Source organism: Macaca mulatta, chromosome 13, assembly GCF_049350105.2.
Source record: "Macaca mulatta isolate MMU2019108-1 chromosome 13, T2T-MMU8v2.0, whole genome shotgun sequence".
NCBI classification, from domain to species: Eukaryota; Metazoa; Chordata; class Mammalia; order Primates; family Cercopithecidae; genus Macaca; species Macaca mulatta.
The window spans coordinates 7,441,616-8,528,262 of record NC_133418.1 but is presented as its reverse complement, the minus strand read 5'-3'; the positions used below and the strand labels follow the sequence as shown (position 1 = coordinate 8,528,262).

Sequence of the window (1,086,647 nt, the reverse complement as noted above, 5' to 3'; positions counted from 1 at the left end):
AGGGTAAGCTTACCTGGGCTGCTTTCTGTTGACGCATCAAGGGTCAGAAAACTCCAGGTTTGAGTCATCTTCTGATGGGGAGGGGGAAGGGGGCAGGAACACATAGGACACCTGCCAGAATGCCATTTCTCCAGTCTTGGGTTTCCAAACCAGTGTGCCATCTTCCTACCACATTTGACATCTCCAAAGGAGACATCCAGTTGGCAACTGACAAAAATATCCAGTGTTTATCAAGTTGTCCTTAGTGGACAGACGCAGGAAGAGATGAACCCAAACTATCTTGTCTGGACTGCAAGGAAGTAGCATATTTTCAGTTCCAACTTTAATCCCTTCCCACACAATGAAACAATGTTATGCTATTTTAGTTTTATTTACTACTCTCCCTCCTTTTATATTATTGTTGTCATGGTTTTTTTTTTTTTTTTTTTTTTTTTTTGAGATGAACTTTCATTCTTGTCACCCAGGCTGGAGTACAGTGGCACAATCTCAGCTCACTGCAACCTCTGCCTCCTGGGTTCAATTCTCCTTTCTCAGCCTCCCGAGTAGCTGGGATCACAGGGGCACACCACGATGCCCAGCTAATTTTTGTATTTTTAGTAGAGATGCAGTTTCACCATGTTGACCAGGCTGGTCTCAAACTCCTGACCTCAGGTGATCCACCCGCCTTAGCCTCCCAACATGCTGGGATGACAGGTGTGAGCCACCATGCCCAGCCTGTTGTCATGTATTTTAATTAGACATGTATTTTAAAGTATACATTTTTAAATTTTAGTTCTGTCATATTGTTTTAGGTTCTATTTTTATTCACAAATCTTTATATAGGATTAAGTAATTACTCATGTTGTTCATGTTTAAATAAGCATTTTCCTGTGTATTGAGGAACAAATTCCAAAGTTCAGGGTGTGGATGGGCCAGGGTCGTTTTCCTAGCTGCAGATCTCAAAGGCTTCTTACTCTGTTGTTACCAGGAGGTGATAGAAAATGGCCTCTCTCTGCAGTTGGGCTCCTCTGATCCTCCCATGTTTCAGAACTGATGTCCCAGTTCTTACTCAGCTCCGTTCAGGTTTATAAGTAGCAGGTTTTCCTCATGGTGCATCTGAATTCTTCTAGAAGGGAGGTTGTGTTAAAGGGTTGGCCCCCCTCTGATCTCCCTGCTGCCCCTCAGTAGGTCCCTGTGGTCTTTCCGCATTTGTACTCACAAAGGAACCTGCGGAGACGTCCCCATGCTGCCGGTGGTTCTCAGATCTACTTGCAGAGGTTTCCACACAAGTTGGGGTCTGCTACTGGGCCCAACTCTCCCCTGCCCAGAGCTGCAGATCTCACGTGGGACTTAGAAGGTCTAACTGTTGTCTGATGGTTTGGCCGACTTATCCGTATTTCATGACTTCTGGGATATCTTGTCACTTAATTTCATTGAAGATGTGGTCCACAAGTTTTTCTGTCCTCGTTCTTTATTTTAAGAGTCTTGTTCTATCCCCCAGGCTGGAGTGCAGTGGCATGATCTCGGCTCACTGCAACTTCTCTCTGCCTTCCCGGTTCAAGTGATTCTCATGCCTCAGCCTCCCAAGTAGCTGGAATTACAGGCGCCCACTACCACACCTGGCTAATTATTTTTTTGTTTTTTTAGTAGAGACAGGGTTTCACCATGTTGGCCAGGCTGGTCTCGAACCCCTGATCTCAGGTGCTCCACCCACCTCAGCCTCCCAAAGTGCTGGGATTACAGGCATAAACCACCGCACCCAGCCCTCATTCATTTTGGGAGGAGATTTAAGGAATTTTAGGAGGGGATATTAGGGGGATTTAAGGGAGAGTTAGAAAACTATGATAACAACATGATTTTGCCCCTACTGGACATTCTGCCTTGTGCTTTTTCCCAGACTATTCTTCTGAATTCAGCCTTGAGTTGGAGTTCTTGACTCTAAGATTCAGATCTTGACCCTAGGTTTGGTCTTCCAGGTCCATGTTCCTATTGGCCTTTCTAGTGCCTGATGGTGGCCTTCTCCACGTGGATTGGCTTGATTTTCCCCTTGTTCTGGGAACTTCACTTACTCCTGGAACCCAGCTGTGACAGTGACCATCTTATCCTAGTGCAGTACACTTCCAGCCTCCCTCCAGCCACCCTCCAGCCAGCTGAAGAGAATTCAACCCTTAGAGATCATTTTGTCGATCCTCTTTGTTTTATAGATGGGGAAACTTAGGCTTAAGTAAATTGGGGAAAACAGCCTGAGTCACACACACAGTTTTTTCATAGCAACGTAAACACAATAACTTACAGGTTTATCTAATAGACCAGGAGCCTCTGGCAGAGAACAGTCCTACACTCTTCCCCACCGAGCCTCAACAGAGCTGCAGGATCCTCATGAACACAAAGTGCATGGCAGTCACTTCTAGCAGTTTCTCGCCCCAGTCCAGAGCTCTGTCTAAAACACACTCTATTTCTGCTCCTCATCATGGCAACAAATATATTTACCTTTTTATCTAATTACACCACAATGCTGACTTGAGTTTTGTCTGTGGTTCACTATGATCCCTGGACCCTTTTTCTCTTGTCACAAATAGAAGGACAGTCCCAGTTGTATTCTACAATTTCTCCTCTTCGCCCTTCTCCTTCTTTTTTCTGTGCTATGCTTTGCTTTGTTTCCAAATACTTGTTACTTTTTTTCTGAGCACTTCTTCCACATTTATTATTTATTTAATTTTTGAGACGGAGTCTCGCTTTGCCACCAGGCTGAAGTGCAGTGGTACTATCTCGGCTCAGTGCAGCCTCTGCCTCCTGAGTTCCAGCAATTCTCCTGCCTCGGCCTCCCAGGTAGCTGGGATTACTGGTGTGCACCACCACGCCCGGCTAATTTTTGTATTTTTAGTAGAGATGGGGTTTCACCATGTTGGCCAGGCTGGTCTCGAACTCCTGACCTCAGGTCATCCACTCGCCTCGGCCTCCCAAAGTTCTAGGATTACAGATGTGCGCAACTAGGCCTGGCCCACAATTTTTTAAAAAAATAAAGTGAAGGATTTGGAGGAGGAAAAGGAATTTAAAATTACAAATGAGTACAAAATTGCCCCCCTCCCCCCACCCACCCCCATCAACTGTAAGTAGATCAGTGTGGTATTTCCCAGGCGTTTCATGACATCTTTTATCAGTACCTTCAGTGTGATTTCAATGGCTTCGAGTGCCTTTGCCACCCGCTTGTTTGGCCATGGTATTTACTAACTTGCGCATCATTATGCTTTAGCACCTCTCGTACCTGCGCTCCAGCGAGGGACAGGTTTACTGTTTTATTAATGCCTCATTCATCTGTGGCCCGTGCCTTCCTTACTTTCACTGCTGGTACGTTATATTTCGTCACTGAATATTCATTTGGCTCAGCCTGCAGGTTTATAGATTCTGCTATTTAAAAGGCTTCTTTTGTCATCAAAACCCCTCTCAATCATTTTCTTCACCTCTTTGCTTCCAGTTTCTTCTCCTTTCCACTCACTCAACACTGAAAATCCTACATTTCCTATCCACCTCATATCCCTGATTTTTTTTTTTTTCTTTTCTTCTCTGATTTTCTGCTGGAGCTTGCTATACATATCCCGATACCCTGACTTCCTTGTATAGGAGCAGGTTAGCTATAAAATATAATTGAGAGGAGAATCTCTCGACCTTACTGGGCTAGGCAAAAGAAAGATCTGCATATTAAGCAAAATTGCATAAAACATATAAATACATGGAGAAAACTGAGGACATTTCATGTCTTTTAAAATTAACTGGGAGAGAGGATTATCATTTTTGCCTTGCATCATTTTGGCTGGTAACAGAGCTGGGATGGGTTCCGAGTCTTGGGCCCATGCACCAGAGTTTTATCCAGACCCCAGAAGGACTCCCCTCTGGAAGACAATGTTTGATTCCAGCAGAGAGGGCACTTTGTCCTCTCACCTTCTTTCCTCCGGGATTCCACTTATTCCCAGGTGCAGCCCGGTCCCAGCCCTGCTAAGCCCAACATCACCTTGGGCTGAGGAATGAAGAGTGAAGAATACACCGTAAGCTGACTCAGGTCCCAGGCAGGTAGGTGTGTTCTAGCCATCCTGGCTGATTCCCATGACACTCCCTTGAAACATATTATGAACTTTATTTATTTACTTTTACTTATTATTTTTGAAGCAGAGCCTTGCTCAGTCATCCAGGCTGGAGTATAGTGGTAGGATCTCAGCTCACCGCAACCTCTGCCTCCTGGGTTCAAGCGATTCTTGTGCCTTAGCCTCCTGAGTAGCTGGGATTACAGGTGCATGCCACCATGCCCAGCTAATTTTTGTATTTTTATCAGAGACAGCGTTTTGCCACGTTGGCCAGGCTGGTTTTGAACTCCTGACCTCACGTGATCCGCCCGCCTCGGCCTCCCAAAGTGCTGGGATTACAGGCATGAGCCAGCATGCCCAGCCTTGTGAGCTTTATTTTATCAAAGATTGTCAACAAGGTGAAAGTTTGAAACTGTCACAGAAGTGGAACCAAGGTTCAAACTTAGTTCCTCCAATTTCTTATCTCAAACTATTGCTGATGCATCTGTGATGGCATCTTCTTGCCCTTTCTCACTGATAACAAGAGGGCAAACCCTTAATCACCTAGTATATGTGTCATTTATTTTAATTTGCGTAGAGGGTTTGCAGCCAGATTTTGGCTGGGTGTTTTGTTTTTTGTTTGTCAGTTTTTGTATAAATCCTTGGTTTGTTCTGACCCTGTTCAGTTTGACCTTGTTTAGGTAGGCTCAGAGGAATGTTGTCGTTTTGAAATTAAAATTATCCAGAGACTGGGCTTATGCCTGTTTGATATATTTTGACAGTTTTCTTGGGTTAGGTGAACTGCGTTAACGGAATGGTGCCTCTCAAATTGCCCCTTCCCACTGTTGATAAGAGAGATCTGCCCAGCAGGGAGTTGTAACCCTCAGACCTCATAACCCTCAGAGCCACCCAGCTCCTTCCCCTCCATGTTGGTGGTAACTGTGTTCCCTTTATTCCTCCAATTGGCTCACTGCTCCTTCGGTTTCCTCTATACAGCAGCGTAAATGCTGTCTTTGGATGCTCCCTGCTGCCTCTGGCAATAATGCTCCACTGCTGTCCACGTCATACCTCAGTCTGGGGCAGTGCTTCTCAACCCCAAATCACCTGTGGCTCTGGTTAAAATGCACGTTCTGCTTCAGTAGTTTTGCGGCAGGCCCTGAGATGGATCATTCCGAAGCAGCTCCAGGTGATGCCAATGCTACTGGTTGGCAGATACCCTTAACAGCTGGGTTCAGGGAGAATTTCTTCCTGTGCCTTGGCCTGCCCTGCGGCACAGGCTATGCCCAATTATCCAGGGGGACTGAGTGGGAGCTGACTTATAGATAACCAAACATCTAGCTAACACAAGACTTCAGTCCTGATTCTCCAGGAACAAATTAACCGTGATAGGTATGGCAGGAACCTGGAACGGAGGGGCCTATCTCACCAGCAGGTGCCCTTAATTAAGCTGATAATTAGGCAGCAGTTAATGAGAATGGATTTCTGACTGTCAGTACAGAAGACAGAAGCCAGCTGGCTGGGTGGGAGGCCCAGTGAATGGCACTTCTCTGGAGGATAGCGGGGACAAGTAGGGTCCTGAGGCCCAGCTCATCCAGGCTGCTCTGGAGGGGGCTGGGACTGGCCATGAGCATGAGCCAGGAAGGACAGAGCTTGCCAGGTCCTGCCAAGCCTCAACAATAATCTGCACCGTGGGACTCCAGTGGCACAGAGGTGATAGCATTCAGTAGAGTTATCGTATTAGTCCGTTCTTGCATCACTATAAAGAACTACCTGGGACTGGGTAATTTATAAAGAAAAGAGGTTTAATTGATTCAAGGTTCCACAGTCTGTACAGGAAGCATGGCTGGAGAGGCCTCAGGAAACTTACAATCATGATGGAAGGCGAAGGGGAAGCAGGCACATCTTACATGGCCAGAGAAGGAGGAAGAGAGAGAAGCAGGAGGTGCTACACACTTTAAACACCAGATCTCATGAGAACTCACTCACTGTCACAAAAACAGCAAGGGGGAAATCCGCTCCCATGATCCAATCACCTCCTACCAGGGCCCTCCTCCTACACTGAGAATTACAATTTGACATGAGGTTTGGGTGGGGACACAAATCCAAACCATATCAGTGATCCCTGAAGGTGGACTTCTCAGGGCCCTAGCATGACAAAATGTGAACTCCTACAAACTGCTCTGTTGTGCTCCTCCACGACTCTGCCTGGAGAGTGTGTGGAGAGGTCAAGCCCACTCACTCCTGCTGTGTTCTTGACGTGCAATGTGACTTGCCTCTCTGAATTGAGAACGTCTACTACAGAGGCCTTAAGTTACTCTCAAACATAATATACTTTTCATGAGTCTAATAATGATAATCCTTCTATCCAGCCCTTTATTCCTTATGTAGCACTTCCACCATGTCCACTAGCTTTTTTTTTTTTTTTTTTTTTTTTTTTTTGGAGATGGAGTTTTGCTTTTGTCCCCAGGCTGGAGGGCAATGGCGCCATCTCAGCTCACTGCAACATCTGCCTCCTGAGTTCAAGCAATTCTCCTGCCTCAGCTTTCCGAGTAGCTGGAACTACAGGCACCTGCCACCACACCCAGCTAATTTTTGTATTTTTGGCAGAGACGGGGTTTTGTCATGTTGGCCAGGCTGGTCTTGAACTTCTGACCTCAAGTGATCCACCTGCCTAAGCTTCCCAAAGTGCTGGGATTACAGGTGTGAGCCATGGCACCTGGCCTCCACTAGCTCGTTTGATCCTGAAAACAACTCTGGGGTTTGGATAGAGCAGTCATCATTGCCTCCTTTATAGTTGAGGGAATTAGCCTGAAACTGCACAGTGACATCATCAAGACTGGAATCCATGGCTCCCTGTTCACAGGCCAGTCACCTTTGCATCACATTGTGTGGGCTGTCCATTGCTCCACTGCAGTGCACTGGATTTGATTGAAGTTAATCTTTCTGAGTAAAGATCCTGCAGGAAACTGAAAATACCAGCTTCTTTTCTTTTGGAATGCCTACGGGGAAAAAAATACCTGTTTGCTTTAGTAATTTTCTTCCGTATATTCAGTGTTGTATTAACCATATTAAGTTTAAATTGATCCTAAGATAGTGGAAGGATTGTTTTTACTTCAGTAATAAATACGGTGCATATGGGATACTAAACTCTCTATTATTCCATGCATTCAAAAAAAATCTATATATACTCCAACTTTCTGTCTGGAGGCTCATTCTGGACCATGGAGTAGGGAGGGGATCCCAAGGGTGAATAGAATTCTCCCTGGGTTTAGGAGACAGAGGTTGGAGTTCAGGCGACTGAAAGTTGTGGGGACAGAGTACAAGAATGGAAAGATAAAATAAAAAGGAGAAAGAAGAGCTACAGAAACTTACCTGGCTGTCGCCTTGAGACTTTCTTGAATTATAAAGTGTGCACGTGTAGGATGAAGCTCCATGAGGTAGAGCAAAGAGAGGTCAGAGTTACGAGCTGAATGGTTCTCAGGGTTCACACACTCCTAGAAATTATGCAAGGTCACCATTAGCCAGAGTAAAGAGTCCTTCTTCACCACTCAGGGAACCCAGTAGAAACCCCCAGATGGGTCACATCTTAGAAGAAGGGCTACACTATCCTTGATATAAAGGCAACTCTAGATCCACCATAACAAAACTTCAAAAGAAGCCTCGAAAGGAACAGAAAGTAACTTTATTAGAACAATGCCCTATACCTTTTGGGGGGCTGAGGGAGTCTTGCTCTGTCACCCAAGCTGGAGTGTAGTGGCACAGTCATGGCTCACTGCAGCCTCGACCTCCTGGGCTCAAGTGATCCTCCTGTCTCAGCCTCCCAAGTAGCTGGGACCACAGGCACATGCTACCATGCTCAGCTAATTGGTTTGTTGTTGTTTTGGAGAGATGGGGTCTCACTTTGTTGCCCAGGTTGACCTCAAACTCCTGGACCCAAGCGATCCTCCCTCCTTAGCCTCTCAAAATGCTGGGATTACAGTTGTGAGCCACCATGGCCAGCCTTGCCCTGTACTAAAAAGAAACAAAATCCAGATACTCATTAAATAAAGGCACAATTTGCAGCATCCAATTCAGTATTATTAGACTTGCCAAGAAATAGAAAAATGTGACTCACAACTTAGGAGAAAAATCAGTCAATATAAACAGACCTAGAAATAATAGAAATAATGAAAGTGGCAGCAAAAGATGTAAAGACAGTTATTATAATTATGCTTAAATGCTTAAAGGAAAACATGAGTGTAGTAAGGAGTGGGAGATATATAAAGGAACCACATGGAAGGTCCTAGAGATTAAAAATACAATATCTGAAAAAACATTCACTGTGTGGGAAAAAAATTCACATACTAGACCATGCAGAAAAAAAGATTAGTGAACTAGAATGCATAGCAATAGACAGCACAGAAACTACGCAAAATAAAAAAGAGATAACTGAAAATAAATCAACAAGTTCTCAGTGACCTGTGGGATAATGTCAAGTAGTCTAGCACACATGTAATGGGAGTACCAGAAGGAGAAAATGGGGAACAGAAAATTATTTGAAGAAATAATGGCCTCCAAAATTTCCAAATCTGATTAAATCTATATACCCACAAGTTTAACAAGCTCAGCGAACCCCAAAAGGGTTAAATACAAAGAAAACTACATCAAATTCCTGAAAACCAGTGATAAAGGAAAAAATCTTAGGAGCAATCAGAAGAAAAAAACAGCATATTACTCAGGGGAACAAATATGAATCAGTCACAGATTTCTCACTAGAAACTATGAAAGCCAGAACAATGAAATGACATCTTTAACATGCTGAAAGAAAGTAACTTTGAACTTCGAATTGCTCATCAAGAATAGCTTGCAAAAATAAAGGCAAATAAAAAACTTTCATCAGAAAAAAATATGTATGACATAATAGCCAAAAGGTATGTAGGGAGTGGAAGTAAACTCCTACATATTGTTGTAAACTTTTTGCATCATCATTGAGGAGGTTCTAGGTAAACAGAGCAGCCAGTGTGAACGTTTTCAGATGTCAGTCACCTCACATCAATCCTATGCTCAAAGCCCTCCCACAGTGTTCCACCTCACAGTAAATGCTAAAGTCCCTACTGTAGCCTGTGAGGTTGGGCACAATTTGACCCTCCCCTCTCAAATTCTCACCACCACTGTGACCTCAATTATGAATAGATTAGCAAAAATACATGTTTATATGAGTCTTTTAAAAATAAAATTTCACCAAGAATTTATGATTGTTTTTTCTCTGGAGATTATGAAATATGTCTTCTTAAAATGTAAGGCCCATAAGTCAATGCCATCATCTCCTTTGTCTAGAATTCACTCCAGCATGGCAGGGAATTTCTCTCAAGTTCCCATCATTTCTGCCTTGGCCGTGTAGTCCTTTCTCCAATATTACAATTGAGCCCAGAGCAGAAGTTCCTGCTCATATTGCCTTAATTTCAGAATGATTTTTAGAATGGTAGCTAAATAGCCTTTCATGAACCACAATCTGTGCTAAGGGCTTTTGACCAAGGGGAGCATATAGGTTACATTGGAGCTTTAACTGTTTCTAATGGATGAATAAAATCCTTACTCTTCTTCTTCTGAGTCACTGCATTCTCCACTGTTCCATTTCCTCCGCTGTATTAGGTTTCAGACCAGGGACTCTTCAGCTTGTCACTAGGGCCCTTTTCCCCTCACCAACTTATTTTCCAAGCCTTGCCTCCCTTTCCTGGCATATCAGCTAAATGGACCTAGTGACTAAGCCTTGGGCAAAGCCTACCAGTCCTCATCCACACCTCTGTTCATGACTTCCCTGCAGCCAGGGTCATTTTTATCCTCTAAAGACCCACCGCCTAAAGAACCATATTTCTATAGTTGAAAGCCGTACAACCTATTTTCAGCTGTGGATATCTATGAGGGTAAGTAAGAAAAACCAGCCACACTGTGCTTGAGCAGACTTCCAGCAGCTGCCAGGATTTTCACTCCTGGGGTGATCTTAACTTGTGCCAAATTTACAATTTATAATAGGCAACTGTCATTTCTACAGAAGAAAAATAGAAAAATATTTAATGTTGAAGTGTAAATATGCCAAGGTTTGGCGAGAGTTAATCACAAGTTTCCATAAGACTAGGGCTTATCTTCCATCCCAACCTCTTTTTTAACCTATATTTACTCAGTAACTCCCAAGTTAGTATCAACTGTGCAGGCATGATAAAGAAATGCCTGTAACATTCTAGGAGATTTGCTGGCTCCTTGTCCTCCTTCAGCTATTAATAAATAACAAATTAATGTATGAACTGCTAAAAATTATTCAGCAGGATTGACTTCCCATGTAGTTGTTGGAGTATATTTAAGGGTAGTTTAACAAATTGGGCCAGTGGGGAAGAAGTAGCTGTGTTAGTCCATTTTCATACTTCTATGAAGAAATACCTGAGACTGGGTAACTTACAAAGAAAAAGAGATTTAATGGACTCACAATTCCACCTAGCTGGGAGGCCTCACAATAATGAAGGAAGGCAAAGGAGGAGCAAAGGCACGTTTTACATGGTGGCAGGCAAGAGAGTGTGTGCCGAGAAACTACCCTTTATAAAACCATCAGCTCTTGTGAGACTTATTCGCTATCACAAGAACAGCACAGGAAAGACCTGCTCCCATGATTTAATTACCTCCCACCAAGTTCCTCCCATGACATGTGGGGATTATGGGAGCTACAATTCAAGATGACCATATCATTCCACCTCTGTCCCCTCCCAAATCTCATGTCCTCACATTTCAAAACCAATCATGCCTTCCCAATAGTCCCCCAAAGTCCTAACTCTTTTCAGCATTGACTCAAAAGTCCACAGTCCAAAGTCTTATCTGAGACAAGACAAGTCCCTTCTACCTATGAGCCTGTGAAATCAAAAGCAAGTTAGTTACTTCCTAGATATAATGGGGGTACAGGCATTGGGTAAATATATCTGTTCCAAATGGGAGAAATTGGCCAAAACAAAGGGGATACAGGCCCCACACAAGTGCAGAATCCAGCAGGGCAGTCAAATCCTAAAGCTCCAAAATGATCTCCTTTGACTCTATGTCTCACATCCAGGTCATGCTGATGCCAGAGCTGGGTTTCCATGGTCTTGGGCAGCTCTGCCCTTGTGGCTTTTTGCCTCCCTCTCTGCTGATTTCACGGGCTGCAGCTTTTCCAGGCACACGGTGCTAGCTGTTGGTGATCTGTGGCGGGCCAATTCTCCCTGACAGTCACACAGACAGGGTTCCATAGCACTCCAGTTATACAGGCAAACTTCCACAGCATCTGCCTTAACAGTAAGTTAATAATTAAATCTAGGGAAACTGATGCCCAGACATCAAAGCCAGAAATGAAACATATGTTTCAGGAGAGCCTTGCTCACACTTCTCCTGAAGCCTGGAACGAGTAAAGATAATGGAAATAGCCTTACATTCCCTATACCAGGACCCATCTTGGGGTGAGTCAAGATAACAAAGACAGCCTTACATTCCTCATACCAAGACCCATCTTGGGTCAAATAAATTTACTGGGGGTCTGAAGCAACTCTCTAGACACAAATCGTAGGTAAGATAAGACAGAAGTAATCACTCCAGTATCAGGGCCCTCATTAAGCAGACTTAGGAGACATTTCTTAATCACCATGATACCAGGGCCCTCATGGATTAAGTAGATTTAGAGGACATTTCTGGTCTCTGACCTTGTAGTTAAAACAAAATTAATCACCTATAAACTTAGGCGAATATGGTACTGCACATAGGCATACAATCTAAACATATGTAAGCACTGGAAAAACTTTACAATCCTCAGTTGGTCTAACAAATTATCTCTGAGCTTCTCCCTGTATCCAGTTACAGAAGCAAACTCTCTTCTTTCCCAATTCATATGCATCTCATTATCGGGTCCTGAGAACATGCAGCCGGACCTGGTTCAGTCCGGGAACAGATCTATCATTCTGGGGTCTAAACATGGTGGTCATCTTCTCACAGCTCCACTAGGCAGTGTCCCAGTGGGGACTCTGTGTAGGGGCTCCCACCCCACATTTCCCTTTCACATTGCCCTAGAAGAGGTTCTCCATGAGAGCTCCACCCCTACAGCACACCTCTGCCTGGACATCCAGGTATTTCCATACATCCTCTGAAATTGAGGCAGAGGTTCCCAAACCTCAATTCTTGACTTCTGTGCACCTGAAGGCCTAACACCATGTGTAAGCTGCCAAGCTCTGGGGTTTGCACCCTCTGAAGCAATAGCCTGAGCTCTATGTTGGCCCCTTTTAGCCATGGCTGGGATGCAGGGCACCAAGTCCTGAGACTGCACAAAGCAACAAGACCCTGGTCCAGTCCACAAAAACATTTTTTTGCCTAGGCCTCCTGGCTTGTGATGGGAGGTGCTGCTGTGAAGACTTCTGACATACCCTGGAGAGATTTTCTCCATTGTCTTTGTGATTAACATTTGGCTTCTCATTACTTATGCAAATTTCTGGAGCCAGCTTGAATTTCACTTCAAAAAATGGGTTTTTGTTTTCTATTGCATCATCAGGCTGCAAATTTTCCAAACTTTTGTGCTCTGCTTCCCTTTTAAATGTAAGTGCTAATTCCAAACCATATTTTTGTGAATATATAAAACTGAATGCTTTTAATAGCACCCAGGTGACCTCTGAAATGCTTTGCTGCTTAGAAACTTCTTCTGCCAGATACCCTAAATCATCTCTCTCAAGTTCAAAGTTCCACAGATCTTTAGGGCAGGGGCAAAATGCCACCAGTCTCTTTGTGAAAACATAGCAAGAGTCACCTTTATTCCAGTTCCCAACAAGTTCATCATCTCCATCTGTGACCACTTCAGCCTGGATTTCATTGTCCATATCACTATCAGCATTTTGGTCAAAGCCATTCAATAAGTCTCTAGGAAGTTCCAAACTTTATCACATTTTCCTGTCTTCTTCTGAGCCCTCCGAATTGTTCCAACCTTTGTCTGTTACCCAGTTCCAAAGTCGCTTCCACATTTTCAGGTATCCTGATAGAAGTACCCCACTCTACCTGTACCAATTTACTGTATTAGTCCATTTTCATACTGCTACGAAGAAATATCCAAGATTGGATAATTTATAAAGAAAAAAAGTTTCATGGACTCACAGTTCCACATGGCTGGGGAGGCCTCACAATTATGGTGGAAGGCAAAGGAGGAGCAAAGGCACGTTTTACATGGTGGCAGGCAAGAGCACATGTGCAGGGGAACTGCACTTTATAAAACCATCAGATCTCATGAGACTTATTCACTATTATGAGAAGAGCATGGGAAAAAAAACCCACCCCCATGATTCAATTACCTACTACTGTGTCCCTCCTATGACACGTGGGGATTATGGGAGCTACAATTCAAGATGAGATTTAGGTGGGGACGCAGCCAATCCTTATCAGTAGCATTACTGGATTGCAAATACAGTAGTAGGACAAGGATTAGCACCAGCCACTTAGGGAGGCTGGATTTGGGGGAGATTTGAAAATTTACCTCATAGGAAGAGAATAATGTGCAAGATTAGGCAGGAAGAGGGTGAAGGAGGGAGTAGAGGGAGCCTTGCATCAGAGGCTGATATTCAAATACCTCCCAACAAGTTCCCAGCTTTTCCTATGGGGAAGGCAGAACAGAGATAAGCTAATTCCTCTGCAAACCAGGGAACTGTCCTGGCTTCGGCCATAGAAGGGCACAGTTAGGGTTCATCCTTCCCCTTGTTCAATAGCTAATGTAACCACTGATTATGTTTAGAGTCAGAATACAGTTAAATCCAATTACATTTCAAACTATAGTTCCGTATTACTATTTTACTACCATGCTTGATGCTCAGGCAGTATTTCTTTTAGAGTTTTTCCTGAGCATTTGCCAGATTTCTTATGGATATTATCAATTCTACTGGAATTTCAGAGTAAACTTTTCTGAAAACTAAAAAAATATATATAGAGAATTGGACTTTAGAGATTCTTACATTTTCTCTAAGATGGAAAAAATGTATCTCAATTTTTCCAGAAAATAGTTGAAAATAAATCCACTTGAATAAAGCCCACATTGGCCTATCTAAGGTGGAGGAGCTCATAGAAGGACAAAGATCGCTTGCCACAGTTATCACTGACACTTTCTTTCTTTTTTTTCGCCCAGGCTGGAGTGCAGTGGCGGCATCTTGGCTCACTGCAAGCTCCACCTCCCAGGTTCACACCATTCTCCCGCCTCAGCCTCCCGAGTAGCTGGGACTACAGACGCCCACCACCACGCCCAGCTAATTTTTTTTTTTTTTTTGTATTTTTAGTAAAGACGGGGTTTCACTGTGTTAGCCAGGATGGTCTCAATCTCCTGACCTCATGATCTGCCACCTCGGCCTCCCAAAGTGCTGGGATTACACATGTGAGCCACCGCACCCGGCCTATCATTGACACTTTCAAAGTTTTTCAGATCCTCTGCATATAACTGAACTGGTTCACTTTGATTCCCCAAGTCAGTTTGCTCAAGGGAATGCCGGGCAGAGCAGCCTTTTGGCCAGCTTGTAAGTTTACACACAAATAAAAACAACACTCACTCTTTCCAAATAGTCTGAGGTTTTTTTCTTTCCTCTTGAGCCCTCTTTTCTCTTTCTCTTTTAATTCCTGTTTTGGTTCAGTGACAACCATCTAATAACTCTGTTATGCATGTCTGTTTTATTTTTGACAAATTATAAAGCATGAATTTAATTAAAGCCTTCTGGAATCTATGAGTAAGAGCGGTAATGTAGCAAACTAAACATTTCTATTAGTCTTCAGGGGGTGCCCTAACTGGTTTTAGTAATTATTTCACAGTCATCCTTTGCTCCTATACAAATGCATACACATTGTTCAATCTACTTTCTGTCTAACTTTGTATTTAAGCACATATCTGGAATACACAGCTGAACAGTAAAGAAAGTAGTTAATTAGCCGGGGTGGTGGCACACGCCTGGAGTCCCAGCTACCAGGGAGACTGAGGTGGGAGAATTGATTGAGCCCAGGAGGTCAAAGCTGCAGTGAGCTGTGATCACACTACTGCTCTCCAGCCTGGATGACAGAGCAAGACCCTGTCTCAAAACAAAACAGATAAAAATAAAAAAAGAAAGTAGCTAAATTTCACAGCACCTAATGTAAGTAACGTGTTATTTAAAAATATTCCAACATAGGCTGGGCGCGGTGGCTCAAGCCTGTAATCCCAGCACTTTGGGAGGCCGAGACGGGCGGATCACGAGGTCAGGAGATCGAGACCATCCTGGCTAACACGGTGAAACCCTGTCTCTACTAACAAAATAAAAAAAATTAGCCGGGCGAGGTGATGGGCGCCTATAGTCCCAGCTACTCGGGAGGCTGAGGCACGAGAATGGCATAAGCCCAGGAGGCAGAGCTTGAAGTGAGCTGAGATCTGGCCACTGCACTCCAGCCTGGGCGACAGAGTGAGACTCTGTCTCAAAAAAAAAAAAAAAAAAAATTTCCAACATAATATTTTTTACAAATTCCAATTTTATTTCTAGCTGGACGTGAAATACTACTCTTTTATTAAATGCATTGGATTGACATTTTGCTCTTATTGGCCCACTTGAATTCAGGAATTAAGACGTATAATTTTTCATTTACACTAACCAAGTTGTCACCCCTGTGAAAATGACTATTACAGAGAAGACATTTTCTAAATATTGCCAAAGGTAAGTGGGTTATTTTGTAGATAATCTCGAGGTTAGGCTAAGGCACTCTGATAATATATAAAAAGAAAGCAACTGTAAAAATATTCTCATAGGAAGTGCATTTATGCCAAAGCTGAATGGAGGAAGGTCACGGTCAGAGAACTGGATCATCACACGGCCCCGACTACAAATGGGGCTGTAGATGTCTAAATTCCAGAAATGAGCATGGCTGGCCAGTGGGCATAGGGGACACAGTGGTCAAAAGCAGAGAACCTGAAACCTGTTTGCCTGGATTCAAATATCAGCACAGGCCTTACCGGAGCCTCTCAGGTGAGGTACAAAAACTCCTTGTGCTCAGTTTCCTCATTTTTATTTTTAACCATAAAATAAGAGCAGTATGGGGGGAAGTTGGGGTGTTGGTGTCTTTTTGTGGGAGACATCAGGGGTGTGCTCTTGACCTTGTCTTTCATTAGGAAAGGAAGTATCCCAGCACCTGATGAGCACAGGTGTGTCCGCAAACTTCTCCTGTCTGGGGTGGGAGCTTTGGAAATCGTCAGGAAGCCGACACAGAGGCTGCAACATCCCATCTGCTCACTACAGCATCTGAATGTTCCTTTCTGAGGTCCCAGCTGTGGAACTGGCTCACCCTGATCCTTGGTGTGCAGCTGCTGGCAGAGCTGGTGTGCTGACGGGCCAGCGTGCTGGGACCAACAGGCCAAGCTGGCAGCTGGTCTCTGGTCTAGCTTCCCAGACATCTAGTGCCTCCTCTTGAGATCTGTCAAGGGAAGGATAGTGGAGCAGTGTGGCTGCTGTGGTGGAAGCAGCTCATCCCTGGCCACTCGGTGCCTGAGCATGGTGAACGTGTTGCTCCAGATGGCTTGTTTGTGCTGTTCAACATATAAGATCATTGAGAGCTCATGCTTCTGTCTGGATCACTAGACACAATGCACCTGGATGACAAATCAATTTCCTCTCTGCTCTATGAGGCTCCGAAGTCAAAAGCAAAGCACATTCTGGTGTGTGAGCTGAGGTGACATGGTAGGTTGATAAGGAAAATTTCCAGGATGGCCACTCTTAAAAGGCAAGCATCTGAGTTACTCTTTCATTGGCTCCCGTTTTCTATAAATGGAACCAGCCATATGGCTCCAGGGTCACCGGGCTCTGTGGATTTGGAAGAGGTGAGATGGCATTCATCCTACAGAGGTTTATTAGGCATAAACCATGGGCTAGACCCTATGCTAGGAACTGTTGGGGACATGTATCATCCCCTTACATGAACTCACAGTTTCGTGAGGGAGACAGGCACAACAAAAGCCTGCACACATGGCAGATGGTGAGGGAGTATGGCGCCATCAGAGTTGTCCTCCGGCTGTCAGTTGTCAGCACCTGTGCAGATGGTGCCAGGTTCATCTTATTTACATTTTTGAATTATTTAAACAGTTTTAGGATATTGATGTGTTCAAATTTTATCCCCCAAAGTAAGCTGGGTCCGGCTTCCATTATTGGGTGTTCAACCTCTACCAGTACCTGCTGGTTCTAGGATTAAACTATTTGGCCTTGTTTCAGTTGAGCTTTGTTTGTAAATGGTACAAGGGTGGATGTGGGTGGTGGCTCCATGGTTTTATGTTTTGCTGCCTGACCAGGTAAGGAAAGAGGATGGATTACAGCAGCATGGTTACAAATGGGTTTCTAAATACAGGAGCAGCCCTCATCCATTTGGGTCAACTCATTTCATTTTTAAAGTATGAATATTCTTTTAAAGGATTAAGCCCTATTCATAATAGTAAGTCACTGCCAGTAAGTCATCATTAGCTCCTCTCAGAGAGTGCATACACAGACTTCGAGATTTCGAGATTTGAAGTAGAGGCATTGGGAGAGGAGATGGCCAGTAGTTCAGCAGTGAAATATATTGAAAATATATTCCAGATAGAGGAAGTCATAAAAAGCTGGGGTAGAGATTCACCAAACCATTTATAACAGTAATGCTAGCTTTGTTCCCTCCTCTCTCACACAGCCAAGTTGGGTGGTTTAGCCAATCCTGTCCTTCCCTTACCACTTCCTAAAATTACACCAATGAATTTTAGGGAGCAGTAAGGGAAGGATAGGATTGGCTAAATCACCCAAACACATATCCCAGGAAGAGTTGAGAAAGAAGAGAAAGGAGTGAGCATTAATCATTTCAATCTGATTAATCTGCATAAAGAGAAAGGAAGTATTGGATGAGGAAAAAAGTTAGGATTTCAGCAAGTCAGTCTTTATCAAACTATCTTTAATTTCCAAGTCACTGCAAATAAATACTTTTGTAAAACACACAAAAAACAAATTCCTAGGAAAAACAAAAGAAAATAAAGATACACAAAATACAAGCCCAGATTTTTATTAATAGACTCAGTAGAATCTACTTAGTAGTAAGTTCAACATAAAATTATGCTTCAATAAATACAATCAGCACAGACATAACATTGGAAAAAAGGAAGAATTACAAAAATTATACACATGTATTGAAAGCATGCATTTTTGTGGGTAATTAGTCTATATACTTGTAACTTTTGATTGTGTCACCAAGGTAGCTAGATAAAATGTAATGAGTGAAAGATGATTCTCCGTATGAAATGTCCGTATGCACCCTCTGAATAAACACCATGTACATTAATACATGAAGTCTTTAGAGTGACAAATGAGCTTACTTCTTGTGTGTTAGTCTGATCTGAATTAGATTACTAACAGTGCCATTTGTAAAAGACAAGATTTCTGTTTCGCTCCATGTTTTGTTTTAATAACATTTGCAGTAGAGAAAGCATATCACAGAGGAATGTTGACCAAAATTTCAATTTAAAATGTTTAAATTTTAAAGGAATTTCAGTGAATTCAGGATATTTATTTTGAATTCTTTCCAAAATGAAGCAAGTGATACTATATTGTATTTTCAAAATTAATCTTCAATCCTTCATGAGTAGCCAGTTCCAACAAATTTGTCCTGTAAAGTTAGAATTGAATTTAAATTATCTTTTGATGAAAGAAATTATTCCTGATCTATGACTTTCTTCTGAGAAGTTCTTTCGATGAAAAATTAAATTCAGGGCTGGGCACAATGGCTTATGCCTGTGATACCAACGCTTTGGGAGGCCGAGGCAGGAGGATCACTTAAAGCCAGGAGTTCAAGATCAGTCTGGGCAGCATAGTGAGACTCCCCATCTCTACAAAAATAAAAAATTACCAGGGTGTAGTGGTGCAGGCCTACAGTCCCAGCTACTCTGAGGGCTGAGGCAGGAGGATTGCTTGAGCCCAAGAGTTCAAGGCTGCAGTGAGCTATGATCGTGCCACTGTGTTTCAGCCTTCCAGCCTAAGGAACAGAGCAAGACTTTGTCTCAAAAAAATAATTTGAAGCATTATATCGAATGTGTAAAAAGTGTGATGATAACTTTTTACAGCTATGCAATATCAAGAGCATCACCTACGTAAATTATCATTGAGGTTAGCTCATGCCCGTTCTAACGAGCTGTAGAAGCTCTGCTCCTCCACGCTTCCAACTTTCTCTTTTGCCCTCTATCCTATCTGAAATTGAGAAACATGTTGCACTCCTTCCTTGAGTGGATGTATTAATGAAATGGCTCCATTGTCTGGGGAATTACCCATGGTTCTTTGTCTCACACGGAGAAAGAATTCAGGACACGGACACACACGAGGAGTGGGTTTAGGGGTGGAAAGTTTAATATACAAAAAAGAAGAGAAAGAAAGCTTCCTCAGGCTGAGAAAGCGGGTCGTCCAAGATAGGGTCTACGGTTTGGGGCGGAACACAATAGATTTTATACAGAGGCTTAAGGAGGCAGTGATAGATTTACACAGGGCCCAGGAGATCGGTTTGACCAGGTGTGCCCTTTACATAGCCCGAGAAAAGACTGGTCCTCCCACCCTAATCTTTATTATGCAAATGTGGCTTCTACCTGGTGGTTGCCATGACACCCACAGGTTTTACCTGGACAGTTCCATGACACTCGCACACATGGTGACAAGGAAAAGAGAGTGGAAAATGCCATATTGAATGTACCTGGATGCAGGTACAGCTGCTGGCATTGACATATGGAAGCTCCTGGTTTGTATATCTATGCTTGCCGCCTGAAAGGTCAGGCTGCTTTCTGTTAGAGAAGAAATGGTTTGGGAGCTGCTTTTTATTAAAGGAATATTCCACCAAGAACCCTTTTTTTTTTTTTTAATACTTTGAGTTCTAGGGTACATGTGTACAACGTGCGGGTTTGTTACATATGTATACTTGTGCCATGTTGGTGTGCTGCACCCATCAACTCGTCAGCACCCATCAACTCGTCATTTACATCAGGTATAACTCCCAATGCAATCCCTCTCCCCTCCCCCCTCCCCACAATAGGCCCCAGTGTGTGATGTGCCCCTTCCCGAGTCCAAGTGTTCTCATTGTTCAGTTCCCACCTACGAGTGAGAACATGCGGTGTTTGGTTTTCTGTTCTTGCCATAGTTTGCTGAGAATGAGGGTCTCCAGCTGCATCCATGTCCCTACAAAGGACACAAACTCATCCTTTTTTATGGCTGCATAGTAGTCCATGGTGTATATGTGCCACATTTTCTTAATCCAGTCTGTCACTGATGGACATTTGGGTTGATTCCAAGTCTTTGCTATTGTGAATAGTGCCGCAATAAACATACGTCTGCATGTGTCTTTATAGCAGCATGACTTATAATCCTTTGGGTATATACCCAGTAATGGGATGGCTGGGTCATATGGTATTTCTAGTTCTAGATCCTTAAGGAATTGCCATACTGTTTTCCACAATGGTTGAACTAGTTTACAATCCCACCAACAGTGTAAAAGTGTTCCTATTTCTCCACATCCTCTCCAGCACCTGTTGTTTCCTGACTTTTTAATGATTGCCATTCTAACTGGTGTGAGATGGTATCTCATTGTGGTTTTGATTTGCATTTCTGTGATGGCCGGTGATGATGAGCATTTTTTCATGTGTCTGTTGGCTGTATGAATGTCTTCTTTTGAGAAATGTCTGTTCATATACTTTGCCCACTTTTTGATGGGGTTGTTTGTTTTTTCTTGTAAATTTGTTTGAGTTCTTTGTAGGTCCACCAAGAACTCTTTTACCCTTTCTAACTGCCTAAAAATAATTTCTTAATAGCTCCTGTATTATTAAGACAATTAAAAATAATACCAGACAAATGAACAAGTCTGACGGTCTAATTTACATATTTTAAAAGTGGAATTGAACTTGTTTCTTATGTTGCAGGAGGAGCTCTAAGCATTCATTCTGAAGTTCAGACATTCTCAACAGAACTTTGTTCTTTGAAATATCTCAACAGCCAATAATAATAGTTATTTGTGATCAGCTGTCATGGTTTCACACAATAAAAAGAATAATCTTGAATTTAACACATTTTACTATTTGTACTATGTCACTTCAGTTGAGCTGACTTGTTTTCATAGCAAGCGTTTCTCCGTGAAAGCAGTGGTGCATTATTTTACATTCTGGTACAACTGCTTAATCTGACAACTCCAGAATGTTTTCCTGTCATTGCAACTTCACCATCAGAACACATGTCTACACAAAACCTAAAATCCAAACACTTTGCTGTAATTCTTTTCATGCAGTTCTTCCTACCTGTATACTATTCAGAACTCGTTGTGTTTGTTGGCAATAAGGGATTCTCCACATCAACACAGTGTTCAAATTATAGTGAAATAATTGCCATGTTAATAATATCTGTGCATTCATCAAGTTGCCATAAACAATGCTTTGCTAGTTTCACTTGTTCTGTAAGGTGGTTTTTCATAACAGCCAGTTCTTGAATCCTTCGAGCTACATGTCACTGGGAAGTGGTTCTTGAGCTATTTATTCTCTTTGCCTCAGATTCACTCAACATTTTAAACAAACATCTTTGATGCAGTTTTCCACTTAACATATATGTACATGTGTGTGTATATGTATCTTTTTGATCAGTGTTTCAAAGTATTACTTTGTAAGATGTGCTTGAGACACTCATGTCATATGTAAAATATTAAATGTTTCTTCTGTCGGCTTTTATACTACTCAATATTCCTGCTCTCTCTCTCTCTCTCTCTCTCTCTGTTTTTGTTTGTTTGTTTGTTTTTTGAGAGACAGAGTCTCACTCTGTTGCTCAGGCTGGAGTGCAGTGGTGCAATCTTGGCTCACTGAAACATCCGCCTCCCAGATTCAAGTGATTCTCCTGCTCCAACTTCCCGAGTAGCTGGGACTATAGGCGTGCACCACCGCGTCCAGCTAATTTTTGTATTTTTTAGTAGAGACAGTGTTTCACTATATGTTGGCCAGGCTGGTCTCAAACTCCTGACCTCGAGTGATCTGCCTGCCTCAGAATAATCCTTCTCTTAAAGAGTTATTTCAGTTTTGACTCTTAATTCCTTATGGTTAATTGTAAATGCCATTAGGCTTTGATGACTTCATTGTTTCACTAGCCAGGACCACTCTGCAAATAACACCCTGTGGTTTGAGCCTTTCACCAATCACAGCCACAAACCCAGTCTCAATATGGGAGAAATCACACTTCTGAGGAAAACTGAAGCTAATGTTTTTAGTCTTTACTTCTTCATATCGTTTATGTCATCATCATGAGGTTTACTGTTTCATGTCTACAGCTGCACGCAGAAACCCTGTATCTTCTCTTGACAAAGGAGTCCAGAGAAGCTTGTTTTCCAATCCGTAAATCAGAGTTTCAAATAAATAATACAGATTTTACTTCCCTGTTTTAGCTTATAACAGTAAACCAGAAATTTTTTTAAATGACTTTGTGAAAATTATAATAGTTATAATAAATAACAATTACAAAATAAAATAAATGTTTCCATTTTCTCAGCATTTTATAGTTGTAGGATACATTTGGCAAATATCACATGTTGTGTTGTGGTCCTGCTGTGCAGGAGGCTTACCCTGAGGGCTTGACAACACTAAACTTGTTGATGCCCTGCTCCCTGAGAAACCCACGGCCTGGACAGCGCAACAATGTCACCATGTCACATTGCTGCAGAGATTTCTAAGTGCTTACCCTCTGTTTACATACTCATCATAGACTGGAGTACTACCTGACTTCAGTAGCAATGCTGTCAGTCACTCTACTCTTCCATATGATAAAGCCAGGCCCCAGAGAGGGGGAATGGACAGGAGGGTTCATGGCCCTTGGTCTCCAGAAAACACAGGATGAAGATAACCTACCGGCAAAGCAGAGCACCCTAGGATCCCCAGGATTATGGCTCCAGAGATTTTCAGAAGAGACTCAGAGTGGCTTCTACCTCTGCCCACTCCACTTTTCCTCAGTTGACCCAGGAAATGCAAATTTCTATTAATTAGTTACTTATATTGTTATATATATATATATTATATATATGTTATATTGACATATTTTTATATATATTAGTTATATTGACTCTATTAGTATGAATGCTCACTATCCATCCTAATTATTGTACATTACACCCATTTTTCGAGCATTTGGGGATAACTATGCTGATTTGTAATTGTTAAATAGCTATCACATTAACTTTGCTGTAAATTCAATTTGATTATAGCACTAAATTCTTTCATATATATATATACTCAGCCTTTGTTTTGTTGCTCATTTAGCATAATTATATCTTAAAAAATGAAAAAGGAAGTGTGACTCCTGGTTCCTTTTCTCCCAGCTCCCTTTTGAAAGGGGTAAAGTTCCCTTATCCTCCTCACAGGGCGTGTGGCAGGGGTGTGGCTCTCTTCTTCGGGGCCCCACTGCTCAACCCCTGGCGGGAGCAAACAGGCAGCTCGTGGGGAGCGTTTTTGGGGTCCAACTCCATGGCAGCCTCTAGGGTTCAGTGTTTACGGCTCCCAAAGCCCCAGTGGGCATGTGTTACAGTGTGCGCTTTCAGTTTTGCCTTCTGCGGGTGGCTTGTGTTAATCAGCTCAATTAGATCCTCTGTCTTATTACAAAGACACAGGGCTTTCTGTATCCCGGGTTCTTGCCCCTAGTGTACCAGAAAAATCGGATCACACATGTGCTTGGAGGATGGGTGAACGGTTTTATTGAATGTTGGAAGTTGCTCTCAGCGAGGTAGATGGGGAGCAAGAAGGGGGATGGAGTGGGAAGGTGGTCTTCCCCTGGAGTCAGGCCATCCAGTGGCCGGACTCTCCTCTGACTGCCCCTGACCAAATTCCACGTTGTCCTGCTATCGTGGCCTTCCGGTGCCTGCTGTCTATCAGTGTGCTCTTCTGCTCCTCTGCTTCTCTCAATGTCCAGCCACTTGTGTCTCTGCCCACTAGGGTCTCAGGGTTTTTATGGGCACAGGATGGGGCATGTGGCAGGCCAGAGTGGTCTTGGAAAAGAAACATTTAGGCACGAAAACAGGAGTGCCTGTCCTCACTTAGGTCCATGGGCAGACTCTAGGGTGGAGCCCCTGCCAGGGACCCCACCCTCTCCAGCACTTCGCTGCCCCACTCCTGTATCCCTTTGGCTCAGCTGCCTGGAGTGGAGATGGAGAAAACCAGATTAGATCAGCTTTATTCACTACCTATTTGCTATAGTCAAGAGAACAGGTTGGTTTTGTTTCTTTCACCTTCCTCTTAATTGATGTACAAATATCTTTTGCTTGGGAGCTAGAATGCTGTGTGTTGACCTTTTTATGTTTTGCCTACTACAGATTGGTAACTATTTGACCAGCCCCGTCACCAATTCCAGCTGAAATACAAGGGAAGGAAAGGCCCCAGGAAAAGGGAGTGACAGATTCCAAAGACTAATTCACCCATTTCAAGATTTTTCCAGGCTTCAATCCTGTTCTCTCTCCAACTGTGTGTGAACAAGTAAAAGAAAATGTCAAAGCACATTTCCCTGAATGTGAGTTCTGCTCCGTTGTTCTGTCTGATATAAGGCAAGACTGAGTTTTTAAAATAATTTACAAATTTCAGTTGTATGTCTGTTTTGACCATAAGATTTGGTAAATGAGATCACAGCATACTTTATGCTTCTAGTAAAAAGATGGATGACATGTATTCAATTGTTGTTGCTAAGTCCTTAGCAGTAATTTGTCTGCCATTAATGCCAACACACCTGCCATAATGGAAATTAAGTAAAGGGGGAAATGCCATTATAATTCTGAAAGGTGATCTTGAATTTATCCAATAAATAGTTGCCAGTAGTCCCATGAAATACTCCTCTCTGAAGGACACTGGATCTGAGAAAAGTGAATTGAGGTCTAGATATATTTCTGTCTATTGAATAGATGTGTGACTTCACTTTGAACTAAAATAACTTAACCTCTCGAATGTTAGGGGCATTTGTAATTACATAAATAAATCATTAAATAAACAAATAAACAGGGCAAATTACATGTTGCTTATGTTTCTGTCCAGCTCTGTAATTCTGTAATTCAGCCACCAAAAGACCTTAGATGAAAAACGAGAGGTTAGGGTCAACCAACAGTGTACAATAGTGTCATAAGTATATGGGTGAATACGTCTGATTCTCTTAGGCGGTGTTTTAAAAGTAGCAATAGCATCTGCTGCCATTTCTTGTTTTAATAACTAATAAATAAAATAACAGTTTAATAGGTTTTACCTTTAAAAACAGGGCAGCCTCAGAGTCTCTGAGTGTGGACGTGGTGAGAAGCTCAGCAGAGAGGAACTCATACAGGCGACTCCTGACTCAATGTGCCCACTGAACCTCCCTCTCTTCCAGGGGTGGGGGTTGACTGCTACACACTTTTAAATTGTGTTCATTCTCATGAAATAATTGTTTAATTCACCCCCAAAATGGACTGTTGGTTTGAAAAAAATAAGTAGTGCTATTGAAACACACAAAATTAATAAGGAACTTAAAAATTTGAAAATTAAAAATTTAAGGACCTTCATTAGACCAATGAACTGATGGTCTGGCTTCCTTCTCACCAAAATTCTAATACAGAACATCAAGCTGTCTCTAGTATTTAAAAAGTCAACATTTTGAAAGACAAAATACAGTGACAATTATTTCTAATTTGCTCTTCTTTTATCAAGAGAGGGAGGAACTATCCACATCTATAACACATTATTCTTCCGATAAAATGTCTAAGAAAAAGCAGTCTGAAATTCTGTCATCGGGTTGTTTAGTAACAAAACATCACTTCTAAGTAGAAACCTGTTGCTTTTTGTGAAGCCAAAATTCAGTAATTCCAAATATTAAGACGTAACAGCGGTTTTGTGTATTTTTAGGCCTAAACCTTAATTAAATTTCAGTCTACACTTCAGTGCACATTCATTTCTGAGAACAAGAACAGTGAACAATTCCACATTTGTCAACAAATCATTCTTTTCTTACATAATTAAATTGAGTGACATGTCTTTAATATGGGGAAAACAGTATTTTTCTTTACATAATACTTTATAAAGTATTTATAATTACTTTAAATATAATTTTAAAATAATTTCCTGGCCGGGTGTGATGGCTCATGCCTACAATCCCAGCACTTTGGGAGGCTAATGTGGGAGGGTCGCTTGAACCCAGGAGTTCAAGACCAGCCTGGGCACCATACAGAGAACATGTCAAGACAAAAAATTTAAAAATTAGCTGGCCATAGCGGTATGCACCTGTAGCCCCAGCTACAGGGAGACTGAAGTGGGAGGATCACCTGAGTCAAGGAAGGTCAAGGCTGCAGTGAACTCTGTGGCACTGGACTCTATCTTGGGCAACAGAGCGAGACTCTGTCTTTAAAAAAAAATAAAATAAATTTGGCCAGGCATAGTGGCTCACGCCTGTAATCCCAGCACATAGGGAGGCCAAGGCAGGTGGATCACCTGAGGTCAGGAGTTTGAGACCAGCCTGGTCAACATGGTGAAACCCTTTATCTACTAAAAAATATAAAAATTAGCTGGGCGTGGTGGCAGGTGCCTGTAATCCCAGCTACTCAGGAGGCTGAGGCAGAAGAATCACTTGAACCCAGGAGGCAGAGGTTGCAGTGAGCCTAAATCATGCCATTGCACTCCAGCCTGGGTGACTTTTTTTTTTTTTAAATAAAAATAACATCCTGTTCTTAAAAGATTTTAATTGAAAGTCACGTTTTTTCATATATCTTACAAAACTTATGATCAGGAGGGGTTCTGTAATTACATATTGCCATGAAAAGTGTTCACTAGTAAAACAAGATTGAGAAACTTTGTCACAGAGGATCTTGCAATGTAAAGAATAGATTTGTCAAGGTGGGCCTCCCCTTCTGCAGGAAGGATCAGAGCCCTGCAGCATCAATGCAGAAATCCCTCCCTGCTACCCCGGAACATGTTCCAAGATAGAAATACTATGACAGCCTTTAGAATGTGCAGAAAAAAGCAAAAAAGTATACTTTTCCAAAGATGTCATTGCAAACGCATTTCACATAGAATTTGAAATTCTATGTGATTTTTTCCAAAAACAGGGTAGTGAATATATTGTAGTATAAGGAATGTGTATTAATTTCCTTTTATACAAGAGGGAATAAGACACAGAGAAGTAAGATTATGAGCCCGTGGTGATATAAATATTTAGAAACAATCTACAAGTCAGGTTGGACAAAAACAACTCTGCTGTCTATCATAACAAAATTATTAAAAAGTGTTTTAACTTATTTTACAGGTAACCATCCACATAAATGTTACCATACTTGAATGTTTCTTGGAACGTGTTGCTGAGAAGTGTCTGTAACATGCTATTGTAACTTTTTTAAAAAATAACTTGTATCTTTATAACTTATATCTTTCATTCCAGTGCTGTAAGAAGTGACACATCTCAACCTCTAGGACATTGTTATTTGTAACTGAAAAAATAGTGCTGCTTATCAAATTATCTAGAATTAATTACAAAGGCAGATGGTCTTCCTCATAGCAAGTATTTCATAACTATCTGTTCCTTTAAAAATCTCTAAATTAAATCACAGAGTGCCAGGAATTCTCATTTGCTTATTTTATTGGTGTCCTTAAAGACATTTATTGCTAGATGAATAGCATATAGTTAATGCTTTGTTTGAAATACCAGACCACTCTCAGACCAATCTTGAAATGCAAGATTATTACTATTATTTTTTAGTTTTAGAGAACTAGGATGACGTTGGGTACCACATATATTTTTAACATTTATTAGATTTTTAATATAAAAAGCATAAAGTTGAATACCATATGTGTTTTAAACATGTTATATTTTAATGTAAAATATATAGCCCTAAAATCTAGATAACTCCTAAAAACTTTTGAAATAAATACATATATGCATATTTTTCAAAAACGTGGTGCATAAAGGTAAAATGAAAACCACTTTCCATTGAAGTCTGGGAACGATGACCCTCCCAGAAGAAACAATGAAAAAAGCACCTCAAAGGCCAGATTATTTTATTTTTTTTATTATTATTATACTTTGAGTTCTAGGGTACATGTGCACAACGTGCAGGTTTGTTACATATGTATCCATGTGCCATGTTGGTGTGCTGCACCCATTAACTCGCCATTTACATTAGGTATTTCTCCTAATGCTATCCCTCCCCGCTCCCCCCACCCCACGACAGGTCCCGGTGTGTGATGTTCCCCTTCCTGTATCCAAGTGTTCTCATTGTTCAATTCCGACCTGAGTGAGAACATGCAGTGTCTGGTTTTTTTGTCCTTGTGATAGTTTGCTGAGAATGATGGTTTCCAGCTTCACCCATGTCCCTGCAAAGGACATGAACTCATCTTTTTTATGGCTGCATAGTATTCCATGGTGTATATGTGCCACATTTTCTTAATCCAGTCTATCACTGATGGACATTTGGGTTGGTTCCAAGTCTTTGCTATTGTGAACAGTGCCGCAATAAAGACTTAAATGTTAGACCTAAAACCATAAAAACCCTAGAAGAAAACCTATGCAATACCATTCAGGACATAGGCATGGGCAAGGACTTCATGTCTAAAACATCAAAAGCAATGGCAACAAAAGCCAGAATTCACAAATGGGATCTAATTAAACTAAAGAGCTTCTGCACAGCAAAAGAAACTACCATCAGAGTGAACAGGCAACCTACAGAATGGGAGAAAATTTTTGCAATCTACTCATCTGACAAAGGGCTAATATTCAGAACCTACAAAGAACTCAAACAAATTTACATGAAAAAAAAACAAACAACTCCATCAAAAAGTGGGCAAAGGATATGGACAGACATTTCTCAAAAGAAGACATTCATGCAGCCAACAGACACATGAAAAAATGCTCATCATCACTGGCCATCACAGAAATGCAAATCAAAACCACAATGAGATACCATCTCACACCAGTTAGAATGGCAATCATTAAAAAATCAGGAAACAACAGGTGCTGGAGAGGATGTGGAGAAATAGGAACACTTTTACACTGTTGGTGGGACTGTAAACTAGTTCAACCATTGTGGAAGACAGTGTGGTGATTCCTCAAGGATCTAGAATTAAAAATACCATTTGACTCAGATTATTTTCTGATTACTATTTCCCACTAAAGAAACCAGGGCTCCTTGGAGAAACAGCTGGTTCCAAACCCAGCACAGAAAATGTACCAAAGGAGCATATAATATTTTGTCATTACAGAATGCAAGGAGGCTCTCAAAGACTTCCAGGGTCATGTCAAAAAAATCTCAGCACCCAAATTTCAGAGGCTTCTACTGCAATGATGGGAACATCAATAACAATTATAATAGCAGTGGATTAAAGTATATCAAATATGTTTAGATCTATATGTTCATAACGGTGAATAATGAAACACCATTTACCTTTGGAGGATGTTAGGAAACTAACTGTTTTTTTTTTAACTGATACATATTTTTTTTTAAATTCCCATTCAAATTATTGGGTTAAACAGATAACAAGAGGGAGTTTCTCTTTATAGAAGTATTGCAGCAAATAAATTAAGAAGAACTGAACAGTGATTAAAACATCACCTTTTGGCAACTTCTGATGAATTAAACTGGATCTGGGCAATGATCATCAATGGCTGCTAACAGCACAAAGAGACAACCTGACATTTTGATCTACAAACATATGATCTGGTTTCTTCCTCAAAAAAACTGAAAAGGGAAGCCGAGGCCATGGCTCACACCTGTAATTCTAGCATTTTGGGAGGTTGAGGTGGGAGGATGGCTTGAGTTCCAGGCTGCAGTGAGCCATGATCACACGACTTCACTCCAGCCTGGGTGACAGAACAAGACTGTCTCAATAAATAAATAAATAAATAAATAAAGGTTAAAAAGATAAAGGGAGAACTTATATGTTGAAAGACACTGATGAGAGATATAAACCAATAAGAATATATGGACCTTATTTGAATTCTGATTCTGACTCAAGCAAACAAACTTAAAAAGTGACAAGACAGAGAATTATGAACTGACTGGATAATTCGATGACATCACATGACTTTTTAAAAAATGTGATGAAGGTGTGGTGTTTTGTTTTTAAAGGATTCCTTACCTTTTGGGGATACATGTTGAGTTATTCACAGATGAAATGATTTGATATCTGAGATGTCTGTTGAAAAGGGCAGGGGAGGGAAAAGTGAGAAACAAGATAGGCTGTGAGTTGAAGCTGGGAGATGGATACATGGTGCTTTGTTATTACTCTCCTCTCTGCTTTGGCTATGCCTGCTTGAAATCTCGTATACTAAAGGGTTTTATAAAAACAACAAGAAATCCTTTTAAAAAGAGTAAAATTTCACTTTCACTCACCACTTCTGGTCTACCCAAGTAGTTGCGTCAATGTCTTTTCTTTTATACACTTTGAGAATCTTTTATTAATTTCATACCCACTTAGAATTTAGTATATTCATGGTGAGTTGAACCTTGCATCATTAGGTGTGACTAATGATGCTTTTTGCCTTAAAATCTATTTTATCTGCTGTTAACACAGCCATCCTAGCCTTATTTTTGTTAGTATTTACCTGATATATCTTTTTTCATCTTTTTATTGTTAACTTATATCTGTTGTCATAATTGAGGTGTACCTCTTTAAAATAACATATAGTTGGACTGGATTATTTTACAAACTGATATATTCAGTGATTAACTGGTAAGTTTTGTCTTCTTACATTTATTAAAATTTCTGATACATCTGAACTTATGTCTGTCCTCTTAATTATAGTGTTTCATTTTGTCGCCTCTTTGCTTCTTTTTTCTCACCTTTTGAGTTGATATCTGTTATCTTCTTACCAAGATAACAACTATTCACTAGTTTTTTCTCTTTGTCTTCTTATTACTTTTGGGGTTTATTCTGTTGGTTTTTATCCCCAACTTTTTGAGTTAGATGTTCAACACATTGCTTTTGAGTTATTATTATTATTATTATTTTTTTGAGACAGAGTGTGGCTCTGTCGCCCAGGCTGGGGTGCAGTGGCCAGATCTCAGCTCACTGCAAGCTCCGCCTCCTGGGTTTACGCCATTCTCGTGCCTCAGCCTCCTGAGTAGCTGGAACTACAGGCACCCGCCACCTCGCCCAGCTAGGTTTTTGTATTTTTTTAGTAGAGACGGGGTTTCACCGTGTTAGCCAGGATGGTCTCGATCTCCTGACCTCGTGATCGGCCCGCCTTGGCCTCCTGAAGTGCTGGGATTACGGGCTTGAGCCACCACGCCCGGCCTATTATTTTTTAATATAAGCATTTAAGGCTATAATTTTCTGTAAAATATAGCTTTAGAAGCATCCTATATATTTTTTAAAATTTTAATTTTTAAGTACCTCTCTTTAAATTGACACATATATAAAAGAGGCCCTAATGAGGTATAATTGCAATACAATAAGATGCATATATTTAAAGTATATAGGCTGGGTGCAGTGGTTCATGTCTGTACCAGCACTTTGGGAGGCTGAGGCAGATGGATTGCTTGAATTCAGGAATTCGAGACCAGCCTGGGCAACACAGTGAAACCCCATCTCTATACAAAATGGTTTTTGTAATAAAAAAGTATATATTGTGATAAGTTCTGACACATAAATACACCCACAAGAACATCGCCACAATCAAGGTAACAAATGTGTGCATCACCCCTAAAAGTTTCCTCATGGATCTTTGTAATCCCTCTTCCCATCCCCACATGACCACTCAACTGTAGTGTAGATTCTATTAGTGTAGATTCACTCATACTTTCAAGATATATATATATATATATATTTTTTTTTTTTTTTTTTTTTTTGAGACGGGGTCTCACTCCTGTCGCCCAGGCTGCAGTGGTGCAATCATGGCTTATTGCAGCCTTGACCTCCCGGGTTCAGGCCATCCTCCCACCTCAGCCTCCTGAGTAGCTGAGACTACAGGCATGTGCCATCATGCCTGGCTAATTTTTTGTATTTTTAGTAGAGAAGGGGTTTCACCATCTTGCCCAGGCTGGTCTCGAACTCCTGGGCTCAAGCAATCTGCCTGCTTTGGCCTCTCAAAGTGCTGGGATTACAGGTGTATGCCAGCGCACCCAGCCTAAGATTTTTGTATAAATGGAATGATTTATACATATGCGCTCTACCTTGCTGTATTGTTTCGCTCAGCATAATTATTTTGGATTTCATACATGTTGTTTGATACATTAATAGTTCATTCCTTTTTATTTCTGAATAGTTTTCAGTTGTGTAGATAAATCCTAATTTGTTCATTCACCCGATGATAGACATTTGAATTATTTCTAGCTTGGGGGTGTTACAAATAAAGCTGCTATGAAGATTCATGTAGAAGTGTTTGAATGGACACATGCTTTTATTTCTTTCGGATAAATACCTAGAAGTGGAATGGGTGGTTAATATGGTAAGTATACCGTTAACATTGTAAGAAACTGCCAAACTGTAGTCCAAAGTGGCTGCACCATGGTACACTCCCACTGGCGGTGTGTGAGTTCTGCATGCCCCCTGTGTTTGCCAGCACTCAGCATGGTCAGCCTTTTTAATCACAGACATTCTACTAGGTGCGCAGTACTGGCTGCTTGAGGTTTCATTTGCATTTACCCAGTGACTCATAATGCTGAGCGTATTTTCATGTGCTTCTTTGCCATCAATGTGTCTTCTGCAATGAAATAACTGTTCAAATCTTCCACTCACCTTTCAATCCAGTTCTGCATTTTCTTATTGAGTTCTTAGAGTTCTTTATATATTTTTGGTTCATATTTTATCAGCTATGTGATCTGCCAATATTTTCTCCTAGTGTGCAGCATGTCTTAGCAGTGTCTTTTAAACAGCAGAAGTTCTCAATTTGATCCAATGTATCGATTTATCAGTGTCCTAGAAGGAATACTTTTAAATTGAGATTTGTTTCATGGCTCTAAGATGTTCTATATTGGTAAATGTCCCATGTGCACTTGAAAAGAATGTGTATTCTGCTATTGTTGGAGGAGTGTTCTATAAATATCAATCAGATTCAGTTGGTTTGTAGAATTGCTCAAGTCTTCCATATCTTTACTGATTTTCAGTATACTTGTATTAATTGTTGAAAGAGGGGTATTTTATTTTTAAGTTCTGGGGTACCTGTGCAGGATGTGCAGGTTTATTACATAGGTAAACGTGTGCCATGGTGGTTTACTGCACCTATCAAACCATCACCTATGTTTTAAGCCCAGAATGAATTAGCTATTTTTCTTCATGCTCTCCCGCCCCCGATCCCACCCTGACAGGCCCCAGTGTGTGTTGTTCTCCTCCCTATGTCCATGTGTTCTCATTGTTCAGTTCCTACTTGTAAGTGAGAACATGTGATGTCTGGTTTTCTGTTCCTGTGTTAGTTTGCTGAGGATAATGGCTTCCAGTTACATCCATGTCCTTACAAAGGACATGATCTTGTTCTTTTTAGTGGTGAAAAAGTGATATTTAAATATCCAACTATAATTATTAATTTACCTATTTCACCTTACAGTTCTATCAGTTTTTGCTTCAAATATTTTAAAGCTCTCTTATTGGGAACACACATGGTTAGGACTGTTGTCCTCTTGACCAACTAACACCTTTATCCTTATGAAATGACCATCCTTTCTCCTAGCAATGTTCTTATTTAATCGACTTTGTCAGATATCAATATAGTCACTCTAGATTTATTTTGGTTAGAGTTAACTAGAACATCTTTTTCCATCCTTTTACCTTTACCTTATTTGTATAAAGGGTTTTTTTTTTTTTTCTCCTTCAGTAGGCAGCATATATCTGGGCCTTCCTTTTGATAATCTTTGCCTTTTAATTATGGTATTTAGACAATATTTAGTGAACATTAACCGATATAGTTGAGTTTAAACCTGCCATCTTGCTATTTGTTCTATCTAATTGTTTCTTTCCTCTCTTTTTAATGCCTTCTTTTGGATTAATAGAGTTTTTCTGTTGTTTTTAACAATTTCATTTCATCTCTATAGGTTTTTAAACTATAGCTCTTTGTGTTATTTAGGAGGCTGCTTTAGGGTTTAGAGTACACATCCTTAGCTCATTACAGTCTTTCTTAAGGTGACATTATACCATTTCACATATAGCATTAGAACCTTACAACAGTATCCTGCCATTTCTCCTCTACCTGCCTTTGTGTTATTTTTGTAATACATTTTATTTCTACATGTTATAAACTTCACAACACACTCATATTTTTGCTTTAAACATTACTTGCTCTCAGCAGGCATACCTCCGGCAGCTTCTTTCTGTTCTCTTGCTAGAAATTTGTCTAAAATAAGAACAATAGGATCTGAGATCATAAGGTTTCATAATCTTTACTGTATGGTCTGTGCTCTGAAGCTTTTTCCCCATTGCTTCCTGATTGTTGTGAATTTGATGGATACATCACCTTCAAATATAAGTGAACTGTTATTTTATAAACAAAGCAGATAAAAATCCAAATGGTGATTGCAAAAGTGAATTTGAAATAATTCAGTAATGAAAAAGAGACACAAACAGTAGACTGTTATCAACTAAGTAGACAGCTGGGGGAAATCCCTCATGGAAAGGGAAGGGCGTGCTCTGCATTTGTTTATTGTAGAACTACAGGGCTGGCCAAAAGTTGCCTCTTTTTCCCTTTTAGGAACTGGTCTAAAATGTTCTCTCACTTAATGAGGCATTTCTCCTTTCGCAAAGCCAGATGTGGTAAAGGTATTTTATATATTCTTTAGCCAGCAGTTTTAGATGTAGAAAAACCTCTCCAATCTTTAAAAAAATTTCTTCTTGAAATATGAACAGTAGTATGAATTCTAGAATATCGTAATGCATTTTATTGTATTCAAATACACAGGATAAAACAGATACTGTGACAACAGGAAGAAGGGAGCAGGCTATACAGGAGAACTATAAGGAGAAATATATAGGCTATATAGGAGAAATTCTGAACCCAGTTAATGCGCACAGAGGATTTTAATTTAATCCTTGCTTGTACACCAACGGAGCGTTTAACTCCCTCTCCCCAGCAACTTAACGTCTGCAGTACTCCATGTTAGGGTGCACTTTCTATTTCTATTCTAATTCTATTAATTAGAATTCTATTTCTAATTCTATTTCTGCTTCCTAATCAAGGGCACAATACAATTGTCCATTTCTCAAATCCCTCTCTCCTCCTGGCATCTGGTTTTCTTGGCCCTCCACGTTCTCTGTTAAAATGAGGTCTCAAAGGCCTCAGCCTGGAGTTTCGTTAACAGAAGCTCGCTGAGGCGGGGCCTCGGGGTGCCCACTTCAGCCTCCCCAGACATTTAGGACAATTTCCTAAGTCGAAGCTAGAGATGCGTGATGCGTTTGGTGACTTTTCCTGGGTTCGCGCTTAAGCAGAGCCACAGGTTGTGGGGGCGACCAGGCCTCTGGCGAAGAGAGGTGCCGCGGAGCCGGCGCGCCAGTAGCCCTTGGCCAAGGCCACCTGCTCTCAGGGCCCGGGCACCTCTGTAGGGAGGCGGCGGGCAGGAGACGCGCGCGCAGTCGCGCAGGGGCCCCCAGGCGAGGGTGTGGGGGAAGCAGCGCGGAAGACGCGGACCTGGAGCGCGGTCACCGCGTTCCCGCAGCGACCTGAGTTACCGAAGCCCGCGGGACTGGGAGGCCGTCGCGCGTGGGCAGGGGCTCAGGTTGCGCCCGGGTGCCTGTCGCGGCCCCCGCCCCGGAACGGTTGCAGCCCTGCGGGGCTCGCCGCCCACGCCGCGCTGAGGACGCTGCCCGAGCCAGGCGCCCGCCCCCGCCCGCGGTCTCAGCCGCTCGCAGCGCGCCGCCCCCAGCCGCGCGTGGCTGCTGGCGAAGGCTGAGACCGCGCTCCCGCAGACCAGTTCCCAGCAGCAGCGCGTCCTCCCTGCTCCGCGCCTTCGCTCCGGACCCGCGTCGTCGCAGCCCCGCGGTGATGAGCCCCGAGCCGGTCCCGCCGCCGCCGCCACCCCAGTGTCCCGGCTGCGATCGCGCGGAGCCGATCGCCCAGCGCTTAGAGGAGGGCGACGAGGCCTTCCGCGCGGGCGAGTACGAGATGGCAGCCGAGCTCTTCCGCTCCATGCTAGCCGGGCTGGCGCAGCCGGACCGCGGCCTGTGCCTGAGGCTGGGGGACGCGCTGGCCCGCGCCGGCCGCCTCCCGGAGGCCCTGGGCGCGTTCCGCGGCGCCGCGCGGCTCGGGGCGCTGCGGCCGGAGGAGCTGGAGGAGCTGGCGGGCGGCCTGGTGCGCGCCGTGGGCCTGCGCGAGCGGCCGCTGTCCGCGGAGAACCCGGGCGGCGAGCCCGAGGCGCCGGGCGAGGAAGGGCCGGCCCCGGCGCCCCGCGCGCCCCGCGACCTGCTCGGCTGCCCGCGCTGCCGGCGGTTGCTGCACAAGCCGGTGACGCTGCCCTGCGGGCTCACAGTCTGCAAGCGCTGCGTGGAGCCGGGGCCCGCGCGGCCGCAGGCGCGGCGCGTGAACGTGGTGCTGAGCGGCCTGCTGGAGAAGTGCTTCCCGGCCGAGTGCCGGCTGCGCAGGTTGGCGGGCCAGGCGCGTAGCCTGCAGCGGCAGCAGCAGCCCGAGGCCGCGCTGCTCAGGTGCGACCAGGCGCTGGATCTCGGTGAGTCGGCTGCGGGGAGGGTCCGCCTCCCCTACACCTGTCGGGCCCAGCAGCGGGGTGGGGAGCTGACCGGTGGGCCTGACAGGTTTTGGGCTTTCGAGTGCATTGTCCAGGCTTAGGGGTCACTTTGCTTCCTAACCATGGGAAGGTGAAAGGTGGGGGCGGCCACACCCTGTAGCCAGGAGAGGCCACCTGCACCCCACTGGTTTTGTCTTTTCCAGGATGCTGGTAAGTTTCCCGCGGCCCCGGGAGCAGCTCTGTAAGGTCCTGTAATTGCCTTTTGGCACCTTCTGCGCTGTTGAGGAGTGGGGAGGATGACGAAATATTTTTGCTCACCCTGAGGGAAAATGCACGTAACTGACACACTAGAGGCGCGGAACGGGGTGCCTTGTACTGGGGCAGGATTTGCTTTGGGTTTCAGCTAATATAGCCAGGAAGGAAGCCCCTCCACTCTGCTGTCATCACGTCACACGCTCCGGCTCTAGCCTGCTCTCTGTCTCAGAGGCCATCATTAGATGTCATGGCGTATTTAACTTACAAGATAGTTACACTGACTAGTGTGTGTAGTTTTAAAATTATTCATTCAGTCACTCCCTGATTTATCTGAGGCCTGAGACCAGCAACAGGCACTCTCCTGCCTCCACCCAACCACCACCTGTTAACACTACTTAGCTGAAAGGAAGACCAAACTTCTGTCATCGTTTTGGGCTTTGACATATGAATATGCGCTCTATTGGCAGTTGTTTGGGGCCGTGTGAGGAGGACCGTTTGCTTTCTGGTTTCACCGGTTTTATGATAGGGGGTATGTGATTTAAAGCACTAGCCGAGAAGACTTGTTGACTCTCTTGTTACTAAAAGAATCTTCTAGCATGCTACAGTCAGTTCGCATGTTATTTTAAACCTAGGATTAAGGTTTTCTCTTTTAGAAAGCACAAATTATAAGGTGACTAGCATCCAATTTTGTCTTGCAAAAAAAAAAAAAAACAATAATTGAACAAGTGCTCAATATCTATATCTAAATTGGGATATTCTCTGCTGGAATAGAGCACTTAACTCAGCTTTTCTGACAAGTATTCTGTAGTTTTTGCAACCAACATATCCATACTTTAACAGGCATATTTTTTAGTTTTCTACTAATTTACGTATTGGTGGTGTTAGAGCAGCACTACCCAATAGAATTGCCATGTAAGCCACACATATTTGGAATTTTCTTGTAGCTACATTGAAAGGGTGAAAAAAGCAGGTGAAATTTATTTTAGCAATTTTTAACCCTATGCATTCAAAATATTATTTCAACATGCCTTCAATTTTAAAAAATAATTGAGATTTTCCTTTTTTAAACTTAGCCTTTGAAATTCATTATATATTTTGCATTTACTGCACTACCCAATTCCAACACCAAATTTTCATTGGAAATGCTTCATCTATATTTAGATGTTGGAGAAGATATAGAAAAATGAAAAGCTGCGATGTTTATATGCTGCTGAAGGGACTGCAAATTATACCCCTGAAAAATATTTGGTAGTGTCTACAGATGCTAAGCCTGTCGTTGGCCAAATAGTTTCAAAGAGGTATATGCATATGTGCCCCCAAAAGAATGTGCAAGTAGGTACAAGAGTGTATGTCATTGTTAGAGACACCCCAAAAGTGCACACAACCCAAATGTCCAGTAAGAGCAGAAGGGGTGAATATATGATTATGTTTTCATAGCATACTATACAGAAAGAAAATAAATCAACTACAGTTACAAACTACGATGTGGACAAATCTCACAAACATAATGTTAAGTGGAAGAAGTCAGACTCAAGCGTTTTTACTATATGATCCTATGTATCTGTAAGTCCAAACAGACAAAATTACCGTAGGATGTTAGAAGTAAGGACAGTGTTTACCTTGGGTGGATGAAAAGGGAATAGTGATTGTGAGGAAGTATGAGAGGGATCTGTGGGATAGTGATGATGTTCTGTTTCTTGATTTAGGGGATGGATACACAAGTGTGTTCACTTTGCAACAGTTCATTGCACTATATACTTATATTTTTTGCTTTTCTATGTATATATTAGACCTAGTTTAAAGGTTTTTAAAATAGACTATTTCAGTAAATTCATATGAGAACTTATATAGAATGTATTCATTTTTCTATTCAAAGATTAGCTTAAAATTTTATGAAAACATTTAATTTCCAAATAAATTAGCCCTTTTAAAGAAGTTTCGATATAGAAAAAAAAAAAAGGCCACAGATGTTTGGAATCAGAAATACCTATGTTTAGATCCAAGCTCTGACTTTTTTTTTTTTAGATGGAGTCTTGCTCTGTCACCAGGCTGGAGTGTAGTGGCATGGCTGTACAACCTCCACCTCCCTGGTTCAAGCAATTCTCCTGCCTCAGCCTCCCTAGCAGCTGGGATTACAGGCACACACCACCACACCCAGCTAATTTTTGTATTTTTAGTAAAGATGGGGTTTCACCATGTTGGCTATGATGGTCTCGATCTCCTGACCTTGTGATCCACCCTCCTCAGCCTCCCACAGTGCTGGGATATTAGGCATGAGCCACCACGCCTGGCTTTTTCTTTTTCTTTGAGATAAGGTCTCGCTCTGTCACCCAGGCTGGACTGCAGTGATATGATCTCGGCTCACTGCAACCTCTGCCTCCTGGGGTCAAGAGTGATTCTCGTGACTCAGCCTCTCAGGTAACTGGGATTACAGGCATGCACCACCATGCATTGTATTTTTTTGTGTGTTTTTAGTAGAGATGTGTTTCACTATGTTGTCCAGGCTGATCTCCAACTCCTGTCCTCAAGTGATCTGCCCACCTCAGCCTCCCAAAGTGCCAGGATTATAGGCATAAGCCACCACACCTGACTTCTGACACTTATTTATTATGTGACCTTAGCCAAGTGTGGTAGTCATTAGTACTGGTCTATCTCTATACCTTCCCCAAACAAGGTAGGATTGCACTTCCTGGTCCACTTGTGATTAGGTGGAGCCATGTGACTACTTTTGGCCAGTAAGTTATGAGTAGAATTTAAAATCACTAGTACGTATGTAAGAGGTAAATAAATGTATGAAAATATAAAGCATTCAGAAGACAGTTGTCTATAAAAAAGAGCCAAGTGAGTATTCTGGAAATTCAAAATACAATATCTGAAGTTGAGAATTAATTAGATTTGTTACAAACCAGATGGCACACATCAGAAGTCTGAATGAGAAAACTCAGAAGCAAGTCAACAGAAAATATCCAAACTGAATCACAGAAGAAGAATAAAAGAGAGCATGAGAGTTATGTGAGACACAGACAGAAGTTCCAACATCTATGAAATTGGAATCCTGAAAGAAGAGAGAGGGGAAAGGCAAGAGAAATATTTAAAGAAAAAAGTAATTGAGAATTTTCCAAATCTGATGAGAAACTTTAAATCACTGAATCAAAAAGTTCACTAAGCCCAACAGGGTGGACACAAATGCACACACAAACATACACACAAAACCCATCCAAGTGCAATATAGTTAAGTTCCTGAAAACCAAAGATAAAGAGAATTTAAATGCAGTTAGAGAAGACAGGACATAGTTCCTTCGAAGGAATCATAGAAGACTGACAGTTGACTTTTAGACAAAATTATTAAAGCTAGAAGATAATGGAATAATGTCTTTAAAGTGCTGAAACAAAAAACAAAACCTAGCTGGAATTCATTACCCAGCTGAAAATATTTTTCACAAATAGAGACAAAATCAAGGTTCTTTAAACCAAAGAAGTAACTCAAGCTAAAGTATTTTATTGCCATCAGAATTACATTTCTTTTTTTTTTTTTTTTTTTTTTTTTTTTGAGACGGAGTCTCGCTCTGTCGCCCAGGCTGGAGTGCAATGGCCGGATCTCAGCTCACTGCAAGCTCCGCCTCCCGGGTTCACGCCATTCTCCTGCCTCAGCCTCCCGAGTAGCTGGGACTACAGGCGCCCGCCACCTCGCCCGGCTAGTTTTTTGTATTTTTTTAAGTAGAGACGAGGTTTCACCGGGTTAGCCAGGATGGTCTCGATCTCCTGACCTCGTGATCCACCCGTCTCGGCCTCCCAAAGTGCTGGGATTACAGGCTTGAGCCACCGCGCCCGGCCCAGAATTATATTTCATAATATACTGAGGGGAAGTCCTCCGGCTAAAGGAAAAGTATCCATATGGATGCATGGAACTAATGCACAGAGTAAAGAGTGCTAGAAGGTGTAACAATGTAAGACAATATTGACTATTTCAAATAACAATAATAATGTCTTGTGGTATTTGTAACATACATAAAAGTGAAGGATATGGCAATAGTACAAAGCCAGAATGGGCAAATACAGTTAAATTGTTGTATGGTTTATACACTGTTTTGGAGGTAGTAAAAGTACTAATTTAAAGTAGACTGCTAAATCAGGTTTGCATGTTCTGTTCTCTTGAGTAACCACCAATAGGAAGGTAAAATTAAAAAGCTGTAGTGAAATAGTAAAGTAATACTTGATTAATCCGAAAGAAAATGGGAGGGAAAAATAGAGCAGCAGAGAATAAGTGGGATAACTAGAAAAGAAATAGAAAAATGGGGATTTCATTTACATTAAATGTGAAGACCTGAATTTTCCATTTAAAAACTAAATGTTGGCAGACTGGATTAAGTGAATTATAGTTACATACTGTTTACACACGAGATAAACTTTAGGTGTAAGAACACAAAAAGGTTAAAATTAGTAGGATGGCAACAGAGACGGACAAAAAAAAAAAAAAAAAAAGGCCTGATATGGCAAAATGACTATGAGATAAAGTATTATTTAAGGCAAGGAATATCAGAAGAAATAAAGACATTTATGATGAATGAGTCAGTTCAACAGAAAAAATAATGTGTCATAATATTCCTAAATTTTTATGCACCTAACAACAAGTGTATACACACACACGTGGAGAGAACAAAAGGAGACAAAAGTGAAAGGGGAAATCACTGGAGATTTTGAACAAAACTTTTAGTAAATGATAAAGTAAGGATTGAAAAATAGGTAAGGATATAGGTACAACATACTGCAGCACTTTGATTTAATTAATATGTGTCTACAACTACTGCAAAAACACAGCCATTTAGGCTCCCATGACCATAGGCAGAGCATTGGAGTTGGCCTGTGGTTGCGTTTGCCAACTCCTGGATTAGGCCATGAAATCATAATAAATATTAAAAGATTGAAATCAGACTGTATATCTTCTTTAAACACTGTGGACTTAAACTAAAATTAAATAGCAGGTAAACAGAATATTTTCAAATATTTTGAAATTAAGCAATATATTTTTATATAATGATGGGTAAAATGAATCACAATGTAAAGCAGAAAATTTTCTAATTTTCTAGTAATTATTAGAATTATTAGAATTTCTAATAATTATTAGAAAATTTTCTTTTTTTTTTCTTTTGAGATGGAGTCTTGCTCTGTCGCCTAGGCTGGAGTGCAGTGGCGTAATCTCAGCTCACTGCAAGCCCTGCCTCCCAGGTTCACGCCATTCTCTTGCCTCAGCCTCCCCAGTAGCTGGGACTACAGGTGCCCACCACCATGCCCGGCTAATTGTTTGTATTTTTAGTAGAGATGGGATTTCACCGTGTTAGCCAGGATGGTCTCGATCTCCTGACCTTGTGATCCACCTGCCTCGGCCTCCCAAAGTGCTGGGATTACATGTGTGAGCCACTGTGCCCGGCCAGGAAATTTTTCTAATTTACCTGAATGATAATGAAAATACAAATATCAAACACTATGGGATGCAGTGCAACAGTGCTTAGAGGGAAACTTCCTGTTTTAAGTGCCCATACTACAAAAGAACAGCTAATAGTGATCTCTAGGCTTCAATTTCAAGGTGCTAGAAAAAGAAAAGCAAATAGAATCCAAAGAGAATACAGAGAAGGAAATAAAGGAGCCAAAATCAGTAACAAGACAGGAAAAATACAGCCCAATATTTCTTATGAATATAGTTGCAAAAATCCTAAACAAAATATTAGCAAACTGAATCCATTGATATCCTTAAAGAATATCACATCACTATCAAGCAGGTTAAGTTTTGTTTAGTCCTGGAAAATCAAGCAATGTAATTCACCATCTTTACAGAAAAAAGAAAAATGATATGATGCGTGTTAGCATCTCTCAGGAAACTACGAATAAAAGGGAACTTTCTTAATTTGTTAAAAGTCTATAAAAATGAGATAGCAGCTGTCATAATTAATGATGAAATAATGTTTTCCCATTGAATGAGAAGGTAACAATATTCTATTCTCACTGCCACTCAGCATTTCACTGGAGATTCTACATAGCTATGTATTAAGATTGGAAAAATAAAAGATAAACAAAAAACTGTCATTATTTGTAGATGACCTGGCATACGTAGAAACTGCAGAAGAATGTATGAACTATTAGAAATTATAAATGATTTATCCAGATTGCTGCCTACAAGGTCAATATAGAGGTATCAAAGTTAACTATATACTTAGAAAAAAGCAAATAGGAAAAAAATTTTTAAACAATTTATATAAACAGATTCCTTGGAATAAATCCTGAAATGTCTGAAAGATGTTTAATACCTCTACACTGAAAATTTCATTTCAATACACTGAAAACATGAAGCATTTCTGAGAGAAATTAAAGCAGACTTAAATGGATGGATATATCATTTTTTTCATGGATTGCAAAACTCAGTATTGGCAAGACGTGAGTTCTCTGCTGATTGAATGGTAAATTCAGTACAATCTCAGAGAAAATCCTAGCCAATGTTTTTGGTGGAAATTGATGAATGACCAAGGCAACGATGAAGAAAAAAAACCACGCTGGAGGATTTACACCAGCAGATACCAATACTTACTATAATGCTGCAGTAATTAGGACAGCATTGTATTGGCTTAAAAATAGACACATTGAAACTGACTCTCACATATACAGTTTCTTGATTTTCTACAAAGATGCTAATGGAATTCAATGGGGAGAAAAGAGTTGCTTTTCTATATGGAAAAAAAAACTTGAATACCTATCTCACATCATGTAACAAAATTATAATTAAGTATCTAGGAGTCATAGGAGACCGTTTTCAAGGACTTGGGGTAGGCAGTTGTTTCTTAAATAAGACACAAAAAGCATAACCATAAAACTTCTGTTCCTCAGAGGCCCCCAAAAGAGTGAGAAGGGGATGAGTATACAAATATCTTACTGAGACCTCTAATGCAGAATAAATAATGCCTATGATTCAAATAGAAAAAGCCGATCTGTCTAAACACAGTAAGTACTCACTTAACACCATTGATAGAAACAACTTGAGCTGAAACTACGTAATACGCAAAGAGTTAAACAGGTGCTTTTTAAAACTAGATCTCCAACTGAGCAATTAACATCTAAAAGACTGCACAACATAATTAGTGCTCAAATGCAAATTAAAATGAAAATAAGTTAGTACATCCCCACCAGAGTAGCTGAAATGAAAAGAACTGGCAATAATTCATTTTTATTTGCAGCAATTGGAACTCTTAAATTACTGGTGGAAGCATAAGTTTGTGTGACAACTTAAGAAATATGTTTGGTAGCACCTGCTAGAGCAAAACTCATACAACCTCTGATGTGGCATTTATACTTTTGAGTATATTCCTAGATAAAAATGAATGCTTATGTCCATCAAAATATGTGTACAGGAATATTCATTACAGCTTTATTTATATATGCCAGAAACATTTGGGGAGCAGTTCAATTGTTCGTCACTAGTAGAATGAGTAAATAAATCAATCCTACAGTGTAATATTACACAGCGATTTTTAAATTTTATTGAAAGATTAATTTAAAAATATTACTGAGACATATAACAATATGAATGAATCTCACAGAATGATAATTTAGTGAGAAGTCAGATACAAAAAAAGTACATTCCATTTATAATTATCCATTTAGAGAAGTTAGAAAACTGGAAAAAGTAATCCAAAGTGATAGAGGTGAGAATGGTGGTTACCTTTAGCAGTGCACACTAAGTGGGATAGTGCACAAGGGAACCCGCTTAGGCCCTGGGGATGATTGGTGTGATGATGGCACGGGTGCATATGTAAGAGTTCAAGATACACACCTAAGATTTGTGGGCTTGACTCTGTAATTACAGTCTCCCATCAATTTGAATAAATAGGCTTTGAGGAGTATTGCCATTCTTTCTTTTCACAGGGAACACTACCCAGTTTTTATTACTTTATGTGTTTGTTTGTTTGTTTATTTGAAACTGGGTCTCACTCTGTCACCCAGGCTGGAGTGCAGTAGCACAGTCTTGGCTCACTGCAACCTCCACCTCTCAGGTTTAAGTGATTCTTGTGCTTCAGCCTCCCAAGTAGCTGGAATTACAGCCACGTGCCACCATGACTGACTAATTTTTTACTTTTAGTAGAGATGGGGTCTCGCCATGTTGGCCAGGCTGGTCTCAAACTTGTGACCTCAAGTGATCTGCCCACCTCGGCCTCCCAAGGTGTTGGGATTACAGGCATGAGCCACCATGCCTGGTTCATTTAACTCATTTAAAATAACATGTAATTCTCCATTTCTCACCACTGCACACATTTGACAAATTTTATAGCTGTAACCCTAGCTCCTAGTACAACAGTGGCTCTGGGTTGCAATTGGAAGACAGCCTTTGGTGAACCCTAAACACAGGTGTGGTAGACATCTCTTGTTTTCCTCTCAAAGCCTGGGTCGTAGGCTGCCCTCTTACGACTTTTCCCCATAGAGGGGTTAATTGGTGAACCTACTGAAATTTTGCATCAATTCCTTGGGAAGTACATATGTACATTTTTCTTCCATATGTTTTGTCTACACAAAGACTTTAAATGTGCACTTCCTCTTCTACTTATTTTTGAGTGATCCTTGGAGAATTCCTTTAGTTTTGTTAAGCCTAAGGTTTAATCCTTAGAAAATGTGTAGGCATTTATTTTATGTGTTTTAAAAGACTAAATTGTGAAGTGCTGTCCTCACAAATGTATCACCAAAAGGTGGAAGCCAACAGAGAAAACAGTTTGATTCATTCAGTGTCTAGATGAGAAGTGTTTGTTTTTTGGCCTTTTGGCTAAGATCAAGTGTAGATGGGAGGTGTGAATTTTATGAAATTTGGACTTCAGTTAAAGCACCCTTTAGAATGTGAGTAGAAACTTAAATATAAAAAAGAATGATTAAAAATAAATGTAAATGAAATGTATTTTTAACCCTGGACGCTTTATCAAGATTAATTAAGCTAACACAAAGATAGTATAAGCAGAGGAATAATGAACAAGATATTAGTAAAACAGAAAAAAATTGACTTAGTTAACAGGTCAGAAACTGGTTCATTACAAAGACCATTAAGGGACAAATATTTGACAAATGTGTTGAAGAAAAAGCGAGGCATAAATACCATCAGGAATAAAGAAGCGTAATTGCGGATATAAAAGGATATTTACAAAAGATTTTAAAACTTATATAAAAAGGACAATTTTAAGTAAAATACAAATTATCAATATTTATCCCTGAAGAAGTAAAAGGCTGACATGAGCCTGTAAAAAAATGGTAATGCCCCTCAGGGATTCTCTTCTGCTGAAAAGGTGCTAAGGTCAAGCAAGTCCTTACAGCTCTCAATGACTGATTTCCATCTTATTTCAGATCATAGAAAAATGTGGGAAGATTTTCATCTCATTTAATAAGGTTAGTATAATCTTGGCACCACAATCAGGTAAAGCTCGCACAAGAAAAAAAAATGTATAGGCTAGTCTTACATATGTATATAGATGTCAAAATCCTAATTAAATTTCTTAGTAGTTTGAGTCCAGCAGTGTAATAAGAGTTAAGACCAAGAAGAGCTTATATTAGGGCCATAAGGATAATCCAGTGCTAGAGAAATCTTTCAGAGTAATTCACCACAACAGATTGAAGGAGATAGACGATATGTAATCTCTCAGATGCTGAAAGCAGTCTATAAAATTAACACCTACTTGTTATAAAGTCCTTACAGAAAACTAGGAATAGGAGAGAAATCACCTAACTGGATAAATATTTTCTCTCAGAAACTTACAACAAACGTATTTTATGTTAAAACATTAGACACACGTTTTAAATTCAAGAATAAGAGAAAATGCTATCACTATTATTGCAATATGAGAGTATGAGAAAATAGGAGGTACAATGTATAAATACTAGAATGAAAAAGTCAGAGCGAATTGCGCATGACATTCTTGTTTAAAACATTCCAGAGAATCCATTGGCAGATTGGACTAATAAGAAACTTTAGCCAAGTGGAAACAGGATACGAGATCTCCATTCTTACACAGATTTGCAGCAGATATAACCCAAGCCTAAAAAACTATACTTCTAGGAGCACATTTTTTTTTTGTAGATTTCCAAAAATCTCCAAAGGAGAATTGTATATTTCAAAATGCATTTAACTGTGTGTATGAGGCACTTTCACCAGTCTTTTGGTTGGAAATAATCTAATGACATGCTAAAAAGGCAGATATCATGAGGATAATCTAATAGAATTCTATAATGTCTTCTCAGCAATTAAAATGCTCAATTTAAAATCATATGAATTGATGCCAGCATTTCAGAGTTACTATGCGCATTTTCAAAGATGAAATACATAAAATCTCGTGTTCAATCATAATTAACAGATGAATATTTTCAGTTGTTTTGATTATAGGAAACACTAACTTGGGAACTTAATTAAGAAAAATGTTATTCCCCAAACCAGAATTCCATTCTTTCATTAGTTTATCTGTATTCCAAAAAAGTACTTAAATTATTATCCTTACCATATTTTAAATTGCATCAATAAGAAATCTGTGAAAATTTGTTTTCCTTCTTGTTAAACAAATATCTATATAATATCTTTCCATTTGCCTCTTTGCCTGCAAAGCCTAAAATATTTACTATCTGGCCTGTTACAGAAAACAAGTTTCTGCCACCTGCTCTAGCCAGTTATCCATACCCAGCAATGTCTCTTTTAATAATTCAAATTGTATTCTTTAACTCTTGCTATTTCTTTCCACTTCTACTTTTTTCTTGTTATACCTTCTCTATGTGACGTGTATGTGGTGATGACACATTTATAAGTAGTTACTTTTCACCATGTCTTGGTGTAATATCTTGATGCGTCAGTTCTTTGGTGCAGGCTTGCTCAGTTACCTACGTCAACTAAAAGGAAGCTAGTAGCATTTGGAAAGGACCAAGGGGATAATTTGAAAATAATCAAGGTTGAGGTTTTGGAGGAAACTGAAAACGTACATCAGGTAGAGGGATGAGAACACATGTTAGGAGCTCAGAAAATGTGTGGTTGAACTAAAATGCATAGCTGTAGCCCTCCTACAAGGATCGTAGGTGAGCGTAGGTAGAGTGAGCCAGGCCCCACAGTAAGGAAAAAGGCTGTGATGGTTCTGCCTTTCTGAGGTCTGGCTTCCTGCCTTTGCCATGGGACTCTGCCAAGTCAATACTTCGTAGACTGCAAGTCAGTTCAAAGAGAGAGCCAGTTTTGGCTTCTGTGTAGCTGGACTTAAGTCTGTGGCAGCGTGTGAGTCATTATCAGGACCTCTGCTCTTGAGGAATGCAGAGAAAGGAGTTTTTTTTTCTTTCTTCCCTTAAGAGAATGTACTCTAGGTACAATTATGGGGACAAATCAGCATCTACCAAGTTGTGTAGAAAAACAAATTATAGGCCAGGCACGGTGGCTCACACCTGTCATCCCAGCACTTTGGGAGGCTGAGGCGGGTGGATCACCTGAGGTCAGGAGTTTGAGACCAGCCTGGTCAACATGGTGAAACCCCATCTCTACTAAAAATACAAAAATTAGCCGAGCATGGTGGCTCATACCTGTAATCCCCGCTACTGGGGAGGCTGAGGCAAGAGAATTGCTCGAACCCAGGAGGCAGAGGTTGCAATGGGCCGAGATCACGCCATTGCGCTTCAGCCTGGGCGACTGAGCGAGACTCGATGTCTGGGAAAAAAAAAAATGTTTTACTTTTCTGTTTCTTAAACATGAATTTCCTTGCATACTTTCATAAAAAATTATTTTAAATCTCTTCTAAAAATACCTAGCTGTAGCAGTAAGAGGATTCAGCCGTTGCTGAATTTATTATTGGAGATGATGTAGCTTGTGTGTGTGTAGGAATACTCAGTGGTACTCTGTTTTTCTTGGTGCTTTTTCAAGTCTTGTTAATCTTCTTCCTGTTTTCCTGAGAGGAGCTGTCAAAAATATACTTCCCAAATAACTAAACTCTAAATATGATTGGAGGGAGCAATTCTTTCTTATTTCGTCTTTATACTTTATACGTATGTATATATACACTTTAATATATGTAATGACATTAAGATTGCTTGTTTTTAAATGCGGTCATTTTTATTGATTTGTGTTCCTCCTGTCTTTTAGCTCCTGATGATAATTCATTATTGCTGCTGCGGGCAGAGTTATATTTGACCATGAAGAACTATGAGCAAGCGTTCCAGGATGCCAGTGCAGTCTGTCAGAATGAACCTCTCTTGATTAAGGTATTTGTATGTGTTCGCTTTGGAGATAATCAATGTGAAGTTTATACCATTTTCTTAAAAATAAAAGTAAGATTATTGTGATCAGGTACCTGTAGACAAAGTATGTTTCCCTCAAATTACTGTAGCCTACATTTAGCAATCCTTACCTCATACTAAAGCAACCTGATTTAAAAGACTAAATCTCCAACTGAATTTAGCTGAGAAACACGAATTTTGATTACACTTAATAGATATTTAGCTGAATAATATGCTGCCTGCATTGAAAAAATATATAAATAAAATCAAATTTTATAAAGTTGTAAGTGAAGAAAAAAATATTTAAAATTGCAGCGTAAATAGGAAGATCACATAATGATCCTGGTTAGCTGTTGGATCCTAATATGCATATGAACAAATCAATGCTATTGGTGAAAGAGGTAACATTTTGTGTACATTTTACACTAATTTTAGTCTCTGTGTTTTGATTGGAAAGGTTTAATATTTCTCTCATGACAAAAAAAGAACTTTGCTGATCTAATAATGATAGCTTAAGTAGTATTTAAAGAAGTTTAAGAAGCCAAAGAATAAAAGCTTTTTCACGAATCTTTGAATGTTAAAGTTTTGAAGAGCTTGTGATGAAATTACCAGCTATAGCATGCTCTATTAGTCAGTGAATAATTAAAAATATTTATTCTGCTCTATTACTTTATATCACCTTTGTTTTAGAAACATTAAAGAGACATTAAGCCAGGTTAGTAGACAAGCTCTGGGAAGCCTGCCCTTTTCCCTCCCACCTGTTTTTTTTTTTTTTTTTTTTTTTTTTGAGGTGGAGTCTTGCTCTGTCACCTAGGCTAGACAATTCTCCTGCCTCAGCCTCCCGCGCAGCTGGGACTACAGGCACCTGCCACCACACCCAGCTAATTTTTTGTATTTTTTAGTAGAGACAGAGTTTCACTGTGTTAACCAGGCTGGTCTCAATCTCCTGACCTCGTGATCTGCCCGCCTCGGCCTCCCAAAGTGCTGGGATTACAGGCATGAGCCACTGCGCCCGGCCTCCCTCCCATCTTTTAAAACGAATATTTTCAGGTTAGCTTGAGTGTCAAGTTCAACCTAGGAATAAGCCCAAGGATGGAAGCAGATATTTGTTGGACTAAGCTCAGAAATCTATTTTGTTGCTTGTTTGTTTCCCTATAAAAGAAGTTTAGACTCCAGTTTCGAATGCCTTTTCTCCTATGCCTTCATCCATTCTTCTTCAAAATTATGTTTTCAATTGACAAACAAAAATTTGTATAATTTATCAGGTGCAATATGTTGATTTGAAACATGTATACACTGAGAAATGGCAAATTCAAGTTAATTAACATATGCGTTACCTCACATACCATTTTTGTGGTGAGAACACTTAAAATCTATTCTCTTAGCAGTTTTCAAGAATGCAATACATTATTATCGACCATATTCAACATATGGTATTGTAATAGATCTCTTGAACTTATTTCTCCTGTTTGACTGAAATTCTGTATCTTTTGACCGACATCTCCCCAGTTCCTCTCCCCTGCCACTCTTCTTCTGAGTTAATTTCTATCAGTAATGATCAAGCTTTAGTTATTATGAATTATAACTATTATTTCTGACTGACAGCAGCCCTGCATTGCCCTCTGACACTAGATTCCTCTCCATAGTATTATTCTTTGAGCTAAAAACTTGACAGTGTGTCTCTGACGAAAGATAGACTTAATTCCTACAGAGGTACGTGGCTAATTGTAACTTTTCAAGGGAGGCAGCAAATGAATATCTAGTGTATGAGGTGGTATGAGATGATGGCCATATCTGCAGGGTCTGTTGCAAACCTGTGGACCTCAGTTCTTGACAGACACCCAGTGAAGAGAAGCTTCAACCAAACCGTAGTTTAATAAGTAAGTTGAAGATAGTAAAAGATATATTCTAAGTTTATTATTATAAGTAAGGACTGGGGAAGAAGTGCTACTGGAAGGTAAGGCAAGGGGATGGGCAGTAAGTTCACTGAGGAGAAGACTAAGGTGGCTGAGTGTGATCAAGCTGAGATGGAAGCTGGTTTAGAACCAAGCACTTTGAGAAGCACTTCTAGACTCTCGGGGGAGTTGGGTTACAGCAGTGTGTCTTATTCAAGCAAAACTGCCCTTTCAAGCATCCAGTCATGGCTAATATTCATCATGGCTAATGATTCAAAGCTTTTGGAGCAACTGGAGATAAGCCATTGCCAGCAAAATATTTGCCCATTTGCAGAAATAGATACAGGCACATGATCAGTTTGATCTTACCCACACAGCAAACCTGTAAGACTTAAAATTACTTAAAAGCCAGTTAATTTATTCAGTTAATAAATATTTATTGACATTGTGGTATCAAAACTGCAAATCTTGATTGGGATTCTGAGCACATGTATGAAACACTTGAAACTTTACGTGAAGTTCTTTGTGCATAGAAGAAGGTATTATTTTCTCAGAACTTTTGATAATCGAAGCAAATTTAGACACTACTGAAACATGAAAGTTGGGGACTTTCACAAGGCCTGAAAGGGGCCCTAGCAACTTTGTATTCTTACTTTTGTACTTTTCCTGACCAGGTGCAGTGGCTCACACCTGTAATCCCAGAACTTTGGGAGGCTGAGGCGGAAGGATCACTTGAGGTCAGGAGTTCAAGACCAGCCTGGCCAACATGGTGAAACCCCACCTCTACTAAAAATACACACATACACACACACACACACACACACACAGAATAGCCAGGAAAAAATTAGCCAGGCATGGTGGTGCACACCTGCAATCCCAGCTACTCTGGAGGCTGAGGCAGGAGAATCACTTGAACCTGCGAGGTGGAGGTTGCAGTGAGCCGAGATGGTGCCACTTCACTCCAGCCTGGGCGAGAGAGTGAGACTCCATCTCAAAAAATAATAATAATAACAATTTTGTACTTTTCCTTAAACAACTTTTCAAATGATGTAAGATTCAGGCTCCACCAAAGCAGAATCTTTTGTGATTCCGCTTTTGTGAAAGGAGAATAAGAACATGAGTCAAACCACATTTATTGTCAACGTAAGGTCCCATAGATGAATCCTGATTGTCTGAAGTGTATTTGAGACTTCAGGGAGCTCAGGGATGAAACTGCTGATTTGTTGTGTAGAATACTGATGTCTTTCGAAATGGCTGCTCTTCCCGAGAGCTGCAAGGTAAGCATGTGGTGAATAGACAGTTAGCAAACATGAGGAGACATGCTGGTGCTGGAGCTGGAACCTGGGCACCATCAGAAGAGTCATGGTATTTAAAACAGTGGAGAGACAAGTGCAGTAAGATAGGACCTGAAAATAGACCTTCACATTTACCCGTTAGTGGCTAGCAGTGTTCTGGAGAAATTTTAGTGCAGAAATAATAAAAATGACAGTAACAGGGGTAGTGGTTTACTTCTGGTAACAGTGAAGGAGTGAAGTAGTCGTGTGAATCCAGAGGGGAAAACAGTTATAAAAACTGGATGAAAAAAATAAAGACACTGTAAAGCCTCCAAAAACAGGAGTGGAAGAGAGTTTCTAAAAAACTTGCGCCTGAAAGGGATGAGAATTGTGTGTGGGTTTTTTGTTGGTTTGTTTTTGGTTTTGTTTTTTTGGTCCCTGAGTTCTCTCTATCTCCACAGCTACAGCTGCAAAAAAACAGTACTGGGACAAGCACGCAGCATCACCACCTAAAAGGACCAGGAGTTCAGACTTCTAACAGAACAGCTGACAATTAGGGGAAATCCCTAAAAGCAGAGAAATCCCAGAGTGGATGATTCCCAACTCTGGCCAAATCCTGACTTCCAAATTTCATAGGCACCAGGGAGAACCACAAGGCTTAAAAAGGAGCTGTGGAGGCTGGGTGTGGTGGCTCACACCTATAATCCCAGCACTTTGGGAGGCTGAGGCAGGCAGATCACAAGGTCAGGAGTTAGAGACTAGCCTGGCCAATATGGTAAAACCCCATCTTTACTAAAATAAATAAATAAATAAATAAATAAATAAATAAAATTAGCCACGCATGGTGGCATGCACCTGTAGTACCAGCTACTCAGGAGGCTGAGGCAGGAGACTCCCTTGAACCTGAGAGGCGGGGGTTGCAATGAGCCGAGATTGTATCACTGCACTCCAGTGAGAGAACAAGACTCTCACACACACAAAAAAAGAACAGTCAATTAAAATTGTCTCTGAGAGGGCCCAGATATTATATTTTCCACAAAGAGTCTTTGAAGAAGCTATTATGAATTAGTTCAAAGAGTTAAATTGCAAAGAATTGAAGGAAAGTATGGTACCTTTGACTCAAGAGCAATCTCAACAGAGAGATGGAAACTGTAAAAAATGGAAATTCTGGCTGGATGTCATGGTTCATGCATCTATGCCCAATGCTTTGGGAGGCTGAGGCAGGAGGATCACTTGAGGCCAGGAGTTCAAGACCAGCCTGGGAAACGTCGCAAGACCCCATCTCTACAAAAAGTTTAAAAATTAGCTAGGCAGGGTGGCATGTGCCTGTAGTCTGAGCTACTCAGGAGGCTGAGGCAGATTGTTTGAACCCAGGAGTTAAAGGTCACAGTGAGATGTGATCATGCTACTGCATTCCAGCCTGGGCAGCAGAGTGAGACCTTGTCTCTAAAAAAGAAAGAAAGAAAAAAGAAATTCTAGAATTAAAAATTATCAATGCTGAAATTTAAAATTTCTAGGTAGGCTTAATAACACATTATACATGGCAAAATAATCAGTGAAATTGAAGATAGATCTATAGAAACAGAAATTATTCAATGCAAAGAACAGAAAGAAAAAAGACTAAAGAAAAATGAAAAGAATCTTGGAAACTTGTGGGACAATATGAAGTGGTACAATATATGTGCAATTGGAATCCCAGAAGAAGACAGAAAATGTTTGGCAAGAAAAAAAAGAAGAAATAATGGGTGAAAAGTTTCCAAATTTAGTGGGAAACATTAATATTAGACCCGAGAAGGTTAATTCAAGTTATAAGCAATGATAAACTCAAATCATAATCAAATGGCTAGGCTGTAAGCCAAAGATAAAAGGAAAGTCTTAGAAGCAGTAAGAAAAATGACATGAAATGAGAATGAGAAAAATGACATACAGGGAGATAATATTTATGGTTGTCATCTCATCTGAAACTGTGGAAGCTGGTTGACATTGGAACAACATATTCCAAGTACTAAGAGAAAGTCTTTCAACTATATGTAAACCAGTAAAAAAAGAAACAAAAATAGTATTTTTACAGATTTGAGAAAATATGGTATTCATAAGATGAAAAGAAAATGCCCTGGAAATTACTGATCTGTATTGTATTTTGTTTACTTTTATTGTGGCGCTGAGTATATTATGATTTGTATTATAATTGGTTTTAGTCATGTCTGTCTTAGCTCATGAGACTGTAAACTCCTGGAAGGCAGGAAGATGGTAGTGACCTGTAATTGCTGAATGAATTTAAAGTGGATAGCCAGTTTTCTCCTAGCACATCCCTTAGAACTCCTTTGTGCAGTATATTTCAGGTATGGTAGCTCCTGTGTTCTGACTGTAGATTGTATTTATGAGCTATTGAAGTTTGCTAAGTTTCCAGGGTGGAGAGAGACAGGAGCAATGGAGTCATCCTTGGTGGGTTTTGTTTATTCTGTGTAATGTGAAGTTAAAACAAATTGTTTTAATAAATTTGTTCAGGGAAGTTTGTATTCAAGTATGTAATCATGCTGAGTTTTAAACATGTATACTTTGTCTTCGGTGAATCTAGGGACATCAAGTAAAAGCTCAGGCTCTTTCTGGATTGGGAAGAAGTAAGGAAGTGTTAAAGCAGTTTCTCTACTGCCTCGCTCTAAATCCTGAGTGTAACTCTATGAAGAAAGAAGCACAGAAGGTAAGAGTTCTGTTAAAGGACTTTCTCCTTCAGGTCTTGTTTATAGCCTTCATGTCCCTGCTGAGTAACCCTTGCCTGTGAAATAAACAAGAAATATAATTCTGAATGTGCGTGATGATGTGATAAAAAGCCCACGGCAATAATTATAAGGTTCATGCATTGGATAACTTCTAGGGAAACATTATATTTTGTCCCTGGGTAAAGCGGAGTGTTTCGTGAGACAGCATAAACATGCCTCGATTCTGTTGACATAAAGACACGTGTGAGACAAGGCAAGGTTATTATAGTTTGTGTAGAAGCTTTATAAAAGACATTATGATATATGTAAAATGTATCAATTCGGCTCTATAGGGTGACCTGTGATTTTCACCAAAGCTTCACCAGCATAGTGCCGAAATATCTGCTCGTTTACCCATCATCCGGTCGCACTGAATGTGGAAATCTATCCTGTTAAAAAGCTTATACGATGGTTACCTGGTATTTACTTAGCACTTCCAATGACCAGGAGTTTTTATGTTTTTCTGTTTATGCCTCCCTGTTTTAACTCTGTTTATTGTCAACTTCTACCATGTATTTACTCTGTAATTTTTACTTACCTGTCTAGTTCTATTTTCTGGAGCAACAGAAAATGAATCAGTTCTTCCTTGTACAATTCAAACCACATAAGATGTTTGAGAACAGCTATTATCTTTGCCTTAATGTCACCTTGTGGGCCAAACATTCTTTTCTCACAGAGTGGCGTTTCTAAGATTTCCTCTTCTGGATGCGTTCTAATGTACCCTGTATTTTAGCATCTATATTTGACAGCCACGGTTGGTAAAATTTTACCTCCAGTTGTGTTCACATTAGGGGCATGTTTATTTTTAAGTACCTAGCTCATCTTTTTTTAAAATAGGAACTTTATAGCAACGTTGTTTTTTATCTTCTCTTGTGCAGTTGAATGGTGTTAGTCCTGTTCAGTTGTCCTGACAGTTGTTCAGTTGACCAGTGTCACTCATTGGTTTTTGGCCATCATTTCAACTTATCTAAATAATACTGCATCTTCAGCCTGCTGTTCAGCTATCCCTGCCTGCTTTGTCCTATATGGAAACTTCCTAAGCATCTTAAAACATGTCTCAACTGATTCTCATAACACTTTTCTGAGAAAGTCAGCCCAAGGTCAAAGAGGTGAAGCACATTCACCAAGGTTCCTGGACCAGGGTTTAGGTCTTGTGGGTTGTTGTCTACCTGGAGCTTTTTCAGACATGGTGTTTTCCCCTGGGCATTCTATGACTGAAAGATACCGTGTATCACAGAAGGTACCGAAAACAATGTTAGCCTGTTCACATGGAATGTGGCTCCATCTCCAGCAGCTCTGCTGAGGCTACTCAGAGCTGGGGCTGAGGACATTGATGACCCTGCTGAGGGTGGTGGTGTGCGTTGCTACAGGGCCATGGATTCTAGTGCATCCACCTTGAACCACGAGGAACAGTGGAGGGTGGGAGGAGTCTTCGTTTAGGTTTCAGTCACTCCTGTCTGCTTTCCTCAAACCTTGGATGCAGCTGAGGCCATGAGGACCACAGGACCATTTGAGTGTCTGCTAGAACTGGGTGTCAGCTAGAAAGCCTAACTGGCCATTGCTGTCCACCCTTCCCCTGCCCCCCCCCCCCAGTGCCGCTCCCTGGTTCTTGAACCACAATTATGGCCTTTCCCTCTCTCTTCCTTTAAAGTTCTTTACCTGGTGGCTCTTCTGGTTCTCATAAATAAAGCAGTTCTGTATAGTGACCTCAGCCCTGTGGGTGATCACAGCTTAGATTTAATTCAAAGCCCCCAGCAACCTTTACACTACCTTTCTCTCTTATCTGTGTGGCTTTTAGGGGAGATTTTATGTAGTGTGTAAGGACCAGGTAGAAGGAAGTGGTAATGCTTTTGTCATTGGGAAGTGTAAGACGGAAAGGAATTGGAAGCTAAAATAACAATACATTGACTCTGGTTTCAAAAATGTTTGGATTTTACAAGGTTGGCAGTTAAAATTATTCTTTTCACGTTTTAGGCTTATTTGGCCTCTTAGTTTCCTCTGAATCTATAAGACATACTATATTTTCACAAAAGTGTTTTAAAATATATATTTTTTTTCTTTTCTTGGCAATTTTATAGGTAATGTGTGAAGTGCTGTTTTCAGCTACAGAAAATGTGCATGAAAATTTAACATCTTCCATCCAAAGCAGATTAAAGGCTCAGGGTCACAGCCACATGAATGCCCAGGCTCTGCTGGAAGAACGTGATGCAGGGAGCTCGGAGGTATGACGGGCATGTGTTTGTCAGGATTCTCTTGATTAAGCTTTATGTAATTGCTTCCTTTTGAACAGTTACAGATTATTCACACATTATGGCATTACGTTAGTTAGACATATTTCTCAAGATCAGTTGTAGCTCCTTAACCTGGGAGTTGGAACTTTTACATGAAGTCTGTGGAAGTAATGAGAATGATTAAAGATCGAAAGAAGCTTTGGAACACCACCAAATCACGCAAAATGGCAGGAGACTTGAAGTTATTTTGGCTTGGAGAAAATAAAGCAAAGGGATGATTTGAATATGACATACGATTTTATGTGTGTACGTGTGTGTTTGTACGTGTGTGTGTGTGTGCACGCATGTGTGTGTAGATAGACAGATAGACAGACAGATTGCATATGAAGATAACTTTTCACTTTCCCAGCTCAGGAAGAAATTATCCTGTATTTTACTGTGGAAAGAATGAAGCTCATCTTAGAAATTAATAGATGAAACCAATTATGAAGGAAGAGTATAAGCCCCCCCCTTTTTTTTTTCCAAAGATTTCTAGTACAGGCTACTGCATTCTTTTTATCTTATGCTATGATTTCTTTAATATTCAGGATTCCTTTTTTTCCTACTTAACCAGAATTCATCTGAGAAATCTGATATGCTTGGAAATACCAATTCTTCAGTTTTGTATTTTATACTGGGTCTACACTTTGAAGAGGATAAAAAGGCGTTAGAAAGCATCCTTCCAACAGCACCCAGCGCTGGCTTAAAGAGGCAGTTTCCAGATGACGTGGAGGATGCACCTGACCTGAACGCCCCTGGAAAAATTCCCAAGAAAGGTCAGTGAACTATTTTCATCAGGCAGTTCTGTGACTCCAAAGTGACAGAATGCTAGCTAGTATTCAATATATTTAAAAATTTTTTACACCATTTAATATTAGTAATGAAATGATTATATCAGCTCTAAGATTATAGAGCATTTTAGGTGTTTTATACTGCAAAGACTTCATAGTCAAAAATAGCAGAGAAAATTTAGCCAAAATTTTAAATTTTATTCATGCTTACCATTCAGATAAATTATTGCTATATGCTATTAACTGAACAGAAACTATTTCTGCCCAGTGTGATTTGTTACGTTGATACAACACGTTTGGTCCAGAGGAAATACATTTCTTGCATGGGTGTTGTTCAGGTGCTTAGGTGTTAATGACAGCGTTTTAAATTTTTTCACATTCAGATCTCTCACCTCAAAGGAGCCCAAACTCTGAGACAGAAGAAAGTCAGGGGCTCTCGCTTGATGTAACTGACTTTGAGTGTGCCCTCTGCATGAGGTAGGATGGTACAGAATCCATGCAACTGTTTTAAAACTTCAGCCTTTCTGAAATGTATACCAAAGTGTAATGGGCTTTTTATTATCAGGGAAACTATGGAGAGCTCAGTAATAGTTCATTTATCTTCTAAAGATTTGAGAGGATATAAAATGGCAGTGCATGCAAGTGTTTTCTAGAACAGTAAGGGGATTGCATAAGGAATCCTTCGAAAACCAATCCGTGATTTGAAAGTCTGTGCTGGACATTTCTGGCTGAAAACAGATATTTTGTTCCAGGTTGCTCTTTGAACCTGTCACTACGCCCTGTGGACACACATTTTGCCTAAAATGCCTTGAGCGCTGCCTTGACCATGCTCCACACTGTCCTTTGTGCAAAGACAAACTTTCAGAAGTAAGTACATTTTGGGAAATGACGGGACAGCTCCTCCTGTCATCCCTTGGTGGATGCTTATTCCCTGTCTTGCATTGCTTCCCCTGCCCAGTTGTTAAAGAAAGTGAGATTTCTCCAATCAAAGATAGGTCTTTTCTCATCTCTTTGATTGATCAAGAAATACACAAGGAAGGTTTACATGCAGAAATTGCTAAATGTTAAGGACATTTTTAGGTAGAAATTTTAGTTGAGATAGATTGAAAATAGCTCACATTATGAGCCCTTACATTACGTTCATTGTAAATGGTTGAGACATTGTCATGGTGCACTTAATGTGCTCCAGGAATTCTCTTTTTCATCTTGAGAGTTTTTCGTAGGATTGAAGACTTGATCATTTCTGACCACTGGTGAGTCCCTTTAGGGCTTTTACCAGTTGTCAGTTATTATTGTCTTTGGTCTGAAATCAAAACCAGTAAAAGTCGGGTTCCATGGGGAAGCTATTTAATGATATTTAGCCCCAATATAAACGATTAAATCCATTTACTTTAGGTGTGGTAAATACAATGAAGAATATTTAAAAGCTGAAGACCTTCTGATCAATTTCTGAAATAGTGAATCCATGTCAGCTGTATTGGGCTGTGGTCCCATTAGCACCATTAACTTTCTATGGAGCAAGTCATATAACATCTTAAGGAGATGGGGAGCATCTTCCTTTGTTTTGCATTCATTAAATGAGACTGATAATATTGCCTTAATTACTTTCCAGAGATTAAATTTATTGAATGCATTTTAAGTAGGATAAAGTTTTTTTTCTTTTTACAAATGTACAGTAAAATTTATTCTTTAAATCTGATGTGATAAGAGGAGATATTATACTTAAGTGAAGTTTTAAATAATTATAACCTTGAAAATTTACTGCCAAAACATTTTTAAAATAACTAGTTACAACTGAAACCATTTTCTAAAACATTATATGTGCATACTTGCTTTATTAAATTGCATGCATACTGAATCTTTTTAAAGTCTTCAGAGTTCTCATAAACATCAATTATTGTGCTGTGCACTGTGTGTCACGGTGGTGGCTGTGTTCTGAGTCTGCAGAGCTGTTTCCTTGGTGGCCCCTGTGCAGTTTTCCTCCAGGCATTTGCTGTCTCTTCTTGCTAGTAGATGCATCGGACCCATTGCCTCTTGTTCTGGTGCCTGCCTGGGCCAGAACAGGTCGTCTGTTCTTATAAGAATAAAATGCATGTATGTGTGAGCCCTGTTTACAACACAGACCTTACTCACTTCCGTTTCAATGCTGCCTTGTAGGGGGCTGAGTGAAGAAGTGATAGCTGGAGGTTGGCGCTAGAATAGAAGCTGCTTAAGTACTGAGGCTTTCTGTGACCTGTTTTCCCTGTATTTCCAGGGACCAGCACATTCACCAGACTTTAGAAGTCTTTGTTGAATGAATGAATGAATGAATGATTACATGCAAACTATACATGGATTACTAATGTTCCAGAAATTAGAAATTAGAATACTATAAAATGAAATAAAATCCAAAATTATAGTTTCGTCTTTCTTCAATGCAGAAGTCACATCATGTGCATAGGTGACTTTGCACGCACTACCAGGGACTTGAATCATCAATTGTATGTGAATCTACAGAACCCTTGGTTAGCATCATGCCAAGTAGAACACATTTTATTATATTACTCTTCAATAAAAGGACGTCATAAACCATTTATTAAATACCTATGTCATATAATAATGACAATTATAAAGCAGTTTTGTGAATGAGGTGATAGCGTGTTTCTCTACCAGTTACCCTGTGATGGTGGTTCTCAAACGTAGGCGTTTCCAAAGTTTGAACTCCTGGTTCCCAGTCAGTCACAGCAATACATGTAGTTTGTTTCACACCAGCTATAGGGAAACCTGACAGTATGCGAAGGACTCACCCAGCCATCGTGTGTTGGAAATACGTGGAGCCGTACCAAGCCCAGAAATACAGCAGGCCACCAAAGAAAGAGCAGAGCCCTGAAGCTCGCCAGGCCTGGGGTCCTTGTGTGCCATGGGGGCTCAGCACTGACCCCCTTACCCTTTCTGAATCACAGCTTTATGAGCACAATAGAGAGAACAACCATAGTATTATACTGTTTTCAGGACCGGTAAAGCACCTGCAATGGTCCTGATGTGTATCAGAATGTCAGTGAAAAGAGCTACTATATGCTAGTATACATGCCTGCAATAAAACAGTGCAGCCTACCGAACTACTACTCTGTGTGCACACATGCACACACACATACACGCACACACAGAGTAGTAGTTCAGCCACATTGTGGCCCTTCTACCCACTGATCCCAGCACTTTCTTGTTGAGTCTCCTTCCACCTTTCCCTCACATCCAGCTTTAATCTATGGTCCCTCACTCTCTTTCTCAATCCAAAGAAAGTCAACTTTTGCCTTTTGCATGCATCCTGAGTAACACAACAAAGCTAGAAAAAAACACAACGTTGAGACGATTGGTGTCAGTTTAAATTAACAATTTTAAGTCTTAGACTCAAAACATGAGTAATCATTCTTACCTTCTTTCTCTAGTAGTTCCAGTTCTTCACTCTCCAAGCTGATCATTGCAAAAGTCTCTCTACTCCCAACATGCCCTACTTCACTCCCTCCCCTCTCACCAACATCAGGGCACTTGGTTGAAAATGTAGATGCTGTCAAGATTGAGTTGCCTCATCCTTTGCCCAGGTGAACGCCTCCTCCTGGCCTTTTCTCACAGCAGAGGGGCTGTCCGGGCTCCTGGCACAGACTGGCCCGCCTCCCTCTCCATCCCTGTTTCTTCTTACCTGCTCAGAGATCCTAGCCGCCACCTCTTTGTTCACCTTTTGACTCACGGAAGCTTCATCCTTTAGAGTCAGTTACCATACAGTATCATTTGACTATTTTTGTTTGTTTGTTTTTGTTGAAGTTATTGGCAAGCAGGAACTTTAACATAACTGTTCTGGCCGAAGAATTAATATTTCGATATTTGCCGGATGAATTGTCTGATAGGAAGAGAATTTATGATGAAGAAATGTCAGAACTGTCAAAGTAAGTGCTCATGTTGTGTGTCCTTGGTCTTAAGTTCAGATTGAACTTTGTCAACTTCAGCTTCACCTCAGATTTTCTTTTCATGGCAGAGAACTCTCTTGGCGTGTAAATGGAAACAAATGTTAGTTGTAAAGTATTTTTGGAAATATAATTGCAAGAAGTTATAAGAATTTTTTTCTTTTTTAATAAGGTATTTTTACAGTGTTTTAACAAAATTATATAGTTGCTTTTTGTATGTAAATAAGTGATACTGAATTTTTCAGGATTTAAAAAGCAAAGAAGGCTGGGCACAGTGGCTCATGCCTATAATATTAGCATTTTGGGAGGCCAAAGCAGGAGGATTGCCTGAGCTTAGGAGTTCAAGACCAACCTAGTCAACATAGCAAGACCCCATCTCTGTATTTAAAAAATATTTAAAAATAAATAAAAGGCAAATAATATAAATGTATTTGTTACTGATGAACTGTACACTTAAGAATAGTAAATTATATATTTTACCTCAAAAATTGTTTTAATGTAATATCTGCAAAATGGAGTAAAGTGAAGCACAGTTTTAAAAAGTAGAGAGAATGAGAACTAATACCCAGGATTGCGAATCACGACAGGCTTGACAGTTTTCATCTTTTAAAATGGCAAAAGTTTTGTATTTTAGTAGCGATCTTATCACTCTTCCACTCTTCTATTTAAAACTCATTGCCTTTGAGTACTATGCAGTTTTTGCTTTTATTATAATTTTAATAGAGTGCTTAAAAGCTATAACTTTTCCAAGCAAAGTAATATAATTCAGCATCTTCTCCTTTCTCAAGTTAAATAAGACAGATTGGTCAGGAAACCTGGGTGAGCAGAGAATTTTCATGTGCTATAGTCCTTGGCTTTCTTGTCCCTCTTAGCCTGAGGGTTTTCTTTTGTAGAGGGGAGAACTGAGGTTGGCTGGCTTTTGCTGTTTTGGTGGCCAGTACTACCCTCTGATCTAACAGCTCATGTATCTGAGGTAACATGTCCCCTTACTTCTGCAGTCTGACCAGAGACGTCCCCATCTTTGTGTGTGCCATGGCCTTCCCCACGGTCCCGTGTCCACTCCACGTCTTTGAGCCCCGCTATCGGCTTATGATAAGAAGATGCATGGAAACTGGCACCAAGCGGTTTGGCATGTGTCTATCTGCTGAGCACGCAGGGTAAGAACTGTCAGCATTCAAAGGGTCCTAATGAAGGGCAACGTTTGACGTTTTTCTTGCAGAATGATTTAGGTGGATGCTTGAAAACCTCCAGTGACTCCCATTACATAGCAAAGTCCAAGTTCAAGTGACTCCCATTACATAGCAAAGTCCAAGTTCAAGGCTGCCCACAATGCGGTCCCATCCCTTCTTTCTAGCCTCACTGCCCACCTCTTCCTTTCAAGCTAGTCCACTGCCGTGCTACTTGCCCTTCTCTTGTGACACCTCATGCTTCCAAACCTCCATGCTTCCCTCTGCCTGCAGTTTTCTTTATCCTCATTTATATACAAACAAATCTAGTCCAACTTTTGAGGTCTAGAAAAATTGCGGCTGGGCTTGGTGGCTCACATTTGTAATCCCAGCACGTTGGGAGGCGAGGGTGAGAGAATCGCTTGAGCCCAGGAGTTGGAGACCAGCTTAGGCAGCATAGGGAGACCCCATCTCTACAAAAAAAATTAAAAAAGAAAAATGTCTATATCCTGCACAAAGCTTTTTCTCTGTCTCTACAGCCAAATCATTTTCAGTCTCACAAAAACGCACTATGCTTGGTTTTCCCCTCCCCTCGTTTCACGTCTTTGTCCAGAGAGGGTGTTGCAGGCCAGCAGGTTGTTCCCCTCTGTAGACTGATTTGGGGACTCAGGACCCTCCCATCCCTTAGGGCCTTGTCAGCCCTACATGGTCATGATGAGGTCACTGCATCCAAGTGCTAACTGTGGAGGAGGCGCACGTGCTCTTAAAGGACTCTGGAGAAAGGGGGCTGCCTCCTGTTCACACCTGCTGCAGAGGAGCCTGGCAAATAGAGTCCACCCACGTGCCCAGGAAGAAGAGGAGACTGCATTTTTAGGGCCACTCAGAATTTTCTACCATAAATACCTAGGGACAGAGCTTTTTAAAATATGTATAGGACCTTTATGGAGAAAATTCTGAAACTTGAAAGATATTCAAGAAGTTCTGAATCAATGGAGAGAAATGCCATGTCTGTTGGTGCAGAGACTCGATGTCGTAGAGATTCCGTATCTACCCAGTTCCCCAAATCTAGAGTAATTTCTGTCAACATCTCCAGGAGGCTTCTTCATGGACTTGCTCAAGCTGATTTTAGAATCCGTGTGGAAAAGCAAAAGGCCAAGCCCAGATCTGGCTGAACAAACAGGAGAACATTCCTATAATATCAAGTTTACAAGCCTTAGTAAGTAGACCAATGAAACAATAAGGTAGAGATCTGAAACAGGTCCACTCGTATATGGATGCCAAATTTATAGACAATTGTATGAGAAAAGACAAACTACTCAATAAAGGGTGCCCAGAAAATTAGTGGATAGTCCAAATGAGAGGGGAGAAGAAAACTTTACTTTATGCCATAAATAAAAAATAACACATTTGTATTCCTAATGTGAAATGTGAAAAACAAAATATAAAAACATTTAAGAGGAAATATTGGGGACCGCCTTTATAATTTGGAATGGGGAAAGATTTTTTTATACCAGGTGCTGAGAATACATAAAAGAGGGAGAGATTAGTAAATTAGCATATATTAAAATTTGATTCATCTAAAGTCAGCACAGTGAAAAAATAAGCTATAAGAGTTCCACGTGCACTGAGAATATAGAACCCTGAAAAGAATGTTATTCCCATCCAAACAACAAGAAAAACAAGAAAAAGCAGATAAACCACAGAACATACACTCCTTGAAGCCATCAGAGAGTGGAGGTTGCTCAGGGTAACCAAACAAGATCCTACGGGGAGAGAGTAGGCAGAGCCCAGGAAGAGACATAAAAGCGTGTAGGAAGAATTCAGCTATTTTTTTTTTTTAAACAAATTGCCAATGACCTTGTGTGGGCTGGCATCAGAGTGCAGGTCTGGAGAGCTACACTCACAAAGGGAGTCTGCATCACACACAGGCTCTTAACCACAGATAAGAGGCTCCTTGGTGAGTCATGCCCTGCAGCGAGGCAGGCTTGGAGGAGCTGACGTTTATTTAGAGGCCCCTGCTGGTTGCTGGGGGCATTCAGTCCTCCCTTGAAGAGGAATCTTCAGGGCGCCTCCAGGTTCCCCACGCTGTGAATGAGATCATCCTGTTAGATACCAGGAACAGAGAGTTAAGAGAGAGTTTTATTAAGTGTATAAGTAGAGGCATCCAGGTGGCAGTTTGAATCATTGCTGCTCTTTAGTTTGAGGGATGTGTAGTAAAGCTGCTCACCATGAGGACTTTAGAATCACACTGCCATGAATTCTCATTTCGGCTCTGAATCTCCCTGTGGCCTTAGAGAAGTTAATTCCTCTGAGCCTCCGTGTTGTGTGGGCTTGAATTCGTATATATTATAAACTGCTGTGTGTGGTGCTTGGCACGTGGTAGTGTGAGAATATCACTGGGTTACGGGTGATAGTTACAATCAGAGTGTGGGTAAGAGCTGGGGAGAGCTTTGGAATGAGAATAGCCATATCCTAGAGCACCATTCTGGGTAGTACGGAGCAGCAGGGACATGCAGAGGTAGGGGCTGTGAAGGGCTGGGCTGGTTAGAGAGGGTGCAGGAGAGCAGAGGCATTGGCTCAGCAACAGTCTGCAGGGCCGTGCTTTAGGGAGGTCAGACAGGAGCCTGTCCAGTGATCTGAGCAATTCAGAGGGCATCTCTGACTACTTTTGGAGGCATTTTAATGGAACGGTAGGATATGGAGGAGTGAAGGGGAGGCAAGGAGATGAAGGCAGTGGCCGGGGACTGCTTTCCACAGCACTTTGGTTGGGGAGGGCAGAGCTGGCAGAATTGGAATGAGGTGAAGACCTTGTGGGCAAAGGCAGGAGGGAGGAGGAGCTGAGTGCCTTTGAAGGTGGAGGACTTGCTGCCCCAGCAACCAGCACCAGCAGAGGCTTCCAAATAAACGTCAGCTCATCCACGCCTGCCTCGCTGCAGGACATGACTCACCAAGGAGCCTCTTATCTGTGATTAAGAGCCTGTGTGTGATGCAGACTCCCTTTGTGAATGTAGCTCTCCAGACCTGCATTCTGATGCCAGCCCACACAAGGTCATTGGCAATTTGTTTAAAAAAAAAAAATAGCTGAATTCTTCCTACACGCTTTTATGTCTCTTCCTGGGCTCTGCCTACTCTCTCCCTGTGGGATCTTTGTTTGGTTACCCTGGGCAATCTCCACTCTCTGATGGCTTCAAGAGACATATGTTTTGTGGTTTATCGGGTTTTTCTTGTTGTTTTTCACACTCTTTTTAGTGTTCTGTATTCTCAGTGCACGTGGAACTCCTATAGCTTGTGTTTTCACTTTGTTGACTTTTGATGAATCAAATTTTAAGTGTGGGCTTGAATGCATATGTATTATAAACTGTTCCATGCGGTACTTGGCACGTGGTAGCATGAGAATATCACTAGGATAAGGGTGATAGTTACAGAGTGTGGGTAAGAGCTGGGGAGAGCTTTGGAAAGCCGAATGTGTGCATGGCACCAGCTGGGCAGTCCTGATGTTGCCCTGCCAAGGTGGCTGAGGAGCCACATTTGAGATTTCATCTCTTCCCATCTCTTGAGTCCTTCCCAAAACACTAGCCCGTTGGAACTGCTAAGGCACAAGTCCTGTCTCACCCGGAGCCCTTCCCCTGCAGCCACCATCACCACTATATTTAGCATCTAACACAAGCAACCATGTGCACGTGTCTCTCAGCGACAGTAACCTTGCTGGTCTGATGTGGAGACACCGTTTTGTGTGGCTTTGTATTCCTTTTAAAAGCAAACCCTCATCCAGGGAAAACTAAAGGCCCCCTGCCTTTTAAAAATCACAGTCATTTCTCCCAACCGTCTCTTCAGGCTTTCAGAATATGGATGCATGCTGGAGATTAAGGACGTGAAAACGTTTCCCGATGGAAGTTCTGTTGTAGACGCGATTGGCGTCAGTCGGTTCCGAGTGCTTAGCCACCGTCACAGAGACGGCTATAACACAGCGGACATTGAGTATCTTGAAGATGAAAAGGTAAGGCTTATTGTACTGGTGTATTTTGTAGAGGTCTGTCCTCTTGTTTCCCTCTTGCGTTGTGGAAAAGCTTTGTCAAACTTGTACTGACAATATTACTTAAGTCCTTAATTCGTCACTTACATTTGTTTGTTTGTTTGTTTGTTTTTGAGTCAAGGTCTCGTTCTGTCGTGCAGGCCAGAGTGCAGCAGCATGATCTCAGCTCGCTGCAGCCTTGACCTCCCGGGCTCAAACGATCCTCCTGCTTTAGCCTCCCCAGTAGCTGGGACCATAGGTGCACACTACCATACGTGGCTAATTAAAAAAATTTTTTTTGTTGAAACAGAGTCTCCCTGTGTTTCCCAAGCTGGTCTCAAACTCCTGGACTCAAGCAGTCCTCCCACCTCGGCCAAAGCGTAGTAGTCCCAAAGCGCATGAGCCATTGCCTTCGTCAGTTATTTATTTTCTCAGTGGATTTTTACCTGAGCTGGGAGCTAGTACAGAAATCTCCTTTAAAAAAAATGATCTGGCCGGGCGTGGTGGCTCACGCCTGTAATCCCAGCACTTTGGGAGGCCGAGGCAGGCAGATCACGAGGTCAGGAGATTGAGACCATCCTGGCTAACACAGTGAAACCCTGGTTCTACTAAAAATATAAAAAATTAGCCATGTGTGGTGGCGGGCAACTGTAGTCCAGCTACTTGGGAGGCTGAGGCAGGAGAATTGCTTGAACCCGGGAGACAAAGGTTGCGGTGAGCTGAGATGGCACCACTGCACTCCAGCCTGGGCGACAAAATAAGACTCCATCTCAAAAAAAAAAAAAAAAAAAAAAAAAAAAAAGAGACCTTACTGTACTTAGGCAACATGTAAACCTGCACATTGCAAAATAGGCTTGTGATTTGCTATTGGATGCTCTAGCCCTGGAGCTGGCAAACTTTTTCTGTAAAGGGCTGGATAATAAGTACTTTAGACTCCACAGGCCATATGGTCTCTGTCAAAACTACTCAGTTCTGCCCTTGCAGTGCAAAAGCGGCCATAGACAATGTGTGAAGGCATGAGCATGACGGTTTTCCATTGAATGTGATTTCCGGAAACATGGTGGTGAGCATGGTTTGACTCAGAAACAGCAGTCTGTCAGTCTCTGCTCTCTAGATTGGTATTAATTCAGAACGTGACAAAATCTACAACTTAAAAATACCTCCCAAAGCTAAGTAGAAAAGACTTGAATTTATTACCCCTTAAGAATTTTTTCATGTGTCTCGTAGAAATATCAGGACCTATGATTTGACAAATTAGCAAAACGTTTTGAGAGATTCTCCAACAGACTGACACAAGGATGTCCATAACAGTCTTACTCCATTATAGCTCCAGACCAGGAACAGTCCAGGTGCTGATCACACTTGAGTCAGTGAACACATTGTGGTCCATCCATGCAATGCAATACTACCTGTCAATAAAAAGAAATGAACCACTAGTGCACTAAACAGTATGGATGACTCTCATAGACATGCTAAGTGAGAGATGCCAGACGCAGGACGAACACATACTGCGTGGCTTCATCTGTATACTTCCAGGAACAGGCAGAACTAGACTCTGGGGACAGAAGTCAGAAAAGGCTTGTGGGGTTGGCTTTGTAATTGACTGGAGGGGGCGGTGAAGAATCTTTCTAGGTAGTGGAAATGTCTATCTGGTTTTGGGTGATGGTCAGACTGGTGTATACAGTTGAGAAATGGTGTATACTCTTTGAGAAGACTCTTTGAGCTAAACAAGATCTATGCACTTTTTGGTCTGTACATTATACTGCAGCAAGAAATTTTAAAATACTTAAAAGGAGGAAATCCTTGGAATTATCGTATTCCTCTTTTAAATTCTTTGGTTGACATTTGGAAATGTGGAAGTGAGGGTACACAGCCACCCCACATCACACTAGGAGTCATTTTTGGGGCAGTCGTGTACACTTAGGATTTGTGAATGGAGTCACACCCAGGACGCTACCTCTCTGCCTCCTCCAGCTGCGGTTTCTGGTCATCCCAGTGCAGAGGAGCAGAGCAGGGAGCCCAACCCCCAGACTGGACCAGAAAGCTGGATTTCAAAGCTACGGCTGAAAGTGATCATCTTCAGGGTCTTTCTGCGGGGTGGACAGACCTGACAGCAGGGTTTATTGACCGTCGTTGTAGATGACAGCTTTTCATAGTGTATGTGTTTATTTTAAAATGGGGGCTTAAATAGATGCAACATGAAGCAATTTTAGCTTGCTTTTACAAGAAAATCCTCTATCACATATGAATATTTGATTTATATAAATCAAATTGAGGGTGGTGTATGCATTACATTATAATTTCTCAGCACACCGTAGTTTTTGTAGGTACTGGAATTTTATAACAGGAAAGGACCTGCATGGTTTATTCCTGTTATACAGATGAGAAAACTCTGCCCTCACGAGGCTGTGAGACTGGCTAGATTCACACAGGAGAGTTGGTGATGAAGCCAGAACAAACCCTGGTCCCGTGATTCCCAGTTCCATGCTCTTCCTCCTCTGCCAGGTGTTCCTGAACAGGAGCGAGGCATAATTTAATGACAGACATGACAGTGACATAGGGGCCAGAGGCCAAGCTTGGCCAGTCTAAGGTGCTGTGGCCGACGACAAGCTGGAGTCCATCAGCCCAGGCCAATGTAATGAGGATAGTCTTGCCCTATCATGCCTTTAGGAATATAGTTTGGTGATATGGAATACAATTTTTAAAATGTCACCCTTTGGCTTGGTAATTCTATCAAGGTCTCTAGGAAACTATCCTGAGGAAACCATACCTCCCTCCCTTGTCAACAAACAAAAGAAAACAAAACAACTTTTGCATAAGTGTTTATATTACTGTGTTATTTTTAAAAATAAAAAGCTAGACTATTCTAAATAACTTACGTGAATAGTTAAGTAAATTGGCATGTATCTCAAATATAAAATTGCATGCAGCCATTGAAAATTATTCAAAATTATGTGAAACGTGCTTATATTATGGTATGAAGAGAAAAATCAAGATACAATTGATAGATTTCAACTATGCAAAAAAAATGCAGATTTCTATATTGGGCATGTACCATTTTTGTGAAATTGATGAATTATTAAAGTGCTAAATGCCACAAATCCACTCAGTGGCAGTGTAGAGGTCGCTAACTGTGTTATGTGCATTACCATGGATGGTTCATACGGCCCTGCCTTTTTCCCTGATCAGGTGGAGGGTCCGGCGTATGAAGAACTTGCCGCGCTCCACGATTCCGTGCATCAACAGTCTGTTTCCTGGTTTGCGTCTCTCCAGGATCGCATGAAAGAACAAATTTTAAGTCATTTTGGGGTAATGCCAGACAGAGAACCGGAGCCTCAGGTATGCTCTCCTTTTTCCTTTATAATTCTGTTATTTCCTGCTGTCGTGTGCTGAGCCATCGTTCTGGTGGAGAGCCTGGCAGTATGATGGTGGGTACCCCAGTGTGGTTGCTTATGAACCAGTTCTTCTACTAACAGCCCAAAGGAGCACCTACTGTGGTAGCACAGGACTTGTGAAGCAAAACACCAAAGGCTTTCTAACAGAACAGTTTCTTTTCTAACAACATTTTATTCTGCTTGACTGTCAGTTTGCAGCCCTTTGCTTCTTTCACTCACATCTTAAAATTTAAGTAGTAACTTTATTGTATTGGCACGAACACTCCACCTTCGGCACATAGCATTGCCTTGCACCTGGTATACAGATGTTGAATAAGTGAAGAGAAAAATCCCATCCTTCTTGTGACATTAGAAGCATGACTTCCTTGTCCTGTAAGGACCCTGCCGCCCAGCTGTCATGGGCTTTCTCCAGTGCTCCCTACGCGTACTCTTGGTGACGCTGGTTCTTTAAGCAATGAATGAGCTTCAGGTTTGTGGAGCATTTCTAAGCTCAGGTGGCCCTCTCCTCTGCATTAGATGGGAGAGCCAGGCTGGGCTGGTTTAAGATTGTGCTTGAGAGCGTATACCTCCCACCTGTACACGGATGCCCAGCTGTCAAAGACAGTACGGGAGGGAGATTGGCTCTCAGCTGGTTTAGGGTGATGTGAAATGTCTTTTGTGTCTTTCCCCATCCACTTTAACTTTTTTTTTTTCTATCTCTTGGAGCTTCTATATTTTACCCCCTGCCTGAATTCTTTCTTTTCCAAACACAGAAAAATGCTTTAACTGCCAGAAATAGCCATTAAGTCCTTTCTGGCTTGCCCTTTTTGCATAAGCCTTTGTTCTACAATGTCCTGGAACTCAGATTCAGAAAACATGATGGTTAGACTGACTTGCATTAGGATATGAGTCACTCTTTTTCTAGGAGTTTTTGTTTATTAACCAAATTAATCCATCTCTACTTGGCAGGTATATTAGCTTCCGACTACTGCTGTTAAGAAATTTCACGAATGTGGTGGCTTAAAGCAACACATATGTATTTATCTTCCAGTCCTGGTTCTGCAGGCCAGACTATGATCCGGGTGATGGCAGCATGTGCTCCTCTGTGGAGGTTGTGAGGGAGGGTCTGTTTCCTTGCCTTTGCAGCTTGTAGAGGCTGGTGGCAATCCTCGGCTTCCTTCCTCCATCAGAGCCAGCAATGTTGCTTCTCTCCGACGGTCCTTCCAAAGCCACGTGTCCCTCTGACCACAGCCCAGAAAGGACCCTATATGAACACATTGGGCCCATCAGGATAATTCCCCCATCCCAAAGTCCTTAACTGAATCACATCCTCCAATTCGCTCTGCCATATAAGGTACCATATTCCCAGGTTTCAGGAATTAGAGTCTTTGGGGGAACCATTTTTCTGATGACTACAGAGGGATTTTAGGTAATATATCGATTTTTATATGAGGTCCTTCCCATTAAGCATGCTACTCAGTTTTCTTCTTTCTCTGCGAGATGAGGCGGGGAAAAGAGTGTGAATCTGTTTAAAAGGTTGTTTTCTCCATCTGTGCCCTTCTCCCTCTGAAGGGCAGGTTGATGTCTTCCTCACAGTGACTTGGGCTACCCCCAGTGAGCTTTGGCCACAGTGCTATTCCTAATCCTCCAGTATAATCTACCTCACCCTAAACTAAGGCGACTCCAGAGTCCACCCTCCCAGCTCTTGTTGGCATCCTGCACATTTTTGGAGGAGGAATAGAGTTAAGAATCCTAGACCCTGGAAACAAAAAGGCCTGGATATCTTGGTTCCAATACCAAGAATATTGAGAACAAGTTTATGATTGGCTTTTGCCTAGCACTTAGCCCAGAAGTGCTCTGTTTGATTATGTGAAATAAAGGTTATTTGGTGGCATAATAATTCTTATGTATATAATTTGTGATAACTCTTACATATGATATGCATACATATATATGTTTCATACACTCATTTGCCACATTGAGTATGTCACTCAAACTTGTACACATACTTTTAGCCCTTAACAGTATTATGCTTTATATGGCATGCTTAAGACGTAAAAAATAATAGCACAGAACATTGGAAAGTGAAGGTTAAAGTGATGATCTTCTCCTCTGACCAGTATATACTCTTAACTGAAAGCTTGAGAGAACAGAAGCAACTGATTCATAGAATCTCCCCGCGGAAGATGCTTCTGTTTGCAGATTCTTCCTTTTGTGGTTCCCCCACCTTTAAATGTGTGCCGTAAAAGTAAACGATGTATTTTGAGAGCTGAATGAATTGTGAAGTAGCTCTGAAATACAAGGTGGCATTTAATTCTTGCTCACGTGTCTGTTGGCGGAGCAAAAGACTGTGTTGGGGAACAGGCTTGCATTTTCAGTGTTAATCTCACTTTCCTCTCATCTCTTTTGCAGAGTAATCCCAGCGGCCCTGCCTGGTCCTGGTGGATCCTGGCCGTGCTGCCCCTGGAGCGCAAGGCTCAGCTGGCCATCCTCGGCATGACCTCACTCAAAGAGCGGCTCCTTGCCATCCGACGGATATTAGTCATCATCACGCGTAAGATGAATAGTCGGCAAGAGCTGGCTAATGCCAGGGAGAGAAATAATTGATTTTTCTCTCTGTCAAGGTTTCTGGAAGCCCTTGTACTTTTATAAATGTCAGGCATGGACGAATAGCCGTCCACTCGTTGTGCTTTGTCAAGTGCTTGTGGATAAGGTTCCAAAATGGGACGCTTGCCAAACATTGAGTCCTCAAAAATGACAATTCTGTGTCTGGTGGGATCTGATCTTGTACAAGGTTAGCCTGAAGTCTGAATGGAGCCCATAGTTGGAAAAAAAAAAAAACCCTAAGAAAATCTCTTGGAAGCAGGTGCTTGGGGAGTACAGTTCACTGACAGCACAGGACCCTGCAGATGGTTTACATGTGGTTTAGGTTTCACGAGAAAGGAGGATTCCCTTCCCAGTCAGGATCTTGCTCTGCCAGACGGTAAAGGCATGCTTTAGTGTGTAGACAATATGGGGAACCACGTTTTTATCTGGAAGTGGATTTCTTAGAACACAGGCTAACCAAAACTACGCTTAGGCTTTGCGTGTTGCTGTGAAGTTGTCTGTGAAATTGAATAATCACACCATTGTTCAGTGCAGGAGCCCAAACTAGTCCTTACCCAAGAAGTAGTAGCCACCGGATAGAACTGTGTTTAATGTCCTGTTGTAGTCCCAGGTGTTGTAAATTGCATGTTGTAATCAAATGAATGTCAAAACATAAGAAAGTGTACCTTGGATATAGAAAAACCTGAGAACAGTATAGTTCACTGGAGGAGATACATATATATATATTTACACACAATAAAGTGAGCAAAAGTGAGTTAAAATTGTATATGCATTGGGATGTCAAACATAAAACCACCAAGTACAAAGAATGCCTTGAAAGTAGAACCTTGTCTCATTGCTCAACGGTTACTAAGCATTTAGGAAACAGTCATCTTTTTCTGTTGGGATTTGCATTAGAAATTAGCCCCATCCATAAATTTCAGTTTACTATCCGTTTATTAATATACAAGAACATTAAAAATCTGCCATGCCATGGTAATCTGTCTGTTCCAGGAAAATAGATCAGAATATACGAAGGGAGGATGGCCGGTGTGGGATGTAAATATTCAGTAAGTTTTTCTCCAACACTAACCTAAAATTATCTTTATTTTTTTGAAAGAAAGTTTTACGGTGATCAGACCAGGTGTTATCTGTTACAGGACAGTAGTGTAATTTCCATTGTGTGATGCACGTTGGTGATATTGATTGGAATAACTGAATCTGAGATACTTATATGTTCTTTCTGGCCCAACCAGCTGGTACATTTAGTTGGCTTCCTCTATGAGGTGAGTGTTCTTAACCAGAGGGTCACAACCACTAAAGAACACGTCACAGCTGCCAGTTTTGCTTTGTTCATTGAAGGCGTATGTGATGTTTCAGTTTTAAAATATACATATCTCATAATATACAATATTGATGGTATATCAATCCATCAAGCATTTTGTTAGAAAGATTTTATAATATTATTAATTTTTCTTTTAGTTTTCAGTAGATAAAACTCAGTCTCATCGTGGAAGTTAGAAAATACCAGCGTCACTTAATTATAAGGAGAAGATGTGAAAGTATTTTCCAATCCAATGTTTCAAGTGCCTCACTTATTGTGAATCTCAGCTATCATCTTGAGATGGTTTAATGGCAGTTTGGCCAAGTGATTTCTAAGAGATTTTATGAATTTATGCATTAACAGTAGTATTCAGCTTTCTTAGGCATTATAACCTAACCTGATCATTTGATTGGAATAACTGAATCAGTCATCGATTGGAATAAAATAAATAAAACAAAATGCATCTCACATGCCCGAAGACCTTTACCAGAAGTGGTTCGTGAAAATCGATGTGCATTGACCATTCTCGGCCTTTCCCTTTTGGAACATTTTTTTGTACCTTCACATCACAGCTGAATAGTTGTCATTGCTGTTTCCATTTGGAGGTGTCTACATAACCACAATGTGATCACAGCTTCTCCACGAGGCTTCCTGAAGTTTAGTTGGTAAGCTTGCTACACCATTTGGAACCTGTTGCTTTCTCTTCCTCACTCTTTAAATGTCATAAGGTCACACAGTTCTTGGAATCAGAACTATTCACTTATTTCTTCACCGTTCTGCCTGGCTTTCTGAGCCTTCTCATTCTGTGTGTTATGTAAAAGCCTGAACAACAATGATGACGCAGACGAGAGCAACACACATTTTTATTTTTTGGTAGAGAGGTTTTTATTTTTTTGATACCAGAGGGAATTAACTATGATCACGTCGTGCTCTCTCTGTTCAGCATCACACCCCCGCATACTGCAGCGTGGGAGCAGATTGGTACTTACCGAGCACTTAGAAACATCATGCATCAGTAACCCGGTCAGGGTGACAGCATCCTACGGTCATGTCATGAAGAAAGCCTCCTTTTACAAACCTAAAAAAAACAACCCCCCAGCTTCAGTTTGCTACCAATCAAGCTAAAGCAGAACGGTCTGCTTCCTCCTCCGCCTGCCCCCTTCTGCCTCTTTTCTGTTGGGGAGATGCCAATTCTAAGGGTTTCTCAGAAAATAATGTAATCTCTCATTCAATGTCAGGACATTCCAGCTTAATTGTACTGAAAGTGCTCCAGCAGTCATGCTCTCGTTACATTGGAATAAAAGCAGAAAACAGTAATAGCAGCGTGGGGAAGTCATTTTTCTTCTTGAGGAACAATACATGCTGTTCGGTATTTTTCCATTCATTGCCCAAACCTGCCTGTGTCTTTGAAATGCAAGTAGGATCCCAAAGGCAGCATTCTGAAAGCCTGTGGCATTTTTAGCATATCCCATCCCCCCATGTGTGTCCTCATCTTCAGAATCGAAAGGATACTTTTTAAAGTTTCAAAAGAAAATAATTTAAAATGTCAAGGTTTATCCATAGAAACACAATAATTCTTAACCAATTCATGTACCAAATTCAACAGTATTATCTCATTTTTAGGGTCACAAATTTTTTTGCACTTAAACCTCCTCCCTCTCTCAAAACAAAACAAAACAAACAACAACAAAGCAAACAAACAAAACAAAAAAACACACCAAGACTGTTCAACAAATTGTATCTCAACTTAATATATATTAAGTCTTACCACAGGACTTTTGAATCATCAAGGAACAATTGAAGTTTATGGATGGTAGAATTACAGTGAACTATGTTATTATCACTTTATTATAAACTTTTTGGAAAATTGACAGTTGTTACCATCAAAATACTCCATTGCCTGTATTACATCAAATTTGTTATAATTTTTAAGTGCTGTTAAAAAATACCCATCTGTTTCTTCTCCTTGTTTTCTTTTGTGCCCCACCACTTAAATTACTTGGGTAAATACCACTCTTCAAAATTTAAATACTATCTATCAAATAAGAAGAAGTGTGAAAGATACGGAGAAGAAAGGTGATAGCAAATTAGAAGAAAATAAGTGTGGCTGATTTCTTTTAGTTGAAAGCACAAAGTTTTATTTTTCCCCAGTATACCTATCAAGTAGGGTAGGGGGGTCCCCGTCTCCCCATTTTTTTTTCTCTCTTTTTTTTTTTTTTGAGATGGAGTCTCGCTCTGTTGCCCAGCCTGGAGTGCAATGGCGCAATCTTGTCTCACTGCAACCTCCACCTCCCGGGTTCAAGTGATTCTCCTGCCTCAGCCTCCTGAGTAGCTGGGACTGCAGGCACGAACCACCACGCCCGGCTAATTTTTGTGTGTTTCTTGGTAGAGACAGGGCTTCACCATGTTGGTCAGGCTGGTCTCGAACTCCTGACCTCATGATCCGCCCGCCTCGGCCTCCCAAAGTGCTGGGATTGCAGGCGTGAGTTACCGCGACCAGCCCATCTCCCCATTTTTTTAAGCACGGACAGCAGTGGCAGTCAGTGGAAGGAATTCTTCCCCTTCAACATCATCCTTCCCGAAGGCCACATTCTGTTTCTGTTGTTCACCGAAACCTACTTCCCAGGGAAGCCCGTTGTGGATGGGAAAGATGAGCCGCGTGAGCCATCGCCCACGCAGGGAGATAACTGAACCCCTTTGCCAGCGTCACCCCCTGTCTACTGGGGTGAGACACTTCCTTCGGAGCACTGGCTCTGCCTCCCGGGGGAAAGTCGTTTTCCCTTTACGCCTCACCTTGACTTTCATTTCTCAACTGCTGAATTCTATCAAAGAGCCCTTTTAGCAGTGGCTCAGCTTTTAGGTGAGCACAAATAATGCAGGAGGTGAAGCGCCACCATTGCACTCCCCCAAGTTGGGGACATAAACTCGAATTTGCACCCAGGTCTCATAGAGGTGACTGATTAGGGACACAGACAGGTGGATGCCATTGACAGCGTTTACTGTTCCTCACAGTTCCTGTAGACATGAAAGAACCAGAAGCACAGCAGACCACACCGGGCCATGAGGGGAAGCACGGGAGACAGGCAGAAGCAGGAGTGAGGGTGAACGTGGCTCAGACCCTCTACTGTGTGTTCTGCAGGGAAGGGCAGGGAAACAGCGTAGACTGGCTGATTTGAGTAACAGCTCAGACGCTAGGCTGTATGGATGGTCTCTAGCTGTCTGGCACCTGGCCCTGGGTGATTAGGCTGGGGGATATTGCCTCCTAGGTTGTAAGAGCCAGAGAGAGGAGGATGGCCTCTGGATTGGTCACTTTGCTCCCAGGGTAGCCCTTTGCTATGTCTAAGAATTGGCTCACCCTGGGACGGACAGTTTCTCCCGGGTCAGCGAGGCCCCTGAGATGTCAAAATATCATAAAATATAGAAATCATGATTAATGCAATTGGTCCTCTGCTGTGTTGACATACTAAGGTCACTTTTGATAGCAAAACCTTTTCAAGAGTAGGGCATACGTTGCCCTGAAGAGCATAGAAAACGTTTTATTTTGAGAGTAGAAAGGAGGAAGACGTGGAGATACAGGAGTCCCTTAGGCTGGCCCATAGCTGGGTCTTTGATGTATGTGGCATTAGTCAAGAACGTAGTTCTGCAGTTTTGGGGGGGCCTCGAACAATTTCCTGGTGCAGTTGTTCACATGTGTTAAACATAAGAGTCTAATGATGATATCGTGGTGTGTCTCGGCTCGTGGTGGCTAGTCTGGCAGTTGTGTGGCTGAGGGTGTGCGCTGATAGTTCAGTAAAGGATAAATAGAGACTTGTGGTGTTCGTGTGTCACCCCAGGGAGAGAGTGGCTGTGGAGACGCAGGGCAGGAAGTTGCGGTGGAAAGCGGGCTGGGGTGGTAGGAGAAGGCACTGGGGGTGGGTGCTCCTCCCCCAGGGGTTGAGGAGTTGACTGATAGGGGGCAGTTACCTCCTGGAAAAGCAAGGCGCTCCCTTAAGTTTTAGAATGGCACAGAGAGTAGCCTTCTACCAGAGTCTCCATTTGGACGTGGGAGTATAGGGGCCATGTTTTGGCAGAAAGCAGGGCGTGTATCAGCATTAGCGGACTCCTCAACATTTAAAGGAAGAACAGCAAAAATGTCATGTGCCCGCTTTGTGCCTCAGGAGAGGCAGCCCGTGGGCATCACCAGGGCAGAGATTTTAATATCTGGGACAGGTTATCTCCCACGGCGAGGTTGTGGCTGGGGCCGTGTCATCTTCAGCCATGAGCTGCTGGGCTGGGCAGCATCTTCTGGGACGTGAGACTTGGGGTCTCCTTTCTAAGTGGATCCCCACTCATGCTGATGTGGGTCCCAGCATTCGCCGTGCTTGGTTGAAATAGTGGCTTAGCTGGAGGGTCTGGGCCTCTGGATCATAAGCCAGCAAAAGCCCCCAGATCAGTGGTGACAAGATCAATAGACGCCAGAATATGTGCGGCTGTGCTTGGCAGGGTTCTGGTTCTTGCTTTTTGGTGGAAGTTTAGGTTCAAATGGATCCCATGTCAGAGGAGCAGCTGGCTGGCCTGTGGGCGCCCTGGGGTTAGTGGGTCCAGGAGAAAATGTGTTCTTTCTCTGGTCTCCAGCCCTGATGGGGTGGGGACAAGATCTGAGATTTATAGGAATGGGGGGAACATTATGGAAGGCCCTAATACGTAATGAGTTTTTATATACAAGAACGCAAGATAGTCCTCTTTTTATGTTTAAAGGCGACTATGGTCATGTTTTTTAAAGTTTATGTGAGGTGTGAGTCAGCCGAGAGGCCCTCAATTAAGAGATTCAGGTTTATGGGGCAAGATAGAGGCCCATTTTGGGGTCTGTTTAGAGACCAGAGTTTGAAATGGAGTTGTTTGAGGAGCCCATGGTGTGTCTTCACTACACCGATTGTATGGAACCTGTCAGGGCTGCGGAAGCTGTCTTTTCCCAGAGCCCAGCATTGTGGATTCCATCCGAGAAGTGACATGTGTGTCTCGGTGACTTCCAGTGATGCCCGCCTCTCTGAAGGGGTGAAGCAGTGCCCCGGCAAGACCTCGAATCCCAGCTGTAGCACCTATGGAGAGGTGTGATTTAGAGTTGGATTTGGGGTATCTGTGAGGAAGAGTCCCAGAGCTTTTCATCCTGAAGGGGGCAACTGTCAGGCAGTAATCCAACAGTTGGCCATGAATGTGAAGCTGGGGCCCTGTGCTGACGAGGGCATCTGGCGTTAAGACGACTGCCTAACTTTGGCCATGTGCGCTGTTTTTGGGGTTCCATTTTGTATCAGGCCATGCTGGCTAAACGATGGGAAGCAGCACCATGCTGTTGGGCTCTGTCATTTATATGAGGGTTGGCAGCGCCATCTGTACCCTCTGTGAACTCCCACTGCTGTTCACTCAGTTAATCTAAGGCACGCCAAGGGGTCTGCAGGAGGATGATGTCACAAGGGACTGAGGACGTGGGAGACCACCCTCCTGCAGGTAGGATACACCAGAGGGCCCAGGCTTGACTCTGTCCTGTGTTAAGGAGGCAGTGGTAGTTTTGCTGAGCTTGTCAGGTGTTTGTAATGGGCAGCTGGAGATTGGGGTCCTAGGCTCAGGTCTTTGAGAGCCTCTGTGTCCAGGAGAGCCCACTAGGCATCCAGCCATTTACTGCTTTAATGGGCTATTGCATGAGGCTGAGAGGGGCAGTTTCTTGCATCCGAAGCCCTTGGGCACCTTACGTCCATCCTAAGTGGGCCAGAGACTCCAGGCCTGCACAGAGCTGGCCAGAGCTTCTATAATAAAGGGGTCTCTGAGGGCACCAACAGGAGTGCCCATGGATTTCAAGGTTTGATTTTAGAGGCTGTTTTTGGAGGGTGCCCCATTTAAAGCAAGCTGATTTGTAAGCAGCAGCAAGAAAAGTAAGTAGAGTGTGTAAATGAGGACTACATTGCCATCAGAACCTCAGACGTATTGAAAGATGTTGGGCTTGTATGTCCTTAATGAGAGTGACGACGAGTCTCCTCATTTGTGCCCCTGGAGAACGTGGATGTGGTGGAGACCCTGTCTGCAGAGACGGTGTGCCGTGGCAGAGCTGTGGAGCTCCCTGTGGGGCCTGCACAGGTGTGTGTGCCCCTTCAGGGCAGGAGGCAAACTGCAGCCGAAAAGCTGTGCAAGCAGACACTTAACAGGACATGTTAGCCAAATCTGTAAGAGCCAAATATTGGCCAGTTATTTATTGTGTAGAACTAGTAATTTTAATAATAATGGAAATTGGATAATGGATGGGACCACAGCAATAAGGTTGTAGTAATCCACCATAAGGCACCTGTTTTTTTGTTTTTTTGTTTTTTTTTTATAGGTTTAAGGATAGGAAAAATTGGGCTGTTCAATGGAGAAACAATGGATATAATCACCCCTTTATTAATTAGTAAGTTTTAATCCTTGAAGGCCTCATATTAACTGTTTTAACTGGAAGTTCATGGGGCATCGTTTTATCAAGCTAGTTTGTAAGTACCAAAGACTGACTTTAATTTTAATTTATTATTTGTTGTATTAGAGTGTCTGCGTCCAATATGGGATATTAGGGCATTGGGTGCTATGACCATGGAGAATTTAGACAAGCTATAGTTAAAGTAAAGCATAACTTCCTCCCGCCATTTTATATTTAGTTGCATTTTTAAAAAGATTACAGGGGTACAATGTTTAGATTTAGTGAGATCTCCAGGTATAACTGTAATTTGAGCCCCAGTATTAAGATTATGAAGCGGCCGGGCGCAGTGGCTCAAGCCTGTAATCCTAGCACTTTGGGAGGCCGAGACGGGTGGATCACGAGGTCAGGAGATCGAGACCATCCTGGCTAACACAGTGAAACCCTGTCTCTACTAAAAAATACAAAAAACTAGCCGGGCATGGTGGCAGCGCCTGTAGTCCCAGCTACTCGGGAGGCTGAGGCCGGAGAATGGTGTGAACCCGGGAGGCGGAGCTTGCAGTGAGCTGAGATCTGGCCACTGCACTCCAGCGTGGGCGACTGAGCGAGACTCCGTCTCAAAAAAAAAAAAAAAAAAAAAAAAAGATTATGAAGCTTTGTCAATGGGTACATTTTAGCAAATGTCACAAAAGAAACTAAGTTATGGAGACACAAAAGCCAATAGGCACCGCTTTATCTTTTGGTTAAGTGTTTTAGTATATAAATCTTATTTATATGTAATATTAATATATAATTTGTTGTATACATTTTTAGTGTATAAGTGTTGGATTTCTAATTGGATCAGATTAGGGACCATCAGTGTAGCTGTATATGTACATATACATGTATAATTTATTATATATTTGCATTAAAATATTCTATCTGCATGTGTATATATGTGTGTATGTGTATGTATATGTGCACATACACATAAATGCACACAGTCTATTTAGTGACCTTTAATTTTTTTCCCCTTGTACTAGGCTTTTTCTGGCTTTTTCCTTTTTTTCTGATTTTGTGGCAATTTCGTTGGAAGGAAGTGGTCCTGGCATGTTGAGAGACAGGGTGTTCAAGAGTACCCAAGCACATTGGCCGGGGGTGTTACAGGCTCACGTAGCTCAGGTCTCAGGGAAGTGGGAACAAAGTGTCCCACCCCTTCCCCTTTTCCTTAACCTGGAGCCACTGGTCTGTATGGACAGATCCTTTGCGTCCCACTGGATTGAGGAATGAGTCACAACAGCTGCGAGGCTCTCAAAGCAACATTTAAACCTTTTGGCGGCTGTCATTTCTGTGAGGAGGGCGCCTCTCAGCAGCCACAGGGCCGGAGGATCCCTGCAGCGCTTCGGAGACCAACACCCAGATCCTTTGCCCAGGAGTGCGATTCATTCCTCACTGGATGCTGGGGAGGGCCCCTCAGGTGAGCAGCCCACTGCTGACTTCAGCGTTGCTGGCTCGGTTATCAGACTCTCGTCCAGCACAAGCTCGCAGGGAAAGCCGTTCCTTGCTCCTTGTGGAGGGAGTCACCCTCATTGCCCTGAGACCACCAGGCAAGAAAGTGGGTATGTCCAGGTAGGGAATTCAGAGGGACTCAGTGCATCCAATTATACAGTTATACCCAGAAGGTCCTGCGTAGGGGACTACGATTGACATCACCCTAGTCTACAGCACCAAGGATTGAATGAGCTCGGTCCTCTTATAATTTAGGCTGGACTGTCACAGACACTCTGGCAGACACAGCATACGTGGTGCAGCCAGAGTGCAAACATGCCAGCAGCAGCCATGCTCCCCAGGGTGGGGGTCCAGTTAGTAAGCCGCGCGCAGCCAAGAGGCGAGGCATGCCCTCCGCCACACACGGACTTACCCCGCTCACTGTGCCCGTGGTATCAAAATGTACCTGCATGTTTAATTCATAAAGGAGAGGCTGATGTCATTGAAAGAAAAGTTTGTTACTTGCATTTCTGGAGAAAAGGAGCGCACCAGGCCATGCAGGGCCACAGGAGGAGGAGGCACTGGAGTGGTCAGGAGGCAGAACTAGGCGCAAGCACGGGCAAGCAGCTTTCCTTTGTGTCTCCATGGCAAAGGCGAAGATGGGCGGGGCCAGAGTGTAGGATTGGCAGGTTTGAATGTCTTGGGCGGTAGCTACAGGGGTGTTCTCCAGCTGCCTGGTGCCTGGACCTGGGTGATGAGGGCGAGGGGATACTGCCTCCTGCGGTGGAAGAGTCAGATCGAGGAGACGGACTCTGAATTGGTTAGTGTGCAAAGGTGCACTCCCAAGGGACCCCTTCGCTCTCTCTAAGAACTGGCTTGCCGTGGGAAAGGCAGTCTCCCCCAGTCAGTGAGGTCCCCAAGATGTCAAAACATTGTACATTATTAAAAAGCATGATTAATAGAAGCTCATTCTAGCATTTCGGGTTACAGCTTCTAGAAGAGGTTTGTAGTCTCCAAATGAGTAGGTTTTTCCTCTAGAGAGGGGCAGGCCTGGACCTTCAGGCACCCCTTGGTGTGTTTAGGAGCTCAGGAACGGAAGCACCTGCCTGCAGCCCTGCAGCAAAGGAAGCTTCTCTCAGTCACTCAGAGCAGGGAGGGGCTGGGAGAGGCATGTGAGGCTCCCTGGGTACTATGACAGTCCCCAAGGTGAAGGATTGGCCCTGATCATAATAGAGAACCCTACGGAAGTTTACTGTCATGAGTCTCGGTTGGTTGGCACATGTGACCTTTGAAGGATGAAGATGGAGTTTGCAACATGAGTATCACTAACCTTTTGTTTTCCAGGCATCATTTTTAAAAATTGCATTGGGGCCTTCATTATTTACCATAATATTTTAACTTTCATAGTTTTGTCACCTTTTGTACTACGAACAGTTCAACCAGTGAGCGATTTTTCTCTCATGCTATTTACCCCACATACAATTTTCCACTCAATTCTGAAAATAAAAACCTGTTAATAGGTTGGAAAGCTGGGTACTCTATTCATATATTGTTCTTTCATGCTAGTGGAGAGTGGTGTCATTAGCATCTTAATTTTAGAGTTGTGAAATGATTTTACCAATTAGGAATTGAATGTGTGTTTTTTTTTCTATTTAATAAGAGCAAATTTGTATAAATAAGCCGGTGTAGATAAACTTGATAATCATGCTTTTTCTTGTTTGGAAATAAGTGATGTGTTGTCATATCATGTGATACAGGTCACTCATCTGGCCTTATGTTTCCAAAGTTTAAGTCTGTTTTGAAGATGTAATAATAATACTCAGCATTTCTTGTTGCCTAAGTGAGACGAAACTTAAATGTTACAGTATTTACTTCATGTATTCTTGTACTGTTCATTTCCAATTAATTGGTATTGTATATCTAATATGTGATATTTGAACTGAATAAAACTTAGTGTTATAAATGTTCTTTAATAAATGATCACACCTGAGTAATAGGCTAGACTGATGAGAAATTAGATCAAATCAGTGCCTAGGCCTTTGTGTTAGTGTCATAGGGATGTACTAACACATCACCACAGACTGGCGGCTTTTCACAATAAATCACACAGTTTTCTTCGCTCACGTTTCTGGACATTAGAAATCCAAAGCCAAGGTGCCAGTAGGGTCGGGCTTTCTCTGAAGGCCCCAGGAAGACTCCTCCCTCATCTCCTCCAGGTGGTGTGGCTGCTGGCCAACCTCAGCCTTCCTCGGCCGGCGGCTGCATCACTCCAGTTTCCATGTCCATCGTCACACGGCCTTCTTCCCTCTGTGTGTCTGTGTCCACATGTCCCTTTCCTTATATAAGGACACCAGTTATTAGATTTAACGCCCACCCTAATCCAGGATGACCTCATCTTAACTAGATTACATCTGCAAAGACCCTATTTCCAAATAAGGTTACATCCACAGGTTCTAGTGGATATGAACTTTAGAGGAACAGTGCAAATGTGGAACGATTCCAATTTAATTTTAGTAGGAAAAAAAAGGAGAGAGGACTGCCATTGGCTTTCACTTAAAACCATAATTCTTTAAAAAATCATTTCTATACGAGGCAGATAAGATTTAATAAGAAATGAAGCTTGTGTAGTTATTTATTTGGGAGGAAGGGGGTAGTGCTTCTTAAGAATAGGAATATGAATTGCAAATACTGAATTAACTATGAAAGCATATATTTATTTGGAATTTTTAAAGGCATAAATTAAAATATTTTAAACTTGGCATAACACACTCTACAAAATACTGAAAAGTATTTTTATTAACTTCCTGGCACCTTTATGATACCTTTTCCATCCTCCTTTTTATATTTTTTAACCTACCTACCTTGTTTCTTTTTTTTTGCTTTTGCTTTTTTTAGAGACAGGGTCTTGCTCTGTTGTCCAGGCTGGAGTGCAGTGGTGCAAACATAGCTCACTGCAGCCTCAACCTCTTGGGCTCAAAGGATTCTCCTGCCTCAGCCTTCTGAGTAGCTGGGACCACAGAAATGCCCATTGTTCCAGGGACATGAAACATCATCGTGGCACCCCTATTAGAGTGGGGTACATGAGGACCAGGTAATAAATGCAGCCCCAGTCAGGATTTGGGTCACAGTGCGTCATTCTTCTGGTACCTAAATATAGTATCAGAATGGACACATTTTAGAGTATTCTTGGCCTGAGAGGTAAGAGCTGTTACAGTGAAGAGAAGTGGAAGCCTCCAAAACTATTTCCTCTTCCCCTCAGCCACTCTAGTAAATAACAACAATATCATGTCCCAGGAGGGGTGGTAGAATTTAGCATCACTGTTAAATATCTAGAGGATGCAGAGGTTGTAGCCCATCATTTATCTATGTAACTTACAAGTCTTGCCATTGAAAACTCCTGGTCGACCCTAGAAAATGAGAGTAGACTCTTCTAAACTCAACTGAGGATTAGCACTGATGGCCATCTGCCGTGCCAGATAGATTTTTAGCTCTTTGCTACAGCATAGTCACTTAGACTGAAGCAAATCGTGTACAGACATTGATTTTGCAAGTGCATTTTCTGTCAGGAAAGAGGCACTTTACTTTCCCATGAAACAATGTGTACGTGTATTGTTTTGCCCCGGGGCTAATGTTGACCCACCTGCCCTCTGTCATAATCAAACAAGGAAGAGATCTGGACCACCCAGAAGATTTGTGGAGCATCGTGTCAATCAGTTACATCACTGATGCCACTCTAATCAAACTGGATGAGCAAGAAGTGGCTAGCACATCAGAGGCCTGGGTAAAACACATGCACTCCAGAGGATGGGAGATAAACCTTACAATGATTCAGAGCTTTGCCACATCAGCGAAATTTCTAGGGAGGCAGGGATGAGGGGCATTCAGGAGAAATCACTGCATCTTGCACCTCCTACCGTGAAGAAGGAAGCACAGTACCTTGTAAACTTCTTTGGGTTTGGAGGCAGCGTATGACACATCTGGGAGTGCTGCTCAGACCTGTGTCCTGGGTGCAATAAAAAGCTGCCTGCTTTGGGGAGGGCCAAGAGCAGGAAAGAGCCCTGCACCGGACCCAGGCTGTGGTCCATGGAGCGCTGACGCTTGGGCACATCAGCTGGCTGACTGAGACATTAAGAGGATCACTGGGGGGTATTATGGGCCGAATTGTGTCAGCTGACATCCCCCCACCCCCGCAGGAATTCGTATGTCGAAGTCCTAAATCCCAGTACCTTAGAATGTGACCCAAACAGGGTCATTGCAGAAGAGCTAATAAAGGTAAGATGAGCTCATTAGGGTAGGCCCTAATCCAGTATGACTGGTGTCCATATAAGAGAAAATTTGGACACAGCTACATCCAGGGTGGAAGCTCATGTGAAGACGCAGGGGAAAGACAGCCATCTGCAAGCCCAGGAGAGAGGCCTGGAACACACCCTTCCCTCTCAGCCCTTAGAGGGGACGAACCCTGCTGACAGCTAGATCCTGACTTCCAGCCTTCACCACTGCAAGAAAATAAATTGCAGTTGTTTAAGCCTTTCAATCATGGCACTTTGTTATAGCAACCCTAGCAAAATAATACAACAGAAAAAAGAGGAGCTGTGTGGAATTTATGGCAAGTTATAATAGGAGAATCACAAGACTGCCAGCGTGCTGCTGGGCCCTGGTGGAGACAGAGCCCTTGACCATGGCATAAAGTGGACATGCAGCCACAGCCTGTGGGCTGGCACTAGGCCTTTAACAGTCATGCCAATTTCCTATAAGATCAGAAGCTCCTGTCTAGTTCGATAGGTGACGTGCATCCATCATCACAGCCCATGCTGCGTCCTTCACGATGGAGATGCTGTCCACTGCTGACAAAGCCAACACTCCATGAGCCCAAACCCCGATGAGTTAGGTTTGGGCAGAACCATCATGTCATAAGATGGGGTGGGCCAGCAGAAATCCATCTTAGGATTAAAGTGGTATCCCTACAGCCACACGCGAGCAGGAGCAGGGCACAGCACACGACACGAACATATAGCCCAGGCCTCTGTCATCGCCATGTGTGCACCACTGCATCTTACCAGTTCATACGCATGGCTGTGTGGGGAATTCTCTATAACCAAAGGAGGAAGGAAACATCCAAGCTTATCATGCTCGAGTGGGCGTGGCATGTTTGTGTGAGCTGCACAAAGGTGGCAGCTGCATTCAGCCTCGATCAAGGGTGGCCTCGAAAGACAGTAATGATGGAGAAACCTCCCAACGGACAGAATTTGGGGCAGAGTACCTGGTCATCCACTTTGTGTGGAAGGAAAATGAGCCCAGCGTTAGAATATATAAGGACTTGTGGGCAGTGCCAAATGGCTTGTCTGGCTTCGGGAGCCTGGAAAGACAAAGGTTGCAAGATCTGGGGCAGGGAGGTCTGGTAGAGGCACGTGAGTGCGCAAACGGGAGTGGCGGGTGGAGAACGTGATGAACGTCTTATTACGTGGTAGTGCTCCCTGGAGATCATCCACCATAGAGGAGGCTCCTAGCAGCCAAGTAGGCCAAATGACTTGGCCAGGTACCACGGGCCAGCCTGTGTCATTGGCCTCCCAGTGCTGGCACAGTGGTGGCAGGGATGGAGGCTATGAGTGAGCCCAACGGTACAGGCTTCTACTTACTAAATGTAACTACTGCTTCCATCAGATGTCCAATCTGCCGGTAATGGGGACAAATGCTGAACTTGATAGAAAGCTGAAGGGCCACTGATTCATTCTGAAATATAAATAGACTGCTACTCTGGGTAGAGATTTCTCTCTCCCAACCACAGGGCCTCCATCAGAAGCACCATGACAGGGCTCATGGAGTGTTGGCTTTGTCAGCAGTGGACAGCATCTCCATCGTGAAGGGCGCAGCGTGGGTTGTGATGGTAGATGCACGTCACCTACCGAACTAGACAGGAGCTTCTGGTCTTATAGGAAATTGGCGTGGCTGTTAAAGGCCTCGTGCCAGCCCACAGGCACTACTTGACAAGAATGAGATGCTGTCCTCCAGGATACAGGAGTCACTTGGGATCAAGCACTTTTACATGACACTTTGTCCCCAGTAGAAAGCCCCGGTCCGGAAACCAAGACGTGCTGACTCCAGCTCCCAGGAGCCCACTCGGAGCATCTGTGTTTCCCATGCCCTGAATTCTGAGCTCTGCAGGTTGAAATGTCTGGGTTTCCAAAGGGAAATTTTTCCCTGGGGACACAGCAATCCAACCCCTCACTCAAACTCAAAGTAAGGGAGTGAACTGCGAAGGTCACAGACTAACCTAGGCCTATGTTAGGCCCCAGGCCTCCTGGATCCCTGCCTCTGGCCTGACCACGGTCTCAGGCAGGACCACTGCTTCTGATTCACACAACTGCTGCCAACGCCCTTTCACAGAGCCCATGGCCTCCGAAGGGTGGAGTCAGGCCAGGCAGGCCAGGCAGTGCGGGAGCATCCGGAAGATTCAGCACAGCATTCGTGAGGCCAGCACCTGCACCCAGCTGACACTCCCTGCGCGGAGGGAGGGCTCAGGCCTGGGCAGAAGGAGAAGGGTGGGGAGTGTGTGTTAGGAGGTGAGAGTCAAGCTTTTCTCCATGCCCCAGGGCCCTTTTCCTTCCTCCTCTAAGTCCTGAGGTGGGGGCTCTGATTCCTAGCACTACGCATACTGTGCCCTTATTTCTAGGGGAGGAGGTGGAGATTCCCACAGTCTGGCTAGGGAGGAGCGTGTGGTGTGTCTCGCACCCCTCCATACCCAGGGAGACTGAGGGGCGTGGTATCCCACAGACCCCTGAGACCTATGATCCCTGACATGGGCCTGGTGGCACACACTGGCCTGAAAGAGCAGTCGCCACTGCCCAGCAGATAACCAAGGTGCCAGCTGAGCAGAACCAGCCTCACTGGCCTGCAGAGGCTCAGATCTGCGTGTCGGCCCAGGCCCCAAAAATGGAATGCTACGGTGCCCTCAAACCCATGCTCAAGGCTGCGCAGGTGCCACCTGCCCCCAGAGGCCGCCCCACCTGGGAGATTGTCCCTCCACTGTCACTGTGTCATGACGAAATCTTCAGAAACCTGGGGATATGGGGACTGGCCAGAGGCATCTGTGCCCCCAACACTCAACACAGTTCCTGCACAAAGATGCTTGTGGAAGGAAGGAAGGAGGAGGAAGGGAGGGAAAGAGGGAGGCAAGAAGGAGGAAAGGAAGAAACAGCAGATTCTAGTAGAGACCTTCTCTCATTCAGTGGTTCGATGCCACAGCCCACCATAAGGCTGTGCACGCCCAGTGTCTCGCTGGATGCTCATAGCTCAAGGGGCACTTGGGGTGCTCCAGCCTGGGCACCAGAAGCTCTGCCAGGGCTGCGTCTGATTCACATAACTGCAGCCACTGCCCTTAACCTTCCTCCAACACCTTTGCTGAAGTCAGAATTCCAGCTGGGTCCCGTTCCTCCCTTGCCTCCCTCCCTGCCAAGGTTTCCCGTGGGGGCCTCTGAGGAGGTGGAGGCCTGCACCCCACTTCAGGGAGCCCACAAAAGTGAGTTTCCATCTGTCGATGACCACCATGCACCCCTCGGTCCGAAAACCGTGGCTGACTGACATGACTCTAGAGCCTGGGGGTGCTGCACACTTGGTGGGGGAGGGGAGGGAAGCCCCTTCTAGAAGGTCTGGGCTCCCCCTGGAGACTCTGATGAGGGTCTGAGGAAGCGGGGTCCATCCTGTGCTGGCTGCTGTTTCCAAGACAGTCTCAGGAGCAGCAGGATGGACTACATACAGTTTCGGCACCAGTAAGAGGAATGAGGGCTCAGCATTTGGGGATTCTTAGCAAAAGAGGGGTGTGGCAAAGCGGGTCTGGGGCATGATTGGTGAGGAATCTCCCATGATTCCTCACCAATCATGGTGAGGAATGGTGATTGGGAGGAATCAAGGGAGATCATCCTGGCATTTTCCAGCTGCAGGTTGACCTCGGGAGAAGTGGCATTTTCTGTGGATGCTGAAGCTGGCTTTATCAGAGTGTGTCCTCCCAGCAGGATTAACAATTGGGCTGCTTTCTTCTCTTTTCAGTCCAGGCTGATTTTGACTATCACAGAGAAAAGTGTTCAAGAAGATGTTGAAGAAATATTCACCCTGACTACAAATCCCCACACACAGGGGTATTCCTTCTACTTACTTTGTACCTCCTATAATAACAAGGACAATCTTCTTCACAAGGTTGTCATACAAATGTCTATAGAATAAATGCATGCATGCAAGAATGAATGAGTTATATGTTTTAAATAACGTTTTGTTTTTTCAAAAACTGTGCTAAATGTTTTAGGTATGTTAACTCCTTATGCCCACCTTATGAACATGTCATAGGACAATCTATTGTTATCCTCATTTTACAGATAAGGAAATCGAGGCTTTGAGGCATTAAGGCGCTTGCACAAGGTTGCAGCAAGTGTGGAATCGGGACCAGAAGACAGACAAGACAGGTTGGTCTGACTCCAGCACCTGCAGGCTGCGATGATACTGCTCAAGAGTGACACTGCTCCCTCAGAAACCTGTGCCACCTCCTGTATTTCAGTTGGTGGTTATTTTACTTTTTTATTATACTCCAGGTTCCTCAAAGGCAAGGGACCCCGTCCTAATTCATCCCCCCAGTATCTTGCACAGAGCTCTGCTTGTAGTCATTCATGGATACTTGATGATTCAATGAATAAAGAAGAAAGAGAGGGACAGAAGAGAAGGAGAGGACGGAAGGAAGGAAAGGAGGGAGGGAAGGAAGGAAGGAAGGAGCTGTCATTTTGGTCAAATTTCCTTCTTAAGGAGATGGGTGAGGCGAGCGCTTGTCTTTTGCGCCACCTGCTGGACGTCCTGCAGTACTGCAGAGGACTGGAGTGCCCGGGATTTCCCTGCTTTCCAAAGTTTTGGGGGATACATCAGCGAAGTTGACAAGGCTCGGCTGAGATCCCAGGACGAACGGCCTCAAGACAACAAAGCATAGGCCAAGTCATGGTGAAGCAGGACCACCCTAGATGTCTCTCCACTCTCACATGCCCCGGGCAGAGTTGGACGTCCCTCTGTGAAAGAGGCCATTGGAAGATCCCGTTGTCAGCCGGCTGCATCTCCCCGCGGACCTGCACAGCGACCCTCCTTCATCTCCGGCTGATCCTCAGGCGGCGCTTGTCACACACTCGAGCTTTGAGTTTCTCTGTGCTCAGGCCTCTTTCTTGATTGGCTAAAACTTTAAAATATTTTCTCTTTGGGCGGGCGCGGTGGCTCACGCCTGTAATCCCAGCACTTTGGGAGGCCGAGGCGGGCGGATCACGAGGTCAGGAGATCGAGACCATCCTGGCTAACACGGTGAAACCCCGTCTCTACTAAAAATACAAAAAAATAGCCTGTAGTCCCAGCTGCTCGGGAGGCTGAGGCAGGAGAATGGCCTGAACCCGGGAGGTGGAGCTTGCAGTGAACCGGGATTGCGCCACTGCACTCCAGCCTGGGTGACAGAGCCAGATTCAGTCTCAAAAAAATAATAATAATAATTATTATTATTATATTCGAAAATACTGGAGACCTTCACTTAAAGGAGTCCCGGAATGAGTCCTTTTATGAAGCCAAGGATCTTTTCACAAAGCCAAAAGATGTATCTTGATTGTACATTTAAAAGACTTTTCACAAAATCCTGGACACAGCTGTACAAATAGTGAAAGAGGATAAACTGATGATCTTTGACTGATCATGGTGAAACCGAAATCACCAAGTTTCATGGTCATGTGCAAGCTTTCTCCTTGACTCTGTTAAGAATGACAGCAAGTCAAAGAACGGATTAAGGGTCTGGGGAAAGGAACTCTTGGGCAAACCACAAACCCAGTATAGTGCTCTGTCCTTCCCAACAATGGTGACAACAGCCGCAGCTCCTTCCTCAGAAAGCATGTTTTCATGCTGCTTTCTCCATTTACAAGGAAGCATCAGTGGTTACCACGCCAAGGGAGAGAGGCTTTGTAACGTAGCTTTTGAAGCCTGAATCTTGTTTCTCTGCCCCTTTGTTAGGTGCTATAAGGTGAAGACCATAGGATTTGAGTCATATCTACTTTCAGATTTTGTCCCCAGCCCTCACTAGGTGTGGTTCAGTTAACCTAAGTTCACTAAACTTCACTTTCCTCACCTGTGAAATGGGATCACAAACTCTATCTGCCAGGGTTATTGTGAGGATAGATAAATTCATGTAAACATAGTAAGCTCCGAAGAAATGGTAGCTGTTATTATCCCGAGTAGAGATAGGTGAGGCCTCTAGTAATCTATATCTTCATTCTCCCCTTCCTTCTAGGAATACGCTCAGCTTACAAACTACAGTTCCAATGGCCAATACGATAAAAGGAAGTTATTGGGTGAAACCTCAGGAAATGCTATTGAAGGGGAAGTGTATGCTTCTGACAATTGGCCTCTGAGCTTTCCCTCTTCTTCCTTTTCCCCGCCTGGGACTCAGGAGTGAGAGGGGAGCTGAAGCAGGTGCCGTGACCATGATGTAGGCTTGTGGAGAAATGCCATGTTTTAGGACTGGTGAAGCAGAAGACAGAGTTGGGGTCTTTCATGACATCGTGGGGTCTCCCTAGCAGCCCTGGACCACCTGCTTCTGAGAAATTTCAGATTACATAAGAGAAAGACACCCCCTACTTAGTTGAAGGCCCCATGACTCGGCATATGTTGGTAGCAGCCATATGCAGTTCCTCGCCGGCTCACACTTATTAGTGGCTGGCTAAGGAGAGACCTTGTCACACTCTGGCGCTTGCTGTCTTTATAAAATGTGGGCATGACTTTGATAACCCCATGGGCCCTCCCAGCTCTCACATGACAGCCCCCCATTTCCACCTCCTGAGTCTGGGGGTGACTCAGTGCAGAGTTTCCTTGGTCTCATCTCTCTCTCTCTCTCTCTCTCTCTCTCCTTTCTCTATAATGCAGCAGCCTGGTTGGGGCCTAGAAGGCTTTAGGCCAGCTGTCCGGATCCCGGGTTGCTGCCCCTCCAATGTAGCCCTAAGGGGATGCTCTCAGCCCACATTCAGAGCTGGAGGGTCCTTGTGGCCAGCAGGCTAGGAGGACATTGTCCCTGCACGCTCAGCCCCGCCCTTCCCAGTTCGAGCTGCCTCAGTTTCCTCTCCTCCTCAGTGGAATGAAAGCAAAACTTCCAGCAAAAGCCGGCAATTGGAGAATTGTTTAAATGACGAAGAAATAGCAGTCACAGCCCAACGGCCATCAAGTGGCTACATTTGGAATTGGCCACATGGGGTCACTGCATCCTCAGGAATGGAGGGACATCCGTGGGGTGCTTCTGTCTCTGAAGTATGGACTGGAGAAAGCTGCTGCCTGTGGAAAGGATGGGAGATGCTGCTTTTCTGCAAAGTTGAGCTGCCTGGGACATGCTAAGTCCCTCCCCACAGCCAGAAGGGAAGGCGCTCAGTGTATGGCCTCGACTCTTCCAAAATATTACTCTTACCATGATTTTCATTGTTATTATAGGATTTTGGAACTCCTACCTACTCTTTTTGTTGTTGTTCACAGCTGATGAAATCTATAGATCTTCTCTGTAAAAAGGTGGGAATATTAAATGCAATAAATCCAGGCCCTGGATGGTGAGTGAGTTTCTGGCTCCGTCTGCTGGGTGCATGATGCCAGGTAGTGTGGTAGAGACAAAGGACTGTCCTGCAGGCCCCAGGCCTGGGTTTAAATCTTTGCTAGCTAGGTGACCTTGGGCAAGGTGCTTCACTTCTTGGAGCCTTGAACGCCTTATTTATAGGATGGGAATTCTAATATCTACCTTGGTTTGGAGTTAATGTATATGGAGCACCTATCAGTGCCAGGCACATGGTGAGCAATTAGTAAATGACCATGCTCTTCTCAGGTTAGGGAGCCCAGGAAGAGGAAAGGCTGGGGAGAAGGTGCTGAGCTCAGCTATATGTTTAGACGTAAGTTCTCAGTAGCCTGGGAAAGGCAGGTGCAGATGGAGCCGGTCATGAGCTCAGGAGACCTGAGGCTGCCACCTAGGGTGAGATACAGGTGCAGGTGTGGGTATCAGCAGGTAACTGGAGCCACTATAAGTGATACACACAGCGCCTCTCAAGCCTTGACACGCTCAGAAGCATCTGGGTTCATTGAAATACAGATTGTAGGACACCCAATCCTGAATACTATGTGGTTGTAACCAGTTCTTTTAAGATGCACAACACAAGGCCTGGACTCTCTGCTCTCTGATGCCTGGTCTAAAGCCAAGCGGGAACTTCAGAATTTCCATTCCGTTTGGAACTGTGCCTTAGGAAGTGTCTGGCAAGGCGCCCCTAGCCCTATACCATCACCTTGTTTGTTGCTTTGTTATTGTTTGGTTTGCTTTTGTTTGTTTGTTTGTTTTGTTTGTTGTTTTGAGATGGAGTCTTGCTCTGTCGCCAAGGCTGGAGTGCAGAGGCGTGATCTCAGCTCACTGCAACCTCTGCCTCCCGGGTTCAAACGATTCTCCTGCCCCAGCCTACCAAGTAGCTGGGACTACAGGCATGTACCAACATGCCAAGCTAATTTTTCTATTTTTAGTAGAGATGGGGTTTCACCATGTTGCCCGTTCTTGTCCCCAACTCCTGACCTCAAGTGATCCGCCTGCCTCGGCCTCCAAAAGTGCTGGGATTACAGGTGTGAGCCACCGTGCCCAGCCTCATTGCTTTATTTTTGCCTCCAAAATATTTCATTTGACAGCTTGAAGATTATGGGTTTAAACAATGGTTCTCAAAGCTCATTCCTGAGACCAGCCATGTTTGCATTGCCTGGGAACTTGCCAGACACGCAGTCTTGGGCCCCATCCCAGATCTGCCACATGAGAAGCTCTGGGGTGGGGACCCAGCCAGCTGGGTTATAACAAACCCGCAGCAGCCACGCATGTGCTTGAGAGTCAGAAAAGCACTGGTCTAGAGGAAGGGTGGCTTGTGGCCATGCCCCAGCCTTTCTCCTGTTGGTGGAGTCTGCCTCCAGTGCCAGCTCCCTTAAAGTGACGCTTCCCTCTCGGGAGTTCCCAACCCTACCTTTCCTGCTGCCCCTCATCAGACTCCAGGTGCTACTTGCTCATTCCTCCATCCCCTGCTCTGGCATCTGGCAGCGGGCACCAGGTGTGATGAGGTCACCAGGTGTGCCAATTTTTACTGGTGGTGTAAGGGGAGTAATAAGGTCATATCCCAGATTCACCTGCCAAAAAAAAAATGTGCACATTCTTAAGAACCTTAAAGAAGAGAAAGTACCACAAGGATGGATGTAGATGTGGGGATAATCTGTGGCCTTTGGACACCCCTCAGATGGCTAATGCCCAGACGGCCATTGCTGCAGCCATCATAATAGCAGTCCTAATAATAATGATGACGAGGCCAGCCACAGCATCTGACATCTGTGGGCTCCTCACCACAAGCCCATGCGGCTCCACAACTATTATCCCATTTTACAGAGGAGGGAAGGCAGACTCGGGGAGCTTAGGGGACCCTGCTGCCATTCACACATCTGAGGACTGGGGGAGCAGGCTTTCCACCCCAGCCAGAGTTACCCCTGCCCTACACCAATGCCATCCCCAGCTCTCTGCCCCCCAGGCCCTGTGAGGCGTCTCTGAAGAGACTTGCTAGGAGGAAGACAGCTTATTTGGAAGATATTTTCTCTAGGCCAACCAAGTCTGTGCACCTTAAATTATCTGGGCACATCTGTGGAATGAGCATCCTCCAGGAGGATGCCTCCAGGATGGTGAGCATGGAGCCAGGAGTGGGAGGGGCAGGAGTGCTGTGCCCACAGCTGAAGGATGGACCGTGAATGTCAAGCTTGAACTTCAGCTGAGAAGGCGCCCTCTGCTGGGGTGACAGAGGAGGGGAAATTCCTTCCTTCTGATCCATGAGAAGAGAGAAAAGAGTCCCATTCCCAGCACCCCGTATACAGTAGGTGCTCAGGAAACACAAACTGGGCCCACGACTGCTCTTCTGCCCAGGGCCGCCGGGTCGGATTACTGGTTTGGTTTTTCCGGAAGTCGTGTTTTCTAAGGACTCTGTTTTCTCTTGCCATGAAAATGTGCCTATTTTTAGCTTTGATTCGTGCAAGCTGCAGCACGAATCACCTAAAATGCCCCGCTAGAAACGGCTCGGATTAAAGAGCAGGGAGTTGAATTGGACTGAGCGTCCCTGCACAAATGCAGGACCTTGAAGGCCCTGGCATCTGGAAGGTACAGGGTGGGAGGAATGCCCATGCCTTGTAGAGGGAGGGCTCTGGGCCTCCTGGGTGTCCGACCCTCCTGTGTGTATTTAGTCCAGAAAGAGCAGATTTTCACACAGTTCTTCAGTCTGATGAAATTCTACTTTCAAAAGGCCCTAAATCCAAAAGCTAAAATGCAATAAAAGAAAATAAGATGCAAAGCCACGGGAGTGATTTTTTTAGTTTAATTGGGAGCCTTCCTGGCTCACTCCTCATTCTCCTTGCTCCAAATTTCCCCAGCTTCTCTGGCCAGGGTCCCAACCACACTATAAAACCACCAATGACACCACCCAGGGTGCCAGGTACAGCCCTGGGCCCTTTGCATGTGCTGCCTCCAAGGTGGGCACTGGCCTGGCCCCACTGCATAGACGGAGACACAGGCACAAAGAGGCAAGTTGGCCTGCCCAGGGTTGTACAGGGGGCAGTGGCACAGCTAAGGATCTGAGCCGGAAAATCAGTGCCACTTACTGATCTCTCTCATTGGCAGGGGCCCTTCCTTTCCTTATCACTCCCTGGCACCTACCTGGGAGGAGCTGTGATGACCAATCTTATGTGTCAACTTGACTGGGCCACAGGGTGCCCAGATGTTTAGGCAGACATGATTCCAGGTGTTTCTATGAGGTTGTTTTTGCATGAGATTTACATTTAAATCAATAGAGTAAAGCAGATGGTCCTCCCTAATGTGAGGTGAGGGGGTTCCAATCAGCTGAGGGCCCAGAGAGAACGAAAAGGCTGACGAAGAGGGTGCCTCTCCTACCCGACTGCCTTCATTTGAATGGGGACATTAGCTTTTCCTGGTTCTCCAATAACTTTCCATCTCTGGACTCTAACTGGGACATCAGGCCTGTGGATTTGGGCCTTGCCAGCCTCCACAACTGTGAGAGCCAATTCCCTAGAATAACTCTCTTTCTGTGACTATAGATACACACTTTCTATTGGTTCTGTTTTTCCAGGGAACCCTCATCTAGGAGCTTTTCAATGCTATGCTTTTTGCAGCCCCAGGACACTTAGTGAAGCACCAAAGCCATGGTGGGGACAACAAAGGCCTTTGGAACCCAGAGGTCCCCTGCCCAGCGGACCCTCATCCTGAGAAGAGCATTTCCTCCTCCCTGCCCTCCAGGAAGGGCTGTGGGAGGAAGCGCAGGCCCAGGAGGTGGGCAGGGTGGTGGGTGAGGGGGTCAGGAATGGAGGTCAGCAGCAACTGGGGGCCAGTGACGGACTGCTGGGAGCAGAGGGGATGTCAGCCTGTGGTCCCCAAGCAGCAGTCAGAATGCAGCCTCCCCATCAGACGCCACCCCTGACACTGGGGCCGCCAGCAGAGATCAGGTGTGGGGCCAGGGGTCGCAGCCAACCCTAGTGTCCCAAGAGGGGCCCAGGGCATAGCAGACTGCTGCAACATCTGTTTCTTACCACTTAGTCAGAAAACAACATACTAACTCAGAAAATAACAATGAAGCACTTCCCTTGCCCAGGCTGTGTGCTGGGCCCCGGGTATAGGAAAGTGAGCAAAGCCCAGGCCTGCCCTCAAGGGAAGACAGACACAGTGTCGCCCCCAATATTAATATTAGCACCTTCCATGGTGGTCAGCATGCCACGCACTGTTCCTGGTATTATTCTAGCCGCACGTACGATCTCCCCCTTATCCATGGGAGAAAAGTTCCAAGACCCCCACTGGATGTCTGAAACTGAGGTAGTACCAGGCTCTGTAATACTGCTTTTTCCTAAACGTACATACCTAGGAGAGAGTTCAGTTTGTAAATTAGGCAGAGTAAGAGATTAACAACAACTAATACTAATAGAACAATTCTAATGATACACTGTAATACAGTTATGTGAACACGGCCTCTTTCTCTTTCAGAATATCTGATTACACTGCACTCCCCCTTCTTGTGATGAAGCGAGATGGTGAAACGCAGGCACGATGAGACAAACGGAGAGAGTGGAACAGAGCAAGAGTCTAACACGCTGCTCGGAACGGCAGCAATGAAAAACTTAGGAATTGTTGTTTCTGAAAATTTCCGTTTCATATTTTCGAGCCACCACTCATGACTGCTAACCGGCACTGTGGAAAGTGAAGCCGTGGACAAGGGAGGCTACCGTATCATATTAATTCATTTCATCTTCCCAGCAGCCCCGTGGAGGAGGTACTATTACCCCATTTTATATAGGAGGAAACTGAGGCACAGAGAGGTTAAGTGATTGGCCTAAGGTCACACAGCTCTCAAGGGCCAGAGCTGGGGTGTGTACCCAAGTAGTCTGGCTCTACTTAATGATAAAACATTATGATGCAATACTAAAGTGCAACCCTAAGGTGTCCAGCAGGCTCAGTGGATGAACAGATGGGGCGTTCCGCATGGATGAGCAGTTATGGACCGAACATTTGTGCCCCCCGGAGTCCCATGTTGAAGTCCTAACCCTGCAGTGTAATGGCTTTGTATTGGGAGGTGGGTCTTTGGGAGGTAATTGAGGCGTGAGGACGAAGCCCCCATAAATGACATTGGAGTTGTTGTAAAAGTGATCCCCGAGCGCTCCCTCACCCTCTTTCCACCAGGTGAGGACACAGGAGAAGCTGACAGACGGCCCTCGCCAGAGCCTGACCATGTGGCCCCTGACCGGAGACTTCCGGCCTCCAGAACTGTAAGCGTGAGTGTTTGTGTTGAGGCCTCTCAGTCCGTGGTAATTTGTTCCTGCAGCCCCAGCTGACCAAGACACTAAGTGCTTCACCGAAGGGGAGAGGCCAGGCAGCGTCCTGAGGCAAGGGCAGGAGCTTGCCAGCAGGTGGTGGTGGCCACAGAGTCCTGAATCAAGGCAGAGGCAAGAACTTTACGTTGGTGAGCGAGCCCAAGGCCGGGAGGCCGAGGGGAAATTGGGAGAAGTCAGGAGGGCTGGGTTGTAGGAAGCTAGCAATGGCCACTTGGATGCAGAGGGCCCCTCTACAGAGGGGAGAAAAGGCCAAGAGCCACACCAGGGTACCACACAGCCACCTGACATGGCACACCTGGCCGGGCAGGGGCTGCAGGAGCCGCTCATCTGGGCACGGAGCTGCCATTCAGGACTGACATTACTCACTACGGGGATTGCGGTGGTGACGAAAAGAGGGCTACCCTTGAATCAGTTTTCTTCTCATTTTAAATTCTCCATAGACGATGCACCTCCTGCTTTCTGTGCTCAGGCCAGCCACTCCCACCACCATTGGTTAAAAAATAAGAAGAGGAATAACCTTTGGAACAGCCAGGTCATCCGGGCAGAGTGGTTTGGTCGCTGTTTCTTTGGCGGCGTGTTCGTTTTTTGTTCGTTTAAGCCTGTATCCCTTAGTATTTATAGGGTAACATTCCCTTAAGACAACTTAAATACAATGTCAGCCACACATGCAAGCCACGTGGGTAATCCAGTAGCCATATTTTTTTAAAGTGAAGAGAAACAGAGGAAACCATTTTCATATTACTTTATTTCACTTAATATATTAAATATCTAAAAACTAGCATTTCAACATGTAATCCACAGAAAAACTACTCACGAGCTATTTTCCTTTGTTTTGTCTGTGAAATCTGGTGTGGGTTTTCAACTCGGCACCCATCTCCGCTCTCGACTCTCCACCCTTCCAGCGCCCAACAGCTGTGTGTAGCAAGTGGCCTGGGACAGGACAGCACAGCCCGGCGCCTCTAAAATGAGCCCAGATCAAGCTGTGGCCACTCAGACCACATCAGTCACTTTGAGTTTTTGGTCTGCTTGTTTTTGTCATCCAGTAGGACCTTCACCGCGTCAGCAGGCACGTGCCATTGAGCCCTAAATATTAAGAACACATTGACGTGATTCCCACGGTAGCAACAACTCCTTACTTGAAAAGCACAACCCAAACGCAGGCCTTGCAAAGGTGGAGTAGCTGATGCTGAGAGAAGAGCTGCTTCCTCCGCTTTCACCAGCACCATAATCCAAAGGCATGAGAGGCTGCAGCTGAAGGGAGGGGAGGGAAGTGGTCAAGACCGGGAGTGATCAGCCGGGACCTCTGCGCCCACCGTTCAGTGCGGACACGGGTCTCTCTGCTTTCCTCTTCTCTTTGGCGCCACTGTTCATTTGTAAAGCCGTGCTGCATCATGTCGGTAAAGGATCTGGTCCTAAGGTGAGTCCAGGGAGAAGCATGTTAATAGATCCTCCAGATCTCAGGTTCTAAAGAACTGAGCAGCATTTCCCTAAGATGCCTCAGAAGCCACCTAAGCCACCGGGTGGGAAAGCCTGCCAAGCCTTCTTTAGGGCCAGAAGCAAGGTCTCACCACACGGGCCCCTGCACCCTGGCCCAGGGACTCACATTCTTCGGAGCTGGGGCTCTGCTGAGCACAGCACTCCCCTGGGCTGGAGCACCCATCTGGCGGCCTGCTCTGGCTCGGGAGGAGACGAGCCGGGGGGTCATCCATGAAAACGCCACACTGCCTCCTGGCCACTCGGTTCTTTCTTCTGACCCCCAAAACATATACACACAGGACTCTACTGCTTTTAGAACTGCTTTGATAATCCCCGCAAGGAGAGACCAGGTTAGAGAAAGCCCCAAAGTGGTCCATTTGCAAAGGTTCCCAAATCTTGGCAAGTTGTTCTGGTTCCTGACTTCTACCTGGGATGGCAGATGGCAACTTGACAGGATCCAGGGATGGATTTTTGAAATGAAATGTTGCGTACTACAGAAAAGACCAGTGAATATAATCCCACCTTTGACCCCATTGTTGACTCTATCAAATCCTAACGTGTTTATGGATTTGATTCATATTTATTTTTTAAGATGTGAACAATTATAGGTAGTATGATATAATAAAGTATAATAAAAATAATAGGCTTGTTAGTACTGGTGTATCCTTCCCCTAATGTCTGTGTGTGTGCACACACACACACACACACAGCCACATGCATTCATGCACACACACACATACACACACACAAACACACACACACACACCCACACATACACACACACAAACACACACACAAACACCCACACAAACACCCACACAAACACCCACACATACACACACACACACCCACACATACACCCACACATACACACACACAAACACCCACACAAACACCCACACATACACACACACACACCCACACATACACCCACACATACACACACACACACCCACACATACACACACACACACACACACACACATACACACACACACACACAAACACCCACACATACACCCACACATACACACACACAAACACCCACACATACACACACACACACCCACACAAACACCCACACATACACACACACAAACACCCACACATACACCCACACATACACACACACACATACACATACACACACACATACACACACACACACACACCCACACATACACACACACACACAAACACCCACACATACACACACACATACACACACACACATACACACACACATACACACACACACATACACACACACATACACACACACACAGACACACACACAAACACCCACACATACACACACACACACAAACACCCACACATACACACACAAACACCCACACATACACACACAAACACCCACACATACACACACACATACACACACACAAACACACACACAAACACCCACACACACACACACAAACACCCACACACCCACACATACACACACACACACACAGCCACATGCATTCATGCACACACACACATACACACACACAAACACACACACAAACACCCACACAAACACACACACAAACACCCACACAAACACACACACACACAAACACACACACAAACACCCACACATACACACAAACACACACACAAACACCCACACAAACACACACACACACAAACACACAAACATACACACACACACACACAAACACCCACACATACACACACACAAACACCCACACATACACACACACAAACACACACACACACACAAACACCCACACATACACACACACACAAACACCCACACATACACACACACACAAACACACACACAAACACCCACACATACACACACACACACAAACACACACACAAACACCCACACATACACACACACACACAAACACCCACACATACACACACACAAACACCCACACATACACACACACACACAGCCACATGCATTCATGCACACACACACATACACACACACAAACACCCACACATACACACACACAAACACACACACAAACACCCACACATACACACACACAAACACACACAAACACCCACACATACACACACACAAACACACACACAAACACCCACACATACACACACACACACACACAAACACCCCCCCACACACACACACAAACACCCACACACACACACACAAACACACAAACACCCACACATACACACACACACACAAACACCCACACATACACACAAACACCCACACATACACACACACAAACACACATACACACACACACACACAAACACCCACACATACACACACACAAACACACACACAAACACCCACACATACACACACACAAACACCCACACATACGCACAGTGAGTGAGCCCTCAGATCCGGCCTCTAGCCTGGGAAACTCCTCATTCTGTACAGGCTGTAGAGACCACCAACCATGGAGCTTGTTTGAGGAACTAAAAACGTTAAAAGGAATATAAGCCAGCAGGGTGCGGTGGCTCATGCCTGTAATCCCAGCAGTTTGGGAGACCAAGGTGGGTGGATTGCCTGAGCTCAGAAGTTCGAGATCATCCTGGGCAACATGGTGAAACCCTGTCTCTACTAAAATACAAAAAATTAGCTGGGCATGGTGGTGCACCCCTGTAATCCCAGCTACTCAGGAGGCTGAGACAGGAGAATCAATTGAACCCGGGAGGCAGAGGTTGCAGTGAGCCGAGATCGCACCACGGCACTCCAGCCTGGGTAACAGAGTGAGACTTAGTCTCAGGAAAAAAAAAAAAAAAAGGAATCTAAGCCGTTCACTTTATCCCTAAACTTGGCTACATTCTTTGTGCTATTTGTCTGCTGTTCCTCAATAAAAAAGTGAAAATCACCTTAACCAAGTGTGTGTTCTTACTCCTCCAGTCCTCAAACACCAACCAACCTTCCACAGTGTCATATATATATATCTCTCTCCTGCAACTTGTGGTTAAACCCAGCTTTATTGGTAATTAACACTGTATAACTGTGCCTCAATTTACAGCTCTATCCCCTTTCCAGTGAACATTTAGGTTTTTTTTTTCCTTTCCCTGAATGAAACAAAGCTACAATTATTAACATTGTTTACGGCCAGGTGCCCTGGCTCATGCCTATAATCCCAACACTTTGGGAGGCCGAGGCGGGTGGATCACCTGAGATCAGGAATTCGAGACCAGCTTGACCAACATGTAGATATGACCCTGTCTCTATTGAAAACACAAAAATTAGCCAGGTGTGGTGGTGTGCACCTGTAATCCCAGCTACTCTGGAGGCTGCGGCAGGAGAATTGCTTGAACCCAGGAGGCAGAGGTTGCAGTGAGCCGAGATGGTGCCACTGTACTCCAGCCTGGGCAACAGAGCAAGACTTCATCTCAAAAAACAAACAAAAAACATTGTTTACCAATGCTGGTGGGAAACACTTTTGATTTCAGGTGATCTGATGTGACTGAAAGGTGTCTAGCTGTGGTTTTTATTTGCATTCTTCTGATTCTAGCACAGCTGAGGATTTTTTTTTTTTTTTTTTGACAGGGTCTCACTCTGTCACCCAGGCTGGAGTGCAGTGGTGCCTCTGTGGTGGTTCACTGCAGCCTCAACCTTCTGGGCTTAGATGATCTTCCCACCTCTGCCTCCTGAGTAGCTGGCATTCCAGGCACATGCCACCACACCTGGCTAAGTTTTTACAGAGATGGGGTTTTGCCATGTTTCCCATGCCGGTCTCGAACTCCTGGGCTCAAGCGATCCTCCTGCCTCGGCCTCCCAAAGTGCTAGCATTACTGAGGTGAGCCACTGTGCCCAGCCACAGCAGAGGATCCTTTCATAAGCCATTGATCATCCTGCTTTCTTCTTCTACGAATTGTCTGTCATGCCCTTGGTATGGACAGTTTTTTAACATAGGAGTGCCATGCCTGACATGGTAAAGGAAAGGTCCAGTATCTTCCAATGGGAATGTCTTCCCAGCAGAATGACCCCAACAAGGAGGCGTTCAGTAAAGGAATGGATCACCCCAAGAGGCAGAGGATTTGGTCAGTCGGCACCTGAGCCATCTCTTGCAGGTGTTCTAACAGAATGGGGCCAGTGTTGACTTCAGCTGCAGCGATCCCTGTGCACAGTCCCTTTTAGGAACCTAAAACCTTTGCGGGTAAAAATGACGTGTTTTCAAAGTGAACGTGTGCATCGCCAGATTGTGCTGATGGAAAACTATTTCTATTCACTTTCTGTGACAGCCATGACAAATTACACAAAACGGTGACATAAAACAACAAAAGTGTATTCTCTCACAACTGTGGAAGCCAGAAGTCCAAAATCAAGTTACTGGCAGGGCTGTGTGCCCTCTAGAAGCAGTGCGGGGAAGCTGCTCTTACACTTTCTAGCTTCTGGTGGCTGTCAGCCTTCCCTGACTTGTGTCTGTGATGCTCCGATCTCTGCCTCCCTCTTCACAGGACCTTCTCCTCTGGGTGTCTTGTATAAGACATTTGCCATTGTGAGACTTTTATGAAGGGAGTTTGTGTGTGTGTGTGTGTGTGTGTGTGTGTGTGTGTATGAGAGAGAGAGAGAGAGAGAGAGAGAGAGAGAGAGAGAGAGAGAGGCTGAAGAAAGGGCCATTATTTTAAGCCCTCCATGATCTTTTCACTGTTCTGCTGTGTGACCTGGGCCCATTTCTTCACGTCTCTGAACCTCCTCTTCTCCACCCTGTGAACTGGAGCCAATGACTCCCAGCTTTTGGAGTCAGGAGCATTGACTTGGGTGGGAAAGCACCTGGCATGTGATCATTACTCAAGAAATAACTTTGAACTTTGTTCTTTTAAAGGAAAGATGCTTACAATCTGGAGGGAAGATAAGATTCAGTGTTTAAAATAATAGCCAACATTTCCATGTGTCCGAAGCTGTTCCCACCACATTACATGTATTCATTCCCTTTATCCTCTACATGACTCTATGAGACAGGCACTATGACCATCCTCATTTTGCAGATGGGGAAACTGAGGCCCAAGCTCACAGAGCTGCTGCATGTTAGAACTGGGGTTTGAGCTGAGGTGGACATATCCCCGAGCCTCTAGGCTGTCTCTCTGGAGAAGGAATGTGCTAAGGGAGGAGAAAGAAGCTCAGTGTGGACTTGAGGGCTCAAAGAAAGATAATCGCTCTGGTTGGAGAAATATAGGAAGAAATTCAGGAAGGCTTCAGGACCTTGGTGACTGATAGCACCAACTGCAGTGAGGACATGGAGCAACAGGAACTCTCATTCATTGCTGGTGGGAAGCAAAATGTGTAAACTCTGTGAAAAACGGTGGTTTCCTTCAAAACTAAACATCCCCTTACCACACAATCCAGCAATCACGCTCCTTGGTATTTGTGCCGATGAACCAAAAACTAATGTCCACACAGAAACCTGGGCACAGATGTTTATAGCAGCTGTGTTTATCATTGCCAAAACTTGGAAGTAGCCAAGATGTCCTTCAGTAGGTGAAGGGATAAATAAACTGATACATCCCGGCCGGGCACGGTGGTTCATGCCTGTAATCCCAGCCCTTTGGGAGGCCGAGGTAGGTGAATCACTTGAGGTCAGGAGTTGGAGACCAGCCTGGCCAACATGGTGAAATCCCGTCTCTACTAAAAATACAAAAATTAGCCAGGCTTGTTGGCAGGCGCCTATAGTCCCAGCTACTCAGGAGGCTGAGGCAGGAGAATAGCTTGAGCCCGGGAGGTGGCGGTTGCAGTGAGCTGAGATCCTTCCACTGCACTCCAGCCTGAGCAACAGACTGAGACTGCATCTCTAAATAAATAAATACAGATACATCCAGACAATGCAATATTATTCAGCACTAAAAACAACTGAGGTTCCAAGCTTTGAAGTGAAGTGGAGGAAACATAAATGCTTCTGATTATGTGGCATTATGGGAAAGGCAGAACAACGCAGACAGTAAAAAGATCAGTGATTGCCTGGGATTGGAGGAAAGAACAGAAGAACAGGAGCATGGGGGATTTTAGGGCAGTGAAACTACTCTATTAAAATGGTGGACACATGTCATTACATGCTCTCCACACCCATAGAATATACAACACCAAGAATGAACCCTAATGCTAACACTGGGCTTTGGGTGGTGATGATGTGTCCAGGGGGGTTCATCCGTCGTCACAAATGGACAACCGACGGGGGAGGCTGTGCATGTGCTTGGGCAGGGGGGACGTGGGAAAGCTCTGTACTTTCCTCTCAATTTCGCTGGAAACTAACACTTCTCTAAAAAAAAAAATAAAGACTATTTTTTTAAACTACCATCTTAAACAAAAAGAAGAGGCCCCAGGTAAAATACCTCGACCCATAATGTTTCACTGAGAAGGGACTTTCTCACTGGTGGAAGGAGGACACACCGGGTCATTATTTGAGTAACCCAGGCAGGAGACCCTGCCTGGATTGAGTAATCCAGGCGTCCGCTTCAGCCATGAGACTACCTCGGGCGAAAATAGCTTTGCGGTTGTTTTTCTTCTTTTCACCCAATGAGTCTTTGGGGGTTTGTGGCATGTCCCACGTAACAATGAACTCTCAGTTCCCCTTTCTCATTCTCCCCAGGGAGCTGAGGTGCCCTGTGGGGAAAGTGGCCACCTGCACCAGGTGTGAGAGGAGCTATACCTGGACCCAGGCCCTGTGTCCTCGCCCTGCCTCTGCATCTAGGATTCCTGCAGGAGGCCCTGTCTGCAGAAGGGCTGAAAAGTAGCCTTGCTGTGAAAGTGCTTTTTTGTCCCCGAGAGGAGAAGCAAGTCACAGGGCACCGGTTCCTGTCATCTGGTGCAGCACAAAGCAGGCCCCAGGACATGGGGTGCAGACAGGAGCAGAGAGGGTGGGTGCTACCGGGGTGCACAGGCAGCTTGAGGAGGATGAAGATGGCAAACTTGTCCTCATCATGCCAGGGCTGCATTTAGGGCCGGAGGACCAGAAGATCCCCAAAGCCTCTAGTGCTTCTGGAGGCCAGTGGTGAGCAGTGTCCGGGGACCCCGCAGCCACCACTCAGGCGCACCTGCTTGTCCCTCAGCCGGCGGCCACACTCCAGGTCTCTGGGATGCGGACTTTGGGCTTCTCTCCTGAGCAGAAGTTACCTGCGTGCCCTCAGCATCCCACGGATTTGCTTTGTCTCTGAGGGAATAATTAAGGAGTGTTAGTATGATATCAGAAAATTGCTAATTATGGCGAAGAGCTAACACGGTGAACTGGGAACTTGTGGAGCTCTAGTTAGTGATGACAGAAGAGGAAAATATTTGACTGTTTTGTGCTGTACCCAGGTTCTCAGGAGGCGGCGAGAGACGAGACTTGGCGTTGTGCCACGCTCGGAGCCCCTGGTCCTCGAGACGCTGCTTTCCCCATGGGAGTTTGGAGCAGAGGCAGTCAGCTGGGAAGCTCAGGATGGAGTGAGGAAGGAGAGCGACTTGGGGTGCTTGGGCTGCAGAGATCTAACGCCCCAGGAGGGACTGGCTGTGGCCTCTGCCCACCCCAAACTCACACACACTGTCGTGCTTACACACTTGTACACACTCACACACATTTCCACATTTGCTCACACACTTGCATGCCCAAGCTCACACACCACACTCACACGGCTTAGTCACACATGCATACACACATCAACACACATACACACTCACATCTACACATCCACACACACACAGTTATGCACCACAGACACACTCCCACATTCACACACCACTATCACACACATCTCTTCACACACAATCACTCACATACTCTCACACCTGGACACACTGACACACACTCCATTACACACCTACCCTCTCTCACACACACGCACAAACACACACACTTCAAGCCAAATTAGAGCTCTTTTCTTGGTCCCACAAAGAAAACGGTAACCTTAGCATCTTGGTCTCGACGAGAACTGGGTGCATGATCCCATCCAACCACAAGAGGGAAAATGAGGAAGTGCGTCCTCCATGTCCTCAGACGCTGGAGAACAAAAGTATACGCCAGCTCTAATGGGCACCACACATGAACAGGAGGGATCGAAACAGAAAAGGGGTGTCTCCTGACGTGTGGCGTTGACAGAGCCCAGTTCTGCCTCATGCCAAGCACCACCTCATCCCTTGATGATGGAAAATAGTTGCAAGTCTTGTTTCCTGGCCCCTGTCTCTGTGTTGGTACAGAGTAAAGACTTGAGCCTCCCTTCCAAAGACAGGAGTCCTGCTGAGCTGACCGCCAGCTGACAGATGAAGCCATGCCATCTGCTGATCAAGTTCCCCAAGATCCACTTGAGACTCAATTTCTGAAGAGGGCCTGCTAGGAATTCCCTGTCTCCATGCTCTGCCCAGCTGTTGGGACACCCGTAGCCTCTGTGGAGCCTCTTGGCTTGACAGCGGGGCTGGATGACTGGCCACCTCTTGACTGTGCCAGCACCTCTACTGCCATGTTCTGCCTGGGGGACTGGAGTTCCTTCTAGCCCTGCCAGAGGGCGCTACCCCTAGGATCTGTCCCACCCCAAAGATGGAGTCCTCCCAGTCTACAGGGGTCAGCCCACATGACCAGCAGGCTCCTGAAACATGAAGGCCTTTCATTTAGAGAGCTCAATGAAGGATATGACGAGAGAAATGAGCAGCAAGGCTGAGATGAGGGAGCCACACTGGGATACAGCCTAAATTAGTTTTGACCCCCCTGCCAATCCTTCCTTGTTCCTTCCCTCAGTTAACTGAAAACCCAATAGCAGTTCAGTCCAATTCAGAAGCCAAACACTGAGCCAGGCACTGTGTAAATGCCTGGGACCAGCAGTGAGTAACAGACTAAAAAACGTGGCCTTTCCCCTGTGGGATTTGTAGTCTATGGGGAAGATGGATATTAAACAAGTGTGAAAGTATGAAAAACCTATGTGTATGTGGGTGGGTGTATTAGAGCTCTACAGAAGCACTTACAAAATGGAGAAATTATCCTAGTCTGGTGGCTCAGGAAAGAGCCTCCTAGGAAAATGGCATTTAATATGAAACTCAAAGTACGTAACAGTGCTTGGCCAGAGAAACAGGGTGTGTGGCTTAAAGATGGTCACAAGATTAAAGGACTTAAAGATGGTCACAAGATTAAAGACACACATTAAAGGTCACACATTCTTTGCTCCTCCTTTCTCTGAAAGAGTTGAATTCCTAGTCCCCTGGACTCTGGGCTGACCCTAGCCTTGCCTGTAGAATGTGGTAAAAGTGACTTTCTGGGTCTTCTGAGGCTGAGTCATGAGAAGCCTTGAGCTTCTGCACATACCTTTCAGAAAACATGCCCAGGGGAAGCCAGAGGCTGTGTAAGGAGTACAGCTATCCGAGACCACCATGCTGTGAGGAAGCCCAAGCTAGCCTCATGGAAAGGCAGTGTGGAGACAGGGATACCCAACCAGTCCCCTGCTCTTCCTGCCACCCCAGCAGAGCCCAGGCAAGTGAGTAAGGAAGCCTTTGATGGTTCCAACCCCAGCCACCCTCTGACTATAACTGCGGGAGAAACCCCCAGTGGGAACCACCTATATAAGCCCAGTCAACCAACAGAATTATGAGAAATAATAGTAAGCGATGCTTTACACCACTGAGTTTTAGAATAATTTTTTTCTACCACTATAGATAACTGGATAAAGGAGTGGAAAAGAATTCTAAGTGGAGGAACAGCATGTGCAAAGGCCTAGACTGCACCCTCAGACCTCCTTCAGATACAGCTTTTAAACCATCTTAGAACCAGCTCCTCAGGACCAGCTGCAATACCTCACCCTCAGGCATAGGACAGACAGAGAGTTTTTTTTGTTTTGTTTTGTTTTGTTTTTGAGATGGAGTCTCACTCTGTCACCCAAGCTGGAGTGCAGTGGTGCAATCTTGGCCCACTGCAACCTCCGCCTCCCAGGTTCAAGCAATTCTCCTGCTTCAGCCTCCCAAGTCGCTGGGACTACAGGTGCATGCCATCATGCCCGGCTAATTTTTTTTTTTTTTTTTTTTGTATTTTTAGTAGAGATGGGATTTCACCCTTCCTAAAACAGGAAGGCCTTTCTTTTAGAGAGCTCAAGGAAAGATATGACCAGAGAAATGACCACCAAGGCTGTGATGAGGGAGCCACCCTGGGATACAATCTAAATTAGTTTTGACCCCCCTGCAAATTCTTCTTGGTTCCTTCCCTCGGTTAACTGAAAACCCAATAGCAATTCAGTTCAAGCTAGCCTCACGGAAAGGCAGCGTGCAGAGAGTGATACCCAGCCAGTCCCCTGCTGTTCCTGCTACCCCAGCAGAGCCCAGGTAAGTGAGTAAGGAGCCTTTGATGGTTCCAGCCCCAGACACCCTCTGACTGTAAGTGTGTGAGAAGCCTTGAGTGGGAACCACCTTTATCCAGTTTTCTGTAGTGTTGTAACAAATCATTCTAAAACTCAGTGGTTTAAAGCAGTAACTTATTATTATTTCCTATAATTCTGTTGGCTGACTGGGCTTACATAGGTGGTTCCCACTCAGGGCTTCTTACACAGTTACAGTCAGATGTCGGACAGGCTGGTTTCGAACTCCTAACCTCAAATGATCTGGCTGCCTCGGCCTCCCAGTGTGGTGGGATTACAGGCATGAGCCACCGTGCCCAGCCCAGAGATAGACTTTTAAATCTATCCACAGATGAACCGGGGAGAGGAGTGATTTATCAATGTTTTGAAACTGTATTTAAGTTAGTTTGGAGACGGGTGCATTAAATTTCTCCTGGGGAGAGGACCTATCAGATTTAGAAAGCACCTGCGAACGCTTTAGGAAACAGGGATTCACAGTCATGTTTTCCGAGTTGGCCATGATTATGCTGGGGAAGTAGCAACACATGCACCTAGCTGGATACAGTGTAGATTCCTCAAAAGAAAAACCAAGGGAGGTCATAAGATTTGAGTTAAGAAATAGAGATTTCCTACTTATTCTATGCTGATTTAGTTCATAAAAATAAGCATTTCCTCCTTGAGATCTAATAATGTGTGGGGCTGGGAAACATTTGGTAAGAATGTGAAGAAAATAACCAAAACCAAAAGTCCAGAAAGAGCTGACAGAGCGCAGGGCCTGCTGGGCTCTCCTTGCGTCCAGATGATCCCTGGGCCCTCGTGGGTGAACGGCCCTGGCCCCGCTGGAGCCTGTTCAGGGCTGAAGGTGTGAGGTTGGAATGAAGGTGGGGACAGAGGGCAGGGTAGACCCTGTCCAGATAGTTCTGTCCCTGGGGCACCCGCGCCTGCATCTCTGCGTGTTTAGACCGCCTCTGCCTCCAGGTGGCACTCTGAGGCCACATCCTGCTTCTCCTGCTTTGAAAGAGCCAGGCCACCCCCTCCGGCCTTCAGTCAGTGTCTCTCAGAGAGCCCAAGCCAGGCCTGGTCTATGGGGTGAGGGAACCCCACACAGTGCTTTCCAGAAGTGGGGGAGACGCAGCATAGCCTCCTGCCTCCTCCGGGTCTTGGTGTCTGGGTTTCTCTATTCCTGAAGAAACAATTCACAACCTACCCTCTTCAGCCTGCGAAACTGGAGTGTTTGCAAGAGGGCCAGGCCAGCACTGCGTTTTCTCTCTTCACCCCACCTGACATTCCAGCCTCTGATGAAGGCTGTCTCCAGAGCCCGGGGGTGCAGGAGGCTGCCTGGACAGATTTCCCCACTCTTGTTCCCTTCCACTGCCACCTCACGTTCTTTCCATCAGGCCTCATTCGCCGGTTTCTGGAGGTCTGAGCACACAACACCCACCTCGGACAGCTGCCTCATCTCCTGGGCAGCCCAGGCCACATCAGGCAGGAGGTGGCCGACAGCGCATCCCCAGCGCGGCCGATGGAGGGAATTTGAGTGCAAGAAGCAAGGGGACAGCTGTTCCTGCTCTGTGGGGAGTCCCTTTTCGGCTCGCACCCAGTCAGCAAGTGACTCTTCTCTACACAGAGGGAGGGCATGAACTTCCTCTCTAGTTTTGGCAGCAGAGGCCGTGAGACCCACGGTGAGAGGCCAGAGCTGTGCAGGCTGCAGGGGGCACCAGCTCAGGGATTCCGGACGGAGGAAGGCACTTTCCAGAGAGTACTGCAGGGGATCAAGCCTCCTCCACAGTCCCGCCAATAAGACCCCTGGGGCTCAGCCTAAACCCGGTCCTAGAAATGACATCCCAGCACAAGCTTTGCAGGATCAGTAAAATCTAGAGAGGAGAAAAGGCAGACCCAGGCAATGAGAAATACAGGTGGTCTGGACCAGCTCAGAACAGACACAGCACCTGTTCCATGTGCAGTGAATGATGTTCTCATGTTTGCTGGTGTGAGGAATTGAACATTAATATCAGAATCATTCTGCATTACCTACGGCTGGCTTTATGTTATGTAAGTCAACTGGATGACAAACTGTCTTTTGTCTTCACTCTAGAGCAAAGACTAACTATTCCTTTCATTGTCTTTAGGGACACTCATGTTAATTAAAACTCTTCTGGGGTTTGTCATGAGTAGAGTTCTAGTTTGGGCGCCCAGAGGAGCCAAATGAAGCGACTGCTGCACTTATAGAGAGCTGCTCTGAGGAGGCACGTTCCTGCCTGGTTCTCCATGGGCTACGAGCGTATAGCAGAAAACACAGAAACACCCAGTCTCAGCCTGATTTCCCCTAAAGTACATCCCAAGACAAGGGTGATGGGATTGAGGTTTATTCAGGGATGCAATCCTCAACAGTAGGAGTGAGGGGCAGGAGAGAGGGCAGGGAGGAGAGGCATTATGGCATTGGGCACTACAACGGGTCATAGATGCTCTCAAGAATCTTCTGAACCCAATTGAGAAACCAGGGAGCACATTGACTCCCCGCTCATGCCTCACAGGTCAAGTGGCTCCTCCCAGGGTATGAACTCTGCTGCACTCCCAGGTGACAGGGATGTGAAACGGTTTCAGGTGCCCCACACCTGGGCATCACAGGGAGGTCCTGAAGCAGGGTCCTGTCAGTTCTTCACTCCGGGGTGAAGCTGGTTGTCACCAGATGGGACCTGGTTCCTGCAGCAGTGGTGAGGCCGCAGGAGCTGGGTTGAGTTATAAGAGATGTTGTCCACACAAGTGTGGACCACCATGGGGAACAGGTCAGTGTTTAGACCACAATTCTCCATAGAAAGAGTGTTATGGGCTGGGCGCGGTGGCTCAAGCCTGTAATCCCAGCACTTTGGGAAGCCGAGACAGGTGGATCACGAGGTTAGGAGATCGAGACCATCCTGGCTAACTCGGTGAAACCCCCTCTCTACTAAAAAATACAAAAAAACTAGCCGGGCGCGGTGGCGGCACCTGTAGTCCCAGCTACTTGGGAGGCTGAGGCAGGAGAATGGTGTAAACCCGGGAGGCGGAGCTTGCAGTGAGCTGAGATCGCGCCACTGCACTCCAGCCTGGGCAACAGAGGGAGACTCCGTCTCAAAAAAAAAAAAAAAAAAAAAAAGTGTTATGAATAAACAATGACTGGCAGAGCTTGTAGTCGAGTCCACAAACAACCAGAACCCCCTTCTGAATAAACTGCCCTGAGGAAAACATCAAGGCTCTTGCACTGAAAGTCAACAGAAAAGGAATCATCTGGAGTAGAAGAGTATGTTTAATGTTCATCGTGGATGCTGGTGCTTGAGGAAAGCAGGCTTCCTTGGAGAAATGGAATGAGGTCATTAGAGACAGCGCTCAGACTGAAAGGTGCTTCTGGGTCTCTTTCAGAGCTTTAGAAATGGAAGGCCCAGGAGCATCATTGCAGTGACCTCCCCAGCCAAACACGGGCGTGTGCTTTTCCTCAATACACTTTGATCACCAACACCACATCCACATTGCTCGCCACCTAATTTTGGTTAATATTTAGCTCCCAAACAGAAGGAAGAGAGGGATTGAAAACAGATAGAGATTTTCCTGGAGAAACTCCTTTGAGTTGCAAGAGAATGGGAAGGAGGAAGAGATTAGGGGATAAAGATGGGCGTGTGTGAAGGAGGATACCCACAGTGCGATGAACTAGCTCTGCACATCACTCCCTGGTCACTAAAGACAAGAGGGCCATGGCGGAGGGTGGGAAGCGCATGGCACAGACTGGGTCCTCTCAGAAGGATGGGCGGAGGGAGGAGGGAGCCAGCCCTCAGGAGTTGGTAGGAGGGGACACCATTGACCCCAGGAGCTGGGTTGCTGCCGACGATGGGGCTAGCATGGTGCAGGGCCGAGGACCAGGGCAGCTATTGTTCGTGTGAATGGAAAACGTGTTGTTTCTTAGGGAAGTCGTGCAGGGCTTGGGAACGAACTCCAGTGGCTAGTTTGCATTTTTTAAAATGTTATGCTAATAATATGTCACTGTAACGGAGAAAAGGCTCTGGTCTTCCGTGGAGTCCAGATTCTATCCCTGAACTATTCTTGCAGGTAAAGATTTATATAAAATGCTCAGGGGAGGCTGTAATAGATTTTGAGACATATTTCATAATATTTTCTAGCATGCCACTTGATGTCACAGGCAGATTTATGAAAAGGCAGTATTTATTATACAATATTCATGTTTTATTAAATCTGATTACATTGCAGGAAAGAGAGAGTAGTGACGGCAGCCTCCAGGCTGAGCTGGGGCTGAGTCCCCCGCCCCTACCTGACACCAGGATGAGGACCCAGACGTTGTATTGTGGGCTTTCAGCTCTGTCAATGCCTCCCTCAGATAACCTGGGTTGAGGGGCATCCCTTGCCTTTTCTGACTCTCACTCTGCAGGAAAAGCACTGTGCTCGCCCCTCTTCCCACCTGAGCAGGCAGGCGGCAGCGTGAGCAGAGTATGAATAACACACGGGGAGAAAGAGGACCTCTCCCTTACCTGCGGGAGAAAGGAGCCTGGCTGGCTATCCAGCCTGCAGAGCCTGAAGCTTCTCTAAGGAGTCACACAGTGCAGAATTCATCCCTGGGTCTCAGCCCTCCCAGCTCCCCAGCCAACCTGCCCTCCTTGGAAACCTGAGAAGATTCACTTCAAACAGGCCCCCCCCACCACCCCGGGCCAAGAATCAGATTGGCCTGGCTCCCCTCTGATCTCCGGGAGTCTGTGAGCAGGAGGTCCCGGCAGCTGGAGTAACTCGACCCCTGCACAACCCAGGTTCTTTTCTTTTCCCGGACAAGATTTATGCGGCAGGGTTTAGTCTTTACCGCAGATAGACATTCCCAGGAGAGGCCCCTCAGTCCCTGCAAGCTAACTGGAAGATGGGCTTTTAGATACAGTTGGGTTGATACCCAAGGAACAGAGAATTTGTATGAGGTTGAGGAACACTTTGTACAACCCGACAGACTGTGCTGACCCTTGGCGGGCAGGAAAACAAGGGGCTTTGTCAGCTGTGACAGTGTGAAGGAGTCAAGGCTTAGGCTCCGGAGATAAGATAAAAACATCTGAGGCCCGGCTACCTTGTGTACTCCTCGTGTGACCTTTGGCACTAAAATCCTATGTCTCAGTTTTCCTACCTGTATAACAAGGAGGATAACAACGTCGTAGGGTTGCTGTGAAATAATGAATATTAAGCACAGCCCTGGCACAGAGAAAGAAGTCAGTAACTGTTAGCCATTATTGAGAGGTCATTTAGGTTATTCATTTAAAGCCACAGAGCCAACGGCTTTGCTGTTGTTTGATACAGGTCACTACTGACCAGTGGACAGTGTTCCCATACAGAGGGGTGTCACCCAGGAAATGTTGGGGGAACAGAGAAGCAGGCCCCGGCTGTGATCCGTCCCCACTCAACGCTAGCTCCACACTGGCCAATGCCTGAGGGCTAAGGATGTGAGAATTAGGAGGGCATGCTAAGTGACGTCAAATAACGAAATATCTTGTGCACAAAGCATCCCGTGTGTCTGGGGACTACAGACATTTGCCACAGGAGGCCATGCATCCCGTGGGTGCAGCTCTGCACTTTTCCACCGCAGGACCTGAGAATGTGCCTGGGCTGCAGTGACTGCCCTTTTATTTACCTGGCGAAGTCAGCTCTAGACAGCCTGGGCCTGGCCTCTGATCTGAGTCCTAATCAGCTCCTCACATCTCCCTCTCTTTAAGGAACCCTGGACACTAATCACATCCCCAGGGAGCCGCTGCCGCTCTGCCAGCATCTGCAGTGGATGCAGGGCGGGCCTCATTCAGTCTTTAGGCAGTGGCCAGGGAGAAAAAGGGATTTTTTAACTTTGCCGACAGTTTCAATTAAAAAACAAAACAGAATAAATACTTGTGTCTGTTGGCCATACTGCAGTGACATTTGTATTTTTTCAACGATTACTCAAAATTACTTTCTATGCAACCTCCATTTTAGTAGGTCTTTAAAGTTGCCCTGGTCTATCGATGTGTAACTCAGGGCCCCAAGAAACTGTGACAACAACCCTACACCTCACTCTAGGTCTCCCACACGCACTCTTGGGGGTTGCATTGGAGGAACCCCTTTTCCATATGGACACCCCAAGAAAGGACCAGGACTGTTACAAGAAGGGTTTTAATGTCCTTGGAATTGGATGCAGCCCTTCTTTCATTGAATGTATATGTGCTACGGGCACAGCTGGCTGGAAGAGGCCCTGCCCTCAGGGGCTTCCAGTCTGAGTGAGATTCTAGATGGCTTCGGCCTGTCCTGTTGCCCGGGGCCTTGCTGGTCAGCTCTCCCTGTTGGACACCCACCCCCTTCCCCAGCAGATAGTGCTGGGGTGCATTGTAAGAAAGGAGGTGACACATCTAGGGAGGAGGTTGGTGGAGGGGAGGCCCACAGCTCCGTGACACTCATGCCCCCGTGGACATCTGCCCTGCGCTGCACCTGTCACCCGGCCCCTGGGAGACGGTAGATAATGACTGCAGGGACTCCTGGGGAGGTTTCCGTTCCCACCGCTACATTAAAGAACTCTTATTCCATCAGAGTTTTTTTGTTTGTTTTTTGTTTTGTGTGTGTGTGTGTGGAAGGGGTGGGGGGGGGGTGTTGGCCTAAGTCTAATTAAGTCTAATTGGTGCGGTCATTATGTCAGAATGAATGTTGTTATTTTAGTCAAAAGCAGTAAACTAGAAAAGACAGTCTGTGTGACAGCTTTCCTCTCTGTCCCAGGGCTAAGGTTTTTAGGAGAGGCCCAACAAGACCTGAGTGTTTACTGTTGTCATCAACCCAGACCTTCCAGGTCCCCAGAGAACAAACAGAAAACGGACCTGATGAGTTTTGCCTCCCATAATCTTAAGCTGTGAAGGTTCCCATATCTAGACTACGTCTGCCTAGAGGGCGAAGACAGCTCCGCGGTCCTTTCCTCCTAGGAGTTGCTTGTCTGCCCCGTGGGATTCCTCACCATCGAGTGCCGAACACAGTAACGGGAGGGCAGTGTGCGTTTGTTGAATGAATGAATGAAATATTCAGAGTCTGTGTGTGTGACGCACTGTACCATGTTAGTGCTGCACGAAGCAAATTAAACGCAAGCCTCACCTTTGGTGAGCTCACGTCCTTCTCACCGCCTGCTGGCTGCTGGGTGACATGAAAAAACATACAGAAAGGAATTCGTGTTTATACTTCCACCCAGCAAAATGCATATCTGATTACAGAAAAATCAGAAATGTCTGTAGATACAGTGCGGGGTTTTATCAAGTCATCAAAGTAAACCGTGTTTTGCAAAATTGCCACAAAATTGTGCATGTTCTCATGGCCCTAATTTAGAATATGTTCCTTAAACAAAGAACATCTTTGTTTGATTCCATTTGTTTTGAAGCCCACATTCTACAGATACATTCTTTCCCAGTATGATACAAAAATGTAAGAATGCTAAGTGGAAAAATTAGATCATTTTGTCAGATGCATAGACTTTCCAATTGGCAATTATATAGAAGACTAAAACATGGTTAAGTGTAATCAATAAGCATTCAGTATAATTATCATCTAATAGTTTGGAACCTTGTGCTTTGAGGTTCATCTCCCTAAGGTGTTTGTTCGTGTGCTTATTTGAAATCTGTCAGTAAAGACAACTATTTCGTACGGGACACACAACGCCCCTCTCCATGGATGGTTCTTGGAAGGTTTCCTGAGAAGTGAGGGAAGTGTCACAGGAAACCTAGGGTGATTTTGAGCTGAAATCGCTAACTCTGCCTTTGCTGTACTATAAGGTGTAATAATTAGAAGTAATTCTAGAAATGCTGAAGCCATCTAGAATCTTGCCCTAGCAGTTCTCTTACACCTGAGAACTGTTGTCCACGGCACAGGTTTCTCTTAGAAGGACTTGGAAATGAGCGATTGCATTCGTTTGCTAAGGCTGCCTTTACAAAGTACCACAAACTGAGCAACGGAAACTACAGGGAGGTGTACTCTTGCAGCTCTGCAGGCTGGAAGCCTGAGACCAAGGTGTCAGCAGGTGTCCTTCTGAGGGCTGTGATGGAGAATCTGCTCCAGGCCCTTCTCTTTGGCTTGTAGGTAGCCGTCTTCATGTTCACACGGCGTTCCCTCTGTGTGTGGGTCTGTGTCCAAATTTCCCCTTTGTATGAAGTCATACGGATTAGGGGCCCATCCTAATCCAGTGTGATCTCAATAGGCCTATTTCCAAATATGGTCACATTCTGAGGTACAGGGGTTAGGACTTCAACCTGTGAATTTTGGAGGCCGCACTTCAACTCATAACAGCTGTGGAGACAGCTGACTCTGATACGTTATTTGAGAGACTGAGGAAGGCCTCTCGTTCTCCCCTCTCTCCTCTCCTCCTGCCCCTCCGAGCTCTTTCCCTACCCTTCACCCACCGATGTTTTCAGACTTGAAACAGTCTGAACACCGGTGTTTAGAGACTTGCCCCTTGGCATCTTAAAGTTGGCTTGGTCTCCTGGAATCTCACCCAGATCGCAGTCATGCCCAGGAGAGGCAGCGATAAGCCATTTCCGGTAAGCTCCCGACCGTCGTGGCTCTTAACCTCCACGAGTTAAGGTCTGTCCACACCTTCACTGCCAGGTCCGGCTTTCTGACTGGAAGGCTTGCAGCATACAAGAAAGCCATGGGGCACACTCAGTGGGATGGAGGAAGCGGTGGGAGATAGGTCTGGAAAGATCCAAAGGCAAAAATCAAAGGCAGTGATATCAGAGCAAGAGAAACCAGGCGGACCTGGGTTTGAATGTTGACTCTGTTACTTCTGGCTGGGTGACTCGGACAAGTCATCTGACCTCCCCATCTGCTTGATGTGCTTCTCGTCATACCTACCTGCAGGTAAGGCTGGCATAAAATACCCAGGAAATACATTATGGTGGTTCTAATATCCTCGATGACGTCATCATTCTCCCTGGGCCCAGCCCCGGCTGGCAGTAAAGGCGTAAGCTCTGCAGTGCCTCAGAAGACTCAGCGGCTGTGAACTTGCCTTTGCCACAAAAGCTGCTCTTACAGTGAGAACAGGGCCCGGAGCCCCCAGCTCCCCAGGCTCCTGACCTGCAGTTGAGTTCTGCATGCACAGCCAGGGCTGCACAGCTTCCTGAGCAGCGGGGAGGCTGTGGGCAGGAAGGGGAAATGAGAGCGGCCGAGGCTGTGCACACCTGGGCTGGATCAATGGCCACGTTGTAGAGCCGGCCCTCTGGGACGGCCTGCAATGCCCGGATCTATAGCTGTGTTAGTCATCGCCTCGCCAGGCCTTCGTTTGTTTTTCAAACTTTTGTTAGTGTAATTTTCACCTCCAGTAACTCATCTTTAACTGCCCTGCCTCCTATCTGACCCAGTTCGTTCACCATTCATCTTTTCTTCTTCCTAATACATTTGTTTTTCTTTACGCTGTCTTAGTCGTGTTCTCTCTCTTTCTCTTTAATTTTCTTCAGTCAGCTAGAGATGGGGAAGGAGACCACCTGGGATGAAGGAAAGACAGTGCTGAAGGAGAAAAGGCCACCTAGCTACATTAAGCTGGGAAAGTCTGTTTAGCCGACTTTGAGGTCTGCTAGCTCTCGGTCACTCGTCCTAGCAGACATGAGCAGCATCTTCCATTGCTAGAAGTAATCATTTACCTGAGTTCCACTTACCTGCAGGCTGAGCCCATTTCAACTGGAGAAGTCCTTAAGAAGGTTGCCTTGCCCAACCACACATTGCAGATGAGAAAACCAGGACTCTGGGAAGCTTACCAATTAGTTGTTCAAAGACACATAACCAATTGCAACTCTTGATTCGAGGATCTAAATAAACCTTGCCACATAGACTTGCCCATACCTTCCTTTGTTTATTCACATGGGAAATTTGTCTCTTAGAGCCTCTGTGAAATATCACTTTGAATGCCCACACGTTTACAAATGTCATGAATAACCTCTCCAGATAGCCATTGAATGGAAGTGTGTTTCAGCACTACACTAAGATGGGCCCTGCCTTTTCATTCTGATTACATGGTGCAAAGTTATATAAAATTCCAAACCTTACAAGAATGTACGTAATCTCATTTCTAGGGACATGCTGCCAAAAATTGGTGCATAATTCTCTGTCTTCTTTTTTTACACGGCTACTAACTCTCTTACTGATGCTGTTGATTACTTTGGATGCGGACTCCTACCGCCAATGCTGTTCGGAGCTTGTGTGTTTCACTTTACATGTCAGTAGGGACCTGAAGGTCTAACCCATTCTTAAGATGTGTGCGATATTTCATCGTTCGGCTGTACCAACATTTATTTAATCTTCTTCTTCAGAGTGCATTTGGGTTACTTTTACGTTTTTAATACTTTAAAGTCTTTAAACAAAGCCCCAAGGAACATTCTTGAGGCTTTAGAGGCTTAAATGTTAGAAGCAGAAATACAGAGTTAAAAGATTAGAACTTTAAACATTTCCGTAGATATTGCTAGGTTGCAAGCCAAGAAGGTGTACTGATTTACACTTGCACCAACAATGTACCTGGGTGTCCATTTACTTCCTATACCTTCACCAGTGCTGAACTTCATCAGCCCACTTTTACACTGGTCAATTTGAAAATGGAACAATATGTCATTGCAGTTTAGTGAGCACATCTTGATTAGCCCTGGTTTCCTCTTCCTGGCCGGTCGCTGCTTCTTGGCTCTTCTCACCCCTTAACGTATATATACATGGGAAGTATCCACACATTTTTAGTCGATGTTTTAGTTAGCAAAACATAGCCAGAAGGCAAATAAATCGCAAATTCACACCCTAAAGTTCAGAGTGGAGAGTAAGTCACTGTCAGACAAGTACCATTACACGCCTCCATTAGCCCGGCTACGTGTCTGTAACCATATTCAAAACTCATAACCAAGAAATTTTCTAGCTGCCTTGACACAATAGGGATGACATTAACTGGATGAGAGCACTGAAGAACAATTCTGTTTCACAGGCAAGTGTCTTCTCCAGCCAATCAGGCAGCCACCTCTACAATCCAAGGGTGATGCCTCACATCAGATAAAACTTGCAGGACCAATAGTGAGAAATGAACCTCGGCCCTGCTTGCCTGCACCACCTCAGTCTTTAATCCTCTTCCACTCTGGCCTGTTGAGCTATTTCCCCTCGCAGCATGGGGCATATGCTGGCTGGTCCCCAACAGACCTCATGTATGGTGGGTGCTGATGGCCATGAGAAGGAAGTTGCTAGGTGGATAGGTTCTGACTCTACCCTGGATCTGATTGGCTCTGGTGTTCATGGGGGTCCACTCTGTTTGGATTCCCCAGACAACGTGACCTGCCCTTCCTCCCACCCACTCTATTTTAACCTCATCTAATGATGCCTGGAAATGAGCCAGTTCCAGAACTGGCAAGAAACCTGACTTGTCCAGGTGGCCACAAGACCACCCCCAAAGCCAGCTTGGACCTCTGCCCCTGAGTGGAACTGCTCATAAACATGTTCTGTGTTTCTCCTCTCAGACACATATTTCTGAAATTAATATGTCACCACCCTCACTGGGGTCACTGCCTGATGCAGGGCAAGGCTATATATATTCATGTACCCGGCAACGATATCTGATTTATTTTTTTAAGAAAAATGCTCACATTTGTAGCACTACATATGTTTCTTTAATTTTCCTAGATTAGTTTTTGAGTACCATGTTGCTTTCATAGTACTCGGCCTAAACACAATTAAGCCTACTTTAAGATTCACACTTGAAGAGTGTGAATAACATAACTCATTCAACCCCACTTATAAAAAGAGGAAACATGCAAGACTCATTAGGATTTCTTAGGTATTCATTTAGAAATTAATTACCAGTGTTTTTACATCCCATCAGAACCTTCCCAGCTCTCTTTAGGAGACATTCCTAGAATCAGGACTTTATTACCACTTTTGAGCACATTTGCTCCATGACACCGTCTTTGAAAAGAAAAATTATTTTCCTTGGATATTCAAATCTGCAGAATATTGTGGACTAAAGTTTGAATGAAAACTTGTTGAGGGTTGTGATGAGTGGCAGAGATTCTGTTGCAAAGGGCCCAGAAGATGATTAAGGAGTAAGGAAATGAAATAGTTAAAAGACACTGGAATAATTCAGCCTGGGGAAAAACCCCAATAAGTAACTTAGGGGGAAAAAAAAGCTCCTTAAGTTCTCTCCATCATAAAATTATTTTTGCTACTTTTTTTTTTTTTTCTTTGTAGAGACAGGGATGGGCTGGTATCAAACTCCTGGCCACAATCCTCCTTTCTCAGCCTCCCAGAGTGCTGGGTTTACAGATGTGAGCCACCACGCCTGGCCACATATTCATGCTAATCCTAGAGAATACAATTTTAGAAGAAAGACAAAGGAAAATCACTCATAAGCCCACCACCTAAAGAAAATGTTGCTAACATTTTTATTAACTTCCAGGCACTTTCTATACACACATTATTTTTACATTGTTGTGATCAGATTATATATGTGAATAACAGTCATGTCATTGTGCATTGATACGGATTCCCAAGACAGTTTGTTTCACGATCCTGGCTGCTGCTACCCTCCTCAAGCCCTGTTTGTTTATTTGTTTATTCAACAAATACTTATGGAATCCCTCATTAAGGGCCAGGTCCTGAGAAGACTGGAGCGAATCAGACAGAAAGGAACCAGCTCTAATGGAATACACATTCTAGATGAAGGAGATAAATGAGTAAACAAGAGTTAAGTGTGATGGGAAGCTACTGGAAATTTGTAGGCAGAGAGTAGCGTCATCTACTTTACCTGTTTTAAAAGGTTTCCTTCCTTGTGGAGGGTGGATTGCAGGCAGAGGAGAGCAGCAGCAAAGAGGGCAGGTGGGAGGTGGCTGCGTTCCTGGAGACCAGAAAGATGGCGGTGTATTAGTTTTCACGCTGCTCGTAAAGACATACCCAAGACTGGGCAATTTATAAAAGAAAGAGGTTTAACTGGACTCGCAGTTCCACGTGGCTGGGGAGGCCTCACAATTATGGCGGAAGGCAAGGAGGAGCAAGCCACAACCTACACAGATGGGGGCAGGCAAAAGAGAATGAGGGCCAGGAGAAACCGGTTTCCCCTAATCCAAGCATCAGATCGAGTGAGACTTACTACCACAAGCACAGTTTGGGGAAAACCACCCCCATGATTCAATTATCTCCCACCGGGTCCCTCCCACAACACGTGGAAATTATGGGAGTACAATTCAAGATGAGATTTGGGTGGGGACACAGAGCCAAGCCCTATCAGGCAGTTTTGCTGGAAGGAATGGAGGGAGGTGGAAAGGAGAGGAAGGGACAGCAGTGGGGTCCACAGAGCTTGCTGATGTGTTATGAATATTAAACGGATGTGAGGGAAAAAGGAGGAATCTAGGATGGCTGCCAGGATTCTAGCTTGAATGACTGGCTGAATGAGGGAGACACAGGTTGGAGGTGAAATGGAGAGCCCTGTTGTGGGTGGGCCAGATGCCCATTAGACATCCAGGAGGACACGTCAAGCTTGTGGTTGGATGAGTGCCTCTGGAGTCCAGAGCCAAAGTCATCTAATGGAGACTTGTTGACACATGGCAGCATATAAGACTGTGAAACTGGAGGAGACCTTGTGGAGAAAGTGTGAATGGAGAAGAGGAAGGCCCTGACTTTTAAAAGCTGAGCAGACGGAAAGGAGCAACATGGCCTATACCCCAACCACATGCTCCCTGCCCCCCACCACGGTCCCTGGGATATGTGAAATAAGAGATAGGCTCTTCTCAATAAATTAGACCATTTTTATGCAGGAATATGTAGTATCCTATAACCTCTTAAAACTGTGGAATTCAAAGCAGCATTCTACAATTTTGATTTAAAAGATGACAAGCTGTGTATTGACCATCCAATAAATCACATAATAAAATACATTTAAATTATTTTATAAGCCCACATTATAAAAATTTTTATTTTCAAGGGCTGCTTTTAAAATTTGGTGGCATTTTTACACAGTTCTGTGTATATTTTAAAGTTTCCTTTGGAACTTACTTCTTGACCAATGGATTATTTAGAAGTGTGTTGTTTAATTTACAAGTGTTTAGAGATTTTCCTGACTTCCTTACCTTACTGAGTTCTGGTTTGATTTTATTATGGTCAGAGAACATAATCTGTATGATTTGAATCCCCTTACTTTTTCTTTCTTTTTTTTTTTTTGAGACAGAGTCTAGCTCTGTCACCAGGTTGGAGTGCAGTGGCACGATCTTGGCTCACTGCAACCTCTGCCTCCCATGTCGAAGTGATCCTCCTGCCTCAGCCTCCCGAGTAGCCAGGACTACAGGCGCGCACCACCACACCCAGCTGATTTTTTGTATTTTTAGTAGAGACACAGTTTCACCATGTTGGCCAGGATGGTCTCGATCTCTTGACCTCATGATCCACCCACCTTGGCCTCCCAAAGTGCTGGGATTACAGGTGTGAGCCACCGCACTCAGCTGAATCTCTTTAAATTTTTTAAGGTCTGTTTTATGGTCCAGGATAGTGTATGTTTTCAAAAAGCCCTTGAAAATATTTGACATTCTGTTGTTGTGGGGTGGAATGTTCTATATGTACCTATTAGATCCTATTGGCTAATTGCATTGTTTAGATCTTCTCTCTTCTAGCTAATTTTCTTTCTAGAAATTCTATCAGTTGCTGAGAAGAAGCTGATGAAATATCTAACTACAACTGTGGAATTGTTTATTTTTCCTTTCAGTTTTATTAGTTTTGCTTCATGGATTTTGAGACTCCATCACTTGGTGTGCACATATTTAGGATTGTTATTTTTCCTAGTGGATTGATTCTTTTATTATTATATAATATCCCTGTTTGTCCCAAGTAATTTTCTTTGAGATCCACTTAATCATATATTAATACAGCTACCTCTGTTTTTGTATTATTGCTTGCATCTATCTTTTTCTATACTTTTGCTTTCAATGTACCTGTCATTGAATTCGAAATAATTTCTTATAAGCAACATATAGTTGAGACACTTTTTAAATCTCTAAACCAATCTCTGCCTTTTAATTAGTATATTTAGACTACTTACATGTAAGGTAATTATTGATATGTTAGAGCTTAAGCCTGCCATTTTATTTTCTGTTTTTTGTAACTTTCCTACGATTCTCATTTCTGTTTCTTTTTTGTAATTTCCTATAGATTACTTGCACAAGGTTTAGAATTCCATCTTGATGTGTTTATAATGTGTTTGAGTGTATCTCGTTGAATAGCCTGTTCAGTGGTTGCTCTGGGTATTATAGTGAACATATGTGACTTATTGCCGTCTACTGCTGTCAACATTTTACCACTGCAAGTGGCATGTGAAAACCTTACTGCCATTGAGACCCCTTTACCTTCCCCTCATTGACTCAAGTGAGAACTGGTCTTATACTTTTTCATTCCCTCAATCAAATATGATTGATGACACTCCTAAGGAATAGGATAGCCTATTGTATGTACCCATATCTGTTCTCTTTCCGTTGTATTTGCTTCCTGATGCTCAAGATTCTTTCTTTCATCATTACCCTTCTGCTTGAAAACTTGTCTAGCCATTCTCTAAAATTAGGTCTGTTATCTGCACAATCTTTTGGTGTCTTGTCATCTGACAATAGGTTTACTTACCATTTATTCCTGAAGGATAGTTTTGCCAGATATAGAATTTGTGGCTGACAGGTATTTTTTTTCCTTTCAGAGCTTTGAAAAACGTGTCACTTTCTTCTGGTCTCCAGAGTGTCAGAGGAAGAGAAATCCACTGTCACGCAAACTGGTATTTCCCCACAGGTAATGTGTCATTATCCTTTGGCTGCGTTTAAGAATTCTTTTTGGTCTTAATGTTTTCAGAAGTTGAATTATGATATGTCTTGGCGTGGATTATTTTGGATGTGTCCTGTTTGGGATTCGCTCACTTCTTGAATGTGTAGGTTTATGTCTTTTTGCCAAATCTGAGACGTTTTCAGCCATTCCTTCTTTGAATTCTCTTTCAGCCACAGAATCCTCTGGGACTCTGATGTTACAAATGCTGGATTTTTTTTTTGTTGCTATTTTGACACAGGTCCCTGAAGCTCTGTTCTTTTGTTTTTCCGTTTATTTTCTCTCTGTTGTTCAGACTGGGTGAAGCCTTCGGGTCCTTCCTCAAGCTTATCAGTTCTGTCCTCACTCAGCTCCACTGTACTATTGAGCACATGTAATACCTTGACAATTTTTCAGTTACTGGGTTTTTCAGTTCTATAATTTCTGATGGTTTCTTTTTTATAACTTCTATTTATTTTCTGAAATTTAAATTTTTCCATTTGTGTCAAAGAATTTGTAATTCATTGTTAAAGCAGTTTTACAACGACTGCTTTTGAATACCTGTGAAATACTTTCAACATCTGATTTGTGTCAGTATTGGCATCCGTTGATTGTCTCTTTTCTTTCAAGTTGTGATTTTCCTGGTTCTTGGTACAATGGGTAACTTTTTACATTATATCCTGAACAGCCTGGCTATTATGTTTGGAGATTATCTTTTTAGGTTTTGTGTGTATGCTGGTTTTGTGGGCTGTGGGTGCAATGCTAATTTCATTTTCACAGCCTTTGTGGTGCTACTTTGGTCTTCCTGGTTTTTCTGGAGCTGCTGAGGCTCCCACTGGACCCTGCTGGTGCTACCTAAGGGGATATGAAGAATTTCCCTAGGCTGGTTCCTCTAAAGGTGGAAAGGGATCCTTCTATGCCTTGGAAATAAAGAGTGCTTCCTGGGCAGGATCCCTCTTGCTGGGGCCACCCTGCCACCCATGTCTCTGGGTGGGAGAGAGGAATCTCAGATCCCTGGAGACCAAAAGACAGAGAAGACGGGGCTTCCCATGGCAAAACCCCGCTTGCCAATACTGCCCAGCTTCTGGTGCCTCTCTGTGGAGGAGAAAGGTCTCAAGCCTGCAGTAGAGGAGAGTACTGCCCTTGTAGCTTTTTGTCAGTGGATCTCCTGATCCATCCCTCTTGGCATTGTTCGGGGAACTCTTGTTTCATCCAGCAGAGGCATGAGCCTTCCTGGGCCACTTCCTATTGCAAATTTGATGTTGGGAATCACAGATGTGAGTCTCTTTCTCTGAGTGGGTGGAAGGTTGTACACACAGCATAGCCATGCTGCCATGGTGTTCCTCCACTCCTTAGTTTCCAATCAGTTCACCTTCCTCTTTCCACCTTTCAGAGCACCCCTTTGGTTACCTCTTACAATAAAGAGAAATTCTTTGGGACTTAGGGCCAGGCAAAAAATTCTTAGGCTTGACACCAAAAGCACAATTCAATGGATAATTTGGTCCTCATCAAAATTAAAAACTCCTCTATGAAAAATTCTATGAAGAAGATATAAAGGTAAGCTACAGACAGGGAGGAAATATTTCCAAGCCACATATCCAATGAAGGGGGTAGTATCTGAAAACTCAGTAGAATCAAGAGAATGAGAAGACAAGCCACAGAATGGGAAAAACATTTGCAAGATACACATCTGATAAAGGACTGTTATCAAAAACATGCAAAGAGCTCCTAAAACTCAACAGCAAAAAATCACACAACCCAATTTAAAAATGGGCGAAAGGCCTGAACAGACACCTAACCAAAGGAAATATTCAGATGGCGAATAAGCATTTGAAAAGATGTTCCACAAAGGTACATATTACATAATTCCATTTATGTAATTTAATTGAAGTAAAAATTATAGAAGTAGAAAACAGATTTGTGGTTGCCAGGGACTAGGGACAGACAGGAGTCTGGGGAAGGAAATGTGTGTGGCTATAAAACATCAACAGAGGGATCCCAGTGGTGAGGGAACTGTTCTGTATTTTAACCGTGGTGGTGTGCATACACACACACACCCCCTTACATATATGATAAAATTGTGTAGAGTACACACATGCACTCGTGTGTGTGTGTGTGCGCGCACACACAGACACACACACACGTACCAGTAAAGCTGGAGCAATCTAAAATCAGTGGATTTTTATCAGTGTGAATATCCTGGATGTGGTATTGTGCTGTAGTACCGCGAAACATTACCATAGGAGAAAACCGGATAAAGGTGTCTCTGCGTTATTCTGAACTTGAATCTATAACTATTTCAAAAGTTTTAAATTGCTTTAAAAACAATCAGTGGGTAATTTACTTCTTTGGGTGAACTGAAGCTGGGGTGTGTGTGTGCAGGTGCGCATGTATGCAGTACAGAACAGAGTCTCAGGTTTAGTATTTGTGATTTCAGGGTCCCATGGGGTTAACTGGCAACTCAGTTGTCAGCTTCAACCCTTCCTGGATTCTGGAGAATGAGGACACTTAGAGGAACTCCTCTTTGTCACTTCTCCCCTTCCAAATACTACTGATTCCAACATTTCACACAGGTGTCTGCATCAATTCTAAAAACAGGGACATTGGTCTAGGTGAGGCTTTCCTTGTCCACAACACTTTTTTGTTGTTCTTTGATTGTTTGCTTTTTAATGGGAAAAATGGTGGGAAAATAGTGGGGAAAAAATGGGGAAATTTTCTACCACTGTGGTAGAAAATTAAATAGTTTATAAAGTTTCCATACTCGTTAATAGATGTTAAGTGCTGTGACTTACTAAAATGCTAATTATTCTTTAGCATGTAAAAATTAAGCATAAAACCTCTAACATGATCAACTTAATTGTCTGTGGTACTGATGCAGAAGGATGGTAATGGGGAATGCAGAGTGAAATCTTTATATTGTGTATTTGTAACAAAAAAGAGCTTGGCCAAAGCATTATCTGAAGAGAAACTTAATTAGACCATTGGAAACATAACAGAAAACGTCGAGTCAGTAATTGTGAGCAGGAGTCCAAATTCTCCAGGCTCCTAGAGGAAATCTGGGAATGTCTTTTGCTTCCTATGTAGATAACCTGGCATCCTCCCAGGACTGATTTTTTTTTTTTTTTAAACTTTGTGTCAGATTATGGTATAAACATTTCTCCAAGTCAATAAAACTCTTAATACACATAATTTGGTGCCTTTATAATGCTCAATGGAGTAAATGCATCATTATCTTCTTAACCATTAGAATATGTAGGCTTTCTTATTTTGTTTTTTATATCCATGGTGTTTATTATGTTCTTACGTGATAGTCCCAGGAGAAATACCAGATGAGAAAGAATGAACATCTTGATGTAATATGATGGATTTTTGTCTAGATTTTTTTTCCAAAGGTGTTGTGTAAATTTACATCCCTTAGGAGAGGGTTTACCCCAGGAAAGTCTTTCCAGAATCTAGTGGTGTATGCGTAAAGAGAAACATGTGCTAATTTAGTACCAGGAATATGATATCCCACAGTTCTTTTTATTTGCTTTTTCTTGTTTGCTAGGTGGGTAAAACTTTTGCCCTGTGCATCTGTTAACAATTTAAAGTCGTTTTTGAAAATTGTTCGTGTCCTTTAAGTAATACCTATGAATGATTTCATCTATTTTATTGACTCTAAAATTCCATTGAAGAGCCAAAATGTAATTTACTTCATCCTTTTTCTGCTGTTGGATACGGGTTGTTTATGAATTCTACTATTATCAATTGACTCTTGTATTCATACAGTGGATGTTAAAAGGATGGCTTTTGTGTGTCAGTCACTGTTCCTATAGCAGTGAACTGATCAGACAGAGGGACTGCCCTCAAGGAGTTCACACTCCCCTGTAGGCAGATGAAACAGATCCTAAACGGAGAAGCACATGATATGTCAGCAGGAGCTGTGAAGCTCCTAGCAGTGCTGTGAAGAAAAATAAACAGGCTAAGGGGAATCAAGGGTGGTGGGGAGGCAGAGTCCAAGCTATTTTATGGGGAGTATTTAGAGAGGCTCTCATTTATAGGAGACTAGAAGGAGATAGGGGAGCAAGCCAGCAGATATCTGGGGAGAAAGTACTCCAGTCCGAGGATACAGACAATGCAAAGGCCCTGGGGCAGATATTAGAGAAAGGACAGGAGGCCCACGGGCTGGTAAGCAGCAAGTTAGGATGAGGTGAGAGACATGGCCGGGAACCGATTTGACTGTAAGCAGATGGAAAGCCGTCTTGGGGCTTGAGGCATGGAAGTGGTCGATACCAATGACCAATGACATGGCTTTTTGTAAAAGCCTCCTCTGGCTGCTGTGTAGGGAAAGATGATAGAGGGATGCAGGGGAAGCAGAGCCCAGTGAGGCCACTGCAATATTCCTGGTGAGTTATGCTGGAGGTGGTGAAAAATGGTTGGACTCTAGATGTAGTTTGAAGAATTGGCCGATGTGGGTTAATTGTGACATGTGAGAGAAAAAGAGAAGTCAAGGACAACTCAAATTTTTTTTGACTTAAAGTACTACTCATGTGGAAGTAGAAAATGGCACATTGGCTCCAGAACTCTATTTTTGGATATAGGAAGTTTGAGATGATCCTTGAGCCAAGGACAGATGTGAAGTGGGCAGCTGGTGGGAGCCTGCCACTCCTGTAAGAGGCCTGGGTTGCAAATCCAAACCCAGTGGTCATGAGCAACTGGAAGTCATAGTACCTCCTAGGGAGCAGGTTCGGAGGGGAGGAAGAGCTGAGAGCTGAGAATTAGGCCCTGGGTACTCCATCGATCTCCAGGTAGGACTGATGAAGAAGAAGCAGTCTAGGAAGCAGCACTGAGATAGAAGGAGAGCCAAGAGACGTGGTGCCCAGGATGCCAGGTGAACAAAACTGTTTCAAGGAAGAGATGGTGCATTGGAGGAGGGCTGGAAACCAAGCATGTGGCTAAGCATGGGGACCTTGACAGAAGCTGATGTAGATGCAAATGAAGGTCAGGTTGGAGCACGCTGAAAAGAGATTGGAAGAGAAAGTGGAGATGGAGACTAACAGACCACCATTTCGAGGCGTTTTACCACAAAGAAGAGCTGACAAATGGGGGCCGCAGTTCACAGGGGATGAGTAACAAGAGGGTTTATCTTCCTTTTTTATAAACTGGGAGATATTTCACCATGCCTGTATGTTCATGTAAAGAGGGGAGAAATTATGATTTGAGAAAAAGAGGGGCAATTGCTGGTGTGAAGCCCTTGAATAGGCAAGAGGGGACAGGAGCAATGCCCAAGTGGAAGTGTGGGCTGCAGTGGGCATATGATCAATTCCTCCATGGTCAGCAGGAACAGGCAGAGGACCTAGGTCTAGATTCGGGTGAGTTCCTAGGTTTGTTGGGGGAAGCTTGCAGAAGTTCTTTGCTGATTCCTTCTCTCTTTTCATTGGAATAAGCAGCAAGTTCATTGGCTGAGAGGATGGTTGGAGGCAAGAAGGGTGAAAATAGCTGTCAAGGAGAGCAGAGTGGGCACGTGAATGGATGAGGGGAGTTCAGGAGTGCTCAGGCACCACTTGAAGCAAGTGGGAGGGATTTTTCATTCAGACCTGCTGGCTGGCTGTGTGGTTATTGTCAGCCCCATTCAGCTGCTCAGTTGCAGGTGTGAAGAGGGTTGGGTTTCATCATGATTGGGGATTTGCCAGCAAGTGTAGTGCAGGGCAAGAGGGCCAGAAATTCTAAGGGATAAGCACGAGAATGATCCCACTGGAATCTAATCCTGGACAAAAAGGAGGCTAAACGTTAAAGGATCTACTACGATGTTCTTCATGAACATAGCTTCTTTCATAGTCCCATCTTTAGACACAAGAGTCACAGCAATACCTATAGAAGCACAAATGTGCAGTGCTCAAAGCTTAAGAGAGATAAGTTGAAAAGTTAACTGCCTTACTAATTAGCTCCTAGTTAACTTCTTACTAACTTGATTCAGGAAAGTCTGAACTTTGCTAAGGCATCTTCTAGGGATAATGCATTTAAAAAGAAGGGTGGTAAAACTCTGGCTTGGGGAAAGAAGAAGGTGCATTTTCTCTTCAAGCTGCCTAACTAACATGGTGGCCTGGGCCTCACTCAGCCCATTAACTAGATCCAGGAGAAATTCTATTATGCAGTTAACGAGGTTTTTAGGTACCACTGGCAGCTGCTTGAGTGATGAGCTCTCAGGCAGTGTAAATGACATTCTTACTCAACCTCCAATCCGTTCAGTGAACAAATAGCAAATCTCCTGCCCTCATGTAGCTTACAGTCTAGTGGGGAAGGAGGCAATAACAGAATTGAGAAGTAAGATACAAGGCAATTAAGCGGATAGAGTGTTTTAGGGGTTGGGGTTGGGGATTACACTGTACATAGAGTAGTCATAGACAATCTAATTTTGAAAGTGACACTTATATAAATACCTGAAGGAACTAAAGGGGCGAGCCTGTGAATATCTAGGGAAGAGTGTTTCAGGCAGAAGGAACAGCAAATGCAAAGGGAGGAGTGTCCCTGGTGTGTTTAAGGAGACCACTGAAACTGGAGCAAATGGAGAGGTGGAGCTCTCCTCTGGTCTGTGTGATAAGGACAAAGTTGGAGGCGAGGGAAGGAGCAGAGAGAGCTGCAAGGTGATCCCTGCAGTCACCCAAGTGAGAGGCTATGGGGGCGTGGTCAGCGGGGGATCCCATCATGGCCCTTCACTCTCAGTTTTCATTCTACCTTTGCAGACCTCCTAAGGGAAGAGACCTATAGGACTTTGAGACAAGGAAAGTGTAAATAATTGAGGAAGTTTGACAAGGTCTCCACTGAGAACTAACTTGGAGAACAAGAAAACAACAACAACGAAGAGTTTCTGGGTGCCAGGCAGGAAGGAAGTCAATAACCATAGTCCAAGAATGGGAGAACTTGGTTGGATTTCTTGGTTCTTGCAACTTCCCCATATTTATTAGCTTGGCACCCTCAGTGCATTTGTGGTGATTAGCCATAACAATGAAACGCCTCACAGAGATAGGAAGAGATTGGGAAGTCAAGCAGATGGAAACTTTCTTTGCAGCCAGGCTGGAATGGAAAATAACTCACAGGGAACTGGGACCATGGTGACAACTCTAGAAGGCTCTGGTGCAATGGGGTGGCGGAGGTGCTTATTGTTGATGACAACTTTCTAGAGGCCTCTGAGCTATCCGAAAGTGGTAGAAAACAAGGACATTGTTTAATGCTTTTCCTGAAAGCTGACTATCTCCAAGAAGCCACATAATATCACCTAGCCATCTCCATCTTCAGAGAAGTGCCACTGGCATCTGAATTAACACCTGTTGCATTTTGTGCTGGACTGCAAAATGATGGTAATTTAATTTCATCACACTTTTGCTCACTCACAAGCTCATATTTTGGATCAAATGGTTCAGGGAGTTCAGTTCACTCCAGACAAGTTTCTAGATGACCCAACCACAATCTAGTTGCTTGGAAGAAGGAAAAGACTCAGCCGCAAGTGTCAACTCAGTAGAATTTTTGACTTTTACCTCCAATAGTGTTCACTCTTAAAGGTGACTTGATTCTCTTAAGAGCCTATCTTGTGGATAGTTAAGGACAACCCTGTGGCGAAGGGATGTGGTCTGAAAGGAGCAGTTCTTCACAAACATCCAATCAAGAAGAAATAGAACAATCTAAATAGACTACTAACAAGAAGAGAAATTGAGTTATTAATCAAAAAGCTACCCACTGAGAAATACCCAAGTCCTAAAGTCTTACTGGTGAATTCTACTGAACATTTGAAGAAAAATGAATGCCAATTCTTTAACAGCTTTTCCAAAAGACAGGAAAGGAGGGACCACTTCCCAACTCATACTATGAGGCTAGTATAACCCTAATACTAAAGGCAGACCAAGACATCACAAGAAAAAAAAAGCCACAGACCAATATCTCTTATGAATATTGATGCAAAAATTTTCTGCAAAATACTAGCAAAGTGAATCCAGCAACATGTGAAAAGGATTACAAACCATGATCAAGTAGTGTTGTATTAGTGTTCTCCAGAGAAACAGAGTCAATAGGATGTGTATATATAAATTTATATGTATATGTAAAAAGACATTTATTATAGGGAATTGACTCATGTGGCTCTGGAGGCTGAGAAGCCCAGACCCAGGAGAGCTAATGGGATAGATCCAATTTGAGTCTTAGTCCAGATGTCCCAGCTCAAAGACGATGAGGCAGAAGACAGAATTCTCTGCTGGGTGTGGTGCCTCACATCTATAATCCCAGCACTTTGGGAGGCTGAGGCAGGTGGGTCACTTGAGGCCAGGAGTTCAAGACCAGCTTGGCCAACACGGTGAAGCCCTGTCTCTACTGAAAATACAAATATTAGCTGGGCATTGTGGTGCATGCCTGTCATCTCAGCTACTTAAGAGGCTGAGGCATGAGAATTGCTTGAACCCAGGAGGTGGAGGTTGCAGTGAGCTGAGATTGCGCCACTGCACTCCAGCCTATGCAATGGAGGAGGAGGAGGAGGAGGAGGAGGAGGAGGAGGAGGAGGAGGAGAAGAAGAAGAAGAAGAGGAGGAGGAGGAGGAAGAAGAAGAGGAAGAAGAAGGGGAAGAAGAAGAAGAAGAGGAAGAAGGGGAAGAAGAAGGGGAAGAAGAAGGGGAAGAGGAGGAAGAAGAGAATTCTCTTTTACTGAGCCTTCTGTTCTATCCAGGCCTTCAGCATATTGGATGAGGCCCTGCACAGTGGGGAGGGCCATCCGCTTTAAGGGGAGGAGCCTCTGGTCAAGATTACAACTACAAGTGGCCCCATTAAAGGTAGCGATGTGATTACTCCCAGCAGGTTCACAGATCCATGCAAGTTACCCTGGGTTCTTGTGAAGAACTGCTCCTTTCAGACGACATCCCTTCGCCACAGGGTTGTCCTTAACTATCCACGAGCAAACAGCTACCTATCAATTGAATTTTGGGAAACCAACATGCCTCCCTGACCTCAAATGAGTCCCCTAATCCCTCATTCAAAGAACTGTAGCAGATCGGATCACAGTTTTTGTTTCCCGTAACTAAGAAAATGTCCCCACGAGAGACATTTACACTTTGGTAATGAATAAAGTTACACACATTTCATGCTATACATGGATTAAAATGGAGAGACGTTGGGTACCTCTGAGGACCTAAAGATAATCTAGGAAGCAAAGGGTGATGAAAAGGAACCGTTTTTGATTTTCAGTGTTGGCTTTGACCCCTCTAATAGGCAATCAAAAATAAAGGAAGATCCCTTATCCTTGGATAAAACTTTTCCATTGATAATGCATGTGCATGATCTCATTTGGTCTTTGTAAATAGCTCAATGAAGTAAACATGAATGTGATTCCCATTTTCAGGGAAAGAAAGTAGAATATAAAGATAATGATCACCCAAGGTCACCCTGCTATTGAACAGTGAAGCTGGGACCTAAGCCCAGGTCTCTAAATTCCAAATCTTTCAACGACACTGATGTGGAAGGAGTTTGTCTACTTTTCCCCAGACAGAGGTTTTAAATCACAGCTGGTACCCTTTAATATGAGACAACAATTCTTTAAAAAATAATTTTCAAGGAGTTCCTTAGATCAACTGAAAACTAGGAGAAGAAGAGTGACAAGCACTCCTTTTATACATTCATCATTGGAAAGCTTAAGTTAATCTCTTGCCCCAAAAGACTGCACCCTATAGAGGATGTGTAAATTGCTATGCCATGAGCCTGCGTTTGAGAATTTGCTGTTTTAATTCAGGCCCTTGATGCAGCAATTGGGTTCTGACAAATGAATTAAGGAGAGTTTCAGAACTGGCCCTTGCTGGAGGGAGGAGGGGTTTGATTGAATTACTCTAAATCCTAGGAGACATGCTAATGATATTAGCATTTGTGCTGCTCAGAGTCAACAGGAATCTGCCTTACCCAAGAGTACCTGTGCTGGTGGCCTGAAAGTGGGTCAGAGATTTTTTTTTAAGATAAACATTCTTATATTTCCATATTAAACATTATGTAGGTCATTGCATACCAAAGGGCTCAGTTGATATTGAAGCTGAAAGAATCAGAATTGTACGTCTTTCTGCTACACAGGGTTGTGGTGGCTGAGCAAGGGGCTGTTTTTGATGCAGGAGGTGGGGTGCAGTGGAGTTGAATGGGAAAAGAGAGGAAGGAAGAGCATGCCAGCCTTAGATCTTCTCTCTGAGGATCAGCGACCTTGGAAGGTAAAGCAGGACAAGCATGAGGTCTCCAAGGCAGGGCACTTTGATAGAAAAGGAACCTTCAACCCTCATAAGCAAACATGAACTGCACCCCCAGATCACAGGAGGCCTTGGTCACCCCTCTGTCCTTGTCCTCCGGCTAGCTAGGGGACCAGGAGCAGGTCTGCCTTGAGTCTGATGAGGTGTGCCTTGAGTTGGGGGTGCTGCTGACGCAGGAACTGCACGTTGTTCAATCAGTTGCATTAGCAATGAGATATGGCATCTGCACCTCCTGTATCTTGTAGCCCTGACACAAAACCTGGGGTGCCCCACCCTGGTTAGGACTCTGGCACTGAGGACACCAGATGGGATTGAAGGATCACCTCCATCCTTGCTAATTGGTTTTTCTATGGTCTTGGGGCTTCTTGCCTGCTTCTATTAAAACACTCCAGTTAGAGAAAAGCCTTTCTGGGAAACAAAGGGAGTCAATAGGATGTGAATATATACAGGGAGGTATGTCATCGTATTTTTATTGAGACATCTGGGGATGCTTTGAAACATACACCTTAAAAGAGTCATATTTCCAAGGCCTGAAAAAGAACAAGCGTGTGAAGTGACCTTGACCATGCAACTTCTTTTCCCTGACCTCAATTTCTTCATCAACTGATGAACTCAACAGGGATATTTGGGCTTACTGATATAATGACTGGAGGATTCCTTGAGGACACTATTCTGCCTAGGAAAGCCTGGAATATAAGGATGTTAGAGAGATACTGGTTAAGACCTTGTGCTAAAGTTGATATACTACTGCAGTAATGGCTCTGCATCCCAGCGGGGCTGTCTGATGCCCTGGCCATGGGGAGTGGGCTTTTCTAACACCCTTTCCTAAAGAAGACCTTAGTTCACTCCACCTGGTTTACCTTTCACAAGTGGGACCCAAGACCCAGCCCTCAAAGTGAATGTGTCTAACACTTGTGAGCAGCTCTCGGGGCAGAGCTGGCGTGGACACCTCTGAAGGACCATCCCAGCTCCAGAGCTTCCTGCGCGGTTGGCTGAGGCCTTCGCTGGGCATCACAGCCCAATTTCTCAGCCTCCCAATCCCACCTCCTTCTCTACTGTTGATTCTGAGAGCCCAGAGGAACTCCAATGGCAGAGATGGGATTGGGGATCAGACAAAAGGGAAGAGGTTGGACTAGATGACCACGGAGGTGTCCTGAGGCTGTGATGCTAAGTCTGTATTCACAACCCCAAGGGGTCTGGGCTACTAACTAATATGACAGATTCCTGAGCCCTGCCTTGGCCAGCCCCACTGACCTGCATTTTTAGCAAGCTCCAGGACCATTCACCCAACCACTAAGAGAGAGCAGCTGCCTTAGAAGGGAATCCTTGTGGTCTTGATTCCAGCATGGCTACAAGGCAGGTCGGTTCTTCTTTGTTAATATTTTAATATTTTTAATTTTTATTTATTTTCTTGAGAGTGGGTTATGAGACTGGCTAATCTTTGTATTTTTGGTGGAGACAGGGTTTCACCATGTTGTCCAGACTGGTGTTGAACTCCTGGCCTCAAGCAATCCACCTGCCTCAGCCTCCCAAAGTGCTGGGATTATAGGCATGAGCCACCATGCCTGGCTGAGAAAGTTCTGAGTCATCTGAGGTCAGTGGGGAATTTGGCTGATGGTCTTCTGGGTGTAAAGGAAGAGGGCTGGGGCCACTGGGGAGCTGTATCTTTCACAGAATCAACTGTCATTTCAGGGAATATCAGCACCCACTGCCACCTCTTCTTGGTCCAGCACGCTGTCCTCACCTCTCAGAGTGAAGTGACCTCTAGATTTGAATGGTTTTGCTATTCCTGTTTCCTGCAAGGTCTGTTAGACTCCAAACAGATTTTTCTGGAGAGGTAATTTACATAGGTTATATTGAAAAATACAAGGGTCAGAGATTATTTGCAACTTTCAAGTGCAATTATCCAAGGATGTTGATACTCATCCAAAAAAAAAAAGAGAAAAACCTCTAATCGGCTATTAAATATTTATAGGTCATTTTATTATTAATTTGTTTCGGCAGGAACTCAGGAAAGCACCCACACTTTATAGCTGACCTAATCATTCAGAGCTAACCCTGGCCGCACAAAATGAGCATGAATCATATCATGAAACTCTGCAGCAAAAAACTCAAATCTTAGCTTTACAGTTTTCTTCATTACCATTTGAGCTGCCTTCCAGCTTTGCACCCAAACACACTTTCTCTCTGGTCAGTCCTTGCTTCGACAAGACCATAGCCAGGGCACCATGCTGCAGGGAGGGGCACGAGGCTTTGCACGCAGAGCTCCAGCACCGGGTAGCCCCATGGCCTGGACAAGCTACTTGACCTTTCTGAGCCTCACCTCCCTCCCCTGTAAAATAGAGCCACTAAATTCCTTCCTTTGCAGGTTTCTTGTAGGGCTTAGATGAGATGGAGGCTGCTAGCACATAAGACGGGCTGAAGCATCTATCAAGCGAGACCGGACATGCCTGAGTGCACGGTAAACAGTTGGATACATTCTCCTGCTCGCGGTTTTAGGCAGAATTAAATAAATGCCCAGAGCTGGGGCAATGGCAGGGGAGAGGCTATGAGGGTCCTCACTACCTAGTCTGTGAAGGAGAAACAACAAATGACAGGACAAGGAGACAAGGCTAAGCACCAAATGAACAGCAAAGATAAATACTCCAGAATTAATGCTGCAGAAGCACGTGATCTGGAAGGCCCAGGATGGCTTTCTAGAGCCGCGGCTCTCAACCTCGGCCGCACAGTGGCATCCTCTGAGCAACCTAAACAAGGTGCCAAAACCTGAGTCCTGCACCCAGTGACTCTGATGGAATCTGTCTGGGGTAGAGGCCAGACATTTGTGTGTCTGGAAGTCTCTCGCTTATTCCAGCGTGTAGCCAGGTGGGATCTGCTACGCTAGAGGAACGTGACCTGAAAACAGCACTTATTTCCTCTGACGTCTGAACGGCACTTGGCCATTTCCAAGCACTTTCACCTGCATGGCTTCAGGAGACCCAGACTGGTGGGGGAAGGGGAGGAGTTTGGACCAAGGCCTAGAGGGCTCTGTGACAGTGATGTTTCCCTTCCAGAGAATTCTGGGTCTATTCCTTGGGTTCTGTGGTCACAAAGCTATCAAAGTCACCATTTCACTCATTCCTTAGAGAGAAAAAACAATTGTCCCTTAAAACAGGTAAATAGCCATCAACAACCGGTAGAAATAGCTTCCAGTGTTTGCAGCTCATACCATTTGAGCAAAGGATACAAAATTACAAATACAAAAACCTTAAGCTTCATTAGCTTTAGGCTAGATCAGCCCCTGAGAGGCGGGTCACGTGCACTTCGCCCCTCACTAGGTTAGGTAATGTGCTCGAGGTCCCATGGCCAGTACCGGGTAGGACTGGCGTCGGAGTCCAGGTCTAACTCTGTAACCTCTTCTTGGCTACTGGGAACCCCAGTATCTGTCCTGTCAGAGTCACTGAAACGTTTTTATTTGAATATTGGTCCCACAGTAGAAGTTAAACTTGTCTGAGCCCTGACCAGCTGTTCGTCTCCATCTGTAGGTACTGTCCCATAAGTGCTTCCCAGGACGGGGGCCAGGAAAACCTCTACTGCCAAGGCCCACCCTCGCACAGCGGCCCCCAGGCAAAGTGCCAAGGACTACAGGGGGAAACCTCTGGTGTGGCTCCAGCCAAAAGAAGGATGTTTATGGGCTGGCCCTGCCAGAACATTTTCTGGGGTTTAAAAACAGAGCTGGAACTAAGTCCTTTTAGGGAGGCAGGAAACCAGTGCGGGAGTTGCTGCTGGCAGAAGGGAGCCTGGGGCCATGAGGAGCCCGCCTGGGGCCGTGAGGAACCCGCCTGGGGCTGCGAGGAGCCCGCCTGGGGCTGGCAGACAGTGACAGAGAGAAGCTCAGGGATGGGATGGGGTAGGGTAAGAGCCAAGGGGCCACCGTAATCCTGGAAGCGCAGGCCAACCCCAGTGGTGGGGAGCAGAAGAATCAGTGTCCAGCCATCTCCACGCAGCCTGTGGGCCTTAAATGTCCTTTCATCCTTGTAGAGGGGAGGTACCTGCTCAGAGTCCATGGATCAGGGTTCAGCTGCCAGCTCACACTTCCACACCCTTACCCTGACTTTAGACAAGGCTGCTTGTCTCTTTTGGCCCAGGTTTTTCATCTGAAAAATGAGGAGATAATTATAGGTTCCTTGCATGGCGGTTGCAATGACCAGAGAGGAAGTATGCAAGAGTTTAGGCATGGTTTAAGGCCTCAGTGAACCACAGCTATGCTTGTGACACTGGCTTTTCAGAACATTTTATTTATTTTGAATGAATGAGGAGTAACATTGCTTACTCTCACAGTGAAATAGACATGGAGAACCTCAGGGCGGAAATGGGGACCTTGAGACTCCCAGAATCACCACAGCCTCTAGAACTCAGTGGCCTGCAGATGGTCAGTGGTGGAGAAAGCCTGGTGGATTGGCTGGGCTCAGAACTCCAGAGAGCCCATGGTTGAGGGTGACTCTGCTAACTGAAGGCCTGCCTACAGGCAGCCTCCAGTTTGGCTTTCAGTGACAGCCCGTGAGCCTCAGGCTAGGAGCGCTGCCTGCGGTGCGCGGGGTTGGAATGCATGTCTCCCATGCTAAGCCACCATAGACAAGTCACGGTGAGGCTTATGTGACCTTTTCTGCTGTTAAAAGGAAAGGATTCTTTCTGGCATCTCGTCACAGGCTGTACTGATGAGAGGTGCCGGAGCGAGCCGGGAGGGCTGGTGTCCAGACCTGGCTCTGCTGTCCGCCAAGTGTGTGTGACCTGGAGATGGCGTTTCCCCCTGCTGAAGTCCAAGAGGCCTCATTAGCCAAATGGAGGTGTGGCCTGGATGACCTCCAAGCTGCTCATGCACTTTATTGCACCTATTGCAATAGTCCATGAAAATACATCTAATGAACCAACTTTGGCTCTGTTGTCAAGCAATAAATACAGTCAATGAATAAACGAATCAATCAGCCAGGCATTCAAAGAGGACCCATTCGGGGCTTAGTGTGGTTCTAAACACTTGGGGGCATTCAAGGAAACTTCGCTAATAGTTAACTCTCAGCCTCTCAAGGACCCACAGTACAGCTGGCATCCAATGTCCCACCCACTGCAGTGGCCTCTCCCAATTCTATCACCCATGTCTTTGTTTGAAACTCTCCCGTGCACACTGATCTCGTTCTCTAAATGCCACTTCCCTATACAAGAAACCAGGGCTGCTTGGAGAAATGGCTGACTCCAGGACTGGGACAGGAAAGAACAAGATTGACCTGGACCATCTTGTAATGTCCGAAAGTGAGGAAGTACTCAAAGAATGCTGGGGACATGTTCAAAGGACTCAGGAGACAGAAGCCAGCTTGAAAGGGCTCCCACTGACCAAATATGGGACAATTTGAGAGCATCTAAACAAGTCATGACGGTCATATATTTTAAGCCATTAAAATAATAAGATTCCTCAAGTCCATGCCTGCATAAATACATAGTCACTACTGGGAAAGCAGACACGTGTGGTCAGTGCATCCTGCTTAGCTGTGGAAGATGGGCCTTGGGCCTGGAACATTTTCTCATGGGAAGAGAAAGAGCCTGCATAGCCTGTGCTGGGCTTATCACCTGGGAGGGGATACCGCTCTCTGTTACAAATTCCATGTCCACATCAGTATGTGGGCTGATGGCCATCAGACACATCCCCAGCTTTTTGTATTTCAGACCCTACATGGGGAGAGCTGGGGGCCCTTGAAGTGGGTTGTGTGTGATCACACTGCCTACATCACCTATGGAGTGGACCCACCAGCCATGGGGTCCAGCGCAATGCCAGGGGCTACATCTTGCGTGCATGCTCTCTCTCTCCTGGCTGCAAGTCATCGCTGGGCCACTCGAGCCAGGTGTTCATGTTGTCTGTTTTCAAAGACCTTAAACCATGTCTGGTATCTTCCCTGGGTGACACTTACCTACTTTTTAATGTCGGCCATATGCATGTTATATTCTATCCTGCAGCCCCGCCTGACGACATGCTGAACAGGGAAATACCCTCAGATATACAACAGAGGGAAAACTCTTTCTTACAGTCAATTGCCAACTAATACATGTTGAATAATGGAGTTAAAAAAGAATGATGGAGTGGTTTTTTTTTTTTAATCGGTATTTTGCAATTATCATGGTAATAACTGAATCAGGCAAAGAATCAGCAATTTTGCTAAAATGGTGGGGTGACATTTTGATAAAGGCTATGATAATAATTACAAAAGGAAAATTGGTAAATTTAACAGATAAGAAACTTTCACCAAATAATCAGAGTTAATATCACCAACAATGGGACAAGCTGACATCAGGCACAATACATTGAGAAGGATAATATTGATGTGAATTCCTGAATTTGGTCATTGTGTAATGTTATGGCAGATACTTAAGGTGGTCCTCATGGTCCCACCACCTGGTGTTCTTTTTTGAGATGGAGTCTCACTGTGTCACCCAGCCTGGAGTGCAGAGGCGTGATGTCGGCTCACTGCAAATTTCAACTCCCAGGCTCAAGCCTCCCAAGTAGCTGGGATTACAGGCGCCCACCATCATGCCCGGCTAATTTTTGTATTTTTAGTAGAGACAGGGTTTCACCATGTTTGCCAAACTGGTCTCAGACTCCTGACCTCAAGTGATCTGCCAGCCTTTGCCTTCCAAAGTGCTGGCGTTACAGGCATGAGCCACTGCACCTAACCCATCTGGTGTTCTTGACTTGTGTGACACCCTTCCCTTGAGAAGGCGCAAGACCTATGACTTTCTTCTAACCAATGGATTATGGCAAAAGTGACTCGAAGTCTGCAGTTATGTGCACATCATTACATGATTGTGTTATGTAAGATTGTAACCCCTTCCTGCTGGCGTCTCTCACTTTCTTGCTGGTTTTGAAGAGTCAAGCTTCCATGCTGTGGGTTATCTGTGATGGGAGGCACTGAGGGTGACCTCTAGGAGCTGAAAGCAGCCTCCAGCAGAGATATCACAAGGAGCTGAAGCCCTCAGTCTTACAGCTGCAAGGACTGAACTCTGCCAAGACAGGCAGATTCTTCCCCAAGCAAGCCTCAGATGAGACCATAACCCTGACCCACCCTTGATTACAGCCTTGTGCAACCCTATCCAAAGAACCCAGCTAAGCCATACCCAGGCTATGGGATAATCCCACTGAAACGACGGGATAATAAATGAGTGTTGTCTTGAGCTGCTAGGTTTGTGGTAATCTTTAAAGCAGTAATGGAAAATGAGAGTGAATGTGTTCTGTAACAGAGTGTCCTCACTTATGGAAGATGCATCCCGAAGTATGTAGGGAATCATCATACCTACAACTTTGAGAAGACTCAGCAAAAAATAAATAAAATAACATAAAACTATATATGTTCACAGAGAGAGACAGAGCCTATGTGGCAAAATGTGAACATTTTGTGAATCTACATAAAGGATATATAGGAGTAATTACTGTAGTTTTTCTATAAGTTTGACATTTTTCTAAGTAACAAGCTCACGCCTGTAATCGCAGAACTTTGGGAGGCTGAGGAAGGTGGATCGCCTGAGGTCAGGAGTTCCAGACCAGCCTAGACGGCATGGTGAAACCCTGCCTCTACTAAAAATACAAAAGTTAGTTGGGCATGGTGGCAGGCACCTGTAATCCCAGCTACTCGGAAAGCTGAGGCATGAGAATCACTTGAACTCGGGAGGTGGAGGTTGCAGTGAGCCAAGGTTGCACAATTGCACTCCAGCCTGGGCAACAGAGGGAGACTTCGTCTCAAAAGAAAAGGAAAGCAAAGCAAAGAAAAGAAAAGAAAAGAAAGAAAAGAAAAGCTCTGCCCCAATCACATTACAACCTATTGTCCTGAACACCATCACATTCTCAGACCAGTCCACATTCCACTGTGTTGGAAGGAAGGACAGTGAGGAATCCACAATTTCTGAGTTTTGGTGTCTTCCCAACTACACTCTCCCCCAGCCTGACCTTGGGAATTACTGACACAATTATCATCTCGTTTGTTAACATTTTGTATGTATTGTTATTTCTTTTGGTTTTGAAAATATGTGCCTTTGATTTTATCATTTCCTACCTTATCTTGCAAGTAAGAGGTAAATTAATCTTATGCCTGATATCCTGTGTTTTGGCAATTTGAACTTGAGCTTGCACTTGACTATCCATGCTACTATTCATTTGTGTTTAAGGGTTGTGGGTTGGAAAGTTCATCTGAGGCATTTTAGTGAAACTACAGCACCCCATTATTTGCAGTGTCCCCAAGATAAGGAAGCATGACTTCATCATTTTTAAATGCACAGTTCCCGTAAAGAGTCAGTTGGGTTTTGGAAGAAATGGGCTATTTGATGTGATGGCTCATAATTGTGATGAAGGTTTAGATCACCTATTGGCTCAGGTGCCCCCAGGGGACTCGCTCTGAATGGTCCCCAGACCCTAATCAGATATTGTGCAAATTTTGCTCTTGAAGACTTGGTCTGGGCAAATATTTTTTGAGTAAGATTGCAAAAGCATAGGCAACAAAAGCAACAATAGACAAATGGGGTAACATCAAGCTAAAAATCTTCTGTGCAGCAAAGGAAGCAGTCAAGAGAGTGAAGCAACGATACGTGGAATGGGAGAAAACATTTGCAAACTACCCATCCTGCAAGGGGTTAATCTCCAGACTATGTAAGGAACTGAAACAACTCAATAGCAAAAAACATAATAAAAATAATCAGATTTAAAAGTGAGCAAATGACCTGAAAAGACATTCCTCAAAAGAAGACACACAAGTGGCCAACAGGCATATGAAAAAATGCTCAATGTCACTAATCATCAGGGAAATGCAAATCAAAACCGCAATGAGATATCATCTCACCTCCGTTAAAATGGCTACTATCAAAAGACAAAAAAATAAATGATGCTGGTGAAGATGTGAAGAACGGGGAATGTTTGTGCTCTGTCGATGGATGGAACACACATTGCACACCCACTGTGGGATAACAGTATAAAGGTTCCTCAAAAACCTAAAGATAGAACTACCATGTGATTCAGTAATTCCTCTGCTGGGTAGATATCCAAAGAAAAGGCAATCGGTATGTTGAAGAGATCCCTGCACTTCCACGTTCATTGTAGCACTGTTCACAATAGCCAATATAGGGAATCAACCTGTGTTCATCAATAGGTGAATGAATAAAGGAAATGTGGTATGTATACACAATGGAGTACTATTCAGCCACCAAAAAAGAATGAAATCCTGTCATTTGCAGCAACACAGATGGAACTGGAGGTAATTACGGTAATTGAAATAAGCCAGGCACAGAAAGACAAATATAGCAGGTTGTCACTCATATGTGCAAGCTAGAAAAAGTTGACCTCATGGAGGTAGAGAGTAGAATGATAGTTATTAGGGGCTGGGAAGGGTACAGGGGAGAAGGGGATGAAGAGAGGTTGGTTAATGAATACAAACATAGAGTTAGATAGAAGGAATATGTTCTAGGGTTTGATAGCACAGTAGGGCGACTATAGTTAACAATGATATATTGTATATTTCAAAATAGCTAGAAGAGAAGATTTGGAATGTTCCTGACACAAAGAAGTGATACATGTTTGAGGTCTTGGATATCCCAATTACCCTGAGTTAATATGCATTGTATGCAAGTATCAAAATATTACATGTCCTCCATAAATATGTACAACTACTACATATCAGTTTAAAAATAGATGACAGCCAAGGAAGAAGGGCCTCCAGAGAGCCCAATGGGCCAGGACTGTGTGAGTAAATGAGCTTCCTGAGGTTACCTGAACCTTGGTGTGTCCATCTGTGAGTAGGCCTCTTTCCTGAAGAAAGAATGGAGACTGAAGCGTCTGTGCTGCTCCAGGTGATGCTGATAGAGCCTGGCGGGGCAGCACTGGCCACCCTCCCCTCACTTTCTGCTGTGCACCATGCTGACTCAGCCGCAGGTCTGCAGCCAGGACACTGGGCCCTTGGGAGTCTCTGAGAAGCAGTCATTGGTCTTTCAGCTCATTACGAGCCAATGGCTGGCATGCTTGTCTCGTGGAAATAATTTCTTTATTCCCAATGCTCCAGTTTTCTGATAGCTTAACCACACGGATGGGTGTTCCTTTCTTCTCCTGGACAGACGATGGCATCCTAGCACTTCCTTAGCATACAAAGCACCCGCAGCATCTTCCCTTGTTTGATTGAATCAGACATGCTGGAAGAGTCTGAGATTCAGGGTTTTGCTTCCAGTCCTGGATGAAACAGATGAACACCATAATCCCCGTATTTCCTAAAAGGGAGACATGAAAATCTTGCGTTTATACTAAAAAGTGTTCCCATCTCATTGAAATTCAGGCTTGAACTATCCACCCTGAACACGTCCAGAAGCCCTTCCTCAAATTCTGGAAGCAGTGATCTCGGGAGAGAAGTTTTCCATCTGTCTCCTTATGATGCTAAGCTGTTAGTGCAGTTCATTATTTATGACATCTCCTGCTTTACGGTAAGCCATGATTTTCTTTTTTGCCACGTATTAAGAATTCAGTCGGGTTGGTATAAAAATAGGGTTGTTATCTGCTTCTCCAGACTGACTTTTTGAACAGTATATTTTTGGGGGTAGGGGGGGTGGTTATAATTATTCCCAAACTACTTTCATTCTTATCCAGTACTTAATATTGACTTTGGTTATTCACAATAATGCTGCTTCTTATCAGGTGTGTGTGGCCGGAGTGGCAGTAAGGAGACACGTCTTCCGAGGCCCTGCATGTGTCTGTAGGGCTGGAGGACATTCGCTCCCAGAGGCAGAGATGACATGGGAGAATGTCAGCATATCAAGGCACAGCATCTCACAGTCACAGCAAATCCACAGTCTCCGAAGAGGCAGTTTGTGGCATGTGCTTTTAAAATACAAACGAACAGACACAACAACTGGCATTCCAAACATCTCCTGGTCCTCCAGGGCAGATGGTGCCAAGGCAATGATGTATTCATCAGAGCTGAGCTCCCCAGGCTCACGTGGGGAAGGGAGCTGGGCTTTGGACTCTAACTCCCTCTTTTCCATCAGGGTTCAGCTCCCCCTTTTCAGCCCGGGCCGTCTGCTGGCTAATGCACGGAGGGAATCCTGGTCTACCAGCCTGCAGGGACATAGCTGAGTGCACCGCCCTGGGGCAGGAAGGCAGTCCTGCACACGACAGCCCCAGGAGGGACAGAAGGAGGAAGGCACTGACACCACGGCCCCCTCATTCCCCCAGTCCAGTTGTTATTGTCAACTCTCTTCTTGGTAACCCCTGACCCCTCATGTCCTGCCCACAGAGGCTCAGGGGTGGCGAAATTGCCTCAAAGGATGGTTATTGTAGTGCAACAGAATCAGATGATTTTCCACTCAGCATCTTGTTTGTAGAAATATCCTATTAGACACAGAACGGAAAAGATCCGTATCTTTCACACCATAATTAAAATATCACTTTTCTCAATGAAACATTATCTAGATTATCCCACAGAACAGTGTTGCTTACAACAGTGACTATAAATGTGATGCTGCCAGCTAGAACACTATGGAAAATGTTAGTTACTGCACCATCTCCTGCAGTTGTTCTTTTGATGTGCTGGCTTGGAATAAACAGACTTATCTTTCCTGTCATACAACACTGTCTTTAATTTAATGGAGATGTTATTAAGATAAAATCTCTATTCAATTCCATATTGTACCGTATTAACACACACAATTAGTAATGCTTTATCAGTTATGAAGAAAGATGATGACTGCTTTTAAGCTAAATTACCTTTATCATGGTAGCACATGAAAGAGGTGACAAATATTTATCCGAGTGTATGTTAATTCTTATTTAATTTTAACGCTGTTTTTATCAACCAAATTAACCAATGAATTTTATTAAAGGGAATGTTATTATAGAAAAGAGCTTCCAATACTCCCTTCCATCTGTTTTTATTTATATAATTTTAATGGTTCCTTTTTCTCTTTCATTTCATTTCTAATTAAGAGGAACACGTGGAAAATTGAACATTTGGGCTTAATTTTAACAGAATTTGGAATAATTAGAAGTGTGTTCTTGTTAATGTAAAGATTGTCAGTGTTGGGTTTGCAGGGCTTACGTCTGTGCATTTAAACTCCCTCCCACAAGGCGTCTTGCTCAGTACATCTCAAGGGGTGATGGGGGCATCGTAACATGGAAAAATAATCTCACCTGGGTGATTTTACACTTAGAAAAGCCAAGCAATTCCTTTTTACAGTTTTAGAAATGCACTAATTTTTAGTACAAAGAGGTAGAATGTGAGAGCAAGACGCATCTTACAATTCAGGTTGGAGCACTCTCCTCAGCAATATATAAATCTTGCTTCCCTTGGCCCCGGAATCACCAGGAACTTGCAATGTGTGATTCTAATTGTGAACGGCACGTACAGATGGGAGAGACTGAAATCAAGGAAAGCTCTCCTCCTTGGACCGTGACTTTTTTTGACTTAAACTTTCTTGACCTTTTTTTCTCCCAAGGTGAGACGTCAAGTATAGTAGCAATGTCATTAGGAATGAATGTACCCTCAGGTAACAATCTGCAATCAGAAGGGACATACTTATTCTATCTTAGGGCATGTTCAAATTTGAATTACGCTAGTTTTGTCTTTTTGTTTTTGAGACAGTGTCTCACTCTGTCACCCAGGCTGGAATGCAGTGGCACCATCCTGGCTCACTGAAGCCTTGACCTCCTAGGCTCAAGCAATCCTCCTACATCAGCCCCCCAGGTAGCTGGGACTACAGGCATGCGGCTAGCATGCCCGGCTAATTTTTAAATTGTTTATAGACATGGAGTCCCACTGTGTTGCCCAGGCTGGTCTGGAACTCCTGGTCTCAAATGATCCTCCCCCCTCAGCCTCCCAAAGTGCTACAATTACAGGCGTGAGTTATGGCGCCCCAGCCTATGCTAGGTTTCTTTTTTTTTTTTTGAGACAGAGTCTCGCTCTGTGGCCCAGGCTGGAGTGCAGTGGCGCGATCTCGGCTCACTGCAAGCTCCGCCTCCTGTGTTCACGCCATTCTCTTGCCTCAGCCTCCTGAGTAGCTGGGACTACAGGTGCCCGCCACCATGCCCGGCTAATTTTTTGTATTTTTAGTAGAGATGGGGTTTCACGGTGGTCTCGATCTCCTGACATCGTGATCTGCCCGCCTTGGCCTCCCAAAGTGCTGGGATTACAGGCTTGAGCCACCGCGCCCGGCCCTATGCTGGGTTTTTTATTTGGTCTTTGGAAACCTTCAGAGAGACAGAACTTATTCCCATCTTTCATTACTTTTAGGAAGGAAACCACAGAGACTGCGCAACTTGAGAGATGCCTCTAGGTAGCGTCAATAAGCAGATGGCCCTAAAGGCCCTTGTTAATGCGGGTGGCACAGCTGGCGTCTCCCACAGCCATTTCACATGCGCCCCACTCTCCACACATAGAGGCAGCCCAGCTTTGGCTGATTCAGACACCTCTTCACATGGATCTGACGGCAAGTGTGCAAAACATAAAGACACCATCCCGTGAGCCTGGCAGGCCCTCACATCGGCCCAAGCTGACCGGAGCTCACACTAAAGGTCACATCCTGCTGTAAGAGCCAGGCTCAGGAAGACTGTGGTGAAAGCGCATTGTGGTTTAGTTAACAGTGAACGGAGTGGTTTGCATTTCCTGTCATCCATATTTCATGTGCTACAGTTGAAAGCTGCAGAGCAGGACACCTGGAACCTCCCAGTCTTCATGCTGACACTTGATGCGTGACCTTGAGCAAGTCACTGGTCTCTCTAAGCCGCAGTTCCTTGTCTGTAAAATGGAGCGAATACAAGTGCAATAAATCACACAAATTCTCCTCATGCTCAGGATCTTTTAAAGAGAGAAAAAATAACACAAAATTGTTTTTAAATAGTTGAAAACGTGACACAGTGCAAACTATCATTATCATTATGCTTTTAATTGAAATCTGAGTCATTTTTTTATTCTAAGCCAAAAAAAAATCTGAACACTTTCCTGAAAAATAAATTGGAAAATGTCCGTGGCTGGCTGATAGGAAACCACTTCCAATTCCAGACATACCGAAAATGGCATCTCGGAAAATCCAGCTCTGGTTTGGATGCGAAGGGCATTTAGAATTTTATAAACTTGAAAACAGCCAAGGCGTGTTTCATCAAGTTGGAAACAATAGTTTGCATTTAGTCCATATGTGTCAATCTTCAAGTTGCAACTTGCTAGTCATACTGGTAGTGTCATTAATACCGTTGAGCGATGATAGCCATTTGAAAGCTGGGTTAGAATGGACAGGCTTATGAAATTTTATAGAAGCCCTAAATGACAATCTAATGCATCCAAAGCCTCTATATCCCCGATGTAAACCAGCACTTCACAGCTATGGAAGACTCATAAAATTCCGAGCCTGGCAATTTATACTTAATCTTTCTAAAAAGCACGTGTTCAGGGCAGGCCCCCACTCTGTGAGATGGCATTTGAGCACCAACACCTCTGCTATATAAAACACCTTATCAGTAGTAAATATATTAATTTGACCCCAAGGGAGAGAAGGTGAGAGCAAATCAGCCGCAGCAAGCCATTTACATTCTTTATTTCTGCAGATGAATTCTCCATCTATTTTCATCTTGTAATCAGGCACTTGCCAAATACACAAGAATTTCATTTTCTATCTCCACAGCATATGTGTCTCCTTACTTTGATATGTCCTGTTTTTAGGAAGTAGAGATGTTTTAAAATTGTATTTCAAACAGGAAAAAAATCAGTCTCCATATAATTAGTGAATGTAACCAGATTATTTGCAATCAACATATACTTAATGCCTTATTACCCTAATGGAAGTTATTGTAAGTGATGATAAAATTGGCAGAAATAAGTTATGCTAAGTGATGATAAAATTGGTATTATTAAGTGATGAAAACCTTTTACCTTCCGCTGTTTTTTTTTTTTTTATTTCCCCATCTCTAATCTACCCAAATTCATCTTTAATGAGAGAACCTGGAGGATGCATTTATGGTACTTAGGCCAACAAGGAAAATACGGCAGTTTTTACTCACAGCCAGAACACATAAGCCAATCTCCAACCTCAGAGGGCGGAGGCGAAATGGACGGTTGGAAAAGCTCTCAACCTATTGTTTGTAAGCTTTATATGTTCTTGCCTATTGGTGCATTCCTTTGTGTTCCTAATCTGTGGTTTCCCTCTTGACCTGTGACTCCCAGTCTTTGTGTCGGAGAAGAAATCAGAAACAAAATGATTATTCTGCAGGCAGAAGAAAAACAAATAGAAAGGTATGTGCTGGCCAGGTGTGGTGGCTCGCACCTATAATCCCAGCACTTTGGGAAGCCGAGGTGAGCAGATCACTTGAGGTCAGGAGTTTGAGACCAGCCTGGCCAACATGGCAAAACCCTGTCTCTACTAAAAATACAAAAAATTAGCTGGGCGTGGAGGCACGCGCCTGTAATCCCAGCTACTCCGGAGGCTGAGGTATGGGAATCCCTTGAACCTGGAAGGCAGGAGGTTGCAGTGAGCCAAGATCGTGTCACTGCACTCCAGCCTGGGAGATAGAGCGAGACTCTGTCTCCAAAAAAAAATAAATAAAGAAAGAAAATAAAGAAAAGAAAAGAGGAGAAAGGTTTGCGCCATGTAAATGAGAGAGGTCCTTGGAGCCGGGAGGGTGGGCTTCTCTGCCTCGGTGCTAGGAACTAGAAATGGGTAACAACTGAAATATCACTCTCCTTGGCAGGTATCAGGTCACCCGCTCGCACTTGACTGATACTTGTGGGACACCTTGGCTCTCTTTAGGAACACATCTTTGACAACCTGAAGGAGACAAAAAAGTAAACGTGGATTTCTAAGTTGGCTGTAACTGACTCCAGCTTTCCTGCTAAAAGCTCTAATGATATCTTCATGTCAGTGTGAGTGAGGTTGATGAAGCAGATGGGAACCTGTTTTCAGGGGTGAATGAATGGCAAATCGCTGCAGAAGGGCAGGGTTGGCCTGCAGTTCCTAGGTCATAATGCTCTCAAAAGAAACAAAGCTGTGTATTTCCATTTCTCTCCCCGCCGCCCCACCCCCAGGATATAAGCTCTGTGCAGATGGGCACTTTGGCTTGTTCGTTCAACCACTTTCTCCTCAGCACCTAGGACAGGGCCTGAAGGAGCTCTGCCATACTTGGATGAGGACACACGTGATGATGACCATCACCCAGGTTTGAAAAGAGGAACTGAAGGAGTTAATGATCCCTTACTTCCAAACCTTCTCATCTTTCCAGAACCTCCCTTTCTGCCTCAGTTTCCTCTCTCTTTCCAGAGGCCGGCATTTGGAAGCCCTGGGTCTTTTTGATTCTTCCTCCACTGCTCGCCACGTTCCATTCATTGGCAAATCATGTCCTTTCTAATCTACAGTGTCCTTTGCATTCCCTCTGCCAGGTACAGGGCTGGACCCTCTTGCCTAGGCAGCTACTGCAGCTTCTTCTCTGGTCTCCCTGCCTCTACAGTGCATCCTACAGTCTAGGGCCAGGTTGGTCTTCCTCAAGGACATCTGTGGTCATTTTCTGTATGCCCAGGAATTTGCAGAAGCTTCCTACTGTTCCAGGCATGAAGTGCAGTTCCCTCGTACAGGCACGTAAGGCCCCCAGGATGGAGCCCAAAGTCACTTTCTTGGCCTTGCCCTCTCTGGATACATGATATTTGGATAGGGCTTCTTTGATGCTGGGTACATTTTCATGTGGCTGTTTTGAAATGTAGGTTTTAGTATTGTTCCAGTGCGGTGAGGCCTAGAGATCAGGAGATGACAACCATTGCAAAGATAGTTTGTTACTCACAGTTGCCGAGAAGTGAGGACAGGCCATGCCACGCAGGACCACATGGGGAGCACCAGGGGCTGTCAGGAGGTAGAGCGAATGAGGGGGAAACATGGGTGAGAGCCTTTATTGTGGTTTTTGCAGGAAGGAAAGGACAAGGCAGGGTAGGCAGGCTTAGGATCGGCTGGTCTGAATAATTTCAGTGGGCTCTGGGGTGTTGATGCCTTCCAGGGTTGTCTGGTACTTGGCCTTGGGTGATTATAACCTACTGGCATAGTAAAGGCAAGTCACTTACTATCTCTAGGATTTGGCTAGCCCTGGAAGGGGCAGTCTCTCCTGAGTCAAGCAGGGCCCCAAGATGTCAAAGCACCAGGAAATATGGACAAGAAAAAGCATGATTAATACAATGGTCTTGAAACCCCCTCAAATTATTAGACTATTAAATAACGCCTCAACTAGTCTCACCCCATCCCTGGGCTTCCCCCACTCTAAGATTCACTCCAGCGCAGACGCTGCCCACACTCCTACCTCCAGCTCCGTACTCGCCCTTAATTTGCTGGAAAATGCTCAACAATGATGGGAAATTGGACTTGAGCTCTTTGTGTTTGCTCTCTGGGGAACCGCTGATCCTTACATTTAGATGTACCCCACGCCTCGGTCTCAGCACGGATGGCCACTTCTGTGTCTGAAAGCCTGTTGTGGTCCATTTCCTTTACAATTGGCTATTAAGAATCCAAACCAGTCATCTGTTCAGCTAGGCATTTGCCATTTGCCAATTCGTAACGCTTAAAATAGTCATCTCAAACTATTCTGTTAATTTTTAATAGGCTCTGTCTGTGCAACTGGATGCTGATTCCTGAGAGCAGCCTCTCTGCTCAGCCTCCCAATTATTGAAGAACTTGGCCAAGCCCCTGAAGGCTTTTTTTTTCCACCTCATAGCCTTTTATTCCAGTTTTAGGATAACATAAATTCCACCTGATTACTCACTTCCCTGTTTTGTCCACACTTAGTCATTAATCAGTTCTATTAAAAATGGTGGCTGACTCAACTTGCCATTTATGTAAAAGCAGTTAACCTTCAGAATTTGTTTGAGAAGAACCCTCTTTTGAAAATCATTTTATTTCACATTTCTTGCTGGAAAACACATGTGGGTAATGAACACAGAGATGAGAATAGGAGACTATAATTTCTTATATATTTCTCAATATCTTTCTTTAAAAGAAATATGTTATTACCTTCTTAATCTATTAAGAATTATTTACTGTATTATAGTAACTTTGAAAAACACTATATATATATGCAACAGGTTAAGAATACTTATTTAAAACTATAATTAAGGTATATCCCCTAATCTGACAATAAATGAAATAGTAGATGTAAAAAAATGCTTTTGTGGTTAAATTTTTCTCCTCCAAATTTCTTTTATGCTGGAGGATTTGGAAAAAAGCTCTCAAGGAATAATTTTGTTGTCTGCTATTCATTATGGCCGTGTTTTTAGTACTCTACATTTTTTATCTATACCTAGATGCATATATAAGAATAAAGGACATCCAACTTTGATTGGCTAATTGCATGTGAAATAGTGAATCATAGGACACAATCATTTGCAAAACTTGTAGGATCAGCTAATGCCAAATTTGCCCATCAGTGAAGATGATTAACATGGAGCCGAGCTTGCCTGAGTGGGTGATAATACAACTTTGGACACTGTGCTAGCTAAATATTTTTATGTAGATTTTCTCATTCAATCTTTAGAATATGCTTAGGAGGCAGATACTGTGATGTTTTCCATTTGGCCAATGAGAAAACTGAGCAGAGGCTTAGGGAGCCAGGTCCCTGACTCTGCCTTGGGTTCAGGCTGCTCTTCGCTGGGCCACCTCCCTTACCACACCGAGGGCCAGTGTATTGACCCATTCTTTCACGGCTGCAAAGAAATACCTGAGACGGGGTAATTTACAAAGAAAAGAGGTGTACGTGGCTCACCATTCTGCAGGCTGTACAGGAAGCATGGCGGCATCTGCTCAGCCTCTGGGGAGTCCTCAGGAAACTTACAATCATGGCAGAAGGCGAAGGGAAGCCGGCACTTCACATGGCCAGAGCAGGAGGAAGAAGCTAGGTGTCACACACTTTTAAATGACCAGCTGTCATGAGAACTCACTATCATGATTACAGCACCAAGTAGGGGATGGTGTTAAACCATGAGAAACCACCCCATGGGCCAATCACCTCCCGCCAGGCCCCACCTCCACACTAGAGATTACATTTCAACATGCGATTTGGGTGGGGACACAGATCCAAACCTTATCAGGCGGCCACCACTTTTCTCACAGTGGCCAGCTCAACATCACAATATGCCCTTGAAGAAAAAAAAATGATCACACATGACCTGGAGATTTGAGGACTGTGTCTTGGTGACCATTTGGGCCAGGAACTGCTGAACGTCGACTGTCTTTATGGAGACTGCAAGCTTCACGGGGGCAGGATCCATGGGAACCTCGCTTCCATTAGTCCCTGCAAACCCCAGCCCAGTGCCGGGCCCACCACAGAGCCCCACTAAGGACAACCTCATGGACAGAGCTCCTGCCTAGGAGGTCACCTGGGGAGTCAGGTGCCTGGTTTGGACTCTTGCCTCTGCTGTTTGCTGTGTGACATTAGGCAAGTCACCTCACCTCTTTGAGTCTCAGCTTTCTCATCTCCAAATATGAAGATGAAATCTGCTTCCTGGATGGTTGTGAAAACAAGTGAGAAATTATTGTGAAAGTGTTTTGTAAACTGTAATTAATATAAATATAAGCAATTAAGCAAGATCCAATTGCCTTGCAAGGCACTGATGGTGAAGCCCAGGGACCTCCAGCCGCCTGCTCTCCAGGCACCCTAGCCATCCCAGGGACCCCAATGCCTGAGTCCATATTGGGCAGGTTCCCTTGGAATGCTGAGAATAAAGGTGAATATACTTGATAATGCCAAAGGAACTCCAGGTGAAAACTCCACACAGCTGAGTCCCTCTGCTGGCCCCGCTTCAAGGCAGAAGAAAGGTGATCTATGATACTCACCGTCACTCACTGTGTGCTGGCCATATCCCATCACCAATGAGGCGAGCAGAATGGCCTCGTTCACAGAGGGGAGAGGCTGACACCACAGCCTGGAGGGCGGGCACAGGCCCCGGAGTGGGGCAGAAGCCACGGCAGGCTGACTTCCAGGGCTGCCATCCAACTCCAGAGCCCCCAGCCGACCATGGGGGTGCGCAGACAAGCTCTCCTCTGAGAACCTGGGGAGTTTGGAGGCTAGGATCTGTCTATCCCGCTCACTGGGGCCCAGTCCCATCTGGGAGATAGTGCCACAGAAGCTGCTGGCTCACCAAAAATTAAACCTCCAGCCAAGTCCAGGGCACAGTCTGCAAGGACCACCGTTCACTGACGGTTTGTGAGGAGGCATGACGGTGCATGGCCGGCCTGGAGTTGCTGAGCCCCTTGAGGGGTGGGTGACGGCAAATGGTGGCGCTCCAGGCAGAGCGGGGAGGATGAGGGGGAGAAGGGCTGTGCTCTGCCGAGGGCAGGTTTGCAGGGAAAAGGTTTTAGTTTCTGCTTTTTATTAAGGTGAGATACACGTAAGAAGCAGCATTTAAAATTACACAGCACCACCCAGGAGCGTTTTGCATCTCCCCAGAGGCATGCAGCCATCACCCCTTTCCAGTCTGAAAACATGCCATCACCGCTAAAGGAGAGGCTGTGGGGAGTTTGGAGCTGTGAGCCTGACCACCTCCTCCAGGTAAGTCCTCAGGGTGCCTCGTGCTGCTTTTGCATAAGTGGATTTCAGGGGGAGAGCCTGGGGGAGTCCACATCTGACTCTTCCTCAGGACAGGCGACACAGGAGCCGAAGGCCACTGGGACCCGCACCTAGAGTCAGCCTGGGGGTGGCAGGAGTCAGCAGGAGGCCACTGAAAAGGGGGAGTTTGTGAAGCCACCTTTACTCCAACTCCAAGGACAGAGAGGCCCCAGCTGACCTCTGGGTTATATAAGCCATTTGTGTGTCTAAAAGGCAGCTTCCCAAGCTCAGCACAGAAATTTCTAGCACATAAAATGGCTTCCTCCGAGCTGTACCCATTGTGCCTTGCATTCCAGAAGCAACTGTGCTTCAGACAGCTGCTGTAAATTGTCCATGAAGCAAGGCCATTCTCCTATTGGCTCTGTGATCATCTCCAAGGCAGCTTCCCATCTCTCACTGTTTCTGCCTTGGGCTGATAATGGTGCAAAGCAGGCGAGGAAGGGAGAGGGCGGGGAAGAGGGGCCCGAGCTCCCTGCTGGCCTTCTGGGCAGCAGCCTCCCAGGAGTAGGCGGCGTCCAGCTTCCTGGAGCCCAGGACATTAGCTGTGCCCCTCCCCCAGGCCGCTGCTCCCCACACCCCAACCTCTCCTCTTGTCTAGAGTCAGAGCTACATTTTTTATTTCCCTCTGGTGCATTTCTGGTATTTCTTAGTTGTTTTACCGAAAAGTCACTTTGAAGAATATCTCTATTCTTTAAAGCGAGGTGTACCTATGTACTCTTGAGCTAACATTTTATTTTATTGAGGATTTCCTTATATTGTGATTATTTAATGGACAATCTGCCCTGCTGGGAATGGCAGCAAATAAAACTATTGACAGGAAAAAAAAAGATGCACTTTCTGAGACACACTTGGCAAAGTAAATCCAGCTTCTTACAAGAAAAGAATGTAATGAATTTTTCTCTATTTTTAGTGACACATAAATCCCTTTAATAGGTTTGAGCTCAAAACTCCATATTTGTCTTGGCCTGAAGTTCAATTTACAGGGTAAGTTTAAAGGACAGTGTGCTTGTCCAGCTCTGTGCATCAAGTCTCCCCACGTGGGCAGAGAGGCCTGCAGGATCCAACGTGTCACGGCCACCCTGCAACTGGGACCCTCAGACATGTCCAGGGATAGAAAGGAAAGGGCCTCCTCTTGGCTTTTCTGGGAGGAGATCAGATGGGGATAAAAATGCCCACCGTGGGCCTGGGAACAGCAGTTATCATATCCCAGTCCGGACAGATGGGAGGGAACAGTTTTGAAGTCCACCCTTAGGGAATTTAAATGAAGGCCCCAGTGGGAAGGGGGTGGGATCACTACACTGAAATGAAAGATGGAGAAAAAGAAAAGCATTGCAGCTGCTGGGTGCAGTGGCTTAAGCCTGTTAATTCCAGCACTTTGGGAGGCCGAGGCAGGTGGATCACCTGAGGTTGGGAGTTTGAGACCAGCCTGACCGACATGAAGAAACCCCATTTCTACTAAAAATACAAAATCAGCTGGGGGTGGTGGCACATGCCTGTAATCTCAGCTACTCAGGAGGCTGAGGCAGGAGAATTGCTTGAATCCAAGAGGAGGAGGTTGCGGTGAGCCGAGATTGCACCTTTGCACTCCAGCCTGGGTAACAAGAGTGAAACTCCATCTCAAATAAATAAATAAATAAATAAATAAATAAAGTAAAATAAAATAAAAAAGAGAAAGAAAAGCGTTGCAACCTAGGGTCACTGTAAGACTCTAAGCCTCCCTGTTGGACAACTTAATTTTTTTTAGGTCTTAACACAGACAGAGAGCCTTTGCCCTGCACAAGGCATATGGCTAGGATTATGTAGAGGGAGGCAGGCCCAGCATTGGCAATGAGGGGTGACTAAGTAGACAACATTAACGAGAGATCAAGGCCGCGGCCAAACCAAAAGTTGCTCAAGGGCCACGCCATGTCACCAGCCCCGTAGGAAGGCAGAGGCATTGGAGGCTGCCGACGGCGAACAAGAAAGGGTGGTGTCTTGACTTCAGAGGCAAAAGACCCCAAAGGACCACATGGGACTAACCTAGGAGCCCTGCCAGGAAGCTAGAAGGGTGTTGTGGGGTGGGGGGAAGACGGGTGAGGGAGTAGTGAGCAAAGCACCCAGCAGACCCACCTCCGTGACCACAGCCTCAGGTTGCCATGGTTTGGGAGGCCCAACCCATATATGTTTACATCAGGGCAACACACTTGAGATGAAAGAACAACACTGCGGCTCACGTTGTCTGTAGTCCGGAGATCGCCGCTGTTCTTACCACATGTCATGATTAGTGAAAAAACAGGGTTCAGAGTTTCTGCGATCAGGGAAGGGCTGGCATCACTAGCTAGGGGTGTACCCGCGGTTCACCTCCTTCAACATCTGCCCAAACTGGCTGCCATACGAGCAGCCAAGACACACTGCATCACTGGAGGACAGCCCATCCTTTCCACCCCGCTTCCTCCTTCCAACTCCCCCAGGACTCAAACCAGGTGATACCCCCGTGTGCCTGGCAAACTGCCTTTGTATGATGCTCTGTGCTGCTTGAAGCACTTGAACATGCTTTCACTCTGTCCCCGTCGGCCCTCAGTGAGACAAGCAAGGCAGGGATGTGCCTCATAGCTTAGTCATTGAGAGACTAAGCCACAAAGAGGCTCCGCCGCTGCTCAGGGTCAAAAGCCCTGTGCTAGAACCCAAGTCTGTCCAGTTCTGATGGATGAGCCATGGCCCCCACAACCCATGGGATATCAGCATCCTGCTGGGGCGATTTTTAAAGTATCCCTTTGAAATGCACGTGGCATAGACATAAATAACTCATTTTTAAAATCTACATAATCTTAAAAATTACAACATACAGAGAATAGCCTCCATGAGACTGCCAGCATTGATAGCACAAAGCAATGGAGAATTGGAAATCAATCTGTTTTCCAGGTCAAAATCCTTTAGTACAAGCTCTCATTAAAGCCTTTTAAAAGCACCTTTGCTGCCTTCAAGTTCTTTAAATGTCTTTTGCCTTCTTATCGCCTTTTGTGTGTGTGGTAAGAACACTTAACATGAGCTCTACCCTCTTAATGTTCAAGTGCACAGAACTGCATAATTAACTGGAGGCTCTGTGTTGTGCAGCAGAGCTCTGGAACTTGTTCTCTGCACTTTAAGTATAAATAGCGCCACCTGAGCCCCTTCCATGAGGTCACCAGGTGAGTCTGTTATTCCAGTCATAGCTGGGAACCTGCACAGTGCGTGGCCCCTGGGTGTTTACTGGGGAGGCAACAGAGTGCATGCTTATTGTCCTGGTCTCATTTTTCAGAACGTCTGGTGGAGAGACATAGGCTTTGAGATTTTTCTGACTAATCAGAGTAAGAAATCTACTCCAAACTTTACATTCTAAACTTGCATAATTTGAATAACAATGGGATCTGAGATCCTCTCAGTCTACGCCCAGGTTCATTCCCAGCAGTGCAGACATTGACCCCCGGCCGTTCTCCTTACAGTGGTGGAGGGACCAAATCTACCGAATGTTCCTTCTGTCTCAGAAACAGAAGGACCGAGCCAATCTAAATTTCATTTTTTAAGAGAAGTATGTTTTGAAAGGAGGAGATTTATGCAAGTTTTCTGTTTAATTCAGAGCTACAGACAAATCTAGATTGATCACAAAAGTAGTTTCCACCCTTCCCCGTGGCATTGGAAACAGCACGTGCTGCACATGCCGTTGTGGAGGTCTGACCATCAGCGAATGCACTCAGTCATTGAGAGAACAAGACAAAACCCCCACACTACTCAGAACCTCATTTTGATTTTTACGCCCAAGGCCAAGTGTTAAATAGAGCTCCTCTGTCTTGATGAATGAATACATATCTGTGATTTACAAGGGGTAGCTGGCTCAGCAGACACATTTACGTGTGCTAATAACTGCAAACCAGGCAGCAACTTCCCCATATATAAAAATGATAACTGATAAATAAGCCAAACTAAACAATAACATCAACAGCAAAAAAGCTCTAAAGGAACAACAACAACAAATCTTGAAAACAGGATTTTTTTCCTCCATACTTTTCCTCCGTCCTTCTGCCTCAGCTCCAGGGGGAACTCTTCTTAGAAGGACTCTGCATTGGTTGCTGTCTGCTTGCTCCCCACCCAGATCTCTTCTCTCCCTTCCTCTGCTCTGTGTGTGCCCCAGTAGTAGGCTGCCCTCTGCAAAATGCATTGTGCTGGCAGGACTTCTGGTTGAATTCAGCCAATGGGAGAGACTGGCAAGAGATTGGAAGGCATGAAGAAAAAGAAGGAATTTCTTCTTCCTTCTTCCAAACTTTGGGGCTAGGCCTCTAATTGTAACCAGGTCCATAACTCTGCCTGTTTGCTCCAACAGGACTGTTTCCTTTTCTTGTCCCTTAGCCCCAGGAGAAGCAATTGAGAAGAAACAAGGACCCATTCCTAGGCGCCTACTAGGCCTGTCCCTCCCAACTCCCCATCATACATGCAAATAAAGGAAAGTCTTGAGTTCCTTCAAAGGAAACTCTAGGAACCTAGCTAGCCCTGAGAAAGTAAACGGGCAACTTGGTAAGCAAGAAGGTGATAGCAACTTAAAACAATAGCCAATGGAAGTTAAAAATCACGAGATGTTTGATTCCCTGTGGAAACTAAAGATAACATCTTAACATATGTCCTTGAGTTGTTCCTCAGAAACCCTGCCCTCACCAAATGAATCTGCTGGCCTGTAGACCTCAGATAAGAGGAAACTGCGGACTAAACTCTGACCACAGTTGTTTGTTCTAAATTTCTTCCTGAGGGGCCTGGAGGAAGTCACACCCACGGGCCACACCCGACATTCTTTTCTGCTGACTCCAAAGCTTCTCTTCCTTAGCCAATTGCAAATCAGAAAATCTTTGAATCCACCTATGATGTGTAAGGCCTTCCGCCACCTTCAAGATATCCCACCTTTTCAGGCCAAACCGATGTCTAACCTGCATGCATTGATTTACAATTTTGCCCATGACTTCTGCTTTCCTGAAATCTACCCCTGCCTTTAAAAACTCTTGCTTGCAAGCCATCAGGGAGGTCAGGTCTTAAGCGTGAGCTGCCCAGTTCTCCTTGCTTGGCACCCTCCTTTCTCACTGCAAAACCTCAGCGTGAATGTTTGGTCTGACTGCACCAGGTGAGCAGACCCCAGGTGGGTCCAGTAACACGATGACTCCTCAGTGTTGCAACACATCTCTTGTTGGTTCCTTAAGCTTCTCACACCCTTGTATCTGATCTTTTCATCAAACTCCCTCTGCTTGAATTTTGTTTCCTGCTGGGACCCAGACAAATACAAACTCACTTTGCCACTCAGGATACATGAGTTAGCTGCCCTCTGATGCCCCTCTACATTCTACTCTGGAGGCATTTATCAACTTCATGGTAATCATTATATCTATGTTGGTCTCCACATAAGACTGTGGGCTCACTGTGGCCTAAGGCTGGCATATTCACCTTTCACCCCTGACATCTACCACACTATCAGGCCTATGGTGGGAAGTTCATCAACATCACTTGAATGCACGTGGAACTGTAGGCTAAATGAACAGGGTCTAAATGTTCTTCCAAACAAGTTACCCTTTACTTTTCACTTTAGTCTGTACATTCATTGAGCGCTTGTTACCATGGAGTATGAGACATGTTTTTATTACAGGAAAGGGGTCCTGATCCAGACCCCAAGAGGGGATTCTTGGATCTCATGCAAGAAAGAATTCAGGGTGAGTCCATAAAGCAAAAGCAAGTTTATTAAGAAAGTGAAGGAATAAAAGAATGGTTGCTCCAGAGACAGAGGAGCCCCAAGGGCTGCTGACGGCCTGTTTTTATGGTTATTTCTTGATGATATGCTAAACAATGTGTGGATTATTCATGCCTCCCCTTTTTGGACCATATAGGGTAACTGTCCTGATGTTGCCATGGCAACGTCATTGGTAAACTGTCGTGGCACTGGCAGGAGTGTAGCAGGGAGGATGACCAGAGGTCACTCTTATGGCCATCTTGGTTTTGGTGGGGTTTGGCCGGCTTCTTTACTGCAAACTGTTTTATCAGCAAGGTCTTTAGGACCTGTATCTTGTGCTGACCTCCTGTCTCATTCTGTGACTTAGAATGCTTTAACCATCTGGGAATGCAGCCCAACAGGTCTCAGCTTCATCTTACCCAGCTCCAGATGGAGTTGCTCTGGTTCAAATGCCTCTGACATTTTGACTCGTGCAGGGAAAGTCACTCTGTAAATATCCAGCAAAAAAAAATCCAGATTGGGAGTGGGCAGTCAGGAGCCACTTAAACCAGGGTTGGAAACCTACAATGTCTACAGGGCCAGGCAGGTGATATAAGTGATTAATTTAGTTAGGTGGGAGCTGAATGAATTGGAGAGAACATGCCCTGTCTAAAGTGGGCCACTGATCCTCAGCTTCAGTAAATGGAGTGCTGAGACCATGTGGACCTGGTGTCTGTTCCCAATTTTCAAGAGATGTCCAAAACACTGGGTTTTTATTTGTAAATGTCCAGAACTAATCCAAAAATAGAAAAACACTGAGGGAACCAAATGCAATATGTCAAGAGACCAGAGGCTGCCAACTTCCCATTGCTGGCTTAAACTATAGACCTAAAGGCCAAGCAAGAATTAGCCAGGTAGAGAAGTCTGTGTGTGTGTGTGTGTGTGTGTGTATGTGTGTGTGTGTGTTAGTGTACACACACATATGTGAGTGCATATGGTAGGGGCTGGGAATAGGTGCTTCAGTAGAAAGAGAATTCCAGGTAAAAAGAACAGCATGAGCAAACATCCCAAACAAAGTCAGAGCTGGCAGGTTGAGAAAAGAAGAGGAATTTCATTGGCTGAGGAATGGGACATGAAGGAGACATGGTCGTGGAGAGGCTGAATGAACAAGCAGGGCTGGTAGAGAAGGGCTTACTGGGCCAGTGTGGGAGGCACTGCTGATTGTGCTATCCCTGGCCATACTTCTTCACAACTGAACCTAATTTATTTAACTAGGAGGCAGCAAGTCACTGAGAGGAGTTGAGGCCCCTCCCCACTCCAAAATCTAAGCCAATCACGGTAATATCCCATGACCACTCCGGGAACTGGTTTCACACTAGAAAGAATGCAATGCTGTGCTTGCGGAGAAGACAGTGGGGAAAAGTGCTTTCTACAAAGATTTTCCTGATGACTAAGAGTGGCACAGGAACAAAGGTCTCCTCCCCGCCTTCTGCCTTTATTTGCCTGTGGGTATATTCTGGCTACATCTTGGGATCAAAAGAAAAACCAACCTCAGAAGAAGCAGCAATGTGCTGGAAGGCAGAGCGGCCAGATGCAGAGAATTTCATCCATGATGAGATCATTGGGCTAAAGAATTAAGAGGTTCTGAAGCTTCTCTTCCTGGGACTTCTTGTTCTGTGAGGTATTCAATTTTCTTATTGTTGACCCATTATGAGTTCTGCAGGAAATGTGTGGAGTCATCACCACTGGTTAGGAACTTCACACTTTATCCCTAGGGCACTGGGAAGCCATTGAAAGGCTTTAAGGAGAGAAGTGTCCTAAGTTGAAGGATCACTCCCACTATGGTGAAATAAAGGGACACTGACAGGCAAAATAAGAGTTGGGGAGGAAGATGTATCTTTCATTTTGTCCCAGAAACTCAGTTCCCTGAGGAATCTCTTCCTTAATCTGTCACAGCACCTTTTGTATGGTTGGCTCTTATGTTTGTTCAGTGACTGAGATGAGTTGCTGAGTCGTCATCCCTTCCCTTACTGCCAAAATAGCTGGAGGTCCGCCCCCAGACGGGTCAGTAGAAAATATCCACAGGTTTCCTTAACAAGAATTGTCAGTTAACTTTTTTCTTTTCTTCCTTTTTTTTTTTTTAATCTTCTCCTTTTTTTTTTTTTTTTTTGCAAAAAGTATTTCTATTGCCAGAACCAGCTCTGTAATCAATTGACAGAGCATAGTGCAAAATGAATACATGAAGCCCCTTGTCCAAAAAGAGGGAAAAAAGTGCCATTAAAGGTACTAAAATACAGCCAAGTGTGGTGGCTCACCACCACACCCAGCTGTAATCCCAGCACTTTGGGAGGCCAAGGCAGGAGTATCACCTGAGGTCAGGAGTTCGAGACCAGCCTGGCCAACATGCTGAAACCCTGTCTCTACTAAAAATACAAAAATTAGCCAGCCATGCTGGGGCACACCTGTAATCCCAGCTACTCAGGAGGCTGAGGCAGGAGAATCGCTTGAACCTAGGAGGTGGAGGTTACAGAGAGCCGAGATTGTGCCACTGCACTCCAGCCTGGGTGACAGTGAGACTTTGTCTCAAAAAAGAAAAAGGTAGTAAAATAAAAAGGTTTTCACTTCCCTACGTATCTCCTCTGTTCATATGCATGTTCCATTGCCACATTGGACTTAACTTGCAAAACACAAGTTCAAAGAGCTATTAAGAATTTAAAGCTGGTGAGAGCAGAGCATCGAATATCCAGCCTGGGACCCTTCTGAGAGCAGGGTCCCATGGGCCTGAGCAGGTCTTGCATCCATGAAGTCAGTCCTGCCTGGAGCCAAGAGCTTCAAGCTGTGAGGTACACGTGCAACAAGCGGGCGGGTAGGATGGAGGGATACGCAGGGCTGGGTTTCTAGGGTACTAATTGCATTCCAGTTATTGATCCACGGGCTTTATAATTATGACTTACTGGAATGTGTGTTTTTAATACACTTCTTTCTATCTATATTATATTTTCCAATTATAAAAATACAAGCAAATGATAAAGATAAATTCATCATCGTGGGTTTAGTGAATTTTCTAAATTTTTCTCTCCTGGGATCTTTTTCTCTGTTTTCATGATTGTTTTGGGTGTTTCTACCATGTCATTCATTTCCTTCCAACATCTCAGGAGTAATCCAGATGCACAGGTGTCAGGTTGCACACTTCTTTACGATCCTGCAGCACAGTAAATAAACCCAGAACAGAGTTCAGGGACGAATGAAAGGGTTAACATTTTCCAAAAGCATTGACAGAGATAAAAAAAAAATTGTTTCACACATCAGAAAGCACAACTGACTCTCTTCAGTGCACAAATGATCTCCACTCCCCTGTCTCATGGCTGTAAAAAGCCTTCGTGTTTGTTCCATATAGGCCTTGTTCTTCTACAAAGGACTGGGCTAACCTCTGTCTCCAAGAGTAACAGGGTCCACACCCTGCAGGCCACCCGCTGTGCCTTCTCCACCTGTCGTGACAGCACTGCTACTCCTGCTCATGTGTCTCCAGGAGGAAAGGGGCTCTAGTCCCATTCAATGAGGTGGGCTGTGCCGTCCTTGCCCTGCTCACCAAGTTATTAAATGGTGATTTTAAATGAGGGGCTGGGCTACAGTTTTAGAGGCTTCCTATCAAGTGATCCATGTACAAAATACAATACTTACCTATTATACTTTATCAATATATGTCATCATTTCTAAGACAAACATTCTTTTTTTTTTTAACTTTAACCTTTTGGGAATTAAGACACGCTTTGCAATCAATGACATCGTACGTCTTTTGTCACCAGTCCTGGTATAATTGCCCCTGCCTGGGCAGGCACTGACATCTAAAATACCAGCATCGAAACCATGCAGAATAGAGATCAGCTGCTGGGACGAATATCTCTGAGGTCAGAGTAGAGTGCTGTTTAAACTCGTGGAAGCCAGGGTTGTCAGGACAGGGTAGGGAGATGATATTTAGATGGTAAACCAGGCATATTTAGCAATATTCTTAAAGCAGGAGCCACAAGTGGGCTGGCTCTACAGAAAGAACGTTAGCTGAGGAGCCCAGCACCAGTGCTTTTAGGGGCTTCTTCAGAAAATGCTGTATCACCAGTGAGTTTGATGGTCTTACAGCACAGAGCGTAACATTGAACAGGAAAATGTCACCTTCTCTGAATCACACAGTGCCTCAGGAAAGTCAGACTGCATGCAAAGAAGTTTTAGGAATGCCTGAAATGATTAATTTCACTCATGTTTTCATTTTTACGGAATTGCAAGAGTGCTATGTGACAAAAATCTATGTCTAATTAGGATGGCTACTATTTTAAAATGGTAAATTGTAAATACTGGCAAGGGTGTGGGGAAAGGGGGACCCCATGCACTGTGGGTGGGAATGTAAAATGGGGCAGCCAGTATGGAAAACAGTAGGGAAATTCCTCAAAACATGAAAGATAGAATTACACGATCCAGCAATTCCACTTCTGGCTATACACCAAAGTAACTGAAGGCAAGGATTCAAACAGATATTTGTACACTCATGTTCATAGCGGTATTATTCACACTAGTCAGAAGCAACCTGAGTGTCCATCCATGGACGAATGGACACACAAAGTGTGCATATACACAACGGAATATTATTCTGCCTTAAATGGAAGGAAGCGCTGACATGGGCTACAATGTGGATGAACCTTGAAGACATTATGCTAAGTAAAATAAGCAGCTCACAATAGGACCACCACTGTATGATTCCACTTACATGAGGTACCTGGAATAGTCAAATCCATAGAGACACAAAACAGAGTAGTGGGTAGTAGGGGCTCGGAGGAGGAGTTACCGGGGAATTATTTAATGGGTACAGAATTTCAGTTTGAAAAGACGGAAAAGTTCTGGAGATAAAGGGTGATGATTGCATAGCAATAGTAAATGTACTTAATGCCACAAAACTGTGCACTTAGAAAATAGTTGGAGGCCAGGTGTAGTGACTCATGCCTGTAATCCCAGCACTTTGGGAGGCCAAGGTGGGAGGATTGCTTGAGCCCAGGAGCTCGACAGCAACCCTGGCAATAGAGTGAGACCCTGTCTCTACAAAAATAAATTTTTCAAAGTTAGCCAGGCATGGTGGTGTGTGTTTGTGGTCCCAACTACTTAAGAGGCTAAAGTGGGAGGAACGCTTGAGCCTGGGAGTTCAAGGCTATTGTGAGTCATGATCACACCATTGCAAGCCAGCCTGGTGGCAGAGAGACCCCCTCCCTCCCAAAAAAGGGTTGGAATGGTGAATTTTATATTATGGATATGTAACTCCAATTTAACAAATCTATCTTATTAAACCTATATTAGCTCTGTTACTAAGTATAAAATTATAATTGAAGTGATAAGAAAGCATTTTGCTACGTTTAGTTTCCAGCATTTTTTTTCTCTTTGGTGGTAACTAAATGCTGATGCATCTTTCAGACACTGACGTCCTAGATTTGTGAAATATGGCCATATGCCTTCTTTCACCCTCTCCCTCTGTATAAAAAAGGTCCAGGTGAGAGTTTCAGCTATGGAAAGGGAAAGCTCTGCCCTGCAACTTCACTTCTTATCAATTATAGGATTTACTTCACACCCAGCACAAATCTAAGAGCTGGGATTAGAGACCTAATTCCCAACCTCAGTGAGTATATGACTTCTTGGTCAGGTAAAAATAATGCAAAATGCTTAGGGGTGGAATTGTAAGTTCTGGGCCAGGAATCTGAAGAGGAATATTCTAGTCTAAACTGCACCTGACAAGTCACCTTGCTTCTCTGGGCCTCATCTGCAAAATAAGATGTTTAAATTAAACTTCTGGGGCCCCTTAACACTTTTCTGCATCCATGAAGATAATTAGACAACATATAATCAAAGTGAAGCATCAACAAATAGAACAGAGACAGTGCTTGTGTGCACACCGAATGTGTCCCTTTTCCTCCTGGGCCAATACCTTCACTACATTACAGTGTCTCTGGCAGAGAGGCAGGGCCAGCTGCCTGAGTTCTGGCCAAAAGAACATGGTTAGAAATTACACCTGCTACTCTCAGACCTGGCTTCTGGAACATTTCAAGGAGATCCTCCACTCTCCATCCTTCTTTGGTGCCCTAGGAGGTCACGGGTTGAAGATGCTTCTGCCACAATGGAAGGGACTTGGTTCCAGTGCCCAACCCATGTGGACTGTGACATGAGCAAGAATTACATTGTCGTTCCTTTAAGCCACTCAGATTTTGTTTGTTTGTTTGTTTTTAATAACTAGCGTACCCTGAATGAAACAAAAAGCAAAGTATGAGTTTCATAAGAGTTCTGGTCATGCGTGGTGGCTCATGTCGGTAATCCCAGCACCTTGGGAGGCCGAGATGGGTGGATCACCTGAGGTCAGGAGTTCAAGACCAGCCTGGCCAATGTGATGAAACCCTGTCTCCACTAGAAAATACAAAAACTTAGCCAGGTGTGGTGGTGCATGCCTGTAGTCCCAGCTATTCATGAGGCTGAGGCAGGAGAATATCTTGAACCCAGTAGTCAGAGGTTGCAGTGAGCCTGGATCGCATCACTGCACTGCAGCCTGGGCGACAAAGCATGACTCTGTCTCAAAAAATAAAAAATAGAAATAAGAGTTCTTCAGATGTAGGAAAGGTCAGAGGGGAGGTCATTGACACAGGCCCTAAAGGTACAAACAAAATGGAAAAGCCCTGGCAGAAGCAAAAAAACTCACAATGTGGATATTTGACTTTGGTTTGTTCTGAGAGCTGGAGACGAATGTTTGACGTTATAATCCACCTCCATGCCCAACTCCCTTTGCCCACCTGCCCCCACACATATCCAGAGATTCTCCATCGTCCAACAGTATCACCGGAAAAATCGTCAAAGTGACTCTGGGTGGATCCAGCAATATGGAAACAAAATATGCCTCACCATCAAGGAGCCAAGTCACGCTGGAGCCTGAGTAGATGAACTGTGTATGTGCTGAGCGTTCCCGCGAGATCCCCTGAGATCCACCTTGAATAACATATGCCAGCAAACCCAAACCGAGAAGAGGATGCAAAGCAGCAACTGGACAGGGATGGACAAAATCCCAAAGGTGGAGCTTGCTAGGGTCCTCCCAGGCAGGAGGCCAGGATGAACTCTAAGACGCCCACTGTGCAGGTAACAGGCAGCATGAGGGCTATCAAGGAGGAGCCCCCTCCACAAGTCCTTTGGGGAAGACCCACCAGCCCAAAGCTGCATCACTGGGTTCATCACAGAACACCAGGGGAGGTGTGGGGAGGGAGGATGGAGAGAAGGGAGAAAAGCAGGTTGGGAGAGGGAAAGAGGTGGGGAGGAAGGAAGCGGGGAACGAAGGGAGGAAAGAAGGAAGGAGGGCACGTGCGGGGGCAGGCTATAAGAATTGACATAACTTTGAGGGAAGCTTGCTAAGGATCTTAAATAAAAGGCAAAACCTTCCTAAATGGTTCAGGACCAAACATCCAAGAGGTCAATTGACCCCTTCTCCATGACCAATTGATCTCCTTACATAAATAAGAAGGGTCAACATTTAACCAGAAAGCAAAACAAGGGTTGTTTCATTTACCTACATCCAAGCCTCTGAATTCCTGCAGCTTCCAGGAGGGATTTCAGCCATTTAAACAAGACTTTGCAAGCACTTTATTGTAACTGCAAACTCAGAGACAAAGATGAGAATTACGTGCGTGTGAACAATGATTGCCCTTGGCTAGGAGAGGAAAATGGGACGGGGCAGTAGATTGGAGCCAGGCTGGGGGACAGGGATGGCAAACAGATCTCAGTGGGCTCACAGATCTCAGGTGGGCTCCCACCCCAGGGTCTTTGCACTTGCTGTCCTCTGCCTTGAAGGCTCTCCCCCTGGATGTTTGCAGGGCTGGTTCCCTCACTTTGATCAGTTCTCTATTCAAATACCATCTCTCAGAGGGCCTTTTTTGAATCCCATTAGCAAAATAACTCCCCAGGAAACTCCATCTCCTTACCCTGCTTTAGTTTTTCTTCATGATGTTATTTTCCCTGTCTGACGTTCAATTGTATACCTGTTTGTCTGTCTCCTATGAGGGCATATGCTTTTCTGTGTTTTCTGCGTTGTCCTTAGGACCCAGAAGGGTGCTTGGAGCATAGGAGCCACAAATAGTTACTTCCTGAGCAGTCTTCCTTGCTAACTCACGCCTGTAGCTAGTGACCATTTGGATGGCTGCTTTGAGAAACATTTGGGAGAATCAGAGTGTGGTCATCAATGACCGACATCCTCCTCAGCCTTTGGGAGGCAGAGTTCCACTGCCTGGTAGGCTGGCAACACTGCTGCCTGGTAGAGGGGTGGAAATGGTACTGAATTGGGGCTTCGCCAATATGGTAGCCAATGAGTTAGAACTGCAGGTGTAGAGGTGAGAGGAGTATCATAACGAAAATGTGGCAGGGTAAGAGATTTCCCCTGGCAAGGCATACAGCTTCTGGCAGAATGGTGCTGATGTGGGATAAGCCTGGAGCTGGGAGACTGCTGTGGGCAGCAGCCCAGGTCTGGGGTGGTGAGGCCCTAGGTGGAGAGAATGCTTTCAGCAGGCTGCACTGGATGGTGAGCCTTGTTTGAGATCTCACCCCTCAGGAAGCAGGGCTTGTTTGAGATATTGCCCAGGGTTAAAGGAAGGACAACTGAGATGAGGAGGGACCAATCTGTCCACTGCCACCACCCCCACCCCCACCTCAGCATCCCAGCATTCTCGCATTACCCACAGCTGTCGACTCCTACCCAGTTCAAAGCAGAGCTGAGAAGAGTCCATGAAAGACGAGTCAGCAGTGAATAAATAAGCCCACAAGTTAATATGTCATTAGGCAATATCCTTTAAACACTCTTTAAATTTGGACCTGTGACACAATTTCTCTTGGTTCACGAAGCAAAACTTGACAGAAAGGAAACCTCCCCTTTTAAGCTTGAAGAGTCTGCCAGGCCAGACAATGCCAGGAATCTTCTCCATCATATATTTAATCATAAGTTGATTGTGAGCTCTTAAGCAATGTCCTCAGTGCCATGCCAGGGCCCAGCACAATAGTGCTGGCTTCCCAGGGCTAAAACACCTTCCAACTCTCTCTCTTCCTCTCATCTCTCTCCCACTCTCTCTCTCTCCAAAGCAAATAAATGAGCATCGCTGAGCATCTTGGATCTGCATCACCCAATTTCTGGGATAGAACACAGAATTGATAGGCACATCTTTATTTCTCTCTACAATATGTATTCTTGTGTAATAATCTCCCTCCCATTTCCTAGAGTGTCTTCCAGCCAAATGATGACAAACATGATACAAACACCACTTGCAGAAGAGATGGTCTTTTATTAGTTCTTAGAAAGGGCTTCATTCCCTTCCAGGCTTGTCTTTGTAACTGGGAACCGGCTGATGGTTGGGAGTAAAGCAAACAGATTAGAAGAGTAAACACCAGGTTTCGGAAAGACGATTATGCTTATAACGGTAAAATAATTATAAGCAGGAACCTCAAAGCAGACTCGAGTTTACCCCCAGGAAGAATTGTACTATTAGAGTTTTATGATGGATTAAGATTGGGGTTTCAAACGGTTTAATTGCACCTCTTTTGAAGTGCTACCACTTGATTTCTAGAAATAGGGAGAAAATAATAATTTCATATTTATAATTCTTTTTTTTTTTTTTTTCTGAGGAGCTGTCTGGGTTTCAGAACTGATTTCTCATGCAGAGGAGATATGGAAATGTCAGGAAATTATTCAGAGTTCCATTTTAGCAATCACCACTCGGGATGATTTAGTCTGCTACAGAAACCGGTTTCTGGTTCTGGTACATAGGTTCTTTTTATGCAAATAGAATTCTACACAAATGACTCCAAATCCCAGGTTATTCATTTCTCAATTATCATTCACTTTTAAGCAAGAATTGAGTTTGAAAGTATCCCCATTACGGGCTATCTGTACAATTTGTGCCACCTGCATACCGCCTTTCCGACCGAGTGACTTTGTTGAGGCCACTTGAAATTAGCAGCCATTAGGTCTTATTTCTGCAAATCTACATGCCTCGGCCCAGATATTGCAGATCATTAGTGAGCCCAAATGGAGGCGTAGGGAATGAGCACCCGCCAGCACTTGTCACTTCACTGTGACTGCTGCCTGGTCTGATAAAATGGAACGAGCCAGCAAGAGGGACTTTTCTTCCGCCCAGGACGATTGAACTGTTGCATAAAATGAGATAGCGCACAGAGCGGAGACAGTGTGATCTCACTAGAGAGACTGGCATTAATGTGCGTCTCCCAAGTCACTCAAGTGAAGGGAAAGATTCCAGCGGATGGCAGGAGGCCAAGTGACAAAGAAAGCCAAGGGCACAATGGGAAAGACGCTTTGAGGCCGCACTGGGGAGAGGTGAGAGACACGGACAATGGCCCAATTACTGCGAAGAAATCAAAGGCGCGCTGGCTGTGCACCAGGCGCTGAATCTTCGAGTGACTCAAAGAATGGAAAGGCTAACCCGGTGTGCGTTGTCTGACGGATGCAAGGTGGTGCGTGCGGGTGTCTGGGCCTTTACAGTGTGTCCTCGCCAGATGACATCCTCTTTTAGGCCTGCCCAGGGAGAGTCACGGTACAAGGGGAGTTCCTGCAAGGTTCGAGAGGTCAGACCTCCTGGAAGGAAGAGTCCCCACAGCCCAGAAGATTTTCATCCTCCCTGGAGGCCTTTCCCTTTGTGGGGGCCTCTCCCTCCACCCAGCTGTGCCTACATCCCCCCACCTGCAGTGGCTTTAAAGCCTGGGGATCCCCTTAGCCACATCGTCCCTCTAATAACAAAGCAACATCTTCCCAGGACACCTGGGAAGAAAGCCACTGCTTAATGAAAAGCAAATGAGGGCCATTGTACTTTTTTTTTTTTTTTTTTTTTTTTTTTTTTTGAGACGGAGTCTCGCTCTGCCGCCCAGTGGCCGGATCTCAGCTCACTGCAAGCTCCGCCTCCCGGGTTCACGCCATTCTCCTGCCTCAGCCTCCCGAGTAGCTGGGACTACAGGCGCCGCCACCACGCCCGGCTAGTTTTTTTGTATTTTTAGTGGAGACGGGGTTTCATTGTGTTAGCCAGGATGGTCTCGATCTCCTGACCTCGTGATCCGCCCGTCTCGGCCTCCCAGAGTGCTGGGATTACAGGCTTGAGCCACCGCGCCCGGCGAGGGCCATTGTACTTAAACTACAGTATTAGTTGTTGCCAGAGACAAAATGTAAGAACTGCCCCGTGATATTTTTGTTGCCAAAACAAAGTAAATCAGTGAGAGTCCATAGAGATGCATTTGTTCCTTCTAAATAGCACACCTTTTTGGATGACCAACCATTCTGGTTTGCCTGGATGCTCCCTGTGTTAGCACCGAAAATCTCAAGAGAAACCTGCAGTCTCGGGGAAAAGGGGGCAGTCGGTCACGCTGCTTTTAGCTAGTATCAGGGTAGTCAATTTAAGGTATGGTAAGGTAAATGACTCCGTGTTTTCAGACCTGGGTAGCAAAAATCAAACAGAAGATTCACTCTCTTTGCTTTATCTACAGACATAAAAGTATTATGACAAATTCCACATGACCCAGTTTAGCAGGTAGACCCCAAAGACTCTGGAGCCACACTAGCTGGAACGGGGATCCCTGGCTCCACTACCCACCAACTGTACGAACTTCAGCAAGTTAGCACTCAACTCCTCTGTGCCTCAGTTTCCTTCTCTGTGAAGTGGGGGTACTAATAGAATATGTTTCAGACGGTTGTTTCAGAATTACATGAACTGGTAGAAGTGAGGGTCTTAGTGCAGTACCCGGAACATGGTGTTTATCATGACTTAGTTACCATCAGCATTATTGCTATTATTATTACTTCTCTTTTCATAAACTCCAAATTGCCACCAGGTATAGCAAAGGTTAAAATACATGTAACCCCTGAGTACAAAATAAACCTCCTATCACTACTTAACTGCTGTAATTCCTGTGTCATTAAACATTGTCTTCTTTGAGACCTAAGAATGTGATTTGTTTCCTTCTTGACCCTGTGCTGGCCTGGAACCTTCGCATGGCCCTGGCTGCAGCTGCTCCATCCTGCTCAGGGAAAGGCACCCATTGGCTTCCTAATACCCCCTCTGCCGAAGTTTTCTTTTGAACCTGTAGTTCAGAATCCTGAGCTCTGCTGTCTTCTTTGCTTTGTGACGCGATCTGGGCTCACTGCAACTGCCACCTCCCGGGTTCAAGCGATTCTCCTCCCTCAGCCTCCCAAGTACCTGGGATTACAGGTGAGTGCCACCACGCCTGGCTATTTTTTTTTTTTTTGTATTTTTAGTAGAGGTGGGGTTTCACCATGTTGGTCAGGCTGGTCTCGAACTCCTGACCTCAAATGATCCACTCACTTCGGCCTTCCAAAGTGCTAGGATTACAGGTGTGAGCCACTGTGCCTGGCTGCCCTGCTGTCTTCTGTCTCTACCTTGGGGCACTAACTGCCCCAACACACATACATACACACACACACACACACACACACACACACCACATACACACTGTTGTGCACCATTCCTGGTGCTCCACGGACTCCAGTTCATCCCTAGAGAGTGCACCAGAACGTTTTCACCATTTCCACGTGGATTCAAAGTTGGGCCTTTCCCTAATGAACCTCTAAGAAAGGGGAAAAAAAAGACACTCATAAAATACCTTTATATGTGATTCTCTTCACTGTCACATTACAGACATCAGTTATGTAAAAGACTATGTCAAATCTCAAAACTCTTGTGTACATGCTGGTCCTTTGACATATTCAACAAATAATTAAAATCACACCCTTTGTCTCTAGGACTTCACACAAGATACCTCCCGACATGTCATTTCATGTATTGAGGAACCGCTATGTGCAAGGCACAGCATTAGGGGCTGGGAAACTGTCTAGCCTTGGAGTATGTGTGTGTCTGGTTGGAGGCAGCTCCAATGTGAACTATTTAGGGTTAAGCAGGGGTCAAGAAATTCTGACTAGGAATGGAGGGAATAGAGGCTGACCTGGCTCCAAAAGTGCAACTGGTGGTCAGGTACTGTGCTTGAGTGGGGACGATGGTTCTGATATGTGAAGTTGTTAGTTATAGGTGACCGGCCGGGCAGCTGAGAGGCTGAGTCCTGGTTCCTGGAGATCCATCCACTGCCTATGGAAGAGATTTGAGATGCTGGAGACAGAGATAGTGAGAGTATCATAGCCAGGTGGGCTGGACCTCAGGGAAGGACACCGTCATTGAGGGAAACTGAGGAAAGAGAAGATCACATCAAGAAGGCCCAGGTGGGATGGGAGGTAGAAGATGCTGCAGGTCGGGAGGTATTCATGGGATTCCGCGAATCCTTGTCTGGTTAGAAGGAAAGGAGACATAGAGGGGGGTCAAGGGCATGTGTGGCTCTGACCCCCAGTGACCTTATCTCGGGCCCAAGCATTGCCAGGTGGGAACTGAAAATTTTTAATGGGGCTGAAACCATTCATCCATGTATCACTCAGGGTCCTGGCTGGACACAGAGAGCAACACAAACTGGGTAGTTGGATGATTTAGTAAAGGAGCTATTTACAAAGGTACAGGCAGAGTTTAGGGAAATCAACAGAAGCATTAGAAACAGCCATTACCACCCTGAGATAGGACTGGAGAGAGGAGGGCTGCCTGATGGACGTCGTGGCCTTCGTGGAGGGAGGCAGCCAGCCCAAGACCGTCCATATGCAGAGAGCTGGCAGAATCAATCCCTCCACCTCACTCTCTCCCCACCCTCTAACCAGAAGGCAGAGGGCTGGGGCATCTGTTAGGGTGGTCCACACAGGCTAGTGTCCCCGGACAAGGGAACTAGCCAGCCGACTTCACCCTTCTGCCCCTTAGAGTCCTTTCTTTTATTCAGGAAATAATTTGTATCTCCAACCAAGGGACCACAAAGTCCCCTCAGTGACTGTATTAGGGTTAATTTGGTCACACTCTCCTGAAACCTAATACATTATCCATGACTTGTACTCTTCATGAGGGGGAGAAAACAGGAGGAACCACAATTCATTATCAGACACACAGATGCTACCGTCCCCTCTTCTGTACTTGGTCAAGGTCTGAGCTGATGATATCGCTTCCTTCTTCCACCTTTCCCTCTGCCACCACCTTAGACAGACAGATAGAGTGACTCAGATCTTTTTTCCTGCAAAATCTCGGTCCTCAGTGGTCTTGCCTTCATCAGGTTGCCAAAGTTTTTTATTTGTCCAGGATTTCTGGCAAGTGAGTGCTAAAAGGTACCCTAGGGAGCCCCTGGTGAGAAACAGAGTTTTTCCTTCCTCCATGCTGTAGAGGTCACCCATCTCCCCTTTGGTAATCAGATCAATCTGTGGATTTACTTCAATAATTACAACGTAATCAGAACCACCACTGTAATCACTGTCACCCTCTGGTTAAGATTCTGATCTCGTTAGTTATTCTCCAGGAGCCATCTGGCTATTTCAACAGGTAATTGGAGTAGAGATGTGGCTGGAGTCTCTGCTCTTCCTTATATCAAGTCTTTGATAGCAATACTCATCTCTGCAAATTCCCAGGAACATGGCGTGTCTTTGGTTGACTTTCTTAATCATGGGTGCTGGGGAAATTCCAGAGACTTCTACTTGATTCTTCCTACTGTAGTAGTCTTCGTGCCACGTCCAGGAACCAAGTGTATCCATTCCCATTGTAATCCTGATAGTAGGGAAATTAACCACAGGATGGGTTCCCAGTCTCAGTAGACCTTCTGTGACATGGTCTAGGGCAAAGACTTTATCTACCACTTATTTCAAAATGTCTCTACTGTGATGTGTGGCCCACAACTGCTGCAAAATAGGTGAGTCCCAAAGTGGGGAGGGTTTTTGGCTTTCCCCAGGAAAGAACTTAAGGAGAAGCAGGTGATGTTGAACAGTACTGCTCTTCGGGCAGCAGAGATACCTCACAGGCAGTATACCTAGACTGGCAAGGAGGGCTTTTGGCAAATCTGTTTATACTAATGTAAACCCACTTTCAATTATATACAAATTAAGGGGTGGGCCAATGCAAATTAAAGGACAGGTTATTTAGAACGTTCTAGGAAGGGAGGCAGTCATTTCCGGGTTGTTGCCATGGAAAGGGGTGGTAACTTTCGGGTCATGGCGATGGCATCTGTAAACTGTCATGGTGCTGGTGGGAGTGTCTTATGTTAATGAGCGTAAGGGCAGCTAGGGATCACTTTCATCGCCATCTGCTGGTTTCTGCCGGTTTTTCACTTTATCCCATCTGGACCAGATTCTGTGTCAGTCAGCAGGGTTGTGACCAGAAAACAAGTCCTGCGGGTCCCTTAACCTTACAGTGGCTACTGGTTCTCCAGGGATTAGCACAAGTTCAGAGTCAGGGTCTAATAACACCTGGAAAGTCTGGGTACCTCAGGACACAGTCTTGAAAAATGGCCTCAGGTCTCTCTGGGGAGGTTTGGAAGATTCTTCACAGTATACTGTACCTCTGTGTACACAGTGCTGTATCCTTCTTCAAAGGAACCCAGTCACCCCTTCAATTAAGCAGTTCTTGGCCTGGCATGGTGGCTTATGTCTGCAATCCCAGCACTTTGGGAAGCCAAGGTGGGTGGATCACTTGAGATCAGGAGTTTGAGACCAGCCTGGCCAACATGGTGAAACCCCATCTCTACTAAAAATACAAAAATTAGGCCGGGCGCAGTGGCGGGCACCTGTAATCCCAGCACTTTGGGAGGCCGAGACGGGCGGATCACAAGGTCAGGAGATCGAGACCATCCTGGCTAACATGGTGAAACCCCGTCTCTACTAAATAATACAAAAAATTAGCCGGGAGAGGTGGCGGGCGCCTGTAGTCCCAGCTACTCTGGAGGCTGAGGCAGGAGAATGGCGTTAACCTGGGAGGCGGAGCTTGCAGTGAGCCGAGATCACACCACTGCACTCCAGCCTGGGCGACAGAGCAAGACTCCGTCTCAAAAAAAAAAAAAAAAAAAAAAATTAGCCAAGTGTGGTGGCACATGCCTGTAATCCCAGCTACCTGGGCGGCTGAGGCAGGAGAATCTCTTGAATCAGGGAGGTGGAGGTTGCAGTGAGCCAAGATCAAGCCACTGCACTCCAGCCTTGGCGACAGAATGAGACTCTGTCTCAAAAAAAAAAAAAAAAAGATGTCCTTGAGCTACAAAATGGCTTATATCTTAGAATTGCATAAGAGACCTTGAATTCCCACTATGGCAACTCACGTTAGGCTTCTATTAATCAGACCTCGAATTTTTTTTACCTCCATAGATCAAGCAGCACCCTCTATTTCATTCTCAGGGATCCCAGGGACCCAGCTGTTATCATAGGCACATTAAAGCATTCTGATGACAGCCCCTCTGTTGTTTATTGTGATAATTGCACCTGCCTTGTCCCTGAAGGTTAAACAGAATCACCTGGATTCAAAAATGTCAAGTCTCCATTTAGATAAGAAAATTCAATAAATTGCCACACCTACCAATATCTCCAACTTTCAGAAGACACCACCTCAGAGCTGCTGTTCAATGACTTTCAATAATTTCCCCGGGCAGTTGTAGCACAAGGCCCACTGCCAGCTCCCTTGTTGCCTCGAGGACCTAAAAAGAGTTCATTCCATTGCAGCCCTCATGCAGGGACACAAGGCCTGCTCTGAGAGGTGATACGCCATACCCTCAAAAGAATTTCAGAACTTTGCTGAGTTTTACTGAAATTCTCAAGGATTGTAGGCCCCGCTTCTTTTCCAGTGCACTTCTTATGGCCTGGTGATTCTTAGGCACACCAAAGTTTCAATGTGTTATGAGGGGAGTTCAGCCTCGTTGACTATAGGCCACCATTTGAGTCCAGACCTCCACGAGTCCTAACCAACTACTAATGCCAGCGTCAAGTGCGCAGACCAGTATTTTATTTTATTAATTACTTTTTATTTTTTTGAGACAAAGTCTTGCTCTGTCACCAGGCTGGAGTGCAGGGGCGCAATCCTGGCTCACTGCAACCTCCGCCTCCTGCGTTCAAGCGATTCTCCTGCCTCAGCCTCGCGAGTAGCCGGGATTACAGGTGTATGCCACCACGCCAGGCTAATTTTTGTATTTTTAGCAGAGGCGGGGTTTCACCATATTGGCCAGACTGATCTCAAACTCTTGACCTCAGGCGATCTGCCTGCCTCGGCCTCCTAAAGTGCTGGGATTACAGGCGTGAGCCACAGCACCCTGCCTAGACCAGTATTTTAAATCCCAGACCCTGAGCAAGCACATCTATATTAATTAATTTATCCCAATCTTGCTTTGGATTTTTCTTCCTTGCTTTTATGTCCAGAGAATTCACTTCCATACTTGCTTCCTAGACCCTTGCTGATAAAACTCAGCAAAGTTGTGAGACCCTGTAAGGGTGTGGATTATCGCTTCACAGAGCCGTCCCGATACATCTCCAACTGGCCTGCAATGGAGCTCTCTTTAGGGCCCAGAGGCAATGAGGGTGGTGGCAGTGGGTCTCCTGCTACAACTGCCAAGTGCAGTTACTGAAAGGCTGGAGGGAAGGTGCTTGGGGAAGGGCAAGTGTCTGCTTTCTGCCTCAAGGGATTAAGGGGGATTTGGTAGTTCAAAACTCTCCTCTATTGTCTGCCCAAATGTCCCCATCTCATTTCTTAGGGTGCATCTTATTCTCTACAGTGTCCTAATGTAGTGACATAAGAAACCTTAGCATAAGAGACCTAGTAGGGTTGAGCATTTAATAGATACAGCAACACTGCAGTCGTTACAACCAGGTCCTGGCCTTGGTCTGTAACTCCCCTACAGCTATCCGATGTAAGGAACTCACTCAGTGCTTCCATAGAGGTTTTCTGATTGTCCGAGAATTCTCGGTTTTCTTTTAAGTTTGTCTTTTCCCTACGTTAACTCCACTGGGCTATCAAAAGCAGTCATCTGAACCCACATCATTTATAATGACTATTATGTCTGCACTGGGTTGGATAATGTTCCTTCAAAACTCATGTTTACCGGCCAGGCACGGTGGCTCACGCCTCCTGTAATCCCAGCACTTTGAGAGGCTGAGACAGGCGGATCACGAGGTCAGGAGATTGAGACCATCCTGGCTAACATGGTGAAACCCCGTCTCTACTAAAAATACAAAAAAATTAGCTGGGCGTGGTGGCGGGCCCCTGAAGTCCCAGCTACTCGGGAGGCTGAGGCAGGAGAATGGCGTGAACTTGGGAGGTGGAGCTTGCAGTGAGCTGAGATGGTGCCACCGTACTCCAGCCTGGGTGACAGAGCGAGACTCCATCTCAAAAAATAAAAATAAAATTTAAAAAACCTCATGTCGGCCGGGCGCGGTGGCTCAAGCCTGTAATCCCAGCACTTTGGGAGGCCGAGACGGGCGGATCACGAGGTCAGGAGATCGAGACCATCCTGGTTAATACGGTGAAACCCCGTCTCTACTAAAAAGTACAAAAAACTAGCCGGGCGAGGTGGCGGGCGCCTGTAGTCCCAGCTACTTGGGAGGCTGCGGCAGGAGAATGGTGTGAACCCGGGAGGCGGAGCTTGCAGTGAGCTGAGATCTGGCCACTGCACTCCAGCCTGGGCGACAGAGGGAGACTCCGTCTCAAAAAAAAAACCAAAAAACCTCATGTCTACCTAGAACCTGTACGTGTAACCTTATTTGGAAATAGGGTCTTTGCAGATTTTTCTAAGTTAAAAGGAGGTCATAGTGATTTAGGTCAGCCTTGAATCCAATATGACCAATGTCCTTATAAAAAGAGGGAAATCTGGACTCAGACATACAGGGGAAAAGGCCAGAAGCAGATTGAAGTGATACCTCCATAAGCCAAAAACACTGTGGTTTTCTGACAGCCACCAGAAGCTAGAAGGCACAAAGAAGCATCTTCCTAGAGCCTTTGGAGGGCGCGCAGTCCCACTGCCATCTTGAGTTTGGACTCCTAGTCTCCAGAACTCTGAGAGAATAAATTTCTGTTGTTTTAAGCCACCTAGTTTATAATACTAGAAACTAATATATTGCCATGACAACTGATTGTCACAGCCACCCATCTCCCAGTACTTGTCCTGCCTCTCCCTCCACTCCCAGACACACACACTTCAGCCCATGCTGCCATGGGAAATCACTGAGTGGTGCTGCTGTGTTCACCCCCACTCCCTCAGTCCAGATGTACTACTACTCAGGGCCTGAGAATCTGCTGTCATTGTTTGCAACCACCCATCTGATCACGCACAAGAAGATTTGAGAACCACTGGCTTAAACCTTAAGGTGCTTAAGTAGTAGCTCTTTATGGCACTTCTTACTGGAATGAGCCTCCAATGGTAGGATAAGATAGGACGGCAGTCTTTTGGAAAAGACCTTCTAAAGCAACTCATCAATTCTGGTGAGTTTTAGAATATAAATTGTTTTGGAATATGAGGACTAAAATCCCAACCACACCTCTACTGATTGAGTAGCCTCGGACAGGCTATGTAATATTCATGTCTTAGTTTCTCTGGAACTCCTACATGTTATTATTCTTACTTCTCCCCTTTCTGCCTCCAGAGTTCTTCCATTCACAGGCATAGGGTAATAATGTGTCGGGAGGGGCTCAGATCACCTGGTCAAGGAAGCCTACTCTGTCCTCGGGGGCTAGTCATCAGTAGTTGAGTTATCCCATCACTTGCTGCTCTGTGAGCACCAGGAGGCAAATGCAGGCAAGGTGTGCTAGCCCTGGGAGCTTCCGTGATGTCTTTTTACCTCTTTACCTGCTTTCTGTCCTTTCTCTTCATTTTCTCTGTATTCCTCTCTTTCCACATTGGACTTGCATTTTCTCTTCCTCCTGTTGCTGCCTACCCACACACTTCTGACACTCTGGCCTTTCTCTCCATTTTGATAGTTTTAAACACTCTCCTGTCCATCCTGGATTACAAGCCCCTGGATGCCATGCCCCCAGTTAATACCCTATACTTTTTCTCTTCCTTGGCTTTTAAAGCCACATTTTTTCTAAGAAGCTGAATCCTACTGCATATCCAGCTCAACTACTATTGAAAGAAAAGTCAGGATCCATTACTTTTTCCACCCAGAGTTCAGACACAGCAGCATTTCCTAGCGTTGACAACTTTCTTTTTCTTTTTTCTTTTCTTTCTTTCTCTTTCCTTCCTTCCTTCCTTCTTTCTCTCTCTCCCTTCCTTCCTTCCTTCCTTCCTTCCTTCCTTCCTTCCTTCCTTCCTTCCTTCCTTTCTTCCTTTCTTTCTTTCTTTCTTTCTTTCTTTCTTTCTTTCTTTCTTTCTTTCTTTCTTTCTTTCTTTCTTTCTTTCTTTCTTTCTTTTTTATTTTTTTGAGGCAGTCTCTCACTCTGTTGCCCAGGCTGGAGTGCAATGGCTTGATCTCGGCTCACTACAACCTCTGCCTCCTGAGTTCAAGCAATTCTCCTGCCTCAGCCTCCTGATTAGCTGGGACTACAGGCATGCACCACCACACCCAGCTTTTTTTTTTTTTTTTTTTCCAGTAGAGTTGGGGTTTCACCATGTTGGCCAGGCTGGTCTCGAACTTCTGACCTCAGGTGATCTGCCTGCCTCAGCCTCCCAAAGTGCTGGGATTACAGGCATGAGCCACTGTTCATGCTACACCCTGGGGCTTACGCTCCAATCCCACCCTGGCAGAGTGCTGGTCTGAGAACACCAGGCTCAGAGAATCATCTTCTTGTCTGTCCTGTGGGTCACGATCTCAAGGTTTCACCAAGTGCCCTAAGAGGATGAAGTATCCTGGCTCTATTGAAGCCTGGACACAAGAATGTCCTTGAGAAAGCATTGCTGAAATCTCTATTACTGGAATGTGGATTAAAAAGGCTTGCTGGGGTGAGCTGCTAAATCTTTACAAATGTTTAGGATAAAGCACAAATGAGAAAAATATGTTCGACTAGGCTTTTTGTTTCTGACGAAAGAGTGTTCTTAATTCTCTTCTACTGAAATAGAAGTGTTATGATCCAGCAGAATGACCGCGGGCCAGATGCTGGGGCCATTGTCCTCAAGGGCTGTGCTCTCTGTTGCTTTCCAACTCTGTCTTGTTCCCTCTTTCTTTCTCTCTCTTTCTTGATCTCTCTCCCCCTCCTCATGACAAGGAAAGCCAATATTTTGCTTTTATTTAACAACAGTCCAGTGACTATGAGTCACAAACATGATCTTCTGGGCCACTGGTAAACATTTTAGATGGCCCTGAGTATTTTGGTGGGCTAAGGTTTTACTGATTAGGACATTTAAAAAGAAACTGGCATACAGTGGCAGTTCAGAATTGGCAAATTTTACTGGCAACTAAGAATTGCAGGGGAAACTAAACATCGGTGATTTTATAGGATTTTTAAGTAAAATTATTGTGGAAATATACATTTAGAAAATTATACAAATCATATGTGTGTAACTCTAAGTTTTCATTGAATGCATACACATATGATGACCACCCAGATCAGGAAGCAACACTGCCAGCACCTCAGATGCTCTCTATGTGCCCTCTTTCATCACTACCATTATCCCCAAAGGTGACTCCTATCAAGCCCTCTACCATCATCAGTTTTGCCTGGAATTATAAGTGTGCACTCTTTTGTGAATGGGTTCTCTCAGGCAAAATTCTGTTTGTGACATCCATTTGTATTATTATTGCATGTAGCGGTAATACATTCATTGCTATTGATCTAGGGCAGGGACCGGCAGACTACAGCCCACTATGGCCTGTTGTTGTATGAGTCGCAAACTAATAATGGCATTTATTTTATAAAGGGTTGTAGAAAAAAAAAAAAATGAAGACCATGCAACAGAGGCAATCTGCTGTCTGCAAAACTGGAGATGTTTATTATCTGGCTGTTGACAAAAGAGTCTGCTGATCCCTACTGTAGAGTATTCTGTTGCAGGACTATACCACAATTTATTGATTCATTCTACTGCTGAAGAATGTTTGGGTTGTTTTTTGTTTCAGCGTTCATCAGTAATGCTGCTATATTCTTGCATGTGCATTTTGGCATGTGCGTGTACACATTTCTGTTGGAGATATACCCAGGGGCATAAGGTATGCAGATATTCAGCATTAGTAGATTTTATAGCCAAAGAGTTGTATAAATTTACACACTCATCAATAGTGAAGTTCCAGTTGTTCCACATCCTTGTCAACACTTGGTATTGTCTGTCTTTTTTATTTTAACCATTTTGGTGTATATGCAGTAGTATCTCCTTGTGATTCTGGTTTGTATTCATCTGATGCCTCATGATGTGAAACACTTTCATATTGAACATTTGTCTTCCCTTTGTGATATAGCTGCTTGCATGTTTTGTCCAAGGTTTGTCTGTATTTTCTTCATTTATTGGTACAATTTCTTCATCAAACTCTCTGTTAGATATGAATTGCAAATACTTTGATCTATTCAGTGATTTGCACCTTAACTCTCTAGCATTCTGTTCTTTTGAGGAACAGAAATTCTTAATTCTTAAATTCTTAAATTTATCAGTTTTCCTTTATAGTCAATGCTTTTTGTATCCTATTTAATAAATCTTTGCCTAACCCTGTGTCACAAAGATACTCTCCAATGTTTTCTTCTAGAAGTTTTATGGTTTACCCTTCACAGGTAGATTTACAATTCGCCTGGAATTGGTATCTTTGTATGGTGGGATGTAGACATCAAGATTTTTGTCCCTTATGGGTATCCAATTGGCCCAGCACTGCCTTTGGAAAAAATGTCCCCACTGTGCTGCAGTGTCACCCTTGTCATAAATCAGTGACAGTGTACATGGCAGTCTGTTTCTGGACTCTCTATTGTTTCCATAGAAATTACTCTATGGGTATGTCCGGGCGCAGTGTCTCATACCTGTAATCCCAGCACTTTAGGAGGCCAAGGTGGGCAGATCACTTGAGGCCAGGAGTTCGAGACTGACCTGGCCGACATGGCAAATCCCCATCTCTACTAAGAATACAAAAATTAGCCGGGCGCAGGGGTGGACACCTGTGGTCCCAGCTACTTGGGAGGCTCAGGCAGGAGGATTGCTTGAGCCCAGGAGGTGGAGGTTGCAGTAAGCCATGATCATGCCACTGCACTCCAGCCTGTGTAACAGAGCAAGACCCTGTCTCAAAATAAATAAATAAATAAATAAATAATTACCCTGTGGTTAGATAAATTCTTCATCTTTCTTATTCTTCAAGGTTGTCTTGACTCTTCTTGGCCCTTTGCATTGCCATATAAACTTACTGAATCAAGGTCAATTTGAGGAGAAATGAGATTTTTATGGGATAAAAAATAAATATGGTATATCCTCCATTTATTTAGGTCTCCTCTAATTTCTCCATATACTATCTTGTAATTTTCAGTGCAGAAGAATTACACAACTTTCATTAAGTTTATTCCTAGTTATATGATATTTGTTGATGTTCTTTTAAATGGTATCTTGTTAAATTTTTATTTTGTGATTGTTCCTCATACGTAGAAATACGATAGATTGCTGTATGTTGACTCTGTTTTCCGTGTTCTCACTAAATTTATTATTAATTCTGAGTGTTTGTGGAATCTTTCCTACGTAAACAATCATGCTGCTGTGAAGAATAACAGTTGTATTATTTCCTGTCAATTCTTGTAATTTTTTTCTAATCTTCTTGTACTGGTCATATTATACAATATAATAGTGAACAGAAGCCGTGAGAGTGAGGCTGGGCATGGTGGCTCATCCCTGTAATCCCAGCTACTCGGGAGGCTGAGGCAGGAGAATTGCTTGAACCCGGGAGGCAGAGGTTGCAGTGAGCTGAGATCGCACCACTGCACTCCAGCCTGGGTGACAGCAGGACTCTGTCTCAAAAAAAAAAAAAAAAAAAGGAAGCAGTGAGCGTGAACACCCTTGTTTCATTCCGTTCTTTTTTTTTTTTTTTTTTTTTGAGATGGAGTCTTGCTCTGTCGCCCAGGCTGGAGCGCAGTGGAGCGATCTCGGCTCACTGCAAGCTCTACCTCCCAGGTTCACGCCATTCTCCTGCCTCAGCCTCCCAAGTAGCTGGGACTACAGGCGCCTGCCACCATGCCCGGCTAATTTTTTGTATTTTTAGTAGAGATGGGGTTTCACCGTGTTAGCCAGGATGGTCTTGATCTCCTGACCTCGTGATCCACCCGCCTTGGCCTCCCAAAGTGCTGGGATTACAGGCGTGAGCCACCATGCCCGGCCAAATGTTTCTTATAGACTATTTGTAAATATTCTATCGTTCTAAGGAAGTTCCCTTTTGTTTCAGTTTGCTGTTTTTTAAAGTAAATAAGTCTTGAATTTAATCAAATGCTTTTTATAAATCTGTTGAAAGAATGTGATTTTTCACATCTATTGTGAAATTACATCCATAACATGAATTACATTGAATGATTTTTCAAATGTTACACTAACATTGCATTACTGGGAAAAAAAACAATTCCTTGTGATATATTACAATCTTCATAAATTGCAGGATACAGTTTGCTAATATTTTCTTTAGGATTTTGCATCAGAAGAGAGATTAACTGGCTTTTTTTTTTTTTTTTTTTTTTGGTATTGTCTTCTCGTGTCTGGTTTTGCTATCAAGAATATGCTGGGCTTATAGAACATGTTGGAAAGCATTTTCTTTTCATCTGCTCTCTAAAAGAGTTTGTGTAAGAATGGTATGATTTCTTCCTTAATGTTCAGAAGAATTCACCAGTGACTGCATCTAGGACAAGAGATACCTTTGTAGAAAAACTTTATTTAAATTTCTTAACAGGTTTATTGAAATGAGTTGAGATGAGATGAGAACACAGACATACCTAAAGTAAATAATTAGATACATTTCAACATATATATACACCCTTGAGACCATTACCAATCACCACAATCAAGATAATGGAAATCTCCAGCATTCCCACAAGACAGCTTGTGCTGCTTTGTGGTACTTCCCTCCCTGCCCTCCCCATGCCTCACCCCTCAGCTTGATGGCACTTTCCATTATTTGCATTTTCTTTAAATTTAATAGAGGTGAAATCATAAGTCTATTTGTTTTGTCAGTCTTCTTTCACTCAGCATAATTATTTTGAGATTCATTTGCATTGTGCTTGTATCGATAAATCTTTTTTTCTTTTTTTTTTTTTGAGCTAGGGGATACTTCTATGGTATGGACACACTGTGGTTCATTTAACCAATCGCCTCTTGATGAGTGTTAGTTTCCCAATTGGGGTTATGACAAATAAGGCTGCTAAAAAGATTTGCATACAATCTTGGCGTGGACATACGCTTTCTTTTCTTGTCTCGTCTATCTAGGAGTAGAATGGCTAGGCCATATGGTAGGTATGTGTTTAACTTTCTAAAAATCTGCCAAACTGTTTTCCAAAATAGTTGTGCCATTTACATTCCCCCCAGCAATGCATGAGAAGCGCAGTTGCTCCACATCCTCTCCAACACTTGGTACGTTTGGACGTTTTAATCTTAGACATTCTAATCTATGTGTAGTGATATCTTGCGGTGGTTTTAATGTGCATTTCTCATATTAATAGTATTGTGCATCTTTCGTGTGCTTACTTGGCATCTGTGTATCATCTTTTTGAAGTGTCAGTTCAAATCTTTGCCCATTTTATAGTGGATTGTTTGTTTTCTTATTACTAAGTTTTAAGAGTTCTTTATATATTCCAGATTCAGGTCTTCAATCAGAAATGGGACCTGCAAATATTTTCTCCCAATCTGTGGTTCACTTTTCATTGTCTTAAAAATATATTTTGAAAAATGAAACTTGTTGACTTTGATTTATCAATTTTTTGGTGCGTATCCTGATTTTGATATTGTATCTAATATGATACCTAACCTAAGTTCATGAATATCTTTATTGTGTTTTCCTCTAGAAATGTATGGTTTTAGGTTTTACATGTAGCTGTATGATTCATTTTGTGCTAATTTAGTTTGGCAGTTTCTTATAGAACTAAACATGTCACTGCCTTACAGCCCAGAATTGCATGCTTGAGCATTTATCGCAGAGAAATGAAAACTTACGTCCACACAAAAATCTGTACAGAAGTGTTTGCAGCAGCTTTATTAGTAATAGTCAAAAAATGGAAACAATCCAAGTGTCCTCCAACAGGTAAAGTTTAAACAAACTGTGGTTCATCTATTCCATAGGATTCTATGGAACAACACATAGGAATGAAGCATTAATAGTGGTTCATTACTATTCTGTGCAACAACGTGGATGGGTCTCCAGAAAATTATGCTGAGTGAGAAAATCCAATCTCTGTCTAATTCCGTTTATACAACTTTATTAAAATGATAAAATTATAGAGTAAAAGAAAGTAGTTGATGCCAAGGATTGGAGATGAAGCAGGAGATAGTATTAAAAAGGAGGTGGCTATCGATATGTGAAGGTAGTATAAGGGCTCTTTGCAACTGAACTGTTCTGTATTTGGCTTATGGTAGTGGTCACAGAAATTCACACATGTATAAAGAACTAAACACACACACACACACACACACACACACACACACACACAAATGAGGGCTTGTAAAACTTATGAAATTTGAATAAGGTCAGTGGATTCTATCAATGGAAATTTCCCAGCTGTAAAATAAACTAGTTAAACTACTTCAATAAAAGTCTTGATAATATGGACAAGAATGGGGGCAATAGAGTGAGAAAAAAAGCAACGTATGTAACACACATACTGTACAATAAAAGACAGTAACCTGGAAAAGAATGTTCAGCAAAAATCACAGGAAAGCCATTTGACTAGGTGTTCATCAGTTTTATTAATCTCCAAGAACCAGTTTTTTGTTTCATTGATATTTCTTTATTGTTTTCTGTTTTCTACTGAATGAGTTTCTGATTTGATCTTTATTATTTTCTTTCTTACTGCTTACTTTAGGTTTCATTAGCTTCTCTTATTTTAGCTTTTTAATGTTTGGTCTTTGATTTGAATTTTCTTTCTTTTCTGGAATAGGCATTCAGTGCTATACATTTCCTTTTAAATATAACTTTAGCTGCATCTCATAGATTTTGATAGGTTGTGTTTTCATTTTCATTCAGTGCAAAATACTTTCTAATTTCCTTTTTGATTGTCTTTCTTAGATCCATAGGTTATTTAGAAGTCTGTTATCTAGTGTCAAAATATCTGAGGATTTTCTATGGATTTTTGTCATTTACTTCTGATTTAATGCCATTGTAGAGAGCAATACTTTGTATGACTTGATCTCTTTTTAAATTATTGAGAATAGTTTTATGGCCCCAAATATGGCCTGTTTTGTCTATTTCTATGTGCACCCAAGATATGGTCTGTTTTGGTCTATTTCTATGTGCACCCAAAATATGGTCTGTTTTGGTCTATTTCTATGTGCTGTTATAGAGTGGAGAGTTCTATAAATGTCAATTATTTCAGGTACATTGATAGAGTTGATCATCTTCTTTATCCACCGATTCTCTGTATACTTGTTCTCTCAATCATGGAGACATGGATGATGAAATCTATCGTAATTGTAGATTTCTCTATTTCTCCTCACAGTTCTTCCAATTTTTGATTCATATATTTTGAAGACCTGTTTTAGATATATACATGTTAGAATTGTATGTTTTCTTGATGAATTGATCTTTTTATTATTATAGATCACCCTCTTTGTCCTTGAAATCAATTTCCAAGGAATACTAACATACCTATTCAAGCTTTCTTTTGATTGATGTTACTGTGGTACCTTTTTCCATTTTTTTACTTTTAACCTATTTGCGTCTTCACATTTCTCTTACATTTCTTCTAGGCAGCATATACTTGGGTCTTGATTTTGTTATCCCATCTCAGAATCTGTGTCTTTAAATTGAGGTAGTGGATCATTTCATGTGCTTTTCAATACAATTGGTTTCCCTCCATCATCTTGCTATTTATTTTCTATTTGTTCACCTATTGTGTGTTCTCTTTCCTTCTTTTTCTGCCTTCTTTTGGATTAATAGAGTGTATTTTGTGATTTGATTTTATCTTTTTTATTGATTATTAGCTATAATTGTTTTGTTATTTGAATGGTCACTTTAGGGTTTATGGTATACAAATTTTACCTATCATAATCTATCTTCAAATGGTATTATAAAGCACTTTACATATAGTTTAATAACATTACAATAGATTATATCCATTTATCCCTTCCTGGCCTTTGTGCCACTGCTGTCATGCCTTTTTCTTCTACATGCAGGTGTCCCCACTTATCTGTGGTTTTGCTTTCTGCAGTTTCAACCACCCATGGTCAACCATGGTCCAAAAATGTTAAATGGAAAATTCCAGACATAAACGGTTTATATGTTTTAAATTGTATGCTTTTCTGAGTAGCATGATGAAATTTACACCATCCTGCTCTGTCCCACCCAGGACATAAATCATCCCTTTGTCCAGTGTATCCATGCTGTGTATGCTACCCAGCCATTAGTCACTTAGTAGATGTCTTTCTTGGTTATCAGCTTGACTGTCATGGAGCCACAATGCTTGTGTTCAGGTCACTCTTATTTAATTTAATAATGCCCCCAAAACACAAGAGTGGTGATGATGGCAATTCAGATATGGCAAGGAAGCTGTAAAGTGCTTCCTTTACGTGAAGCGGTGAAAGTTATTGACAATCAGGAAAGAAAAAAATGGCATGCTGAGGTTTCTGAGGTCTGCAGTAAGAATGAATCTTCTATCCATGAAATTGTAAGGAAGGAAAAAGGAATTTGTTTATAATATATTTAGGATTCAGTACTACCTGTGGTTTCAGACAATCACTGGGGGTCTTGACATCTCACTCATGAATAAGGAGGGAATTATTGCATACTATAAACCTCAAAATACATTGTTTTTATTTTTCTTTTACCCAGAAATTATCTTTTGCAGACATTCAAATAGTAAGAAAGTTTTGTTTACCCATATAATTGCCATTACTGGTGCTCCTTATTCCATTGTGTAGATTCAGATTTCCATCTTGTATCATTTTCCTTCAGCTTCAAGAATTTCCTTTTACATTTATTGAAGTGCAAGTTTGACGGTGACAAATTCTTCCAACTTTTGTATGCCTGAAAATGTCATCATTTTTGCTGAATAAAGATTTTGTTGACAGCTTTTTTTCTTTCAGTACTTTAAATATTTTGCTCCACTGTCTTCTAATTGACATTGTTTCCATCAAGAGGTCTGCTGGATTCTTCCTGTGTGCATAATTTGTCTTTTTCATCTGAAGCTTTTATATTTTTTTCTTTTACTGGTTTTAAGCACTTTTATTATGACATGACTAATTTACAAATAGTCATTTGGTTTCATTGCTGCTGTTGTTCAGAGATTGTTCGTATCTTCCCCAGAGCTTACAGTTTTTATCTGTGAGTGAGTTAATCTAATCCAGGCTCTTCCACCATTGCTGAGAACAGAGCCTCTTATCACTCATTTCAAAATATTTTCTAATTTTCATTCTGATGTCTTCTTTGACCCGTGATTTGTTTAGAAATGTATTACTTAATTTCCAAGCATTTGGGGATTTGTTAGTTGTATTTTGTCACTGATTTATGGCCTAATTTCACTTTTAGATAAGATGATCTGAATGATTTCACTGCTTATGTTGTGGACCACAATATGTTCGACTTAGGTAAATATGCAATGTAGATTTGAAGACACTGCATTTTGGGGTGGAGTTTTCTATGTGTCAGGTCAAATTTCTTAGTCATGTTGTGCAAGTCTTTTATGCTCTTACTGAATTTTTTTTTTTTTTACCTTGTTCTGTCAGTTAATTAGAAATTAAGCTAAAACGTCCCAGTAAAGTTGTGCATTGGTTTATTTCTGTTCAGCTTTGCTTTACATAGTTTGTAACCATGTAATTAAGTAAACACATATGCTTCTTGAGGCTTGAACTTTTTATTATTAAGAAAGCCTCTCCTTAACTCTGGAAATGCTTCTTGCCTTAAAGTCTACCTTGTCAGTTGACTAGTAGTCAGTAGATTCGCACAGTTATATCTGCTTTCTTCTCCTTAGTGTTTGCAACCCATAGTTCACTCTATCCTTTAATTTTCAACCTTTCTATTTTGTCATTTGTTTAGCTGTGTCTCTTGTTAGCCATATATAATTGAGTTTGGGTTTTGTTTTGTTTTGTTTTGTTTCATCTAGCCTAAGTCTTTGTATTTTTTTTTTTTTTTTTTTTCTGAGACGGAGTTTTACTCTTGTTGCCCAGGTTAGAGGGGAATGGCGCGATCTTGGCTCACTGCAACCTCTGCCTCCTGGGTTCAAGCGATTCTCCTGCCTTAGCCTCCCGAGTAGCTGGGACTACAGGCATGCGCCACCATGCCTAGCTAATTTTTGTGTTTTTAGTAGAGATGGGGTTTTGCCATGTTGGCCAGGCTGGTCTCGAACTCCTGACCTCAGGTGATCCACCCACCTCGGCCTCCCAAAGTACTGGAATTACAGGTGTAAATCACCATGCCTGGCCAAGTCTTTGTATTTTAAATAGGCCATTTTGTCTTAATGTAATCAGTAATTTGTTTGGGTAGCTGCCATTCTCCCTGTTATGTACATGTTTTATCTAGCCTTTTAAAAAAACTTCTGTTACATAACTAAAAAAATATTATTATTCTACAATTTTTATGTATTTGCTTTTAGTTTAGTTTTTTTTTTTTTTTTTTTTTTTTACTATTTTTTAAATGGCTACCCTAGAGACTACTACCTGTGCTTTTTACTTTTTAAGGGTCAATATAAATTAGTTATTTTACCAGTTCCTGGGCTAGAACTTTTAACTCTATTCCTTTTCTGCTTTTTGTGATATGCTTGTCATGAACTTTAAATGGGCGTACATTTTAAGATACATAAGTTGTTGTTCTTCTCCTTAATGTATTATTCATTTGTGCGTGTGTGTTTCTCCTTTATTCTCCATTCATTTTTGTACTTTAGTCTGGGATCATTTTCCTCCTGCCTTAAAAGCCCAATTTAGTGTTTCCTGTGTGGGTACCCATGGTGATACATTCTCCATGTTTGTTCAAAAGTATTATTATTTTTTCTTAATTTTTAAAAAACATCTCTTTGAATATAAATGTCTAGTTTGGCTATTACTTCTTTTCAATGCCTAAAGACATCTTTCCATTGTCTTCAGGTTTCTGAAGTTTCTGTTGGGAAGTCAGCTGTTAGCTTTATTGTTTGTTACTCATTTGAAAGTGTTGCTGTGTCTGTTTTTTTTTTCTTCTACTTTTAAGATTTTCTTTTTGTCTCTAAGATTCTTCATTTTACTGTGATGTACCTAGGTATATAGGATTGTTTTTTTTTTTTTTTTTTTCTTCTGTCTTTGTTTATAGTGTTTTAGGGTAAGCATGATCCTTAAAGTTGTGGTATCATGTCTTTCATCAGTTTCAGAAAACTCTCAGATATTATTTTTTAAAATATTATTTCTGTATCCCAATCAATCTATCTCCCCCTGAAATTCTAGGTACATATTTTTAGACTTTTCCATTATAATCCATTTAATCCTAGTTCATATGTTGTTAACATTTTTAAAATATTTCCTGTTCCTTTTTAAATCTTTATGTCAATGTGTACATTTTCTACTGACTTGCAAATATACTAATCCTCTCCTTAGCTGTTTTCCATCTGTTGCGTTTATTAGGTCTTAATTTTAGTTGTATTTTTAATTTCTAGAATTTTCATAATACTTTAATATATTAGAGTTTTCTGTCGAAATTCTTTATCTTGACTGGGTGAGGTGGCTCACGCCTGTAATCCCAACACTTTGGCAGGCAGCTCACCTGAGGTCAGGAGTTCAAGACCAGCCTGGCCAACATGGTGAAACCCCATCTCTACTAAAAATACAAAAATTAGCCAGGCATGGTGGTGCACACCTGTAATCCCTGCTACTTGGGAGGCTGAGGCAGGAGAATTGCTTGAACCTAGGGGGCGGAGGTTGCAGTGAGCCGAGATTACACCACTACCCTCCAGCCTGATGACACAGTGAGACTCCATCTCAAAAAACAACAACAAAAAAGAAATCCTTTATCTTGTCATCTTCTCTCAAAAAAGAACACATGAATACCTGTGTCTAATAACTGAAATATCTTGATCGTTTTGGGATCTATTTTTACTGCCTGTTTCTGTTAACTTTGTGTCATATATACCTGATACTTCAATTAAATGGCAAATATTATACACAAAAATTGAAAAGTCTGAGGATGATTTATCTTCCTTCAGAGAGGATTAATCCTACTCTCTGCCAGACAGCTCAAATATGGGCAGTTTACTTAAATCCCTGGTTCAAAGCTATGTTGTAGCCTTTGTAAGACTGAATCTATCTCTCATTCAAACGTACATTTAGTATATACCGCAGACTCTAAATGGAGATCTAGGGTGTTTACTAGAGCTTGGAAACACCAGACTCCAATTTTTGTCTCCCCAGCTACGTAAGGACACTAAAACTTCTGTTTTATTTTCCAGCTGTTTTGTCAGAGATTTCCGAGCCTTTTGCATTGCAAAAATTAAGAATCACCAAATGTCTCAATGCAGAAACTAGTGTGGCGTATTAGGCCCACTTTTCTGAACTTCACTTCTCTTTGAATGCTTGGCCCTTCAAGTCTTGACTGCCTTGGCAACCCTAAGTTCCTGTTTGCCTTTCCACTCCTATTTGGGATTATTAAAAGTTCTTCAGACTTATCTGATTCTTGGCATCCTTTTTTCTCTTTTTGCCCAGTTTAACCTTACTGTGTTTGGATCAGGAATCAGCAAATGTCCTAAGAGGATGAGTAGAATAAAAATGACTGAGTTATCCTCAATGAACTTCCCTTTTCTCTAGGAGTTTGGCCCCTAAAGTCCTGGCATCTATTCTAGCATCTCTCCAATGCCTTCAAACAAGCTTATCTTGTTTTTTTCTCCAGTTTTTCTACTTGTTTTCAGCTGAAGCTTTAGTCTACTGCAAGTCATTCCATCATAGCTTGAAGAGAAATACTCTGATGGATTTTAATAAAAACGAGTTTGAATTACAAGCTCCTAATGTCAAAGACTGCATATTATTTTTTTGGACCATAGTGGTTGACAATTGCTAGTATTAGTATTCATGAGTGTTTTCATAATAACATTTTCTGATGTGCTTACAGTGATAAAATAACTAATGGTTGTGTTGGTAGTAACAGCAGTGGATTCTAGGAAAGGATGAAGTTCTGAGATAAACCTTCCATGATTTCCACCTTTTGTTTTTATCCATTTGTGCAGACTGCTTGCTCTGCATCCATTTTCTTATGTGACAATGTGGTCGAATACAGAGTCAAAGAGGCCTGTATGTTTCTGGCTTTGGTGTTTCCAAAACTTAGGGGGTTTTTTGTTTTGTTTTGTTTTTTAGATGGAGTTTCATTCTTGTTGCCCAGGCTGGCGTGCACCACCACGCCTGGCTAATTTTTGTATTTTTAGTGAAGACGGGTTTTCACCATGTTGGACAGTCTGGTCTCGAACCACTGACCTTAGGTAACCTGCCTGCCTCTGCCTCCCAAAGTGCTGGGATTACTGGCATGAGCCACCACTCCCAGCCCAAAACTTGGTTCTATAGAATAACTTAGAGAATTTAAGAACTCCACAAAATTTTTGAGAAAAGTAGAGTGGAGAGAGTAGAGTTCTCCCCACTCCAAGACAAGAAAATAGCTTCCCTGAGTTGGCGGTGATAGGAAGAGAGCATGCCTAAAGAGAGCCATGATGGAGCAGATGCTGTGGATGTCTGCCCCATCTCCTGGCCCTCTGGACCTACCTTACAGCTGCCAGTCTGACTTCCAGCTGCCATTACCTGAACCTGTTTGACTGAGAGTTTTCACCGGCCTCCAAATCCCACGTTGCCTTTGTCTATGGCAGACTGGAAGTGCCAGAGAATTAATGCCTGTTGCAAGCAGCCTTCAGCTGATAAGATTTGGTTGAAATACTCACTATAAATACTCCAGCCCTCCACCCCTGAGCTGAGCTGTGTTCCCAGGTCATTTCCCCAGAAGGTTCAGCTCCAGTTGGCCACAGTGCTTGATAGTACCCCCTTTGGGCTGCTTTCTTTTCCCTATCTCTCTCCCCAACTCTCCTACTGGTATTTCTGTTACCTACCAAAGAAGCTATTTACTCTGGAATCCTTGTCTCAGAGTCCACTTCCGGAGCAACGCAAACTAAGACTTTTGGCTTGGACTAGTGCAGATGTGCCAGGACCTGGCTCCTAGAGAGCAACTAGAGGAGACAAGGAGACTCCAGAGATGAAAGGCTGAGGATGCATGAGGGCTTCGGGGCATGGGTCATGGTCAGCCTTCCAGAGGGCCCTGTGACTGTTTGTTGAAGGGGTGATACATTTAAAAGAATCCTTTACACTACTGAGTGGTCTGTTTCCTATTTGGGTAGATACTAATAAGATAGCATCTTGAAAATAACTGAAAAACACCAGCTACACGCCGGTGCTTCTCTTTGAAAGCAGAGCCTATACTTAGCTTTTTATTAGGATGATGCGTTCTGCTTCCTTTGTCATTATTTGTCCCATATTAACCAGCAGAATGTTCAAAAAGAGGAAAATTACCCTGAATGTATAGAACCAAGTAGATTTTGATCATTATTCTAGATGGCATTCATTTCAGATCTTCTGATAGACTTACAGAAGGAATCAGAAGTTAACTTTTTTTCTTAAGTCGTTGAAAGTATGATACAATAGGGAGAGATTTTCAACTTAATTCCTTTCTGAAAGTTTCATTTTTCTCATTAAACCTTGTAAATCAGGTGATATTATGAAACTGGTGGTTAAGTTAAGGCTTAAAATCTTAATTTTTTTTTCTTTTTTTTGAGACGGAGTCTTGCTCTGTCGCCCAGGCTGGAGTGCAGTGGCGTGATCTCAGCTCACTGCAAGCTCCGCCTCCCGGGTTCACACCATTCTCCTCCCTCAGCCTCCCAAGTAGCTGGGACTACAGGCACCCGCCACCGTGCCTGGCTAATTTTTTGTATTTTTAGTAGAGATGGGGTTTCACCATGTTAGCCAGCATGGTCTGAACCTCCTGACCTCATGATCCACCCGCCTTGGCCTCCTAAAGTGCTGGGATTACAGGTATGAGCCACCACACCTGGCCTAAAATCTTAAATTTTAAATATGTCTTCTCGCTTTAAAATGCCAGAAAGCATTTCTAGCGATCAAAATGCCCATCACTCCTAGCTAACTGAGTAAATTCACTCACACAATATAGATGACACTTTTCTGTATATGTGTACATGTATACAAATATATCTTGTCCCACCCCCCCCCCCCAAGAAGTCCAATTTACCCTTGGTTCTGTTTCTACTCTCTTCTCAATAGAAGAGAAATATTCTGCTTCCTTTAGAAGGGAAACTATAGAAGATTACATTAGCCTAGTAGTCATTATCTGAATCACCACAGTTATGAGGTAATGTAGCAAGGGCAACTTATAAGATAGAAGGTCTATAACAAACTGACCACCTATAAAGTTTGCTCCCATTCAGACATCCCTCTCCACTTCACATCAGTCTACTGAGTCAACAAATCCACAAGTTTTAAGTCTGTATAAAAGATATTTTTGTTTGTCCCTCCTGATCCAATTTCTCCCTTTCTGTTTTTTTTTTTTTTTGAGATGGAGTCTCACTCTGTCTCCCAGGCTGGAACGCAGTGGCATGATCTTGGCTCACTGCAACCTCTGCCTCCCAGGTTCAAGCAATTCTCCTGCCTCAGTCTCCCGAGTAGCTGGTGTTACAGGCGCCTGCCACCACGCCCGGCTAATTTTTGTATTTTTAGTAGAGACGGTCTCACCATGTTGGCCACGGTGGTCTTGAACTCCTGACCTCAAGTGATCCACCCGCCTCGGCCTCCCAAAGTGCTGGGATTACAGGCATGAGCCACTGCGCCCGGCCCAATTTCTCCCTTTCTACCCAACTTTTTGTCCTGGGAAGCTGAACTTTATCAGTGTAATCAAGGGGTTCCTTTACTCTCTGGAATCCATTAGGGCTTGACCAGTGGGAGTCAGTGGCAGGAGGACCAGGAGACAGGAAGAGAGTGAAATCAGGGCAATTGCTCTCTCAGCTTCCTCTCAGCTGGGTTAGCACGAATGACTGTGACCTAAGTCACAGCCCCTTTGAGGCAGCTCTCCCCTCTGGTTACAGCTCTCTGTGTCACAGGTAGGTTGGGGGAAAGGGTTGTAATGGCTTCCTGCTGATGCTAACCCCAGATATCCTTCAGCATCCTTTGTTTCCCCCAACCCTGCCCAACAGCGTTTTGTAAGTTTTCTTTATTAAACTCTCCTCAATTATGCAGTCTGGGTGAGTATTGCCATCTATTCCTTGCAGGGACCAGGGCTGGTACAGTTTGCCCCACCTTGTTTGTCAGACAGTAGCACAAGGTCACACGATACAATGAAAGAGCAATGCAAGTCAATTGCACCGTGAAATAACACCTCTTGCAAAAGATGGTGGGATTTCATGAAGGAGACAAAAGTGATGTTGAAGAATTGTACGGATCACATGCAAAACTCTTAATCTGTTGTTTGGCACTTTCTCCAGTTATAAATGGAAAGGAAAACCAGTGCTTAGGCAATGCAAAAGAAAGTGATTTTAATGCCAAAGGATCAAGAGAGGCATCAGGGAAATATATGAATCCTTTGCATCTATTTTTTTTTTTTTAAATAAAAGAGACACTTTCCATATGCTTGTGATGCAGCACTCTGTGTGAAGTAAAGGATGTCCTGATGAGCTACCCTACTCTTTTGTCAGGAATGTTGTACCCAAAAGCCACCCAAATACCACTCAGTTTGTTCCTTTTCTGTCTTTAGCACATACATAATTACAGTTAGAATGTACATTTTAATAAATGTAAGATAAACTTACTTTCATAACTTTCACTCTATTTATCAAGATAAAGTCACAATTAAACTTACTATTCCTCTATTGAGTGTCAAATTTTGGTCCTGCTTTAAGTGGATTTAAGTGGTGTTTTCCCAGGACCAGTTATCTCTGGTTCACGAGACCTTCTGAACATCCCCAGAGGAACCACAGAAGGCCACCTTGGGAGAGGCTGTTCCTTCCAAGATTTCTGAGGGCCTTCCTTCTGAGTTGGGATTTGGCCTCCAGAATCACACGGCCTGCAGTTCGGGTTCCAGCTCCATCCTCTGCTACCCTTTGGCCTAGCAAACTGTCATTGAGGCATTCTTTGAAACACTCAGCCCAGGTTTCAGGCATGTGGTAAACCCTCAGCTCACAGTAGCTCCTACCAGAATTACTAGAATTATTGTAGTTGTGCCATTTGTAGTTCTACTTAACATGTGACTCTGTTCAACATAGTATCCATTTTACTAAGCTTCCACCTTTAAATATTGCTTGGTTTTTACCAGTTTCAGAATGATTAGATTTAAAGAATAATAGACTAATGGAACTAAAACAGGATCTCTATCTTAAAGAAAGTTATACACAATTCAAATAGAAATATCCAAACAAGAAAAGTAGCAAGAAATATCATCAAAGAGAAGTCTTTAAAAAACAGAAGAGGCAAACTAATTAAGACAATAAAAGTAAATGGGAAAAATTTCTTTTCTAAAGGGCAAATACCAGGTAAAACAAACTCTAAGTAAGCGTCTAGGCTCCTAGCATATAAATAAAAATGATAAAGAAATATTAAAATTTAAAGAATAAAGACTCTTAGGAAAATGCTAAACATAAAGGAAGCAGGGTTTATGGTATTTCTATGCAAACAAGTTCAAATTCAATGTAAAATACATTACAGTTATAATGAGAAATTGAATCATTTTGTAAATTGGTTAATCAATATCAAAAGTAAAGTTAGCAGGAAATTCATGTGTCCAAACACATAGCATCAAAAGACAGAAAGCAAAAATTGTAAGACAAAAAGTAATTAACAAACCCCAAAGGAAGGGCTACAGTAACAAAGATATATCAGCCAATGGCATATTGAGTTTGAAAATAATAGCAAACTCTTAGCTTCTGTTCTTTAGAACAAAATTTCCCAAACAATAAGCCCTCTTGTGCCAGAGGATCACCTGAGTCCTTAGGTCATCTACAGAGCTTACAGCTGCTGAAAACTTGAGGTTGCCCACCTCCAAGTTGAGCAGCTTTTTCTGAGACTCCTTAATGACAGCCTAAGCTGACTGGAGTCTGACCACATGGCCCACGGTATGTCAGAGACAGACTGCAAGGAGCTACTCCCAGCGCTCTCCCCTGGACTGCATAGATTGAGTACAGGCCAGGAAGTGTCTACCACCTGGGCATCTGATTCCATAGCCACCCAAAGAGATCTGCAGGGGCCCCTCATGGAGCAGATAAATTCATTAAGGGGTGCCCAAGGAGCAAGTCACACAGCAGGGATGAGGCTGGGCATCAGGGAGAGTGAGCAGGAACACGTCCAGGTCTCAGCCCTAAAACTCTGTCATTATATACTTTGGAAATTTTTGTCCAAAATTTTTCCAGGAGCAGAGCAATCCTCCTAGCAATGCATGCACAAACTGCAAATGAGGGCTTCACTGCCACTTTTTTTTTTTTTTTTGAGATGGAGTCACGCTCTGTTACCCAGGTTGGAGTGCAGTGGCGCGATGTCAGCTCACTGCAACCTCTGCCTCTTGGGTTCAAGCAATTCTCCCATCTCAATCTCCCAAGTACTGTTTTAAAACATAGATATGTAGCTTAGTTCAGTACAAAATCCATTCACAGTTCACAATTTCTTTCTTTCCTTTCTTTTTTTCAAATACAGGGTCTTACTGTATTTGTACTCAGGCTAGAGTACGTTGACCTAATCACGGCTCACTGCAACTTCAACCTCCTGGGCTCAAGGGATCCTCCCACCACAGCCTCCCAAGCAGCTGGAAATACAGGCATGCACCACCACATCCGGCAAATGTTTTCACTTCTTGTAGTGACAAAACCTCACCACGTTGCCCAGGCTGGCCTTGAACTCCTGGGCTCAAGTGATCATCCAGCCTTGGCCTCTCAAAGTGCTGGGATTACAGGAGTGAGCCACTGTGCCTGGCCCACAATTTATTTCAACAATGCATTTTTCAAGAAAAGTAAAAACACTATTAGATTCTTTAAACATAATTGTAACTGTTGTAACATTTTGCATGGTTATTTATAAGTTTATATTTTTCTGACCTATTTGTGTAAACAGAGTTTGTGTCAATGGTAAAGAAGTGTTTGAAGAAATTATTCTTAAAGTCTTGCCTAGGAATTGTATGCAGCCTGTCACAAGAGAATTAAACATAATGTTTATGAAAATTTGGCATTTATTTTAAAATATTATTTCCTAAAATAATATTTCAAATACATAAGGCCAACCAATAAAAATGAGACACACACTCACCAAATATTGGCTAACATTGTGAATTGAAAGCCATGTACCTGTTTAAAGCTCAGTAAGCCATTTAAAATTTATTTTGGTGATGTAATATAGCTAACCCTACATAGTATCAACTTAATGATTTTTTTTTTTTTTGCCTTCTGACATGCTTTAATACCATGTATGAGGCCTTATCACTATCTTGTTCCTGTGCTTTCAGTGTCTCATTTGTATGCAAATTCTCGTGTATGCAACTTATTCTTCGGTAAATGCTACCAGCAGATTGAGTGTCTCTGTAATTATGTTCCATCCCTGTCGGCCCTATTTGTGTCTTATTATATCACTGCTGCAGTCCCTGCTTCATGTTCCAGTCATGAATTACATACGGAGTGGCCCAGGCAGCAATTTTTCTTACTGGTGATGCGCTGCTCCACGTCTCTCCCCTGAATGCATTCCCCGCTTACACAATGTCTTTCTAAAATGCACGTGTGGGACTTGTGCCTCCTTTCCTTGTGTTTCCTTTTTTTAATCTACTTAAAAAAATTCCTTTAAGAGTAGGGGTTGCAGCCTCTAACCTCTGGGCTCAAGCTATCCTCTTGCCTCAACCTCCTGAGTAGCTGGGATGACAAGCCTATGCCACCATGCTTGCCTAATTTTTAATTTTTTATAGAGATAGGGTACCACTATGTTGCCCAGGCTGAGCTTGAACTCCTGGCTTCAAGTAGTCCTCCACTTCGGCCTCCCAAAGCACTGAGATTACAGGCGTGAGCCACTGTGCCCAGCCTTAATCTACTTTTAAAACTAGATGTCATTTGGTTCTAACAGAGATATGTTGTTCAACTAACTAACTTAGCCTCTTCTCGTTTTCTCCCCCGTTTGATTTATGTGATTCTAACATATGAGGTAAAATCACTTTATATACATGTGTATATTTTGGGTTGTTTATAGCAAGGCTGAATAATCTAATGAAAATTTCATGTGGGACAGCCATGCCAGGAATAAACATTATGCATATAGATTTACATACAAATATAAACACAATGTGTACACCTGTCTTTACACATACATACAAATGTATGTGAATGAAATGTGAGTGTGTGTGTGTGCAGAGAGAGAGAGCGAGAGAGAGAGAGAGAGAGAGACTGTATGCTCTGGAGCAGTCATGCCTGTATTCGAACCCTAAATCCATTATGATTATAATTATGATTATGATTATGATTATTTTGGAGTTGGAGTCTAGCTCTGTCACCCACGCTAGAGTGCAGTGGCGCTGTCTCCGCTCACTGCAACCTCCACCTCCCAGGCTCAAGCAATTCTCCTACCTTAGCCTCCCCAGTAGCTGGGATTGCAGGCACATGCCACCACACCAGGCTAATTTTTGTATTTTAGTAGAGACGGGGTTTCACTATGTTGGTCAGGCTGGTCTTGAACCCCTGACCTCAGTGATCCCCCTGCATCGGCCTCCCATAGTGCTGGGATTACAGAAGTGAGCCACCATGCCTGGCCCCTACATCTACTATTAATGATCTGTTTGACCTTGGGCAATTTCTTAAACATCTGTGCCTCATTTTCCTCATGAGGCTAAGATTAAATACATTCATGTAATCATGAAATTAAATACACTAATGCATAGAAGTGCTTCTCGGTGCGTAGTAAGCTTCAATAAATTACAGCTTTTTTATTATCACATAGGATAAATGAGAGATATAAATATACACAGAACAGGCATTGATTAGATTCAATCCCCTGTTCACTCAGCCAAAATTTGGGGTACCTGCTGAGGGCAACCACCTTGTCAGCTGTGACATGGGAGCCCGCAGGGTCAGTGAAGATGAAATAGGCCTCTAATGGGCATTCACGACCCTCCTCCCTCCTTGCCCATTTCTGTACCCAACCTAGCACCAGGACAGCATGGGCCACCTACACCCAGCCTGGTTGGGAATTATGATAAATGGCCCCAGTTAGTTCTAACCAGTCCTCGCTCACCCACTACCACCTTAGCTGTCCCTTTGCTCAGTGGGGATTCCCATACACGCGTCTCTGTCCCCTCCCAGCCTCACTGGGAGGGGACTCCCGCAGCCCCTTTGTGTCCTGACCATCCTCATGCCCAGAGAGAGTGCGGGCTGTGTGGTCTCATTTCCGGGGTCCTGGAGGACAGCACAGGTTGTATTTCCTATGGTCTCATTCCCAGTCACAGGGCATGATTCGGCTGCAAGATGCACTTCTTCCCTCCAGGAAAGCCAGAGGAACTTTGCATGGTAAACAGGGAAATGGCCCAGGGGAGCTACAGCCGTAGACACAGCCCTTCTGGGGGTGGTGGTGAAGCCCCTGCTTCCTCCTGCTGGAGAAGTGGAGCCTGCTTGGTGCACAGCGTTCCTGCTGCCAACCTGCTTGGACACAGAGCATGGCCCTGAACCCTCCCACCATCCTCTAATATCACACCTCGCTCTGCTGGTTCCGCAGGCTGTCTGGGCATCCAAATGACCAGGACCAAAGGCTCATCCTGCATCAGGACTGTGACAAGTCTTCCAGACCTTTCTAGAAGAAAGCTACACCAGGAAAGGAGAAGAGTCCAGATACACCCAGCTGTATCACTTCTGTAAAAAGCTTTGCAGTTTACGACCTGCTTTGGCAGCACCCGTGCCCCTGTGGGAGGATGGATGTCGACTGGGCTTTCCGTGTTGCAGCGGAGGAAGCTGAAGCTCCAGGATGTCACAACTTGCTCGAGGTCACACAGTGACTATTTGACCCAATTGGCACTAAGTTTGTTTTCCCCCACCGCAGTCCAGTAAACTTTTCATTGATTTATTCATTTAGCAAATACTTATTGAGATCCTACTGTGTGCAACAGGTCCTGCAGAGACAGGCGTGGGCAGGGCCAGCACCACCTCGACCTCACAAAACCTCCAGTCCTAGGCGGAAGACACACAAGTGACTAATTGATTGTAATTAAGTGTGGTGGGTGTTGCGGCAGAAGAAGTACATTTATTAACCATTCTGCTAGATGGTCTGCCGGAGGCTGGAAATAATTTTAAATGAATGAATATTGTGACCAGTCCAGACTCCAGGGACCTGTTGCTGCTCACACTTGATGTCTGCCTTCAGCGTGTCCAGCTGCTGGCCACGGCAGGGATGTCTGCATGGGGCAGATGGTGGCAGGCAGACTCCTCTGAGTCCTCCCAGGCAGCTCAGGGGCAGCGAGGACCTCATACAAATGCACAGTGGCCAGACACAGCCCAGAGGGGTTGGTTGGAGTTTGGTGGGCAGCAGGGGTAAGTGGAGGACAACGTGGATGTGGTGTGGCTAGAGATGTCCACACCTAAGGAGCTCGCAGAAAGTGCATTCTCGGCACTTCTGTTTCAATTGTATACTAAAAAATTAACTATTTTTTTTAGAGACAGAGTCTTGCTCTGTCACCCAGGCTGGAGTGCGGTGGCATCATCATAGCTCTCTGCAGCATCAACCATCCCGGCTCAAGTGATGATCCTCCCACCTCAGCCTCCCGAGTAGCGGGTACTATGGGTGTGTGCAACCGTGCCCAGCTATTTTTTATTTTTCGTAGCAACAGAGTCTCACTATGTTGCCTAGGTTGGTCTCAAACTCCTGGGCTCAAGCCATCCTTCCATCTCAGCCTCCAGAGTAGCTGGGACTACAGTTGCATGCCACCATGCCTGGCTGGTTTTTTTTGTTTTGTTTTGTTTTTTTGTTTTGTTTTTTTGAGATGGCGTCTCGCTCTGTCACCCTGACTGAAGTGTAGCAGCGTGATCTTGGCTCACTGCAACCTCCACCTCCCAGGCTCCAGCGATTCTCCTACCTCAACTTCCCGAGTAGCTGGGATTACAGGTGTGTGCTACCATGCCTGGTTAATTTTTGTATTTTCGGGAGAGACAGGATTTCACCACGTTAGTCAGGTTCACCATGTTGGTCAGGCTGATCTCGAACTCCTGACCTCAAGCAATCTGCCCACCTCAGCCTCCCAAAGTGCTGAGATTACAGGCACGAGCCACCACGTCTAACCACCTAGCTATTTTTTGTTTAATTTTTAATTTTTTGTGCAGTGTCTCACTATGTTGCCTAGGTTGGTCTCGAACTCCTAGCCTCAAGCAATCCTCCTGCCTCAGCCTTCCAAAGCACTGGGATTACATGAGTGAGCCACCAATCCTGGCCAACCTTTTAATTAAAATGAAGACATTCTGCCTTAGAAGCAGTAGCTCTCCTTGGTATGAAATTTATAAATTTTACAAACCGTTTACAGAATAGTGAGGTAAACAAACAGAATAACCATCGTGATAATCCCCACCACTTACTGAATACTTATGACACCCTGCATACACACTATGTTGTTTAATTTCTACTGTCACTCTGTGAGTGGGTACTGTATAGACAAGGAAGCTGAACCTAATATCCCCAAGATACCCTTGCTAGTAAATGATAGAGGCTGAACCCAAACCCAGGTCTTTCTGGAGGCAGAGCCCATCCTCCTGACTGTCAGATTGCCCATAGTATCATCTAACATGAAGGCAATGGCTTCAGCCCGCACAGGTGAGGAATTCTGCTCTGAGAGGAGCAGGACGGAAGGGTTTTTAATACCCGTGGGGATCTGCCAGATGGCCAACGGAAGTGAAGGCACCCTGAAAGAGGAAAGAGCGTGGGCAAAGCTGTGACCTAAAGCAGCTGAAAGCTCAAGAAACCATGAGTGGTGGCGGGATTGTTGGGTGGTGAGGAAGGAAGTGGTATCAAGGATGACAAGAGATAGTGTTGGGCAGTGGGCAGAGGCCACTGAATCCAACATCTCGCTTGCCCAGCCATGGAGCCTAGGGATTTTCCTGTGGGTGACGGATGGAGCCATTGAAGGGTTTAAGGACTGGTCGTCGGGTGAGGGGAGTGTACTGTCATCATTTTTGTAGTCTTTTGCAGAGAAAATTTGGAGGCAGTTTGGAAAACACTCTAGAGCCTGACATGTGGGAGATGAGTTAGGAGGTCACGTGTCCCCACTTTTCTAATTTTGTATCCTCTTCAGCAAAAAAGTCTTTGCCGCCTATTCTGAGCAGATGTATGATTATTCACAAATGATATACAATACAACTGTATTCACACATTGCATGCCTTGAAACATACACAAAATGTAAACACTAAAAACATGACGTAAAAATAGATGTAAGTCTGGGAACTCGATGGAGGTGGTGGCTGCACAACATTGTGAGTGTGCTCAATGCCACAGGATTCCCCATCTTAAAATGGCTCATTTTATGGCATGTGAGTCTTAATTAAATACAAAAACCAGACAAGTGTGGGTAGATAGACATTCAAGTCCTGTCTTCTCATCCTTCAGTGAACGGTCTGGTGTGCCCTGGGTGCACGTGCCCCTTGGGGATTAGGGCAGTGATGAGAGGCGATGGAAGGAGGGCGTGGCTGTGGAGATGGAGACGAGAAAAAGGATCTGAGGAGTGACTGAAGAGGTAGAATGGGCAGGGCTTGGTGATGGAAGGTTGAAGAGTATTCAGGAAAGAGAAGAATGTGGGAAGCCTCCCCATTTCTGGTTTGGGTATAAGACAAAGAAAGGTTTTCCCCTTACCAGGGACATAAAGCAGCCAACACTGGGATAATTTGCCAGGGCTTGGGTTAGGATTGGGTGGGGAAGTGTCTAGGTATCCAGTCTCAGGATAAGGACGGGCCTGTTTGGATGAGGATAACGGAGGATCAAACCTGAAGAAACCAGATTAGCAGAGGCAAAGCGAGAGGTCAGAAGGTGGTAAACTCAGAAGGGGGTAGAGACCCAAGGAGCAAGCCGGGACCAGGCAGGAGGGAGTTCACAGGCCACATGGTAAGCAATGAGGGGGGCAGAGGACAGAGCAGGGTTTCACTGCGGCCATTCCATCAGGAGGTGCTGGGGGATGTTCCAGGAGAACAGCAGAAACGTGTGACGCTATGGATGTGGGCTTGGCAAGTTGCATCTGGAGTTGAGGAGAGGCCACCCATGGAGAACAGGAACCACAAGGCGGAGAGTGGAGCTCGTGGGAGGGTGAAAATTAAGACCAAAGAATGGAAACCTGCCAGTGTGAGAGACCACCTGGCAAAAACCAGGAGAGTATGGAGTCATGGCGGCCCAGGCAGAAGTTCTGGGAGGAAAGAAATGGTCAACACTACAGGGAAGTCAAACACTGCAGGGGAGGCAAATAAGACAGGAACTGAAAAAGCATCCATTGGCGAATCCCTGGTGTCATTAGTGAAAATAATTGCAGGCATGAATGGGGAGAGGGACGGATGTGGGGCAGGAAGCCCAGCTCCTGCGGGTTGACTGATTGGGAGACGAGGAGGTAACACCCGTCACGTAGGTCATGTAGAGCGGCCTTGGGACATCTGATTCCTCACCTGAGACTCTTCTTTCCTGGTGTGGCTTTGTTCTAGAAAGGTCTGGGAGACTTGTCACAGTCCTGAGGCAGGATGAGCCTTTGGTCCTGATCTCTTAGATGCCCAGACAGCCCAGTAAACCAGCAGAGCTTTGGACAAGTTAAGCAGCCCATTGAAATCAACATTCCCGGTAATCATATATCTAAGAGATTCCAAAATGTTCCTGGGATTCTTTTATGGGGTCTGCATAGGGTTAGAAAGCAGTGGAGTCAAAGGGCCTTCTCCCTTGGCCTCCATGGCCACCGTCCTCTACTTTTGTCAATTGGTCTCCCCAGAGTGAGTCCAGGTTCCTGCTTCCAGCCTTCTGGACCAGGCCCTGCCACAAGTGAGAGTTGGCCGGGTGGGTATCTGGTTTAGTCACTCGCCTCCACACTTTCACATCCTCTATCAACACCTGCACACTTGGGTTGTGACCACACATGCTCTTCCTGTTTGTACAGAAAGTGCCATTCAGAAAGCTCGCCAGCGAGAAGACAGCTCCACGCTCAGCCTCAGAAGAAAGACGTTCAATGATTTACTGGGGAGAGAAAGAAAAGGAACGGGAGCTGAGAGGTAAGATCAAACTGGAGAGCATGTGGGCCCTCTGGGATGCCTTGCGTGGAAGAGAGGTAGCCCCCACTTTGTGCCCCGAAGGGTGGCACTTCAAGTAGCTGTGCCCATGCTCCACTGGGCAGGGCAGTGGGGAGCATTCTTGGTCAGCCTCACCGAGATGGTCCAGGCCCTGGTGAACAGTCAGAGGGATTGAAAAGGAAGAGATGGGATGTGACCAAAGTCGGTCGCTGAAGCCGTGAGAGTGTGTGTGTGTGCATGTGTGTACGTGTGTGTGTGTGGTGGAGGGTGCACATAAAGAAGACATAACCTGGGTATGAACATGCTCATACACACATGTATGATGCTGGCTGGGGCCTTATGAAAAGTGTGTTTTAACCTCATGTGGCCCATTAGCTATAACCTCAGAAAAAGAAACCATGACATGGCCACAGACTGGACCCCAGTCAACGGCCCCAGTGAGTGAGCTCACAAGGAGAGAGCATGGGCGGTTCCACCTAAGGCCACCGTCACTCCTGCAGAAATGACTTGGAATAATGACCTCCTCACTGTTAGGGACTAACAGCACTATCTTTGTATTCCTTGGATGGAACATTGTATATGTGTGTATTTATGTATGTGTGTGTGAATACACACATCATGTATTTATACACATTACATTGTGTGTATGTGTGTTTACGTGTGTATATACATATACACACACATATGGTATAATGCAATATACACAGTGACCAGAATTTTGAAACCAAAGAGAACTAATTGTAAGACGAAGGGTTTTTTTTTTCCTAATATGTGATTTCCTTGCTATTCAAGTCTCACAAATATAAAAATGAAATAATGTCTACACATGCATTTCATATTCCTTTTATTCAAAGGGGGGATCATTCAGGTAGCTAAAATCCAAGTGTTTACAATAACAAAGTGGTGGTAAACTCATTCTTTGAATGTTGATCGTGCAAACTAAATAATCCTCCAAAAATATTGTCTCTGCCATTATTAAAAGTATGTGTTCCTTGGTGCAGAATTTAAGAATATTCTAACTACAAGAGAGCCTTTTTACCTAGGGCTGTCCCAACTCACTGTTGAAGTGAAATGATTGCAGTGAAAGTAATACAGATATTCAGTATTCTTAGTTTTGGTTGTGTTTCTGTCAACTGCTATTCCCTTGTTCTAGGCGTGACTTCACTTAGTGTTTAGTTGTGTTATGCATATTTATATTTGATTTGCATTCAGAAAATAGAAAAATATATACATTGCTTATTTTCTAGATTTCGAGGTTTAAATCCCCACTCTAACATGATGGTTTTGGGCAAGTCACTATACATCTCTGCATCAGAGTTCCCACATCTGTAACACAAGTACAATAGTAGACAGTAGTCCTTCCTCTTAAGTAAGAATTAAATAAGCTAATACATTCAAAGTGCTTAGAAGAGTGCCTGGCACATTGAAAGGGCTCAGTAAGTATTAGCAGCTATTATCATTGGTATTAACAGCTGTTATCATTGTCATCATCATCATTATCATCATCACTATCTTTTGTACAATTAAGCCATCAAACTCGAAGGGACATGGTAAAAGTTTGGGAAAGGTGGAAGGTGGGAGATGGTGTGTGTAAAATGGGTTTGGGAGGTGACACTTAAGGCCAGAGCAGTGACATTACAGTCCTTACACTGCAGCTACAGACAAGTAGTGAGCAGGAAAGAGGAAAAGCACAGAACACCCCTCCCTACGAGGCCTGCTTGTGAGAGGAACCTGCTCTGGAGCTCTGGGGGCTCAATCACATGTACTCATACACATCTTGTACAGCAAACCAGGAAATAGGCACATGGGACGGTGACATCCAAATGATAGTACATCATATGCGTTCAGTGCCTCTCAGGTGTGAGACATGGCGCTCGGCATTTTACACACATTTCGTTATTGTATCTGAGCCATTGCGATTATGCTTATTTTAGAGGAGAGACTGGTAGGTAGCCTAAGAGTGCAGAGCTGGGAAATAGCAGCATTGGGATCTGGCCATCTCCAGATCCTGTGTCCAAATCCCCCACGTGTCACACTCAGAATACAAAGCAAGTAGTAACAAAACGTGACCAGTGAGGATGTCCAGTTTCAGAGTTTAAGAAACAAGTTCAAAGTCACAGTGAAAGCTGAAGGCATGGTGAGGAGCTGGATGCTGGTTTCCAAATTCCGACCATCTTTTCTACACCACTACTCAGAGGAAGGACCCGTAGTCTGACGTCCTGCCTATCAAGGTTGACAGCTATGGACCCTTCCATAAATAAATTTTCTCTTCTGCACTTCCACGTCTTTTTCTGTGAAGTGTCCTATAATGTCCTGTCCTACAGAGTTCACAGGGTTTTATGAGGGCTCAATGAGTCTACATATGTAAAATGCTGTTATATTATTTCCGAGTCATGTAAGGAAAACGTGTTGAAATCCACCTTCGGTAAAGGCAAGTTAAATGGAAAGGAAAAGTATAAATAATGTTGGTTCTTAATGACATGCCATTAGGTATGATTTAACTTGTTCTTTCAAATGACCCATTTGCACCCTCTGGAACTGATGTTCCATAATTTGTACAACCGTTCCCATATATGAAAATGTAGTTGATTTCCAGTTTTTGAATATTACAAGTTAAATTACAATGACTGTTCTAGAAATCCTTTAGTGCAATCATCCTATCTGTTCTTTTAGTATTTCCAAGTCTGACAAACAAGTCATATCTCATTTCTGCTTTCATTTGCCTTTTTTTTTTTTTGGTTATTAGTGAGTTGATTCTCAATGTTTTAAAACATAGCTTTGCCAAAAACTAAAAACATTGTTCTTCATCCAGAAAACAGCCAAAAATACATGCTCCTTTCAAAGTGAAATGGCACCATTGTTCTCATCATTAAAATACAAGCAGGTGTTTGTGTACAAATATAAACCTATTAAAAAGCGTCTTGCACAGGTATTCCTCTTTATAGCTTTTATCTGCGCTAAAAATGGGGGGTTATAATGAATACAAGACAACTAGACTCCTGCAATAACTAATAAACATGACAATTTGATTTATTGCTGTTCCTTGACTATAGCCTGTTGACAGATTTTTTCTTTATGGAAAAATTACCATGGTTTAAATCTCTATCATATGGCACTTAATTCAATTGGCAATATGTTACCAATTAGATCCTGCTTAAACTACCATCAGCCAGCAGACCAGGGGACATGTTAAATAGAATGACAATCAGATAACTAGTAAAACGCTTTGTGGCAGCTTTCTCAGGGCCAAGGAGCAATGTGCAGACCACGGATAAAGAAGAGAGAAAGGGCAAATAGGGCTTTTACTTTTCCCCATCCTGATACATTCAAAGTGCTTAGAAGAGTGCCTGGCACATTGAAAGGGCTCAGTAAGTATTAGCAGCTGAAAATTGAAAATTGAAATTGTTTCAAGTTCTCCTAAAAGGATGCAAAGAGTTTGTGTTTGAGTGGTGGTTGCATAAGTTGATATTCACCACTCCCCTTCCGCCTCTTCAGCCTCTCGCCCCTTTGATGATAAATTGGCAAACAGAAAGGCATTCTACCCCCAGATCCTCTCTAATGGGATGGTGCATAACTGTAACTCAGTCGTTGTGTCCCATTTAGTGGGACACTTTTTTTTTTTTTTTTTTTTTTTTTTTGAGACAGAGTCTTGCTCTGTTACCCAGGCTGGAGTACAGTGGCACGATCTCAGCTCACTGCAACCTCCGCCTGCTGGGTTCAAGTGATTTTCCTGCCTCAGCCTCCTGAAGAGCTGGGATTACAGACACCCACCATCACGCCCGGCTCATTTTTGTATTTTTAGTAGAGACTGGGTTTCACCATATTGGCCAGGCTGGTCTCGAGCTCCTGACCCCAGGTGATGCACCCCCCTCAGCTTCCCAAAGTGCTGGGATTACAGGCGTCAGCCACTGCGCCTGGCATACTGGTATCTTTTAAGATTTCACTTTCTCCCAAGCCCTGGATGATGACCACAGTAAAGAGAAATCTTTTGAAGTGGTATGAGCTCCCTTTTTCTATTTTCCTCTTGGATTGTGGTTGTATCAGACAGTGCTCCTGTTGCAAAAGACAGAAACCGAATCAGGCTATGCTGAACAAAATGTCAATCTGGCGGAACAATACTGGGGGCTGACTGACTTAAAATAGAGCGGCAAGCAAAGGTAAGAAAACCATCAAGAACCACAGGAATGGAAACGTGGCAACAGCCTGGGCCACATGATGTGGCTGCCACAGTGACAGATATGACCTCAATTGTCCCCATATTGGGATGTCACTTATTTAAAATCCCAGAGAGAGGGAAGAGAGTGATGACCCCTGTTTAGATCACTCGCCTGCCCCTTGGGGAAAGGTAGACCCTCCATTAGACTTTCGGCCTATCTCCCACATCTATGCGTAGTGAGGCATCCCCCGAAGGAAGACTGCGGTGGTAACAGGAAGGGTAGATAGTTGGTGGTGACAGCAAAAAAAATCACAAACGTCTTCCACACAGTCATTGCACAGTGAGCTCTGAGTGGAGGCTGGCTTGTTATCATGGGCAATCTAGCCGTTGGTGGGTTTGTTTGCAGAGATAGGCATACAAAAGGGAGAACTGGCAGATGGCCACCCCATGCTTCCTGCATTCTCATTCTGGTTGCTTTGCTTCCACAGCTAGGAGTGGAGTATAAAGCCCAAGGAATTTTCTTAAAGACCTGAGCAGTTATCTGGAACACCTCACAAAATCACAGTAGTGGGTATTACTTCCCAGCTCCTACTCTACACTGGGCATGGATGTTACGGACATTCTCTCTGAGTCCCACAACACCGCTGCAAGGCAGATATGATACACTCCTTTCACCTATGGAGAACAGAGGCTCAAAGAGGCTAAGTGACCCTCAGTAAACACAGAAGAGGGGTCCTCGTCCAGTCTGCCCAGCTCTGAAACCTCCCATGCCAGCTCCCTCAGGGAGATCCTGAGTCTAGGCTGTACAGGCAGTTCATGTGGTTGTATTTGAATAAAATCCCTTTCCTCCAGGATGCCTGTGTGTGTGTGTGTGTGTGTGTGTACGCACGTGTGCACATGCACACATGCACGCACCAGAAGCACATAACCAGGGAGAATACTGAGAGGAAAGCTAGGGGCTCAGAGGAAAAACACCCCACGTGTTACAACTTTGCCTGGCTGTCCCTATTTCTAAATACCATGACAACATTTTCTGAAGCAGAGATCAAAGGACATATGGTCTGACTCATGGGTTAACAAAGGGAAAAATCTTTGAAATTGGGAATATCTGGGACATTCTGAGATGTGTGGCTACAGTCATTCCCAGAGCACCTGGAAATCATGAAGTTTTTTGGGAAACACCATGAAATCCTGATATATTAAATCCCATTCTCCAAACTAGGAATGATTTTACAAGCAGAGAGTAGGACAGCCTTATACATTGGTTGTGTAACTTCATACATGTGAGATCTCACGCGGTGAAAATATTAAAGGTGTTGCAATCTGTTTGTATCAGCTGTAAAATAATACAAAATAATAGAATTCTTTGTATATAAATAGATTCCTTATGGCAGAAAAAAAGGCCAGTAAGAAAATGTAATGGGGAAATGGGATACAATTCATAAAAGGCATCAAAATGTAAATACCTAGAAAAGAATTTAAGAGGAAACACCACAAGACCTATATAAAAAGAATCTATAAAATCTACTTAGCGATGTAAAACATACATAAATGGCAACATATACCAAGTAGAAAACTCAATATCAACTTTCAACAAACTAATTTTTATTTTAAAAGATTAAATTAAAATTCCACTGCATTTGGGGAGGGAGAGGACTTGATAACATTCAAATGTCAAATTTCAAATTAATTTTAGATAAGAATAACCAGGATACTTTCAAAACAAAGATGAGAAAAAGAGAAAGTGTGATACTTGTTTTGTCAGATACAAAAGCTTCTGTGGTCACATAGCTCCAAATGGATAAACAGATCAATGGGGGAGAAGGGAAAGTGTGAACGTGCACACACACTCCCACATGTGCCCATTTAGAATATGGGAAAAGCCCCTTTTTGAATCAGTCATTTCAAGAATGATGACAGTCATAGTGAGAATTGTCAGTCTTCCTTTGACTTGATTCTTCTACTGATTTGACACATTCACTCCTTCCTTCTGGAAACCTTCCTCCTCTGCCTCCCAGATCATCATTCTCTTCCTCTCTTCCTACCTCACTGGCCGCACCTTCTCAGTCTCCCTTTTGGGTACCTTCTCCACCTCTCCCACATCTCCGGCTGGTGAAGCGCCTCAGTCCCCGGATGCCCCTGCTTTATTTGCATTCGCTCCCGGATGATCTGGTCCACTGTGACCAATGAAACACCAACGATGCCCAAACTTACATCTCCCAGCCCTGACTTTTTCCCGACTACAGACCCAGCTCTCCCACAACACTTAGTCTCTCCTTTTGAATGTGTGTTCAACCTCACATCTTAACATGTCCAAAACAGAGTTGCTCATTTCTCTGACTCCAGCCCTGTTCCTCCCCCAGTTTTCTCACATCCCCACAAAGCCCCTTCGTTCTTCCAGTGTCAGCCTAGGACCTTGAAGCCATCCTTAGCTTCTTTCCTCCACAACCCATAGCTAATCCATCAGCAAATCCCATCTCTGTGTTCTTTGAAATCATCCAGAATTGAATCGCTTCTTACCACTTTAGCCTCCACCTCCCTGGTCCTGGACCCTATGATCTCTCCTCTGCTCTCCAAAGTAATCTTCTTCTTTCCACACTCTCCCTCCTTCACTCTGTTCTCAGCACGGAGCCAGAGGAATTCTTATAACACTTAAGTCAAAATATATGATTGCTCAGAACTCTCCTGTGGGTCCCTACTTCACTGTTCCAGTTGCCCCTTGCTGCATAACCAACTACCCTAAACCATGGTGGCTCAAAACAACCTTCTGAACTTGCTCAAGATGTCATGGGTCATGAATCTGGGTCTTTGCTTGTCTGGGCTGGCTGAGCAGAAGGATCCCCTTCCACTCTCATGTGTGGTGCCTTGCAGCTCCTTGGATGCCATCTCTCTTCACGTGGCATCTCATTCTCCAGGGCTCTCCCTGTGCCTTGGGCTTCTCACAGAATGGCAGTCTTTTAGTGGTTGCACTTTTCGCGTTGTGATCGGTTTCTAAGAGGCAGGAAGCTGAAGCTGCCATACCAGTTAGGAGTTGCTCCTAAAATACACAGCAGCCTTTATGCCATCTTCTGTTGACCAAAGCAGTCACCAGGCCTGCTCAGACTCAACGAGGATGAGGGATAGGTTCCACCTCCTGAGGGAGGCATGACAATGTCACATTGCAAGAGAGCTGACGCGCACCGCCGTGGTCGTCTTTGGGAAATACAATCCACTACCCTCACCCAGTGCAAAATCCAAGGCCTTCTCCGTGATCTATCAGGGGCTACGTGAGCTGGCTCCTGTCACCCCTCTGAACTGTTCTAGCGCTCTCTCCCTTATTTGTGGTACTGCTCTGGTAGAGCAGTTTCTTCATCATTTCTTGAACACTCCTATGTCACGGCCTAGCACCTTGGAGCTCGTCCTCAGACGCACAGGTCACCTCTCACTCCCTTTAGGTCTGTGCCCAATGCCACCATTTCAGAGAGAGCTTCCCTGGCCACCCTGCATAAAATAGCCATCCTCTCCCTGTTCACTGCATTCAGCTGCATCTACCATATATATTTAGTTGCCATTATCTGCTGTTTCCATTAGAATGAAAGTTCCTTCTTGTATCCCAAGGACCTAGAACAATGCCTGCTCATCGTGGGCCTTAGATAAACTGTTTGCTGAATAAATGAATGATTGGATAACGATACAGTAAATGATACTGAGATGCTGTCTAACTGCTATGGGTGGTGGCGAGGAGAGTAAAAACTAGATGCAAACCTAGTGTATTAAACCAAAGTAAATTCTAAAAGGATCATCATGTGAGATAAGAAAGCCGTAAAATTGCTAGGGAAAAACTCAGGTAAAGATTAAATGATCTTGGGATGGGGAAGGTTTTTGTAAGCCTGATACTAAATAAATAAAGTATAAATGAAAATAAGGATAGCTTTGACTGTGTCGAAAATGCCATAAAAACATAAAAAGATGAACAGCAAACCTGGAAAAATACTTCGATATATAATGACAGCTTACTATCCTTCATACATAAGGAGTTCCATCAAATAAATTCAGAAAAAAATACAGATGCCTAATAAGCAGTTGGGAAGAAAAATTTTACTTTATTAGTAAACCAAAGCTACACATTGAAATACAATAATATTGGTGAAATTTTAATGCTGGTATTAGTGTTGGAAAATCCGTATTTTTATACAAGGCTTATATGAATACATGTTAGTACAAACTTTCCTGTGGGTAATCTCTTGTAGTAGCTGTCAAAAGCCTTAAAAACTAGATATTTCTCCTGATGGGTGTATGTGCAAAGATATTTGTCATAATGTGTTTCATCATAGCAAAAATGTGGAAATAAGCTAAATTTCCAAAGATAGAGAGTGGCTTGAGCAAATTGTACCATATTAGTCCAATGAAATAGTATGCAGTCATGTAAAATCCTGACAACATATTTCTTTTGAAATATAAAGATGGGCCCTTTATATTATTATTATTATTATTATTATTTTATTTATTTATTTTGAGACAGAGTCTTGCTCTGTTGCCCAGGCTGGAATGCAGTGGCACGACCTCGGCTCACTGCAAGCTCTACCTCCCGGGTTCATGCCATTCTCCTGCATCAGCCTCCCAAGTAGCTGGGACTACAGGCACCCGCCACCACGCCTGGCTAATTTTTGTGTATTTTTAGTAGAGACGGGGTTTCACCATGTTTGCCAGGATGTCCTCAATCTCCTGACCCCGAGATCTACCTACCTTGGCCTCCCAAGGTGCTGGGATTACAGGTGTGAGCCACTGTGCCGGGCCTATATTATTAAGTGAAAAAAAAAAGTTGGCTAAAAAGTAGTATATGAGAGCCAGGCACAGTAGCATGTGCCTGTAATTCCAGCTGCTGGAGAGGCTGAGAAAGGAAGATTGCTTGAGCCCAGGAGTTGCAGGCTGTAGGCCACTGTGATCATGCCTGTGAATGACCACTGCACTCCAGCCCGGACTACACTGTGAAACCCTGCCTCTAAAAGAAAAAAAAAAGTAGTATGTATAGTATGACTGCCCTCTGGTTAAAAAGCAAACAACGAAACCTACATACTAGGAGATACATATTCAAACATTAAAGTGGATATTTCCAGTGATGGAATTGTGGATGAGTGCAGGGTTTTTTTGTTTGTTTGTTTGTTTTTTTATCCTTTTTACTTCTCATATTTTATTTTATTTTTTAGAGACAGGGTCTGGCTCTGTCACCCAGGCTGGAGTGCAGTGATCACAGTTCACTGTAGCCTCCAACTCCTGGGCTCAAGTGATCCTCCTGCCTCAACCTCCAAAAGTGCTGAGATTGCAGGTGTGAGCCACTGCACTCAGCCAGCAATGTAGTCTTTTAAAATATGACAGCCAGGTATGGTGGTGCGTGCCTGTAATCCCAGCTATGGGAGACTGAGGTGGAAGGATCGCTTGAGCCCCAAGAGCTCGAGGCTGCCGTGAGCTGATCACACCTCTGCGCTCCAGCCTGCAAGACAAAGTAAAACCCTGCATCTGAAAAAAGAAAAAAAAAAAAGAACATTGAGAAAACCCAACCCATTGATCTAATTTCTCCTTTCAAATTTGAAAAGACCAGCATCATTCGATTTTTAATTTTTTTAAAATAATATATTGTACTTAATCCAAAACAAGAAAAAATATTGTCATTTCAATGTGCTATCAATATAAAAACAGGAAATTAGATATTTAACATTTTTTTGAGCACTAAGTCTTCAAATTAGATTAGCCACAATTCAGATGCTCAGCAGTCACATGTGGTTACCGTAGTGCACAGCGAGGTTCTGGTTACTCACTTGGCATTAGAGTATGTACACTGCCTTGATACTTCACTTAATTTTCAACTAAGGCTGAGGATGAAGAGGAAAAAAGATATCGCACCCTTTCTTTTTCAAGAAACTTCTCTAAATTTGTTAGTCTTTTTCTTTTCTCTCTCTTCATGAAGTTACTAGATCTTATTGATCTTTCTCTTGATTAAGCAGAAAATAAGACTTAACTACATTCTTTGTCTTTTTAGTAGTGTTGGCTTTGTTTTGTGGTTTCTAGAGTTGGACTATTTTGTTTTACTTTATTTTAAATTATGTTTTGATTGAGAAAAATGTCTATGTTTACGGCACACAGCATGATGCTTTGATACACGTATACGTTGTGGGATGGCTAAATCAAGCTATTGAACCTATGTGTTACTTGTCATTTACTTATTTTGTGTGTGTTGTGAGGATACTTAGAATCTACTGTCTTAGCAATTTTCAAGTATATAACACGTTGTTATGAAGTGTAGTCCCCATGCTGTACAATGGATCTCCTGAACTCATTCCTCCTGTCTAGCTGAGGCATCCTTCAATTTCAACAGCAGAGTCCTAGGTACAGCCTATGGGTTTAGATGGGAACCAGATCTCCAAGATGTGGAATAAGAGTGTTCTGCCAAAGGAGGGGGAGTGTGTGGTGGGCCGGTCCTCCCTCGCAGCTGGGAGCAGTGTACCCCTCAAGGCAGGTGCTCCATCCCACCCTGACTCCTTTATGTCCTGGCTGAGTGAGGGTGAGCCAGCTACCTGTTCTGTAAAAGGGGATGGCAGATTCAATAAGCAAAGGTATGAACCCTTCTTAGAACAAGGTCTGGGATATGGTGGGTGCTCAACAAACATTAGCTTTTCACATTACTATTATCTTCTAAAGCCATGCATGACACACAGATGGAACTTTAAAAATGTTTATCCATGCCTGTAATCCTAGCACTTTAGGAAGCCGAGGCAGGTGGATGACTTGAGGTCAGGAGTTCAAGACCAGCCTGGCCAACGTGGTGAAACCCCGTCTCTACTAAAAATACAAAAATTAGCCGGGTGTGGTGGTGCGTCCCTCTAATCCCAGCTCCTCAGGAGGCTGAAGCAGGAGAATCACTTGAATCCGGGAGGCGGAGGTTGCAGTGAGCCGAGACTGTGCCACTGTACTGGGTGACAGAGCAAGACTCTCTCTTAAAAAAAAAAAAAAAAAAGCTTATTCATTCTTTCACTCATTCATCCCTAGATCCCCGGGGTGTGTGGTAGTCTTTGGCGGCAACACTGCTTTATATCAACATTTGACTCATATATATAATGGAGAGGGTGCTGCAGAAGTTCTTTAATTCTCAGAAATCTATTTTAAAAGGCAGCCTCTCCCAGGAAAACTGCACTCACGTCATATCATTAACACTAACCTGAAAATCATACTCATTCAAGTAGCTGAAGGGACGAGAAAGCACCGTGGACAGACTACACCAACACTTTCTCAGTTTGGTTAAACCAATAATAAACTTTGTCCCCAGGTGTGACTTTCCCAGGATTAGTAAGCTGCCCTGTTCTTAAGGAGTGGCTGGAATGTTGAGTGCATCTTTTTTTTGTTTGTTTGTTTTTGTTTTTTTTTTTTTATGTAGGGTGTTTATAATCTGGGACTAGAGAAACGTGGAGCTGAAATACTGCTATGGAGTTTCTGACCATTAATTTTATGAGTCTATTATTCAATCTCTATTGTTGTCTGGCCTGCAATTATATTTTTGTACTTTAAGAGATGCTTGACAATCTTTGTTTAGAAATGAAGAGTGAGTGGTTAACCTTCTGGCCTGGCAGGTGCCCTCTGTCATCTCAGCTGAGAAGCCTGCGGTACTGCTAGTGTCTCTGTGGGGCTCTCTCTGTGGGGCTGTCCCGGAGGCAGCTCGTGCCCCAGGGAGCTGCGATGGCAGCCCAGTGATCTCATCAACCCACACTGCAGCCAGTGATTTTGCTCACAAACCTCCTAAAAGAACTACAGGAAACTCCATACTCTGAGGCTTCCTGGAAATCAGTATTTGAAACTGCCTCTTTGGTGCCCAGGGGATTCTATTTCTTGGGCAATACACTCCTCTAAGATTTGTGCAGGCAGTGATGTGCCTGTGGGCACACGGCTGAGCCCATGGATGAGACTAAAATCCAGCTCACACTCCACTCGCTCTGAGAAAGGGAAACCTGTTTTCTAATGCTCACAAACGCATTGGCATCTCATCGAGCCCCGTGCCCATTGGATGCACTCTTCAGAGCGGGTGTCTCTTACTTTTGTGCAGAGGACAGGCCCAGGTGAGGGAAGTATCTGGTCTGGCAGAAACCTGGGGTGCAGAAAGTTGGAGCTGGCAGGGAGCCTTGCCCACAGAGCATTCTCCGGCACATCAGTTTTAGGAAGGATGACATCTGCAAGCTATGAACCTTGCCATAGGTTGCACTAACACTGAATGAATTGATGAACTTCTGGAAACTTCATGCACCCTACCTGAGTTTGGAGACTCCTATCTCAATCATTCTGCTTTACGTGCCACATGATGCCAACTGACAGGGAGCTACTGAAAGTGTGACATACACAATATGCCTCCCTTAGGACAGGGATTTCCACTGGCAGCACTTGGCCATGGCATGCCTCCTTTTTGTGCACAGTATGAATTGTATGAGGCAGGACTACATAGAGGCCAAGTGCAAAGGCTTCATTGAGTGTTAGACCTGGACTGAAATCCCAATTGTGCCTCCTACTATAAAATAATATTAATCATCACTCATTGAGTGCCTCTTAAGTGCCAGGCACTAGAAGCTATGTGACCATGAGCAAATTACTTTTCTCTCTGAGTCTCAATTTACTCTTCCGTTAAAATGGGGACAATAATGGAACTCTCATCTGGGTTGTTGTGAGGATTTATTGAGGCTGTATCCAATTCATTTGGAGTGCCAGGAACATGCTAAGCACTCAGTAAAAATTAGCTGTTTTTATTATATAGACACTGGACCTGCATCAGCTCTAATGTGCCAATTACCTGAAGAACAAGTGAATTAGACGTATTGGGAAGAGGGTTAATTCCTCAGGCTGCTGGGCCATTTTGTGAAGCACAATAGTAATTTTCTAAATGGTTCTGAGTAACCTGTAAAAAAGCACGCATGTAACACAGGCCCCACTGGTTTCCTAGAGCGTAAATTGCCCAGCAGAATGACCTGACTATTACTTGCTTGTAAAGCAAACTGATTTATACATGAATATGTACACACACACACGCACGCACACACACACACACACACTCAGTTATAGGACATTTGCCAGGAAAACTACTAAACTGATGTTTTTGCCTAAATACCCAATCACTTTTGTTTTGCATGAAGTTTCACACGTATGATTTAGACCTTCCGATCAGCCATTGTTTACATCAGGAAGCATCAATCCGGAGTGACTGGCAAGCAGGTACACATTCAAGTGACACAGTGATATCTCCGTGGCCGTTTCCTATGATTCGAGGGGAAAAGTCATTCGGGCTTTTTATCCCAGAATCTCATCAAAATAGATCTTTTGGTTATGTTAAGTGGTTGCTGCTGCTAAGCCAGTCAATGGTGACAGTGTTGATGAAATCAGGGGAACTGAGAAGGTGGCCAGGCCTATGAGCTGTGGGCCTGTGTTGTGTCCAGAGACAGATGCTCTGGAGCCGCCTGACCATTGGCCCTGACCTCTGGCCCCACTCCCTCCCTCTGTACTCCAGGACATGGAAATGTGTCCACAGGAAGGATATACAAATTAAATATCTCCGTGCTGAGACCTTAGAGGTCATCTCTTCTAACCGTCCTCTCCCTTCCCAGCACTTTTGATAGGTAGTCAACAACTCTCTTTAACTACTTCTGGCAATGGAACCTTTTGACAGGGCCATTCCTTTTTCAAAGAGTTCTAATTACTTGAAAGTCCTTTATTTCAAACTGAAGTCAGCCTCTTTGTAATTTCTACCCTTGTGTCCCATTTCGCCTTCTGGTGTCACAGTGGATCGATCTAAGGCTATGGGGTTGACTTAGGCACTCGGGTCATAATTCTCTGTGTTCAAAGCCTCCTTGGGGCCAAATAACAATAACTAACATTTATTAATCTCCAGTGGCATGGGTTTGAAGAGGCAAACTCTGGGAAAGTCATTGCTTGACCTCTGAAATTAACTTCCCTGAGTAGGTCACTCTGGTCTTCCTTAACCAACCGCAGAAAAAATCAGAGGCCTCTAGAGAGGTTTCCCCATGAGGCTGGGCTAGAGGAAAGAGAGAGAACTAGGGGTGGCATTATCCAAACCTGTTTTAAAGGAGCCTCTGTTACAGGAAAGGGGTCCCGGTCCAGACTCCAAGAGAGGGTTCTTGGATCTCGCGCAAGAAAGAATTCAGGGCGAGTCCATAGAGTCAAGTGAAAACAACGTATTAAAAACGTAAAGGAATAAAAGAATGGCTACTCCATAGACAGAGCGGCCCCGCTGCTGGTTGCCCATTTTTATGGTTATTTCTTGATGATATGCTAAACAAGGGGTGAATTATTCGTGCCTCCCATTTTTAGACAATATAGAGTAACTTCCTGACATTGCCATGGCATTTGTAAACTGTCATGGTGCTGGTGGGAGTGTAGCAGTGAGGACGACCAGAGGTCACTCTTATGGCCATCTTGGTTTTGGTGGGTCTTAGCCGGCTTCTTTACTGCAAACTGTTTTATCAGCAAGGTCTTTAGGACCTGTATATTGTGCTGACCTCCCATCTCATCCTGTGACTTAGAATGCCTTAAATGTCTAGGAATGCAGCCCAGTAGATTTCAGCCTCATTTTACCCAGCTCCTATTCAAGATGGAGTTGCTCTGGTTCACACGCCTCTGACACCTCCAGCTTAGAAAGGGAGCTAGCCAGACAGGGTTGAAGATCTACCCGCTCCGTGAAGAACTGTTTTCTGACGAATGCCAACTCCTGCAGGCGGTGTCTGCCATCCCGAGAGCGCTCCAGGCCTCTGGGTAACTCATCAGTCTCTGGGCAGGGGCCTCCTTGGGCTGCTCTTCTCAGGGGTTGTTTATTCAAACATTCAGAGCATTTGTGCAGCAGTGGCATGGAAGGGCAGTTGAAGCTGAGAGGTCAAGCCAAACAGGACCGGAGGTCAGGGAGTCCACAGGAAGTGCCCACAAGGAACCAGAAGACCCACTTTCCCCCCAAGGCTAGTTCTGACTCTGACACCAAGCAGCCTTGTGACCCTGGGCAAATGTCCTCAACCTTTCTGAACCTTGCGTTCCTTACCAATGAAAGGGGAATGACCTTCACCCCCACCCACATCACAGCAGGAATGTTAGAATCAGATGAGACAATGGAGGTACATGACAATGAGGGCCAGTTGAAGTGACAGAGGGAGGGAGCAGGACTGAACATTCAGATTAAAATGAGACAAATGCAGTCTGTAATCCTGGATTTTCTAAACAGCTGAGTCATGGGCTCTAAACACCTAGGGGAGCATCGGTCATTTTTTCTCTGACTGGATGAACTGTGATTGCAGACTTACCTCCTAGAGATGATGGGATGACGCCTCTCGGAGGGCCACCACCGGGGACCTCCCAGAGAGGATGGAATGATGCATATAATAGTGCTACCACCCGGAATTGCCAATAATATTTCTGTAACCTCACAGAGCAGCTGACAGCTCATTGAAGCAAATTTATATGCATCAGCACTGTTTCCATCTTAGACTTTAAACAACTTTAATTAATAATACCCTCCTCTCCCAGTGTGTCAACACAACTCCACCTTTCCATTTTGAAAGAACTTAAATAAATATAGAAATAAAATATTCAATTATTGGAAACAGAAATGAGAAAATATAATTGATTTGAGAGGCTTTTGCTACAAAAATTCCCTGGGGCCACTGACTACATTTTATTAAAAAATATCACACACTTATATTTCTTCATTTCTTATGTAATAATTTTGAGTTTCTCAGGGGGGAAATAGTATTATTGAAAGAAAAATAATTATGACAAGTATTAAAGATTAGTGAGCCGGATTCCCCTGGTGTGCAACCAACATCCTGGGAGTAAGTTAAGTGCCTTAGAAAGCGACGTGAACTCTTGTCATTGAGTAAATTACTGCTTCGATGCACTAACAAGGACCCTAGTGGGTTGGAAGAGTTAATTCAGCTTCCCAGTGCACCAAGCCTAATCCCCGTGCAGCATTTGTGCTCTGTGAGAATCTGGATCTGTGTGCATCCACATCTATTTCTGTCTTCTAAGAATGGGCACTTCTTCAGAATAGAGCCCATATCTTTACAATTATCCTTGGCAGCTGGCCCGGCCCCATGCTCCTGAGAGCCCAGCAAACACTCTCCTGGCTTCTCGAACAGAACATGCTTTGCCACTGATCAGTGCCTAAATTGTCCTCATAATGTTTCTCTGCCTCCGTGCTAAACCAGTGTCGCAACTTCCTGACAAGCAGCAACACCTTGGTGAGGAGAAAATCCAGCCATTTCCCCGGTGTTCCCAGCACATCTCATTCACCTCACGCAATAAGCACAGGATGGGTGTGAGAAGTTGGCCACACTCTATTTATTCAGTTATCTAATAGGTAGCATTTTCTTCTCTCTCTTTTTTTTTTTTTTTTTTTGGTTGCTCAAAGTGAGTAGATCCTATACACCGAATCCAAAGGTCCAGGCCATTCCTGATCGGTTAAGAACAGAATGTCATGGCACCTGGTCCCAAGTGTGTGCACAGAGCATTTCTTGAGCAATTCATCAGCATCCTGAATGTGGCCTATCATGCCTGCGTAGACCTGGCCCCTGCCTACCTCCCCAGGCTCACACGGAGCCTATCACCCACCCCCTGCTTTGCTCCAGCCACCTGGATCTGTCTTCCTTCCACTTGGAGTCTCCACACTATTTCCTCAGCTGAGGACACCTCCTCTCCTTCCCTCCTCCTCTGGAGGAGGTTGGCTCCTCCTCCAGAGCTCTTCCTACATTCCCCTCCCCAAGGTGACCACCCCCTTCACAGCATGCCCCATTCTTCCATACGTTTTCACAATTACAATTTTTTTTTCTTTTAACCAAAATAATACTTCCATCTGCAACTACTCAATGTTGGAAAGCAACAGCCCCTGGCCCTTCTCACCTCCAATGCCATTGCCCAGGGTGAACTTCTTTTCATTCATTCATTAATCAGGTATTCCCAGCACCCAACCATTCTAGGCTCTAGGGATACAACGTTGAACAAATGAGACAGGCGTGGGCCCCACTCTGTGAGCTTGTTTCCATTTTTCCATTCTCTATTCTTCTGGTCTTGCCTTCACCTAGACAACATGCTTACACCTCTATTTTTTTTTTCATTTGCCAATAATAGATGATATTTACAGACTCCATAATATGAAAGTTGAGGATATAGCTCCATACTACCACCCCTCTCCTCCCAGAATCTTGGACATTCCCAGGGTCTGACATTTGCATTTTTATCTCTGTTCTTCTTGTGTTTATTGTTGTAATGTAAGGTGTTAAGCTAAATCTCCATTTCTCGCTTTATCAACTTTCAATAATATGTCTCTTTATTTCCCACTTTAAAAGATAAAGTTATTGATGGCCCTCTCCTCTTCTCCACCTTCTATCCCCACCATTCATGTCCCATTTCCAGATACATGTTTACCTTTTGTTTTTGTGTTGAAATTGCAACCAAGCTGCTATGATTCTGTCATTGACTGGTGAAGTCATGTATTAGGAATGTGTTCTTTTTAGTATGTCTAACGTCATGACCCCTGGGCCGATCAAGTTTCCCAGAATCAAGATTCAGTGGAATTTCTCTCTTTTTGTCTTTATGCTCTAATTTTGCCATATTTTAGTTTGCTTCACATATGAATTATGACCTTAGTATACGTTCAGGTTTATTATACATTCATCCACCTGATTCTCAGAGTTTCCAACTGATGTTGTTTCCTTGCATTAGTTGCCCTTGATTAATTTTCCCCAAGTCATTTCTATTAAGTCCCCCTTTTCCTGATCCGCCCCACTCCCCATCTCCCCTCTTCTGCTCCATCTGTACTGGCTGCCCTCTAAGTTGGCAACACAATTGCCATGTTGTAAATTTCTTCTAACTGCTATCAGGGGTCTGGATGGAACCACAATTTGCTGGACCCCACAACTTCCTATTTCAGTCTTGTTTTTCTGGAGTATGTCTATAATACCCTTTAAAAAAGGATGTATAAAAATAAACTTTCTGAGATCTTTCTGTCTGAAAATACCATTATTCTGCCTTCACACTTGATTGATATCTGGCTGGGTATAAAAGCCTTCAGAAGTTTGTTTTTATCCTTGGTACTCTGACACAGCAAAGCTGTGTCTAGGCAAGCTTTCTTTTCACTAATTGTTCTGGGCACTCAGGAAACCCTTTTAAGTCTGAATAATTTTGTCCTTCAGCTTTGAAAAATTTTTCTTCAAGTATTTCTTTGATAATTTTTTCCAACTCCAGCCTTATATGTTAAACCTCCTACACTCATCTTCAAGGATCTCTCTCATAGTTTTCAATTCCTTTGCCTTTCTCTTCCTACATTATGAGAGAGGAAAGAGAGTTCTTGGGCTTATTTTCTAAGTGTTTTAAATTTTAAAAATGCAATTAGTCCTGTTTTTAAACCTGTGAACTCTCTTTTATTCTTTGTTTCTTTTTCTCAGCATTTTGTTCTGATTCCCAAATCCCCTGGCATATTAATTAGAGTGCTTTTAATGTCTTCCATTCCTTAGTTGTCATTTTTTTTTTTTGGAGGGGGGAAGGCATTCTTGTTTCTTCTTCTTTCATGCTGCCATTCTCTTTATGTGCCTGGTGGTTCCTTGGCTTTACATTTCTATCTAAGGGAGTGCGGTTAAGTGACTGTGTTTCACATGCTTACTGTTAGCAGGTCTATGTTTTGGCTCTGACCTCTCTCCGTTAGAACTGTGAGTGGGATGGGGTGGGGCATGTCTGCTAGGACACTTTGCTTTAGGGTAGGATGATGATGAGCTATGTTCTCCTGGAGATTTCTAAGTGCCAAAATGAGGAGGCCTTTATTCTACACTATTGAATACCATCGATGCCGTTTTACAAATACAAAATGGAGGCACAGAGACTTATGATTAGAGAGCTACAGGTAATGAAGCCAAAATTTGAACTGGAGTATGCCCGATGAACATATATATTCTCATTCCACAAACCCAAACACATTTCAATGTAAAGTGAAAAATGGTGTTATATGAATCATTAGCTCTATTTTTATAAATATTGACTTCCATATGCCTTGATGGTCATGTCACCAGGAGCACACCAGGACTCTGCATCCTTCCACCTATGTAACAAGACATTGTTTGTTCCTCTTAAGCAATTAATCAACCTTCTGCTATTAAAGAAAATGAAATAATTAAACTTCACTTACAGTCAGAAGGCATCTAAGCAGAATTAGCGGTTTCAGAGGAACTACATGCTGTAAAAATTGAGGGACTTTTATCCCTGGGTTGGCCAAGCCAAATGGTAGATGTTTTTGCATTATTTTAGTGGATGTTAGTAAAGCCATATTCCTCCTAATTCTAAGGTTTTCTTCTCATTCTGAAGGTCATGGCTACTTCACTTTTTCACATCCGTTTTGGAACAACTATTGACAACAGATGTAGATTTTATTAGAAAATTCCTTTAAAAATTCAAAAATAAGCATTTATTGATCACCTACCAAATTAAAACATTCATTTCTTAACTCAGTGTTTCCCACACCTTCCTGGAAGGTGGTAATGGATGTTCCATGAAAAATGCATTCCAAGGTCAAATTAGTTTGATCCACATTGGGTTAAATGAAGTTAAATAGTTTCCTTTGTTGCCGGTATTCTCAGAATCTTTCATTGCCAGTATGCATTGTGAATCTCTAAAGATTTAAAATTTGAAAAATGTACATTTTGGGAAATGCTCATTTTAGAAAACTCACATTGTGAGAAACATTGACTTCATTTATCAAAGAGCCATTTTGCTTTCCTCTCTTCTCTAGAGACATACTTGTTCTCAATTACATGCACCTGGGCCATGACTTTCAGGCATGTCGTTCTCCAATTCAGGGTCTCATATGTTCAGTTTTTACAACTTTGGGTTGGGCAACCTTATTATCGTCTTCACTCTCTGCCTCTCTGCTATGACCATCTCTTAATTTTGCCCTGCACATCCTTGAGTGATGCTTTATTTTAATGCTTTCGTTTCTGCATCTACAAAATGTTGACACAATAACACATAGGTTTTAGCAAGAAATTAAATAAAGTGACAGCCTAGCTATTACAGGAAGGTGATAATAAATACATTTGAAATAAAGTTCCTGATTTTGGATGGTTCTCTCATGTTCATCTCAATCTTTAGTAAATAATACCCCATTGTGCTAAATGACAAAATTAAAAGATGGGCTCTAGGACGGTCAAAGAATACACCAATGAAAAAGACTGTAGAATGATGCAAGTTGTGTCAATATGGAGAAGGGCAACTTTAGACAGTAACACTTGTCATGATGTACCAATCTCTTAAACATTAATTTCCCTAACTTGTGGCAAAATATCATATGCGTGTTATTAATTTCACTGACACCTCCTCCCCCATCCACCATCTTTTTTTATCAATGGCATCACTGCCCACCTAACTGCCTGAACAAGAACTTGAAGGTCATCCTCACCCCAGGTGCCTCTGCATGTGCTTTCTTTGATTTGAACTCATCCCCTCTCCACTGGCCAAACTCATCCTTTAAGATTCAGCTGAAAAGCTTGGCCAGCTCAGACACTGTCAAAATCAATTTATTTACCTAGCAAGCATTCACTGAGCACTTTGTGTGCCAGGTATTATCCAGGATTACTGCCTGGCAGCGTACAGAGCTAGTTTATTGAGAATTTCATTTCCATATATTCACTGTGGGAAGTCACCGCTTTAGCCTATATAACCACTGCTCCTTCATTGCCACCGTCATTGTGAAGCAGGATATTCCCATCCCTGGTTGGACTCCTCTCCAAAGCTACACTGTCAAGCTGTCCCTCTGAAGTCAAACCACTTCTCTCTGATATTCAACTATAGTCTCCGAGACCCAGCTGCTTCTCCTCTATCTGCCGGCTGAGTCTGAGGATTTTATGGGCACTGGATGGAGGGCAGGGTGGGCCATGGGTGGTTTTGGAAAAGGCAACATTCAAGCAGGAAAACAGGGCTGTCAGTTCTCACTTTGGGCTGTGGTATCAGGCTTTTCAGCTTGAGGGTGGGGCCCTCACCAGGGACCTGCCCTCCCAGAATTTCTCTGCCTCCTGTCCCTATCATTTGTAATAAATATTTTAGACCTTTTCACCTTCACACCTAAACCTTGACATTAACAGTCCCTGAATCTATTTCTATCCTTACTTAGACTTTGGTGAGACTAGGGTCAAAGGCAAAGGTGGCCAGGCATGGTGACTCATGCCTATAATCCCAGATACTCATGGAGACTGAGGCAGGAGGATGGCTTGAGGCCAGAAGTTTGAGACCAACATGAGCAACATAGGGAGACTCCCATCTCTAACAAAATGTAAAGGAAATATTAGCCAGGTATGGTGGCATGGAGGCATACAGGATCACTTGAGCCCAAGAGTTCAAGGCTACCGTGAGCTATGATCACTCCAGCCTGGGTGATGGAGCTAGGCCCAATCTCTTTTTTTTTAAAAAAAAGGCTAAGGTGAAGTGAAGGGACTCTTCAATCTCATAATAATTTTCCAAAGCTACATTTTAATTGCTTCAAGAAGTTAAGGGGAGAATTTCTTCCCTTTTTCAGATACATAAGAATAACCAAAACTATTTGGGTAAACGTGGGTCTCAGCCTTTTGGCTACAGGCTTTTGGTTGGATAAATATTCACAAGGCAAAGGGTGGGGGCAGGGTGCAGAAGCAAAATAAAAAAGAAAACCTTGCTTAAGAAGGCAAGGCAGCCAGACCACTAAGTAACTACTGATTTTTTTTCTTAATTTCATTTTGCCTCCATGAAAGATACTCAAATACAATGATTTCTGTGGGAAGCCTCAGACTGAGCTGTTAGAATCCTTAATGGGAGTAAATTCTGTGACCACGGTTTCATGCTGAATGTGTCCAGTCAGAGATCCTGTGGAAATACATATTCTAGCTGGGCCTGGAAGGCTGATTTTTTACAGGCATATACTGGCAGGCGTGTCGCTTCCATTTTGTCAATTGGAAGCCTCTCTAAGAAGCTACTTCTCAAGTCTTGATAATGCTTCTCTTACGGACTATATATTAAACATCATCACTTATGTGACTAGATGATATCCCTTTGCTGCCAGACTTTTCTCCCCCTATTGTGATGAGCTGGTTTTGATGTTGCTAACCTGTTAGCTTTAATTTGGTCCTCAGGCTCTATCCCCATCAGGATAGTCTTTAGAAGCATAATCTACTCCATTCTAACAGAGCGATTCTGTTAATAACTACAGACCTATTCACTTGTTAGACATTCCTTCAAAAACTTCACAAAGGCTTCCTCCATAATGCACTGAAGGTCTGCGTTTCTCAGGCAAGTATTCTATGTGGGGGAGCACACAGATTCCGGGAATGGCTGACATGAACACTGTTGCTGGCTTGTGGACTCAGATTAAATAGTTTGCCCCCTGTAAACCACACTTTCTTCCCTATAAAACGGGGATAATGACAGTGCCTACCTCATTTGGCTGTTATGTGAATCAAATGAGAGAATGTGTGCACATTGCCTGCCACTTTAAAAAACACTCAATACTTGTTAGCAACTATTAAGCCATAATTAACTATTGTTGAACTCTTTCATTGTTTTGCAAAGTCGGCCAAGAATAACATACCATTGTTTGCTGCTTGTGTTGACTTTTCACAGGGCTTTGACTCTGGGGTCAAGACCAGGTTAGGAATTAAGCAGCATGAGGCCAATGAAGACTCCTAGTTACTGATGTTTAAATGAGCATGCTTTCAAATGCCCAACAGTGGGAATTAGCAGGAATGGTCTCCTGAAGAGTGGATAATCTCTAGACATGTAAAACAGGGACAAGTAGCTTAAAGTAGAGCTGTAACAACAAAGCCCCGAGGGTAATCATAGGGACTTTACTAGTGCACTTTTGGCCTTTCCTGTGGGTAAAGAGGGAGCTAGTAAAGGCATTAAGACAACTGGAGCAATTGTAGAAACTGAGACACATAAGCAGGGGTCTCACACATCTCTGCATGAAGGTATGCATTAAGACTATGTGTACACAAAACCAGAATTAGGGCTAGGTGTGGTGGCTCACACCTGTAATCCCAGCACTTTGGGAAGCCAAGGTGTGCGGATCACCTGAGGTCAGGGGTTCAAGACTAACCTGCCCAACATGGTGAAACCCTATCTCTACTAAAAATACAAAAATTAGCTGGGTGTGGTAGCACACACCTGTAATCCCAGTTACTCAGGAGGTAGGAGATTCGCTTGAACCTAGGAGGCGGAGGCTGCAGTGAGCCAGGATCACTGCACTCCAGCCTAGGTGACAGAGCAAGACTCTGTCTCAAAAAAAAAAAAAAAAGACAGAACTTTCCTTAGTTGGAATTTGTTATTGATCCAAGAATGCAAGGAAGTATTCCAAAGGGCTGTTCTATACCATAAACAGTGCTAAGATTTGGGTATAGAAAAGTTATGAAGCAGGTATTCCCAGGGGCCAAAAATGAGGGCCTAATAGTTCCTTCCTGAAATACAATGACCAGAAAAAAAAAAAAAAAAAAAAAAAAAAAAAAAAAAAACCTCCCATAATTATAACCATTTTCAATCTAAAATACTTATCCTTGGTAATGTTACATTGAAATGGCTCATATCAAATAAGAAGAGATACCATTTGATGAGTGCTTACACTAGATGCCAACACTGTAATATACCTTTGCAATGTTATTTCATTGATTTTTCAACCATGGAGCTATAATCATCAGCTCCCTTTACCAGTCAGGGAAGTGGTAATTAGAAAGTTTAAGTAAGTTGCCTAAAATTGCACTGCTTCTAGGAGCATAACAAGGATTAGAACTAGATTAGCTCATTCTAAATCTTGTGCTCTTAGCCCATTCACAGCCATCCTGTGCAGGTCAGTGGAAGAGCGTGTTACTCAAATCCAAATAAAACTTTATTTTTCACAGAATATGTGCATGTATTTAGTTCATCTAAAATAAGTTTTCAAATAATTAGGATATAAGGGCATTAGGGATCTAACAATTGAGTAAAGAATTACAGCACCCTGCTCCAGAAAAAGGTAGAAATCAAAGGAAGTAAATGTGGTATTCAGGACCACTTTTCCCCGGTGGCCTTCCCTGGTTTTGGAGGCGGTGGAAGAGAGGTGAACTATGCTCTTGACAGCCTTCTGGAGCTCAGGTGAGGCAATGAAGTGAGGTTCCAACCAGGAAAACTAGAGTACAGTGAATCTGTGAATCTCTATCATTTGGGTTGGAATACTGAAAGCATACACTAGAAGAAATAACGTCTTGAAAGTACACATGTCCCTAAAGGGACCGCAATATATTTTAAAATCCCCTGAACTTGTGAAATTATGTAAAGATAATCCTGAATTGCTAATGCCCCCAAGTACTTGGCAGAATTAGACATGCTCTCTGTAGAAAAATAATATCACCCTAGGTCTCGAATATTTTTGCATATTACTGTTTTTCAAATACAGTGTTGATCACGTAATTCAAAATAACTAGCTACAAGGAGATTAATGAAATGTTGTCAGCAGAAACAACAGATAGGAGAAATAGACACCTATGGGCTCCAGATAAAAGAGTCAGTAGACCCAAACTTTAAGATAACTATGCTTACAATCTCCAAAAGGCAAAAAGATAAAGCTGAGAATTTGGCAGAGGCCTAGAAACAATAAAAAATAACCAAGTGGAAATTCTAAAATCAAAAACCTGTGATACCCCAAATTAAGAACTCAGTGAATGGGTTTAACAATGGATGACATAAAGCTGAAGAAGAAACTAGTTGACTGGAAAAATAAAATATTCAGAAAGATGCTTTTAAAAGACAAAAATGTAAACTTTCACAAGAGAAAGTAAAAGAAAGATAGCTAAAAATTCTAATATGCATAAAATTGAAGACTCAGAAGAAGAGGAAAGGGAATGAATGGGTCAAAATAAATAATTAAAGAGATAATGGCTAAGAACTTCCCAAACTGATGAAGCTGTCAAACTTAGATAAGAAGCCCCATGAATTCCAGATAGGATGAGTAAAATGAAATCCACACCTAGGCCCATAATGGTAAAACTGGTGATAATCAAGGACAAAAAGAAAATCTTAAAAGCAGCCAGAGGAAAAAGGGGTTTTATTTTCATAGGAACAACAATAAAATTGACAGCACTCAAAGTACTTAAGGAAAATAACTGTTAATCTGTCATTTTAAACCTGGTAAAAATACTCTTCAATTATAAATGTAAAATTGATATTTCCAGACTGAAAAAAACAAAAGAAAAGTTGATGTTCCCTTACTAAAAGAAACAGAGAATTGTTCACCAGTGGAAATACAGGAAATACTGGTATTCTTTAAGGAGAAGAAAAACTATCCTAAATGGAAGACCAGAGATGCAGGAATGAATGAAGGGCAAGCAAAATGCTAATGAAAATTAACTACATAAAATAATAACGTCTTTAGGGGTTTAATATATAGAAAATTAAATACATGACAACAATGGTACACAGATATGGAGAGGAGTAAATGAATTTAAAGTGTTCTAAGGTCCTTGAATTTTCCTGGAAGAAAATAAAAATAATTAATATTGGACTTTGATAAGTCAAGAATTCATGTTTTGCTTTCAAGTTCAACACTAAAGAATAGTAAAAATCCATGTGTGTTCCAGGGTTATAGAGAAGGAACATAGGATAATAAAAACATACTCAAATAATCCAAATGAGGACAGCACAAAAATAGACAGAAGAACAGAACAATCAGAACAAACAGCTCCTTGCAAATGGTAGACTTACAGCCCAATATAAATGTAATTACATTAACTGTAAATAGATTAATTTCTTTAATTAAAAGGCAAAGTTTGTCAGGCTGAGTTAAAAAAAAAGCAAACATAGAGCTATATGTTGTTTACAAATGACACATATAAAACATAAAGATATAGAAAGACAAAAAGTGGAAGTATGGAAAGATACTTTTCCTACAAACATAAACCCAAGGAAAGCTGATGTAGTTATATCTGTATGAGATAAGTAGATTTTTAAGGCAAAAATCATCATTAGAGATTAAGAGAGACCACTCGCCATTGTAACAGGGCCAATTCAACAGGATGGTGTAACTATTCTAAATCTTAGGCACATAATAGCATGATTTCAAATATGTAAAGAAAAACTTGAAAAAATTATAAGAAGAAATTTAAAAAACCTTCAATATAGAGAAAAATGTTGACAAACATTTCATAGGAACAACAATGAAATTGACAGCACTCAAAGTACTTAAGGAAAAGAACTGTTAATCTGTCATTTTAAACCTGGCAAAAATATCCTTCAATTATAAATGTAAAATTGGTATTTCCAGACTGAAAGAAACAAAAGAAAAGATGATGTTCCCAGACTAAAAGAAAAAGAGAATTTTTCACCAGTGGAAACATAGGAAATACTGGTATTCTGACAAACCTCTTAGATAAGATAGACATAATACATCAGACATCATATGAGTAAGAATGAAAATATCTGAAAAAAAAATAAGCTGAAAATATAAAGGATTAACGAATAAGGAATACCATACCAGCAATAGCAAAATACACTTCTTATATTTTTACTTTTTGAGACGGAGTCTCCCTCTGTCACCCAGGCTAGAGTGCAGTGGCATGATCTCAGCTCACTGGAGCCTCCATCTCCTGGGTTCAAGGGATTCTCCTGCCTCAGCCTCCCAAATACCTAGTAGCTGAAATTACAGGTGCCCGTCACCATGCCCAGCTAATTTTTCTATTTTTAGTAGAGACGAGGTTTCACCATGTTGGCCAAGCTGGTCTGGAACTCCTGACCTCAGAGTGATCCACCTGCCTCAGCCTCCCAAAATGCTGGGATTACAGGTGTGAGCCACCACTCCTGGCTGGTATACACATAGTTTTAAGCACACATGGAAAACTTACAAAATTAGCTATAGGTGGGATCACAGAGCAAATCTCAACAAGTCTTAAAGTATCCAAAAGATAGAGTCTGCTCTGTGATTACAATGCAATTGAGCTACGAGCCAATTTTAGGAAGATCACCAGGAAATCCCACATGTTAATTTTGTACAGCCATTTCCTCCTCCTCTCAGTTTCCCTAAGATACATCTTGATCATCACCTAGAATAACAAACAAAAGTCTTTTTGAGGACTCTCTCATAGAAAGGGGAGAAAAAAATTGAAATACATACCTATAATTTGGCATTTCCATCCCAATCACGTACTTACTGCTGTGCATGGCTTGAATTGTCTTCCTGTGTGTATATTATCAACATGATCAGGAACTAAAAGAAGCTTTTCATTTTGGAATGAACTCAACACGGGGGCTTGCGTGACGTTATTAGTTCAGTGCTGATCTCTCAATGTGCTGCTCAACTACTCCTCGTGACCCCGGCTCCAGGGAGCCAACACCCACCTATTCTGTTAGTGAAAGGATGCCTGATGGTGCAAAAATGTAGGGCTGGCCAGGAGCGGTGGCTCACGCCTGTAATCCCAACACTTTGGGAGGCCAAGGCGGGCAGATCACTTGAGGTCAGGAGTTCGAAACCAGCCTAGCCAATATGATGAAACCCGGTCTCTACTAAAAATATCAAAATTAGCCAGGCGTGGTAGCGGGCCCCTGTAATCCCAGCTACTCGGGAGGCTGAGGCAGGAGAATCGCTTGAACTTGGGAGGCAGAGGTTGCATTGAGCTGAGATCACACCACTGCACTCTAGCCTGGGTGACAGAGCAAGACTCTGTCTTAGAAAAAAAAAACAAAACAAAATGCAGGGCTGGCTTCATGACCTGTGCAGTCACACAGGGCTGTACCCTTAGAGCGGTGCTACCTTTGTCTAAAGCTCTGCTGTCAACATTTTAAATTCTTAATAATTGATGAACAGACACTTCACATTTTCACTGTGCTCTGGACCAGCTCTGTACAGAGGGAAGGGGTTTCCAGACTTGCTGGATTTTACAAGTAAGAAAAGAAAAACCCCTGGGCTGAATCCTCCGTGAAATACTTTGGCTTCTCAGAAGACATTTCCTCTTTTCAACTCTCAGTTGTCCCCCTAGGTTTGGCAGCTGGGTGTTCACTAGCTGCTTTACTGAATCGCTGATCTTGGTTTCCTGCTTACTTGAAAATGTTTTCACAACATCAATACAGGCCTCTTCCCCATCTGGCCCCAGTCTCTTGCCCTGGCCTTGGCTCCTTTTCCCTCTCCCTTCATTCTGCTTCTTCCCCCAACCCCCATTTGATCTACTGACTTCTACAACTCCCCCACCTCAAGGCAACACTTTGACCACATAGAACCTTCTCTGCTAGGGGAACATGGCATGCTTCTTCTGGCCTCTGTGCACTATTCTGTGGTTTTCCCTCTGTCTAGAATGCTCTTCCATCACTGCCACCTCACTCTCACTTTGACTTTCATTCCATTAGACCCAACCCCATGTGAGGGGCTGTATTAAGCCCTTTAGGAGTGCTTTGGTCATCATCCACTTGCTTTTGCTCCTATAGCTCCACAGACATGCTTCTGTCATAGCAGGTAATACATTATAGTACACCACGTTTGTTCTATTCCATTCTCCCCTATTCACCTAGTCTTGATAATTCAGTTCTTGACTTGGAATGCAAGTCAGTCATTCTTTCTGGAAAAGATCTCCCTGAGTACCTGCACTTCTCTCATCATAGCACTAAGCATATTAAAACATCATTATATATGGCCTGTTTCATGAGACCATGTCTGTTTCACTTTGGTAATAATCTCAGTATCTAGCATAGTTCTAAGCACTGGAGTCAAGAAGTATTTGTTCAATTCAAGGATGAGTAAGTGCATTAAGATGTGTGTGCATTATCTTCCAGACAGTGGGTTCTTTGGCCCTTTAAACTTCTCTTTCTCATCTTCTTTCTTAGCTCACTGCTTGGCACGTAATAGGTGTTCAATAATGTTTGTTCAGAAAATCAATATCTGAAATGACTTATGTGATCATTGAGATTATCCTCTTGGGGCCTGACCCCAGAACCCTGGTTTGGGAATGTATCCCCAATGACTTCAGCCCTGACTTGAGGTTGCATTCTTCAAGGGAAGATGACAGGGATGACAGCATGGGGATTCGGGCTGACACTCACTCAAGTCCAAGAGGATGAATTTCCCTTTATGTTGTAATAAACCTCATATTGTTGTCTAGAGAGTGACAGAACGCAATGCTAAATTCATAAAATTGTAACTGTCTGTGCCAAGTATATAGAATTATAATAAGCATCACAGGTGAGTAGGAGCTTTGGAAAACACTGGGAGCCATCCCCGGAAAGAGTGGCTCCCTCTATTGATAGTGGTGGGGCGGGGCAGGCCCTCGGGCCTGTAGCTCTAATCAGAGCCCCTTCCTTCACTCACTTTCCTCCTCTCACGACCGTGGGCTCCTGCTTTCTACCTCCCATTGTGCACCTTCTTTCTTTTTTTCTTCCACTGGAGACAGAGTCTCACTCTTTCACCCAGGATGGAGTGCAGCGGTGCTATCACAGTTCACTGCAGCCTTGACTTTCTGAGCTCAAGTGATATCTTCCCACCTCAGCCTCTTGAGTAGCTTGGACTACAGGCATGTGCCATCACAGCCAGCTAATTTTTTATTTTTTGTAGGGACAGGGTCTCACCATGTTGCCCAGGCTTGTCTTGAACTCCTGGCTTAAGTGATCCTCCAGCCTCAGCCTCTCAGAGTATTGGGATTACAGGCATTAGCCGCCACGCCTGGCCCAGCCTCTTCCTTGCGAACTAGCAGGGAGGTATCTTTCTTTCCAGGGGTTTCCTGCCTCCTATCTTGCAGTGGGCATTTTCCTTCTTGTGGCCAGCTCCAACTTCTCTATGAAGCTCCCTTCTTCCAAGACACCAACTACAAATTAGAAGAAGGTGGGGTTTCTCTCATCTCCATGGCCATGAGCTCCTCTTGAGAGACTGACTCCCCCCTCCCTGTATGGTATTCCACTGAGCAAAGACTTCTTTCTACCAGAGTGCTGAGGAAATACTTGAGTCCGTAAGTCTCAATATATGGAGAACCAATAGAAGGAATTCAGCAAAGCTGAGCTCTAATTGCATGCTTACTGTGAGCCTGTGATATGTTAAGAAGGTACAGGGAAATCAATTTGGGATCCATAAATATAAGGAAGAATGTTGTTCCGGCTAGAGTTGAGCCCTTGAAAAATAAAATAGGGAGGCTCTTCAGAGAGTGCACTCCCTACCACTGGAAACATTCACGTGGACACTGGCCATAGCAGGGTTGATATGGAGGGAAGTGCTGCAATGGGTAGGAGGTTAGCTAGAGAGAGACTTGATGGCTTCTCCCAACTTTCAAGCTTCTGTGATCTTATTATAGGGTTCTAACCCTGTAATGCAGTTTATATTTCAACATACTGTACTTAATTAGTTGTTTTCCTAAACTACTTCTGAAGTAAATCAGCTTCATACAGTGATAATTAGTTTATTGGTAGAAACAATGACAAACTCTCAAACATGCATATTTTTGTGTATGTGGCAAGGACACAAGAGAGGCTGACTATTATTATTCCTACACTGTTTTTCATAAATGCAATCTGTTAGTATCCCTGTGAGGATGTCACAGCAACTTAACCAGGTTAACAAATCACATGAAAATAAAGAAACAATAATATGGACTAGTCAAAAAATGCTGGAGCCAGATTAATCAGTCTTCAGACAATTGAGCATGAGTTTCTTATTAATTAACTTGCTTACAATTGGAGTGAACTCAGAAGTCAAGATTACATGTAAGGAAGTAATCATAGGTTTTTGTAAATCACGCTTAATTCTTCAGCAGTGCTGCCCTCATTGGGGCATATAGGCTGGGACAGCTGGTAGACCTGACTATACACGGCAATGTGCGGGGCACACTTAAGGGACTGTGACTTCTCCAATGGGTTAGCTGCAATATTCAAAACACTGCTAGAGTGGCTTAGCCACATAGGGTCTTATTTTATTCCTAAAAGTCCAGATCTAGGTAGGATGGTCCAAAGACGGTAGGGTTATATGAAGCAGAGTCATCAAGAACCTAGCCTCCTTTTAACTTTGGACCTGCCAACTTGAGTCTGTGGCTTTTGCTCCTAAAATCCACGATGGCTTCTTCACCTTTCTGGACAGGAAGAAGAAAGTGACCTAGAGGAAGGGGTGGTGTCTACTGCATGGAAGCAAAACATTCTGAGAAATCCTGGCTGACATAAACGGGTGTTTTATTGGCCAGAACTGAGTAACATGCCCAGTTCTAGCAATAAGAGAGACTGGAAAATACAGTTATGTGAGCTGGGCTTGTGACTTCCCCAAATCAGACTCAGGTTTTGCTATCAAGGACAAGTGCAGATGGATGTTGGGTGGGCAGCCAGCCATGTCTGCTGCATGAACTTGTTTATCTTAAGCTCCTGATGAGGTGAACTCTGCTCTCTGTTTCTTCTCGCTTGGGACTTGGGGACCTCCAGCAGGACTCTGAGCAGTGGGAGATGCCTCTACCTGAAGGACCTTGTGGCGATCTTCCGTGGCCCTTTCACCATCAATGTTTTACCCATTAAGATGCAATTTTGCGATGTCACCATTTTCAGGCTGTAAGCCCTAACTGCTGCATTTGCAGCTTTGGTTTCCTCCGAGGGCTGCATGGGGACCACCAATCCATGCTTGGATACTCTCTGGTGCCCCAGAGAAAAGAGCCTGACACCCACAGTTGTGTTGTGACTTCTTCCCCATGCTTCCCCCAGACCTAAGCTAAGTGTCCTCTTCCTGAACACGTTCCTCTTGCCGTCTGTTAATACTTCACAGATGGCACAGCACTCCTGTTTGAAGCAGACCAACACCTTGAGATTTGTTTAAGCCAAGAATGAGGTCCTACCTTTAAAAAAGAAAAGGTTTATGACTCTCTTGACATACTCCAGGGATTCCTGTCTGGCAGGGCTCAGGAAGAACAACTGAAAAAACAGAACTCTAACATTTCAGAACTGTCAGAGACAAAAACTGACAGAGACAAAGAACATCCAATCCAGTCTTCTCATGTTGCAAAGGAAGACGTTGAGGCTAGAGACAAGGAGTGCCTCACTCCAGGTGTGGTTATGGCAGAACTCAAGGGGCAAAACTGGGTGGGAGGAGAATTGCAGAGAGAGGTAGAGGGCTCTCTCTCACCTTCTGACTGGGACTGTATTACTTTCATTATTTCAGTGCCTGTGAGCATGAGAATGTGCCAATGCTATACATAATTAAGGCAAAAGTTGTGGGAGGTGGAGTATGGTATCACAGCTACCAGGAATACCATACCAATTCCTGATCTGCCATGCTTTGGTTTGTGACACTTAGCTGTTCCTTAGCATACTCACCTGCAAAATAAAAACAATGGCAACATACCTCAGGTACTTTTGGGAGGACTAAAAGGAGTTGATACGTTAGAACAGCACCCAGTTGATAGTAATATAGACATGTTTGCTAATGACAAGATTAGTTATCTTCTATTCTCAACAGGTTCAGAGTCCTTGAAACTTGCATGAATGGCCAGGGCACATCTTGGAGAAGCATGACAAAGAACCTGTGGGGATATTAAGATTTAAGTCTTCTTGGTTCTTGTTACCAGCATCAAGGGATCTTCTCAGATCACAAAATAATGAGATTATCCCCCAACATAGGTCAGCATGGCATAAAATACATGATCTGTGATAGGAGATGCTTTTCTGATCTGCTTTTATGAAAAACGTCCTTCCTGCCTGCATTTTCAACTTTAGTATGTGTGCCTTTTTCTTTTTAAAATGTGGTAAGCTTCACCCACCAGCCTTTAGTACCAGCTGCATAAGGAGGAACTAACATGAAGACATACACCCTGATGCCCCATCCATTTTATTTTAAAGCACTCTTCAATTTGTCGATACTTTAATTCTCTAAGCAATGTTATAGTGGCTGACCACTTTTGAAATTATCTTTGTTTTGTTTGGAACTTGAAGGGCATGAAAAACTTCCCTCCACTTCCTTCCCCTCTCCCAGGGCTCATTTTCCCCTCTCTTTTCTCTGCCCTGCTTGCCCTCTGACCCTGCCGAGCTCTGCTGTTTCCACAGACTTCTGAATCTAATTAATGTCATAGTGACTATATAAGTGAATTATGTAGGCAGGAGGATGCTGGAAACTTTGAGGAAGGTGCATTCCTTAGGGAAAAACCTGGTTTTGTTAAAAAAAAAAAAAAAAAAAAGAGAGAAAGAAAGAAAAAAAAGAAAGAAGGAAAGAAATGTACATTCCCAGGAACCTTCATTCCCAGGGGATAGAATGTCAGTGAAGCATAAAATCTCAGCAACTACTTACATTCAATAAATATCTGTCGTCTGATGAGCAGACGAAACCCCAGGAGCATCTCTTTTGACATGTGGGCAATAACCAGCTATTATGGAAGCTGGCTGCAGGGACAGATAGTCCAAATATGTTGCCATCTAAAACAGGTCTCAGCCCTCGACTGGGGTATTGGCCCCCTTTCTACCCTCCCTCTTTTTCCCAGCCAGTTCACAACAATTTGCAGGGAGTATGTCCTTAGATGATCTCTGAAATGACCCTGGCTCCCAGGGCCCCAGAAAGGTCTCCAACTCCCTAGGACAGCGGACAGGCTCGGGGGAGGGGTACGAGTACTGAAGTTCTTCACCAGAGGATACTGTCAGAGAGCCCAAGGCGGAGATGGTCCCTATGCCCCATGTTTCCATGGAAACATAGGAGGAGTGATGACAGCCAGCACAGCCACACCATCTGCTCGGGACCTGGTAAATGATGAAAAAAATACAGAAAGAAAGGCACCTCGAATCCTAGGTTAGAACCACTCAGAGATACCTGTGGAGAGAGAGGGAAAGGTCTGAAGACACAAGAACTCCTGGGTGGATCTAAAATCTATGCTGTCCCGGAGCTCGACATATTAGCATGTAATTTGCAAGGAGAAAGCCTAGAGGGTTTATCCTGCAATCTCTGGATACAGCTACAAACACCCAAGGAGCCTCTGGAAGGAGAAGCAGATGGAGTGATGCGTCTGCAGCTTTGCTGGAACAGGAGAGAATGGTGTCCTTAGGGACAAAGCTGGAGGAGATGCTGTAGGGGCTGAGGCAGCTTGATGCTGCTCCTATCACCTTCCAGCAGGACCACCTGCAGAGCCAGCTTTTGGCCAGACATATTTTTCTAGGGGAATGGTGGGATTATAAAGAGAGAGAGAAAAAATTCCACTTGGTTACAAAAGCGACCTCTGAGTTGCAGCTGAGTCTTCAGAAAAAGGCATGAATTAAAGCCATGCAAGGCTTCTCTTCTATCAAATCATATCTGAAGGGAGATCTTAGATGCCATATGTTTGCTTCTGGGTCTATTTAGGAGGCTTCCAGCTCTAGGTTGGCAGAATGTGAGTAGGGCCCCAGACTGAGTAGGACTCATTTGTTAGTCCCTTTCTTTGGTACATTTAGTCTACACCAACCAACCAACCTGACCCAGGACGCCAAGCAGTTCCTCTCATTCAGCAGCTTCCCCTAGCAGCCCTCCCCTTAGCTGGGGGTTTGATTCAGCTCCCAGGGGTGTTGCTTGCATCAGTGTGGGGAGAAAAGCCCCTCAGGTCACAAGCACTATAGGATGAGCAAAAGCTAAGGCAGCTTCATAGAAAACATCACTCTAAATTTTTTATTTTTAGTCTCTTTCTCTTTTACATAAAAAACTTCCCTTTTAGTTCTGACATTCTAATCCCCAAAAGTCCAAACCCTTTTTTTTGCTTAGTATTAAGGAGTTAAAATTTTGACAACTAGATTAAGTGCTCATTTTGGTTTGCGTACCCAGAGGCTGGAGGATAATAGGAACATCTTCATAAACCAGATAAATAATAAAGATCTCCCATAAAGGCTCTCACTAACTGTTTTACATTTTACTTGTAAAAACTGTTTTGGATTTATCTCCATGACAGCTTAGTAAAAGACAGGATCTGCAACTATTATTTGAGTTTCCTCAAAAGCCCTCATTCTCCAAGACACTATTAGACGAAACCATAACACTGGAAATAATCAATCCAACTATCCCCATGTTAGAGGCCCCAAACAGAAAATCATGGCTACTCCTAAAGAAACATTTTTAAATACCCGCCTTGCAATTGCTTGAGGTGCACGCACTCTCATATATTAACACAAGGCACCAGAGTTTAAATTCAAATGTAAATCTGCCCGTTACCACATGGCTCTTTGGGAGAGGCCTTTCATGAGTAAACCCCTCAACCAGCTCTATACCATCCCAGAGCCTTCCCTCTTCCCTTTTCTGGGATCATCTATTTATCTTCAGCCTCCATGGTGAGGGTAAATCTGTATCTGAGCTCCAAGCCCAGCATGGGACTCGCAGTAAACACGGTTATGTTTGTCCTTCAGCGGCCCTCCTTTGTATAAACAGATGTGGTGGGAAGGGAAGGAAAGCCAGATCCCGGTGAGGGCCAGGGAGGTCTCCTTTCTGAAGAAGCTTCCCAGCTGCACCCAGGAGCACGGGAACAGGACACATTTCTTGTTCAGGCCTCAGAACTTGCAGTTCTTCCAGACAGGGGCTGTTCCTGCTCCCTCCTCCACCCTCCACCCCCAGCCTTTGTTCCTGGGAATGCTGTCTCAGTGTCTCCATCTCACTTTCGCCAAAGCAAACATTTCCAACAAGGCGTAGGCTAAGGGCATATTAGAAAGACAGATTTTCTTCTTTTTTTCTTTTTCCTCTTTTTCCAAATACACTGTGCCTTGGGATTTGGGCAGCCAGCCCTTCACACCTGTACTTTTTCCTATATTCATATTCTCTCTGTTTTTTCCTAATCATCTTGCTACCTTCAGCTAATGAGAGGGGTTTTTAAGGGCTGAGAGTTACCAGCTTGTAAAATAACAATTCCATTCTTCTCAGACTATGTTGATGCTGACTGTGCCTTAATTTAGCGTTTTACATTTTGCACATTAGTTATGGATGCTGATGAAGAAAGGATTGATTCAGAGCTGGGGGAAGAAGGGAGCCAGGCTGAAATCCAATCTCAAATAAGAAAGAAGACTCATTGGCCGTTTGGTCTTCTACCTGTGTCCTGAATTGAGTTTGTGAATCCTCATTCCGAGGTGGGTGAAGTGAGAGGGTGACTCTTCGGCTTGACGCTGGAGGGATCCCGTCACTGGCACCCAGGATTTCCATTTCTGGCAGCTCCAGTCAGCGGTTCTTGTCCAGAAAAAGGAACAAAGGGGAGAGTGCTGGAAGGGACTCCCTTTTGGCGGGGAGTGCGAGGTTTGGTTCGCGTGGTGAGGCATAACTGCAGGGCTCGGAGCTGCTCTCCAGGAATTCTGGGGAATCCCTGGTGAGAATCCGGAGCTGTGGCCAAGAGGTCAGGAGAGTCAGGGGGCCTTGGGGGGGCTTCCGGTTCTAGGCCAGCTGTGGAGAAGCAGAGGTACGGCCCTGATGGAGACATGCGCTTCTCAGCATGTCTAAAAAAGTAAGCCAGGGGAAGAGCTGTCTGTACAATGAGGGAGGTTATTATTACTCTTTAGGAGCCACGATGATACTCTTAATCACCGTTCTAGCTGATCACCTGCCTTTCCAGACCGGAGACAGGCGGCAAGTTTGAAGTCGACACCCGGAGGCCAGTTTGTCCCCCTTCCCCGTAAGAATTAAAAAGAAAGGAGGTTGGTTTTCAGGGCTGGCCAGCTAGAGGGTGGGTGGGACCCCCACTGGAGGCCAAACCGCAACGGAGAGCAGGTCCGGGTGGAAGAGATTTCCTCCGCGCCGCCGCTTTATTTCGCTGAACTTGCGGGCTCCAGAGACCGTAAACGGTTTGTTTGGGGCGCTGCAGCGGAAGGCACAGCTCACTCTCCCCGCGCCTGGGCGGCCGGGGAATTCCCCCGCACCCACCCGGGTCCGCGGCCCGCGGGAGCGCCCAGCAGGGTCAAGTGGATTCTGGGCCGCGGGAGAAGTGCGTGCAACCCGGGCAAGGCCGGGCGGGGCCGGGCGCGGGCGGGCGGCCGAGGGATGCGGCAGGGCCGAGCACGACTCCGCATCCCCCCCGCACTCGGCGCCGCCGCCTCGCCGCTCAGTCCCGCTCGCAGGGCCGCCCCGGACACCCCGGGGCTGCCGAGGGGCGGGCGGGCCGCGAGGGCGGCGGGAGAGGGGCAGCAGGGCGGTGCGGCCTGCGAGCGCCGCGGGACCCCGAGGAGCCGCGTGGGGAGTGCAGGGGCGCGCGGGGCGGGCGCGGCGCGGGGCTCACGGCGCGCGCGCGCCTCGGCCTCGCCCGCGCACACGCGCCTCCCGGAGGAGAAAGAGGCGGGCGGGCGGGCGCAGAGCACCGCGGCGGCGGCGGCGGCGGCGGCTGCAGCGGGCCGGGCCGCCGCGAGGGAGGGGAGGAGGGGCGGGCGCAGGGCCGGGGGCGGGGGGCGGGGGGCGGCGGCGGCGCGGCGCGGCGAGCTCGCCGCTCTCTCGTGAGTGTGCCTGCGCGCAAGCCGGGGAACGGGTGAGTGCGCCGGCCGCTGCCGCCAGCCCGGCCGGCCCGGAGTCGGGGGCGGGGGCGCCGGGAGCCCCGACCCGGGGGCGGGCGGCGGACGGGCGGCGGCCGCTCTGGCGCGGCTGGGATGCACCTTGAGCGGCGCCTTTCGTTGCAGCGCGCGGGCGGCCCGAGCCTCGGCGGCGGCGGTAGCGGCGGCGGCGGCGGCGGCGGCGCTGACACCTCCCACCATGGACAGCTTCGACTTAGCCCTGCTCCAGGAATGGGACCTCGAGTCGCTGTGGTAAGTCCCCGTGCCGGCCGCTTCGGGCGGGCGGGAGCAGCCGCGGCGGCCCGCGCGTCCTCACCTGGGCCGGGGGCTCCGGGCTGCCGGCCGCCGTGGGGGTGGGGTGGGTCGGGGGCGCCTGCCTCGCCAGCCCTTTCCTGCCTCCCTGGCGGGTGGGGGGGGGGATGCGTGGCCGCCTGTCCGTCTGTTTCCCTCTCTCCTGTCCCCCTCCCTCGCGGCGGCCCGCCCCAGCCCAGGAGCTGGTGATCTAGGTAGCCAGGGGCAGAGCGCAGCCGTGGGGAGGAAAAGAAGCGATTTGAAGACTGTGTCACTAATGCCTGGGGATCCACCCGTGGGCCCCCTGCTCCTCTCACTTCCTTTCCCTCCGACTGCGCCCCCTCCCTCCTCCGGCTGGCACCAGCGACCCCCTGGAGTTGGTGCTGCTGCGAAGTGCCCTTAGAGGATGCTCCAGCCTCCCCGCCTGCGCCCGATCTCGGCTGCATCCTTTCTGTCTCTCCCACCCACTTCCACCGAGATGGAAAAGTGAACACCCAGGGCAGGAAACGAGTGTTTCTCCGTGCGGGAATTCCAGAGGCCTTAGCCCAGGGAGACTCCTTGCCTCGGGGTTCACAATTCCTCTGGGCCCTTTCTTCACACCTCGTCACAGTTGCACTCCTCCTCCCCACCCCACCCGGGCGCCTCAGGTATCCCTTTATGCCACGCTCACAGCTCGCAGCCCGGGGGGCACTCCAGGTTCCGTTTCTCGGGGATCTCACACTGGGGAGCTGCTGTAGGTAAATCGCCGCTGGAAGCAGTTTAATTCCAGTTGCCGGTGTCTTAAAAATCCCATTGGCTGCTTCAATATCCCTGTTATTCCCCCTTCTTTCTCTGCGCCCCCCCACCCCCACTATCTCTTAAATGTTTCCAACTAGCACTATTCAGGTGGTAAAATTACTGCCTGCATATTCCTGGAGGAACTTGTGTTATGTTTAATATTTACGGGGATGAACATCTGCTGGAACAAGCATATTAACTGCACTCTGTTCTGCCTCTGGTAATCGCTTATTGTAGAGCTGAGCTTTTTTTTTTTTTCCTTTTGCTTTAATTCAGTAAAGAGTTCATATGTGTCTACAACTGCAAGTGGTGTGCACATGAATATGCAATGTACAGTTTTAAAGCTAAACTACTTTATGATTTTTAACTCATATGGATATGTAGATCTGTGTGTATTTTCTGTGATTTAGGTTTCCAGTGACTTTTATTTTCCTAAAAACAGGTGTAACAAAATAAACTGGACACAAAGCTAGCACATTATCGAACCATTTCTTAGAAAAGATCCTATGATGAGTGAGTACAGCTTGCTCTGCCTAATGTTGGTGCCTATAAAACACACAAGGACGGGCCCTAATGTAATAAAACTTTTACATATTGCACTGAAACTTCAAAGAGCCAGGGCAGAAAGAATATGAAACCTGTTATGACTCTGTAAAAGTTGCTAATTACTGTGTTGCTGCTCCTGGGGTTATTTCAGCCTTTCATTTACAGATACCTATTATTTTATAGGTTTATATTTAGAAATGTTGGTTTCTGGCGCAAATTCAATAGCTTTCCAGATAGCAACTGTACTTTTACAATGCTGTTTGCTTTTAAAAGGCAGTTTTTCAGTCTAAGGGAAGAACTTACTGTTTCGGTATATTTTTATGCTGCTTGTCTGCTTGCTGACTCAAAACGAACCCCCTTATGACTTTCATAAGTAACATTTTGAGATTATCAGCCATAATTTGTGGGGTCTTCCTGCACAGAGCCTGAGCTCTGTGTCCTTTTGCAGCCTTCGTTCCCAGCTGAATTACCCTGAAGCAGTGTCACAGAATGAATATCTGTTGAATTGACTGGAAATTTACATTAGCTACAGTACATTTATTACTTTTAAAAAAGCAGAAACTTACACATTTTTTGAAAAGTTGATTTACCTGCAATCACATTTTAATCAGTGCATCGAGTTTTGGCTTATGAAAGCACGCAGACTTTCTTGATCACAATATAGTAGGACAGTTTGGCTTGACCGGGAGGGTTTCTAGTTTTGCAGATGTAGAATTACATTTTACAAAAATTTATGTGTTTCTGATAAGTTAAAGAAAAACCAAACTTGAGTATATATTTCTAACATGTTTAGACATTTTCTCACAGATAAATTTTTGGATGCTATGTTCTCAGTTTTATGGTTTATGTAAATTTTTAAGTTTATGGTTTATTTTTAAGCTTATAGATGGTTCAAAATAACTAATACTTGAGTACTTTCTGTGTGTCCAGTATTTTCATATCCATTGTTTTCTTATTTGAATCTCTTAATCCTGGAAGGAGTAAGTGGTGGTAGTTCCATTTTATAGATAAGAAAATAGAAGCTTTGAACTGTTAAATGACTTTACTGAGGTCATAAAACAGATGACAGCAGACTTTTTAACACTAGCATTTACTGAACACTTATTATTTATCAGACACTGTTCTGGGTACATTACATGTTTTAGCTCATTTAATCTTCACAACTTTATAAAGCAAATACTGTTACTAGTTCCATTTTATAGATAGGAAAATTGAAGATGGGGAGATAGGGTAACCTGCCCAGAGTCACACATCTAAAAATGGGGCAGCCATATTTCCACCAGAAATTAGCTTCAAAGCCCAACGATCTGACTTCAAATCCAGTCAGACAATTGCCATTTTCTAGAGTACTTCAAATGTCTCTCAGTTTATAAGGACAGCTCTGAAATTAATTACAAAACAAAACCTCGATGGATTGGAAGTTATGGTTCTGCTAAAATATCAAAGAGAGAGTTAGAGCCCTAAATGGTATTAAAATTAGAAATTTGAAAACAAAACACCACAGTTAGGAGAGTATACCTGTTAATTATGAATTATTGTATTAGAGCAATATATATTTTAAAGACCATTGAAAGCTTCTTTCTTTGATTCATCATAGGAAAACTTCTGAAGCGGGGAAGGAGGAGGTACAGATTAATGGCAAAAGAGAGTCTTATTTTAATCCCTAAGAACTTCTTCTAATTGATGGACATCATTTTCCAATTGAACAAATTGGAATTTATTAGTTGAGTGTGGCTTTGATCTGAGCTAGTTTATTCTTGCACAGAAAGTGTCCTCAAATGACTGTATAGAAGATATAAAGGGAAAAGCTCAGTTCTGTTGAATATAATCGATATACACAATCAATTGATGATTCTAGAACTACCTCCTTTGCCTTCTTGCATACTCTTCGTCCCGCTCAGAAACATCCATACTTATTTTTCAGGATGGGTTTTTTGAGCCTGAATTATCCAGATGGCTGTTTCAGCTTTTTCAGCCATACCTTAAAGTTGAAAAGTATAGCGCTAATTTCCACCTCTATTTCCACTTCCAATTTTTGGTTTGAAGCAAGACTGGAGGACTTGGAAAAAGGTGAAGGTACTCATTCAGCACCCGACGCTGTAGCTTTGTTCTGTAGAGTTTTGAAGAATTGGGCGTTCCGTGAGTTTACAGGGGCAGATATGCAGAGGCACAAGGCTGCCCCCTCCGCTCCCTGGTCCTCTTTCTGTGGTCCACCAGCTTTTGATTAGGTGCTAGACATATAAGGCATTCCTCAGGGCCTTTAAAATAATGACCATCCCTTTTAATGGGCTAACTGTTGCTTTCATTTAATTCATTTAACAAATATTTATTGATCATCTCTTAAGTAGAAGACCTTGTGCCCGTTGCTGTGGGGGATGTAAGGATGAGTAAGGCGTAGGTTGTACATGCTAGTGTTATTGTCTAGTGAGGAAATTAAGACAAGTACACACATGAAAAAGGAAGTTTTCAACACTGGTGATTCAGAAAAGAGACCATATTTGGGACTTGGGTGGAGGATGGAAAGAGGAAAAATTGAGTTAAAAAAAGGAAAAAGGCTTCCATGAAATAGGTGGCCTTTGAACTAAGTCTTGGAAGACAGATGGTGTGGGTGGGGGTATTGAGAGTACTTGGAGGCATCTTGGGCAAAGAAAACTTGAACAAGGGCTTTCATGGTGTCTCTGAAAGATCCTTTTATGCATCATGGTGGAATTACCTACACTGCATATTTTAAAGATGCAGAACTTTGTAGTAATGAGGTAGTTTCAGTGAATGAGAAAAGTTTTCCAAAATGAGCTTGTATTTCACCTTCCTTAAATGTTAACATGTTTTAATCGTTGGAGAGAAAGTCTAGCAACATACAATAGTATAATAAATATTCTGATCCTCCCTACCACTCACCCCATTCCTCCATAACTTCATATAAGCCAGAATCCACACACTTTTGTTCAGATAGGCATTATTCTTTATATTCCTTTAAGCTGGAGCCTTTGAAGTTATAATACATGGATCATTTCATACTCATCAACCTGTTCAATTCAGAATCATTCACAGAATATTAGAGCAGAGCAGAAGTACCATTAGGGCAGTGACTTCCAGATCATGACCCCCAGTAACAAATATACATTTAACACTGCCACCTACCACCCCTTGTACATGCATACACATAAGTGAAACAAGAGCATCATGAAATAACGCTTATTACTATGTGTGATACACTTGGATATTCCTATTTTCTTCCTTCCTTTCTCTCTCTCTTTCTTCCTTCCTTTCTCTCTCTCTCTCTCTTTCTCTCTTTCTCTTTCTTTCTTTTAAATTTCCCATTCATAGGCTGAAACCTGCAGTTTAGAAAATCCTGCTGTAGAGGGTGCAAAGGAGAGTGTGTTTTTCAGGAACTTAATAGGAGAATAAGCCATACCCATAAATACCTGCAATCCGAGGCTGACACTGCCCGTTTGAGGGGTACGGGCACATCCTGTTGAAACTAAGGTATTCATGGCGGGGTGGCATTTGAAATGGGTCCTGGAGTAGAACTTCAGGAGGAAATGGAAAGGAGGAAAACCACGTGGTGGGAAGACTGTGAGTAGAAACATGGAGGGAATAAAGTGTGGATCTGGTTTGGTGAAGGTGGGCTAACACAGGCAGGGAGGGACCCAGAGCCACTAGCAGTTTAATCTCCCTGAGGTTGCTGCCCAGTAGTGCCCACTGACGCTTTTGCTTGTCTTCAAATCAGCCGCGGGGGGACATGCGCAGGTCAGTGGATGACTTCCTCCGGGCCTTCTTAGATTTCCCTTCATAGTCCCAGAAAATGCTACAGATCCCTGATCTGGACTTTCAGGTGCCTCTACCCTTTCCTCCAGCGGCAGTAAAGCAAACATTTTAAGGCCTATTCCTGTCCTTTTGGTCAGCCCTTATGGGTCAAAGCAGAGCACAAAGAAAGGGCAGAAGGAGAGTGCACCTCTCTGAGCCCCAGGTGTCCTGGAGCTGATTGGTAGACAGCAGCCCTGGGAGCTGCGCCTACTCACACTGGCCAAAGGTCACCGTGTAGTCGACTGCGTGGCTCTCGCTGGCCCTCAGCGTGCGACTGGAAGGGCCTCGGCAGATACAAGGAGGCAAAGGCTTCTCAGAAGAGTGGCTTCCAAGGCTAGGGCTGTGGGCAGCAGTGGGGAAGGGGCCGCTCATCAGCCTGGAGGAGGCAGGGGGCCTCGATGGGAAGCAGTGGAGTGTTGCATGTGCTGTGGAGGAGCTCAGCCCTTGTGTGGGGCGTGTTTTGGAGAAAGCCGGATGGAGAGACTGGTTAGTTCAGGGCGCCAAGAACTTGGGGACTCCAGCTGGGCTGGGACCCCAGAGGATGGCAGGGAGGAGGAGCCCAGGGAGGGTGCGCATTAATGTGCGGATGGGTTTTTCACCGAGTGTCTTTGGATGACGATGAAGATGAGTATTGTGTGTGGGGAAATGATTCCTTCCTGTGTTCCAGATTCTCTTTTGTGAAAATGTAGGAGGGTTTTAAAATGCTAAGAATCTATTTTGGGAGAATGTCCTTGTTAACCACAATGGGTCTAATCAATGACACTTGAGCAACTTGAACGAGGGCCTTTGGCTTAATACAGATTAAAGTAATAGGTAAATTAAGAAAAAAAGAAAACCTCTCAATATGGAACGGAAGGTTTTGTGTGTAAGTGGAATTTTTAACCTGGAATAGATTTGCCTGTTTTTTTTTTTTTTAATTTTAATTTTTGGGAATAAAGCCTTGGTGACAAAATCAAGGCCATAAAAGACGATTTTAATATCATTTAATGGTAACGTAATTTTTTTGTTGTTGTTTTATTTCAAAGTGAAATCCATAAAACTTATTTTCAATGTCGACTGTTCCCTTTTGTCTTGGAATTTAATTGAGGTTTCTGAATTCAGTTGGCTCCAACCTCGCTTTCTGTTTGGCCCTGGGCAGCTCATGATTTTTCTCATTTCCTATTCTCAGTCTTGGTTTAATCACTTATAAAATGACAGCACTTAGACTGGCCTACCTCATAAGGTTGTGATGTTAAGTAATAAAAGTGTCAGTTGCTCTGGATGCCAAATGTAGCTCTTCTATACCCTTTGCTTTCTTAAAAATGTCTCTTTTTCATAAACAAGGAAGGATACAGAAAGGCCGCACGAGTCAGATTCAGCAGTCCGTGCGGTGCAGCGTTCTGTCTCTGGCGATAGGACCCTGGGATGGTTTTGAGCAGAGGTTGGTAGCTTTTCTCAGTCATGCATCATAGTCCAGCAGACAAATATGCTCTTACTTATGGTCGTACTACTAACATATGTAGACCTATTAACCATTACATAATCTTTTATGTTTCACTGAGAATGTATTGCGTTACCAGCCATTACATCGAATGACTTCATTTGGCACTGTGGGTCTCATTAAATTATGTCAGGCTAATTATAATTGAGTTTCACTAGAAACAAAATACACAGTGTTTATGTCAGAGTAAGAGGACACCACCCAATCCAAGGTACTAAATGGGTGGAATCTAAGGAAACTAACACCTGGGATGTGATTGGGGCCTCAAGTGTTTGAAGGCATTTAGCTGGGAAGTGGGAATCGAGTTGTTCTGGGTTGCTCAAGGGCACGAATAAGATCAGTGGGTGTGAGAGCATTTAACAGTGATGTGATGTGGGCTGTCTCAAAGGGTAGCAATTACCTGACTTTGTGGAAAGACATTCCTGGGTAAGCAGAGCGGCAGCAATAGGGTATCTCCGAGATTCCTTCCAGCTTCAAAATTCTGTGATCATTCCCCTCACAGGGTAGCAGGAATCAAAGAGTGCAGAAGTCATTAATTGTATTCACTTGTGTATTTTCCCTCTGCAATTTCCCCACTCACCTGTGGAGAAAGGCAGAGAGGGTACTTAAACTTCTTCACATAATTTCTTCCCAGGAGGCTCATTGTGAGCGGAGGTAAACAAAAATGACTGTAATTTGGAGACCACTTTAACATAGCAACTCCGTTTAGAGAGTTATGTGCTTAACTTGATCCTGGAAATAATTTTATTTTTCCTTTTTTATGGACAGGAAATTAGTTTTCGAAAATTCCCTAGAGGACCGTGATGTGAGTCTGTTGGTCTTAAATTTTTCTTGTCATCTCTGTACTGTTTACCTGCGTTATGAAGTGACAGAACAGAATTTCAGTCAGTGTTCATTGACGTGTTAATTAGTTACCTGGCAGTTTAGATAGAAAGAGGCTTTACTGTAGTGGATCACCACCAGTTCTGGGAAATAATCTATTTTTGTTTTAAAATTTCAAAATATATTTGTTTTCACATAGAATGCTTCTAGAAGAAGAAAAGACCCAGAGTGTAGAAAACAGGTTTGAGAGCATAGGTCAGTATGCTTAGCTCTCACTCAGGGAATGCTTCTCAAACTTTCATGTGCATCCAAATAATCTAGAAGCCTTGTTAAAATACACATTCGAATGTGATAGAACCAGGAGTCCGCATTTCTAACCGGCTCCCAAGTAATAGTTTTGGTCCACAGACCAAACTTTGACTTATAAGGACTAAATGGATAAAAGTTTCCCTTGAAAAGAAGCCCTTTCAAAATTTGCATTTTCTTGTTTTGGGGACACCTTTGTGTAATAATAATCCAATTCCATAAAGCTTGACGGTTACATTTAGATGCAGTATTTATTTTATTTTTGTGAGTCTTTCTAATACAATTCTGATGAGTGAGGGGGTGGTTAATTGTATTTTAGTGGAGATATGGTGGGAAGTAAACATAAAAACCTAAGTAAACACAATTTGTAATAAATAGGCTAATCACTTTTTATAGCCTCTCAGTTCTCATCATTCCTTCAAAGCCCAGGACCTTCTGTTGTATCAGGCTCAAATGCTGAGAGTAACTGGCTAGTCTTACAGACACTTCTGGATTTGTGGAGAATCTCTCAGTAACCCTTGTAGATGCCTGGGATTCAGACCAAATGTCCCCATTCTCTCCTAGTCATTCTCTCTTTGGGAGGGCTGGGGTGGGGAGGATAGGAGTGTTGGGGGTGGGGTCAGCTATTTGCAGAATTATTGTTCTACCCCGTGGCCATAGTTGCAAATTGCAACTTTCCTGGTGTCTTAGGAGAAACACAACTCAAGACTCTACATGGAACCAATAGTAGGTTTCACATACCTCAGTTGGGGACCTTGCATCCCCGCTCGGCTCACCATCTTCTCTCTGCACCTTTACTGGATTACCTGAGTCCATTAGGTGGTCAAACTTAGTACAGTTTCCGTGTGTAATTTCCAGTTCTATTTCATTAGAAAAATGTTTGCATATAGGATGGATGATGCAGGGAAATACGGCACAATTGACTTTGCGTATTCTGTGATACTGACAGGAAGTTTATTGACTATCTTTCTAAGGAGGGTGTGTGCATGCACATAAGCATATGAGTGTACATACACACATTTTCCTTCTCTGAAGTGGGCATTGAAGACTGCTACTGACGAGAGAAACCCAGATTGGATTTAAACAATGGGGGGTATTTCAGATTTGGAAAAGAAAGGTTAATTTTCACGAATAGTAGGGCAAATTTAAATCTTGCCTTCTTGAGACGCGTAAACTAGTGGACATAGTTCTTGCAATCGTGTTTAGCATCATTTGGAGCCATAGTTTGTATTTATACTCCTGGTAGCCATGATACTGCCTTAATGCATCATAGTCCATTATGTGATCTGACTAATTGTGTTTAACCGTTTCTTGTAATATGCAACATTACTTTCCACTGTTCTAACTCTTCCTTCAGATTGCGGGGGAGGAAAGAGGAAAACAGTTGCCCCCAAGCCTGAAGGTCGGTCAGGCCTGTGATAAGCAAGTATTTGATTATTGTTTCAGTACTAGTGTCATCAAATTAATACATTTTCTTTTACATTTAAGAAAATACAGTTTACTGATTATCAATAAATAGTACAAATAACAGGTGATTTAGACATCCCCCCCAAAAGAAAAAAAAAAAGACTGTCAGACTCAGAGGTTTACTCTGTTGGGTCCTAAGAAGCAACATTCAGGAGTTCCTTAAGAACAGTAAAAGCTACTGATGATGATCAGGTAGGTTCTGACCTTTAGATGCATTGTTTGAGCTTTTGCCCTGGGACCCTGCCTTGGCCGAGAGGATAGGTTGCCCACATGGCCCACTTGCTTCTTGTCCCACCAATCATATTCCACGGCAGGGAGGTTTCTGGTGTCCTTTCTCAGAACTGCTGCGGTAGAAAGTGCAGTTGGAGGTTGAGGACCTTATCTCAGGCTGTGAAGTAGGTATCTTCACTGGCCATAGACTCTGCAGTTTACTAAAATAGAAGCTCAGAGCATCCTGGGAAGAAGCAGGTAGACTTTCCTTGCAAGGCCTTCTCGGTGTCCTAAGGATTCAAATGTTTAGATCCTTCCACTTTCTGAAACATCCTGCCAGGCCCCTCTTTTGTTAAGGAGTGCAGGGGTCCCCAGTCCCCGGACCGTGGATCAGTATTGGTCCCGGGCCTGTTAGAAACTGGGCTACACAGCAGGAGGTGAGTGGAGGAGGGTGAGCAAGAGAAGCTTCATCGGTATTTACAGCTGCTCCCCATTGCTCACATTACTGCCTGAGCTCCGCCTCCTGTCAGATTAGCACTGGCATTAGATTCTCATAGAAGCATGAACCCTGTTGTGAACCGAGCATGCGTGGGATCTAGGTTTCTCCTTATGAGAATCCAATGCCTGATTATCTGTCACTGTCTCCCATCACCCCCAGATGGGACTCTCTAGTTGCAGGAAAACAAACTCAGGGCTCCCACTGATTCTACATTATGGTGAGTTGTAGAATTGTTTTATTATAGATTACAAAGTACTAATAGAAATAAAGTCTCCAATACATGTAATGCACTTGAACCAGCCTGAAACCATCCCCCTACCCCTTGTCCATGGAAAAATAGTCTTCTACAAGACTGGTCCCTGGTGCCAAAGAGGTTGAGGACCACTGCTGTTGTGGGAGTGGAAATGAGGATTCGCCTGAAAGGAGGATACAGCTCTAGCAACCCTCTGAGCAAAATGTATGAGCTGTCTGTCATCTCGAGGAAATAGACAGCAACATCAGAAACGGGAAGACCGCACTACTCCAACTCACATCTCTGTCTATGTGTAGTAGTCTCTGTTTTGATGGCTAATCCGATGGTTTCACGTTTTTACCATGGTGTGCCAGCTGTGGCCCTAGCTGTATGGCTGTCTAGGATGAAACCCTTAACCTCTCTGGACTCAGGTTACAGTGATGCCGATAAAGTCCATTCTGCATGAGCACCAGTGATCATCAGATGCGGCGAGATATTGTAGAGCCCGCGACAGAGTCTGACTTGGAGCCTGCTGAGTTTTTCACAGAAGCATGTCTCCGTGTGGGAGAGGGCAGCTCAGCGGGTACCACCAGGACTCTGTTATTTGTGTTGCTTTCACCGAAGGTAGTTCCTTCCCCAGAACGTGGCATAGCTGCTTTTGAGAACCAGTCCTCGTAAGTTACTTCCTTTAATTTTTTTCAATAAGTAGAGTTTAATCTTTTAGTATGGACAGGACACCTGAAGAAATTCTTTGGAGTCTGAAACAAAGTAGGGTATATTGGTTTCTAATGTTTAGGTAAATAAGTAGTTCCATAAATTGATTTCTTTTCCTTACTTTTATTCCTCAGCAGGACAAAAGTCATATTTTAGACCGGGCATGGTGGTATAGGCTGATCACACCTGTAATCCTAGCATTTTGGGAGGCCGAGGCATGAGGATGGCTTGAGCCTAGGAGTTTGAGACCAGCCTGGGCAACATAGGGAGACCCCATCTCTACAGAAATATTAGCTGGCCATCGTGGTGCACGTCTGTGGTTCCAGCTACTTGGGAGGCTGATGTGGGAGGATTGCTTGAGCCTGGAAGGTCAAGGCTGCAGTGAGCCATGATTGCGCCACTGCACTCCAGTCTCAGTGGCAGAGAGAGACCTTGTCTCAGAAAGAAAAAAAGTAATGTTTTAGAGCCCTAAAATATATAATAATGTAACACAATCTGTCTACAGCATAGAGGACTTAAAGCTGCTCTTTGTAACTTTCTTCCTCTGGATTTCCAGGTTTCTGGGTTGAGATGAGCATCCTTTTATTGAGCCAGACACAGAAGTGAAGAGACCACATTTCTAGCCCTCGATATGTTTATACTTTAGCCTGGTAATAAGAACAGATTATTTCATTAGTCTAAGTAGACTTTTTACCTGGTCAAAATCCTGTGGAGTATATACAGGGGTACCCGACCCAGCAGGGTATTTTAGGGATGATTTCCTAGAGAAAGTGACATCTCATTGCAGTCTTAAAGGAAGAATAAGAGTTAGCCAGGCTGGGAGCAGGGTGGGATATCATACGGCAGGTTCGATAATGTAAGGAAAGGCAAAGAGGTGAAAATTAGCAAGTTGTGAACAATGACAGTGACCAGTGCAGGTCAGTTTCAGGTCCCCGGCATTCAGGTAAGGAATGGCAGGATGGGAGGCTGGGCAGCAGAGCTGGGAGCAGCTCTCGGAGGGCCTTGCATGGCTTTCTAAGGAGCTCGAACATTTTCCTGTAGCTGATGGCCTGCATGAGGGCTTTAAGCAGGGGAGCAAAATGGTCACATTTGCATTTTATTATTATTTCTAGAAGGGACTGTATGTGGATGAGTCTGGTGGCTGTGAGAGGCCATGTCTGAAGGTCAGGAGGTCAGTGAGGAGTGAGGCCTGACTAGCCGGGGCCAGTGAGGATGGAGAGGAGGAGAGGGAGTAGAGAGCTGTTGAGGGCATGACACAGGCAGTATTCACTCATTTTCTGGGTAGGAGGGGATGAGGGTGCTTTGAGACTATCTAGCTTATGTGATGAGGTTAGGGAAAGTAGGAGGAAGAGCATGCTGAGTGGGGAAAGAGGACCCCTTTGGATTTAAATGTATTGCATTTAAATGCCCATGACCATGAAGATAAAATTGCCTGTGGGAAGTTTACTAAAGATCCTGACATTTAGGGAAAAGGTCAGGATGGAAATAAGTGGGCGTTATCAGCATACAGGTGCTGGTGAAAGCCTTGAGATTGGACAAGATTGTCTAGGGCAGAGGAGGAGAGAATGAGAAGTAGGCTGCAGGCACCACGGTGCAGTGGGAGGGAAAGCAGCCGGTGAAGAGGGTTGAAAAGGAAAGGTCAGTGAGGGTGAAGCCGTGAGCCAGTGGGGTCTGTGGCCAGCTGCTTTATGGAGTTGGCAGTGGGGGTGAAAGAATGGATGGGAGGTGGGAGGGCGGCTATGCGTGTTCAGACTGTTGAGGGGAAAGATGGGCAAACTGATGGAGGAAGGCCTCAGAGGAGATGTGGGCAGGCCAGGCCCAGAATCAGAGGAAGAACGCGAGGGTGGCATCTGTGTGGATACTTTGGGATAAACCTTGTGGGTAGGGGCGATATTTAACAAAATACCTATGAGAAATGGAAGTTTCACAGAATGGAACTGCAAAGAAGAGGGTAATAGGAAACAGATTATAAAGGGAAGCTAGTAGGTTCTTCTTATTTTTGCATATACGACTTAAAAGTCCGCATATGCCCCTTTGGCATACATCTGTGTCGTACTATCTGTAATTTAAAGTAATTTTGATTGAGAAGTAATTTGGTGAGTGTTCATAGCCAGGGAAAATTAGTGAGCTTGTCTAATTGTGGGCTGTTTTAAATGGATTTTAAAAAACTATTTGCAAGTAGAAAAGGCAGAAAGGAGTCCCAGGATGTTGTCCTAAGATTTGAGGGCAGATTTTCCTTGGAGAGGCACCTAGGCCAGCTGGCCTCAGGGTGTTGTGTTTCTTACGCCTAAGAAGTGTCCTGAGCCCTTCGCAGGTATGTATTATCTCATTTAGTCTTCATTACCTGTAGGGTGGATTCTACTATTCCCCATTTTATAGAGAAGGAAACAGAGGCACAAAGTAACTTGCCCAAGGTCCCATAGTTAGTAAAGTAGAGCTGGGGATTTAATGCAGGTAGCCTGCCTCCAGAGCCCCTACCCGTCACCACCATCCTATAATATGTATCTCTTAATGACAGAATCAGAGGACATGAGTACCGAGGTCCCATGCAACCTTAAAATATATGTGATATAGGCTGGGCGTGGTGGCTCACGCCTGCAATCCCAGCACTTTGGGAGGCTGAGGTGGGCAGATCACCTGAGGTCAGACGTTCCAGACCAGCCTGGCCAATGTGGTGAAACCCTGTCTCTACTAAAAATACAAAATTAGCTGGGCATGGTGGTGGACACCTGTAATCCCAGCTCCTTGGGATGCTGAGGCAGGAGAATCAGTTGAACCTGGGAGGCGGAGGTTGCATTGAGCCTAGATCGTGCCATTGTACTCCAGCCTGGGTGTCACAGGGAGACTCCGTCTCAAAAACAAACAAATATATATATATATACACACACACATATTTATTTATATATACACATATACACACATGTAAATGGTCTCCAGCAGGTATAGTGAGGTATGTATGGAAAAACATCTTAAGATTTATTTTGAACTTTCAAACTCAGAATGAATAACATAGTACATTGTGTTCAAGCTATTATAGAATTTGGACTAGTGGAATTCTAATTAAACAGGCTTCACTGTGCATAGATTGTCTGTAGTTCACTGTCATTTTAGGTCCTGCTCTTTCTGTTAGTATTTAAAATGTATAAAAATACACTGCCTGTATATTTTCTCTTAATTAGTTGTATACTCCATAAAACCTCTAATTTGACAAATTTTATGGATGAAGAAAATGGTAACAACTGTTTGCCACATCTGGTCAAATCTGCCATAACACCTAAATGTGACTTTATTAATAACAGTAATGATAGTACAGCAATACAATTTGTAAAACTACCTCGTGAAAGTCATCTGAAATTGTCTGTAAGGTGATTTTTTTTCATGTAGATAATTTTGCTGTTTCTGCTTAGGTTCTGTACAAAGTCAGACCATCTCTTTTAGCTGTATGACTCTAGTTCTAGAAAGAAGCATTGCTTCAGTGACCTGGAAAGAGTAAATAGCCTTAATTTATATCACGAGATAGTTGGGTAAAGTAAAAATTATTAGGTTCTTAGCTTAAGGGATTGGGACATATTGAAACAGATGACAAAAACAACTTTAAATGTCTTCTTTAAAAATCTTAGAGAATAAGACGTTACATTTTAAGTTAGGTTAAAAAAAAAAATCCACTTGGCTGGCAAAATTCCAGAAAGGCACGGATTAATGTTGGGAAGGGCAAAGGGTTCAGAGCCATCCAGTAATGGGTTCAGATTCTGACATGCCATTTACTAGCTGTGCCATCTTTGGTAACTCAGCATCTCTGAGCTTCAGATTCCTTATATATAAATGAGATAATACTGCCACTGGTTTGTTATAGGGATTAAATTAGATAATGTTCTTTTATGCTGTCAAAGATCTCTGCCTTACGGTATGTGGTTTTCTTTTTACTGGAATTTATTATCTCGTGAATTTTTATGGCAAAAAAAGGGGGACTGATGAAGAAAGTTAATGAAATGTTTCCATCCAAAGGGCTAAAGTTTTCGTGTGATAGGTTTAAAATATTAGGGAAATTGTCTTTGAAAGTACGTGTTTGCCTTCACCATGTAGAGAGTACGTTGTACTTGTATGTCCTGATTCTTTAATTAATAATTCGACTTTGCTTGCCGCTTAAAAATTAGAATCAAATTCTGAATGGAGAGTAAAGCCCACATATATATTGGAAGGGAACCAGGCGATAAACTATCTGATTTACAGAAAACAAAATGTTTCAGGAATGCTTTCTTTAACCTAAGCTTTACTTGTAACTTTTTTTGAAAAGTTTTTGATTTTCAAAAAGCCAGGTTTTGATTTTTGAAAAAATTTAAATGGCAAAAATATGTGAACCTACAAATAAATAGGGAGTGATAATTGACTGTTGAGGCCAGTGAATGAACATGTATTTGATGTGGCCCTGAGATAGAGGCTGTGAAAGGAGTTTCCTGGAACTTATCAGGAGCCCCCGAGCATAGGTTCACACTTTATACCTCGTGACTTTTAGAGTAGGCAGGGTCTGTATTCAGGTCCACAGAAAAATAAATGTAATGCTTTTTTGAAATGTAGAACAATGTTTTTTTCTATTTGTGTTTGGTTTATATTACCTAAGAAGCATGTTCTGTATTATTAGGATAGATACCACTTTTGTGTTTATTCTAATGAAAATGAAGAAGGAAACAGTCCCCACCAAATTGTGAAGTACTTAATGGTATTTAAAATCTCTGGGAGACTGGGCCAAAGTAAAAATATAAACAAAATAAATGGAAGTGTAACCATTACTTTCCAGTTTATATGAGTATCACGATGCAATATTTGGAACTGACTGCAACGGCTGTAAAGTACTTTGAGGAAACCCATTAGAAGAGAATTAAAACTTGAACAGATTAGCTGCTCTCTAATGGCCCTAGGAGAAGATCTTTTGTAGCTTCAAAATCTTTTCTGATTCTCATCACTCAGGCTTCTTGGCTGTGTAAACAAAAGGAGCTTTCCTTTTGTTTTCCAGACATTTGGAAAACAAAATTTTCCAGAGCTGTGCATCTACCAGGAAATGTTTATTTTAACCTGATATCATAGATAGTTTTAAAAGCTAAAGTAAATTCTGGATTTTAGATTTCTATATCCCAGTTTGAGATTAATAAAACTAAAAGACGAAGCTTTTTAGGTGCCAGTGATTATTTAGTGATGGTAACATGGATCACCGATATTTTTACTTTCTTTTTTGTATATTGATTTTGCATCCTGTGACCTTGCGGAGTGTATTCGTGAGTTCTAATAGTTGTGTGTGTATTTCTTAGGATTTTATATATACACATGATCATGTCATCTGTGAATAGAGATAGTTTTGCTTTTTCCTTTCAAATCTGGTTGCTTTTAATTTTTTTTTTCTTGCCTGATTGGCCTGGCTAGAACCTCCAGGAGAATGTTGAATAGTAGTGGAGTGAGAAGACATCTTTGGTTTGTTTCTCATCTTGAAAGGAAAGCTTTGTCATTCACTACTGAGTATGATATTATCTGTTGGTTTTTCATAGATGCCCTTTGTCAGGTTAAGGAAGTTTCCTTCTGTTCCTAGTTTGTTGAGTGTTTTTAAGCACAAAAGTGTGTGATTTTTGTCAAAGGCTTTTCTACATCTATTGGGATAGTCATATGGGTTTTAATCTGTTAACATACTTTAATACATTGACTGATTTTTATATGTTGAACCAACCTTGCATTCCTGGACTATGTCACTTGGTTATGGTATATAATCCTTTTATATATCACTGGATTTGTTTTGCTAGTATTTTGTTGAATAACTTCCTTTTTCAGAAACATAGTTGTCTGTTTTCTTCTTTGATAATGGAAGTTCATGAACACTTGAGATAAAAATAAAGGAATATGACTTTCTCAGGACTTGACCATGGAAACATGAAAGCATTGTTTCTGCATATACTCTGAATGATAGTCCTGTAAGTAAGAATAATCAAATCTCAAAAGAGATTTGAGTACTTGAGTACTGAAGTTCAGAAACTTTTATACAATGATTTTCTAAAGAATTTTAATTTGACACTTGCTTAAGAAATTCTCACATAATGTAATTTCTTATATGACATATTTAGATTTCAAGTCCTGACCTTGTGCAAGTCACTCAGTTTTTTTTAGCTTAGTCTTCTAATGAGTAAACAGGATTATGAGGAAGAAATAAAATATGGTGTGAATATGCTCATAAGATGTTACATGATGGGAAGATGTAATTATATAAGTATGTAAGTATAATTATTTAGCACAGGGGTCACAAATTCAAATACCTTCAGGGCCAAGTAGACCAAATAAATGTCTGAAACAGTATCACAGTTGGATGTGATAGGGCTTGTGGTCCATTTGAAGCTCTACTACCTTGCTTCAATACATTCAGATGAAAAACAAAACAAGCAAAATACAATAAACAACACACATCCACACCTGTACTTTCTTGGCCAGTCATCATACATCTGCTTCTGTAGAGTCCCTCATTCAAGGGGTCACTGACCAGGTGTAAGGCCCTGGGGTTGAGCTTCAGCTCCACTGTGGGGAAGGTTTCATTTTCTCATTTGTAAAATGCAGATAATGTGTGTCTTGCCTAACTCAAAGGGTGGTTATGAGAGGTTTAAATGGCATAACAGATAGAAATGATTCAAACTATTAAGTCCTTTATAAATGTGTGGAATGTTGTTTCTGTGTTTGTGTAAATCTTAAATTTCTATAATCTCAACAAAGGTGATTTTCTTGTTGAGAAGGTTTAGTAGCCAGACATTGGACAACTCCAGAAGACCAGCTAGAAACATCTTTTTTCAGTAGTAGAATAACCTTGGTAATAGATTTAAGCCCATTTAATATACTTCCTGGAATTGAATTGTTACCTGGATCACCCCACTGTCATTCCAGTAAAAAGATCCATGATATGTTCTTCTCGCCATTAGGTTCTCTTAGATATGGGAATTCTTTTTTTCTTTTCTCTCTCTTTTTTTTTTTTTTTTTTTTTGAGACAGAGTCTCACTCTGTCACCAGGCTGGAGTTTAGTGGTGTGATCTTGACTCACTGCAACCTCTGCCTCCCACGTTCAAGTGATTCTCCTGCCTCAGCCTCCCGAGTAGCTGTGATTACAGGCATGTGCCACCACACCCAGTTAATTTTTGTTTTTGCAGTGGAGACTGTGTTTCACCTTGTTGGCCAGGATGGCCTCAATCTCCTGACCTCATGATCTGCCTACCTTGGCCTCCCAAAGTGCTGGGATTACAGGTGTGAACCACCGCACCCTTCCAGATACGGGAATTTTTATGACAGTATGGCAGTATGCATCATAATTCTTACAAACCAGATACATTATCTCTGAGGGGTTTCTGTGGTTTCCTTAACATATAAACAGAAAGTCAGAACTTGTTGTCTCTTGTTATACTAGCATTAGAAAGAGTTTGATTTCTACAGTTTTCTGACCACAGTAAATCCAGTGTTGACATCTTGATGCCTTTGTAGGAGGTTCCTTTGGAGCAAGATGTAACTCAGCATCTGCACAAGACCTGCCAAGTAGCCCTGCCACAGCAGTGCCTGGCTCAGCTTTCTAGTTACCCTCAGTCAGCGGGCACAGTCATAGAAACCCACGAGTCACAAGTGTATTGTGCTCCTACTATGCATAACACACCATGCTGGCTTGGGGACAGTGAAAAAGTAATGTGGCCTCTGCTCTGAAGAAGCATGGAGTCTGTGTGGCGAGAAACCAGTTTCCATGAAATAGCTATAGAGTCTGGACTCTTGGACTGTTAGATCTTTCTGGAAGGAACCTTAGAGATCATCTTTCCAGCCCACCTCCCTCAATGTACCGCAGAGAAACTGATGCCTGTAACTAAATACTTATTTCTGTGGTGTAGTCCAGAGCTTTGCAAATTTAGCTGCTTCCCAGAATCAACTGGGGATCCAGAGTGCCTGGGGTAGGGACCCAGGTATTTATTTTAGTTCATAAGTCCTACAGTTTGCTTATTGGATTTGGGAATGGTAACAGGCTGAGAGTGGTTTTGGAATCTGGGATTTTGGGAGCTCAGTGAAAGACCAAGAAAGAGCCTCAGGGAGGAGATGATGTTGCATAAAGGGCAGGTAAGATCGAGGGAGACTGGAGCCTTTGGGGACAGGGGTGCCTTAGGTGAGCATATGGAATTGGGAACTGGTGTGGCCGAGGTGATGAGGAAGATGTTTTACATCACGTGACTCTCTTGGACAGCAAGGGGCTGTAGGAGATTTTGTACATTTGCTTTGAAAAAGATCTTTGAGTATATTTCTGCTCAAGACATCTTGATAGTCAATTTGACTTTTTTTTTTTTTTTTTAGTTTTAAGAAAGTATATAATTGCATCACAATTAATTCTTCAATCCCAAATTGATTGTATTCAACAAAGCGTGATTTTTTTTCTTTAGTTTATCATCAGATTATGGTTAACCTGTTCACTGCCTTCCCAAAATAGTTCTGAGACAGACACTGATAATTTTGTATACTCAGTTTCTGAATTTCTTGGTAATAAAGTAATTTTTTTGCAATATGCTAATATATTTGGATAAAGAGGTGTACTATGAACAACCAATGAAAACACTTAACATCTATAAACTATTTTTGAAAATAATTTTATTCTCTCAAAGTGAATTCTCTTTATGGAACTTTTGATACTATAAAGATACATGAAATTGGACAATTCTATATAAATCCTTCCTAATAAATTTTATTTATCCGATGTATATAAAAGACATCAAACAATTCCCCTTTTATGAAAAAACTATTTTATAGCTACGTTCATTTTCTTTTTCTAAGAAATTTAACTTTATGATTTAACTTACTTTTAAACTCGATGCGTAATACGTGCACATTTTTATGGGGTACATATAATATAATATTTTGTTACATGCATACGACGTGTAATGATCAAGTCTGGTTGTGTTCATTTCACTGTTGAACTGTCAAACACAAGCAGTGCTTTTTGGTACTGTTACGTTTTTCCCTGTTGTCTAGGTTGGTTGAAGGCAGGAACCGTAAGGATTAAGAGCACAGACTCTGAACCAGATAGTCTGAGTTCTGATCCCCTGCTCTGCCCCTTGCTAGCTGTGGACAGCTCTATTTTGTCCATTGTGCACAGTGGAAAAGAAGGAATAATACTTACATCAAACGATTGATGTGAGGATTAAATGAGTTAATATGTGTCAAGTGTTTAGGACAGTGCCCGACACATAGTTAAGTGCACAATGGGTTTAGCTATGATTACTTTTTAAGTTGTTATTAATGGTACCTGGCATACGACCTGACACGTAGTGTGTGGTCACCGAGTGTTTACTGATTAAATGAGGGACTGTACCAATTACTGTAAAGTTTTGTTAAATAGAGTGCTTTTTTTTTTTCTAAGCTATTTCCATCTTGTTTATGCCCAAAGGCATCAACAATTTGTAGTAGAATAGTTTAATCAATGAGAGAGGATATTTGGTCAAAAAGATTGGTGTGGTCACGTGGAATAGCTAATGGCACTGTGGGCAAGGGAGCGTTTTTGATTAAGTCGTAGAACTTTGTGGCTTTCAGCGGGAACGTCGAGCTTGAGCCAGAACCCAGACCATCTGATTCCAGGCTGAGACAAGAGCAGCACTTTGTTCAGTGGCTGGTCCCTGTGGCTGGCTCACTCTGTACTCCCTTCTCTCCCTCTCTGCCTCTCCTTCCCCCACCCTCTCCATTCTTCCTCCTTTAGCCTTGTAAAGCCAAGGATCCTTAACCTGGAAGTCAGGGAATCCCTCTCATCGTCTCTGCATTTCTGTTCCTTTCTTTCTTTTTTGTCTTTCCTGAGAAGAGAGCCTACAGCTTTCATGAGACTCCCAAAGGCAGCCGTGACCCCGCTTCCGTGAGGGTGGAAGCAGCTCAGGCAGCAGCCGTTTTCCATTATAAGCAGACGCTGAGGTGGAGCTCAGAGAACTGTAAGAACTCTATTCCTTTGTGAGTGTTTCCAGCAGCAGAGGAAGCGGTGGGCATGAAGAGGGCAGCTTGGCAAAGCCGTTGTGCCAGGCAGAAGTGCGGTGATTGTGAAGACACTGCGGAGTCCCTTCTTGACTGCCTGGATCAGCAGGGGCTTGCAGTGACCCGGCCAGGTCATCAGCACAATGCAGGCCGTGTTTGGAAGGTACTCCGGGAAAACCTCAGCGCCTGTAGGGCACTCTCTTGTCTGTCATTTCCTTGTGGCACTGTGGAGTCAGGTGGCTTAGATTTGCCTTAACTGCAAACCAGCTGATTGACATAGACTTTCTCATATCAAGGCACAACTGCTAAATGAAAAATACCATTGTTCTTTGCTTAAAATAAAATTAAGGGGGCAATGTCATATATAAAGAGTTAGGAATTCAGATGCATTGTTTTAAGAGCCGTTTTATTTTATTTTATCTTTTTTTGAGATGGAGTTTTGCTCTTTTTCCCAGGCTGGAGTGCAATGGCGTGATCTGGCGCAATGTTGGTTTACCATAGCCTCCGCCTCCTGGGTTTAAGCGATTCTCCTGCCTCAGCCTCCTGAGTAGCTGGGATTACAGGGATACACCACCATGCCCAGCTAATTTTGTATTTTTAGTAGAGACAGGGTTTCTCCACGTTGGTCAGGCTGGTTTCGAACTCCCGACCACAGGTGATCTGCCCGCCTTGGCCTCCCAGAGTGCTAGGATTACAGGCATGAGCCATCATGCCCAGCCAAGAGCCATTTTATAAGAATGCATATCACACTATGTCCCAAGGGCTTTTCAAGTATTAATTGGAGTTTTGAGTTATCTAGGTCACTACTCCATGACAAAATCATGACTAAATAGCTTCACATATCCCTTTTATAGCTGTAGTGTAAGTCCTTGATTTTTTCCCCTCCATTATGCAATATTCAAATTTATCATACAACAGCTTTAACATAACTGATGGCAGTGCACTTTTTGTTGCTGAGGCAGGATGAAGGACTTTTTAATATAGTCTGGCTAGACACCAAGAGTGCAGAAGTGATCCATTTTTCCCCTGGCAGCTAGGTGGAAGACAGTCCGTGTTGAGGCATTCAGTTAAGCATGGCCAGACAGGAGGGCTTTATCAGGATAACATTCTTTTGCCAAGTATGTGTGATAAAGCCAGAGTTAGACTTTGGGAATTTGGACCTTGTCTATATTTAGCATCCAGAAACCACTGTGGGGTTGTCATTGGTTAGGTGTTTCCAGTCCCAATTCTTGCTGCGGTAAGATAGTTTGTTCTGAAGTTTGTCCATTCGTTCGTGTGTTCTTATTTCAACAATATCTCACTTTTTCCTGACGTTGTTTACTTACAGGACATTTTTAGATATATCTGAATTATTTTTGATGAGAGAATCTCATAATGAGAAATAAAAATTAAGAAAAACTGAAAATGCTTATGTAATTTGACAAATCCTCTTAAAAAGCTTTTCAAGAAACCAGATATTAAAAAAATCCCCAAATCAAGGGAAGAACTATCAATATGAATTTTTCTTTAAAGGAATTTAAAAAACACACAAGAGCTTTCTATGAGATTACATCTCAGTTTTATCCCTAAGAGACATAATTCCTCTACAGAGGCTGCCTATTGAGAACTATTGATCAACCAGAGGCCAAGTGTGAGCTTACTTCTGACCATGCCACTCACTGGAATCTAATTTTTTATTTTCATATCTATAAAGTGAGGATGGGAACACTATCCTGTCTACCTCATGGGGTTGTGTGAGAATTAAATGAATTCTCACAGCTAACCTATGACAGTACCTTACACTCAACCCTCAATAAATCAGAAGAATTTTACCCCGATGATTCTGTGTGTCAGAAGGTGTGAAGGGTGAACCAGAGTTAATTTTAGAGGCCCTGTGATCCTAATCCACATTCTCCCTATTCTTTTGTCTGTGAATATAGAACATGGGTGGGTCAGAGGCCAAATGGTTCCTAAGCCAGATGATGGGGGGGTGCAGGTCAGGGGATGTTCAGGAAGGCCGGATGCAGGGTGGAGGCTCAACAGAAGGTCTTCTGTTGGAGGAAGTGCCTGGGTGAGCAGGTAGTCACTGACGTGGTGGCCATTTTCTGACTTGCCCAGCTCTGCTTGGCTTGGCTGCCCAGAGGCATCCTCTTCTGTCTCCAGATCTGAGTGAAGGGGAGAGAGGCACTTCTAGAAAGAATCGGCTTGTAGTTTGGAAACTCCTTCCTGGTTAGAGAAAATGGACCTCTGTATCAAGACATTTTCTCTTTTTAAAAAATATTTGTATACATTTATGGAGTACAAGTGTAATTTTGTAACTTTGAGTAGATTGTACAGTGGTAAAGTCAGGGATTGTAGGATTTCCATCACCTGAATGACAGACATCGTACCCAGTAAGTAATTTCTAACCCTTGTCGTCCTACTTCCTGAGGACAGTGACCTGATTCCACTCGTGGACTGTGGGCTTGACTTACCTCGTGGAAGGCTCCTGCCACCAGCAGGAAACTTAGGAGCATCAGATCTTGGTGTTGCTGTGGCTTTCTGCCTGTGGTTCAGGCTGCATTGCTGGTTTCCGAACCTTGCTTTTCCTCGACCTCTGTGTGTATCCCAGATCTCTGCTATGAACTGACTTTGTAGCCTCTTCCTTGATCCTGATTGCCAGCTACTGGGTACAACTTAGTCTGTCCTAGCCCAATAAAGACCCCGCCTCTGGTTCCAACCTTGTCTTGGCTGTCATCCTAGGTTTCCAGCTTCTTGAGAGCCATTTCTTTTAGAGAACTACAGAGTTCACTATCCAGGTCCTTTGGCAGCATCCTGGCCGGGGGTGGGGACAACATACGGATTATTTCCCTTAAGGAAAACATTGAGGCACACTGGTTAGTGCTTGGTTCATGCTTATGTTTTCTCTTTTTCCAGAGTCTTGCCTTAATTTTTTTTTTGGTTTGCTAATATACAGACTGTCCTTTCCTCCCTCCCTCCCTTTAGAAAAGATGGTAGGTTTTACTTTTGCCTCTTCAGGTTTCAAGAAAATGAAAATGATTTGTAAGAGAGGTGACAAATCTGCATAGAGTGTTTTTTTTTTTTTGTTTTTTTTTTTTAGCTTCAGCTAAGGCCCCAGATAAAAATGTAAGGAAAAAGAAAATATTTAAGATGAACTATATTAATGTTTTCATTAAAAGTAATATTCTTTGACCGAGCTAAACAAAATTAAATAACCGTCTAACTACTAATAATAGCATATTTACCTGTATTCTCCCTAGTCCTCACAATAACCTAACGCAGCAGACGTAGTGCCTCTATGGAACATACAAGGAAACCAAGGTGTAGTTAGGTTTCAGCCCAAATTTGACATCCGACCTGATGCCATTCTACCATGCCATTCTGATTCGCAACAAGCAGGTGTTCACTCTGGCTCTGGCTGTTCTAAAGGATAGTACCGTTCTCTTAAAAAATGTTTGTGAATTCTGGTTCTTATTCTTGGTTGGTTTGCAGTGTCTAAGCTAGGCCACTGGAGTGCTGCTGTGTGATGAACTCTGCTGAAGTGATAGTGACAAGAGTCACAGTGAAATGCGTAGTGAGTTAAGAGCAAGGAAAATAAGGTCAGGAAGTTCTGTCTTCATGGCCAGGCACTTGAGGAACATCAGACGTCAAGGAGGCTGACTTACTCTTCTTTTTGTGTGGTGAGTCTGATAGCACCCCGTTGACCCAGAACGCAGACATAGCACCTGCGGCATCAGACCTTTCTTGGACCCTGAGAAAAATAAGCTTCAGACCAAGGAGCAAACACTGGTTCAGGAACCTGGGCCATTAGGACAGATTTCAATTATGTCTGCAAGTGGTTATGAGCTGGGGAAGCGTGAGTTCTGTTGGAGGGCCAGAAGAAAGTACGGTTCATTATATTGCTTCATATTTCTAGATTCCTAGAAAATATATTCTAGATTCATTTCTGGGAGCTAAGGAGGGACTGTGTATTCCTCTTGAAATCAGCCCATATCGATTGTGCACCTGTGGTTAAATAAGGTGCAGCAGGCAAGAGAGAGAAGTATGTTTAGACAGTGTCTGTCCTCAAGGAGTTTGTAACCTAGCTGAGAATCTTGAAATGTGTTTTCTCATTTGCTAGTTTATAGTTGGCTTTAATTAATTAAAGGATACTACTGTGTAAGTAAAACTTAATTACATTTGACACGATACAGTTCGCCCTCCATATCTGCGGGTTCCACATTTGTGGATTCAACCAAACTTGGATTGAAAATATTCATCAAAAGAACCCAAACAAAAATATAACATTAAAAAAATAGAAATAAAGAAACTATAGTATAACAGCTATTTACATAGCTTTTACATTGTATTAAGTGTTATAAGTAATCTATAGAGATGCTTTCAGGTATATGGGAGCATATGCTTAGATTATATTGAAATACTATGCCATTTTATATCAGGGACTTGAGCATCCTAGGATTTTGGTATCCTCAGGGATTCTAGAACCAATCCCTTGAGGATAGCAAGGGACGGCTGTATAATTCCTCATTTGACTTTTTAATTCTTTCATTTAGGGATGTTTACAAGTCCATTTAACTCAGTTCGTTCCACAGCTGAATGAGCCTGTTCTCTGTGCCATAATTTACAACACTGATTATATTAAAAACAAGACCTGATGCTCTTGGCCGGGAGCAGAGAGCCCTCTGAGACATTGTATGTGCTTGGGTCAAATCCAAGTCCTACGTAGATATTCCTGCAGAGAGAATTCTCTGAAAGGATTGAAATAATGATCACAAAGGTCACTTCCGACTCTAAATCTATGGTTCAAAAAAAAAAATCTAAATCTTTTGGTTCAAAAACATAAAAAATAAAAACAAGACCTGTAAAAACTGTAAGTGTAGGGTAGTAAAACCTCTCCTTAGTATTTTGGATGAAATTCGTAGACCTTGACAAACCTGTATATTCACTTACAGTATCTTCTGCATTTCAGCAGAAGCTGAATTCACCAGGTTTCAAAATTTCAATCTTTGGTGATGTGGTACCTGGGCTGAGCCTGTGAACGGGTGTTGTGATATGAACTGAAGTTCTTTGAGCCAGTCTAGCTTGGCATGAATTTGCTGGCCAGTCTGTGCTACTTCCTTGTTGGAATATGCAAAATATGCATAGTTTACTAATTGAAATATTCATTTTAAAGGAAAATTTGCCAAGGGAACTGGCTTAGGGAAGGAAGAATGCCTCCGAAGGAGTGAGTTGTCAACAATACTAGCAAGAGATGAGAAATTTAGAGAACTGGATTACAAAGCCAGCAAAATTCACCCATTAACTGGTGTCCAAGGGCATTCCTTGAACCCTTCTTTGTCCTTTTTCTTTTTTTTTTCTTTCCCTCTTGGATAAAATTAGAGGCTTGGCTTAAATGGCCTCTAATTTATCCAGTCTTAAAAACTCTATGATGCTGGGTGGTTTCCAGATAAATAAACCATCACTTGGTTAATTTCTGTTAATGGAACAGATACTTGGTAGTGGAAATAGTAGAGAAAGAGAATTTGGGTATTAGCTAGATTCCCCCCTCCACTTCTCCAAACTCCTGGGTTGGATTAGATCAGGAGGGAGGAAGTGACAGATACTATAGTTTCCCATTGCTGCTATAACAAATTACCACAAATTTAGCAGCTTAAAACAGCACACATTTATTATCTTAGAGTGCTGAAAATCAGAAGTCCATGATGTGTTTCACTGGGCTAACATCAAGGCGTTGGCAGGCTTGTGCTCCTTCTGGAAGATCTAGGGGAGAATCTGTTTCCTTGCTCTTTCCAGCTTCCAGAGGAGCTCCACACTCTGACTCATGGCCCCGTCCTCCATCTTCGAAGCCAACAACCTCCTCACTCTGGCCCTCGCTTATCTAACCTTCCTGCTCCCTCTTTTCCTTAGAAGGACCTTAGCGACTGCATTGGGCCTGATCTTATTATTTAAAAAATTTTTTTAATAGTTTTATTTTTGTTTGAGACAGAGTCTCACTGTTGCCCAGGCTGGAGTGCAGTGGCATGATTTCGGCTCACTGCAAACTCTGCCTCCTGGATTCTAGCAATCCTTTTACCACAGCCCCCTGAGTAGCTGGGATTATAGGTGCCCGCCACCACGCCCGGCTATGTTTTGTATTTTTAGTAGAGACAGGGTTTCACCATGTTTGCCAGGCTGGTTTCCCAACTCCTGGCCTCAAGTGATCCACCTGCCTTGGCCTCCCAAAGTGCTAGGATTACAGGTGTGAGCCACTGCGCCTGACCAGGCCTGATCTTTAACTTCTATCTGCACAGTCCCTTAAGTCATAGAAGGGAACACATTCAGAGGTTCCAGGCATTAGGAGGTGGGCATCTTTGGGGGAGCCTTTCTTCTACTTACTGCACATACATGATGTTGATAGCATTGAAGAGCTGGGACACCACACTTCCCTCTCTGGAAATAAATATTTCCAGCACATTAAATCATTTTTATCATTAATGAGAGACTTTCAGCTTTACTGTTCTGGTCCCTTGTACCACAGCAGGGAATTTATTAAAAGGAAAAAGGAGAGAAAATGGGAAAAGAACTACATGTTTGGGAGGCAGTTTTATCAACTCAAATGGAGTCAACCTCAGTGTCCTCAGAAGCAGAGTGTGCTGTTTATTTGGACTCAGTGGTGCAGAGGAAAAGGCAAAGGGGTTCCTGGGGCTGGAGCCATAGGTGTTTTGAGACCTGTCTCTTAGGCAACTTGGTGAGATATTAGGTTTTACATTTTGAGAGTTCACCTGCAGTGGCCACGTTGCCTTCCATGTTGAGGTTTACTTTTAGGTATCGAGGCATTTTTAAAGCCCTGGGAAGTTATGAGATCCTCTGTGGGGAAGAAATTCCTGCACACAGTCTGAGTGTGATACTGACTGTCTTTATAGTTCTCTGCAGCCGAAGCCCTACTCTTAATTATCGCAAGGGTGACATTTTAATTGTCACTGCATTAGATAAGATATCTCGGTTTGTAGTTAAACATAATTGAGGATACGGCAGAATTCGGGAGAAGCAATCAGTGGCACTTGAGTCACATCTTTTTCCACCGTGAGCACCAGCTGCTCTGCATCCGTACCCTGATTTGACGTCGACATTCGTGTCATCAGAGGAAACTCACTTGGTTCCTGAGACATTTACACGTCTGCAGCCCATTTTTATATTCTAATTTGCTTTGCCTGCTAACCTGTCCACAAACCAGATTTAACACTACCTGGAGTGGCAGAGAGACACTGGCCAGGGTCTTTAAGGAGAATCTGAGCTGCCTTTGGGTGTGGCTGTGTCTAAGTGGCCAGGTCACACCAAGCTCCATCCTACAGGCCCAAAGCATTTGAACAGCACCGTGCCTCCAGAGGCACAAAACATCTTATCGAGGGTGGGAACTCCGGAGAAACAAGCAGTGCAAACAACTGAAATATAATATTCTGTGTTTGCCATCACTTGAGACATCATCAGATAAATGCATTCTGGGAATTTGGCCAGAACCTATCAGAAAAAGTAAAAGCTGGAAACATAAAATACAGAATTTGAGATTTCCCCTAATTATAGTGAAATTTCCGTAATTATTTCCCTAATAAACGGTTTTTTTGGCCACCGTTGTTGCCATGTCTAGAAATGGGATTATTCTGATCTGACAGTTTCTAGGAAGTATAGGTACTTCTCCAAGCTCTTGTCTGGTGGTGCTCCGTGGAAGGGCATTCTTTACTGAGGAATCTTTTTTTTTTTTTTTTGGGATGGAGTCTTGCTCTATTGCCCAGGCTGGAGTACAGTGGCATGATCTACACTCACTGCAAGCTCCGCCCCCCGGGTTCACGCCATTCTCCTGCCTCAGGCTCCTGAGTAGCTGGGACTACAGGCGCCCGCCACCACACCCAGCTAATTTTTTGTATTTTTAGTAGAGACAGGGTTTCACCGTGTTAGCCAGGATGGTCTCGATCTCCTGACCTCGTGATCTGCCCGCCTTGGCCTCCCCAAAGTGCTGGGATTACAGGCATGAGCCACCATGCCCCGCTACTGAGGAATCTTAATAGGATGTTCTGAGAAAGAGAAGCGCACAGCCTGGACAATAATTTGTTGCACTTTCTGCATATTGTTTTTGTTTAATTCTCAGGGCTCTAATATAAAGAGATGCCCCCTCACTAGAGGGAGCAAAACGATTGCCCCAAACATGAGCTGTGGTTCTCGAGGACGTGTTTGCTGAGTGAAGACACTGATCATGGTATTTCTGAAGAGAGTTTTAGAAGAGGTGGATTGGGGAGTCAAGCATGTTTGCCCTGGTTTATGTGAGGGCTTTGAATTTTAACGTAGTTCATGGTCTGCTTCTGTTTGCCCATGGTCCCCCTCAATGGATCTTCTGTAAACTTATCCCATCACCCACCTATAAACGTGAGACATTAGCTCAGGTCCCTCAGCTTGTGAAAGCTATAGATAGTCTCTGGAGCAGAGAGCTCCTGTCTTTTTTTCTAGAGTGGTTGTATTTATACTCATTGTCATCTAAGTGCATGCTCTATTTGCTAGAAGGAATTAAGATCCTGTAATAGTCCTTTTAACATTTAAATTAGGATACTTTTACCTCTGCAGGCTTCCTGCCTCCTCTCCACCAGCACTCAAAGGTAGACTTTAACTGTCCTCCAAGTGCCAGTGACTGTTTCCAACATCCCTTAATTCTCCAGAGTCAGAGTTTGTGTTATTGGCGTAAATAAGATCAATAAGCCCTAGGCTAGGGCTTTGTCCATTATCTCTAACTGGGTGTTGAGTCTTAGGAAGGACCTGCACATCCTCACTTTGGATGCAATTGAAAGCACTTTGCCTATTGTGTACCCTCTAATTTAGAATTCAGAGACAAATTGGGCTTTAACTTTTCACCAAGTGAAATGAGATAAAAGCCCTTGTTAAACCAAAGAATACTGTAAACAAAGTGCTAGGGTATGTTGACCTTTTTAAAGAAACTAATCTGTTAGCAAACCATTTTTCAAGTCACCTTATTGCTTCATGCTGTATGGATCAACTGTAAAATCATAGTGTTCAGCACAGTATAAATATACGTAAGTGCAGGCATATTATCATGGTTATTAACATAGCTGCTCTCCTAGAGACTGCTCTTGGTAGGCGAGAGGTCAGGATTGGACATGCAGGCAGGGAAATAGAGGGCCAGCTCCCTTTGGGAGAACACAGAGAGTGGCAAGAACAAGAGGGTACTGAGGAGTACTTTGAACAGGTGGAGGAGGAACAGAGCAGGAGGAGGGCCAGGAGGCAGAGAAGTCCAGGAGCTCAGGAAGTGGGAAATTCCAAGGGGTGAGGGGTCAGCAGAGTAAAACGCAGCAAAGTCATTGAGCTCCGTGAGATTGGGAGACAGTGGAGCGGGTAGCCTTGCCTGAGACACCTGACGGATGCACACAGGGAAACCAAGGTTCACAGCGATTCAGCATCGGATCCGTGGCTGAGTTACAACGAGGGCCCAGAGGTGGTGGTCGTTCTGCAGTTCTCTATTCAGTCTCCTTCTGACTTGTGAGAGGTTAGTTCCTCTCATATGACTGTGTTTATAGTACCCTATTATACAGATAATGTGTTCTTGTTTTTTGTAGTTTAACAATGTCTCATTTCATTAGTCTCTTATTCAGGTCCCTAAAGTCGTGGATAAAGTAAAATGTTGCATTTTGCACATTAGGTTCCTTACTTACAATTTTAAACTTAGGGGCAACACAAAGTTTTCTCTGGCAAAGAATAAACAGGGTTCCTATGAAGAGGTCATCTGAAAAGCCCTGACAGCAACCTTTGAATTATAGACAGCGACAATTATTCTTCTAATTTTTAACTTCTGACTATGATATATGGACTTGCCTTTATTTGAGAAAGAGGTTAGTGTCTTAGTCATTTGGTGCTCTGTGTTTCATTGTATTCGACCAAGTAACGCATTTTGTTGAATTTCAGGGTTGATAGAGAAAATGCATGGCATGTGTGTTAATTTGATGAAGCTGCCCTATGAAGTCCCACGGCCTGGACAGCCTCAACAGCAGGCGTGTGTCACCTCGCAGTCCTGGGGGCTGGACGGCTGAAAGGAAAGTGTTGGCAGGGCTGGTTCCCTCTGAGGGCAGTGAGGGAGAATCCCTTCGTGCCCCTCTAGCTTCTGGTGGATGCTGGCGATCTTTGGTGTTCCTTGGCTTGTAGATGTATCAGCCGACCCTGCCTTCACGTTCGCTGGGCGTTCTGCCTGTGTGCATGCCTGTGTCCACGTGTCCCCTTTTCATGAGGACACCAGTCACACTGTGTTAGGTGCCCACCCTACTCCAGAGTGACCTCATCTTAACTAGGCCTGCAACAACCTCATTTTCAAATAGTCACATTCTGAAGCATCGGAGATTAGGATGTCAACATCTGAATTCTGTGGGGTCTGCAGGGACACAGTTCAACCCATAACAGCATGTTAGACTACAGCGTGGGAAGATCCTCTGAGGCTGAAGTTAGGGAACCTGTCATCAACATTCACACTCACAGTGTTGGCCTTTATCTCGTTCTCCATCGAAAAGAGACGTCGCAGTGAAGTCCAACAATAACTTCTTCATATTTTAATCAACGAGTGAACTAGCCAAGTCATTTAATATGGGAACAGAAATAGGAAACAAAAGAACTCAGTTAAGGTAAAAGGAATAGCAGGAAAGAGGGAAATGAAGGTGAAAAGGCAAAGATAAAATACAAATGAGAAGAAACAGCAATGAGGTTATTTTGGAAACAGGTTGACCCAGCAGATCAATGTTTGTGATATGGTGGATTCCTGGCATTCATGGCATTAATCCTGCACTTAATATACAAGATGAACAAGGGTTGGTGTGACTTCAGAGATGTGTCCGTTTGTTGTGAGCACCTCCCTTCTTGGTCTGAAATGGGCACTTTCTCTGGGGTTGCAGGCTTTACCAATAGGATGGGCAGTTGATGGTATGGCCCAGCCAGCAAGCCTGCCCCAGCCCAGCTCAGGATCAGCTCTGCATGGGTCCAGCTCCCGGTGTGCGCCCTGGCCCCTTAAAGGCCAAGGGTTCATTTAAAGCAGTGATCCCCAACCTTTTTGGCACAGGCACCGGTTTCATGGAAGACAGTTGTTCCATGGACGAGGAGGTGAGGGTGGGGATGGTTTCAGGATGAAACTGTTCCTCCTCATATCCTCAGGCATTAGTTAGATTTTCGTAAAGAGCGCTCGACCCAGATTCCTCGCATGCGCAGTTCACAATAGGGTTTACTCTCCTATGAGAATCTAATGCCGCCGTTGATCTGACAGGAGGTGGAGCTCAGGCTCACTCATCCTCCGCTCACCTCCTGCTGTGCGGCCCAGTTCCTAACAGGCCATGGACTGTTATGGCCTGGGGGTTGGGGACTCCTGATTTAGAGGACAGTCTGAGCATGGGCTGGACATGGGGAGGGGAAACGTCTTGTTCTGCAGTTAAAGTGCAGATGATTTTACCAGCCATCGCATCTCCTAGAGTAGAAATCTCCAGTTTTCGGAGACTCTTTCATTGTTTATATTTAGTAGCAGATGTCAGAAGGCATAAAAATACATGATAAATGCTGTTTAGTTGAGCAAGCTGGGTTTACAGGCTGTCCTACCTGCGGATAACCACATATGCTGTACAGTATGTGCCTTGAATAGAGATCCCTTGAGACCCTGAATTGGGTGTCTTTGTTGGAAAAAGACAGTTGATTCACAGAGGAGAAACAAGCCACAAGTCGAGGTTTTGTAAAGAAAGTAGCAGCCCCTTTATGTCATCATTTGGTATTTACGGTTTTGCTCAAATAATGTTTAGGGGTACACCTAGCTCCCGCTAATCCCCATGCCAACAATTTAAAGGTGCTAACCTTTAAAAAAGACGCTAATTCTGAGCCAGCTCATTTGTGCAGCTTCAGGCAGGAGCCAGAGCGTGGTGGTTTCTTTCTACAGACCAGGGGCCTCACAAAACCACACTTCCTCTCTCCCGACGTGTTTCAGGGGTAAAGTGGATGCTTGCTTTGCGTGTTTTTCAAACCTAGGTCTGTGTTTGTCAAGTACGGCATCATGGAGTCGTCTCACTCACAGATGGCCTGGTGTATATTTCACAGTTCCTGTTTTATACGCTATTCGCATAAAAAGCTCAGAATTTGGAGACTTGAACCCCTCCTGTCTCTTTTATACTTTCACGTAAAAGATACCTCAGATTTTTTCTAGTATCAGAAATTTTTGTTTTAATTTTTTTCCTCTATTGTATATGATGACATTTCCAGAATTAAAAGCTTTTGCATACATTCTGTTTCTTCTTAGAAACAGGTCATATACTGTTAGACCCTGGTTGACATGAAGAAATTTAGCATTAAATTGCAGTGTGTTTCAAGTCAAATGTTTTAACGCTACAACTTCTGAAATGTAGAGTAATTTTAAACAAATATTTGAGTGTCTACACTGTGCTGGATAAGAAAATTAACTACAGTATTATTCTATTACGTCCTTTTATATATTATAAAATGTTCGTTCCTATCAGCAATTTTAATACTGAAAACCAGAAACAATATATCCCCTTATAAGAAAAATCTCATTTATTAAAATTAAAAATTATCATGCAAGTTCACTAGAGATGGCAATTTGCAACACAAAAAAAGACTTTCATGAAAAAAATGTCTTCAGGGATTAGATCTTTTAGGTGTTAAAGATAATTACTTCATTCAACAAATCTTGGTTGAGCGTCTACCATGAGCTGACACTTGTAATTATGTGACAGAAATGAGCGTAGAGAAATGGAAGGGAAGAGAAAATCTTCAGGAGCCGTGGCCAGTTAGGATCCGTTGGCAATGAAGCTAATGCCGTCTTAAAATTATCATGTACTGTTAAGAAAACTAAGTGTTTTAATGGAAAAAAAAATATTATCATGTATGAAATGGTGTGAAAATATAAGTGATGATTAGAATTCAACTTACAACTTTCTAAGAACATGTCTGTAGAATAAACTATGAACATCGCATCACAATTCAGGAGAATCACAGTGTGAAAATAAATGAGAGGCTGTGATTGTATCTCAGTCGTGAACAGGAAAGTTGACCTGGAGCATAAACATGGCTGCTCCGGAAAGTGTTGTATCTTCTGAGAATGCTCAGATTTCTACTTCTAACAATTACAGCAGCGATGGTTTCACAGCTGTTAGTCAGACGGTTTTAATCTGCAGAAGGTTAAATGTTTGACAGTTACTTGCTCTCACATGCAGATTAGCTGCTCGGAGTTTAACCTTTAGATGTGCTTACGCAACCACGTTCTACAGTTTTTTGGTGTAATCCCAGCACTTTGGGAGGCCGAGACGGGTGGATCACGAGGTCAGGAGATCGAGACCATCCTGGCTAACACGGTGAAACCCCGTCTCTACTAAAAAATACAAAAAAAAAAAAAACTAGCCGGGCGAGGTGGTGGGCGCCTATAGTCCCAGCTACTCGGGAGGCTGAGGCAGGAGAATGGCGTGAACCCGGGAGGCGGAGCTTGCAGTGAGCCGAGATCCGGCCACTGTACTCCAGCCTGGGTGACAGAGCGAGACTCCGTCTCAAAAAAAAAAAAACCACCCAGACAGAAACAGTCTAAGAACTTGCAACTGGGAATACAGAAATCCAGGAGACACTTTTTTCACTTGATAGAAATTACTCCCATTACCTTCCCTCTTCCTTTCTGTCTGAAAGTATCTTACCACTCACCCTAATGTGTAGAAGCAACTTCACAGTGAAAGAACTGAAGCCGTTTGTGGAGATATAAATGTCAGGACAGGATGATTGTTCCACCTCAGTGCCTTGCAGGATTTTAAACGAGTGAGTGTCGCTGCGTGACACAGAGAAGAGACATGGGATCTTCGGTCTTTACCTGAGAATGGGGAGATAAGCGTGAATTTTAAACTTTGTCGAGTGAGGAGTTTACATCTGGAGCTTCTGATTATTATAAAAGAACAAAAAATCACAGGCTTTCTATTACTGCCTTCAACTTTTTAAATGCGTGTTGATGATACATTATTTTCAAGGCATTATTCACATAGATAAGGCATTTGATTCAACTGATTCAAATTATATCGTATCAGATTTCTTTCTGATTTTGTGTTGCTTGAAGAACAAGACAGGATTAAAAAACAGACAAGAAAATAGGAGCTGGCTAAACATTAACTCTATATAAGCCATACTGTCCTCATTTTTAATCAGTGAATGCTCTTAAGCGTGTTCATATATTGCAGAAAACATTTTTTAAAGGAACTATGATTGTTTTCTAGGTAGAGGCATCATAATAAGTGTTTTATGTGTTATCTTATTTAAATATCTCCATGACTCATTTAGGCAAAAACTCTCATGTTTCCTATTTTATAAATGAATTCATAGGCTAAAAATGTTTATTGGTGGTTCCCAAAATTGGACTGCTAGCAACTGATGGGAAAAAATGGACATTCCTGGACTCCCCTCTGGAGGGTTAAGATTTTGAAGTTCTGGGGTATAGATCTGAGTATCTTTAGAGGTGAGTAGTTTCCCCAGTTGATTCTAATAACACCTTGGTTCGGAGGTCACACTTGTTTGGAAGAGCCACTCAGTATCACACAGTGAAAAAACAATGATAGAAATCTGTGTTCCTGCAAAGGGCAAGATCTTGTTCTTTTAGTGGCCTATTGCAGGGTGGAGGGCGGAGGGTGGGAGGAGGGAGAGGATAAAAAAAATTAACTAGAGAGTACTAGGCTTAACACCTGGGTGACAAGTGGGTGACAAGATAATCTGTTCCATACACCCCCATGATAGAAGTTTACCTGTATAGCAAACCTGCACATGTACCCCTGAACTTCAAATACAACTTAAAAAATAAAAGGTTTGGTTACCATGTAAGGAGAAAAAAAAAAAAAAACCCAAAGTGATAGAACTGAGGTTGGGACTCAGTTCTGTGTGACTCTACACCTCATAATCTGGAAGTGACTGTCATGGGGAAATCACCCTCAAATCCTAACAGTTGAAAGAATCCTAGCATTTATCTTGTCCATCATCTTTCCTAATGTGGGATTTCCCTCCCAGCCTCCTTGATGGTGGGCCTCGGAGTCCCAGCTGGAAGTAGTTCAGAGGAGATGAGCCTCTGAGTGTTCCTTGCTATGGACGAGGCAGTCCTAACTATTAGCAAGCTCTGCTCTACGCTGGGTACGTGTGTTCCTGCTGGCCGCTTCCTAGTTTTGCCCTCTGGAGCTATCCAGAATAAGTCACGTCCTTTTTGTGCATGACAGCCTTTGGGCTATTTAAAGAAGCCCATCCTCTTCCAACTGAGGCTTTCCTACTTTAGAATAATTGTGTCGGGTGCCGGGTTCAAATCTCCCTTCACCCTCTTGAAAGAGAAATCCCACCACAGCCTCAACAAACAACTGTGATATCAACCACAAAATCTTCCCAGCTCGTCAGAAACTATGGCTGTTTTTCCCAGTGGCAGATTGTTTCTTAGCCTCCCTGGATCTCCCAGTTAATTTCCTTTGTTTTCTATATTTCTTAGTACCCTATATCACAATTAGGACACTTGTTCCCCGTTTATAACACACATTTAAATTTTGTTTCTAAAAAGCTCACTCATGGTTGAGGTCAAAGCTATGAAGAAGACAGGAACTTAGAGCATTAAGAGAGAAGTTGGTTGTGCTGAAGTGAGCGGGCATCTCAATTCCACACAGCTTGCGATCTTGCGGCCTTCGGCAGTACAACAAGGCCGGCCTTTACAGGAGAACAGACTGTTCCTGAACAGTTCCTCCACTGTATGAAAAGCAAACATATTTTTTCTCCTATATTGAACCTTCAGCCTTTTGTGTTTAAACTATTTCTCATCTTGTTTGAACTATTTTTTCTGGAACAAACATTTATTGTAGGCAGTGTAAATAACAGCTGGCACTCTGTTTGTGTTGACTTTTGTATGTCTCTTCTGGGCCATTATTTAGTTAGCAGAGAGTTTGGAGACCTGAATTCATGTCTCTACCTTGTTACCAGTTTAGAGCTTAGACAAGTCTTTTAATTTTCTAGGCCATAGTTCTTTTGTGAAATAGGGATAATAAGTACCCTTGTCCTACCTCATGGAGAGGGATGATAAAAATATGGGCTACCCAGAGTCTTAAGGTATCTAGAAAAATGTGCTACAGAAAACAACATCATGCTAGTGTGCATTATTCATTGCCATTATTATTAATGCCATTATTGGCTTATCAGTGGAATTTAGCCTCTTCCTTAAGCATGCTGTTTAGCTAAAATTTTTGTTGTTGTTGCTGTTTAGACAGGGTGGAGTTATCCAAAATATTTACTAGAAAATTCTGACCTTTCAGGGAATAGACTGATCACTCAGAAAGGATTCTTTTGATTTACTTCAGCTGCACTTTGAGAGGGGCACATGTGTGCACACGTGTGTACACTCACATCTGTATGCTTAATCCGTTTGTTCTCAGGAAGGAAACAGGTAAGAGGCACTTCCCCTTGTAGATTATCCTGCTTCTTCCTTTGTCTGTAGATTGGTCTGGAAGAAATAAACTTTTAAAGTCCTGGGACGAAAGGGGTTTAGCCTTTTGAACTACACCCTTCCCCCACCTTTTTTTTTTTGACTGTGTGGAAGTATGAACGGATCTTACAGTGTGCTAGGTAAGAGGGAATGAATTGTGGGTAAGATGGTTTAGATGAAGACACAAGCTCGCGAATCGCAGTGGCACATCCTCGTGAGTGCCTTTCCTTCAGGGCATTACCCTGGAGTTGAAGGCGTGATTCGAGTGACATTTTCTGCAGGTTGTTTCTGTAGAAGCTCAGACTTTTGTCAGGTTCTCCAAATATCCATCCCCTCCTCTTGTCCTCTCTCAAATGTCAGTACGGTATTGCACAGTTCTCCTCTAGTTTTCCTTGCAGAGGTGCCGAGTGGGTTAATTAACGGATTATTAGCAAATGCTTTGAAAATCAAAAGGTCCTTCAGAAATAATCGGCATTGTTTGGTTCTCATTTGGAGTGAGTAGAAAGGGTAATCTCATTTCTTCAAAGCAAGATAACGAAGATGGAAGAGAGAATGCTTCTCTTGCAGTGATACTAACTGCTGTGTTCCAAGGCACTGCTTGGGTTGTGTCGTCATTGCCGTTATTACAAGTGAAGAAATAAATGGGACCTCACTGGGTCTGCCAGAATCTCACTGCTGTGGAGCATTACAAACGCGTTAAAGTGTAATCGACGTCTAGTAGCTGTCTGTCTACAGTGTGCCAGTTAGAATACTTAGCTTTGCAATAAAAGAGGAGTTAATAAAACACATTTAAGAAATGGAAAATAAGATTAGAAGTGGCATTTTGGCCCTTATTCCAGTGGCAGGGAACAGAAGAGGGTGTGGAAACCGACCTCAGCTCAGTTCCCTGTATCTTCATTCGTCACTGGCTCGTTCATTACCAAATGTCTATAGATATTCGGATATCACCCCTTCCTCCAAAGTATTCTTCTCTCCGTTTGATTCAGGACTATTTTATAGCTTCATGTCATGTGGAAGTTTTAGAATTCAACTTCAAAGTAAACAGGAAAATGAGTTAAAATTACAGTTCATTGATTTCTTGCTGGCTTTTAAATTTATTTGTAAGACAAATTGCATAGTTTCTACTTTCTTCCCCTCAAAACTCACAACCCCAAAAATATCTGACTGGGGGAGGGGGCTTTTATTTTAACCACGAGTGAACTACTGTTTAGCAACATTGACTACAAATGTGCTTCTTGGGAATTTCACCACTATATAATTGCCTTCTTCATTTCTTTTCTTGCTTAACTAGTGTATATAATCACTGATTTATAAGTGTGAGCTGTAATAATGTCAGCTGTCTGCTGGCATGATTGGAGAACTTATTATGAAATGAAGTTAATTTTATATCTTCTTTTCTTGGAAACTCTTTTATACTTAATTTTAAGCAGATAAGTGACATAAAAGACCAAACTACTTGAAGATAATGCATTTAGAAATTGCTGATTGATGAGCTTATGCTTATCTAATTTTGTTTTAAAAAGATTCTAATATATCTTTTGAGAATAGATTTTTGAGTGGAAGAACAAAACTAGTATAGGTGGATAAGATACCCGCAAAAGAAAAATGGAAGGGTTCTGTTTCTCTCTGTCCCAAAATCGTTTTAATGTTAATTCTAGAATTCATGTTTTAGTCATGGTTGTCAGTTGTGGAAAATATTATTCAGTTTAATAGTTTTACTTAAAATAAATGTTTGCGTTTTAAGCAAAACAGTTTATGTTGTAAAAGGGTAACAACTACATTTTATGCATCTCTTTTTGCTGGATTTTCTTTTAGAGATAATGATCTTTAGGGCTGTTTTCTATAAATATGCATATCGTACTTGTGTTTCTGTTTAAATGCATGCATAAGAAGCACTGAATTTGATTAACTTTATTAACAATAAATAATGAAGTGTACTCTTTTATGTTAACCCTTATTTTATTGTATATCAGCCTTTAGACATTTGGCTATCTAGACAAGCAGTCATTTATATCCTTTTAAAAAATATTTATTTCTCCTTTGACTAATTGCTTTTTATATGACTTAAAGCCTTTTGCATTGATACCATTTGTTAAAACACAGCCAGAAGAAGGCAGAGCAGCCTCATTTTTCAAAAATTTAGTGTCATTTTTATAGACAAATAACACTTGTAAATGATGGATAATAGCAGGATGCTGCGTGGTATAAAATGTGCATGAATTATATTTTCTGGGAGTTAGAAGGTTAACTTGTCTATGAACTAATTGAAAAGCTTTATGGTAAATGCAAAGTGCTGTGTGCACATTATCGGCATGACTTAAACCAGCTGAAAAAGGGATTTTCCTTCCCTTGGGTATTATTCATTCTCTCCTCCCCTTTTCTGGCTAGCTGGTGTATATGGAGAGTATCTAATCATAATGAATCTATAGAATTTATAAAAAGAACAGCATAGATGCTTTTCACAACGAGTTGGCAGTTAATACGTTGCATATTAGAAATGGGATGGAGGTGAGTGCATTGACATTATCACTGACATTATCACTGCATGATGATATATTTTTGTGTTTGCATAGGCCGTGTTTATCAAGATGACAGTGGTTTCTGGCCCTGGGAAAACAAATGGTGAGAGATAGACTTGGTTTCTTCTGCAGTTTGCAATGTAGAGGTAATGAATTTATCACAAGCTTTTGGTTGAGGAAGGCTAACTCACATGTCTCTCTTTCTTCCCACGATGGACAGTCACGTTAAGTTGAAAACACACCATCTTAATGTAGTAGCAATTCGGATATTCAGTTGAGAATATTAATATGTTAATGAGAACTTCAGAAATTTCACTTATTTAAAAGTAAGACTTTCCTTGCCCATCAAAGACATGGCTGTAGGCATCCATCCAGATTATGTGGGAGGAGGTGGGTTTAGTGTCATCTTGATCCTCTCCTCACCCCCTCCAGCTGCTTTTTCTCATTGAGTGAATGCTGGGGAGAAAAGGAGTAGAGGAGGGGAAGGAGATGGTAAGAAATAGAAAGGATTTCTCACTGGGTCTGGTCATATTCTGGCTTTGTGTTTTCTGGGCCTTGTTGCAATTTAACATCTCTTTCCTTTATCATTGTTGTTTATCAGTTTTATGACAATCACCTAGATTGAATTTCTTTTTCTTTGAGATGGAGTTTTGTTCTTGTTGCCCAGGCTGGAGTGCACTGGCGCAATCTCGGCTCACTGCAACCTCTGCCTCCCAGGTTCAAGTGATTCTCCTGCCTGAGCCTCTCAAGTAGCTGGGATTACAGGCGCGTGCCACCATGCCCGGCTAATTTGGTATTTTTAGTAGTGACTGGGTTTCTCCATGTTGGTCAGGACGGTCTCGAACTCCTGACCTCAGGTCACCCGCCTCAGCCTCCCAAAATTCTAGGATTACAGGCGTGAGCCACCGTGCCCAGCCTGAATTTCTTTTTATTTACCCTGATTAGTATATCTGGTGGATTTATGTCTTTTAACACTCCTGGAAACATCTCCGTTATCATCTCCCTAAATATTCCCTTTCCTCCTTCTTTTCTATTCTTTTCTTCTAGGTCTCTGATGAGACATATTTGGGACCTTCTCATTGTATTCTCCATCTAGGTTAACATTACTTTATATTTTTCATTTCCTTGTCTTACTCTATTGCCTTTCAGGAAATTTCTTCATTTCTTCTTTCCAATTCACTAATTCTATTTTTAGCTTTGACTAAATGTGGTATAATCTTGCTAGCAAGCTTTTATTTCAATAATTATAATTTTTATTTTAAAAAATTTTAGTCGGTTCTTTAAAAATCTTCCTTGTCATTTAAAAAATTGTGGTAAAATACACAGAACATAAAATTCGCCATCTTCACTATTTTTAAGTGTACACAGTTCAGTTAATATTACGTCCATTCACATTGTTATTCTGCCAGTCTCCACAGCTCTTTTCAGTTTGCAAAGCCGAAACTGCCTGGTCATTTTTTTTTTTTTTTTTTTTGAGATGGAGTTTCGCACCTTGTTGCCCAGGCTGGAGTGCAGTGGGGCGATCTTGGCTCACTGCAACCTCCGCCTCCTGGATTCAAGTGATTCTCCTGCCTCAGGCTCCCGAGTAGCTGGGACTACAGGCACCTGCCACCGCGCCCAGCTAATTTTTGTATTTTTAGTAGAGATGGGGTTTCACCATGTTGGCCAGGCTGGTCTCAAACTCCTGACCTCAGGTGATCCACCCATCTCTGCCTCCCAAAGTGCTGGGATTACGGGTGTGAGCCACTGCACCCAGCCCTGCCTGGTCATTTTTGATAGTCACTTGTTGCTTGTTTATTTTTGTGATTGTATCATTTGCTTCTTTAGCCTTTCATATGTAGTTATTTTATAGTCAGTATTTGGTAACTGAAGCATCTGAAGTCCTTGGTACTTTGCATCTGTTCTTTGTTGTTTCTTCAGTCTCTCACTCCTGATGTTGTTTCGTTTCCCTGTACGTTTAGTAAACCTTAATTGCTAGCTCATATTTGGTTGATCCTAATCTGTAGAAAAAGTCTTGAGGTCTGAGTCAAGGATGCTCTTCTCAGAGTATTTGCTTTTGCGTTTGCCAGTAGTCATAGGGTGCTGCTGTCCTGCAGGGGTACTGCTGTCCTGAGACAATTCCATTGCCTTCCAGATGCTGCCACGTAACCCTGGAGTTTTAGTTTAGTTCCCCCTCCCAGCCGCAGAGCTGAGGCCCAGCCTCCCAGCGGCCACGTGAGATCACCACATGCCCTCACAGGACCCTTCCCTTTTCTGAGGCTCACTGCCCAGGGATTTTTGGTTGTTACTGTTTCTTCCTTTTCCTTTTTGCCCCGGTAGACTTTTTTTTTTCATCTCCTCTGAGCCCAACAAAACAATAATAATTGTTTTTCATTCATTCATTACTGGTAGACAGTAAAACAACAAGAGTGTTAGTCTGCCGTACTTCTGGAAGCATGAGCTGGGGCCTTTCACATGGGCAATCCTTGTGCACCTCTGCTGGGCACCTGCGGCTGCAGCAGCCTTGCTCTGGCAGCCTTGCCTTCCCCTGCTCCCACGTTGCTTGCAGCTTCTGATTTTATGAGGTCTGCCTCATCCAGACCCTGCTGGGTCCATCTGACCCCCTGGAAGAAATGTCTTGGGCAGGATGACCTTGGTTGACATCCCCATCATAAATTCTACATCTGGCTTCCCAAATTAAGGTGCCTTTCCTCCACTTCAGAGGGAGAATGGGGTGCAGATCCTTCCCAGTACAATGTTAGCTAGCCTCTAGCTTCTAGCTGTGTACCAGCTGCCAGTCCAGCAGGCCTCCAAAGTTCTACGGAAATTATATCAAGTGCTGTGCATTTCTGCTTTGAAGCCTCTGTCAGTGCACTTGAGAGTAGGCACCCCACCCCCACTGCGCTACCCAACTATTTGGTGATGGTGGAGGGGATCACAACACAGCTCTTCTTTCTCCCCCTCAGAGAAAAACAAAATTCTCTGTTGACTTCTGTTTTTCACTCAGAGTGGGTCAGCGGTATAAAAAATCATGAAACTAATGGCTGGGTGCTGTGGCTCATGCCTGTAATCCCAGCACTTTGGGAGGCCGAGATGGGCAGATCACGAGGTCAGGAGATGGAGACCATCCTGGCTAACACGGTGAAACCCCGTCTCTACTAAAAATACAAAAAGTTAGCCGGGCACGATGGCGGGCGCCTGTAGTCCCAGCTACTCGGGAGCCTGAGGCAGGAGAATGGCATAAACTCAGGAGGCGGAGCTTGCAGTGAGCCGAGATTGCGCCACTGCACTCCAGCTCCAGCCTGGGCGACTGAGCAAGACTCCATCTCAAAAAAAAAAAAAAAAAAAAAAATCATGAAACTATTTATATGACACATTAACTTTGAAAAGCTCCTTTGAAGAGCCTGGCACCTCACTTTGGAAATGTGTATCTGTCGTTGCTTGGTAACTTACTTGAAACGTCCAGTTTAATACCTGTCCATACAGACATACGCAGCATGTGTTGCCTCCATCATGGGATGGCTGCTTCTCCTTTCTCTGACTCCTGTTTGTTAAATGTCACCTAGAATGGAATGGGCTTCCCTCTTTCCCTGATGCCCAGTTGTTTTACTTTTTGTCACCTTGGAGATAGTACTTCTTACCCCCTGTGATTCTGAGACATAAAGATGATCAGGAAGCCGTTATAGCCACTGCAGAGTCACCAGCAACAGGGCAGGGCCGTACACTGTCACTTGGCATGTTGTTTTATTTTTTTAATGCCACACGGATTAACCATCATTAAAAATAAGGTTATATTTATATAGTTACTCCCCATTAAGGAGATGGAGCTTAACTCCCCATTCCTACAGCGTGGGCTGCACTTTGGGACTTAGCTTCAAACATCACACTAGGGCAAGGAGGGAAGGTAACTTAGAGGTGGAGAAAACGGGCAAACAGTTTCTCATCCCAGTGATCAGTTCACATCAACCATGTCACACCTTGACAGGATGTGGTGAGAAGGGCATTTCATCTCTGTGACCTGAAAAACCCATAATCTGGGTCTAGTGGTGAGTGAGAAAAGCATCAGTCAGACCCACATTGAGGGATATTTTACCAAATGCCTGACAGTGTTTCTCGAGACCGTCAACGTCATCAAAAACAAGGGAAGTCTGAGCATAGTGTCACTGACCAGGCCAGGAAAAGGAGCCATGAGCTCTGAACATAATGGGATGGGATCCTCAGACAGAAAAGGACATTAGGGGAAAAGAGCTGTGAAATCCAAGGAAAGTGTAGCGTGTGGTTAATAGTGTCATACCAGTGTTGCCTCTTTCATTGTGACAGATGTACGTAGTAATGTCAGTGGTAGCAACAGAGTAAACCAAGTGAGGGTATACAGGGGGTGAGGGGTATGCAGGGGTTCTCTGTACTCTCTTTGTAAAGTTTCTGTACCTCTAAATCTAAAACTATTGTAACATTCTATTTAAGTAGAATTTTAAAATATTTTAAAATAAAAATAAATATTAAAACCATTTATCTGGTAGCTCAGAGAGCTGATATATATCTGTAGTGTTACCTGCATTTCAGCAACACCTGTGACCATCTTTCAGAAGGGATGAGAAATTGTGGTGGAGAAGGTAGCCCAGTTAAACAGGCAGTGCTTAGCACAGTGGTTAAGGCATAGCCTTTGGAGCCAGAATGACTGGGTTTGAAGCCCTATTTTGTCCCTCCTAGCTTTGTGACCTTAGGCAAGTTGACATTCCTGTGCCTCAGTGTCTCGTCCTGTAAGATGATCATGCTGTGTTGAGTGACTAATGAGGTAACACATGTAAAGCGTATCTGGCATGGGCTACACCTCTGTTGTAGCACCAGGACCTTCACTGTTTTCTTTTTCCCAACCTCTTCAAGTGACTATAAAGGTGACAAGTTTGTGGATAGCACAAAGCTGAGCAAGCTCCTATGAAATTACCTGTTCTCGGAGGCTGGGGTTGAACCAGAGGAGGATGGAGGGTGTGTTTCCCTCATGGGTTGGGAGTCACCCCTTGACGTGTGTGTGTGGACCCCTTGGGCGCTCTCTAACCGCACACGAGTGGATCAGAAGGATGCACTTAGTCATAGGCGTTTTGTGTTTGTTGTTACGCAGAACGTTATCTGTGATCTTAAAGACACGCATCGTGACTGGCAACATCAAAGCCTGTTCTTTGGCTTCTGCTGTGTTTCATGCCAGATACGTTTTCATTGTCCTCCTTCAAAGGCTCTTGTAGGGTCTGTCTGCCAGATCCTGGAAGTGTTCATCTTCCACTCCTGGCAGTTGGCTTCTTGGCTGACTCTTTGTCCAGATGAGAGCACTGATGTGGCCCCTGAATGAAAATTAGACCTCTTTTTCCCATTGTGCCTTTGCTAACTTGCCTTGGATTTGGAAGAAATGAGGACATACCATTTTCTTTAAAACAACAACAACAACACCGGCTGTATTCAGATATAATTCACATACCATACACCTCATTTATATAAAGTGTACAGTTCAGTGGCTTTAGTATATTTACAGAGTTGTGCAACCATCACCATAATTTTAGAATATCTTCATGACCCTACCAGTAAACTCCCACTGGTGGTGTATGAAGGTTCCAGTTTCTCCACAGCCTCACTAAGACTTTTTAACTCTGCGTCTTTTTGATATAGGCATCCCAATGCTACATGTGTGAGGGTGTCTCGTAGTTTTGATTTGCATTTCCTTAAAGACTAAAGATGTTGAGCACCTTTTCCTGTGCTTATTTACCATTTGTTTATCTTCTTTAGAGAAGTGTCTATTGAGATCCATTGCTTTTTTTTTTTTTTTTTTTTTTTTTTTTTTTGAGATGGAGTCTTACTCTGTTGCCCAGGCTGGAGTGCAGTGGCACGATCTTGGTTCATTGTAGTCTCTGCCTCCCAGGTTCAAGCTATTCTCCTGCCTCAGCCTCCCAAGTAGCTGAGATTATAGGCACCCACCACCACGCCTGGCTAATTTTTATATTTTCAGTAGAGATGGGGTTTCACCATGTTGGCCAGGCTGGTCTTGAACTCCTGACCTCAAGTGATTCGCTTCCCAAAGTGCTGGGATTACGTGCATGAGCCATTGTGCCTGGCCAGGATCCTTTGCTCATTTGAAAATAGGTTTTGTTTTTATTGTTGAGTTGTAAGAATTCGTTGTATGTTTCAGGTACAAGTCCCTTATCAGATACATGATTTACAGATATTTTCTCCCATTCTGTGTGTATCTTTTCAGTTTTTTTAATAATGGTTTTAGTTTTGATGAAAACTTTTTTTTTGTACTTGTACTTTTGGTGTCATATCTAAGAAGGTTTTGCTAATCAAGGCCTATATTTTCTAAGAGTTTTATAGTTTTAGCTCTTACATTTAGGTTTGTGATCTATTTTGAGTTAATTTTTGTTTATGGTATAAGGAAGGGATCTCTTGTATTCCTGCTAAGTGGTATGTAATTCTGGTAGAGGCTATACAGTGGGTATACATGGCTAGCCATCAAAAAAAAAAAAAAAAAGACTTTGGATACTGAGTCCCTAATGAGCTGCCCTGGCCAGAAGCATTACACCTATGTTGCTGTTTCATCATTCAAAATTGCTAACTAAAGGTCAGCTATCCACTTAACCAACAAGGTTTATACATTTTTTTTCCTAAAATGTATGCAACTATTATTTTTGCTATGCAACTATTATTTTTGCTTTTTTCATGGAGGCTTTTTATTTTTAACTGTGTTTTAAAAAAACTAGTTTAGAACACCTTCAGTAAAAAAATACACGTAGCATGGTGTGTCTGAAAGAGCTTGAACTTAGAGTACAGAAGCCCTGTGCTGAGTGCTGTACCTGCCATTTACTAGTTATGTCCCTTGGGCAAGTGCTTCCTCTGAGCCTCAATTTCCAGCAAAATTGTTGAGAGGAATCCATGAAATCATGTTTATAAAATGCCTGGTATACCATTTCTTGGCATGTCTTAGTTACTCAGTAAATGGTTACTATTTTTGTAGTTGATACTAAAACTGCAGCTCCCACTCATTTTTCTCCTGTGTGGTCCTTTTATGATGCCCCTATTTGAATATGCCTTGGGTCAGTCCTTTTCTCAGAAAGTTAATGTCATTTTATTTTCTAACTAGGGTGATTTACTCAAGCTATTTGAGAGTTGCAGTCTCCTAAGTTTTCAGAGTGTGTTCCCAAGGGAACCATGAAGGATAATAGTTTATCTTGATTCCAGGAAAGACAGTTGCTGAGGGATTCATGGAATACATGTTTGCATTTCTTTCCAGAGCAACTCACAAATTATGTTCGTTATAAATGCCGTTTGCTTCTTTGCCAGAGAAGAAACTTCCTTGGAGTACTCCAGCTTTCTAGTGAAGACAAAGATTTCTTTGTCAAGATGAGAAAGACTTTACAAGACTGTAGGGAGGTAGCATTGAGTTTAAACTAGTAGCAAGAGATTGGTGAGAATAAAAGATGTGACATTCAGAAAAGGAAGGACAAACTGCGCCAATAAAGTGTCGCAGATACTATGCTGCTGTGGAGGGGTTGAGGGAATTAATAACACTGGTAGTGATGGTGGTAATGATAATTGGTCTTGAGCATTTATCGTGTGATATGTGTAAATGCTATGTGCTTTAATCGTGCATTTAGTATTGAATAGGCACAGATATTCCAGTGAGTAGAGCTGAGAGTTAGATTGGATAACTTATGCTGTGGTCATATAGCTAGTAAATGGCAGGCCCAGGATATGAATCCACTGTGGCTAGAGGTTTTTTTTTATTTTGGTTTGTTTTTCGGTTTTTTGTTTGTCAGTTTTTGAGACAAAGTCTTGCTCTGTTGCCCAGGCTGGAGTGCAGCGGCATGATCTCGGCTCACTGCAACCTCTGTCTCCCGGGTTCCAGTGATTCTCCTGCTTCAGCCTCCTGAGTAGCTGGGATTACAGGTGCCCGCTACCACGCCTGGCTAATTTTTTTTTTTTAATACTTTAAGTTCTAGGGTACATGTGCACAACATGCAGATTTGTTACATATGTATACATGAGCCATGTTGGTGTGCTGCAGCCATTAACTCATCATTTACGTTAGGTATATCTCCTAATGCTATCCCTCCCCACTACCCCCACCCCACGACAGGCCCTGGTGTGTGATGTTACCCTTCTTGTGTCCAAGTGTTCTCATTGTTCAATTCCCACCTATGAGTGAGAACATGCAGTGTTTGGTTTTTTGTCCTTGTGATAGTTTGCTGAGAATGATGGTTTCCAGCTGCATCCATGCCCCTACAAAGGACATGAACTCATCGTTTTTTATGTCTGCATAGTGTTCCATGGTGTATATGTGCCACATTTTCTTAATCCAGTCTATCATTGATAGACATTTGGGTTGGTTCCAACTCTTTACTATTGTGAACAGTGACGCCTGGCTACCTTTTGTATTTTTGGTAGGGACGGGATTTCGCCATGTTGGCCAGGCTGATCTCGCACTCCTAATCTCAGGTGATCTGCCCGTCTTGGCCTCCCAAAGTTCTGGGATTACAGGCATGGGCCACCTTGCCTGGCCCAGTGTGGCTAAAGTTTTCAACAGAAATCGTTTTCTCTTTCTTGAGTGTGTAGGAGACCTGAGAGCCCATGAACCCTATGGAGTGCTATACCATTTCTTTAGCTTTACCTATCAAACCAGCTGTTCAAAAAACCAGACACTTTTGAGAGTAAAGAGCCTCTATTCGTATCTACCCCAGGGCAGACAGTATATACCAGAGTGCCCCAGGTGAACCAGAAGGTATGGTTGCCTGTAGGTAAGAGTTTTAAAACAATACTATTTGGAGCACTCCCCACAAAAAAGGACATAGCCTTATTTAGAACAGATGGTATAGAGTCAACAAATGACATGGAGAAAACAGAACTGCTCAACTTCTATTTTGATTTTATCTATCAGGAAAAATGATCTTTACATTGGAAAGGGTAGAATAAACATGGTTAGGAGATATTAAAACCCAAGATAGAAGAGATAATGAGAATGACTGAAAAATGCCTTTACTTCTCCTGGGCATGGGAGGAACTTGCAGATGTGATTGTGGAACCACTTTAGATAATATTTTGTGAATCAAGGAGAATAGGATGCCAGAAGATTGTAAATGATTTTGACAAACATGTCCCAGCTTTCAAGGGGGAAAGCATGGTTTAGAAACTACAGATGGGTGAGCTTAAGTCAGTTTCTGAGGAATTCTAGAAGCAATATTAATCAGACATTTGTGAACATATAATAAGGCAGCAGTGAGTAATGGGAGACAGAAAGAATCCTCTAAGAACAAGTCTTTTTCTTGTTTAGATGGGATCATTCGTCTGATACATGAAGGGAATGCCAGATAGAGAGTGAATATTGATTTCAGCCAGCCACTTTGAGAGTCTCTGGTGTCACAGACAAGATAGAGAAATGTGACTAGTGTGATAATACAGTTTGATGAGTTTATATTCGCTGCCACAATCATTATGTGTGTGTGTGTTCTTTTTTTTTCTAAGTGGCAGGGTCTCACTGTTGCCCAGGCTAGAGTGCATGATTGTAGCTCATTGTAACCTTGATCTCCTGGCCTCAAGCAGTCCTTCCTCCTCTGACTCTGAAAGTTCTGGGATTACAGGTGTAAGCCACTGTGCTGGGCCCCCAACCGTTTTTAAATTGGGTGATGAATGGATTGATCAACTCATGATATAGCCTCTGGGGCAAAATGGCCTGTTGCTTGTTTTTATAAATAAAGTTTTATTGGAACACAGTTGTGCCCATTGTTTATTATGTATTGTTTAAGGCTGCTTTCATGCTACAGTAGCAGAGCTGAGCAGTTGCTTTGGAGACCATTTGGCCCACAAAGCCTGTGATATTTGCTTTCTGGCTCTTTAACAGACAAAGTTTGCTGACCTCTGGCCTAGACAGAACACTGGTTCTCAGCCTGCTCTACGTTAGAATCACCTAAAGCATTCTTACTAATGCCCAAGCATCTTTCCTCCTCAGCCCCTCCAACAGAATAAGAGGTTGAGCCTGGCATTCTTCTCTTCTCTTCTCTTCTCTTCTCTTCTCTTCTCTTCTCTTCTCTTAAGATTCCTGGGTGATTATAATGTGAAGTCAGAGCTGGAGACCACTGACCAGGAGGGAGGGTGCTAGTGGGGAGTGCAGCAAGGACCTGGGTGCCATGTCGTGTTTTCTATGAGGGTTAATGACGTACTGTGCAATCCAATCTCTGGATGACACAGAGGGAGAGGTAGACATGGTTCTTTAGATGATAGGGTAAGAACTGCGAAATTTCTGGCCCTAAGGTAACAAGATGATGTTGGTATAGCAAAAAATGTAAAGGCTTTCCTTATGTACTAAAAGTCTCTGCAGAAATATCAGGTGGTGATTTGGCCACACCCAGTGAAATGCACGTGAAAATGAGTTAAGGGTTAACTGCAGGCTCAATATTAGCCAACAAACAGTGTGTGATAACCAGGAAACCCGGAAACGAGGCAAAACCGACAATAACAACCAAGGCAATCTCAGCCTACATTGACATAATTACAGTGAAAGCAAGGGTAAAATTGCTACTGTATCTGCTCAGGTCAGATCACACCTGTTGAAGAAACACTCTTTGTGGGTGGGAATGCAGCTGGTTCAGCTTTGGAGTCCCCTGGGATAGTGCTTCCCAAGAGGCTGACCTCCACTGCCCTTAGAGCAGGTTGAGGTGCCACAGGGGGCAGTGCGGTCTTGTCTCTGAGAGGTATACAAGCAGGGATCAGATGGCCGTTTGGTAGGAGTTAGAGATGGAAGTTCATCATTGGGGATTGTATGAGGATTTTCCAGGGAAATAGAACCAATAGGATGGATGGAAAACAATATATGTAAAGCCCTAGGATAAGGAATTGGCTCATGTGACTATGGAGGTTGACGGGTTCCAAGATCTGCAGGATGCCTCGGCATGCCGGAGATGCAGGAGAGCCAGTGGTGTGAGTTCCAGTTCAACGGCTGGCAGGCTTGAGACCTAGGAAAACCCGGTGTTTCATTTTGAGTCCAAAGGCAGGGAAAAACTGATGTCGCAGCTCAAGGCAGTCAGGCAGAAAGAGATTCCCCCTTCCTCTAGGAGGGTCTGCCTTTTGATTCTGTTCTGGCTTTCAGCCGATTGTCTGGGGCCTACCCATGTTAGGGAGGGCAACCTGCTTTACTCAGATGGAAATGTTACTTCTATCCAGAAACAGCCAGAATAGTGTTTAACTAAATGTCTGGCACCTCATGGCTCAATCAAGATGACATATAAAATCAGCTGTCACAGTGATCATCTAATGCAACTTCCTCATTTTGTGGATGAGAAAACAGAGTCTCAGAGGATATAACTTTCCCAAGGTGCCCCCGCTTGGTCAGTGGCCGAGGTAGCTCTTGGATTATTAGGTCTTCTCACCCCACAGCCCTGTGTTCTTCCTGCCACCCTGTTCAGTAGGTGTAGAGGTTGTGTTAATGACCTCTGTGGCCCTCTCCAGCTCTCAGGATTAGACTAACTGTTAAAACAAATGGAAGAAGTCATTCCTCAGAAGGAGAGGCCTTAACCAGGACAGAGGACGGCAGCCACTGGGAGTGTGGTGCTCGATTTTGAAAAGACCATCACCTAGATACAGAGGAGGTCAGTGTAAACCCAAGTGATGTCTGTTGTCTTATGTACTTGGATTATGAGCTCTTCCTTTTATACATAAACACTCTTCAGGCTCCTTCAGAGCCCCAAATACTACTTAATCCTTTAATGCTGTTGCTGTCAAGAGGATGAGGAAGAGGGATGTCAGGCAGATTTCATGCTGGCGTGCATAATTAGGTGAGTGCAGGGCCACCATCTGAAGCTCCGTGGGGGAGCTCCCTTTGTGCTCTCTGCATATGGCCTCCTCCTCTTGAATCAGCAGATGATTCAGCCAGAAAGACGAAGACACTCAAAGGGACTCTTTTTCAGGGATATGGCTCATCATAATAGGCTGTGCTCCCACCCCATGTCAAAGACAATTCTAGGTGCTTCTTATACATTATCTTTCCTGCTCTAAAAGACAACCATGCAAGGCAAGCTACCTATTATTATCCCCATTCCATAAATGAGAAGACTGAGCTCTGGATGTGTTTTCTTCATGTTGGAGGGAAATGATATTAACTGACAGGTAGGTCCAGGTTTCTAATGTAATGCGCCCGTGTGTTTTCACACTCTTGGCATTGAGCTAAAACATCTCATTTTAGGAACCAAGAATACAGTTATTACAAGACCACTCTGAGAGTCAACTCTCGGGTACTGTCAAACGGCAGAATTTGGAATTCCACAGTGGCTAACACGCTGACACCCAACACAGTTCAAGTGTTGTATAAATAAAGTCAACAGGCTGACTTTTGAGTAAAACATAATTTTTCAACGGCTGCCAAGAGGAAGATAATTGATGATAAAAGGTAAACATAAATGACTTTTTGATTACCTGTTGTTTTAGATTACCTCGGCTTGTCTTCATCATTACTGCAAAGACTTCAAAGCTATGCAAAGTAAACTCTCAGGATCAATTTCCCCCTCTCCACTTCCCCTCTTGTCGCATTCACCCACATCTTTTAACAGAAGCCCTGCTCTTGGGGAAGTCAGGAATTAGTTGCTTCGTTTTCTAATTATTACAAGTGTGTTAAACAAAATCACTGATAAGAGCCTCCCATGTTGCAGGTGCGCATGCTCGAGCTCGTACTGGGGAAGGCGGCTGGAGGAAGCGTGAGCAGGTGCAGCGCCCTGTCCTGCCCTGCCCCTGGAGGAGTCCTCATTAGTGAATGGATTGAGAGTGGCCTGGGCAGTGTTCTATGTGGACCTACAGATACATTATTTTTAGGCTTTAAAACAGTATGATTTGGCAAATGGACCCGCCAAGTTGAATCACAATCTCTAAGCCCAGGAGCATTTCCTGGGTTCCTCTGGAGGAGTTCCTGTGTCTGGGTAGGGGAGGACTGGAAACAGACCCTGGACATACAGTGGGGATAAGGAGTGTAGGTGGTGTGAACATTTGCTGTTAACACGGGACTCTTATGGATCCGTTCTAAGCCAGGGTAGTCCTAGAAGGCAGGATATGGTCAGCTCCAGGTAGGTCCCAAGCATACTGGGTCATTGTCCGTCCCTAAATCCAAGTTATGGAAGGGATGGGATGGGGGACGAGGTAGAAGATCTGGAGCTACTTCTGCCTTTTTCTTCGTAACTTTGCAATGTAACTTTTGTGGATTTTCAAAAACACAAATAGAAATCTTAATTGTATTCTTTCTCCTATTAAATGAGTTTTAATGCTGCAATTTTAAAATGAATTGAGTGGCATGGCTGCCCATCCCTGGATTAAGGTTCTTTGGTAAAACAAATGTAATTCATACATGAACTACAAAATAAACATGAAAACAGCACACCAATGAGCGAGGGAAATGAAGGCTTCATACAGCAAGCTCGCATCTGTTGTCTGTTTCTTCCTTCCCCCCATCCTCTGCAGTCCTCTTCCCCAGCCTGTGATGAACATCCTGAGGCCCTTTGAAAATCCATTTGTGTTTTTTGTTGAATGCATCTCAGGTCTTGAAGACTCACAGCCTAGAGAAGTATTGACTGCATTTAAGGATCCATTACTTAGGTAAACCAAATAATGTAACTGATCTTGGCTTTAATTGATCAAATCTCTCCCACAGTGTTGGAAAGATTGTAATCTAATTACTCTGGTTCCTGGTTTCTAAGGTGAAGGTTACATTTTGCTGAAACTTAGCCTGCTTCAGTAACCTCCCCTTATCTGGGCTGTCCCTTCTTGAAACACACACGCAGTGTATGCTGTACATCTGTGAACACACAGAGGCGGACACTTACAAGTCATCTGTCCGTGTAGAGACGCCCTGAGTGTTAATTTAAGCTCTGTATTAGCAGATAAGAAATGTGAGCCGTGCTCGTTTTTTTCATCTTAACTTTTTACAGCTTGGGAAAGGGGACTAGCAAGATGCTTCTGTCTAATCAGGTTCAATACCAGCCTCTCTTGTTTCTCCTAACAAGCTTGGCCTCATCCTAATTCTTTCCTTTTCTGGAGACAGAAGATCTATTTTCAGCCTCAGAACATTGCAAGAGCAGTATGTTTGAAGACTGAGTTGAAAGCTGCTGAGCTGCTGATTTATCTGCAGATTGGCTCCCCCCTTAACTAGTTCTTCACGGAAGCCCCTCGACGTCTTCCTGGGAGCCATTGCACAGGCTCAGCTCGTATTCTCCAGCTCTCTTTCAAAATACCTTTTTACCTCCTTTATTAGGGCTGGTCTACCCCAGAGGTTAAATCCAGGGCTGGGGTGGGAGTGGGTGCACATTTAAACAAAGGGGCTTGATATCTGCCCTAATCGGCAGGATAACCACATTTAAAGAAGACTACCTGAATGACGATTTGAGGTGGAAGAAACGGGCTCTGCCATGGGGAGAAATCAGGACTCTTGTAAATAACTTCCCCAGCATTTCTAAAAACGACATGGGTTGCTGGAAAGCTTTGTGTCAGTCACAAGGATTAGCGGAGAGCATGTTGGACAGTTTCTCTATCTGGGTAGGAGAGGATGGGAGACAGGGAACCTGGAATGTGGCATTCTTCTGGCAGGTCTTCTTTCCATGGGACTGTTGCCTCGTTGGCTGTTACTCCACGTTAGTCAACAGCAGCATCCCCAGAAGAGGTTGTCAGCATCTGCTGCTGCATGGAAATTGGTGCATCAGTCAAGCCCATCTGCATCTGCAGGGGCAGCGTGGAAATATGAAGCAGGGACTGCTGGGAGATGAGGGGTAATGATCTGCCCTTTAGGGTGCTTGGGGGATTTCTCTCGGTCAGATAAAATCCTGCATGCACTGACGTTTACTTTCCTTTAAGAAAGTGTGTTTTTGCACACTTGTGCACAGGGCTGTGTAGTGGACCTTATAGTAAGGATCTTAAAATTGAAACACACTCTGCAGATACATCTTTTCTAGACAACAAGTACAGGAACTCTCACCTAAGCTGGCAAGATGCATGAGTCTTTATACAAGAAACATCTTGGCTGCTCTGTGGCATGGATTCTTTCTGGGATCTAAAAACAGGAATATTTGGTCCAGGAGTTTTGAACTGCAAGGCAGCAGTGAGCTATGATCAAGACTGCAGTGAGCTATGATCGTGCCACTGCATTGTAGCCTGGGTGACAGAGCAAGACCCTATCCCAAAAATGTAAAATAAAACATAAGAATGTTTATGTGACAGTGTGAAGAATGTGCTTCGTGGGAATGTTGTGACTAAATATTTTGAGAGACAACCATGAAGCCATTTGCAAGCGTAACTGCCTTTTTTTCCCCCTGAGATGAAGTCTTGCTTTCTCAACCAGACTGGAGTGCAGGGGTGCAATCTCAGCTCACTGCAACCTCTGCCTTCCTGGTTCAAGCAATTCTCTTGTCTCAGCCTCCTACGTAGCTGGGACTACAGGTGCGTGCCACCATGCCTGGCTAATTTTTGTATTTTTAGTAGAGATGGGTTTTCACCATGTTGGGCAGGCTGGTCTCGAACTCCTGACCTCGTGGTTTGCCCGCCTCAGCCTCCCAAAGTGCTGGGATTACAGGTGTGAGCCATTGCGCCTGACCGAGTAACTGCCATTTTAATGGGTTTAACATTAATGCTAGAAAGCTTACATTCAGAATAGGGTGGTAATGTTTCTTGAAGGTTGAGGTGTAAGATGTTGTATGAGGAGTACTCCTAGTTTGGCCTCCCACTCTGCCCGTTGGATTATTTCTATTTTCCCAACTGTGATTTTTTAAAATTTCAAGTATATGGAAAAGTTGAAAAAATGGTGCCATGGAGATGGGGGAATACTCTTCACCCCCATTCACTAGCCATTCTGCCACATTTTCTTGATAGCTCTCACTTTGTTTTCTGAACATTTGAAAGACTCAGGTCACGACAGTTCATCCCTAAACATTTCTAGTGTAACTCAGGAAATTTTAACCTCAATATACTAATATCTAGTGCACAGTTTATATTCAAATTTCCCTGATTGTCTTAGTAATTTTTCTTATGGCCGTTTTAAAGTCCTAAATCTAGCCAGAGATCACACATTATGTTTAGTTGTCACATCTCGTTAGTCTCATTTTCAATCTGTAATAGTCCTCCAGCTTTTTCAAAGTCTTTTGTGACATGTAGCAGCTTGAAAAGTCCAGGCTGGGTCTTGTGGAATGTCCCCCAGTCCCAATTGTTTCTTCCTAGAAGATGCGAGAATGTCCCATCAGGACAGAGTGGCCTTCCCCTGTGGCACTACAGGAAGTATGTGGTGTCATTCTGTCCCTTTGGTGGTGATGTGAGCTCACATGAATAAGGCAGTGGCCACCAGATTTCTTTGTGCTATAAGGTTCTTTCTTCCTTTTGTGATTAAGGTGCCTGTGGGGTGATCTTTTGAGACCAGGTGATCTTTTGAGACCATTCCCCACAGTCTTTCCCAGAATGATCTTTGCCTGAATTGATTATTGGATTGGTACTTGCCGACTGGATTGGTACTTGCCGTGCCCCAATATTTGACAAAAACAAAAGGCAGTTGTACTTTGGAAGTCAGAGAAATGACTCCAGAGAGGAAAAAAAGCCATGTATTTTTTATTTTATAAAACAGAATTTGTTTTTTATACATTAAGGAGGGATTTTTAAATTTTTGCATGTGAATATCAACAGGATTTAATAAAGTAGGATTTGAAATTTTTGAGTATGAACATCAATAAAGAAATCCCATGTTAATTTTGGTTATAGATTTTTAAAGATTGTACTCATACATTTCTACATTTTGCACACCATATCTTAAGATTTGCACTAAAAATTTCTAGAGCTGAATTGTTACTGGTAATTATTGCAGTATTTGGAACAAAAACGGGAAATGCTCTGAACTTATGAGTGAAAGATTTCCATGTGGATACCTCTCTGTAGAAATATCACCCAAGGAATTTATGAAACACTGGAAGAATCTGTTGTATTTTGTAAGCAGTACTCATTTGAGAAATTACTCTTGATAAATGGGTTTCACTAATTAAATCATACACTTCCATAGTACATTACATATAAAACTAGACTAGGAAATAAATATAATTAAAGTAAACATGCCCTTCTAATTAGTAATTGTTTCTGCCATTTTAAGCAAATTTCAGAGTCACAGAGAGCTGCTCCACGATAAACCTAATAATGAAGCTTGTGATAACAGGTGTAAATTAACACAATGGAAAACATTTACACTGTAACATGCTAAATTAAAAATGACATTAACAAGTCCCATTTTCAAATTCTCTATAATTAACATTTGTTCAACCCAGAGATGAGTAAGTGCAGTACAATGGTAAATGTCTTTATTTATAGCTTAGGATATTTGTCATGGCATTATCTTTGTTACACTGTAAACAACAGGGATGCATTCCTTCTTAAAATATGTCATGTTTATGTAATCTTAGACAGTTCTGACAAAGGGTAAGACGTGATATTTACTGGTGCCATTATTGTGGGTACTCTGCAGGTATGCCACCAGAACAGCTTTGGTTGGGGGTAGAGCTTGACATGAAATATCGAGAGTGGGTTGAGTATGGAGATACGCACGTACAACGGCAGTAATATCCACGACATGATAAAATATTAGGATTCCCTCGAGTGTTCCCCTCATTGCACATATGTGCTTCTAAGTGCCTTAAATCAGTGTTTGTTTCTGCAGATAAATATTATCTTAAAGGCTTTCTTTTATGGCACTAGTTAATACAAGCTGGAAAGCAGAGAACAGAGGAAACAGCTTTGTACCTTAATTTGTCACAGAGGACATGATGTTTTACTCCTTACAGAGAATTTCATCAGTACGCTAATGGTTGAATAAAGAACTTAAGCATCACTGCATTGCCTAAACATTGGCTTAGAGCTGATTGTTGACTTTTTTTTTTAACTCAAGATTTGAATCACTCCAACTGCATCTTGCTTAAAAAATTGTTGAGAATATATACTATGGATTATTTTTTGAGTAATTAAAAATGTTTTCAAGTTGTATTCAGGTTGTTTGGAGTTTATGCTCGTGGTGTAGGATGGTAATGTAATAAGGACAGGGTCTGTGTTGTGCCCTTGGGAATTGTAAGACTCAGCATTTACCCAGTTCTGGAACTCACCGTCTCCTTGGGGAGATAGAAAAGTAAATCAGTGATTGCGTTCATCTTCTGTCACCGCTATGAGAGAGCCAAGGAACAAAGGGAAGGACTGTCTAAATAATGGAATAATGTAGGAGTGACAAATATTATAAGAAGTTCAATGTTTTAAATAAAGTACACTGAGCACACGTTAAAGGAAAATTTACTTGTCCGGAAAGCACGTGGCCCAGCACTGCTCAAGAGTGCTTTCAGCGATGGTGGAGAGGCCGTAGATCTGAGCTGTCCAGCACGGGTGCCCCTGACTCCACGTGGCCGTCAGGACTGAGAAACTGAGCTTATCATTTAACTTAATGAATTTACATTTAAATGCCATATGTGTGTGGTTAGGGGCTCTTATAGTGGAAAGTGTAGATCTGTATTTTTAAAGTCTTACTCTTAAAATCATTATTTCAAGATTTTTTTTTTTTTGCTGTTAAGAGGAGTCATAGATTTATTTTCACCCTGAGAAATTCTGTTCTGAATCTGAAATAGTTTCAAATCCACTGAGTTTAGACTTTGAAACACGGAGTTGAACTTTCTTTGTCAAGGAGGATTCCTGCCCTCACTGTTCCACAGCCATTAGACAAGAGGGATGGTCCCTGCTCGGGATGCCTGGCTAAGAGTGTGTGGGAGTCTGGCTGGAGCCCAGATTGTATATATTTATATATTTTATTTGGCTTTGACCAAAAAGTGAACATAAAAACTGAGTCATGGCGATTAAAACTAACAGACAATTTATCTAAAACAAATCTTGATATGACTAAATTGGTCGAACACGACATGTGACTTTTTTTACTCCTTAGAAGCACCTTGTGAGATAAATAGAATCCTTCGCTCGCATTTTATAGCTGGGAAACCAGAAGCAGCAGGAGATGAAGTGAGGGAACTCAGCAGCGGGAGGACCTAAACTGCAGCCCAGTCCGACAGTGCCAGTCGAAACCTAGTTTTCCAGTGAGGACTGCTTTCGTGTCCCTTCCTTTCCTGTTTTTTCCTGCGACCTCTCACCTACCACTTGTTGACTATTTACTCGAGAGGCATTGTAGGTTAATGGTTTAAGAACGTGGACTCTGGTACCAGACTTCTAGGTTTGAATCCTGATGTTACCGCTGACTAGCTGTGGGGCTAGACACATTACCGGACCTCTGTTGTGCCTTGTTCTGTTGGTGTGTGTAGCATTATAGAGTGGGTGTAGGATAATGTAAACGTTAGCTGTTGTCAGGATCATTGTCTGCACCAGCTAAGTACATGCCTTGCATACATTTTTAATTCTGTTATTCCTGTTTTACAGATCAAGAAAGGTTTTCTTTTGAAGGTTGAGTTACTTGCCTTAGCTCATGTGATCAGCGAGTGGTAGACTATTCTTGGAACCCAGGAGTGTGTGCTCTTGACCCTTGAATAGCTCTGGGGTTAGAGGTGCCAACCCTCATGCAGTCAAAAATTCACATGTAACTTTTGACTTCCCAAAGGCTCAACTATGAATAGCTTAATGTTGACTGGAACCTTTACTGACGACATAAACAGTTGATTAACACATATTTTGTATGTTACATGTATTATATAATATGTACTGTATAATATGACAGATATTATTCTTACACTAAAGTAGGGTAGAGAAAAGAAAATGTTATTAAGAAAACCATAAGCAAGAGAAAATATGTTTACTCTTCATTCAGTGGAAGTGGGTCATCATAAAGGTCTTATTCGTTCCATCTTTCCGTGGAGTATGCTGGCTGAGGAGGAGGAGGAAGAGGGAGGGGTGTGCTTGCTGTGTCAGGACTGGCAGAGGTGGGAAAGGTAGAGGGAGGGGAAAGGGAGGCAGGAGAGGCAGGCAGGCACATTTGCTGTAACTTTTATTAAAAAAAACTCAAAAAACCCTACATGTAAGTGGACCCGTGCAGTTTTGAAAATCCATGTTGTTTCAGGATCAACTGTATTTTTGAAAGTCCTCACTTAAAATAATAAATATTCATTGATACCCTTAAAGGCGAAGACATAAGGCAGTTCTTAGCAGAGTGTCTGACACAGGGTGAGAACTCAGTCACGGCAGCTGCTGTTCTTATTAAGAAGTACATTTGTCTGCAGTTGCTTGGCTGTTTTCTGTGCCTCTTAGAGGCAGAACAAGAATACAAAAGTGCTGGTGAACACGCGACAGTTGCTGGCGGGTAGTGACCGCGGCACTCGGCTGCTCCCTAGCTCAGTTGTGTAGTCTTCTGAGTGACCACACAGTCTTCTCTACCACTGGCCACTTGATTAATGAAAACAGACGGCTCCTCATCCTCCTCGCCTTCCCCACCTCCGTTGCCACGGCCAGTCCCCCTCCCCTCCCTTTTGCTTCTCTTCCTGACCAGCCACAGCCCTGAGTTTCACCAGGGAGGCTGGTTGGGCTGAGGAGGTGCTTTGGAGCCTCTGGGGAAAGATTGAAAAAGATGCTGTGGGCTGAGGCTCTTCTTCCCAAAGCAGATTGCCATCTTGTCCACATCCCTCTGGCTTGTTCCCGTCTCTCTCTTCACATCTGCTTGACGCAGTGGTCTGACTGGCTGGACAGCGAGGCAGCTTTGGGGTATCCCCCATGTTTAGAAATAGTACTGTCCATTTAGAGGCCCCGTCAGACGTACCCCATGTTTGATGGGGCCTGTAAATGGACAGTACTGTTCCAGTTTTCTTTGGCACGTCCATAGATTTTTTTAAGGACTATAAACCTGTTAATTACTCCAAAGTAGATCTCAGAGGTCAACCTGGGGCCGCTGATATGTTTTCTATTTTGAAGGCTCAGTTGAGAGCCATGTTGATCATTATTGGCAAGTGAACCAGCAAGCATCTGCCCAGCCCACGAAGGAAAACAGTGAGAGAGTATGCCTTTCTATATATTGCCCAGGGAAATTAGTTTTAGTTTTAGTTTTAGTGTTTGGCTACTGCCGTGGGACAAGAAAGTCAACTTAGGTGTTGAGAATGAAAAACAGCTTGAAAAAAAGACATTGAGGTTCATTGCACTCTGTGACTTGGGTAGACAGGTGGAAGGGGGTTGTGAGAAGGAGCTATTCTGAATACGTTCAGTGTTTTCATTTAGAGATGCAGAGGTTTTTTCTGTATTTGTATCTTAGTGGACAGTGACGGATGAAAACAGAAAGAGCCACTTCCCTCCAAATACATAATTGTGCATGAATACATGGGGTGAGCCGTTTTCCACGAGAGAGGATCCTGCTCGGTGCTGAGAAGGTAGAATGGAGGATGTGGGTCCTGCCCTTCAGGCACCCCCGGTGTAACGGAGAACCCTGCCATCCTGAAGTAGGGTAAGGTGCAGAAGAGGTCAAGACAGCGGCTCGCCACACTCACCACTCCTCCATGTGTTCATTCCCGGCCCCACGGCCAGGTCGGCTGGGAAGGAAACCGCCGCCGTGAGCTCTAATTACCAGAGATGGAGACGCTCAGGTGCAAGCTGCGTAATTACAAAAGCCCAGAACGCACAGACTCTCAGGGGGCCCACCAGGGTTAAAGAGACTGAAGAAATAATTTTGGCTGCACATTTAAGTGAGGATGAACAACACGAGGAGCTTCATATGCAGAAATGAAGTCCTGGCTTTCTTAAAAAAAAAAAAAAAAGGCGAATGCCTCACCTCAACAACAAGTACAACAGAAACCCTTTGGGTTTATTATTTCAAGCCAGGTCATGCTCATTTCACAAGAGTTTGTGAAAATGGATGCACATGAATAGAGCCTTTTAAAAACTCATGATTAAAGAGAAAGATTTCACAGTTGATGGTTTGGTAGATGGCAGTCGTAAAAACAATTGCTCTTTGTTGTATGTATTGCTCAAAAAAAGTTTTATTTTCTAATGTCCTGCATTATGAAACCTTTTTTTTAAATGCAGCTATTTTTTCCTTCATCTATGTTCAATTTCTTTGAAGATAAAAATTTCAAGTGCAGTGAAACTATTTTCATCTTTTTCGATATTACAGTCTCCCCATGTATGGAATTCATTTTGCATGGCCTCAGACCAAATATTTCCAAGTCCCGTCCTTATATATAGCAAAGCCATGTATTTTGCTCATGCCTGCAAGCCTGGGAGTAACACAGTTTTACTGTCAGAAGAAGATGGTTGCTGAGGCAAGTGGGAACAGGCATCCCGCACCATGCCATCCCACCTGCCCTTCCCGACTGGAGCCGAGGCCACAGGATTTTTCACCGCCAAATTGATATGCTTTTGAAGGAAGCATCTGGTTCTTTGGCAGCTCCATAGGAGTAATCTTGGTCGTTGGAGAGTTTCTCCTGCATCTATCACATAGTTGAGTTATTGAAAGGGTTCCTGGCATTTTCACGTCCCAGTTTCTGGGCATAGGAATGTGAAAAAGCTGAAGTCTGTTTGCACTTGTAAAGCCTCTTTGAAATTTGTCAGGCTAAAAAAAAATTCTCAGCGTTTTAAAAAAAAAAATTATTCTGGGTTGTGTCTTACCTGCACCCATGGATGATTTTTCTACTATTTAAGTTTCATACTCATATATCTGGTATTTATGCCAAGAGAGAAACATCAGTGTGAATTATAGACAAGTGGTCTTTACAAATATTCACTAAGAAAGCTACAATCATATTTTAACATTTTCTTACTTTAAGAATTGCAAAATTCAGCAGTATTTATTGAGCAACTCTGATGTTCTAGGCAGTTAGGTGCCATACCGGGGACCGTGTTAGAAAGTTCATAAAGTTCCTCGTTCTCAAACCTCAGAGAGCTTTCCCAGCCTAGGTCATTAGCATTTCCATATGACTTGTTTTGACTTAATTTATTCACGTTTGATATGTTCAGCTAACTTCGATTACTTAATCATAATTCAGTATGCAACTGCTAAATTTTTTTTCTGTGTTTCTTGGCTATTCGTCCACTTGTTTCTCAATCATTAGCTCCAGGCGGTGGGTCGCCATGTCTGTAATTTGCTTTATCCACCTTCTAGCACAGCATTCATCTGTGTAACAAATGCTTATGGTGGACCTATTATGTGCCAGACGCAGTTGTAGACCCTGTAGTGGAAGCAAACTACTTTCTTATTGGAGCTTATATATTTGTGGTCCAGATAATCAGAAAAAAAAAACAACAACAACGATGTATTTCAGGTTGGAATATACTTATGCTCTAGGGAAAATGAAGTGAGTACAGGGAGCATAATGGTGATTGCAGGTGAAAGGCAGCGCTCGTGGGGCTGGCTGCGGAGGGCCCTCAGTGGGGTGACGTCTGACCTGAGATTGGAGAGTTAACTACTACACGGAGGTTTCGGGAGAAAGCCTTTCAAACAAAGAAAACAGTGGGGACAAGGGCCTTTCTCTTAGCTTGTTCAAGGGACAAAGAACAAAGGAAGAGGGCCAGTGTGGCAGGGCAGAATGAGTGATGGTGGGGCCGGGGCTGGAGAGGTTGGGATGGTGTGGGGGAGGTAGAGATGGGCTTAGAGAGCCTTGGAGGTGATGTGAGGGGTTGGATAAACGTTTATGCTAAGTGCATAGGGAAGCCATGTCGGGTTTAAAACTGGGGGAAATACGATTTTGTTAATGCTTCAGGTTTATTCAATAAATACCATGATGATAGTAGTATTGAAAGTCTGTATATAATTACATGTAATGATAGCCTGTGTACTTGCGATGATGTAAATATTCCTTCTATATGTTTGGTTGAAAGCTAAAAGAAATGTTTTATGCAAAATGAGTCAATGAATTATGTCTCTCTGTGTTTCTAACATTTTAATATTCATCGTTTGGAGAAGATATATGCAGTTTTATCTATGTGTGGGCATAAATTGTTCATCCGAGCAGGGCATGCCGATTTTAGCTGAGGTCTCCTCTTAATTTTGACTGTATATCCCCTGTGGCTACATGTCAAAATATGACATATTAGCATTAGGCCAACCTGGATTTAATGACTAGGAAACTGGAATTTATATGATTTGGGGGCACATGGGGGCTTTTCTAATGCCAATTCCAAGGATAAGTGGCATGGAGGTTATTTGATTAATTGGACAAGCATAAACTCTAGCTCGGTTTCCTGCCTGTCATCTGAACACAAACATTGAAGATTAGGTGACTGAGCATTCCAGAATTAAAATCATGATATTTCTTTTCCTGTTCACAGACGATTTTGCTTAGCATTACACTGTCTTTTAGGCAAGCATTCACTGTGCCCCTGCATATGTAATCTTTACTTATGAGTGAGGAATGTTCCAGAGTATATGTTGAAAACACCATGCTCCCTAGAGTCCAGCTATGGCTGAAGCCACACCTTTGCAATAAGGCCCATTTAGTAGCTTCCGTATGAACCCATGGATCACTTTAGTGGAGCTGGAGAGTGTCATATGCTCACAAGGCTCTGAGTGAACTCCTTTGCTGAGATGTTTTTTGCAGAGCCGTCGGTCACACACAACTCTCATCCTTGTGAGGTGGTTCATTTGTGCATAGGCTTGGGCTCTGCACTGACTTGCCTGGGAAGACCCAGAGACCTGGATCATGGCTTAACTTTCACGATGATGAAACAGAGGCAGTAACCTGATGATGGCTTGACTGTGAGCCCCAGTGCCACCTGACCCACCAGGATAATATGCCCTGTGGCCTCGTTGGAGGGTGCAGCCAAGTGGGGCTGTCTCCTCTAAGAGAGATCTGTCCTCTCGCTGCTCAGCGTGACTTCCCAGCCAGTCTAAAACAACACTGCCTCCCCAAGCCCGAAACTATGTTTTCTAACACCGTGTTCGCTTGTGAAGGCCCATGAGAAAATCTTTGAAAGAAATAGCAAGCCTGTCGGTAGCAGGGGAACGAAGCAGGTGTGCCAGAGCCCTGGTTCTGCCTTGCCCTCACAGGCAGGTGACCTGACATCAGCCCTGGTCGCTGCTTCAACATCCTGCTCTCATCAGGGGTTCTTGGTGGTCCTCTGATGTAGCTGATAAAACGGGACATTTTTGTTTCTCTCATTGCTCATGATTAGAAAAGGGATTCATGATCTTGTTTTCCCTCTGCCTCTTACTGAGAAGAGGGTGATCTCCAGGAACATTTGGAGCGTTTGAAACTCAAGGATGTATATTGGCCAAATTAGTAAAACAATTGCATCTCAGCTGGTTGGAACTGTTTCCAGAAGCAAAGTAGTGCTGCAGTCATTGCGTTGGAGGTCTTTCTTTGTGTGGAACACTGTATAGGGACTCGGGAGAGATGGAATTCCAAATAATATGTCACATTTTCTTTCATGAAGGAGATTGCAGTCTAACAGGGTAAGTTGTGAGCAATAATTGTCATATTCCTTAATAACTGGTCAAGGAGGGGAGGCTTCTTGTTTTGAAAGAGCATGGAGGGTTGTGAAAAGGGGGCAAAGGTATGAGTCATTTAGGTTGATGAAATTCCAGTTAGGAAGCATGGCACACACAGTTACTGGGTTTGCAGTCATCCTTCATGCTAAGGCAGATGATTGCAAGGCTGAGGTAGTGAGTCTGCACTGGAGATTTATAAGAAAGAATGATTAAGATGAAAACACAGTTTAACAGACATTTATCCACTGAGGCTAGGCATTGGGCTCTGTGCTGGGGACAGCAAAGAGGAGTTCCTGTCCTAGAGAGAACAATGGAAAATCAGTCTGTACTGAACGTGAGCACGAGGTGCCTGGAACAAGGAGGAAGCAACAGGCAATCACCTCAGGGACCGTTTCCAAGAGGAGGGGACCTCTCACCAGAGCCAGCCAGTAAGTGGGATGTGGTGGGAAGAAGAGGTATTTCAAGCGAAATTAGAAAGTGAGTGAAGGCATATGGATATAAATGAACATCCCAGTACGGAGCCAGCCCGGACATCAAGAATATGGACCCATGCAGAAGAGTAACGGGTAGAACTAATAAGGGAGACAGGCTAAGGCACTGGCCACGGGGGAAGCCTTTTTTTGTTTGTTTTGTTTTTGTTTGTTTAAAGAGAGGAGTTCTCACTTTGCCTTCCAGACTGGAGTGCAGTGGTGCCATTGTAGCTCACTGCAGCCTTGACTCCTGGGCTCAGGTGATCTTCTTGCCTTAACCTCGCAAGGAGCAGAGACTAGAGGCACAAGCCACCACACCTGGCTAGTTTTTTTTTATTTTTGTAAAGATGGGGTCTCACTATGTTGCCCAGGTTGATCTCGACCTCCTAGCCTCAAGCAATCCTCCTGTCTAGGTCTCCCAAAGTCCTGAGTCTATAGGCCAGAGCCACTGTGCCCTGCCCAAGAGGACCTTTTGTGTTATGCCAGGAGTTCTGGACATCAGGTCTGGCAGAAAACACTTGGAGGACTGTGAGGTCGATGGGATGGCTATTGGGGAAGCTGTTGTAGATTTTTGCACAGTGAAGACGGTGTTTCACTTAACTACAACAATTTTAGACACTGCTGTAAAACCTTTTTCTCATTATAAAAGTACAACAGATTAATTTCAGAAAAATTCAGAAGTAGGAAAACTGTAAAGAAGAAAATAGGCCGGGCACGGTGGGTCACACCTGTAATCCCAGCACCTTGGGAGGCCAAGGCGGGTGGATCACCTGACGTCAGGAGTTCAAGACCAGCCTGGCCAACATGGTGAAACCCCATCTCTACTAAAAATACAAAAAATTATCCAGGCCTGGTCATGGGTGCCTGTAATCCCACATACTCGGGAGACTGAGGCAGGAGAATCGCTTGAACCTGGAGGCAGAGGTTGCAGTGAGCTGAGATAGCGCCGTTGCCCTCCAGCCTGAGCAACAAAAACGAGACTCTGTCTAAAAAACAAAAAGAAGAAGAAGAAGAAAAAGAAAATAAATATGCTGCATAGTCCCATGGTCCCATGACTCGTACATACAAATTAAATTATTTAAATGCTTCGTTATATGTCTGACTTTTTGTGCATGTATGTGTCACGGGTAACATCATGGGGAGATTTTGGACCCGTGCCCAGCCGCTGTCCCCTCAACTGCAACCCACATGATGTCTTTTACGCACCCTTTCCTGTGTTTATAAAATATATGAGAAATAAAATCAAAGTTCTCTTTGTGTTACTAGCTCACAAAATGGTTGAGATTGTTCACTCTTTGTCTTTCTGTAAAACACTTTTTGATCTGAGCAGCCCTTCCATTTTTTATAAATGAGCCTTTTTTTTTTTAATTTGAGGAAAATATAAGATAACTTGATTATTGCTAGAAAGCTGGAATCCCAAAGTGGCTTGGGGTCCAGGTGGCTCATGTGGTTTTAATCTGCGGAGTAAGACCAGATAGCGAATTTATCTCTTGGAGTGGTGGGGAAGCAGGCGGGGCTTAAATGTGCCTGCCCAGTCGAGGTGTCCTTGGGCGCCTCCTGCTGATCCTTGTGTCTTAGACTTCATTGCAGGGGACTGATGGCTACAGCGTCTTCACCCTCTCCTCTTCCCTTAATAGCTTGATGAGGACTTCTCGGGGTCTCGGGTGAAAAGAAATAAAGCCTAGAGTTTTCTAATTTGAAATAATAATTGTCCTTGAAAATTTTTCTTTTGCCCATTGTCATTTCATAGTCTGCAGAGATCCAAATCCAATAATTTCAAAACAAAACTAAAAACACAAAAACACTCAAGGTTGAAGTTGAGACTACTGTCCTTGACCTTCTTACTGATATATATGTGTGTGTGTGTATATATATACATACATATACACACACACACATATATTTTATATATATAAACAGATATATTTATACATATTTATATAGATATATTTATAATATATGTATAAATAGATATATTTATATATAGATATATTTATATATTTTATATATTTATATATTTATATAAATTTTATGTATTTATATATAAATAGATATATTTATATATTTTATATATATCAAATATATAAATATATCAAATAAATATATGTTTATATATAAATAAATATATATAAAATAAATATACCCTCCCATACGTGTATGTATAAAATGCGTGTATTCCTATTTGGGCCTTTCACATATGTTCAGATCATACCCTGTATAGTTTTGAATCTTATGTTTTCACTAGTATTGTAAACATTTATTATTAAACACCATATTTTTCTTGAAAACACATTTGTAAACTACATTACATAAATATACCATAACTTGTACAACTATTCTTCCATTGGACATGGAGATTTTTTTTCTTCTAGTATTTCGGCTGTTATGTGAACATGTGCTATGGTGAACATTCTTGTGCAGAAATCATTGCACACGTTACTGCTGATTTTCTTAGTAACAGTTTTTAACAGTGGAATTACTGAGTAGAGGACGCGAGCTTTCAGAATGCTTTTGATATATTGCCAAGTTTCCCTTCAGAAGGATTTTACCTGTTTGGCTGTCACCAGGAGCGCATGAGACCTCCTGCTGCTCTGCACAGCTGTCTGTAGGTTATTGAGGGTTACACTTTTTGGTTCTTTGCCTACTTGGTAGGTAAAAATGGTATTTCCTTGTTTTTTCCTTTTCTTCTTTTTATTATTTATTTATTTATTTATTTTTGGAGTAGGCTGCTGCTTTTATACTTGTTTGGCTACTTTCTCTCCGCCCCCAACCCACACCTCATGACTTACTATTCATGTCCTAACTCATATTTCTCTGATTTTCAACCATTTTCATTTGTAAGAGCTCTTTGTATGTATTATGAGACTACTGCCCCTTCTCTTATACGTCACATATCTTTTTCCTAGTTTATCTTTAATCTTGTAACTTTGTGGTAGTTATAGATGCATAGAAGTGTATATGATTGCATGATCAAATATATCCATTTTTTTTTTACATTCTCTCTCATTGCTTTAATGATTAGGAATGCTAGCCCCTGCCTTTCTGTCTTGTTTTTTAAGGGCTTTATGTAAAAGTAATTATTCTTTAATTTACTGGAATTCATTTTTTTAAATACAAGGTAAGAATAAAATGTATTTTCTCCCAAATATTTTACCTGTTATTCTAAAATCTAAAAGTAAGTTGACTGAAGCACCCACTTTTCTTCATGGATTTGTAATTCTATGAAGTTAGGTTTTAGAAAAGTTGGTAAGATACTAGTGGGTGCTAGGGTAACATGTGGCAATGCTGGGATTATCAAGTAGAAGGACCTGGGGTGGCTAGGAAAGGGCTGGCACATTGTGAGCAGGGTGGTGCCATCATGTTAGTGGGGAAATTCATGAGGGCGACTGTTGCCAGGAAAGACTTTGAGAAAGTTTTTTTTTTTTTAATTTTTTTTTAGCACTGTATTTTTCAGAGCTTGGCACACACTTTTCGTTTTGATTAGAGCCATATCAATTTTCTCTCTCAGTGAGTTGAACACCCTTTTAAGCCAAGAGGTAGATTAAGGGATTCAAGGGACAGAGGAGAAATCTGGGCTTTTCAAGGCCATGTTCCTTGAAGCAGCCTCGTTGCTTCCACCACCCCCAATTTGAAGAATGCTTCTTTACTTACAGTGCACCTTTGTAACAGACTTTATGGTTAACAGATAACTTTCATATCTGCTAGTTTGCCTGGTTCTTTCAGCAACCCAGTGTAAAAGGCATGCATGGCCTTACTGTGTCCCGGTTTTCAAAGATTTGGAAACTTAAACCCAAAGATGTTAAGTGCTTAAGATCACATACATCCTATATATTCTCTTGTTCTTTCATTGAACAAATACTCATTGAAAGTTCACAGTTTTGCAAACACTGGTAGGTACTGAGGATATATAGATGAAAAGAAGGTTTTTGCTCTTCAAGTGCTTAAGTAAACTAAAAGGCAGAACTGGAACTAAAGCTCGTATCGTGGAATCCAAGTAATGCTCTTTCTGCTACACGATCCTTTGTGGTGTCTGCTCCCATATGCTTCTCCGCTAAGGCTGATCAAAAAAGTTAGCAGGTTGCTTCAGCTACAAGAATTTGGTGGTCATCCTTAGTTCACTGAAGAGTCATCATAATCTGCAACAATCATTTTTATTCATCATTGGGATGTCTGCTTACTCCTGTTGAACAAATGTGATCTATTCACCCTTGAAAACTCCTTGCACACCAACGGTATTCTTGGATAAGGTCAGGGAAAAGTGTTGTCTAATTCAGTGACGATTTCTTTAGCATAATAAAAGGCTCTATGTAGGATGCTAATACTTGAGTGAAATATGCTTCATCAGCAGCCTTGTTTTGACAGAGTTGGTATAAAGTGAGGTTATGTCTTGGCCTGAGCGTCTTCAAAGCATGTGCCACTTTGTGCATCTGTGTGATTCCACAGGTGCCCAGAGACTAAAATTTAAATGGAGGCAGCTACCACTTACAATGTTAAGTGCTTAAGATCACATATGTCCTATATATTCTCTTGTTCTTTCATTGTACAAATACTCATTGAGAGTTCACAGTTTTGCAAACACGGCTAGGTACTGAGGATATATAGATGATTGTTGCCATAGCAGAGAGATCCATGGTTGGCACATGGGGGTGTATTGTTTATGATGTGGCGGTGTGGAGTGGTGTGCTGCCTCCTTGGTGGCCTTGAGGATACAGGGAGCTGAAGTCTGGGGACATGAGGATCCTCAGGGGAATGGACACTGGGACAAAGATTTGGCTCCTTTCCTAGGTCAGACTTCGTATTTTACAACCAGGCACTATGCTACTCATCCATTAAAACAAAGGGAAATTTACATAAGGGAGTTAATGTGAATGACATTGAATACTTCATGCATGGGAACTTGAGTGACCTTTAATGGAACCGGGGGAACTTAGGTCATCATTAGATCCTGTGTATTATGTTGCTTTCTACCTTGGTATTCCATGTAGACCTTTCTGGGGCTCTTTTTATAGGCACTAGATCAAAAGCCAGGCATCTATATTTCTTGGTTCTTTGTTATGTAAAGTGTAATTTAGAATCACTCAAAATCCTTGTTTTGAAGACAAACGTTTTCTTCATTGATATTCTGATATAAATGTGCCAGCATTATCATCCATCTAGAAAGCTTAGTTTTTGCAGATTAAAAAAAAAAAGGGAAAATTAGGTTTCTGTGGACTTTCATTGTGTTGGAAGAAGCTCGTCCTTCTAATGAGTTTTTAAAATTCTGAAATGAAAAGAGATTGGTGTATTTGAAAACTGAGGATTGGAGTAAGTCTGTTCAACTGATTTTTATCCTTTAGATTTAATTTCTACATTTAATTTTGTTTTTGCATTTAAGTCTATATATATGTTAATTCTGTTTACAGGCGTGTTAATACTTTGGCATTTTATTTCTATTTCATCCTATATGATTCAGTGTCCTTTTATGTGTTGCAATAAAATCATTGTTTCTACATGTGTTTTCTGATTGACAAGTTGAATAAAGAGATTGATTTTCTTTGGCATAAAACTAAGTATAGAGTCATGCGGGAAAGCCTTTGGAAAACAAATAGAGCAATCCTTTTGTCAATGCTAATATGTCAGTTTTTAAGCTACTTGCATGACTGGAGTGATAACCAATCTTAGAACAAGCATTTGCTATTGATTTGCCAGTCTAAAGTAACAAGTTACTGCTTCACTTCTTATTGAGAATTAAATCAAAATAATTCTGTGCCCTATATAATATGTATTGTGAGAATTTGCCTGCATGATTTATGTACTGTGGTGTAGCAGTGGATAAATGTTGAAGAATCATATGACTTTAGATAGAGGTTGAATATTATTACTACATAATTTTATTATATAGTAAATCTTAATTTGATATACACGAAAAGCTGTTGCAGAGGTTCTTATAAAGTTATGTGGAACATTGTATTATAAGAATTTGCATCTTTTTTATTAATCCTGATGAATTCTTAGCCCATATGGCTTTTATTGTCCAATAAAAACAGCAAGTGGGAAATGCTGATTTGTTCACAAAACATAGACCATGTTGCAAATCAGAATTGATTATCATTCAAAGCTAATATTAGAAATAAAAATTCTGTATTGTTTCCTCTTCCCACAATTAAAATGTTAAGTTACCATTAGGTACTCTGTGTTTCATAGAAACGTCAGTTAGCATTGTTTTGCATATTTTAAATTTGTCTCCAGAATTTACCATCTGGTAAATGGTTTGAGTTAATTTCAGAGAGTTGCAAGTAACTCACATGGCGGTAACAATTCACATATCCCACATTTGTGTTCAGGAGTATATGTACGCATATAGCTTATCATAGCTCAGATATTTAAAATAAATCCAAAGTAAATCTCAAATTTTTCTCTTTTAATACTTCCTCTTACCTTAAGTTTTAGGGCCATATAATTTAATTTTTTTTTAAATAATGAGGTTTATTTCTTGATAACCCTGTGTGTGTGTCATGTGTTGATGCGAGTGAAAGCTCTTTGCCACATCGGCCTCACTCAGGGACCCAGGCAAAGGGAAACTCCATTTCCATGCTTCCACATTTGGCAAGGAAGGAAATATGGGTACAGCATATGCAAGGATATGACGTACTTGCTCCCAAACTAGTTCCCAACAGTTGTGTACAAAATTGTATGTGGAAATTGGCAAGCCAATTCCAAACCATGTATGAAAAGTACAGAGGATAAGGAATAACAAGCCGATCTTGAAAAAGAATAAGGTTGTTGGACTTACTCTACTGACATCAAGACTTAAATGGATAGTAATTATTACTTATTACTTATGGTAATTACTTATTACTTATAATAAATATTTTTCTTATTACTTATAGTAAATAAATAGATAAGTAAGCTATAAATTTGTAGTAATTAAGACACACAGTGTTGATGCAGGGATAGGCAAATAGACACATGGAATTGAAAAGTTAGCTGGGAACAGAACTAAGCATATATGAAGACGTGACTTTTGACAAAAATTGGCACTGCAGAGCAGTGGGAAAATAATGGTCTGTTTAACCATTAGTGGGTCAGTTGGATCACCATGTGAAAAAAACTCTACTAGATCTCTTCATTAAATCAAAATTAAGTTCATACTTTCTTTTTCTGAACTGAAATTGGTTTTGTATACAGTGTGAGGTACACAATTCATTGAATTGGTTAGAACTTTGAAAACTTTGACAGAAGTTAGATCAGTGATGAAATTTAACAGAGCACGGCTAGAATCCCAGAATCTCTCTTGGGCATACCTTTTTGTTTTTTTTGTTGTTGTTTTTGAGACAGAGTCTCTGTCGCCCGGGCTGGAGTGCAGTGGCGCAGTCTCGGCTCACTACAGCCTCCGCCTCCTGGGTTCAAGCAATTTTCCTGCCTCAGCCTGGTGAGTAGCTGGGACTACAGGAGCACCACAACACCCGGCTAATTTGTTTTGTATTTTTAGTAGAGACGGGGTTTCACCATGTTGGGTAGGATAGTGTCTGTCTCCTGACCTCGTGATCCGCCCTCATTGGCCACCCAAAGTGCTGGTATTACGGGCGTGAGCCACCACACTCAGCCTCTCTTGGGCATTCTTCTAATCATTACCCTTTCCCTTTTCTCTAGAGGTAACTATGTGCTCAATCCCAAGACTAGAAGTTTACTCGCTTGGTACATCACAGACATAGAGTTATGTAGTAGGTATTCTTCTCTGTATTGCTTCTTTCAGTGTAACATACTTTCAATATGTAACACTCAATATTATGTTTGTGAGATTGATGTTGTTGCATATAGCTGTAATTCTTAAAGAGTGCAGTGCTATGCATCACCTCCTTAAGATTGGAATATCTACATACATTATTTGGAAATCTTCTGCATGGGTGATTCAGCTATTCCCCATTTATTTATTTACTGTGTGGACTCATGGATGTGGATATTTGTTTTATACTTCAAGTAATAAGCCAATACTATGTTATTGTGTTGCTCAAATTGCTCGAGCTTTAGCCACTGGAAACTCAGTTGCCTCCTGTTACCCTTTGATACATACCCATTATTGTGGTGGTGTTGTGAGCATTTTCTTGCTTTCTGCACTACAAGATGCCTCAGGTCTATTTTGGGTATTTTTTGCCCCAGTCCTAGAATCAGCCATTTTTCCAAAGAGTCCTGGTTCTATTAGAAATGAAAATCGGGATGCTAGATGTACTCATTGCTACTGGGTGCAGGGTCACTCAGCTCACAGGGCAAGGAAATATATGTCTGTATACTAATCTCTGTGTGTGTATGTATACATTTCTATATGTAACCCTCTATCTAGGGTAAGCTAATATATAGGCTACTGAGTTCATCCTGGTGTCTCTGGCTCTAATCCATTTATCACATGGATCATTCTAACTTCCTTCCCTTGCTTGTGTGTAATCTCCCTTCTGCTTCAACATTGAGAAATCTTGATTCCATTGTTTACCATCTATTTACTTAAATCTTCAATTCCAGTATACATGTATAGCAGTTTCAGCATTATCATCCTGTACTCCCACTGGGAAACAGCTTTATCAACTAGAGTACGATATTTATATGAAGTTCCTTTTGTCTTTTTCTTACAGACTCCACTTATTTCTAAAGTTATTATTTGGGTCAGCATTTTATTTCCTCATACTGTTAAGTGAGGTTTTAAAAATACATTTAGAATGCGTATATATTGTTTTATCTCATTCTGCTTTTCTTCCTGAGATCTCCCTAATCTCCTGAATGAGATTTAAGGTTTACTCTTTGTGTTTATGAAGTTCTATGGATTTTGACAAATGCTTAATTTCTTGCATTCATCATCACAGTATCATATAGAATAGTTTCACTGCCTGAAAACATCTCCTGTACTCTACATTCAACCCTCTCTACCTTCCTGTCCCCAACCTGGAAACTACTCTATATTTTGCTTTTCTCAGCATGTCATATAATTGGAATCATCCAATATGTAGCTTTACAGGCTGGCCTCTTTCATTTAACAATATGCATTTAAGATTCATCTATGTATTTTTGTGACTTGCTACCTCATTTCTTTTCATTGTTGAATAATATTCCATTATGAATGTACCACCAATGGTTCATCTATTGAAGCACATCTTGATTGCTTTCAGATTTTGGTGATTATGAATAAATCTCCTATAAACATTTGCGCGTAGATTTTTGTATGGACATACGTTTTCAGATCAATTGGGTAGATATCTAGGAGCATGATTGCTGGATTGCATGGTGGGACTATGTTTAGTTTCTAAGAAATTGCCGAACTGCCTTCCTAAGCAGCCGTATCCAGCTGCTTATATTCCAGCCAGCTCTGCATCTTTCCCAACAGCTGTGTTAGCTTTTTGGATTTTAGTCATCACAATAGGTGTGTAGCGATATCTCATTGTTTTATTTTGCAACTCCCTAATGACAAACCATAGTGTAAAATTGAGGTTAAACTTCTAGGATGCTGTTATTTTGCTATTGATACCTAGTGAGGAAAATTACATATATAGTGTTTTATCTGAAATATTAATGAAATGTGTCAACATGTATAATTGTGAAACAATTTTTAAGGCTCAAATCTACTTTTAAAAAATTGTGGTAAAATATATATAATAATAAGTTTACTTTCTTCCTCCTCCTCCTCCTCTTCCTCCTCCTCCTCCTTTTCTTCTTCTTCTCCTCCTCCTCCTCCTTCTCTTCCTCCTTCTCTTCCTCCTTTTCCTCCTCCTTCTCCTCCTCCTTCTCCTTCTCCTCCTTCTTCTTCTTCTTTTATTATTATTATTATTATTTTGAGTCTTGCTCTCTCGCCCAGGATGGAGTGCAGTGGCACGATCTCAGGTCACTGCAGCCTTGACCACTCAGGCTCAGGTGATCCTCTTACCTCAGCCTACTGAGTAGCTGGGACTACAGGCACATACCACCATGCCTGGCTAATTATTTTGTATTTTTAGTAGAGTCAGGGTTTTGCCATATTGCTCAGGCTGGTCTTAAACTCCCGGGCTCAAGCAATCTACCTGCCTTGGTCTCCCAAAGTGTTCAGATTACAGGCATGAGCCACTGTGCCCAACCAGCTATTTTTAAGTATATAGTTCGGTAGTGTTAAGTAACGTTCATGTTGTTGTACAACCAATCTCTTTTCATTTTGCAAAACTGAAATTATATCTATTAAACAACAAATGCTGTTTTCCCACTCTCTGCAAACCCTGGTGGCTGTCCTTCTACTTTCTGTCTCAATGAATTTGATTACCCTGGATTCCTCTTGTAAGTGGAATCATGCAGCATTTCTCTCTTTGTGACTGGCTTATTTCACTCAGCATAATATCCTGAAGGCCCATCCATGTTGTATGCATTAGTTTGTTGGGGGTCCCATCACAAAATGCTACAGACTGGGTGGAATCATGCAGCATTTGTCTCTTTGTGACTGGCTTATTTCACTCAGCATAATATCCTGAAGGCCCATCCTTGTTGTATGCATTAGTGTGTTGGGGATCCCATCACAAAATGCCACAGACGGGGTGGCTTAGACAGCAGAAACTTATCTTCTCACCGTTCTGGAGGCTGGAATTCCATGATCAAGGTGCTGGCCAGTTTCCTCTGATGCCTCTGCCCCTGGCTTGCGCGTGGCCTCTTGCTGCCTCTTCACGTGGCCTTTCTTCTGTGCCTGAGCATCCCTGATGCTGCTCTGTGTCTGTCTCAGTTTCCTCCTCTCACAAGGACACCAGTCAGATTGGGTTAGGGCTCACCCTAATGACCCCATTTTAACTAATCACCTCTTTAGGGACCCTGTGTCCAAATACAGTAGCTACTGGGGGTTAGGGCTTCAACATACAGCTTTTCGGGGGACATAATTCAGCCTGTCACATTGACCACATATTAGGATTTTCTTTCTTCTTAAGGTTGAATAATATTCCATTGTATGAGCATGTACACTTTAAAAATCTGTTCATTGATCAAGACTTGAGTTGTTTCCACCTCTTGGTTATTGTGCTTTATGCTGCTGTGAACGTGGGTGTGTGGATATCTCTCCGAGACCCTGCTCTCAGTTCTTTTGGATACAGTTCTTTTGGAATAATCCCAGAAGTAGGATTATTGAATCATGTTATAATTCTACTTTCAATTTTTTGAGGAACCTCCCATACTATTTTGCACAGTAGTTGTGCCCACTTTGTATTTCCACCAGCAGTGCTCAAGGGTTTCTTTGCAGTGTCTCCACATCCTCACCAACCCTGGTTATTTTCTGTTTTTTTGAGAGTAGCCATCCTACTAGGTATAAGGAATAATAAATGTTTAATATAAACAAATTCAAAAATGGTAAGAACAGAAAATGGAAAAATGAAATTTTTTTTCTTCTGTATCTTAAGAATAGCCACTGTTAACATCTTAGTGGTCTTTTAGATTTTATTTTATGGATATATTCGTGTATATATATGTCTATGCGCACAAATATCCATTTATATAATGTAAACATTTTATATTGTTTATATGATTTTCCCATTTAACATTACATTATGAGCCTTTCCTGTGTCATTACATATTATTAAGGTACATAAGTATTAATAGCTACATAATGATTTAATTATTTTCTGATTATTACACGTTAGATTTCTTCTAGTTTGCCTCTCTTCTGTACAATTCTCTGAGGAAAATTCATACATACAAATCTGAACATTTCTGACAGGTTTCTTTGGTCAGATTCCTAGGAGGAGATTATCGAGGTAAAAGGTTCTTTTTAAAGGTTCTGAATATGTACTGCAAAATACAAAATTGTTTTTAGGAAGTTTCTTCTGATTTACTCTTCCTTCAGCTGGCTGGGGGACACCACTGTCACCGGTATTGAATGTTACCTTTCCAACTAATTGAAAAAAACTCTTTCAGCTTCGTAGGTAAAAATGGTTTCACCTTGATTTGGTTTGTATTTCCTTCTTGATTAATGAAGATATGCAGTTTTCAGATATTTATCATTCTTTTGTGAATTTAATGTGCCTGATGCCTGATAATTCACATGGATAGTAAATGGCACAGTGAATTTGCAGAATTACCAATGTTTTCATAGTACAGTAATGAGATACTCTTAGTTAACAACTTTTAATGTTTAAGAAAATACAATATGCTTAACATTAATATTAAAAAATGGTGTTACATAATGATGATTTCCTTGCTGTGTAAGACTGGTAAATCCTAGTCAGAAAAAACCGCTTAAAATGTAAATATTTGGGAACAGGGAACACGTTTTTATCTAGAATTCTAATTTTATTACATACTAACTTGAGAAGAAATAATAAGTCATGTTTATCAAACAGCAAAGTGTGACTAGATAGGAGTAAAGGATACGGTTTTATGCAAAAACAGAAGACTACTGATGAAATTTTAAAGGTAGGAGAGATATGGTTAGGGGGATGAATAAGGAAGAGGAATAGACAGTTAGTAAATCTGTAGCCAGGAGAGTAGAATTCAGAGTTCCTGGAAGACCTTGGCAGGGTCAGTACATTGTTATTTATCTACAAACTAAAAAGTTCTAGAAGCCTTGGTACCCAAGTTCAGTCTGGAGGTCCTGTATCTCTTGGAAGGAGACAAGTTGAGTTTATAAAGAGAAACCCTCAGGCCTAGTGTCAGAAGACCTGCTGTCTTCTGAGGTATCCTGGGGAATAATGCAGCTTATTTATCAGAGACCCCCATTATTCTGGGGCAGATGCAAAATAGATACAGTGAACTTATTTTTGTTTTTCGCCTGCCTGAGTACAGAATAATTACTTTGAGATTTGGGATGTCCTTAGTCAACCTGGAGTTTGGTTGGGATTAAAGTCTATAGGATAGGTTTGTGGAAAGATTGGTCTAGTTCACCTTTTTTCTCTGTTTATTTGGTTTTATTTTTCCATAGGTTATTGGGGTACAGGTGGTGTTTGGTTACGTGAGTAAGTTCTTTAGTGGTGATTTGTGGGATTTTGGTGCACTCATCACCTGAGCAGTAAACACTGTACCCTATTTGTAGTCTTTTATCCCTTGCCCCCTCCCCATCCTTCCCCCCAAGTCCCCAAAGTCCATTGTATCATTCTTACGCCTTTTTGTCCTCATAGCTTAGCTCCCACATATCAGTGAGAACACACAGTGTTTGATTTTCCGTTCCTGAGTTACTTCGCTTAGAATAATAATCTCCAGTCTTATCCTGGTCACTGCAAATGTCGTTAATTCATTTCTTTTTATGGCTGAGTAGTATTCCATTTTATATACACATATATATGTATACACACACACACACACACACACACACATATATCAATCACAGTTTCTTTATCCACTCGTCGATTGATGGGCATTTGGGTTGGTTCCACGGTTTTGTGGTTGTGAATTGTGCTGCTATAAACGTGTGCGCAAGTATCTTTTTCGTATAATGACTTCTTTTCCTCTGGATAGATACCCAGTAGTGGGATTGCTGGATCAAATAATAGTTCTACTTTTAAATCTTTAAGGAATCTCACACCGTTTTCCATAGTGGCTGTGCCAGTTTATATTCCCCCCATCAGGGTGATTCCCTGATCACCATGTCCGCGCCAACATCTATTGTGTTTTGATTTTTTGATTATGGCCATTCTTGCAGGAGTAAGGTGGTATCACATTGTGGTTTTGATTTGAATTTCCCTGATGATTAGTGATGGTGAGCATTTTTTCATATGTTTGTTGGCCATTTGTGTATCATCTTTTGAGAATTGTCTATTCATGTCCTTAGCCCACTTTTTTTAATGGGATTGTTTGTTTTTTTCTTACTGACTTGTTTGAGTTCGTTGAAGATTCTGGATATTAATCCTTTGTCAGATGTATAGATTGTGAAGATTTTCTTCCACTCTGTGGGTTGTCTGTTTACTCTGCCAACTGTTCCTTTTGCCGTGCAAAAGCTCTTTAGTTTAATTAAGTCCCAGCTATTTATCATTGCTTTTATTGCATTTGCTTTTGGGTTCTTGTTCATGAAATCCTTGCCTAAGCCAATGTCTGGAAGGGTTTTTCCAATGTTATCTTCTAGAATTTTTAAAGTTTCAGGTCTTAGATTTAAGTCCTTAATCCATCTTGAGTTGATTTCTGTATAAGGTGAGAGATGAGGATCCAGTTTCATTCTCCTACATGTGGCTGGCCAGTTATTCCAGCACCACTTGTTGAAAAGGGGTTCTTTTCCGCATTTTATGTTTTTGTTTGCTTTGTCGAAGATCAGTGGGCTGTAAGTATTTGGGTTTATTTCTGGGTTCTCTATTCTGCTCCATTGGTCTCTGTGCCTATTGTTATACCAGTACCATGCTGTTTTGGTGGCTATGGCCTTATAGTATAGTTTGGAATCAGATAGTGTGATGCCTCCAGATTTGTTCTTTTTGCTTAGTCTTGCTTTGGCTATGCAGGCTCTTTTTTGGTTCCATATGAATTTTAAAATTGTTTTTTTCCTAATTCTTTGAAGAATGATGGTGGTATTTTGATGGGGGATTGCGTTGAATTTGTAAATTGCTTTTGGCAGTATGGTCGTTTTCACAATATTGATTCTACCCATCCATGAGCATTGGATGTGTTTCCATTTGTTTGTGTCATCTGTGATTTCTTTCAGCAGTGGTTTGTAGTTTTCCTTGTAGAGGTCTTTAGCCTCCTTGGTTAGGTATATTCCTAAGTATTTTGCTTTTTTTGCAGCTATTGTAAAAGAGGTTGAGTTCCTGATTTAACTGTCTGCTTAGCTGCTGTTGGTGTATAGGAGAGCTACTGAATGGTCTAGTTCGTTTTTGAGGAGTAAGGAAGGAAGGGGTTGGTTAGAAGGAAGGAGAACCAAGAAAATAGGCCTAGCCTGCTAGGGAGAGCCAGGATCTTGGTATAGAGTAGCACATAATCCTGTGCTGTATTTGATAGTTACTACCTTAATTTTACATTTTTCACATTTATAGATAGTTTAGAAGGGAAAGAACAAATTGAAACTTACATTGTCAATATTTTAAAAACGTAATGCTTTGTATTTAAAAAGTAATATGTGTGGTAAAACCCCCAACTAAGGCAGAAGAATATAAATTATTCCCTACTACTCACCATTCTATCCTTCACCCCAAGATAACTATTTTAAAATTTTCATGTGTCTATAAATGCACACACATTTTACGTACAAGAGATTATATAGTCCATGCTTTTCTACAAATTATTCTTTTCACTTAATATTTATATCTTGGATATTCCCCATATCTATACATTTAAATCCACTCCATCCAGTGCAATGACTACAGTCTTGCATTGTATGAAGTGCTATAATTTGTTAACCAGCGTCCTAAGAATGGATATTTCATTTGTTTTACAATTATTTTTGTTTTATAATTATAAATAATTTTGTAGTGAAATTCTAAACATGAAAGGTATATTCCTAAACGTGCTATTGCTGGTTCAAAGTCAGTGTCTAATGACAGTCTACCGAGGCTACCTGTCTGAGATGGAGAGAGAGTGTTTCTTTCTGAACTGTGGCTATGTTAATCGTCTTTCATTCAGGTATTAATGATATTTTACCTCGGCAGAGCAATTTAACATTGCCAACCACCGATCACAATGTATGGATTGGTTTCTTAACCCTGCTTGAGATGAGGGTCTAAGGCACAGAGTCCTGACCTGTCTCCGCTTGGACCTTAGCTGAATCTTCTCATTTCTGGCACAATGTTAATATCTTTGAAGGTAGAGGGGGCTCCATGGAAACTATGGGTCCAGTGATAGGAAGTATTCTTCTTGTTTGATGGGAAGCCTTGCTGTCTCTCCCTCTTCTGTAATTCTGAGATGACCCAGAATCATTTGCTGCTTGTTCAAGACACCTTCAAGTTTAGTAATTTTCTAGTATGTTTCCCAGAAGATATGTAGTATCTTCTGTTAATGCATGTAGAATTTTAATTCCAAAAGGACAATGTGACGCTTCCGTGTTTCTTTGTGCCAGTCATAAACAAAATTTGGTAAAAGCTAGCTTGATCAACTGCTTGAGGCCGCCGCTTCCAGAATGTACCTGAAGCAGCTTTATATATTATAGTATGTGCTTTACTCTCCAGGAAGACCAGACAAATCTCACTTATTGTTTATCTTTACTTGTTCAGTGAAGGGAGGGCTTCAGTGAGAAGGAACACCAGATATTTATTCATCCATCCATTCGACAAATGGTAATTGAGTGCTTACTGGGAGCCAGGCGTTGTTCTCAGCTAAGCTGAGAGGTGTGTTCTCTGAAGTCCAGGGGATGCAGACCCCAAAGGGCCCAGACAGCTGGGAAACCCAGATGGAAGCCCACAGAATGGAGGCCGGCTACCTCGGCAGAGGGCTAATTGATGTTGAGTTGGCAGAGATCAAGGATGTGGACTAATGTGAAATGTCTGTCCCCACCTCTTCTTGTGTGTCCTACTAAATGCCTAACCCCACCTACCCTAGCTTGTCATTTGTTCTGTGCAGTGTTTTGAGAAAGAAGAGCCTTCATGGCTTCATGGCTCTTCATGGGCTCTCTTCACATTATACATTTATCTCCGTATCACAGAGCTAGCTGCCTGTATTGCCTGTGGCATTGGACTTGCTGTGTTTTATGTGGGTCTATATGGAAAACATAAAAAGAGACAGACAGGGCCAGGCACGGTGGCTCATGCCTGTAATCTTAGCACTTTGGGAGGCCAAGGCAGGTGGATCGCTTGTGGTCAGGAGTTCAAGACCAGCCTGGCTAACATGGCAAAACCCCATCTCTACTAAAAATAAAAAAAATTGGCCAGGCATGGTGGCGCTTGCCTGTGATCCCAGCTACTTGGGAGGCTGAGACATGAGAATCGTTTGAGCCCGGGAGGCGGAGGTCGCAGTGAGCCGAAATCATACCACTGCACTCCAGCCCAGAAGGCAGAGTGAGAGTCTGTCTCCCCCCAAAAAAGTGGGGAAAGGGAGGAAAAGAAAAAGAAAAGAGGGGAGACATTTTAAGGTGAGAGGAAACAAACACGTTGTCAGAGTGGACCATGTCCTCTTTGCAACATTTCTTAAAGATTTGTGATAATGATCGTGCTTAGGCAGCCCCATGATGTATAACATTCCTAATGTTCTAGGGAATCGAGTAAAATATTTGTATGATAGATTAGGTGTCTAACTGAAATTGGGAACTTGTGAGTGATGCCACAGCTGTAGGAAGACCCCTTGGTTTTCTGACATTGTTATATGGATATTTAGAATTAATCGTCTTTAGTGTCACTAGCATGGAATGAATTATAGAACTGTGGAATTCAAATAATTCATAATTCTTAATGTCTTCCTCTGAGTCAAGCTTAATTGACTACAGAGTTTTCACCAAAGGAAGTTGTAGAAACGTCCTCCGCAGTATCTGTGTGGAAGTTGTGGTCATAGACATTTTTTGTCCTGTGTAGCTGGTACCTTGTGTATAATGAGCATTAAATATTTTTTTAATTAAAAAGCATAAACTTTAAAAAATTTAAATTGTTTTTAATATCCACAATTTCCTATGCAACTTAGAATCTAATACTTACTGTGTGACTCTGGCAAACTGTTTAAATTTTCTAAGCCCCACTTTTTTCATTGATGAAAGGCCGTTGTCTTATAAAATGAGCATAATAATGTTTATGGCACAGATCTTGTATCATTTTTAGATTTATATGCTTTTATTAAAATTTTGTGTTTTGTATTATAAATAAGGACAACATAACAGTTTTGTTGAGGGGGTAAATAAAATAACAAATATAAACTTTCTTTACAAGTTCTCCAGCACCAGGCTCAATATTACTGTTATTATGATTCCCATTATTACTAAATTCTTTAACCATAAATAAAACATAGGACCCAGGATCTGAATGGGGTTTAGTTCTGTGTGTTCGAATGGTGATATGCATACAGTCTAAATTTTGAAAAGGAAGGAAAAAGCATGAAACATTCATTTACTACATATTCTTAATGTATCTTATACTGTTTTGTTCAGTGCCAACTCTGTGCCAGTGTGCGAACAGGAGAACCAGATTGCGTGTTTGGGGAAACCAGGAATTAGAGTGCCAGGCACTCTCCTGTATGCTGAGGATACAGTTTGATAGAAACTAGATGTAGACTTTCTTCTTATGGTACGGTTTAATAAAGGATTCAGATAATTAGCATAAGAAGTGCCATTATGCGGGAGAGTGGAGGGTTCTATGTAGGACTTATGCAGGGCCCCAAGGTTTGGTGAGGGGAGTCTGGGAATGTTCCCAAAAGGGAAAAATCACTAAAGTGAGACCTTCAGGACAAGGAGGAGGTGGGCAGGTGGACAGCAGAGGTGTTCAAGGCACAGGAACGAGCCATAACATAGCAGTTGGGAAGATTGGGAGCTGACCTTGAGCAGATGAGCAGGGGCTAGGTCATGCAAAGCCGTGGCTACCAGACTGGGACTCTCTCCTGAGGGGAGAGCAGTGGCATCACCAACTGCTCTTTTTTTAAGAAACACCACCTTGGCTTGACGGTGGAGGAGCGATTGGGCTGGGGTAGGAAGGACAGCTGGGAGATGTATTTTAGGAGGCTTTGCAGGGGGCTGAGAGGGAGAACATGGAGGCCTGGGCCAAGGAGTTGGCAGTGTGGAAGGAGAGAGTTGGACAAATGTGAGCGGTCTTCAGGTAGTAGAGTTGACAGGTCTAGAGGGGGTTGATTGGATATGGGGGGCATGGGAAATGGCAGAGTCCAGATGATGCCCAGATTTCTGACCCAGGCAACTAGGTGGGTAGTGCTGCCATCTGTTGACACAGGCAACAAGTGGAGGCTGGGGTTGGGGTCGGCATGTTGGTGAGCTAAGTCTGGACATGCAGGCTGTCTATGAGAAACCTGACTTGAGAAGGCCACATAGGGAGTTGGATAATTGGTAGCTGAGAAGAGAGATTTGAGTGAGTCTTGGAGACTTGCACAACATCAACATGAAGATGGCACCTGAAGGCAAGGAATGAATGACATGTCCCAGGAAGACTGTCACTTGGGAAGAGACCAGGTTTTGCACAGAGCCTGGAGTGGCACAGGAGGGAAACATGGCAAGCAAACTGAGGAGCAACCAGAGAGACAAGAGGGAGACCGTGATCTCATGGTACCAGAGGGCCAGGGAAGGAGGGCTCTGAAGGGCAATGCTAGCCTAGGGGAGGTAGGAGAGTGAAACGCATCCACGCATTGCCCCATGAGGAAGTTGAATCCTGGCTGCGAACAGGAGAACCAGATTGCATGTTTAGGGAAACCAGGAATTGGAGAGAGAGAGCAAGTGTAGACAGCTTTGCGGAAAACTACGGCTGGTAAGAGAAGGTGTAATGGCAAGAAAGAGGCTCAGGGAGGCTTATCGTTCTCTTTTTCTAAATACGGAGGGGCCTTGACCAGGTTTATTTGCTGATTCGAAAAAGCCAGTTGAGACCAAGAGCAAACAGGAGAAAGTGGCATCTGTGGGAAGGTGGGGTAGGGGGGACAGGCCTCAGAGCCCAGGTGGGAGAGTTAACCTGGGGAGGAGAAAGGGCTGCCCTCAGAGAGGAGGAAGGGGTGTGAAGGCTGAGTGAGGGAAGGTTGGAGGAGGGAAATTGAGGCGCGTCTGACCGCTGGTGACTGAGGAACCGAGCCCCTGACCTCATACCCCGATTCCGCTTTTGTGGTGACCGCAGGGGCTGCGCTGTGTTCTCCTCCAGATTCTGATATTTTTATTGTCTTATTTCTCTCTTCTCTGTCCTCTTGACCCACTGAGACTGCTAGCTAAGCTTACAAACTGCCCGTACCAAAACAGGTCATTCTCTCCTCACACAGGGTGTCCTTCCCTCTCAGGTACATTCGTGAGTTTATTCTGGTAGTTTCCACCTGTGTTGTCTCCGTGGAGAACCGTGATGGTTGGCCTGTCAGGGTGATTAGCTATCATGAGGCATTTGGGGCCATGCATCTCCTTTTAATTCTTCCTTTTTGAAAAGTCAGTTCTATTTATCTTCTTTCTAGCCTAGGGCTTGTCCTCTACCTCACAGGTAAGTTGATTCAGTTCAGTGGATAGCAGTAGTTCAAGGTGACTCTTACTCCTTTTCAGAAATCCCATTTCAACCTCAGCCTATCTCCTCAGTGGTCCTGGAGTCGAGTTGGATTCAGGAAGAGCATGAGCTATTTTTTAAGGCTAATGTTGAGGGTTTCTGGGCCTTCTGGGTCCATGAGACTGACCCACCTGAAGTGTCGGGACTGGATGAGAGGACTCAGACACCCTTCTCCCCTCCGACTTCAGGCACCAGCCCATGACCCTGAGTGGCCACAGCAAGGATTGTGGGAAAGGGCATCATGGTTAAAACATAAGCATGTTATAAAATATGACGCATTGTGTAGATAGATAGCTTTTAAAATTCCTAGGAGCTGAAGTTTAGAAACTGGGGCCGTAAAGTGAAAATGAAATTTAACTGAGCATTTGGCGGAGGAAAAATAATTTACTGGCTCTCCCATGAAAAGCCCTGGGATTCAGCATCCTTCTCATCGCAGACACCTGTGATTAATGACAGCCCCGCGCTGCTGCTGGGAAAGGAGCGCTTTGAAATAGCATAGTAGGGACTTTGCAAGTGGGTCTCATTTGGTTAAGTTACTGCCTTTGTGAGGTTCTGCTGCATCTTTACATTCTACCAAGGAGAAGATGGTAAATCAGAGTAATTGCTTCATCCCAAGGCACTTTTATATTGTAAAGGAAGAAGGTCCTGTTAAGAAACTCAAATTAACTTCTGCTGTTTATACTATGTGGAAAGACTCGGAAAGCTGCTTGTCATACAGCCTGGCAGTTTATTTATCATGGAACAATTCCATTAGAACCTGACACTTGTTCTCGTGGCACCAAGACTTAGGATCCCTCAGGAAAAGCATTTAACCCTTGGAAATGCAAAGCTGTCATTTATCTGTCATCTCTCTAAAACCCACTGGAGTGTATTTACGAGAGAGATTTGAAACAGTCATCGTTCTGCTGAACTAGAAATGGAGCTGGGACTCAGTGAATGATCAGTGAAAAACTGATGAGTGTCCAGTACCAGTTTGCAGCGACTCGACTGTGCTAGCTCTCTCATAAAATGAACTCACTGTGGCATTCTGTATCTCTTAAGGAATTCAGTATGCAGAATTCACACTGAAAAACTGGTAGAATGTGGGAGTCGGTTTACCTTACAGCTTCTGAAATCGTCTGTTTGAAAAAATATAGGGACTAGGGTATTAGTTCACTGCTAGTGCTGTGTCATTTGAATTGCGTATTCCAGTTATATTTTATAGGTTTTAGAAGAATTCTTAAAATTAACCTATATATATCAACCAAGGAGGCTTAGCAGATCTTGGAAGAATGAACTGAAACAGTCATGATCCGTAAATTAACACCCTTTTGCCTAGCATTTACTAACAAAGGATGAAGGTACCATTTGTCAAAGCTTGTCAGTAAGCAGTTCCCCAGGGAGGCAGTGGAGCAGAGTCTAAGAATTTGGTGTCTGGTGCCAGACTGCCTGGCCTCACATCTAAGTGATGTCGCTTACTGGCTATGGGACTTGGACAGTGAAGAGCCTCTTGTTTCTTCACTGTAAACAGGGAGAATGCCTCTTGAGGTTTTAAATGCAGCAATTCATGTAAAGTCCATGCAGAGTAGTTGTTAACGAGCAACATTTAACGTGAGCCAGATGGACCTGGGAGGATGACATAGATCCAGAAAATTATTTGGGATGACGACTGTGGGTTAAACGTGTCTATGGTTGTTTGTGACTTTGTGACTCCCTTTAATGTCATAGTTTCTCAAAAGATATAGTACAGAAGTGGTTATGGCACAGACCACCCTCAGTATCATTCCCGTTCTGGTAGAACAGGTCAGCACAGCTAAAGTAAAGATCTAGAAATGCTCCCAGAAAATATTTTCAAGATTGAATTAAGATTGAGAAAACCTTTACTTGCTTGTGGTCAGAGACAAACAAGTAAAAGGGAACCGATATTTTTGAGGAGTCCATGGTAGAAGTAATGCACAGTGGGTGGAGGGAGTGTTGGTGACCCAATGTTATAGTGCTGTTGGGGGAAGGTAGACAGAACATTCATGGGAACTGAAATTACTTGGCTCATAAGAAAAATCCAGTATAAGTGAGCAGGGGCATAATCATATTCTTTAGGATTTAAAAATTTGTTATATGCACTGTTGACTATTTCTTACTCTTCAACAGATTTTTAACCACTAGGACCTTCACCACCACTTTCACCACCACCAATACCATTACCACCACCACCAGCATTGTCGTCATCACCACCATCACTAATGTCACCACCATTATCATCACAACCACTACCATCATTACCATTACCACCACTACCACCATCACCACCATCAGCATCACTACCATCACCATTATCATAACAGTCACCACCATCACCATCAGTACCACCAGCACCATCACCACCTTCATCACCAATACCATTACCACCACCATCACCACCACCACCATCAGCATCACTACCATCACCATTATCAACACAACCACCACCATCATCTCCATGGCCACCACTACCACCGCCACCATCACTACCACTATCACAACCACCACCATCACCATCACTACTACCACCACCATCACTATCACTACCACTAACATGTTCACCACCATTACTGTCACCATCATCATGACCGCTACCACGGCCACCGCCACCACCGCTACCACTGCCATCACCACCACTACCATCATCACCACCACTACTGTCACCATTATCATCACAACCACAGTCATCATCAGCGTCACCACAGCTATCACCACCACCATCACTATCACCATTGCTACCACCACCATCACTACCACTACCACCACCACCACCACCATTATCACAATCATCACTATCATCACCACTACCACTGCTACCACGGCCACTACCACCAATACCTTCACCACTACTGTCACCAGTGCTACCACAACCACCATCACCACCACCACCACCATCACCATGACCACCACTGCCACCACCACCACCATAACCATCATCACCATCACCACCATCATCACTACTACCAGGACTTCTGCTGCCGCTATCACCACTGCCACCACTGTCACCACCATTGCACCTGTATCATCACAACCACAACAACTCAGGGCTTCAAAGACTCCAGTTGGGAGATTCTTGCCTTTTTACCACGTTCTACCTTCAGCCTCACCTCCTCTGTCTGAGTTGACTCTGTCCCATGCTCCCTCTCTGCCTTTCAGTCCACCAGCTACGTCTATAGATTAAGAAGGGAATTTGCAAGTACACTTCAGCAACCTTGCTTTACTCTAATTTAAAAAACAATTTCTGATTTTTGTCATTTGCGTTATAAATAACAAGAGATGTTAATGAGTTTGACTCGTTAAATTTAAAACAATTGTTATAATTTTGGAGTGTTTGATTAAATTTCCTTAATTATACACGGTGCTTATGCTGCTGCTCTGGGGAGCAGGAGAGTTTCTGGGGAATGGTCTTCTCTCCTCCTTACGCCTTTTCTTCTTCCTGCTCACCCTCATGACTCCAAGTCCATGCCCAGGGAGCATGCTACCATATCGTCAGGTCTCAAAGTATCTGAAAAGATTGTCTTCTCTGTGGCCAGGCTGCTTAGAGGCAGCCTGATGCAAACTGTGAAAAGGGGGAGAGTGTTTCTGTTTCCTCTGAATCCACCCTTCATGCATTTGCTCCAAACCAAACGTGCTCTTAGGAAGGGATCAGACGAAACTATTTAGAGTGAGGTAGCAGTGATAAGTTAGCGGTGGGTAAACCACATAAATGAAACTTTAAATGAGGAATTCCACCTTGTTAAAGAACTAAGGTGGGCCGGGCACGGTGGCTCACACCTGTAATTCCAGCAATTTGGGTGGCCGGGGCGGGCGGATCACGAGGTTAGGAGATGGAGACCATCCTGGCTAACATGCTGAAACCCCGTCTCTACTAAATATACAAAAAAAAAAAAAAAATTAGCTGGTGTGGTGGCATGCGCCTGTAGTCCCAGCTACTCGGGAGGCTGAGGCAGAAGAATCACTTGAACCTGGGAAGTGGAAGTTGCAGTGAGATGAGATCGCCCCACTGCACTCCAGCATGGGCAACAGAGTGAGACTCCGTCTAAAAGAAAAAAAGGAAGTAAGGTGGTATGGAGAGGATAACATAACAGCCTCTGAATATACTCCCAAAGACCACTTACTAGTAATCCATGTATTTTGTACCTTTAAGCCCTTCTTCCTTTCCTTGTCCTTAACCTGCCCTTTTCTCAAGACCCAGCTCAAAGCTGGTCTCCTGAAGGAAACAATGCTGATTCCCTGTGCTACCCCTGCCCGTGCCCTGACCACAGGCTACTCACATTGTTTGCTTGTGAAGGGGTCCCCTTCCTCCTTCTCCCCATTCTCCTTGCCCCAGACTGTTGTCTTCTCATCAGCAGAATGGCTCAATCACAGCCCTGTCTCCCCAGTATCTGACACAGTGGCATTTAGAAAATGCTTTTGGGTGAAAGTGAATTGTGTTTTTATTACTTGAAAAGGACAGTATTTTAAAAACATGCAAAACATGATAACTTTTTCCAAAAGATAGGGGAGAGGTGGTTCATTCTCTTCTCCTTGAATTCATTTATTTCTTAGACCCCCACAACCCTGGAGATACATCGGTAGTTTGGATAATTTTTAAAAAATAAGAATAAAACATTTTGATGATTCTAGTCGAGGGATACAATTGGCTTCATCTACCCTTGCCTAAAAGTCTCCTCCATGGGAAATGCAGTTTGCTTGGAGCAAGTGCTCCAAAACAAACTGCATTTCATCAGATTTCATCAGGCTGCATGTGGATGTGTGCAGTGGGGAGGAGGTTGTCCCTCCTGGCTGGCTGGGTCTGCTGAATCAACCCGTGGCTCAGCCAGAGGGCAGGCTGTCCTGGCTCCAGCACCTTTCTCACCAGTAGGGCAGCCTAGGGAGAGATTGGAGCAGGCTGATGAATGGGTAGCACTTGATAAAAGTAGTGACATCAGTAGCCCTCGCTGGGCAACTTTAGAATCTATCATTTAAATTTTTTTTTTATTCACTCCTCTATCTTCCATTCCACAGTTCTAGGTTACATGGGTCTGCTTTGTGTGTGTGCTGTGGAAAGAGACTGATTTCTGTCTTTTGTCAATTGGGGGCTGTAAACAATTGTAACAGTTGAGACTTTATTCCAGAATTCTCCTATGGTTCTCTCTGTCTGACTGGGAAATAGCTTGCCTTACTTCATTTATTGCTGTTTTGCCTCTGTGGGGCTCATGTTAACTAGTTCTCACTACTGGGCTTGTAGACATCAGGGTTTAGGAGGCGCCACCACTTGTTGGCTCCAGGGTAGCTCCTGTTCTCTGGGCAGAGCTGAGTAAGGTACTTTGGACATTGCTGTTCCTTCTACACAGTGTCTCTTTATGACATTGTTTTGATGATCAAACTCTTATCCTAAGTTTCTTGATCTTCATAAAAGTTAACCCAGTCATAATATTCACCATCACTGTCTTTCTCCAATGGGCATTGTGAGGATAATTAAGGGACATATAGGTGAAATGTTTTGAGCTCAATGGAAGAGAGAAGCCATCAGGCTCATAGATGTTACTTTTACTTAGTTTCATGCTGTTACCATAGGATCAAGAATAGATGAATTTTGGAAATGATGACAGTTTCATGTTTAGACATCTATTTCTACTTAACCACCATCATTGGCCTTGGCTGGAGCTCTACAAGATACCTCAATTTATAGATTTAAAACAAATAAGTGAGAAATGATCAAAAATGTTTTTTACTACATTTTTATTTGCTATTTTAAAAAAAATTCTAAAAAAATAAATAGGCCTTTTTTTTTTGAGACGGAGTCTCGCTCTGTTGCCCAGGCTGGAGTGCAGTGGCGTGATCTCGGCTCACTGCAAGCTCCGCCTCCCGGGTTCACGCCATTCTCCTGCCTCAGCCTCCCGAGTAGCTGGAACTACAGGCGCCCACCACCATGCCTGGCTAGTTTTTTGTGTTTTTTAGTAGAGATGGGGTTTCACCATGTTAGCCAGGATGGCCTCGATCTCCTGACCTCGTGATCCACCCGTCTCGGCCTCCCGAAGTGCTGGGATTACAGACTTGAGCCACCGTGCCCGGCCTAAATAGGCCCTTTAAAAGGAGTTGATTAAAAAGTTTCATTTTTCTGGGAATGTTATACATCTGCAACAAATAATAATATTGAAGCAGTTGGCTACCTCCAATTTCATGCAAAATAAATAAATACATTTGGTGACATACATTTGAGGAATGTGATTTTTATAATTTTTATGGAAATAGGAACAACTTTACAGATGATAGAAGTTTTTACCATCTGCTGGTAACAAAGAAACATAACTCATAACGTGTGGCATATTTTGAGTTTAATGTATATGTCGGCATGCCGGGAATCGGAATTCTCTTAGACCTAAGTCAGCCATCCCAGGGGAAGCTGACCTGACTTTCAGCTTGTCAGGGGAAAGCTTTCTTTGCTTTTAAAGCATGATCTTCACATTGCTCAAATGGCAGAGGGATGAAGAGGGCTAAGCTTTCATGGCAAGAGATGAAGAGAGAGGCACTCTGCAGGCTGGTGAGCACCAGCACGATTTTCACTTGTAATTAGTGGAACGGGGGCTCACTGTCGAGAAGCTACTGTCTTTATGAGTCAAAACATTTAGTATTGGTGGAAAGGTGAGAGTTCAGACACTTAGGGAGATACAGGGGGTGGGAAGCCCAGCCTTTCTCTTACAGTGACAGCCGCTTTAAGCAAGTGACATTTTAGCTCCCTAGCCATGAAATGACATGTGGTGGGGGGGCTTGTGGTTCTAGTTAAGGAATGGGTGGGTTAGTTTTAAGAAGCAGCTCAGTAGAGGCTACAGAGCCGCCCACCAAGGAAGGAGGAGAGAAACCAAAGGGAAGACCTTGCCTTTCTTTTCGAGTTTCCTTTCCTCTCCTTTGAAGAAGTGGGGACGTTGCCATTTTGGGTCATCCTGGCTTCACCTTAGGGTGTGGAAGCATGGCACAAGCAGGATGGCCGGCCCCTGAAAAGACGGCTAGTGGATTTCCATTCATAGATTATGAGTAAGTGGTCCTGAGGGTGTCCACTCCTTCTTGGTCTTAGGAGCTGTAGGCTGGTTATGTGGGTAGAACCTCATTAGTGGATTTTATCTAGCAATCTGGATGCTTTAGAAAGCATCTCGGAGTGCTTTGGGGGTATCTTTCAGCTTAAAGGGGTTGGGGGATGAGGCAGGTTTAAAGAGGAGCCTCTTTTCTCTCACCTCCAACTTCTTCAGAGTAGGACATGACTCACAGCTCCCAGACCCTGGAAATGTATTGGGTCCGATGTCTGCCTGATTCATTTTGGTTTTTATCCTATTGCCTTTGTCTTAAACATTTAAGCCACACTGAAAAATAAGTGGAGTGTATGAATCTGTTTTCAGGGCTGCATCTGCTGTGGTCCCTTCCTTTGTTCATCTTGCCTCCCGTTCTGCCCCCTCTGGGATTCTGGATCCCTTCCCCTTGGCCTCTGGAAAATATGCGGACAGACTCGTGCATGCTAAGCTCCTCAAGGCTAATCAGGTTTAAAGTGCTTCCCCTTCTTGTGCTGTTTATATTTCTTGCAGGGGTGAAGACATCTTAAACCAGAGGAATGACTCTCTAGTTGTGGAATTTCAGTCATCAGCCAGCAGATGCAGGAGGTATTACTTTGGGCATGGGGGCTTTCTGAGAAGCCCCGAAATCATTCTCAATGACCACCTGCCTGCTCCATCTTACATAAGGCCACTCTGTGCATCACACTGGTCTTGTGTGTCTGGTTGAGTTGACCTGACTGAGGGCAACAAGCATGGGTGTGGGAGTCCCTGTGTGTATGGGAAGAGGGAAGAGTTGTGATGCATGCTGTGCAAGCCTTTTTTTTTTTTCTTTTGAGACGGAGTCTCGCTCTGTCGCCCAGGCTGGAGTGCGGTGGCGAGATCTTGGCTCACTGCAAGCTCCGCCTCCCGGGTTCACGCCATTCTCCTGCCTCAGCCTCCCGAGTAGCTGGGACTACAGGCACCCGCCACCACGCCCAGCTAATTTTTTGTATTTTTAGTAGAGACGGGGTTTCACCGTGTTAGTCAGGATGGTCTCGATCTCCTGATCTCGTGATCCGCCCGCCTCAGCCTCCCAAAGCGCTGGGATTACAGGCGTGAGCCACTGCGCCCGGCCGCTTTTTGTTTTTTAACTGCAGGTGTCAATATTGTTCCAAAAGCTAGAAGTTCATAATGAAACTAGAATTCTCCTGTTGATTAAAGACTACTTCATATCCATCCACAGTGTGGGTCATATGTCCTCAGAGCAGTCTCCATTTGAAATCCATGGAATGTTCGTGAAAGCCGGGGTTTCATATTACAGATGTCCACAAGCAGGGCAGGACCTTCATACCCTCTGCTGGGAACTGGAAGTCTGGTTCTGTGAATAAGAGTGTCCTTCCCATCTCCCACCTTCCTTAGGCTGGTCGCTGTCAGTCACCACAGCGACCCCAGAGAGTTCTTAGTGATCAGTGATCATGATGTTAGAGCTGTGAGCCTCCCAGTTGGTAGAAGATTCCAGAGGCTGCAGTCCCCGTTATATGAAGGTCACTGGTTGGACTCCCAAATCTAATAACTGTGGGTAATATACTAAGGATGAATTAAAATGCTAATAGGCTCCATGTTCTGGATATCGTTACATTCCCTAATCTTAAATTTAAATTAAATGCCTTAGGTGCTGCAGCAGCTTTGCCAGAAGCGTGTTTAGCATCGCATCACCCCTTACACAGCAAATTTAAAGTGCACCCCAGCCACGCGGGCAGAGTTAGGATAAGCAATATTTATTTCACAATAATTTGTGTGTCCCCTACAGCTACATGATACAAATACTCTCTGTTTTACTAAAGATAATTATTTAGCTTTTAAAAATCACAATTTTTATAAGTTCCTTTGAACCCACCGATCCTTTTATTATTAGCAATATTTTATTAGCAATATGTTGGATTCTGTGGCACCTAAAGCTACTCCAAAGCCATTTTATAGATTACCTTCACATTTAAGCCTTATAACAGTGCCATGAAACACCCCTGCTTTATAATGAAGTCACTAAGGCGTAAAGAGACCGAGTGCCTTTTCCATCCCCCGTCGCTGATTTGGGGAGAACCACATTTTGCAGGTGAGGGTCCCGACTCCCAGCTCAGCGTCTGCCCACCTGACCAAGTGGGAGCTGGAAGCAGAATGATGGCCAGGTCACTGAACCCACCTGCTTCTGCTGGGAAACGAGGACAGAGCTCATCTTAAGGGATCTGTAAGCTCTTTTCGTTGGGTAGCGTTGGTTCTGTTGTCTACATGGAGGCCAGATTTCTTTATCCAGGGAGCCAGAAAAACAAGTGCATTTCCTTCCTTCAGTAAACAGGTCACTTCCTCATCACTAGTTGAATTAGCCCCCTTGTTTTCTCCTTATTAGGGGGAAGGAACACTTTATTTCTTCCTCATTTCTTCCAGTTGTCTGGTGCCTGGCCACTTCATAATTGTATTTTGAGAGAATAGATATTAATTTTCTTCAACAAAAGGCCGAGTTCCTTGATGACACAACATAATTCAATTTCCGTTCTCTCCCCTCGTTGCCTGCACCCCTTCCTGCTGGCACATTTTTCATAGTTAGGAGGAGCGATAGTGTCAAATATATCAGAAGGAAGAATTGATTCAGTAGTCGTTTGACGACTTGACTGATTAACAGAGATCAGAAGAAGACTCATAACTGTGAAAACCACTGCAGCATGGAGTTTTAACAGCTCTTTAGGGAGCTAGTTAATGAAAGAATCACTACAGAAACAGCCATGCAAAAAGAAAGAAAGAAAGAAAAAGAACAGGAGCATTCCCGTATAACACTCAGAAGCTCTGTCATAGAGAAAATATGCTCATAATTTCTATTTACACATCACTGTAATTACCGTCTGCCTTAAGATTACGTTCAGTCTTCTCCTGTCAAAGTTGCTTAGATAGTTCCTCTTTCACACACCAGGAAGAGAAACCTAGTACTGGTTGGAACTGGTCCTGAGGATTCTTTTTCCCCCGAAGCATGTAATTGTTAGACACCCCAGCACGCTGCCTGATTACTCTGGCTTTTGTCTTGTCCGTGTTCTTGTTATCATCACCATTTGTCCACGAACCAGACTTCTGCACTCACATGAGTGTTACGTTGGGCTTTACAGTTTAATTTGTGTGTGTGCTTGTTCTGTCTTCTTTCTCCTGATGCAGTGTCTATGAGCCAGATAGAAATGCATTACGGAGGAAAGAACGAGAAAGAAGAAATCAAGAAACTCAACAGGATGACGGCACGTTTAATTCTAGTTACTCTCTCTTCAGTGAGCCCTACAAGGTAGATGGTTTTCAGTTGTTCATCTCTACCTTTCACTTGTTTCTCTCACTCCCTGTGAAGGTGGCCTTGACTAAAAGAATTGTCCGACCACACTTCACTGCATCTTCTGTCTGTTCAGCCCGGGGAAGACAGCTCAGCCACCAAGTGCAGGGTCTTCCCCCAGAAATTGAGGTGTGTGGTTCACATGGCTTTACTGGCTACTCCCTCAATAACATGCAACTTTTGTTTACTATTGACACCTGCTTGCTGTGATTTTTATTAATAATACAGACTTCATCTCTGCATTAACATATCAAGGTCAATCCCATTTGTTATGTTTTCTCAGATGTAGGAAAACAAACACTATTAGAAGGAGGTTGTGTTACATATTTGTCGTACATGGATCACGCTAGGATTAGAGTACCTGTTAGGGCTAATGAGAAAGAAAGTCTAAGATTATTTCTCATTTTTACCAAAGGCCAGAAATATAACCTTGCTTCCAAAATGAAATGTCATCCCAGATTTCACAAATACCTTAGGCTGTGTGGAGCTCTGGGTTATTCCGGCTTCCTGCACGTTTAGCCCCTGTTCCTTTAAGCTTCACATTGACATCTCTTGCCTGTCACTCTGGATTTCTGGCAAGAATGATATTTAGACTAATCCTGAGCCAAATCTGAATTTTCAAGTAAAACTTCTAATGGGACTACAATTACAGGACAATCCAATCATAGAAAGACTTAATCCAGGTCATTTTTTAAAGTTGTAATAGTTAATTTTCCTGATTTCCAGGTAATCTGTTTTAGCTGCAACACACGCAAGACCAAGGATCGATCCACCTGTTCCTTTTTATTTTTTGAGACGGAGTCTCCTTCTGTCGCCCGGGCTGGAGTGCAGTGGCGCGATCTCGGCTCACTGCAACCTCTGCCTCCCAGGTTCAAGTGATTCTCCTGCCTCAGTCTCCCGAGTAGCTGGGACTACAGGAGCCCGACACCACACCCTGCTAATTTTTGTATTTTTAGTAGAGACAGGGTTTCGCCGTGCTGGTCAGGCAGGTCTCAAACTCCTGACCTCAGGTATTCTGCCCACCTTGGCCTCCCAAAGTGCTGGGATTCCAGGCATGAGCCACTGTGCCTGGCCGGATAGATGCCTTTTTATGCACCCCGAGGCCATTATAGGCTTCCTATCCTGTTGCATCCCCAAGTACTGACAGACACCTTCAGAGACGATGAGGATTTCGATTTCATCTCTCAGATCTCATTCCGCATGTGACAACCCTGACTCTGTGATTGATAAGGGCACCTGTCCATTATCTCCCGTGTTTCTGTTGTCTCTAACAATAGCGTGGATATGTTTTTCTTTCTCCAGACTAACAAGGGGGATGAACTGTCCAACCGGATCCAGAACACTTTAGGCAATTATGATGAAATGAAAGACTTTTTAACTGATAGATCCAATCAGAGTCATCTCGTCGGAGTTCCCAAACCTGGGGTTCCTCAGACTCCTGTGAACAAGATCGATGAACATTTTGTTGCGGATTCAAGAGCCCAGACCCAGCCCTCATCTATCGGTAGCACTACAACTTCCACACCAGCAGCTGTCCCCGTGCAGCAGACTAAGAGAGGCACTATGGGCTGGCAGAAGGCTGGGCACCCACCCTCCGACGGCCAACAGAGAGCAAGTAAGCACAGGCACAGCTTGCTTAATTTGCACAAATCTGCTAAAACCCAGAGAACCTTAATAAAAAAATAAAATCCCCGTGTATCGAGCCCCTCATCCTTATCTTCCTCTTCTTCTTCTTCCAACTCAGCACAACAGGGCTCTCTCAGGACCTTGCTTGGAGATGGTGTTGGCAGACAGCAGCCACGGGCCAAACAAGTATGCAATGTGGAGGTGGGCCTTCAGACCCAGGAGAGACCACCTGCCATGGCGGCCAAGCACAGCAGCAGCGGACACTGTGTTCAGAACTTTCCTCCATCCCTAGCTTCAAAACCCAGCCTGGTCCAGCAGAAACCGACCGCGTACGTGCGGCCGATGGACGGCCAAGATCAGGCCCCTGATGAGTCTCCTAAGCTGAAGTCGCCTTCGGAAACCAGCGTGCACTGCACATCGTATAGAGGAGTCCCCGCCAGCAAGCCGGAGCCGGCCAGAGCCAAGGCCAAGCTCTCCAAGTTCAGCATCCCCAAGCAGGTGGAGGTGAGTCTTTATCGGCACCGTTCACATGCAACTGCGTAGTTACAAGTGGCAACTTGACCCTTGTGAATTCAGTTTCCGTGTTTCTTGTTTTTCAGTGATGGGGTTGACTTCATGTGGTAGGATTTGTAGCCGTCATTAAAAGGGGAGGCAGACTTACATAATGATGTCTTAAAAATCTCAAATTTATTATAAATGAAATTTTTAGAGTTCCAGCAAATGCAGTTGTGTGTGTATGTATTAGTTAGGGAAGGAATGTCCCCTTCAGTATGGTTTGAGGATTTTCTTCTGAACAGCTAGTGTTCACTGAGGTATGAATAAAATTAAGAAATAAGTGAATAAGTGATTCAGAAATAAGAAAAGCACTTACAGGCTATAATTTCAGTATCTAAATAGGTAAATTTTTATGTGAAAGACTTCCAGAACTCTTTTAACATTTTTGTGTTTTGAAATATTTTAACACAAACTTTACCAAGTAAACCTCATAATAGTTTTTAAATTAATTGTTTAAATTATTCAACTTTGAATATGGTGAATTATTCAAATATTTTAGAAATCCTGTCCTGTCTCAGACCGTATTCCAAATTGATGATGGTTGTGAAGAGTACATGAAGAAAAAAATATGACCATGCATACATATTTTTCGCTGTGATATGGTATACTAACTAAAATTAAATGTGAGTTCTAGAACATTATACTTAGGAACTGTTCAGTTTTTTCTTTTTAACATATTCTTTAAAGACTGAGTAACATTGTGGCCAGAATATTCTTTGTATCTTAATAACCAAATGAAATCAATGATTTGACATTTGTTGTTGCGTTTTTGACAAGACTGAGCTTAAACATTTCTGAACTATCATCTCAGAGATCACCATGGACTGATAGGGAGATCAACATATCACCCTTAGAGGAGACCTCTTTTTTAATCTATGAGATGTTTACACTGGTTTTGCAGAGAAAATTAAGTGACATGTATACCGTAACTTTTTTTTAATTACACTTTTATGATAGATTCTAGAAAATGTTCACTTGGAATTAATGGAAGCAAAATGTAATTTCTAGAGGCATTTATGTTTTTAAAAGTTTGTAGGAAACACACATACATAACACCTTACAAAACCGAATTCATCAGGCTGTTTGATTCATCATCATCAAATGACTGGTAGCAGCAAATAAATTCCGGTGTATCCTTAAGCAGTGGTGACTGACTTTTACAGCCACCAGGAATCCCTGCATTATTTCAGTCTCAATTGACTTCTTGTTAAAATGGTTTTTATCTACCAGAGAAACTTCAGATTTATTAGGTAATAATTTACATGTTTGTTTATTTTGGAATTCAGTGAGTTCATAAAACTCTAGTTAAAACAAAAAAGATGAATTTTTGATTGCCAGTAAAGCCTTAAGCAGATAACTGTGCAGTTTTTATGAGGCTTTTGGGTATGTCATTAATAACCTGGACACTTTCAGGATGCCCTTTGAGGACTCAGATTGGAAAGAACATGCTGTGTACAGTGTCTGGTTAGCAGAGAGAGCAGGGGATGCCTCAGACAGAGACTCGTGCTGAGAGAAATCAGAGCTTTTCTATGGGAAGTGTTCCATTTCCCCTATATGCAGTGACATTGAACTAGCGAGCCTGCCCTCTTCCTAACATTTTGTCCTGAATATTTCCAAAAGGCCAATCATTCTTTGATAGAGAAGAGATAAGAGGTGTTGTCTGTAGAACAAAGTTAAAAATTGGTGGGTGGGTTCTTTTTTTTAATTGGTGAAGGGGGGTGCAGTATTTATTTTAGTAAAAAGCACTGCATATTAGGAGAAATATTGTAATTTGAACCTTATAACACTAGTCTGGGCTCACTCCCACAATAAAAACATGACTAAATTTCACAGTTAGCAGTCGAGTAGTAAGTTACTTCTACCCTTCAAACTCAGAGATTTTTGTTGACAGTATTCCAAGAGAAAATTAAGAAATATTCTTTTGCAGGCACATTATTCAATGTTTATAGTCTGTTCCAATAAAATCCACAATCAGGCCAGGCACAGTGGCTCATTCCTGTAATCCCACTACTTTGGGAGGCTGAGGTGGGAGGATTGCTTGAGGCCAGAGTTCAAGACCAGCCTGGGCAACATAGTGAGACCCCATCTCTACAAAAATTAAGTGAGAAAATAAAATTCACAATCATCACATAGAAGCCGAAGAATTTTATCAACCAGATTTTACTTTTGAGGGAATAAATATTTTTATTTTTTAAAAGAGGTAAAACAATTTAATGTGACAAACCATTTCAAAAATATTCATGTGAATATTTTTAAAAATAAAGATACTGCAGGTGTGAAAATCTCCTCTCAATAGTACAGACATTAATTTCCAGTGAGGTAGAGAAGGTGTTTTTCAGGGAAATTTCCAAAGAAAGTGACCTACAAGGTTATTACTTGACTATGGTGTTTCAGGATGTTAGCTACAGAGCAAGACTTATCACAGTGTGAAGAATTTGGGGGTTGGAAGGGTTAGGTAAAAGTGACATAGAAACAAGGAGGGTCATGCAAAAATAGCTGTTTGGCATTGTATAGGTACATTCCTCATGAGAAAATCAGATTAATGACTAGGTGCAATGCGATGAGAATGGGTTTTTTTTTTTTTTTTTATTGTAAGATGTAATCTCTGCCTCCAAGAAATTTACATTAACTGAATAAATTAGACTCCAGCACATAGCTTTTAATTTGCAGTTTCTCTCATTTACAGTCCAAATTAAGTTTAAAATTGGCCTTTTAGTCCTAGGAAAATTCCCTCACCTTCATTACCCTTGTAGTAGAAAAACAATTCTGTATTATTTTTAAAAATTGGGAAAATCTGAATCCCTTTTGCCTGGTTTTACACGTCATAAACTCTTCATTCTTTCCCTTACAACATCGGCACCCTACCTGCTGCTATGGCAAATTATTTGCAACAATTCCTGAGTCTTCAATAATAGGTAATTAGTGCAGAAAAATCCAGTGCAATTTGATGTGGAAGTTAAAGACCTCAAGAGAATTCCTTAACTCATACACCTGCCTCTTGGCTGGCTTTTCCCGACTCAGTTTTGTGTTTAATGAAAAACATATTTTCGTTGTTGTAGCTGACTCTTTTATTCTGAACACCGCCCCTCATTAAGTGAGCCTCCCTGGGAGTGCCCCCTGGAAGGGTGTCTACAGTTAGGTGAGAGACCAGGGACTAACGAATGGCCAAAGCAGGCCCTCTAGAATGTTCTAGGGCCCGGCACACTGAATTTTATTTCGGACTGAAGTGAATTATTTTTTGTTTCACGCACACACAAATTAATATTTTGTGCTCAACGTGTAATTCCAGATCCAAACACTGGGGACAGTTAACCTAGAGAGGCAGATACAGTTTTGTGGGACCTCAAATTTGCGTAGTCTTGGGGACCTTCTGTAGGAATAAAGGAATAGAAAATATCTCACCCTTGCCATTATTTCAAAAAAAATGTAACTGTGTGAACACAGTACCACCCCCACCCCACCCCACCCCCAACTCCCCTGGGCCTTGGAGACCCTGAGGCGTAAGCATCATTAACTTCATAGTGTATCTGTCTTTGGCTCATGGAATAAGATAAAATCATTACTAAGATGATCATTTTAGATTTGGAAAAAAGTTATATTAGCCTACACTTGGTAGAATTTAAAAATACGTATGTATATGTTAGGTAATGGGGCCAGGGCACAAAAATAGGACAGTGGCGTGCAAAACCTAACATGCAGAGCCAGTGAGACAACACAGGAGTGCCCTGGGCCTTTTGCAGTCGGTGGTTTGACAAGTTACAGCTCCAGCGGTATATTCCAAAACCTACACATTATAGTTTGCTGTTTGCAATTTAATAAGTAGTGATAGTTTGAAACTGCTGTTGCAGAGGGCTCCAGTGGCTGGGAACAGAATTCATTTGATAAGCCAGGGGAGCAAAGGAAGCCAGGAGCTGGTGCCCATAGCTTAGTCAGTGGTAAGGAAAGGGACACCTGAATTTGAGTATCAGTCAGTAGACTCTGATATCCTAGATGTTTTCGTAGTGGTTGATAATTTATCTATAAGAACAGAGAAACCATTTGTGGTTGATCAGAATTTTATTTGTTAAAATAAGTAATTAAATAGTCTAAGATGTATTGATGAATCATAGAATTTTCATGAAGGGCATTTTAAAATCGCCGTTTATGCCATGAAAAAGAATAGAAAGATGAAGCGCTGTGATTCCATAAAATAGCTTCCTAGAAAAGCAATTAACTCATTTTTTCTAAAGTTCACAGAAGATAAATGATGTAGGCTTCCTATTTCCTGTCACTCTTGGTTACCTTTGTATGAAAATGGATTTCTTCCAAATTAAAGTCGGCACCAGCCTGTCGGGCAAAAAAGGCATCTGTAAAGCAATGTGTACATTACATATTCATGCCAGTAGAATTTCTTAATTACATTTGAGATGTATAATGTTTTCAAATTGAAGTATTCTATCTGATTGCTCCTGGAAGAAATGAGGGGGTGTGGCAAGCCTGGAGACTCAGTTTCCCCACCTGTCGTGGTGTCGTCTTTCCCATCACCCTCGCTCACCCATGGCAGTTGGAGGCCACATCCAGCAGGACAGCATGGCATAGCAACAGCACTGATGGTTACGCTCTGCGCTTCCTCCTGTCTGCTCGATGGGCAGCTTCCGTCCTCTTAGAACGTGGAGTGCCTGTACTGCATATACCTGGAAGAGCGGAGACCCAGACCTTGATCTCAGATGCTGGAGGGAAGCACGTGGTTTCTGTAGTTTGGATGGGTCATTCTGAAGGTCGTAATGAAGACTGGCAAGTGGAAATATTTCCACATTTTCCAGTCCTTTTATGGTCGGCCAGTGGGGTCTTCAAAGGTAAGGCACTTGGACTGGGTGCGGTGGCTCACGCCTGTAATCCCAGCACTTTGGGAGGCCGAGGCAGGTGGATCACGAGGTCAGGAGATGGAGACCATCCTGGCCAACATAGTGAAACCTCGTGTCTACTAAAAATACAAAAATTAGCTGGGCGTGGTGGTGCATGCCTGTAATCCCACCTACTCAGGAGGCTGAGGCAGGAGAACTGCTTGAACCCAGGATGCAGAGATTGCGGTGAGATGAGATCGCGCCACTGCAGTCCAGCCTGGGCGACAGAGTGAGACTCCATCTCAAAAAAACCAAAAACCAAAACCAAAACAAAACAAAAAGGTAAGGTACTTAACATGAAAAAACTTCAGTTTCAGTTTCTGTAGTCTTGTGATGAGAAATTTGAAGAAAATGCATTCCAATGTATCCTGTTGTGTGAAGGTGCTAGAGACCTTTTCCTTTCTCTTTCCTCTCTGGGCTTCTTCAGATTTACATCATTAAGCCAAGTTTTCTAGCCTTAAGGGTGGGAAACCACCACTGACCGGGAGGCGTGGAGGGCGGGACCTGGAGGGAGATTATTAGCAAGCCCACTTTATTTTCCATGCTTTCTCAGTTCTCAGAAAGCTTTCTCCCCCGGAGAGCGTCTGAACAGGTTACAGGGCTGCTCTCCCTTCAGCTGCAGCCTCCTGGGCCCGAGCTGCGCACCTGGAGCTGCTCAGGAACCCCCGGGCCTCTGCGTTTGGAGTCAGTTGAAAGTGACGTGTGATCCTGTATTTCTGCCACCCAGAAAGGAGGTATCACTCTTCCAGTTTCGTGAGAAAAGCCTCTTCTTGTGTATTTCATCCTCTCTTTGGTCAGAAATCTTGTGCAGTCTTTCAGCTACACAGGGAAGAGGTAGAATGCTGTGGAATGGGTGCAGCTATGGAGACCAGCAAGCACCGGGCCTGCTACCTGTCAGCCGAGTGACGGGGAGCAAGTGGTTTACTTCTTCAGGGCCTCAGTTTCCTTATGTGTGAGGTGGAGAGCATGGTAATGATACCTGCTTGGCAGAGTTACTGCAGCAGCGGGGAGTGAATGAGACGTATGTAATGTGCTTAGCACAGTGGTAACATAGTAAGCGTTTGGTAAATATTGGCTACATTTCTGTTATTTAAACACCTTTGAAAGAAAAGCAAACAAAATAGAAAAGCGAGTATATTGTTGAGAGTGATTTTATGTGTGTGTGTGTGTGTGTGTGTGTGCGTGCGCGCGCTAGAGAGAGAGGAAATTCTGAAAGTTCCTTTGTATTAGACATAACTAAAATCTTGAAAACCAAGATTATCCTGGATCAATATCACAAAGCCTGAGTAGCGTGATTCTTCCTTATTTGATGCTAACCCCCTCCTGAGATTTTATTTTCCAGTCTGAGATCACCTTTTCTCTCTTTTTCTGTGTATTTGTTTTTTTCTGAGCTATTATTATCTATAGGGGAACCTATCACATGAGAGCTTTATTAATCAAATGAAATGCTAAATAAACACAATTGGAGCTGAGGACAAGTAGTAAAATGTTCACAGAGTAAGCATTTAGAATGACTTGTTGAGACAGATCTGTTTGAAGCCACAGTGTATTTAAATAGTGTGTTTAATTGGGCTGAGCAGTAGGATCACTTATCTCCACATGATTAACCGGCATTAGCAATACATTTACAGTAGATGAAAATGGAGTCTCCCTGGTGCTGTTCGCAGATCCCATTCCATAGCTACGCGTGTGACAGGCACCCGTGGACCATGCCTGGATACTCCCGTTGCTGTTCTGACTAAAGGGTGGGCTGTGGGACCGAGAGATGCCTCTGGAAGTGATACTGACTGGAACCCCTCTCTCTGCTGTAAGTGGCCCGATTCTAGAGCAGAGCGAGGAGTGTGGGTTCTAGAGCTGGAACGTCTGAGTTTCTTCACTCCATTTCCTGGCCAGATGGCCGGGTGCCTCAGTTGCCTCATCTGTGACAGAATCTTGGTAGAACCTACTGATAGCATTTTTATGACTGTTAGATGAGTTAGTACTTACAGTGCTTAGCACAGTGGCTGGCAGGTAGTAAGCCTTCAGAAACAATTCACACTCATAATAATTCCTGTAGTTTTTTATAGTGGCTCTGTTTCCTTCGCATTTACCTGCTCCTGTGTCCAACCCCAGATGGGTTGACAGCTCTGAATGTAGAAATTGAAGAGAGGTGGATGAATTTCACTAGATTATAAGTTCCACAAAACCAGGGATTTTTGTTTATTTTGTTCCTTTTTTTACGGTGCTGCTTATTGAAGCATCTCTAATGGTTCCTGGCACATGGTTTGTTCTCAATAGATGCTTATTGGATGAGTTAATTAATTTAAGGATATGGATGAAAGAAGGTGCTCCCCACCAATCCTGGGCCTCCCCGTGTTGGGGCCTCGGTAATCCCTGCCAGACCTTTATGGGAAGAGAGGAGCCAAACGCTTCCAACATATAATTTATAGCTGCTGTTACAAAGCGAAATAGAAACCGTATTTACTGATGTATGTAAACACAGCACATGTAAAATAAATCTTAGAGCTAGCTGCTGGCCTCAGAAACAAACACTTAACAGGCAGTGCTCTGAGTGGGACGCTACGTCCTCTGCCTCTTTTTCCTTGTTCTTCTTTGTTTGATTTTCATGAGCAGGAGTCCTTGCCCGGGGGTAGTGTGTGCGGGTGTGCTGTGCGTGTGCTCCCACAGATGGTCGTGTTCTCTGGCCACAAGATGATGTGGGAATGAGGAGGGTGATGAGGGGAGCAGAGCAATGTAGGAGAGAGCCCACATTTCCAGCCTGTCTGCCACATGAACTAGGTTTTAACGTACAAAAGGCCTAAAATATGCGGAGTTCTTAGAAACACCCGTTGGCCCCGTGGGGTGCTGTTTCCCAGAATGTCTCTCGGCGTTTGTCTCTGCATGCCGTTTGGTACTTCACCAATCCTGTTTCTGTCACATTTCCTCATTCAGTTATTCGTGGGAACGCCGCGTTGTTTCGTAATGTTGGCGAGCATAAGCTGTGTATGTCTCCTGAGCCCTGTGTATTTGTTGTCTGACGGACATAACCTTCAGGAATGGCATCTGTGTCCATATAGGCCTTGGCATGTGTTTAATACACACTAAACGGTTGACCCCTTATGTGTGTAACAAAAGGATTAACAGCAGAAGATAGGAAGATGTATGCATTCAGCTATTTCTATAAGCCCTGACAAAAAGTATAGACAGGCCCTCTGCCCACCTCCTCCCTCATTCTTGGATATCTCCATCAGTGACGAAGGCCACCTCTGTCCCCCGAGGGATGCTCGATGCTCTCTGTGGCATCCCTGCTGAGGCTCATGCTGCTACACTGAAACCCCACAGCAGAAGGGGACTGTGCCCTCCTGCGGTGCCTTTTTTGTCTTTGAGCAGCTCTGACCCTTATGCTGATGGACAAATCAACCCTTCTGTAACTTACGCTTCTTAGCTTTGGTCGTGCCCTTGGGATTTCTTAATTGCTGGCGATTTCATTTTCATCCATCTCTGATGACTGATTTGTACCTACTAGGTCCTTACTGTGTCCCTCAGGACAGTCCCTCACACAGGATCACGCCGCCCTTTACCAGATAGACATTAAAGTCAGAGGAGCCTTCCTGTGTCACCATAGCCTACCTGAATTCCTGTTAGAATTTTGATTTTTAGCCCTTTGGCCGTTGACAGTAAGTGGTATGGAGGGAGGAAAAAGCAGAGCAGGGGAAAGAGGGCTGGGGATGCCCATGGGGGTGGAGGGTGGGAGCTGGCTGCAGCATTGAGAGGGTGGCTGGGTCACTGCATTGAGATAGTGAGATGTGAGCAAGAGGACAGTGAGGCCGGGACTTGGTAGAGTTAGCCAGGAAGACATGGCGAGGAGAAGGTACATGCCAGGTGGAGTGGGATGGAGAGCTGGAGCGAAGGCTGAGTGGGAATGTGCGTCCTTACCCAGCAGCGTGCATGGGGTAGAAGAAGTGGCAGGGGAGGCCACGTCTTACAAGGCCTGCCAAGCCTCGGTAAGGACTATGGCTTTACTGTGAGAATTGGGAGCCATTGAAGGGTTTGGAGCAGAGGAGTGTCATGATTTGACATAGGTACAAAAAGAATTGGTTTGGCTGTTGCACAGAGAATGAGCTGTATTGGGGCAAGGGAGAAGTGGAACATGGCTTGGCAGGTTATTGTGCTAATCTAGGGAAGGTGATAGTTGCTGGGGCCATGGGGACAGCAAAGGTGGTAAGATTGGATTCTCTATGTATTTTGAAGGAGAGCCAGTAAGATTGGCTGACAGCTTGGATGACAGACAGAGGAACTGAGTACAGATATTTGATCTGAGCAAATGAAAGGAAGAAGTCACTATCAACTGAGATGAGAAAAACTATGTGTGAGGCAGGTTTTGGGGGCAAGAGCAAGAGTTCTCTTGCTTACTTAGGCTTATTGAGTTTGAGTTGTCTGTTAGACATCCAAGTGGAGGTGACCCACAAGTCTGGAGTTTGGAGAAGGAAATATATATCTGGGTTAGAGGTGTAGATTTGGGAGTTGTGAGCATACGCGTGGCATCTAATGCCTTGAGCCTGGATGTCGTAACCCAGGGAGTGAGGGCAGGTGACGAGGGCTGAGCTGTGGTGTGTTCCTACCTAAAGGGGTCAGTCTGAGGGGAAGGAACCAGCAAAAAAGATAAGAAGGGATCAGTAGGTAGGAAGAAAACAGAGGATAGCATTGGGAAGCCATGAGGAAAGGGGGGTCTCAAGAAGGGAAGGGAGTTATTACCAGTGTCACCTCTGCTGTGTTAGGCTTAGTAACATGGAGGTTAGCATTTCCCTTGATGAGAGTTTTTGGGGCCAATGTCTATTTGGGTTTGAGAGAGAAACAAGAAGAGGCATTAGAGACATTACATACAGTCTTTCTGGAAGTTTTGCCACACAGGACAGCAAAGATTTTGTAAGTAATAGGTCTTCATCATAAAAATTTAGATAACATTAAGAACATAAAGAAGGGCCGGGCACGGTGGCTTATGCCTGTAATCCCAGCACTTTGGGAGGCCGAGGTGGGCAGATCACAAGGTCAGGAGATCGAGACCATCCTGGCTAACACGGTGAAAACCCGTCTCTACTAAAAATACAAAAAAAATTAGCTGGGCGTGGTGGCGGACGCCCGTAGTCCCAGCTACTCTGGAGGCTGAGGCAGGAGAATGGCGTGAATCCGGGAGGCGGAGCTTGCAGTGAGCTGAGATCCTGTCACTGCACTCCAGCCTGGGAGACAGAGTGAGACTCCGTCTCAAAAAAAAAAAAAAAAAAAAAAAGAACATAAAGAAGAAAAAAATCACCTGTGGTTGTATAACCTGGAAATAATCACATTTAATGTTTTGGTTAAAGAGCAGATCCTTCTGGTCTTTTTTCTGTACTTTGTCTTTCTGATTAAATTGGGATTAAAGCTATTATATTTGGTTATTATCTAATTTATTTTCCTTACTTATTGTAACCACTTTCCCATGTTATTATACAGTTTTTGGCAACATTCAGTGTGTGGTCTTTAGTGGTTCAGCATCTCATTTATTTGAACTACTTCAGTGATTTTATCCTATAGTTTATTTGTATAATCCTTTTAGTGGTCATCTAAGCTGTTTTCGGTTTTTTCACTATTACCAATTATTCTGCAATGAGGGGCTAAGTAAATTTTGTATATATGTGTGATTTGTTCCTAAGAAAAATTCTTAGACATCCAATTTATAATTCCAAAGTGAGCAATTCTCATATATAAACCTTTGTGCATTTTTTGTTCATATCCTTTACCCATTTTTCTGTTGAAGTGTTTATATGTATTTTTTCTCACTGAGTTAAGAGTTGTTTAAATATTAAGAGAATCAATCTTTCCTAATTACATTGTAAACAGTTTTCCCAGTTTGTTGATTAACCTTTGCTCTTGGTGGACAAATCAAATTTTGTATCTCTGTCTCTTCCTTTTTGATCTCTTCCTTTGTTAGTATGGTTACAAAGACGGTTACCAAAGATTAGAGTTCAATCTAACATAGTTCAATCTAACTATAAAATAAATAGATGAAAAGTTATCTATCTGAAATTTGTTTTGATATAAGACTTTAGTTATTTGTTTTTTAAATAGTCAAATCCCAACATAATTGGTTTATTAGTCCATCCTTTTTTTATAATTTCAGCAAGAAAAAAAATGCTTTCTTTTTATGGAATTATAGCCGTAGGTAGGAGTCACCTATGAAGACAATGTCTTGTGAAACTGGAAATCTTAAGTTAAGATGCTCTGTCCTTCCTTCAAGTCCCTAGTGCAAGTCTTACCGCTTCCACCGCCTGCTCCAGCCCCCAAAGTGCTTCCTTTCTTCTCAATTCCCATAATGTCCACATGTATTAAATTACCATATATTATTATGTATTTTTCTTTGGTGTCATCTGATCTCACAGATTTCCTGAGGACAGGCCCCTTCTCGTTTGTCTTTGGGCTGTCATCTTCTAGGACAGCCTAGAGGTCTGGACTTGAGTTTCTGTACCTCAGATATAGGTAGGGTGCACCCTACTTTCACTGGTTCAAATGATGTCAGGCAGATCAGTGACAAAAATAAAGAAGAACACTAGAATGAGGTTCAAGCATAGCATGTAATCTGACCCAGGCTCGATCTCCATCCACTTACCAGACCTCTTGCCATTTCCTGAAACCGTCATTTTCTTTCATGCCTTTCTGTCTTTGCTTCTGCCTGGAGTGATATCCTTTTCTAGTTTTCCCACCAGATTAGTCCTTCAAGGCCCGTTCCTCTTACTAAAAACTGATAGTAATCTTTGGAAATTGGTCTTTGGGATATTTGCATTCCATCTTATTTTTGATATTTTTCTAATTTTGAATTGTTTATACTGACAGGTTACATGCTCATTTAGATAATTTGGATAATGAAGAAAAATGAAGTTTAAAAATCAACTCAAATCTCACTGTCCGGAAAAAAAAAACTAACAAACATGAATTGAGCTTCATTTCAGATGACAGTGTCTCACTTTTTTACCTCTCTCTTTCTGTTTCTTCGGTTTCATCGAATTTGGAGCCTCTCTTGAACTTTGATATCTTTTAAGATACCCACTCTGTTTGCTCTTACAGGTCATTTGTTCTTTCTATTTGAGTCCCTAAAGAATTATTTGGAATTTCTGAAGCTTAACCAAAATATGTCTCAGTATTAATGCATTTCCTGAAACATAGAGTATTCTTTCAGTCTGCATATCAGTTTGTTCTAGCTCAGGGAATTTTTTAAAACAAAAGATTAAGTGTGGCTGGGAGCAGTGGCTCACGCCTGTAATCCCAGCACCTTGGGAGGCCGAGGCGGACGGATCAACTGATGTCAGGAGTTCGAGACCAGCCTGGCCAATATGGTGAAAGCCCATCTCTACTAAAAATACAAAAATTAGCTGGGCGTGGTGATGGGCGCCTGTAATCCCCACTACTCAGGAGGCTGAGGCAGGAGAATTGCTTGAACCCAGGAGATGGGGGTTGCAGTGAGCTGAGATCGTGCCATTGCACTCCAGCCTGGGCAACAGGATCAAAATTCCATCTCAAAAAAAAAAAAAAAAAAAGGTTTTACACATTATCTGCACAAACTGTTTTTGATTTGTCCCTTACTGAATCTACCCTTATGCTTAATCATTTTTGTCTTTCTTTCATATCTATTAGTTTCTCTCTAATTGCTTTGATCTGTATTTTTAGTTACATTCACTCTTACTTTCCTAAGCCTTTCTTGTATTTTGTGTCCGTTTTGTTTCCAACTCTCTCTAGTTTTTGTATATTATTTTTGTCTTTAGTTTTTGTATATTTTATCTTTAGTTTCTAGTTTTCTAATTTTTAAAATTAGTTCTAGCATGTGGTTATATAGTTTTATTTTTAAAATTATGCCCCCCAATGAGTACTTAAATTATTCTTTTCTGAGAATTTACAAGATTTTAATTATAATCTCTATTTTGTAATTTATAAGATTAATTTATTGTCATAATCAAAGGTGTTATTTTTCATGAAAAAGTTAGAAATTAAACTTTTCTTTGCTTATTCTATTCAATTTTGGTTCTTTCTTTTAAGGGGGCATTTTTCAGTACCAAAAATCCTTAGAAAAAGAAGCATCTCTATTACATATTAATTAGAGCATTGGGCTGTTGCATGGGATAGATTCCAAATAACAGTGGTTTATATACAAGACAAGAGCTTATTTTTCTATCATTGTCAATCTGAGGCAGTGTGCTGGTTCTACTCTGTGACATTGGGCTCCCTTTATTCTGTTGCTCTGCCACCTACAGGAGTGTTAGTCTCATCCACGTGATCCAAGATGGTCCGTATTCCCTTCCAGCCATCAGGAAGAAGGAACAGAAAGGGGAGGGCATATCCTGCCCATAGAGGTGCAGCCTGGAGGAGCAGGAACTACTTTTTCTCACACCCTACTGGCCAGAGATCACTTGGCTATAGCTTTAGTCTGGGACATGAGGTCTTTAAGCTGGGTCACCGTGTGTCCAGACATGACTAGATATTGGGGAAAAACAAGCAACCCCTGCCTTATGGTTGTCATTACTTTTTATCAGTGGTTATTTAAGGGTGTATCTAGCTTATGACTTTCTGAGCCCTTTAAAGGAAGGAATCATTTTCTCCATCCTCATTTTCTTAACACCTGAGCCCAAGACCTAATAGGTGTTTAGTAGTTAGTTGTGGAATTGCTTTTCAGTTAAAATGACAGTCTAATATTTTTAATTTCTGAAGGAATGGGGTCTATAAACTAAAAGTGTTTTAGAACATTCTAGAAATTTTTGATAAATACAGAAAGGCTCCCTATTATCTTATTCTAGTTTGATAATTGTGCCCAAAATCAGTGATAGCTACAAAGTGTATAAATTTGATTAAAGTATAAATATAGTTAGTAATATAGGCTCTCCTTACTTGATATGAAAATGTCTTTGGATAATAAGTGGATTCCTATCTAAATTCATGAGTTCTCTTATGACATTTGGGTTAAGCCTGAAATGGATTAATCTTTTTCTGATAAAGTTTCATAAGCTGTGATTTCTCTGGTGACCACATTTAATTAGATATTAAATAAACTGCTTATCTTTATACCAACAGGTTTTATGACTGTATTTTTTTCTGAGCTGTATTTCACAGATTAAATAGCTAGCAGAAGTAAATAAATAAATAAATAAAATTTTAAGTAAACCATTCTTTCCTTAGATTGGAAATTAAAGGATGCTTACTTTTTAAATGAAAAATAAATGTTTAAGCTTAAATTTAAAGGACAGAGATAAGGAAGATACTCTAAATGTATACATTCTAGTGAAAATAAATTCAGTTTTCCAGGTTCCTTTTTTTTAATCCTTGAAATTGGCTATGCTTCTTGTAAGTGGAAAAGTTCCATTTAATCTGTCAAGACTGAAACATTTTATGATAAGGTTTTTTGTTTGTTTTGTTTTTTTGTTTTGTTTTTTTGAGACAAAATCTTGCTCTGTTGCCCAGGCTGTAGTGCAGTGGCATGATCTTGGCTTCCTGCAACCTCCGCCTCCCGGGTTCAAGCAATTCTCCTGCCTCAGCCTCCTGAGTAGTGGGGGTTACAGGTACGCGCCACCACGCCTGGCTAATTTTTGTATTTTTAGTAGACACGGGGTTTCACCATGTTGGCCAGGCTGGTCTCGAACTCCTGACCTGAAGTTATCTGCCCACCTTTGCCTTCCAAAGTGCTGGGATTATAGGCATGAGCCCCTGCGCCCGGCCCATTTTGTGAAAAGGTTCTGAAGGTTTTAGTTTAAAAACCTCAGTTTTCTTTTTCTTCATCTCCTTTTTTAAGAAATGCTATACATCCCAATAAGATTCTCCAACTTCAAATCATGACATTCTGACTCAGCTTTTTTCCCTCTAAGTCTGGCAACAGAGAGGAGACACTTGCAGGTCTCGTGAATGTTGAACAGCAAGCGTTCATTTAATCTGCTGTTTTATCGAGAGGAACACGGCAGAGATGGATCTGGAGACACCAAATGACCTTCTGCACAGATCACATGAGAATTTGTGAGTTTCCTGCAATGCTAAGACCCAAACATGGAAGGAAGATCAACAATTGTCAGAATCCGGAAGGCCATTAAGTGTGTGAAGGGCTTGACTCTTCTGTCTCCCTAGAGCCAGGGAAATTTTCAGAAGAGATCTGGCCCTCCAGAAATTTCTTTAGTCTCATCAAATTTGAAGTGAAATTGTTTTCACCTTCCTCTGTTAATCCCTTCTCCCCGCTTGAGTAAACCTCAGGTGAAGACTGGGTAGGGGCAGGTGAGCAGGGTGGTCTCTCTGGGAGAACGTGATGATGGCTCCACTGATGATAAAGGTTGGTAGAGATTGGTTGCAGCGGGGCCTCGTTTGAGCCTATGGTTCTGGCATGTACCACAGCTTGTTATCTTTGGGGGTCGTGGTGGTTCAGCATCTAAACTGTGGTCTCCTTTTTCCAGCTGCTCCCTGGGCATTTTCATTTTCTTGGTTTCAACTCAGGTTGACCATAACAGTAAGTACCATGTTCTTGCTGAAATTCGATATCCTGGAATTGTCTTGGATTCTTTTTCTGTATCCATACCGTATCCATACCTTGTTGATGGCTCTTCTCAAAGGGCTCTCATATTCTTCCCAATTTTACTGCTACCTTCCTATTTAAATATTTCACTTTCATGCTGACTTTCCTACCTTCGGAGTGTCCACTGATTCAATTTTTCTTTCATAAACCCTAAGTAGCATTATCTGGGGAATCCTCCTGAAGATCCAGTTTCACCCCTTTTCTTCCTCAGCTCAAAAAAATTGGCAAGTTCCCAATCCTTGCAGGATGTAGAACAATTTATGGACAAACATCAGTTATTTAAAGATATTTTAATTTCATAATAAAATTTTGGTGGTAGGTAAAGATGTAAAGTAAATAAAATTTACCATCTTAACTATTTTTTTGATTTTTTTGTTTTATTTTATTTATTTATTTTTATTATACTTTAAGTTCCAGGGTACATGTGCACAAAGTGCAGGTTTGTTACATATGTATACATGTGCCATGTTGGTGTGCTGCACCCATTAACTCGTCATTTACATTAGGTATATCTCCTAATGCTCTCCCTTCCCCAACAGGCCCCACCATCCTAACTATTTGAAATGAACAATTAGATCGTGTTAAGTCTGTTCACATTGTTGTGCAACAAAACTCCGTAATTCTTGAGGTTTTTGGTTTTATTCCTCACAACAGAGGCTTGTAAATCCTATTACATTTAATGCAGGATTGTAAATATATATATACTAAAGTGTTTAAGGACTTCATAGTGGTCACTGAATGCATTATAGTCAATTAACTGGTGGCCACTGGAAACTTCCTTGAACTCCGTTGTGAGTGGGCTACTCCCTCATCCCTTTCCTGCGTGTCTCCTGCCTCACTCATGTAAGGCTCTTGGTAATGTTTGTTGAGTGGCTGCGTGGACTGATAGGATCATTGTTATCTAGGATACTGCTTTACTTGACCACCCTTACAAGAATACAGGCTACTTCCCATGATATTCTGATGAAACACAACTCAACTACATCAAGAAAAAACAGCTACTATTGTTAGCACTCTCCTGTCATAGCAATTAAAAATAAAAAGATTGTGAAAGCAGCAAAATGCTTTTCTAATATCTGATAATGATCTTACTTTCAAGTGAATTATCTGATTTTATTTGCATTCTCAAATGCCTTAGAAACAAGTAAAATGAAAGAGAATATCATATTGTGAATTAATTTTCAACCTTTTTTCATGGAATTAAAAATACAATTTTGATGAAAATTCACAGATGGACCTCTCAGGGTCCTTTTCGGACCTGAGTCCATGATTCACTCTTTCTTTTTTTAAAAAAATCATTATTGAACTAGTTGCAAATGAGACTAGCTGTAAGGCTTTGGTCAGTTCTCCTAATTGCTCTGGCCTTCAGGTGCATTTAATTAGATCCTATTCTATTCCAAACATATTTTGATTCCTTTATACTATATCCTAATGACAAATATTAAAAATATAAACCATTGTCAGGCTCATCACTGTAGTTTGTTCTGGATAATGTAAATGCAGATCTCGGACTGCAGTATTAAAGAATGTTGTATGTCCATAAAGCTGATGGATTAATTTTGTATTTTACATGTTGAAATGTGGGTATCCTGGATTCTGGGTTCTTTTGTCCTGTGTGTTTTCCTGGAAGGACTTTATTCCAATGACTTCCTCTGTGGGCTCTGTGATTACAGTGTGTATCTCTAGTCCTGACCTTCCTTGTAAGCTGAGGAACCGTATTTCTAACTGCTTTCTTGATATGCCTGTGTGGATATTTTTGCAACATTCCATACTTAAAATGACCAGCACTGACCATACTACCTTTTCTGTAGAGCAGGCTTCTCCTCTGTATTTCTCTTAGTTACGGGAGACTCTTCCGCCTGGCTCCTAAGCTAGAACCTTTGAAGTTATTCTTTGGTTTGCTTCCATCATTCCATATCTAATCCACTGTGAATTCCTTTTAATTTTATCCTAGAAAGTCTCTTGAGTGGGCTCTCTCACTCTGCGTTTAATCACCGCCTGGCTTCTTGCCATTAATCTCTTCCAAACTAGTTCAACCTCCATATCACTACCAGACATAGACTACTAAATAAATATTTTTCTGTAGTAAGGAAAAGGAAAAAATAAATCAGATCGTGTTACATTCATGCTCCAAAAGGACTCCTTTTGTCCTGTCTTTCCTAGAGCAGTGTTCAGTGTCCCCCGTGTGTTCTGCAGAACCCAGTGTTGAGGGATGTCAGGAGTTCTGCAAAAATGGTGTCCAAGTTAAACTGATTTCTTTCCTGCCACGCTTATCAGGCCTCTCGAGACCAAATGTCTGTTATTAATCTCTGAAAGGAGATGGTAGGAGGCAGCATTTCCCAAATGTACTTGACCACAAAATGGTTTTTTGTTTGTTTGTTTTTGCTTTTGCAAAGCAACCCATAGAATTAGTATTCTAGGAAACTTATGCTAGAAAACACTAACCTAGAAGAGAAAAAGCTGGAGTTGTGGGTTCAGCGTACAGGACCCTTTACATCAACTCGCCCCTCCAGTTTTAACCTCAGGATGCTGTGCCAGGTACACTATACTTTAGCTACTCAGAGCTTGACTGTCGTCCCCCTAACATGCTGTGCACTTTGCAGGCCTCCATGCTTTTAGCGTGAATTTCTCCATACCAGAAATAGCATCTACTCACCCCAACCCGATGAAGTCAAGCTGGCACTAAATCTTTATCATCACCTCCAAGAAGGCTTTTCTACTCCTCATGGAATGAGTTGCTTTCTGTGTCCCTGCATAGCACTTCTCCTGCCGCCTTCACTCCCTGGCTTCTCTGTTGTCTACCATCTATCTATCATCCTTTGTCCCTTTGTTTCTTCTTTCCTTCCTCCCATCCATTCATCCATCCATCATATTATATTTTCAGTCGGTTCCCATAGCTGCCTCTTTTATTGTTCTGTGAGCTCCTGGAGGGCTGGCACTCTCTCTTATTCTTCTTTATATCCTTGGCACTGAGTACGGTGCTTAACATGCAGGTGCTTCATAAATTAATGCTGAATTAAATAAAAAAGCTTTAAAAATCACAGAGCAGTTCTTTTTCATAACAGGTTCATAGTGTTTTATACGCAAGCATTATCTGAGGCTGGAGATGGAGAATATAACACACTTTATTTCTTACATTCTGTCAGAGTTCTGCCTGGACATTAACTTCTTAAACAGCATAGAATACATTTTTGAAACATGGGCATTGGAAGAGTAAGCTCACTGGTGGACCTTCCTTTGGAGTAGCAGATGATAGGTAGGAGAGTGTACACACTGTAAGAATGAATGGGAATTTTAGATCTTACAATTTCGTTAAGGACGCAGACCTAGTTTGTTCAAATTGTGGGTACAGAAAAAAGTGCTTGAAAACAAATGCCCCCAGTTAGACATAAGGGGAAGTCCAGGTAGCATTGCTTATTTCAGCTAAAGTTGAGAATAAATACAATTGAATGAGCTGTGGCACTGCCCTGGGCCCCCAGCTAGATCTCAGACTGGAATTACAGGAGGGTCTGTGGACGTTAGCCTAATGCACCAGCCTGGAGTATAGCGTCTGATTTCTGCAATCATTGCAGTTGAGAGCTAAACACCCGTCTGTGGAGTGCTTCATTGTGCTAGATACACGTTGTCTGTGACTTTCACTTATAAATGAGGACCCCGCATTGATGAACGGAAAGACTGTGGATAAAGTTCTCTGTACCCCTGTCTTTTAGGTTTAATGGTTTAAACACTAATGACTTCAGCCTTTGCAACAATATTGAAATAGACGAACAAACCCAAAGGGTGAGGTCAGAGAGACCCTCCTCTTAGGGGAAAGAAAGTCTCTTTATGCCTTTGACCCCTGGTTCATGCATTGATGGTCACCAATTGAGAAGTGCAGCTGGGAAGCCACTTAGAGCAAAGTGTGTGTGATTATGTTTGTAACGATCGGCCTTTTCGTTCACCAAAGACCTAACTAGGATGAAAGAGCCTGTGGAGCACCCTGCATGTTTTAACACCACCCTCATCATTAACAACCACCACTTGTTTCCTAAGTTTACTTCTCTAGGACCTCTAATGCCTTAATAGTTACTCAACAGCATAATTTCAACTTGGAAAAGTACAATTCTGAATGAAAACTCCACTGTTTAAACTCCCAGCCAACCCTACTGAAATGTCATTTTAATTCAGGGTCTTAGAAAAGACTAGGTCATCTTCAGTAGGCATTATCTTCCTTTTCTACTTTTGTATCAGCCTATTTGCGTCTATGGATTTCTGTAGGAATTATTGTTCTTTGGGTAAAACAGTATAAGAAGTCATTTTAAAAATGCACTTAGAATCACATTTTACTGCAAATTACAGGTTTAAAACAGATTTGCTTTGAATATAGTACAGATAATGCGGTTCACAATAAAAAATTACATAGCATTTGCACCTTTGGGGAGGAAAATCAGTTTAAAGTATTAAATAAGGGACTCTCTTAGAACATATTTAAGGTTCAGCATTTGGCCAGCTTATTCATTTAAAAAGTGAAACTTATGACTTGATAAAAATGGCTGATAAGGACACAGCTATTACAGTGTCATAAAGGTGTGTAAACGCAGGATGGATTTTGCTGCTTGAAGAGGTTGTGGCTAAAAGTGGTAAGTGCTGTGGCTGACACTGAAAATCAGAAAACTCAGTGCATGTCCTACCTTTTTATTATTATTATTATTATTATTATTTGAGATGAAGTCTCGTTCTGTCGCCCAGGCTGGAGTGCAGTGGCGTGACCTCGGCTCACTGCAAGCTCTGCCTCCTGGGTTCACGCCATTCTCCTGCCTCAGCCTCCCGAGTAGCTGGGACTATAGGCGTCCACCACCACTCCTGGCTAAGTTTTTTGTATTTTTAGTAGAGATGGGGTTTCATTGTGTTAGCCAGAATGGTCTCCATCTCCTGACCTCATGATCTGCCCACCTTGGCCTCCCAAAGTGCTGGGATTACAGGCGTGAGCCACCGCGCCCAGTCCTACCTTGTAATTTTTTTACTTCTTATGGAAGTACAATTTCTATATAGAAAAGTGATCCTAAGTATACAACTTGAAGAATTTTTACAAACTGCACACACCTGTATAACCATCAATCAAATTAAGAAATGGACTATGACAAGACCTGAAGAAGCTCTCCTGGGCCCCCTCCTTGTGAGGACCCTACCCACCCAGGGGTGGCCACTATCCTGACTTGCGATGATACAATTACTTTTGCTCATTTTTGTGCTCTATATTACTGGCCTTTTTGCTAAGCATTTTGTTTGTGAGGTTCATCCATGTTGTTGTGTGAATTTTAAATTGTTCTTTCTCATGGTAGTGGAGTGGTTCCATTAATTTATCCTTACCTCTCACTTTTTGCTGTAATTTTATCATTTCATTAATTCTATTTCTCTGATTTAACTCCACACCAATTTACCTTTAAAAAGGTCAAATGCGATTCCTTTTGCTGCATGTGCCATGCAGCCTTTTAAAACATGGATAAATGAGGCAGCAATAAATTTAGCAAATTTTATGAGTAAAAGAAATGGGTAGCACATTTTCATTATTCAAAGGAGGTCGTGTTCATGGCAGTCCATTGCAATTTCGAATATGTAAAAAGAAAGTGAATTTGGTAGAATGCCAAAATAAATTTAGTTGCAAGATGATGACAGAAATATAGTTGTACTTAGGTTTGGACATTGCCTTATACTTTATTGACTGGATATTTTTAAGGGAATATTTTAAAGCAGAAAAAGTAAATTTGGTTTGGTTACCCAGTACACAATTTCCAATATGCAAATGCCTCACATCTGTGTATTTGTTTTGCTGCAGACATAACCAGGAAGAGTTTAGTGATGAAATCTGTTCTTAATTACGAGAGCAGCTGTTGGAGTGGTAGCCATTTTTTTTCCTCCTGATGTGAAGTTGCCTGATTTACTCATTTTTGCCTGCATTTTTCAGGCTTGCTAGTGCAGAAAGGGGCCGCTTTGTGAGAGGTTGCAATTTGTTTTCTGTCTGAGAGCCAGTGCAAATGGACTACATCTACACAGCAGGGTGGTTTTATCTGTCCTCCTCACACACTGCAAGCTGTCCTGCCTCAGCTCAGCACCAGAGACCTATAAAACCACCCAACAAATGAGGGGGCTGTTAAGTGTTCTGGCAAGAATTTCAGGCAGCAAGCAGTTCCTGTGAATTAACTAGATCCTTGTGATAGGGTTGGGGGGTTGGTGGGGTTGGGCAGACTTGGACCATATAGGACTGGAACAGATGGTATTAATACACTATTTTGTCTTTAGATTTGTAGATTTTTTAATATGCATCTTTCCATTTCTATTCCATTATTTTTACATTCATAGAACTGTAGCATGTTTATGATCCTGTAGGTTAGCCAAACAAAGTAAAACACATTTAGATGATCTTTCAGGTTAGTTCTTAAGCAGCCTTAATACTTGGTCCAGGCTGCCACAGAGGGGCTAATATTTGTTCCCTCTCAAATATGTTTCCTAGCATACTAAAGTAAGGACTTGGCCAAAAACTGGAAATGGTAGCTGAGTGAAGGTGATCTCTTTCTCTGTTACAATTTTCTACTCAGGACTGGATTTGAAAGCTTCCTAGATTCCTTTCCTGTAGAGAAGCCAATGAACTGTTTCATTGGAAGCAGTTGATACCTACATACCAATCTTGGATACATTATGTATTTCTTCACTCTCCATATTACGTTCAGCTCTAGCCACAATTGCCTTAACACTTGAAGTTTGACATTTTACATTTTAATGTACACTACGTTGTAAAGTTAAAAAATAAAAGACTAAAACAAATGCAAAAACAAAGCTTATTCTTACAATCTGGGGGCAAAACCCTTCTATATTTTGTTTCATTTTACGTAAAAGATCTTTTTTTTAAGAGCTTTTTGTTTTGTTTTGTTTTATGTAAAAGAGCTTTTCTTTCTCATGCTTGAAAACCAGCATTTTATAAAAGCTTTTTGAAGCTGATTTTTTTCCCCAAAATGAGTGAAATTAAAACTAATGTTTACATTAATTTTTCTGCTCTGCTGGCACTTTTTGGAGCTCCGTAGTACGATTGCAAAACCCTAAACCTTCTGAAAACTGCTTCCCTGACAGCATTTATCCTCTTTATTTTTATTAAACTCATACCAATGCAGAACAATTACCTGAGTAACTCAGTCTGTTAAAGCCTCTTTACACAGAGAATTCAGGGAAACGTGAATTTTTCTCACCTGGATTGCCTGGATCATTATGTTTTTTGCCTTCCGGCCTTTCTGAAGTCAGTAGGTAAAAGGAAACTCGTCCTGTTGCCCTTGAGGTTCTCCCCTCAGATGGTAAACAACAGCAGACCCTTGAAGGTCAAGTCACTGCCTGGTTAGCAGAGATGTTGTCAAGTATTTGATATTATTCCAGGCTATAATTAATAACAGTAATGATAATAGTAATCACAAAGACATTGACAAATAATTCACAAGTAATGCACACAGAAAAAGAATTGTATCATCTTGGATTAAAAAAAAAAAAACAAAAAAAAAACAGAGATAGTGTACCTGGACGAGCCACAGGCAAAACTCCTCAGACACCCAGTTGAAGAAGGAAGGGGTTAATTCGGCCGGGGGCATCAGCAAGACTCCTGTCTCAAGTGCCAAGCTCCCCGAGTGAGCAATTCCTGTCCCTTTTAAGGGCTCACAATTCTAAGGGGGTGCATGTGAGAGGGTTGTGATTGATTGAGCAAGCAGTGGGTATGTGACTGGGGGCTGCATGCACTGGAAATTAGATGGGAACAAAACAGGATAGGGATTTTCACAGTGCATTTCTATACAACGTCTGTAATCTATAGATAACAGAACCGATTAGGTCAGGGGTCGATCTTTAACTACCAGGCCTAGGGTGCGGTGCTGGGCTGTCTGCCTGTGGATTTCATTTCTACCTTTTAGTTTTTATTTCTTCTTTCTTTGGAGGCAGAAATTGGGCATAAGACAATGTGAGGGGTGGTCTCCTCCCTTAATAGGATCAAGATCTATTGGGGACCAGCCTTTATCTGAAGGATTGGAATATTGTAAACCATTCAGAGCAGGACAGAGCAAATGTGCCAGATGAGGAGTAGGCTTCAGTCAGGTTCACCACCTCGGCCATTGGATAGGTGGTAGCTGACGGCTTACCAGGCCGTCCTCTTCAAGGAAGACTTTGAATTAATCACATATTTGTACCAGGCTCTTCTGATTAAGCAGAAGTTAGATTTCATCTAATATATTTCTAATTTATTATGGTTACGTTCTAATCAGCCACAGACACATGGATAGTTCTTTAAGGGGCTGAGACTTCTGTCTTTATTAAACTATGTATGGATTATACTATGTATGCCTGGTTATGTACTTGAAGTATGAATGAGTACTTACAAATTGTGACTAAGATTACATCCTGTTCCTCAGGGGGGTTACCCATAGGTGGCAATTACCTGGGTCATTATAGGCGAGTGCATCTAAGTCATAAAGCACGTAATGTTCTGTCTCCTCCACTGTTGAATGAAATTTCCCATCTTTAATTCGGATCTTTTTTCTGTTCTGATTTTCTGTATTTTTTAAAATCATCATTCCTTTCTTGATTGCCTTGTTTTTAGTTTCGTTATGAGTTAAATACTCCACATTTAAAGTTTTCTGCAAATGTCTAGTCCATTCAGTATCCTGGGTCCACAGCATGGGGGCAGTTGGAAACTCAGACCTCAAGAGTCATAAGGAATGTCTCCAGCAGTGAGCATGCCAGAGTGAAACTTGGAAATTCAGGTAACTTATTGTCTGTGGTTGCCTAAGCTCCTAAGCTGGATTGCATTTTTCTGTTTTGTTTATGCTCTTTTGGTTTGTCACTGTATTAGTTTGTTTTCACACTACTGATAAAGACAAACCCGAGACTGGGCAATTTACCAAAAAAAAAAAAGGAGATTTAATGGACTTACAGGTTCGCATGGCTGGGGAGGCCTCACAATCATGGCAGAAGGCAAGGCAAGAAGGAGCAAGTCACGTCTTACGTGGATGGCAACAGGCAAAGAGAGAGCTTGTGCAGGGAGTCTCCCATTTTTAAAACCATCAGATCTTGTGAGACCTGTGCACTACGACGAGAACAGCACGGGAAAGACATGCCCCCATAATTGAGTCATCTCCCACCTGGTCTGTCCTACAACACATGGAAGTTATGGGATCTACAAGATGAGATTTGGGTGGAGATACAGCCAAACCATATCAGTCACCTTGGGAGGCCAAACTGAACTCCAGAAAGTGGTAGTTTGGTCCCACCCGCCTTTGCTTGCTTGTGTGTGTCTTCGCCAGGCTGAGGAAGAGCCCTGTGCAGGAATGGCAGCTTTGAGGCATTGCTAGATCCTCACATTATGAATGGCAAAAAAGCAACAGAAGGTACTGGCTTCTTCCCACAGTTGACAGTTCAGGGCTCTCTTTTTAAAAAAGATTCTAGTAGTTAACAGTCCCTGGACAAGAACATAACATGCACCTGACTATTGTAAGTGGAGTAATTCCCAATGACATTTTGAATTTCATGTGAGAAATGATACTAAGTTCCTATTCATTTGAATTTTTAAAAACATGATCTCAAATTTAAAGGCAGATGACAAACTGGGAAAAAATTTGCAGACAGTTTGTTAATATCCTTAGGATACAAAGTACTCTATATATCAATTAGAAAAAGCTCCAGTACTCCAAAAACAATAGGGAAAGGTACTGAGCAGACAATTCACAAAAGAAGATTCCAGATATTCAACAAACATATAGGAAAATGAATATGAAGACATGCAAATAAAAATATCGTTGTCATGTGTTATCTAGCAAACTGACAAAACTTGAAATCCTTCACTTGAGAAAGTGAAGGATTGGGAACCAAGGTTCTAATCTAAACTTCTAGTATCCTTCTAAAAGTTTAAATCGTTGTTAACTTTATAAAGAGCAATTTGGAATATGAGTGAAGACAATGAAAAGATTGGATACATGAATATGTATCACAGTTTCATTAAGCACTTCAAGGAACTGGAAAAATTCTCTATGCCCTAATGTGATATAAAAACATGATTTTGGGCTAGGCGCAGTGGCTCATGCCTGTAATCCCAGCACTTTGGGAGGCCGAGGCAGGCGGATCACCTCAGGTCAGGTGTTCAAGACCAGCCTGCCTAACATGGAGAAACCCCATCTCTACTAAAAATACGAAATTAGCCGGGCATGGGGCGCATACCTGTAATCCCAGCTACTTGGGAGGTTGAGGCAGGAGAATCGATTGAACCTGAGAGGTGGAGGTTGCAGTGAGCCGAGATCACGCCATTGTACTCCAGCCCGGGCAACAAGAGTGAAACTCCCATCTCAAAACAGAACAAACAAAACCACATGGTTCTGAAAAGGAGTTAATGGCCTAAGAAAATTTTCATGTTAACTGAAATATATAGAAGATGATCCCAATTTTATAAATACGCAGTCTCTGTTACTAGAGCTTATCTTGATTGGTGGCATTATGAGTTATTCATTCCTTTTTGCTCTTTTCCAGTTACAGTGAACCTGAATTACTTTTATAATCAGAAGTAACTTATATACTTTAAAAATAACTGTGACTTAAAGGTGCCGAAGATGACCTATAAGAGCATGTTGTACCAACAAATATTTTGGTTACATACAATACAGTGACTGAAAGGCATGTATTTTTGAGAGAATTGACCTGCATAAAAGAAAACTGATGCAGATAATAACTGCCCAGGGAGCACTAAATAAGAAGAAAATACCTGAGACTCTCTTCTTAAGGCCAACAAACCTGGCATTAATGGAATCAGGAAAAGAAAAGCAGTTGCCACAAATCAAATCCTTTCATAGGGTGTATCTGTCTGTTATTCCTTTGACATCGGAAAATTGCCGCATATTGGGAAAGAGAAATCATTGCTTTTCTTCATGTCCCTCCAGTACAGTTGTTTCTGAGCTGTGCTGTGTCTAACTGCCAACTCGTGTATGCTCCTGCCAGAGAGTCATTCTGTCTGCACTTAGAGGAAAGAAAACACGGACTGCTTGACACCACGTCGCTGAGGACTTCTCTTGTGTCTTCCATCCTGGCACAAGAACCAAGTGTACCAGAGCGCCTTTGAGGCTGAAATGAGATCGAGGAACAGCAGGGGAAAGGCAAATAGCACGGCATTTGTTTCCACGAGTGATGTTACTACAATGAAGAGGAAACTCAGAATTTTCTGTGAAGTCAGGCAGTAGCTGAGGTTGAATAGCATGCTATGACGATAATGGTGCTATAAACCCAAGGACATTGTTATGAGTTTTCACATTTAAAAAAAAAAAAAAAGGCTGGAAACTTAGATTTAATTAAGGGCACACAATTATGGCAAGAGGTGTAGTTGAAAACCATAGAGTGTGAGAGATACGGGCAGTATGATTCTCAGAGCCATGTTTGCGTATCTACATTGCCTGTACTTTATGGAATTCCAGTTCTTGGTGATATTTGGAGTTCAGGTAGTAGATTATAGTAGGAAAGAGGATCTTGAATATAGAGATAGTAGAACTAGGGGATGATTTTTTAAAAATAAACAGTGAAGAACAGAATAGGCCTTTATGCAGTGGCTCATGCCTGTAATCCCAGTGCTTTGGGAGGCTCAAGAGGGAGAATTGCTTGAGGCCATGAGTTTGAGACAGCCTGGCCAACATAAAGAGGCCCCATCTCTACAAAATTAAAGTTAAAAAATTAGCTGGTCGTGGTGGTGCATGTCTGTAATCCCAGCTACTCAGAAGGCTGAAACAGGAGGATCACTTGACACCAGGATTTCAAGGTTTCAGTGAACTGTGATTACACCACTGCGCTCCAGCCTGGGTGACAGAGCAAGACCCTGTCTCTAACTTAAAAAAAAAAAAAAAGATAAAGAATAAAAAAAAATTTCTAAAGGTGGGGAGCTGTATATTCTCCTTTTCATGGAATCTGAATAGGCCTTTCTCATGGTTTATGAGACTTCTCCCTGAATCTAAATATTCTCAGTCTCAGAGTCACAGCTGTTCTGAGCTTTGGATCACCCTCTTACCCCTTTTCTTCAAAAGCCCGTCTCACAGGCTGCCTCTCACTAAGAGGAGCTAGTTCTTAGGCATTGATTTTTCCCTTGGGAAAGAAAGCAGTGGAGTTCAGTATAAATGCTTGCTGTAAACCCACACCGTATAACACACTGCAGGGTCTTTGTGCGATACAAGAACAACTTAGTCCCGGCCCTTATCTTTTGAGGATGCTAGGGCGGCAAGCAAATGTATCTATTAATACAATATGCCCTATTTATATCCTTCCAGAGTTTCGACAGACTATTCTATTCCGTCATGACATTGATCTCTTCAGTTGCCCATGTAGTCAGTCCTTCCACCACCTGCCTCCTGTTAGTTGCTGTCTTAGTTCACGTGGGCTGCTGTAACAAAAATACCATACACTGAGTATGTGTGATGTGTAAACAATAAACATTTATTTCTCACAGTTCTGGAGGCAGAGAATGCCAAGATCAAGGTGGTGGCAGATTCGTCATCTGGTGAGGTGCTGCCCCCATAGATAACATCATCTTGCTGTATCCTCACATGGTGGGAGGGTGAGGCAGTTCTCTGGGGTCTGGTTTATAAGGGCACTATTCTCAACCTCGAAGGCTCTGCCCTTATGATCTAGTCATATTCCAAAGACCCTACCTCTTGATACCATAACCTTGGGGGTTATGATATTCAGCATGCAAATTTTATAGGGACACAGACAGTGAGATTATAGCGGTTGTTCATCTCTTCCCTGCCATGCCATGCACACACATGGCACCTTGGGTTTGTCTGGGGGGAGAATGATGTTCCCGTTATCCCAATGGTGTCCAGCTTTTGTATTTGTCATGTCAGCTGCTGGGCCTGTCTTAGAAGTGGCTAATAACTTCCACTTTTATATTACTCTCATCGATGCATTGGGTTTTTTATTGACCAATAAATAATGTAGACATTGGCAATGTGAAGACCATAACATAAACCTTTTCTAAGTAATTTTTCCATATTGAGCTTATTAGCATCTTTTGGTATCTGCTGGGTTTTTAGCTTTACAACAGGCACTCACATATAAACATGTTTATCCTATTTAGATTTGTAGTTCCTATGAGTCAGAGTTCTGTGAGCGGTCTTAACTTATAAAGCATGTTCAGACATGCTTTTCAGATGATTTTGTTTCATTTTAAAAGGAGAAATGGCACTAACCTAATAGGAATTCTCCTCCTGAACCTCAGAGGGAGCGGACAGTGCAGCTGTCTTTGAACTTTACTGCCCAGGTGAACGTTCTCTGCATTTAGATCTTCAGGAGTTTTACAGACTAGTGTGGAGTGGACATGTAAGGACAAGAGGAAGAGGCAGGTTTCAGCTGAGCTCTTTCTCCTCCTTAGAGCAGGACAGTGTTGGGATGGACCGATTGTGAGTATGGAGTTTTTTTCTGGAGGAGCTGCAGCAGGAGCTGGGCAAATACTGGGAGCTTTGACTAAGGGGCGTGCATTGCAGATAAGGTTTGACCAGAGGTTTTCCAGGATCCCTGAACAACTCAGCATCTCTAAGCCTGTGAGGACACAACGGGTGAGATGAAGGGGGAGTTGAACTTCCAGCTCCTGTGCGTCCTCTAGGGTTCCCCTTTTGAGTCCACACAATGGCTCTTGAGCCCAATCCGAAGGTCTAAGGCTGTGGATATCTCCTCCATTTCTAAGTTGGGATAGGGTTGTCCAGCAAAAAGAAAAGCAAAGACTGGTCCGATCTTAGAGACGTTTGTTTTGGAAGCAGAGCTGGGCTATTAGCTTTCCTCAAGAAGGAAAAAGTACTGCAAAGTTAAATACTGATTTAAAAAAATTGGCATTCACACAGTTTCTACCACCACACATGAGACCTCTTTTTGTTTTACTCAAAAACTCAGGCTCTCTGAGGGGTTGGTGGAGGCTGGGGTACAGCGAGGGAGCAGAGCTCTCTGCAACGTTGGAAATCAGCCTCAGACAGGAGCAGGCCTTGGGTTCCCTGTGGTGGTGGAGGCGGGCTGAGAGATGTTGAGGCAGTGAGAGCAATCGATCGACTGCTACCCCGCCTTGAAGAGGTGACTCTCTAGATGTCCTGGGCTGGCGCTCTAGCTTCTGACATGCCAGTCAAACCCATAGATTCACACGTCTGAAGGGACCATCAGTGGTAAGATTTATCCTCCTGACTTCAGACAAGGCCACCACATCCAAACCCTCTCAGGCAATTTAAGGATCTGTCCTATTTTTGAAGTCTCCAGAAATGATCCCTTGGTCTCTCAGTTTAATGTTATGAACTCTGTAAGTCAGGAAATTTAACTTTAGAGCAAGCCGAGATTCTTCATATGGTTCAAAGACCATTTTCTTTGGCAATCATCCTCTCTCTTGAGTACCCTTCATGTATTTGAAAACCAGTACTAAATTGGCTTTCTGCTTTCTCTCCTCCCCAGGTGGAATAATTTCAGTTCTAGTGACTTGAATTCAGAAGAAAAAGCATACTAGCAAAATTCAAATCAAGTCAATATAAGCCTGTTTTAGGAAAAAAAAAAAAAACAACCCAGGAACAAAAAGAAATGTTTTCTTCCTACTGAAAATGTCCAATCTGAAGTTCAGTCTGCCTGAAATGAAATTAAAGGTTTTATATTAAATTTTTATTACTGCAGAATTAATCAGTTGCTGCCCATTCCCGTTTTAGTGGGGGCTGGAGTTTGCCTTTCCTTGTAGGCCTTGTGGATTTCCTTTGTGAATTTAAAAGCAATTATGTGAGTTGAAGAGATTTAGGGGCTATTGAGAGAAACAAGATTCTTTAGTAAGGATTCCTTACCTTTGCCAAAACCTCAGCTCTATCTGGAACAGCAGTTATTAATCTTTTGGAAGAGTTATAGATCCAGTTGAAAATCTGATAAATGCTAAGAGCCTTTCCCCTAGGAACGTACGTATGTGTACCTATGGGAACTATGCCATACAATTTCATTGAGTCCTTGGGCCTCAGATTCTAATCTCAAAACCTAAAATAGGATGCGTTTTAATCAGAGATGAAAGTGACACATTTTACATAAAACTCTTAATTGATGACCAGAAAGAAAAAAAGTGAAATTTTTCTTTTTATAAAGGGGTAGAGTAAAACAGATTCCTGTTGTACCGTTCTCTGTGACTTAATTGGAAATTTAATTTAATTTAAATTGAAAATACTTTTTCATTTCTGAAGTATTCCCACCAGAAATCTTTAATATCTAATAGAATTTAATTTTGAATAAGAATTGGGATTAACTTCTCCTTACGATGCTGTGAGCATTGTAGAAAAAACCCACGCAGGCAGTAGGAAAATGAGCTGTGCTGGTGGTTCTGCCACTGGCTGGTTGTGGGGACCTGGGTACATCTGTCACCTTCTTGGGCATTCTTAATTAGGAAATGCTGCTTTCAGAATCTGTTTCTTAGTTTCATTTTTTTGTGGGTTTTCTCTCTTTTTTTTTTTTTCCTTTTTCTTGCATTTTAGTTTTCTCTCTCCATGGCTGTGCCTTTCCAGAATTTAATGTTTCTTGATGCAGACTACTATAATCTAGTAGGGTGGTTTGGCAAAAAAAAAAAAAAAAAAAAGTGGAGGGAAATGGTAATGAGATGTTGGCAAAAAGGGCTGTGTCCACAATTGCTCATCAAAGTTCATGTGTTACTCACCCCATCTCAGCTGCTGAGCTCCAAACTGGTGCAGTAAAATAAAAATAAAAATGAAAATGCCTCCTGCCTCCTACTGCCCCCTCCTACATACAGCTTCAGGAAACAAGATCCAGATTTTCTAAACAATTTTCTTTGTTTTACTTTATTTTGATTGGCAACATGTGATAGGAAATGACTTGTCAGTATATCAGGTTTACATGTGTATTTCCATGATCATACATAGAATGTTGGCACCCACAGATTTGAAATCAGACGTTCTTGCTGTCATCATTAGTATTTCATAAGCAGGTATATACTTTCCAAGTAAAATTGTCCGTCCAGATAGTTAGATAATTCTGATAGATTGTTGGGTTTTCTCTGCTTTGTATGGTAGTTCAAAATGCCTAATTCTACCCCAATGCATTAGGGTTAAAAATGAGAGGTCACTGATTCATTGGGTCTGGGTGGATTCCAGCTTCAGGTCAACTGTGTATCCCTCACTTGCCCAGTGACTGTCAAGAGAAAAGACCCAGTGAGCTTTGGTGAAACACAAAATCCAGTTGACCTTGGCCTAATGGTAAGTTAGTAGGATTTCCAGGGTATGAATGCATTCCAGTTCAGCAGGCTTCTGGGGTGGCCCACAGAATCCTGGTTATTTCAAGTGGAAAAATCTTAATATTCCCTAGTGAATGAGCTCCAGGTTTCAGGAAGTCCATTATTAATTGCCACTACCTTGAATGGAAATCTGATGATGTTTTCTTCCTTTCGCCACGCCACGGAGCTGCATTGCTATACCTTTCCCGGACCGTCATTCACTCTGGTAGAGTTTGTTGCCTGTGTCACAATTTGGGAAAGCCGCGTGTCTGTATTCTCCATGGGCACCGGTGGGTGCACTGGGAGAAGGGACTCCAACAGATCTCATTAATTAGCCTTTTATTTCTGCCGTGGATGACACATGTCAGCTTTTGCATGTATTTTATACTCAACTGCTGAACTAAATCTCCACACTCAGAAGAGACCCTTCAGTGCTGCGGGTACAGTAGTGAAAAATCATTTCCATTTCCCATTGGTCAGAGAGACAAAAGGTTGTCAGATTGGGTAGAGACAGGTGGGAGATAAATGCCACAGCACCCTGGTAGTAAAGGAGAGAGGGTTATGTGTGCATCACCGCAGCAATTACTCATGCTTTTAGTGGTACGCCTTTCATCACTGCAATTAGCTTCTTGTCTGCGAGTGTTTGGATACAGAGTCTGTGGTTGTCATGCAGTCAGTGTCAGTCACTTTTGTGCTTGAGTACACTTATTGATGAGCACACAGGTGTTAAATTAGATTGGTTTCAATCCATCGTATGAAGTCACCAGGCACCAACTAAGCCTCCTCTTGCTGAGGTTTCCGAAGTCTAGGGTACAGGCAGAATGAGCAATAATCAGTTTCAATCAAATAGGAATTATTATAAAGATTCACTTAATTAAAAAACGTTATCACATTTCACTTAGGGGGAAAATAAAACAAGCCTTGGTAGAAAATAGGCATTTAGAGAAGACATCTGCATTTTACATGACAATGCATTTGACTTCCATTTACCTCCGTTATATTAACATAATTTGTACATATTCAACATCCGAAGTCCCTTACCTTTCCAGCTCAGAAAATCACAGGTGAAATTATTCCTCGGAAGTTATGTTTAAATGCAAATTAGAAGCAGTTTCAGAAATTCATGAGCATTTCTGCTGCTTGGGGCGACTCGGGTGCTCTGGCTTCTGGCTCAAGGCAGGACTCTTCCTACTGAAATGGCTCATTAACGCCTGCGTTCCACAAGAGGAACCGTCCCCGGGCACCCCTGCCCCAGAGCGGACCACAACAAAGGGACAGCCAACAAGCAGGCCCACTAATTAAAACAATAGCTGCAGAGACAAAATGTGCTTAAAAGACCTGTACCTGGAGCAATTATTTTCCATTAAACCGCTCATTTAAAAAAAACAAAACACAGAAGACGGTGTTTACCTGGAAAGGGGAAAACACTGAAAATTAGAATCAGGCAGTTGAAGCTGATGCAGTATGGTTTTGTATACCCAAGAGGAAATGGTGATTGGCAGGTATCAAACTTTGAAGGAATTTGAGTCCAATTTTAAGTGAGTTTTACCCCTCTGTGGACAAAACAGTAAACCATAACCAACTGTCTTAGGGGTAATCTGAATCTGTGGGTAAAAAATGTTCGGGAAATACTCTGAATTGACTTAGGTGGTGGGAAAGTGGACTTGCTTATCTGTTCTCTTTTCCCACCTTGCTTAAAACAATGTCAACACAATAGAAGTCCTGAGGTCTCTGTTTTCCCTCCTTATATCTAAACCTTAACAAAGAAGTCCTTTGCTAGGGAGCAGGTGGAATGCTTTTGAGCTTCATCTGTGCCATGATAAGGAGGCACAGACCACAGTTAGAGAGGTAAGTGCGACTGGAGAACAGGAAGAAAACGAAGAGCGACTTTCTCTACAGTGAGCACTCAGTGGAGAACAGCTGGGGGTCATGGGAATCTAAGCCTTAGAAATGACACAAGGTGAACCAGGGAAAACAATGACAGGTATCATGTGTTGTTTTTTGGGTTTATTTCTCATCCGATCAAGTATATCAAAAAGCCTACTATTGTGCACAGCAAAATCAGTAGGGGAGAAAAGCTTGCATGCCCATCTATTCTTAACCATTTATAGGTGTTGAGGCACCTGTTATGATGGTGCCAGGTTTAACAAAGGAATAAAAAGAGCAATGCAGCATACCTTTTGAGCAGAAGTGGCTACAGAGCTGGAGCCAGGAGGCACCTCTCACCTCTGGGAGTTGGGAACATATATTTGCCTCCTTCCTGTTCTTTCCTTGACCATGCTTAAAGTTCCTGACCACTCAATGACTGCATTCTCCATTCTTTGTAGACTTACAGGTTCTTCATATCACTTAGCACCATCTGCGGTTGTCTTATTCATTTGCTGACTTATTGCCTGCTTCCTTAACAAATTAAGGGCTGTGTCTGTCTTGTTTATTGCTATATCCTTGGTACCTAAAAAATGCCTGGCGTACCGTAAAGGTCCAATAACTTTGTGTCAAATGAATGAACTAATGAAGTAAAATACTCTGCAAAGCAATATGGACATTCCACGAAACTTTGTGTGTGGTGCCACTCTTTGTCTTTTTCTAAACTTCCCCTTCTTCCCCTGTGATTCCCTAAAATCGCCCCTGTGCAGACCAGGGAGGGGAGAAGGATTTGCCTGAAACTTGCCTGAATCAAGAGTTAACCAACTGTAGCAGCTGTGAATGTAAAGAATTCTCTTGGACTTGCTTCTGTCCAAATATTTCTGCTGGATAGATCTTTGGGTCTTCCTGTGACCTCTGAGATCTCAGGGTAGACACATGGATGACTGTGAAGGCAGCCCGTGTCTTCTGAGGCACTTCTTTTGATTTCTATAGTAGACTATCAGTGACCCCAGCACCAGGATTTGGAATACATTTGTGTGATGCCTCATCTTATAGTCGCCTGCTTTTGGTCCCTGGTGGATTTCTTAGAACCACTAGCCATCTGGCAGATGGTCAGCTGGCCCTAGGTGAGGAGATTTCTGTGACACTGGGAAGAACTCTGGCTTGATGTGGGTCCATTGTCAGTTGTTTCACCGGTTAATGGATTTAGGCTTCTTTTATTTTTAAAACAGACACATCAAGCTTTTTTAGTTTCCTGTTCATTTAGACAGTGGACATCAGTTCAAATTTTTCATTTTTCCTGCCATAAAGCTTTCTTAACCAGGCATCAGGATATGTTTCCAGATCAGTCATTCATACTGAGCTGAAGCCTCTAACTAATGCATTGACTCTTGTCGTTCTTTTTTTTTGGTTTGGCTGTGGGCCCGACTCCCCAGTGGAGGGCTCGATGGTGAGTTGTTATGTAAACCAAAATGCCCTTCAAATTATATTTTATGATCATATGACCCTGCTTAGAGTTTTCAATACAAAATGGATCAAACACTACATGCTCAGTCAACAGTGGACTGCACAGTGTGAATTACACAAAATAAATTTTAACATGTAGACACAGACACACAAGGAGCTGCAAGAGGAGATATGACATTTACATTTAGGCGTAGTGGGTTGTGGCTTGTGGCTTTGGAATAACTTGGAAATAATTTTGGCTGGAGAGAAAAGGTTATATGGCAGAGAATTTGAGAGTGAGCCAGAACAGTTTGGATATTTTCCTGGCCATAGTGGGAACTATAATCATTTTAGGGAATGGGATGAGATGTGGTAGAAATTAAGTTTTAGGAAGATTATTCTGGGGGTAGCAGAATGGATTGAAGAGGGAAAATTGGAAATGTGTGAATTAGTGCAACTGTTGCAGGAAGCAAGTCCTGGTGGATGGAGACCTGGGCAGAAAGAGCGAGGAAGGAGGAACTAGACGGGCAAGAATGGGCTTGTGAGACACATCAGAGGAAAACTGTAGGACCTGGAGATTCACCATCCCACTAAGGTGAAGGGAGAACAAATTGGAGAGGATTTAGATCTTGTGGCTTAATAAAAAGAGTTATTTAGAGTCGGGGTTGGTAGGAGAATTGATACTTTATGTGTTTATAAAGATTTAAAAGCCATTCCATTATTCCAACCACCCTCTGGATCAGGCAGGAAAGCTATTTCAATGCTCATATTATAGACATAGACGCTTAGGAAACTTAGGGAGTGCAAGGCTTGTGAGCATGGAGAAGCCGGGTTGACGGTCGGGGATCTCGGGCAGTGAGCGCTGAGGACACACGGAAGGTAGAGCAAAGGTGCCTGAGACGCACCTCCCCCATGTCATCATCCGCACAGTGATTCAGACTCTTCAGGAAGGAGACGTAGAGAAGGAGGAGGAAGCTAAGAACTCCACCTCGAAGCCCCTGCGTCACTAGGGGCAGCGGTAGACCCCGATAGGAAAGGGAGGAGAAGGAGGGTTAGAGGCTTTGAATGTGCAGGAAGGAGACTATGTCCGGAAGGAGTGGGGCAGGGGGAAACTGAGTCCCATGCCTGGAGAGGCTACAAGGAAGGCTTGTTTCTGTGGCAAAGGGAAGGTGGTTGTTGACTTTTATGCAAGCGATAAAAATAGTTTAATAAAGAATTTGAGCCAGTTCATGAAGGATGTCAAAGTGTGTGGGTGGGTGATGATAAAAGAGGTTTTGATTCTAAACCAAAGTTAGTAATGAAGAAAGGAAAGGGGAGGGGAAGGAGGGAGAGGTTTTCTAGAAAAGCAGCAGCACTGATCAGTGGCTGTTTCAGGCTGTGGAAGATCTGTGAGTGTTGGAAAGCGGAAGGGGAGAAAGGATGGTCAGTGGAGAGGGTCAGGATGATGATCTGGAAAGAGAAGGAACGTCTCTTGGTCACGGAGAGAGAAGATGGGGTCACCTCTCCCTTCAGGACAGTACACAGACAACCCCAGTCTGTTGTCATCTATCACATAAATGCCCTAAAGAAAAACGAGGGAGCACATCTTTTTGTGTCTGTGCTTTTTGCCATTTTCTTCCTTTATTCCTTATCAGAAAATGTCTTTACCTCTCACAGAGCAGATTACCATTCGTCTGCTATTATGCGATATGCTGTTTTTACTCCTGCAGCATTGGGAGAGCAGCACAGAGACTGCTGTGAGACTGAGAGAGAGAATGCCTGCAAGAGGAGAACATTGTACAAATGTATGACACTTTTCTGATAATTCTGTGTAAAATTTCGTAAGTTCTAATCATACAAGGTACTAAATGGATATTCAGACTTAGAAATATTAAAAATTATTTGTATTGGTAGGTGTTAATTTTAAAATTTGTGTCTAGATTTGGCCGGGCATGGTGACTCACGCCTGTAATCCCAGCACCTCAGGGGGCCAAGGCGGGTGGATCACCTGAGGTCAGGAGTTCGAGATCAGCCTGGCCAACATGGTGAAACCCCCGTCTCTACTAAAACAAACAAACAAACAAACAACAACAACAACGAAAACCCGGGTGGGGTGGCAAGCACCTGTAATCCAAGCTACTAGGGAGGCTCAGGCAGGAGAATCTCTTGAGCGCAGGAGGTGGAGGTTGCAGTCAGCCAAGATTGTGCCATTGCACTCCAGCCTGGGCAACAAGAATGAAACTCTGTCTCATAAATAAATAAATAAATAAATAAATAAATAAATAAATTGCATCTAGATGATCTGGTAGATACGGTGCAGATTTTCAGGTGAATAACTTTCCATTAATAAGAAATAATCTGTCTTCATAGACAAAGGAGTTTACTCCACCCTGTATACAAGAGGAGTTGTCCAAACATGGATCTTCACAAAAGTGAGTAGATTTTGTTCAAAGTGAACTGGGGCCACTAGTCCCCCAAAGAGAACATGAAGTTGTGTGTCACCTCTGAGGCTTAGAAATGGAGTGACGCTGTGGCCTGACACCCACAGGGATTCATATGAACAAAAGAGGTGGAATGCGTGCTGGGGCAGTGCACATATGTCTTCTCCTCTTCCTTATACCCAAGCGACGGGGAGAAGCAGCCAGAAATCTGCCCCCACACGCCATTGCTTCTTCTTGGATCTTCCGAGAAGAGCAGGAGTGTGGGACAGAAGTCGGTTTGTTCCTCCCGACCCCAGGGCCTGCTGTGCTCTTTCTGCAGCCGCACTCCCTCTTGCTGCTTTTTCATCTCATCTCGCTTAGGACCCTGGAGCCTGTGGTTCCCTTTCTTTGCAATGGAACATTTCTAAATTTTGGCCCATGATGAAGAAGATGGCACTTCAGTTGCTTAAGAAGTGGGGAGCAGAGAGAGGTAGAAGGAGGTGAAGCTTGGAAAGGGAAAAGCAGGAGGAAGGGTGCCAATGCGCCTTCTAGCCAGAAACTGCTGTGGCTGCCCATGCTTTTTATGACAAACCAAACTTACCATGGGCCGTTTGTCTCCTGTGGTTCCCTTTGTGTTTTCCCCGTTTTTCGTCTGTGTTGATGGCGCTCCTGCTCCTTGTTTCTTGAGGTTCCTGCATGCTAAATTATTTCAGGGCAGTGAAAGCCGTCTCAACTCCAAGTTGTACCGAAGCAGAAATGTCAACTAAATTATCTTTAATGAAATCATTTTCTTTTTTAATCATAGAGTCAACCAAAGTGGAGAAAAAAAAAGATTTGCTTTAATTGCAGCCACTTGGAACACCCAGCCTGGGGTTAAACATCCTTTCATCTTGCGTGATTGTGACAGATAGAATAGGCATCCTTAACTCTGTAGAGGCTTATGGTTTGGGGATAATTGCAATTGGGTTAGGGAAGCAAAATGAAGAAAATACATGGTTGAGAGGAAAATAGAATCCACTTAAGGGCAAAAGTATGTTTTAAAAATGGAAGGAAATGAAGTCAATTGCTGACCAAGTTAAGCACGTGGGAGGCACTAAAGCATGAGGCCAGAAGAACACGATGGCGCTAAGACAAAGGTCCTGTAGGCATAGAGAAGGGAATAGTTCATTCTTACTGAGGGGAGCTGGGAAGGGGCTTCTCAGCTGAGCGGGCCTCAAGAGGAGGATGAGGGAACTCAGAGGACAAGGCGTAGATGGATGTGCGTGGGTGCATGTTTTTGTGGTCAGGGAACACAGAATTATCTGTTGCTGAGAAGCTTTGGGGCTTTGTTCCTTAGAACATGGTGAGACATTAAAGCAGAATGGTATGTTGCAGGCTGTGTTGAAAGTGAGACAATCCTGTGACTGTGTGAGGGATGGATTGTGTTGTGAACGATAGGAGTCAAGGAGGCCAGTTAGGAAACTGTTGCAAGAGCGTAGGCACACACTGGTGACCTTGAGCTAAGGCAGTGTCTTTGGTTTTGGAAAGAAAGTGGGTGTGTGAGAGTCATTTCAGAAGTAGAATACAAATAACTTGGTAATTAATTAAATGTGGAGGGTAAGGTGAGATTGCTTGAAGTTTCTTTGCTGTTTAAGGATTTGGTGGCACCATATAAGCAAGGGTGTGCTTTTTTCTCTGGTGAACAAAGGGCTCTGCTTTGTTTTGTTTGCCAGTTTCCATGGCTTAAATGCCCTCACCAACGCCCATTTCAGCCTACTCCCAGGATGGTGCCACCGAACGTGGAGGTGGGAAGAGATGGACACAGTCCGTTCACAAGCTGGTTTGAGCCAGCTCCAGCATACCTCTGTGTCCGGTAGGTTACGGAGAAAGATGCCAGTCCAGTTTTGGATGGTTCAGATTTAATGCAGCAGTGGAACGTCTGTAGGAAAGAGTCAAGCAGGCACTAGAAACCTGGAGCTGGCACTCCGGAGAAAGGACCAGGCAAGATGTGAAGATGGAAGTCATCAGCCTTAAAGTGCTTGCGGTGGGGGTGTGGGCAAGAGAGGCAAAGAAATTGGGGGAAGGAGGGAGGGAGACAGAATTTACAGAAGTGGGCTGAAAATGGAACCTTGGGGAATACCTGTGTACCTGTGTATAAAGGTGAGAGATGGGGAACAACACAAAAGTGAAGGACTGGGGGAAAGAGAGCAACAGAAGGGCTGGGGTGAGAATTGTGAGAAGGCAGAATTGCAATATGGAAGACAGCAGAGTCCAAGAAACACAGTGATGTCATCAGGACATAGGATGTTTTGACTTCCAACTTATGAATATAAACATTTTAATCAGAACTGGCCCAGCATGAATTAATTTTCCTGAAGTTCCTGGGGGAACATCGTTAAGCCAATTTAATTCCTTCCCATAATCAATTTTCCGTAGAGTACTATTAATCTGTTTCCAGTTTCTTCCCATTTTCATATTTATCTTAATGAAATTATTTAAATCAGAATCAATTATTTTCCTCATAAATATTGTGAAAAAGATTTTATTTATTAATAACTTAAAAATATCTCTATTGAATTTTACTGATTATATCCTCTGTCATTCTTCATTTTCTTTTGAAGCCATCTTTTCTGGGTTTAGTTTCCCTGGGTTATTATTATTATTTTTTGTCCATAAATAACAGATGACTCTTTAGGCAGTATTTCCTCTGTGTAAATTGTAATCTTTGGCCATTATAGCCGTGTAAGTTTTACTTTATCTTTAAATACAAACCTATTAAGCCCATCTAATTTAGTTGCTTTTTCCTGACAGGCCACTTGAGCACTGGGCATGAGGAAGCTAGGTGGGAATCCTGATGGAGAAAGATGGATGTGGTTTGGAAAACTCAATATAAATTTATTAATAAAAGTCTTAATCAAAATTTGGTATTGGAAGAAAAGAATTTCATTGTCTCTATAATAATTTTAATATCTTGGATTTTTCATAGTACTTTAAAGTAAACAAAAATGCAAAATTATTTGCTAGTCAAAATAAAAATCTCACGTATAGTATATTTCTACTCATCATGAGGCATTTGTGTTAATATATAGTCAAAGAACAAAGCACCATATCTAATTAGCTGGTTTTGGCAGAAATATGACTAGTAGGTTCGAAAGAACACACTGGACCACTAAACAAACAGAAAGAATGTCCATCATCTTGAGAGCTCGCCCCACTTCTAACAGGTCACCTGTGGTTGGTGCCATTTCAGTGGTGAATTTCCCACAGCCCATAGGCTGGGCCTTGGGCTCAGAAGGCTAGTTTTACCACCAAACTCTTAAGAGTAGACTCACATAAACTAATAAGACAAACATGTGAAACCAGAATGTCAATTTATTCATTTAAACAGGAAAAGGACTAGAAAGCTTTGGAAAGAATATAGGATTGTGATCTTGGCGAGCTTAGAGGAAAAAAGCAAAGGCAGACGTGTGTACAACCACAAATTTCAGCTATTGTTCTCAGTTTTCTGAAGCAAGTTAACATGGATTTCTAAATATTTTCATTTATCTACTATGTACTTCATGAGAGAGGGCAGGACTGAAATAATTGAAGTCCAGTGAGTACAATTCTGTGTTTCTGCCTCCATGGTGCAGATGCCTTACCAACAGGGTATTAGTAATAGATTTGACTAAGTCTTCTTTTTCTATGGAAGGAGTTGTGATGGATGCTGTGCGCTTTCTTTGTTACTCTGTTAGCATGGTTGCTTCAACCACCCTTCTGAGCCACATGTCCTTTCTTTAAATAGGTGAGTTCTGTCAGCTTATAATCTAGTCTTATATGTCTAACAATCATAATGATCATAGTGATTTTTTTTTTGGAAAATTTGTGTATTTCATCTTCTGTTCATTTTGCTTGATTTATAAAGTTGAAATCTCAGAGAACAATCTCAAACCCTAGTTTTGGGGAGTCTTACCCCTGAGTATCAACAACCACGACACTGTCCGTCTTTTATAACATAACATTGCTTAAAGATTGATGGCTGAGTTGAATTACAGTCAGCATCCACAGGTGCTTTAATTTTTGAGATCATTGTAGAGCCACTTGTAGTTGTAAGAAAAAAAAAACACAAGGAGATTGTGTACCCTTAACCCATTTTCCTCCAGTGCTAACATCTTACAACACAACCATGAGCATATTGACATTTACACAGTCAGGATACAGAAGAGTTTCATGACCACAGAGATCCCTTATGTTGCCTTGTGTCCTAGGAATAAATCCCAAATAAGTCATGGTGCATAATTTCTTTTTGTACATTGCTAGATTCAATTTGCTAATATTTTATGGAGAATTTTTGCATGTAATACTTCAGACGTTCCTCATTCTAATGTAGGCATTTAGTACTGTAAATTTCCCTCTCCATTACTTTAGCTGCATGCTACATATTTTGATGTGTTATATTTTTATATTTATTACATTCTATGGATTTTTAAATATACTTTTGAGATGTCATCTTTGAACCATTCAGTATTTAGAAATGAACGTTTAATTTTCAAGTATCTGGAGATTGTTCTGTTGTCTTTGTGTTACTGATTTCTAGTTTGATTCCATTATGGTCTGGAGAACATGCTCTGTATGATTTTAGTTCCTTCAGATTTGTAGAATTTTGTTCTGTAGCACAGAATATGCTCTGTCATGATGAACATTAGTTCTGTGAACACTGGAAAAATGTGTATTCTGCTATTGAGTAGAATTGTGTATTCTGCTATTGAGTAGTTTTAAAATACATGTCCATTATATCTTGTTGGTTGATTGTGGTGTACATTTCTTCTATATCCTTGCTGATTTTCTGTCTAGTAGTTCTAATTATTACTGAAAGTAGGATATTTAAGTCCCCAGCTATAATTATGGACTCTGTTTCTCTTTTCAGCGCTATCAGTTTTTGTTTCATGCATTTTGAGGCCCTGTTGTTTGGTGCATATACTTTTAGGGTTGTTACACCTTCCTAGTCAATTGATTGTTTTATGATCATGTCACAGTCTTGTCTTTCTTATTTTACTTTGCTCATAAGTTTACTTTATCTGATATTAATATAGTCACTTCTGCCTTTTTAATTTATGTTTGCATGGCATATCTTTTTCTATCCTTTTATTTTCAATCTACATATGAAGTTGTATGTGAAATCAGTTTCTAATAGACAGCATATTATTGGATCATGTTATTTATGTTTGCATGGCATGTCTTTTTCTATCCTTTTATTTTCAATCTACATATGAAGTTGTATGTCAAATTAGTTTCTCATAAACAGCATATTATTGGATCATGTTACTTTATCCACTCAGACAATCTCTGTCTAGTACGGGGTTTGTTTAGACTATTTACTTTTAAGGTAATTATTGATATGTTTGGGCTAAGTCTTTTATTGTTTTCTGACTGCCTCTCATTCTTCTGTTTCTGTTTTCTTAATTGTGGGTTATTTGAACATTTGAAAAATGGTTCTGTGTTGATTTGTTTTCAGTGATTTTTGTTTTTTGGGTTTTTCTTTTTTTTTTTTTAGTACATCTATTTGTATATCAGCTTTCTTCGTGATATCTCTAGGTATGACAATACACATAAAAAACCTATCACAGCCAGTATCAGTGTTTTACCACTTTGAATGAGTGTTAAACCTCATGTAGAATGTAGAAACCTGACTTCCAGTTGGGTATCTTTATCCTTTCCTCTCTTTAAGTGTATAATTGTCTTAAGTATTTCCTATATATACATTGTGTACCACATCAGATGCTGCAATAATTTTTGCTTCAACCTTCAATTTTACCCGTTCTGATGTTCTTTTTCTCTCCTGAAGTTTCAAACTTGGTTCTGTTTATCTTTTCTGTTTAGAGAACTTTCTTTAGCCACTTATTAAGGGTAGATTTGCTAGTACAAATTCTCTTTTCTTTCGTTTAGGAATGTCTTTATTTACCCTAGGAATATTGTTACCAAATATAGAATTCAGTTGATAGTTCTTTCCTTTCAGTATTTGACGAATGCTAAGGACGACCACCATGGTTTCAGATGAGAAATCTACTATCATACTAATTGTTACTCCCCTAGAAGTAATGCACCTTTTCTCTCTGGCTGCTTTTAAGGTTTTTTCTTTGTCTTTAGGTCTTAGAAGTTTAATTATGATGTGTGTTGTTGTGGATTTGGTTGGGTTTGTTTATGCTATTTGGATTTCATCAGTCTGCGAGTTTATGTCTCTTACCACATTTGAGAAGTTTTCAGCCATTATTATTATTATTATTATTTGAATACTGTTTCATCCATACTTTCCTCTTCCCTTTTGGTACTCTCATGATTAGAAAAGAAATTAAATATCAGTGTAGATGTTGCTAATATTTTTTAAAAAAGGAAAAGACAAATGAGATGTATTTTTTCCTCTACTGTTTAGATTGAGTAAGTTCTGTTGATATGTTTTCAGGTTCACTGATTCTGTCCTCTGTCATCTCCACTTTACTGTTGAGTCCATCTAGTGAGTTTTTATTTCTATTATAGTATTTTTAAATTACACAGTTTCAATATTGTTCATTTTTATAACTTCTCTTTCTGCTGATATTTTGGTTTTATTTGTTTCAAGATAGTTTATAGTTCATTGTTGAAGTATTTTTTTGATGACAACTTTAAAGTTCTTGTGTCATCGTTTTAACACTGATATCTCAGCGTTGGCATCATCCTCATTGTGTTTTCCCATTCAGGTCATGATTTTCCTGGTTCTTGGTATGATGGGTGATTTTTTATCATCTCCTGACATTCTGGCTATTATTTTGAGTCTCCATTTTTACATTTAGCACAGGCTACTTTTGGGGACTGCGGTTGTAGGAATGACTTAACCTTCAAAGCCTTTGTAGTGCTACGTTGGTCTGCTCGGTTTATCTTGCGCTGCTGGTGCAGCTGCTTGAGGAGGAGGAGGGAGCTTTTGTCAGGCGGGGTTCCCTAGTGCATGGTGTGGAGGAATGGAGCATGTAGCCTATAAGAAGGGAATGGATGAGGAGTGCTTCCTGGGCTGGGTACTTTTCGTGGTGGGATTCCCTTTTCTGGTGTGCCTGGCTGCCTCATGTTTCTGAGGCCTGGTAGGGAAAGAGAACCCCTCCTGGGCTGGGCTATCCCCTGTGCGTGGTGGTCTGAGTTGGGGAGGAGAATCTGAGGCCTAGAGAGGTAGGAGAGTGCTTCACCTGGCCACATTTTTTCAGTGGGGTGATTGATCTGTCTGCCTTGTGGGTTCTACTCCTCCTGGTTTTGTCACTGGGACCCTTTTAATTTGCAGAAGGAACGCACTTAGGGGACTGCCTTTTGTTGCTATATGTAGGCTGTGGGTTGGGAAATGCCGGGTCCTGGTTGCCTTCTTCTATTGGCAGGGCAGCATAGGATGCCCTATCACTTTGTGGCTCTCTAAACCTAGCATCTCTGACCAATTTACCTTACTCTTTTCACCTTTCACGTGGAACCTTTGGCTGCCCCTTGTGGTATTTTCAGGGTTTATCATTGTGCTTAGCAGAGAGGAGCAGCCAGGAATGAGTCTACACCATTTTTTCCAGACTAGAAGTACACACGTTAGTCCAAAATACTTTTGAGACCCGGTTTGTGTAGGACTGTGGAAAACTCAGAGACAGATAATCTCTAAAATCTGCGTGTGTCAAGTGGACCGGCCAGCGGGGAACAAAGAGCTAAGGAAAATGGCAAAAGTGAAACCGCAGATGTCTCACGGCAAAATGTGATTAATTGCCAAGTGAGTGATACGGGCAAGAAACACCGGGGCCCCCGAGGGAGGAAAGATCAATACATCTTCCAGCCTGACTTGAGCAATTAATAACCGCAGTTTTTCAGCAGTTGTGATGCCCAGAGCACATGCTCTTCACATGAAAGGGACCTCTAGCTGGCAGAACAGAACAGAAAGCTGGAGATGAGCATCTTAAAACAAGACACCTTCCCAAGTTGTCTTGGCCCTGCTTCACCATATGGTGAAGCTGGGGGAGTGGGAGGTAAGGTGGGGAGATGTTAGTGGGAGAAGAGCGATGGGGAAAACTCTGTGAGAACGAATGGCTTTTAAAATGCCAACACATGGTGACTGAAGCCCCACAGGCAGTAGGACTGAAAGGCTGAAAAGGGATCTGGCTGGCTCGGTGTAAGTTCCAGTTTTGAGAAAACAGGTAGCAAGTCCACGCTGGGGAAGGACATTGCCTGTGGGGAGCCAGGAGCACAGGGCTGTGTGAAAGTAGGTCACAGGTTTGGCAGCTACGTGAGGACAGTTCAGGAGGAACCGCACACATCATACTGGCTGGCAAGGGTGGAGGCTGGGTCCTGATTAGCATATCACAGTGTTCTAGGGCTCCTGGAAGGCCCCCCTCTTCAATGTGCACTGCTGCTGACATCCAGGCCATTTTGGAACTTGCAAATGTCTCTTCCCCAAATGCAGCAAGCTCCAGGCTGAATTTGGAGGACCCCTGTCGTAGCTAGTAGGTAAGCAAGCACAAAGGATAGAACAGGAGAGAGAGGCCTAGAAGAAAGAGCTGAGGACGGAGAGAGCAAGCTTGACTTCTTAACAAAAGGTTGTAATATGAAGTAAAGCACTTGTTAGAAGAGAAAGTGTTTGGGGGTTGTCATAAGGAGAGCAGCATTTAGCATATTGTTGATAAAGCATAGCATCTCGGCAGGATACCTCTGAGTTAGTCCATATGGTGCTAGTTGTTTTCTCAGTAAACATAAAAAATAATTGTAAATAGTAATATTAAACAAAGTATCAGAATGACTACAGTACTCTTTTTTTTAACAGTTAAGAATGTGTGACGTTATTTATGACCAGAAAGTTCAGGTTGAGTCTAAAAATCACAGTAAAGACTAACCCGTATTATTATTGTTTAAACACAATTAAACATTTAAAGATGAGTTCTGGGGGAGTGATTACTCAGATGTTAACACGAGTGCCCATCAAAGAAGGAAAAGAGTTTACCTTTTTTTTTTGAGACGGAGTCTCGCTCTGTCGCCCAGGCTGGAGTGCAGTGGTGCGATCTTGGCTCACTGCAAGCTCCGCCTCCCGGGTTTACGCCATTCTCCTGCCTCAGCCTCCCGAGTAGCTGGGACTACAGGCGCCACCACAACGCCCAGCTAATTTTTTGTATTTGTAGTAGAGACGGGGTTTCACCGTGTTAGCCAGGATGGTCTCGATCTCCTGACCTCGTGATCCGCCCGCCTCGGCCTCCCAAAGGTCTGGGATTACAGGCGTGAGCCACTGCTGCGCCCGGCCACCTTTTTTAAAGGATACATTTTCACATTTCGTTTGTTATAAAGTCTTGATTGTGCTATTCCATTAATATCATGAATAATCTTGAGTAGCAGGTAAGCACATAAAATGCATAATTTTATTTTGGCTTATTCTGTGTAAGTTTACGAATCTGTTTACCTTATTCAACAACGAAATATTTATTGATCAACACACTCTGTGCCAGTTACTGTTTTAGACACTAAAAATGTAATGGTAAACAACATACATACAAATCCCTGTCCTTGTTTATTCTGTTTAGGATACTGTTAAAATATCTGTGGTCCTTTGCTTGGGTGCAGATGTGATTGGTTGAAGCAGGGAGAAGCTATAGGCTATGCTGGGTGTCGAGAGGAAGCTAACATGGGGTTAAAACGGGGAACGTATTGTGAACATTGATTTAGCAAGAGTGGGCTGTGTTTACAAGCAGATAGAAAGGGGAGAAACACATGACTGATTTTTGGAGGAAAAATGCCAATAATCGCATATATATATATATATTTGCTATACACTGTTTTTTAAAATGTAAGTTCATTTTACATTCAACTCGGCAATCTGTGAGCGCTTGCAATGTGCTGGACTAAAAGGATTACGTGTAACAGAGGGATTGTGAAGAAGATGTTTTTATGCCTCATTTTCCTAACTATGTGATGAGAACATTATATTAATGTGATAAAAATTTTTTTAAGTACAAATATGCCTTGGAAATATGTGTTAGATGTGCTAATCTTCCTTTTCTTGTCAAACCCTGTTTTCTAGCCAGAACTAGAGTAGTCTTGATATTTTTCCAGCCTCATACATTTTGTTTTCTCTTTGTCCTATTCTTGATAATGTTCTTTTTTTTTTTTTTTTTTTTTTTTTTTTTTTTTTTTTTTTTTTTTGAGGCAGAGTCTTGCTATAAAAAAATATACGAAAATTAGCCGGGTGTTGATGGTGGCGTTCAAGACCCTGTCTCTAATACAAACAACAACAAAAGCAATATTTTATTAGGATTCAAACTACTTAGAGCTTAGCCTTTTGACAGAAAGGAAGCTGATTAAACTGCTACCTTCTTATTCTTCCCTAAGAGCATTTGGGCTTTGCCTGCTCAGCATCTACTCTTGCTCTCCTCTCCTTTATTTATTTATTAGAGGCAGGGTCTTGCTCTGTCGCCAAGACTGGAGTACAGTGGTGTGATCACAGCTCACTGCAGCCTCATACACCTGGGCTCAATCAGTCCTCCCACCTCAGCCTCCCACGTAGCTGTGAACCACGCCTGGCTAATTTTTGTAGAGATGGGGCCCCCCTGTGTTGCCCAGGCTGGTCTCGAACTCCTGGGCCCAAGTTATCCTCCTGCCTCAGCCTCCCAAAGTGCTGGGCTTACAGGCATGAACCACCGCACCTGGCCTTGATAATGTTCTTATTCTTTACCCTCGCCTCGAAAGTCCTCTGGCTCCCAAAATCCTATCTATTTCTCAGAAAGGTCCTCTAGTGAAACATGGTCTTTTCCACCCATAGTACTGTGTGTTTCCTCAGGCCTGTTTTGTGTTTGTTACTTGCTTATTTTCAACCTCCTCTTCCCCCATCCCCCATTTAGATTGCAAACTCCCTAAGGACAGAAGCTGTTTCTTATTGGTGTCTGCATTTCCCACGCAAGGTGCTTAGCATAGGATTGTACACCCGGAAATTGCTCAGTAAATATCTATTGAATTGTGTCGCATTGTATCCCCCCATTTTTTTTTTTTTTTTTTTTTTTTTTTGAGATAGAGTCTTGCTCTGTCACCCAGGCTGGAGTGCAGTGACATGATCTCGGCTCCTCAGCCTCCCAGGTTCAAGCGATTCTCCTGCCTCAGCCTCTCGAGTAGCAGAAATTACAGGAGTGCGCCACCGTGCCTGGCTAATTTTTGTATTTTTAGTAGAGACGGGGTTTCGTCATGTCGGCCAGGCTGGTCTCGAACTCCCGACCTCAAGTAATCTGCCCACCTCAGCTTCCCAAAGTGCTGGGATTACAGGCGTGAGCCACTGTTGCCCTGCCTGTATCCCCCAGTGTTTTGAGATAACTACTCCGTTCCAACAATTTTTCCAGGCTTTACATCTATGGTTTCCCATCAACATTTCTGAAGCCTGTCTTTCTGTTTGGTCTTATTTGGATCATGTCCCTCTTGCAGGTGTGTCTAAAACTTAGAACAGTGTTCTCACTGGGACAGGATGCAACAGAGTGGCCAGTTTCCTCATTCTAGGGGTAAAACTACCCAGGAGTTTGAAAACCATCCCATTTTAATTACTGTGGCAAAGTGAGGTCTACCAAGAATTCGTCAAGCATCTAAAAAGCGTGTCACACTGACCTCAGCCCCAGTGACTGAGTGTGACTGGGCCAGGCCTGTCTGCCTGCTTCAGAAGTCCTGGCCTGCCATCCAGAGACCCCCTGCTCCCCTGCCTCAGATGCTGAGGGTTCCATAGGCAGAACAAGACCAAGCCTTTGTTTCCACACATTCAGTGAACTCCCCTCTGAAAAAGACTGAATGTGCAGACTTCTGTCTGCTACAAACCTTCACAGACTGACAGTGGTTTATTGTCTGTCACAGACGGCTCTAGTGAAAGATCTTTCTAACCTGGATGGGCCAGTTGGTCCTTTTAAAACTTCATGCCATCTTTGGAGACTGTGCTCCCTCGTGAGTGCTCTGTAGGCCGACACCAAAGAGCCGGTGTCTTTGTGTCTGCACCGTGTCGTTTTGATTCTGTAAAGAAATACAATGACTCCCTTCTGTGTTCTGTTTTCTCCCCCTTCCACAGCCCACACGCATACATAAATGAATTTTCTAATTTGACAGGCTGTGGAGGTAAATTTAAGTGAAATATCATGCTGGATTATTGTCTTTAGATTTTAATCGATTTCTGCATGCAACCCTAAGGTGTTAAGCATTACTTGCTTTCCAGTAAGAGTGATAAATTGTTTAACAATAACAGGGAAATGACCTCCCAGATTTTCAGGGGTCTACGTTGAATTAAATAAGATATATAATTGGTCTCTACCTAAAAATGCATGTACACACACATACACGCACGCGCACACACACACACACGCGCACACGCACACACGCCCACACACAGCCTGTGAATGTGAGGGTGTCTTTGCAGTTCATGCAGTTATAGACCCCTTTCAGATTTCACAGCCAACAGAATGCATATTATCTTCATAACCCAAGGCTTTAGCACAGGGGCCGGGATTTATTAAGCACCACTCTCAGCTGTTTCTACCGAATCTTTCATAAATTTTAATTTTTGTAGGTAGGTGCTTATATTATTTTGTTTTATACTTAACCTAGTTTGCATTGTGATTCTTATGGCACAGAACTCACATTGCCTCTTCAGTCAGGGCAGCAACAGTGGTGAATTTCCATAGAGTATCAATGACTTCCTTATTCCATTTTCTGTTCCTCTCTCAGAAACTCCTTGCCAGAATTGCCTAGCACCACACTCCAGGTATAAAAAAAATTGCCTCTTGCTCAGTTATGCTGAAATGTTCTGTCATGAATAGAGTTGGATGATGAACACACACATGTCTCTGGAATTTCTTTAGTGGTATAATTTTGAGTTGTCAAAATCTGGCATATTTAAGGAATGTTGCCAAATCATTTAAATTTATTTTAATGTAAAAACAAGGCTTTGCAGGTGAGGGATAACTTTTTTAGTCATTTAAAATCAGGTCCTTAAACCATAACTTGCTTATAAAAACTGGATGTTAGGCTTTGTGTCAGTCAGCTTATGCTAAGTTATGCTTCGGTAACAAACAGCACCCCCACTTCAGTGACTTTTGATATCAGGGTTTACATTACATGTCCGTCACAGTTCCATTTCAGCTCTGCTTCAGGAAATATTCATTCTGGGACTCAGACTTTTCCCTCACATCAATAAAGGAGGGCCCCAGTGCTTGCTAATAGTGTCTTCCTCCTTTGTTCCCAGTCTCTCACCCTGTAGCTCTTCTCTCATAGACACATATCGGTTGGTTCTCTCCTTAATTTAATGTCCCTGTAGTATTATCGTCACTTGTGCCAGGAGTATCTTTGGACTAAAACAATATATTTTAAAGCATCTTTTGCAGACAAAAAAAAAAAAAAGACTAAATGAGGAGGAAAAATGAAATACAATTGGAGTTTTGAAGGCTGTTTTCCACACACAGTTCTCAATTTTTCTGCTTTTATTTTGCCTTTCTGATGCCTGTACTTGATAATTTTACTTACTAAAGTCACGTTCGTTTTCCAGTGGTTAAAACATTTGTCAGTATAAAAATATATCCTATTCTCTTCTCACCTCCAGCAGCAATGTAAAGAAATTTATGTTTACAACTGCCTCTATGTAGAGAATTCTCAGCACTCTCTGAATATGTTAGAAAAAGGCCAAAAGGAGAGATTTTTTGTACCCTTTTAAAAACATTAGGCTTCCTATAAGACACTGGAATGATTTCATGGAACGGTGTCCTGCTTCCTTAAATGATGAAGAAACAAACTTGTATAAAAAATTTGGTCTGATAATTGTTCATAAAAATATATTGTCACTCTTTCTGCAGAATGTTATTTTTGCATTACATTAAATTTTTTTTCAATATTAAACTGTGCTCATATTTGGCTATAGAAGAATTAGATATTTTCAGCTGGAGCAAAAGTCAATCCTGTGGACACCAGAAATATGACAAATATAGCAGAGTCCTAAGCACGTTAAAATTCATCTTTTTTTGTTTATAACACACATATTTGAGTTTATGGCAGTACTTCTTATTAAGATGTTAAACAATTGTAAGAATTTTTTGGAGGCAATTCTCACTCAAAACGTCTTGAGTTCGCAGTAGTAAAGCGTCACAGAAGAAACTTAACAGTTTTCTATAAATTTAATTGCTGCCTTGGAATAATTATGTCTAGAGGACAGAATACTCTATGTATTTTATTATCCATCAGTTTCTTTTTAATAGGAGTGCTGTGCTTTGTACAAGTCAATTATTTTTGATAGTTTCTGTAATTAATGTTTAATTATATTTTATTATCCTCATTTAACTACATCACCTTGGTGATAATTGGAGCATTTCTAAACACTATACTTCCCTACAGTGTTTTGTATGTTATACAATTACCTTGTTAACATTTCCACAAAGTTTCAGGATTTGTGTTATGTGTAAGTCACCATTTATTGCAAAAATATATTAAATCTATCGTCTCTGTACTTTTAAATCAGAATAGCCCTAAAATGTAACCCAAGATAGAAAAACCTAAACAATGCCTTCTATGTGTAATTATCAGAATGGGAAATTGTTAATTAAGTGGGGTTTTTTTTTTGTGCCATGCATTTTAATGTCCCTGCATATAGATAATGCTAAATGTATACAAAAACACATTACTGACCCGCTGTTGGTAGTGCTTATTCTTTGAGATTTCTCATTTGTGTCCAGTAGTGGTAAAGGATCCATATCACTCCATTAACACATAGACAAAAAGTCCCTGGAATAAATATACAAGGCAACTTAGGCCATAGCCTTGTCCAGCCATCAAACCTACCAGATACAGGCTCTCTGTGCTTACTCCGCATTTACTGTGTCTCCCAAGTCATTCACTCACGTGCATGGGTGAGAGCTGAGCCTCTCCCACTTTGGACCATTGATCGAAGGAACATGCCAGAGAAGTGATGTGGAGGTCAAGGCAGTGGAAGGCCAGCTTGCCACTGGGGTTCTTCCCACACCTTCTCTCACCATCTCCCATGTGTCCAGTCCACTGATTTGGTTCTACAGTTCTTGCCATTCCTCACTTCCTCTCTCATTTTCACATAATTTTCTTACCTATTTTTAGAAACTGTTATTTTTCCCTTCTTCTATATAAAACAGAGCCCCAGAATGGATATTACAACATAACTTTCTTAGTTCTTTGTTAAGCCACTTCAGTACAGAAGGAAAAAGTAAATTTTGAGGAACTTGAGAAGTTATGGCTATTACCGATCCACAATCTTCTAAGACTTGTAGTTTGGACATAGAAGGATTTAAAATTAATCACAGAGCACTTTTATTTAAATGGCACATCTTCTTCTAGGTATTTGCAAGTTACATTTATGGTCTTCTTTTAAAAAGAAAGGAAGGGAAATGCACATTTGTGAGTATTGTGGTGAGTCTGTCCTAGACGCTTTCTTAAGTGTGTCTGATATGCCATACTTATGCCAAAGACCTTGTGAATTAACGTGTATTGTCTCCATTTTTTTCCCCAGTGGAGGAAAGTCTAAAGACATTAGAGATGCGAAATCTAGAGTTGTAGGGGTGCCAGGAGACACAGGTAGCACTGAATGTCCGTCCCAGTTCCCCATCCCCAAATTGCACAGCTTGTGAATGTGAGGATACCTTTGGAATTCTAAAATCTTAGAACCCTCTTCAGGCCTGAGGCATATATATGATCTCTGTATTCCCAGGCCTTAGCGTGGGGCCTTGTGTTTGCTGAGCACCAGTTGGTGTTTGACGTTCCCGGTAAAGACTAGCACTTGGTGCTTCCTGGACCCCAGGCACCGTGGAGCACTTCCGATGTATTATCACTTCATCCTCTCACTCAGCGGAGTAAGTATGGCACTATAATTACCTCCATTTTACAGGTAAGGCAACTGAAACACAGGATGATTCAACAACTCACCTGCGGTCACATAGTAAGTTTGAGAGGCAGGATTTGCACCCAGGCTGCCTGCCCTTCACACTCACATTCCTGACCAAGAGGGCGCAGGTACCTTGCATGAATGAGTCAGTCCTTTGAATAAGGAGCAGAAGAACCCTGGTAAAGGAAAACATGACACATGAGACGTGTGAGAGGGCTTCTGCAGGCGCACCCTTTTCATCATAACTAGTGTCGTTCAGATGGATTTTTAATACAGTTTTTATATAAGTTATTTATATATTGATGTATTCATTTTTCTAATAAAGCCTGGAAATAATACCACACAGGACTGGCAGTCATGGAAGGAAGAAAAGCAAGACATGGGAGGTCAGCCAGGGCAGGGTGCTTTCATGATGGGGACAGCGGGACAGAGGGGGCTGCAAGAGGGTTTAGGAGCCTGGAAAGTGGATTAGTCCGTTTTCGCATTGCTGTAAAGAAATGCCTGAGACTGGGTGATGTATAAAGAAAAGAGGTTTAATTGGCTCACAGTTCTACAGGCTGTACCGGAAGCATAATGGCTTCTGGGGAGGCCTCAAGAAACTTACCATCATGGTGGAAGGCAGAGGGGAAGTTGACATGTCTTACATGGTGAGGGCAGGAGGAAGGGGTTTAGAGGAGGTGCTACACGCTTTTGGATAACCAGATCTTGCGATAACTCACTTACTGTCACAAGAACAGCACCAAAGGGCAAATCCACCCCCATGATCCAGTCACCTCCCACCAGGCCCCACCTCCAACACTGGGAATTATAATTCGACGTGAGATTTGGTTGGGGACACAGATCCAAACCATACTAGAAAACAAAGGCCTTTCTGAAATAAAGGGAGAGAAACCAAACCTGTACCTCTTGGTCCCTAAGCAAGGCAACTTAGCCCTTCTTTTCATGTCCTCCAAGCTGTTATTCTCAGAGAATTCAGTCAGTTCCAGGATTGCAAAGACAATCAAAAGTTATCGTAATGGGAGGCCAAGGCAGGCGGATCACCTGAGGTCAGGAGTTCGAGGCCAGTCTGGCCAACATGGCAAAACCTTGTCTCTACTACAAATATGAAAATTAGGCAGGTGTGGTGGCACACGCCTATAATCCCAGCTACTCGGGAGGCTGAGGCAGGAGAATGGCTTGAACCTGGGAGGCAGAGGTTGCAGTGAGCCGAGATCACGCCATTGCACTCCAGCCTAGGGGACAAGAGTGAAAGTCTGTCTCAAAATAAATAAATAAATAAAATAAAAAGTTATTGTAATGTGACAGTATTTACTAATGAACTGACCGTTTGTAAAACTGGTCCCTATCAAACATCCCTCTTTCCTAACCTGCCATCTCTTGTACCCATCCATTCTACTTGTCCTTCAGTAATAGATTGTTGTAAACATCTTTCAAGAAATTGCAGGTACGATGCAGTTTGGAAATATGAAGTGTAAATCTTACAAAAATATGGGATTTCATGATGTCAGTGAAAGTGATGTTGGAGAGCTGCTGGCATCACAGGCAGAGCCTCTGGCAAACGAGCATTTGGCAGGATTAGGCCAAGTTAGCAATTGAAGAAAAAATCGAGTGGATGATGGCATAGGAGGAATCTTAGAAAAAGAGAAGCTCTTGCAAGAATCGCAGAAACCTACATTATTTTTGCAAAAATTGTCCTCTTTATGAATACAAAATCAGAAAGATATTTTCAAGGGAAACCACACAATCTTTGTCAGAAAAATTATTTTGAAAAATAATTGTGACTTGATTCATTCTTTGCTTAAGGGTGAATGTATAGTTTCAATTAGAGCATTAAAAATGTTAAGCTATAAAATAAATTTTCCTTAGTCTTTAGGCTAAATAAATAAAAGCTTATTTCACTATTGAGTATAGAACTTTGACCTCTATTTTCAGTAGATTCATATTATGCAGCCCCTTGTGGACACCAAATTAAATAAAGGGACATATGTGTATGTGTGTGCGCACAGGCACGTGTTTGGATATAGACATATGTAGTCTCATTATCTTAATTTTTTCAACTTCAGTTTTCTGTCTACAAATTGGATTTTGTCATAGACAGGAAGTACGTTTTCAGCTTCTCAAGAGTTTGTCACAGTAAGGCAAGAAACATAAATAATACAGTTTAAAATTCACATATTGATATGAGTCTGATTGTAATTATGTATAGTAGGTGTTTATGAAATATTTGCTAAATGGATGCATAAATTTTCAATCTATGAATTTGGAGTTGGCTAAATCTGTCCTTATTTTGAGGTTGCAAGATAAAATGATTTCATGGATATGACAATTTAGTGAAAAAGAGGAAAAATCCCTCTAAATTTTCATTCAGTCATATTATCTTCATTATTAATAGTAGCAAGGAATTATTGTAATGATTCATTCAAGAAACAAACATGACCCAGGCTCTGGCATACAGAATACAGTGACTTTATATGTCTGTAACCAGAAAATATTCAGATTCAACCCATATATTTTTATTCTTCCTCAACTAGAACCTCTACCATATATTCACCCACATACTTACTCTTCTTTAACTTATTTCTCCCTTACTTTTTGACAGGTTAAAATAAAATAAAACAAAAACCAGAATCCCAACCTCACAGCCAGAAATACTTGGCTAAGGAAAAGAGTATAGGAACAATCCATTTAATCTTACTATTGTGTTACATTTAACGTTTCTGCACAATTAATTGTATAATTATTTGTCCAAACTGAGGTGATGCAGTGGCACATGCACGTAAGATTTAGCTAAAGTCCCTTTGTTAGTAGTGTGTTGTTGTCTGTCTCTTATAAATCAAATAGCTAATGTCAGAGATTGGATGTTTTAGAATTTTTTCATTGTGTCTGGGGAAAATAGAAGAGTAGAAGTGATTTCAGTACCTGGATATCATTTCATGGTTCTTGTGTGATGATGTGAAAAGACATTTTATTCCGTTATTTGATATTTGAAATATTTATAAGAGTTATGAGTATTTAGAACATTCATACACCAAATGGAATCCACATATTTTCCTAAAGTTTATCTTTTCTTCTGCCTTTAGAGCAAGAGTCCCCAACCCCTGGGCCATGGACCGCTACTGGTCAGTGGCCTGTTAGTAACCGGGCCTCACAGCAGGAGGTGAGTAGCTGGCAAGTGGGCAAAGCTTCATCTGTGTGAAGCTCCCCATTGCTGGCATTACTGCCTGAGCTCACATTAGCAGCAGTATTAGATTCTCATAGGAGCATGAACCCTATTGTGAACTGCACATGTGCGGGATCTAGGTTTCTCCTTATGAGAATCTAATGCCTGATGATCTGTCACTGTCTCCCATCACCCCCAGATGGGGCCATCTAGTTGCAGGAAAACAAGCCCTGGGCTCCCACGGATTCTACATTGTGGTGAGTTGTATCATTATTTCATTATATATTACAATGTTATAATAATAGAAATAAGGTACACGATAAATGTAATGCACTTGAATCATCCCCAAACCATCCTCCCCGCTGCTCCCCAGTTTGTGGAAAAATTGTCTTCCACAAAATTGGTCCGTAGTGCCCAAAAGATTGGGGGCTGCTGCGTTAGGTGAACTAAAAAGAAACAAATATTTTACTTAAGGAGATAGAAATAGTTAAAACAGTTTAAATACGTGAATCCTAGAAGCAATAAAATATCCTAAATGGATGTGTTAAGTACTTTTATATGCAAGTATTTCACTTAATTCTTGACAGCCCTATTGGGTTGGTCATATTATTTTTCCATTTTACAGATGAGGAATCTGAAGCCTAAGTTACTTGCTTAAGGTCATCCTTGAAAGTGGCAGAGCTAGGATTTAAATCTCGAGGTGTTCTGACCCCCAAGGGGATCCATGGATTTGTCTTGTGCCCTGGCATTACCTCCTAACTGAAATCAACACTATGCCAAATATTATTATCAACTTAAACAAAGGCCCTCTGTTATGTATTTACGTTTATTTTTCCCAGATAAAATTTACTTTGGAGGAGGTAAATTGAGGATACTTTGGAGGTTTTCATGCATTTCTTTCCCAGTATTCATATTGCTCTAATTGGGAGGATTGGATCTCGTTGTGACTCATGATACAGAAGATAGTTGGGGGTTTTTGGTCTGATTTTTTTGTTTTATTTGTGTTTTTTGAGACTGGTTTTAATTCTACATGGCCTGCTGGTTTGGGATGAGAGGAGGATGCACACACTGCTTGTCCTGCACTGGCCTTGTGGTCTCTGTCTGGAGAAGTTTTGTTCTTTTTGAGAATTAGGCAAGGAAGTCGATTTGGGGATAGCAGAGAATCTGCAAAAAGCTGATTTAAGTTAGAGCACCTTACATGGAGGCGCTTGCTGCCCTCTTTTCTCATTCATCATCCTTCCTCCTTTGAGTTTCTGTGTTCCAAATGAAACACAATGGAATAAAACATCAAAGAAAATTATCCATGCTATTTGCATATAAAGCCAACCAGGGTCCTCAGACTGTGCTGCAGATATTAAAACGTGTAATGGGGCACGGAGATGGAACCCGAGGCGCTATGAGCAGTTGTTGTGGGGTGTGTTAGGGGGTAGGAGTCTTCAAAACTCAGAACTTCATAAAGGGGTGAGCTCTGCAGGAACTGAGCACTGCAGATGGGGAGCAGTCAGGCAACCCTCAGGAAAAAGGTGGACACAGGCAGTCACGACAGGCAGTGAACCTCACCCACAGACCAGAGAGCTCCGAGTCCCACCCTAGACGGTGACCTATACAGCAGCCTCTCAGCGCAGACCCGCATGGGAGAGGGGAGTCAGCCAACCTGAAGGAGGCTCCCCTAAGTTATGGAGGACTGGAGAAGAACTTGGTTTTATTGCTTTTAAATGCAATTGTCACAACCTTCCTGGCTTAAAAGCATTCAGTGACTCACTCTGGACTGCCAAATCTAGATGCCTGATCTTGGCTGCAGGATGCTCTGTGCTGAGTCCATGTTCTTTCTTCTGATTCATCCCTTCAACCCCAGCCCTTTATTCCAGCGCTGAGAAAAACAGATGTGTCAGTGTTGCCGTGGCCCCTGTACCATGCTTTCCGTCTCTCTGAAGCTGGTGTCCAGCCCTCTTATCCGCACACACCAGAATCCTGTGCGTTCCCCAAACCAGTCCTGAATCCCTCCCTCTGATCTCCCTGGTCAGATGCTACCATGGCACGACCTTGCATCGCTGCAACCTCTGCCTCCCGGGTTCAAGTGATTCTCCTGCCTGAGCCTCTGGGGTAGCTGGGATTGCAGGTGCCTGTGACCACACTTGGATAATTTTTTTGTATTTTCAGTAGACACGGGGTTTTATCATGTTGGCCAGACTGGTCTCAAACTCCTGACCTCAAGTGATTTGCCCACCACGGCCTCCCAAAGTGCTAGGATTACAGGCGTGAGCCACTGCGCCCGGCTGGATGTTCACTTTCTGACTTTATATCCCGTGTATGTGTTTAGGTGTGTTATGCACCTTTATATTCAGTTACAGCACTTAATACAGAGCTTTGGACACAATAGGTATTAAATAAATATTTACCTAATGAATGACTGAATCAAATAATATATCTCCTTGCAGGAGATGACCAACATGTTGCCAAGTAGAAGCCCATAAATGACACATTTTAATAAAGATCATTTTGTCTAGAATGGGGGGCAAGGCCCTTTGAGTGACACACAAGTGAAAGACATAGTTACTGCCTTAATGGTTTGTAATTAGTATGTTAGTCATTTGTATATAATTGCGGATGCAGAGATGTCTGAGATGCTCCCGTCTCCTAAGTAGGTTAAGGATGACTTATCCTACACAACATCTCTTGGTACTGTTGTTTCCTCCAACAGACCATTTTATATGTGTAGTAAAAAACTTAAACTTTGGCCTAATTCCTATTTATTACTGATTTCAAATTAGGGTACCCCAGGTGTCTGTATTTGTCTATATTTCAAATATAGACAGTTACTACATTTTGGTAACTGTCAGTCTGCTAGGGAAGCTCCATATCTGAGTTTGGGGGTATGGGGAAATTCTGCAGACAGTGGGGTGTCCTGAGCCCTCTGGCAGAAGTCAGAGCTTCTTTCTGTTCCGTCCCTATCTTTTTTTTTTTTTTTTTTCTTTTTTAGACAGAATCTCACTCTGTCAACCAGGCTGGGGTGCAGTGGTGTGATCTCGGCTCACTGCAACCTCCACCTCCCAGGTCAAGCAATTCTCCTGCCTCGGCCTCCCAAGTAGCTGGGATTACAGGCACCTACCCATGCCCCGTTTTTGTATTTTTAGTAGAGATGGGGTTTCACCATGTTGGCCAGGCTGGTTTCGGACTCCTGACCTCAAATGACCCGCGCACCTCAGCCTCCCAAAGTGCTGGGATTACAGGCATGAGCCACCATGCCCTGTCCCATCCCCATCTTTTTATCACTCTGTTGCTGCCTATGTGGTCTCTCTATAATCTGCCTCTTTGGGGGTAGGGGCTGTGTCTGGTAGAACCCAGAGGAGGACTGCGTGAAAGATCCATGTTTCTTGAATTTCATTGCCTATGAAATGTTTAGAAAATCATTGAAATAGTTAACCAAGGAATTTTTGTGTGTCAAAATTGAGTTAACTGGCTTTGCATGTACATAGTCATTGATACTAATCATTCAACAGTTATAGTTAGAGCATCATCCAGACTTCTGGGTGTGCTGGATCTCTCTGTCACATCCTTCACAGGTGTTCTGATCAGTGTTGAGTGGCTGGGAGGGTTTTTGTTGACAGCCTTTGTTTTTAAACCCCAACCATCTTCCATAAGCATGGCTTACTTTCAGGGAGTATGGCTCCTATATCAGTTATCCATCTCAGAGTTTAGTGCTGAGCCATCTATAACAGTACTGGTAGATGAGGTTATAAAGTCCACAAGAAGCTGTTTGAAGGAAGAGTTGTTTATATAACCTGGATCACATACAATTTCTCCAGTGAGGGTGAGGCCAATGGAGAATTTCTCATTTTTCCCTGCTACATAGCAGGAGGTAAAAATTGAGCAAGTAGAAAACAGGAACTGTTGCTAACAGCCTTCCTGTTCATTGTCTTCAGTGAAAAGAAGGAAAGGGGCCAAACCTGATGACTCCCGGGGTAGGAGCCACTGGGATGCCTGGGTGGGCATCTGCCCTCACAGGTGAGAAAGTGCGATGGGGACTGGGAGACCCAGGGAGGCTCTTTGACCTCCGCTCTTCACCCCATCAGCAGAAATAGGAGGTTCCCATTTGCATGAGTCTTCAAGGAAAGTGTAAAAACTTATTTCAGAGTCCCATTAGGCTACCGGCTTTACCTGGTCAAAGATCTGTTTTGCTGCTAGTTTTGCTAATTCTGTGTGTAAAGAAGACTTAAGCATCTGTTTGCTAAAGTGGTCTTCCCACAACCAGCCAAAGGCTGTTTTGTAATTGATTGCCGGTTCCTGTGTGCTTGGTTTGCATCTCTCCACCAGCCTTATCATCCTGCATGAGTTATCTCTCCACATGTGCTTATGTCTAAGGGCCAGGTCTCCCCAAGAGCAGGGTGCAGGTCGTGCGTTTGTTACTCTAGCACTAGCAGCGCCTACGTCCATAGGTGTCCAACGAGTGGGGAGTTCTTACATGGATGAATTCCACTCAAAGACTCACATGAAGTCCTTATGACTGCATTTTCTCTAAGTCTGTTTTTTTAAAAAATCCAGTAAATAGCTTCTTATGGTTCATATCTTTTCTCTCAAGTATAAGACAATATATAGTTTAGATTTTGATTATTATGTTTTGCTGGTAAAAGAAAACTCTTTCTGGACCTAGGTCCTATGGACCCTTGACTATATGTCACTCTGGCTAGAGGCGAGCCCCCTGGCAGCTCTGTCACCCGATGCCTTGTCTTATCCTTCCTGTGCCTTCCCCAGGCATGGTTCGTAGCATGTGAGTGCATGGTTCGTAGTGTGTGAGTGCTAAGGATTTAAAAAAACAAAAAGTAGTAGAACAGGTTGACTCTTCTTTAAAAATAAACATCTTGACCTGCATAGAAGGAGAGGCTGACCCTCCCCATTCTCCATCACTGGATTCCCAGCAGAGTGTGTGAATTCAGTGGAATGGGAAGCATTGACCAACCTCTGTGTTTCCGAAGAAGGGAGAGTTTTTGTAGGTGAGCAGATAATGTATTTAAATAGCTATAATTTTAGAGTGAAAAACATTCACAGTGTGACAACCTGGAAAGAATATAATCAGCTCCAACCCAAGACACTCAACTCCAACCCCAATTTTAGCAGATAGAACAAAAAGTCAATACCTGTTATCTGACATTAAACAGAGCTTATGGAAGACAGAAGTGGGTGAGGTGGATAGGCCATACTCGGTCGGATCCAGATGAACAACCAGAGAAAAATAGTGGAGCTGGACGCAGTGCCTCATGCCTGTAATCCCAGCACTTTGGGAGGCAGAGGCGGGAGGATGGTTTGAGCCCAGGAGTTCAAGATCAGCCTGGGTAATTTAAGGAGACCCTTTCTCTACAAAAACATAAAATCATTAGCTGGGCATGGTGGTGTATGCCTGTAGTCCCAGCTACTTGGGAGGCTGAGGTAGGAGGATTACTTGAGCCCAGGAGGTTGAGGCTGCAGTGAGCCTTGGTGGTGTTACTGTGATCCAGCCTGGGCAAAACCCTGTATCAAATTAAAAAAAAAATTGGAATACAGACTTCAGTGGGAAAGATTATCAACTAGTCTCAGTTTTCACTGAAATATTCACCTGAGAGAAACATACAATACAAGAAGGAAATTACCGGAAGACTCCACTAAACTCATCAGGTCCATTGTTAGATGGGAGACCAAAAACATTGAGTGGAGGTTTAATAGAAAATCAGTGAGAAATTACGATTCTACTTTTTTAACCAAGTAGAATTCACTAGAAATAGATCAACAGGTAATAATCTGACAATTTATTTAGTGCAGTGAATCTCTGAAAGAAAGAGTCTTTGTTAAAACAGGGGAAAAAACTCATTCACTTGATAAAGTCATAGTTTTCAGAGGAAAAGAGCTAGGGTTTGGGAACAAGGCAGTGTCATATTTTCTTTTACTGATCAAAGAATCACTGTCTGTGTAATAACCCCACCATTCACTGAAAATCAGATGTATCACCCCTGAAGTTTTCTAAAGTTGGTTCTGTGGCTAGTGTAATCCTAGTGCTTTTCCTGATGGGTAAATAATAGTAACTGAATCAAAGGATTAGGGATGTCATCATCTTTTTGGTATTTGTCATGAAGCTGTTGGAGGGTACTCAGGACTGCAGACGCTGTCCAGCATGGTCCTGCGTGTTCATGGACCCTCACACGGGACCAGCTTAGGGTTTTGCAGTAAGCGGGCGGGTTGCATTTTATCCTGCCTGGTGCTCTCTGCAGCTTTAGATCCTGGGGGCTGTTGCTCTTTTGCACTGGCCTGGACTATGACCCATGATAATGGGTTTGATCCTTTTGAACTGTGGTACTAGGCAAACCTCGAACAGGAATAGTGTTTTAGCGAGCTTTTGTATGGCCACTGATCTGAGAGCAGCCTGGGTCTTATTCAGGACAACTGCTTTTGAAGTGGTAGTGCTGCTGAAAAATGGTTTTCTCTAATGCAGAAGGAGAAGGAGGGGTTTCTTCTCCCAGCCCCCCTCCCCCTGCCCCCACCAGCCCAAGTCTTTTTTTTTTTTTTTTTTTTGAGACAGAGTCTCGCTCTGTCGCCCAGGCTGGAGTGCAGTGGCTGGATCTCAGCTCACTGCAAGCCCCGCCTCCCGGGTTTACGCCATTCTCCTACCTCAGCCTCCCGAGTAGCTGGGACTACCGGCGCCCGCCACCTCGCCCGGCTAGTTTTTTTTTTGTGTTTTTTTTTTTTTTTTGTATTTTTTAGTAGAGACGGGGTTTCACCATGTTAGCCAGGATGGTCTTGATCTCCTGACCTCGTGATCTGCCCGTCTCGGCCTCCCACAGCCAAGTCTTATACTTGGAGGGAGAAGGCATTCATATTGCTCTTCAGGGAAGGAAAATATATTGGGATTAAGGCACAGATAACAGTGTCGCTGAGCCAGCTGTGAGGCCGGGTGGGTGGAGAGAGGGGGTTCAGGCAGCTTTGCTCCTTCTCTGATGGGAACCGTCCTGGCTCTAGAGAGGAGGAAGACTTAGTTGCAGTCAAGGGCAACTTGAGCAACTTTCCTTGACTTCTCCCTTTCCCCACAATCAAAGCTCCCCTCTGAGCCATGAGCACCTCTAACATTCTATCTGAGCTATTCCTGCCTCAGGACCTTTCTACTTGATCTTCCTTCTGCCAAAAATCTTCTTCCCCAAGCCCTTCACAGGCCATTCCCTGTGCCATGACCTCCTGCCCCAGCCCCCCAACTTAATTCATAATCTTAGCTTAAATATTACTTTTAAGGAGAGGCTTTTTCTGGTCACCGTGTCTAAAATAGTTCCCAGCAGTCACTCACTAGCACATCATCCTTATTTTCTGAAGTTGTCTTGTTCCTTCATTTTCTTCTTTATTATTTTTCTTTTCTACCCTCCAACTTGCTCGCCCCATGCCATCTAGTGTATAGACTTGTGATCATAACCCTTGGAGAGTGCCTAGAACTTAGTAGGTGTGCAGCAGACATCTGTTAAATGGATGCAATGCATGTATCTTACTGTGTCCTCCCACAGATCGTCATTTGCTTGAGGGCGTGAGCTGTGTCTCATCCATCTTCTTATCTTCAACACTTGCTCATAAGTAGGCACTCAGTAAGTGCAGAATGATTCACTCGAGAAAGGGATGACTGCAGCTGCCTGGAAGATAATCTTTCAATGATGGATTGGTGGATCTCAACAGGCTGCTTACCCTTATATATATGTTGTATCTGTGTGTTCAGTGTACATTCGTTCAGTTAGGATTTGCAGTTGTCTGTGAATGACCTGAAAGTCAGTGGTTTTAACAACATGGTATTTGTGTTTTCTTTCATATACCATAAAGTACAGAGGTAGGCGCTGCAGGGGTGGAGCAGAGGCTCCGTAATGTCATCAGCACCCCAGATCCCTTCTTGTTCGTTGTCATGTCATCCTTAGTGTGCGACTTCTATTCTCAAAATTGCTTCACTGTCACAAGATACTGTGGCTCCCGCCATCATGTCTCTACTCCTGATAGGAAGGAGGAAGAAGAAGGAGGACAGAAGAGAAGTTTAACTAAGTTCCCACTTAGGAAGCTTTATCAGAAGCCCCCAGATAGAGCTTCTTTGATCTCATTGAACAGAATTCAGTGACATGTGTAGTCACAGTGGAAGTTACGAAATGTAGTTTTTAAGCTGGGTACATTGCCTCATCCAACAAAATTCAGGGGTTGTTAGTCATGAAGAATGGAAGAATGGATCATCGTGCTATGCAGTTGGTGGACTCTGCCACCATATATACTTAGGGTCATGTAAAACTCTAGTAGGTTTACTTCACATGGTGTGCTAGGCTGCTCTAATAAGTGCAGTAAATAACAGTAGCACGGTACATCATTAAACTGCCCATGAGACTTCAGTTTTTCTTTCAGGTGAAACCTCTCGTAGCAGAGAGAGCTGCCCAATCTTCTGAAGAATCCTCGCTGTCCTTTGAGTTCAGAGTGGTGCTGAGATCGTTGTTTTCTTTTTTCTCTGACTGTTTGCCAGAGAAACTCCCCTGTGGTCACCGTCTGTGGCCTGGAGACAGAACTTCCTTCTTGGCAGGGCTTAGTTGTTCCTGGTGTGCCCTCAGCAAGCGCTCACGTTCCCTGCTCAGGGCTTCGGAAGCGCAGCCTCTGCTGCCTGGGAGTGCTGCTCTACTGCAGCGTCTTTAGCCTCTCCCAGCCTTTTCGGATTTCCTCTCCAGTGGTCCCAGAGTGCTGCACCAGAAAGATGGGAGCCGGGAGCGGGTGGCCACGAAACAAAGACAGGTGGGGGTGTGACACACAGAAAGAATCACAAGCTGGAATCGCCTCCCGGTTCTAGTTCTGGTTTTGGTTTATGACACTGTTGTTACAGGAAAGGGGTCCTGATCAGACCTCAAGGGAGGGTTCTTGGATCTCATGCAAGAAAGAATTTAGGGTGAGTCCACAAGTGCAAGGCTAAGGCAAGTTTATTAAGAAAGTAAAGGGATAAAAGAATGGCTGCTCCATCAACAGAGCAGCCCCAAGGACTGCTGGTTGCCCATTTTTATGGTTATTTCTTGATGATATGCTAAACAAGGGGTCGATTATTCATGCCTCCCCTTTTTAGACCATATAGGGTAACTTCCTGACGTCACCATGGCCTTTGTAAACTGTGATGGCGATGATGGGAGTGTAGCAGTGAGGACGACCAGAGGTCACTCTCGTCACCATCTTGATTTTGGTGGGATTTGGCCGACTTCTTTACTGCGGCCTGTTTTATCAGCAAGGTCTTTGTGACCTGTATCTTGTGGGACCTCCTGTCTCATCCTGTGACTTAGAATGCCTAACGATCTGGGAATGCAGTCCAGTAGATTTCAGTCTCATTTTACCCAGCTCCTATGCAAGAGGGAGTTGCTCTGGTTCACACGCCTCTGACACGGTGAGGATAATATGGAGAACTGGAATATTCTCTCCATTTCACAGAAGTTTTATTCTCATGGCTTAATTCGTGTAAAATACTGTATAATCCCAGAAGAAGCCCGTCTAGCAGATTAAGTGTACCAGCATACATAGACCCTGTGCACACTCACACACAGACGTGTCTAGAAACCCTGGAGCATCGGGTGTCCTGACATCAGATTATAGAATGAGGCATTTGCCACATTAGACATATGCATTCGGGAGTGGAAGTTACTGAAAAATCTAAGATCTTAGTATTTATCGAGGAATTTTGTTTCCCCAAAATTAGCTTTTAAATCAATATGGCATAACACATCTAACTATCACCTAAAGCTATATAGGCCCCCCCCCCAGAACTATACACCCATCATTGAGAGCAAGACTTAAATATAAAGCTTTTGCGCACTCTTAAAACTTTAGAATTATACCAGCAGAAAACTGACAGTAGAGCAGAGTGGTTCTTATTAGTGCTATAAACAGATAATGAGAGAAATACAGATTGCATTTTTTACATTTAAAGTGTTTCACTAATCCAGCAGAAAAAGAATATCAGATGCTTCAGGAAGCTTAGTTTTAACAAATCGCCGTGTACATTCCCGTGCGGAGTTCAGAGTAAGACAACTGGTGGTTTCTATTTCAGTATATCATAGCTTTTCTAAAGCTGCAGTATGGAAGTTGGATTTTTCATCTGGGGTGATTCATTTCAATTTGTTGCAAATATTTAAGTGTTCCTTAAATACAGTGTCAATCTAAACTGAAATGAGCTGTTCTCTAGGAGAGGAGCTTAGGTATTCTTTAACAGAGTAAAGACGGAGATTCACCGGAGCCCTTTTCTCTCCTGGATGAAACAACTTCGTTATGTTTATGTGATTAACGGAGTTAAGTGGAAAGACCTTTGCCCCATGGTGTCATCAGGAAGGTTGGATGTTACTCAAGTTTATCTTAATTAAACATTTGTATTTATTTTCTAATAAAAAACAAATGACCAGGTATGCATTAAGCAACTTCTCTTGGCATTCTACCAGCGTAGTTATGGAACCAAGATGAAACAGAATTGTCCTTCCAGGGCCACGCAGAAAAAGTCAATCAAGCAGAAATCTTGTTTGTGATACACACTTCCTTTCTTTGTCATAAAATAATAAAATAACATTTGTATTAGATGAATAGGGTATGTCAGACCGAAGGAGAGAGAGCGAGCAGCAGTGCTTCCTTGGAGTGTCATGTTGGCACTCAAAAACTGTCACATTTTGGAGCATTTCAGATTTTCGGATTTGGAATGCTCAAGCCACGTAAGAGCGAGTGATGACCTGGTTTGAAAGGCTGAGAGAGACAGGAAAAAGGTAATTCTATAGGTGTATACAGAAGAGCTGCATGTATAAAGGCTATGGAATCTCTGTCTCTAACAAGTGTATATTATATATATGGAGAGCGAGAGAAAGACACTAAGACTCATATTAAGGAATTGGTTCACATAATTGTGGGGACTAGCAAGTCACATATCTGCAGGGATGGCCAGCAGGCTGGACACCCAGGGAAGAGTTGATGTTGCAGTCTTGTCCAAAGGCTGTCTGATCGGCAGAATTCCCTCTTCCCTGAGGACCTCAGTCTTTTTCTCTTAAAGCCTCCAACTAACTGGGTGAGGCCCACCCACATTATGCAGAGTAATCTGCTTTACTCAAAGCCTACTGATTTTGATGTCAATCTCATCTAAAAAATGCCTTCAAAGAAATGACTAGACTGGTATTTGACCAAATGTCTGGGTACCGTGACCTAGCGAGGTTGACATATAAAGCTAACCATTATGTCATCATCATCATCATCATCATCATCGCCATCATTGACTGTGCACCATGTCCTATTTTGAGCACCTGATGCGTATTAACTCGTTGGCTCCTTACCACAACCATGTCAGGCACACACACTCTTACTATATGCATTCTGTGGATGATAGGTTTGCAGTCAGAGGGGTCAAATAACATGCCCACAGTTTCCATAGCTAGTCTAATTTGGTTGTGCGCATGTCCGTCTTGCCTATAAATTCTCCTGGAAGACATGGCTGGTGTTCTTCTTCATTGATGTGTGCTCAGTAATTGTTCACTGAGTGAATGGTAGTTACTGTTTTTTGAGCAGTTACTGTGTGTTAGGACTGGGTTAAGCACCCTAATCTTGAAAAGTATCTAAAGAGTAGAGATTTTAACTGATGGAAAGCTGAGGCTCTGAGAAGCCACTAACCCGAGCAAGGTCATAGAGCTCTGAATGATGGAGCCAGGATCCACATTCATCTCTTTGTGATTGTGAGATGCCTATGAAAATTTACCAGTATTAAAAGAATCAAGCCTACATGAAAGAATAGATGACTCTGGAAATACATGAACGACTGGTTACTTGATTTTTGTAACCTTTTCCTTAAATCCAGGGATTGCGCATTCTGAATGTTCCAGGACATTCTTCCCAATTATAACCACCCTCCCCTTAACACTCTCATGTTAGACCAATTGCCACAAGACATACCATCCTTAAACAAAATGTGTTATTCTATTACTGTTTTCACATCTTCTCTGTTAAAAATCCTTCAATTCATTTAAATTCTATGGCTTTTATATATGTAGCTCCTCCATATCCTCCTAAAGGTCTTTGTGAATGACCTTTTCCCTTCTCTCTCAGCCTTTCAGACCAGGACATCACTGGCTCTTATACAGGTTCAGCATCCCAAATCCAAAAATCCAAAATCCAGAATGCTCCAAAATTCAACTTTCTGAGCACTGACGTGGTACTCAAAGGAAATGCTCATTGGAACATTTTGGATTTCAGATTTATGGATTTGGGATGCTCAACCGGTATTCTGTAATGTAAATATTAAAAAAAAAAAATCCAAAATCCAAAATGCTTCCAGCCCCAGCATTTTCAGATGGACCTGTTCCTCTCCATCAAGAAATAGGTCCTACCCTGCTTCTCTTTTCCTGAACATAAATCGTCATCTCAGAGTGTTATTTTCTGGGCTTTTGGACCCATGAAAAAACCATAGCTGTCCTGGGATTAGACCTGAGAGGCTGAGAGCTGTGCTTACTGAGGTGTCCTGAGTTGACACTGCTCATGAAAAGTGCCACAGTTAAATCCACCTTGGGCTGGTGTCTGAGCTAAGAGAGAAAAAAAAAATGCATGACAATAGTTACTGAAGGAAGAAACCCTTCCTGATGAAGGTCGTTAGAACTCTCAAGTGTGTTTGCCTTTTTAGCAAGTGTGTTTACACTTCGGAAGTCCAGTCATTTCTCTCCATGAGCCCGAGTCTGCAGACAAAATGAATGCACCCTCCTGCCTTTTTCTTCCTGGGGTCTTCTGAGTTTGAAGTTGGATTTTGCCCCTTTAGTTTTGGGTGATTCCTCCTGCAAGTTAGAAGATGAAGTTACAGCCTGTAAACTGTGTAAGTACACAGCCTCAGATGGCATTTCCTCCCATCCGTGTCAGCGCGTATGGGGATTTGACAGGTAACAAGAACACCTTTCCGCTCTAATCCTCCTGGCTGCTTCTCGGACATCTCCCTGAAACTCAGCTGGCTCCCTCATCCCTTTCATTTCTGGGTGGTCTGATTAGGGTAAAACCCATCATCAAAGCAGGCCAGGTGCTGATACTCAGCACACGAAGCTGTCAGGAAGTGATCCTTCAGATTTCCTGGGGATTCCTGCCCACATAGCCCCGCCAGGCTGTAACAGCTCCTGTGCCTCAGGTGGGGGATTAGCCGAGACCGCATGGCTAGTGATTGCTAATCTTTCCGTACCAGCCAGCCGAGATCCTCTAATTAATACCCAGCTCGTAAATACCCAAATCTGTTTCCCCAGAGGGTGTAGTTCCTGAGGGTTAGATTAGCCAGTTAGTATGGGTGATTTTCCTCTTCTGATTTTAGAATACAAATAATGGAGATTTTTTTTAAGATTTCTGTTTGAATTTGTGTTCTTACTTCCTGCCTCCTCCTGCCTTTATTCAGTGATTCATCATGCAACTCCCTGAGCTGAGGATGAGTAACTGGGTTACTTACTGGGAAGACCTTTTATTTAAAGGCGTATTGTTTCACATAGATGGTCTCAGTTCCTTCCTCCATGTCACTAAGGACTCTGATGTCTTACTGTCCTAGCTCCTTTCAGTGGAATGGAAAAAATGGAAGTGTGTTCAGATTGTGAGGGGATGCTCAGCTTCTCCTGAGGGCAGACCCTGCCAAAATAGAAAAGTGGCCCTGGAGTATTCAGGTAGATAATAGCCCTTTGATACGGTCTATTTATAGGGTCCTAGAAACACTGATGGTGGAGCTAAGGTCTCAGGAAGTTGTCAGCCATCCTGTGGAATGTAAGATTGTCACAGTCCATCATCAGGGGGTGGCCCACCATCTCTGCACACTTTGGAATGTTTCAGTCCCCTTCTTCCTAGATTGTACATGCTGCTGTAGTGAGAACATGTCTTCTCAGTAAGGTTCATGGTGCTTTGTTCTTAGTACTTTGTTATTTCAGAGAAGATCCTGAAAGAAAATGCCAGCTCCAGGAGTTATAAAGTGCTCATGAAATATTTGTAGAATGGCTGAATGAGAATAATTTCTATAGGTAAATTGTTTGGCTAAGTGCAGTAAGAAGGGGTTCTTCTGAAAGTAACATGTCCATTGTCCCATAGGCAGAGCTCGGCCATAACACATAGGTGATATTTCATGTTGCAGTGGTGGCCACCAGGCAACTGCCCTGCCGTGAATACCATGTTGACAGGGATTCCGATGGGTCTTCATGGTTCTGGAGAATGCCACATGTGCAAGAGAAGGCAGTAGACATTTGCCATCACTGTGCTAATGCTAAACATTAGATGACCTCCCATGTTCAGACATGAATGTGCCGGGATTTTAGGAGGCTTATAAACACACATCTTTTCTTTCCCCCCTGAATTCAAAACTAGTTGAGAAATAAGGCATAAATGACAGTCAAATGTAGGTCAATGTTCCAGCTGACAAAGCAGACCAGAGAAGGTGGCCTTCAGACTGTGTTTCTTCTCCCTGGAATTAAACATCGCAGTCCCACTGGTCTCAGGTGATGCTCTGCAGCCACAGCTTCTCCTGAGGGCAGGCCCTGCTAGCTGCGTTTTCTGCATGGCAGGAGAGCAGCATAGATTCACTGTCTCCTTGGGAAGATCCAGAAGGACTTAGCTGAGCTGTGTGCACCCATTCTTCTCCCCGACAGAGGCACTAATGGAAGACGGCCCTCCTGCTCAGGGGGTTGTGAATGAGGGGCTGAGCTTGGGTGGAAGTGCCCCTTCCCAGTGGCTTCTGAGGGGGCGGGGTTCTTCCCTCTGGGTGATTTTCTCATTGTAGTTAGAGGTTTTGTGGGATGTTCCCTTTCCTTACCTTGCTTCTGTGGTTCCCTTACTGTGATTTGCTTTACTTGTCATTGGCTGCTTCAGAGACACTTAAGAACATGTGTGCAGCACCATGGAGGCCCTGGAGGTTTGTCTGTTGTTTTAGGGAATTCCCTTTGTAGCTCTGTACATGCGGAGTCCCAGAGGGGCCTTCTCCTGGGAAACGTTTTAAGCAGAACTTTATGAAAACTCACAGAACATGTTCATTCGCCTTCTAAACATGAAAATACCCATTTGGTCAGTGTTCAGTGTGAAACCATTGACCTAAACATGTCAAACCACAGGACTAAAGGAGACCTGACACTTCATTTGGATACCCCTGTCTAGATCCTACTGCCACCAGGCGCATGGCAGAAAGAAGCGTCCCGAGTCCGAGACCCAGTCCGAGCCCACCTCTGGTGGGGAGATTCGGGCAAGGCTTTCTGTTCACCTGCTGTGTTGTCCTGCAGGTTCCTTTCAGTTCCTGGTGCTATTGTTCTCCACCATTCTAGAGAAATAACTGGCTGCCCTAGAGATGCTGGTGCTACCTCCAAAGCCTGTAACTCATGGTGGACATTATGCACCGGGACCCAGGGACGGTCATGGTGCTCGGTTGGGGTTGGCACTGGAGTTGAAGCTCATCTTCCATCCCTCCCTTTTTAACTACCTCCGGACACAATTAATTATTCATTCTACCAGATGTCAAGTCTCGTGTTTGAAAGAGCCTTTCACACAGGCACACATATGTTTATTGCAGCACTATTCACAATAGCAAAGACCTGGAACCAACCCAAAAACCCATCAATGATAGACTGGATAAAGAAAGTGTGGCACATATACACAGTGGAATACTATGCAGCCGTATAAAAGGATGAGATCATGTCCTTTGCAGGGACATGGATGTAGCTGGAAACCATCATTCTCAGCAAACTTATCACAAAAACAGAAGACCACACACCACATGTTCTCACGCATAAGTGGGAGTTGAACAATGAGAACACATGGACACAGGGAGGGGAACATCACACCCCATCTATCAGGGCCTGTCAGGGGTGGGGGACAAGGGGAGGGATAGCATCAGGAGAAATACCTAATGCATGCGGGGCTTAAAACCTGGAAGATGGGTTGGTGGGTGCAGCAAACCACCATGGCACACGTATACCTGTGGAACAAACCTGCGTGTTCTGCACATGTATCCTGGAACTTAAAACAACAACAACAACAGCAACAAAGAGTCTTTCCAATTCTTAAGCTAAATACTATGCCTCAAGTTTAAGCTCCTTGCTTTCTTGATGAGTTCTTAAAGGAACTTTTCCCAAGTAATCCCCGAGTCCAATGTTGCATTTGTCTGAAAGGGATCTCATAGAATTCGAAGAAAGAGAAATTAAATTTTTATTTTTTAAAAAAGATCTCAGGTGAAACTCATCACTAATAGCACAGGGCTCAGCCTTTCTGCACCACCTTCTTCCATTATGCTCCTTTCTGGAAACATCAATCTGTTTTAATTATGCACATATATATTTATTATCTGAAAACTGAATCCAGTTTGCCTTTCTCTGAAATTACTTTGTTGCAATGCAGCTTCTAGGAGCATAGTTAACATCAATAAAAAAAACCACATTATTGAAACTGTACATTATGATCAGGAATAGAACAAGAAGATCTATGTAGCACAACGAAAAAGTGAATTGGAAACTATGATTAATGGAGAAGTCTACGGGGTCACGTGGAAACTGTTTACCTTGCCACCTCTCTGTAGTTATTAAAACTCTTGAAAATGCATGTTCTTATCCTAAGAGTGTGGAACTGACGTTGAGGAGTATTTTGCATGTGCCAGACACAGATGAATTCAAGACACAGTCTCTACACTCTGGATTTCTACAGTTTAACTGGACAGAGAGAGATGAACAAAACTGCAGTGGAGCGTGTCAGGTGCCATAGTATGCAAGGCCCAGCGCCCTACCCGAGCAAAGGAGGTCAGCACTGGTTTGCTGGACCCTGGCCAAGCTTGCTGTGGGGAAGGGGTCGATGCACTGTGGAGAAGGCCATTGGCACTGATGGTCCCTACGGAGCGGAACATTCTCATGGCTTTGTCTGTTACCCAGATAACTAGAGGATGCTCTGTGTGCAAATCTTGTTTTCTTTAATCAGCATAAAATCTGGAATGAGGAGAAATAGCTTCTGAAATGCCCTTTCTCAGAGAAGGATGAGCAGAATGAGCCATACCATCTACACCGGGAGTGTCCAGTTTTTTGGCTTCCCTGGGTCACATTGGAAGAAGAAGAATTGTCTTGGGCCACACACAAAATAAACTAACAGTAACAATAGCTGATGAGCTAAAAAAAAAAAATCGCATAAAAAATCTCATAATGTTTTAAGAAAGTTTATGAATTTATATTGGGCCATATTCAGAGCCGTCCTGGGCTGCTTGCGTCCATGGGCTGTGGGTTGGACAAGCTTGATCTATACCATGATACATGTGATCACAGTGTTGTATTAAGGAAGGTCAGTGCACCTAGCATTTGCAGTTACAAAGGCTGTGCCATTTAACATTTTGTTTTTCAGGGTTCCTGTGGGCAGACCGGGGCACATAGCAAACCTTACAATGCAGATTCCTTTCACTTGTAGTATGTTGGGTTTGGGGGATTTGGTTTTTGAGGCAGAGTCTTACTCTAGGCTGGAGCGCAGTGGCGCCATTTCAGCTCACTACAACCTCTCCCTCCCGAATTCATGTGATTCTTGTGCCTCAGCCTCTTGAGTAGCTGGGATTACAGGAACCCGCCACCACGCCTGGCTAATTTTTGTATTTTTAGTAGAGACTGGGTTCTATCGTGTTGGCCAGGCTGGTCTCAGACTCTCAACCTCAGGTGATCCACCCGCCTCAGCCTCCCAAAGTGCTGGGATTACAGGCGTGAGCCACTGCACCCAGCCTATAGTAGGTTTATATATCAAATAACTGCAAAGGAATCGTAGTGATCTCTAAACAGTACCCTATCAATAACTGTTGTTTTAAGTAGTTAAAAAAGAAAAAATAAAGAATCCATCAGTGTTCTTCCAACACCTCAACACCAGGGCCCTTCTGGGTTTACACCCACAAAGGTCCAGTCTGTTTCTAGCCATATCGATCAATAATACCTTTTTTCTCCCTAAATAAAAGATCCATATGTTGTGCAAAAGAAATTGCTGTTTTTGTTATTGCTTTTAATGGCAATGCTGCAGTTACTTTTGCACCAACCTAATACTTTGGCTTTCCTGCAGAGAGAACCACTCACTTCTCTTGACATTGTCCAGGGAGTGGTGTGAGTTCAATAACTATTCCTTGAACGGATGACTCTTAAGTCCTGACCCATCCCATGTGGGGCAAAAACTAACCAACGTAATGAGATGGGAAGAAGGTCCTTACATTTATTTCATCATTTTGCTGATTTTTGTCACAAATCCAACTGATTCTGGAGTCATGATAATCCATGGTTATTTAATGTCTTAAACCTATGAACCGTCTACAAGATTAGAGTTGAAAAAAGCAGACTGGATCTGTGGATTTCAATTCTAAGGCTGAAGCTGGCGGTTGTCGGAACTTCAGTATGTAAGCGCTTAGACAAGTTACTAAGTTGCTCCCAGATGTGCTGTGAGAGCCATTTTAAATGTGACTTTAAAAAATATGTACATCTCTCAGATCTCATTAGAACCTCATAGAAATGGAACATGTCCTTGAAAACCATGGGTTGGAAAATACATACATTTTGAGCTCGTGTTTGGGGACTAGCTCTCTGGGTCCCAGTGGTAAACTTAGCCCATTAATGGCTGATGCGTTAAAGAAATATAAAAGCCCCTAGGCTAGTCTCTTCTTCCCTCTCCCCATCTGCGTAGCAGGTACCAATCTTCCTCAAAGCTTTTGAACCCAAGTCTCAGATTGCCTTTGATCAGAAGCCTGGTTTATCCCACAGTGCGGAAATGTAGGAACTGTGTGAGAGAGAAAGAGGGGGAGAGGGAGAGAAGAAGGAGGAGAGAGAGAAAAAGAAAGGGAGAAGGAGCAGGAGAGAGAGGCTGGTCTCACCTACTACAGAATTTTCTTCTGTCCTCTCAAAACAAGTTCCTTACACATTCGAATGACAGCATGGTACACGTGGCTGGTGTCAGGGTTCTGTCTGAACTCTTGTGATTGAGGAGACCAACCTGCCAGAGTCACTTTGAAGATGCTTACTACTGACAGTGCAGGCTCCCATGGGGAGGCATTTCAGGGCTACCTTGTCCTTGGAATTCACATTTCTTGGAGCCCTGGAAGGAGACCAGCTGTTCAGCTCTGCCTGTCTTGTGAACAGGTTGCAATCCTTAGGAAAGGAAGTATGACTTTTTGCTTCATTCTACAAAGTCTTCTTTTATAATTTCTTGGCTGGAAGGCACAGGATTTGGATAAATCGAGTTTATCCTGTAGACTTTATCTACACAGTAAACACTGTCTTAGCCCGGAATCAGTGTTTTAAGTTTAGAGAGATGCTTGTGTACAGTTCTGTGGCAGTCTCCATCTCATCCTGAAAACACTTTATCTATTTTAATATCCCAAGACTGTCTGCTTTCCTGAGTTTGTAACACATGAAGAAGTCAGATACTCTTTTTTTTAAAGAAAAAGCTAAAAATTCAAAATGTATGATGGTGCGTTTACCCCCAGTTCTCTTTCACTGAACATGTCAAACTGTATTTTAATGTCATGCTCATTTTCAGATATTTGTTGGCATTCTAGCCTCTTCAGTTGTTCACAAATGCCATTTTAAAGCTATTTTGGTTGTAAAATGCTATACCCAAAACACATTTGCTTTAAAATTTCTCAATTGCCTTGTACTTTATTGCACTGTGAACTTGGAGTCTAAATCAAGTGAAGGCAAGGCAATGTGGTGTCAGAGTCTGCTTTGTCTAAGAGGACACTTTTTGGTAAAAAGATACGTGTTGAATAAGGTTGTTTATTCAGATTGTTAATATGGGAAGTCCAGGGTAACAAGAAACTAGATTCATTAATAAATAAAAATAAATAAGCACATCAACATAAAATTAAAATGAAGAAGATAAGCAGTTACTGATGAAAGGGATGATTCGGTTCTTTCTGTTGCTGGAGCTAAGTTGCTCCACAGGTTTTATTAATTTTGATTAAGTAATGTAATGAGTCTGAGTTTTCTCTCCCTTGCTGAGCTTTTTTTTTATTTTTTATTTTTATTTTTTTTGAGATGGAGTTTCGCTCTTGTTGCCCAGGCTGGAGTGCAATGGTGCAATCTTGGCTCACCACAACCTCTGCCTCCTGGGTTCAAGCGATTCTCCTGCCTCGGCCTCCCGAGTAGCTGGGATTACAGGTGCCCACCACCACGCTTGGCTAATTTTGTCTTTTTAGTAGAGATGGGGTTTCTCCATGTTGGTCAGGCTGGTCTTGAACTCCCAGCCTCACCTTGCTGAGCTTTTACTCTCATTTACCCATGCCGTTTCTCAAATCATAGTCCAAAATGTATTAAAATGATCTCAATTATTCATTTTTTACTTCTTTAAAAGGTGACTTTAATCTACAGTATTTCCTTCTAGACCTGAAAGTGTGGCTCCCGCAGTGTTTCTGTGATGTATGAGTCGCACGCTGCTGTGTAGTGTTTGTGCGGTCAGTGTCGTTATCATCAAAGGCTGCTGCCACTCCAAGAGAGTGGGTCTGAGCTCACCCTGGACTAATTTGATAGGTCCCTTCGAGTTGAGATGATAAAATTCTCCATTCAAGTGAACTGAAGTTGGGGTGGTCTCAAACCACAGCCATGGTATTACCTTACCCAGCACGTGGCCAAGACCGGCCTGGGGAGCTGCATCTTGTTTTCTGGTTCCTTTCTGTGTTTCCTGTTGACGAATGAGCACAACTGGCCTTATTTACTGAAATGATATGATAAAAAGAGGAACCTGACTTAATTTACACAGAGACAGTTACTGAGCTTTTGAAGGAGGAGTTTTTCATCCATAGCAGCTTTCAAGCTGCACCTGACACTGGAAAACAGCGTTTACTAGAACAACAACTCGTTCTAGTTATAGAAATGTAATTAGGTGAGTATGTGCTGTGAAGATGACCTGGAAATAACAGCTTTCCCTTGTAGTTGTCTGTGAGGACAAAGAGCTTGTATTCAAAGAGGAAGTTCAAGCTTCCCTGAACTTGTATTCAAGGAAGAACCCCTGGCTTAATGTTTTATATATTTTAAAAACTTACATAATATCGTTTACGTGCTGTGTTGAGGTTTTCATGAAGTTATTTAGTCTTAAACTTTAATTTCCCTTCCCATATTAGCACATCTACCCCACAATAGCGATGTAGACTCTAAAGCATGAAACAGCCTCTGTATTAGTCTGTTTTCATGCTGCTGATAAAGACATACCCGAGACTGGGCAGTTTACAAAAGAAAGAGGTTTAATTGGACTTACAGTTCCACGTGGCTAGGGAGACCTCACGATCATGGCAGAAGGCACGGAGGAGCAAGTCACATCTTACGTGGATGGCAGCAGGCAAAGAGAGAGCTTGTGCACGGGAACTCCCGTTTTTAAAACCATCGGATCTCTTGAGACCCATTCACTGTCATGAGAACAGCACGGGAAAGACTTGTCCCTGTGACTCAGTCATCTCCCACCAGGGCCCTCCCTGTGGGAATTATGGGAGCTAATGTGGGAATTATGGGAGCTACAAGATGAGATTTGGGTGGGGACACAGAACCACCAAACCATATCAGTCTCCCATGTGCTCTGTGGCCTCTCGGTATATACATTCATGGTTCTCTGATTAGGACATTTAGTATTAAAAAATTTTTTTTTAACTTTTATTTTAAGTTCGGGTACATTGGCAAGTTTGTTACACAGGTAAAATTGCATCTTAAGGGTCTGTTGTACAGAGTATTTCATCACCTAGGTATTAAGCCTAGTAATCATTAGTTATTTTTTCTGGTCCCCTCCCTCCTTCTGCCTCTACCCTCTGAAAGGTCCCAGTGTGTGTTGTTTCCTTCTCCGTGTCCATGTGTTCTCATCATTTATCTCCCACTTGTAAGTTAGAACATGTGGTAGTTGGTCTTCTGTTCCTGAGTTCATTTGCTAAGGATAATGGCCTCCAGCTCCATTCATGTTCCTGCACAGGGCGTGATCTCATTCTTTTTTGTGGCTGCATAGTGTCCGATGGTGTATATGTGCCACATTTTCTTTACCCAGTCTATCATTGATGGGCATTCGGGTTGATTCCATGTCTTTGCTACTGTGAATAGTGCTGCAATGCACATATGTGTGCATGACACTTAATACTTTTAAGAGTACCCTGGAGAGGCCCTGTGGCTGGATTGTTTCTGACTCACTTAGAAGCCTTTGGAAAATTCTTTAATTGCTCATATCCTAAGTTTTTGACTTGAAGCAAGCTTTGGCTTGTGCAAGTAGGGGCATGATGAGAAGCAGGGATATCCGAAGTACAGTTTTCACATCCTTTCCTTCAAGGAGGCAGGAGTCCAGGCTCTCAACAATTCTAGGACCACCCTATACATTAGCTTATGCCCTGGGCCTGTGTGAGATTGCAGGACTCAGTTGGAGGCACAGTAGAAGCAGACCAGGATTGGCATCACCTGGCTCTGATGCTGCTGTTCAGATTTTTTGGAGATTTACATTTGGGGGCAAAATCTTGATTGCGTTTACTTAAAAAATTATGTTTTTTTTAAAAAAATTGTTTAATCTGTTAACATAAGCAGAGGAAAGAAATCAGGCTTCCAGACAGAGGTCAACAGAAGCATTGCTAAGCATATATGGTATTTTTAAAGAGGTTGTTGAATCATGACAGTACAGACCATCCTTAATCCTCTGCAATCCCCCAGGCAGGGCAGGCTTTCCCCTTCTACCAGGTCCTGTGCTTCTGAAGCACTTTGCATGTTCCACAGAACCATTAGACTCATACTCAGGGTGTGAAGCAGAAATCACATATAGTCGAAATTGTCCTTGAGGCTTCCTAAATCTCACAAAAAAACCAGCTAATCCATGTTCTAATTTACCCGGTCCTGTATGTATGTATGCATGTGCAATGTATATGTATAAATTAATAATGCATAAAGTAGGTGGTTTGAGTTTGGAGGCTTTGTTGTATAAAAAATTTGTATCTTTAAACAGTAGCATCCAGCTCAGTGCAGAGAAATCAGAAGCATAAAGAACCAGTGCCTGACTATGGGAGTTAACAGGCCCTGGGCTCTCATTCCAGTGTACTCGGGTGTGCGTGCTTACTGGGGAGAAGGGCAGGTGGGAGCAATGGCACTGCTTAAATATCTTTTGTGCTCTTGCACCCTTGTATGTGCACTTTGCGTTTGCAGTCTCACTAGCGCTCTCCCTTTCCCTTCCAGGCGTGTATATTTAGATTCTGGTATAGTACTCATTGGTTTATGCTACAGCTGTAACCCCATGCCTGAGAGTTGCGTGAGTACTGATGTCTGCAGATTATTTATTTTTGTATCCTCAACTCCTTGAATAGTTGAATTGGGGCTCAATACATGTTTGCTAAATGATGATTTCATGTAACTATGAGCAGCCTTTTCAGATATTAATCAAAATGCCTGCAAAGACTACACAGTTGCAAGGGACGTCAACTTATATCTCAACGTTATTGGTTCCTGATCCATAGTTTTGAGACCTTGGTTGACTCCCTGTAGTACAGCAACTCCCTGGGAATGGAAGCTCAGCTTGTTGGCTTTAGAACAACATAAGCGGTTTCATTGAACATTCACTGAATGTCTGCTCTGTGCTGAGCCCGTGTCAGGGACTGGGTCTTCAATCATGTTCTTGTATGCAGCATCCCTACCCTCCACCTGCACTTGACTTCTGAACAGCATGCTCTGCCCAGACAGCCTCAGTGAGGGCCAGGACTTGACCCCTGCATGTAAAGAGAGATTTCCATGGTAGCAGACGGCTGAGAGTTCAGCATACTGTCTGTCTTCACTTTTGAGTTGTTCTTTCATCTGCCCAAGACTCATGGCAGAGTACTCATTTCACAAACTTTGACCGAGTACCTACTATGTGCCAGGCACTGTGCCATGTGCCGAAAGTACGAAGACTCAAAGAGCTCAAGAGTAATTGACAGAAATTCCTAGATCATGATCTGTGATGATGAGGATCATTCCTTAGAAGGGCTTGCATATAAACATATTTATATACTTATTTTGTAGGAAAATATCCTTAGTAAACTTGAAAAAAATGATTGATCATCCATGTCAAGCTTGACATGAATTTTAATAAATCAGTGTGAGCAAAAGGAAAAAAAAGTATAATAATAAAAAAACCCATAGTAACTTATACTTCATACTGTAGTTCTAAAATAAGAATTCTCTTTTGGGTCTGGTGTGGTAGCTCACACCTGTAATCCCAGCACTTTGGGAGTCTGAGGCAGGAGGATTGCTTGAGCCCAGGAGTTCGAGACCAACCTGGGCAACATAGTAAGACCCTGTCTCTACAAAAAATGTAAAAAAATAGCTGAGCATGATGTCACACACTTGTGGTCCTAGCTATTCAGGAGGCTGAGGTGGAAGAACTACTTGAGCCCAGGAGGTCAAGGCTGCGGTGAGCCATGATCAAGCTATGTCACTCCAACCTGGTGACAGAGTGAGACCCTGTCTCAAAAAATAATAATAATAATAAATCCCTTTTGGTTGGTGTAGACACAGGAAAATTAAGTTGATGAAATAACATTTTGAGTTCTACATGTCATTTTAATAATTCCTAAATCTGCAGCATAGCATGTGATAGATTGACCTCATGATGTCAGTTTTTCCAGATCGACGTTGAATTCATTGCAATAAGCAAAGGTAAAAGGAAGTTTGAGTTTATAAGTAATGTGACAGACTGGATAATGGTGCTGGTAATTAGTAGCAGGATTTCTACTCCTTAACCCTCCTCCTTATGACAGCCCTCTTCCGTACTCCAGACTTAAATGAAAAGATTGGGAACAAAACTGTTATTTGGTGACCACTAACTGCATACAAGCTGCTATGCTAAGCACCATGGAAAAAATTCCGAGAGGACTGGAGAAGAACTTAGAACCTACTGCATATATTTCAGACATGAATTATAAGTAAGAGCTATAATAAAGATGCTAATCGTAATATGGGTGGCAGGGTTCATTTCTTTGGGGACTCTAGGTAAACAACTCAAAGGAACTGACATACAAGTGGAACCTTGAAGGATATTTAAGATTTGTGTTGAATGAAGGGAGAGGATATACATTGTTGTCTTTGTGTATATGTTTTTTGTTTATGTGTTTTCCAAAATAATTTAACCCCCCACAACAGGGATCATATCTTTTGGGAAATTCTCCGAATCCCCCAGTCCAGTGTGGAACACTGAAGGTTGTTCAGTGAGACTTGGAAAGGACAGGGCAGGTGAGCTCAAGGGAAGAATTTTATAATACACATGGGAATAGCTTAAGTTGGAGAAATGTCTGATGCCTCTTTCAGGGTCGGTCATGTCTAGCAGGCCAATTCCTAGGTAGGTTCACTCCCAGCAGACTGCATTGTCGTCTGCTCAGATTCTCTCGTGTCCATTCTATACTCAGAAAGCAGAGATATTTCTTAAAGTGAGATTTTCCTATCTTTTATAGGTAGTTATTGATTTTATTCTTTACCTTTGTTTAATTTTAATTGTAATAATTATAAAATTAAAAGTGAATTATACACCGTGACTGTCTAGAGGCAGCCAATATTTAATATGTTTGGAGCATGCGTATTGCGATAGGCCATAGCATGTTCTCTTTGTTTTCTTTTTTTGCCTCTTTAAATGTCAGAAACCAAGGATGCAGAACTTTTCTATTTTGGGAATTTTTTTCACAAAGAAAAATTGAATTTTTATTGGGAAAGAACTAACAATATGTTCATTTGCCATTTTGAACAACCATTGTTGCTTTGCGCTATATTTCTTTTGAGCGAATTCATTGGACCTCACTCTGTATCCAGCTAGACTTCAGAAGATCCTGGTCACCTTTCGTTGATCCTTTTGCATAAATACAAGTTTACTCTGAAGTTTGTAGAACTTGCAATTGTGGCTCTTGAGAGTACTTGGGTAGAATGCGAAAGAAAGAAAATACTTGCTGATTCTTTAGTCCAGAGCCTATTTCTTTCCAGCTACTCAGTATTCTTTTCAAAATTGAAAGCTAATATACATAAATTAACTAATATATAGCTAATATATAGAAATTCAATCTGTACCACAGATTCAGACCTTATCAACACTGTGTGAACAAAATCTAGTAACTCTCTAAGGAGCCATTCCGCTTTGAGCAGTGTGGTCTGAAGAGATCGAGGTTAAAGAGAACCCCAATTCTGTCTTGTCTTCAAATTTCCTCAGTGTTTCTAATCTAGAATGGAGATGGAACTCAGTACTGCTGTGCTTCCTGTGGGGTGAGGAAGATTTAGCTTAAAACATAATGAATTTGGCATGGTGGTTTTCGGGTCTTCCAAAGGTGGTACAGGGCAGAAATTACTATTCTTTTTTAAAGTTTGTAAAATGAGAAACATTTAGAAAGTTGCTGCTCCTGAATGAATGGTATATGCATGAATGGAGTATACCACATTCGAGAAGCATTTCAGGAACACACAGCAACCTTCCCTGGCTGAGAGCTCCAAAAGTCTGGGTAGAAAATAGATGTAGACTACTGTTAGCAGAGGAGTGGCCGGAGTCCTGGAACTGTGAGGTTTATTTTAGCCCCAGAGGTAGAAAAGAGTCTAGGCATGAAGGAAAAAACACTTCTCAAATGTTTACTTGAGAAGATGTTATAATGGTTCTTTTAGTTCTTGAAAACGGTATTACTTTCTTTGAGGTATAATTTGCATGCGGTGAAATGTTCAGTTACTAAAGGCACCTTTCAGTCAGTTGTGATGAATGCGTATCAAGACACGGAACATATCCATCACCCCTAAAAGCTCCCCCATGCCACTTTCCAGTCACTGTCCTGGCCCCCAGAAGCAGGCTTTGCTCTGGTTACTGTCACTGTCCTTTACTTAACTCTAGAATTTTGTAGGAATGGGATCGTACAGTATGTGCCTTAAGTTTCTGACTTCTTTTTATCCAGCACAGTACTAATATTTTTGACATTCATCCATATCATTGTCTGCATCAGTAATTCTTTTTTTCATTGCTAAATACTAATCCACTATATAAATAAACTATAGTTAGTTGATCCCTTGATGGAAATCCAGGCTATTTCTGGTTCAGGGTTGTTATGAATAAAATGAATGTGAATATTGTAGTATAGCAATTTTTGTAGATACATGGTTTGATTTCTTTTGTATAAACCCCTAGGAGTGAAATTGCTGGGTTATGGGGTAGATTTGTGTTTAACTTTTAAAGAAACTCCCAAAGAGTTTTCCAAAGGGATTATGCCATCTTACATACTTAATCAGTAGTTTCTTAGAGTTCCAGTTACTCCGTATTGTTACTCCGTATCCTCGTCAACAGTTGGTGTTATTAGTCTTTTTCATTTATTCATTCTAGTGAGTGAGTGTTGATATCTCATTGTGGCCTTAATTTGTATTTCCCACATAGGAAAGATGTTGAACACTTTTTTGTGTGCTATTGGCCAGTTGCTATCTTCATTTGTGAAGGATTTCTTAAAATCTTTTGCCTTTTTTTTTTTTGAGATGGAGTCTCGCTGTCTCCCAGGCTGGAGTGCAGTGGCTGGATTTTGGCTCACTGCAAGCTCTGCCTCCCGGGTTCATGCCATTCTCCTGCCTCAGCCTCCTGAGTAGCTGGGACTACAGGCACCCGCCACCATGCCCGGCTAATTTTTTGTATTTTTAGTAGAAACGGGGTTTCACCGTGTTAGCCAGGATGGTCTCAATCTCCTGACCTTGTGATCCACCCACCTCGGCCTCCCAAAGTGCTGGGATTACAGGCGTGAGCCACCGCGCCCGGCCTTGCCTATCTTTTATAGTGCTGTTGCTAATTTTTATTATTGAGTACCAGAGTGCTTTTTACATTCTGGATCCAAGTCATTTGTCAGATATATGTATTGCAAATATTTTCTCTCATGCCATGGCTTACTTGTTTGTTCTTTTGATGGTACTCTTTGATGAACAGACATTTTTAATTGTGATGAAGTCTAATTTTTCTTTCACATTTATTCCTTTCTGTGTTCTAAGAAATGTGTCCTTCATTCTAATAACTCTTTCTAAAGCTTTTTATTTTGAAATAATTTCAAAATTACAGAAAGTTGCAAAGATGGTACATTGAATACCTACGTATACTTCATTCAGCTACCCTGGATGTTAACATCTTACATGACCATGGTACAGTTATGAAAACCAAGGAATGAACATTACAGTAGATTAAGTAAACTACAGACTTTGCTTGGATTTCACCAATTTTCCCCATAATGTCCTGTTTCATTCCAGGATCCAGTCTGGGATACTACATTGCATTTAGTTGTGATGACTCCTCAGTGTCCTCCGATCTGTTGTATTTCCTCAGTTTTCCCTTATCTTTTATAGCCTTGACACTTTTGAAGACTACTCTTGTGAATTTTGTAGAATAACCATCAATATGTGTTTATCTGAAATTCTTCTCGTGATGAGACTGCAGTTATGGGTTACTAGGAAGAATGAATGTTACAGAGTTGGTGCATTCTTCTCATTATTTCTAATAACATTTTTTAGCTTTGATGTTTAGGTCTATGACTGTTTGAAGTTGTATTTTTATGTGTTTTGTTTTGAGATAAGTCTGCTAGATTTTGACTTGGATGGTACTGAGTCTTTAGATCAATTTGGGAAGAATTGACGTCTAAGCACTGTTGAGTCTTCCAATTCATGTATGCATGGTATATCCCTCCATTTATGTGTTCAGTCAGTAATGTTTTAGAGTTTTTAGGATAAAAAGTTGGCATGTCTTTTATTACATTTATCCCTAAGTATGTATTTGATGTTTTTCATACTTTTGTAAAAAGCATTTTAAACAATTTTTATGGCTAATAGATTGACTTTGTATTCTGAAACATCGCTAAATTCATTTATCAGATCTAGTAGTTTTCTTGTAGATTTATTCAGATTTTTTACATACACATTATCAACAATAGAGTTGCACTTCTTCCTTTCCAATCTGTACACCCATTTTTCTCTTGCTTATCTGACTGTACAGTCTGGGACCTCCGATACAGTGTTGAATAAAGATAGTGAGAGTGGACATTTTTGTCTTCCCAACGTAAGGGAGAAACATTTAAAATTTCATTGTTAAGTGCCTTTAGCTATACGTTTTTTCTAGATGTGCATTAAAGGCTAAGCAAATGCTATTCCTTGTTTGCTGAAAGTTTTTAGAATAAATAGGTGTAGTATCACAACTGGGTTATGTTAAATACATAAATGGATGTGTCAGTGCTTTCCCTGCGTCTACTGAAATGATCATGAGTTTTCCTGCTTAATGTGTTAATGTATTAGACTACCCTGATTTCAAACCTTTAATTCCTGAAATAAACTCTAGTTGATTGTGGTGTATTATTTTTTAAATATATTTCTAGATGATAATGTTTTGTTAAAGATTTTTGCATCTGTGCTCATGAGGGATTTTGGTTGGTAATTTTCTTATAATGTCTTTTGTTTTAGTACTAGGATTATAATCACTTTATAGGATGAGTTGGGAAGTGTTCTCTCCTTTATTTTCTAAGACACTGTGTGGGATTGGTATTATTTCCTTTATTCATTTTTTGGAAAAACTTACCAGTGGAGACTTTTAGTCCTGGAGTTTTCTTTTGGGAATTTGTTTAATTTCAGATTCAGTTTCTTAAACAGATGTAGAGTTATTTGGATTTTCTATTTCTTTCTGTGTCCTTTTTGGTAAGTTGTATTTTTCAAGGAATTTCTCTATTTCATCTAAGTTGTTGAATATACTGGCATAATGCTGTTCACAACATTCCCTCATACTTTTAATTTTTGTATAATCTGTAGTCATACTCACTGGTTTATTCTTGATATTGGTAACTATGGTTTTCTCTCTTTTTAAAAATTTTCATCAGTGTTGCCAAATGGTCATCAATTGTATTAGGCTTTTTAGAGAACTGACTTCTGCCTTTGTTAATTTCTTTTCTGTTTTTCAGTTGTTTCATTTATTTCCTGTTATTTGTATTATTTTTCTTGTACATACTTTTGGTTTAATTTGGGGAACTGTATTGCTTTTTAACTTTTGTCTTAAAGGAACTACCAGTTGGTTAGGAAGGGAACCAAAGAGATTAATTAGTATGAAATACTTTTTAAGTAATGAATACTTTTTAATAAAAAATATTGTAGGTAAGTTGAACTTAATATCAGTTTTCTAAAAATGAACAAAATTCGCCTATTCAACATAAAATAATCTGAACAGTCATGGCTTCTCTGCTCTTTATGGCAGCGGCCTGGAGGATTGGGTTAGTTCATAGAAGGAGCCATCCCACATCACACAACCCATTCTAGAATTGGCAAAGTAACACCTCCAGAAATACATAGACAAGAGGGCATAAAACAGATTTCTTCACATAATTAAATTCATCTGAAACGTGAAAATTATACATCTAGTTTTAATTGATGTGTTCAGCCGTGGGCATTGATGTGGGAAATATGGTAATTACACTTAAGAGATAAACATTAATAGTTTTATGCTCATGGATCATCCATAAAAGAAGAATTAGGTACCCCAAATGTTTTCCATCCGTGTCCTTTATGAGGGAAAACGTTGCAGTGGAGGGAGATGATTCTATACTGCTACTGGGGGGAATTAATGATTATTGTCTATATTCATAAAAATGAGACAGTAACCTAAGATGTACCATAAAGCAGTAACAATAATGATTAGAATTGGTTTAATGCCTGCTTTTTAAAGGAGGATAGCCAGGCATTTCATGCCCCTGATGAAATCACCTTTTCTATGGGAGATGGGGGAATATAATGGTTTTGTGCAAAAATGGTTTTGAATGACAAAGAGGCTAAGATATCCAAGTTCGGTCTTCATGCGAAACTTTTTCTACTGAATTTTGTTGGTGCTATTCATTTGTATCACAACCTTTGAAAATGAGATTAAAACCTGTGAAAGGTTTGCATTTGGAGAGGCTGCTTCTGCTGGGTTTTGGTTTTTCACTGGGTTTTAGTATTCACTCTTCATACTTCACTTAATTACCACTTCTGTGAGGTAGCCTTTAGGTTAGCACTGAGTGTAACCATCATTGAGTACCTATTTGCGTTAGGTCTGTCTCACCTCATAAATACTTGTTGTCAGAATGAATGAATAAAGGAATGCAAAGTTGTTAATGAATTAAAGGTTAGAGCAATTAGTATTACAAACACTTTCAGGAGAACAGACGTTTCTCCTTAGGGAAGGCAGGACCTGAACATCGCAAGTGGTGACTTGATCTGTTACTCTGCCTTCTGGAGTGCTGCAGAACTAGGAATGGGGTAATGGACCTGTTTTTAGGAGAGTTTTTAAGAACAGAGAAGGTGATGTGAATTAGTCTTAATTTAAGTTATTTCAGATTATTTTAAATGGCCCAAGATATTCCCAGAGTGTTTCAAACTTTGATTGATTACCGTTTCCTTCCTGTCTCTAAAGCAAGATGGTGTTTCAAAAAACTTTTCTTTATGACTTCTGAGTTACCATTCTCATTATCAGAAGATATACAACAATACAAAGGGCAAGCCAGGAAAAAAATGCACCATATTTTGTAACTGCCACCAGTAAATATTTTTAAATAATAAGAGAGAGTTTCTTGATTGAAGGAATAGTGAATTACTTATTCCCCTTAGAAAACTACACTAAAAGAAAAAAGCAAGATTTTTTCTTTTCCCTTATTTTCTGTCGGAATTGATTGTGCACTAGCATATTACCATTTGGGCCCATAAGAATTTGTGAAGATTTTCTTTCTCTTTCTAGGATTTTTATTTCTGTAATGTTTTCATATAATGGCCATGTAATAAATACCCAACAGAATTTTTTTGTGTGCTGTTTGCGGGGCAAATAATGCAGTTTCCTTGTCGAATAGCAAACTATTTTCCATCATTTACTTTTCTTACTAGGTAATGCTGTACCCTATGTAGAAATGTAAATTAGTTGTGTAGAATTCTGGCTACTGTTAATGAGATAGATACCCACTGCTATCACTATTATCAGAATATCATAAATTCTCGTACTTTTGGGTCCTTTTTAATATAGAAGAATCTGGGAGCCTATTCAGTAATCTATTATATAATCACTAAATTATTGTCATTCTATGATATGATGTATGATTATATGATAAGCTCTTTAGGGGTTGTTCATCTTCCCTGACGAGCCTAGAATCTAAGCTCTTACAGGGAGACAAGGCGAGCACACAGGAAACCAGGGCAGAACTCACAAAAGGGGTAGAATCCATACTCCCTGTTATAAGTGTTAGTGTGAGTATGCAGAGTCTCTTCTATTGGTGGCTCCTGGATCTACTCCCCCATCCCCTTTTGTGCCAGGGAAGTCCACTGTAGGTACCACATCAGGGTCTCTTGCCCTCTGGCTTCTGGGTGGGTTCAGCCAATGAGGAGTATCAAGAGACCAGAGGGAGGGAGAAGAGTGAGGTCTTCTCCTCTTCCCCAGATACCCTGCTAGTAGCCTCAGGCCAAAGGGTGGTCACTACCCTTCTGTTTCTAACCTCAGACAGAGTCGTACCATATCCCTGCAATGGAGTAGGCAAACAATCCCTTTATTAAGCCCTTATCTGCCAGGAACCAGCTCGCCCCATTTGCCAGGACCCTGCCTGGACAGTGGGCTCAGTCGTCACAGCAAGTGTATGAGGGAAGTTTGAGTCTGTAGGTGCAACAGCATGAGCAAGAGCAGAGATGCACAGAAAGTACAAATATTCTGAGAGATCTCTGGCAATCCTAGCCTCACCAAGGAGATGCCAAGGAATCCCCGCCCTTAAGCATCAGGCCCTCGTCTTTGTAGGTGTCTTTGCCTCGTGGCCTCATGAGGATGAGATTTGGTCACAGCCTTCCTGTGATGTGAAGTTTGAGACGACCAGAATTGATGACCTAGGGAGGCCGCTGCACCTGAAGAAGTGGTTCCTAATTCTGCCTGGGAAGTGTTACCATGATACGTGTGCTCAGGATGTGATTGGAGACTGTGATTTTCCAGAACCGGGGTGCCACTGGCCTGCTGGTTCTTGATTGTAGTTGTACTGTGCTTGCATACTGCAGGCCGTTGGAGAACCTGCTGGAAGATCTTGCTCTGAGCTCTCTCCAAAAGGATGGACACTTTGAGTCCTCTCTCTGTCTTTGCCAGTCTCTCTCTGTCTCTGCCTCTCATCCTAAGTTCAATTCTTCACCCTATATTTGATGTCTTGTGTGCCAAGTCCTGTTTTAGGGGTTGTGGACATGGCAGGAGGCGAGGCCTGTAGAGCCCCTGACCTCCAAGGGCTCAGGTTCTGATGAGGGAGAATAAAATACACATAACTTCGTAAATAAGTGATAGACTTTTGACAGTAGTAAATGCTGTGCAAAAACTAAAGCAGGGTGAGGAATGAAGTGATAGTCCAGGCAGGACGGGAGGGATTACAGATGAGGAGTTAAAGAAAATATCGGAAGAAGTAATGCCAAGGCCTTGCAGAAGGGAAGAGTGTCCCAGGCAGAGAGCTTTCCTTTTAACTGAGTCCTCGTGTAGGGCCACCCCACTTTGAAATGCTGAATTTTGATTTGTTGTGGGGTTTTTCCCAGTTTTATCACCACAGGCTCCAGTAACACCTTAAGGTGAACTTGAGAAAAGATCCATCTAGTTCACATTGTCTCTTTAGGCTCCTTTGATAAGTAGCAGTTCCATGGCTTTGTCTTCCAGAAACTTTACATTTTTTGAAGAATAAAAGCCAGCATTTCAGACTCTTCTTCAGTTTAGGTCTGTTTAATATTTTATCATGATTAGATTGAAGTTTTATATTTTTTGCAGGAATCCCCAGGAGAAATGCTGGTTCTTCTCAATTCAATGCCATAATTAAAAATTTGAAAAAGATATTTAAGCCCTAAAAAGTACATAGACTAATGCAGTAAACACCTGCGTGTGTACTACCCAGAAATAGCAAATACGTTTCGGTTATTTTTTATGAAAGAAGTAAAAGAAATAGGACTGGCTGCATAATTCATGGGGCCCAGTGCAAAATGAAAATGTGGGATTAGTTAATTTAATAATTAAAAAATTATTAAGAATTTCAAGGCATCAGGCAGTGCATTAAACAAATCTCAAGGCCCTGTGTGACCGTCCAGATTGTGCCTGCGTCAGGCAGCCCTGGCTCCAAAGGGATTTGAACTCCCCTCCCTGGCTTTTGCTTCTCAGTTCCTTCTTCCCCACTGCAGAGATCATTAGTATGATGAAACTGAACAGGTATCCAGGCCAGGTTTGTATGGCTTTTATAACATTTGTATCTTTATGTAAATAATATGTAGTGATGTTTCCTGTATGTGTTTTAAATTACGTAAATGGTACTGTGCTGTCCGTGACGTTGTCTAACTTGCCTTTCCCTTCAGCGTGTTCTCAGCATCTATCCCTATTGATCCATGTGGCTCTGTTTTTTTTTTTTTTTATGTTAACTGCTGTTAGATGATAATATGGAATGTTTTCATTAATCTGTTCCATTCCTGAGAGCCTTTTAAAAATCTTTTTATGTCAATCTAATTTTAAGACATAAGAACTTCATACTTAAAAGTTGCAAGAAGAGTCAAAGAATTCCCTTACACCTTTCATTCAGATTCCCTAAACTTGAACACTTCACCACGTTGCTCTGCCCTGCCCCACCCTGCTGGTCTGCCCCTTTCTGTATATGTATGTGTAATACATGTATTACACATCTACGGAGAGTAAGTTGCAGGCATGATGTTTATTTTATTTATTTATTTATTTTAGACGGAGTCTTACTCTGTCACCCAGGCTGGAGTGCAGTGGCGTGATCTCGGCTCACTGCAACCTCCGCCTCCCGGGTTCAAGCGATTCTCCTGCCCCAGCCTCCTGAGTAGCTGGGACTACAGGTGTGTGCCACCATGCCTGGCTAATTTTTTTTTTTTTTTTTTTTTGTATTTTTAGTAGAGATGGAGTTTCACCATATTGGTCAGGCTGGTCTCAAACTCCTGACCTTGTGATCTGCCTGCCTCAGTCTCCCAAAGTGCTGGGATTACAGGTGTGAGCCACGGCGCACGGCCAGCATGATGTTTATTAACAAATACTTCAGTGTGTATTTCCCAGAAAGCAAGAATATCCTCTTACATATCCATAATATAATGATCAAAATCCAGAAGTTAGCATGAATACAATGCTATAATCTACAGACCTTATTCGAATTTCTCACGTTGTCCTAATGATGGCTCTTTCTCTTTCCTGGTCCAGGATCCACTCAGGCTCATGCATGTTCCATTTAGTTCACATGTCTCTTTAGGCTCGTTTGATAGGTAGCAGTTCCTCGGGCTTGCTTTGTCTTTTACAAACTTTACATCTTTGAAGAATAAAAGCCAGCGTTTCAGACTCTTCTTCAGTTTAGGTTTGTCTAATATTTTCTCATGATTAGATTCAAGTTTTACGTTTTTTTGCAGGAATACCCAGGAGAGATGCTGGTCCTTCTCAGTTCATTGTACGTCATGTCCAGAGGCAGGTGACATTGAATTGTCCCATTACTGGTGGTGTGAATGCCATCACTTGGTTAAGAGGGATCTGCCAAATTTCTCCACTGAAGTTATTAGTAAGTGTCTGTTTGAGACCGTGTGGACATCTTTTTATCAAGCTCTCAGTCACTACTTTTAGCATTTGTTGGTGATACCTACCAGAATCAGTTAATACAGTGGTGCTTGCCAAATGGTGATTTTCCAGAAATGCGTCATTATTTCTACACGTATTACTTGGCATTCCTCTATAAGGAAGACCTTTCTCTTCTACTTTATTTATATTTTATCTGTATGAACTCGTGGATTTTTATTTTATTCAATAGATTATGATTGATGATTCACTTTTTTTTTTTGTCAAATTATCTGAGATTTGGTCAATGGGATTTCCTTCAAGTTGGCTTGTTTTCATTTGACACATCCCCATCATTCCTCATTATTTCTTTTTCCAGTACAGCAAGATGTGCTATAATCATTTCATCATTCTACAGCCCTGACCTAGAATCAGCCTATTTTCAAGAGAGCCCTGGTTCCTTTGATTGCAGACATGGTATTTGCTACCTAAGTGTTGTGTCTTCTAGGCCCGTTCATTGGACAGAGCTAGTCTGTATATGTATTTCATGTGCATATATACACATGCATATGCATATCTGTCCACATCTACGTCAGTATCGACCATCTATTATCTGTCTACCAATCTATCTAACAGAAACTAGGGTTCATACTGATATCTCCAATTCTAGTTCATTTTCACAGGGTTTATTCTAGTGTTCCCCGTCTGCATTTATAAGTCCCTTCTCTGACAATAAGAAACTTTGTTCCCACTATCCACAATATACTTACTTATTTGGTCAATATCAGAATACACAAAAAAGTAGATTCAAAATTACTAACATATACAACTGTGAAAATCAAGGCTGCTATCTAGAATTCAATATTTGTTTAGTATAAATCTTTGTATAAGTGTCCTTTATATAAGTGTCTCCTGTATGCAGGTACAGTAGGGGCTAGAGCTGAATAAGACACTCTTTGTCATTAAATTACTTCCTTCTCTTCCTTCTGTTCCCCTCTGAACTGAAGGGGTGAGATTGAACTGGTTTTGTCCCAGTGGTTATCAGAACACAGTAAATGGTTTGTGGGTTCAGGCTCTGATGGAGTGTGGGGTTAGTGGGGAACAGTGTGTTGGGGCACAGATGGAGGTTTTTCCTTTCTCTTGTCTATTTTGGTCCTACTTAGTGTGTGTCTCTGTAAAGAGGACAGCCCTTCACGTGCATCTGTACACTCTCTTTAAGGGCGTTTCTGGGTTAGCGATGGCCGTGTAACAAAGCACTGCAAAATTAAGTGGCTTAAAGTAGCCATAACAATTTATGTTGCCCATGGATATGCAGTTTTGGCAAAAATCAATCCCTAATAGAGAAACAGTAAGCTAAGGATTTGTTTCCCTGTGTTATCAATTGGGGATGTATGACCCTGTGAGATTTTGCCTCGTTAAATTTATGGTTTCCTGATTGAATATGTAGCTCTCTATCTCTTTCATATCCTAGTGATTTCTGATCTCGAGGGCCCATTTGGTGAGAACGACAACTATGTTTATTAGGGTTAAAAATATGACCTTTTGAAATCACTGCATGAATGGAAGCTACTCTAGTGAAGAAAAATCTTCATAATCTAACTGGTGAAGATAAATTATTTGTTGAGTTTTAATGGGGACATACAACATAGTTGTAAATTTGAGGACATGTTTTAACAAGTTATGTGGTATTTGGAAGCACATATGCCCTAAGTGTGACTTTTGGCTAATTTTTACCAATGCAAATTACAAAGTGGCATTTATGGACTATGTTTGTCATCAAGCATAAAATTTAGCTACATGTAAAACAATTGATTGTTAGTTTCTGGGCAAATATTTTCCCATGGGTCAAGGTGGATTTTTGCCCTAAGCCTCTTAATAATGCTAGGTTCTTTTGTTAATAAATAGGACAGTCTTCCTTTTATAGACTAATCTTTTGTAGAAATCGGGACTCACTATTCCTTAGTCTTGTGAATGTAGTCTTGTTCTCCTTTGCGCTAAAGAGCAATATATTATTCCCATTGATCTCTGAATTACTTCCACATGCCAAGGAATCCTGTTTCTGAGGCATGGTGTCCTGGCTGTAGATGGATTCTATTCCTCTCTTTCATTTGGGCACTTTCTCCTGCCAGCTATTATTTTGTGCTTGTAAATTCTGCCACTCCTAACAAGACAGTCCTGATGAATCACCAGGAAAGTCAACCTTTACCACCTAGAGCTTTTACAATTTTAAACTGCTTTACAGATACTCAGCTCTTCTTGAAATTTCACATGATGGCATAACAACACAGAGTTCTCTAACACCTGGCACAGGTAGTGGGTTTTGTCTCTGTAGTGCACATGTTTTTGGTACAAGTCTTCCCTTGCAGCCCCTGGGCTGCCAGTCATTTACCACTGAGCCTTCTTTCAGGGAGATGATGGCAGCTGCTGCTGAGAAGAGCAGCTTAATTTTTCAAAGGACCATTTTGCAAATAATACATAATACCTGCATTTACAGTCTGCATTTCTGTGCAGTTCAAGTGTTGATCAGTAAAGTTCAGTATGAGTCCTGGGGCACTGGAAACTCCAAATGACTACTAAACCTTCCTACTTGGAATTTTTCCACGTCAAAGGAGTCAGAACCTGCGACAGCAGCCAGACCCGCATCCTTTGCACTGCCTGTCCGTCAGCATAAAAAGTGCATTTTTTTTTTTCTGAGATGAAGTCTCACTCTGTTGCCCAGGCTGGAGTGCAGTGGCATGATCTCGGCCCACTGCAACCTCCACCTTCTGGGTTCAAGCGATTTTCCTGCCTCAGCCTCCTGAATAGCTGGGATCACAGGCATGTGCCGCCACCATGCCCAGCTAATTTTTGTATTTTTAGTAGAGACGGGATTTCGCCATGTTGGCCAGGCTGGTCTCAAACTCCTGACCTTAGGTGATGTGCCCGCCTCAGCCTCCCAAAGTGCTAGGATTGCAGGCGTGAGTCTCCATGCCCGGCCAAAAAGTGCAAATCTTTAAATGGACACAAACATTCAGTAAAACTGGTTGAAACTATTGAGGCAGCAGGTCCATAATTTCCAGGTGTTTGTTCTGAGATTTTGAGAAAAGTATTTTTCTTACGAAAATCTTCTACTTGTACTAAATTTTGGCATGGGCTTAGTCTTATAAAAAAAAAATGACACGTACAAATAATAGATCAAACAGTGGTTGAAGTGAGTGTGGTAGCCACATGAAAAATCATGAAGACCCGTAGTGCCACATTTCCTACAAAGCAGGTCAGTCAACTGTCAAAAGGAAAGCATCAGACAGCTGACAGAATAGATAGACTAAGATGCCCCGCCCCAGGAAGCCACACCCTGCAGCTCTGACGCAGACGACACCGCACTGAGTGCGCACACAGCACGTGTGCGCAAATCAGAAGCATTTTTTTATGCCTTCCTTAGCTTTTATGTAAAGCTTTCTTTTAAGATTCTTCAGTTAAACTTCACCAAATGTCAGAGTGACCTTGGATAGGAGGGAAGGAATTGTAGAGTCCTAATTTCCTGTTTGGAGAAGTGTCCAATGTTAGCTCTAATTACGAGATTTGTCCAGCCAAACGGCAAAGCTGGTCAGAGCTCCCGAAATGATCGCATTTATCTTAGCCTTCCAAACTACAATGCCATTCGTATGTCCTTCTTTAGAAGAGGATGTAAGGTGACTTATCAAAATTCATGCAATTATTACATTGTAAGTAAAAGTAGTCTGTGGACAGGCTTTGATCTTCCCAGCAGCTGAAGTTAAAAGAGAAACTCAAAGGGCTTTGAGAGTCATATTGTCCTTATGACTTTGAGAGTCATATTGTCCTTAAATATAAACTTAGCAACTTAGAGAAGCACAGTTTTCCTTACACTTTGGTCCAAGACACTTTATTCCTGTTTGCACTACTACACGGTGATGCGGAAGGCAAGATTATTTATGGCATCCTTGTAATAATCAGCAGTTTTCATCTAGAAGTTTCTGATGCGTACCTTTGCACATACTATGATCAAAATGAAGTACAGTAGCAGTGGAGGAAGAACATGTTTGTGTCCTCTATCTAGATCTTTCCTTAATGTTTTATGAAATCCAAATGCTACTACATAATATAATATATTAAATTATTAATCAAGTCTAGTTTTGAAAAATCTGCTTGAGAATGAAAACAAATGAGCAATAAAAATGTTAACTACCAATGCTTAGTGAATAAATAATGGGAGAAATGTTTTTATCATTGTCTAAACAGAAGTATGCTTATTCTCAAATCAGGCATTAAGATTGCTTTTCTCCTGAATGGTCATTTTAATAAAATTAATATTTAGTGAATAGTCTCTGAGGTAGGGGGATAGCATTGTAGTAATGTTCTTTTCAATCCAAATCAGTATGTTTTGTATTTCAGATTGAACATACTGCTGCTATACATAAAAAAGTCATTTTTATACATCTTTTGATCAGTGACATGAGTGAAAAGTTGAAAACTATGTTCAGTGGCAAATAGGTGACCAGTTACTGATTTAGACCAATAGGCAGGAGGTGACATAGCCAAAATAGATTACAATTTATTATGGAAAATAGGAGAAAGTTGGGCAAGCATAAGCCACCTGAATGGAAACAAGCATCAGGTAGAGAGTTTTCTTAAAGACCAGACAATTTGTACGCATCACGTGGTCGTAGGCCAGCACTCATTCACTCAAATCAAGACTGACAGTAAAGGATCAAGGTTCTCTTTGCTTGGAAGGGGAGAATCAGAAGGTAGACTCTAGTGGGACAAGAAGAATACAGTGAACTCAAGAATGAATGTGATTAGTAAACATGGTATTTGTTTTATATTAAGAGTAGCATTCCAGCCAGGCATGGTGGCTCACACCTGTAATTGAAAGACTGAGGTGGGAGGATCGCTTGAGCCTGGGAGGTGAAGGTTGCAGTGAGCTGAGATCGTGCCACTGCACTTCAGTCTGGGTGACAAGGTGAGACCCTATCAAAAAAAAAAAAAACAAAAACAAAAACCAGAATTCCTCAACAATTCAGAATCCCTTATTAAAAGACCAAAGGCAATGTTAGCTACTTTGAATGAGAGAAAAGAATGAATAGTAAAAGCTCCACAGCAGGCAGGGGAGGTAATTCCAAGTCTGGGTGCATGATTCACGGTGAAGCATTAAGAAAGCGTGGGTTATTTAACCTGAAGAGAAGAATAGGCTTTTCTAAACTGGTGTCTAAGGAATAATATTTTGGTAATACTCGAAATACTTCACTTTAATCTTGCACATGGAATGACTGAGTTCTGCATGAACTTGTTAATTATATAAAATAATAAAATTACACACAGTGAACAGAATTGGCACAGTGTTAGGCAACTTACAAGTTTTACATAATTTTAGCATCTTTTTATCAATGACATGATAAACACAAGTGGCTTCAGATGTGTGACGAGGAAGGGTTGTAACTTTCCACCTCCATTGGGATAAAAAGAGGCCCCGCTTACAAAAGGAGAAATAGCCGTGCGTGTTGCTAGAATTAAATTGCTTGTCATTAAGGGGTTGAGGGAGGTGGATTTTAAAGAATATGGCTCATTCAGTATAGACTTGTAGTACATTAACAGGTGAGAGTACCTAGCATAGTATTAGCACCTGAGAGCTCTTCAGTCGTCAATAAAAGCTCTTCAATGGTGTACCAGTATGGGCTCCAACAGAGAAACACAAACAGTAGGCGATATATGGATGTGTACATAGATTGTGTGTGTGTGTGTGTGTGTCTGTGTGTGTATGTAATATGGATAGGTAGGTTGATTGATTGATTGATTGCAAGGTGTTAGCTTATACGATTGTGGGGCTAGCAGGCAAGTCCAAAAGCCGTGGACAGGCCATCAGGAAGAGCAGTGTAGAAACGTGTGGTCAGGAGCTGAAGTTGAAGTCCACCAGTAGAATTTCTTCCTCTTCAGAGAAGCCTCATTTCTGCTCTTAGAACCTTTTAACTGATGGAATCAGACCCACCCAAGTGGTCTAGGATGCTCTTCCTTACAGTCAACTGATGATAGATGTTTTTTTATTATTGTAATCGACTTTCATCTTATCTACACAATACTTTCACAGCAGCACCTGGATTGAATGACCTTTCTGTTTGATTGAACGTCTGGGGACTGAGGCCTTGCCTTGTTGACACATACAACTGACCATCCCAGATAGACAGGGGTAGGGTTACATTGCTCGCTGACACATAGGTCCCAAAGTGCCCACTTGGTAGTTGAGAAGTCCTGAATCTGAAGCCCAGCTCTGCCACATCCTCACTCTGTGGCCAAGTGTGTTTCTTAACCTCTTTGCTTCGCTTTCCTCTGACATAAAATGGGGTTAATAGTGCTGGCTTTGTGGGGCTCTTAAGACGATCAAGTGAATATCTGGCATGATAAACAGTCAAAGGTAGTTATGGTTTGGTACATTTTAAGATTTAAGATTCAATTTAGAGAGTTTTATCTTCGCATCATTTAGAATGGCATCCAGAAATGTAAGAATGCCTAAGAATCAGCTGGCTGGAGTAGTAGGAATAGGTCAGAGTCTTTTGGTGTTGGGACCTATGAAAGTTTTTTTTCTTTTGTGTTTCCAGCCATGCATTCGTTCGGCCTGAATTTAATATTCTTTTATTGTGCAGAGCAAAGATGATCAGCTTATTTATCAAACACAGGGAATTAGGGGGAAAAAAAAAAAAAACATTGAATGGGAATGATTCTCTGATGGCGGTGGAGGGCGTGATACATGATAACATCTGTATGAATACCAAATGGAGTCATTAGGATCTGCTGCTGCTGGTATGAGTACCAACTGAATTCCTAATAACGGGACTCTTAAAGTAATGTATTGCTTAGGATGTGAGGAAGTGGAGTGCTTAATTTTTCAGTTGGCTTATTGCAGCCCTTAACAAGCATGGCTGCTAGTAAGTAGACAGTTAAATTAAACTCATGAATATCTGTTATAGTTTTTGAAATACAAAATTCAAACAAAAGCCTTATATTTGTACGAATACGCAGAAATGCAGGAAGCTAGGAATAAACACAGGAGAGCAAAGGGAACAAACAGTAAGCCGGTGCGGTTCCTCCTTGGCATTTTACAATAACCGGCATCTGAAGCGATAAGAGAAGAAACTGTAGCTGACGATATAGTCTTAATTTTTGAGCAAGAGGAAGGGAGGGCAGAGGGGCAGACGAGAAGTATTCGGACTAAGAGTTTGAGGCAGGCTCATGGCTGACCATCCTTGGCCTTCTGTGTTGATGGTCACCATGACCAAGAGAGCTCTTAGGCAAGTTCTCTTTGGAAGCCTTTCCCCAGACAGGCGGGGTTTAGCTAGCAAGAACCTGAGCAGGCATCTCCAGGGCAACTCTGCGAAGACGTGGGCTCCACGGAGGGCAAGAGGAGCAGGTTCCTCCAGAACAGACGCGCCATCAGATTCCCACGAGGTTGTGAGCAGCCGGAACACATCCCTCGATGCCGCCATGAGTAGCATGGTTTCTGTCATAGCGTTGGAGAAGAGATGGTAGAGAGAGCAGGAGGAGGAAAAGCTGGAGTGACAGCCACAGAGGAGAAGGGCCACAAAGTCTGGGGTGAGGAGGAAGAAGCCAGGGGTAGGAGCAGCAGTGGGGAGAACCCAGTAAAGAAGAGTCAGGATGATGGGACCACTGGGCACCTAGGTACCATCCTGGAGGAGCCCAGCAGTGCTGTGGGGAGGGCTGTAAGCACCAGCAATATGGGAAGGGCTCGACCTCTGGACCTAAGGGGCCCTGAAAAAGAGGACCCACAGATCATGTTAGTGTTGCAGAGAGAATCTTGAAGGAGGCAGGCTGTGGAACAGGCCATGCTCGTTTGGGACATCTTCCCCTCTCTCAGGGGCTGTGGAACAGGCCATGCTCATTTGGGACCTCTTCCCCTCTCTCAAAGGGAAAGGAGGGACTCCCGGGTTGCCTGGGGAAGCGGCAAAGGTAAGGTTGATCATTGAAGAAACAAAACAAAAAACACACAAGCTTTCAGTAGTGCCGTCCCTGAAAAGCATATTAATAAAAAGAAAACCCCCTTTAAATAAATAACTGTACAAGGAAACTAAATCAGAGTATTCACGTTTCAGATTTCAGAGTCTGATATTGTTAGATCAACTAGTAGTTTGTCTCACAAGATACTGAGAGGACAGGGTGTAAATACATTAATTCACAATCAGACAAAAAGGGCCCCAAGGCAGACTGTATTTTTGGATAGGACTTTTTTTTTTTCCCGAACTCAAAATTTAACCAAGTGGAATTCATTTGTAAGTACTGTCCTATTCAACCATTAGAAATGAAGGATTTGCCATTTAATGGGAGGATGTGCATTTCACTTGAAAGACAGAACATGATGTCCTTGCATAGCTGCTCTCCAGGGGCGTGGACCCTGTTTTGCATTGTGTATTGGGCACAGAGGAGACACAGATTTATCTCACACCTGACAGGCCCAGCATTTATCCATGAAGATCAAGGCTTGGGGGAAATTGTAGCTTCCATTTCCAGCTGAGCGTCAGATGGTAAAGCTATCAGAAATGACATATCCAGTTTCCAGTTTCATACTCGCGAGCCTAGGAGGGCAGAACAAGTGAGGAAGAAAAGGGAAGGGTTTTCAGATGAATGATAAAATTAATAAAGAAGATATATAAAACGATTGCTTTAAACTTAGCAGATTGAAGCAGGAATGAGATGTTATTGAATTCTTTCTTCATTTGGAAAAGGGCTCTGCACTGGGAATGTCTTAAAGGATGTCAGATAGCGAAGACGGATGGAATAGAGAAGATAAATAGAGTGGACTTCCTGTAATGTATTTAGGAAGGAGGTTTGTAATTGGCAGCATCAGCAGGTTGTTAGCAATGATCAAATAGCATTTTCCATTCCAATGGATGTGACTCAAGACAGAAGCCTATAGGGTGTCCAGTAACATTAAGATACCCCAGTCCTGAGAGAGAAGTCAACTGGGAGACAAATACCAATATATCGCAAACTATAACAGAAATCTTCACCATCTAGTTTTAAAAAAATCTCATTAAATTCATATCTGATTTTATTTGTCTTAAACTTGATGAGGTTATCTATGTGATGGAAATCTTTAAATGTTTATTATTTATATTCCAATTTCTTGAACTCTTAATTTTAAAGAAGAGGTAATCTAGTATATAAAGCACCAACTACTTTTTAAAACGTGTGACCAGTGCCAATCATTTTATAATTGTCCTAAATGCAAGATACATACCTGTTTCATTGTTTTGAATATTCACTTATTATTTGTTCTTGTACTCAACAAATATTTATAGCATGTTTACTGTTGCCAAGCACTTTTCCAAATGCTGGGGATAAAGTAGAACAGAGTTTGTTACCATATATCATTGATGAAAAGATACACATTTCTCACATTTTAATAGCTCTGAAATTGGACTGTGTCTTACATTCTATTACGTGTCATAATTTGGTTGGCAGTTTTTCTCTCTAAATGGCACACAACGTGGTGTTGTCTTCTACTGGTAGCATCTAAGAATCCTTGAAATAGGGTGTAATGGTACAATTACGTAATAATATTATACATATATGCTGGTGTACCTAAGCCACTATTTACTTATTCATATTTATTCAGAAAATTGAGATTCTTGTTCCATGAAACCCACTGTTATGCCTCTGGAGGAGAAACGGCTTCAATATAGAATGCTGTGTGTGTCCTTGGTGGTTGTAAATTGAGAGTAAAAAAGAAAGAAAAATGTGAATTAGTAGATAAAATGGGATTCAGAAGAATATAAACGCTAAACTTTCCTATATTTCTTCCATCATTATGCATGGGAGGCCTTTCAGACAGCTTAATCATCTCAGTGTTTGCATTATGTAGGATGTTGGCAGTGTGTAATGTGATCCACACATCTTACTGTTTTTTCTTTGTGTTTTATTCTTCGTTAAAATCAATTTAATTACTTTATAATACTGCTTTAAGTAAATCCAATTGTGAAAGTCTGGATTACTCAAGAAGGTTAAATTTGGAGGTGATTCTTCCCTTTGAACATACAATTACCATAGAATTTGCTCAAATGGGACATTTAAAATCAACTTTGATTCACAAAAATTGAGTTTGCATGCAACTTTAAAAGAATGTCTATCATGTGAAATGAGGTACCCCTGCATTGATGGGGTACCTCTGCGTTTATGAGGTACACCTGCCTTGATGAGGGACACCTGCATTGAGTTGAGTTGACTGTTGAATTCCGCGGAATATGCCCAAGCATGTAGTGAGTGCACAGTGTGTGTTTGTGTGTTTATGCATTTGAAACGTTCAGAAGAGTCGCACGCTGGAAATCTGAGTTTATCCCTCATTGGTTTTAAACAAATGCTTAGTTTGTCCATAAAAAAGAACTATTTCCTTCATAGTATATGTATAACAAGTCAATACTAATTGTAGCATGTGACTTCTAGATTTTAAGAATTTACAGGGCTATAAGTTATTTATACCGTTTATTAAAGTTTATACCGTTTTAAAGTCCATGAACCTACAGTTTAAGCAGTCATAAGCAAATATACTTCCAAACATGTCAAACATCTCTACTCGATAAACAGTATTCACCCGCACACAAGGGTTCTGTGGGAGCACCCAGGAGGGACCTCTGCCTCTAAGTAGGAGAAAATTACATCCAAGCAGAGACGCAAAGGAGGCACAGAGGGAAAAACATTTCCAGAGCCTCGAAGTGTGGGTGAGAGTGGAGAGAGGCCGGAACGTGGAGTTGTGACAGGGGCTGAAAGAGACAACTGTGGGCCCAGTCATGAAATGCCTTCTTAGCTGTGACAGGCAGTTGGCCTTCTGTTCTGGGGGCACAGCGATCAGAGTGTCTCAAGCAGGGAGTGACATGATCAGACTGGTGTTTCAAAAACATCCCTGTGACTGCAGCGAGGGAAACCACTGGAGAAAGAGCAGATGCAGGGAGACGACTGCAGCAATTTGATAAGAATGAGTGGAAACGTGAGCTAGACTCAGTACTGCAGCGATAGAGAGGAGTCTCCAGAGAAGACGGCTCTTCAGAAAGACTGGAGGATGCATTGGATGGGGGTGAAATGAGGAGGGAGGAGAGGCTGAGCCCCGGATTCCCAGTGTGGCCAGTGGGAAGGGTAGAGGTGGCAGCCATTCTCTGAAATAGTGAACACCTGAAGAGTAGCCGGTTGGGGTCACGATAATGAGTTTCTTATACATGGAGGTGTCCCTTCCGCTGTGAAGAGAGAGGAGGGCAATGGTTTAGTAGTGCCAGCAAGGTTGGCAGAACCCACTTGACAGCGAGAGGAACACAGATTGCTGCACAGCCCAAGCACCCAGACGAAGCTGCAGTGATGTTTAGATTTGCTGTAGCCAAACTAAATAATCCACATATAGAGGAGATCCACGGTAGAGAAAGAGCAGGTTCAAAATACGCAGACATAATGCCTTGGGGAGGTATTTTCAGGGATCCCAGGACACCTCAGAAGAATCGAGGGGTAGAAAAGAGAGAAGAGACATCCTATCAAAGATAGCTGCACTTTGTTTCTTTACTGCCACGATATCAGAGAGACTTTCTACAATGCGTTCAGAGCCAGATTGCATGCATGCACCACATGCATATGCAGGCACGTACACATGGATGTACACACACAGTCTGTTTCTTCAAAAGACATGGAGCCACCTGCCGTTAGAGGGGACCTGCATTTTTACGAGCCTGTGGCTAATCCTGCACTTGCGGCTTTTAAGGAGAAGGAGGAAAATGAGTAGCATTGTTCAGTCTGTGGACTCTTTCTAGCAACCTGCCGTCACGGAATTGAGCCAGACCTATTTTGCGGAGATCATCAAACCTGCCAGACAGCCTTTCGTCATGGGCATTTCCCCCTTTGACTGTACCCATGGCTACCGCTCTGTTCTTGCCCAGAGTAGCTCTAGCAGCTGCTAGAACCACATTGCCAACATCCTGTGACCTTCAGAGAATCCCAGGCCTGGTCTGGCCACCCAGACACTTCCAGTCAGTAAATGCCATTGTATCCAGGGCCCACTGTGTCCTGCTGGGCACTGCACAGCCCGCAGGAGATACAGCCCTTTTCGCTGCCTCACCAAATGCTGAGTGGGCTTTCCTCCAGTAGGACCCTGAAAAACATCGTGGTTCTGGGCAGGGGTCTTTGAAGGCAGCAGTGGTCCAGTGGTCTGTGTGAAGGCAAGAATTAAAATAAGGAGCTTCTGAATGAGCCCTGGGTGGTCACTGAGAGGGGGAGCGGGGGCGGGCCTGAATCTTAAAGCTACATATTTGGATTGGAAATGTTTTAAAGCTTAAGAGCCCTCTTAGAGGTGACCCAGACCAGATTTCTGATCTTTAACAGTCTCTGCGTCCTGAAAGCTGTGCGTTCCCCTGGGGTATGGTCATTTAAGCAAAGTCTTTATTGGGCTGAAATTACAGTATCAGCTCGTGGACTTTCATCATCGTCACTTTGTTTCATCACGAGATGGTAATACTGTCTCCATCCAACTGCAGTAAAAACCTTGCCAGTGTAATTCCTCATGGTAAGTTATAGCCTCTTCACAGGGTTCCCACATTTCCTACACTTGAATTAAAATTCTTCTGAAGCCTTAATATCCTATTACAGCCACGAGGTTGCGAGCTCTCCATGGCCTTGCGTTGAAATCTTTATGGGATCATTGTGGTGCAGTTAAGTGGTTGTTGGTACAGCATGGTTTAACAATAAAGCCCTAAAAAGCCACTTCAGAGTGCACAACATCCTGATTTTCTAAGTCTAGATAGTTCTGCCATTTCCAGACGTGCCTTCCAAATATCCAAAGACGTGTGTCTACCTTGGAGACCCTAGCAGTTACTTTCTAATAAGGCAGAAGAAAAATGTTATTTCCTTTGCTTTTCTATTTCATTAGGACCTGACTTGTGGCCCCTCTGTTTCTTGGCCATGTGGCTCAAACTCTGACCTGGCCCCATGGATTATGTAGGGCAGGTGAAAAAGAATGTTTCTATGTGGGTAGCTACTATTAAAACTACTAAAATGTGAAGCCAATTGTGTGGCTTTCAGGTAGCAGAATTGTTTGTTCTTTTTTCCTTCAAATCCTTGTGTCAGCAATACTTCTTTCATGATAACATTTATTTATCAAAGTTTATGCTACTTTGACTTTTTATAAAATACCAGTGAAGATAAATGGATCGATTGACCCCAGGAGCAGTTTATTTATCCCTTTAGTCACACTTCAGTGGCAAAATCAATACTCTTCTGAAATATCTGATATTACAGTGGTTCCAGTAAATAGTGACATTCCTGAGCTATGTGCAAGGGGAACTGAAATTTATTATCAACTTAGATTTTTTAGTACCTGTATTGATTTTCCTGGAGATGCTTGTGAATTTTTATTTATCTGTAGCTGAGCAAGTGACCTTTGTTTCAGAAAACTGTAGTTTAAACTTGCCAAGATTAGGAGAGTTGGAAGAACTTGTGTATATTTGTGAATGTGGCGCGAAAGTAGGAAGAGGTATTTTTTCCAAAATAGGCATTTTTGTTTTCTTATCTATTCAGTATTTTACATTCCATTTGTGTTGCCAAAATCCAGACATGTCAAATCCACAGGTACTTATTAACGACATCTGTGTGCCCAGCCCTGTGAGGATGGCCGTAACAGAAATATGGCATTTGCAGTGGTCTTGGTTTTGAAGGTGAGATTAGTGTAAGCAGAGGTTTGAGGGAAGAGTGGGAGCAAGGAGGACGGGAAACAGGAAGGAGACTGGGCTGCTGGTGGGGAGGAGGCGGGACGGGCCCTGTGAGGGTGGAGCAGAGTGGGAGGCAGCATTGGCCAAAGCAAGAGCCCCAGGCAGTGGAGCCTTGGATGTCGGGCCTGAAGGCAGTGGGGACTGTCTTAGAATTTTATGCTGAGATGAAAACGTGTGATTGAAAAATGGGTCTGGTGGCAGGAGGTGATCAGAGTGGACAGCTGCAAGAGGCTTCCTGGGGAATGGGCTCCCTCAGTATCCAGGTGCAGCAGGCGGGTCAGAGGTGACCCATGGCAGCCCCCAGTGTCAGCATGAGCAAGTGCAGGACTGAGGACAAGACTGTGATGCCATGCCCTAGGGCAGAGGAGAAGATGGAAAAGGAGAAGGTGCCCCAGATCCACTGGCTCACAGAAGCACTCTTACTGAGGAAGAGCTTGTTCTTGAAGTTTGCACTGACAGCTTCTCCTAGGCGATGGGCTTGGAGAGCTGTGGTCAGCGTCAAGAGCTAGCCTGGCAGCAGGGCAAGGATGTGGCTGCGAGATGGCATCGTGGTACCCACTCTCTCTCGGTGCCTCAGTGTCCTTGTGAAGGACCTGCCCCTATGACTGGAGTGTTGGTCAAGTGAGATGATCCCATACAGCATTTGGCGTTGTGCTGTACATGGGTTGGGTGCCCAGTAAATGGGAGTGGTTTTTATTTCGAAGATCCTTTGGGGAAAAACGTCCATTCTTTAAGAAGCTGAAGCAGAAACGAAGGGAATGAGCACTCAGGCATCTCCCACTCTGCAAACATTTTTCTTAATAACAGGAAGGAAGAGAAACAGCCACCTTTTTTCTGTGGTTGTCATATAACTGTGTGGTGTACTTGGTGGAAATTCAGAGGGAGCTGGACTTTGAAAAGCTTAAGACTTGTCAACCCAGCTTATCAGATGAGGTCTCCAGTATTTTTCAGAAGGTAATCACTTGAATCACTTGAGAGGCTTTGTTTCTTCTTATCAACTCACAATTAATGTGTTTTTATTAAACTGGCAGATTATAATTTTGCATTAGGGTTGTTCTGGGGCTCTTAAGTGCATAAAATTCATTTGCCTACATTTTTTTTTCCAACTACATATTTCAATTCAGTGTTTATTGGCATTTGCTAACTACATATTCATTACCTTACTGGTCAAATAAAACAATATATGTGTGTCTCACTCCTAAAGGATCTTATCGGAAAGGACTGTCAAATGATGATAGAAGACAGTAAGTGAATGAGGACTAACAGGAGTGGCCTAGACAGTGAGCTCTCCAGAACGGGAAAGAAGTTAGAAACAGGCACTAAAGTCCTCCGCAGAGGCTTTGCACGGGGAGAGAAGAAGCTGGGCTTTGAAGGGGCTGTCAGGTGTGGGCAGTGGGAAGTCAATGTGAGGAGAGATGACCAGCATCAGCAGAGGGAACCGAGTGGGTCAGAGCAGGTCTCCACCAAAGGATGAGCAGACCTCGGCCAAAGAGATATTTTGAGTAAGTCTGAGGGGGCCTGATTGCCACAGTCCCAGAGTCAACAGAGTGTGACTCCATTTCACTCCTACGATTCTATGGAAATCAGGCTGGAATGATGTTTTAGGGGAGAGAATGGGAGCAGGGGGTTGTTTTATTTTCAAATTAATTGCACATGACTGAAAATGAAATTTCAAAGTATGTGTGTTTACCATCCAATTTGTCTTATACTTGTTGCTGAATAAAAAGTCCTGAAATGGCCAGGTGTGGTGGCTCAAACCTGTAATCCCAGCACTTTGGGAGGCTGAGATGGGCGGATCACGAGGTCAAGAGATGGAGACCATCCTGGCTAACACAGTGAAACCCCGTCTCTACTAAAAAATACAAAAAACTAGCCGGGCGAGGTGGCAGGCGCCTGTAGTCCCAGCTGCTTGGGAGGCTGAGGCAGGAGAATGGCATGAACCCAGGAGGCGGAGCTTGCAGTGAGCTGAGATCGCACCAGTACACTCCAGCCTGGGCGATAGAGCGAGACTCTGTCTCAAAAAAAAAAAAAAAAAAAAAGTCTTGAAATACAGTTTAAATATTGGTCTTTGTTATCCCAAAATGGTAATCATAATTATGGTAAATTAGTCGAATTCACCTTTCATTTATTTTGTAGTAAATATCTATTTCATTTAACTTTAGTAGATAAAGTAACCAACTATTATTCAGCTTTTAGAAAAGCCTTCACAATACAATTTAAAAAATAATGCATAGTAACTAATAAAAGTAAACCATTTCTTTAAAATTTACAGGGTGTATTTGCATAACAGTTTATGTACACCTGGGAAGATGGAGAGAGAACTATTGAATAAGAATGCACAGGGCTGGGCGCGGTGGCTCACGCCTGTAATCCCAGCACTTTGGGAGGCCTAGATGGGCGGACCACGAGGTCAGGAGATAGAGACCATCCCGGCTAACACAGTAAAACCCCGTCTCTACTAAAAATACAAAAATTTAGCCGGGCATGGTAGCAGGCGCCTGTAGTCTCAGCTAGTGGAGAGGCTGAAGGAGGAGAATCTCTTGAACCTGGGAGGCAGAGGTCACAGTGAGCCGAGATCACACCACTGCACTTCAGCCTGGGTGACAGAGTGAGACTCCGTCTCAAAAAAAAAAAAAAAAAAAAAAAAAAAAAAACATTTTGACAGGGAAATAAATGATCAAATGAAACATCTTGACTAGAAATTTAGAGTCGTTTCACTTAAATCTGCTTCACTTCAGATGGAAACTTCTGACAGGTTCTTGGGTGATGGTTCACGCGAAAGGCATCAGGCACTGACTGGGGAAAATACCCCAAGAACCAGGGATTCCTGCAGAGGTGGCAGGAGTGCTCTTACGGACAGGTGGCTGCAGCACGGGAGTAGGTCAGGATGGATTTCTATATTTCTGGAATTTGGGGATCATAGGTGAGTCTTTAGGTGGGGAAGCTTCAGAGGCCTCTGACAGTAGTAGGAAGCTCCTCAATGCGGAATGTCTGGCTCATTCATTCCATAGTACACAGTTTCATATTAATTTACAAGGTCATATAAACGCCCTTCTTATTATACAACCAACTTAGGCATCCCTAGTTATTTATCCAGAAACTGAAGGTGGACAGAGTTTTCTATTGCCAGTTTCTCTATTGAAATTTAGGGGAAAAAAAAAAGAAAAAAATGAGACAGCTTTTTTTTTTTTCCTGAGACGGAATCTCACTCTGTCACTCAGACTGGGGTGCAATGGTGCCATCTCACCTCACTGCAATCTCTGCCTCCTGGGTTCAAGCAATTCTCCTGCCTCAGCCTCCCGAGTAGCTGGGACTACAGGCATGTGCCACCACCTGGCTAATTTTTGTATTTTTAGTAGAGACAGAGTTTCACCATGTTGGCCAGGCTAGTCTCGAACTCCTGACCTCAGGTGATCCACCTGCCTCAGCCTTCCAAAGTGCTGGGATTGCAGGCGTGAGCCACCACCACGCCTGTCCAAGACAGCTTTTTATAACTGTAGAAGCAGCTATGGAGAATGTGCGAATACGGTTTATTCCCTTCTTCAATTCAGTACTTTAAATCACTCCCGCCGAATCCCTGCTGTGTGCTCTCTCTGTTCTATCAGGAAGGATGGAGAGCATAGCCCGGACGCTCACTGTGGCCAGCATGGTGGTGAGGGGCTTTGCAGTGTCAGAGGTCAGCCTTTATCAGGGATAAGATCCTCTCTGCCGTGAGCCTGGTAGCCTCTTTATAAAACTAACTTCAGAAGGTTATGTAAGTAGATGCAGTTCAATAATATATAAGGGAAGGCTCTGATCCCTGTTCCACAAGCATATCTCTGCACTTTAGCGTAATCTAAATTTCAGCATGTCATCTTTTTAAAATCAAAGACATGCTTCTACTCTGTGTTTCTGAAATGCGGTTCGACTTAAAAAACACATTAAAAATATTTACATGATTTTTACATACATTCTCTTCCAAAGTATGGGAAACACCTTGTTGGTGGGATTGGACACAGGCATTGTCTTTGCAGGGTGTAATTTGGCAGTTCTATACAATCTGAAAGTGGGAGTCCTTTGAGCTTGATGTTCCACACTAAGAACATATCCAGCAGAAATAGCCATGCTCATGCACCAACTCATAATACAGAAAAACTGTCAACAGCCCCCGTGCTTTCTTATACAGAAGAAGTTCAGTAAATTGTGGTGGAATCATGGTGTGGTTTCTCATGTGTCAGTTACACAGAATGGAGCCAGCCTATGCGTGCTGGCAATGAAAGGGCCTCGAGAAATGCTGAACGAAAGGCAGCTGCCACACCAGTACATAGCGTGGTTCCATTTTTATTTTTAAATAATGGCACACAAAGCTATTAGTAATTGCTTAATTTTGGATACAGACCGAAGCAGAAGTAAAGAGGGACTTAAATTTTTAAATCTATGTGCTTTTGTACTGTGTGATGTTTCGAAAAGCATACACCTAAGTATTACGTAATTTAAGCATTTTAAAAATATTTTTCTGGCTGGGCGCGGTGGCTCACACCTGTAATCCCAGCACTTTGGGAGGCTGAGGTGGGCGGATCACAAGGTCAGGAGATCGAGACCATCCTGGCTAACATGGTGAAACCTCGCCTCTACTAAAAATACAAAAAAAAAAAAAAAAATTAGCTGGATGTGGTGACGGGCGCCTGTAGATCCAGCTAGTCTGGAGGCTGAGGCAGGAGAATGGCATGAACCCGGGAGGCAGAGCTTGCAGGGAGCCGAGATGGTGCCACTGCACTCCAGCCTGTGTGACAGAGCGAGACTCCATCTCAAAAAAAAAAAAAAAAAATTCCTGACACCGATCAGAAAAAATGTCAAACTGCCAGAATGCTGATGAAGTACCAAACACTGCTTCTTCCTTCCTTCCCTCCCTCCTTCCCTCCTTCCTTTCTTTCTTCCTTTCCTCCCTCCCTCCCTCCCTCCTTCCTTCCTTCCTTCCTTCCTTCCTTTCCTCCTCCCTTTTTTCTCTCCTCCTTTCCCTCCCTCCTTTCTTCCTTCTTTCTCCTCTCTCCCTTCCTTCCTTCTGAATAAGTAATGTTTCGAATGTAAACAGTATTTTAAACTGCATAATGAAGTTCTGCTGCCCCTTATTCTCCATCTATTCTGTTTCGTCCCACTACATATTTTCTCAACATTCAACCCACCACAACCATATTTAGTATTATCTTGTGTGTCCTAGAGTTTTCTTTAAGCAGATACACATGTAGCCATAAATATTATCTTTATTTTTCCTTTTTTTTCCTTCAAAAAAAGGCATCCAGGCACCATATCAATGTGCATTTTTCTGCTCCATGTGTATTTTTCTGTGCTTTGTGAGGAGCATCCTGTTTAACCCATTTATGCCTAGTGTTCCATTATTGGTCCCATTATTGCTAAGCTTGTGGGAGTTATTTATCCCTACTGCTCAAGGTCATTGCAAAGGTCTGATTTTGCACAAAAAAAAAGAAATTTGCAACCTCTGGCATAAATGGGTTAATTTCCACAACCACTCCGTGAGAGAAGGCCAGTTATTAGTCCCAGTTTACAGATAAGGAGATTGTGGTTCAGATACACGGAGCCTCAAAACTTAGAAAGTGGCAGAACAGGATGTAAACTCAAGTAGTCTGAACCCAGATTCTTAGTTTCTGAGTCCCTTAAATACTGATAGATAAAAATTTCAAGTAGAATTTGAGGATAATGATAAAGGCATTTAGGAGTTTGTGTGGCTAGCCCCTCTCGATTTATGAAAATCAAATAGTGTTAGTTGAAGTTCTTCTCCAGTTTATAAAACCATCTGTAAGTGTTATTGGGCTGCCGTAACAAAATGCCATAGACTGTAGAGTTCAACAAGGGTAACTTATTTTCCCCCAGTTCTGGTGGCTGAAAAGCTCAGGATCAGGGCCAGGCAGGGTTCAGTGTCGGTGAGAGCCCCGGTCCTGACTTGCAGACAGCCACCTTTGTGCTGTGTCTCTGATGTATCTTCTTAGAAGGACACTCATCACAAGGGCTCTGCCTTCCTGATCTCATCCAGCCCGAATTACCTCCCAAAGGCCCCATCTCCAAATCCCATCACACTGGGATTAGGGCTTCAACTTGTGAATTTTGAGGAAAAACGTATATTGAGTCCACAGTGCCATCGTCTCAATAGAGACTGTCAAGCTCCCAGTCAGACATACGTATTAAATGCTTGCTCTGTGTAGCACACTCTGTGAAATACTTTAGATATATTCATATATTCAGATACATTCCTGTTGTGGAAGGTGCTGAGAAGGTATGACCGTTGTCACGTCCTGAGCAGAAGGTGTCCCCAGCACCAGGGAGCAGGCGGGCCCTGCCGTGGGTAACAAAGACAGTTACATAGATTTTTTTTGGCAAAACTGTTCATGGTCATGGTTCACCCCGTGATGTCTTCATGGGCACAGAATGATTTGTGGGAGTACCAGGGAGGTGAGAATTAAGCAACCACATTCCCTTCCTTGCCCACCCTTGGAACAGCTTCTCCTTAGTCACTGGCATTGGTCACCCCCCAAGTCCACACCTTCCCTCCATGCTCTTCTAGGATGGAAGGACCTAGGGTTGAATGCTGGGCCCCACCACGAGCTAGGAGGTAATCTTAGAATTATTCTCCACATTATTGATCTCCCAAGATTCCCTCTGGTGCTCAGGATGTTGGTGTGCATAGAGGCCATCACGCCCTGTGGGAGCAGTCAGGTCCTGCAGCACTACAGAGTTTGGATGCTGTCTTGAGCAGGAAGCAGAGCCTCTGAGCCATTCTCAGCAGTGGGTCTGCTCTGAAGGGACCTCTGGAACTCCCGTCCGGGGCAGGTGTTGCTGGGGAGGGAATGCGAGTAGAAGGAGCTGGAATTTGGGAGCAGGTCGGTGCAGGCAGGGCCCTTCGAAGACCTCCAAAAACAGTAGGCCCGCTTTCTTTCAGAGGCCCCACCGCATCCTGGGAGACAGATTAAAATAGACTCACATCTCATATTAAATACAACAGTTTAAAAACTTCTTTAAACTTTCTAAAGAGCTTTTTATAATTTCGCTTTTGGAGTTATCTGACTATGAGTAATTTAATTTATCGTTGGCTTCTCAGTAATCGTTAGGCAAACTCAAGAATTCTTAGAATGTGGGAAAAAAATCTCAGCTACATATTATTTTCAAGCGTAATGAATTTTGTAATGAAAACTAAATGTAACAATGAATAAAAATGGCTGAATATGTTTTTAGACATTTAATTAAACATTATGAATTTGACATGATTGCTTTCTCTTTTTATTTTGGAGCCCATGTATTTCCCTTCTAAAGGTCTCAAACATTTGTGCACGACCTTCAAAAGCTGGCGGGCTTTGGCCGAGCACAGCGGCTCACACCTGTAATCCCAGCACTTTGGGAGGCTGAAGTGGGCAGATCACGAGGTCAGGAGATGGAGACCATCCTGGCTAACAGGGTGAAACCCCATCTGTATTAAAAATATGAAAAATTAGCCGGGCGTGGTGGCGGGCGCCTGTAGTCTCGGCTACTCGGGAGGCTGAGGCAGGAGAATGGTGTGAACCCGGGAGGCGGAGCTTGGAGTGAGCCGAGATCGTGCCACTGCACTCCAGCCTGGGCGACAGGGGGAGACTCCGTCACAAAAAAAAAAAAAAAAAAAAATGCTGGTGGGATTTCAGCCCAGGGCCTGGGAGAGAAAATGGAGACAATCCTGGCTCTACCAACTATGAGCTGTGGGACCCTGGGAAAAGCGCTTCCACACACGCTGAACCTCCGTGTCTTCATCTGTACAGGGAGGTAGTATCGCCTCCCGCAGTGAGGTTGTGTCTGCTTCCTTGGTGTTGGGTGAAACATCCACCTGCAGCTGTCCTCCATGTGTCACAGGACCAAAGTGGAAACCTCAGTCGCCCGCCTGCCCGCACCTGCAGCAGGGGTGAGAAAAATCTGTCTTCCCCAGCCTCAGCATCCTGCTGGGCTGGGCAGACTCTGGGTGCCTCTGCTGGAGGCTGTGATGCTCACCTGCCTGCTACGTGTTCCGTCCTGCACTGATCACGTCTTTTTATTCTGCATTTTTGAAGCTTTGACATCTTAGGGCCTCGCTGACCCTGAAAAGCTAGCTAATTCCCAGAGACAGCAAAAGACTGGTCTGCTGCTGTGAACATCCCTTTCACCCACAAACAACTGCTCCAAAGCCCATACCCCGCCTCCTTGTTCAGCTCTCACACTCTGGGCCCCTGTCCCCCGCCCTAATCAATCCAGGACACACACCAGATAGCTCAGGACAGCCTCTGTGCTCTGGATCCCACGGAAGTTATTCCAAATAGCCAATCCTAAACCTGATAACTCAAATCCTTGTCCATTCCCTCCCGTGGAAAACAATAAAGACTCTTGCCCACGTTTCTCCCTGGCTCCCTCTACCTCCCTCCTGACCTTGGTGCTTCCCTGTGTGACCCCCACCGTGTGTGGCATGTCCCCTCCCATTGGGAACTGTGAGTAACAAACTCATTTCAGTGGCAGTCATCTCCTGATCTCTTGGCCTCACCACACGTGAATAATTAAATCTGCATTTCAAAATACCTCCCACCCCTCCATTTGGCTATCAGAAGACACCAGCTTGGGGAAGGCAGGCCCCAGTGAGCAAGGAAATGAATTCCCAGTCCGTGTGGGTCCCTGTGGTAGAGGCGGGGAGGGTCCAACTGACAGGCCGTGGATCTGTACCTGATAGGCCAGGGGCATGCAGAGGTCACTCTGCCCAGACAGAAGTGGTGCACGCCAAAGTCTGCCCCCAGCACCCCCGCCGTCCTGCCGTTTGAAGGACAGGGGGCACGGAGGGGCAGTTAGTGTGCACGTGTGAGACAGTGCTGGTTGGGAGAAAGTGCAGAACTCGGAGGTTATCTGTTTCTTCCTGCTGTTCCGGGGCTCCTGCCCGCTCTGACCTCTGAGCATTCAGTGTGCCTGGTCAAGCCTCGTGACCGTCTCAGGCAAGGCATGTTTTGTTTTTGTCATAATTGAAAATGAGCCGGGAATGCATGTATCTCAATCACTTGTTAAAAGTGTTTTTAATTGCTTTTCTGACAATGTTCGGTTGAAGTGAATACCAAAACTAAAGGATTAGAAGCCAAGTATTGGAGTGTGTAGAGCTAGGCGTGAGAACCCAGAACACACACCTAATGACAGAAGAGCCTGTGTGTTCCCTGAATTGTGTACAAATCAAAACTCTTCACCTGTCCTGCCATTTCCCTTGCTGCTGCCTCATTGGGTGGAAGTGGCCACGTGTAGTTTTCCAGAAAATTCACAGAGCACCACTGGCTGAGCTGGTGTCCCGTGACCACTCCGGGCACACATGTACCAAACTCACACAGAATGTCTGGGGCACTCGGGGGAGAACACCGGGGGAACACAAAGACCAGACAGAGAACCCTCCTATTTCAGAACTCGCCGGTGCACACGTGAAGGACACCTGTGTTTTCTGGTGGATGAGGCAGGGGCGGATTTACCATTCAAGAAGCCTGACTTACAGGCTGGATGTGGTGGCTCGCGCCTGTAATCCCAACACTGCCGCATTCTGCCGAGGCGGGCAAATCACCTGAAGTCGGGAGTTCGAGACCAGCCTGGCCAACACGGAGAAACCCCATTTCTACTAAAAATAAAAAAATTAGCTCGGCGTGGTGGCACATGCCTATAATCCCAGCTACTCGGGAGGCTGAGGTAGGAGAATTGCTTGAACCCTGGAGGCGGAGGTTGCAGTGAGCTGAGATCGCACCACCTCACTCCAGCCTGGGCAACAGAGTGAGACTCTGTCTCAAAAAAAAAAAAAAGAAAAAAGAAAAAGCTTAAGTTTCAGGGCTCCTGGGTTCAGTGGTCCTCTTCTAAGGCCCTCTACTTAATTTCAAACCCATAATTTTGCTTTTTTCTTTAAAGATAGCATTATAGCCTTTAAGGGGTTATAATGAAAACCTGCCTCTGCCCCTGGGAAGGGGTTATATGGGAGCTTTGTGATGTTTTTACTCCTTTCATATAAATCTGTCCTAGTGAGAACACCTGTTGGAGATGGCATGTGTCAACATCATTCAAAAACAATGGCACCGGGACCTCTGCTAATACATATATTTCAAATAGATGATTCATAACACCTTAAAGGACTTGGATTGAAGCCTGTTGCCTTTCTTTACAAGATTCAGATCTGTTAGAAATCTATGTGGAGTCAGTCACAATGGCACATGCCCGTAGTTCAGCTTCCCAGGAGACTGACTGAAGGATTGCTTGGGCCCAGGAGTTTGAGTCTGCAGTGAGCTGTGATCTCGCCTGTGAATAGCCACCGCACTCCAGCCTGGGCAACACAGTGAGACCACATCTATAAAATTAAAAAAAAAAAAAATCTATCTAGAATATGAGAAAAAGAAAGAATTGATAAATCAGTGCTTTTATTTCTAGGCAACATGTCTGACCTCCTTTTTGGTTTTAAGCCTAAAAATAAATTTTTAAAGGTTTAAAGCATACAGCTGCATCATTATTTTTATGACGGTCATATTAATTCTTCCATCCACCACTTGAAGCCAATGGAGATTGACGGTCCTGTTTTCTTACTTTAATGATGTAAACCTCATTGAAAATGAAGATTCTGGAGGATAAAAAATGGTGCTGTGACTGCTATTGATTATGTGTCTTGTTGGCTTCATTGTTCATCCCTCCTTGGCCTCTTGGGCAGAAGGAGGCCCAAGAATAACATTGCTGACATTTCCTTGAAAAGACACAGTGCTTGACAAAGGCAGCTGCATGCTTTAAAAAAAAAAAAAGATACAGTTTTGATGCACATGCTTTAGTCTTTTTAGGACAAGTGATTGATTACGTAAAAGAAAGAGTTCTTAAAGTCACATCGAGTTAAATGTCCGTCTGACATACTTAAGAATAAAAGTCATTGTAAGATGGTGAGTTTCAAAAACTGCATGACTTACACGAGTTTTAAAAAGAAATTGATGAAATAGGGAGAAATTAAGGAAAAGATAATACACAATAGAGTAATTGTAACATTTAATTGGAAGAAACATTTCTAGTATTGTAGCTGTGAAATTCTGATTGTGTTCAAAGTGTAGTTTCTAATGGTGCAGAAAATGAAATGCTATTTTTAAGTGGCAGAGTTCAAACATTGTATATATCCTGAAGCTCCTGTTTAATTAAGAGTTTTTATTCATTTGAAATTAGTTGTAATATTGTCCTCGATATCTATGCTTTATAGATGAGCTCTCTTTAATTTATTCCAATACCTTCATCATCTACTCTCTTCATTTGTTCTCAAATTACAGTGAAGTTTTACGGTGTTGTATTTTTTGAGTTGTGCCTTTCCATCCAAGTATTTTATTGGGAATATACTTCTTCATCTCTTTCTTGGGGATTATGAGTATGTGAATATTAGGCTCATTACTAAGACATTTGATGCAAATTTTTGACTATGACAGCGTTTCTGAAGTTATTAATGTAACGCTTGCTGATTTTGATTACAGATAGTGAGTGCGGAGAGCTAGTTCTCAGAATCACGGACGTCCATGGATGTTTAGTGTAGCATTTAGGGACGTGCTCGTTTGGAGTTGGGTGGCCCTGGATGGAAGCCGGTATCTTCCCTACACAGCTGAATGATCTGGAGCAATTACCTACCTTACTAAGCCTTGTTTGCTTACCTGTGAACAGAGGGTGGTAATACCTGTCCCATAGGGATGCCATAAAGGATTAAATTAGACAATGTATAGAAAGAGTTGAGCACGATGCCTTTTGCAATAAGAACTCAATAGTTGATATCTACTAGTATAGTTTAATAAGTATAGCAATAATAAATATTTATTGAATGCTAACCATGTTTCAAATATTGTGTTATGAACCATGATTTTTTTAAAAAAGGAGTAACTCCTGACATTGAAGAGCTTATATTTCCTGGTAAACAGCACAGATATTTAAGTGATAATTACAATCTAATGTGATAACTTCATTCCTAGTAATACTATGATATTTTGTGAGCAGGGATAATGTGTTGCTTTAAAAAGATAATCAGCTTCATAAACTAGATTCTGAATTAACAAGCACAGTGCTGACCCTCCCCTGACTGAAACCGTTATACAAAAGGCTAAGGGTCTTAGAATTTATGGTCTTTCTTGCTGAAAGATGATTCTAATAACAATAAGGTTCCCCCCTTCCTATAATTTTGTGTTTCCAAAAACAGATGGTGAGGAAACAGTAGAGTATTTTTACCCTTTCTGGACTCAGGGACGGGGTCTCTGATTTGGTCTCTGATTTGGACAGCTGCTCCTTGCCTTAGACCTTTTAGGTTGTGTTTCTAAAGATTGAGGCTAAATTGAACACGACACAGAGGGTTCAGGTGAACAGATTAGCGCATCTGTCTTCCATCAGCACACCTGCTGCTTTAGGGCACCCAGCCCCCAACAGAGGGCAGAACCATTTCTCTTTCAAGCATGGACTACTGATAAATTCAGCTAGGTGAGATAGTTCAGCCTTCTCATTAAGGGAAGTTAAGAGAGAAGTGATGAAATTTTAAAAATTAGGAGTAACTGGACATTTCGTTAAGGGAGATGCATTACTTCCTATAGCACTAGGTATGAGTTGAAGTCAATACATTTTAAACATGGTTTTCCTAGATTGAAGTCTTTAAAAAATAAAACTTTTAAGAAAGTATCCCAAATTAATATGGTAAAAGTTTTCACAAATACTGCTCTTTGGCCGTTCAAGAAATCTTCAGATGAATTGTGATGATGGAGTTTTTTTTGCAGCCGTTATTCTGATGTAATATACATCTGCCTTATTTTTTCCATCACTAAATTTTTTCAGTTTGGGTAATAAAACTTGTTCATGAAGCGTGGTATATAGACCATTTTTAAATGGCCCTACTCCAGCGGACTTGAAATTAAAGTCCAAAAGGCAATGAGGAGTTTTCTTACTGGCAAATGTGCATCTTTTACATTTTTCTAGCAGGGAAGGGGAGGCAGTAGAGGATGGTGGATGCTTTTAGCTCTGCTCTCAGGCCTGATACCATGGAAATGTATCCAAACTGCTTTAGGAGGCTCTCTGACCTTGCACGTACCTCCTTTATTCCTGGGGAAAAAAAATTGTAATGACTCCAGTGAATACATTGCAATTTACTGTGAGCATCTTGGGACATGTGTATGTTGGGACAGGCTAAGGCCAGTCCATTGAAAGACAAGGTTCCCCAGCAGGAGCTGGCCAGGGACAAAGTAAGTGCTCCACCAACTTTAAAACGTGTGCGTGGAACATGGTGACCAGACCGCGCTAGCGTGGTCAGGTAAGGTCAGGTGAACCTTTCTGAGGCAGGAAAGATGCAATCTAACTGGACAAAATGTGATCAGCGTTAGGTGTGAGGCAGAGGGTGCATACGAAGTACGTTTGAAAGAGATTTTTAAATGCATGTTGGGGCATCAAGAAGGAGGGGCACACTTGGTTCAGGACTTGTTCCTCTTTCTACCAATCAATCATTAAATGTAAACTGAATCAATAAACTTTCACTGTCTACGTGTTCCCTGTTCCAGTATTTCCTGGCATATCTCCAGACAGTAGGTGATGAAACTAGTTGGTAACAGGTAAGCCTCTCTTATGGGTTAACGTAGTAAGAGAAGGTAGGTGGAGAAGCTCTATCACCTGCTAGATTCCAAAGCCAATCCTGTACGTATGATCTGCCCCAAAACTGAGTTGTGCCCTTTAAATGACCACTGGCCCAAGTGAGTGGCTGAGCTTCTCTGTCGAGCAAGAGTGTGATGGAGTGAACGCACAGACCCACTGCAGACAAGATCATGGTCACTGAAAAGAACCCCAAGAATTCAGTATCTTTGATGCCTCTAAAACTTACAAGGGGCCCTGGATGGAATTGTCAAGACTTAAAAAAGACCCTCCACCCTCTCCTTGAAACTCCCATCCCTGAAATCAGCAACTCCTGGGCACAAATACAGATTTAGGGGCCTGGAGTATCTCTGAGACTCATGATGCCTTGATTGAAAGTAGGAACAAGAGGCTGGGCGCGGTGGCTTACGCCTGTAATCCCAACACTTCGGGAGGCCAAGGCAGGCGGATCACGAGGTCAGGAGATCGAGACCATCCTGGCTAACACGGTGAAACCCCGTCTCTACTAAAAATACAAAAAATTATCCGGGCGTGGTGGCGGGTGCCTGTAGTCCCAGCTACTTGGGAGGTTGAGGCAGGAGAATGGCGTGAACCCAGGAGGCGGAGCTTGCAGTGAGCCGAGATGGCACCACTGCACTCCAGCCTGGGCGACAGCGCGAGACTCTGTCTCAAAAAAAAAAAAAAGGAACAAGAAAATAATTTTTAAGTGATTACATTTTTGTTTTAGTCTAGGAAAGGTGTGATGCTACGTGCAGGCTGTGTGCGTGTGAGTGCGAAACACAATTCCTGCTCTCAGGGAAACATGGATAAGACTTAAGTGAAATGTTAAATAGCCCCGCGAGACAGGAAGGAATGCGTATCAAGCAAGACAGTGTGGGCATTGGGTTTAGAGGAGGAAAATGAGGGAAAGGCCTTTCTGCGTGAGGTAGGGTAAAGTGGACTTCGGAGGAAGAATTTGAATCACAGTTTGAAAGGCATTGCAGGTAGAATGGATGAGCAGATGTTCCCAACAGGAACGCCTGTAGACTGTTCAGAAGAAAATGCCCAAATGAGCCAGACGGGAAGGCTGAGGGCAGGGCTGCTTTTGGCTCTGAGGACTACAGATTTATCCTGTAGGTGATGAGGGGCCATTAACGGCTGGTAAGTGTGGAGAACTGCACAGTGGAAGCTCTGTTTTAAGATTCACGTGGCAGTAGAGGATAGAGGTGTTTGGAAGGGGTGGGCAGTTGGCAAGCTATACGGGAGACATTTCTGGCTTAGTAACACAAAAGTGTGGGGATACAAATGGATCGTTCCAGTGAATCCCCCAGGTAGAGGGAAAGGCTGGGATTGAAGGATGGTAGAAGCGAATATGGTGAACCCAGCCACCCCCTCACCAGAATGGGTCTCCTCTGGGAGCTGGCTAATGTGGTCTTCACAGTGAAAATTGATGGAAGGGTGGTATAGAAATATTCTCCTTTAATTAAACATCTAACTTTGAAAATCTTGATTAATAAGCAGGCCGAGCGCAGTGGCTCACGCCTGTAATTCCAGCACTTTGGGAGGCCAAGGCAGGCAGATCGCTTGAGGCCAGGAGTTTGAGACTAGCCTGGCCCACATGGTGAAACCCCATCTCTACTAAAAAAAAATACAAAAATTAACCAGGCGTGGTGTTATGTGCCTGTAGTCCCAGCTACTGGGGAGGCTGGGGCAGGAGAATATCTTCAACCCCAATGGCAGAGGTTGCGGTGAGCCGAGGTCATGCCGCTGCACTCCAGCCTGGGCAACAGGGTGAGACTCTGTCTCAAAAATAAATACATACATACATACATAAACAAATAAGCATGGTGACTATAGTTAATAGTAATGTATATTTCAGAATTGCTAAGCAGAGTTTAAATGTTCGAGCCATACAACGAAAGTATGTGAGGTGATGGATGTGTTAAATAGCTTGATTTAATCATTCCATAATGTATAGATCTATCAAAACACCACATTGTAACCCCATAAATACATATACTTTTTGTCAGTTAAAAATAAATCAAAAAAGAAATAGTTATTTGCATCTCAAAAATAATTGTCTGCTCAAGAAGGAATTACAGTCGGATTACTTTATGGACCAATCTCTCCTAATGTACTTACAACATGATGTCTGTACCTTTGGTATCACACAGTGGGTAAAATGAGGCCGTATTTGCCGTGACTGCACACAGATTTCCTCTCTTCATTTGACCTGTTAAACAAATGTGCATGATTAATGGTTGGCGACTTCGTGGAATAATCAAGCAGAGTTCTGTCTGCTTAATAAACAAGGTCCCTAAAATAGAGAATAAAGTCTGTACCGTTTTTAATTTGGCAAAATTGTGTTCGTGATAATGCTTCCTTTCTTCCTGAAATGTATAATCATAATTCCACCTAGTCTTGTTTTTTTATTTTCACATATCCCTAAAGTTAAATTTTAGTCCCTTGCTGACTCAGTAGAAGGCTCTCTGTTGATTTTAGATTTAGGATGTTTCAGTTGGGAAGGGAAGAGAAGCCACCCTGAGGGCGAGAATGAGGAAATGATAAAAGAAAGATCGTGTTATTTTCCTTCTCTCCATGAAATCATGGCTTGCCAAAAGGAAAAAAGACCTTTGAGAAATGTAGTAGTTCTCCAAGTGAAATTGAAGGGTCACTCCAAAGATTAATGACTCTGAGATGTTAATTCAGAAGAGAATTTATTTTTAAAGGCTAAGATTTATTCTGGGCCAGAGATTTTGAGTTCAGCTGGGAGACTAATGAAGCATGCATTTTATTTTTGAGAGTTTTTCGTGGTACTGTCAGTCATTTAGCATGGGGCTTAGTCACAAGAATTTTAGGTCTGGTTAAAAGTCTATACATTCAAACTGTGAGAACCTTCTTTAATGGGAATTTTTTTCAGAAAACCTTTAGGGGGTAGCTTATTTCTTTTATACCTGAAAGGTTTTATACATGAGAGTTCTGTGTTTTTATGAAGATATCTTATTGGTGTGAATTCATATTAATTATTAACATATTGCGAAGGTTAAAATGCACATATTTCACAGCAAGGCACCATCCCTTCCTTGGGTTGTATGTTGTTTTTCCTGCCTGGGGTCAAATATAAAACAATTTATTGATATCCTAGCCAGTTCTCTTCCAAACTGTGGATGAGGCTTCAATTCCACTTTAAAATACATCTATCATTGTTCAACACTTCTCCAGAGTTAAATATCTGTGCAGAATAATACCTTGTTTTCCTTTGTTAGAAGTAACATCCACTTCATCGCTTAAACTGACCGAGCCGTATCAACACAGGACATTGGCTTCTTCCTCACTAATCAGTGTTGTTCTTACATCATACACCAACTGATGTGCCCGTCAAAATGTGCATTATTGGGAAATTGATAGGGCCGTGGCTTGCGCCCAGACTACAGTTTCTTTATGTGGGCAACTGTCATGACGACAGCCTTGAGTCTTGCATTGAGTTCAGTTCTGTCATATTAAACATTCTCTATTAAAAATAACTGAGTAAGTACACTGGAACAGGATGGCCAGTAGATTTTGCAGGCTTTACCGTGAGCTCCTGTCTGTCGTGATATACTCTTTCATCAGCCAGACCTTCCAAGAGAGATGCCGCTTTCTAGAGGTGAGCCTGCATCGGGCACTGCTGTGAGGGATGAGTGCTTCCCGAATGCAGCAGTCCCCATGAACCAGGCCGACTTCAGGGATGTGCCTTCAGCCAGGGCTGCAGCCAATCTGTAGCCACTGCAGGACCCCCCAGGCTTCCGTGCGGTGCTGTCACTAACTTGCTCCTTTCACAGCTGGATAGTTTCAGCCCTCCCTCTGGGATATTTCTGTAACATTTGACCTCATAAAAATATAGTGTCTTCAGAATGCCTAGATGGGTTAACAATAATTTATTCAGCAGAGCGGGGCCTTTGAAACCTCCTTGCACAGATTAATGGCTGTTCCCTGGACATCAGGCAAACCTCAACAGTGCAGTTACTTGTGTCTTCATTTTATATACATTCACCCACACAGAGCTGGGAGCTGGAGAGGCACACGGGTGAGCTGAGCTCCCTCACAGAAGCAGGGACAGCCAAAGAATGCGAAGAATGATTTATGGGTTGCAGTGAGAGAGGGTGGAGAGAGTGCGGGAGAGAGAGAGAGAGAGAGAGACAGGCAAGTGAGGACCAATCATGCCGAAATGAGACGTGATTTGCTGCTATTTTCCTTTCCCAGCGTGTTTTTCCTGGGTGCCTCCCCAGCAGAGCTGTTCAGTCACTTCTGTTGTGTGTGCTCATGCATAAATTCAGGTCAAGTACAAAACCCTGATTTCTCTATTCATCATAGGAACGGGTAATGTTCTTATCAATACATAACAAGAAATCGCAACTAATTTGGCTCATGACCTTCTTCTTTTATCATTAATGGTTGAAATGGTGTTTGCTTAGCCATTAATGCATTCAGTTCAGTAAACTAAAGCTGTTTGAAATTTTCGCTAATCCTTTTCCATTGAGGGTTTCCCTGGACCAAATCACTTCTGAATAAAACAAAGAAGTGAATGCATGCACAGGTTTCTCAGATTTTCCAGATCAAACATCATTTATAGGGCATACCATTTTAAAATGCAATTTTTTTTTTCTTTTCAAATCACCAATCCCGTAGTACTGGAGAATGAATGAACTGTTTACTGAAAATATGAATTGCATGAATTTACCCCATAAAGTGTTCAAGTACTGAGGGCTTTTTTTATTCAATGAAAAAATGAACCAATATATAGAATAAAGGTAGAAAAAAATGGTTTAACACCTAGCTTTTTTTTTTTTTTTTTTTTTGAAAAGATGCTTTTCAAATGAATCCATCTTTGCTATTTAATTTACATTTTGAGGGTTCATTAGGATGATGAATGACGAGGCAGGAGAATAAAATATACTTCCTGAACAAAAGACAATCTCTGTAGCCTAATAACATTTTATGCCAGCACTTACATTTGTCAGAAGTGGATGCTATTTATCCCTATGATTATTTAAAAATCATTTTTATTGTCCTTTGTGCTGTGTCCTCTTCTGGGAATTTTAATTCAGAGTTTGACACCTACTTATTAACTTCCATGAAGTATGGAGTACAAAGGCCTAGACTCTATAAAGAATTCTAAATAGCCGTGTTTATATTGCCTGCAGCTGTACACAAATTAGCTCAGTTTGGATTTGTTTCTATCAGAAATAGAAAGCCTGTTGGAATAGCGGGTAGCCTCTGCTTCCTCCGTGAAGTGAGTGCTCTCTGCTGCCTGCCCCCATCTGAACCAAGCGGGACTTGTGGGGTAGACAGAAGGGGAATTTTCCTAATTATGATACAGCCCTTATGCATAAATACATTACTTCCATTTCCTTTGCCTCCTCCAACTGCTCATCCCAAACAGCACTCCGTCATCTGTCGCCACATACAGATGCCCGTTCTTTCCTCTCTGATCTCCTTGCCCAGCCTACACTCCAACTCCCACACCCTCACTATTATTCCAGATTGCTGCTTCCTGAGCCATCTGTCTCCCTGGCTGTGGATTTTCCCAGCTACGCAGGGGGCTAGATTTTTTTCCAGGGTGGGTAGCACCTTTTGGAAATTGAGTGGGAGTCCTGGATGCCAGATGACACGCAGGCCAGGGGTCCTATCGTGAGGGATTCTCCATGCTGTGGCACAGCCCACAGCGCCAGCCCACGCTGCCCATCCTGTGGCCGCCTGTCAAGCCTTCATTTCCACCCACCACCTCAGAATGCCAAAGAACTTTGCTTGTGATTCATCCTAGAGGTTTTATAAAAGGTCAGGTGTCTGTTTGGTCTCTCCCGAGGGGAAAAACAGCTCTGCCGCCGAATCGGAGGCCTCAGGGTGAGCCGTATCCTGGGGAGATGCCTCAGCCAGCCCCAGAGCACAGTTGGGCTCTCCAGGGGCGCGTGACACAAAACCAGGCAGTGTGTGTCTTGCTTCATTAGCTTTAATAACATGTACAAATGTTTCCTCATCATTTCCCTCCCGTTCCAGGCTCATGCCTGCTTGCTTCAGGTGATCTTATGGTTTTTAGCGGGCTGGAAATGAAACAACCACCCACAAGAATTCAAAGATGAATCCTTGGAAAGTAAAATCTTTACTCCTATTTTAAATCTGTCTTATCAGATGATCCTTGCTGCTAATACTTCAAATCGATATTCTACAGGGAATCCAGCTTTGACTCATTGGTCTGGCTTCATTAGCAATTAAATGAACATGTAACCCATCGGACCACCTGTACTGTTATTTTAGGTAATATTAAAAACTGATACTCTAGTTGGTTTTTAACCACTTTTATATTTTAATGAAAGTTACAGTGATAGTTGATACTCATACCTGTTAAAAGAGTTTGTAGCTACTTTACCTGTTCCCATGGACATTAATAGTAATCAAAAAGGACATAAAATAAGAAAGTGGTGGACATTAAGACTAGGGTTTCTGTATTTAGGTCACAGAGCACAGATACGGTCCTTGGGCATGTTGGCAAGATGTGATGGTTTGTGAACTTGGCCATGTGTGAAATGATGACTAATTTATTTTGCTGCCTTTGGCAAAATACACAAGAGTATAAGGACCATTTGTTTATGCCCTGTTGACTTGGAGCAAATTATCCAAAAGCTCCAAATTATCTTGACAGAGAACCTCTTTTCATTCTCCTACCCACGAGTTGATAGAGAAATTCTACAAAGGTTGTTTGCTGTACCTCAAGGAAATAGAAGAAACACTGAAACACACGCTGTCGTTTTTAATGTAGTGCTTCATTAATATTATTAATATTGTTGTTATACACATTTATGGAGCTACTAGGAAGTTGATGAGCACAGCTCAGAAGATATAAACATGGTCCCTGTTCACAGTCAGAACTTAAATAAGCTGGAAGATGGATGTGATACTATGGATGGTATAAACATAAAAGTTCAGGGAAAGGAAATGATTTCAAGAAAGGAATTCCATGAATCTGCAGAACTCATTATGAACTGTGTAGGGTTGTCACTGACTTTTTTCAAAAGCATAAATAATAGGTATCTTTGTTAAAGAATATAATCTGGAAAACAGCTTTAGAACTGCGTGCTTTATGTTTCCTTCACCATGACCAACTCTGGAATTTTTTTCAACCCTGTGAGTTATCACTTCAGTGCTTCTTCCCCACAGATTCCTGGGCTGCCCATGAGTGTAGACTTGATGCACATAAAAAAATCCTGACATCTTCTCTCTGAAGTTACCTAGTTTTGTGGCCTTAGGGTTATCCAGTTGTTTTGTTTTGTTTTTTTTTTCTAACTTCTATGTTTTGTTTAGATATTTGAAAGACAGTCCATGGACGTGAAGAATCAAAAGTGTATACAAAGGGCTATTGTTTAAATCCCTGTGAAGTTTATTGGCCAGAATGCTCTAAAACAGAAAGTCTAAACCAAGTTTTGTTGGTAGGCATTGGAAATCACCTAGCCAACACTCCTTTTACTTGGGAGACTTCATTATTTCCAAATCAAGAGTTCGGTGATAGTTTTCTTAGGGAACTGAGGAAAATGTCTTACCTCTTCTTACATTTACATTGACCATTTAGTATGTTTTTATTTTATGAATTCAATACCTACATACCCCCAGAGAGTGTGAGACTTGGAAGAAATACAAGTCAGTGCCTCCTGGAAGAAGCCTGAAATTTTTTCCCTTAATTTTTATTAAAATCTGCTTGTTGTAAAGTAACATATTAAAGGGAGAAACCATGAGACTTTGAATTAATTTGGAAGGCTCTGGGTGTTTACAAATCCGTCATGAACTCTTAGTATGTCCCATAAGTAGGTGATCATAGGTCAAAAATTTTCCCTGACCCTGAAGTACAAAACAGTCTGATAAAGTCTAATCACGCAGGGAAGAGCGTTCCATTGCAAGAACTGTTTCTCCCCAAAGCTGTAATTTAGCCACTTAACATTCAACCAAAAGAATTTTATTCCAAGGTCAAACTGACCTGCCTGGATTTTTCTTCTCGACTCAGAACTCACGGATGACCTAGAAAATACTGCCATCGAAGGTTAGACAGCCCTCCTCTTTCTGCTTCTTGTTCTCTCCTACTGCTTCCCACAAAATGGCATTGTATTGGATGTCTATTTTTTTTCAACATGGGACTTAACCGATAGGTGTTTTTGGAACATTTAATGATTGCTAATCAAGGTAAACTGATAGTATCACGTCTGTGGTACTGGGGAGCAGTGTTGAGGGTGTGATCTAATAATAGAGTGATTTGATTTGATGTGTTCATCCAACATGCATTTTTTAAGTGCCTTCAGTACTTCTTACTACTCTCTCTCCATCACCTAGATTAGCATCTGGCCCACAGTGGGACTTAGTAATATTTATTACGTGAATAAATCGTGCATGTTTTGGTGAATTACTTTTTTTTTAATGGAAAAATTTAACACCTAGAGTCTAGATGATAGTGTCTAGTCTGTATTTAGCAACCTTCCTACTAGTAACAAACAAATGGTATTTTTTTTTCTGAACAAAGTAGCACATTATACTCATAAAATAGTTTTATGTTTTGATTTAAATCTTTTCATTGCATTCCAAAAATAGTCATGCTGGTTTCATGTGTTTTGTGAACATGCTCTGAACTTCTGACTACAGAATGATGGTCTTTAATAAAGTGCCAGTGGCAATCTCATCATAAAGGAGGTTCCCTGTCTGTTCTGCCATCAACTGTAATGGCTTTCACCACCCATGGGCCTCACAGCCTCTTTCTTCATGCTTCCAATCACTTTCAGTCTCATTTCTCGTAGTGGTGATTCCAATTGTTAGCATTTTCCCAAGTCCCCATCACAGCAGGTGGTGGACATCTGTGCCTGAAGGTCCCCTGGCATCCCAGATGCATGCCCCAAACTGAGCTCATCATCTTCCTCCCGCCCTTCATACCGATTATATCTCCCCCTCAGTCCCCTATCTCAGTAGCTTCACTGTTTGGCCAGTCATTCATCCAACCCAGAAACTGAGAGGGCATCTTCAGCATTTCCATGCTGGCCACCATGTCCAGCTGATTCCCATGACTGTCCTTAAGGAATGTTTCCCAACAACGGCGGGAGACAGGAATTTCCCAAGAATCTGTGTATGCCTCCCTGTCCCGGAGATGGTGTTAGGTTAGACCTTCTTAGTTTCCTCTCTCCGTCAGCGTTGGCAGCCTCCACCCACTCTACCAGCCTGCCCTTAGGTCCTGCGCCACTCCAATTCAGCTTCTACTCTTTTGCCACTATAAAATCCATCTCAACGTTAAGCAGTTTTCCTTCTTAAAGTCTTTCCATATGAATGAGAGCCGGTGGCTGACTTAGAGAGCTGAAAAGCTGGAGGAAATACATTCCAGGTTGAGAAACAGCATGTGCAGAGGCCTTGGGGCAGGAGATTTCTTTATATTTTAGGGAAACTGAGGGAAGATCCATGTTACTAGAGCTTCGTGAGCCAAGAGGAAGTATTTTGGCATGAGGGTGGGGAGGCACTACATTGTATAGGACCACTTAGGCTGTGTTAAGAATTTTGGTTTTCGTCCCACTGGCCATGGAAAGCCGTTAGAGGATCTCAAGCAGGGGAATGACATGATCTGATTCCTCTTTTACAGACACTCCTCTGGGTTCTATGCAAAGAGTGGAGTTGAGCATGAATGGAAAGTGGGACACAGGCGGGGAGAGAGGTGATGGTACCTTAAGATACAGTGACAGCACTAGACATGGATCGCGGTATCGTAGATGTGTGATATCTTTTGGAGGCAGAATTGTCCTGACTTACTGATGAAGTGAATGTGAGAGGGAGAGATCCACGGGGTTTATAAGGTAGACGTTCCCTGAGGCGAGAAGATGGAAGAAGGAGAAGTTTAGCAGCAAAGATCAAGAGTTCAGCTTTAGACATTTTGAGATTTCTGTGAGATATCCAAATGGTTGTTATCAGCTAGGCGGTTGGATAAATGCACCTGGAGGTCAGCCAGCAAATCTGGGATGGACATACAAATTCAGGACTCAACTTAGAAATACAAATGGTCTTCGAAGCCACAGGGATTCATAGCATGTCCTAGGGAATGAGCATGGAGTGAGAAGTGGAGGAGGCCCAGGACTGGGTTCTTTGTAACCCCTAGGGATCTTAAGTGATTGGAGAGGAACTGGTAGAGGAGAGGAGAGTGAGAATCAGGGAAAAACTGGAAGTCACCCGTGCCATGGAAGCCTGGAGAATAGTCACTGAAGGAGGAGGGAGGGGCCCACTCTGTCAAGTGCTGCTTAGAGTGACATGGAAGGGAAAGATGGAAAAGCCTGTTGGATTCAGCAACGTGCAGATCATGAATGGCCTTCGCGGGGACGGCTTTTGTGGAGCAATGGAATGAAAGCCAGACAGGGGCTGTTTGGAGGGTAAATGTCAGAGTGCATGCCTGGAAGACCATATTGAGCCAGGCTGAATGTGTCTTTCTTTGTGTAATTCCTGAGCTCACGGGCCTTGCAGAACTAGTTCTTTTTAGAATCAGAACCTTTCTCTGATTTATCCACTCACTCACATATTGTCATTCAGTCAACAGATCTATATTGAGTACTTGCCATGCCCAGTACCCCTGGTGGAGGAAGAATTTGAATACCCACTGCCAGATCCTGAGGACATCTGTTCATTCATTCAGCTAACAGATATCTAGTGCGTGCCTACAATGTTCCAAGCACGAGTGGTAGTGACCAAAAATGCAAGGTCTCTACCCAGATGGAGAATAATCTGTTGGAGGAAGAGAGATAACTGTAAATAAGGCAATTTTGGGCAGTGGTAATATTATTGGAAAGATAAATAAAATAGGAATGGTTATAAAGAGTGACAAAAGTGGAAGTGAGGGGACTCCTTTTAAATAGGAGTATGAGAAAAGGCCTCTGAGGTGGTGATACAGGCAGCCCTGGAGGAGGAGAGCCTGGAGAGTAGCCAGGACTAGGGAGCACCCTGAGTGCCCTTGGGGACAGATCAGGGCCCACTTGAGGGTCAGAGATGAGGGCCCAGAGGCTGCAGTGCTCTGAGCAGGACAAGGAGATGGTACAGGACAAGGCCAAACAGATAAGCAGAGAGCAAATTTGCTGGGGAGCACTGTCATTAATAAGTGACACAAGAAACTCAAAAGAATGTCTTGTCCTTTTTGTAAATGACATTTTAAAACTTGTGATTATTTTATGATTTCAAACTTACAGAAAAGTTACAAGCATAATACAAATAACTCCTGTATATACTTCGTTCAGATTCCACAATTTTAAATATTTTACCATATTTGCTTCTTTTTCTCTGTTTCTCACTCTAATTTTTTTTTCCTAATCATTTTTGAGTAACTTGCAGACATCATGCCCCTTTACTGCTAAATATTTCAATGTATTTCCTAAGAACAAGGAGAGGCTCTTACATAAACACAATCATTCAGATTCAGGAAATTTAACTTTGATGTAACACTATTATATAATCCACAGAATATATTCACATTTCACCAGTTTTCTTAATAAAGATTCTTGTAGCTCCTCCCACACCCCAACCTTCTGCCCTGTAATCCAGAATCATGCATTTCAGTAAGTTATGTTTCTTTAGTCACAAAAAAAATTGTCCTAAAAAATTATGCAAATTTTTATTTTTCTTCCTAATATATCCACATCTGCTTTTATTTTTTAAAATTCAACCTAGTATCATTAGGAAAAAACAACCCCCCAAATCAGTTTCCCGTCTTGTTGACTAAAGGGACAGATACCTTTGTTCAGAGTCTGTCCATTTCTGAAAACCGTGTTGAACCAAAGAGAACTGACGTTGCACATCAGGTTCAGAGACCAGGCAATTTCTCTTCTCTGTCTTGGTGTCACAATATTTTGAGAACACAGACACACAAAAGGACTTGAATATAAACATCCACCTTTTTCCTCCAGTGTTTTTGAGTGGCAGCCCCTGAGAAGACGTGCTCTGAAGTCTCTGAAGAAGTGGGCTAGGTAATGTTCTCAGGCCACGTCAGGCGAAATTACAGTGAGTAGAGCTTCTTCAAGAGAGGTCTAGTTGTTTTGGCGTTTGAAAGAGTCTCTGACCTGTTGGTGTCTCTAACAATCTCAGGAATGTTCTCGGTGGAGATAATTGATAAATGCAGTGGCGATAGCTGATACATGCTCTTAAAAAAAAACAAAACACTAGATGGTGATTTTTGTCACACCTGGATTAACCAAGAGCCTCAAATGATGCCTGATCTCCTTATAGCCAGTCCTTAGATAGCATCTCCATAAGCCAGCTTTGTTCTTCATGGTTTACATGATTTATTCCAGTTAGCCCTCACCACATCCCTGCAGGATACGTACTGCGAATCCTCTCCATTTTACCGATGAGAATACTGAGGCATGCAGAGGTGAAGGAATCTACCTAAGGCAGTGATTTTCCAAGTAGAGTCTTTGAAAGCCCGGTGATCCCTATGGGGAATACCCAAGATCAAAACTATCTTCATAATAATACAAAAATGTTGTCTTTTTTCCCTGTGTTGATAATACACTAGATAGATGTAAAAACAATGGATGACAGTACTGCAGGCACCTGAGCAGGAATCAAAGCGCTGCCACCAAACGATATTAGCAGTCATTTTATTCTTTTCTGCCACGAACACCCAGTTTTTAAAAAAATGCCAGTTTCACTTAAGAATGTCCTTGATGAAGCAACAAACGTTACCATTTTTATCAACTCTCAACAGTGGAGTATGTGCTTTATAATACTCTATAAATATGAAATATGTGCAAGGTACTTCTGCCTGTTCAGGTAGGATGGTTGTCTTGAGAAAAGCTACTTTTATTCATGAAACACTATTTCACCTTAAAGAATGGGTGAGAGACAGACTATGATTTTCAAACTTGAGTATTTGACAGACATTTTCTCGGAAATGAATGGAGTGAACTTGTCACTTCAAGGAAAACAACTGACAGTGTTTGTTGTTAATGATAAAATTTGAGCTTTTAAGCAAAAGTTAGAATCTTAGAAAACTTGTATCTGCTACCAGGAGTTTGACAACTACTTTAACTTAAATACTTAAAGAATTTTTTCAAGGAGATCAGTGGTAATATTAATGAATGTGGGGGTTTTTTGTTTGTTTTTTTGTTTTTTTTTTTGAGACGGAGTCTCACTCTGTCTCCCAGGCTGGAGTGCAGTGGGGCAATCTCGGCTTACTGCGGGCTCCATCTCCCAGGTTCACGCCATTCTCCTGCCTCAGCCTCCTGAGTAGCTGGGACTACAGGCACCCGCCACCACGCCCGGCTAATTTTTTGTATTTTTAGTAGAGATGGGGTTTCACCGTGGTCTCAATCTCCTGACCTTGTGATCTGCCCGCCTCGGCCTCCCAAAGTGCTGGGGTTACAGGCGTGAGCCACCGCGCCCGGCCGAATATGGGGTTTTTTCTTATGTCATATAGCGAAAGATGTTGTATTGGAAAATCAGTACAACTCAGTGAACCAGGATTTTCTAAATGACCGATGCACGATGTTATAAAATTATTCGTGTGTAAGAGATTCATTTAGTGTTCAAGATAGAATTTTGTTCAAGATAGAATTTCTTATTCAAGAAAACAAGATAGAATTTTGTTTTATTTTTGTAAGAAGCATTTTTGCATAGGACTTCATTGGGAACTGTATGGGTTGAAGAGGTTATTTCTTTTCTGAAGGATATTTTTAAAATGAGACCTAGGATTTCTCCCCAGATTGGAGGGATGGTTCCTAGGCAGAGACAACACAGTACTTGCCTGTCTGCGTGTGTCAATCCCCTTCGCTCTGTGGTGGTTTTTCTCAGTGCCTGTCTCCACATCGTTGGAAGCAAAAATGCTTCCCCCAGACTCCCAAAACGTGGTATTTAGACAAATAGCTTTGGACTCAGAGGCAAAAGCACATATATGGAGCAAGTTCTTAAGGCATTTCCACAGTGATCACTAATGAGAGATGTTCTTGCCATATGCCACTCCCCCGCCCCCCCCCCCTTTTTTTTTTTTTTGAGACAAAGTCTCTGTCGCCCAGGCTGGAGTGCAGTGGCGCAATCTCGGCTCACTGCAAGCTCCGCCTCCCGGGTTCACACCATTCTCCTGCCTCAGCCTCCCAAGTAGCTGGGACTACAGGTGCTGCCGCCACCGCGCCCAGCTAATTTTTTGTGTATTTTTAGTAGAGATGGGGTTTCACCGTGTTAGCCAGGATGGTCTCCATCTCCTGACCTCGTGATCTGCCCGCCTCGGCCTCCCAAAGTGCTGGGATTACAGGTGTGAGCCACCGCGCCCGGCCCACTTTTCTCTTTTTATATTTATTTTGGATTTGGGAGGGCGGGATACATGTACAAGTTTGTTACATAGATACATTGTGTGAGGCTGAGGGCTTCCTCATGTATTGTGTGGGTTGCAACTAAACCCATCACCCAGATGGTGAACATAGCACCTGACAGGTAGTTTTTGGACCCTTTTCCCCCTCCATTTCTCCCTTGTTTTGGAGTCACCAGTGTCTAAGACCAGTAGATTTTAATGTGACAGAGTTTTTAAAGTTCATTGTTATGATTTCAGAGTTCACATTACAACTTTTGTCATTTATTTCTCAAAATATATTTTCCATGTGTAATAACAATGTTCATAATATGGCCTTCCATTCATTGTTGATTAAGAGTCAGCCTTGAAGAAACATCTGCAACATAAGCCAGTTTTATGAGCCTTTCCTTATCGTTAAGGTGAACAGTAATTTTAATCACCTTATCTGGGTTTTTAATCTATTTTCATGATGGATCATAGATAATTCATTGAGGTGAGAAATAGAACCAAGAATAGTTCTATGATACAAATAAATATTTAATAAAAATAATGATAGCTCATAGTTACTTGGTTAGATGAGCACTCACTAAGTGCCTGGCACTTTGCTGTCCATCTGAGACCGATTGAGTATCACTTAACCTGAAATGCTTGGGACCAGAAGTGTTTCTGACTTATTTATGTATTTATTTTTTAATTTTGGAATATTTGCATAGACATAATGAGATATCTTGGGGATGGTACCTGAGTCCATACATGAAATTCATTTGCGTTTCATATATACCTGTACACATAGTCTGAAGGTAATTTATACAATATTTTAATAGTTTTGTGCACAAAACAAAGTTTGTGTTAGTGCTTGTGTGTAGAATTTTCACCTTGTGTGTCCTGTTGGTGTTCAAATAGTTTCAGATTTTGGAGCATTCTGGATTTCAGATTTTCAGATTAAGGATGTGCAGTGTGTAGGTACAAAACGCCTATGAAGGGAATAATCTGGTATTGCCTATTTTATAGGAGAACAAACTGAGATACAAAGAGGCTTGAACTCAGGCAGCCCAGTTCCAGAGTCCACATTTTAAATGACTTATTATGGTATTTAAATCAATTTGAGGGACCACAGAGTGGTTTCTTGGTGTAGTTGATCTAGTTGATCAATTGTCAAATTCTGTTTCTTGTGGTTGCTATTTTTTTTCCAACAAAAAGCTATATTGTCTGCACTTTTTCCACGGCTCAAGAGAGAAGGGTCCAAGGTGGTTACAAAGTGCCTTCAATTTCTTTCTCGGGGGAACTTGGCCAGCCTGCCAGGGGGCCTGCTGGCCTGCAGAGGATGGTCAGGTGGGCACCCATCTTCTCCATGAGTTTCACCTCCTTATCTAGGAAGTAGCTCTCCAGGAGATCACAGGGATGGAGTCTGTGTGGGTAGATCCAACAGGGCTGGTGCAGGGTCTTCTCAGAGCTAGGATGCTCAGGGTACAACCCCGCTTGTCTCGGCCAGCCTCGCACATGATGGAAAAGGGCAGGCATGACCTTGCCCTCTCCTCCACCCGCTGTGGGGAAGGGCCCCATGTGGCTGCAGAGTCAGGGTGGAAATCTAGGTCCAAAGGGTGTAGGAAGTTGATGCAGGTTGTCCAGATAGCCAACTACAGCCTCAACCTCGGAGGAGTAATTCTGTCACGTCTAGGGGCTTATGGCTGATCAGTGACAAGGTGCTAACCACAGACTGCACTGTTTGCTCCTCCTGACAGCAGAGCAGAGCCAAGAAGATGGTGTAGACGCTAAGGCTGGGGCAGTGGTTGGAGGGGGAATCAGAATCTGCCAGGCTCTGTTCAGTCCAGACACTGGTGTTGAGGTAAGAGACTGACCTGCAGACCAGAAGGCACACAGTCTAATTCATTTTCATAGAAACTTACTAGTGGGGTCCCTGCAGATGTTGAGGCATCACCTCTGCTAGGTCCTTTGTGCCTGGTTCAGGGCAGGTTTCCCATCGTCTAGCCTGTCTATCACTGAACATAAAATTTTCCTGTTCTTTCCGGGCTTTCAGGAACAGCATGAAAACCACTCCCAGAGAAGAGCAGGATTTTGAGTGCATCCACCAGTGACCAAAATTTTAAGAAGATGTGACTTTCCCCCCTGAATCTCCCCCAGAACCCTTTGGAACAAGGTTCTGTAGTTATGCTTTGGTTTTGGTGGCTGTCTGGCACATCAGTGCTTATACTGGGGTGCTGCCCCAGGGGGACCCCAGGGTAAGCTGTGCTGCCCTGATGTCCCTTGAAAGGATGCACAGTAGTGGCTATACTGGGCTGGAAATAAGTGGGCATGTTTGAGTAATTAGTTTTCAACCTTACTTATCAGTCCAAGTCCTGTGAAGTCCCCAAACATCGTAATTTCCAAGATTATATTAGTGGCATTTTAAATGATGGGGTTCTGTGCAGTAGGGAGCCTATCAAGTCATCTTAGATTCCCTCCTCTCTTCCCACCCCCACCCCCCAGCTCCACAGCTGACACATGGGTATAGAAGGTGCTGAGTAAATGTTTATTGAGTGAATGCCTTCTTTTTATGGAAGGCCCTTGCTGAGATTTAAGAAGTACTGTGATATTATCAGCAGCAACGTCTTCACAGATAAATGCTGCTGGGTATTTTCTGGGAAGATTGCAAATCCCGGCCATTTCTTATAGTTTACAGCTTCCTGGGGACCCGCTTTGCTTGGTGTCAGATTTTTTTGGTAAAACCCCTAAGCTGACTGGGTGCAGTAGGTGTGGCAGGTGCCACCTGGAAGTCCAGAACTAAGAACTTATATTAAAAATAGGACTGTTTGCTGGGCACGGTGGCTCGCACCTGTAATCCTAGCACTTTGGGAGGCAGAGGCAGAGGAATCACTTGAGGCCAGAAGTTCAAGACCAGCCAGGGCAACAAAGCGAGACCATCTCTACTAAAAGTAAAAATGTTAGCCATGCACAGTGGTGCACATCAGTAGTCTCAGCTACTCAGGAGATTGGGCCCGGAGGATCGCTTGAGCCCACAAGGTCGAGGCTGCAGTGAGCTATGATCAAACCACTGCACTCCAGCCTGGGTGACAGAGGGAGACCCTGTCTCTAAAACAGAAAAGTAATAGGACTGTTCTACTTTGGCATAGCTCCTTTTCTTCTAGACACAAAGAGACAGCTTCACACAAAAGAGAACACAGTGACCGCCCGGAGAATAGTAACCTTATCCTCTTTACCTCTTTGATACTGTTCAAAGGATCATAGATGATGCTGGTTAAGATGCTCAAGAAGCCTCTGGATCGTCCGAGACAGACTCACCGTTCTTGGTCCTCTTCCTCCAGGCCTCATTGTCTTACTGCTTCCATGTTAAAGCACCCAGACCCTTGTCCAGAACTTTTTTTTTTTTTTTGAGACGGAGTCTCGCTCTGTCGCCCAGGCTGGAGTACAGTGGCTGGATCTCAGCTCACTGCAAGCTCCGCCTCCCGGGTTCACGCCATTCTCCTGCCTCAGCCTCCGGAATAGCTGGGACTACAGGCGCCCGCCACCTCACCCGGCTAGTTTTTTGTATTTTTTAGTAGAGACGGGGTTTCACCGTGTTAGCCAGGATGGTCTCGATCTCCTGACCTCGTGATCCACCTGTCTCGGCCTCCCAAAGTGCTGGGATTACAGGCTTGAGCCACCGCGCCCGGCCGTCCAGAACTTTTATAACAAGATAAAAGATCCCTTCCCTGAGCCGCTTCCTCCCGCTTTGGGACACATCTTCCCTCAGGGCACAACCTGTCAGACACTCGCTTGCCTGGCCTGCTGTCTTCCCTCCTGGCCTGACATTGGATTTCGGTAGGTTGCAGCTAATGCTGAATGTATTTCAGATGCTGTGCCCTCTCTGTGAACTATGAAGATATGATTAGCAGATACAATTAGTTGCTTTAGGATTAAAAAAAAATCAAAAGACCTAGATTTTAGGTATTGCCCTGTTGGTTATTACTATGTTGGCTTCTGCAGTAGTTTATTTCTAAAGCAGGAAGAGAGTGGAAAATGGGTAGACCTGAGAATACAGGATTTCTTTTTTCTTCTGAGGGAGAGAAACCCAGCACTCTTTGAAAAGCTGCGAAAGCATTCTTATGATCTGGTAGATCCCATCTGTGCATTTTTCAGTGACATACTTCAAGTACACGAGCTGCCGTCAAAGGACCTTAAAAAAATAAAAATTAAAAAAAAAAAAAGGAAAGAAAGAGAGTCGTGGGTGTTAATGAGAGGGGCCCAGCTTGACAGCTGTGGGGGAACCTAATCTCTCCCTCCACGTGCCCGCCTGGCCTAGGGGCGTGATTAGCCTGCTCACACTTCCTGGAGGAAGTCTGGCGTTCTGAAGTGTCACCCAGAGTCTGGAATGCCCCAGTGGATGCCTCACTGTGTAGCCAGAGAGGTTATCCTGGCTCTGACCCCAGCACTGTCCTCTGGAAACCACAGGGAAATGAATGGAAGAGATGGTGAGCCCTTCCACTCTGCTTTCACTACCGGGGGTTGGGGGGATATGGAGAGAAAGAACAAGACATTAGCAAGGAACATTCCAACCACCTGCAGTTCTCGCTTATCAGACGACTTTCTCTCAAGGCTTTTGGAGAAAGGGGGCTGCCAGCCATCTTTGTTTGTTTGTTTGTTTGTTGTATTTTGTTTTTTGTTTTTTTAGAATTATAGGCCTTGGGGAGACTGCATGGTGGATTTCTTGACTGCTGGAGGTTTCTCTTACTCCTGTGATACTAGTAAGTTATTCCTGGTCACTTAGTTTCCCATCAGAATGACCTGAAAACTCATCTGCCATAATACAAGCTGAAACTCCTGGTTTCTCCTCAGCTTGTCCTCCTGTCAGTTCCATTCAGGGGAGAACAACCTTCTCTCAAACCCACTAGGACAATTCCCAGTCAATGTCAACCCCATTTGTGACTGTGACCACCACAATTCTTCCTGAAGAGGGATCCTTGGAAGCAAATATTCTTCATCGTGTTAGGGAAGTTGTGTTGCTAACTTTAATTTTCTCACCTTTTGTCTTCAGGTACTGGGCTTTGTTAAATGAGTAGTGGGAGAAGAATGGCTGCACCTCACGCTGAATGTTTTGGGTCTTTGTTAAGATGTTGAAACTCAGCATCTAGTGTACTCATAGAATCTCCTTTCTTGTGAGGCAGGGCCTACCTGTAGAAGCTGAAAATGCCAGTGCGTGGGTTTTTTTTTGTTTTAATTTATTATTATTTTGCTCCGTTGCCCAGGCTGGAGTGCAGTGGTGTGATCTCAGCTCGCTGCAACCTCCGCCTCCCCGGTTCAAGTGATTCTCCTGCCTCAGCCTCCCAAGTAGCTGGGATTACAGACACGCACCACCACACCCAGCTAATTTTGTATTTTTAGTAGAGACAGGGTTTCACCATGTTGCCCAGGCTAGTCTCAAACTCCTGACCTCTGGTGATCCGCCTGCCTTGGCCTCCCAAAGTGCTGGGATTAAAACGTGAGACACCATGCCCGACCGCCAGTGCTTGATTTTTTATCCTGCCTTGAAGCCAGGACTTAGAGCCATGACCCAGCGTGACCCAGACTCTGCCAGCCTGATTCAGCCTCACCAGACTTTCTTGTGGAGACTGGTGATACAAAGACCTGGGGAATGCGTGGAATCCCTTCCAGTGAGGAGGGTGACGATGGTGGCAGTTTCTTCTGGTTTTCAGGCTGCTGTTTTCCTGTAGCACCATCCAGTGTCCCTTGATAGTGATGTGAGCTCATGGTTCGCAGCGGAGGCGTCGTCCCAGACCAGCTCTGCAGCGCATGGCTGGGCATATTTTTCTGTTGATGAGGTCTTCAAGCCTATCTTTGCAGGTCTCCTGGAGAGCCTACGGGAAACCCAGTATTCTCTTAAAAATGCCATTCATTTCCATTTAAATTTGCCAGTGTTGGCTTTGGCTGCTTTCTGCTGAACACCATGTGGAGTTGGTTAGCATCTCTCTTGAAGTGTGGAAGAACTGAAAAAGAGAGGTACACAGTGTAACTCACAGATGATTGTGAACCTCTCTGAGGTGGGGAGCTTAAGATGCGTGCATTCCATTTCCAACCAGTCAAAGACTGAAATTTCAACTTTTGCCTTCCTCTCTTCAGCAACCATGTGTGCATTGTCTCCAGAGGGTAGCCCGGTTTATTTCTGGAAGGCGTGAGTATTGGGAAAGTTTTCCTTAACTGGCAATCGGGCTGCCTGGCACAATGGCTGACACATAGTAGCAGCTTAACAGGTATTTGTTGAATGAATGATTGAACTGTAATGTCCATCATTGCCTCTCACTTTGTCCATAAGAGCCTTATAGAATAACTTCAATCTCTTGTCCACATCATAACCCTTTAAAAATGTGAGCCTTGATGTCCTTGAGTTCTCACACCCACCGAGTAAACACTGTCAGTGACTTCCTGTGTTCCTCTTCTTTGAACGCCTTCCTAATGGATGGCATCTGGAGCCCAGCACAGTGCACTGCCTTTGGTCTATAAACAGAGTCGTCTCCTTCTTCGTTTCACATTATTAATCAAATTAATTTTTCATCAACTTGTTTCTTTGATGGCTCCCAACCATAACTCCTAAGTTTGAGACACACAGGGCTGCTGAGCTGCCACTCATATGTTCTTGGAGTTTCACCATTGGACCTAAATGTAATACCCATTTGTCTTTATTACATTTCATGTTGCTGGGTTGGTCCATCCAGCTTACCGAGATCTTTCTGAATCTGATTCTGTCGTTAAACATGCGAACTCCGTGTGGCTCACCCAAGCAGTTTGACAGCCAGGAGCTTCCATGCTCATGTAAATTTTTCTTTGGCTTGTTATTTCACCACTGTCTGTCTCCAAAGCGTATTGCTCGTGGGCCAAAGCTGCCTGCTGTTTTCCTTGAAGGCTTCAGAGGCTGCTCAAAGAAGCTGTCTCATTTCCACTGGCTAAGATCGTCCAACTGTTGCTTTCCCCCACACCTGACGGCTGGGCCATGGCAATGGAAGCTGTGCCATTGTGCCCTTAGAGGATTTTGTCCACCCACCCAGCTTATGTTCATGTCCATTCAGCCTCTCACCCGATCATTGCTTAACTGTCTGGTTTCCATCCAACTACCACATGTTCTCAGCAGCGTGGGCTCAGCAAATACTCTGAGTGTTGCAGTGTTGTCACACTGGCTCTGTTTCAGAATCTCTTTCTATTCAGTGCTAAAGGAAGTTCATAGGGGACACTGATTAAAATGCCTCAGGAGCAACATGCAACGTTCGTGTCACCTCTCAGTCTCCAACTGCTGGGAAAACATGACTCTGCCCTTTCGTTTGATTTGGAGTTTTGTGAGGTCTTCGTGATGCTGAACTCTGCCTGTCACACTCCCAAAGAACATACTACCTAGCCCTTACTATTTTGTGCCCGGTGAGCACACCAGACTGTGAAGCAGAATTCAGGCAAAGCTTTCAGTTCTCTTTCCCCGATGAAGCCCTTTGGTTACTTATAGTGTTCCCTGGCACCGGCTAACGTGTTAACTTCAGCTTCTGATTCCTTATTGTTGGTTTGCCGGATACCAGTCACAGCGGAGTGTTTCTAGTGTCTGGAATATGTGTGTCTTTCAGAGCAGTTGTGGGCAGGCAGCCCTTGAATGGCTGGTCGTGAGGCCTTTTCATGACAATGGTAGCCTGTTAACTTGAGAGACTCTCCCAAAGAACTAGATGGATAGTTCTGCCGGCCTACAAATCTATTTTTGTGTTTTTAAAAATAATTGTATAACATAGATTGAATACAGGAGAGCAACCCTGGGGCTCTACTGCAGGCACATTGGAGACATTATTGATTCAGTCCTTTTTGCCACTCCTGGCTTCCTCATCAAGGAAAAGAGTAGGTGGTACATGTAGGGACTTTTATCAGCAGATAAACTTATCAGGGACCCAGAATGGAGGTCCACCAGTGGGATCAGACACCTTTGGTAAAGGTGACAGGCCCAGAGAATAGACCTTGAACTTATTCCCCGTCTGTTTTTTGCCTGTGTTATGCAGCCATCATGAGGTTCCTTGTATCACATAAGCAAGGAAAAGCTAGATAAGTTGCAGTTCTGCAAGACCACAGTGGGTAAGATTAGTAAGTAGCTCATCTAATCAGATCTTGCCAGTAGTGGTGAATTATTGCTCGGGACTCTGTGGCAATGACGGACTTTCTTGACTTCCTTCTGGAGGATTCTGTGGAGTGGAGGTACCAAGTAGATGGTTGATGTCTCTGCTTCTGTTTCCTGATATTCTGACGGCTCAGAAGGTCCTCACGCTATCTGTCTTGTGTCCCTTCTTTGTCATTTCCAACGTGGAGAGTTTGTTCCACCATGGTGAAAGAAGTGACATCTTTGTGGCATGTGCATTTCAAATGAAAATTGAGCACGACCCTGTCATGTTCTTTCATCTGCTGTGTGCATCCTAATCCGGCCCAAGGCTGCTCAGTTGGGTGCTAACCACCAGCCGACTCATGCATTCTCGCCACACTTAGCCCAGTAACTTCTGGATATACCCTGTTTCAAAAGGGTCTGCCATGTGGGTAAATTAGTCTCCATCAAATAATATTGATTGTATCTTGGGGTCAGAGTATCATATATACATCAACAGCTGAGTTTTTGAAGTGTTCTCTATAACGTTGCATGTTAAAAGCATAAATCAGTTAGAGGAATCTAAATATTTTTCCAGTGTCTCTAAGTCATATTTATTTTAAGATACTTTATATAGTGGCTGAAGAGTTAGGGTTGGGATTATGCAAACTCTTCTCTGAACCTTTTTTTTTTCTTAAAGAGGCAACAAATAGAATAGTCTAACTCTTGATATTTGTATGGTTTAAATCAGCCATCATCTGACTCGGTAGCCCAAAAGAAAATATAATACTTACACTGAAATATTTATCTTTATTGCCCAGAACCATTACTGTTACTCTGAAATAGTTATACTTTTAGCACAAGATAAATTTTTACATTTTCCCCATTACAAAGACAATGCAGAAGCTGTGGGCAAATGATAGAAACATCTACCTGTAAAAAAGCTCACGCATTTCTTCTCAACCTCTGTTATTACTTGCAAAAATCAATGGCCATAAGGAATGAATAGTCGAGTCTTTATGGGACAAGGTGGGCAGCTGTCTAGAAGGGATGGATTCGTTTTTAATTTCTGTGCTGCCATTGCCTTTGCAGGGAAAACATCCACTGAGATACTTGATTGAGTGCTTCATCCAAAACCTATTTATTTTAATAAAAAATCTTTATAATATTAGTTTACCAAGATAGCATCATTAGATTATAGGACGTGGTTGGAGTAGAGAGTAGTGTGGAATGACCAAAGGGGTATTTTTAATTGCCATTGTAACTACTTAATAAAAGAGGGACAGGAAGAGGAAACCTTTTGGTGTCTGGCACTGGATTTTAATTTAGAAGAGAAAATTAAGGAAGTTGAATCACAACCTCATTTGGTCCCCTTTGTGATGACTTTGCCTTTGGTAGGCTGACACATCAAATAGGTTTCAAAGATCCCTTTTATGTTTGTAAAATACTGTTTTACGCTCAGTTCTTACGCAGGATGAAGAGCATAAAGGAACAAGCTAGGAATGTGGAAATCCCCTTTCCTCAGTAATTTGGGCCAACATCAGGACCACACCATGGAGCACTGGGCCAGACCTGGTGATGTGGGGCATTATCTGTAAATGCACCTAAAAAGTTAGGCAAGGCTGTGGACATGGAATTTTGGTGATCCGGGGTTTGAGAAAAGTCCTCTGTGCTGGAGTAAGGTGGGTAGGTAGGTCATACGATTGTTTCTGAAACATGAAACTCAGAACCCAAAATGTTCAGCACGTTTTGACCCCAGTAAGTAGAAAACGCCCCTGGGCATTATCTGTGGATGAAGTAGTGTGCTACAGAGGACAGTCCCTGGCCGGAAGCTAGTCCATTCCAGTGAGTTCGGCAAAACCGGAGAACTCTACCCCTTGTTTTGATAGATTTAAGAGAAAATACAGTAAAACTCAGCTTTTAGGAAAAAAATAAAAAGTATAGAAATTAAAAGAAAACCTGGAAACTTTAAATGTGTTTATCATTCACTACCCAGGATCACAATGATGAGGTCTTGGGGGAGGGTGGGGGAAGGGTCGGGGAAGACTTCAAAAACTCATCAGTGAAGAAAAGCAGTTTGACCAACGTGGAGACGAAAACTTCTTTCTAAATCTGCAGCAGTTCCCTGGTTGAGGAGAGCAGGGAAGCCTAAAAACGGTGGCAGATGGGGAAGGTAAACAAGAAAATGGTCCATAAACAAATTTTTGAGCAACTTGCAAAGTTTCCTTAAAAATAGTGATAAACAAATATATAGTAAAACTATAAAGAAAAGCAAAAGAATGACAAAACACCAATTAGGATGGTGAAGGGGGTTTGATGAGATAATTGAGGAGCACAGTGGCTCTGGACATTTATTGTTCTAACTTACACTATTTGGGTACACAAATATTTACTTACTGTTATTCTCTGCAAGGTACATACACATTAATTATGTCCATTCTTTTATGTGTATGATGTGTTTCAAGATAAGACCCTTAAGAAAACAAAAAGAGGAAGTGGTTAAGTACAGAGCAGCCCAACCCAAGCTTTATAACAGTGCCAAGAATACAGTCCAGAATTTCAGAAGAATGATAACTCTCAAATCTTGGCCTCTTCTAGTGCATGAGACATTATTTAGCCATTTATTTTAAGTGTGTAACCCATCTTGTACACATGGTCTGTGCAGTAGGTCATTACCCTCATTTATGCAGTGGGGGAAACTGAGGAGACACAGAGAGTGACCAGGGTCAAATCCAGATAGTTTGGCTCTAAAGCCCGTATTCTTGGCCGCTTCTCTACTCCTCTTGTCATACCATAGAAAGAGCCTGTATGTAAGTTTGCATGAGTTCTTACATAGAAAGGATCAACATTATCTTTTGAATTGGCGATGTTGGAAGCTGCACATGAAACGGAATCAGTGGCAACATCAATTTTGGAGCTGTTGACCAAAACCCGTCATTTAACTGGCAACGTTGCTGAAAATCTGGTCTGTTACCAGTAGGATTTCTTTCCATAAGAAACCCAAAGAATTTGGATTTGTGAGTCACTTCCTATGAAGCCCTCTGATTCTTTCTGCAAAGGAGAGAATCACTAAATTCAAAGCGGGAGCTGTTGGTTAAGGGTATAAACTTTCACGCCAGGCGCGGTGGCTGAAGCCTGTAATCCCAGCACTTTGGGAGGCCGAGGCGGGCGGATCACAAGGTCAGGAGATCGAGACCATCCTGGCTAATACAGTGAAACCCCGTCTCTACTAAAAAATACAAAAAACTAGCCGGGCGAGGTGGCGGGCACCTGTAGTCCCAGCTACTCGGGAGGCTGAGGCAGGAGAATGGCGTGAACCCGGGAGGCAGAGCTTGCAGTGAGCTGAGATCTGGCCACTGCACTCCAGCCTGGGCGACAGAGGGAGACTCTGTCTCAAAAAAAAAAAGGGGGGGGTATAAACTTTCAGTTATAAGATGGATAGGTTCTGGGGACCTAGTGTACAGCATGGTGACTATTCATAATATTGCACTGCTTACCTGAAATTTGTTGAGAGAGCAGATTTTAAGTGTCTTAACTGTATGTGTATACAAACACACAGAACATAACTATGGGTGGCGACAGACATGTTAATTTTATTGTGATAATCTTTACACAATACATACATATATCAGATGATCACATTGTATACCTTGAATTATATACACAACTTTTATCTGTCAATTTAATATTTTATTTTATTTTTTATTGAAACGGAGTTTTGCTCTCATGGCCCAGGCTAGACAATGATGCGGTCTTGGCTCACTATAACCTCTGCCTGCCAGGTTCAAGCCATTCTCCTACCTCAGCCTCCTGAGTAGCTGGGATTACAGGTGTGCACCACCACACTCAGCTATTTTTTTTTTTTTTTTTTTTTTGAGATGGAGTCTCACTCTGTTGCCCAGGCTGGAGTGCAGTGGCACAATCGCGGCTCGCTGCAAGCTCCACCTCCCAGGTTCACACCATTGTCCTGCCTCAGCCTCCCAAGTAGCTGGGACTGCAGGAGCCCGCCAGCATGCCTGACTAGTTTTTTTTTGTATTTTTAGTAGAGATGTGGTTTCACCATGTTACCCAGGATGGTCTTTGTCTCCTGACCTCGTGATCTACCCACCTCAGCCTCCCAAAGTGCTGGGATTACAGGCGTGAGCCACCGTGCCCGGCCACTAATTTTTGTATTTTTAGTAGAGATGAGATTTCGCCATGTTGGCCAGGCTGGTCTTGAACTCCTGACCTCAAGTGATCCTCCCGCCTCAGCCTCCCAAAGTGCTGAGATTTCAAGTTGTAAGCCACTGTGCCCAGCCACAATTAAATATTTTAATATAAAAAATTGTTAATAAATTTAAAAAGTTAAAAGTGCAAGGACAACTCTTTGAAGAGCGAAGAGTATTGTTCTATGTGGAAAATACCTGACTGACCCAAGTATCACATTTTTGAGAGAATATATGCATTTCTTAGTAAAGAAGAGGCATTGAAATCACTTATTTAGGTTATCCTTTTTTGGGGGAGTGACCATAAGCTTTATTGACTGAAAGTTCTAGGAGCCTGGTCTGCTAAGACTGGATGTTCCTGGCTGGACACCCCCGGGCCTAAGCTCCCGGTTTCGTCTGGCCCTTCTGTAGCATGTTGTGAGTTACGACCAACTGATCAAAAATGATTTTTCCTGGTGCTTGCTCAGAGTTTTGCAACTTCTTCTCTTGTTCAAACAAAGGCTTTGAAAATATGCTGTACCAAGATTACTTTTTAAAAAAATTGAGCTTTCATGTGATGAAAAGTGAAGAAAATGTGTTGAAGTAGACGGAAAATGAACACATAGAAAACAAAAATTAGGAATAAACAAGTGCATTTCTAGATGATGGTGGATAATCATCGCAATCCTCCAGGATTAGGTATTGGCTTGGGCTCTGGTTAGTTAGCATATTCATAAATCAGGGTTTCGCAAACCTTGTTGTAATATAAGACTTTCCTAGGGAGCTGGTTAAAAATGTAAAGTCTTGGATCCCACCCCAGGGATTCTGACTCAGTAGGTCTGGAGTGGGCCCAGCAATCGGTAATTTTAACAGCAGTTCTAAATGCTTGTGCTGCTGGTGGTTCCCGGACCGCTCTCAAAAGAAAAAGAAATTCCATACTAAAAAGGATGTGGTTCTAGAAGGCAGGGTGCAGAGTGGCATGTCTGCAGATAGCTCCAGCTATTCTGAAGAGTAGTGCACCAGAGTGCTGAGGATAACTCACAGGAAAATCTTGAAAGACTGAGTGGGCAGCAAGGAGAAACATTAGCTTTGATGTGGGCAAGTGTAAAATAATTCTATTAGAGGAAAGCCATCCAAACTCAATTTAGCACTGTGCTTATGACAGGAGAAGCAGAGCTGCTTTATTTTGGCAGTTTTTCCAAAATGTGATTTAACCCAGCCGTATTCATAGAGAATGAAGTTCCATGTTCATAAGGCAGGTGTATCAGTTGCTATTACTGAAGGTCAAACCACCCCAAAATTCTGGGGCTTAGAACAACATTTGTTTTCTTTTTTATTTAACTTTTAAGTTCAGGGGTACAAGTGCAGGTTTGTTACATAGGCAAACTTGTGTCATGGGTGTTTGTTGTACAGATTATTTCATCAACCAGGTATTAAGCCTGTACCCTTTAGTTATTTTTCCTGATCCTCTCCCTCCTCCCACCCTCCACCCTCCAAAAGTCCCCAGTGAGTGTTGTTCCCCTCTGTGTGTCCATGCGTTCTCATCATTTAGCTATCACTTATAAGCGAGAGCATGTGGTATTTGGTTTTCTGTTCCTGGGTTAGTTTGCTAAGGATAATGGCCTCCAGCCCCTTCCATGTCCCTGCAAAGGACATGATCTCGTTCTTTTATATAGCTCTATTTTTTTTTTCTTAAGACAAGGTCTCGCTCTGTCGCCCAGGCTAGAGTGCAGTGGTGAGATCATGGCTCACTGTAGCCTCGACCTCCTGGACTTAGGCAGCCCTGCCACCTCAGTCTCCAGAGGGACTGGAACTACAGGTGCATGCCACCATGGCCAGCTAATTTTTTTTTTTTTTTTTTTGTAGAAACAGGGTTTCGCCATGTTGTTCAGGCTGGTCTCAAACTCCTGGGCTCAAGTAATCCGCCCCCACAGCATCCCAAAGTGCTGGGATTACAGGCATGAGCCACCATGCCCTGCCAAAACAGCAATTATTTTATTCACTTTGCTTCCATTGTGGGCCTGCCAGCCCAGGCTGGAACTGGTTGGGCCCAGCTCCATGTTGAAGGTTGAATTCAGATCTGATCTGCAAGTCAGTCCTTCAACCATATGTTACCTGGGGCATGTCCTTTTCATGGTGATGGTGGGAGTTCAGGCGGGTGAGCCCTGCTGAGCAAGCACATTTTAAGCCTCAGCTGCTGTCGTGTCCAGTCCATCCCATTGGTCAAAGTAAGTTAGTTGACCAACCAAACTCAAGGGGCAGGTTAGGATATTCCATCCACAGTGGGAGAAGGAGGGGAGTGAATATTTTCTGGACAGGAATCCAGTATAATGTAGTAAACCAGCTATTTTTCTTTAGTTTATGTCAGGCAAAAAAAGCCATTAGTGAGATCTTGAATTCCATGGGTTAAAGGTGAATTTGAGGAGAAAGACTTCCCTAATAAAGGTAGTCAAGGAAAAATGGGACAATGGAGACACAAAGTACTTTGTAAGAAGATACAAGAGAATGATGAATTCTTTTTAGGACCAAGGCTGAATTGAGTAGGGTTGTAGGATGAGGGGGATCCTTCACCATCAGGCACAGGAAGTTGGTCTGCTACAAGCTGGGATGTGTGTGTATGAGCTCTAATGTTACATTCCTGTTATTACACCTAAAAAGCACAATGTAGATTCATTTTAGTTTATTTTTCTAATGAACTCTTGACAGAATGACTTGAAAAAAACCTCTCAATTCTTGGACGTAAAGCAAATACAGTGAAATAAAAAGCCCTGTAGTTCAACATCTGAGAATGCATTGATTGTATTAAACATTTTCTAAAAACTAAATAATACAGAATCATTTGATCATCAGCATAATTATTTTAGGACTAAAAATGATTCAGTCTTATAAACAAACTGTGACAATTGATCACAATTCATGCAAATAAGTAGGGTGCAGGATTATGTTCTGATTCTCTCTGTTGTGCCTGTAAATGAGTGGCACAATTATAGGAACCGTTTGCAAATGAGCTCTCAAACATAGATACCAATTATGATTATTTATTTACTTAGAGTGAAAGATTATCAGTTTCACAGATTTTTCTCTGTGAGAAAATAAATATTCATTTGAGCTATCTTCTTGAAACCTATGTACCTATGCAAATAGTTGAGTAAAAAGTAAAGATAAAAATTAGAACACTGTCTCTGTGGTTCTTTCTAGGAAACGACTGAGGGACTTAATGAGTAGTACTCTATAAAAGCAGAACTCATTCATTCCTAACAGTAATTTCAATGCCAGAGGAAGGGAGAAAGTTTAATAGTTCTCTCCTATATGCCCCATGTCAGCCAAGTCATCATTTTAGAGAGTTTTCTAAAATCCTACCTTTCTTCCAAATTGACTATCTCCAAAATCCTTTGAGAGATATGAATAACATGGACATATTTATATATAATTTAATACCCAAATAATCAGAAGTCTCATGTTCCTGGGTTTAAGATGGGGTCTCCGCAGTTCAACATTTTCTGAAATGGTTGGCCATCCATTTAAGAAAGGATTAGGTGCCAAGTTTTTTGTAAGCTGATTGTTTGAAACTTAAAACGTGACTTATCTAAGAAATAATGGTATGAATAGTGGTTATTGAGTTGCAGAACAGTCCATAAGAATCAATTTGTCTCACTCTCAAGCTAAACTACTACTAATGTAATATTTCAATGTTATCTGTACTCTTAAAATTTTTACTCCTTTTTTGTTTATTTTTTTGGAGGCATAATTATGTGTAATAAAATCCACCAATTTTAAATGGACAATTCAGTGAATTTGCTAACTTCAATATCTGAATGATCTCACTTTTGGCATCTATTGTCTCTCCTCATGTGAGTTCATATTTTTCCTGAGTCTTTGTATGCCTAGTAATTTTGGATTATGTCTTGGACATTTTGAATATTGTGTAATAAAATTCTGGTTCTTGTTTAAATCATATTGTTAACATTTTATATTAGTATTGCGTATTTATTACAACAAAGGAACAAATATTGATACATTATTATTAACTAAAGTCAATATTTTATTCAGATTTGCTTAGTTTTTACCTAACGTCTTTCTTATTCTAGAATTTCATCTAGGATAACACACATTTTGTTGTCATATCTTCTTAGACTTCTATAGATTGTGACAGTTTTTCAGACCTCCCTTATTTTTGATGACCTTGAGTTTTAAGGAATATTGGCCTGACATTTATAGACTACCCCTCAATTTGGCTTTGTCTGATGTTTTTCTTATGTTTAGACTGGGATTATGGGTTTTAGGGAGGAAGACCACACAGGCAGAGTGCCAGTCCAAGCACATCATGTCAGGTCTACATACTATCAACATGACTTAGCACAGCTGACATTGACTTTAATTACTTGGCGGAGACAGTGTTTTCCAGGTTTCTCCACTACAGAGTTATCCTTTTTCCCTCCTTCCATGCTATATTTGTTGGAAAGAAGTCACTATTGGCAGCTCAGACAGACTTAAGGAGTGGGGAGTTACGCTCCACCTTCTTCAGGGCAGAGTAGCTACGTAAATTATTTTAATTCTTATGCACAAGATATTTATCTGTCCTATCCTATTTTTTTATTTGGGCATTCATTTATATCAATATAGGATCATGAACATTTTTTTAATACTTCACCTTATAATCCAATGCTGCTTTGTTTAATTATTTTCTTGTTCTAAGCTTTAGCCATTAGAATTCCTTCTATTGACTATCTGTCCTTTTGACATACCCCATCCAGGTATTTTTTTGCTCTCATTTTATTGACGTGATGGTCTTCTTAGTGAGCTCTAAGAGTTTTAAAGTCTGGTTACAAACCTTCTGCCAAATATATGTTTTGCAAATATTTTCTTCCAGACTGTGTATTCTCTTAATTTTTTTGTGACAGCTTTATAAGACATAACTCACACATCCTACCATTCGCTAATTTAAAGTGTACAATTCAGTGTTTTTACTGTATCAGACTTACACAACCACCACCACAATCAATTTTCAAACATTTCCATCACACCCAAAAGAAACCCTTTACCCTTTATCTCTTCCTTTTTTTTTTACAGTTTTTTGAAGAATAGAAGTTTTTAATTTTAACGATTTTTTTGTAGTTTGTGTTTTTGTGTCTTATTTGGGAAATATTTTCCTAACCCCAAAGTCATTAAGATTTTCACCCATGTTTACTCTTCTAGAAATTTTGCATTTTGGCTCTTATATTTAGGTCTGAGATCCAGTTTGAGACGATTTAATTACGTGCTGTGGGGCAAGGTTCAAGGTTCATCTATTTGCATATGGATAGCCAGTTGTTCTAGAACCATTTTTGAAAACATTACCTTTTCCTCACTGAGTTACCTTTTGACAAATCATTTTCATCAAAAATAAATGGATCATTATATGCAGATCTATTTCTTAACCTTCATTTCAAGTTTTTGGTAATATTGCAAAATGCCTTTCATATTTCCAGTTATGACACTCTAAACCTTAGCGTCTTTGTTTTCAAGACTTCCTGATGAGTGGAGAAGAGGCCAAGCTCTACCTACAGCCAAGGATTGCAAAAATAAGATGCCACTCTAGACCAGAGATTTACCAAGCACCCCAAATTAGAGAACAGAAGGCAGAAGTGATGGGAGGTTGTGAGCTGTAATTCATGACTGTGTGTTTAGTGGATTTGTTTACATGGATTTTTCTGTGATCAGTCTGTAACTTCACAACTGCTTATCACACTGGTTTGTTTTACCCAAGTTGTGGTTTATTCGCTTTGTTTTATTTATAACTTTTGGCTGCATGAGATTTAAAGGGTTGCTAAAGACAGACAAGATAGCTAATCAGTCAGGAGATAAGATCATTAGGCAAAAGCAGCAGACAGAGGAATGCCAAGTGGAAGTTTTGGGAAAGTATTTCATAAGACCAAATAAAGTTCTGCACTGAGACCATTGCATGAGGCCATGTGCATCAGTAATGCTCATTTATTCCTTGTCTTTTTTTTTTTTTTTTTTTTTTTTTTTGCTATTGATAGTGTTACATTTATAACTTCATTTATATCTCTACATTTTGAGAACTTACATGTTTGGCAGATAGTCCTACTGCCTGACTTCCCTCAGGTCCATTCTAAACTAATCATCACGTTTAAATATGCTTTATAATTTTAAAAAGTCTTCTTACGATCCAGATACAAAAACAACTTCAGCATTTAAAATGCATGCACCAGACACTGACCATTCGATGTAATTTTTTTTCTTTTTTTTGAGACAGAGTTTCGCTCTTTTTGCCCAGGCTGGAGTGCAGTGGCGCAGTCTCAGCTCACCGCAACCTCCGCCTCCTGGGTTCAAGTGATTCTCCTGCCTCAGCCTCCCAAGTAGCTGGGATTACAGGCATGTGCCACCATGCCTGGCTGATTTTGTATTTTTAGTAGAGACGGGGTTTCTCCATGTTGGTCAGGCTGGTCTTGAACTCCTGACCTCAGGTGATCCACCCGCCTTGGCCTCCCAAAGTGGTGGGATTACAGGCGTGAGCCACCACGCCCAGCCCGATGTAATATTTTTATATGTGAATTAATACTGCTATCAGTAATCATGTATTGAGTTCCCACTCCATCCACAAGGGACTATGTGAAGCTAGTAAGTTGAATGAAACTACTTTTTAAATTCATTTGAAACACCAAGGATTTTCATTATAAATTTGTAATTCTCTGGGCCTTTATAAATTTTGTAATTTAAAAAATTATTATGTTTTTGTAGAGATGGGAGCTTGCTGTGTTACCCAGGTGGTCTCAGTCTTGGCCTCAAGCCATCCTTCCACCTCAGCCTCCCAAAGCCTTGGGTTTACAGGCATGAGCCACTGCACCTGGCCAAATTTTGTAATTTTTACCAAACATTGGTATTGGCTTATGAGTTTTGAACAATAAAGCAACCCATTTCAGATCACTTTTCTGTGTCACATATTGAAAAGTGTGTCACTTTTCTGTGTCACAAACTCTTCACTGAATTTGCTGAATACACGTCTGTGCAGTGCTGGTCAGGCACTGTGTTAGGTGCCATTGGCCTATCCTCAGATAAATGCTGGAAAGTTTACTCAGACAGAAACCCTGCTGCTATAGTTGCAATAGTTACTTACCTGGAGGTAGGTGCTTTTTGTTATGCAGTAGGGCATATCATCTGCTGAAGGCCCTGGAACTGATGGTTTTGTCAAGGTCATTTTGAAAGTCAGGCTGACATGTTGGGTCTCTGACCTCTTGTGGGGAGCAGGGTAAATTTTTCTGATCTTAATCTTCTAAAACCCTGCTGATGGTGTTAACTCACTCAGTTTCTTCCATTTGCTCCTGGTTTTCCCAACTCTTTGACTCTCTGTCTTCTGTTTCTGCAGTAATTTTTCTTTAGACATCTAATTCTGTTGTTTAGAGCAGGCTTGTCCAACCCATGGCCTGCAGGCTGTATGCGACCCAGGACAGCTTTGAATGCAGCCCAGCACACATTTGTAAACTTTCTTAAAACCTTATGAGATATTTCTGTGGTTTTTTTTTTTTTTTTTTTTTTTTTTTTTTTTTAGCTCATCAGCTATCATTAGTGTTCATGTATTTTATGTGTGGCCCAAGAAAATTCTTCTTCCAGTGTGGCCCAGGGAAGCCAAAAGATTGGACACCACTGGTTTAGAGTTTAGTTTAAAACACTTCTCCAAGATTCTCTTTTTGATGAGACAAGGGAGCTAATTCTACCCTGAAATCTATATTGCTCATTTTTTAACCTTGAGACGTCAACACAAACATCTGAACACTGAATCGTTGCATATAATAGCAGTTAAGAGCACAGACGTGGCTCACACAATTGTTTGGACTGTGGCCCTGCCACATGCTACCTGTATGACCTTGAGGAAATTTCGCATCTAGAAAATGCAGATAATAACAGCATCTACTTTATAAATTTGTGGTGATTGAATGATATAATGACTATAAAGCACTTAGCAGAGTGCCTGGGAAATTACAATACTCGATGAGATTAGCAGTTATTACTGAGACTGTGAGATCAGGATGGAGAAATCAATAAACCTAAAACAAGATGTGTTCAACAATTTATACAGAGTCATCTGCACATTCCTTCTTGAACATGTTACTTTTAATCTTCCTTACTATCTTATTTCTACTTCGGAAAGGGTGAAACAAAAATTATGCTCCAGGTATAATTCAAGTAACTGTAAACACCAAGAAATTCAATGGAAAGAAAAGGTACTCAAATGGGAAAAAGAAACATGTTTTAGAAACCATTGGGTTGAAGTAGAAATTGCAAGCAGGGCGATTATTTTTTTAACCTGCTGTAGGGCCATATGGTTGCTGAATGTGTTGATGCTGGTTTTAAGATTCTTGAGTATTTTAAACTTGACATGTTATTTTTTTAATGATTTCAAACATCATTTCTTTCAGAGCCTTTTCCCAATGTTGCTGTAATATTGAGCAGATGGCTCAGCAGCATTTCCATTTGCATTTTGCAATACTGCCATGTTATTTGCAAAATTTCTTTTCAAAAACCTGTGATGTTTTTTTCTCTACCTTTTCAGAATGGCTGCGATAAAGCTATAAATAGGTTCTTCCAAGGGTCTTGGGGATGTGGTAGAAATTGAGATTGTATATTCCTTCTTCATTTGAAATTTACATTGTTGTATTTTTGGCTTTTACACCTATGATGATTAATATAGTCTCTCATCTTAGAACTTCCATCCAAAGGACTAAAAGTCCTCATTATACCTTGGGATCTGAGGGAAGCTTCATGCTGAAAGGAATCGTCATGCTCAGACCAGCCTTTTTACGTCACACTATTTACTTTGTTTGCAAGTACCTGTCACTATCTAAAATTGTGGTGTTTATTTTTTGCCTGCTCCCCTGTAGAATGTGCAGCTCCCTGAGAGGTAGGCCCTACGGCTTTTGTTCACCATGGTATCCCTGGTGGCACAGCATTGGTGCCCAGCGGTCATCTGTGAATGAATGAATGAGCACATGAATTTATTAATCTGTGACTTTCTAGAAACTAGAATTCTGCCACAAGCAGATTATGAGCTCCCTGGACATCATTTCTTTCTGTAGTCTTTTGACTTTTCTTTTACTCAGGCAAGTTTTCAGGAGGGTTTTTCCAGGAGTGTTCTGATCGTCTTCATTTCCTTGGGCTTTTTGTTTTGTTTTGTTTTTCTAAAAACCGACTGTGTGGATATTAAATAGACAGTCTCTCGGGAGGTTTTTTTTTCTCTTCTTTGGGGGCAGAGTGGGATTAGTGCCAACAGAAAAGCATTTTCTTGCTTAACAGATTGAAAGCAGGAAGCAGGAGAGGCTGTATTGATCAGAGCTGACTCCAGGACTATCCTTTAAAGGCATGTGATCGTGAAAAATAAGCCCCCCAATCTCTCTATTAAGATTCCTTTATTTTGTCCTTTTTAAACGAGGACTGCTGGGGTGCCTGCTTGGCTCAGAGGGCAGTTAATGGACCAGGCCACACAGTGGCTGATGGCTGGGTTACCAATTCATATGTGTTAGAGTTTACCCTTCCTTGATCATTGCTGTCCTGCCCGTGGCCTGCATTAAAGATCTCTGTGACTTCAGGCTGGGACTAGTCTTAGAGTTGTTCTGTCTTAGGCCTGCACCGATGGGGGAAAAAAAACCACGTTAATATTGAAGGTTACATTATGCTATATCTAGAAAAGGACCATTGACTCTAATGATTGTGAAACGTTGGCGGGTTGTCAATGGAGTAACAAATTGTATCTATCAACTCAGAGGTACAGTGGGAGGTGAAGACACACTTTTATTGCTACAATTATGTGTCTAGAAAGCATTTTAGGCTTCACTGAGTGGGTCTTTGTAGATATTAGAGTTTCTATGAAAGGGGGAAGAAGCTTCTTCTCTGCTGAATGAAAACTTTGATTTTTCTAAAGCCAGAATTACAAAAGGATCTAAAAAGCGAGGGTCTTTGTACTGTGGGTTTATGTTTCCCACCCCTGAGCGTCGATTTTGCCACTGGCAAGCCCATGAGAAGCCTCAAACAGTGCTCAGAGTATGAGACAAAGTGCTAGAGAAGGCAGACTCCAGCCCAGAGGCGGAAAGGGAAAATGTAAACTTTTTTCTCTACTGGCCTTCACAATACACAATATATTTTTAATAAAACATCAGTGCAGGGAAGACTTGAGAAACCAGGAAGAGAACATAAAAGCCATCAGCTAGAGTTTAATTATTACTAACACAGTTGGATGAGTCAAGCCTAGCAAAGTTACAGAATGTCATGGACTCCCGGTACTTGCTACCTCACATTGGAAAATCTCGCCTATCTTGTAAGAAGCATTGTTGATGATGTATTTTCCAAGCAGGGCTCTGCCTGATAGGGTTAAGTGTCTAATAAATGCTGCCTAAATGTAGTATTTTCCTCAATAATGAGCTTAACCCTTTGTTTGCTGCAACCTGTAGCTGTGTGAACCCTTCTCTCTGTGCATATGAATCTTAATTATTATAAACAGTTCTTCTCATTATGTTTTTATGGATGGCATCTTTTATAGCTTGCTAATTATAAGCATACAGAACTGAATGCTTGAAGTTAAATAACATAAACAGGGTTGTAATAGATTTTCATGTTGAATACTTTATTGATTTATCATTAATTATAATCTCTCAAATCTCTACCCAATTAATCCATTTAATTTGTTGGCTACTATAATTACTCTTATTTCATAGTTTTAGATTGGTACTTTTAGAATAGTCTTTGTATTCTCTGTATGGATTTTCTTAACAAAGAACTCATAGACTTACTACTACACTAACCCAGAAGATACAGAAATCTACCATTCAACATTTTATTAATAAAAAATGTGTTGGAAATGACCAGAATTAGAGTCTTAAAGTTAGAATCTTACATTTTAGAAGTGCAGGTTAATAAGTAACTTCCACTCAGTCATTTGACTTCCGATTGAACATGGAATCAATCATACTTACTTTCTTTGTAGATTATTCTAAGTGTGAAAAAGAACTTTTGGGAAGCTGGAATCATCCCTGGACTTTCCCCCATTCGTTCAAACTCCTGTGTCTGGAATGACCCAGAATGAGTTTGAACCCTGTCCCATAAATAACAATATCCTTTACAAACATGAGGCGTCCAGTGTGGTTCATTTGATTCTCCTTCCCGTGACACTGTCTTCCGCCGTTCCTCAAATGCTGAGACCCTTCCTCGGTCTTGCTGTTGTCACTAGACTCTGGAGCTTTCAGCTTAGTGACAGGTAAACATTAAACACGGAGTTATGACTCAGAGTAATGAAGTTCTCATAGTGGAAGGGAAAAAATACTATAGGTTTATAGGTAGGAAGAGGGGAGGAGGCTAACAGCCTGGGGCTTATACTGTGTCTTGGTTGTCAGATAGCATGTTTATTTAACAGACAGATTACAAGCATAAAACCCCATCCCACACTCCCAAACTCTTATCCTGGTCTAATTTTTCCCCATAACATTTCATATTCTACTATATGGTATAATTTATTTATTATTTTACTGTTTATATTTCATTACAATATAAATCCATGAGGATAGGAATTTTTGTCTGTCTTACTCACTTATGAATCCCTAGCATATAGGACATGCCAGAAACACAGTAAGCACACGGTAAAGTATGTTGAACAATACTTCTTAGGCATGGCTGTTCAGTTAGCGACCAGTCCGTCCAGCTATATGAGCAACCAATCCATCATGTCCTTCTACCCACTGGGAAATCAATCTTGCAGAAATCTAAACACATTATATTCAAAACCAGAGGAAAATGGTAGGGATATCATCATCTGGTTCTTGTGACCTCTTGTTGCCTCCTAGTAATCATTGCTTTCTTTTCTAAATACGAAAATACTTTCTGTGTAATTCTAAAATAAAATAATTGTATTTCTATACTGATCAGCTGTTGTGTAGTAGACACCTTGTAAATGCTTTATATGCGTTGCCTCATTTTTAGCCCTCACATTTGGTAGGTGCTGTTACTGTCTCAGTTCTACAAACGAAAAACATATGGTCTAGAGAAATCAGATGATGCCCCCACTGTGGGGACACATGTAGCTAATGGCAGAATTGGGTTTGCAAAGGCCCATGTTCCTACCTACTGCACCACACAGCCTCTGGTGATTTTGGGGACCCAACAACAAATTAGTCTGCAATTTGGGGATGCTATCTTAGGGAAGAGCTAGGACATTTGCTTTCCCCGGCTGTGGTTTCTTTTAGAGAGTTGTTCTGTGACTGTATCTGCCCGTCCCTCCAATGCCATGGGTGCTGTTTTCTCTGGGGCTGCCATGTAAAGTGCTTAAAACATTCTCTTACTATTGCCACCTAACTGGGGTGCGCCCTCTCTTAATTCGTTCTGCTTGTAACTTTGAGGATGGTTTATGGTGCGCAGGCAGAAGCGAGGCAGAAGTGGAATCATGCTTTTCTCTGTCATCCATTGATTTTGTACCATTTCACACTACACCATCTGCCTAAGCAGTAGCCAGCCTTTTCTTACATTCACTTTTTAGACTACCTTGCAGATTTTCCATGTCCCCCATTTGGTTGCATGTTACATTAAATAGTCTGTATCATTTACTCCTTTGCTATTGCTATGTTTCCAAGTGTCCTCTTTTTTTTAGCCTAATGGAAGTAGTTTCTAAAACCCATCTATTTTCCCAGTGCTAGAAATCACGTCCATAATCAAGCACATTATTATTCCTTAGCATGATTATGTTGGAGAGGAGATTTGAGAGATAACTGAACGATTTTTATTTTATTTTTCTGTAAGCCTTTAAGTCATGGCATTAGATAGAAAATAACCATGACAATTTTTCATTGACACTTACTGACTTAATTTTGACTGCTCTTATGGGTGTTTATCACAACATTTTGTTACGTCATTTTTTTTGTTAGATTGTTCCAACATCATCCTGGGTGTGTTTTAGTTGGATTACAAGGCTTTTTAGTTAATTTATTTTGTATTCAGTAAACACAAACTTTTCTCTATTGGAAAGGTAAGTTGTTGGTGCAGAAATTTGCCTTATGATCAGTTCTATACTCTAATATTCTCTTGAGAGAAGCCAAAGGTTGTGAAGCCAAAAAGTGACCTAAGCACGTGGTTTTCTTTCCAGCCCTTCCCTGTACTTGGAGGATCTCACACACGGTGTTAGGTGGCATTGAAGAGGGGATGTCCTGCATTCTGTCCAAATAGAATCATGCCGGAATAATCTGAGCATATTTTACATGTGATGTGTTTTTTTTTTTTTTTTTTTTGACAGAGTCTGGCTCTGTCACTCAGACTGGAGTGCACCAGCATGACCTTGGCTCACAGTAACCTGTGCCTCCCAGGTTCAAGCGATTCTCCCACCTCAGCCTCCCAGGTAGCTTGGATTACTGGCACACACCACCATGCCCAGCTAATTTTAGTAGAGACAGGATTTCAGCATGTTTGCTGGTCTTGAACTCCTGACCTCAGGTGATCCTCCCACGTTGGCCTCCCAAAGTGCTGGGATTACAGGCATAAGCCACCGCACCTGGCCTCTGATGTCTATTTCTTATTGACCCTTTTGTATAACCATTTTTTTCTCCCTTTGGATTACAATACCATGGAGTTTTCTAATACTAGTGTGTGCGTCAAGATACAGATTGTCTTCTCCTTGGGTCCTACCCAGAGGCTTTGGAATGATGATAGAAAGCAGTTCTGAAGCTCCCTTCCCTTCTGAGTTGCTGAGCAGGATCACCTGGGGCTAACTTTAGCTGGTGATGTTTTACGTGAAAATTCCATGGTCAGCAGTCACTGCTGAGACGTTCTGAAGCCAGCTCTGAAAAAGGAGAGGGGACACATGTGAGGATTAACATCTGAGTTCAGCCCCGTATACCCCAAGTTCTACAAGCAGAAGGACTCACTCTGCCTTTTACTGGGACACACGCCTTGTTTTTCAAGGATCTGAACATTTTATGGGAGTAGAAGGGAAAAGATAAAACAGATTGCTACTATAATAGCTCTCTTCATATCCTGCAACTATTTTCCAAGACTAACAGTAAAGCTACACCAGTAGAATAAAGAATGAAAACGCAACCGCCTCAGCCTCCCAAAGTGCTGGGATTACAGGCATGAGCTAAAGGTCAGGAGTTCGAGACCAGCCTGGCCAACATGGTGAAACCCCGCTTCTCCCCAAAATACAAAAATTAGCTGGGCATGGTGGCAGGTGCCTGTAATCCCAACTACTCTGGAGGCTGAGGTGGGAGCATTGCTTGAACCCAGGAGGCGGAGGTTGCAGTGAGCCAAGATCATGCTATTGCATTCCAGCCTGGCCAATGAGTGAAACTGTTTCCAAAAAATAATAATAATAATAATTTTAAAAAGAATGAAAATGCTATAAATGTTCGTAAATTTTTTAAAAAAGAAAATATTTAGGGTATTGTAGGTAGATTGATTTAAAAATGTAAAACTTGGAGTATTGAAAAATTCCTCAACAGCCAACAAAAATAAAAGTGCCAGTTTCTCACTCATGTTTTCCAGTGCTACCTGCTCCCACCTCTCAGATAAGCCTTCTCTCCTGTGCTCTGGCTGATTTCAGCTGGATTTATTTATTCAGCATTTATTTCCAGCATATCACCTCAGAGAGCATACATAGAAATGGCCAATGCTGAGTATGCAGAATGAGCTCTGTTCTGAGGATTGGGAAGAGCTGAGACCCCGTTCGGAAGGTCAGATGATAATGGAGAGAAAGATCCATAAAGAACGTGACATAGAAAGGGTGATTTGTGAGTCTGCTCTTTACGTCTTTTAGCAAAATGCTTAAATAAAATTAATAGAATGTGCCAAATAGAATATCGTCAAATACGCAGCAGCACTTTTGCCATTTGCAGTGGTCATTTCCATTCATGGCTAAAAGGGAATTGATTATCCATCTTACTATGGGACACAAATTAGAGCGGTGCTAAGTAGGATCTTGAAATGGTTAGTTTCTTCAGCCACGTTAGATTATTCTGTTTGTCTTGCAAGCTTTTGTGTTCAGAATTTCATGATTAGAAAACTGAAAATAAGTGATAATCAGATGTGTTTTCATGTACATTTCCTACCATCCCTTAAAAAAAGAATATTAGATTACATAAATGGAATTATATAAAGAATCAGGAAAATGTTCGCCCAGGCGCAGTGGCTTACGCCTGTAATCCCAGCACTTTGGGAGGCCGAGGCGGGCGGATCACCTGAGGTCAGGAGTTTGAGACCAACCTGCTCAACATGGTGAAACCTCATCTCTACTAAAAATACAAAAATTAACCGGGCGTGGTGGTGTGTGCCTATAATCCCAGCTACTCAGGAGGCTGGGGCAGGCGAATCATTTGAACCCGGGAGGCGGAGGTTGCAGTGAGCCGAGATCACCCCATTGCACTCCAGCCTGGGCAACAAGAGCCAAACTCTGTCTCAAAAATAAATAAACAGGCCGGGTGCAGTGGCTCACGCCTGTAATCCCAGCACTTTGGGAGGCCAAGGTGCACGGATCACGAGGTCAGGGGATCGAGACCATCCTGGCTAACACGGTGAAACCCCGTCTCTACTAAAAATACAAAAAAATTAGCCAGGCGTGGTGGCGGGCACCTGTAGTCCCAGCTACTCAGTAGGCTGACGCAAGAGAATGGCATGAACCTGGGAGGCGGAGCTTGCAGTGAGCCGAGATGGCACCACTGCACTCCAGCCTGGGCGACAGAGCAAGACTGTGTCTCAAAATAAATAAATAAATAAATTAATTAATTAATTAAATTAAAGATTCAGGAAAATGGTCAAGAGGAAATGGTACATGTACAAAGTCTCACTGAAGTTTGCCTGTAATGTGAGAGTTAAATGACTTCGGCATTGTCACTCCTGCCTGAACCTGTGTGATCTTCTTGGTAAAATTAATGACTACAGGGTTTTAGGCGAAAGAACACAGAAATCTTAAAGTATTCTCGTCAATGTCAAATTGCAAGTGGGAAGCCCTGTAACATGGTTTCTTCTCCCAGTGTTGACAGAGCAGTGTGGAAGACGACCCCAGTAGACAGTACTGCGGCACTTTTTTTAGACATGACCCTGTGGATAAGCACTCGATATCAATTAGTGATCAGGATATGAAATCACTGTCCCTGCTTCTCATCTCTCATCTCTTTGTGCCATCAATAGGTTCTTGACATCGTCAGCACACTGACAGACCACTTAACTTTCTGAAAACCAAATACGCTTTTAACTACAAGTTCTGATTCAGATCGCTAATTTCAGTTCACAAATATAGTAACATAATTGAAACACCTCGTCCTGTTGCTAAATATCTGATAGAAAATTATTAGCTCTTTAACAATATTGTCTGCTAATAGAAGGTTAATACTTACTCTCTAATTTACAGGTACCAATGTGGGAATTAGGGAAGTCAAATGACTTACTAATGGTTTCTGTACTTAATGGATATAAGTCTAATTTTAATGAAGTAAATAAATGTTGGTGTTCTAAGAATTTAGAACATTGGTGGTTTGCTGCTGTTGTAGTTTTTGGATAAAGCAAAGACATTTCTTTGTAATGTCCATAACCAGCGTTATTCTTAAGTTTAGGACTTTCATTTTGTAAATAGTCTTTTTTTTTTTTTTTTTTTTTTTTTTTTTTAGTGTATTGGCTACTAATTTATTTATTCATTCAACAAATATAATCGAATGCCTGCTCTGTTGTACTGAGTTCTCTGCTAGGAACTGGTCAGAAATACGTAAACGAGAGGCAGCACATCCACTGGAAAATCTACCAATACAAGCAGATGGCACCCATGAACATTTTCTCATTTTCTTCTTTTCAGTGCAGTGTAAAATGTTTTAATACAGCAAAACCATCGTAAAAAGTAGGCCAGGTACAGTGGCTCATGCCTGGAATCCCAGCGCTCTGGGAGGCCGAGGCGGGCAGATCACCTGAAGTCAAGAGTTTGAGACCAGCCTGGCCAACATGGTGAAACACCATCTCTACTAAAAATACAAAAATTAGGACATGGTGATGCATGCCTGTTATCCCAACTGCTCAGGAGGCTGAGGCAGGAGAATCACTTGAACCCGGGAGGCAGAGGTTGCAGTGAGCCGAGATGGCACCGCTATGCTCTATCCTGGGAGACAGAGCAAGACTCCGTCTCAAAAAAAAAAAAAAAGAAAGAGAAAGTTCTTATATTGTTGGGGAATGGGGAATGTACTCATTGTGTACAGGGTTTACTCTGAAACAGTGGAAATAGTTCAGAACCAAATAGAGGTGATTACGGTTTACAACATTGTGAATGTATTAAATGCCCCTGAATTGTTTATTTTAAAATGGTAAATTTTATGTTACTTGAATTTTGCCTCAATACTTTTTTTTTGTTTTTTTTTTTGTTTTGTTTTGTTTTTTGAGGTGGAGTCTCGCTCTGTCGCCCAGGCTGGAGTGCAGTGGCTGGATCTTGGCTTACCACAAGCTCCACCTCCTGGGTTCACGCCATTCTCCTGCCTCAGCCTCCCAAGTAGCTGGGACTACAGAAGCCCGCCACCTTGCCCGGCTAGTTTTTTTGTATTTTTAGTAGAGACGGGGTTTCACCAGGTTAGTCAGGATGGTCTCGATCTCCTGACCTCGTGATCTGCCCGTCTCGGCCTCCCAAAGTGCTGGGATTACAGGCGTGAGCCACCGCGCCCCACCTGCCTCAATACTTTTTTTAAAGTTAATGTAGTTTGTGGTTTGTTCCTGTTCATATATTGATTTGACTTTATACCATATACTGGAATTCGGAGGTATCTGCGAAGTCTAGCTCAGTCCCTTTCAGGTCTTGTTTTGTATCTTTCAGTAAAATTCGAAAGTTTTTTATTTTCGTTTTGTTTGTTTTTTTGTTTTTATTGTTGTTGTTTTTGAGATGGAGTCTCACTTTGTCATCCAGGCTGGAGTGCAGTGACGCACTCTTGGCTCACTGTAACCTCCACCTCCTGGGTTCAAGCGATTCTCCTGCCTCAGCCTCCAGAGTAGCTGGGACCACAGACACCATCATGCCTGGCTAACTCTGAAGTTTTAAAAACAAATCTCAAACATTTCTTGTTGAGGTTATCCTTATTTATTTTTCTTAAATTATGGATGGGATTTTAAAATATTTTTAAACTGTTTATTACTGCTACACAGAAGAGCTATTGAGATTTGACTGTTTCGTTTATATTCAACGAATATAATTATTAACCTGATTTTAAAATAACAGTAGAGTATTTTCAGTTTTTCTAGGTTTATGATAAAAACTCTGTAAGCTGATATGAATACAGTTGACTTATTTTCCCTTGGTGATACAATAATTTAAAAAGACCCTTAAATTGAGTATTAAAGCTGAGCTTTTGTATTCTTTGTCTGTTAGGAAAAATAGGGATGGATTAAACACTTCTAACTATAATAATTGTATTTTCTCTTCCTTTTTCCTAGCATATCTTATTTTGATGCTCTGTTAAAGCCCTGGCTGTTTGTGTATTTTTCCTCTGCATTTTCCTCATCTACATATGTAGATGATGGTGTAGACAGCAGGATCAGAGGGAGAACAGAGGCAGCTGGGCTTCTAGCTTGGGGTTTGGGAGCAGAGTGAATCCCATGGTAGGGGATGGTGCAGGTTAGGTGTGAGACAGGCTGAATTTGGGAGAGAACTGGCTGTCTGCCTCTGTTCACAGGTGACCCTATCCTAAAAGGTAAGGCAGGAGACATAGTTGTAGGGATGGGCTTCCCATGGACTTACGATGGTCCCTGCATTTGAGCTCAGATCCTCACCAATGCTTTTGCAGTGTCGACGGCATACCTAACTTTTTGTATGTCAGTTTTTTGATAAATCAAGAATAGATTGATTTAAAAATATTTCTGCAGGAATGTTTAAGAGTGTACATGGGATATGCAATTTCTAAACGCTTGATGGTCTTTGAGTGCTTGAAGATAAACAAAGGCATTGTGACTTGAAAGTAGTAGTATTTTAGAATGGAAGTCCCGCCTGAAATGTGTCTGATAAAGAGTTAAACTATTTTCAGAAATGAGGACGCGTGCAACCTGTCTCTGCAATGAAAGACCATTTCCCGCTGATTTGATCACACTCTTTTTTCTTAAGCCCTGCTTCTTCCCATATTCTGTGCTCGGCGTGGTCATTAGGGACTTCCGCCATTGGGGATGGGATGCTCCTGGCTATTCCCTGAGCTATACTTACCCACAGTGTAGTTCTGTACATTTCCTGGCAGTGTGTGGCATGTACATGTAAGTGGTAGGACTTAGGGAAATCACACGATAGACAGCGCTGTAGAGGAGGAGAATCAGCTGGGGTTGCTAGCTTTTAATTGAAGTTTAGTTGGAGGTGCAGTGAGGTGAGACTGTTATGACAGATTTCAAAATGTAATGATAGGAAAATGAGGTGGGTTCATCAAAGTCAGGGTAAATACGGAGCAACGGCTCAGCAACTCAGCGTGAAACAACAGCTACAAACCCTGAAAAAATACAGAGTAATTAAAATGTGCATTGTGCAGCCCTCCTTCTCAGTGGGTACCTTTCCAAGGAAAGCAATAACTTTATTGTGAAAAATATAAACATGAATTTGGAGACGTAAATTACATGCATATTTTAATCTTGTTTATAAACATGGAAAGTTTTCAAAATGTAAATATAATCACAGTCAGCACACAACTGCAGCTGAAACCAGGTTTGAGAAAGACCTCAAGAAGGTAAAAGGTCCCCCAGATCCCCCAACCCCAACCCTATCGATCTACCTACCCTTTCTGTATATTTGGAGAAGATGAGGTGGAATTCCATCCTCCTCATTCTAAGGACACAAACCCTTATCCCTTATTTTCTAATGTCACAAATGGGTAGTAGATTTGACTTTTTTTCTCTACTTCCCCTCTCCTCTCTTCCCCCTTTGGTCTACACGTGTGGTGTTGGAGATTAGCTAGTGAGAGGCAATGGTCAAGCATTGAGTAATCTGCCACATGGAAAGGAGAAGGAAATTTACCTCAATACTGTCTGCATTTTTGGATTTTCATGCTGTGATCATGCAAGTTACCTCAACATGAGCCAGCTCTAGGGATTGAGCTGAGGGAGACAGCATGAGATAAGTAGAGAACTCAGCGAGCTGGTGTTGAAATGTGAGTGGATTCTGCCTCAACTGTGCCTTGCTGCCACAATGATTTTTGGACAGAGCCCTTCACTTCTCTGAGCCACGGTGTCTCCATCTGTTAAAGTCATTGACTTGGCCTGAAAGGAGCTCCAAGGTTCTTTCCCATTCAGATTTTCTATGATACTGTAGCCCATGGATTCACTCCAATCTAAGTAGGGTCCTGGAGATTCAAACCAATGTGGTACTCTTCTTGAGTCCCCAGAACATTTCTCAGGGTTCTGAAAAGACTCAAGAGGCTCCTCTGCCAAAGACTGTCCATGCTGTAATTTAAGGCCAGGACTTCCTGAGACTGTCGTTAGAAGTCCCTGATCCTGGCCTCATTTCTTTTTTTTTTTTTTTTTTTTCTTTTTTTTTTTTGAGACGGAGTCTCGCTCTGTTGCCCAGGCTGGGGTGCAGTGGCCAGATCTCAGCTCACTGCAAGCTCCGATCCTGGCCTCATTTCTGCTGCCTCCTTAGCTTTACAAAGGGCCTTCCTAGTAGGGAATGATGTCTGTCCAGACCATCAAGGCTTGTGGTTGGAGCTGCCATAGAGATGACCTAGTGTAAAGATCCTACATGTGCCTCCAGTGATGAGAGAAGTGTCTAATAAGGCATCTATCCTGCATTTCTCTCTCAGTGCATTTCCTTATTAGAGTAGAATAGTTGAAACTTATAGGATTGTAAAACAGATAGTTATAAAAGCAACCTGTCATTTATATACACTACATCAAAAGAAATTAAAAGTGTGGTATTCAGGGAAGCTTAGCTTTAAGGATTCAAACCCAAAGTTTAATCTGAAGAGTGTTTTTAGTATGCTGTTATATCTGGGTGATTCCACCAGGAAGACCTGAGGTCAAGTATTTTTTCGATTAATTGTTTTAGGGTAGAAAACAGAAAGCACATTGAAAATTCAGCATTTGCCCTGCCAGCATGTGACACAGTAGGAAATGGTTGGGACTTAGAAGTAGGATAAGAGACATGATTAATGATTCTGTAGGTTTGACAGTAGATTTTCTAATTCAGACCACTCATCCCCACCGTGAGCACCAAAGGAAATCTTTCTTCCATTGACCATCAAGCCCTGGCCCGACTGAGACTTTCCTATATAACCTTTGTGATGGTCACCTCGGGCTTCCCTGGAAGAGGATCAGGTTCCAAACGAGTTCTCTGATCTAGTTTTATCAGAATGTCGGAATGGTGGCGTTTCCAGAGCAGTCCCCGGGTAAGGAATTGGGAATGGGAGTGAAAGCTTGTAATAAGTGTGTGGCCAGCTGAAGCTTTTGGGAACACAGAAGGAAGGATGAGTATTGGAAAGGGTGTGAAGTATTAGTAAAAGCACTGGTGTCATGACGTTGAACACTCTTTTTCTTGGCTCATAAGGATAGATATGCATGTTATCTTCATGCACTACTCGTAACGGTGGCTGTGCCTTGCACATTTTGTTGTTGGTCTTTTAATGATGAGACTAGAATGAAGCAAGAAGATAACATTCCTGTTTTAATGAAAATTCACCAAATAATCCACAAGAAAATAAACTTCACCTAAAAGTTCCCAGACGATTGTATCAAAGACCTATACGAAAGAGCTAAAACTGTCTGTAAAACTCTTGAAAGAAAATAAACATACAGGGAAATTTTCATGGCTTGAATTTAGCAATGTTTTCTTAGATATGATACTCAAAAGCTCGAACAGCAGAAGAAAAAACAGATAAATTAGACTTCATCAAAATTAAAGTTTTGTGCATCCATGAACACTACCGAGAGCGTGAAAAATAACCCATACAATGGAAGAACATATTTGTAAATCATATACCTGCTAAAGGTCTGGTATCCAGAATATACAAAGAACTCCTATAACAAAACAATGAAAAGACAACCCGATTACAACATGGTTAAAGTACTTGAATAAACATTTCTCCAAAGAAGATAAACAAATGATCAGTAAACACAAGATGCGCAGCATCATTAGTCATTAAGACAATGCAGATCCGGTGGCTCATGCCTGTCATCCCAGCACTTTGGGAGGCCAAGGCGGGCAGATCACGAGGTCAGGAGTTCAAGACCAGCCTGGCTAACATGGTGAAACCCCATCTCTACTAAAAATACAAAAATTAGCCTGGCATTGTGGCACATGCCTGTAGTTCCATCTACTCGGGAGGCTGAGGCCAGAGAATCACTTGAACCTGGGAGGCAGGGGTTGCTGGGAGGCGAGATCATGCCACTGCACTCCAGCCTGGGTGACAGAGCGAGACTCCATCTCAAAAGAAAAAAAAGAAAATGCAGATCAAAGCCACAATGAGATACCATTTTTTATCTACTAGGATAGCTATTATAAAGTAGAATAAAATAGCAAGTATTGGTGAAAAGGTGGAGAAATTAGAACCCTCATACATTGATGGTGGGGATATAAAATGCTACAGCCACTGTGGAAAACAATTTGACAGTTCCTCAAAAAGTTAAAACAGGCCAGGCACAGTGGCTCATGCCTGTAATCCCAACACTTTGGGAGGCCGAGGCGAGTGGATCACCTGAAGTCAGGAGTTTGAGACCAGCCTGGCCAAGATGGTGAAACCCCATCTCTACTAAAAATACAAACATTAGCTGGGCATGGTGGTGGGAGCCTGTAATCCCAGCTACTTGGGAGACTGAGACAGAAGAATTGCTTGAACCCAGGAGGCTGAGGTTGCAATGAGGTTGCAATGAGTCAAGATCATGCCATTGCACTCCAGCCTGGGCAACAAGAGAGAAACTCGGTCTCAAAAAAAAAGTTAAGACAGAGATTACCATGTGGTAACTCTGTGTGGCCTTGGGCAAGTCGTGTAAACTTTCTGGACCTAGGAAGAAGACTTGGATAAATCCCTTAATTCTGGGTAGGAGAAGGTCTCGATCACATGTGGGGCCTTTTCAAGCCTCATGGATCTTCCTTCACCCTGGCACCTTACTCGAGTGAAGGGGAGAGTATTTCAAAGGAAATGTTCTTCCCCAGGACAAGGAATGAGCTGGCAGACACAGGGCACGGAGAGTGTGATGGCACGGTCCCTGGTAGAGCCTTTGTAATATTGTTTAAAGTCCTAGTGCTGATTCTGATGAGCCTCATGCCCCTCAGAACTGCAGGCAGTAAACTCATTCATTTCTTCATACACCTACCACCAGCCAATAGTTATGGGGTGTGCCCCATGCTGTGTGAAGCATGGTGCTGGAAGACAGGGAGCCCCAGAATCCAGGGAGCTGATGTTTCAGAGGGAGGAGATATTACTGGAGACTTCATTATTGAGTTGCAGTCGTGGCGAGGGCTCTGAAGAAGTGGAGGCTGCTGTGGGCAAGCACTCCAGGGTCAGGGCGGCTGCTCTGAGGAAGCTGTGGATCAGCTGCTGTCTGAAGGATGACTTAACTAGGAACTAACTAGGAATGAATTCAGGAAATTAACTAGCAAAACCAGGAAAGGTGCAGATAGCGTTCCTGGTAGAGAGGGAACAGTGAGGAGGAAGGGAGAGTGGGCTTGGAGAAGAGACTGCGGAGAAGAGCCTCATTCCAGGATGTCACAGTGACACCTCCTCTCAGGTTGACATCCTTGAATTGTAGGACCAAGAGAAGTGATCTCCCTGAGACCACAGGTAGGCACTTTCACCAGCATCCACTGCTTCTGTGTCCCCACCAACCCACATCCTACGCTCTTGGCTGTGTAGCCAGCAGGAAACATGTAGTATCTCTGGAACTTAAAATGCTCCCCCGAGTCGGCTGTGACCTGAAGCCACTGCACCTCGGAACTTCTTTAATCTGCACAGCACATGGCAGCGTGAGTGACAGAACGAGTGACCCAAACGTGACGCCCCACATGCCAGGCCAACATCCAGAGGATGTTTCTCTTTTTGGTCTTTCAGTTTTCTGCCCATCAAACCGGTAAACCAAGGCTCTGAGGACGGTGGAACTACCAGACTTTTACTTAAGCAGCAGCACTCATTGTGGTACTTGGTAGGCCCACCGCGTGTATTTGGTGGATAAATTGGATCGACTGTTGTAGTGGAGGCCACAGTTTCCGCACGTTAATGGCGCCCAAGGTGGATGGAGCTCATACCTGCAGGTCACGTTCTGTGCCCCTAGGAGCCCATCCCGGGTAAGGGGTGTGGTTTCAGGGGCCACAGTTGAGCCTCTCGGGTGTGTGCGTGGTGCTCCAGCTGGAGAAGGGGGAGCAGCCACAATGGGAGCTGGCTGTTAGGGAAAGAGCCTGTCTGCCAGTCCCAGGTCAGGCATCCCCTCAACCTGTAACTCGATGAATTTTTTTTGGCGCGGAGGGCCACTCATTTGGAATCTTGCATGTCTTCTGTGTGGTCATCGATCTATTCCATCAGGCTTAATTTTTTTTTCTTTGCTTTCAGGAGAGTAGATCTGGAGAAACCAACAGCTGTGTTGAAGAAATAATCCGGGTAAGATAATTCTTTAAACAATCTTACCAGTCTGTGGGACATAGACTCTAAATGGGAAGGAAACCTGTGGCTCCATGATAAAGGAGCCCATAGTTTGTTGTTTGACGTGTACGTTTTCTGAGAGTGGTCATATAAGTTTTTGAAGCAACACTTCTGTTAGCAATCTAGCAGCTGTACCCCCTCTGGGCACCTCTGCACAGGCTGAGGTGACACCCTATTAAAGTGATCAGCTGGAAGACAGAAGGAGAGAATTTAGATGAAAAATATGCTGGTGCTCGCATTTGGATGCCCCATTTATCACCCTGCTGTTTAAAAGCATCCTTTAATAGTCTGTACTTTTTTTGAGTCAGGCAGGGGTTGCCTGGTTATTTTTCCTGTAAACTTAATTGGAATCAGAAGCACTTGACAAAGAGGTAATGTTGAGGATCTGGAGCTCTTATTTCTCTGTTGTTCCACATGTTATTCGCCCTGTCACCCTCTGCGAGCCTGTCCTTTTCATCACCGTTGTGGCTAGTGCGGGTTCCCTCCCTGAACCAGTTTCGTGCCCAGCTTGACTTAGGTTGAGCTGTTCTGCCACATCAGTGTTTTCCCAAATATTCAGACACATAATCAGGATGTCGTCATCAACCCATATTTTCCTTCACTCATATTTTTTCAGGGGAGTTACCTAATAATTTATAGTTCTCAAAAAGCTGATACTACACTGGGCAAAACACCAAGACAAATTAGGCCAGATGGTATGGAATTTCACTGTTAAAAGAAAAAACTTTATTTTCATTTAATATGGTCCTTTCTTTTGGACATCCTACACACTTTTTTTTTTAATGCTGGTGAATTACAGTAATATAATTACTTGGGTTAAAATTTTACATTCACAACGATTTTAAAAAGCAGAATGTTTTTCTTTCTGGAAAGCATTATTTCATAAATAAGTCGCACGTTGACCAGAATAACTAATTGAAGTGTGATTTGTTGAATTCATAATGATTTTTTTTTCTGGCAGAGATTTATAGAGAAAGCAATTGCCAAAACAGGCAGCTTCATTTCTGGTATTTAAGTATATGTTAAATAAAATACATAGTCTATTTTATATCTATATTGTCTCTATTCTGGGACTTTGTTTCCAGTTAAAGAACAATCAACATAAGATGCTGATATAACTTTTCCTGTTTCTCTCTTTCAACATACTTTCATGTTTGCAGTTCACGTATTCCATTTTTAAGCCATTTTCCTTTGATTGGTTATGGTGTTTATGTCCGCAAAAAGGTAATACCACAACACACCAATCCCCTCTTTGGTTTCCCTAAGTAGAAAAATTCTACCTTCTTATTCTGTCTTGGCCCTTCTGAGGATATGGAAGAAATCCATCCTTTGATGTTCCTATTCTGTTTTCCATACAAGGCTTGAAGTTTGAATAAAGACTTGAGTAATTTACACACCAAAAGAATAGAGTTTAGGTAAAGCAAAATTCAATTTGAATAAAACTGAGTGTCACAATCAATAGCTCATTCAGCTTTACACTTATTGTTTTCTAAAGAGAGCTGATGAGAGCCTCATGTCCCCTCACCCCAGTCCTCCCCTCTCCGCCCTCCCACCGCCAGTGCTGCACCTGTACCACACCCTCTTCAGATGAGCCCTGAAACAAAGGGAGAACATGGACCCACCGGATCACTGATTTGTGTCCATATGCAAGGCTGAAGTTTGCATGTGTGTGCAAGAGGGCAGTGGAGATGGTGGCTGGATCAGGAGGCAGCTGAGCTCCAAATTCCACTCTTCCTAGCCCATGAGCAGCAGTCAGGAGGGGAAGTGGGATGGACAAGGAGGAAAGAGAGATGATGGTGGCACTAGTTGAGCCTGGAGCTTTTTACTCTCTCTCCCTACTTGTCAGCCTAAGGTGTCAGTAGTAGTAGTTGGTATCTGGGGAGCTCCTAGGGGATCGCGTTAGTGTTCCCAGTGTTTCCTGGAATGGCTTTCTGTCTATGCCTGCATCACTGACATTAGTCATTCTCCAAGATCATCTACCCCTCTTAACCTCCAAACACAAGCATAGGACTCCTTCTTGGTTACCGCCCATAGTATTTGTTGTGTATCTGTCACACACCAGCCTTCCTCCAAGATTGTGGCCCCAAGGAGAGGGAAAGCCAGAGTGGTTGGTGAGTAGGTAGATAAAGCTAAGTGGCAGAGGCAGAAGGAGCTAGGTCATAGATCCTGTAAGATGCAGATCAGCTGAGCATTTGAGCAGAGTGATGTGATCACATTAGCAGTTTAAATGTACTACTCTGGCTGCTATGGAGAGAGGATCCACGGGGAAAAGGAGAAGCAAGAAGGAGTGGGAGGCTGTTGCAGGAGTCCAGACCAGAGATGCTTGGTGGTGCGCTCACGGCCATGGGAAACATTAGGGGAGATCCTGGCTTGTGGGAAGGGTGGAAATCATAAATTCATTTTTAGACATAGTGAGTTTGACGTGGCTTTGGGACATTCGAGTAAACCACGGAGAACATAGAACAACCTGTTGGAGGTCAGGAGGTGAGAGCAGAGGTCTGAGCTGTTAGACCAACATTTTGGATTAATTAGCATGCCATTGGTAATAACACCATAGAAATAGGTAAATTTTTCTGGAGAGAGACTAGAGACCCAGGAACAGTGAGAATCTAAATTCTGACTTTTAGAGACCAAGGGAAGGAATAGCGGCTGGCAAGTGGAAGTGAGAGAGAGTGACAAGAAACGTGGAGGGAAAATTATGACGGTGAAAAGTCGTGGAATCCAAGGAATGGGATTCAAGCTCAGTGGTGTTCAGAGTTTCTGAGGACGAGAAAGATGAGGATCTAAAACCACGCGATGGATGAGAGCCTAGAAACGTTGCTGGTGACCTTTGCGAGTGCCCTTTTTGTGGAGTAGAGGGGGCAGAAGCCACACTAGAGAAAAGAGAAAATGCAGTCAGTGAATTTAGAGACCTCTCGGGAGGAAAGGCTGTAGCTTCCCTTCAGCTCCCTTTCCAATTGCAGTGCGTCCCTCATACAGTAACCACCACCAGGCGATGAAGAGCTGATGTTGACTGAGCGTGCATTGTGTGTGAGGCACAGTTCTAAGCTGTGATTTAACCCTCACAGCTGCCTCATGAGGTCAGCGTTGGTAACATTCCCATTTTACAGATGAGGAAACTGAAGTGAGGATGAGTTAGACACAGCTTGCCCAAGGTCACACAGCTAGCAAGTGGCAGAGCTGGGATTCTAATGAGGACGCCTTGCACAGCAACCTCTCTTAACTATCGTGCTGACTTACTAGATGAAGACGTTCCCCTGGCTCTTTAACAAAACCAATCAGGCAATTCGTCGTGAACGGGAGGTTTCCCGTTTCTACCTGTTTATGATTCGAAAGTGCCAGATTATGCATTTAGGCACTTAAATTCAGAGGTTTTATAGCCATGTTATCAACCTCATCTTTTTTTTTTTTTTTTTTTTTTTTTTGAGACGGAGTCTCGCTCTGTCGCCCGGGCTGGAGTGCAGTGGCCGGATCTCAGCTCACTGCAAGCTCCGCCTCCCGGGTTTACGCCATTCTCCTGCCTCAGCCTCCCGAATAGCTGGGACTACAGGCGCCCGTCCCTAGATTTTTGTATTTTTTTTAGTAGAGACGGGGTTTCACCGTGTTAGCCAGGATGGTCTCGATCTCCTGACCTCGTGATCCGCCCGCCTCGGCCTCCCAGAGTGCTGGGATTACAGGCTTGAGCCACCGCGCCCGGCCTCAACCTCATCTTTAACTTGTTCCTCTCTCCTCCTTATTTTTGCTGAGGTGACTGTTTTCAAGTCATTTGAATATTACATTGTGTTCTAACATATAATTATTTTTTATCCTTACTAAGAGAATTTTAATCCTGGGACCTAATAAATCTGTGTGTTATTGCAAATTTCTCTTAACTGAGGGAGAAATTAAAACAGAGTTCTGTGAGGATGGGCGATCAGGGCTAGAAGCCTAACAAGCAGTTTTCTAAGTTACACTCTATTTCATCCTTAAAGGTTCCAGTGCTGTAATACTTAGGTGCTTTTCATAGCATTATCCATTAACGTAGAATGGCATTAACATTTGTTCAGCAAATAAAATTGGTTTACAACTTAATGGGTAGGGGTGCAGGGCTGGAATCTAGGATGTGCAGGTTTTATGCAAGGCAGCTCTACATGGCATTTGTTGAAGACACACATAACATAGAGTGCCTTTGTAATAAGAGACCAGTGTTTGAGATTCTGGTTTGGAGTTAAGGAATGAATTTAGAGACAATTTCAGTGCAACATCTGAGCAGATTACTTTCTTGGCTGTCATCATCTTCGGCCACTAATTTAATTCCAGTGTGCTGCAAAATATTCTTAGGGAACATTTACATAGAGTTGCATTTCTGTTTATCTGAAGGGGGTAAGGGGTACTTGTTTAAATTTTGGAGACCTCAACCAGTTTCCTTACATTATAGTGGGACACACTTGAGGCAAATAAAGTGAACTCATTTTTTCCTTGGTTTTCCAGAAACTCAGGAGCATCCTGGGTGGGATGATTTCCATTTGCGGTCCTGGGAGATGTGTGAGTTGAGGGCACTCACCTGGGAAATGCACATCATGATAGCCTCTCACATGTACAGACCCCTGGATGGTGGGACAAGAGAAGCCTTGTGCTCACAAATATCAATCAAATGAAAACCTACTTGCCATTCTATGCCTACCGGAAGGTAGAGGACAAAGAGATAACTTGTTTTCAGTGACCTATTTGGGGCCTCGTATGTATGTGGGCCGTTGGACTACACATTGTCATCTATATAGTCCGTTCACATTTTTGTAACATCATTATAGTTTCTTCTTCTTTTTATCTGAGTGAGCATTTTCAAAAAATAAGTGCTTAAATGTGAATCGCATAGAACAATAAGAACAAATTCTTTTCTTTATCCATGAATGAGGTTTTCGATTGCAGTGTTTTTTAACTGTACAGAGTTGAAAAGGTTAATACGTGTCAACTCATAGTATCTATCAATACTTTCAAATGTGTAAATTCCCAAAACACTTAACTTATGTTCAATCCGGGTCAAATCTTCCCTGCTTCAGACCAGGCAGGCTTTTTTTCTCTTGCTCATACTGTTTCCTTTATAAGTTATTTCATTTGTTTCCAAGAGCAAAGATTTCATTAGTGATGAAATGAAGCCCACCAATGGCAAAATCAATCCAGGTGTAACTGTAGAGGTGCGCCATTAATATATCCCATTACTTGCTATAGTTAAATAAACTCAAAAGTCAGCACAATGGAGGGGTAGAGAAATTCACTGAGAAAAACCTCCAATAAGTCTAGCCAAGATAAGTTAGTTGACTTGGTAGTCCTGTGTTTTCTTTTTGCATTTGGCCATGTGAACGGTTAGGGACAGAAATACCATACTTTCATATCTCATTTTATATCTGTGAGATTAATTGTTAATAAATGCTGTTATACTAATCCTGTGGGGTGAAACCGAAAGCCCTTCCTAAATGGCTCCACTTCTACCTGCCAGGGGCACCCTGGTGCCTGCAAGCTGTGGCCAACAGCTTGCCACTGTGTTGCAGGGCCCTGTGACTACAATCTGTGGACTTGGCAGTGGCTCTGGAGGTGTTCATTTTCTAACAGAGGTGGGACAAGAGACCACCTTAATTCAGAATCTGTTCTGAGCCCGGAGGCTTTGGGGTGATGGGTAAAGGAACACTGGAAGTCCAGAAGCTCTTGTTGAGAATGAACAGCTTTGCGCTTCGATGGTTACCTGTTTCATTTTGATGCATGTCGTTAGACATCACAAAGTTGTTTGCAGAACCATATGCCTAGAAGATGAAGGGAATGTTAGTAGCCCAAGCATCTAAAAGTCTGTGAGATGATAACTTCTGCCCTAACAGTAAAAAGTGGGTTCTGATACCACAGTCAGTATCTTTTCATGGGGCATTTGTCAGTATTTTACTGTGAAGGTTTCACAGTTTCTTGGAGATACTTGGAGAACTTCAGCACTACACTAGAGGACCAAGGCAAGTACGTCAAATAGAAGTAGATGTACTCAGTACCTTCGAACACCTACCACATGCAGAAGGCACTGAGCAGGTGGGATTAGTGAGTTAGAGGAGGAATGCAGGGGAGAAAACAGCGGTGTGCTTCTCTCAACAGCAGGACTTCCTTGAAAGGTGGTTTGCAGAGAGTCCAGCCCCAGCAACACAAAACAAGAGGGTAGAGGGGTGGGACTGGAGCTGAGAGAAAACAGCCTTACTGCTCTCATGTGTATGTGGGCTGTTGGACTACACATTGTCATTCGTATAGTCCGTTCACATTTTCATAACATCTTTATGGTTTGTTCTTCTTTATATTTGAGTGATCATTTTCAAAAAATAAGTGCTTAAATGTGAATCACATAGAACAATAAGTACAAATTCTTGTCTTTATCCATGAATGAGGTTTTCGATTGCAGTGTTTTTTAGTTGTACACAGTTGGAAAGGTTAATACATGTCAAATCATAGTATCTATCAATACTTTCAAATGTGTGAATTCCCAAAACGCTTAACTTATGTTCAATCTGGGTTTCATTTGAGTGTTCTTCTCCAGCAGTGAAATGCTAGTGTTCGGTACTAGCCAGCTAACCTGGTTTATGTCATTTTTGACTTTATTTAAGAGAACCAATGCAATTTTATTTTTTCTTTCTTGTTCCCATACTTTATATCACCATACGTATTCATCAGACTTTGAAAACTTACTGGAGATGAGAGCTGAAGATTACTTTTATAGTTATTATATTTTAAGGCATTTAAAAGGATTTTTAGAATGCAATTTGCATACAGCAGGTGCTCGAATAACGTCATTTCATTCAACTTTGTTTTGTTATAAGGTTGATGAGAAAAAAACCCAGTTCCCATCCAGGGCCACCGTGTGGAGCCAGTACATTGTCCCCATGCCTGTGTGGGTTTTCTCTGGGTTTTTTCCAGTTTCCTCTCACATCCCAAAGATGTACCCTTTAGGTTCACTGGCATGTCTTCACTCAGTGCCAGTGAGTGTGGATGTGCCTTGCCAGGGGTTGGCTGGCAACCTGACCAAGGCTGGTGCCTGCCTTTCTCCAGCCACCCGCCCCACTGAACTAGGATAGGTGGCCTGAAAAAGAATGAATGAATAGAAATGGTTCTAACATAAAAATTCATCAAGTCTACAACAGTCATACAGATGCACATCACTAAACAGCCTGGTATGAAAGCACCAGGTGAGCAGGCCCTGTTGTGATTGTCTTTGTTTTATTTTGTTTTTGTTGTTTTAGTTTTAGTTTTGTTTTGTTTTGTTTTGTTTTGTTTTGAGAGAGAGTCTCACTCTGTCACCCAGGCTGGAGTGCAGTGGCACAATCTCGGCCTCCCGGGTTCAAGCAATTCTCCTGCCTCAGCCTCCCGAGTAGCTGGGATTACAGTCACATGCCACCACACCCAGCTGATTTTTGTATTTTTAGCAGAGACAGAGTTTCACCATGTTGACCAGGCTGTTCTTGAACTCCTGACCTCAGGGGATCCACCTGCCTCAGCCTCCCAAAGTGCTGGGATTACAGGCATGAGCCACCACGCCTGGCCCGTGATTATCTTTAAACTTCATGGCAGGAGGAGGTGCTCCTTACAATTTTTGCTTTGCAGACATTTATTCCTTGATGGAAACCACCACCACTACAACTGCAATCACTCACTGATTCACCAAGAATGGTGTCAGTAATTATCTTACTTGGTTATTTATTTTTATTTATTTATTTATTTTACTTTAAGCTCTGGGATACACGTGCAGAATGTGCAGGTTCGTTACATAGGTATACATGTGCCATGGTGGTTTGCTGCACCAATCGACCGGTCATCTAGGTTTTGAGCACTGCATGCGTTAGGTATTTGTCCGAATGCTCTCCCTCCCCTTGCCCTCCACCCTCTGGCAGGCCCTGGTGTGTGATGTCCCCCTCCCTGTGTCCTTGTGTTCTCATTGTTCAACTCCCACTTATGAGTGAGAACATGCGGTGTTTGGTTTTCTGTTCCTGTGTTAGTTTACTGAGAATGATGTCTTCCGGCTTCATCTATGTCCCTGCAAAGGACATGAGCTTGTCCTTCTTTATGGCTGCACAGTATTCCATGTTGTATATGTGCCACATTTTCTTAATCCGGTCTATCATTGATGGGCATTTGTGTTGGTTCCATGTCTTTGCTATTGTGAACAGTGCTGCAACAAACATTCGTGTGCATGTGTCCTTATAGTAGAATGATTTATACCTTTCAGTATATACCCAGTAATGGGATTGCTGGGTCAAATTGTATTTCTGGTTCTAGATCCTTGAGGAGTCGCCACACTGTCTTCCACAATGGTTGAACTAATTTACACTCCCACCAGCAGTGTAAAAGCGTTCTTATTTCTCCACATCCTCTCCAGCATCTGTTTCCTGACTTTTTAATGATCTCCATTCTAACTGGCATAAGATGATATCACATTGTGGTTTTGATTTGCATTTCTCTAATGACCAGTGACCATGAGCTTTTTTTCATACGTTTGTTGGCCACATAAATGTCTTCTTTTGAGAAGTGTCTGTTCATGTCCTTCGCCCACTTTTTGATGGGGTTGTTTTTTCTTGTAAATTTGTTTCAGTTCCTTGTAGATTCTGGATATTAGACCTTTGTCAGATGGGTAGCTTGCAAAAATTTTCTCCCCTTTTTTAGGTTGCCTGCTCACTCTGATGATAATTTCTTTTGCTGAGCAGAAGCTCTTTAGTTTACTTAGATCCCATTTGTCAATTTTGGCTTTTGTTACAATTGCTTTTGGTGTTTTAGTCATGAAGTCTGCCCATGCCTATGTCCTGAATGGTATTTTTCTTACTTGTTTTATTAGTCTTTCTTAATGTAGGCATAGCTCACATTTTTTCAGTATTTAATATTAAAAGTGTTTGGACCTTATGAAGAAGTTTGGTGATGTTTTTGTGATTAGAAATGTGCTGTTTATATCAAAATCAGCCTATGGTGAAACTGGTTTTATTATATAGCATTTCACTTAGGAGCCTCAGTTTCAAAGACTGAGGAGCCTCAGTTTCAAAGACCCTATTGATGACATTAAGTGAGGACTTACTGTAGAGACACCAAAATATCTGCTGAAGTGATATTAGTACTTAAAATACGAAGGCAAATAAGATTCTACTAAAAGTATTTTTGGAGTGTGAATGTGTGTACGTGTGTGATGTGTGTGTGCAATTCTTGTGCCATAAAATCCCTAGCATGAAGGGCTCTGTGATCTTCAGCTCTACCCAACATTTTTAACTTTTCACTCTGACCTAGGAATTCCATCAGGCAGCTGGTCCTTACAAACAGGTCCTCAAGTATAAGCCACCAAAGACCTTTCAGTCCCATTACTGCCTCCATCAAATTCCCCAAAAGCCTTGCTGGTTTCTTCCCAAAAGCCTTGCTGGTTCCAGCCTGTGGCTGGGATCGGTATACTGAGTCATGGCCCTCTTTGGAAGTGGGTCCCTCTCATGGCAGTCTCTGCTAGCTCACTGCACATTCATGCTTGGTGCCTTGCTTGTCCACTCTCTGGTCTGCACTGCTCCTGAGTCACTCCAGGACTGACAGGATGGAGTCCAGGCTGCTTCTCTCCAGCAGCCAGTGCTAGAGGCCTGGATCGTGGACCCCTCCAGGCAGCCAGCCGGTTACGACCGACCTCTGCTTTATGCTAGATCTCACTGCCAGGGCAGGATCACAGTAACTAAACTATCCTCTCTTCCTTGAAGGGTGACTTATTCCCCGCTGGAGCTCACCATCAATGCGATGTTCACCAGCATTACTGACTTGGAGGGTATCCTTCAGTCAGTTTACCATGGACTTTATCAACCCCCTCAGGAACCTTTAACACACTTTTATCCCAATTGCTCCTGAATGAAATTCCTATACCACAGAGGCATGTCTGTTTTGTATATGGTATGTGAGTCTGCTCATACACAGAGTAAGGTTTTCTCATCCCCAAGAACCAATTTTGTAAGGTGCCCATTGGGAATGCCTGGCTTAGACCATCCCTGCTTGCTGCACACCTGTGACACCAGCACCTCCTTGTCACTCTCTTTATCACCCTCCACAGACGCTTCACTTTCTCTGTCCCCAAAGAGATGGATGCCATCCAGTGGGCACCCCTGGGCCAGTGACATCAGACGGTCACTGTGCCAGGCTCTGTTCTCAGTGCTGGGGGTGCAGGGGTGAGCAAAACAGGCACTACTGAAGCCAGCACAGGAGCGAGCACCCCCTCTCTCTGCCCTCTTCTAACCTGTCTCTCTACTAGCGTCTCATTTTCGGTAAACACATACAGATTCTTTCCGTCATATGTGTGTGCGTGTACATATATATGTATATGTGTGTTTGTGTGTGTGTGTATATATATATATGTTCAGTGCTGCTTTTCTTGCAGCTCTGTCTTCCTTCCTAACTAGACTCTCCAGACCAGTCTCTCTGCATCTTCACTTTCATTTCCCCTTCAACCAACTGCCATCTCTCCCACCGCCTCCCCTCCTGAAATGGCTTTTACTGAGGTCATCACCCCAGGCTTGCTTATCAGAAGTACAGAGAGCATTTCCCCGTGTGATCTCTGGCAGGCATTTGATGTTGCTGACTGCAGGATCCACGTGAAAATGCCCATGCCCTTGGTGTCCGTCACACCCTCCCGGGTTCACCCACTTTGTGGTCCTTTCTCCTGGGTCTCCTCCGTGGACCTCGCTTCCTGTAAGTCCCCCTCGATGTTGGTGTTCCTCAGGGTCCCGTCCTCACTCTTCTCTTCTCACACGCTGTACTTCCATGGTGACTGGTAACATCTGCGTGGGGATGGGTCTCAAGTGTGTCTCCAACCCAGCTCTGTTTCCTGAACTTCCTGTCACCTGCCCAGCGGCCACCTGATTGCTCCACTTAGATGCGTCGTGGATACCTGCACCTTAACTCATCTCACACCTCTGCCGGCTCCTCCTGCAGCTTGGATTGTCTTCATTCTCTGGCTGTCCGTGCTGTCAGGTTCTTCCTCTCCTTCACACTCACCATGTGCAGTTCCTCACCAAGCCTGTCCGTTCTGTCTCCCTCCAATGGGTCCACTTCTCTTCATCTCCAGCCATCTCCTTGTTCATCCACCATCCTTTCCTACGCGACTCCGGAGACCTGCTTGCCAGCCCTCTGCCTCCCGCCAGCCTCCACGATGGAGGCAGAATGCACTTTCCAAAGCGTAGGTTTGCTGGAAACCTGTTCGTGGCTCTCCCCTGGGCTCAGGATAGAGTCAGACCACAGACCCGCAGGTGTGGTTTGCAGAGTTGCACGTGCTGTGGCCGTGCATATGCTTCCAGTCTCATCTTTCACCACGATGCCCCTCACAATCCATGCTGCACTTCTGCAGGTGTAACCACTGCTCTCACTGTCACCTCTGGGTGCAACTCATGCTCTTCCCCAGCCCTGGCACACACTCTGCCTACCCCTGACCACACATGTAGCTGACCGACTCCTGCATATCTTCCAAGCCTCACTAGAGATATCACTCCCTCCAGGAAGCCGTCGTGATTCCCAAAGTCTGAGTTAGAGGCTCCTCTTCCGTGTCTGCCAGTTACCCTTTATTCTTATTGCAACACTTAATATGTAATGGTCTTTCTTATTTCCTCCAGGACTGTTGTCATCTACCTCCATGGGTGTGCACGATGGCAGGCACATAGTTGACATTTAATAAAAAGTGAATAAATGGCCAGGCGGGGTGGCTCACGCCTGTAATCCCAACACTTTGGGAGAGCGAGGCGGGTGGATCACCTGAGATCAGGAGTTCGAGACCAGCCTGGCCAACATGGTGAAACCCCATCACTACTAAAAAACAAAAATTAGCTGGGCATGGTGGTGGGTGACTGTAATCCCAGCTACTTGGGACACTGAGGCAGGAGAATCACCTGAACCTGGGAGGCAGAGGTTGTAGTAAGCCAAAATCGCACCACTGCACTCCAGCCTGGGTAAGAGAGTGAGACTCCATCTCAAAAAAAAAAAAAAAAAAATTAAGTGAATAAATGGATGAAGAATATTGAATGAATGATTTTGACCTCTTGCCCAGTGTCTGTTCTTGCTCTTCACCCTGTTGTCCTTCTAGTCCTGAGGCAAAAGGTTCAAGGTACCATCCCCTAAAACATCAGCTCTCCAAGGACTGCCAGGACTGTTGTGTTACCTGGAAGCATTAGAACACATTGGGTTGCATAATTGGCAGAAATACAAGAGAGGAAAATTCACATGCTAACCCCGAAGGGCTAGAAACAGGAGGGAGTGCAGCAGCTCCTGCTAAAGTTTGTGTCAGAAAACTCGACCTTTTGTATCTGCCACTTGTATCCTGAGTATCTTTCATGAGACTGAGCCTTTCATTTTGATAGGTAATGAATTTTTACAAGTTGAAGAAATCAAGATAATACATTTGCAGGGATGATTTGGTTAATTACCATGTTGCTGCTGGTAGAATCAAGGGCTGGAAGTCAAACTGTTTCCACTGCTAATATGCTCTGTGTAAAGCAGTTCTTGGAACAATTAAAACACATCTATCCAAAGTCATCAACTCGAGACATACATTTTAAATTTCTATTATCATGAAAATCACATACAGTGTCCTCTGTTATTTTTTCAAATTAAGGGTTGTGAAATCACACTGATTTGCTGCAAATTACTATTGTACACACACAGATCTTAGAAAATAATTTCTAAGGTAGAAAATGATCATTTGAGGATGAAAGCGATATAAGCCTTGAAAAATTAGAACATCTACCTAGATAATAATCATATATCTTAAATAAGACATAATTACCTTCTTATAGTCTTGTAATTATTTAGTTCATTGTAACCAAAAAACCTCAGAAACCTAATTTCTCCTTCGCCGTTGCATTTATCCATTGTTTTGTAAGCTCTGATGAATCTGATGTGTGGATGTGCCGTTCTTTGTTTTCATGCTCATTGGATTCAGTGGCATGTAAGTTCTGGGAAAATGCAGGGTTGGAACTCAGACATTTCCAGAACTCCTCCAGCGTGCTCCCATGTTTATTTGCATGTTGTTTTGTTCTGATTTTGGAAGCAGTCCACACAGCCCATAATTGCAGAATCGCTAACCCACCGCTGGGGTTCTGTAGCCTCCTAAATTAACTGTTTTTTGAACATGAGCCATTATTTCGTTAGCCCAGAACTCCATTCCTGGGCCCACTTGTACCCGGAAATTCTAGAAAAGTGCCGTGTGCAACACCTCTGGCGCTCTAAAGACCCTCCCTCTGCCACCAGTACTTTCCTAAGCAGCTTCAGTTTCTGATGACAGCTCAGGGTAGGTGGACCTCTTCCTGTGTCTCCAAACACTAGGTTTGAAAGGAATTATCATATGCTAGCACTAGCCTGTATATTTTATCATAGCTCCCATACACACACTAATAAGGTACACCTATGTATGCAAGTGTGTGTCTTTCTGTCTCCCCTGGATTCCTTAGAAAGTTCTAAAAGTTATATCCTATGGGCAGTTCATTCTCTATTATCGCAGTTTTTGGTTAGTAAGTTTTTATTTTAGTGCCTTTTTATTGTGACTCTAAACAATTAGAGGTCTGCAGTTCTGTGGAATTAAAAATATTAAGGATTTTGGGCTGGGTGCAGTGGCTCACGCCTGTAATCCCAGCACTTTGGGAGGCTGAGGTGGGTGGATCACCTGAGGTTGGTAGTTCGAGACCAGCCTGACCAACATGGAGAAATCCCATCTCTACTAAACATACAAAAGTAGCCAGGCATGGTGGTGCATGCCTGTAATCCCAGCTACTCGGGAGATTGAAGCAGGTGAATTGCTTGAACCCTGGATGTGGAGGTTTCAGTGAGCCGAGATCATGCCATGGCACTCCAGCCTGGGCAACAAGAGTGAAACTCCGTCTCAAAAAACAAAAAAAAAGGATTTTATGTTCTCTTTTTTAATAATTTTATTTTCGATTGGGGGGTACCTGGCAGGTTCGTTACATGGCTGTATTGCATGATGCTGAGGTTTTGGGTACAAGTGATCCCCTCATCTAGGTAGTGAGCCCTGGTATATCCAATTTCTAGTTTTTCAGCCACTGCTATCTGGTAGTCCCCAATGTCTATCGTTCCCATCTTGATGCCTCTGTGTGGTCAGTGTCTAGCTCCCGCTTACGAATGAGAACCTGGTATTTTATTTTCTGTTCCTGCGTTAATTCACTTAGGATAATGGCCTCCAGCTCCATCCATGTTGCCGCAAAGGACAGAATTTCATTCTTTTGTATGACTGCATAATATTCCATGGTGTATATGTGCCACGTTTTCTTTATCCAGTCCACTGTTGAAGGACACAGAGGTTGATTCCGTGTCTTTGCTACTGTGAATAGCACTACAAAGAACATCTGACTACTCATGTTTTAAGTATCTTTCTATGAACAGTGATTACGTTTATGAAACCTAGTTAAAATCATATGATCAGCATGCTTGTTATCCACTTAAAATGTATTAATTTAAAACTATTCCTCAATACTTGTAAATATCTTTTCAATAGTCTCAAATATAGATTTATTTCTACCTGTAAAGTACATATTATTTTTTAAAATCACCCTGGGATTCTATGCTAATTACCTTAACATTATCAGAATACTTATTTCTGCATATTTATTGATACTTTATGAATCATTGTAGCTTTCCCTTCTCTGGCAGTAACTTGTGATCTAATAGTATTTTTGGTCAGTTCTTTGAACATGTTTTTGAATTCAGTGGTGCATGCTTGGGGTGGGCAGGGGGTTGTGGAAGGATAGGCTTTTAAAAATAGTACCTTTAAAGTTAGCTAAAAATGTTTGTAAACACTTAGAAATAAAAGATCAACTTCCCAAAACCTACCTAGGCTGCATCTGTGGAAACCACATTACAGATTGAGAGCCTGGTGAGTCAAAGGCTGGGCTTTCAGTATGGAGCCATTTGAAAACTTTGTTACAGATAACCAGAGGGAGAGCATGAAGGGGAGAAGAAAAGCCAGCCACAGTGCAGTGAAGAGGAGGATCCTGCCCAGAAAAATGAGGTGCAGCAGGTTCTGTCCAGACAGTGAGATAAAAACCTCCTGTCTGGTCTACAAAATAAGCATTTATCATTCTGACTTTTTAACTTGCAGCTTCCTTGTTTTCCCGCTGAAGTCTGCCAGGAACCCCTTCATGTACACCCCCACCCCGAACTCTGGAAAAAGGCAGGAAATAAAAACGGGGCTCTTTTAGAGGTTGGCTAGTTATCGTATGGATGAGGAGCCCACTGTGATGGGAAGAAGGCCCCAGGAACAGCAGCAGATTCCTAGCATGTTTCAAACCGTGTGGATGCGGGGAGGGGTCATGGCAGCGGAGCCATCTAGAAAGATTGTCAGCAGCCCTTGGATCGTGGAAATGATTAATCACTTCAGCACAAAAGAACACAAAGAGAGATTTGTTAAGAATAAGCAGGGGACAGAGTGCCAGCTCCAGGGGTGACGGGCTCATCTGTTTAATAATGTATTTTCAAAGTGTGTGCCACATCAAAAGCAAAGCACGTGCAACTGGAGGAAAATGAAATGAAAAGGCAGTGGCTACAATATTTGATGAATGTGGAAGAAATGCTGAGAAAATGAGATCAGCAATATATTTGGTTTGGCAATTTTTTTTTAATGTGTGCTTCCACCTCCCCACCCCAACCCCCACCCCCAACCTGACCTCTACCCCCATCCCCAGTGTCTTAGCATCACCGGGAAAACTCATCTTCCCACAAAAGAAGAAACCTCTTCTCCCCAACAATGATAAAGGGTCAGTCAACTCAGTATTGTGTGATGACCGCCCTTTCTTTGAGGCACGGGGATATCAGGCGTTTTGTGACATCATCTTGTCTTACAGAGAAGGAAACTGAGATGCAGAGAGGTTAACACAGCGAGTAAAGAGACAGGCGTCCCAGAGCCCGGCTCACGTTCCTAAAACCACACAGAGTAATTTTTAAAAATATCAATATTTCTAAAATGTAAGAAGGCATAAATTCTTCTTGTGGGGACATAAGACTTGTGTGTATACCACCTCTTTCTCACAGCCTTGGGGGAAGGAAAGGTGGTGCCCTGGCTGCCTTTGTTTCTTCATTGGTGAGAAGCTGCAGACTGCTGTGGGGAGTTACACGGAGGCTCTCAAATGCCTGTTGGGTGACACGAGGGGCCCTAGTGAGTTTAGGATTAGCCATGTGCCGCACGACAACGTTTTGTTCATCCCGAGGTCACAGCACGAGGCATTACTCACCGCCTGTGGTGATGTTGGTGCAGGCAGACCTACTGTGCTTCCGGTCAGATAAAAGCCCAGCACACACAGGTGTGTCCAGCACTGAACAGTCGAGAATGACAAGGAGCAATTGTGTCACTGGTTTAAGTATTGACTACACCAAGCTGGTCCAACCCGCGGGCTACGTGCAGCCCAGGACGGCTTTGAATGCGGCCCAACTGAAATTCGTAAACTTTTTTAAAACATGAGATTCATGCACAGACCTTTCTTTTTTTTTTTTTTTGCTCATCAGCTATGGTTAGTGTTAGTGTGTTTTATAGGTGACCCAAGACAATTGTTCTTCCAGCATGCCCAGGGAAGCCGAAAATTGGAAACCCCTGGACTATACTATAATATTTATTGTTATTTTAGAGCATACTCCTTCTACTTATATATTAAAAAGTTACCTGTAAAACAGCCTCAGGCAGGTCCTTCCAGAGGTGTTCCAGAAGAAGGCATTGCTGTCCTAGGAGATGACAGCCCCATGCATGTAATTGCCCTCGAAGACCTTCCAGTGGGAAAAAGTGTGGGGGAGGCCAGACGCAGTGGCCCACGCCTGTCATTGCAGCACTTTGGGAGGCTGAGACGGGCAGATCACTTGACATCTGGAGTTCGAGACCAGCCTGGCCAACATGAGGAAATGCTGTCTCTACTAAAAATACAAAAATTAGACAGGCATGGTCACGTGTACCTGTAATCCCAGCTACTCAGGAGGCTGAGGCAGGAGAATCACTTGAACCTGGGAGGCAGAGGTTGCAGTGAGCCGAGATTGCGCCACTGGACTCCAGTCTGGGGGACAAAGTGAGACTCTGTATTTAAAAAAACAAAAAACAAAAAAAAAACAGATGTGGAGGAGAAGACAGTGATATTGATGATCCTGACCCTGTGTGGGCCTAGGCTAATGTGTATGTTTGTGACTTAATTTTGAGAAAAAAATTTTAAAAGTAAGAAAAACTTTAAAAATTGTAAAAATAGGGAAAAGCTTACAGAAGAGGTATAAAGAAACTTTTTTGTACAGTTGTACAATGTGTTTGTGTTTTAAATGTTATTATAAAAGAGTCAAAAAGTAAGAAACTTTAGAAGTTTATAAAGTAAAAATGTTGCGGCAAGCTAAGGTTAACTTCTTATTGAAGAAAGAAAAATATTTTTATAAATGTAGTGTAGCTTAAGTGCATAGTGTTTATAAAGTCTACAATAGTGTACGGTAATGTCCTAGGCCTTCACATTCACTCAGCACTCACCCAGAGCAACCTCCAGTCCTGCAAACTCCATTCATGGAAAAAGCCCTATACAGATGGAACATTTTCAACCTCTTGTGCCATATTTTTACTGCACCTTTTCTATGTTTCGGTATGTTCGGATATACAACATACTTACCCTTGTGTTCCAGGGGTGTTACAGTCGCCTACAGTATTGAGTACAGTAACATGCTGCACAGTTTTGTAGGCTAGGAGCAATAGGCCACACCATATAGGCTAGGTGTGTAGCAGGCTGTGCCACCCAGGTTTGTGTAAGTGCACTCTATGATGCTTGCCCAATGACAAAGTCACCCAACGACACGTTTCTCAGAGTGAATCCCTGTCGTCAAGCAATGCATGACTGTGCCTTTGATAGTTCCTTACAAATTGATCTTGAGTGTGTGTTCATGTGTAACCTAGTTACTGAATAATGCATCTCAAAATGTTGGATTCGTTTTGCATCCGCCTGTGCTATGCTGCCTTCCATGGAGCTCTGTGATGACTGGCACCTCCTGGTGGAGGCATCCTTCCCACATTACCCCCAGTAAAAACAACAACAGGCAAGGCTGTCCTCTTCCCCCGGAGGGGGATGGTAAAGATGGAGAGTCAGGAGAAACCAGGAGTTTCCAGGTGGCAGACGCTCTGGCTCCCCTGACCACACAGTGTGGGTTTTCACCAGAGCTTGAGCCTTAGCATCAGCCACTCCTACGTTCGACAACAGCTTTGGTGCTTACTGTCTGGGTGACGTTGACCCAATATAGATGTCAATACAGAGTACATTTTGCAAGGACAAAAGCGACTGTTCTCATTTATTATTTCATATGCTTGTTACATCTGTTGCTGGATAAATTTGTGAATACACCCATCTTAGTGAATCAACATATCTAATAAAATGTTTTCATTCATCAAATGTGGTTGTGGAGGTAAACCAATTTTGTAAATCTGAGATTGAAGGAAACATTTTATTTTGGGACTAATGACTGTGAGCTGCTATTATTCTTGTTAAAATAACTGAATATTTCCAGATTCATTAGCAATGAGGTTTACTTAAAAGAAATCTCAACCTATAAAATCCATTTGTAGACTATTTGTGAGATTGTACTTAATGCTAAGAAACAATTGCTTTGCTAAAGGATTCTTGGCTATAGGAAAGAATTACTCTAGCATTAATAGCAAACTTCCCTGAAGAATCTAGATATTTGCTTACAGTTTCTTTACAACTTAGCATTAATTTGAAAAACAAAAGTGTTGGAAATAACTTTGGATTTAATTGAAAAGCAATAAAATATTCAGACAAAGCTTCCTTGGAATAAAAATGAAAGCCAGTGGGACATCATAAATCATTCTACAAAAATGTAGTTTTCGTTCAACTCTTTTTAGGTGTGTATGCCAGGTAAATTGATGGCAGACATAATAAATGCATACTACACCCCCTGGTGGAACATACATTTGATAGGTAGTTGATAGCTTTTTATCTCTATAAATACGATGTGCTTATGTAAATGTCTTTGCCTTGTTTATAAGTATGTATATATGGCTATACTAAGTATGCCCAATGATGAATTAGATTACCCAGGCAAAGTAATTTTTATAATACATGTTTTAGTATAGTATATTTCTAAAGATTTATTTTGAGAATTAACAAAGAATTTAAAATCATGTAAGTCATGTATAACTCCTAACTTCTAGCAATATTTTCACATAGAAATAAACTTGGTAGATTGCTTGAACCAGCTATCTCATTTATTGACAAATAACTAAACCCTCCTACTTAAATATAAGTGCTTTCTACATAAAGACTTATCCAACTAGGAAAGCAATGTGAAACTCAGAAATTTACTTGGACTTGAAAGGACTGTGAATTAAAATAGTGGGAGTTTCCAAAGAGATGGGCTCAGAAAATCCCCAGACTTTACATAGACCTTTAAACAAAGACACAGGAGGGGCAACTGATTGACATTCCTTTACCATGGATGAAAGGTTATCTATTTCTTTTCAACATTGTATTTTTCATTGATGTGCAGTTTTAATTTGATTAGAATGAGTTTCCCTGCATTTCTGTCGGGAAATGATTTTGTAGCACCCACCTAATAGTCTCAATAAGTACTTTAATGATTTGAGTATCTCTCATCTGAAATGCCTGGGACCGTAAGTGTTTCAGATTTTGAATTTTGGAATATTTGCATTATACCAGTTGAACATGCCAAATCTGAAATCCTAAATGCTACAATAAACATTTCCTGTGAGCATCACGTTGGTGCTCAAAAAGTTTCAGATTTTGAATTTTGAAATTTGGAATTTGGGATGCTCAACCTGCGTTGGATATATTACTTTTAAATTATATTCACTCCCTTGAGTTATTACTATACAAAGCCAGTTATTTCCAGGGTCCAGAAATGAGTCAGAGATGGAATTCTCCATATGTCTTCATAAAAAGGCAAAGGCGTCTAAAATTACAAACTTTGTTTTTTACTTCTGATAAGAAGTCACCTTCGAAGGAATTTAGAGTTTATAATGACACTTGTAATTACTTGAAAATGAAGGATTGGGCATGCATATTCAGTGTAGTAAATACAGTAATAATTTTTCTAACTCATTTTCTTCTCTGACCATGGAAGCTGCAACATGTGCTTGACCCAGGCTAGTAGTGTAGCTCAGAGATTGAAGATTGCACACAACTTGTAAAGTGCTAGTAAATACAGCAACAGGCTGGGCACTTTGGCATGCACAGGCTTAGGTGGAAAGATTGCTTGAACCCAGGAGTTCAAAGCCGACCTAAGCAACATAGTAAGACTCCATCTCTAAAAACAAATAAAAACAAAACAAAAACTCAGCAATTTTCAACTCAGAGCTAGAGGCGGAAATCTGGAAGGAGCACTAATCCCCCTCTTACAACAGGAAAAAAAGCCAAAGAAACAGAAAATTCCTTTGAGAGATCTGAAATAGCAGGGAAAACAACAATCTGAAATATGAAGAGAGATAGATGCGTCAGGAAGAAGCAGGACCTGAACATTTGCTTACATGGGATACCACCCAAGACCATAGGAGCCAGTAAGGAGATCCGGCTAGAAACTTTAAACAGTTGCTAAAGGCTGAACGTGGGCTCACAGGAGAGGGTGGCAGACCTGGGAGGTTTGTATTTTCTTGTAGGCTTCTCCTCTGCCAGGTGCTCCGGGGGGGGACCTGGGAGAACCTTGAGAAGCCTCTGCTGTGGTCTTGACTGAGGAAGTTGAACAGCAACCACTGCAGAACCTCTAGCTGAACCCATGTCCTTCATCTCTCCTACTGACTAGAACATTAATCTGCAGGAAGGATACAGAACTGCAGCCTGAAGGCACTGGTGGATCCTACTAGAGAAGGGGAAGAATGGCAACCACCAGCAATACTCAACTCAGGATCATATCCCCTGTCGTTCCTAAGAAACAAATGCCCTAATCTACAGGAGGAAGGGCAACCAAAATGTATCCCGAGGTTCCTGGTAGAAACTCGCTATACCCAGAGGAGGAGAAAAGAAGAACACAAAAAACTCTACCCACGGGGAAGGGGCAGGAATGTGCACTACCTAACATCACGGTATATCTGGAGAAAGGTCAGGGACACTTGTGAAGGACACATCACCAAGACTGTTGTTCAGAGTGTGCCTACCTGAGGCTGAGGTTTAATCAGAACATCAGATACCATCTTCTCTCCTCCACTCTCCAACCACCACACTAACAAGCTTTGAGAAGAATAACAGTGGAATACAACCTGGAGAACCACGCAAAGGGAGACCCAAAGCCGAGGAGGGAGACTCATAGCCAAGCAGAGAGCAGTCTTCACACACAACGCAACTCCTGACCACATTAACAGAAACCTCCACACTGAAGAGCTAACGGAGGAGGAAGGCATCCTCATCTGCAGTCATGCAGCGTGTTTACCTCGGAATCCACTGTCCTAGACGACATGTTTCGCTTTCAACAAAAAATTACAAGACTTACAAAACAGCAAGAGTAACAGTCTGAAGGGACAAAGCAGTCATCAGAAGTAGAATTAGATTTGAGACAGATGTTAGAACTCTCAGCCTAAGAATTTAAATGGCACAATCAATATGTTAACGGCTCTTATGGAGAAAGTAAACAGCATGCAAGATTATATAGGCCATGTCACCAAAGAGATGGAAACTACAGGAGAGAGCCAAATGAAAAAATTTTTTAAATGGAAAACAGAGATAAAGAATGCATTTAATGAGTTCATCAATAGACTGGACACCATTGAAGAATCAGTGAGCATGAAGATAAGTCAACTAAAGTTACCCAAACTGAAATGCAATGAGATTAAAAAAAAAAAAAAAACAGTTCATCTAAGACCTACTGGGTAATATCAAATGGTTTAACATCCATGTATTTGGAATCACAGAGGGGAAAATAGAGACAGCAGGGCAGAAGAAGGGCAGAAGAAATAAGGGCCAAGAATTTTCCAAAATTAGTGACAGACACCAAACCACATATCCCAGAGGCTCAAACTCAAGAGGATACCTTGCAAGGTAAATATCCATACATACATACACACACACATACACACACACACACACAGAGAGAGAGAGAGAGAGGGGGGGGGGGGGGAGAGAGAGTATGTTGTATTCAAACTGTTGAAAACCAAAGACAGAAAATCTTGAAGTTAGCCAAAGAAAATGACACATTACTCATAAAGGAACCAGGATAAGAAGTGCAGCAGACTTCTTGTCAGAAGCTAACAGGCAAGAAAACAGTGGAGTGACATCTTTAACATGCTGAAAGAAGGAGAAAAAAAAAAAAAAAAACAACTCTCAACCCAGAATTCTATGCACAGCAAAAATTTGCTTCAGACGTTAAGGAGAAATACGTTCTCAAACAAAAACTGAGGGAATTAATTGCTAGTGGACATACTCTACAAGAAATGTTGGAGGCAATTTTTTAGGCAGAAGGAATATAATATAGTCAGAAAGTCAGATCTACACGAAGAAAATAAGAGCATCAGAAATTGAATACATAAAAGTAAAACAGAAGTAGCAGCATGAGTAAGTGCCAAAGGCAGGAGCCAGGACTTGTGCTGAATTCCTCTATTTGCTCATTAAAATGCAATCATTACATATTGTTTAATCAGTATGGAGTTTCAGTTTGGGAAGATGAGGAAGTTCTACAGATGAATGGTGGTGCTGGTTGCACAGCAATGTGAACATACTTCAACTGAACTGTACATCTAGAAAGGGTTACAGTGGTAAAGTTTATGGTGTATATGTTTTGCTGTAATAAAAAATGCAACTGCTACATCCAAGGAATAAGACTGAACAACCTATGATCTTAAAGCAACTCTGTTTCTCTTCTCATTGTCTCTGCAGACCTTTATTTGTGGACTACTTCCTCCCCTGCCCCTGGATGAAATCTCAGGTAGCTTCCATGGTGTTTCTAGACATTGTTATGTAATAAAAAAGTTCTCCAGTCACTCTTAGTGACAAAAATGTGTCATTTTAATACGAAAAGTAGCCAGGCGGGGTGGTACACACCTGTAATCCCAGCTATTCAGGAGGCGAAGGCATGAGAATCACTTGAACCTAGGAGACAGGTTGCGGTGAGCCGAGATCACGCCACGGCACTCCAGCCTGGGCAACAGAGTGAGACTCCGTTTCAAAAAAAAAAGAAGTGTAGTTAAAATGCCAAATCATATGGCATAGTCAAAGCTCTCAACTTCAAATTTTTCCTTCCTCCACCTTGAGCATTCTTCAGGCTGTAATCCTGGGAGGGAGGGAGGGACATGGTTGCGCCTTCTCTCTTCCACTGCCTTGCATTTCTCCTTTTGATTTTTAGCTGGGGCCCTGGCTCCTCCAGGAGCTGGAGCTAGTGTGGTAAAAGAATGGTAACGGGCTGGAAAATCTTACTTGGCTATTCTCGTGAGCTGGCGTTGGTGATTGGAGGATTCTTTCTCTTGTGGGATGCTTTCGTGTTTCCGGAAAGATTTTCCCCACGTGAATGTTGAGCTGTAGCTCCTTTGATGAAGGTGGTACCTCCCTTTCGGTCTTCCGCAGGACCTGCCCTTCCTTCCCTATGCGTGCTCCAACTCAGCTTCCGCATGCAGTGGTGTATTTTGTCTCTCTGTAGGTGGAAGTGCAGTTCACATCCAGTATACCCTTCTGTGCTGTATCTCAGGCCATTCAGTCACCTCTCCCCTGTGGGCTTTTTCAGGCTTAAGTTAGGTATCCTCAAGCCCCCAGAACACATATAAAGTCCTTTGAGGGTGGTGGTGGTGGTGGTGGTGGTGGTTTGTGTGATTAGAAGCTCTTTTACTGAGGCTGGAGGTGAGAAAGAAATATCTGTCATCCCCTTACCCAGTTCAGATAGGGGAGGAGAAATGCCACATACTACAGCAACTTTCCCCCAAGAAAGTGTCTTTCTTGGCCTCTTCAGCTTCAACCCTTGTAGACCCTCGGGTGGATATTGAGCTGAAGGTCGTAATGCTGTTCTTGGATTCCTCCATTCCAAGGTTGGCCCTGCCTAGGTACACCCCTTCGTTGAGTATGTGGCATCTATTGTTTGCTCTTAGGAAACACAGACAGAATGAGTTTCATTAGAATAGCTTGCTCAGTAACACTCAGCTTAGCAGGGTCAGGAGACATGTGTTTAGCTGGAAGGTGCACTGTATAAAAGATGGACTGTTTTGTTCTATGTAACTGTGATCTTTGCTGCTGTAGTGGCTGCCATCTAGGTTACAAATAAAGCAGAGTTGTTGAAGAAGCCTGGGGAGATTCCTCCCAAAATTCCCTCTATGTGAAGCTGACATCTCAGATACAGAAAAGGCTCTAACCAGGTAGAAGTAGGTGTGTTTGTTCTCCTTTAACCTCCGCACACTCTCAGCTTCCTTGATTCTTTTTCATATTTTTTATTTGCCTTTGATAAATAATGAATTTGGTCTCAGACAAGGTGCACAGACCTCATTGAAATAATAAGCCAACATGAGCATGAGGATCGTAGTACACAGGCCTTGTTGTGTACCCCAGGTCAGGTTTCATAACTTCAGTAGGATCGGCCTGAGGACAAAGTGAATTCTTATTAAGACCTAGTCCTCTTTTAATTTAGTACATGTTTCTTATCCTAGGCTTCCCAGTACTACTACTTAAAGAACTGTTTTGGAAACATTATGTTAGCTTTTGAATAAAACTGGTATAAAAATCTATTACACAAATGGCATTTTCATTTAGAAGGAGAACATGGCAGTGTGATTGAGCTGTAGTTGGAACTGGTGCCATCTCATCTTTAGAGAATCCTCATGTGAGCAACTCCACAGCCTCCCTTGCTCGACGCCCCTCCAGCCTCCGCCTACAACCCTGTCACATGTACCTACTGACGTCCCTTGAAAAAGTTGTTTAAAGCATGTTATCACACAGCATGAAAATGTTCCCGAAGGGAAGCACAGACTTGTAAAACTATGTCGGTATTTCCTGATTATCTTTTTTTTTTTTTAGAGGTCAAGCCCTTCATTTTGACACTTAATGAATAAAATGCCTGCACTGCGAGAAATAGGGTAATGAATTATAAAAAGACATAATCAGCAATGACTAAATAATTAAGAGAATTGAAATGCAGAGTCATCTGGGAATGCATTAATAATAACACGATTTGTTCCATATGCTAAAGAATTCTGTTTTTAGAAAATCAGTCATCACACATGCTCCATGGCAAAAAGAAAAAAAAAATTAATGTTGACTAATAGGAACTGAAATTACATGTTCTGCTTTTAAACAGCTGAATAAAAGATGAAATCATATAGAAAGTATATTTAGATACAAGTCAGAAAGTAAACCGATTATTATTCATAGTGCTGTTAATAGGAACTGCAATTTATGCATCTAGTGGGAATTGTGTTAGGCAATTAAGAAAGGGAGTCACACTCGACTTCCCTTTATGCATTTACATTTATGTATTTTCCTCTATGATACCAACGACTATCTTTTTTCTTATCTGTCATCAATGTAACTGTCAGAGTCATGGACGATGCCACGTACAGTGAGAATCTGGGGATTCTGGGGGAAGTCTTATCTCCAGAGGCTGCTGCATCAGGTACCACTCAGCACGTGTGTCCTCCGTGCCTTTGTGGGGCATTACCAGCAGGCAATCATGACTTTTCAGCCTCTGCTAGTGTTTCACCTTCAGAGGTTTCTTCGGAGGGTATTGGAAGGAAGACAATGATCTTACTTCAGAAGTAATATCTTACTGGTAGAGGCCACTGTGGGTGGCTTCTAGAAGCTGACTGCTTCTGGAAAGGAAAGGAAAAAAATGGAGAAAGAGACAACATAGGGCCTGATTTGCTGGCTGGCAGGCTCTGGATGTCTGAACCTGGTCATCAGGATTGGCCACCTTACACTAATCATCAGGGCATCTCTTTGCCCTGGGCACAAGAATCATTGCCCACACCCCCTTCAGGTAAGACATCAGGACAGACTATGAGATTGTGGTTAGAATGAGCACATTTTTGGCCTTGGATTCTCTATTGAAACAATGCAGCTTTATGGAGACTAAAATAATGCTCATTGGCTTATGTGACTGAAATATGTTAATGAAAGTTCTCAGCTTCCCATTATCTGTGTTCGGGTACATAGCTACCACTGTCCACACAAGGCCAAGGCCATCGTACAGCTGCATTCTTTTATTCATACAAAGAAAATATGCAGACATAAAGTGTGTGATTTATTTTAACTGTGTGCACGAAGTGCCCACGTTGCCACGTTGCTCCGCATCCAAATGGTGACTCTGCCTGTAGAAAGTTCTTTTTTTTTTTTTTTTTTTTTTTTTTTTGTGACGGAGTCTCGCTCTGTCGCCCAGGTTGGAGTGCAGTGGCCGGATCTCAGCTCACTGCAGGCTCCACCTCCCAGGTTTACACCATTCTCCTGCCTCAGCCTCCTGAGTAGCTGGGACTACAGGCGCCCGCCACCTCGCCCGGCTAGTTTTTTGTATTTTTAGTAGAGACGGGGTTTCACCGTGTTAGCCAGGATGGTCTCGATCTCCTGACCTCGTGATCCACCCGTCTCGGCCTCCCAAAGTGCTGGGATTACAGGCTTGAGCCACCGCGCCCGGCCAGAAAGTTCTTTCTGTCTTATCGTTCCCTTGTCTCTTGCTTTGCAAGCATGGATCAGGGATAAGACTGAATTAATGGAGGGAGAATCTGGTGCCTCAGCTCTGCAAGGGGCATACTTTATGCACTTTATTTGATTTCTGAACAACCTCACATCTGTTTTCCTTTCATGAAATAGGAGCAGAATCTCTTCTTTTGGCAACATATGTCAATATGACACATACTGTAAAGGTTTTTGCAGTATGGGGAGGACAAAGAGCACCAGACCAGAAAACCACAGCCTAGGTTTGAATATGCTGTTTTGTGTCCTTAAGAGAAAAAAAAAAAAAACCTCTGTGCCTCAGTTTACTCATCTGTAAATCAGAGATAATAATAGTTTCCTTATTTATCTTGCAAAGTAGCTGTGAGGTTCTAACCAAAAGGATGAATGTCAAAGTGCTTTGCAAACTACAGGGTTGGTTTTGGTTGTTAATATTTTACATACTTATCACCTTCCTGAGAGCATAAAGTTCTGAAGGCAGTAGATGATCTTGCATAAGGTCCTGAGTTGTACCCATAGAATGAATGACCTTTCATTGCTCTCAACAGATAAATAATTACAGCCAGACACACACTGTGGTAGACAGAAAAGCATCCCCCCCATGTCCTAATCCCCGGACCATGTGAATATGTTAGGTAACATGGCAAGAGGGAATTAAAGTTGCTAATCATCTCACCTAGAGTTGGGGAGATTATCCTGGATTATCTGGATGGGTACAATGTAATCATAAAAGCCCTTAGATGTGGGGAGGAAGACAGAGGAAAGAGAATTCCAGAGATGAGAGCATCAGAAAGACTTGTCCAGTGTTGCCGGCTTTGAAGATGGAAAAAGGGGCCACAAACCAAAGAATGCGATAGCCCCGAGAAATTGTAAGGAGCAAGAACAGAGGTTCCCCTAGGGCCTCCAGAACAGAACATGGTCTTGCCAGCACCTTGATTTTCATGCATTTTAAACGTTTAGCAGCCAAACCCTAAGATCAGTGTTGTTGCAAGCCACTAAGTTTGAGGTGATTTGTTAAGCGGAGATGGAAAACCAACACACACACAGGCACACACACTTGAACTAAAGTGGATAGACAAGATTTTTCAGATACTACTTTAAAAGGCCCTAAAGCCAAGACTAATGTGTGACCACAATTACCTGGAGGATTTAAGAACTTAATGCTTCTGCGGGTGCCTCGTTTGCCCAGGTATTTGTACTAATCCTCTGCTTTGCTGTGGCTTGATTTCCTGGCTTAAGTAAGCAATAGGTTTATTGCTCTGTGCCCTGTGGGCGTTTCATAAATATTTGTTGACTGCCTGACACAGTAAGTGTTGTAATTATCTCTTAGATGGGGGAACAGGTGTGGTGAAGTTAAAGTGGCCAGGTAAGACAAGGGACTTCTCTGGGGTTGCATAGCAACCGGGAGGATGCTGAGCTGACATCGAGTTGTCTTTACCTATAATTGTCCGCCCTTTCCACTAACCACAGCATTCCACTTCACTTTATCCGTCTTTTTGCTCATTTCAGTTAGGCTGTGAGGTACCAGTATTGATTCAAGCCCCAGAGGATCCTGAGTAAAAATCACTGATCAATCAGCATATCAGGAAGACTTTGAAATTCCTGAGTCTCTGATGTTGTTTTTGTACCTATTTATTGAGCACTTACTGTAGTCCAGTGCAGGTGTTGAAGCTAGCACTGTGACTAAGACAGATTCCTTTCCCAAAAGATATCATAAAACAAAGTGACCATTCCCCTACTCGCAACTTGTCCATCCGTATTTACTGGAGGTCTCCTGAATAAAATGCTCTCTTCAGCAGAAAACAGTTTTTTAAAACTATTTCTTATAAAAAATATAATACCTGGCCCTGTACCAAAGGAGTTAGTGAACAATGAGTAAGAAGCTTGCAAAAAATCATGGAAGCGTGCACGTTAACCAATGTGCACATAAATAGGGTGCAGTGTGATGCGGGACTCATCAGGAAAGTGGTTTCTTGGTTTTTATTTGTTTTATTGCTTCTTTGGAGGAAATACGTTTCCACCTTACTTGTGCTCCATGGACACTAAATGGCGGCAATCCCAGAACATCGCCCACAGCTGGAAATTAGTGACAGCCAGTGGAGGCAAAGGTGTGCGGTGGCTCTGAGGACAGACGGGCTCGGTGTTAAATTCCAGCTTTCCAATTCCCTAGCTGAGAGACGCTGGGTAATCACCTAATCCCATTGAGTCTATTTTCTGCTTCTATTGAATGGGCTTGCATAGAAGGATGAAATGAGCTAATGTATATATGGTCCCCAGCAGGGTGCAAACCTGTGCCCCTTCCCCACTGCCAGAGGCTCAGGCTGCAGTATGAGCGCTGGCCCCCCGCATTGAGGGCTTGCCCCGTGGACCCTGAGAGCTGGGTGCCTCTGTAGCGGCTCCTTGTTCTTCTCTTCTTCTCAGCTAAATCTCTCTGCTGTCACTTTCCTTTTCTATTGACCCTTCACTCCCCTGTCCAAGGATATGTCTTGGAACCTCAAAGGCTTTCTGCCTTCCAGAAACTTCTTTCATACTCTAAAGAAAAATTTTTAAAGTCAAGGAACACTAATGCATCACTTCGACTTCATTCTCTGCTTTCCCTTGAAAAGACGTAAGAGTGCACCTTCCTCTCTAGGTCTGTGAATTCCAGTGCTTTGATTCATTTCCATTGCTGTGTGTTAAATTCTCCTGCCCACGGAATGATCTCCTGCGCTTAAAAAGGAAACACAAACTCCTCCCTTTTCTGTAGCCGCTGCCTCACTGAGTAGTCATTAAGTAAATTCAGTGTTTTAATGCACTAACAAAAACACATGATTGTTTAACGGTGTATTATGGAAAATGGTAGCATTAATAGTCTCTGTGGAGTTCTAGTTGGGGAAAAGTACATTATAGCATTGCCAAGGCAGGGGGCTGCTTCTCTATGTGAAAATAAGGTACTGACATTGTACATCATTTTTATATCTCATTGCCAGGCAACATAAGAATGCAGTTATTGCAATTGTGTCTACTTTCTTGTTTTTTTCTTTTGTTTTGAAAAAAGCCACTTCTTAATTCTGTTAAATTAGCCTTGTTATTGATTCTGCGGTCTTTCCTGAGTGTATTGATTGAGGTTCATCCATTAGCTCAGAGGAGGGGGAAGGGCAGGTTTGTGTTTGTAACTAGAACACATGCATTCATTGTAACCGCTGGTTTCTTGTTCATCACTCTGTGTTTTCATACAGAGACAAACGGAGTTCTGGTACCTTGGCATGTGATAGCCAAAGAACTACAGTAAGAACAACAGAGTGTGCTGGTGAATCCAATGAATAATTACACTTGTTTTTTAGTGTAAGCTTACTGTCATCGATGGTCCTGGGATCCCAGAATATTTCTTTGTGTACCTTTTCCTAAAGTATGACTCTTGATTCTGCCTTGTTCGCTTGTTCTTGTTCTTGTTCTTGTTGTTTCCTGCCGTTGTGTCACATCAGCTTCCATACCCACAGTCGCTTAAGAAAACCTCCAGAGTGGTGTCTAGGAAAGGTAGAAAGAGTGAGGAGATGGGAATTGTAAATTCTAATCAAACAGAGTTCTTCTGGCCTCTCTTGAACCCACTCTTCTAAGGTTCCCAGAGCCTCCTACTAAGACGTAGCTTTTTTGGTTGCCTCCCCTTCACCCCACTGGGGAGGGAGAGATTCCCACCCTATGGTAATGGGGATGGCTGAACACACAGCCCCTGACAATGGACAGATGAGATTGAGATTGACAGGCGCTTACTAATTTCATATACTCACATCCTGGCAAGGGGCTCGGGGCACACAGGGGTTGTGTTCAAGAACAGAGTGAGCCAGCGGGAACTGCCGGAGGCCAGCTTTGTAGTAGCAGGAGGGTAGGTTGACCCCCGGTTCTCACAGTACGATGTGATTGGCTTGTTTGAATAATTCCACAGGCTGGCAGGGAGCTAAACCCACCACTCAGTGATGATCAGGAACTGTGCCTGTTCCCCTTGCTAAAGAGGGTGTTTGGCTACAAGACTGTATCCTTGAGGGTGGTGTGGGGAGAACTTGTGGTTAGGCCATTGGAGGCCTTCCTTATTTTACCAGATGTCAAGGCAGCAAGTAGTATTGACTCTTAATCTCAGGACTAAGATCACAGCACCAGGTGACTAAATTGGTTCTTTTGACCTCAGAGTGAAAAACCAGGACCACGGAGTAGAATTTATGAATTGGGACTCTATCAAAAAGACCTTTCCACCAGCTGAGATATCAGAAAGCCAAATGGTCGATTAGGGGATGTGACAGTTCTCCATCCCAGGAAGAACAGAAACTGGGTGCGTTGGTAGGAGTTCATGCATTGGGTACGTGGTTAGTCCAGGGTCCTTTCCAAACTCCAGATTCTGTCATCTTATCAGACTTCAGGAGCCAACAGACCATGCAGCAACCCACCCACCACTTCATTTTCTCTGCCTTGTCATATGCACCATCCTCTTCCATCCAGGACCCTGTTTCCTCATTTATGAGGTGACAACCAGCTAATCTGATGAGCCAAAAGTGCATTCATGGATGACAGGTTCAATTCATGAACATGCGAACAGCTTTCTCTCGGTATTTGTTGACGAATGCAAGGGATAGCCCTGGTGGTGTCAGTAACACCACACAAGCAACACAGGGAATGTGGGGGCTTAGGCTGAGATGAATGCCATGCTTCCCAGTTCTGCAAAAGCCTCAGCTGAGCTTTGAGCTCTTACACCCCTGAGGTCATGATCCACTGCGTGATAAACCGGGAAGTTTCCATGTGCCACATTCCAGGAGTATGTCTCTTTCTTCAGAACTGATGAAAATCTGTTGGAACAAAACCAAAACACGCAAATGTATTTTACTGTGGATTCTCAGTGGCCTTCATGTAAGTATTCCACATTCAACATGGAGTGCTTACTGTTTGCCATACACTGGGCTGGGCTTCAGTCATCTTCCCAACAAAGATGCGTTAAGAAGAATGCTGGTGAATTTTTTATCTTGAATGAGGGTGGGGGGGGTGGAGACAGGTATATGAAGAGGGGATGGGACTCCTGAGACTAGTAGGTCTGCTCGTCCAGGTTCTGCAGAATCAGGGTTGTTCTAAGTTACTTGCTCTGTCATAGCAAGTTCAACTAGGATTTTCCCCCCATCAAGTCTGGAGTGGTTACCCAGAGGAAACAAATAGGGAGCCAGATTCCTGGTGCACGGCGTTGAATTTGTTCAGGGATCCTCATCCTCCTAGGGTCCTGGCTCACACTCCCATCACAGAGCTGAGCATTTGCTGTTTCCCGCTCTGTGTTGCATATCCCATACCCCACATGCTGCTTCACATATAGTAGACAGAAGCTCAATAAATGTTGATGGGAGTAATTAATTAATGAATTGAACATTAACCTACTGCAGATGAATTCACAAGATGATTAGTGCTAGAGCAGTCTGCTGAAATTGGACTACCCTAGAAACCAAGTTGATCGGATCTGACAAATGCAGACCTTATTTATCATGACTGATGTAATGTATAATATGAGCCTGTAGTTTACTATAACTGTTCTGCTCTTTTTTTTTCTATCATCGCTGTGGGACACATTCTTTCATTTTGTGTTTGCATTTCTTCTTTTTTTTTTTTTTTTTGAGATGGAATCTCGCTCTGTCACCCAGGCTGGAGTGCAGTGGCACGATCTCGGCTCACTGCAAGCTCCGCCTCCCAGGTTCAGGCCATTCTCCTGCCTCAGCCTCCCAAGTAGCTGGGACTACAGGTGCCCGCCACCACGCCCAGCTAATTTTTTTTTGTATTCTTGGTAGAGACGGGGTTTCACCATGTTAACCAGGTAGTCTTGATCTCCTGACCTCGTGATCCACCCGCCTCGGCCTCCCAAAGTGCTGGGATTACAGGCGTGAGCCACCACGCCCGGCCGCGTTTCTTATTTTGTCCAAGAATAAGTTGTCATTTGAGAATGATCTTTATGAACATTTCCAGGTTAAACTGTTGAGTTTTGAAAGATGTGCTGGTTACATGTGATGTAAAGAGACAAAAACATCCTGTTCCATGAAAAGAACAGGCAAATGTTCCTTCATTTTGTGTGTGTGTGTGTGTGTGTGTGTGAGAGACAGAGAGAGAGAGAGAGAGAGAGAGAGAGAGAGAGAGAGAGATTCCTGCAGGCATTCAGTGCAGGTGAGAAAAATGTTTCCCGCGCTAAGCATTTGCCCTCCTGGAACTCGCATCCAAAGGAAGAAATAGACATATACATAATTATGAGGCAATAGGATAAGTGTTATGTATTAATGATTAAGTATGTACAGGTGTTACAGGCAGGTCTGAAGAGGAGTAGGGATTTTCCTGCACAGAGCGCACTCAGCTGTGGTGTTGATTGTGGTCAGAAAAATCAATAATTGACTGCTGGTTTACATGAAGAGGATTATTTCCTCAGGCACAAATTATAATGAATTATTATTAGATTTCTTTGAAGTTTTGAAAGCCATTACTGTCCGTATTCTCTTTGTGTTTTATTTATTGGCTCATGTGTTTGTCTGAACAACACAAGGCCAGAGAACACATCTGATTTGTCATTTTATCTCCAGCATCAAGCACACTTGAATTATTATCATAATACCACCGATGTAACACACTTCTCACTTTTCAAAAATGTTTCTTCTTTAAGTTGAACTTAAATGAGAGAGGTCGATGTTTCTTATTATCAAGCAGGTATATAGTCAACATTTTTTTTTAAGTAACATTATGCCTTTGAAACCAAGCATGGGATTGAATCACATACACTATTTCCTGGATTTACCGAAACATCAGCTGGGTGATGACTTTTGTACTAGTCATCACAGCTCATTATTTACTGTCAATTACACTAAGAAAACTTTTAAAAATACATATATTTTATTTTAATAGCTTTTGGGGTAAAAGTGGTTTTTGGTTACATGATGAATTGTGTAGTGATGGAGTCTGAGATCTTAGTGTACTTGTCATCCAAGTAGTGTACATTGTACCCAGTGTGTTGTTTTTTTATCCCTCACCCGCATTTCATCTTTCCCCGCTCTGAGTCTCCAAGTCCATTTTACCACTCTGTATACCTTTGCGTATCCATGGCTTACCTCCATTTCTAAGTGAGAGTATAGGGTATTTGGTTTTCCATTCCTGAGCTACTTTACTTAGAATAATGGCCCCCAGCTCCATCCACATTGCTACAAAACACATTATTTCATTCTTTTTCATGGTGTAGTACTATCCTATGGTGTATATACCACATTTTCTTTATCCACTCATCAGTTGATGAGCACTTAGATTGGTTCCATATATTTGCAATTGTGAACTGTGCTTCGATAAACATGTGTGCAGATGTCTTTTTAAGATAATGACTTATTTTCCTTTGGGTAGATACCCTGTAGTGGGATTGCTGGATTGAACAGTAGATCTACTTTTAGTTCTTTGAGAAATCACCATACTGTTTTCCATACAGGCGGTACTAATTTACATTCCCACTAACAGTGTATAAGTGTTCCCTTTTCACCACATCCACACCAACATTTATTGTTTTTTGACTTTTTAATAACGTCCATTCTGGCTGTGGTAAGGTGGTATCTCATTGTGGTTTTCATTTGCATTTCCCTGATGCTAGTGATGTTGAACACTTTTTCATATATTTGTTGACCATTTGTGTATCTTCTTTTGAAAAATGTCTGTTCATGTCATTTCCTATGGTTTGATGGGATTATGTGGTTTTCCTTGATGACTTGTTTGAGTTCTTTGTAGATTCTAGATATTAGTTCTTTGTCACATGAATAGTTTGCAAATATTTCTCTCATTCTGTGGGTTATCTGTTTGCTCTGATTATTATTTATTTTGCTGTGCAAAAGAAATATAGTCAACATTTTTTTAAGTAACATTATGCCTTTGAAACCAAGCATGGGATTGAATCAGTTATACCATTTCCTGGATTTACCAAAACATCAGCTGGGTGATGACTTTTGTACTAGTTATCACTGCTCATTATTTGCTGTCAATTACACTAAGAAAACTTTTTAAAATACATATATTTTATTTTAATAGCTTTTGGGGTACAAGTGGTTTTTGGTTACATGATGAATTGTGCAGTGATGGGGCTTCTGAATTATGTCTCATTTATTTTTTGTTTGTTTGTTTTTGTTGCATTTGCTTTTGGGTTCTTAGTCATAAATTCTTTGCCTAGGCCAGTATCCAGAAGTGTTCTTCCTAGGTTTTCTTCTAGATTTTTTTCTGGTTTCAGTTCTTAGATTTAAGTGCTTGATCCATCTGGAGTTGATTTTGTAGATGGTAAGAGATAAGAATCCAGTTTCATTCTTCTACATGTGGCTATCTGGTTTTCCTTGCACCATTTATTGAATAGGGTGTCCCTTTTCCAATTTATGTTTTTGTATGCTTTGTCAAACATCAATTGGTTTTAAGTATTTGGCTTTATTTCTGGGTTCTCTATTCTGTTCCATTGGTCTGTGTATCTACATTTATACCAGTACCATGCTGTTTGTGTTACTATAACCTTATAGTATAGTTTGAAGTCCTGTCATGTGATGCCTCTGGCTTTGTTCTTTTTGCTTAGGATTGCTTTGGTTTTTCAGGCTCTTTTTCAGTTCCTTATGAATTTTAGGATTTTTTTATGGTTCTGTGAAAATGATGTTGGTATTTTGAAAAGAATTGCATTGAATCTGTAGATTGCTTTGAGCCACATGGTCATTTTTATAATATTGATTCTTCCAATCCATGAGCATGGGATGTATTTCCATTTCTTTGTGTCATCTACTGTTTCTTTTAGTAGTGTTTTGCAGCTCCCCTTGTAGAGATCTTTCACTTCCTATCCCTGATGAACATAAATGCAAAAATCCTCAATGAAGTACTAGCAAAAAGAATCCAACAGCACATCAAAAAGATAATTCACCATGATCACCAGGGATGCAGGGATGGTTCATCATATGCAAAACAATAAATATGATACATCACATAAACAGAATTGTAAACAAAAACCATATGATCTTCTCAATAAAAACAGAAAAAGCATTTGATAAAATCCAGCAACACTTTATGATAAAAACCCTCAACAGACTAGGCATAGCAGGAACATACCTCAAAATAATAAAAGCCACGTATGACAAATCCACACATACTTAATGGGGAAAAGTTGAAAGTGTTCCCCCTAAGAACTGGAATAAGACAAGGATACCCACTTTCACCACTCCTATTCAGGATAGCACTGGAAGTCCTAGCTGGGGCAATCAAGCAAGAGAAGGAACTAAAGGGCATTCAGATTGGAAAAAAGGAAGTCAAACTATCTTTTTTTCCTGGTAATATGATGGTATACCTAGAAAACCCTAAAGACTCCACCAAAATACTTCTAGACTTGATACATGAATTCAGTAAAGTCTTAGGGTACAAAATTCATGTACACAAATCAGTAGCACGGCTATACACCAACAGTGACCAAGCTGAGAGTCAAATCAAGAACTCAATCCCTTTTACAATAGCTGAAAAAAAAAACCTAGGAAAATACTTTTTATTTTTTAGAGACAGAGTCTTACTTTATTGGCTAGGCTGGAGTGCAGTGGTATGATCATAGCTCACTGCCATCTCAAACTACTGGGCTCAAGTGACCCTCTTGCCTCAGCCTCCTGAGTAGCTAGGACTGCAGGTGCACACCACTGCACCTGGCTAAGTTTCTAAAATTTTTTGTAGAGACAGGGTCCCACCATCTTGCCCAGGCGGGTCTCAAACTCCTGGGCTCAAACAATCCTCCTGCCTCAGACTCCCAAAGTGCTGGGATTACAGGCACTGCACCCGGCCAAGAAACTTTTAATGTAAGCGGGATCAGGTTAAAAATGCAGTGAGACCTCATGATCACTTGAAGAGAGCTGCCCTTTTTATCTCCTTTTCCTGCATCCAGATGCTGAGCTCTTGAAGGTTTCTGATATTCTCGTAAGATAAAAATCCATTAAAAAATTTTAAGATATTCAGCATGTCATGTGAAATAACTGGCTTACTGGATTTTAAATTGTGCTTTTAGTTAAAGTGACTTTTAGAAGGCCTAAGTAGTGAGCTTCGAAAGTTTGTCTCCCATACATGTATTATTCATTTAAAAGAAATAATTTCCATAACTTTCTAAACTTGGTAATTACATGTTTTAATTATGTAATTACACATTCTAATTATACAGTTAAATCCGATTACAGTAATTATGTAATTATATGATAATTGATACATAATATACATGTAAAAACCTGCATATGCATGCATTTAACAAAGGAAATAGTTCTATTGGGAGGTGGTTATGGGGAGCGTTGCAAAAGGATTGACTTACAGAAAATAATGGAACTTGGCTGATTAATGACTTGAAGTAATAGAGACCCCCCATACAATTATATATAAGTAACTCATGCTATAGAATTTGTTTTTACAATTTCTTCTTTTCTGGGCAGAGGTAAATACATGAGCTCAGGAGGTGGGATTCAGGGAGATGATTAAGAATGAGAGTCGTAAAAGTAGATGTGAAGCTAGTGACATGGTGAAAACTTTTTCGCAGAGCAGGCTCCTGCATCCAGATTGTCCCGAAGGAGATGGGAAGTACAAGTTCTGTGCTGCAGTAGTGGGAACTTGAGACTCCCTGCAGAGTGGGGAAGTACCTGCTCAGGACCTTCTCCTTGGTCTGCAGGTTACCTTGCTTGGGGACCACCCCTGCCTTTCCAATCAGTAGTGCTATTGGCTTCACTTTGTTGACTCTGTAAATATCACAGTCACCAAAATCTGTTGAAGCACTGAAGACCAGGTTAATGAAGGCATGAGAAAGTATTTTGTAGCGCATTTGGACTAAGATTAGAGTAGAAAGTTAACCTATGAAATGACAAAAAGAAATTGAAGTTGACATACTTTGAAATTTCTGATAAATTTCTCCAAATTATGTAGCTGATGTTGATGAAAGAAACCTTGCTGGGAGCTTACAGAAAGTATTACATGTACGAAGTCTAAATTGCATGGAATTAGGAAGAAATACGAAATACCATTTTTCCATTTCTTTATTGAGATATAATTGACATATAAACTGCAAATATTTAGAAAGATAATTCGGTTAACTTTCACATTGGCATATACACTGGAGAAAATATCACATACATATAATTATATATAAGTAACTCATGCTATGGAATTTGCATTATTTCTTATTGTTTTGATAAGGTAAATGAATGTATCCATCATTGCCAAATTCGTTCTCAGACCCCTTGTAATTGATCCCTCCTACCCTTCTCCACACACCCCACTTATCCCCAGGCCACCACTGCTCTGTTTTCCGTCACTATGGGTGAGTCTGCGTTTTTCCTAGAGTTTTGTATATGTGGAATCATACAGCATGTACTTTTCTTGTTTGGCTTCTGTCACTCTGTGTAATTATTCTGAAATTTGTCCATGTTGTTGCATGTATCAGTCACTCATTACTTTTCTTTTTTTTTTTTTTTTTTTGAGACGGAGTCTGGCTCTGTCACCCAGGCTGGAGTGCAGTGGCGCGATCTCGGCTCACTGCAAGCTCCGCCTCCCGGGTTTACGCCATTCTCCTGCCTCAGCCTCCCGAGTAGCTGGGACTACAGGCGCCCGCCACCTCGCCCGGCTTTTTGTATTTTTTTAGTAGAGACGGGGTTTCACCGTGTTAGCCAGGATGGTCTCGATCTCCTGACCTCGTGATCCGCCCGTCTCGGCCTCCCAAAGTGCTGGGATTACAGGCTTGAGCCACCGCGCCCGGCCCAGTCACTCATTACTTTTCATTGCTGAGCTGCATTCCTTTGTACGGACATAACAAAATCTATTTATCCCTTAACCTGTCAGAGGACATTTGGTTGTATCCATTTGGGGGCAGTTATACATAAAGCTATTATAAATATTTGTGCACATGTTTATAACACACAAAATGTCTTTGTGCTTTCTCTTCTCTGGGGTAAGTACCTAGGAGTGGAATGTTTGGATCAAATAATAGGAGTGTGTTTAACATTTTTTTAAAAACCTACTAAACTGTTCTCCAAAGTGCTTAAATCACTTTAGGTCCCTACCAGCAATGGAGGAGAGTTCTTGTTTCTCCACATCCTTGCCAACAAATTGGTCTTTTTTTTTTCTTTCTTTCTTTTTTTTTTTTTTGTTTTTTTGTTTTTTTGAGACGGAGTCTCGCTCTGTTGCCCAGGCTGGAGTGCAGTGGCGCAGTCTCGGCTCACTGCAATCTCCGCCTCCTGGGTTCACACCATTCTTCTGCCTCAGCCTCCCGAGTAGCTGGGACTACAGGCGCCCGCCACCATGCCCGGCTAATTTTTTTTGTATTTTTAGTAGAGACGGGGTTTCACCGTGTTAGCCAGGATGGTCTCGATCTCCTGACCTCGTGATCCACCCGCCTCGGCCTCCCAAAGTGCTGGGATTACAGGCGTGAGCCACCGCGCCCGGCCACTTGGTCTTTTTTAATCCTAAACGTTCTAGTAGGTATGTAGTGGTATCTCATTGTGGTTTTAATGTGCATTGCCTTCATGACTAATTGTATTGAGCATCTTTTCATATACCTATTTTCCATCCATATATCTTCTGTGGTGATGTGTTCAAAACTTTGGCCTTTTTTACTAGGTTGTTTTGTTCTCATTGTCGATTTTTGAAAATTCTTTTTTATATGTTCTACATTCAAGTCGTGTACATACTTTGCAAATATCTGCTCTAAGTATGGGGCTTGTCTTTAGAGATTGTGAAGACACGTCTTTCAAACTTTTTTTAAAAATTAATTCCTATGAAGTTCTGTTTTACAATTTTTAGCTTGTGGTTCTTGTTTTTGGAGTTGTGGCTAAGAAATCTTGGAATAATCTAAAGTCACGGTGGATTTTTTTCTGTTAGGTTCAGAACGTTTTGCAATTTTAGACTTTACATTTGGGTTTAAGATTCATCGTGAAGTGTGGCTGGAAATTCAGCTTTTGCACATGAGTATCCAGTTATTCCAGTACCGTTTGTTGAAATACTGTCCTTTCTTCACTGAATTGCCTTTGCACTTTTGCTGAAAATCAGTTGTTTGTAGATATGTGGTGTATTTCTGGATTCTCTGGTTCTTGTCTGTCCTTACACTGGTATCACACTGTCTTGGTCACTATAGCTGTATGATTTTCTATCACATAGTATAGTCTTTCGATTTTATTCTTGTTTTTCTAGTTGTTTTGGTTATTTTAACACCTTTGCTTTTCTGTGTAAATTTTAGAACCAACTTGTCAATTTCTACACACAAAAAAGCCTATTAGGATTTTTATTATGATTGCATTGAATCTACAAATGAATTTAGAAAGAATTGGCATCTTAACAATATTGATTCTTCCAAATCATGAACATGGTATATCTATTTGCTTTTCATCAAATGTTAAGGGTTTTTTTTTTCCTTCATTATTTATTCAAATATATTTTCTACCCTCCCCCTTCTTTTGGGAACTCCAATTTTAGGTTAGACCACACATGAAATCATTCCACAGTTCACTTATATTCTTTTTTCTCTTTTTACTCTTTTTTCTCTCTGTGTTTCATTTTATGTAGTTTCTGTTATTATGCCTTGAAGCTCACTAGTGCTTTCTTTTATAATCTCTGTTCTACCATTAGAGTTTAGATCTCTTTAATTTCTCTCTGCAGTGTTTTATAGTTTTTAATGCACAGGACTTGAATATCTTTTGTCAGATTTATTCCTAAGTATATTTTATTTTTAATACTGATATACATAGCATTTATTTTTTGAATTTCAGGTTCTGTTTACTAGTTGCTGGCATGTAGATATGTAATTTATATTTGTTTACTGACCTTGTATCCTGCAACTTTGTGAAACTAACTTGTTAATTTTGGTAGCTTTTTTGTAGATTCTATTACATTTTCTACCTAGACCGTGGTGTCATAGTGTTCGTCAAGGCTACATTAGTCAGAAAAGTCTGACTGATTTTCTTCCTACATATTCTATCAATTACTAAGGGCGAGATACTGAAATCTCTGACCATAATTAAGGGACTATTTCTCCTTGAAGTTGTATTTGTTTTTGCTTCATGTATTTTGAAGCTGTGTTAGGCACATAAGCATTTAGACTTTTATGTTGTGTTGATCGGTCGGTTTGACGTTGTGATATAAACTTCTTTATCCCTGGCTGCATTGAGATCTACTTTAATATTAATATAGCCAATTCAGCTTTCTTTTGATTAATGTTAGCATGGAATATGTATGTATTTCTATCATTTTATTTTAATCTATTTGGTTTTTCTTATACTTACAGTGTATTTCTTATGAACAGCATATAATTGGGTCTTGATCTTTTAATGCAGTCTGCTCATTTCTGTCTTTTAACTGGGATTTTATAGTGTTTACATTTATTATTTAATTATTATTGATCCGATTAGATAAATAAAAACAGGTTGGAAAATAGACAGTCCTAACCATATCAATAATTACATGCAATGTAATTCAATGCAATTAACATTGAATGCAACTATTCAGTGTAATTGAATAATTATTACCCTTTCCTCTTTTCCTGTCTTCTTTTGCATTAACTTGTTTTTTTGTTTGTTTGTTTGTTTTCATTTAATCTCATTTGTTGTCTTATTAGCTATTACTCTTTGCTTTGTTATTTTAGTGGTTGCTTTAGGAATTATAGTAGAAATCTTTAACTAACTTTCAAGTAATATTTTACCACTTCATGTTCAGTGTAAGAACTTTACAATTCTTCATTACTCCTTCTCCAGCCACCTTTTCCCTATTGTTGTTAAACATCTTACTTGTATGTTATCAACTCCAAAAATATTACTATTTTTTTCTTAACTAATCAATTATATCTTAAACATATTCAAATTATAAAATATGTTTAATAGACTTACCAGTTTTCAGTTCTCTTTATTCCTTTGAGTATATTTATATTTCCATCTGTTAGCACTTTCCTTCTGCCTCAAGGACTTCCTTTAACATTTTCCGTAGTGCGGATCTGCTGGTTATGAACTTTTCCAGCTGTTGCATATCTGAAAATGTCTGTATTTCACCTTAGTTTTTGACAAATATTTTTGTCATATATATATTTTGGAGTTATTTATTTTCTTTCCATGTTTTGAAGATGTTGCTCCACTGTCTTCTTACTTGCATTGTTTCCAACAGTAAATCTGTTGTAATCCTAATCTGTTTTGTCTTTCTCTGGCTGCTTTTAAATGTTTTTCTTTTACCACTGGTTTTGAGCAGTTTGATTATACTTTGTCCTTTTGTAGCTTTCTTCATGTTTTCTGTATCTATCATAACCAAGTTTCTTACATCTGTAGATTTATGTGTTTTATCAAATGTTAAGGTTTTGTTCCTTCATTATTTATTTAAATATATTTTCTACCTTCCCCTTCTCCTTTAGGGACTCCAATTTTATGTACATTAGATCACACATGAAGTCATTCTGCCATTTACTTATGTTTTTTTTTCTCTCTGTGTTTCATTTTGTGTAGTTTCTGTTGTTGTCTTCAAGCTCATTAATGTTTTCTTTTACAATCTCTATTCTGCCGTTAATTGCATTCAATGTATATTTTCATTTCATATAGTTTCCATCTCTAGAAGCTCAGTTTGGGTCTTTGGTATATCTTCTATGTCTCTACTTAACTTTCTGGACGTACATATTACAAATAGTAACTGTTTAATATCTTTGTCCAATAAGTCTGGCATCGGTGGCCGTTCTGGGTTGTCTTATTTTTTTCTCACTATAGGTTGCATTTTCTTGCTTCTTTGCATGTATGGTAATCTGTCTGTCTGGTCATCTTTGGTTGGACACCAGACAGAGTTTTGCTTTTTTGTATTTCTACAGATCTCCCTGTGCTTTGTGCTGGGATATAGTTAAGTTACTTGGAAATAGTTTGATCCTTTTGGGTTTTGTCTCCACAATTTGTTAGGTGAGAAAGAGCATCATTTAGTCTATGGCTAATTATTGCCTAATACTGAGGCAAGATTCTTTTGAGTGCTCTATCCAATGCCCTGTTAATTATAAGGTTTTACAGTCTGGCTGGTGAGCACCTGGTATTTTTTTCTGTAATCCTTTCAGATGATTCTTTCCCTAGCCTCAGGTTATTTTTTCATATACTTGTGCCACTCAGAACTCTGCTGAATACTCAAGGAAGACCTGCAGATCTCCAAGATTCTTTCTCTACAGCAATCTCCGCTCTTGTGTTCTGAGCAGCAAACTCAAGTCAACTTGTTCTCCCCAGACTCTCAGCTCAGTGTGTTTGCTGGGCTTTCTCAGGGCCTCCGCTCCCTGTGCTATAGCCCAGAAGCTCTTAGTGCAGTAAGCTGGGGCAGTCATACAGCTTGCCTCAGCAGTTTTTCATTTCCTGGGAATTAAGTTGGTGGTTGCTTGATGTCTAGTGCTTGAAAACCTTTGCTTCGTGTATTTGTTCCAAATAAGAAACTTTTTGAGTTAAAATCTATTTTCTTATAAAGCAAAATAAATTTATAATACAATGTAATAAATTGAAGAGTTTTGTATTAAATAATGTATTTGTTAGCACAATGTATTCATATGTCGGTTTCAGTGGGTGCTACAGTGGGATACTAAATATAGTTTAGTGGGAAGATTGCAGGTGGTTTGCCAACTTGACGCTCACCAGACTTTGGAAGGTTTGGTTAGATCATAAAATACCAACTGAGATCTTTACATTTTAAAATTCTGGTTCTCTGAATAGGTTTTGATCGCGGGTGAGAGTTTAAGAGGAATAAATGGGGTGATTAGGTGTTAAGAGGCCTTTGGGCTTCTTTAGCCTTGAAGGCTGCTGTTAAATAAGAATGTAGATATTAAACCATCTTCTAAATTGCCCCCGTTCCTCATCCTTTATTCAATTTTTCACAAATATTGTTTCTGGATTAATTTTTCTAAAACAGATTTCTTGATTTTTCTCTCACTTTCTCAAAAACCTAGTCTAGAAGAGGAGGCAACATGCAAATAAATTAATAGAATACCATGAGGTACAAGCCAAATCAGGTACAAAGCACTGTGTAGACCTAGAGGAAGGTAATGTTTCAACCGCCTGGAAGGCAAAAGAGGAGTTTACTAGATGAACAAGAGAGGAGAGGCGCTACACGTAAGAAATACAGCAATGTAGATGCATTCAAGCTTAAGAAATGAAGGTGGGAGGGAAGTGAGGAGGGGAAGTAATGAGAGCTTAGAAGCCAAGCCGAGGAGTTTAGCAGTGACAGAGGTGCTAGTTTTCCTGTGATCATCCTGCTTTGTGCTCGTTATCCCCACACCTTTTTCTTGGGTAAATTTAAGGGCTACAAGTGCTGTTTTGTTAAATGAGTGTATTGTGCAGTGGTAAAATCTGGGTGTTTAGTGTATCCACCATCTGAGTAATGTAGATTGTGCCCGTTATGTAATTTCTCATCCCTCACTGCCCTCCCACCTGCCCCCCACCCACTGCCCTCCTGAGTCCCCAGTGTCTGTCATTCCACATACTATGTCCATGTGTGCACATTATTTAGTTCCCACTTATAAGTGGGACTCTCGGTATTTGACTTTCTGAGTTGTTTCACTTAAGATAATGGCCTCCAGTGCAGCCAGGGATGTTGCTGCCAAAGACATGATTTCATTCTTTTTCATGACTGAGTAGTATTCCATGGTGTGTGTGTGTGTTTACATGCACACTACTTTTTCTCTATCCATCATCCATTGATGGGCACTTAGGTTGATTCCATATCATTGCTCTTGTGAATCACCAGCACGTCTTCTGATTAGCATTTTAACACTTCAGAAATATACCAGTATAGACAGTAAATTACACAGTCAGCATGGAAGGGTTTTAAGCTGGGGAGTGATATCATCAGGTTCATACTTTTGAGTGATTACTCTAGTTCCTCTTATGAAGTAATAAATGGTATAGAATTTGCCCTCCTGCCATAAACAACTAGAAAACTACACAAAATATATGAAATCACTGTTTTCAGACATTGGAAAACAGTCAGTACAGAATCATGATCCCGTGAAGGGAAATAAATTAGGTGACTACTGTAGTCATCTCAGATTTATATTCAGAGCTGCTTTCTAGACTGTAGTGAAGAGAGGGAGCTTTAAACAGAACCTAGAAGTCGCACTGAGTTGAGGGAAAATAGACTGAAAAGGCCTAGGCAGCTGGAATTTGCAAGGCAGAATACTAAAGTGGAGATACTCAGAGGAAGAGTTCCAGAAATCTGCATAGGGGACCCCTTGAGTCTTTGGCTGAATACTAATCCTTGCATGCATAATATGAAATTCCACAAGGCTATGCAAATAAAAATTGCCATGGAGCTACTAGATGAACAATTCCCAGAACTCACATACAGCAGAGATACATTGAAATTCTCACAAGCCTTAATGGAAAGACCCCGTTAACAACCCAGAGCATTAAGTAGAGATACTAGCTATGTCTTAGTAATGCAACTAAAGTATTTCTAGAATAAAGGGATTGGCTACACCGTAACAAAATTTAAAAATAAGCTTTGATACCCAAGTAACCTAATTTCTTGACAGAGCAAACTTCATCAATCTCTGAAGAAAGAAAAGAAAAACATTTACCAACATCCAAAATGTTAAGCGTCCGTTCCAAAATTGTAAGAAAAGGAAGCAGCAAATGTGACCCATAGCAAAAGGAAGATAGACCATGTTCTGTATCTAAAACAAATCTCAGTAAATTAGAAGGACTGAAATACAGAATATGTTTTCTGGCCAAAACAAAATTAATTTAGAAATAAAAGAGATATCTGGAAAATCCCCCAATATGGGGAAATGAAACAACATAATTTCTAAATCCATGTGTCAAAGAAGAAATCATCAGAGAAATTAGAAGAGATATTGACCCTAATGAAGATGTATATGTAAAATGTAGTTAGAGCAGTTCTTCAGGGACATCTTATAGCTTTAAATGTTCGTAACAAAAAAAGAAGAAAGGTCGAACATCAGGTTCCTTGAGTTTCCACCTTAAGAATCTCAAGTACAAAGAGTAAATTAAACCCAAAGGAAGTAGAAGGAAGAAATAATAAAGGTAGGAGCAGAACTCATTAAAAATAGAAAATGGACAAAGATACGGAAAATTTATGACATCTAAAGCTGCTCCTTTGAGAAGATCAATAAAATTAATAAAGTTCTAAGTGAGCTAAACAACAGAAAAGAGAAAACATGAATGATCAATATGAGCAATGAAAGAGAGAACTTCACCACAGATACTGCAAACATTAAAAGAATAAATAAGGGGCTACCGTTAGCAACTTTATGCCAATAGATTCAACAACTTAGAGGAAATGCACAAATTTATTTAAAGATAAAAATGACCAAATCTACTCCAGAAAAACTAGAATCTGCGTAGTCCTATCTGTGTTAAAGACATTGAATTTGTAATTCCCCCAAATTCCATGTGCGTTAGACTGTTTTGTGTTGCTGTAAAGGAATGCCCAAGACTGGGAAATTTACAAAGAAAAGATGTTTGTTTGGGCTCAGGGTTCTGCAGTCTGTTTAAGAAGGACAGTGCCAGCATTCACCTCTGGTGAGGCCTCCTGAAGCTTAGAGTCAGGATGGAAGGCGAAGCGGGAGCAGGCGTCTCACCCTGAGCGAGAAGGAGCTGGAGAAAAAGGAAGTGCCGTGGTTCTTTTTTTAACATCCAGTTCTTGTGGAAACTAATAGAGCTAGAAACTCACTCATGACCGTGGGGAGGGCACCAGGCCATTCATGAGGGATCCATCCTCATGACCCAAAAAAGTCTCAGTAGGCATCACCTCCAACACCGGGGGTCATCGCGTTTCAACATGAGATTTGAAGGGGACAGATATCCAAACCATATCACCATGATCAAATGGTGTCACTCAAATGTTACCGGTTGAGGAAGAAATATTAACCATGTTCAAAATTATTCAGAAAACAAATGAGGAGGAAACATGTCCCAGATATGTTTTTCAAGAGGCTAACATTAGCCTGATATCAAAACTAGACAAAGAAAATAACAGACTAGTACCTTTCACAAAACTTAGCTAGTTAAATTCAGAAATCTATAAGAAGTAAAGTACTCCAGGAATGCCAAGAAGGTTTAACATACAAAAATCAATCAATGTAATTTTCCATATTAGCAGAATAAAGGATAAAATTATATGACTATTTCAATTGGTGCAGAAAAAGCATTTGGCAAAATTTAAGATATATATAACTCTGAACAAACCAGGAATATATGGAAACTTCCTCAGCTTGATAAAGGGTATCCACAAAAAGCCTATAGTAGCTTAACTAACGGTAAAGGAACAAATTGCTTTCCTCCTAAGATAGTAAGGCAAAGATGTACTCTTGCCAATTTCATTTTGTTTGGGTTTTTGTTGTTGTTGTTGTTTTGTTTTTTGTTTGTTTAAGACAGAATCTCACTCTGTCACTCAGGCAGGTTGGAGTGTAATGACTCAGTCACGGCTCACTGTAACTCAAACTCCTGGGCTCAGGAGATCCTCCCACTTCAGCCTTCCAAGTAGCTGGAACTATACGCATGCGCTGCTAGTGCGCCCAGCTAATTTTTTTATATTTTGTGGAGATGGAGTCTTGTTACGCAGGCTGGTCTTGAACTCCTGGCTTCAAGCGCGATCCTCTAGCCTCGACACCAGAGTGCTGTGTAATAGTGTCTAGAAAAAGACTCCCACATGCAGTCCATTCTCTTTATTCATAGTATTATGTTTTACCAACTCATACTGAATTAGCAAATACTGAACCTAGGGAAAATGCCAAGTTAAGTTCCTGTGAGCCTTCGACCACACATCAGCCAATCAATACATAACCTTGATGTATGTGTGTCTGTTTAAAGACACCTTATTTAACATATATTGTTGATTCACTAACACTGAATTCACAGCCAACAACACTATAACCTATGCCCAAATGAAGCATATCTGACGCACTTATTTCCTCCATAACGGTCATTACAATGTTTTTTGCACTTGGGATCACTAGACAGCTCTGAGCACGATGCCTGGGGTCTATTTTAAACAGAAAAATTAAAAAACAAACAAACAAACAAAAAAAACGGAATTGCAAAAAATATGGCACTAAATATACCACAAAAAGGACAGTCATTTGCAATATGAGAGCTGAAACAAGAAGACAGCGTGTCACCTTTTTCAGCCTTGGCTGGAAACATGCACCTTGGGCCAGTCATGGTTTTCACCATTCTGTGCATATCCATGAATGACCAGGAAAGCACTGTGAGTGTGAAATTTGGGGCATCAGTAAACTTTAATGAGGGGGCGTATTTGGAAATAAAGAATCCATGAATAATGAAGATTGACTGTACAGTCGGCCCTCTGTATTTGTGGGTTCCACATTCACGGATTAAATCAACCACAGATCGAAAATGTTCAGGGGCCGGGGAAAGAGTGGTGCGTCTGTCCTGAACAGGCACAGACTCTTTTTCTTGTCATTATTCCCCGAACAGTGCAATAGAGCAACTATCTACATGGCATTTACCTGACATAAAATGCTATAAGTAACCTAGAGATTATTTATTAAAGTATATAGGAGAGTTACATGGAAATACACCATTGTATATCGTTTTATATAAGCATCCATAGATTTTGGTATCCACAGAGGTCCCAGAACCAATCCCCCAAGGATAGCGAGGGACAACTGTATGTTGCCAACTAATTTTCAACACATTTCCATCTTGAATAAAGGAAAAAAAAAGAGGAACCCCAACCCTTACTCTCCTATCCCCGGCCAACGTGATCACCGAAGTGCTTGCAGTCCGTATAGCCTAGTTCTGCATCACCAGTTCTGGAACATCACCTGCCTAGAATCAAATGGTATATACTCTTCGTGCCTGGCTTCTTTTACTTATCAAACTGTTTTTGAGATTTACTCATGTTTTGTGTACTCGGTCCCTTCTTTCGTTTGCTGAGAAGTGTTCCATTCTATGGGTATATCATAATTTCTTTATCCATTGTTAATTTGCCTTGGATATTTCAAGTTTTCGGTTTGGGTTGTTGTCAGTAAAGCTACTCGTGTGTGCAAGTTTTCATGTGGACATGTGTTGTCGTTTATCTTGAGTAAATACCCAGAGTATGATCACTGTACATTTATCAGAGTTGTAGATTGTTGTATATTTATCAGGGTTTCTTTGCCTTAGGACTATGGACATTTTAGGCCAGATGATTTTTGGTTGTGGGACTGTCCTATGCACTGTAGGATGTTTAGTGATACCCCTGGCGTCTAGCCACTTGATGCCAGTAGCATCCGCTCTGTTACGGCAACCAAAAATATCTCCAGACATTGCCCCTGTTTGAAACCTGCTATAGAATTCAGTTACTGCAAAAGCAAACTCCTCCTTAAAGGAAACATCTTATCCTCAAATGCATAAATACAGCTCAGGGTTCCTTTGCAGGAGAAGCAAATCTTAGATCTTTCATTCATTCACTCGGAGGTTCTGTGTAGTGGGTTTCATTCAAAAATTACAAAGCCTTAGGCCCATTGTGTGTAGATGTTGAAAGCATATGGTAGTTTTATTAATAAATTTTGAGTTGTTTTGTTGTGGGTGCTACTGTCAGACACCAGTTAACACATTAGCCCAGTTCCTAGTTGATGTCCTTATAGCACTTATTGTATGGGCTTTTTAGCCAGGTCAAGACTCTGCTGTTACTGTCACATTTCTTTTCTTATCTGTGCTGTATACACATTTTTGGACAAGAAACATTAGCTTGCACTGTTTTCTAAGGCAGGTTGGTAAATGCTTGAGTAGTCATTTCGTTGGAAGAATTTATCACAGGCAAGAGTTTCACATGGGAACTCGGTATGTATTTTCTGATGAGCAATCACTTTGCATTTATTTTTGCAGGAGCTGCCATCAACAATCTAATTTTAGGTATCATCACCAGGGTCCATGCATGTGTAATTTTTACTGGATCTACATTCCTTTCATTGTTGAAATTAGTTGAATGATTCTATAATTTGCTTAAAATGCAGAGAAGATCATTTTGTAGCCATCTTTTAATTCACAGAGCTTGCGCTTATGTCACTGATTTTTATTTTTCCTGAAAGCCTTTAAAAAGTGTGAGGAGGACTCAGTTAGGTCTGTAACTTCCCAGGGAAGCAGCCTCCAAATCCTTGAGCAGCGTCACTCCCAGCCTCTCCTGACATGACCTGTTCTTGGTGTGATTGTCAGCAGTTCCAAAATGAACGTCTCTCCTGAGGCCGGAGACAGGAAGAAGCTGGGCTGCCATCCATGCAGGTTAATCCTGGGGGCATGCAGAGAGGCCTGGTGGAAGTTCTGGGAGAGGGCAGCCATACTGTCATTCTGGTTCCGTTTTCATGATTTTTAGGCTGTCTAGAAAAGAAGGCAGCACCAGTGGCCCGAATCCTCAACTACTTTTTTTTTGTTTTTTGTTTTTTTTTTGTTTTTGGTGACAGGGCCTCACTCTGTTACCTAGTCTGAAGTGCAGTGGCGCAGTTAGCTCACTGTAGCCTCGAACTCTTGAACTCAAGCGATCCTCCCACCCCAGCCTCCCAAGTAGCTATGACTACAGGCATGTACCACTCTACCCAGCTGCATGCACTGCCATGCCCAGATAATTTTTTGCAGAGACAGGGTCTCGCTGTGTTTCCCAGGCTGGTCTTGAACTCCTGCTCTCAAGTAATCCTCCCAACTTGGCCTCCCAAAGAGTTGGAATTACAGGCATGGCACCGCACCTGGCCAACAACTTCTTATTAAAATTATGAATGATGGCCGGGCGCGGTGGCTCAAGCCTGTAATCCCAGCACTTTGGGAGGCCGAGACAGGCGGATCACTAGGTCAGGAGATCGAGACCATCCTGGCTAACACGGTGAAACCCCGTCTCTACTAAAAAATACAAAAAACTAGCCGGGCGAGGTGGCGGGCACCTGTGGTCCCAGCTACTCAGGAGGCTGAGACAGGAGAATGGCCCGAACCCGGGAGGCGGAGCTTGCAGTGAGCTGAGATCCGGCCACTGCACTCCAGCCTGGGCGACAGAGCAAGACTCCGTCTCAAAAAAAAAAAAAAAAATTATGAATGCCAAGCTTTGTACGAAGCATTTCATATGCAGTCATGCATGGTATAACAATATGGATACGTTCTGAGAAATGTGTCGTTAGGCCATTTCATTGTTTTGTGAACATCACACACTAAGATGGTATAGCCTACTCTACACCCAGGCTGTATGGTCTGGTCTGTTGCTGCTAGGCCAGAAACCTACACAGCATGCTACTATACTGAATACTATAGGCAATTGTACCGCAATGATAACTATATATGTATCTAAACACAAAAGGTAGAGTGAAAATACAGCATAAAAGATTTTTTAAAAATAGCACACTTGTATAGGACCCTTACCACGAAAGGAGCTTGCAGGACTGGAAGTTGCTCTGGGTGAGTCAGTGAGCGAGTGCTGAGTGCATGCGAAGCCCTAGGACATTACCGTACACTACTGTACCCTGTGAACGTAGACTACACTACATTTATTTTTTTAAAACTTTTATTTCTTCGGTAATAAATTAACCTTAGCCTGTTCTTACTGTAACCTTTTTCCTTTATAAATTTTTTAAGTTGTGTAACTTTTTGACTCTTTCGTAATAACATTTAGCTTAAGCACAAATACATTGTACAACTATTCAAAAATAGTTTCTTTACGTCCTGATTCTGTAAGCTTTTTTTATTTTATTTATTTTTTTTTTTAGTTTTATTTATTTATTTTTTTTTTTTTTTTTTTTTTTTTGAGACAGAGTGTTGCTCTGTCGCCCAGGCTGGAGTGCAGTGGCCGGATCTCAGCTCACTGCAAGCTCTGCCTCCTGGGTTTATGCCATTCTCCTGCCTCAGCCTCCCGAGTAGCTGGGACTACAGGCGCCTGCCACCTCGCCCGGCTAGTTTTTTTTTTTTTTTTTTTTTTGTATTTTTTTTAGTAGAGACGGGGTTTCACCGTGTTAGCCAGGATAGTCTCGATCTCCTGACCTCGTGATCCGCCCGTCTCGGCCTCCCGAAGTGCTGGGATTACAGGCTTGAGCTACGGCGCCCGGCCAAGCTTTTTTTTTTTATTAAAACTGCTTTTCTTTTTAAATTTTTTTGGCTAAAATCAAAGACACAGCACATTAATGTAGGCTACACAGGGTCAGAATCATCAATATCACTGTCCTCCACCTGCACATCTTGTCCCACTGGGAGGTCTTCAGGGGCGGTAACATGGATGGAGCTGTCCTCTCCTCTGATAGCAATGCCTTCTTCTGGATACCTCATGAGGAACTGCTTGAAGCTGTTGTACAGTTAACTTATTTTTAGTAAGTAGAAGGAGTGCACTCTAAAGTAATAAAAGTATAGTGGAATGTAGTAAATACATAAATCTGTGACATCGTTGTTTATTGGCATTATGAAATAGTATGTACTGTACATAATGTTGTATGGGCCATACTATTATATGACTGGCATTGCATTAGGTTTATTTACGCCAGCATCACCACAAACACGTGAGTAATGTGTTACACTGTGACATTACAATGGCTGCAACGTCACTAAGTGATAGGACGCCCCCTCCATTATAATCTTCCAGGACCCACCTCATATATGCAGTCTGTCATTAACCAACATGTCGCCAAGTAGTGCGTGACTATGCATTATCTAATTTCATATATGTTGTCTAGTTCTGAGAAGTATCATAACAACTTTAAGAGGCATTTGCTGATAAGGAAGCAGACTCCAAGGATGGCCAGCCCCCAATCTCAGAGCTGGTATACAGCTGAGCAGAGGCAGAACCGAGCCTCTCAGCAAACTCCAGGCTCCAAGGTTGTTTGTTTGTTTGTTTGTTTGTTTTCTTTTCCCTGCTCAGCCAAAACTGTCTTCATCCAAATTGGAAACCCAGCCTAGCCTAAGATCTCCGGTCAGAAGTAGGTAGACTTTCAGACCAGCAGCCCCAGCTCAGACTTCTGCAGGATGTACATCATTGGGAATTCGTGATTAAGTGGCTAAATGATTTGTTTCTAAAACAGAGATGTACGCCGTCTGTGGCAAGGGGTTGGAGCAGGGCAAGAGCTGGGCAGGGGGCACATCGCCTTAAAGCCTCATGCACCGAAGAGCCAAACCGAAATACAGCGCTGCACACTGCAGGGGTGGTGGTGCAGGTGTGGAACCCTGTCTCGATGCCAAACCTGGGGGTCACAGCTATCCAAAGGCAGCCTCCAGAGAACACCTCGAACGTTTCTGCTTGTTTTCTCCCATCTATGCCACAGCCTGGCAGTCACTGGCCTCTGATTTAAAGAGTCGAGTTTGCGGGTAGTTTGCTAATTATGACCCAACGAGCACTTCTGGCTTCGGTTGGAGTGAGTGGGGTGTGAGCCAGCACACAGCCGTGGCCTCCCGCTGCCATCTGTGATTTAGAGCAAAATCTTTGAGAGAAGTATAACTGCCTGAATTACTGCTCTTTTATATGTTTTTAAATGAGAATGTAAAGGCCAAGGGCATTTTTGCCCATTTAATGCTATTAAATCCATCATTAAGTCTCTCACTGAACACTGGCTGATTTTAATGATGCCCTCAAGTACCGATCCTGGTGCTTGACTGTGTTAATATTGTTGTATATATAGATACAATAAATAATGCTTAGCTAAGATGCTATGAGAAGCATTGCTGCATGTATCAGTAAAAATAGTTGTACTAATGAGACCAAGTGTCAGGAACAGATGGTGTGGTAGGAATTCAGCCATTGCAGCTAAAGTTTGGGAAAGGACAAAACTCAATGGCACATTGAATCCATCACTAAAACCAGCCCGAATCCTCTAAATATTTTACAGCACGCTGGCATAAAAGGATTAGTTTGAAGTTGTAGTTTATTTTTTTTTACTATGCAACTTTATAGCACTATGGCATAAAACCCACAAATGTTTTTCAGTATCTGTTGTATTTACTGGCACCCACACCCCTGATTTCTGGGCAGAGTCACAATTATCAGCCTTATCCTTACTGCATTGCGCTGTCATACGTGCATTATTACCATATAAGATCGAGAAGTAAAAGGTGGAAAATCTTCATTTTTTTAAACATTTGTTGTTTTAAAGATGAACTTTATCTGAACATTCAATATTCTACCTTTTGCTTTATGGCCATGTTCATCTTTAATCATTGCAATAGCCACAACTGACATTTACGAATGTGCACTGACCTATTGTGTGCTGATTGATGGTGGCTTCAGTGCCAGTATCTCATGGAGCCTCACATTGGCCTCATGAGTCAAATGCCGTTATCAATCTCTGATCCCCATTTACAGATGAGGAAACTGAGCCTGAGAGATTAAACAACTTTCCCAAGAGTACAGAGAAGAAATGGCAGTCAGAGTAAAAAGCCCAAACCCTTCATCTCCCTACCGTGCTTTTGCAGAAAGCACCCGTAATTGTGGGAGATTTGAGAGTCCGCACTCAATGAACGGTCATGGGGCATCAGGCAGAGACTATGTCAATGGGGAACAGGCACTAAGTGAATTCAGGTTCTTCTTAAAGCACTTTGGGAGGTCAAGGCAGGCAGATCACTTGAGGTCAGGAGTTCAAGACCATCCTGGCTAACACGGTGAAACCCCATCTCTACCAAAAATTCAAAAAATTAGCCGGGCGTGGTGATACGTGCCTGTAATCCCAGCTACTCGGGAGGCTGAGGCAGGAGAATCGCTTGAACCTGGAGGCTGAGGTTGCCGTGAGCCGAGATCATGCTGCCGCACTCCAGCCTGGGTGACAGGGCACGACTGTCTAAAAATAAAATAAAATAAAAAATCATTTTAAGGTTCATGCTGATTCAAACTCTCAGAATTTCTTGAGTGTATGTGAAGAGTAGGAAGTTTTCTGAAGAGTTCTAAACTCTTCCACATATTCAGTGGAAGGAGACAGCAGAAAAGCCTTTTATCTACAACAGTTTTTAGAACTTTTAAGTTAAAGAAACCTGAGGGGAAATAAAAATGTCCCCCTTTTATTGCCCATGTAGAACCTCTGATGAGAGTCAATTGTAAAAAGAGAAGAGGAATAAGGAGAGAGTAAAGTTTTATTATTTCTAAGCTAATCTTCCTGTCTCTGGTAGTTGTAACCTTTACAGGTAATTTTTGGAGGTTTGGATATAATTTTCTAACTAACGCTGTCCTTATAAAGGCAGGTGGAATCCACTTCTGTGCTATTACTTTAAATTTGGAAATGGCCATTTAATGTGAGTGTGGCAGTAAGGTATAGCATAAATTTTCATTTGTCGTGGACTGCATGACTGTAATTTTCTATTTCACTCGCTTTCTGTTATAGAGGTCCACGTAGATTAGAACTTGGAATGGCTTTGCCAGAGTTCAGTTAGGAACAGACAAGCTAATTCAGGCTGACCTGCAGTAACTGGAACTCACTGTCCTGCTCTTACCACACCTGCATCCTCTCCTGGCTGCCGGGACACAAGCAGGGATGTAAAGGAGGATAAGTGACTAAAACCTCACGTGTGCAAACACTCAGCAACATGCAACGGTTTAAATAAACAACAGTCCGGATAATTGCAGAGCTGGAGTAAAGGAGTGAGGAAACGCACTAGCCAAGGTAGCAAACACATATTTGCAAAGAGGAAGCCCAACACAGCCTCCCGATCAGGTTATCGTGAGTTTTTAAATCCTAGTAACTTAAAATGTACTCACCTCACGATCAGCCTGTAGAGATCACCTAAAAGGTATGGACTGAATGATAGGACAATACAGTCACATTTGGTGTATACTTATTAATACTTCAGATCCTGACATAAAAAGTGGCTGAGAGAAAAGGTGTCCACATTATTCAGTAGAATAAAATTGCTCTTGCAGTGAAATGCCTGGTAGAGCTTGTTCTCCCAAATGCCGATAGCCTAAGATTTTAAAGTTGAGAAACAGAATGTCTTAATACTGCACAAAGCTTTATGTCATTCGAATATCATACTAGCATGTAAGGTGAACTTGCATACTTCACTGACCTATGCACTTTTATTTGCCATCCGGTCACCCTTTGCTCTGAGCTTGTTTCAGGCCTCTAGAGGCGCTAACTCCCGGGCCTTGTATCTTTCATTTCCTTTCTTTTTTTTTTTATTTATTTATTTATTTTTTTTTTTTTTGAGTCGGAGTCTCGCTCTGTCGCCCAGGCTGGAGTGCAGTGGCCGGATCTCAGCTCACTGCAAGCTCCGCCTCCCGGGTTCACAGCATTCTCCTGCCTCAGCCTCCCGAGTAGCTGGGACTACAGGCGCCCGCCACCACGCCCGGCTAATTTTTTGTATTTTTTTAGTAGAGACGGGGTTTCACCGTGTTAGCCAGGATGGTCTCGATCTCCTGACCTCATGATCCGCCCGCCTCGGCCTCCCAAAGTGCTGGGATTACAGGCTTGAGCCACCGCGCCCGGCCTCATTTCCTTTCTGTGCTGTGTAGCACAGGCGCTTTGTGACACTGCCTGTGCTCTATCATATTTAGAGCCTGCGGGGGTTTGGCAGGATAGTACTACACTGAAATATACACACATGCCCCGTGACAACCCAAAGAATGCCTCCAGACTATCCACGAGGGTGCTGAAAACGGCAGACCTGTGGAGACTCACCCAAACCTTGTTTCTAGACGAGAAACTATCAGAGAGGACAAAGTTCTGGTAACTGGGCTGACTGGGCTTGGTTCTGATTGACAGATGCTGTGTCCTGATTCCCTGAGGGGCTTTGGGGCTTAACCCCCCTGCTAGTCACTTATGCTAGAGCTGCTGGCAAGGTGAATGCAAGACTGGCTTCTCAGCAAGGCATCTGCAGAGGTTACCTTAGTGTTTTCTTTGAATGCTTTTCAGAAACACCTGGGTGTGCTTAAAAAGTAACTTTTTGATCAGAGAGAGTTAAGGCAGCTTCAAAAAGTACTTGCGGTGGGCAACGTATAATTGATGAAATACAATATCTATGTTTAGCACATAGTGGGTGCTGAAAGGGTGTGTTGATTTACCACTCAAGTCAGGTATGGGAGACCCTCTTGAATCTCTTTCCCTTTCCAGGGGGGCCTTGTCATGTACCAGAGCAAGTATAAAATATTTTAGAAAAGTGGCTGGATATATACCTTCAGGATGGTCTCTTGACCATCCTTTCGTTTTCTGGAAGTTTCTGCAAATGACAGCTTCCACATCACGAATTCCAGAAAGACAGCTCTGGATTCCAGAAAAGCAGTCAGGCTAAATGATTGGCTACAGATGGTTTGAGCAAAGATACGGTTTGGTTGATAAAAGAACACGTGTTTCGTCAGTGGCCAGCATGGCTTAGTCCTCAGGACAGTGTGAGGCAGACATGAATCCTCCTGTGCCATGTATTCCTCTGCTCTCACAGGGCATCTTTCTTCTCATGAGAGAGGCCAGAGTTCCTGAGATGGGTGAGTTCCCTCACACTACAGCAGCACAGCCACTAGTACCCAAATACAGAATTTACATTTACACCCTCTCCTTTGCATTGTCTACCCAGCGTCCCCAGACGCTGACAATGCGTGAGCCCCTCGGGACAGGCAGGCTCTAGAAGAGGAGGTGGTGTGCAACAGCTTTTCAGAATCTCCACAGTTGGAACCCCTCAAGTTTGGAGGAGGATTTTAAAGGGGACTTGAGAGGTAGGGGTTGGCAGTGCATGGCAATTGTCAAACTTTGGGATAGAGCAAAAGCTTTATTACCGTTTGAAAGTTGGGTAAATAGTGAGCCTTTCTCATTTACTTCTCTGCTCATTGTCTGTTTTCCTGTCAATAATGGATTTTATCTACTACTATCCTCTGCCAAAGATATGCCAAGGAAAGATAAGGCCAGCCTGGGCGCCAGGTACCAAGCAGCCATTCACGTCTTTAATCCCCCGTAAAATTCTCAGAAGCCCTAGGAACTTTTCTAGAACAGCAAGGCAAGACAGACTTTTTGGATGTTTAAAACTATTTGTTTGGAAAATGTTTGTGCTTAAGAAAACAGATCTTCTACACACTCATGCGCCAAAATAAGAATTTGTGTCTTTTTTGCTTCTGGATATCTGAATGCCATTCGTTTAAAATATTTTGTGTGTTATTGTGGGTTTGAGAACCCTAATGTTACCTGCAGAAGTCTTGTGTCTGAGTTTGCCGTGAACACTGCGTTTGTACGTGTGTTGGGATGGAGGTGTTCATCCACAAACCCAATTACCAGTAAAAATGGTCAAATATCAGAAGAGAGGCCTGAGCCTTTGATGTTAAACTCAAAGTAAAGCATAGAAGGAGTTGAGCAAATGCTTTTTGACTGGCTCTCTTGAGAACCAGAGTTGTAGGTCAAAGTTGACAAAAGTTTCAGAAGCAGTTTCAGATGGATCGCCGTGGAAAAGCTTTGCAGGGCCCTGGAAGGCCCCTCTTCCTATGGTGGCAGCACAGCTCAGGCAGTGTGTCCTGCACATGTTCACTGGGGACTTTGTACCGTCTTTTAAAAGTTTAACTCTGACCTTGTGCTTTCTGAGTTCTGTTCCTTCTACTCTCTCATGCTGGCAGAATTAGTGCCTTAAAAAAATACCAGAAAGGGAATCCTGTTTTTTTATTTTATAATGTTCGCTAGCATTTACAGATGTTTGGGCCAAAGGGCTTTCGGTAATGTCTACATTTAAGCCTTTCAGGTGCACTCTGTTAACAGTTATTACAATGTGGGGACCCCAACTCCAAAAGAAAACTGTCTTCATGCCCAAGGGGAAATGGAAGATCAAAGCATTGGCCTGAATGTAAAGAAGACATGTAAAGAAAAAGAAAAAAAACCCTTTCAGGTTTCTGAGGCAATCGTTTTTAGTGTGTGTGTGTTCATTTATTTGAACTGAAGTTCCCCGGATAATAAAGTTCTACATAAGCTTGAATGTCACACAGGCTAGCAGTATTCACCCCAGCATTTCCCTCGCCTCATATTATTCCCACCTTACAGAAAATAGAATTATAAGTTTTTTTCTCTTTATTTGGATTTCTGTTAAGTTTAAATCACTTTCTAATATTTTGCTATACTTAATCTAGTAACAAATGCAAATGCCCTTGTGCTATAATATGTGTTTACCCACATCTTGGTTTCTTCTTTTATTTCATTCATTCATGCATTTATTCATTGAGCAAATGCGTTTGGTGCCTCTACTGTGTGCCAGCATCATCTTCTAGACCCCAAAACAAGCCGGCAAACATTTTCTGGAAAGGACCAAATGGTCAACATTTTAGGCTTTGAGGGCCATTCAGTCTCTGATGTGATTACTCAGTTATACCTTTGTAGCACAGAAGCACCCATGGATAACAGCAGTGAATGAAGTGGTATGGCTGTGTTCCAGTAAAACATAATTTAAAATAATGTGGCAGGCCAGTTTGGCCTGGCAGCCATTGTTTTGCTGACCCAGTCCTAAGATATAGCAATGAACAAACAGAAAGTTTCCTGTTCTCATGATATTTACATGTTAGCGACGGGAGACAAGAAACAGATAAACCAATAAATATATAAATATTAGGCAGTGATAAGTGCTAAGAAGGAAAATAAGGCAAGGTGAGGCAATAGAGAATAACTGGGCTGGTATTATGTAAGAAAGGGCAGACGGGGAGGCCCTCTCTGCTGAAGTCGTGGTTGAGCAGAGACCTATCAAGTAGGGGAGGGAGTGGCATTGCTGTCATGGAGGGGGATGGACAGGCCAAGGGAACAGCAGGTGCAAAGGTCCTGAGGCAGGCACCTGTTTGGTTTGTTTGAAGAAAATCATTGTAACTAAACTACAGTAAGTAAGGGGAGAATGATGAGAACTGAGTCATGGAGGGAACCAGGGCCAGATGCAAGAACTTTGGGTTTTATTCTCCGTAAGATAGGAAGATATCATTCTCTGTAAGACAGGAAGCCACATCAGCAGAAGACTGACATGATCTGTTTGTGTTTAAATGATCCCACTGGCTGCTATAGGGAGAAGAGGCTTGTCAGGGAACAAGGGTGGAAGCAGGAGACCTCAGGAAAAGTCAGATGAGAGATGACAGTGGCGTATACTAAGGTGGTGGCCTTGGAGGTCACAAGTGACTAGATCCAGGATACATTTTGAGGGTTGGGCTGTCAGGATTCACTAATATATTGCATGCTTAGGGTGAAAGAAAGAGAGAAGTCAAGATGAGTCCAGGGTTTGGACCTGAGCAACTGGAAGAATGAAGTTGCCATTCACTAAGATGGGGAAGACAATGGAAAAAGCAGGTTTGTGGTGGAACTCAAGAGTTCAGTTTTAAATGTGTTAACTTAGGGTTCTATTCAGATATCAGAGCGGAGGTAGCTGGGAAGCAGTTAGATGCACAAGCTTGGCATTCAGGCGAAAGGTATAGTTTTGGCAGGGTAAACGTGGCCAGGATGAGATCATCCAGAACATAAGTATACCTGGAAAACAGAAGCAATTGTAGAGCCAAACCCTGGGTTGCACAGTCATATAAAAATCAGGAAGGTGAGAAGGATCTTACAAAGGAACCTGGGAAGGAGAAGCTAAGAGTAGATATTTTGATGGCCAGGAGGAAAGTGATCCATTGAGGAGAGAATTATTTACTCAAACAGAGTGCTGAGAGGTTCCGTAGGCGGGAAACTGAGAATCAGCCCCAAGAATGCCAGACTGGCATCAGCTCGAAGCACAGACTGGAATCGGGACAGGGAGTTTAGACGGAGAGTTTTGCTATAAAGAGGAGCGGAGAAATGGGATGGTTGCTCTAGTCTGCTGTGAGGTCAAGGGAGGGTGTTTGGAGATGGGAGATAAGTCCTGCTCTTCCTACAGTGATCAGAATGACCCACAGAAGGGATTATGAACAGATGCTCATTAAACACTTCGGTGACTTCCGTGGTCCTTCAGATGCTGGGATTCCAGTTTTGAATGAGACGTGTTCTTCATCTTTTCTTGTAATGATCCTGCAGCTATCTTTTCAGTATAACTATAACACTCTGTCTGTGCATGTGACTATTTAGACCGGAAATGAGAAGACCTGAATCCGGGTCCTGGCTCTGCCATTTGCCAATGTTGTATCCTTGGAGAAGTTTCTGAGCTTTTGTTTCTTTACTTGTGAAATGAAGACTAATAATAATAACTGTGTGCTCAGAAACAGAAAATCGAATACCACATGTTCTTACTTACAAGTGGAAGCTAATCAACGGGTACACATGGACATACAAAGCAGAATAATAGACCATGAAAGGTGGGAGGGTGGGAGGGGAATGAGGGCTGAAAAACTACCTACTGGGTACAGTGTTTATGCTTCGGGTGATGGGTTCACTAAAAGCCCAGACTTCACCACTACCCAGTGTATGCTTGTAAGAAACCTACACTTGTACCCCCTGAATACACAAAAATACATAACTGACTAATAAGAATAATAACTGTGTGGTCACTTACCCAGGGTTTTTTGTTTGTGAAAATTCCCTGAAAAATGTGAATCACCGCATTGGTATGTAATATTATGAGCGTATTTATCATCTTCTTGTTGTTTTGAGAATTTATTTCTTTGGGATTTATGCCAAGAATTCAAAGTTGATTTTATATATTGAAATTAATAGAACATACTCTAACTATAAATAAATGATAACAGCCATATGGCCATCTCCATAGGTACAGAAAAAGCATTTGACAAAATCCTAACACCCATCCATAATAAAAACATGCAACAAACCAGCAATAGAGGCAGCCCTCCTCTAGCTAGAACAGATACCCATGGAAAACCCACAGCTAACGTCATGTTTAATGATAAAAGAGCAAATGCTTTCTCCCTAAGATCAGGAGCTAAACAAGGGTGTCTGCTCACTACTTCCAGTCGTGTTATCCTGGAAGTACTAGCCAGAGCACTTAGGCAAGAAAAGAAAAGGCATCCAAATTGGAAAGGAAGAAGTAAAACTGTCTCTAATACACAGATAACATTATCTTCTATATAGAAAACCCTGAAGAGCCACCCCCACCACACACACAAACACAATCATAGGTAATAAAAAAAGTTTGGCAAAGTTGCAGAATACAAGATCAATATATACAAAAATCAGTTTTATTTCTATACACTAGCAATGAGCAATTCAAAAAATGAAATTAAGGAAATTTCATTTACCATAGCATCAAAAGGATAAAACACTTAGCAATAAAGTTAACCAAGAAAGTGCAAATACTTGTACACGGACAACTAGAAAACATTGTTGAAAGAAATTAAAACTTAAAAAAGTGGGAAAATGTTCTATGCTCATGGATAGGAAGACTTAATATTGTTAAGTTAGATTCTCAGACCGATGACATGTAGATCACATTGATAATCACATGAATGAAAGAACATCTAGAGATGGGAGTGGGGAGATACAGGCTGGCAAGCATTGTCCCAGCCAGTTATGGTGGGAGTGGGGTGGCATCCTGCTGGTGTGGTTATGCGTGAATACATCTATTGCTTTCTATGTGTGCTGTTCATCCCCTCTGTTTCTGCCTTTCTGAGGCAGCTTGCGTCATCCCTTCCTTGTGTCGATTGTACATTCCTTCATGTTCTGAACAAATATTGTTGAGCTTCACCCAGTGCCAGGTACTGTGTAAACTGCTGGGGAAAGCCACAGACCTGAAGGAGGTAAGAGATGAGAAGGAGGAGGAGGAAACCAGAGGAAGACAGAGGGAGAAGGGTGTTCCGGGCAGACGGAGCTCCAGGCAGGGTCCAGAAGGGATGCAATGTGCAGGAGTCACTCTGGCTTCGGTGCTTCCAAGACTGCTCTGCCTTCTGGCTCTCAGGCCTGGAACGAGCCGACCGAAACCTGTCTTTATGGCACAGTCAGACCTGGAGGAGCCCAGCCATATGGACGTGCACACTGCCCATTTGAACTGGCAGTGCTGGAACTAATTTTTGCAGGTTTTTTGCTTTTGCTTTTTTTTTAACGACCCCAGGGCCTGCTTCAGTAATGCTGTGCAAACGGAGCCTGCGCTCCCAGGGCCAGAGTGTACAGGACACAGCCTGTGGCGCTTCTACTCTGTGGGGCTACTGGGAGCTGGTAGAAGGCAGCCAACTTGTTTGTGTGCGTGAAGACACGGCCTACAGGTAGCTTGCCTGACCGAGACCAGCTCTTCAGAGCATTTTCATAGAGACAGAAAGCAAAGGAACCAGGTGGAAAGCCTACCAGATGTTGGAGGCGAAGAGCTAGCAATCCTTACCTGAGATATTTGAAAGAGTTACGAATGAAGAACCTTGTACATAACATCTATTAGAGAAACTTACCAGGGCAGGCAGATGGGAATGCTTAACCCAACCCAAGTAAGGACACAATTATCCAGTGCAGTGTACTCCTTTGAGAAAAGCCCAAGGACCACTCCCCATGACTCAGGCATCTGAGCCCTGGAATGCAGCAGCATTCAGTCTGTAGATGCCCAGGGTCTAGGGATTCAGGACTCTGAACATGCACCCTTCAGAGTGGCACCAGCCACTGTCTGGTATCAACTGTCTTTAAAGCCCAGCAGGAAGGACCTGGAGTCAAGTAGGATCAAGCAAACATTTTGGAAAAATGGAAGGTTTCCTCTGTGCAGAAAGAACTGTGGTCTCCTAGTGGCACTCTCCCAGGATGCTCCTGGAAAGGAATCAGGTAAATGAGAGGACCTGGGTGGGAACTTAGCATGGAGACTTACGGGTAGGAAGTTCTCGGAAGATGCTCACACCCTGCCTGCTTTGTGTGGCACTGGCTACTGCCACTCACAGCGGGCTCTGACTTTGCTCAATTCCAAGCATCACCTCTCGTCCCTCATTTGGAATTTGCCACACATAACTGAGGGACTGTTGTGCTTTTACGTATGTGCATTTGTAGATTCCTATCTCCCCAGCTGCCCTGTAAGCTTCTTTAGAGCAGGGTCCATGCTTCCAATTTTCTGTGCCCCTTGACATGCTCAGCCCCGTGCCCCGCACAAACCCTTCATCAACTCATGTAGACAGTGATCCTGATGCTGATGATGGTCTGATTTTCTACCTTATGCAGGCTGCTGTCGGATGCCTCAGAGCTGAGCCCTTACAAATTTTGGCTGGAGTCTACCATTGAGCCCCAGATGGAGCTATTTGTTGTGCAGACAGGAATAATAAAAGATGATTTTAGCAGGTTTTTTTTGTGGTTGTACCAACAGCCCTTCATCTGAGAGCCTGGAGCCCACTGCCGGAATGGTAGAAATAGCTTGCTTCCTCATGCCAGTTCCCTCTCCATTGTAATTAGGAAGTTGGCTTGTCTGAAATATAATTTCACAGGTGCAGGATTCATCCTCGACAGGTGATTATGTTTTGATTTTTGTCATCACGTGTAAAACAGAGCGGGGAAAGAATTCAGACCATAAAGCATATTCCACTCCAAATGAGATATTAGTGTTAAAAATTCTTCAGTGTTGCTAAATATTTACCCAATACAGCGTTTCTACCTTCTGCCAACCTGAAGCATTTTCTTGGCAAATGTGCCTCCTCTGGAACTTTGCAAGTCTTTCTGCATTGCTCCTCTGACTACAGAAACACAACCATCTGTCTGTGCTAGGTAAACAAACTGACCCCTACTCTTCTGTGGTTTTTAAACCTTTGTTTTCATTTCTTGAAATTTGCCCAAAATAATTTTGACTCTGCTGCTGCTTCTTTGTTAGGAGCCAAAGAGACACCATTAGAAGGAACTCCAGGAACACTGAGTGCATTCCTTTTCTCCCCGGTGCTATTTGAAACCCCTCTGAGAGTTGTATTTGAAAAGTTCCCCACGCTTTCCTTCCTCCTGAGACACAGTCATGCATTTTCACATGTCTCCTACTGTTGTATTATTTTATCATTCTACTATGGAAGCTTGGTATTTTTAAAGCGTCGGGTTTATTTTAAAGTTTATATTTGCCCAGAACTAAACTAGTGTTCTACCACAACTGGGTCACTGGGTATTGACTTGTTTCCTTCGATGTGCTGGTTGCTAGATTCATTTTTAAAAAGAAGTATTCGTGTTTGGGAGTATTTTTAGTGCATTCAAGGAGCTCCTGTCCTTGGAAATAGTCGTCTTGAGAATCTAAATACTCATTCTAATGATGTTGTCATCTTTCAAGAATTCCTATAATGGCTTTTTTTTTTTTTTTTTTTTTTTTCAGAGCAAGAAGCATGAGCCATGAGGAATGGCATCCTGAGTTGGGTTTTTTTTTTTTCTTCCAACTTTTAAGTTCTGGGGTACATGTGCAGGATGTGCAAGTTTGTTACATAGGTAAATATGTGCCATGGTGGTTTGCTGCACCTATCAGCCCATCACCCAGGTATTAAACTCAGTACCTATTAGCTATTCTTCCTGATTTTTTCCCTCCTCCCACCTCCTCCCTCCCTCTAACAGGCCCCAGTGTGCGTTTTTCCCACACATGTGTCCATGTGTTCTCATCATCTAGCTCCCACTTATAAGTGAGAATGTGCAGTATTTGGTTTTCTGTTCCTGTGTTAGTTTGCTAAGGATGAAGGCCTCCAGCTCCATCCGTGTCCCTGCAAAGGACATGATCTCATTCTTTTTTATGGCTGCATAGTGTTCCATGGTGTATATGTACCACATTTTCTTTATCCAGTGTATCATTGATGGGCATTTAGGTTGATCCCATGTCTTTGCTATTGCTAATAGTGCTGCAGTGCACAAACACGTGCATGTGTCCTTTATAATGAACAATTTCTCTTCCTTTGGGTAATACCCAGTAATGGGATTGCTGGATCAAATGGTATTTCTGCCTCTTGGTCTTTAAGGAATTGCCGCACTGTCTTCCACAATGGTTGAATTTACACTCCCACTAACAGTGTGAAAGCATTCCTTCTTCTCCACAACATTGCCAGATGTTGTTTTTTGACTTTTTATTAATAGCCATTCTGACTGGTGTGAGATAATATCTCATTGTGGTTTTGATTTCTATTTCTCTAATGATCAATGATGTTGAGCTTTTTTCATGTGTTTGTTGGCTGCGTGTATGTCTTTAGAGAAGTGTCTGTTCGTGTCCTTTGCCCACTTGTTCATGGAGCTGTTTATTTCTTTCTTGTAAATTTGTTTAAGTTCCTTATAGATGCTGGATGTTAAACCTTTGTCAGAGGTATAGATTGCAAAAATTTTCTCCCATTCTGTAGGTTGTCTGTTTACTCTGTTGGTACTTTCTTTTGCTGTGCAGAAGCTTTTTAGTTTAATTAGATCCCATTTGTCCATTTTTGCTTTTGTTGCAATTGCTTTTGGCATCTTTGTCATGAAATTTTTGCTTATGCCTGTGTCCTGAATGGTATTGCCTAGGTTTTTTCTAGAGCTTTTTTAGTTTTGGGTTTTACATTTAATTCTTTAATCCATCATGAGTTGATTTTTTGTATATGGTGTAAGGAAGGGGTCTGGTTTCAGTTTTCTACATATTGCTAATCAGTTCTCTCAGCATCATTTATTTTTATTTTATTTTATTTTATTTTATTTTATTTTTTGAGACAGAGTCTCGCTCTGTCGCCCAGGCTGGAGTGCAGTGGCGCCATCTCCGCTCACTGCAAGCTCCGCCTCCCAGGTTCACGCCATTCTCCTGCCTCAGCCTCCCGAGTAGCTGGGACTACAGGCACCCGCCACCACGCCCAGCTAATTTTTTGTGTTTTTAGTAGAGACAGGGTTTCATTCTTTGTATTTTTATTAGAGACGGGGTTTCACCATGTTAGCCAGGATGGTCTCGATCTGCTGACCTCATGATCCACCCGCCTTGGCTTCCCAAAGTGCTGGGATTACACGCCCGGCCTCAGCACCATTTATTAAATAGGGAATCCTTTCTCCATTGCTTGTTTTTATCAGATTTGTCAAAGATCAGATGATTGTAGGTGTGTGGTCTTATTTCTGGGTTTCCTATTCTGTTCCATTGGTCTGTATGTCTGGTCTTGTACCAGTACCATGCTGTTTTGGTTACTGTAGCCTTCTAGTATAGTTTGAAGTTGGGTGGTGTAATGCCTCCGGCTTTATTCTTTTTGCTTAGGATTAGGATTGCCTTGGCTATTCGGGCTCTTTTTTGGTTCCATGTGAATTTTAAAATAGTTTTTTCTAATTCTGTGAAGAATGTCAGTGGTAGTTTAATGGGAATAACATTGAATCTATAAATTGCTTTGGGCAGTATGGCCATTTTCATGATATCGATTCTTCCTGGGCATGAGCATGGAATGTTTTTCAATTTGTTTGTGTCATCTCTGATTTCTTTGAGCAGTGGTTTGTAGTTCTTCTTGAAGAGATTCTCCACTTCCCCTGTTAGTGATATTCCTAGGTATTTTATTCTCTTTGTGGCAGTTGTGAATGGGAATTCCTTCATGATTTGGCTCTCAGCTTGCCTGTTGTTGGTGTATAGAAATCCTTGTGATTTCTGCACATTGATTTTATATCCTGAGATTTTGCTGCAGTTGCTTATCAGCTTAAGAAGCTTTTGGGCTGAAATGATGGGGTTTTCTAGATATAGGATCATGTCATCTGCAAACAAAGATAATTTGACTTCCTCTCTTCCTATTTGAATACCCTTTATTTCTTTCTCTTGCCTGATTGCCCTGGCCAGAACTTCCGATACTATGTTGAATAGGACTGACTTTTGATCAGTTTTGATCCAGAACTGCTCTCACTAGCTTCATCAGCCACTTCAGTTAAGGCTTGGCCCTGAGTAACTTTTGTCTCTTTGTTAATTCATATCCACTCTTAACTCTGAGATTCCCCCACCCCCATCACACCAACCTGCACCCCCACCACCCCAACGCCAGAAATTGACGTAGCACAGTTCCCAAAGAAGAACTCAAAAAACATTTGAGCACTCCAGGCATTTTAGGAATAAAAGACTCACCTGCCTAGGTGACAGCTTTGTAGCAACAACAACAAAAAATTATAGGAATTTACGTTATAGGAGGTAGTTTAAGAATCCGTCTCGTTGTCTTATCCTACCTCACAAGCTAAGTAACCATTTGCTCATTTTGTAATTCTTTAATGAGCACCTGGCTAAGCTTGGCACTGGAGAAGCAGCAGTGAACTAAACAGAGGGGGTCTCTGCCCTCAGAAAACTTAGCTGTGGTCTCAATCGGCGGATTGAGTGCTGCAAACTGTTAACACTGTAGACATTGAGAGAAAGGAACTTAAGAAGAGGAGGCAGTGAGCAGGTGTTTCCTGAGCAGTGTGAGTCTTCTTGAAGGAAAATGTGATAGAAGGGTAGGATGTGGATGGGGAAGTGACAACAGGTGAGCAGAGCCTGCAGGTGAGAGCCGCAGAGCCTCCTTCCTGTGAGCGGGAGTGGGAACCTGGCCTGTCTGAACCCAGGCTCCCATGAGGAATGGTGGGAAGCACGCCAGACACTCAGTGGCCAGGGCAGGCCTGAGACGAGGCTGAGAACTTGGATCTAGTCTAACAGACAGCCACCAACCCTCTCAGGCAGGAAAGGTGTCTTGGGGAAGATTAATCTGGTGTCAGGATTGATGGCCTTTCCCTTAGCTGCAGTCGCCCCTTCTTTGTGTTCAACTTCATTTAACGATAGATGGTTCTAGAATTAGCCGGAGACTAGGACCTTAACTTCCCAGGTTTGGGAAGCAATTTGAGAATTAAGTCATGGTTGTTTAACTCTGAAATAAAAGTGGTGCTAGGCTTAGCCATATCACTTCAGGCTGGTCAGAATCATTTTTCTTTTAATTGCTACCATGTGTTCCTGAGGAGATACAGAAGAAACAACAAATGCCAGAAAAAGGAAGGGGCAAGTGTGCAAACGTTAAGATCTTGGTTATATATTGATACGAGATTTCCAGAGCAAATACTTTCTGTTTCTCTCCCTGAGAAGACCGAACATAGTCAGGCAATTTCTATGTAAAGTTCAGGGAGAATCCTGGCATGTATTTGTGCAACATTGTTCTTGGGGCAGGGTGGAATGGGTTCCATCTGATTCACTCCCTTCTTTTGGCAGACACTTTGACTATCACAGTTCTTCTCATAGGACTTACCGATGGGAAGCCAGAGGCCCCGCAGACCAAGCACATGGCCTGGTCAGAGCAAAGCTCCCCATTTGCCTTCCCTGCCTCTCAGGCCCCTGCCACCTCGCCCAGGGCTCATCGCCGCTCTTTTCTTCCTCTTCTCTCCTTTCCTATTTTGTCCCACTTCTTGTTTTCCGAGGCGGAGGAGGATGGGAAAGGGGATCAGAGTTGAGTACGAGACGAGAGGACCAAGAAGGCAGGAATACTGCGTGTTGACTGCATTCACACTTAAGAAATCCTGCCGAAGCTCATTGTTCTACATTAAGTGACATATTTATGGTTTCCAAAACAGTAATTTCTCAGAAAACCCCAGTTAGCTATTCTTATCGCTGTTTTGCAGACTGAAGGGACATAGAAGGGTGCAGTAGCCCCTGCCCTGCATTCTATCTGCTGTATCACAAGTGACTGAGAGGCCTTGGGCAGCTCACAGAGCTTCCTGGGGCCGGGTGTCCTCATCAGAAAATTTAGAAACACATCACTTCCTGGGGTTGTCTTCACCTCCAGAGTCCACGGTTCCCTGTGGCTCTGAGACCAGAGTCCATGTCTCCTCATTCCGAGTTCCACTTCTTTATACCATGTTATTCTTTTGTCTCTGAGAGCTTTAAAATATTGGGGGAAATCATAAAGTCTTAAAACATAAATATCATATAAACAAGGTGACCTTTAAAATGCTTTTGTGGGAACTTTGCATCTCTGGAATGTGTTGCTGTATCCATTTGTGCCAGCCTTCTTCCTACTCCGAAACTGCTCTTGTCAGGACACCAGGACTGAGACATCTCCCCTGGCTTGCTATTGAGTCTGAATTGCTCTGGGTTTTTTGTTATTTTGGTTTTTTTTTTTTTCCTTCATTTTTTAAGTTCTGGGATACATGTGCAGGATATCCAGGTTTATTGCATAGGTAACGTGTGCCTCGGTGGTTTGCTGCACAGATCAACCCTTCACCCAGGTATTAAACCCAGTGTCCATTAGCTATTCTTCCTGATGATCCCCCATGACAGGCCTCGGTGTGTGTTGTTCCCCCCGATGTGTCCATGTGTTCTCATCGTTCAGCTCCCACTTAATAAGTGAAAACGTGCAGTGTTTGGCTTTCTGTTCCTGCATTAGTTTGCTGAGGAGAACAGCTTCCGGTTCCATCCATGCCCCTGCAAAGGACATGATCTTGTTCCTTTTTATGGCTGCATAGTATTCTGTGGTGTATATGTACACATTTTCTTTATCCAGTCTACCATTGATGGGCCTTTGGGTTGATCCCATGTCTTTGCTATTGTGAATAGTGCTGCATGAATTACTCTGTTTTTTTTTAAAGTGTCCATAAGCCGGGTGCTCATCACCTGTTCCATTTTCATCACTGACTATGCCAGAGCACACGCAATCTCCCTCCTCCACCTGCACAGTCAGGCTCCGTTCCCACTGTCTGAAGAGCCACACTTAGGTGGGTTCTGACACCTCCTCCAAAACCTGCTGTGCCTTCTCTGTGTGCACTTTGCCCTAAGTCAGAAAGCTCTTTCTCTTCTCAGTACCACTATTATACTCATAGTCTGCAGGACGTAATTAAGCACCAAGTATCCGTCATTTTTTTTCAACTTTAGAAGATACAGTTTGTGTATCAAAATACTAACCCATTTCAACTGTGCAATTCAGCGATATATAGTAAATTTAGTAAATTTACAGTTATACAGTCATCATCATCATATAGTTTTAGAACACTTCTCCACCCTAATAAGATTCCTTATGCCCACTCTGTGTGTGTGTATATGTGTGTATGTGTGTGTGTATGTGTGTGTGTATGTGTGTGTGTGTATATGTGTGTGTATATGTGTGTGTATATGTGTGTGTGTGCGTGCGCGCGCGCACGTGTGTGTGTGTAAGAGTGTGTGTGTGTGTGTGTGTGTATGTGCATGTGCATGTGTAGTCAGCCCTCCATATCTGCTATGGGTTCCACATTGGTGAATTCAACCAACCATAAATCAAAACTGTTTTGGGGGGAAAATCCACAAAGTTCCAAAAGACAAAACTGTAATTTGCCATGCTGAGTACGATGTTGAATCCAATAGAATGAAGTGATGTGTAGGTATCATGTTGGGGTATAAGTAATCTAGAGAAAATTTAAAGGTTGTAGAAGGATGTCCATAGATATATGCAAATACTCCACCATTTTATATCAGGGAATTGAGCACCCGTGAATGTTAGTATCTGAGAGGGGCCCTGGAACCAATCCCACATGGATACCACGGGACAGCTATACATCACTCTTGATACACTTGTTTTTTGTTCTGTTTTGTTTCCCATCTGTGAATAGCCTGAGCACAGGAATCATATATTTGGCTTCTTCTCGATCTCTTTTGGTGGCAAATGCCTTGCTGAGTCCATAGGAAATAATCTCACACACACACACACACACACGCACACTCACTCTCACACTCACAAATTCACACTGACACGTACACTTGCACGCACACACAGTCAAAAACACACACAGACACACACATTCACAGTCACTCACACAAGCACATGCTTGCCCTCATTCACACACCTGATGGTTCAACAACTGGAACATTACTGCCCTGGCCACTTTAGGTTTTTGTTACAAATATTTCTAGAAATAAACTTTCTTTGGTTCAACATTTAGAAAAGTTTGCTGCTAGGCAATAAAACTTGCCTGCCGCATACTTCGATGGCTGCATTCAATACTTTTCAGTGGTAAAATTATATCACTCACTCTTTCTTCTCAAGAGTTCTTTTTTCTTCCAAGTTTTCTTGTTCATTTTTACATTATGAATTAGTTCCATATATGCATGTATGGAAAATATATTTATGTGACAGCCAGCTGGCAAGATAGATTACTGATTTCCTAGATACTCAGAGCACTCTTTAACCACCAATATGAAAAGTGTAGATTCTAATAGAAAAATGGGCAAAGGGTGTGAATTAGCATTTCACAAACAGAAAGTGACTAATAAGTATAGTACACTAATAATTAGAGATGAGATTAAAACAATAGAATATTTTTTCTATAAGGTTGGCAATAATGTAAAAAATAATATTTTAAAAGAATGTTAGTAAAAGTGTTTAGAACCAGGGACTCTCATATACTATTGGAGGAGATATAATGTGATAGACCATTTCAGGGAAACCATTTGACAATGTATTAAAATTTTAAATATTTATGCTATTTGACCTAGAAATTCTATTCAAGGAATTAATCCTACACAAGAAATACGGAACTGTGAAGAGATACATGTACAAGGATTTTTGCCAAAGCGTGATTTTTAGTAATGAAAAAATGACAAAAACTCAATTCTCTGTCTTTTGATCAAATAAACTATGGCACCTCTAAGCAGTGAGATAGTCTATGCAGCCTTTTAAAAATAAGATATGCTTTGGGAGGTATGGAGCAAGATGGCTGAATAGAAAGCTTCACCAATCACCACCCCCCATCCCACCGTGGGAACACCAAATTTAACAACTATCTACACAAAAAAAGTACCTTCATAAGAACCAGAAATCAGACGAGCACTCACAGTATTTGGTCTGACCTTCCTATCACTGAAGGAGGCACTGAAGAGGGTAGGAAAGACAGTTTGGAATCACCAGTGCCGCTCTTCCACCATCCCCCCACAGCAGCCACATGGCACAGAGAAGTCTGCGCATTTGGGAGAGGGAGAGTGCAGTGACTGTGTGACTTCGCATTGAACTCGGTGCTGCCCTGTTACAGCGGAAGGTAAAACTGGCTGAACGCAGCTGACACCTGCCCACAGAGGGGGTGTTTAGATGAGCTGTAGCCAGAGAGGAAGTCCCCATGCGAGCAGCAGGAACTTGAGTTCCCTCAAGCCTCACCACCAACATGCTGTGGGCTCCGGGGCCCTACGTAAACTTCAAAGGCAGTCAAGGCTACAAGCACTGTAATTCCTAGACAAGTCCTAGCGCTGAGCTGGGCTCAGAGTCATTGGATTTGGGGGCTGCATGACTTACTAAGACACCATCCGGGGAAGCTAAGGGAATGCTTACACTACCCCTCCTTCAAACCCAGGTAACAAAGCTCACAGCTTCAAAAGAGAACCTCCTTCCTTCTGCTTCAAGACAGGAGGGGCAAGAGTAAAGAGGACTTCGTCTTGCATCTTGGTTACCAGCTAAGCCACAGAGGGATAGGGCACCAGTCAGAGTTGTGAGACCCCATTTTCAGGCCCCACCTCTCAGAAAACATTTCTAGACAGACACCCTGGGCCAGAAGGAGACACTGCCTTGAAGGGAAGGACCAAGTCCTGGCAGGATCCATGTCTTGCTGACTTAAAGAGCCCTTGGTCCCTGAATAACCAGCAGTGATACCCAGGTCATACGCCATGGGCCTTGGTGAGACTCTGAGACTGCTGGCTTCAGGTGAGACCCACCACATTCCCAGCTGTGGTGGCTATAGTGAGAGACTCCTTTTGCTTGGGAAAAGCAGAAGGAAAAGTAAAAGGGACTTTGTCTTGCAACTTAGGTACCAGCTGGGCCACAGCAGGGTAGAGCACAAAGCAGGCTCTTGGCGTTCCTGATTCCAGGCCTTGACTCTTGGATACCATTTCTGGACCTTCCCTGGGCCAGAGGGGAGTCCACTGCCCTGAAGGGTGAGTCTCAGGCCAGGCAGCGCTCACCACAAGTTGACTGAAGGGCCTTTAGCCCTTAAGTTAGCATCAACAGTGGCCTGGCAGTACTCCCTGTGGACCCGTCGTGGTGGTGGCCTTGGGATGAGGCTCTTCTGCCTGTGGAAAGGAGAGGGGACCGTGGGAAGGACTGCGTCTTATAGTTTGAGTGCCGGCTCAGCCACAGTAGAATAGAATACCACGTAGATTTCTAAGGTTTTTAACGTCAGTCCCTGGCTCCTAGACAGCATCACTGGACCCGGCTGGGGTGCCTCGTTGCTCTCAAGGGAAAGACACAAACCCAGCTGGCTTCACCATCTGCCAATCATAGCACCCTAGGGCCTTGAGCAAATATAGGCCGTAGCCAGGGAGTGGTTACAGTAGCCCTTGGGTAAGACTCAGTGTTGTGCTGGCTTCAGGTCTGACCCAGCACAGTCCCAGTGGTGGTAGCCACAGGGATGCTTATGTCGCCCCACCCCCAGCCCCAGGCTGCTCAGCACAGAGAGAAAGAGAGGCTCCATTTGTTTGGGAGAAAGTAAGGAAAGAGAACGACCAGCTACTCGGGGGGCTGAGGCAGGAGAATGGCGCGAACCCGGAGGCGGAGCTTGCGGTGAGCCGAGATCGCGCCACTGCACTCCAGCCTGGGCGACAGAGCCAGGCTCCGTCTCAAAAAAAAAAAAAAAAAAAAAAAAGAGAACGATAGTCTCTGTCTGGTATTCCAGAGAATTCTTCCTGATCTTATCCAAGACCACCGAGGCAGTACTTCTGTGAGTCTGCATGAACTACAAGGTTACTGGACTTGGGGTGCCCCCTAATGCAGATACAGGGTCAATCACAACACCCAAGTCATTTCAAATACCTGGAAAGTCTTCCCAAGAAGGACAGCTCCAAACAAGCCCAGACTGCAAAGACTACAATAAGGACCTAATTATTCGGTGCCCAAACACCAATGACATCTTCAAGCGTCAAGATCATCCAGGTAAACAACCTCACCAAATGAACTAGATAAGGCCTAAGGTGTCAGGGACCAATTCTGGAGAAGCAGAGATACGTGACAGAGATTCAAAATGGCGGTTCTGAGGAAACTCAAAGAAATTCAAGATAACACAGAGAAGGAATTCAGAATTCTATCAGCTAAATTTAACAAAGAGATTGACATAATTCAACAGAATCAAGCAGAAATTCTGGAGTTGAAAAATGCAGCTGACATACTGAAGAATGCATCAGAGTCTCTTAATAGCTGAACAGATCAAGCAGGAGAATGAATTAGTGAGCTTGAAGACAGGCTGTTGGAAAATGTGTAATCAGCAAAGACAAAGGAAAAAAAGAATAAAAAACAATGAGGCACAGGTATAAAATGTAGAAAAATAGCCTCAAAAAGGCAAGTCTAAGAATTGTTGGCCTTAAAGAGGAGGCAGAGAGAGAGAGATAGGAAGGAAGTGTATTCAAAGAAATAATAACAGAACTTCCCAAACCTAGAGAAAGGTATCAATATCCAAGGACAAGAAGGTTATAGAACACCAAGGAGGCCGGGCGCGGTGGCTCAAGCCTGTAATCCCAGCACTTTGGGAGGCCGAGGAGGGCGGATCACAAGGTCAGGAGATCGAGACCACAGTGAAACCCCGTCTCTACTAAAAATACAAAAAATTAGCCGGGCGCGGTGGCGGGCGCCTGTAGTCCCAGCCACTCAGGAGGCTGAGGCAGGAGAATGGCGGGAACCCGGGAGGCGGAGCTTGCAGTGAGCCGAGATCGCGCCACTGCACTCCAGCCTGGGCGACAGCGTGAGACTCCGTCTCAAAAAAAAAAAAAAAAAAAAAAAAAAAAAAAAAAAAGAACACCAAGGAGATTTAACCCAAAGAAGACTACCTCAGGAAATTTAATAATCAAACCCCCAAAAGTCAAGGATAAATACAAAATCCTAAAAGCAACAAGAGAAAAGAAACAAGTAACATACTAGGGTGCTCCAATACATCTGGCAGGAGACTTTTAGGCGGAAACCTTGCAGGCCAGGAGACAGTGGCACGGCATATTTAAAGTGCTGAAAGAAAAAAAATTTTACTCTGGAATAGTGTCTCTGGTGAAAATATCCTTCAAACAAGAAGGAGAAATTAAGACCTTCCCAGACAAACAAAAGCTGAGGAACTTCATCAACACCAGGCCTGTCCTACAAGAAATGCTGAAGGGAGATATTTAATCTGAAAGAAAAAGACATTAATGAGCAAGAAGAAATCAACTGAAGGCATAAAACTCACTGGTAACAGTAAGTACACAGAAAAACAGAATATTATAACACTGTAACTGTGGTGTATAAACTATTCTTAGGTAGAAAGACTAAAAGATGAACCAGTCAAAAATAATAACTACAAAAAAGAAAACACGAACGGGCACGGTGGCTCACGCCTGTAATCCTACCACTTTGAGAGGCCGAGGCGGGTGGATTGCCTGAGCTCAGGAGTTCGAGACTAGCCTGGGCAACATGGTAAAACCCTGTCTCTACTAAAATACAAAAGAATAGCCAGGCATGGCAGCGTGTGCCTGTAGTCCCAGCTACTCAGGATGCTGAGGCAAGAGAATCGCTTGAACCTGGGAGGCGGAAGTTGCAGTGAGCTAAGATTGCGCCACTGCACTCCAGCCTGGGCGACAGAGTGAGACTCCACCTCCAAAAAAAAGAAAAGAAGACACATTATGTTGTGTTGGGAAAGATGCTCAGTGAAAAAGAGTATATCAACAAACAGTATGACCTCATTAAATATACATGTATTAATATAATCCCCATCTTCGTGCATGTATATAAAAATCGGATAAGTACCCAGTGCTTAACACTGTTCACCATTGACATTATCTGCAGGTGTTAGGATCCTGGGGGTTTCACTCTTCTGCGTTTGCTTTTTTTTTTTTCAATGTTTAACTTTTTAACCAGAAGCATGTGTTATTTATGTAAGCAGAAAATATTATGGAAATACTTTTTCAATTAAATTAAAAACTAAAATGAAATCATGTGTCCCAAACCCACCAGGGACCACATATGAAATTAAGAACTTCATTGAGTCAGGAATAGAGACCGAAAATATTGAGACACAACAATTAAGTCATGAAGAAGAATAGAGAGCGGAAGTTGCCCTGAGCCCTCCATGTGACTCCACCAAAGTCAGAGGAAGTTGCTCCAGGCTGGGGATTCCCAGAGACATCCCACTCTGCTTGTGATCCCAAATGCCTCCAAGATAAGCAGCTCACCCTTTCTTTTCTTTTTTTTTTTTTTTTGTGACAGAGTCTCACTCTGTCACCCAGGCTGGAGTACAGTGGCGTGACCTCAGCTCACTGCAAGCTCCGCCTCCCAGATTCACGCCATTCTCCTGCCTCAGCCTCCCGAGTAGCTGGGACTACAGGTGTCTGCCACCACGCCCGGCTAATTTTTTGTATTTTTATTAGAGACGGGGTTTCACCGTGTTAGCCAATATGGTCTCGATCTCCTGACCTCATGATCTGCCTGCCTCAGCCTCCCAAAGTGCTGGGATTACAGGTGTGAGCCACTGCGCCTGGCTGCAGCTCACCATCTTACTGATGGTGATGGCCAGTTTCCTGATGCACAGTTTTAATGGTTACTATGTTATATTACATTATGCTAAATTATGCTGCTTTGGGTTACAGCATGTGATGTTACATAGTGTCATATACATGTTTACTGTCTACCTCATTTTACCAGAATGTAGCCACCTGGAGCAGTGCTTAGCACAAAACACCTATGGAATGTTTATTGACAGAAATTGTTAGGAAGTTTATTAAAACCAAAATCTTCCCTGTGGCTTTAAACCACATATAGTGTCTTTTCCACAAACCAGCCCCTCAAATGTCTGACACAGAATCCATGCCCTTCTCATGCTGCTTCTTTGCCAAAATGCTAATTAGACCCGTCAGACCCATGCAGCAACTGTTCGAGTATAGATCTGTTGCGTTTACATGTTTTTGTTCATTGTTTGTTGATTCTCTCCTCTCATGGTGCTTATACCTCCTGAGAGCAGGGCCCATGTCTGTTGTATTCTGCTTTGTTTCCCAAGACCTAGAGTAGCTCAGATGTTCAAATGTGTGTTTGGTTGAACACATGCCTGAATGTACAGGTGCACTAATAGAAACTGAACTGATTGGCTCTATTAAGTCTCAGACTGTTCAGCATGATCGTTAGACTTCTTTTCAAAACAGGGAACTGCGTCTGTGTTGTCAGTGAACATCACGGGATAAAAACATTCATCTGAAATTTGTAGGTTGCCTATTTGCCCTTGAGTACTAAGACCCTTCCTTCTCACCTTCTCATAGAGACTCTTGCAAGATCGTGTTGGCTCCCTCTTTAAAGACACATTTAGTAACTGAGTTCAGACTCTCACTTTCTTTAGCCATGATTAATTTAGTGTCTTCCTCTTTTATCTTTATATATTTGCTCCCATAGAATATCTTTTCCCAACGGATAAGCACTTTATCAGGCTATACTAATTCAGTCTTCTAGAAAACTGTTTCCTTCAAATAAAAGCAGTTGTCATCCTGTTTAGATTTTGGTCCTAACTTCTCTTTTCTTGAAGATCTATGACCTTCTGGGGGTAAATGTTTTAATATTTTCCTTCTTATTCTCAAGAATAATTTAACCTTATTTCTAAAAAAGAAGAAAAGAAAAGATGGTTTTTCCAAGGCTAACCAGCTTTCCTACAGCCTCTGGATGTGACTATCAATATCTGGAGCACGTTAGTCGACATTTTCTGTTTCCTGTAAAGTCATCCTGCCTTTCACATTCGTCCGTAAGACCCAGACACATCCCTGCTGGCCTAGGGCAGTGCCATTCAGTGATGTATAAATCACCTCTCAAAACTGAGAAAAATACTTGCATAAGGTTAGTAGAAGCCTGCTCATTTGGAAATGATTTAGCCGGGAAGCATTTGAAAGGGAGAAAGGCATGTGCTTTCAGCAGGATTGGCCCAGCCTTCCCTCTAGTAAGCCAGAAGTCCCACCCAACCGGGGAGTTTGATCCCGGCCCCAGTAGTTTCCAGGGTTTATTCTTGCCCAGGCTTGTCACCTTGCTCAGCCGCCTGCCTGGACAGTAATCATTGCTTTGTCATCATAGCCGGGTGGCCTCGCCTTACACTCCCAGGCTGCCCAACACCTCCTATACTACAAGCTGGTGCCTGCCCGGGTAGTGTATAGGCATGAGGGCAAAGCTCCTGATCTGTAGAGCCTCAAACTGGAAAGAGGATGCTGATTTCTAGTAACTGTCCCTTTCAAGAAAAAGTCCAGACCCTGAGATAGCATTCTTCATTCCCTTTATGCACATGCTGCTTTAGTGGCGAAGGGAGTTAAGGAAGCAAATTGTTGTTTAATAAGCACATTTTTATTAAGCCTTCTATTTGACTATGAATAATTAACCAGTTAAATATTAAATAATTAACTGAGTAAAATAGATTAAAAAACAAATTCATAAACGTCTTCTATATTCATCCCCTTTCCTCACTAGGTCGAATCCAGAAGCTGCCAACACTAGTTATAAAGGTAGTAATACAGCAATTATTTTTTATGAGCCCCTGCTATGTGCCAGCTATTATGCTAGGTTCTTTGTATATTTATCACTAACCACTCAGGTAATCCTGCAAGATAGGATGATTAATACCAATTTGCAGATAAGGACACTAATAATCGGAAAAGTGAACTTGCCCAAGGTCATTCTGCTGGTTTGTGGCAAGGCCAAAATTATACAAGGTTTCTCAGATGCGGACTCCAAGCCTGATCTCTTCTACCTCTGCTTCTCTGCAGTTGCCACAGGGGTTTTATTGAATGCACATTTCCAGATTGTCTGTGGAAAGGGGTTCAGGAATGGGTTGTGTGGAAAACATGGCCAAGAATGTAATTTTCACCCTCTTCTCCTTCCAGCCTCCACAGTCTTCTGGTCTGTCCCAAATAATGCCATCTTTTCCTTTAAGTATATATGAAAGAGCGGTTTGATTGTTGCAAACCACAGTTAGTTCAACGATCATCTATTTGTCTGTTAGGAAGGCCCACTTCTGGGTGTTTGTGCTACCACTAAAAGGTATTATGTGAGTCAGAAATAAAGTGTCAGTGGCATAGTTAGTAACGTGCATTTTCTCCTGAGCCAGTCAGAAATTTGGCTCATTTTTTATAAACCTCAAGTTAACGTGATTTGGCTCAGAAATGACACAGCGATGTGTCAGCCCCAGATTCAGAATTTGGGAAATTCTCTCAGTGCCCCTCAAATGTTTTAATGTTTTTTTTTTTTTTGCTTGTCAAAAAAAGCATTTTTAAAATATAAAATTAGACCAATTATTGCTTCTCCTCATGAGCATGAGATTTGTACGGGTGCCAGAAACTAGCAGGTGTGTGTCTATTGCAGCAGGGGCTCTGTGGTGAAGTTGGAGTCACCTGGGTTTAACAAGAGTCACTCAGTCCATGCAGCTGTACACTCAGCAGCAGAACCATCTTCCTAAAATTCTGAAAACCCAATCTAAATGTTACCACTTTTAATATTTTAACGCAAGGCTCAGTTCTAAAAACAATCTCCAAGTTAAAGAATGAGAATCATATTACTTTTTAAACACAAGTAATCAAATGAACATTGAAAGCCAGGTGGATCAAAGAATAAATTTTTTTTAATGTTTCATTTTTATGGTTCGAAAAAGTTTCAAGTAAATAAATAGAACAGGAATGTACTTGACACGGAGAGACAGTAAGGCAGGTGACTCTCATCCTCTGCCCCAAAAGAAAGCTGGAAAAATGCAAAATGAGAACAAGACGTCTCCAGAAAGGTCCAAAATTAAGGGATCTAACATGAAACAAACTTTTAAGGTGAGGACTGTATCTTGACTTTTCTCAATGTTCTAATCCTCTCTGTGGAGAGTTCAGTTTCCAGGGAAGCTGAAGTCAAGGAGGTGAAAGGTAGGGTCTCCAATGGCATGGAATTGACTTCCTGGCAATAAGGAGCGCTTTTGACGATGCAAAGGAAATAATGAAAGGCCAGATGCCCTGTGCCCTCTGCTTTTAGATAAGTGAGAATCTACAGACCAAGGAGCAAGTGTAATGCACAGGTCTGAGTTACCCTCAGCGTTTCCAGTTTGAAGGGCTACTTTAGTACTTGTCAGTCTGCAAAACCTGAACTGAAAGCTGCCTCTCAAACTGATTCTATTGATTGTCACCCCATTTCATCCCTTGATGACTAACCTCATCGCAGGCAGGGGCGGAGTTCAGAAGCTCAGGCACTGCAATGAGGTAGATGAATCAGCGTCCCATTCTGAGATCCCCTCATCCTGTGGGTCCGTAGAAGACCAGAAAACACGTGTACAGCTCCCGGGAATCCCCTTCTCGGGCCTGTTTCAGTTCAAACTGGACATATTCCTGGGTTTTCAGACTGAAGAAACAAGATTTTGCTGTGGTTTTTGTTCACCCTCTTTTGTGCAGTCTTTTTGGTTATTTGCTCGTCTGTGTGTCTGAATCAGTTGCAATTTTGGTTTCTGGCATGTTACAGCCTGTGTTATACTATGAGAAAGAGCTCGCTTTTAAAGGCACTTTTTCAGCAGCTACTATTTTCCTAAAAGTTTTCAATCAGTAGTATTTCCATCCAAATGCTAATTGTTGTTGTTGTTGTTGTTGTTGTTGTTGTTGTGATTAAAGACAGGATCTTCCTCTGCCACCCAGGCTGGAGTGCGGTGGCGCAGTCATAGCTCACGGAAACCTAGAATTCCTAGGCTCAAGAGATCCTCCCGCCTCAGCCTCCCAAAGTGCTGGGATTGCAGGCGTGAGCTACTGGTCCTGGCCTGTTACTATTACTAATCGATATGAATGCGTTATATTTACTACTTTTCAAACTATAGGGTTTTTGTTTTGTTTTGTTTGACTATAGAGTGGTAAAATAAGGTTGTTTGTGAATTTTTGTTGATTTAGAGGCCAACTTAAAGGTTTTGAGTGTCACTTACTAGTCCTGAGCCTTCAAGCCTGACCCTGGAATCTGTGTTTAAAGGGGAATGTCGGGTCTCTGCCCACAAATGCCAGGAATGGATTGACAGGCAGAATGCACTCCGCAGTCCCACTGGGGAAGGAATGTGTTTCCCCACTTGATCTGACTCCAAGGCTGCCGCCTGGTGTCCCAGGTACAGGCCCATGGGAGTGCTTCCTCTTCACCAGGTACAGTGGCATTAGCTGCCGGCATTTAGATGAAATGCAGTGTAGTAAAAATTACCATGTCTGTTGTTGGCAGCACTTATCTGATAAGAATGTCATAACACGAATAATATGTGTGAAAGAACTGAAAAGCTGAATGATTATTCTGATACAGAAACTGAAAATGAAATCACGCTCTGATCAGCAGCCACTGCCATAAACATCAACGTTGGCATCTTGCATTTTTATTCCCGAGTCACAGAATTCATCCCGTGTCTTGTTTAGAAAACAGTAAGTTTCTGAGCACAAAGAATTCTGGAGTGAACTGCGGTCACCTGCCAGGCAGATCCCTCGATCCTGGCAACAGTCATATATGCTTGGTGAAACCAGTGTAATTTCTTGCTACCATTCTTTTACAGGCAAGAAAAGAGAATTACAGAGAGGTTCAATGCATTCCTGTTTTTCTGACCATTGTGCTAGGCCTTTGAGGAGTTATATGAGCATTATTAGACATGATCCCTTCCCTCAAAGAGATTGTAATCTAGTAGGGATTTTTAAAATGTTCTGATAGTGGTGACACATGACAAGAAAGCTCCCAGCACTGAGTAGCATGTAGTTGCTAAATCATTGGCATTGGCCAGGCGCGGTGGCTGACACCCGTAATCCCAGCACTTTGGGAGGCCAAGGCAGGTGGATCACCTGAGGTCAGGAGTTTGAGACCAGCCTGGCCAATACGGTGAAACCCCGTCTCTACTAAAAAATACAAAAATTGGCTGGCGTGGCGGTGTGCGCCTGTAATCCCAGCAACTCAGGAGGCTGAGGTGGGAGAATCGCTTGAACCCAGGAGACAGAGGTTGCAGTGAGCTGAGATCATGCCATTGCACTCCAGCCTGGGTGACAGAGGGAGACTCCGTCTCAAAAAAAAAAAAAAAAAAAGTGGCATTGATTATGTCTAAGTGGAGGGTAGAGAGGGCTCCCTCAGGGTAGTACAGGTCACCTTCACAGACAGGCCAGGATGAGAAAGAATGCAGAGGTAAGTGAGATGGAATAACGTGAAAGGAAAAGTGAAACAAGGTGGGGGCAGGAAAGCCTGGGGCAGGACAGGAAGTAAGCCATCAGGCTTGGGGAAGACCATGTTTAGAAAAGCAGCAGGCGGTAATGCCACAGCGGTCCTTGATGGTGCCATGTGGCAGAGGATCTTGAATAATTGGACCGGGGTCACTGGAAACTTCGGAGCAAAGGTGACATAGTAACTGAGATGGAACACTCCTGTAGTGGCGACAGACAAGGGAGAGAAACCAGGAAAAATGTGTTTCTCCTCACTTGTTTTAACAGGGAAATTAAAACCTGGTTTAAATTTTTTCTAGTTGAACCTATTTGTAAGCTAAATAGACTTTGCAGATCTTCATAGCTGCAGTTTGAACTCGAAGATTTAACTTCAGGCAAAAATTCTATTTTTGTGTATTCTCTCCTTTGGTAACAAAGAGCTGCTACGTGAGGTGGGGATGCCCGAGGCCTCCTACCGGTTGTCCTAAAACAGGCAGAGGCGGCTGGCATCAGAAAAGTGGTCAGCTACATGGAGGGCATTGTGCAGACTGAGCACATGCAAGGCTATGCACCATCAGGGTGTGGGTTCTTGGAGACTGGCATCAGTCTTGCTGTAAAGTAGATGTGAAGATGAAAACTGGCCCATGTGCCCATGACCTTCTAAAAATTGGGATATGGAGGATAGAGAAAACGTTAGACAGTTATGAAGAGCAATATTCTGTACCCTTATTTAACCATCTATTCTTTGATTTTAGGAGAAAAGTGAGTATATTTACTATAAAGAGTCTTGGCATTATAAGTCTATACAAGGAATAAGAAGTCACCTGAATATGTCCCTTGAGTAACTAGACATCTGTGTAGGGAGAAGGGACTGGCGGTGCTGTGTTGAGGCAGATATGTGGATTCTCAGTTCCATCGCTTGGAGTATCTAAAAGGCTAAGGAGTGGGACATAGCAGCGTGCACCTGTGGTTCCAGCTACTCGAGAGGCCAAGGCAGGAGGATCGTATGAGCCCCGGAGTTTGAGGCCAGCCTGGGCAACTTAGTGAGACTTTATCTCAAAAACAAGGGCAGGTGACTAAGAAACCCAAGGGCAACACTGAGGACCTCTCAAGCTGGGGGAATAGGGTGCAGTCTTATTCCTGAGTGACAAGAAAATGAAAAAGGAGAGAAGGCAGACAGATCAAAGAAAGGACAGGGGAGTTTATAAGGTCGGAAGGTCGCCAGCTAGACTTTGGAGTAAGTGGTTTTAAACATTACGTTTCTCTTCCTGTCTTACATGTGGTATGGGAAGTGGTTAAAGAATGGCCGAAGTAGGTCAGTAGAGGCAAAGCAGCAATGAAAGGGCAGTTGGGGGTGAAGTCAGGAACACAGGCAGGGGTGAGGACCATCGCTACGTGACATGGGATCAGTGTCCTTGTAATGAAATAGCATTCTTTCTCAGTGATAAAAGAATGTGGAGCAAGCTAAGTGCAATTTTAGCAGGAATGATAAATTTTACCTTTGCTTATATTTTAAATCATTATGAGAAATGAGGTGCAAATGAAATACATTTTTATCAAATTGCATTATCCCACTGACTGCTATTATTTTGTCAGAAATCTGTTTCTATGATAAAACTTAGGGACATTTTCTCCAATAAAAAGTGCAGATCATACTTAGGAATCCTAATAATCTCTTTAAATATCTTTCTGTTTTAGTAATACATAGTTGGCATTAATAAACCTAGCTTCATTATAGGCTACATTTGCATGATGCTTATTCTTTTAATTTAGAAAACTCTTTCCCATATATTCTCTCATCTCAGACTCCCAACAACTAGAGATCAGAGTGAAGTTATATTTCTCATTTTAGAGACAATTCAGAAACTCAGCTTGATGTTAATCAGTGCTGTCTTTTATTGAATGCTTAAATGTGAGGGGAACTATGCTAGTTTCTTTGTATATGTATGTATGTATGATCTCATGTAATCTTTATTATGGACTAAACCATGGGATAGTTATATCCTCATTTCCTCTGGTTCTTCTAAGATACCACAAACTAAGATCTGATTGATCACAAAGTCCACAGCTTGAAATCACAGTAGTTTACTGAGCCTGTGACTTACCTAAGTTCAGGAGGCTAGCAAGTGATAGAAGAGGAAGTGGAGATAGTCTATTCACCCTTGATTTTCCCATGCAATTCTAGTGTGAAATTTTAATGTAATGGATAATCTTATAAAAGCATTGCACCTCATAAATTACGTTTTATTTTGTATATATATTACATAATGTATTTTGTATTCGTATTACATTACACATGTGTTAAAATAATCCATATAAATAATTGTTAAGTTTTTGGAAATTCTTACCGACCTGAATGCTTTAAGTAACCATATTTTCTTTACTATTCCTTCAGGTAGTTAGTAGAATTCGTTAGATGGAAAAATCACACGGAAATGCTTAGGTATAATTAAAGCAAAATTAGCAAGCAAGTTTGCGTTGAAATGTGGATGTTCAGTTCAATTCAACAAGTTTATATAGAGCACTTACTATGTAAGATGTTCCAGTCTACACAAAGATAAGTAGATAATATCCCTCTCAGAGGAAATTTATAGTCCTTCTTTAGGCGATTATGTTTAGTAAATCCAAATGCTCTTGAAAGGGATTATTAGAATTCCTATTTGGGGATTAAGTCTAGTAAAACTGAATGCTCTTAAAAGAGATTATTAGGATTCCTAAGTATTGCTTTTATTTTACCCTGGAGAAAGAGCATTCAAAGAGAGAGAAATGGTTGGGTATAGATTGAAGTACATATTCATAAAACTACAACACAAAACAGAATGTAAGAGAAAAAGAAATACGTGCTTTGGAGGAGCATGAGCAGGGAACTGTCCTATTATATTGGCATAGAAGGGAAATCTGCAAAAGCCTCAAGACGTAAATGATGTTTGAGATGAGCCTTAATGGATAAAGAGAGACCCAGATACTTATGAGGAAGGGCATTCACACGTTAAGGGGATGGTGTAAGTAAAAGCAGAGGCTAGTTTTTCTTGTAAGTAGAGTATTTGCAGAGCAATAAAAAGGCATGAAGCTGAACACTGGGACGTTATTGCAGAAGGTCTTGAGTACTAGGGTGAGGCTTCTGGAAGTAAATGCAGTAGAGTGGAAAACAAATACTGGACTGGGATAAAGAGTTATCTGGCCAAACCTAGGAACTGAGTGACCTTGGACTAATCAGTTAATCTTTTTGAGCTTTAACTTCCTCGCTGTACTGTGGAGATGGTAATTGTTGCTTTAAAGGTTGGGCATAAGTGACAAACTTAACAGTCTTTTGACAAACTTAAGAAGTCTTTTGAAAACTAAAACTTAACAGGAGGCATCATCATCTTCAGAGTCACCATTGCCATCATCATCATCATTGTGATGTGATGATGCATATGAAGTTTTGTTGTTTTTTGTTTGTTTGTTTGAGATGGAGTCTTGCTCTGTCACCCAGCCCGGAGTGCAGTGGCGCGATCCCGGCTCAGTGCAACCTCCGCCTCCCAGGTTCAAGCAATTCTCCCGCCTCAGCTGCCCTAGCTGGGACTACAGGAGCGCGCCACTACGCCTGGCTAATTTCGTATTTTTAGTAGAAACAGGATTTCACTATGTTGGCCAGGCTGGTCTCCCAACTCCTGACTTCAGGTGATCCTTCCTCCTTGGCCTCCCAAAGTGCTGGGATTACAGGCATGAGCCACTGTGCCCGGCCACCTATGAAGATTTTTAGAGCAGTGAAGTTTTTCTGAATTAGGAAAATTCAGTTTGCAGCAGTGTGGAGGGTGGACTGCTAACAGAAGACAGAGAACCAATCAGGATGCTATAAGAGTACTTCAGGTGAAAGATAATGAAGGTGTGATTAGGATGGCAGTTCAGGTAACAGAAAGGAGAGAAAGGTAAACACACTGCAGAGATTCAGTGCTGAATGTTCAGTTCAGTATTTGTTCAGAAATGAAGTGAGCACCCATTCTGCTCCAGGCTCTGTGTTAGGTGCTGGGCCACCAGACAAAAATGACACAGCCTTGAGGGGTTCATCACAGGTCAGAGGGGAGGCACAGATGTATAAACAAGTAACCACAACAGAGGGGAACAAGTGTTCTAATAGAGACCTGTACGTGGGAAATGTGGCATGAAGGAAGGTTAAGTCAACGGCGGCTTGGTTTGGCCAAAGAAGGCTTCATAGCAAAGGAGGAAATGGAGCTGGGTCTTGACGGATGAGTAAACAACCCAACACAGAGTAGGAGGTTGGGAGGTGCTACCAGCACATGCAAACCATGGTATATTCAGAGGATCTCAGCTTGGGAGGCTGGAATTAGGAGCTGGCTAGAATGTACGAGGTCTTGGATCCACTTAGAGGTAGCCCAGGATACGGTAAGTCCAGCTGCTGCGTGAACTTCAGCAAATCACTTAACCTTTTAATGGTTTAGTTTCCTCATCTATAAAATAAGAAAACAGTAAGTCCTACCTTTCAGGGTGCGTATGAGAATTAAGTAAATCACCTAAAGCGTTTAAAATCATGCATAATATATTTTAAATGCTTAATAAATGAGAATTATTGTTGTTATTATGAGAGAGGGAGTGAAAGAGAAGGAATCTGGGATAACTCCAGGTATGCTGACTTGAAGGTTAATAGATGTTGCTGTCATTAACCAGGATATAAAATACAAGAAGAAGAAAAGTTTGTGTGGTGTGTAAGTTTAGCTTTAAACATGGTAAGTTTGAATCGCTCATGAGCACCCAGGTTGAGAGGCTCAGTAGACATCTAGAGTGGGCACATTAGACCTGGATGTGCTTTTAGGCATCACTAGCATACTAAATGGTTTTTAAAGCCACAGTAGCAAGATCAGCAAGGGAAAGAAGGGTAGTGAGAGGAAGGCTGAACACAGAACACCCGAGGAACAGTGAGAGAAAAGAAGTTTCAGCAAAAACGAATGAGCGTGAGATCTCCAAGAGTGGCGCTGGGCCAGGAGGACAGCGTGGGAGCCAGAGGGGAAGAGAGTCAGGAGGAAATGAGCATTCAAGGACATTCAATGACCTTCACAACAGAAGGGCTTATGTAAGGGCTGCTTCTATTGAAAATGGTTGCTAAGGTCTTGGAAATGTGAAGGTGGGTCATGAGTTCACAGGTATTCGTTTCATTAATCTTAAGCTTACACACACACATGCACAATATTATATGGACTCCTATGTGTATAATCTGCAACAAAAAGTCTTAAGTCAAAAATAGAAATCGTAGATGAGGATATCAAAACAGCAAGTATAAAGACTTCTTTGAGAATGTTAGCTATCAAGAAAAATAGAGAAATGAAGAGCAGCTGGGGAAGGAATACAGGGTCAGGAAGGGCTGTGGCCTGAGATCATTTGTCAGTCTTAGGGGAAGAAGCCAGTGGAGAAGGAAAAATTGACGTTAAAGCAGTACCAGTGGGATACTGATGGAACTAGATCCCCAAGGACAGAGGAACAGACAGACAGAGGGCGCAGGCAGGCATCAGCTTGGAACTCATGTCTCTTCCAATCAGACCAGAGGGAAGGGAACAGGGTCAGGCATGAATGCCCACAGGTCTGTCCTTGGGAAGCATTTACACTTAAGAGCCTTTGTTTATTCAGTGCCATAGGAGGCAAGGTCACCTGTTGTGAGAAAGCAGGGATCAAAGTGAGGCTCAAGAAAAATCACCCATGTGGAAAGAGTGTCCGAGGAACTCAGAAAAAGGAACGGACTAGGAATGAATGCAAGGACTGCCCAAGCCACATGGCCCAAGCCACCACCAGATTGCGCAATTGCCTTTAAAAACCAGTAGAAAGATAGGAAGGTGGGTAGGGCAGGAGGTGATTTTGGAGGGAGCCATTAGGCTGATTTAAAGGGGTGGAATGGACAAAGAAAGATGCAGCTCATCTTTAGTGAGGATCCAGAACCACCTGGTGAGAGCCTCAAAGGAGAAGGAAAGGAGGGCTCAAGTTTAGAGAGGTCAGTGTCCTACTTCTGTATCCCACCATTGTGCACCGTTACCTTTTCCTAAGGAGCCCAATCACAGAATCAGAGAAGCCAGAATGGGAGCTTGATCCAGAATTGGAGACATGAGGGCTTGATCCAGATGTATATGGACCTACCAGTGATTCTCCCCTTGTGTAGGAGAAGCCAGCTAAGATGTTTGCGAGATGGCTGGTGTTGGATGTTAAATTTCAAGAGCAATTTAATATGCCAATTTTTACCTGATGAGAAACAGGGCTTGGAGATTCCCTGGAATGAGCTGGCTCAGAGTCGACTAGGAAAAGCCAAGATTCCGAATCTTCAAGACAAAGTTCAAAGGTCAGAGTTAAAGTCAGGGTTGTGAAGCCAAAAATTTGAGGGAAGCAGAGATGGACTCAAAAGAAGAACATGTCGAGAAGGTGAAGTGAAATGCTTGGGGGTACCCACAGGATTGCCCAGTTGCCTTTAAAAACCAATAGGGGCCGGGTGTAGTGGCTCACGCCTGTAATCCCAGCACTTTGGGGGTCTGAGGCGGGCGGATCACCTGAGGTCAGGAGTTCGAGACCAGCCTGACCAACATGGAGAAACCCTGTCTCTACTAAAAATACAAAATTAGCCAGGTGTGGTGATGCATGCCTGTCATCCCAGCTACTCGGGAGGCTGAGTCAGGAGAATTGCTTGAACCGGGAGGTGGAGGTTGCGGTGAGCCAAGATCACACCATTGCACTCCAGCCTGGACAACAAGAGCAAAACTCCATCTCAAAACAAAACAAAAAAAAACAATAGGAAGCTATCATGAAGGCAGGGAGGGCAGGAGGCAATTTTGGAGGGAGCCATTAGTCTGATTTAAAAGGGTGGAGTGGACAGAGAAACATGCAGCTCATCTTTAGTGCGTCTTTAGTGAGGGTCCAAAACCACCTGGCGAGAGCTTCAAAGGAGAAGGGGTATTTGCATGAGGTCAGCAAGCTAAGAGAATGTGTCATCTGCCTTCTGTGGAAATTGCTTTTGAGGTTGGGTGGTTACTGGATGGATGAACAGGTGAGTTGGAGGGAAGGAAGAAAGAAAGAAATGGAAAGATTGATTACAAGCATAGCTGGAATTAGAGAAGAAAGACTGATGATAGACACAGCCAGAATCGACACCCTCACTTTCAAATTCAGTAGATGCTGAACTGAGCACTTTGTGTACATAAGACATGGTGATAGTACCTGCCAAGGGTGAGTTTTCAGGAAATGTTCATGCAGGGAACGAGTGGGTGCTCAGGGATGGACCGCAATTAAGATACAAAGATCAGGAGGACGGTTTCTGCCCTAAAGAATCACAGCTCAGCCAGGCGCGGTGGCTCACGCCTGTAATCCCAGCACTTTGGGAGGCCGAGGTGGGCAGATCACGAGGTCAGGAGATCAAGACCATCTTGGCAAACACGGTGAAACCCTGTCTCTACTAAAAATACAAAAAAATTAGCCGGGTGTGGCGGCGCCTGTAGTCCCAGCTACTCGGGAGGCTGAGGCAGGAGAATGGCGTGAACCCGGGAGGCGGAGCTTGCAGTGAGCTGAGATCGCGCCACTGCACTCCAGCCTGGGCGACAGAGCGAGACTCCGTCTGAAAAAAATAAAAGAATCACAGCTCAATGGTATCTCAAAGTTTGTCTGCTCTTCCACTCTTGGATAAACAGTGTATTAAACAGATTTGAACCTGAAAGTGTCAGTTGTAAGAAGCTGTTGGTCTAGGAAGTGTTCTTTTGAAAGTACTGTTACTCATTTTTTTTTTTATGGACTTTTCATTTTTTTTATTCCTGAGTTGCTGGAGAACACACTGAAACAATAGTTTATCTTTTTGGATTTTAGCTACAGTCGGAGACAAATTGCACAAATGTGAGGCATTCTGATACACAGAGGGTGCCTGTATGCAAAGTTAACATAGACATACCGGGGTGGTATGTGTTAAGTCTGATGTTTAATCATGAGTAATTAGTTTGTACTTTGCAATGTTGGCCCCTGAGGATCTTAACGGTGTAAACTGTGTAAGCAAAAGAGTGATTGCAAAGGCAGCTATGGAGTGGCTGATTAGCAGTGGGATGGACTCAGGAACACATCAGACAGTCTACAGAAGAGGAAAAGGACGATTGGTTTAATAGTTTGTAATTGATGAGTAATTTCTCTACAAAAGCTTTGAGGCCACTTATAGCCAAAACACGTATCCTCTCCAGTATTGAAAATGGAAGAAGAAAATCAGAAACCTTATAGAGGAGAGATGGCCCTATGGGAGAGCCGAGATGTAGAAAATCCACTTGTGTCTTTATGGCTTTCTTAATTGGGTAGCGACACTCTGGGTAAGAATTCACCAGGTCCTAGACGAGGTGGCCCAACTCTGAGAATGACGAATAGTTCCTTGACTCTATGGACAAATATGCCACGGTGGACACAAACTTGACAGTCCTGCTTCTCAGCCTCCTCAAAGGGAGACCAAGGCACCAGCAGGGCAGAGATGGGAGGAGAGAGGGACGTTTTAAAGGGTCACTGGATCTGCCTTTGCTTTCCTGGGGGAGCGTTGGTAATGGCAGAATGGAGAAGGGACACCTGGAATGCGTATGTGCCTGACCCACCTACTGCCTGTGTCACGTGTCGTGGTGTGGGAGAGAAGATATCGGGTCAGTAAATCCTTCCCGCATGGCTTTGAACACACTCGCCCTCCCACGGCTTCCTGTGTGGGTTCTGCATTATCTGAGGTGCTGGGGGAGGTGAATGACCCGAGAAAAGAAGGCGCACGACCGTTCCCAAGAGCTCTTTCGTTCCGAAAGCCTGACAGGATCCCTTTTCAACACCCACCCGCCAAAGGGAGGTAAGGAAATGTCCTCACCTCAAGAGAGAGAACTTCGCACTTTTCTGAAAATGGATCGACCACTGCTTCTGTGCTTGCTTAGGTTTGGAAGTGCAGGCAAATCAAGAAATAGGGTTCTGTCGGGCCCAGTGGCTTATGTCTGTATACCCAGCACTTTGGGAGCCCGAGGTGGGCTGATCGCCCGAGGTCGGGAGTTCGAGACCAGCCTGGCCAACATGGTGAAACATTGTCTCTACTGAAAATACAAAAATTAGCCAGGCATAGTGGTAGGCACCTGTAATCCCAGCTACACAGGAGGCTGAGGCAGGAGAATCACTTGAACCTGGGAGGCGGAGGTTGCAGTGAGCCAGATCGCACCACTGCACTCCAGCTTGGGTGACAGAGTGAGACTCCATCTCAAAAAAAAAAAAATAATAAGGTTCAGATCCAATTCGTAAACGCCAAGTTGGCGTCCTGGTCATCAGAAATCAATATAATTCTGTAGTCATTTATTGATTGGAGCTCTTTTCTGGAGATGAAACTGAAGGTGAATACTGGAAGTGAATAAAACAGCCCTTCTTTCCCTCTCCCAAGGCTTAGAGAAAATGTGTGAAAAAGTGTACGAGAAATTATTCCATGTTAAGCTCATGTTGTGTTCTTACTACCGTGTTGTAAGACATGACACCATTCTCTCTCTGTATTTCATAGGCGTGATTGGTTTCTTCCCTCTCTGTGAATGACATTTTTCTGAAGACCACAGTGATGTGTGGGCCTGATTGAGAACTGATACTTTATTTCTAATTGTATAAATAACTCCTCTAATAAAGATCCATAAAGTTAAAAGTACCTTATGCATTCCTTTGGAGACACCCTGTGAATTTTGTGGGATCAAGTCCAAGTCCCCTTCATGTGGCATTTTCCATAGAACTTTTGCTACTAGATTGTCCCTTTACTCAGCGCTTTAAATGAAGTGAAAATAGGACAGCCTTGCAAGCCTTTTTAAGGCACAAAGGGAGCATGGGGAGAGCCAAGGAATCAAGAATTGGTAAAATTAGGAAATGAAATCATAAAAGTGGATTTCACATCTTTTTTTTATTTATTCTTTCAGCCTTTGTACATTTCTTACCCCTTCCCTGCCTTATGAAGGCCCGCTTGTACAGCCGCTTTACATATCGCTGATTTTGGATACTGTCTATATCATAATATTGTTTGTTTTTTCTCCCATGCTTTAGGAGATGACCTGGCTTCCACCACTTTCTGCTATTCAAGCACCTGGCAAAGTGGAACCAACCAAATTTCCATTTCCAAATAAGGTGAGATCTTGCACCCCTCAGGAGGAATATGCTTTACTCATGCAGGCATTTCTAGTGGGCAGTGGGTTTACCTGTGATTGTCTTTTCTTCTGTAAGTATTCCTGCCAGAGGCACGTGAATCTGATTCTTAACAATTTGCAAGCACATCTGTAATCATTTATGAAAGGGGGAGAATCAAGCCTCCAATCTTACTTACCTACACTTCTCTGCAAAATGTGATACTATTGTAATTATCATTTTATCTAAAAAACATTTGTGAAGTTGAAATGCATCTTATAATCATTTTAAACATTCAATGTGATGTATAAAATTGTATGTCCTGGATTTTTCTGAAAAGCTGTTATTAAATTAATGATGTATTTTAAAATCAGTGTCTTAGTGTTGAAGACATGTGGTATTTAATTTCCCTGAATATCTTTTTTAAAGCTTAAGATATTTTCTAGGACTTAAAAAAAGATATCTGTATTTTCTCAGGAAAAGCACACCAAAAAATTGGCCACAGAATAAATGACTGTAATCATGAGTGTAATAGACTTTCTTTGATTTGAATAACTGACACATACTACATATTTATTATAAAGGATCAAATTATACAAATGGGAAGAGACCAAAATCTCAACATCCCTGGCACTCCAAGCCAGAGATTATTTCCCTACCCAGAGATTACTATCAAGAGTTTATGTGCCATTTCAGTCATTTTCCCTGTGCATTATAGGCACATATATACATGTGCAATTTTTCCAATTCCTAAGTTGTATGGTACTAAAAGTACTTTTTCCAAAAGTTGATTTTTTTCAACAATATGTATCATTATCAATATCAATATCAATATCACAGCTTTCTGGTTGGGCATGCTGGCTCATTCCTATAATCCCAGCACTTTGGGAGGCCAAAGCAGGTGGCTCAGTTGAGGTCAGGAGTTCAAGACTAGCCTGGCCAACATGGTGAAACCCTATGTCTACTAAAAATACAAAATTAGCCAGGCATGGTGGTACATGCCTGTAATCGCAGCTACTCGAGAGGCTGAGGCAGGAGAATCACTTGAACCTGAAAGGTGGAGCTTGCAGTGAGCTGAGATTGTGCCACTGCACTCCAGCTTGGGCAACAGATGGAGACTGTGTTTCAAAAACAAACAAACAAAAAAATAAATAAATATCAATATCACCGCTTTCTAAGGTGAATTATTGAAAGAATTGTTCATTGCTGTTATCACAAAGATAAATTCCATTCTAAGAGTTGATTTTTCTTACAATAAAATGTATTTGAAGATCTTTTCAAGTGAATATATAGAGATTTTCTTCATTCTTCAAAACAGCAACAAAATATTTTGTATGAATTTGCCATACAAAATGAAGTTCCCAGGCTTCTAGCCCTTTCATTCAGTACAAGGGAATTTAGCTGAACAGTTTATTCAGTATGTACTTCCAGTGGCATCCTGCCATCCTTAGAATAAAATGCACAGTGCTTACAATCTTTGTACATAATCTAGCCAAAATAATTCCGACTCAAAATAGAATCATGGACATTTTTGTTATGTGTAGGTATCATGGTATAAGTACAACTTTTTATCTAATTGGGCACATACAAAAGCATAGTTGGTTGTGACTTTTCCAAACATACTGTACCAGTTTGTTCTGTTTTGTTTCATGTAGATACTTAAGTGCAAGTACTGATTTCTGAGGTCATATTGAGACTTTAAACCATTAGTACAAAAATTTCATTTTTTAGCTCAATTGAGCTATAATTGACCAAAAAATGTATATATTTAAGGTAAACAACTTGATGTTTTGATATTGTGAAGTAATCACCACAATCAAGCTAATTAATATATCAGTAACCTCACATAGTTACCATTTTTTCTTTTCTTTTTATGGTGATGAGAACATTACCTCCTAGCAAATTTCTAAAGATCTACCCTCATGGTTAACTATAGTCACATTTCTGATACATCATATATTATTCATATACACACGTATGTGTACACACACACATAGCATAGGCATTGTACTGCGTGAACTAAGCCAGACACAGAAAGCCGAATACTATATGTCATTACCTATATGTAGAATCTAAAATCAACACAGAAGCAGTGAGGAGAATGGCGGTTGCTAGGGGCTGGGGAGGGGACAATGGGAGTGTTAGTCAAAGATACAAAGTGTCATTTATGCAAGATAAATAAGTTCTGGAGATCCTCATGCACAGAAACATGACTATAGTTAAAATTTTGTATTTTAAAGACAGAAAATAGGCTGGGCGCAGCTCATGCCTGTAATCCCAGCACTCTGGGAGATGGGCGGATCACCTGAGGTCAGTGTTCGAGACCAGCCTGGCCAACATGGTGAAACCCTGTCTCTACCAAAAATACAAAAATCAGCCAGGTGTGGTGGTTCACACTTACAATCCCAGCTACTCAAGAGCCTGAGGTGGGAGGATCGCTTGAACCTGGGAGGTGGAGGTTGCAGCGAGCTGAGATCCTGCCACTGCACTCCAACCTGGGCAACAAGAGCGAAACTACGTGTCAAAAAAAATAATAATAATGAAAATAAGAAGTGTTTTATTTTTCACTCAAAAATACATTATTATCTATCAGGTAGAGCACAGAAGTTCAAATTTAAATGAAAAGAAAAGTGTCTTATTTAGGACCACTATAGGATTTACATGGAGCTGTTTCATCTCTAGATGTTTTTGCCTTGTCCAAGAAAAAGAACAAGTGATTTTACAAAGTGTAGGAACATTGCAGATTTTAGTAATGCCTTTTTTCAAAAAGTTCACTATGAATACTGATAATTTATCTTGTACAAATGAAACAAGACTACGTGAGTTTCCTATTTCTATTATAACAAATTGCCACAAACTTAGTGACTTCAGACAACACTCATTATCTTATACTTCTGGTGGTCAGAAGTCTGAAATCTGTGTCACTGAGCTAAAATCAAGGTGTCAGCAGAGCTGCAATCATACTGCAGGCACCAGGGAAGGATTTATTTTCTTGCTGTTCCCAGTGTCTAGAGGCTCCCCCTGTCCGTGGCTCATGGTTCACATCAGTGTGACCTCCACTTACCTCTTCCCCTTCTCACGTCTCCTTCTCGGACTCTCCCGCCTCCTTCTTTCCCTTATAAAGACCCTTGTGATTACATTGGCCCTGCCCCGATGATCTCCCATCTCCAAATCATTAATCACATTTGCAAAGTCTCTTTTTCCATGGGAGGTAACATCCTCACAGGTTCTGGGACTTAGAGCACAGACATCTTTGGGGGTGGCATTATTCTGCCTATAACCAAGAGTGTTACTAATTTTCACACAGAGTACACCTCTTTGAACCTGGATCTCGCCAAATTTTATATTCTGACAGCTGGCCCTTGCAGTTCATGAATGACACAGTTAACCTTTGAGATGTTCACCATTTCTAGTGTGTAGGAGCTGAAACTGTTTTTGGAATTTGAGGTGCAGAATCTCCGAAATGACTAATAAACAATAGAATTATTGAGGGGGCAATCTTAATAAGATTTATGTGTGGGTTCTGATTTAACTGTGGGTTAAATCGATTTAACTGTGGGTTCTGAGTTCCCAGTACCACTAAATTAGTTAGCTGAATACTTCCTAGAATTTCCTCATTTTGTCTGGGTATTGAAGGATATCATATATAATAAAGTCAATTGATAATGAACTTGGCTATTTTCTATCCTCTGAGGACTTAATTTGGAGTCGCAATACCCTAGACAAACACCACCAGGCATTTCTGCCTCGTTCTTCAAATCTCAAAAGTAATTGAATTTGGTAAAGAAAAGAATCCATGACTCCTTTAAATTGGCTGCCATTATCGGGTATTTCAACCAAGAGAGAAGAAAATGTATTTGCTTTGCTTTTTTCCTTTCATTTCTGCAGCAATCTCATACATTTTGAAATGCAAATAAAGAAATCAAAATTGTAGGGCATTTACCACCCTCAAGAAAGTGGATGTCCAAAGCTAAGGCCATTTTTCAAGCATTCACGTGGCCATGGATGCTGTATCTGGTAGGTTCAGACATGGCCTGAAACTTCATTTTTTTCTTTTTTTTTTTTTGAGACAGTTTTTTTTTTTTTTTGAGACAGCCTCTGTCGCCCAGGCTGAAGTGCAGTGGTGTGATCTTGGCTCACTGCAACCTCCGCCTCCCAGATTCAAGCAATTCTCATGCCTCAGCCTCCCTAGTAGCTGGGATTACAGGCACCCACAACCACGCCCAACTAATTTTTGTATTTTTAATAGAGACGGGATTTCACCATGTTGGCCAGGCTGGTCTCAAACTTCTAACCTCAAGTGATCCGCCTGCCTCAGCCTCCCAAAGTGCTGGGATTACAGACGTGAGCCACCGTGCCTGGCCCTGAAACTGTTTTTGCTGATTGATTTTTAAAGCATTATACAGAAGAATTCTAGCATCTTTACAGAATTGAGACTCCTGTTACCTTTCTCTTCACCTATCACAATGAGAATGAAAGCCAGCAAGTGTGAAGGGAGAGTACTTTGAAGTTGGAAAGTTTGTTATGCATCTCCTTCTTTGGGTTGCTAGTGTGCTTCAAAAACTACCACAAAATTCTGTGCACTAAAACTCCATGTTTAGCATTACCTCAAAATAAGCATTTAAATTAATTGTAAAACAAATTATTTCAACTGTTTGAGCTTTATCAAGTTAAGAGTGAGTGTGAAGGCAGACCCAGCGAAATCAGATGGTAATTTTTCCTACCATAATTAGCTTTCCATGGGGTTCTGGAAATATAAGGAGATATATTTCCATTTCTTGCCTTTTGTAGTTCCAGCGATGGACTGATAGGGTAAGAGAGGTATGAGGGGTGGAGCCATTCCCAAGTGGTTTCAAAAAGCCATTTTTAAGTAATGCCGTCACAACAGACTGTCCTGCATCAGAAACATGGCTAAAGAACTTCTGTATTTCATTGACCTAAGGTGCATTTTTTTTTGTTTACGTTTTAAGATCCCTAAAATCAGGATTTGTTTTATAGTCGATGACATCTTCCAATTAATTGGCAGCAGTTGGTAGTACATGAGATAACGCAGCCTCATACGATTTGGATGGCATGTTACATTTAATGAAATATGATATTTATCTTAGTATTTCATTGAAGGGTTTTCTCAGATACCAGGATACCTGGTTATTTCTGCCTTCAGCAAGATGATTTGTATAAACTTCGCAGCTAAATACCACATTTAAAGGATTTTAGGATTCCCATGTACCAAAAAAAGTTTTGGTTTTGGGACTTTAGGATTTAATGATGGAGAAAAATTAATTCCCATCTGTAGATATTCTTCTAGGTATCGGGAGTAGCTTTCCCTCTATGCACTTGACCCCCAGAATGACACACATCTGTTGAGCAACGCTAACAAAATCAAAAGCAGCAGATTAACCTTGAAAATGTCCTGATACGGGATGACAGGCAACCTTTTTATACTTTCCTGTTCTGCTAAATTTTCTTCAATGAATAGGTGTTACAGAGCCATCCTCGGGTCAAGAAAGTAATAAAGGTAGCCTTCCTCGTATGAGACTTGTTATCCAATTGTATACTTTAAATATGTGCAGTTTGTGTTATGTCACATACTTCTTTAAAACAAAAGTCATTGTTGAAAAAATAATTACTGTAACGGAAGTGTGACGCAGTGTAGCAAAAACATTAGAGTCAAGAAGATTTCAAAGCACAGGGTAACCCTTGAGTTTACCTGTGCAGCACCTCGAAGGAAGAATGAAGTTTGCCAGGCAGGAAACAGAAGGCAGCAGGATGAGCATTCGAGGGGGAGGGGATCGGAACAGGGTACACAGCTGGAAGTACTGGGAGTGGCAGTCACCACATCAGTTTCAGCCCTGGGTTCTAATGATTTGTACACATGTCACCTCCACTCCTAACTTGCTGGACTCACTTCTGTAACCCTTAAAAAGCTTAGTAGAGAATCCTGCAGGCCTAGTCGAGTGCTCCCAGAGAAAGACAATACCAATGCACAGATGGGGCTGGACCTCCCCAGGCACCTACCTACAGAAGACATTTGCAAAGGGAGAGAAGGCGGGTGAGACAGAAGCTGCACATATGTGGGTCTCTGAATGGGGTGGCAGGAGACACAAAAATGGAAAGAACTTCAGTGTGTGGTCCCTTTGGAGAAAGGAGCTTTGCTCTCCCTCTGTTCTGGACCCAGCCTTGCTCTGGCTCCATGAAGAATGAAGGATCTGCATAGCCTGTGGGGCCCCCTGGGGTTCTGTAGCTGGCTGGGAAGAACAGTCCTCCTTCAAAAGCAGCAGCCCCAGGACCCGAGGTTTGCCAGCAGACACCTTATCAGGGTGTCTGATAAGAGGACCTAAAAGGTAGGAGTGGCCTGGTAAGGTAGCTGACCCCTCCACAAGCAGGCTGGCCAAATGCCGGTAAGAATGCTGATATGACGTTTGTACCCACAGAATGGCACCGTTTAGAACACTGAGGTTATAGCCATTACTTTTGCATTCACAGTTGTTTCAGTGTACCACCAAGAAAACATCAGCAGGCAACGTGAGAGTATATATTAGGGACAAAGTCTTTTGATTTTATTCTCGCCTCTCCTGCAGAAGACTTCCACAGAGATTTTTTTTATAGCAGTTACTTCCACCGTTTTGAAGTCTCTCTTCACTCCCTATCGCACAAAACAGAAATAATAACGGTTATTAATTACACAGGTGTTTTAGTTAGAATTTAAAGTTTACTATCTATGAGATACATGATCTTACGGTTTGTCATCCTAATTCAGGTCATCTATAAGCTCATCTCTGGTTCTTTGCTGAAGAGTCGGTGATCAACAATCATCCTGTGGGTTTTAGGACACACCAAGAAATTAAAAATTTTAGCTGGGCATGGTGGCGCGTGCCTGTAGTACCAGCTACGAAGGCAGGAGGATCGCTTGAGCCTAGGAGTTTGAGGCTGCAGTGAGCCATGATCGTGCCACTTCCCTCCAAACTGGGTAACAGAACGAGGCCCTGTCTCTAAAAAATAAATAAAATATGCCGGGTGCAGTGGCTCATGCCTGTAATCCCAGTACTTTGGGAGGCCAAGGCAGGTGGATCACCTGAGGCCAAGAGTTCGAGACCCGCCTGGCCGACATGGCAAAACCCCATCTCTCCTAAAAATTCAAAAAATTAGCAGGGCCTGGTGGCGGGCGCCTGTAATCCCAGCTACGCGGGAGGCTGAGGCAAGAGAATTGCTTGAACCTGGGAGGCGGAGGCTGCATGAACTGAGATCACGCCATTGCACTCCAGCTTGGGCAACAAGAGCAAAACTCCATTTCTAAATAAATAAATCGATAAATAAATAAAATAATTCTATTTTGTGTTAACGGTCTTGGAAAAAATTCTGTTCTTTTTTTTCTTTTTTTTTTTTAAATGAACTTAATGCTGGAAACTATGTCAATTACCATTCTTGTCCGTTTGATGGTGTGTGAGTAATTCCCCTCGCTAGTATGGATGCCTCCAAATGGCCCAGATCTACAGACAGCACAGAGGAGTTAACTAAATGGGACTCACAGTATTTTTCACATGCCAAAGCTAAAACTAACTCATGTCCAGATATAAACTCTTAAATTCCCTTGAAGAGAAGGAAAACGTACCAATCTACGTGGAGGATTTAATTGTGGATGTCTTCTCAGTGACAGCATCTATCCAAAATAGGCCAACATCATCCTTACAGATGATATTTTAGTCCATTTCAGGAACGATATTTCATCTTCATATAATAATTTCCAAAAACTGAATCTCAGGGTGAGAGTTGAGCTTGTTCTTTTTCTTCAGATGAATAGTTCATTATTACCATAATTGAAAGAGGTTTATTGGGCATCTGCATATGACTCAGGCTGTTTAATAGAGTGGGAATCCCTTCCCGTCTCCATTTTCCTACCCAGCCTCTGCCCACCAGACTGGCTCATTTTATACCGTTTCAGTAGAATTTCTTTTTAAAGCAGACATTAGTACTTGGATTTGAGTATAACGCAAGTCACATCAAATGACACCCCTTACCCCATAACAACCTATACTCATGGAACAAAATTCTGGTAAAATACGTTAAGCCATGTAATAGAAGTTCATTCAATTTCAATGGATTTTTGTTCCATGTGCTGGAATTTTAAAGGAGTTTTTCTGGATTTTATGTCCTGCTACTTTTTTTTTTTTTTTACATTCCTCTTCACTCATTCTTTTATAAGTCTTTCATATTTTAAAGTTTTATTAATTTTAATAGCTTTTGAGGTACAAGTGGTTTTTGGTTACATGGGTAAATTGTATAGCAGTGAAGTCTGAGAGTTTAGTGTACCCATCACCCAAGTAGTGTACATTGTACCCAGTATGTAGTTTTTATCCCATGTCCCACTCCTATCCTCCCACTTCTGAACCTCCATAGTTCATCATATCACACTGTGTGCCTTTGCATACCCATAGCTTAACTCCCACTTATAAGAACATATGGTGTGTGGTTTATTTTCTATTAAATGAGAATTTTGCAAAGAAAGAGGATGTAAATCCTCAAAACAGATTTTAATAGTTTGTTTTAATGCAAGTAAAATCAAATTCAACCTGAGCAATAGCTAAACTTAAAATACTGTGTAGTACTGGCTTTATTCCACTGCAGATAAGTAGATACCATACTAATCTTTTTATTCACCATTGTGAGATTGACAGCAGTTGCTGTTTAATAGAGTGTTACTGGTGGCATGATTGTCAAACCCATCTACAGGAAATGGGTAGAAGGAAGGGTTCATTCAAAGAAAAGTTAGATTAAAAGTCAATATGATAATAGGTCAGTGGCATGAGTATAAGAACCCAAACCATAAGTATCGGGAAGGAAAATGTAGGTTTAAATCTTCGTGACCTTGGATTTGGCAATGGATCTTAGCTATGACACCAAAAGCATGAGCAACAAAGGAAAAATTAGGTAAATTAAACTTTATTGAAAATTTTTAGAATTTTAAATTTAGAAAATTTAGAACTTTTATGCATCAAAGAACATTATTGATAAAATGAAAAGATAATTGACAGGATGGGAGAAAATACTGCAAATCATAAATCTGGTAACAGTCTCGTATCCAAACTATATCAAGAACTCATTCAACTCAGCAACAGAAAGACAAACCAATTAAAAAATGGCAAAGGATTTGAATAGATATTTCTCCAAAGATGTGCAAATGACCAACAAACACATGAAAAGATGCTCGGCATCATTAGTTATTAGGGAAATACAAATCAAAACTATGTTGAGATACCACTTCATACACACAAGGATAGCTATAATTTTTTAATGGAAAACAACAAGCATTGGCAAGGATGTAGATACATTGGAACCCTCAAACATTGTTGGATTGCAAAATGGTTTCACTGCTGTGGAAAATCGCTTGGCAGTTCCTTAAAAAGTTTAACATAGAGTTATTATATAACCCAGAAATTCTGCTCCTAAGTATATACAAAAAGGATTGAAAACATGGATTCGAACTAGTGTACATACCTGCGTATTCATGGCAGTGCTATTTACAATATCCAAAAGGTAGAAACAGCCCAAATACCTATTAACAGATGAATGGATAAACACATTGTTGTATATCCATGCAATGCAATATTATTCAGCCATAAAAAAGAAGGAAGTACTGATATATGCTACAGGGTGGATGAACCTCAGAAACGTTATGTTAAGTAAACGAAGTCAATCACAAAGGCCACGTATTGCATGAGTCCATTTATATGAAATATCCAGAATAGATAAATCCAAGAGACAGATGGAAATTGGTGGTTGTGAGGGGCTGGGGCACAGGGGGTTAGGGGGCAGGGGTATGGGGAGACCCTGCCTAATGGGTAACGGATTTTACTTCAGAGTGATGGAAATATTTTGTAACTAGATAGAGGTAGTGGTTGCACAACCTTATGAATGTACCAAATGCCACTGAATTGTTCACTTTAGAATGGTTAATTTTATGTTACATGAACTTCACCTCAATAAACAGAAAGTCATTAATACAAAAGAAAAATGACTGTGAAGTGTATTCCCAGAACTGCTTAACATGTACATGTCCACCTTCGTGTCCATGTTTCTCACTGAAGTAGCTGATAGAGATTGAGAGCGATGAATCAGTTCTGAATGACCGGTTTTAAACATGATCTCGTGGTTAACCTGGGTTTTGAAAGTCACAATAAGAAAATTAATTGATGTTTCTTGTTCTTTCAGGACTCTCAGCTTGTATCCTCTGGACACAATAATCCAAGTAAGAAAGACTTCACTCTGGAGTTTCATATGGGGGGCAGGGGGCAGGGGCAGAGGGCAGAGGGGGCGGGAAGATGAGCACGCAGTGGATGGTAGGTTTCAAAGAAATGCACTAAAAAACTGGGGAAAGGGGCCATTTGTTCAAGTGCTGCCCGAATGAATGATAAGATTTATCATTAAAGGTCACTCAAGATGACCTTGAGTGCACATATTCAAGGAAAGGAGGGCCAAAACAGAAAACAGTGAATTCCAAAGCCATCCCAAGAGAAGGGAATATCGTGCTTTATTTTGGCTGTTCCTAGTATATGTGGAGGGAGAAAAAAACTTAAAAGGCACATAATTGGTTGTCTGAACTAAAGGAAAATGAGTGGGCAAAGAAAACCAATCAGTAGACCTTCAGACAAATGACCTTAGAATCCATGAAGAAAAGTCACAACCAGCTGGGTATGTGTAGTGTTTCCTCTTCCAGAAATAGACAGACTCAACTATCTAAGAAGCAGTTTCCTTACTGAATTGGTGGCTAATAAAACACATGGGCTTTTTGGTCAAAGAGAGGATGTTATCATTCCATGAAGGTGTGTTTTAATTCTCTTCTTTGGCACTACTAATTGGTATTAACGTTGTCTTGAGCATTAAAAATGCATAAGTGACCCTGTGTCCTAAAAGCACACTCACAAAGACTGGGCTTTGTTAGTTTCACGACCAGCCAGCAAGCTGGGAGCACCCCTTGCCAATTACGAAGCTGCATTTGAAGACCGAACATCCTCTGAGCTGCAGATCTCTCTGTGGAACTGAGACTCAACCACTGGGCGTCTGTGAGACAAATGGGCTGGAGAAAAAAAAGATGTTCAGGCAAATGCACTGGGAAGCAGCAGAATTTTCATGCACAGCTAGAGAAAGGCCGGTGGAGGGGGTGATGGCATAGTAGTGTGGAGGCAATACCTCTTAATTATCCAACCCACCGTTGGGATTTGCTGTGGGCACAGGCATCAGCGATGAGGCAAAATGCCAAAAGACATGAAATCTGAAGAAAATGATGAATCTAATTCTAAGAAAAGAGATCAGAAGAAATCCTGGTTAAGTCCATGTGGTGGTATACAGGCGTCAGCATCGCATACCACAGACTAGAATGTCTTGAAGAGTTGTCCTTGCTTTCCTCACTGTGTCTCACCATTGAATTTAAACGTTCAGAGTAAATGGAAGATCCCATAGATGAATACATGTACCTTCTGCCAGCTTGGCACTTTTGACAGAACAGCAAAAGAAATTCCTGCTGAGTGTCTGTTCTGTGCTAGCGTCCTGACTTACGGTATTTCACTTAATCGTCACGATAGCTGCATGAGCGAGGCATTAGGATCTCAATTTTACACATGAAGAAAATTAGATTCTGAGGCTAAAAACCAGTCATTTCTTAGACACTGCGCTAAAAAAAAATGACAGCTAGAATTTGAATTCAGAGCTCTCTGCCCCAAAGACACAAACTTTTCATCCCACTATGTTGATTCCCGGAAAGCTGCTGCCATCACTTCACCATGAGATTGAATTCTTGTCCGAGGACTATCTGCTGTGATTTCTGTGTGCATCTGGCATATTTTTATGGCATGCGTAATAGTCACTGCAATTTAGATTATATAAAAATGGACCCTTCTTCTATGGGACATGATGTGGTACTATCCCTGTGTGATATAAAACCCTCTGGCATTTCATTGTCCAGGAAAAGTTTTTGATTAGTTTTTTCTTTTCTAGGAATAAGGGTTTTTTTTTAATTTCTTTTTCTTGAGACAAGGTCTTGCTCTGTTGCCAGGCTAGAGTACAGTGGCACAATTATAGCCCACTATAACCTTGAATTCCTGGGCTCAAGCAATCCTCCCACCTTAGCTTCCTAAGTAGCCAGGACTACAGGCACATACCACTTTTTAAAATTTTTCTTAGAGACAGCTTTTCACTATGTTGCACAGGCTGGTCTTGAACTTCTGGCCTCAAGTGGTCCTCTTGCCTTGGCCTCCCAAAGTGCTGAGATTATAGGTGTGAGCTACCACACCTGGCCTTTTTTCATTTTTAAATAAATCTTTCTCCAAAACCCCAGCACATATACACAAAAATAATATTCCTGTTAAAAGTCTGAGAATTGTCTGCAATTTACAGCACATTTGAAACTTTAAGAGAACTGACCCCACCACCATTTCCCATGCTGTTTTTGTATTTGGTTTGGAATCATGATTCCAGTGAACGTGTAGGAAATAAAGAAATATTGAACTTCAGAGAAACCAGAAACAGAATATCTGTGTGGATTGATTACTCACTCATTATTTTAGGCCAGTGCTTTTATTCTCTTTGAAGTGAGAAAGACTGTATTGTAGAAACTAAAGGAAAGATTGTATAAACAGAAAATGACTTTCAATACAAATCTTTTAAAAGGTAGATCGTTCATTGATTTACTGATCAATTGAACTTGATATTATAAAATGGAATCTAGTTAAGCCTTGAGATACTTGAATATTAACATGGATGATTTGTCTACATTTTTAAAAATTATGAGAACGTCTTGTTCAGTTGAGAGACTGCACCTGAGCACTTCTTCCCCTCCCTTCAGAATCCCCACCTGATAGCTGTGAAGCTGTAGAAATGGAAATAAATCCAAAATAGCACCGAAACCGGGAAGAAGGGCCATCAGCAAACCAGAAATTTAGTTGTGTTTCTGGAAAGACAAAAGTAATAAGACCCTACTGAAAAATACTCCTGAACAGGGAAGGTCGTCACACAGCAAAGGAAGAATCAAACAGGAACAAGCTTTAGTGGTGGTGGGAACAGCCCCCGGGAGCCCCAGGAAAGACCACATCTCCACTGACCCCCAAGAGAGAACAAGTGCGAATTGTTTGCAGTGATGGGAACACCTGGCCATCCTTCAACCATTACCCCTCCAGCCCCATCCTCACGGATTCCCACACAGAGCTTTCAGGGTTATTTTTTTTCTCAAAAACCCCCCAAAACAAAAAATACAGTAATAGTTGCTAAAAAAAAAAAAAAAAATTAAAAAATTAAAAAACAGTTCACTCCTCGTTGGGAACTAATAGCAAAGAGAGAAACAGAATAGATTCTAAGATAGTACCAGACCTTAAAAATAGATGACATCGAGTAATGGCAGAAGAGTCAACTATTTCTCGAGGGAAATAAACAAAAATTCTACACACCTAAAGTACAGTGCTTTATATTTTTCTTAGAGGAGCGGGTAGAGGAAGGGCTTGGTCCTGCAGCTTGCCTGGAGGCTTCTCTTTTCTTGAGCCCTGAATGAATCCTTCACGTCAGCATACCCTGCCCACTTACAAAGAGCCATAAATCAGCTCTTCCCTACAAGGCATAGGTGTGTTAGAAAAATCGCTCGGTATACTGATACAGGAAAGCCATACCAACTACCTTGGTGAACCAATTTTTTATTTAAAAATAGGAATATATAACCAGTGAGCACCAAAAAGAAAGACTAGTCCCAAAGGAAATCTAGGAAGTCTAATTCAAGGAAAAAAAGAAAAAAGTTTCAAGTATAATTACAGTCCTTAGAAAGATTTGAAATTATTTGTGTTAAATAAAAAGAGAACAGATTGGTATGAAAAAGAGGTAATTACAGAACAAATGAACACTTGAGAATTAAAAATATGATTGACAAAATAAAATCAATAGGAGGGATGATAATAGCTGAAGTCTGAAGCCTTGAATGTAAAGTTGAAGACTTTTTTTTTTTCTGAGTATAAAGCGAAACACAAATGGAAACTGTGAAAGGGATTGAAGATACACAGCCAGTCAAGGTGGCATGGTCAAAATCCAGCTAGTAGTAATACCAGAAAAAAGAAAATGGAGAGGAATGAATAATAACAGAACTAGAGCACTTACAATCAGAAAAGAAGGGAAATGAGCAACTTACAATCAGAAAAGAAATGATTACTAAAAAAGGAAACAAGACCATGAGCAAGGGCCAGAACAAACAGGACAGCGGAGGACCAGACTCCTAATTCAGAAACTGGGGTTATCGAGCCCAGAATATAAAATTAGAGCCCTTGCGTTAATTTTTGGAAATAAAAGAGAGGACTGGAAATGTGGTAAAGGCAAGAAAACTTGGAGGAGTGTTAAACAGAACTTCTAGGAATAAGAGAACATAATAGAAATTAGAATTTCCATAGGCAGGCATAACAGCACATTAGACATAGCTGAGAAAGAATTAACGAACTGGAAAGTTGAATTTAAGAAATTATCTAGAATGCAGCCTAGAGAGACAGAAATGAAAACAGAAAATGAGTTAAGAGACATGGGGATAAAGTGGGGAAGCCTAACATACATCTAGCTAGAATTTCAGAAAGGGAAAGGGAAGCGAGACAGTACTGAAGAAGATGATTGATGGCTGAGAATTTTCTAGACTTGAAAGACATTAATCCACAGAGTCAAGGAACCCAGTGAATACCAAGGATAAATGGAAAAGAAAAAAAAAAAGTCCACACTACACACATTGTAGCTAAACTGCACATAAAAATTAAAATACCCTTTAATATCTTCAAAAACTCAGCCAACTTACAGCTGACTTCACAACAGCATCAGTGGGAACCCACAAGCAGAGAAGCTGAAGCATCACTGAGTTGAGAAAAAATAACTATCAGCTTAGGATTGTGGATCTTGCAAAAAAAAAAATGTAATGAATCAAGACGTTTTCAGACAAAAGCTGGGAAAGTTTACCACCAGTAAATCCTCGCAAAAGAAATTTTAAAAGACATACTTTGTTCAGAAGGAATGTGAGGTGCAAGAAGGATTAAATGCAGTGAAAGTAAATATGGGGAAAATTTAAACAATGTTGTTAATGTATTAAGTAATCAAAATAAATACAATTGGAATCCACAAAACAATGGCATAACACAAGATGAGGAGAATTTGGAATTAAAATCTTCTAAGTTCCTGTAATTATTTCAGAGAAGGATAAAAATTTTAACTTTGGGCTTTGATAAATTAAGTAAATATTTGCAATTTTTAGGGTACCAACTAAACTATAGTAAAAGGTATTTAACCTGCAAACCAAATGTGGAGAACATCTTACAAACCAAGTTAAAAATAGAATATGAATATTATTAGTTAATCCAAAAGAATTAAAGAAGAGAAAATGAAACAGAGTATATGGGAAAATATAGTAGCATAAATTAAATCAGTAATTTAAAGGCCGGGCGTGGTGGCTCACGCCTGTAATCCCAGCAGTTTGGGAGGCTGAGGTGGGCAGATCACTTGAGGCCAGGAGTTCGAGACAAGCCTGGCCAACATGGTGAAACCCCATCTGTACTAAAAATATAAAAATTAGCCGGGTGTGGTGGCGCGTGCCTGTAGTCGCAGCTACTGAGGAGGCTGAGGCAGGAGACTCGCTTGAACCCGGGAGGCAGAGGTTGCAGTGAGCCAAGATTGCACCACTGCACTCCAGCCTGGGCAGCAGAGCAAGACTGTCTCACAGGAAAAAAAAAAAAAAAAAAAAAAAAAAAATCAGTAATTTAAACAAATGGATTAGATGCAATGATTCAGTAACAAATAATGGCCAAATGGATTAAAAAATAAAACTCTAGCTCTGTGCTATTAGAATGACACATTTAGAAATTAAAGATTCAGAAAATTTGAAAGGAAAAAGGATAGGAAAATATATGCCAACCAAATACTGATGAAAAAGAAGATGATATATGTATTCTTATACCAGAAAAATAAACTTTAAGCAAAAAGCATTACTACAGTTAAAAAGGGTCACTACCCAAGGTACGACTTACCATATGGACAAAATAATTGGATATATGTAAATTCCAAATAACATAGCTTCAAATTTTTAAAAGTAAAAATCACTAAATTACATGGAGAAATGTATTATCTTAATGGGAGATGTAAACATAAATTCGTAACTGTTATATCATGCAAACAGAAAAAATGGTAAGGATACATAAGATTCAAACAACACAATGAGCAAGACTATATTACCCAACAGCTGCAGAATATGCATTATTTTCAAGCAGACAGGGAACAGTTATGAAAATTGACAACTACTGGACCATAAAGCAAGTTTCAACAAATTTTTAAAGAGAAAAATATTGAGCTTCTGCACAGCAAAAGAAACTACCATCAGAGTGAACAGGCAACCTACAGAATGGGAGAAAATTTTTGCAATCTACTCATCTGACAAAGGGCTAAGATCCAGAACCTACAAAGAACTCAAACAAATTTACAAGAAAAAAAACAAACAATCAAAAAGTGGGCAAAGGATATGAACAGACATTTCTCAAAAGAAGACAGGCATACAGCCAACAGACACATGAAAAAATGCTCATCATCACTGGCCATCAGAGAAATGCAAATCAAAACCACAATGAGATACCATCTCACACCAGTTAGAATGGCAATCATTAAAAAGTCAGGAAACAACAGGTGCTGGAGAGGATGCGGAGAAATAGGAACACTTTTACACTGTTGGTGGGATTGTAAACTAGTTCAACCATTATGGAAAACAGTATGGCGATTCCTCAAGGATCTAGAACTAGATGTACCATATGACCTAGCCATCCCATTACTGGGTATATACCCAGAGGATTATAAATCATGCTGCTATAAAGACACATGCACACGTATGTTTATTGCGGCACTATTCACAATAGCAAAGACTTGGAATCAACCCACATGTCCATCAGTGACAGACTGGATTAAGAAAATGTGGCACATATACACCATGGAATACTATGCAGCCATAAAAAAGGATGAGTTTGTGTCCTTTGTAGGGATATGGATGCAGCTAGAAACCATCATTCTTAGCAAACTATCACAAGAACAGAAAACCAAACACCGCATGTTCTCACTCATAGGTGGGAACTGAACAATGAGATCACTTGGACTCGGGAAGGGGAACATCACACACCGGGGCCTATCATGGGTAGGGGGGAGGGGGGAGGGATTGCATTGGGAGTTATACCTGATGTAAATGACGAGTTGATGGGTGCTGACGAGTTGATGGGTGCAGCACACCAACATGGCACAAGTATACATATGTAACAAACCTGCACGTTATGCACATGTACCCTAGAACTTAAAGTATAATAATAATAAAAAATAAATAAATAAATAAATAAAAGATAAAAATATTATATTGACCATGATCTCCAACCACAATATGATTAAATTAGAAATTGATAATGAAAATATGACTAGTAGGGAAAACACATGTTTAGAAATTAAGAATCTCTTCAGATATTAGTAAATATTTGGGACTGAAAGGTAATAGAAATACCTAATATTAAAACTGGAGGAAGAAACTAAATTAGAGGGAAAATTGCAGCTTTCCCTCTAAAATACTCATACTAGAAGCCGGGTGCAGTGTGTAATCCAAGCACTTTGGGAGGCTGAGGTGGACAGATCAATTGAGGTCAGGAATTCGAGACCAGCCTGGCCAACATGGTGAAACCCCGTCTCTACTGAAAATACAAAATTGAGTTGGGTGTGGTGGCGGGCACCTGTAGTCCCAGCTACTCGGGAGACTGAGACAGGAGAATCGCTTGAGCCTGGGAGGCGGATGTTACAGTGAGCCAAGATCCCACCACCGCACTCCAGCCCGGATGACAGAGTGAGACTTCGTCTGTAAATAAGTAAAGAAATGCCTCATACTAGAAAACAAAAAAATTAATGAACCAAGCATCCATCTTAAGAGCTGAAAGAAGAGAAAATAAACCCAGAACAAATGGAAAAGAGATTTACAAAACAAAGACAAAAGCAGAAATTAGTAAAATAGCAAAGATAAAAGTTTAAATGTCAATGGAGCCAAAAGTGTATTCATTGAAGATATAATACAGTTGACACACTTTCCAGAGAGATTGGTCAGGACAAAAAGAGAAAAGGAACAAATAAATAATATTAGGAATCAGAAAGGGAAAAAATGTGATGCAGATCAAGAACAAAAATATGAGCAAAATTGTGCCAAAATGTTTTTAAAACTAGATGAAATGACTGTGATTAAAATGATTCTTCAGGCATTATATGTATATATGTAGATGTTTTATATGAAATTTACATATAAATATAACCTGAATAATCTTATAACCATTTTAACAATTGGCCCAGTAATTTTTTAAAAATCATTCCACACACACAATTTCAAGGCTAGACATTTTTACCAGGGATTCTACCAAATTCACAGGAAGAGGTAATTCTAAACCTACACCCTTCTTCAGATAGTTAGAAAAAGCCAGCGGTTCTCAACTCATTCTGTCAAGGCAGTATAACTTTGATATCCAAACTTGACAAGCCAATACAAGAAAAAGAATTTACAGGTATCATTCATGATCATAAATGTAAACATTCTAGGTCAAATATTTGTAAATTCCATCTAGCAAAGTACAAAATACATTTTAAAATATAACTCATAATTAAGAAATTGCATTTATTTTAGGAATTCAAAATTGGATTCTTTTTATAATATTAACATGATTAATTATATTAAAATATTAAAGGAGAAAAATATGATTGTTTCAATAAGTTAAGAAAAAGCATTTGATAAAATTCACTATACATGATTTAAAGGAAAAATAGCAAATCAGGAATAGAAGCCCACTTCATTAACACAATAACAGTATCTGCCAAAAGAACTCAAAACAACCATCCTATTTAGTGTTGAAACATTTGCAGCATTCCCCTCAAGATGAGGAACAAGACATGAGTTCCACTTTTATGCAACATTATCCTGGACATCCTTGGTCGAGGCAATAAACTAAGAAAAAAAAGTATCTGTTAGGAGAAAAAAATTCATTTTCTCAAATTATCTTGTCTATGCGGAAAACTCAAAAGAATCTACAGACTAATTATTAGGATTAATAAGAAAATTTAGCAAGATTTCTGTATACACAATTTCATTTCCCTACACTAACAACTGAAAACTATAGTTTAATACAACTTTTAATGTTAGCATAAAAATATAACTTACTAAGCAATAACCCTGTCAAAAGATGTGTTAAGACCTCTACGGAGAAACTTAACCAACTATTGAAATATGTTAAGACAGGTCAAAATAAGTGGAGATGCCTAATACCAAGTACGTGAATTGGAAGATGCAATGTTGTGAAGATACAAGTTTTCTCCAAGTATCTGTAGATTTAGTACAGCTCCAATCAAATTTCCAACTTGTGTGTATGTGGAAATTGACAAACTGATGATACTCAAATTTATACAATAGAACAAAGAGCTAGGAATAGCTCAGATGTTCCTGAAGAGCAAGGTTGGAGCTTTGCCTTACCAATATTTTTAAAATACATATTAAAGCTTAGTAATGAGGGCGGTAATAGACAAATTGAGCAATGAAAGCGATTGCATAGAGACCCGGAAGCAGATCCACAGGTGTTTGAAAACTGGACTCATGGCAGAGATGATGATGTAGATCAATGGAGAAAGAATGGACTTCGAGTACCATAATAACTGGTTATTTCTAGGGAGAAAAACGAAACTAGCTCCTACCTCACACCATATACAAAAACCAGTGCCAGGTGTTTTTTAAAGATCAGTAAAAGTATATGCTTTTAGAAGACAGTATAAAACATTTTTCTGATGTTTTTCTTAAATCACAAAAAGTGTGAAATAAAGAAAATGATCTGTAAATTTGAGTACATTAAAATTAAGAACTTAATATTATCCAAAGATAACAGAGAAGGTAAAAAGGCTAACAATGGGAAAAGTTTTTTTGGTTTTTTTTTGTTTTTGAGACGGAGTCTCGCTCTGTTGCCCGGGCTGGAGTGCAGTGGCCCAATCTCGGCTCACTGCAACCTCCGCCTCCTGGGTTCAAATGATTCTCATGTCTCAGCCTTTCTAGTATCAGCCTTTATAGTAGCTGAGACTACAAGGCACCTGCCACCACACCTGGCTAATTTTTGGGGGGGTTCGTTTTTGCATTTTTAGTAGAGATGGGGTTTCACTGTGTTAGCCAGGATGGTCTCCATCTCCTGACCTCGTTATCTGCCTGCCTCGGCTTCCCAAAGTGCTGGGATTACAGGTGTGAGCCACCACACCAGCCAAGTTTTATCTGTATATTGAAAAGTTATACACACACACACACACACATGACTATATGTATGCCTCTTATTGAGACAATAAAATGTTTCTATGAATAAGAGATTAATACTAAAAAATAATTTTTAAGATACGACACAGAAGAGCAAGCACAAAATATTTACCTCATTAGTGCTCAGAGAAATGCAAACAACACAACAAAATGTTATTTGACGTTGTTAAATTAGAAAAACCTTTAAAACCTTGATCATAACGAGTGTTGGTGTGGAGGTGAATCAGTTGGAAGTCTCAGGTACTGTCTGGGGAGTGTTAATTTGGAAATCAGTTTTGGATTCCCTGCTCCAGTTGGCCATATGGAAGTCTTAAGGCCCAGAACTCCTAACATGTGCGTGAGGAAGCGTGTTCATGAATGTTTTCTGTTCTGTTGTTCATAATGGAAAAAATCTAAATGTCCATCAGGAGAAGAACAAATAAGAAACTCTGGTATATTTATACAATAAAGTATTGCACAGCAGCGAAGATGAACAAACTGTAGCTACATGCAGTATGATGGCTAAATCTAAAATTCATAACGCTGCATGATAGAAGTGAGTCTCAGAAGAATGCCTAGGTATGGTTAGAGTCGTATGAAGTTTAGAAACAACAGTGACCAAAAAAGAGTTAATTTATTAATACACACATAGGTGGTTAAAAAGAAAAAAAAAAAAAAAAAAACTCTCCAGAAAACAAAGAGAATGATTGGCACACAATTCTTTTTTTTTTTTTTTTTTTTTTTGAGACGGAGTCTCACTCTGTCGCCCACGCTGGAGTGCAGTGGTGCGATCTCGGCTCACTGCAAGCTCTGCCTCCCTGGTTCATGCCATTCTCCTGCCTCAGCCTCTCGAGCAGCTGGGACTACAGGTGACCGCCACCATGCCAAGGTGATTTTTTTGTATTTTTAGTAGAGACGGGGTTTCACCATGTTAGCCAAGATGGTCTCGATCTCCTGACCTCGTGATCCACCGGCCGCGGCCTCCCAAAGTGCTGGAATTACAGGCGTGAGCCACCGCGCCCAGCCACAATTGTTTGACCAGTAGCTGGTGGGAAGGGCGGGAAGAGATGGAAGCCAGTGAAGGCACGTTTGATGATGTTCCATCCCTGGCCTGGAAGGTGTTTTCACAGTTCATTCATTTTACTGCTTTGAAAGTGTCTATGTACATTTCATGTAAATATACATTTTATGTTCACTAAATGTGTACTCGATATAACACTATTTTAGGGAGAACATAACCTTAACTTGAGACAAACCCGTGACGTGGCGGAACATAACAATGAGAATTCATTTAACGTAAATGTCAGGAACATTTGTACTCATTCCACCTTAGGGACATTCAGGTCTACTTCTGTTCAGGTCTACTCAGGCTGCTTTGTTCTTTAGTGACTAATATTTATATTGTCACAATATTGCAAATTCTCATTATTGGCTTACAGTTTTTTACTTGACCTATAGGCAAGACCAAAAATTAAATTATTAACTAAATTAATATTAAGGAGGATGACTCAATAGTTACTGAACAGGATATAAGTATTTTAAATCTTGGTGATATAAAAGGAAAGATATAGCTGTGATGGGGAGGCGGGAGGGAAGGATAGATGGGTGAGTTTCAGAAAAGATACTGTCAGAAGGTGATTAATCAAGAGAAATAAGATTAAATATATTTAAAGTTACAAATGCCCACGAGAGGCACTAAAAGTAATAACAGAACTAATGAAAATTATAAGTGGGGGGGAGAATATTAAATACCTGGCCTCCGTCTAAAGTTGGTACATCTAGAAATAAAAACACATTGGCTGGACACGGTAGCTCACACCTGTAATCCCAGCACTTTGGGAAGCCAAGGAGGGCAGGTTACTTGAGGCCAGGAGTTTGAGAGCAGCCTGGCTAACACGGTGAAACCCCGTCTCTACTAAAAATACAAAAATTAGCGAGGCGTGATGGCATGTACCTATTATCCCTGCTACTCAGGAGGCTGAGGCAGGAGAATCATGTGAGATCACCCGGGAGGCAGGGATTGCAGTAAGCCGAGATCACACCACTGCACTCCAGCCTGGACACCAGAGTGAGACTCTATCTCAAAAAAGGAAAAACACGTCACTTAGACTAATGACTGAAGGACTAACAGAATTTTTTTTAAAAAAGCAAGCAAAGTCATTACCTTTTCTTTTCTGTTCATTTTTTTAAAACCATAAACATGGATTGCTTTTAATATAACTATGTAGAAACATTGCAGCATATGGCCGGGCACGGTGGCTCACACCTGTAATCTCAGCACTTTGGGAGGCTGAGGCAGACAGATCACAAGGTCAGGAGTTGGAGACCAGCCTGGCCAATATGGTGAAACCCTGTCTCTACTAAAAATACAAACATTAGCCGGGCATGGTGGCGTGCACCTGTAGTGCCAGCTACTCGGGAGGCTGAGGCAGGAGAATCACTTGAACCCAGGAGGCAGAAGTTGTAGTGAAGAGAGTGCACCATTGCACTCCAGCCTGGGCGACAGAGTGAGACTTCGTCTCAAAAACAAAACAAAACAAAAAAAGTTGCGGTATAGCAAAACTTCCCTCTGCAGAATTCAGTTTAATGCAGGATTGTTTTGATTTCCTTTTCAAAAAACATATTTAGTCCCTATATGACACTATTGATGGAAAGCAAGATACTCCAACAGTGCAGTCCATTTAAATGTTTAAAGAGCATGAATTCCACATTATTTATCTTTATGCTCCCAACAGCACCCAACGTAGAAGTCCTCTGTACATTGAGTTAAAAAGGTAACTGTTATAATTTTTTTAAGTGACCTACTGGAGTCAGCAAGCTGTTTCATGCCTCAAACTGTATATTCCATTTCACTGGCGAGGGTACCTTACCCATCTTTTCCCACTGCAGCATGGGATTCTGTATTAGTGACAGATCGTCGGAACAGGAGACACATACTGAGCACCTAGTATATGTTAGGCAATGTGGAAGGCCCAGTCAGACAAATACGGACTGTCAAATTGAAAGTGGATAATACATATAGATGCAAAGATTTTATATATATTTACATATATACATATACATGTGCATATATAGTTCTTTCTGTGGCTCATTTTTTCCCCTCTTCCTCTCTGTAATTGTATTTCCACATGTAAAATGGCTTCGCTGCACCCAGCTTATTAGTGACCGATGCAGGTTCCCTCCCAAAGAGACTCGTGTGGTATCCATCATGAAAACAGCTGACACAAACAGGAAGACCCTGGAGAACTCTCTTTGGATGGTGGGGCGGGACGAGAAACATCTCCTGTGCACCCAACTGAAAAAAAACAAAAATCGTACTAATGTTCTAGAATGTTCCATTACATTCATCATTTTCCCTTGGGTCCTAATAAAGAGAAAATAATTCTCAATGGTGTATGCACTTAAACATTTCAAGTTAACTTCAGAAATTGCATCACCTAACATTTCAAGATGTTGGGGGAAATTTTGTGTTTTACTCTTTCTGAAGGACAAAAATAGTTTTAACCCCATCTCATTCCTGACCTGCTTACTTTTCCCCCCACAGAAAGGCAAATTCGTTATCAGCACTGAAGTTGCTGAGAACACTCCCTCTCAGACTGTTCGCCATGTCCTGTTCAGCCCCACTACATCCTTCCTATTTGCCAGAACCTATTCTGTTTGCCCTGTTGCCACAACATAAGTGCTACTAAGAACAAAGATAATCAGCTGCGCATCTGTCCCTGTGCTGAAGCCGGCCCAAGACTTGGGCAGCGTTATTGGTCAAGGCGAAACATATTTCTTCAAACATCCAAACAGTGCCTTCGTTTTTATTTTCAGTTTCCTGTTTTCTGACATAAATTCTTTGGGAATTTTACCATTGCCTGCCGCTTCCAAGTCTGCTGTTTTACATTCTTCATTAAGATGGGATGTGGTGACTACTGGAGGCTAGAGACTGGGGAAAGTAACCAATTTCACCAAATTAAAGGAGGTTGGGGAAAAGGATCCATATATTTGAGGGAAAAAATGTACTTCCATTTAGTTTTGTCTTATATAATGCAGGTGTTATAACTCTCTGTTTCAGGATTACAGGAGGGATTGTGGTTAGTCCATGGAAAAAATGTTTCTGCAAAGTACTAAATTATTTTCCATCACTGAAGCCAGTTGAACAGGCCTTACTAGCCTCCTAAATGAGTGCACCACAGACCTTGCCTGGAAGACAAAAGAAAATACACAAGAAGGAGCTGTAAAGCAAGTTTATTAATTTGCTACTTTAGACTTTATTCCAACATGGTTTTATATGTATTGAGGCCCTGTCTAATCAATGTTTGTTATCAAGGCAGTTAAAATAGATTTTGTGACTTTTTTGTTTTTCCCCTCATCTGACCAGCTTTTAGCCAAAGTCACTCATAGTTGTTCTGGCACTGGATAAATGTCTGAGATAGATGTACGAACTGTAGAAACTGTGTCTTCTTTTTCTCACAACTGTTTATTCCTATAAGAAAAAGAGAAGGAAATATAAAGTTTGCTTTTGAGTTCAGTTTGGGCAGTACCTTTGGGATATGTTCATTATGTAATTGAGGGAGTCATTCCTGGGACTAGGTGAACACAAGCTAATGTTGACAGCTGACAAAAGGGGTATGGTACAATGTGTGGGCCCGAGGACCTGAGCAGTAGACCAAGGGATTCTAGAGATCTCCAGGCCTGACTTGAAAGAGCACAGCAAAGCAAGTTACTACCACAGACCTATTTCTTGCAACTCACAGCCTTCTCTGGGGTGTACTAGCTCTGCACAACCATCAGGAAACACACAAGCCCACAGTCTCAGTTATCAGTGACTTCTTCCATCGCCAAGCCTCAAGGAAATACAAAGAAACTCCTTACAAAATGAGGATGCATGGTTCAAACCACCAATTGATTAAGGATTGGGAATTACATTAAGCCTACCGCAAACTACAAGAAGTGAACTGGTTCCAAGCTCCTCCAACTACATACTACTTGTTAATTCCTCAATGATCACAGCCCACAGAAGCGTTTCCTTAACTAGCCTTTCGGATGGTCAGAAAGGATTTCTGGTTTATATCTCATTCTGCTTTAAGCTTTGGGCCCCAGAACCTGCCACCAGGGCTCTCCATGGGGTATAAGAAAGGGGGATTTTGGGACCTACAGTGCAACCTCAGTGTTCTGTAAAAATTCTCTCCTCCTGGCCGGACGGGGGCTCACGCCTGTAATTCCAACACTTTGAGAGGCCGAGGCGGGCAGATCACTTGAGGTCAGTTCAAGACCAGCCTGGCCCACATGATGAAACCCCGTCTCTACAAAAAATACAAAAATTAGCCAGGTGTGGTGTCAAGTGCCTGTCGTCCCAGCTACTCGGGAGGCTGAGACAGGAGAATTGCTTGCACCCGGTAGGTGGAGGTTGCAGCGAGCCGAGATTGTGCCACTGCACTCCAGCCTGGACAACAGAGTGAGACTTTGTCTCAAAAAAAAAAAAATCTTTCCTCCAAGTCCTGATTCAGCCTGACCTGGTTTGGCTTGTGTTAGCAGAAGCAATCAAAGTTCAAAGTGCCTTGGATCTAGAATGCCAATGGGTTTATTTCCTGAAATTTTCTGTAAAGTGAAGTGGAAGGAAACAGGTTCCATCTGTAAGATATTCATCTTCTGGTAAGGTCTCCACTGCAAGCCTCTGGTTGTTTGCAAATAGCTCCTCGGTACCTACTCACAGATCTGTGCCTGGGCAATTCTATTGCAGAGAAGAAATTATTTTGCAAATCGGGTTCTCAGACAATAAAAGATGTTTGAAAAGCCTCCTGCTACACATTTTGAAAGATTGTTAATGGGAGCATGGAAATATATTTAATCTCTCTTAAATCTTAAAGACTGTAAGACTCATATGTCGGTATTTTTTTCTGCTTCCTTTTTAAGAGAAAGGTGATGCAGAGCCAGAGAGTCCAGACAATGGCACATCGAATACATCGTAAGTCTCTTTCGTTTTTCTATCAGAGATGCCTCTGCTTAAATATGCCTCATAAAATGAGATAGTGCGAGTATCTTGTAATAGTAATAATGATGATGGAAGGAAGCCCATGGTTCTCTTTTCTCATGATAATGTCTTTTTAAATGCTTTGGGTGCAGATGCATTTTGAGGGCTTTTTTATGCTTTAGCAGAGTAAGAGGAATCTTGAAAAATGCAGATGCTTCTCTTTATGAAGTAGAAATGTAATGAGATTTGAGCACGTGTGCTGGGGGGATTTGGTTGGAGACTTTCAGCATCGTCTTAAGAATTACAGAACTTTTCACACTTAAAGTGGGAGGTGTACTGTCCCACACCGCTGTGCAGTAACAGGGTCGTTTCAGAAGCTTGCCATCTGCAACCTCACCTTGGAATTATGTGAAAAGTACAGTGATCGGTATCTATGGAATCTCCAGAGTTTATTTTTTTGAATTAACAAAAGCAGTTTTAAAAACATAAGAAAAGGCCCTTATAAAACATGTGCTCCTCACTCTGTGTTTTGTCTGTTTCTTCTCAATATTCAAGGAATCCAAATGTATTTTTACTGATTAATTTGATGCCAAATTGATATACCAACATTTAAATTAAAAAATTCATGAGCTAACACGTGACTTTATTTTAGCTCCGTAAGAGTCAGTAACAGGTTTGCTCCTTAAAAATCTTTATTTTTATCACTTATGAGCAGTGGCGTGTGTTTTCTTATTATAAGACAGGCTTTGTGAATTTATCTGTATGGGGATCAGTGTTCTTATTACTAAGCATTTTTTTAAGTGCTATTGATTGGAAATCAGTTTGCAGTAAAATATTGAGTGTCTTATTTTGCCCAAAATCTGCTTCTTGGTCTAGAAAGATCCTTTGGCTTAAATAGGAGAGATGTATATTTCATAAGAGATATGAATATATGTTTGTCTTTCGTAAGATACTTCCCTAAAAGTTCTAAATAGTTCCATTGTCCTGCTTTCAGATGATATAATGAATGTGACTGGTCTTAAATGGTTAAAATATTACTAATTTTTAATTTTTGTGTGTTGTAAAATATAATGGGAAAGGCTTTTAATGCCATCTGGAGGCATTCTAGAGAACTGAAAAGGGTAGAATCATTGGAAATTCAGTTCTTTTGAGTAACATTAGAAACTGCATAAAAATTCATGCGACCAGAATGTAAGCTATTTGGGGGAAGTTGTATTTTTTAATAAATTATTTTATAAAAGTTTTAATTGTAGAAACATTTTTTTTCAAATTCTCAATAATGAAATTATTTTAAAGACTGATAAAGAACGTAAAAAGTATGTTGGAAAGTGACTAGCATCCTACGTTTAATTTTACGTATTTTAAAATCACATTCAGTAGGCACCCTTTTGGTTAGGACAGTTGGAAGTGCTTTTAAAGTTCTCCTTCCCTCACGTATTTCTAAAAAGTCCATTCCCAGCCAGTCTCAATGGCTCACACCTGTAATCCCAACACTTTGGGAGGCCGAGGCAGGTGGATCACTTCAGACCAGGAGTTTGAGACCAGCCTGGCCAACATGGCAAAACCTCGTCTCTACTAAAAATACAAAAATTAGCCAGGCGTGGTGGCACACACCTGTAATCCCAGCTACTCGGGAGGCTGAGACACAAGAATGGCTTAAACCCAAGATCATGCCACTGCACTCCAGCCTGAGTGACGGAGTAAGACTCTGTCTCAAAAATAATAAATAAAAAAATAAAAAGTGTATTCCCTAAAAGCATTGGTTTGCTTTACTCTGTACCTTATTTCTTACCATATTTATAAAAGTAGGTATATTGGCCAGGCATAGTGGCTCACGCCTGTAATCCCAGCCCTTTGAGAGGCCAAAGCAGGCAGATCACGAGGTCAGGAGATCAAAACCAGCCTGGCCAACATGCTGAAACCCTGTCTCCACTAAAAATACAAAAAATATATATATATATATAAGCTGGGTGTGGTGGCACACACCTGTAATCTCAGCTACTCAGGAGGCTGAGGCAGGAGAATCACTTGAACCCGGGAGGTGGAGGTTGCAGTGAGCAGAGATCACGCCACTGCACTCCAGCCTGGGCAACAGAGGGAGACTCCATCTCAAAAAAAAAAAAAAAATATATATATATATATATATATATATATATATATATATATATATATATGTTGTCTGAGGAATTACTTTTAAACCCTCTGGAAATATAAAAACAATGGGAGCTTGAAGCATCACCCCATATTCCTGCCTCTTTGAGCAAAGCAGTTTCTTAGGCACCTGCCTCTTAAACTAGAAATAACAGGTTGCAAGCATCTCTCCTAAAAGTGGAGAATTCTGAACTTGAAACCACTCAAGAGACCTCTAACAGAGGTTCTGTTATAATTGGTATGAGGTGCAGTATGTTACGGATAAAGAGTGAGATTCAGAATGCCTTCGATTTGTGTAGCATTTTACATTCTTATGTGCAGCATCTGTCTGAGCTTCTTTAGGTAGGTAGGATAGAGATAATATCCGCATATTATGGATAAGGAATCTGAGGATCAGAAAGGTCACTCCAGGCCAGGTGCGGTGTCTCACACCCATAATCCCAGCACTTTGGAGGCCGGGGTGGGTGGATCACCTGAAGTCAGAAGTTTGAAACCAGCCTGGCCAACATGGCGAAACCCCATCTCTACTAAAAATACAAAAATTAGCTGAGTGTGGTGGCACGTGCCTGCAATCCCAGCTACTGGGGAGGCTGAGGCAGGAAAATCACTTGAACCTGGGAGGCAGAGGTTGCAGTGAGCTAAGATTGTACCACTGCACACCAGCCTAGGCAACAGAGTAAGACTCCATCTCAAAAAAAAAAAAAAAAAAAAAAAAGAAAAGAAAAGAAAAAAGCGTCATTCCACATAAGTGAGGAGTTAGAGCATAAACCTTCTGATTTTTACCCATTTTCCATACTAAGGTGGGTGTGGGTCTCAAGAGACAAACTAAGACCATGAGTCACAATAAGTAGGAAAATTGGGAGCAGAGGATTTGTTAAGTGGGAAGCATGTTAGTTTGGTAGGGCTGCCAGAACAAAGTACCAGCAAGTAGGTGGCAAGAGTAACAGAAATTTATTTTCTCATGGTTCTGGAGGCTGGAAGTCCCAGTCAGGGTGTCAGCAGGGTTGGTTGCTTCTGGGAGATGTAAAGAGAGGAGTTGTCCCAGGCCTCTCTTCGCTTGTATTTGACCATCTCCTCCCGACATGTCCTCACGCAGTCTCTCTGTGCATGTCTATCTCTGTGTCTGTTTGTATAAGGTCAGCATTCATATTGGATTAGGGCCCACCCTAATGACCTCATTTTAACTTCATTACCTCTGTAAAGACCCTGTCTCTAAATAAAGTCACATTCTGAGACACTGGAAGTTAGGGTTTCAACATATGAATTTTGGGAAGAAATAGTTTGGCCCATAACATTAAGGGGCAGAGTAATCAGAATGATTCAGGAGTCAGGTAAGCAGAACCAGGGGTATACAGATTTATGAAAATGGGAAAAGAGGAGACAGCCTAAGTAAAACATGAAACATGATGGGCTCCATGGCAGCTGAAGGAGTAGAGCAGAGCAAAGAAAATGGGGCTAGCAAGCATGGGGCACTAGGAAAGATGCATCTTTCACATTCATGGTGTTGTGGAACTGGTGTGGCTTCAGCAAAGGTGCCTGTACATCCCTCTGTCTGTATAACTCTATGACCCTGAGTCACTAAAGCCATTAAATGGGCTTAAATTGTAATCCAAGGTTGGGAGTCTCCGAACAGAAGAGCTTATTTCCTAACGAAGCATCTTTCTTCATGGCCTCCTTTAAAAACAGGAGATCTATCATGATTGGTTTCAGATGGTCAATGCCTGGCAGTACAACACAGTCTGGATAATACCTGAGTAACCCATCAATATGTATTATTTAGTGATCCTATGAGCATTCAGGATGATGAAAGAAGTGATTTAATCTTAACATGTACACACACACGAAAGCACAAATTAAAATGTCTGTGACAGACTTCTAGTTATATTAATGATGGAAGAACTTATCTTGGACTAACTGTCCGGCAGATAGCTGTTATAAACTCTGGACAAAATACTTTTGTTAAAAATAACTATTTGTAGTCTAACTAAAAGAAGGCAGAGAATGTAGGAAATTTGATCCTTGAAAGAGGGTCACTGGACTGAGTGAGAACTACGTTTATATAGCTTCTCCCATGAGGGCATGCCCCAGTCCACAAAGAACAACTAGAACTCAAGGAGAAAGCCAGAACTGTAATGGCTTGAGGTGTCAGGGGATAGAGTTCAGGGCTGCCAGAGTGGCTGGGAATTGAGTAAGTCACAGAAAGAAAAGAGCCCTCCCTTCTGTATATAAATTTCCATCAATCCTTGAATAACCTCTAAACTGCATATGTGTGGGGAATATGCCAGTGAGCCTAGTGGAAAACAATTACTAGAAAGCCAAAAATGCTGAGCAGAGATTTCAGCTGCTGCCTACTGCCTACAGCTACTGCCTACAAAGTTCAGAATCTGAATCCTACCCAAGTTAGAGGGGCTTGGCAAATGCCTCAGATTTTCTATTGAAACCCCAGAAGGGGAATGTGCTTTCAGAGTAAAGGAGTCACCCTAACATTAAGGGCAAAACCAAAACAGATCCTTCCTAACAAAGTATAACACTAAATATCTAAAAGCTCAAGCTAATCAGCTAAAGGTTTTATTGCCTGATAGAATAAAAAACAATCAACACTGTTTAAAAGAAGAAAAGAGAGTTTAGAATCTCTAAAACAAAATTTACAGTGTTCATTAACCAAAACTTAAAAGACATATGAGAAGGAAAATGTGACCCATAATCAAGAGAAAAAATAGCCACTGTAATAGACCCTGAGATGACCTAGATGTTAGAATTTTCAGACAAGAATTATAAAGCAACTACTATAATATGTCCAAGGATGTAAAGGAAAACATAGTCATCATGACTGAAAAGAAGGAGAATCTCAGCAGGGTAATGGAAACCAATCTAAGAATAACCAAATGAAAACTCTGGAACTGAAAAATGTAACATTTGGAATAAATGAAGCGTAGAAGAGACAAAACTTAAACTCATATCAATAAGAATTGTTCAATGTGAAAATCAGAATAAAGATTAAAAAACAATCAAACCTCAGTGAATTATAAGATAATATCAAGTAGTCTGATATACATGCATTGTGGTGCCAGGAGGAGAGGAGAGACAAAATAGACCCCAAAAAATATCTGAAGGAATAATAGCTGAAAACTTCCCAAACTGGATGAAAACATTACTTTATAGATTCAAGAAGCTCAGCAAGCTGCAAGCAAGATAAACAAATAAAACTACACCGTGGAACATTATGGAAAACTAAATAGAAAAAGAAAATCTTTTAAGACAGTCAGAGAAAAACAGTCTTATACACAGGGGAACACAGATACAATTAACTGAAGAATTCTCATCACAAATATGGAGGCTGTAATACAGCACAGTGGCATCTTTAAGATGCTGAAAGACAAAAAGAGAAAAAGGAAGAATTGTCAAGCCAGAATTCTTTTTTTTTTCTCCTTTTTTTTTTTTCTTTTGTGAGACAGAGTCTCACTCTGTCCCCAGGCTGGAGTGCAGTGGTGCTCTCTCGGCTTACTGCAACCTCGCCCTCCCGGGCTCAAGCAATTGTCCTGCCTCAGCCTCCTGAGTAGCTGGGACTACAGGTGCCCGCCACCACACCCAGCTAATTTTTGTATTTTTAGTAGAGACAGGGTTTCACCATGTTGGCCACGATGATTTCAATCTCCTGATCTCATGATCCGCCCACCTTGGCTTCCCAAAGTGCTAGGGTTACAGGCATGAGCCACTGTACCCGGCCCAGAATTCTAAATAAGCAAAAATATCCTTCAGAATTGACAGTAAAATAAAGACATGTTGGGATGTACAAAATATGAGAGAATTCATTTCCAGTAGGCCTACATTACAGTAAATTGACAAAGAAAATTTGTCAGACCAAAGGGTAATAATATGAGATGGAAGCTCAAACCTAAGAGAAGAAAATATTTATAGGAAATAATAAATATATGGGTAAATCTTTTTTAAATTAACCAAAGAATCAAAATATTATTTTGTGAGATTTGTGATGTATGCAGATGTAAAATATATAACAAAATAGCACAAACAGTAAGGGAAAGCAAGTGGAATTTTACACATCTGCAAGGTTTTTACATTTTATGTGAAGTGATATGATATTAAATCTAAGTAGACTGGGAATAAGATAAAGATGCGTGGTATAATACCCAGAGAAACCACTAAAAACAAATATCCAAAAGCAGCAGAGCTAAGAAGTCATTGCAGGAATTAAAATAAAATACTAAAAAATGGATTAACATAAAAGATGGCAGGAAAAAAACCAGAAATGAAAAACAGAAGGTATCAATAGAAAAGAGATTGAAAAATAGTAAACCTGAACCCAGTCATGTTAGTAACTGCATTAAATACAAATGGACTGTCATAGTCCGTTTAGTGTTGCTATTACAGAATACCTGAGCCTGGGTGGTTTGTGAAGAAAAGAGGCATCCTTAGCTCACAGTTCTACAGGCTGTATGGGAAGCAGGGCACCAGCATCTGCTTGGCTTCTGGTGACGGCTTTTGTGCTGCATCAAAACATGGTAGAGAAGGGCAAAGGGGCAGTGGGCAGGTGCAAACAGAGAAACCTAAGAGATGGTCTGGCTTTGCAACAACGTACTCTTCCAGGAACTCTTCCATCCCCTCTAGAGCTAATTTATTATCTCAAGAGTGAGAACTCAGCTTCAGGGAGGACATTAATCTATTTTTGAGGCATCCACACCCGTGACCCAAACACTACTCTCCGGGCCCCAGCTTCCAATACCACCACACTGGGGATCAAATTCCAACATGAGATTTGATGGATACAGACAAACCCTACCCAAACTATAGCATGGACTGAAAACTCCAATTAAAAGGAAAAGATTGTCAGACCAGCTACAAAATTAAGACTGCTGGCTATCTACATGATACGTACTTTAAATAAAACACGGGTTGGTTGGAGCCAGAAGACAGAAAAGATAAACTGTGTAAATAATAAGCATAAGAAAGCTGATGTGACTGTATTAGTGCTACCACATAGACTTCAAGACAAAGAGTATAAGAGGCAAAAAAGGATGTTTTATAATACTCAAAAGGTCACTAGTAAATTCTATGAAAACCTTAAGACATATTTATATCAATGAACACCAAGAAATGAACTAACGCTCTTATACAAACTTTCAGAAGATAAAGGGAGAAGGAACACTACCCAATTTATTGTATAAGGCCAGTACAACCCTGATACCAAAACCTGACGTAAACTTTATAAGAAAAGAAAAATGTCACACAATATCCCATCAATGTTTACACAAACACTGATGCAAAAATTCTTCACAACATATTAGCATATCTGATTCAGTGATACATGAAAATAATGTCATTCACTATGACTAAGCAGGATTTATCACAGGGATGCATGGTTGGTTTACCATTAGAAAATCACTTAATGTATTCCACTATACAAAGAGAATAAGGGAGAAAAACCACATGATCCTCTAAATAGATTCAGAAAAAGCTTTTGGCAAAATGGAACACCCATTCATGATTTAAAAAGAAAAAAAAAGCCACTCTCAGCCAACTAGGACTAGAAGGAAATTTATTTAATCTAATGATGGCCATCTGAAAAAAAAAAAAACCTGAAAAACTTACTGCTAACATCATATTCAATAGCAAATTTCCAACCACTTCCTCCTAAGATCAGGAATACCACAATGATATCTACCCTTATCACCTCTATTCAACATTGTCCTGGAGGTTTTGGTCAGTGCAGTAAGGCAAGGAAAGGAAGTAGTAGACATAAAGCCTGAAAATAATTATTGTTTATGGACAAAGTCCTAAGAATCTAAGGACTACTACTAAACAACTGCTAGAATCAGTAAGTAAACTTAAAAAGGTCAATATCCAAAAATCTATTGTGTTTCCATTTATCAACAATAAACAATTGGAAAATGAGATTTAAAAAGCAATTCCATTTAAACTGACATAAAAAAACATAAAAACTGAGTAAGTGTAGCCAAAGACCTGTGTAAGACCTGTATAATGAAAGTTACAAAACATTTATGAGAGAAATTTAAAACCTAACTAAATGGAGAGATGTTCGTGAATTGGAAAACTTGAGAGTGCTGACATCTTGATTTTTCTCATTCTGATCTATGGATTCAACACAATCTTGATCCAAAGGCCTGCAGGACATTTCTGTAGAAAATGGTTTTACAGATTCTAAAATCTTTATAGAAAATCAAAAGAGGTAGCCAAAATAATCTTGAAAAAACAACAAAGTTGGAGGCCTTACAGTACCTGACTTCAAGACTTATTGTAAAACTGAAGTAATTTAAGACAGTGTGGCACTGATATAAGGGCAGACAAATCAATAGAAAAAATAGTCTAGAAATGGATCCACACAGATATGCTCAACTGATTTTCCTTAAAGGCACCGAAGCAGTCCAGTGGGGAAAGCTGGGTCTTTTCACGGATGATACCAGAGCAACTTCTCAGGGGAAAAATGAATCTCATACCACATACCATTGAGATGGAGCATAGATCTCAATATAAATGCTAAAACAACAAAGTTTCTAGAGGAAAACGGAAGATAGTATCTTTACAACTAGAAACAGACAAAGATGTCTTACGGAGGTCACAAAACCACACAACATGAAAGAAAATTCTAATGAATTAGACTTCATCAAAATTTAAAGATAACTGCTCATCAAAATGAAAAGTCAAGCTACAAACCGGGAGAATATATTTGCAATACAAGTATCTGACAAATAATTTGTATCTAGAATATATAAGATACTCTAACAATTCAATGACAAAATGATAAATTTCTTAAATGGACAAAAGCTTTGAACAGAAAAAAGAAGATACACAAATTGGCCAATAAGCAGATGAAAAGGTGCTTTTCACTAATAACATTTATTTTAGGGAAATACAAATGAAAGCCACAATGAGATACCACTATACACCGACTAGAATGGCTCAAATTAAAAAGACCAATACCACTAAATCATGGTAAGCATATGGAACAATGTAAACTCTCATGCATTGCTAGTAGGAGTGTAAAATGGCGTAACAATTTTTGAAAACTGTTTCTCATAAATAAACACACATTTATTGCATGACCTAGCCATTGCATTTGTAGGCATTAATACAGGAAAAATGAAAAACATATTCATTAAAAAGATGCATGCAAGAATATTCATAGCTAATTGATTCGTAACAGTGCAAAACTGAACCCCAGTGTCCATCAACTGGTGAATAAACAGTTGTGGTATATTCATACAACAGAATACTTCTAATCAAATAGCAACAAACTGCTCACACTATAGCATGGATCAGTCACAGAAGCTTATGTTAAATGAAAGAAGCCAGACACACAAGAGTGTATACTATAAAATTTGCTTTATATGAAGTTCAAGAAAGCAGGCAAAACTAATCTACAGAGATAGAATTTGGAACCGGGGTTGCTCTGAGAGGCTGGGGATTGATTGGGAGTTGCCATGATGGGATATATATATATATATTTGTTGTTGTTGTTTGTTTGTTTTTGAGACGGAGCCTCACTCTGTTACCCAGGCTGGAGTGCAGTGGTGTGATCTCAGCTCACTACAGCCTCCCCCTCCTGGGTTCAAAAGATTCTCCTGCCTCAGTGCCCCCAAGTAGCTGGGATTACAGGCAAGCACCACGACGCCCAGATAGTTTTTGTATTTTAAGTACAGATGGGATTTCACCATGTTGGCCAGACTGGTCTCGAACTCCTGATCCAGTGATCCACCCACCTTGGCCTCCCAAAGTGCTGCGATTGCAGAAGTGAGCTACCACACCCAGTCTATGTATTTATATACATATATGATAAAAATATTTATGTGACAGCTTTTTTACCTGATAATAATTAACCTGTTTTGAACACTTACCTTAACAAGGTACAACTCTTGGCACTTGACATGTTTTATCCCCTCTAACCCTTACAACAATCCAGAAATACTCCCTTTTAACCAGCAGAAAGAGGCGAATTAATGTCCCTGCATTTATTAGCTTAAAGTGGCAAAGCCGAGAGTTGAACCCAAGATTCAGGTCCTAGAAGCCAAGCTCTTAACCACTGTCCCATTCTGCTACTATCCCAGAGCTCTTATATTGTTTCTCTAGAGACGACAACCATCCCAAGAAGACCAAGTAATTGAAATAATGCCTGAAAAGCAGCAGGTCAACAGTCTAGCAGGAAAAATTCTAGGAATAATGAGCAAATGAAGATTTCCAAGATTCTGTGAAGGCCACAATTTGGCAGGATCACTGTGCATGCTCAGTCCCCATTGACCACTACTGAAAATCCACTCTCAAGTCAAGGGTCAGTTACACAGGCTTTTAGACAGATCCCAAGAACATACCATTCTACCTTTGTAGATAACCCTCAGTTGTACAAAGTAACTGTAGCCTTAAAGAAAAAAATGAAGATTTGAGGCCAGGCACAGTGGTTTACGCCTGTAATCCCAGCACTTTGGGAGGCCGAGGCGGGCGGATCACGAGGTCAGGAGATCAGACCATCCTGGCTAACACGGTGAAACCCCATCTCTACTAAAAATACAAAAAAAATTAGCCGGGCATGGTGGCGGGCACTTGTAGTCCCAGCTACTTTGGAGGCTGAGGCAGAAGAATGGCATGAACCCAGGAGGCAGAGGTTGCAGTGAGCCAAGACCGCACCACTGCACTCCAGCCTGGGTAACAGAGCGAGACTCCATCTCAAAAAAAAAAAAAAAAAAAAGATTTGAAATGACCTACATAAATCAGAAACAGGATTAAACACAGAGTGTTTAAATGAGGCAGAAGGAAAGTGATCCAGCCAGGTGTGTACCATTGTACAGTAAAAGACCTGGAAACTATTATAAGCTCAGACCGCATTATAAGTCTTATAACTATTATAAGCTCAGACCGCATTATAAGTCCTATAACTATTATAAGCTCAGACCCATGAAATGTTCCTTCTTCAAAAATTAACATGTTAGTTGGAATTAATATATGGAAAGTACCTGTTGCCTAATAGGCACTAAATAAATCATTGGTCCTCCTGTTATAACAATATTCATAACTTATAAAAGCTATAAAACAGCTTCATGTCTGCCGTTGGTACTGATCAGAGCTTTACTAGAATTTTTCTCTTCTTTTTTAAAAGTAAAAAGTGGAAAACTAAGAAGATGTTAAGGGTGGTAAAAACAAAAATTAATAGAAAGTTTTAAGAGATCTCGTGAAGCTAGGGGCTGAGGAGAAGAGAGACTGAGTGGTCTACTCCAGAGATGCCAGCCAGAGTGAGCTCTTCTCCAAAGACAGGACCTTCTCCGAGAGTAGGAACATCAGCAAGAAGCGTGTAGCTTTACCTCTCCCCAGAGTGAAGGATGCAGGTCCTGCAGGAGGCTGAAGAATTCACCTCCACCACTGACTTCTATTTCAAAATGTGTTGGAAGACGTGAGCACCACAGATTGGTGGAGCCGGTCTGGATGATACCAAAGGCCCTTTCCAGGTACATAATGTGCAACGGAGTCATCATGCAAAGTGCAACATGTTCATGTCAGTGTCCCTGCATTGATATAGTATTCATTTAAAATGTTTCATTAGCTCATTGTAGCACTATCTTAGAAAACATTAAATATGGAGGGAAGAAATACAGAGGAACAATTGTGTGCTAAACATATCAAGAAATCTATCATTTATGCAAGTGCATTTAACAATAACGTTACACAAACTGATCATAGAATAGTGTCTGGAAGTTGAGAGATTAAGGTCGATTTGAGAATTGTGACGAAAAGTTTTTTTTTTTTTATCCGGAGAAACTTGAAACCTTCCTGATACTTATTTTGGCTCCAGCAATACGTGTCTAAAATGATGAACTGTGGCTGATCTTTTCGTCTATGAGGTGCCTGTCCACAGAGAACTCCTTTTTGTATCTGTTTAAATGATTTGCCGTAATCGTTTCGGCTAAGAAAATGAAAAACCTAGCATACAGCCTTTGTCTAGAGAAAGCTGGCCAGATCCTGTTTCTCCAACTATTAGATACCAAGAATAAAAAATGAAATAGGAAGGGCCTCTTCAAGTTCCTCAGACCCCTCATTAATTAGACTCACAAATTAGACTGAAGGCCTGCAAAGGGGCGTGGCTTATCAATGAATAAGGAAGGAAGACTTTGACCAGCCTTCGCCTACCAAGGAGTCAGCTTTGGGCTGGGGAGAGTTACTGAAGGAGAAGAGGTGAGGAGGAAAGGTCAGTTTCACCTGAGAGGGCGATTAGGCTTTGCTGTTGTATTTGTTTTGCTCTCGGAATAAAACAGTAAAACACAGGACTGTCTACTGGAAATGATCCCATCATAGAACAAGACTGCAAACCCCATCTTCTGTGTTCTGGCACCACATTGGAAGGTCCGGGGTCCCCGAGGTCAGAAAAGAGAGTTTTTAAAATCAGGGAGTCTGGCTGGGCATGGTGGCTCACACCTGCAATCCCAGGCAGATCACCTGAGGTCAGGAGTTCAAGACCAGCCTGGCCAACATGGTGAAACTCCATCTCTACTAAAAATACAAAAATTAACTGGGCATGGTGGCGGGCACCTGTTATCCCAGCTACTCAGGAGGCTGACGCAGGAGAATCGCTTGAACCTGGGAGGCGGAGGCTGCAGTGAGCTGAGATCACACCATTGCACTCTAGCCAGAGCAGCAGACCAAGACTGTCAAAAAAAAAATTAGGGAGTCTACATCCCCCTGTCTCCTGTTTGATTGCTCAGGGGCCCACCCTTTGTCTTCTACACCCAGGCTTCTTCCAAATGTACCTTTACTCAGGGGGTTATCTAGGCCAAGATTCCTCAAATATTTTTAATTTAATTTTTAAAAATTTTAATTGTCTGTAATCCCAGCACTTTGGTAGGCCGAGGCAGGTGGATCATGAGGTCAGGAGATTGAGACCAACCTGGCCAACAGGGTGAAACCCCGTCTCTACTAAAAATACAAAAATTAGCTGAGCATGGTGGCATGTGCCTGTAATCCCAGCTACTCGAGGAGGCTGAGGCAGGAGAATCGCTTGAACCAGTGAGTCAGAGGTTGCAGTGAGCTGAGATTGTGCCACTACACTGCAGCCTGTCTCAAACAAACAAACAAAAAAATTAACTCTGGTGGCAAAATATACATAACATAAAATTTACCATCTTAGTGATTTTCTGGTATGCAGTTCAGTGGCATCAAATGTTAATACATTTACATGTTGAGCGGCCATCACCACCCTCTCCTTAGAACTCTGTTTTTATCTTCCCAAACTGAAACTCTGTACCCATTAAACAGTAACTCCTCGTTCCCTGCTCCTCCCCATTTCTGGTAATCACCATTGCTGTCTCTTCAAATTTAACTACTCTGGGGACTTCATATAAGTGGAATCATACAGTATTTGTCCTTGGGTGTCTGGCTTATTTTCCATACTGTAATATCCTCAGGGTTCACCCATGTTGCAGCATGTATCAGAATTTTCTTCCTTTTTTAAGGCTGAATAATATTCCATTCTATGTACAGACCACATTTCGTTTATCCATTTATCCATCAATGAACACTTGGGTTAGCTCCACCTTTTGACCATTGTGAATAAGGCTGCTAGGAACATGGGTTTACATTACCTCTTTGAGCCCGTGTTCTTGATTTTTTGGGGTATATACCCACCTCAAAACTTTTTGACTATAACTTACACAGTCAGAAATATATTTTATACCATATCACATGTGTACTGAATATGGTATAAAATATATTTGGTATAAATAAAATAAAATATACCAAATAAAATATATTTATACCAAATTTTATTTACCATATAAATAAAATATATTTATACCAAATATATTTTATACCATATTCAGTACACATGTGAATGTATGTACTGAAGCCAAAGTGTTGCAGACATCACCTGCCGTTACTCTGACATTTTCTGTTCTTCGTATTTTTAAATGCAAGTCACAATTGCACACATTCACTTTTGTCAGCCCCTGTTCACAAAACACAATAGAGGTTACTGACCAGCTCCTGAGATGCTTTGTGCTAAAGGAGTGAGGAAGGAGAAGGAAATGGCGTGCAGGGGGCCCTGCCGTGTTTCCAGCCCTGGCCTCGTCCCTTTCTGTAAATGATCTCTTCAGTCCTCCCAGTAGCTCTGAAAGGTGGGCTCATCTTTCCTCATTTGACAGATGAGGAGACCGAGGCTGAAAGAGCTCGGCCAGTGAGCGTCTCCCTACACAGGCCCTCCCTCTGGCGCGCTGCCGAGAGGCGACTAGCGTGTATGGCTCCCTGAAGCATTCCCCTTGGAGAACCCAGGAGCATGCCAGTAGGACCTAGGAAAGTTTTAACCCAAAGGTGACAACCCAGAGTGTTTTAGGTCCCATTCACGGGTTCAGCAAGTAGGCCTTTGGAGTATATGTCATGGGAGGAGGGAAGTTTTCAGTGACTCCCGTTAGACCACATAAACAATGGTTCACTTCCGTCGTGATTACGGTGGGGCACAGTCTCTGGAAGCGAGTTTGGCTCTTTTGCAATGAGCTCTTCAGTCCACAAAGACATGAGTTAAGGAACTTCATCTACTCCGTACTCACCGCGGCTTTAACAGTTGCCAACGTTTTTCTGAGGAGTCGCCCAGACGGTGGGAGAGTGTGGCTTGTATTACCATATTTATTGACTGCGGCAAGCAATCAATAAATATTGCCTGGCTTTGACAGACTGCCTGTGCTTCCTCCCAGTGTTATTTTTAATGAATCTTCATGCTCTTGTGTTGGAGTGTTTCTAGCATTGAGAGCATCGTACTTATTCAATAAGCAAGTACGGTATGAAGAAATGAAGAAATGCAGGATACCACAAAGGATGGTTGGAATACATACATTGACTGTGCATCTTCTTTCAGAAATACCGTCAGTTGGATTTGTTCTCACTCTCCCTCGGATTCTAGTTAAGATGTAAACCTCCTAAATGCCGAGCTTGCATATTTGTACACTGAAGCCCGCCCACCTTCCACCCCTAGATCGCAGGTTCTCTTTGCACCTGCATGCCTCTAGTGCTGACCCCTTCTCACGCAGCCTGGGACCATAAAGATACTTCCCATGCCTTAGATGCCTGTTTTGTACCAGGCAATCTACTGGACATGTTGTCTCATTTAATCCTCATAACAATCCAATGAGATGTATTATTACATGATTACATCTCGTATTACAGAAGAGAAAAACGAGGTCTCAGAGAAGTGAGTTGGCTCCTGGAGGGGTTTGCAGTCATGAGCCGTGGAGCCAAGATTCCGACTGGGTCCGCCTGCTCCAGAGCCGCTTGGAGACACCGCACGTGGCCTGGCACAGAGGGCGCGTGAAATGGGAGAGATGTTAAGGAAGAAACCCCATTTCTGAAGAAAGGGCTGGTATTTCCCTAAAAGCCCTTAATATCTGCCCTCCCTCCCTACTGTCAGGAGAATTGCAGCTTGAGGCTGTGAGGAGGCCGGGGAGGAGCGACAGGAGGAAGCCTGGCTCCCTCCCGTTGCTGAATTTCTGTGCAGTGATGGGGGCCTTGGAAACCGCAGGGGCTGCAGTCTGGGATTCATCTGACATTCCGAGTAGCTGGCAGAAGTCAAGTGACAGCTTCCAAGCCTCGTCCCACCTGCTCACCTCAGAGGGCCTTCTGCTGTTGGCAGAGTGTATTTCAGTAAAGCTGTGTTCACATGATCCTGCCAAAGCATGTAAAATATGTTAGCCTCTGCCTCCGAGGTTCCACCGCAGAGAATTCCACCCCTACTTTTAACTTCTTCAATGACTGAAATATCCAAAGGGACAGGGAATGTGGAGATAATGGGCAGGTGACCAAACTTTCACACTCAGGCAGGCACTCACCGTTTTATGTCAAAAAAGGCTATTCTTGCTTTAAAAATAAGGATTCCATGGGATTTCAAGGATTGAGTTAGAATACTACAGGTGTTGGTGTATCATGACTAAGAGGTAACAAATACTGAATACTGGCCAGGCGTGGTGCCTCACACCTGTAATACCAACACTTTGGAAGGCTGATCACTTGAGGTCGGGGGTTCGAGGCCAACCTGACCAACATGGTGAAACCCCATCTGTACTAAAAATACAAAAATTAGTCGGGCATGGTGGTGCACGCCTGTAATCCCAGCTACTTGGGAAGAAGCTGAGGCATGATAATCCCTTGAACCCAGGAGGCAAAGGTTGCAGTAAGCCAAGATCGTAACACTGCACTCCAACCTGGACAATAGAGTGAGACTGTGTCTCAAAAAAAGAAAGAAAAAAACAAATACTGAATACTGTGTACTGGGCTCTGTATTAAATGCTTTATAAAAATAAAGGTAATAGTGTAACAATTCTGCAAGGGCAATAAGTGTAAAGTGAAATACAGGATCACCCTATAGATGAATCAGCTCTTTGAATTTTTATAGCAACTCAGAAAGGAGACAACATTAGAATCTCCCATTGTATAGATAAAGAAACCAAGGCAGAGAGAGCTCACCCAGGTAGGCAGTGTGGCCAAGCCAGGATTTTACCCCGGAGGTGTTTGAGGCAGAAGCACTTGTTTTCCTCACTGCCTGAGACTACAGACACCTGAGCTGCATTAAAAACATGGATAAACAAATGAAGTTCAAAGTGGTTTCCAGATGGCTGGAAACCCAGTGATTTGGGACTATTTCATTTGAAAATCTGCTTAACACTAAAGCTAGACGATTGAGTTCGATTAATTGGCTTTTGGGGGTAGGGATGAGAAAGAGTGTCATTTATTTGCTTGTGGAGTTTCTGGGAGTAAATAGAATAATAAGCAGGGTGAGACAAGAATAGCCAAGAGTTGGATAGAACTATAACCATATAGCTTCACTTGTCGGAACAGTAGTAGCATGCTGATTTCACACAACCTTGGAAGTTGTATCCTCTGAAAATAAAGAGAAGTTTCTTTTTAATGAGTGAATACATAAAATATTGCTATTTATAATTTTTTTAAAATACGCATTTGACTGCAAGAGAAACATCTTTTCTCTCATGACCGTGTTATCAAAGTGGAGACATTCTCTGATTTTGTGAGTTTTACCTTTCTGTTGACAGTTTGGGCTACATCGTGTGATCTTCACCCCCAAAACTTACTGAGCATTTACTGTGTTCTTGGCACTGTTCTGAGTGCTTGACTCATACTCTCACGGCTCTCTGGGGTGGTTACCCCCATTTTCAGATAAGGAATATGTGCACAGAGAGATTAGGAAACTGGACCAGGCTCACACAGCTAGTTTGTGACAGAGCTAGGATTTGAACCCAGTTCGACTCCTGAACTCATACTTTTTTACAAAAAGACAGAGATCTCCCTACTTGCCTGGGCTGGCCTTGACCTCCTGGGCTTCAGTGATCCTCCCTGCTCAGCCTCCTGAGTAGCTGGGGTCACAAACAGGTGCTAGAATGCCTGAGTCTGAACCCACCTAGAGCCCACACTTTTAATCACTCCTCTGTGTGATGATTTTCTTTCTCCTTCTGGTACTTTCTCCCTTGACCCCCTTCTGTTTCTCCTCCTTCTTCACCTATCTTGTAGTATTCTGTGAATTGAACTAAGAATTTAAAGTCCAGTTTAAGAATTTAAAGTACGGCCTCCATTTCGGCTATTAAACATCAAAATATTTCCAAAATACTGAATATCACTGTGTCTCTAAATAAGAGAACGGCATTTTGGAATTATGTATCACCCTCCTGGATTTCTTTAGATGTTCAAAAATACACCTGAATTAATAATTAATGTAATTAAGATCTACATCTTATCTTTAAATGTCAGAAGCATATCAGTATTTTTATCTGCCCTTTCAAACGCCCAAGAAGTGATCATTTTATTATGTTTCAACATTCATGTGAATTCTATTGGTTTTTCTAATAATCACTGTTACTAATCATGCTGAATTGCCCCAAAGTGAGCATCGAGGAGAGAAAACTATATCAGTGCCTTTAAAAGTACTAAATTTGGTGTTCAAATTTTGAAAGAAAAAATTAAAACTGGAGTATTTGCATTGTTCTGTTACTGCACTGAGGCCCTTGTTGCCTGGGGGACCAATTTTGCAAGCTCTGGTCTGGCGTGATAGTGAGACCTGAAACCTGGGGTGGACTTCTTTAATATCAGGATGTGACATGCTCTGTGGAGCTTTTAGTACAACTTACTGGGTCGAAAATAAACTAAAATGATGCAATCGAGAACATTACATCTAGACAAAAAGCGTTCAAAAGGATAGGAGTGGAAATTTCTCTTCTTCCAGGAATTGTAAATGGATGCCTTTGTTTTTTTTAAATCCCTTCCCTTGAACCTCCAAAGTAGTATTGCCAGATAAAATATAAGACGCCCAGTTAAATTTGAATTTCAGATAAGCATGAGTAATTTTTTACAATATGTATGTCCCATGCAATACCTGAAAATAATTTGTGGTGTAAACATGTCTCATGCAATATTTGGGACATAGTTATGCTAAAAATGTGTTTATTGTTTACCTGAAATTCAGATTTAACTAGGCATCCTATATTTTCATTTGCTAATTCTAACAAGCCTACCAAGCACCATATAGGCTGTAGTCCAGTCCACCAACTGAACTTTAAATTCTTAACTCAGTTCATAGAATAATACAAGATAGGTGAAGAAGGAAGAGAAACAGAAGGGGGTAAAGAGAGAAAGTACCAGAAGGAGAAACAAAATAAGAATGAATTCTGGCAATCTGCCAACTAAAATAACTAAATTTTGCGAGAAAGAAATCCTAAAACTGAGGTCATAGGATGGAAAAAGTCTGCTTCACAGACTCTTTAGCCTGAAGATTGGCCAAAAAAGAAAAAAAAAAAAAAAAAAAAAAGGCAGGCATCCTATGAACATCTAAATACCAAAGCTCTTCCAGGAATGGAAAGATTTGGAATGTGAAGATTCTTAGCTTTGGAACTTTGTTAAAATACCACAACTTGTTTATTAATTGCAAGGGGGATTTTTTTTTTTCAGCGAGATACTTCGGTAATTCAATATCAAAGAAGGCTACCTAACTTCAGTTTATGTTACTAAGACGCGTTTGAAACTTCGTGGATAACCTTTTGTTTGTTTGCCTCCTGCTGAAATGCAAAAAATTATCTGATACTTGATACAGACAGGAATTTACCTCTGTTTAAAAATCACACATTTCTCCCATGAAGCATGAAGATGACTTTTTTAATTTAAAAATATTAACTGACAGCTTCAAGATTGATTTTTTTTTTCTTTAATCTCTAACCAGACAAATTACTAAAAGCAAGAAGGCTCTTCCCTTAATCTTGGACACGTCACAGATGTGACACTGTTCTGTAGGAGACGGCTTTTTAACTGTGGATGGGGCAGAATAACCTTTGGAATTTTAGGATGTTGTTACAGGCAAGTTTACTAGTTTTTGACTTGCTAAGCCACAACTGGAGCCAGCCTTCATCGGGGTAAGAATATTTTCATTTTACTATTATATCTTCAGTATTTCAAGAGTATGATTATTGCATTCTGGGGAATATGGCCTTTGAGGCTTGTGCTGTCTGCTGAATATGCAAATGTGAATGTCCTATAAAAGAGGAGAGGAGCTGACAGTTTCTGTCTGTGCCGTAAACTTTAAAGAGTCCAACAGATGATATGTTGGGGCTGCTGGAGCAGGAATTGGATCACACCATCATTTTAGATAAAAGAAGAATTTGTATTTCTTTGAGAGGCATTTAAAGGGCTGGGCTTACAGCTTCCCTCAAAGCCACACAGCTATATGCGAGACTCTCATTTCTGTAGTTGTTTGATGATGTTACTGCTGCTTTAAAACAAATCGAGCTAATGGTGCAAAGAATTTTCTCACCAAATTAATGATGGATCTACCTATTTTTTTTTCTAATTAGTGAAATATGAACTATTATTGCTTTTTCTGTAGTCCTTCCTCCATTCTGTGTCTTATTGTTTCTTTTATAAGGTGCATTGTGTGGTTAGTTCAGATAAAGAACAATGAGATTTCGTATACTTTACATTAAAGATACTACAAAAACTTCCAAAGCTAGGCTCTCTCCAAAGGGCCAGAGATGGTAACCCCACAAGCCTGGCTGCCTGGGGAAATCAGCTGAGAAGCCACAGGGAACCATCAGCCCACGAGTGACAGCCAGGATAGAAGCAGGTGCTGTTTTAATAGGAGAAAAGTGTAAAGAGAACTGTCAGGTGATCTGAATGACAGAGGACCAATCGGTATGGTAAAGTCAAGTATCCTATTCATACGGGTTATTTTTCCAATCCAGTCTCCTGACTATGGTTCATAACCAGGGTGTACATCAGAGCACTTGCAGAGCTTTTTAAAAATATTAATACCTGTATTCTGGAGAGTCTGGGTCCACCAATATCTGCCTTGTGATTCTAATACACATACATGGTTGAACATCAGAGCTCAAGAGGTCCTAAACCTGGTTTAACCCTCTAAATCACAAAAGAAACTTTAAAATGCTGCTTCCTGGGCCCCTCTACCAGGGATTCTGCTTAAGTATGGCTGGGTTGGGGCCTGGGAATCTGTATTTTTACAAAGTTTCTTAATCGATTTTGATCAGATTTGGAAACCATCATTGCCCCAACAGAATCACATTAATTTTAGCAACCTAGAGGACTTTCTTTTTGTTTGTTTTTTGTTTTTTATTTTTTTTGAGGCAGAGTTGCACTCTTGTCGCCCAGGCTGGAGTGCAATGGCATGATCTTGGCTCACTGCAACCTCTGCCTCCTGGGTTCAAGTGATCCTCCTGAGTAACTGAGATTACAGGTGCCCGTCATCACACCCAGCTAATTTTTGTACTTTTATTAGAGACAGGGTTTCACCACGTTGTCCAGGCTGGTCTCAAACTTGTGACCTCAGGTGATCCACCCACCTTGGCCTCCCAAAGTGCTGGGATTACAGGCGTGAACCACCACGCCTGGCCAACCCAAAGGTTTTTTAATGCAAAAGAAAAATAAGCTAGTCAGCTGTGTAGTGCATTTGGAGCAGCATCCTAAATTTCCACTTTTTTTCACCTTAAACTTATTTCTTTTTTTTTTGAGACGGAGTCTCGCTCTGTCGCCCGGGCTGGAGTGCAGTGGCCGGATCTCAGCTCACTGCAAGCTCCGCCTCCCGGGTTCACGCCATTCTCCTGCCTCAGCCTCCCGAGTAGCTGGGACTACAGGCGCCTGCCACCATGCCCAGCTAACTTTTTTTGTATTTGTAGTAGAGACGGGGTTTCACCGTGTTAGCCAGGATGGTCTCGATCTCCTGACCTCGTGATCCGCCCGTCTCGGCCTCCCAAAGTGCTGGGATTACAGGCGTGAGCCACCGCGCCCGGCCTCTCTTGTTGTTTTCTTAATTGTTCTTCCTACTTAGGCTTATAACATGTCCATATTTTCCCAAACAATACAAACACAGGCAAATCCATCAACCACTGTGCCTACTGAGCGCTCTCTCCCTTTCCCATCCTTTAACTTCTCACTGGCCCTTCCTCCCTCACAGCTGGTTCCCAGCATCTGTGCTTTGTGGACCCCCATGGTTTAGTTGCCACTGGGCCAAGCCTATGACATCTTCCCAGTCTAACTTCCTTGACCTCTTTGCAGCATGGAACCCCATTGACAAGGCCTTCTTCGAACCGTCTATTCTTTGCTGCCATCCTACTATATCCTCTTGATAGTCCTACCAGGGTTCAGCCTTTGGTCTGTTTTGGTTTTTTTTTTTTTTTCCTCTCCGTTCTTCTCAGGGTGATCTCATGGATTCCTATAGCTTCAATTTTCATCTCTGTCCAGATGCCTCCCAGATCGAGATCTCTAACTCTGATGTCTTCCTGGAGCTCTTAGCCAATCCTTCTGCTAAGAGTTTTTGACATCTGAGGTCTGAGCCATACTGAATGGTTATATTCTTATTCCTGTAAGGTACACCGCTGGGCATAAAGGAGGGTGTGTTATATGTGGTACCTTCAGGCCTGGGGCCTGTGCCAATAGAGTACTATAGGATATAGGAATGGCTCTGACACCTCAAGGTCATACTAAAAGTTCAAGGATTTCAGGACTCACATATTTTAGACTCAAACTTCTAGAACACTATTCTGACCCAACTGAGCTATTGAAGATAGTTTTCATGGCACTCCTCTCCTTGATTGACCTCCTAAGGAATCTGTCTCTCTTGAGAATAGGCCTCAACTCTAATTTCCGTGGGCCCAAGACCAAGAGTGGGCAAGGGGAACCTAGCCTGCACCTGGCCACCTGGTGTTGGCCATTACCAGGGTGCCAGGAGCTGAGGTGATGCATGTTAGTGTCTACAGAGTGCCACGTGGGTAGGTGCTAGGTCTTCCAGGAGGCTCAGCCACTGATGACTTTAAGGCATACAGGTCTCCAGCATGGCTGCAGGAAAACTAAGAGAACTTGTTTCTAGTAGATCTGCCCTTAAGAAATAGCTAAAGGAAGTTCTCCACCGGAAAGAAAATGGTAACAGCACAAAGCTAGGATTTTCAGAGCAGGGAGAACAGGATGAGTTAAAATAGAAGTAAACATACTAGACTATTCTTTATCTCATGAACTTCTTTCATCATATGAAAGAAATGGTGATGCAGAAGTTGTAATGACATCTGATGGTGCTGCTTAGTGCATGTAGAAGAAGTACTTAAGATAATTGTATTTTAAAACTGGAGGAGATACAGAGATCTAAATGGAGGTAAGATTTCTACACTTCACTGGAAGTGGTAAAACGTTGACACCAGTAAGCTGTGATAAGTTATCTATGTGTATGCAATACTTAGAACAGCCCCTAAGGAAACTGTGTACAAAGCAGTGTACTCAGAAACATTACAAGTAAATCAAAATTCAACTCTAAGAAACGTTCAGGCCAGTTGCAGTGACTCATGCCTGTATTCCCAGTGCTCTGGGAGGCCAAGGCAAAAGGCTTGCTTGAGGCCAGATGTTTGAGGATGTAGTGAACCACGATAATGCCACTGCACTCCAGCCTGGGTGACAGAGTGAGACTCTGTCTCTAAACAAAAAGAAAAAAGAAGAAAAATGTTCAAGTAACCCACATGAAGGCAAGAAAAGAAAAAAAAAGAGAAATGAGAAACAAAAAGAATAACACAGTAAACGAAGAAAATGGCAGACTTCGATCCTAACATATCAATAATTACTTTTAATGTAAATGATCTAAATATATCAATTAAAAGACAGATTGGTGGAGTGGAACGTTTTCAGTGAATGGTGTTGAAACAATTGGATATTCATAGGCTAAAAAAAAAAAATGAACTTCGATCCAAACTTCACATCATATCCAAAAATTAATTCAAAGTGCATTCGAACTTCTAGAAAAAAACTGTGATAGAATAATACCCCCTGCCATATCATTCACATCCTAATCCCCAAAACCTGTGAATATGTTACCTTACATGGCAGAAGGAGCTTTGCAGAGCCAGTGACAGATTTGGAAATGCTGAGCTGCTGACTTTGAAGATGGAAAAATGGGTCCATGAGTCCAGAAAGGCAGGCTGCCTCTAGAAACAACAACAACAAAAAAACAAGGAAATGGATTCTTTCCTAGAGGCCTCGGAAGGAACGCAGCCCTGCATCATCTTAATGTTAACCCAGTGATACTGATTTTGGACTTCTCACCTGCAGAATAGTAAATACATTTGTGATGTTTTAAGCTACCAAATGTGTGTAATTTCTTATAGCAGCAACAGGAAACTAATATGAAAACTTAAGAAAATATCTTTGGGACCTGGAAACGGACAAGTTCTCTGACTTGACACCAAAAGCTTGATCCATAAAAGGAAAAATTGGTAAATTGGACTTCATCAATATTAAAAACCTTTTGCTCTGTGAAAGACCTACTAAGGATGTCAAGAGAAATTATGGCTTGGGAGAAAGTATTTGTAAACCACATATTCAACAAACGACTTGTAACTGGAATATAGTAAGAACTCCCAGACCTTAGCATTAAAGAAACCATCCAATTACAACAATGGATGAAAGACATACACAGACATTTCACTGAAGTGAATATACAGATGGCAAATAAGCACATGAAAAGATACTGAACTTCATTAGCCATTAGAAAATACAACTTAAGGCCGGGCACGGTGGCTCACGCCTGTAATCCCAGCACTTTAGGAGGCTGAGGTGGACAGATCACTTGAGTCAGGGGTTCAAGACCAGCCTGACCAACATGGTCAGAAACCCTGTCTCTACTAAAAATATAAAAATTAGCTGGGCGTGGTGGCCCATGCCTGTAATCCCAGCTACTCGGGAGGCTGAGGCAGAAGAATTGCTTGAACCCGGGAGGCGGAGATTGCAATGCGCTGGGATGGTGCCACTGCACTCCAGCTGGGTGACAGAGTGAGACTCCGTCTCAAAAAAAAAAAAAAAAAGAAAGAAAAGAAAGGAATATGCATCTTAAAACCACAATGAGATACCACTACACACCTACCAGAATGCGTAAAATAATGATAACACCAAACACTGGCGAGGATGTGGAGTAACTGGCTCACGAACATATTGCTGGTGAAAACGTAAAATGGTATAGGCACTCCAGAAAATAGTTTGGTAGTTCCTTTTATAGTTTAAAATGGACCCAGCAGTTACACTCCTGGGCATATATCCCAGAGAAATAAAAATATATTTTCACACAGCAACTTGTACGTGAAGGTTCAGAGCAGCTTTATTTGCAATAGCCAAAAACCAGAAACTACCTAAAGGTCCATTGAATGCTACCCAGCAATAAAAGGAATGAACTATTAATACACACAACTTGGATGGATCTCAGGGAATTTATGCTGAGTGGGAAAAAAGAGCCAATTTCAAAAGGAGAGATACCTCACATTCCACATATATAACATTTGTGAAATAGCATAATTAGAGAGATGGAGAACAGATTAGTGGTTACCTGTGGTTAGGGTTGGGGTTGGAGGGTGCCTATACAGGGCTAGCATGAAAGACCTTTGTGGTGATGGTGCGGTTAAATACTTTGGTTGTGGCAGACTGTTACATGTAGCTACATGTGTGATAAAATTACATAGAGCTGCGTGCACACACATGCACAAATGAGTCCATGCGTAACTGGTGAAATCTGAATCAGCTCTGTGGATTGTTCTAATGTCGGTTTCCTGGTTTTGACATTTTACTACAGTTATGTGTGACTCTTACCTTGGCAGAGGCTGGGTGAAGAGTGCTCAGGACTTCCCTGTACATTTTGTGACACCGTCATGGGAAGCTAGAAATATTTCAGATTTAAAGTTTTTGAAAATATCCTCATCATCCTTTAGGATGACCCTGAATTGAGGAAGGTTCCCATGTGTTAGGAAACCCATAGACACCACAGAATGCGATTCGTTCGAATCATGCTTACCCCTCGATTGCCTTTCAGCAGTTGTCCACAAAGAATTGACACACAGAAACCATTATAGTTCTGAACAGAAGGAAAGCATTGTGGTGACCTCAAGGAGTGAGGCAGAGATCGGCACAGCTGTACATGAAATTGCCCATGGCCTATGCTTGTAATCCTGTTCCGCACTTGTGTGTGTGTGTGGATCGAGGGGCAGGGAGAAGAGTTCTCCCATAAACCCGGTACATGAAGCTGAAGGAAGCCTGTGCCACTGCCCACCTCTGTGGGTACTACCATCTGAGATGCAAATTCAGTCTCAGTTTAAATTCTCCCAGAAGTTACTTCATCCCTAGACGTTCACTTGATGATTAATGCAGGTTTAGGAAAACATCATTAACTACAACAGACGATGAGAGAATTGTTCTCCCCACTTTTAGTAGGCCAGGCGATAGGTCCTGTCACCTCAAGGATTTGGATGTTGTTATTGAATGAGTGTTATTTAGGTGAATCCCGTGGTCCCTCTTCTTACAGTTTCACGTCCTGCCCATGACCCAGTGGCCCAGGAAATTGAACTGACCCCAGTGATCAAAGGGTGCCCATCAGAAACCAGCAAAAGCCCTAGGTGAAGGGGTGGAAGATGGCAGGCAGCTGGAGGGGCACCGCTTTGAACACCTGAGCAGAGGTGTCTCTGCATTCCTAGGAAAACCCAGTGATTTTTCAACTGGACACTCATGTGAAACCTTTATATTATGTAACTGTTACCCCGAAATGATCGCATCATTTAAATGTCTCATCCACAGAAACCATGTGTGTGGTCGCCTAGGTCTGCAGCTTTGTAAGAAACTGGCATTCTGAGTTGGTGAAGGGATTCGAGTTTTTTAAACCCCTGTTTACCAAAGTTTGTTATATATTTTGCTAAAGCAATACACTGTTCTTACATTGATGCGCTCCCTTGACTGTTTTTTTTTCTATTTAAATGTAAATATTAACATCAAAATAAAGCTAGAACGGGTAATCATATTTTTATAGAATCCAGTACAAACTAAAAATAACATTTTGGTTATTTTTATGTTTCTTTTGATTAACCAATACAATAAAAAGTTACCACCTAGTTAAAAATGCAAGGTTTCTCTAAGGTACAATAATAAAACTAAGCTTATGCCTAAAATATTCTCACTGGGTGCCTGTGAATCCACGACGATTGGCACCGTGGAGCAATTTCTCCTTGCAGAAGAGTGCTAACTCCATCCATTAAAGCCTTGGAAATTGCTGGTAAATATGTAAAAAATCAAGTGCTTAAGTGGATAGCAATTATTGGCAGGACCTAAACCGATATAAAAGTTTTCCACTGTCTCAATATCAAAAGCCCAAGAATGCCAGATTCCCAAAGTGAGTCAAAGTGCTTGGATTGCTTTGCATAAACATGGTTAGCCGGAATCTACACCCTGGGAGCAGAGCTTGAGGTGGAATTTCCAAATCCTGCAAATGTTACGGCTACAGCCCCCAGCACCCCGATGCTGGACAGCCTAAGCCATGAGTCACAGGCAGACTCTTGGCCAGTCAGCACTCTGCAGATACCAGCTTGGCCCTAATACTCCCTCATTAGTGGTGCTGGAAGATATAGAGCTATCCTGTAGGTGGAGAAATGAACTTTAAAAAACACAAATAAGCTACTAAAACAGTACTCCAAAGGCAAGTATGAGAGATGCCTATCTAGAGATCATTGTTGCACAGATTAGATTAGGGTTTTCATGCTGGTGAGAAGTTCAGAGATGGGCTGGCTCTTGGAACTTTGGGTTAGGTTCAGGAACAACATAGTTCTCTGCCCAGTTCTACAGATGATACACACTTGGAATTGTATTTTGAACAGCTGGGAATACACAGAAAATGTTTAAAGGAAAAATATAACAAACGTAGAGCATCATAAATGAGGCCGTATGATGCAGGTGTGCAGATATTGGCAGCATGCAAATTCACGAAGTCAGGTATTTGTTCACTACCTTACGTTGTGTTCATAAAACAATGCTTGTGAAAGCAGTTCCAATTCTGTTACATCATGTTGTCTTCAGCAGTAGCCTGTGGAGAAGATAGGGCTGGTTTTATTATCCTCATTGTAAAGAGAGCACGAGGAAGTTATGGCTGAGGAGTTCACACCAGAACTCGGGCTAGAACTCAGATCCACTGATTCTCAGCTCTTCACACCTGGCAGAGATGTCAGACCCTAAAAGGTGTTCTCAGAACCTGGGTCCTTACCAGGATCTGTTTGCTTATTCTGATCCCAAGGGCCTTTCTGCAAGAGCAGAAAGCCTTGCCTATTTAAATAAAGAATTACTCTTAACAGTAGAGGTATGTCCAGAAACCTAATTTAGTATTTCACAAATTGCTCTTCCTCACTGTATTTGCTCTGTAGTCCTGAGACTTGCATTTTTTCTCTGTAAAAACTCTGGACTCTTCACAGTTGCTCTTTGGGCTGGAAAGTCCTTTTCAAAGTAAGATATCCACAATCTCAACCATACATACATGCCCCCTCCCAATCCCCCACACCCAGGACAGTGATGGGCCAAAGTTGGGCAGAATTTGGGCAGGAAGGCCATCTCGCCCCACCTGCCGTGCTGCCCAGCTGAGTGGGTGGCAGGACTCCACGTGGCATTTAGGATTCTCAAATCTGCAGGAAGCTGACTGGAACTCTCGTAAAACACGCCCTTGCCAGCTTTTTCCTACTTCTAGTCTCTGCTTATCAAGAGCTAGGTGGACTTTTTTCCCTGGACTGAAATTCTGAGGTGAGAAGAGAAGCTAGATTAAGAGACTTGATGCCTTCAAAACTTTCAGGGTATGACAAGGGTCTCACCCCCTTAGAAGGAAATGGGTGGTAGAAGAGGAAAGCAAAGGGAACTGCAAGGCTGGCAGGTCCCTCCCTGTAGCCATCAAGAATTTCATCAGGCCAGGCATGGTGGTTCACATCTGTAATCTCAGTGCTTTGGGACGCCAAGGTAGCAGGATCACTTGAAGCCAGGAGTTTATGAACAACCTGGGCAACATAGCAAGACTCCATCTCTACAAAAAAATGTTAAAATTAGCTGGGCATGGTGGCGCATGCCTGTAGTCCTAACTACACTAGAGGCTATGACAGGAGGATCGCTTTAGCTCAGGAGTTTGAGGCTGCAGTTAGCCATGATTGCACCACTGCACTCCAGCCTGGGCAACAAAGTGAGACCCTGACTCAAAAAACAAACAAACAAACAAAAAATTTCATTATTGCATAGTTAGAAAGCACATGCTGTGCTGTAAGATGTGGCAGAGCTTGTTAGTCCATGTTCTGGGCTTCCAGAGACCATGTCTAGTACAGAAAGAAGAAAGAGCAATACTAGTATAATATTAAGTTTGACCTGAATCTCTTCTCTTTGTAGAAAACCACGTGGGTGCAGATATAACTGTGTAGGATGCTGTTGCACTGCCTGGATTAGACCTTTTGCAAATATTAAATGCAGAGTTTGAGTAATGGAAGTGTTAGATAGACCGACTTAAAATTGCACACTCTGGCTGAGATGCAATGATTTCTGCTCCCTGTGTGTAAATCACCTGAGCCTTGATGCTCTAACATGCCATGAAGTTGGTGCAAAGAGTTGGAGTGGAATGAAGCTCTATGTTAATGAAACTTTTTATAGTTCTTCCAAGCAGCAAAGATTTTATGGGATATTATGTCAAACTGACTTCTCAGGCAATTCGTTTGAGAATTTTATGTGCACCCCTCACCAAAAAGAAAAAAAATAATCAATTTTGTCTGAATGGGTTTGGACAGCTAACTTGTCTGAGGCTGTGAGGCTGTGAGGAGTGAATGTCATTCTTGGGAAGGGGATGACCAATGTTCAGTTAAAGAGCCCTGTTGGAGAGCTTGGGGCTTTGTTTGTTTGTTTGTTTTTTGGTTTTTGATTTTTTTTTTCGTTTTCTCCAGTAAGTAATCTTTTCACAGATTCTAGAGAGCTCTCTGGCTAGGGAAAACGACACTGTGATTGATCATCTTTGTTTTCACAGATGTCTTATTGCAGTCTCTTCATCACCTCAATCATCTGAGAGCATGAAAGTGCTTATGAGTGTCCACGAATTCTCAGGATTATACATTACAAATGAAATCCCATCACTTGCCAATAAAAAAAGTAGAAATGGAGTACTGTGTTGTGCAGTTGAGAAATCTTCTGCTTATTAAGGTTGTTGGAACTGAACATGTTCTTTTAAAACAGAGCAAAGTAGGGAAGGGCAGCCCCTCCTTCTCTGTCCTGTGTGGCAGCCCTGACTGCGGTGGCTGTGGGCATGCATGTAAAATCAGAGCTTTTACAGGAAAAGGCATTTCCCAGATTTTTTTTCCCCTGCAGTTTAAGGGCATACTTCCAGGCTCTTTCAAGAAACCTGACTAAAAAGAATACGTGTGTGCCCATAGAGGTAGGAGCCAGCAGTACATCCCCTGGTTGTTAGGAAGCTAATGAATTAAATGAATCAAGCTGTCAGCAAGGAGGGTCCCACCCTGGGAGACTCACCCAGTGAAGAACTGAGTGTGAGGCCAGAAACACCCAAGATACGAATGACTGGCCCAGCCGGGGGCACTGGTGCTGTCCAATCCAGGAACCCCCAGGCACACGTGGCTGTCAAACCCTTGAAATGTGGAGCCTGAACTGAGGTAGGCTTAAATACACAGATGATGGTGAACACTTTGTACCAAAATAATGTAAGCAGTATCGTAAGTTATTTTCATATGTTTAAATGGCAGTATTTGGACAACATAATTGGATTGAGTGAAATATATTATTAAAATTTACTAATTTATTATTAAAATTAATAAATAATTATTAAAATTAACTCCAGCCACGGTGGCTCACGACTGTAATCCCGGCACTCTGGGAGGCCAAGATGGGCAGATCCACGAGGTCAGGAGTTTGAGACCAGCCCAACCAACATAGTGAAACCCCGTCTCTACTAACAATACAAAAATTAGCCGGGCGTATGGCACGTGCCTGTAATCCCAGCTACTCAGGAGGCTGAGTCAGGAGAGTTGCTTGAACCCAGGAGGCTGAGGTTTCAGTGAGCAAAGATCATGCCACTGTACTCCAGCCTGAGCAACAGAGCAAGACTCCATCTCAAAAAAAAAAAAAAATTTATTGATTTTTGTTTTTGGTTTTTTTTTTGGCTTTTTTAACATAGCTCCTAGAAAATTTAAAACTACATAGGCAACTCACGTATTTCTGTTAGAGAACATCGTTCTAGAGAAACATTCAGCATGTGGGGTGGACGGGGAAGGGACTTACAGAGAGCAATGCAAAAAATGTCACACTGATTAGTAGGCGTCTGTGTTCTTAAAAGCCCTCAGCCACCCTGGCTTCTCCTTGGCTCCTCGGTGGCCTCAGCACACACCCAGCACCCTCACTCATGTCCAGGGCACCCAGCTTCCTCTGCCTGCCACTGTGGTCTACTGCTCATGGCTCACACCAAATGTGCCCCTGTCTTTACACCTGCTGTCTGGCTAGTGTGCAGAGAGTGCCCAGTGGATCTTCCCTTCAGTCAGAATTTGACCTTAATGTGCGTAAAATCCTTTGAACATCTAAAACACCTATCTCTAATGTATTGACTAGAAAGTTCTAACAAAGGATTAAGGAATGAGGCCAGACACGGTGGCTTGCCCTTGTAATTCCAGCACTTTGGGAGGCTGAGACAGGCGGATCAGCTGAGATCAAGAGTTCGAGACCAGCTTGGCCACCACGGTGAAACCCCGTCTCTACTAAAAATACAAAAATTAGCCGAGTGTGGTGGTGCACGCCTGTAATCCCAGCTACTCAGGAGGCTGAGGCAGGAGGATCACTTGAACCCAGGAGGTGGAGGTTGCGGTGAGCCGAGATGGCGTCGCTGCACTGCATCCTGGGTGACAGAGTGAGACTCTGTCTCGAAGAAAGAAAAAGTATTAAGGAATGAGAAATGTAGATTTCTACAGGGAAAAGCCTAGATTTTAGATAGGATACCTTGACATTGGAAATAATGATGCAGTGGGAAATAAGTGTTTGGGGTGTTTTTCTTTATTTACAAACCTAAGAGTATGAATAAGGAACCCAAACCTACTGGCTTTCACTTTTATTCCTTAAAAATATTTTAATGACATTATTTTTTGGTAATAAGGGAAAGATAGAAAGAAATATTAGAATAATTGGATAAAAAGAATCATGCCTGGGAACATACAATAGCTATTTCTCTGCTCTTAAGGAACCGGCCATAAATCTAAGACTTACAAATTGCAGTATCCAGGAGGCCATTTCTCTATTAATACTCATCAACTCTTTCATTTTTCTTTGACTGAAATCATCCTGACTTCTCCAAAAATTATGCATTTTTCTTTAATAGAAGAAAATTCAAAATCCCACAGATTAAAAATCCTAGTAGTATATAAACTATTTCCATATGAAAATTAGATTTGGGCATATCCAGTTCTTGCAGTATCCAGGAGTAGAAAGAAAGTTTATTTCCAAGAATCTGATTAAACATACACAAGAAAAAATAAGATTTTTCTTGCAGAGTCGCATTGAAAATTACCCATTTTGGAAAATAATTTTCATGTCACTATTAGTTAATGCTGACTTTGATTCCAGTTTATAATGGAATTTGCATCATGACTTTTTTAAATCCCACTTCTCCTTATTCATCAACCAGTTTTTTTTTCTGTATCTTCACAGTAGTGTCTTAATTTCCATTTGGTTTGTTGGGAATCTGTCCATTTGTTGAGTTCCTGCCCTGTTAATTCTATGCAATGCCCTGGAAATAACAAAATGAATATGGGAGTATGGATTGGGGACTGCAGCAGTTTGCCCTGCAGAGGGTGAGGCTGGAGTGAGAATGGTCACTTCAGTAGAAGGTGACAGGAGGTACCCATTCACAGAGGCTCAGAGCTCTACAGAGCCACCTGTCCCAGGAAGGCACTTGGGCCTTCAGGAAGCTGATACAGCTTGAGACTAAGTCACCTCCTTCTGCATTAGGCTAGTGCCTGATAACCTGGCTCTCTGGAGGACACAGAGGAGTTTAATGCGTCATCTCAGTCCAGAAGTCTGGTGAAGGAAGATCTGCCAGGGCTCAGTTCAAGACAACATGTCCTCCATAGGGCTCAGAGAAGAGGGAAGGTCGGGGAAGGCAGGAATGTCTGGTGGGCTTCTAGAGGAGTGATGCTTGGGATGGACTCTCAAAGGTGTGTAGGATATGAATTGGCAGAGGAAGGCGGCCAGGCATTGCAGGTGGGAGCCCAGCATATAGCACCATGGGATGAGGCTCACTGCCCCCTCCCCACTCCCCTCCTAACCTTCTTCCAGGCCCTTCATCAGCCTGTCCTTTGCAGTCACTCGCCTGTCTGAAGCATAACCCCTGCCTCCTGCCCCCATATGCTGTGACATCTTCCCAACTGTTGCCGCCGTGAATGAGAGAGTGAGAATGAGGAACGCGCTGCTGAAGAAGGGGGAGAGCAGAATCCACTCTCCTGTCTCCCTGGCCACAGGGGCCACCGTGTCCATGGAGAGCTCACCAAGGGCCAAATCAGAGTTAGCAACTGGGGCTTTCCTGGGCCTTAGGACTGAGTCCTGCAGGAGGAAGAGTTAAGAGTCCTCTCTGGATTTGGGCAGGAGGAGGCCTCAGTCCACAGAGGCAGGGTGTGGACCAGGGCTGCAGAGGCAGCCACACCCTGGCTTTGAGCAAAGCTCTTCTGACCCCGCCACACCCACGGGCTCTGCTGCCAGCTCCAGAGGCTGAGCACGAGTCGCTACTTGAAACAGCTGCCTCCAAGAAGTGGGAGAAGGCTGTTCAGAAATGTACATAAAGCCTTCCATACTTTAGACCATCCTAAATTACACGAATGTCGTCCTTTTCTGGCCTCTTGCTGCTAATTAAATATGCTTGTAGAAACCTCTGAACAAGACCTCCGTTAGAATGAATTTCTACCCTCTAGCTAAGAGCCCTACGATTGTGGGAGCTTTTCCCTGGAGTTAATCTTCTTCCTGACCTAATCCTGTGATCATGGACTCTGCAGGGCTCATCCCATTACCCGGCACCCTGTCACTGACAGCAGGTGAGCAACTGACTCCAGAGACAGCAGAGTGACCACTTGTATTTTTGCAACTCTGTCTCCACAGGAAGGATAAGCGATACCACTTTCCTTAAGACTCTTTTGAAGAAAAGGTTGGGGTGCCAAAAACAAGAGCAAAAGTTGATAAACTGTTGGTCTTGATAATCACTAAAGCCTCTTCACCTCTAAAAACTTCTCTAGGTTGTTTTGAGGATGACCAGGCGGCAGTTGGTCTGGTGCACAAGCTCATTAATAGTGTGAGTCTTTTGTGGCCTCGAGTCAAGGCAGCTCTAAGAAAGCAAGGAAATGCTCCAAGTTTGGACACCAAGCAGGGACAAGGGCAGAAGAGCCTCAGCAACACTGAATGCTCCAGAATAACACTCTGTCCCAAACCGCAGGCTGCGGAAGCTCGGGAGAAACATGCATTTTTAGCAGAAGTGTATTCTGGAGCCCTCTGTGAACAAATGAGACGCTAAGTATCCCCTTGAACCTTTTCCTCCACATGGGCAGAATGAGCAAGGACTGAGCACAGCCTGGTTTGGGTCCAGCCTTGGTAATCTGGCAGCCTGAGATTTTTCTGGAACAGGGAATGCATTCTGGATAGGAGGTGAGGAAGTCCTGGCTAATACCATTTTGGTGAGGGAAAAGAGGAGACAAGGCCAGAAATGTCCAACAGTTGCTTGCTTGGCGTTAGCTGCCTTAGTGCCTGATCCTCTGGGCCCTAGACACGAGGGCAAATGACAGATGGATCCCTCCAACATGCATTCCTTACTTCCCTTTGTCACAGCCTGAACATTCAAACAGAAACGCACCCAGTGTGCCTGGCACTGCCCACCGTGCCTTTGTCCACCCCCATCTCCCTCCTCCTGGCCTCTCTGCTTCTGCCTTTCCCACCAAGAAAACAGAAAGAAGGGATCTCCACTAAGCCTGAGTATAAACTCTTCAAAATACCCCTTACATTGGGTTAGTATACTTTTAACCAAAATATATTTGTGAAAAGTCTAATTTTTTTCTGGGAAAAGCTTTGGCTAAAAAGTCGTACATGGATTCAAACAGCAGTACATGTTCACTCATTCTCCAACTTTTATTTCATAAGCAGCCCCACAACCAGTCGAAGCCCTGGGATTCTCAGCATTTTCCAGTTGAGCCCTTCCCGCTGCTGGTCTGATGATATAATAGACAAATCTGCCCAACTACTCCTTTGCTTTTAAAGCTAAAAGACTATAAACTTTAAAGATTGTGGTTATTACAAATTTAGGTGTTGTGGGGGCTTTGGGGTTTTTTTGTTTGTTTTCTGAGATGGAGTCTCGCTGTGTCACCCAGGCTGGAGTGCAGTGATGTGATCTCGGCTCACTGCAACCTCCACCTCCCAGGTTCAAGTAGTTCTCCTGTCCCAGCCTCCCAAGTAGCTGGCATTACAGGCACACACCATCACACCCAGCTAATTTTTGTATTTTTGGTAGAGATGGGGTTTCATCATATTGGTCATGCTGGTCTCGAACTCCTGACCTCAGGTGATCCGCCTGCCTCAGCCTCTAAGTGTTGTTTTTTTAAAGTAAGCTTTTATAACGTATTTTGAGCTCATTTTTCTTTTTCTGCTCACTCCAGATGTATTTTAAATGTATTCCATTCCATTTGGAGTTGTGAATCGGGTGTTTCTGTGCTCTTTTGCAGGTCTTGTCTCCTATTTTGAAGGGGTGAATGCTCATGTTTTTTGCAATTAAATAAATACCTGTGTCTCCAAGGCACTGGAGGTACAGAAGGGAGTAAGGCTCAGACAGTACTCTCAAGGAGCACATGAGTTAGGCAGATGAGACAGACATGATGACTAGTAATTCCAACATGGAGTGGCAAGTGCACTAATAGACATGTGTACAGCAGAAGGTAATTCAATAAGGTCACTGAGCACCAAAAAGCTGTGCCCTTTGGGGTGGCCTTTGAGGAGTGAGTAATAAATGAGAACAGGGAGAAGGACATCAGGCAGGAAGGGCAGCCCAGGCCAAGACTCAGAGAAGCGGAACTATAAAGTCTTTGCATCATTCCACTATTGAGTTACAGGACTGTGACCAGGCAGCAGCTGCCCTGAGCTGAGGCCAACCATGAAGAGCCTTGTATACCTTGAGAAGCAGCCGGTGTTAGGAGTTTAAATCATAGGGGGACTGCAGCAAGGTGGGAAATAGAGCCTGGAGAAGGGACTGAAGAGAAGAGTTAGTTATGCCAGTGAGAAATGAAATGTGAACAGAAGCAGCGTCACACGGGATGGAGAAAGGGAGGGATTACAAGAAAAGCTTGAGAAATAGGATGGACACTGCTAGGAGTTTTGTCGTCTATAGGGAGGAGAGAGAGGAAGTCAAAACCCATGGGTAGAGGACCAGGTGGGTGCACGCTGGATTCCAGGTGGGGAGAAAACAGGTTCTGGTTTGAGGCCAGTCAAGGTGGAGGCATATCCAAGTAGGGATTAATTTATTGGCTCAACAAACATTTATTGTGTGGTGATTGCATGCTGGGCATTTTCCTAGCTACTGAAGATGCCCAGTGAGATCAAATAGGAGCTCGAGCCTCCAGGAAGCCACAATGCAGAGATACCCAGACGCAGTGGCCCGAGGGGGCTGGCACTTGGAGGAGGCAGTCATGGATGTCATGCTTGGGAGTGGATGAGGACATGAGAGAGCACAGAAGAGAACTGAGGCCGGATCCTAGGGTGACAGCAGCTCTGAAGAGTGGCCAGAAAGGGGTAGAATCATCAAAGGAAAAGAAAGCACCTTGAGAATCAGAGAAGTTGCACAAGAGCAGCTCAAGGAATGAATATACGAAATGTCACATAAATCAGAGTGACCAAGGAAGACAAGGAGACCAAGGTGGCCATTTGATTTGGCAGTTAAATGTCCCCACTAGTTCTAAGGTATATGTGTGGATATGCAGATAACTATAATTTGGAAAGAATACTGCTTTTGCTGGTCAAGCATCTGATTGCCTCGTTGGGACTGAAAATGTCCTTTTGGCCAGAATTTTAACCACTTTGCCCAGGTAATGATAAGCCTTGGATGTGTGTCCGTCACTACCATGGGCAGCACATGGTAATTCTGCCCCTTTGCTGTATGTGCAGAGTGTCTGCGCCACTGCAGTGTCGTACCTTTTATGTGATTCAGGAACAGTTGACTAGTATTGGATTATAATCCAAAGCAAGAAAGCATTCAAGAGTCCATACTGATAGAAATAAATGATTGGAATAAATAATAAGGCAAATAAATCTCCCATAAAACAGAACTCCAAATAACCTAAGCATTATAGATAATGCCCCTCAAGGAGGGAGAATATCACTGCGTGGTGGCCTCCGTGTCCTGTCTAGAAAGGGAGTACAAAGAGTAACTTTACAGCAGAGAAACCCAACAAACGCAGCCTCAGCCGCGTCCACAGTGATGGGTCATGTTGATGGGATGTGATGAAAATGGTCCTTTACTTCTGGGGTCTTCCTCCTAAAAACCTATCACCTCCATCTAATCGTGAGAAAAACATCAGACAACCCAAATTGTGGGACATTCTACAAAATCGTGGCCAATCGCCTCAAAACAGTCAAGGTTATCGAAAACAAAGCAAGTCTGAGAAACTGTCCCAGCAAAGAGAACCCTAAGGCGACATGATGACTAAATGTAACATTCTGTCCTAGATGGCATCATCCTGGGACAGGGAGGGAATAGTAGCTAATCGAAATAAAGGATGGGGCTGGGCATGGTGGCCATGTCCGTAATCCCAGCACTTTGGGAGGCCGAGGCGGGTGGATGGCTTGAGCCCTGGAGTTCAAGACCAGCCTGGCCAACATGGTGAAACCCCATCTCTACTAAAATCACAAAACATGGCTGCATGTGGTGGCATGCGCCTGTAGTCCCAGCTACTCAGGAAGCTGAGGCAGGAGAATAGCTTGAACCTGGGAGGCGGAGGTCACAGTAAGCTGAGATCACGATCACGCCACTGCACTCCAACCTGGGTGACAGCAAGACTCCGTTACAAATGGACTTACGTTATCATATCAGTGCAGGTGTATTCGTTGTGACAGATGTATCATTCTGCTGTAAGATCCTAAGGACAAGGAAAACTGGACACTGAGTATTCGAGAACCCTCTGTGTTTTCTTGGTAACTTTTCTGTAAATCTAAAACTACTATAAAAAGCGTATTTAGAAATAACAACAGCTGACTGGCCACCCGCCTGATTCTCCCTCTAAGCCCCGTGCTTTCCTCCCTGCTTGTGGGACCCTCGCTCCGGAATGTTCGTCAGCCTCTTTATTCTGCAGGCCAGTGAGAGCCCGCCTCTCCTCTAGCTCCCCTCTCCTAGAGTTCCGAGAGCTCAGCCTCGTGGCTTGAAGAGTGTCCTCGCTGAGTTCTTAGAACACTCCCTCTGTTCTTCTTGACTCGAAGCTCCCACTCACTCCCATCACCCACCTGGCTCATATGATGAAACTGATTCTCCTGCCGCATCTGGCTCCTGCCATACTGGGACATTTCTCTTCTTGTCTTGGTGTCCTGGTAGTGTTTCCCTAGCCTGACACTACCCAAATCAAATAAATAATTGCCAAGTGCCTATTTCTGTGTGTTTAGCTCTTTACTATTAAAAATGGCTGCGTGGGTGACGATGATCACAGTGCCTCAGAAGCCGGGGATACATTTGTGGTAGCTACACATCTCTTGGCCACATAGGAAATTGCATTCCTAGATCCTTCTCTCTGTTCTGAGTTTAATGTTGCATACTCATTGCACTCAGGGAACTATTTAAAAGATCCTGGGATGGTTTGGTACCTGGATAAGAAAATTCAGTGACCCTGAGTTCCCTCCCAGACTGGAATTCCCTAAGGGAGGAACCATTTCTTGTTCATCATTGGTTTGCTGTTGGCTGGCAACATGCCTGGCACCTAAAGGCAATCAATGAAATATGACTTAAATAATTGATTACCATTGCCACAATGATAGAGGTTGCTGATGTGCAGTTATTACAGAACAGGGGAAGCTCCCAGCTGTAGAGGACCCTTTAGGGGCCCTACAGTCTCATCTCTGATTCCATCAGGCCATCACCAGGGCTCTCGGTCCTGCTGCTGTCTATATTTGCCATGCAGTAAGATTAAATGAAGGAAAAATGGCCCATTTGGGGGCTACCACTGTACCTTAAAAATTCTACCATTAATGTCACTCCTTCAGGATCTCTGTTGCTCTTGGGGTTTTATTTGTATTTTTTGCAATTGCAGGTCAGTAGTGCTTGGGAACCTGTTAGAAGGAGTCAAATCTTACCAACTCTTCAATATGCAATGTGGCTGGCTCACAAGGAGTCCCAAGGATATGGGACTAAGAAGAGAAACATTTTTGCAAGTAGGCAGGAAAGGAGACGCATTCCAGACCATGGGAATGGCTCCAGTTCCTTGGTCAGAAAGGAATAGTCTGCATGGGGTTATGAGCCCTGGAGAGGGAGGGTGCACCTAAAGTGGTGGGGGTTTCTCAAAGGTAAACTCAACTTCCTTCACAGTGTTACTTGGTGTTGGCCCTGATATCAGTTGACTTTCTGTCATTTTAATTGTAACTGTGGATCAGGACTCTTGACTCATCTGAAATAGGAAAGTCAGAAAGTCTGCATTGGACTGGGATCCTGTCTGTTTTTTTGTTTTTGTTTTTGTTTTTGTTTTTGGAGACAGAGTCTCGCTCTTGTCACCCAGGCTGGAATACAGTGGCACGATCTTGGCTCACCACAACCTCCACCTCCCGGGTTCATGCCATTCTCCTGCCTCAGCCTCCCAAGTGGCTGGGACTACAGGCACCCACCACCACCCCAGGCTAATTTTTTTTGTATTTTTAGCAGAGACGGTGTTTCACCGGGTTAGCCAGGATGGTCTTGATCTCCTGACCTCATGATCCGCCCGCCTCGGCTTCCCAAAGTGTTGGGATTACAGGCGTGAGCCACTGCACCCGGCCTGTTTTTATCCCTACTCTCCTGTCCTCCATCAATGAATAGACCCACTTTATTTTTTATTATTTTTTTTTTCTTTTTTGAGACAGAGTCTCGCTCTGTCCCCCAGGCTGGAGTACAGTGGTGCGATCTCGGCTCACTGCAAGCTCCGCCTCTTGGGTTCATGCCATTCTCCTGCCTCAGCCTCCCGAGTAGCTGGGACTACAGGCACCTGCCACCTCGCCTGGCTACTTTTTTTTTTTGTATTTTTAGTGGAGACGGGGTTTCACCATGGTCTCGATCTCCTGACCTTGTGATCTGCCCGCCTCAGCCTCCCAAAGTGCTGGGATTACAGGCGTGAGCCACCACACCCGGCCAGACCCACTTTAGCAGTATGGACACCATGACTTCTAGGATAGTAACTAAATATATCGTTATTTTCCTGGTTATTTTCTTAAGCACTAAGCAGAAGCAACACTATTCTGTAGTCTGATCCTATTTCAAAAAGTGAACATTCCCACTTAGAGCTTTTCACATGAATTTTTTTCTTGTACTTAAGATTCCTTTCTTCTACCTGAAAGAGAAATAGATGAATATGTTTTAAAAGTTAGGTAGGCAACAAAGGACTTGATTCTGCAGTTTTGCTCTTTTTTACATAAACTCGAAATATACCTAATATATAAAACCATGATGAAATGCTGAGCCTTTCTTAAGGAGTGGCCTTGACTGGTCCTGGTGACCCCAGTTCCAGCCCAGTAAATGCACCACTCCTCTGCAATGGATATGGCGAGGCTTCATTTACATGGATTATTCGATACATTCTGTGTCACCTTGAGTTGAACAACTCCCAGGAGAATGTAATTGGTGACAAGAGATGCATGTTGGCTGGGTAATCAGGTTTCTCATTGCAAAAGCCAGTTATATGTACCTGAAAATGGATTTAGAACACTTAATATACTTGGCCTAATTTTCAGCTCTATTTTTAAAAAAGAAAGAGAGAAGGCCAGAGGCGGTGGCTGAGGCCTGTAATCCCAGCACTTTGGGAGGCTGAGGCGGGCAGATCACTTGAGGTCAGGAGTTTGAGACCAGCCTGGCCAACATGGCGAAAACCTGTCTCTACTAAAAATACAAAAATTAGCCAGGCGTGGTGGCGGGCACCTGTAATCCCAGCTGCTTGGCAGGCTGAAGCACGAGAATCACATGAACCTGGGAGGTGGAGGTTGTGGTGAGCTGAGATAGTGCCACTGCACCCCAGCCTGGGCGATAAAGTGAGACTCAGTCTCCCAAAAAAAAAAAATAAAAAAAAAGGAAGAAAAAGTCCTGGTATATAGTGAGATTTTTTGAGATTTGAGTTATTTGATTTCTATATTCAAACCACCTGGATTCGTTTTGTAATGAAAAATTCTGGAAGTATCAGAGATAACATGCAAAGTGCTACAAAAGTGGTAGTATTAAAGCTGAATTCATGGGCTGGACACAGTGTCTCAGGCTTGTAATCCCAGCACTTTGGGAGGCCGAGGTGGGAGGATCACTAGAAGCCAGGAGGTTGAGGCTACAGTGAGCTGTAATCACACCACTGCACTCCAGCCTGGGTGACAGAGTGAGATCCTATCTCAAAAAAAAAAAATGAATTCATGGAAATGCCTTAGTGTGAGGATCATCTACTAATCTCCAGCCAATAAATAGCTCATAGGATGCTTTTTCTTTAATATGGAACATTGAAGTATTTTTCTCCTCTTCACGTTTATACGATCTGCTTATGATGTTTGTGGCAGAGAGGATTTGTGGATTAGTGTGAAAGCCTCCATCTAGTCACGAGCAGCTGCAGGTCCTGGGAGCACGTGTTCCAGGGACTGGATGGCTGCAGAAGAGGTGGGGTGGCTGCACCCCTGTAGTACCCAGGTACAATGTGGTCCCCACTGCAATCACAGGAGCCAGATGGTCGTCTTGGTCCACACAGCGTAGGATAAGGTTGTTAAAATTCCTTGATGAGTCTTAAGTGACCCCATGGCTGTCCTGAACAAGGGGACAGATGACTTTTTTCCTCAAGACATTTGGGGAAGGAGAGACTCAATGAGCTTAGGTGGAGAAAGCTTTAAGTTGTGGGTCTTAGGCCTTAATTCTCAGAGCTGTTGACTTCCAACATAAAGCAGGTCATTCTCCCCTACAGTCCATGCCGATAGAGCCTGTAGAGTGGACTGTGTCCCACACATGACTATAAATTGGGAAGGACACTGGGGAACTTACAGAAGAGAACTACAGACTGAAGAATAAACCTACAAGGAAAAATAAAAGGGCTGAGATTGTCTGACAAGGAAAGAAGATGGTCATCTGTGCTCCCATAGTATTTATCACCTCACTGGCTTTCTTTTCTTCTTCTGTTCCCAGTAAACAGTGAGCAATTTGAAAAGAAAGACTTCTCCAGTTTTATATCTCTAACACCTAGAATGTGCTCATTGGCGGTGGTCGAGAAATTAAGAAGTTTATCTTCTCTGTTAGAGAAAGTAAATGACTATAATCCCAGCACTTTGGGAGGCTGAGGCAGGTGGATCACTTGAGCCCAGGAGTTTGAGACCAGCCTGGGCAACATAACAAAACCTCTCATCTCTACAAAAATTAGCCAGGCATGGTGGGCCACCTACAGTTCCAACTACTTGGAGGACTGAGGCGGGAGGATCACTTGAGCCTGGGAGGTCAAGGCTGCAGTGAGCCGTGACATCACACAGCTGCACTCCAGCCTGGGCAACAGAGTGAGACTCTATCTCAAAAAAAGAAAGAAAGAAAAGGAAAAATTGTCTTAAATTGTAGCATAGTTACTGCCACAAGATGGAATGGGTAATAAAATATCAGTTAGAATACTGAATACTTATTAATTACTACATACCAGACACTGTATAGAATGTTTTATACATTTTCCCCATGTAATTTCTACAACATTCCTAGGAGGTAAACACTTCGTTTTTCCATTTTACAGATGAGGAAATGGAAGGCAGAGCAACTTAAATTCTTTGCATAAGGACACAACTAGCCGGAGGTACAGCATCTGGATAGAAATCAATAAACCAGGCTTTCTGACTGCAGAGCTCATGCTCTTAATTACTATACACATCAGTCAGTTTGATCTGGAGAAGAGGAACCACTCTAGGTATTTCAAGTAGAAAGACACTTAACATAGGGAATTAGTGCCTTGCAAACCCATCAGGAGGGCCAGGGAAGGGGGACTAACAGGAAATCAGTCATCAGTTCAGAAAGTCATTTCAAGAAATCAATAAATGCAAGAATAACAGAAAACTGCTAACAATAATCTCAGATGTCTGCAGCACCTGCAGGCATTATTCACTGAAGGGTGCCTGGAAGCCACTCACAGAACCTCGTATCTGCCATCTGCTGAAGTTTCTGCACCTGCTTCACTGTCCTGGGAGCAGTAAAGGCTTCTGTTAATCTTTGATTTTCCAAGCCCCATTCAGGTGCCTCTCACTGGCAACATTTAACCAAAAACCTTATCGGCAGGGATTCTGGGAAATGTAGTTCCTAGGCCTCCAGCCCCTGTGATAGAAAGGAGTGCTTCAAAGGGGAGATGATGCCAAGTTGCCACTGGACAGAAAACCCAGCATACTATCCTATGCAGTCTTGACGAAAGTGTGGGGTCTTCTCCAGGGAGCTTGAAGGCGTGGCATTCATATAATTTTCTGTTTCCTCCCAGAGGCTGAAGAACAAGCTGGGGATCTCAGATTCCCCAGCGCTGCCTTGTGGTTTCTGAAAACAACCACTGAAGAATTCTAAAATGCCTCATGGTAATTCCTTAACTTCTTAGTAATGATGGGCTTATGCCTTATCCTAGGCGTTGAGGAAACACACCCCTTCCCTTCAAGCATTCTTATTCCAGTGGAAGATGGCAGGGAGAGTGAAGCCAGATCAGTTAGAAAATTCCAACGTAATGCATTAGCTATGTACAAATTAGTCAGTTAGATACGAAGTGACTAATTCTGTCCTGTGGATTGGAGATGACTTTAATAGGAAGGTGATAGTTGAGTTAGAATTAAGGCAGTGGCCAGGCATGGTGGCTCACACCTGTAATCCCAGCACTTTGGGAGGCCAAGGCAGACGGATCACCTGAGATCAGGAGTTCAAAACCAGCCTGGCCAACACGGCCAAACCCTGTCTCTACTAAAAATACAAAAATCAGCCAGGCGTGGTAGCAGGCACCTGTAGTCCCAGCTACTTGGGAGGCTGAGGTAGGGAGCATTACTTGAACCCGGGAGGCAGAGGTTGCAGTGAGCCAACACGCACCATTGCACTCCAGCCTGGATGACAGAACAAGACACTGTCTAAAAAAAAAAAAAAAAAAAAAAAAAAGAATTAAGGCAGTGGTTCTCAACCCTGGCTGAATAGAAGATTCACTTAGAATGTTCATGTCAGTTTATTCAGGCTGCTGTAACAAAATACCTCAGGCTAAAGTAACAAAATAAACTAGGAAGCATCTGACTGACAGAAATTTATTCCTCACGGTTCTGGGGGCCGGGAAGTCCAAGATCAAGAAACCAGATTTGGTGTCTGTTGAGAAACTGCTTTTTGGTTCATCAGCAGCACCTATGAGCTGGGTCCTCGTACGTTGGAAAGGACACCAAGTGGAAAGAGCTCTTTGAGGTCTCTTACGGGGGCACTAATCCCATGCATGAAAGCTCTGCCCTCATGAGCTAATCACCTCCCAAAAGACCCATCTCTGAATACTATCATATTTAAGGTTAGGTTTCAATATGTGAATTTTGAGGGAACACAAAACGTTCAGACCGTAGCAGCTTGTCAGAAGTACTCATGCCTGTGGCCAATCCAAGACAATTAAATCAGATCCCTGGGGGTAAGGCCCATAGACCAGTATCTTTCAAAACATCCCAGGTAATGCTAAACCCATTACTGAAAACTCCTATGAAGCTTTACAGTTAACAGTGGGCTTTCACCTTTATTGTCTTATTTGAATCTCAACTATCATCCCCTTATATTAATGAACAGACTAAAACTTAGAGTGTGGGACTTTATCCAAGGTGCAGAGCTCTTCATGACTTTCAGCTCTTATGACTCAGTCCAGCTCTATGTTATAGAGTGCATCCCAAACTTTGCTGCGAATCAGAATATCTGGAGATGAGGCCCATGAATCAGCTCCCTAGGGAGCTTAAAAAAAAAATAGATGCCCAGATTGCACCCCAAACCTATCCCATCAGAATATGGGGTTGGAGTGGAGCCGGACATCAATAGTTTTTAAAGATCCCCAGGTGCCTCCAATGTGCAATAAAGGTTAGAAACCCCTGTGTGATGCCATCCTCAGGTAACGTGTGAACGTTGGTATAGCTTAAAGTGCATGAATTTGCTCATTAGGAGATGATGCTTGGTTCTCTTTTCTAATTCTGACCGTTTATCTGTTCAAACAAATCTCTTAATTAGGGACTCTTTTAGCAATTAACTTGTCAATAACAGCAGCCATAAAAATGCAAAAACTTACGTTTCCAACCAAAGAACAAATCTTAACCTGATGTATGTTATGACCCTTATAGATTCAATGCATTCTTAATGTCAAAAGTTATTAAATAAGCAAACCACTAGTGAGCAAACAGAATAGGCAGCTAACTTATTTACTGATTATTAATATTCAACATCAGATTTGAGCCAAATAAATACGTACATATCTCGTTTCCCCTCTGGTTAGGTGCAACTCCCCCTTTGAAGAGGTTTAAGTAATGTTCACCATCAAATCTGTACAGCCACAGAAACTATGTTCCCAGTTGGGATCCTCTGACCTGTCCTCTGCTGTCTGCCCGGGAAAGTGTCGTGTTCTTTCACAAACTGTACCTGCATTCATTTAGCCTTAGAAAGTCAATTCTTTAATACTGAGAACATCGAGCTCAGAAACTAATTTTCTGGAAGTCCTTATAACAGACAAAGACAGGATTTAACATCTTCAGGGAGAAAGCACTCCGGGTTGAAGTGCTCTTTCTAAAGCCCCAGTTTTCTGATAGAAATGATAGAATACATCCAGCCCTCTTTCCCTGTAATTCTTTTAGCAGGAAGCAATTTTAAAGTCTAATATATTTGGAGAATGCTACTTCATAACTGTGGCCTACATTGCCCTAAGTGGAAAAGATGGAGCATTTTTATATTTTCACAATCACACATGAACCGTGTGTGGCACTTACATATTTCTGGGTGGAAAGCATCATGGGATGTTCAAGGAAAGGGGGCCCAGCCTCCCAGTTCTCTAAGACAAAGGGTTCGCTCTGGGCTGTTCCCCTAGCTAGCATTGCAATTCCAAGTGAAAAGGACAATCAGCACACTTTGTGAATACACTGTTTTTTGGGTTTTTTTTTTTTTTCCTATCTTATTCTTTTTTTAACTTTTTATTTTAGGTTCAGGGGTGCATGTGAAGGTAGACTACATAGGTTACACAGGTAGACTCGTGTCATGGGGGGTTAGTTGTACAGATTTTTTCATCACCCAGGGATTAAGCTCAGTACCCAACAGTTACCTTTCCTGCTCCTCTTCCACCTCCCAAAGTCTACCCTCAAACAGACCCCAGTATCTGTTACTCCGTTCTTTGAAATACAGTTTTGTTTTGTTTTTTTAAGCTGGGAAGTTTCAGGTAACTTTAGTGATTTACTGTATGTCTTTACTGCATCCAAGAGAAATGGGGAAGAGATAAATCAGAGCAACAAGGGTACAGACTTACCTTGCCAAATGGTCAGTTTTACAGGATGTGTTTGCGAGCCTGCCTGCTGTGCAGTTTTCCTAGGACGTGGCTCCTAAACCCATTGCCCTGAGCTGAGCTTATTCCTCTTGTGGGCCACCTGCAGCTACATGTTAGTTTCTACTTCCCAGCTCTTCCGTGAAGCCGGTGCATACTGGAACCTTGTGGAGTGCCCGATCATAAGTAAACAGTAGCATCAGAATTAGTAGCAAGATTTGTCATTGACAGGTTTAACTGGGACAAAATGGGCCTTTAGGATCCCACTACCCACCAGGAAGAGTCAGTGGCGGTATGTATTTGTACTGATCCTGACCAAAGCCTCCCATTTCTCTTCCCTCAGCAATTCTACCTGCTTAAGTTTTCAGGATTGGCTGGCTGCAGTGGCTCATGCCTTTCATCCCAACACTTTGGGATGTCGAGGTGGGAGGATCACTTGAGTCTAGGAGTTTGAGACCAGCCTGGGCAACATAGCAGAACCTGTCTCAACAGAAAATACAAAAATGAGCTGGGCATGGTGGCACATGCCTGTAGTCCCAGCTACTTGGGAGGCTGAGGTGGGAAGATCACCTGAGTCCGGGGAGGTCAAGGCTGCAGCGAGCTGTGATTGTGCCTCGTGCCACTGCACTCCAGACTGGGCAACAGAGTGAGACGCTGTCTCAAAAAAAAATAAAAAAAATGTTTCAGGATCTTTGTTTTCACAGGCTTGCTGGTATACCCTATTAGGCAGCAAATATGGAAACTATTGCCATCCTAAAAGAGACAGAGAGGGGCTGAGGGCTTAGTGTCAGTGGGAAAAACAAAAACTCCTGGAAATGTGAACATCCTCACCTTCAGACCAGAGGTTTGAGCCTTTGTTGTCCGATATGGGAACCGCCAGCCACATGTGTCTATTGAGCACTTGAGATGTGTATCTTATCCTATTGAAATGACATGTTGTCTTAAATGAAATATATTATTAACATTAATTTCGCCTATTTCTCTTTTTTTTTTTTTCTTGAGGCGGAGTCTCGCTCTGTCGCCCAGTCCGGAGTGCAGTGGCGCGATCTTGGCTCACTGCAACCTCAACCTTCTGGGTTCAAGCAATTCTCCTGCCTCAGCCTCCAAAATAGCTGAGATCACAGTCACACGCTACTACACCTGGCTAATTTTTGTATTTTTAGTAGAAACAGGGTTTCATCGTGTCGGCCAGGCTGGTCTCAAACTCCTGACCTCAGGTGATCCACCCACCTCGGCCTTCCAAAGTGCTGGGATTATAAGCATGTGCCACCATGCCCAGCCTCTCTTTACTTTTTTTTTTTTTTTTTTTTTTGACATTGAGTCTCGCTCTGTCGCCCAGGCTGGAGTGCAGTGACACGATCTCAGCTCACTGCAACCTCTGCCTCCCGGGTTCAAGCGATTCTCCTGCCTCAGCCTCCTGAGTAGCTGGGGCCACAGGCACCCGCCACCACGGCCGGCTAATTTTCTGTATTTTTAGTAGAGACAGGGTTTCACCGTGTTAGCCAGGATGGTCTTGATCTCCTGACCTCGTGATCCGCCCGCCTCGGCCTCCCAAAGTGCTGGGATTACAGGCATGAGCCACCACGCCCAGCCGTATTTTTTAATGTGAAGATCAGAAAAGTTTAAATTACCAACTTGTCTCATATTATACTTCTGTTGGACAACTTGAATGATAGCTATGAACGCTTTGGCTCAAGCAATTGGGAGCAGTCTTGAAGAAGGGACACATTAAATATCAAATACCGTCCACCAGCATACCAATCATTTATTGATATCTAACAAATTACTCCAAAGCATAGTAGCTTAAAACAGTATCTATTATGTCATAGTTTTCTGTGGGTCAGGAATGTGAGCTTAGCTCAGTGGGGTCCCCTGGCCCAGGGTCTGACACAGGGCTGCCATCGAGGACTATAGTCATCTCAAAGCTTGACTGGGGAAACATGCATTTCTTGTGTCTGCTGGCAGGGGCTGTTTCCCTCTGAGTTGTTGGGCTGAGAGCCTCAGTTCCTCAGTGGCTGTTGTCCAGAGGTTGTCCTCAGTTCCTTGCCATGGGGACTCACAACGTGGCAGTTTGCTTTGTCAAAGCAAGCCAGCAAGAAGTGCAAAAGAGCATGCATGCTGGCAAGCAGAAGTCACCGAATCTCACAAGTGACATCCCTGTTGGCACTATGCTGTTCAATAGGGGCCAGTCGCTGCTGCAGCCCCCTCAGGGGAAGGCATTACACAAGGGTGTGAATAGCAGGAGGCAGGGCTCATCAGGAACCTTCCTACTCACAGATAAGAGTCCAGGCGAAGCACTGTGGTTCACATGTGTAATCCCAACCCCAACACGTTGGGAGGCCAAGATGGGAGGATTGCTTGAGCCCAGGAGTTCAAGGCCAGTCTGGGCAACATCGTGAGATCCCCATCTCTACAAAAATATTTTTAAAAATTAGCTAGGCATTCACTAATTGGGAGGTCTCCTGAATTAGCTATGTGGGAGGCTGAGGTAGTAGGAGGATCGCTTGAGCCACGATCACACCACCACACTCCAGCCTGGGCAACAGAGTGAGACCCTGCCTCAAAAACAAAAGATTCCAGTTAGCCTTCTATTTGTCCACCACACGGCTGCTCTTTAACATCCGGTACTGACTCTAATGGGTCTCCATTCATTTACATGCTAATACATACACTCTCAAATAATAGAAACTCTAAGCAATTGTGATGGTGGAGGATGAAAGTAGGAAGTGGGCAAGTAGAGACAAGGCTGGAAGGGGGACATTTCACTGGATACCTTTTTCTACTTGGAGATATTTTAGCCATGTTTATGTATTGTCTTTTTTTTTTTTTTTTTTTTTTTTTTTTTTTGAGACGGAGTCTTGCTCTGTCGCCCAGGCTGGAGTGCTGTGGCCGGATCTCAGCTCACTGCAAGCTCCGCCTCCCGGGTTCCCGCCATTCTCCTGCCTCAGCCTCCTGAGTATCTGGGACTACAGGCGCCCGCCACCTTGCCCGGCTAGTTTTTTGTATTTTTTAGTAGAGACGGGGTTTCACCGTGTTAGCCAGGATGGTCTCAATCTCCTGACCTCGTGATCCACCCGTCTCGGCCTCCCAAAGTGCTGGGATTACAGGCTTGAGCCACCGCGCCCGGCCATATTGTCTTTTTTTAAAAAGAGGTCTATAAAACTGAGGGAAGGAAACCGCCTCCGTTCGCCCACACACTCGGTGCTAGGCTGTCCTTCCTTTGCAGGACTGTCACCCTGTGGAGGGTGGCTGGCCTTCCCTGGCCTCGCCGGCTCTCCCAGGACAGCGCAGGTATGCCCTCCTCCAGCTAGTGTTTCCTGAGCCCCTGGTCTGTAATAGCACATGTCTGCTCTAGAGCTCATTCCACCTTGTTAAAATCATGGGGTTACCCATCTCTGTCCCCTACTAACCAGGAGCCCTTTGAGAGCAAGTCCAAAGCCTTTGTGGAATTTGTATTCCAGTGATGGGCTCCGCTGATTGAGTGAAAGAGCAGCAGTTCCTAGCAGTTCCCGATTCTCTTTGGGATCCCCACTGTGGACAGGCAGTCACTGTGGGTGAGATCTGATTAGGAATACATACCAGGGCAGTGTCTAGGTGTCGGGGCCTCAGGTCCCCACCGTTCGGCCCTCCCTAATATGCCCTCAGAGGCCCCTCTAGGGAGCCTCACAGACTCTGCTTTCAGCTGCTAGCTCCAGATATATACAGCATTGTGGGAAGGAGGTGTGGCCCAGCTCACTGATTCCCAAAGTGTGGCCCCTGGGCCAGCAGCCTTAGCATCACCTGGGGACTTACGAGAAACACCAACTTGGGGCGAGGTCTGCTCCAGACCTACTGATACGGTTTGGCTGTGTCCCCACCCAAATCTCATCTTCAGTTGTAGCTCCCATAATTCCACGTGTTGTGGGAGGGACCTGGGGGGGAGATAACTGAATCACGGGGCGGTTTTCCCCCATGCTGTTCTCATGGCGGTGAATACGTCTCACAAGCTGATGGTTTTATAAGGGGTTTCCGTTTTGGCTTGGTTCTCCTTCTCTCTTTGCCTGCTGCCATGTAAGACATGATTTCATCTACTGCCATGATTGTGAGGCCTCCCCAGCCACGTGGAACTATAAGTCCATTAAACCTCTTTTTCTTTATAAATTACCCAGTCTAGGGTATATCTTTATCAGCAGCGTGAAAACGGACTAATTTACACCTGCTAAATCAGAAACCCTTGGGGATGGGACCAGCAATGGAGCTTTTAACTAGTGTTCTAATGCAGGCTCAAGCTTGAGAGTCACTGGCCTAACTTTCATGCCTGAAGCTCCTAAGGAGCTTTCTACTTCCCCACAGCTAAGTAAGAGCAATTCATGCTCTAAGAACACATATTCCTTTGTAAACATTTTCCCACAGCACTCTCAAAGCCTTTACTTCCCCGAGGACTGATCAGATGAGGAACTTAGTACACTCCGCCTATGAAATGATTTGAAAAGAAAAATGTGGACTATTTTTCAGAGCTTTCATTGGGAAGTCCTCATTTATAGATTACCTCTTGTTAAAATGTGGAGAGCAGTATTTTGGTATTTTCTGTGTCTGACTGGTGAAGGCTGTGTACTCCCCAGCAATGCTTTCTCTACTTTGATACCAGGTGACTTTATTTTTTTCCCAAGCTATGCCACTTATTATTTCAGTTACCTTGAAGAGTATTTTGTGATTTCATGCTTTTCTACATGTGTCTTCATGGTGGGGTTTGGGAACAAGCTGTTCCTTGAAAGAACTGAAGGATTATGTAGGATTTTTGAGAGGACACAGACTTCTGGTGATATGTGGAACAGAGCCTAGAGAACGTGGTGAAAGGTCTTCTGAGACACTGCAGGTTACTTTATTGTTCTGTTCGCCATCTTCTTATACGTCATCTGAATTTATTTATTCGTTCTAACAGGATTTTATTTGGTAGCATCCCTACAATTTTCTATATACAGGATCGTGTCATCTGCAGAGACAGTTCTACCTCCTCTTCCATTTGGACGCCTTTTATTTTTTTCTCTTGCCTAATTGCTCTGGCTAGGACATCCAGTCCTGTGTTGAATAGAAATGATAAGAGTGGGTGTCCTTTTCTTGTTCCTGATCTTAGAGGAAAAGTTTTCCATCTTTGACCATTGAGTCTGATGTTAACTGTGGGCTTGTCAAATATGATATGGCCTTACTGTGTTAAGGTGTATTCCATCCATACCTACTTTGTTAAGTGTTTTAATTTTAAAAAATGTTGAATTTTGTCAAATGCGTTTTCTGCATCTATGGAAATGATCAACTTATATGTCATCTGATTTTGTTAACATAAAGATCCTCTTAGGTTGTTTTTTTTTCGTTTTAAAAAGTTTCATTTTTAATTGACAGATAGTAACTGTAGATATTTGTGGAGTAAGTGTGATGTTTAGATACATATATACATTATAGAACCATCAAATCAGGATAATTAACATATCCATCACTTCAAATATTTATTGTTTCTTTGTAGTGAGAACATTTAAAATCCATTATTTTAGCCATTTAGAAATACATAATATGTTACTATTAACTATAGTCACTACACTGTGTAATAGATCATCAGAACCTTATTCTATCATTCAGTTCTCTTTTTAACTACCAAAAAGCTATCAGGTGTGAGTGTGGGGGTCATATTTCACTATAATAGGGAAGAGTCTAAAGAATACTAGAGCTGACTGGTTAGTACAGACACTTCCCATGTCTCAAGCCCAGGTAGGGAGCTGGCACCATCCCCCGGTTCAGTAGTCGGCATTCCCTGTGCAGGAGAACCTGGGCACAGTCTGGCTGTTGCCTTTGTTCTTGTTTCAGGGATGGGATGCCTCTTCAGTGTTACATGTTTATAGGACTAGAGCCTGAGAGGGAGGTTTTATGCCACATACCATATTACATGGGGAATATCTTCATAAAGTGTTCAGACATTCTGTTTATACAGCACTCCACTGTCTGGAAGCACTGCCACATCCCACATCCATTTTCTGTTGAATTTTAGAACACCCCTTTGGCACATGTAACTTGAACTATAAGGAAATGGAGAACTTCACCTAGGACTCCACAATCCTGTTGGATCTTGGTGCCATTTACTCAAATGCCAACCTATTTGTTTTACTTTCAACTGAGTAGTATCAGATCATCTCATTCTCCAGCAGTCTTCCTGGACATTCTACCCATTGGTAAAGGCACAGAACCAAGGAATTCAGACCAGTAAGAGGATATAGCGGTTGTTTTATCCAACTCTCACTTTAGAGATGTGGAAACAATGTCTAGGGGAAGTGAATGATTTGCCGAAGTTCACGGAGCTAGTTAAGGACAGAATTAGACTATAATACTGGATAGCCTCCAAGCTGCCATTTCAAAACTTATTTCACCACCCCAGACTCTGTGACACTGACTGTTTCTTCTTATGACTGTTGATTTCCATTTTCCTTTTATTTCTGTTTATTTTCTATTAATATAGTTATGCGTACTGTTGGGAAAGACAGTTGGCTGATTGAGATTTTGAAGACACACATCATCCAGCATCTCAGCAGGATTTGGCAGGTTTCCCAAATGAGATTGGCTTTTGAGAGGGTCTTCTAGGGTAGGAGATGAGATGCCATCCCCCAGGGAAGATGGGCCTGCAGAGAAGGTGGCAAGTGGATTCAGCACATCAGTGGAGAAAAGGACCATCAGAAGTTGCTGTCGCTAACTAAAAATAAGGTCCTAAACATAAGCGAGACAGTGCACCTTCACCCCAGGTTCAACGTGGCAGAGTTACAGGATCATGGATGATTTCACTTACAATCAGAACAGGTCCTGGGAAGGAGGCAGTCCACGAAGGAGATATGCATGAGCAAATACCACCTTGCTATGGACCAAAATTGCTTCAAAAGATGTAGAGATCCCTGGGTTTTAAAACATCAGAGTTGGAAACACTTAGGTCAAGTAGAGCAGCCCTTCATCTTGTTCCTGATTTCTCCATTTGCCTCCTGACTAAGGGACTTCATCTGTGCCTTGGATGCACGAAATTGCCAAGGCCTAGAGTGAGCACGCTAGCCTTCCCTGTTCCCAGTTAGCTGGGATGGCATGAGCTAAGTTCTTACCAACAAATGCCGAGAAGAAGGTGGTTACTTGTTAATGAAAATCACCACAGGCAGATGGTAGCACTGACCCTGACAAAGCAGTAGACTTCAGAAAGAATGAAATGAGTTGTATAACTTTCCCTCCCGTGTTCCAGGCAGTGGAGATGATGGCTTGGGGAATACCTGCAGAGAGGTGCACTTGCATAATGAATAGGCTCTCGGGCAATGCTAATTGTTAGATATTTGCATATATGAATATGTTTAATGGAGATTCATAAACATTTGTCTTTGGCTTTAAATCTCACATGGGTGGAGATAGTAGCAGCACCAGCTATAGAAACAAATCTGAAAATCAAACAGCCCAATTAAAACTCAGATTTTTTTAAAAACCGTTAAAACAAAGCAAAATGAAATGAACTTTAAAGGACTAAAGGATTCCGATCTGTTAAGGGCCCCAAATGACAACTAATTCAGGGAAAATCCTATTAATTAAAAACCACTGCTCTGTGAAATGGCTGCCATTACACTTGTAGGTAGTTAATGTGCCCGTTTGCAATACCTGTGGAAGATACAGATGAGCTTTGGCAGCCGTTGGCCATCTGTTAAGTGTAGGCTGCTATTTCTGCTTCCCAAGAAATTTTAGGCCTCAAAAATGCAGGCGCCAGCTACAACATAAGTGTATCACTTGCTCAATTAAGAAAATAATACACACAGGGAAGTTATGGTAATCAAATGTTAACATTGCAAAGGTGGTATTGAATTACTCCCTTTTCTGAAAAGTACTGAGTTTACCTTCAAATGACACAGTTGGGTTCTGCAAAAGTTGTATATGCCAGAGCTTCACAATTTGAAGGCATTTAAAAATAGATAAAATGACATGCTGATTTGAATGTCATGTGTGAGGGGAACCACCTCTGGGAGATGGTACGTACACCTTCTGTAGATAGGTGCCTGCCACACAGTGGACACAGAAGTAATTGAAAGAATCAACAGTTGGAGGTTTGGCCAGGCATGGTAGCCAGTGTCTGTAGTCCCAGATACGCGGGAGGCTGAGGTGGGAGGATTGCTGAGCCTACGAGTTTGAGGCTGCAGTGAGCTATGATTGCGCCACTGCACTCCAGCCTAGATGACAGAGCAAGACCCTGTGTCTGAAGCAAAGCAAAACAACAGTTGGGAGTTTGGATGCTGGTTCCACTGGTGGTGATGAGGCATGTTTCCTTCATCTTTCCCTTTCAGAAAGTAAAAGGTCCTCCAAGGTAGTGCTCGGCAAACTGCAAATGGACCTGTTTATCTTTGGCTCCCTCTTTAGAGTTCTGAATGCAAGTTCCGTTGCATCCTTTCCTCTATGGAGCTCCTGCACGGCCCTCTCTCCCTGCATGAAAGTGTGAGCCGGTGTAGCTGGGGGCTCAGAACCCTTCGACTCCTTGTCTGGGAGGGTGTTAGGACATGCCCAACGATCACTGTAAGGACAGGTTCCCAAGTGAAAATGGGTGGACTCTCAATCACTTAATTGCACATTAAAAAAAATCTTGTTTGTGTCCTTAAAGCATCACAGTTCTCACGTACCTGGTTCAGACTCTACTGTAAAATCACTATGAGGTGCTAACGTGGAGTGTCCCTGATAGTAGTTTGATAACTCTTCAGTGTTAAGGCCATGATGTTCAGATCTGTCCACACCTCAGGTTGCACCTCTGCTCTCAATTCAAAAAGTTCAATTTTTTTTTTTCGAGACAGGGTCTCATGCCCCGGCTGGAGTGCAGTGGTACAATCTGGGCTCACTGTAGCCTCGACCGCTAAGACTCAGGTGATCCTCCTACCTCAGCCTCCCTAGTAGCTGGATTTACAGGTCCATACCACCGTGCCTATCTAATTTTTATATTTTTTTATAGAGATGGGATTTTGCCATATTGCCCAGGCTGGTCTCGAACTCTTGGGCTCGATGATCCACCAGCCTCGGCCTCCCAAAATGCTGGGATTACAGGAGCAAGCCACCGCGCCCAGCCAAAAAGTTCAATTTTAGTACCTATTTTATTTCAGCTTCCCCATTGTCATCTGGCAACGCCTTCTTGACTCCTCGTGGAGGGACTCCTGGCCTCGTGGCCACCTGCTGGCTCCCAGGGCGGACCTCCCCAGGCACTGGGGCTGATGGGCATGCTTTCTGTCGTGTCGACATAAAGCCACTCAGACCAGCTGACAGCAGTTACAGGCCAAAATATATTCCCTCCACCATCTCTCCACCCTTTCTTTTCAAAACGGCCTGAAAGTAGAGCCAATGGCTCTGTTTTAAGGCATCATTACAAAGACATCTCAGAGTCTCTCAACTTGTTTATCCACATACGTTTCTTAAATGCTCTGAGGCCCACTTCCCTCCTAGGGAAAAGGGAATATTGGTAAAAATGAGCATTGATTGGAGGCTCCCTGGTGTAAGGTCCCACGCTTAGCACTATCCAAGGATTGTGGAGTAAGTTCTCTGGGAAGCCCTCTGAGGCAGTTCCCCGAGCTCTGGGCTAGATGAAAGGCAGAGCTAGCATTCGTCCTGGGCAGTGTGACCCTGGAGTCCCTGCTGTGACCAGCACGGTCGCAGCTCCCTATAGCGCCCACCTCCCACCTTGGAGGAGTTGCTGTAGGGAAACCCCGTCTCTACTAAAAATATAAAAAAAAAAAAAAAATTAGCCGGGCGTGGTGGCAGGTGCCTATAGTCCCAGCTACTCGGGAGGCTGAGGCAGGAGAATGGTGTGAACCTGGGAGGCGGAGCTTGCAGTGAGCCGAGATGGCGCCACCGCACTCCAGCCTGGGTGACAGACCCAGACTCTGTCTCAAAACAAAAAGAAAAAATAAGAAAGCAGAGGGTTCCTGCTCTCAGTCTGCAGGGAGCCCGGGTCTCCTCGGGGTGTGCCTCTGTGCCTGTCGGGGCTGGGATGCGGCGGGGCCATAGTCATCTTTCCCAGGTCTGTGATTTCGTGCTTTGGAAATAGCACCACCCAGGGTTGCTCTGGGAATGTTATATCAGCTGTGTGATTTTGTGTTTCCATGGCCAGTTTCTCGTACTTCGAGGTATTCTGAAGTTTAATTAGATTTGAATTTCTCTTGAAGTCTCTCTTGAAGGCAGAGTATTTTTACCTGTGATTTGTTGTTTTCAGAACCCAGCCAGAAACACAGTCAATTCATTTTTTTAATATAAGAGAGGTAAAGTCAGCAACAGAGTGATGATGATCCACAAAGCAAGGTTGATCTCTGACTGCTTTTCTTCTGGAAATGGTGATGAGATAGATGAGTCTCTTTACAGAAGCACAAATGCTTAGCCCCAGAGGCGCACCTCACACGAGATCGTGGTGCAGGGGACTCTGAGATTCACACAGACACGTGTCTATGTGTGGATACGTTTAGCATATGTTTGAAATAAACAAAAGTAAGCTGCATTCCCTACCTTGAAAGAGAGCCTCCCAAAGCCTTTTGACTGTTGTGACTTTCAGCCATGCCAGCCTCATGTGGTGACTGAGTTGCACGGCTAGTTTGCAGCCAGCCTAAGCACCCTCACTTTGGGGCATGTTGGGCCTTCCTGTTTGGGGGAATGATGGCCTTCCAATCCGTGCACACTATTGTCCACTTAAACATTAAATTTCCCAGCCACACAGCTTCCATCTGACAGCAAGGGGGTTATTAACCATGATTATGTGAGTCCTCCCCACTCTTTCCACCCCCACCAGCTGGACCACCCACCTTTAAAAGACCCAGCGCTTGCTGGACAGTCCTAGAGATTAAACAACACTGCGGTGGTGGTTTACCCAAAAGAGGGCATGGCAGTGGACACAAGGACCTGTCCCTTCTCTAGTCTTTTTCATTAGGAAGAAATCTGTGCCTTTGGGTAGGAGAATGGTCTTGGGTAGGCGCCTCAGCCCAGCCAGCAAACTGGTATTGTGCTCTGTGCTGCCCTGTGCTCGTCACTGGGGACTCAAGGACAAAGGAAACACGGCCGGCTTCCCCAGGCTGCTCCCAAACAATGCTCTAATAAATCACCAAGAGTTCTCTTCTCTTTGAAGCCAAGCCTATGTGTCTGGGAGGTGAAGGAAATGAATGGCATGCCAGACGTGCAGAGGAATTGGGGGGTGCCGCTCTACAGCCTCTGCTGACGTGTGCATTTGTTCACTTGTGGTTTAAATAATACAAGAACGACACCTCTCAGCATGGGGAGATGAGCAGGAGCCTGTGAGGAAGCAGATTTGGTGCCCTGATGGCAATGCCCTAAATCATACCCCAAAAACTACTTAGAAGTTTCTCCGTTGTGTTCTCTAGAACAAATAGAAGGGTTTTTGTACTTGACGAAACTGGGGAGCATATTTATTTTGTAGACTCACGACGGAATCTAAAGCGACGGAATCTAAAGCAGGATTCGACCTTAGGATTGCCCTCTATAACCCGTCACTTCACAAATAGGGAAACGGGGGCAGGGTGCATGAAGCGACTCGCCCCAAATGCATAGACAGGTGCGGCAGAGCCTGGGCCATGCCTTACCCTGCCAGTTCTTTACCCCCTAGTTTGCCCCAAAAGTGACTGAAATGACTTCCACGAATGTTCAGAGGCATGTATCAGTGATGGGCCTACAACTGGCTTTTAAAGGACACCGGGTACATTTTAGGGGACAGCCTTTGGAAGCTGGCTTCAATGAGGCCTTTGAGCACAAGGGCTCAGCGGCCTTCGCACTGATGTGTGGAGCCCCAGGGTCCCTCAGAAGCAGGCTCTCCCCTGCTCCCTCAGAGCGTCTCTGCGTGGAGAGCACGCTTTTATACAGCACTCTTCTGAGTAAGATTTCTTTTGAAGTGAATTAATCTGAAAACTACTATTCTATAAAGAAACAATTTAGCCATGCTGAAAAGAATACAGTGTTATCATCACAAATAACAGAGTCTGAAGTTGTGTTTCTTTTTTTCACTTTTAACCTCATGCTTCCCCGCTGTCTCCTCAGGATGAATGGGGGGATCTGGGTGGGCTGGGGAATCACCTTCACAGGCTTTTCTGAACACGCCCTCCTGCTTGGTTTCCCCACTAGATAGGATCTGGGGGACAACATCTTTTCCAGCTCTTTGACTGATGGATGGCCTGAGAAGCTTCGCTCACAACTCAAGTTTATGGCTTTATGGCTCTTGTTCTCTTCTCTCTTTACCATGAAAGCCCCTGGGGCAGGCATGGAGACACAGCCCATTACTGGGAGCTTGGAAAACACTAAACAAGTAATTGTGGAATGCCAACTGCCCAGGGGAAAAGCCCCTATGTATTTGGGAGAAAGAAAAAAAGCATCTTCTTTTTTATTGCTATTTTCAGGAATGTGTGATATTTTGATACAGGTATTCAATGTGTAATGATCAAATCAGGGTAACTAGGATATTCGTCACCTCAAATATTTATCTTTTCTTCCTGTTGGGAACATTCCAATTCTTCTCTTCTAGCTACTTTGAAATATACAATACGTTATTGTTAAGTATTATTTCCCTGCTAACACAGCATCTTCTGAAAGCTGCCCGTCTTAGGTGATGACTGTTGTGAGGGTTAATTTTTGTGATGGGACTGTCTGCTATTTCCTAAGTGCACCAGAGGAGAAGTGCATAAAAAGGAAAGAAAAAAATAGGAAATCAAATAGACTTATTTCCGAAATGTTGCTCTATTAGCAACATTAAGGTGATATTTTGATGCTGAATTATTCTGAATCCACTAACTATCTGTACCTCTTTGTCCTTCTTTCAGAATGCTGGAAGATGACCTTAAGCTAAGCAGTGATGAAGAGGAGAATGAACAGGTAAGATTCTCTTTTATGTCAGCATCCTTTGGAGGTGACACTGAGAACAGTGACCTGGTGGACTGTGCTGGGTTTTAACGGAGCTGAATGGTGGCACTCAGGATGCTGGTCTTTCGTCTGCTAAGTGTGAGCTTCTATGCAGTTGGGTCAGTATGTTAAAATAGCTTGCCCATAATTTCCCTTAAGCCTTGAATTCTGTAGTTTTTATGATGTTGAGACCACCAATGGGTATTATAAGGAAGCTAAGATCAGGCTTCCCTCAGAAATAGAGCCCTTTTTTTTCCTTTTTTTGTGTGTGTGTGTCTGTGTGTGTGTTTGTGTGTGTGTGTGTGTGTGTTTGTGTGTGTGTGTTTGTGTGTGTCTCTGTGTGTGTGTGTGTGTCTGTGTGTGTGTTTGTGTGTGTGTCTCTGTGTGTGTGTTTGTGTGTGTCTCTGTGTGTGTGTGTCTCTGTGTGTGTGTGTCTCTGTGTGTGTGTGTTTGTGTGTGTTTGTGTGTGTCTGTGTGTGTGTGTCTGTGTGTGTGTTTGTGTGTGTGTGTCTCTGTGTGTGTGTCTGTGTGTGTGTGTGTGTGTGTTTGTGTGTGTCTGTGTGTGTGTGTCTCTGTGTGTGTGTTTGTGTGTGTGTGTCTCTGTGTGTGTGTGTCTCTGTGTGTGTGTTTGTGTGTGTGTGTGTGTCTCTGTGTGTGTGTGTGTCTCTGTGTGTGTGTGTGTCTCTGTGTGTGTGTTTGTGTGTGTGTGTCTCTGTGTGTGTCTCTGTGTGTGTGTGTGTGTTTGTGTGTGTGTGTTTGTGTGTGTGTGTCTCTGTGTGTCTCTGTGTGTGTGTGTGTTTGTGTGTGTCTCTGTGTGTGTGTGTCTCTGTGTGTGTCTCTGTGTGTGTGTGTTTGTATGTGTGTGTTTGTGTGTGTGTGTTTGTGTGTGTGTTTGTGTGTGTGTGTTTGTGTGTGTCTCTGTGTGTGTGTGTCTCTGTGTGTGTCTCTGTGTGTGTGTGTGTTTGTATGTGTGTGTTTGTATGTGTGTGTTTGTGTGTGTGTCTCTGTGTGTGTCTCTGTGTGTGTGTGTGTTTGTGTGTGTGTTTGTGTGTGTTTGTGTGTGTGTTTGTGTGTGTGTGTTTGTGTGTGTTTGTGTGTGTGTGTTTGTGTGTGTGTGTGTGTTTGTATGTGTGTGTTTGTGTGTGTGTGTGTGTGTTTGTGTGTGTGTGTGTGTGTGTTTGTGTGTGTGTGTATTTAGCTAACCAGCCTTCTGGAGATCAAACATATGACCTTAACTTCATCAGCACGCAACAGGCAATCTGTAACATTAAATATTGAGAAGTCTTATACAGATATTATTAACATTGAGAAGGAGCAAACATAGAGGTGAGCCAAAATGATGAATAAAAAATAATCATGCTCGGTATAGGCTGTTTGTCTTAAATGATAAATGTGCTTGAAATATTCTCCCCTGGTGTTGATTTATCAGCTCCAGACATCAGTTAGGGGGTTATAAATACTCTTCTGATCAGTCAGTTAAGGTGAAAAAATATCCACTTAACATTCATCACTTTCACTTCTGCATTTCAAGAAATGTTTGTATTTCAAAGCAAGTTTAAAAACACTAAAGGCAGATTTTTCTACACTTCTATTTTCTTTTTCTCATCCCCCATGTTGCATTTTGTCAAGTTTAGATACATGTGATGTGTAGAAAGAAAATTCAGAGAGGCTTTTTTTAATAAGTCATTTTTGTATGCAATACAAAATACTAATGCTATTCTATTGGTTTTGGAATAGTGAACTTAATAGAAAAGTATCATGAAATGCTATGCAGATGATTTGCTGTCTAGACATGCAAATACAAATAATGTGCAGAGAGAGCAAGCAGAGGTTAAATAAAAGTCAAAGGAGAGGTTGGGCACGGTGGCTCACGCCTATAATCCCAGCACTTTGGGAGGCCGAGGCCGGCAGATCACGAGGTCAGGACATCGAGACCATCCTGGCTGGCACGGTGAAACCGTCTCTACTAAAAATACAAAAAGTTAGCCTGGCGTGGTGGCAGGTGCCTGTAGTCCCAGCTACTGGGGAGGCTGAGGCAGGAGAATGGCCTGAACCCAGGAGGCAGAGCTTGCAGTGAGCCGAGATCGCACCACTGCACTCCAGCCTGGGCAACAGAGCGAGACTCTGTCTCAAAAAAAAAAAAAAAGTCAAAGGAGAATTTCAAGTAAGAGTATCTGAGAGCATAGCTATGAGGTCACAAAAAGAGGTTACTCATCTCATGGGAGAAACTGAGGCACCAAAAAGGTAGAAGAGCTTGAGGAGTCTGGAAACCAGATTGGCAGGTGGAGAATACCCAGTGGAAGAAGGTGAACTGGGCAAAGAAGGCCACTGAGGCTTTGAGTTTTTTAGAGATCTGTTGATTTGTTTCCAGGGCAGCCAGATATCTGCCACACAGCAGTCTCAGCCGAAATGGAGAATGGCTTCACTCCTAATTTTGGCTTCTTATCTACATGACGATAAGCAAATGATTTCACCTCTTTGTGTTTTTTCCCATTAAGTGGCCTGGATACATAGATTATGGATTAAATCATATCAAACATGTAAATTGTGTATGCTTTTTATTAGAAAAAGGGTTCACAGACTATTTCAATCTGCAAACCTTTTTAAATTTGGAAATAATTTCCCGAGCTATTTCCAGGAAGTATTTCCAATGAAAACTCAATTTTAATAAACATTACTAATGACATACTATACATGTTCTCCAAGGCAGCGAGAGCTTTTAGTTGACTCATTTTGCTTTTTAAGCTACTCCCTTCCATTCCGTATTCACTGATAATATTGTGTTATGAATGTACAGGTCAGATCCTTTATTCTTGCATTTAATTCCTATGTGAATATACCTTCCTATTTTTGCAATAAAAGGAACTGACAGAATGAATAATTTTTATACAGTAATCCCTTTTTCCTAATTAAGACTCCAGACAGTGGTTTCACATATGATACTTTAAGTTATTGCTTCAACAGTAATTGCATTAAGTTGTCCTGCTTTGGCCTGTAATTATACCCTGGTCTAATCACAAAATTGTAATTCCCCTACTTTTAAACAAGACAAATGATACGGTATTTTTTTCTCTTCAAGACCAAACTATGCTTTATCCCTGAAACAGCATAGCCTGTGCACAAACACACACACACACACACACACACACACACAATCGTTCCCTGGCATTCCGAGATAATTGAACATTTAACATAAATGATTTTTCTGGATGTAAAATCAGAGTTTGTACCTTAAACCCAAAATATTTTTAAAATCCCTTGCCTCAATAAACATAGTACAGTGTGTGAAAATCCTGAACCTTTTCTGACATTATATCTGGCTGTCTTTGTGAATATTGGTCCAACCAGCCTATGTGCCACTGTAATAAAGAGGTGTCTATGAGAGCTTCAAGTTGATATACCTGCCTGCCCTTCCTCAGATCGCCTCAGACTTCGTGCTTTTGAACACTCCTACCTGAAGTTTCCTTTTCTCCCCATTGCCTTTGTGATCCTAAAGGTCAAAAGACCAGTCTAGTTTAGTGGTTAAGAGCACAGCCGCCCCACGCCAGGGATTCAAATCCCCACTCTGCTACTTAGTTTTGTAACCTTGGCCCAGACTCTGAACTGCTCTCTGCCTCAGTGTCTCTGTTTGTAAAATTGGAATTAATGCTAGATCCCCAAGCCTGCCACTTTGTCAAAACTTGAGGTCACCCATCATCTTCATGTCACTAGATCCAATAGGCACTTTTTTTGTATGTATACACACACACACACACACACACACACACATACACACACACAGACGGAGTTTCACTCGTCACCCAGGCTGGAGTGCAATGGCAATGGTGCGATCTTGGCTCACTGCAACCTCCGCCTCCCGGGTTCAAGTGATTCTTCTGCCTCAGCCTCCTAAGTCACTGGGATTACAGGCACCTGCCACCACACCCAGCTAATTTTTGTATTTTCAGTAGAGACGGGGTTTCACCATGTTGGCCAGAGTGGTCTCAAAATTCTGACCTCAAGTCATCCACCTGCCTCGACCTCCCAAAGTGCTGGGATTACAGGCGTGAACCACCGTGCCCAGCCTGTTTGTATATGATTTATAAAAATGATGTGTCTTTAAAAATGATTTTTTTTATATATATGTATGATATAACCAATATCAAGATGAAAACACAGACATGACCAGCCTCCCAGGTGCCCCCATGCTCCCACCAGTCACCACTCTACGGAAGAATAACCACTTTCCTGTTTTCTAACACCATAGTGTAATTATGCTTATTTTTGCACTTTATATCAATGGAATTATTTGGCATGTACTCTTTTGTGTCTGGCTTCTTTCGTTCAACATTGTTCACCCATGTTGTTACCTGTAATTGAAGTTTGTTCATTTTCATTGCTGTATCCTGTTTCATTATGTGTGTACGCCATAATTTACTTACTCATTCCACTGCTAACGGGCACGTGGATATTTCGGTGGGGGTTGGGGGGTAAAATAATGTGCTCTTATTAGCATCCTTGTACAGGTCTTTTCATCCTTGTACAGGTCATTTCTTGAGCACATGGGAACATTTTTGTTGGGTCTATACCCAGAAGTATAAATGCTGAACAGTAGGGTGTGTGCATATTTACACACCCTACGGATACATTTTAATTAATACATTTAGACCATTTTCATTTGAGTAAATTATCTCAAACCATTTTCCAAAATGGTTCCACCAGTTGACACTCCCACCAGCAGTGTAAGAGAATTTCAGTTACTCTACATCCTCACCACACATTTGTCTTTTTAATGTTCACGAGGGATATTGATTGGAAGTTTTCTGTTTTGTACTGTCTTTGTCTAGTTTTGATATCAGGGTAATACTGACCTTATAAAATGAATTGAGAAGGATCCCCTACCCTTTTCTCAAAAAGACTGTGTTTTTAAAAAACGATGTTAAGTCAAGCACAGTAGCTCAGGCCTGTAATCCCAGCACTTTGGGAGGCCAAGGTGAATGGATCACCTGAGGTCAGGAGTTCGAGACCTCAATATAGCTTGATGGAAGCATCTTTAAGAAGTGGCTATAGCCATGGAGAGTGGATAAATGCTTTTTTACTCAAATAGGTTATTTGTGTATTAATATATAGCCAATTTAAGATATTAGGCCTTATATTTTTGTCATCTCTGTCAATACTTTTGATGTTTGGATAAAACTCATTTGAAAAATCATAGAGTTGAGCCTGACCAACATGATGAAACCCCATTTCTACTAAAAATACAAAATTAGCCAGGCATGGCGCATACGCCTGTAATCCCAGCTATTCGGGTGGCTGAGGCAAGAGAATCACTTGAACCTGGGAGGCAGAGGTTGCAGTGAGCCAAAATCGTGCCACTGCACTCCAGCCTGCGTGACAGAGCAAGACTCCATCTCAAAAAAAAAAAAAAAGAAAAAAAGATATTAATTATTTAGCAGAATTCTCTAGTAAAACCATATGGGCCTGGAGATTTTTAAAGTTAAAAATTCTATTTCCTGGCCGGGCATGGTGGCTCATGCCTGTCATCCCAGCACTTTGGGAGGCTGAGGAGGGCAGATCATGAGGTCAGGAGTTTGAGACCAGCCTGGCCAACATGGTCTAAAAAAAAAAATTTTTTTTTTGTTTTTTTGAGATGGAGTCTCGCTCTGTCCCCCAGGCTGGAGTGCAGTGGTGCAATCTTGGCTCACTGCAAGCTCCACCTCCTGGGTCCACGCCATTCTCCTGCCTTGCCTCCTGAGTAGCTGGGACTACAGGCACCCACCACCATGCCCAGCTAATTTTTTGTATTTTTTGGTAGAGACGGGGTTTCACCATGTTAGGCAGGATGGTCTCGATCTCCTGACCTCGTGATCCACCTGTCTCGGCCTCCTGAAGTGCTGGGATTACAGACGTGAGCTACCATGCCCAGCCAAAAAAAATTTTAATAGTTATAGAGCTCCTCAGATTATCTAATAGTCATAGGGCTATTAGATTACCTGTTTCATACTGGGTGTGTGTAGTACTGTGCTCTTCGGTAATAAGTCTATCCGTGTCACTTAAGTTGTCATGCTTATGTGGATAGGGTTGTTTATAGTATTCCTTTATTATCCTTTTGACGACTGCAAAATCTATAGTGTCAGCCCTGTTTCAATACTGATACTCATCATTTGTCTTCTTTCTTTTTTTTATCAGTCTTGCTAGAGGTTTCTTAACTGTATTGATCTTTTGAAAGAACTAGCTTGTTGCATTAATATTATCTATTTGATTTTTCTGTTTCAGTTTCACTGATTTCTTATCTTTATTTCTCTCCTCTTGCTTGCTTTGGGCACATTTTTACCCTTTTTCTAGTTTCTTGAGGGAGATTAGATTATTGACTTGAGATTCGTTCTTTTGACTCTCAGCCATGCTATAAACTTTATCCCACAAATATTGATGTGTTGTATTTCATCATCATTCAGTTCAATGAGACTTCTTCTTCGACTCGTAGATTATTTAGAAATGTGTTGTTTAATTTTTAAGTGCTCAGAGATCCCCCTTAATCTTAATTTTTATTGATTTCTAGTTTGGTTCCTTTATGGTCAGAGAACATAGTCTGTATGATTTCAATTCTTATACGTTTGTTGAGGATTTTTTATCACCCAAGATATGGTTTGTATTGGTATATGTTTTATAGGCACTTAAAAGAATGTATATTCTGCTGTTGTTGGTTAGAGAGTTCTATTAATATCAATTATATTTCTCTTATTTGATGTTCTTTTGTATCTTTTCTGGACTTTCTGTCTAATTGCTCTATCTAATGTTGAGAGAGAGGTGTTGAAGTCTCTGGCTATCACTGTGGATTTGTTGCTTCAATCAGGTTGTTTTCACATATTTCGCAGCTCTGTTAGTTGGTGTGTGTACATTTAGGATTGCTGTATTGTTGCTAGATTGACCCTTCTATCATTATGTAATGACCCACTCTGTCTCTGGTCATTTTCTTTGCTCTGAGGTCTACTTTTTCTGATAGCGGTATAGCTACTCCTGCTTTCTTTTGGTTAATACTTTCATAATGTAACTTTTTTCCATTTTTTCACTTTCGGCTTACCAATATTGTTATATTTGAAATGAGTTTCTTATATACAGCCTATATTAATAGTTGTCATATTTTTATTCACTTTGCCAGTTTATTTTAATTGATACATTTAGACCATTTACATTTAATGTAATTATGGATTTGTTAAAGCTTACGTCTACCACTCTATTTTTTGTTGGGTTTCTTCCTGGTTTTTATGTTCTTTTTCTTTTTCGTTGCCTTTCTGTGTATTCCTTAAACCTTTTGACTTCTACTTTGATTTGTCTGTAACATTTGTGTGTGTGTCTCTCTGTACAGCTTTTTTAGTGGCTATTCAAGGTATTGTGCTATGTATACATAACTTATAACAATTCACTGACACTGTCATTTCGCAAGCTTTCTCCCTTAATATCCTGTAACCTTTGTTACAGAATTTATAATAATAGACAATACAAATGTAGTTTTCTGTCTTCCCAACTTCATGAGTAAACAACCTGAATTTCCCTGTATGTCTTATTTATCTTTATTTCTGTACCTCATGCCATGGCTGACTGACTTCTAGCAGAGAAACCTAAACTTCTCAATACCACATCTGCACCCCTGCTTCCATCTTCACTCATCCTCCCCCCGCTCTCCTGTTGTGAGAGGACACTGCCCTGCTCCTATCCAAAGTTCATCCGTTTCCTCAGAGCTACTTAGAGACTTGTTCTTTTGATCTCATTTTGCCCCATCTCTTTACCAGAAATGCTCCTCATTGGGCCCCCAGTGACCTCCATAGAGCCAATTATACTGGGCTCTTTTCAGTCCCCTGTCTTACTATATGACTTACAGCATTGAACACTGTTCATTACCCACTTCTCTGTAGGAGTCTAACCCCACACTCTCCTGGTTTGGGTCCTGCCTCTCCGGCTTCTCTTCTCAGGCTCTTTTGCTGACTCAGATTTTCTCCCCAATGTTAGAAACTTTCCGTGTTTATTCTTGACTTTTCTTCTCCATGTCTGTTCTCTGGGTGATCTCATCCATTCCTATGACCTTCAGTTTTTATATACTGACAATTTCTAAAGTTATATCCTCAGCTCAGAACTCTCTTCTGAACCGCAAACCTACTTGACTTTTCCATTTGGATGTCTCACAGACATTTCAAATTCACTCTGTGCCCAACTGGACTTCTGGCCTTTGCCACCACTCTACCCAAGACACACAAACATGTTCCTCTTGTTAGTGTTCCCATTTCCAAAACTAGCACTGCCAAATGCCCAGCTGTTCAAGCCTAGAAACTTCAGACTCATCCTTGATGATTCCCTGTTCCTCACTCAGGTAGTCACCTCATCTCTAAGTCCTATAAACTCAGCCTCTAAAATTAAATATTGGTCCATCTACCTCTTTCCATTCCCAGCTAGTCTAAACCAGTCTGGTATGAACTATCATATTTCTGTTCCCTGTCCTCTGTAATATAGCCTCCCCACAGTGATCTTTTAAAAATCAGATCAAGTAATTCCTTGGTCTAAAATCTTAAATGGGTTTCCCATCCCACCTGGGATCAAATTCAGAGCCCTCGGCATGGCCGCCACTACCCTGCACCATCTGGCTTTGTCCACGTCTCATCTTCACACTGAGCTCATTTGAAGCCTAGCCCTTCTCTCAGCTCCTGCAGGAAGCTGAGCTCAGCTGCTGCAGGAAGTTGAGCTCAGCTGCCTCGGGGCCTCCATAGGCCTCTACTCCCTCATTTTTGCCTTGCGAACACCTACTCATGTTGGAGGTGCAGCATAACTTTCACTTCCTCAGGGAGACCTCCCTCTTATCTAATCGACTCCCGGTTAGTCCTTCTCACAGTATCCTTCATCTTTTTACCTAAATCTCATTGTAATTTTAGTTACATGTTATGTTTACTTTTTCTAACTGTCTACAGCAGCTAAACTGGAAGTTTCCTGAGGGCAGGGACTGTGTCTGGCACTGCAGAACTGCTAAATATTTGTTGAATGAATGCATGGATAAATGCATAGTGATGCCTGCAATTGAGAGTATTTCCCACTGTCCATTGTACAGTATCAAAGATGACCTTTGCTCTGTCTTTGTTCCTTTTTCTGAACTCTGTGATTTTTCAAATGAGTTCTATCCAAACATCAAAAGTATTGACAGAGATGACAAAAACATAAGGCCCAGTACCTTAAGGTTAGCTGTAGATTAATACAAAAATAACCTATTTGAGAAAAAAGCATTTATCCAATCTCCATGGAAATGTCTATAGCCACTTCTTAAAGATGCTTACATCAAGCTATATTGAAGTTACAAGTTTTCATAAGTTATCTCAAACAGAAGCCTTCACAACCAAGAGACTGGGTTTCTCCACAGCCTTTCCTTTCAAGAATAACCAAATTTTGGTTGTAGCCTCTAGTGCTGGGGTTGTGACGGGGTTTCCTTAGAAAGTTTACAGACATAAATGAAATGGAAGCATAGCCTTATGGTTGCACCTATGGTTTTCATACCGGATGAGGTTCCAACTGGAAATAGCACAAAAGATTTGAGAATCAGTTTTCTTATTTATCTGAGTAAATGAAAGGCATGTGATACCTGGAGTAATTTGTTTGATCTCCTTTCTGTAACTGTTGGTTTTAACAATTCCAAAGGCCAATGTTTTTATGAAACAGTGTGAAGGAATTAGAAGACTTAAGACATTAAGTACTAAAAAATAATAATAATAATAATAGATTAGGAAGGGAGTGATGAATTATATTGCAAGTCTTCCCATTTGGCAAAAAGATGAGCTCTGCCTCTCAAGTCAGGGTAAGCTTGGGAGGTTGGACACAAGCAAATATATAGATGGCATTACTGTAGCTAAGGCGTGAGGAGAGGGACACATGATTAAGACTTTCAGCAAGGAGCAGCCGAGATAGTGTCAACTGCAGACAGGTTTTTCGGAGATGACAAATACATAGCTTAGGGAAAGGAAGGGACCAGAGATCTAAATTGAATGGCTATGTACATGCCTGCAGCTTCCAGTAATTACATTATCCAAACATATTGGGCAGTCTTTTCATTTTTAACTATGTAGCCACCTTTTTCTCTTTAAATGAGCATGGTTTGTCCACTTTAACTGACTATTTTAATTTTACAGGCAACAATCATTGGATCTAATCTGTAGAGGGAAATTTCCCCATTGGCGTTAATTTACTTCTTGCACAATGAAAAGTTACCTTTTAATCCTCAATCAATGTTTGGAGAGCATGCAATTAATTTAATAGATATCTAGATCATTAACATAAATCTGCAAATTAAAGAGCCAATTATTTTCTTATTTATAATGCATTGAGTAATAATCGTGTCTCTTAGAAATAATCGAAAGCCTCGCTTCATCAAGATACCAAGATTGTAGGTGAGGTTGCTCTGAGCACAAAATTGCAGTTCTTATTGCTGTTTCCCTTGGTTTCTTATGGAGCAGCACAAGAAACATTCCCATCTCAATTCTGTGCTCTTTACCATAGAGATTACTGGATGACTCACATCAGTTTGGGGTGTACTATTAAAAGCAGATTGCCAATTGTAATGGAAGCTCTTCATTTTTTCCCTTGTTTCTTTTTAATATGACAATTGCATAACACAAAGCAGAGCTTTTAAAATGTCTGAAAGCATTGACAGTACATGTCAATCAGTAACTAAATGAATTAGCTAAATGATATGCACACATGAAATAAAAACATAGGAGGTTTTTGCAGCCCAACTCTGCTTCCTGAGGTGCATTTTTCTTCTGAGGGATCAGCTTGGTTGATCCTGAAGCTCTTGGCCTGTGAAAATTTATTACCCACAGAGTCAATCTGCATTCAGGCAGCCAAGTCTGAATAAATAGAGTCATTGTGCTTGTCTGGGATTTGTGGCCAGGGTTCATCCAGTCAGCGTGACATTCACATCCCAGGAGATTCGTAAAAGCCAACACCCTGGTATGTGCTCTTGAATCCTGCCAAAATTGTGTAGAATTATATAAACAGGAGTTGAAGCAGTAATCAGGACCAGGTTTGAGGGGCAAGGCTCCAAAATCAAGTTTCTCCTATGTTAGAAATGAACTGTATTGTCAATGTTATTTGTAGGCAAACAAGAGCTAGACAGGTTTTGCAAAAACCTGAGCATAGTCTCAAATACCTGCTAAGTACCAAACATCATGTAAGATGCTGGCTTGTTGGTATTAATGAATTACGCATTAGTAATATTCATTATGATAACTTAACCACAGATATTTTAAGTAAATGTTCAATGCCAGGAAATCCCTTGCCCTAATGGATCATACAAAAAGTATATACTAAATATATTAAACCTCATAGCAACATAGTAAAAAAGAATACTGTATGTTCGTTTTTCTTTTTAGTCTTGCATTTTATGTTATGCCTGAGCTAAATACCCAATCTATTCATAATAACTAATTGGTTTCTATTAATATGGAAACAGAACAATAACTGTAACTGAAAACTGCCTATCAGACCTTTTTCGCGTCCATATATGAAGTAATCATATATTTGAACCTCCCATCATAATCAGTGAAACTCAAATGTTCAGCAGAAGGTTTGGTTTGTTTGTTTAACCATCCTAAAGCTTTTAGTTAAGTAATTGCTTTTTTTTTTTTTTTTTTTTTGACAGAATCTTGTTCTGTCGCAAGGCTGGAGTTCAGTGGCGCGATCTTGGCTCACTGCAACCTCCACCTTCCGAGTTCAAGCGATTCTTCTGCCTCAGCCTCCTGAGCAGTTGGGACTATAAGTGTGCGCCACCACGCCCAGCTAATTTTTGCATTTTTAGTAGAGACAGGGTTTCACTGTGTTGGCCAGGATGGTCTCAAACCCCTGACCTCAGGTGATCCACCTGCCTCGGCCTTCCAAAGTGTTAGCATTATAGGTGTGAGCCACCGAGCCTGGCCAGTAATTGTATTTTATAAATAAAATTTACTGTCACCAGAAGCAAACACAAAATTATTTTATTTTATCATGGCACTCTTTATAAACATTTGCAAAAAGCACAAGCATAGGTAGAAATATACAAACGTGTAATTGCCTTTGTTTCATGTTAATGGACTATAATTTCCAAAATTGAAATGGTCAGTCAACTTAAACATCACTGAGCACAAAGGCTCACAACCCTGTTTCCTAAAATATTTTCTCATTGAATCTCCTCTGGAGACTCAATAGAGATTTATGGGGAACTAGTTGTGCCCCACCAACCTGGGCCATGGGATACGCCTAATTTCAGCCTGAGGACCCTGAATGGAAATCTGGAAAATGAGAAAATTATATAAAAATCAAAACGCGATCCATCAAATTAGGGCAAACATACAGTTAACACAAAAATGGGAAACCATTGCCTTGGTTATATTGAAGAATTCCTAAAAGGATCTACATTTTTGAAAGTAAGCCGAGTTTTTGTTAATGGTGGATATCAATACCACCAACACAGACTCTCCATTCAGGAACCAGGAGAGGGGCTAGGCCTCATTAGTTGATAGGCACGCTTTTCTCAAACACAGCTGCCAGCAGGGTTGCTAGTTGGCAGAGGAAGTGGAATTCTCCCTCCAGGGGACATTCCTATTTAACTCAGAGGAATAGCCCTTTGTCCCATGACTTCAGGTTTTTTTCTTCAGTAGCTTTTTAGGAAGTGAAACCCTGCAAGAGATGTTTTTCCTTGGAGTATACGCTGTCCCTCATATCCAGGCATGGGCAGTGTCACATAATAAAGGATTTACCGACAGTTACTCAGGTGTTTGGTCCAGATACACAGTTGTAAAGTTGAGTTTTTGTTTTTGATTTTCCAAAGCTTCTCCGGGTAGAGCTGGTTATCTCATAAGCCCAGCTTTTCTCAGGAGACTCTCTTAGCCTGTTGTTTCCACATGGAGAAAAATCACGTGTGTTCCTTCAAAGTCCCTTGGCACTTCCCAATTCCATCCCCACCAGATCTGCAGCCAAAAGGTTGTGTTAATTAAAACAAGACCATCTTTAAAAAGCAGACCAGATAGTGGCTAGAACGTTAGGCCCCCAGACGTGGTCATCTACACACTAGAAAACCCTGCACACAGGGGTTCCAGTAGAGAGATCGGATTCTCCAGAGAGATCTGACTCACACTATTTCTCTGAGTACCTCTTCTTTCAACCTGGATTTGTTCTTAAAGTTCAAGGCATTTCAAAGAAGACTGTGTGATTATTAGACATTAAATGCGAAAGCACTTTCACATATAAATCGTAAAGCACTATTCACTTGAGAGGTGAAAATCCTAATAACAGTACTAACACACTCAGAACCGGTTCAGCTTTCTCTGGTACAATTGGTTGGCAAAGTGCAATTAGGAGAATCTTTCCTAATCATTACAAACCTATTTTTACCTTCAAATATTGCTATTTTGCCTGAGTAAAAAAGGTTTAAATGAAACATAAAGCCAGGCTTAGATTTAAGTTCTTCAAGCACAGATTGCATTTTTAACAAAATTACCAAAACATTTTGTGTTATTTTCATCTGGTCTTTCCACAAAAACAAAGTAACATTTGTATTTCACAATTTAGGCCCTAGTTGCTCTCATAATACTCAACCACCTGCCAAGGCCAGTGGAAAGTGGACAGGACTCTGCCGAAGCATCATATTGCGATCGCATAAGGACTTTTTCAAGGTCCAAAATGTATTTGGCAAACTCAATAAAATAGGAAGTGACTAATCCCAGTATCCACCTGCTGAGCCAAAGATGAAAGCCATTAATGGGCATCGCCATCTTGGCCTTGCTCAAGGTCTGGCCTGCACTGAGATTGCCCTGTGAGATGAGTTCCTGGAACCTGTGGATGACCAAAGCCCAGACGAGCAGGCCACAGAGTCATGATGGAACCTGCCGTACTTAGTGCTTTCATCTGGTGGAGGGACTGGACCCCAAAGCAGCAGTTTCTGCGCACACAGGTCTTTTTGTGCCAGGACTTTTGATCCGTTGCCCGAGCAGGACCTAAATAGTCTAGGCTGTGATGAGGAGCTACGTTGGTATCACCTTTATGCAAAGCTTCATCGTGTGCATACGATCGCCCCACAGTCCAGTCACTCTGACATGTCATCTCTTCTGCATTAAATCCCACCAAGGCTGGAACTAGCTGGAAGGACAAGTCAACTGTCACTTTTAGAACTTAGCACTTATTACGGGTGATTTACTTTCTATTTTTTTCCCCTAAAATTGTGTGTCACAGACCTCTAGAAAAGATCTGCCCATTCTAGTGAGATCTGGAAGCCAAGGCAGCTGTCCAGAAAGTAAACCACCTCCTCACTTTGACCAGCATCACCATCTGCACTCCACATTTAAACTTCCATTCCTAAGAACCAGGAGTTGAAATGCATATACTACCTGCGTTGTATCTCCTAGCAGCTCAGCCAGCATTAGGTCCGATGGCTACTCTTGTTTGTTTGCTGTCGCTTTGAAATTGTAGCTAGACAGGCACATGTATGCGTGTGTGCACATCCGGAAGGCACAATTGCCTAGCCAAAACTCAGTCCCAGAAACCATGTTTCAGCCACCTGCTTCTGAGAACAGGCAGCTGAGCTTGGATCTTCCACTAGCATCCAACAGCACCAGTAGGTTTGCCCGCTCTGCCAGGTGAATCTTCAGTGATGTTTGCTCCTACCCAGACCTCACCCAGCAGGTAATTCCTTTACATAGTTCTGTCATGATGAGCCCTGGAGGTAAAAAAATAAATAAATAAATAAATAAATAAATAAAAATTCTTCCCTAGAAGATTTTGACAAGGGCTGAGATCAACAATAAGGATATAACCCTCTTGAGAAAGAGAAGTTAGTCTCGGAAACCTGAAATCCTCCCATCTCCTTTGCCAACACTTGTCTAAGAGGTGACTCCTGTTATTCCCCTTGACTAGCACCCCCAGATAAAGGTTTCCCCCAGTGTCTGTTAGCATTCATCCAGTGTCCTGGCAGTCCTCTTCTCACTGAGACTGCCACAATTCAGAATTCACCTAGTCCCGTCTGCTTTCTACCTCCAGCCACAGGAGTCCACAGTGAGGCCGAGGCAGAATGGGGCTGCTCTGTGGAGCCCTCACTGGCCTGGTTCCTTTACTTACTGACTCTGAGACCATAGGCAAGCTAATCTTCCTGGACCTCTGTTTCAGTATCTTAAATGCACTGGACAAAAATATTAAAGTAGATGAATATAAAATATTTTCTATGAATATAAATAAACATTAGTATAAAATTAATGAAAGCAAGCCTGGCCAACGTGGTGAAACCCCATCTCTACTAAAAAGCAACTACAAAAATTAGCCAGGCGTGGTGGCAGGCACCTGTAATCCCAGCTACTCGGGAGGCTGAGGCAGAAGAATCGCTTGAACCCAGGAGGCGGAGGTTGCAGTGAGCCGAGATCATGCCATTGCACTCCAGCCTGGATGACAAGAGTGAAACTCCATCTCTAAAATAAAATTAAATTAAAAATTCCTCCTCCTCCCTTCTGGAACCCTCATCTCCATTCCCCTCTCTTCAGGAATGTTCTTTATTTGCATTGCTGAAAGGTTTTTTTTTTTTTTTTTTTTTTTTGCAGTGCTTATTTAGATAATAGAAGAAAAGGAGTACAGGAAGAAGTTAGGAAAGTTGATTTACGTAAGAAAAGGCAGGGAGCTATCGATGGAAGAAGAGATCTAGAAGGTGGGAAGAGGAGGAAGAGATGAGAATGGTGCTCTGGAATTTTAGGGGAGAGGATAAGGAGAAAGAAAGGAGATTTCTGCCTCCTCTCTGAAAAGGAGAAGAGATTGGACAACTGCCACAGGGTGTGGGACTTAGAAAAGGCAGAGAGTGGGCTGGGCACGGTGGCTCATGCCTGTAATCCCAGCACTTTGGGAGGCCGAGGTGGGTGGATCACGAGGTCAGGAGATAGAGACCATCCTGGCTAACACGGTGAAACCCCGTCTCTACTAAAAAAAAAAAAAATACAAAAAAATAGCCGGGCGAGGTGGCGGGCGCCTGTAGTCCCAGCTACTCAGGAGGCTGAGGCAGGAGAATGGCGTGAACCCGGGACGCGGAGCTTGCAGTGAGCTGAGATCCGGCCACTGCACTCCAGCCTGGGGGACTGAGTGAGACTCCGTCTCAAAAAAAAAAAAAAAAAAAAAAAAAGGCAGAGAGTGGGCTGGGCACGGTGGCTCATGCCTGTAATCCCAGCACTTTGGGAGGCCGAGGTGGGTGGATCACGTGAGGTCAGGAGTTCCAAACCAGCCTGGCCAACAAGGCGAAACCCCATCTCTACTAAAAATACAAAAATTAGCCAGGCGTGGTGGCACGCACCTGTAATCCCAGCCACTAGGAGGCTGAGGCAGGAGAATTGTTTGAACCTGGGAGGCAGAAGTTGCAGTGAGCCGAGATTGTGCCACTGCACTCCAGCCTGGGTGGCAGTGAAACTCCATCTCAAAAAAACGAAGAAAAGGCAGAGTACAGAAGATTCAGAGGGTTTTACGATATTTTACACAGTCTGTTTCTTCCTTGGACTTCTCTTATCAGGAGACGTTGATACTTACGTTCTTTTTCCAGGCTTCTGTAGCGTATCTGTGTTTCTTTCAGATGCAATACCATGTTTGGACTGGCCCTGAGACAGCCCTAATTTATTTGGGTTACATGTAAAATAGGGATAGATTCACCGCAGACTGCTAATGGTAGTATCACCACAGTAGTGAGATGGAGGTGGTGTTTGTTTTGGTTTGTTGGGTTTGTTTTTTACTTGTTATATGTGCTATTTTTTTCTGCGGTAAACATATACTACTTAGTATGTTTAGAACAATTTAACGCCCCCACCCGGTGTGTATCCTATGCATGCAATAAAGAAGAAGTTTGAAATCTGAAGGCTTTTAGCTAGATGTTACATATTGGTATTTGTATGACACTATTTTCTTTTTCCCAGAGCAAACTAGAAGTGTTGAGAATGGAGGTAACAAACAGAACCTAGCTCATAATTAATGGCAATGGAGTTTTGTGACTATGTTCTTTAGAAGGACAAAATAGTTACGTTTAGAACAGAAAGGAGAAAGATTAGTAACTTTACCACCTGTCCAGTGGGGATCATGTATAGTTTAATAATCCCTAATCTAGTACACTGAGAGAAATTTTTGCTGAAAAAAATGTCACAAGAAAAAAAATAAATTTCTTACAAGGAGAATTAGAGAGAATACCATTTTAATTTTTTGCAAAATAACAGTTCAGTGACAATTTGTCAGATCCTTTTCCCTAAAAGAGTAATTGACAATCGAAGAGGTATGTGTCACACGTGTCAGTCCGTGTGAAGAGACCACCAAACAGGCTTTGTGTGAGCAATAAAGCTTTTTAATCACCTGGGTGCAGGCGGGCTGAGTCTGAAAAGAGAGTCAGCGAAGGGAGATAAGGGTGGGGCCGTTTTATAGGATTTAGGTAGGTAAAGGAAAATTACAGTCAAAGGGGGGTTGTTCTCTGGCGGGCAGGAATGGGGGTCACAAGGTGCTCTGTGGGGGAGCTCTTTGAGCCAGGATGAGCCAGGAAAAGGACTTTCACAAGGTAACGTCATCGCTTAAGGCAAGGACCAGCCATTTTCACTTCTTTTGTGGTGGAATGTCATCAGTTAAGGCGGGGCAGGGCATTTCACTTCTTTTGTGATCAGTTACTTCAGGCCATCTGGGCGTATACATGCAAGTCACAGGGGATGCGATGGCTTGGCTTGGGCTCAGAGGCCTGACAGTATGCCTGTTTCAAAGCAGACCTTCCTTTGGGAAAAGAAAAGGAATGCTTAATTTGTAATTGTACTAACAGAAGCTTGACTAAACTTCAGAATCCACGTCAAAGAATGAAGCCTCGTTACCAGTTTGATGGCCTCATCCTCTGACACAAAAGCTTTTTGAAATGAGGTTGAATCAGAAGAATGAATGAGTTGAAGGCTAATTCATCATCCTCCAAAAGGTTCACTATTACAGCTTGGTCATCTGCTGACAGTTGTCAAGCATTGGTGCACCCAGAGCTATTGGTTGCACCTTGTGCCAAGGGTTATTCAGTCCTGTAACTGGTACCACTTCCTGTCCTCAAGGAACTGATATCTAGCCTCCCTAAGCCTGGGCCTTTATGGAGTTAGTGTCCAGCTGCTACTCCCTATAGGACAGTGATGCCGCATCTCTTAAACTGTGACTTGCCCCCAAGAATCTGGCTTAGGGCTAGATATCACCCACCCTATATCATGGCGAACACTAATAAACTCACGCATGGTCATGGTCTTCTTGCCATCATCCTCCCACTTCAGAGTGACCTCTTACCACCCCCACACCAGTCATGTGTCCCATAGCCCTCCTCCAGCATCCTTCAGGGCCCCTCTCACCCATAATGTTGCTTTCCTGGTGTTCGGAATGTCCTGCCCTGCAGGGTGCCACGTATCTTCCGTGCCCTCCGTAGAGCTTTAGCCTGGACAGGGACAGTCCCTGTGACTCCCTCTCACGTTGTCCTTACACCTTTCTCTTCTTGCTCCTGACTGAGAGCGGCTGCCTACGTTTTCATTTGTGATGGCAAAAGCCTCCAGGGCCTAGAAGAGCCGCGTGCTTTGGAGCAGGGAGAATCACGAAGTGGATGTCACACGTGGGTGTATCTCTAGGGGGTGAAATGTCCTAGAAATGCTCAACAAAAATGAGTATGCCTCTCAGTCCTCTCAGATCTGACCTGCCAAATCAGAGCCTTCCCTGACAATCTGGCCTCACATGAGGCCCCCAGATCACTCTGTTGATAACAGGATCCACCTTATGAGATAATGTTGCCTGTGCAAACTTCATCTGGTGTGGTCAACCCTAGTCAGCATTTTTCTCAGAATATACTAGGTGCTTAATAAATGTTTGTTATTGTCTATCAAATTTCTAGTAGACGTAAACAAACCTAAGCAATGTGGGGAAGCAGAAGATAGTCAAATATTTTTCAAAGAGGAAAGTAGATCCAAGTATTTAAGCAAAGCAAATAGGGAAATAATACACAGATATGAAAAATACGTATTTCCACACACCTCTTAGATTGGAGATAGTGGCAAATAGTAGTGGTATTTGCCATCCCCTGAGGTTACCTGCTCACATCTTGTAAGTGTTATGGGTTGAGAGAGAGCTCTTATAGGTGGAGGGAAGATGAGCGAGGATCTCTGCCGTCAGTGTCCTTGTAAGGAACTTGGGAAACCAAAACTAAAATTGTCATGAGGCAGACGGCATGCTCCCCAAAAATGACTGGAATCCAGGGCTACCCCATGGTACAGACTAGGAGTGCGTGGAGAGGAGCTTGAGAATTTTTACAAAAGAGTTCAACACCTAACAGAAAGGGTGAGCTAGGCCTCCGAGTGTCTGCAGTGAACAGAGGGAGGAGCCGACGGACAGAGAGCCAGAAAATCACACAAGCATCAGCTGGACTCAACATTAGGAATTGGAGGGATTCGTCCTCTGCTGACCCCGTGCAGCCCTGTGCTTTCGTTATTGGCATGGTCCTCAGGCCCTGAGGTCTGCCTTCTTGTGATGATCTTATTTAACAGGTTTATAAGCAGCAAGGCATATTTGCACAGAGCAGTCCTTATTAGAGCGACTGCACAGCCCTATGTGCCTGGAACAGCCAGATTTTCTCATTTTGTCTCTGACTCCAGTCTGGTTAGCATCCCCTTCCACTCTCAAATTTGTTCTTATTTGGATGATAAATTATATTATCATCCCTGACTCTGCCCGACCCCTGTTGAGAATGGGTTGAGGTCAAAGTCGGCTGAACAAAATGCTTCCTAGGCAGCATTTATTTCTAGGAATCCGCAAATGCAAAATACTCATTATTACTGAGGAAAAAACAGGAGTAAGAATTTTTCCTTTGTCTTGCAAATATTACTAAATGGGTTGAAAAATACTAAATGGAAGCCCACAACATAAACAGTTAAGAGACCCATTAGCTAGGACTAAAGTGAAAAATAATGGCATAAAAGTGAAGATAATGAAACATAAAATTGCTTGTAGATGTGGAAGGAAATTAAACTGTGAAATAAATTAATAAGTACAAGTCTCAACCTGAAAAAGAACAGCAAAAAAGTAAGGCTTTACAAATAGAACTTGTATAAAAATATGTGATTGGGTCTAAATTTTACAGTGTGCTTCAAAAACAGTAAAACACAAACTAAGATTGGCTGCAAGGGCATTTATTCAAGTACTTGAATATGGATACAACATCCTATCACAGGTGCAACAAGCTGATTAAAATCCCTGTGCAGAGATACCTCCTTTATTGTAGCAGAATAAATCTGATACTGTTGATAGCAAAAATGGAGATTACTGACATCCATAATGAAAACACAAAGATATATCCCAACCAGTTGAAACTTAAATCTTTTTCTCTTAGAACAGTAGCAAAATGTAGACCCAGAAACCTCAATCCATTTGACTATTATTGATGTTTCTTACTTAATTGGCATTTAATAACTTCAGTCTCATGTATCCAGCTAGCTACTCAGAGTCACCACTGAAACATCTTGTAGGCAACTTTAACTTCACACACCCAACACTCAATTCTACCTTTGCCCCCTGCTCTTATACCCCCAGTTTAATCCACTTAACAAGTGGATCTCCATCCATACCAGGCGCCGAAGCCAGAAACCTGGACCTCACACCTCACGCCTCACGCCTCTCCCTGGCCTGCCACATCCAATCAGTCACCTGTTCCCTCAATCAGACCTTCACAATGTAACACAAGCTCTCTCCGTCTTCACTACTACCATGCTCCTCTCTTGCCCACATCACTGCAATAACCTCAAACTTTGTCCCTTCCTACCCAATTCCATTCGTCATGCAGAAGCCAGCGTGATGTTTGAAAAATCTTATTGCCTCACTCCCTACTATTTTTAAAAGATATATAATAGATTCACAGGAAGTTGCAAAGAACATGTAAGCAAGCCCCATGCATGCTTCACCCAGCTTCCCCTAATGTCAACCCTTCGATGACTTTCTATTGTCCTGTAGTTAATAGCTAAAATACTTCACTTGACCTCTAAAACCCTTGGGATTGGCCTCATCTTGCTGCGCTGCTGTCCCTACCACTTGCTGAACTGCAGCACGGTGACATCTTGTAGTTCTTCAACTGAGCCAGGATCTAGGTCAGCTCCTGGCCTTTGCTCCCAAACTAGAGCTTCCCTGCCTAGAGCACTCCCCTCACCACCCACCCCCATTTCTCTGATCTGATCATTTTTCTTTATCCTTTAAGCCTCAGCTTTGTTATTTCTTACTTAGTAAGCCTCCGTGGACACTCATTCCAAACAAGGTTTCCTTCATTAGTTGGTTTCAGAGCACCCTGTCCTCTTCGGCCATGCCCCTTGGAATGTAGACTGTTGTGTGTGTGTGTGTGTGTGTAGCTTTTCATGTCTGTCGCACCTCTAGACACTAAGCACAACATGGCAAGGGCTTTGTCTGTTGTGACTGTCACCCAAGGCAAGTCCAGTGCTTGCACATAGTAGGTGCTTCAGACTGAATTACAAACCTGTCTGGGCGTAAGTTCTGTTTCTATCAAATAAGAAATGGGATCATTCTGAGAGCCCTCTGAATTTCAGCCTCTCCCTTTGTTTTCCTCCCCACTGCAGGATGCATGAACTTGTTCAGTGCTTGACCCAATTACAGTAAGGGCATTTAATTTCCTCTTTGATTTCCCTTCAATAACAGATTGTGACTTGTAATTCATTTAGCATACATTGAAACCTGAATATCTACTGCTTGTGTTCCCAAGCAACAAGCTTGCTATAATAAAGACAGAGAAAATATGTCATCTCTTGAGGAGAACCTGAAAATGGCAATTTCTGGCAGAAAAAAAAGAACATGTTTTGTCTCATAAACTGGAGCTTAGAGTCATTCATGAATGAATAATGAACTCAGGAAAGATCAATGACGTGTTCTCTTAACCCTCTCAACCTATTTTGCTGAGAACTGAATAAAAGGAAAGTTGCAAGGAAGAGATGATGAGAGATTTAGGAAGAGAAAAATATAGTTGCTGTAATGGATAACTCTTGAAGGAATGAAATTGGGCGATTCATCTAGTTTACTATGAATGCTCTTTCAAGTTTCAACCATGAGTCACCTAAGTAATTTTTTCTTTGCCATTTAATTCCAATATTTATTTGTTTTATTATTTTCCAATGGTAAAATAAAATAGTGTGCAAAAAACGAAGTTTTTTTTAAAGAGAGGAGTCAGTAAAAACATCTTGGTGTTCTTTGCTCTGGTATATGACATACAATTAATATAATGCCATAAAGGGTTTTTCCCTCAAGGAATTATTTTAAACATCTAACATAAACTCCTCTTCTTTCATAATCGATGATGAGTTTTTGTAAAATTTTTAATGATGTAGAATAACTGCAAATTCAATAGCACAGTGAAAATCGGTCATTAAAAAATAGCAGAACAGGCTAGGTGCAGTGGTGCTTGCCTGTAATCCCAGCACTTTGGGAGACTGAGGCGGGCGGATCACTTGAGGTCAGGAGTTCAAGACCAGCCTAACATGGTGAAACCCCATCTTTACTAAATACAAGAAATTAGCTGGGTATGGTGGCATGGGCCTGTAATTCCAGCTACTGGGAGGTTGAGGCAGGAGAATCGCTTGAACCAGGGAGGCAGAGGTTGCAGTGAGCCGAGGTCGTATCACTGCACTCCAGCCTGGGCAACAAGAGCAAAACAATATCTCAAAAAAAAAAAAAAATAGCAGTGCAGGCAATTGATGGTGCTAAGTACCACGGTGTTGCATGCATGGTAGCATACATCATGTGACAGATTGGAAGAGTGAAGAATGACAGGAGAACACTGCTTAGTGCCCGGTAGGGTGCTCTGTCTCTCAGCCGAGAAGGACCTTTTGTTCCCAGCATCATGCCAGTCTGCTAAAGGAAAGCAGCCCTTGCTCCAAGCTTCCAACTCAGCTTATATTAGAAGACGGGGCTGACATCAGTCCTGTGGCGTTGCCAACGGGTACCGCCACCTGGGATGCCTCAATTCCTAGGCACTCCAGTGGTGGCCAGGCAGCAGTGTTTCTTGCTTTTTGTTTGTTTGTGTTCCTTTTGCTTTTTAAATCATTTTCTGACAAGCCGCACACCAACAAGCACTGTTTCCGTATCACAGAAGGAGGCGGGAGAGAAAAGAGTCAATAGCCTTTTAAAATATTGACAGCCTTGGTCTATTTCCATGGCTAAGGGGAAATTCAGATGCCATGTTGAAGGTTTCTATTGAACTTTTAGTCACACCTCTTACGATTTCTGTTATTCCAGGAATAGCCAGTCTCTGATGGCTCCTGCTGAGATGATGTTAAGAGACAATACTCATAATACGTTCCACCTTTCTTTGGGGCAGTTCAAAAATACTTCTTGTATATTCAGCCAAACAGTCAGGAGTAGGGAGTTAAGTTCGACTCAAGTATCGCTGCCTAAAGCGAAAGCCGTCTTGCTGAGTGAGAGGGAAACTCTCCAGGAGACAGACCTGCCAGCAGTGATGCCACCTGTTGCCTGCTGGGTGCGTTTTATCGGCACGCTCTGGGCTGGCTCCCTGGAGGAGCCCAGGAGGACTGAGGGGAGAGGGAAGCACCATCCCTGGAGGTGTCTGCGTGGGCTCCTCGGGCTCCAGTCCTCTTCCCCTGCCTCTCGCTGCTCCCTCAGCTCTCCTTATCAAGAAGATCGGTGGATCTGCATTTTTTTTATCTGTTGAGGTAATCCTATGACACTGGAATGCCAGGACAAGGGGTCTTCATTTAGAATCTAGGGAATGAGGAGGGGACAGTAACCCCTTGGATTGTCCATAGTAGCCTGGACACGGACTGACTGTCTCTTTCAGCACCCCATCCAGACGCAAGGCAAATGAATGGCGAAACCTGTCCCAGAATGTCGGACTCTCCACCCCCGGCTCGACAGACTAGATGGTTTTCCTAATTCGGTGTTGTCGCATTACTTAGGGAAGTTGTCTCAGTTCCTCTTACCTTTGCCAGGCCCGGGAGCTCATGTTCGCTACGTCCCTTCTTTCGGCTCCCCTTTCATTCCTACTCTGCCGCACTGTTTCTCGGCGGACACCCTTTGTCATTTTAAGGGGACAATTCTTCATCGTACAAGGGACCTTCCTGCTCTCTGAAGGGCGTTAGTATTCCTGGCCCCAGACACTAACTTCTATTATTGATCCCCCTCATGAATGTAATGCACAGAAACACCCTCATCAATTCCCAGACACCCAGGGTTTGGGAGTCATGGGTGCCCTGGTTGAGAGCTGCTGCCAGAGGCTGGCACAGGCCCCTGCTGTGCCATCTAACCCAGTACTACCGATGCCTCCGCTCTCCTGACCACATCCCCCCTTGTCTGTAAAATTAGGCTCAGATTTCAGTGGGAAGGCTTCCCCGACTGATTCGTTCCTCTAACATTTACTCAGCAGGTATGTACGGACACCTGCTCACAGTGCCAGGCACCATTTGAGGAGCGGCCACCCATCCCTGCCCCTTCCTGACACTGCCCCGCCTTAATCTTTCATGTCCATGTTATTCTAAAAGTGTACCGAGGTCATCCCGCTCCTACCTAGGAAGGAGCTTTTCTGGGACAATGACTACTTCTACTTTTGTTTTTATCCCAAGATGTGAAACTGTCACCAAGGGTATATTTTATTTCCATAACAGGGAAAATGGTTCTGAGGTGTCATTTTTTTCTAACCGGAAGATTCTATTTTTCCTGATACCTAAATGTGTTGGGGGATCAGCATGACAAGTATTGTGAGTTCCTTGGTCAACAGTAAACGCAGGCCAGGCGCGGTTGCTCACACCTGTAATCCCAGCACTTTGGGAGGCAGAGGTGGGTGGATCATTTGAGGTCAGGAGTTCGAGACTAGCTTGGCCAACATGGTGAGACCCCCGTCTCTACTAAAAATACAAAAATTAGCTGGACGTGGTGGCAAGCGCCTGGAATCCCAGCTACCCAGGAGGCTGAGGCAGGAGAATCATTTCAACCCGGAAGGCAGAGGTTGCAGTGAGCTGAGATCATGCCACTACACTCCAGCCTGGGCAACAGAGAGAGACTCTGTCTCAGAAAAAAAAAAAAAAAAAACCAGTAAACGTGACTTGTGCATCATGCAAGGAGGAAAGGACCATTGCACACTCCTTGTTTCCCGGTGCATGCTGAGTAGACCTGGTCTGCTGACCTCCCAGTCATGACTTCTGAGACAGACAGCATCGTATGCCGTCTGCCTGCCTTGGCCTCATTGGGCCCAGAGATAGAAGGCAAATGGGTGAAAAATAGAATAGCCAGAGAAAAGGAAAGCAAGTACAAACTTAGGAGAATCTGATGGAGAACTGGAGCCTTTTGTTTTGTTTTGTTTTGTTTTGTTTTGTTTTTTTGAGACGGACTTTCACTGTTGTTGCCCAGGCTGGAGCACAATGGCACAATCTCGGCTCACTGCAACCTCTGCCTCCCGGGTTCAAGAGATTCTCCTGACTCAGCCTCCCAAGTAGCTGGGATTACAGGCATGTGCCACTACGCCTGGCTAATTTTGTATTTTTAGTAGAGATGGGGTTTCTCCATGTTGGTCAGGCTGGTCTCGAACTCCCAACCTCAGGTGATCCACCCACCTTGGCCTCCCAAAGTACTGGGATTACAGGCGTGAGCCACCGTGCCCAGCCAAAATGGAGCCTTCTTCATATCTTTTCTTTTAGTTTTTTATTATGGGAAATTTCAGCACACACACCCACATTAATTTTAGTAGACCAAAAAAAGCAAAAAACAAATCAATACATTTTCAATACAAAATGAAAGTTTTGTTCATCTCATGTAGGGAAGTAGCCAGAATAATATAAGAACCTGCCCCGTGCTCATTGCCGAACATCAGCAGTTCTCAACCCAGGGCCATCTTATCTATGTATGTGCCCACTCACTCTGCCCTTCTCCCACTGTGTTTTTTGTGTTTATTTTATTTTATTTTATTTTATTTTATTTTATTTTATTTTTTTGAGATGGAGTCTTGCTCTTGTTGCCCAGGCTGGAGTGCAGTGGCATGATCTTGGCTCACTGCAACCTCTGCCTTCCAGTTTCAAGCGATTCTTCTGCCTCAACCTCCTGAGTAGCTGGGGTTACAGGCACCCGCCACCACGCGCAGCTAACTTTTGTGTTTTTAGTAGAGATGGGATTTCACCATGTTGACCAAGCTGGTCTTGAACTCCTGACCTCAGGTGATCCACCCGCCTCAGCCTCCCAAAGTGTTGCGATTACAGGCATAAGGGACCACACGCAGCCCTCCCCGTATATTATTTTAAAGCAAATCCCAACATCAGATAATTGTATCCATTAACATTTCTATGTGAATTTTAAAAACCGTTGCCATAATATCATTATGCCTAAAACAAAGCAATAATCCCTTGAGATTTCTAGTGGCGTTCCATATTCCAACTGTAGAAACTTTTTCAATCTGAAATCCGAGTGAGAAATTACACCTTCATTGGGAAAGAAGCTACAAAGAAACCAAAACAGACCTTTTTGTTTTCTTATAGGAAAGAACAATAAAACAATGGGAAGGTGATTTCAGAGAAGTAGCTGTGGTCTTTGCCAATTGCCGGAGGCCTGTCCAAGCTTACCTGGGTGCAGTCCTTTGGCACCCCCAAACTCACTCCCTGGTTGCAAGTGTGCATTGCCAGGCTTCAGTTAACTCTCCGTGAAGGTTCATTTCATCGCACACATTTTACAACAGTGCTTTCTACTACATTGCTAGTCGTTTAAAATTTGGCCACATGGCAAAAATGTGTGTAACACAGGGTTTTTGTTTTTTTTTTAAGTGTTGATTGAGCACATAATTCAAAAGTCAGAATATTAAATAAACATCTCTGCCCTTTCTTTCTTCCAACAGGCAGCTCAGAGAACGGCTCTCCGCACTCTGTCTGACAGGTACATTTTGTCATTTTTATGAACTATAAATTGCTTTATGAAACATTGAGCCCTATTGTGGCATATAATTCATAATCGGATTTTGTCCCTAAAGTATCTGTGAACTGGGATGTTAAACATTTTGCATGCTTGGATTTGTCATGCATGTGTGGAGTTTATCACTGCAAAAATCGCCTTGTTGTATTTCATAGCAAATATGAAGAATCCCTTGTTGTGCAATGAAACAAGAGACAAGAAACTTAGAGAGAGAGGCCTGAATGGTGCGGTAAATTCTGAACTTTGGAATTGGCTGAGCTCTAAGCTCATTGTTCAGCAATAAGTACTTCATTTATTTTGAGATGTTTTCTTCGGACTTTTTCCATATCATTTCACTGGGAGCTATCTATCTTTTGATAAGATTCTCTCTCTTGAAATATTTTATGCACATAACCCAACAACTCACGGTCCCACGTGCTTGACTTTTTACTCCTTGCTTTGGCTTCTTTCTCCTGACGTGTGTTACTGAGTGAGATGTGTAAACCTCATCAGGAAATACACACAGGCTCTATTTTATATCCTGCTTTGTCTGAAAGGCTGGAGACAGAGAGTTGAATGAGGGTATGTAAAGTCACTTTCTAGAATAGGCCAGACCCTTGGTTTGGTTTGGTTGGTTTTGGTTTTGGTTTTTTCACTTACTAAGATTGGAGAGAGAGTGTGTGTGTGCGCGTGCGCACGCGTGTGCATGTTTTAAGGAACTGTCAGGAGGTAAAGAGGAAGTACCTGTGTGTCTCCACAGCATTAAAAGCAGCAGGAGGAGCTGTGCCTTGCCTGGCTGGCTGGCACCTCCTCATCGTCTAGCTAACCTTCACCACCTTGCCTTTCTTTCCAGTTCCTTTTTCATGGAATGAGCCATCATTGACTGTGTAAACCAGCTTAGCTTGGTGCTTCCTCCAAAGTAAAACCTGTCACTTAGGCGAATTATCTGGTGTGCGTGAGTGAAAAGCATTTTCTGTGTGGTGGCAGACTGAGCATGAGTATTTTTATTTCAATTACAAAACGTTCCCCATGACAACCACACAAGCCTGTGTGTCCTGAGTGGCTGGCACATGATCTTCTGGAATTGCTTTTGGGATTTTCACAAAAGCTGATGACTGCGGTGCTTCTGAGTATGTCAGTAGGAGGAGGAAAGAGTCTAGATCAAAACACATTTAGAATATAACGTAGGCATTTCTTTCCTATACATATTTCTTTTCTGTCTCTGACTTTTCTTCTTAAGTAAGCAATTCCTTCAACAAAATGCACTGAGACGCAAGGGAAAACCCTCAAAGTTTACAAAACTTTGTCATTGTTAACGAGTACAAGATTTCTTTTGGGGATGATGATGTTGTAGAAATAGATTATGGTGATGGTTGCACATCCTTGTAAGTATACCAGACCGCTGAATTGTATGCTTTAAATGGGTGAACTTTATGGAATGTAAATTATATTTTAGTAAAGCTACACATATAAATACAAAATGTCATTACGACCTTTAGTAGAATGAATCAAAACCTATTTTAGTAAAATATGGATTCATTTTGAAGACATGGTCGCAAATACAAAGACAATTCATCAGAAACTAGGACTGATACATTTGAAGATTTCTTCCCAAAAGATATACGACTTTGTCCTAAAGAGAAAATGTGCGTAGATTTTAATGATGAACAATGCCATTTCCTTTTTTTTCTGATATTTTCACAAAAAAATCCCTTGTCAAGCCCATTCCTCACCCAAAAACAGAGGTTTTCACTGTCACCATTCTTCTTACACATTTCTTTATTCTCAAATATAATAGGGCATTTCCCTTACTGTACTGTAGCTCTTTTTGTTTTCTTTTTTTTTTGTTTTTTTTTTTGTTTTTTTTTTTGTTTTTTTTTTTTTTGGTGAGACAGAGATTTACTCTTGTTGCCCAGGCTGGAGTGCAATGGCACGATCTCAGCTCACCACATCCTCCGCCTCCCAGGTTCAAGCAATTCTCCTGCCTCAGCCTCCCGAGTAGCTGGAATTATAGGCATGTGTCATCACGCCTGGCTAATTTTGTATTTTTAGTAGAGACAGAGTTTCACCATATTGCCCAGGCTGATCTCAAACTCCTGACCTCAGGTGATCCGCCCAGCTCGGCCTCCCAAAGTGCTGGGATTATAGGCGTGAGCCACTGCGCCCGGCCATGTAGCACTTTTTCTATTCAAAATTGGTCATTTCAAAGTGATGAGTTGACCTTGTCTGCTATTCTAGCAATGCGGTTGTGTAAAGCGACTTCTCTGTGCTTTTTCTTTTTTCTTTTTTTTTTTCTTCAAATTGTATTTTAAGTTCAGGGGCACATGTGCAGGATATGCAGGTTTGTTACATGGGTCAATGTGTACAATGGTGGTTTGCTGCACCTGTCAACCCATCACCTAGGTATTAAGCCCAGCGTCTGTTAGCTGTTCTTCCTGATGTTCTCCCTTCCCCGACACCTCACCAGCAGGCCCCAGTGTATGTTTCCCCTCTTGGGTCTCATCATTCAGCTCCCACTTACAAGTGAGAACATGCAGTGTTTGTTTTTCTGTTCCTGCATTAGTTTGCTGAGGATAATGGCTCCACCCCTGTCCCTGCAAAGGACATGATCTTGTTCCTTTTTATGGCTGTAGAGTATTTTATGGCATATGTGTACCATATTTTCTTTACCCAGTCTATCATTAATGGGCATTTGGGTTGATTCCATGTCTTCACTATTGTGAACAGTGCTGCAATGAACATACAGGTGCATATGCCTTTATAGTAGAATGATTTATATTCCTTTGGGTATATACCCATTAATGGGATTGCTGGATCATATGCTATTTCTGCCTCTAGGGCTTTGAGGAATCGCCATAATGTCTTCCACAATGGTTGAACTAATTTACACTCCCACAAACAGTGTACAAACATTCGTTTTTCTCCACAGCCTCTCCAGCATCTGTTGTTTTTTGACTTTTCAATAACAGCCATTCTTTTTCTATTGTGTATTTGCTACGAATTCAGGGCCACAGAAGTAGTCCCCATAAGTGATAAGCATCTGTAACCATTTCAAGATAGAAATTTCAAGATAGAAATTTCAAGATGGAAATTAAAACCCTTCTTCAAAATAATGATTTTAAAATACCTACTGAATTAATTGCATTCATATTTTCTAGTTTGTAAGTAGAGAATAACTTATCAAGCAACAGATGTCATTTTCTATCACATTACTTACTCTTTTGAATAAACCAATATTTTCTAGAAAAATGCCCCAAGTGCCTCAAGTCAGGCTACTTACTGTATGACTTGCCTAATGTTCTGTCTGCCAGAGGAACCTCAGGGTGGGAATGGAATTGAGTAAAGGTCTCCCCAGGTCCTGAATATCCCAAAGTGGGGTTCTAGGCCCAATACCTCTGGCTACTTGGAGCCTGGTATGAAGCTATTATACATTCGTTTACACAAACCATCCTGGTTTCGTAAACTTTTTGCTTTGAGCCTGTTATCAGCTCTTTATAGAAAATTCCATAATGATGAGGTCGTGCCTTCCTCTTTGTTCTTGGAGGAAGAAGCACTTTTCAGACCTCACAAGGTGCTTCCTGAGTTCTGTAATTCTGGGATGGGACAGAAAAGCCCACCCTGGCTCTGGCCATGCACACTGGCTCCTCATGGAGGAGCATGTCTGTGACACACTCTGGGTCTTATCCTCCTTCAGGTCCTCAGTGTCCTGCAAGTTTGCTCATCCGTGGGCTCATTTCACTTCCACTGAGCCTCAACCTTGAGTGTCCAGTGAACACAAGGACATTTAGACAAGGCCGGAGCTATTGTGTTCCAAGATGTACAAATCGATGATGAAACAGGATTTCATTGACTTGGGTTTGGTGGAAGGACATGAGTTTACACTGTTGGAAGCCGGTTTTTGTTCTCTGTTTCCCTATAAGAAAACCTGACTTCAAAGCCTTGAGATCTGACCTGATGAGGCCAGTTATACAAAAAAGAAAGAGGTGCATTTCCCTTTCCCTTGCTAGACTCCGTCTCAAAAAATCTCATCCCTCTGGGGTGCTGGAGCTTGGAGAATGTCCAGACGTCTTTGGAAAGTCAATCTTGTCTTTTCATTTCTCCAGTCTCCTGGTTTATTTTCTAAATTGGCATTCCAGCACAAATCCAATATCTGACAGTTCAGACTGTATGCTTTAAAGTTCAGAGAATCTTCTGTAATCGACGCACAATCTTGATAAATTAAAACTGTGATGTTTCCATTACATAAATGTTAAAAATCAGCTGTGATCATCCCCCAAAAAAACCTTTTCCTTTGCTTGGTCTTGCCTGACCAATGGACTTAATTTATGACTCACCCCAAATAGGCAAAATGTACTTTCAGGGTGAGACTGGATCACCATGGCAAGCCGAACGGGAGTTTGGGCTTCAGCCCCACTCGCTTGCACCTGCTGCCCACCAGTGACGCAAGGGGTCGTGACGGAAGGGGTGTGTGAGAGTGGGATGGTGCGTTGTCTGTTCTTTTCTACCCCTGACAGTAGAATATTTAAATCTGTTTTATACCACTGAGAGTCAGCTGGCCTACCGGAGGCCCATTTATGTCCCCCCAAAATGAAGAAAGCAGACAAACAGGGCAAGAAGAGATGGCAAAATTCTTTTTTCCTTTCTGGTTTTTGAGACCGGGTCTCACTCTGTCACCCAGGGTGGAGTGCAGTGGTGCGATCACAGCTCACTGCAGCCTCGAGCGATCTCAGCCCTCCCCATGCCCTGCCCAGTGCCACGGTAGCCACCACGCCCGGCTAATTTTTGGACTTTTCGTAGAGGCGGGGCTTCGCCATGTTGCCCAGACAGGTCTTGAACTCCTGGGCTCAAGTGATCTGCCTGCCTTGGCCTCCCAAAGTGCTGGATTACAGGTGTGAGCCACTGCACGCGGCCCGGCAAAGTCCTTGACAAAGTAAACAGGCCAATTATAAGAAAATCTCAGTTTGTAAAGGGACGCAATTCGTCTCACTTACTCCCTGCTTATTGTGTGCCTCTCACGTGCTTTTTCTTCTTATGGGTCGATGTATTTGATGCTGGTTGGTAGAGACAAAGAAGAGGCATGAACAGGATAAAGGTGGATCTTTGGTGTGGACCCTCTGCACGGCGAAAGATGCCACATCACCTCCAATGTAGAAAATACGCAAAGTGCTGTTAGGAAGAAGCAAGGGTATGTGTGCAGCATATGAAGTGCCTTGAATACGATTAACTTCCCTTCATGAGTAGTCAATAGTAGATAAACTCTGATCAAAAAAGGGATCCGTGTGATTTATCAAGCTGAGCAACTGTGCGTCTGCAGAGAAGCTGGAGGTCAATCTTGAAATCTAGGGCAAGAGGAGCACTAGGCAATTGCCAGGACTAAGAAGTTAATCATACCCTTGGACTGCTTCCATCTGTCTCAGAGCGAGAGCACTGCTCTCGGCGAGCAGGCATGCTTTATAGCAGCCGACCAGGAATTAATATTTTCTGTGAAACCTCAAGCATCATTTGCAGTAACTTGGGTTTTATAAAAATGGAACGTAATTTTATATGAATAAATCACATTCAGCTAGAAATATGAGAGGCTGCAAAAAATTATGCTTGACTTAAAAAAAAAAAAAAGACAGAGGAACGAGCAAAAAAGCCAACATGAAAACAGTTGTTGAAGCGATGGCACTTGGAGGGCACAAATAGCCATGTGGTTAAATTGTGCATATAATCATCTTCTGAAATGTCAGCCTGCGACTCCAGCAATGGCTACATTTTTATAGCCTTGGAGATGCATCACCAGACTGTAACCTGTCTGCCCATCTGGCAGGATCTCAGGCCCAAGATCCATTTATATTGAAATCCAAACAACTGCCATTGATTTATTCATTTATTTCACAAATATTTACTGAGCGCATCCAGCATGCTCCTTGGGGCGCTGCGCTGGGGCTGGGGGTGCCAATATGAGAAGCAGCCATGTGGCTGTGCTCTTGGCTTCACCAGCCAGGTGAGTGTTGCCTTTGCAAGGAGAAAGGACTCGAGGCTCACACATTTGCTGCCCTCAGTTTTGTCCTTTCTTGAATCAATCTCACACATCAAATCTCCTTGTTGCCCATTAGGGAGAATATAATGAAATCAAGTAAATGAGGAATTGCCTAAAACTAAGGGAGTTTCACCTCCACGTAGGTAGAAGAATGTGAAATGGTCTGTCAGAAGCCAGATCAGAAATGGCCCCATAGCAAGGTGGGGAGGGCAGGTGCCTGCCTGGCAGGGTGGGAGGTTGAATTCAGCTTCATCTTCCTGACCCCTTGTCAAGTGGACCAGCTCCAGCCAAATAAAGGAAGTGTGTTGGAGTGGCCACCAGCACAGAAGTGTACCTTTCTGGATAATGTGTCATCCAGTCCCTGGCCATGTGAGAGGACAGGCACAATTGCCACACAGTACTAACAGTCTCTTCTTTAAGGGACAAAAAAAAAAAAAAGGAGGAGGTGGAGCACTTTTAAGAAAGTGTGAAGGTTCCATGAAGATGTGAAGGTGGTGTGCTGGCAGGTGCACATCAACTCTGCCCTGAGGCCCTCAGCAGTGTTCCGTCTCCCCGAAGCAAGACGGCTCCTTATAAAGAAGTCTTTTAGGGCCGGGCACGGTGGCTCACACCTGTAATCCTAGCACTTTGGGAGGCCGAGGCAGGCGGATCACGAGGTCAGGAGTTCAAGACCAGCATGAACAACATGGTGAAACCCCGTCTCTACTAAAAATTCAAAAATTAGCCAGGCATGGTGGCACGCGCCTGTAATCCCAGCTACTCAGGGGGCTGAGGCAGGAGAATCGCTTGAACCCGGGAGGCTGGGGTTGCAGTGAGCCGAGATCGCACCATTGCACTCCAGCCTGGGCGACAGAGCAAGACTCTGTTTCAAAAAAATAAAAAAGTCTTTAAAGAAAAGAAGTCTTTTAAGTATGCCATGTGAATAAAAACTTTTTAAAAATCCATTCCCTCAAGCATTTATCCCTTGTGTTATACTCTTTTAGTTATTTTTAAGTGTACAATTAAGTTGCGAATAAAAACTTGCAGAGCTTTAGAGTTTAGAATCACTATCACATTTACTGCCTCATTTTATGGTCCTCACAACAACCCTGAAAGATAGATGGGACCCATTTTACAGATGAGAAAACTGAGCCTCGAACAGGTGATGCGACTCACCCAGGGCCACACAGGAGCAAGTGGCAGAGCCAGGACTAGATCCCAGGTCCCTGGACTCCCAGTCAATATGATTCTCTTGCCTCCCATCATGCACCAGTAGAGCAGCTTGGCTGGGGTCAGAGATAGGAGGTTTGGGCCACGTTTTGCATCTTAACATTATTTCTGGCTTGGTAACCTTTTTATCTCTAGCACCTAGCACAGTACCTGGCAATTAGGAGACACTGTAAGTCATTTGATAAATGAATGGATGAACTAGACCAATGCTTTGTGGTTAAAATAATGGCAACTTTGGGCTTAAAAGAGAAAATAATTTTTTGCAACTGTGGCTATCCATCCTTGCAGCAGATGCCTCAGGAGTCAGAGGTAGATGATCAGGGGCTCATCGCTAAGTGTCTCAAAGAGGTGTTCATGCCTGCTTGTTTGGATGTTATAGAATCCACAAACACACAGGGGGAAGAAATGGAAAAATGAGAAAAAAACTCAGTCCAAAAGTCGGCAAGAAAGTTCCAAAAAAAAGATCAAAACCACTCAGTATGATGAAATTAGAGTGGAATTAGATTAGAACTCAATAACAAAAGAGAACTGTAGGATGCTATCCAGAAGTCTCTTGTACTGAGTGGGGGTTGGGCCAGATAGCTGCTGGCTCCTCCCTCCTTCTCCTGTCCCCTGATTTTTGTGCTTTGTATACTGTTGACATGACTTTTCATTTGTACTTCTTCATTCATTCAGTGAATATTGACAGTACTGAATCCCTAAAATGGTAGGGATTCTTCTGGTCTCCGTAGAAGACCAAAAAAATCATTACCCATGGATTCCACTCGCAGGGAATCTACAGTGTGGTAGAGGACATGTAGGCACGTGCATAAATACTGAGTATATTACAATGCCGACATACACATAAGTAGTCATAGATCTCCTTAGAACAGTCGCGTGTCCGGTAGCATACTGAGCATCTCACATACCTTACTTCATTTAATCCTCGTGACGACTCTCTCGGTGAGGAAGGAAGAATGCAATGTGAGGGCCTTAAAGAGACATTTTTCATGAAAGTCCATTTCATTTCATTTCGTGTTCTTTTGTTGTTGTTGTTGTTGTTGTTGTTTTCTTGAGACAGAGTCTCACTCTGTCATCCAGGCTGGAGTAGTGACCCAGGCTGGAGCAGTAGCGCGATCTCAGTTCACTGCAACCTCCACCTCCCGGGTTCAAATGATTCTCATGCCTCAGCCTCCCAAGTAGCTGGAATTATAGGCATGAGCCGCCATACCCAGCTAATTTTAGTATTTTCAGTAGAGATGGTGTTTCACCGTGTTGGCCAGGCTGGTCTCCAGCTCCTGACCTCAGGTGATCCGCCCACCCCAGCCTCGCAAAGTGCTGGAATTACAGGCGTGAGCCACCGCACCTGGCCTCATTTCATGTTCTAAAGTACTCTCCCTGAAGTCCTAGTGAGTCTTGGTTTCCAAACGCAGGTAATTCACCCCCAGTCTTACAGCTGGAAAGCCACAGAGTGTCTATGCGGCTCCAGAGTTGGTGCTTTTAGCGACTTCAGTAGCAGCCCTCTGCGTCAGACTATGAAGAAATCAGTGTCACTGAGGGACACAGGTATAACATTACCCTACTCCCTGATTACAGGGGAAGGAGAATGGGGAGGGGACATATGAGGTGTCATGTGGAGGACAGGAAGCATCAGGTGACCCAGGAGTGGAGAAGGGAGGAGAACACAGAAGGAATGACCTGGGCAGGGCCAGGCTGCAGGGTGGACAGGGAGTGGCAGGCCTCCCTTCTGTGGCTGTGGGCGTCCGAGTAGAAAGTGTGAGGCCAGCTCTAGACAGCGGCCAATGCAAGGAGGCATGGGAGGGGTCTTCTGCTATGCAGCACATCCCTCAAGCATGGGATCAAGCCTCTTCTTCCGCGGAAAACTTAAACAGCCAACTGCCCCAGCGCCCGCAGCTCCTATTGCATAAGCACCTCATGTAATTCCTGGCACAGGCCAGCTTACAGTCTCTGCCTCCTTTATGTATTTATGTCTGGTCTCAACTACTGACAGCAAGAACCACATCCTGACTATTAGTAGTACTTTATACAAAATGACTGCTCAATCATGACTTATCGAATGCACTAAGACCAAGAATGCAAATGATGCCACTCATTTATGCTGTCATGATAAGGAGACAAGAAAGCAAAAGCAAAAAACAAAAACCCTCTGGCCCAGCTTTCCCCACTCGCTCCTCTTTTTACAAGACATCATGAAGCAAGCCCAGGACTTTGAGTCCTTGAACTTGGTCTGGAGTTTACTTTGGGCAAAGCATTTACACATCCAAGTCTCAGCTTTCCCAGTTGCAGAAGCAGGTTGCTACTAATGCCCTCCTTGTTAGGTTTATGTACAGATTAAAAGAGGGGATGAATAGAAAAGGCACTTCCTTTCTCCCTCCATATGAGAGTAATTACCTCATTGCACCACCAAGAAAAGTCATGCATGAGGTATCATAAGATGCTCTTTGATATAAGTCCTACCAAGAGGCTTAAAAACCAAGAGAAGAAAATAACAGAGTATGGGTTTAATGTATGAAACAACTCATAGCTAGTAGTATGGAGCATGTTTTTACATTGATTTTGTAGAAAAACAAATATCAGCAAATCCTAAGAAATATCCCTTCTATTACTCATGCCATCCCTATTTTGAAGTATGTTTTAGTAGACCCTGTTCTCTCCTAAAAGCCAAACTGTGGGTCTTTGGGTGCCAGATGAGGCTCCTGCATGCCTCTGAGGAGGCTACCACCTCTCTCTGCCACACTGTCTTTCTCCTTTACTCACAGAAAAAAAGTCATCCCGGGCCGGGTGCGGTGGCTCACGCCTGTAATCCCAGCACTTTGGGATCCCCTCACTTGAGGCCAGGAGTTCAAGACCAGCCTGGCCAACATGGTGAAACCCTACCTCTACTCAAAACAAATACAAAAATCAGCTGGGCACGGTGGCACACCCCTGTAATCACAGCTCCTCGAGAGGCTGAGGCAGGAGGATCACTTGAACCCAGGACACAGAGGCTGCAGTGAGCCGAGATTGTGCCATTGCCCTCCAGCCTGGGTGACAGAGCAAGACTCCGTCTCAAAAGAATAAATAAATAAATAAATAAATAAATAGGCATTTTAAAAAAAAAAACAAAAGAGTCACCATGGGTCATTTCCTGATACCTTTCCAGCTCATCTCCAATGAATTGGTCTCATTTTACAATTTCAAAGTAAATAACACTTAATATTTCAAAAGCAAACAGTCATGCCCGGATAACATGGGGGAACCCTGGCAGAGGACTGTCGGGGGTGGTGTGAAGAGAGATAAGTGCCAACTGAGTCTCCATGCAGCCCTCTCCTCTCTAACAGGCCCAGCGAGTACCATCTGTATTCACAAAAGTGGAGCCCCTGGGGCTCACTGCTCCAACAGGCCACAGAGGTGTCCCTCACAGCCCTTTGGTGGCTGTTAGCTCCATCCACTGCATTAATGTGAACAAACGCAGGCTGTTGGGTCTAAAAATCAGCTTTTAAAAGCCCCCTAGTACTAATTTCCACAATAAAACGGAATGGCTCCAGAGAAGCCATTGAGTTCTATCAGGTACATAATACACATGTTCAAAGGTCCCAAACATGTAGTTTACACAATAGAAGAAGAGAGCAGGGCAAGGATACAGTCTTTTGAGTAAATAAATAATGAGTTGTATCAAGCCACTAATTGCCCTTTAAGATGGTTTCGTGGCCAGGGATTCCTGAGGATTAATACAGACTTGCTGCCTGATGTCTGGCAAGGAGGCCACAGCCCAAGGCGCCTCTGGGTGAAATTCAGTTTTAACCCATTCAGTCAATGCTCACAATTCCCAAGAGCCTGCAGGAACACATGGGATGACTCGGTCTGGGGCATAGTTAGAAGAGTTTTGACCTCTTTCAGAAAGAATGATAGTGGTCTAGGCTGCACAACAACGTACATGTACTTAATGCCACCGAACTGGACACCCTTGGCCAATCTGATGTTACGTGTCTGTTTCCAGAATTAAAAACAGGAAAAACAGGCAGCAGGGAAGAGCGAACATCCTGCACATCCCAGTATCCCAGGTTCTTCCAGACGCCCCCTTTCTCGTAGGCCTGGGGTGGGAATCCCATGTTCTCTCTCCTGGGCTTGAGGTGCTGGAGTTCTAGTCTGGACATCCCTCCTTTCCCTCTCTGTTAGTGGAGAAGAACTCCTGCAAGTTACTCAGATCCTCTGTGGGCGGGGGGACAGCTGGGCACAGCCCCACACACCAACCCTCCCCTGCTCCTTAGCCAGGTGTCTGTGACCACGGAAGAGAAAAACTAACCCGCACCACCGGAGTCCCCCACCCGCACCACCGGAGCCCCCCACCCGCACCACCGGAGCCCCCCACCCGCGCCACCGGAGCCCCCCGCCCGCGCCACCGGAGCCCCCCGCCCGCGCCACCGGAGCCCCCCACCCGCATCACCGGAGCCCCCCGCCCGTGCCACCGGAGCCCCCCGCCCGCGCCACCGGAGCCCCCCAGCCTCACTGCAGTCTGCGAACACTGGAAAGGGCCAAAGGGACCAGACTCTCCCTAGAGGCAGTGAAAAGACAACTGGTTCTGGCCGGTGGCTCACGCCTGTAATTCTAGCACTTTGGGAGGCCAAGGCAGGCATATCACCTGAGGTCAGGAGTTTGAGACTAGCCTTGCTAACATGGTAAAACCTCGTCTCTACTAAAAATACAAAAATTAGTTGGGTGTGGTAGTGTGCACCTGCAAGAGGCTGAGGTAGGTAAATTGCTTGAACCCGGAAGACGGAGGTGCAGTGAGCCAAGAGCATGCCACTGAACTACAGCCTGGGCAACAGAGCAAGACTCCAACTCGAAAAAAAAAAAAAATACTGGTTCTGACACATTGTCGTCCCACTCTGTGCTCCCTCTCTTCTGAACTCATCCTCAGACTAAGTATATTAAGTTACCAGGGGTAAAGTATTGAAATCACTAAGCTATAAATTATTTTTACTTGATTCTTTGTCACTATGTCATACTCCTTTTGAATGCCAATGTAGCTGTCCCTTCTAGACCAAGGACAACATACACTGTGTGTCTAATGCTTAATGGTTCATTTAGCTTGTATTTAAATTTACATCCAAACAAAATTTAAGTATCCAATACACGTGACATCTCATAGTTGGAATTAAGAGAGAGAAGACTTGATTAGCATAGTTTTCAGTATTTGTCACTGCTATCTACCCTACTTCTTTTTTTAAAATATCTATTTCTGAAGTAGAAGTACACCTGTTCCTTCTTGAATGTACTTAGATTAAATTAAGCACTTGCTGTCTGCATGGAATGTGTTGGTTGGTGATTGGTTAATTGGTGGTCGGTTCTTTTAGAATGTTTACACTGATGCCATGTGAAGGTACAACTGGTAGTCCCCACTTTTTAATTTTGCAGATGTCATCACCATTCTCACTGAGCCAGATCTGACCTTGAAAGCCACCCAAAGGCAACAAATGATATATTTGACAGGGAGAAAAAAAGATTCAAAGCAGATGCATTTCAGTGGCCGTATGTGTTTCTGAACGTAGGTGCCGCTGTCTTCATCACTCATGCCTGTACCCGCAGTGGGCGGAGGCCGTGCCGCAGAAGCATTTGTGATGAGTGGGTGGTTTTAAAGCCAGTAGATAGACTGAGGTGTTTTGCTTTGTTTTGCTTTGTTTAAAACCAAACTACTTCACTACTTTTCAGGGAGTTAAAGTCATGATATCAAATCTGTTTTGTTCTGTTTTTCATCTCCTTTTAGTGAAGAAAACGGGCCAGAGCCTATGGAATCTTTTCTCTCTGGCTTTAAGAACCCTTCAGGCCAGCACCCCCCACCCACTCCCATCCTCTCCATTTCCCCCCTTTTCCCACCCCTGGAACGGTCCCACCCTGACCATTCCGCTCTCCAGCCTGGGACTCCCAGAGCCAGCTGGCGCACGCCACCCTGCAGCTGCTCGCTCTGGGCACGGGGCCTGCCCTCGCCTCCGCTTGCAGGCTGCCGCCCCGTGACCTGCTCCCAGAGGTAGCCCCGGGCCAGCCTTGGCTGCACTGGGCTGGCTGGCCTTTGATGACTGCATTTTGGAGCCTGATAAGCTCCCCCGCTGCTGTGGAAAAGGTTAATGTGCTCCCTGTTCACTGGGGCGGCCTGACCTTCTGACTCCATCCAACTCCCTTTCCTGTGCTGGCTCCCGGCTGTGGCTGGCTGGCCCAGTGCCGCGTCGTGTCCTCCCGCTGGCCCTCAGAAAGCAGCATCCGCCTCTGCTCTCGCCAGGCAGCATCAGACCCCAGCCATCTGCATCCCTGTTATTTGGGGACAGCCATTCGATCCGCCAAATTCCGAACAGACTTCCTCTATGTAATTGTCCGTGGCCTTGGGTTTGAGTTGTCACACTGCCTTCTACCCATTGCCCCTCTCGTCCCGAGAGGCGGCATTTACTCAGTGCAACAGTGCTCATTAATTTCAGGTCAGTTCCATTAAAATGTTGAAGTGAACCAACTGCTTGTGAAGGGTGAATCCATGGCCGCTTTTTTCCATTTCACAGACAAAGTAGATTGGGCCTGCTCGCTAGCCCCAGTCCAGCCGATTGGACAGGGCCTCGATGAAGCCCAGCCCAGGCCAAGAGTCTGAAGCCCTGGCAGCTCCCCCACGTGGCCTCCCTGTGGCCCTGTTCACCCTGCTCCCAGCCAGTGAGTCAGGGAGCCACATTAGGCCACAGTTCCTCATCCTACCTTGGAGACAGAAACCCCTATTCAGCCTGGCTAATCCTGCTGCTAAGAAGCCAAGAAAAATAACCATGGACCCAACACAAGCGAGCAAATTAAGGCGTTAGTCGTCTGAGGGACTACATGAAGGAGGTCCAGGTTCTCTCTGAGTCATGGCCCCAGCCACTAAGCTATTTAGTGGAATTACAGAAGGACTGTGGTCGTGGCCTTTGCTGTTGTTGGAAGATTCCCACCAAGCCAGATGATAACGTGCCCCTCTCTGACAAAGCCATGGGGTCCTGGCAGGTGTGGGGGGTGTATGTGACCTCGTGGTCTCTCAGGGTTGCATGCTTGCTGCCCCAGGCCCTGTGCTGGGGGCTTGCTGCCATCATCCCATTTCATCCCCAGACAGCCCAGGGTGCAAGTGTCAATATCCTTGTTTTACACATGGGGAAACTGAAGCCTAGAGAGATGGAGCCGCTTGCCCAAGGTTAATGAACACAGTAGGGGATAGAGCCAGCTGGAGCCCAGGTTTAGGGGTGGCAGTGTGGTCTTGGGCAGGGAGGGCCTGGCAGATGGAGCTAGGTGTCTGAGAGATCCCTCCTCCATCGGCCTGAGTGCCCTTGAAATAGAAAAAAATTGGCCAGGTATAGTAGCTCACACCTGCAATCCCAGCACTTTGGAAGGCCGAGGTGGGAGGATCGCTTGAGCCTAGGAGTTTGAGACCAACCTGGATGCCATGGCAAGACCTCATCTCTGCAGACACACACACACACACACACACACACACACACACAAATTAGCATGGTGGCGCACACCTGTGGTCTCAGCTACTTGGGAGGCTGAGGTGGAAGGATTGCTTGAGCCCAGGAGGCAGAGGTTACAGTGAGCTGTGATTGTGCTGCTGCACTCCAGCCTGGGTGATGCAGCGAGACCCTGTCTCATATATATATATATATATATATATATATATATATATATATATGAATGATATGTGTGTATATACCATATACATAGATATGGTATGTGCATATATATCATATACCTAGAGATATATATCATATACATGATATACATACAGCAACCGTGTGTGTGTGTGTGTGTGTGTGTGTGTATACATATATATATGAGAGACAGAATCCAGCTTTGCCTCGAGTCGTGCTCACAGCACAAGTCTGAACACTGCACATGGGGCCAGGGGCTGCTCTGTTCTCCTGCCCAGATGGCTGGATTCTGCTGGGGGTTGCTTGCAAGAACACACCTCGTCTAGTTCTATTCTAGCCAAGGAAGTGGATCTGGGGACTTCAGCCATCCTTCTGTGTTCTTCACTTAAAAATAGAAGATGACAAAAAAAAACTTGAAAAGTGCAATGGTTGTGTTTGTTTTGTTTTGTTTTGTTTTGTTTTTTTTGAGACAGAGTCTTGCTCTGTTGCCTCCACTGGAGTGCAGTGGCGTGGTCTCAGCTCACTGCACCCTCTTCCTGGGTTCACACCATTCTCCTGCCTCAGCCTTCCAAATGGTTGTGTTTAGATATATAATGAAGGAGGGGAGTGCCAAGCCAACATTATTTCCTAAGACATATTTCTTGAAGCTTTTCCCCTTCGTTCCAACTGACTGGAGAACTATTACCTATTCACTAACATTTGAAAATGAAGGACAGATTTTGCTCCCTTCTCTACACCAACTTTGTATGCCATTGGTCTTTAAAATGTGAACTGTGCCCATATATTGTTGCTCTGGGCATCGGCCTTCAGTCATCCTAACTCCCTTGCCTCAATAAGGAGGTAAAACTCCAGGGCTGTAGAGACCATGCAGACTCCCTGAATAATCAGAAGGACTCCCCAGTGACTTCCTGGGTCCCCTTCAAGCCTCGGCTCTGCCAAGCCACAGCCTGGCTCTGCCACAGCCTCATGTGACTGCAGGCACAGAGGTTTCCTTCTCCCTCATCTGTTCATGCACATTCTCTTGTCTGTTTTCTCTTGCTATAAAGGGATACCTGAGACTGGGTGGTTTAGAAAGAAAAGATGTGGCCGGGCACAGTGGCTCACGCCTGTAATCCCAGCACTTTGGAAGGCCGAGGCAGGTGGATCACCTGAGGTCAGGAGTTCGAGACCAGCCTGGCCAACATGGTGAAACCCTGTCTCTACTAAAAATACAAAAATTAGCTGGGCGTGATAGCACATGCCTGTAATCCCAGCTACTCAGGAGGTTGAGGAGGGAGAATCACTTGAACCCAGGAGGCGGAGAAGGCAGTGAGCTGAGATCATGCCATTGCACTCCAGCCTGGATGACAGAGCGAGACTCCATCTCAAAAAAAAGAAAGAAAGAGAGAGAGAAAGGGAGGGAGGGAGGGAGGGAGGAAGGAAGGAAGGAAGGAAGGAAGGAAGGGAGGAGGTTTATTTGGCTTACGGTTCTGCAGGCTATACAGGAAGTGGGGCACTGGCTTGGCTTCTGGTGACTGGCTATACAGGAAGTGGGGCACTCAGCTTGGCTTCTGGTGACGGCTTTTGTGCTGCCTCAAAACATGGTAGAGAAGGGCAAAGGAGAAGTGGGCAGGTGCAAAGAGGGGCCAGGCAGTGGGGAACCACTCGCTTTGTAACAATGCATCCTCACGGACTAATCCATTCCGTGAGAGCTAATCCCATCTTGCCAGAATGAGAACTCACTCCCTACTGGGAGGACGGCACCGAGCCCTTCATAAGGGATCCACCGCGGCCATGATCCAGACACCTCCCACCAGGCCCAAAACCACACAGTGAGGATCCAAATCAACGTTGCTTTTGTTGGGGGACAGAAAAAACATATCCAAACTATAGCACACAGGCTGGCGCTTCTCCCGGGAGCTGTTTTCCTTTTGGCTGCCTTTCTTCCCTCCCCTCCGGCTTACCTGGCCACCTTCTACCCATACGTTAGGCTGCAGCTGAAACACCCTGTCCGCCAGCAGGCGCTCCCCGCATTGCCGTCGTCCACACAGCACCCTCTGCTTGCCTTTTGGCGACCCTCATCACCGCTGTGCCGAGACACCTCATTTCCTGCCTGCCATGGACGGCAAACCCCAGCTTGTGCCTGTCAAATCTCGGCACATGTACGGTGCCTGATGCACCCCTGGATATTGACTGACTGACTATTTCTCTGAGTCTTTTTTGTCATCTGTCAAGTGGAGAGAGTGATAGTCACCCCCGTCCACCTCTCAGCCTTGTTGTCAGCCTTAGCAGATGATTTTGGGGAAAGAGGCATGGAAAACAAAAAGCTGATTCCAAATAGCCCGTGTCTCTAGGTAGTCCAGTTGCACTAAAAAAATGAAAAGCAACGTGATTCGCCATTAGCCTTGACAAGTGATGAAGGATAAAGTCAAACACTCCTTTTCCTCCTTCACCCTCAACTCTTCACCTCCGTGGTTAGGGCGGCAGCTGACTTCTCTCAAACAGTGACTGATATGATAAGGTGTACAATAGCAGTGCTGGTAAAGATTTTCATAGACAAGGAATTACTGAAGTGACCATTACAATCAAAATCATTTTAATTACATGAGACTTCAACTAATTTAAAATCCTGTTTCCACAGGAGCCTCCTTGAGCTTCTAAAACTGTCTCTACCTTGATTACCTGGAGATAGTCTGGGAAATTTTCTTCTACCTTTCAGTGAGCAACTAGGGAAATTCAAGTAGACAGGCAGCTGGGTAGATGATAGGCAGGAGCTGGGCCCCTAAGAAGGCTATTTTGCTCTGCAGCGAAGCCTGACGCTCTGGTCTTCCAAACCTCAGCCCCGGGGAGCTGAGAAGGCCACAGTGGCACCACTCCCCGTGAGATGCCCTGGACGGACCATAGCTGCTGTCACCCCAGCTTGCACCCGTGCCCCTGTATAATTATAGGTGGTGCCTCCTTCACTCTTAAAAGTGTCCTGGTTTAAACCACAATGAGATATCGTATTTTCCCAAACTGAAATTCAGTACCCCTTATCACACCCATTAGGACAGCTACTTAAAATAAGAATTAAGTGTTGAGGCCAGGCGCGGTGACTCTCTTCTGTAATTCCAGCACTTTGGGAGGCCAAAGCAGGCAGATCACCTGAGGCCAGGAGTTCAAGACCAGCCTGGCCAACATGGTGAAACCCCTTCTCTACAAAAATACACAAATTAGCCTGGCACGATGGTGGGTGCCTGTAATCCCAGCTATTCGGGAGGCTAAGGCAGGAGAATTGCTTAAACACGGGAGGTGGAGGCTGCAGTGAGCCGAGATTGTGCCATTGCACTCCAACCTGGGTGACAGAGCGAGACTCTGTCTAAAAAAAAAAAAAAAAAAAAAAAAAAAGTGTTGGCAAGGTTGTGGAGAAATTGGATCCCTTATGCATTTTTTATGGGAACTGAAATGGTGCAGACACTATGGAAAACAGTATGGCAGTTCCTCAAAACATTAAAAATAAAATTACCACATCATCAAGCAATTCCACTTTTAGGTATTACCCAAAATAATTGAAAGCAGAGACTTGAACAGATGTCTGGACACCCACGTCCACAGCAGCATTATTCACAATAGCCAAAAGGTAGAAGCAATCCTAGTGTCCATCAACAGATGACTGTATAAACAAAACTGGCATATCCATACACTGGAATATCATTCAGCATTACAAAAGAGGGAGATGCTAACACAATTCTGCAACACGGATGAATCTTAAGGACATTGTGCTCAATGATAGAAGATGGTCACAAAAGGACAGATACTATATGATTCCACTTATATCCAGTATCTGGAGTAGTCCAGTTCATAGAGACAGGAGGTAGAGTGGTCATTGCCAGGGCCTGGGGTGACGGGAGATGGGAGTTGCTGTTTCGGGGTATTGAGTTTCAGTTTGGGAAGATGAAAAGGGTTCTGGAGATGGGTGTTGTGATGGTTGTGCAGCAGTGTGAATATACTCTAACACTACTGAACTGGACACTTACAAATGGTTAACATGGTTATTTGTGTATTGTATGTATTTTACTATAAGTAACCTCTGGATAGGCAGAAGGGGACAAATTTGAAGGACATTGTCTGGATTGGGTGTCATGACAGGTGGCAGTTCACACGAGAATCAGGCCACCTATGGAGAGAAGTCCAGCTTAACCCTTTCATTGACCTGGGGCTGGGCTTCTTTGGGAAAGAAGAGCGCACACATTTCTGGAGTGCTAGTCCCGGGACTTCGGCAGCCGAGGGGAAGGATCACACGTCCAGGCACTCCCAGGTGCTGGGCCCTCCCTAAGCCCTGCTCCACGTTCTGCTCTGCCTGCCTCCCTGCAGCAGCTCACAGTGCTTCCCTGTCTTCCAGCCTTAGCTGGTAGCTGCTTCCTTCTGAAATGTCCTCCTCTGTCTCAGCTCCACTGACCCTATTGAAACCCCGTGTTCTCTGCCACGTCGCTTCCTCCACAAGGTGAGCCCAGAACACACCTGGTGATATGGTTTGGCTCTGTGTCACCACCCAAATCTCATCTCCAATTGTCATCCCCACATGTCAAGAGAGGGACCTGGTGGGAGGTGATTGGATTATGGGAGTGGTTTCCCCTATGCTGTTCTTGTGAGTGAGTTCTCATGTGAGGTGATGGTTTTAAAGTGTGGCACTTTCTCTTTGCTCACTCTCTCTCTCTCCTGCCACCACGTAAGACATGCCTTGCTACCACCCCTTCACCTTCTGCCATGATTGTAGGTGTCCTGAGGCCTCCCCCGCTGTGTGGAACTGTGAGTCAATTAAATTTGTTTCTTTATAAATTACTCACTCTCAGGTAGTTTCTTGATAGCAGGGTGAAAATGAGCTAATACACCTGGCCTCTGTTTCCACCAAGGCAGAGGCCCCTTTGCTGTACCCCAACTGTGTGAAAGCACCCCTGTGGATTTTCCCTGGGACTGTAATCCTTCCCACTCTGCCCTAATCTCTAGTTTTGTTGTAAATTTATTGAGGAAACAGTAAAGAGTGTATCCTAGCCATGTCTTTGATTCTGAGACAGGTGTTCAGTAGCTATTGTAGACTGATGTTTTCTAACACCACTGCGGTCACTTTGGTTCGTATTTAACATTTCCGTGTTAACTTCCCCCTTTGCAAGCTTCGTGCAGTACATCCCCGTCATGCTTCCAGTGTTATCTTTACCTCTGGCCGTGAGCTTTCTGGTGAAGAGCATCTCCTGGAAGTCTGGATGCTAAAACCTAGGAAAAGGCAAAGCTCCTAAAAGAAATACGGGTCTTCCTGAGCTTGCCCTTCCATGATGTTAGCATTTCTGAGGTGTGGGGACACTTGCCCCCATAGGCAGCCCTCAGAAGGGGGCCTATAGTGAAACATGGTACTTGTCACCAGCTTATCTATCTCAGCACCTGTTATAAACTAAATGTTCATGTTCCCTTAACATTCACACAATGAAGCCCTAATCCCCAATAGTATTAGGAGGTGGGGCCTTTGGTGAGGGTGATTAGATTTAGGTGAAGTCATAAGGATAGGATCCCATCATGGGATTAGAGTCCTTATAAGAAGAGTAAGAGGGACCAGACCACTCACAAAGGAGAGGTCATGTGAGCACACGGCAAGAAGATGGCCATCTGCACGCCGGGACGAGGAGCTTCCCCATGGGACCAAATCCACTGGCACCTTGATCTTGGATTTCCAGATTTCAGAATTGTGAGAAATAAATGTCTGTTGTTTAAACCTCCCAGTCTACAGTTTTTTGTTGTAGCCAGCCCAAACCGACCGAGATACCATCCTACCTGCTTGTTCCAAAAAAGGGGAGCTGCACTCAGTACAGTCGGAGGGTCTATATAATCAGGTCTACAGAGGAATTGCATCATCTCTGATTTCTTTAAACAGGGTTTTGTAGTTCTCATGGTAGAGGTCCTTCACCTCCCTGGTTAGCTGTACTCCTAGGTATTTTGTTCTTCTTGGGACAATTGTGAATGAGATTGCATTCCTGATGTGGCTCTCAGCTCAGCTATTGTTGGTATGTAGGAATGCTAGTGATTTTTGTATGTCAAGTTTGTATCTGGTGACTTCACTGACAAAAGTCACTCAGGGCCAAGCCTTAACTGAAATGGCTGATTAACCTCGCGAGAGCAGTACTGGGTCAAAACTAATCAAAAGTCAGTCATATTTATCAAAGTACTGGAAGTTCTGGCCAGAGCAGTCAGACAAGAGAAATAAAGGGGCTGGGTGTGGTGGCTCACACTTGTAATTCCAGCACTTTGGGAGGCCAAGGCACGTGGATCACTTGAGGTCAAGAGTTCGAGACTAGCCTGGCCAACATGGTGAAACCCCATCTCTACTAAAAATACAAAAATTAGGCCGGGTGCAGTGGCTCACACCTGTAGTCCCAGCACTTTGGGAGACTGAGGCAGGTAGATCAGCTGAGGTCAGGAGTTTGAGACCAGCCTGGCCAATATGGTAAAACCCTGTCTCTACTAAAAATAACAAAAATTAACTGGGCATGGTGACACGTGCCTGTAATCCCAACTACTTGGGAGGCTGAGGCAGGAGAATCACTTGAACACAGGAGGCAGAGGTTGCAGCCAGCCAAGATCATGCCGTTGCACTCCAGCATGGGTGACAGAACGAGACTCCATCTCAAGAAAAAAGGAAACAATAAAAAGGGTATTCAAATAGGAAGAGAGGAAGTCAAATTATCTTTGTTTGCAGATGACATGATCCTGTATCTAGAAAACCCCCCATTGTCTCAGTTCAAAAGCTTCTCAAGCTGATAAGCAACTTTAGCAAAGTCTCAGGATAAAAAAATCAGTGTGCAAAAATCACTAGCATTCCTATACACCCAACAATAGGCAAGCAGAGAGCCAAATCATGAACTCCCATTCACAACTGGCGCAAAAAGAATAAAATGCCTAGGAATACAGCTAACAAGGGAAATGAAGGACCTCTTCAAAGAGAACTACAAACCACTGCCCACAGAAATCAGAGAGGACACAAATGAAAAAAAAAATTATGGTCTTGGATAGGAAGAATCAATATCATGAAAATGGCCATACTGTCCAAAGTAATTTACAGATTCAGTGTTATTCCCATTAAACGACCATTGACATTCTTCACAGAATTAGAAAAAAAACTATTTTAAAGTTCATATGAAGCCAAAAATGAGCCCTAATAGCCAAGGCAATCCTAAGCAAAAAGAACAAAAAACTGGAGGCATCGTACTACCCAACTTCAAACTATACTACAGGGCTATGGTAACCAAAACAGCATGGTACTGGTACAGAAACAGACACATAGACCAGTGGAACAGAATAGAGAGCCCAGAAATAAGGCCACACACCTATAACCATCTGATCTTTGACACAGCTGACAAAAACAAACATTGGGGAAAGGATTCCCTATTTAATAAATAATGCTGGGAAAACTGGGTAGCCATATGCAGAAAATTGAAATTGGACCCCTTCCTTATACCATACACAAAAATCAACTCAAGATAGATTAAAGGCTTAAGTATAAAACTCCAAAACTATAAAAACCCTGAAAGACAACCTAGGCAATATTCTGGTCGTATGAATGGGCAAAGGTTTCATGACAAAGATGCCAAAAGCAATTGCAATGAAAGAAAAAAAATTGACAAATGAGATCCAGTTAAACTAAAGAGCTTCTGCACAGCAAAAGAAACCATCAACAGAGTAAACAGACAATCTTCATAATGGGAGAAAATTTTTGCAAACTATGCATCTGACAAAGCTCTAATATCCAGCATTTCTAAGGAACTTAAACAAATTTACAAGAAAAAAACAACCCTATTAAAAAGTAGGCAAAGGACATGATCAGACACTTTTCAAAAGAATACATACATGCGGCCAACAAGTATATGAAAAAAAGCTCAACATCACTGATCATTAGAGAAATGCAAATCAAAACCGCACAGAGATACCATCTCACACCAATCAGAATGGCTATTATTTAAAAGTCAAAAAAATAACAGATGTTAGTGAGGTTGTGGAGAAAAAGGAATGTTATACACTGTTGGTGGGAGTGTAAATTTTAGTTCAGCCATTGTGGAAGACACTGGTGATTCCTCGAAGACCTAAAAACAGAACTGTTCAACCCAGCAATCCCATTACTAGATATATACCTAAAGGAATATAAATCATATTATAAGACACATGTATGCATATATCCATTGCAGCACTATTCACAATAGCAAAGACATGGAATCAACCCAAATGCCCGTCAGTGGTGGACTGGACAAAGAAAATATGGTACATATACACCATGAAATACTATCCTACTATGCAGCCATAAAAAAGAACGAAATCATGTCCTTTGCAGGGTCATGGTTGGAGCAGGAATCCATTATCCTTAGCAAACTAATGCAGGAAAGGAAACCACCTACCATATGTTCTCACTTATAAGTGAAAGCTAAGTGATGAAAACACGTGGACACCTAGAGGAGAACAACAGACACTGGGGCCTGTCAGACAAGGGAGGGTGGGAGGAGGGAGAGAATCAGAAACAATAACTAATGGGTAATAGGCTTAACACCTGGGTGACAAAATACTCTGCACATCAAACCCAGTGACATAAGTTTACCTATATAACAAACCTGCACATGTACCCCTGAACTTAAAAGTGAAAGAAAGGAAAGGAAAGGAAGAGGAGAGGAAAAGGAAAGGGAGGGGGAAAGAGGGAGGAAGGGAGGGGAGAGGAAAGAGAGAGAGAGGAAGGAATCAAGGGAGGGGGAGGGAGGGAGGGGAGAGAGAAGAAAGGAAGGAAGGAAGGAAGGGAGGGAGGGAGGGAGGGAAGGAAGGAAGGATTTCCGAAGGAATTTTCTACCTTTTATGTAGTATAAAAATAGAACTGGCAGCGACAAACTTGAACTTGGAAAATGGACTCTAGGTTTGCAGATACTGTGTTCTTTCAGTAAAACACCACAAAGAGAGCTGGTCTTTATTAAATTCCAACATGTCTACCAAACTGGTTCTGTTGGATAAAATAGCATCTTCTAATGTTCTAGCGTCCAAATGCAGCAGCTTCCGATGGGTGGCACTTGGCTAGCTCACATGAACTGAAGACCCTTCAGTAACTGCGTTCTCTATACCTGAACTGGAACGCAACTGGGACATTTCTTTTTATAGAAATTCTAATCTTTTCATGTGGCCACTTGAGAATTCTAAATTAGCTGGAAGGTGTTTCAGTCACCAAGATGTAAACAGGTTTTATTTCACTGGAAAAGTGGTTACATAAAGCTTGCCTTTCATCCTCTTCAACTAATTCAAAAGCTCTAAAGAGAAATATTTTAACCCTGAATTTTGCAACTTTGAAATAGACTCATACGATATTTTATCAGTGCTTTACTTTTATCTTCTGACTGTTCTTCCATTACAACTGTTGTATTACATTGCTTTTTAAATAGCTTTGGCAACCTGAAATACGAATTCCCAGGCCCCCAAACTTTCCTTCTGTGATTAATTATAATTAATCCTCTCGCTTGTCATTTCATCTAGGATCCTGTCACACAACCCAGAAGACACTTTGCAAAATTTCAAGCAGGAAGTCTCCTGCACATGATTTCATGTTGACGCTGTTTCCAGGTGTCATTTATCTTAAGTAATCCATACACAACCCCTCCAGTAAAGCCCTCTCTGTACTCAGCACCAGACATGCTCAGCACCACACATCTTTACATTGGATGGATAGGAAAGATTGCAAACCTAAGGTTGCCAGATTTAGCAAATAAAAATCCAGGAACAATGAATAATTCTGTAGTCTCAATGTATCCCTAATATTGTATATTTTTCATTGTTTATCTGACATTCAAAGTTCACAGGGTGCCCTGTACTTTGCCTGGCAACCCTACACAAACGATACTTTGATTGAAAGACCATTAAGAAAGAAATGTTCTCCGGGGCCTATCATGGGGAGGGGGCAGGGGGGAGGGATTGCACTGGGAGTTATACCTGATGTAAATGACGAGTTGATGGGTGCAGCACAGCAACATGGCACAAGTATACATATGTAACAAACCTGCACGTTATGCACATGTACCCTAGAATTTAAAGTATAATAATAATAAAAAAAGAAAAAAAAAGAAAAAAAGAAAAAAAAAAAGAAAAAATGTTCTCTAAAACTATTTGATCTTTCTTGGAAATTACGTAAGAAAATGTCGGGATCTTGAAAGACCATCTGTATACAAACAGTGGATGCAACTTAAGTCAAAATTCTGTCTCTCCCTTCAAGAAAGCTTCCTTGAAAATGAATTTCCTCTCGTTCCAAACAGTAGAATCCGCATCTCACTTCCAGCAGGAGCTGTGCACAAGCGTTCCCCCAGATTTTCCACGAGAGACTGTATCTTGTGTGTGTCGAGTGTGTGTGGTGCTTGCTGCAAGCGCCGGGCCTGTTTGGAAATCGGTCGGCTGGGGCCGTGTGCAGGTCGGAGGCATCTGGCGGAACTCCCACTTGCTGCCCTCCCGCCTTAGTCTCCTGAGGGCAAACATGAGACTGCCACTTTCTCTGAAGCATGGCTGGCAGCCTCAGCACCAGTCTGGCCTTTGGGTGCTATTTCTAATTTGTATTTTTGCTGAGTTACTTGTGCCAAGGACTGTCTGCTTTGATAAAGTGGAAGTTTTTTCTTGCTGCCACTAAGGAGAATCCCTGACCTATGTCCACATCTGTGACGAGGCTAAGGAGATTTTTCTATTGACCTCTAATAACAGGAGGCAACGGACCAGGGCCTCACCTCCTTGCAAGTGGCGTTGGACTGCGAGGCGCTCATTAATGGGGCTGCGTGTGGGTGACACTTTCCTTCAAGCTCTGTTCTTAAGCACCATTCCTCCCTTGGTTATCACATCCCATTAATTATTCATTGACTGACTTTTTTCCAACAGTAACTAATGATGTAAGTTACACAATGGCAATGGTAGTAAATATTCTACTATGAAAGCAATTACTGAAGTGATAGTTTTAATTCAAAATTATTTTAATTACATGGGACTCCAGCTTATTTAAAATTCTGTCTCCATAGAGCTTTCTGTAAGCTTCCTAAACTGTCACCTCCTTGGTAACCTGAAGATAGTCTGGGAAATTTTCTTCCACCTTTCTACTAGCAAGCACCTAGAGGAATTCAAGCAGATAGGTAGCTGGGTAGATGATTGGCAGGAACTGGACAGCTTCAGAAGGCAACAGTCCCCGGAACCTTGGTGGCAGCTGTGGCTTGGGCATTTTCTCTTAGAGGAAGACAAAGGTAGAAGACAACTGGTGGCTCCAGGCAGGAGTAGTGACCTGCGCAGCCTCCCAGGGCCCTGTACGCAGATGGCCTCTTACTTAGTTTAATGCTCTGTGGTTGGCATCTTGAAATCCTTAATAACTTTATCTTTGAATTCATGTTTTGTAAGTGAAGTCCAATGGGACGATGGAGCATCTGCCTGGGCTCAGAGCCTTGGCTCCCATGGGTCCCTCTCAGCTGCCAGCTCCAGCCTGCTGCCCTGGCCCCACCTGGCCTTTCCTGCTCCACCCTACACAGTAACTGCTGCTATCCAGCAGCCCAGGAGGGCATAGGTGCATGGCAGGTCAGGACAGAGCTCACAGGCCCAGACATGGCACCCACGTTTTGCCGCAAGCTGACAGCATGAGGGCACATGCGGTGGGTGGCTGGGCAGCGGAGCGAGCCTGTCCCCGCCCCCAACCCAGAGGCATCGTGTGTCCCGGTTCAAAGGTTGCAGTCCCCATGGGGATTGTCTTCTCTCCCATGTCTGCTGGGCCAATGAGACACAGAGATACCTGGCTCGACCTCACTAACCCCAGCCAGGGCATTGCACGCCCATCCTGGGCTGGCAGAGGTGGTGAGCTCCCTGCACATGCTAGATTGCAGGCCGAGCCGCCAGATACCTGTGAGATCCTACATGCACCACATGAGTATTCCATCGCCCCGAAAGCATGCCATTAAGTAGCAAATTAAAATGCCTTGACCAACTGAGACACCATAGAAGAAAGGAAGAACCTTTGTGTTTTGAGCGCCTAGGATGGCACTTTGATGTTGCTATTTGAACAAGGGGCTCTCGTTTGCATTTTGCGCAAATGATGTGGCAAGTCCTGGCTCCAGGAATGGGGAAGCTGATCATTGCCCTTATATGGCATCAGGAAAGGCCTATCTTGTAAGTTTAAAAAAAAAAAAAAAAAAAACAGAGGCCAACAAAAAAAAATGGAAGTTCCAAATGCATTTTGCTCCTTGGAGTTAACTGAGGCACACACTGCCAGGTGTGCTCTGAAGTCTGACTAAATACCTTCCTCCTGTCCTCTCTCCCTTCGACCACCAAAAGTCTCCTCGGAACTCTCTCACTCATCTTTTCTGCAGTGGAAACAGGCAAGGCTACCTTTGTTCGAAGCAGAGTCATTCTGATCAAAGACATGAACCAGAGCTTTCACCAGGAGCTCCCTGTTGGCAAGGACTGTCTCCAGTACATGTCTGAGTCGTCCTGCCTGTACCCATGCCCAGCCAGGGCCTGACTCTGCATCCACTGACCCCGTGGTGTGAGTTCAATGAAAGAACAGGCTGCAGCCTGGCAGGCCTGGCTTGTCCTCCAGCACCGATGCACAGGTCATTCAGACCCTGCTGGGAGGACTCCATCCAATCAGGCTGGGCTGGGCTGAGAGTTTTATTGGCCTGTTCTGTGATGTGGTGATTCTTTTCCTTTTAGTGGGCAGCTCATTTCTGGGAGCGAGATTGCTCGCGTTCTCTGTGATGGTGGAGCTGGGAGTCGCAGAACTCAGACTTATTGGCACCATACTCAGGAATAATAAAGCAAATAAAATTATATTGACCGCATTCTAGTTTATTTCATTCCCCCTTCTTTTTCTTACCACCCCCTCTCTGCCTTCTCTTTCTTTGCTCAGCCTGCCCATAAAACAACCTTTCTATTTTCAGCAAACCTTAAAGAAACAAAGGCCTGGCTTTAACATTCCTTCCCTTGAATAAAATGTGTTCGTGGTAATTTGCCTGTCACGGGTTGGGCTCATTCTCGGCGTCTGCACATGGGTGCCATTTTCCATCAGGACCACCTCCCTGAGAGTCCTCTGGGGGCACAGCCCCCTGCAGTGCATTCAAATGAGTCTCCATGGTTGGAGGAGAACGCTCCCACCCTCGATTCATTTTCCCTCCACTCCAGCAGTGACTGTACCGAAGTGGGGCTGGAGACCCCTGCTCCTGTACTGTTCTCAGCACCTCCTAGTTGGTGTAGTGTTATTTAAATTACACAGATTTGCTCATAGAATGTCAGCTTCACACCCTATAGGAAACCAGGCAATCCCAGTCTGTTTTTTCAGCTCTCTTCGTGATCACCCATATCTAAATAGAAGGGCTGCCTGGTGCTGGATGCTATAAAATTGAAGGAAGCATAAATGGTTCCTCCCCGGGGCCTGCATCTATTTCAGCTTCCCCCACACAACCCACCCTGCAAATCCCAGCCTCCTGTTATTCCACCCACTTTGCCTGCAGCTTGCCTCCTTCTCTCTTTTCCTTGCAAATCCGACTCAGTGTTTCAGGCCCCACTTCCTCCAAGAATTCCTGCCTGGAAACTCTATTGCTTGTTCTCCCCCCGGCCTCTGAAGTCTAAGAACTAAGAATTAGGACTTGGGATTTGATGGCCGCATTGAGCACTTGACAGACAGTTTTCTCTTGAACGTGATTCTAGGCCCTCCAACTCTAAGGACATGATTAACCTTGTGCCTTCTGCCCCCTCCACACTCAGAACAGTACCAGGCACATATGGCTGCAGAGCAACAGTGACAGGCGAGGAGCACCGACCTTTCTTCATGGCAGAAAAATCCTCACCCACCTAAACCTGAAATCCAAAATGCTCTGGGTGGATGTGGTCGCAGGCAGATCCCTTGAAGCCACTTCATACACAGCGAGAGAAGAAATCTCTACCCACAGCACAGCATGGCAGACTTAGTTATGATGACAATTACCTAGACTCCTAGAGGTAGCAAAGCCAGGAATTTGGCACCTGCTCAGCTGTTACACAGCAATGCTGTGTGCGAAGTTAGGGAGGAAACCCCAGGCAGCTTGTTATAGTCAACTGAAGACGAGCAGGAGTGAATCATCTGTGACTCTGGCTCCAGGGTTCTCTGGTCTTTTCTTGGCCTCACCATTGCTCATCAGCCTAAATGGGAGGAACAGAAAGAATTAAAATAGAAATTAACACAGCTTCTAGTTGGAAATTCAGGTTAGGCATCTCTAGGGATAGTAATTTTTTAAAATGGTGTGTTAGTCTATTTGCATTGCTATAAAGGAATACCTGAGGCCAGGTAATCTATAAAGAAAAGAGGTGTATTTGGCTCACAGTTCTGCAGGCGGTACTGGAAGCACGGCACCAGCATCTGTGTCTGGTGAGGCCTCGGGAAGCTTTCACTCATGGTAGAAGGCAGAGTAAGCAGGTGTCTCACATGACAAGAAGAGGGAGAAGAGGAGGAGGTACCAGGTCCTATAAACAGCCAGCTCTTGCATAAACTAATAAAGCGAGAACTCACTCATTACCTGGGGGAGGGCACCAAGCCATTACTGAGCAATCCTCCCCCACATCCCAAACACTTCCCACTAGGCCCCACCTCCAGCAATGCAGATCAGATTTCACCATGTGATTTGGAGGGGACAAAGAAGTGTCAGAGGGTCTTTGGGGTTTTTTCTTTGTTTTTGGAGACAGGTCCTTGCTATGTCACTAAGGCTGGAATGCAGTAATGCCATCATAGCTCAGTGAAACTCTTAACTCCTTGACTCAAGTGATCCTGCCACCTCAGCCTCCGAGTAGTTAGGACTACAGGTATGCACCACCACCCCTGGCAAATTTTTTTGATTTTGCAGAAACAGGGGTCTCACTATGTTACCCATGCTGGTCTCAAACTCCTGGCCCCAAGTGATCCTCCCACCCTGACCCCCCAAAGGGCTGGGATTACAGGTGTGCGTCACCACACCTGGCCTGTTTTTTTCTTTTTAATTAAGTATACATTTATCAAAGGGTATTAGAAGTGACAGGGACCACAGAAATCATCTAGTCTAAGCCCATCTCTTCATAGATGGGGAGACTGAGACCCACAGTGGGGTTATCAGCACAGCTGTGACTAGAGGCCTGGTGTGCAGGTTCCTAGGCCCAGTGCCTCTCTCCCCGAGTCTCGGTTGGGATGACCCACCAAGCCAGCCCTGTTGGTCTGGAGCAGATGTCTAGCTAATCTGGTTTGTCTGGAACACCCAGGATCTCATGACTGGAGCAGGCCTTCTGCATGAGAGAGACACCACTGATGGCCTGCTCAGCAGTCACCTGTCACTCCCTGACAGAGAAGCCGTTTGGGTCACCCTCCTGTGAGTGCCGGAGTCTTCAGGGGAGGTTGGTTGTCCTCCATACTAAGGGGTGACTGTTAATTGGCCTAAGCTAGCATTTGTTGCCTTATTACCCTCGCTGTAGAACCGGTTTAGTCATGGGTATGTGGTGACATTCAAGCCAGTGAGGGGTGATCTACTTAGCGAGGGACACAGGGCAGTAATATCCCTTTCTCTGGACACTGTCATCTGCATGTGGGAACCGCAGCAGCCATCAGGGGAGTGAGGCAAATCCACCTAAAGACAAGCCAAGGGTGGCAGTGAGGACAGACAGACAGAGCCCAAGTCCTTGGTGAGGCCCCTGAGCCTCAGAATTACCCAAATCTGGGCACGGCCGTCCTTAGGGGCTTCTGATGGCGAGACATGCATGTTCTAACTGTGTTTTCACTCATTTTAATTGTGGTCCCTGTTCCCTGTCACCAGACACAGTCTATCAGCTGTGCTCTGTGATGCAGCCTTTGAAAAGGACGAACAGCACTCCCTGCAGAAACACCTGAGTGATATTTTACACATTTGCCCTGAGAGTCCTCAACCAAGGAACAAACCCAGCTTGGTTTATGACAGCTAACAAGATCACAGCTTGAGCTGATACGGCCACAAGCCTGTGTCTCAGATGCTGTAATTTGGCTTCCATAAAAATCTTTTTCGCTCATCATCCTTAAGTCTTGTATTCCTCGGTGAGATGCAAATTAAACACCACATGCTGCTGACATTCAGAGCTCACTTTATTTGCTTTAAACACAGGAGAGAAATGGAACTGGTTTGTTCAGACAGAGATTGGGTTAGAAGGAGAGTTTTCAGGAGCAGGAGCCAAACATGATTCCAGACTAAGATCTGGGCACTGCCATCGCTTTGGGCCCTTCCAGTCTCTCTTCGGAGCTTCCTTTGACCTTGTTCTGAATCAGAGCTGTCTGGGTCAGGCATGGTGGCTCACACGCATAATCTGAGCATTTTGGGAGGCCAAGCTGGGAGAATTGTTTGAGGCCAGGAGTTCTAGACAACCCTGGCCAACATAGCAAGCCCTCGTCTCTGAATGAATGAATGAATGAATCAATCAATCAATCAGTCAATCAGAGCTATCTGTAGCTTTGCACTGAAGCACCCAGGTTTATGGAAACAAAAGAGGAGACTCCTGAGAGGTCGTGTTGCAAAACTCACTTGTCGTGCAATCTTGTACATGCCGCTTTCCTTTTCTGGGGAGTTGGACTAGCTGATCCCTTCAATTCCTTCCTGAGAAAACATTTATTATTCTGCAAAATGACCAGATGGGTCCTGTGAGTTAACAATGCAGGTAAACTGGAAGAATTCTTACTTGGTGTGGCTACTATGTTGGAAAAAGCATTACGGGTATTAAAAATTAAAGAATAATATTGGCCGGGCGCGGTGGCTCACACCTGTAATTCCAGAACTCTGGGAGGCTGAGGCAGGCGGATCACGAGGTCAGGAGATTGAGACCATCCTGGCTAACACAGTGAAACCCCGTCTCTACTAAAAATACAAAAAATTAGCCGGGCTTGGTGGCGGGCACCTGTAGTCCCAGTTACTCGGGAGGCTGAGGCAGGAGAACCTGGGAGGTAGAACTTGCAGTGAGCTGAGATCGCACCACTGCACTGCAGCCTGGGTGACAGAGTGAGACTCTGTCTCAATAAATAAATAAATAGATAGAATAATATTAACTATTAATTGAGCATTTGCTATGTGCTAGGCACTATGTTAAGAATGTTATGAGTCTGGGTTCGGTGGCTCACACCTGTAATCCCAGCACTTTGGGAGGCCAAGGCAGGCAGATCACCTGAGGTCAGGAGTTCGAGATCAGCCTGGCCAACGTGGCAAAAGCCCATCTCTACTACAAATACAAAAATTAGCTGGGTATGATGGCGGGTGCCTGTAATCCCAGCTTCTCAGGGAGCTGAGGCAGGAGAATCGTCTGAACCCAGGAGGCAGAGGTTGCAGTGAGCCAAGATCGCGCCACTGCACTCCAGCCTGGGTGACAGAGCAAGACTCTGTCTCAAAAAAAAAAAAAAGAATGTTATGAGCATTTTCTCATCTAACCCACCTAGCAACACTATGAGGTTGTCACTTTTGTTACCCCTTTAATGTCAGTGAGGTAGCCAAGGCGCAGAGAGGGTAAGTAACTTCCAAAGGTCATATAGCCAGCAAGCAGAGGCAGTAAAACGTCCACTTGGGTCTGTCTGACTATGCGTCATCCTGCCTCACGGGGCAAAATGACCTAATGTATCCAACTGGGGCCAGAAAGGCTGGAAATTTATCCCCACTTGTTGAGAAAGCACAGGGTAGTATTAGGAGCCCGAGATCTGCACTCCAGCCTCTCTCCTCCACTAACCTGGTGTGCAGCCTAAAGTAAGTCACTGGACCCCTCTGCTTTGCCTTCCGTAGACATAACTGTAGCTGACTTTCCTACTCTATTGGTTTGTTGTGAGGCTCAGAGGTAGGACTTGAAAAAAAATGCCTTGAAAACAGTTAAAGAATCCTATACATTTAAGCATTTCTTACTATTAAGCAGAGTTAAAGAATCCTATACATTTAAGCATCTGTTACTATTAAGCAGAGTCAAGTAAGGACAAGTGACAAAAGAAAAATATAGGTTACCTGAACTTCCAGAAAATTAGAAATGTTTGTGTTGTAGCAAATGATACCATCAAGGAAGTAAAAACACAAACCACAGACAGAAAGTACTTGCACAATGTATATCAGATAAACAACTTGTATCCAGAATATATAAAGAATTAATGTAACTCAAGTTAATAAAAAGGCCAAAGGATTTGAATACACATTCTCCAGAGAAAATATGCAAATGGCTGACGAGCACATGGAAAGATACTGAATGAATATCATTCGCCTCTGGGGAAATCCAAATCAAAACCGCAGTGAGACACCACTTCACACCCAGCGTGATGGGCAGAATCGAAAAGATGGACAATAACAATTGCTGACGAGCGTGTGGAGAAGTTAGAACCCCCTGCACTCCTGGTGGGAATGCAAAGTGGTGCAACTGCTTTGGAAAACAGTCTTACAGTTCTCAAAAGATTAAACTCAGAGTTAGCGAAGGACCCAGCAGTTCCTTTTTTATGTGTATACCCAAGAGAAATGAAAACATATGTTCATACAAAACTTAGACATGAATGCGCATAGTGGCATTATCCATAGTAGACCAAAATGGAAACAATCCGATGTCCATCATCTAATGAAAGGATAAACAAAATGTGGTATATTCATACAATGGAATATTATTCAACCAAGAAATGCAGCGAAGTGCTGATACATACTACAGTATAGATGACCCTTTAAAACATTACGCTAAGTGAAAGAAGTAGTCACAAAAGACCACATACTTACATCATTCCCTCTCTATAAAATGTCTAGAATAGGCAAATTTACAGCTATAGAAAGGAGATTAGTGCTTGCTTAGGGCTGGGGTCAGGGAAGCTTGGAGTGGGAAGAATGGGAGTTGACTGCTAATGGATACACGGTTTCTTTTTTTTTTTTTTTTTTTTTTTTTTTTGAGACAAGAGTCTTGCTCTGTCTCCCAGACTGGAGTGTTGTGGCGCAATCTCCACTCACTGCAACCTCTGCCTCCCAGGTTCAAGCGATTCTCCTGTCTCAGCCTCCTGAGTAGCTGGGACTACAGGCGCCTGCCACCACGCCTGGCTAATTTTTTTGTATTTTTAGTAGAGACGGGGTTTCACCATATGGGTCAGGCTGGTCTCTAACTCCTGATCTCAGATGATCCACCCGCCTCGGCCTCCCAAAGTGCTGTTTTCTTTTAAGGAGGATAAAAAATGTTTTAAAATTAGATCATGGTGGTAGTTGTATAATCCTATGAAGATTATAAAATACATTGAATTATATACTTGAAATGGGTGGTATGTAAATTATATCTTAATGAAGCTGTTAAAAAAAAAAAAAAAGAACTCTGGTAAAGTGTTACTGCCATATGGATTATGGAGTTTCCATGAGGATGGCAGTTTGAGGCCACGCTATCCAAAGGCCTCCTTGAACTGAAAATATATCTGAATAAATGGAAGGACTATTATAAATAAGTATATGGGTGGCAGGATCTCTAATGGGTTATATTGCCTTAAAACGCTCCCATTGCTTGGGGTAAAAGAAGTGTGCCTCACAGTACAGCCTCTCTCTTCCAGGATTGAAGTAGGGAGCAGATGGGTTTACAGAGGTGCCCTCAACATGCTTTCACCTCTATAAGCAGTCCCTGGGAATCTAACGCCCGAGGACAGGGCTAGAAGGAAGCTCAGAGTGTCGGGCAATTCTTGTAGCCCAGAATCTCCCAGCATTTCCCCATAGACCTGGTGCCTGAAAAGCCATCGCGTGGGAGCTTCCCTGCCCACATCCAGCAGCTGCAGAGGCAGGGAAAGCACGCAGAGGAAGTCGGAAGCATGCGGAAGCCGTGTCCTGCCAGCAGGTCAGATGAAGCACTGCCGAGGTCGTTCGCTCGTCTGGGGCAGCCTGCTCACTCTTGGCAGCTGGAGGGCAATGGCCCCCAACCCCTGGCATGGCCGTCCCACCCGCCAGCCGGTCACCTTAACCTCCGAAGAGGCAGCGCCTCCCATCCCATGCACCCTGGCTCCCACACGCCCACCAGATGGCCGTCACTCCGTCCACGCGCTCAGCTCCCTCTGCCAGGGGAGAAGTTGTCCAAGTGGATGTTCTCAGCTTTCTCATGGCTGGGCCCAGGCCACATGGCAGCTCCCATCCCAGTTGTCAAGGAAGGATGTTGAATTCCCTGCTTGAGCTTCTCTCTGGGCCAAGAAGGGCTTTTCAACTCAGTGTCTCTAGTGGTATCACCCGCCTGAAAGAGGGGGAGCAAGTTTGTATCACCAGAAGGCAGCTGCTGCTTGTCACAGTCTCTCAAACAGGGCCCAGGACAGGCGGGAAATGCAGCTGCAAACTGGTCTTGCCAAGCTGTGTGGTGCAGAGGGGGCCTGGCCAAGCCAACACAGGGCTTTCAGAGAAGGCTTTTACAGGGGACAAGCCTGGCGTCCTCCAGGGCCCTCCGCCATCTGGACTCCCAGCCTAATTCATGTTCGGACATAAAAAGATCCGTAGCCATTTCCATGCTGCCCAGTGACATGTACAGATCTCCAAAGACACTTCCGTCCGAAGGACAGGCTAGAGGACTCTACCCCATTCAAAGCCTTGGGTCCAGAGAAGACGGCTGTATGGAAACTGTTCTCTGATGGACTTTCAGTATTAAATAAATATGTTATTCCATTATAGTCAGAAGAACTTTCAAGCCCACGAATCTTTGGGAACCAATGCATGTCTGTACATTATTGTGTTTTTTCTTTATTTGTGAAATGCCTTTCTCTTTGGTGGGGCTACCCGTGCATCTTTATTCAACTGAAAGTAAAACTTTGTTCCCAATATGACCCAGAGCTCCAAGCATAGCTTTTTTGTCTTGGTTCATCTACAGGAGAACGTTCTTCACCCATCTGAAAAAGAAAAGCTGATAAATCCAAAAGCAGGGCTGAACCCTGAACAAAAGAAATTGTATTTCTTAGCAAATGTCAGTAGTCAGGTAGTGATGCTGTAAACTCAGGAATTCCATACTAAGAAATGTTTCGAGTGTTGGGACAGAGTCCCCAAGTCACAGCGGCCCTCTAAGCAAGAGAGCAGAGGATCCAGCAGCTGGTTAAGAACTAATGGCTTATTGTCACCTGTGACATTTTATGTCATAAAGGGTACAAACCCAGGAAGTAACTAGGACCCCACAAGATGACATCTGTCTCTCTGGTATCTCAAATTGGGGTTCAAGCCTTGTGTCTCAGCACTCTTCTGAAATTGGAAGTTGGGCCTCAGCACCTCACTCTCTGATACGTCTGTGTAAATGGCCTAATGGGCTGGTCAGGAGGATCTCTGAATTCTTTGGTTTGTAACTGAAAGAGTTCCAGATGCTACAATAGCATCCGCAGTGAAATATGAGACTTAATTTATGTCCAAGTTTATGGACCTCCTATATTACTGAGTTTCTCCTCAGCTAAATGTGGCAGGTTCTGTTGACTTTTATTGTTCCCTAAGGCCAGTAGAAGGTTTCAGGGCCCTTCGGGATATCACAGTGGTGCATAAGTCTTCTTTATGGCCTAATCCCTTCCCCAGGCCATTCCCTACTCCCATCCTACTCCTGGTTCAGAGTTAATGAGCTGTGCTGCCTGTCCCTCCTCTCACCTTGTCCAAATCGGCTCAAAACAGCTCCAAGGTTCCTGCCCCAGGCTGAAGCCACTGACCACTGAGGTTTCCACATGTGCTAAGCTATTACACATTCCCATCCTGTTTATTTTTGGAATTAAGTATAATGTTTATCCCACTGAAATGTCATCAGGTATTGAAAAGCATTTTTCTAAATGACTATTTGATCAAACAAGACTTAAAAATGACTTCGATGATCTATTTAGAAAGTAAGGAAAATAAAAACAGAACATAACAAGGATGATCGCCTGCAACCATGGGTATACTCAGGCAGAATGATAGTCGCAGAGGCTGCTGTTATTAAGGAAGAGTAAACATAGCTGAAACAAGCCTTCAACTCAAGAAGTTTGTAAAAGTATTATACATAAACATGAAAAATGTAGCAGCAAAGCCAGAAAACACTAGAGTTATTATGGTATATCAGTCAAAAGCTGTTTCTAGAAAACTTTTGGCAAATATAATGAAGAAACAAGAAACAGGAAAAATTTTAAAAGAAGTAATATAATAGACACCATGCTTTTATTATAAGAGAATATTATATAACTTTTGTGGTAATAAAGTTGAAAATATAAATTAAATAGAATCTTTTGGGAAAAAAATTTAAAAATTGACACAAGAATTAATGGCCAATAACCAAATAATAAATTGTGAAAGATATCAGAGAATTGCCATTCTTAAAGGTTCTGAGATTAGATGATTTTATAGGTGACAAATGATTTTAAACGTTCAAAGAACAGGTAACTTTCATATTACTTAACATTTCCCAGAACACTATGAAAAGGTAAAACACTATCCAATTGATTCTTTTAAGCTAAAACCATCATGATACAAAGCTGTCAAAAATCTCCCCCAAAATGTAAAATATGTCAATGTAAATATTTAGTTCACCTGTGAATATCAACCCCCTAAACTCCTAAACAAAATGCTAGCAAGCGACATTCAGGAATACATGCATAGTCATTTTCCACAATCACATAGACTTGAAAACGGTGACATGTATTTTACTGGTGAAAAGACAATAAAATTTTGAAAATATAGAAAAGTTCAAAAACCGTTTAATCCCCATATTTCCATCATCCAAAAACACCCACAGTTAACATTTGAATATCCTTTCAGCATGTTTTTCCTCTGTGTGTGTATTTTTATATAACTGTGATCATGCTGCTTTGTAATCCACACACTGGCGGGGAAAGACCACACACTTACACCCTCTGAGTTTAGATGAGGTCCTCGGCTTCTTCAGCCAAGGTCACAGGAACGGCTGAGGCAGAGGTGCTCCCACAGAGCTGGAACAGGTGTGCCGTGCACCAGCTCAGATCCCAGGTGCCCCGAGAGGCTCTAACTCAATCTTCAGCAAAACCCAGCATCAGCAAAACCCTGTCCTCTCCCAGGGAAAAAGCAAAGTCAACCCTTAGATATTCTATCCGTTTCTCTGTCCCCAGCTAACTGGAATCCTGGAAAGTCCATTTCCTCACAAATCTATTGAGAGAATTTTTCACTATGAACATAACATTTAAAGCACTCGACTTTCTATCCTTAACATTTTTACAGCCTCATTTCATTTGAGTCATTTTTCTCACGAGGCTGTGTACATTCTTGGTAACATGTCCTTTTCAGGTTTGGTATACACCCTTGTGAAATCTGAGCTTAATTCTCATAATAGCAGTTTTAAAATGAATGAATTAATGCCTAATTTGACGAGGTGATAAAATGGGCAGGAACTATAGCAGACACTTTTGTAATTGTTTCATTCATCAGCTTCTGAGATAATTAACCAGAGCTGGAGGTTGGAAGTATTGAGAGAGGGTTCCTTTCTACTGGCTAAATACCAAGTGGTGGTTGCCTGTTCCAGGACGAGATGTGAATGCCCTTTTTCCTCCACCTCCTGCTAAGTACAGCTAAACTCCATGGATGTTACATATAAAACAAACATAACAAGGCTGAGAGGCAGGGAGAAGGCAAATCAGCTCGGGCCTTCGGGCCCGAGGAAAAGACATGGTGGTGACTTTCCTGGGTTTCCTTTTTTCCTTATATAGCACAGAGTAGATGCTGGAGAAGCCAGCAACCTGGCAGCAGGCACAGACAGAAGCCACAGGAAAGCCAGTTCCCTGTAACCAAAGGGTCAGGAAATGCATATCCTAGCGAGATGAACATTTTTTTTCTTTTTTTTTTAGACGGAGTCGCTCTCTGTTGCCCAGACTGGAGTGCAGTGGCACAATCTCGGCTCACTGCAACCTCTGCCTCCCGGGTTCAAGCGATTCTCCTGCCTCAGCCTCCCGAGTAGCTGGGATTATAGGCACGTACCACCACGCCCAGCTAATTTATGTATTTTTAGTAGAGACGGGGTTTTACCATGTTGGCCAGGCTGGTCTCGAACTCCTGACTTTAGGTGATCCACCCGCCTCGACCTCCCCAAAGTGTTGAAATTACAGGTGTGAACCACCGTGGAAAACTTTTAGACAATAACCACCCTATTCCAGACAAATACCATGGGGGAAAAAAAAAAAACAACTGTGGTCCCCATCCCCATGAGCAAAGCCTGAGTGGGGAGAGCTTAAACGTCCACCTTTGCACAACTGTAGGGAGACACCCCTCCCTACACCTGCCAACATGGCATTAGTGGAGGCCTGCAAAAACAAGCCATATTTTAAAAAATCAACGTATTATCATACCAAAAATGTTCAGAATACAATAGAAAATCACTCGTCATACCAAGAACCTGGAAAATCTCAACTTGAACGAGAAAAGACAATCCACAGATGTGAATACTGAGACCAACACCGATGTTGTAATTATCTGACAAGCATTTTAAAGCAGCCATCATAAAATGCTTCAATAAGCAATTAGAAACAAGCTTGAGACAACTGAAAAAGTAGGGGGTCTCACCACAATGATAAAGAAAATACAAGGAAAAGGCAAATAGAAATTTTAGAACTGAAAAATTCAATAAGCAAAATTTGAAAAACTCAGTGGATGAGCTCAACCACAGAATGAAGAGAACACAGGGGAGAATTAGTGAACCTGAAGATGGAACAAGAGAAATTGCCTGATAGGAACAACAGAGAATAAACAGACTGGGGGGTAGGGAAGGACAGAGCCCTGGGGACCTGCAGGACTATAAGAAAAGATCTTACATGGTTGTCATCAGAGTTTCAGAAGGACAAGAGAAGGAGAGTGAGGCTGGAAATTATCCAGAAAGTATTCAAACTCATAATGGCTTTAAAAATGCCAAATTTGGCTGGGCACGGTAGCTCACGCCTGTAATCCCAGCACTTTGGGAGGCCAAGATAGGCGGATCACAAGGTCAGGAGATCGAGACCATCCTGGCTAACACGGTGAAACCCCGTCTCTACTAAAAATACAAAAAAATTAGCCGGGCATGGTGGCGGCGCCTGTAGTCCCAGCTACTCGGGAGGCTGAGGCAGGAGAATGGCGTGAACCCGGGAGGCGGAGCTTGCAGTGAGCCGAGATTGCGCCACTGCACTCCAGCCTGGGGGACAGAGCAAGACTCTGTCCCAAAAAAAAAAAAAAATTCCTAAGGTAAAAGAAAAAGAAAAAGAAAGATATTTGGTAACTGCTCTATGGAGTAGCCATTCTTTTATTCCTTTACTTTCTTAATAAACTTGCTTTCACTTTCAGAAGAAAAAGGGTGGGCTGAGGAAGTAAAAGTATTTGGTTCACCCCTTGTTTGTCCCTGGCCCTACTAGTGTAGATTCCTGAGTGGGTAAAACTTCTCCTGGTTGGGGTCTCTATATTTTTCTATTTTATACTGAGCCATCTCAAAATGTGTAATAATGGGACGTAGATGAGAGGTCTCAGAATAGTGCCTCACCGGCCTTGTCCTACCCGCAGATATGTTTCATTGCTAAAATACAATGAAACTTTTCATTGTTAAAACTTTTCAAATTAGTCACCAGCATTTTAAAATCAGGAGATCTGATATAAACCTAAGGATTTGGGACTTCATGTGAAAAAAATCAGAAGATTTGATAATAATGAGTTCTTGTCTCCAGGTACAGAGATAGGCTGGCCTGGAGAAGCAGCATTCGACCTAGTGGGATTCTCCAGTTTGGTTCCTTCGCCCCAGCTGGGGAGCTGAGGGTCCGCTGACATTTATAATCACATGTTACACGTTTGTTTTGCTTATACCTGAACACTTCCCTCATGGATGCTACTTGTGTGGCCCCTGTGGGTTCTCAGTTTTCAACCTGATACACATGTAAATGGTAGCGTTCTAAAGTTACCAGTTTTAAGAACTCCTACAATTCCCAAGGGAACAGAAAAAAATACATTGCATGAATAAATTAGATGATTCCAATCCTTAATGTGGCAAGGGCTGCAATAGAGAAGTGGGCAATGTGCTGGAGGGACTGGGGAGGAAACATCACTGGTGCCTGGGGGAGCTGGGAAAACCTTTACAGAGTAGGGAAACATAGCCGCTTAGTCCTGCAGGAGTAGGAGGTAACAGTAACTCAAAGGAAAAAGAGAAAAAGGACCTTCTGGCACAGAAAATAGCATGTGCAAGGACACCCTGCTTGAAACAGACCCAGCCTGTCCAGATGCTGAGAAATGTATTATTGCCAAGGTTTAGGGATAAACCCACTGAGGTGAAGCTGGAAATCTGGTTGAGACCAGACCCTGAAGAGCTTCAAAAGCCAAGTTTTATAGAGAAATCATTCTTGGAAGTATTGCAGAACAAACAATTACATTTCAGGATAGAAGCAACAGCCTGCTAGTTGGGTTTTGTTTTTTTTTGTTTTGTTTTTTTTTTTTTTTTGGACGATAACTCTAGCAATAGCAAACCTCCTGAAGCCCGCATTTACCATTTTTACTTATGTGGTATGGTGTTAGATGAATTGATATAAATAGTGATGCTATTAATAAAGGATTGCTGTTGCCAGGACACTGGTTACGGTTTGGATATCAAGCATGTGTTCTCAGAGTGTTGAATGAGGAGGAGGAAACATTATTATTCAGTCAATCCCAGTGGAGTGTCCACAGCATGTGTGGTGCGGTGTGGGCACCACAGCTGTCCACACAGCACCAACCAGGCAGAGAGCCTCTAAGTTACCTGTCAGTTAAAAGTGTGTGGACAATTTTGGATATGTCTTCAGGCCCCACAATACACTTGGCAGGCAGGAGCACCCTTGACTGTGAGATCCAAGGTTTTGTCATTTGGGTTCCAAATCTTTTGGGTTATTTTTTGTTTTGTTTTTTTGTTGTTGTTGTTTTGTTTTTTTGTTTTTGAGACGGAGTCTCACATTGTCACCCGGGCTGGAGTGCAGTGGCACAATCTCAGCTCACTGCAACCTCCGCCTCCCAGGTTCAAGCAGTTCTGCTGCCTCAGCCTCCCGAGTTGCTGGGATTATAGGCGCCCGCCAGCACACCCAGCTAATTTTTTATATTTTTAGTAGAGACGGGGTTTTACTATGTTGGCTGGGCTGGTCTCAAACTCTTGACCTCGTGATCTGCCCACCTTGGCCTCCTTAAGTGCTGGGATTACAGGCATGAGCCACCGCGCCCGGCCTCCAGGTCTTTTACTTTACAGTCTGCATTCAGACTTAGCCAAGGCTGGATTCCAAAAGGAAGGTGTCACTGCAGCCATAGGAAGAAACACACCAAGCAGATCATTTAGAGAAAGCTGGACCTCTCTCAAAGGTGTATTTGGCTCTGACCACTCACAAAACCAGTCAAACATTTCATGAAATCAAAATGCAAAAAGTAAACAAACCATCCGAGAGGGAACTGTGCTTAAATTATAGCAGATGAAACTTAAGAGTACATTTAAAGAAATATTCTCAGAAAGGAAGAAGTCTGTCTTAAAGGTTGCTGAAGTACTCTCAAATATTTTTTAATTGGAAAACTGACAGTATAACCTTTTCAAAAGATTCAAACTTTTTTTTAATGAAAAAAAAAAACTCATTAACCCAATGATGGATTTTTTCTCTTTACTTTTTCATTCAGTAATCACACATGAACGCCTGTTATGTGCCAGGCACTGTGCTGAGCTTTGGTGACACAAAGACTTTTATTCCATGATCTCAGTAATGTTTTACGGCTGCTGTCAAATGGCACCATGTTCATGAGATGGCACTGGGTCCAAGAACTTGGTAGGTAGTATGCTAAAAATTGTCCAAGTTTGTGTCATCATGTCAACCAATCCGCGTTATCATTTCAGGAAAAAATCCACTATAACATATTTTTTTTTTTGACAGGGCCTTGCTCTGTCACCCAGACTGGGGTGCGTGGCACAATCATGGTTTACTGCAGCCTTGACCTCCCAGGCTCAAGTAATCCTGAGTAGCTGGGACCACAGGCACATGCCAGCACACCCAGCTAATTTGTTGGTTTTTTTGGGGTGGGGGGCAGGGGTTTGGTAGAGACAGGGTCTCACTATGTTGCCCAGGCTTAAGTTAAATTTTTTAGGCATCTTTGGTACGTAAACATGACAACCAATCGGCACACCAAAATTTTCAGTTTGCAATTTTAAATATATAAAGCCTAGGCCGGGTGCAGCGGCTCATACCTGTAATCCCAGCACTTTGGGAGGCTGAGGTGGAAGGATTGCTTGAAGCCGGGAGTTCAGGACTAGCCTAGACAACATAGAAAGATCCTGTCTTTATAAAAAATAGAAAAATTAGCCGGGTGTGGTGGTACATGCCTGTAGTTCCAGCTACTCGGGAGGCTGAGGAGGGATGATTGCCTGAGCCCAGGAGTTTGAGGCTGCAGGGAGCCATGATCGCCACTGCACTCCAGCCTGGGCAACAACAAATTCTAGAGATGTGTGTATATGTGTGTGTATGTGACTCAGCCGAGTCCGTCCTTTCACTGGTACTTGTCTGCAGGGAAGTCCATTCCTGGCTTCCTCATCTTGGCTCTGCCACCCTCGCTGTTGCAGCAGCCCCACGGTGGGTAAAGCAGCTGCAAGCACCCGTGGTGGGAGCAGTCACTACACTGAGGCCAGAATGGTCAGCTGACCCCCAAGGAGCTGCCTTCGTGGAAGTGGGGAGAGTGATCTTGATCCCACAACTGGAGCTACTAGCACCATCGCAGGAAAGTCTGCCCCCATCTTTGCTATGACTGTTTCTAGATTATAATACATACTCTCTACCGGGACCATTGAAACGTGAATATATTTAATCCAGACATCGTAAATTGCACAACCCTTACAAGTAAAGTATGAAGAAAAACCTAAACTCTTGGCTCTCTCGGCTGTTTTAGAAACAGATAATAGTTATGCCAGTAAAGCTGTCATTTTAAGTGAATTTCGTAATTTAAGAAAGGAAAACATCAAAGTATAAGGTTTTTCTGCCAATGTAATTCAGATCGGAGATGCTGCCTCCTTGGGCTAGTGTGCCTCATCACTTCAGGACCGAAGCCATTAAAGGCGGGCAGCGTGGTGACTATCGAATGGGCACTTTCCAAGAAGTTGAAGTGCCGCTTTTCAAAAGACAGTCACTTTGGGGTGCACGCCACAAGGAATCCCACACACCTCGCTGCCTGTGCTGTACACACAAAGGCCAGAGCACACAGAACCAGCATCGCATGTTTTTTTGTTGAGTGCAAGCAGATGGAATGGACTGATTGGTTTTTCTATGGTGTCCAATGGTTTTGATCACCGATCAGAATGTTCTTTATTCATCTTCATTTGCTAATCGTTGGCAGATGTCACTCCAGAGGGTGGCAGAGAAACACATATCTTTCCTCCACATCTGTGTCCCCCAACCCCATCCTTTTAACAGGGAAGCTTTTGAGCCATGTGTTGTTTTGCTTTTTTGTTTATTTTTGTGTGTTTCCCCCCCAGTGTCTGGGGTGTTTTGGGACCTACCAAAAAACTATTTTTTTAAGTTAAGGGGCACATGTGCAGGATGTGCGGGTTTGTTACATAGGTAAACGTGCCATGGGGGTTTGTTGTACAGATTATTTCATCATCCAGGTATTAAGCCTAGTACCCATTAGTTTATTTTTCCTGACCATCGCCCTCCTCCCATCTTCCACCCTCCAATAGGCCCCAGGGTGTGTAGTTCCCTTCTCAGTGTCCATGTGTTCTCATCATTTAGCTCCCACTTATAAGTGAGAACACGCAGTATTTGGTTTTTCCGTTCCTGTGTTAGTTTGGTAAGGATAATGGCCTTCAGCTCCATCCATGTCCCTGCAAAGGATATAATCTTTTTTTTTTTTTTAATGGTTGCATTGTATTTCATGGTATATGTGTACCACATTTTCTTTATCCAGTCTGTCATTGATGGGCATTTGAGTTAATTCTGTGTTTTTGCTATTGTGAATAGTGTTGCAGTGAACATACGTGTGCATGTGTCTTTATGACAGAATGATCTGTATTCCTTTGGGTTTATACCCAGTAATGGGATGGCTGGGTTGAATGATGTTTCTATCTTTAGGTCTTTGAGGAATCACCACACTGTCTTCCACGATGGTTGAACTAATGTACACTTCTACCAGCAGTGTCTAAGGGTTCCTTTTTCTCCACAACCTCGCCAACACCTGTTTTTTTTGGACTTTTACATAATAGTCATTCTGATTGGTGTGAGATGGTATCTCATTGTGGTTTTGATTTGCATTTCTCTGATGATCAGTGATGTTGAGCTTTTTTTCGTATGCTTGTTGGCCGCATGTATGTCTTCTTTTGAAAAGTGTCTGTTCATGTCCTTTGCCCACTTTTTAATAAGTTTTTTTTTCTTGTAAATTTGTTTAAGTTCCTTATAAATGCTGGATATTAGAGCTTTGTCAAATGCATAGTTTGCAAAAATTTCCTCCCATTCTGTAGGTTGTCTGTTTACTCTGTTGACAGTTTCTTTTGCTGTGCAGAAGCTCTTTAGTTTAATTAGATCTCATTTGTCAAGTTTTGCTTTTGTTGCAATTGCTTTTGACGTCTTTGTCATGAAATCTGTGCCCATTCATGTGTCCTGAATGATGTTGCCTAGGTTGTCTTGCAGGGGTTTACAGTTTTAGTTTGTAAATTTAAGTCTTTAATCTATCTTGAGTTGATTTTTGTATATGGTGTAAGGAAGGGGTCCAGTTTCAATCTTTTGCATATGGCTAGCCAGTTCTCCCAGCACCATTTATTAAATATTCCCCATTGCTTGTTTCTGTCAGGTTCTACAAACTATTAACCTGGATCCCAGATGTTCATGTTCAGTCAGAATTCAATCGTCTTTTTTTTTGTGATTCCATTGATAGTAACCATCTAGATTCAGCCAACAGGAAAGACGGATTTTTGTTCATAAGGAAGGAAAGAAATATTACGGCCCCTGAGCTCTAACTGTCCCTTGCCCTACTCTGTCTTAAGATCCAGGATCCCTCACTCAATTCTAGACACAAATAACAACAGGCTGGAAAAGAAAGTGCTGCAGCTCAGGCAAGGCATGAACGTGCAGATGTTGTCTGATGCTGAAGAATTTTGCCAGACAATCAGTATGGGCGGCAACATTGGTGAAAGAAATGAAAACCCCACTGGGTGAAGTTATATCCAAACTCTAGTTCCCCTAACCCTGCCGTTCCAAGAGGTGCTTTTATTTTTAGCTATCCTGCAAGATAGTTTCTTGTCTGGCGGTTTTTATAGAAACAAAGCTGCAGTGAGTGTTGCCTCCATCCCCACCCCCATACCCAGGATTCATGAAAGTCCTCGTGGGGCAAAGCATGTATCAAAGATTTAAGGGATGGGTAAAAGGAGTCCTTTATCGTGTCCAGGCTGCTTTGCACTTGAGACCATCAACCCCCACAAGCTCCCTGGCCCCTGGCCTTCACTGATGCTCGGTCCTATAGAAGCGCTGGTCATAGGTGGAAGCAAGCAGGTATTTGCTGACTCAACATACAAGAGTGACTGGCATTTTTGGTATTTAGAGCTTGACCTCAAAAGAACACATTATGGTGTCTTTCGATTTTGTTAATAAAGGACGTTGAAGATGTTGAATATTATGTGAGGACTGAAATTTTCTTTTTTGCTCGAACACATTCTGGGTGGATGTATGCTATTTGAATTTTTATGGTTAATGAATTACTATTGGAAAGCATCAGTCAATTTTTCTTGTTATCTTTGAGTATGTAATGACTTTCTGGCAAATTTCAGCATGGATGTAAACATCAAGTATAAATGTGAAATGCAGTTCCTATAAGCCACAGCACTGGGATTGAATTGTAAAGCCCAGAATATACAAAAGTGTGTCAGCGAGGGATCTTCAGTTCTCCAGGAAAGCGCTCAAAGGAAGGTTACAGTTTATAACAACATCCCAGCACCTGTAATCGCTACAGCACTCAACTACAGGTGGGAAAAGGGAGGAAGCAAGACATGAACTTGGACAGTCACTCGGTCTCTGGAACCTTCCAGCAGGCCATGAAAGCTCAGAGCAGAATGCCATGCCCTTCCTGACAGCCCTCTGCCTAATCCCTGCCATCATGCTGCATTTTCCTCTAGGGCAAAAATAAAGCAGTCATTTTCATGCTTTGCAAAATAGTTCAAGCTTTTTGGATTTCCTTGCATTTTTGTAGATGATTGGATTTGGGGATGCATTTTAAAAGCCATTCCCAGAACAGCAGCAAAATAGAAACAGCCATTTGAATGTTACACCACCTTCCCTTCCAAAATGGCCACACGAATAACCAGTGCCCGACTACCAAGGGGCACCAACTTCACTCCCGATTTTACTTCTATATATGAGTTGCTTTAACCTTTAGGATGACTTTGACCTCGATGCCTGCTCTTTGAGTTCCAGGTCATGGTTGACAGATGTGTAGGCTGCGTGCCTCCTTCCTCCTTGGGGTGCAGGACAGCTTGGTGGTGTTTTCCTGTTTGCTCACTTGGCTTTCCTTCCCTCTCCTTCCCGGGGGTCTCGTGGGCTGGCAGCACCGTGGTCCAGCAGCCCAACTGCAGAACCTCAGTGCCTTCCAGCAAGGGCAGCAGCAGCAGCAGCAGCAGCGGCAGCAGCAGCTCCTCCAGCGACTCAGAGAGCAGCTCAGGATCTGACTCGGAGACCGAGAGCAGCTCCAGCGAGAGTGAGGGCAGCAAGCCCCCCCACTTCTCCAGCCCTGAGGTAAGCGCTACCTGGCTCAGGCCCCTCCTCTGCCCACTTTTGTCTCCAGGATGATAGCAAGTCCTGGCATCGTCCCTGTCACACTGCTGCAGGTCTCCTCCCTCCTGCAGAGCCCCAAGCCAGGTGCTGGACAGGAGGAGGCTGTGGGCCTTGGGCTCCACATTTTCCCCATGCTTTCCCCACCTCACAGTGTCCTAATTACACAGCTTCCTTTGAAGTACAGAAACATCAACTTTCATTGCTCCCAAATCTCTATCTTGACTTCCAGAAATTTCCAAGTATGCTGTAAACATCACTGACAGGAAATAACCTATGGCTCAGGTCTCCCTCGGGGTCAGCCAGGGCAGTCACTGGACAGGGCCACTCACGGCCTGGGAAGTGTGACCACCTGTAAATCACAGGGAAAGGGGTTTTATGGATTGGACGTGGTCAGATTCTTACCTTTTTGCCGTTTGTCATGGATCAGAAGAACAAGGGCTATAAATATTAATAAAACCTTCTTAACTGTGTTTTCTTTGTGAAAATATAAAAAGAAAAATTAGCATCAACCTCCAAAAAGTGATGGAACCTTTTAGAGCTGTGATGAGTATCTATGTGGAAGATTTAGGTGCCTCCTATAAAAACATTAGAAGGTACCAATAAAAACCATTGCTATTTCTACTTTAAAGTAGAAAGGGGAAAATTAAATAGTAATTCAGAGCACGAAGATTCTTAGGAGAGGGCTGAGAGAAACTTCCCCAGGCTGCAGAGCTTTAAGGGTAGACTCCAATTTCTAAACAAGGAATAAAATAGAGTTTCTTCTTGAGTGTGTAAACATTTGACATGACTGTGATGGTCAGGTTTAATTTTTTACTTGCAACCCTCTGTACCCTGTGGGGGACCATATTCCTAAATAGGCTCTGAAATGGAACTAAACCCACTTCTACAAACCATCATAGTGGGAGGGGAGCATCTTAATGGGCCGGATCAGCCTCCCCGTGTCCAGCTTTTATAGCGGTGCCTTAGATGTTATCATACCTGAAAGCAGTGGTATTTCCATCTCAGGTTCACAGAGTGGCTCTTCAGTCCCTTCAGGTTTTTCCCCTCCCTACTTCTTTCAGGAGGCTGAGGATTTTTGCAGGAGCACTGTGAAATCAGGGAGATTTTGTTTCCCCACTCTCCTCATTTTCTCCTCAGCATCCTTCTGCCCTGCCTCAGGACTCTCCATTCATCTTGAACCATGCCGTCTCTCCACGCTCTCCTTCCCATGAGGTTCTGTCTCTGTCTCTCCATCTATCCGTCTATCTGTCCATCTATTTATCCAACTGTCTATCTCTGTATAAGGAGAAGGCTCTTAGCAACATTAACCTATGAAAGCCTTATGGTAACATAACCCTGGCTTTTCCCAGAAACTAAATTATTATTCCTTCCGCATAATTTCATTTACTCATTCATTCATTCATTTACTCATTCAGAATTCATTCAACAAATATTTACTGAGCATCAGTCACACAGTACTTGGCCCTGGAATATGCAATTATAGGACAGAAAATGTCCCTATCTTCATAGAGGTGACATTCTAATGGGGACAATTCAAAATGAAAACCATACAGGAGTTAGATAAAGTAGAAGAGTTGAGCCGGCTTCTTTAAAGCCTGCTTTATGCTATACTTTGTAGAGAAATTCTGGAATATTTAGTTATAAGAAATAACTGTGTCCCAGGGACAGTACAAGGACAGGGTAGGCAGTGGGGATATCCAAAAAGTGTTCATGTGTCTGAAGATCCCCCATCCAGGCTCCTCCTTGTGGCTTTGCAGGTTAAATTCATGAATGTTCAGTCTTATTTTCATCCTGAAATGTAGGTCCTAGAGCTCCCGTGTTGACTGAAACCTCATTTAAGACCAGTACAGTTGGCCGGGCGCAGTGGCTCACACCTGTAATCCCAGCACTTTGGGAGGCCGAGGCAGGTGGATCACGAGGTCAGGAGTTCGAGACCAGCCTGACCAACATGGTGAAACCACGTCTCTACTAAAAATACAAAAATTAGCCGGGCGTGGTGGTGGGTGCCTGTAATCCAGCTCCTCAAGAGCCTGAGGCAGGAGAATCACTTGAATCCTGGAGGCGGAGGTTGCAGTGAGCCAAGATCACACCACTGCACTCCAGTCTGGGTGACAGAGACAGACTCCGTCTCAAAGAAAAAGAAAAAAAAAAAAAAGAGCAGTGCAGTTATAAAGTGCTTTAAGCCAGTGCTTTTTAAATGTCACTGAGATAATTACAAAGACTTGAACTCTTGGGTGATGAAAGGAGGCTCTTGTCACTTCTTCCAGCAGCTATCAGAGGCCCCTCACTAAGGAGAGGCGGCAAGAGCCTCCTAAAGGAGTCAGTCTTAAAAGTTTAAGTCACCTGAGGCTACGTGTGGTTTTGAATTCCTGGCTTCCCTACACAGAGGACTGCGGAAGCAGCAGGTCGTGTGTTAGCCACGCTGCACGTTCTTTCTTTCTGCAGGAAAGAAATGTATTTGTTGGAATAAAAGCAAAGTTCTTTTAACATTTTTCCGAAGGATAATACAGACACACACACCCTTTAGAAAGAAAATGAGTTTGCAGACTGCAAATGGCAAAGGCGGGAAGTAACATCACCCTGTGTGTCCTCTGCAGCTGTGCTGCCTGGTCTGGCGGAGCTGGCCCAGGTCACCTTACAGAGAGCAGTGAGACTCCTTTTCCTCAACCCCACATGACAGTCGGGCTCTTCATAGCCATGCGCCTCACATTCCGCTGCTCAGACCAGTTTGTGCTGCTTTGAAGCAGAACGCCTTTGTTCCTCACTCTCCTGCTGTAACATCCTGCTGTGGGCGTAGGAGGCGCCCTGCATTCTCCCCACCGTGTCCCAGCACTCAGAAAACCCACTGGGCTCAGCTGAGATGTGTAGGAGATGTTCTTTCTGCTGTGTGTGTTGAGAGCCAATTTGTTTCACGTAAATCACTGTAGTATGGTAATGCCATGTTCCCACGCGGCATGGAGGGGCCTGCTCTGTGGCATGATGTGGGCTTCATTGGTCTCAGAATACTTTTTCTCACCGGAGTCTAATCTGCTTTCCGGGCACTGTACAGCCTCTTACACCAGAGCTTTGCAGGGGAAGTTGCTTTTCCACTCAGTTAACATGTTGACCCCACACACGGAACTCCCTCGACCTTTGTTGTACAATAAATATTATGTAGGAGAAAAAAAAATATCCCAGACACATCATGTTGAGGAGATCTGGGATAAAATAGGTTTATCCCACCTCTTTACCTACAGAATCATCACCCAGCCCTTACTATGGCTTGGGTGTACTGTGTTTTCCATTGTGACATTTCCCAAATCGATCTGACTCTGGAAATCCTCCTTCATGGGACAGATGAGCTCAGAGCACATTTTGGAAAATGCTGCCCTAGATCGTTCTTTAAAATCAGCAGAAATGCGATTCAAGTTGCTCACTGATTCAACAAGCTTCTCATTTATTAGGTGCCTATGAGGTCCGTGGCAGCAGGTACTTGAAGGATTTAGATGAAGCAGGGAGCAGAGTGCATGGTGGAGAGCTGGTGCCTGAGTCAGAGGGAAGATCAATTAGGGAGGAGAGTCGTGGCTGAAAATATAAAGCAGCGAGCCAGCAAACAAACCAGAAGCTTGGGCAGAAACCCCGGGTGGACGGCTCAGGAGGCGGACTGCTGCATGCCGTGGCCTGGCGTCTGCAGCCTGAGTTTCCCCTCCTCACTGCCACTAAACTCTGTATCCTTGCAGCTTCCTTGGTCACAATTGCCTCATTTCCAGAATGCAAGATATTCCTGCTCTGCCTAATCTGTGAGGTTGTGGGTGGGGGCGGGAATGATGATGATAAAGGAATAAGTGGTACAATGTGAGTGACAGCTCATTGTGAGTTCTTATTAGGAGGAGAGACGTAGTAATCTGCCTCCCTGACCTAGTATAGATGCCGCAAGGGATACTAAAGAAACAGAGACCTGGCCCTCGCCTGAAAGAAGCATTTGGCTTTTTTGAAGACACAAGACATATATACACATGAAACAAATACAGACATCAAAAGACAAGGCAATTGAGTGTAACAGAGGGCAACAAGTACTGTTTGGAGTGTTCTTGGTGTTTTCTCCAAAATTCGGATCTAATTCTGTCATCTTAGGTTGAAGACTGACATTTCTCGAAGGAATGCGGTCCCCCTCTCACGAGGCTCTGCCAGACAGTAGTGGGAGACACAGTGATGCAGCAGTGGAGACAGCTGGTCTTTAAACCTAGATGAGTACGAAGTTAGTCTCGGTAGAGCCCGGTAGCTGTGCAGCGCTGGGTATGTCCCTTAGGCTCTCTGAGCCTCATCTACAAGTTAGGGGTGATAACCGTTCTTAGCGGTAAAGATTAAATGAGATAATACACATGAAGTGGGAGTTAAACTGTAGGTATTCTGACAATGGAAGATAATGGACGCCCTTGAATGCCAGCCTTAGGAATTTGGATTTTGTTTGAGAAGCAATAGGAGGTTATTGTAGATCCTTGAGAAAAAAAAAAAAAAAGTATGATTTAGTGATGTGTGGAAAGTGGGTACTTCAAACTGATTTCTTCAGCTGTGAAGTGCCGAAAAAATGACCCTAAAGCATACCAGGCAGTGGGCCTGTACTAAATGTATTAAATTCTGCCCTTCTGTTAATGCTCCTGCTGGGAAGTTTCAGTGTGAATTTTCCCATGTGCAGCTGTGTTTTGGCTACAGACAGACTTCCGTGTTCTCTCACATATGAGATGTGAGCGGTAGAAGGCTCTGGATGGTGGCAGCGAGGAGAACTAGCGTGAAACGCAGTGGTGGGGCCAGCCTGAGGGGTGTGTTCTACCGTGTGTGTGTGTGTGTGTGTGTGCGCGCGCGCCCTCTCCTAATGTGCGCCCTTTCTGCAAGAGGCCCCTTCAGCACCCGTTCCTATTTACTGTGCCCCATTTCTCTAGGGAAGCTGAGGCACAGGTGAAGGCACTGACTTAATGAGAGAAAAGGGGGTTGGGGGAGACAAAATTAGAAGCCATTGATTTTTGCCACCAAAGTAGCTTTCAGGCGGTCTCAGCTAATCTCAGGGGAGGTGAGGGATCCCCTTGGCCGAGAAGCTGTTCTGTGTCCCACTGTCCTGCTTTCTCTGACCATGGGAGGACACCTACCACTGCCACATGCACCGGGCACGCTCCATAGGTTTCCCATGTTCCCGTTCTCTGGAGAAGCTAAATAAAGCGAGGTCATGATTTACATAGAACTCAGAGCAAAAACGTTGTCTTTCTCCTCATTTGCATATTTCTCTGGAGCCTCTGGTTCTGTTGGTGGCATGAAAACAAGCAAAGAAAAAAGTCATGTCAGAGACCAGAATCTGTGTCAGGGCCAGGGGGGTCCCCCCTTCCCCACCTACACTCCAGGATGGGCTTCTGCATCCTCACAGCCCAGGGAAGGGGCCTTCATCCTCCTTCTGGCCTTCACTGAAATTTTCCTGCTTCTCCAAGTCACCAGCCACCCTGTGCCAGTCTGCCCTGAAGGGCAGTTGGTCCCATCTGGTTTCGGGCAACCAGCAAGATGTCCCCAGTCCATGTCATAGCTCTGGTTGCCCGATCCCCATGCTCTGTGGCCAATTCCTTTTGGCCCCAGGCCCCTCTGGTCCATCAGAGGCTTCCCATTTCCCTGAGCTGTGCCCCGGACTCAGCCAGGGCCCCTGCATCTATGATTCTTGTTCCCCCTCTGAAATCCTCAATGCCTGGGGTGAGGCCAAGAGCCCTGAGGTCTGCTCTTTTTTTTTTTTTTTTTTTTGAGACGGAGTCTCGCTCTGTCGCCCAGGCTGCAGTGCAGTGGCGCGATCTCTGCTCACTGCAAGCTCCACCTCCTGGGTTTACACCATTCTCCTGCCTCAGCCTCTCGAATAGCTGGGACTACAGGCGCCCACCAATATGCCCGGCTTATTTTTTGTATTTTTAGTAGAGACAGGGTTTCACCACGTTGGCCAGGATGATCTCGATCTCATGACCTTGTGATCCGCCCACCTCTGCCTCCCAAAGTGCTGGGCCTCCCAAAGTTACAGGCGTGAGCCATCACACCCAGCCAAGTTCTGCTCTTAATACAGGCCTCACTGTTGAAAAACAAACCTGATACTTCAAAGGAACCTTTTCAATTTATTATGTTAAACTGTTTTTTCTCTGGCAACAGACTCAATTTGCTCTAGACTTAAACTGATCAAGCTTGAAGTATGGAGCCTAAGCAGTGTCTTCTTACTCTAGCCTTGTATCTGGTCTCCCCTGAAACAACGGATGACACAAATTCGAAAGGTGGAAGGCCACAGGGAAGAAAAAAACATATCACCTTAGCCAACATATTTTCCCCATTTCACTTAGAGTCACAAATTGAAAATACTCTGGCTAAAATTCTCTTATTCTCAATACATCTTTTTTTGTCTTACTAATCATAATACTGGATAAATTGACTTTTTTTAGACATCGGCATTTAATCCCTGTAAAATTATTGGATTGGTCCTTTATTTATTTATTTATTTTTCCGAGACATAGATTCTTAGAGACACAACTGAAAACTACAGACCTCTTCAAGGAACAATATGCATCGACACATTTCCCATCCATTTCAGGGCATTCCCTAGCTATCCCCACACCTTCAGTCCCAGAGCCAACCTGTAGGCCACAGTTCCAAACCAGTGACTTTCTTGCGTTGCTCTAAGTCAGCAAAACTGCTTGCGGGAAAGTGTTCCATCTCACCTCCATGTCCGAAATATTTCTAGCAAAGTGTGATGGAAGCAGGTTGGAGATAGACTGACCCAGTCAGGCTGCCAGAGATACACAAGTCCCTCTGAAATAGATCTATATGCAAAACAAGCCATCTTCCCAAGGTCATTGCTCCTACCACCAAATAACTACAGCCTACCTGCCCTCAACACATAAATCGTGTGTTCATTGTTTGGGATTGCAGGTTCCACTTAGTCCCCTCTTCAGATCTTCACAAAGGTTTAAGTCTCACCAAAAAAAAACAAGGGATTTATGCTCAGGGCCTCTAAACTATTCTCTAGTTAAGTTTTAGAGAATGTCAAGTTTACATATGTACATATAATTATAAAATATATATATATATACTAACACTCAAAAGTACTAGGAAATGGGTTCTAATGAGGCACAATGCTTTCGTTATTTTTTCAAAGACACTTGAAAGTGCTGCAAGGACATTTAGTGCCACGGGCAGGTAAGGACAGCGTCATCCAGGCATCCTGAGTGCCACATGGGGCTGTGACACACACTTAATGCTTCCATTTTCCCTTTGCTTCCGGCCCATTCGTTTTCTGCTCATACCCTTAGAGGAGTTAAGTCGAGATGAAAACAGCCAGGCCCCTGTTAAGTGAGCCCGTAATGAAAGATGTTTTGTTTGTCGCCGCTTTCCTGCTTTCAGGCTGAACCGGCATCCTCTAACAAGTGGCAGCTGGATAAATGGCTGAACAAAGTTAATCCCCACAAGCCTCCTATTCTGATCCAAAACGAAAGCCACGGGCCAGAGAGCAATCAGTACTACAACCCGGTGAAAGAGGACGTCCAGGACTGTGGGAAAGTCCCCGACGTCTGCCAGCCCAGCCTGAGGGAGAAGGAGGTCAAGAGCACCTGCAAGGAGGAGCAGAGGCCGAGGACAGCCAACAAGGCCCCTGGGAGTAAAGGCGTGAAGCAGAAGTCCCCGCCTGCGGCCGTGGCCGTGGCTGTGAGCGCAGCCGCCCCGCCGCCCGCAGTGCCCTGTGCGCCCGCGGAGAACGCACCTGCGCCCGCCCGGAGGTCGGCGGGCAAGAAGCCCACCAGGCGCGCGGAGAGGACCTCAGCCGGGGACGGCGCCAACCTCCACCGGCCCGAGGAGCCCGCGGCCCCGGACGCACTGGGCGCAAGCGTGGTGGTCCCCCCGGAGCCCACCAAAACCAGGCCCTGTGGCAACAACAGAGCGAGCCACCGCAAGGAGCTGCGCTCCTCCGTGACCTGCGAGAAGCGCCGCACGCGGGGGCTGAGCAGGATCGTCCCCAAATCCAAGGAGTTCATTGAGACAGAGTCGTCATCGTCGTCCTCCTCCTCGGACTCCGACCTGGAGTCCGAGCAGGAGGAGTACCCTCTGTCCAAAGCACAGACCGTGGCTGCCTCTGCCTCCTCCGGGAATGATCAGAGGCTGAAGGAGGCCGCTGCCAACGGGGGCAATGGTCCCAGAGCCCCTGTAGGCTCCATCAACGCCAGGACCACCAGTGACATCGCCAAGGAGCTGGAGGAGCAGTTCTACACCCTGGTCCCCTTTGGCCGGAACGAACTTCTCTCCCCTCTAAAGGACAGTGATGAGGTCAGGTCTCTCTGGGTCAAAATCGACCTGACCCTCCTGTCCAGGATCCCAGAGCACCTGCCGCAGGAACCAGGGGTCTTGAGCGCCCCTGCCACCAAGGACTCTGAGAGCGCAGTGCCCAGCCACACCTCAGACACACCTGCAGAAAAGGCTTTGCCAAAATCCAAGAGGAAACGCAAGGTAGGCCTGGGGCTGGGACTGGGGTGCGGGGGGTGGGGAGACGTGGAGGGGAAGGGGCTATCTCTTAACTTGTGGGTACTTGGGTAGAGCACCCATAGGCTGCTGTTAGGGACTGTAGGCTGCCGCAGGAATTTTGTGTGTCCTTACCTAACACACACTTCTAGGGTACTTTCTATATCCAGACACTGTTGTAAGCATTTAACATCTAACTTGGCTGAGTCCTTAGAACTGCTCAGTGAGGAAAGTACCATTATTATCCTTTTTTTCTGAGAGGGAGTCTCGCTGTGTCGCCCAAGCAGGAGTACAATGGCACGATCTCGGCTCACTGCAACCTTTGCCTCCCAGGTTCAGGCGATTCTCCAACCTCAGCTTCCCAAGTATCTGGGATTACAGGCGTCCACCACCATGCCCAGCTAATTTTTTTGTGTTTTTAGTAAAGACAGGGTTTCACCATGTTGGCCAGGCTGGTCTCGAACTCCTGACCTCAGGTGATCTGCCTGCCTCAGCCTCCCAATGTGCTGGGATGACAGGCATGAGCCACCACGCCCGGCCTATTATCCCTATTTTATAGTTATAGGTAATTAAGCCTTATCCCACTGCATGTCAGAATGGGAAATATGTATCAAGTGTGTGCACACACAGCTGGATGTAGGCTCTGTGAGAAAGCTAAACACATGAGAACCCCACTCTTTGCCTGGAGGAATGGGGTGACATTGATGGTGGGATCACTCATTGACCCAAGAGGCCAGTGGCCTCATGAAGTTCAAGGCTGTGGCAGGTGAAAATGAACACAGCAGACCCTAATGCAGCATCAGAACCAGCAGCTGTTGCTTCCGTTAGCATTGGTCAAGGAGGGCTTCATGGTGGAGGGGCCCTGAAAACAGGGCTCTATAGAGGAGGGACATTTGAATACGTCCAGGCTCGGGGATGGAAGCGGTGAGGCCAGGGAGTAAGAAGGGCAGCACAAGGACAGGGAGAGCTGGGGGGCATCTCTGGCAGCAGACACTGAACGTGTAGCCCATTTCGAAGAAGGTTTTTGCGCAAGGGAGTACCTTAATCATCCATTAAAGCCAATTTTGAGGATTTTTAACCCCTCCTGTTACTGCGTATTCAAAAGCAATTTTTACCACAGTGAAAAATACAATGGGTGACAGACCAAGATTGCAATATGCATGGATGGCTCCAAATTCAGGACAAAGTTTTCAGTAACAGCTCACAGGTCTATAGGTCCCCATGGCAGATGCTGCTCTAGGCACTTTATACATGTTAAATCATTTCATCCTTATAACTTTATGAGGCAAATATTATTGTCATACCCACTTACGGAGAGGGAACAGAGGCTCAGAGAGCCTAAAGCAGCTTTGCCCAAGGTTACATAGGTGCTCAGGGGCTGAGCCAGGAATGAACCCAGGCTGTCTGCCTTCAGAGCGTCACAATAAGAAATCAGTCTGAGGTTTGTATATTTTACAGTTTTCTGAAGGCAGTCTAGTCTATCAACAGAAAAGTTAGACTGGACACATATGTTTCACAGCTATTTCGAATCCCTCATTGAGAAGGGGACTAAGGAGAACGCCTTGTTACCTTGTCCTGGCTACAGTGAATATATTCCTTGCTTTGTAAGTGTGCGTGGAGGAGGCATGCAGTCTCCTTTTTATGACAATCATCTTTGTGACCTAAGGGCACCTATGACCAGAGAAATTTATTCTAAAGTACCAGGCTGGGTACAGTGGCTCACACCTCTAATCCTAGCACTTTGGGAGGTCGAGGTGGGCAGATTGCCTGAGCTCAGGAGATCGAGACCAGCCTGGGCAACATGGTGAAATCCCATCTCCACTAAAATACAAAACATTAGCCGGACATGATGGTGCGCACCTGTAGTCCCAACTACTCAGGAGGCTGAGGCAGGAGAATCACTTGAACCTGGGAGGTGGAGGTTGCAGTGAGCCAAGATCATGCCACTGCACTCCAGCCTGGTCAACAGAGCAAGACTCCATCTCAAAGAAATAAATAAATAAAATAAAAAATAAAGTACCAAAGGATGTGTTTCTTCACATAGTATTAATAACATTAAGTAATTTATGCCTATAAAGTAGAATTTGAAGCCCTTGCAAGAAAGTTCATGAAAAGAAATATCTTCAAGGGGCAGCTTTTTACTTTTCCTTGGTATGGATGCAAAGAAAAAAACAATTTTTTTTTTTTTTTGAGATGGAGTTTCGCTCTTGTTGCCCAGGCTGCAGTGCAGTGATGCTCCACCATCTTGGCTCACTGCAACCTCCACCTCCCGGGTTCAAGTGATTCTCCTGCCTCAGCCTCCCAAGTAGCTGGGATTGCAGGCATGCGCCACCATGCCCAGCTAATTTTGTATTTTTAGTAGAGACAGGTTTCACCATGTTGGTCAGGCTGGTCTCGAACTCCTGACCTCAGGTGATCCGCCTGCCTCGGCCTCCCAAAGTGCTGGGATTATAGGAGTGAGCCACTGTGCCCAGCCAGCAAAGATGATTTTATAAAGAGACCCCAACATAGTTTCCACCCAGCACTGGCCATTATGAGCCTACAGTGGGCGCCCTTAGTTGGTCCCCATTGCCCTGAGAGTACTCACATATAATGGAAATTGTGTGGATTTTCACACCAAAGTGACCTGACCTCAAATCCCGTCTTTACCATTTACCTCCTGCAGGGCCAGCTTTTCATGGGCCCCATGCATGGGACCACACTGGTGTGCATCACCCAGGGCACCTTGGAGTTGAATGCTTGTGGCTGCCATCTTAAAATTTTTCCTGTAATCTTTGAATTTGTGATGTTGCAAATTGATGGTACATGTGCAGGGGCATATGGAGCTTTGACTCACTGTGTTCCCACCTCCTGCCTGTTTCTGCAGGGCAGGTTCTGCCTGCACTTCTGCCTCCTGGCACCCTGGGCCCTAGGCAGCCTCCCACTTCCTGTCTGAGCCCAGGGACCATTGCTGCCCTTGCCCCAAGAAGGGGCCTAGGTGCAGGCACAGGAAGGATCTTGCCCATCCCTGATCCAGGTAGTAAGACATTCCAAAGAGGGTCTTGCAATCCCTGGGGGTTGCCCATTGCTGTGGGTTATTGGGGAAATGCCTGACGACTCGGACACCACGGTAGGGCCTCTGATTGGCAGGAGGGGAATGCACGCCCACACTGGTGGGCCACACACATATGCCTCATCCCAAGGCAGACAGGGCCCTTGAGAAGCTACCCTCGCCCCCACTCCAGGTATCCCCATGCCCAGAGAAGTACAACGTGTATAGCAAATTCTGTAGACACCTCCATGACAGAGATTGTGAAAGAAAGGAAAATGTTTTCTATTTGAGGGCTTTATAGCATCACTCTTTTCCTGCTTTTTGAACAAGGGGCCCAGCATTTTCATTTTGCACTAGACCCAGAAAGTTATATATGGTCCTTGGCCTCCTGGGTGACCTTAATCAGGTGACCTTACTTTCTCTGAACATCAGTTTCTCCATCTAGAAAATGCTGACATCGGGGCTGGCCATGGTGGCTCACGCCTATAATCCCAGCACTTTGGGAGGCCAAGGTGGGCGGATCACAAGGTCAAGAGATTGAGACCATCCTGGCCAACAAAAATACAAAAAAAAAAACTGAAAATACAAAAATAGCTGGATGTGGTGGCACGCACCTGTAATCCCAGCTACTCAGGAGGCTGAGGCAGGAGAATCACTTCAACCCGGGAGGCGGAGGTCGCACTGAGCTGAGAGCATGCCATTGCATGACAGCCTGGCAACAGAATGAGACTTCATCTCAAAAAAAAAAAAAAGAAAAGAAAATGCTGACATCTTCGCAGAGGTGCTGTCAGATTCACACAATATGTTCAAACAATGCAAGTCAGTAATACATAGCAGCTCATTTTCTTCCCTACCCACTGTTCCTCCTGTTTTTCTCTATACACCCTGTCTTCCTTACTACTTGCTGGTACTGAATCTTTGTTGAGTGTAGGAATCAATCTATCAATTAATCATCTGGGAATGCGTGTGGCTACTGCCTCTGGGATGGATGGCTAAATGAATAGGCTGATGGAAATATACACATATATGAAATATGCAGAGATAGACATTGGTAATATATAGACAGATTGGAGATACATAAAGCCATCCAGGCATACAGAGTTTACTAGAGAGAGGTGCAGAAAGATGTACATAAAATTCCATAATATTCTGTGTTTAAATAGTTGTATTACTGGCCGGGCGCAGTGGCTCAAGCCTGTAATCCCAGCACTTTGGGAGGCCAAGACGGGCGGATCACGAGGTCAGGAGATCAAGACGATCCTGGCTAACACGGTGAAACCCCGTCTCTACTAAAAAAAAAAAAATACAAAAAACTAGCCGGGCGTGGTGGCGGCGCCTGTAGTCCCAGCCTCTCGGGAGGCTGAGGCAGGAGAATGGCATGAACCTGGAAGGTGGAGCTTGCAGTGAGCCGAGATCACACCGCTGCACTCCAGCCTGGGCGACAGAGCGAGACTCCGTCTCCAAAAAAAAAAAAAGAAAAAGAAAAAAAAATAGTTGTATTACTTATGGCCATTTTTATTTTAACTTAAGAAACTTCATTTACACTAAGCCTGACACCGGGCTGTACTCATAAAATCTAAGGAATCATCATTAAACACAGACACGAGAGAAATGAAAGAACATTTCCATAGTGCTCGTTACCTGGTATTCTGGGCACTAGTACCCCCGTACTGGGTGCTGGAGATGGGCCAACATGACCCCGTAGACCTGACTGACAAACCTGTGGAGTCTCGCCCTGCTGGAGCCCTGGAGCTAAGGACCGAGATCTCGGAGCTTTGGTTTGGGCCTTCCATGGGGGCACTATTACAGTGTGGGCATCTGGGAGCCCCTGTGGCAGAGGCTGTGTGGCAAAATTCCAGCCAAAGCGAGAAGGTCAGAGTCTTTCTTTGGTGCTGGCGCTTGTCTCCTGCAAAACAAGGCAGACAGCCCTGAGGATACCATACTAGGTTCCTGTTAGCTCATGGAAAATGGTACTTTCCGAATATATTTGTGTTGCACCTTAACCCATATCTAAAGTTAAACACAGGCTGGCCTGTTCGCTCACACCTGTAATCCCAGCACTTTGGGAGGCCAAGGTGGGAGGATCACTTGAGCCCAGGAGTTTGAGATCAGCCTGAGCAACATGGCAAAACCCCATCTCTACAAAAAAAGACAAAAATTTAGCCAGGCATGGTGGCACGCACTTGCAGGCCCAGCTGCTTGGAAGGCTGAGGCAGGAGAATCACTTGAGCCTGGGAGGTCGAGGCTGCAGTGAGCCATAATCGCACCACTGCGTTCCAGCCTGGGTGACAGAGCAAGACTCTATCTCTAAATAAATAAATAAAATTAAACCCAATCATGGCAACAAGGATCCAATCAAAGTACTGTTTTAGAAAAAGGTGCTTTATGGATTCTAAGATGTCATGGGATAGTAATTGAAAACTAGAATTAAGGCATCAAGAGATAATAGCTTCTGGTTGCAGTTCACAAAAGGCAATTCTTTTTTTTTTTTTTTTTTTTTGAGATGGAGTCTCACTCTGTCACCAGGCTGGAGTGCAGTGGTGTGATCTTGGCTCACTGCAATCTCTGCCTCCCGGGTTCAAGCGATTCTTCTGCCTCAGCCTCCCGAGTACCTGGGACTACAGGCGCCCACCACCACACCTGGCTAATTTTTTGTATTTTAGTAGAGATGGGGTTTCACCATGTTGGCCAGAATGGTGTCGATCTCCTGACCTCGTGATCTGCCTGCCCTGGCCTCCCAAAGTGCCAGGATTACAGGCATGAGCCACCGCGCCTGGCCAAGGCAAGAATTTTTAAAGCAGAAAAGTCCAAGCTTGCCACTGACCTTATGGCATGAATCCCAGAGAACACACACTTGCTGTACTTTATTCCGATACCAAGAAATGCCAAGGTGAGTGCCACTGGAGCTGCAGTGGGAACTCAGACCAGGGCCGCTTTGGAGGACTAAATCCTAGGCCCGTTGATGGCAGAGCAGCTGTCAGAATTCAAAATGTTGAATCATGGCGTCGTGCCTCTCCTCTCCATCAGCTGTCGATTGTAAAACCGACAGATTTCATCCTTGCTTGTTGAGGAGCTAATGGGGAAGCTATGGCAGGGGCACAGCTGCTCAGGTTATGCTTCGGGGAAGCCAGGTGAGTGGGGCTCCCAGGAGGCCTTGCTCTGTGGAAGTCGGCGCCTGGGAACTCTTGAAATCCAGTGCTGATTGACTTTATTCCCATACAGTGTGACAACGAAGACGACTACAGGGAGATCAAGAAGGCCCAGGGAGAGAAAGACAGCTCTTCAAGACTGGCCACCTCCACCGGTAATACTTTGTCTGCAAACCACTGCAACATGAACATCAACAGGTACGTGCATTCCCTCCAAAGTGGAAGTGAGCTGGAGAGATCTGTGGGTCTGAAAGTCACCTGCTGGGTTGGAGGAGGGTTGGATTTTTTGAGGACTACTCTGGTCTAGGTCTGCAGACTTGCTTCCCTCCTTTAACCCAAGTCTTATCATTATGACTACATGTGCCCCATACTATAGCTCCAGATACTCATGCAAGGTACTTCTCCATAACCAAAGACCAGATACTAGTTACACACAGCTCTGCACTCCCCAAGACATGCCCTTCTCCCAAAAAACTTAATAACTGAATTTCTAATCAATATTTTAATGGTAACCACTAAACTCGTAAGAACACTAAGCTTATTACGCAGATGAAGAAATACACACTTGGAGCTGAATCTCCATGTGCAGCACCTAAAGCAATTAATTGGATATAGACTAAAATTGTGGCCTTAGAAGGGTCCGTGCTCCCAAGGTTAAATGGCCACCCAGACACTCCTCTCAAGAGGTTCCAGATGGACCCACCCAGCACTGACTCCCCTCTTTGATGAATGGCTTACAAGCAAGGCAAAATCCCAGGTATTTATTAGAAACGAGTAGCTTATCATCAGTCATAGAAGCGCTTTCCATTTTGAAATACCACAGCACAGAGGCCACTTTTCCTCTCTAAGACACCCCTCGCCCTCTCTGACCGTATACATAGAATTTTAAAGGGAGATGAATGTCTCAGCACAACACATAAAAATGTAAACTGAAAGGTTAGGAAAAGATGTAGAGCGGTGCTAAACCTTGGCGAGGAAATTGGAGAGCGAGGGTGCACACACACAGGCCCACTGCAGTGCCGGAATCACCTTGGAAGGCGAGGGCTCCTGTGGGTCTGAACGGGAGGGAGGGTTGCCCCTGCACGCTGCCCACTCCTCGGTCCTCTGTGCAGGGTGGATGCCAGCCCAAAATATTGAGAAAGGGGAAATGGGGAAAATGTGGTACCCAGATATTTTTAAATGTGCGATACCGTTTAGTGCGTGTTAATACACTAAATGATCTAGCTGATCTGGTGGCTTCCATAATTTCTAAGCAGTGAGGAATATAAACTGTGTGTCTGCACAACTGCAATATGATAGGAAAATAGCTGTGATTTGGCCGGGTGCAGTGGCTCATGCCTGTGATCCCAGCACTTTGGGAGGCTGAGGGAGACGGATCATGAGGTCAGGAGTTCAAGACCAGCCTGGCCAATATGGTGAAACCCCGTCTCTACTAAAAATATAAAAAAATTAGCCGGGTGTGGTGGCACACTCCTGTAGTCCCAGCTATTCGGGAGGCTGAGGCCAGAGAATCGCTCAAACCCGGGAAGCGGAGGTTGCAGTGAGCTGAGATTGCACCACGGCACTCCAGCCTGGGTGACAGACAGGCTCCATCTCAAAAAAGAAAAGAAAAAAAGAAAATAGCTGTGATTTATACCGGTGACACAGTCACAGGTGTTGATACTACTGCTCCTGCTAAACCATGACTCTGGTTTCATACCTTTACTCATAGTTGAAGGAAATGTTCTATTACAGTGAGAGGTCAGTGAAAATGAAGAGGTCACTTCTCCATTCAAGTTCTTGAACCCCAGGTTAAAAAAAACTCTTGCTCTAGAGACTTAGTCTGGCAGAGCCTCCTAGTTTTGATGGTTTTATTTATGTTAAGTAGTGACACAATGCAGATAAAATGCTTAGAGTTCTTTCTGGGAAAGGTGGTCTGTGTACCTCTGGAACTGTGATTGCTACTATCAGGTTTTACCAGTGCTGCACAGCAGTCCCAGAGACGGGGATTGCCAATTTCTTTTTTTTTTTTTTTTTTTTTTTTTTTTTTTTTTTTGAGACGGAGTCTCACGCTGTTGCCCAGGCTGGAGTGCAGTGGCACGATCTCGGCTCACTGCAAGCTCCGCCTCCCAGGTTCCCGCCATTCTCCTGCCTCAGCCTCCTGAGTAGCTGGGACTACAGGCGCCCGCCACCGCGCCCGGCTAATTTTTTGTATTTTTAGTAGAGACGGGGTTTCACTGTGGTCTCGATCTCCTGACCTTGTGATCCGCCCGCCTCGGCCTCCCAAAGTGCTGGGATTACAGGCTTGAGCCACCGCGCCCGGCCAAGGGATTGCCAATTTCAAAGAGGAGCTCCCAAGAAAGTTTCTTTGGTCAACTTGAATATATATATTTATAAACTTGCAATGATGAAAAACCGACAATCATGATGTCCATGATAATATTTAATGTCACAGTTTTGTTTTTCTTGCACTGTGAAAATCATGAAGTACGTCAAATTATAGAGACTGAGGAAAAGGTCTTTCTTCACTCACATTTCGACAAACAATTATAGTCAGGCAGTTCACATTATCTTCAACATCAGCATCTTTGCCATCGCTAGATGAGTAACTTTTGATTCTCCCAAAGCACTTTTGCATAACACAGCCTCTATGTTGTTAGACACACAGTGCTTTTGGAACCAGAAATCTATCACCAGAAATTCTATCCCCACATGTATCCATTTGCATAACATTCAGAACCTTGGTCTTGTCATTTGTTCTAGAGGCCTGTGTTTGTAATCTCTCCACTGTGACCACCAGCTAAGGAAATTGCTTTTCGAAGTGACTTTAATGGCTTGTTTGCGGTGATAACGAACACGTGCAATTAAAAGAGCCCAACCCCAAGAATAATGAGTCAATCTTTGTTAGATGACTTTACCATGTTTTAACTGGCTCTACCAGGTGACCTCTATAAGTATTCTAAATGAGCGATGACTGAGTTCATTTCAGACTAATCTGTCTTCCCCAAAGAATACTATAAGGAATAGAGCCCTAACAATGTAATATACATTGCAAACTCAAATGTAAGTGAATCCCTCTTCACTGATGGTTGATTTTGGAGAACATTATATTCAAGCACAGACAGTAGTTTTGAAGGTGAAATAAGGAGTTAGGAATCAGAAACTGTAACTTCTACTCACCGTATTTGTTTATTTAGGAGACAGAGTCTTATTCTGTCTCCCAGGCTGGAGTGCAGTGGTGCAATCTCGCCTCACTGCAACATCCACCTCCCTCAAGTGATTCCCCTGCTCCTGAGTAGCTGTGATTATAGGCATGCACCACCACACCTGGCTAATTTTTTTTTTTTTTTTTTTTTTTTTTTTTTTTTTTTTGAGGTGGAGTCTTGCTCTGTCCCCCAGGCTGGAGTGCAGTGGCGCGATCTTGGCTCACTGCAAACTCCTCCTCCTGGGTTGACACCATTCTCCTGCCTCAGCCTCCCAAGTAGTTGGGACTACAGGTGCCCGCCACCATGCCTGGCTAATTTTTTGTATTTTTTTAGCAGAGACGGGTTTTCACCATGTTAGCCAGGATGGTCTCGATCTCCTGACCTTGTGATCCGCCCGCCTCGGCCTCCCATAGTGTTGGGATTACAGGCGTGAGCCCCTGCGCCCAGCCAATTTTTGTATTTTTAGTACAAATAGGGTTTCACCATGTTGGCCAGGCTGATCTCAAACTCCAGACCTCAAGTGATCTGCCCACCTTGGCCTCCCAAAGTGCTGGGATTACAGGCATGAGCCACCACACCCAGCCTCCTACTCACTGTTTTTATATTCTAGGTTTAATCTGATCAATCCCTGTTTAAGTCATAAACTCAGATATTAAGAATTGGCTTTACACATTGCAGGTTGTTCTCTGGTTTTATTATTTTCTATATAATATTTAGTATAAGCTCAGATGAGATAGCAAAAGTCTTTTTAGAAATGTAGAATTCAGACTGGGTGCGGTGGCTCACGCCTATAATCCCAGCACTTTGGGAGGCCGAGGCGGGTGGATCACCTGAGGTTAGAAGTTCAAGACCAGCCTGGCTGACATGGTGAAATCCCATCTCTACTAAAAATAAAAACATTAGCCAGACATGGTGGCAGGCGCCTGTAATCCCAGCTACTCGGGAGGCTGAGGCAGGAAAATCACTTGAACCCAGGAGGCGGAGGTTGCAGTGAGCCGAGATCACGCCATTGTACTCCAGCCTGGGTGACAAGAGTGAAACTCCGTCTCAAAAAAATAAAAAATAAAAAGAAATGTAGAATTTGGCTGGGCACAATGGCTCATGTCTGTAATCCCAGCACTTTGGGAGGCCGAGGCACCTTGAATCCAGGAGTTCGAGACCAGCTTGGGCAACATGGTGAAACCCCATCTCTACAAAAAATATGAAAAATTAGCCAGATGTGGTGATGCATACCTGTAGTCCCTGCTACTCAGGGGACTGAGGTGGGAGGATTGCTTGAGCCCAGGAGGTTAGGGCTACAGTGAGCCAAGATCCTGCCACTGCTCTCCAGCCTGGGTAACAGAGCCAGACCCTGTCTCAAGAAGAGAAAGAAATGTAGAATTCATTTATTGTTGTTGACTGACCTTCCCACTGCTTGCTCCTTATGCTTGTTAGGAAAACAGTAAGTTGTTTTCTGGGTATTTTGAGATCCTTGGATAAAGGACTTGGAAAATGAAAGTGTTACTAGTCTTAGTTGCGTTCTTTGGTGCCGGCTCCAGAATTACTATCATCCTGATGGGGAGAGAAAAGAAACAGTGAGTGAGACTTGCTTCTTGTTTGTTATGATCCTAATGCCATTAACTTGTTTCCTGGTATAATAATTCCCAAGAAGCTTCTCCCAGCAACAGGTCCCAGTTGGGTGGTTTGGGTCATAGGAAAACATTTACCTTTCCCTGTGCAGACTCTGTGACATTCCATTACTGTCATTTCCTTTTTCAGTGTGGCAATACCAATAAATAAAAATGAAAAAATGCTTCGGTCGCCCATCTCACCCCTCTCCGATGCATCTAAACACAAATACACCAGCGAGGACTTAACTTCTTCCAGCCGACCTAATGGCAACAGTTTGTTCACTTCAGCCTCTTCCAGCAAAAAGCCTAAGGCCGACAGCCAGCTGCAGCCTCACGGCGGAGACCTCACGGTTCGTTGATGCTCTCTCTTCCTTTCCAACTAAAACCAAAATGAGGGGTGGGGCACAGTGGCTCACACCTGTAATCCCAGCACTTTGGGAGGCCAAGACGGGTGGATCACGAGGTCAGCAGATCGAGACCATCCTGGCTGGCACAGTGAAACCTCGTCTCTACTAAAAATACAAAAAATTAGCCGGGCATGGTGGTGGGTGCCTGTAGTCTCAGCTACTTGGGAGGCTGAGGCAGGAGAATGGCATGAACCTGGGAACTGGAGCTTGCAGTGAGCCAAGATCGCGCCATTGCACTCCAGCCCGGGCAACAGAGCGAGACCCTGTCTCAAAAAAAAAAAAAAATAGAAACTGAGCACCCCCAAGCTCTGTCTCTAACCTAGCACAGTCTAAACACATGCTTGAGGTCCCCTTGAGAATTCCTGAATGCCACCCGCTTCTAGGAAGACCCAGCAAAAGACATCCCCCCTCACCCTCCCAACAGAGAGCGGGGAAGAGGAACCGAGGGAGAATTCTAAGCCTCTGTTGCTTAGGCAGGATTTTATTTTTCTGTCTGAAAAGACAAGACCTCAAAGTAATACCATCCCGGGACAAAGTAAATTAGGAGTTTGAACCAACCAACCTTTCTATTGGGAAAAATGTCTGAGCCCAGGGCAGAGTTAAATCTGGGATTGAAAACCCCACACTGAAAGCTACAGGGCCCGCACTTGGCCCTCACTGGCCAGTGTTGCAGCCACAGTGGGGGAACTCCCCCGCTACCCCTTTTCCAGTGATCTCAAGGGTGATTCCAGCACGCCCCAGGGGAAGAGCAGGGGACTTGGGTTCACAGTCTGACCTCACCTCTTAGCTACAGTGTGATCTTGGGCCAGTTACTTAATCTCTCTGCTCCTGTTTCTTTACCTGCAATATTTTAAAAGAGACAATATTATGAAAAGATCCCCACTGGGCATGATGGCTCATGCCTGTCATCCCAGCACTTTGAGAGGCTGAGGCGGGCGAATCACTTGAGGTCAGAAGTTCAAGACCGGCCTGGCCAACATGGTGAAACCCTGTCTCTACTAAAAATACAAAAATTAGCCAGGCATGGTGGCAGGCATCTGTAGTCCCAGCTGAGGCAGGAGAATTGCTTGAATCTGGAAGGCAGAGGATGCAGTGAGCTGAGATCCCACCACTGCACTCCAGCCTGGGTGACAGAGCGAGACTCTGTCTCAATGGAAAAAAACAAAAAAACTCCAACACCTAGGGACACCTATGCAACTAACACTGTATGTTAGTTCCTCTTCGCCTCCATGCCAGCCTCTTGACAGCCAGTGGCCCTGGACCCCTCATCCTCTCGGGAACATTAGTTACTTCCAAACCCTCTCCCATGGTAGTCACTGTGCCTATCAAAACCAGCTGGGTGGCCAGGCGTGGTGGCACACACCTGTAATCCCAGCTACTCAGGAGGCTGAGGCAGGAGAATCACTTGAACCTGGGAGGTGGAGGTTGCAATGAGCCAAGATCGCGCCACTGCACTCCAGCCTGGGTGACGGAGCGAGACTCCATCTCAAAAAAAAAAAGAACAGGACTCTGCAAAGAAGGATGAGGGAGGAAGCAGTGTGTAACACTTTATCCCATGAGTTAAAGATTGTTAAAAGTTGCTGGAAGTTCCCGCAAGAGCCTCAATCTTACAGCATCCTCAGGAAATTAACCTTCTTTTGTGCACCCTCACTTGGGAGCAGTGGTCTTTAATTCTAGACTGAAAGAATTGGGGAAGACCTATATTAGAAAAACATGGGGCCGGGCGCGGTGGCTCAAGCCTGTAATCCCAGCACTTTGGGAAGCCGAGATGGGCAGATCACGAGGTCAGGAGATCAAGACCATCCTGGCTAACACACGGTGAAACCCTGTCTCTACTAAAAAAAATACAAAAAAACTAGCCGGGCGAGGTGGCGGGCGCCTGTAGTCCCGACTACTCAGGAGGCTGAGGCAGGAGAATGGCATGAACCCGGGAGGCGGAGCTTGCAGTGAGCTGAGATCCAGCCACTGCACTCTAGCCTGGGCGACAGAGCAAGACTCTGTCTCAAAAAAAAAAAAAAAAAGAAAAATGTGGAACAAAAAGACACCAACTCAAGTTTTTTTTATTTGCCTGTAGATCTTTAAGTCATGAGCAACTATGATATACAGAGAACTGTAAACCAATTATAGATCTTATTTAGTTATTCTTCACCAAACAGGTGCTTATTTGGTAAGTACTTACTACGTGCTGGGCATCAGAGATGCAGTCACAATCCAGCAGATTCCATTTGTGCCTGAATGAAGCTTACAGTTAGCTGGGAGAGAGCCTCATACAGGGGATCGCACACATCCATGACTCAGCACCAGCGGTTTCAGTGCCAAAAAGGGAACTCACAAAGAACTAGGAGCTCTTAGAACAAAGAGGCTTGAATTAGTCCTAAGAGTGGCAAACTTTTTCTGCGAAGCAGGTTTTGACGTTTTGGACTGACCAATTACTTGTGGTGAGGCTGTCCTCTGCAACGTAGGATATTTGGCAGTGTCCCTGGCTTCCACCCAGTAGATCCTATGAGCACCCACTGGCAGTGGTGACAACTAAAAATGTCTCCAGGCATTATCAGTTTGCCCCCTGTTGAGAACTGCTGCTGTAAAAAATCAGATAAATAACCTAAGGGTTTATGGGCTGCACAGTCTCCATCCTGGCTACCCGACTCTGCCATTGTAGCAGGAAAACGGACGATAGATAAATGCATAGGCAGGATTCATTTCCAATAAAACTTTATTTACAAGAAAAGCCAGGTTTGACTCCCTGTCCATAGATGGCTGACCCCTAATGCGAGATCTGTAAAAGGCAAGTAGGCATATAGTAAGGGGCACAGAGCATTATAGGCAGAGGAAGCAGCCAGTGCAAAGGTCCCGAGAAAGAACCGGACACCAGCCCATGAGTCTGGGGCACAGAGGCCACAGGCGAAGAATGGCTGAGGGGCCACTTGACTGGGATCGCTCCTTTTACCAATAGCAAGCAGAGGCCACTGGAGGAGTTTAAGAACAATTTTTAAATGTTGACATCTGAGTTTCCTGGTCTTCTATAACAGTAGACTCTAACCTGTACAGTGTTACACGTAAAAGCAGTCCATATTTAAAGCAGCATTTGTATACATTCAATTTTAATTACTTCAGAGAAACCATTTGCATTTCCTAACCTCAGATGTGGTTTTATGATCCATGTGTTTAGCACACAGTAGGTGCCATGTAAATGTTTCTATCCTGAGTAATGTGATTTTTAAAACTTTTCCACAGACTAATGTGTTCCATATATATGTGTGTGTGTGTGTATATGTGTGTGTGTATATATGTGTATATGTGTGTGTATATATATGTGTGTGTGTGTATGTGTGTGTGTGTATATATGTGTGTGTATGTGTGTGTATATATATGTGTGTATATGTGTGTGTATATATGTGTTTATATATGTGTGTGTGTATATATATGTGTGTGTGTGTATATGTGTGTGTGTGTATATATGTGTGTGTGTATATATATGTGTGTGTGTGTATATGTGTGTGTGTGTGTGTATATATATATATGATGGACTTTTGTTCTTGTCGCCCAGGCTGGAGTGCAATGGTGCAGTCTCAGCTCACTGCAACCTCCACCTCCTGGGTTCAAGTGATTCTCCTGCCTCAGCCTCCCGAGTAGCTGGGATTACAGGCGCCCGCCACCACGCCCGGCTAAATTTTGTATTTTTAGTAGAGACGGGGATTTGCCATGTTGGCCAGGCTGGTCTTGAACTCCTGACCTCAGGTGATCCACCTGCCTTGGCCTCCCAAAGTGCTGGGATTACAGGTGAGAGCCACTGCACCTGGCCTAGAATTTATTTTTTAATAATTCCTAGTGATTCCCGTTGACTCCTTCTGGTCTTCACAGACAGTGACTTCACAGACTGTGAGCTGAGTGACTTATCTTTTGCAAGAGGCAGTGAAGGTGAATGGTTCTGAAAGCGTGGTTCCAGGATTGCGGGTGATTGCAGCATCCGCATCACTGGGAACCAGATGGAAGGGCAGATTCTAGGTCCCCACCCCAGCCCTGCTGAATCCCAGACTCTCAGTGCGGAGCCTGGCAATCTGTGTTTTCACCAGCCCCCTGGAGGATGCTGATTGATGAAAACTGAACTGGCCAGCCTCCGGTCTAGCGGACTGGGAACAGTAGGCGTCTAAACCCTAACCCCTGGCCTCCACCACAGTCACTGAGTGTGGACAAGTTGCTGAAACTCACCAAGCCTGTTTCTGGATCTGTGAGAGTGGGCGTCATGACTTCCCTTTGGATAGTGTCATGAGAATGACGGTTGAGAACGCAGGTAGAAGCCCTCGGCAAATACCTAGAAGGCAGGTATTTCTTTATTGAGACACAATCACCATCCATTCTAATACAGCACACAAAGATGTTCTGTAGAGCCAAAGATATTCTATGTATGTATGTATGTATGTATGTGATGGGCTGCTCGCTTCACCAGGTGGCCAATTTCTCAAAGACATGTGTTGTTTCTTGTTTAGAAAGCAGCTCACAACAATTCTGAAAACATTCCCCTCCACAAGTCACGACCGCAGACGGAGCCGTGGTCTCCAGGCTCCAACGGCCACAGGGACTGCAAGAGGCAGAAACTCATCTTCGATGATATGTAAGTTCAGACTTTTTTTAATATGGTGAGGGGTAAGACAGAATAGAAGCTGCTCAGGTGGAAGGGGCGTGGACACCTTGGTGTGGCCACCTTCAGCAACAGTGTGGCCTTTTTTTCCCCTGGTCATTTAAATGTCCCTCTTGAAGGGAATTGGAGCCTTAATTTTGAGTGCATGCCTGAGTCGTGGTGGGGTTTTTGGGTAGACAGAATAATCAGTGCTAACGGGGTTGGACATAGAAAACAAAGGCGAATAGCATTAATGAGTCTTACGCTTCTAAGCGCTTGTACTGTGGGTTGTTGGCGGTTTTATGCTACTAGAAAGAGAAGCATTGTTGTTGTTGTAAATTATAATAGGCAATGAATAATAGTGATTTACTCCTGAAAGCTTTTTTCCTCCAACTGCTATATTCTTTATAATAGTATAAATGATTCTTCTATAGGAAAAAAAATGCCATGATCCTTCACCCAATTCTAGCACTTTCAGTCTCACCCAAGTATAACTTCCATTCCCGGCATCATTTTAAAAGGAGGAAAAACAAGAGGAGAAGATGAATAAAAATAACATCCTGGAATGCTCTCGAGAGGCTGAAAATGACAAATGAGAAATGATCAAATGATGCTGAAAATTATTTCGGCTCTTAGGGAAAATGTATGTGTCAAGGACAAGCCTGGAAGGCAGAAGATACTCAGTGTGAATCCTCTTTTCAGGTTTAGTGGTCCTACGGACGTCAAATACATGGCTGGGTGAGGCAGGAAAAATTCGGCCCCAGGGTGGAGCAGCTGCAGAAGTAGGCTCTCCTGCCCTCTAAGGGCTTCTAGTCTAGCTGAGGAGACAGACTGCAAACCACTAACCCCACTGGATGTTGGAAAATAAAATGGTTCTACATGTCCGAGAGTCCCAATGACAAATGCCACGGCTCCCTCCACGGGGCCCTCCTAGGATCCATTAAATGACATCTCCTAAGGGGTATCACGTGGAGCAGAGAAAGCACCATGCAGGGGTGGCTACTCCAGCCTCGTCGTCCACCCCGCTCCTCCATCCATAACTGCCACCCGAAGTCTTGGCATGATCTATTCACCTCTGTACGCTTCCTTGGGAAATTTAAAATACTAAGTTGTAGTCTTCAAGTACTGCATGGACTCCCGTAAGCTAATGAGGGTACAGCGTTTTGGGGTTGAAAGCCAAGTCCACATTCGTTGTTTATTTTGTTAAATGAACACATTCCAAGGCAACTGGGTTTGGGAAAGCTTGAGGGCAGCCCAGGAAGGCATGTGTGTTTCCTCTCTTCCTGTGGTGGCAGCTGCGTCCCACCCACACTCCTGGCCCTCACCGCCCCCTTCCTCTCACTGTCTACATCGCCTTTGCCAAGCAGCCAGGGAGGTAGGTGGTGATTAATCCCCAGGGAGGGCATGGAGTGGGAGTACAGTCAGGTGGCAAACTACATTTATAATTAAGGTTCAGGACATAAATTGTTCATGTGAACTTCAGCCATTTGTAAAAAGAAGAGATTAGAATTGTGTATAAGGATAATGTAGAAATCTGCATTTGGAAGTCATAACCCAACAACATGATCAAACAGAAGGAGCATTAGACCCTGAGGTACTCACACCACCGCATACTTACAGTGGATGGTTTTGAGAGCATGGTATATACACACAAAATACAAATACATATGTCATATTAAAATGCAAGGAATTTTCCAGTGTATGAACCAGAAAGCTAGGTCAGAAACAGCAACAACTAAATGATTGCACTTTGATCTACAGGTACTTGGACTTTTTTTTTTTTTTTTTTTTTTTGAGACAGGCTTGCCCTGTCACCCAGGCTAGAGTGCAGTGGTATGAGCATGGCTCAGTGCAGCCTCAAAGTCCTGGGCTCACGCTATCTTCCTGCCTCAGCCTCCTGAGTAGCCGGGTCCACAGATGCATGCTACCACCCCCAGTTAGTTTTTTTTTTTTTTTTGTAGAAAAAGTGTCTCATGGCTGGGCACGGTGGCTCATACCTGTAATCTCAGCACTTTGGGAGACTGGGGCGGGTGAATCACAAGGTCAGGAGTTCAAAACCAACCTGACCACGATGGTGAAACCCCGTCTCTACTAAAAATACAAAAATTAGCTGGGCGTGGTGGTGGGTGCCTGTAAGCCCAGCTACTCCGGAGGCTGAGGCAGATAATTGCTTGAACCTGGGCGGCAGAGGTTGCAGTAAACTGAGATCTTGCTACCACACTCCAGCCTGGGCAACAGCGAGACTCTGTCTCAAAAAGAAAAAAAGGCCGGGCACGGTGGCTCAAGCCTGTAATCCCAGCACTTTGGGAGGCCGAGATGGGCAGATCATGAGGTCAGGAGATCGAGACCATCTTGGCTAACACGTTGAAACTCCGTCTCTACTAAAAAAAAAAATACAAAAAACTAGCCGGGCGACGTGGCGGGCGCCTATAGTCCCAGCTACTCGGGAGGCTGAAGCAGGAGAATGGCATGAAATCGGGAGGCGAAGCTTGCAGTGAGCAGAGATCGCGCCACTGCCCTCCAGCCTGGGAGACAGAGCGAGACTCTGTCTCAAAAAAAAAAAAAAGAAAAGAAAAGAAAAAAAAATTAGCCAGGTGTGGTGGCGGGCGCCTGTAGTCTCAGCTACTCGGGAGGCTGAGGCAGGAGAATGGCGTGAACCGGGAGGCAGAGCTTGCAGTGAGCTGAGATCCGGCCACTGCACTCCAGCCTGGGTGACAGAGCGAGACTCCGTCTCAAAAAAAAAAAAAAAAAAAAAAAAAAAAAAAAAAAAAGTGTCTCACTGTGTTGCCCAGGCTGGTCTCAAACTCCTGGCCTCAAGCAGCCCTCCCACCCCAGCCTCCCAAAGTGCTGGGATTATAGGCAGGAGCCACCATGGCTGGCAGCCCTTGGACTTTTTCTAAGAGGAAATGTCTCTCAATCTGCTATGGCTGAAACTAATATAATTTTGTCACTACCAGTGTCAACAAAGAGGCTGTTATCATTTGTTCTTCCCATTAGCAATACGTATAATTTTCCTGGCTGACAGCCACAATGAAACTGTTTCTCCTTTTATGGATATAGATATAATAGAATAAAAAAGCACTGTTTCATATCCATCATATGGAGAGATAGATGTCGCATTCCAATTGCCATGTGTCCCGACTGATTTGAAATCCATAACAGTAAAATAAATATGCAACTCAAACAGCCACTCAACCGTCGAACTAAGAAAGTTGTGGAAAGATTCTTCAAGCTTGAAAAGCAAAAATAGGCCGGGCACAGTGGCTCATGCCTGTAATCCTAGCACTTTGCGGGACCGAGCGGGGTGGATCACTTGAGGTCAGGAGTTTGAGACCAGCCTGGCCAACATAGGCTGGTCCCATCTTTACTAAAAACACAAAAAAGAAAAATTAGCCAGGCGTGATAGCATGTGCCTGTAATCCCAGCTACTCGGGAAGCTGAGGCAGGAGAATCACTTGAACCCAGGAAGTGGAAGTTGCAGTGAGCTGAGATCGCGCCATTGCGCTCCAGTGTGGGCCACAAGAGTGTAACTTCATATCAAAAAGAAAAAAAGCAAAAATAGGCATCGTCTCTTCCTTGAAGCAGTAAAAATAAGCAACCTTCAAGAGATCACTGGGCTAAGATGTTACCTAAAATTGGTAACAAATTTACCAATTACAGGAACGTCTCCCAGGTTCCATTTGGTACATATGGAGTACTTACTAAGTGCCAAGTACAGGCACAAGAGTTGAAGTATAATGATTAATTAATTCTCAGTTCTTCAGGGGGAGAGAGAGGCACATGGTGACCTCTCCAGGAAGGTTTCCTAGGATTACTTAAATTTAATTCTCTACCTCCTCCCTGCCCACCTCCATTCTGTGCCAGCTTCCCCACCAGCACCCTCAGTGACAGAGGAGGACCTCAGCCCCATCACTTTCCTTGACTTCTCTTCACCCAGGGTGAAGAGTGAACTTTAGCCCTTTTTGAAAACAAGCAGTGAAATGACCAAAGAGAGGCCACCAATGGAAGAAAAGAAAGGACTAGATAATTAGCACTGGAGTGATTTCAAGTTGATGAAAATCCAGTTACAGTGATCCAAAAAGTAACAGATGCCACACTGTCATTTAATTTTTAAAGCCGCATCGTGCAGCTTTTTTAAAAAAGTAAACTCATCCCTTTGTATTATAAATACGTGTTAATGGTTGAATAAACATGGGATTCAGACAACAGCTGAAGCCAGTAGGCTCTCAATACCAAGTGTTGAATGAACCCAGCTGAATTATAAATGACATTCCCAGGAAAGAGTGCCTGCAATTTTTTCTATGACCGTAAGGAATCTACATGCAGGTAAATGTAAATTCATGGGCTTCCAAGCCCCTTTTCCTATGTTACTTACCAAAAATTAGCCAGATATGGTAGCGTGCGCCTGTAATTCCTGGAATGCCTGTAAACAGGCACCAGTTAGTTCCTTTGGGATACAGACAGAACTGAGCAGAATAACATTTATTTTAAAAATGTGATCCAGGTCAGCCTGTCCTTTGTACGTTGTGGGCTCATATTGGTGGCAGTGCGACCTCACCTCCTCCCCTGACATTTAGCAAGTAACACAACATTCACTGCTTGACAGCTGCAGTATTAAGGTGACACTCGTATGATTACCAAACATTTGTTTAAAAAACAGATCTGTAAGAATGTATGTCAATGAATAGATAGCACTTGATTCAACTTGAGGCCTAGGAACTGATCTTACTAGTGCAAAGCCATGAGCTGTAAGTCACTTGGTATCATAATTAGTGACAGGGGAATTCTCGGCTGGGGAAAATGGAGAGCGAACACCTGTGTCACGAAGGCCTCGGTACAGAAGTCCTGAACAGAGCTACGTGGTGATGAGATGCTTGGCTGGAAAACCACCTCCTCCATCCTGCCGCCGTTCTGCTGTGCTAGGAAGCCAGAGAACCCCAGGTGCCAGGGCCGCCTGCCGCTCCCCGGAGGAAGTGCTGGCTGCTGCCTGTATGTCACATGGAAAAGTCAGTCACAATCAGCACATTCAGCCAAACCACCGAACGTCCCTTCTGTCCCCATGGTGCCCATAACAGGAGCCCGGCTACCTGAACCTCCTGACAGTGAGGAAAGACTGACTATAGACGCCAGGCACTGAAGGTCATGGCGTGTGAAATGTGGCCACGAGGAAGGAAGAGGGACTTGACATTTGTAATGTACTTAGCACAGCAGTCTCAAAGCTAAAAGGATTTTAATTTTATAGAGGAGGGGAAGACTCCCATATTGTAAAAGGTTGGATCCCTAGCAGCATGATTTAGTCAAAGGACACCAGTTGAGATCCTTGAGTAGGCGAAATTACAGCAGGGAAGGTGTTCCCACCGCCCCCCAACCCAGGGCTTGCAGTGGGCATGTTCTCCTGAGGGTCTCCTCTCCTAGTCCTTTCAAAGCAGGACCCTACCTTTTTGTTTTCCTGATTAATCATTAAGCCTTTATTGGTCTTCATTTAGAATTTCTCCCATTATGAAATCCCTGTCTCAAGGCCAGGTGCTTCTTTTGTTCGAACCAAAACAGAGCGTGAGAGTAAGCATGAGTGAGACAGAGAGAAAGAAATGGAGAGTAGGATTTGCCAAGGCGGGGTGCGGGAGGACAAGGACATTCAGATCTCCTGGATTGAAATCTCAGCTGTCCGATCATTTTTAGGGTTTTGTAAGATTATTTTAAATGTCACTCAGAGAAAAACAATCATCAGATTGATAATTTCCCATTTCAACAGAAAGTTACTTTGGATTCAATGACCCAAACCTGCCCCACTTAACCTGAGCATCCCGCAGAGCAGACCCTGCCTCCTGTGCCCAGCTGAGAGGGAAGCAGTCGCCTGCAGGAGCCTGTGGCCTGGAAGACACAGTGAATGACCGCTTGTGCCTGGGAGAAGCCAGGTTCCAGGGACTCTGGGGCCCCAGCCAACATCAAAGTTGTGGAAATAAAAGCTGTTTTGAATCCTTGCTACCCAGATGCAATCTACCTGCGTCTGTGGGGAAGGGCCTGGAAAGCCGGTGCCAGCATCCTGGAGCGGCGGACTCTGAAGTCCCCTCATCCGTAGTCATCACTGACTCTGTGTATTAAAAATAATTACTTAACTTCTTATGCATTCTCCTCAAAGCTTGGGACATATTAACACCTCTGGGGCTTGTCAGATGACAAGCTGACATATCGGATAGCAGATGATGAATTCATTTGGTATGCAGTTGCCTATTCGTCTGATTTGGATTTCAACTTCCCGAAGAAAATCATCCAATTTCTGCCGCGCCGAGGAACTTGTTGTTCAAACACATTGAGCTCTCATCCCTGCCAGTTTTCACAAAACAGGCTGGTTCTACCGAGGGCGGCATTTCACAGAGGTAGGAATTACAGAAAGGAGCCTGCCCGGCTCTCCGTGGGAGACCATTCAACTCTATCCCAGTCACAAAGGAGAACAAAAAGCAAGGTTGCTTTAATATTCCTGTGCCAGAAGAAATATGGGGGTAGCTCAAACCCTGATGTTGCTGAGAACCAAGGCCGTGTGTTTCTAGGTGGGGGTGGCAGGAGGGGGAAGAGAAGAAAAGAAAACATTTCTATTTGGATCAAGTGCTCAGAATGCTTTTGTTGGAGAGAGCTCTCATAATGAAGATGCATGCGGCTAAGCTCTGGCTTTCAGATCACTCACGCCCCGTTTCTGAAGAGCCCGAGATTCACAGTTAGTTATATTTATGGTGTTTAATTAAACTTTGATTAGGTTTGCTCGTCTATCATCATAAAATACCATCACCGTGGAAAACAATGGGAGGAATTTTATTACACAAATGGAAGACAAAAACTCTAGGTTTTCCAAGTTAAAAAAAAAAATAGAAGATTAGATGGAAAATCTGTTTGAACACTGAGATAAGATCTCATTTTAGTACCTTTGCTGTATTCTATTCTATAACGGTCACAATGGTGACAGCAGTTTTACTTTTCCTACTGACTTGTGTATTGCTGTCAGAAGGGATGCCTTTGTGAAAGCGTGCGTTGGTGGCAAGGCTGGACACTGGGTGACATCCCACTGGTCCCACTGGCTTTATAATGATCTGCTCTGGAAGTACGGCACTAGAAATCACCCAAAAGGAGAAAATGGGCCAATCATCAGGCATCTTCAGTGACTCATTACAGTGAGCCCTCCATTCTATGCAAAGATGAGAGTTCTAACAAATGTGTTCGTAAGTGGCCTCCAGATGGTACCTATGCTATTAGCATCTCAGGTTACTGCTCTGATTATAGCTGCTCTGATACAGTCAGAAAATTAGGTGTGTTACTTACCCACATGCGCTATTGTGAGAGTCTGTGACTCAGCCTCCATATCAGGATTTTAAAATATGCTACTATGCTGCAGATGAAAACAATAGTGATTAAGGAGCTTATATTAGGAATTATGAGCCCCTGCCATCCATAAGGGTAACTTAGAAGGCTGGTGGAAACTAAGAAGCCATAGCTTATTACCAAGATAATCCTTTAATGAAAACGAAATGCATTTGAAGTAGCGATGTGTTAGTGACAAAACAGGGCAAGAAAAAAAAAATGACCTAACTTATATACTAGAGTATAGAACAGATAATGATGTGGAGAATTTCATGTTGCCATGGAGACACTCTCTGGCTCACTGGACGCGATGCTGCACCCCGTCGGAAGGCACCACTCTTCTAAGCTCAAAATGAATTCAGTGCCATTCATCCAAGGGAGACCTGCTTACCTTCTACCATGTGCCAAAAACTACAGGGTGGGGAAGATCAAAGAGGTCTACAGCATGGTCCTTACTACAAATGAACCAGCAACCAGGTTGCACACATGCCCAGTAGAGCTCAGAAGATAATGAAATACCAAGTGTAGGAAACAAGAAGTGCTGTGTGAGGTCAGGAAGGACAAAAGTGAACATGGACCAAGGTTACTCGGAATGCCTTACAGCGGGGGAAGTTGAGGGGCAGGCAGCATTTGGCTCCCGGAAGACACTCAGTGAATGAAGAGCGAGCAGAGTGTTCCAGGTGGCGGAAGTGATGAGCAGAGCTCCTCGGACCAGGAGGTCATGTTATCAAGACAATGAGGAGCCACCTCTGACTTTGGTCAAGGGCCTTCTTGAATGAGTGACATAGTTAAGTGGGTTAGGCACGATTTTTGGGGATCTGAACTGAGATTTGATCTCATAGACCCTGGAGACTGATTTTAGGTCTGTGAGCAGGATGGCAAGGTGATGAAAGCCATGTAATCCCAGCACTTTGGGAGGCTGAGGCAGGTGGATCACTTGAGCTCGGGAGTTCAAGACCAGCCTTTACAACATGGCAAAACCCCGTCCCTACTAAAAATACAAAAAGTTAGCCAGGCATCACGGCACACGCCTGTAGTCGCAGCTACCTGGGAGGCTGTGGTGGGAGGGTCGCTTAACCCCAGGGGGCCGATGCTACAGTATCGGTGATCGTACCACTGCCCTCCAGCCTAGGCAACAGAGTGAGAACCTTTCTCAAACAACAACAATAACAACAACAATAACGTCAATTGCCAGAGTTAGAACCAAAGACCAGACAATATGTGGACATTCTGACAATATGTGTCAATTTGTGGACAAAGAAGGAAAACTCACCAAGGCAACAACAAAGCCATTCATATGGGGAAAGCATGGATGTCCAGGAGCTGGAAGAGAGAAGATGGAGTGGTAGGAGCAGGGCCTTCCTAGGAAGGAGACCTCAGGCCTCACCCTCAGTGAAAGACCCAGCACAGTGAATGAACAGTTCCAGCCCTCAGTGGGGTGCGTGGGGTGGGGTGAGGAGCCATCTGGACCCCAAAACTATGCTGTGATTCTGGTTTGTTTGATTAAAAGGCAATGTCATTGTCACAGAAAAGCATTGTCACACATTGCTTTTCTAAGCATTTTGACCTCTCTGGATACACGAACGCTCTGACTACCTAATATTACAATAAGGTAAAAGATCCCACTAGGATCTGAAATAAGGCAGTTCAGAATAAGCCTGCAATAATAAGCTAAACAGTCCATGATGAATATCACTACTTCCGCCGTATCTCCCATTCAGAGAGTCCTGGCTTATATTTGATATTCATGAATAGGTCAAGTTTATTGATTATATAAAGTTTATGCTGCTGGTGCCTATAAGGAGGTCATTTTTTTAATCTGTCGGGCTAAACACTTAAAGGCACTGTCCAATGAGTACCTTAGCGTCACTGGACCTCATTACACACGCTCAAATCAGTCTCTGGATGAGTTACCTTCATCTCCCGGCAGAGTCACCGCTGGCCAGGGTTATTGCTTTAATAATCCACATGTCTGCTGTTAATGTTTACCAGCTAGCTAATCAGAGCTCTAGAGAATACATGGCATGTTTGCATTGTTACAAGGTAGACATCATTTGACAATTAACTTCATTACAACTGGAATGTAATCATCCAACACTATCTCTTTTTATTTTTCACTGTGAGGCTTTAAGATAATTCAATATATATACATAAAACTCTGGGTACTAGATATGCATATAAATGCACTTATTTTCATAAGGATACATAAATATACTCACCCATATATATCCATACAATTATGAGGTATATGTACAATGTTTACATTAAAAGCGGATTGTTTTATTTAAATATTGCATAAAATAAGATTTCTCACTTGTTTTTTTTGCCATACAATAAAAAATATATTCACAAATTAGGCACCAGGGGGCCATGTTAAAGCCACTGTAAATAGCGACTACTGGCATATGTTGAGTGTGTTTCGAATTGCTAACTTAAGAGAAAGTTTATTGTGATATTTGACATATAGGCAGTAATTTGGAAAGACAGAAAACACACTTAATTCCTCATTAAGCAGAGTTTTTAAATTGCACCTTAAGTTTGAGTGAAAGGAAGGAATATTTTAAAAAGATCTTGCACTTAAGCCATAATGACGTTTAATATCATTCCCTCCTTGTAGGCCTCGCAGTGCCGATTATTTTATGCAAGAAGCTAAACGAATGAAACATAAAGCAGATGCAATGGTGAGACCCTTTTCTTTCCAGATACGTTCTTCCAAATTACGTGTGTACTGCAGCTTCATCACTGGGACAATATAGCTAGGGTAATTATAAAATCTATTACAAGGATGGCTGGGTCTGTTAAATGGAGAAATGTTTATATAATCAAGTGTTCATAGCCCAATAAATTATGACTTCAACCAATAATGCCTGACTGGGAAAAAGCCCTGGATAAATGAATATTTCAATTTAGTCCTAAGGTTTGAATAGTAACTAGAGCCAGTGGAGGCAGTGGGTGGTAGTATTTTTTTTCCCCCTTCAAAAAGTGAAATCTAGATTTGCATTTTTCTCTTGTTAGCCTGACAAACCCTTGGCTGAGTCCCAGGATCAAATCTCTTTTCAAAAACACTGGTGTTCTTCACATGTATCTGCCAAAAATGAATGCTTTCTCTGAAACCGTACAACACGGGAACTGTTATCTGTGCATAAGACTCTAAAGTCACCATGATTTGATGTTTTCAAAGAATAACTTTTCTTGCTTGGATAATCTCCTGTTTTGGAAAGCTTGAAGCTCCCAGGCAAGAGATAGAAAACTTTTGTTTTGTTTTCTAAAAGAGGTCATATGCTTGTTCCATCTTAAATGAATGAAGTCCAGAGGGACCGCTTCCCACATAGTAACTCGAGTTTAGTCTCCTCCAGTGTTCATAACTGAGATTGAGGCAGGTGCTGGACGTGAAGAAGGCATTTCCAGTGACCTTCAGAATACTGAAGATGTTTAAACAGTTACAGGCCGGGCGCGGTGGCTCAAGCCTGTAATCCCAGCACTTTGGGAGGCCAAGGCAGGCGGATCACGAGGTCAGGAGATCGAGACCATCCTGGCTAACCCGGTGAAACCCCGTCTCTACTAAAAAATACCAAAAAAACTAGCCGGGCGAGGTGGCAGGCACCTGTAGTCCCAGCTGCTCGGGAGGCTGAGGCAGGAGAATGGCATAAACCCGGGAGGCGGAGCTTGCAGTGAGCTGAGATCCGGCCACTGCACTCCGGCCTGGGCGACAGAGCGAGACTCCATCTCAAGAAAAAATTTAAAAAATAAAAAAAATTAAAAAAACAGTTACATACCCCTCTTCCAGTGCTACCGACGTCACCTATTAAACACTTATTTACGTGAAGACCACTGCCTAGGCACACTGGGGTACAGGAGGAATTATCCCTACGTATCAGAAAATAGAGAAGGGCAGCGGAAGGTAAGCTCTTGTCCACACAATCTGAGTCTGATGGACAGTTCTGGTCATCTGGAGAAGCTGATGTATGGCCACTGTTGGAGAAGAGCATCAGATTTTTAAGGAGAAAGAGATTTTCTGCTTGAATCCAGCATCTAAAGTTTACAGCATTATTCATTCATTGTCCTCTTGCCCAACCCTATCTTTCCTGTTGACGATTTCCCAAGAGGAGACACTGCTCCAGCCAGGCTGGTCCCCTACTAACCTCTAAGCACACCTGGCTCCTGCCAGCCAGCGGGCGTTTGCAGGGATTCACTGTCACACATACTCTCACGGGCATACTCACACCCTCAGTGTCCTCCCCAAATCTAGCCAAACCCTACCATTCCTTCCTGGCATCATGTTCAGTCTCCTCCCTGTGGCCTTCCCAGCCTCTCTGCAGCCCTGTCACTAGCTCCCTTCCCTCCATCTCATTTGCACTGGATGCCTCGTCTTGCATTTTGTTGGGTAATCACAGACTGCCTTGCACTTTGAGCTATCTTGTAGGTGTACATTTTCTCTCTCCAAGTATATTATATGTTTGGCTTGTGGAGTGCACATACCACAGAATTCGGTGCTTTAGGAAATATTAATACTAAATGAAATGACTTCATCTGAAAGTGTTACCAAGAAATACTGCATTACAGGCCATAACACTTTCAGGTAACATCTGAAAGTGTTACCAAGAAATATTGCATTACAGGATCACACCTGTAATCCCAGTACCTTGGGAGGCTGAGGCAGGCAGATCATTTGAGGTCAGGAGTTCGAGACCAGCCTGGCCAACATGGTGAAACCCTGTCTCTACTAAAAATAGAAAAAAAAAAAAAAAAATTAGCCAGATGTGGTGGTGCACACCTGTAATCCCAGCTACTTGGGAGGCTGAGACGAAGACTCGCTTGAACCCAGGAGGCAGAGGTTGCAGTGAGCCAAGATCACGCCACCATGCTTCAGCCTGGGTGACACAGTAAGACCCTGTCTCCAAAAAAAAAAAAACAAGAAATGTTGCATTATAACCTACACTAGCTTTATAAGCTGTTTACAAATTTGATTTGCTAGTGAGAGGAGGTTTTGCTCCGCATTTCTGTTTTTGAAGCTATCGTTACTAATGAAGTTTTTTGTTTTTTTTTTTGTTGTTGTTGTTGTATTTTTAGTGGCAAGACTTGGAATAGTATTTGAGTATTATGTCATTCGGTTTTAATTGATGAATGAATCATTTGAAAATTGTGGAGATTTTGCAATCCAGAGTTAGACTATGTAATTACCTACAAAGAGTAGTAAGGTATGGAGCCAGGAACTTGATGTGTAAGTTTAGATTTATGAGATCTTAAGAATATAAAGCTGCTCTCTGGCTGCCCTTGCTGATGTGGGAAAAGAATAACACAAATTTAGACAGCTACAGATAATTCCATAGAAATTTGTTTTCTTTTGCTTTTAGAGACAGGGTCTTGCTCTGGTGTCCAGGCTGGAGCACAGTGGGGTGATCATAGCTCACTGTAACCTCAAACTTCCAGGCTCAAGTGATGCTCCTGCCTCACCTTCCCAAAACACTGGGATTACAGGCATGAGCCACCATGCCCAACCAAAAATCATTTGTATTTTCAACTTTTTGCCCCATTTTAGCACAGCTGAAATAGCTCCTTGAGATTTGTCTCCTCTCCTTTCCCCTACTCACTCTCACTCTTAAGTGAGGTTCTAAATATTAACAACAACAACAACAAACAATTGAGGCCAGGCGTGGTGACTTACGCCTGTAATTCCAGCTACTTGGGAGGCTGAGGCAAGAGAATCGCTTGAATGCAGGAGGCAGAGGTTGCAGTGAACCCAGATGGCACCACTGCACTCCAGCCTGGGCTACAGAGGGAGACTCTATCTCAAAAAAGAAAAAAAAAATGAGAAGAGGAAGGCATGGAGATGTAAGTGCCACAAGTAATGTAAAAGATAATAACCAAGGCTGGGCGCGGTGGCTCACGCCTGTAATCCCAGCACTTTGGGAGGCCGAGACGGGCGGATCACGAGGTCAGGAGATCGAGACCATCCTGGCTAACACGGTGAAACCCCGTCTCTACTAAAAAATACAAAAAATTAGCCGGGCGTGGTGGCGGGCGCCTGTAGTCCCAGCTACTCGGGAGGCTGAGGCAGGAGAATGGCGTAAACCCAGGAGGCAGAGCTTGCAGTGAGCTGAGATCCGGCCACTGCACTCCAGCCTGGGTGACAGAGCGAGACTCCGTCTCAAAAAAAAAAAAAAAAAAAAAAAAAAGATAATAACCAAGGCCTGGAACCATCCGAGTTGAGGATGTACCAAAAGAAGTATGAAAACTCTTATATGGGACCAGACCTATGAACTTTGATGCATATTTAGCATAGCATGGAGGAACAAGGAATGAAGTCTCCAAACCATTAGGGGTTGGAAAGAGGGAAACAGAAATCAGAGCAGCCATGCAGTTCTGAGCTGTGTTGATTGGCAGCTGTCACATGGGTTTGATACAATTCTGTACGTAACTGTTTGCTCACTTACTCCAAGCCAGTAGCAGTTTGAGAAAATAACTAGAAAAAGAAGTATTCTATTTCTTTCTTCTCTCAGCTTCATTCACAGGATTTTAGAAGTCAGAGTTGGGTTTCTCAGAGTGTATAAACTACATGACAATGCCATTTTTTAAAAAACTGTTGTTTAGGAAAACGCTATATTAACTCTGTTGATCAGGTGGAAAAGTTTGGAAAGGCTTTGAACTATGCTGAAGCGGCGTTGTCGTTTATTGAGTGTGGAAATGCAATGGAACAAGGCCCCATGGAATCCAAATCTCCTTATACGATGTATTCAGAAACAGTAGAGCTCATCAGGTAAGCACTGTGTTTTCTTGCTGGATGAGGGGAGGAGGTGAGGAGTGTGGGGAAGTACTATGGAAACAGAGAAAAGAATGTCAGCCTGGCCAGGCGCGGTGGCTCACGCCTGTAATCCCAGCACTTTGGGAGGCCGAGGCGGGTGGATCACGAGGTCAGGAGATCGAGACCATCCTGGCTAACACGGTGAAACCCCGCCTCTACTAAAAAATACAAAAAATAACCCTGGCGTGGTGGCGGGCGCCTGTAATCCCAGCTCCTCGGGAGGCTGAGGCAGGAGAATGGTGTGAACCCGGGAGGTGGAGCTTGCAGTGAGCTGAGATCGTGCCACTGCACTCCAGCCTGGGCAACAGAGCGAGACTCTGTCTCAAAAAAAAAAAAAAAGAATGTCAGCCTGCACCATCCCCCACCAGGAACCAGTGTTCATCCTCCAAAATAAGAGGATAAGGTTGTGCAAGGCACCTTGGCACACCCTGCCCCGCTCTGTCCTCCGTGAGCAAGAGGGCAGCTGCTGTGGCCCCCGATTGCCGAGGGAGGAGACTGAATCTGAGTGGGCTGTGACATACCTGCTCCTCCCAGCTAGGAAGTGGCAGATTTTGAGCCTATTTCAGCCCTAGGCTGCTTTAAAAAAAAAAAAAAAATCTGGTTCAGGTTAGTATCATCTAAATCTTACCTCCATCAGTAAATACTTCTGGAGTATTTAATGAAAGAAGATTCAGGGGGATTTTATGGAAGGAGAACCCATCTTCTATCTGCTCTCGAACCTGGCCATGGGCACCATCCCCCAACCTGGGTTAAGAGCTGTGAGCAGACGTGTCAAGGCATTCGATGGAAAACACTCGTCTTCCGTGATGCAGACCTGGAAAGGCACCTCCGTCACGCCTCTGTAATGAACAGTTCAGGGAATTTCATCCATTAGCCCTACTGAGCACCTTCATTGTATGGTGTATGTTTTTAGCCAGTGTAACTGCTTGACATAATGTCTGATATCCACAATGAGAAATAATTCTTCCTAAAACAAACTTTTAAAGGTTTTTCTGATTCTGGGATTCTGTGCAATTGAAGCTGAGACATTTTCCATGTCCCAACATTCTGCATGGAAGATTTCTAATCGTCTTAGGATGTGATCTTTTTGGTCTACATTGGCCCAAAGATGCTACTTGGTGTTTTATACACCACTCTCCCTCAGTAAATAGTTTCCAGCCTTCAAAACTGTCATTCCAACATCAGAGAACACATCACCTCCAAAAGCATTTTTCAGGAATGTTTTAAAGTCAACACTGCCCATTTTTCTTAATAAAGTGTTTCCACTAAATCAATATATTGGCGAATCCTTTATACTGTCTTTTTATATGGCACATTACTTTCAGCAGTGATGAAATAAAAACAGCAAAGTAAAAAGACTGGTAAAAATTACTCTAAGAGATCCTCGATCCATACATTCCTTCCTCAGAACAAGGCCCAGCCTCAGATGTTTATTGGCAGGCAAGGGAGGAAAGTGGGAGAAACTGGACAGGGACAAAGCTGGAAGATGCCCTAGAGTGTGAGTACCTTGAGCACAAAGATTTTTTGGGGTTTTGTCTGATTTGCTCACTGGAAAATCCTCGGCCCCTCGAACATTTTCTGGCACATAGTATGTGCTTAATAAACAATTGAGGAATCAGGCCGGGAGCGGTGGCTCACGCCTGTAATCCCAGCACTTTGGGAGGCCGACACGGGCGGATCACGAGGTCAGCAGATCGAGGCCATCCTGGCTAACACGGTGAAACCCCGTCTCTACTAAAAATACAAAAAATTAGCCGGGCGTGGTGGCGGGCGCCTGTAGTCCCAGCTACTCGGGAGACTGAGGCAGGAGAATGGCGTGAACCCCGGAGGCGGAGCTTGCAGTGAGCCGAGATCGCGCCACTGCACTCCAGCCTAGGCGACAAAGCAAGACTCCGCCTCAAAAAAGAAATTAAATAAAATAAACAATTGAGGAATCAATGAATAAGCAAGCCATAGGACCTGCTATGAACTGGGGTATCATGACCTGCTTAAAGGCATTCACGCTTGAAAATTCAAACAAGCAAGCCCAAACAAACAAAAAACCATGCCAGCCAGATATACCATCAAGGAGAGGGTGCTGGGGTACCACACCCACTGCGCCCACTGCTGGAAGTAACCTTTCACAGGTAGAGAACACTGTCCACCTTCTAGATACTTCAGAATGAATAGAATCACGTAAAATACAGAGAAAATGGAGACAAAAAGACAAGTTTGGCTCTTTCTTTTTTCTTTTTCTTTTTCTTTTTCTTTTTTTTTTTTTTTTTTTTTTTTTTTTTTTTTTTTTTTGAGACTTTCCTGCCCAGGCTGGAGTGCAATGGCACAATCGCGGCTCACCACAACCTCCGCCTCCCGGGTTCAAGTGATTCTCCTGCCCCAGTAGTGGGATTACAGGCATGCGCCACCACATCCAGCTAATTTTGTATTTTTAGTAGAGACAGGGTTTCTCCATATTGGTCAGGCTGGTCTCGAACTCCTGACCTCAGGTTATCAGCCTGCCTCGGCCTCCCAAACTGCTGAGATTACAAGCATGAGCCACCGCACCTGGCCAGCTGTTTTTTCAACCTGCGTTAGAAAACAACATTAATTGACCAGGCACGGTGGCTCACGCCTGTAGTCCCAGCACTTTGGGAGGCTGAGGTGGGCAGATCACAAGGTCAGGAGATTGAGACCATCCTGGCTAACACGGTGAAACCCCGTCTCTATAAAAATACAAAAAATTAGCCGGGCGTGGTGGCGGGCGCCTGTAGTCCCAGCTACTCAGGAGGGTGAGGCAGGAGAATGGCGTGAACCCGGGAGGTGGAGCTTGCAGTGAGTCTAGATTGTGCCACCGCACTCCAGCCTGGGTGACAGAGCAATACTCCATCTCAAAAAAGAAAAAAAAAAACAGCATGAATTACATCCGCACATTGCCCACCCTGCTGACCCTCCTCTCCCCTACTGAGACACTGAAGGGCCTGGAGCACTGGCAAGGGGTTCTCACCACCAAAAATGACCCAGCCCAGGATGTACACTTTGTCCCTACAGACAGGAGAATTTCCTTCTCCACTAGGGAACTCCAGATGGCCAAGCGGGCGTGGGTCATTGGAGCACTGTCACCACAAGAGCCCAGCCTGGTGACCCTCTCTTCCCACCCTCCCGCTCTCCGCAGGCAGCACTATCAGGGATGAACAGAAGCCCTGGTGACACCAGATCAACCACACAGACTAAAATAGTATCAGAAAGGCCTGAAAATTAAATTGTAATTGGAACCACGGCCCCCAGAGTAGGCTAGAGCCTTCCTGCTAGACCTAAACAGGACGGCTGGATTTAAAATAGGACTCAGAGTCTCCTAAACTAATGGTCAAAATGTCCGGGATACCACGGGAGCTCCCTCCTCATACCAAGAACCAGGACAGTCACCACTGGCATGAAAAAAGATGATCAGAAGACCTCAATGCAGAGATGAATCGGTTGCTGGAATTACCCGACAAGGATTTTTAAAGCAGCCATCGTAAAAATGCTTCAATAAATAATCACAGTTATCACTCGACAAACAAAAAATACAAAATCTTTTCAAAGAAATGGAAGTTACTTTAAAAAGAACCAAATGGAAATTGTGAAACTGTAGAATTGGATAATATAAACCCCAAAAATGGACTCAGTAGTAGAGTGGAGATGACAGGAGAGAGTCAATGAACTTGAGGACAAAAAAATATAATTTACCCAATCTGAGCAGTAAAGAAGAAATAGACTGAAAAAGCTAAATGAACACAGCCTCAAGCACAGTAAGAAAAGATCCAACATTTGTGTCATGGAAGTCTCAGAGGAGAGGAATAGAGAGTGGGACTGAGAGAGTATTTAAAGAAATAATGGCTGAAACTTGCCAAATTTGTCAAAAGACATAAACCTACAGACTTAAGAAGCAGAGAAAAACCCAAATAAGATAAACCCAAAGAAATGCATACAAAAACACACCATAATTACATTTCCAAAAACTGAAGACCAAATATCCTGAAAGCAGCCAGGGAGAAATGATAATTATCTGTTGGGGAGAATCAATTCAAATGACAGCAGGCTTCTCTGAAACTAGGCAGGCTGGGAGGGACTGGCGTGACAGTTTCCAAGGGTTGAAAGAAGGAACTCTCAAGCCATGAATTCTAGAGTCAGTGAAACTGTTCTTCAAGAATGAAGGGAAATAAGATATCCTCAGATTTAGGAAAAGTACAAGTATTTGTCTCTAAAAGACCCACCCTTAAAGACTGACTAAAAGAAGTTTCTCAAACAGAAAGAAAATGGCAAAAGAAGGAATATGGGAGCATTGGGAAAGAAAGAAGAACAGACACATAGATATATACAATATACTTCTCTCCTTATGAGTTTATAAAGCAGATTTGAGGATTGAAACAAAAATTATACCAGCAGGCCAGGCACAGTGGCTCACATCTGTAATCATAGCACTTTGGGAGGCCAAGGTGGGAGGATAGCTTGAGGCCAGGAGTTTGAAACCAGCCCAGACAACATAGTAAGACCCCACTGCTACAAAACAAAAAAAAAACTAAAAAATTATACCACCATCTGATACAATGCTATTTTTAAGTGGGGAAGGTAAAGGTATCTAAATTGAAGTAAGACTTCCATACTTCCAAAGTGATAAAATGTTGATACCAATAAATTACATGTATATTGTAAAACCCAGAGCAACCACTGTAAAAATTATGCAAAGAGATAACACTCAAACATGCTACAAGTCTGCATGTTGTGGAGATAGTGCGATGGTAACAGTATGTTTCTTGAGCAATTTACAAGCCGGCCTGCTATCCCAAGAGCTTCACAAACACTATCTTAGTTAATTTTTACAACAATGTTATGTGATTGGCAGTATTAGTCTTATTTTATAGGTAAGTAAATGGAGGCTTAAATATGTTCATACATTTGTCTAAGCTCTTACAACTTATAAGTCGCTGAGCTGAGATTTGAACCTAGGACAATCTGATCATTACACCTATTGCCTCAGCTCTCTCAAAGAGTCTACATATGTAATTTGGTATGTTGTTGGGAGAAAGCAATGGCCACAGTCCCCTTGGTTCAGAAAAATAAATGGAATTAAGTGCAGCCCATAAAAGCCACTAGTTTCTCTTCACACTTGTCTGTAGAAGCAAATAGAGATTTAAAATGTACTCAGGACACTTACATAGCTGTCAAAAGTTACATAACAAAGAAAGAGGGGTAAATCTAAGCATTCCTCTGCATACCCAGGGTGGAAATTCTTCCAGAGGTAAGCACAGAAGGATGGAACTTCACCTCCATCTGTCAGACACTCAGCCATAAATCAAAATTTGGAAAAACGGACATGTTACCATATACATGAATAGTTCTTGAACTGGTATCGCTCCCGACAATCTGTAGCATTCGAACTTGTATTGTTAAAGAGCAGAAAGTAGCTGTTCTAGTCATCACAGTACTATAACACTTGGGAAAATGGACCAGCTAGCTTTTAAGAAAGAATTATCAGCAAGTACTATGCAAAGCGAAGCATCAGGCAGGGAGAACTCCCATCATAGAAGTTCTGTTAATAAGAAAGCTTGTTTGACAATTTCTTGGCTTTTTATATTTTTTATTCTATTCCTCCTCCTCCCTTTTTCTAAGGTATGCCATGAGACTAAAAACCCACTCAGGCCCCAACGCCACACCAGAAGACAAACAACTGGCTGCATTATGGTGAGTGCCCCTCTCCGCTTAGAATAGCAGCCCCAGCCTCGCATGCCGTCACTGGCAAACCAGGTGCTGAAATGCATAGTGTTGGCCCAGTGTCTTCTAACATACAAAGCCCCAGAGCAGTTCTAATGACCTGGGAAAGTCCAGACCATTTTTTTGCTGCTGTACTATACATGATCTAAATTCACAGTGATTGAAAATCGACAGGCCTCCCAAAGTGCTGGGATGACAGGCACGAGCCACCGTGCCCGGCCTAATTTTTGTATTTTTAGTAGAGACGGGGTTTCACCATGTTGGTCAGGCTGGTCTTGAACTCCTGACCTCAAGTGATCTGCCCGCCTTGGCCTCCCAGAGTGCTGGGATTACAGGCGTGAGCTGCGGCACAGCCACTTACTTTGAAAATGATGCCACAGAAAAAAGGGAACAATGTGGTCACCTATAGTTCCTTTACCTGTCAGCCCTTCCTTACTCATCAGTAGGTGGAAGGCAGAGAATGTTGATAGAATACATGTCTATCAAGCAGTGAAATAGAGACAGTTGAATTAAAAAATAATAATAACAGCAACAGACGCAAAAAAAGGTCTCAGATTGTTACCTGTCCTGGGTTTGGTTTGCTAGGAGGAGATGGTGCCATTGTACCCAGAATGTCCACATTCTGGATGTCAAGCATGAGATCCGAGTTAGCAAATAACTGAGTGAAGAGCTGCAAGGAAGAGAGGACACGTCTCAGAAATGCCTTTTGTGCCCCTTTCAAACTTTAAGTCCCATCTTGGAATAATACACTAAATGACAATAATATTATGATATAAGATAGAATACTGATGGAAGTATACAGAATAGTATAGGAAACAATAAAATGATGGCACCCATTCCCAGCGTAGTGTTTTTATTGTTTATAAAGTACATTCATGTTTGCGACTTTAGTGGAGCTGGTTATGGTTCAGTAAAGTCAGGTGGCAGCGCCGTCCTTTCCGCAGAGCAGGGCTGGCCCGGGAAGCAGTGAAGGCTGCGTGCTAGAGCTACCTCGCGCCTCTCGTGGAGAGACAGTGCCCTCTCGTGGTGGAAGAGGGAAGCGGCCAGCCCCTGTGACCCAACAGTGATTCCGTCATGCTGTGAAATTACCTAGTGGTAAATGCATTTATGGAAAACCTTCTTGGAATGTTGAATTCTGTTTTTGGACAAAAGGCGTTCACTCACAGACATTATATGCAGATAGAGAAAGATTTCCTATATAGAAGCAAGGTTTAGTTATTGAGTGCCTTAGAACAAACAACAAAAACGTTTAAGTCTTGTTTGCACAGGACGCACTCAGTCGCTTCTGGGCCTGTTTCTCTTTTCGCCTGCAGTTACCGATGCCTGGCTCTCCTGTACTGGCGGATGTTTCGACTCAAAAGGGACCACGCTGTAAAGTATTCAAAAGCACTAATTGACTATTTCAAGGTACTGTCTAGTGAACGAGCGGAGTTGTTCCTTAAATTCAGTTGTCTCCCTGTCAAGGTCATTTGTGGAGCACCTGGTAGAACCCATTGCTTTGGGGCTAATCAGGTCACCTCTGGTCCCCAAGCTAACCCAATTGATGCCACCCTTGTGGCTTTCAGGACTCAGAATGGGCCTTTGAGAGCCCATCTAATGTATCTCCCTGCCTTGTCCAAGTATTTATTTTTTTTTTGTATTTTTGGAGATGGAGTTTCACTCTTTGTCGCCCAGGCTGGAGTGCAAGGGCGTGATCTCGGCTCACTGCAACCTCCGCCTCCTGGGTTCAAGCGATTCTCCTGCCTCAGCCTCCAGAGTAGCTGGGATTACAGGTGCCTGCCACCATGCCTGGCTAATTTTGTATTTTTAGTAGAGACAGAGTTTCACCATGTTGGTCAGGCTGGTCTCGAACTCCTGACCTTAGGTGATGTGCCCGCCTCGGCCTCCCAAAGTGCTGGGAATGCAGGTGTAGCCACCACGCCCAGCCTTGTCCAAGTATTTTTATGACTTCAAGAGAAAGAAGATCCAGTTACTCTTTCCAGTGTCCTAGGAAATTCATCTTTATAGCTAACATAAATTCCTTGTGCTCACTTAGAGCTTATTTTCGTTATAAGTAACCCCTTAGAGCCATTCCCTCTTAGCTAGTCTCTGGTAGCTAATTTAATTTTTAATAGAGGCGTTATTTAAAATGGTAAGAGATGGCTTGTTGAAAGCAGTAGATAGCAATGTGTAGCTATAGGGATAAAATCGCAAACCATGCCACCTTTTATTTTTCTCAGGGAATGAAATTATTTTCACTGGGAGAATAAATTTTTTAAAGCCTTCTCTGATGTACTGTTGTGAGATTGACCTTACATTAATAATTCATTTGAGATTTCTGGGCCTCTTCTCTGTTTGTCTATAGAAACTAGCAATTATGCCATCTCTATCTCCAACAGCCCTTTGTCAGATACACAACCATCATTTGAGATCTGTTCATGCCCAGCCTCCTCTAGAGGTGATCTCTAATGGCCAGGCTGTGCTGGGGGTTCCTGAGGCATGTTCAGCACACTGCCTTCTAATTGTCCACATGAGTAACCAGGTGCTAGGCCGTGGACATCACTTCCTCGGCCTGCTGACCCTCTGGTGTCGTCAGGACAAGCACCAGCACTGAGTCTTTCCTTTCCTTCAGGTACCTGAGCATCAATAGTGCTCAGAAATCCAGACCATAAGAGCTAATACTAAAGAAAATTATTACAGTCAAGGAAAATGCTTGAATAAAGAAGGAAGCTGAATTCCGTAAGCAGCCAGGAGCTACAACAAACTTTTAAGGAATACAAGTTCTTAATATTCTCTGCAGTCTACGAATACATACAGAATGGGTAGAAAACACACCGGGCCTGGTGGCAGGCGCCTGTAATCCCAGCTACTCGGGAGGCTGAGGCACGAGAATTACTTGAACCTGGGAGGCGGAGGTTGTAGTGAGCCAAGATTGCACCGCTGCACTCCAGCCTGGGCGACAGAGTAAGACTTTGTCTCAAAAAAAAAAAAAAAGAAAATCAGAGTTTCTCCTCTGGGAGTTAATGTCATTTACCCTTCATCAAAAGCTATTTTTAAAATTTTTTTAATTAACCAACAACAAATTGCATGTGCTTATGATGTATAATGTGATGTTTTGATATATTTATACATCGTGGAATGATTAAACCAAGCTAATTAACATATCCATCACCTCACATACTGTTTTTGTGATGGGAACATTTAAAATCGATTCTTTTAGAGATTTTCAAGTATACTATACATTATTATGAATTGTAGTCACCATGCCTTACAGTAGATCTCCAGAACTTATTCCTGATAACTGAAACTTGGATACAAAGTTTCAAGGGCTTTGTTTTGTTTTGTTTTTTGAGTCCTGCTCTGTTGCCCAGGCTGGAGTGCAGTCGTAGTGTCATACAGTCGTACGGTTGTACAGTCGCATGGTCATACAGTCGCACGGTCATACAGTCATACCGTCGTACAGTCGTATGGTCATACAGTCGTACCATCGTGCAGTCGCACGGTTGTACAGTCGCACAGTCGTACAGTCGCACCGTCGTACGGTCATACAGTCGTACGGTCGTACAGTCGTACGGTCATATCGTCGTACCGTCGTGCAGTCGTACTGTCAGAGCTCACTGCAGCTGTGAATTCCTGAGCTCAAGCAGTCCTCCCACCTCAGCCTCCCAAGTCACTGAGACCACAGACACACGCCTCCACACCCAGCTCATTTTTTCATTTTCTGTAAACATAGAATCTCCTCGTGTTGTCCAGGCTCTTCTTGAACTCCTGTCCTCCAGCCAGCCTACCGCCTCGGCCTCCCACAGTGCTAGGATTACCAGTGTGAGCCACACACCCAGCCTCAAGGGCTATTTAAATGCTACTTTGAGTTCAGAGACTATGAAATCTTTAGGTACCCAAGACAATGTGGCTATATGTGTTTTATCAGTACAGAGCTAGCTCTAAAAAAAAGAACTTTGTTCCTGCCGATATTTCTTGGGCATGGGACTTAGGGGTAGAGGAAGAGAACTCAAGACCTCTTTTTTTTTTTTTTTTTTTTTAGACGGATTCTCACTCTGTCACCCAGGCTGGAGTGCAGTGGCACAATCTTGGCTCACCCTAACCTCCACCTCCCAGGTTCAAGCGATTCTGTCTCAGCCCCCTAAGTAGTTGGGATTACAGGCATGTGCCACCACACCCGGCTAATTTTTTGTATTTTTAGTAGAGATAGGGTTTCACCGTGTCGTCCAGGCTGGTCTCAAACTCCTGACTTCAGGTGATCCACCCACCTCAGCCTCCCAAAGTGCTGGGATTACAAGCGTGAGCCACCACCTTCTTCCTCCATTCAGTAGCCTTTATTGGACTGTTTCTGCAACCCCCAAGCCTTTCTCCCCTTCTGCCCTTAGTGTTCTCATATCCAGAACATCCATTCTATAGATCACGTTCTCAGAACCACAGGATGAAATGGAAACAAAGCGATCCGTCCAGTAGCACCAGCTTGAGAAAGGGGTCAGTAACATTCCGTCAGGAAAGGGAGGATAAGCTCCCCTGTTCCGGAAGGTTTCCTGATTCTCCTCATGAAAATAATTGTATTTCCTGAGACAGGCAGAAGTGGCATGGTTTGCAATGCTGTCCTTACACGTACATCTTGCCATCGTAGCACCTCAGAGTTCTGACAGGCCATTTCTTGCCGTTTTAATAACACCCGCGCTAAAACCAGAAAAATCAGTCGCCACTCCATAAAGTCGTTTCTTTTTTTTTTTTTTTTTTTTTTTTTTTTTTTTTTTTTTTTTTTTTGAGACAGAGTCTCGCTCTGTCGCCCAGGCTGGAGTGCAGTGGCCGGATCTCAGCTCACTGCAAGCTCCGCCTCCCGGGTTCGGGCCATTCTCCTGTCTCAGCCTCCTGAATAGCTGGGACTACAGGCGTTTCTAACCAAAAGAAACGTGTTGTCTCTGGAGAAACAGGCCGAGGCTGTTTTCTTGTCTCTGGAAAGGAAAAACTCCCATCAGCATCACAAAGACCGTTTTCTTCTTTAACAGTCCTACGAAGGCATGATTGGGTTCTGACAGGAAATCTAACTGTGCATTGAGCAGCTTCCCTAACTAGAGGCCAAACTTTTAAATATCGATGCAAGCCCCTGGCTTGTGCAACAGAACTTCCCAAACCAGAATATTCAGATAAACCAGAATGTCTGAACATCCTGTCAGTTATGGAAATATATTTTAATCAATTCTTTTAGGAATATGCAATAGCAACTTCCTTCAAGAAGAAATACTTTTAAACTTTCTAAGTTAAAACAATGTAATCTGATGTCATATATTTTCAGGCACTAAGTAAATGTATGTCGACTGTTTCTGCAAATATGTCCTACTTTTAAATATAAAGTGTATGAGGGGGTATATGAGGGAGTTCCTGCTCTTTTTTCCTTTTAAGAAAAATTAATTTACAATGAAAAAATAAGGCTGCTTCAAGATTTAACAGACCCTTGGGATTATGACTTAACGTGGTACCTAAAATTCGTGCATAAAAACCCAGGCTGTGGGTGAAGCCCTTCACTTACCTCACTGAGGGCTGATGCAGGCACCTTGTTCGTGCAAAATAACTTCTAAATCGGAATATTCAGATGAACTAGAACTTTGGAGTATCCTGTCTGCTAGGGAAATACATTTAAGTATATTCTCTTAGGAGTATTCCAGAGCAAGTTCCTTTAAGGGAAATATTGTTAAGCTTCGGAAGTCCAGCAGCTTCCCTGACTCTCTTCCAGAAAGGGAACAGAGAACTGTGATGGAGACTTCCCAGGTCCAGTTTCTCTGAAGGGGCCTTTCTCCTGCGGTGTCTGCCTTTGCTTCTCTCTGCAGTCACGTGAAAACACATCCGTGTCACCTGTTTCACCTCACTCAGATGGCACTCACTGTCACTGTTGTTATCTTCTTGCAGAACTCATCTAAAGCCGCCCAAGCCCCATCCCCGTGGGGGGCCAGTGGAAAGTAAGTTCACTTTTCCAAAGTCAATGCCAGACAATGCATGGTGCTGGGCCACTGCGCTTTGCTTTCCGTTCCCCAAGGGGCTGCCCTGCCTCGCTTGCTCCCGACCTCGCCACTCTGGTTTTTCTACCTCTCCCCTTCCAGGAGCACTGGAACCCCATCCCCCATGTCTCCCAACCCCTCTCCCGCCAGCTCAGTGGGGTCTCAGGGCAGCCTCTCCAACGCCAGCGCCCTGTCCCCGTCGACCATCGTCAGCATCCCACAGCGCATCCACCAGATGGCGGCCAACCACGTCAGCATCACCAACAGCATCCTGCACAGCTACGACTACTGGGAGATGGCCGACAACCTGGCCAAGGAAAACCGAGGTGAGTGCGCCCCGCAGGGAACCAGGAGCCCACCTGATCGGGGCAGCGGTGGGCAAGTTTCCATGACCTCTCGAAAGAGAAATAGGAGGAGTTGTCGCCAGTGGTGGGAGACCCTTCCTGCCCTCTCCCTGACCGCGGGACCTCCAATGCCTTGGTCTCCCTCTATCCTTAGTGGAAGATGGTGTGAGACACACCCAGGTGCAGGTATAAATACGCACACCTACACTTTTCCCTTTAGCCAGCAGGCTTCCTGAAGGGAGGAACTATATTGTATTCAAGTTTGTGTTCCTAAGACCTAGCCCAGTGCCTAGAACACAGGTGGAGCTCTGAAACACTGAATGAATGAATGAATGAATGAATGAATGAGAATGTTACTAACTCTGAGTGCCGGCTGCTTACAGTTGAAAAGAGCATTTTATGTGTAAGCTGTATTTCTTTTTGAATAACATTTGTTTTTACTAATTATAAAAGTAATATAAAGCAGGGCACGGTGGCTCACACCTGTAATCCCAACACTTTGGGAGGCCGGGGCGGGCAGATCACCTGAGGTCAGGAGTCCAAGAGCAGCCTGGCCAACATGGCAAAACCCCGTCTCCACTAAAAATACACAAAATTAGCCAGGCATGGTGGTGCACGCCTATAATCCCAGCTACTCGGGAGGCTGAGGCAGGAAAATGGCTTGAAACCAGGAGGCAGGACAAAGACTTGCTAGAGGCAGAGGTTGCAGTGAGCCAAGATCATGCCATTGCACTCCAGCCTGGGAAACAGAGCGAGACTCTATCTAAAAAAAAAAAAGAAAAAAAAAAAAAGCCAGGCACCGTAGCTCACGCCTATAATCCCAGCTCTTTGGGAGGCCAGGGTAGGCGGATCATGAGGTCAGGAGATCGAGGCCATCCTGGCTAACACAGTGAAACCCCGTCTCTACTAAAAATACAAAAAATTAGCCGGGCATGGTGGCGGCGCCTGTAGTCCCAGCTGCTCGGGAGGCTGAGGCAGGAGAATGGCGTGAACCCGGGAGGCGGAGCTTGCAGTGAGCTGAGATAGTGCCACTGCACTCCAGCCTGGGCGACTGAGCGAGACTCCCATCTCAAAAAAAAAAAAAAAGATAATGCATACTTACCATGGCTACATTTGTAAAGCACAGAAAACTTCAGAGAAAACAACTTCTAAATCATCAATAATTTTTTTTTTTTTTTTGAGATGGAATCTCACTCTGTTGCTCAGGCTGGAGTGCAGTGGCGTGATCTCGGCTCACTGCAACCTCTGCCTCCTGGGTTCAAGCGATTCTTCTGCCTCAGCCTCCTGAGTAGCTGGGATACTCGTCCAGTTGTATATCCTTTCTTCATTTGACATTATATCAGGCATTTTCTCATGTCACTAACTAGTTCAAAAACACCCTTTACGGTGGTTCTATGATAATATCCTAGTACACTGATTATATAGTCACAAAGTATCCTGATTTCTCAAACCATTCTCCTGTTGTTAGACATTTACGTTCCTTCCAGTTTTTTTCCACTGTGACAGATAGTGTTGGGATAAATATCCCTACATAAGTCATTGTTCATATTTCTGGTTATTTTCTTTTTTTCTTTTTTCTTTTTTTTTTTTTTTTTGGTTTGAGACAGAATCTTGCTCTGTTGCCATGCTGGAGTGCAGTGGCCTGATCTCGGCTCATGGCAACCTCTGCCTCCCGGGTTCAAGCGAGTCTCTCAGCCTCCCAAGTAGCTGGGACTATAGGCGTGTGCCACCACGTCCAGCTATTTTTTTGTATTTTTAGTAGAGGCGGAGTTTCACCATGTTGACCAGGATGATCGCGATCTCTTGACCTCGTGATCTGCCTGCCTTGGCCTCCCAAATTACTGGGATTACAGGCATGAGCCACCACGCCTGGCCACATTTCTGATTATTTTCTTAGGAGGGAGTTGTGGAATAAAATTTGGGGGTCAACAGGTATACATTCTCTTAAGATATATATTGTTCTCTATATTGACATATGCTGTTAACTCTTCTCCTGAAAGATTATACTAATTTATTATTGTCCCTGCAGCAGCAGGTAAGAGTGCAAATCTGAATTCACTTTCAGCTCATGAAATGCAAATTATGTTCCCGTGATAGCATGGAGGCATGATAGCTCGAAAGTGAAGAGCAAGATGTTCAGGATGAGATAAGGAATGTGTGGCAGAGTGCATGAGATTGTAAATAAAACCACATAGTACATAACATGCAGCCCAGAGAGAGTCCAGTGAGAATGCCATGGGGGTCAGAAGCCACAAAGAGGAGCTTGCTAGAGGGTCTGGCATGGAATCATGAAACAGGGCTTTGAAAAGCACTTCGATTTTGGGAGGCCGAGGTGGGTGGATCGCCTGAGGTCAGGAGTTCGAGACCAGCCTAGCCAACATGGTGAAACCCCGTCTCTACTAAAAATACAAACATTAGCCGGGTGTTGTGGTGCACACCTGTAATCCCAGCTACTCAGGAGGCTGAGGCAGGAGGATTGCTTGAACCTGGAAGGCGGTGGTTGCAGTGAGCCAAGATCGCACCATTGCACCCCAGCCTGGGCGACAGAGCGAGACTCCATCTCAAGGAAAGAAAAAAAGAAAAGTGCTTAGCAGTTGAGTGACTGAAATGGGTGGGGTGGGTGTCACCAGTGGACAACACAGAAAGGACAAATGTGTAGAAATGCACGTGTCCAGTTTGGGAGACTATGAGCAAGCCAAGCTCCAGATGGCGCTGCCAGCTGCCTGCTAGATGTCTCCCACCAGGGGGCTCAGTGCCGAGTGTCCAGTGCAGACTTGGCATTGTTCCCCTGCCCCTGCCTGCTGCTCCTCCTCTGTTCTACCCCTGGATCCCTGCCCCGGCCAACCTCCCAGCCACCTCCCCATCCCTGCCCCAGCAGGTCTTCATTCAACATGTATGTGAGGACCTTTGAGACACTTCTCCCAGATACTTACCGAGAAGTGTATTCAGTGGCCAGCATGACAGTAGAGCAGCCATAAGAATGTGTTTGCCTCTACCAAACTATGATCTTAGAGACAGCAGAGCCCACACCATTCATCCTGCTATCCTCCCCTACCCCCCTGCACCTAGCAGAGTGCCTTGGTACATCATAAATATTTGTTTGTTTTTGAGGCAGAGTCTTGCTCTGTGGCCCAGGCTGGAGTGCAGTGGCACAATCTCAGCTCACTGCAACCTCCGCCTCCCGGGTTCAAGCGATTCTCCCACCTCAGCCTCCGGAGTAGCTGGGATTACAGGTGTGCACCACCACACCCAGCTAATGTTTGTTTATGTCTTTAGTAGAGACTGGGTTTTGCCATGTTGGCCCAGCTGGTCACGATCTCCTGACCTCAAGCAATCTACCGGCCTCTGCTTCCTAAAGTGCCGGAATTACAGGTGTGAGCCACTGTGCCTGGCCACATCATAAATGTTTGGTGAAAGGGCAAACCTAGGGAATGTTCAAAAGCTAGAAGGTGACTTCAGTTCAGGTGTCTCATGGCCCATCTCTGATTTACCCCTAGAAAACTAGAGCCTCACCCCTTGGACTCACTCCGGGGGCTCAGCACAGGCCTGAATTGAATACAGGGTGAGGGACAACGGAGCCACACTCACATTCAGGAGTGGGAAGCATTACTGGACTAGGAGAATGCAGCCAGAGGATATGGATTTTCTTTGCGATTTGGCTAAGCAAATACTATTCATTTGACTTAGAAATGGCAGATACCATGTATTTATTTATTTGGATATAGGATGAGTTCCCCACCCTTGGATTTTATTTTGTTCAAAGGAATGTTAAGTTCCGTGATGGAACAGAGAACCCTTGATTTATATAGAGACCATGAATGCAATTTTTTCTTACATCGTTTGCTCAGGGTAGCACACCTCGCATCTGTGGCATTCTTAACGACTCTCTCTGTCCCCCAGAATTCTTCAACGACCTGGATCTGCTAATGGGGCCGGTCACCCTGCACAGCAGCATGGAGCACCTGGTCCAGTACTCCCAACAGGGCCTGCACTGGCTGCGGAACAGCGCCCACCTGTCATAGGGACCTCACCCTGGAGCCAGATCGGGCTCTGGTCTCCACAGATGGCTCAACACTTTTGGACACTGTGCTACTGAAATTCCCAGCCACAGCATTCATCAGACTGCGGTGAACATTCCCTCAGCATTGAACAATGGTCTTTTGCAGGGCATGTGTGTTTGTATGTGTGGGTATATAAGAAGCCGCCTGTGTATGTGTGTAAGAAACACAGCTCTTCAGAACACACCTTCTTTGTCTAGTTTCCATAATCCCAGGCTAGACAAAGTGATCAGAGGTTTCTAGTTAGAAGAAATACACACACACACACACACCATACTCACACACAATCACAGACGCACACTTTCTATTCCAGTGCTAAACCATGACTTCTTAGAAAATTCAACCAAAATCTCATGGGTTAGTTAACCAGGTGCAATACAGCACACCAAAAGCTTGACTGCTGGTGAACATAGACCTGCTCTTATACTGTTGATTACTTTCGGTATTAATATACTATTCCCCAATTATTTTTTGATCGGTATGTATTAATGGGTAATTGAATAATGAAAATAAGCCAGATATTTTTGTGCCAGAAGTTTCCTAGATTGCATGTTACCAAATACCCTGCTCTTCCTCTAATTCCCTTCCCCCATCTGACTTTATTGTCAGCTCAATGCATTCCAGGCAAACGGATGGACACTCACAGCCCTTCCCAGCCCCACCTCCAAGTAGTGTGCAGATGGCACTGAGATTTAGCAAAAACTCCGCATCTTTGAAAGTTCACAGACACTAAAGCAGCAGTGCCTGTGTGTTGGAGCTCAGTTAGGAGTTGAAGGTTTCTTCACCTGTGATAACAAACCCACCAGCCACATGCATTTCTTCTTCCTGCCACTGTGACTCGGTGGCTGTAGAGCCACATGGCATTTGTCAGCCAATCTGTTGCAAGTCTTTTCTTTCCACCAGTAGCTTTCTTACAGATTTTCTTGGCTAAATGAGGCCATGACCTAGAATGTCCCTTCAGTAGGAGCCTGAATCCTTTGCTTACCAGGCTAAGAGCTCTTTGCCATGATAATGCTGTCTGATTCTCTCACACTCATGCAGAGTGTGCCACTGCAGCCCTGTGATGCGTTTTGATTTGGGAGCGAGTTTTCCGGCTTTGATTAGCAGGCTGCTTGCAGTGCGGACCACAGTTCTTTTCTGGGGCAGCAGCAACCAGAGCCTCTTCCTGTGTCCTTTGTGTCTGGTGTGTTTACACCTTGCTCTGAGTTTTTCTCTTGTTTTCTTTTTTTAATTAAGCTTACATTTTAGTTTCTTTGACATCTTGTTTACAGTTTTTGTCTGATGTTTTTTCTTTTATAGTGTCTTATGCCCTAGATTTAGTCATCTTGTTACATATATTTGGATAGGAAATCTTGGCGAAGAGAAAGTAACTCCTGAAAAAGAGGGTCTATCTTGCCACACTTTAAAAACAAAAATAATGTCCTCGAGGTCTCTTGCTTGATAAAGTTGCACCAGGACGGTCTGAGAGAGGCAGGCGGTGCAGCATATGGAGCAATCCATTTTTTCAAGGTGATGACGGCACAAAATACTTAGACTAGGTGCTGGTCTCTATACATTCACTGATATTCTTTCAGGTTGGGTTGTACTGTTAACATTTTTGTCAGCCTGATCTGTAGGTGGGAAATAAGATCATTGTGATTCCCTAGCTCTGAGCACTGATTCAAAATTGTATAAATGATTGAACAACTTAGATGATTTGAAATAAATTGAAAACAGCAAGTAGAGGGCTTGTGGGATTTGCATTTGGCTTTGGCCTTCAAGCATTTGGAAATATTAAGATAATTTCCATTTTACATGTCTCCAACTGCGGTGCTTCTTACAATCCTTTCACTTTTTTTTGAGACGAGTTTCGCTCTGTCGCCCAGGCTGGAGTACAGTGGCACGATCTCGGCTCACTGCAACCTCTGCCTCCTGGGTTCAATGATTATCCTGCCTCAGCCTCCCGAGTAGCTGGGATTACAGGCATGTACCACCATGCCCAGCTAATTTTTGTATTTTTAGTAGAGACTAGGTTTCATAGTGTTGGCCAGGCTGGTCTCAAACTCCTGACCTCAGGTGATCCACCCGCCTCCACCTCCCAAAGTGCTGTGATTACAGGCGTGAGCCACCACACCCAGCCCTTTCAACTAATTTTTGTCAGAGTTCACAATCTCATCCTATGTCGGAAGCTTGAACCTAACTTAAGAAATTTTGAGTCATTTTTTTGGAGGACTGAGACTTTGTCCTACTTACTCTTGAAGAATCCTGATGAAATATTCAAACACATAAAGGGATGGCCCTGGAGGTCTGACCTGCATCCCTGGAGAGCTTCTCTGATCTTGCCTACCTGGAAAGTTGCAGGCTTTGTTGTGGCATCTGTGTGATGAGCTTCCCTGTGAAGCCCCGTTTGACAGGTGAGCCAGCAGTGTTTTATCAGCACTCTGATGGCCCACGTTTCCCAGGAAAACTTCTTGCAACTTGCCCTTGCGGGCAGTGGTCAGAGCATGCAGTTCCTATGACTGTCTCTCGTTTCATCTGTGGAGCACAGCAGTTTCTGTGGCGTTTGGCATAGGTGATGTTGGTTAGAAACCATCCTCCGATTGTTGCTTGTGAAAGCCATTCATAACTTGTTCCTTTTACTTAGTTTTGTTGTTGCTGCTGTTGTTACTGGTTTGGTTTGGTTTGGCTTTGAGACCGGGTCTGGTTCTGTGGCCCAAGCTGGAGTGCGGTGGCGCGATCGTGGCTCCCCGCAGCCTCAAACTCCTGGGCTCAAGCGATCCTCCTGCCTCAGCCTCCCAAGCAGCTGGGAAGATAGGCACATGCCACCACACCCAGCTAATTTTTTCTTTATTTTTTTGTAGAGATGGGGTCTCACTATGTTGCCCAGGCTGGTCTCAAACTCCTGGGCTCAAGCGATCCTCTGGCCTCGGCCTCCCAAAGTGCTGGGATTACAGGCATGAGCCACCATGCCTGGCCTGTTTCGTTTTGTTTCAAGTTGAAATATCTTTCTTGTGTTTTCTGATTAGAAAAGTAATACCTACTCATTGTAAGAATTCCAACAGTGCAGAAATGTAGAAAGTAGAAAAAGTCCCCGGTTGTCCCTTCTGCCTGAGACAACCACTGCTCGCAGTTTGATGTATATCCTTCCAGAGACTCTCACATTTAAGCAAATAATTTTTATCACCACATCTTTTTCTTTGAAGACATACATTTGCCTCCGAAGTTCAACCCAAGTTCAACTGACCATATGCTTCCATGACCTGAATGGATGCTATCCTTTATCACAATGTTCAATTGCCTTTGAAAGAGAGTAGCCCAGGTATATTCCTGATCAAAATTTGGCATTTTTGATGATACTGCTCTGCACAGATCAGACTCACGTGCAGAATCGTGCCTGGAGAGAGAGGTTTGGTTAAGACAGAGATTTCTGGCAACATTCAAATTGCAAATGGAAACTTGAAACCCACGATCTAATGAGGAATGTACTGGAAAAATACTCTGAAGAGTTGACAAATTTGTGTACTAGATTGAACACATGGAATGCAATGCAATGAGACGTTCTGCACTAAAACTTCTCCTAATATGTACAACAATGATATGTGTATTATATAACAGTGATGTGTACATTTCTGACACCCATACATAATAGACACGGTTTGTATAAATGCATACATTTAAAAATATATATGTACAATACAGCTAACATAAAACTGTAGTACGCCTGAAGGATATTACTAGTGCCTAATATTGAGTCAAAGTCACTGCGTGTTCGCATCAACTTGGAAGTGCAGTAATTGTTATAAAATTAATCAGTGCAGCCAACATTATTTATGAATCACATCTTTGAAACTGTGCAGTAGCATATACATATATATTTTTAAATAACATTTTTCACAGTTTTCCAGAGTTACTGTTGAAATCTGCATCACCAAAAAAAAAAGCAAGATTTTTTTAATAATGTAGACACTCTTCAGACCCAGTAATCTGCGTGTGATTTCTTATTTGTAGATTCCCAAGAGACTTTAGCAGTCACCAGCCTTAATGCATGTACAGGATATTATTGTGACTTAATTTATCTGCAGTTTTTAATCCATGTGAAATTGGAATTTATAAACGGACTTGGATTAAATATGTCTGCCTTTCTAAGGTTGCAAATGTTACATTAAATGATTTATGTTGTAAATGAGAGAAGTTGAGTTGTACGTAAAAGACGTCTACCAATTTCTATGAATATTTTTACAAGGAAACTTGAGAATCAAAATACGTTCAAGTCAGTTGTTCTGGCTCCCAGTTTATAATCTCTTTAAAAGCAATCTTTTTGTTTCATAAATGGCTTAAATGTAGCTCCCACAGATTATCAGTATGAAGTCTGACATTTTTCATGGAAAAAAAGTATGTTTTTCTTCATTATAACTATAGTTTACTATTTGTCTTTGCTATTTCCTGATACATATACACACACACGCACGCACATACATGCACATATGCACATGCACACTCTCCAGCGTCCCAGTGAAGGCTCAACAGGAAGCTTGAGAAGGTCATCTCAATGGCCACAGAGTTCCTCTTCAACCAGTAGCCCTGGGATGCCTCTTTGCTTGTCATTCTTTAGAGTCACAAGTTACTTCCATGACTTGTGTGCAGTCAGGGAACTGCGCACAACTGAAACGAACATGGTGGAATCATGTTTGCAATTTTTGGTTGAGTAAAATAAGAGAATTTTGAACTAAAGAAGACGGAGGTGTTAGACCAGTGGCTTGACATGAAGTATCCCCTATGTGGGAGGGTATGTTTGTTAACCTCATTTTTAGCCTTATCTCCCTCCCTTTTCCTTATCCTCCTCCCCAAACTAAAGAAGCAGGAACAGCAACAAAAGCAAAACCATCCCTTCACCCGATCCAGCCCGTATCCTGAGATTCAAATATCCTTTGTCTTTTTCCCCCTATACCATCTGACACAATTCACTCGTGTCTAGAGAGAAAAATGCAGAAAGGGTTTGTTTGCAGATGGGCAGTTCAGTTGAGTCCTCATTAACCAAGCAGAGGGGCGCAGAAGAAGCCTAACTCAGGGTCACCATGGGGAACTCCTCATCCCAAAGATGGGTGGGACAGGGACTTGACTTTGCTTCACCAACCGCTGAGCTTGATACTCTTTCAGAGGTGGTTTGTGCTAAGAAACACCCAGCAGTCTTTCAAGAACGTTCTCTTCTGCAGCTTTGCCTGCTACACAGCTGAAGTCTGTCCCTATAAGAATTATATTTTTAAGAAGTAATATGTTTTCGAAGAAACCCGATCAAGTGGAATCTTGAAATTTTTTTAATGAAAGGGGAAAAACTACCTTACCACATAAACTGCACTTCCAACCATTTGGAACCGGAGTTTATGTCCTCGTTTTCCCGTTCGCAGAAGAGCACAGTTTTTCAATATCACAACTTCCAGCAAATAGCACAAGAAATGTTCAGACTTGAGATTTGTGTTCCTTTTGTCCAGATTATTCTGTATCTGTCACCAAAGGGGTTAACTTGTTTGCCTGGCATGAGGAGAATTATAAACTCAGTTCTCAAACTAATTACATCTGACCACGGTTTTGGTTTGTATTATTTTAATTGGCACTCCGAGGCAGCAAGGGGTAAATTTTGGGTCGGTTGCAAGGGGATTTAGGTTCACAGCTCTTACTTACAGTAATGGGAATCAAGGGATTAAATCTCTGTGTGTTACTTTAAAAATCCACCTCTTACAGCCAATTTTATAGACATTGATCTGAGGGTTGAATTCAGGGCACTAATTGCAAGTCAACACAAGGGTCAGCATTTCTGTTGAAGCCCCGGGGGTATTGATGTAGCCTGAAAAGCTGAATCAAGGACTGGGTTTGGTTTTGTTTTGTTTTGTTTTTACCCATTTTTAAAATAGGAAAGCTCATCCAGAAATACTTGGATCTAGACATGATATAACATAGCACCCATGTTTAGGATTTTCAGAGTGCTGTTGGGTTATTAAAATAATATCGATGTTCTAGTTTCCTTATCGCTGCTTTTCCAATTTTCCATAAAACAAAACTGAATTTTTCCCAGTATTCAGGATCCCTTCATTTCTAGATGCCCACAGGAGCAAAAAGAACATACTCAGCAGCGAGGAATGTGCGTTACTTCACTAAGCAGCGTTCCGTCCGCAAGAGCCAAGGGTATCTGACTTTTCGAAGAACGTTCTTGGAGTCTCCCATCTTACCTTCATCTGTAGCGTGAGTGATTACAAAGCCCAAAGGATGGCCATGTAGCTGAGATGTCCGTAATTCTAAGCATGCGTCACACGGATCTTTACTGATAGACACTTCCATAGCATCACCAGCCATCTCTGAGGCCTGTTTAAGTGGTGACGTAGCAGCACTGACACTTTCTTTTGAGTAATTTGCAGACTGATTATGAATTCCCTGAAGTTCCAGGGCTTCACACACACACACACACACACACACACACGTCCTCCTCTGGACTGGGTTGATTTTTTGTTCCTTTAGAGTTTTTTCCTTGTAAGTTCTATAAGTCAGATTTCATTTCTTGACTCCTTACTATTAATAGAACAGTTGTTAGCAACAGTGGAGGCTTTAAGGAAATAGAGCTCCAGTACAATAATGTGCTCATGTTCAGGCCAGCAGCTGGAACAGTAGCTGGAGTGCCCAAGCACCCTCTTCCTTTGCCCTGCTGCACCTGGCCTTTGAATAAAGCTCCTCTCCATGCCTCAGTTGTCTCTATGTGAAGTGTAACTCAACATGTCAATCACCTTACTGAGCGACTGTGAGGATCGACAGATCCGGGCAAGCTTTTTGAAATACCTAAGTGTCACACTTGACAGGGTTTTAAACATTACTGTAGGAACAGAGGCAAAGGAAATGCATTGTGTCTGCAGGCACCAAGGTGCACACGTGTACAATGTGGGAGATGGAACTTTCTCCTAGGGTCTAGATCTGGACTAGGATCTAGCAGACCAAGAGGGTGAGAGCAGGGTAGCTATACCCACCCCCATGAGATGGGAGGGGACAGGAACAGCCAGGGAAGACACCAAAGAGGGAGCTCCTTCACCTGTGTGGCTACCACTTTGAGGCCTTCCTGGCTGCAGGCAGAGTTCTAACAGACCGAAGCGGGCAGGGCAACCTAGTACCCCACTGTGGGTGGTACACCCCATCCTCCTCTTTCTCATCACACCCTAGTTTCAAGAAATCAGAGGGACCAGGCACGATGGCTCATGCCTGTAATCCCTACACTTTGAGATGCCAAGGCAGGCGGATCACCTGAGGTCAGGAGTTTGAGACCAGCCTGACTAACATGATGAAACCTACTAAAAATAAAAAAAAATCAGCTGAGTGTAGTGGTGGGCGCCTGTAATCCCAGCTACTTGGGAGACTGAGGCGGAAGAATTGCTTGAACCCGGAAGGCAGAGGTTGCAGCCAGCTGAAATTGTGCCACTGCACTCCAACCTGGGCAACAAGAGCAAAACTCCGTTCCCCCCCCCCACCCCTCCAAAAAAAAGCAGGGGCTATCCAGATGGGAAAAGGAAGAAGCACCATGGGGTCCAAGCTTCCAATGGCTGCCGTCTTCCATGAGAAAATAGCGTGCGTACTGCACACCACAGTACAAGTGTCACCAGAGGCCTGTGGCACAGTCGGGCTTCCTGTGTCCCCAGGGTGAGTTCTCTTCATGTGGATCTTGTGCCTCTGATGGTAATTTTTGTTAGGGGGTGGAGGTAGGAGGTAGAGGACACCTGCTCAGGGAAGTTCATCTCTGAGAAAGGAGATCTGTCATAAGGGAGTTAGGTATGGCACGCATGAGCTTCGGGAAAGAAAGAGGAAACCTCTCTTGAGAAAATGGGTGATTTTTTTTTTCTCTAGGGGCTTAGGTGGCTGCATCAACATAATTATTTACTTGTAGGAGAAACCTTAGTGTCTGTACCAGTAGAGGGGAAAATCAACATACGATCTCATCGATCTTTGTGATGCCCAACTCATGACTGGACCTTCTAGCCCCACACATGCAGACAAAGACTAGAAATCCAACCAGTGATCTGGATGTTGCACACCACTAGGGTCAAAGCCCTAAATGCTGGATTGAAATATTTAGCTGCTATATTATTTAGGCCCAGGGCCAGCGTGTCTGTCTGCCTTGCATCGGTAAATCAGTGCTTTGAGCTTAACCAAAGTAATCGTGACATACTCAAGAGTCCCTTCTTTTCATACTCACTGGAAACCCCTTTCCTAACCTTTCTCCAGTTTAAAAAAAAAAAAAAAAAAAAAAAAGGAACCATGGCTGGAGATGATGAAAGGTTCAGCCTGATTTATGCCTGACTCAATGCTAATGTCGTTTTCACAGGAGCACGAGACCTTGCCCAGTGCAAGCAAATTCCAAGTAGTTGGCTAAAAACTTCTAGAGTGGCAGCACAATCTTTTGTTTTTTGTTTTTTGTTTTTGTTTTTGTTTTTTTAAGAGAGAGGGTCTCATTCTGTCACTCAGGCTAGGGTGCAGGTGTGCAATCTTGGCTCACTGCAACCCCCCGAGCCCAGGTTCAAGCAATTCTCCTGCCTCAGCCTCCCGAGTAGCTGGGATTACAGGCGCCTGCCACCACATCCAGCTAATTTTTGTATTTTTAGTAGAGACGGGGTTTCACCGTGTTGGCCAGGCTGATCTCAAACTCCTGACCTCAGGTGATCTGCCCTCCTCCACCTCCCAAAGTGCTGGGATTACAGGCGTGAGCCACCGTGCCCAGCCTGGCAACACAATATTTATTAGCAGGAGGAAATACAGTAGGTGGACACTTGGACTTCACCCTTTCTCAGGCAGGGTGCTAAGGGACAGATACTCCTGTTACAGTGTAACAATCTCTTGCTTGCACAGTTCTGCAAACATTTAAAGTCCGTTGCATGAAGTCTGCCCCAGTCAGTGAAGGAATTTAAAGTTCCACCTTTTTTTTATGCTGTGTGTGTCATCTTGGAGGTTTATTCATGGAGCTAGCAACTCTACTTCAGTATTCTGATATCAAAGGCCTAGTGTGTCATATCGAACACCGTTTCAAATTCTGTGTTTCAGTCTTGGGAAAGCTGTCAGCAACTTGGGAGCCAGCTTACCTCCCTCGAGAATTTTCCAGTGATCCAGCTTTCGCAGTCACAAAAACAAATTATAGGATCTTCATCTTCTTATAGGCATCGATCTTAGGATGGTTTCAAGAATGGAAGAGGATTTTAAATAAGACAATTCTGTATAGTAATATATGTCGTGAAAATGTACATATTGTAGCACTGATGAAAATGCGGTTTTATTAGGTCCAATACCATTTTCATATCTCTTTTAGTTATTCTCTATTAAAGCAGATCAAGTTCATTTTGTTATCTAATACTCATTTGGGGCTTCTTCTTAGTGCATTTGGATGTGATTGTGGAGAAAATCCAGCATCAGTGTTGACAGTGACTTTTTTTTTTCTTTTAACTGAACATAAACTCAAGATTTTATTGTCTTCATAATAAAAGATGACACTTAGAACTGGATCACTTGGCCCTTTCTCTTCTTATCTCCTCCCAGTTCAAAATGCTTGCATCTTTTAATAGCCAGCATTCTCTTAGATCTGCAGTTGGGCTCAACGCACTCAAGCCTTAGCACAATCTTTTTTGTAGTTTTAGCCTTTTTCCGGAAAATCGGCTTAGTTTGCCCACCATAGCCACTCTGCTTCCTGTCATAACGCCGCTTTCCCTGGGCATACAGAGAATCCTTGCCCTTCTTGTACTGTGTCACTTTGTGGGGTTGGTGCTTGCCACACTTCTTACAGAAAGTCCAGCGGATTTTAGGGACGTTAACCATGCTTGCGAGAGCGATACCGGCACGGGAAAAAAAAAGACGACAGTGACTATTTTAATCCAAGTCACCGTAATGGCTCTGTTAAGCAGCAACATTACAAACACCACTGCTGAGAAAGTTGCGGGCTCCTATCTGTGTATCTGAGTATGTGGGGGAAAAAAAGTTAATCCAAGCAATTCATTAAAGACCAGTGGCGGGCCGGGCGCGGTGGCTCAAGCCTGTAATCCCAGCACTTTGGGAGGCCGAGACGGGCGGATCACAAGGTCAGGAGATCGAGACCATCCTGGCTAACACGGTGAAACCCCGTCTCTACTAAAAAATACAAAAAACTAGCCGGGTGAGGTGGCGGGCGCCTGTAGTCCCAGCTACTCGGGAGGCTGAGGCAGGAGAATGGCGTGAACCCGGGAGGCGGAGCTTGCAGTGAGCTGAGATGCGGCCACTGCACTCCAGCCTGGGCGACAGAGCGAGACTCCGTCTCAAAAAAAAAAAAAAAAAAAAAAAAAAAAAAAGACCAGTGGCTTTAGTAAGAATCACTTATTCCAGCCCTTTCTTCTCAAAATCTGTGAATCCTTCTTGCAAGGAAACTTTAGTTTTTTTCTACTCCAAAACATATATGATAAAAATGTATTTGAAGGCATTCATATAAATAGACTGGAGAGTACATGCATCAAAATATTTCACCGTTTGGAAGACTGGTGTTTTCTTTTGTGCTTATCTCTGTGTTCCAAATTTTCTACAATGAGCTTGTGATTTTTCTGAAATTAGAAATTCTAAAAACCAGGCTGAGGCAGAAGAATTGCTTGAACCTGGAAGGCGGAGGTTGCAGTGAGCCGAGATCGCGCCACTGCACTTCAGCCTGGGCGACAGAGTAAGACTCTATCTAAACAAAAAAAGAAATTATAAAAACCTACAATAAATGTCTTCTTCCTGAAAGCACATCTACACATAACTATGAGGACGTTGCGCATAGTTCTAGTGTAGTAATGTGCAAAAATAATTTGCAATCTGCAGTGAGGTTGCAAAGTATATCAGCTGAAACAGTGACCTTGTAAGTCTTCCTAGGAAGTTTAAGTGGATCTCTCCCACTAAGCAGGCCAAATCTCTTACTCCTGTTTAGGAATCCCATCTCCCAGTCTGCTTCTAAGATACCTGGACACCCGGAACCAAAAGTCTTCACTTTGGGGGTTACCTATATCTGCATGAGGCAGTGCAAATGTTAAACCCCCCTTCTTTCTTTCTCTCTCTGTTTCTCTCTCTGTCTCTCTCTCTCTCATGTCCCCACAGTTGCATTCGTCATATTGCAAAGAAAACTCCACCTTCAAATCATGAATAATTTAATAGTGAATTATTTTGGCATGATCTTAGGAAGGAGTGGAGAACACATCTAATGTTAAGAATTTGTCTACAAGGATCTTGTATTTTGTCTGAGTCTAAAATTTACAAGTGCAAAGATGATGGAGTCGTTGACCACTTCCTTTACTGTTTGGAGATTTTGCTGTTTCTGTAATTCACCTGAAACTCATACAGTGCAGTTCTTGGGATGGGGAAACATCTTATTGTCCCGTAACAGAATGAGCCTTAAGGATTTGTAAGCATAGGCATTTTTATATTTAAAGGGAAATATTAATTCATCAGTGATTTTACTTTTTTAGTGTCTCAATAAACCTTGAAATCAACATCACTCTGTCTCTAAAACATCCCAGTGTCTCTTCCTGAAACTTCTTTCCAAGTAAAATGTTGTCCTTTCACATGTGTTACGTTTTATCTTAAATATAATCAACTAAGCATTAAAAAACTACCTTTTCCCCTACAAAAGTATGAATCCACCCAAACTACCAAAATGGGTAACATCGCTGTAAAGAAAGGAACAGCCAGGGGCAGTGGCTCACGCCTGTAATCCCAGCACTTTGGGAGGCTGAGGCAGGCGGCTCGCTTGAGCCTAGGAGTTCAAGACTAGCCTGGGCAACATGGCGAAACCATGACTCTACAAGAAATACAAAAATTGGCCTGGCGCGGTGGCTCACGCCTGTAATCCCAACACTTTGGGAGGCCGAGGCGGGCAGATCACGAGTTCAGGAGATCAAAACCATCTTGGCCAACATGGTAAAACCCCATCTCTACTAAAATACAAAAATTTAGCTGGACGTGGTGGCGCACGCCTGTAGTGCCAGCTACTTGGGAGGCTGAGGCAGGAGAATTGCTTGAACCCAGGAGGCAGAGGTTGCAGTGAGCTGAGATCGCACCATTGCACTCCAGCCTGGTGACAGAGCAAGACTGTCTCAAAAAAAAAAGAAAGAAAGAAAGAAAGACGAATTAACCAGGCGTGTTGACACATCCCTGTGGTCCCAGCTGCTCTACTCGGGAGGCTGAGGTAGGAGGATCACTTGAGCCCAGGAGTTGAAGGCTGCAGTGAGCTATTATCACACTGAGCTATTACCACTGCACTCCAGCCTGGGCAACAGAATGAGAGCCTGTTTCAAAAAAGAAAAGATAAAGGCGCGCCAATCAGAATGCTCTTGGAAGAGAATGTTAAAAGTGTCACGTTAGAGTAAAAAAGAAACAACCTGTAATACAGTCTGGATTATTCTTGCTAAAGGGCTTTTTTTTTTTTTGCTTTTTTGTTTTTAATATGTCTAAGCTTTATTTACTGTAAAGCAGTGTGCAAATAGAAGCTGTTACTTTGTGACATAATTCAAACAACCAGCAGACAAACATTTAAAATATTCAATGCTAAACCCTAACGTAAGCCATTTTTAGTTCACTACATTTCTTTGTCCTTTTCTTCTTTGAAATTTATTTTGAATCAAGTAATACAATACTGTCTTTAAAAAAGTACAAAATATAAATAGATAAGCGTTCCCCTTAATCCCCATACATTTCACCCCAAAGAGAGCCACTCTTGTCTCAAGCTCCTTAAGTGATCCTCCACCTCAGCTTCCCAAAGTGCTGGGATTACAGGTGTGAGCCACGGCACCCACTCTTGTCAATTAGATATATTTGTCCATATTCATTTACATGTCTGTGTGTGTGTGTGTGTGTGTGTGTGTGTGTGTGTGTGTGTGTGTGTTGAACACAAATAGATTCACATTATACATGCTGTTTTGTGTTCTGAAACTTGCTTTTATCATCTAGTAGGAAATCTGGGACATTGTTCAGTATCAGTACAGAAAGATCTACCTCATTGCTTGGGACTTCTGGTCCGTATCTCCACAGTACAACTCATCTTGATTTATTTAACATTCCCTATTGATGGATATTTAAGCTGACTCATTACGTTTTTCAAAGTTGATATGTAATTCACAAAGCATAAAATTTATCTTTTAAAGTGCAAAGTCCAGTGGATTTTAATGTATTCACAAGATTATGCAACCATCACCACTGTCTAATTCCAGATTTTTTTTTTTTTTTTTTTTGAGATAGAGTTTTGCTCTTGTTGCCCAGGCTGGAGTGCAGTGGTGCAGTGTCAGCTCACTGCAACCTCCACCTCCTGGGTTCAAGCAATTCTCCTGTCTCAGCCTCCTGAGTAGCTAGGACTACAGGCATGTGCCACCACGCCCAGCTAATTTTTGTATTTTTAGTAGAGACCATGTTGGTCAGGCTGATCTTGAACTCCTGACCTCAGGTGATCCACCTGCCTCGGCCTCCCAAAGTGCTGGGATTACAGACGTGAGCCACCGTGCCCGGCCTTGCTGTGGAATTCTAATTCAGGAGTATTTTCCTCAGAAGTTGGAAGAGATTGCTCCAGTTTCTTCTTGCATTCAGTACATCTTTGTAGTAATACGGTCTCACCTCTCCCCACTCCTCTGACCCCAGAAGCATTTGGGATTTTCTCTTTATCCCCGATGTCTGAAATGTCACCGTGCTGTAGCTTGTCCATGATTCTGCTCAGCCATCCCCAGGCACTTTCACTCTGGGGCTGTCACCTGCCCTTGACCTAGGAGCCCATTCTCCATGATTGCTCTGAGCACACTCTCTCTTCTGGTCCCGCTGTCTTGTCTTCTGAAGCTCTGTTAGATGCATGTTGGGAACTATAGGGTCTGTCTTCAAATTCTCTTAACCATTTTCTGTACCCCCATCTCCTTGTCCATTTTTGCTATTCTAAGAACATCCTGTGGCTCGGCCTTTCAATTTATTCTATAATCTTCAATGCTTCTGCCCATTTACAGAGATTTTTATTTCAATCATCAAATTTTTCATTTCCAAGATCTCTCAAACATTCGTTTTTATGGGTGCAATATCACTTTACTTCTCTCTGAGGATTCTAATTATATATATGCCAAATCCTTGTTCGGGTTCCTCTATTAACGCAGCTTCTTTGGATATAAACTTTTCCATTCCTTGGGATGGATGCCTCTCTTTTATGGCTTTTCTCAAGTGTTGAGGGGTTATTGGTGTGAGCTCAACACTGGGTTTCAGTTTGCCGCCTCTCCACCAATGCTCTTTCTATCGTCTGCATTTCACCTCCTGGACAGAAAGAGCGTGCCATCCCTGCTGGGCATTGCTGGGGCCCCAGCGACCTCTCCATCCCAACCGTCTGAGTCCTCTGCTCTGTACTAGGGGCCCACATCTTGCTGCCTGCTTCCTGGCCTGAGGATGGAGCGGCGGCTGCTCCTCTGAGGATCTTCCACAAGCACGAGTAGCCCATCCTTTGGGGTTTTTTTTTCTTTTTGTGCCTTTTCTTTCTTTTTTTTTTTTTTAAAAAGAGACAGGATCTCATTCTTCTTCCTCAGCCTGGAATGCAATGATGTGATCAGAGCTCACCACAGCCTTGGACTCCTGAGCCTCCTGAATAGCTGGGACTACAAGTGTGCCTCCACTATGGCCAACTAATTTTTTAATTTTGTATTTGTAGAGACAGTGTCTCCCTATGTTGCCTAGGCTGGTCGCAAATTCCTGGCCTCTCAAGTGATCCTCCCACCTCAGCCTCTGTAAGTGCTGGGATTACAGGCATGATCCAGCCTGTACTCAGCCTTTATATTTTTCTTTCTGCATAGCCTCTGGACTGTGATTTCCTTCTTCCCGATGATCCCAGGCTTCTTCCGTCTCTTAGAGGTGCCTCAAAGCTCCTGGACCTTTTAAGGCACCCCTTCTTGATTTTTAGTGAAATCGTGGATATTATTATTATTATTATTATTATTATTATTATTATTATTTCCCTATGGCCATCTTGATCCTCTCTCTCCTTTAAAAACATCAGTCAAGCATGGTGGCTCCCGCCTGTAATCCCAGCACTTTGGGAGGCCGAGGCGGGCGGGTCACCTGAGATCAGAGGTTCGAGAATGGTGAGACCCCATCTCTACTAAAAATACAAAAGAAATTAGCTGGGCGTCATGGCACATGCCTGTAATCCCAGCTACACGGGAGGCTGAGGCAGGAGAATTGCTCGAACCCAAGAGGCGGAGGTTGCAGTGAGCCAAGATCACACCACTGCACTCCAGCCTGGGAGACAGAGCAAGACTCTCTCTCAAAAAATAAAATAAAATAATAAAATAAAATAAATCAAGTTTTAATGGTTGCCAGTGGCAGGGGAATTTCCATGTAAGACTCAGACCTGATGCAGCTCAGACTTTCCTGCGGGGTGTTGTGCATGCTAGTGGGTGGGTTCCTTCTTCTTCCTAACTTTCTTTTTTTTTTTTTTTTTTTTTTTTGACTCACTGCAACCTCTGCCCCCCAGGTTTAAGTGATTCTCCTGTCTCAACCTCTCAAGTAGCTGGGACCACAGGCATGTGCCACCACGCCCAGCTAGTTTTTGTATTTTTAGTAGAGACGGGGTTTCACCATGTTGGTCAGACTGGTGTCAAACTCATGACCTCCAGGGATCCGCCCGCCTCAGCCTCCCAAAGTGCTGGGATTACAGGTGTGAGCCACTGCGCCTGGCCCCGTCTAAGTTGCTTTCTGAGAGTGGCTTGGCCATCTGGGCACCTCACTGAGGCTGCAACCCTGCTGGCTGCCACCCTACTTGGCTCTGGCTACTCTGGCCTTTCTGGTTCACTTTGCTGTGCATTCCTGCTGGCTGCTTTGCCACGTCTCTGCTCAGTGCACCCAGTGGGACCCTGGGGAGCTCTCTTCTCCCTGTGAACTGTGTTTGTCTCAGCCACAGCTGTGAGTCTAGTGTGAGGTGGATTTTTGGCAGGCACCCCTTCTTTAGCCTTTAAAAATATCCCCTTGAGGCAGAAATATTTTATCTATCAGAGATCACATTGGGACCATTTCTACTCTGGCCTTGAAACAGGTGCACGCAGAAGTCAGGCCAAATGGTTCCCACCTACTGCAGGTCAACACAGTACATCCTATGCTGGGTATGAACCAGGAACCTAGTCCAGGAACAAGGGCAGAAGCCACCTCTTTTTTTCTTTTCTTTTTTTTTTTTTTTTTTTTTGAGACGGACTCTCGCTCTGTCACCCAGGCTGGAGTGCCGTAGTGCAATCTCAGCTCACTGCAACATTTGCCTCCCGGGTTCAAGTGATTGTCCTGCCTCAGTCTCCCGGGTAGCTGGGATTACATGCCTGTGCCACCATGCCTGGCTAATTTTTGTATTTTTAGTACAGACAGGGTTTCACCATGTTGGCCAGGCTGGTCTGGAACTCCTGACCTCAGGCAATCCGCCCACCACACCTGGCCAGAAGCCACTTACTTATTTATTTATTTATTTATTCATTTATTCATTCATTCATTCATTTTTATTTATTTATTTATTTATTTATTTTTAATTTTGTGAGACAGAGTCTCGCTTTGTTGCCCAGACTGGATTGCAGTGGCACAATCTGGGCTCACTCAAGCTCCGCCTCCTGGGTTCATGCCATTCTGCTCCCTCAGCCTCCTGAGTAGCTGACTCTACAGGCACCCACCACCACACCTGGCTAATATTTTGTATTTTTAGTAGAGATGGGGTTTCACTGTGTTAGCCAAGATGGTCTCCATCTCCTGACCTCGTGCTCCGCCCGCCTCAGCCTCCCAAAGTGCTGGGATTACAGGCGTGAGCCACCGCGCCCAGCCAGAAGCCACTAATTAATGTGGGGACACATGAGCTGGAGCAGCACAAGGGGAGTGGACTGAGCCACCTGGGCTGAGATGTGGCTCCTGACTTAGGACAGCCCAGAGTCCAGAGCCTGGGGCGCATGGCATCAGCCATGGGCAGGAAAAGGCTGAGGAGTGAGGAGCAGGTAAAAGAGTGCAGTCCTCTCCCTCAGACCCATTCTCAATGAGCCTGCTGACCAGAGAGAGGCAGTTCCATATTTGGTCACTGTGCCCTTAAGAGAGTAGCCATTGGCCGGGCACGGTGGCTTACGCCTGTAATCCCAGCACTTTGGAAGGCCGAGGTGGATGGATCACTTGAAGCCAGGAGTTCGAGACCAGCCTGACCAACATGGTGAAACCCCTGTCTCTACTAAAAATACAAAAATTAGCCAGGCATGGTGGTGGGCACCTGTAATCCCAGCTACTCGGGAGGCTGAGGCAGGAGAATCGCTTCAACCCGGGAGGCGGAGATTGCAGTGAGCTGAGATCGCACCACTGCACTCCAGCTTGGGCAACAGAGCGAGACTCCATCTAAAAAACAAAATGAAACAAAAAAAGCAGCTATTTAGCCTGAGACATTTCAAATGTGGTACTTGGAGACATCGACGTTGGTGGCTTATATCATCCCAATGCACTGAGGGTTATTTGTGCTAAATAAGGCAAGACCGACGGCAGGGGCCAGGGCGCTGAGTGGACAGGTGGACGCCTGAGCCTGTCCGCCAGAGCATGAGACCAGTCCCTTGGGGAGGCAAAGGCAGCAACAGCCAGTATGTGGTTCATAAAGTGCTGGAAAGACTGCTGCTCCTCCCGCAGGGACCAAAAACTCCTAGAGGTCCACCTCCATGCTCCTGTTTGTAAAAACGCACATTCCTGGTTCACACATGAGTTCCTGGCACCTCCATGACATCTCACCACCCTGTCTTCTTTTTGATTGACAGGAGGAGACCACTGCCCCAGCACTTGCTCCCTAACAAGCCATTCACCTCCAGTCGTTTGGCTGGAAAATGGGACTTTGATCCCAGAGAGAGCAGACTTTACATGAATACTCCTGGTCTGTCCTCCCTATGCAGGCAGTGCTGGGATCGAAGTGGAGACCCCCGCAGTGGGTGAACATCGCAGCATCCCTGGGAGGGTTCAGCGTGTTTACCTCGGGCTGAAGGTTGTAATTATGATTTAGGGGAATGCCGCTCTATAATGACTTTTTCTTCATTTCATGTAAATTAAGTTCCTGGTGTGCGTGGGAATGCATGTGTCTCCATTCCTAAGGGGAGTTGGAGAATTCATTAGTTACTGTCTGGGAAGTGTTCTGCAAATAAAAAGCTCTCCAGAAATGCAAGGTGTTGTTATTAGGTGTCTTCAATTTGTAAATCAACTTGAATGGGTTGTTTTATTCTGTTTTGTTTTGGTGTAAAAAAAGATAGCTTCAAACCCTGTATTCAGCAATGGCCAGTACACATATCAAAGAAAACGTGGAAGACGCAAATGCGTATTTCAATGGTTCTGATGTATTCACTCCAAGAAGGGTTTAGGAAGCGCTGACAATTCCAGCCGAGGACTCTGACGCCCAGGGAATGGTGCCGCGAAATAACACCTGTGACCTTGAAAAGTGCATTAACTTCTCTGGGCTGTGGTCTCCACATCAGAAAGGTCAAGCAGTTGGGCTCAATGACCCCTACAATCACTTCCACACTGGCATTTCCTGTAATAACCCATTGCACACAGGCCTGCCATTGACCGAGCCCTTGCAACATGCGGGGCAGGAAGCTAGGGCGCCCTATTTGGTGTGAGGTTGGCTTACACATGGCGAAACTGGAACCGTGCAACTTCTTCACACAGCTGAGGGCAGCGGGGATGGTGCTCAACCTCTCTCCTTCACTCTACTCATGGAGCTTCCAAATGATCCAGAACACGATGAAGAAATCACTGAGTAAAACACGGACAGGTTCTTCTCATCCTGTTCTCCTCTATAGCCATATAACCCAACCTCAGACTGACCAGGAAAAATGAGGACTCTTAGAGGTTTCCGTGGATTCTCTTCCCTTTGCCCTCTTTTTGTGGTCCCAGCCTCTTTCTCTACAGCTCAAGGTAATAAGGGAGAGACCTGTTGACCATGGTGCACACCTGAGCCCTAGAGGGGGAGAAGAAGGGAGAGAGGAGAAAGGAAATGAGGGAGGCAGAGAGGGAGGGAAGGAAGAAAGAGAGAAGAAGCAGGGAGGGAGGAAGGGAAACACAGTTGAATGACGTCTTTAGATCTGCCTGATTTCTTTTAATTCACATGGATTCATTAAGATGGGGAGGAGGGAGCCATCATCCGTGCTAAGATGAGTGTGTATCAGAGGTCACAAAAATAATTTCCCACCTTCAGGGAGGCCCCTTCCATCTGGTTAAATGATCCCGAGAGTCTGACAGATTGTGACAGGGCACACAGGCTGAATCTTTGCCCACCAATCCTTTCCCACTGGATTGCCGCTTCGTATCTTTCTATGAAAGACTCATTCTGAAAATGGACAGGTTTGGCCTGAGAATCTCCAAATAGTCGGTGACTTGAAAATTCTACCTCTTGGCCAGGCGCGGTGGCTCATGCCTGTAATCCCAGCACTTTGGGAGGCCAAGGCGGGTGGATCACGAGGTCAGGAATTCAAGACCAGCCTGGCCAATATGGTGAAAGCCCGTCTCTATTGAAAATACAAAAATTAGCCTGGCATAGTGGCGCGCGCCTGTAGTCCCAGCTACTTGGGAGGCTGAGGCAGAAAACTCGCTTGAACCTGGCAGGTGGAGCTTGCAGTGAGCCGAGACCGTGGCACTGCACTCCAGCCTGGGTAACAGAGAGAGACTCCGTCTCAAAAAAAAAAAAAAAAAAAGAAAGAAAATTCTACATCTGAGGTCAACAATTAGGAAGTAGAAGAGGTAGTTGCTGAGTGCACAGAAAGTAAGATGCAGGGAGGCTCTGAAGAGGAAGAGGAATTGACAGGAGTACGGACTCACAGATGCTGGCTTTTACACGAGGATTGGTCATCCAGGGTCCTAGACTTTGGGAAGCCTCGTGAGCCGCTTGATCTCCAAAACCAATGTGAGGGACTGTGGTGTGCTGTGCAGAGTCCTGCGCTCTGTGAATGAATGAATGAATGAATGAATGAATGAATGAAGTGACTTTGTTGATACTTCCTGCCTTCTGCATTCTTAATATCTGGAAAAATAGTGGGTTTTTCTTTTTACCTGTTTGTTGATTGATGCGACACACACAAAGAAAGAAAACCTTTGAACAGGCTGCAATTGCTCTTAACATTGGAAGAAGGAAATTTACATGAGACAGAGGTGCAATAATTGGGCGTTTGTGTATTCATGTTGAACGGGGGCCCTGATCAGCGCATTAGGTCAAAAGGCATCTTCTCCAGCTTCCCGAGGCCCGGTGTATTTTTTTTCCTGCCCACATCTTTAAGACTTTATTTTTCAGAGCAGTTTTAGGTTCACAATAAAATTAAGAGGAAAGTGCAGAGATATCCCATATATCCTCTGTCCCCACACATGACTAGCTTTATTCCCCCATTATCAAAGTCCCTCCCCAGAGTAATCCATTCATTACAACTGATGAACCTGCACTGATACATTCTTATTACCCAGAGTCCGTAGTTTCTCTCAGGGTTCATTCTTGGCGTTGTCCATTCTGTGGGTTTGGACAAATGTATACTGACATGTATCTACCATTACATGTATCAGAGTTTCCTCACTGCACTAAAAATCCTCTGTGCTCCGCCTGCTCATCCTTCCGCCTAACCCTCCAGCCTAATGATATTTTGCACATACTGCAAAATTACTGGGTGTCCAATTAAGAGTACAGATAGCCATATGGATTGGCTTTCAGAGCAATGTTTGACAAGGAAAGGGCTAGATGTTTCCCTTGGCAACACTCGTGCGCTCCACCTGCAGACTCAGGTAAAGAGAATTACAAACCCTCATGGGCAGAATCTGGCACTACAACTCTAATACATGCATTTGCCTCTTTGCTTTCATTTGTACCAATCTAAAATGGATTACTTGGCCAGGTGCAGTGGCTCATGCCTGTAATCCCAGCACTTTGGGAGGCTGAGGTGGGCAGATCACTTGAGGTCAGGAGTTCAAAACCAGCCCAGCCAACATGGCAGAACCCCATCTCTACTACAAATACAAAAATCAGCCAGGCATGGTGATGCGCATCTGTCATTCCAACTACTCGGGAGGCTGAGGCATGAGAATCACTTGAACCCAGGAGGTGGAGGTTGCAGTGAGCTGAGATTGAGCCATTGCACTCCAGCCTGGGTGATGGAGTGAGACTCTGTCTCAAAAAAAAAGTTAAAATGCATTACTTGAATATGTATTTTAGACTTAAATTATTTAGTACCTAATGCAGCATTTCACCTCTAAAAGGGTCATTAGACAGGTCAAGGAATATTTTTTGTTTTTATCTTTTCCCAGGTCACTATATTAGAACCCCTGTGATTTGAATGTGTCCCTGAGAGTTCCTGTGTTGGAAACTTAACATGCAAAAATGTTGGGAGGCAAGGGTGAATAAGAAGTGGATGGATTAGTGTTGTTAATGTGGGGGTGGGTTCGTTATCTTGAGGGAGCCAGATGTTATAAAAGGGAGAGCCGGGCACAGCGGCTCATGCCTGTAATCCCAGCACTTTGGGAGGCTGAAGTGGGTGGATCACCTAAGGTGAGGAGTTCGAGACCAGCCTGGCCAACATGGTGAAACCCTGTCTCCAGTAAAAATACGGAAAGTTAGCTAGGTGTGGTGGAACATGCCTGTCATCCCAGCTGCTTGGGAGGATGAGGCAGGGGAATTGCTTGAACCCAGGTGGCGGAGGTTGCAGTGAACCGAGATTGCACCACTGCACTCCAGCCTGAGTGACAGAGCAAGAGTCCATCCCCCAAAAAAATAAAAAGATGACGTTATAAAAAGGAGTCTGACCCTCATGCTTTCTCTCCTGCCCTCCCTTGCCCTTCTTTCTATCCACCATGGTATAAGGCAGCAAGAAGGCTGTCACCAGATGTGGCCCCTTGATCTTGAACTTCTCAGCCTCCAGAACAGTGAACCAAAAAAATTTATACTGTTTATAAATTACCCAGTCAGTGGTATTTTGTTATAGCAATATAAAACAGACTAAGACAGCCCCTTTGCCTATCAGGGTTACTACGTGCCTGTTCACAAAGCTATAATTGTGCCTTTCACAATTTATAATTTTTATTTAAAAAAATTTTTTTGAGATGGAGTCTCGCTCTTGTTGCCTAGGCTAGAGTTCAGTGGTGCAATCTTGGCTCACTGCAATCTCTGCCTCCCGGGTTCAAGCGATTCTCCTGCCTCAGCCTCCCGAGTAGCTGGGACAACAGGTGCGTGCCACCATGTCCGGCTAATTTTTGTATTTTTAGTAGAGACGGGGTTTCACCATGCTGGCCAGGCTGGTCTCGAACTCATGACCTAAAGATCCACCCACCTCGGCCTCCCAAAGTGCTGGGATTACAGGCGTGAACCACTGCACCCGGCCTGAAAACCTTAACAATGATTGGAAACCAAACCTAGTTTTAAGGATCTTACTGGTTTTTATATATGCATAGGAGGTATGTGATCGCTCCCACACCATTGGTCTCAGCTTTTTAAAAAAGAAAATAGGCCAAGCATGGTGGCTCATTCCTGTAATCCCAGCACTTTGGGAGGCCGAGGCGGGCGGATGATGAGGTCAGGAGTTCGAGACCAGCCTGACCAACATGGTGAAACCCGTCTCTACTAAAAATACAAAAATTAGCCAGGTGTGGTGGTGCATGCCTGTAATCCCAGCTACTCAAGAAGCTGAGGCAGGAGAATCGCTTGAATCCAGGAGGCAGAGGTTGCGGTGAGCTGAGATCACACCACTGCACTCTAGCCTGGGCGACAGAGCGAGACTCCATCTCTAAATAAATAAATAAATGAAAATAAGATGCCAGACATACCTCTTAACCCGAAATATCTTCCTCTTCAACCAGGTGCCTAAAATAGAGATTCATACATTTGCATGTTTAAGTTTGTCTACCTCCAGAGCTCCTAATTAAAAGCACTTGAGGAATTACTAGCTGACACCTTAATGGAGTGTATTAGTTTTCTGTTGCTTTGTGATGAATTACTAGAAATGTAATGGTTTAAAACAACACCCTTTTATTATCTCACAGTTCTGTGGGTCAGAAGCTCAGGCAAACTCTACTGGGTTCTCTACTCAGGGGCTGAAATCAGGATGTCAGCTTGGCTGGGCTCTTATTTGGGGTGCTGTGGGAAGGAACACATTTCCAAGTTCTTTGTGGGTTGCTGGCAGAATTAAGTTCCATGCAGCTATAGGGCTCAGGTCCATTTCCTTGCTGGCTGTTGGTGAAGGGTCACCGTCAGCAATTGTGGCTTCTCTCTGGTCCTTGACTGTGGTCCATTTTCAAAGCCAGCAAGGACATATCAGATCCTTCTCATGCTTTGAATCTCTCTGACCTCCTCATCTTCCACCAGCCAGAGAAAACTCTGCTTTTAAAAAGGATGTGATTTAGTTAGGCCCACTTGGATAATCTCCCTTTTGATTAACTCTAAGCCAAATGATTATTAGCCTTAATTACATCTTCGAAATCTCTTTTGCGAGTAGTAACACAACATAATCATGGACGGATAATCTCATTAAAGTCACAGGCCCAGGGATTAAGGTGGAAAATCTTGGGGAGCCAATTTAGAATTCTGCCTACCACATGGGAACTGGCTAAGAGCAAAGCAGAAACCAGGAGAGAGGAGGAGTGTTGGCTGGGGAGGATAGAGGAGTTCTGACTACTCCAGTTCACACTAGACATTGAGTGTGCACTGGCTCATTATGCACAGCCTTCTCACTCATGCATCCTAAGCCTCATCAGTATCACTTTGCTGTGGAACCCAAGGACCATCAGACCTCTGGAAGTCATCTGCACAGGGTAATAGAGTCATCTTTATTCAACTTCACTGCGGCAGTGGGTCAGTCATAAAACCTCCCACAAGATGGATACAACAGTGGCAATACACCCACAAAGGGAGCTGTTATGGGTATGAGTCAACTGAGAACGCCTAGCAAAACCCTTTCCCCCTTCTCTAAGAGTTCATTCTCTCTGTTCCGTAACAAGATGGCACACCTTTCATCTTGTGTGTGCAATGGGGTCCTGCTTGAAAGTCAGGATGCCTGTGCTTGAGAACATCACAAAACTCAACTTCCGTTTACTTCAAACCAGAGTAAGCCATAAAGAGGATTGTAACCCAAAAGTTAAGAGCTTCATGGGAGGAGGCTTCAGGTGTAATTCAGTCAATGATTTGGCTTCATTTATTGGCAGTTCTCTCTGACAGAGCAGGAGTACCATTATCTTGGACAAACACCACCACTTTAAATTCCAGCTCCCTTTCTAGCCTCATCCATTTCAAGGAAATTACTTCTCTCTCTCTCTCTCTTTTTTTTTTTTTTGAGATGAAGTCTCGCTCTGTCACCAGGCTGGAGTGCAGTAGTGGCTGGATTTCAGCTCACTGCAACCTCCGCATCCCGGGTTCAAGCGATTCTCTTGCCTCAGCCTCCCAAGTAGCTGGGACTACAGGCGCACACCACAATGCCCAGCTAATTTTTGTATTTTTAGTAGAGACAGGGTTTCACCATGTTGGCCAGAATGGTCTCCATCTCTTGACCTCGTGATCCGCCCCCCTCAGCCACCCAAAGTGCTGGAATTATAGGCGTGAGCCACCGCACCCGGCTGGAAATTACTTCTCTTTTAACTACAAGGAGCCAGAAAGAGCAGATAGTGGCTCCTTGGGAGGTGGGAAGAAAGTCTCTTGGGTAACTGCCAAACTTCACCCTCATACAACGGGCCCCAGTAAAACAGTGGGCCTTAATAAGCACATTCCTTTCCCTTCAAGTGCACTAAGATAGGGAAGCTAAAAGCAGACTCGGGGGATATGCCTGCAGCTACCTCAAGATGTATGGGAACAGACATACAATTCTGCCTCCCAGATAAGCACAACAAAGAGACACAGAAGCAGTCCAAGCCTCTAATAAACTCTCCAACCACGAATCCTTAAAAACTCCTACTCTGTAAGAGGGTGCAGCTCCTAACCCAACTCAGAAGTCCCTCCCAGGTTTGTTTTCTGAAATAAACCTGTTGACTGTCAAGCTGCCCTTCATGTTTCTCTCCTCTTTCTTTAATTCTTACACTCTCAGCCCTATCTTCCTTCATGTGTTGGCTTTTTTGCCGACATGGCTTTCCTCATCATGACAATATGGCTTCCGGTGGCATCTGGGACTCCTTGTTTACACCAAGAAGGAAAAAGCAAGCAGGTCCAAATCATGGAACAGAAGTCCTGACTTCAAGTCACTTTGCTGTGACCATGGGACCACCATTGTCTGTTGACTTAGGCCTGAGTTATTTCAGCCAATCTCACTGTGGCTAGGAGATAGAATTAATCTGGTTGGCTTAGACTAGTCCTAGTCAGGACCCTTGCCTAGGGCTAGGGTTGGGGTCAGTTCCCCACACAATATGGCTGCTACAAAATGGGGCAAGGAGATCATGGATGCTGGAGCAGCAATTTAAATGGCACTGCTAATTCCACCCACCAGTATGTACCGTGAGCCAGTGACTGGCCACTCTAGAGTGAGCAGGATACAGAGACCATTGTCTGCTCTCCTCCCAGTCAGTCTCAGTACCTGTGGGCTGCTGGTGGCATGAGCATCTCCCCACCTTGAGTGCAATTCCAGTGTTTAAATGTTTTTCGTGCAACACAGATGCTAAACATAAGCTCCCAACTTCACACATCATCTGCACCGAAGCTGGAGGAAACCTGGTTGGGTGCAGCACATGGCAAGCAGGTGTGACTTTCACCACCCAGCACCTTCCTAAGGGATTTTAAGGGCATTTGACTGCACACAATTGTTTCAATTCACACTTTTTAAACTATATTAATGGCCGGGCACAGTGGCTCACTCCTGTATCCCAGCACTTTGGGAGGCAGAGGCAGGTGGATCACTTGAGGTCAGAAGTTCGAGACCAGTCTGACCAACATGATGAAGCCCTGTCTCTACTAAAATACAAAAATTAGCCAGGCATGGTGGTGGGCGCCTGTAATCCCAGCTACTCAGGAGGCTGAAGCAGGAGAACCACTTGAACCCGGGTGGCAGAGGTTGCAGTAAGCTGAGATCGCACCACTGCACTCCAGCCTGGGGCACAGAGCGAGACTCTATCTCAAAAAAATAAAACATAAATAAAATATATTAAACCTCTCCCCTGCAAGAAAGATGCAAGTCCACTCTTCCCCTACTTGGATCCAAATGCTACACTGTCTGTCCGAAAGATTCTTCTAAAGCATAATCTGTTCTTGCCACCCGTCCCCAAACTCAGTCTTCTCTAACTTTTTAAAATCCTTCAATGGCTCTCTATTTCCTTTAGAACAGGGTTTCCCAACCTCAGCAGTATTGGGCCACATACAGGGCTGGATTCGTGGGCATGCAACTCACACAATCCCATAGGGCCAGGTGCTCAGAAGGGCCCTCTACCTGGTTTCCTGCTCTGCTTCACCATCTTGACGTTCTTAATAAGCTTAACTTTAAACCTGTGTTTTGTGGCCAGGCACAATGACTCACGCCTGTAATCTCAGCCCTCTGGGAGGCCGAGGGGGGAGGGTCACCTGAGGTCAGGAGTTTGCGACCAGCCTGGCCAACATGGCAAAACCCGGTCTCTACTAAAAATACAAAAATTAGCTGAGTGTGGTGGTGCATGCCTGTAGTCCCAGCTACTTGGGAGGCTGAGGCAGGAAAATCATTTGAACCTGGGAGGTGAAGGTTACAGAGAGCCAACATCATGCCACTGCACTCCAGTCTGGGCCACAGAACAAGACTCTGCCTCAAAAATAAATAAATAAACTTGTGTTTTGTAAGTTAAATTCAATGGGACAATCCAGTGTGCCCCTGAGCAGAGTAGATACATGCAGGATGCACGCCCATGGCCATTGATGCCCCATTTGCAATATAATGTTCCCAGTGCCCCACAGCACAGAATTTGGGTGGACCCATGATGCCTGGAAGTTCCGTGAAAAAGCAAGTACAAAATAAGTGTGTTGAGTCTGCAGTTGAGTAAACAGCGTCCCTGATAGCCCCAAGGTGCTTTCCGACCTGCTTCGAATGCAGAAAGCAGGCAATGGCTACTAAGAAATGCAAATGACCAAGAAACTCTAACATACTTTCTTACTAAGGTTACTTCCCTGAACTTGCCAACTACTTATGCTGAAAATGATGTTACAGAAGTAGGGTTTAATTTAGCAAATAAAATTATAAGATACCTGTTAAATTTGAATCTCAGATCAATAGCAAATAATTTTTTAGTATAAATATGTCCCAAAATATATAATGGCACATACTTAAAATACATTTTTATTTGTCGTTTACCTAAAATCCAAATTAAACTAGGAATCCTGTATTTTATCAGGTAACCCTACATAGAAGGAAAGGAAAACTCCGTTCCTTTTCCTTTCAGCCTTTCCTCCCTCATTACTAGGCAGAAGGTAGAGAGTATTGCTGGCATGTGCCAATATGAAGAAGTGAAATAAAAACAGGTGGCTGAGTGTTGTGCACCATTTCTACTGTTCTCGTAAGAACAAAATACATATGTATGTATGAACTATGACATACAAATCGCATAATTTTGGTGATTCTGCAGATGAATTAAATATTCTTATGTTTGCAATTTAAAACTGGCATTGAGTGGTGAAAAGGTAAAATTCATGCTCATACTTTAAATTTTAAAATTTCTATTTACTTAGAATGACATTAAATAGTAAATAAACTACACCGTGGCAAATAAAAAGAGACGATGGAAAAAAGGGGAAAAAATCTTTAGGTTTTAAAACTTTTTTTTTAATTTTAGAGCCAAGGTCTTGCTCCATCGCTCAGACTGAAGTTCAGTGGTGTGATCACAGCTCACTGCAGCCTCGAATGATCCCCCTGCCTCAGCTTCCTGAGTAGCTGGGACGATAGGCATATACAAATTACCGTGCTGGTTAATTTTTAAATTTTTTGCAGAGACGGGGTTTTGCTATGTCACCCAGGCTGTCATCAAGAGATCCTCCTGCCTCCCAAAGCACTGGGAATGCGGATGTGAGCCACCATATTGGCCTTATTATTTTAATACTTTTTGTTGTTGTTTTTGTTTTGTTTTGAGATGGAGTCTCACTCTGTCGCCCAGGCTGGAGTGCAATGGGGCAATCTTGCCTCACTGCAACCTCTGCCTCCTGGGTTCAAGCAATTAGCCCAGCTAATTTTTGTATTTTTTATAAAGACAGGGTCTTGCCCTGTTGGCCATGCTGGTGTCGAATTCCTGACCTCAGGGTGATCTGCTCAACTTGGCCTCCCAAAGTGCTGGGATTACAGCCATGAACCACCGCACCCGACCCAGAGTGAGTTTTGAAAGCTGATAAGGAATCGACTGAGTGAAATTGGAGAAAGGTGGTCTAGGGAGTGGGAAGAGGGTACACCAAGGCATGCAGTCATTCAAGTGTGGCTTGTTCAAGAATCCCCAAGTAGGCTCAGCATAATGGGAGCCCTCCATGGCAACAAGTGAGTGGGTTAAGAGAGGCAAGGGCCACGTCACTAAGGGTCCTATGTATCAGAGAGGTTGGATTTTCTTCTAAAGCAGTGGTTCTCAATGTGGGGTAATTTTGCCCCTCAGGAGACATTTGGCAATGTCTGGAGACAGTTTTCATCGTCCCATCACGGACACAGGTTGCCGCTGGCATCTAATGGTCAAGAGGTTAAGGTCAGTAAACATCCTCCAATGCACAGGATATCCCCCCCCACCTCACCCCTAGGGTTGGCTATGTAATTTGCAAGGTCCAGTGCAAAGTGAAATTATGGGACCCCTTGTTCAAGAAGCAGGAAAAAAGGTGCCTTTAAAAGCATTAAAGGCCGGGCACGGTGGCTCAGGCCTGTAATCCCAGCATTTTGGGAGGCCGAGGTAGGCAGATTGCCTGATATCAGGAGTTTGAGAACAACCTGGCCAACACGGTGAAACCCCGTCTCTACTGAAAATACAAAAATTAGCCAGGTGTGGTGGCGGGCGCCTGTAATCCCAGCTACTCAGGTGACTGAGGCAGGAGAATTGCTTGAACCCGGGAGGCAGAGGTTGCAGTGAGCCGAGATTGCACCATTGCACTCCAGCCTGGGGGATAAAAAGGAGACTCCATTTCAAAACAAACAAACAAAAAAACAAACAAAAACGAACAAACAAACAAAAAACTTACTCTGGCATCATCCAGCCAACCCACTCCCAAATCCAACCTTTATTGACTGCTCCCTGTCCGCCACCCGGGTGAGGGGAACTGCCTTTGAACTTCAAAGCATTTTTGCATGGATCTCCATCCAGACACTTCCTGCACTACCTGGTAATCACCTGCACGCAAAACTTTAATGGCACCAGACTGTGAACTAGACTGTGAGGGCAGGGGGGTCTCTTTTATTTCGCTTTGCAATACCGAGCCTACTATGTCTAGCACAGAGTAGATGCCCAACAAATAAATGTGGGGGGAAGGAAGGAGTCAGGGAGGAATAAAGGAAACGAGAGAAGGAGGGAGAAGGAAGGTGGAAGAGAGGGAAGGGGGAGAAAGAAGAAGGGAAGGCTGTTAGAGATTTTTCTAGTGTTACATGAGTAGTAACTGTTGCTGTCTATATGCAATTTTTATTTCTAGGAGTCCATTAACTAAACCATAAAAATAAACGCTGGTCTCTAATAAAAATGATGTCTGTCAGTAAAGTGAGGTCCTTAGTACTTAGATCCGTTGCCGAAACTTTTCTGAATCCTAGGCGAAGTATTTTATCATTTCTCTGATGATGACTGCTTATTCCAGATGGTCCTTATTCAAACACTGGCCTTTCACAGGTGTCCCTTCTTGCCTAATGTGCTCCCGGCAGTGACTGGCCTGTGACTGCCCCTGAGTGTGAGGGGAGGAAACCCTCAGTGACCTGCCCAGCCATGGAAGCCCCTCAGACCTGCTTCCCAGGTGGAGCACACCCTGCTGTCAGCCTCGCTCTGCACTCTCAGACAAGCCGTCATCCAGAGTGGCATCAGCCAACCGCTAGCTCCTTTCCTCTTCTTTTTTTCTTTTCTCTCTTTTTTTTTTTTTTTTTTGGTTTTCTGAGACGGGGTCTTGCTCTGTCACCCACACTGGAGTGCAGTGGTGCTATCTCGGCTCACTGTAACCCCTGTCTCCCAGGTTCAAGGGATTCTCCTGCCTCAGCCTCCTGAGTAGCTGGGATTACAGATGCCCGCCACCACACCCAGCTAATTTTTGTATTTTTAGTAGAGATGGGGTTTCACCACGTTGGTCAGGCTGGTCTCAAACTCCTGACCTCAGGTGATCCGCCTGCCTCGGCCTCCCAAAGTGCTGGGATTACAGGTGTGAGCCACCACACCTGGCACTAGCTCTGTCTTTCAATTGAGCAATCGAAATTCCCTTAAAGGTGGCCACAGAGCTCCTCCTCCTCCTCCTCCACCTGCCCACCTGATCCTGCGAAACTGCAAGGAGGCCTCCAGAGTCCGCTGAACTGAAGCATTTCTGAAAGAAATGCTGGTCCCTCATAAAGCTGGCACGTAAGTACAGGCACTTAATCCCCTGGCATGCCTGAGGCTGAGGGCCATCTTCCTATTGGAAGTGAAATAGCACAAAGCAGTATGAAAATAAACTCCAGCGCTGACTACGCTTAGGATTAAAAAGTCATCCTGAATGAGCCAAAAAAATAAATAAATAAATAAAAGAAGGAAAGGATAGAAGAAAGGAACGAAGGCTGGGCTTAGTAGCTCACACCTGTAAGCCCAGCACTTTGGCAGGCAGATCACCTGAGGTCAGGAGTTTGCGAGCAGCCTGGCCAACATGGTGAAACTGCGTCTCTACTAAAAATACAAAACTTAGCCAGGCGAGGTGGCCTTCACCTGTAATCCCAGCCACTCGGGAGGCTGAGGCAGGAGAATCGCTTGAACCCAGGAGGCAGAGGTTGCAGTGATCCAAGATCACACCATTGCATTCCAGCCTGGGCAACAAGAATGAAACTCCATCTCAAAACAAAAAAAAAAAAAAAAGGAGAAAGAAGGAAGGGAAGAAGGGAAGGAGGAGAAGAATTAAGTAGAGTATACAGAATATTAGCAGAGTCAATAAGGAATTAAATATTTCCTCTTGGGCTAGAATAATACTTTTTGAGGTATTTGCCAGTTGTTTTCCCACATTTTTAAACTTATCACCTGTCCTCACCTTAGAATTCAAGCACTCTCAATATTCTGTGCTCATTGTCTTAAGAGAAAGATGTGTCAGGCTAAAAGACAGGGAAACCCAAAAGCCAAAACTCCCAGGGAAGGGGAGAGGATAAGAGTAGGAGTGTAGGTGTTCAGGACACTAGAGAGTGATCCCAGGCTGACTGAGGGAAGTGTGGCTGAGGATATGGTATGAGTGTTGACTTAAATGGGTTCCAGGGAAGGCCCAGGAACTGGCTCCAGGTCAGAGCGCTACAGACAGTGCAACCCCTAGATACGTGTGTGGGAGCCAAGAGCAGAAAGTGGCCGTGCCCTCCTCCCCAGCAGAGCCCGCGAAGGCAGCAAACCCAGAGAGGAAAAGTGTGGAGGTGCCTGGGCTTCGGGAGGACATGGATGTGGACCGGCAGCCAGCATGGATGACAGCAGGATCAGCCTGTGGAGATGGACACCGTAAGGACCCTGAAGTGCCCAGGTCCCATGAAGACCCTCAAATTTAGACAAAACTGAGGGAAAGTAAGTTGACTGAGGCAGAATTTTTGTCACTCACAGGCAAAGGTGGCTCAAAACAAAAATTAGCTAGATCTTGCTTCAGCTGCCTATGACAGAGACTCAAAACTGACAATGGCTTCATCAGGAAATAAGTTGATTCCTCGGTGGTTCACACCTGTAATCCAGCACTTTAGGAGGCCGAGGTGGGCAGATTATCTGAGGTCAGGAGTTCGAGACCAGCTTGGCCAACATGGTATAACCCCATCTCTACTAAAATACAAAAATTAGCTGGGCATGGTGGTGTGCACCTGTAGTCCCAGCTACTCTGGAGGCTGAGGCAGGAGCATTACTTGAATTCAGGAGGTGGAGGTTGCAGTGAGCCGAGATCGTGCCTCTGCACTCCAGCCCGGGAGACAGAGAGAGACTCTGGCTCAAAAGAAAAAAAATGTGAGCAGGGATGTGGAGAAACTACATCACTCATGCATTGTTGGTGGGAATGTTAAACAGTACGGCCGCTCTGGAGAACTGTTCGGCAGTTTCTTATAAAATTAAGCATGCAACTACCATATGATCCAGTAATTATGTTCTTGAGCATTTATTTAAGATAAATGAAAATTTATGTTTGTGCAAAAACATGTACATGTGTCCTAATATCAATTTTTCCTCGTTAGAGCCAAGAACTGAAAACAGCCTAGATGTCCTTCAGTGGGTGAACGGGTAGAAGTAGAATATGACTCAGCAATAAAAAGGAAGAAACTATTTGATACACGTTACAACTGGGTGAATCTCCAGAGAAGTAAGCTGAGTAAAAAAGGCCAATCTCAAAAGGTTACACACTGTAGGATTTCATTTATACAACATTTTTGAAATGATGCAGTTTTAGGAATGGAGAATGGATTATTGGCTGCCAGACGTTAGAAGTTTGGGGAAAAGGGGTGGGAGAGAGGTGGACGGGTTTATCCAGGAACAACAAAGGGGGTCCTTGTGATAATGGAACTGTTCTATATCTTGATTGCAGTGGTGAATACACAAAACTACACCTACCCATAAAATCATATAGAACTAAGTACATACACCCACAGAAATGCATATAAGTAAAACTGTGGATATCTGAACAAGATGGGTAGATTGTATCAATGCCAGTATCTTTGTGAAATTGTGTTATAACTGCAAGATGTTGCCATTGGAGGAAACCAAGTAAAGAATACATGAGATGTATCCGTATTATTTCTCAGAATTGCATGTGAATTCACACATAAAATTTAATTTTAAAAAATCAAATGCATTTTACTCAATTGGGATTACTTAAAACACAGCAGATGGGTGACAACCTCTTGGAATTATAACACAAAACCTTCCTGCTAAAATAAAATGGTCACACTATTACTGTCATAATTTTGTTTTAAAAATAAAAATAATGAAGAAAATAAACTGGACCTTGATTCAATCTTGCAAATAGCAAAAGAGACACCAAAGAGACTTTGGTTACAGACTAATGAGCACATTCGGATAGTGTTCTAAGTTAACTCCTGGTGTTGGCATTTCTAGTGCCCTTTCCACCATTTTGTTGGGCAGATATGGAACATAAACTCAAAAAACATAGCTTACAAATTACCATATTGCCTGAACTTCAACATTTGGCCGAACACTTTGAAGAGGCTTTAGATACCCAAAAGGAAAACAAACACACAAAGCACATCATGTAACAATTAAAGCAATTATTTCTATCCTCCTGTACCTCAAGAGACAGTAAAAACTTGCCCTTTGACAAAAACACTTACTTGCACAGTCCACCCTTGATATCCGAGGGGGACTGGTTCCAGGACCCACTGCAGACACCAAAATCCACAGATGCTCAAGTCTCTAAAATAAAATGGTGTACTATTTGCATATAACCTACACACATTCTCCCCTGTACTTTAAATCATGTCCAGATTACTTATAATACCTAATACAATGTTGTTATACTGCATTGTTTTTAAATTTTGCATTATTTTTTATTGCTGTATTATTGTTTTTCATTTTTTTCCAAATGTTTTTGATCTGAGGTTGGTTACATCCATGGATGTGTCATCCACAGATACAGAGTGCCAACTGCTCTTAACAAAGGGCAGAGCACTAGGAAAAGTAACCCATCTCAACTAAAATGAAACAGAAGTAATGTTTCTTCCCTGTTATTCTAAATAGGAATAATGAAACAACTCTGGGCAATATTATAGTGCCCAATTTCTCCTTCAAATCATTAAGTAGGATTATCTTTAATAATAGAGGGAGGGCCGGGCGCGGTGGCTCAAGCCTGTAATCCCAGCACTTTGGGAGGCCGAGACGGGCGGATCACGAGGTCAGGAGATGGAGACCATCCTGGCCAACACGGTGAAACCCCGTCTCTACTAAAAAAATACAAAAAACTAGCCGGGTGAGGTGGCGGGCGCCTGTAGTCCCAGCTACTCGGGAGGCTGAGGCAGGAGAATGGCGTAAACCTGGGAGGTGGAGCTTGCAGTGAGCTGAGATCCGGCCACTGTACCCCAGCCTGGGTGGCAGAGCAAGACTCCGTCTCAAAAAAAAAAAAAATAATAATAATAATAATAATAACAATAATAGAGGGAGAAAGCAAATCTTTCTGATAGGTACAGGTGCTACTCTGTCAAATACAAATTCTACCATGATTCCTACCCATCTTCCTTAAAGTCACTAAACTATTTTGGAATTTCAAAACAGCACTCAAATACTTCCTATTATGCAACCTGTGACTATCACTCTTGGCCCCTCCACCAGTCAGCATGCATTTCTTCTCTGTGACACCACCCAAGTACATTGCATTGGGAGGGATCTTCTTTTTTTTTTTTTTTTTTTTGAGATGGAGTCTCGCTCTGTCGCCCAGGCTGGAGTGCAGTGGTGCAATCTCAGCTCACTGCAAGCTCCGCCTCCCAGGTTCACGCCATTCTCCTGCCTCAGCCTCCCAAGTAGCTGGGACTACAGGTGCCCGCCACCACACCCGGCTAATTTTTTTTTATTTTTAGTAGAGACGAGGTTTCACCATGTTAGCCAGGATGGTCTCAATCTCCTGACCTCGTGATCTGCCTGCCTTGGCCTCCCAGAGTGCTGGGATTACAGGCGTGAGCCACCGCGCCCGGCCGGGACGGATCTTTTATGTAAATGGAACTGCCAACTCAAATGTTCCTCAGATGGGCTGTTTCCAAAAGCACCTGAAAACTCTCCCAGGCATGATCTTTTAATAATGCAATTCATATGGCACTTTGTTTGTCCCTGTACATTTAACCCAATGTCTATTTGAGGTAAGGTCCAATGTAAGGTTCTTGATTCTGCCTGGGACAAGAGTTCTGATAAAGGAAGCATTCTGGGACCAAGCCCATCAAAGCAGAAACTGACTTTTCTAAACCTTAACCTGTTCTTGCTCAATACCCTTCAAAGCCCGAAGCTAAGAAAACATTAAGGCCCACGATGGAAGATTTTATAAACAGGGACTCATTCATTATTCCTTGCACCAGCCCTTGTAATGCTCCAGTGTTGCTCTGTAAAAAGCCTCGTAGGCATAGATATTGATTTATGCAAGACCAGGGGGTCATAAATAAGATCGTCATTCTTCTTTTCCCAGTGGTCCTTAATTCAAATTCTATTTTGTCTTCAATACTACCTGAAGCCACTCACTTCACTGTGATGGGCTTATGTTTTTTAGCATCCCATTAGATCTAGGCAGTCAATATTTATTTCCCTTCTCATGGGAAAATCAACAATATACTGTACCTGGACTGTTTTGCCTCAGGGATTTACTGAAGATTTTCTCTTATTTCTCTCAGGTTCTTAATTGGGACCTCAAGGATTTGAGATTTCCTTGTGAGTCTATTCTAATATAATATGTAGATGATCTGTTACTATGTTCAAAAAAAACGAGCAAAACTTTAAGACTGATTTTGCGTATTTATTAAAGACCTTAGTTCAGAAGAGACATAAAGCCTTCAAAGGGAAATTAAAATTCTGCTGCAACAACAATAGCAACAACAAAATGTTCATTATTTAGGGCACACACCATCGCAAGAAGGCAAATCTCTCGCTGCATAAAAATTACAAATTATTCAGTTTTCCCAAACCAACTATTACAAAACAACTTTGAGGGTTCCTAGGGTGACTGTATGTTATGGGTGATGGGTACCAACCTCTTCTACCATTGCAATCCCTTTCCATGAATTAAGTCCTTAGATCCTGAACCTCTTACCCTAGGAAGATTCATATAATACTTCTGAAACCTAAAAAAGTCTCTGCAACAGTCCCCAAATGTGGGGTCACCTTTTTATCATAAACTGTTTTCCTATGTTGCTATAAAAAGTCTAAACACTAGGAATACTAACTCAATCACCTGACAACCATCAGAGGCCCTTTGCTTATTTCAGTCTTCCCATTAGATCCAGCAGCTAAGACATAGTCACCTTGTCTAAGAACTATAGCAGCACCTGTATATTTATGGAAGCCTCAAGTGGCTCAGTTCTAGTTTCTCCATGAAACTTAATGGTTTCCCATGTACATACTCCTTTGTTAATGGAAAATAGTTAGCATTTCTCAGCTAGCTGCCTGACATCCTATCAAATGCTATGCTTTCACCTTCAAATATCACTATCGCTGCAACACACCAAACCTAGCCACTCCCTTTCCTTTATCTGAAGGAGTACTTTACAATTAAGTCTGTCTTACAGATTCACCTGCATCTTATACAGATTTGTTACCAATTCCCTGGATATCCCTGACGTAATTTTTTTTTTTTTTTTTTTTTTTTTGAGATGGAGTCTCCCTCTGTCACCCAGGCTGGAGTGCAGTGGCACAATCTCTGCTCACTGCAACCTCCACCTCCCAGGTTCAAGCAATTCTCCCTGCCTCAGTCTCCTCAGTAGCTAGGATTACAGGCACTCGCCACCACACCTGGCTAATTTTGTATTTGTAGTAGAGACGGAGTTTTGCCATGTTGGCCAAGCTGGTCTTCAACTCCTGACCTCAGGTGATCCGCCTGCCTCGGCCTCCCAAAGTGTTTGGATTATAGGCATGAGCCACCGCACCCGACTGTCTGATGTAATTTTATTCGTGGATGGTTTCTTTTTAAAAACAGAAACTTTTAGGGCTGGACCCTAAATTTATGACCTTCCACTTTTATGATAGTTATTTCCTTGCTTATAGAATGCAAGAATCCCAAATCTCATGGTAATGCTTTAGCTGACCACTATGCCAAAAAAGGCAACATTAGCCAAACATAATTGTTCCTGTAATAACACAGAAAAGAGAGGCCTTGAAGAATTCAAAAAGGCTATTATTGACTGTCAGAGACAAACTCCTGGTTTGGAAAAAAGCAAATGGAAAAAATTGGGATGCTCATTGCATACAGATAATATTTGGCACTTGCAGGATGATCTGCCAGTAGTGCCAAAAAATGGAAAAAGGAATTTAGTAAAGATGCTTCATGATATTACGCATAATAGCAGAAATAAATTGGCAACAATGTTAGACTAACATAAGCGGGCTAAATTTAGAGGTATTGCTGAGGATGTTTCCAAAACATCTCCTACCTTCCAGTGACAAAATCCTGGCAAAACTGTAAAGATCAGACATGGACAGAAACCAAACCTGGAGGGCCCCTTGAACACTCCAGATGGACTTTATATAAATGCCTCCTGCACTGGGTTATGAATATGTTCTGGTTATTGTCTATTTATTCTCAGAGCAGGTTGAATCTTCTCCTTGCCAGAGAGCTACCCCTCTAACTATGGCAAGAAAAAAAAAAAAAAATCTTGCTTTTGTTTTTCCAACTTGGGAAATTCCCACTTATCTCTCTAGGGAGAAGGACATTCTTTTTATTAGTACTATTAATACAACACTCTGTAAAGTTTGGTCTTTTACTCAAAAATGCATTATCCATAATCCTCAGGGAACAAAGAGAACTAATGGAATTCTAAAATAAAATTAGCAAAGCACTCAGGAACTCTTAATTCCCACGGCCTGAAGTATTACTGTTAGATTTAATGTCTATAAAATGAACCCCCTCTGAAAACCCACAGATTATCTCTTTATGAATTAATAACAGATTGCCCCATGTATTTCGGAATTTCACCCCCAATCTTATATTCTACCTTAATTGTCTCCCCTAAAATTTATGCTCAAGTCCTAACCCCTGATGCCTGTGAATATGACTTTATTTGGAAGCAGGATCTTGGTAGATGCAATCAAGATTAAGTTACAATGGATCATAGTAGGCCCTAATCCAATTACAAGTTGTCCTCGTGCTTTTCTTTCTTTTTTCTTTCTTTCTTTTTTTTTTTTTTTTTTTTTTTTTTTGAGATAGAGTCTTACTCTGTTGCCTAGGCTGGAGTGCAGTGGTGTGATCTCAACTCACTGCAGCCTCGGCCTCCTGGGCTCAAGCAATCCTCCTGCCTCAGCCTCCGAAGTAGCTGGGACTACAGGTGCACACTGACACGCCCAGCTAATTTTTGTACTTTTCGGTAGAGACAAGGCTTTGCCATGTTGCCCAGGCTGGTCCCAAACTCCTGGGCTCAAGCTATCTGCCCACCTTGGCCTCCCAAAGTGATGGGATTACAGGCGTGAGCCTGGCCATCAGACGTCTTTTTAAGAAAAGAGAAATTTGGTCTGGGTGCGGTGGCTCATACCTGTAATCCTAGCACTTTGAGAAGCCAAGGTGGGCAGATTGCCTGAGCTCAGGAGTTCGAGACCAGCCCAGGCAAAATGGCAAAACCCTGTCTCCACTAAAAACACAAAACATTAGCCAGGCATGGTGGTGCATGCCTGTAATCCCAGCTACTAGGGAGGCTGAGGTGTGAGATTCGCTTGAACCCGGGAGGCAGAGGTTGCAGTGAGCTGAGATCACACCACTGCACTCCAGCCTGGGTGACAGAGAAAGACTGTTTCTCAAAAAATAAATAAATAAATAAAATTTGGATACAGAGACACACACAGAAAGAAGGCCATGTGGTGATGGAGGCAGAGATTGGAGTGATGGTTCTACAAGCCAAGGAGACCCAAGGGTTACCAACAATCACCAAAAGTTAGGGTGAGGAAGGATTCTTCCCTAGAGCCTTCAGAGGGAGAATGGCTCTTCAACACACTGATTTCAGGCTTCCGGGCTCCAGAACTGTATTCTGTCATTTTAAGCCATCCAGTTTGTAGAACTCTGTTTTGGCAGTCCTAGGAAACTAACACATTATCTTTCTACAGGCAGATATGATTAATTACTTCATCAACAAGCAAAAGGTGCATTTCCAAACCACCTTCTGAACAAACCTCTATATTATCTGCAACATGGAGGTTTAGTCTTCTGGAAAAGACACGAGAGAAAGACTGCCCTTGAACCACAATGAAAGGACCTTACCAGGTACTAGTGCCAAATAGCATAGCAGTATAACGCCAAAGTAAAGGTCCTCTGATTCACATTTCCCAGTTCAAAAGATACACGTCTCGGCCGGGCGCAGTGGCACATGCCTGTAATCCCAGCGCTTTGGGAGGCCGAGGCAGGCAGATCATGAGGTCAGAAGATCGAGACTATCCTGGCTAAACACCGTGAAACCCCGTCTCTACTGAAAAGACAAAAATTAGCCAGGTGCAGCGGCACGTGCCTGTAGTCCCAGCTACTTGGGAGGCTGAGGCAGGAGAATCGCTTGAGCCCGAGAGGCGGAGGTTGCAGTGAGCTGAAAATGCACCACTGTACTCCAGCCTGGGCAACAGAGCAAGGTTCCGTCTCAAAAAAAAAAAAAAAAAAAAAAAATACACATCTCTTCCTCCTGACTACTAAACATCCATTTCATCTGAAGCCTTAAACTGAAGATTCTTAGGAATTCTCTAGAAGTTGTCAACTTCAGAAATGGACAGCATTGACCCCAGAATACAGAAAAAATAATGGAGCTCCAAAGTGGGCACCTTCTCCTGAAGATGAGGGAACAAGATACATTTTCAGATTTGTCATCAATTTTCTGATTTCCCTTAACAATACAATGTTGTCTAATGTGCCACTTCAACACCTTCTAGAATACTAATAAATGCCTCTTATTTTCATCTTAATATATATTTTTTGTGCACCACCATGCCAGGCTAATTTTTTTATTAGTAGTAGAGATGGGGTTTCACCATGTTGGCCAGGCTGGTCTCGAACTCCTAACCTCGTGATCTGCCCACCTTGGCCCCTCAAAATGCTGGGATTACAGGCGTGAGCCACTGCGCCTGACCCATCCTGATATTTCTGACCCTTGTGATCTTGTATTCCTTAATGAAAAGCAAAACTCTCATATGTTTTTCCCAGATCGCAGCTGTGGCTCTGAAGCCAATGGATTGCTGAATCTGTAATCCCCTAACTGACCCTGTGGACAAAAATATAACAGCTGTTCCTTTAAATACTTTAGAAGGAAAATTCCCTTTTACAGAACGCTTCTGGTACTTGAGTTTTCCTCAAGTCATTAATCCCAACCTCTCATCTTGCAAAAAATTGATCTTAACTTCATATCAATGAAATGTTTCTACTGAGATCATTACAATCCTATCAGCAAAGTCTAGTCAATAGGTAATAAGCACTAATATTGGGCTATGCCTGATTGTGATAGTTTGTTGTCTTCAGAGATACTTCAGCCTGCCTTGCAGGAACTGTTTAATTCCACTCAAGGGATTTGTTAATCTCGAGGGAATTCAGTCTGTGTTGCACTAAGGATACTACTCCTTTTTTTTTTTTTTTTTTTTTTTTTTTTTTTTTTTTTTTTTGAGACGGAGTCTCGCTCTGTCGCCCAGGCTGGAGTGCAGTGGTGCGATCTCGGCTCACTGCAAGCTCCGCCTCCCGGGTTCACGCCATTCTCCTGCCTCAGCCTCCCGAGTAGCTGGGACTACAGGCGCCCACAACCGCGCCCGGCTAATTTTTTTGTATTTTTAGTAGAGACGGGGTTTCACCGTGGTCTCGATCTCCTGACCTTGTGATCCGCCCGCCTCGGCCTCCCAAAGTGCTGGGATTACAGGCGTGAGCCACCGCGCCCGGCAGGATACTACTCCTTAAAGGGACATCAGGCATAGACCTCCCTACCTCACACTCACTGATCCTGTGTGTTCAGAGCAATTGTCAGAGATTTCCAAATATTTAAAACTATCGTCCTTCTATTGGATCCTATATCCTTGAGAAGGATATCCAGAAGCCTCCAAAATGAAGCAAACACAGATTATTGGGGGGAACTTTCAGGAGCAATACCCATTTCCTCTTCATGTATACTCTGCAAGCTGTGATTCCTATAACAGGAATCATACAATTAGAAAAGTGGTTTGAGCCTGGGTATGGTGCCTCACGCCTGTAATCCTTGCACTTTGGAAGGCTGAGGTAGGAGGATCTCTTGAGCCAAGGAGTTTAAGACCAGTCTGAACAACATAGTGAGATCCTGGTCGGGCGCAGTGGCTCATGCTTGTAATCCCAGCACTTTGGGAGGCTGAGGCAGGCAGATCACCTGAGGTCAGGAGTTCAAGACCAGCCTGGACAACTTGGCGAAACTCCCTCTATACTAAAAAATACAAAAATTAGCCAGGTGTGGTTGCGTACGCCTGTAATCCCAGTTACTCAAGAGGCTGAGGCATGAGAATTGCTTGAACTCAGGAGGCGGAGATTGCAGTGAGCCGAGATCATGCCACTGCACTCTAGCCTGGACCACAGAGCCAGACTTTGTCTCAGAAAAAAAAAAAAAAAAAAAAAAGTGAGATCTTATCTCTACCAAAAAAAAAAAAAAAAAATTAAAATTAGCTGGGTGTGGTGGCAAACACCTATAGTCCCAGCTACTCAGGAGGCTGAGGTGAGAGGAAGAGAGAGAACCTAGGAGTTTGAGGTTACCGTGAGCCATGATCATGCCACTGTACTCCAGCCTAGACAACAAGGAGACCCTGTCTTTTAAACAACAAAAAAAAAGTGGCTAGAAATTTGTCCCTGACTTTAGCAAAAGTTGTAAACAATACTACTCCTACTGTTGGAGCCAAGCGAACTCATCTAAGTTCATTAGCTAGAGTTGTCATGAACAATTGTATAGCCCTTGATTTTCTCTTAGCCAGCCAAGCAGGAGTTTGTGCCACGGTAGACACTCCAGCTGCACCTACATAAATACTTCTGGGTAAATAGAACAGTATATGACTAAGCTAAAAGAAAGAGCCATCTGGCTCTCTCAGATGGATTATGGGACATGGTTTCATTGCCTGGGTTTCATGATCTAGGCTCTTGGCCTCAAACCGTAATGTAAAAACTAATTGTCATTTTGCTTCTGATAATGGCCTGTGGTGGAGTTGGCTGATGGATCCCGTCCAGAGTCTTAAATGCTTCTGTGTAGCCATTAGCTCATCAGAGGTTCAGCCACTCATCCTACAACAGAAGGTAAAGGAAAGATTAACCCTAGATCAATCAGAGGCTACATTCAACGGGCAATCTTTTGATCTTAATCAACAATATCTTGGCAACGGTGAAAATCTGGATATAATCATTATGTTCTGTGGTCTGACTTTGTCTGCCGTTGGCCAAAAGGGAAATAAAAGGAATAAAAAAAGAAAAAAAAGGCAGCCCCTGACATTCAGAAGCAGGTCTGACTCTCCCAATTAAGCATGTTAATCTCCTGTTAGATAGGTATAAACAATCTCACAGAATCCCAATCTCAGACAAAGCCATTATGAGATCATGATAAAATGAGAAAAAGCAAGGCCACTTCCTAATTTGATCTAAGCACAGGCAAAACAAGGTGACTCTCCCAATCACAAAATACCAAACACCCCCTTTCCCATCCCAAAGAGTGGCTATTGCTTCTTTACCAGTTATAACTTTATCCTAGTTCTAAATTCCTGTCTCTATAGATAAGATGTACTGGCCAGGTGCAGTGACCCATGCCTGTAATTCCAGCACTTTGGAAGGCCGAGGCGGGCAGATCACGAGGTTAGGAGATCAAGACCATCCTGGCCAACACGATGGAACCCCATCACTACTAAAAATACAAAAATTAGCTGGGCGTGGTGGCATGTACCTGTAATCCCAGCTACTCGGGAGGCTGAGGCAGGAGAATTGCTTGAACCTGGGAGTCGGAGGTTTCGGTGAGCCAAGATCGTGCCACTGCATTCCAGGCTGGTGACAGAGTAAGACTCTGTTTCAAAAACAAAAACAATAACAACAACAAAAAACAAGATTAAGACATGAAATCATAGAATCACCCCTGCTTTCTGGCAACATCCAATCTAGAGCATACCCCACTTCCTTGGGCCTTTCCTCAAATCACTCAACCAAAGCCAAGCCACATAATAGGTTATTTTTTATTTTATTTATTTTATTTTTTTTTTTGAGACAGAGTCTCACTCTGTCGCCCAGACTGGAGAGCAGTGGCACGATCCCAGCTCACTGCAACCTCTGCCTCCCAGGTTCAAGCAATTCTCCTGCCTCAGCCTCCTGAGTAGCTGGGACTATAGGTGTGCACCACCATGCCTGGCTAATTTTTTTTTTTTTTTTGCATGTTTAGTAGAGATGGGGTTTCACCACGTTGGCCAGGCTGGTCTGGAACTCCTGACCTTAGACAATCCACCCACCTTAGCCTCCCAAAATGCTGAGATTACAGGCATGAGCCGCCGTGCCCGGCCAAGTCACATAATAGGTTCTTTCTGACGCCCTTTGTCTGAGACACCCATGAGTCCCCATGGTGTGTGTTCTCCCTCACTGCAATGAGTAATAAACCCAACTTCTTCAACTACCAGTGTGTCCCTGGTGGTCTTTGACTGACAGGCATTGACAACACCATCCTAGGGAGAGTTCGCAACAAAGATGATGCTTTAGGAAGAATCACCTGGAAGTAACGTGTGGGGTTCTGGGTAATTAGGAAACAACTGTGCTTACCTCAGAGTAAAGAGATGAGGGATTGTGCCAAGACTGTAGTTATGGGAATAAAGACGGCGGCATTTTGGAAGAAAAGACATTTTGTAAGAACTAGTAGGAACTAAATAATTATCATGAATTCATTCACGCAAGCAATGCATACCAGGTGCGGGAACATAGTGCTAAACAAGACAACTGAGTCCTTCTTTGAAAGGAGCTCATATTCCCACGAGAGAAGACAATGACAAAGACCAGCAGTGCATGTGTAAGAGGAGAGACAGCAGATAGGGATGATGGTGTGATGGAGAGTGAACCAAGGGCTGGAGGTGGCAACTTCAGACAGAATGGTGGGGGAAGCTGGCTCTGTTGCAGTGAGCTGTGAGCTGAAACCTGAGTGAGAAGCAGGAGCTGGCCAGAGAGCCTGGAAAGAGTATTCCAGGAACTGAAGAGCGAAGACCCTGAGATGAGACAAAGGCATCGAGCTTGGTTGCAGAGTGGTGAGAAAGGAGGCACTGGACAGGATGCAGGGTCAGATCTCACCGGGTCTTAGACGCCAAGAATAGAATTTTGCTAAGGAGGAGGAACCAGATTGCACAGATATAGGCTGTTCACCTCAAAATCTCCTTTCTTTGCCCTTCCCTCACTCTTTCTTCCTTTCCTACTGCCCTTCCCAAGTTCCTCTCTTAGTGTCTAACGTTTTATTTTTTTATTTTTATGTTTAGACGAGGTCTCACTCTCTCACCCAGGCTGGAGTGCAGTAGCACCATCTGGGCTCACTGCAGCCCCATCCTCCTGGGCTCAAGTGATCCTCCTGCCTGAGCCACCCCCCGGCCCCCACCTCCTTGGTAGACTTCAAGAGCCCAACACCACACCCAGCTAATTTTTGCATTTTTTAGTAGACACAGGGTTTCATGATGTTGCCCAGGCTGATCTCAAACTCCTGGGCTCAAGCATCCTGCCCACCTCGGCTTCCCAAAGTGCCGGGATCACAGGTGTGATAAAGGAAAAACTTCAGCTGAATTAAACTGAAAGGAGTTTAATTGAGCAATTAACGATTCGCACATTGGGTGGCCTCCCGACCCAGAGTAGGCTCTGAGACTCCAGTGTAGCCAGGTGATGGAAGAAGATGTATGGACAGAAAAAGTCAAGTGACCAACAGAAAACAGAAGTGAGGTACAGAAACGGCTGGATTGGTTACAGGTTGGCTTTTACCTTATTTGAACAGTTGGCTACATTCGATTGGCCAAAACTTGGTGATTGGCACAAGTGTAGGCTATGGTCTGTTCACACCTCCACTTGTTAGAGTTCACCATGCACAGAGAAATGTTTCCGCCAAACTTAAAATATGTCAGGAGGCAGCTTTAGGCTAAATTTGATTTAACAGGCATGAGCCACCGTCCCCTGCCTAACAGACTTTCTCAGCAGTGATGTCCTGGTCCCAGGTCCACTGATGGGCCACCTTCCTACATCTTGCTGACTCTTAAATTGGGCAACTTCTGCCTCTGACTTAGCATTTGAAATTAATTTCCCGTGTGGGAATTTGCAAATAATCCTTACTAAGAATCGATGTGTTCAGGACGGCCCAGCCACTGGCTTTCCCTCATCATCACAGCGATGACCTCAAGAAGTGCCTGAAGTTTGGTTATGTGTGACTACTTTGTGTCTAAAAACGAGACCAAATGGTGCTTCTAAAAAATTCCGGTGACTTTCCCTAAGTTTTCTTGCTGGTCATTTTCCCACAATAGGTGTTTCATTTCTAAATTGTTATATACTCTGATTTGGTCCTTCTGTGTTCTTTTCTTTATCTTTTTTTTCCCCCTCTTCAAGGTAAACGTGCTTCTTCCTATTTTGAAATCTTTATTCATATGGGTTGTTTGTTTTTTCCCATAACTTTTTTTTCGAGTTTCACCTATCTCTCTGTTTATTTGCGGAACACTCCTGAGACTATTTGGCACTCTGCTTGGCTGCCATGTACAGAGATGCAGAGGATGGAGAGGAGCAGACTTCCAACCCATCCTCCTGTTTACGGTCTCGCCTCCATCCCTGCCTTCAGAGGGACATGGCACTTCCAATTTCTGAGAACCCTCCTGTTGACTCACCCCACTGGCAACTGGCCTTCAGCTTCTCCTGGGCAGTCACGTATATGGCCACCCACCTTCTGATTTCCAGCTTCCAAACTTTTGTACACATTTCCTCCCCTCTCCCAGTCTCCTTTCCTTGTGTATTTAAGTCCCTTTTATTAAAAAAAAAAAAATTCCAGTAATTTTTATATTTGAAAAGGTCCAGAGAAACTAATGTGTGTTCAATCAAGAGTTTCACTGGAAGTCACCTTGTTTGGTTTTTTCAAATTAACAAATGATTATTTTCATACTTAGGTCAGTTAATTATAGGTCAGTCCTTTATAACACATCAGATGTTCCAGGGTCTGTGCTTTCTGGCCAAGATAGATCAATAATCTACGTAAGTGATGATTATACTTAGGAGGAGAGGCTTAGAAATACCATGAGAGACATGAGGATCAAGTTTCTGGATTAAAAGTAAGTGCACTTCCTCAAATGTAATGTCCTAAATGATGCTGTATATCTTGTTTTTTGACGGTCTTTTTTATTTTCTATTTTTCATTTTAGCAGACACATCTTTTCTCAATAGACTGACTTAGATGAGGGCTTTCAGAGATTCTGCCTATAACTGGAATGCAACACGTTAGGAAAGCCCAAGGGGGAAATAATCTCAAAGTGATACACCAAATCAGCGGCAGAACGGAACAAAGCCCAGGGGCTTCCACTGCCCACGCCGTCAGTAATAACTCTGGGGACCTGTAGGGACATCGAATTTTATTGGAAGATTTCTCTGTTATGCGTGTTCTAATTACGGATACTGAAGGGGAAAAATGCACACAATGTGAAAATGATGACTTATACTCATGGTATTCAAATATAAGTGACACTTTAAATGGAGATGCAGTCCTGCTGTAGAAAGAGCACTGGACGGAAGTCAGGAACCAGGTTTCTCATTCTGACATTGTAACTAATGAGCTGTTTAATTTTGGACAAACAATTTAACTTCTCTGGACCTCAAAGACTCAGTCTGAAAACAGAAGTGTCGAAGTACATAATATATTCTCTAGCTCCCAAATTGTATGAAAACCTTCATTTTAAGGATTTTGAAGGTGAGTTGAAATGATGATATCATGTAGTCTTGAAACATTAATAATACAATTCATTTACTATAACCTTAAAAAGATAAAATGGTTACAGAAATATATTCAATTAAAGGAAGATAGCCCAGGTGCGGTGGCTGATGCCTGTAATCCGAGCACTTTGGGAGGCCAAGGTGGGCGGATCAACTGAGGTCAGGAGATCAAGACCAGTCTGGCCATCCTGATTGTTTTATATATAAAGTTTTGGTGCTGTGAAAGAAATAGCACTCGAATATAAAATTTTCTTTTTAATTCTCAGCAAGGCAACGTACTTCTTTTATTTATTTATTTATTTTGAGACGGAGTCTCGCTCTGTCGCCCAGGCTGGAGTGCAGTGGCGCGATCTCGGCTCACTGCAACCTCTGCCTCCCGGGTTCATGCCATTCTCCCGCCTCAGCCTCCCGAGTAGCTGGGACTACAAGTGCCTGCCACTATGCCCAGCTAATTTTTTATATTTTTAGTAGAGACAGGGTTTCACCATGTTAGCCAGGATGGTCTTGATCTCCTGACCTGGTGATCCACCAGCCTCCGCCTCCCTAAGTGCTGGGATTACAGGCGTGAGCCACTGTGCCTAGCCAAGGCAAGGTACCTCTATAGAAGGGTGTGCCCTTATAGATGAAGCAATGGTGAGAAACACTTGGAGGAGGGAGTGGAAGGGGTTCTTATCCCTGAGGCACGTGGCAGCTGCTGCTGTCTTTCCCCTATTGGCTAGGGTTAGACCGCACAGGCTAAACTAATTCCGACTGGCTAATTTAAAGAGAGTGATGGGGGTGAGTGGTTTGGCAGGAAAAATGGTTATGACAGAGCAGGTAATCCGAATGAGTCAGGGTGGAGCAGGTGATTGAAATGAATCAGGGTGGAGCAGGTAATTGAAAAAGTTTGCTTTATGAGGAAATTAAGTTTAAAAGCAGAAGGTAAAGAATTGAACATACTGACATATTGATTCTTTGAAAAGAAATTTAGAACTCATATCTAAAAGTGATGAAACCCCATCTCTACTAAAAATACAAAAATTAGCTGGGCTTGATGGTGTCTGTAACCAAATTTCAACATGAGATTTGGAGGGGAACACCTATTGTCTCCCAGGTGTCTGTAATCCCAACTACCTGGGAGGCTGAGGCAGGAGAATCACTGAACCCCAGGAGGTGGAGGCTGCAGTGAGCTGAGATCATGCCACTCACTCCAGCCTAGGCCACAGAGCAAGACTTCACCTCAAAAAAAAAAAAAAAGAAAGAAAGAAAGAAAAAGAAAAAACACTAGAGAAGACTTTTGTTTCAGGTCTTTTAAGAAAAATAATATGAAGAAGCCAGAATAAAGATAAGAGAATTATAAAAGACAAGCAGAATTAATCATGATATGAGTTTAATCAGGAAAATATTTTAAAAATCAAGGGGCTCAATATTGCAAGCAGTATTCATCATCATAGGCTTTTTAACCATATACAGACATAAAATATTATTACACAGGAAAACAGAAGGGTTCAAAGTACAAAAGAGATAAAGACAGACTAGATTTTGAAAAGACAATTTCATTACTCACAAAGGGAGAGTGTAGAGAATTGCCAAAATGAAGAGTCCCATCTAGGAACAATAACTGATATCTAGGAGGCTGAGTTAAAGGGTGATGATAGTAGAAATGATTAACAGGCAGAATGCATTTCAGCCAAGCAGAGCGCCAAGCCCAGATATTATTGTCTCAGGAGTATTCAGCAAATAAACAGAGATATAGGTGAAACTTGAAAGATTTCAAAATAGGAAGAAGCACGTTTACCTTGAAGGGAAAAATAAATGATAAACAAAATAACACAGAAAGACCAAATCAAAGTATACAACAATTTAGAAATGAATCACCTATTGTGGGAAAATGACCAGCAAGAAAGCTTTGGGAAAGTCACTGGAATTTTTTTTTTTTTTTTTTTTTTTGAGACGGAGTCTTGCTCTGTCGCCGGGCTGGAGTGCAGTGGTACGATCTTGGCTCACTGCAAGCTCCGCCTCCCGGGTTTAAGCCATTCTCCTGCCTCAGCCGACCAAGTAGCTGAGACTACAGGTGCCCGCCACCAACGGCTGGCCAATTTTTCCATCTTTAGTAGAGACAGGGTTTTACCATGTTACCCAGGATGGTCTCGATCTCCTGACCTTGTGATCTGCCTGCCTTGGCCTCCCAAAGTGCTGGGATTTCAGGCATGAGCCACCGTGCCCGGCCACTTCTTTTCTTTTCTTTTTTGAGATGGAGTTTCGCTTTTGTCACCCAGGCTGGAGTGCAAAGGCATGATCTTGGATCACTACAACCTCCACTTCCCAGGTTCAAGTGATTCTCCTGCTTCAGCCTCCCAAGTAGCTGGGATTACAGCGCCTGCCACCATGCCCAGCTAATTTTTGTGTTTATAGTCGAGACGGGGTTTCGCTGTGTTGGCCAGGATTGTCTCAAACTCCTAACCTCAAGTGATCCACACGCCTTGGCCTCTCAAAGTGTTGGGATTACAGACATGAGTCACTGTGCCCAGCCTTCCTCTTCTCTTTATAAATGAACCAGACTCAGGTATTCCTTTACAGTAACCAAAATGGACTAAGACATCAATAAAATGGTTTATTCAGGCCAGAATCATTAATAGATGCTGAAACCATACGGTGAAAAGATTGCTGAAGAGGATATCCACTTGGTAAAAAAAATTACCCCTCTAGAGCTCACCTAAGGGAAAATGTAGTTTGGTTTTTTTTTTTTTTTCTTGAGACAGAGTCTTGCTCTGTCGCCCAGGCTGGAGTGCAGTGGCCCAAGCTCTGCTCACTGCAAGCTCCGCCTCCTGGGTTCACGCCATTCTCCTGCCTCAGCCTCCTGAGTAGCTGGGACCACAGCCGCCTGCCACCACGCCCGGCTAATTTTTTGTATTTTTAGTAGAGACAGAGTTTCACCATGTTAGCCAGGATGGTCTCCATCTCCTGACCCATTCTAGGAACTCCTGCCTGCCTTGGCCTCCCAAAGTGCTGGGATTACAGGCGTGAGCCACTGCTCTCAGCCCTTTTTTTTTTTTTTTTTTTTTTTTTTTAAATTTTTATTTTTGACACAGAGTCTCCCTCCTTCATCCAGGCTGGAGTGCCATGGTGCCATCTCGGCTCACTGCAACTTCCGCCTTCAGGGTTCAAGCAATTCTGATACCTCAGCCTCCCAAGTAGCTTGGATTACAGGCATGCGCCCCTATGCCTCACTTTTGTATTTTTAGTAGTGACGCAGTTTCACCATATTGGCCAGACTGGTCTTGAACTCCTGGCCTCAAGTGATGTGCCTGCCTCGGCCTCCCAAAGTGCTGGGATTACAGACGTGAGCCACCACACCTGGCTTGGTCCTACCTATTTAAAAAGCAAAACTGTTGGGTATAACTTTTGGCAAAAAGGGATGTTGAGAAAAAAATTACTGAGGCACTAAGGATGCACTAAGGATGCCATGAACAGACAATGTTTGGGAACCTCTGCCCTAGGACCACTACTATATTAGAATGGAGTATACTGAATGATGTTCATCCTTCTGACCTGGAGCCATCAAGATAGTATTCGGGCTCACTGTCCCTTGCTCCAACACGACTCCAGTCTTTATTCTTGATGATTTCAATGTACACAGAGATGATCCTTCTCTCACTGTGGCCTCTTAGATCCTTGAACTTCTCTCTTCCATGACTTTGTTCTCCCTCGTATCCCAGCCACTAACTCCCTCTGCAAGCTTGTCATTGCCACATGTAATGTAATGTTAATGCCTGACTCCAAAGAGCCTTTCAAACAACTTCCATACCTGCCCTTCACCCCCATCCATTGATACCATCTTTCAGCAACCTCCACCTACCCTTGGCATGTGCTCTTCCCCCTTCAGCTTAAGTGCCACAATCAATCATTATGATTCCCCCCTTGCCTACACCCTCAACTTTCTTGCCCTCTTCTTGTTTCATTATATTGCTTTACGGACGCCCTACCCTGGTGAAATCTAGCCCCCTGCCTTCTCTGGGCTGCACCTGTACTCCTGGACTATTGCAAGACCCCGTGACCACCTCTCAAACCCATTCTCCATGCATCAGTCAGAGAGACTTTCAAAACTCACTTTATTGCTTAAAACCTTTCAAGGGTTTTAAGCATAATGCACAGAATCCTTATAACAATCAGCACACTCTTTACTATGGAGTAAATCACATGTTATTGTGTCTACATCAGCCAAGGGTCTTGAGTACAAACCTCTGTTTTTAATAGTTTCATGCTGGTTTTTTTTTTTTTTTTTTCCCGGTATTTGAGAGACTAGATGGACAGTAGAAGTCATGTCCTTACCCATGGCTGTCCCTCCAAAGGTCACTGGTCGGCACTTTCATAGGCCCCTTGAGATAGCAGTAATGATAGAATTTTCAAAAATGAATTTTAATGAGGTTCAGAAAACAGAAATAAGGTACAGTGCCTCAAAGCACTCCCCCAAGTGTGGGGGTCCAGAGTGGCCATCTTTAAACCCCCAGAGTGGCCCAAAGGTCAGCCTGACTCCCCTTCATGAGAAAGATAATCCTATGAGAATAAATATAAATAGGTAAGTGGGTGAATAAATGTAGGTGCATGAAATTGAAACAAGAGGACTTCAATCATTATGTGATGGCATAAAACAGAATATTCTGGAACGGACAAAAATAAAACTTTGGACTGGGTGAGGTGGTTCATGCCTGTAATCTTAGTGCTTTGGAACACCTAGGCGGGAGGTTCGCTTGGGACCAGGAGTTTGAGGTTACACTGAGCGATGATCTTGCCACTGCACTCCAGCCTGGACAATAGAGCAAGACCCTGTCACAAGGATGCTAGAATTTGTCGATAAATACACTTTTATTTATGTATTCCCCATCTATCTTTTTATCCTATTTTATGTAGACAGCAACGTGATTTTTTCCCCTCCTTTACGGAGGCTGCCTACCAGTTTGCAGTTAATACCATTTTACTGTATTCTATAAAGGTATTGCCAAGGTCAGTTGGCTGAAGGTTTGTGTTTCTTCCTTGAGAAAAATACAGAAAGAAGAAAAAAAAGATCTTCGGTTTGAGTAGGAAAGTGGAAAAGAAAACTGAAATACAATCGTACATTTCCGGCAGAGTTCACCAATTATTTTTCATTTTCAAATCGAGTTTTGCCATTTCTCATTAATGGAAATGCTGCAAGACATTTAAAAACAGCAGAACAGCAACCACCACCACCACCAAAACAAACAAAACCACCCATAACAAGGGGTTGCCACTGTTTTTCTGTAGCATCTCAGCAGATGACCTTCTGGTGTTGCAGTCGGCAACTGGTTGTGAGTCTATTGAAATTATGGGCAGGTGCGGTGGCTCATGCCGGTAATCCTAGCACTTTAGGAGGCCAAGGCGGGTGGATTACCTGAAGTCAGGAGTTCGAGACCAGCTTGACCAACATGGTGAAACCCCTCTCTACTAAAAATACACAACCCCGTCCCTACTAAAAATACAAAAACCAGCCAGGCATGGTGGCGCATGCCTGTAATCCCAGCTACCCGGGAGGCTGAGGTGGGAGAATCGCTTGAACCCGGGAGGCACAGGTTGCAGTAAGCCGAGATGGCGCCATTGCACTCCAGCCTGGGCAAAAGAGCAAAATTCCATCTCAAAAAAAAGAAAAGAAAAAAAAACTTACGCCATTTGTTTTAAATTATGACGTCTTTGAAAAGCATGCAATCTGAATTCGTTGGGTGAGAATACTGAAGTTGAAGGGCATTTAGAGAAGTCTATAAAATGGCAAAAACCGAAAGGGAGAGAAATGAGCTATGAGTATTCTGTCTTGCTAGTAAACAAGTTCCAACTCTGCAAATCAGTTTTCAAAAGAAACTGTTTCCTAAGTACCTGTAAACTCTGAAGCATTTTAGGCAAGAGAATGAGGGGTAAAAAGTATCTTCACGTTGTGCATTACAACAATAAAGACGATTATGTAACAACGTGGCGTCTTCAAAGCAACCCTGCCAAGAGGGAGAAAGTGGTCCTTATGGACGGATACTTTCCTGCTGGAAGGCCCTCAATTAGAATTGTACATATGCATTCATAATACAGGATATTATTTCTATATTCGTAGAAAATTGCTTTCTCATGTAACTCCAGTGCTGTACGTGGGATGGGATACCGGCCCTCCGTTTACAAATACCCAGGTGCAAGGCTGCGCGGGCCCTCAAAGGACAGAAGTGTCTGCGCCCTGCGGGAGCTGGCCACGAATCCCGAAAACGCCGTGGCGCAGTGCTCCTTCTCGCGAACCTGCGTGGGCTGTGGTTCTCTGTTGCTCCCGCCATAGGAATGTCAGTTCATATGTGTCCCCTTCTCCACTAGATGTCACTGTAAATCAATTGCTTAAGGAGAGAACCCGGGTGTTTGGCGCATCTTCACACAGTGCCGGGGTTTGAAGCCCGGTCAGTGCCTGCACTTGTGTCCTTCCCGACTGGGGAGCCCCAAGGCGGAGCGGGCGCGGTGACTCGCTGTGCACGGAGCCGCGCGCTGTCCCAATGGCAACCTAGGCGCCGCTACCCGGGCACGAAGCGAGGAGATGGCCGGGGCAGTGCGGGCGGGCGGCGCAGTGCGGGGTGGGCCCGTGCCACGCTCCCCTCCGCCCTGCTAGCGAGACGGTCACGTGCCGCCCAGGCGCTGCCCCCTGCGGGCGGCTGCAGAACAAGAGGGCGGGACTGGGGAGGGGAGGAACACGACGGCCCACGCCGGGCTCCGTGGTGCCACGCCCGAGGCTGGGGTCGCCCGGGGCCGGGGGCAGCAGGGCGCGTGCGCCGCGCGGCTGTGAGCGCGAGCGGGGCCTAGGAGGGGGCGTGGGCGGGGCCAGGGAGCGCGCGCGGGACGCTATAGGGGGCGTGGCTGCAGCGCGCGCGCCAGCCGGAGGGGGAGGGGCGGAGAGCCACCGAGGAGCGCGCGCGGGGTTGGTTGCCGTGAGCGTGGCGGAGCGTGGACCGCGGCGCGGCGGTGGGTCTGCCTTTCCCCAGCCCTCTTCCCTGGTCCCTGGCGGGGGCACTGGCGGCGGCGGGGCCGGGGTCCGCAAGGCCGGAGGAGGCGGCCGGGCCCGGGCATGGTGGTCTGGGGCAACGCGGAAGGTGAGCGACCCCCGGGCCGGCGGCGGGTGGGGGAGGGGCGGGACCGGACACGCGTCGCCCGGAGGCGCCGCAGACCCGCGCGGCAGCGGCCAGAGTGCGGCCGGCCTGAGGTGGGGCGGGGGAGGGGCGCTTGGCCCCGGCCCCGCGGCCGTCCTCTCGCGGCCTGGGCTGCCCGTGGCGCCCTCCTCTCGTGCCCGCAGCCGCCGGGTTATGTAACGTGTGACCTCCCCTTCCCTTTCGTCATGGCGCGGCCAGCCCCGCTCCGCCGCCGTCTCCATGGCCGCCCCGCGCCGACCCCTGGCCCTGCGGCCCTTCCCCCCGCGCTCCCCGCGTCCCGCTGGCCCGGCCAGACCGCGCCGCAAACTCCTTCCTCCTGCGCCGGCGCCTCGGCCGGCCATTCAGTTCCGCGCCATTCATTCGCGCGCGCGTTCGGGCGTTCGTTCCACAAGCGTTTGTAGAATGTGGACCCGGCCGAGCCGCCGCTCCCAGCCGCGCTCCAGCCGCAGCGTTTCCCCGCACCCCGGCTCTGACGCCTCCGGGGCGTCCCGGAACCGGTCGGAGCGTCCGAAGGCGGTTGCTGCTCGCTTGTTTTTCCTTGCCGCTTGTCTGTTCCCTTAATACGCAGGGCGCCGTTCCCCAACTGTCCTTCCGAGCGCCCCTTGCCCACCTGCGTACTGTTACAGTGATGCCACTGTGTTTCGCTGCTTTTCCTGCCTCTTCCCAGTTTGTAAAGAAATAATCTCACATAACACTCCTTAATGTACTGCCCCGTAAAATAAATTGCAGGTGATATACGTCTGCTAATTCTCTTTATCTCCACGTCTTCTCACGCCATGTAGTAAGTAGAAATGGTTTCATTTAGGTGAAAATAATGCAGACTAGCACATAGCACAACAAGGTCTTGTAACTATTAAGGACTTTATGTAACAGTCCGTAATTCTGTGTATCTGTCTGGTCTTTTCTCTTGACTTTACACTTGAGTCTCCGAGAATAAGCCATTTCCTGTTTAGGTAGGGTAGGACCAACCATAACCTTGGTTCTCTCTGTGGAGTGCTGTATATAGCCAATAAGCCTCTGGGAACCATCTATCTGTCCGCCAACCTTTCACACATATCCTTGCGTTTGCCCGTGCAAGCACAAGTGCTGCATGTTGTTCCCTGCCTTCCTGTTCTGGACCCTTAAGAGCTCACCTAAAGTTCCTCTTCTTGCAGGAATCATTCTCCGGTATACAAGGCTCTCTTACATTCAATTCTGAGGCTGTTTGCCCCCTTCACTGTGTTATGATTATCTTTCTGGCCCTGTCTTCTCTTATTTTGTAGGACGTTTGAGGGTAGAGTCTGTACCAAACTCCTGTCTTTTGTTGTAGAACCTTAACCGCTATATTATGGTAAACAGTACATATTTAATATTTTTTTTCTAAAGATGGGAATTGCTCTTTTAGGATTAATTTCTAGGAAGTTTCAAGTAGAACATAATTTTTGAAAAATAATGTGCTTGAATGTATGAGATCGCTACATTTCCCCCACTCCCAGCTTCAAAACTGATTCTACATAAGAGAATTAAAGAAACCTTGTCCTCACCAGCCACAGACTGGTCATTATTCGTAAGAAGTGGCAGTGACTGCATGTAATATATGTTTGAAAGCACTTTCTTTGATAGCAGCTGTAGCGGAAAGAAAGGAACTTCACAGTTAGATGGAGGTTAGATTTCTGGCCCTGCACATTGTTAGCTGGTGACTGTAGACACGTTACTAGTATCTCTGGTTTTTTCTCGTTTGTGGCATGAAGATACCATTTCCCACCTTGGGTAGCTGAGAATTAAATGAGTTCTTAAATGTGAGACATCTAGTGACACCATGGTACTCAGGAGGTGCTCAGTACATACATACTCCCTTTGGTATACCAGTTTATTGCAGTTCACAATCTAGAATGAGCCAGGATGTGCTAGAGACAACGCGTGAGAGGAAAGGTAATCAGAAGAGGTGACAGGTACCTCTTCTCTCCAAATAAATGAACAAGTCCTACACTAAAGAGCATTGTGGCTCTTTCTGCTTTTCAAGAATGTATGGACGTGTATATGTGGCATATTACTAATCATAGGGTATGTTAAACAACATTTAAAAATGAAAAGTTTTTTTCTGTTACTGTAATAGCACCAACTGAAGCGTTAACATGGACATTAAAAAAGAATCTTTCTTGTTTCCAAAAGCAAGTGAGGAGAGGAGACGGGAAAATGGATATTAAAAAGGCTCTTTAGAGGCAATTAGGTTGCAGGCTCTTCTGTTAGCATCTACTTATAAACAGTACATGAATCCTAGTCTAAGTTCCATTATCTCTTGGTTGGACTGTTGCCATAGTGCCTTTACTGGTTTCTTTATTTGTCTTGCTCCCTGACTGTTCCCTAGGGATTCCCCTTGACAACCAGAGGGATCTTTTTAAAAATGGAAATCAGATTGTCACTTTCTTGCTTAATATCCTCCAAAAGCTTCCTGTTAACACTTAACATTTGAATCTTAGCCCTTAGCACATCCCATCAGGGTATAGCATGATTTGGCAACTTCCAGCTTACCTCTTATTAGGTGACAGACTTTCAGCAACCTACCCCAGTCCCATAGTCATTTTGCCGGTTCTTGAACAAAGTGTTTCTACCTTGGGATGTTATACTTACTATTCTCTTAGCATGACCCCTTCCTCTAAGTGGTCATGGCTCTTTACATCTTGTGTTTCTGCTCAAATGTCATCGCCTCAGAGAGGCCTTTTCTAATTCTAAAATAGGAATCAGCCCCTTCTTTTATAATCTTTTATTCTTTATTCTCTTTTTCTCTATAGCATTTATCACTAGGTGAAGATACACTGTTTTTTTCACTTACTTAGTTATTTCCCCGCTTAGACTTGTTTGCTGCCAGCTCTCTTCTCAATAAGAGAGCAGAGGCCTTGTCTGACTTGTACACAGCTTTATCCCTAGTGCTTAGAACTGCGCCTGGTACATAGTAGGCTGTCAGTAAAACTTGTTGAGTAAATGAATAGTATAGTTGATTCGAATATTGGTTCTGGAATCAGACAGCTTGGGTCACAATTCTCTGGCTCCTACCATTTATTGATTGTGAGACCGTGGGCAAATTAATAACTTGGTGGTGCCTCAGTTCTGCTCATCTGTAAGATGACTATGATAATACCTACCTCACAGGATTATGGTGAGTAATAATTGAGTTAATATATGTAAAGTGCTTAGAACAGGGTAATTTTAGACCTTCTAAGAACTATTTGAAATTGGCTTGTTCACTTAGGATTTTGTATTTTGGCATGAGATAAAGTTGGATTAACTGAATTTTTTTCTTTTTTTAAATTTTTTGAGACAGGGTCTTACTCTGTTGCCCAAGCTGGAATATAGTGGTGTGATCACGGCTCACTGCAACCTCAACCTCATGGGCTCAAGCCAGCCTCCTGCCTCAGACGCTCGAGTAGCTGTCACTACAGGCGTGTGCCACCATGCCTGACTAGTTTTTTAATGTTTTGTAAAGATGGGGTCCTACTATGTTGCCCAGGCTGGTCTCAAACTCTTGGGCTACAGTGATCCTCCTGCCTCATCCTCCTAAAGTGGTGGGATTACAAGTGTGAGCCACTGTGTCTGGTTAAATTTTATATGTATTACTTTGGTGCTGAATTTTTGTTAGCTACCAAATTTATATTTATGGAACTTTAAAAAATACATTTTGTGGATGTCTAGAACAAATTAAAAAATAAACTGCTGAGAATGGTGACTGGTGTTTGGTCTTAATGTGTAAGTCAGGTTTTTTTAGTCTTCAATCTGTAGAAGATGCTAAGAGTGATTATCTCAACAACTGCCCACCAAAGTGGCTTTTATATAGTTCCCTTTGAAGTTCAGCTGAGATCCGATTGTGGTGATGAAAGGACTTGCTAGAGGCTTCCTGTCTTCAGACAGGGAAAGTCCTTGAAGATCCAGTTGAAATATGAGTCTTGTAGTATTTAGGAAGGAAATTTTTTATCATCTTCAGTTGTGTTCAGTTTCTCCCTCCTTTCAGTGGGTTTTTCCCCTCAAATTGTATTTGGTTATTAATTGGAACTTAACCCAGCTGTGCTTTGTATCTTTCTGTTCTTTTCATAATATGATTTATTTTTCTTTAGCAGTTACAGAAATAGGAGAAAGAATTGATGGAGACAGTGACTTTGTAATAATAGATACTTTGAGCTAATACAACTTGAATTATTCTCATAAACTAAAATTCTGCCTGTGGTAATTGAATTTGCATAATACCGGTTATTTTAAATTCACTTGTCCTTAGTGAAATGCTTCTTTGTAGGCTTGTTATTTTATTTCTCAGTCTGAACTTTAACAAGCAATAGGATCCTAAACCCTAGGCCTAAATTTTTTTAAAAAAAGTCAAAGGGCTGCTGCTTTGGGTAACATTTCATCCAAAATTTATTAATTGTAAGTTATTAAATATTTACTGTGTGCTAGGCTCTTTGCTAGGTGCAGTGTCTTATTTAATATCTACAGCTGCCATATACGGTTGGCACCTTAGAAAGAAACAGATTTAAAGAGATGTTGTTCCTTGGCTGGTTGCACAAGAAAGGAGCCAAGATTTCAGGCTAGTTGCTGAGGTCATACCCAGTGTGCTGTGAGGCATGTTAAAAATGACAAGGTTTTTGTTTGGAAGCTTGCCGTTACAATTTATCACATTATTTGTGAGTGTGTGTAACTACTGGCAGCTTAATCATTATGGCTAATATTTTGATTTTTTTTTTTTTTTAGATTTAACTACTAAAATGCCTGTGTTATAAGTGTGAAATGTTTTAATAGGATGATGACTTGCATCATAATTAATGTTTTTCTCACTCACATTTAAAAGTCATTAAAAATAAGTCAAAGAATTGTGTCTTGGTGCTTCAGCTTTGTAAATAGTTTGAAAAGGTTTTGCATCTAATACGTTAGACTGAAGAAAACATAAACGTCTAAGTTTGCTTAAGGCTAAATTGGAGATAGCAAGTAAATATTTAATGAAAGTTCCTAGTGATGTGTTCCTGCTGATTATGGGGCAATTTTTTTTTAAGCTTCTATCTTCAGTTCTGGGGTACATATGAATGTTTGTTATATAGATAAACTCATGTCATGGGGGTTTGTTATACAGATTGTTTCATCACTCAGGTATTAAGCCTGATACACAATAGTTACTTTTCCTGCTCCTTTCCATCCTCCCACCCTCCATGCTCAAGTAGACTCCAGTGTCTGTTGCTCCCTTCTTTGCGTTCATGAGTTCTCATCATTCCGCTGCCACTTACAAGTGAGAACGTGTGGTGTTTGGTGTTCTGTTCCTGTGTTAGTTTGCTAAGGATAATAGTCTACATATCTGATCTTTACCTGGATCTCCTTCAATAAGGAGGAACACATAGGTGGGATGTTTTTACATAAATTTTAATGGTTTCTGACATTTCCTTGGAAGGCTTTTTTAATTTGTAAGAATATCTAAATTACGAGTTATTGGCTTCTCAACACCTCAGAATGTCAGGGGTAGAAAGAATCTTACAGATTCCATAGGCCATGCTGTTATATCTTACTGGAGGAAAGTGAGACCCCAAGGGTCATTTGCCTGCTAAAGAGGAGAAATAAGACTAGAGCCTAGGTTTTTCCCCCCAAGGCCATTTTTCCCCTGCTACACTAAACTGTTCCCTGCATTACTGAGGGAAAGACCAGCAACACTTAGTATCTCATATTCAAGAGGACAGAAAATAAAATGATACGTTCTTGTAGAATTATGATTTAAAGTCTTGATTTTATTATTGGAACATAGCAGAAAAAAATTTTGTCCTCTATTATAATGCAGTTGAAAGTGATGCTTTCTCATGTAGGCAGGTAACTGCCTTGTTTATGTAGGATACTTTGAGAAACCTTTTAAAGACCATTTGGGTCCCATGACTTTGTGCTTGAATTAAAATATTAGGTAGTGATGGGCAAGAAAAGTTGGTTGTGATGCGAGTAGTTCGTATTCAAACTCATATCTGATTAAGCAAAGTGTTGCTTACTGACCTCAGTCATTCCTGATCATACCCAAGGCTAAAATGAACTTTTTGGAGGTTTAGTCACGAAACAATGGCTGCATCTTACACTCTCTAAGCTCCTCATTTCTATATTTGCAATTTCTAGGAATGGACTTAATGCATTTTTATCTTTTAGGCACTGGTCTGAATTATGTAGTTGAAACTCTTATTTAGATATTTTGTTCTTGTAATTGGTTTTCATTAAGTTCTGTATTTTAGTCTTATAAATTCAGTTTCTTGACTCCTTAGCTGTTTATTTTAAGCCTTTTTTTTTTTTTAAAGCCATTTAACCTGGACAGTCCTGAACTTTAAAAAATATTTTAACAATTTCTTCTTCAATATTTTAAGGAGCCTAACAATCTTTTTTTTTTTAGATGGAGTTTTGCTTTTGTCACCCAGGCTGGAGTGCAATGGCGTGATCTTGGTTCAGTGCAACCTCCTCCTCCCGGGTTCAAGCCATTCTCCTGCCTTAGCCTCCGGAGTGGTTGAGATTACAGGTGCCTGCCACCACGCTCAACTGAGTTTAGTATTTTTAGTAGAGAAGGGATTTCACCATGTTGGCCAGGCTGGTCTCGAACTCCTGACCTCAGGCGATCCCACCCGTCTCGGCCTCCCAAAGTGTAAATTTTTTAATACAGAATTTTTTCCCATGATAATCTTCTCTGTGTCATTCCAGTTTTAGTACATGTGCGGCCGAAGCAAACACAACGCTTTATATCTTAAAGAGTGCTTTATCTAACTTTTTTCTCATTTAATTCTCTTAAGAGTACTGGGAAGAGAGGTAAGGCAGCGTATCCTATTTTATAGCCGTAGTGTCATTTGGGCATCCGTTACCCAGAGTGAGGTAAGGCATCGTAAGTTAAGGGTACAGTCTACAAGACTCTTCTCACTTCGTATATTAGCTACAAACTCTACAAACTTGCAGGTTGTCCACACTCTGACCAACTGGCTATGACTTTTATCAGTTCCCACTACACCTCACGTTTGATAATTTGTTAGAATGACTCACAGACCTCAGGAAAGTGCTGTTCTTGGAATTATAGTTATTTTTTAAAAGATACAAATCAGGACCAGACAAAGAGACACATAGAACAAGATCTGGGAGGGTCCCAAATATGAAGCTTCCACGTCCTCAGGACGTGTCATCCTTCCAGTACATCAGTGAGTGGTTGCCAACCGGGAATTCTCTCTTACTCTACAAGCATCTAGAGTTTTTGTGGGAATTTTATTACATAGGTATGATTGAACTCAGTCGCCAGCCCGCTTCTCCCTGGAGGTCAAGTTGTTAGGCTGGTGTCAGCTTGCTCAAAGCCCCAACCCACTATTCACATGATTGGCATTTCTAGCATGGCCAACCCCCATCCTGAAACTAGGGGCCTACTGGGCGTCACCCTGTTAATAGAAACTCAATTGTGGGCCAAGAGGGACCCATTATGGATTCATGGATAGCAAAGACACTCCTATCAGTTGGGAGACTCCAAGAGTAGAGTTTTCCAGGAATCAGACAATGGCCAATTTTTTTTTGTTTTTGTTTGTTTAGGGACAGGGTCTTACTGTGTCACAGTGGTGCTATCATAGCTCACTGTACCCTCCAGCTTTCGAGCCACAGTGATCCTCCTGCCTCAGCCTCCCCAGTAGCTAGGACTACAGGCATGCATCATCGTACCTGGCTAATTTAAATAGTGAGAGAGAGAGAGAGAGAGAGAGAGAGAGAGTGTGTGTGTGTGTGTGTGTGTGTGTGTGTGTGTGTGTCTCCCCCTATGTTGCCCAGGCTGGCTTCAGACTCCTGGCCTCAAGTGATCCTCCTGCCTTGGCCTCCCAGAGTAGTGCTATTACAGGCATGAGCCACTGTGCCTGGGCCCCAAATTCTTTATTACACAATGCTGGCTAAATAAGTGAGAACAGATACTTGCTCAATTTGTGACAGCTAAAACTAGTGGTAGTGATAGTAACCCAGTTACCTCTGTTGTATTAAAAATTGGAACAGGTTGTATTTAAATATATATAGAAGCATTGCCTTCTGTTGAGAATTGCTACATAACATTTTCTTTTATCGATACAATAGAATTTAAAACTTGGGTTATTCACTTGAGTTAAATGTTTTAATTACATAAATTTTGTTGTAGCTTGGGTTATAAACTACATATTTGATACTTTAAAGCTTAATAATTGGTTGTAAAAAGTTTGAATTTTGGTATTGCTCTTGAATTTGTACTTTTAGATGTATGTAATTATTCATTAGTTATTTGGAAGAAGAAAATATGAAGTGAGATTTTTATGGGTGGGGTGGAGGCATTGATAATCTGTGTTAGGGTTGTAAAATGTTTCAGTAACTTAATTGCTGTTTTGAATTTTAGCACTTGAGTCAAAGTTACTAACGCTTCAGGTTTACTGTGTTGGAGGTTAATATTCTTTTGCATATTTATGCCTAATCTTATTTCAGATTGTCACTTTAAAGATTATATTAAATTATCTTGGAACTCACTGTTTCTCAGAGATTATAGTGTGCTAAATTGTTACATTGAATAAGACTTCTGGTGTCTTGAAGAATGTAGCATGTTGTAGTGTTATGTTTTTGTTTTTTAAAAGTGTATAATTTTAAATATATTATTGATGTAAGCAAGGGAAGATTCCAGAAGCAGTGGCAACTTCTGCTCCCTTTTTGTTTACTTGCAATTATATTTAATAGAAAGATTTGTGAGAAAAGGGATTTATGAATGCTGGAACTGATAGCAGGTCCAGAAAAGAAGAGTTTGACTATATTTTTGAAATGCAGTTGCTCTGAGGGATTTGTTTTTAGTTATGTATCATTGTTTATGCCAGTTACCTTGTGAGTTCAGAGATCTAATGACTTGTGTGGGTGGAATGCACAAGGTGAGGACTTTAGCTAAGATTTATAGGTTATGGTGTAGGCTAGGCTTAGGAGCCAGACACTCTCCCACCCAATTTACACTTGCTTAAAACTTAGAAAGTAAGGTTTAAACTTCTTAGTATGATATATTCAAGGCCTTCTGTTATATTTTACCACCTACCTTAGTTGGTCTACCTCTACATCTGGCCATGTTCCTACATACCAGTAAATTCTAGAATGTTGTCCTAAACGTCTTTTTGTATTTTTCTTTTTATTTTTTATGAGGCAGGGTCTCGCTGTATAGTATAGGCCTGAGTGCAGTGATGTGATGACAGCTCACTGCAGTCTTAACCTCCCAGGCTCAAGCAGTTCTCCCATCTCAGTCCCCCAAGTAGCTGTGACCACGGACGTGCACCACCATGACTGGCTAATTAAAGAACTTTTTTTTGTGGAGACAAGGAGGGTCTCACTTTGTTGCCTAGGCCGGTCTCGAACTCCTGAGCTTGAGCAGTCCTCCTCCCTTAACCTCCCAAAGTGCTGAGATACAGGTGTGAGCCACTGTGCTCGGCCCTTTTAAGTTTTTGATTATGAATTTTTCTTCTTCCTGAAATCTTTGCCTTCATATCACCCCTTCCCACCTACCTTCTATCCCATAAAATCCTGCTGATTGTTCTTAGTTTAGATCTACTCTCAGTGATGCTTTCTTGGGTGTCTTCTCGAACGTGAGATTTATGGCTGTTTTCTCTGTGCATTTATTTCATTCCATTAGTGCCTATAATGCAGAATCTTTTATTAGTATTATTATTTTTACTTTTTTGGTCTTGCTGTGTCTCCCAGGCCAAGTGCAGTGGTTCACTGCAGCCTTGACCTTCCAGGCTCGAGTGACCTCAGCCTCCTGACTACAGGTATGTGCCACCATGCCTGGCTCTTTTTATTATTTTTATTATTTTTTTAGGGATGAGGTCTTACTATGTTGCTCAGGCTGGTCTCATGCAAGAGATCTTCCCACCTTGGCCTCCAAAAATGCTGGGATTACAGATCTCATATTATAGTTGTATGCAAATCTCTGATAACCTTGGATTGTGGTTTATACTCATTTTACTCACCTTGAAAACTGAAGATTATAGTAAATGCTAAGGGAATGGAGAAAAACCATTAGCTCAGACCTGGAATTCGGGTTAAGGGGAAGTGGGGGGCAGGACAGGAGAGATTTTGTCACCTGCAATCTTTTTTTTTCTTTTCTTTTTTTTTTGAGACAGTCTCGCTCTGTCACCCAGGCTGGTGTGCAGTGGCGCGATCTCGGCTGACTGCAACATCCCACTCCCTGGTTAAAGCAATTCTCCTGCCTCAGCTCCCAAGTAGCTGGGACACTGGGGAGTGCTACCACACCCAGCTAATTTTTTGTGTTTTTAGTAGAGACGGGATTTCACCTTGTTGGCCAGGATGGTCTCCGTCTCCTGACCTCGTGATCCGCCCTCCTTGGCCTCCTAAAGAGCTGGGGTTACGGGTATGAGCAACTGCGCCCAGCCTGTCACCTGCAATCTAATTAAAATCTTCACCTGGTGAATTGCATTACTCCTGATGTGAAATTCATTCTACTTAGGACACATTGTAGCATCATTCTTTCTACTGTATGTAACCTTTCTCATTATCGCTGAACTGTCCTTTTCTCTTCTCACCACTATAGTTACATTTTTAGGTACTGGCAAAACTAGTGGTTCTCAAAGTGTATGCCACAGTCCAGCAGCATCAACATTCCCTGGGAACTTTTTAGAAATGCAAATTTCCAGCCCTACCTTAGACTCACTGAATCAGAAACATTGGAGTTGGGGCCCAGCATCTTGTCTTTTAACAGGCCCTGTGCTGGTGATTGCGATGCATGCTCAGGCATGAGAATTACTGCTTTAGATACATTTCCGTCTTCTTTGATATTACTTCCTTTATTCTTCAGCTAAGTTCTGTTCCTGTTACTAGCTCTTCTACTGTGGCCTTTGGAATCCCTTATTTATTGCAACCTTGAACTTTTCTACAGATAATCATTTGGCTTTCCTGTGAGATTATACCACTTCTCCTTAGTGAAGATCAGTGGCTTCTTATCTCCTTCCTCTAGATTTTAATTTTTATCATGTCATCTCCAGAACATACTTTGTAGCTTGATCCTACTTATGGACATGCTGACTTTGAGATGTGTAGAACATCCTAGTGGATGGAGGTGCTTAATAAATGCAGTTGGGCCACGTGGTTTGGAACACAGGAAAGCAGGAAAATTCAGGTGAAGGTGTTTGGAAACGGGGTGATTTGGCTGCACTCTGGAAAACTAGAGAAGGCAGTTCTCCTTGGTATTTCCTTTTTTAAATTTTTTATTTCTTTTGAGATAGAGTCTCAGTGTTGCCCAGTGCAGTGGTATGATCTCGGTTCACTACAACCTCCGCCTCCCGGGTTCAAGTGATCCTCCTGCCTCAGCCTTCCGAGTAGCTGGGACTACAGGTGTGCACCACCACGCTTGGCTAATTTTTGTATTTTTTTTTTTTTTCCGAGACGGAGTCTCGCTCTGTCGCCCAGGCTGGAGTGCAGTGGCCGGATCTCAGCTCACTGCAAGCTCCACCTCCTGGTTTACACCATTCTCCTGCCTCAGCCTCCCGAGTAGCTGGGACTACAGGCGCCCGCCACCTCGCCCGGCTAGTTTTTTGTATTTTTTAGTAGAGACGGGGTTTCACCGTGTTAGCCAGGATGGTTTCGATCTCCTGATCTTGTGATCCGCCCGTCTCGGCCTCCCAAAGTGCTGGGATTATAGGCTTGAGCCACTGCGCCCGGCCAATTTTTGTATTTTTATAAAGATGGGATTTTGCCATTTTGGCCAGGTTCTTCTCAAACTCCTGACTTCAGGTGATCCACCTGCCTTGGCCTCCCAAAGTCTTGGGATTGCAGGCATGAGCCCCCATGCCCAGCCTCCTAGGTACTTTATTAAAACAGTGTCTCTACTTCTTTCCTTTTCTGTGGAAATCTGATTGAAGGGAAGAAAAGCATTAGTCATTCGTTCAGGAAGCCCCCTTCAGTTTGTATTAACTATTGATTTTGTTAAATCAAGCATCTTTTTTGGTAGTTATGAATAGCAAGAAGAATAAGAGAAAACTCTTTGTTATATTGAATTGTTTGGGATAGATGCTTTCCTTTTAATCAGATCAGCCTCAAACTGGGACATACAAATGTTTGTTATGCATTTTCAGGTTTAATATATCCAAATATTTTTTATACAGTACATCTTATTGTGTCTTTCTCTTTATCTCTGATTTATGTAGATACTGAATCAAAATCATATTAAAATGCTCAGATGTACTTATACATTAGGGTACAGGCCAACCTGCTGTAACAGGGACTTCAGAATACAACAGGACAAACAATATTTAAGTTTTTCTTTCTCCTGTAATAGCCCAGAGGTAGACAGGCAGTCCGTAGTGGGTGAGCACGTCGGTATTTTAGGGGTTCCACATTTCTTCTGTGTGCTTAGCCATTCCGTAGGGTATTGTCCTTATTCCCATGGGTGAAGCTGGGTTACCTTACAACCGCATCCCAGAAAAAGAAGTAAACAGCTTTCTTTAGGAATATGGTTCATATTTTTGTGCACATCACTCTGCTCATACCTCCTTGGCCAGAACCGAGTCACATGGCCACCCCTGATTTTTAGAAGAGCCTGGGAAATGTAGTCTCTGTTTGCCCACTCTGCCTCCTGCTAAGAGGGGCAGGAGAGGTGTTCCATTACTAAAAGTAAGAAAGAAGAATGAATACTGGAGGACAGTGCCATTTTGCCATCGCGGAGTTGGGGGTCCCAAGACCACCCTCATGAGACCAACTGCAAATCTGGGGATCTACACCATCCTTAGGTTAAATAATTAGCTAGAAGGGTTCACAGAACTACTGAAAGGGCTTTTACTTATCGTTGGATTTATTACAGTGAAAAGATACAGAATAGAATCAGCCAAGGGAAGAGGTGCATGGGGCACACAGAAGAGTTCCACTTACGAAACTTCCAGTTATCCTCTGCTGGTGAAGTTGTGGACAGTGCCAACTTCTGACAGTACTTATGGAGATTGCCAATCAGGAAGCTCACCCAAGCCTTGGCATCCAGCATTTGTACTGGGGCTTGGTCACTTGGATATGATTGACTGTTGGCATGGTGACCTTTCGTTTTCAGCCCTTCAGGAAGTTGATAATACATGGCTGAAAGCCCTTCACCGTAAATCATAGTGCGAAACTATCTGGAGTGGCTCAAAGCCCCCAGTTAACAAAAGCCCTTAACAGGGTGGACATCCTTTTTTTTTTTTTTTTTTTCTTTTGTGACAGAGCCTTGCTCTGTCACCCAGCCTGGAGTACAATGGCACAATCTTGGCTCACCGCAACCTCTGCCTCCCGGGTTCAAGCAATTCTCCTGCCTCAGCCTTCTGAGTAGCTGGGATTATAGGTGTGCGCCACTGTGCCTGGCTAATTTTTGTATTTTTAGTAGAGACAGGGTTTCACCATGTTGGCCAGGCTGGTCTCGAACTCCTGACCTCGTGATCCTCCCGCCTCGGCCTCCTAACGTGCTGGGATTACAGGCGTGAGCCACTGCTCCCATAGAGTGGACATTCTAAGGGCTTAGAGATTACAATCTCCCAGTCTCATCTTGGACCATGTGAAGGTGAGGAAAAGAAAGGATTACCTCCCAGGAACCAAGGGCAAAGGCCAAACCTCCGGGTTAGGATCTTTACTGCACAGCCACATCTGTGGATAGGCGCATCTTACTGTTTTTTGGAAAGCATAGAAAAAGTTATATAAAGTTGCCTAATATGTATGCGTTTGTTGAAAGCTCTTTTAAAACTAGATGTATATAATCGTATACATTTATTTATTTATTTATTTATTTGTTTATTTATTTTCATTTATTTATTTTTTTGAGACGGAGTCACCTGTTGCCCAGGCTGGAGTGCAGTGGCGTGATCTCGGCTTGCTGCAACCTTCGCCTCTTAGGTTCAAGCAGTTCTCTGCCTCAGCCTCTGGAGTAGCTGGGATTATAGGCGCCCACCATCAGGCCTGGCTAATTTTTTTTTTTTCTTTTTTTCATTTTTTATTTTGAGACGGAGTCTTGCTCTGTCGACCAGGCTGGAGTGCAGTGACGCGATCTCCACTCACTGCAAGCTCCGCCTCCGGGTTTCACGCCACTCTCCTGCCTCAGCCTCCCGTGTAGCTGGGACTGCAGGCACCCGCCACTGTGCCCGGCTAATTTTTGTATTTTTAGTAGAGACGGGGTTTCACCATGTTAGCCAGGGTGGTCTCGATCTCCTGACCTTGTGATCCACCTGTCTCAACCTCCCAAAGTGCTGGGATTACAGGCGTGAGCCACCACGCCAAGCCTAATTTTTGTATTTTTTAGTAGAGATGGGGTTTCACCATGTTGTCCAGGCTGGTCTTGAACTCCTGACCTTGTGATCTACCCGCCTTGGCCTCCCAAAGTGCTGGGATTACAGGCATGAGCCACTGCCTGTTTATTTTTGAGACGGAGTCTTGCTCTGACACCCAGGCTGGAGTGCAGTGTCACGATCTCAGCTCCCTGCAACCTCCGCCTCCTGGATTCAGGCATAGAATCATGTACATTTAAACAATTGCAAAAGACTCTAGAATTTGTCAGGTCTGTAAAAAGTAAAAGTAGAAGTTCCTTTTCAAAGGCTTTCCTCCCCATCTGGCTAACTTATCTTAGAAGCAAAATTTATTCAAAGACCTCTGCTCCTGAATATTTGCCCTGGCATGCTTATACTGGTCCAAGCAAGCATTAGGTCATATCCTTTTCCTCTTCCTTACTTAAAAGTGTTTTTAATTTTCTCAGCATTCCACAAGTTACTTCCTCCTTCCTTTGTTCTCTTCTGCCTTTGCCTCTTTTAAAAAGTTCTAAGTTGTTAGCCAATCGGGACAAATACAGAATGTGAGGTCCCGTTCTAGCCAGTGGAAGCCGGACACAGCAGTAGGATGGACACGTCAGGTTATAAATGACCCTGTCTCCTTTGTTCGGTTTACTCTCATGGCAAAACTGCTAGCAAGTGTACCCTTTCTGCAGGAAATAAAAATGGCCTTACTAAATAAATTTATGTTCAAGTGCTATTTCTTTATGGCACCGGGGAACAAGCATTTCAAACAGGTCCAACTCTTTCCACATACAGAGGAACTAAAATATGACTGATTATGACTTAAGTTCAGAGAACTGCTTAGCAACAAAGTTGATGCTGTCTTTGGGTCTCTACTTTTTTTTTTTTTTCTTTTTTGAAACGGAGTCTCGCTCTGTCGCCAGGCTGGAGAGTAGTGGCACAGTCTCGGCTCGTTGCGACCTCTGCCTACTGCATTCAAGTGATTGTCATGCCTCAGCCCCCCGAGTAGCTGGGATTACAGGTGCCTGCTACCATGCCTGGCTGATTTTTTTCTTTTTAGTAGAGACAGGGTTTCACCATGTTGGTCAGGCTGGTCTCAAACTCCTGACCTCAAGTGATCCGCCTGCCTCAGCCTCCCAAAGTGCTGGGATTACAGGTGTGAGCCACCACACCCGACCTCTACTTATCAATATGGACTAGTTGGGGTCTAGATGGAGCTTATTTGTAGGACCTGTTTCCTTCCTTGGTCTTGTTACATGTATGGCTGTATTATAATCCAGACTGTTGCTAGATTTCCTGGTAAAGAATCTGTTTTGTGTTAGGTTACTTCAGTTCAATAGGAGTGTTCTTAACTTTTTAGCAGTTCATATTGATACCATTATTATTTTTTCCATTGAAGATTTTGGAACATAATTTTGTAGAAGATGAGTATGATTTTGTACCACGAGCCAGCAGTGCAGCCTTATAGAACTTTTTAGCTTCTCTACCCTAGAAGGCAACTGTTGTGTGCAAAATAAATAGTACTTGGCTGACTTACTCTATGGGTGAGTTGTAAAGATAAATGGTAGATGTAAAGGGGTCTTGGAAAACTGAAGACACTTGAGAAGTGAAAGGTATTACTAGTAATGTATTTAAATGTGAAGAAATTAAATTTAAATGTTAAAAATTAAAGGAACACTAAAAGGAGGAAATATGAAGTGTCAGTTAATAGGTGAATTTTTTAGGTGGTAGGAATGTGAGTAATTTTTTCCTTTCCTTTTCTGTTTTCTGTATTTTCCAATTTTCTGCAACGAACACGAATTGCTTTTATAAATACAGCAAGAAAAGCTATTTTTGAAAAGGAACACTTAGCAGGATCGCATAATGTACTTAGCATTACAAAGCAGTGTATAAACACAATTCAGTGATGAGGGAATAATAGAGAATGTCCCAAGAAAAGATTGAAAGATCATACTGACTTCAAGAAAAGGCTTACGTACCAAAACCTGTAATTTTTTCTATGGAGAGTACTGTGTGCCACTTTGATAGTTTGAAGTTCTTTGAGTTCTGCGTTTATCAAGACAGTATCTCATCTGGTACAGAAATTGTTTTATTGCAGCAGGAAAAAATTAATAACATGAAAATGTTTCAGTATGCTGAAGGTGTAAAAAAACCACACAAAGTGGCAAAAATGGGTTTTATTAGGTTAGGAATAAAACCTGATCTAAATATCTTGGACTTGTGTATTTTTAAAAGATATCTTAAATACGTGAAAGACACACAGCACTATGCTTAGAATGTGAACTGTTGGCTTGATTTAAAATCAGTTGCTAAAAGCAAGTACAGGTTGAAGATTAGAGCCAGTACTTGTACTTCTGGGAAACTGCGCCCTTCACCTAGGTGTCTGAATTCTTCCCTTCCCTTCCTGTCCCGTCCCTTCCCGTCTCACTCTGTCAGACTGGAGTACAGTGGCACGATCTTGGCTCACTGCAACCTCCACCTCCTGGGTTCAAGTGATTCTCCTGTCTCAGCCTCCCGAGTAGCTGGGACTACAGGCATGCGCCACCATGCCTGGCTAATTTTTTTTTTTTTGTATTTTTAGAGATGGGGTTTCACCAGGTTGGTCAGGCTGATCTCAAACTCCTGACCTCAAATGATCTGCCCACCTCATCCTCCCAAAGTACTGGGATTACAGGCATGAGCCCCCAGGCCTGGCCTTTTGTTTTGTTTTATATACCTTGGTGAGAGTCCCTTCACGATCAAAACCTGACTAGTTTGTGGGATGTGCATGTCTGTAGTACCCATACAACTTCAGCAGTTGTTTGAGAACTGTAGCCTTAGACAATGATGGTCTCTAAGGTTGAATCAAAATAAGATCCACAAACAGCTGTATTTTTGTATCTAAATGTTACATAAAAAGCTGTTTCTGGTGTTAAAACTTTGACCATTAAAGGACAGAATAAGAGCACATTGGAGCAGACTGTTACCAAACTTTTTTTAGGGCATGTGTGCTAGCTAGCACTTTATGTACTTAGTTACTCATAAAGGCAATACCTGGTTCTTGTAAATTCTCAAATGGCCTCCCACTGCCCCCAATTCAAAGTAAAAAATGAACGAGACCCCCAGATACTGCTGCACAGTTTTCTTGAAGGTAGAGGCCTCTTCCCAGCTTTGCACCGCACCTGAAGACCCTGTCTGCCGCAGCTAGGTGCCTGTGCAGTGTTTGCAGCTTCAGAAGTACTTTTTTTTTAAAACGCTTCTTAATTGTGGTAAGATACATGTAAAAGTTTACCATTTTGGCTGTTTCTAAGTGTACAGTCCGGTTGCATTAAGTACATTCACACTGTTGTGCAACCATCGCCACCATCCGTCTCCAGAACTCTTTCATCTTGCCTGAGCCCACCTGTTAAACAGTAACTCCACCCGCAACCACCATTCCGCTTTCTGTCTCTGAATTTAACTACTTTAAATACTTCATATAGGTAGAATCATACAGTATTTGTCCTTTTGTGAATTAACTTACCGTAATGGCTTCAAGGTTCATGCAAGTTGTAGCAAGCTTTGGAATTTCCTTCCTTTTAAGGCGGAATAGCATTTCATTGTACATATGTGCCACGTTTGGTTTACCCGTTCATCTGTGGATGGACACTTGGGTTGCTTCCGCCTTTTGGCTATTGCGAATAATGCTTATTAATATAAATGTACACATAAATATCTGTGTCCCAGGTTTCCGTTCCTTTGGATATATTCTCACAAGTGGAATTACAGGATAATTCTATTTCTGATTTTTTGAGTAATTGCCATACTGTTTTTCATATCAGCTGCACCATTTTAAATTCCCATCAACAGGGCTCACTGGGCCCAATTTCTTTCCATCCTTATCAACACTTTTTTTTTTTTTTTTTTTTTAAATAGTCAGTATCCTGCTGGGTGTGAGGTGGTATCTCATTGTGGTTTCTATTTGCATTTCCATAGTGATTAATGACACTGAACTTTTTTTATGTGCTTATTGGCCATTTGTCTATCTTTAGAGAAGTGTCTGTTTAGATCCTTTGTTTATTTCTTAGTGGTTTTATGTGTTTATTGTTACGGTTTATGGTAGGAGTTGTTTATAATGGGAAGTGTATGAACCCCTTATCAGATGTATGATTTGCAGATATTTTCTCCCATTCTGTGGATTGCCTTTTTACCCTTTTTTGCCCTGTGATTTACAGAAGTTTTAAATTTTGATGTAGTTCAGTTTATCTGTTTTTTTCTTTTGTTACATTTTCCCCAAGAAGTCATTGCAAAATCCAGTGTCGTGAAGCTTTTATGTTTTCTCCTAAGAGTTTGATCGTTTTAGCTCTTATATTTACGCCTTTCATACACTTTGAGTTTTTTTTTAACGTGGTGTAAAGGTCCAACTTCTTTTGCATGTGATATCCAGTTTTCCTGTCACCATTTGTTGAAAAGATTGTCCTTTCCTCATTGAATGGTCATGAAGAAGTTCTTCTAAACACAGATGACCCTGGGTTGCATCATACCTTAAGCCAGTTTTTAACCAGTTCCTTAGTTGTCAGTATATGCCTTAGCAGAGAATTGACAGCTAAGTAAGACAAAGAGGCCCTGAAAACAAAGAGGTATGGAGTAGAGAGATGGCAGGGTGCCAAAGGCAAATTTTGTTTCAGCCTTGCTAGATAACGGGTGGCCACAGGCTGCTTTCTTTGCATTTGTGTCACATTCATGAATTATGTTATGCTGCTATAATGTGCACATTCATTCATTGCATATTCTTTGCCTGTCGATTCTCACTACATTCAGCAAATGTTTTTTAGGTAACTATTACATAAAGATAGGATAAACCTGATTGAAATGCTTGTTCCCTGGTGCTGTAAAGAAGTAGCACTTGAACATAAATTTAATTTCTTCAGCAAGGCCAGTTTTATACTTTGTGCAGAAAGGGTACACTCGCTAATAGTTTTGCCTTGAGAGTACACCAAACAAAGAAGGCAGGGTTATTTATAACCTGTTGTGCCCACCCTACTGTTATGTCTGGTTTCCATTGGCTGGAACAGGACCTCACATTCTGTATTTGTCCTGATTGGCTAACAACTTAGAACTTTTTAAAAGAGGCAAAGGCAGAGGAGAACAAAGGAAGGAGGAAGTAACTTGTGGAATGCAGAGAAAGGTAAAAACACCTTCAGATGAGGAAGAGGAACAGGCTATGACCTAATGCTGACTTGGACCAGTATGTATGTGTGTGTGTGTGTGTGTGTGTGTGTGTGTGTGTATATGTGCCAGGGCAAGTATTTAGGCTACATTGTGGGAGCTAAGAACATAAAGTACATTGATTTCTTTATTACGGCTAGCAGATGTTTAAGAATGTTAACACAGGTCTTTGAATAAATTTTGCTTCTAAGAGAAGTTACTATTTATTCCTAATTAGATGGGGAGGAAAGTCTTTGAAGAGGAACCTCTACTTTTTATAAATGTGTACATTTATATATGACTGTAGTAATAAAGACTGATTAAAAGCCACTCAAAATCAGTTTCATTAATCAACAGACTTTAGAGTTACAGATATGTAACCATCAGATTAACACTGAACATTTGAACATTTTGTGGGTATGTAGTGGGAGTTTTTCTTTCTTTTTTCTTTCTTTTTTTTTTTTTTTTGAGATGGAGTCTCGCTCTGTCGCCCAGGCTGGAGTACAGTGGCGCGATCTTGGCTCACTGCAAGCTCCGCCTCCCGGGTTCACGCCATTCTCCTGCCTCAGCCTCCCGAGTAGCTGGGACTACAGGTGCCCGCCACCTCGCCTGGCTAATTTTTTATATTTTTAGTAGAGATGGGGGTTCACCGTATTAGCCAGGATGGTCTCAATACCCTGACAATGTGATCGACCCGCCTCGGCCTCCCAAAGCTCTGGGATTACAGGTGTGAGCCACCCCGAGCGTTGGGATCACAGGTGTGAGCCGCTGTGCCCGGCCTGTAGTGGGAGTTTTTCTAGTGTGTAATGAACTGTTTGGAACCTTGTAATGTTAGTAGTTCTTTTGTAAATAGATGAAATACCTTTTTTTTTTTTTTTTGAGCCGGAGTCTCACTCTGTTGCCCTGGCTAGAGTGCAGTGGCCCGGTATCAGCTCACTGCAAGCTCCACCTCCCGGGTTCACACCATTCTTCTGCCTCAGCCTCCTGAATTGCTGGGACTGCAGGCGCCTGCCATGATGCCCGGCTAATTTTTTGCATTTTTAGTAGAGACGGGATTTCACTGTGTTAGCCAGGATGGTCTTGATCTCCTGACCTCAAGATCTGCCCGCCTCGGCCTCCCAAAGTGCTGGGAAATATCATATTTACGTGAAAATGAATGTTCCTGGTGATAAACATCATTCTTGGGCTAGATAGTAAAATCCACCAATAACTATGGTAAAAAGAAAGAATAAAGTTTAGAATGAACTGAGAGTAGTATGTTCCAGCAGAAGATAAACGTTAGGAAAAATGCATGCATAAGTGATCTTGTTATATTTTTAAATAAGCATGTCCTTGATGAGACCCTTAATAGAGTTTTGAACATCCCTGTTGAGAGAGTGGAGAGAGGAAGTGTTTTGTGTAGGCGTTCAGGATCCCTGGGCTCCTCGTAGACAGAGCTACTCTCCCATTTGCCTTCACCTTACCTCACCTGGCTAGTTGTTACTGCTTGTTAGCACTGGGGACTGGGCATGGCTGTATTGACAGCCTGTAATTTAGTTGGTCTGTATAATTTGATTTTTAGCTTGTAGGTGAGTTTTAGCTTGTGAACCTTTCGAGGGTTGGGAGATTTCCACATATGACTCTCTTGTAGAGTCACATATGGAAACAGAAAAGAACGAAGAAATTTTGTACTTAGTTTTTAGTTCATTACTCTTAATTATCAGTCTTTTTCAAGTTGTTGTGCTTTTTCTTCAAGAACAATCTTGTTCAGACCCTAAACCTAAAACTCACGGGGGACAAAAAAAAGCATGGCTGCTAAAATTGAAGGTGGGTTTGGAGAGTGGAACCCTGCCTGCTTGCTGTTTTTACCCCCAACTCTCTTCTCCCCGCCACATCCACCCTACATCCAGTCATGGCCCCATAAAGATTCTGCAGTCAAACTTTCTGGTTTTATAGGTGAAGAAATGTTAGGCTCAGTGCTGTTGGACTCACTCCAAATCACACTGTTAGGCAGTCGTGGAACTGGGATTTGAGCCCATCTTTTATCACCAAATCTACTAGTCTGCTGTTATCGTTATGTTGTAGACCATGGATAACTAACTTAAAATAACTGTGTTCCCTGTGTTACAGTTTTCAAAGGGTTTCCACATATGTAGTCTCATTCGATTTTCACTCTGTGGACTGGCAGAGTAGATTACTGTAACAGTAGTTCGTGTTTATTGAAGGCGTACCCTAAGTGTTAAGGATAAGGGTACTTTTGCATTCGTGTATTCACCCTTCATCTGTTTTTTAAACTAATTTTTTGAAAGACAGTAATTGGCTGCCCTGTTAATGTGACTGGATAAGGAGAGATTGGCAGGTTATTTTAGGTTGTGAATCACAGTTTCAGAAACCGTTATCACGTTCCTCAAGGTCATCAAGTTCTGTGGAATTAAATTGGGAGCCTGGTCTGCAAGAGTGCCTCTGAAAACTGGAAGGCAATTTTTGTTTACAAGTCTAGCTTGGTAATTGGATGGTTTGTCAATGCAGCGCAGTCACTTCTCAGTGAGTACCTTTAGTCAAGAGGACACGTTGTAATTCAGGAGGTTGCTTGGAACAGGAAAAAACTGAGGGAATGTGTTATTTCTGAAGGATATTTCTGTCAAGTAGTGGTATCCTGATTAAATGCCCTCCTCCGTTCTAGGGAATGGAGCAAAATTTAAATGGAGTTTAAAGAAGCAAATCAGTCATCTAGAGTGGAGAACTTTTCCCTGGATGTGAGTACAGAGGCATTGGCGGAGTCTCTTTTTCGAAGATCCCTGCTGAGTAGCAGAAACAGCCACCGTGCCGGCTAATTTTTTTTTTTTTTTTTTGAGTTGGAGTTTCGCTCTTGTTGCCCAGCCTGGAGTCCAATGGTGCAATCTCAGCTCACTGCAACCTCCGCCTCCCGGGTTCAAGCGATTCTCCTGCCTCAGCCTCCCGAGTAGCTGGGATTACAGGCACACACCACCATGCCCGGCTAATTTTTTATTTTTAGTAGAGACAGGGTTTCTCCATGTTGGTCAGGCTGGTCTCGAACTCCCCACCTCAGGTGATCTACCCACCTCAGCCTCCCAAAGTGCTGGGATTACAAGTGTGAGCCACTGCACTCAGCAATCTTGTATTTTTAATAGAGACAGGGTTTCACCATGTTGGCCAGACTGTACCTCAGGTGATCCACCCACCTTGGCCTCCCAAAGTGCTGGGATTACAGGTGTGAGCCACCGCGCCCGGCCCACGATCACCTTAATCTCTTTTCAGAGATTGAAATAATGTAAGGCAGAATACAGTTTCTGCAAAGTTTGGTCTGTCTGCTTCCAATTTCTTGTTACTCGTGGGGTTCTAATACCAATTGTGGGAATCTGTATCCTTGGAAGACCCTTGGACTCCACTTTTTCTCTCTCAGCACTGTTTGTCAGAACCTTTGTCCAGTCTCTCAGCCACTCTTCTAGGATTGCCAAATGTTCTCAGAGGGAAAATAATCCGGTTTGGGGAAGAGAGGTGAGGCGGCAGGTCTCGGAAGATTTTTGTCCTCTTTGGAATGTTGGCTAGTAATTTTTGACTATTTGATTTCTGGATCAATAGGAGTTTGTTGTTCATGAGTCAAGTTATTGGAAACGACGAAACTAAAATGTTCAGTCCTTCGTTCTTTCCTTTTCCTTTTAAAGTTTTAAACGTTTGTCTGGAGTGGTTTTGTTACTTTGGAGTTGGGGGAAAGAACCCTTAATACCTGTTTTATTTTTTGTTGTTGTTGCTGTTGTTTTTGTTTTTGTATTACAACTGTGCTTCATGCTGCTACCCTCATTAAACCATCATTAAGGATTTTATTGGCCTTGTGCAGTAGGTATACAACAGACGTTAAACACTGGAGCTCTTAAATGATTGGGCCACATGTATAAAATACACTTGACTCCTTTATTTACCTTTGTTTAACAGTTTAATAGCTGCCTTTAATTATCGGGGTATGTGTTTTTAGTGTATAATGGCCAGAACTCCAAACTCTTTACTTGTTCCAGCAGGTGTATGGATTCAGTTTACATGTAGTCCAGAGCTGGGTGTTAATGTGTCTCCTAGATTTCCTTTAAGGGCTGAAGTCTGTTGGGACCGAACAAAGTGAGCCCCTTGAAAACAGAAGAAATATTTAACAGAGCATGTGGCACTTCTGGGACTGGATAATGAGCACATTGGGTATTCATGCTCCTCCTACCTTGGGACTTAAAAATAAAATCTCTCCTCAGGGTTAATCAGTTTACCACCTTTTCTCAGAGCACCTTGCACATGCCCCTAAAACTTTTGTATTATCTTGTCTCTGTTGGGACTTAACCTTTTGACAACATTTCTGCATGTCTTTTAGGTATCTTTTAAGGGTGACAGTAAAAATTCAAATTGTTATAAATGTCAACACAGAAAAACTAAATCCTGCAGTATACTAAGAATAAAAATATTTAAGAAAATATCTCCTGGCTAGGCATGGTGGCTCATGCCTATAATCCCAGCACTTTGGGAGGCAGAGGCGGGCAGATCACTTGAGGTCAGGAGTTCAAGACCAGCCTGGCCAACATGGTGAAACCCCATCTCTACTAAAAATACAAAAATTAGCCAGGCGTGGTGACAGGCGCCTGTAATCCCAGCTTTTGGGAGTCTGAGGCAGGAGAATCACTTGAACCCGGGAGACAGAAGTGGTTGTGAGCTGAGATGGTGCCACTGCACTTCAGCCTGGGTGACAGTGCGAGACTTTGTCTCAAAAGAAAGAAAAAAAGAAAATATCCGCTAATGTGTGTGGGGTAAAGTGTCAGTGGTTTAAAGTGTTAAGTAAAAAATTCTCATAGATCATGTCAGAGCTGATTTGACGTGGATAATATATAAGGCTTCATATGGTAACCATTTGGTATACATGTATATAGTTACTAGAAGAAAATTATCTAAATAGAAGTTATATTAATTTTGTTAAGGATAAATGTAGTCATATCCCAAAATGTAGTCATTTGTGTTAGAAGGTTTTGACTTTACAAGGGGTTTCATTTAGCCTCTTTTTATGAGTTATATTTTATATTTTGCTAGCCACTAAGCCAGCTGCCACTTAATGTGAACCATCATTTGGTCATCCTGGTGGTAGTATAGTTATTTAAGTAAGTGTTGCCTTAAGGAGAATGACAGATTTACTGTTATAGTTTATCAATGGTAATTTTTTCTGCATCATTTTTAATTGACTTCTTCTAGGGCTTTGGCAGAATATGTGAATCACACTATGACTGAACTCTTAAGTGTCCAGTATGTAAAGCAAAGACAGAGTTTAAGAGCCATGCTATGGGACAACTCATGAAGGGAAATATTTTGTTAGATTATCTTATAATGGTAACAAGTAAAGTAAGCATGGCCATGTTCGTTGGATTTGGTGATGTTTTATGTAAGTGAGTGTTAGGATTGGTGCTCAGGAATACATAAAGATATTTTTCTATTGAATTTTAAATTTAACAGTTACAGTTTAAACATATCTGTAGGAGGGTGTTTTATAGACAAATTTCACTTGTAAAGCTGGATAATGGAGAACTTCAGAAAAAGTTTACTTAGTATTCTTGACTTTCATCAATTGGACATTTGAATTTATTTTAATTTATTTTCTTGATATTGAAATAAAATGTCAAAAAGGAATACATTATGTTATAAAACTGACGTATTTTTTTTCCTCCCCAATACAGAAGCTCCACCATGAGGCGAGGTGGATGGAGGAAGCGAGCTGAAAATGATGGCTGGGAAAAATGGGTGTGTTTTAAAAGAGTAAAAATAATTATATCGAACTGTCTAGATATTTTTCATTCTTCTTTTAGTTTATAATGTGGTTTAACTTGTTTTCTAAATTGTAAATTACTTTAGACACCAAATCCTTGAGTTTTCATAATGTATTGAAAGCCTTATGATGTTTATAAACTTTATCCCCTAAGCTTTACTCTCAGGAATTTTACCCTGAGGAAATAAATACGCCTAGTGCACAATAATTTACTGTATGATGATTTTATTGCAGTATTGCTAATAATACTGAAAAACAGGAAAACACATAAATGTCCAATAATAGGGGATTGGTCAAATAAGTTATCTGTGTATAGTAGAGCACTGTACAGTCATTATTCAGCTTTATATATCTTAACCTGGAAAGATAACCTTGACTAAAACAGTGTGTTACAAAGAAATATTTTGCATGATTATATTTTTGTAAAACCTCTATGCTCTGAGATATAGAAATAAGCTTTGAAAACAACACTTCAACGTTTTAATGAATAGGATTATACCAGTTTTAATTTTCTTCCCTATATTTCCTGTATTTTCTGAAAAGAGACTTTATAGTGAGCATGTAATATTTTAATAATCAGCAAAAATTATGCAGTCATTTCCATTTTCGGAAAAGAACCATGTACTTCTAGCCACCTACAGCTTTAATTTAAAGACCTAATAATTGAAATCAAGCTTAATTATATCAAAGTTCAGGAAAAGTATAGTTGAATCCCTAGATCTGTCAAGATGTTTAGCAAAAAAAGTTATTTTTTAATATTTACTGTGAGGTGGATGTTATCTAATGAAAGTTAATATTACTGTCAAATAGATTGATTAGATCCAGAATTTACCCACTGGAGCATTCATTGCATTCTTATCCATGTGTAGGGAGGACTACACTGGTTTATCCAGTTGCCTCATTTTTACCTGAAATAATTCATTTTAAGCTCTCTGTATATGGGAGATAGTGGAAGCCAGTCTAAAATATGCTCTGAGGCTGGGCGCGGTGGCTCACACCTGTAATCGCAGCACTTTGGGAGGCTGAGGTGGGTGGATCACCTAAGGTCAGGAGTTGGAAACCATCCTGGCCAAGATAGTGAAACCCCGTCTCTATTAAAAATACAAAAATTAGCTGGGCATGGTGGTGGTCGCCTATAATCCCAGCTACTTGGGAAGCTGAGGCAGGAGAATCACTTGAACCTGGGAGGCAGAGTTTGCAGTGAGCTGAGATTGCACTACGGTACTCCAACCTGGGCGACAACAGCAAGACTCTGTCTCAAAAAAATAAAAAAGGCCGGGCGCGGTGGCTCAAGCCTGTAATCCCAGCACTTTGGGAGGCCGAGACGGGCGGATCACGAGGTCAGGAGATCGAGACCATCCTGGCTAACCCGGTGAAACCCCGTCTCTACTAAAAATACAAAAAACTAGCCGGGCGAGGTGGCGGGCGCCTGTAGTCCCAGCTACTCGGGAGGCTGAGGCAGGAGAATGGCGTAAACCCGGGAGGCGGAGCTTGCAGTGAGCTGAGATCTGGCCACTGCACTCCAGCCTGGGCGACAGAGCGAGACTCCCGTCTCAAAAAAAAAAATAAATAAAAATAAAAAATAAAATAAAATGAAGTATGCTCTGAGACCACTTGTCAAATTTGTAATTGGTTTAAACTTTGGTGTAACTTGCTCAATTACGTACATAAGAACAATATGTTGTGATATTATTATTATTACTATTTTTTGAGATGCAGTTTTGCTCTTGTTGCCCAAGCTGGAGTGCAATAGCACAATCTCAGCTTGTTTGCAACCTCCACCTTCTGGGTTCAAGTGAGTCTCCTGCCTCAGCCTCCTGAGTAGCTGGGATTACAGGCATGCGCCACCACGCCCGGCTAATTTTGTATTTTTAGTAGAGACGGGGTTTCATCATGTTGATCAGGCTGATCTCAAACTCCCGACCTCAGGTGATCTGCCCTCCTCGGCCTCCCAAAGTGCTGGGATCACAGGTGTGAGCCACTGTGCCCAGTCGGTATTATTATTATTATTGACCTAGCTTTTTTTAAAAGTAACTTTTATAATCATAAGAATGTAATAAAGTTAAAATGAGTTGATAGAGGGAAAATTCTTCTTTGACCTACGTGTTTGTTTGTTTGTTTGTTTATTATTTTTTGAGATGGAGTCTTGCTCTGTCACCCAGGCTGGAGTGCAGTGGCGCCATCTCGGCTCACTGCCACCTCCACCTCCTGGGTTCAGGCAATTCTCCTGCCTCAGCCTCCTGAGTAGCTGGGATTACAGGCGCTGGGCACCGCACCTGGCTGATTTTTGTATTTTTAGTAGAGACAGGGTTTCACCATGTTGGCCAAGCTGGTCTCAAACTCTTGACCTCAGGTGATCCGCCCGCCTCGGCCTCCCAAAGGTGGCTCCTTACAGGTGTGAGCCCCTGCACCTGGCCCAGCCTTCCTGTTTTATGTATTGCCTTGCCTGTGGTTTACGCTTATGAGGTTGTCATTGTGTTCTGATCACTAGCACAGAATAAGGTCCATTTATTTAGTTTTTAAAATATAATTTTTATTTTTTTCAAAAAAGGGGGGAGAAAATGTAACCTTTGTGATTGGTCTATCTTTTCTTTAATTCTAGGGTGGGTATATGGCTGCCAAGGTCCAGAAATTGGAGGAACAGTTTCGATCAGATGCTGCTCTGCAGAAGGATGGGACTTCATCTACAATTTTTAGTGGAGTTGCTATCTATGTTAATGGATACACAGGTTGAGTACTTTTTACTTAACCCTATTTTGGCATGTATTTTTATTAGGATTGAGAATGATTTGTTTTAAAATTCTATTTTTACTCTTTTATTATAAATAAATGATTGTAAGATGATAAAAAATAAATCATCTGCTTAGATACTTCTTTTTCCTTTCCATGTTGCTTTTACCTACCATTGTCTTTAACTTTTATCAAAGTACGTAGTTTCAAAAAGTCACATGAGGTTTAAAATGTGTAAGCTAACTGGGAAATTACTGCATATGGGTCGTAGGACTTGTAAACTGTGAGCTTCACTGTAGGTCCATGTCATTGGTAACACTCTAGATGTCATTATCCATAGGTCCTTTAGGGTAGGGTGGTGTGTGGGTGTGTGTCAGTGTCGGATTTCCTAGAGAAGAATCTTTTACTGTCTCGTCTGGAGAAGAGTGTAAACTGCCAGCATTTGGGTCACCAAGCAGGAAAGGAAAGGACCTGAATTCTCACAGTTTAGGAAGTAAAATTTCACTTAATCTCTCTCTTCATTTTTTCATTCCTACCTCCTCTCCGCCAGCTGTGCCTGTTGTCATTGAGTCCGGTATCTGGAAGGAGTAGTGTAGTCTTTATTCTTGGTGAATGAGGAAAGAAATCTGCGAATTCTTACTTGTCTGTGGCACAGTTTCAAGGATGATTTTATCCACACATCCACTTTTGAAGGTGCCTGTGTCTTTATTTCATGACTTTCTCTTTGTTTTACTGGCAACAAGCAGCTTCTTTCCGAGCTTCCATATGGCCAGCTTCAGTTTTATCTTTCTCTGAACTGTAAAGTCAGTTAGCACTTGTCTGTTAGTTATCAGGTTTTCGCCTAAATTTTTCTCTTTATTTTCTTGGGGGATTCTTCTCCTTATTATCATTTCATTGTATTTTTTGAAGTGAATGGCTGTAAATATTTGTGTCAGTCTGTTGCATATTCCCCCGTCCCCTTCTCAGCTGGCTGATACCTGCTATCTTTCAGGTCTCCATGCCTCACTTCCCCTTGATAGTTTGACCCTTCATACTGGTTTAGGTGACTTGTGCTCTTCTGGAGCTACGGCTCCCTAAATGAATCTGCATCTTAGAGTTCTTTAGACCTTTCCTTAGTTGTCTGTTTACTGGACAAGAGCTGGAGCTACATTTTCATCACTCTGTCCTTGGTGCCTCTACAGTGACTGGACACAGTCATTCAGGACATATTTATTGAATTGGAGTTAAGTATTAATTAACTGGTACATTTATCTGGTTTAGTAAGAGAAGAGTGTGTTGCTTGTAATTAAGGGTTTTATTAGACATCATTGATGATGAGTTTAGTCTAAGAATGTCACCTCAAAATAAATGCTGGTACAGCGTTGGGAAGTTCACATGCAGAAAGCTTGTAACTTTTCTCCGTAGGTAGGTGTCCTAACAAATTCAAGCTCTGTGGACTTCTGAGATGCGCTATGAAAAATTAAAAATGTTAATGAAAACAGGTAGGCATTGCTTCTTACGTTAGCCCGTCATGGAAGTCTCCAGTTCAAGAGAGCACCCTTATTCACATAGAAGGAAGAAAAAGAGATTCTTTGTGTGAGGGAGGACAAATTAATATTGCAGTAATCACTTTTTTGATTGAGAATCTGGAATTCTAAATCTGCTTTTATCACTAATTTTTGTGACTGTAAAACATTTTCTGTTTGGATCTATTATCTCTATCCTTTTCTGTCGGATGGAGATGATAATATTTTTGCTGTTGTTATTAAGATTTCATTATAATTGTACAAATAAAGTTCCATTATGCTGAATTTCACAGAGACATCCAAACTGTGGTGCTATAAAATAACTGTATTTTTAGAAAAATTCAGTTTTAGTGAATACAGCTTTATAGATAAAACAGCATTAACAATTAGCAAGTAAAGAATAACTCTTTAGATGCAGTAAGACAAGTTGGGGGTGCTATTTTGTTTTTGATTAAAAAAAATAAGCTTTATTTCACAGTTTGAGGTGTACTGGTCAGCTATTTTGTAGAATGCCTATATATATATATATATATATTTTTTTTTTTTTTTAATTGTATCATCTTTCTTCTCCATTAGCATGTAAGCACCAAAGCTACAGGCGTTGTCAGTTTTGTTCATTGCTATTGTGAAAGAAAGTTCTCAAGCCAGGCACGGTGGCTCACGCCTATAATCCCAACACTTTGGGAGGCCGAAGCGGGTGGATCACAAGGTCAAGAGATCGAGAACATCCTGGCCAACATGGTGAAACCCCATCTCTACTAAAAATACAAAAATTAGCTGGGCATGGTGATGCATGCCTGTAGTCCCAGCTTCTCGGGAGGCTGAGGCAGGAGAATCGCTTGAACCCGGGAGGTGGAGGTTGAAGTGAGGCGAGATTGTGCCAGTGCCCTCCAGCCTGGCGACAGAGTGAGACTCCCTCTCAAAAAAAGAAAATAGAAAGTTATCTGAAAAGGAATTTGGAGGAAAGAGACTTCATTCCAGTGAACAGTTTGCAAACCTGGGAGTTGCAGCTTTCACTGTAAAAGAAGGTGTGGTCCTTTCTTGTTGATTCTTAACCCTGCTCCCCACAGACTTTAATAATCCAAGTTTTTCTTGATTCCTTTAAAGCTCCCAGTTCTGCCATCTGAGCCTCTCATGATTTCATGGTCCTTGTCCCTTCCAACCAAGTTAACATCGAACTTGAACTTGGAGAGAAGACCCTCTGATAGTTCACCTGTCAACCTATTCGTCCCTCCACCTGTACCCAAAAATGTTTTTTGCTTGTTAAGATTTACTTCTTTGCCTTCTATCCTTTTTGTTTGTTTTGTTTGTTTCTTTGTTGTGAGATAGGGTCTCCCTCTGTCACCCAGGCTGTAGTGCAGTGGCACTATCACGGCTCACTGCAGCTTCAACATCAGGTTCAAGCCATCCTGTCTCCTCAGGCTCCCAAGTAGCTAGGACCTCAAGTGTGTACCACTATGCTCAACTAATTTTTTAATTTTTTATAGAGGCGAGATCTTGCTGTATTTCCCGGGCTGATCTGAAACTCCTAGGCTCAAGCGATTCTTCTGCCTCAGCCTCCCAAAGTGTCAAGATTACAGGTATGGGCCACCATGCCTGGCCCATCCATTTTTTAAATAAAATTTTTTTTTTAGATTGTAGATTCACTTGCAGTTGTAGATTCACTTGCAGTTGTAAGACATAGCAAACAGTGATACTGTGAATCCTTTACCCAGTTTCCCCAAATGGTAACATCTAATAAACTAGCAAACAATATCATAACTAAGAAATTAATACTGATGCAGTTAATATACAGAACATTTCCACACTACAAAGGTCTTTCATGTTACTCTTTTATAGTCACACCCACTTCTGTTCGCTGCCTTTCCTTAACTCCTGGCAACCACTAATCTGGTCTCCATTTTTATAATTTTGTCATTTCAAGAATGTTATATAAATAAAACATACAGTATATAACCTTTTGGGATTGGCTTTTTTCACTGAGCATAAATTTTCAGGTCATCAAAATTGTTGCCTTTTTATTGTTCAGTTATATTTCATAGTGTGGATGTGTATGTTAACCTTTCATCCGTTAGGGACATCTGAGTTATTTCTTGGTAGGCTATGAACATTTGTGTATGAGTTTTTGTATGAATACAAGAGTACAGTTGTTGGTTCCCGTAATAGTTACGTCTTTAGTTTTTGTAAGAAACTGCCAAACTGTTACGCAAAGTGGTTATACTATTTTATACTCCCACTAGCCTTGTATGAGGGATAAACTGTCTTTGCATCCTTGCCAGCATTTAGTGGTTTTCATTTTATCCATTTTAATAGATGGTGTTGTATCTCTTTGTGATTTTAATTTGCATTTGCCTGGTGGCTAATAGTGTTGAACATTCTTTCATGTGTTTATTTCTCATCTTTACATCATCATTGGTGAAACGTTTGTTCATGGTTTTTTTGCCCATTTTCTAATTGGGTTTAGTTTTTTTTACTGTTTAGTTTTGAGATTTCCTTATATATTCTAGATACTACTGCTTTGTCATAAAAGTGGTTTGCAGATATTTTCTCCCAGTCTGTGGTTTTTCATCCTCTTGAAATGGTCTTTTGCAGAACAGTGTTTTTAATTTTGATGAGATCTGATATGTAGATCTTTCCTTTTACGGATTGTGCTTGCAAGTCTAAGAACTTGTCGCTTTGGTGCTAGATCCAAAATATTTTCTTCTATATTTTTAAATTCTATAGTTTTATGTTTTACATTGAAGTTCATGTTTCATTTTGAGGTTTTAACATTTTTTTTTATTTGTGTAGTTTTATGTTTTACATTGAAGTTCATGTTTCATTTTGAGGTTTTAACATTGTTTTTTTTTTTTTAATTTGTGTATTTCTGGTTGTTTCAGCACAGTCAGTTGGGCATATTTGGGTGGATCTGTTTCTGGGTTCTCTGTTCTCTTCCATTGACGTTTGTGTCTGTTCCTTCACCAGTACCACACTATATCAAATACTGTACCCATGTGGTAAGCCTTGATATCAGGTAGAGTGATTCCTTTCACTTGTTTCTTCTTTGTCAAGATAGTTCTGGCTATTCTAGGACCTATGCCTCTCTCTTTTTTTTTTTTTTTCTTGAGACAGGGTATCACTTTGTCACCCAGGCTGGAGTACAGTGGCGTGATCTCAGCTTACTGCACCCTCTGCCTCCCTGGCTCAAGTGATTCTTGTGCCTCAGCTACCCGAGTAGCTGGGATTACGGGCACATGCCGTGACGCCCTGCTCATTTTTTGTGTGTTTTTGGTAGAGATGGGGTTTTGCTATGTTGGCCAGGCTGGTCTCGAACTCCTGACCTCAGGTGATTTGCTTGCCTCAGCCTCCCAGAGTGCTGGGATTACAGGCATGAGCCAGTGCATCTGACTTGTATAAATGTTAAAATAAGTCATTTATCTACAAAATACCTTGCTGGGATTTTGATAGGAATTACATTAAACCTGTGGATCAGTTTGGGGAGAGTTGGCACCTTTACTATGTTGAGTTTTCTAGTTTACACACCTTACATCCCATTTTATTTTACTTTAGTTGATTGAACAGATATATTTTGGATGCTGCTTGTGGGTTAGGAACTATGTTTGAAAAGAGATAGCAGTTGATGGAGAATGTAGATTTTGTGATGAAAAAGTAATCTCTAAGCCTTAGACATGAACAGAGAAAGGTGAGTGCCAACACAGAAGAGAGGAAACAGTTGCCTTTGGGAGTGGGAGTGAATACTTCATAAAGGAGTTGAAATGTTTAGCTTGGTCTTAGATAAAGAGGCATTTTTCAAATGAAAATGGGGAAAAACATTCTAGTCCTAATTCTAACCTACATTTCCAACCTCATGTTCTTAAATTTTGCTCAACAAGATTACTCTGATATTCTAGATTTGTCTTTTTACTTTTACAGTTCTGTGTTTCTGTTCTTTTGCCTCTGAGGAAAAACTCCTTCCCTCCTCACTTGTGTGAACTGGAATTAAATTCATTCATTAAGATCCAGATAAAGTTAGGTTTTGCCTCCTTCCCTGGCTAAGCTAGTCCATAGTAGTAGTATTTTATATAGAGATGTATAGTCCATAGCATTATTGCTAGAAACATTTATTTTGACACCTGGTTTGTGTCTTGTGTTGTTAGGTCTTAATTCTATATTAAGTTCTCTGGCGTTAGGAAGCCTGTTTTATGTGTAGTGATCCCTTGCCCAACATGGAGTAGAGATAACACCTCAGGGCCTTAAATTTGCTGTTCCTTCTGCTTCCTCAGGTCTTCATCATTCACATCTGTGCTCAAATGTTACCTTTTTACCAGACCGTCCCTGACTTCGCCTATCTAAAACAGGCGTACTTTGCCCTCCATCCCTGACTTCACCTATCTAAAACAGGCGTACTTTGCCCTCCAGTCGCTCTCTAACCCTTTAACTACTTCATTGCATTTATTTGCACCTAAAGTGGTTTTACTTGCATGACTGGCTTTTGTCTCCTCAGTGGAATACAAGAGTTATCACGGGGCACAGACTTGAGTCTTGTTCATTGCCGTATCTCCAGCACCTACCTTGCCTGGCACATTGTAGATGCTCAATAAACATTAGTTGAGTGAATAAATAAATAACAGGTTTTGTATTTGTACATCAGAATGTTAAAATATTTTCACTCATGCTAAGTCCACTCAGTGTTAAGGAATGGGCCACATTTGAGGCCTGAATTGTAATCTCTGGAAGGTAAGCTCTGGGCATGTTTATTTTTGTGAAAGCTGCCTAGGGGAGTCAGTGCTTCAGACCTCGTGGACAGTGGTTGCACTCTAGTGGTATGAGATTGGGACAGTTCATATGGAAAGAGGTGTTCGGGTTATCTTCTGCTTCCTTTAGTACGTGGGTAAAAGACCAGGTCTGTTGATTTTGGCACTGCTGAAGTTTGTGAAAAAGCAGATGGGGCAGGTGGCGGGGCGGACAAGTACTTTGGCACAATTCACAAATGAAACAAGGGAATATGCAAGTGTAACAGACTTACATTTCAAGTGATAGGGATTTGTTTGAAAGCTGACAGCTTACATTGATGTTTTCTAAACATACAAATGTGGTGATTTAGGAGAGGATTCTCTTTATTGTTGACAAGTCTAAATTTTTGGAAATAAATGCCTCCCAGATATTATTTTGTATGGATATATCTCTCTCCTTCCATTTCCTGTAAGACTCTGATCCTGTAGATCAGAGGTGGAGGAATTGAACCTCTGACATAGGAGAAGACTTACTGTATTAATTTTTGCCACCTCCTGTAATTTTGCTAGTACCTGATGTGAAATTTGCACCTAGTTGGTACTCAAAGATTTGTTCCCTAAGCATTTGAAACTTTTCTTCGGTTTTTGTTTGGCTGAGTGCATCTGTGGCTTCTAGTTGATTGTGGTCTTTGTTGGAAGTCTGAGGTAGTTAGGGGAGAGAAGAGTCAAGAGAGTAAGTATCACTGCTGCGGAAACTGGGGGACAGGAGTCCAAAGACAGACGCGTGTGCACAGTAAGTTTTCTCTGTTTCCTCATCAATAAGTTATCTTTTCTAATTTATAAGATTGTGAAACTCAAATGAAGTGATGATGGTCTTGCTATGGTAGGACCACAGGAGGTATAAGCAGCCATTCACCTCACTTTTTTCGGTGATTTATATAGCACAGCCAACAGTTAAGTTCTTTGGATATGCAGGGTGAAATGGTGCTTGTAGTAAATGTTTTCTCAGTAGAAATCTAGCTAGGAAAGCTTTTGTGCAAGATTTTAAATTTTTGTTTATAGAATTTGTTTTAACCAGATGAGCAACAGTTTCTATAAGCTGGACCTACAGACATGAAAGTGGTCTTCATATGACTGTTTTGATGTTAGGTGGTGGCATTTGCTGTTGTGACATTTTACTTGTAGAGCTTTAGGCCTAAATGTCGGCCAAATTGTGGTCCTTGTATATGGCCTTTACTTTTACTGTGCTTTCAATTGTCTGTCCCTATGTCTGGTTTTAGTTAAACCTCAAATTTAGTTGCATATAGAATGTTCTGCAAAATGAAACTAATAGTAGGAGTATTGTGGAATTTTATTTATTTATTTATTTATTTAAGATAAGCTCTGTCACCCAGGCTGGAGTGCAGTGGACTGATCATAGCTCACTGCAGCCCCAAACTCCTGAGCGCAAGGGATCTTCCTGTCTCAGCCTCCTGAGTAGCTGAGACTAGAGGTGTGTGTCACTACACCTGGCTAATTTTTGGATTTTTTTTGTTTTTTGAGATGGAGTTTCACTCTTGTTGCCCAGGCTGGAGTGCAATGGTGCGATCTTGGCTCACTGCAACCTCTGCCACCCAGGTTCCAGTGATTCTCCTGCCTCAGCCTCCCAAGTAGCTGGAGTTACAGGCACATGCCACCACATCCAGATAATTTTGTATTTTTACTAGTGACGGGGTTTCTCCATGTTTGTCAGACTTGATCTTGAACTCCTGACCTCAGAGGATCCACCTGCGTTGGCCTCCCAAAGTGTTGGGATTACGGGCGTGAGCCACCGTGCCCAGCCTGTTTTGTTTGTTTTTTGTTTTTGTTTTTGTTGTTTTGTGGATTTTTTTTTTTTTTTATGTCGGGATATTGCTGTGTTGCCTAGGTGGTCTCAAACTCATGGCCTCAAATGATCCTCCTGCCTCAGCCTCCCAAATCTTTCAGATTACAAGCATGAACCAGGAGATGAGGTTACAGTGAGCTATGATAGAGCCATTGCAGTCTAGCCTGGGTGACAGAGCCAGACCCTGTCTCTAAATAAAAAATAAAAATGGAAAGAACAATGAAGAGAAAAGCACTCACTCTAACATTTCAAAACAGTGACATCAATTGTAAAAATTTGGAGGATAGAATTTCTCTGAATCTAGTTTTGTTTCGATTTTTTTTGTTGTTGTTGTTTTTTTGTTTTTTTGAGACAGAGCCTTGCTCTGTCACCCACGCTGGAGTGAAGTGGCGTGATCTTGTCTCACTACAACCTCCGCTTCCCGGGTTCAAGGGATTCTCCTGCCTCAGCCTCCCAAGTAGCTGGGACTACAGGTGCATGCCACCATGCCCAGCTAATTTTTGTATTTTTAATCGAGATGGGGTTTCACCATGTTGGCCAGGATGGTCTCGATATCTTGATCTCGTGATCTGCCGCCTCGGCCTCACAGAGTGCTGGGATTACAGGTGTGAGCCACTGTACCTGGCCACATAACTTTTACTATGTGCAAGATACTTTTCTCAGTAATTTATAATTTTTAGCTCTTAATTCCTACAGAAGTCCTTTGAGACACTATTATTATCCCCAATTTACATGTGAGGAAACTGAGGTTCTGAGAAGTTAAATAACTTGCCTGAAATCCACATAACTAGCAAGTGATGGAGCCAGGATTTGACCTTAGTCATTCCCGCGTTGGAGTCTGTGCTCTTAATACATTGTACGGCCTCTCTGATTTGTGAGTGAGTGAATAAGTGTTTTGAGATTTTAAGTATTGGTACCACTTGTACTCCACTTTTGCTGGAGGATGGATTCTAGGCAGGAGTCTGATGCATTGAGGATGTTAATGAATTGAGCAAATACTCACTGAGCACCTGCTTTGTGTCAGGGATATGAAAGTGCTTGACAGACAAGGTTCCTGCCTTCAAAGAGCATATGTTTCGGGGGGAATCTCACAGTAAACAAGTGAAAACAGACATGGTAATTTCAGATCATCCGTGCGACGGAGAAAGTTAACTGTTACAGTACATTGCAGGGATGGGTTCTGTGGGCAGTGTGTCACACAGGGTTTAATGTCATAGCCTTCATGGTTGGATATTATCTCCCCATTTTTTTTTCTTTTTCCCATTTATTTATTTTCTTTTCTTTCTTTCTTTCTTTTTTTTTTAAAGACTGGCTCTGGCTCTGTCACCCAGGCTGGAGTGCAGTGGTGCAAGCTCAGCTTACTGCAAACTCTGCCTCTCTGGCTCAAAGTATCTACCTCAGACTCCCTAGTAGCACACACCACCACACCTGGTTAATTTTTTTCCATATTTTGTAGAGACAGGGTCTCACTTTGTTGCCCAGGCTGGTCTTGAATTCCTGAGCTCAAGCAGTCTGCCCGCCTTGGCCTCCCAAAGTTGCTGGGATTACAGGTATGAGCCACTGTGCTTGACTCCCAATTTTTTTTTCTAATTCACCCATCTGCTGAATTAAAGGAGAGTGTTAAATAAAAAAATGAATTTATTATGCAAATCTGCAGTTATAGTGTATGTTCCTTTGGACTTGTAATAAGGAAGTATGTTCTAGTATTGAAGAAATAGAACCAGAGAGAAATACTGCTCTAAAAATTAAAAAAAAAAAAAACACCAAAATAGGGTAGCTTCCAGCTATCGTACACGCCAAGAGTTAGCATGCCAGGCTGTTGGGCCTGACAAAGTGGTCCCTGGCTGCTGTCCATAGTGCACTATTGGCAGGTCTGTTTTTGTTGAAGCTTCGGGTCACCGTGTGCCAGCCTATGTATGTTGTCTTCTGTCATTTTTTTTTGTAGAATCTAGGGCAGGATCCTGAGGTCATATACATTACTCGAAAGGGAGTTCTAGTGTGATCGTAGTTTATAATAACAGCAGTTTTCATATTGAGTGCCTTCTACGTGCCGGACTCATTTCATGGTAACAGCTTTGTTTATGGAGAAAGAGGAGAAAGCCTAAAGAGGTTAAACAACTTCTCCAAAGTCACACAACTCAGGAGTGTGAAAACTAAGATTAAACTCAGTTCAGTCTTATTCCATAGTTTATATGATCTTACCTTTTAACTAGATTGGTTTTCATGCTTCACTTCACACTGAAGAATATGTAAGAGCTTTCAAAAGTGAACTTCAAAGAGCCCTCTTCGCTTCATCCAGTAGAAGGGCAATGTATTTTCCAGTTCCAAATTTCTGGAGTAATTAGTTTTCAAAGAGCAGCTAGTAGAGGGGGGAGTACTTGATGAGTATGTATATGGAAAGTTAATGTGTTCTTGACATGTCTTTTTATTTGGTAAAGGACAGCCATTTTCTCTTTAAGTCATTAAATAGAATTAGTTTAGGAAAGTTACAGATTAACTTGCAAATTAATTTTTTAGATTTCTGTGACTTCATTGGATTTGGTGCCCATATTAATGCGTTATAATATAGCCTTTAATTTGATATTTCTCACTGTTACTTTATAAGATCAGCCAGGTTCTTTAATATTAGAGAAAGAAACTGAACTGTAGACTCCTGACTGGCTAGCTGTTTAATTTCCACTGTTTTACTTTAAATCACTCTGATGCTATAGTTCAGTTTTTAACTTAACCTTAACCCTGAAAACTTCCATTATTAATTTTGAATTCATTTTGTTTAAAAGGATGCTTTTAAATCTCTTTGTATGACACTGCCCAGTTTGGTAGCTACTAGTAACATGCGTTAAGCGCTTGAAATACAGCTATTCTAAATTGAGATGTGTTGTAAATGTAAAATATGCACTGGATTCCAGAGATTTAAGAAGAAAACAGGATGTAAAAATCTCATATTTTTTCTGTTGATTACATGTTGAAATAATATTTTGGATATATTGGGTTAAATAAAGTTAATTTCACCTTTTCACTGTAATGAGGTTACTAGAAAATTTTTATGTGGCTTGCATTATATTTTCTGCTGAATAGTGCTAATATTTGTAATCAGTAATGTCAAATTATGTGCTGTAAAATTTAGACAAACCTAGTATGTCTGTATGTGCTGTTTTTTATCTTCTAGAAACTAAAGCTCACCTAATTATTGTCATAATGAAAATGTTTATTTAAATACTTGGACCTATATTGCTTGGGATTAAGCTTGGGATAAGCCACATGTGGAAACTCCTGGGTACAGCTGTTGTTAGGGGAGGTGTGAGAGCATTCGTTAGGATGATAGGTGAAAGGAAGAGAACAGTGATGATTAATGTGATGCTAGTAATGCAGGTCATAATATGACTTTAGTGAATCAGACATTGCTTTTTAGGGGGAAGCATAAGTCACATTGCTTCTCTAAGATATTTTCTTAAAATATTTCCAGTATTTAAGACATTTAAGATATTTTCTGTAGTTTTATTAAGAATAAATCATTTGAAACAAAATTGAAGAAAAAAATGGTGTTTCTTGGTTTGCAATCCTTTTTGTGTTGCTGGACTTTATTTTTTGGACTTTATGAAATTTCATATTAGGGAACTGGATAATATTTACTATTCGATTAAGTTTTAAGATACTTTCTTAAATAAAAATAAAAATCATAAAGCTTTCTAGAAGTAAAATCTACTAATAAGCCCTACAGTAAGTCTCCTTTATAGTAAGTGTGAGTAAGTATTATTTATCTGACTCCTCTCGTATAGTCTGGAGGAGCTGAAGGATTAGTCTTTATAAAATGATTCATAAATGGGTTTATAGTTAATTTTTATAAACAATATCAAGGTCATGTGCTAAGTAACGTCAAAAATGTAAAAATATTTGTTCTGTTATTAGTATTTGATTCATTACTTGAGGTCCCTATTTGCTCTGCTAGGCACTTGTTAGATGTTTTTGTATTAGTTGGCTGTGTGGCAGCTAGGGAAGGAGGATGTACTAAAGCAACATAGCTTCCTCACTTTGTAATTTACCTCCCAGCTTTGTTTACCTGGCAGCACAGCCAAGGAGAAGGTGAACCAATGACATTCTTAAAGTTGACCTATTTGAGGAGTTATTCACTAGGGTTCTACTTTCTTGCAGGTAAGACTCTTAATATATTTTAATATAAATTTTGCAGATCCTTCTGCTGAGGAATTGAGAAAACTAATGATGTTGCATGGAGGTCAATACCATGTATATTATTCCAGATCTAAAACAACACATATTATTGCCACAAATCTTCCCAATGCTAAAATTAAAGAATTAAAGGGGGAAAAAGTAATTCGACCAGAATGGATTGTGGAAAGGTAAGTTTAATTTTTTATTAAATTTAATTAATACGTTTTTAAAATTGGAACACTATTTATTTATTTATTTTTTTTTTTTTTGAGACAGGGTCTCGCTTTGTTGCCCACGCTAGAGTGCAGTGGTGTAATCACTGCTCACTGCAGCCTCCACCTCCCAGGCTCAAGCAACCCTTCCACTTCAGCCTCCTGAGTAGCTGCGACTACAGGCATATGCCACTACACCTAGCTGATTTTTTGTATTTTTTGTAGAGATGGGTTTCACTGTGTTGCCCAGATTGGTCTCAAACTCAAGCAGTCCTCCAGCCTTGGCCTCCCAAAGTGCTGAGACTACAACCACTGTGCCTGGCCTTTTTATTTCTTTTATAAGTATGTAATGTATTGCCTCCTAATTGACAGGGTGAAAAATAATGTCTTAACACTACCCTTTAACCTCATGTTGATAATACTATAGCCTAGGATTTGGCATCCTAATAAAAGTAGCATGTTAATGTTTTTGCCAGGAGTTGGGGTGATGACTCAGGAAAGTGTCAGGAAGCAGTTATTGGAGAAGGTGGATCAAGCATGTTATTCAACAAATACATGTGCACCTCCTACAGACTAGGCGGTGTTCTGTGTTCTTGGGAAATAACAGTGAACAAAGCAAAGATCCCTTCACTACCTCATGGAGTTTATATTCTGCTGGGAGAGAAAGAATGAGTAATGTATGAGTAAATTATAGCATGTTGCCTATTATATGGGTTTTTAGCATATTAATTCATCAAGATAATGTGGACCTAGAATGCTAGGAGTAGGGGAAAGGAGGGAGTACAGTTCGCAGTATTATTTACTGTTTTTTAATGATTATATTGTGGTTTCTCTGCTGTTGGTTTGGAAATGATAATTGTAAATCAGTGGTGGCCATTCATACTGACTTCCTAAGTTTAAATATGTTATCTGAAACCTTGGGGATGAGCCAAAACTTAAGTGGTTTATATTTTTAAATGACATGAGGTATACAATACATATGAGCAGTTGCTGATTTATAAAGATAGAATTAAAATATTAAAATAGTAATTTTATGTATGGATAGTTTATAATCAGTATATGAGAAATTGCTTATCTTTTTAAGTCAGTTGCTGAATTTTTTTTCTGGTTCTTGCTTTTACTAATTATAACACCCTCCATTAACTGTTCCACAAGTTATATATTAACTCAGTTCTTTTGTATAGTGTATTTAGCTGCATAAATTCACGGAGAAGCAACATGGTGGAAAAGGCTGCACCTGGGCTCTGGAGACATACTTGGCTTCACATCAAACTCGGCAGTCCAGTATCCATGTAACCTGGTATAATTTTAGAAACTTTATGCTTGGCCGGTGTGGTGGCTCACGCCTGTAATCCCAGCACTTTGGGAGGCCGACGTGGGCGGAGACCAGCGTGGCCAACATGGTGAAACCCCGTCTGTACTAAAAATACAATTAGTTGGGGGGTGGTGGCTTACGCCTGTAATCCCAGTTACTTGGGAGGCTGAGGCAGGAAAATCACTTGAACCCAGGAGATGGGAGGCTCCAGTGAGCTGAGATGGCACCACTGCACCAGCCTGGGTGACAGAGAAAGACTCTGTCTCAGGAAAAAGGAAAAAAAAAAAAACTTTATGCAGTCACTCAGAACCTTGTTTCCTCATTTGTGAAAGAAGGCTAATATCTACCTGCTGTGGTAATGTGAGAGATAAAAATTGTTTGTGTGTACAGCCTGGCCCGCCTGGCGTGTTGTAGAGGTGTAATATATGAGAAGCTCCTGTTACTGTTTTATTTTTATTCTGTAACATTAACAATTAGAAAATTCCAAAAATTCAAAAGTACATTACTACCTCTAGAAAATCAAATATATTGGCTGGGCGCAGTGGCTCACACCTTTAATCCCAGCACTTTGGGAGGCCAATGCAGGTGGATCATGAGGTCAAGAGATCGAGACCATCCTGGCCAACATGGTGAAACCCTATGTCTATTAAAAATACAAAATTAGCTGGGCGTGGTGGCGCGCGCCTGTAGTCCCAGCTGCTTGGGAGGCTGAGGCAGAATTGCTTGAACCTGGGAGGTGGAGGTTGCAGTGAGCCAAAGGTTACAATGAGCCAAGATTATGTCACTGCACTCCAGCCTGGCGACAGAGCAAGACTCTGTCTCAAAACAAACAAACAAACAAAAAAGTCAAATATATTTGACATATTAAGGATTTTTTAAACTTTGAGGGATAAAGTTAAAGGCTCATCCCTATAACATCCCACTGATTCCTTCCTCTACACTGTGATCTCATGATCTAGCCACTGTCTATCAGTGATATAGTATTGATTAAAATGGCTTTTAGGGATGTGTCTCTTCAGAGGACTTGTTCTCAGTATTTGAAGTTGGATCACTCAGAGTTGAGCTGTGTTGTCACTAGAGCTAGAGTTTTTATCTGGGAGCAATAGTTAGGCTTTGGAGGGAATGGGGGATTTCTATGAGCAGGAGGAGCGTCGAGGGGAAAGGGCTGTTGCTGGGGAGTTTTGATTTATGTAGAAAATGGTGTTTTCCGGCCGGGTGCGGTAGCTCACACCTGTAATCCCACCACTTTGGGAGGCCGAGGTGGGTGGATCACAAGGTCAGGAGTTCAAGACCAGCCTGGCCAATATGGTGAAAGCCTGTCTCTACTAAAAATACAAAAATTAGCCAGGTGTGGTGGCAAGCACCTGTAATCCCATCTACTCAGGAGGCTGAGGCAGGAGAATTGCTTGAACCTGGGAGGTGGAGGTTGCAGTGAGCCGAGATCACACCACTGCACTCCAGCCTGGGTGACAGAGCGAGACTCCATCTCAAAAAAAAAAAGAAAAGAAAATGCTGTTTTCCATTACAGTTGAGTTTTTTGCACGTTTTCTTTTTGCCAAATGCAACTAGGGAGATAATAAGATAGAAAAAGCAACTTCGATAATACATTTTAAAATTCACTTTAATGGATTTTATCTTAGTGTGGACTGAGACTGAATCATTTGTCTTTAAGAGTGACTTTGGACAGCGTGATTATATATCCTATTGGCCTCATTTTGTATTTGAGGAGACAGGGCCAGTAGGGTTCACTGACTTGCCCAAGAACAGAGTACGTTTTAGAGTCCGGGTGTTCTGAATCCTGTTTGTGTCCTCCTTTACCATTAGATTCAGCTTGTTATAGATGGCCCATGGGGAAATGGATCAGTGTTGGCATATGTCTCATATGTCTTAAATGCCAGGAGTCCATTATGTGATTGTAACATGGAATCCTTTTGGTTAAATCATGGCACTGTTTTTATTCACACTCTAATCCCTGGTTGATCTCTTCTTAGCTGTGCTTTAATGAGATTTTATTATACTTAAAAATCTTAACATGTATTAGCTATTTAATAAATGATACATACTATTCTGAATAATTAGTTTTTGTTTTTATTCGAGCAGTTTGAAAAGAAACTGCCACTTGTAAGTACGTGGGGTGTTGCTTTCATTTCAGTTCCCTGAGGTCTGTATGTCAGTAGAACTGAGTTAATGTAGGCATAATCATTGCATTATAGGGCCCTGACTTTGAAGAGGCAAGGGAGTCCTTTAATGAGGAGCCTGTGTACGTTGAAGTCTGAAATTATTTTACTAAACCCTTTGTTTTGTAAATCTCAAACTTGTACATAGTGTATTGAAAGTAATGGTTTTAAAAATTTTTGTCACAGTCTTTGTCTTGAGATAATTTTACATTGAAATTTGGAATGTGGAATAGATGAGAAGCTGCTATGACATACCCCACTGGCCCATCAAGCTTGAGGAGTGTCATGGAGCGTAATTTAAAAATATTGTTTTAAGTTACTACAGATTGTTCTTGTTTTTGTTGTTCTTGATTTTGTGTTGATCCTTGTAGATTGAGAACCTCGTAGCTTGGCCTTTTTATATTTGTATATCCTGTGATTAGATGGTCACGTAGATCTGTTGGGAGTTGCGACAGAATGATAATTTATTGTTCCAGTTCATGCCAACTCAATGGGATCTACTAGTAGAACTTTCAGTTTATCTTTTCTTTCTAAATTCCCAAACCATTTACATTTGTCATGTGCTTACATATGAGCCAAAACTTTGGTTTCTAATTACATTCAGTGTAAATATTAGAGTGCTTATTCAACTCATTTAAATAAAAATTGATTGCAATTTTATTTCTCATTAGTTTTTTTTGCCATTCCTTGTGTTTTATTTTGTTCTGCCTGAACACAGAGGCTATAGAACAAAGCAAGAGTAAGACTTCGCAAAATAGGTGAATATTTCACTTGCTATGACTATGTTTTGATTCGTTGTATAGAATGTAAACTCTTTCATATATATATATATATCAGAGTCTAGTTTCAATGTACATGAAAAAAGTGTATAAGGAAATCGTGTAGTATTATCTTTTGGATAAAGATGGTTTTTTTATTATCCCCTCCTTTTGGTTTTGAAAGAATAGTAGAAAATGTCAGTACAGTTTCTTTGCGCTTAGGACAAGAGGGGAAATTAGTAAATGTGAGAAATTAATCACAGAGAGATTTTAAAAAAGGTCTTATACAAATATGCTTTCAGATAATATTTCTGTCTATATATCTGTAGATAGATAAATGGGTAAGCAGGGATAATTAGGAGTATACAACTGATAGATCAGTGGTTTAGGCTTCAGATTATAACTGACATTACTTGGCTAACATTACTATAGTGTGTTGGGCTTTAATTCTTTTTACTGAGTATCTCTGAGGATATCTGATTTGAGACTTGGAGTATTCAAATTAGCTGTCTAATTTTGTAGCAGTCTCCATGGACTGACTTATGTAAGCCTAGGAATTCTGCGGGTGGCCACATGGCTCTTGTTAGGAGTTGGACAAGGCCTGACAGTCTTGTATATGATGAGTGCTGACCATAGAGAGCACCTGTAGAGTCTGCATCACTCCAGCATGCTGTCAGTAGGTCAGGAAAAGCGAGCATGATCATAGGGCATTTTGTTCATTGCACTTTGGTTTTACCTGAGATGTGCAGCTGGCACAGTGGGTGTAGTTTCACTCTCTACTTATTTTCTTAGTTACAGCTATCTATGATAAAGGATGGAAAGCTAAGGTTGGGATTTTATTATAGGTATTAAGTATCTGTACTTCTTTTGGCAGGGGAAGCAAGTGGGTTGATACACATAATACCACAGAACAAAGATTTATAGTTAGGCAATTGAGACCAACTATTAAAGGAAGAAAAGGGCCAGGCAAGGTGGCTCACACTTGTAATCCCAGCACTTTGGGAGGCGGAGGCGGGTGGATCATGAGGTCAGGAGATCAAGACCATCCTGGCTAACAAGGTGAAACCCCGTCTCTACTAAAAAAATACAAAAAATTAGCTGGGCCTGGTGGCAGGTGTCTGTAGTCCCACTACTCGGGAGGCTGAGGCAGGAGAATGGCGTGAAGCCAAGATCGTGCTACTGCACTCCAGCCTGGGCGACAGAGTGAGACTCCATCTCAAAAAAGGGAAGAAAAGTTGGTTTGAGGAAGAATAAAGTAAAAAATAGTCTAATTTTAGGATTTTGATTCTGATATTTGAATGTAACCTGAAATTTTGAATGTGTTTGAATGTATTTTGAAGGTAACCTAAATTTTGATAAAACATTTAGCCTGCTAATAAATTCATTGGGTACATGTCTTGTGACTAGTATAGTATGTTCTTTACTATCATAATTTAGTAGTTATAGCATTTGATATAGTTTAAGGTACTTTAGGTAGAATTTTTAAATATATATTGACATAATTATATAAAGGACATACTCTGTATCGTATAGAGTTCCATTTTTAGAATCTGTTAGTATGTTTTCCTGTATTCCAAGTTGTTGACTCAGTTATTTTTAATTAGTATTCTGTAAGCCAATTCAGTCATTTCTTAAATGATTATTATTTTTTAAAAAGTTTTGTGAGGCACCATTTAAGAAAATGAAAATATCAAGTCTTAGATTTATGAGACAATAAGAAATATATTTTTATCATGTTATTTATCAGTCTTTTTCTAAATAACTAAGTGATGATTCCTTGGTATATATTTTAGGTTTAAAATCCAGAGGTTGTTTTGAAATATTTTCTAATTTGTTAAAGGAGCTTGTTTTGAAATTTGGATGATAGCCTAAGTATATTGATTGGTTGTTTTTAAATTTGAAGTTAAATGATAATTTTAAAGGTAGAGTAGCCATATATAACTCAGTTTATTAGCAAGAAAATATCAGTTTAAGATACTGCAGTCAAATTAGTTTTAGTTCTGAAGTACACAAGAAAGCAGACATTTGGGAGCTTCGGTTACAGTGCTAGTACCACCTAGCATTGTAATACTGGTGTTCCCTGGATTTGAGTGGTGATGTGTGATATGCTGTGAGGATGTACATGGTAGTTTTGGCCCCTGTAGAGTTCATATCTTCAAATGGCCTTGGCTCTTACCATTCCTGTATACATAAAAATAGTATAAATTATTACTCTTGAAGTTGAGATTCTTTAGTTTGTCCTATATTTTTATTAAGTTTCTGACATGAATTTGGAAATTTAGAATCCTTATTCAGTTTACTTATCCTGGAAAACCTTAATATGTGAGATGAGATTTTGATGAAGTCTTAAATATTCTGTCTTAACTGTTGACAGGGTGGTAAATATAAAGTCATGAGGATTAAAATATTGACTAGTTCAGCTCTGTGCTTGCAGTTTTTCCCCACTCTAAGATCATATTGTATTGGGACCACTAAAACTGAGCAAGAAGGAATAAACTAGGAAAACAGATGATGGCCGGTTGTTGGTGAAATACTGTATCTTTGAAGACATTGATTTTTTTTTTCATGAAGCTCATTGTCACCAAGTATGGAACTCTAAATTGATGTTGCTTTTTGTTTCAGCATCAAAGCTGGACGACTCCTCTCCTACATTCCATATCAGCTGTACACCAAGCAGTCCAGTGTGCAGAAGGGTCTCAGCTTTAATCCTGTATGCAGACCTGAGGATCCTGTGCCAGGTCCAAGCAATATAGCCAAACAGTTCAACAACAGGGTGTAAGTTTGTCTAGTTGGGGATTACTGCAAAGCTGGGTTTTTTTTTGGTTTTGTTTTGTTTTTTTTTAAGACGGAGTTTCGCTCTTGTTGCCCAGGCTGGAGTGCAATGGTACAATCTAGGCTCATTACCACCTCTGCCTCCAAGGTTCAAGTGATTATCCTGCCTCAGCCTCCCCCATTACTGGCGTGTACCACCACACCTAGCTAATTTTTGTATTTTTAGTAGAAGTGGAGTTTCACCATCTTGGCCAGGCTGGTCTCAAACTCCTAACCTTGTGATCTACCCTCCTCGACCTCCCAAAGTGCTGAGGTTACAGGCATGAGCCACCATGCCTGGCCGCAAAGCTGGTTTTTATCAGTGAGCATGGCCTCTGCTCTGTTACAGACAGAAGCAGATACGAACCCTGGCTATTCATTTATAATGAATATGTTGAAATATATGTGTATGAGTGTCTTATCTAAAAATGAATTATTTTTATGAAAATTTCATTCATGTAAGTAAGATTTTACATTCATACTAGTTTCTCACCTTAAGCTAGTGGATCTTAATTGTTAGTTTTTTCATGGATTTTCATGAAAGTAATTATTTCCTCACAAGTATTTTGTATTGCTTTCTCAAAAACTGAACTAACTGCACCAGCTATATTTTTGTTGTGTTCCATGCATAAAAAGACAATGAAAATGTTAACACTTCTGGGTGATTTTTGAAAAATTCAAAATTCATAACTACAATTCTAAATATGTAAATATATAAGTGGAAGTTTAGTTGGTGACCCTTGGTTATAGAATTGAGAGTGAATCTAGACTTTATTCCGTGTGGCTGCTTTTTTTTTTTTTAATATTGATAAAAGCTTTAGTTGCAACCCTGGATAAATTGGTTTCACAATTAATTGGTGGGTTGCCTTACCTTTGTATATCAAGTGGTTCATTTTTGTTAGCCTTCTCTTTATTAAATTGCTTGCTTTGGGAGTTGGATATATTTTTTTTTTCCGAAAAGACCAGGAGTCTAATTAATCTGAGAGGATCCAGTATCACTGCCTTCTGTAATTTTTGTTGTCATTTGTTATTTAACTTGTACTCACAAATGTATTCAAATATTTTTCATGTTACCTATAGCTTTTAATTTTTCTAATGTGGTATCAAGGTATATAGCAAATAATACCAGAAAACCTTTTCACAGAATACATAGCTTTATCTTTCTCTTCTTACCCACATTAATAAAAGTAGAAAATAGATATGTTTTTTCAAGATCTTCTTTGTGACACTTTTAGGAAGAAATTACCTATTAGATTTTACTTCTTAATACATTTATGCCATTGCCTAAGAAATGTAGCTCTACCCATGATATTTCCAGTACAGCTACTTTGCAAATGTCCATTTGTCTAGGCTGAGAAACTATATAGTACAGGAAGAATGTATGTTAACAGTGTATTTTCCTGCCAGTATATGGATTTCTGTTGGATGTGTTGCTATAATGCATGTAAAGGATCTTAATGTTTTTGACACAAAACTAGATGTAAGACTTTCTGACGTACATCACTTTTGTTGTTTTCTGGGGTTTTTTGGAGGGTATATTCAGTACATTTTGTACATTTCTTTGAAATGCTCATCTGTGACATTTTGCTCCCTTGCATTCTCTTTATCTCAAGAGGCTTTCTCTGCATGTGACAAATTAGGTTTTCTTTTTTTCTTCTTTTAATCATATCCAGTTTGTCTTTTTCCCCTTCACTGGCATGATCATCTGTGAGGATGGCGTCTACTCAGAGTTGCCTGTCACATTCCATGTGATGTTTAGCCAGGGCCTGAGCTAACCCTGAAATGGGTGATCATCCAGCTTGTGGAGATTTTCTGTGTAGTCAGGCTCTCATTACTGAGAAACCAAGTTGGTATTAGGATGAGGGACTTTTGGTGGAACCTGGTAATACTGTGGTAATTTCACCTGTGGCTTACTACTCTGTAGGGTAGCCCTACATCTGGAGCCTGCACTGTAATTGAATTAGTGCTATGGACATTTGGACATTTCTAAGTAGAATGAATTACTGCTTTGTAATTCAGGTTTTTGTTTTTGTTACTTAGATGATTGTTGTGAATGCATTTCTAAACAAACGTCTAGAGGAGCCAGGATGTGACTTTAGCATAACATATGTCATAGGTTCTACATTTATAAAGCTGTCATCAGGAAACTTGGTCCATGTTGCCTTGTACCACCCTGGCATCTAAATGTGCATTTCTTAAAATGAAGTGCAGTTTCCCTTGTTAATAAGGCAAGTGTCCTCATTTTTCTGGGTGTAAATTTTACTGAATTACCCCCACACATTGACATGGCTTTACTTTTTGTCTACTTGTGCAACAATTAGCTCATTAATAGGTTAATCAATATAGTCACTTTTTTTCCTACTGAAACTAGCTGGCTTCATACTGGATTTAATGTGTCGAATAGTACCTTCCATAGAAACTAAAACTAGGAATAAGAATTCAAGTAAGGTTTTAAAATCCATTTTTGTGAAAGTTATTTGTAGTATATTAATTCAGCAGATATTTATTGACCATGTAGTAAATGCCAAGCACTGTGCTTCAGAACTGGATATTTAGAGCTTATAGATTCCAATGAATTCTTTATGGAAAAAATAATTGAAAAGTTTTTTGGGTTTTTCTTCAGCCATGAGAAATATTCTATTTTATTTCTTCTTTGGTACTATCTGAAGTGAAAATAAAAAACAAACAAAAAACACCTAAAGGGCTGTTAATATTCTAGAATTTTTCTAGTTACCTTGCTACTTTTGCAAAGAATGATCTTTTGTCAAATCAGAATATAAAGTTTGTGGTTTAATTTTCAGGGTTTTTTTTCATTGTCAATATTCGATATAAGAATTTCCTGGCTGGGCGAGGTGGCTCAAGCCTGTAATCCCAGCACTTTGGGAGGTCGAGGCAGGCGGATCACAAGGTCAGGAGATCGAGACCATCCTGGCTAACACGGTGAAACCCCGTCTCTACTAAAAATACAGAAAGAAATTAGCCCAGCATGGTGGCGGCGCCTGTAGTCTCAGCTACTCCGGAGGCTGAGGCAGGAGAATGGCGTGAACCTGGGAAGCCGTGCTTGCAGCGAATTGAGATTGTGCCACTGCACTCCAGCCTGGGCAACAGAGTGAGACCCCGTCTCAAAAAAAAAAAGTTTCCTGTTTCTAAAGAGAGAAATACCAAAGTGTGTACCACTAAGAAAATGTTGAAATGAAAAAATTGTTTTAACCTAAAAGTCAGACAGTATTAACTTAAATTTTTTTTCCTGCTTTAGAAATCACATCGTTAAGAAGATTGAAGCAGAAAATGAAGTCAAAGTCAATGGCATGAACAGTTGGAATGAAGAAGACGAAAATAATGATTTTAGTTTTGTGGATCTGGAACAGACCTCTCCGGGAAGGAAACAGAATGGAATTCCTCATCCCAGAGGCAGCACTGCCATTTTTAATGGACACACTTCTAGCTCTAATGGTGCCTTAAAGACACAGGATTGCTTGGTGCCCATGGTCAACAGTGTTGCCAGCAGGCTTTCTCCAGCCTCTTCCCAGGAGGAGGATAAGGCTGAGAAGAGCAGCACTGATTTCAGAGACTGCACTCTGCAGCAGTTGCAGCAAAGCACCAGAAACACAGATGCTTTGCGGAATCCACACAGAACTAATTCTTTCTCATTATCACCTTTGCACAGTAACACTAAAATTAATGGTGCTCACCACTCCACTGTTCAGGGGCCTTCAAGCACAAAAAGCACTTCTTCAGTATCTACTCTTAGCAAGGCAGCACCTTCAGTGCCATCCAAACCTTCAGACTGCAATTTTATTTCAAACTTCTATTCTCATTCAAGACTGCATCACATATCAATGTGGAAGTGTGAATTGACTGAGTTTGTCAATACCCTACAAAGACAAAGTAATGGTATCTTTCCAGGAAGGGAAAAGTTAAAAAAAATGAAAACAGGCAGGTCTGCACTTGTTGTAACTGACACAGGTAGATACTTACTAAAATTGTTTTCTTAAGAAACAGTCACGCTTGATCATTTTGCTCTTATGCTATTATTGGTATTTCTGGTCAATATGAAGTTTTCATAATATAAAAGTCTCAGAATGTCAAGTCATGTAATCTGCAGTAAGCATAACATTATAGAAAGCTTATTTATTAAAATGTTTTTAAAACAATTAGATTTAATTGTGGCTGACTGAAAATTTTCAGAGAATTTAAACAGTAAGATGGTTGGGATTCTGAGCATTCATTCCTCATGTAGACCTTATCGGTTGGTGAAGTTTTGAACTGTGTTAATGTAACATTTATCCAGTGCTTAAACCCCTGTAAGAATGCAATTGGTTTGATAAGAGGAATTGTTAAATTTCTAGAAGCTTGCATCATAATGATTTTTTAAATCAGTTTTGACATAGAGCTGTTATAATTAACAGTGGTAAACTTTCAGTGAGGTTACTTGACATCTAAGTGCATTGGTTCATTGTATTTTGAATTTTAATACTTTTCTTGTTATCAAAAACAAATGCAAACACAGTAGCAGACTGTGTTTCTGTGCCAGTCATAAATTAGTATCTGGTTTGAAGTTTTAGTTCCTTTTACAGATTATAGGATTTTTTATGGGGAGAGACCTCAGAGATTAATACTATCCTTTAATTTATAGCTGTGGAAACTGAGGTATAGAGAGAAGCTCCTGGTTCTGTCCTAGAAAGTGATAGAGACTCTCTGTGGGTGTTTTCTGTTATGTTTTACTGAGTTTGATGTATTCCTACGTACTTTTAGTCAAAAAATGCTGTTTGGTATTTAGGAAATATTTCAGAATAATATAGATACTAGATTATCCTTACATCATGTCTTGGCCTTGTTACCTGAAGGTTATTTAATTCTGAATGCTTCAGAGAACTATGATTAATTAGTTCTATGAATGGGAATAAAATGAGAAATTTTGTTATTGTGTGAAAGCATTTGGTAGATATTTGGCTTACGCATTCTGTACTACTTGAATGTTTAAAAGCATTATTTTGAGTTGCTTGCATTATGTTTATGTGATACTTTGAAAAATACTTCTATACAGCAGAATTGTGATTATTTTATGAATCATTTGAGATAATATAGAGGGCAGTAAGGAAGTACGTGGCTTTGGAGTTAGATAGTTTAGCATGAATCTGAATCCTTACTCTGCCACTCTTATGCTGCAGGACTATGGACAAGTTAGTTCACCTCTCTGAGTCTTAGTTTTCTTTGTGAAGAGAAGTGATAGATAGTCCACGATGTTTGCCTCATGGGGTTGTGAGCTTAAGAATACATGAGCAGGCTGGGCACGGTGGCTCATGCCTGTAATTCCCACACTTGGGGAGGCTGAGGCAGGAGGATTGCTTGAGCCCAGGAGTTCAAGACCAACCTGGGCAACACAGTGAGACCCTGTCTCTATCAAAAAGAAAAAAAAAATTAGCTGGGCGTGGTGGCACGGGCCTGTGGTCCCAGCTACTTGGAAGGCTGAGGCGGGAGGATTGTTTGAGCCCTGGAGGTTGAGGCTGCAGATTCCACCACTGCACTTCAGATGGGGCAACACAGTGAGACCCTATCTCAAAAAAAAAAAAAAGTGGGGAGAACTAGGTACATGCTATCTATCGCAGGCACAGTTTGGTAAATGGAGTGGTCCAAAACTGCTAGGGGATATCTGTTTTTGGAAGCCTATTATAAAGACTAACCCTCAGTACTAATATTTTCAAGCCTGAGAAAAACTCCTTTATGAGATCAGAACTTTTTACAAGCTCAGGGTTCTTATTTCCAGAACTTGTGTATCTTAGAGGACCAGAGGAAAAGGCTAAGGATGAGACTGATAATAGAGGAAAGCTCTGCTTGTGCCTGGATTAGGGTTAAAGTGACCCTGATGAATCTCATTGTAGCTCAGGATGATTAGAAGCTTTTGTCCTTAGGTGAGGACACTCACCTTTATCTCCTTAAATGTGGTCTATGTCATTCAGCTCTGATCTTTAATAGTATTTAATGGCATAAGGGTAAAAATTTACAGATTTATGTTTTATAGACTGTTTTTCAAGTACTTAGAACAGCAACATGGTAGTTTTAAGGCTCAGAAATCAGACTGCTTGGGACAGAATCACAGCTCAACCACTTAATAATAGGCTGTGTGACTTAAACTTTTAGTCTACAGAATGGAGATGATATGGTTACCTACCTCATAGTTGTGAGAATTTAAATAAATACATACATGTAAACCTCTTAACAGCAGTGCCTGACACCTACCAAGCACTGGATAATAGTAGCCATTTTTATTGTTGTTATTTTATCCAGGCGTGTTTATAGATTGCATGGAATAATGATCATCAAGATAAGTTTTACTTAGCTTCATGTAACTAAATGTATGCCAACAGCTTTGTATTTTTATAAAATAATCAGCACAATGAAATAATTTTAAGCTGTACTTTTTGACAAACTAATTAGAGACTTAATTAAATTGGGCTTCTCTTGAGGTGATAGCAATAATCTGTAGTCATTTCTGGTTTTTTAAAAAGACTCCATTCTGGGTGAAGCATGTTTTAAATATAGTTTGTAAAATTAACTAGACCTGATGTTTTAAATAATAAAAATTAGCTTGGGGTTTGAATGCTGTCTTTTTCCTTCTAGGAGATATGTCAGTATTGAATTCTCCCAGACATCAGAGCTGTATAATGCATGTTGATATGGATTGCTTCTTTGTGTCAGTGGGTATACGAAATAGACCAGATCTCAAAGGTCTGTATTCTTGCTTATGTTTTAAGAAAATTGATATATTGTTGTAAATACATATTCAAAGAGTTTACAAAATCTTTTTTTAAAAAATTGTGATTTTTCTTGGGAAAATCAGTTTTTCCAAATTTTCTGTATTCAATTATCAAGGAAGGTATAGGGGAATTAGAGTTTTTCTTTCTCCCTGTAGAGATCTTCAGGGAACAATATTCATCTTCACCTGAAGGATATGTCATCGAAGACTAATGTAGGCAGGATCTATATTGGGCATTTTCTAGATTTGTATCTGTATTCCTTGTTAATGAATGGAAACTTTATGGTGGCTCTTGTCGGTGAGACTTGGGTCATTATGCTTTCTCTTTTGAGCGAATAACTTGATTAACTGTCTTGATGCCCATGAACATCCCAGCGTTTTGATTGTAGGATAATTTTGCATTATTGAATATTGCTAAAATATGTGAAGTCGTGTGGACAGTCTTTGTCTTAGTGAAATTGCAGATATTTGTGAACTAGTTAGTACTTTGAAAAGCATACATTCTGGGTTTTCCAGTGTTTGCCTCTGTCTGAAAGAGACAACTTAGTGTTTTCTTCCCTTAAATAAGGAATCACTGTGGCACAGAAGCTGCTGTGTTAAAACCAGGACTTTATTTTTGTCATGGGTAGTGGTTCCTCAGCTCTGAAAGGAGTTATTAGAATGTTAAATAATTGATTTTCATAGAGTAACTTTTTAATGCATTGTTGATTTTATTTATTGGTCCTCAAAATAATGCATTCAGTAAATACATATTCATCCATGCTGTTGCTTTACAAAGTTCGAGTCATCTTGTAACTTAACACACATACAAAAGGAAATGATACAGGAAAGTAAGTTTATACTAAAGCAAAAATTGAGGGGCTGTATGCTCATGTTTGATAATGTGGTAGGTCAGATTGTGATTCCGATGTGTATGTATTTAGTTTCTGTTGCTGTAAAATTGAGAGAGAAGTATAGATGTTAACTCTAGAAATACAAAAAAAGTATACTTAGTTTTTCTTTCCCCACCACTTAATGTCTGAATTTAGAGTCTTGAGTTGCCTGTTTTCTACAATACGAAATCAAACAAAAACCCTGGAAGGCTGAGTTGACTACTGCTTTCAGGCTGAAAAAATGTATCAGAATGGTCATAAATAATTGGCTTTTTTGGAGGTGCTGAGAAACTTAGATGACATTTACATGGTGATTGATAGTCTTTAAAGTATTAGCTTCTTTAAGGATTAATGTCATAAGTAAAGGTAAAGAAAAAAAAAGGCATGTTTTAAAAATCATTTGAAAAATGTTTGCTTACATGTTGTTAACATTCCTATACCCATATGCAGAAATAATTTAATATTTTCCTCACAGGCAAACCAGTGGCTGTTACAAGTAACAGAGGCACAGGAAGGGCACCTTTACGTCCTGGCGCTAACCCCCAGCTGGAGTGGCAGTATTACCAGAATAAAATCCTGAAAGGCAAAGCAGGTACACATGAGCTGTCTCTGAAGTCTTAGTGCTCCTGTGGGCGGCTTCTGGATTTTGCTGTTGGCATGGTTGTTACAGAAATGAGAGCAGAGTTGTAGCAATTAGCTTTTTCATTCAGGGCTTTTAAGGATTTCAACTGTTAGGTTGTATTGAATTGGAGGGTGACATTTTCCTGAAATAGAGAGTGAAGAATGTTTTACAAGATATGATTGATTTGCGTTGTATAAATTTAGATTGGGGATAAAAATCATGGGCATAATTTAAAGAAGCCTCTGTCTATTGTGAGAGTTAATTACTGGTCATTTGGTTATTGCATCACAGTAAGAATGTTAAAGTTTGTGTTGCTCAAGATATTTGTATGAGGAAGTAGGATAACAAACAGTAGAACTTTTAATTTATTGGAATTAAAAGTGAACACCAGTAATCATTCTCCATATCCTTTAGTGAACCTATTTGTTATGAGATATAACCTTGTTGCCTCTCTTGACTTTTTAATTTTGGATATTATTAAGCAAAATTATAAGTTGTACTAGTCATGATACTTATTAAGATTTTCATGTGTCTATTACTTTCTTCCCCTGAGTAAATTCGCTGAGAAATGTTTTCTTAGAAATTAAATTTTTTAAATAATTGATTCGTTTTCTCATGGTGGTTTTGCAAAGCCAAAGAGAATTTTTTTAATTAGTTTCTCAGAAATATATTCCCCAGAAAGTAGTCAGAAGTTAGATATGCAGTGAAATGGAAAGCATGCAGTTTAGTTTCACTGCAGTTACTTCAGTGCCCTTGTTGTCAGTTATAAAACGTTGGGCTTACTTGTCACAATGACTCCAATGAAATTAAGGCAAAAGGAAAGCCAGCGAACATCTCTGAGGACCGGTTTTGGGATTATAGTCTTTTTGTTGGTTTTGATCATCTGTTTATGTGGTCTTAAGTATGAAAGAACATAATTGTAGATACATGTTTACGCTTTGTGTGTACATTTATTTCCAAGTTTTATAAATGTTTTCTTGGTCTTTAAATCTTTGCAGAGATTTTTGAGATTCTAGAGTTTTGTGTGTCATGAGTAGGTGTGGAGTAGCTGTTACTGAACTTGACATTTAGTTGTATTATGGTATAGGTAGTTTTAAGTATTGGTAGTATGGTTTTTGTGGTAGGTTGGTTTTTCTTTTTGTATTTTCTATGTGCTATTAAACAGGTGAAATCTTAAGTTCTAGAAAATAAGAAATAAATAGCTTAAGGAAGTACACAATACTTGTCATATATTAGGCGTTTATGAAATACTAAAGAATGTTGAAAGAAGAGAAACCACCATGTATATACGTGCAGTAGCATCTTCAGTGCTCAGAGTCTCTCTGGTGGGTGGTCTTGCTACACACGTCCTTCTGTCGGCAGTCTACATTTAAAATTTTCACCTTGACAAGCTCACATTCCTTAGGAGTAGCAGAGAGCTAGTTCTCTTTTGTCTTTTCTTCTGTTACAGACAATCTTACTATAAATGGTTTATTAACACAATACTGTCATTGGTTACTTAATTGTCTTCATCAGTTTAGTCACCTAATTTTTACAACATTTTAATGACCTTCTATAATCACATCCCCTTCACATCTAAATGTGGGTGGTAAACCAGAAGGGAAGTATTAGGAGAAATAGTTAAATTTCACTTGCCATTGAAAACTGTCAAAAGGAGATTGTCCCGTCACTAGAAAAGGTGATATGACAGTTTGTATTTTATACTCTTACTTTAACTTGATGCCATTTACTTTTATATGCTAAGCCTTTTCATGCATTAGGAGCTCACCAGATTATTTGCTACATATAAAACGAATAGATTATTATAAAATTTGATTACAACTAAGCTTGTGCTCAGAACTTTTTTCAATGCTTTTGTTCCTCTTTGCTTGTTATTCCCTGATCTTTCTTTCTCTGGGTCATTATCAGACATGGCACCAAATAGAAAAATATTGAGGATCAGTTTAGGAATTAGAATCTTTGGCTTCTGTGCACTAGCTTTGGAAAAAAAAAAAAAAAGATCAGTCTAATGTTTGGCTTATATGTCTAGACAACGTATTAGGACAAATAGCATCCTTAGTCCTTTTTGAAACTTTAGTTTCTTAGTTGTCATATCCAAAAGCTCTTTAATTAGACCAGTGCAACCAGGGTATCTCATCCATCCATGACTTCTTTTGGAGGCTGCTTCCTGAGCAATACTCAGTAGTGGCACTTCTCATTGATGATCTCATTGTTTGGAACAATTTATGCTCCAAATTTCATGGTTGGGGCCTTTTACCCCTTCCTGGATTTCCAGGATACAGATGTTTTCTATCCCATCGACAGCTTCAGTTTTCATTCTAAAGAACAACAGTTTTAAAAATCGTATTAGTCATAGATTTATTCTCAGCGATTTCTTTTTCACAGACTTGGGTCCTGGCCTCTGATTTCTCCAACCGTTCCTCCACATTCTCCATGTGCCCGTCTAGTTTGTCAAGTTTTGATGAGCAGTTCTCTACTTTGCCCTCCAGTGAGGACAGTGTGTCCCTGCATTTCCCTGAATCTCACATGAAGCAACTCACTCCGCTCGTGGAGGGACCCACGCATTCTGCTGCACTGTGGAACAGGTCAGCCAGCCCAATGGAGAGGAACACGATGGTGCTGCCTCTCAGGCCAGGGCATTGGGGGCGCATGGACCACAGAGACTGTTCTCTCCTCAAGCATAAGTTTTCTGTTATTTTCAAGACAGTGTCTTAGATAACTAGCCCTTCAGATATCAAAGTCAGGTAATTCTCCAACTTGTAAGGCATAACTCATGGTTACACCATGGTTACAAGACGGTTGTGGCTGTTCAAGCTTCAGCACTCCTTTTTTTGGGGTCTAGTAGCACCCTCTGTTGAAGAGTGATACTGACAGTCCTGAAATTCTTACAGTTTTTCAGCTTAGATGAATGGACTATTAAAATTTATATTTAGCCTTTTAAAACCGTCCAGAAACACTGGGTAGTCTGCTTGGGATTCTGTCTTTAATTTGTAATAGTATAGCTAGCATATGTTACTCATATGTCAGAAACTATAGCTCACATTACACACTCAGCTGTTTTGAAGCAAGTAGGATTTGACCCCACTGAGATGCCAATCAGTTTGATTTGCATTTATGCTGTGTATATATGGTTGCTGAAATCCAGAAATGCTTGTATGGGTTGCATAGTTAGTTGAAAGATGTTGATGATTACTAGTCAAACCAGGAAGAGTTGTTTAAGCCCATGAAGCCAGAGACTTCGCCAGTTTTCCTGGTGGTGCATTAACTTGGCCGACTTTTCACAGAACAGTAAGTCTGAAATAAACAGAAGAGAAATGCTGGGTTTGTTAGTTATGTATTGTTACAGTGTACTCACAATAGATTTGTCTGGAATAGCTGAAGTGATATATTTTGGCTTTGTTTTACTAATGGTATTTTTGTTTATAATAGTAGAGATGTGGCTGAGATTGTGGTTTTAGAATGTGGTTTTTTTTTTTTTTTTTTTTTTTTTTTAAACAGCATACTCTTCTTGGAACCTAATAGTAGTATCCCAAGAGACCTACGATGAAGTTGTGTTTTAATTTATTTCTTAATTACTAGTGAAGCTAAAGGTGGCAAAGGAAGTAAAGTGGCATGCAGCCAGTAGGCTCTCCAGAGTGTGTGCTTTTGTATTCTTGTGTAAAGTTGTACGTTTGGTTCAGATGTTAAGACATGTTGGTAAGCCACACTGAGCTCCAGCTGTGTTTTCTAAAGCATCGATACTCTGATCACACTTGAATGTTTTTAATTGAACATGCATTATTAAACCAAAATACAATTACCTGTAGCAGGGGATAATGTGACGTCTGTTCAAAAGAAAAAGCTTGAATTTAGAATGAAACCTCTTCATGGTTTGTGACCTACTAAATTATTGTTTGATCAGATAGATGGTAGGAATTTCATGTTTGTTGTACACGTTAATTAGCTTTAAGTTTTGCAGATCTTTTAGGAAACAGCAACGAATATTCAGAGAAATTTATATTTTTCATTAACTTTTCCCCATTACCGAGAGCTGTACAGTCCTTGTAAGGTTATAGGAGGGAGTTCATCTCCCTGATCACTTCTCATCCATGTCCACCTCAAGGGACTGTGTTATAGGATATTCTATATTTATCTTCTGGTGTATTTAAAAAAAACAACTCCCAGGACACTTTGAATTTATTATAAGTTTTTATCTGCTGATGAAGAATATAATGGAAGCAAACCATTTTAGAGTTACAGAGTTTTCTTTTATTAGATAAGGAGATAATGCCAATAGAGATAACTGTATTTGGAATTTACTAAACATTTTTATATGAAAGTAATGGAAAACAAATTTCTTGAAAAAGTTACGGAAAATCAGTTTATAACAAATAACCATTAATTTTTTTTAAATTTTTAAAGCAGATATACCAGATTCATCTCTGTGGGAGAATCCAGATTCTGCACAAGCAAATGGAATTGATTCTGTTTTGTCAAAGGCTGAAATTGCATCTTGTAGTTATGAGGCCAGGTATGTAGAAGTTATGTGTTATAATTCTTAATGAACAATTTGGTTAATTATTTTTATATAGTTTTTTGAACTGTAATCTTTTGAAGTGGATTCAGACCTGCCAGTCAGGCCAGTGATTTAAACGTTACAGACGTGTTATGGAAATAAATGGTTTTAGCCTTAAATCATTTCATTTATGCCCCCCACACCCCTCACCAGTGCTAGATAACTTTAAACAAACAGCTTAGTAGTTCCCTGATGAGAACCAATAGGTCCTGTAGTAGGAACCAAAAGACATTGGGGATTGTCATTTTTATTGTCTTTTGAAGCATGAAATAAAAGAATTAGATTGTTTTTGAATGGAAGAGGACTTTAATATTTATTTACTCTAATCTTTTGTTTTTATTGCTAAGAAAAATCTCTTGTAATCCATTCTTCCTGATACTCAGTTTTTTTTTAATGTTAAAACCCAATTGCCTATTCAATTGTAAGTAATTTAATTATTAACATTCTTAATATCTCTTCACTTAAAAGTGGTAATAGTGTTGTCAGCTTGTTAGCACCAACTTTTTGAATAGGTGTTTATGTTATAGTGATCTGAAACCATAATTATAATTGGCTGTTTCAGTATAGGAAGAAACACACACACACATATATATATTCCTCATAATTTAAAAAATCTTTTTGAAATAATTGGAATAGTTGTAAAAGTAGAGGGAGTAATAATTAAAGAGAAGTCTTAATTTTTTTTTTCCCTGTCAACCAAACACAGACATTTTTACCTGTATAACACAGCAAGCCGTTACACATAGCTGGCAAGTGTTAAAGTATTCAGTAATTTCAAAACGAAACAGTCTTAGATCAGTTACTTTTTTTTTTTTTTTTTTTTTTTTTTTTTTTTGAGACAAGTCTCGCTCTGTCGCCCAGGCTGGAGTGCAGTGGCACCATCTCAGCTCATTGCAAGCTCTGCCTCCTGGGTTCACGCCATTCCCCTGCCTCAGCCTCCCTAGTAGCTGGGACTACAGGTGCCCGCCACCACGCCCAGCTAATTTTTTTGTATTTTTTTAGTAGAGACGGGGTTTCACCTCGTTAGCCAGGATGGTCTCGATCTCCTGGCCTAGTGATCCACCCGCCTCAGCCTCCCAAAGTGCTGGGATTACAGGCGTGAGTCACCACGCCCGGCCCAGTTACATCTTCTTAATCTTGATTCAAAGTTGTGGCTATGCAAGCATCTAATCTGAAGAAAAGATATTTGAGCTCAGCATCGTCTAATCATAATAGTTTTTTTTTTAATTTGCTAATTTTTTTTTAAAGTATATTTAAGTAAAAGCATTAAGTTTAAACATGCATGCTTATATTTTAAATTGTTTTCCATTCATGACATGCCAAACTTTTCCTCCCAGGCTAACTTTGCCTTTCTCATTGACAGAATTATGTTTTAATGGTTTTCATTGTCACTTGATGCTGTGGCCAAGGAATTGAAACTCACTTTAAATGATAATTAAATACAAATACGTTTTGAACTGTTATACTGCTTTTTATTAGCACAGGCACTCTAGAGCTGAGTTTATGTAGTCTCTTTTTTCCTACTAAGTTATTGAATGGTGGCCTGGACTTCAGATGGCTAGACAGTTACGTGCAGTATGTGGAGGGTGTGATGAAGCCCAGAAATATTCTCAGTCCTTGAATTTCGCTAGTTGGTAAAATGCAAGCTCCGTTTACCCTTGCTAGACTGCCTCTGCAGGGTCTCCCTTTATACCTTCATACCCAGTCCCCACCAAGATGAATGCTGGCTGGGAAGCAGGACTGCCTCCAGGTGAAAGTGTCAACAGCTCTGGTGGCTTTGGACTCCAGGAGCCACAATTGTGTCTAGGCACTAGGCCTCTCTTGGGTCTTTGGATGGTGCATTTGTATTTATCCACGGATGGTGACTGTCAAGCTTCATGCCTTGCAAAATAATTGGGGTGACAATATATGAGGACAGAATACTATATAGTGAGCCATTCAAGTGCCACTTAAGTGCAGATGTTTAAGAAGATGCATAAAGTGATGAAAATGAATTTAACTTGAAGAAAAAAAGTGCAACCATGAGTTTTTTGTCCCTTAATTGTAATTTTCTGTTTTCTAGAAGACTATTCCTAGTGAAAGTTTCTAGAAAATAGTTTCTGGATACTTGTTTTGTGGCCATCCAACAGGTTATATTTTCCTTTTCTGAGGAAAATTTTTTTAACAGGTACAAGTAGTTGCATAAGACAAATGTTTCTGAGTTTGGAGTGGGGGCTAGATTGTGGGGATGATCTGCTCAGTTTTATGCACTCGTGAGTTTTCACTATACATAGCCTAATAACGGGGCCAGCAAAGGATAGAATGTGAATATGAAATGGTAGAAATACAAGGTAGAATGTGTATATGTGGGTCACAGTTTGCACTGCTGTTAGTAGTTGGCCTATACTTACAGTAGAGAGCAAACTTTGTATGGAATAAATGAGAAGAAGGCAGATTGTACATGAATAGGTAATGATACACAGGTATCCTAGAATCATAGATTTTTAAAGTCAAATAATTTCTAAACCCCGTTTTCACGTGCTTTTGTAAGGACCCCTACCTTTCTTACTTTATGGATGTATTTTAGTATGTAGAATGGACAGCGACAGTGGTTTGATGGCAATTTTTTTTTTCCTCCTGGAGACGAAGTCTTGCTCTGTTGCCCAGGCTGGAGTGCAGTGGTCCTTTCTTGGCTCACTGCAACCCCTGCTTCCCGGGTTGAAGCAATTCTCCTGCCTCAGCCTCCCGAGTAGCTGGGATTACAGGCTCCCGCCACCACGCCTAGCTAATTTTTGTATTTTTAGTAGAGGTGGGGTTTCACCATCTTGGCCAGGGTGGTCTTGAACTCCTGACCTCGTGATCCGCTCGCCTTGGCCTCCCAAAGTGCTGGGATTAACAGGCGTGAGCCACCGCACCCGGCCAGCAAGTTTTTAATATTGTTGAATCCAACACCAAATACAGCTGTCTGAACAAAGCATATTGCCAGACAGAATATGTCCTCTGTGCTTTGAACGTGGGAATAAGCTGTTTTTGCAGCATACACTTAACGAAGTTTTGGTAATTTGTCCTGCATGGGATTTTAGTTGTAATAGATGAGTCATGGTAATGAAGAGTCACTTTGGACTTTCTTATAATTGTCTTTACTCATTTATTTTCTATGGAACAAACCTCATTTCCCAGCCATCTTCAAGGTATTTGGCTTCCCTTAGTATGGCAAACCTAAGGCAAGCCAAAGGAAAAAGATTTTCCTTTTTTGTTTTTAACTTCCTTATAGTGTCTAATGGCTTTTAAACAGTTTTCTCTGGGTACATTTTAAATGAGCACCTAAGTAGATGTACCATACTTTACTAAGTAATGTGCCTCGGAAAATTTTTGCATAAATAAATGTTTTGAAAATGAAAATATTGTAAATATAAGAACATGATCTTTACAGGGATTATAAACACATTTCTTTTTCTTTCTTTCTTTTTTTTTTTTTTTGAGACAGTTTCACTCTTGTTGCCCAGGCTGAGGTACAGTGGCACAATCTTGGCTCACTGCAACCTCCACCTCCCAGGTTCAAGCAATTCTCCTGCCTCAGCCTCCTGAGTAGCTGGGATTACAGGTGCGCGCCACCATGCCCAGCTAGTTTTTTTTGTATTTTTAGTAGAAACAGGGTTTCACCATGTTGGCCAGGCTGGTCTCAAACTCCTGACCTCAGGTATCCATCCACCTTGGCCTCCCAAAGTGCTGGGATTACAGGCGTGTGCCATCACGCCTGGACTATAAACATATTTGGTTTTTTTTTTTGAGATGGAGTTTTGCTCTTGTTGCCCAGGCTGGAGTGCAATGGCATGATCTCGGCTCACCGCAACCTCCACCTCCCAGGTTCAAGCGATTCTCCTGCCTCAGCCTCCCGAGTAGCTGGGATTACAGGCATGCGCCACCACTCCTGGCTAATTTTTAATTTTTATTAGAGATGGGGTTTCTCCATGTTGATCAGGGTGTTCTCGAACTCCCCACCTCAGGTGATCTGCCCACCTCAGCCTCCCAAAGTGCTGGGATTACAGGCGTGAGCCACCGTGCCCGGACTTATAAACACATTTTTAAAAAATGAGTTATCTTTAATTTGTAAACTCAGCTTTTACATGTTGAATCTATATATCTGGCATAATTATTACCTGAAGTTTACCCTTTTCAACACTAGACCTTTTTTCTGCTTTGTTTCTGATAATGTTTCTAAACTATTTTATGTTTCTCTATATATGTCTAAACTGTTAGGTATTTACTTTCCTGCATTAGTGGACAAAGCTTGTTGGCCACAGGCCATCTTTTCTAGGCGAGTGCGGGCTTGTCCCCATGGACATCATGGAGTTTGCTTTATTTGCCATCCTGTACCCAGCACCTCGCTGAGTCCTCGACACATTAACAATTGTTCTCTTGACGACTCTGTCATTTACCTTCCACTTAGGTATTTCTTATCTACTAGGGCCTTAGCACTGAGGCCATTTATAATATTACTATTTTTAGAAACATAAAAAGTGCATGTGATTTTGCATCTACCGCTGAGTCTCTTGGAGGACTCTTCCTTCTTGGCTCTCAGAGTCTGAATGTTGGGAGGGTGCCAGAGGCCTGTGAGTAATTGGCGATTGTATATATGTTTCTTAAAACGGGGAACGTCTTCATGCTGTGTAGTTAGTAAATATTTATTGAACAGATACATCAAATGACCATTATCGTATTACATAATAATATGTAATTTAGTGAAACATTGCTTTATTATTTTGCTTATTTTTACTCTAATTTTTTTCTTGATTCTTTACAGAGTGATAAAATAGAATTTTACTAATTATATATAGTTCCATAATTATAGTTTTGTGGTGAATGCTCCAAATATCAAAGGTAATGTGGGGCATTGAGACACACAGATTTAAAATTTACCATTTTCAATTAGGTCCCTCAAAGTTCTGGAACCCTGGCTCCTGCCCAGAGTGATGTCCTACCATGTACAATGCTGTTGGCATCTCAACCACTGTGGAGCCACTTCAGGAGCATGGAATTGGTCAATTGGGAATTGGGTGGTAATAGGATGAGTACATTTTGTCTGTTTGTCACATAGCACTGTTTTGTGTAGTTCTTTTGTTTATATTCTTTGTCTTTGGGGGATGAACCCTGGCCAAACTGTGCCATGTATTAGGGGAAGAAAACCTCTTTTTGACAGCATATTCCTGCTCTGTGGTGGTTGTGATATCACCAGCATATGGCATGCTGGCATCTCTGCAAAGGGGCCAGAGGTATGAGTTTTATGAGAAAGCTTCAGATACAGACAAGAGCCAAACCTGGTCTTTTAATGACATGGTTGGCACATCTACATGTGTCATGTTTGCACTGTTGAGACAGTTGTGACTTTATTTGGGGGGGAAACAAGCCTGTAAATTTTAATGCCTATCTTTAACCCCTGTTGAGAATGGAGTTCAGTGGAAATTATAAATTAGTGGCATGGGGAGATACCAACATATTTGATAAATATTTGAGTTTAAAAATTCCTAGAATAACTCCATTTGTGTTTTGTTCTCTCTCTAGGCAACTTGGCATTAAGAACGGAATGTTTTTTGGGCATGCTAAACAACTATGTCCCAATCTTCAAGCTGTCCCATACGATTTTCATGCATATAAGGAAGTCGCACGAACACTGTATGAAACATTGGCAAGGTACAGTGTATCAAACTGTCATTTTGTGTTTGTTTTCCTTCTCTTAGCTAATAGTAAAGATAGTTCAAGTTTTCTTTAGGATTGTTGGGATCGCTTTTGTTAGACTTTTCTCTCTCAGGAACCGCTCCTCAGCATCCCAGGCTGAGACCTTCTTTCTTTGGGCAGTTTCCAGGTAGCTCAATCTCAAAGGATAGTTTTGTATTGCCACAATTGTTCATGTGCTTCCTTGGTTGATGTAAGATCTGATCATTCACTTATGTTACTTCTAGTCTGTGGTTCTGGTTTTCTTCCCATGGAGCCAAATAGATGAAGGATGGAATTTTTTAACCTGGTTATTCTCTTTTATTTCATTTTAATTATGGTTTTGTTCAAACTTAGAACTGATGGGTTGATAACAAGTGGAGACACTTTAAACCCTTTATCTTCTTAAAAATCATTGGATATGCCAAGAGTTAGTTTTCATAAAAGTGGGTCTTTATTAATAGTTTCAAAATAGTTGATGAGTTGGCTTGAGAAAAGGTGATTAATGCTAAAAATATTTAAAATCGTAGATGTATTTAAAAATATTTTAAAATGTAGATGTATTTTATATTAACTCAGAACTGAAATTTGTTAAAAGTATAACCAGCCTATGTATGCTGTAAACCAGGGGTCAGCGTGGTTTTCTGATTATATTAACTCAGAACTGAAATTTGTTAAAAGTATAACCAGCCTGTGTATGCTGTAAACCAGGGGTCAGCGTGGTTTTCTGAAGGGAGCCAGATAAAGTTTCTGTCACTCAACGGAAGTACTCCCTTCTGCGTTGTGAATGGAAAGCAGCCATGGGAAATGTATATGAATGGGCTTTGTGTAGTTCCAGTAAAAATGCATTTACTGGATGTTAGGCCAAGGTTTGTCAACTCCTGGGCAGTATTAATGTTCTAAGAGATAGACTTCTTGCCTCTGTCTTCACCTCTGCCTCTTCCTTTTTATGCGTTAATTTGAACACCAGTACTGCTAAGTACAGGTGACTGCTAGATGCTGCTAGTCTCAGAAAGGAATATCTAATCCTTGCCCTTGTGGGAGCTTGCTTTAGTAGGAGACAGAGAATGTAAAGGAACTGATTATTACCTGGCATCAGTATATAGGAGGGAGTGCTGAATGTTAAGCCACTTATTATAGCTATCCTATTAACACAAAGAGAACACACTAATTAACTTTCCAGGTATGAGTTGGGTAACTAAATAAATAAATCCCAAATACAGGAATGTTGGTATTGTCAAGTGGAATGTGCTTTAAATCCTCTTTGAAAGGTGAAGTCAGTGGTAGCATCCAAATGAGGGCTAGATAGGGATGGGTGACTGAGGTGAGCGCTGTGGTGCTCCTGTGTCCCGTGTGTTGAAGCCCTAGGGCAAACCATCAGCCTGTGCCTGAGGTTAGGAGGGTGTGAGAGAGCTGTGACCAAGCAAACCATCAGCCTGTGCCTGAGGTTAGGAGGGTGTGAGAGAGCTGTGACCAAGCAAACCATCAGCCTGTGCCTGAGGTTAGGAGGGTGTGAGAGAGCTGTGACCAAGCAAACCATCAGCCTGTGCCTGAGGTTAGCAGGACGTGAGAGAGCTGTGACCATACTCCTACACAGTCACATGCACATGGTCCTGGTAGAAGGCTGGAGACAGTTTCAGTGGCATGTTTCTGTTCTCAGGGGAAAAATATCCAGTGTTGTTATTCTGCCACCCTTGGGAAGTCCTGTCTCAGCTTCATATTCTCCCTGTCTCAGGGCAACTTTCACTCTGAAGCAAAATACCTCATACCAGTCATACCCTTCTGTTCTTAAAAATGTCACAGTTTAAGCCTAAACAAAACATACCTATTTCTTTAATATAGGGAGATTATTTCTTAATAGTGATATTAATCTGATTGTAATCTGCCTATAGTAAGGTGTAGGTGAGAGATGAGAATTGCCTTCCTAGTGTACATTACCAAGTGGATTATGAAAGACATAGTTTTGATCCTTAGGCCTCTTAGGTTTCCTCCCATTTTCGGTCCGGTTCTATTTTGTGGTTTCTTAGTCCTTATATTCCTCTGGGGGCCGCATAGGAGCTCTTGTCTTCCTTTTTCTTTTCTCTAATTACAACAGATCCTTTTTGTGGATAGATCCTGTGAGATGATTTTTTAAAATGTATTTTCAGATGCAGAGAGTGTAGATGCTATTCTCAGACAAGCAGTTGGGATGACTGGCCACTTTTTCCTTCTGTATTCTAGGCCTGCCACAGTGAATGGAATTTAACTGATTTTTTTGTTTTAGGAGAGCAGGAATTACTTATTTGACTGATTTGTCTCATTTTTCTGTTCCTTAAAGGAGTCTCATAAACCATTAGATTAAATGTTTTGACAGTTCAAATTCACCCACCAGTTTTCAACTTTTCAAAGGTTTATAGAAGTATTGTCAGTATAGAGAAACTGAAATAATAATTTATGCTGTATTTTTGTTTTTTTGTGTTTAAATTTTTTTGTGTTGGTTATTTTACTCCTCAAACGTTTTCGTATCCTATATGCTGTATTTTGGTAGTTAATAAGGAGAAAGAGAACACACTAATTAACTTTGTAGTTAAAAGTTGGGTGACTAAAATGGTACTTCAGCCAATTCATTTAAAATGCTTTGTGAGGAAATAGAAAAAAGATAGAGTAAGAAGCCTTTATTTTGCAACATTGGGTCTACCAGATGGTGGCTGTGGCTGTGATTCGTTGCCTTTGCTCTGTGTTGATAGCTACACTCATAACATTGAAGCTGTCAGCTGTGATGAAGCACTGGTGGACATCACCGAAATCCTTGCAGAGACCAAACTTACTCCTGATGAATTTGCAAATGCTGTTCGTATGGAAATCAAAGACCAGACGAAGTGTGCTGCCTCTGTTGGAATTGGTTAGTATCTAGCTTATCTTGTACTCAAAAGAGTTGCTTTAAGATTCTTGAATTTCAGTTAATTTTAAGGAGTTTTTGTTTTTATTAGCTTCCTCTCACTTGTAAGTTTTTAACATTGCTTGCAATTGTGTGATACACAAGATAAGTGTTGGAAATATAAGTAAGTGGTTGATAATCTTCACAATAAATAAGTTGGAATATTTCTTACTTGTTCTTAAAAGATTGGAAAGGTTTAATTCAACATTTGTAAACAATTTTTTTCCCCCCAAAAGTGAACGGAAGTTGTATTTAAAGCTAGGTGGTGGTATGGGTTTAGAGTTACATGTTAAGTCTGAGTCTTGTTACTCTCTGCACCTTAGCCTCCCGGCACATGGAGCTGTTCCTGTCTTCACTCAGTTCTAGAAGTCACCCTGACTCCAAGTGCTCTCAGTAACTATTCAGTCTCTTCTCCATCTGCATCCGTGCCCTCTTGAAGCCTTGCATTTTGTTTCCACAGCTACTCCCAATACTTACCCTGCTTTTGTTGATTCTTCCAGCCGTGTCCTCTGGAACTCTCTCTTTCATACTTAAGCTTCCCCGAGTCACCTCTTCCTTTCTTAACCCACTCATTACCTTCTGTCAAGATACCCCTTTTCTTGCCATTCTGTTACTAGAGCCAGTTGGTCGCTGCCATACTCAGTATACCACAGGCTTGGAAGGTAAAGTTAACTTTGTCTTGGCTTGCCATTGTTACTTTCAACTATCATTCCTCCATCTTCATCCAAAAACTCTTCTTCCTCCAAAGTTCCCTGTCTCCTTTGTACCCATGAAATTTACTGATGATGAGTGGTGATGCAGAGAGGCTAATGCCATTGAAAGAAGAATTTGTTACTTCTGTTTCCCGAGAGGAGGGGGCATACCATGCTACACAGGACTACCGGGGAAGCACCAGGGTGGTTAGGAGACAGAAGCAGGAGGAGTGGTGGAACGAAAGCCTAGGCTCCAGAGCCTTTGTTAGCGTTTTTTTGTTTGTTTGTTTGTTTTCAGAAAGGCAAAGCAGGGCTGAGGAAACACTTTAGGAGTGGCTAGTTGGAGTAATTCTGGTGGGCTGTGGGCCATAGGGTGGTCCCTAGTTGCCTGGTAGCTGGCCCTGGGACAGTTTGGGGCAGGAGGTGGTTAGGTTAGGTGACAAGTGTGCTTCCACGTAAGAGGCTTACTGTCTTTAGGAATGAGCCAGCCCTGGGAGGGCAGTCTCTCCTCAGCCAGCAGGATTGTAAAGATTTCAAAACACCACAAGATACAGAAAATAAAAAGTATGATTAATACATTCCCAGCATTCCTACAGCCACTGGCTAGCTTACCTTTTACCCCCTGATGTTGACCCACAGACGTTGGTAACATTTCAGTTAGGAATTCTGTATTCCATTGTCAGGCACAGTTTTATTTTTTTGTTTTTAATTGTCCTTAATTTTCATTGATAAGTGATCATATGAATCCATTCTTTTCAAGCATATGTAATGCCAAAGTCCCACTTTATATTCCCACTCCTCAGTTCCTTTCCCTCACCTGAACTCACTACTTGTATCATTTTGGTGTGACTTTCCAGAACTTGCCCTCTTCGTGAATCTCTGTATTTACTTTAGGAAAGTGCATAGTTTTTACATAAGTCTTCTGTAAAACCAGCATATGTCCTCAATATTGGTCTTCTCTGTGTCTGGAGATTTTAGTATTCACAGAGAAGCCCACCTAGCGGCCGAGCTCTGCAGGTCCCTGCCCCTTCCTCAGGGCTTGGTGCCCTTTTCCTCCACCTCTTCTGTGGCCCCTGCCCACACTCACACCGTGAACCTCACTGCCTGTCTCTGCGTTTTGAAGAGTCTTCTACCCTCAGTTCCTGCTGGTTCTTTGGGCTTTCTGGTTTCCCCAGTCCAGTAGCACTCTTGTATTCTCGTTTCCCTACAAGTCCTGGCTCCTGTGGTTGGGAACATGAACTACTCTTTGATCGTGGCCTTCACTTCCTACAAACACCCACTGTTAAGGTCAGGACTGCTCACGCCTGTAATCCCAGCATTTGGGAGGCGGAGGCGGGTGGATCACGAGGTCAGGAGATCGAGACTATCCTGGCTAACACGGTGAAACCCCGTCTCTACTAAAAATATTAAAAAATTAGCCGGGCGAGGTGGTGGGCGCCTGTAGTCCCAGCTGCTTGGGAGGCTGAGGCAGGAGAATGGCGTGAGCCCAGGAGGCGGAGCTTACAGTGAGCCGAGATCGCGCCACTGCACTCCAGCCTGGGTGACAAAGAGAGACTCCGTCTCAAAAACAAAAACAAAAAAAAAATAAGATCAGGATTGCTTTCTCCATTCCTGCTTCTGGGTAGTTGCTGAAATGGCACTCGTGTTAGAGCAAAGAGAAACCTCTGTCCAGGTACTCCATTGGTTATGATCTAAAATACTTAGCAAAATTCTACACCTTATTTAAAATAATCAAAATTTATTTTCATTGTTTTTAGAAACTTGATAGATAACCTGTATGAAGAGATCTTTGTTGGGAAATTTAAGGAATAATTGTGACTATTTCTTAGATGACTTTTTTTTTTTTTTTTTTAAACAGGTTCTAATATTCTCCTGGCTAGAATGGCAACTAGAAAAGCAAAACCAGATGGGCAGTACCACCTAAAACCAGAAGAAGTAGATGATTTTATCAGAGGTCAGCTAGTTACTAATCTACCAGGTAAATACAAATACTTTAACAATACTTTTATTACAGGCATCATAAATCCTTTTCATGTCTATAATATAGAACTATGAGACCTCTTTTTGCCTAGACATGAATATTATAAAAATTTTTAAGTCTTACTGAGTGCCATGAAAAACAAAATTTGGAATTCTGCATTGAATATCCCCTCAAATGATTTGTCAGGACCCTAATGTTACATTTTTGTTTTGCTTATAATGGGTTTTTACTTTAGGTATTTCTCAAGTAGCAAGATTCTAAGAAACAGTGTTAAAAGGGTGGATGATGAAATTGACTTTGAGTCCTTTAAATAAACAATTATTGAAATAGTTTACTCCTGGGCCAAAGATAAAAGTTTTGAGCATTGATTCTCCTATTTCATGCTGCAGGACTAGCAACATTTTTCTGAGTTTATTAAACAAGTAGTTTAGAAGTAAAGTAGCATGTATGTGAGCTGTATTAGGAAAAAGGAAACCTAAAGAAGGATTGTGTTTTCAGTTGACTCATTCATGGAAGAAAACCTTCCATCTTAACCTTTCTCACCTAAGGGGCAGGATGTTGAATTATTTCATATTTTTGTGTAGTTACCTATTTATTATAAAGTGCCTATGTCAGCTTTGTAAAGTCTTCATCTTCATTTATAGTGAAAGTTTTAAAATTCATTTGTTAAAAGTAGATTTAGTGGCATTTTTAGATGCCTATTTTTAAGCCTAATAAAAATGTGCGAACTAACTTAGAAGTTTCTGTTAACAGGCTATAAACATTAAATGACAGAAATGGGATTTTATGGTAGGTTAGTTTTAAAGCTTCCTGACCCCCTTAGTATATAACTTAAAATGATGTATTAGTGTCAGAAATGTGTAATATGACATTTTTGATGGTTAGTTTTACATTTAATTTGAGAATACTTTATAAAATCAAACTAGCAAATTATCTTAGTAGACAGCACAGTTTGAACAGTTTTAATAAGAAATCTTACTGCAGTTTTCTGTAAGAAGGAACTGGTATATTTAAAGCTGCATGTAAATTTTGAGTTTTAAGTTTATTACACTAGCCATCTCTATTAGTTTTCTAGGGGTGCCATAACAGAGTACCACAGACTGGGGGGCATAAACTACAGAAATGCGTTGTCTCACAGCTCTGGAGACTGGAAGTTCAAGATCAAGGTGTCAGCAGGGTTGGCTCCTTCTGAGGCCTCTCCTTGGCTTGTAGGTGACCCCCCTCTCCCTGTGTCTTTACATGGCCTTCCCCATATGCATGTCTCCGTCGTGATCTCTTCTTTTGAGGATACCGGTCATGTTGGATTAGGCGCATCCATATGACCTTGTTTTATCTTAATTACCCCTTTAAAGATTCTGTGTCCAAATACAGTCACACTGTGGCTGGGCGCGGTGGCTCACACCTGTAATCCCAGCACTGTGGGAGGCCGAGGCGGGTGGATCACTTGAGGCCAGGAGCTCAAGACCAGCCTGGCCAACATGGTGAAACCCTGTCTCTACTAAAAATACAAAAAAATTAGCCAGGGGTAGGTGGCACTTGCCTGTAGTCCCAGCTACTCGGGAGGCTGAGGCACAAGAGTCGCTTGAGCCGGAGAGGCAGAGGTTGCAGTGAGCCAAGATCGCACCACGGCACTCCAGCACCGGTGACAGAGTGAGACTATGTTGAAAAAACAAAACACAACAAAAGAAAAACAAAAACACAGTCACATGGTAAAGTACTGGGGTTAGGATTTCAGCATATAATTTGGGAGAAGACACAATGTAGTCAAAAACACCATCTTTAAATTGAATACTTTTTGTAGTTTTCTTCGTGGTGGTGGTGGTGGTGTTTTTTAATAGAAATAGGGATGTTTTAGCTACTTGACCTAGTAATCCTACCATTCACCTTCATTTGCTTCATGGCCAGAAAGACTTTATTTCTTAAAGGGCAAGTGTGGAGTTACATGTCCTGGCCAAGCTGAGGCAGAGCCTTGAATTTCCTAAGGGATATTTGAAAGGGCAGCAGAGCTGGCCTTCTCCAGAGCCACGGTCTGCATCGCTCAAGTGGTCCATGTGGTTTTCGTAAAATCCCCAAATCCTTAACCTGACTGTTACAGAGCATTTCAGGTCTGTAAAATATCTGCCTTCTCCATTGTTACTCCTGTCCTGAAGTGTGTTCCACAGATTATAAGCTGTTCCTTTAAAAAGGGGTTTCATACACGAGAGGGAACCTTCTGTGGTGGAGGGGTTTGTACAGTGAAAGACCTGAGAATTACTTTAGTAAAGAACCCTGTTTATCTTTGTTAAAGACTAGTAATTTCTCAAAGATATTTGGTGATAAATTTATAGTACCTATTTATATCTTACAGAACATGCTTTGGGGAACTTGGTCCTGTAACCAATAACCAGGAGAAATTCAGTGGTAACTTGCCCTATCTCCAACCTCTTTAGCCCCTTGTACCCATAAATGTTTAGCGACCACACACGTGCTGCGCACAGTAATACACAATTAGAATAGCTACATAAGAAGGAAATACACAATAATAAGTTTTTGCTTTAGGAGACTATGATCTGGTGACCTAATGAAAGAAAGGATGGACCCCAACGACTGTTACAGTTTGAAGAACCGTGTCTGCTTTTTCTTTGGATCTTTGCAGGGCTTTTCACCCTTGCATGCACTCTCAAATGAAGGACCCTCTGCACCTCATTCAGCTTTTGCTGGGTTTGTGCATCCAGCATATGAGTTCCATCTCTGTCCCATTTTCAGAGAACCACCATGATCACGTAGGTGTTCATAAAATCTGCACTAATTCAGTAGCTACTTAGCCAAATGAAGCTAGTACAGTTAGAGTTAAAGTTGAATAAAACTAGCAGTTCAGTTCCCCACTTGTCCTGGCCACAGTTCAGGTGCTCAGTGGTCACATGGAGCAAGGTTCTCCTGGATTGGATAGCAGACGAGAACATTTCCATCATTCCAGAAAGTTCCGTTGAACAGCACTCGTGTAGATGGTGAAAACTTTATTCTTTGACGTTTACTCCTCTGTGTCTGTATTGGATAGCCAAGTTCTGGATGCCAAGGAGGGGACATTGTTGGCCACTTTTAACCTAGGGTAATAGTTACCCTTCAAGGACAGACGCCAGGTCTTTGTCCCAGTTGCTTGACCAGGAACCTCCTTCACTCTTTCTTCTCTTCTTTGAGATTTGGTTCTAAAGGAGCGCATTTTCCTTCATCTTTTTCTTAATAGGTGGCTGCACTGTTTGGGCCCGGAGCCCCCCTTACTTTTGTCCATAAAGTTGCCATCTTTCCCTTATAAAAACCTACTTAATTGACGCATTTAGTTAAAACTAGCAGCCTTCTTCGAGGTTTTGGTCCTGGCTCCAAGTTTAATCTTCCCACCCGCACTCAGTAGGAGTTGGAGGTACACCACACCCCTGCCTCCCTCCCCCACCTCCAGTCCAGGCCGTTTCATTCCATCAGATGAGCTTGCATGGAGAAGGGCTGCGCTGCTTTCATAGAGGGACGTCCACTTAGATTAGATTGATGATGGTTAACTTGGTGATGTTTAATAGAGCCTTTCCTTTGCACCTGTAGTGCCTAATAATTTTGTTCTAGTATACTCAGGATACTCTAAAATTTTAAACTATGGGTTTCTCCCCACGCCCATCCACCCCAACACACATGCACACACTGACACAACCCAGGATGATGCTTTTCTCTTGCTGACCTTGCAAGTCCCTGAGAACAGATTGGTTCCCCAGAACTGTAAGGGAAAGATCATGGTCAGATTATGGGAGTGGGAAGTGGGGCAACAATGGGAGGGAAAAAAGAGAGAAAGTCTTCCCTGATGTTGAGAAGTCTTATGACAAAAAAGAAATACAAAAAGGGCAAATAGAAGAAAAAAGCCTTTCCTAAAAGCAAATAGCTGTGCAAAGTGTCTACCTTTGACCAACCAAGTATGTAATTTGTCTGTTCCCTTGTGTTTCTCCTCCCCATTTTGAAAAGCACTTAGGTTTCACTTAAAATTTTACCTTTTGGTGAATGGTACTTCTCTGGAGGATTTTTTTTTTTTTTTTTCAATTATTAACTTGAGGTCTTTGGTATTTACTTGCCTTTTGTTCTGGCTTGGACTTTAAAATGGCACAGATGTGAACCAGCACCCTTAATGCCTTTCATCTCACTTCCATTAAGGAATAAAGTATCTGGGTTTAAACTTGTCGGACCCACATTGATGACTTCCTAACCTTGTGTTCCAGAGGTTTTCCTGGGTGAACTTGGACTAGATGGTGGTTCCTGCTACTGAAGACCACTCAGGAGGATAGGAGCTAGAATTAACAATAGTAACAATGAACAGAAGTTAGCAGACTTCACTCTGAGGTCTCTTGTCTAAAGACAGGGTCTTGCTCTGTCACCTAGGCTGGAATGGAATGGCAGGTTCATAGCTCACTATAGCCTCGAACTCTTGGGCTCAAGGGATCTTTCTAACTCAGCCTCCCAAGTAACTGGGACTACACGAGTACACCACCACACCCAGCTAATTCTGTTTTCTATTTTATAGAGCCAGGGTCTCCCTCAGTTGCCCAGGTTGTCCTCAAACTCAGACTGTTAGCCTCAAGAAATCCTCCTGCCTTGGCCTCCCAAAGTATTGGGATTACAGGTGTGAGCCACCGCACCCAGCCTGAGTTCTCTTTGGATAAGTTCCTACAGAAGACCAGAAACACAACGCTGTCTTTTCCTCATTAATGGAAAAGTTTTACTTGATGGTGTGGAACCATTTTAGTAAGCATTATAGTTTCCCTCGGTTACTCCAAACCTCTTTCCCAAATTTGTGTACCTTTAAGCATTTAGGGCAAATTGAAGAAAACCAAGACTCCAACTTAGAGCAACAGAATGAATCAGTATCCTTTGGGTGGGGCTCAAACCTTGCAGAATAGGACATAGGGACTGCTGCCTGCTGACCCAGCTGTAGGAGAGTTAATATCTCTTCAGAGAGATCATCCTTTCGATTAAAAAAAAAGTCTGTCTTCTACCCCACCACGAGTTGGTTTGGTTAGGATCCTTCATCCTCAGGTCAGTGGTACGTATGATAGCATGTAACACTTTTGGACTTGGGCCCATTTTGTGAATTCTTGTTCTGTTTTTCACTGAAAAAATACAGCTTACACACCATGGTGAGATTTGGTGATGCCCGAAATCATAACAGAGTCCCTTACATTTTGTGAGTCGGCTAGTATGTCTGTAAGTCACACTATAGACTTGTTTAAATGACAGTTGATTCCTTAGTTGATTTTGTGAATAAGATAGGTATGTTGATATTATTCACTAATAAAGAAAGGACATTTTTGATAGCTTGAGTTTATACGTATTTTTAAAGTTTCTTGTTCATCTGTGTGTGGAGTCCTAATTGAGAAGTAGAGTCTAGAAATACACCTACTAGCATGATTTTGCACCAAGAAATTCTTCAACCTGTGGATGCTTCAGTTACGTCACCTAAAGACTTTAAAGATTATTTTAAATTAGTTGTTTTGTGCATAAATGGTGGGTATTTTGTGTTAATAAACTTATTAGTAGCTTAGTCTGCATACTTAAAGAACTATATATATTCCTTTTCCTAGGAGTTGGATGTTCAATGGAATCTAAGTTGGCATCTTTGGGAATTAAAACTTGTGGAGACTTGCAATATATGACCATGGCAAAACTCCAAAAAGAATTTGGTCCCAAAACAGGTCAGATGCTTTATAGGTTCTGCCGTGGCTTGGATGATAGACCAGTTCGAACTGAAAAGGAAAGAAAATCTGTGTCAGCTGAGATCAACTATGGAATAAGGTTTACCCAGGTACTGATCATTGAACAGATTTTACCATCTGTTGTTCCCTCACATTTTTACATAGTCCTACCTCTCCAGCTAAACCATAAGACCCTTGATGCTTGAAATTAAGTCTTAAAACTGTTGTATCCCCAGAGCCTCAAGAAGGCCTTTTAAGGCAGTGTGTGGTAAGGTATAGCCCCAGATAAGGCTGAGACTGAGGAAACTTAGCTCTTGAGGAAATATACTAAAAGATTATGCCTTGGGGGCCAGTTATTAGAGAACTTGGGATTATAATCTAATTTACAGTGAAACAATAACAAAGATGAGAAAAATTGGAAATACTTTTTAAGCTGTAGTTAAATTAAGTTTCAGCAAGCCCCTCCTTATGCAGGCTTTTGGAAAGCTGCAGCACAGATGGCTGAGTGGTTTCCATTTTCCTTCAGATTATGGATTTGGGTATGTCTTGTCTTTCTGAGATGGAGTCTCGCTCTGTTGCCGCGCGTGGAGTGTAATGGCACAGTCTTGGCTCACTGCAACCTCTGTTTCCTGGATTTAAGAGATTCTCCTGCCTCAGCCTCCCAAGTAGCTGGGATTACAGGCACCTGCCACCACGCCTGACTAATTTTTTGTATTTTTAGTAGAGACGGGGTTTTGTCATGTTGGTCAGGCTGGTCTCAAACTCCTGACCTCGTGATCCGCCCGCCTCAGCCTCCCAAAGTGCTGGGATTACAGGCGTGAGCCACTGCACCCGGCTGGATATGTCTGGAATTTGTATGTACGAACAACACCATATCATAAGGATTTGAAATGTGATGAGTTAATTGCCCTCTCTGCCTACACTGTGGACCTCAGAAGTTTGTTTCCTTAGGCATGGAGATGGATGATGTTTGGGCTATAAGCACAGTGTTGGAACACATTTTATTAGCAGAACTTACTAACATAATTACAAAAAAATTTCAACAAGTCAATGATGGCATAGAAAAGAAAGAAAGGGGTCCGACACGGTGGCTTACGCCTGTAATCGCTTGAACCTGGGAGGCAGAGGTTGCAGTGAGCCAAGATCATGCTATTGCACTCCAGGATGGGGGACAAGAGCAACACTTTGTCTCAAAAAAAAAAAAAAAAAAAAAGGAAAGAAAGAAAGGAAAAATATCTTTTAAAAGTACTCATTACATTCACTTTGTTGGGAAGGTGGGTATTTTTATTTAATAGTGAGGGTATACCAAACGGTTTTTGTTGTTGTAGTTTTAGTATTTTGAGACAGAGTCTCCCTCTGTCACCCAGGCTGGAATGCAGTGGCGTGATCTCAGCTCACTGCAACCTCCGTCTCCTGAGTTCAAGCAATTCTCCTACCTCAGCCTCCTGAGTGGCTGGGATTACAGGCGCATGCCACCATGCCCAGCTAATTTTTGCATTTTTAATAGAGACAGGGTTTTACCACGTTGGTCAGGCTGGTCTCAAACTCCTGACCTCAGGTGATCCACCAGCCTCGGCCTCTGAAAGTGCTGGGATTACAGGCGTGAGCCACCGCACCTGGCCACGTTTCTTTTTAATAGATGCTGAGCATGATAATGAGTAACCAACATGTTTAATATTCAGAGTTAAAATACTTGAGAACAATTATTAAGTATATAGGAAAATGGAATGGAAGTTTCTCCATGTTTGTCTTTCCATAGCCAAAAGAGGCAGAAGCTTTTCTTCTGAGTCTTTCAGAAGAAATTCAAAGAAGACTAGAAGCCACTGGCATGAAGGGTAAACGTCTAACTCTCAAAATCATGGTACGAAAGGCCGGGGCTCCTGTAGAAACTGCAAAATTTGGAGGCCATGGAATTTGTGATAACGTTGCCAGGTAAGCTCACCTCAAAAATGATATTGGTAATTATATTTCAGTACAAATTGTGTAAGTAATAGAAAATGAAGAAAACCAAGGAGGAGTTTGAATAAAGACCTGTAAGCCCATGTTATCTGGTATTCTGTAGAAGCAGGCATCAGCCTAAGGCATTCAGCTTAGGTTAATACACTTGGTTTCAGCCAGGCCCACACACAGGAGGTTGGTTTGACAGCATTCCAGACCTTGGCAGCCTTTGCTTGGCATCTTTGGGCTGTTAAGTTTACTGCATGGACAGAAAGAAAGGGCAAGGCTGCAGAACAAAGGGACTGCTGTAATTTTTGGACTTGGTGAAACTTGTTTCCTGAGGGAAATTTCAGTGTAGTTCTTAAAAACAGTGATACAGACCGGGTGTGGTGGCTTATGCCTGTAATCCCAGCACTTTGGGAGGCCAAGGCAGCTGGATTACTTGAGGCCAGGAGTTTGAGACCAGCCTGGCCAACATGGTGAAACTCCATTTCCATTAAAAGTACAAAAATTAGCCGGACCTGGTGGCATTCGGCTGTAGTCCCAGCTACTCAGGAGGCTGGGGCAGGAGGATCGCTTGAACCCAGGAGGCAGAGGTTGCACTGAGCCAAGATTGTGCCAATGCACTCCAGCCTGGGCAACAGAGTGAGATTTTGTCTCAAAAAAAAAAAACGATACACAAAGGCAGACTAATAGTAGCTAGAAAAATGCTGGTGAAGGAGAGCAATTCCATTTACATAGGTGTATAAATGTAATTGGTAAAAAGATGAGTGAATCACTGTAATGTCTGAAAACTGGTGAAAGCATTTAAAAACCTGGATTTTTTTATTTTTGTTTCTGTTGAGATGGATTCTGACTCTGTCACCCAGGCCTGAGGGCAGTGGCGCGATCTGATCTCACTGCAACTTCCGCCTCCTGGGTTCAAGCGATCCTCCTGTCTCAGCCTCTTGGGTGGCTGGGATTACGGGGCATGCCACCATGCCCAGCGAATTTTTGTATTTTCAGTAGACATAGGGTTTCACTATGTTGGCAAGGCTGATCTTCAACTCCTGACTTCAAATGATCCGCCCACCTCAGCCTTCCATAGTGTTCAGATTACAGGTGTGAGCCAATGTACCTGGACTGAAACCCTCGTTTTTTATGTCAGGGCCAACTACTTAATATTAAACTTCATGTAAGATTTGTGACCAATATGAAGATACGTGGTTTTATGTGTCATTTTATGTTAGACTGTATGTCATCTGTGAAACCAAAGTTTTGAGGCTTTTGACACTTTTGAAAGCTACTTATAAGGAACTATGAAGTACAGTTTCATTGAAGATTAGCTCATGCCAACCATACATGGTGCATTCATGTATATGATGATATTGCTAAGTCATGAGATGACGGCTCTTAAACAGAGAAACTCCCAAGTTACCATGAAAGCAGGAATTACAAATTACAATTAGACAACATGATTTATGAAATACATTTTTTATCAGTTGGTTATCTTGAATTATATTTACTGAAGTGTTACAATATATACATGTATCTCAAATAGTAAATAGTGGTCATTTATTTATTTAAAAACTTATTTATGTAGAGATAGGATCTTGCCCTGTTGCCCAGGCCTGGCCTTGAACAATCCTTTTGCCTTGACCTCCCAACGTTTTGGGATTACAGGTGTAAGCCACTGTGCCCAGTTTTTAGTGGTCATTTCTATAAGCAGATGAAGTAATGCGATTGTCTTCTTAAACATTTCTATGGGAAGATCAGATTCAATTTATAGTATTTTTTTTCTGGGACTATTTCTTGTTTAAAGGCCTGGAACTTCATTTGTTCATTAATCCAAAACACGAAATAACTTTCCTTTGGAAAGAGAACTGGTAGTAATTTGTAATCTGTTACTGAGTGAGTAATTCTGTTTGTAATGGGACACCCTGCTCATGCCAGAGAAGCTCAAACAGCTCTGAAGGAAATGGTGGGTGAGGTCATCACATCTTTGGGACCAAGTAATGCTGATGGATCATTTGGTCCTCTCTCAAGAGTTCTTAAAGATCTAAGAATTGTTTATTGGCTTTACTGTAAACACGAAGGAGAGTCAAGAAACAACATACCGAGAATTCATCTTTCTCTTCTGAATATTTGCTGTACCTCAGCATACATAATCTTGGAACCTAAAACTTCTCTTGGAATCAAGAACATTGTGTTTACCATTCATTTGTGCTTTAGCTGGAAAATATGTATTCATTTGTGCATGTGTTAGCTAAAATATGCCTTTTTCTAAATTTCTCAACTGATTTGTAGTTGACCTAGGTGTCCGTTATCGTTATTACCTTGAAGTTCCAGTGTTCCATAATTTTCATTTCCCCCTTCTTTGCCAGTGTAACTAATTTGGTATTTCTGGCTTCCTGGAAGGGGGACTGTGGCATTCACTTTTATAATCTTCTTTGTAACTGTTTACAACTTTTCTGTAACTCTTTTAAACCGTTCCATACTACTTTAGTACTAGTGAATACATATGGAATGAAGCTTTTGTTGTATAATTCTATCACTTACAGGACTGTAACTCTTGACCAGGCAACAGATAATGCAAAAATAATTGGAAAGGCGATGCTAAACATGTTTCATACAATGAAACTAAATATATCAGACATGAGAGGGGTAAGTGTATAGTAACATTGTAAATTCTGACTTTCTGTAATTTTTGTGTCATTTGAGGCTTGCTCTCAGAATGGTTATTGCTGGCATATAGGGACTTTATATGTAGGTCTTTAGCTGCTTTGTGATATAAAGAAAAGAGAAAAATTCTTGACTTTCTCCATTTTGATCTTCTTCATTTTAGAATAATTTTCTCAGATTCTTACTGTGCTTTTCCAAGGTATCCCTAATTAACCAGGGGCTAATATACATGTCCTCCCTGTTCTTGTTTCCTAGAAGTAGATATGACTGAGGAGTATGAATACATAAATTTTGTGCCTTTAAGTTCCTTTTTAATCAGAAACATACTCTGCTGTCTGCCATATGATGACCTAGAAGGGAGTGAAACCACAGGCACATCAAGATGCCTTTGAAACAGGCAAGAGGCATCAAAATGTCAAAACCATAGATTTTTTTTGTGGGTTTTTTTTTTTTTTTTTTTGAGACGGAGTTTTTGCCCTGTTGCCCAGGCTGGAGTACAGTGACGCGATCTCAGCTCACTGCAACCTCCACCTCCTGGGTTCAAGCAGTTCTCCTTCCTCAGTCTCCCGAGTAGCTGTGGGTACAGGTACCCGCTACCACGCCCTTTTGTATTTTTAGAGACGAAGTTTCACCATGTTGGCCAGGCTGGTCTCAAACTCCTGACCTCAGGTGATCCACCCGCTTCGGCCTCTCAAAGTGCTGGGATTACAGGCATGAGCCACTGTGTCTGGCCCCCATCTCTACTAAAAATACAAAAATTAGCCGGGTGTTGTGGTACATGCGTTATAGTCCCATCTACTCGGGAGGCTGAGGCAGGAGAATCACTTGAACCCAAGAGACAGAGCTTGCATGAGCCAAGATCATGCCATTGCACTCCAGCCTGGGTGACACAATGAGGCTGTGTCTCAAAAGAGGAAAAAAAAAAAAAAAAAAAAAAAAGAACCTTTGTAGGTTTAGTTTATTGTGTGCATGTGTAAGTTAAGGGTTGTTCTGGCTTGATTGTGGACTTTGTTGAAGGATTAGTCACTAAGCCGGCCATAATTGTAATTTCTCCCTGAAATACTGTTACAATGGCACTTTATGGAGGGGTCTGTGGTGTGCCTGCTGTTCACCAGTCCCACCAGTATTTTTTGAGAAGTATTTCATTTTAAAAAGATAAAAATAGTTAAGTTTCCAAGTAGCCTGTCCTCTCTTAATTTTTTTTTATCCTAATTTAAAACCTTAGTTGACCAGAACATCAGTGAAATACAGTATTCCACTTGTTTGGATTTTCTGATTTTAAAGACATTTTGGTATATTTTGGGAGAATTGGATACTCTGAAGTTTGAGATGAATGACCACTCACTAGCTAGTCTAGAAACTGTTTTTGTAATAACTCATATAGAATGCTGTTGTTTGAATACTTTCATTTACCTTTATTCTAGAAACAGGATCTAGGAGGTAGTGAAAAGGATTTGCTGAGGATTTTGCTTAGCTGAATTCATATTTTACTTTAGTTTTCCTGGAAGCATACTCTTTATTCTGGGTTCTAGGTTGGGATTCACGTGAATCAGTTGGTTCCAACTAATCTGAACCCTTCCACATGTCCCAGTCGCCCATCAGTTCAGTCGAGCCACTTTCCTGGTGGGTCATACTCTGTCCGTGATATCTTCCAAGTTCAGAAAGCTAAGAAATCCACAGAAGAGGAGCACAAAGAAGGTTGGTGGTCATCAGTGGGGTTCTCGTTTAGGTGCTGCTTATGTCCTTGGAAAGACGGCAGTTGGTTTTAAACTTGACACAGCTTTTTGTGATTTAAAAAAATTATATTCTTCATTATGATGTATCAATAATAAAGTTTTTTTATTTGTAATGGACAGAGGAAATCAGGGATTAAAGGCCCTGCCCGATGATCTGAAGAGGCTATTTTATGTATTTTCTCTTCGTAGTATTTCGGACTGCTGTGGATCTGGAAATATCATCTGCTTCTAGAACTTGCACTTTGCCACCTTTTCCCGCACATCTGCCAACCAGTCCTGATACTAACAAGGCCGAGTCTTCAGGGAAATGGAACGGTCTGCATTCTCCTGTCAGTGTGCAGTCAAGACTTAACCTGAGTATAGAGGTCCCGTCACCTTCCCAGGTACATTTTTATAGTCCTAAATATAAGTACATTTTATACTCTTAAATATAAGTACAAAAATATAAGTTTACAAATGAAAATGGCATTTTTATTTCTTCATCCATTTAACCAAGAAAGGGAGAATGGGTCACTTGTTCGGGTAGATCATGATGTTGGATTCTAAATAAGCAATAATTGGGTTTAATGAAAGTGCTTTTGCAAAGATTTGCCACTCTTGCAAGTTGTAAAGCATAGCTGAAAGGCAGTCCTCCTGTGGACTGCCATTGTCTGTGACAGTGGTCATCATGTAGACTTACTGTATTCAGCAAGGCAGCTTTGGTGATTAGTGGTGAAGTAGAGGCCTTATGTCAAAGGGCTTTTGCAGTATTTGCAAACAGGTCTCTGGAGTTTTGGATGGTTTAATTCAGCTTGTGTGGGCTGTACATGTGATATGCTGCTGGCATCCTTTGGTCCTTGAAAGTAAGGTAGCACCTTAAGCTTTATTGGGCAAGTTCATTTGTGCCCCCGCTCCCCCTGCATGGAAGGAGGCAGGAGATGTTACATACTGGCTGTAAAACTAGGGGAAGGGGCAATGCTGATATGCTTGTATGGTGACAGATACCCACAATTAGTTACTCCTGGCAGGTAAGATTGGCCTACCCAAGTTGACGGGATTGTATGTTTGCAAAGGGCCAGATGTGCATGGACAGATGGACGGAGGCCCTGGTCAAAGGAACAGTGGGCTCTGTCCTGCAAGTTAGAGAAAATTCAGCTTCTAGAAACCCTTTCTTCCAGTGTGCTGCTCTCAGAGTAGAATTATCTGTATTTTTGGGCAGTCTCTCATCTGAGAGGTGAACTTTTGACTCAGGACTGTTAACCTGTCCAGAATTTTAACATGTGCCTCAGGCCTTCACCCCTCCCCAGGGGTGGGATCTAATTTGAGCTTCACCAAGGTATCCATATCTGTTGGCCCCAATTGCAGGACATTCTGTGAGTATATTTGGACTTACCTGGTCATGTGGTAGTGGCCAGTAGTATATACACTTTTCTCCAGACTACACATACTTCAGGCTTCAATGACAAAAGGCCAAGACGTTCCAAAAATGTGCTGATTTAGGGGTGGCTTTCCTAGCCTGATGGTCTGTCTGTACCTTACATTGATTATCCAGTGTTCAAATTGAAATGGAAAGTGGCATGTTAACTCCCAAACACCTCATCTCTGAGCATGCTTTAATAAACTTCAAACTCATATGTTTGGCATTTTATAGCTGGATCAGTCTGTTTTAGAAGCACTTCCACCTGATCTTCGGGAACAAGTAGAGCAAGTCTGTGCTGTCCAGCAAGCAGAGGCACATGGTGACAAAAGGAAAGAACCAGTGAATGGCTGTAACACAGGAATTTTGCCACAACCAGTTGGGACAGTCTTGTTGCAAATACCAGAACCTCAAGAATCGAACAGTGACACAGGAATAAATGTAATAGCCCTTCCAGCATTTTCACAGGTAAGTTAAATATGGGAACCCTCTGCTGTAGTTTCAGTATTCTCACCCCCCTGCTCCAGCTCAGGACCTGTCTCACTTCCCTTTCTCCCGTATCTGACACCACTTCCACTGGGAAGGGGAGGGAGGGAAGAGTGGGCTTGTCTCCATCTCCTGCGTCTGCAGGATGTAGACACTCCGAGCAGCCTCCTGCTGAAGCCAGCAGAGGGAAGAGACGGGGGAGGGCACGATAAGACAGAAGCACATTGATCTGGCGCAAACAGATCAGTGGCCACACTTGAATACAGCAGAGTGGAGATGTGTAATCCTACATGGGGGCAGCAACAACCCGAGCTCCTGTTTTCATGTTTTGCTTCCCATTTTCTACTAGTGCATTTTGCCCAGGTTGTTCTGCTGTTGTAGTGGTTTTTTTTTAAGTTAGTACTCTTAATTCCTTGTTCTTGCTCTAACCATTTTGAAGATTTAATCAGCTTTGATATTACGGAACCGTTAAGAATTCGTACAGATCAGAAAAGTAAGATTTGAAAACAAAATCTATTTTGTGAAAAAAGATAAACCAGCTACCATCTAGAAGGGAGTTCAGGTTTGACTTTGACCTTGTCTTTTCCACTAGGTGGACCCTGAGGTATTTGCTGCCCTACCTGCTGAACTTCAAAGGGAGCTGAAAGCAGCATATGATCAAAGACAAAGGCAGGGCGAGAACAGCAGCCACCAGCAGTCAGCCAGCGCATCTGGTGAGCCTTGGAAATGGCATGTAACAAAAATGAAGATAAAGAGTAATGGAGTCACTGTTGTCTAATTATTGCAGTATATAATGGCCAAAGTCTAAGCTGTTCGTTGCATTAAGAGCTCTTCATATTGGGATAATATCTGAAGTTTACAGTATGAGTAAATATCGTCATATTTTAGTTGGATTTGTGTCTGTACTTTCAGGATTTAAACACACCACTTACTACTTTTTTAAAAAGTTGGGATAGGACATTACCAGAAGTGTCTTGAATACTTGTTCAGCTAGTTGTCCTTTGAGATGAATAAATCAAAGGATGTAGGTTCAAAATGCATCACAAACACCAAACCCACATTTATTACTACCCATCATAGATGAGCAACATGCCAAAGGCCGAATTAGTAAGTGGCAAAGCAAAGAGAGAATTGGAGAGCCTGCACTTTCGGCCATGGCCATTCACTGCCTCTCACTTGGGGCAGGAGGGGAGGTGTAGGCTAGGGAGCCTGTTGTATCCGGGAGGAGAAAAGAGAACCCAACCTACTATCATCCAGACTATCCATACTATCAGTTTGTTGAGGATCTTGTATCTATCTATCTTCTCTTAGTGCCAAAGAATCCTTTACTTCATCTAAAGGCAGCAGTGAAAGAAAAGAAAAGAAACAAGAAGAAAAAAACCATCGGTTCCCCAAAAAGGATTCAGAGTCCTTTGAAAAACAAGCTGCCAAACAGTCCTGCAAAAACTCTGCCAGGGGCCTGTGGCAGTCCCCAGAAGTTAATTGATGGGTTTCTAAAACATGAAGGAACTCCTGCAGAGAAACCCCTGGTAATTCTTTAACTTTGACCTTTATGAGATCTTAATGTACCCGGATAATGTGTGAATATAGCAATTTTATCCTTTGTTTTCTTAACAGGAAGAACTCTCTGCTTCTACTTCAGGTGTGCCAGGCCTTTCTAGTTTGCAGTCTGACCCAGCTGGCTGTGTGAGACCTCCAGCACCCAATCTAGCTGGAGCTGTTGAATTCAATGATGTGAAGACCTTGCTCAGAGAATGGATAACTACAATTTCAGGTTGGCTTGGCCTGTGTTAGATGGCCCAAGGCTGAGATGTAGTCGTCTCATGATTTGAGAACATAAATAGACTAAACTATGTAGATTTAACCCATTTCTCTAACTCTAATAAGCTTAAAGCAGCTACCCCAGTATCTTTTAAATTCTGGGGCTTGCTTTGACAAGTAACAAAGCCCATTCCTTTGATAGCTGTTAGCGGCGTACTTGTAGAAAGGCAGTTTTCCTTTATCCGTGTAGATTTCTGACTTTCTCCTTCAAAAAGATATACTGGTCCTCATTTGAAGTTTTTCCCCTTCCTAGATCCAATGGAAGAAGACATTCTCCAAGTTGTGAAATATTGTACTGATCTAATAGAAGAAAAAGATTTGGAAAAACTGGATCTAGTTATAAAATACATGAAAAGGTAGTAATTCATCACTTTTATCAAATGGGAAAAAATGGCATGTCACAATGGCTAAGTGAGGGTGTACTGAGAAGTTTTAAACTTTCTAGGAAACTGTCCTCATTAGGGTTAATGAAAAAGTGATATCCATTATTCTGTCATGTTGACTAAGTAGTAAATGAGGTTCCAAGTGTGTCGCCCTCAAGTCTTACATGTGATTAGAAGACCACAGGAAGTGGGCTGGGCGCAGTGGCTCACGCCTGTCATCACAGCACTTAACTTCGGGTGGCTGAGGTGGGTGCGTTGTTTTGAGACCAGCCTGGCCAAAATGGCATAACCCCATCTCTACTAAAAAAATAAAAAAAAAAAAAAATAACCTGGGGGTGGTTGGTGCCCACCTGTGGTCCCAGTTACTTGGGAGGTAGAGGCTGCAGTGAGCCATGATTGTACCACTGCACTCCAGCCTGACAGCTTGTCTCAAAACAAGCTTTTTTTTTTTTAGTGTTCTAGGATTTTATTTTTTGAGATGAAGTCTCACTCTGTCACCCAGGCTGGAGTGCAGTGGTGGCATCTTGGCTTACTGCAGCATCTTGCCTCCTGGGTTCCAGTGATTCTCCTGCCTCAGCCTCTCGGGTAGCTGGGATTATAGGCATGTGCCACTACGCCCAGCTAATTTTTGTATTTTCTATAGAGACAGGGTTTTACCATGTTTGGCCAGGCTAGTCTCCAACTCCCGACCTCAGGTGATCTGCCCACCTCGGCCTCCCAAAGTGCTGGGATTACAGGCATGAGTTGTTTTTTTTTTGTTTTTTTTTTTTTCGCCAAAATCAATTTTTATTTTTAAAAAGGAATAGTCTTAAGGACTTTTCCTGATGGCATTTCTTCTCTCCCCACCTTTAGGTTGATGCAGCAATCGGTGGAATCGGTTTGGAATATGGCGTTTGACTTTATTCTTGACAATGTTCAGGTGGTTTTACAACAAACGTACGGAAGCACATTAAAAGTTACATAAATATTACCAGGGAGCCTGGTGCTCTCCGATCGCTGTGCCATAAGTGCTTGTGAGGTATTTGCAAAGTGCATGATAGTAATGCTCGGAGTTTTTATAATTTTAAATTTCTTTTAAAGCAAGTGTTTTGTACATTTCTTTTCAAAAAGTGCCAAATTTGTCAGTATTGCATGTAAATAATTGTGTTAATTCTTTTACTGTAGCATAGATTCTATTTACAAAATGTTTGTTTATAAAGTTTTATGGATTTTTACAGTGAAGTGTTTACAGTTGTTTAATAAAGAACTGTATGTATATTTTGTACAGGCTCCTTTTTGTGAATCCTTAAAAACTCAACTCTAGGAAGCAACTACTGTTTATTATACTAAAAGGCTGAAAAACCTCCAGGCCAGACTGCTAAGCTCTGAAATTCCTGAGAGGTCTCAGACCGGGATTCTACTTGTTCCAAGAAAGGGTAAAGCTTCTAAACCATCTTATTCTTGTCTCCAAGCATGAACACAGGAGCATGTTAAGAAAATCTTTACTTCTTCCATGTGGAGAAATCTACATATTTTGAATTAGAAACACCCTCACACCCACTTGAAGATTTTTTCTTGGGAACATTATGTCCCATAGATCAGAGGTGATGTTGTCTTTGCCTCTACTGGCCATTGAGAAACTGATGATAAAAAAGAACGGTATAGATTTTCAAACGGATATAAAATATTTTTATGCTATGTTATGCCGTAACTTTAAAATAAAAATGTAGTTTAAAATTCTGTGCTAGTGGATATTTGGAACTTTTTCCTCAAACACCCCACACTGACTTCAACAAAACCCTAAAACTAGCTACAGATTACTACTATGAATGAATCATTAAGTTGTGTCCGCAACAATTTAGAAGCACTAAGCCCAAATACCAGGAGATGTATGTATGTATAATGGAATTTTCTAAGACAAAACAGATCCAGATTAATGTATAAAAATCTCGACTGTTACCAGGTGCTGGCATACAAGGTAGTGTGATTGATAGTTGGTAAGATAATTCTTGTCCTAGGAGGACAGCTTGTGGGAGAGAAGCTACACTAACATGGAAGCCTAACAGAGCTTGCTGGTGGATGTCTGTTTTCTTTATTGGTAGTTTGGTTTGGAATTGTGATGATTACAATGGACTCATGACTACACAAGCAGTAAAAAGCAGCCAGCTGTGCTTTTACACCGTGGTTTCACACAAAGCAGATAAATACCAGAATGCCTAATTTTCTATTTTATAAAAGCCCTAAAGGCATATGGCAGAAGAATGCTGGAAAAATCACTGTGGGGGGAATATGCATAAATAAAGAAGTATTTCTTACATCAAAAAAGTCCCAAGAATCACAAAATCTGCAGAAGCTTGGTTAATCAAATACTGCAGTACTGATTTAATCAGTATAAAATCGAAAGAGCTTTAGATCTGTAATAAAAATCCAAATTTGGGGAAGGGCAAACTTTAAAACAGCAGCCAAGTAGAGAAGGGTTGGGGAAAGGAGAGGTGAGTGAACAGGCACGTTGGAACTGTGGGGACATGTAATTGACCACTGTCAAACCAGTGTAAGTTTCTTGGTTTCTCATGGAAAACATTTTATACACCTATTTTTCTTCCTTCCGTACTTAAGTCCATCAGTGTCCAGATACGTCTGTTCCATTTTTTGGTGGGATATTACAACACAGTATTGCATTTACTCCAGTTCCTGCTCCGTGTGAAAAAATTAGATGATTTCAAATACTTTCTTCAGCTCCACAATAAGCTGCCAGTCACTCTTCTGCATTTCGTCTCTGAACCAGTCTTTGAGTGCATCAATGGACTGCCGGCTGATCTGCAATGCCCGAGGCACAAACAGGGTAAACAGAACGTAACAAACATGTGCCAAAGAAAGCTGTGGCCCCAGACGCCCGCTCTCACCGTAATAAAGCTTATGCAGGGCTTGCCTGCCTAAGGGAGTAGAATTCCGAAATCACATCTGGTTGGTATGTCAGGCACAAGGGGATCTAAAAGTCCTAGCTTTCTCTGTTGGTGCTGCTTTCCTAATGGGGCAACTTCCTCAAAAGACAAGGCCCAGCTAAAGGTCAGGCCTTAATGGGGGATCCAGTCCCATCAGATACTACAATCAAACTGAAGCCCAAGGAGCTTCTGGGCACAGGTGACCCGAGAAGAGTGATTCCCCATTTCTTAAAGTCTGCCACTTTTGCCGAAATGCTTACCTTACTGACAAGAATGTCTGTAGCTTCAAAATGTCTTCCAAACATTTTGGGTGACTCACCAGGGATAGGTTCTATTTTTACACAGACTTCTTGTCCTTTTTTTGCAACATCTACTTGTTTATGGTTTATTTCAATACTTGTTACTATTCCGATGTCAACAAACTGTAAAATAACATATTACAATGCATGCTGAAGAATTCATGCCAATCACAGGCGCCATGGCTGGACAACTGAAATAAGAACTGGAGCAAAAGCCTGTTTTAAAAGTCATGGCAGTGCGATCCTTCATTCATCCCTTAAGGTCTCACAGTGTAATGTTTTGGTAAATTAGGCTGGCACCACCAACACCCTGTTCCCTTCACGACGGCTGTAAGAATGACAGGAGATAATGTGCTTTGCAAAACATTCCAAGTGCCCTGTTGACCCAATGTCATTTTGTATTTTTGCTCTACCATTTCACATGACAGGTGCCATAATAGAAGGGATCAGCAGGCACAACGGGTCTGAGTCAGGAATGAGCTTGAAGTGACTGGTGGGAATGAAGTCAGAGTGAGGACCGATCCTGAAATTTTAAGAATGATGGCCTGTGAGCAGATGAGTGATGTGATCTCAGAGTTTGGGGCAAAAAACCCTGACTCCTTTGTGGAGAAAAGGATTCAGGAGAATAAGAGTGAAAAAAAAGAGAGCTCTGTTTGATTTCGGAGGCCAAAGCCACATAGAAAATAACACAAATGTCCTGGCTTAGTCCACTGAAATGGTAGAGAATCAGTGACAACTTCTAAGTGCCACTGCCCATTACAGGAACCAGGTTTGGGGCAGGGAAAGTACTAGATGAGGCTGGAACATCTCACTGTACCAGAAAGGAAGAAGATGCTCAGACTACTGTGTGGCAAGGATATAGGAGCCAGTTTAAATGAGCTCCTACTGACCACACTGGACAATCTATCAAAAGAATAAAGGTAATGGATTATATTTAAAAAACAACAAAACAAAAAAAACCCCTGCTAAGTCTATGAGTCAATAAAAAGGTCAGTGGGAAGAGGTTCTTTCTAAGAAATGGGGGGACAGGTATATCCACAATTTTGCCACCATCTATGTAACAGCTGACAGGCAAGGCTTGCCAGTGGGTACGAAAACCACTGGGATAAAGGCTGTTGGGAAACAGGATGTCCATTGGGAACTCCAGGTACCAGATAGATTACAGAGTAATTACAAAGGGCAAGTTTCTAATGGAGATGACTGGCGGCTAGCACTTCCCCAGGGAAGAAGAGCGTCGGCAGCAGTGAGACAGGCTGGCTCATGCAGGACGCAGGCACACAGGGAAACCGCATGAGTGTCTCCAATAATGCTAACCTGTGTCTACTCGGGAGGGAGAGACAGGTAAATCCAAATGGAGAAGGAATTTGCAAAACCACTGGGACACTTCAAAAAGGATGGAGGACTGTTCTTGACTGAGGCTTAACCACAAAACAGCCCCAGTACAATGCAGTTTGCAGGGCACTGAGCCAGATCCGTGGGGAGAGTTACCAAGACATCTTTGGGATAATTGGTGAAATGCTGAGGGCTGCAAATTACAGGATATTGTTGAAATATTATTAATTTTTCTTAGGTATGCTGATACAAAGGGAAGGTAAACATGGGTGTTCATTATACTAATTTTTAAGCTTTTCCACAGGCTTGAAACCTTTCAAAATAAAATAAAAGGCAGTAATTTCAAGTGCCTTGGAGCCCAATTAACTGAAGCACGAGATCAGGGCTGACTCAACACTGACGATGGAGCACTGGTATTTACCAACACTGAAGCACGGCAGGTGACAGGCTCTGCTTGTTTTAAAGTTACCACATTTTCTTCCTACTGAGGTAAAACACACTGAAACATTTGTTAAGAAGGTGGAGACCACACTAAATACACAGCCCAGTACTGTGACCTACAGGCACAAAGCTGTGTTGCTACGACTCTTGGACACACATTTACTGCTTTAAGAAATGACCCACAAAATGTACAACTAGAACTTACATTTTTGCTTGGGACACACATGGGTGTCCCCTGTTTCACCTGACCTGCTTCCACTGTCACCCCCATCACTATCGGATCTCGAGAATTAAAAATGTACTGAGGGAGGATTTTCATCTTGCAGGGAAATACTGCTATGTGCCTGAAAGAAAAAAAGAGAAGAATTTTTAAGCTTACAGAATCACTTAAATATAAACAGAAAAACTGCAGCTGAACATCAGGCTTCTCGCATTAGAGGAACAAGGTGCTTCTTCCTTTTCTTCTTAACCTCCTCCTCCTCCCCATTCTACTGCTTCCCAAGTCTGGGCTTTCTTCTCTTTTAAAGCCCTACCTCCAACAGAAGCTGCATCACAGGAGCGTTCTGTTCCTAGTCTGAACACTGAGCTTGGCTGCTGAAGATGTCAGCCAGGCTGGGGCTTAGAACCTAGGCAGCACCTGGTGACAGGCAGGGCTTCGTTGGGCACGTGTGTAGGCTACTGGGGGACCACAGAGGCATCAAACCACATTATCACCCTGCTTTTCTCCACCACATTCCCAAACCATGGATCCAGAAGGCCACTACATGGCGACCCCGCTTCCTGAGCACACGCTTAAAAGTGCGGTCAGCGTTTCCGGCCGCGTCTTAAGCAGAGTTCTTCTCACTCCAGCTTTCGTGATCTAAAGTGAGCACATACCAGTCTAAATCCGAATATTTACTAGTAAGCGCCACTTAAAAATGTATCCCAAACTACACCATCACTCCTATCCTCACTGTGGTCTGAATCACCTAGACCTCTTGCTTGGACTGTGGGAGCCTCCTCACAGGGTCTTGCCACTGACTTCCTAACAACCCAAGGTCCACATAACAACCCAGTGAGCCAGTCTGATGGTGAACACAGCCTTGGCAATGGCTTCTTGCACAACTCAGAGAAGCTCAATCCTTCCCATGGCCTGTAAGATCCTTGACGATACAGGTCCCACCACCCTCTCTGACCTCATTTATCACTGTCCCCTCTGGTCACTCCACCTCACACTGCTGTTCTCTCTGGACACTCCCCATGGGCGCTCTGTCTGAAGAGATGAGATGCCTTCCTCAACCACATCATTAATCACAGTCTCTCCTCTCCTTATTTAGGCCCTTCCCTGCTTTATTTGGTTTTTCAGCACTTCTCAACATGTGTTGATTGTCCTGCAATAAGAGCCTGTCCCAGACTAGGCACAGTGGCTCACATCTATAATCCCAGCACTTCAGGAGGCAGAGGCAGGTGGATCACTTGAGCTCAGGAATTCAAGACCAGCCTGGCCAACATGGCAAAACCCTGTCCTACCAAAAATACAACAAATTAGCCAGGCATAGCGGCGTGAGCCTGTAGTCTCAACTACTCGGGAGGCTGAGGTGGGAGGCTCACTTGAGCCCAGTAGGCAGAGGCTGGAGTAACCCGTGATCATGTGACTGCACTACAGCATGGGTGACAGAACGAGACCCTGTCTCAGAGGAGGGAGGCCGGCCTGGTTCTTGGCTGATGCTTCCTCTACCACTGCAGCAATGTAGTTAATTCCTACACTGTGAGTACTTGGAAAGTTTGCTACAGGAATGGACTTCTCTCCCACAGAATCTCTCACCTTATTTCCCAGTTTTCCTCACTCAAGTTTTGTTACTTCCAATCTGTGTAATCCCAGATGAGCAAGATAAAGTCCCGAAATTTAATAACTACTAACCCATTAACAAGACCCAAGCCTGCTAAGATTATATTAAACTGAAGTCACAGACAAGACTTGTTTGCATACTGCTGGAATGTCCCCAGTATGTTGGGTTTCTGGTTTGCAACATACCATTTCAGGATGCAGCCTCTGGTAGATGAGTAAATGCCATGATTTTGCTGTTTACAGCCCTTTCTAGAATTCAGTAATTCTCAATCATGTTCATTAACAAAGAGTCGAAGTAAATAAAAACAGTAACTTACTTAAATTCTTCTTGTTTCTGTTTCTTGTAGTCTTGTCTATATTTTGTAAAGGCATCAAATAAATGATAAATAATTTCTGCACTAAAAATTCTAACTCCTAAACTATCAGCCATTTCTTGTGCATCTCGTTCAATTCTCACATCGAAGGCCAAAATTACTGCATACCTAAAAGGTTAAAACACATCAAAAACCATTCAATGAAAAACAGTATGTCACAGAGGACAGTTTTTAAAGATAGGACAGTTTTAAGATAGGTAAGTAACATGAAAGCCTTCATAGCAAGAGAAATTACTTACTGAGGGTCATGTTCCAACATCACTGAAGCCTTCATAACATCTTTTTTATGCACTGGGCCAATGTTAATTCCTGCATACTGAAAAAATGGGAGTTTCATGTTTATCTCTATGTATCAGGTAATGGTAATGGCACCAAAAACCACGACCAACCACCACTCACTTGTGGAGCTAAGTGTAATTACTTACGGGCACTTCTGATGTTTTCAGAAATTCAAGTAGAGCTTCCAAAGAACCCAGTGTAGATGCCTGGACATAGACTCCTTTTTCTTCTAATTTGATAGCATTTAGTGTCTGCTTTAACTCATGGATCAATTCATCCTTGTAAAGAAATCAGATTTGATAAGGTTGTCAACACACCTCTATCCTCAGCAGTCTAGAATTAAATCGTGTTTCTTTGGTCAAGTACTTATCTGCAAATATGAAACTAAGGCTTAGATAGAGCAGGGCATAACAGAACCTGTGCTGGAATGGAGGAGGAGATTTGGGGGCCACACCCTGACTGTATCTCGCTTCACCTGTGTCTTAAGTTTGCTAATTTTGAAATATGTTTAATCTCTGCTCCACTTGGCAAATATAATAGATGGGTGGGCAGAATTAAACAGTAGAGAAGAAAAATTTTTTTAAAGTTAAAAAAGCACCACATAACTGTAATGTGTTACGATAGCCCAAAAGCTCAGCTTGACTATGTTAACTAGGAAATACCATAATCTCATGATCTCAGCAGCTCCTTCCTCCATCACTGCTCGTCTAGAAATGGAAGAAGAGATTTTAACCAGAAATAAGTAAAACAAGTTTTATCAAAGCCACTGAAGGGACATAAGTCCACTCCATACTCAGGACTGGCTGAAGAGGCAGGCCTGTCCTATTCTCTCACTGGCCCTGAGCTAGCTTATTCCCAACAGCATGACTTGATGCTGCCTAACAAACATGGCCCCAGGACACAAGAGCCATGTGCTGGGAACAGTTATATTTTCTCTTTGGCAAGTGAACAAACTATGGCTCAAAGTCCACTTTTATGAAACTACAATGGACATGGGCCAAAAAAGAATATACAACTTCTAGCTTTTTTTTTGAGACAAGGTCTTGCTGTCGCCCAGGTTGGAGTGCAGTGGCACGATCTCGGCTCATTGCAGCCTCTGCCTCCCAGGTTCAAGTGATTCTCCTGCCTCAGCCTCCCAAGTAGCTGGGATTACAGGCGTGCATCACCATGCCCAGCCAACTTGTAGCTTTTGACTCATTTTTTTATTTGAATAAAATGCATTATTTTTATAATTCTAGTACACATAAAAATCATACCAATTCCTATGACTGTACAAACTGAAGTAATTCAAAAGCGTCAGGTTTGCTAAGAGGCCAAGAGACGGCGGGCTTCACAAAGACAAAGCCAGTTGTGGTCACCATCCCTAGCATGTGCAATGCTGACACGTGCCAGAACTTTTGAGGAAAAAAAATTTTAAATGAACTTACTTTAAGAACAGGGATTTCATCTTCTTTATAAGCCACGAGGAGGGGTAAACCAGCCAATGTCTTCTCCAGGTCTTTTCCAAGAATCTTTACCCCCTGAGCTGCTTCTACTTCTTTATGCTTTTCATACTGGTTCTATAGAGAGAAAAACATTTGTTACCAAATGTACTTTAAAAGTGGTTAGCAGTAGGAGATGATAGAATCTCATCATGATCTTAGAGGTTTCTTAAACTAGGCACGAAAAGCAATAACCACAAAATAAAAGATTGATAAATTTAACATTAAAATGAAATATTTCCATTTCTCAAAATACCACAGGAAAAAAAAAAGTCACAAGAGTAGAAGATACTGCAAAACACACCAACTAACAAACCAGTATCCTGAATATACAAGCGCATATACATCTGTAAGGAAGATAATGCAGAAGAAACATGTACATCTCACGAAGGAGGAAATAAATGGCTAATAAACATTTTTAAATGACCAACCAGGTTAACAATTAGGCAAATGCACACTGAAACGGCAATGAGCTACACACCAGAATGGCAAAAAAATTTTACATCTGACATCCAAGAACTGATGAAGATGTAAAACAATGAAACTAATACTGCGGTTGAGAATATAATTTGTTACACCCACTGTAGACAAGTGTGGCCTTCACTCCTAGGTATACATACCCTGGGAAACTGGCACAAACACATCAAGAGATATACACAAAAGTTCACAGCAGCAGCATCGTTAGTAAGAACAAAAATAAAAAACTGGGCTGGGTGCGGTGGCTCACACCTGTAATCCCAGCACTTAGGGAGGCTGAAGTCAGGAGTTCGAGACTAGCCTAGCCAACATGGTGAAACCCCATCTCTACTGAAAATACAGAAATTAGCCGGACATGGTGGCATGCACCTGTAATCCCAGCCTGGATGACAGAGTGAGACTCCGTCTCAAAAAAAAATAAAAAATAAAATAAAACTGGAGATCACCTACATTTCCCATCAACAGAACAGATAGATATGTTGTGATACAGTCACACAATGGAAAAGAAATCTTAAAATTATATGCATTTTTTTCACTAAAGGAAGCCAGATATAGGCCAGGCATGGTGGCTCATGCCTATAATCCCAGCACTTTGGGGAGATGAAAGTGGGTGGATTGCTTGAGCCCAGGAGTTCAAGAGCAGCTTGGGCAACATGGCAAAGTCCCATCTGTAAACAAATTAGCCAGGTGTGGTGGTGTGCACCTGTAGTCCCAGCTATTCAGGAGGCTGAGGTGGGAGGATCGCCTGAACCCCAGGGAGGTTGAGGCTGCAGTGAGCTGTGACTGCACCACTGCACTCCGGCCTGAGCGACAGAGTGAGAGCCTATCTCCCAAAAAAAAAAAAAAAAAAAAAAAGCCAGCTATAAAAGTACACACTTAGAATAACTCCATTTCTACATAAAGTCTATAGACACGTCTAAGGGAAGTACTCTCAGACACAAAAACAAAGCAAAGCAAGGATATCTGTTACTATCATAAAATGCAACCATGGTTAACTCTATGAAAGGTCTGGGGGTAGGAGGGGAAGGTGGGGAGGGTTGATCAGGAAGAAGCACACAGGAAGCCTCTGGGTACCAGCAGCATTCTCATTCTCCATCTGGTTGCTTCCCAAAAATGTGTTAAACTTTTCTGCTATGTTTTGTGTACTTTTCAGGAGCAATTATTTTATTTCACAATTAAAAATGTTAATAAAAAACGACAGTTGACCCTTGAACAACTGCGTATGTCCACTGACACTCAGATTTTCTCCCCCTCTGCCACCAAAGACAAGACCGACCCTCGCCTTCCTCCCTGTCAGCTGGCCCAACATGAGGAGAAGAATGAGATAAGAATGAGGTAAGAATGAGGTAAGAATGAGGTAAGAATGAGATAAGAATGAGGTAAGAATGAGATAAGAATGAGATAAGAATGAGGTAAGAATGAGATAAGAATGAGATAAGAATGAGATAAGAATGAGATAAGAATGAGATAAGAATGAGATAAGAATGAGGTAAGAATGAGGTAAGAATGAGATAAGAATGAGGTAAGAATGAGATAAGAATGAGATAAGAATGAGGTAAGAATGAGATAAGAATGAGATAAGAATGAGGTAAGAATGAGGTAAGAATGAGGTAAGAATGAGATAAGAATGAGGTAAGAATGAGATAAGAATGAGATAAGAATGAGGTAAGAATGAGATAAGAATGAGATAAGAATGAGGTAAGAATGAGATAAGAATGAGGTAAGAATGAGGTAAGAATGAGGTAAGAATGAGATAAGAATGAGGTAAGAATGAGATAAGAATGAGATAAGAATGAGGTAAGAATGAGGTAAGAATGAGGTAAGAATGAGATAAGAATGAGGTAAGAATGAGGTAAGAATGAGATAAGAATGAGATAAGAATGAGATAAGAATGAGATAAGAATGAGGTAAGAATGAGGTAAGAATGAGGTAAGAATGAGATAAGAATGAGGTAAGAATGAGGTAAGAATGAGGTAAGAATGAGGTAAGAATGAGATAAGAATGAGATAAGAATGAGGTAAGAATGAGGTAAGAATGAGATAAGAATGAGATAAGAATGAGATAAGAATGAGGTAAGAATGAGATAAGAATGAGATAAGAATGAGATAAGAATGAGATAAGAATGAGATAAGAATGAGATAAGAATGAGATAAGAATGAGGTAAGAATGAGATAAGAATGAGATAAGAATGAGATAAGAATGAGATAAGAATGAGGTAAGAATGAGGTAAGAATGAGATAAGAATGAGATAAGAATGAGATAAGAATGAGATAAGAATGAGGTAAGAATGAGATAAGAATGAGGTAAGAATGAGGTAAGAATGAGGTAAGAATGAGATAAGAATGAGGTAAGAATGAGATAAGAATGAGATAAGAATGAGGTAAGAATGAGGTAAGAATGAGGTAAGAATGAGATAAGAATGAGGTAAGAATGAGGTAAGAATGAGGTAAGAATGAGATAAGAATGAGATAAGAATGAGATAAGAATGAGGTAAGAATGAGGTAAGAATGAGGTAAGAATGAGGTAAGAATGAGGTAAGAATGAGGTAAGAATGAGGTAAGAATGAGGTAAGAATGAGATAAGAATGAGATAAGAATGAGATAAGAATGAGATAAGAATGAGATAAGAATGAGGTAAGAATGAGATAAGAATGAGGTAAGAATGAGGTAAGAATGAGGTAAGAATGAGGTAAGAATGAGGTAAGAATGAGATAAGAATGAGATAAGAATGAGATAAGAATGAGATAAGAATGAGATAAGAATGAGATAAGAATGAGATAAGAATGAGGTAAGAATGAGGTAAGAATGAGGTAAGAATGAGGTAAGAATGAGGTAAGAATGAGGTAAGAATGAGGTAAGAATGAGATAAGAATGAGATAAGAATGAGATAAGAATGAGATAAGAATGAGATAAGAATGAGATAAGAATGAGATAAGAATGAGGTAAGAATGAGATAAGAATGAGGTAAGAATGAGATAAGAATGAGATAAGAATGAGATAAGAATGAGATAAGAATGAGTTAAGAATGAGATAAGAATGAGATAAGAATGAGATAAGAATGAGATAAGAATGAGATAAGAATGAGGTAAGAATGAGGTAAGAATGAGATAAGAATGAGGTAAGAATGAGATAAGAATGAGATAAGAATGAGATAAGAATGAGGTAAGAATGAGGTAAGAATGAGATAAGAATGAGGTAAGAATGAGATAAGAATGAGATAAGAATGAGATAAGAATGAGGTAAGAATGAGATAAGAATGAGATAAGAATGAGATAAGAATGAGATAAGAATGAGATAAGAATGAGATAAGAATGAGGTAAGAATGAGGTAAGAATGAGATAAGAATGAGATAAGAATGAGATAAGAATGAGATAAGAATGAGGTAAGAATGAGATAAGAATGAGATAAGAATGAGATAAGAATGAGGTAAGAATGAGATAAGAATGAGATAAGAATGAGATAAGAATGAGATAAGAATGAGATAAGAATGAGATAAGAATGAGGTAAGAATGAGATAAGAATGAGATAAGAATGAGATAAGAATGAGATAAGAATGAGGTAAGAATGAGATAAGAATGAGATAAGAATGAGATAAGAATGAGATAAGAATGAGGTAAGAATGAGATAAGAATGAGGTAAGAATGAGGTAAGAATGAGGTAAGAATGAGATAAGAATGAGGTAAGAATGAGATAAGAATGAGATAAGAATGAGGTAAGAATGAGGTAAGAATGAGGTAAGAATGAGATAAGAATGAGGTAAGAATGAGGTAAGAATGAGATAAGAATGAGATAAGAATGAGATAAGAATGAGATAAGAATGAGGTAAGAATGAGGTAAGAATGAGGTAAGAATGAGATAAGAATGAGGTAAGAATGAGGTAAGAATGAGGTAAGAATGAGGTAAGAATGAGATAAGAATGAGATAAGAATGAGGTAAGAATGAGGTAAGAATGAGATAAGAATGAGATAAGAATGAGATAAGAATGAGGTAAGAATGAGATAAGAATGAGATAAGAATGAGGTAAGAATGAGATAAGAATGAGATAAGAATGAGGTAAGAATGAGATAAGAATGAGATAAGAATGAGATAAGAATGAGATAAGAATGAGATAAGAATGAGGTAAGAATGAGGTAAGAATGAGATAAGAATGAGATAAGAATGAGATAAGAATGAGGTAAGAATGAGATAAGAATGAGGTAAGAATGAGATAAGAATGAGGTAAGAATGAGGTAAGAATGAGATAAGAATGAGATAAGAATGAGGTAAGAATGAGATAAGAATGAGATAAGAATGAGGTAAGAATGAGATAAGAATGAGATAAGAATGAGATAAGAATGAGATAAGAATGAGATAAGAATGAGATAAGAATGAGGTAAGAATGAGATAAGAATGAGGTAAGAATGAGGTAAGAATGAGGTAAGAATGAGGTAAGAATGAGGTAAGAATGAGATAAGAATGAGATAAGAATGAGATAAGAATGAGATAAGAATGAGATAAGAATGAGATAAGAATGAGGTAAGAATGAGATAAGAATGAGATAAGAATGAGGTAAGAATGAGATAAGAATGAGATAAGAATGAGGTAAGAATGAGATAAGAATGAGATAAGAATGAGATAAGAATGAGGTAAGAATGAGATAAGAATGAGGTAAGAATGAGGTAAGAATGAGATAAGAATGAGGTAAGAATGAGATAAGAATGAGATAAGAATGAGGTAAGAATGAGATAAGAATGAGATAAGAATGAGATAAGAATGAGGTAAGAATGAGGTAAGAATGAGATAAGAATGAGGTAAGAATGAGGTAAGAATGAGGTAAGAATGAGGTAAGAATGAGGTAAGAATGAGGTAAGAATGAGATAAGAATGAGATAAGAATGAGATAAGAATGAGATAAGAATGAGGTAAGAATGAGATAAGAATGAGGTAAGAATGAGGTAAGAATGAGGTAAGAATGAGGTAAGAATGAGATAAGAATGAGATAAGAATGAGATAAGAATGAGGTAAGAATGAGATAAGAATGAGGTAAGAATGAGATAAGAATGAGATAAGAATGAGATAAGAATGAGATAAGAATGAGATAAGAATGAGGTAAGAATGAGGTAAGAATGAGGTAAGAATGAGGTAAGAATGAGGTAAGAATGAGGTAAGAATGAGATAAGAATGAGATAAGAATGAGATAAGAATGAGGTAAGAATGAGATAAGAATGAGATAAGAATGAGATAAGAATGAGGTAAGAATGAGATAAGAATGAGATAAGAATGAGATAAGAATGAGATAAGAATGAGGTAAGAATGAGATAAGAATGAGGTAAGAATGAGATAAGAATGAGATAAGAATGAGGTAAGAATGAGGTAAGAATGAGGTAAGAATGAGGTAAGAATGAGGTAAGAATGAGATAAGAATGAGATAAGAATGAGATAAGAATGAGGTAAGAATGAGATAAGAATGAGATAAGCATGAGATAAGAATGAGATAAGAATGAGGTAAGAATGAGATAAGAATGAGATAAGAATGAGATAAGAATGAGATAAGAATGAGATAAGAATGAGATAAGAATGAGATAAGAATGAGATAAGAATGAGATAAGAATGAGATAAGAATGAGATAAGAATGAGGTAAGAATGAGATAAGAATGAGGTAAGAATGAGATAAGAATGAGGTAAGAATGAGGTAAGAATGAGATAAGAATGAGATAAGAATGAGATAAGAATGAGATAAGAATGAGGATAAGAATGAGATAAGAATGAGATAAGAATGAGGATAAGAATGAGATAAGAATGAGATAAGAATGAGATAAGAATGAGGATAAGAATGAGATAAGAATGAGGTAAGAATGAGATAAGAATGAGGTAAGAATGAGGTAAGAATGAGGACCATTATGATGACCCACTGCCACTTACAAACAGTAAATCTATTTTCTCTTCCTTATGATTTGCTTAATCACGTTTTCTTTTCTCTAGCTTGTTTTATTGTAAGAATGCAGTATGTAATATATAAAACATACAAAACGTGTTAACCGACTGTTTATGTGATCGGTGAGGCTTCTGGTCAATGGTAGGCTATTAGGAGTTAAGTTTTTGGGGAGTCAAAAAATATATGTGGATTTTCAACTGGCCAGGGAGTCAGTACCCCTAGCCCTCATGTTGTTCAAGAGTCAACTGTAGTTAGCAGTGTAGAACCAAAACAATGTAGTTTAGTATCTGGGAAAGGCCTAGTCTGGTAAGCAGGTACTTTCACGCATCTCTACTCTTGACAGACAGGCCTTCCAGTACGATGACATCTAAGATAAAAGGGAGAGCGAGGGATGTTATGTGTTCTGTATTAAGTCAAACAGCTTTAAAGGTGAGGAAACAATCTCAGCAGAACTTTACAAGTCCCCCTGTGTCAACGCTTACCACCTCAGCGTACCTTCACTCGTAATTCCTTCATAGGAGGAGGTAACAGGAGGCCTCGGATCTGAGTTACAATGGGCCCTTCCACTCCAGGAACAATGATTGTATCTCCTTCCTTCAAACGCCCATTGATCAAGATGACATCTATCGTGGTGCCCATCCCTGGGAGAGCTTTAACCTACAAGACGTTATTACAAAGAGAAAGACGTACATACAATGCACCATGTTCATTAAATCTGAAAGTAGTCAATATCCTCCACTCAAGGAACTTGCCATTTAAAAAAAAAAAAAAAACAATAAACTGAAAAATTGATCATTACCTCCATCACCTGTGCCCTCAGCTCTTCACAGTGCGCAAGTCTCTTGCTCAACATGGTCTGAGTTAACTCAACAAGAAGGTAGATCAGACTTCCCATGCCATCACCAGTATGTGCAGAGGTAGGTACCAAAGACACAAAAGTGCGGGGATCTTTATTCTCATAAAACAAAGCAGCATTCAAACCCTAGGAGCAAAAATCATCCAAAACGCCAGGCTGTAAAGAAAACGTATCTGGAATAGGTGTGACTAACTAGAAGGCGAATGAGCAAATGGCTCGTCATTTTGAAACTCCTCATAAAAACTAAAAATCATCATGTATATTCTATAAGCATTAACTGTATTACAGCAAAGTAGTTCTAAGTCAACTCAGTTTTCTAAATTAAAGTATTCAGACTGCAAAGAAAAAGGAGAAAAAGGAAGAAGAATTTTTAAAAAGTAATTGCTGTCAACAGAGGAAAAGAACCAGTATTAACGAAAACACTGACTTCATTATAAAGATAACATAATAACTATTCTGAGATAGGCTCTTCGGAAAGAAGGAAGCCTTCTTACCTGCTGTGCAAATTCTACAATAATAGCCTTTGCTCGCTCCTCAAATTCATCTTTTGTATTCTTTTTCTGCTTCTTTAAAGTAGCAGCCACATCAGAGTCGGGACTCTTTTTCCAATCATATAACCTATCAATCTGAAAAAGTTTTTTCATGAGAAAGAGCTCTAAAAAATTCAGAACATTCAAGAATTGCATTAATAGCTCCAGAAAATTCCTCATGTATGTCTCATCTATACAGAACAGTGTGACTGACTTACTCATACACTTTACTGTACCAAAAGCTCCTTTCAGACTGCTTATCGGCACCTGCTCTTAAATTAGAAACTGCTGCAGTGCCATGCTGCCCTGTCAACCTCCATGAGTTCCTAAGTGGCTGTCATTTGTTTGCAAAAGATAATATCCTAGAATTATCCTAAAACTATTAATGTATATTGTTGAAATTCCAAAACAGTTTTTGTAACAGGAACAATCAATCCCAGCAAGTACCATCACTATAAAATTATATACCAAAAACTTAAAAATGTATATATATTTTCTGTCTTAGGGAACAGCCTATTTTAATTGTTTTATTGCTCAAATTAGGATTAAACCTGTTTTGTTAATGACAGAATCTATTTTCCCTCACTTTTCAACAAGAGAGATAAACGAGCATAGAAGAAATGAAAAATACTGACTAGCCAAACAACCACCCAACCAAAAGCATAATCTGGGGACTCAGTTTAGGGTGATCAAATAAAGAAGCAGATGACTCTGAATGCTACTAAGGAGACAAATCAGTAGGAAATGACAGATGTTAAAATTAGAATATGAGGTCCTTAGAGTATTTATAAACATGTTCAACACCTTTAAAGGAAAAGCCTGAAGCTTGTAAAGCTAAATAATAAAAACATGTCTAACTAGTACTTAGAAATTAATACCTTTAAATGCTTATATCAGAAAAGAATATCAATAAAACCAAAAGCTAATTCTTAGATAATTCAATATTTGGTTATTGAATAACCAAAAGCTAATTCAATAATTTGAATGTGCAGATAATTCAATTCCTGCACATTCTTTCAGAAAACAGAGGAGGAAATACTTCTCAACTCATCTTACGAGGCCAACATTACTCTGATATGAAAACCAGATAAAAGGCATTACAAGAAAACTACATATGCATATCACTCATGAACACAGACACAAAAACAACAATGAAACATTACAAATCAAATCTAGCAATATATCAAAAGGATAACAAATGACAACCAACCAGGGTTTATTTTAATAAAGTTGGTTTAACATTTTAAAAATTCAACAGTAATTATGTTGTTAACAGAACGAAGGAGAAAATCCACGTGAACATCTCTAAATATGCAGGAAAAGAATTTGACAATATCAACAACCATTCATGATTAAAGAAATAAAAACATAAAGCACTCTAAACAACCTAGAATAGAAGGAAACTTCCTCAAACTTAATAAAGGGCATTGACAAAAAACACAAAAAACCTACAGCTGACATCATACGTAAGAGTGAAAGACTGAGCACTTTCCCCTAATATCAGGAATAACGAAAGGATGACGTCTACTGTCATTGCTTCTATTCAGTATTATTTAGAAGGTCTAGTTAGTACAATAAAGAAGAAAAAGAAGTAGAAAGCATGTAGATAAGGGGGAAAAACTGCATTTATAAGCAGATAACATAATCACATACACAGAAAAACCCACATTATTTACAAAAGAAGATACTAGGCCTAATCAGTGAATTTAACAAGGTCACAAGATACAAACTGAATGTAAATGTCATAAACAGCTGGAAATCAAAAAAATGTCCATGCTATTTACAACAGCATTAAACCATGAAATACCTAGGGATAAATTCAGAAAAATATGTTCAACGTGTGGACAATAAAACTACAAAATATTGCCAAGAGAAAGTAAAGAAGGCCTGGCCAGGCATGGTGGCTGTCTTAAATCTTAATACTTTGGGAGGCTGATGCAGGCAGACTGCTTGAGCCCAGGAGTTCAGGACCAGCCTGGGTAACACAGTGAGATCTTGTCTCTATTTAAAAAAATAAATAAAATAAAAAATAATTTTAAAAAATGGTAAAGAAGGACTAAGTAAATGTACAGAGATACCAGGTTCACTGATCAGAAGATGCAATATTGCTAAAAGAACCAATTCTCTCAAAATTTATCTACAGATTGAAAAGCAATCCCAATCAAAATCCTAAAAGGCTTTTTTTGAAAACTTTATATTGAAATCCAAGGACCTAAAATAGCCAAAACAATATAAAGAAAAACTAAGTTGAAGGATTTACCACTACCAGTTTTCAAAACTTTACTATGAAGCTATAATGAGACAGGGTAGTAGTAGCATAAGAATGTACACAGAACACTGGAACAAAAGATAGATTCTAGGAACAGACATATATGGTCAACTAACTATTGACAAAGATTCCAAACTAATTCCATGGGGGAAAAAATAATCTTTTCAGCAAAGAGTCTTTAAATAACAAAATATTTCTATGGAAAAAAAGTAAACCCTGACCTCACACTATATAAAAAAAGATCATCAATCTCAATGTAAACGCTTAAACTATTAAACATCTGGAAACACCCGAGAAAAATGTAATGAACTTGGGATAGGAAAAGATTACTTACATAAAACACAAATCATAAAAAAAATTAATGGGGGCCAGGCATGATGGCTCATGCCTGAAATCCCAGGACTTTGGGAGGCCAAGGTGGGCGGATCACTTGATGTCAGGAGCTCAAGACCAGCCTGGCCAACATGGTGAAACCCTGTCTCTACTAAAAATACAAATTGGCTGGGTGTGGTGGCGTGCACCTGTAATTCCAGCTACTTGGGAGGCTGAGGAACAAGAATCACTTAAACGCAGGAGGCACAGGTGCAGTGAGCTGACATAATGCCACTGTACTCCAGCCTGGGCGACAGAGCAAGGCCCTGTCCCAAAAATAAATAAAATATAAAAATTAATTGCATTTCACCAAAATCAGAAATTTCTTCTCTTCAAAACACACTATTAAGAAAAGGAGGCTGGGCACAGTGTCTCATGCCTGTAATCCCAGCACTTTGGTTGGCCAAAGTGGTGGATCACTTGAGGCCAGGAGTTTGAGATCAGCCTGGCCAACATGGCAAAACCCCATCTTTACTAAAACACACATACATACATATACACACACACATACACACACAAAGAAAAAAAAAGAAAAGAAAAGAAAAGCCCTAACCGCGTGCGGTGGTGCATGCCTGTAATCCCAGCTACTGGTGGTTCAGGCACCACAATCGCTTGAGCCTGGGAGGCGGACATTGTAGTGAACCAAGCGTGTGCCATACTGCACTCCAGCCTGGGCTACAGCGAGAGACAGTCACCAAAACACACACACACACACACACATACACACAAAAAAACAAAACAAAGAAAATGAAAACCCAAGTCCCAGACCATAAGAATATATCAGCAGTACATACAAGTGAAAAAGGAGTTTTTTGTTTTTTTTTTTGGTTTGTTTTTTGGAGACGGAGTCTCACTCTGTCGCCCAGCCTGGAGTGCAGTGGCGTGATCTCTGCTCACTGCAAGCTCTGCCTCCTGGGTTAACGCCATTCTCCTGCCTCAGCCTCCCTAGAAGCTGGGACTACAGGCACCGCCACCTCACCTGGCTAATTTTTTTGTATTTTCAGTAGAGATGGGGTTTCACCGTGTTCACCAGGATGGTTTCGATCTCCTGACCTCGCGATCCGCCCGCCTCGGCCTCCCAAAGTGCTGGGATTACAGGCGTGAGCCACTGCGCCCGGCCAGGAGTTATTTTTTTATTTTTATTTTTTTTGAGATGGAGTCTTGCTCTGTCGTCCAGGCTGGAGTGCGGTGGTGCGATCTCGGCTCACTGCAAGCTCTGCCTCCTGGGTTCACACCATTCTCCTGCCTCAGCTTCCCGAGTAGCTGGGACTACAGGTGCCCGCCACCATGCCCGGCTAATTTTTTGTATTTTTAGTAGAGACAGGGTTTCACTGTGTTAGCCAGGATTGTCTCGATCTCCTGACCTCGTGATCCACCTGCCTCGGCCTCCCAAAGTGCTGGGATTACAGGCGTGAGCCACCGTGCCCGGCCCAAAAAAAGGAGTTATATACATAGAACCAGAAGTATAAAGAACTCTTAAAACTCAACAATAAAACAACAATCTAATAAAGAACAAAGGATTTTGAACATACTTTTCAAAGAAACAGATATTGTCATCTCTCTCTAAGCATAAGTACGTGAAAAGCTGCATAAAGCCATTAGTCACTGTGGAAACAAACTAGACCACAATAATTTAGCCCTCAACTACACACCTACTAGAATGCTGAAGGTAGGGCGACTATTCACAAAGATATGCAGAAACAGGAATTCTCAACAGACAAATGGATGAAGTGCAGCATTATTCGGAGAGTGGACTACTATTCAGCAATAAAAAGGAAAAACCTTTTATACATATAATGACAACATGAATAAAGCGTAATAACGTAACAAAAAATGCCAAACTTAAAAAATTACATACTATATGATTTCATTTATATGAAATCATAAAACAGGCACAACTAGTCCGTATGACACAGAAAGATCAATACTAGCCTGGGTTTAGGGAGGGCAGGAGAATGACTGCAAAGTAATGTGAGAGAACTTTTTTGGAATGACAGTGGTTGGAAATTTGTCAAATTAAAATAAACACTTAGCATGGGGTGCATTTTCTTATACACATGCTTATACTATATTATATTGTAGTCTATTAAGTGTGTGATAGCAGTATATCTTTTTTAAAAAAGCAATGTATACACCTTAATTTAAAATACTGCTAAAAATGCTAACGAACTCCTGATTCTTCAACAAGTCATAATCTTTTTGCTGGTAGAGGGTCTTGGCTCGATGTTGATAGCTACTGACTGATCAGGATGGTGGTTGATAAAGGCTGGGGTGGCTGTAGCAATTTCTTAAAAGAGACAGCAAAGAAATCTGTCCCATCAATAAACTGATTCTTCCTTTCATGAAAGATTTATTGGCTGGGCACAGCGGCTCACGCCTGTAATCCCAGCACTTTGGCAGGCCGAGGCGGGCAGATCACCTGAAGTCTGGAGTTCAAGACCAGCCTGACCAACATGGAGAAACCCCATCTCTACTAAAAATAAAAAATTAGCCGGGTGTGGTGGCAGATGCCTGTAATCCCAGTTACTCGGGAGGCTGAGGCAGGAGAATCGCTTGAACCTGGGAGGCGGAGGTTGCGGTGAGCTGAGATTGCACACCACTGCACTCCAGCCTGGGCAACAAGAGTGAAACTCTGTCTCAAAAAAAAAAAAAAAAAAAAATCCATCTGTAGCATGCAATGCTGCTTACAGCATTTTACCCATAATAGAGCTTTTTTCAAAACTGTAGTCAATCCTCTCAAACCCAGACACTGCTTTATCAATTAGGTTGACTGCTATCCTAAATCCTTTTTTGTCATTTCAACACTGTTCACAATATCCTCACCAGAAGTAGACCTCCACCTCAAGAAACCACTTTCTTTGCCCACCTATAAGCAGCAGCTTCTCATCTGTTCAAGTTTTATCTTAAGATTGCAGCAACTCAGTTACATCTTCTGGTTCCACTTAATTCCAGTTCTCTTGCTATTTTTCTACCACATCCGCAGTGACTTCCTCTACTGAAATCTTGAACTCCTCAAAGTCATAAATGAGAGTTGAAATCAACTTCTTCCAAACTCCTATCAATGTTTATATTTTGTACTTTTATGGATCATGAACAGAAATCTTCATAACATCTAGAAGGATGAATCCTTTCCAAAAGGTTTTCAACTTTTGCCCAAATCCATCAGAGGAATCTCAATCTATGGCAGCTATAGCCATACAAAATGTATTTCTTAAGTAACAATACTTGAAAGTTGAAGACACTCCTTGATCCATGGGCTACAGAATGAATGCTATATTAGCAGGCACGAAAACATTAATCTCCTTGTGTGTCTCCATCAGAGCTTGGGTAATCAGGTGCACTGTTAACAAGCAGTAATACATTGAAAGCAATCTTTTTCTCTGAGGAGTTGGTCTCAACAATGGGCTTAAAATATTCAGTAAACCATGCTATAAACAGACGTGCTATCATCCAGGTTTTATATTTCCATTTATAAAGCACAGTAGAATGGATTTGGCATAATTATTAAGGGCCCTAGGATTTTCAGAATGGTCAATGAGCATTGGCTTCAGCTTAAAGTCACCAACCACATTAGACCCTAACTAGAGAGTCAGCCTGCCCTTCGAAGCTTTGAAGCCAGGCAGTGACTTCTCCTCTCTAGCTCTGAAAGTCCAAGATGGAATGTTTTGCCAATCGAAGGCTTTTTTGCCTACATTGAAAATCTGTTGTTTAGTGTAGCCACCTTCATCAATCATCTCAGCTAGAGCTTCTGGATAACTTGCTGCAGCTTCTGTATCAGCACTTGCTGCTTCACCTTGTACTTTTAGGTTACAGAAACAGCTTCTTTCCTTAAACCTCATGAACCAACCTCTACTAGTTTCAAACTTTTCTTCGACAGCTTCCTCACCTTCCTCAGCTTTAGAACTGAAGAGAGGGCCTTGCTTTAGATTAGGCTTTGGCTTAAGGGAGTGTTGCGGCTGGACTGATATTATACATGCGACTCCTCCTTTCACTTGAACACTTACAGGTCATTGTAATGTTATTAATTGGCCTAATTTCAATACTGTCTCAGGAAATGGGCCCAAGGAGAGAGAAAGAGACAAGGGAACAGCTGGTTGCTGGAGCAGTCAGAACACACACAACATGTATTGACTAAGTGTGCCATCTTATAGGGGTGTGGTTTGTGGCACCCCAAATCAATTATAATAACAAAGATCATTTATCCCAGATAACTGTAACAGATGTAATAATGACAAAGTTTGAAATATTGCAAATTAACAAATGTGACAAGAAGTGAACACATGCTGTTGGGAAAATGGCACCAATAGACTTAATACACTTGCTTGATGCAAGGCTACTATAAACTTACAAATTTTATTTAAAAGGCTGGGCGCGGTGGCTCGCGCCTGTAATCCCAGCACTTTGGGAGGCCGAGGCAGGTGGATCACAAGGTCAGGAGTTCGAGACCAGCCTGGCCAATATGGTGAAACCCCATCTCTACTAAAAATACAAAAATTAGCCGGGCATGGTGGCGAGCGCCTGTAGTCCCAGCTACTTGGGAGGCTGAGGCAGGTGAATTGCCTGAACCCAGGAGGCAGAGGTTGCAGTGAGCCAAGATCGTGCCACTGCACTCCAGCCTGGGTGACAGAGCAAGACTGTGTCTCAAAAAACAAACAAGGCCGGGCGCGGTGGCTCAAGCCTGTAATCCCAGCACTTTGGGAGGCCAAGACGGGCGGATCACAAGGTCAGGAGATCGAGACCATCCTGGCTAACACGGCGAAACCCCGTCTCTACTAAAAACACAAAAAATTAGCCGGGCGAGGTGGCGGCGCCTGTGGTCCCAGCTACTCGGAAGGCTGAGGCAGGAGAATGGCGTGAACCCAGGAGGCGGAGCTTGCAGTGAGCTGAGATCTGGCCACTGCACTCCAGCCTGGGCGACAGAACGAGACTCCGTCTCAAAAAACAAACAAACAAACAAACAAACAAACAAAAAAACAACAACAAAAAACTATACACATATACAATATCTGTGAAACACAATATAGTGAAGCACAATGAAATAAGCCATGCTTGTATGTTAATTATACCACTTTTTTTAATCACAAAAAATTAAGAAACGTGTTTTCCTAGGTTAATTTTTCAGAAGGCGCACGTACCTTATTGAGTGCAACAATGAAGGGACATTTTTTAGATTTGAGAAGGTTGATAGACTCAATTGTTTGGGGCTCCAAACCATGCATAATATCAACAACTAAAATGGCAATGTCACAAAGAGAGCTTCCTCTATTTCTCAGATTACTGTTGAAAAGAAGGAAAAGATCTATAAGTAGAAAATCTTGAAATACTTTTCTTAAAACTTTTAAACTTCTTTGTAAAACCCAAACAAACAGAGTATATGTATTAAATTGTTCAAGTACTATTAGCCCTTAAATTGCCAAATGCTCATATAACAGTCACTTGAATCGACCTCAAGTGGAATGAGCTAGTTTTAGAACCAACTAATATTTCTGATAATTTTGCTGATCAAGTTTTCTGTGTTAAACAACATGGGCAAGAGACAACAGCACAATATTCCACTTGTAACGGGTTTTACGGGAGACAGGCCTGGCATGTATTAGCACGTTTTCTGCTCCTTTCAAGCAGTAAAGACTTCCCTCTACAAAAAACAAGTATTCAAAGAAAACACTACTAAATCAATGAAGTACAAAGGAGGATTGGTAGTTATAGAGATCAAATTACTACTCAAAGGTTAATGACTCCACTGAACTTTTAGACTTAATGGTTTCAAGTAGTTTGCTTGATGAGAAAAGACTCAAATTGGTCTTACCTGAAAGATTCATGCCCAGGAGTATCAATAATTAGCATTCCTGGAATCCGTACATTCTCTCTATCAAACTAGAAACAGTGGGGAAAAGTGCAAAGCTTAAGGAAGTCAGACATGAAAGCTTCTTTACAAAACAACCTTTTTGCCATAAAACTCTGGAAGTATCACTAGTCCCTTTACCATATGAGTGACTTTAAAAACAGTGAGTTAACCAGCAAAGTACAATTGTCAGTATTTTCACTAAAATCCAAAGAAATTTTAACCAAAAAAAAAAAAATTAAATGAGAAAATATCTCCTTTCTTAGGGTCTTAAAACTATGACTGTAGTCCAAGTTTGAGCAGATTATTAAGTAAGTGGTGATACAAATCACAGGGCAGTCATCTGAAATAATCCATAGAAATCTGACATGCAAGAGGTGGTTCTCAGCATTGGGAAAAGTTACCTGGTCCAATTTTAAAGCAATTCTGACTCCAAATATATCCCAAAAGTATGTTGTAAAGTAAATTTACCACACTGATCAAAAATGTTAAAGAGTAAATGCATACCCTATTGTATTCAAATAATGTCATAAATGCTTGACTTTCTGGACAAAAGCACATAAATGAATGGAAATAACATTACAACTGATCTCATTTGGACATTCCCTCTCTCTCTCTCTCTCTCTCTCTCTCACACACACATACACACACACACACACACACACACACACACACACATACCTTTTTTGTATTATGCTTATCTACATTTTCTTTTTGCTAATCTCCAAATGATCTTTCAAAATTTGGTATCCTGATCTACATAAAAATAATGCAATGTAAAACATTTCAGATCTGCATTCTGGTGGTCATAAATCAATGTTCACTAAGCACCACAATTATTTTCACTTCAGTGTCTTATATACTAACAATAAGTAATTACAATTGTCATATAAAGGTTATCCCAAGAACTTTAATACAGTTAACTTTAATACAGTTAAAATAACAATGAGAGTTCAAGTTCTGGCAACTGATGGAATAAGGTGTTATGAACCCTCTTCTCTAGTGACTAAAACATAGAAATATTACTTAAAATAGGAAGAAAATAAATTATAAATTTGAAAAGTTATAATTCAAAAAAACTGTTCTAAAATAAAAATTCAATACTACATATTATAATAGAACACCATATAACTGGAAAACTCAGAACCAACACCAAGATGTAAAATGACCATATGCCTTGTAAAAAGATGAAAATCAGCTTATGATCAAACTTAACAGCAATACTTTATGCGAGAAGAAATTGGACACAGGATACTTAAAGAATGAAAATGTCAACCAAGGATTTTATATGTGGCCAACTGACTTTCCAGTATAAAGGCCACAAAATAACTCTTCAATATTTAAAAATTCAAGGAATGTTAATTCTTCTAATCCCTTCCTTAGGAATTGACTAGAAGACAAGCTTCATAAAACCCAATTGCAAAGAAACAAAACAAAAACTGGACAAAACTCATAGACTCTTTTTACATGCAGAACCAAGACTAAATAAGGAAAAAAAGGAGACATTAGCATGTAATAACATATGCTCTGTTTTTCAACTTATTGCTTCTCAGTTCCAAAGCTACCACTTTCACCTGCTCTGTGATAATGAAACTGAGGAATTGTTTCAAGGCCCAGTTCTCAGTCTGGGTAGTTTCTGTATTACATGAGCCTGGAATATCCTGCTATACCAGACAGCATGAATGCAACCAAAACTAGGACAACCATAATTGTATGAGAAAGATTCAGGAGCCAACCACTGGGCAAAGATGGGACTATCTCAGCACAATAATAACTGAAATGGACTAATGCACAGTAAATATGTTTAAATCCATTAGTTCATAATAATACAAAACAAAATCAGGCTGGGCACAGTGGCTCACATCTGTAATCCCAGCACTTTGGGAGGCTGAGGTGGGAGGATCGCTTGAGCACAGGAGTTCAAGACCAGCCTGGGCAACATAGGGAGATCCTGTCTCTATGAGGGGCAAAAAAAAATAGAAAAAAAGAAAAATCATATTGGTCACTTTTTATTTTAAAAGCTGGTTAAAAGAAGGTAAAGGATCAGGTATTAATTCTACCTTTCCTAAATAACCCATCACTGAATAACCAAATAGTAGATTAGGCAACATTTCTCTATAGAAGTAATCCAATAATGGCTGATGGAGTTCAAGTATCAACATTTTGCAACTCCTAACATATTAAAAGGTAGAGATTATCTTAAAAAGTTGTGGCTGGACATCTTTGATTGGAAAGCTACACCTGGAGGGCTTCTGAAGTAGCCTGCAAGGTTCTACTGCCCAACAAAGGTGACACTTAAAGGGTGGTGTGCATTATACTGATTCTTTAAGCTTTACATTTATCTGTGTTACATCTAACATACATAAACTGAATACCTCCAAACAAGTAGAAAAATATGGGACAAAAAGAAAAGAAATGGATTAGATTAGAAGGGAAAAACAGTAGAGAACGAAACAAAATTTTAAATTATGGGGATAAATGGTATCAGTGTTAAAGCATGGAGGCGAATGACTTAACTGGAATAGTGGCTGCCTCTGGGAAAGGGAGGGAAGGAAATGGAATGTGAGAGCTCCTATAATATGTAGTGTTTTATTCTTTAAAAAGAATGATCTAAAGCAAAATAGGCAAAATAATACATATTAATTCCGAATGGTGACTATATGGAGCTGTTATACTAGTCTCCGTCCTTTTTCTATGTTTGAAATAGTTCATATCTTAATTTTTGTAAGAGATTAAAATATATGAAATACAATGTACTTACATTTTTAATCATCTTAGTCTGTTCATTAATAGCTTCAAGAGGAACATTGGTGGCCCCAATTTGTTGTGTGATACCACCTGCTTCACCGTCTTGTACATGTGTGTGACGGAGCTATGAGAAGACAGCAAGTTCAGATTGGTATTTCGACATGGAAAAGATAGCAGCAAAAATAATAAGAGATTAGCAACTTCTTTATTGTAAGCAGAATTGCCTATATATCCTATTGGTCTCAAAAGTTTTTTTTTTTAATAAGGTACCATTCACTTATTTTCAAAATTCTATCAATACATATAATAGTTTCTTACTTTATCTAGAATTTTTGTCTTCCCTGTGTCCACATGCCCAAGTACGCAGATAATAGGGGCTCTTAGCTTTTCGGTATTTACATTTTTACTATGTTCAAGTCGCCGTTTCTAGGAAAGAAAAAAAAATCAAAAATTAAATACATCAAATCCTCACTATCCTTATTTTCTATTTTGCCTTGGCAAAAGAATGCCACAGCCTGCATCCAAGTTCTCTGTTGATTTGACTACACATAATTGCAATTTATAATGTGAACATTACAATCTAATTCCCACCACAGCACCTTTGGACAAGGAAAAACCTGTTTAGATCTCACAGTAGCACTGCTGAATATGAATAGGAATATTGTAAAGTGTCATTTCAAAATTTTTGAATACTTTTGTACATAGTTACTTTAATGGAATAGAATGACTACGAAACGAATCAATCTTCCCATAATACTGACTATATAGAGCAACCCTGAATTTGTGTGAGGATTTACATAAAAACAGGTGAGCGTGCACATTTTTAAAAATTCACTGCAGCCTAAGAATTTTAAAGATTTTTAAAGGCAATGTATTACACACTTTTATCCAATATACGAACGCTATAAAACTTCTCAAGGAGGAGACCGTTTATTTAAGCTTCAGCTTAAATAAGTGTAACATGTCCTGACTTTCCGAGGTTCTACCACTCCCATGAACACCAGCAAGGGCGAGAAAGCTTTTCCTCGAACCACAGTGTGCTTCCTGTCGCACTGACCGAAATGCTTCAGCTTTCTGAGGACCAAAAACACATGCCAGCAATAGTTTTTCTTTGAAATGACCTTTCAAATAAAGTTGGCATTCAAATTAAACACCTGAAGCAAAAACTATGAAGTAATGTCATTTACAAAACTATTTTTCATCTAAAAACCATTTCTGTAAGAACTCTTCACTTGCATTTCTAGTACTAGACATTAGATTTTTTGGTAGAAACTGAAACTGAAAAACTCTTTAAAATACCAAAAGTGAGATGCCAGGGATGAGTACAAAGTAGGACTTATTCACTAGCAAACAGTAGTACCCAACAACCTCACAGTACATACAACTCAAATTCAAACATCATGACTTTATTTGACATGGCGGACAACTGCCTCTCTCTCCCACACTTAGTGAAGTATCAAAATTTTTAGAGGGCAATGAGTTACAAACTGACTCAGAAATTCTAAGTATACTGAAACAATGACAGCACAAGAATACAAATCCCATTCCACAATGGAGATTCTGACCCAGGAATGGAGTGAATTTCAGAAAATCATAATACGTAGCAAAGTTTATGGATCCATGAAGTTTGTTATGGACTGAACATTTCCCCAAAATTCCTACCTTGAAGCCCTAACCCTCCATATGACTATACTGGGGGCTAGGGCCTTTATTTTTAAAAACATGAAGCTCATACACACTACCATTAACTAATCTAGGGAGTAGGATAATTGAGAAGCTCTTCTGCTTTATACTTATTTTGTTTGTAAATCAGCAAGCACAGTACAGATTTTCCATCACTCTCTCGAACATGAGTATATGGCAAGGGAGCTGGTGGGAGCAGGTGCTACGGGAAAAGACAGTCGTAACGGAGGTGCCAGTTGGGGAAGAATGCTACAGGCATCTAGCAGGTAAAGGCCAAGATGTTGTTCGATATCATACAAGGAAGAGAACAGTCCCTGTCCCCAACAACAAAGAATTATCTGGCCCCCAAATTTTAATAGTGCCAGGGCTGAGAAACCCTAATTTAGAATAACAAACCCTCTTAGTCCTTTAAAAATTTAGACAATTTATCCATACTTAGACTTTACAGGAGAAAAGGCAAATGTTGATATATAGGTATTAAAAAACTGAAAAATTAGTAATACACAAAAAGGAAAGCTAAAATAGTTTTTAGCTTTAAAATAGTATAATATCCTCAAGCAAACTAGTTTTTAATGTATTATTTACATTAAGCTGACAGAACTAAAGAAAACTTTCTCTTGAAGCCCACTGAAATCTACGGCATTAAGTAGGAAAAATACAGAAAGCCTATCAGGCATTGGACTTTACTAAACGGAAGCCTCATCAACCCACCAGATTTAAACAACTGAAGTGATCAGATGCCTCAGGGTGACTAACCTAAATATGTGAGGCAAACTGATGCTTATAACTGCTTATAACTGATGTTTATAAGCAGAGGGCACATGCTCAGAATACCTCTGCATACTTTCAAACTATCACTCTAAGAGCACATTAAAATTTGGAGAAAACAAGAAAAAAATAAAGTAGTCACACCATTCTATCTCAGGTAAGAGAGGGGGGTCCTTGGGTAAGACCAGTATCGAAGGCCAATAATATTTCAACATTACAAAAACTGAAAAGTATTCTGTTCTTGAGGATATATAAAGTGCTGTTCAAAGCCTTTAGTTGTACAGTTTTAATAATCACAGAGGAGTGAGAAGAAAGAAAGTAAAGAGAAAGGGTAGAATAAATACCTCAATCCTCCGTTTTGCTTTGTCATAAGCCCTTTCTTCTTTAGACCGATCATCATCAGAGTCATATTCAGAATCTGAGCTCATTTCTTTACTGGGTTTTTTATCTAATGTCTTCCCTGAATCCTTCTCATCTGACACCTTTTCATCTTCCTCATCACCTTCACTGCCTTCACTTTCTCCCTCCTCCTCCTCCTCTTCTTCACTTTCTTCATCTTCCTCTTCCTCTTCTTCTTCCTCCTCTTCTTCCTCTTCAGGGTTTTCTTTTACTTCTATATGAACTGTGTTTCCTTCTACTAGAAAGGCAAATATATTTTTAAATAAATAAGCATTAATATGATCGATTTATATCAAGATAAGAGACTTTAAAGCAGGGGTGTCCAATCTTTTGGCTTCCCTGAGCCACATTAGAAGAAGAATTGTCTTGGGCCACACATAAAATACACTAACACACTAACACTAATAATAGCGGATGAGCTTTAAAAAAAAAAATCACACAAAAAAGTCTCATGTTTTAAGAAAGTTTACGAATTAGTGCTGGGCCACATTGAAAGCCATCCTGGGCTGCATGTGGCCCACAGGCTGCAGATTGGACAAGCCTGCTTTAAAGTAGGGGAAGGAAATAACGCCTGGACCAGAACTGTTTCAGATTTTTTAAAATTTGGAATATTTGCATTCTATACTTACTTCGTATTTTTTAAAATTTGGAATATTTGTATCCGAAATAGGAAAAACCTGAAATATGAAATGCTCCAATGAGTATATCCTTTGAGCGTCACGTAGTGGTGCTCAAACTTGATTTTAGAGCATTTCAGATTTCAGATTTTTGAATTTCAGAGGCTCAACTTGTACTTAGGGAGGTAACACGGTGTTTTCATACATCATAAATGCAAGGTGTTTGTCTACATGCTAAAACGAAGTCTGTCACTTAACAGTAAAACCTTAAGGCAGTAATCCATACTGAAGTCAGCATTAGTAAGCCAGAATCCATGGGAGAACAGAAACCCAAGGAGGTGAGAACAGTCTTTAGTGCCACTTTCCCCTTATGGTCATTTGTTGATTCGGGAGGAGGCAGATGAAAGGCTAAGCTGCACTGGGAATCCAGACCTACCAGAATACTAAGAGTTCAAGAGGGTGCAGTGAGCAGACATTGGGTTACACTCTTACTGTGGGGTAAAATCATGAAGAGCTGTACCCTAGGAATAAGGATGAATAAGAAATAAACAGGATCTCCCCATTATTGGCAGATCACCTTCAGATCCTCTGGATTCTAAGTCTAGAATAAGATGATTCCATATTGCTAGTTCACTCAGGTACCTTGTGGAAGTAACATATAAAGTAGCTCTGGAGAAAAGAAAACATCATTCTTGACCTCAAATTACTTCTCCAAGCAAAATATCCAGCACATATATAAAAATAACAAGGCACATGAGAAAACAATTTACATGAGAAGAACCAACATATAAAACACCAAAAGGACTTTCATAAAGTTATAAAATCAAAATTTTAAAATGACTGTGCTTCTAACATTCAGTCAGAAGCAAAAGACAAAGTTAAAATTTTAGAAGGTAAATTAAAACTATAAAAAAAGTTAAATGGAAATACTAAAACTGAAAAATACAACAAATGAAATTAAGAATTCAAAAGGTGGGCCTAACCTCAGAATAGAAAGAGCCAAGGAGAAAATCAGTGACCTAGAAGAGAGTCAAGAGAAGCAATCCAGAATGAACCACAACAGAGACTCACTAGGTGGAAAATACAGAAAAGAAAATAGGAAACAATGATACAATAAGAGGGCCTATCAGAGACATGATTGGGATTCTGAGGGAGAAAATGGCTCCTAACATAAAACTGATAAAAACATAAAACCATATATTAACAAAGCTCTACAAGCAGAATGTATTTTTAGAAAACCTATTCTGGCTACATCATGATAAAACTGCTAAAAACCAAAATCACATGAAAAATTGAGGCTGATACCTGACTTCTCAACAGGAACAATGAAAGCCAGGGCAAGGGAATAATAACTTAAAAGTGTTAAACTTCAACCAATAATTCCTCACTCAGTAAATATATAAAACTAAAGAACGAAGATGTAATAAAGATGTTTTTACAAAGCAAAACAGAATGTCTAACTGATTCATTTAAAAAAAAAAAACAAAACCTCTAAAGTGTTCTTCAGATAGGAAGAAATTATCTCAAACGGAAGGTCAAAGATGCAGGAAATGAAGCACAACAAAATGTTAACAATGTGGGTAAACTTGTAAGTACTGACTATATAAAATATAAGCTAAGATGAGGTTTTAAATAGATAACGAAAAGAAATGAGAACAATTATATCTTTTTTGGGTTTTTTTGAGATACAGTCTCACTCTGTTGCCCAGGCTGGAATGCAGTGGCGCAATCTCAACTGGCTGCAACCTACGCTTTCCGGGTTCAAGCGATTCTTATGCCTCAGTCACGTGAGTAGCTAGGATTACAGGCGCACGCCACCATGCCCAGCTAATTTTTGTATTTTTAGTAGAGGTGGCGTTTTGCCATGTTGGCCAGGCTAGTCTCAAACTCCTGATCTCAAGTGCTCTGCCTACCTCGGCCTCCCAAAGTGCTGGGATTGCAGGTGTGAGTCATCACGCCCAGCCGAGAGCAATGATATCTAAACAGAGTATTGGGTAAATGTCATTCAAGTACTCTAAAGCCCCTGCATTGTTAGAGGATAACATTACACATTGTTAGTTCAAAGGTACATGCTAAAAATTTTCTTAATCACTAAAAAGTTTTTTAGAAAAGTATACAACCGCTGGCCGGGCGCGGTGGCTCAAGCCTGTAATCCCAGCACTTTGGGAGGCCGAGGCGGGTGGATCACGAGGTCAGGAGATCGAGACCATCCTGGCTAACATGGTGAAACCCCGTCTCTACTAAAAATACAAAAAACTAGCCGGGCGTGGTGGCGGGCGCCTGTAGTCCCAGCTACTCAGAGGCTGAGGCGGGAGAATGGCGTGAACCCGGGAGGTGGAGCTTGCAGTGAGCCGAGATTGCGCCACTGCACTCCAGCCTGGGCGACAGAGCGAGACTCCGTCTCAAAAAAAAAAAAAAAAAAAAAAAAAAGAAAAGTGTACAACTGCTAAGGTCATGGAAGGAGAAAAAAATAAAATTTTTAAAACCTAGTAACCCAAAAGATGATTAGAGAGAAAAAGAACCACGTAGAACAAAAAATGACTTGGTAAGATGAAATGTTTAAAATCAATATACTTACACCAAATGTTAATTACACCAACTGTTACATTTAACGGGCTAAGTACTCTAGGTAAAATATAAAGATTGACAAACTGGATTAAAAAAATCTCAACTAGATCCTAGCTGTGATTTGTAAATGGTGTCCCCTCTAAAATTCACGTTGAAAACTTAATCCCCATTTTGCGGGTAGCGGGTAGCAGGGTGGTGGGGAAGGTTTGGGGGACTGATTAAGCCACTCTCATAAATGGATTCATGCCCGCAGAAAAGTGCCTTCTCAAAGAGAGTTTGCTCCTCTTGCCCTTCCCTCCCTTCCACCATGTGAAGACACAACCATCCTTCCCTCTGGAGGATGCAGCACCAAGGTGCCATCTTGGAAGCAGAGAGCAGCCTTTACCAGACACCAGTGCTGGTGCCTTGATCTCGGGACTTCCCAGCCGCCAGAACTGTGAGGAATACATTTCTGTTCTTTAGTACTACCAAGTCTGTGGTATTTTGTTATAGCAGTACAAATGGACTAAAATGCTATTTACAGATACAGAAAGAGTAATAAAGAACAAAAAAGATCATGTAAATCAAAGCTCATGTACCTATATGAGTTTTAGGCAGACTTTTATATCAAAAGGCATTGTTAGAAATATATATATATATAAATGATAAAAGAGTCAATTCATTAGAAAGATACAAGATTGTATTCACCTAATGACATAGCATGAAAATACATAAAGCAAAAATTAACGGAACTTGGGAGAAACAGAAAATCTACAATCATGATTGGAGATTTTAAGACACTGGTCCCAGTAACAGAAAGAGCAGATCAGGGAAAAAAAAAAAGCAAAAACAAAAAAACCCTCAGAACGCTATAAAAGACTTGAACAAAATGATTAGCAGACTTGACCTAAATATAGAAACCAAGGCATCCAACTACTGCAGAATATGAATTCTTTCCAAATATGAAACACTTACAATAACTGACCATGCTAGGTTGTATAGCAATATTCAACATACTTCAAAGGATAGAATCATGTATGTTCTCTGATCACAATGAAGTAACAAAAGACAATGAGAAAATGCCCATTTTTGTAAATTAAGAAATATACTAGGCCGGGTGCGGTGGCTCACGCCTGCAATCCCAGGACTTTGGAAGACTGAAGTGGGCGGATCACCTGAGGTCGGGAGTTGGAGACCAGCCTGACCAACATGGAGAAACCCCGTCTCTACTAAAAATACAAAATTAGCCAGGTGTGGTGGTGCATGCTTGTAATCCCAGCTACTCCGGAGGCTGAGGCAAGAGAATAGTTTGAACCCGGGAGGCAGAGGTTGCTGTGAGTCAAGATTGCGTCATTGCACTCCAGCCTGGGCAACAAGAGTGAAACTCCATCTCAAAAAAAAAAAAAAAGAAATACACTAAATAAATCTTAGGTAAAATACATCAAAATGAAAATGAGACAATATCAACATATCAGAACTTACAGAATTTGACTAAAGTCATGCTTAAAGAAAAATGTATACCTTTAAACACAAAGATGGGGGGAGTCTGAAAAAAATCAAAGGGCCAGATATCACTATCAGTAAGTTAGTAAAATTAACAGGAAATTAAATCTCAAAGTAGAGATTTTAGTAATAAAGAAGGGGAAATAATGACAAAAACGCTTACTCTCTATTCATACTTATCAGGAACTATAGTATTTATCTCTTCATTACCTTTTAGCAGTGCTTTTTGTAAGTCAGTTTTAGTAACAACCCTATTTGTAACATCATCACTCTGAAAAAATGCATTCTAAACCTTAGGCAGTTATCTTACAAATAACATTCTGAGGAACCACTCATTCACAAAACGAAGATCCACATGAGGACTTAGAAACCACGGCAAAGAAGAGAACACGAGACTGATCCCCATCCCCAGAAATGTTCATATGTCTTTCATAATCAAAAGACTATTCATTTAAATATATATCATTCATTTCTAATAGCCACTGGATTTATCAGTGTGTGCTTATGAGGTATTCACCTTTTTCTGTCTCCTCGTCACTGGCCATAGCTTCCCAATCATCCAATCCAGCATCCTCAGTATCTTCTTCTTCTTCTGTAAGTAAAATTTGCATTTAAGACACAAAAATTATTTAGAAATATGAATTATTTAGAAAAAAATTATTTATTTCTAAATAATTTAGAAAAAAGTAAAAAATTACAGACAAAAATAATTTTTCAATTATGTAAAAAATATGTATGCAGCTATTATCTTTAGAACTCTTTTTAATATAGCTAGCATGTTACAATTTACTATTACTAAATGCTTCCATTTCCTACTACTGTCATCATATTAAACATAACCGATTTTCTATTCAAGCTAATTGTTTCATTAATTTAATCAATTTAAATGTTTCTTTAGATCTTAAAAAAGCTATATGAATGTACTCAGTTCTTGAAAACAAATGAAATTTCACATATGTCTTCTTTTTGATCATCCAACTCATGCTTTATGCAAGGAATTTATTATTTTGCTTTTAACCTTTACAGGTATTTAAATATAAATTCCAAAGTAGAAGGTACAAAAGTACCACCATCACTCCAGTTCAAAATAAGAATAGAATGCTGTGCTCATAACCCCAAAACAGCCAGAAAGCTAAATTCTGAATATTACTTAGATATTACAGACCTAATACTCTTCTTAACAAGAATGCTTTTCTTTACTGAAATCTAACCAGGCACAACTATTCTTAAATGAAAGGAAGATGAGGGGTAGGACAGGACATGCAGTACCTGGCTTCCCTGAAATAATCATTATTTACTAACAAGTCTGGGTAAATTATCTTGAGGAGGAAATAAGACTCAGAAACAGGTACCCAAAACATCCATCTAAATTAGCAATTCTTTCTGGTGTTAAAAATACGACCTAAAATAATGGACTGCTATTAAGCATATCAATCTGAATTTCTCTAATCTCGTCATATCAATGCTAGGCTGAGGTCTACCCAGGTGAAATGATCCTATTCGCTCAGAAGAGAAAAGAGAAAAAGGAAAGGAACTATCAATAATATAATTCACCAGTGTTAATCGGACTTAGTATTCTCTAAAGGCTTTTCCCATTCCTGATCCTATCTTTAAACGCTGGGGATTCTCTTGAATACCAAACATACATTTAGGCAGCCCCAGCTCTCCTATCAATATCTAGTCTTAAGAATTAGAACAATGTTTTCTTTTTTTTTTTTTTTTAAGCCAGAGATTTTCCTCAACTCCTCAACACATACACAGATACCCCACAATGAGTAAGCTGAATTCTCTGATTATTGTAAATAGAAGTTGACCTTTAGGAAGGTCTAAAAATGCCAATTTTTATGGTTCTTAAAAAGTTCTAGTTAAAAATGCTTTGAATTTGCTTCTCAAGTATTAAATGAAGACCTTCAGGTCTTTTTTTGAGATTTCTGACTCATAAATAAAAACATCAGAGAAAATCCAAAACCTACTATTCTTTCTTCCTTTTTTTTTTTTTTTGTGCTCTGTCACCCAGGCTGGAGTGCAATGGCATGATCTCAGCTCATTGCAATGTCCCTGTAACCTCTGCCTCCCAGGTTCAAGCAATTCTTCTGCCTCAGTCTCCCGAGTAGCTGGGATTACAGGCACCCGCCACCACGCCTGGCTAATTTTTTGTATTTTCAGTAGAGACAGGGTTTCACCATGTTAGCCAGGATGGTCTTGATCTCCTGACCTCGTGATCCATCCGCCTCACCCTCCCAAAGTGTATCCTTTCTACAAAACATTTTATTAACACTGCTGGAAAGAATAAAACTGATGCAAGTCTCACTTGGGTACTTATTCAAAGTAGAAATGAAAAGAAATAGAAAAGAAAGAACTATGAAGAAAGAGAGCCATCCAGTCAGTTACTTATTTGGTTCTCCCCAACTATTTATAATAACTAAGACAACGTATGACACATCAACACTATTTAATAAGAATTTAGTAATTAATCAGATAATGCTACCCACCTGGTTCAACAGGAGGTGGTGTCTCTTCCTTTTCTGGTACTCCTTGTTCCATAACTTCGACAGGAGCACATAATTCCATTGATTCAGACACTGAAAAAAGGGCAGAAACCAAGATAATGGTTTTTTCCCGATGTATAATTTCTGTTAAGATACTCCATTAAGTACTGAATAAAAAACAGTAGTGCAAACCTATTTATCTATCTATTTATTTATTTATTTATTTGATGGAGTCTCACTCTGCCACCTAGGCTGGAGTGCAATGGTACAATCTCAGCTCACTGCAACCTCCACCTCTCGGGTTCAAGCAACTCTCCCTGCCTCGGCCTGCCAAGTAGCTGGGATTACAGGTGCCTGCCACTATGACAGGCTAATTTTTTTATTTTCAGTAGAGGCGGGGATTCACCATGTTGGCCAGGCTGGTCTTGGACTCCTGACCTCAGGTAATCCGCCCTCCTCAGCCTCCAACGTGCTGGGATTATAGGCGTGAACCACCGCGCCCAGCCTGTACAAACCTATTTCTCCAAGTTTAGAAAATGTTTAAATACAGTCATATGTTTTACAGGAAACTATTCTTTCTGCTCAATAAATAAAACACAAAAATCACAGAAGGCTAAGAAGGAAACCAAGAAAAGATAAGAATTGTAGTTTTACTTCTCAGAGTTAACAGTTACAATATTCATAGGGTAGAACTCAGATTTTTCAAAGTAAAATACTTTTTCCATTAGCTTGTCATTTGAATCAAGTGAGAATAATGGCATTAATAAGAAATAAGTTTAGAAAATAAGTTTCAATATGCATTTCAGATTTTTTCCTTTCTTCTTTACAGATACTGTTTTGAAGACTGTGGGGTAACAGCAAACAAAATAGTTCCTACGTTACAGGCTATTTTGTATACAAACCTTCTTTACTTTCTAGCTGCTGTGGTATTTTTTTCCTCTTTTTATCTTCATAAATTGGCCTCTTCTTTGGCAAAGAGTCTTTTGATGGCACTTCAACACCTGAGGGATAAAAATGAAAAACTTCAGGCTTATACTACTTACATGTCACCTGAGAAGTACTATTTAAAGAATAGCATTTCATTCACCACAGAGACACATACCCTAAAATATGAAAGGATATTCATGGAAAAACTTGTATCTTTTTTATATAAGGTATTTTAAAATTTACATACAGTAAAAATTATTTTTTTATACACAGTGAGAGTTTTGATACGTGCATCACCATCACAATGGAGATGCAGAAAAGCTCCATCGCTCCATCACCCTGCGCTGCTCCATGTAGTCAAACCCTCCTTACCTTCTTAGCCTCTGGTAACCACTGATATGTTCTCCAACCAAAAGATTTGCTTTTTCTAAAATGTCACATGAATGGAATCTTAGTCTGGCCTCTATCATCACAATGGATTTGAGAACCACTCACTCTGTTGCACATGTCAATACTTCGTTTCTTTTTATTGTTGGGCAGCATTCCATCATATGGATATATCACAGTTTGCTTATCCATTCAACAGCTGAAGGACATTTGAATTGTTTCTGCTTTTTTGCAATTATGAATAAAGCAGGTATGAACATTTTCAGACAGGATTTTGTGTGAACATTTCTATTGGGCAAATATTTTGTAGTGTGAAAGATGAAACATAACGTAAATATGACCTTAATTTTTATAAAGACACTGCCAGTTGTTTTCCAAAGTGGCTATACTACTTTGCTTTCCCACCAGTAATGCAGAAGAGTTTCGGCCGGGTGTGATGGCTCACGCCTGTAATCCCAGCACTTTGGGAAGCCAAGGTGGGTGGATCACCTGAGGTCAGGAGTTTGGGACCATCCTGGCCAACATGGTGAAATCCCATCTCTACTAAAAATACAAAAAATTATATTATAAAAAAAAAGATTATATTGTGGTGGTGGGTGCCTATAATCCCAGCTACTCGGGAGGCTGAGGCAGGAGAATCGCTTGAACCTGGGAGGCAGGGGTTGCAGTGAGCTGAGATTGCGCCATTACACTCCAGCCTGGGCAACAAGAGCGAAACTCTGTCTCAAAAAAAGAAAAAAAAAAAAAAAAGAGTTTCAGCTGCTCTAAATGTGGTAAAGATAAGTTTCTCTTTTTTTAGAACAGTCTTTTCAGATGTGTATAGCTTCTTGCTGAAAATGTTCAAACTTTTTGCACATTTTTAAATGAACTTATTGGTTTTCTTATAGTTGAATTCTAAGAGGTCTTTATATATTTTGGACATTAATTCTTTGTCAGATATCTGATTTGGAGGTACTGTCTTGGAATTCTCTCAACAGTGTCTTTTGCAGAGAAAAGTTTTGACTGGTCTTTCTCAAAATGTATCTTTTTTCCTTTTATGGTTCAGAGTCCTATCTAAGCACTCTGCCTAACACAAGATATCCTCCTATGTTTTCCTCTGAAAGTATTATTGTATATTTTACATTTAGATATAATACCCATTTGGGTTTTTTGTTTGTTTGTTTGTTTTGTTGAGACAGTCTCGCTCTGTCCCCAGGCTGGAGTGCAGTAGCGCAATCTCGGCTCACTGTAAGCTCCGCCTCCCGGCTTACGCCATTCTCCTGCCTCAGCCTCCAGAGTAGCTGGGACTACAGGCGCGTGCCACAGCACCCGGCTAACTTTGTTTTGTGTTTTTAGTAGACAGGGGGTTTCACCATGTTAGCCAGGATGGTCTGGATCTCCTGACCTCGTGATCCGCCCACCTTGGCCTCCCAAAGTGCTGGAATTACAGGCATGAGCCACAGCACCCTGCCGGGTCAATTTTTATATAGTGGGGATTAAAATTAGTGTTCTGGATTTTTCTGCATACAGACGTCCAATTGTTCTAGTACCACTTGCTACATATACTGTATTTTATCCACCGAATTACCTTTCACCTATATACTAACCGTGTATAGACTATCTGTCTATCTTTCTGGCAATATCACACTGTATTAATTCCTATAGCTTTATACTAAGTCTTGAAATCAGGTATTCTAAGTTTGTTCTCCTTTTTCAAACTTATTTTGGCCATTCTAACTCTCTGGTCTCTTCATATCCATTTTAGACTAGTTGACAGATAGCTACAAAATATCATGCTGTGATTTTGACTGGGATTGAACTGAATCTATAGATTACTGGATTACTGACACAGTCTCTCACTATGGGCAGAAGCCTTAGAATAAAGACAACAGAAATTGTATACCATGGGATTTTGAATGAAGTCACTAATAAAGGAAAATGACTAAAAATGTTATCTCTAAAGTAGGAATATATATGGATGTGTGCTGTGCATGTGCTGAAGAATGTCTAGAATGGTAAAACCATAGCTATGACTGATAAGACAAATACATTAAACAAACCAAAGACAAAGGATAAAGCCAGCTGAGAATGCAGAGATCATCACTTCGATTAAAGTTTTCCTTGCCTAGCAGCCTACACCTACTAAGATGAAAAGTATGGGCCTGAGGGGAAACTGTAGGCTGGATTACCTGAAGGGTGGTCCCAGTAACACCCTAGACTTAATCAACTGACTACTCCTCTAGTCATGGACTCTTAAATAAGCTGCTGTATTTGGAATCAACACCAAGACTTGTATGTGTTTAGACATTCCATTCACTTTGCAAACTGAGACATCACAATCAAGTTCTTGAAGAAGCTCTTTGCCTGAAATGAGTTTATTACAAATTATTGATAAAATACTCATATATATATATGAGACTGTGCTTAGAAGTCACAGGCTAAAGGATGATTGAAAAGTTAACCTGCTGCACATTTCAGAGTAATTATATGAAAACACCTGCAGATGCCTACACTCTCTGAGAGTACATTTTCAGCTCAATGAATTAAGTTTTACAATACCTAGGTAATAAATGTAGTAAGCAGCAATCTTCCAAACATATGATGAAACAACACCGTAGGATCTTTTAACGAGATGACTCCCGTGAGTGGGCTGTGAGGGGGGACCTTGAATGTGAAGCTAAGGAATTTGGACTTTTATTAATAGACAATAGGGAACCAATAAGATGGTAAACACTGGACAACACTATGAAGAGGAAGAGACCAGGGTCAGAGATGCCACTTGAGAGATCATCTCTTACAAGCCTATGCTAAAGACTGATGCTAAAAGTCCATCATTTTACACTGTAATTTCCATAACTACAACTCTAACTGTTCCTTAAAACAGCATTTTTGAGACTGGCAAATTACTCCCTGCTTGGTCCCATCTCAATTTCTTCATGGGTGCTTTTAGCCTCTCCAATAGTCAACGATGAAATCTGATGTATGAATGCTAACTATATTCAAGTTCGTACCTAATTTCATTTAAAATTTTTTTTTTTTTTTTTTTTTTTTTGAGACGGAGTCTTGCTGTGTCACCCAGGCTGGAGTGCAATGGCCAGATCTCGGCTCACTGCAAGCTCCGCCTCCCGGGTTCACGCCATTCTCCTGCCTCAGCCTCCCGAGTAGCTGGGACTACAGGCACCCGCCACCTCGCCCGGCTAGTTTTTTTTTTGTGTGTGTATTTTTTATTAGAGACGGGGTTTCACCGTGTTAGCCAGGATGGTCTCGATCTCCTGACCTCGTGATCCGCCCGTCTCGGCCTCCCAAAGTGCTGGGATTACAGGCTTGAGCCACCGCGCCCGGCCCATTTAAAATTTTTAAAAAAGCTATATTCTCAGTTAAGAATAAAATTTTCTAAAATCTAAGTACTGGGTTTCTTCACATCTAATGCTCCTAGCTGAACATATGTGTAAGAAAAAGTGGCACAGATCAGCTTAAATTTCAGTTCTGTGGCCTTGGGTAGGCTGTTTACACTCTCTGAACCACCATTTCCTCATCTATATGATGGAAGTAAAAATAGCTATAAGAATTTTTATGAGGGAAAAATAGACAATGTCAAAGACATTGCAGCATCACTTACACACCAAGCACACAAGCACACAATAAATGGTAGCTATTACTGTAATTACAGCATAAACACCAAAATGACTACAATCTAAAAATCTAGGGAATATAGGAACATGAAATTTAAGAGAGGCCCCAATATATTCTTCTCATTGGAGCAAAGATACTATTTTAAATCATCTTACCTTTCAAAAAAGTAATAAATTATATGCCCAGTTGTGATCTCTAAACACTATTCCCCTCTAAAAGGAACCAAAGCTCTTTGGATCAACAACTGATTCCAGGTCTCAGGCCATGCAAGATGAACCTGGGATATCCTGTTGTGTCAGAAAGTAAGGAAAAGGTAAAAAAAAATGGTCATGAATACTTTTTCACTGTGGTCATGTGGGTAAACTAATATGCTGTCCGAGAATCACTGTACTTCTTTTTTATTTTTTGGGATTCACTTTAAAACACACCAGGATAAAAAGTAGATGGAGAAGTACAAAACAAGAATGTCAAATGGTCCTGATTGTTGAAGCTGGCTGATAGGTACACAGGGACTCATTCTATTATTATCACTATTCTTGTTTGTGGGAGAACTCAGACATACTATCATTTACATATACATTTGTATTCTTGTGTAGACGTCATCTTCCTTAACAATGAAATTACATCACCTATTCCTTACGTTTTACTGAACTTTTTCACAGATTTTCATAGGAACTGTCCTGATGCAAATTCCATTCTCCTTCTGTACATTAAGGGATATAACTGCATGTGCAGAGCTCTCTGACTGTTCAGTTAATGAAGAGTACCACTCACCCTGAGCTTGTAGGAGTTTAAGAGTAGCTTCGGCTCTGGCTCTGGCTTCTCTCTGGGATTTAGTTAAAAGTTTCCCTTCTTTTTTCAAGCGTTCTTTTCTTTCTTTTTCTTTTTGCTTTTTCCTTTCTCTTTTTTCTTGTTCCAATCGTTCCTATAAAAGAGTACATGTCAGACAAAACCTGTATTCATTTAACACACTATAAAATCCAAATGTAAACAATCCAAACTTCAAATAAATCTCGAGACACATGCAAAGTATGTTTGGAGATTCCAAATCAAAGTATTTTAAATGTTGTACATAATTATTAATTAATATCAGATTATTGGCAATGATACATAAGCAACTTATGTATCAAGCAATCTATTATTGAGAAAATAAAGATGTGCTGTACCTCATCTTATTATTTGTATCAGAAAAATAATAAAACTGAATTACCATGCAACTATGAAATTCTCAGAATGAGAAGATTAAAGATATTTTACAGAGAATAGATTTTAAGTTAAACACAGGATCAGTGTTACCAACTTCATGAAAACATACCTCTTCTTTACGCTTGGCTTCTAATTCTTCAAGCCGTTTTATACGTTCTTCCTCTTCTCTCTTCTGTCTTTCTTCTTCCTCTTTAAGCTTAGCCAGAGCTTCTTGCATAGCTTTAACAGTGGCTTTGCTAGGTCCTTTTTTCTTCTCTTTCTCTTTGTCTTCCTTTTCTCCTTTCTTTTTCTTCTTATCTTTCTTCTTTTTGTCTCCTTCATTGTCATCTACCAAAAAAGAATAAAGGCAAAGCATTGAAATGAAAAAACAATTCCCTGTGGTGATGATGAGCAAAATCCAACCATAATTTAAGGACCATAATGGGCCAAGGCTGATGCCAGCAGCAGGCTAAGTTCTCTAGGCATCAAGGCATCCTGAGCACTTCGGTAACTAGAATAGCTCAGAATAACTGACAGATGGCCTCCTGAGAAGTCTGCAATGCTGGTGTTGGTCTCAGACGTCCCGAGGAATACAGTAAGACAGAAGGATACTGTCAGCAGCAAAAGGGCAATCCTGTACTTAATGTATCTCTTAATCCATGGTACCTGAGTGGCTGGTATCCAACAGATGCCTATATGAAGTTCTAACAATCAGAATGAACTAACACCCACCTAAGTTCTGTAGCTAATTTCACTTCTACAAGATGGAGATAATGAGAATGATGTCTACTTTAGGGGGATATTAGTAGGATAAAATACAAAAATATAGGTAGTTATACTCCCAGGACTCTAAAGAATTAAAAGCTATGAAGGCACTTTCATGGTGTTCCTACTCAAAGATACCCAGATAATAAAAATCTTAGCATTTAAGAAAGTTGCCGGGCACAGTGGCTCACGCCTGTAATCCCAACACTTTGGGAGGCTGAGGCATGTGGATTGCCTTGAGGTCAGGAGTTCGCGACCAGCCTGGCCAACATGACGAAACCCCATTTCTACTAAAAATACAAAAATTAGCTGGGCATGGTGGCGGGCACCTGTAATCCCAGCTACCTGGGAGGCTGAGACAGTTGAACCTGGGAAGAGGACGTTGCAGTGAGCTGAGATCGCGTCATTGCACCCCAGCCTGGGCAACAAGAGTGAAATTCCATCAAAGAAAGAAAAGAAAGAAAAGAAAGAGAGAAAGAGAGAAAGAAAGAGAGAAAGAAAGAGACAGAGAGAGAGACAGAGAAAGAAAAGTTGTGTCATTTTTCCCATTAAAAGTTGTCCAGTCAAAAGAAAAACTACTATTTTTTTTGAAATGGAGTCTCACTCTGCCGCCCAGGCTGCAGTGCAGTGGCGTGATCTCGGCTCACTGCAAGCTCTGCCTCCCGGGTTCACGCCATTCTCCTGCCTCAGCCTCCCTAGTAGCTGGGACTGCAGGTGCCGCCACCACGCCTGGCTAATTTTTGTATTTTTAGTAGAGACGGGGTTTCACCATGTTAGCCAGGATGGTCTCGATCTCCTGACCCCATGATCCACCCACCTCAGCCTCCCAAAGTGCTGGGATTACAGGCGTGAGACACTGCACCCGGCCGAAAAACTACTGTTTTAAGAAAATAGTATGGCCATGCAAACCAACTGATCTTTAGCTATTTTCATTCTAAGTAAGAGGAAGAAATTAGCTAGAACTTTTATAATTGGTTGTTTTAAAAAAATGGCTCATTATTGCTTAAAAGACTAACTTTAGCATGTTGAGTTTTAAGTGCAGCAGAAAATATTAGCAACTTCATGAAAACATTTATTTGTGAATTTCATAAATTGAACTAGGTTTTTTTTCTTTTTTTTTTGAGACGGAGTCTCGCTCTGTCACCCAGGCTGGAGTGCAGTGGCCGGATCTCAGCTCACTGCAAGCTCCACCTCCCGGGTTCCCGCCATTCTCCTGCCTCAGCCTCCCGAGTAGCTGGGACTACAGGCGCCCGCCAGCGCGCCCGGCTAGTTTTTTGTATTTTTTTAGTAGAGACGGGGTTTCACTGGGTTAGCCAGGATGGTCTCGATCTCCTGACCTCGTGATCCGCCCGTCTCGGCCTCCCAAAGTGCTGGGATTACAGGCGTGAGCCACCGCATCCGGCCCTTGAACTAGGTTTTTAAAGACAGGAAAGAATTCAAGCTTTATCTGACACTGACTTATCAGAAAGAACAAATTTTTCATTAAATAACTTCTATAGTCTTCATCAACAGCAAAAAAAGAGTTTTCATAATGAAATTCTATAAAAATTCCAGTCTGTACAGAAATAATCTGAAAGATATTTATACTATATATGTAAAGGATTAACAATGCAAATCAAGTAAAATACTTAGATGTAATTTTTTAGATGGCTCCTTACAATAAAGTGCCTTTATACCCATGGACAAATAACAAAATGACCTTGGGGCATAATGATGACAACTTATACTGTGAATCAAAAGCCTGTTGCTCTTTCCTCTAAAGTATTAACCAACCTTCTGCAGCTGTGGGAGTCTCTGCTTTCTCTTCAGAGGCAGGGATTACTCCAGTATCAAGAGTCACTTTGGATTTGACAGTTTCTTCTTCAGATTTCCTTTGAGATTCCTTTTGTTTACTCAGATCCTTTTTACCTGTTTCTAACTCTTCTTTTTCTTTCAGCTTCCGCAGTTTCGCTTTTTCTTCATCTCGCTTTTTTCTCTCGCGCTCCTTCTTTTCTGCCTTCTTTTGGGCCACTGTCTTAATTTTGAAGGAGGAGTCATCATCTTCATTCCCACTCTCTATGTTAGGACCTGGCTTGTTTTTTTGATTTTTTTTCTGTCCTTTTCTAGATTGCAAAAACTCATCTGATTCATCACCACTTTCACCAGAAGAATTTACTCTTGAACGCTCTTTAACTTTTTTACTGTTATCCTCATCCTCTTCTGACCCATCCCACTTCTTATTTGATTTTTGAGCTTTCCCTTTAGCTTTTTTAGGAAGTTTGTTAAAATCATCATCATCATCACTCCCAGAGTACATTTCCACTTTTGGTTTTGCAGTCTTTTTTGATTTTGAATCTTTATCTTCCAATTCTTCGCTATCATTATCATCAAAACTCTGTTTTTTGCCCTTCTGTCCTTTCTTTTTTTTATCTTTTGAGGTGAATTCCTCTTCATTGTTTTCTGTTGGCTAAAAAATTTCCATCGTTAGAAAAGATTAACAGAATTACATTTGAGACCAGAGTCATGTGCTTCATTAACTAAACATTTTTTTTAAATCTCAAATGATTTCAAAATCTTTTTCAAAGTCTTTTTCATAGGAATATAAAATTCAAACAAGCACGAGAGGTTGGCCTTGGCCTCAGACACATCTCGCATTCATTGTAAATTTCAGAATCCAGGGCCTCTTGAAACAGGCACTAATCACCACTCCACATTTACTAACTTTACAAAGCTTAAGGGACAAGTTGAAAGAAGAAAAAATATTTATCATTTTCCCATTACTCTGAGGCTTATCCAAATTCGAAGGATGAAAAAGAAACAACAGAGAAAACTGAAGGTGGAGATGAGTGATTACATCATATCTCCAAATGTACCAATTTTATGAATAAACAATATACCACAAAATACCTTTACATTCCTATTTTTCCCTTTGGCATCAGATTTCACAGAAGCTTTTAAATAACATATTGTACACTGCTCAAAAGTTTCCAAATGTAACTCCCCAAACCAACATTAAGAAGAATACGATATGAAACAGGAATAGGTAACAAAGGTCTTTCACCTTCACTGCAACAGTTTCTCTGTCAGCTTTGATGCCTTGAGCTTCCAAAGACAATTCTTCCAGTTCTTTCAGGATATCATCTTCACTAGAAAAGGATTAAAATACATTGTGAAGCACTGGTATAGTTTTATTAAGTGAATTCAGTACCAAAACAAATAAAAATCAAATATATTTAAAATATACTTACTCAAAATCCTGCTTTTTTTTCTCTTTTTTCTTTTTCCCTTTTGACTTTTGAGGCTCCTGTTCTTTGGCAGCACCAGCTCCTTCTATTTCTGCAGCCAAGGCATCAAGATCAATGTCATCCTTGGCACTTAAATGAAAACAAAGACGTCCTAAATGTTACTCAAAAGTAAAATAATCATTCATTTACATAGAAAATTTTATCATTTTGACCTTTTTCATGCATTAGCAGCACACTGAGAAAAATCATTTGGCAAGTTCTTTCATAACAGCACAAGCTACCTCTACTTATCAGCCTCCCTACATCTGCTTCAATGAAGTTTCTGGATTACACTCAAATAAGGGAGAGTGATAATGAAAAGCTCCAAAGGTTTTTTGTGTGTCTGAATGAAGTTATTTATAAAATGGAGAGATCTTAAAACATAAAACAAGTCTTATTTCTCAACTATCAGTAACAACACCTAAATATTTGGACCCCTGTGCATTTTTACTTGGAATAGCAAAAATTTCAGAGTTGGAAGGAAGTTTAGAGATCAGTCATCTAGCCTGTAATCTCATTTTACCAATGGGGAAACTAAAATGCACAAGGACTGAATGTCCTGAGAAAAACATAACTACATATTCAAATCTAAATGAATTAGGAATGATTCACTAAATAAAATACTTAACCAAAAATCCAGAACTAAACCTGTTCGCATCTGGTTTCATTTCTGGATCCATCCAACAATGTCCTCACCTACCAACATTACTTGGAGTAAACCAAATTAAGTTCCAGCTAAAACCTACAGAAAATGAAGGCGGCCCAGTCTAAAATGTACAAGTAGCAAAGGTAGATGAATCCAAATGAATGGCACAGTAAGAAAACAACTCATGTAACGTGGCCTTTATAATGGACGCCTTGTAAAGAGATGCTTTATTTCAGCAAAGAAAAAAATTTTTTTTCTTTTTTTTTTTTTTTTTTTTTTTTTTTTTTTTTTTTGAGACAGAGTCTCACTCTGTCACCTAGGCTGGAGTGCAGTGGCGTGATCTTGGTTCACTGCAACCTCCACCTCCCAGGTTCAAGTGATTCTCCTGCCTCAGCCTCCTGAGTAGCTGGGATTACAGAAGCCCGCCGCCATGCCCGGCTTTTTTTTTTTTTTTTTTTTTTTGTATTTTAAGTAAAGACGGGGTTTCACAATATTGGCCAGGCTGGTCTCAAACTCCTGACCTTGTGATCTGCCACCCTCAGCCTCCCGAAGTGCTGCATCCAGGGTGAGCCACTGCACCCAGCCTCAGTAAAGAAAATTTATAAAGAGAAGTAACTTCCAACTATATTATAAATATAATTAAAAGATTATATGACAAGACATTGAGGATATAGAATTTAGCCTTAAGGAGCTTAATAGGGAAGACAGACAGCAAACCAGTAAAGCACAAATTGCAAAATGTTAAATGCCTTGAAGTAAAAGAACGTAATGCTTTTATAAATAGTTGGCCAGAACTGAAATGTGCTCCTTGTCTTCCTGTATTTTAGACAATGTGACACTGATCTGCTGCCGTGGTAGGGACTTCCGACAGCACCAAATCTGGAATGGGAAAGTCAGACAATGTGACAGTGATCTGCTGCCGTGGTAGGGACTTCCGACAGCACCAAATCTGGAATGGGAAAGCCAGAGGCATCTTCTTCTTAGCTAAAGCGGTACACACACCAGACACAGTAAGTCCAAAAGCTAAAGGCAACAAGGTGTGTTATGCCTCAAGAGGGCTCACAAAAGACATCTGAACCACCTAAGAAATGTTTGAGCATTATGTATTTCTTGATCCCACCAAAGATACAGGGAAACAGAAACTGAGGGGGAAGCCAGGCAGTATATTTTTAGCAACATTATTTTCAGGTGATTGTGCACCAGATCTGAACACTGTCACTCTTCTTCCTTTATAAATGAAGTAACTAGTAACTGAGGCACAGAGAATCTGCCCAGGATCACACGAGTCAGAGATGTGGGATTTAAACCCAGGAAGTCTGATTCCATAGCCAGATGTCTTACTTCTGCTGACATAATCCAATTTGCATTTTAGGGCTGGACGCAGTGTCTCACACCTGTAATCCCAGCACTGTGGGAGGCCGAGGCAGGCAGATCACTTCAGCCCAGGAGTTCGAGACCAGCCTGGCCCACACTGTGAAACCCCGTCTCTAAAAAAATATAAAACTTAGCCAGGCATGGTGGCACATGCCTCTTGTCCCAGCTACTTGGGAGGCTGAGGTGGGAAGATCACCTGAGCCCAGGAGGTTGAGGCTACAGTAAGCTAGAATTGTGCCACTGAGTTAAAACCTTGTTTTAAAAAAAAAAAAAAAAAAAAGCATTTTAGAATGCTACCTCTGGTATGAATGGCAGGGCTGAATCCTGACTAGTCAGGAAGCAAGGAGACCAGTTAGGAAGCTTTTGTAGTAAGTGTAAGGAGAAACAATGAGCACCTAGACTTGCCCAGTGGCAGGCAAGATGTAAACCAGTTAGATAAATATTAAGGGAATCAAATCAACAACACTTAAGTGATCAACAGGATGTATATAGAAAGGAGTCCTAAGGAAGAATCAAGGACAATTCTCAGGTCCCATCAGGTAACAAGAACCTAAATCTGCCCTAGCATCTCCCAGGAGTATCCCCCAAGGCATCTCTGGCAACATTTCACACTACAGCAGCTTCTGACAACTGTGTGAGAAGAGAAGGTTGAAGTTTGGCATCTCATTTCCAAAAATTTATCTGCCCTCACCCAAACTGTATTCATCTCATCAAAATAGCTTCAAGAATCTTCTTGTGATTAGCTATATTTCTGGAGAATTCATCAATAAACATCTCTAGGATAACAGTGTATAGGACTACATTTGTACATTATTAAGTCTGAAAGGCTTCTTGTAGCTAACAATATAAGATGAACAGTTTTGTAATATGCTTATATTCAGGCATTGTGCTAATGCCTAGACATAATATATATACTGACACTTAATATTCATAACAATTCCATAAAACTATTCTTAAAGATGGTAATTTTTCAAAGACCACCCAGCTACAAAGTAGCATACCAAGAATTCAAGCCCAAATTTTAACAGCAGATTCTACTGCCTTCCTAGAAAATGGGAAATAATCTAGTGTATTACCTGCTTGAAAACTTCAAACATAGCTATGAAATTCCTACACTTTACATACAAAGGCAAAAGACTTAGCATAAGTCAGCATAATACTGAAGAACAAAGCTGCAAGACTCATTACTCAATTTTAAGATTTATTACAAAGCTACTATCAAGACAGTGTAGTACTGGTGAAAGAAGAGACACATAGATCAAGGCAACAGACCAGGTAGCCCAGAAATAGAGCTCTGAGAAGGATACTAGTATTACAATAAAAACACTAACCACAGACTGAAAGAAACATTTGCAAAGCACTACTAGCTGAAAGATCTGTATCCAAAATACACAGAGAACTCTTAAAACTCAACAATAACAACCCAATTAAAATATGGGCAGTCACCTTGTCAAATTAGGGGCAGGGGGAGTAGATTAAAAATATTCGTCATCATTTGTCACTGGGGAAATGCAAATTAAAACAAAGAGATAGTAGTATTTACCTATCAGAGTTGCTAAAATCCAAGAAACTGACAATACCAATTCCTGGTAAGAAAGCAAAATGGCTGATTCTAGGGCAGGGGCTAGACATAGACAAAATAAGCCTAGAGCACTGTGTAATGGTAGGAAGCAAGGAAATGATTTTAAAACAAAAAACAAACACACAAATAAGAAAATGCTAAAACACACAAAAACACACACAATGTTGAGTCTATGACAAAGGGACACATGAGCCAACTGAAAGAGCTCCCAATGGGCAATGGGAGCAACAAATTAATATGTTAATTAATTAGAAGAACAAATTAAATAACAATATTAAATTATAACCTAAATACGAAATAATTCCGCTAGTCATACTATTAGAGAGAAATGATTAAGTAAATAAATGGGGAAGAGACAAACATGTGCAGAAAAAAACTAAATAAATTATGCAGAATTCCATCCTCAAGGAAGTGGAACATAATTTTCCACTCCTAAACAATGAGCTGTGTACAGTGATTTCATTCCAAAGAATACAATATAGAAAGAGGGAAAAAAAGTAACATTATAATGCAGAAATCTGACAAACACAGCCAAGTGATCAACATCGACATCAGTGATATAATGAAATCTGAGAAACTATCACAGATAAGACAAATCTAAGGATAAATGACTACTAAATGTAATGTGGTATCCTGTATAGGATCCTGGAACAGATACAGGACAGTAGAGAAAAACTAAAGAAATCTACACAAAGTATGCACTTCACTTAATAATATTGGCTCTTTGATTGAAACAAGTGTACCATGCTAATATAGCAATAACAGAGGAAACTAGGTGTGGGGCATATGGAGACTCTGTATTGTCTTCACAATCTAAAACTTCTACAAATTAAAGTTTATTTTTAAAAAACTGAGCAAAGGGCCGGGCGCGGTGGCTCAAGCCTGTAATCCCAGCACTTTGGGAGGCCGAGACGGGCGGATCACGAGGTCAGGAGATCGAGACCATCCTGGCTAACACGGTGAAACCCCGTCTCTACTAAAAAATACAAAAAACTAGCCAGGCGAGGTGGCGGGCGCCTGTAGTCCCAGCTACTCGGGAGGCTGAGGCAGGAGAATGGCGTAAACCCGGGAGGCAGAGCTTGCAGTGAGCTGAGATCCGGCCACTGCACTCCAGCCTGGGCAACAGAGCGAGACTCCGTCTCAAAAAAAACAAAAAGACAAAAAAAACTGAGCAGGGAGGCTGGGCACGGTGGCTCATGCCTGTAATCCCAGCACTTTGGAAGGCCAAGGCAGGTAGATCATCTGAGGTCAGAAGTTCAAGACCAGCTTGGCCAACATGGGGAAACCCCATCTCTACTAAAAATACAAAAATTAGCTGGACGTGGTGGCGCATCCTGTAATCCCAGCTACTCTGGAGGCTGAGGCAGGAGAATCGCTTGAACCTGGGAGATGGAGGTTGTGGTGAGCTGAGATCACACCACTGCACTCCAGCCTGGGCAACAGAGCGAGACTCTGTCTCAAAAAAAAAAAACCCCAAAAAACAAAAAACAAACAAACAAAAAAACTGAGGGGGGAAAAACCATCATATTACTTACAGTTATTCCAAAGAAAGTAACATACTTAGAAATCTAACAAGTAAAGTACTTATATGTGGAAAATTACAAAATGCTTATGAAAGAAATCCAAGACTTGAATAAGTGAAGAGACATGCCATGTTCATGGACTACAAGACTCAACACAGTAAAGATGACAATCAGCCCTAAAATGATACATAGGTTTAATGCAATTCCAATAAAAATCTCAGCAAGATTTTTAGGACATAACCAATATAGACAAGGTTACCCTAACATTTATATGAAAAGGCAAGAAACTAGAATAGCTAAACCAATTTTGAAAAAAGACTAAAATGTGAGAAACCACTCTACCAGATGTCAAGACTTAACCAAAGCTCTTGGTACTGGCAAAGGAATAGACATAGATCAAGACAAGAGAAGAGAGAGAACCGGAAAACAGTCCCAAAGAAGTATAACCAATCCGGCCAGGCACAGTGACTCATGCCTGTAATCCCAACACTTTGGGAGGCCAAGGCGGGTGGATCACTTGAGGTCAGGAGTTCGAGACTGGCCTGGCCAACATGGTAAAACCCCGTCTCTACTAAAAAATACAAAAAGTAGCTAGGTGTGGCAGTGGGCGCCTGTAATCCCAGCTACTCAGGAGGCTGAGGCAGGAGAATCTCTTGAACCTGGGAGGCAGAGCTTGCAGTGAGCTGAGATAGCACCACTGCACTCCGGCCTGGGTGACAGAGGGAGACACTGTCTCGAGAAAAAAAAAGTACAACCAATTAATTTTTGACAAAGGTGCAAAAGCAGAAGACAGCCTCTTTACCAGTGCTAGAGCAAATGGACACCTATCTGTCACAAAACAATGAACCTCACTCTCAGTCCTTACCCAAGAGTGAACCCAAGATATATGATATACTTAAAAAAAAATAAATAAAAGCATAAACTTTTAGGAAAAGAGTAAAATATCTTTCAGATCTAGCACTAAGCAAAGAGTTAAGAGTTACGGCCTGAAACTAAAAGCACAATCCAAAAGAAGTGGAACTCATCAAAATTAAAAACTTTTGCTGTGAAAGACTATGTGAAGGGAATGAAAAACAAGATACAAAATGAGAGAAAATATTTCCAAACCACAAAGATTAACAACTAGAATATACCCAAAACTCTCAAAACTCAACAGTAAAATAAATCCAAACAATCCAATCAAAAAATGGGCAAAAGGCATGAAAAGACATTCCACTAAAGATATACAGATGGCAAATAAATGTTCACATCATTAGCTATTTGGGAAATGCAAGTTAAAACCACAATGGGGTATCACTACATACCAATGAGAATGCCCTCCTCCCCCACAATAGGGATAATAACCAATACTGGTAAGGACAGAAAGGAACTGGAAAATTCACACACTGCTGGTAGAAATATAAAATGGCAATGCCACTCTGGAAAACAGTCTATTCTTGCAAAACTAAAAATGTACTTACCACATAACCCAGCAACTGCATTCTTGCACATTTATACCTAAATAACAAAAATTTATGTTCATGGAGAAACTTGCAGACAGAAGTTCATAGCAGTTTTATTTTCAATAGCCAAACACTGGAAACAACCCACATTTCCTTTAATAGGTGAATGGTTGAATAGACCGTGGTTCATTTCCATTCCACGAAATATTATTCATCAATAAAAAGGAATGAACCATTAATACATGCAACAACTTTGATAGATCTCAAGAGAATTAGGCTGAGTAGAAAGAAGCCAACCTCAAAAGGTCACATACATACTAAATTCCATTGATACAACATTTTTGAAAGGACAAAACTTTAGAAATGTATAAGACACTTGAGGTTAGAGACAGGTGAAGTGTGTGTGGTGGGGTGGGGAGTACAGGAAGGAGGTGGTTACAAACATACAACATGAGGGATTCTTGCACTGATATTCTGCATCTTGACTGTGTAATGGATATACAAACCTACACATGTAACAATATTGTATAGAACTAAATACAGAAACACACACACACAAAGAGTATAAATGAAACTGGGCAAACCTGAATATAATCAGTGGATTGTATCAGTGTCATTATCTGGGTAATGGCTGGGCACAGGGGCTCATGCCTGTAATCCCGGCACTTTGGGAAGCCGAGGTGGGTGGCTTGCTTAAGCCCAGGAGTTCTAGATCAGACTGGGCAACATGGCGAAACCCTGACTCTACAAAAACTACAAAGAAATTAGCCAGGCAGGCCAGGCGTGGTGGCTCATGCCTGTAATCCCAGCACTTTGGGCGCCCAAGGCTGGTGGATCACGAGGTCAGGAGTTCAAGACCAGCCTGGTCAATATGGTGAAACTCCATCTTTACTAAAAATACAAAAATTAGACGGGTGTGGCGGTGCATGCCTGTAGTCTCAGCTATTCAGGAGGCTGAGGCAGAAGAATCATTTGAACCCAGGAGGTGGAGGTTGCAGTGAGCAGAGATCATGCCATTGCACTCCAGCCTGGGCAACAGAGCGAGACTCTGTCTCAAAAAAAAAAAAAAGAAGAAGAAGAAGAAAAGAAAAAATTAGCCAGGCATGGTGGCATGTGTCTGTACTTTCAGCTACTCTAATGGCTGGGGTGGGAGGATTGACAGCCCAGGAGAGGGAGGCTATGGTGAGCCATGATTGTGCCACTGCATTCCAACCTGAACGACAGAGTGAGACCCTGTCTCAACTGCATATGAATCTATAATAATCTTGAAATAAAAGTTTAACTTTACAAAAGACACTATTAACAAAATAGGTCAGGCACAGTAGCTCATGCCTGTAATCCTAGCACTTTGGGAGGTGGGTGGATCACTTGAGGCCAGGAGTTTGAGACCACCCTGGCCAATATAGTGAAATCCTGTTTCTACTAAAAATAGAAAAACAAATTAGCCAGGCGTAGTGGCACATGCCCGTAATCACAGCTACTCAGGAAGCTAAGGCACGACGGTCACTGTGCTCCAGCCTGAGCAACAGAGCAAAACTCTGTCTCAAAAAAAAGAAAAGACAATTAGCAAAATGAAAAAGCAAGACAGGCCGGGCGCAGTGGCTCACGCCTGTAATCCCAGCACTTTGGGAGGCCAAAGTGGGCGGATCACCTGAGGTTGGGAGTTGGAGACCAGCCTAACCAACATGGAGAAACTCCATCTCTACTAAAAATACAAAATTAGCCAGGTGTGGTGGCGCATGCCTGTAATCCCAGCTACTCAGGAGGCTGAGGCAGGAGAATCGCTTGAACCCAGGAGGCAGAGGGTGCAGTGAGCCAAGATCACACCATTGCACCCCAGCCTGGGCAACAAGAGTGAAACCGTCTCAAAAAAAAAGAACAAAAAAAAAGGCAGGACAAAGAGCGAGAGAAAATGTCTGCAATACATATATCTCACAAAGGATTTGCCTACAAAGAAACAACACAATTTTTTAAATGGGAAAATGATTTGAACAGACACATAACCAACGAGATGAAAGAATGACAAACACATGACAAGATGTTATCACTAATAAGGAAAAGTAAATTAAAACCACAATAAAGGCAGGGCGCGGTGGCTCAGGTAATTCCAGCACTTTGGGAGGCTGGGGTGGGCAGATCACATGAGGTCAGGAGTTCAAGACCAGCCTGGCTAATAAGGTGAAACTCCGTCTCTACTAAAAATACAAAAAAGTAGCTGGGCATGGTAGCTCGTGCCTGTAATCCCAGGTACTCAGGAGGCTGAGGCAGGAGAATCGCTTGAACCTGGGAAACAAAGGTGGCAGTGAGCCAAGATCACGCCACCACACTCCAGCCTGGGCAACAGAGTGAGACTTCATCTCAAAAACAAACAAACAAACAACCACACACACAAAAAACCCACAATATGTCACTACACAGCCACTAGAAATACTAAAATTAAAGACTGGTAATAATACCAAGTGCTGAAACAGGATATGGAGTAATTGGAACACATACATCCCTAGAGGGAATGCAAAAACGGCACAGTCACTTTGGAAGACAGTTTGACAGCTTCTTGTTAAATATACATTTACCATATGACCCAGCAATCCCACTCCTAATCCCACTCCTAGGTATTTATTTACCTAAGGGAAATGAAAACACATGTCCACACAAAGACTTAAATGTTCATTGCAGCTTTACCCAAAATCAGGAAAAGCTGGAAACAACCCAAATATCCATCTACCAGATAATATATAAATAAACTGTCATATATCCAGGCAATGGAATAATAATACCAGGTAACAAAGGGAAGAACTAATGCTACAAGCGCTAACATAGATGAATCTCAAAAGTACACTGTACTAAGTGAAACCCAGTCAGCCAACAAAGACTACGTACTATATCATTCTAGTTATATGAATTTCTAGAAAAGGCAAAACTACAGTGACCAAAAATAAAACATGAAAACTATAGTCACTACTGGGCTCAAGCGATCCACCTGCCTTGGCCTCCCAAAGTGCTGGGATTACGGTGTGAGTCACCATGCCTGGCCCTTTTATCCATTTTTATAAGTTACAAAAACAAGAACAAATCTATAATCTTTTTCTAGTATCTTAATTTCTATTAAACACAGTAATGTGGAGTTAAAATGATGTTTAATGAAGGAGTCTTTTAAAAACATTTTATTCTTTATTTCTTCATTCTTCTCTCTCACCACTTAACAAAAATCAACTCTAAATGAATTAAAGACTTAAATGTAAAATCCAAAACTATGAAACCATTAGAAGAAAACAGGAAAAAAGCTTCATGACATTGTTTGAATAAGACCTCAAAAGCTCAGGCAACAAAAGCAAAAACTGACAAATACAACAAAGGAAACAACCAACAGAGTGAAGAGACTGCCTATAGAACGGGAGAAAATATTCACAAACTATGCATCTAACAAGGGATTAATATCCAGAATACATATGGAACTCAAAACAACAATAGCAAAAAAGCAAATAATCCAACTAAACGATGGGCAAAAGATCAGAATAGACATTTCTCAAAGGAAGACATAAAAATGGGCACCAGGTATATGGAAAAAAAACACTCAACGTTTATTAAACATAAGGGAAATGCAAATCAAAACCACATTGAGATATCACCACGCCTTAGACTAGCTTTTACAAAAAGACAAAAAATAATATGGCGAGAATATGGAGAAAGGAGAACTATTATACACTGTTGGTGGAAACGTAAATTAGTACAGCCATTAGAGACAACAGTACAGAAATTCCTCAAAAAAAACCCAGAACTATCATATAATCTAACAATTCCACTACTGGGTCTATATAGCCAAAGGAAATGAAATTGCTATGTTGAAGAATATTTACACTCCCACATTTACTGCAGCACTGTTCACAATAGCCAAGATATGGAATCAACCTAAATGTCCATCAACAGATGAATGGATAAAGAAAATGTACATCTACACGAGGCAAATACTATTCATCCATAAAAAAGAATGAAATCCTGTCATTCTGTGACAACACATACAAACTCGAATGTAATTATGTTAAGTGAAATATGCCATATACGGAAAGACAAATACTGCATGACCCCATTCATATGTGGAATCAGAAAAAGCTGATATCATAAAAGTAGAGAGTAGAATAGTGGTTACCAGAGGTTGGGAAGAGTAGGGAGGAGAGGGAATGAGGAAAGGTAGGTCAACAGGTACAAAGTTACAGTTAGGAGAGTAAGTTCTGGTGTTCTACTTCACAGTAGGATAACTATAGTTAACAATAATGTATTATACTTCAAAACAGCTAGAAAAGAGAATTTGGAATGTTCTTACCACAAAGAAATGACAAGTGTTTGACGTGATACGCTAATTATCCTGATTTGATCATTACACAGTGTAGAGATACCAAAATATCACATTGTACCCTATAAATATGTACAATTATTATGTATCAAGAACAAAATACAACCTGTATTTTTTCAACTGTATAAAAACAGTATTTTATTGTGTGTGCAGGCATGTACTCAACTTTAGAGTTTGGCTTTTGGAATTAAATAAAAACCGTACATAAAAATAAAAAGTAAGACACGTACTTCATCTTGTGACCAATATAGTACAAAGTCTTTTAAAGACACATATTACAAAAAAATTGTTCACTGCAAAGAAGTAAAAGGAAAATTAACCTCATGTACAAATCTCCTCTCAATTCCAAACTTAGCAAATTTCACTTGATAATGATAGGTATTTTCCACTGAAAAACTGTGTAATGATTGTAAAGTTTGACAAGAAATACAGGAAATCCAACTCCTTTCCAAATTATTCCACACTTGAAAATCTCCAAGATGTCTAAAGAGTCCTTTTTAGCAGCCTCTCTTCTCCAATGCCTCTTTATCCACTGCAGAGGTTTTAAAACCTGGCCCAAAATATCTCTGATACTCTTTGAGAGGTAGAGGTCTATCTCCTTTAATGAGGGAGTTGTAGGACTGCTTGCTAAATAGAAGGATGCGGCTTTTGTTATAGTTTCTAGGCCCAGGCCTTAACCTGGCAGCTGCCAAGCTAATGGGGATGTCCAGGTCAGGAGAGATCAAATAGAGATGCTCCAGCTGACAACTCCAGCTGATTAAGCCCAGTCAACCTCCAGAACCATGGAAGATAATCACAAGTTTTCTTGTTTTAAGCCACTGTTTGGGATGACTTGTTATGATACAATAATAACCGAAGCATCCCCATATTTCTTCCTATTCCTAATCAATAGCAGGGCCTAAAGTAATGGAAAGCACATTGGTAGAAGTGTAAAATCCAAACTACACCACTCCTTCCTCCATCCCCACCTCCAAGTTGATGGACAAATTGTCCAAAACCTCAAAGTACTAAAGGAAGGGTAAGTCACTTATAACATCGTTGCTGCCCTTTTTCACTTAATTTGGCTTCTGTCCCTCCCCACCAAAACTCTTAATAACCGCTAACGAGACTGAGAGCATAAGAGGGAATCCTTCTCTTTATTCTCAACTCTATCTCAGCAATAACAGCTGCAATAAGAGAAATTGGAAATTCAGTCCCACCTTCTCTACAGGTTGCCTTCTGACATCTCATTTCCCCGGTCTTCATCTTCTTACCCAGAACATCCTTGATCATCAACAGTTACATATAAAAAGAGGAAAAACAAGACAAAAGAAGGGAAAGCCCAGCAGTCATTGCTCCTCAGTGGCCCCCACCACTTATAACCACAAATCTCAACAGTTCTCACTCTCGACTCCCTTAATGAAGTTATGGCTCAAGTACTACAATCAATATGCTGAGAACTAGTTATGTCTCAAAAGAAACCCCTCCCAGCTTATGATGTCCTTATGAAGACTGGACTCCTTTAAAAGGGATATGAAACCATACTGCTACTATATTATACAATGCAATGCAAAGGATATGTGTATCTTATCACCTTCTACAAAATTCAACCTAATCCTTTATTTTCTAAATATGATACGTTAATTTGAAAAGAACACAAATCTTGTAGACCCCCCGATACACATATCCTAAGTTCTTATGTATTATAGACTCCAGTATGTCTAACTATCAGATCAGCACAGCTTTTACAAACTGGATTGAGTGGGGAGGAACAGAGTTGCAGGGATTTCAGAAGCTTCAAAATTCTCTCTAGTAACTTCTGTTTTATCTGTTTTAGATTTTAATTTGATAATGAAGATTTAAGATGAATATGGATAGCCACCTTATCACAGTATACTGTCACAGAACGGCAACCCAAGCTTTTGTTTACAACCCCCTTCCCCCAAAATTGTTTCTGGTTGATGAAAAAGATCAGATGCACACTTAATAGGTAAATTAAACCTTCCTGTCAAGAGAAGAGACTGTTGGCCGGGCGCGGTGGCTCAAGCCTGTAATCCCAGCACTTTGGGAGGCCGAGACGGGCGGATCACAAGGTCAGGAGATCGAGACCATCCTGGCTAACACGGCGAAACCCCGTCTCTACTAAAAACACAAAAAATTAGCCGGGCGAGGTGGCGGCGCCTGTGGTCCCAGCTACTCGGGAGGCTGAGGCAGGAGAATGGCGGGAACCCGGGAGGCGGAGCTTGCAGTGAGCTGAGATCCGGCCACAGCACTCCAGCCTGGGCGACAGAGCGAGACTCCGTCTCAAAAAAAAAAAAAAAAAAAAAAAAAAAGAGAAGAGACTGTCATATAAAGCTCAAAATCACTAGTTCAAATTAAAAAAAAGTATCAGAAGAATTGAGCTCTTGCTAGTTCAGGCATGCTGAACTGAACTCAAAAGAAATCCATTATAAGAGGCAATACATTCACAATGGAAATGGTCATTTAGATCCTGCTACTCAAAGTATAGTCATAGGACAAGCAGCATCAGCATCAGTATCATCATCTTGTTGAAAATGCAAAATCTCAGCACTTTGGGAGGCTGAGGCGGGTGGATCACGAGGTCAGGAGACTGAGACCATCCTGGCTAACACGATGAAACCCTGTCTCTACTAAAGATACAAAAAATTATTTGGGCGTGGTGGTGGGCAACTGTAGTCGCAGCTACTCGAGAGGCTGAGGCAGGAGAATGGTGTGAACCTGGGAGGCGGAGCTTGCAGTGAGCTGAGATTGCTTGAGACACCTTCTCAAAAAAAAAAAAACAAAAAAAACATATAACTTATGTTCTAAAATAACTGACCACATGGTAAGTGCTCAAGGCAAACTCAGTCTCTGTACTCCATAGAAGTTGACTCTGATCCTTAATCACTGTTAGAGGCCTTTTCCCACCTAACTTGTATAGTGCCTGGTACTGTAATATTAATAAATCATTAATATTAACAATCTAATAATTACTAATAAATTTTAACAAAAATTTTTATGTAGACAACCACTCTCAAGACTGGATTTCTGAATAACCAATTTGGTGAACACCATCATTAGAATGGTCTGGCTGCACCTGTGTACAAAATTATTGGCAAAACAGGAGCAACCGAAGATCTCAAATATTCCTCATGGTCACCCCCTTGGTACTCTAGAGACAAAGAAACACACAGCATACTCCCATTCCTTCCAATCTGCATGCTCTCTTGATGGCAAACTTAATTAGAAAAGGATTTTTAAGAGGCAAATGTGAAATCTCATTTCACATATGGTGGTACTCCCATACTCCATTTTCTCCCTTCAGCATTTCACTCTGTATTATCTGTGCATATCCCTATTTGCTACATTAAAATGTAATGCCCTCTGAGAACAGAAAACTCCGTTTTGTATTCCCAATTCACCGCCCTTTTTTTTTTTTTTTTTTTTTTGGAGACAGGGTCTAGCTCTGTCACCCAGGCTGAAGTGCAATGGCACAAACATGGCTCACTGCAGCCTTGACCTCCTAAGGCTCCAGCAATCCTCCCACCTCAGCCTCCTGAGTAGCTGAGACCACAGGCACACACCACCACACTCAGCTATTTTTTTTTTAGGGGGTAGAGATGGGGTCTCCCCATGTTGCACGGGCTGGTCTCAAAGTCCTGGCCTCAAGCAATTCTCCTGCTTCAGCCTCCCAAAGTGCTGGGATTACAGACATGAGCCACTGCACACCGCCCACCTACCTACCTTCTACAAGTGGCAACCAGAAAGGCATGTTAGACATTCCTTTTTTTTTTTTTTTTTTTTTTTGAGACAGTCTCACTCCATTGCCCAGGCTGGAGTGCAGTGGTGTAATCTTGGCTCACTGCAACCTCCACCTCCCAGGTTCAAGCAATTCTTGTGCCTCAGCCTCCCAAGTAGCTGGTATTACAGGCATGCACCACCACACCTGGCTAATTTTTTGTATTTTTAGTAGAGACAGGGTTTTGCTATGTTGGCCAGGCTGGTCTCCAACTCCTACGCTCAACTGATCCACCCGCCACGGCCTCCCAAAATTCTGTGATTACAGGCATGAGCCACCACCATGCCCGGTCGCATGTTAGATGTTTCAAATAGGCACTAATAAATAAGGAAAAAGTCCTATTCTGGAATGGCAATCACAACTCTCATACAACAGGCAAAGCTAATCAGTTTCAACACAGCAGTTTAATAAAAAACATGTCTAACACTGTAATAATTACTATACTTTTGATCACAAAACTTCCAAATGGAATTTTCTGAAGCAATAAATTGAAACGCTAGTTTAAATACCTCTGAAAAAGTACAATGACATTTCATTTATCCGACAACAGACAAGGATTCCATTGTATGTGAATTTTCCAAATGAATGAAATGTACCACTTTTACAAATTTATATTTGAGATATAAATGTTTCTTATAATGGATATATAATTTCTTGAACTATTTACAAATGTCTGAGGTTGTATCAAGATAATGGAGAAAAGAAAGGAGGGGACAGAATACATATGAAATGAGATCTATGAATGAATTTGAACCTGGGTGATGGACATGTTTGTTCATTAGGCTCTTCTACTTTTGTATGTGTTTGAAATTTTTCATTTAAGGAAATTCACACCACAGTAATCAAAACTGTGGTACCGGCTGGACGCGGTGGCTCACACCTGTAATCCTAGTACTTTGGGAAGCTGAAGCAGGTGGATCATTTGAGGTCAAGAGTTTGAGACCAGCCTGGCCAACATAGTGAGACCCTGTCTCTACTAAAAACACAAATATTAGCCAGGCCTGGTGGTGCACACCTAAAATCCCAGCTACTCGGGAGGCTAAGGCAGGAGAATCGCTTGAACCCAGGAGATGGAGGTTGCAGTGAGCCAAGATCACACCGCTGTACTCCAGCCTGGGTGACAAAAAAAAAAAAACCCAGAAACAGAAACAACAACAACAAACTGTGGTGACAACATTGACACAGACATACATACAGACCAAAGAAATAAAATTTAAAGTCCAGAAATAAATCCATATATCTAGCATCTAATGATCTGACAAGGGTGCCAAAACCTTTCAACAGGGAAAGAAACCTCTTCAACAAATGGTACCAGGACAACTAGATATCCGTACATAAAAGAATGCAGATGAACCCCTACCTCATACCATACACAGCAATTAATTCAAACTGGAACAAAGACCAAAATGCAAGAGGTAAGGCAATAGAAGTTTTTTTTTTTATTATTATTTTTTGAGATGGAGTCGACTCTGTCACCCAGGCTGGAGTGCAGGGGCGCAATCTAGGCTCACTGCAACCTCCACCTTCCAGGTTCAAGCAATTCTCCTGCCTCAGCCTCCCGAGTAGCTGGGACTACAGGCACCCGCCACCACGCCCGGCTAATTTTTGTATTTTTAGTGGAGACGCGGTTTCACCATGTTGGTCAGGCTGGTCTCAAACTCCTGACCTCAGGTGATCCACCTGCCTCAGCCTCCCAAAGTGCTGGGATTACAGGCATGAGCCACCATGCCCGGCCAGCAATAAAACTCTTAAGAAAACATACAGGTAAATCTTTATGATCATGGATTTGGCAACAGTTTCTCTTAGATACAACACCAAAATACAAGCAACAACAACAAAAAATAAACTGGACTTCAACAAAATTTACAACTTCTGTGAAAAAGAAACTTTAAAAGATAGTGGAAAAACAACCTACAGAAATGAGAGAAAGTATCTGCAAATCACACATCTGATAAGGATCTAGTATCCAGACTACATATCAAGACCTCTTACAACCCAACAACAAAAATACAACCCAGGCTGGGCACGGTGGCTCACGCCCATAATCCCAGCACTTTGGGAGGTGGATCACCTGAGGTCAGGATTTCAAGACCAGCCTGGCCAACATGGTGCCACATCTCTACTAAAAACACAAAAATTAGCCAGGCGTGGTGGCATGCGCCTGTAGTCCAAGCTACTTGGGAAGCTGAGGCGTGAGAATCGCTTGAACCCGGGAGGCGGAGGTTGCAGTGAGCCGGTATCACGCCACTGCACTCCAGCCTGGCCAACAGAGTGAAACTCAGTCTCAAAAAAAAAAAAGAAAAAAGGAAGAAAAGAAATAAAAAAAGACAACTCAGGCCAGGCACAGTGGCTCACACCTGTAATACCAACACTTTGGGAGGCTGACATGGGAGGATCGCTTGAGGCCAGGAGCTGAAGACCAGCCAAGGCAACAAAGCGACACCCCATCTCTACAAAAAATTTTTCAAAATAAGCTAAGTACAGTGGTGCATACCTGCAGTCCTAGCTACTGGGGAGACTGAGGAGGGAGGACTGCTTGAGTCCATGAGTTCAAGGCTACAGTGAGCAATGATCACACCATTGCACTCTAGCCTGGGTGACAGAGTGAGATTCCATCTCTAAACAGAAAGGAAGGAGAAAAGGAGATAAAAAGCTTACTATTTAGCAAATTAAAAAAAAAAAAAAAAAAAGGAGGGGATGAATGATTACATTAACAGCAAGAAAAATTCTGAGATACCTGGGAAAAAGTCAAATCCTAAAGATTAAAGTGAATAATAACATTTTACTGTTATACAATTAAATTAACCAACTAAATGGAGAGGCAAAGTATATTACTTATTTGTTCACAAATATATTTCTAGCATCCAGAAAAATAACTGGCACTCAAGCGCTTAAACCTCAATGAATGGAATGATTCAATACCATAAAGACGTCAAGTGTCACAAATAATCTAAAAACTTAATGGACTCCCAACTAAAATCAATCTCAACTGATATTTACCTTTGCAAGTATTACATTAAAAAATAAGGAAAAATCTCAAATTGTTAAAATATCAAGAACATGAACATGCCCACAGATGTCTTAAGTTGTCTTTAAGTGATTCTCAAGCATTCTCAGCACCTATAAAACATACACAAATGATGGTCAAACAGCTTGAGAAATCTCACAAATGCCTAAATCTAGTTCAGAAATCCCTAGACCAACAGTCCTCAAATTCGTTCCCAAGATCTCTTTAGGGAGTCTAAACTACTCTAGGGGGTCAAAACTATTTTCAAAATAATACTAAGAGGCTACTAGCCTTTTCATTCTCATTTTCTCACAACTGTACAGAGAAGTTTTTCAGAAGCTAAATGATGTGTGATGATGCTGCAGATCAAACGCATAAGCAGATATGAGGATCTATCTTTTAAGTCATAATAGTAAAGATGTTTGCAAAAATGTTTAGCTCTTCTCACTATTTTTGAAAACATGGTTATTTAATAATGTTATGTATAACAATGTAAGTTTATTTTTATTTTTAAATTAAATATTTGAAGAACTTTTCAGTTTTACTTGTAATACTTGTAACTGGTAGATATAACCCACATACACAAAAGGCTTTTGTGTTCCTTAGGAATTTAAGAGTGTAAAGGAGTCTAGGACCAGAGTTTGAGAATTGCTATTCTAACCTAACCACTGACACTCAGTTCCTCGGGAAAGCAACACTCTGCCCACCTTACAGATCAACTGCAATACTGGAATAAACTTAGAAGCATAAATAAAGCACAACTAATGATCAAATAACATTAAAAGTAGCTGAATGAGCTCCCCACAGGGAATCTCAGCATGGAAGGCTAGAGAGGTTACTACCAACAAAAATCTATAATCTGTTTTCTTATTAATTTACAGCAAACTAGGACTTCTTCCCCTAGCACTTCCTAAAGCGTCAGGATAGGAACAGACTAGACCAAAAAAACTCTATGCATCTTTTTTTGATGTAATTTATGCAGACAAGAGTTTTATTATTCAAATATATGCAAGTAAGAAATTAATTCCTTTATTAAACCGAGGCTATCTGTATTATATTTGTTTGGTATGTGGATGCTGAATCCTAGCCTTTGTCTCAACAAGTTTCCCAAGTCAACTGAAAAAGGTCAGGAAAACTTGCTGAACCAACACCGTATCAAAATCTCATTGTTAAGAATTACACAAACTGGGGCTGAGTATGGTGGCTGACACCTGTAATCCCAGCCCTTTGGGAGGCCAAGGTGGGAGGATCACTTGAGATCAGGAGTTTGAAATCAGCCACCCAACATGGTGAAACCCTGTGCCTACTAAAAATACAAAAATTAGCCGGGCATGGTGTTGGGCGCCTGTCATCCCAGCTACTTGGGAGGCTGAGGGAGGAGAATCGCTTGAGCTCAGGAGGCAGAGGTTGCAGTGAGCTGAGATTGTGCCACTGTACTCCACCTAGGGCGACAGAGTGAGACTCCATCTCAAAAAAAAAAAAAAAAAAAAAAAGAATTACACAAACTAGAACAGAATACTAGAACTTGGTCTTTAACCAAAATTCTAGAATTCTAAAAATACACAGACAAGAATAAATATCTTGATCATTGACACATGCTATACAAATAAAATTAGATAAGTTAAAATCTAATTTTAAATGAATACTGAGTGGCTAAGAAGTTAAAATAAGGATTAATTAAATACAGGAATTAAGGACCGTGAAGTATTTTATGTTCTTTCCAAGAACTGAAAAGTTGCTCCATGCCTTCTCTTGATAACTAAATAAGCAGCTGTGCATTTCTCACCCAGTTCACACCTTGCCAGAAACATGCCTGACACAGCCAAGGAGGGGAGGTGGGATGACAGTAAAATCTTTAAATTTTACTGTCCTGTGTGGACCTTCACACAGGAGAATAAAACAAGATCTCTATCTCATTTTACACAAACAAGAATACTAATCCTAAAACTGGACTTTCTCCCTCTAGATTTTCTTTCCAGTCTGTGTTCTTCTCCCGTTTACAAATATTCAAAATATCCCTGAAGAAAGGAAAGAAATATTAAAGGGAAAAAGCTGACTCACAAAGGAGTGGAACTTCCCATTCCCCATCTCCCAATATCTCACGTGGAAGACCAAAATAAAAACCCAAGCAGTTCTGGTCAAAGGGGACTCTGCTAAAGCTCAGGATTTCTTAGACACAATCTGAAAGTCATACATATAAAGGAGTCCATGAGGCATCTATACACACACACTCACAAAATGTATCAACTTCATATATTGGTATATGAGAAAATAAATGTTTTAAAATTATATTGCCACTACTTTCCCTTCATCATGAGCCAAAACAAACCAAACAAACAAAAAAACACAGATTAGGTTGAGAGGGGGAAAAAAACCAGCATTTCTTCTACACTACCAAACCAATCATTTAACAACAGGGTCTGGTGTGCAATTTAAACTTTACACCATCCCTGAAAATCTTTATAAATCAATGAGACACTCACTTTTCCCTAAAAAGAACAGACAAGAATAAACATCTTGTCTCCCAATGGCTTTTTTCCATTGTGAAAGAGCCTGGAAAGTAAAAAGTGTAAGTAGGGTAACATATAAGCCGGTTCACGCTTGTAGTCCTACCTACTAGGGAGGCTGAGGTGGGAGGATCACCGGTCAGGAGTTCAAGACCTGACTGGGCAACATAGTGAGACTGGTCCTCCATCTCCAAAACAAAACAAAACAAAACCACATATATATGTAATTTTAAATCTAAAGAACACATTTGTGTAATCCTAAACCAAACGAACTAATTGAAAAAAACAAATTGTAATAAGACCATCAGGGAAATCAGAAAACTGACTGAATATTTGCTAATGTTTAAGAATCACTGTTAATATTTCTTACAGATATACTTGGTGGACTTACAGATGAAAAGCTACTGAGATTGGCTTTAAAATATCTAGTAGGTGGGGACCGGGAGCGGTGGATCACGCCCGTAATTCCAGCACTTTGGGAGGCTGAGGCGGGCAGATCACCTGAGGTCGGGAGTTCGAGACCAGCCTGACCAACATGGAGTAACCCCATCTTTACTAAAAATACAAAATTAGCCGGATGTGATGGCACATGCCTGTAATCCCAGCTACTCGGAGGCTGAGGCAGGAGAATCGCTTGAATCCAGGAGGCGGAAGTTGCAGTGAGCCGAGATCGCGCCATTGCCCTAAATTTATTGCTGTCTGGGCAACAAGAGCGAAACTCTGTCTCAAAAAAAACAAACAAACAAACAAAAAAAAAACTATCTATTTAGATAGACATCAATCTATTTATCTATAGATATCTAGTAGGTGAGATGAAACCAAATAGGTCATGTGCTAACAACGGTTGAAGGCAAGTAATTAATATATAAAGGTTTATTATACTCATTTCTCCATTTTCTAGATACAGCTGAACATGTCTCTAGCAAGGAAAAAAGTACCCTATACATCAAAAGCTCCTGTCAAAAGTACAGAAATTTGCGTTCCACTACATCACCCATAATCCTTATTTTTTCTCATTGATCTGGTTTAACAATTATATTCCCCAAACCAATTAACTTCCTCCAATATACCTAAAACTGAAATACAAGACTATCTCTGTTGTCTTTTAATTCTACTCATAAGCTAGTCAAACGCTAGGTGAGAAAACGATCCAGGCTTCCAATTTATAATCAGTAAACTTAACTTCAAGACAACATACCTGTTTTGAGTCAGACTAATGAACTAGCACTAGTTTTGTTTTTTAATTTACCTTACTCTCCGCCTCGTATTTAAGTTTGGTGGGTAGGGTACGAACGTGAAAAGTAACAGATGTTGTTCACTCCCAGAAAGTGAACTCTTTCCATCAGGAGAGTAACAGAACTCAATCGAATGTGACACAGAAATGTCTCAAAAATCTCTAGGTCAGTAACTCGCATACACCCTTATCCTCCCTCCCCAAATCATTTCAGGTGCTTAGAAAGGAGCGACCCCGGTTGGTAGGTTTCTTCTTCCTTTCCTTTCCTTTCCTTTCCTAGGGGAGGGCTAGACAGCAAAGACACGACCAAATGGCCGGAAGAAGGAAAGCGAAAAGCATGAGGGCTGGACAATCAGCCCTTAAATAAATGAGAACTGTATCCAAATCAGATTAAGTTGAGAGACAGCGAACTGCTAAACACCTCCCCACAACTCTAATGGACCTGAGACCCCGAGTAGAGAAACCCGGCCGTACATCACACTCAGGCTCCCTTCTCTCCCAACTACTCACAGGTACAAGAGGCATAAAAAGAACTTCCCCACCCTCGCCAAGAGTAGCGCGGAAAAAAACTCACACTGGCCTGGGCCACGCTGGCGAAGCCGCCTGACTCCCCCCGCGCGGCCAGGAACCCTGAAATGACTGCCCCGCTCCTCAGGACGGGGAAGGGGTAGCCGGGGGACCGAGGCTCGACTGGGAGGACCCGCCGGCCGTCGAGGCCCTACGTGCCCACCCGGCCCGGGGGCTTGGGCCCGCGTCGCCCACTCTGGGCCCAGGCCTGGTACCCCGCGAGGCTCGTCGCGAGCCCAGACCCCGGTCCAACTCCGCGCCCGGCGAGACCCGCACACCCCACTGAGCCACCGCGGCTGCCGCCGTACGGACCCAACCCCTAGCTACCTGTCTTCGTTCTTGTTTTTCTGTTTCTTCCCCATTGCTTGTCAACGGCGCTCGTGGCCCCAGCTCCTCTATCCGTTCTCTCACAGACCCACTGTCTCCCAGCTGACTTTGGTCTCCGCTCAGCTCCTTTCCCCCCGGACTGCCGCCGCTCGCACCCGGCTCTCCACAGACCCGCGCACTGGAACAGGGCACATATGGTGTGAGTTCTCAGTGCGCAAGCGCATCGCCCCGCCGCCTCGGCGTGAGGACGCAGGGCGCGGCTCATCGAGAGCTGCGCTTCGGGTAGAGCGTCTCCGGTTGACCCGCCGGCCAGGCAGGAGCCCGAGCGCCCCCTGCCCGCAAGCGTCCGCCGCGAGCCGACGCCCGCGCGGTTTCCAGGTTCTAGAACCCGGAGGTGGACAATGCAGCTGTCAATTCCCCACCTCAGCCCTCTCCCAACGGGGAACGCACGCTTCGGTTCAGGAGTAGGCTTTGGGCTTCCCTTTATATCTTTGTATTCTCAGCCGCACGAAGTTCAGTAAAGAACCACAACTAACTAATAATGAGTCCTCTGGGGTTTGCGAGAGAGGTAAATCCAGGACAAAATAGGGACCTCTCAGTAACATCCGTGCGTTATGCATTATGTACAGTCACTGAATAAAACAGAGAACAGGACACACCCGATCAATTCCCTAACATAGGTCTTCATCTTTAACCTCAAAGCGAGGGCGAGTTCTAAACATTCCTGTGTTTAGAAGAGTCAAGAGGGAACCTACAGGGGTGGTGGAAAATGTTCTATATCTGGATATGGCCGGTGATATTTTGGGTTTTAACTATGGAAAAGTTAATCGTGCTGTATATGTTTATGCCTCGACTTTAAGAAGAAGAAAAATGTTAAAAGAAAACAAAACACAAAACAAAAAAAAAAGAAAAATGTTTATTCAACACTAACAGAATGGTAACGCAGTTCAAGCGTCACTGCTGAGCGAGAGCACAGCTGTCTCATTTCCAGTCTCGCGCACTGGACCGTGAGTACCGAAGCACGGTCCAGAAAAAGTCCGGCCACGCCAGCCTGCGCACTAAGAAACTGCAACTCCCACCATGCCTTGCGGCCTTCCAGTTCGGCCGTGTACCGGGAGGAAAGCAAGGGTCAGACACCTCCGGTTACGGGCTGCTGGGTGGGAGGCGCACGCGCAGAATTGTCCGGCAGCCGCCCGCCCGCCCCTTCCTCTGGCGTCCAAGGTGATATCGCGAGAGGTCCGCAGCCAATAGGGAGGCTGATGTGACGGCCGGTTTGCAGCCGCCGGCAGCTACTGCAAGGCAAAAGCCGGAGTGGACCTCTCTTTTGAAACTGCTGCTGTCTCACTTCTCAGACGTCACCGAGAGCTCAGGTGAGGCAGAGGGTAGTGAGAAAAATCCGACCACCACGTCCGCGTGCTGGTGAACATGTTGCTGCTCCACATCCGGAGCGGAGGAGGGGCGCCGCCCCAGCAGCGGTGTCGGGGTCCTGGTGGAGGCTCTTGCGCATGCGCACCAGGAGGCGTCGAAGTTGAGGCAGCCGGGACTGTGCCTTCCTGTGTCTCCCCGGGCTCAGGGAGTGGCCGGGATGCCACTCGGGAGGTACCTGGGGTTCGGTTAAGGACCAGGCCCCTTGATTGTTTTGGTGGATACCTGTAAGGGTGTCCAGGAAATGACTAGGGAATTTGAGGACGCGCGGTGTCCCGTCCCACCGTTCCTGCGGAGCTGTAAAAAGGAAGAATCAGAGGCTGTGATTTGAAGAATGAAAAGCTAACGGGGGATTGCATCGTCTCTTTACCCCGTTCTCAATGCTCTAACCACCAACACCTACACCCAGAATAGCGCTTCTTAATCGCATCTGTTTCCAGTTATCCCATAATTAAATTCTGGCCTCATCCTATAAAATTGCAGGGATAAGCATTCTCTGTGCTTATCCCTGGAGCACAGCTTCCAACGTGCAATTCAGTATCTTATTTTCTCCTTCCAGCTTCCTCACCGAGGGTCACAGTACTACTGACATTTTTCTTGGGTGGTAGGGAGTGTGGAAATCTTTGCTGTGTTTGAAATACAGCACCTTTCCAATTTTATAGCACTCACGAGGAGCTTACAATTTGTTTTTTTAAACTCAAATACTTTTGAAACTTAACAGTGTAGTAATTTGAATGGAAGTTAGGCACGTGTTCATTCAAGGTTAAATACATGTGTATTGAGTACCTGCTGTGTTCTATGGAGATACAAAGATGAAATCAAGTATCCTTTTCAAATGCTTTTCCTGTAAAGAAAAAGGAATCAGAACTGAAGTTTGCAAGAATATTTCTCTTCAGCTCAACGTTGATAGAGGGCCCGTGTGGGTCAGGATCTGTGTCAGAAGCTGAGTGAATGAATTCACAGTTTATTATCAAGTTTGGGGTGCTTAGGTATTATTTGCAAATGTATCATAGTTTATTGACATGCAACAGTCTCCTGCTTTAATAGCCAAATTATAAATCATTTCTGCAGTAATAATCCTGAGATACACATAAAATTGCCGTCTAATTGTTGGTATAAAATACTCCATTGTTTTAAAAATATGTAGTCATGTGCCACATAAGGACATTTCAGTTTTATGAGATTATAATACTGTATTTATTGTACCTTTTCTGTGTTTAGATACGTAAATGCCATTATGTTACAGTTGCCTGCAGTATTCAATACAGTAACATGCTGTACAGATTTGTACTAGGAGTAATAGGCTGTATGGTATAGCCGAGGTGTGTAGCAGGCTGTACCATCTGGGTTTGTGTAAATACAGTCTATAATGTTTGAAACAGTATCAGAATCACCTAATGACACATTTCTCAGAATGTATTCCCATTTTTTGTGGGTTTTTGGGTTTTGTTTTTTGAGACAGGGTCTGGCTCTGTCGCCCAGGGTGGAGTGCAAGTGGTGCGACCTCAACCCACTGCAACCTCTGCTTCCTAAGTTCAAGCTATCCTCCTCCCACCTCAGCCTCCCTAGTAGCTCGGACTACCGCCACACACCACCAGGCCTGGCTAATTTTTCAATTTGTAGTAGAGACAGGGTTTCATCATGTTCCCAGGCTGGTCTCAAACTCCTGAACTCAAGTGATCTGCCCACCTTGGCCTCCCAAAGTGCTGGGATTATGGACGTGAGCCATAGCGCCCAGCCTAGAATGTATTCCCATTGTTAAGTAATGCATGACTCTAATTGAGATGGGTCTTTGTTTCTAATCTGAATGAGTTCTATTTTGAAACTCTTACTTTGTACAGAGGAGTGATGATGGAAAAAAAACCCCAAAGTTTTAAAAAGTATTTGGAGTGTTTTACATCAAAGTTAAGAACACTGTCAGTAAATGGAAACCAGTATTAATTTTTGTGGCCTCAGATTTTTTTTTGATAGGTAATGGGAGAACGGGAATGGACATTAATGCTTAGGGAACACCAGGCACTGTTCTTTACATAAGTGGTAATAAGACGTCTTAGGAGTTAAATGAAGCTCATTTGGGCAGCAGCCATGAAAAAATATGTGTTTTGCTCAACTCTACTCTGTGTGTTTCAGTAAGGTTAAATATATATATATATGTGTGTGTGTGTGTGTGTGTAAAACCTCAGTAGGTATACCTTTCTATTGTTGACAGTTTCTGACTTCTCTTACCCATTGGTAAAGAACACTGATTATCAGTATATATCACTAGGTATAACTTCACAACTCATTTATCTGTGGTTTGGTGATGGTCTTAAAGACTTGCCTTGGCTTTAGTGTAGTAGAACATACGCTAAATCAGAAGCACCCTAAATTTGCTATAAGTGGTTTTTGAGTGGTGTGACTAGAACCTATTGAAAATTAAATTTAAAAACACATAAAAATTCTTAAGCCCAACATCAGGGGCTTGGATGTCTTTAGAATACTCTATAGAGTAGACATACACGTGCCAGAATTTTTGAAGATAGTAGAGAAAGCCGGGCGCAGTGGCTCACGCCTGTAATCCCAGCACTGGGAGGCCAAGGCGGGCGGATCACAAGGTCAGGAGATTGAGACCATCCTGGCTAACACAGTGAAACCCCGTCTCTACTAAAAATACAAAAAAATTAGCCGGGCGCGGTGGTGGGCGCCTGTAGTCCCAGCTACTCAGGAGGCTGAGGCAGGAGAATGGCGTGAACCTGGGAGGCGGAGCTTGCAGTGAGCCGAGATCGCGCCACTGCACTCCAGCCAGGGGGACAGAGCGAGACTCCATCTCAAAAAAAAAAGAAAATGGTAGAGAAAAGCTGGCTTATTGTTTGCATTTTTTAAAATATAGTTTGTAAATCTCCCCAGCACCCAGGCTGAACTCTGCACCATTCGGAAGAATGGAAGCTGATGCATCTGTTGACATGTTTTCCAAAGTCCTGGAGAATCAGCTGCTTCAGACAACCAAACTAGTAGAAGAACATTTGGATTCTGAAATTCAAAAACTGGATCAGATGGATGAGGATGAATTGGAACGCCTGAAAGAAAAGAGACTTGAGGCCCTAAGGAAAGCTCAACAGCAGAAACAAGTAACCTCTCTGCTCTGCTTTCTGAAATTGCTATAACAGTATGCGCCTAACAACTTATATATACCTGTGCCGTAGTAGTTACATTTCGTTCTTTGTTTTTAGGGTTTTGGGAATTTAGAGTACCTATTACTGTTAAAATTTTGCCCAGAAAAAAATATGTTTTAAAGACACATTCAAAATTAGCCCAATCTCTATGTGAATCCACAGTCGAGTAAAAGAAAGATCTGCCCAAGATCGTTTTTCTGAGCTTGGATTTGTGTGGTTGAATGGAGGGCAAGGGAGTCATTGGTTTCCATTTCAGGTAATGTTAAAGCCTATCAAAATTTAGCTATTTTCAAAGGAAACAAGATAAGACAGGTGAGATAATAGCTATTAAGTCAGTTTATGTTGAAAAAATTATTTCAGGCATTTCCAATGAAATATTTAATTAGTGGCATGTTCAAAAGAATGCATGCTTTGTAACAAAGAAAGGTGGTCACAGCTCTATCCTCGTTGCCCCTTAGAATGTTTGTGTAGAATAAACACAGAGTTGTAAACTCGGATTGAAACCAACGGATTAAATTCTGTAAATTGAATTTTTTTTCTTGTTTTTGAGCTAGAGTCTCGCTGTGACACCCCGGCTGGAGTGCAATGGTGTCATCTCGACTCACTGCAACTTCCGCTTCCCGGGTTCAAGCAATTCTCCTGCCTCAGCCACCCGAGTAGCTGGGACTACAGGTGCACATCACACGCCCGGCTAATTTTTGTATTTTTAGTAGAGACGGGGTTTCACCATATTGGCCAGACTGCCCTGGAATTTCTGACCTCAAGTAATCCACCAACCTTAGCCTCCCAGGTTGGCGATGGAATTACAAGCGTGAGCCACCGCACCCGGCCAAATTCTGTAAATTGAATTTTGATTAAAACATTTTTCCATTGGGTTGCATGGAAATACATTATCACCAACTCTGGTTCCTTTTCAGTTGCCTGTGACTTAAACATGAGGCTTAACTTTTCTGAAGAAATAGAGAGTTTTGACTGGGCATGGTGGCTCACATCCGTAATCCCAACACTTTGGGAGGCCAAGGCGGGCAGGCAACCTGAGGTTGGGAGTTCAAGACCAGCCTGGCCAACATGGTGAAACCCTGTCTCTACTAAAAATACAAAAATTAGCCAGGTGTGGTGGCATGTGCCTGTAGTCCCAGCTACTCAGGAGGCTGAGACAAGAGAATCTCTTGAACTTGGGAGGTGGAGGTTGCAGTGAGTTGAGATTATGCTACTGCACTCCAGCCGGGACGATAAAGCAAGACCCAGTTCCCCCACAAAAAAAAAAAAAAAAAAAGAGAAGGAGTTTTGTTTGTATTGCTGTAGCATCACTTTATATGTTTACACCCTCATGTTTAGAAGAGTTGATATGTTTAGAAGAGTTACTACAAAAGGAAATCTTTTATGAATGAGTCCAAATTTTTACATTTTGAGTTTTCTAAAGTAGAGTATGTTATATGGCTTTTACATGTACCCTATTTTAGAAAATAGACTGCTTTTCTTTTTCTTTTTTATTTTTTGAGAGGGAGTCTCAGTCTATTGCCTATCCTGCCTTGACCTCCCAAATAGCTGAGATTACAGGTGCCCACCACCATGCCCAGCTAATTTTTGTGTTTTAGTGGAGACAGGGTTTCACCATGCTGGTCAGGCTGGTCTCGAACTCTGACCTCAAGTGATCCGCCTGCCTCGGCCTCCCAAAGTGCTGGGATTACAGGCATGAGCCACCCCACACCAGGCCCAATTGGCTCCTTTTCATAGTATAGGGCTGATAATTAGTGTGCAGAGGACAGATTATTGGAATTTAAGGTAATATATGTTTAGGTTCTACCACAAACTCATATTTCATGGTCACATTTAAGTACTAATTGCTAATGTGCAACTACAAATAATTATTTGTAACTAGGATATTTTTGCAGAGAGACTGAATTCACCAGATTCGCAGTGATGAACATACATTAAATCATGTCTTACAGGAACTTTTTTGGCAGTTCAAAACAGTGGTCTGAGTATTTATAATTAAAACCAACTAAGGCAAACCGGCTATAGGCCTTTTTTTATTAATGTATAAATCAATGTAAAATGAATTTGTCATCGAGTAATTCAGAAGGTCTTATTTTAGAACTTTCATTGCATTTCAATAGATCTTTTTTATTAAAATGCTTTCTGGAAATAGGCAAGAAACCTAGTGATTTGTGTAGATACTCTTTTTATAAGAGATGATACAGTAATTAGATGATACAGTAATTTTGATTTTCTGATCTTTGAGGGTATTGGGGAGATCAGCACTTAATAGGCCTAGGCGAATCTATATTCTCCTGTCAGCCAAGCACCCTCCTACTGTTAACTAGAGCTGGCGCACTTAGGTAGGGACCGAACAGAGGGATAAGGTGAGAAATAGGAGTTAAGCAGAGGCTTGGGTGGCAGCCACTGAGAGAGCTGTAACCCCAGCACTTTTGGAGGGCAAGGTGGGAGGATTGCTTAAACCTAGGAGTTTGAGATCAGCCTGGCAATATAGTAAAACACCATCTCTACCAAAAAAAAAAAAAAAAATTAACCAGGCATGGTGTGGCGTGTGCCAGTGGTCCCAACTCCTTGGGAGACTGACGTAGGAGGATCTCTTGATCCCAGGAGGTTGAGGCTGCAGTGAGCTATGATCATGCCACCGCCGCACTTCATCCTGGGCAACTTTAGTGAGACCCATTCTCAAAAAACAAACAAACAAAAAACTTTTTGGCCGGGCATGGTGGATCACGCCTATAAACCCAGCACTTTGGGAAGCTGAGGCAGGCGGATCACAAGGTCAAGAAATCGAGACCATCCTGGCCAACATGGTGAAACTCCGTCTCTACTAAAAATACAAAAATTAGCTGGGCATGGTGGCGCCTGCCTGTAGTCCCAGCTACTGGGGAGGCAGAAGCAGAATTGCTTGAACCCGGGAGGTGGAGGTTGCAGTGAGCCGAGATTGCACCACGGCACTCCAGCCTGGCGATAGAGTGAAACTGTCTCAAAAAAAAAAAAAAAAAAAAAAAAAAAGGCATGATCTGTCCGTCTTGGCCTCCCTAAGTGCTGGGATTACAGGCTTGAGCCACCGCGCCTGGCCCACTTAAAATTCTTATCAGCGTGACAGTAATTATTTCCCTCCAGTATTGTGATATAGCCACGATATTGGGAACAGGCAACAGCTGTTGAGAATCGTGTTCCTTCAGTCCCTACTTGAAGGAACTAAAAAAAAAAAAAAAAAAGTGGTTTTTTTGTTTGTTTTTAAATTCATTACAAAATACGACGGTGATTTGGACACTTAAAATGTCAAGTGGTGCTGAAAGAGAGATTTCACATGTGTCGTGTTTTGCTTCTCTCCAAATTAGGAATGGCTTTCTAAAGGACACGGGGAATACAGAGAAATCCCTAGTGAAAGAGATTTTTTTCAAGAAGTCAAGGAGAGTAAAAAAGTGGTTTGCCATTTCTACAGAGACTCCGCATTCAGGTAACTTTGTTTCCATCTGTGACTTTTTCTTAAAAAAACCACAATGAATTGTTTGGATAAAGATACACTGGCTTACTAGAGAAATGAAGAAAACTAAAAGGAAAAACTTCCTAAGTTGTTTCATTGTACTCTCTCATATGTTATTTAGTATTAAGCAGGTGGGGGTCCAATCACTCAAGCCTGCAATCCCAGCATTTTGGGAGGCCGAGGGTGGGGGCGGATCACTTGAGGTCAGGAGTTCGAGATCAGCCAGGCTAACATGGAGAAACCCTGTCTCTACTAAAACTACAAAATTAGCCGGATGTGGTGGCAGGTACCTGTAGTCCCAGCTACTGGGGAGGCTGAGGTGGGAGAATTGCTTGAACCCGGAGACAGAGGTTGCAGTGGGTGGAGATCGTGACACTGCACTCCAGCTTGGGCAATAGAGTGAGACTCCGTCTCAAAAAAAAAGAGAAAAAAAAAAGTTAATCGTTATTTTAAGGAGTAACTTAAAGAACAGTCTCTTGCAAAAGTATAAATGGATATTACTGAAAGTCAGTATTCTCATATAAACGGCTTGTGTTTTTGAATTGTGTTTTCACTAGCTAACTCTAAAAACATCTTAGAAATGTACACTTAAAATTCTTTTTTTTTTTTTTTTGAGACGGAGTCTCGCTGTGTCGCCCAGGCTGGAGTGCAGTGGTGAGATCTCAGCTTACTGCAATCTCCACCTCCCAGGTTCAAGCAATTCTCCTGCCTCAGCCTCCCAAGTAGCTGGAACTACAGGCACCTGCCACCACGCCCGGCTACTTTTTTGTATTTTTAGTAGAGATGGGGTTTCACTGTGTTAGCTAGAATGGTCTCAATCTCCTGACCTCATGATCCACCCGCCTCGGCCTCCCTAAGTACTGGGATTACAAGCTTGAGCCACTGCGCTCAGCCCACTTAAAATTCTTATCAGCATGACAGTAATTATTTCCCTCTAGTATTGTGATATACCAGTCTTGGCTGGAAGGAGAAGTGATTTTTCTTAGACCACCCTACGTCTCCATATCTCTCTAAGGAGGCCGATCTCTTATAAAATGTTAATACCTCCCCAAAAAAAGTCTTATCTTAAACCAAAGGACCCAAGCCTTTGTGGGTTTTGGTGCACAGATTTGATTAGTCGCCAACACTTAAAAATTGAGAGATAACCCCTTTAGAAAATATCCACATTCGGAATTTTTCTTTAAAAAATATCAAAACTTACTAATAGCATCACTGGAACTAGAATGGCAGTCATCTGCTGACTGGCACCTGCCCACCCGGGACAGACAAGCACTGTGCTCTGGAGTCTCTGGCACTCACTGTGGTTTTGGGCCTGCTGTGTTTCTCATTTCTGTGGCCTACCTGCCCCTTTGTCTTCATCTCACAACCCAACAGCTTCGTTGTTAGTTAACACCTTTCAAGAATTGATTGCCTGGTATTCATTGACTAAGAGAATAAAAATGAAAGAAAATATTGAGATGGTGAAATCCCTCGTGAGGAACAGTGAGAGAAGGGATTAGGAAGGTAGAAAGGTATCAGAGAAACCTCTGCCCTTGTGGTACACAGCCATCTCCCATTGGCACACATTCCTCTGTTGCCAACCTCTGACAAATAGGATGAAGTGATATATAAATATACTAGTATGTAAAATATTATTTGTCCACTTGTTTTTTTGTTTTTGAGAGAGAGTCTTACACTGTCACCCAGGCTAGAGTGCAATGGCGGGATCTCGGCTCACTGCAACCTCCACCTCCCAGGTTCAAGTGATTCTCCTGCCTCGGCCTCCCGAGTAGCCAGGACTACAGGAACCCGCCACCATACCTGGCTAATTTTTGTATTTTTAGTAGAGAAGGGGTTTCGCCAGGTTGGCCAGGCTGGTTTCAAACTCCTGACCTCAGGTGATCCACCCACCTTGGCCTCCCAAAGTGTTGGGGATTACAGGCATGAGCCACGGCACTCGGCCTCACTTGCGTTTTGTATGTCTTCCCCAACCAGATTGTTGTTTTTGTAGAGGCAGAGCATTTGCCTGTATTGTGGCCCACTGTGCTCTGGGATCATAGCCCTAAGGCAACTGCCTCACACATAGTAGTCAATAAATACGTTTGATCGGTATATAAACAGTGCATCACCAGGAGTACTCACCTTCAAACAGAACTGAAAAATCAAAATCATCCAGTTAACTTTATATATTAGCAAAGTTTCTAGCTCATAGTAGGTAGGATGCTTTCATGTATATTATCCCTAGAACATTCACAATAATCTTCAGAGGCACTTATTATTATTCCTGTATTTCATGTGTGGAAACCAAGATTTGGAGAAATTAAGTGACTCACCTAGTATCACTCAGATACTAAATAACTAAAAAAAAAAAAATATTTGAACCAATGTTTCTTTGGATTTTTTGTTTTGTTTTGTTTTTGAGACAGAGTCTCTCTGTCGCCCAGGCTGGAGTGCAGTGACAACGATGTTGGCTCACTGCAACCTCTGCCTCCCGGGTTCAAGCGATTCTCCTGCCTCCGCCTCCTGAGTAACTGAGATTACAGGGGCACGCTACCAGACCTGGCTAATTTTTGTAATTTTAGATGGGGTTTTACCATATTGGTCAGGCTGGTCTCGAACTCCTGACCTCAGGTGATCCACCGACCTTGGCCTCCCAAAGTGCTGGGATTACAGGCATGAGCCACCATGCCCGGCTGAACCCATGTTTTAAGCCTATTGCTATTTTTTAAATTTTTGTGGGTAGTAATAGGTAAATATGGGGTACATGAGATATTTTAACACAGGCATGAAATGTTTAATAATCACATCAGGGTAAATGGAGTATCAATCACCTCAAGCTTTTATCCTTTGTGTTATAAACAATCTAATTATGCTCTTTTAGTTATTTTTAAATGTACATAAAGGCCTATACCTATTCATACCATGACTGTTGTTTTGGATTTTTAAAAATTGATTGACGGGTTGGGCACCGTGGCTCATGCCTGTAATGCTAGTACTTTGAGAAGCTGAGGCAGGCGGATCACGAGGTCAGGAGATCGAGGTCATCCTGCCCAACATGATGAAAACCCATCTCTACTAAAGTACCAAAACTTAGCTGGGCCTGGTGGCACGTGCCCATAGTCCCAGTTGCACAGGAGGCTGAGGCAGGGGAATTGCTTGAACCTGGGAGGCAGAGGTTGCTCTGAGCCGAGATCACACCACTGCACTCCAGCCTGGCAACAGAGCAAGACTCTGTCTCAAAAAAAAAAAAAAAAAAAATTGATTGACAAATGGTATAATCATAGACTTATTTAAAATAGGTTCGTGGCCAGGTGTGGTGGCTCACACCTGAAATCCCAGCACCTTTGGGAGGCTGAGGCCGGTAGATCACCTGAGGTCAGGAGTTCAAGACCAGCCTGACCAATATGGTGAAACCCTGTCTATTAAAATACAAAAATTAGCCAGGCATGGTGTGGGCGCCTGTAATCCCAGCTTCTCAGGAGGTTGAGACAAGAGAATTACTTGAACCCAGGAGGTGGAGGTTGCAGTGAGCAGAGGTCGTGCCACTGCACTCCAGCCTGGGTGACAGAGCAAGACTCCATCTCAAAAAAAAAAAAAAAATACGTTCCTTACTGCAGTTAAAGTATGGAGTTGATTTATTTACAAATTTTCAGGAACATATTTCTCATATGATGGTTCATTTATCATTTGTTTTGAGCTTTATTTAAAAACCATTTATTTGTTCTCTCTTAACCATTTTTCACTGAAATCTCATTACTGAACTACATGAGTGACATATGACAAGATATATCCAGGGAAAAAGTGATGAGGCACCAAGGTTACACGTAATTTATGTTAGACCCAAACCTAGTTCAGGAAAAACTACATCAAGTGCACAAAAAGCTTACTGGTAAAAAGAATCATGAAGTATTTTGTGTGATAGTCATCTAAAGAGGTAGTTCTCAAGCTTTGTTTGAGCATAAGAACAGCTGTATGTTTCTCAACTCCACTGCCAGAGAATTTTGATTCATCTGGATATTTTAAAGGCTAATTGCAGGCCGAGTGTGGTGGCTCACGCCTGTAATGCTAGCACTTTGGAGGCTGAGGCAGGTGGATTGCTTGAGATCAGGAGTTCAAGACCAGCCTAGCCAACATGGTGAAACCACATCTCTACTAAAAATACAAAAATTAGCCAGGCATGGTGGTGGGCCCTTGTAATCCCAGCTACTTGGGAGGCTGAGGCAGGAGAATTGATTGAACCCAGGAGGCAGAGGTTACAGTGAGCCGAGGTCACGCCACTGCACTCCAGTCTGGATTACAGACGTGAGCCACTGCGCTCAGCCAAGAAAATCTCACTTTTGTTTCCCTCTTCATTGGAAGATGGCTTCCGGGCGTGGTGGCTCACGCCTGTAATCCTAGCGCTTTGGGAGACCGAGGCAGGCGGATTACGAGGTCAGGAGATCAAGACCATCCTGGCTAACATGGTGAAACCCCATCTCTACTAAAATACAAAAAATTAGCTGGGCGTGGTGGCGGCGCCTGTAGTCCCAGCTACTCGGGAAGCTGAGGCAGGAGAACGGTGTGAACCCAGGAGGCAGAGCTTGCAGTGAGCCAAGATTGCACCAGTGCACTCCAGCCTGGGCAACACAGCAAGACTCCACCTCAAAAAAAAAAAAAAAAGGTTATTACTGGTATTTTTTAATTCCCTAGAAGCATAATGGCCACATTTATTTAAATATTATTAGTAACCCTTAGTCTTAATGTGCTTCTTACTGATAGAGTTGCGTATTTAGGAGTAAGAAGTTTTTCCTTGGCAATGCCATTCAGTTTTTCTTCGTGACTTCCAAATATGGCACCATGTGTGCATTTCTGACTCTTGTCTCTTCTGAGTTCTGTCAAGTTTCAATTTGTTCCTCATCCAGTTTCTTGTATGAGAGATAGGACAACTTCCTTTATGACTTAAAGCATATGTTTAATATTTTAAAAGAGAATTAATGCAAATCTGACTTTCTAGAATCTCATAGGCTGTTTTCCCATCTCTTAATCAGGCAACTAACCTCTGATCTGGAAGTGAGGTCATCTGACACAAGTGCAAGTTGGCTGCCATGTTATGAGAGTCAGACAACAGAAAAACTATATAATTAGATTTCCCTTAATGACATTTATTTTGAAAAACAGCGATCTGTGGTTTTAGCTTATAATTTTCTATGTGTGGTTACTTACAGATGTAAAATACTAGACAGACACCTGGCTATATTGTCCAAGAAACACCTCGAGACCAAATTTTTGAAGCTGAATGTGGAAAAAGCACCTTTCCTTTGTGAGAGACTGCGTATCAAAGTCATTCCCACACTAGCACTGGTAAAAGACGGGAAAACACAGGATTATGTTGTTGGGTTTACTGACCTAGGAAATACAGATGACTTCACCACAGAAAGTTTAGAATGGAGGCTCGGTTGTTCGGACATTCTTAATTACAGGTAACTTTTAACAAAAGAAGAGATTGATTTTAATTCATGTATAGTTGATGTTTTTACAGAAGATTTTTGTAATTGTAACATATATGAAATCAGGGCATTTTGGCTGAGGTGACAAAGTTTCTCAAAGGAAAACCATATTTTTTGAAGTGTGTATTGTTACCGTGATTTTACAGCAAAATCAAAGTTACAGATAGAGCCGGGCGCGGTGGCCTAAGCCTGTAATCCCAGCACTTTGGGAGGCCGAGGCGGGCGGATCACAAGGTCAGGAGATCGAGACCACAGTGAAACCCCGTCTCTACTAAAAATACAAAAAATTAGCCGGGCGCGGTGGCGGGCGCCTGTAGTCCTAGCTACTCAGGAGGCTGAGGCAGGAGAATGGCGTGAACCCGGGAGGCGGAGCTTGCAGTGAGCCGAGATCGCGCCACTGCACTCCATCCTGGGCAACAGCGTGAGACTCCGTCTCAAAAAAAAAAAAAAAAAAAAAACAAAGTTACAGATAGAACTGATTTTATAGGTAAAACTAAGTCTCACAGTACTCCTGACTGTAAAAGTTGTCAGCTTAACATGTGCTGTTGACACTAATTTTGTATTAATCTGGAAACTTAAAATGGCAATCCAGAGTTGGCTGTTCCCTCATTTAAGCCAGATTACTCAAATGGATACTGACTTAAGTGATTCTCTTTGATAAAATAAAAATTAAAAGCAGACTGTTGCAAAGAAAGTTGTATTTTAAAATACTACATTTTTAACATAGATATTTCTGTTTTACTTATAGAGGCTAATGAATACAAAAAGGTTTCTATGCCTAGCTTACATTACTGGCTATGTTTTAGTTTGAAAACAATCTAAAACTCCAACTTCCATTTCTTTGTCCACTTCTTCAGACAAATAACTTATCTAATTCCACAAATCAGAGCATATCATCTTGTCTTTTTTGCCGTTTTCTTGATTTGCAAAAGTAGCAGGTAAAATTGTGCAATTACCATTCCAGAGTGATGGTGCCTTTCAGGAAGTAAAAGTTTCTCTCCCATTTTTTCTCTCTCCCCCATTTCTCTCCCGTCTTTTCTCTGATTCTCCTACACATGCCAAAATCATTCCTATGTTGTAGAAATTGGTTTCATTTTTCCTAATATTAACATATTAATATTTATTAAAGTTATATATTCTGAAGTAATTTTAAACCTTAAAGAAATTGCAGCCGGGTGGGGCACTTCCGTAATCCCAGAAGATTACAAACATTGAGAGGCTGAGGTGGGAGAATCGTTTGAGGCCAGGAGTTTGAGACCAACTTGGGTAGCATGGTGAGATGAGACCTCGTCTCCACAAAAAACTAGCGGAAACCACCCCCTGCAGACTAATACAAAGAATCCTAGTTGACCCTTTGCCCATATTACCCAATGTTAAGCATGTTATATTTGTTTTCTCATTGTCTTTATAGATACCATGAAGTACTTTGGGAACCATTTGAGTGGAAGCTGTGAATACAGTGTCCCTTTACTCCTAAAGGCTTCCACCTGTATTTTCTAAGAACAGGGACATTTTCTTACATAGCGACAGTACAATTATTAAAACAGGAATTATCGTGTAATTTACAGCTCGTATTTCATATTTTATCATTGTCCCAATATTGTCCTTCATACCAAAAATGCAGCACATTTAGTTATTATGTCTCTAGTTCCTGTTGTTATTCTTTGGTTCTTAAGACTGATGTTTTTGAAGAGTACAAACTGTTTATTTTGGAGAACATCTCCCAGTTTGGGTTTGTCTTATCTTTCCTCAAGATTTGATTCAGATTATCGATTGTTGACAGGTATGTTATGGAAGTGATGCATCGTATCAGGAGGTGTGTGATGGTTTCTCTCATTTCTGATGACAACTGAGCACTGTGTTAACCAAATGTTAATCCATAATTAATGATAAAAAGGAAAATAGGTCTCGTGCAGTGGCTCATACCTATAATCCCAGCACTTTGGGATGCCAAAGCAGAAGGATCGCTTAAGCCTAACAGTTCAAGACCAGCCTGGGCAATATAGTGAGATGTTATCACTACAAAAAATTTAAAAATTAGCTGAGCACGGTGGCACACACATGTAGTCCCAGCTACTCAGGAGGCGGAGGTGGGAGGATCACTTGAGCCCAGGAAGTGGAGGTTGCAGTGAGCTGTGATCACACCACTACACTTCAGCCTGGACCACAGAGTGAGACCCTGTCTCAAAAAGAAAGGAAAATAAAATGGATCTAAAACATTTAGTAGTACGAAATAAGGTTGACGGCTATTAACCATCAATATAAGCATTATACCTCTTCCTTGACACCCACCAGCATTTTAAAGAAATTTTATTCTATGTTACAGGAAGGGAGCAAAGAGAGATTTTTGTGCAGTTTAGTATACTAGTACTAAATCATAAAGAATAAAATGCTTTTTTTATTTTTATTTTTATTTTTATTTTTAGTGGAAATTTAATGGAGCCACCATTTCAGAACCAAAAGAAATTTGGAACAAACTTCACAAAGCTGGAAAAGAAAACTATCCGAGGAAAGAAATATGATTCAGACTCTGATGATGATTAGAGCTCCGTAATTCTTTGTAAATTGTCCTTTTTTCTGCTTCAGATTTAAATGTGTTTTTAAAATCCTATTAATGTCTGTACATTGGTCATCTAAATACTCATATTCTCAAGTTTGATACAGTTGTATCACATCGAAAGGCGTCTTTATTATTTTCTGTGTGGCCATCATGTTTACGTTGAGGAAAACTTCTCAGTTCTTAAATTATCTGGGAAGGGTCTGGATTCTCTATTTTTGAGATTGACTTTATCACAATATGATTCTTACGTCTTTATACCACTTACAATTGTGTTTTGATCTACAGAGCTAGAAATTCAAAAACTATTCCAGGACTACTACTTAATTGGCATTATTTATACAAGAGATCAAGTAGCCATTTACTGGCGCAGTACTGCATTTGTAAATGAATTATAAACACTCCTCTGGAATATATTTAACCATTAAAGAACTGCTTATTAATTCTGGACACTGCATGTTGATGTGGAATCAACTGATGCCAGCAGAAAGCTATTTGATTTGTGAACATGCTGCCTTATGTAAAGGGTCCTGATTGCTTGTATTTTAAGACATTCGTTAAAAAGAAATCAGGAAACACTTTTGAAATAACAGCATAAGGAACTTCACTGTCTCTGCTCAATAAAACACCTGTAACTAGAAGTTTAAGTTTATGTGGAAATTGTCATATAAGCATACATCCAACAAAAACATGTTTTCAAGAAAGTCTTCTAATCTTGGAATAGGGAGTCTGTGGCAGTTGAGCCATGACCCCATTCCCTCTCTCCAGTTCCCAGTCCCAGACTACAGTTTCTCCTCTGGGAGAGTAGATTACTAGCATGCCTCATTCCCTCAAGCTCTGTGTTGCGGAAGCCCTTTTGTAAGCAAGAGTAGCCAAGAGGTTTGGCGCTCCTTCCTCCACCCAGTCCCCACTTACGGAACAGAAACTCTAACCCAGGAATAGCAGACTGAGAATCCTGGGCCTCAGTTGCTTTTGCCCCAGCTTACTCAGAGGATGAAGGCTCTCTGCTCGTACATAGGGTGAAGGTTCCATGCAAGGAGATGCACTTGGAGGAGACCCGGAGTTATATCACCCTTTTCCCCCTTGTAGACTGTGGGTTTAACTCCTAGAAAAGCAGGCCATTGTCCCCATCCCTAGCTCTGGAGCAGCAGAACAGAGGTTCTGTCCAGTGGAAATGGCAAGTCATAAAAACAGCTCCGGGCTGGGCACGGTGGCTCACACCTGTAATCCCAGCACTTTGGGAGGCCAAGGTGGGTGGATCACAGGTCAAGAGATTGAGACCATCCTGGCTAACTTGGTGAAATCCCATCTCTACTAAAAATATAAAAAATTAGCTGGGCATGGTGGCGAGCACCTATAGTCCCAGCTACTCCAGAGGCTGAGGCAGGAGAATCACTTGAACCTGGGAGGCAGAGGTTGCAGTCAGCCAAGATCACACCATTGCACTCCAACCTGGTGACAGAGCGAGACTGTCTAAAAAAAGGAAAAAACAGCTCCGTAACACTCCATAAAGGGATTGACTAGAATAGAATGAGGGAAGATGCTGAATTGTAAGGGTGCCACCAAATACGTTGGATCTGGGGAAGGGAGAAATCAAGAGCGGATTGATAGCTCCCTGATGGCAACAAGCAAAAGGGAATGTTAACAAGCTCAACAGAAAGAGCCTGGCATGGTGGCTCATACCTGTAATCCCAGCACTTCTGGAGGCCAAGGCGGGCAGATCACTTGAGGTTAGGAGTTTAAGACCAGCCTGGCCAACATGCTGAAACCCTGTCTCTACTAAAAATTTAAAAATTTGGCTGGGCGCAGTGGCTCAAGCCTGTAATCCCAGCACTTTGGGAGGCCGAGACGGGTGGATCACGAGGTCAGGAGATCGAGACCATCCTGGCTAACATGGTGAAACCCCGTCTCTACCAAAAAATACAAAAAACTAGCCAGGCGAGGTGGTGGGCGCCTGTAGTCCCAGTTACTCGGGAGGCTGAGGCGGGAGAATGGCGTGAACCCGGGAGGCGGAGCTTGCAGTGAGCTGAGATCCGGCCACTGCACTCCAGCCTGGGCGACAGAGCGAGACTCTGTCTCAAAAAAAAAAAAAAAATTAGCCAGGCGTGGTGGCATGTGCCTGTAATTCCAGCTATTCAGGAGGCTGACGCATGGGAATTGCTTAAACCCAGGAGGCAGAGGTTGTAGTGAGCCAAGATCACATCACTCCACCCCAGCCTGGGTAACAGAGTCAGACCCTGTCTCAAAAAAATAGAGGCAGCTGTTATTAGTCCTAGGGTTAGAACAAACCCAAGGACCCTGAATTCAACTGGATTAAACTGTGCGGCGACTTGTGCCCCAGAGCATTGTCAGAAACTATAGAGTGGCCAGGTGTGGTGGTTCATGCCTGTAATACCAGCACTTTGGGACACGGAGGTGGGAGGACCACTTGAAGCCAGGAGTACAAGACCAGCCTGGGCAACATAGTGAGACCCTGTCTCTACTAAAAATGAAAAAAAAAAAAAAATAGAGTGGTTAGCTAGGAAATTAGTGGGTGCTAATAGTAGGATGTGGTAACAGAAGAGGTTCTAACTAACTAGAACCTTTCCCAAAAGATCAGGAAAAGGTAAAAGAGAGCACTATCAAAATCACTGTCCTTGGGGCTAGAGGGAGTAGTCATGGTGACTGCACACGCCCAGACTGTACTCTGAGGGGGAACATCAGAGCTTGTATACTTCAGGATAAGTGGACTTACCCAGCCAAGAAACTAAACAAGAAGAAATGTGCTGGAGGGTAGGGGGTAGGGGTTGGAAGGAAATTAGTAGCCCGAGCTGCTATGACACAGTATCTAAAATATCCAGTCCTCAACAACAAATTACACGACATGCAGAAGAATAGGAAACTAATCCATACAAGGAGCGAAAAAGCGATCAAAAGAAACTGAGAGGATCAATAGGTTGGAAGCAGATAAAAACTTCGAAGTATTATTGTGTGTTCCCAAAAAAACTAAAGGAAACTGCTGGAGGTAAAGGAAGGTATGCTTACAATATTCCATCAGAGAATATCAAAAAAGAAAGGAATTTTAAAGGGCCAAATAAAAATTCTAGAGTTTAAAAGTGAAGTAACTATAATGAAAACTTCATTGGAGTTCCACAGTAGATGGTGTTCACAGTAGAAAGAATCAGCAAATTATTGGAAGAAATGATGCCTGAAAATCCAATATTTGATGAACACATACATATCGAAGAAGATCAACAAACTGTAAGATAACATAGATCCATACCAAAACTATAGTAAAAACAATGAAAGAAAAAAAATCTTGAAAACAGATAAAAACTACTCATTGTATATAAGAAAACCCATTGGCCCAATGCTGTGGCTCACTCCTGTAATCCCAGCACTTTGGGAGCGTGAGGCAGGAGTGCTTGAGGCCAAGAGTTCAAAACCAGCCTGAGCAATATAGTGAGACCCCATCTCTACAAAAAGAAATTTAAAAATTAGCCAGGTGTGGTAGCATGTACCTCATAACTACTGGAGAGGCTGAGGCAGGAGGATCACTTGAGCCCAGGAGTTTGAGGCTGCAGTAAGCTGTGACTGCACCGCTATACTCCAGCATGGGCAACAGAACAAGACCTTGTCTCTTTTTTTTTTTTTCAATGTTCTTAAGTTTAAAAAAAATAAACGAAAACTTAAATAAACGCAAAGCTTTATTTTATGAGTCAGAGGACTTGATATTAAGTCTTAAGATTGTAATACTGCCCCTGCCAAGTTAATCTGCAGATTCAACAAATGCAAAAAAACCAAAAACCCCCACTCCCAGATACCTTTTTGCAAAAATTGACAAGTTGATCTTCAAATTTATGTGGACCCAGTGTAGCCAGAATAATCCTGAGAAATAACATATTTGGAGTACTCACACACTCTGATGTCAAAACTTAGGGCAAAACTACACTTCTAAGACAGGCATAAAGATAAGCAAAATAGAATTAAAAGTCCAGAAATAAACCCTTGTGTTATGTAGCCAATTGATGTTTGGCAAAAGTGCCAAGACAATTCAAATGGGAAAGAATAGTGTCTTCAACAAATGGTGTTGGGACAAGTAAATATTGACCACTCCTTTATGCGACATACAAAACTTAAACTCGAAATGTATCAAACACCTAAATATAAGAATTAAAACTATAAAACTCTTAGAGGAAAATCTAAGTAAATCTTCACGACTTTGGGTTACACAAAGCCTTCTTGATGTGACATCAAAAGCACAAGTCACAAAAGAAAAAGCAGATGAACATCAAATATAAAAACACTTTTGCTGCAATTGATAACAGATTAGAATAGCAGCTCAGAATTGGAAAAATACTTGCAAATCACATATCTGATAAAATGTATCCAGAACGTGTAGGGAAGTCTTTCAACTCAATAAGAAGAATACAAATACCCAATTTTAAAAATGATTAAAGGGGCTGGGCGCGGCGGCTCACGCCTGTAATCCCAGCACTTTGGGAGGCCGAGGCGGGCGGATCACAAGGTCAGGAGATGGAGACCATCCTGGCTAACACGGTGAAACCCCGTCTCTACTGAAAATACAAAAAATTAGCCGGGCGTGGTGGCGGGCGCCTGTAGTCCCAGCTACTCAGGAGGCTGAGGCAGGAGAATGGCATGAGCCCGGGAGGCGGAGCTTGTTGTGAGCTGAGATGCTGCCACGGCACTCCAGCGTGGGCAGCAGAGCAAGACTCCGTCTCAAAAAAAAAAAAAAAAAAAAAAAAGTAAAGGATCTGTACATCTTCCCAAAGGAAGTGGACAACTGGCCAATAAGTACATGAAAAGATGCTCAAATCGTTAACCATCAGGGAAATGTAAATACAGACCACAATGACATCCCACTTTGTACCAGCTGAGATGATGATCATAAAAAAGGCAGACAATAAGTGTTGACAAGGATGCGTAAAAATTGGAACCCTCATGTATTGTTTTAGGTTTGTAAAGTGCTTCAACCACTTTATAAAAGATTTTGGAAGTCCCAAAAAGTCATACATAATTCCTATACAGCCCAGTAATTTCACTCTTTTTCTCTTTCCTTTTTTTTCTTTTTTTTTTTTTTTTTTTGAGATGGACTTTTGCTCTGTTGCCCAGGTGAGAGTACAATGGCACGATCTCACTCACTGCAACGTTCGCCTCCCAGGTTCAAGCAATTCTGCCTCAGCCTCCCAGCTAACTGAGATTACAGTTGTATACCATCACACCCGGCTAATTTTTATGTTTTTAGTAGAGACAGGGTTTCACCATGTTGGCCAGGCTGACCTGGCCAAACTTCTGACCTCAAGTGATCTGCCCACCTTAGCCTCCCAAAGTGCTGGGATTACAGGCGTGAGCCACTGCACCCAACTTAATTCCACTCTTAAGTGTATGTTCAAGAGAACTGAAAATGCATGTTCACATAAAAACTTGTACACGAATGTTTATAGCAGCATTATTTTTAACTAAAAATGGAAGCAGACTAAATGTCAATACATAAATATGGCATACCTATACAATGGAATGTTATTTAGCAGTGAAAAGGAGTGTTACATCAGTAGCACATCAGTAGGTTGGTGCAAAAGTAATTGTCATTACTTTTGACCACATGTTGTATATTGATTGATGTCCCACATCTCCCTAAAATGTATAAAACTAAGCTGTGCCCTGACTGCCCTGGGCACATGTCAGGACTTCCTGAGGCTGTGTCACGGATGCACATCCTCAGCTTGGCAAAGTAATTGCAGTTACTTTTGCACCAACCTAATACATGCTATAACATGAATAAACCTTAAAACATGCTAAAGGAAAGCCAGTTTCTTTCCAGAAAAGGCAGATCTATATAAACAGAAAATAGATTAGTGGTTGCATAGGATGAATATTTTTGGGGGATGGGGAATGGCCAGTCTTGGCTATGGGGTTCTTTTTGGGATAATGAAAATATTCTAAAATTGATTTGGTGATGGTTGCATAACTCTGTGCATATACTAAAAATAATAGAATTCTACACTTTAAAAGGGTGAATTGTATGATATATGAAATAGATCTCAAAGTAACAGAAACTGTGAAGAAGAAATAAAAATAAGTCAAATAAGACAAACAGGACAGTATGAAAAAGAGTACTGACAGAGTTTAGGAAAGAATTTTTTAAATTTTAGAAATTCATGAATGAAGACTAAAAAGTAAGCAACACAGGAGAAAATAGACACAACCAAGAGAGATTAAAGGGTTAAATACAGGGCTTGGTGTGGAGGCTCACGCCAATAATTCCTGGAACTTTGGGAGGTCAAGGCAGGCAGATCACTTGAGGCCAGGAGTTCAAGACCAGCCTGGCCAACATAATGAAACCCTGTCTCTACTAAAAATAAAAAAATTATCTGCGCATGGTGATGTGCATCTATAATCCCAGCTACTCAAGTGGCTGAGGCATTAGAATCACTTGAACCCAGGAGGTGGGGGTTGCAGTGAGCTGAGATCATGCCACTGCACTCCAGCCTGGGCAACAGAGTGTGATCCTATCTCAAAAAGTAAATAATAATAATAATAAAGTGTTAAATATAGAACCTAAGCAAAGAAGATTCATCATAGCAGGAGTCCCTGTAGGAGAATACCAAAACAACTGAACAGAAAATACTGTGAACCCAGAAAATCTGAGACAGGTCTCAGTGAATTTAGAAAGTTTATTTTGCCAAGGTTGAGGACGTGCCCGTGACACAGCCTCAGGAAGTCCTGACGACACATGCCCAAGATGTTTGGGGCACAGCTTGATTTTCTACGTTGTAGGGAGATGTGACATCAATCAGTATATGTAAGAAGTCCATTAGCTCCATCTAGAAAGGTGGAGACAACTCAAAGCAAAGCCCTGCCCCCCAAGCCTCCCAGAGGGTTCCAGGTCACAGGTAGGTGAGAGACAGATGGTTGCATTCTTTTGAGTTTCTGATAAGGCTTTCCAAAGGAGGTAGTCAGAATATATGTCTGTCTCTGTGGGCAGAGGGATGACCTTAAATAGAATGGGAGGCTGATTTGCTGCCCTGAGTGGTTCCCAGCTTCAAGAAGCCCAAATTATTTTCCTTTCACATTTCCCCCTTTTTCTTTTTAAAAATCTTTTGGAGAAGGCATTTTACAAGAAAATGAGTCTCTGGGCCAGTCACGGTGGCTCACGCCTGTCATCCTAGCACTTTAGGAGGCCGAGACGGGTGGATCACGAGGTCATGAGTTCAAGACCAGCCTGGCCAACATGGTGAAACCCTGTCTCTACTAAAAATACAAAAAAAAAAAAAAATTTGCCAGGCATGATGGTGGGTGCCTGTAATCTCAGCTACTCAGGAGGCTGAAGCAGGAGAATTGCTTGAACCCGGGAGGTGGAGGTTGCAGTGAGCCGAGATCGCACCACTGCACTCCAGCCTGCGCAACAGTGCGAGACTCTGTCTCAAAAAAAAAAAAAAGAGAGAGAAAACGAGTCTCTGGTCTCAGGTTTCATCTGATCTCTCATGGGTAGGACAGTATATTCCAAGATGTGTAGGTCTCAAAAGCTCATTTTTAGCAGGTTATGAAGTCTCATGTCCTATTAAGAGAAAATGGGGGGGGGGTGGGGAGGGAGAAAAACAACAAACAAAAGAACATTCCTGGAAAAATCAATATAGGCCACATTACTCTGAAGTCCATACATCAATAGCCAGGTATGAAAGTAGCTTATGTATGTACATAGGTTGCTGTTATTTTCTTCTGAAGTTTTAAGTTGTCTGGCTTCAGTTTGTAGGGTTTTAAGAAAGCACAACTTAGGTTTCAGTGACTCCAAATTAGGAAAAATTGAGAAACGAAAGAAGGAAAAAAAAATTGAAAACATTATTTTGAAGACTTGTAGCCAAGAAAAATTAGAATTCAGTCCAAACCGTAGAAAATAATAAAAATTGAAAAAAAATTAGGCAAGACTAGAATTTAACAACAGGTTTACTATAGTTTTGAAAAATAATTGTCTTTCTTGCTCCAGTTTCCCATTTTTACTAAAGACAAATCATGGAGGACTGGTTTGCTTTATTATTTATTTATTACTTGGCCTAATTATTTGTATACAGTGCAGCAAGAATAATTATTTTTTACATAGGCTTTTTAATTGACTTTGACAGAACTTTGTTCCATAGGAGGAATCTCAGATAAGACTTTTTTAAAGCAGAGCCCAGCTATGGATTTGTGCCATCAAATACCTATGAGTTGGGTGAATTTCCTCTCCTCTTGAGGTTCCAAGTTAAACCTGGAGCTTCTGTGCCTATCAGAAAGTGACATTCTTTACTTACGCAGGTCAGAAACTCTGCACAGGGACTGTATACACAAAATATGAGGCCAGATTTTTTAAGGGCTTTATTCGTTACATAAGTTAAGTTTGATTCCTTAAAGGAAAGCACACCATTCCAGTTGAAGACTTGGTAAAATAACCAATTTCTCCAATTGCATCCTGTTACAAATGAAAACAAATTCTTATTGCACTTATGCAAATAACTGTATTGCCATAAGTTGAGAAAACTCACAAATAGTTTCCAAATTCTGGAGAAATCAGGTAGAGGGAAACAAATATGCTCCAAATTTTGTTAATAGAAGTATACGAAATTTTAAAAAGCTGTCAGTAGCTCAAAAGAAAAGATTTAAGACTCTGAAAAACAAAACAAAGGATCAGCAAACATTTTAAGCAAAAGTTAAAAAGATTGTTTTAGTTCGTGTAGTTAATTCCTGTTCTGCTTGATACTCTGAACATTTTACCTCTCCATGAGTCCTCAGTTTTCCTCTATTCTGATGTCACAATCTCCAAAGTTATCAGAAACCTGCATTTAAGAGCACCTGTTGGAGTTTTATTGCTGATTATTAAACCACCTTCTAAAGAGGACCAAAACAAGACAACAATTGTCCATGGATGAAAAAAAAAGTTTTAAGGCAGCCATAGTCAAAAGACACAATTGACAAATTTGTTACCTCTCTGGCACACAATAATTTTAACATAACAATTATGATTATTAGTGGTAATATACACTAAGTTGTATCAGAATTATAGGAGTTTCCCATAATTTTGGAACACATACCAATCACATACTTATACAAATATAGCCCAAATAAAACCAAACACCATTTCATATTTGACAATGCTTCCTGTATAATTTTTATACCATATAAGCCAAATTATGTCATTTTTAGACTTTAGGAAACCTAATATCTTAAAGGGTTAATTGGGTTAAAATATATATAATTTATAATTTGATTTTGGAAAATTTGTCAAACATAAAAGGTTTAAAACACTCGATATCACAAAATAGAATTGCAGGTCATTGTAAAGTCATTTATTTAACTAAAGTGATAATTCAAGGATTTCAAAAGAAGCAAAAGTCTTCATTATTTGAGAGAGGGTCAGACTTATAAAATAACAGCATGAAGCCAATTACATTTGTTTTTTAAAATTTTGTGAAGAATCTATAAAATTTAATCTTGATTGTAAAATATAATTTCCATAAGCCTTCTATAGCCTTTATTAAAGTGTTGGATAAAGCTTCCAGAAAACCTTGTTAATCTGACATGGATCCATGTATTGGTTTTGCATCCATGTGCCTTTGACATTAATGATTAATTTACAGAGAAACTGAACTTTATCTTTCAAAATTGCCCCTTACAATCTTATGCACCCCCCTCTTTCACGATAGTGCCTGGGCCTTGAGGAGTTGAATAGCTTTAATTTCTGGCCCTGTGTCTTGGGAATGCAGTTTATTTTGATTGGTATCTTCTGCAGGGGCTTGAAGATGAGGCTTTAATTGCTGTCAGTGTTTAAGATTTAGCAGGAATTGGTGTCCTTTTTAGACTTGAGTTAAAGCCCTGTAACTCAATGTCGCAAGGACTTTCAAAACACATACAGGAAGATACATGGATGTAATAATCTTAATTTAAAAAATTTTTATCTCAGTTTTTTTCCCCTAAGCAAACCCAAATTTAAAAATAATATGACAACTTGATTATATAAAAGTTTTTTTTAAATATATAAATCCTTTTATTGTGATTTACACCAACTGTTATGACATGCTTGGACTTTCTGGTTTATCCTGAACATCCCTCCTTTTTTTGTTTTTTTGTTGTTGTTGTTTTTTGAGACAGAGTCTCACTCTGTAGCCCAGGCTGGAGTGCAGTGGCATGATCTCGGCTCACTGCAACCTCTGCCTCCCGGTTCCTGGTTCAAAAATTCTCCTGCCTTAGCCTCCCAAGCAGCTGGGATTACAGGCGCAAACCACCACACCCGGCTGGTTTTTGTATTTTTAGTAGAGACGGGGTTTCGCCATGTTGGCCAGGCTGGTCTCGAACTCCTGACCTCAGATGATCTGCCGACCTCGGCCTCCGGGCCAGCACACCTAGCCTTGGTTGGCAGTTTTTATCATTAATTACACCATTATTTTTTTCTGATTATGAAAGCAATAAGGCATACAAAGTCAATAATTAAGGAAATATGAAATATGAAAAATAAGAATGTTCTCTAGTCTCATCTCTCACAGATAACTTCTTTCAAGATTTGATGCATTTTCTCCCAAATTTTTGTTTTCTAGACATACACTAACATTTGTCTTTGTTAAATGGGGTCACTGAGTACATTCTATTTTACAGCTTGTTTTTTTTCCCCATTTACCTGTACAGCCTGCACATTTTCTTATGTCATCACGGTGGTGCTGCCTCTCTCTTTAATTAATGAAAAGTGTTCTATTGTGCAGATGGTACACGTGAAACAAATTTTTTTTTTTTCTTTTGAGACAGAGTTGCTCTGTAGCCCAGGCTGGAGTGCAGTGGTACGATCTCAGCTCACTGCAACCTCTGCCTCCTGGGTTCAAGTGATTCTTCTGCCTCAGCCTCCTGAGCAGCTGGGATTACAGTCATGTGCCACCATGCCCAGGTAATTTTTTGTATTTTTAGTACAGATGGAGTTTCACCATGTTGGCCAGGTTGGTCTCAAACTCCTGACCTCAGGTGATCCGCCCACCTCAGCCTCCCAAAGTGCTGGGATTATAGGTGTGAGCTACTGCGCATGGCAAACATATTTCTTAATCAGGCAAAGGTGAAGGAGGAAAGCCTCTGGACTTCTGTTTCTGTTTCTTTTTTTTTTTTTTGAGACGAGTCTCGCTCTGTCGCCCAGGCTGGAGTGCAGTGGCACCATCTCGGCTCACTGCAAGCTCCGCCTCCTGGGTTTACGCCATTCTCCTGCCTCAGCCCCCCCAGTAGCTGGGACTACAGGTGCCCGCCACCTCACCCAGCTAGTTTTTTGTATTTTTTAGTAGAGACGGGGTTTCACCGTGTTAGCCAGGATGGATGTTTTGTATTTTTAGTAGAGACGGGGTTTCACCGTGTTAGCCAGGATGGTCTTGATCTCCTGACCTCGTGATCCGCCCACCTTGGCCTCCCACAGTGCTGGGATTACAGGCTTGAGCCACCGTGCCCGGCCTGGACTTCTGTTTCTTTTCAACATGTCTCAAAGCCCTTATTTTAAGAAATACCCTGTGTCTTCAGCTCTACAAGAAGGAAAATTTGGACTGCTATGGACCAGCAAGCTTGACTATGGGTTTTGGGGGTTTTTTAACCTCTTCCACAAAGCAAGAGGAAGTCAGATCTCTAAATGAGATCTTAGGGTATAAACATGAAAAATCTTCATCAAAGTACTAGGCTGTGTGGGTTCAAAATATGTAAAGCACACATTACAGATTATGAAATAGCCTTAAGAACTGTCTTCAGTTTTTAATTGTATGATAAAAACACATTACTGAATACACCAGTCCCACTGAGAAGTCCAAGGCTGGGAATGAAATTTCTCCAGTACTTCCCATTTCAAAGTGTCATATTCCAAGTAAAAATAATAATAATAATAATATTTTTTGAGACAGAGTCTTGCTCTGTTGCCCAGGCTGGAGTGCAGTGGTGTGATCTTGGCTCATTGCAATCTCCACCTCCCAGGTTCAAGCAATTCTCCTGCCTCAGCCTCCTGAGTAGCTGAGATTACAGGCTAATGCCACTACGCCTGGCTAATTTTTGTATTTTTAGTAGAGATGGGGTTTCACCACGTTGGCCAGGCTGGTCTCGAACTCCTGACCTCAGATGATCAGTTCGAACTCCTGACCTCAGATGATCGGCTCACCTCAGCCTCCTAAAGTGATGGGATTACAGGCATGGGCCACCACACCCAGACTTGGTTGGCAGTTTTTATCATTAATTACACCATTATTTTTTCTGATTATGAAAGTAATAAGGCATACAAAGTCAATAATTAAGGAAATATGAAATATGAAAAATAAGAATATTCTCTAGTCTCATCTCTCACAGATAACTTCTTTCAAGATTTGATGCATTTTCTCCCAAATTTTTGTTTTCTAGACATACACTAACATTTGTCTTTGTTAAATGGGGTCACTGAGTACATTCTATTTTACAGCTTGTTTTTTTTCCCCATTTACCTGTACAGCCTGCACATTTTCTTATGTCATCACGGTGGTGCTGCCTCTCTCTTTAATTAATGAAAAGTGTTCTATTGTGCAGATGGTACACGTGAAACAAAATTTTTTTTTTTTTCTTTTGAGACAGAGTTGCTCTGTAGCCCAGGCTGGAGTGCAGTGGTGCGATTTCAGCTCACTGCAACCTCTGCCTCCTGGGTTCAAGTGATTCTTCTGCCTCAGCCTCCTGAGCAGCTGGGATTACAGTCATGTGCCACCATGCCCAGGTAATTTTTTGTATTTTTAGTACAGATGGAGTTTCACCATGTTGGCCAGGTTGGTCTCAAACTCCTGACCTCAGGTGATCCGCCCGCCTCAGCCTCCCAAAGTGCTGGGATTATAGGTGTGAGCCACTGCGCATGGCAAACATATTTCTTAATCAGGCAAAGGTGAAGGAGGAAAGCCTCTGGACTTCTGTTTCTTTTTTTTTTTTTTGAGACGGAGTCTCGCTCTGTCCCCCTGGCTGAAGTGCAGTGGCACCATCTCGGCTCACTGCAAGCTCCGCCTCCCGGGTTCCCGCCATTCTCCTGCCTCAGCCTCCCGAGTAGCTGGGACTACAGGCGCCCGCCACCTCGCCCGGCTAGTTTTTTGTATTTTTTAGTAGAGACGGGGTTTCACCGTGTTAGCCAGGATGGTCTTGATCTCCTGACCTCGTGATCCGCCCACCTTGGCCTCCCACAGTGCTGGGATTACAGGCTTGAGCCACCATGCCCGGCCTGGACTTCTGTTTCTTTTCAACATGTCTCAAAGCCCTTATTTTAAGAAATACCCTGTGTCTTCAGCTCTACAAGAAAGAAAATTTGGACTGCTATGGACCAGCAAGCTTGACTATGGGTTTTGGGGGTTTTTTTAACCTCTTCCACAAAGCAAGAGGAAGTCAGATCTCTAAATGAGATCTTAGGGTATAAACATGAAAAATCTTCATCAAAGTACTAGGCTGTGTGGGTTCAAAATATGTAAAGCACACATTACAGATTATGAAATAGCCTTAAGAACTGTCTTCAGTTTTTAATTGTATGATAAAAACACATTACTGAATACACCAGTCCCACTGAGAAGTCCAAGGCTGGGAATGAAATTTCTCCAGTCCTTCCCATTTCAAAGTGTCTTGTTCCAAGTAAAAAAACAATTTTTTTTTTTTTTTTTTTTTGAGACAAAGTCTTGCTCTGTCACCCAGGCTGGAGTGCAGTGGTGCGATCTCGGCTCACTGCAACCTCCGCCTCCCGGGTTCGAGCAGTTCTCCTGCCTCAGCCTCCCCAGTAGCTGGGAGTACAAGTGTGTACCACCACGCCCGGCTAATTTTTCATATTTTTAGTAGAGATGGGGTTTCACCACATTTGCCAGGCTGGTCTTGAACTCCTGACCTCAAGTGATCCACCCACCTCAGCCTCCCAAAGTGCCAAGTAAAATATTTTATTGGGAAAATGTCCACAGAATAAGGGGTGTGAGCTTGGTCAGCGGGGAGTGGTTGAAGAGGTGAGGGGGAACCAGGCTCTTCCTGCTATTTCTTTACTAGTGCTGACCCCTTTAGGGGCTTCTATTCCCTTAGAGATGACTGCCAGGGTCTTGCATCTGTACTTTCTGCCCCTTCTCTGAGGGGCCTGAGCCCCCTCAGCCTCCCAGGTTCATTCAGACAAGTTATGGCCTTCATAAAACTGTCTGATTAAATGTATATTGTTGTTTGTCCTCTTTTATTATACATTCTATAAATGCTTAACTCTTTTCATGTATTTTTAAACCAACTGACAAATAATTTTGAGCTTGTCATTAGCATCCTTGTGCTAATGGAATAAAACTTTAAGTTTTGTTACTTAAAACTATGGTTTTTTGGCCGGGCGCGGTGGCTCAAGCCTGTAATCCCAGCACTTTGGGAGGCCGAGACGGGCGGATCACGAGGTCAGGAGATCGAGACCATCCTGGCTAACACGGTGAAACCCCGTCTCTACTAAAAATACAAAAAACTAGCCGGGCGAGGTGGCGGGCGCCTGTAGTCCCAGCTACTCGGGAGGCTGAGGCAGGAGAATGGCGCAAACCCGGGAGGCGGAGCTTGCAGTGAGCTGAGATCCGGCCACTGTACTCCAGCCCGGGCTACAGAGCAAGACTCCGTCTCAAAAAAAAAAAAAAAAAAAACTATGGTTTTCTAAGTTTTAAATTGGGTAACAACAATAAGGATCTGATCATAAAGACAAAAATAAGGCTGGGCATCGTGGCTCATGCCTATAATCCCAGAGGATTGGGAGGTCAAGGACAGAGGATGACTTGAGGCCAGGAGTTCAAGACCAGCCTGAGGGCTGGGCATGGTGGCTCATGCCTGTAATCCCAGGGTATTGGAAAGCCAAGGATAGAGGATGGCTTGAGGCCAGGAGTTCAAGACCAGCCTGAGGGCTAGGTGTGGTGGTTCATGCCTGTAATCTCAGCTTTGGGAGGTCAAAGCCGAGGATCACTTGAGCCCAGGAGTTGGAGACCAGCCTGGGCAACATAATAAGACCCCTTCCCCATCACCATCTCTACAAAATATTTAAAAATTAACCGGGTATGGTGGCACGCACTTGTAATCCTAGTTAGTTGAGAGGCTGAGGTGTGAAGATCACTTGAGCCCAGGAGTTTGAGGTTGCAGAGAGCTGTGATCACACCACTGCAAACCAGTCTAGGGGACAGAGAGAGACCCTGCCTCAAAAAAAGGAGGTGGGGGGACCAGCCTGGGCTGCACAGGAAGACCCCCATCTCTACAAAAGATAAAATTATCCTGTGTCAGAAGACCAGTTGAAAAACAAGTAAAATTTAAACATTAGCTCAGTGTGGTGGCACCCACCTGTAGTCCCAGCTACTGGGGAGACTGAGATGGGAGGTTCACTGGAGCCCAGGAGTTTGAGGTTACAGTGAACTGTGATTGTACCACTGCACTCCAGCCTGAACAACAGAGGGAGATCCTGTCTCTTAAAAAAAGAAAAGAAAAGAAAAAGACACAAATAAAACTAAAGCAGGGTGAATCTCATAAGGGGAAAATTCTGATCAAGACGACTGGAAACAGCTGGGACCAGCCTTTGCCTCTCAGGAAGGAGCTGAGAAAAGATTTTGGCAAATGACGGCCAAGAGGCAGCAGAACCTCTCCTACAGTGAGTGGTTCATAAACTTGACTGTGTTGCCCGCTGCTGCTATAAAAACTACCACAATGTCGGTGGCTTAAAAGAATCTAAGTTTATTTTTTTTTAATTTACTTATTTTTAGAGACAAGAGTCCCTCGCTCCTGGCCCCTTCCCTCTGTTTTCTTTTTTTTTTCTTTTTTGAAATGGAGTCTCGCTCTGTCGCCCAGGCTGGAGTGCAGTGGCCGGATCTCAGCTCACTGCAAGCTCCACCTCCCAGGTTTAGGCCATTCTCCTGCCTCAGCCTCCGGAGTAGCTGGGAGTACAGGCGCTCGCCACCACGCCTGGCTAGTTTTTTTGTGTGTATTTTTTAGTAGAGACAGGGTTTCACCGTGTTAGCCAGGATGGTCTCGATCTCCTGACCTCGTAATCTGCCCGCCTTGGCCTCCCAAAGTGCAGGGATTACAGGCGTGAGCCACCCTCTGTTTTCAAAGGCAGCAATAGCTGGTTCCATCTCTGTGACACTGGCTCTTCTGCCTCCATCTTCCACATTTAAGAGCCCACCCTGATAATTCAGGATATCCTATCTCTTTTACGGTCAGGTGATGAGGAACCTTAATTCCATCTACTATCTGGAGTCTCCTGTGCCATGTAACTTAACATGTACATGGGTTCCAGGGAGTAGGCTGGGCCTTCTTCCAAAGGTCATCATTCTGCCTACCCTACCTGGGGATCTTCAAAAAGTACCGCTACCTGGGCTCCGCCCCAAGAGATTTTGATGTAATTGGCCTTGAGTGTGGCCTGGGCGTCAAGATGCTGTTATGCTCCCCAAGTGATTCGAATGAGCAGCCATTGAAAACCACTGCTCTGGGCTGGCATGGTGTCTCATGCCTGTGATCCCAGCACCTTGCGAGGCCAAGGATCCAGCTACTTGGGAGGCTGCGGCACAAGGATTACCTGAGCCCAGGAGTTGGAGGCTGCAGTGAGCTGCTGTGATTGGGCCACTGCATTCCAGCCTGGACAAGAGTGAGACTCTGACTCAAAAAAAGAAAACCACAAAATCTTCTGCTCCAAGGAGATCATATATTCTATTTCTATACATGTACTTGGCACTGCCATAGATGTGTTTAATCTGTAGGTGCCATTTAACCTTCCCAATGACCTATTTATTTTTAGTTAACAACTAACATTTACAGGCCAGGCACTGTGATGAGTTAGTTGTACTACTATTGTGATGATCTGTCACAAATATTTCATCTTGAGTAATCATCACAACAACCCTATGAAGCAGGTATTATTTTTATTCACATTTTACAGATGATGAAGCCGACTCAAACTTGGCCTGAGGAGGGTGGCCGCGGTGGCTCACACCTGTAATCCCAGCACTTGGGGAGGCTGAGGCAGGTGGATTACCTGAGGACAGGAGTTCAAGACCAGCTTGACCAACATGGCGAAACCCCATCTCTACTAAAAATACAAAAATTAGCTGGGCATGGTGGCGCGTGCCTGTAATCTCGCTACTCGGGAGGCTGAGGCAAGAGAATCACTTGAACCTGAGAGGTGGAAGTTGCAGTGAGCCGAGATTGTGCCACTGCACTTCAGCCTGAGCAATAGAGTGAGACTCTGTCTCAAAAAAAAAAAAAAAAGAAAAGGAAAAAAGAAATGTGCCTGAGGCCATGAAGGTAAACCATGTTGGCCAGAATGGTCTCCAGCTCAGGTTGATCCACCCGCCTCAGCCTCCCCAAGTGCTGGGATTACAGGCATGAGCCACTGTGCCCAGCCCCTGGGTTTTTCTCTTTTTTTCTTTTCTTTTTTTTTTTTTTTTTTTTATTGAAACAAGGTCTCACTCTGTCTCCCAGGCTGGAGTGCAGTGGCCCAAAACTGTGGAAATATCTCACCATTATAAGCCTGTGAGAATGTCTCATTAGATTATTCTTTAATTTTTAAAATTGTTTCAATTATTATTATTATTTTTTGAGACAGGGTCTCACTGTCACCCAGGCTGGAATGAAGTGACTTGATCTCGGCTCACTGCACCCTTGACCTGCCTGAGCTCATGTGATCCTCCTGCCTCAGGCTCCTGAGTAGCTGGGATTACAGCCGTGTGCCACTACGCTCAGCTAATTTTTGTACAGGGTTTCGCCATGTTGGCCAGGCTGGTCTCAAACTCCAGGGTTCAAGCAATTCACCTGCCTCAGCCTCCCAAAGTGCTGGGAACCACCAGCACCAGATCTATTTTTAAATTATTTTAAAATTTTTGTTACTTTTACTTTTCACTTAAAAATTTTTTTTTTTAATTTTTAAAACTTTTATTTTATTTCATTTTTAAAATGTTTAAATTTTTAAATTTGTTAAGGCCTTTTCAGTAGCATCACGTCGTACTCATCCTCCTCTTGCTATTCTAATCTTCTCCCTCCCTACATACACACACACACACACATGTACACACACACACTCACACGTACACACACACACACAGCAACACTCCAGCCCATTGCCTCACAGATTGCTAGGCACCAACAGGCCTACAATTAAAATAGTAATAGCAATGCAGTCATGAATATAAAATAATATAAATTATTCTGCCACTAAGATCCTGTTTTCTTGAGAAAAATATAACTTTTTAGAATAAAAACATAAGGCAGCAACATGAAGGCTCATTTTAAGCTATTACGTTGTATAGACTTGCACTTTCACATGGCCTGTGAAAATATGTATTTACTGAATTTGGATTGTGATCAATAATGACCAGCCTAGAAGACCTCTGAAAGTTTGATCATGCTCTTCCCTCTGGGCAGGCACAGCCTTTCCCTGCAGAGACAGACTGTGAGCTGGAAGGGAGTTCCTTCTCTCAGCGCGTCCTCTGTGCCTGCTTTTCCCATTTGGGTTTTTGAGAGTTCAGAACTCCAGGAAGGATCTTCCTATGCTGGAGATTTCCCTGCGAATGTTTCATTCTGCACAAAGAACCAATCAGAGAGACCTTGGCCTCTCTGTTCCGTCTGTGGACTCTAGAGGCAAATGCGACATCGCATGTGGCCCTATTACAGCTACCGTTAAGCGCACACACATTTCTTTTCTCCCATTATTCGATTTGCACATGCTCACACATCCAAAAGTAACGATATACTTGCATTAAAAGGAATCTAAATTTTGAAACATATTGTAATGAACAGGAAAAATTATTCTATCATCTACATATCTTTTGAAACGTGGGTTTTCCTGGCAAGGTCCTTAAGTTTTGCCTGAGTCCGATATTTCTTATGCAGCAGCGACACAATCATTGCCGACTGATCACCATACACTGGATTTTCATCCTAAATAAGCCCGAGTGTAAGATCCACGCCTCTGCTTCACACTCACCTGTCTTCAGTCAGTGCTCCTCCTTAGAGGTGGTGAGCCCACAGCGATTTATATAGAGTCCTGGTCTCCTTTTAAAAGTGTTGATCTCATCCTCTTTTGGAGAGATTTATGACATCTCATAAATTATAATAATAATCATAATCATTATAAATACTTTGAACTTATATAGGGCCTTTTATTCAAGAATGTCCTGGTAGGCCGGGTGCAGTGGCTCACGCCTGTAATCCCAGCACTTTGGGAGGCCGAGACGGGCGGATCATGAGGTCAGGAGATCGAGACCATCCTGGGCTAACACAGTGAAACCCCGTCTCTACTAAAAATACAAAAAAAAAAATTAGCCAGGCGTAGTGGCGGGCGCCTGTAGTCCCAGCTACTCGGGAGGCTGAGGAAGGAGAATGGCATGAACCTGGGAGGCAGAGTTTGCAGTGAGCCGAGATTGCGCCACCGCATCCAGCCTGGGCAACAGAGCGAGACTCTGTCTCAAAACAAAAACGAAAACAAAAACAAAAACAAAACAATGTCCTGGCATTTTGCAAACATTAACCAATTCGTTTCTTGCCATACCTCAGAAGGCAGATCCTAGTTGTAGTTTAACTTTGACACATTCAGATCTAACACTTGTTTTTATTCACATCAGTTGCTGGGAATGTGGGTTAGGTAAGAAAGCAAGGAAGGGAGAGAGACAGAGAAAGAGAGAGAGTGAGAAGGGATGAAGGGAGAAGGAAGGGAGGAAGGGAAGGAAGAAAAGGAAAAAGGAAGGAAGGAAGGAGGGGGGAGGGAGGGAATTGAATTTGATGTGTCAGAAACTCATTATTAGTTTGTATTTCAGGTAAGCAGAGCTCCTAGACTGGGGTTGGCAACTTTTTCTTATAGGCCCACATAGGCTTTTGGGCTACGTGGTCTTTGTCGTAAATACTCGCCTCTGACATTGTAGCACGAGAGCCATCATAGATAATATTTAAATGAATGGCCATGACTGTTCCAAAAAACTTTCTTTACCACACAGGTGGTGGCCCTAGGGCCGTAGGTTGCTGGCACTGTTCTGAACTACCGAGAGATACCAATCCACAGGTCCTCAGTTCAGCCACATGGGGAGAGGTGATCGGCTGGATGATGCTATTTTATAGACACCCAGGACCTACATCGTGTTCCAAATGTCTACATCAATAAGTACTTTGAGAGGGTTCGTATGAAGTTTCCAGGAAGGATTATTTCCCCAGTTGTGGAAAGGGTGCATTTCATGACTGAAACAGGGAGCCCCTCCCTCACCACGCCCTGTGCCCCAGTTCAGCTGAACAGCTTGAATTTTCCCAAACACAGCACCAGTTTGCACTAGGCCTTCCTACAGGCTCTTTCCTTTTTATCTAACCCCTCAGGGACAGGGGCTGTGTCTCATTTGACTTTGTAACACCAGCGTGCAACACTCTGCCTGACACATATTAGACACTCGATAAAAAACATGGAATCGATGGCGCTTATCGGCTGGTTGGTATATAGTCTGACTCTTCTGCATCCTCTGCCTTAGCTCCTTCCCCACACCACACCTCAAACACAAGCTCCATGAGAACTGTGAATCTGGCTACTTCATTTATAAGACTGAGTCTTCAGTGCCCAGATAACAGCCTGGCACATTGTAAGTGTTTAGTAAATCTCTGTGGAATTAGTCAATGAATAAAGAATTCCTACAACCTCACCCAGCAAGATTTGAACTGGGTTTCCAATGCTGGGCCCCAGTTAGACGTGTGTTCCTTGTGTTTCAAGCAACATGTGGATATTTCTAACATAGCACCTACAGCACTTGGGTCTGTTGTTGTCTTGAGAACAAAAACAAAGGCTTTTTTCCCCGTTTTCCTTATGGCACATAAGGGGTATTCAATACATGTTTATGGAATGAGTAAATGAATGATTTAAAGCGTATTGATGACTTTTTGGAAGTCACTGACTCTGCATCCTCAGTGCAGACTTGGAGGGTTAAGATTCTGTTGTTCTCGGCTAGGCACAGAGCCTCACGCCTGTAATCCCAGCGCTTTGGGAGGCCGAGGCAGGTGGATCACTTGAGGTCAGGAGTTCAGACCAGCCTGGCCAACATGGCGAAACCCCATCTCTACTAAAAATATAAAAAATAGCCAGGCATGGTGGCAGGCGCCTGTAATCCCAGCTACTCGGGAGGCTGAGGCCCGAGAATCACTTGAACCAGGAGGCAGAGGTTGCAGTAAGCCAAGATCATGCCAGTGTACTCCAGCCTGGGCCACAGAGCGAGGCTCCATTTAAAAAAATAAATAAATAAAAGATCTTGTTGTTCTCTACCTGTGGCTGAGATGGTGAGACCACAAGGCAGGGCACCGTGAGCAAGGATCCAGATTTGGACACCCTGGGAGTTCCTGAACTTTTACTCTGGGAGGGGAGTGTGAGAACACTGGATTCCTCTCTGTTGTTGGCAGAGTTGGGGTAAAAAGAGAACTAATGCACCCATTAAAAACTATATCCTGACTCCCAAAATGCAACTCTTTCATTTTTTTTCCAGCAAGCTCTAGCACATACCAACAATTCAAATGTATTACAATGTGGGGAAATTTGGGGATGCCCGGCCCCACCTACAAAAGCACGCTGTCATCAGCCCAGAGGGCCACGTCCGCATCCTGGGAGGTTCTCCTGGGCAGCGGCCAGCATGTTGACTGGCAATGGCTCCACAGAGACGATGCCCACCTGCGTCCTCAGGCTTGTTCAGTCCTTGCCAGCCCCTGTATGGATAACCTTCCTTTCAAAGAGCAGGCATACACTCTCAAATACTCACCTCCCAGACAGAGGGAGGATCCGAGACAGCCGGTGTGGGAGTGGAGGAGGTATTGAAAATTTAGGTCGAGCATGGTGTTTCAGCCCTGTAATCCCAGTTTTGGGGAGGCTTGGAGGGAGGATTTACTTGAGGCCAGGAGTTCAAGACCAGCCTGGGCAACATAGTGAGACCCTCCATCTCTACAAGAAATGAAAACAAAACCATAGCTGGGCATCATGGATCACACCTGAATCCCAGCACTTTGGGAGGCTGGGGAGGGAGGATTTGCTGCAGGCCAGGAGTTCAAGACCAGCCTGGGCAACATAGTGAAACCCTCTATCTCTAAAAGAAATGAAAAAAACAAAACAAAAACGTAGCTGGGCATCATGGCACACACCTGAATCCCAGCACTTTGGAAGGCTAAGGTGGGCAGATCACTTGAGGTTAGGAGTTTGAGACCAGCCTGAGCAGTATGGTGAAACCCTAGCTACTAAAAATACAAAAATTAGTGGGTCGTGCTGGCCACCTATAATCCCAGCTGCTCAGGAGGCTGAGGCATGAGAATTGCTTGAACCTGGGTGACAGAGGTTGCAGTGGGCCGAGATTGAGATCGTGCCACTGCACTCCAGCCATGTTGACAAAGCAAGACTCCGTCTTAAAAAAAAAAAGAAAGAAAGAAAAGAAAAGAAAAAGAAAAAAAGAATGCTTGCTGCACCTGGACTTAGATGGGACTAAGCAGAAACAGCACAAGATATTCCTTGCCACACCCTCAGGGCCAGGTGAGCTGTGACTACACCTTCCCATTAGTGTCTCAAATGAATTCAGTCTTCTCTTACTTTTACTCCAGGTTCTGACTGGTACTTGTTCCAAGGAGCACAAATTAGTCACCAAAAGCCTGTAAAATGAAAACAGAGCTTTAGAGAAAATTACCTTGCAGGCACCAAAAAGAATAATTTCACACATCAGAAAAGCAGACTTCCTAAAAATCCTCTTCGTTCAGTGGTCTCTTCAAAGTTTCAGACAGTGTCTGCTCCCACTCATATTATTTCTCCTCTGAAATGTCTCCTAAACATCTTCCTCCTGGCCAGGAGCGGCGGCTCATGCCTGTAATCCCGGCACTTTAGGAGGCCGAGGCAGGTGGATCACCTGAGGTCAGGAGTTTGAGACCAGCCTGGCCAATATGGTGAAACCCCGTCTCTACTAAAAATACAAAAAATTAGCTGGACGTGGTGGTGTGCACCTGTAATCCCAGCTACTCAGGGGGCTGAGACAGGAGAATTGCTTGAACCCAGGAGGAAGAGGTTACAGGGAGCCAAGATTGCGCCACTGCACTCCAGCTGGGATGACAGGAGGGAAACTCCGTCTCAAATAAATAAATACAGTCTTCTTCCTCATTCCGTCTGTCTGGTACCTCTTAACATTTCCTATTACTCCAATATTGTAATAAATATTATAAGAAAAGACACGGTTGCATACAGGTTGAAAGTATTTCTTGAGGATATCAGGATCGTTTGCAAATGTCATCTCTTTGAGTTCTCATTAATTCACCTGAATTGACAGCTGACGAAAGTGACTTCCTTGAGAATGGAGGAGCTCAGCTAGAAACCCAAGTCTAGGCTGACATCAAAGCTTCCTTTCCTGTGGGTACTATCCCTGGCTGCATTCAGCTCTTAAGTTCTAGGTAATTCCTTTTAGGCAGGTGCTTCCTGGACTCTTGCTTCTTCAGTCTCCTGTCCCACATTCCAGCTGCCTTTAGTCCCAAGGGGAGCTATTGTGTCCTGTTCCCATAAATTCCTCTGAGAAATGGCTTCTCATGAATCCTGCCTCTCTATGATGACTTCCAACTCCTCGCCTGCTGCACCTGGGTCCCCAAGCCTAAGAATCCTAGAAGCTGAGGAGGGCGTCCTCCCTCCAGCCTCCTGGACACTCCGCAGGCACATGACGGTCAGATTTATGTTTTCAAAAGTGTCCCCTGGCTGCTGATTGCATTGGAGGTGAGCCAGAATGACTCGGGAGACTTCACAGAAGACCAGATGAGAGATGACAGTTGGACTAGAGTGATGGGGCTATGACTTGGCTGTGTCCCCACTGAAATCTCATCTCAAACTGTAGCTCCCATAATTCCCTGTGTTGTGGGAGGGAGGCAATGGGAGATAATTAAATCATGGAGGTGATTTCCCTCATACTGTTCTCATGGTAGTGAATAAGTCTCACGAGATCTGATGATTTTATAAGAAGAAACCCCTTTTGCTTGGCTCTCACTCTTGTCTGCTGCCATGTGAGACGTAACTTTCATCTTCTGCCATGATTGTGAGGCCTCCCCAGCCGTGTGGAACTGTGAGTCCATTAAACCTCTTTCTTGTGTAAATTGCTCAGTCTCAGGTATGTCTTTGTCAGCAGCATGAAAGTGGACTCATACAGATGGCTAAGACAAACGGAAAGATACTACGGATCCATTTTAGAGGTGGAATTGACAGGACTCAGTTAGGGACAACATGCCAAGGATGAGAAAAGAAGAGGACATAAGTGCCTGGGAGGATGGAACTAAGTCTGGAATGCTGAAGATAAAAGCACATTTACAAAAGAAGATAAAGTTTTAGGCTGGGTGGAGTGGCTCATGTCTGTGGTTCCAACACTTCAGGAGGTCAAGGCACTTCAACACCAGCCTGGGCAACACAGCAAGACCCTGTCTCTATTTACGAAAAAGAAAAAGAAAGGGTTAAGTTTTAACTCCCTTTTAACTCCCGTGTAACAAACCTACACATGTACACCTCAATCTAAAAATGTTTTTAAAGACAAAAAATAACAAATGCTGGTGTAAACGTGAAGAAATTGAGCCCTTATACACTCTCGGTGGGTATATATACTAATCTAGCCATTATGGAAAACAGTATGGAGGTTCCTCGAAAAATTAAAAGTAGAAGTGCCATATGACCCAGAAATTTCACTGCTGGGTATGTTTTCAAAGAAAATGAATACGTCAAAGGGAAATACATACTCCCATGTTTACTGCAGCATTATTTATAATAGCCAAGATACAGAATCATCCTAAGTGTCCATCAACACGAGTGGATAAAGAAAATGCAGTATATGGCCGGGCGCGGTGGCTCAAGCCTGTAATCCCAGCACTTTGGGAGGCCGAGACGGGCGGATCACGAGGTCAAGAGGTCAACCATCCTGGCTAACCCGGTGAAACCCTGTCTCTACTAAAAAAATACAAAAAATTAGCCGGACGAGGTGGCGGCGCCTGTAGTCCCAGCTACTCGGGAGGCTGAGGCAGGAGAATGGCATGAACCCGGGAGGCAGAGCTTGCAGTGAGCTGAGATCCGGCCACTGCACTCCAGGCTGGGCGACAGAGCCAGACTCCGTCTCAAAAAAAAAACAAAAAAACAAAAAACTAGCCGGGCGAGGTGGCGGGCGCCTGTAGTCCCGGCTACTCGGGAGGCTGAGGCAGGAGAATGGCGTAAAAACCCGGGAGGCAGAGCTTGCAGTGAGCTGAGATCCGGCCACTGCACTCCAGCCTGGGCGACACAGCGAGACTCCGTCTCAAAAAAAAAAAGAAAATGCAGTATATATACATAACGGAATAATACTTTGTCATTAAAAAGCATGAAACCCTGTCATTTGCAGCAACACGATGAACCTAAAGGACATTAAGGGAAATAAGGCACAGAAGGACAAAATCAAATGATCTCACCCATTTGTGAAATCTAAAAAGGTTGATCTCATGTAATAGCCAGGTGTGGTGGCTCATGCTTGTAATCCCAACACTTTGGGAGGCCAAAGCAGGCAGATTACCTGAGTCAGGAGTTCAAGACCAGCCTGGCCAACATGGAGAAACCCCGTCTCCCCTAATAAAAATACAAAAATTAGCCGGGCATGGTGGTGGGCACCTGTAATCCCAGCTACTCAGGAGGCTGGGGCAGGAGAATTGCTTGATCCCGGAAGGTGGAGGGTGCAGTGAGCCGAGATCCTGCCACTGCACTCCAGCCTGGGAGACAGAGCGAGACTCCATCTCAAGAAAAAAAAAAAATGAGAAAAAAAAGGTAATCTCATAGAAGTACAGAGCAGAATAGTGGCTACTACAGGCTGGGGAGGAATGAGGAGAGAGTGGTTGAGTGCAAAATTACAGCTAGATAAGAGGAGTAAGTTCTGGTGTCCTACTGCACACTGCAGTGACTATATTTAACAATATTGTATATTTCAAAATATCTAAAAGGGAAGCTATTTAATATTATCATCACAAGGAAATGATAAGTATTTGAGGTGATGGATATGCTAAATACCCTCATTTGATCATTACATAACTTATCCTATAAATCTATGCAATTCTTATGTTTAAATGAAAAATAAAATTTTTCCTGTAATCCCAGCACTTTGGGAGGCCGAGACGGGCGGATCACGAGGTCAGGAGATCGAGACCGTCCTGGCTAACATGGTGAAATGCCGTCTCTACTAAAAATACAAAAAAAAAACAACTAGCCGGGCGAGGTGGTGGGTGCCTGTAGTCCCAACTACGTGGGAGGCTGAGGCAGGAGAATGGCGTGAACCTGGGAGGCGGAGCTTGCAGTGAGCTGAGATCCGGCCACTGCACTCTAGCCTGGGTGACAAAGCGAGACACCATCTCAAAAAAAAAAAGAAAAAGAAAAAAAGAAAGAGAAAATTTTTACAAAATACATAATTTCTTATAAGTAACAAACACATAAAAAAGGAGAGGCCAGAAAATTGAATCCAGCCATCTAAATGGACATGGAACCCACTTAGCATGACAGACTCAAGAATCAGACTTTGAGACAAGTATGAACGTTTTCACTGTAAAAGAGGATCCAGGAGATCTGAAAGGAAAAGCCAGGGACATGGTGGCTCATAGCACAAGCTTCTAAGGAGCAAGAGATTTTCTAATAGGAAGAGTGGAGTAATGGTTTTAAAGGAATTAGAAGGAGCAAGGAGAAGGAACACCCCACCCACATTCTCACCCCGAAGTAGTTTAGAGTTTGAAAGAATGAGTACTCTCTACTTGAGATACAAGGGAAACAGTGTCCTCAAGAGAAACCAGGTACAGTTAAAGCCAGGAGTCACAGGAGACCGTCAATAAAGAAGCACTCTCAGGGAATAGGGGAGTTTGCTAAATCATGTAGCTGGACTTCAGAGAGTATAACGCAAAGTTTTGTCAAATAATTAGACAGGAAAAGGATGTTGGGGAAAAATCAGAATATTATGGTGATGTTGATGAAAAGAGTTAAACTTTGTAAAATATTTTAAGAGATGTATTCTGAGCCAAATATGAGTGACCATGGCCTGTAACATGGCCCTCAGGAGTGTTGGGGGCCGCACCGGGGGTGGTGGAGAATGAAAGAACACACTCAAAGACAAAGACACACAGAGAACATGGCGGCCGCACTCAGAGCCTCCGCCTCACTTTATTTATACTCCATAAACCTCACGTCAGCAGAAAGAATGCAATGCAAAACAAACTTTCTTTTCCCACATGTAACCTTCTACTCAGTACCTTGTTTCTATATTCTTTCTTATCTACCCGCCTTCTTGGCGCCTACGGGAGTTCATTAAAAGTTCAGTTGGAGATACTGTCTTTGAGCCCTATATATTCTCAGCATACTGTTTTCAAAGGCCCCTGCATTTCCCCCCTTTTAATTTTGTTTTGCCTCAATCCTAAAAAGGTAGCCCATATTTGTTCCTGTGTTTTCTTTTGTTTTTGGTGGCGACGGAGGGAGCATCGAATCACCAAAAGAAGTAGACCCAAACCAAGTGCCCAAAGCAATATACTTCCAGAGATTGTAGAAATCCATGTTTTTATCTGAGTCCATGGGTTAAAGGCAGCAAGGCACTGCCCCAGCTCCTGCAAGGTTACAGTTCCAGACAGCACATGTAATTGTTGTGAAACTAGGCCTCATAAAACTTAGAAACTAGGCCTCATATAAAAAAAATTAACACCAGGTGGCTCTAGATAGGGTCCCACCCTGCCAATTCCGGGAAACAACCTCATGGGGTCCCACCCTGCCTCGAAGTTCCCGGAATCAGCAACTCCAAGAAAAAACCTCATAAGGTCCTGCTCTAACCAATTAGAACAAGACACCTTGCTCAGGCCATAGCTAGACCCAATTACCACGCGCCTAAAGCTTTGTTTGAATTTCGCGCCTTAAGCTGTGTTTGAACTTGTGTTTGCCTATATAAACAACCTGTAACAAGCACTCGGGGTCCCAGGGCCAACTTAGAGCTTGGGACCCTAGCGCGCTAGTAATAAATAACTCTCTGCTGTGAATCTCGTGTCGGTGATCCTTCGCGGCGACCCCTGCCCAGGAGGGAATCGACAGTTCGGTTCCAACAGTTGTCGAAATGCTTCGGAAATGTTCTGAGTGAGCTCTTGAATGTCCAAACTAATATTTTTACGGCCAATTAATAATTTTCGGATTAGTCCAATTTTGAGAGATGTTAAAAGGCACAGGCGTTACACAAAATTGAGTGGAATTCCAATCACATTGTAATGTTACCCGAGTACTGAGGACAGTGAGCTGATCTCCAAGCCATGTCAATGCTTGCTCCATGTTGTCCAATCTTTCAGCAAGTTGAGAATCAATGTTTCGTTGTTGAAGCCATAACCGGTGAGATTGTTCATGCCATTGCTGCACAAATTCAGCATTTTGTATGCTTTGATGAAGAGCGAGCCCTGCTACAGCCGCAGTGGAGGCAATGGCAACAAGACTCATCACCGAGGCAATTATAAGTCCAAGGGCACGGCGGGTTCGCTGGAGAGAAGTCCAAATATAAGTTTCAAGAGGTGATGCCCCCCACGGTCGCGTAAGATTAACAGGTAGCCAAATTTCCTTACGAGCCCTGAGGATATAAATATCCCCAGCAAAGTTGTGCCACCAAGAATGATTGAGGCAAGACAAAAATGTACACGTATTTGTACAATTAACAATTCCCGTATTATTATCGCATGTCAAATTCCCTGCTAATAATAGGTAGGGCTTACAGACACAAGCAATAATATATCGAGAGGTATTCCGATATAACTGAATATGAAAGGAATTAGTTGGGTTAGAAAGATTAAGAGACATATTCCCCACAAAAGTGCTAATGGCATCGCCTGCAGCTAACAACTTCCAAAGATGACTCTGTACTTAGGCCTCCTTCACACCATACCAAGGTTTCATTATTGTTAGCAGCAATACTTTTATTTACCCGGTGCCATTTCAAAGGTATGTGACTAAATTTTATTTGAAAATCACCATGCACACTTCAATCAGTTATTTGCATCCCATTGTATTCTAATAAAATCCGGGTTTTATTTCCCCGACATAGTTGCCACTCCAGCACCTCAATATTAGGAGAAACCTCTGGAATAGGACAAAAAGGTAAAGAACTAGGAATAGTTTCATTACTATATACAGTATGATTATAATAACAGTATTAGCAGCCACATGACTATGATTATAGCGAACAAGCCAGGCTTCATGTGATTTTTGGAGACAATGAGAACTATTTCCCATGCATATTGGAAGTTCTTCCACTCCAAATTGGTATGTGCTGATTATAATTGCTGTTTCCCGTTCTATGTTGTCCTTGTCCATATAGGGGGACGGCATCCAAGTAATGTTATTGGTGAAAACCTTAATTTCCGCCTCCCCCCAGACGACTCCCTGATACAAGGGCGGAAAGTGAATATAAGTCCAATATTCATACAAAGCCTCACTAAGGGAAATAAGTCCCCCGCCGAGGCACATCCAACAAAGGAAGAAATGCATGCTGAATCCAGTTTTCTTTTCAACAGGGTTTCAATCATCTTGTAGGAAACCACTCAGGTCTGCTCCCTGTAAGGACAAGAGCATAGCCCCGTCCCTGTTTTAGAACTTGCCCTTGAACATACTTACCTTCTTCATTAGGATACCAAATCTTTAAATTGTCAGCGGGGACTATCACCGAGGGAGGTGAGGAAAGATGGGTTACGGCAGCGGAGTCTTGCAATTGTCTCCATAGATTCAAAAAATAATTAAGGTAAAAAGAACCTTCAAAATCAAAAAAATTAAGGTAGAAAGGTTAACCTTCAAAAAAATCTGGTTTTTTTGGGGGGGGGCTCATTTCCCCCTTTTTGTTTTAATAGTTGAGTTTTTAAAGTTAAATTTGCATGCTCAATGATGGCTTGACCTTGACTGTTGCCCGGGATCCCGGTGATATGTTGAATATTGTATTGCTGTAAGAAAACTTGTAATTTATGAGAGACATAGGCAGGGGCATTATCAGTTTTAAGTATAGAAGGAATGCCCATGATGGCAAAACAAGCTAAGAGATGTGTAATAACAGAATCAGCTTTCTCAGATGGCAACGGAGTGGCCCATTGAAAATGAGAAAAAGTATCAATGGTATGATGAACATACTTTAATCGTCCAAAAGAAGGAATATGTATAACATCCATTTGCCAAATTTGATTAACTTGAGTACCTCTCGGGTTAACTCCAGGATGGAAGGATGGAATGCTCAAAGGAGCACAGAAAGGACAAGCTCGAATAAGAGAACGAGCTTATTTATGAGTTAAATGAAACCGTCGTTGAAGGCCAGAACTATTAGTGTGATGTAGAGCATGTTCTTGTTCTGCAGCCTGCAAGTGGCCAATTAGAAGTGAATCAATCTGAGTATTTCCATGAACTAATGGTCCAGGCAGTTGAGAATGAGAACAAAGATGAGTGATGAATAAAGGAGCTCGACGTTGGCTCAAAGCAGAAAATAACAAGGAAAAGAGTTTTTGAAGAGAAGAAGTAGCACAAAGAGGTAAAGTGGCCTGAGAAATATAAGAAGTAACATAAACGGCATATTGAGAATCACTAACAATATTACAACCAGTAGTAGGGAAATCAAGTAAGACCATGAGAATAGCAAACAATTCTCCCTGTTGCACCGAGGGATAAGGATAAACTATAACTCAAGATTGATGAAGCTTCTTGCCAAGAATCAGAAGTTGCAAGAAGATAAATGATCTGACTATGAGTGAATTGAGAGATAATTAAGGAAGGATCTCCTCCCCAAAGTTGTCGACAGTGATGCCGTCCTTTGATGATCAGTTCAGCTAAACGATCGATATAAGTAGCCAAGCGTTTAGATGTTTTATTGGACAAAAAGATCCATTCTAGCGGCCGATTGGTCTGATGAATCATTCCTGTAGGAGAATGTAAAGTATGAAATAAACAAAGGGAAAGGGGAACATTGGGAAGGATATAATGTAAATGAGCCTTTTGAAGTTGCTCTTCCACAAGCTGGAGTTCCTGTAAAGCCAAAGGAGTTAAATGACGTGAGCTGTCCAAGTGACTGTCTCCTTCTAGAATAGAAAAAAGATGTTGTAACTGAATAGAGAAAAAACAATTTTTGAGATCTATGACCATTAATTTTTAACTTTGTGGGATAAGGGCAGGATTAGGAAGACCAGGCTGTAAACTTTCCCTAGGTTTAATGTAAACATTTATAGTTTTAAGACAAGACAGAGACAGGAATTCCATGCAGAAATACGTGGCTTTATATTCCTCTCAGCCATTTGTTTTTTGATTTACTCTTTTAGAGTCCTAAGTATTTCTTTAAATAATGGTCACTGTTTCACCTAAATAGGAGTGGTGGCTATGAGTTTAAAGGATTGTATCCCATTTTGAACATCATATTTTTGGTAGCTGAGGAAATATGAGGAATGTTTAAAAAAGCAGCAAATTATTGTGAAAGATCTTGTTCCCAAAAATTAATATTGATAGGAACAATATAAAAATAAAAAAAACCACTTGACCTTGTTGACCTTTAGGACCGACACAGGTTAAAGGTTCTATGTCTTGATAAACCACAGAAGCAGCACCCAAGCCAGTGAGTATAACTGAAACTTGTCTTTTTTCCTATTGTATAGGCCTCTAATTTAAACAAATAATAGACATATTCACCACCGTATCAATTAACCCTTTAAAAACTATTTCATTAATGTGCAACGAACATAAGGGCTTTTGATTAGAAACTAAAGTTTCCCAAAAAACAGTTTTTTCTGTGCTACCAAACCCTCCCTATTGAGAATACGTTCCCCTGCCTCTAGGCATATAAATTTTGAGACTTGAACCATAATAAGAATTTTATTAGTAACATCATGTCCTTTTGGCAAAGGGCCACACACTCTAATAGCTAATTTATATACTCCTCTATTAGGAGACAAAGTATAAGGCTGAGTAATAACTAAGTCAGCAGCGGTGCTCTGCTTAGTTGCCACATAAAGCTGAGAAACTGGGGTAAGGTGTGGGATCCTTAAGGAGGACTTGAATTTATTCCTTGATGTTGTAGGCCATTGCTCACTGGGTATTGTATGCAGATTTAGTCAATAACAAATATTTGCAAACAAATAAGGTGATTACAGGTACAGAAATTCAGTTCGTAGCTTACTATTCAATAGAGTATCTGCTTTGTAAAAGATGGTGGACCACAAAATACTCAACGGATTTTGGTTTTCAAAACACAGTGATACTATCCAAGGCTAAATGGATACTTGAAATTGGGATTGGATCTGGTGCTGAGATACAACTTTTACTTAGTTATTGATTTTTCTTTCCTCCGATTATTCCAAGGAGGGTGACTACCATTTTTGTACTTTATAGAGCAGTCTAGAGGAAAGGGTTAAGCATGTAAGCTCTGGGGACAGAAAGTCATATTTTCAAAATATAATAGCTATATGACCTTGGATATATTTATAAAACTGTCTTAACTCTGTTTTCCTGTCTACAAAATGGTAATAATTATAAAATTTGTCAGTCTTAAAGGGATGTTGGAAGAACTAAATGCAAGTGAAGATTTTTTCACAGTAGTAGACATATAGTAAGTACCCAGTATACTATGGCTATTATTACTATTATTATTGTTAATACTACGTCTATTTATTTTAGCTCTTTAATGTAACAAGTGCAGAACCATAATCTCACATCCTTCAGAGTCACGCTGATCTTGTATTTTTTGGTCCTTTGACTAGTTTAGTGATTTATTACAAGAAACCTAGTTAGTTTGTGCATTCTTTTCCTTTCTTATATTTCTCATTTGTAAAGACTGATTAACCAACTACACTTTCAGACCTGGTGACATAAATTGTTGGGGCCCCAAGCCTGTGGGCCCCGGCTCCCATTTCCCAGGAGAGGAGACAGTAAATTTCCACTTTTATCAGTTTTGAAACGACATTTATTTGTCCAATGTCGACCTTTACCACAACATTTGTACACCTCTAAAGGCAGCTTTCTGCCTTGAGGGATAAAAGTGTTCAATTTTTATGACATTCTTTTTTGAAATGTCTAGGTTTACCACACTGAAAGCAAACACCTTGTTTGTTATTTCCTTTTAAGGCTTTAGACAAAGCTCCAGCAAATAATTGAGCATTATAAATAGCCCCTCCAACACTAACACAAGTTTTAATATATTTATCTAAGTTGGCCCCATTGGCCTTTAATGATTTTAACAATTTTTGACAGTCAGCATAAGCATTTTTAAAAGACAACGTTTGTAACAAAATTTTTGAAGCAAGGTCAGCACCCACAATTTTCAAGACAGCATCCTGAAGACGGGCTACGAAATCTGAATATTGTTCATTTGTGCCCTGTAAAATCTTCACAGAGGAAAGGGAAGATTTTCCTGTTATCTCTACCTTATTTTAGGCCCTTAAAAACAAAGTCTTGATTTGAGTAAGGGCAACATCTTCTAGACCAGCCTGAGCACTAAGAGTAGCATATTGGCCCGTGCCTGTGAGTTGTTCCTCAATGGGTCCAGGGGGATCACACATAACATTTTTTCTAGCCTGTACATACGCCTTGTTCATTTACCAGCTGTGCAATTGTAACCACTGAGAACGATCAAGAAAAGCCTTCCCCAAAGTCTTCCAGTCTATAGAAATTATCAAATTTTCTGATGAAAAAATATCAAGAAGACCAAGGATAGGGGTTCATAGTTAGAAATGGCAGCTTTCATTTCTTTTAAAAATTTAATTTGTAAGGCATTAAATTGGACATTATTGCCACCATTTGAAAACTGAGCATTAGGAGCAAAAGCAGCACAAATAATTGGAAACAGATCCAGCTCCTTAAATTTTTTTTTTTTTTTTTAATCTTTTCCTTTTCTCCCTCCCCCAATGGCGGGCAAGGCACTGAGAAAACTTTGCCAAACAAAGGTAAAGATAAGGAAGCCCGGGGGTTGGAGGCACTGGAAAATTCTCTTTTAACAGGGCAGAAGGAAAAGAAACAGGGAAAGCTCACAAAGGTGAATTAGAAGAATGTATCTGTAATATTTGTTGAAGCATTTCCATAATACACTGCATGTCAGAATTTCCCTTAGAAGAAGGAAGAGCTGGCTTTTTCTCTTCTCCCCCTTTTGCTACCCTGGCACAAATGGGCTCCATTTCAGATTTATTTTATTTTATTTTTCCAAATCCTCAGATACCTTTCCTCCTGTGGCTACATTACCACACTCCGAATCAGTCTCAAGTAACTCTAATGTATGAGTGATAGAGTTATACAAGGCCCACAATTTTAGAGGCATAATATCCCCTAACTGGAGAGCTCTAAGCAAAGCTTTTACTACCTGTAACCATTTTTTCCGATTCAGCTGCACTTTAGTCTGATACTGAAACCAGTAACAATGTTATTCAACATGGGCAAACAATCGCTTCAAAGTCTTTTTCTTTCACTTCTACTCCCATAGACAGCAACAGTCCTTGAAACAGCCATAAATATTCTGAGGCCAGAGAGATGGAATTCCCATAATGAAAGCTTAAGAAGGTTCCCCTTAACAATATCTGAGCCTTACCCGCTCCTAGGGGGTTCCCCTTCTTGTTCTCCCCTACTCACCGGTGCTGACCCTGCTCGCTGCGCCACTTGTTGGGGGCCGCACCGGGGGTGGTGGAGAATGAAAGAACACACAAAAGACAAAGACACACAGAGAACATGGCGGCCGCACTCAGAGCCTCTGCCTCACTTTATTTATACTCCATAAACCTCACGTCAGCAGAAAGAATGCAATGCAAAACAAACTTTCTTTTCCCACATGTAACCTTCTACTCAGTACCTTGTTTCTATATTCTTTCTTATCTACCTGCCTTCTTGGCGCCTACGGGAGTTCATTAAAAGTTCAGTTGGAGATACTGTCCTTGAGCCCTATATATTCTCAGCATACTGTTTTCAAAGGCCCCTGCACAGGAGGTTCTGAGAATATGTGCCCAAGGTGGTTGGGGTACAGCTTGGTTTTATATGTTTTAGGAAGGCATGAGAAATTACATTTAAGAAATACATTGGTTTGGTTTAGAACGATGGGACAATTTAAAGTGGGGCTGCCAGGATATAGGTAAATTTAAAGTTTTTTGGTTGACAATTGATTGAGTTTGTTTAAAGACTTGGCATTGACAGGAATGTTTAGCTTACAGATAAAGGATTGTGGAGACTAAGTTTTATTGTGCAGAAGAAGCTCTCAGATAGCAAACTTTAGAGAGAGCATGTTGTAAAATGTTTCTTATCAGACTTAAAAGGATGCCTGGCTCTTAGTCCGTTATCTCCTGGATCTAGAAAGAAAGGAAGGGAAACAAACGGGGAGGGGGTTCTCTATA

At 42.5% G+C, this 1,086,647-nt stretch overlaps 6 protein-coding genes and 2 long non-coding RNA genes across 42 annotated transcripts; 5 read left to right on the top strand and 3 right to left on the bottom strand.

The window, feature by feature from the left end:
• Positions 1 to 35,893: 35,893 nt before the first annotated feature.
• LONRF2 (LON peptidase N-terminal domain and ring finger 2) lies at positions 35,894 to 76,104 on the top strand. The gene is made up of 12 exons (XM_015112962.3): positions 35,894 to 36,650; positions 49,048 to 49,166; positions 54,929 to 55,051; positions 57,188 to 57,331; positions 57,954 to 58,155; positions 58,554 to 58,647; positions 58,923 to 59,037; positions 61,969 to 62,090; positions 63,107 to 63,265; positions 67,109 to 67,271; positions 70,476 to 70,625; positions 73,073 to 76,104. The coding sequence occupies exons 1-12, from the start codon at positions 35,972 to 35,974 to the stop codon at positions 73,265 to 73,267; spliced, it is 2,265 nt and encodes a 754-aa protein (XP_014968448.2). The 5' UTR covers positions 35,894 to 35,971; the 3' UTR covers positions 73,268 to 76,104.
• A 71,223-nt stretch (positions 76,105 to 147,327) lies between these two features.
• Positions 147,328 to 149,033, top strand: LOC114671869 (uncharacterized). Its single transcript, XR_003721999.2, has 2 exons — positions 147,328 to 147,619; positions 147,831 to 149,033. It is a non-coding gene; the product is annotated as an uncharacterized LOC114671869 (long non-coding RNA).
• A 98,173-nt stretch (positions 149,034 to 247,206) lies between these two features.
• AFF3 (ALF transcription elongation factor 3) lies at positions 247,207 to 827,491 on the top strand. 4 transcript variants are annotated; one of them, XM_077958869.1, is made up of 24 exons: positions 247,207 to 247,236; positions 247,385 to 247,510; positions 340,848 to 340,922; positions 343,494 to 343,614; positions 344,959 to 345,271; positions 345,401 to 345,786; positions 516,161 to 516,208; positions 608,643 to 608,723; positions 618,930 to 618,966; positions 634,942 to 634,993; positions 694,020 to 694,071; positions 720,968 to 721,005; positions 768,340 to 768,526; positions 775,958 to 777,052; positions 783,318 to 783,442; positions 788,188 to 788,389; positions 792,934 to 793,058; positions 803,032 to 803,095; positions 807,035 to 807,171; positions 812,842 to 812,913; positions 814,257 to 814,350; positions 818,839 to 818,888; positions 819,078 to 819,253; positions 823,172 to 827,491. In XM_077958869.1, exons 2-24 carry the CDS (start codon positions 247,458 to 247,460, stop codon positions 823,291 to 823,293), a joined length of 3,705 nt encoding a protein of 1,234 aa, XP_077814995.1. In that variant the 5' UTR covers positions 247,207 to 247,236; positions 247,385 to 247,457; the 3' UTR covers positions 823,294 to 827,491. The 4 variants fall into 4 exon arrangements, with proteins under 4 accessions (XP_077814995.1, XP_028688069.2, XP_077814998.1 ...); XM_028832236.2 differs by having other exon boundaries at positions 819,030 to 819,253; XM_077958872.1 differs by lacking the exon at positions 340,848 to 340,922.
• Positions 827,492 to 832,771: 5,280 nt separating this feature from the next.
• Positions 832,772 to 833,168, bottom strand: LOC709650 (large ribosomal subunit protein eL42-like). The gene has a single exon (XM_015112945.3). The coding sequence runs from the start codon at positions 833,140 to 833,142 to the stop codon at positions 832,822 to 832,824; it is 321 nt and encodes a 106-aa protein (XP_014968431.3). The 5' UTR covers positions 833,143 to 833,168; the 3' UTR covers positions 832,772 to 832,821.
• A 43,719-nt stretch (positions 833,169 to 876,887) lies between these two features.
• Positions 876,888 to 966,517, top strand: REV1 (REV1 DNA directed polymerase). Of its 30 annotated transcripts, XR_013402595.1 has the most exons (26): positions 876,888 to 877,083; positions 899,212 to 899,284; positions 902,246 to 902,309; positions 904,937 to 905,063; positions 917,335 to 917,503; positions 924,400 to 924,552; positions 927,845 to 928,554; positions 931,210 to 931,317; positions 932,693 to 932,809; positions 937,241 to 937,349; positions 942,307 to 942,414; positions 942,936 to 943,064; positions 945,812 to 945,966; positions 948,553 to 948,672; positions 954,267 to 954,487; positions 956,137 to 956,309; positions 958,856 to 958,958; positions 960,509 to 960,674; positions 960,902 to 961,095; positions 962,343 to 962,576; positions 963,187 to 963,307; positions 963,906 to 964,123; positions 964,212 to 964,368; positions 964,669 to 964,771; positions 965,651 to 965,816; positions 966,066 to 966,517. XR_013402595.1 is itself a non-coding variant. In XM_077958837.1 (25 exons), exons 1-25 carry the CDS (start codon positions 877,059 to 877,061, stop codon positions 965,760 to 965,762), a joined length of 3,966 nt encoding a protein of 1,321 aa, XP_077814963.1. In that variant the 5' UTR covers positions 876,888 to 877,058; the 3' UTR covers positions 965,763 to 966,053. The 30 variants fall into 30 exon arrangements, 24 of the variants coding, with proteins under 24 accessions (XP_077814963.1, XP_077814962.1, XP_077814970.1 ...); XR_013402600.1 differs by lacking the exon at positions 899,212 to 899,284 and having other exon boundaries at positions 937,244 to 937,349; positions 942,307 to 942,433; XR_013402597.1 differs by lacking the exon at positions 942,307 to 942,414 and having other exon boundaries at positions 937,244 to 937,349.
• A 329-nt stretch (positions 966,518 to 966,846) lies between these two features.
• On the bottom strand, positions 966,847 to 1,035,443 carry EIF5B (eukaryotic translation initiation factor 5B). Of its 2 annotated transcripts, none has more exons than XM_015112911.3 (24): positions 1,035,243 to 1,035,443; positions 1,012,869 to 1,012,994; positions 1,012,682 to 1,012,766; positions 1,011,415 to 1,012,087; positions 1,009,007 to 1,009,224; positions 1,008,466 to 1,008,616; positions 1,003,668 to 1,003,766; positions 1,002,769 to 1,002,858; positions 1,000,794 to 1,000,868; positions 995,555 to 995,844; positions 993,078 to 993,185; positions 992,773 to 992,883; positions 989,976 to 990,043; positions 989,305 to 989,446; positions 981,493 to 981,624; positions 980,942 to 981,124; positions 980,638 to 980,799; positions 973,700 to 973,831; positions 972,419 to 972,550; positions 972,233 to 972,309; positions 971,937 to 972,101; positions 969,997 to 970,135; positions 967,980 to 968,141; positions 966,847 to 967,594 (listed from the first exon to the last, which is right to left on the bottom strand). In XM_015112911.3, the coding sequence occupies exons 1-24, from the start codon at positions 1,035,275 to 1,035,277 to the stop codon at positions 967,487 to 967,489; spliced, it is 3,663 nt and encodes a 1,220-aa protein (XP_014968397.2). In that variant the 5' UTR covers positions 1,035,278 to 1,035,443; the 3' UTR covers positions 966,847 to 967,486.
• Positions 1,035,444 to 1,036,145: 702 nt separating this feature from the next.
• On the bottom strand, positions 1,036,146 to 1,086,047 carry LOC144333675 (uncharacterized). Its single transcript, XR_013402601.1, has 4 exons — positions 1,085,896 to 1,086,047; positions 1,073,875 to 1,073,933; positions 1,037,454 to 1,037,511; positions 1,036,146 to 1,036,964 (listed from the first exon to the last, which is right to left on the bottom strand). It is a non-coding gene; the product is annotated as an uncharacterized LOC144333675 (long non-coding RNA).
• On the top strand, positions 1,036,518 to 1,051,972 carry TXNDC9 (thioredoxin domain containing 9). Of its 2 annotated transcripts, XM_001104266.5 has the most exons (5): positions 1,036,518 to 1,036,612; positions 1,039,554 to 1,039,774; positions 1,043,164 to 1,043,282; positions 1,048,493 to 1,048,747; positions 1,051,201 to 1,051,972. In XM_001104266.5, the coding sequence occupies exons 2-5, from the start codon at positions 1,039,586 to 1,039,588 to the stop codon at positions 1,051,316 to 1,051,318; spliced, it is 681 nt and encodes a 226-aa protein (XP_001104266.1). In that variant the 5' UTR covers positions 1,036,518 to 1,036,612; positions 1,039,554 to 1,039,585; the 3' UTR covers positions 1,051,319 to 1,051,972. The 2 variants fall into 2 exon arrangements, with proteins under 2 accessions (XP_001104266.1, NP_001181196.1); NM_001194267.2 differs by lacking the exon at positions 1,036,518 to 1,036,612 and having other exon boundaries at positions 1,051,201 to 1,051,578.
• Positions 1,086,048 to 1,086,647: the final 600 nt, after the last annotated feature.

Bases quoted from the DNA above. Each gene is read 5' to 3' on its own strand.
- TXNDC9 (XM_001104266.5), top strand. From the start codon at position 1,039,586: ATGGAAGCTGATGCATCTGTTGACATGTTTTCCAAAGTCCTGGAGAAT. The intron at 1,039,775-1,043,163 runs GTAACCTCTCTG...TCTCCAAATTAG, and splicing joins AAGCTCAACAGCAGAAACAA to GAATGGCTTTCTAAAGGACA. The intron at 1,043,283-1,048,492 runs GTAACTTTGTTT...GGTTACTTACAG, and splicing joins TACAGAGACTCCGCATTCAG to ATGTAAAATACTAGACAGAC.
- LONRF2 (XM_015112962.3), top strand. From the start codon at position 35,972: ATGAGCCCCGAGCCGGTCCCGCCGCCGCCGCCACCCCAGTGTCCCGGC. The intron at 49,167-54,928 runs GTATTTGTATGT...CGGTGAATCTAG, and splicing joins ATGAACCTCTCTTGATTAAG to GGACATCAAGTAAAAGCTCA. The intron at 62,091-63,106 runs GTAAGTGCTCAT...TTACTTCTGCAG, and splicing joins GAAATGTCAGAACTGTCAAA to TCTGACCAGAGACGTCCCCA.
- LOC709650 (XM_015112945.3), bottom strand. From the start codon at position 833,142: ATGGTTAACGTCCCTAAAATCCGCTGGACTTTCTGTAAGAAGTGTGGC.
- AFF3 (XM_028832236.2), top strand. From the start codon at position 247,458: ATGGACAGCTTCGACTTAGCCCTGCTCCAGGAATGGGACCTCGAGTCG. The intron at 340,923-343,493 runs GTATTACTTTGG...CTCCTGATGCAG, and splicing joins TCAGCCAGCAGATGCAGGAG to TGTCTATGAGCCAGATAGAA. The intron at 783,443-788,187 runs GTACGTGCATTC...TTCCTTTTTCAG, and splicing joins TGCAACATGAACATCAACAG to TGTGGCAATACCAATAAATA.
- REV1 (XM_077958836.1), top strand. From the start codon at position 877,059: ATGGTGGTCTGGGGCAACGCGGAAG. The intron at 958,959-960,508 runs GTAAGTGTATAG...TCTGGGTTCTAG, and splicing joins ATATATCAGACATGAGAGGG to GTTGGGATTCACGTGAATCA. The intron at 961,096-962,342 runs GTACATTTTTAT...GGCATTTTATAG, and splicing joins AGGTCCCGTCACCTTCCCAG to CTGGATCAGTCTGTTTTAGA.
- EIF5B (XM_015112911.3), bottom strand. From the start codon at position 1,035,277: ATGGGGAAGAAACAGAAAAACAAGAACGAAGACAG. The intron at 980,800-980,941 runs GTAATGATCAAT...AACGTCTTGTAG, and splicing joins TGAGGGCACAGGTGATGGAG to GTTAAAGCTCTCCCAGGGAT. The intron at 972,102-972,232 runs GTAAGTAATTTC...TTAACCTTTTAG, and splicing joins ATGTTGGAACATGACCCTCA to GTATGCAGTAATTTTGGCCT.